Genomic DNA, 857,385 nt, shown 5'->3' with positions numbered 1-857,385 from the left:
TGTTTTTTTTTTCTTTGCTATTAAATAAATATTTCTTTGGTTCGTAAGATTGATAGATAACCAATTAGAAGAGAGTACAGAAATTACTGCCGAAGTGTTTATGTAACATCTGCGACCTACATCACTTCCTACAAAACATCAACCTATCGGGGGAAATCTACAATAATTTATGATTAAATATTCAAAAATGTTTACGCCATCAAAAAAGTAATATTAATAAAATAGATAAATAAAAGAATAAAATAAAAATAAAATAAAATAAACCTATTAATGATCATTATTATATAATTATTATCAATTATTTTGTATTCAAGATGCATCAACATCTAAGATCATTGGGCGCCAGAAGTCATCTCAGTCACGGCTTTGGAACAATCTTCTCTCGCACTGTCTATCACCAGAGAGTGAATTGTAAGGACTCCTTGGGTGTCACACCACGATTTGAACCCGACATGTAGATCTACCGCCCAACGAACTGTGCTAGATCACTTTAGTTTGGATTTAGTTATTTTTTTTATTTTTAAAGTAAAGTAATGCCTATTTTTTCAGGAAGAATTTACGCCAAACTATCACTATAGTGGACAGAGGTGACTAGTAAACATACTTCACTATAAAGTTCTTTTATTAACCAATAAATAAAATCCAAGGCCTAGAGACCGGGGGAATCGAACCCACTAAACCAACAATACATCTTAGCATTGCGGGTCTAGCCTATAACCGCCAAACATACTTTACTATAAAGTTCTTTTATTAACCAATAAATAAAATCCAAGGCCTAGAGACCGGGGGAATCGAACCCACTAAACCAACAATACATCTTAGCATTGCGGGTCTAGCCTATAACCGCCAAACATACTTTACTATAAAGTTCTTTTATTAACCAATAAATAAAATCCAAGGCCTAGAGACCGGGGGAATCGAACCCACTAAACCAACAATACATCTTAGCATTGCGGGTCTAGCCTATAACCGCCAAACATACTTTACTATAAAGTTCTTTTATTAACCAATAAATAAAATCCAAGGCCTAGAGACCGGGGGAATCGAACCCACTAAACCAACAATACATCTTAGCATTGCGGGTCTAGCCTATAACCGCCACCAAACATACTTTACTATAAAGTTCTTTTATTAACCAATAAATAAAATCCAAGGCCTAGAGACCGGGGGAATCGAACCCACTAAACCAACAATACATCTTAGCATTGCGGGTCTAGCCTATAACCGCCAAACATACTTTACTATAAAGTTCTTTTATTAACCAATAAATAAAATCCAAGGCCTAGAGACCGGGGGAATCGAACCCACTAAACCAACAATACATCTTAGCATTGCGGGTCTAGCCTATAACCGCCAAACATACTTTACTATAAAGTTCTTTTATTAACCAATAAATAAAATCCAAGGCCTAGAGACCGGGGGAATCGAACCTACTAAACCAACAATACATTTTAGCTTTGCGGGCCTTGCCACTAACCGCTCGGCTACCAAATTGCCCAGGATTTAGTTATTATTATGAATATTATTTAAAAATAGCAGAAAACTTATGCTAAAATTTCAGAATAGGTAATTAAACAAATTTTAATTATTGTTTTTCGTATGATTTAAGGCGCGTCAACATCTGAGGTTATTGGTGGCCGAAGCGTTTTTCAGTGCACAGCCGGCCTCCGGACAGTGTTCTCTCGTTACAGGCAACACTGTCCATCCCCGGACAGTGAGCTATAAGAAGCTCCTAGGAAGAGAAATTGTAAGGGCCATTAGCTGGATTCGAACCCGGGTCCTCCGCGTGGGTATCCAATAGCTAACCGCATAGCTAATCCCTTCCTTTTTACTCGTAATTATTGAAAGAAAATGTGGTTAGCCCGAAATCGATCAGGATTTTAATTAGCCAATAAAGGCGCCCAGAAAAGGGCTTAGAAATAAAATAAAAGGAAGGCTTTTGAGGGAAGCTAGATGAACCTCAACTTCTTAAAATCAATTTGCGAGAAATGAATTTCAAATAGCGTGTAGCGTGATAGAAATACAATTACAATCTCTGTTTTCGAATGATTAATTGTTGAATTATTTTACCGTTACAGATTAAATAAATATCCGCGTAAATTAGGCTTAACAGCTGTTCAAATAGACCATTTGTTTAAGCAAATGGATTAATGATTTAATTTAAAAAAATGTTAGAAGAAGGTGTAATGCATAAATAATTGGCAGTTAACTTCATTTTTTTTCTAATAACCAACCTAAGTGAATACTCGCGTTATTATTAATTTGTAATTTCCATTTATTTACTTTTTTGTTTTAAACCGTGCGCGCATTACAATTTACAGAAAATAATAAAAACAAAATTTGTTGAAAGCGAGGACGAGCGAGCGAGCGAGCGAGCACTCGGAACGCACTCTATCAACGAAATAGATCTAGAGTCACGATTCTAAATGAACCCATCATTAACCGACGTTCTTAATTATATATTTCGTTAATAAAATAAGAACTGGCCATTAATTCTTTTTAATAAATCTTAGTGAAGTTATTTATTCTGAATGACCGCTAACATAATAAAAAGACCAATAATTAAATTGTAATAAATAGTTATAGGCAAATGCTAACAGATCGTGCTGATTAATTTCTTCTTTTTAAGGCTATCAATTATTGAAAAATTTAGGCTTATTACGAGGGTGTTTTCCGGGAAAAAAAAAGAAGAAACACAATCTAGGCTATAATTCCCAATCTGTTGTTAACTCAATACAGGTAGCATATTAACTTCATCCTGCTATGAGTTTTACCGGAAATATATTTTGATGTCTTCCTGAAATGGCGCTTATCTTTTGTTTTCCATTTTAAACTGTCAGAGATAAAAGTAAAAGATCCATAGGTTAACAATTAGTTCAACAAGTTCAAAGAAAATCTTTTAAAGTTTTCTTCTCGAGAAAATCTAAAAAAAAATGAATTCGGAAAAGTATATATTCGGTTTCCAGACTCCTTTGGTTTCCACAACAGATTGTGTTAAACAAGCCTAGCACGCTTCATGGGGGAAACATCTTAAATGTGTCTGGGAATCCACAAACTAGACTTAAACTGAAAGAACTAAACAGACGATTCAAACTACTCTCTAGACTTCTCGACAAACGATCGAAACTTTCACTAAACCACAAATCCATGATTCTCAAACCTATCTAGACATACGGAATGGAATTTTGAGGCTCAGCCAAAGCTTCCAATATCTACAGTATCCAGCCCTTCCAAATCAAAACGCTCTTATCAAATCGCTAAGGCTGGAAACATAGTGGAGCGGCAAGCAAAGCGGCGAAAACAAACACTCTATAGATAGCGTTGCTTGCTCTATCTTCGCTTTGCTCCCCACTACGCGCGGTCCCACATGTTAACTTGTGTTTGATTTCCCCGCTTTGCTCTTCGCTATCATCGCCGCTTTGCTCGCCTCTCCACTGTTTCCAGCCTAATGCTCCTTATTTTGCTTCTGACTCTACCTTGCACCGAGATTACCTTGTTCTCTATGTTTCTGAAGCTCCAAAGATCTCGCTATGTTAAATTCCATGTTTCAATTTTCTCACATTCTAACGCTATAGTTTCCCTGGCTTACTGCATTGCAAGGAAACCCTCTTAAGACGATTGAAGCGCCGGGGGCCACGTGATCTTCTTAATGAAGTAAGTGCAAGTGCACAATGGTGCAATGCTCTTCTTTGGAAGTATCACTATTGGGGGAATTCTCGCCTCAAGATACTCATTTATTTACAATATATTAGCTATGCGGTTAGCGTACTGGACTCCCACGCGGAGGTCCCGAGTTCGAATCCAGCTGCTGACCCTTAGATTTTCTCTTCCTAGGAGCTTCTTACAGCTCACTGTCCGGTGATGGACAGTGTTGTCTGTAACGAGAGAACACTATCCGGAGGCCGGCAATGCACTGAAAAAAGCTCCGGGCGCCAATAACCTTAGATGTTGACGCGCCTTAAATAATTAAAAAAAAAATACAATATATTATGAATCTTGTTGCAGAAATGTACTTACTCGTAAATGTTAAGAAAATAAATAAAGTATATATTGTAAATTGTATAAAGTTTAAAAGCGTGTTAAATGCCACAATGAACGGAATTTGAACTTCTGCTTTTCCGTTTTCGATTTATGCTGACAACACATACACAGATTGATTTTTAAAAAGACACTTTTCCAGATCCAACAGATCTCAAAACGGATTTTTCCCCGTATGAAACCTGAAAACCCGGAAAATGTTCACGATCTCAATACCCTTATCTTACTAGTTTATAGCGAGAGATAGCAAATAGCTACTCGCATTTACTCAAACATTGTGAAAATCATAATGTTCTAGTTCAGTTTAATAATGGAGTAGACGTACAGTTTAATAGTACGTAGTACGTAAGCAGCAAGTAAGTTGGACTATTATGGGAAAGGTCACTCGGCAGGTAAGAAAAGCGTAGGGAAAGATGCTTCATTCGCCAACATCTCTGTATCTTTATTAGATATTTACATTTACTGCTGTGTGTACATGAGTGCAAGTATGTTTGTAAGTGCTCATAAAAGTGGATGTGGCCGAGTGAAGAACGCGGAAAGTGGCGCCCTCCGGCGATCTCAACTACACACACACACACTTACAAAGTAAAAAAGGCTAATCTAATAATACGCGAATCTACACTTTATATAAATACATAGACGCCAACCATTATCCATCTTAAAAAGCTAATAAAAAAAAAAGCGTCGTACTGTACATACAATGCCAACGGTTACTAGATAGTATTACTTAATCAGCTGACTAATATTTATTAGTTTGTATATTGATTTGTTAAAATAGGAGACAGATGATTGAATTTCTAACAAACAAATCTGTAAATATACAAACAATAGTGAAAGAGACACTTCCTCAATTCACTGTAAAACTTTTCTATTGTCTATTTTTAAATAAATACATATTAATAAAAACTGATTTCACAAACATTGAGTCCTTCTGGCACTATATATATTGATTACTTAATTCACATTTAGACAGATCCAGAAGGCAAAGAACGTCTGGGCAGAGCTAAGGTTGCCTTATTTTTCTAGAGAAGGTTCTACCCGGGTGACGTACAAATCATTGGTAACTTGTGAGATTACATAGTACAGGAAATTAATTCTTTTCTCTAGCAGGCGCTAAAATTCTTCCAGAAATTTCTTTGGTTTTTTGACGGGAGATTATTAAACTCTTTCCCTGTTTTTTTTTTTCTTTTTTGCTAATTTTCCACTTTAAAAACGGAGACCGAGATTTCAAGTGTCAGTTTGAACAGTAAACTCGTCATTTTAAATCAGACAGTTTATAGTTGGTGTTCGCAACAAGTGACGTAGGTGCTTTCTGATTTATTTTACGTACATTAAAAATGTCACTCTAGCTGATGCTCAGTTAGTTTGTTAACAGAAATTTAAGATCTAAAATAAATGAAAGAAAAGGATAATGATAAAATCTTATGCAATCTTTCCAATAATGAAAATCGGCTAAATATTTATTGAATTGGAACTCTTGAGTATTCAGACGATGAAGCGAAAGAAGTTCATCACTTACATCGCAATTCGGAAGAGAAAGGAGTTCCTGAGTTTGCATAAGAGGAGTGTTTTTTTTTTAACACTTATTTTATTGGCGTTTCGTAAATATGGAATAATTTTCTAGCCCAAAATAGTATACATGGTTTTTGTAATAATCTATCTTATACGTACACACAAAATAATAATATTGATTACCTATAATTAAGCAAGGTATGAGGAGAAAATTTGAAAAAAGAAAAATATTGAGGGCGTTTTATGTATAAGGTTAATACAGAAATGATTTTAAACGCCGAAATGAGTTCTTCACTACGCGTCAAGTCGAAATACGTCGTATATCGAAGGAGCTTTTGTCAATACATTATCGATTTCGTTTATGTACGTTCTCCAAGTTACAGGCAACACTGTCCATCTCTGGACAGTGAGCTGTAAAAAGCTTCAAGGAAGAAAAAAAACCTGAGGGCCTGCAGCTGGATTCGAACCCGAGATCTCCACGTTGGAATCCAGTATTCGCTAGCCACTAAGCTAATCTCTTTCCTTACTTTCTCTCATTTAATGTATTTATTATAATCGTTAGAAAGAAGATATTGATATTTTTAAGCAAGATATTTGGCATAGAGATTTTTTTTCGATAACTATGCGCTGTATCTTGTAGCACAAGGAAATATAAGACCTGTAGAAACATGCAAAAAAAAAGAGTTCTGAAAGTTTAAAGAAGCGACGATGTAAATATAGTGAGGTGAAAGCCAAGAGGCGAGCAATAAGAGATGCTCCCGAGTGACCCCATGACCCACCCTGGGTCTTCTTCTTCTTCTTCTTCTTCTTCGTCTGCCGGGAGAATACACTCTCTCTTACAACACTGCACACCAACACCTACACACAGACCAATAAAAATACCTATAAACTAATACATATCACTATCTGCTTTCTAAGGTACCGTACCTGTACGGTAATATCCTAGTATGTTTCTGTGTGTGACAGGTGGCACTACGGTCTCTTTTTCATTTTTATTTTTTACTACATACTTCAATTACACACTTAAATCTATACATTTTTAGTAACAATACATTATGCAATCACTTATTAAGTGAGACAAATGTAAAGTAAAGCCTATTATTTAAAGGCAGGCTTCAAGTTCAACTACTAAATTAAGTGTTCTGGGCGGAGTCGACTAGCAAACATACTTATACTTTTAAATAAATTTCATTAATTAACCATTAAATAAAAACCAAGATCTCTAGAACGGGGATCGAACCTACTAAACCAACAAAACATCATCATAGCATTGCGGACCTCGCCCCTAACCGCTCGGCTATCGTGGCGCCTACAAGGAATGGATTAGATTCTTCACTAAAAATACTCCAGTCATACAAATTTTAGATTTTGAACTTTCCCAGCAAATATACGTACAAAAAAGTAAATTTTGTAACTAGTTGGTGTTCATAATATTTCAGAAACGGAAAACTGTTCACAACTCTGACATTATTATTAAAATGAAATGCAAGATTTTTTCTTAAAACGAATTCAAATTTGCGAGCAAGTATAAATTAATTAATAACTATAAGAATTAAATTTCGAACAAGAAGTTTGTGTCTTCAACTTTAAATTTATGTTTAATTACATGATTTAGAAATTTATATTAAACCAAAAACTAATTTCACTTTAAAAGTGAAACTATCTTTTCAATTTCTTTCTAACAATGATCTTTCATATTGTGCACTGTTTACGATTGTCTTTAGCACTTTGACCCATGGGAAAGAACTTTCGCTTGTGTTTTGTCTTTACGGGTTTATTGTAGATTACGTTAGAACATTGCTCTGTCACAGCTGATTTAATGTCAGCTGACTCATCTTTACGTTGTAAACGGAAATGTTGATTTTTCATTCTAGTTATCATAAAAGATTAAATGCAAACTATTCGGTAATAACTAGAGTTTATTATTTTCCGTCAAACTTTCTCTTACTTCAATCTCCACCTTATCACAGATAGATTTCTCTTGCAAACCAAATTGTAATACTAATTCTTAATCGCTGTAAGGGAATGCTATATATAGGTATAAATTACGCTTACGTCTAGAAAACTTTTTCAGTTACTTCTCCAGTAAGAAAATTTTAAATTCAGTTTCTATTATTTTATTATTATTTACAGGCGAGCTTTTTGTCCAACTACTAACAATTTTGTTAAGCTTTGGGAAAAACTTGTATTGCCCGTAATAACTTATGGCTGTGAAGCCTGGACCTTAAATGCAAGAACAATGAATAAATTGAGAATAACTGTACGAGCAATGGAGAGGTACATATATGCTGGGCATAACAAAGAGGCTTCGGAAAATGATTATATGGGTTAGAAGCATAACGGAAATGACACGACATAATCGAGAACAGTGGCCAGAAGGAAGTGGAAATGGGCAGGACACATTATGAGTGGAGAGATAAGATGGGCGAAGATGCTGATAGAGTAGGACTCCTAGTTAGTGGAAAAGAGGAAGAGGACGTCCAACTACGGACTGGGATCGAGAAATGATAAAGATTTGCGGTGGAGCGACCTGGCCTAGGGTAGCTAGAGACAGAACGGAGTGGAAGCGAATGACGCATGTGTTTTGTGAAGTGTGGGAAAAACGAATTTTCATAGACTAAGTTCACAATCATTATTTTTTTTTAGTTTCTGTTTTTATATATTATTCGTTTTTTTGAACCTAATTGTTTTTGTAAGACACATAAAGTCATTGAATTACAACTAAATAAAACCTCAGCTAAGGCTGATTTTGTGTAAATTACTAACATTAATAATGTAAATACATAGAAAGGGAAAAGAATATATTTTTTAATTTCTGTATAATGAACAAGTTTGTATCATTTTATTGTACAATTTTAACACAAATAAAGGTTTATTATTATTATTTTTATTACCAACAATTTTGTTTTTTATAAGCCTAGATTATGATAATTTTATGAATCAATTAAAATAGTAACATTCCATTAAATATCCGAAGGTAAAAAATTGTAAATATATTAGCTTCAGAACTGTACGTTCAACTGGCAAGCATGTCAACTCTCTCTCATTCACCCTCCTTCTTACATTAGATTAAACATAAATTTTATTACCTGTACAGATTATAATTTAATGTTAAGTAAGTGAAAAAAAATGAAGAAGAAGCAAAATGCAGTTTAAACAGATATATTAAGCAAGAAGATGCAATAAATATAGGTAATGTAGGGGAAAACGATTTACAAGAAGTGCATCTTCAAACTAAGTATAAAGTATTTAAGTAAGTAAAAGCACATTGAAAATAAATAAATGTGTAAAATATTACGGTCATGAAAAATTGTGGAAATGGTTTTTTTATCGGTAATGTTTGTGTATTTCCTGAGTTGAAAAAAAAAAAATTATTTTTAGAAAATTATCTTTGTGCATGCGTTCATTTGGAAAATAACTCTAAAAGCGAAAAGTTGCCAAAAAAAGATTAAACTAACTATTTCGATTTGATCCCATCACGAGTTTTGACTGTAACTTATCAAATTAAATTCTTTAATCGGAACTTAAACTTTACGGAATAGATATTTTTTTTTAAGATTTTATTTTTTCGAAAATCACATACATGCAGAATAATACCTTTTACATGGGATATGTTGATAACAAAATTCAAGAATTAATATTTTACATGGAATTTAGAGTTTCTTTTTAGGTACGAGTATTTTAAGTGCCTACGCTGGGATAGTTTCCCGTAGAATGTTATTTTGATGTTATCTATTGATATTAACAATAAAATAACATTTTCTAAATTCAGAGTTTCAGAAAATGCTCAAGATAGAACCTCAAGAACTGAATTATGGAAAATCTAAGTGATTTTTCACGCCATATTCAATGAAAGAATAACCAACATTACTATCTTTCTACCCCCGACTTATTGCATTTCCGATAAGTGATTAGCATTAAGGGAAATTAAAGATTTCCAAGTAGAATTAAGATGTCACTACGAACATATGAATGAAATTAGGCCAGGGTAATACTACAATGGAAACTGAAGAAACGAAAGAAAGAGATCTGCCAATGGAAATGTAAATCAGTTCACTTCTAAAACAGTTGTCATAGTAACAGTCTGTGACAATAACCTGTTGATTGCTACCTTCAACTTTCCATTACGTCCACATTGTTGTAAAAATGCGCTAAAAATATATAACCGTAATTCACAAAAAAAACCTCCTCGTTAATGAAACAACAATCAACAAACTGTTATCAAGACAACAATCTTGCGACAAAATTAAATCTCCTAAACAAAAGCTTACAGGTTAAAAAGTCAGGTACAAGGGTTGATTAAACGCCAAAAGGTACGCAAATCAGCTAGTACCCAACATTTCATTCATACTTCAGCTTGTAATTTCAGTCATTTAGAAACGTACGAAAAAGCTTATGTTTCATTCAAATCTTATAACAATAGTATCATTTAAGCATTAAATTTTCATTAATATTCTAGATGTCACAAAAAACGGGAATTATGGGCAATTGAAGAAGTAGATATATATAAGTAGATGAGATGAGAGTGTCTGTATTTACGCAGAGATACCCCCTATAGTATAGGAGATGCAGCAATTCGAAATATGAAGGAAACGTAAAACTCATAAAGTTTACATATACTTATCACCTTATACTTCCTTTATAAATAAGTTACAAAGCTAGAATTGTGCACAATTTAAATGGTACTAACTAAACTTCTTGTATGACGAACTTGAGTGAGAACATGATTTACTCAATAGCCATAATAACACCAACATTATTAATAAATTACTAACTAAAAACAAACATTAAAAAAATTACCAAAACAATAATCTACCCAACGTATTCGCCACTTTTACTTACTTCGGAAATGAGACCTACAAACTGTGTAACCTTTCCAAGAAACTAGGTCTCAAAACCGCGCTTAGGTCCAACAACAAACTGAGACATCAGTGCACTAATCGAAACTAACAATCCTTATGACAATAGTGGTATTTACCAACTAGTTTATTCAGATTACGATAGTACCTATATTGACCAGACGGGAGTAAAATCCAAGACAGATACAAAGAACACATCCGCTGGTATAAACACTGCTTACGCAAACCTCCTTATCAAACACAGTCACCAACTGGACAGTATCAACAACACAATGAATATCATACATACGGAATGAAGGAAAATTTACGGATATCTTAGAAATATACAAACAGAAATCCAAATTCACCAAAACATTGTGAAATACTAAATTAACTATAACTCTGATACACTCTTTAAAGTCATTCTGTACCACACACACCGACACAGCTGAGCAAACCTAACGAAAAAAAGTATGAATGTAACCAGCGTGTAGCATGTTCTCTGCTATTAAAACAGTTCTATTAAGATTATATTTATTTACGCATCTTTTGTTAAACGATTAGAATCACATGTTCATCGATTTTTAATTGAACAATTATTTCCCAGCACAAATGAACTAGGCATGATTCAGTTTTCCTGCTTACGTTCTCACAACTTCCATTTTACGATTCTAAAACCTTACTACGCACAAAACATGCATATCCCTTAAATACCTACTAGGCTTCTTAACTTTTATCTCAGCATTTGTACAAAAAAAAAAGACGTTCACATAGAAGGATTTGTACCAACTATAGTAACTGAACATATCGTGAATAAAGTAGAAAGCAGAAAGTACACAGCAGCTATATTTCTAGATTTAGCTGAAGTATTTGATAATTTTGACTCTCTGGACTGCTTTACAAAATTAGGTAGACTAACTGATTTAATTACGTTATTCACATCATACGATTCTTTTTACAAAACCTAATTTTCTGGATAAGATTCAAGAGCATTTACAGTAATCGATGACTATTCTCACGAGCCTGCCTCTGGCAGCAATAAGTCCTGAACTCTTTAATTACTACTCTAAGGACCGACCTATACCTAGTATAACGATGTTAGCTACTGATGACCCAGTGTCATTAACAAAAAGATAACAACACATAATCATTAACAAAACCATCACCGACTTACAGACATCAACTAATCTTATAACAAACTGGTTCAAAAATATAAAATGGAAATAGAATTTAAACTAATCGAAAACGTAAGCGAAAATCATCCCTACAAGAAGATACGAAATGAAAATCTAAGATCCCTACAAACAACCGAGAAATCTCTTAGAATCAGAAAGATCAAGGAGTGTACTAGCTCGACGTAACTGTGGACGTCGACATTTCAACACAAAACTGCAGGAATCATGTCCCAACTGAGACAGTTACAGCCACTTATTAACATAAAAACTCTAACAATAACGTACATGACACTACTAAAACCTATTCTGACCATACCCCTGTCGAATTTCGATATCATCTAGTAAACAACTGACCAAACAACTAAAGACATTACTCAAAATAATTCACTGAACGTCTCTTCGTTCACCAGAAACACACCAATTCCTTCAAACGATAATTTAAAACTTATATCCATAAAAGGAAAGATTAAGAATATAACAAAAAGGCTAATAAAACAATTTGAGGAAACAAAAAGGCTAATGTAAAGGAAAACTAATGTAGAACTTATAGTTGAGTAAACAGGAAATATTACATTAAGATTAAAGAATGCTTTAAAGAGGAATAGAAATCCTCAATTTTCCATACCAGAAAACAACTTTTGGAACAAAGAAAGGTAATTTTGATCTTGTAGTCGATTAAAAAGGAATAAATAGAAATCCATAACAAAAAACTAGCAAAAATAAGAAAGCAACTTGGTACTTTCGAAAACGTAAGCGAAAATCATCTCTATAAGAAGATACGAAATGAAAATCTAAGATCCATACAAACAACCGAGAAATCTCTTAGAATAAGAAAGATCAAGGAGTGTGCTAGCTCGACGTAACTGTGGACGTCCATTAGTTTTTAATTAGTCCATTAAAAAGAAAATATTAAACCTTAAAGAATACAACAAACAAATGTAGAAATTAATTCCAAAATACTGTACAGTTTGGGGAAACAATAAATGCTAATTTTTAACTTATAGCCTTTATCTTATTAAGTAAAGTAATCGCCTATTTTTTCAGGCGGGGCTTAACGTCCAACTACCAATTAGGTGTCGTGTACGGAGGCGACTAGCAAACATACTTTTTATTAACCATTAAATAAAATCCAAGGCCTAAGACCGGGAATCGAATCCAGTACCACAATGCATATTAGCTTTGCAGGTCTCGCTTACCTTATAATTATAACTTATATTTTAACTTATAGGTAGAGAAGATTAAAGAATAGATTTTAGAATTCAATGTAAATACTTTCCAAAATTAAAGAATTAACCAATACTGAACGTAGTCATTGACGTAGCATAAATATTAAATTGTAAGTAATAATTAAATAATAACATGCTATTTCATGCAAGAATAATAAAAATATAATTGAAATTTAAAATAAGTAATTGATAAAGACTTACTGTGTTTAAATAATATAAAAGTCCATCAGCATCTCAATAGATCACCAGTCCAATAGCACTTGACACTTTTTAAAATAATTCACAACACTATTCGCACTAAAACTGTATATCACGCACCAAGTATAACTTAAACACAATTTATAAAATAGAAATTCACTTTAACATGCACTAAAATTCACTTAAAAAATCACGTTAATAAAGAGACAAACGGACGAGTTAAAGATGGCCGACGGAAACTGGCCAGGCAGATCAGATCAGCTGGTAAGGGAAGGTTATAACCTTACGAGTATAACTTAATATATATTAAGCAGAGTGACCAACTTTTTTTATTTATTTATATTCATTATAATCTACAAGAATAAAATGTTATTGTGAATTATTTATTTTAAAGGTCGACTTTAAAATATCAGGGAACAATCAATGAAAATAAAGAAAAAATCACATGACTTAGAATTTCATTCAGCTTAAAATATCGCAATAAAAAGTCACTAATTACATTTTATTTTGGTACTTTGTGAATTAAAAAACAAACACTAACGTTAGTTTGCTTTGATAACCTTCATTTACCAGCTGATGTTCTAAACCTTTTTCATGTATTTAATCTTAGCTTTTAATGTACTATTAGTTTGAAATTAGCATTCATGGTTTCCTCTAAATTGTTTTTAGGATTGTTTTTTGAACCTTTTTGATGTCTTAAAATCATAAGTAACCAGTCGAGAAGTGTTATCAAGTTCGTCACCTAAAACTTTACAAGAAGAAGTTAGTAATTAGGTACTAACAAGTCTATTACTGCTAACCAAGTTACTACATGGAATCAGTTTCTTTAAAACGTAATGGTTGTTACAATACAACTAGTACATTGTTAGAAGACTGAGTTTTTATTTAATACAACACGAAATCCATTACATGAATTTGTGGGTTCCTGGTGAACGATGAGACGTTCAGTGAATTGTTGTTTGGTTAGTCGTTTACTAGCTGTTATCCAATCTTGACAGGGGTATGTCAGAATAGGTTTCAGTAGTGTTTTTTTACGTTAATAAGTGGCTGTATCTGTTTCAGTTGGTTTATGATTGTTGCAGTTTCTTGTTGGTTTGTCGACGTCCAGAGTTACGTCGAGCTAGCACACTCCTTGATCTTTCTCGTAAGAGATTACTCGGTTGTTTATAGGGATCTTAGATCTTCATTTCGTAACCTTCTTAGAGAGAAGATTTTGTGATGGTATTGTTAATGCCAGTGTGATAGTCTTTGGTTAACGACATTGCGTTTTAAGTAATGACTTCCCATTTGACTAATTTTGCCCAAAAACCTTTTTTGTCCTCAGGTGAAATCTCGTTCAAATTTGAACTATTCACCAGTTCCGTTTTGGAGCAATGCTGATCAGATAAAATATCGATTTGCCTAAATCACTTTCTCAGAGGCCTTAAAACTGAAAATAGAAAGTTTCAGTACTTCCTCTTGTTCTGTATTGTTTAAAAGAACTTAACAAACTGCGAACTTATGGCAGCTTTAACCAAGAAGTTCGCTTTACATTAATAACTCAACTCCTGAAGTCTCCTCGAGAGTTTTGAGTGAAAGTAAGTAAGTTCAAAAATGGGAGGTAATCGCCTGTTTTACATAAACATGCGACTACTAATTAGCTGCCCTGGATGGGGCGGGAACGGAAGCACCTACTTAACTTTAATAATATTTAATTATTTATTAATATTTTTCTAACATATAAAAAGTACTAGCTACGAGTATACACAAAATTCGAACTTATGGTCTTCCACTTACAAAACCACGCTTAAACAACACACCCGTCCCGAGAGTTTTTAATGAGACCTAATGCAATGGTCACTGCGCGAGTTCGACTACCCGGCCTTGATGTAAGGTCGAGTCATTAAGGTCTCAATGTGCGCCCAGTGTGATCCATAAATAGGGTCACTCTGTGCTCCATTCTAATGCTGGAAGCCTGTAACTAATCTATGCAAAATAGCAAACGAATATTACTAAAAGTGAAAATTATTACGTTTTATGTTTATTATTATTATTTTGATTACAGCTATTACATTTAGAGGGGGAGGAGATTTATTGACATTTGAAGGCCAATATTGTCGACTGAGAAGTTCTTCACTCGCCTGAGGCAAGTTGAATTGAAAGGAGAGTTTTATTATTTTAAACAAGTTGCATAACTTCACTTTATTTCTCATGCACACCTGTTAATTAGATGTATTACTACTGTACATAAATAAACTTTAAAATAATAAATGTATATAAGTGTAATAAATACGTATTAAATTAATTTTTATTTTATCTTACTAGAGACTGGATACGAGAAAGTATTGGTAATGCGTTTTTTAAAAATTATAATTTTAGGCAACCATGAATGTGAGATAAAAGTAAATTTAAGATTTGTGAAGTAGAAGAAGCTTTACTAATTTGGTTGTTTCTGTGGAACCCAGTACACCCATTACGAAGAAACGAGAACACCCGGCATAGGCAGCATCAGTGCACCAATTTCTTCTGAGTTCAGCACCTTTCCATTATTATAGAGCCTATAATTTTTATTAGTTCCTATTTAAGGAGAGAAGACATTTCACTTCTTCCTACCAAATTCTTTTTTATAAACCCTTTAGCCTCAAAATACCTATTGTGCCCTACAGTCTTCTTCAATTTCCTTACGTCAAATTTATACTGACTTAGTCACATAAATACTTAATGTTGATAGCCGCTTCTTCCGAAAACATGAAACTAAGAAAAAGCAAGGCAAATGTTTTCTGCACTTGAAGATTGCAAAGGTATCTGCATAAATTGCACTCTTTATATGCCTATAATATTGATTGAAGCCTCGTCAGTTTCTGAGGTCTTGATGCCTAGAGCCTTTTTGAGAACGGCCTTTGAGCAGAATTCTCTCACTACTGAGGAAATATCCGAACAATGGATTCTAGATACAACTTGAAAGAAAGAAAAAAACATCTTAAGTAAGTTAGAACTTCTGCGCCTCGAGACCAGCGAACTATTCATTAGCCTTATTCTTGCTGATCTTCTTAAGATTGATTTGGATTTAGAATTTTTCATCAATGAGAATGTCGTCCTGACGAAGTGACCGGAGTTACTTTTTGCACATATATTTTGTGAAACAGGAATTAGTTTAAATTAAGAAGTATGATGATGCCATAAATTAACCATAAGAGGATTCCAAATTAGCAGACTCGTTAGCCTTCTATTGCTGTACGAGTATTCTATTCCAGCATGACCGAATCTGGAAAGAATTTGACAGCACTTCTTCTCAAAGCTACAACACTTCCACACACTGACTTCAAGCTGCAATACAGCTTTCGAAACTCTTGCTAGCAGCTTTGACTATCCGAAAACCCCTCCACAACTTTGTAATACTATTGACCACCTTTCTCAACAAGCAGAGAGGAGCATTCACAACCTGGAAGATTGGTCATATCAGCCTCTTTGAGCTACAGATCTCAGTTTGCTGCCAGTTCTCTCCTGTCTGGAACCGTTAGGTTAATTTACACGTTGAAGTTGATCTCCTCGAAGCAACCAAGCTTCATTTCTCACACGTCACATCTCCAGGTGAAGAGATACATATAGTAAACATTCTTCAAATTTAATTTCAACACAATTTTATGTAAATTTATTAAACAAAATTTAATAGTTCTATAATGAGAAATCAAAGGAGAAAGAACTCGAAGGAAAAGAGAGCCATTGAATGTTCGTCTCCTTTGTATCAGGATATTTTTTTTAATTTGTCCAAGTTTACCCATCTGACTAAATTACGGTTAATCCAGTAATTATCCTGATACCGAAGACAGAGAGACTTATATAGAGGCAGTGAACGAAAGACTGAAATAGTGATACACCATGACCTTTCTTACTGGCGTGCCAGGCGCATCCTTGGAGTATCCACACAGACTGGAGACCTCCTTCACTCGATCGATTCACACACAGCGATTCTCCCCCACTGAGATCACCTGACTCCTCTAACTGTTTGTCTTTTTCTTTTTATTTTTAACTGTTCTTTATATATACATATATATATCATTCTATGATTGATATTATTGTGAAAAAAGCACCAATCCGTGATGAATCCTTCGGTTGCGAAATATTGAAGTAATTATTTCCCTTCCCACTCTTTCAAATCCCCTCCCTTTTCCCAATTTTGATTTCGTGTATTATTGTTTTTTTTTGTCTAATAATGTTTCCTTATAACGGGTCTTATATTACAAAAACCTGGTATCACTCACAAGACCTCCTATTTACGTAATGTAACAAAATTTTCTAGAAACTAGAAATTAGTTTTTTATCATTTATTTATTGAGTTTTTGGTCTTGTTAGCACATTAACCGTCTATTGTTTGCGAGGGTTGGACAAAATTCAATATATTGGTATTCACAGCTAAGGTTTGGCTTCTAAATCCTCCATTTACCAGTATATTGGTGGAGAACGACAGCATCTTTTCCCATGTTCATCTGGTTCTAAAGAGTAGCCGCTCGGCAGCCTCTTCCACATCTCTCTTCTCCAAGACTTCCACTTGGTAAAGAGTGGCTCTTAAAATAAGACCTTTTATTCCTGTTAAGTAAATTCATTTATAAAATTTAGAACGATGGTTTTGTTCATAATTGAACCATAAAAGGTTAAACAATAACAAAGCTGATATTTTGTTCAGATCGTCTAACTAGGGCGCTCTACATAGCTGAACGTAATAAATAAGTTCATCAAATCATATCATTTACTCCCTAATTGTAAACATTATATAAATAAGCAAAATCATTTATCGCCAAGTTAACCTGTAAGTAAATGTATAAAAATCTATCTGTAAAATTTTGTATTACGAGTAATATTTGGAACACATATTTTATAAATGCCCCTATTCCAATTTATATAGAAATAAATACCTAAAATAGTCCTTCGGATACTTCTTTAGACAACATACTTGAATGTGAAAACAGAGTTCAAGCCTTTAATATGTATAACTCTAAAACAATGAGACTACGTAGTACTTTGCTGCAAGAATAATGCTCAGTCTGGGCTCACTAGATCTACAATGTTATTTTAGTCGGTAATGCGAATGAATAATTTGTGATTTTGTACTGTCTTGGTTCCTGTTTATTATTGTAGGTTGATGTTGTCTCCTTGCGCTTGTTTCCTTTAGAATGTGAGCAATAGAAAAGGACAGTCTAAGTATTATTGAGTGTCATTTTACTTTTTAGTTTTAAATTCATTTGCAGTTTTGTTGTGTTTAATTACAGTATAAGTTTGTTTATTTCAATTATTTTTGTATCTTGTATTAATTCTTATTGTATAGTAAAAGGCTATCTCTTTCAGTTGTATAAAGTTTTTGTATAATTACAGAAATTAAATAAAAAATTATATATTGTACAGTGAGCGCACACTACACAAAATATCACTTCCAATCAAATCTTTGTAATTTACCAATTAAATATGTTGTTTTATGCTTTATATAATTTTCTTTTTTTGTATTCTTTTTATTTCATAATTTCATCGACACTTAGCTAATATTTAAATGTCTGAAAAGAAATACCGTAGAACACAATAAAGCAGCTCTAGAACCACCAATAAAAGTCCATTCTAGGACCACTCTATATTCGTTGTGCTATGCACATATTCTCAATCTAGTTTCTTATTTTTTCAAAAACATATAATTTAAAGAACTTAAAACAGAATAAACATTGGTTTTACATCTCCATTTTTGGCGTATTACTTTATATCTTGTTTCTTACAGCAGCCTATTATTGCAAGGTAGGATATAAATAAATGAGCAAATAAACAAGAAAATATGTATAATATCCGGGAATAAAAACGGCGTGAGTAATAAAAGATAAAAAAAATCAAACTAGGAAGATAGATTGCGCTTCTTTAGGGATGACTTCATGTAATATCCAGTAAACTGTGGATGATCTTCGCTGCTATTTGTAATAACGCGAAATATGTTGAGTTTTTATTTTTATTCATCTTCTGCCTTCCAAATAGATGGTGCAATTTGCTATAATGTAATGCGTTTACAATAATGTTCTATGTTATTTTTAATATTACAAATAATATTTATGATTAATTTTTGTTTTGTTTTGTTTTTCTACACGACTTTATATATGTTTACAGCTTTTTATGCCTAGTGATGGAAACTCGAGGCCAGATAAAACCCAAGGTGAGTAGCATGCAATCTGGATAGAAACCCGCAAAGAACCTTCTCTTACTTTGCTCATTACACAAATTTAAATTGGCACAAATGTTCACTGCACCACTCGATTAACTTCCGTAGAACAAAAAGATGGAGAAATGCGATGAAATAATTGTACATTGTATTTTTAAAATTTCTGTTTATAATACTATATTTATTTTGTAATTTACAATCTGTATAAATATGTACAATAAGTAAATAGGAGGCGAATGAGATGAACTGGTGCGGGAGGAGAGCAGGAGGAGAGAAGCTACCCAGCGGTAGCACTCTCTATAAGAGGGAGGAGAATGTGAGGAGGAGAGAGCGATGAACTGGTGCGGGAGGAGAGCAGGAGGAGAGTAGCTACCCAGCGGTAGCACTCACTATAGGAGAGAGGAGAATGTGAGGAGGAGAGAGCGATGAACTGGTGCGGGAGGAGAGCAGGAGGAGAGAAACTACCCAGCGGTAGCACTCTCTATAAGAGGGAGGAGAATGTGAGGAGGAGAGAGCGATGAACTGGTGCGGGAGGAGAGCAGGAGGAGAAAAACTACCCAGCGGTAGCACTCTCTATAGGAGAGAGGAGAATGTGAGGAGGAGAGAGCGATGAACTGGTGCGGTAGGAGAGCAGGAGGAGAGAAACTACCCAGCGGTAGCACTCTCTATAGGAGAGAGGAGAATGTGAGGAGGAGAGAGCGATGAACTGGTACGGTAGGAGAGCAGGAGGAGAGTAGCTACCCAGCGGTAGCACTCTCTATAGGAGAGAGGAGAATGTGAGGAGGAGAGAGTAGAGATTTAGTTCTTCAGACTGTAAGGAAGTCGCGGGGCCACTGGCGATTCAGTCGGCGAGGAGTATTAAGGGATGTCAGAGGAGGCGAGAGACTGTACAAGAGGATTAGAGCAAGTACAAAGAGCAGTATGGAATTTTTGATATTTAGTCTTGGCGAGTTGGTCTATGAAGGGAATGTTGAGGTCGTTGTGAAGAGTGAGGTTAGTCACCGTAGAAAGGAGCGTCAGCTATCTGTCGGCAGTAGTTTTGATTGAAATGTTTGTACTGTCCGTATGTTTGTAGGTTTGGCTGAAACCTACAGCTCTAGTCCGTAAGTCCACATAGATTTGAGGATAGTATTGTATATATTAATCGTTTGAGTTCAATGGGTAATTTAGAGCGTCGTCCAAGTAGTCTGTAAAGCAGTTTCGCACGTTTCGTCATTGCTTGTCTTTTAAGTCTATGTTAGTGTGTGGGTTCCACGTGAGTCTACTGTGAATATGTTTATAATATAAATTCAAATAAATTTACCGTCATCATTGAGCGCCAGCTACTGAATTTGAGTTGAATTATTGCAATGATTTACATTAGAACACGGAATTATTTAAAAATTGCTTCTGAAATAAATTATTTATTATTTAATAGCCAAAAATGTTTTGTTGTTTAATGGTGTTAATCTTTAGATATTATTTGGGAAAATAAGTACAAAAAGCGTATGTAGCCAAGCGGTTAGAGGCTAGACCCGCAAAGCTAAGATGTATTGTAGGTTAGTGGGTTCGATTCTCCTGGTCTAGGCTTTGGATTTTATTTAATGGTTAATATGAGAAATTTACAGTAAAGTATGTTTGTTAGTCGCCTCCGTCCATGACATCTAATTGTGGTAGTTGGACGTAAAGCCTGCCTGAAAAAATAGGCATTACTTTTCTTTTATTACTATGACTTAACCAAGTGCTTTGACACTTAAATTTAAGATATTTCAAAGTAAAACGGGTTTATAGTTAGTCTCTCAGTCTAAAGTCTCTTCCTTTTTTACCCCCTTGTCTTTAGTGGTACCACAAAAAGCAAGCAGGAGTTAGCTTACTAGTCTGAGGGGGTTGCCAGGTACATAAGAGGCTGTTTGAAAACACAAGGAACAGGATCTACAACCTCAAATCACATCTTTGGTAAAAGATTTCATATTTTCGAAATATCTTGCCGGATATTTTTAAGCTACCTACATGCAGATTGCAGTGAGAAGAATTAACAATTATCAACAGCTGCGATTGTCACGGACACGATCAATTTCAAGTGGTGTATCATGAATTTGAATCACAAACTTTCTTGTACACCACTAACTGATTTTCAAAAACTATTAACACTTCCCTCTAGGAATGGGGAAAAAAGAGAAAGTAAAAAGTCCAATATGTAAAAAATAAATACCACTTTTGGGCATTTAAAAAAAAAAATATCGATGTTTACAGTCCAAGCACGATTTTTTATTTAACTCGTTTGTAAAATATTTAATGAGGTCTTATTATAGAGGTTAACCTCCTCAAGCTTCTAAAAAAAAATGTTCCCATCGCCAAAAAACTTAACATTAATTTGACTTTTATAATCTCATTACTGAAATAACAGTAAATAAAAGTGCCTTTTTTAAAATCTGTAAATAAATAGGGGAAAAAATATCCATATATATTAGGGGAAAAAAAAAAAAAAAATTGAAAGATACAAATATATCTAAAAGTACGGAGCCAAGCGCATCTTAAGATCACCAGCAGAGGAGGATCATCACGAAGTTGTGCCCTCCCGATGAACCTTAAAAGAAAAAAATGAAATAGAAATAAACGCGGCGGTCCAAAGTTGCTTCTTCTATTTCGTTCCACTTGACTACTTGGAAGTGTTAATAGATACTTCTGGACGTCACGCCTTCCGGGACCCTCGTCCACTCTTCTTCCTTCCAAAATGAAAACAGTTCTTGCAGAGAGAGAGAGTGAGAGAGATGTGTGTGTGTGTGTTTGTGAGGCGAAAAAAAAAACGTGAGATCTCAAGCTGTGAACCAGCGTCTTATGTAGTCCTCTTCTTAAAACACAAATCTATGTATGCACGTATGTATTATACATTGCCATGCATGAACGTATGTACCAGAGGTGCACGAGTAATGTATATGTGAAAAAGAGAAATTTCATACTGAAAGAATGATCACTCCTCTCACTAAACTTACCATTAGGTAGCAATCAGTGTGAAAATGATGAAACTATACATTAATCATAGCCCATCATTTATTCTATTGAAGGAATTGATTTATAACTGAATTTAAACTACAGTTATTCCCGGCCGTAAGGATGTTTACCCAGATCTAAAGAACGAAACTGTCTAAAGAGTACAAATAACAGAGACAATGCCTCAGGCTTTATACCGTGAAAACGATTATGGAAGAATTGAAATATTTAAACATTTCTTTTTAAAGAAAAGATGATAATAATCAATTCTCATCAATTTTGCACAAATTTGAAGCGTTTTGTCCCACTTTTCAATATTCTGACATTTCAGAAAGTGCTTTAAAAATGTACCACATTCACAAAGTTCAAATTTAAATTTTCTCAAGAATGATTCTTATTAAGGCACTTAACTGCTATTGTCATTAAGAAAGAATGATTAATAATATGCACAAAATTTTTATTGATTCTGATTAAATACATTATTATACTTCATCTTTCATTACGCTTCATTATCTTTTAATAGCATATCTCCAGCATGTTGCTGCGTTCCTCAACTTCAATCTGTCCACTAATTTAGGAATAATAAACCATTTCAAACTCATAGATTCACTTGGAATCTTAGTTGCAACTCACAATAAGATGAATGATTTTAATCATATTCAAGGCAAAAAAAAAATCATTTCAAGACAATGTCGGCCAAAATATTCAGATTAGGCTTACAAAGCTATTTTGGCACTTGAAGATAAAATAAAGGCAAAAAGTAAATTGCAAGAGTATGGCCAATGGAAAAGAAATATGTTCAGAATGGTTAGAAGGAAAATAGTTCTACTTCCAAAAATAGGAGCTGAGGTACTACAGAGAGAAGAAGGCTAGAAAAATTTAAGTCCGAGGACTTGTGGGGAGGCACCAGCGAAATAAGAGAAGAACAAAAGATATTAATATTGTTTTATTAAGACACTTACAAGTTTCATTATAATGACTTTAACTTTCTATGAGCTTAAATTAATTTAGACATTCATTATTTAATATCTTTGCTTTTATTATCTCAATTATTTTCTCAATTATTTATTTATTTATTTATTTGGCTTCAAAATAACAATTTATAGCCAGAGTACAGCTGTTTTACAATGGTTCAGTTAAACACACGAGCAAAAAGAAACAAAATTACAGAAATGTTTATCTGAATACAAAGTCCCCCTAACGAAACAAACAAATAACAGTTATTATATTAATCTATTTACTCACTTTTATTTATTAATTATTATTATTAACATGCTTAGGGCAGACTCAACTTCTATTCAACAACCACGCAACCACGGCTCAATTTCCCTTCTCAAGGCTAAACAAACTTTCAAATATAAACAGATAGGCCTAATCTGATCCAAACTGGTACAATTCAGTAGAATGTCTAATTTGTCTAATTCTGAATGTTTCCTTGTCAAATCAAACCTCCGTAAATACTTCAGTCTGTAATAAGTAAAAAAGGCACAATCCAGCAATAGATGTTCAATGGTATCTTTAGCGTTATCTGAACTGCACAGGGCACAATTGTTTTCCGGTTTAAAGTCATATTTTGTGTTATCTATTATTAATCTAGGGAATTTTTTACTCATTAACCGTACCTGACATATGGTCTTTAAAAATCCAAAGGGGATATTTAAATTGAGGTAAGATTGTTCACGGTTAAAGCTACTGACGAACCGGATATAACTATTATATCTAATATTGAAAATTTTGTTAATATCAACACTGATCAGATGGGATTTGTACGCATTTATTAAATCATTCTTAGTTCTATTCACTTCCAACTAATCACCGTTTTGCCACAAATCCAAAGCCCCGATTTTTGCTAAGCATCCCTTAAGAAAATTGCACCAATTAAAGGGTAACTGTTGACAACAAGATGATGCATTGTACAATCTATTATAACATAATTTGGGGATACGGTTATTATCCATTTTAAGTAAAGTTAACCACCAGTTAATCGACCTTCTAAAAATCTGAAGCTCCAGGTGTGCTCTACCAGTTTCGTATCTCAACAAAGCATCGGGCGTAGATCTGGGCAATTGCAGGAGTGATTTAAAAAACTTTATTTGAACTTTATCCAGACTATTAGAATACGGAAGTGACCAGACCTCTCCACAATACAGCAACACGCTACTAACCATAGAGTCGAATAGCACCTCCTTGGTTTTCCAAGAGTCCGCTCTGCCCTTACACAGTAATTGTCTGATTTTAGCCACAGCAGCCACCCCCAACGACTCACTATGTGCGCTCGCCTTCTTAAATTTACCATTTGCTGTAAAAATTATCCCTAAATATCTAAAGCTCTTTACTATTTCTATTTCTTTTTTATTATAATAAACATTTTTATGCTTGCCCAACTTTGCTTCCCTATGAAAAGGGAAAATTTTTGTTTTATCTATGCTGACATTCAGCAGGTTGGCATTGCAATATTTATTTAAAAGTTCCAATTTAAATTCCACATCTCGCCAATAATATCCTAAAATGACAATATCGTCCGCGTATAAAAGCATCAAAACGTCATCTTTCTCGTTAATACTGATACCAACTGCTCCATGATTCCTGAAGAACTCAATGATATCGCGTATATATAAGGTGAACAAAAGTGGACTAAGGTTTTCCCCTTGTAGGACCCCCTCTGTAACGTTAAATTCATTTGTTATTTGTCCGTCACATTCAATAAAGAGAGACGCTTCTCTATAGAGGTCTTTAATAACATTAACGGCTTTGCCGTATACAGAAATAGCATTTATTTTTTCCCATAATTTTCCGTGAGAGAGGGAGTCGAAAGCACGCTGGAAATCCACGAAAATCCCAAAGACTTTAGACTTTTTTATACGCAGATGTACGTTCACCAAAGAGGATAACGAAAACACAGCGTCTCTACATCCTCTTTGTTGCCTAAACCCCATCTGCTCCTCGGGGATCAAATTTTTACTCTCAACCCAATCAGTCAATCGCTTGTTTAGAATTTTAGTAAATACTTTGACTAAAGTGTTGACCAGAGCAATACCTCTATAATTAGTGGGCTCGAGAGGACAACCTTTTTTAAACATCATTTTAATTTTAATTTTCCCCCAAGACTCGGGCACTTTCTCTCTGGCGAGAATAGTAGAACAAACGATATAAATATACTTATTTCGTTTTTTTTTTTTATCTTGGGGTTCAAATTTGCAAAGTATTGGATCCAACAAAGATTATTTCTAACACCAATAGGGGAACCGCTTGATTGTATTTATCAAGGTATAAAATGTTGGACTAAGATCGTAAATAAAAATTAATGAGTTGAACAAACAAGTCTATCTAGAAATTAAAGAACTCTTCTGAACGACAGATTATTAGAAAGAGACTGATTGCTGGGAAAGAAGATTTCTGAGTACAAGTTGACGATGTGGTACCTATCGGAGACTTGAAAGCTAAGTGTACATCAAGTAAAATAGATCGCAGAGGTAAAAGAAAAACACTAATGTTGCTATTGACGAAATGTATATCCTTTTAACATGCCTCCTTAGCTAGAAAATCACATTATTATATGTTAATAGATGATCTCTAACCCTCTGGCGCTTCAGGCGACGCCCAGCGTTTTAAGGAAGAGTGGCAGATTAGGAGATTGGGATAGATGAAAAGGATAGAGTGGAATTTCCTGTGACTAGATATAACCAGATCAGACAAGCCACGGTAGCCGAGCGGGTTAAGAGGCGAGACCTGCAAAGCTAATATGCATTGTGGTACTGGGTTCGATTCCCCGGTCTTGGCCTTGGATTTTATTTAATGGTTAAATGAGAAATGAGTAAAGTACGTTTGCTAGTCGCCTCCGTCCACCGACACCTAGTAAATGGTAGTTGGACGTTAAGCCCCGCCTGAAAAAATAGGCGATTACTTTACTTGTTTTTTAACCAGATCAGACAAGAAGGATATTGTGAGGTCATCATTGAAGGTAAGGTTAGAGACATAAAAGAGAGCGCCGCCCGCAAGTTGGTGGAGAATTTCGGTCCGAAATGACTGGATGCGGCGAGAATTGACAGGCTTGGAAAGAAGCTTCAACACCTTCAAACCGAAGTGGGGCGTTCCAGGAACCTATGCGGCAGAGAAAGAAACAATACGATTAGCGAAAATTTGTGTGCCATCTAGCTGAGTGTTAGATAAAAGTAGATTGCAACTGCTGCTTCGGATATCACCTTTCGACGATCACACACTCTCTGGTAAAATCTTCAGAAATAGAAATAATGAACTGAAATTCACCAAACATCCAAATTAATTGAGCCATGATTCAGCCAGTGCTGAAAAGTATATTATTTACTCTTGAAAGTAAAGCTCGGTAGTAGAGTGGATAAATATAAATAACTCTATGGAAGTGAAAAGAAGAAGATAGTAAATGATACCGCAATAGAGAACGGCCTTCAACATTCACTGGTCTCCTTTTTAATAACATTGTTGTGGAGGGGAGAGGTGCAATATTAAAGTGTAGCTAGTGCACTTTTAAGATGCATCAACAACAGCGCAGTAACTCATACTGGTGAAATACGTACCGTGGTTAAGATTTTATAACAAATCGAAAATAAAAATTTAATTGCGAGTGTTTAATGCAGTTTCTGTTAAGAGTATTCGTGTAAATTCTAATTTTAAAATTTAAAAAGAACGATACAGGAGGGCTAAAGTATTAATATTATTTTGGGAATAATTTTGGATTTAAGATTCCCTGCAACAAAAGCTCGGTTTTATGAAAATCATGAGAATCCAGTTTTGGATAAGTATACTTCAGCGTGACACTAGTTAATCCGAAAATTTCTGCTTTAGAAGGATACAGAGGGCGCTGCATTGTACTGGTGCAATAGATGCAGAAAACATTTGATACGAGTAGAATGGTTTCATTTAATACGAATTCAGCGTGAGCGTCCATATTCGTTGAATGTTCAGAAAACCCTCCGTGTCTGTTAAATTTCAGCACATGAGCCTTGCGTTCGACACGCATTGCCGGTCATGAGCTAATGAGACGCTTTTTCCAGAGCTAAATCCCACAGAATCCTTAATATTGTAGATGCAATGCTCTATGCAACAACATTACCGATAATTAACTTCTTTTGTACTAGCCAAACGTCAAGGGTTACTCTGGAGATTGTCGAGACCCGCAAAGCTAATATGTATTGTGGTACTGGGTTCGATTCCCGGTCTTTAGGCCTTGGATTTTATTTAAATGTTAATAAAAGAAATTTACAGTAAAGTATGTTTGCTAGTCGTCTCCGTCCACGAAACCAAATTGGTAGTTGGATGTAAAGCCCGCCTAAAAAAATAGGCAATTACTTTACTTGTTGGAGATTGTCAATACCATAATCGCTATTTCTGGATCATTTCCTTAGCTGGCATCATATTCAGACTGGCTCTTATTATGGTAATCCTAAATCAATCGCATCTGGATCCTCATGTCCCATTTCTCAAAAATCTCATCTTAGGTTTAATTTTCTGGATTTTAAGAATTGGTGTTTGAGCACATATGTAAGTGTCGCAGAGATGATTAGAGCTTGCCCTTAAACCGAATCTGTTGCGCGTATCATCTTTGCAGTCCTTATGTTCATTGCATGAGAGTTGAGAATGAGATATGGTGTCACATGGTTTGTCAGATTAGGGCGTCAAAATCCCGGAAGTCAATTAAGGTGTTTCTGGAAGATTTTCCGACTTGCCAACTGACTTCCGAACTGCCATCAAGTTCAACTTCTTTAATGGAGAGTAACAAGAACATTTGTACTCCAAACAAAAAAAAAAAAATGATGTGGGACGTTTAATGATTCATGTTGACTCATTTCCAGAAATAGAAGAGATCTGCTGGTATCGCTGAAGTACTTCCATCTCTTCGTGGTGCCGTTGTTGTCCCCCCCCCCCCGAGAATGTAACAAATGGTAAAACACAGAAATAGGAGGAATATATGTGTTTCGTTTTGCTGGACAACATTTACACATGCATATCCCTTCGCTGTTTAATCACATGAACAGAGGGACTCGTGTTGTGCGAACTATATCTACAAATGTTTCCAAGTTATCTATCCAAAGAGTAACCTACACACTTTTCTCGCACAAGATCTAGTCACCAACTCTTAAAAAAACTTATTATGTATTTACTCTCTTCTACACACCTACAGACAAAAAGGTATACACATCTAAAACTAACAATTTTTCTTCTCACTCTGGCGTCTTGCCTACATCAGAGTCTCTAGCTCGCGGCCACAGATGGCCAAAGGTTTATCTAGGAGAAAGGGGAAAAAAATAAAGATCAAGAAACAAGAAAAGAAGATACCCACATGACAACTGGACATGTCCAAGTATTAGTGCCAACTTGGATTTACACTTATGTAAAGCATTTATTTACTTAGTACACATAAATAATACTGACACTAACACACTCTCAGTACTTAGTCACTCTCTCTCACTTGCTCTCAGTGAGTTCCTTTCGCTCTCTCCTTATTCAAATACTACCCTTACAGAGGAATAAAAGCACATCTGCCAGGAGATTTTATTACTTCTGTAATAATCGGAGCCATTTTGTTTTCTATTTTATTGATGACATGTTACGTGCATATATGACGATTACTTATGCCAATAAAATCTAAAGAGTGGCAGGTTCATTCCAAAGAAGATATTTACCTGCAATAACAGCTGTTTTATATGTTTCTTGTGATTGTTCGTAGTTTATGTCAAATTTAAATGTTCTAAATATTTCTTTGATGTGAATTTTAAGTGTAGAAGATTATAGATTTTATTAGATTAAAACGGTGCGCGTTCGGCTGAACTACGAGGGTCGTTTGAAAAGTCCGTGCAAGTCAGAGAGATAGCACTACTGGCGTGTATCGAGGTTATATTTAGTTAGTAGCATCTCTTGGAAGAACACTCACCAAGTTTCAGCCAGATCGGTCTATTTCTTTGTGTTTGGCATTCGTTTGAATCGAGGAAGTCGAGTGATTTTCAAAAAATGGACGAAAAAGAATTTCGTGTGTTGATTAAACACTACTTTATGAAAGGCAAAACGCCTCAGGAGACTAAAGAGAAGCTTGATAAACATTATGGTGACTCTGCACCTTCGATTAGAACAGTTTATAAGTGGTTTCAAAATTTTCGGAGTGGCCATATGGGCACAAGTGACGCTGAACGTTCTGGACGCCCTGTTGAGGTTACTACTCCAGAAATCATTGATAAAATCCATGATATGGTGATGGATGACAGAAGAGTGAAGGTGCGTGAGATTGCTAGTGCTGTGGGCATCTCGAATGAACGGGTACATAATATTTTGCATCAACATTTGGACATGACAAAGCTATCCGCAAGATGGGTGCCGCGATTGCTCACGCTTGACCAAAAACGAAATCGTGTGAAGTGTTGCAAGGACGGTTTGCAGCTGTTCCAGAAGAATCCGCAGGACTTTAAGCGTCGTTTCGTCACTGTGGATGAAACATGGATACATCACTACACTCCTGAGACCAAAGAACAATCTAAACAATGGGTTATCAAGGGGGAATCTGCGCCAAAAAAGGCGAAGACCGTTCTTTCGGCCGGAAAGATTATGGCGACTGTCTTTTGGGATTCGCAAGGAATAATCCTCATCGACTATCTGGAAAAGGGTGAAACTATTACAGGTGCATATTATTCATCGTTATTGGAACGTTTGAAAACCGAGCTGCAAGAAAAACGCCCACGATTGGCCCACAAAAAAGTCCTTTTCCATCACGACAACGCACCAGCTCACACCTCAGCAGTTGTGGTCGCAAAATTAATGGAAATAGGGTTCCAACTAGTTTCACATCCCCCCTATTCTCCAGACTTGGCTCCCTCGGACTACTATTTGTTCCCCAATATGAAGAAATGGCTGGCGGGAAAAAGATTTTATTCAAACGAGGAGGTGATTGCAGAAACGAATGGCTATTTTTCAGACTTGGACAAATCCTATTATTCGGAAGGGATCAACAAACTAGAGCAGCGTTGGACGAAGTGTATAAGCTTAAAAGGAGACTATGTTGAAAAATAAAAAAGGTTTACCCCAAAAAATTAAGTAGTTTTTATTTTTGCACGGACTTTTCAAACGACCCTCGTATATCTCCGGATATCAGGTGTATTCTCACCTGCAAAAAAAAACCTCGAAGATAGAGAAGGTTTGTGCTGGCGACAATGCACGATAACCTGCGAGGAGTAATGAAATACAATAGGCAGTACGGTTTATTCTTTTATCCTCGGCGAGATTATTCCAAATTCTGGATTTTTCCCATAGGTTGCAAATGTCATGGGTCTTCATCACCGGAAGCAATTCATGGAGTGGTTTGACGAGGAACCATTTGAATCAAATTGTTCAATTATGCCTTTCAAGACAGCTGTCTTGCCTTTTGTAGGTCTAAAGGAAGAAAAACTTTCCTTCTTACTAGCTCAATATTGGGCTCAAGCTTTTACCCAAGAATATCTAATTTGGGGATCTCCTAGTCCCCTCAAAAAATTGGTATTTTGGTACATCTGCAGAGTGCTATTGGTGTGTGTGTCATTACCTGGAATCTTCCACTTCTGATATTACACTTCCAAAAAAGATGTCACCATGCAAAATTTAATGTCACTCTGACAAACGTCAAAATAAAAATACTGACACACACTGCGCTCTATTTACAATTCTTTCTATTAAAAAGTGATTATTTTTTTTTAAACATCTAAATTTTTACTTAGTATTTAGTTTTTTGTGCACCAACCCAATGGATGTATTATTTATTTTGTTACTAATTAATTGAATATGTTGGTAGAAAGTATTAAATCAAATGAAATTGCTAATAATGTCTATCAAATTCATACTAAGTTATGGGATTGGCTAAAAATTCGTTTCTTTGCAGGTACTGAATTTGTTGGATGCCAAGTAGATCTCAGTACTATATCTCCGGATATCAGGTGTATTCTCGCCGGCAAAAAAACCTCAGTAATCACTCGAAGAGAGAGAAGAGGGAAGGGATTAGCTATGAGGTTAGCATACTGGACTCCCACGCGGAGGTCCCGGGTTCGAATCCAGCAGCTGACCCTTAGATTTCCTCTTCCTAGGAGCTTCTTACAGCTCACTGTCCGGTGATGGACAGTGTTGTCTGTAACGAGAGAACACTGTCCGGAGGCCGGCAGTGCACTGGAAAAAGCTCCGGGCGCTAATGACCTCAGCTGTTGATGCGCCAAAAAAAAAAAAAAAAAAGAGAGAGAAGATTTGTGCTGGCGACTATTCACGATAACTGGCGATTAATGAAGTCGCCAATAGGCAGTAGGGTTTATTCTTTAATTCTCGGCGAGATGGGCGTCGTCACCCATTATTCCAAATTCTGGACTTTACCCATAGGTTGCAAATGTCATGGAATGGTCTTCATCACCGGAGGCAATTCATGGAATGGTTTGACGAGGAACCATTTCAATCAAATTGTTCAAACGATTCTAATCGAAGTGTAATCAAATTGTTGCCAAAATTATCACTTTGAAAACGATTAAAAACCGTTTCAAGTTGTTCTCGTTTCAAGAGCATCCTCCCCATACATGATCTTGTCGAGTAGCCTCTGCGGCTGAGGCTATCCCTTGTTAAACTCGTATATGAGGAAATGCCTGAGGTGATACTTCAGGTTTACTTGACATACTTCAGGACCTGTAATCAGTCTCTGTTTTAGCGACAATGCCATAGCTACATAATTCTCTGTAGCAGTTATCAATATCTTGTAATTATGTATATTGAATTAGAACGGCACGAATTTATAGAGGAACCCCATAACAGAAAATTTTGTTAAAGAATTTAATAATAGTGATGTACCACCTAAGTCAAGAATTCTATAAACAAATCCAAAAAAAAAAATTAAATACTCTGCCACGGAGGAATTAAAAGTAGGTAAGTACATACCAGGTAACCTCTTACATCTAGTTTAGATCCTGACTAGGAAAGAACGTGTTATCATTCAGATAAAAAGGCCGGACTGTTCTCACGGATCGCTTCTGGAATTCCGTGATCGTTTTTGGATAGAAGCAAGATAGTTTAGTAGAAAGACAGAGATAGAATGAGTGGATTGTTAAAGAAGTAGAAGAAGCAGAAGAAAAAAAAAAGGAGACGAAGAACAGGAGTTGAGGGGAAATCGAGACAGTTCATTTGCTCTAAACAGAGAGGGAATAAGAGAGAGAGAGAAAAAAATTAACTGTTTAAAGAGAATTAACAACAAAGAGAAATTTTGGTTGAGAGAGAAGGTTAAAAACGATAAGTATTCGTTCCATATGGAGAAGCGTCGTGAACTAGCACAGCTACAGAAGAAGAAATAACTAACCTTAGCGGAGAAGAGCTAGACCAGAGAAAGAGATTGTAAGAGTTGTAAAGCAGGTGTTAGTAGTTCGCTGCAAGACCCTCCCAGATCGTGATTACCATCCTCTACTAGTCGGGGGCAATTCTTCCCTTCCATCTCCCCATCGAAATAAGAAAAGAAAAAAGAATGAATAAAAATTACTACAAAACTAAATGCGAGAATTTCCAGAAAAGAGAATGGCAATATGATGACAATGATGATAAGGGGCCAATAATACAAGCACAAGGCGGGAGAGATCACAAAGGAAGAAGATATTTTTCTCGCATACATTTAAATAGTTCGAAAATTCGAGAGAGTGGAGAGAAGGCAAACTACGCGGAGAAGTCGCTTTTATAAGTCACGACTTAAAAATCTAACATTTATAGAATAACTTCAAAATGACAGCCAATTCAATGTCATTTCTTTAATATATTCCTTGGTTAAATAAATCAAATTAGATATATATTAAATCTTTAAAAATACATTAAATGGCATTATACTTACAAAATAGAAAATTAAAATACCGATCTAACTTGTTGCTCTAATTTTTTTTTTATTTTTGCGTTTATTTGTGCTACAATCAGCGCGTTAGCGCTATAAGTAACAGTGATAACCGAGTAACAAATGATAATTAACGAGTGGAGAAGTTACCGCAGTGGTAACACTCCCAAATATTAGATGGTTAGTCACTCTCTTCACTGGAGAGGAGATCACGAGGCCACTGTCTTTTAAGACGTCTTGTCCGGATTGTCAGGAAGAGTTCTAGAAGAAAGATTTTTAGCTAGAAAATTTATATGAGATAGCAGGTTGAAGTGGAGTTTTCTGCATCTTGTTTTAGCAACTTGTGTGACAAAAGGATTGTTAAGGTCGGTGTGTATAGTTAGGTTGGAGAGATAAAAAAGGAGCGTGTACTACAGTTCGAAGTATTTTAGATTGTAGAGATTGAAACCTTTGGAGATTGGAGCGTTTGGTTGAACCTCACAGCTCTATTCCATACGCCCAGGTGGGTTTCAAAATAGAAGTATAAATTAGTCTTTTGTTGTCCAGAGTCAAGAGTGAAGGTGATATTTTGAGACTTGCTTTCATTAAGTTTAATAGCCCATCTGTTTCTAAAATTAAATATTTTTATTTACACCTTGACTTCAACCTAGATGAAATGGGAAAAAGAATTATAAGTTAATATCAATGATTTCGTGCATCACAACAAGCTTATATATTCTGTTCATTCTGGCTGATTTCAGATTTTCATCCATCTTTAGAGGTTAAATCTTCCGGAGAAATTAAGCGGAAGTTAGTGCCATTTTTGTTACCACAATATCTGATTGAATATGAACGAAGATTACAGTGTGTACGTAGTAAATTACATTTTCTGCACCTATATACGTACATGGATAGATAAATAGATAGACAAATGTAAGATTATTGAAACTATATGTAAATTTAGGCAAAATTAATATTGCTCTACAACAAAAATTATTAACTCTTAGCATATTGATGAATCCGTTTGTCCAAGGTGCAATTCTAACAATCAAGAATCCGATTGTATTTAGTAAAACTACATCCGGTGGCTTTCTATTACCGCAACATAATGTGAACGTAAATGTCACTTAAATGACTAAAAATTGGGCAATTACAAAATTTAATTATTTCAATTTCAGTCAGAGATTTTGGAAAAGATTTTTAATAGAAAAATTTGAGGTTATCACTTTAAAAAAATTCGCTAGAAAACTAGGAAAAATTCTATTAAATGTTAATTCTGATAATTTAACAGATTTTTCTTTACAACAAGATAAACGCTTCCGGTTGCAAAACTTATATTTAAGAAATAAAATTACGAAATAAATTGGGCAAAGTGGTTTTTTTTTTTTTAAATTTCAATTAGACAAACTAGGGAGATAAATAGGGACATGTAAGTACCTTGTCACACGTCACAGAAAGTGAGAGAGATGATACCTAGAAGAGAGCAAACAACAGAGAGAGAGTAGATTTACTTGAAAAGTTGGAAACTGCTATCTGTATGTGTGTGCTGTGATGACCGTAGCGTGCTCTACGCTCTCATGGAAGATTATGCAATGTTTTGTTTCTCTTTCTCTCGCCTCTCAACGAGATAAATACACTAATACACTCTCTTAGCACTGTTTCCATAAAGTTCAGACACTACTACCTCATTGACTGTAACGTCTAACGTTACTATGAATCCTTGGGCTAGAAGATTCCCACGTTAGAGACGGTGGCGGGGAATAGTGAAAGACTGGGTTGGCAAAAGTGGTTCTCTAAGAAGAATTAGAATGTTGACCATTTCCGAATCATACTGACTCACATATGTACATAATTCACCTACACGATACGTAGGTATTGTATTTATAAAATAAATTTTCAAGTTTAAGTGAATAAATTTGTATTATGTCTGATAATTACAGTAGTTAACCTATTTTATTTGTATTATGCAAGGTCAGTATATTTATTTATCATATAAAAGAGAAATTGCCATTTATTCGAAACTTTCGACGTAGAAACTATGTCGTTTTCAGACCTTGTCCTGATCAATTACCATCCCGATTGGTTTTGATGTCATAATTTTAGAATAGAATAGAATACTAGATGGGACGGCACCACAAAAGACTTATTGTGCCATCCCCTTCTTAGTTCTAGTAAGCGAACCCTCCCCTATTAAAGAGGTTGAGGACTTTCCCTACTAGTTTTTTTTGCGCTACTATCTCCTTCGGCCTCAGCGTTCTAAAGGTTTCATAGTGTTTGCGCAACATGGATCAACTATGGAACAACAGGTGAGAGGCTGTTTCCACCTCTTCCTGACATAATCTGCACAACGGCTCCGAGCTGATAAGCCCCACCTTGCGCAGATGCTTCTTGAACCTACCGTGCCCCGTGAATAGGCCTGTAATCAGAGCAAAACTGATTTCTACCTAAGCACAGGGTCTCTTTGGTCTTTTGCTTACACAGCCAAGGCATCACGGTCTTGCTGTGTCATAATTTTAACTGTTCTTAATCAATTTTTTATGGTAGTTGGAATAAAACTGTTTATTTCTATGGCTCTGACAGTTTTTGGTACTCAAACCAAAATTTGATACCATGTAAGTGAATGTTAGAATACAGTTCAAATTATGTAATCAAAACTAATATGCGATTGTTAATTAATCAGTATAAGCCTTAGAGATGACCTGATCACTAACTGTCATTACCAAAGAACAAAACTAATAAAAATGAGTCTAAAGTCGGCAATGATTTCTGCCCCCATTTAATGAATCAATCAGTCTAACTACAACAAAAGATATTTTATATATTTTGGCTAAATTTTATAAATATTTTTTACAATTACTTTCCCATCTTAAGAGGAAATATTGCAATACTTAGACTTAGATTTTGGACATTACACATCAAATACATTATTTTTTAGATGTCCAGTGTACGAAAATGAGGTTTTATGAGTACCTTCAAGCCTCTCCTATGCATAAATATCCACCAAAATTTAAGTATCGTATGATGTCTGTAATAAGGTTTTAGTCAAAATCGATCTATCAAAAGAGTTTTCTGTATACGAGGGTCGTTTGAAAAGTCCGTGCAAAGTCAGAGAGATAGCACTACTGGCGCGTATCGAGGTTATGTTTAGTTAGTAGCATCTCTTGGAAGAACACTCACCAAGTTTCAGCCAGATCGGTCTATTTCTTTGTGTTTGGCATTCGTTTGAATCGAGGAAGTCGAGTGATTTTCAAAAAATGGACGAAAAAGAATTTCGTGTGTTGATTAAACACTACTTTATAAAAGGCAAAACGCCTCAGGAGACTAAAGAGAAGCTTGATAAACATTATGGTGACTCTGCACCTTTGATTAGAACAGTTTATAAGTGGTTTCGAAAATTTCGGAGTGGCCATATGGGCACAAGCTGAACGTTCTGGACGCCCTGTTGAGGTTACTACTCCAGAAATCATTGATAAAATCCATGATATGGTGATGGATGACAGAAGAGTGAAGGTGCGTGAGATTGCTAGTGCTGTGGGCATCTCGAATGAACGGGTACATAATATTTTGCATCAACATTTGGACATGACAAAGCTATCCGCAAGATGGGTGCCGCGATTGCTCTCGCTTGACCAAAAACGAAATCGTGTGAAGTGTTGCAAGGACGGTTTGCAGCTGTTCCAGAAGAATCCGCAGGACTTTAAGCGTCGTTTCGTCACTGTGGATGAAACATGGATACATCACTACACTCCTGAGACCAAAGAACAATCTAAACAATGGGTTACCAAGGGGGAATCTGCACCAAAATAGGCGAAGACCGTTCCTTCGGCCGGAAAGATTATGGCGACTGTCTTTTGGGATTCGCAAGGAATAATCCTCATCGACTATCTGGAAAAGGGTAAAACTATTACAGGTGCATATTATTCATCGTTATTGGTCCGTTTGAAAACCGAGCTGCAAGAAATTGGCCCCCACAAAAAAGTCCTTTGCCATCACGACAACGCACCAGCTCACTCCTCAGCAGTTGTGGTCGCAAAATTAATGGAAATAGGGTTCCAACTCGTTTCACATCCCCCCTATTCTCCAGACTTGGCTCCCTCGGACTACTATTTGTTCCCCAATATGAAGAAATGGCTGGCGGGAAAAAGATTTTATTCAAACGAGGAGGTGATTGCAGAAACGAATGGCTATTTTTCAGACTTGGACAAATCTTATTATTCGGAAGGGATCAACAAACTAGAGCAGCGTTGGACGAAGTGTATAAGCCTAAAAGGAGACTATGTTGAAAAATAAAAAAGGTTTACCCCAAAATATTAAGTAGTTTTTATTTTTGCACGGACTTTTCAAACGACCCTCGTACCTTACAGTCTCGTCTAGTTACAAAAATCCATCATACTTAAATATGAAGTCTGTAATAAGGTTTTAGTCAAAATCAATCTACCAAATAAGCTAATGATTCCTTTTGATTCCATTCTCTGACAGGAAATAATCTTTTATCGTTCTTCTAACTGTGTGCTGTCATTACATATAATAATTCTAATGCGGGAAAATTTCTTTGATTAAAATTGTAACCAATTCGATTTTTGGTAAATCATGAAGAGGTTTAACAACTTTTCATCCCAGCTTATTCCCATATTTGTGTAAGTACTTAATTAATTACAAAACTTTGAAATAACTTAATGGCAGCAAAGTGCAATAATTGTGAAAATAACTTTACTCCAATAATCACAAGTATGCTTTAAAAAAAAGAAAAGAAAAAATGAAGATCAAATGGAAGAAGTTCAAAAAAGCAAACAAACAAATACAGAGAGGAAAAGTAGAGACGATAATCAAGCAAAAACTGGGGCAAGTTCGAAGCGTGTGCACTCGAGCGGTAAATCTTTGATAACTAGACTATAAATAAGTCAAGGAAGACCCCCGGACTCCACTAGGAACGGTTCATCACCATCACGTTCCTACGTACCTAGCAACCGGCTCTTTGTAATCACATATTATATTTACTGGTCATTCTTTACCTATTTATTTATTTTCTCACATATATTTTATTTTTAATTCGCTTACTTTTTTATTTTCATGTACATAAAGGTGAATAAAATACACACTAACATAAATTAATCGATTTTATCGAGCAACACCTTATAAATATTGTGATTACTTAGATAACCATGTCACAGATTCATCTTAAGCAAACATCGACTGGAGTAGTTACACTATCTTGTAAACTAAAGCCGGATATCTTGCGAAAGTAAATCGATTTATAGGATTCTTCTATATTGTTTTTGTCTAAATTAGGAAAAAAAAGACTAATGAATATTTGATCTGATTTCCCATGATGGATTTCTTTAATGGGATCAACCACTCCGTAAGGACGCAACTAAATAGGACATCCTGCCGACTAATGGCATTGCATGGACTTCCCGAACAGGAGAACGCACTGAATCACTTTTCATGTGGTGTTAGAATTGGTGAATGACCATTCACGTTTTTTCTTTGGCGTTAAGTAAAGTAATCGCCCATTTTTTTTTCAGGCGGGGCTTAACGTCCAACTAACCAATTAGGTGTCGTGAACGGGAACAAATTTTTTCTAACAAATATAAAACAATCATACGCGGGATTCGAAATGGAAATCTCCCACTTACGAAGCCACGCTCTTGATCACTACACCAACACCCGCCCCCATTAAGTCGCGTCAACATCTGAGTTCATTAGCCCCAAATTACGAAATTATAATTTATTTTTTTTTTAGAATTTTTACAAAGAGATTTATTAATTTTGATAATATGTACATGGATATTCACTGTAACATAATGATGTCGTGAATGAATGCGTAACGTCACAGCCTCAAAATCCCATAAATACCCTGAGAAACAGTTTCTAGCCAAATTGATTCAAGTAAAGCTCAAAACGTAGATATCCGACGGAAGCTCAAATTAGAATATCTCCTCGAGATATAAGGAAAAGTAAAAGTTAGTCAATCTACGACAAAAATGCATTTTTAACAACTTTATATAAGTTTTTAAGCAAATAATAAGCAAACAACACGACAGGAGAGTAGATAAAGAAAGAAAATGCAACTACTGCTAGGAAGTGACGTCACAGCACCTCAACAGGATCCATCACCGTATAATCAGGAAACAGCCAGTTTTTTTTTTTTTTTTTTTTTTTTTTTTTTTGGCGCATCGACTGCTTGGCCATTAGCGCCCGAAACAGCCAGTTATAAATAATTCAGTATCTTAAACTGTATGTATATCCAATATTATCTTTAGCAGTGTTTCTCTGTTTGTTTTTTATTCCAATATTTTTTTAGAAAGTGCAATACATTATTTTAATATTTGGATAGAAACATGAATGCGCACTTATGGTTTTTCCACCTACGGTTTGAGCTGTTTCCGTTTTAGATCAGAAATATCGTGCAGGGGTGTAAATGGAGGACTTTTACACGACGAAATAGATAAAAGCTACATTCGAATTTTTAAAAAATGAACAATAAGATAAGCAAACTTCTAGAGATAACAATATTGATTTTGAAATTTAAAATAAACATCTACAGATTCAATAGCATTCATTATTCATTCACAAAAATAAAATCTAGAACCTATCTAGAAATGCCAGAGCATGCCACGTTCACTCTTCGGCGGGGCTCCGGTCTTCCTGTCTTCTTTAACAGCATCTTCTCCGTGGGCCTGTTGCGTTACCGTGGCTTCTTCGTAGACAAGCGCATCACTTAGAGCCCACACATTAGACTTGAGAGACAAGCGCAATAGTAAAACGAGCGAATCTTCTTTAGACGTTGCTAAATTTCTTGTAGAATCCCATACAATCCTCAAACCTATGTAGACTTTTTACGGACTACGGAAGTAGGGAGACAAGCGCAATAGTACGAGTAAAACGAGCGAATCTTCTTTGGACGTCGCTAAATTGCTTATAGAATCCCATACAATCCTCAAACCTTTGTAGACTTTTTACGGACTACGGAAGTAGGGTACTGACAAACCTACAAACTTACGGAATCTTACGGTAGCCGAGCGGTTAAGAGGCGAGACCTGCAAATCTAAGATGTATTGTGGTACTGGGTTCCCGATTCTCGGTCTTTAGGCCTTGGATTTTATTTAATGGTTAATAAAAGAAATTTACAGTAAAGTATGTTTGCTAGTTGCCTTCATCCACGACACTTAATTGGTAGTTGACAGATAATAATCCTTACTCTCCACAACGATCTCAACATCCAATTTGTAATCCACGCCAAGACGAAATATCACAAGTTCCGAACTGTTCTCTCTACTTGCTCTAATCCTTCTTACTGTACTCCTTCACTATCATTACCGACAATCCAAAGTCAGTTGCCCCAGGACTTCCTTGAGGCCTGAAGGTCATCGTCATCATCGATTTCCTGCAGAGAGGTGCTACCCCTTTAGTTTCTCTACTTCTGGTCTTCACGAACCATTTCAATTATCAGAATCATATTGTTTTTTAAAAAAATTATATAAATCTAACAGGCGTTGAAGTCATACAAGCAGGATCTTTTCAACGTGAACTAAGCTCACGGAGAATTCAGTTTTGTAATATGTATCCAAAAATATAATAACTTCCTGATATTTAGGCCTTTTTTGATTTCACCATCTGTAGTAATTATCCATCTACATATCTTCTCTGTAGCGACCTCACAAGAGGGATTTTTCTGTGATCTTGGCGTCGCTGTGGGTATTCCAGTCATATAAAACGAACAATTCTTATTCTCACAGGTAGTTGTTGGGTATCCACAAACAAACTTTTGCATGTACACAATTAACAAGTTACAGACTCCCTCTCTCAAATCTACCCACTAGCGCTTCATTGCAAGGGTATGAAGAAATTCTTCGCGCTTCATAATGTTTTACTTTAAGAAATTCTTCACTGAAAATCATCTCGCAAGTTTAAATCGTCAAAATATAATCTATTCAAGAAATCATTACGCCAGTACTTTCATTAGTCCCACAAAGATTCCATGAAGTCAATGAAATTCAATACAACCTTTGTTTTGCCCTTAGCTAAATGTTTACCACGCAAACAAAAGTGGGACATAAACCCATCCTAGGGCTAAGATCTGGGTTATAAACAGGGCAAGGAAGAAGTTTAAACACCAGTACATTAATTTTTAAGACAGTTTGACAAGTAAAGTGTTGCATTATGATGCTGTGAAAGAGCTTTGATCTCCTCTAAACAGGGGCAACTTCGGCCAAACCTTCATGAACCCATATAGGGCTGAATATGGTCTAGAAGAGATGGCTAATCCCTAGGTAATCAACTCGGAATATGAACTAAGGAGACGAAAGATTTTTATCACACTCTATTACTTCTCGATTTAATCTTATCAAATACTTCTCTCCGATAAAATATATTCTGGTCTCTCATTTACTAAATAATCATCACAGAGTGTTGTAAAATAAAACAAAAAATTAAGCAATATATGAAATATCTTTTCTTAATAATAAATCAATAATTTTAAGAGACAAAAAAAAAACAAGAATTCCTCATGAGATAACGAAATGAAAATTGAGTTTTGTCAGCAGATGAGATAAGATACGATGTAATCAAATTACAAGATAAATTATTAATAGCTTATGGCCTAAACCCTTCCAAGGAGAAACAAAACAAGATGAGGTGATTAGCACATCATCACCATCTGTACAGGTGTATTAAATATTAACTAGAAAGTAAATGTTATGATACCTGGTTTGGTACAATTTAAATGGACCAACGTTAATAATAGTCAAAAAATTCGTATTTAATTATTAATTGTTTTTGTAACGTTTATCCATTAATTTGTTTAAAAAAATCTCGTTTTTAAAAATAAGTTAAACAAAAGCTATTTCAATATCTTGTATGACCCATTTTAAATAGAGGCAGTTAAAGTTCGGAGGTTGAAGAAAATATAGGAAATAACAGTAACTTAGAACATCTTTTTCACAAATCTGAGTTTTCTAAAATAACTCCAACTTTATCTACAATCTATCTATAATTTTTTGATAATTTGGCTGTGGAAATTTTCTGAGTTTCTGAGAGCAGTAGGGCTTCTCTATAAAATTTACGGTTTTACAAATTGTGTAAATTTGCTAAGAATTAAATATTTTTTTTATATTCCAAGTTTGAAGAACACATACTTCCTCCTTGGGGTCCTACGCACTTAAGACCTTTCAAGATCTATTGTGTCCGTTACAGCATCCCCTCAAAATCCTATACATTTATATGTAGATCTCAGAATCTGAGAGAATTTTAGTGAGAGTGTGCCTGATCACTTTCCAAGTAACTAAACCTTCCTTGAATGCAGTTAGTTGGGAGGTGTATTGAAATTACCTTTATATCTTCTCAAACAATCAACATCAGTGCATCTACATCTAATCTATAAGTGCATCAGGTTGCAGTTACAGTTTCTTAAGGTGTCCTCTAAATTGAAAATGTCACAAGAGGAAACCTTGTTAGCCTGAGAAGCCTGTTTTTACTCTGCAGACCACTTCCTACTTTTAAAAAAGTGTCTCACACCTACACTCAAGAAAAAAAAGTGTTCACTTCCCGTGTGAAGGACATCGGCTATCTTTTGTTCCTTTCATGCCGAATAATATTGATGATCAGTAAAAAAAAAGAAGTCAATTTATTTTCTTCTGCAAAGTTAATTCGTTCGCCAAGGCATTCCATGAGCTAAATGCTTTCATGGCGGAAAGAATGATTATATCTTGATTTCTTATCGAGATTTATCAGCACGAATCTTCCGATGGTGAGAGTGTCTACTATACGGCCTCATGTTCTTTGATTCCAGAAAAAGCGGAATCACTGCACCACTTTGTATTCAGTTTGAAGATAGTTTCTTAAAGATATCTACTAATTGATTCAAATCTCTTGATAAAGATAAGTGAGAATCGTGTAACTTTATTTTTTAGTTTATTTTATAAATGACATCAATCTCCGGATGTACTATGACACCTTAAACCTATGAGTCTGTACAATGAAACGAATGTCTGTCTGAACATCAAATAATCTTGAAGAGATTAGCGGTAGTTGTCGAGAAGAAGTTAGTTCAAATTTTAAGGTAGACCAGATGAATTTGTAAGAGGTTTTTTTTTAATCAGGCAGGGAGTACAAATTTTGGCTGTAATCGTGAAACCGTACGATTGGATGTCGGCTAAGGATTCGCTTGCCATTGGTGAGTCAGTAAAGTAATTGCCTATTTTTTCAGGCGGGCTTAACGTCCAACTACCAATTAGATGTCTTGGACGGAGGCGACTAGCAAACATACTTTACTGTAAATTTCTTTTTATTAACCATTAAATAAACTCCAAGGCCTAAGACCGGGAATCGAACCCAGTACCATAATACATATTAGCTTTACAGGTCTTGCCTCTAACCGCTCGGCTACCGTGGTGCCGTGTGTCAGTCTTGTGGGTCTAATTCGAAGGCGGCACAATACCACCGTTAATCGACGAAGTTAAGGTCAGAAAATGGAGCTCTAACTTTTGTTATCGCTTTTAATTTATCAGACATGCTGTCTTTGTCACCGTTTCTCTTTCATTTTGCTTTTTGATAGAGCAACGTCTTCCTTCAAGTCTTCATCCCTCCTCTAATGCCACGGTTCCCCCTGTCCAAATGAATCTGACCGAACTAATATTTTAGAACAGTGAATTTAAAGATAATAAAACATTTTGATTTTTTAAGTTAGTGGTTATTCTGCGGAGGACTAAACAGAACAGGAATCGTTTTGAATGTGTTCAATCAATTAAATATCGATTGAAATAATTCTTCTGAAATTCAGTCAAATATTTGTTTGGAATTTGAGCAGAATATAATAAGAAACATAAAAAGATATAAATGCACATCACGCGAGTGACTCAGTCACACGCATAATGTGATACAATAAAACTTGAAGCTCCAGTGTACATTACATGTCCAGTAAATTTACTTTTCATCCTTTTTAAGGCAATGGTGGTTGTGGAGCAAACCCTCCCGCAAGGGGGGAACCACAAACCACACATGCATGTATCACCTTCCTTCCAACCAGCTGAAGAAGTAGAAGAAGAAGAAGAAGTGGCCGAGGAAGTTGACAAAGTTGGACATTACTATACGATTTTACTTTTTATACAGTGCGCTTCTTCAACATCTTACATATATCTTTCTCTCCTCCACCAGAAGGACAGGCTCCGGCTACAAATTATACAACCAAACTGTTTGTAACATCAAACTAGGTGACATCGTTTATCATGACAGCATGTGCTGGGATGGGATTTCTTTGCTGGACATCTCTCTCTCTCTCACTCACACACTCTCTGACAGACTCTTATCTTCCTAAGAAAGGGAAGGAAGAACAGCAATAAGAAACATTGTAAGTCATTCATCCGCGATTCAACAATTCATCTTCCGAGACTGGCCCTGATATAGAATATTCTTCTTCAGCTTTTTCTTTGTATTTCCTTATTCTCTTTAGCCATGCAATTATGGCCATATTTCAAAGAAAAGTGTAAAGTTACATTAAACATTCCACCATATTATCTTATTCCTCCTTCCCACTTATTGCTCTTCTTCTTTTCAAATTCCTTTATTTCTTCACCATTTATACTTAAAAATAAATAAATAAAAAACTACCTAAACCTAACCTAGCCCAACATAACCTATAAAAAGCTATCCTATTTATATATAAAGTAGTCCTGTGGTTGTTAAAAGAGCGCGCATGCGTATTACCTTTTTTTTTGTTCTTTTTCTACTTGATGAGAAATTTTATTGCTATTCTTGTTCGTCTTCTCAAGTCTCTCTCTTTCCACAAGCGCTATGTTTTTAAGATAGAAGTAAGGGAACACAGAGCCGATCCTCATCCGTGCTAAAAGGAGAAATATTCCTTTAACGGACGAGACATAAAGTGAACAATATTATGGTTTAAAAGGAAATTTCTTGCACATTAAATACTATTATAAACCATGAGCCTATATGAGATTGCATCTTTTTGCATGGCTTGCGCGGCCGCTTAAGATATTTATATATATATAATAAAAGATATTAATTGTATTACTCAACTGTAGGGTTAACTATGGATTTTTATAAGATTTTATTCCTACCATTATCGTAGATTCTAAAATTTGCAATAATAAACTATGGTCGCAAAAGTTCAATTAAAATGGGGTTTTCACATTAAGAAAATAATATACCGCTTGTAAATTAGGTATCCTTCCTTTGGCGACAACCAATCGGCTATATCTCTAGTAGCTGCAGGTTTCTCGGTGCGTCTTGCATCACTTCCAGGAGTTTTGCTGCAACTAAGAGCCTTTCGCTTTAGATAGATATAACTCCGGGCTCTTAGAATCTTCAGGAATACACCATCCTGTAACAAAATGAATACTGTGATTTCTAATAATTTCTAAAGTGATCGTAGGTCCTTGAAGAGGTAGTTATAGCTACAGAAAAAAAGTTTACACGAATTGGAAAAGCTGTTGACATGGTATCCAAGAGAATGTAGTTTTCCCCAAACAGAAAATCAAAACATAACATTGCACTACAAAAATATAAAATTTACATGGCTGTTTCTGTCCTCATAGAAGACATCAGCCAAAAAAAAAAAGTCATTGATCTTTGCCTTACACACATGAGCCGATCGATGTTCTCGACAGATCAGACACAGGAAGGATTACGTCAGCGCCATTACAGATTCTTGCAGAGATCTAGCACTACCGGTGCTCTTCTGCTGGAAAATGCATTACAATTATGATTCATTCGCGATTGTTTGGAGCTATAAGTTCCAAATGTTTTGATCCGATTTTAAACCGGTTCAAGAACCGGTGCTAGAATGTTTGATGAAGTAAATTTCTAACCGTTCGAATTAGACAAATCAAAGATAACCACAATAAAATTGATTGATACGATTTTGAACCAGCAAAATCGTAAGCCTACCTATTAACTTTTAATTCCACTCTCAGCTTAAGAAGTCAAAATTTACCTGTAAAAATCATTTCTGATTTTTCTATTTGGCTGTAGGATCTGTTAAGTGAACTAAAATTAAATTTAGAACAGAAACTAATTAAATAAAAACGTATCTTAAAACTACAAACGCATGTTTTAAAATTAATAAAATTACTCAAACAAAAACGAAGTATTATTTTTAAAATAACACATAGAAGATAATAAATTACATCACGATGAAATAATAAATCGAATACCATCAATTTAGTCAATAATTTATATAATTTGCGCTAATGGGAATAATGTGACGTAAAAAAAAAATGTAAACAGCTGTTTAGGTTTTTTACTTTTTAAATCAAATCAGCTGACATTTTAGAAAATCGTTTTATTTTTAACTTTACCCATTAATTTATTATAAATGTTCAAATTATAGATCATTATCGACATTATAGATTTTTTCCCCTCTTCTTTTTTTTTTATAAATGTGTTTCAAATTTCTAAAGTAAATTATGGATTGATTTTTGTGGAAGCAATAATTAGATTAATCTCTTTTTATTAGATAATAATTTTTATTGGCCCACTTATAGTAAAAGTGGGCGCCAAAATTCACCTTTTTAATCGACTTTATTATTTCGCGGCATCACAACTTTATTTTTACATACACACGCTCAACATGCAAGCCGCTAGCCACCTTACAAAATCCATTTCGACGATTTTTTACCGTTTTAGTCTGTAGTAAGATACCTGAGTGATCATTCTTAGGACTAATGGCAGCAAAATTAATTTGGTTCACTTTAATGATGTCCATCTTACTTATTTTGGGGGGAATTCTAGTTCCAAAAAATATTTTTTTTATTTATTTTCTGAGTAAACAATTGATAAAATACCTGATAAAAAAATTTAAAAAAAAAAATACGCGAAAATCACGAGTGGAGAAGGCTCCCAATGGTGTCACACCAGTAACGGGCTTTGCTATACTGCTCTCACGATAAGAGTAGATCACGAGGTCATCTTCTCTTCAATCTCCTTAGAGGATTACCTGTTATGTGGAGGAAGATAGGTGTTCTATGAGAGGGTTAGGATGAGCTGCTGTAGAGTGGAATGAAATTTGAGAAAATGAGTGTTAGCAAGATCTTTAATGAAAGGGATTTTGAGGTCATTATGGATAGTGTGAGGTTAGATACATAGAACGGAGCGTTAAGAAGTTTACGAAGTATTTTTGACTGTACTATCTAGAGGCGTAGTGAGTTGGAACGCTTAGTCGATCCCCATACTTGGATGCCGTATGACCAAATAGGTCGCAGTATCAGTAGATATACTCGTAAGAGAATTTTGTTATGTAGTTTAAGTTTCGAACGTTTATCAAGTAGTCTGGCGAGAAGTTTGTAGGTTCATTCAATATTTAGTATTTTCTTTGAGTTCTTATTTTATTTGTTTTATCATAAAATATGTTATTTTGAAACCAAATAAAAGGATTTATTATTATTAACTTTATTTAGAAAAAGAACACAGTCGGGTGTTTTTCAACGTTACGCATTTTTGTGCCCTTTTTAACGATCAACCCTGAGACAGGCGAAGGAGTTCATCAGAGGTTATTCGCCGAGGCTGACCGCAGAATTAATCCGTCAAGGCCGTGGGGCTATAAGGATAATTGCAGGCCTATTGGCCACTGCAGGCTCGGAAAACACATGCATCGCATAGGCCTGGCAGAAGATAGCCTTTGTAGGTTCTGTCAAGAAGAAGAGGAAACGGCACGTGTTGTGTCAGTGTGAGGGGCTCGTATGGCTAAGGATGTTACTTCTCGGGGAGGAAAAACCAAGGCCTGAGAGCTTTACCCAGGAGCCACTCTCCAGAATTAAGAGTCTGATTAAGCGGGCGGGTCTGGAGGGTGAGCTCTAAAGCCGGAGAGCCCCAATAGATCCATAGGGGTCGCGGTGACGCAGGCCTTGAGGCCACCCTAATTTAATCTAATCTAATCTAACGATCAACCCTTACACAACTGTCCTATCTGACAATAATTGGAAACAGATTTTCAAATGTTACCTTGAGGAGGCTTTTTTGGCGCCGCCTCGATTGGATTGTAAATAAAATAAAAGTAAATAAAAACGTTAATTGAACTGTGTTTAGTAAAAATATTGATATGCGTTATTTTTATAGATAATGTCAAATTGAAAGTTAACATTACATTATTTATTTTCACCTTTACACTCAATTCTACCTATATTTATTTATTACAACTAAATTGTATTTTAACCAATAAGCAAACTAGTAAATACCATAATGATAGAGACAATCTTCAAGGGGTATGACCTGTTTGTACACAAGACATGAATAAAGATGACAAAATGAAGAAACCCTAACAGCCCTTACCAGTTTGTGACGTAGAATTACATCAAGCTAGTGCCCGCCGCTCCACTCCGGATTGGCGGCCCCCTACTGGGACAAGGTAGGGTCGCACACCTGACACCCGAAGAAGGGTCAACCAGGGCAGTAAATATGCTGCTCCTCTGAAATGATGCAAGTCACCATATCAACAACCTCCATGCCCTTACTCTCACTTCTTCTACTTCTTCCTTCTATCTATCCTTCTTTGATTTTTATTTCCAGCGAGGAGGGGGAAGTCTTGCGAAATCTTCTTTCTTTTTTTTTTTTAATTTATTTTATATTAAAACTAAATAAGTGGCAGGAGAGGTAAAGACAGCAGCATCACTTTATTCTCTATCTGTACACACACGGTTAAAATATAATATATATATGTATATATTTGTGTTATTAATATGTATAATTTATTTATTACTTTTACATATGTATATGCACAAAAAATAAATACATATTTTAACGCTAAATATATTATTTAAAACGTAAATATTTATTTAAACACAAATATATACATTTATACATTATTAAACATTACGTTATAGTGTAAACTATTTATGGAACATCTGTTTATACATGTTTTTTTCTCGACGTTTTCATTAAATTTTATTAATATTCATTTTTATTCACTTTCATTTTTCTGTTGAATTAATAAGAATACGTCATTATATAAAACGCAAGTATGATAATTATTAATCACTGCAGTTAAAAGCTGAGATTGCCTATTTTTAACAGGTGATCATTGAAAGAAAAGAATTCTAAGATAACATTTCCAACCATCTGGAATAAATTGGTTACTTCATAGTGAACGACTAATTTCGGATGTTTGACAGTTTTGTTTCTTATTTTTTATTAATATTCTTATTTTAAACGATTCTCCCTCGTGCGGTTAAAACATCCTCGGCTTGTGTTGCAATATTCCACACTCTCAAGAGAATAATCACTGTCCACAGCGGTCACACAAATCACCATTGTTGTCTATTTAAAGTGATATACAGGTATAGGTGGCAGAACCGTTAAGTATATAAATATATGTAACTTATTTTTGAATACTAGGTCTACAATATTCTAGATGTATCCCATCTAGTTGACACGTGCATCGTTATCAAGTTACTTGAGCATTCAACCAGACGCTTGACTTGGAAAGGTTGAAAAGTACCTCACCCAAATGTACAACAACGGTTGAACAACAAAACAACAGTTGACATGGAAACGTCTCGCTATGTCCGTATCTGTTTGCCATTATACTAAAGTGAGTATTGTCTTGCTGAAGGTTTAGATTTGGTGTTGTAGATGGGCACTTCAGCGGATACATATTTACATAGGCAAACAAACACATCGATCAGAAAACTCCAGTACGTAGTTCGTTGATATTTTAAGGGAAATTGGCAACAGATGTCCATCAGATTGTCTAACTGGATAGTACGCAAAATATCTGCATTTGCTTTTAATTATTAGTTTGAGCAACAAGATGGAATTCCATGTAAAAGAGACGCGTATTCTATTGGTTTTTTTAAAATAAATTAATAATTATTTGCGCACAGTGAAAATTTGAATGTAAACTAAAAGTGGAACTAAAAGAAAACCAAATTAATGAAGAAGTTATAAAGGCGACAAAAGATTAATGTGACCTGAAGAGAGACCATAAAGTATTAAAAGGTAAGGGATATTAGCTCAGTCGTTAGCCCATCAAACGCGAAGATTCCGGATCCGGATCTATCTGCTGGCCCATAGATTTTCTCTTCCTAGGCGCTACTCACATCTTACTGTCCGGTGAAGGACAGTATTGTCTGTATCGATGTTGCACACAGTCCGGCAGTGCGCTGAGGAAAAAATTCTGGGCGCCAATGGTCTCTGATGTTGGTGCACCTTAAATAAAAAAATAAGTTAAAGTTTTATGCAATTTACTGGAATCTAGAGTATCGCAAATGGTTCACTGGTTCACTTCACTTTGAAATTTTTTTCAAACAATATTGATTTTTTGAGGAATGTAATGTCTTTATTGTCCAATGAGGAGCTTGATCGATAAATATCTCTCACAGCAATTCATCAGTTATTCGATATCAATCGATTACTCCCCATGTTCTTTACAAAAGTTAGTTTAATCAGAAAAATTCAAAACGCATTTTACAGATAAAGATTCAATTTCAAGAATCTAATTCATCCTCCTAGTAACAAGTGCTGAATTTGATTCTCTTTGTGGAACAGATCCTTTAAACTTAAAAAGAAGATTAAAAAATAACTAAAGAAGTAAGAAAAGTAGAACTAGGACTCCTGACTGAAATTCCCGATGATGCATACCGTTCTGGAAGACTTCTATTCTCCTTTACTCTCCTTTACAAGTGAAAGATAGAGAGAGAGCTGCTGACCTTTCGACCTGCCCGCTAGTACACACCTGAAGAAGGAAGAAGAAGAAGTTACTTTTATCCTTGGAGAGTAATGTCTTCCCTTGTAATCAGAGCCACAGCGAGCCGCTACTCTCTCACGATGGACGACACGCGTATATAAAACAACAACCATCTCAGTGGGGCCAGTTCTAGTGTAGGGGGTGGAACTGAAATTTCCAATTTAATTTCTAAAAATAAAAGATGAAATTATCAATTACTTTGTTTTTTATGTTTGAAAGAGAAATCTGTATTTGGTTGAATGGGTGCATCAATTTTAAATCAATTATGATTCTCTCTTTCTAAATTCCATCTGTAGTTTATGAATTAATTTCTGTTATCAGTAGAAAGTTCCCTTTTTATGGTATTTAGCGAAACAGTTGACCAGTTTCTTAAATATTATATTCGCTAATATTGTTTTCGAAAATTGTATATACGTCATAGCACGCACATTTATTGTATCCCTGATAGATTTCGAACTGTCATCTGTTATCAAAGATGAACCACAGGGATTTCGACTTTACCTACGAGGGTCGTTTGAAAAGTGCGTGCAAAAATAAAAACTACTTAATTTTTGGGGGTAAACCTTTTTTATTTTTCAACATAGTCTCCTTTTAGGCTTATACACTTCGTCCAACGCTGCTCTAGTTTGTTGATCCCTTCCGAATAATAGGATTTGTCCAAGTCTGAAAAATAGCCATTCGTTTCTGCAATCACCTCCTCGTTTGAATAAAATATTTTTCCCGCCAGCCATTTCTTCATATTGGGGAACAAATAGTAGTCCGAGGGAGCCAAGTCTGGAGAATAGGGGGGATGTGAAACGAGTTGGAACCCTATTTCCATTAATTTTGCGACCACAACTGCTGAGGTGTGAGCTGGTGCTTTGTCGTGATGGAAAAGGACTTTTTTGTGGGCCAATCGTGGGCGTTTTTCTTGCAGCTCGGTTTTCAAACGGTCCAATAACGATGAATAATATGCACCTGTAATAGTTTTACCCTTTTCCAGATAGTCGATGAGGATTATTCCTTGCGAATCCCAAAAGACAGTCGCCATAATCTTTCCGGCCGAAGGAACGGTCTTCGCCTTTTTTGGCGCAGATTCCCCCTTGGTAACCCATTGTTTAGATTGTTCTTTGGTCTCAGGAGTGTAGTGATGTATCCATGTTTCATCCACAGTGACGAAACGACGCTTAAAGTCCTGCGGATTTTTCTGGAACAGCTGCAAACCGTCCTTGCAACACTTCACACGATTTCGTTTTTGGTCAAGCGAGAGCAATCGCGGCACCCATCTTGCAGATAGCTTTGTCATGTTCAAATGTTCATGCAAAATATTATGTACCCGTTCATTCCCGAGATGCCCACAGCACTAGCAATCTCACGCACCTTCACTCTTCTGTCATCCATCACCATATCATGGATTTTATCAATGATTTCTGGAGTAGTAAACTCAACAGGGCGTCCAGAACGTTCAGCGTCACTTGTGCCCATATGGCCACTCCGAAAATTTTGAAACCACTTATAAACTGTTCTAATCAAAGGTGCAGAGTCACCATAATGTTTATCAAGCTTCTCTTTAGTCTTCTGAGGCGTTTTGCCTTTCATAAAGTAGTGTTTAATCAACACACGAAATTCTTTTTCGTCCATTTTTTGAAAATCACTCGACTTCCTCGATTCAAACGAATGCCAAACACAAAGAAATAGACCGATCTGGCTGAAACTTGGTGTGTGTTCTTCCAAGAGATGCTACTAACTAAACATAACCTCGATACGCGCCAGTGGTGCTATCTCTCTGACTTTGCACGGACTTTTCAAACGACCCTCGTACGTTTCAGTCTCCCACTACACTTGCTGACTCCAAGTAAACCTCTGACGATGAATGAAAGCCTGAAATCGGTCAGGGATACAATAAACGCGAGCTACGGCGGATAAAACCAACAATATTATCCAGTACTGCCAACTTAACCATATTTTCAACAAAATGTATTTATTTATTTTGTAGCTTACAGTGTCAACCAAACAAAAACAGATAATTATATCGATTGTTGCGCTACCTCTATGATCTGGACGAAAATCTTATTTAGATTTCGTTTTCATAATTTCAAATCGTTCCACTTCCGGAGTAAGGATAGAGATGTACATTTAATTTTAATTAAAAATCTCTTGATTTCAGCCGATCAAATGAAATTTGTATTATTTTTATTAATGTAATATAACGAATAGAATGTAACGAAAATAAATTGATGTTGGAACTCGCCTGATGGTCAGTGACCATTGGCTAAAAATCTTTATAACAAAAGTATTAATTAAAGAAAAAAAATAGAGTAAAATTATGAAGTGAGAATACATTATTACCAGAGACCCAAATTTTAAGCAAATCGGATCCGATTACTTCTGCAAGCCGAATGTGGGTATTGAATGGTCAAAGTAAAAAAGATTCGCAGGATAACTTTTAGTAACGTCAAGTCCAGCATCCCTGAAATCCTATTTCAGCTCCTAGCTGGTCCTCTGTTCACAGGACACGGAAACGTGAACTTCTAACCATATGTTCCCATTAATTTCGTGTTAACCTCACACACCTTTTCTAGGAAATATCACTTAACGCGGGATGCTTGATGAGGAATGAAGTTAAGCCTCTCTCAGATCATTGTACGGTTCCTATACCAGGGTATCAAATATGCCTTAATTTCGAGTCTCATCTTAGTACACCGCAAGAATGACTTCACTGAACGGTTTTTTTTTTGCAATTAATCATGTAAACTTCAAGAAAGTGGCTTCAATTTGTACTTGAAAATAGGCCTATCACTTTGGTTTGAAACCATTTTTTATCGGAGAACATTAAGTTCTAGAAAAGCTGTGACTTCGCGCTTCATTCAAACAGCATAATTTCATTACAGTCAATGATATTTTATAGATGCGAATAGCATCTCAAGTGACATTGAGAAAGTGTGCAATTCTAATTTTAATCCGGTCTTCAGACACGTTAGTAACCTGGGTGCCGGGGAATATTATCTTAAATTAAATGGCCCCATTCAAAAAATTAGGGTGATCTTGCAGTTACGACTAAGCGGGACTGAGAGAATACATTTTTATATAAATGGTCATTCTTACTTCATCGATGCCACATTATTGTGCACTGTCTGTAACCTACTTGAGCTGGAGACGTTAGAACACATCCTCTTGAAATGCCCTATTTATGCACCTGTCAGGAGCCATTACCTATCCAAATACATCCAAGGTGAAGTTGATTGTAATACACTAATTGATGTTTTGCAGGTGGACAGTCTTCGGAAGTTGAATGACATCTTCTGTTACATTGCGAGCGTCGTGAGGCTGAGGTCCTTCGCGCTCGACGAATGAAGTTATTTTTATGTTCTATATTTTTTAATTTTTGGTTATTCGTTGGGTGCGAACGATCTTGCTTTCTTGGCGCCGCTGTTGTGGAGTGTCTTTTGACTTTGGGAGCTGCCCTCTGGCTAGATTTTCCGTTTGGGGGTTGACTGAGGCAGACTATTTTTCACTGTACCTCTTAATTGACTACAGGTTATGTTGGGTTTATTGAATTGCTACTAAATTTAAAACATTGAAATATTTGATTTAAATATTATTTAATTGAAGTATTTGTATTGATATTTAAAATATTAAAATTATGTTCAATCTAGTTTCGTCTGGTGATATTTAATTGGCTTTGTATAACTAATTTTGAGTTCAATTAATTTTGTATTTTGTTTTAAACAAATTATGTTATATGTTATTTGAAATTGTACCCTACTCCTTGCTACAAGGAATTCCCTTATAAGCAATAAAGTTTATTATTATTATTATTATTATTATTATATAGTATAAATATAATTGAATTATTTGTACAATCCGTTCTCAAGTGCAGGGGCAAAATCATATACGAATCGGCCCCCCCGGATAGGCATAACGAACACTTTCTCAAATTCGATATGCTTGTGGCACTTTTATGAACCTCCCATGTGAATAATTTTTATAGTTATTTTTAATTAAGAAAAAAAATAAAGTGCGATAATTCCAGTGTTAGTAATAAACTTTTAAATAAAAGTTCATTTGGGGGCCTTCCAGCAGGTTGTTTATTTTTAAGAAGATCTGTCTGTTTGCTATTAGTTCGATAATATTCCTAATAAATTTACCCGGCAATTTAAATTTTTCTATCTTTTTTGCTAGTATAGGTATTTGAACCGAGTCATAAGCAGCGGTAAAATCTAAAAACAATGCTAATGTTATTTTATTGGTCGTGAAACCCAACTGAATGTCGGTAACGAGCTCAGTCTGACTATCCTGTACCGATCTGCCTTTCCTAAACCCGCATTGGCTATTCGGAAGTAAACCTTTTGACTCCAGCCACCATTCCAACCTGTTTTTCACCATCCTTTCGAACGTCTTCATGACGCAAGAAGACAGCGAAATTGGTCGATATGACTCACATTGGTCCCTATTTTTATTTCTCTTCAATATCGGACTTATTAAATAATTTTTCCACTGTTGTGGGTATTCACCTTTACTCCACATTTCGTTATACAATTGTAACAGCCTGTATTTAGCCGCTAAAGGAAGGTGAAAAATCATTGTAAATAAAAGTTCAATGATATTTTTGGTACGTATTCTAAGTTTTTACTAGAATTTGTTTTGTCATATTTTAAGACAAGAAATGATTCTTCTCACTCAGTGAACTTCAGTTAGCTTTTAAGAGCGGAAATATTAATGAAGTATAAAGAAAGAGTACAGCCAAGGGCAAATGTCTAGTGAACCAGTTAGTATAGAAATGATCTTAAAGAAGTGCATCCAGAAGGGCTTGATGAATAGTCCACATCTAGATCTACAAGAAGAAGTTACTCTGGTCACAACCGTTATGCTCATATCTATTCTACTTTTTCTTTCTTTTTTTTAATTAAGATCATCTCTTTTCATTTTGTAGTTCATTTTTATTTCGTTATCCTCTCCACTTAGAGCCTTCAAGTTAACCTGCCCTACAGCACAACCTTCGATAAGAACAACTAGACAAGAACAGTGTGAGTGGTGCCGAAGGATAGACAGAGAGCGTGTGATAAGTTAAAGGGCCCTAGTTACATGTCAAATTAGTTTAGACTTCTCCGCCTTTCCAAACAACATTGGTCCTTTTATTTTGTTCACAATCCTAAGCGAGCTCATCTCACTTACACAGTCTCTCTTTTTGTCTCTCACCTCTTATTTCATCGCCGTCTTCTGCGTCGCTTTCTCCTACTTCTCCCAAAAAATATTATTAAAAAGAAATATTTATGTTCTGATATCCTGGAATGCCCACCCAAATAGGTGCCCTAGCTTTAATATAATTGTTATTATTTATTAGAACTATTATTATTTTTGATAGCCAATGAAATGATAGTAAAGTTCCATTCAATGTTAAGTACATATTTAGTTTATAGCTTAGTTTTTTTATTTTTTAAATTTAAGGCTCGATAAGATCTGTGATCATTGGTGCCCATAGCTTTATACAGTGCACAGCCGCTCTCCAGTCAATATTTTCTGGGCAGAGAGCTGTAAGAAGCTCTTAAGAAGAGGAAATCTAAAGAAGAGTCACTGGATTCGAGCCCGAGATCTCCGCGTGGGTATCTAGAGCGCTAACCACCTCAGCTAATTAAAATGCTTAAAGTGTTATTACTCGTTTTTGATTGGAGAGATCAAAAGGGTTTTTTCTAATAAAAATGAATGAGAGATACACTAAGAAATCTTCAGCAGAAAGAGGATTTACTGGGTCGAATCCTTTTAAGACTGGCAAAACAAAAGTTTCTCCTTTTCTAAAAAAGTGGATGTTTCCTAGACTAATTGTTGTTTGTGTATTATCTATCTCTTCTGGTTTCTTCTGACAGAGAGCTCATCTCGCAAAGTAGCGTTTACAAGGATATAAAAGAACGCCTACTTTTCCTTCTATCAAGATCAGCACTCGGGGTAGACCTAACTGCTTCATCCTGTTTTCTGAGCCATTCGTATCCTATGAAAAGACAAGAGGCTGAATTTGATTAACATGGGCACCCAGCCTAGTCCAGGTGAAGACACGACAGTTGCCAATGTATATCGGATATTGGGCAGAAATAGGCACCTACCCAGCGCAAAACAGACTGGCACTAATTTTTCACAATCGGATCCGAAGGACGGATGCGCCTCGTGTCCAATATCCCTCTAGATAACTCTCCTTCGCTACTGCCCTAATTATTTGTAGAGCAGATATCCAAGACTAGTTACCTAAATCGAAAAACTAGTCTCTTGTTGCCCTTTCGGGGTTCCCCCCCACAGTCGGAAAGTAAAGGAAGTAGTTTGTGCTCGGAGCAACTGCTACACCCCTCCAAGATAAAGTAATAAATTCTTAAGATAAAAATTACTCGTTAAAAGATGAAATAGTTTATTAAATGACATTACAAGAAGCGAAATGGAACCTGATTTCCAGAGAATGTTATTTATAATATTAAGTTACCAGTGGCTATTTCTTAATTTTATTTCTATTTTTTAATCAGAAGCAAAGAGGTCGAAGAAGAGTCATTTAAACATAAATTCTATTTATATACATGTACTACTAAGAAAACCTGACCGAGTATGCATTTAATGTATAAGTAGTAGTAAATAGTTTTGGTATTGCATAACTATAATTCGATTGCACTCTCACCGAGTACTAACTACTTTAACTGCCGATAATAATAATAACTAGCGCGGTCTGACGGCAGGGCTATGTACTTTATGGTCAGGATCAAATGTGTGGTTCTAAATGTCCGAATACCCCGCCGTCGCCGCAGTGTCCAAGTAGTGCTGTAATGTGGAATAGTTTAAAAGACGGACTTGTGCCAAGAATGTGGTTACCGTCACACGTTACGTCACACTTACACTATCGATCTAAATAAACTACAATTGGAATTTACAATGATTACTATTATTTGTAACGTTACCCTTTCATATTGCTTTTCTCTTTTTTTCTAATTATTTCTTGGACAATTATTGAGTTATGAGAGAACGAAGAATGAATCCTGAACGTAGCGAGTCCTTCATTTTTCTTAACGAGATCATTTTAATCTAAAAACCAGAAAACCAACATCCGGATTTGTAGTTTAGTACTCCCAACCCAGAATTTTAGTTAATATTTTTCACTTTTATGCAAAACAACTTTTCGCGACACCAATGGCGTTAAAAGGAAAAAAAAAAAACAGTTCAAATTAATTAGGTAATTTGATATAACTTCAATTTAACCAACGTGGAATTTCGGTACCACTTTCACAGGACAATAGCATGACAATGGCTTACCTTCTCATAAAGGTCCTCCCCTCTTTGCGTAGATTGCAATGAGGAGGAGGATTTCAAACATATAATAATGATATGTCCACGTTATGTACTAGAAAGGAAACGAATGTTTGACGACATATACAGGTATTTAGATGCACCATTTCGCTACGAAGACATTATTCTCCACCAACATCTATGTGCTTAAATCTGTAGCAGAGCTAGCAAAGAAATATGAATGTATTTAAAAGTTATAAAGCCGATTAGAATGAATGGAAGATAATGATTAGAGAAGAATTACGGTGATTTTAATTTAGGTTAAGCTATAAGGATGACAGGAGCACAGAGTACTGGTCCATCCATTAGCTGTAAGGTTTATGTAAATAGTTGTATATAGTAGAAGGAATGGATGTGTGAAGCGAATGTATTTATAAGTAAGAATGGAGAGTGAGTGATATTCTAGTGATAAGCACCTAGACGCTGTATGGCGAAAGCCAATGCCAAAAAAAAAGGCAGAAGAAGTTAGTAATCACTTAAGCAAATTGTTTTGATAGAATTTGTAAATTTTAGGTTCTTAATAAATATATTGCAACTTAAATAAAATTGAAAAAGCCGTTTTCAAGAAAATCTATTGTGCAATAAACTGAATGGGAAATCTACACGAATCCGATACTCTCATCGTTACGAGAAAGTGAACTACAATCGTGATTAAAATCTTTATTCAGAATAAAATAATTAGAATGTAACTCTAACTAAAAAAAAAAAAGATAATAGGTAAATGTCTTGTGATATATAATACATATTTATTTAAATTACACATATATTATTACATTTAAAGGAGACATCTCGACAGGATAACGAGGCAGAAGAGCATGAGCAAGAAGAAGGAAGAGAGAAGATGACAAAGGCAACGAGATGTTATTTAAATTGTAGATCTGAAACTGGGTTATAAAGATCTCTGGAATGGGCTTCAGTACTGGGACCCAATAACGCAGATCACCTTCAGAAGTGGAAACCCGTCTCTCTTTTAGATTATCTAAACCATCATACCCGTACACACATTCCACTACTATTATAGTATTACTACCATCCCACCAAGGAATCCAAATCTATTAGATCGTTGTGATTTTGTTTTATTATTATTCGTTCTCTTTTCTAATGTTCTTCATGGTGTGTTACATTTCCTAACGGTGCCACAGGGTTCGAAGTCCTTCCTTCCACAATTCACTTTATATTCTTTTATTATAATACCCTTTGGTTTGCTTCCATTTTATTCATTTTGAATTTGTGACTAATTTACATATTGAATACGTAATATACATTTATTAGATAGTGGTTCTACGTGTTCGTTCGGGGAAACTCTCTACTTCTTTGGGGTATGGTCACTAAGATGTTCCCTTTGAAAGCGACTAGGGAAGGTAATGAGGGGCAAATCTTTCTTCTACCCTTATCTGAACCTTTCCGTTTCCCTTGCTGTTCGAAGCAGAATGAGAAATTTGGATAATATTGGTCAACTATTTTTTTTCTTTTTTTTTTAGTACAAATGCCAAGTTTGTAGAAAATTAAACTCCATAAACTTCGGTTAAGAGAAAGCTGTATAAAAAAGTTTACACAAATTTTTATATTTATTCAGTCTAGTGAACTTTGTTTTCTAAATTCCTTAGAAATCAAAAAACAGATCCAGAATCAACTCACTAAATCAATCTCATTAACAGTTTGGGAATTACGTAATTAATGTAGAGGATCAAACAAAAAAATTATAATCCTCCATGGATCCTATTCTATGGTTTTATTTAAAATATCACAAAATTGTGTAATTAATATCAGAACGATTTAATCAAAACTAGATTTAAAACAAGATTTAAAGGAAACTGATCAAAATGTCAATTAAAGCTATCTTTTTTAAAAGAAAATAATAATAATAAACTTTAAACTTTACTCTTCCTAGGAGCTTCTTACAGCTCACTGTCCAGTGATGGACAGTGTTGTCTGTAACGAGAGAACACTGTCCGGAGGCCGGCAGTGCACTGGAAAAAGCTCCGGGCGCTAATAACATCATTGGGAACATCTAACGACTTCAGTAAATTCTAATTCCGCTATTTTAAATGGCAGAATTAGTCCTGTCTGCAATTAAATTTTATATCTACCTTTATTATTAACCAAATTTTAAGTAGCGATCCCAAAATTTCCTGACTGGCAACTTCTTAGATGGACCGATAAGCGTACTTTAGGATATAATTTAACTTCTTCGGAATCAGTTATAACCGGTAAAGGTCTTAGTTATTGAAGTGTGCTGAAAAGTTTTCTCACCAAAGATCTGCTATTTGAAGAAACAAAGAGAACTAGGATTTAAAGCGGCGAATTTAGGAACTTGTTATTAGAGCCTAGATCTTTAACGGAAAAATGAATTTTTCTTAGTATTTTTTCACCCAGTTAGCTCCTGGACTTATACTTCCTTCCCATTTAGCTCTCACTTAAAACGCAATTTGAGGAACAGTAGCTCTAAAATTTAATTACTGTTCATTATTTTTGGTGACTGATTCATAGTTTCAATAGGATGAAAAGAATAACTGCCTGTTTCAGTAATGATAATTTTGGCGAGTAAAAACATTCCTGTGGCTCCTCAGCCTCCTTATTCGCCTGACTTGAGTCTTTGTGACTGTTTTTTTCTCTTCCCGAAGTTGAAAGATCACCTCAAGGGAACTGACTTTGGGACAGTCGAAAACATTCAAACGGCTGTAACCGACCAGCTGAAGACTACTCCAGTATCAGAGTTCGAGCACTATGCTATGAAGAGTGGATGAAACGTCTCCAGCGCTGTGAGGCTTCAGAAGGAAGTTATTTTGAAGGTGACAATATAGAATTGTAATTCTTTTTGAATAAGTCATTCTCATTACTTAATTTACAGACCTCGTATATTTTTATTATATCGAGCTTTCGACCTAGGTACTAGGTCATATTCAGGGCTAATTTACAATGTACTTATTTTACATCATTAGAGGGTTGGTGTGTCTATTGTCTTGTCTGTTCATGGACACACTAGTCCCCTAGGCCGAAAGCTCTGCATAATAAAGTTTATCATGACTGAAACTGGCAGTTATTTTTTTCATCCTATCTAAAATTTAAGATTTCCCAAACAGCAATGACATAAAAACTAGACGAGCCATTTTATGTTAGGGACTTATTTAGTAGTCCCAATAATTATGATAAGAGTTTCAGACTGAACTTTTGACGGCGATTAAAAACGTATCTTTCAACAATTCTAGCGAAACTTGAGAGTTAATACGTAGAGTTAACCTCAAGGGAAAGTTGTATTATATGTAACTGTAATTTTATAGTTTTATTACTTAATCACATTAAGAAACATAAATGTAAAACAAGACTGCAAATTTTATATCAACAATAAACAAACTCTCAACTAGTGAGAATGACAAATTATATTTTTTTTGTTCGTTTATCTGTTTGTACGTGCTTTTTTCTAGAAAAAAGAGAAAAAAAAAATGTGCAAAAGATGTTTGTTTAGTTGCCATGGTAATAGTAAATACTAAATAAACTATACTAGTATAATTTAACAATAATCTATTCAAATCAAAGAGATATCCTTCCCACCGTGTTAGTGGGTTATTGTGAAATATAACCAAAGAGCATTTTATAAATAATTCATGCGAGTTAGCAGACAGTGAGAGCACGAGAGGAGGGGAGTAGAGTAGTTGGCTGTAAGGTAGTTATGGAGAAATATGTTAACGCGATGTACTAAACTTCTAATCTCCATTAAACTCCTGGCGAAATGATGTCACTGAAGTAGTCGATTAAAAAAACACTCGCAAGTTAGAAAATCTTCTTTTTTTACAATCGTTAAATAATTGGTCTATTATTATACCTAATTTAGTGAAGGAAGTTCAAATTTTAACCACTGTTTTACGCATTATAGTATAACTTAAGTCTGAATCTACAACAAACTGATTAATCTACATCTGGTGATGCGTAAAGATCTGGAACTATTCAGGGGTTACAATAAACGTGCACGCTATGACGGATAAAAACAAAAGATATTTTAATTATCTTTTAGTTTTCTGCAACTTTGGGAATATTACTTGACTTAACTGCTATGACAACGTTTACCAAGAAAACTTTCAGAGCGATCATTACCAAACGGAGACAAAAAGACTAATTTTCTTAACAATTGTTTGGCATTATTCTGAATAATTATTCGAAAATTATTATTTGGATGCTGAACTAAGCCTTCTAATTCCTGTCGCATCTGTTCAGGTTAATCTAAAATCCTCCGCTCAGACCCCAGACTCCCTCTTTTATGTCTTCAACTTAACCATCCATCCATAATGACCTGAATGTCCATTTTTTTCTAATCTAATCTGTTTGCATCTAGATATAGAACATTACCGACTTTTGCCTATGCTATTCTCTCAGATACCTTCCATTATTAACTACCAATCTTCCTGAGAACTCAGGCTTCGCTTGAAGTGGCCTAGAGACCATCGCGTACATTAATGCTAATTTACTTTTAGTTAGGAATGTCTAATGGGAGTGTACTTTGTGAACTACTGGTGGTTGGGCCGCTAAGTGAGTCACCAATCTTAGCCTTCTTCTTCTTTTTCCTCGGCGCTACGGCCCTGAAAGGATCAGGAACTCCTCAATCAAGGATCTCCACTAAGCTGTATCAAGAGCATTTAATCGCACACCCATTTTTCTTAAATCCCCTTCAACGTCATCAAGCCATCTCAGTCTTGGCCTACCTCTTCTTCTGACGCCTCTGGGCCTTCCATATAAAAGGCGTTTAGGGATTCTATTATCCACCATCCTCTCCACATGTCCTAACCAACTCAATCTTCCTTTTTTAATGCTTTCAACGATGTCTGCTTCTCCATAAAGAGTTTGCAGTTCCAAGTTGGTGCGGATTCTCCATTCTTCAGCCTCGTTTACCAGGACCATATATCTTTCACAATACTTTTCTTTCCCAAACCATCAAGGCTGTCTTGTTCTCTTGGGTCAAAACCCAGCATTCGCTTCCATAAAGTACCGGTCTTATCAGCGTCCCAGTTTGAAGTGAAGAGACTAGATGCAGGAGGCACTGAGCTTGTCGGAGGATAGAAAGAAATGGATGAAGCTCTAAAGTCAGGATCCTCATACTGCTTAAGTCGATCACTGATTAGTATGTATGTTCTTTAAGGATAAGCACGTGATCGCAATATTTTCTTCCTAAAAGCTAAAGGAGAAAATTGTACCATTCATTTGTATCATTCGTATGGTATCAATGGAGTAAAACGTTTCAATATTTGACGAAGGTCAAAACGTACGTATATCTACGTATAGTTTTGTTCCTATAAAACTTCTTCGTGGGCGCCACTAAAAATTCATTAACCATAGACCTTTAAGATATGTGTGCGGATGACCACAAGTCCGTAATTACTGGTGGTGGAAAGATTACGCCCCTTCCAACCGCACTTCACCTTCATCATATTGCTATATTGGATGCTACTCCCAGGGTGGGCGGACGAGCTGAAGAAGTGGTGAATATTAGTGAAGGTTGGATCGACCGTTTTTAAGACTTTTCTTCCCTCTCTCTCATACACACCACGAGCTAGATCCTCCTTAAGACCCCGCTCTAGTCTGCAAGAACCGACTAGCAATCTTGTACATCGGTAAATCACATGTAAAAGTTCTATTAAGTTTATTAGTTCTTCAAATGTGAAGACGTTAAAATCACTAGTCTGACGTCGCTCCATGTACCATGTGTACACGCGTGGGATGACGTTTATAGTAGAGGATTTTTATTTTTTATTAAAAAAAGATAAAGTGCTCCGTTACACTTGTCTTTTGTTAGAAAGAGTATAAGAACTATAAAGTGAAATGTATTTGTAATAAAGCGTACACAGATACTCGTACTTACATGCGTCCCTAAATAATTTATTACTATTGTTATTATTATTCTAATGAACTCCTTTTATAGAGCGGTTAAACAAAAAAGCGCTGGGAAAACTAAGGCGACTGTCTCTTGCCGCAGATTAAATGACTAATTTTCTTGTAACTATGTTTTCGGTTTCAGAAACTCAATATTTCAAGAGAAAAAAATAATTTTGTGAACTACTTTAGAGAAAGTCGTGTCGTCACCGGAACAAGAAATTGGCGAATTATATTGGCCGTCTTTGGTGGTTGGGGCGGAAGTCTTTTGGTCCATGGAGAGGAGACTTGAAGCCTATTGCAGATTTCCAAGCATGAAAAGGAATTCAAGCAATATGAAGGTTATTCAATTTAACCCCAACCGAATCAAGAGATGTTGTTATTCTTCCTGACAGCAAGGCAGCCAACTTGCAAAGCTTGAAACTGGTTTGGAAATTTTTAAGCAAAATCAATGAACATGGAAAACAAAAACAAAGTCATCCACTAACTAGGCGCATGTTCCCGTAAAAGAAAGAGAAAGATGGCCGACGCACTGGCAAGCCAAATGCCTTCCTGTGAGGTACATTCATAGGGTAGGCGAAATACCCAGGAGAAGCTTAATAAGAAGAATGAGATTTGCGGAACCATATTCTGAGCATACTTCAAGGCCTGAAACAGGTGAAGATATGTCTGGGCAAGTACAACCTAGAATAGAACTCAGGCGTGTCTAGGTACCAGTAAAAATGAGTTTCACCAGCAGGCAGATTTCTTCACAGTATATCGTTGATTCAGGCGCCATCTAGGAAGTGATGGCACATGTAGATTCTGTAGGAAGATAGAAGAAACTCCACTACATTATACATATATATTATATTAAATCCCAGTACCACAATACTTGCTAGCTTTGCAAGACTCGCCTATAACCACTTGGCTACCGTGGCACCTTTTTTTGGCATTGGCTTTCGCCATACAGCCAGCATCGTCTAGGTGCTTATCACTAGAATATCACTCACTCTCCATTCTTACTTATAAATACATTCATCCCTCTACTATACACAACTATTTACATAAACTACAGCTAATGGATGGATCAGTACTCTATATTCCTGCCATCCTTATAGCTTAACCGAAATTAAAATCACGTAATCCTTCTCTAAGCATTTTCTTCCATTCATTCTAATTCGGCTATAGCTTTTAAATACATTCATATTTCATTGCTAGCTCTGCTATCGACTTAAGCACATAAATGTTGGTGGAGAATATAATGTCTTCGTAGCGAAATGGTGCATCTAAATACCTGTATATATCGTCAAACATTCGTTTCCTTTCTACCACATAACGTGGACATATCATTATTACATGTTTGAAATCCTCCTCCTCATTGCAGTCTACGCAAAGAGGAGAGAGGATCTTTTGTTGATCCTGTGAAGATATGATCGCCATGGTTCGCTCTCAGCCTGCTTATTGTCGCAACAACCCATTTATTAGTGACAGTTCCACCTTGTACTGGTTTTGGAATCTTCCAAACCTTAGAATTTACTTAATTGTTTATGTTATATGAGAAATTTCATAATATAGTATGTTTGCTAATTGACCACGACCTTTAACTAGTGAGACGTAAAACCCGCCTGAATGAAATAGGCATTAAGACATTAATTAAGGCACTAGGCACCGTAGAACGTCTTACGCTCCCTAGAATTTTCAGATATTTGGATTACAGGGTTACTCCTCATCCAGTACCAGTAAGAGACCAGAAAGGACCACAAAAATAATACAAATCTTTAGGAAATGGAGCCACAACCATCCAGTGTTACTCCAAATTAAAAAGATTTTGTGTAAGAGAGGAATGAGTTGCAACACGAGGAGGACCAGAGAAAGAAAAGTATTTTTCTCTTCTTCTTCTTCCCAGAAGATTCCCGCAGAAGATCTAGATAAGAGTACCTGCAAACGGACAATGTTTCTCCATTTAGGTTCGCGGACTTCTTCAATACAATTTTATTTATTTTTGTTCCCTTTCTCTTGACTCTGTTCTCTCCATAATATTAATCTTTTTTTTTGTTCTCGTTCGCCCCTGTTCTTGTTATAAAAATCCCTTAACAGCCTTAAAAACCTTTATATAAAACCAAAAACAAAAAGTAACCTGTAAAAGTGAAAACAGAGGAAGAAGAGTGTACGATAAGTAAAAAAAAAAAATGAAACTAAAAAAAATGTCGGCAAACAGGAAAATAAACAATAAACAAGTGGATAACAAAAGAAGAAGGAACAAGAGTGGCTGCGTTGATCGTGTCGGACATAAGAACTAATTGTCCTGAGTAGAGACGGCGATCTTGATAGCGCACTGGTAAAAACAGGTGACCAAGTGGCGGTGAGTGGCCCGAACAGGTAGGTAGTAAGTAGACAGGTCGGCCAGGTGGGGAGCTATAGTTTTACAAAGGCCCATTTCACCGGCACACTCGACTGTCAATCAAAGCGGCACCTCGCATATTCTATCTCTGTGTTCGGCGAACTATACCCTGATAAGAATCTACCCTAACCTCCCCTCCTTACTTTCTTCTTCATCATGATCATCAACATCACCGTCTTCATGTCTTCTGTCTTCTATGTTTGCCATGTACAGGTAATATAAAACAAGGTGGATCAATTTTTACTTAGTGTACTACTCACCAACAGGTCGAACAACAATAAAGTCCAAGACAACTAATTCTTTTTTTTTACTCAATTTTTTTTTAAATTGAGCTTTAGAGCCAGAAATACGAATTCAGGCTTTGCGGAGCTGCCATAAAATTGTTAATAATCGCCTATTTTCGGCAATATATTTAATGTTCTGCCAAATTAGGTGGCACGGAGGGAGAAAGGAGCTAATACTTTTTGCTAATAATAATTTTCCAACAAACTTAAACTTATATTTACTGAATTCAAACAGAGAACCTCCCATAACTACTGCAACTTCCTCAAGGAGGCGAAATATTACGCATAGAATGGATCATACGAATAATAATAGTAATATTTTATTGCTTTTAGAGTGTACACTCATAGCAAGGAGTTGACCCATGCAATTACAATACAAAACAGATACAATAGAATATAATTACAATATACAATATAATAATTTCATGTTTAAAGAATGAGCAAAGAAAAGAAATGATCAGATATAAGATAAACACAAACAGAACAGAAATGTCGTACTAATGGAATAATAATAATAATAATAATTAATTCATTAATTTAAATCAACCGAACATAAAATTATGCTATTTATATTTTACTCAACCTTATATTTTTCAAGGCATTAACCAAAAATATCAAAACATAATCTGAAGCTAACAATTTTCTGCAGGTCAAAATTTTGACTACAAAATTAAAAAAAATCAATAATTTGGGTAGCGGTTGTGTAAGTAAACAAATTGCAGAATATTTCAGTCCTATCTGAACTCGTCTGTAAATAAGCGGGTATTAAATTGTTTCTAACGCCTTCAAACAACGGGCACTCCACTAGACAATGAGTCAGTGAATCCACCACGGTCACAATGAGTCACTAATCCGAAACGGCATAGAATTTATCCAATAGCAAATCATTATTAATTTAGTTATGAAATAATTGCAGTGCAGTTATTGGTAAAGTGGTTATGAAGCAAGGTTTTGTAATGGGGTGATTACCAAGTTCGAATCCCACGAGTTACATTTGTTAGAAAAAATGTTAATAGTAAAAATGTGCTTCCGCCTTCGACCAAGAACGTTATGTGGTAGTTGGACGTTAAGCCCCGTCTGAAACTATAGGCGTTTATTTTACTTTACTTTTGTAGAGAAATCTACAAAATAATCATTAAGTAGCTGTCCAGCCATTCTGCCTGGAACACAGAATCTTCTGAGCTCTTACATTTTGATAGCATGATATTCTGCTCTTTTTATTTATTTATTCTCTTCTAAGAATTTATTATTCTCGATAAATTATATTCTGATCTATTTATTAGGTGATTGTTCGAATCGAAAACTGAGCTTTAAAAATAGTGCAAGTACAAAGCCTACTAAAATAAGACAATAAAAGATCTACAAGTTGCGAACTGTCGGTGTCTTTATAAGCTTTACCCTAGATTCAATAACAATAAAAATAATAACTGCATACAGTTGTAAAGTAAGATCCGGTAATGTAGCAGAGTGTACGGTACATTTCAAACCTTGCGCACAAATATATATAAAACTGAGACGATCTATTTTGTAAAGGCCGCATGGAATACAAAGAAGAAATAGGAGGAGAGAGAAACAGAGAGATAGTCTAGGGAGGAGAGGGAGAAGCGAAAGACGTGACGAAGTTGTGCAGCCGAAGAAGAAGGCTCCAGTTCTTTTCTATTCTTCTGTATCTACGTGATGTACGTGTTATGCTCGATATAAGGGCAACAGATCTCCTTATTAGAGCTACAGAAGAAGATCTACAGGCGGGTCACCTCTTCTGTAGTTCATAGGTCACTGATTATTCTAGTGCAACTGACAGATGAAAGTATTTTATATACGTAGGTATATACCTCATTCTCCTTTTATTGCCTTATATATAAATATATTGTTGGTGGAGATCTGATGCGCAGATTGGAGGAAAAAACTATCATTTCTTTTTGTATTCATAGAAATAGGAAAGTTATATATTATAATGGAATTAGAAAAGTTTCTATTTTAACGTTGAGGCAAAAAAAAAGGTAATACAAGATTGAAGGTTACGCAATCAATTTTTGTAAGGGTCAAAATGTGATTGACTCTACCATCAAATCTTGGGATTTTAAAGGTTTCTGGAAGAATATCTCCTCCTCAAACGCCCATAATCAACCAGATTTCGAAACCTTCTCTGAATAATAACATCTCAGATAAGAGTCTACACTCTTATCAAACCAAAATAGTACCCAAAATATTGCTTCTGTCAATCTAAGCAAACGAAGCGGCTAGAGTGATCAGACCAGTCTTTCTACTCTTCGAAGTAAGAAGAGGAAGTATTGGTAATACTGCAGAAGTTTTTAACCGAAAATATTGAGGTTAGAAAAATGTGGTTTTTACGAAATGGTCTCAGTGTTTGTTTGCGTCCACAGGAATTCAAAGAAGAATGAAAATTGCTACTGAATTCTAATTCATGTCACATTCACTAAAAATAAAGAAAATTCGAATTTTCGACATCCTACTCTAGCGCCTTCTTTATTGATTATAAATTTCTGAATAATAACAAATAAATTTATTAAGTGTGCGGTCATTCGCTACAAAGCGTTCAGAATTGAAGCCAGTAATAAATAGAAGACAACAAACTTGTTGAAACTTTGACGAAAAGACGGAGTTGTTGTTTTATTTTGACCGAAACCTCGCTATTCTAAATATAGTTTAAGGTCACTACAAATTGTTCCAGCCAAATTTTATTTTACTCTTACTCAAACTATATGTAAATGTAAATTATTTTCTTAACTAAACAGACATCGCTCTAACATGAATATGAATACTACTAAAACTTTTAACTTCCTGGATATCACACTGTAAGAGACAACAACTTAGAATTCGGAATATTCAGAAAGCCCAGGTCCACTGACACTATTATACACAACAGTTCCTACCATCCTATTCAACATAAACTAGTCGCTCTCAGACATTTGACAGATTGAATACTAAACCTCTTGTACTGACCAACTGTGAGAGAGAACTCAACATCATTCGCACAATAGCCACAAATAACAGTTATACCATAAACTTTATTAATAAATTACTAACTACAAACAAACATTGCCAAAACCGAGGCCAAAACAATAACCCGCCCAACATATTCGCCACTTTTACTTATATCGGAAATGAGACCTACAAACTATGTAAGATTCCCAAGTAACTAACAAAAAAGGTAATTTCGAACTTTTAGATGATCAAACTGGAAAAATTAAGAAAAACACACTAACAAAGAACAAAAATCCATTCCAAAAAACAATCTCGGGAAACCAAAACTCTAATTAAGAAACAGCTGATTAAAAAGAAAATATTAAAGAATACATTAAAAAGGTTTAGAAATCAGTTTAAATACTTTCCAATATTAAAGAATTAACCTACACTGAACTTAGCTAATACTTAGCATTAATACTAATTTGTAAGTAATAAATGATAACATGCTATTTTCATGCAAGAATAATAAACATATTCAAAGTAAGTAATTGATAAAGACTTACTGTGTTTAAATAATATAAAAGTCCATCAGCATCTCAGTAGATCACCAGTCCAATAGCACATGACACTTGACACTTTTTAAAATAATTCACAACACTATTCGCACTAAAACTGTATATCACGCACTAAGTATAACTTAAACACAATTTACAAAATAGAACTTTAACACGCACTAATATTCACTTAAAAAATCACGATAATAAAGAGACACACGGACGAGTTAAAGATGGCCAACGGAAACTAACCAGGCAGATCAGCTGGTAAGGGAAGGTTATCTAAGCAGTGTGACCAACTTTTTTTTCATTTAAAAACGTAATGAAATCCTTAATTCGCTAATCTCACATGCACATTATATTTATTGTTGTAGATTTCGAATGAAAATAAATGACAAAATACTTAGATAACCTTCCTTTATCAGCTGATCCCCTTGAAAATCTAACGTTTTTTTTTCTCTCTCGTAATGTATTAGATCTGCGATGTCGCAAAAAAAAAAAAAAATACTCTTGTAAACGAGCATTTGCCCAATATTATTTTTAAAAAATATTGGGACTTTTAACTTTTATAAAAAAAAAAAAAACTATTTTTATATAAAACCTACCGGAGAGTTTAAATAACCGATTAGATTTTATTTTATTTCATTAACTGTTACTTCTACAAAGTTTTGGAGACAGAGGCGTCACCTGTAACCCGATCAACTTTGGAAACCAGGAAATCCAGTCACCGCTAAAGACAATTGACTGTGTATAATCTAGAGGATATTTAACTTTAGTGGTTTATTACGAACACGCCAACAGGGGTTGACCTGGAGTTCCGGGCTTTTTAAAACATGTATTTCCTCTTCTTTTAAATATCCCAACTGTTCCTTTTTATACTTACATTGAATATTAATTGTTACAATTAGTATAATTACCGTTTCCCATTGGAATGGTTAGTTTTTGGGTATTATTTGTAAGAAGGATAATTGTAAGATGTTTAACTTAAATACCATAACCAAATAACAGTGGTAAACCAGAAAAACGAACAAAGCAAAAAGTTAAATAATAACGAAAAAGAGAAGATCGTCACGTTACAAAAAACCACAGCCTTTAAAATTTACCAGAAGTATCTAGCTGCACTTCCTCTTTTACTAAAAATCATTTTCACTTTTTATCAAATCAAGTAAAAGAGAAAGGATTTCGATTGAGTAAAATTTTCGACATGGAGTTTTCCGTCAGGATTTGGATTCAGGAACTCGGCGTGGAAGTTCAGAGAACTAACCAGCAGTCTCCCAACGTTCGTCTAAGGTAGTAAGGAAGATTCTAAGGCAATAAGTCTGCGGATCTATTGCCTAAAAAAGGAAAGAAATTGAAACTTCTTTTTCTTGAAAAAACTGGATTCGCCCCATTTTTTCCAGTAAAGTAACTGCCTATTTTTTTTTTTCAAGCAGGCTTAACGTCCAACTACCAATTAGGGGTCGTGGGCGGAGGCGTCTAGCAAACATACTTTACTATTTCTCATTTAACCATTAAATAAAATCCAAGGCCAAGACCGGGAATCGAACCCAGTACCACAATACATATTAGCTTCGCAGGTCTCGCCTCTAACCGCTCGGCTACTGTGGCGCCTAGTAAGTGTTCCAGTAAGCATAAAGTGCCCTTTTGTTGCAATTTACACCCTAGTTCTTACATAATATTAACTATTAAAATGAGTTGCCATATGTATGAAGATACATATGGCTTTTAACTCATGGGCAGTTACTTCAAATAAAAGTTTTCAAATTTTATTTTATCTTATTGTTGTGTAACTTATGGAAGTAAAGATTTCTATTTATATTATTATGAATGAGTTGCTAAAATTTCGAATTTCAAAGAAGTGAAGATTATTGGAACGATTTTTTAACGTTTTGTGTACCTTATACTGTTTCTAATTAAAGAAAAATAGCCGGCGCCACGGTTAGCCGAGTGGTTAGAAGCGGAACCCGCAAAGTTGTTGGTTTAGTGGGTTCGATTCCCAGTCTAGCCGTTGGGTTTTATTTAATGTTTAATATGAGAACTTTGTAGTAAAGTGTGTTTTTGTTAGTCGCCTCCGTCCGCAGCACCTAATTCAGTTGGACTTGAAAAAATAGGCATTACTTCACTTTTTACTTTTAAAGAAAATAGCACTTTTTGATTGGAAGTTATTTTCATAAAAATCTATTATCTGGAGGATTTCTATCTCCTCATGCTTAAAAGAGAACCTATATTCAAGTCCAGTAAACATTTAGAAAATGCAAAAAAAAAAAATAATCGCAGTTTGAATATAACCTTGAGAATTGTAGAACGATAATGTCTTGTGAGTCTTCTAGCTGGAACCAGATTTTCTATAACCTGTCACTTCACCTTCTCCCAATCAATATAACCTCCCCTTCTACCATCCGTATTTCACACTCTAATCCTCTTTTTAGAAGCAGATCGTGACCGAGTCCAATCATCGTCTAATTATATCAATGATATTTACACACTATATATATATATATTGTGTGGTGAGCGTGACGTCACCCTCAGACACGACTTCCAACAGCTGATTGATCTATCTTCGACAGGTAATAAGGCTGTCTCACTCTCAGCTCTCACTCTAGCATGGTGAGAAAGAGCTAGAAGTGTGATGCATACATTAACTGGGAGAGCCATCATGATTTAGCTAAATATCATCTCCCAATATTGTGTATATGTATTTAACGAACCCATATATGGGATCTAATGTATGAATAATATGAGTCTACAGATGATAACTAATTTAGTTTGTTTATAAACAAAAAAAAAAAACAAAACAAAAACTACCTACAACAATCACCTGTTGCAAAATAAAACCAACCTGCTGATCAAGAGAAACAACTCGATCGATTAGAATAAAACCCAATCCTTCACAGCTGTTTCATAGTTTATTCTATTATTTACTTACAACTGCAATTCTGAACAGAATTAATCTGAGAAATGAAAAACTGTCTCCGTTAGAACCGTACATTTAGGGGGCCCAGACAGTGATCTTCACAAATCAGGGAGCCCCGTTCTCTGGTAATTATTAGAAAAAATTAATCAAATTTTAAATAATCATTAATTTAACTAGAGAGTAATTGCAGAGCGGATGTTGGAGTAATGGTTACGAAGCTTGGCCTTGTAAGTGGCAGATCTCAAGTTCGAATCTCGCGATTAGCTACTCTTTTTTTTTGGATAGAAAAAAATGTTACAAGTTAAGTGTGTGGCTCTGTCCATGATATTTGATTCCTAATTGGAAATTAAGCCCTGAAAAAAAAAAGAAATAGTCGTTTATTTACATGATGCCGACTGACCAGCTTACAGAAAATTTTCTGATTTTTGTAATTACACCTGGAAGTCACGACCATAGGGTCTACCTATGATCTTGCTTCAAGAACCATGAAGCTGACCCTTAAATTTGCCACGTTCTTGTCTATAAATAGTACTAATGACTTAGTAGCGTTTTTACACACTACTTTTACTTGAAAAAAGTTGCTACGAATTTCGTCCAAGTGGAGCTCTTAAATTTAAACTCTCTTTTAAAGTTGGGCTTTAATACTTGCACCATGCTTAATACTATGATCGGCCTTATGAGCTTTCCGTTTATCTTTTGGTTTGCCAATTTTTCAGAGGCTACATTTATTGTAGTAGGGGGTTCAAGAAGCTGTGACGACGTCACGCTTACATCAACAGTAATCTTTCATTTTTAGTGAACATATAAAATATTAATGTTAACCGTAATTTTTAGCCCAGAAATCTAAGTATTAACAGAAAACTAACTACGCAAATTGCGGTCAAAAAATGTCGTGTACAAGTGCCCGTACAATGTTTATTTTCCATTTAATACTACTCCTAAATAATAACTTTATTTGCACGAACTATAATTTATTTTTTATTTTTTAAATTATGTTATTACATAAATTTATTATTTTTTCATGCAACAATTTTTAGCATCCCTATTTAAGGTTAAATGTATAGTAATACATTGTCTCTAGTCACACACAAAGTAAAAGTATTAAATTACATTTGAGGGCGTAATTTATGGTTAGGTTTTAAGTGTAATTTCAATTCATGGACATCAGAGAGGCGTAATTTATTATGCAGAGAACTCTAGTTTGTTCAGTAAGTACGTAAGTTGTAATTTATTATCTGCTGTTTCTCTCGCCTCCTCTCTTATAATGTCATCCCGCTCTCTCCGTGAGATTATTACGCGAAATTATTTTAGATTTTGTACTTGGTGATTTTTTTTCTAGCACTTGGTGATCACTTACACATAGTTAATAACAAAATTTCAATTGTACTCACTAGAAAGATCAGCTTTGAGGTAGCCTGGGGACTGAGGAAGTGATCTTTACTAAGTGTGGTTAGCGTTACACAAAATCGGAAGAGTTTAAATTTAATATTTAGTTTAGCTGCCATCATAGAACACTTCTAGACAAAATTAGCAAACTGGATATGACAATTTACAGAATAGAATTTATCCCTTTCTGTGGATTTGAAACATTTTAAGGAGATAATTATACCAACTTAGGGAATGTTTCAAATAAATAGTTAGAGATCTGCCATTTACAATGAAAGAAAATTTTTAATGGAAAAAAATATCGGGAGATGTTTTAAAGGAAAATTCAAAAAAAGTGACGCACTTCCTCTTAAGGAATTTTCCCAACACCCAGAAGCCATTGGATCTGTTAAATGGTGAGGAAGTTAGTTGGAGGGTTTTTGCGCAGAACATGCTCTATTGGTTAAGGCCAATTTTTTTTTTTTGTAGAGATCACGCTGCTAATTGGTCACAATCTTGACTCGGACAGGGAGATTGGCTAGCTGGTCAATTAACTGGCAAACAATAACTTCTAGAAGGTAGAAGGTAGAAGGCAAAAGATTGAGAGAAAGTAAAAAGTAAGCAACAGAAGTTTGGTCCCAGAACCTGTGGCTGAAGGAATGAAAGTGCTCTCTTATAGCCTGATTGATTGCGATGAAACAGAGGAGATTGATATAGCTTGATCTACTGACGGTAAAACCTAGGACCTCGGGAAAAAGGAGACGTTTCTGCTGTCATAAGTACAAGAGGTCGGCTGAATAAGCCTCTTCTAGTCGCAATGCCTACCCCATATTCTAGGTGCGACCTCATGGTGGTACCCAATCATACTATAAAGTTGGAGCTTGCTTTTGATCACATACAAAATTCTAACAAGCTAATTTTCTAAACCAAAATCTTGAGATCTCCATTTAGAGCTCAGTATTAAAAATTTGACATGAACACGATCTTTCCAGTCACTAAGTTTAAGTGAGAAAAAAATAAACCGTTACAATTAAATGGCAAATTGTGTTCACGATTAAAATACGTAATATTAACGATGATGATAAAAGCCAAAAATAAATAGCAATAAATAAATAAATGAACACATTTATATATATATAAAAAAAAGAAGGCGACTATTACAGTATCTTAAAGAGAAAAGTTCACCTGTTTGGTTGTCAAGGTGATGGGAAACAAAAGAGTGCTGTGCGATTGGATAGCAGTGACTCTTGGGTAATATCGTGAGGGAGCAAGGTCTTCTCTTCAAATATTAGTTCTATTAGTTTTATTTAATATTTAAAATTTTATTCTATTTATTGATCATAACATTTTTAAGAACGCGAAGCTTTTTTTTTTATTGCTTGAACATTTCTGCCATTCTCACTTTAACTCAATGACAGTTTTAACTCAGACAGAATGAGCAATGAGATTCTTCAGCAGAAAAATAGCATTACTTTCACCTTCACAAGTTGAACGTAATCTTATGTTAGTCCGGTATGAGTCAAGTAAGTTTCATTGTGGGGGACAATCTTTGTGAACTGTACTCTACCTCAAAATAATTATATTTAGAAAACTTAGTAATTTTGAAATCTCAATAACCGTTCATCAACTTCTTCTTATTTTTCCACTCAGTTTCTTTTCACCTTTTAGTTTTATTTGTTCTAATTTTTAATTCATTAAAATTAAGACAACATGACAGTAAGCATTCTGAAGTCTCTCCCCAATAACCACCGTTTTAAGTTGAAAAAGGCCTTCCAAAAATCATTTCTGTTTTAAAAGTGGTTACGTCAACAGTACTGGCTAATATCGAAGTCGATATCTATACAACAAACTGATGAAATCACCTCTGCTGATGGCTGAAAGTTCCGGAACCGGTCAGAGGTGCCATCAAAACATTCGTACTTTGATAAAATCAAAGATAATTTCGGTTGGCTTTATTTTCTTGCCTCTATTTGGAGATTTTATTATATTAACACCTTCTTACCTCTCTCAAGAGCAATAATTTGATTTGCTTAATTTGAGTTGTCACCTGAATACCTACACGTTTCGAACTCTGATTAGGTAAAAGTGATTAGCATTTCTTTTTCCGTTATTAACTGTCAAAGTATTCAATTCAAATCATATTATTCTGAAGAGTTTATAACCTTCCAGGATGACGAAGTTAATGTCTAAGTTTCAGCATATGTAGACGACTTAAACCTTTACATTGAAAAAAAAAAAAAATTCTCTAAGTCGACCTGGAGAATTGAATAAAGAATTGAACTAAGAGGTTCCTGTTGTAATGGACCACTGGGACTGATACATTGCATGTAGCTTAGAACAGAAGATTTAGTAGAGTTTCTGTGAAGATAAAGTATTTCAAGCAAGTAGGAATAAAAAAAAAAAAGGCAGAGCTCGACTGAGACAGCTGAGGTGAGTGAGGAAACAGCGGTGAAGCTGGAGAGATGATGGACCTTGGCTGAAGATAGTGACAGATGGGGACGTTCTCTTTGGGAGATCAGGGCCCAGCTCCCGGAGATGTAAGGATTTATATTTCTTTCTATTTTTAATCATAATTAGTCTTTTACTACACTTTGCCTAACCTGGCAACCCATATTATTAATACTACATGGCTTTTTTTACAGTAATTCTTTGTGCAAACTTAGTCCAGAAATGTATCTTACATATCCAGCCATTTCCTGTTCAGATATTGTCAGCATCAGTTGTAGAATTCTTAAAAAGATAAGATTGAGGTACTTTAATGCACAGTCCTTAACGGAAGAGAAAATGCTGAGGTATTTGAATGATGCAAATTGGGCGGTGTTGGCTGACATTATAAGAGGCGCTCTAGCCTATCTATTTTTGGTTAGGCACTTCAATTACTAATTGGTGGTTGGATTAATGATGATGTAAAATAAACATAATTTTAAAAGGGAAAAATTCTTTACTTTTTTATTATTTTAATTTCGTTGTTTAATTATTTACAGTTTTATTGTACAGTTTTCAGTTCAATGTAAAAAAAATATACATCCTTATTTGAAATTAGCACTCCTGACAGACAGCCAATGGCTATGTCAGCTATTACTTTTTGTAAACTATCTATGGTGTGAATAAAAGTTTATCTATCTATCTATCTATCTATTGTCAGCAATAGATTTATTTTTTACGATTTCCTTCAACATAGGTACTTTTTTTGGCCACAAAACAAATTTGTTGGATTCGAATGCACAAAGATGAGACGCTAAATCGTATTTAAAAACAAAAACAAAAAGAAACAGCTGATGAAGAAAAGAGTATAATTAGAATAGAATAGAAGAGGAAAAAAGAAGTGACTCGTACGACAGACGTTAACTGGACAGCAGGAGATGAGCGAGGTGAAGGTAGTACAGATTGAAAGGTCCTGGACAAGGACATTTGCTAGCTGGCCAGGTTAAATGAGAGGAACTTGGTTTAGAACACGATCTCCATACTGAATTTGCCAGAGGAGCCACAGCGTAGAGGAGCTGCTAACAATGAGAACCTGAAGAGAGAGAGTTGAAGAGCAGGACTTCTTATAGGTCATGATCAACTTTGCTATGAATTACTTTCACCCCCTTCAAACCGACCAACTAAAAGCCACAGACTGACACACGAGAACACCGATCACAAATTAACATTAATCTATCCATTAGAATTATTTAACTCAGACCGGATATCAAATAGGATCTTTAAAAATAGAAGTTTTTTCTTCTCTTTCTTTTTTTTAACAAAGCCGATCGTGTTTTGTTTTTAATATTTATTGCTTCTATTTGTGTTGGTATTATCCGATCTACATCCTGGTTTATGAAGATTATTATTGCTGTTGTCGTCAGCATCTACATCAATATAATTTGCTACCACAAAATTACACAGAACTCCCATTATTTATGAGTTAGAGGAATATTAAAAATTAATACTCATTCTTTTTCTTTTTCTTATGAATCCTATTAAAAATAAAATTTGCGAAGCTATGGTTAAGAGCAAATTAAAAAGTTAAAAAGAATGGAAAGTAATACGAGTTACTGCACGGTAAAAAGAAGTAAAATCATGTAGGAACATAGGAACATAGGAACATAGGAACATAGGAACATAGGAACATAATGTCTCTATTAATGTTCCAAATTTTATAGTTCCATATTACTTCAATGAATGATGAGGGAAACGTAACGTAATAATTTAGCAGACACAATGCTTTAAAGAAATTACCCCCTTGAGTCGTTTTCGGGTAAATTGCCGAAAAATTGCCGATTAATTTGGTGAAGTGGCAATTCCTATTTATCAATTCTATTTACTAATTTCTTTCAAGCACTTCCTGGAACAAATATACATTTCCGGAGTTACTTAATTTCGATAATTTTATAATCGAACATTTGCTTTTAAAAACAAAAAATTACACCCACACCTAATGACCTCAACACATGCAATTCCAATGAAAACTCGATTTCAGCAATCGAACAGGAAGTTATAAGTTACCATAAGTAACTGAAAGTAAAAAAAAAAAAGACAACCCCCAAAAACAATTCTAAAGACGTTCAGTATGCCTGTCAATGAATTGCAACTTGGTAACAAGTAGAGTATAAGCTCCTCAACCACCTAAGAAGCGCACACCTCTTTATAAATATGTTAACACAAAAATACATAAAATACCAAAGACATCTTTCAAAACGAACAAACTATCACTTTAACATTTGACAGACGATTGAGAAATTTATTAAACCTAATCATTAGAAGTTCTCCTTGAATGACCTTGAATAATTTATTATATATATATATATATATATATATATATATATATATATAAAAATCTAAGATTTCAAAATATTACTAAATTTATGTTCATCGTGTATTAAGTAATATTTTGTATATGATGAATTATTGGTTTGAAAATATGTCTACATTTCTTTGCAAAAATATGTTCAAATGTAATTCCTTAACATGTTTGGAATTATAAACGAATTGAAGGGAGAAAGAATATAGTGCTCTTAAAAGAAGTATAAGCTTAACTTAGGCATTTAATGTTGAATGTACACTAATTAAAATAAGGCGCCACGGTAGGCGAGCGGTTAGAGCCGAGATCTGCAAAGCTAATATGTATTGTTGGTTTAGTGGGTTCGATTCCCGGTCTTAGGCCTTGGATTTTATTTAATGGTTAATAAAAGAAATTTACAGTAAAGTATGTTTGCTAGTCGCCTCCATCCACGACACCTAATTGGTAGTTGGACGTTAAGCCCCGCCTGAAAAAATAGGCGATTACTTTACATTTTTTCTTACTTTTACTTTACTAATTAAAGTAGTTTTCCTATAATAAAATATTGCTTAGAAAACTATGCTGCTCAGCATAATGTTTACATCACCATAAAGTATAAATATCATTTATGGAAGGTGCCTCAATCAGCAGCAATGAAAAACATCGTTGATTTTAATCTATTAAGTTCTGTCCGGATTGAATTTTCATAGAAAATCAGCGGTAGATGTTTCCCAAACTCAATTCTGATCGACTCCTGTCTGAATCAGTTGAAGCGAAGGGAAATAGCACATAATGGCGATAAGGCAGAAGCTCTTCTTACTATACAGCGAAGTTTAACTTCTGACTTAACTGGTTACTTCTGCCCGGTGTACTGTTGACCTGAACGTTTCAATTATATGACTTACAGAAGATTCAGATGTATTTATGAGTACTTATTTATAATTTTTTTTTTAACTAAATCATAATTTTCGCTAAATAAATATGAAAACTAGTTTTCAATCAATCAATTCAATCAATTTTTTAATAAAATCAATTGATTACATTTCTCTATTTTAGGTAAAATTAAAAACAAAACAAAACAAAATCCCCTAATACGTCTAACTTCAGTTGGTCGATTGCAATTGTCCCATTTTCAAAGTAAATACATCTATAAATGTGTGTATACAATTTCCAAGACAAGTGATAGCAAATTTACAACTCTTAGTCGAGTACCGTTATATGGAAACGGTATTAAAAGGATGTGCAACGAGGAAAGTTCACAGGCTATAAATTTCATACTAGTTAATATTGAGTAGTCAGATAGTATCTCCTTTGAGTATCTCCTTTTTCATAAACAAATAGAAAAATCTGCTACAGCCACTAGACTTGACCACAGCACAATCTATCGGAGTAATTCATACTATCAACACTATATAGTTGCATTATAAACTTGGATAATACATATTTCTGTATTTTATTTTGGTCACAAACTATCTGTTTTGTTGAGATAAATTTAAAAGAACAAAGTGAAGTAATGCCTATTTTATCACGCAGACTTCAAAGTACAATTACCAAATTAGGTGACGTGGACGGAGGCGGGGATAACAAACATACGTTACTGTAATTTTCTTTTAATAAATAAGGCCTAGACCGGAAAACAAATAGAAAGTACGTGATTACAACTCTGAACGTAAATCTGCTTCTTAAAAATCAACTCAAACTAAACCTTTCTTCAAAAAAACAAAAATTCTCGGTGCGCCACGGGGTTGGTGTAATGGATGGTTATTTCCCAGTTTTAAAGAAGGGTTCAATGGCATTGCACAGAAGTCTAGTAGTCAAGACCACACGACAGAAACCTAAACGACAGAAACCTCACTTAAAACCACAGGAAGAATGCTTCAAATAAAAATAACAAGCATTTGGGTAATTAAATAGTACACGAAGGTTTCGAAAATGAATGTTTTCTGCAGCTGTTTTTCCATAGAAATAAAAAAATCTCACAAATGAACTAAGTGAATTTCTACTCCTGCTAAACAGCAAATTTTTCTCGAACATAGAATTCCATGATTTAAACAATCAGGGTACTACCTGATCTAATCAGAATTACAGTATTATTTAATGTTCTGTGTAAACAACAATAATAATAATAATAGGCGCCAGGCGCTAATGACCATAGTCGCCGATGCGCCGGAAAAAAAAAGAATAATAGGCGCCACGGTAGCCGAGCAGTTACTCGCCTTTAACTAATATGGGTAAAGCTAATATGGGTTCGATTCCCGGTCTTAGGCCTTGGACTTTATTTAATGGTTAATAAAAAGAAATTTATAGTAAAGTATGTTTGCTAATCGCCTCCGTCCACGACACCTAATTGGTAGTTGGATGTAAAGCCCGCCTGAAAAAAGTGGCATTACTTTACTTTTACTTTACTTTAATAATAATAATAAATTCGGCAGGAAATGCACTGAGAAGGCTCCGGGTATCAACAACTTCAAATAGTAATGCACCTTAAATTATATATACAAAACAAAAAAATAAAGATGTGGCATGAAGCTACATCCGAAAACAATGTAAAGTGACTGATATAAACGTAAAAGAAGATATTATCTTCGTATCGCCCCCAAAATATGGGGTGAACCGTTACAACATCTTCCCCGCTTGTTACGCCACTACGCGGCCCTAGCCTGTAAGTTGGAGTCTTAACATAAACTTGATACACTCCTAATATGGCAAAACGTCATCATACTGTGAGAACAGCTTCAATAAACGTGATGAATGAGAGAGAGAGAAGATGAATGAGTCAATTTTTGTGTAAATGGATTCCATTTTGTTTTCCATTAAAAAAAATACTCAAACCATCGCAGGCTTGAATACTGTCCAAAAATTATTAGGAAAATTTTTTAATATTAAAAAAAAAAATTAAGTTGGCGAGAAATATATCTGGAGAAAAATTACGGCATCAGAAGCTTGAATAATTAATGCGATAATCGACATGTAGTTAGAGTAATGAGATTGAACTAGCTGATAAAACAGAGGAGTTAATAAAAAACAGAAAGTATTTAACAGAAAGAGAAGATTAAAATCAAGATGGACAGAAACTGCAAGAAAAGGCAGTCTCAAACCTGGGAATCATCAATTTTAGGATAAGAGCACTTAAACCGAGAAACTAGAGAATACTTACACGTTAGGCAGAGCAGACCAAAACTTTCTAGTGAGATGCAGAGATAGAACTGATTCTAACAGATGCTATTAATTAAATTATATTAAGACTTAAAAAAATAGAAGGTGAATGGGATGAATATTTCAAAGATCGGTTGGGAAAAAAAACAAAACAGATTACAGTAAGAGGGAAGAAGAATGTAATACTAAGTTACTTGAAGTGTGAATTCGAATTAAGAAAGAGGAGAGAAAATAGCAACAAACAACTCATCTAGGCCTAATTTGAAAAGAATTATGCAAAACTTGATTCAAATTTCATAGAATAATTAGCTCTCGAAATATTTTGAGATTTATTTTTAATAAACCTTTTAATAAAGTCATTAAAATATTTAGCAACAATTATAAAGCGCTGCAAAAATTAATTTTAAAGTTGATTTTCAAAAATATAGATCAGTGCAGCCCTGAAGCTGCAATGCTAATAACTTTTTAGTAATTGTGCAATCATATTTAAGAACTATTAAAATGATATAATTAAAGATATAACAAGGATATTTAAGCAGATTTCTTCTAAGCAAGGATTAAGTTTTTGAAAATAAATTTTGTTTTCACAAATCTATCAAATTAATTAAAACTATTTAGAATTACTTAAAAAAATAATGTTCATTTCTTACCAATCATCAGCAACTGCAAATTGTTAAGTAACAATTGAAGTATCATTTTTAAAGTATAATTTTAAAAGTACAATAATTATTTTAAATAAGTACAAAGTTACAAAGATAAAGGTTACTAAGATTGCCCCTAGATGGCTCGCATATTGCAATGGGAGGGGCAAATTTCTAATATTTGTAAGAGTTTCAGGAGGTTATAATTATTTACAACAGTGAAGAAGTCTAAGTCAGTGTCAGTTTTACGATAATTTCCTAAGTTGTGATTCTGTAATTTACGTCCGTGTTTGAAAATTGCAACCAGAAATTACATAATTAAGCAATCTAAGAATAGTATACCGCTAATAATACTCTAAATACCTAAAGCTTGTATAAAACAGAAGCCATCGCTTAATATGCACAGGTAAAAAAACAATTGCATATTACGATGTTTATTTTCTTCGTAATAAAAGTGTATTAAGTAAATTATTGGTATTAATATAATTGCTTCCTAGCAAGTTTATCGACCTTTCGCTACCGAATAATTTGTCGATAATAATTTATGATATAGCCTAAATAATTGATAGTGTTTAGTGTTTAGCTTTGAGGTTTGACTGTTAAGAAACACAATAATCTTAATAGGCTATTCTGGGTTGAAAAAAAAATTTGGTGGCCTTGAATTACATTTCATTTATGTGTATCATAGATAACTTGCATAAAACATGATCTTGTACTAACTCGTTACTTAAAGAAGATACTCTTAAAACCTCACTTTTTACTGTAGTAAGTCAGAATCATTTTGGTCGTTTTTTTGATGCTGAAAACAATCCTTGGTAAGTACAATTTTCAGTTTCCAAAAAATACATTTTTCTTTAAAATATTCTTTTGATAATTTGCAGATATTATTTCACTACAGATAATATTTCTGTTCCTTTTATATATTTGGTGTTTCTGAGTGTGCTATTCACTATGATTTCTGATCTAGCAATTTATTTAATGGTTAATGTGAGAATTTAATAGTTAAGTACGTTTGCTGGTCGTTTCCGTCTATGACACCTCATTCAGTTGCTGGACGTAAAAGCTCGTCTGAAAAAATATAGGCATTACTTTACTTTTTCCTCTACTTATCAAGTAATTTTTCCAGTCCAGTATTTACTAAACTGGATATCACGCAAAACCTCCATTATTTCTTTAAACAATATTATTAACAACAGTCAACAAAAGCAGGAGTTGGTACATGATACATAATAAATTATTACCTGACAAAGAGCTAATAAAATACAGCCATCAAAAATTTGTTAACATAGTATTTTTATCAATGAAAATGATTTATTTTCATCACTTCCAAAGTACCATTTACCATATTTTATTTTTTGTACAATAGTGAATTATTGTGCACTATTTATTGTGGTAACTATAAGAAGCAAGAAAAAGAGGATGTGTTTTCAATTTAGATGAACTGGTAAAGAGAATTTAAAGGTCTTTTTTCTTGGCATTTAAGGTTAATGGAGAGGTAAATTTTATGGTTTTATGGACAAATATCTTCTTCTTTTTTTAGTATGTCTATGACGGGACAAAAAAGATTCTGCAATGATGGAAATACATACTCAAAAATTGAGTTAATTTACCGGTAAACAGTGATCATCTAAAACTCAGCTGGCTTCTGTCTAACACTGTCCGCCTGTCTGTCAGAAAACATGGCGAGTTAGGAATCAGTGCACCCCTAGTCTTGTGATTAGTTTTTAGATCTTAAGAAGAAGGAGAAAATCAATTTATTATTCTGGGACTATTGTTCCCTAAGAATAAATACATGTGCAGTTGCAGGCCCTATTAGTTTGGCCTAATTTTCAAATATTTATATACAAAAATTAAGTATTTACAAAAATGAAAAATTAAAATTAATAAAATAAAATAATACAATTATAGTTTCGGAGAAAGCTGGTTAGAAAGAAGATAATTGAACAGAAGAGATTTAAAGATGGAAAGGGTAGGAGTATGACGGACTAATGATGGTAAAGAGTTCCAGAAAGAGGTAGCCCGCATTAGGAAGGATTTGTCGAAGGATGAAGTACGGTGTGAGGGAATAGAGATCAGAGGAACGAGATCTAGTATTACAGGAATGGATCGAGAATTTGAACTTGAAGAGTTGGTAAATATAAGATGGTCTTTGAGATTGGAATAGGAATGAAGCCAAAAAATACTGACGGCGTTAGGCAGGAAAAAGCCACTTCTACTCATCAAAGCAAAGTAAGATCATTTCATTAATTTGAGGTAATCTTAGAATGGATCCTGACATTAAAGGGAGCTGCTAGACTGCCGGAATGAGCAATTAGCATATAACTAAGCGAGGAAGGAACCATTTTATGTGATACAGCTAAGCGTCTAGCTGTGGAAAGGCAAGAGTTGGGTGGACCTTTAAAACAGCAGCTTGTCAAATAACCTGCATCAGTATCAGAAATATGACACTAAGGTTCATCTTTAAAGAATTGGAAGCCGATAATCAGGGCTGCGTTCTCTGCTGTTGTCAAATGGCAGAAGGTCCATTTTCTTGGGTGTGAAGCACTATGCGGCTTAAATATTACTACTTTTCGACGAGTTCTTAGCAAGAGCAAAGTTATGTTTGGTTACCCTCAGTTAATGACGCAGGGGTTCGGAGAAATGTGCTTTGCTAATAGGTTACAATGTCTTCAATATACATATAAAGAGAATCGTGAACTTAGCACTCCCATGTCACTAATAAAACTTCTCTCTCTTTCCTCTCGAAGAAGAAGGAAGTAAGGACAGAACTGGGAGACAATAATTCAAAAAAAGTATTATTATTTGGTTGAATGGTGGCCTACTCGGGAAAGATCTGACCTGTACTGGCGGCACTGTATCAGACACAGTGTACTATATAGTTTTGAAAATAGAGATATCGTGGACTAGATGTCAGCTGTAAATATAGTCTTCTACTTCTAGAATATAGTGGATAGCAAGAGGGTGGTGGGTGGAGGCCATTGAGACAGAGCGTGCGAGCGACCATAGCAACTTCAAACCTCTTTCTCACTTTTACACCATCGAGGAGCTTTCGTTGAACGTTTGTCATGTCGCTAATGGACCAATCGACGGTTAAAATGTACTTTTTGTTTCGTGAAGCAGAAAAAAGGCCATAGTTATGTACGTTATTGCGCCAATATTTCATTTATTGCATTGCTTTTTGTTTCGTTTTCTACTCTTTTATATATATTTATAATCTGGTGATTGACTTTTGTAATTTTATGCTTTATGTCTTTATTACTATTTTATTTAGTTAGATGTTCTATTTATTATGTTATAAAGAGGCTTACCAGTTTCCAAAATATATAAATAATTAAAAATGAAATAAATCTAATACATCATATTGGCTAAAAAGTGACACGTTTTGCAACTTGTAGAGCCATGAAATGTCAAAACAAATCAATCTCTAATATTGGTACAATTAACATATTAACGAGGATTGGCCCTATGTTTTAACTTTTTATAGGAAAAGAGGGTAAAAATGTCAAAGTTAGGTTTATTCGAAGTTACGCTTTATCGTGCAGTTTTTGACAATCAATCCTTATACAACTGTCCTTCCGGAGAATAAAAAAAGAAGATGAAGAGATAATAAAAACACAAGCAACTTTGGCCTTTGCCAAGAAATCTTATCAAAAAACTATTAATTTGAAAAATTACAAATTTTTTTTTTTAAACTTTTAAATCAAGTAAAGTAATCGCCTATTTCTTCAGGCAGGCTTTACGTCCAACTACCAAATTAGGTGTCGTGGACGAAAGCGACTTGCAAACATACTTTACTGTAAATTTCTCATATTAAACATTAAATAAAATCCAAGGCCTAAGACCGGGAATCGAACCCACTAAACCAACAATACATCTTAGCTTTGCGGGTCTAGCCTATAACCACTCGGCTACCGTGGCGCCTTTTAAATTAATTATAATGCAAAATTTTAATTTAATAATAAATTCAGCCTTCAAAATATCCAGCCGACTATTTCAGTCTTAAAAATATAGTAAGCAATACTCAAGGGATTAGTCTAATCTAGAGATATTGCCCAACTTCTGTAGTTCCTAGGTTCTTCATAAATGTAGGTGCTATCCAGTCTGCGTCTAATCCAGTCGAGTGTGAATACTCTCAACTACCAGTGGATTTCATAAGAAGGAAATCAAGGTCTTTGCGCAGCTTATATCTTGTAAATACTGTTTTTATTTGTCAAATTGCAGTCTTATTAGCCTCAGCCCATACGGGAGAGACACGCGTAAATCATAGCATATGTACAGGAGTCTAGAACATTGTGGTTTTAGAGAACAATAAATTATAGCCCTCTTTGAATGTAAAAGAAAACAATTTACAAGTCCAGCTGTCCAGGATGAGTGCATAGGTTGCAGTTACAGGACAATCTTAAACATATTTACATAATAAAGAATTACAGGCTGTTTATTTAAGGCAGCGAATACACTGGGTTAATAAAGTTGAAAATATCGATAAGCTAAATATCGTTAAAGTTTTTAATAACTATAATATTGTCCGCCGAATACTGAAGATATTTAATGATAAATACTTATGCCTAGACATTGACTAATCAATTAATACTTGCGCAAGCTTCTCATTATCTCAATCTTAATTACACACTGAACATCCAACATTAGGGAAGCGCTAACCATGGTGGAATGACTTTCACTAAGGAAGTAGTGTTTTTAAATGATAATAAAATTTATTCTCAAAACCCTTTTTCACTCTGGTAGTAACCTCAACAGGGCGTCCAGAACGTTCAGCGTCACTTGTGCCCATATGGCCACTCCGAAAATTTTGAAACCACTTATAAACTGTTCTAATCGAAGGTGCAGAGTCACCATAATGTTTATCAAGCTTCTCTTTAGTCTCCTGAGGCGTTTTGCCTTTCATAAAGTAGTGTTTAATCAACACACGAAATTCTTTTTCGTCCATTTTTTTTTGAAAATCACTCGACTTCCTCGATTCAAACGAATGCCAAACACAAAGAAATAGACCGATCTGGCTGAAACTTGGTGTGTGTTCTTCCAAGAGATGCTACTAACTAAACATAACCTCGATACGCGCCAGTAGTGCTATCACTCTGACTTTGCACGGACTTTTCAAACGACTCTCGTAAGATCATCGCGCTTCTCCATTGTCAAACGCTGATCGCCGCCTTCAAGTCGTTCCATTCTCAGGCCCTCAGTCATCTCAGGCGACCTGATTTTACACAGGAGGCCGAAAAGTTCTCATAAATCTTTGTTTTTTGACCTTATCCTCTCCCAGGCTGTTTCTTCACCGGAATCCTCTCTATCTTAAATGATTCATACCTCCTCAAACAGAGGATTTGAATTCGCTTCTGACTCTTTAGTATTGGAACCCGTTTCAAGATATTTTGTGTTTGGTTCTTTAGAATACAAAATCTTCTTTGATAAAGCATTCTGTTGCCGCCATTTTGACTATAACCGTTTCCAATTCTGTTTTGGTCCATCCTAAAACAAACCTCTCTTTCCCTCTCGCTTTCTCACGGACATTAAATTTGGAAAATAAGTTTTCTGAAGAAAATACTTTTTATTTTCCATATACAATGAGGCAATTGTTCATTCATGAAAGTCTTCATTGGAACTAGTTAGTTTTAAGTTAAAAGTTAAGTGGAATTCTTTATTTTTATTATTATTTATTCGCTAGAAAGTATAGGCTTATTACAAGTGACATTAGCGGAACTAAAAAAAAAATAAAAACAATTTTAAAAGAATTTCTACATTCATAAAGTTCGTGCTTAAATTATCTTCAATTATTTATAATTTAAGCTCTCGCTAGTTTTCTAAAAGAGCTTGCGACAACGTCAAAAAACCTTCAATTCTTGTTTTGGCTTTTTACCATTTTTGCTTTATTGCATAAAATAATAAGAATATTGAGGATAGTCAAACAACTCCTTCTTACGCAATAATTACAATTCTAATTTAAAAAGTTACTTACAAAGAAAATACTGGTGGGGATTGTATCTACAATGTGGCTAAGAATCTGTAATGAGTCCTCTATAGATAGTAATCTGGATCTTGTTCCGTTCTTCTGGAATTCAAACTGGATTCTTCATTCAAGACGGCGGAAAAAATACATTTTAAAAATACATTTTTCAGTAGAAGTGAAAATTAGGTACAGATTTCTGTATCTAAAGTTTAGATATAAACGGCTGAGCTGTTTTCATAGAATATTCAGAAATCTGTAGTGTAAATGGCCCAGATATTCTTTAAGCTTGAAGATTTACAGCAGACTGAAATTTAGTTCATTCTAGTACAGCATTTTAAGGGGACCATTCCACTGAAAAGTCCTTTAAAAAAAAAAAATATAAATAAAACCTGGGAGAGCATTAATTGAAAAAAAAGAAAAATATATTAGGCTTGTAGTTAATTTACTTATTTTAGAAAATCCGTTTTTATTTATATATTTTTACTTTGTGCGATCTCAAAAAAAGAAGGAAAAGATCGATCTGATTTTCTGGTAAATCTTATCTTCTAGGCTCTTTTAGGAAGTTGGATATCGTCACTTGGCCGCATCATCGTAGCAGCTCTCTCTCAATTGTTTCAAAGAGAGGAGTAGCTTGTTACGTTGTATGTCGAATCGGTTTGTTTCATCTTAATACCATCCCTCTACAAAAGAAAACTCATTTTATGTACAGGATATCAATTCTTTTCAAGTCCGTGATTCCTTTAAGCATCAGGTCAGACAAAAGTGGAAGCTGGAATCTGCGATTTTCATTCTACAAAAACATTTTGTTGAGAGTACAGAGAATTCTCCTACAGGGCGGCGAATCTTGAATTTATTTTCTCTCTAAGTGTAGTAGTAAGTAGTAATTGCCTATTTTTTCAGGCGTACTTTACGTCCAACTACCAAATTAGGTGACGTAGACGGAGGCAACTAGCAAACATACTTTAATATAAATTTCTCATATTAACCATTAAATAAAATCCAAGGCCCAGAGACCGGGAATCGAACCCACTAACCAACAATACATCTTAGCTTTGCGGGTCTAGCCTATAACCGCCTAACACACGTTACTATAAATTTCTCATATTAACCATTAACAGGTCTCGCCACTAACCGCTCGGCTATCGTGGCGTCTTATTTTCTCTCTAAGTGTTCTCTTGTTACAGACAACACTGTCCCATCACCAGAAAAATGAGCTATAAGAAGCTCTAAGGAAAAGAAAAGCTAAGAGGGCGGTAGCTAGATTCGAACCCAGGATTCTCGCGTGGAATCCAGTTTGCACTAACCATTTTACCCTTGCTATAAGCTTATTTTCATTCTTATTCTATCTTAAGCCAAAGAACTGGTTTTATCCTAGTGCCCTTGATGATCAAATTAGAATTCTATTCACAAAAAGATCATTAAGCAATAGACTTTGGTGGGATTTTTAATTTTTAGCTTCTCCTCACAATCTGCTCTTCAAAACTAGGTCATCTGCAAATGGGTTTATCCTCGGTATCACCAAAGCGAATAAAAAGTTTAAACCTTGGGTATTTGTTTTTGAGTTACGGTTGGCATACGCACCGAACATTCTCACACACACATGCATCCAGATTTTCTTTACCAAGGGTGCGTCAGAACATGTTCTTCCGAGGAATACTTCAAATCTTAATTCAACACAACACTTCCTTTTTTTACAAATGGTAAGCGATAGTAAATGAGCTAAGATAGTTTAGAGCGAATAAATGGTTTACTTAGGTGAGAAATAAACAAAGTGATGAAAGCGTGGGTCCGTTCCGGCCAGGTGGATCTCTTTCCATCTGAAAAGGCGCGGCTAACACCCCGCGTGAGCGCGGGAGAAGAAGAGCGCGAATGGAGGAGTAAGCGGGCGCGCGCACACCGAAGACATAAAGTAAGCCATGGCTGCATTTGAAACAAAATGAAGACATTCATAGTAGAGGTTGTCTTTTTTTCTTTTTCTTTTCTGTCTCTCTCTCAAGCACGAATGCGCTCGGGAGAGAGTTGATTAAAAACACTAGTACCCAATTAGAAACAATATCGTCAACCGAATATATACACATAGACGGGGCAATGTAGTTTTATCCCCTTATATAGAGGATAGCACTCAAGAATCGTGATCATTGTTTCTATCTTTAACCGGGATGGTGGGAGGCTACAAGGTGCAATATTTACCAAAGTGTATGAAATTGTTTATTTCAAATTAATAACCGTCCGGAAATAAGATAATATCCTTTTAATTAACAATAAAGTTCTTGGTCCTCCGGCTGGAAAAAGATTTACGGTATTCCTGACCTAGAAGTGAGCTACATCATTCATTTAGGAGTGTTTGACAATTTCATCTGAAAATCTGGATATATAATACATACAGTTTAGTTTAGAATATGGGGTTGGTCTAGTGGTCAAGAGCGTGGCTTTGTGAGTGGGAGATCCCCAGTTCGAATCCAGCGTGTAGCTATTTTTTTATTTGTCTGAAAGAAATGATTATAGTATAGTATGTGTTTCGCCTCCATCCACGACACCTAATTGGTAGTTGGTCGTTAGGCGATTACTTTACACTTCACGCTAACCACTTAGCTAATAGCTTCCCTCTATAAGCGGTAATAATGCTTTGGATAAGTGACAAAAAAAAGTGCATGATACTAGCCCTACAGATCGCTAGCACTTACTACATTAAAGAAGGTCGCGTGAAGGTCCTGTGCTTCAAGGGTCGATAAGGATTCCCTGACTGTAGGATAAGGTTGGGTTAGTAGAGGGTTAAGATGTGAGAAAACTGGGGTCTAGAACTTTGCACAGCGGGATCATGCTGCTTCAGTAGCTTGGAGAGCAAGGAGATCTCGGTGCAAGGTAATTGTTAGAAAGCAAAGTACGATAAGGAGCACTAGTAATTCGGCGAAGTGTTTGTGTTTGGAAAGATTAGAATCTATATGCTTCTTTTAAGCCCTAAAGTCATCTAAACTCCCCTCTCCACACACACAAAAAAAAAAAATACCTGAGGAAAAGTTCAAAAAAAAATGTTAGGCCTTCTTAAGCGTTTTGTGGTGTACCAAGATTTAAAGAAAAGTCATTGGAGAGGCCACTACTCGAGTAAACTTCCAAGAAAGAAAAATCGCTTTTATAAATCGCATCTGTTTCCGGTTGACGAATTTCGGCGTCAACAATTTTCTTTAAGCTCCACATATGCGTATTTTCATGAGAAAATCTGTAACTTTTATTTCAAACATTTACTAAGAAAATGCTTCTTAAGGAGGAAGAAATGCGGTTAAACATTCCTCTAAAGTGTTATGTGCGCCCTCATTATCTTTAAAATTCTTTCAAAAATTCTATAACTACTGTAAAGTTCCAAATTCAAAGATAACCAATCCAGCGGAATTTGACCAATTTTTTCGCAGTAAATAAAAATTCTTGACTCAAATTACGGTTAGATAAAGTTTTATGAGTGAACTCGAAAATATTTTGGTATTTAAAAACTTACACATTTTAAATGAATCAGTACATTATAAAAAGAAAAATGTCCACAACTTTGCAAATTATAAAAAAAAGTAAAAAATATAAGTGACGCGTGACTCTTTTAAGTGTTCATCTGAAGGGATTACAAAATTAATAGTTATTCCTGCTAAACTGAAACGTTTATAAAGTAATTTAATTGTATAGAAAACTTGCAACATTTTATACGTTCCTTATTTTAGATTCTAAAAGACATAACACGTATTTATAAGATAATTTGATCAAATAAAATGGGCAAAAAGGAAAAAAAATAAATAAAGAAATAAGATTGTAAAAAGAGAGAAAAAAAGAAAGACCTCTATGTCTAGGAAGATGGGGCTGATCTAGCGAGCGGGTGGGCATTTTAAGATGTTCCATGGGGATTTATAACTCACCTGTAATATAGTTATGTATGCAAAATAAATTAACCATGTAGCTGGTGGTATTATAGAATGATATTACTGCATCTAAGTTAGTAATGAGATGTGTTTAGAGAGAGCCATTTCAATGTTGCAAGAATTGTGGCAAAATTAAATAGAAAAAGTAGAAGAAAAGTTAATGTATGCGATTTTCAACTATGAAATGGTTAGCTATCATTTCAACAAGATTATCTATTTAAATGTTTTATTAGCTAGTTAAATAGTTGGACATTAACTGCAGTAATGGCTGTTCAGAGTGTGACCTCTACAGTAACTGAATGCAACACCCACGAAGAAGCTCCTACCTGCGGTAAATTGTAAAGTTCCCAGATGTCCTATAGGAATAAGCAAAAGCGTACAGCATAAAGTTTTAAGGTATTAAAACAAACCATGTTCCCTGGAACTTTTTCCACTTGCTGACTAACTCACAACCTTGCTGGATTAGGACGTGCAGGTTCAAGTCCTGACCGCGCTATCCTTTTCTCATCCTTCCAGAGGTCCCTTCTATCTCATTCTCTGAGCGTTAGAGCGGTGTTTAATGCCGCCTCAAGACCGGCACTAGGACTTCCATGATCTTGGGCATTGATCGAAGATAATGTGCTCATATAAATAAATTAAATTCTAAACAATAAATACGCGCAAATATAAGTGCACGGGGAACTAGGGAGTTATCTGCGAACTATTAGTTAATGGATTAATAAAACAGTTAATAAATTCAAGCAGAAAAAAGGCGGGTTTTTGGTAATGAATTCTTGAAGAGGTGGTATGGTCTGGCAAGAGCGGTCATCTAGTATTTTCTAGCAATTAACCGAGTAAAATTAAGCAGATATAGAATATTTTTTTAGATTGAATGTAAGTCTGTAAGTAGTAAAGTAAAGTAGTAGGTAAAGTTAAGGCGAGGCTTAACGTCCAACTACCAATTAGGTGTCGTGGACGGAGGCGACTAGCAAACATACTTTACTGTAAATTTCTTTCATTAACTATTAAATAAAATCCAAGGCCTAAGACCGGGAATCAAACCCAGTATCACAATGCATATTAGCTTTGCAGGTATCGCCTCTAACCGCTCGGCTATCGTGGCGCCTTATTTTCTCTCTAAGTGTTCTCTTGTTACAGACAACATTGTCCATCACCGGAAAATGAGCTATAAGAAGCTCTAAGGAAGAGAAAAGCTAAGAGGGCCTTTAGCTAGATTCGAACCAAGATTATCGCGTGGAATTCAGCTTGTGCTAGCCATTTTGCCCTTGCTATGGTTTATTTTCATTCTTATATAAGTCTGTATTGGACAATGTTATCAGTAACGAAAGTTCACTTTCTAAGAGTCGGAAGTGCACTAAACTACACACTGGGCGCTATTGAGTGTTGCAGCGATCCAAAAAAAATTGTTACCTTTGTAAGAAGAGCTATTACGGCGAAATCAATACCTCATGTCAATTTAGGATGCTTAGACTTTCGAAGATTCATTCAAGATGGTCTATTATCTTAACTAATGCGTTGGAGACATATTTTATCATAAACAAAAATTTAGAGAAGACAATCCCTAACGAGAGGTAGTGAATCGCGCAAATCTAGCTGGAGTCTTTATCACGTGCTTCTATCGAGGTAAACGTAAATCGTAATCTTCTCCCGGACAACTAATAACCGTGGTTGCCCGAGTTTTATTCAAGTCACCATCTTTACCAACTTTACATTGTCCAAGCTTGGAAATAGCAGTAATTCGTTTCATGTAATTGTTAAAGCCTGTGACCTGATAAGTCAAGTTCGCGAAGATGTAGAAAACAGTTCTCCCCAACCTAGAGAACCAAAAGCTGCTTGCGTCTGTGAAAACCACGCGACTGGATCACTTGCCTAGAGAATGGAGCTACAGTTCATGACATATCCTTTCTACAAACTTGTAGAATTACTAATTGCTGCTAATCAAGCCTTCCAATCAAAGTCGCCATCTTCAATAATACCTGGGATTGTATGTCCACTGTTTTAGTTCTACTTTGTTAGAAAATAAAATTAAAGAAAGTGAACATTTAATTGCGTTAATTAATTAATAGTAGCGACAGAAGAGAACCATGCGATAATGAAAAAGGAAAAAAAAAATCAACTATATAAGGCAGTGGTCAGCGGCTAAAAGAGGTGATGTGTATTTTAAAGATGAACATGTCATTTGTAGATTGGGCGGGAGGTGAGGGCGCGGGAAGACATGATCAGTTTCTACAAAATACATTCTTCATGTGGTTACCATACCATATACCACACACAGACACCTGTAAACTGAAGAACACGTGAGGAGAGAGAGACAGAAAGAAAGTTGTTGGCACTTTTGTCACAAAGATGTTTGTATGTGCGCGCGCACAATCAGCACAAAGTTGTCGACTATAACAATTTGAAGCTCGAAAGAGGAGAAAGGAAAGAAGCATCCCAAGCTGCGTGTGGGACAAAGAGGAAGCAGATGACAAGATCTTTTCGCGTAGTTTACTATCTTTTATTTTTTGTCTTCTCACTTATAGGTTCGCTTCTGTACATAAAAGATTCTTTTTTTACTAGTTTTTTTTTTTTTAATTCTACCACTTCTACGTTCTGGTATTGAAGGACTCTGGAAAAGGACTCCTAGCTAGCCGGCAAAAAAAAGGTACCAGTTCGTTCTTCTTGTCTTCTTGGTGGCGGCATGTTAACACGCTCCATACTCTGTGCATGTATTAGTTTGGGTAAAGGAAAACATGATGTTGTTCTTTCTTTTTCTACTTTTTTATTTTAGTTGACCACCATTTTCTTTTTTTTTTACTGTTCTTGTTCGTCAACTACATGTGTTAACATCATTGTCGCCTTCAAGTCATTTTAATGCGTGTCCTTAACCGGAGAGGAAGAAAAGACTAGAAAAAAAGAACTAGAAGTCCATGAAGGAGGTTCTCCTGTGATAAAGTTGCACTAACTTTTATAATTTCCACGTTTACCTTTCAGCAGCAGAAGTGGAAATGAGAAAGCGTTGTTTATTCTACGAAGATTCAAGAGGCAGCACTGCTAATTTAATGGATCCATTAATTTAGAAGATGCCCCCGCTATTCTTCTAGCTATTAACAGTAACACTGAGGAGTCGTCTTACCGAAAAATGGGTAAGACGATTGACACCCAGGCCTCCGTTTTTTTTGGCTATATTCGGCGCTTCGGGCTTCTCTATCAAGGAAAGAAAAGATAGATAAAATTCTGTTCCTATTGTATCCTACTTTTTGTAAACCACGTGACGGGATAATTTGAGGATTGTAATACAATCTTTTTCTTAAAAAAAGCAAGCAGAAGGCGTTCTCTCCGATTCTGGTTTCTAAATTCTGTTCAGAATTGTGTATGTAACTGCACTCAAAATTACCTCAGCTCTATACATCATGTATTTGAATTTGAACATTCCAATATACATATTCTTTGATTCGAATTCTTTTTAATTTTCATTCTGATATAATGAGTGGTTGGAGAAAAAAATAAAAGTGAAAATGGTCAAAGATTAAATTCAAAAAACAAAATATTCATAGTCTAAAATTACAATAAATAAATATGAATACATAGGTTTCGTGACCGTAAATTGTTAAACTTAGGATGGAAGATTTGCGAGGAATCGGTCAAATAAAACAACTCGTTTCTTTGCCAACGTTTCGACAAATATATTGTCCTCTTCAGGGCCTGGATATTACAAATACAAAACAATTTACAGAATCAGTAATATAGAAAATTAGTAATACAAAAATAAACAGTAAAATACAATAAATATTTTATAATTATTGAAACTTACGTGGCTATACGGGTTGGTTGAGTTACAGAAACTAAGAGCTAGAACTGGAGAAAAATAAATAAATATATAAAATATTTATTATAAAAAAAAAACCTGTTTACAAAATGAGAAACTACAATTCAAATGAAACCATACAATTAATTCTGTATGATTACCTTATAAAAAAAGATAAAAAAATGTATAAACTATAAAAAAAATTAAAACTGGATACCACAATCGATCGTTTTATTCCCATAATGATCAATCTATCTTTATTTAAAAAAAAGTTGCAGCAGTAAAAAAAAAATAACGACTCGATATCTTAAGTTCAAAATAGTTAGTTATAAAACTAACTTCCCTTGAAGATGAGTTAAGGCTGAATAGATCATAGTTAGATAAGTAACTAGTTTTTCATAAAACTATGAAAGTTTAAATACTATTCGCTAGCTTAAAGCTAAGGAGAAAATACTCGCAAATTGCCTTAGCCTTAAAGAATGGTTTAAAGATTATGGTCCAAGTTAGATATAAATACAGCATCTTTCTCTTTCTAAAGGAATAAACGCTAATATATATTGTATATATATAGAGAGAGAGATATTTAAGGAAAAGAGAATCTTCAGGCCAGCAACTCTCTCAAATTCTGATTGGAGGTCAATGGGTTGAGGCCAAGAGATGTACGATCGGCTTTTCAATAGTACCCATCTTAAAAGATAGGAAATCAGAGAGAAAACGACTTAGAATTAACCAGTAATGGGACCTGAAAGAAAGCTCTACCATTATATGGCGATGAGCGAGACAGAACCAACCAAAACACTTTCGCCCTTTAAAACGTAAAACGTACTATACTTCCGGCTGTTTACAAACAAACACCGACAGACCTTCCTTCCAGCTATGTCAATTTTTTTTCGTATTTTATTAATACAAAATTATGTGATTGCCTTTATTTGTCTATAATTTACTTTCACTTTAAGGAAAACTTCCTTTAAGGGAATTGTGACGCAGCGCTTGTGAAAGACAGTGAACTAGTCAAATTTCAGAAATAAATCTTCAAGTGAGGGAGGGGGGTTTCGATAAGTTCTCTCTCAAGAGACAAGAGTCTTAAATAAAAAAAAGTAAAGTAATCGCCTATTTTTTAAGGCGAGGCTTAACGTCCAACTACCATTTACTAGGTGTCGGTGGACGGAGGCGACTAGCAAACGTACTTTACTATTTCTCATTTAACCATTAAATAAAACACAAGGCCTAAGACCTGGAATCGAACCCAGCACCACAATGTATATTAGCTTTGCAGGTCTCGCCTCTTAACCCGCTCGGCTACCGTGGCGCCCTAGAGAGTCTAAATTATAGCATCACAAAAGCCTTAAACACTGTGGGTAACTAATTCCGTTCCGGGGCCAAAATTCATCTTCTTCCACCATTCCGAGTTCTTTTTCCGGAAGCCATTTCTTACTCCACTTCTAAGGGTCTTTCTTCTTCTTTTGCTTCTTCCTAAAAAATAAATGACCAGTTTTTTATTAACGACTCTATTCATAGTATTAGACATTTAACGCACATTAATTTAAATTAAATTAATTTAATTTTATGAACATAACAATATTTTAAATTAATAAAATTATTTCATTCTTCGCTCATTCGCCTTTATGACCAGCCAATCTAAAGTTTAGAATAAAGAGTAAATCTAAAAAAATAGGCTAAAAAAAAAAATCAAGCATTTCAGTCATTCATTTCTACCTTGCAATTCAAAAAGACTACCATGAATCTACTCGGAAATTATGAGATAAGTAAAATATTGTTTGTGACACTTTGGCTGTTCAGAGCAAACAATAAAATCTAGATTTAGCCTAAAAATTTCTAGATTATAAAAAAAACTTAAGTAAGCCTAATTTGTTAAAAATGCCACATCCAGCCGCTCTAACATATGTTTATTGAGAATGGCAGTGTTTGTGTTGACCCATAAGGCGATAAATAAGAAATCAACATTACATCACCACCGGTCCATTTATTTGAGCGAAACTAGAACGTAATTGAAATAATTAGAATAAGATCGTGAGACTATTACACCGACTTCATTTTTTATTACCAGCTACTGCAGCATCATTACCAGACTCAAAAATGCATCTTCAGAAACCGGATAGCGAGGATACTCCTGCTCTAGTAACAGACTACTGAAATGAAAGAGACTACTCCTTCAGAATATGAATTGGAGCCTCTCCTATCTTACCGCAGAATCCCGTATACTTTTCTAGGATCAGCTTTTTTAATTGACCTTTCTAATTATAATATGTCGAAGGGGATAATTGGTCCCTTAAGAGAGAGAGATTGGTCGGAGAGTAATGCATCTCGTCCAGTAACTTTCGAAGTTTAACCTAAATTGAGAAAAAAACTGTGGTTTCTTTGTCATATTCAGTTTAAGGAAGCTTACACCATTTTCCAGTTATAAGCATACTTCTTGGAGAAGCAGGAGATTAGCGTTTCCTTAAAGGGCCTATCATTATGATTTAAGGTTCCATCCACTGTAGGACAATATGAGAACTAAATATTAAGTAAAAATTTCGCCATTTAAGACAATCTATTTCAATCAAAACGAATTCTATCTAGTACATTTATTTATTCAGGCCAAATAATATTTTTTGTAATTATAAGTTGCAAGTTAAAGAAAAAGAACTGTCATCTAATCTAAAATTAAAAACTAATCTGAAATCTCCATAAAGATATTTAAAAAAAAAAAACTTCCTAACAATGTATCTTTATTTACGTGCATTAAAACAGACGGACAGATCATCGGCAATGATGTTGCTTAAATACCCGCATCTATTAAGTCACTACATTTTTCTAGGACTTTTATTGCAATTATTTTGCACGAAATACAAAATTCCCATCCTTTATTGGAGAAGGAATAATGAAATTTAGTAGTTTCTTTTTTTTTTGTCTAGTTTCATTTGACCCTCATTAATTTTGGAGAAGGGATGATTTGTCTTAGTAGAGCGAGTATTAATAATGAAATCATCTTTGAGATGGCTTTGATAGATTAGTTTAAAGAAGATTTTAATGTCTCCCTTCACCCTTTACTCATAAGTACCCTTATATGTATTTTATTGGAGAAATCTATATATATATATTTAGTAATTTACAATCTGTATAAATATATACAAAAAGTAAATAGGAGGTGAATGAGATGAACTGGGGCGGGAAGAGCAGGAGGAGAGAAGCTACCCAGCGATAGCACTCTCTGTAGGAGAGAGGAGAATGTAAAGAAGAGAATATGAGTAGGAGAGAGGAGAGATTTAGTTCTTCAGACTGTAAGGAAGTCGCGGGGCCACTGGCGATTCAGTCGTCGAGGTGTATTAGGGATGTCAGAGGAAGCGAGAGACAGTACAAGAGGATTAGAGCTAGCCGAGAGAGCAGTATGGAATTTTTGGTATTTAGTCTTGGCGAGTTGGTCTATGAAGGAAATGTTGAGGTCGGTGTGAAGAGTGAGGTTAGTCACCGTAGAAAGGAGCGTCAGCTATCTGTCAAAGGTGTTTTGACTGAAATGTTTGTACAGTCCGTATGTTGGTAGGTTTGGCTGAACCCTACAGTCCGTAAGTCCGTTTGAGGATAGTATTGTATAGTAATCGTTTGAGTTCAATGGGCAATTTAGAGCGTCCTCCAAGTAGTCCTGTAAAGCACTTTAGCACGTTTCGTCATTGCTTGTCTTTTAAGTCTAGTGTGTGGGTGGGGAAACCTATATAATTTTTTTTTTAGAAAGTCGGAAGTGGAGTTTTTGGTAACAATAAACCAAAATACTAATTTAATTACATTACGTAAGTAATGCGTAAAATTAAATAAATAAATAAATAAAGCTACACTAATTCATGAATCATGCAATTTTACACATGCAACCCAGATAAACTGCGTGCACTTTAAAAACAAAGAAAGAATGCGAGAGAAACTAAAGTTCAGCTTTACAGGAAAGCGTTAGTTATATACGTCTTAAACAATTTTATATCTAGTTGGCAATAATCACAATGGACATTAGCAACTGCTCTTACCGTGTCTGGAAGTTGTCTCTAAAAGAAACGTAAATAGCGAGGAAAGTGAGGAATAGTTTTAAATTTTGCTTTCTTCCTTCTATTTGTACTTGTACTGCATAGAAATCTACAAACAGCAAATATAGATTAAAATTAGAGCCCTTGTAAGGCGATGGCTTCTGTGAAGATTTGTACCTTAATCTACGGACGGTTGCTGGAGCCTTTTTCAGTGCATTACTACCCACCGGCACCGGATAATGTTCTTACATCACAGACAACTCTGATAAACCATTAATGTGGGCCGCAATATATTAAATTAATCACATTAATCAGGATTCTGAAAGAAGAACGGTTATCTTAGTTACAATATAAATTTTTAAAATGAACGAATCAGTTGAAACAGAATATTAAAAAAAAATTTAGCGAAGTTTTTGGTTTTTAACACACAAAGAAAGATGGGCCACATTAGCAAATACCGCCATGCTGAGAAGTATTGCTGGTTTAGCCTATACTCAGTCCCTGCTTCGCACAATGCAGACAATTTAACGGACCAAGTGCAGTCCCAATAAAGTCACCCAATTTTTGGGATTTTTTGAACGAATATAATCGCTTTTATAAAGGAAGCGGTTTTTTTAAAGAAGTGAATATAGCGGAATATTACAAAATTAATTTTTCCACTGTGTGCCAATGATGAAAATCATCCAACCAGCTCAGTTCAATTTGACGGTACATTTTTTTCAGTTTATAGCTATTTAATCATTATCATATATACCAGGAATTTTTCGCTCGACAGTTTCCGAGACAATCTTCCTTCCAGTTTCTAAGCCACGCACGAGATTCCTTAACTTTGGAATATCGGACTCTGAGCTGGGTGAGACCGATGAAAATTTCATTATTTTGCAATTCATACTGTAGTAATTAGTGAGGAGCCAGCTTAAATAAATATTGTACGCTTAAAGCTCTCTGAGAACCCTAAAAAGTAATTTTTATTGAAAAAAAAAAATTTCTCAGTTTTTTCGAATATGATAAAATTTTAAAGCAAAATCATTGGCCCATTGTCGAGAAAAACGCTGAAAGAAAAGAGCTAGTATTTCTGTAGTTTACACTGATTCTATTGAAACCTGAAAAAAAGCTTCGAACGCCAATGACTCACGAACGAACGCCTCAGTTGTTGAGCGCCTAAATATGTGTTTCTAAAATTTTTTTTTAAGTAAACACTCATTTAAATCTACAATAGTTATTAAAAACATTTTCCTGAAAACGTTCGTTTTAAAGTCTTTCTGGAGATACAAGGTAGGCTTCCCTGTAAACTGTTGGATCATTTCAAAATAACTATGATTTTAACAAACTGAGGCGCCACGGTAGCCGACCGGTTAGAGGCGAGACCTGTAAAGCTAATATGTATTGTGGTACTGGGTTCGATTCCTGGTCTTAGGCCTTGGATTTTATTTAATGGTTAATAAAAGAAATTTACAGTAAAGTATGTTTGCTAGAAAGAGAGAGAGAAGAAGAGAGACAACTATTTACATAAACTACAGCTAATGGATGGATCAGTACTCTATATTCCTGCCATCCTTATAGCTTAACTGAAATTAAAATCACGTAATCCTTCTCTAATCATTTTCTTCCATTCATTCTAATCGGCTATAACTTTTAAATACATTCATATTTCATTGCTAGCTCTGCTATAGACTTTTTATATATAATATATACTTTTTATATAACTTTTTACATAAGCGCGCGCGTGCCCTTCCATTCTCTTGATGCCTTTTAACATGACTTATTCCGCTATTCCTCATTTATGGAATAGATAAGGAGTAATCAACAAAGATAACTAAGAAAATCAAATTACCTCATAGATGCCTCCGTCCATGACACCTAATTGGTAGTTGGACGAAAAGCCTGCCTGAAAAAATAGGCAATTACTTTACTTCACTTTACTTTTAACAAACTGTACCATGTTGGATTTTTTTGCGGCGCAACAATAGCGAAGGTCATTAGCATCACCTAATCATTCTTCCTTTCCTGTAGTGGCCACTCCAGCTGGAACGGCACGCGGGTAACCCTCTAGCAACCACACATAACATCTTGCTCTGAAAGACAGGGTGGAGCCTTAGACCACCCATTTAGTGACTCCATGCATCCCCCTCTTACCACATCTCTTATTGGAGAGAATGGAATAGTTTGGTGCCTTTCCTTATCTACAATTCACACGATGGTTACTGATGATGGAACTGTTGTAAACTAATGATTTACTATTCACAATTCACAACAGATGATCTATAATGTATGATCTAACATAAGTGTAAATAGATGTTCAAATAATTTGAAGTTTAAAAAAGAAACAAAAACCTTCGAGTTAATATCTACAGAACTAAAAAGCTTAAAAATTGTAGAATAAAATAAAACTTTGCTCCAATAGCCGCTTAAATGGTTTATTACGTCAGCGTACTATAAACAAGAAAACCAACGCATAAGAATCTAGCTGCAAACAAATGATTTTATTGTGATCTTATTGTAGAATTACGTGTAGGCATTTATGACCTCTAAAAACAATAATTGAGAGAATGAGAGAGAGAGAGAGAGGTTGGACCGAGAGGGAGAGAAATGGAATCATTTTTTTTTTGAACCATTAAGCTTAAAGTGCAAAATATGATGTCATCAAAATATCTTCCTACACGTTGTTGATTTTCAAGTTCAAAATTGATTTACGCAGTTTATTGATTTATTTTTATTTTTTACTCTATGTAATCATTCTTCTTAGTACAATGATCACATAGAACAGGTATCGTTGATTGTATGAGGTACTGAAAGTAGCAGGAATGTTTTCATTCCAAAAAGTGGCACCTAGGATCTTGCTCTTTCTTCCACTTCCTATTCGAGTTCCACTATGAGAGATCTCTCGCCTACCACGTTAAAGAGTTCGGGTTCTCATAATAGGAGTTTAGAGGTTGAATGATTTTTTAGATCGGTTCACATGTGTTCTATGTACAATTATCTAAGACCAAGATACATATTTATTTATTCTAAATTCATCAATGTAATGATATATTTGTTTTCGAGGATGCTTTATCAAGTGTGTGATGTTTCCCACCGAATTCTGCACACCCTATTGTCCTTTTAATGGTGTACAAATGTTTAACTAAAAAAAAAATTTGGCGTTTTTGGAGCCAACATTTCGCTGATTGTTACGTTAACTGCATTCAACATTAAACATTAGTTTATTTACGAACATTTTTGGTATATAAACCCCTTGTTTTATGTCCTCCATAAATGATATTTTCTGAAAATTTTATTGTGTCTTTGTTCACGGAATACAGTTCGTACGATTGGACAAGCCTATCGTTTTGCACTGTTTCATATTGTTCGTTAATTCTATTCGAAAAAAAAAATAGATTCAGTAAAAAATCATTCATGATCAAAGGGTGGTTAACGGAGTTATACTGGATACCAACTCGGAGATCACTGGTTTGAATCCAGCTGCTGGCCCTTAAATCTTCTCTTCCTAGAAGCTTCTTAAAACACACAGTCCAGTAATGGACAGTGTTGTCTAGAGAACACAGTGCGGAAACGGCAATACATTGAAATAAAGCTCTAGGCGCCAATGACGTCAGATGTTAAAGCGCCTTAACTTTAAACAAAAAACAAAAGAAAATCTCTCGACTCTGAAAAAAATGTTGATGAGGCTGCGGTTTGTAACAAATGAACGTACGTTTGTAAAATAAATGTGATATGTGTACAATAACAAACCTTGACCTCGTCTGCATGAACCCACGTTGATACACGAAGGAAGTATACAAAGGAGGAGATGATGAAGAAGAAGAAGATGGAAAATACTGAATATCGTTCTCTTTTCAAGGAGAAAGGCAGAAAAAGAAAAGCTTATGAACACATCTTTTGATTTAATTTTTTTTTTTTTTCTTATTTTATTTATTTAATATTTTTCATGTTTATTAAAAACTTGTATTGCGTAGTTTTAGTTTTAGTTTATTTTCTACCACTAGAGCAAGGAAGGTTGTCCATAACTAGTTGCAAATTACGTCATTATTATTTTTTTCTTTTTTATTGTGGGTTGCTTGTGGGAAATTGTTTGCATTGATAGAAGTGATTTGATAAATTAGTGAATTATACCTTTTTATATTCTTATTGGTTCAAATTTTTGCGGAGATTGTACTAATGGAACGCGAGGATTAAAAATTCTCAAGTGTAGTGGCGTAGCTTCTCATTCTCTACGATCCATATTAACACACTTCAAAGTACCTGTCGTAGGGTATAAATCCAGGCCGAGTGGCCAACCAAAATAAATATGGACTTATGTCTAAAGCTTGACATAAATCCAGTAAAATCTCGAGATCCAGTAAAATAAAAAAGAAAGAGAGGAAATAAATCACTCAAACCCTGGCACACTTTGCACTGTGATCGCTGGTTTGCGTTTTGGCAGCCTCTCTGGCTATTGCAGACCAGAGGAGACAATTTGCAAAAAGCGTATGACAGAACCCAGGTTGTAAGGTTTGCTTCTGATTCTTTCTCTTGGTTTTTAATCAGCGAATTAACCATCCACAGGTTGCCTTTCAGGTCAAACCTTCTCTCTAAAGCACTAGAAATGGTCAATCTTCTTTCCACAAGCCTCTGGCAGCCTTCGCTTTTTCTAGTAACTCCCATATTCTCGGTGGACTTATCACTAGAATAACACTCATTCTCCATTCTTACTTATAAATACTCCTCTACTATACACATCTATTTACATAAACTACAGCTAATGGATGGATCAGTATTCCTGCTATCCTTATAGCTTAACCGAAATTAAAATCACGTAATCCTTCTCTAATTATTTTCTTGCATTCATTCTAATCGGCTATAACTTTTAAATACATTCATATTTCATTGCTAGCTCTGCTATAGACTTAAGTCTTTCTCTTCTTCTGTTTTGTAGAGATTTATCATCTCAGTTTCTCTAGACATTTACTTCGGGCATCGTTCCTTGATGTCCATACTACCTCATCTTACTCTATCCCCTATTTCACCCCCTATCGTGCCGGTTACTCTCATTTCCCTTCCATTCTTCATTCTATCCCTCCCTTACTCTTAACCTCCTTCCAACCGACGATGGGCACTTCTAGGTTGCAGTCCAGGCCTCGGCAGCATGACCTAGAACATCCTCGTTGATGAAGCAAAAAAAGTTTCCTTTTATTTCCCTTGGAGTTTTATTTTAATCCCTTAGACTGCCTTTCTTGCCTTGTAGCTCTTTCTCATCACTTCTTCAGTTCCTCTTCTCACATCGAACCCAAATACTCTATATATTAAAGCTCCAAAGTACTTTGTACTTCGCCCTTTTACATTTTTTTCCATTTAACTCCAAATCAAACTCTTCATTTTTGTACTTCACTCTCATACTCCAACACCAACGTACAAAATTGACACAGAACTTTTTACATAAGCGCGCGCGTGCCCTTCCATTCTCTTGATGTCTTTTAACATGACTTATTCCGCTATTCCTCATTTATGGAATAGATAAGGAGTAATCAACAAAAGATAACTAAGAAAATCAAATTACCTCATAGATGCAAAAGAATGTAATAATCCAATTAATGTGGCTAGTAGAAATTACAATATTAAGATGTAAACAGTTAATAAATGGGCATAATAAAAATTATTACAAATCATAAAATTAAAGAGAATAAAATAAAACTGAAAAGAACTTCGACACACCCGTCAACTTGATAACTAAATTAGCTGAATAATAAATTTTATGTACATATATACATATATCTGTTTATATACAGAAATTTTATGATGTTGCAAAAATACTTGACTAGAGCGTACCATAACCTTCGTTGCAATTAAGGAAATCTTCACAAATGAAGCGCACAACAACAACAACAGCACTAATCAACATGGAATGAGATAATCAACATGGAAATACAGAATAATAAAAATAAAATAAAAAAAAAGAAAATTAGAATTAGCAAGTTTTCGATCCAAGTTAATCTAAAAAGTACCTTTATCTGCCCGCATCACTCATTAACCTTACATCACACAGGGGTTACGAGTGTGTAAATTCTCTGAGTCTCTCTGGCACACGGAGTCACCCCTCGGCTTTCATCCTTAATTTATTTCGTTCCCACTTCTCCATTCCTTATTTAGCTTGTTGTTTATATTTCTAACATAAAAGCCATAATTCTTTCCTTGTGTCCATCTTTTATCAACTTCGCTCATGCACTAATTTGAATAAAGCTAATGATTATCTTGATAATAAATATTTAAATTCCCTGAGAAATACCTAGTGACTTTCACTTAATACAGGTTTCCGGGAGTGGCTAAACTATCCGTTTTTGAAGGCTGTAAAACGAATTGTCCCTGATAAATTAGACTTTTTGAACTATTCAAGAAATTTAAAAAGAAATCGTTGAAGGCATTTGCAAACAAATATTCCGGACAAGGAATACTCCGGTTTAGGAACTTTCCACAAACTAGGAATTACAGTAACACATTTAACCCTCCGTAAGACACAAAACCGTACATTATACTGAAATAATGTTTTAGAGGGAAGAATACACACCCTTCTACCCTAGAAGTTCCCTAAATCAAACTTTATGGAAATATTTTGCGAATAAAGGCTATAGACAATAAGTATATGAAAATTTCAATTGCGTCTTAAAAAATATTATGCAAAAGCGGAGTGCTATACAGAATGGCAGCGGATATACGAATTGTCAAAGGCGAGAATAGGCCAATTTTACACATCCATCCAATCTAGTGCCCCCTAAAGACCTTGGTTTTACAGATACAAAAACTACAATAGGAAGTTTGTTAGCACAGTCATTAGAATGAGGTTTAACCACAATTATTCGCCGCAACATCTAGCCAGGATTGGGGTGGAAACATCGCACCGGTGTTCCTGTACTTCTGGAATAATAGCAGACGCCAATCACCAAATCCTGGAATGTGCTAATAATACTAAAGGAAGAGAACGTTTGTGGAGGGCTGTGATAGTGACTGGATGTCCGTTATCTGCCAATTTAAATACTATTCTGGCAGCTGATGATGGCAGCATTTACATAGAACTCTTTGAGTTCATAACAAAAAAGATAATTCTATAAACATTCAATATACTAAAGAAGCTGCGAAAGAAGAATGTAAATGGCTGATTTGCTAGCTCAAGAGGCCAATAACAAAGGGAAAAAAATATCGAGTTAAAGCATAAAATCCAAAAGTTTAGATACATATTTAAATTCTCTTTTTAATATGTAAGACATAAAACCGTACATTTCACTGAAATAGTACTTTATCGGAAAATCGCCCACCCTCTCCTATAAGTGCTTTCTATGGTATTTTCCCTCAAAATAAGTTTCAAGAAAAAAATATCCTAAAACTACTTACAATGGGTAGACTTTAAAGTAATCACCAATTTTTTCAGGCGGGACCAGACGTCCCGCCATTTTAGGTATCTTGGACGGAGGCGGCGGAAGCGTATACTTAATTATTAACATTTTTTCAAACAAATAAAAAGTACCTATAAGCAGGATTTGTACGGAAATTCTCCCCCCTTAGAAATCTAAAGATGTAAATACATTCTGCATTGAAAAATACTTTTATAAATTACATTATCGAATTTTTATATGGTCCTGGTAAACGAGGAAGAAGAATGGAGAATCTGTACCATCTTGGAACTGCAAACTCTCTATGGAAAAGCAGACATCCTTGCATGCATTAAAAAAGAAAAAGAAGAAGGATGTGTGGAGAGGATGGTGGATAATAGAAGCTCTAAAGGACTTTTATATGGAAGGCCCGGAGGCGGAGATGGCTTGACGACATCGAAGAGGATTTAAGGAAAATGGGTGTCCGGAGGTGGAGACTAAAGGCTCTAGATAGAGCTCAGTGGAGAGCCTTGATTGAGGAATCCTTTCAGGACTGTAGCGCCGAAGAAGAAGAAGTAGTTAGTTCGAATTCTTAATTTTATCGAACAAAATATTTTTTTTTTTGGAATCATTTCTACAGTAATTTGTTACATAACTAAGATCACATCTCACATATCTTCTTTTTATGGATATCTTTTCTTGTTCAATAATAATTAAGACGTGTTCCTTTTCACAAAATAACTATAATTAAATTAATAGAAATTCAAGAAACTAATAAAACATGTTAACACCCATAACATAATTAACAGAAATTGTGTATCCAAGCGAGCCGGTCGACATCACCATCTTATAGAAATGACGATCAAAGCCTCGTTGATCCGCCACCTGATTATAAACTATAAAATTGAAACAGCTTTCAGATTATCTTTTATTTATTTAACAAAATAATTAGCCGTTTCTAAGTTGCTAAGAAAATTGAAAGTAATCTTCTTCTTATTATTTTTTTTTTTTAATGGTTTACGAGGTATTTTTCTGTTAATAGATAACAAAATTCCAACTAAAGTGTTTTTAGTTCTTTCTGTAATCTGAACAAGTATATTTTGCAACAATTTTTTATGGAATTAGCTAGATCTTGTTTAATATTGTACCAACCTTTGTTATAAACCTCGTTTTAATTTTTAATTCGCGCAAGTAACTTCCTTCTCTTAAAATCTTATTCAAACTTCCTCACAGATTAAACCCATTTAAATCAAGAGTAACATTCCATTTCTTACGAACCGATGGACGCTATTCCTTAGACTTCCAGCAGTTATTTCCTCTAACAAGCCGTTCCTCCACTGCTGCCTATGGGGACAGCTATCTTCCATCGCTGCTGCAACAATCCTCCATCCTTTTTCCTTATCTCCTTGCCTTCTTTATAACAGTGTCCCGGTGTTCCATGCAACCGGCGGACCATGGACTCTGTCTAGCGGGAATACCAGACGCCTAGGCAAATTATATTAATGTAGAGAAATTGGTTGAAATAAAATTTATCTAAATCATAAAATTCAAAAAACTTATGAATAATTGCGATCAAAACATATTTATTTTAAGTAGAGAGGATTTGGCGGTTCTGGCGCACCTAAAATACAAAATGGCGGCCATCCCCTCCCCTCCCACCCCCTCCCCAACCCTACCCCCACCCCTCCTTATTGACCAATCATCGATTTCGACGAGGGTTTAAGCCACGCCCCCTACCCCCACCCCACCTTATTGACCAATCATCGAACTCGACGAGGGCTTTAGGCCACGCCCCTTCCCCCACTCCACCCTTTAAATCGACCAATCAGCGAATTCGATGACACCCCTTTTACCCCCACTCCTACCCCCACCCTTCTTAATAGACCAATCAGCGTATTCGACGACATCCCTTTACCCCCACCCAAGCCCTACTCCTATCACATGACACCTACCTTTACCCCCACCACCTCTAGGTCGTCGTATTCGTTGGCCTCTTAAGCTCCTCCTACAAGATGGCGTCTCTTCTAACAGCTGTAGTACACAAGATGGCCGACCTCGTACCAGCTGATGACCACAAGATGGCGGACCTCATACCTCCACCCCCCTCGCCCATTGATAGACAGGAGGGGATTTTTTTTTTTAATTATTTTTACTTACCTGGGATTCGATCCTACAACCTTCGTACTGATAGACACGTCATCTGCACCAGTCGGCCACAGTGGTAGTCTCGCTTACTCTAGTTTTGAATGTTCTCTTATGTTTTAACTTGGAATTATTTTTTAAAAAATCTAACCCCCCTCACCAAGAATTTTTTTTTTTTTTTATTTAAATTACCCCCACTATCACAAAAATATTTAACTTAAATAAAAATGGATAACCTCACTTTAGGTAATAGAAAAAACTATTTACTTACCCCCTCCACCTGGACTGCTTCCGTTGCTGATGACGCGACCTACACTCACTGAAAACTAAACCCGAACTGGCATTTGGACTGCGATACTAGCATTAACCCCCCACCACAATTACGTCACACTCTAACTAGCCAATAGAATTGCATCTTTTTTTCCAACTGATTGCCTCTCTGGACAGGTCTCTGTAGCAAGCCACCCCCTTTCCCTTCCACATCTTTTATCATACCTGTTAATTTATATATATGCCAACATAGCTGAACATGCTCCAACAAGTCTGGACATGTAGCCAGCTGTTTGAACAGGCAAGTAAAAATAATGATGACTCATACCATTGTCATATCCTCAACGAGCACAAACATGCTCCAACAAGTCTGGACATGTAGCCAGCTGCCTCTTTCGCTTTAACCGTTTTTTTTTTTTTGTTATTATGAAGTTAAAAGTAAATTGAACTTTGAACTTTCATATATCTTATTATTATTTCCGTTTACCAACTATACAAACCTGTATGAACATGCTCCAACAAGTCTGGACATGTAGCCAGCTGCCTCATTCGCTTTAACCGTTTTTTTTTTGTTATGTGTGATTACCTGAACATGCTCCAACAAGTCCGGACATGTAGCCAGTTGCCTCATTCGCCTTAACCGTTTTTTGTTATTATGAAGTTAAAAGTAAATTGAACTTTGAACTTTTTGATAAAATATAAATAAGTTTTAATTTCCTTTTTTTTTATTTATCACATAATTTGTATATGGCTTAATATTGCTCAACTTGCATCTTAACCCCATAAAACTTTCCTGTAATTTTAAGTGTAAAAAGGAAAAATACGAATGAGCAAACATTAATTAAAACATTTTATTTTTATTTAACGGAAGTATACAAGTAAAATAATAACATTTATTTCACAGTATAAATTTATTTCAGTTTACCAACTATACAAACCTGTATGAACATATCATCGGTGTAGTCTCAATATGTGTGATTACCTGAACATGCTCCAACAAGTCCGGACATGTAGCCAGCTGCCTCACTCGCTTTAACCGTTTTTTTTTGTTATGTGTGATTACCTGAACATGCTCCAACAAGTCCGGACATGTAGCCAGCTGCCTCATTCGCTTTAACCGTTTTTTTAGTTATTATGAAGTTAAAAGTAAATTGAACTTTGAACTTATTAATAAAATATAAATAAGTTTTAATTAACTTTTCTTTATTTATAAGTGTATAAAGTAAAAATAAGAATGAACAAACATTAATTAAAACATTTTATTTTTATTTAACAGAAGTATACAAGTAAAATAATAACATTTATTTCACAGTATAAATTTTATTTAAATTCTATGTCATATCTTCCATTATTAAAGCCTTTGTACATTATTAACAGTTTTTTCTTTGATTGTTGGTAATCTTCCACCATTTCATCAGTTATCACTGCCGCAAATCTGCGTGGAAGGAAGATCCTCGTTGGGTAGTCCATTGTCGGGCCAATATAATGTAAATGGGCAACGATGGCATCTCCAAATTTAGTGTTGATTCTTTCGAATTGCTTCACTTCGTATGAGTATCCGGTTCTTAGATCTGATAATTTGCCAATGCCCACAGACCTTGTATTCACATCATTTAAAAAGCTTGCCAACTTAGACATCTAAAAGAAGAATATTATATGAAAGTATCACATCATTATCAATATATTGTTTCAATAAAAAAAAGTATTATTACTTACCTTTGAAGTATGAAGTTAACCTCTCGAGCTGTGGGCAACGAATGACGAATTACCTTACAAGCTTCACTACTCTACCGTTACGGATGTCCCCCCCCCCACTCTATGACGTCACTTATAGTTAGCCAATAGAATTGCGCGCTTGTCTTCCCTCTCTCTCTCTTGCAAGTGTCTCTCTCTCTATAAGGTGAATCATACCTCCCACCTTTGATGCAGGACTCAACCTGTCCGTTAACTTCATATATGTTTCTTAGAAAAAACAATATTTTTAAAACTGAACTTTGCCCTTATTAGCTTTTATTGCTTTATAAATAATAAAACTTTGAATGTTTGTAGACTTAATAACTTACTTTTTAAAAAAATGTTAACACGCTTGCACAACATGTTTGAACAGGCAAGTAAAAATAATGATGACTCATACCATTGTCATATCCTCAACGAGCACAAACATGCTCCAACAAGTCTGGACATGTAGCCAGCTGCCTCTTTCGCTTTAACCGTTTTTTTGTTATTATGAAGTTAAAAGTAAATTGAACTTTGAACTTTTTAATAAAATATAAATGTTTTAATTTACTTTTCTTTATTTATCACATAATTTGTATATGGCTTAATATTGCTCAACTTGCATGTCTGAGCTTGCCCTGTTTGAATTGGTCAGTAACTAACTGATGTCTCCCACCCTTGGGCATGACGTCACTTATTGTTAGCCAATAGCATTTCGTGTTTTTATGAAAATGTATTAATTTTCAAATTATCTTCAAGAGAAAAAAAAGTTAAATTACCTGTAAAAAATATAAGTAAATCTATCTTCGTATTATTTATATTCTTATTTGTTTTTTATTTTTAGTATCTATATTGTATATCAAATATGTATATGTAATTGTTTGTGCAATATATATAACTTGATATATTTTGAAATATCGGAGCTCCGAACGCTAAGGAGTCAAGATTAAAAATGAACTATATTGTGCCTAGCAAGAGATTAACATGCCTGCACATGCTAGGCAAAACATGCAAGCGCAGGTCTGATAAGTTTTGTGTCTGTGCTCCACTAAAAAAAAAGGCCTGCTCTGACATGCCGTTTTCAGACTTTTCTTTTTAAATATCATTATTCTTTTTAATAATTTATTTTATTTCATTATAATGTATTTATTCAAATATTTTATTATTTTATTTTCATGTTATTCATTTTTTTTTTTTCAATGTATATTTTTTTATATAAATTATTTTATTTTATTATTTATTATTTTATTATCATTAGCAAGAAAACAGGGGAAGAAAAAATGAAATAAAAATTTTCTAAATGCAATTTTTTTTTTATTATTAAAAAAAAAGAAATTAGAGATATTCACAATTTTTTTTTTAATATAATCATTTACATTATCAGTTTAACCATTACTTATATACAAACATCTTTTATACAAATACAATACATATATTAAAATTAAATTTTTCTTAATACATTTGAAATTAATATCCAATGTGAAAGAGCATATACATGAAAATGGGTACACATCGTCGGAGTCTTGTTATGAAGAAGACACTGAGTGCCATCGTTTAATGGTCTTAATTGAGAAATTTGAGGGCAATCGAATTCTTCTAGGTTGATTACGTTTCCACAATAATGATTTAAAAATTGTTTTTTCTGGAGTCCTTTTACAAAGATTTTGTTGTAATGGGTAAGATGTTTGTGTAGAATAGCATCTAATTCCACATAGTCCACCTCTCCTTCTTCCCATTTAATTTGATGAAAATTTCTAGTTAACCATGAATTTACTCGGTAACTGAATGCATTTAATGACAGATTTTCTGGCGGTTTAAACAACCAGTGTCCACTTGAAAGATTCTCCATGTCTAAAATAGACAATTCTTTCACGATATACAGTTTTGAGTTGTCTATGAGGCACTGCATGTCTACGACACACGCACCCGACGAGGTCATGATTGCAATTGATACAACTGAATGAAATTTTTAATCGAACTGGCTTGTCTTAACATGTCCCAACGTGCACAAACATGATATTGCAATTGATACTTCTGAATGAAATTTATAAGTAACTGGCTTGTCTTAACATGTCCCAACGTGCACAGACATGGAATTTATTACATTTTCCTCTAAATAATTAAAATATTTTTTTTTATAAACTTAATTTTTCTTTCATTTTTTTTTTTTTTAACTAAATTATTTTTTTAATAATTTTATAACAGAAATCTTGCTCTAAGAGTATTATTTTTAAAAAAATATATATATCTTCCAATTTTACATAATTTCTTTCATTTTTTTTTTTTTTTTTTATATATATCACATAAAAATAAAAATAACTTAAATAAAAATAAAATTAAAATAACACTTAAAAGAATTCCAAATCATATCGGCGATTTTTTATTCCTTTATAGAGCAAAGCTATTTTTCTGTTTGTAACATCATAATCGTCGATAATTTCTTTCGTAAACATGTCGGTGAATCTATTTGGCAGGAAAACTATATTTGGTTCGTCCTCAAACTGTGTAGGTCCAACATACGATCTGATGTGTGCTATTATGGCTTTTCCATATTTAGTGTTAATCTTATCAAATTTAACTATTTCATAGCTAACTCCTACGCGAAGGTCGGCAAGCCTACCAATCTGTGAGGAGCTTTGGTTAGCATCGTTGAGGTACGCTGCCAAAGTCGACATCTGAAGGGAATTTTGAAAAAAGTACATATGTAATTAGAAAAATAATATTTTAATTCAATCACTGTGAAGTGTATAAAGATTTATGTAAGTATAAAATAGTAGTATAAATACTTACTTTTAAGTATTGATAAAATTTAATTTAATCCGCCTGGGTCGAGTTCTAGAGAAGAAATGATGTTGAATCCTTTATCCTATACCCCCACTACCAGTCACAAAGCCGACATGTCAGTGCAAGTCTAATAACTAGTTCAAAATTCAATTGCTAATACAGTTGTGCATAAACATGTTTACACCTGCATAGACCTGATTAGCTTCAGTAATCATTTAATGCATGGGTTTTGTAAATTGTACGGAATACAAAAGTAATGATAGTAGTTTTAAGCACTCATTGTACATAATTTATTTTGTCTCTCAATTAAGATTACAAAGTAGAATATAAATATAATTACCATTAAAACTTGAAGTTGCTCAAAGAATAAAATAATGTTATTATCCAGAATATGGTCAAATATTATGGAATTTTGTACAGATTCTTAAGATTTAGCAATAAATGCAAGTGCTTATCATCGTCGTTGAAGGTTAATACTACTTTTTTCATGTCTCACCAGATTTTATTATAGGTGCTTGGAAAAAATTATGATAATAATCGGTATTGACAAATTGAATTTCACAATATATTATTTTTTATGAAAGACTTGCTTCTTTTTTCATCTCATTTTGCTTGGAGTAATCAATGACAATATAAAATGTTACAAATTAATTTGGTGAAAAGGATCTAAGAACTGTGAGCTAGCCTGTCTTTGAATTTGAACTATACATGACAACATAAAATATTCCCAGTACTACACAGAAGTACTTAATTATAATCTGTAACGTAATATTATATAAGAAAAAGTTTTTAAAAGAGGGTAGGCATGAATGAATACATAACTCAAAAGGTAGCGTACTATTTTTTCATATCTTAGGAAAAAACTGTCACTAAATATTTTCTTCTTCTTTTTTCTGGTGTTCGTGTCGTTTATGGCGAATGAAGAAGGCTGGATGAGATCTAGCAGTTGTTGCCTAAAGGTTGGAAATGATTCACTCTTAAGAGGACTCCATCGAACTTTTTGATTGTCCATCCACTTTCCTTAAGTGAGGATTCCTCCATTTCGGAAATCATCTTATCAAAGCCTTCTCTTAGAGACTTTTCAATAGAGGAGTCTTTGCAAATTATCTTGTTTTTTGTCTTGAATGCGCAATTAGTTGTTTCCTCTTTCATATTTTCAAATGTAGCCTCCAAAACCAAATTATATTTTATTGCGGTTTTATCGCCATCCATGGCACTTTCAATCAGTCGATGCAATGTTTCTTGCTTACCTGCTAGAAACTCCATTACATCAACTTCTCCAGAGCACGGTATGAAGAAGGTTCTCAGAGTTCCACCAAACGACGATTCCACTTCGTATAATTGTCCTTGTGCGGCGTCCAATCGTGCTTTTTTGGTTAAGTTGGCCGGCGCTTTCTGTCCACAGCTACGAATGTGACAGTTTAAAGTTTTCTTAGTAGAATAAAACTCGCCGCATGCCACACATTGGAAACGAGTCTGACGCTTCAGACATGTTTTTTCATGGCGTTTATTGGAAAATGCTCTTGAAAATATTTTATTGCAATGGCTGCATTCAAAAGACATAATGATAGAATTATTTGAACAAAGTTTAAAAATTAAGAAACAAATCTGTAACAAATTGTATGCTCAACTTAAGAATGTATGAATGCTGTAGCTTAGTAGATATAATTGCGGTTCTTGAAATCAAAGGGTTTAAGTGTACAAGTGTCTAACGAATTAACAGCTTGCGCACAGTCATAGAACTAATAAAAAATGCATACTTCGCAACACTTTTATCGTGCAAGGGATTAAAATCGATATTAGCGTTTCTGTCGGCAAAAAAATAATAAATAAATCTAAGATCTGAACTGGTGGTAACATGCATGTTATAGCCCCCCCCCCCACTAACTTAGGTTAGGTTATGATAGTGTAAGTTGCGTTTGATTAGGTTGGATTAGGTTAGGTTAGGTTAGGTTAGGGTTCGGCTAAATTATCGAATTTACAATTAAATACAATTTAGTACTGTTAAATTCGATTAGGTTGGGTTAGGTTAGGTTAGGTTAGGGTTAGTCTAAGTTATCGAATTTAGCCTATTTAATTGTAAATTGTATTAAATTCGATAATTTAGCCGAACCCTAACCTAACCTAACCTAACCTAATCCAACCTAATCAAACGCAACTTACACTATCATAACCTAACCTAAGTTAGTGGGGGGGGGGGGCTATAACATGCATGTTACCACCAGTTCAGATCTTAGATTTATTTATTATTTTTTTGCCGACAGAAACGCTAATATCGATTTTAATCCCTTGCACGATAAAAGTGTTGCGAAGTATGCATTTTTTATTAGTTCTATGACTGTGCGCAAGCTGTTAATTCGTTAGACACTTGTACACTTAAACCCTTTGATTTCAAGAACCGCAATTATATCTACTAAGCTACAGCATTCATACATTCTTAAGTTGAGCATACAATTTGTTACAGATTTGTTTCTTAATTTTTAAACTTTGTTCAAATAATTCTATCATTATGTCTTTTGAATGCAGCCATTGCAATAAAATATTTTCAAGAGCATTTTCCAATAAACGCCATGAAAAAACATGTCTGAAGCGTCAGACTCGTTTCCAATGTGTGGCATGCGGCGAGTTTTATTCTACTAAGAAAACTTTAAACTGTCACATTCGTAGCTGTGGACAGAAAGCGCCGGCCAACTTAACCAAAAAAGCACGATTGGACGCCGCACAAGGACAATTATACGAAGTGGAATCGTCGTTTGGTGGAACTCTGAGAACCTTCTTCATACCGTGCTCTGGAGAAGTTGATGTAATGGAGTTTCTAGCAGGTAAGCAAGAAACATTGCATCGACTGATTGAAAGTGCCATGGATGGCGATAAAACCGCAATAAAATATAATTTGGTTTTGGAGGCTACATTTGAAAATATGAAAGAGGAAACAACTAATTGCGCATTCAAGACAAAAAACAAGATAATTTGCAAAGACTCCTCTATTGAAAAGTCTCTAAGAGAAGGCTTTGATAAGATGATTTCCGAAATGGAGGAATCCTCACTTAAGGAAAGTGGATGGACAATCAAAAAGTTCGATGGAGTCCTCTTAAGAGTGAATCATTTCCAACCTTTAGGCAACAACTGCTAGATCTCATCCAGCCTTCTTCATTCGCCATAAACGACACGAACACCAGAAAAAAGAAGAAGAAAATATTTAGTGACAGTTTTTTCCTAAGATATGAAAAAATAGTACGCTACCTTTTGAGTTATGTATTCATTCATGCCTACCCTCTTTTAAAAACTTTTTCTTATATAATATTACGTTACAGATTATAATTAAGTACTTCTGTGTAGTACTGGGAATATTTTATGTTGTCATGTATAGTTCAAATTCAAAGACAGGCTAACTCACAGTTCTTAGATCCTTTTCACCAAATTAATTTGTAACATTTTATATTGTCATTGATTACTCCAAGCAAAATGAGATGAAAAAAGAAGCAAGTCTTTCATAAAAAATAATATATTGTGAAATTCAATTTGTCAATACCGATTATTATCATAATTTTTTCCAAGCACCTATAATAAAATCTGGTGAGACATGAAAAAAGTAGTATTAACCTTCAACGACGATGATAAGCACTTGCATTTATTGCTAAATCTTAAGAATCTGTACAAAATTCCATAATATTTGACCATATTCTGGATAATAACATTATTTTATTCTTTGAGCAACTTCAAGTTTTAATGGTAATTATATTTATATTCTACTTTGTAATCTTAATTGAGAGACAAAATAAATTATGTACAATGAGTGCTTAAAACTACTATCATTACTTTTGTATTCCGTACAATTTACAAAACCCATGCATTAAATGATTACTGAAGCTAATCAGGTCTATGCAGGTGTAAACATGTTTATGCACAACTGTATTAGCAATTGAATTTTGAACTAGTTATTAGACTTGCACTGACATGTCGGCTTTGTGACTGGTAGTGGGGGTATAGGATAAAGGATTCAACATCATTTCTTCTCTAGAACTCGACCCAGGCGGATTAAATTAAATTTTATCAATACTTAAAAGTAAGTATTTATACTACTATTTTATACTTACATAAATCTTTATACACTTCACAGTGATTGAATTAAAATATTATTTTTCTAATTACATATGTACTTTTTTCAAAATTCCCTTCAGATGTCGACTTTGGCAGCGTACCTCAACGATGCTAACCAAAGCTCCTCACAGATTGGTAGGCTTGCCGACCTTCGCGTAGGAGTTAGCTATGAAATAGTTAAATTTGATAAGATTAACACTAAATATGGAAAAGCCATAATAGCACACATCAGATCGTATGTTGGACCTACACAGTTTGAGGACGAACCAAATATAGTTTTCCTGCCAAATAGATTCACCGACATGTTTACGAAAGAAATTATCGACGAGTATGATGTTACAAACAGAAAAATAGCTTTGCTCTATAAAGGAATAAAAAATCGCCGATATGATTTGGAATTCTTTTAAGTGTTATTTTAATTTTATTTTTATTTAAGTTATTTTTATTTTTATGTGATATATATAAAAAAAAAAAAAAAAAATGAAAGAAATTATGTAAAATTAGAAGATATATATATTTTTTTAAAAATAATACTCTTAGAGCAAGATTTCTGTTATAAAATTATTAAAAAAATAATTTAGTTAAAAAAAAAAAAAATGAAAGAAAAATTAAGTTTATAAAAAAAAATATTTTAATTATTTAGAGGAAAATGTAATAAATTCCATGTCTGTGCACGTTGGGACATGTTAAGACAAGCCAGTTACTTATAAATTTCATTCAGAAGTATCAATTGCAATATCATGTTTGTGCACGTTGGGACATGTTAAGACAAGCCAGTTCGATTAAAAATTTCATTCAGTTGTATCAATTGCAATCATGACCTCGTCGGGTGCGTGTGTCGTAGACATGCAGTGCCTCATAGACAACTCAAAACTGTATATCGTGAAAGAATTGTCTATTTTAGACATGGAGAATCTTTCAAGTGGACACTGGTTGTTTAAACCGCCAGAAAATCTGTCATTAAATGCATTCAGTTACCGAGTAAATTCATGGTTAACTAGAAATTTTCATCAAATTAAATGGGAAGAAGGAGAGGTGGACTATGTGGAATTAGATGCTATTCTACACAAACATCTTACCCATTACAACAAAATCTTTGTAAAAGGACTCCAGAAAAAACAATTTTTAAATCATTATTGTGGAAACGTAATCAACCTAGAAGAATTCGATTGCCCTCAAATTTCTCAATTAAGACCATTAAACGATGGCACTCAGTGTCTTCTTCATAACAAGACTCCGACGATGTGTACCCATTTTCATGTATATGCTCTTTCACATTGGATATTAATTTCAAATGTATTAAGAAAAATTTAATTTTAATATATGTATTGTATTTGTATAAAAGATGTTTGTATATAAGTAATGGTTAAACTGATAATGTAAATGATTATATTAAAAAAAAAATTGTGAATATCTCTAATTTCTTTTTTTTTAATAATAAAAAAAAAATTGCATTTAGAAAATTTTTATTTCATTTTTTCTTCCCCTGTTTTCTTGCTAATGATAATAAAATAATAAATAATAAAATAAAATAATTTATATAAAAAAATATACATTGAAAAAAAAAAAATGAATAACATGAAAATAAAATAATAAAATATTTGAATAAATACATTATAATGAAATAAAATAAATTATTAAAAAGAATAATGATATTTAAAAAGAAAAGTCTGAAAACGGCATGTCAGAGCAGGCCTTTTTTTTTAGTGGAGCACAGACACAAAACTTATCAGACCTGCGCTTGCATGTTTTGCCTAGCATGTGCAGGCATGTTAATCTCTTGCTAGGCACAATATAGTTCATTTTTAATCTTGACTCCTTAGCGTTCGGAGCTCCGATATTTCAAAATATATCAAGTTATATATATTGCACAAACAATTACATATACATATTTGATATACAATATAGATACTAAAAATAAAAAACAAATAAGAATATAAATAATACGAAGATAGATTTACTTATATTTTTTACAGGTAATTTAACTTTTTTTTCTCTTGAAGATAATTTGAAAATTAATACATTTTCATAAAAACACGAAATGCTATTGGCTAACAATAAGTGACGTCATGCCCAAGGGTGGGAGACATCAGTTAGTTACTGACCAATTCAAACAGGGCAAGCTCAGACATGCAAGTTGAGCAATATTAAGCCATATACAAATTATGTGATAAATAAAGAAAAGTAAATTAAAACATTTATATTTTATTAAAAAGTTCAAAGTTCAATTTACTTTTAACTTCATAATAACAAAAAAACGGTTAAAGCGAAAGAGGCAGCTGGCTACATGTCCAGACTTGTTGGAGCATGTTTGTGCTCGTTGAGGATATGACAATGGTATGAGTCATCATTATTTTTACTTGCCTGTTCAAACATGTTGTGCAAGCGTGTTAACATTTTTTTAAAAAGTAAGTTATTAAGTCTACAAACATTCAAAGTTTTATTATTTATAAAGCAATAAAAGCTAATAAGGGCAAAGTTCAGTTTTAAAAATATTGTTTTTTCTAAGAAACATATATGAAGTTAACGGACAGGTTGAGTCCTGCATCAAAGGTGGGAGGTATGATTCACCTTATAGAGAGAGAGACACTTGCAAGAGAGAGAGAGGGAAGACAAGCGCGCAATTCTATTGGCTAACTATAAGTGACGTCATAGAGTGGGGGGGGGACATCCGTAACGGTAGAGTAGTGAAGCTTGTAAGGTAATTCGTCATTCGTTGCCCACAGCTCGAGAGGTTAACTTCATACTTCAAAGGTAAGTAATAATACTTTTTTTTATTGAAACAATATATTGATAATGATGTGATACTTTCATATAATATTCTTCTTTCAGATGTCTAAGTTGGCAAGCTTTTTGAATGATGTGAATACAAGGTCTGCGGGCATTGGCAAATTATCAGATCTAAGAACCGGATACTCATACGAAGTGAAGCAATTCGAAAGAATCAACACTAAATTTGGAGATGCCATCGTTGCCCATTTACATTATATTGGCCCGACAATGGACTACCCAACGAGGATCTTCCTTCCACGCAGATTTGCGGCAGTGATAACTGATGAAATGGTGGAAGATTACCAACAATCAAAGAAAAAACTGTTAATAATGTACAAAGGCTTTAATAATGGAAGATATGACATAGAATTTAAATAAAATTTATACTGTGAAATAAATGTTATTATTTTACTTGTATACTTCTGTTAAATAAAAATAAAATGTTTTAATTAATGTTTGTTCATTCTTATTTTTACTTTATACACTTATAAATAAAGAAAAGTTAATTAAAACTTATTTATATTTTATTAATAAGTTCAAAGTTCAATTTACTTTTAACTTCATAATAACTAAAAAAACGGTTAAAGCGAATGAGGCAGCTGGCTACATGTCCGGACTTGTTGGAGCATGTTCAGGTAATCACACATAACAAAAAAAAACGGTTAAAGCGAGTGAGGCAGCTGGCTACATGTCCGGACTTGTTGGAGCATGTTCAGGTAATCACACATATTGAGACTACACCGATGATATGTTCATACAGGTTTGTATAGTTGGTAAACTGAAATAAATTTATACTGTGAAATAAATGTTATTATTTTACTTGTATACTTCCGTTAAATAAAAATAAAATGTTTTAATTAATGTTTGCTCATTCGTATTTTTCCTTTTTACACTTAAAATTACAGGAAAGTTTTATGGGGTTAAGATGCAAGTTGAGCAATATTAAGCCATATACAAATTATGTGATAAATAAAAAAAAAGGAAATTAAAACTTATTTATATTTTATCAAAAAGTTCAAAGTTCAATTTACTTTTAACTTCATAATAACAAAAAACGGTTAAGGCGAATGAGGCAACTGGCTACATGTCCGGACTTGTTGGAGCATGTTCAGGTAATCACACATAACAAAAAAAAAACGGTTAAAGCGAATGAGGCAGCTGGCTACATGTCCAGACTTGTTGGAGCATGTTCATACAGGTTTGTATAGTTGGTAAACGGAAATAATAATAAGATATATGAAAGTTCAAAGTTCAATTTACTTTTAACTTCATAATAACAAAAAAAAAAAAACGGTTAAAGCGAAAGAGGCAGCTGGCTACATGTCCAGACTTGTTGGAGCATGTTTGTGCTCGTTGAGGATATGACAATGGTATGAGTCATCATTATTTTTACTTGCCTGTTCAAACAGCTGGCTACATGTCCAGACTTGTTGGAGCATGTTCAGCTATGTTGGCATATATATAAATTAACAGGTATGATAAAAGATGTGGAAGGGAAAGGGGGTGGCTTGCTACAGAGACCTGTCCAGAGAGGCAATCAGTTGGAAAAAAAGATGCAATTCTATTGGCTAGTTAGAGTGTGACGTAATTGTGGTGGGGGGTTAATGCTAGTATCGCAGTCCAAATGCCAGTTCGGGTTTAGTTTTCAGTGAGTGTAGGTCGCGTCATCAGCAACGGAAGCAGTCCAGGTGGAGGGGGTAAGTAAATAGTTTTTTCTATTACCTAAAGTGAGGTTATCCATTTTTATTTAAGTTAAATATTTTTGTGATAGTGGGGGTAATTTAAATAAAAAAAAAAAAAAATTCTTGGTGAGGGGGGTTAGATTTTTTAAAAAATAATTCCAAGTTAAAACATAAGAGAACATTCAAAACTAGAGTAAGCGAGACTACCACTGTGGCCGACTGGTGCAGATGACGTGTCTATCAGTACGAAGGTTGTAGGATCGAATCCCAGGTAAGTAAAAATAATTAAAAAAAAAAATCCCCTCCTGTCTATCAATGGGCGAGGGGGGTGGAGGTATGAGGTCCGCCATCTTGTGGTCATCAGCTGGTACGAGGTCGGCCATCTTGTGTACTACAGCTGTTAGAAGAGACGCCATCTTGTAGGAGGAGCTTAAGAGGCCAACGAATACGACGACCTAGAGGTGGTGGGGGTAAAGGTAGGTGTCATGTGATAGGAGTAGGGCTTGGGTGGGGGTAAAGGGATGTCGTCGAATACGCTGATTGGTCTATTAAGAAGGGTGGGGGTAGGAGTGGGGGTAAAAGGGGTGTCATCGAATTCGCTGATTGGTCGATTTAAAGGGTGGAGTGGGGGAAGGGGCGTGGCCTAAAGCCCTCGTCGAGTTCGATGATTGGTCAATAAGGTGGGGTGGGGGTAGGGGGCGTGGCTTAAACCCTCGTCGAAATCGATGATTGGTCAATAAGGAGGGGTGGGGGTAGGGTTGGGGAGGGGGTGGGAGGGGAGGGGATGGCCGCCATTTTGTATTTTAGGTGCGCCAGAACCGCCAAATCCTCTCTACTATTTTATTTATTTATTTTGTAATTTTAAAAGGAATTCTTACATCGGTAAAATGGTTATGAACCCAGGATAGATTTATTAACGAAAAGTATTCATAAACAAAAATCACATTAATTACTTAAATCACTTTCAGAATTGGAGTTTTTAAGGTTAAATTTTGAAAATTGTGATTATACGAGGGTCGTTTGAAAAGTCCGTGCAAAGTCAGAGAGATAGCACTACTGGCGCGTATCGAGGTTATGTTTAGTTAGTAGCATCTCTTGGAAGAACACACACCAAGTTTCAGCCAGATCGGTCTATTTCTTTGTGTTTGGCATTCGTTTGAATCGAGGAAGTCGAGTGATTTTCAAAAAATGGACGAAAAAGAATTTCGTGTGTTGATTAAACACTACTTTATGAAAGGCAAAACGCCTCAGGAGACTAAAGAGAAGCTTGATAAACATTATGGAGACTCTGACACCTTCGATTAGAACAGTTTATAAGTGGTTTCAAAATTTTCGGAGTGGCCATAATGGGCACAAGTGACGCTGAACGTTCTGGACGCCCCTGTTGAGGGTTACTACTCCAGAAATCATTGATAAAATCCATGATATGGTGATGGATGACAGAAAAGTGAAGGTGCGTGAGATTGCTAGTGCTGTGGGCATCTCGAATGAACGGGTACATACTAATATTTTGCATCAACATTTGGACATGACAAAGCTATCCGCAAGATGGGTGCCGCGATTGCTCACGCTTGACCAAAAACGAAATCGTGTGAAGTGTTGCAAGGACGGTTTGCAGCTGTTCCAGAAGAATCCGCAGGACTTTAAGAGTCGTTTCGTCACTGTGGATGAAACATGGATACATCACTACACTCCTGAGACCAAAGAACAATCTAAACAATGGGTTACCAAGGGGTAATCTGCGCCAAAAAAGGCGAAGACTGTTCCTTCGGCCGGTAAGATTATGGCGACTGTCTTTTGGGATTCGCAAGGAATAATCCTCATCGACTATCTGGAAAAGGGTAAAACTATTACAGGTGCATATTATTCATCGTTATTGGACCGTTTGAAAACCGAGCTGCAAGAAAAACGCCCACGATTGGCCCACAAAAAAGTCCTTTTCCATCACGACAACGCACCAGCTCACAACTCAGCAGTTGTGGTCGCAAAATTAATGGAAATAGGGTTCCAACTCGTTTCACATCCCCCCTATTCTCCAGACTTGGCTCCCTCGGACTACTATTTGTTCCCCAATATGAAGAAATGGCTGGCGGGAAAAAGATTTTATTCAAACGAGGAGGTGATTACAGAAACGAATGGCTATTTTTCAGACTTGGACAAATCCTATTATTCGGAAGGGATCAACAAACTAGAGCAGCGTTGGACGAAGTGTATAAGCCTAAAAGGAGACTATGTTGAAAAATAAAAAAGGTTTACCCCAAAAAATTAAGTAGTTTTTATTTTTGCACGGACTTTTCAAACGACCCTTGTAATAACAAATTATTATCACGCGAGACTATGGACTCACTCTTGGTAGGTTTGAGAAGCCAATTGAGTTGCGGAACACTGCTCCTGTAACTCCCATTTCTTTCCTTCCTTCCGCATTCCTCACTTTATCTTAACCTAGTTTCCTAAATGTTCTAGAAGCGCCACTTCATTTCTCAGCTCCGTCATTGATCCTCCTTATCCTTGTTTTCCCCGAAACACCGGAACTCCCCACTCATTTCCAATGCTTGAAAACCCCTCATTACTTATAAATGTTTCCGATTCAAACTCTAGGTGAGTTCTCTGTTGAGCCTCTACAGCTATAATTAATTTTTAAAGCCCAGTTATTGAATAATTCTCCTAGGTTCCTTGTCATGAACTCCTCCTAAAAAAAACTACCTTCACCTGAGCCAGGAACCCCCTTGATCGTCAGCAAAGTAGATTGACCACAAGGACTCTTCATTAAGAGACACCAGTTTACTGTACGATTTCCTGTACCACTTCGTTAAATGCCCTTGTTCAGAAAAAAAATTGTAAATAAGATTGGAGACATGTAGCGAGCCTGCTTAAACTATTTTGTAGCTTTGTGGAACAGCCTAATTTCTCTTAGTATGCGTTACTTCAGTACCTAACCAGATTCTCTTCATTCAAAGCTTTCCTGAGCATTATCCAGGTGAACGCTTCCGTTTAGGTTTGGTGTTGTGCTTTTATAAGTTAAGATTAGTATGTGGGAGAGCCCCAGTTCGAAACCAGCGGGCTGCTAATTTTTATTTCAATGGTATAATAGTAAAACGTAAGTCTCCGCCCACCGTCCAAGACGCCTAATTTCATTGTTAGACGCTAAGACCTGACTGAAAAAAAAAATAATAAAATAAGCTATTACTTTACTTTTTAAACTTCACTAATCCTGGAAAACATCCGTTTAGTTCTGCTTGGGTTTTGCAATCGCAAATCCCACAAAATATATATTATATGCCCAAAACTAATCATAACTATAGAGACTTACGTAATTTATATGCTTAAATATTCTATTCTATCTGTTTCCTTGAGAATAAAACAGAAATCATCACGCGCAATAAATCACCAAAATAAATGAATGAATTGATATGTATTTCAAATGAAGAATAATTTCTAATTTCGGGACACATAAATAAACAGATGTGCTGGTATTTAAATCCTTTTAAATACTTTTACCCGCTTTTGTTATCCCTGACATTTTGCATATTTCTATTACTTAATTTTTTTATTTTTGTCGTGAACAAGAAAAATAGATTCCCTGTAAAATAGATTTTATTATTAAATAATTTATTTTAATTCTTTTTGCAACAGAACAATATTACCTATCCATAATTTCAATAATATTCCAGGCCATCTTTACAAATATCTTACAATTAGACCATAGGGCAGTGATGGCGAACCTATGACCCGCGGGTGGGTCAGACACTGACCCCCGCAAGCTTTTCCACTGACCCACAATTGCTAGGCCAACCATTTGTTGGTTTTGCGCGGGTTGATTTAGATTTTCTAATTGTGTGGATAATTTATATCCTATCTGTATTTTTTTCAATCACGCATTGACACAAAAGCAATTTAAATGCTATCTATAACCTTTAGTTTGATCATTACAGTGCTAAAAAGCAAATGACGACAAATGCTTTTGTAGTATTTGAAATAAAGTAAAAGTGTTTACAAAATATCAAATAAAATGTATAATTTTACTCATATTTTGTTTGTTAAAAAAATCGACAACCTAAAGCAAATAACCATATTTAGATTTTTCTTCAGATAAAACACACTTTTGTAAGGTTTTGTTCAATTATGTTTGAAAATAGAGACTTGCATAGCACTTGTTTCGTCCCGTTTTACCCCGTTAAGCCAACTGAATTTTAAAGAGGTTTAGTTTTGAAAATATTCAGTTTCAAATTTTTTAAACTTAACTCTTGTGCAAATGGGCATTAGTGACCCAAGAGCTAGTACTAAAAAAAAATGAACAAAATTTGACCCACGTCTCAAAAAGGTTCGCCATCCCTGCCATAGGGTGTAAAACGCATTTTCTTATTCTTTTTAAACGGGTCAGAGGAGTTATAACTAGAGGAAGTGAAGATCTTTGACAATGAGTGTTTGCCGGAAGTCTACATCTTCAAGTTGGAAGAAGTAGGTTATCCAACGCTACTTGGACACTTTCTGTCTCAATATTCATGCTCCGCTTTGTGCCAAATTTGGCAGTAAGCTTACCAGTGCAGTCTCAACTGAACTAATAACCCCAATGCCACTTATTTCGGCCTTCCAACAGGGTTCATGCTCCATAAAAGAAGGCAAGGAGATAAGAAAAAAAAAGGATGAGGGTCCGAAGGATTGTTGCAGCAGCGATGTAGATAAAAATATGGAGATCCAAATCCATGCTTATTAGGCATGTTAAACAGCCCTATTAGCCAGACGAATATCTCCCATCAAACGGATCTTGCTGTGGAGAATAAAATGAATTTTAATGATTTAGAGCTCGTAGAGACAGGCATAAATAGGATTTTCGAAACCTCTATAGACTGATTTAATGAAATCAATTTACACGCACTACTCATATAGAAGACTAACAATAAATAATTTAAACTTTTACCAAACCTTCTTGCAGCCAATCTTGCCACTTCTAGACTTCCATTGAATGCCCTCATAGACGGCAAAGAACGTCTCATGACTTAAGATGCTTAACTAAAGGTGTTCATCAGGAGGGCGGTTTTTGGTTAAGTGGTTATGAAGCATGGATTTTGTAAGTAGGAGATCCCCAGTTCGGAATCCCGCTTGTAACTGTTTCTTATTTGTTAGAAAAAAAAAGTGTTAATAGTGAAGTATGTGCTTCCGAACCCCGTTCACGACATCTTTATCGGGAAGTTGGACATAATCACTGGATGACCATCTTTTAACCTTATTCCCATTATTTTGAATACACCATATTTACTTCTTGGGCACACATCGATTCAAATTCCAGGTCAGTTTCCTGTCGAGTTTCTACAGCTATAATTAATTTTCAAAGCCCACTTATTGAATAATTCTCCTTGGATCCTTGTCATGAACTCCTACTCCTCAACCTAAAAACCTTCCTTGCCCTGAGCCAGGAACCCCCTGATCGTCAGCCAAGTAAATTGACCACAAGAACTCTTCATTCAAGAGACTACAGTTTCCTGAACTCGACCTCGCCAACGCACCAAATTTTAAAAAAAAATTAAAGAAAAGAAATCCAAACCCACCACACATTACTTCCAGTAGATACCCACATATTCATAAAACGGTTGTAGATAATGTTGAGAAAATAGGAAACTATTGCAAAATCCAGCTGAGGTATACGTCATGGAGAAAAGGTAACGCAACCATTAAAACCTAACATTAAAAAACTTCCACAAATAACAAATTCGTTTTAAAGATAATAAATTAATAAAAGAAAAAGAGAGAATGAGAGATAGATTGACAAAGAATCATTAAAAAGGATGTGAATCATCGCTTATATATTAATTGTAATTTCTACAACTAGTTAACAGAATGCGTTGGTGTACATGTTCTTTTCACACATTGTCTTTAGTTAGTAAATAAGCAGTTTTTTTTACATAATTCCCGTTCATTTATTGCTTTTCCATTGTATTTTTAACGAGAAACTTGATTTTCTTTCAAACTATATATTTTCTAAGTGAATAGAATACAATTCTTTTATTGGGCCTACACAACGGACAACAAAAGATCACTCAACAGAGGGCTTCTCTCCTCTTTCCCGCTGGACCTTGAACTATAGCATCCCGTTCTTATTTATTCTTTTATTTATTTGTTTTTAATTCATTTGCCATGAACACATTCTTGAGAAATAGTAGACAATGTTGCTATTGATTCTTCAGATATTATTACAATTTGTTTCGTTTAATGGAATCCAATTCTTTGCCTTAGGAGTGTTACTATGAACCGATCGTCTTCACTATTTTCTCTTAGTGTTGATAGGAAAAGAGTATTTCAGAGATTTTGTCCCAAAATTTCCCAAAAGTACAGGAAAATACATGTACTGAGGAGCAAAAAGTAAAGTAATTGCCTATTTTTTTTCATACGGGCTTTACGTCTAGCGAACTCACTTTACTGTAAATTTCTTTTATTAACCATTAACCAAGGCCTAAGACCGGGAATCGAACCCAGTACCGCAATGCATATTAGCTTTACAGGTCTTGCTTCTAACCGCTCGGCTACAGTGGCGCCTCTGAGGAGCAAAATATGTACCGCTGTTAAAAATCATACAACGTTCTTTTAGTAAAGTTCCTGAACTTCTGACTTTGACATTTCTTCTGACTTTAAATTTATTAACATATTTAATTGTTAATAACATTTTATTTACACCGAAATGTACTTTAAGAATGCCTTAAAATAAACTTTATTACTCTACTTCCGCCATTAATTCATTAATTAAAGAATTGATGTTAATGAATTTGTAGTGTTTATTAAAGCAGGAACTCAAACTAACCTAAATTGCTAGATTCAACTCGATGATTTTCTTTATTTTTATCAATTCAATACTTCAATATGTAACCATAATTTCAATGAAGAAAATCGGCTGTTTACTGAATAGATTTATCGATTATGATCGATTTATTTTACGAAAATGTCCCCTTTAAAGGAAAAAAAGTCAGCATTTTAGATAAAGCTAAGACTTCAAAAAAATAAAAGAATAATTTATACAGAACTGTTTCGTAAAGAGATAGATGTGTAAGTGTTCACATCAGGTTTTACTTTTAAGTAGTCGGGGGAACTCCATTTACAACTTCCAAAATTTAATACTAACAAATATGAACGATTCCAAATGAACAGACCAACCTTAGGCATCACTGAAATCAAGATCAAACACTAATTTTATACATCTCACGTTTTTATATCTTATGATTTTAATGTGACTCGATAGATGGAGTGCATTTAAAAAAGGAAATGAATAAAAGTATTCATTATTGCACTTCTAGCATTTTATTATTGCAATTAAGCTGCATTTAAATTGCATTCCTTTCTCTATATTATTATGCCCAACCATAAATTGATACGAATAGATTATTTGTAATCATACGTTTTTAATTTTCGGAGAGTGCACAATTTACTTTCAAACAGTAATTTATGGTGCAATGTCCAGTAAATGTTAATTTCACTCGCCATTAAGGCCTGGATGCATTTATCTGATCTAGATTTCATTATTAACTAGTTTTTTCTGACTTTACCACTGTTCTGATCGAATTTGATGTTATGGTAGATATTGGTTAATAAAGGGAATGGTTAAAGAATCTGTCGTATGTTCGGCCTTAGGATAATGGGAACCTTATTTTGTATAGTATTTAGGTGTAATGCTCGCTGGAGTTTGTCCGGAAGCTGAGCCAAAAGATCACCACTTTAGAGCTGCATGGATAGGGACCAAAGAACTTGAATTTTATTTATTGAGAGAGATACTTAGTTGAAGTACGAGGTTAGGTTTCCGTCTTTGCCCACGATACCTGGATCAGTAGCTGGATAAAGACTACGCCTGAAATAATAGGAGTAACTTTTCTTTAGCTGCGCTAATCTTAGAATATTAAAGAAAACTGTTTTCCAAAACTTGGAGGGGGTTGTGGTTAGGAGCGTATCTTCTAAATCTCACTTCCGTAATATATTAGGTTTACCATTAATCACTAATATGTTTGTATCCGACAACATTACTATTTCTGATCATTTGCCATGTACTCTTCACATCTCTAGTTCACAAACTGGTTTGCTCAACCCGATAAATACTCCCGCACAACCCCTATCTACAACCAGACTTGTTTGGAATAATGCTAATAAAACCTTATACTTGAAAAATTTATCTTCATTTGAAGGAACAAACAATGTACCAGATTTTATGGATAACTTATTAAAAAGCGTGATTCTCTCCTCCGCAAAATTAAGTGGCATGATACAAGAAAAGAAATATTTTTTAAATAGTCCGCCATCAAAAAATAAACCGTGGTTTAATTATAACTGCAAAATTAAGAAAAAATTAATGAATAAAGCTTTTAAAACATATACCAAATCTAATTTCTATAATTTACATAGAGAGAATTTTGTCAAGGCTAGAAAATATTATAAAGAAACTTAAGTAAAAGAAAAAACATGTACTTAGAACTTAATAACGTTGAATTATCTAAAGCAAAAGATTCCATACAATTCTGGACAATAGTTAGAAAGTTCAAAACAAATAAAACCAGCAATATAAACCCTATAGACTTGGCGACCTGGACTTCATACTTAAACATAACATATTCTAATAAATTAACAACTAATTTTCATATTTTAGATGTTTCACATCCATTTTTTGATGTTGAGTTCAGTAAAACTGAATTATTAAGAGCCGTCAATAAATTGAAATTGAATAAAGCTCCGGGACCAGATTCTATACCCAATGAATGTTTAAGATATTTACCTGAGGAGGGCTTAAATTATATTTTAAGGTTGTTTAATGTAATTTTACGTAGAGAGGAAACACCCACGTCATGGAGTAAAACTTATACATTTTTCATTTTTAAGAAAGGCGATCCACTTTTACCTGAAAATTATCGCGGAATTTCACTTCTGAATTCTATCACTAAAGTTTTTACACAATTATTACATAACCGTATCACAAATTGGGCAGAATACTGTAACCCTCTCTCGGAAGTTCAGAATGGTTTTAGGAGCGGTAGAGGATGTCTGGACAACTTATTTGTATTACATTCCATCTCCAATTTGTATCTCCAGAAAAAGAGGGGAAAGTTATACTGTGGTTTTGTTGATTTCAAGAAAGCATTTGACACCATTAATCATAATTTGTTGTGGAATAAATTATATCAGTTTGGCATTAGTAGGAAAATTATAAAAATTTTGGAAAATTTATATTGTAAAGCTTCAGTTTCAGTTAAAATGAATGACCAACTCTCGGAGCCCATAAAAGTAACTCAGGGGGTTCTCCAGGGAGACGTTTTATCGCCGATACTATTTTCTATTTTCATTGATGATTTAGACAACTTTCTTGGAATAAATGACTGCCAAGATGTGTCTATAAACAGTAAACAGGGCATTCGTTGCCTACTTTACGCGGATGATTTAATACTTCTGGCTGACACGCCAAGGGAACTACAAAAGAAATTGAATGCACTCCATAAGTACACAATAAATAATGGTTTGGAAGTTAATGTAAATAAAACAAAAATTATGATTTTCAACAAAGGTGGTAAGCGAAGCCAAAAATCACAATTTTATTATAATAACAACAAATTGAACGTAGTTGATAGTTTTAATTACCTCGGAATTCTATTTCCAAGCACGGGAATATTTTCCAAAACATGTACTGAAATGATAAACAAATCAACTGCAGCCATTAGTAATGTTATTGGTATATTGACTAAATCTAAATCATCCAGTTGGGATACGAAAGATAAATTTTTCGAAAGTTTAATACGATCTGTGCTCGTTTACGGAGCGGAAGTGTGGTCACTACGGTATCTAGAACAGATAGAAATTGTGCTCACTAGGTACTTTAAATATGTGTTTCACTGGCCAGCTAGTACCCCTAATTATTTTATAAGGTGTGAACTAGGTAAAAATAAAATTAGTAATATTATATTCAAGTTAACTTTACGCTGGTACATAAAAATTTTAAATATGCCTGCTAATAGATTGCCTAGACTTTGTTTTCACAGACAATTGGAATTAGAAAATAGGCCTAGCTCTAGTGAAACTTACAATTGGGCATCTCAATTAAAAAAACTGTTTGTATTTGCAGATCCTGAGTGGTTATGGTCGAACCGGGATCCCAGTAGCATTAAGAACAATATGAATAATATGTTAAAAAAGTTTGAAAATAAATTAAGTTTTGACGACTGGGAGAGAACCAAAAATTCGACTTATAACCATTTATATTTTCACTTGAAAACAGTGCCGGGTATAGAAGAATATTTCTATTTTCTAGTTCCAATTAAGGTAACATGCCTCATCAGCAGAATCCGGCTGATGAACTTTAAACATATAACTTTTTCTATTGACGATATTCATTGTAAATGGAACGCTGAGGATATCTGTACTTGCTGCAACCTGAATTTACCGGACGACCTTTTTCATTTTTTCTTGACCTGCCCTTTATTTGAATCATTAAGGTTATTACATATAAATCAGTACTTGTTGGATGGTAATGGCCTGGATTGGCCTCCTTAAAATAGATTCTGTTAATAAACTTTACAATATTTATTACTTTACAATTAAAGCCTTAAAAAGAAAATTGTTAATAGCAGATACCCTTAGGTATGTTTTATAAATTTAAGTCAGCTCCATACTTCAAATTGTACACTTTATCAAACTTTCATTTATTTACTTATTTATTTTCATTTATTTATTCACTATTTTCTCTCTCTTTCTCAATCTGTCAGCTTTCCGTACATTTCTATTTGGTATATATTGAACTCCTCCATAAAGATTGTAACTTATGTACAGTATAAAATAAAATAATTAGGCACAGGACGGATTCACCGGTAAAGTAATTAAAAAAAAAAATAAACTAATTCTTTTCATAAAGTGATAAGATATTTATTTATTTATTTATTTTGTATTTCGATTTTTTCTTATATCTAAATTCGAGTACAGAAAGTAAATTTAATAACATTATTAATTAGGATCTTAAATTAAATAAGTTACGAGTTTCTTTTTTAAAATCCAACTGCCAGTACTCTAGCTCTCTATTTACCCTACTGCTAAAATTGTTTTCTACTTCATTTCCTTTTCTACAATGACTCGAGTAGAGTTTGCTTTTTAGTTTCATTGCTTACTTTAAGTTTAAATTAATTATTTTACACTATGTATTTTTAGTACAAATTTTTGTTATTTCCTTTCTTTTTCTATATTTTAAGAAATGTATTTTTGATTTAAAATTTAATCATGTATTCTGTGAACTCCTCTGTAACGGTTTGTACAAACTTAAATACAGATAATAAAAAAAAAAAAAAAAAAAAAAAAAAAAAAAAATCTCACTTCCGTTCAACCGATCTGCAGTTTTGTAATTGAAATGATTTAACTTTCATGTTACTCTTTTGACCTCTTTTTTTATTGGGAAGCCGTATGAGGACATATCAGGCCCTTATTAAATTGAGATTTACTTCAATATTATGCAGATAATAGAAAGGAACATTTTACTGAGGTGGCAATTTAAAGGAAAAAAGTCAAGTTTCAGCTTTTTCCTTGAAGAAATCAACAAAATTCTTTGGAAAAATGTATCTAAATGGGAAAAAACAAAATCTCCTGAGCTATTTTCAATAAAATCGCGAAAACTAAAAAACTACACGCGCGGAAAAACGGCACTACCGGTAGCAGATAGTACACAGTTTAAAGAAGTCCGCATGCAACACAAAACTTCAGTTCTTTTTATTCTTAATTATTTACTTGGTTTATAAGTCGTCTTCAGCACCAAGTAACGGAAGAACTTTTGGGGGAGATGTAAATAGTTACACTAAATCCTCATCAAATTTGTGCCTGAGTTTATCCAATTAAATACCAAGGATTTTGCTTCATTAAATTTTTTTTAGTGTTAAATGTTAAAGGAAGAGTCTTTTAACGGATTCTGTAAAGATACTGTAACAAACAGTGGGTTTAAGAACCAGCAATGAGAATGAGAAGCAGCGTTTTCTATCGAGTAGATTAAGAGCCCCAATATCCCTCGGTCCTATGCTTTAGGAGTATAAGTCTCGAATATACAGTAAGGTTCTTTTAATCTAAGCACATCATCTATTATCCTTGCCGATATTTCCACATTTCTCGATATAATAATGAAACTTATCTCTACAAAATTTGGCAAAACATTGGTGCAAACACAAAACATTCATCATCATCACTAAGTCGAACAGTTTATACTCAAATTCTACTTAAAAATAATAATGTTTGGTTTTTCTATTTTTTAGGCGATTGCTGCTTTCACATTTTGGATACGGTGAGTCATATTTACACTTTAATCTTTGATAGAATTACTTTTATTTGTTAAAATATTTTTTGGGGGCTCTTGTATTGGCGATGGTTGAAACAAATCGCAGCACTTCATTCTATTTATTATTTCTGTCATTAATTGAAAGTTTTTAAATTTTTTTGCTTTTCGAGGTTTCTTACTTAGTAGCGAGATGCAAAGTAAAATAGTCTCATGAGTAGAATGTGTTGGGCAATTGCTGTTTAGAAGATCTTGACGATTCGAAACTCGATGGGTACTGAGCGAGATTAAAGAATGTTAAAACATCATTCAAGTTCAAGGTGATCATCCTCAGAACTAATTTAGAGCTCTACATTGCTCAGCCACTATTAATGATGTTGACTTGGACCAGAAGCAATTGATCTTGGAATAAAAGACGAAATTCTTGCAAATCCTCTTATTGATGCCAAGTTTCATTGCACATTAGTAGTGCTGCACGAGGCCGAGACGAGGCGAGACTTTATGCAGTCTCGATCTCGGTCTCGGTCTCGGTCTCGTCGAGATATCTCGGTCTCGGTTTTTTGAATTTTTGTTTAAGTATTAAAAGCGGTTTGCTATAAATAATCTTTTCAAAAAATGTTATTATTTTCTAATAATTATTTTAATTTATATATTGGTAATGAAAATGTGTGTAAAAGAAGACAACTACTTACACTTCAATGCATCATATATTACTATTACTGTTATATATCTTTATATAATATCAAAAAGATGTTAAAAACGCACCAAATAAAAGACCCAAATAACATATCTGCCTCCTATAACAAGTCGATTCGTGAAATAAAAAATACACCTCCCAACAAACTTCCCGCTCCATCAGTTATGGCTGTTGGTGAAGATAAAGAATCTGGTGATTCACCTTTTGACGACGACGACGACTGCATCAATATTTTTGCACCATTTGCTCAAAAATCAGCAAATATCACTGAAGCATGGAAGACAGAAATAATTAATTACACCAAATTAGACCAAGCACCAGTAGACGTTGAGATTTTAGAATGGTGGAAAACACTTGAGAAATGTCTAGAATGGCGAAAGATATTTTTAGTATCTGTGCAACTTCAGTGCCATCTTAAAGATTATTTTCGCAAGCTGCGATGATAATGACCAATAGAAGATCTTTTCTAACTTCTGACTCAGTAGAAGCTCTTTTATGTATCAATGCTTGGGCAAAGTGTATCTTAAAAACGAAAATTTGTGGCAATATTTTTTAGGAGCATAGATAGTCTTTTTTTCAAATTCATTAATTCTAAAATTCTAAAATATAATTTAAATAATATCTAAGTTCAAAGTATTAGATTATTAATAGTGAAATTTATGAAATTGAATGAATGAATGATATGAATAGTGAAATTTAGTGAATTTATGTAAAAATTAGGTAATTCGAAGGGGGCCGCCACGGTAGCCGAGCGGTGCGAGACCTGCGAAGCTAATGTGTATTGTGGTACTGGGTTCGATTCCCGGTCTTAGGCCTTGGATTTTATTTAATGGTTAATATGAGAAATTTACAGTAAAGTATGTTTGCTAGTCGCCTCCGTCCGCGACACCTAATTGGTAATTGGTAGTTGGAAAAAATAGTCGATTACTTTACTTTGCTTACTTTACTTACGAGTATGTAATTCGAAGTCAAATAGATGTAGTAATATTAAACATATATAATAAAATCGTATCTTTTAATAATTAATTCAATATCCGTAATGATTATTTATTAATAAAAAACACAATTTTATAATTTTGTAGCTAAAAATTAATATTTGAAAAACCGAGACGAGACCGAGATTTCTCGACGAGATATATATCATGTCTCGATCTCGGTCTCGGTCTCGGTTGCTCAAGTCTCGTCTCGGTCTCGGTCTCGGTCTCGGTACCGAGACCGAGACCGAGATTTGTCTCGTTTCTCGTGCAGCACTACACATTAGAGAAGCATGATTTAGTTGCAGGACTGAGAGCTAGTAACTCTTACTGTACTCACCGTACAATAAGCAAACGTTAGTGCTTCACTTTTTAAACTCTATTGCTTTGTTAACACAATTTTGGATACATTAGTCCAGAGAAACTAAAGTTCTAATAAATAAAATTGGATTCGCCAATCTCAACTGCTCTTCAACGAGACTTACGGTTTACAGATTTACAGGGCATTGCCGCCCCAGTTACCAGAAAAAGTTAGTTTTCGAATACGATGATCCTGGAGATTCTGTGAAAATGTGGAAGAAATTCTCAATACATCTCTTAAGAAGTGACTTCGACGCCATTATTCAAGGAAGATACAGACAACTGGGTAGTTACCAAGTGCTGGAGGATACCCTCCTTAGAATCCTTGTAGATGCTGAGATTTATTCAGCCATATAGAGGGATGCTAGAGGGTTGCGTGGCACCAAAATAAGAAGCACAAAGATCTTTGAGGCTGCAGTGCCAAACAGTACCACAAAATTCCTGGGAGCTTTGTCTCTTCGATACTATTTCTTAAATAGGGTACGAATGGTGCGCCAAGTTCAGTGATAACTTTTCCGAACTATACATCAATAGTTTCCATCAATTACGTTGTATGTTGTTTTCTTGCTGGGGTGTCTAGTGGATCATATCTCCCAAAATATCCGTATTTAACTTCAAAAAACGAGATCGTCATTGACATTTTCAGTAACTGAAGCAGAGAAAATCACGTGACTCTTTCACACCAGAGTTTTTGGAGCTTGTTGCGGTTGGAAAACCTCGAAGTCCATAATTCTCCTTTACTCATATTAAAAACTAAGTTCATACAGGCACACACACATTCACTCAAACTACATTACACACCCTACTTCAAAGTGTGCTCGTGGGAACTTAGCCGACACCTTAGATACTTCTTGCTCTGCCAGTCTCTGCCAGAAGACCGAATCTTATATATACAAATTAACATTCAATCCTACGCTTTCAGTTCGTTCAAGTCTTCCTCTCTTAGTCTGGCTATCTTTCTTTTCCTTTACCTTTATTTATTCTTCTTACTTCTTTTTTTTTTCTGTATTACTTTTGGCCTGTGATCTTACCACCTCCTTGGTGTGCGCTCAGGAGTACAGCACGCGGCAATATTATACCACTCTAGCGCCCCCCACTATCTATATAGCTGGATGTCTTTTTCATTTTGGTTTCTTTTTCTTCCTCCTATCTTTTCAATTCTCCAAAAGACCGTGGCAGAGCCGTGCGCCAGTGTAAAAGGCAGCTAGTTTACGGGTCACGACCTCAATTCCGATTTAGAGCACACCAGTATTATCTGCGCCTTTTCTCAGCCTTCTTTCCTTGTTTTTTTCTTTAATTTCTTCCTCCACGGCCCTCCTGTGCCTCCCACTCTTCTTCTTTCGTCATTTGCTCACTCTAAATTTCCTAGTATACAGTATCTTTAACTAATACATAATATACTTGGAACGCAGAGCGCACCGTGCTGGTGAACGTTACTGGTGTTATGATTTAGTGCCGTATGAAGAACAGAGATACTAGCGTCTCTGCTTCTAGCTCGCTACAAACTGATTGTTCATGCACTGAGAAATCTTGGCCGGCACAAATGTTAATCTTCCTTCTGATTTATTATGACAAATAGGGGGAAAAAAATATTAACCTCATTACAGGAATTCCTTTGACATAAATTCCTTAACTGATTTTTTTAAACTCAGCGTTTTTTTTTTAATTTTTTTATTGAAATTTGGGACTGCAACGTTTAGTCGATACCCATACTTCGGTGCCGTATGACCAAATAGGCCGCAGTATCAACAGGTATAAGAGTCTTTTGTTTTGTAGGTTGAGTTTAGTAATCGTTTGTCAAGTAGTCTGGTGAGAAGTTTTGTAGCGTTGGTTAGTTTCTTGTCTTTTCAGTCTAGTATGGGGATTCCATGTCGACCGTTTCAACAACTCGGCGTTAAAAAAAAAATGTAAAAATTTTACAGATTATTGATTATTTACAGATTAATTATTAAAAATCATTTAACTGAACATCAAAATTGAAGCTTACTCACCTCCAAACAGCAAAAAGCAAAGCCAAGGCTCAAACTGTGTTAATGGGATCGAAAATCGGCTTCAGCCTTGAATTTAATTGAGTCTGATAATATGAGGAATTTCCGCCTTCGTCCACGACAGGAGTTCTTGGCTTGAGAGCCATTAAAAATATAGCAATATCTTCCTTCAATTAAGATCAATCTTATTTCTGGGTACTATTTAATTGATCTCTATGATTTATTAGCATAATCAAATTCTACTTCATTTTTTTAAGGCTGAAAATTCTGAGCTCCTCCCCCCTTTCAATACACACACTCCAAGTTATGATAAAATTTAATTACATAAACTACGTTAAGAAAAAGCCGAGACAGTGTTTCAACCTTAATTTTTTTGAAGAAATGGCACGATCTAAAAATTGTATTATACCTTAAGAAGTTAGAGTGTCTTCTAACGATGACAGCGTCGTTGAAGACCAGAATGTCAGGATTGTCTATCGGTTCGCTGTAAACAAATAATTGCACATTTCAACCACTACTGTAGATCTAAAGCACAATTATGTTCAAGATGGGTGTAGTCGGCGTTGTTTCTATTGTAAGACTCCACGGACCTTAGGATCCCTGAAGAAGACCTTCCTATTAGAAGACAACATCACCATTACTTTGTTTTTATATTATAACTTGATTAAAAATAGATTAGATAATTTTGTGATAACCTTCCTCGTTATAAAAAGAAGGTTAAACTTAGATAACCTTCTTCCAATAACAGCTAATTAAGGAACACTTAATTTTGAAAGTGATAATAAATAAACAAAGATTTGCCTTCATTAAAGTAACGAACAAGGATTTGAATTTGCTCTAAGAGTATTGGGGACGTTTTTTTTTTTTTTTTTTGTAAATAAATTTAGATAAGAGAAAATGTAAACACACACTCACACTTAGATTTATTTTACTTAAAGGCGAAGGATTTGTGTGTGAGTGCATGTATGCGTGCGAGGACGACGTCTTTGCAAGGAGGGAGGGAGAAATGGAGGATCGTGTCATGACCCAGCGTGACGTGGGACGTGTCCGTTGATGGGCTGCGCTGGTCGCACAAGGGTCGTGCCCTCTGCGCAATTTTGATATCCACTTGGCCGGGATCAGCATCTCCAATCTTCTTCAGCCCATAGACCAAAAGAAGAAGAAGAAGAACGTCTCAGTTTTCTTATAGTATCGGTCCTCTATAATATCGGTACCAAAGTGCCGGCACCTTTATCTTGCGCTTTGTTCTCCTCATCTTCGGCTGTCATGTCTGACACTATGATCATTTATTGAGAGCCACGACATCCTCTTCTAGCCTAGTATCACAGATGAGGAAAATAATAGTATTAACAAAGTTCGTATTGGCTAAGAGATAAGCTAGACATTGGAGGGTTTATCCCAACTCTCCAATACGGCCCAATAATTTTTTTTTTTTAGTCCTTATTTGTTTGCAAGTGTAGGTTGAGAGGGTATTTTACCTTCTGATGGACTTATCCTTTTTTTTATTTTTTTTTATAAAACACATTGTATTTTTCATTTTGACACGTACTTCTCAATAACCTATCCTTCTCCTGTCACGTAAATCACGTCGCATTCAGGCTCGAAGCAGGCCGGACAAGTAAGCAGAAGGAAATGTACCCTGCTTGTCAGTGAAAGCGCCCCGCATATCCTAAAACAAAAAAAAAAGCACAACGAGCGACACGTAGTACACGACAACAAGATACGGCGCGTAACACACCAATACGCACAACATACGTAGAATCACCGCCATCCTTATTATATATATATATATATATATATTATTACATTACCATATAATTGGGTTTCACAATACATTTGTACATGTCGCGAAAAGTATAGTGATTCGCTCCCCAGTTACAAATACTTTTTCGCCGATAACTGTACATTTTCCCCACCATTTAAAAGGAAGTATTAGAATCATGAATTGGATTTTAAGTTCTCACCAGAATTACGTGTTTTGAAGTACTTAGATTTGGCAAATTTGGTTTTTACAAAAAGGTTTGTGGTATAAGTACAAGAATGAACAGAATCTTTTAAAGTTGTTTAGTTTAATTTATTTTGTTTTACTTCTTCCACGACAAAGAATTATAATCAAACATCGGGGTGTTCTCCTGAAAGATGTGGTGCCGAATCTCGAGATGGATATTTCAATAATGACAATTACTGGTGACAATTAACTAACTTCTTCTTCTTCTTCTTCTTGCTTGGCATTACAGTCCAAGGAAGGACCTTGGCCGCCTCAATAATGTTGTGCCATTCATCCCTCCATCTTCTTACGCCCAAATCTCCCAGATCCTGCACAACAGTGTCGAGCCGCCTCACCCGGGGCCTCCCTCTTCTTTTAGCCCCTCCTGGATGTCCAAGAAATAGTTTCTTGGCTATTCTTTCCTCCCCCATTCGTTCGAAGTGACCCAACTATCTAATTCTTTCTTGTTTGATAAGGTCAACTAGGTCCTGATCAGCATAAGGAGGCAATTAACTAACATTACTTTTAATTATAAAAAAAATAATCTTCACTTATTATTTATTCATTTTTTCAACATGTTTAATAGCATTTCATTAAAAACCTGTCCTATTCGACATCTGGCATTAAAATCAATCAAGATTCAAGTAAGAGGGCCTCTTTTCATTGGACAAAGACCCGGTATACGAGGGAAATTTAATAAATTCTACAAAATGCTAAAGAAAACTGAATAATTAGAATTATTAATTATTATTATTATTATTATTATTATGATATAAAATTTACGAGTAGTACCTAATGGATTTTTATGATTATAATATCATTGTTAAGAATTCTTGAAAACGTTTTTCAAAGGCGAATCTTGGAAAACCCTATTAGTAATAAGAAAACCCTGTTCAGAAGGACGGTGGGGGGAATTATAATCAAATCGAAGTAAAATAACAAAGCTTTCATCGAGCGTATTTATCTGGCTGTAATCACTAGCGGAAATATGATTGAAATGTCGTCTACCCTGAAGAACAGATTGTACAGACGTCTGCGGAAATCGACCCAAAAGAAGGGGGATGATATTTAGTGTTTAAAGTAACACGTGTATTAATTATTGAATTTTAACCCCCACTTCCGCTAGCAATCAACTAGCCCTTAAAAAGATGTCCTTTTTTTAGAGGAGACTCTCGTCCCACAACTCTATTGTTTAGCTTCCACCTTCTCTTACCTCACACTCTCTTCCTTTACACCGTCTCAAGAGCGATCACCAGGGAACTTATTAGTGTATGTGTTGTGTCAGTGTGTTCAACCACTGATAGAGGCTAGACCAAAAATAAAACTAAAAAACTATGGTGACAAATGTGTAGGCGATACAGACAACAATCTCCGGAAGTGACCCAAACAAAACACACTTCTTCACCTTACCTTCCAGCCCTCGTCAACATCCTTCTGGTCAACTTCCGTCATCAACTCTGGCTAGTTCATTTGCACCAAGATGTCGTTCATTCTCTATCTCGCTCACTTCTCTCTCTCTCAGCTTATATTTAAAACAAAAAACGCCTCCTAGTACCCCTACCCCGTCAGATAACAGTGTAGTATCCGCCCTAATCTACCTGGGAGTTCTTCTTATTAAAACCATTTTGTTGACTCATCTTTTGTTCTCTATTCAGTTCGTCATCATGGATTAATTATACTTGCTAAAGTAATGGCAAATGAAGTAACTGATGGATAAATACGAAAGACTTCATTAAATTCGCTGGCGGAGTATTAATGCGACAAATGAGAAATATATGCGAACTTAACTGATTTGCGGAAATATTACCGGAAATGATATCACCATGACAAATGATAAATTGCCTTACGAAGTTTAATTTCTTCAAAAAAGGACGAACACATTTCTCCGCATACTAGCCCAATGATTAGCGCCGAAAAATCTATTTTATAATCAGCCGTTTAAATCCAAAACTCCAAAATATCTGATCCATTTGTTATCTGCTAACTCCAGCCTATACTTAAACTACAAGGACAGTTAACTCAACTTGTAAGCAAAGCTCAGCTGGTAAACTGTATAAATACTTAGTTATTCTCATGACAAGGAAGAGGACTTAGTTTTACGTTTCTTTTCTTTCACAATTATCTTATTAGTTACTAAGTTTAATGGAAATGGTTTAGTTTGAACGGTATACAATTTATTTTCAAATTCTATTATTTATTATTATATTCATCAATTTCAAGGGGAAGAAAGATTATTGCCAATTTCTTTTTGTAACTCTCTTTATTTCCTTTACAACTGGCTATTGGCAACTAGTAAATATGATTGCTTATAATATATAAAATAAAAATGGCTTGTAAGATTTGAATGAAGGCCATCCAACGATAACCATCATGAGTCGACTAACAAAGGATGCCTTTAAAGTTAATTCGAAGGATGCCCTTTTTTATCGTGCGATCAGGTGATCGCGAAACCGTCAACGCTGCAGTCGTCGGCGAGGATTCGGGGGAAGAGATAGACTGGGACAGGTTGGTTGTATATGAGCTGATTGAAGTGTTTGGGAAAGTTTGGAATGAAATTTGGTGTAACGGGATTTGGCTAGGTCAAAGACAAAAGTGATTTTTAGCGCAGTGTGGATAGTGTGATTGCTTACGTAGAAAGGAGCGTTAATGATGGTGCGTAGGATTTTCGATTGAAGGGATTGGATATGGTTAAGATCGGAACGCTTTGCAGCACCGTACAGATTCAATCTTAATTTTTATTATTTATCATTTGTATTTATGGCAAGCTTTCCGACCTGGAGACTAGGTCATCTTCAGGACTTATATTTACGATAAGAATAAGTATAGTTATATAAGATAATTATATTATAGTAAATAGTTATATAATTTTATAAGTAAGGTCATAAGTATAAGCTCTGAAGATGACCTAGTCTCCAGGTCGGAAAGCTCGGCTCAAAATAATAATAAATTATGACTGAAATTGGCAATCATCTTCTTCTTAGATTATTGAATCAGTGATCAATAAAAAAGATTACGTCACAATTTATTAATTTCATTCCACTGGTTATAAAATTAAGTAAGTTGTAATGCTGTAAATTAGAAAATATTGAAAATTGCAACTAAGAATTTTGAAATAAAAAATTATTTTAGCCCAGATTTCAGAGAATATTATTGTGTATTACGTTACGAAATATCATTTCTTCTGTTGCTCTTACTGGGCTCAAGTCCAAGAGCATTATTCGATCGTATATATAGATATTTCCTTCTTTCTTGAATCTCTCTAACCGTTACAAGTTAAGTATGACAAACCATAACTTTGCCGTTCCGTTTTAATGAAAGGGACATAAATCAGTTATTACTTTTAACTCGATCTAAGCGAAAAACCAAGCAATTAAGAAAGGAACATCCAAATCAAACACAATTGATGCCCCTTAAACATTAAATTCGCAATCACAAAAAGGCACAGAATTATCGGACAATAGATGTTATATTTTTAACTCCTTATCCACAATTAGTGACAATAATTTACCCAAATCTAGTTTTTGTGCATATATATTACAATATAAGAAAGCAAGTTTCGAAAGATGAACAGGTGTATCAGAATGAAACACGTGATACGGATGTCGTGCAGTCTTCTTGTCTTGAGATGCAAACGGAAAGGTTACAGTTTGGCAACAAGTCTTATTCTCCTCAGCAGGATGTGCGATTAATCACTTATACATAGAGTAACATTAATGGGGGGGATGGGTTAGAAAGAGATAGAGAGAGAGACACTTCTATTCATTTCATCATGATCTAGCACCGACATAAGAGGTCCACTTTCAAGGACGTTTCATCCTCCAGTTGGAGTCTCCGCGTTCCGTTATTTGGTAACAAAGTGATCATTATATTTTAGCCATATTAAATCTTTATTCCATTTATGCAAAAACTTTACAGTTTCCTGGTTAAGATTTTTCAAACTGCCCACATTGGAAGATAGACACTTAAAATATAGGCTATCTCAAGGACAGGTATTATTTATAAAATAGAAATCCAAACTTTGAACAATTACTCAATGATTGACGGCTCCACTAATTCACTGAGGTAAATTGAGAGAAGTATTAGAAATAGAAATAGAAATAGAAAAGAAATTTATTATTCTGGGACAATTGTCCCCTAAGAATAAATACAGGAACAAATAGAGGCCTTAACAGTTTGGCCTGTGATCATACAGAAATTAAATAAATAAATAAGTATTTACAAAAGTGAAAATATAATAAGTGAAAATGAAAGTAAAAATAAAATAATAAAACAGCAGAAATTAAGGAAATAAATTAAAACAATTAGAATTTCGGAGGAAGCTGAATAGAAAGTAGATAACTGAATAGACGGGATTTAAAGATGGATAGGGTAGTAGCATGGCGGACAGATGAAGGCAAGGAGTTCCAGAGAGAGGTAGCACGTATTAGGAAGGACTTGTCAAAGGATGAGGCACGGTGAGAGGGAATATAGAGATCAGATGAGCGAGATCTAGTGTTACGGGACTAGACTGTATTATTGACGAGTGCTGGGGGTGTCAGAGTAAATGTTGATGGACTTTACCCCACAAAGTTACCAAGAACCCTGAAGAAGTGTCTAGTTCAATTCCCGTGATGGGAAAGAAGAAAAATACTAATCTCCCTGTTTAAGTAATACCTTGTTCAGTCTGTTCCTCCCTCTGGCCCCGATGTTTCTCCAATTCGCTTACCCTGCCATTTTAATGTCTGGGAACCACAGAAAGAACTTGGGGGATCCCATTTTAGATTTATTAACGTAAACCTTTACACCTAACATGTTGAACCAATCTTTGAAGATAGATGATAAGAAATTGAACGCTAATTTCGATCCAAAATCAATCAAAACTAGGAATCGCATAAACAAAAAAAAATTCATAGTTTCCTAATAGTTAATCAATTATAGCGAGGTGAGAATCGTGTGAATGTTTCACCTTTGTCTATCGATTAACCAATACGTTGCTTTTGTTGAAAGTAAAATCGATATACCGATTTTAGAGAGTTTTACATTTTGTCTTTATATTGTATTCAATTTTATGTTAAAATATTTGTTGTTTGTATTTTTAGTCGTGGAATACAAAATAAATCGCAGTTTCAGTAAATACAAGGTGCAATATTGTTGAAGCGTTCTATTTTTAAAACCATACTACTCCATGTATAATTTATTATTATTTTTTTTCAAGGTGCTTTTTTTTCTTTTATTCAAATTTTTATGAACTCTAAAGACGTTAGTATTGGCCTTTATTATCTGTAATAAATTTGTCTGGCTTTAAGCGAAGTAGATTTCCATTTATTTTGGTAGTTCATTCGTAATCTGGGAATGGCTCCCTCATCCATCGTACATCGACACATCGTACCGCACATTGTAACTTCCTATTCTTCTCCTACTTATCCACTGTCTCTTTGAAGTTGTAAACGGTAATCATTTTTTTATGTAGACTCAGGTGTTTGCGCATTGCTAATGCCCAAACTGGCCAAGTTCTGTTGGAAAACAGTGCTGTATTCTGCGTAGTAGATTAGCTGGGTCGAAGATCACTGGTTCAAATCCATCTGCTGACCCTTAGATTTTTCTCTTCATAGGAGCTTCTTACAGCTCACTGTCAGATGATGGACAGTAGAATAGAATAAACTTTATTTAACCCATTAACTGCCAAATTTTTTTTTTGAGAAATTTTACTATTTTTTCAAAAAATATACTGTTTTAATAACTCCAGAATTAAATAAATAGTTTTTAAACATTTCGTTTTATTAAAAAAAATTATTTTTTTTGAAAAGTCCCACTTGGGGATTATGGCAACTACAGGTACAAAAAATCATTTTTTAAAAAACATTTGATCTTTGTAAAAACTAAGTATATACATCAACAGAGATCATTTTATTATTAAAAGGAAGTACCTAAGTGTTTAAAATATTAGGTTTAAAAAAAATTAATTGTCAAATTTTTGAAAATAGGAGCGCCATTTTTCCATACATTCTACATGTATCCCTACATTGCATTTCCTAAGTTTTCCACATCTCCATCCTCGTACCAATATATCTGTTCTTGCGGAAGAGAAAGGTATCCAGTAAGCAGGAGGAATAGAATAAACTTACGAAGGCAATCTATAGAAAATTGGATTTCATGACGATTATTTTGGCAGCGTCAGACACACACTCACTTTCACGATATACAGCATTAGGTCTTCTGATATCAGGGTTTCGAACACCTGACCAGGTGATTTTCCTTGAAGAACCTTTTCTTTTTTCCTCTCTTTCTAAAATTACCTTATTACCCTCAAAGAGATTGAAGAAATCACTTCATTTTTTTCCAAGATGACCTCACAGGCTTTTTTTTTTTTTTGACATTTTTTAGCTTTTTTAGGCAGGCAAGGTAATTCTTCATTGATACCTTCTTTAGGAAGATTGTTATAAATTTCGATACGTCCTGGTAGGTTCTTTGGGACTGTAGATTCTAAGACATTCTCATCAATCTCCTCGTCATCAGTCAGGGCAGCTACTTTATCTGGTGATAAGTTCATGACGTCCATAACATCACTGCCCTCAATTCCATCATCAAATTATTCTAGAAAATAGGGATCATTTTCTATTGACTCTAAGTTCACCCAAAGTGAGTTGTTTCGAACCCATTGCTGGAGAAACAGAAAACTGATCTCACAAAAAATGTACCTCTATCAGCCATAATCCCCAAATGGGGATCACTAAATATAAGGTCAAGACTCGAAACAAAAGGCTTCATTTGGAAAGAAAACTATATGTTTCAAAAGTTAAAGATAAAGGGCACATATTAAACGCAGAATAAGTTTTTAACTACAATTCGTTGATATTTTTTTTAAATTGTGAACTTGGTCATAATTATTCTTACCGCACACCTTGCTTCAAAATGTTATTTTTTAGTTTAAAAGAACTCTACTTATTCCAAACTCCCTTAAAATGTTTACACACTGTTTTATTAAAGGTAGAAGGGTTCAGTATAAAAACTTTCAATTCTGCCGACAGAAAAACCTAAATAAAGCTATGATCCCCAAATGGGGCTTATGGCAAGTAATGGGTTAACATTTAAGTATATACATATGTACATAAGGAGTTCCAGTAAATACTATAACCTCCAAAATATCTATTGTTACAAAATAAAATAAAAAATAAAAGCACAAGTAAATATTGAGGGGAAAAGCGATGAAAAACCCTCAGCCTTTAAGGAAAGTTTTTATTTCAGGGAGTCCTTAACTCTTCTGTGCCTGTGCACCGTGTCCAAACTATAGTCCCTAATCGTCTACAGAGGTGGTTGTGACTTGATTCACACTTACTGAAGAAACCAGTAGCGAGGTACTTGATGTAGTGTTCTACATAGTCCATGTTGGTGTTGGCGTGTAAGTCTATAATACGCGTTTAGCGGGGGGAAGTTGTCACCAGTCTGAGGAATTTATTTTGTATGATTTGCAGCGAGGCGATGTTGGATCGACATGTCAAACTCCAAGAGGGACAGGCATAAAGTAACATGGGCCTGACCACTACCTTGTACAGCAGGAGTTTATTCTCTGGGGACAGTTTAGAGTCCCTGCAGAACAGTGGGAATAGTACTCGAATGGCTGCCTTACCTTTATTTACTCTGTCCTTTATGTGGGGGGGTGAAGGTCAGCCCACGATCCATTATTACTCCAAGGTACTTAATAGTGGCAGCCCACGGCACAATCCGTCCCCCGAAGTGGACATGTCGATACAAGATCGGCCTGCGCTTGGTGAAAAGGATAGCCTCTGTCTTTAAGGGGTTAATTTTATATTTTCCACTTGGTGAAAAATCGGTCCATACATGTCATGGCCCTAGTAAGTCTGTCCAGGACGAAGCATAGACAGCGACGTCATCAGCATACAAGGCCAGTCGAACATCCTTTGGTCGAGGCATTGGGTTGAATTATGGACAATGGTGTCTTCTATAAAGGGGGAGAACACTGTCCAGAGGCCGGCTGTGCGCTGAAAAAAATTCCAGGCGCCAACAACCTCAGATGATGACGCGCTTTAAATAAGGAAAAAAGTAAATAATTACTGTAATTATTATCACTTCATTTCTATCTTAATTTTTTTTTTTTTTTGTAATTAAGACATATCAAAATTTGAGGTCTTCGCTGGCGTCCGGAGCTTTTTCAAGGCTCTGCCGGTTTTCGAACAATATCCTCTAGTTACTTTAATGGAAATTTCCTAGCTAATTTTTTACAAACAATTATGTAATTATTGAACAACGCTTAAAAGCGTACAAAAAAACTTTTACGATTAAAAAATAATAATAATAAAAACGGGCAACTTGCGGCAGTTGAAACAGTGTTTGATCTTTGTTTAAGATTTGTCGTTTTTGAGCTAGTTAGTTGTATACAGTTACATAATACGAGGGGGTACCCAAAAATAACCGGAATTGCGTTGCCGCGCATGGAGCTTATGTAGTACGCATTTCTGCCGCTAGACGTGTATAGCGCAATTCCTTGCCAGTTCAGTCCTGCCTGTGTTGTCTGCCTGGCTTGTTCTGTTCATCTGCAGTGATTGTTTTTACCAGCGCTGTTTTGTTCTTTTTTCGTTTTTTATGATGGCAAGTTTAAGTGAACAACGTGCAGCTCTGAAATTTTGTTTTCTACTCGGCAAAAATGCTGCTGAAAGTGTTTTAATGTTGAAAACAGCTTACAAAGATGACGCTATGGGAAAAACTCAAGTATACGAGTGGTTTACTCGGTTTAAAAATGGCGACATGTCGATTGATGACAAACCTCGTTCTGGACGTCCATCAACTGCCCGAATCGACGAAAATGTTGAAAAAATTCGAGAGCTGGTGTTCACAGACCGTCGACAGACAATTGATCAACTGTCAGAGAGTAGTGGGTTATCTTGGAGCTCGGTTCAGCGAATTTTAACGGAAGATTTGGGGATGAAAAGGGTTGCTGCCAAGTTTGTTCCTCGAGTTCTGACTGACAATCAAAAAGAACATCGAGTTGAAACATGTCGTGCTTTGAAACAACAGCTTGAAACTGATCCAGACTTTCTGTCAAAGGTCATTACTGGTGATGAGTCATGGTGCTATGGTTATGACCCAGAAACAAAGCAACAGTCGAGCCAATGGAAGACGTCATCTTCACCCCGACCAAAAAAATGTCGTCAAGTCAAGTCAAACATCAAAACAATGCTGATTTGCTTTTTTGATGCCAAAGGCGTAGTCCATTCAGAGTTTGTCCCCCCAGGTCAGACCGTCAATCAAACCTTGTATTTGGAAGTTTTGAAAAGATTGCGCAATAGTGTTCGCCAAAAAAGACCCGATTTGTGGCAAACAGGAGACTGGTTCTTCCACCACGACAATGCACCTGCACACACAGCCATCTCTGTTACACAGTTTTTGGCTAAAAATGGCATGGTTCCGCTGCCCCACGCACCTTACTCGCCTGACCTGGCTCCGTGCGACTTTTTCTTATTTCCACGCATGAAAAAGGGCATGAAAGGTCACCGATTTGACAACATTGAAGAGGTCAAGAAAAAAACGAAGAAGGAGCTGTCAGCCATTTCTAAAGATGACTACAAAAAATGTTTCGAACAGTGGAAGCACCGGTGGGACAAATGTATTAGTTGTAATGGAGAGTATTTTGAAGGGGATAAGGTTGTTCTGTAAAAAATTTGTAAATAAATAGCTTTTAAAAAATAATTCCGGTTTTTTTTGGGTACCCCCTCGTACATACAAAAAACACATGCAGACTATTTTCCAAAAAATTCACTTTTTGACTCATGGCACCTAAAAACGGATATTATCGGTAGTCGTTGAAAAGTCTTCAAGCGGAAGTAACGCTTTTCTGAATAGACCTTTCATTTTTCAGAGATTTCTTTTTATGAAAAATTTCTTCGTATTTCCTTTTATTTCCTTTAAAATTACATTACATTCACTTAGATACGATATGTAACTTTCCAATCTAAAGTTCTTCTTCAGTATGATTTACTATTTACTATTTTTATAAAATGGTCCCTGAAAATCCAGAGTCTGTGAAAAATGCATTGGTTACAACTTCAAGAATCGTTTTAACAGAAAGTGCGTTTACATCAATTTTTTTTTCATTTCATGAAAATAACAATAAAAGTAACAATAGCAATAATAATAACAAGGAAGTAAGTTCAGAGACAAGCGTGTACGGTCTCCACCTTAAACACTAAACAAGTTAAGGTGATGTTACCCACTGCCGTATTGTGCCGTTATGAAATGCGTTCCAGGGGTCAAAGTGCACGCCTATACACTCTCAGACAAACGCAGAAATACCGTACACGTCAAACACAAGTGCAACTGTGACGATCTAAGAGAGATTGAACAGCTGGAGAAATAAAAAAAAAAGGAGACAATGATTTTGGTCGTCTTTGTGCTCACATTGCTGTTTCATCTGGTGGAACTGTCCTAATCTTGTCTTTATATTCTAAACGTTCAAAAACTTGTAATGATAGAGTGTTTTCTATAAAAATTTAGTGCGTCAATTTTGGGGTTTAAATTTAGACATAATGAAGACATAAACTGTAATCTGACTTTTCATCTATACTCGTGAATTTAATTAAAACTATCCGGTAGACCCGGATACAAGGGCTGATCGTCAAAAACTGGTCGAAAAAGCGTCATGTTGAAAAGCACTCAACATTAACAATGTCTAAATTGTTCGAAAATAAAACTACACACAAATATTAGAACTCATTTCTAAAAATTGTTGTCAGAGGATCAGAGGTCAGAGCATACATTTCCGGCGGTGAAAAATTCAAAATAGAAAACTACACGATTGCAATACTTCCTGTTGGGAGTATGACAAAGACACAATAAGTAAAATTAACGCATTTTTTTTTTTAAAGTAGATTAAAATATCTGGTTATTTTTTTTTTTTTAAGAGAAATACCTACAATGACTCCTTGGAGGCAGCACTCTACTCAGTGAAGTTACGGCAGTATTTTAAAGCAACGTAAGATTGCGTTTACTTTGTTGTGTAAAGGAATTTTTGTTTTCTGTACTTCAAATTTTCTCATTTCTTAGATGTTCCAAAGATATACTGAATTTATTTTATTAACTTTTAGAATTTTATATTTATCAATGCACTTATTGCAATTAGTCAAACTTCTTTTAAGTGTAGACTTATGCAGGTCCAAAGTACATTTATTTAGTTTGTTTTTTTTAATTATCTTAATCATAATTTTTTTTCAAATAATATAGGAATTTTCTGATTTGAAATCCCAAACAAATCTTCACAGTTCTCAAGCTTTGAAACATAACCTGTCCTCAGACTTCGAAGTTTTACTAAATGTTGTCGGCAATATTTTAAAGAAAAATACAAACTATCTTCCAAAACTCTTATAAAGTCATTCTGTGAAGTCCTTCAAAACGAATGCGATAGATCGATCTTTGGTTAACGGGAACTAAAAGCAATCGTTCAAAGAGTGTATATTCTTTCCGGTCATGAAATCGTTTAAATCATTGAAAATAAATGAAATTTAAATCAGTACACTGCTATTACAGGAAAGTGAGTATTCGCACAAGATTTGTAAACATTATTCTTGGTTAATGTTACCAGTGATAACATTATAGCATAGTTCGCTCTAGTTTTGTACATATTTCCTTTTATTTTTTTTATGATGTCAATTTACATTATTTATATGGGCATTGCAGCATTATGTTACTTTTTTTTGGCTTAAGGTGTGGGAATATTGTTCTGTGGGTCAGCCATTGCCTGCGGGGCCTCATCATCTTCGTATTGCTCGACGATACCCGCATTCTAGTTCGCCTTTAGAAACTCTTCAGAACTATTTGACTATCTCCTCCACCGTTCCGAAAACATTCACTCTTAATGCTAAAAAGAACACGAAATGGAGAGCCAGTAATGGATTCTAATTTATACATTTTTCTCAATGATATAGCTAATACCATATATTTTCTTTATTTTAGATGCTTAAGATCAAGTCTAGTATTTATTAGCTACAGTCAGGTTTACTTTCTCTTATCTCTTGTACGAGGAAGCCTTGCCATTCGGATTTGAGTTAGAAATACAGTACGTGGTTATGATTGAGTTAGATAATAGAACTAGTTAAATTCATGTAAATGTTCATCTTGACAAAAGAGAGAAAACTATTTAATGTACTATTCACAAGATTGCATTGTTATGCAGACCATTCGGTGAAAATCCACTCTATAATTATACTTCTAAATCCAAACTTTTATATACAGGGTGTTCAGCATAAGACTACGGTAACTTCGGGAGGCGATTCTGGGCATCATTTGCAACAAAAAATTCCATATAAACTATGGCTCGATTCGGCTCCGTTTTACAGATATTTTTAATTTTATGTTTTTTCAAGGTGTTACTACTTTTTAGCAAACAGTTGTCTATATTTCTCAAACTATTAAAGCTACAGCTATTTTAATAAGCTCATTAGAAAGAAGGTTAAATTTCATTTTAAATAAGCAAATTTGTATTCCAAAATAATAATATTAAGTATTTTATTTTGTGGCCCAAACATAAGAAATAGCAAGTTTCTAATTTTTTCCAAAAACTTTGATTTCATTTTTCTCAAAAACATTTTATCTGAAAAAACCGTGCACTATTCAGGAAAAACATCTACATACGATCACCTTTCGAACGGTATACAATAATTGGGGTTATGTTAAAAATTGATGCAGAAATCTCTGATTAATTGCAAAAAGGTGGGCCTCAAAACATTGTCGGCATTATGAAAGGAATTCTCCTACCTTAAGAATATAATTGATCAGAATCATCAAATCCAGTACGGATTTTTGCAAACATGTAAATTAATAATTAATTTATATTAAGAACTAAATTCGAAAATATAAGATTTACATATAAATAATAAAATTAAAAGAAGAAAATGGTATATGAGTTTAAATGATGTTAGGTACCAAATTCAAAAGAAAGGATTTTCGTTTAACGAGTTTAGATCTGTGTGTTATTCTTTAGATAATTAAAAAAATGTGCTAAATATGTGAATAAAACACAGATTATCTTGAACTACACAATAAACTTTTGGAACTAGGAGGTTGAGAAGAGGTAACAAATAAGCCGAGAACAAGAGGTTGTGGAGAGCAAATAAATAAGCAAAAAACTTATTACTCGCTGTAATCCCCAAATTAAATAATGGTGGATGGAATACTTCACAGGACCGCCTGTACAGCTCGAAGATCGTCTTAGCGTTCGGATCACCCTATCAGGAAACATCTAGAATACTCCCGCTTAGCTTCTCCAATATTCCCATCTACGAAACCGTAGATGTATAACACATCGCGATATTCAGTATTCGAATACGTTGGCATAATGTTAGCAAAATTACAACTAAATATTTAATGAAAATGTAGACTATCTTTTCTTCTTCTTGTATTTATTTGTTTTTATAAGCCGTATTAGGATAAAACTTGTTTTTAACTTGGAGATTAGAGCGATAAGTAAGTTCTCGGCTTATTTGTTACCTCTTCTCAACCTCCTAGTTCCAAAAGTTTATTGTGTAGTTCAAGAAAATCTGTGATTTATTCACATTATTTGGCATATTTTTTTAATTAACCAAAGAATAACACACAGATCTAAACTCGTTAAACGAAAATCCTTTCTTCTGAAATTGGTACCTAACACTCATTTAACATCATATTCATTTTTCTTCTTTTTATTTAATTTTACTATTTATTATGTAAATTTTATATTTTCGAATTTAGTTCTTAAGTTATTAAGAAAAATACTAACTTTACTGCCTTGGCAATATTTTTAGTAGAAAGGGGATGAAAAAATACATAAAAATGACCTATCACGTGCTCTTCTTTCTCTTTGATAACAAGTTAAAAAATTGAAATATGATTAAAAATACCAGATTTTGAAATGGCCTAGCACCTTTAATTTTAAAGATATCGAATTGCGGTTTCAGGTCCCTTTCATAACTTTTTATACCCTTTAAAACGGTTATATGAAAATGGGGGTCAACTGCAAACCCTCACTTTTGGTCGCGCGTCAGCCGCGTATGCGGGCAGGAATCTAAAATCAAGTCATATATTCTGAAACTAGAGATGACGGGCAACAAATTTTTCCTCTACCAATTTTCGCTCAGATTAACCGTTTAAGCATGAAATGCATTTGAGCCGTCTTAAAATGAACACCCTGTATATATATACATATATATATATACAACCTGTATATATATATATACAACTTTACTTCCGGTTTACCTATTTTTACCCAAAACCTTCATGTAGCCACTGAAATATTTGAACTATCTTCGATTTTTCTTTTTTGAGTTAAGGTGGGGATTCTTACTCGCACTCACAGACCAATTTGTAAACAAACAAATAATAATCCGACTCAAATGGCCACAAAACCGGACATTTTGGATTTTGGTTACCGTCTAGTCTGGTGATAGTGTTTTTGTCTTTCTTTGGAGTGGTTTATTATATAGATATTCTTATTTTATTAGTATAATCGCCAAAATCTCAAATTAGATATTTGAAATCGATAACACCTGGAAACTCACTGTAATGAGTGTGCCACCTTACTATCTCATTAACAAAAACTTACTACAGTTTAAAAACTGTAAGTGTAAGGGAAAATCGAATCAAATTACACCAGAGTATAAAATAAATAAACACGGATGGTAATAGAAATGTTTTCGCGTTTAAAAATCTTATGAAAGGTTTGGCAGCTTCTCTCTTTCTCTCCTAACAAGACTTTAAAGATCTAGATAACAGAATCAATGAAACCAACTTTAAAGTTTTTTAAACTATTCAACAAGAAAAGAATAAGAAGATGATCTCTTTGTTAAAAGGGCGTAAAGATAGGCTTTCCTCTTTCTAAGTCCTTATCAAGATATGTATATAACTTATCTTTCTCGCATATATATCTATAAAGCTATAAATATAAGTACATATATGAAAGCTGTATAACGAAATGTATCGCAATGAATAAATAAAATATAGGTCTTTCTTACCATTTATAACAATGAGTAAAGTTGCTAATCTATCTTCTTTAAATACAATTGAAAAAGAAGAATGTAAGAGATAAGATGACGCGGTCTTCGAGTCTTTAACACGAATATAAGAGACTATGTGAAGATCTTTATGGTGTTCATATCGGAAGAAGCGCATCTAAAACTGCCAAGGAAAGGTCGTAAGTTGTTATTTTTTTTATATTTTTTAAATAGCTTCAGGCATACTTACCCAACTAAGGAGGTTAGTATATGTATATGTGGTTGTACATAAGCCATATGTACTATATTATACATATAGGCTAAGTTATGTACTATACGAATAACAAAAAGAATTCCAGTAATATCTTATGTATATTTGACACAGATTGTGTATACTAAATATGGCCAAACTTAAAGTCATTCATTACTATCACCACTTTTTCTAATAGGACAAATATGTATCGTAAATCCTATTATTTGCCAATATATATTATTTATTTAATACATACAGGACTTTCGAAAGTGCATTCACTTAACAAAATATCAACTATTGTAATATTTATTAATAAATTATGTAGCATTTCTTTGCCTAAATTGTTTTCTTAAATGATGTATAATGACACTCCTTACTAAGCACCACCTCTCTCTCCAATCTCTCGCTCTCCCGCACTCCTAACTGAGAAAAAATAAAAATATTCGTATCCCTCTAGAACCTCTCGTCATTAGGGTTTTAGTGTTCCAGAAATACACCATTTTTTGGGGCCTCTGAATAGGGAATTAAGTGGATTTTACGAAATGGTCTGCCTGTAGGTTTTGGTAGTGTATTCAAATTCCACAAAATATGGGGGAAAGGGGTCATTGTGGTATAAAAGAAAATGAAATTGTTGATAAACTTGCAAATGAAGACACCAATAGTGGGGGAAATGGCTAATTATAAATTACCACACACCGATATCAAGTGTATAATTGCAAAAGCAGCACTACAAAAATGGCCAGAGAGATTACAGTAATGGTAATAAAGGGAGATTCTTTGAAACTATGGCAGATCAGTTACCTAGACAACCATGGTTTAAGGGAACTAATAAATGGGTTGTTACGACAATAAGCAGGCTGAGAGCGAACCACGCGGTTCACAGGATCAACAAAAAGGTCCTCTCTCCTCTTTACGTAGATTGCAATGAGGAGGAGGATTTCAAACATATAATAATGATATGTCCACGTTATGTACTAGAAAGGAAACGAATGTTTGACGACATATACTGGTAGTTAGATGCACCATTTCGCTACGAAGACATAATATTCTCCACCAACATCTATGTGCTTAAGTCTATAGCAGAGCTAGCAATGAAATATGAATGTATTTAAAAGTTATAGCCGATTAGAATGAATGTAAGAAAATGATTAGAGAAGGATTACGTGATTTTAATTTCGGTTAAGCTATAAGGATGGCAGGAATATAGAGTACTGATCTATCCATTAGTTGTAAGGTTTATGTAAATAGTTGTATATAGTAGAGGGATGAATGAGTGAAGCGAATGTATTTATAAGTAAGAATGGAGAAAATACTTGAGAATGGTTGGAATGAAACTTCAAATTTGAGATTTTTTCTTTCTTAAATTGGTTCAATCGGAAATGGCTGCTACGATTTCTCTTTTACATTCTTTCACTAAACTACTATAGTTATTTCCTGTTATAAAACAAATAAAAGAGGAAGTATTGAGATGACAAATTTTGAAAAAAATGTGTTTTCACAGAAATAGTTCGTTTTGTGGACAAAATTTTTTTGTTTTTTCTAAATTGTCCGTTTGTGTGTGAATCTGGTCCTCTTAAACTCAAAAGCAAAACAAAAAAAAAGCACAGTTAAGTTCAAATTTTAAAAATGCTTTATAGTCGGACTGGCCAATGAGGTTTTGAACAATATCAGTGCCACTCATTGTCTGAATCATCTAAATAGGAATTACATTTTTAAAAAATGTGAGAAAAATTCCAAATTCAAAGTGAATATGTCGACCGAAAGTGTCACTTTACTAAATATATACAGGGTGACCATGGTTACAGGCTCCACCCACTTTTTTTTTAAACGGCGGGAAATTTCGAAAAAATAAAAAACACGTATTTAATCATTTTTAGTCTAGTTTATTTTCAGTGATTGACCCATTTTTTTAAACCCTTGTATCTCGAGATACAGCATCCAACTTTTGTTTTTCAAATGGAACGTTATATTTTTTGTTGCATATTTTTGTAGTATTTGAGCTCCTAAAAACAACAAAAAAAAAAGTTTTTTGAAATCGGTTAGGTTTTTCAAAAGTTATGGGTATTTAAAATATGAAAAACAAATTTCAGTTTATTGTCAAAATTACGTTATTTTTTTTAAAGAATCTATTCCAACTGGGCACAATCAACGGATAGGCAAGCCAAAACTCTGGACTCCACGCTTTGCTTGTAGCAGCACTTATGGTAGCGAAGTCAAGATCTAGGCAGGCTAGAGTAATTCGACGTTTCAGATCATCGACTGAAGCCACGGAATTAAGGATACTTTACACTTTATTTTTTTAGGTATCCCCACAAAATATAGTCCATTTGGGTCAAGTCCGGAGATCGAGGTGGCCATTGGATGGGACAATGAGTCCTTACGCACTTTTAATGGAAATTTCTGCCAAGCTAACCTCGAACCACTCTCGCCGGGCAACCATCTTGTTGAAAATACATATCTAGCCGACGTTGTAGATGAACATCTTCAAGCGGAACTTGCAAAATGTCTCTGAAAAAAAAGTTGTATACCTTTCACCAGTTAAGTTCTCTCTGTAGAAGTATGGGCCGATTAGTTGATTTCCTATAACTCCACCTAAACGTTTGTAGAAAAAACAACCTGAACGTCGAAAACTTCTAGCCTGCCTAGATCTTGACTTCGCCACGATAAGTGCTGCTACAAGCAAAGCGTGGGAGTCCAGAGTTTTGGCTTGCCTATCCGTTGATTGTGCCCAGTTTGAATAGATTCTTTAAAAAAAAAATAACGTAATTTTGACAGTAAACTGAAATTTGTTTTTCATATTTTAAATTACCATAACTTTTGAAAAACCTAACCGATTTCAAAAAACTTTTTTTTTGTTGTTTTTAGGAGATCAAATACTACAAAAATATGCAACAAAAAATATAACGTTCCATTTGAAAAACAAAAGTTGGATGCTGTATCTCGAGATACAAGGGTTTAAAAAAGTGGGTCAATCACTGAAAATAAACTAGACTAAAAATGATTAAGTACGTGTTTTTTTATTTTTTCGAAATTTCCCGCCGTTTAAAAAAAAAGTGGGTGGAGCCTGTAACCATGGTCACCCTGTATAATTTTATTTTTGTTTAAAAATTTGCGATGACGTAGAGGAAAAGATTAGCTTAGTTGTTGATCCCTGAATTGAATCCATCTTCAGATTTTCTCTTTCTATGAGCTTCTTATTCTTCTTCATTGTCTGGTGATGAACATTGTTATCTGTTATGAGAGAACATTATCCGGAGATCTGTAGTGAACGCAAATAAAAGTTCCAGGTGACCTCAGATGTTGACGCGCCTTAATTAAAAAAGAAATGTAAAGTGCAAAGTTTGCAACTTATATTTAACCATGTTTAGAAGTCATATTTACAATTTTAGGAATTAAAGTCACCATGGAATTGTGGTAAAGTTCTTTAACTTGTTATTAAGCAAACTGTCCCACACAAGACGTACAAAGAGGGAAGAATGAAAGGAATTATTGAGTGGGGGGCCCCAGACGAGCGCGGTTAAGGTAGGTCCCAATAAGTTGACAAATGGAACGTTGACTACTGTACATATATATATTTATTTACCTGCTATAGTACATAATTCCTGTTTATTCTTTATTTTAAGAGCAGAGCACCAACCTGTCGAATACAGTCTATTCTTTGCAAATAGCTTTGTTGCCCTACTGGACACTGACTTCTTGACAGCTGTCCTTAAACTCCAAAATAACACTTCCTCCCTCCAGTTCTTCACCTAAAGCGTGGGAAATTCAACTAAGTAAAGTCTAATGAGAGCACAGGCAAACTTTGTTTTTCAGTCTACTGTTAAAATAAAACCAAAAAAACAAAAGGAAATAGTCCAAATAAGAGCTCAAGATTTAGGAGACCGGAAGTGTTGCTATCGTGTCAAAATTTTGGTTTATTTATCGTGCCTGATATTTAGACTGAATACTGCGATTTTCAGCTCAACTCCTACCACTAATAATTGAGCTGTTCACTGCACAACTCGATTGACTCCATTAAAACAATAAAGTGGAGAAATGCGATGAAATAATGTATATCGTTTTTTAAAATTCCTGTTTATAATGTAAATTCAAATAAATTTACCTGTTATCATTCAGCGCCTGCTTCAGAATTTGAGTTGAATTATTGCAACGATTTACATTAAAGCACACGGAGTTAATCAAAATGGCTTCTGAAATAAATTATTTATTATTCAATGGCCACAAAAAAGTTTGTCTTTTAATGGTGTTAATTTTTTTTTTCCGGCGCATCGACGTCTGTGGCCATTAGCGCCTACTACACAGTTTTTTTCCTCACATAAAGGCCACTATAGCTGGGATGGTACCCTATTGTCCTATCGGGCTGCCACACACATATCTTGCATAGCAAGGCAAGGTGGAGCCTAGGCTATCGGAAGCAGACCGCGCTCCCCCTCTTACATTATCGGTCTAGCCGACGAGGGGGAATGCGATCTGGCCGATTTACTAATGGTGTTAATCTTTATTATTTGGGAAATTTATTACCAATGTAAAACGCTACGACTGAACCAAGTACTTTGACACCTAAATTTAAGATATTTAAAAAAAAAAAGTTGAGTTAATCGATTTGTACAGTGAATGGGGCTCATTTGTATCTTTATCCTCACAGAGTAACCTTCTTCTTAGGCTTACAGATTATTAATTTTGCCGATATATAATTAATTTTAGTTATATGGTTTCAAATCTAGAAAATGTCATTAGTTGAATAGATTATTCTTATTTACGATTATAAAACATCGAATAAATAGACATAAACATTATTTATAATGTATTTATGTGAAGATTGAAGATGGGTCCTTGATCGATTAGTTAATTGTTGTTTATATATATATATATATATGTATATATACACAACAAAAGGTAAACATGTTTTTTTTTAGACGATTAATCATCATCTATATACATAACTTTGAAATCGTCATTTAATTTTTTGTTCCCTCCTTACCCAAACTTGTTGTCATAACAACACGTATTTAGTTAATTTATACAATGTTTTTGTCACAACTTTCGGGGAGGGGGGTTTGTGGTGATAATCTTAAAATAGGTAACTTTTTTATTTATGAATTTTGGCAAATTTGAAAACGATAGTGGGAGAGATTTTATAGACAACAGAACACAAGGTTATGAAGGAATATTAAGAACGCATTATCTATACCTAGAGAATTTACCTAGTATTTTCGATAAAAAGGGCTCTTCACCCCCTGCGGGGATTCCAGGGTGGTTAACATATTAGGGTATTTAGTAGGAAATGGTATTTCATTTTTGAAAACTTTTTCTTTTTAAGCCCTTCTTAGTACTGTAAACCTTTCAATAACAAGAGATGTCATAACTAAATATACAACCCTTCTCCTAAATACTAAGATCAGTTATACCTCAAGGGAATTCGTACATCGAGTGAAGAGTTCTCTGTGGCATAGCAAGTGGTCTACAATGGAATAACAGTTTGAGGTCAATATTTTTTTAGAATTTTTTTTTTAAGGTATTGTACTTTTGGTTGAAATTTGGTATCCATTATGCTGCACTAATTTTATCACTTACTACGTGCATAGAATATTTTTCTTTTTTTTTTAATACATATTTATTTATTTATTTACAACCTGTACATACACATATACATCAAGTAAATGGGTTCTTAATTAAGTTATGCACAGATTGTAGGCTGAATTCTGGAGGATCCAGCGCTACAATCGGGAAGGCATGCTGAGAGGGGCCAGCCAATGCTGGAACTCTCTAGAGGTTGGAAGGAAGTTTAGGAAATTAGTAAAAGGTCGCGGGTGCCAACGTCTTTTCAGGCGTCGTGGAGGACAGTCAGGATGGGATTGTTGTGGATAAGGCTTGTGCTGTGGGATTAGGATGTATGGTTAAGGCTATTATGGAAATTAAGGAAGCCGAGAATGGATTAGGTCATTGACAAAAGGGATATTGAGGTCTGTGTGGAGGGTTAAATTGGGTACATAATAAGGAGTGTTGGCGATATGCCGAAGGACTTTAGATTGAAAGGATTGGATTCTTTGGATGTTGGAAGGTTTCGCAGAGCCCCCAAAGCTCAGCTCCGTAAGTCCAGATGGGTCTTAGTAGTGTCTTGTATAGAGTCAGTTTGTTCTGTACGTTCATGGCTGATCTCCGCCCTAGCAGTCTTCGTAGTTGTCCGTATCGTCTATTGAGTTCTTGTCTTTTCAATCTAGTGTGTGGGTTCCATGTAAGTCGACTGCATAGAATATAGAATTTAAACCGCACTATTCACGCGAATATTAAATAATAATAATAATAGTAATAATAATAATAATACAGGGAAGGGATTAGCTATGAGGTTAGCATACTGGACTCCCACGCGGAGGTCCCGGGTTCGAATCCAGCAGCTGACCCTTAGATTTTCTCTTCCTAGGAGCTTCTTACAGCTCACTGTCCGGTGATGTACAGTGTTGTCTGTAACGAGAGAACACTGTCCGGAGGCCGGCAGTGCACTGGAAAAAGCTCCGGGCGCTAATAACCTCAGCTGTTGATGCGCCAAAAAAAAAATAATTATAATAGGAATAATATTAATAAAAATGAGTCAAATAGAACTCCAGTCAGCCCACTTTATCTGAATTGGAATTTTTATTACTCCTAATATAAGTCTTTTAACACATACATTGATCTTTAATAAGTCTTTTCCCGTCTCGTTTCTTTGATCCTATACCGACCCATCTTAACAACCTAATTGTTGGCCCTGGATAAATCAAGTATTATTTAATAATGATGCTAAAAATAACCGTAGAAATCTACTTTAGAATTTTTAAGGGAAACCAATACATTAATACAGGGGTGACAAAAACTGGCGGCCCGCGAGGTAATTTATTTGTGGCCCACGTTGTTCTGAAATAAAATAAAAAATTGTTATGAAGTAAAATAGGGCTTAGGGTGGATCAGGGCACTATCGAACACGCGATTCCCTCCCTCGTAAACCCTTTAACAATGGAGAAGAGTATACGTGACGCCCAGTGCCTTACCCGAAATCCTGCGAGCGTGTATAAACATAATGACTCAGTTCCAGCGACGTTTCGAAGCGATATGTCTGCCACACTAAGTGGAATTCCAAAATTATTCGGTTTTAAAAAAGAAGTAGGAATTCCCCCCAAAAAATCTTTACGTTCTCAGTCTTTGAATCCAGATATAGCAAAACTAGTACGAGGAAATCGCTAGCCAAGTTTCGAGGTGAAAAAGAATGATTTTCGCTTTATAAATACAATTATATAGTTTTTTAATCATCCTCTCCATATTCTTGAATCCTCACTTTGGAATATAAATTTAACAAAATTTGTTAACGTGATGTGGCTCGTGTGAATCTTGCCTGTAGCACCCAATTGCCCAGTGTTTTAATTGAGTTTGAAACTCCTGCATTAATAGGTAAATTTAATAGGTGATGTCTACACATTGCGCTTAAATTATGCTTTAAAAGAAAGCACAACCTTCTTATCACGCCTAGAAGTGTCCTTAATAGAATTCTTCTGAAAAAAATCTTACAGATGCACAAAAATAAAAAGCCGGAATAAATATCGATTCTTCCCCAGGTCAGCCGATGGTGATTATGATATCGATACTTCAGCCGATTTTAGTTAGGAACTGAACCGAATTTTGTAAGTATAAACACCAGCTCATTTTTGAAATATTTACACAAATACCTTTGGTACAAACGGTCATGAGTGCCCCAATACAGCAGCTGCATCAAATCAAGTTGAAACCAAACCACAAAATCAATAACAAATTGTGACCCTTTCTTGTCCAGCTGTTCTTTGAACTGAAATCAGTTAAAAAGGGGTTTTTCAATTTTTAGGCTATTGAAAATCTTCCAATAAACACGTTTCCAGGATTTTACGGGGCTTTTATTATTTTGTACATAACCTCCTAAAAGGTAAGATAGTCCTTATTGCCCTTTACTACGAGCAGTCGAGTGTTTGTGTGTGTGTGTGTGTGTGATGGTTTGGTCACGAGGCAAAGATTTCACGGCTATTTAAACCCCTCCATACATCCCATCCTACACTATCTCATTGTTGTAATATGTAGCAGCTTTGCGAAGGGCGGCTAGGCTAACTGCCTTTCGAAGTAGAAAGTCTTCAATTATCTCGTTTCTTTGATCCTATACCGACCCATATTAACAATCTACTTAATTTGCTTGTACTTGTTGGCACTGGATAAATCAAGTAGTATTTAATGATGCTGAAATAGCCTTAGAAATAACTCAAAAATATCCCACAGAATTTATAAGGGAAACGAAAAAATTCAACGAGTAAAGAGGTACGACTAGTAGAGGAAGTGACTTTAAACCTAGAATTTTAGTAACTCATTTATCGATAAATAATGGTATTTGATCGTTAATTTCGTATGTTATTCATAAATGGCTCATTAAAGAGAAATCTAACCTTTATTCTTCCCAATGTAATCAAGTATAGAAAGTTTTTCAGCCTTTTTCCGGAAAAACTAAAAACCAAAATCGTTTTAGTGAAGTGTTATTTCCGGTTGTGAGAATTTATTCATGTCACTTGGGAGGGGGGTGAAGAAATATAAAATTTGAGCTTTACACGCCTTTTTTATTGAGCTACAATATTCACATAATATACATTCTCCGCGTACTTTTTCTATGTAATGCCTACTTTTATAGCCAGACTTTACGTTCAACTACTAAATTAGGTGTTGTGGACATAGGCGATTAGCAAATCATGTTTAACTATAAATTTTCTCATATTAACCATTAAATAAATTTTTTTTTTTTTAATTTATTTTGTAATTTACAATCTGTATAAATATATACAATAAGTAAATAGGATGTAAATAAGATGAACTGGAGCGGGAAGAGCAGGAGGAGAGAAGCTACCCAGCGGTAGCACTCTCTATAGAAGATAGGGAAATGTGAAGAGGAGAATATGAAGAGGAGAGAGGAGAGATAGGAGAATAACGGCGTTTAGTTCTTCAGACTAAAGGAAGTTGCGGGGCCACTGGCGATTCAGTCGTCGAGGAGTATTGTTATGGATGTCAGAGGAGGCGAGAGACTGTACAAGAGGATTTGAGCAAGTAGAGAGAGCAGTATGGAATTTTAGATATTTCGTCTTGGCGTGTTGGTCTATGAAGGGAATGTTGAGGTCGGTGTGAAGGGTGAGATTAGTCACGTAGAAAGGAGCGTCAGCTATCTGTCGGAGGAGTTTTGATTGAAATGTTTGTACAGTTCGTACGTTTGTTGGTTTGGCTGAACCCTACAGCTCTAGTCCGTAAGTCCACTTAGGTTTGAGGATAGTATTGTATAGTAATCGTTTGAGTTCAATGGACAATTTAGAGCGTCGTCCAAGTAGTCTGTAAAGCAGTTTAACACGTTTTGTCATTGCAATGTTTTTTAAGTCTAGTATGTGGGTTCCACGTGAGTCGTTTGTCTATAAAGAGCCCAAGGTAGTGCACCAGATCTGTACAAGGAAGAGGATTGCTGTTGAAGAGGACAGGTGGACAGGAGCCCCGCCGGAGAGTAAACGTGGAATACTGGCATTTCTGTGGGTTCATTTTAATCATCCACTTCTTCGCCCAGGATTCTATTTTATGTAATTGTGCCTGTAACTTGTATGAAGCTGATGTAGGATGTGCACTTGTAGCTAGTATATGGCTGTGTCGTCTGCATATGTACAGAGTAGTGCAGAGGGTTTTACAGGTATGTCTGATGTGTATACTGCGTAGAGAAATAAATGAATAATAATTAAAAATCAAAGGCATAAACCGGTAGTCGAACCCACTAAACCAACAATACATCTTAACTTTGCGGGTCTAGCCTATAACCGCTCGGTTATTATAGAGTCTCACATTTTACTTAAAAACAACTATATTTTGAACTGAGGGAACCTTATTAAAGCGCATGTATCTCATTAAAACAATGATACCAAAAATTGATACTTTCATTGCATGTAGTGAGAGATTAAGAGAAGATCAAGATGTATTTAATTATGTAATGCCTACTTCAACTGAAAAATATTGATAGCATAACATTTTCGTTTTCTGGAGACCTCAGAACAAAATATTTATTTTGCATGATCCTCTTACTTCCTTTGGCCATCAAAAAAAAAAGGGAAATTAAAACATTTTTTCAGACTGAGGGGGGTTACAAAATTCTGATTTACGTGAAAAGTTGAAAAAATAAATTATAAAAAGTAAAATTAGTGTAGTATTAACTTATATTATAAGTAAAATTGTCGGTGCCATTTCTAAGTGAAAATTTTAAGTAGGTGAAGAATTTATCCAGGAAATTGATATATTTTAAAAGTTTCAGTAGCGTACGCTGGGAGGATGCCATTTTCAAAAAACCCATTTCAAAGGATCACAAAAGAGATGCCTCAGTTTAAAACTCAATTATGGACAACTTGGCACGATCTGCATTTACGATACTTACCAAGTAGTAGAAAGTGAACTGGAGTAGGATAGTAAAAGAGCTCGGAGTCCGAGTAAAGGTGGTAAGAGAACTCCAGCAGCTCTTCTACATGGTCGGTTAGGCCGTGTGTGAAAGAAACCACCTCTATTCGGCCCCAGCTAGAGCGGGGGTGTCCATCCGTGTAACTTGGATATTTCACGCTACTTGTCTTTTTTATTTACTGCTGAATGTAAGTGTGCGCCAGGTGTGTAAATAACATGCTCCTATTATTTACTTTATTTACAAATAGGTCAAACACAATAACGCATCTTGTTCTTGAAGACGGTGTTCGGGCCATTTATTCTTTCTTGCACCTTTCGTGTGAGATAACATCACAAATTTACACAGTTTTACCACGAATATATCTTGTAAGTTTGTACCAATTTTTAATAGTTTTCTCTTACGAAGCAATAGACAGTTGTGTTATTTCCCCCAGCATTTCGGTTTTGAGGATTCCTGAATGCTAAAGTCTTTTACAAATAGATCTGTATATAGTATGTTCCAAAAGTCCCATTACCCCCCTGCAAACATCCGTGCAAAGTGTTCTTTTAACAGCACGTTTATGTTGAGAGAAGTTTTTAAGTAGCATAAACAAATTACAACAAGTAAACCATCATTTACTCCAGGCGTTGAATGTGCACACCGTCATTTTCATGGCACAATATTATACGCCTCCAGGAGCGATGTGCAGCATTGCTGGAGTGATGGAAGCAAATGCATTCCGACACAGCGTCTTTGAGGTCTTCAGTTGTCTGATAACGATTCTGGGCGACGTTTTGTTTGATGTATCCCCATAATGCGTTATCACAGGATGCCAGATCAGGACTTCGTGGTGGTCATTTCAGAGGTGCCGCAGTAACGCTGGCGATCCATCTGTCTCTGAACACTTCGTTTAGTGTACGAAACGTACTGCGAAATGAACTGGCGAAATGAACATCTTGTTGAAACCAGATTCGATCACGAAGCCCCAAACGTTTCAATTGTGGTACAAACCAGTCGCTTAGCACGGCGAGATGCTAGTGTGCTGATTCAATGACACGGTCACATGAGTCTCGAGGATCTTCGGAATGGTTGATGGTCTTCCAGAACGCGGTCTGTCCTTAAAGGGACCAGTTTCAAATAGTTTCTTCTCCCAACGTTAAATTGTTGGTTTCGGAGGTGCTGCCCTATTAAATCTAACGTTAAAATCATTTTGGACCTCTCTCATGGTTTTCCCAGTGTGAGGTCTTTCCTCAAGGGTATAAATTGATTCGTCTGACATTCTTTTCACGACCCAATGTCACCAGGAACACAAAACACAAAACTAGTATAGCACACAGTTAATGGGACTTTCGGTACATACTGTACATGTATATATGCTTATTCGCAGTGCAAGCAACTGCCAATCAAACAATATTTAAGAATCTCACGAGTGTTTTGTGGAATTCCAAATTTTGACTAAACTCAGAAATGCAAAAGAAGGTATCTCAGGGTTTCATATGCGGTACCGCGTACTGAAGAAGAGAGAGCACTCTTGCGGGAATATGCTCAGATCAATCCAAACTATGAATACTGTCCCTATTTCTACTAATCATTCTTAAATCCACATTAAATTTGATTAATTTCCCCTTACAATTCAATTCCCTACAACCAGGATTCATGTTAGAAAAGTTAAATTATTTACAGTAAATTTTTAAAGGGACTTTTATTACCAATAGGCTTTGCAAAAAATAAAAATAAAAAAAAAATCAATTATTCTCTCGTTCAGCCAATTCTGCAAACAGTAAAAGACGCCATTCATAATTTAATAACATGTACTTTAAAAAAAATAATAACTCGGTTTCTACCTAAATTAGTTTTCTTGTAAATTACTTTGGTTTGTGGTTTGTTTGTATTAGCTACATTAGATTATTACAGTAAATTTCTGGAACGTTAATGAACTTCTGCCATTTTATGAATAATTTCGAGATTTCATGATGTACGTTCAACCGTGATTGTGGCTTCAGTTATATGTGCATTTACCCCAGTTATACTCAAATGTTATTCTTCAATTTAAATCCCACTTTTCTTGAAAAGCAACCACTTTCTGACCAATACAAGACCACTACTGTTTCTCTTCTTAAGCACTCGAAGCCAATAAAAAAAAAAAAAACAGTTGAACTCTTAAATTCATGAGTTTCTTAAGAGTTTAGGATGAAGAGGTTCTGGGTTGGAGCCTGTGTTTTTGATGTTGGATTTCATCTTCCTAGCAGTTTCTCTAGCTCAAATCCGTATTGGATTATCTAATGCTCCAAGGCTTAGGCCAAAATGAGCTCTTCTTTGACAAAGTTAAAAGAAATGTTTTAATTTGGGTAGGCTGCTTCCTGATTGGTACTTAAAGTAAGGTAATCGCCTATTTTTTCAGGCGGGGCTTAACGTTCAACTACCATCTAGGTGTCATGGACGGAGGCGACTAGCAAACATACTTAACTTTAAATTTCTTTTATTAACCATTAAATAAAATCCAAGGTTTAAGACCGGGAATCGAACCCAGTACCACAATACATATTAGCTTTGCAGGACTCGCCTCTAACCGCTCGGCCTCGATTGGTACTTAGTAGAACTTGTTTTTAAAGGGCACAACTGAACAGCTGTCCCCCAACTTTGTAACATTTTTCAATTTTATGAAAATATGGTCTATGCCAGCAGTGAAGTATCTTTGATTTTATCCGTTAGAGCATGCGTGTTTATTGTATCCCTGGCCAGTTTCGGGCTTGCTATGAGTAAGCAAGTCGAAAACACTACACCAAACTGACTTAAGTATCACTGATGGTGGATGAGAGACCAAAACCTGTCAGGGATACGATAAACTGTGTGCTACGTTTACAAAATCAAAAATGGCTCCTATTCAGCATCCCATAGATAGATCAGCTTAAAATCATTTCCATGAAAGTACAAAAACAAAAGCACAGCTACTAGAGGTGGTAACAATGACTAAAATAAGATCATCAACGAGATTCATTCTTCCAGTCAACAAATTATTTTGGATGCTCAAATTTTTGCCCCTCGATTGTGTTAAATAAATGCTATTGCCATAAATTGCACTAAAAAGCACTTTAAAAGTAATTAATAATCCTAACCAAGATGTTATTTACACAAAATCATCTGCTATTACCATAAATATTACATTTCCTTGTAATAAGTAAAAATCTATTTAAATTTTACTTAATGAAAAAATAAAATAATAATCACGCTGTCTATAGAATGGTCATCCTTTGATTTATAAAAGAACAGGTTATAATTAAAACTCATTAATAAATTCAAGGTGTACATAAATGTCATGTACAAGGTATCTTAGAAATAAGTACATTCAGATTACGTACACATTACATACTTTTATGTATATGTATAATCCATACTTTTATATTATACTGTATACACAACTTATAATATACAATTGTAAACTTTCACCCGTTTAGAAAACTAATAAACTTTAAGAGTGCATAAAATGTCACGTGACCAGAGATGAACTTTTAGGAAAATTAGTCGTAACTATAATTTTAAATCTTTCATCTTTTATATATATGTATATTTATGAATATTTATTATACATTAATAAAAAGTTTCGCATACTAATATGATAATCAATTATTATGAAATGTAAGATGACGTTAGAATTTTCTTTTAAAAAATAAAACAAAATCAAAATCTGGCGTGAAAACGCTTTTTCTTTTTTTTAATGAAGTTTTCCTGAATTTTACGATAGGCAATAAAAAATTAGTTGAGTTTTAGTATTTTTTAATGTACTCGTACATTTTTAAATTATAATTTTGAGAGTACAAAAGCGTTAAAAACTTAAAAGCTCAGTAATGTCCGGTTAGCTTTGTATTTGGGATTTCCGGTAACATATTTAATCCCTATTAACATTTAATCGACGCTGGTCCATATTTGACAAATAATAATAATAATGGCATTCCACAGGAAACCCTTTCGTAAGGAATTCGAAATGTTTCAATTTCACTTAGCAGGACTATTGATGAGCGATAATTACACCTAGATGAAAGAAAGAAATAGATACAGAAACATCTGAATACATGACTGCATCCCCACAGAATGAATGTGAAATTGATGGCCAAAAATTAAATAAAGTCAGCAGTTTTAAATACCAGGGTTCCTATCTCCAAGTGGACGGAACATCCGAAATGGATATGGAAAAGAGAGTGACAAGCGCAAGGCGATTGGAATGCTAAATTCTGTCTTAAGGAGCAACAATGTCCAGATCAGCACCAAGACACCCATTTAAGAACCGATAGTTCAAAGCATCTTGCTCTAAGCATAAGAAACATGGACAGTCATCAAGAAAATGCGGAAAAAGATAGAGGTGACTGAAATGGATGTCTGGAGGCTTTCCGCGAGAATATCCCGCAAAGAGAGAAGGAGGAATGCGGATATAAGAAAAATAGTGGAGAATCATAGCACAGTGACGGAAGAAATGGTATAGAAGAAGCTGTTATTGGTTCGGCTGCGTGTTAAGGATGCCAGAAAAGTAGAATGCTGAAGACTGTAATGCAATGGAGCCCAACAGGTAGGCGGAAAAGAGGCAGGCCTAGAAACAGGTGGCGAAATGGCGTAGAAGAGCTGGACGAGGGCTGTGCGAGCAAGACGAGATGGATAGATTGCACTGGAGAACTAGTATTGAGTGACTGTACGATATGGATAACTATAATTCCTGCAGTACTCTACATTGTTGGTACATGTATGAGGTCCGGATGGTTGTTTTATAGTGGGATAATTGGTCTGAGGAAACCTCAAGGTTGAGGGAAAATCCTTCAGAAAAAAAAATGAAAGAAAGATGTTGTTTTAGAGAGAGAAACAAAACGATTTTGAGAAGACATTTTCCACCTGATTTAGATTCAAAGATGGACATTCTGCAATTTCTCTTCAGTTCTGCTGATCGCACAATTCTCGGCCACGGAACAGACAGACAAACCGAGATAATCACACACAAATCAGAATATCAATTTTTTTGTTAAACACCATTTTGTTTTCCAGAAACTCAAAACATATACGAGGTGTGTTCAAAAAGTAACGGGAATTTTTAAATTTCGCGGGTTTGGAGAGTCTGATTGTGAAATTTTTTTTTTATTATGTTGGTACACATGCCCCTGAAGTACGATAAAATTTTCAGTAATATTCATTGTTTACTTCTTAAGTGGCAGCCGTTAAGGTTAGACGTGTTTTTCGAGCTTGGCGATTTTTGTTTGTTAAAAAAAATGGATCAAAGAATTAGTATTAAATTTTGCGTAAAAAATGAAATAAAGTGTGTGAAATGTTAATAAAGGCATATGGTGAGTCTGCTATGAGTAAAACAAGGATTTACGAGTGGTATAAGCGTTTCCAAGATGGCCGCGAAAACGTTGAAGATGACGAACGACCTGGACGTCCAAGCACATCAACAACCGATGAAAACGTGAAAAAAGTGAAAGAAATGGTTATGAACGATCGCCGAATCACAATCAGAGAAGTCGCTGATGATGTTGCCATATCAATTGGCTCATGCCATGAAATTTTTTCGGATGTTTTGGGTATGAAACGTGTGGCAGCAAAATTTGTTCCAAAATTGTTGAATTTCGAACAAAAACAGCGGAGAATGGAAGTTGCTCAAGAGTCACTCAATGAAGTCGACAACGATGCGGATCTACTGAAACGTGTTATAACAGGTGACGAAACATGGGTTTACGGATATGATGTCGAAACTAAGGCTCAATCGTCCCAGTGGAGGCATTCTGGATCGCCAAGACCGAAAAAGGCTCGACAAGTGCGGTCGAATGTGAAGGTTATGCTCACTGTGTTCTTCGATTTTAATGGCATAGTGCATCATGAATTCTTGCCACAAGGTCAAACAATCAATAAGGAGTACTACCTACAAGTTCAACGCCGTTTGCGTGAAGCAATCCGAAAAAAAACGCCCGGATTTGTGGCAAAACAATTCATGGATTTTGCACCACGATAATGCACCTGCTCACACTTCATTGCTTGTTCGTGAATTTTTGGCCAAAAACAAAACTTTAACGATGCCCAAGACTCCCATATTCGCCAGACATGGCTCCATGTGACTTTTTTCTATTTCCAAACATAAAGAGAACATTAAAAGGCCGTCGTTTTACAAGCATAGATGACATTAAAAGCGAATCGCTGAAAGAGCTGAAAGATATCACAAAGATCGAGTTTCAGAAGTGTTTCGAGGATTGGAAAAAGCGCTGGCACAAGGGTATTGTATGCGAAGGGGACTACTTTGGAGGCGACAATATTAATGTAGATGAATAAATAAATATTTTTTTCAAAAAACGAAAATTCCCGTTACTTTTTGAACACACCTCGTACTTCGGGCGAGAACTTGATAACTAAAATTTGGGCATTTATCGCAATACTCTTTCTCTTCTCACCAAGCGTGAGTAAGCAAGAGAGAGAGGAGAGTAAATTCCTCAAAAAGCGAATTCAAAAATTAGGAACACATGTGAGTATGTGCACAATGCAATTTTGTTCTCTCTTATCATTTTTTATCTGTTCTAAAAATAAAAAAAGGGGAAATCTGGAAGGTTAGAGATGAGAGGAGGATTCTATGCTGTTGCAGTTCACATCGCTGCAGAATATATCGCCGATTCGTGTGGATAACAATCGTGTTATATTGAGTGATAATATGAAAGTCACGTTTATGTTTTTGCTTATTTTTTATGATTTCAAGGTAAATTGTGATCTATTATTTTGTTTTTTGTAACAATTAGTGCAACTAGTTTTTATTTTTTGGATTTTTTTAATTGTTTCATGTTGAGCTTTTTGTAGAATTCCTATAATTTTACTTGTTTAACTATAATTAATGTTTTTATTTGGTTAAATGGCGTGCTATCTTCACTTTCCGCTTATATTTTTTTAAAAAAAAAACAAACAAAATAAAACTCGTGCGGTGACATCAGCAATCTTAGTTATGTTTTAGTTCAGGGATGCTGTAGAATATATCCTTGAGACTTTTAAGATTTAATAGATTTTTACTTTATTTTTACTTAATCTTAGATTTCGAAAGAGATATTTGTGGCTTACTTACAGATTCTCTAATTTAAATGATCTCGCTAAATGTGTGCGCCCATGTTTTCCGGATTTGGTTAATAAAACACAAAAATAGAAAATTCTGTTTAACCAGTTAAGCGTGGAATTTAGTTTTTTTAAAAAAAAACCAATAGTGTGCGGAATTAAAATCAGACAATGACGTGTACACGTCGAATGCCGGGCAAAACGAAAAAAGATTATTAAATCTTAAAGTTTACAATAGTCGTAATAGTCACTGCAAGCAACTTTTTCTGCAATCTCTCTGGAGGGGCTTGAGATTACAGAGCATTCTGTGCTCATACAAAATCTTGCACCGCTTCACGTTTAGATTGCCTAGTTAACTATGGACGCAGGAGCTTTTACAAGAAAGAAAAGAGCTTTGAATTCTGTGTGAAAATGAAATCATGCTCGTACTGAGGTCTGAATCTCTAACTAAGATATAAAAACGGCATTGCACAAGGGTTGAGAGCTTCTATTTGTGTGCGTAATTCTCCAATCTCTAATGCGGTGACCAAACATGTGCCAACCACTTATCATTTTGCTGACTCCTAAGAATAAAATACTTGGCAGTTCTATTGGTAAGATAAAGGAAACATCCCACCAAATAATATTCTTATTGTATTTTATTAAAATTTCGAGTTTTTATAGTTAATGGCAATTTTATATTTTTCACAACGAAGTATACACGTCGAACGCACCGTAACAGAGATTTGGTTTGACGTGTATACACGTCGAACGCACCGTAAAAGAGATTTGGTTTCACTATATTCTTTTAGCTAATAATTACTAGTTGGACGTTAAACGTCGTCTGCTTAAAAATAAGCGTTTTTTACTTGCTCTTGCGGCGGATAAGAAGTAAAGAACGCTAAAACTCTTTATGCAACATCAATGTTGGTTGCATCAAAAGAGAACTGCTCTTCTTAATAAAAACCTCTTTTCACTCACCAGTGAGCGAGCTTCTATTCTGTAAACATACGACGCATTTTGCTCCAATAAACTGTTTTCACTCAGTCACTCATCTAAACACGTTCTAATTTTTTTTTTTTTTTTCTCCCGCCAAACTCAGCTACTTAATCGATTTCAAGTGCACTGTCGATTACTATTAACGCTATAAACTAACACACGATGTAGGTACATATTAAGTAGAAGGTAAAAAAAAAAGGAAACTTGACTAAGTATGAATGTGTAATACAACATCACGACATAACTATCAAGGTCATTATAATACTTTATTTCACTTCTTCCCTCTCAGCTTGCATACATATAACCTACATTGTTATAACCTTCCACTAAACGACCAGTTTTACACTTGTGTTTATACTTTTAGCCATGCCATTCGTACACATCTTCGTTTTTAACTCCGTTACTATTAATTCTACACGAATATCTTTTATATAAGTGAAAGGCAAACTATATATTTCTTAATACATTATACAATTTATAAATAAATATTTATTTGTATATAAATTTATTGATTTGTACTAAATAATTGAAATAAATATAAACATACGTATTATGTAAGGCTAATTAAGGCGCCACTGTAGCCGAGTGGTTAGAGGCGAGGCCCGCAAAACTCAGATGTATTGTTGGCTAGTGGGTTCGATTCCCGGTCTAAGGTCTTAAAATTTAATTTAATGTTTAACAAAAGGAATTTCAGTTAAGTACGTTTAGTGCTAGTCGCCTCCGTCCATGACACCTAATTTGGTAGTTTGAACGTAAAGCCCATCCCCCCAAAAATTGGCATTACTTCACTTTTACAGCTAATTAGAATCTATTCTTGTTTATTCAAGACGCGTTTTTGCGTCTCTACTCTGCCAGAGTTGAAGCGGTCAAATGTGAACACTCTTCGTACAATCTTGACCGGCCTGATTATATCTGGCTTCATGGCTTCGGCCTGCACTTGTAAAAGGGGATTTTCCACTCGGCCAACTCTGACTTTTTAGCCATACACTGTTTTACCGCTTTAACAATATATAAGAGGCGAGTTAAATATACAGATTGTGACTACGATGGGCTAACATCATGGCGGAAGGGCACTCATTGAATCTGAAACAATCTGCATTCGGATAGATTTGGAAGACGAAAGACTGCCCCCAAAGGCACTACCCTCCAAGGTTAGTGGGATGGCATGGGCGACATGATAGCAAAAATTCCTCTTACACCCACTAAGAGAGCACGTAGAAATTAAGATTAAATGCAGAATCACTAAAATAACGGTGCATTCAATTTTAAGCTTACAAACTAATAATTAAAGTTCAAATTGAATATAAATCTTAAATTATAAAGATTTCTGTTATTACAAATTTACTTAATGTAACTTAATTCAGCCTTGAAACCTCTCTTTGAAATAATATATTGAAACCATTAACTCCCTGACCTTTTGCCATCTCGAATTCTAATGATCATCAAGCCCCCCATCTCCTGATCCATCGACAGCTTCATCATCACATAATATCTATTCCAGATTAAATTCCAGTCGTTTGCTAATTAATATTAATCCAATCACATACATGTACAATTAATTACGTAAACAATTCTATGAAACTTTTGATTAATGGAGGCTCACTTAAAAATAAATATAAATGGCATTGGATTTTCCATTTTCTTTACAACTAAAGGAAACGAAATGGAAAATTGGCTTGGCACACAAATTAGTGCTGTGTACTTCCCTTTTGGTTCTTTAAGTTTTAAAAATAAAGATTAACTTTTGTTATTATTTTGATCATCATTAATCTGTTAATTTAGTTATATTCAAAGACCTAGTGAAGAAGTTGCCTCAGTAAATTTCACACCCAAATACAACTCTCAACTCTGGGAATCACTTACAACCCTAATTAGACATTTTTTTTTAGCGAAAATGTGCTGTACATACGAGACAAGTCAGAACAATTTGCCTAAAATCTCCAGATGGTTGATGAAGGCGAGGAGAAAGATTTAAGAATGCAATACCACTACAAAGTACCCCTTTTTGGAGTACATTGCGATAATTTTGTAAGCACTCTGCAAGGAAACTTAATCTATTCATCGTATTCAACAACACACTTAGCTACTGAATACACAATGCACAATTAAAAAGCAAACTATTACCTTCAAATCAAAGAATATTCCTTCATGTTCTTGATTCTATAATGGGTCATCAAATTACTTTGCCTAAACTTCACAAAACTAAAAGAATACATTTAGCCCAGTCAAATTAGGTAAAGAAAGGGGTAAATCTCAAAATGGAAGATAATAAGCTATAAAATTATACAAAACCTTGGTTTTGTCATTTTATAAGTTGACTCAAAAGCCTCATAGAATTTCGTGTACGCGTCACCGGAAATCAGTGGTCATAGGTCACTAAAATCGTTTTTTTTTTTTTTGTAATATCTTGTTTCCTCGACACTAAATGACATTTAAAGTTATTACAGAAGTTGTAGAGCATAAAATTCTCTACAAATTTGGTTCTATACAATTTTACATACAATTAACCGTTCTTGAGATAGAGCAAAAAGAGTGGGGGCGCTTAGCGTATAGTAACGTTAGGTCAACTGTGAAATCTGGTACGAATGAGTACGTTTTATGCAATTACAAAAATGTTATAATTATTAAGAAACCTTAGTTATTAACTAATTAATATATCTAGTGTACAAATAAAAATGCAAATGTTCGTTTGTTCAAAATCTTAAATCTCCTTAAGTCCCTTGCCGATAGCTTTGAAATTTGGAAACAACGTTGCATTCGAATACGCGCGTGTTTTTATATACCTAAAATGTCACACCATTGTAAAGAAGACAGCGCCATCCGTTAGAGTAAAAAAAAAAATCACAGACTATACTAAATATTTTACTATTCCGATTGCATCGTTAACTTGAATGTTCATAGATTTAAATGTGCAACAAATGGCCCTGAACCCACCGGCTGGCTACAACGTTAACTGCTTTCTTCACGTTATGTCAAAATGACGTATTTACGAAAACAGTGCTATAGTTGGAAGTGCCGGCTTATTACACTAGGAACGTATTTTTATAACAAGCATATACAGTACAAATTAGATCGGCTATTTTTGGATCCTGTAGTTCAGAAAAATGAAACAAGTTATTATAAAAGAACCAATTTTCATGACCATTGACCACTGATTTCCGTTGACGCATTCACGTAGATTCTATGAAACTTTTGAGTCAACTTATAAAATGCCAAAACAAAGATTTATACAAATTCATGGCTTATTACCTTCCATTCCGAGATTCACTCCTTTTTTTTTACCTAATTTGGCTGGGCTAAAATGCTAAAAATGCAATTGTATACACCATATTTTCGACTAAATATTGGAGATAAACGAATACTTCATTAAGAAATTGACATCTACATTCTAGTCCAGAGATAACCTAGGATTAACTTCAACATTAGTTCTAGAATTCTACACTAGATGTCGCGTGCAAAATATATGTATGTCTCTTTAAAGGGTTTTTTTAAATCATTTATATTTAATTAAAAAATAAGTTGAAGTTATTCTAAAATTTTAAATAAAATTAATAATTAATTTGATATAACTAAAATTCATTTACCAAAATAATTAACCTTGAGTTACCTCCCTCACTAATGACTAGTTCATCTTAAGATGTCGTCCATGGGATTTCGTTTTAAATACGTAAGTACTATTAATATCACAATAACTAAAGTACATTTAAGATATTTGAATTAAATGATTGTTCAAATTATAAAATAGAAGCAGAGTAATGGAATTCTATAAAATTTATAAGTTTAACCTTCAATGTTTTTTGAAATAAAAGTATTCAAAACTACAGCTGCTCTGTAAATTAACATTAGGAATGCACGCAGTTAATTATTATTCTTAATAATAATTACCAATAAAAAGTTAGTAATATTCCTAATAACTAATATTCTAATATGAATAAGTCTAGATTTAATCAATTTTTCAATGGTTAGCACTTCTTAAACAGAATGTGTACCAATAATTATTGCAAGTATGGATTACGATAAATCAGGCTTTAAATGGTTAATCTTATTTAAAGATTGAAGTATATATCTTATATAATGGACAAACTTATTAGTTAAATAATATTATTTTTAGATTAAGGTTAATGTGCTTGTAACCTACAAAAGAACAAAAAAGAATCAATACCTGTCAGATTTCTTTTCAATGAATTGTTGGAATTTACATAGAATGAGTAATTTAGGTTCTGAAAAGTTTAGCTAAACATGTAAGGTTGAAAAAGCATCAATTTATGCTAAATCATACATCCCAAAGATGAACTTATAGTAAAATAATTTACCTTTTTTTTTTGATAATGTGACTTTTACTTGTAATTTTATGAGTTATACTTTACTACTTCTTAAATGTACCTTTTTTATTTTAATGTAATGTTTGCATTTTTCTTTTCGCTTACAGGTGCACAGGAGTGTTGTACCAGATGTTCTGAAATGTACTTCAAGCTCACTGGGAGGATGCAGGCTGAGCTTATGCGAAAATTCAAGGTAAGAAGCATGTTATTAACTTGTCTCTTTTTAAAATAAATATTAGTTAAGCTACTGCAGTTATGGCTAAGGAAAGCAAGTGTTTATCTGACTGATGCGACGTCATACTTGTTTATTGTTGTTCATTATTCTTGGTGACTGATTCATAATTCCAATAGGATGAAAAAATAATTGCCATTTCAGTCGAGTAAAATTTATTTTGCCGAGCTTTCGACCTAGGGACTAGGTCATCTTCAGGGCTAGTTTATAAAGTGATATTTTTACGTTACAGGATTGGTGTGTCTTCTGTCTTGTCTATTCATGGACTCCAGTCAAGACAGAAGACACACCAACCCTGTAATGTAAAAATATCACTTTATAAACTAGCCCTGAAGATGACCTAGTCCCTAGGTTGAAAGCTCGGCAAAATAAATTTTACTCGACTGAAATGGCAATTATTTTTTCATCCTATACTTGTTTATCTTATTATTCATACCGGTTATGGATTCACATATTACTTCAGAGTGGGTCATCAAGTTTGGATGGTGGGGTACTTGTATTATATACTTATAATGCTTCTGTGGTCATATCTAATGACTATTATCTGATTATAGCTTCATTTCACTTCATCATCTGAATATAGTACTTCTATCGTCACCACAACATATACAATTTTGAAATTATTAAATTTAACTGTACCTTATCTGAATCAAATTTTGTTCACTTCATTTTAATTCTACGAGCACTGTCTTTCTTACATTAGATTGTTTAGGTGGCAGTGGATTTTTCTTTGCAACCACATCTTACCATTAACTTTAATCAGCTAGTCTTCTAGTCCTTGTCACCTGCTACCATTAAGTTTTGATACTAAGATGTTAGACTGTTAGCTTATTCTTAGTCATCTTCATCAACAGAATATTCACAATTACCTGGGGTTTCATCGTAGAAACTGATGCAATCAGTATCTCATTACAGTCAATCCTACTCACAGGACTTGCCCACACTTTGTGTGCAGTTTCCTCAATTCTCCTTTTTCATTTTTTAATAATTGCATCCATTGTATTAAATCCTAGGATGTAACATAATCTTCAGAACGGAATCTGGAAACACGAATTTCTTTTGGCTCAACTTTAACATTTCCAGCCGACGCAGAATTAGAGGATCGAAAAATTAAGTACCTAGCTGTAAAATTTTCGAAAATCTTTAAATTCCTCATGAAAATTACAGTAAGAGAAACTTTACAATAGTTTTTTTCTTTTGCCCGTTAGCTAATTGGAAGTTATATTGTCATTACATTCATCCACAATGAATACTCTAAAAAACATATTTTGAGAGAAAAAACTATATCTCGGTGTGTGTGTGTGTGTGAGTGTGTAAGGGTTCGTTAAAGATGTGTAATTCTAGTTAGTGGTGGAAACCACTTTCCTCATTAAAAGAGATTGCGTTATTGCATCAATGTCAGTGGGTGGAGGGCGGTACCTAAAGGTCGCCACAGTTTTCACTTTTCCAACAGAGTGAAGAGCCGGGACAAGGTTATCTTCTTGTTTCGTAAGCTCTATTTTATCTTTATCTTTATTAGAAATAGCAATAGTAACCTTAGCTGCTCTCTGCTGGCATTATTGCCAACTAGAGCTGTGTTTTTGAACAAGGGATTTATCTTAAATCTTGGTGCAAGGAGTTCTAAGTTTCAATCCTATCTTTGGAGACTTTTTGTTTATAAGTTTAAACTCTTTGCAGAAGTTTTTAAATACGTAAAATATATTGGTAGTACAATAGTATTTCATACAATGTACACTCACCTTATGACAGTGGTTTCGAAACTTCTTATCCATTTCCTTCTTGAAAATTATAATTTGTACGCAGCCCGCATGAATTGTGCAATTTAATTTTATAAATACTATTCTTATAATGCAATAGTTTAATTGGATGGCAAATCAGTTTGCCTTTACTATTTCTAAAATAAAGAACCTTTTGGCCATAAAGGATAATGGAATATTTAGCTTGAAATAGTTGAAGTTTATGGAATTGTAATAATTGCGAAATCCAAATGATAAGAACTCAGAACTATTTTTTTTATTCCTAAATTAGAGAATGCAATTTGGGAGTAAAAAGTAAAGTAATCGCCTATTTTTTCAGGCGGGGCTTAACGTCCAACTACCAAATAGGTGTCGTGGACGGAGGCGACTAGCAAACATACTTTACTGTAAATTCCTTTTATTAACCATTAAATAAAATCCAAGGCCTAAGACCGGGAATCGAACCCAGTACCACAAAACATATTAGCTTTACAGTTCTCGCCTCTAACCGCTCGGCTACCGTGGCGCCTACAATTTGGCAACAAAATTCTAGCAGCAGCAATTTAAAGCTGCGTTGACTATTTGGCTGTCTTTAAATCATTGAATGGGGCTCTCTACAGTTTGACACTCTTGATGGGGTTAAGACTCTTACCTTTTTTTGGCATTGGCTTTCGCCATGCAGCCATACATCGTCTAGGTAGGTGCTTATCACTAAAATATCACTCACTCTCCATTCTTACTTATAAATACATTCGCTTCACACATTCATCCCTCTACTATACAGGGTGTTCAGCATAAGATTACGGTAACTTCGGGAGGCGATTCAGGGCATCATTTGCAACAAAAAATTCCATATAAACTATGGCTCGATTCGGCTCCGTTTTATAGATATTTTTAATTTTATGTTTTTTCAAGGTGTTACTACTTTTTAGCAAAACGTTGTCTATATTTCTCAAACTATTAAAGCTACAGCTATTTTAATAAGCTCATTAGAAAGAAGGTTAAATTTCCTTTTAAATAAGCTAATTTGTATTCTAAAATAATAAAATTAAGTATTTCAAATTGTGGCCCAAACATAAGAAATAGTAAGTTTCTAATTTTTTCCAAAAACTTTGACTTCATTTTTCTCAAAAACATTTTATATGAAAAAACCGTGCACTATTCAGGAAAAACATCTACATACGATTACCTTTCGAACGGGATACAGTAATTGGGGTTATGTTAAAAATTGATGCAGAAATCTGTGATTAATTGCAAAAAAGTAGGCCTCAAAACAGCGTCGGCATTCTGAAAGGAATTCACCTACCATAAGAATATAACTGATCAGAATCATCAAATCCAGTACGATTTTTTGCAAACGTGTAATTTAATAATTAATTTATTTAAGAACTATATTCAAAAATATAAAACTTAAAATGTGGCCCCTAAACCACAAAGAATTGTTAGCCTGCAGTTCCATTTAGTCGCTCCTTAAATCTTAAAGAACCGCATTTCTCTAGCACTGAACTTCTACTTCGAGTAGAACTGATCCAACAATCACGCTACTAAATCCATCTATCAGTAAGCTAACATTTCATCATTTGCTTTCTGAATCATTCTAGTAAATCATACTCTTATCTCGGTCTTGGTTATAATATCACCAAAAATATATCTGTGTATTTAGTAGAGAATTAAGAATATAGTATTCCATAAACAACAGCCCTGTCGCTTGTATCCTAACTTTCCTTTATAAAGGGCGACGTCTAGGCGTTTGTTTTTGGTGACGAATACTTGCAGAAAATGGTGGTACAGGGAAAGTACTCGTATTTAGTAAGAAGATATGGATGATGATAGCGCAATAATCAGACGTTCAGATAAGTGCTCCGCAGAGTAGACTGCCGATGAGAGAAATAACACTTTCATTGTTTCTTAGACTCTTATTGTTTATTTTTTCCACCTTCATTTCACTTACTATTTCTTTACCCGTTTTGATAAACATCCATGCTTACTAATATCAATTTAATTTGCCCAAATTCGGAAAAAAATATCGGAGTTAATCAATTCTTGATTAATCAACGTGAAACTAACTTCTACTTTAAACATTGCTGCAAGATAACTTATTATTAAAAGGTTCTCAGAGGCAATACTTTTAAGCACTCCTTTATTGTGGCACTTTATTATAATGAACAGCGAACACTCCAACTAATAGAAAGGAAATCGGAACTCCAAAATTGAAGAGAATTCATTAACCAGAATAGTAAATTCCGTTAGGAAGTGTTTCTACAATTTCTCACTTAAGTGTTACACTTTTTTCAAAATTTTCAGTTTCAATTTAAAAAAAAATAATTTTAATCAAAACTACAAGAGCATCCTTCCAGCCACTTACTTGACTGACAGACATTTTAGAGTGAAGGTAGGAACTATTCTTTCTCCATTCAGCCATGCTGACTCTGGAGTTCCGGCAAGGCAGCATACTAGGTCCCATTCTGTACACAATCTACTCCTCAAACATACCTACTCTTCCTCAAACTACTCTTCTCACCTATGCTGACGATACTGCCATCTTATCTAGTAACAAAGATCCATTAATAGCTCATAGAAACCTTCACCTTCTTAGAAAAATGGTTCAAAAAATGGGGCTATCAAACTGAACGAAACAAAATCTCAAAACATTACTTTCACTCTTCGACGCATCACTCTTCCTCCTATCTTTTACAAACTAATTCCTTTACCAGTAGTCAACGTAGTCCGCTACCTTGGGCTTTACCTTGACAGAAGACTTACATGGAACGCTCATACTCAGACTAAAGAGAACAGAACTCAACAGACGCTTCCGACAACTGAAAAGACTACTCGACAACAGATCAAAACTCCACTCTGGAAAACAAAAGACTTATGTATGTAAATATATTAAAACCAGTCTGGGCTTATGGCATCGAACTATGGGAGGTTCAACCAAACGCTCAAATCTGCAAAGGATCCAGAGTCCTTGCAGTCTAAAATTCTTCGCTCTATAGTAAACGCTCCTTTCTACGTCACCAATCAAACCATTCACACAGACTTGAACATTCCTTTCGTCACACAAGTTGCAAAAACACGATACAGAAAATTCCATCTTAACATTCAAACACATCACAATCCACTGGTACAACATCTATCTTCCAGAACACTTCCAGACGTCTTAAAAGACAGTGGCCTCGCGATCTCCTCTCTGATGAAGAGAGTCAGTAGAATTTAGAATGTTATTGGAGTGTTGCCGCTGGGTAACTTATAACGCAAAATGCGTTGATTGTAACTAAATAAATGATTTAAAAAAAAAAAAAAATCAAAACTAAACACGCCAAACATTTTTTGACTCCCATAGATTTGAAAAGATGAATTCCCGGTGAAAATCACGAAGTTATAATTTTTCTATTTTACTTTTTAAAAAATTGGATTGTATTTTTTACCTATTAATGTTAAACTTCCTGTTTTGTTTTAATCGCTTTTTAAAGTTCTTTTTTTTATTTAAAAAAAAATTATTATTGGCTTCCGGTAGGATATGAGTTTATTTCCCTTGTGCGTCATCCTTTTCAATCGCTATCTTTTTTTTTTCTTTTTTTTTAAATTTGCAAATACATTTAACAAATTTGTGTAATAAGGAAAAGGATTCAAACAAAGCTAGAGAACATTAATGGACAAAAGTTAACAATTACTTTTATCTGTTATTTACCAATAAATTGAGCTTTTAAAATGAGTTTAAGAAAAAAATCTGTTATTGTTCTATAATTGTTGTTTATATTATTTTATAAGCCTTGCAAAAAAGATAAACTATTTTAAGCAATTAAATGTTTTGATATTGTTAAAAGCAGGCGAGGCCAATTGCAACGTCATTCTTCTTTTTTTTTTTTGTAAAATGTCAAATTGAACTTTTATTTTTGGCATTTTGTATTGTTTTTGTATTTAATACATTGATAAATTTTATCAAACATAGATCTTATAACAAAAAAAATGTGGAAATTGTCTTCACATAACATGATTTAACCATTTTATTCTTTACGTCAGGATTCAGTTTTGTCTTGAAATTGATCTTATCGTGTCAGTTGATTATTATTTCCAAGACAATGGATTAATTTTGTAAATTGAAATGAAATTCAATGTTAGGTATTTTGAGGGGGGAGATATATTTTTTTTAAGAACTAAAACTACGTTTTTTTCTCAATTTGTATTAGCTTTTAGTGACCGTAAAAGATTTTTTTTTATTAAGGATTCAATGTAGCGAGGAATCGGTCCAGAACAACAAAACAACTCCGTCTTTTTGCCAACATTTCTACCAATGCTTCTTCAGGGCCTAAATATTACAAACAATACCAACAATCTAGAATATTGATGAACAACAGGAATTCAAATACCACAAGACGGAGTTGTTTTTTTTTTTTTTCTGGACCGATTCCTCATTAAATATAAAAATTTTGGTCTCATTTTTAGGCCATGTAAGTGGAACAGGGTTTGGGATGTGAGCGAGTACTATTTTTTAAATGAGATTTCTATCAATATGCTTAAATTTTGTGTAGGTAATAAGTTAGAACTTGTTTATCTGTAAAGAAATTCAAAATTTAGCTCTAGAATTTCTAGATCTTTAGTAGCACTCTGTTCTGTTTAACAAACTTTTTACATAGCTCCAGAAATCTCATATAATTCTAAAACTAATTCGTTATTTTGGCGATTATTCCAGACAACCAATCGTTCCAATTATTACCGGTTATTCTATCTAATAAGCGCTTCAATCGTACAGTGCTAGATTTAGATTTAGATTAAATTAGGGCGGCCTCAAGGCCTACGCCACTGCGACCCCTTTGGATCTATTGTGGCTCCCCGACTTTAGAGCTCACCCTCCAGACCCGTCCGTTTAATTAGACTCTTAATTCTGGAGAGTGACTCCTGTGTAAAGCTCTCAGGCCTTGGTTTTTCCTCCCCGAGAAGTAACATCCTTAGCCATACAAGCCCCTCACACTGACACAACACGTGCAGTGCAGTTTCCTCTTCTTCCTGGCAGAACCTACAAAGGCTGTCATCTGCCAGGCCCATGCGATGCATGTGTTTCCTGAGTCTGCAGTGGCCAGTTAATAAGCCTACAATTATCCTTATAGCCCCCCGGCCTTGACGGATTACTTCTGCAGTCAGCCTCGGCGAATAGCCTCTGATGAACTCCTTCGCCTGTCTCTATCCAGTGGTGGCGAGCCACCACTCCTGAGACCTACTCTGCACCCACAAATTAATGGCCGCAGTCTTGACACACTTCGAAACCCCAAAACAGGGCTCCGGGCCAACGAAGTGTCCCGCAGAGCCTTCCCGGGCCAATAAATCTGCCACTTCGTTTCCTTTATATCCTGAATGACCAGGTACCCAATCCAGAAAGACCTTATTTTGGTCACTAATTTCCTTCAGGGCACCCAGACAGTCCTAGACCAGCCTTAAAATTTATCGTACAGTGCTAAGTTCAATTAATCGATTGTAGTAGCTGAACTTTAGAATTCGATCACTATGCTATATTTAAGCCACGAACCTGCTGTCTTTTATATATTTTGTATTGAATTATATAAACCATTTGGTTGTCCAAATATCAGATTTGGAGCTGCAAACAATGTTAGTTGTTTTTTTCGCTAAGAGCGCTGCTGTCGGTGAGTAGTAATAAAAACGCCGGAAAAAAGTCACAATTCAGTTGCAATAAAATAATTATGGCTAAGTAACTAATTATAAAACTCTAAAATCGATTGAGCACTCATTCTGGACTACTTGAAAAACTTATTTAGACTTTTTGATGAATCCGTAAAAGAAGTAACAAAAAATCTAATTCACGTAAATTGTAAATCAATAAATGGATGGACGCTAGTTCATAGATTTAGAAGTTCAATTTATATATGGATTTAATTATATACCAAGTAAGCAAATAGAACACTTTTTCTCAGACATACTTCCATGATGGAAGGATTAGGCTGATTACGATTGCAATAACTACCCTGCCACTTCTTCTTTCTGCTAAATTTTATTTTACTTATACTCAAACTAGATGTAGACATATGTAAATTATTTTCTTAACTAAACATGAATATGAGAACGAGAAAACTCTTAACTTCCTGGATATCACACTTACTATTAGAGATAACTTAGGATTCGGAATATTCCAGAAAGGCCACGTCCACTGACACTATTATTTACAACAGTTCCTACCATCCTATTCAACATAAACTAGTCGCTCTCAGACTCCTGACAGATTGAATACTAAACCTCTTGTACTGACCAACTATCAGTGAGAACTCAACACCATTCACACAATAGCCACAAATAACAGTTATGTCACCAAACATTATTACTAAATTACTAAGTACGAACAAACATTGCTCAAATTAAGCCAAAACAGCAAACCAACCAACATATTTACCACTTATACTTACAGCGGAAACGAGACATACAAACTGTAAAACCTATCCAAGAAACTAGGCCTCAAAACCTCGCTTAGGACCAACAACAAACTGGGAAACAGTGCACTAATCGAAACTAACATAATCCTTATGACAATAGTGGTATTTACCAACTAGTTTGTCCAGACTATGATAGTACCTAATATCGACCAGAGTGGGAGAAAAATCCAAGACAGATACAAAGGACACATCCGCTCGTACAAACACTGCTTACGCAAACCTCCTTATCAAATACAGTCACCAACTGGATAGTATCAACAACACAATGACTCTGTTACATTTAGGAAAAAAGGAAGACTTACGGACATCTTAGAAATATAAAATCAGAAATCCATTATTTCTTCGAAAATCTGCACGATTTTAATACTTCCGCGTTGGAAGGGTGAGACAAAGAAAACAACTTGAAAAAGTTAGATTAACGTAACCGACATAAAGTGCACCTGTCCACAATTACTTGTAAACTTAAACATTGGATATTTATGTATTAATTTATATAATTACGGTTGGACAAATTTATCTGATGACTGACTCACACAAAATACCATCTCACCAATTTGGGTTCAGGTCAAAGTATTTATTAATAACATCAAGTTAAGCGAGTAACTGAACATATCTTGAATAAAGTAGAAAACATAAAGTACACAGCAGCTATATTTCTTGATCTAGACGATGTTTTTGACAATTTTGGCACGCTGGACTGCTTTACAAAATTAAATCGACTTTCGCTCTTAATTACATTATTCAAATCATACGATCCTAATTACAGATCTAACTATTTGGGTAAGATTCAATAATATGTACGGTACTCGACGACAATTTTCGTGGGACTGCCTCCGGGAGAAAGAAATTCTATAAAGTTTAATTTCTATGGATAGACCTAAACCAAGTATAACGATGTTACCTATTTACCACGCAATGTAATAAACAAAAGATGGCAGCACTATCATTTCAAAACTATCAACGACCTACAGACATCAACTAATCTTATAACAAACTAGTCTAAAAAAAAATAGTGGAAATTGAATTTAAACCAATCCTGAGCAAAAATCTTCCCATTTAATAAAAAAGTGAATGAAATTTTGAACTTATAGTCGATGAAAAAGGAACGTTACTTTACGAACGTATTAATTTGTAAGTAGTAATTAAATAACATGCTATTTTCCTGCAAGAATAATAAAAATATAATTGAAAATAAAAATAATAAAGACTTACTGTGTTAGAAGTACGAGATTGAAGTTCATCATCATCTCAGTAGATTACCAGTCCAATAGCACTTGACACTTGACACTATTTAAAATAATTCACAAACACTATTCGCACTAAAACTGTATATCACGCACTAAGTATAACTTAAACACAATTTATAAAATAGAACTTCACTTTAACACGCACTAATATTCACTTAAAAAATCACGTTAATAAAGAGACACGCGGACGAGTTAAAGATGGCCGCCGGTAACTGGCTAAACCGATCAGCTGGGAAATTAAGGTTATCTAGACAGAGTGACTAACTTTTTTTTTATTAATGAAATAAAATCTGTCACTAATTACGAATTCACTAATTACATTTTCCTTTTGTAGATTATGAATGAAAATAAATGGAAAAAAAGAAGTTGACCACTCTGCCTTGATATTACTTCAATTACCAGCTGATCTCCCTAACCTAGATGGAAGATTTTCGTTTTTGTTTTAAATAGGTTTTAATTTAACTTCTATTTTATTTTTATTTATTATTTATTTATTTATTTGAACCAGTTTGCTAGAAAAATAGTTGATGTCAGTAAGTTGGTGACGGTTTTGTTAATGTCGTCTTTTGTTACTTTCTGTTTTCTACTTTATGTACGATATGTTCAGTTACTCTCTCAACTTGATGTTATTGGTAAATACTTTGACCTGAACCCCAATTGGTGGTGAGATGGTATTTTGAGTGAGTCAGACAAGTTATGTGATTGTTGTTCGCAGACAAATTAGTCCAACAAATTTGTAATTCTTTAAATTAATACATAAATATCCAATGCTTGAGTTAGAAGTGGTTGTCGACAGGAGCACTTTATGTTGGTTACATAACTCTAACGTTTTCAAGTTTTTTTTTTCTTTGTCTCACCCTTCCTATGTGGAAATATTACAATCGTGTTGAAAATAAATATTTCCGGGCCTGGAACAAGATGGAAGTAGTTGGTACCAATCCTTCAGCGTGAACGTCTTTTTTTTTGTACTGATTTAAAACGATTGCAATACTTCCTGCTAGTCTGTAAGAGCAGGACGGCGCTTTAATGTTACGTAGGTGAACCTTAACCCCTTATCATCCTACCAAATTTTATCAAAATCAGGATATCCTGATTCCAAAGAATAACGTCAAAACGTATCGCTTCTCTCAAAAATCTGTTGATATAGTGAACCGAGGTCAGTTAACACGTAGTCAAATCGTAGTCGGAGAGTGTTGTATATGTATTCACTATTTATATATACAGTCGAACCTCTCAATAACGGACACTAGCGGGGGAAAGCAAAGTGGCCGCTATTTGGAGGTGGTCGTTAGAAGGAGGTAGGCAAGTTTCATAATGAAAAAATATGGGTTTTTTCCCAAACATCTATTTAAAATTGTTTATTATTAATAGATTTAAAAACATGCATAATAGCATAATTATTTAGCTATAACATATGATATGCATCGTTTTTCTTAATTATCCAAAAAAATTATCAAAAAACTACCTAGTTATTATTGACTTAATTAATAATTATTATAATAATCACATGTATTCATAACAATAATAATTTATGGTAAAATTATCATCATACTATCATCTATTATTAGAAAAATAGAACAAACGTTTCGGCAAGTTGACGTTGGCTCGATTTGGTTTTTGCAAAATCTTCCAACACATTTATTTTCTCTTCTAGAGTTAACCACTTTCGTTTGGGAGACATATCGGAAAAAATAATATTGTTCGTCCAAAGTAATATTGAAAAATGATTAAAATGGTACAAGATGTATGGAGCTTATATAGGAAACTTTAGGAAAAACCAGAAAAAAAAAAAAAAAAACTTGAGAGGGGATAATTCTTTTGATCACCGCGTCTAACGAACTTTTAATAATAAGGTGGTCGTTAGTGGGAGGTGAAACATTTAATCCGTTCCCCAAAATCAATGTCCGCGGTCGTTAAGTAGAGTGACCGTTAGACGGAGGTTCTTTTTTATAGAAAGTGCATAGGGATAAAACGGGGAAATCCAAAAACTGTCCGTAAATGGAGGTGGTCGCTAGTGAGAGTGTCCTTTATGGGAAGCTCGACTGTACATATAGTATATATGGAGCTACTTTTTGCTCTGACGTATTACTCCTGACAAACATCGCTGAACTAAAGTACTACTTCCTTCAGAAGTTGCTTTTCTCGGTTGATATAATCTGATATTGTGTTTGGGTTTCCTGTCATGTTTAATTAAGCAAACAATGCGCATACTGTACAGGAGCGTGAATCATTTTATATAAATAGTTCAATATGTAAAGAGAGGTGATTGACTTGGGCTGATCCATCAACGCAGAATAGTCGAAACGAAGCTAGAAATACAAAATTTGAAATTCAGTAAATAGTTCCTCTTTAACTTGGCCAACTCCTAGGAAGGTATTTTTGAAATTTAGAAGATAGAAACATATTTATTATGGGTGTCGACTGGTTAAGGGAAGACGCAGATATATTGCCGAGATATGTGTGCTCTTGGTTCATTCTTAGTCGAAACTTTTGCTGCACTTCCTTTTTCAGCTTTTATTTCTTGTTTCATTTTTTTTTGTTTTTTTAGTGACTTAATTTCCTTTATTATCCTAATGAATTAAATATTGTCTTTCTTCCTTTTGCTAAGCTTAGGATTTTTACCATGTAGAAGGCGTAGTAATTCACTATGTCGAAATCGAACGCAGTCTAGTCTTAATATACTCGTATTATAAATCTCACAGTCATTATGAATGAATAGTTTCAATGAAATGTTTATTTTTATACTTTGAACAGCGATAATTCAAAATTAAAAATACAGTGTTTTAAAAATAGAAATTAAAATAAACATACAGAAGTGATTGGTTATTACACTGTACTATATAGGCAAATAATCACCACTCTGCTCTTCTAAACTGGTAGACCAATTTAAATGCTGATATTGTAACACAGTGTTACAATACTCCTTCTAGTTAGACCTATTGTATGCAAATTATCTAGGACAAAGAGGCAGCCAAATATTTTATATTTATTTTAAATATTATTATTTAAAGAGAGTTATCTATATAAACAGTATATTATAATAATTATATTTCTGACAGTTTGGTAAACCCTTATACAAATCTATGAGACCTACGCTTACATACCTAACCGACTGATATAGATTGTGGTTATTTATTATTTCATTGATCGATTTCTTTAAATTTATTGTTAACTTTTGCTAGTTATAATTTAAAGCTTTTTTTTAATATATAGTTATCGATAATAAATTATTAATAAAAACAGTATTTAATGAGCATAACCCGGTTATTATTAATAATATTATTGTAACCTCCTTTGTGTTAAAATTGAACTTCGTCAAAATTTAATGCTGGTGCAATAAATCAATATTATGATGTGTCTACAGATCAGATGTTCTGAATCAGTATCTAGCTGTAACAGTTTTGATAAATAGTGGCTTGTCAGATTATTTATAGTAATGGACTGAATTTGGGATCAAGAAGTCTCTTCTTGGTCTAGGTTCTCCTTCATCTATCTCAGAAGGTCTTTAAAAAATTGATAATAGAAAAATGATTAAAATAAAAGTTATTTATCTAAACTGTTGTCATTAATACACGAAGTATAGACACCACGGTAGCCGAGCGGTTAAGATACTAGACCCGCAAAGCGAAGATGTATTGTTGGTTTAGTAGGTTCGATTCCCCTGGTCTAAGCCTTGGATTTTATTTAATGGTTAATATGAAAAATTTATAGTAAATTAGGTTTGCTACTCGCCTTTGTCCACTACAATTAATTTGGTAGTTGGGCGAAAAAAGCCTGCTTGAAAAAAATGGGCATTATTTCACTTTACTGAATGGAAGTTAAGAGGTAATCTTGAGGGATATTTTTGAAACAAAATCTCAGAAAAGGGAAAAAAATTGATTATTCACAGTGGTATTACCAGTTGCTGTGAGTATTCTTCAAAATTGGTATTTTAGCTTTCATTCATTGTCAGAGGTGGATTAATTTGTTTTTTAAAGAGATCAAAGGAGTCAGCAAGTGTAGTACTAGATGGAAACATAAGTGAAGTCGAAATCTCTACACTAAACTGATAATTCTACCTCTGATGATCTTAGAAAGTACGAAAACGATCAGGTATACAATAAACATGACGGATAAAATTAGCGATATTATCCAGCACTGCGGATCTTACCGAATGTTCCATCGATGTTTCTAAATTTTATTTTTTTTAGAATAACGGTTTTTTTTTTTTAGAAATGAGTTTAACGTATGCCATAAAATTCGGAAATGATTTTCTCCTTTACTGGACACAGAGCTCTGACCTGATCGAACCATTTATTCTGCAAATTGCCCTGCTAAAAAAAAGGCAAAATGTTTTTTTACTTTCAAATACTTTCAGTTTTTTTTAAAGATAAGAAAAAAAAGTAGTAGTAATGCCCTCTATCATGAAAAAAAGTACTTTTTTTGCTGGCTCTGAGGTTCTAAAATAAAATTTTAAAAAAACCCTAGAAGTAAACATAAAAACTGGGTCAACTGGGCGTGCTCACGCTCCAATGTTACTAGTACTATTAGAAGACCGACAAAAGAAGATGTTACTGACGGTACCGCTCCGCTAGAGTTTTATGACATTGCAAAGAGTATCGCCAGAGAGTTGTACCGTTAACAGATTTATTGGTATAATTTATGCTAAAGTTTTTACTGGCTTACAAAGTCTACAACATGTGGGTGCATGATTCTGAAAATTAAAGAAACATTTAGAATGGCAAAATTTGATTTTATTCAAACAAAAATTATATTATGTGAATAAGTTGCTAATCTTTCGCTGAATACAAATTTTCATTTGTACTGCATTTTCTTTCAAAAACTCGGTATTTTTTAGACAAATTCCATGCTTAACCCATCTAATACAGTTTTTATAACGAAATTACAATAAAATTACGTTACGTTAGAGGGAATTCTTTCCCTAACTTTCCTTTGAACTGCCCTGAATGACGCTTAAATAAACTGTTCTTATCAAAAATTTAAACACACGTATATTGAATGCAAATACGAAGTTTAGAAAAATGAGTTTAAGTTTTATTTTTTAAAGAAAAAATTTTTTTAAAAAATTACAAATGCACACTAAAAGTTGTTCTTCCGGCCAAGGTATTTTACTTAAATCCGGAGTTTTAGCAATTCATTTAATCTTTACTTAATAATATATTATAAGAGGAAGGATTTTCATGTTCAAAACGAAATAGTTTTTATATAGTTCAATTAACTATTCCTTTGAATTATATTTTTACTTTTTTATTTTATTTTTAATTTAAGGCGCGTCAATATTTTTTGAGGTTATTGGCGCCCAAAGCTTTGTTCAGTGCACTGACGGCCTCTATACAGTGTTCTCTCGCTTCAATCAAAAGTGTCGTATCATCGGTCAGTGAACTGTAATAGAAGCTCCTAGGAAGAGGAAATCTAAAGGCCAGCTGCTGGATTTTGAACTCGGGATCTCCGCGTTTTTGGTCTCACATTTTTTGTAATTTGTTTTTTTTTACATTGATCATTCAATTTAAAGTTTAGGGCAATTACAGTGTGCGTTATCTTCACAAACATTTACTAAATCAATTCTAATCGTTCTATAGTTTGAAAATTGTAAAACTATTTCACTTACGACTGAAAGAAATATTTATACAATTTACACACTTTGGGATTATGAGAATTTAATAAACGGAAGTAATGACGGGCCATTGAAACGTTCTAATCAAATTGAAACATTTTTCGATCGCCTCACTTCAAAGGGGAATTCTTAAACAGTATTTTTTTTTGGAAATCAAATTTAGTAACGATCTCAATGATTCCTCTTATCAATAGTAAGAGAAAGTAATAATGGGGATTAATCCGAATAGAAATAGCGAATAAATAGTTGTGTGCAAAATGGCCGTAATGTATTTGCGCCTGATTTTCATTTTTTTTTTTTCTCAGTTGGGTAACTATGCGTGTAATATGTGAATATGTGTGTGTATTAGTGTGGTACACAAGGGTTGTGTCCTTGGTACAGTTTAGTAATCACACTGTTTACTGGTGTGACGTCACTTCCCGTGTACTCCCCGGCCATTGTCTGTCAGTTCAGGCCGGTCGGTAGTTTTTTACTATTATTTTGATGCAACTCTTACTGGACAAACAAACTTAACTACAAGAGGCCACACAATGACTCTTACCCAACTATTGTAACTCTTTCCAGAGGAGAAAGAGTCCTTGTATTTAACTGTGTTTGTGTGTGCGTGTGTAAGTGTGATTTGATGGTTCTTTTTCTCTAATTCTCTTCAAGTTTACTTCTTTCCCAACCTAGGCTTTTCTTTTTTTTAAAGAAATAATTATAAGGAATTAGGATTTGGCGGATTTCTTTTCTTTCTGTTTTTCCGGCTTGCGGAAATTCAGTAAGTATTCGTTTAACTTATAGCTTTTAGGCTACAAACTGTGATTGAAGCTTCCAGAATACCGGATTTTTCTCTAGAGAAAATGCTTGAATAGGAGTGTCTGTTAAACGAGCAAAATTCAATGTAGTTTAGGACAAATAATCAATTAGGCACAAATCGTTTTTCTTTTTTCTTTTTTATTCTTTTCTTGTAAGATGAACTGTAAGGCGCCAGGGTAGCCGAGCGGTTAGAGGCGAGACCTGTAAAGCTAATATGTATTGTGGTACTGGGTTCGATTCCCCGGTCATAGGCCTTGGATTTTATTTAGTGGTTAATAAAATAAATTTTACAGTAAAGTAAGTTTGCTAGTCGCCTCCGTCCACGACACCTAATTGGTAGTTGGACGTAAAACCCGCCTGAAAAAATAAACGCATTACTTTACTTTATTTTACTTTACTACGAACTGTAGTATACCATATTTTTTGCAGGAGAAAATAAACGTGATATCGAAGAAAATAAAAAAAACTACCTCATAAATTCCTAAGTTTATAATTACGGAAATAGTGCCATTACAACGATGCATACATTCAAATTTTAAACAAACCTAGAATTAATTTGTTTTAATAGCGCCGGGTATACGCTTTAAAAACTCATGAAATTCCATTACAGTTCAATTAAAAGTTGTATTTGACGGAAATATATGCTTCTAATGTGCTTCTTACCTCTAGCTGGTTTTTTTTTTACATTCGTCTACGTATTATTCACCAATAAAAATATACGAATTTTTTTTTAAACTTTGCGTCGACTTTACAAAATAAAGGACAAAAGGCGTATTTTAGAAAATAAATAAAGTTAGTGGGCAGAGCAGTGAAATAAAGGACTGTCCTCTAAAATAAAGGAAGTGTGGTCACCGTAACTATATTGCAACTAGCGGATTTCCGATTTTGAATTTTCTCTGGTCAATCCAAAATCTAAATCTAAATCTAAGTGCTCATCTACTGAATAAAGTTTTAATTTGTAATTTTTTTCGAATACATCTCTTTTATAGGGAATTTTTTTTTCTGGATACTTTATTTTAGGACATTTCTAAATGAAGGAGGCAGAGGTTAATAAGTTCTATTTAATTTTAACCGATGAGCCTCAAATAATCATTTAATAATTATTAATAAGTGTTAGATTTAGATTTAAAATGACGGGGCGGGACCCTATCCCCACGGCACCGCAGCCACAAGAGGCTTATTGTGCCTTCCCCTTAAGTCTAATAGGTGAAACCTCCCCTTCTAAGAAGGTCGAGAGCTTTCCCTACTAATTCCTTCTGCGCTATTATCTCCTTTGGCCTCAAAAGTTCCAAAGAGGTCACAGCGCAATCTCTCAATTGCAACGCAATCGAACAACAGGTGAGAGGCCTGTTAAATGTTAAATGAACAGCTGAAATTCTGACTCAAAATAGCGTGACAGAAAGTGAGGAATTTTCAGGTTTTGAGGCTTTCTATTGGTCCGAAAACCACGCTAGCTGACGTATTTAAACTTACTAATAAGGGATAGAGAGATTTTGAAAATGTGGCTGTGGGTCCTCAGTGCTGGATACGCATGTTTTATTGGTATCCCTGATCGGGGGTGCAGACATTCATCCATTATCAGAGGTAGATAATTCAGTCTGGAGTAGAGATTTTAACTTCGCTTACTAATCAGCAAGTGTAGTGCGAGGTGGAAACATAAGGGAAGTCAATAATGGTGGATGAAACTCCGAAATCGATCAAGATATTTATATTTTTTTAAATTAATTTGAGAAGAAGAAGATAATTTTACCACTTTCTCAAGAACTATTCATAGTTTGTTTGATATTCTAGTATTAGGTCGCCTATGTTACTGCGAATTCATTGGTAGCTACTATTTCGGGTTCTCAAGAAACCCGAAAAACATTTCTCAACATGAAAGTTGAGATAAGAGAAATCCTTGGATTGTAAACTGCTAGTTTTTGATTGTAATTATTGTAAAAAGATCTTATTTATGGTGTATGCCTGTGTTTGTTATGCTTCATTGTGTTTACATCGTAAAGGTTCAAATTAGGTAAACGAGTTTGTGTGTACTGTAAGAGATGCTTATGTGCAGGCAGATTCTTTTACCATTTTTGTACATAAAACAGAACAACAGTTCCAACTGTGGAAACGTTAGGGCAGAGGTGGTGGGTCGTGTTCATGTAATTTCAACATAGCAGTCACAGTCGTGAAATCTTAATTTCCAATAGGGGTATACTATGGGATGTATTCTGCGTTCTGTTGAGGAGGGGGGAAATGAAGTCACACATGCCAAAGGTAGGAGTCATTGCTGCCAAAAGGAATTGGTATTCCATCAAAACGTCCTTGTGATCCTTCTATCCGCAGCCTAAACGGCCACATCCCAAAGAAGGGCCAGGGGATCAGTGCTCTTGTTTACTAACTACACTCTAGTGTAGCCAGAAAACAGCGCCATTCAGCTTTAGACTTCGAACGTACTTTGGAGGAAGTAAATTTAGGCCGGAACTATGTACGCTCATAAGCGATTTATAAAATTAGACAGTCAACTGAGATTATTTCACGTCACACAATTTGGATGATATGATTGAAAAACTGGACGCAAATTTATTTATATTAGTGACAAAAGATGCCCATCTTCTTCTCCTTAATAATTGGGCGCGTAAATTAGTAAATCGGAAGTAATTTCCACATTTCCTTTTTCAGTGCCGAACACACATACTTCAGCAACTCATACTTCCGCTCATTTCCGCCGGAAATTCTCGCTCAATGAAAAGAAAAAATAAGCAGCTTTTTAACCAGTTAGGCTGCAGTCAATTTTTTTGCTGGAATTAACGTCATTAGCCTAGTAAAGTAACCTAATTTAGGTAATCTAAGATTATGAAACAAGAATTTGTTCCAGATTGTTTCACTCTAAAAGAGCATTAGCAATTATAGTTTAAGAACTAAGTAGTTTCATCTCACTTGGAGAGAGAGAAGAATTCTGTTGTTATTAGGCATTTCTTTATTTTTACGTTTTTTTTTTGTTATTTAGGTATTTACAATTTCATAACGGCAGCAAATTTTCGCTATCAAATCGTTGCTAGAAATATTCTTAGTTTTACGAATTCCGACTACTCTCTGGCACGGGCTGATGTACCTCAAGGTAGTATTCTCGGACCGCTTCTCTGTACTGTGTACACATCTGACCTACCAACTGACTCTGCACACACTGCTCTGCATTTATGCTGACAATACTGCTATTCTCTCTTAGAAGAGAGAACTCAGACGCCACTACAGCCTCTACAGCCTTATCTCCTCCTCTCATCTACAGTCTTATCTACACAAACTAGAACCCTGGGTCAAAAAGTGGGGAGTCAAATTCAATACTCAAAAGTGCGAACAGATAACTTTTACTCTGCGTCGTAATTCTTGTCCCACTTTAAATTTTAACTCAATTCCTCTTCCTTCTGCTAATTTAGTTCGCTACCTTGGGATGTACATCGACAAAAACGTGGAATCCGCACACTAAACTGAAAAGATTTGAACTCAACCGACGAAACAAATTACTGTTACGACTAATTGGCAGACCATCAAAACTACCACTGGAACATAAAAGATTAATATACAACTGCCTACTCAAACCGATCTGGACTTACGGACTTGAGCTGTGGGGTTCAACCAAACATTCCAATTCACAAAGAATACAGTCCTTCCAATCAAAAATTCTCCGACAGATTACGAATTCTCCATTTTATGTCTCTAACTCTACCCTACATAACGACCTCAAAATCTCATACGTAACTGAGGAATCTAAATCTAAATATAGAAAATTCTTTGACTCTCTTCCATTCTGTACCAATCCTATTGTTCTAAATCTCGCCTCCACAACGATTCCAGATCGTCCTCCACGATGATTGAAACGCTGTTGGCCTCGTGACCAGCTTCAGTAATGTAAGGAACTCCAGCGAGAGTGTTGCCGGTAGGCAGCTTCTCTCCTCAAGCTGATCCAGTCATGAAGTCTTCTTTTATCATATTCACTTATTACATTTTATTCTTTTTGTAGATTGTGAATACCAAATAAATTAAAAAAAAAGAAGAAGTTTTACGACGTATTCCAAAATGATTCTGCAAGCGAACTCTTTGCCTCAAAGTGAAAACAACAAAAAAATCGTAGAAATGGGAACCTCATTTATTGAGAAGCAGGTTGTGCCGGAAATAAGACACAAATTTCGGACAAAGCCATAACGTAATCTCGTTCCAATAAAAATTCAAAATTAAGCCTTAAGATCCTAAGATCAGGGAACACCTATTCCTATTAACATACCAGCAGCACTAATACGCTAAATAAAAAAAAAAAAAAAGAAAAAGAAGTATCCAAACTTTATGATCGATTAATGATGTCGATTGTCAACTACAGATGCTTGTTGTAACATAATAGATGCTCTAAGCGTGTAAACAATTTACTATAATTACTGAATCCATTATTACAGAACGATCGAACATACATCACTTAAAGTAGAAAAAAAAAATTAAAATTAAAGCTTAAAGTTCAAGGGTATTTCGATCTCGCTATTTATATTGCGATTACTTTCAGTTTGCAGTTTGTATTTGTATCAAATTTAAACAGTTTTTTTTATAATCGATCATTATTTTTTTGTAATTATCACGCTATTAAAAGGATCTTATTGGAGTTATCACACTTCTTTTTAGTTGATCTTCCGCGAGCTGTTTAAATACTTCTGATCCTTAACAACTAATAAGATGCAAATTGCCCCATATTTGCTTGCAATTTAAATACTGAAATCATTAAACAAATTACTTTTATAGAGAATAAATTATATCAATTGTAACATAATTACAACGCAGTAGCATTTTCATAATTTTAGTATTTAAAATACTCTCCGCCGCATCACTCTTCCTCCGATCTTCTATGACTCAATTCCAATTCCTCCTGCCAATGTTGTCCGTTATCTTGGGCTTTATTTAGACAAAAGACTGACTTGGAACCCGCACACACGACTTAAACGAACTGAAGTTAACAGGCGTTATCGACTGCTTAAAAGACTTCTAGACCAACGTTCAAAACTTTCACTTAATAACAAACGACTGATTTACAATTCCATACTAAAACCCGCCAGGACGTACGGTATTGAACTGTGGGGTTCAACGAAACGCTCCAATCTTCAACGAATTCAATCTCTCCAGTCTAAAATTCTCCGCACTATCGTTAACGCTCCATTTTATGTTTCTAATCTAACCATCCACACAGACCTGGAAATTCCGTTTGTTGGTCAGGTTGCACGAACTCGCTATAAAAGTTTTCATCAGAACATGCACTCTCATTCCAATCCTCTTATCCGCCACTTATCATCTCATCACCATCCAGATCATCCTCCCAGACGACTAAAACGCCAGTGGCCTCGCGATTTTCTCTCTTCTGAGGAGAGTAGCTAATCCTAGAGATGACTTAGGGAGTGTTATCACTGGGTAACTTCTCCCCTCAATAGTGAGTTTGTAGTGGTATCAGCTATTGACATTGTTACTAATAGTGCATCTAGCGCTGGTGTAACTTAACAAATAAATTAAAAAAAAAAAAAAAAAGTATTTAAAAAAAAAAATAATAATCTGGTTTAGACTCGCACGACTTCTATTCTCTAGGCATTAAGTTATTCTTTTAAGCAAATTAAAGTCTATTTTTTCAGACAGAAATGTCTGAAACTATCGGCCAGTTGTCGTGGCTAGAGGAAGGAGGAGGCTATTTTTCTTATATTTTTCATATATTATCATATTAAAGAAAAATCAAGGCCGAAACTGGGTATCAAATTCAGTATCGCGTTTCTCATCATACTTCTTTATAATCATGCCCATTTTACAACAAGCAGCCCAACATCTGTTAGCCATTAAGGCACAGTAATCTTAATTTTCCGTTACTTTTCAAGGGAGGTACATCGGTACATGTATACTAAGGTATCGCCGTCATCCATTCGCCTAGGAGCACTAAGGGCAGATGTGAAAATTTACAAAAAAAAAAATTTGGTTAGGTTCACAGTGCTGGATAATGTCCAGCGATGATTTTATCCCTCTTAGCAAGCAAGTTTTTTGTTTTGGTTTTTGTGTTTCTCCAAGGTTTCAAATTTACATCCATCATCAGAGGTTAATTCATCTGTTTGGTGTGGAGAAATTGACTTCGAATTAGGTTTTTGCTGAACACTACACTTGCTGACTCAGTAAGTGACATACGAGTATGTCCATCAATCTTACTGATTCAGCAAGTGCTAGTTAGTGGATGACAGTAACATAGTGGAAGTCAAATTCTCTACACCATTGATAGATAAATATCTCTGAAGATGGATGAAAATTCTGATCAAAAATTAAAAAAAAAAAAAAAAAAAAAAATAGACAAGTGATACGGAACTAGTTCCTTTGCTAGGTAGTTGAGTTCCATGAAGGTACGACACGAACTAAACATAAAGTTTCAGTTTCCGGTAAATGCGCTGTTGGAGCAGTCACTTCCCGTCTGGTAGAATCACGCAAAGTATTACTTTACTAGAACTTATACGTACCATATTCAAAATAAACCAAAAATGCTTCCCTAGTAAAATATTCATCACCTTAACTCCAGTATCCTGGAATATACTTCGAATTGCAAGGTAAATGAAATGGTTAGCTTGCCAATTATTATAAATAGATATCCTAGTCTGGATATAAAATTATGTTGAAAGGAAGAGCAGAAGGCAAGAAGAGCGGGCGAGATTCGTAGAGAACCAGAGGAACCAAAGAGAAGAGTTAAAATAAAATTAGAAGAAAATAAAATAAAAGAACTTTAAACCAATAACTATTCGAAGTATATACATAAGTATGAATTGGGATGCAAGTGCGTATAGGACATCCTCTGTACGTGATACTACTTCAAGAGACTCTATACGTAAGTTTCAGTCGCCGACGACATTCATGGGCGCCGGCCTACCTGGAACAATGTGATTCATATCCCTCATCTGTGCACTTGATTTTCTAACTTGGGCTCTGTTATGTAATATTAAATTTTGGATGCCAAATTCTAATAAGACTACTTTTTTTCTTTAGTATGGCTTTCTAGAGAGCATGAGCGAGCGGTCGTTGCAGCTGTCCTGGGGACTCATTCGAGCACGCTTTACAACACTTCCTAAATTAGGATATCTGTGAAATCTCTGAATCTAAGACGGTATTGGCTGGTAACTGCCCCAGACAATAATCTACCTTGGACAGTGGCATCGCAATTTATCGGCTAAGCCTAGCTTCTTTTCTGGATCTCGTGCGATTCGACAAAATCTTTTCAAGAAATCCCTTCAGCTTGCATATCCTAAATCCCTTCCTTTTCTGACATGTCGATCCAATAACGCCTCGCTGCAGATCATACAAAATAAATTCCTCAGACTGGTGACAACTTCCCCCCGCTAAACGCGTATTATAGACTTACACTCTAACACCAACATGGACTATCAACTTGAGGTACTACATCAAGTACCTCGCTACTGGTTTCTTCAGCAAGTGTGAATCGAGTCACAACCACCTATGTAGACTTATAGGGGACTATAGTTTGGAAATGGTGCACAGGCACAGAAGAGTTAGGGACTCCCTGAAATAAAAACTTTCCTTAAAGGCTGAGGGTTTTTCATCGCTTTTTTCCCCTCAATACTTACTATACTATATTCTGTAACAATTTATGTAATTAGCTGGAGGTTATAGTATTAAAACTGTCCGGTAGGACAGTTGTATAAGGGTTGACCATCAAAAACTGCACGAAAAAGCGTAACGTTGAAAAACACCCAACTTTGACAATTTTTTTCTCTTTTTCTATAAAAGATAAAATTCCCAAATTTTCTTTAAATCTTACTCCAAACCCTCCTTCATAACTGTAATTTTTTTGCAACCACCCAGATCTAATAGGTTTCGAGAAAAAAGTTGCCGAAAATGAGCAAAAACCGCTTTTTCAAAAAATGTTCTTGTTCTTGTTCTTCTTCTTCTTGTTGTTCTTGTTGTTCTTGTTGTTACCTTTTTTGTAAACAACGTAGCGCCTAAACGCGTGAACCGATTTTCATGAATGAGGTGTCATTCGATTGGGAATTTTATGTAGATGTGCCTTTTGGGGGTCTCGGCCCTGTGCATCGAATGGGAGAGGAGTTAGCCCCCTTTATGTAAGGCCCCCTCCAAAATTATTATTACTAATTACTCTGTAAATCTTGGCCCGATTTTGATAAAATTTGGTAGGATGATAGGGTTAGGGCTCCCCTACCTAACAATAAAGCGACGATCTGCTCTTACACTTGTTAAGGGGAAGTATAGCAATCGTTTCAAATTATCGACACGTGAACCGATTTTCATGAATGAAGTGTCATTCGAATCGAAATTTTGTACAGATTTGTACTTTAAAAGTCTCGACGCTATGCCTCATAAGGAGGGGAGTTCGCCCCACCCAAATAAGGCCCTTTCTAAAACTATTATTACCAATATTTCTACAAAGCTTAGTCCGATTTTGATAAAATTTAGCACGAAGAAGTGATTAAAGCTCCTCTACGTGGCTGTGAAGTGCCATCATGCTCTTACACCTACTAAGAGGAAGTACTGCAATCGTTAAAATTATCAATGAGTGAACCGATTTACATCAATGAATTGTCGTTCGATTCAAAATCTTTGCCTTTTAGGGAGAAGTAATGTAATCGCAGTTTATTTTTCTTGCTCCTCTTAAAAGGAAGTACTGAAATCGCAGTTTAATTTTGCTATTTACGTACAAATACCTTCCTATTTTATTCAAAACGCTTTCTCCAAAAAATGGTTATTGAGGATGGTTTGGGGACCGCAACTATAATCATTCTTTAAAAAGATCTCTCCAGTGGTAGTTACGGTTCCGATTTAACACCTTATCAGGTTATAATGATAGAATAGCTTATTCCAAATTTTAAAAAATCTGTAAAGCAGACGTAACTTTGCAAATAGACAAAAAGGAAAATCTATCCAAAAGGTACAAAAATCTCTTTAACAAAAACTTACAGTTTTAAAAGTTAAGTATAAGGGTTGATTAAACGCCAAAAGGTACACAAATCAGCAGTTCCCAACATTTCATTAATTCTTCATTGATATAATTTAAGTTATTTTACTGCATTACCTTTTCCTTCACATTTTTTAGAATTTATTAGATGTCACAGACCCTTATGCTGGCCATTTTCGTCTACAAAATATTTACTCAAGTAGCACACCATTTAACTTAGATTGACTGTAATATCTATTTATCTATAATAATCAAACTATTAATCACAGGTGAAAAAGAAAACGTTATAAAAAATATAAAAAAAATAAGAGGCTAAAAAATTCATAAACTTTTTTTACATCAATGATTTTATGCATTTATTTTTATTTTTAAATAAAAATCATTGGTTTAAGTTCATTCTTCGATTAAAGTAATTATTTTATGTTATAGTCAAAGTTTGTAATAATAAGTAATAAATAATCTGGCTTTATCGCAAATAATATAGTTTTCTTCAATTACATTCTCAATCTAGGTGTTCTTCCCACAATGTTATATATATGTAATATAAAATAAAGAAAATAAAGATATGCATATTTTTAGGACAGCTAATTATTCCAGTATTTTACCATAAGTAAAATTAGGGGGACTAAATTAAATTACAATTGAGAAATGAGTAAATATTGTTGAATAATCTACTTGTTATTAAATGTATGTTATTTGTGCTCACGAATATTTCGGTAAGACGAATTTAAGACTGAAATATTGTTTTGAATCCTCCGTGATTGAAATTTAAAAAGTGGCCGACTCTAACTTTGTTTTTTTCTACTTTAACATGCATGTATATGTGACTACTCAGAATAATTCATCACTCATTTTATCATAATTATAATAAAAAAATATTATGAATGAACTGGCCAGCATAAGGGTCTGTGACATCTAATAAATTCTAAAAAATGTGAAGGAAAAGGTAATGCAGTAAAATTACTTAAATTATATCAATGAAGTATTAATGAAATGTTGGGAACTGCTGATTTGTGTACCTTTTGGCGTTTAATCAACCCTTATACTTAACTTTTAAAACTGTAAGTTTTTGTTAAGGATTTATACTGGAACTCCTTATGTACACATATTCCTTAAAATGTTAAATAAAGTTTATTCTATTCTATAGTTCCCTTCCAGTTTACTCCGGCAAATCTTGGCCTGTCTCAGTCTTCTTGGAGGTTCCTTCATTGTATGACATTGTCCTCCTCTTTCCAATGATCTCTTGGAAAAACTTGTCGCTTATCCCTCTGGAGGGTTCTTGCTCCTAAAGTGTGGTTGCCGTTCCACTGCCATCCCTTTTGGCCACCTCATTTCCTTCTTCCTTGAAGAAGTTCTGGACGTACAAAACAAGATGACGTTAATTATATGTTGTAAGCTAATTAAAAAATTTCCATACATTGTGTTTACTTTAAAATAGGAGCGTTCCATTGAGCGAGCGATTCTGATCTTATTCCTTCTTCGTGCACATTTCTTGCCGACGAGTTACTTAGAGAACTAGAAAAGCCATTTGCTAGTTCGCTGTATCAGCACCTGAGAATCTTAACTCCAATTTGGTGAGTTTAAAAGTTTTAGACCAAAATTACGTAAAATAAAAAATACATTATAAAAATGATTGATGAGGAGATGCCATTACAAAGAAAGTATACAGATGCAACATTTGACCTAAATAAGATCTTTATATAATAAGTCGAATATTGAAAATTTAGAGTTAGATTCTACTAGTTTCTGGCTCAGCAATTTAAATGATCTTCGCTTCCGGAATTTTGATGTAATTATTTATTATTCTAAAAACCTTTCTCCATTTAATTATGTATAAACAAATGGAATATAATATACTAGATGATAATAAAAGATAGTTGAAGGAGGCCCGTGCCCAGTACGTGTCTGTGAACTAGGAGGAGTGATTCCATCTCGGGGACGTCGGATAGTTAGCGTAGTGACGACTCCCACATATATGAGGAGGAGACAAAAATCGTCGAGTACAGAAGGACCACAGTGGTGCGCTAGTGTATGCGTGTGGTATTCAGTCTGCAGCTTGTCCGGTAGCAGTGCTCCGCATGCATACTAATGTCCTGCTTAGAAGACCTCCTCCGTAGAGTCACCAACATACTGCTTAGCAACTATCCACACTACTTTAGTTTTATTTCACTCCTTTGATTAACGCGATGGAAAAACTGTTAATATAATTAGAAATCCAATTCTGATAGCATTGTTTTTCTCTCAAGTATATCCCTCATAATCGTGATCCAGGATAAAGGGTACATAAGAGCCTAAAAGGCGGAAAGGGAGCATCCACCCTTATCAGACCAAATCTTTTCGTGGATAAAAAGAAATAAGTTTCTTGAACGAAGGTTTCTATTGCTTCACCGTAAAGTTAGCTGTAAGGAAAAGAAAGTAGTTGAATCGAACCCGAGATCGAGCCCTGCGTGGTTCTTTAGAAGATAGAGGAGTTCTCCCCAGACTCTACGATCGGATAGAAGCTCAGCAGGGAAAGCACTTGGAGCCACTTAGCAAGCATTGTGCGGTACCATGTACTCCATAAAAGAAAGACGACCTGAATTCCTTTTAGTGACCCGAGTAAAAGAGGAGCTAGCCAGTTAGGACCTGGACAGAAGTAATGTAACCCACAGTTACCAGGCCTGAATCCCTAAAGATGAGTCGGGATTTTTGGTGGCGGCTCCCATAAAGTTGCAACTAAGCATTTCACTTCCTTTAAACTGTCGTACCATGTTTTAAACGAATCAAGCGGCTACTTCTTTGTTATTACCTAGAAGCAGACCTCATGGTACCATTCACAACGACTTCCTCCCGTTCTCAATCATCTTTCTAACTATAGCTTGGCATTATCAATGCATTTTACTTTTTGGGCTGAATTTAGTGGGTTTGGGAGGTTATTATTTCCATCATTTCTCTCTCGACTTCTCATACTCTTCTTCAATCATTGGTCACCCATAGACGCCTGTTAATTAAGACTTCCTCTTGGACCAAAAGAAGGTAAACACTGTTAACACCTATAGAAAATTAACTAGAATTGCAAGGTAAAAACTATTGCAAAGTACTATCCTCCTGCTTGCAGTAGTATTGCAGATAATTTGGACGATAAGCGATAATTCCTGTTTTTCAATAAGAAAATGAAATAAAAAAAACGCGCTAGATGTCAAAAGTGAAACAAAACCAATTTGGTAGGGCCATATAATTTATTTTAGGCGATGAACTTTATCTGCCAGTTTGATGAAACAGGTGCAGCTGCTGGGGTTAATGGAGCAAAACGTGAATTACTCTCTCTCTGTCTCCTTCCCACAATCTCTGTTGTCACTCTAAATCTTTCACAATTTGATTGTAAACCCTCAATGCCATCTATATCTTACTACATTGTTAACTTTCTCTTATTTCCAGTATGAGGAAGTTTGGCGATCAATCGAATCTAATTTTGACTATTTGAGTTTCTCTCTCCATAAAACAAAAAATTCTTGGTCCTCTGACTCCATCACAGTGGTTTTTAGAATATAGTGTCTGTGTGCACGTGTGTTTGAACAAAAAAAAAATATCAATAAAGCTAAGCGGGTAGCGTATTGGATTCCCACGAGGAGGTCCCGGATTCGAATTCAGTTGCTGATCTTAAGATTTTCTCTTCCTAGAAGCTTCTAACAGCTCTCACTGTCCAGTGTTGTCTGTAACGAAAGAACACGGCCCAGAGGTCAGAAGTGCACTGAAAAAAGCTCCGGGCGCAAATAATCTCAGATGTTGACGCGCCTTAAATCATTAAGAATTAAGGCTAGAATTTCGAAAGGATATTGGTTAACCGGAAGTATATTAGGAAATTATAGGCATTAAAATTATTATAGAAAGGAATATTCAAGTTTTTTTGAAGGGGAATTTTTGTGAAACCAAAAGTATCGCCTTTATCGTAAAGTTGGAGCGATAATTAAATACATCTGTCAGTCTGTTAACTATCATCTTATTTATTTGAAAAATGTTTTCAAAACAATAAAAAAAGAAAAGCGGAAGTGGGATTCTGGAGAATTCATGAATAGGGGACAAATATTAGTGGCTCTCTACTACTGCCTCTCTTCAACATCTATCCCTCAACATCTCAGGGAATTCAATGAAATGAATGAAACCAATTAAAATTCCAAATATTTTAATTTCCGGATTCCTCGCACGTTCTTGTCCACTAGTCAGATGAACAAAGAGGAGATGGATTTCGGGAAAATACCCTATCACTTCTGCTTCACCCAGCCTTGCTGGACAAGGTACAGGCTATATAGGAAGATAGCCAGTGACATCCAGTTCGAGTGGCTCTAGAAGAAGAAGGAGAATAGATTTAGCGCGCTAATAACCGTCGTAGTTGATGCGCCAATGAAAAATTTGAAATTTCCGATTTATATGATGTATATATTTACGTACCTGTAACAGCTGGAGTTAGGTGGGGCAAAAATAAACCCCAATTTCTTACCCTTTCCTTAGATTACATTCACACTTGTTTATTTTCTTAAAAGCGTGTTTTTAAAATATCGAAGTGAACAACATATAATGCATTATAACATAAGTATCCACAATTTTCTTTGTTGTTACAATCGCTGTACGAACGATAAGATTAGGACTTATTATCCAAGGATTCTCATACGTAATCCACTAATGTTTGGATTGCTTGCTTCGTCATAATTGCCAAAGTTTGTCTCTTTGTTTTTAATACTTATAAATAGAGAAGTTTATCTGACTAAAGTGCTATTCAAATATTTAATTAAGCTATTCAAGGTAGATCGATGTTCTCTGATATTCGGTATTACGTATTTTCTTTTCTGAAAAGTATTTACTAAAAAAAAAATTTTTGGCGTCAACTTTAGCATCGACATTGTCTCTGATCATACCCAAAATATTCATTTTTTTTTTTTAATTTAACCCATTCTTACTAACTCCAATCGTACTTACTTACAATGAAAACTCAAGTGGCAAACATTACACGATGATACTAAGCGATGAGTTCATCATTTCCGGAGTATGAATAAATAAATTTGGTGAGACTACTCACAGGACTTCCTCTTACTACTACTCTCAAAGTCCTAACTCACAAATTTTCTTCAAATTCCGGAAATTCTTACCAACAATTACTACAGTTCGCAACCCTATATTATACTGAGATGTGTAACCTCCACTGGTTAGCCTAACCTAATCCCTTCCAAAGAAATGGCCTAAAACTTTAGAATTAAAAAATTAAAATAAATGAAAATAACACGTTTCCTATAAAAAAAAAATCATCAAATATCTCTTCAGTCTTATTCAATTTAACCTTCCACAGAAAAAAGAAAATTCCAAGTCGAAGGGAGAGGGGGGAAAGAAGTTAAAGAACTAAATAACCGTGTCCAAAGAGTTGCCCAAGTAACCGAATATTGCAAAAGAAGTCCTCATCGCCAACGCATGCAACCACTACTCGCACAATTACCACTCGTTGGCGTTATCTGTGTGTATATACACTCACACACACACAAACACATTCACAGCAACTCTACAATAACAATCGTCAAGACGGCCTTGGTAGGAAAATAATCAGACCGTGGTACCGCGACCCTGACCCCGTATATATGACGTGATTTCAACTACTACTAGCACACAATATGCAAACGCTTTGATTTTCTTTAATCTCATTTTCCTTTTGTTTTCCTTTTGCTCTTAATTATCCAGTTAAGGAATTGTTCAGCGATGCCCACCCACCATAGCTAACTAAATACATTAAGGAGTAGTATCTCTGCATATATACCTGTATAATCACACTAACAAACCTTTAGGCGTGGACGCGCTTTGAAGATGTAGTTAATATTAAAGAAATCATTTAACACTTTCACGTTCTTTATTTTATGTCACTTAAAAAGCATGCTTTGCGATCGCTTCAAAACTAAAGAAATGTAGCGTGAACAATAATAATCCGACTTTCTCTTACAAGGTTCTAACTCAAAAAATATTCACCAAGGCGCCGAGGATAGCCGAACGGGAGGCTAGAGGCGAGTCCCAGATGTATTGCGGTATAGTGGATTCGATTTCCGGCTCGGATAGCTCGTATTTTAATTAACGTGAGAACTTTATAGGATTTCGTTAGAAGCCTTCGTCTACGGCACCTAATTTTGGTTGTTGGATGTAGAGCCTACCTGGAAAAACAAGGCATTACTTTACTATTTATGTTTTAAATATTCCAAAAACTCCGAATGTTCAATCATTATTTAATTCATAACCTTATAGTTCGTAAAATATTAAATAACTTTGAAGAATTGTAACCTTACAGAGAAACCTATTCCAACTGTTTTCCTAAAACTATCTTAAAACAATTTTCTCTTTTAAGAAAAGTAAAAACATGAATGTGTGTGTACACGAAGTTTATTGGAAAAGCCTAGAGTTATAAATAAAATAACCATAATTATTTTAAAGGTATAGACTGGGAATATAGCCTAGTACCGCAATGCATCTTAGCTTTGTGGGTCTAGCCTCTAACCGCTCGGCTGTCGTGGCGACTAGCAAACATACTTTACTATAAATTTCTCACATTAACCATTAAAGGTATAGACTGGGAATATAGCCTAGTACCGCAATGCATCTTAGCTTTGTGGGTCTAGCCCCTAACCGCTCGGCTGTCGTGGCGACTAGCAAACATACTTTACTATAAATTTCTCACATTAACCATTAAAGGTATAGACTGGGAATATAGCCTAGTACCGCAATACATCTTAGCATTGCGGGTCTAGCCTCTAACCGCTAGGCTATCGTGGCGCCTAGCAAACATACTTTACTATAAATTTCTCATATTAACCATTAAAGGTATAGACCGTGAATATAGCCTAGCACCGCAATACATCTTAGCATTGCGGGTTTAGCCTCTAACCGCTCGGCTATCGTGGCGCCTAGCAAACATACGTTACTATAAATTTCTCACATTAACCATTAAAGGTATAGACTGGGAATATAGCCTAGTACCGCAATACATCTTAGCATTGCGGGTCTAGTCTCTAACACTTTAATGTAATCACTATAATATAAAAAGCTCTTGAGAATCACTTGTCCGGAAGTTGATATCTCGAGAACGACACCTTTTAAGCAATTCTGTGTTAAAGGACTAATCGTTTTTTGTTTTGAAATTATTTCATTGAGATCGATTTGAATGAGAAATTTTACTCTTAGTTTAACTGTTCTTTTTCTCATAGTGAAGCCATATTGAAATGCATCTCTAGGAATTTAAAGTTTGCAAAACTTTTTGATATTATTTGCTGAGTGTTTACGTCAGCGTACTTTTTTTTTTTGCAAGACTAAGTATTATTTATGCAAACATTAATGCTAGTAGGAGCGGGGTTAGGAGAGAATATGTGTTGTTAACATTAGGTCTATAAAAGTATTAATGCATGCCTTGATATGGATTTCGTTTATAATATATATTGTAGTAGTTTTTATGGAAGGCAAAGGTACTAAAAAGTGTGTTCTGCAGTATCATCAACATCAATTGAGGACAGTAAATATAGTGAACATCATATATATATATATATATATACCTCATCACTAAGTTAGGTGGTAGATATGTCGTACCATCTACCTTTCTTTATATGTTGTGTAATTAAATGTTTTACCCACACAGACAACTTGCCACCAGGTAGCGTTCAGTTTCTTTTTTAGAATATGCATTATATAGTTGGTAGTTTTATGAATAGGTGGTTAATAAAATGGGATGAATTGGCCGTATTATAATGGGGCCGAGGGATGATCTACTCTTTCCTTTCATCTCCTTTCTCTGCCATCATCATCTCAGTATCCATGGTGGGCACCCAACATGGTGATCCTTACATGAAGAGCAAACCATACTTACAAACGCACACGCTACCATCAGCGGCGCCGTCGCCTTTATCCGTCCCATAGAGTGCACATGATCAGTATCTCTTTTCTCCTTCCGTCATTAATCACTTAGTCATCACGAAGGCCCGTTAACAATCATAGCCTAATTGTTGCCCCCTCCAACCCCAATAGAGGTTAACTTTTCTTTTTTATTATTTTCCACTTCTTTCTTTTTTTGTTATGCCGGAACAACGCACTCTGCACTGTACAAAACAGGACAGACCTTCTAGTTCGGCATCTTTAGTAACAAGGCGGCACTTCTCCAGGCTGTGTTACAGTATTCCATTAAAATTAATCACCCTTTTCCCATATTGTAAACCCTGAATAGTGTACTAACTTTCAAAAATGATCTGTACACAAGCACTGACTTGATATTTCTTTTCATTCCTTTATTTTGTTACTTTTGAACATCTGTTTTTTGTAATATTTTTATGAACGTTATTGTTACCAAATATAAACTCACCTTCCGGCACACTAACACAGAAACGTTCAACAAGTGTACGTATAAAACGAATTACCAAAAAATAATAACGGGCTATAATGTTAAATTTTAATTGTTCTGTTCGGTCAGGCTGAACTGGTGAGTTAAATGGTTTGGCGATGCTTTTTTGCCTCTCCCTGATTTGTTAATTTGAACGTTATTTTGCTGAGATCGTTATTGCCCGCATTGTTCGTTTACTTTTTTGTTTTTGTTTTGCCTTTTATTTTTGGCATTGGCTTTCGCCATACAGCCAGCATCGTCTAGGTGCTTATCACTAGAATATCACTCACTCTCCATTCTTACTTATAAATACATTCATCCCTCTACTATATCCAACTATTTACATATACTACAACTAATGGATGGATCAGTACTCTATATTCCTGCCATCCTTATAGCTTAACCGAAATTAAAATCACGTAATTAAATCATTTTCTCTAATCATTTTCTTGCATTCATTCTATATCTGTTGCCTCTCTTCTATCGGTGCTGAAGACCTGTGGGCTGGTCAGAGCGTAGCTGTGACTCGTGAAGAATTCCGTAGATTATTGGACTCGTTCAGGAACAATTTGCTGTCTAAAGATATCGAGTCAGTCCTGAATAGTCGCTATAATCCGCGTTACAGACATTTAAGTGATTTAAATTTTAGAGAAGTTTACTTAACTTACAATATTCATATTGAAAAGTTGAGATTAATGGCTCAGCTTCGTTTAAGTTACAAAAAAGTCTGTAAAATATATTTCAATCAGAAAAAATTTGAATTTAATAGTAATAAATTATGTCAACTGTGTTCATTAAATGAACCTGATGACATAGCTCATGCCATCGCAAGGTGCCCTACCCTTTCATCTTTTAGAGATCCACTTGTTCAGAAATATTGTGGTGCTGTGGACAATTGTGATGACATATTTGTAAATTTTCTTTCTTTTACGGAGCCAGGTCATCTCAGTAAGTTGAATGATGTTTTTGTTTTCTGTCAAAATATTTTTAAATTAAGAAGTATTTTTTGTTACTTTTCAAAGTTATTCTATCATTTTATTTATTTTTTACTATTCTTGCCTTTTATATTTATATTTTGGTTATTATTATTATTTTGTTTTTTACTAAGTTATCTGGAGTTTGTTTATTCTTTAAATAGGTAGATCCGAATTTTTTTTTTTTGTTATTTATTAAGGTCAATGAAGCATTTCTTATTTGTATTTTTAATTTGTTTTGTTGGAACCACTGAGTATTTCTGTTTACCTTTTGCCTTATGAGGCTACTTGTTTATGTTTGAATTTAAATTTTATTATTTTTTCTTATTTTTATTAATTATGTATAACTATTATTTATGTATTTTTTGTATTTGTTGAGGTCTATCTCCAACTGTATACCCTATATGAGTTAAGCCAGTTGTAAAATTTAAATAAAAAAAAAAAAATTAAAAATTTGTATAATAGGCCCAATTGGTGAAAAAGGACACAAAAAACCATCATAAGGGGGCGTCTTAAGGGTTTGTGGGGAGGGAAACCTATAAGAGTAATATTATTTCTTTATTGTTCAACGATTTATTTAAAAAAAAAAAAAAGTATTTTCAAAAATTGACATATTAAAATAGAAAAATCGGTGTTTTTTGTTTGTATCTTTCAATAATGTTATTATAATATTTTGTATTTCCGCTTTTACCAAATTCACGGCAACTAAACATTTCAAAGTTCCTATTTGTAATGAAATTTCCTGAATAATGAGTACGAAAAAAGCCCTAAGTGATGGTTTTACAGCAGAGAAGCACCAATATTACAAAGTGGGCCGTAAATTAATTGTTACTCACTCGTAAAATCGCTACTCACTGCTGCCGGTCTTAGTTTATTTGTCGGTAGGCGATAAATAAATAGCAGTTTGCTTATTAGTGATAATAAAATTTTTTAAAAAAAATTAAGATCATCCTTTGTTTTGGCGGCTACTTGCGTTAAATTATTTTTATTATTATTTTTTATTTTTATTGACCAATAAAGCTTCCCTTTTTTCTCAGCATTATTTTTTTTATTATTCTTTCAAATGACACTTAATAATAATAATAAAAAATGTATTATGTACATGTATAATCATAAAATAAATAAAATATTTATTATAAATCAAAGTGTTTAAACTTTAAATATGTGTAATAAATGGTTTTTAAGAGTTGACAGTACGCTACGGTAGGTTAATAAATTCAACGGTGCCTATTGGTTTAGATCGTTCATAGATGTATGTCACGTAGCAGGTTTTCTAGGAAGCGCACCCCCCCTACCCGGGCTATGGGGGCATCTCTTTGACCGAGAGAGTGTGTAAGTGTGAGGGAGATATTGCTAGATGCAGTTGGAAAGAGAAAGAAAGGAAATCAATGAGAGATGAGCATATATAGTTTGGATTTTAGATATGCAGCGCACACATAGACCTGCTATAACAGACGTATACAGACTTGTTGATAACTTCAAGAAGGGAAATACGGGCGAGGAAGTGAAGTGGCCATGTCATAGCGATCGGGGGCGGCGGGCAGGCAGTGTGGGGGGCAGTGCCTGAAATTATGGAACTAGCTCAACAGTTTTGGTCTTCTTTTACCGTTTTTGTTTCTTTTTTTTTCTTTTTTTTTTCTTTTTTGAGGTAGGTAGCTCGGTTTTCTGTTTCAGTCCGAGTAAGTCAGGGCAAAAAGCACAATAAGTCTCTTGTAAAAGTCCCGACTATTTGCTAATTATAGTCAGAGCAAAATCTTGGCTCCCCTTCTTTATGCTATTATTGTGGATAGTCAGATATAAGAATGCTGCCAGACATGTAGAAGCACACTGTTCGGGGATCACCAATCCACATCAACGCTGGCAAAGTTCAATGATGTGGACTTCGTAGTTTATTCAAAAACAGCTACAAACTACAGCAAAAACATTGCACATAGTTATTGCCGTAGAACCCTGACTTCAGGGCTGAACGGACTTGAATTCAGGCAAAGCAACTTTAACATACAAAGTAACAATAATTGTAAAATAAAAATTTCATGAGGTTTTACGATGGATCTTTTTAAAATAAAAGCGGAAATAAGGCAAGGTGCCCAGAGGATGCTCTTCCCTTCAATGTTGCTCTTCAAGCAGTAATTGATACACAGCAGCCATAAGAGGCATATTGCGCCTTCCCCTTTTTGGATCTAGTAGACGAAACCTCACTTACTAAAAAGGTTGAGGACTTTCCCTACTAGTTCGTTTCGCGTTACAATCTCAATGATCTAAAGGTTTCGTAGCGCAACCACTCGATTGCAACGCAGACGAACAACAAGTAAGAGGCCGTTTCCTCCTCTTCCTGACACAGTCTGCACAACGGTTCCGAGCTAATAAGCCCTTGTACAGATGCTTTCTGAACCTGCCATGCCCCGTGAATAGGCCTGTAATCAGAGTAATCTGATTTCACCCAAGCACAGAGTCTCTTGAGTTCTTTGTTTACACAGCCAAGGCATTATACTCGTACTTTGTTTAACCCCGAGGACATATCACCCAGTTCTTTTCATGCACTCTCCAGCTCCAGTCTCTGAGAGCCAATGAAAGGAGTGTTAGCTCCGTTCCTGACCAGTTGATCGGTTGTCTAATTCCCCTTAATCCGCACATGGCCCGGCACCTATTCCAGTCGAACTTTATTGTGCCGAGCCAGTTATTGCAGGGCCCGTTCTACATTTCCAAACCAGTGAAGAGGTAGTTCTGAAGGAAGTAAGGGCCTTCAGTGGAGCTTGGCTGTTCGAAAAGGTGCAAATCTTCCTAATTCGAAGGTCCATTCGCAGGTTTTCCTCAATGCAGGTTTCAATTGCAAAGACTTTGGGCTCGAAGACAGAGAGATCTCTCCCATACACTCCAGCCCCAGTCACATCAAGGTCATCTTAGAGCCATCCGTAAACCTCTCTCTTGTGACTAAGCAGCAGACTATTTTACTCAGCAGCATCCAGGTGAATCTGGGCCCAGTAGCACTTACACTGCTTGTAAGTTTTGTGGTTCTTGTTTTTAACAAATCCAGTGTGAGTAATTCGAGTTTTTTGAGTGATGCCAGATTATTTTTTTTTGCCTTTGAATTTCTAAGAAATGCATTCTCAGGGATTTAGCGAACAAGTCAGTGGTAAAAGATGGATGTAGCTGTTCTCTTAGATTCTAGTTAGTGGAAAGATGAAACAACATAAGAAGATATGTTTTCTCACTGAACTAAATAAATTAATGTGAACATAATTCTATGCAGCAGCCGGCTGAGATCTTCAGAATTACATAGAGAGGAAATGGTGTAGAACGCGCAACTGATTATGGTACCATTATAGCGACTGAAGATGGAGCTTTAAGTTTGTTTTCTTTTATTTCTAACTTACTTTACATAGCATTCACTTACTCCATTCAAATATCATGAGCTGCCTATTTTATAGCGGAGAGAAGTAAGACTACAGCGAACTCAATTATAGAATGCAAACAACGGCTCTTTTCTTTCTTCCATCTCTTTTTCTCGTTGTGTCTTATTTGGTCGAATCTTATTAATGTTTTTTTTTTATGAACGTATTATAAGTGCTATTGATGTGGGTAACTTGTCGGATAGCAAGACTGCATGCTGTTTGTCCTATATAGGATGTATTTACGGATTTTGTACATTACTATAAGGCTGTTATGTTGCAGCCCAGCTTCATATTGGATCTTCTTATTTTAGTGAACTGTGTATATAACATTGTGAGGCCACCTACACTATATAAACCACATTGGCTGGCTCGCGCTTATATACACACGCACATACGAGCGCGCGTACACATTATTACTAGCCGCTACACTCTGGAGACAGGGAGAGGGAGTCCGAAGGGGAGTATCGTCTGAGGGCGTGAGAAAATTACTATATGTGTACTCATTTTTAATTTTTAATCTTTAATTTCAACTTGGTGTGTGTATGTGTTCGAACATCCTCTCTGATGTGGCCAGCCGGCGCTGACTTATTTTTTGAATAAATTATCAAAATATTATAAACATATGCTCTAGGTACGGTATACATCAGACGTATAGCATTTCGTATGAAAAAATTTATTAACTGTGTATATCCTAATTTAATTTAAACCGTTTAATTAGTATTCTTGTAATAAACGTAAGCACCTACTGCGATATAGTGATTTCCTGTCTTCATCTGACCTTACATCCTGCATCCAGGCTGACCAATGAAAAATTGAATTGGAAAAACTAATTTCATGTTAAGTACAGTCAGTCGTGCACCTATCTGTAACTGGAATCCGGAGATGAAAGAAGCTGTTGCAGCTTAACCAGTTAAGCGCGTTTGATCTGTATACACGTCAAACCAAATCTCTATTACGGTGCGTTCGACGTGTAAAAATATAAAATTGCCATTAACTATAAATACTCGAAATTTTAATAAAATACAATAAGAATATTATTTGGTGGGATGTTTCCTTTATCTTACCAATAGAACTGCCAAGTATTTTATACGGAGAGGGAGCAAGAACTAAGCAGTTGGATACACCGTCAATCCAAGAGATCCCTCAAAATGTGTGCGTCTAAATAGCCGCATCTCAAAGGCTTCGAGTCTTTTCATTGTGGTTACTTCTTAATTAGATATTTTAATTAATAAAAGTTTATCTTTAACATTGCGGGAAGAAAAAAGTTATTATTAGCACATTTTAAAGAAATGTTTTTGCACCCACTTCATGTGGGCCAAAACCTGGTGAGTGAAAATTTAACGTCCAACACTTGTACAATCTAAGGCAGGCTTTATTTTTTTGAATACTTTCTCAAATAATTGAAAAACTGCAGGAAAAATATAAAAATAACTTTGATGAAAACCATTAAATTTACATAATAAAAAAGAGGCAATTGAAATTACATAATGAATTCTGGAGAGTAACGAAGTTCTACATATCAATTGGTTCATATAGCTTCCTCAGTGTGTTCGACTTGGTGGACATGTGACTGGTACTGTATGTACATAAGTGTGGGTTAATGAAGCTGGAGATCACCTTTGGGTTTCGCTAAATCCAATAAGTGGTACAGATCAACCATCTCTGCATTCCCCTTAGGTTAATTGGTTTCTTTTTGTGCTATTGATCTTGGGATTCCTGTAGGAACGACTAGATCCCTAAAAAGAAACTGACTAGTCACCTAAAAGTGACTAAAAAAAAAGGTGTCTTTCTTTTTAAGGAATAGTATTTTAATTGAATTAATGATCACGATCTATTTTTCAAAAAATTATTTTTAAACAGAATAGGAAACCGATTCGAAGCAGGAAATCAAATGAGCTATAGTGGTATGAACAACTTGTATTCTCTGTCTCTTTTTTAATGACTTTATTGGTCATTAGTAAGCGAAACTTATTTGTGTTGTAAATTCAAATTTAAAAAATTGACTGTAAAGATGTTTTTAATACCTTAGTAGTAGGATAACTACGCAATTAACGGTCCAGTTGTAGAAGGAAATTAACTCGGCGAAAAGATCATTAGAGCATTACGTACAAAGAGTGGTGAAAATTTACCACTCAGTGTGATGGAAATGACGAAGAATGAGAGAAAGGGAAATTTATTACCGTCCGGAAATGAGTCAGCCTGTTTCCTATCTTGAGATGAGTCCATGGTCAGATAGGGAAAACTCATAAGAGGCGATTGCCAAACATACGCCTGGCTAGAAAGCATGCACGCGCCCACAAACCTAATTAAACAAAAACACAAAGAAAATTGGGTGTAAACAAAAGAAAATTTAGATTTATTTTTTTGTAACCATTTGTAATTTTTATACTTTACGATCATTTTATCTTGTGTGCTGAGTGTATTGGGAATAAAGAATGGGTAAGGCGGGAGAGGGCAATCTACGCGGGAATTAGAACAAGGTGGTGGGAATTATTTTTTGCATTTACACATGTATTTCTATCACATTTGTGTACCTTTTTCTTTTGAGCACGCGCGCAGCCGTCCACACGATTCACGGCCATCATAATTAAGTAATATTATAAAGATCTTTTTTTTTTATTTAACACAATATAACCTGCACTCCGATAAAAAGAAAAACCTACACTCTTTTTTCGTTACAACTTACCATAGTCGCTCATTGAACTCTCTCCCCACTTTGATGGAATAACTAAAGGAAAAGAAGGCTTGTGTATTTGTGTATGTGTGTCTGTTATTTCACAATCTCTAGTTAAAGGCGCTCGCACACTAATGGAAACTAAGTAACTTATAGCTTTGATTAAACAATTAAAAAAAAGAATGAAATGAGGTAAAGGTCCTTTCTTACAACATTTCGATTTAATCGATACCAATTTCCAACAACTAAAACAATTTCATTCTCTTCGCACGCGCCCTATTCCCCCTTCCTTCTCAAAATAATTCATTTATTACTTAATTAATTACAAAAAGTGGCAGAGAATACAAGTTGTGCATACCATTGCAGCTCATTTAATTTCCTGTTTCGAATCGGTTTCCTTTTTCTTTTCAAAAATAATTTTTTGAAAAATAGATCGTGATCATTAATTCAATTAAAATACGATTCCTTAAAAAGAAAGACACCTTTTTTTAGACACTTTTAGGTGACTAGTCAGTTTTTTTTTAGGGATCTAGTCGTTCCTGCGGGAAACCCAAGATTAATAGCACAAAAAGAAACCAATTAACCTAAGGGGAATGCAGAGATGGTTGATCTGTACCACTTATTGGGTTTAGCGAAACCCAAAAGTGATTTCCAGCTTCATGAACCCACACTCATGTACTTGCATCCTGTACCAGTCACATGCCCATCAAGTCAGGAAGCTGTATGGGCCAATTGAGACGTAGGGAATAGTGTGTAGGGCTTCGTTACTCTCCCATTATGTTATTCTAATTGTCTCTTTTTTATTATGTAAATTTAATCGTTTCCATCAAAGTCATTCTTATATTTTTCTGCAGTTTTTCAATTACTTGAGAAAACGTATTCAAAAAAAGAATAAAGACTTATTTTTAACGCGAATTTCAGCATAATTAGGTGCAGCTTTGAGATAAAGATACTTCTCACATCCCAGTCATTTGCCACGCGTTATATGCAGGAAACGTTTACAACCAAATATGTATTAAGTCCCATTTATGCCATAGGTTACTAGATTTCATCCCAGAAAAATTATTTAATCTGAGAACTAACCAATGCCAAGCATTGAAAATCGAACTATATTTTTTTTAACTTTGAAAAATAGGTTATATTATACATTTTAGTATTATAAACACAGGAACATTATAATGTGAGTGAATTTCAAATAGGAATATGCAACAAGTGCATTGTTTCTATTCTTTGAACTTTACATTAAGTGCATACAAAGTTATTGATAAAAGTGTAATGAACTGTTGTTTTCAAAGAGAGTAATACCCCCCCCCAAAAAAAAAGAGATAGAAATTGGTTTAAAAGAATCGAAACATTTGATTTGAAAAAGAAGTAGAACCGTAAAGATCGCTTCACAATCGCCCCGCTATTTTAAAATCCACCCGCAAAATGGTTATAGAGCTAAGCTCACCCTCTGACGAAATCTGCTAATTCATACAATGTGAAGAAGAAGAAGAAGAAAAAAGGACTGAACCCCTTCATGCTTGGCGCCTTTTGGGGGATCCGATCGCTCTCCGATCAGAACAGATCCTGCAGATCATCAAGGATCAAAGCAAGAATATGCAACAAGTCGCAGGAGTGGTAGATGAAACCCTGAAGACTGTAGGACTTGCAACTTGGTTCACTGGTTGTTCATTTACAAAATTTGGTGCAATTTTTATTTGAGACATCTCTATGAGTTGAATAAGAGCAGATCTCAATGAAGAGAGAAAGATAAAGGAGTGATTAAATTTTTAAAAAATGGTTAAGAGATAAGATTTCGGTTGGTAACTTCTATTCTAGTTTTCTTCAGACAAAAATATAAGAAATAAGAAACCGAGCGCCAAATCATTCCAAACTCCAAGTTATATACGAGTATATATTTTTTTTATTCTATGATTAAAGGCGCGTCAACATCTGAGGTTATTGGCGCCCAGAGCTTTTTTCAGTGCACTGCCCGGCCTCCGGACAGTGTTCTCTCGTTACAGTTAACACTGTCCATCACCGGACAGTGAGCTGTAAGAAGCTCCTAGGAAGAGAAAATCTAAAAGACAGCTGCTGGTTTCGAACCTGGGATCTTCGCATGGAAATCCAATACGCTAACCGCATAGCTAATCCCTTTTCCTTCTTCAAGTTATAAGAAGAAACTTCCCTCCTACAGTAGATAGGCTGAGTCTACGCAAATATTTTGCGTAAAATCGCTAAACAAAACGCCACTTCAATGCACTGTAGGGTCCTAATAATTTCTTGTTGAACTATTCGATTTAAATAAAATCTTCTGTCTTTAAGTAGCACTTTAATAAATAGGCTTCCCACTTTTTTTTGACGTAGTCTCAAACAGAGCTCCTAGGATCTCCTGTATATCTCGTAAATACAAGGTGCGGCAAAATAACCTCCCTATTTTAAAATTTAAATAAAAACACAAGTTTCCTTTATACAATAAATTGAATTTTGGTTACTTACTTCTATGATTCAGGAAGTTTTTCCTACTTAGTTTCAAAAAGGATATCGGACAAGTGGTGTCCGTCACTTACATCAACTTGTGTTTTTATTTACGTTTAAAAATAGGGAGGTTATTTAGCCGCACCCTGTTATATTACATTACGTATCTGTAATATTTACATTAATCATATTCCTTGGAACATTTGTTTCAAGGCAGTTCTATAGAAGGGTTAATGGTTTACTGTAAATTTAAGATTTTTCGAATTGTTTTTACCTTATTACAAATTAAATTCATTTTGAATTTCTAAGTTTAAATATGGACATACGGAGCACAAGTTTGGGGCTCAACCAAACTCTCTACCTCCAAACGCATACAGATCTACAGATCTACAGTCTAAAATCTTTCGGAAAATCGTTAATGCACCTACATTACATATCTTGTCCTCACCATACCTACCGTCTCGCTACCGCGAATTCCACAGCCTCCTAGCTCTCCATCCTAATCCTCTTGTACAACAGCTCTCCTCTCCTCACCTTCCAGACAATCCTCCTCGTCGCTTGAAGCGGAAGTGGCCTACAGATCTATTGCTGTGATTAAATCATTGTGAAAGAGTTTCACTAGTGGGTGATTGCTCTAATCATGACATTACAAGGGAACTGAACCAGTATGATCAAATTTACTTGATGCAACAATTGTTATAGTTGTAAATGTGGCTAATAAAGTGGTGGAAAAAGTTTAAATAAAATACATAAATTAGAAGCTGAGAAAATAAAGTAAAAGATTTTCTACTTTTAATGTTTTTAAATAATTCTCTATTTGCTACTTTTGTTTATGTAATATGTAATAAATAAATTGAACACCTTATTTATAAGAAAAGAAGCTAGTGGTGCTGCCGCCATTACGTAGTATATGAAGTTTTTTATCACTACGCTAAAATGAAACTGCATTCGGTTTAATGACAATAAAGTTTCACCGTTAGAAATTACCAGCAACATGTGGTAATATAATCTAAAGAGGAATGTCTCTCTCACTCTATCTCTATTCCTTTAAAACTACACACCCAGTTCAGGTAAAAGTTTAATTAAATGCCCATCTGAAGTTTATGTCTTAATGAAAGTGAACAGATTATCTTCGTGTTGTTGTTGGGTGTGTATTGTAGATGTTGCAAGGAGGACGTTTCTGCGGTAGTTGGTGTTGCTTTTTGTATGGAAACTATTTTGCTGTTCACGCAATTTGGAGAATTCCTCCTTCTCAACGGCCAACGATAGGTATTTTCAGCTTTTCGTAATTTCAAATTCATATTTTCCTTCATAATTATATTTAAAAACAAAATATGCAGGAAGTTAAAGCAATATGCGATTTCGTTTTTGAACTACTTCAGTCGGAACTTAGCGGCCAACATCTTTGAACCGGAACAAGATTTTCTTTTTTCACTTTCTCTTATAGCTAATGAGAAATTGAAAATAGTACAATTAGTCTATTTAGTGTTTTTACTGGCATTCTCAGTTTTCAACTCCTCTCGAGTTCGCAAAAGTGCTTCTCACAAACCAGTCTTATGATTATCGTTCTCTCTCTCTCTGTTTTCTTCTGATCTTTGTAGGTGAAAAATTCGATAATGAAAAGTTCTTTTTCTATATTTAATGCACAAGATATTTTTCATTTTTTATTAATGGTTATTATTGTTGAATAATGAGGACATATGGATGTTGGACTTACAATTTTTGTTGGGTTTTTTATACCTTGCTGGCAAAATTAGGGAACACTACGTAATTTCTACTGCTTTCTACAGCTTATTGTCCGGCGATGGACTGTGTTGTCTTTAACGAGAGAACACTGTGTGAAGGCCGGCAGTGCATTAAAGGAAGTTCCGGCCGCCAATGACCTCGGATGTTGGTGCGCATTAAATTAAAATAAACAAATAAAATAATCCAGACTTCAAAAATAATTGTCTTTTACAAGCTCCAAATTGTTGTTACTGTATTGCATGAGTAACTAGTAATCATCAATTATTGATGAATCTTGTTGAGTGTAGATCGATTTCTACAAATGATCGATTTAAAAAAAAAAAAAAAAACGGGAAAGAAAAAGAAGTCTTTCGATCGGTGACCTGAATGGACAATATTTATCTTCTGCATCATTTAGAATTGATGATTATACTTGAACAGCATTTTATACTTTAAGAGGGATAGATTCTCGGCTTATTTTTTCTATATCGGATCATTGCTATTCTCGACAAGAAGACCTACTTCCGGGAGAACTATAGCTATATATTGAAAATTTAAATGTTTACTATGGCTTGAACTCTGACTCAATTTCCATTCAATACCCTCAAGAAAGATCTTGAATGTCTAACTTTCTTAATACAGTTGGTTGTTTATCTGTTGTCTCCAGGTTTACCATCAATTCAAGAAGAAGGCACTCTGGTGGTTCATCCTTATTTAATAGGGTAAGATTTTATTATATATATATTTATCTCTTGCATGATACATTTTATTGCTGTGATCTGTTGTTTGAAGTATACGAGTAGTTCGGCCAACGGAGTAAAATGATCCGACACTAATGGGGAAGTTAACTACAATGAGACGGACCTTAGTAAAAACTAAAACTAAACTCTGAAATATTCTAATAGAGAGGATGGGTTCGAATAGTTTGCCTATCTCCAGCCGAAGAGCAAAACATTGAAGGCTTAATCGTTGTATGTTACGAGGGTCGTTTGAAAAGTCCGTGCAAAGTCAGAGAGATAGCACTACTGGCGCGTATCGAGGTTATGTTTAGTTAGTAGCATCTCTTGGAAGAACACACACCAAGTTTCAGCCAGATCGGTCTATTTCTTGGATCGAGGAAGTCGAGTGATTTTCAAAAAATGGACGAAAAAGAATTTCGTGTGTTGATTAAACACTATTTTATGAAAGGCAAAACGCCTCAGGAGACTAAAGAGAAGCTTGATAAACATTATGGTGACTCTGCACCTTCGATTAGAACAGTTTATAAGTGGTATCAAAATTTTCGGAGTGGCCATATGGGCACAAGTGACGCTGAACGTTCTGGACGCCCTGTTGAGGTTAATACTCTAGAAATCATTGATAAAATCCATGATATGGTGATGGATGACAGAAGAGTGAAGGTGCGTGAGATTGCTAGTGCTGTGGGCATCTCGAATGAACGGGTACATAATATTTTGCACCAACATTTGGACATGACAAAGCTATCCGCAAGATGGGTGCCGCGATTGCTCACGCTTGACCAAAAACGAAATCGTGTGAAGTGTTGCAAGGACGGTTTGCAGCTGTTCCAAAAGAATCCGCAGGACTTTAAGCGTCGTTTCGTCACTGTGGATGAAACATGGATACATCACGACACTCCTGAGACCAAAGAACAATCTAAACAATGGGTTACCAAGGGGGAATCTGCGCCAAAAAAAGGCGAAGACCGTTCCTTCGGCCGGAAAGATTATGGCGACTGTCTTTTGGGATTCGCAAGGAATAATCCTCATCGACTATCTGGAAAAGGGTAAAACTATTACAGGTGCATATTATTCATCGTTATTGGACCGTTTGAAAACCGAGCTGTAAGAAAAACGCCCACGATTGGCCCACAAAAAAGTCCTTTTCCATCACGACAACGCACCAGCTCACACCTCAGCAGTTGTGGTCGCAAAATTAATGGAAATAGGGTTCCAACTCGTTTCACATCCCCCCTATTCTCCAGACTTGGCTCCCTCGGACTACTATTTGTTCCCCAATATGAAGAAATGGCTGGCGGGAAAAAGATTTTATGCAAACGAGGAGGTGCTTGCAGAAACGAATGGCTATTTTTCAGACTTGGACAAATCCTATTATTCGGAAGGGATCAACAAACTAGAGCAGCGTTGGACGAAGTGTATAAGCCTAAAAGGAGACTATGTTGAAAAATAAAAAAGGTTTACCCCAAAAAATTAAGTAGTTTTTATTTTTGCACGGACTTTTCAAACGACCCTCGTACACGAATTACTATTGGGTATTGTGCAAGGATGAAGGAAGATTCAAAGTGCCCACTTAGCTTCTCGTGTAATTGTGTGGGGGTTGTACGATGTTAAGCTAAAGTATTCTGCAGTTTTGCTGAACCCTGAATATGTTGCATGCATTAACTTTCACTGCAATTATTTCATCAAGAAAGAGTCGATTTTATAGACTCAATTTTCATTTTCAATGTGTGGTTTACCTCGTAGAGTTAGAAGAATTAAAATTTTATTGAGAAGATATAAAAGTTTTGCAATTCTTTTCAATTTTCTTTAACATTTGTTCATAATTCCTTTTTGAAAACAGAAAAAATAATTACCGTATGACAATACAATAATTTCATAGTGGAACAATATAAGGCCAAGGGTAGGAAAACAGAAAATACGTTAAAAAAGAAAAGGTTAACTTCAAAAAAAAGACAGAATTTGTTAAACTAATGTGCATTGTGCAAATCTCTATGAGAACTATGTAACGAACTTTTTCTATTATGTTTATTCTATTTTCTTCTTTGTGTCTGATCATTGTTTTATTTATCTTTTCACTTATTTCTTTTCATGGTTAATATAATTTACATGCACGAAATAGATTTTCCTATAATTAATTTGCAATAAATTATTTTAGTCATCTACTTTTAATAATAAAATAACTTATTAGAACTACTGAAATTGTAATCTTGACGAGTGATTTCTCTGCTTATACTTTATCTATTTCACTACAGTTCATGACAATTCATTACCTTCGCTCCCGAATAAAGAGTAAGGCTGCATTGTTTCTACCCTCGCAGAAGAGATGACTGGGATTCTATTAGTAGTATGTTGGGTCGGCAACCGCGGCTCGCAAGCCGCATGCGGCTCTTTTATCCAAATTGTGTGGCTCTTCAGCCTGTCCAAAATAAATTGTATATTTCAATTTTATTGAAACAAATGCAAATTTCATTTATTAAAGTAAAGATATTTTCAAAAAGTATTTTAAATTTTATAGGTTAGAAATTGAATAGAATTATATTAAAATTAAGTACGTAATTATATAAGACACCTTTTGATTCGTTGAGTTGTTATTTATTTGTTTCTTTACTTTGCAATATATAAAACATTTGAATGTTATTGAATATCATAAAATAATAATTTGTGAATACAAATGATCTACAGAGTTTGTTTACACTATCATCCTTGCGGCTCTTGGTAAGATTTATTAAAATTATTTAAGGGAGAAATGTCTCTCTACTTAAAGTTACCGACCCCTGTAGTAAGGCAGTCTACAGCGGAAAATCTCTTTAGCCCAACTAGCTCGAACCTATCGTTTAAAGCTACCAATTACTATTTACCTCAAGACGACAGCTTTAAATTACATCATCGGAGCTACTCTAAATCTAAAGACTTCTATTAACCATCTTTATTTATAAAATACTTTGGCTATTTACCTGCTACTTATATTTTAAATCTAAATGATTGAAAATACAGTTATTAATTGATGATTTGGGACTAATATTTGTTCTCATCTCATCTAACTTAGTTTGAATGACTAAATTATCCAAATATTTGCGATTAACTAAATGAACCCTAATTTATAATATTTGGATATGATATTTAGTACTGGAGCTAGTTCGAACTGGAGAGCTTGTGGTTTAAAATGTATAAAATGTATTAAAATGGTTTAATATTGATTAAACTGCACGATTATTAAAACTGTCCGGTAGGACAGTTGTATAAGGATTGATCGTCAAAAAGTGCACGAAAAAGCGTAACGTTAAAAAACACCCAACTTTGACAATTTTTTTCTCTTTTTCTATAAAAGATAAAATTCCCAAATTTTCTTTAAAATATAGGGCATTTAAAGTTAAGGGTTCAGTGAAAAACGGATCAGCTAAGTAGCACCTAGTTCGAAACTATGGCTGGAAACTATCTTCTGGTGAACTAATTGATTAGCTTTAGAGAACCCACCCTTGTAAGATAATTCACCCAATCTTTTGATTATTGGAAGTTCTCATTGCTTTTTTGCCCTTGATTTGTGCCCGTCTTTCTCCTGAGACATATTTCTACAAACTTGGGACCTACAGAGTTGTGTACAACAATTTTGGATCAAGTGAACCCATAGACAAACTCTAGAACATCTGCGCAACTTGTCCTAAAAGAAGTTATCAATTTTTAATTTTTTTGGAGAAAGACTGATCCTTAAGGGTGCCACAAAGAAAGATCTAGGATCTCTGGGTGGTTACATCTACTATACTATTAATCGTTTCGAATTCAATGAAAGGTTTCCTTGTTTTGTGACCCTTAGCGTCGACGCCGAGAACTCTTTAGAAGTTAAGTCAGTACACTTTTCTGTCACGGATACTCCAACCCATTTAAGCCAAAAAATTAAAGGGCCACTCAAAAGATTGCACTCTCTTTTAAATCTTACTTAAATCTTGGTTAAAGTTTGTAACATCTGGCATCAGTTAGTGGCTGAGGTACATATTAAACTAAAAGGTTTATTAGAAGAAAGAACTGCCCGACGCAGGAAGAGCAGCAAGGTCTATCCTATTTATTTGTGGCAAAAATAACTAGCGACAATAGTAAATCATGACGTTCTGTGTGACGTATAATCTGACGGGTGTAAATCACTTTGGCAAGGGTGCATACTCATGATTAGGTACCTACTTACAGTTACAGTATGTGTAATGGCGGGCTAGAGACCACCAATGTGCAGCACATACCAGTTTATAGTACACACTACCAGAAGTATAAAAGGTGATAGCACTATGACATCATTTGTATGTAGCAGGTGTCGTAATATAAATATATATAATTTTATGCATATTTATAAGCTATATTCCTGATATGAATGCATTCTTCTAAAGCATAATAATAAAATTAAATAAATCCTAAGAATTAATTTATTACATTTTATGTCTACAATAAAATTTAGATCTCGATTATTGTTTATAAAGAACGCTGAACTACGGTCGCATATAAACATTGTTTGGGATCTTTCTTATCTGTTTTGCATTTTGCGTAAGGAAAATTACCCGTAAAAAAGTAAAAGTAATTGCCTATTTTTTTAGGCGGTCTTTACGTCTAACTACCAATTAGGTGTCGTGGACGGAGGAGACTAGCAAACATACTTTACTGTAAATTTCTTTTATTACCCATCAAATAAAATCCAAGGCCTAAGACCGGGAATCGAACATACGAGTATTAGCTTCACAGGTCTCGCCTCTAACCGCTCGGCTACCGTGGCGTCTGAAAATTACCTGCAGCAAGATGTTTCTCTTCCACCAACTCCGGTGACCTGGTATTTAGTAGCAATACAGGTGTCGCCAACCTAAGCACATTATTATTACTGTTCACCTAGAAATTCGCGGACAATGTGGCATATGTTCAAGATCATCACTTTTTAAAGTTGGATGTACATGTAAATTAATGTCTAACTGATCGAATAAATATTTACAGGTGTAAATAAAAAAAAAAAAGAAAATTGGGCAACAGTAGATGCTGAACATGATGAAATTAAAACTTGCAAATTCGTTACAAACACTATTAACCCCATCTAGGAAAAACTGCCTATGGCTGGCTCTAGAAGAAGAAGAAGGTAATATTGTACATTCTATCCGTAAATCTGTTATCCACCAAGAAAAAAAAAGAAAAAGAATCCGTATTAAATTACAGACAATATCAAATCAAGGCTAATATATTCATGTAGCCCACAGCTCGTGAGAGTCGGCTATGTCCGTATATGTGTGTATGTGTGTGTGTGTGTGTTTCTCGCCTTACGCCATAGGTCACATGTACGTCATGATTTTGAACGTGATAACTTTGATGCATCGCTTTTTGGGGCCGTAGGCCTCAATAATTTCTTATAGTAAAAAAAAAACAAAAAAAAAAATTGAGAAAATAAATATATAAATAAATGCGCTTTTTACCAGCCTCATCTTTTCTTAACCTGTTCGAACTTGTTCTCTCTAATCAGCGCTGAAGAGTAATAATAATTTATTTAATTAATTTAATATTTTAATTTTTAATTATCTGTTTCAATTCTTTATTAATTTTTTAATAACAAGGTTGTTTTGTTAATATATGTATTTAAAGTTTTAATTCGTACCTTTCTTGGTTTAGAAATTTGTTTGAGTTAATTAATCCAATCAGAGAATTTGGAACTAAGTTTAAGATATTGGCACTATTAGGCATTCAATTCTGTTTTTTGTTAATCTTGTTCCCCTACTCAAAATTAAGATCCTATAAAGCTACAAACTAAGATCGCTAAATCTTTACTATCACCTTTATTTTACCCTAATGTAATATTCCGCTCTTTCAAGCTTACCGTATCCATGTTTTTAATTTCACAAGAGCCAGGATGCCATTGCCTACTTCTAACCTTTTTTTTTCGAAAAATTAGGAGACAAAAAAAAACAGAAAATCAACTATTAAAAACTATTACAATCCCTACTCTAAATTCCTGTTTCCGGTTCATCATTCATTCCTTTGATGCTAACGTAATGTACCACTCATTTTCTCTGCCTTATTCTTCCTGGCTAATAAATACCTTCATCCTTATGCATAAGAATTTTCTCAATAATCCATTTAATCTTCTTATGTCTACAGCTAACATTCACGCTTCACCCTAGTTCCTAAATACATATTGGATATCCATGACTCCAGTTTTTTATTTTCTCCTTTCCTTAAGGAAGTGTTACTATCATGTTGAGTTTTAGGAATGTTTAAAGAACGCTGAACTACGGTCGCATATAAACATTGTTTGGTGTCCATGCATTTGTGTTATATATTGTAATTTTTCTTCATTACGTTTATTGTAAATTGGAAATATACACCTTATTATTATTATTATTATTATTATTATTATAAACATTGTTTGGGAAAATCTTTCTTGCATTTCTTGCGTAAAGGCAATTACCTGTAGTAAGATGTTTCTCTTCCTTCAACGCAGGTAACCTGGTATTTAATAGCAATATAGGGGTTGCCAACCCAAGCACATTATTATTACTGTTAATCTAGAAATTTTTGAGATCCCTTCAACGCGAAAAGTGATTTTTTGTATATAAATTAGAGTTTATGAACGGAAAATCGCAGATACCTTAAATATGTCTTTTCGTTTAGGTGCTACCAAGTGAGGTTTTGTGAATTTAGTACTTTAGGTGGGAATAAATCTCCTTTTCTGTCTAGCAGTCCAATACAATAAAGTATTTGGGCATCATTTATCTAAGCCTATTTTATACACGATCATGGACAATTTTGGACAGGTTGACAGATAGTTGGACGTATATAGAAGTTGTTTTTCGCGCTTTTTTTGTTTTTTAAGAGATGCGTTTTCAAGAAATCATGCTCCGTAATTTGTTAAGTAAAGTAATGCCTATTTTTTCAGGCGGGCTTTACGTCCAACTACCAATTAGGTGTCGTGGACGGAGGCGACTAGCAAACATACTTTACTGTAAATTTCTTTTATTAAACCATTAAATAAAATCCAAGGCCTAAGATCGGGGAATCAAACCCAGTACCACAATATATATTAGCTTTAAAGGTCTCTCGCCTCTAACCGCTGGGCTACCGTGGCGCCTGAAAGTAATTTTTAGTTAGCACGGTAAAGCCTCTTTGCCAGGAGCATGTTTGGTCCTTTTTCCTGCTGAAGGGGTATCCCATATCTTCCGTAGTTCCCAATTACCCTTCTCTTAATCTCGTCAGGTAAGCCACTTGCTCTGGCAGTTCCCTGTTGCTTTCTAAACCTAGTCTAAAAGTATGCGTAACTATGTTTGCATTCTAAACAAGTATTCAGGCGATTTACTACCAACATCTCAACTAGTTGTCAACAAGTATTCGGGAAAGTTATAGTTCATAATCGGATTTGGGCCAAAAATCAATCCTCTAAATCAATCTCTACCTAACTGTATTAAGTTTGTCAGAAAAAAAAATGTATTTTGCCAAAATCAGCGATATTATCGGGGCACTACGAACTTGACCATTTTTAATGCATATGACCCAAAACTAAAGTCCAATATTCAGTAAAACTTCGAGGTTTTGAGAAACTGCTCTGAGATAAAGATCATTCTGTTGTCTCGTAAAATATTGCTTAATAAACTGTTAGTGCGGATTTTATAGTGAACTTGCTCTTCTCAGAGAATTGCAAAAGAACGTATTATAATGTCTATATACACATACACATGTATATATATTTATTGCAGTTACAAGATATATAGTGGACGTTTTGTGTTAGGCCACCCAGCTAGACTAAACCCTAGAAAACTGCATTTAGGTGGGTATAGTTAAAAAGGCGGAGAGAATTGAATAATAGGGAAGAGGGAAGACCCTCGGGTAGGGTCACCCAACATGGTGGAATACATCCTGTTGAAGATGTGCACTAGAAGAAATATATATATATATATATATATATATACGTAATATGTTCTATGTGCATCCAATGTATTCGTACGTACGATCTATTTGACCTTTGCCCTGCTGGCATCGCCATTTAAATATGTTTGTGTGATGGTATGCCTTCTTCTTCTATAAAGGGGAACCAACAGGTATGGAGCGGCGTGTCTGTTTGCTTTGTATGTATGTGTGAAGAGTATTCACTGGAAGGTAGTGGTGGAAGATCGTAAAGATGGACTTTAGTTGGACCAGAGTGTCTACACTTGGACAGTTAAGTGCTTTGTCAACCATCATTGGCCAGTTGTAAATCAATGAACGCGAAGCGCCTGAATGAACTTAACACTTCGGTTTTTCAGCGTGTACAATATATTGGACCTGGTTTAAACCACTCGCATGCCTTTAATTTAACTTACTATTACAGTTTTTAAGTTAAAGTGATGGAAAGTAATACTACTTTTTTTTCAGGCGGGCCTGAAATTAATTCAATTTTATCCAATCCTAGTCGTAATATCAAATTTCTGCTTTACATACGCACAATTTCAAATTAACCAAATGTTATCCTTGACATGGGCGCTGAAAGTCCTATTTTCACCGATTTCAGCTAATCTTGACAAATGCAAGATGCCAGTTTGACACTGCTACTAGGCTGATTTGGCATCATCTAATTTATTGTATATTTGGGAGACGGGCTCGCTTAATAAGAAATGTTGAGAGCAAACGGTTAAACTCTGACAAGAAAAGTATGGTAACAGAAACTCAGAAGTGTAAAGTAAAGTAATTGCCCATTTTTTCAGGCGGGCTTTACGTCCAACTACCAAATTAGGGGTCGTGGACGGAGGTGAATAGCAAACATACTTTACTGTAAATTTCTTTTAATAACCATTAAATAAAATCCAAGGCCTAAGACCGGGAATCGAACCCACTAAACCAACAATACATCTTAGCTTTGCGGTTCTAGCCTATAACCGCTCGGCTACCGTGGCGCCTAACTCAGAAGAGTTGTTCACTAAGTTCTTAATTAAAATGAGGCTTCGAAATACAAGAAATCTAAAGAATATGAACTCAAAACATTGTTTATGGAGGAGTAGTGGTATGACAGCTTTCCTCAAAACTTATCTGATCATTAAGAACCCATAATTGAAGCCAACTATAGCTTAGTAAAAATACGAAGTTTAAAAAAAAGCTTCAAAACTTCGTGTAAAGGATCGAAACTTTTTTTTTGCAATAATTAGTGCAATAATTCTGCCAATATTAAGTATAAAAATTATTCAAGGATTGGGTACTGTTATAGATGCTAAGACAATATGCGTAGAATGGCGACAAGCTGGATAGAAGCTAAACAAGGGTTTTTATCTTAAAAACCAAGGAACGCGTCAAAGGAAGTGTTTTCAGTTCTATTTTAGCTTCGTCATTTATTGTAATAAATGTTGGCTGTTGTCCTTGGGCCTGTACAAACTTTAGCGTAGCAGCATCAGCTGCTGTTGATAGCGTTCGTGGCTGATATCATCCTATTTCTTCTTCTTTTTCTTCACACTAATCCGTGATAGAATCTAGTTGGAAGCTCGACAGTGGGGCTCTATAGTACGCGGGTCGTGCCTGACAGTCAAGGACGACCATATTACAATAACTTGAGTCGGTACAATAAGTACAAAGTTCACAGTCTATCAACAAGTTGTTTATGTTACGGATTTCTTCTTTTTTCCCCTCTTATTCACTTACACCTCCTCTACTCACAGATCTTCACTCTTAGATCGCAGTTCCTGCAGTCTCTTCTCCTCCATCTCTCTCTCTGGATACGGACATATTCTTTGCTTTCCATCATTTTCATGAAGTTACACCAAGCGTTTAGATATAAATTATGCATAATAAAAACGTTGTTTTTACCGAAGAACTTTTAAGAGAAAGACGTCAAAACACAGCCGAGAAGTTAGAACGAGGATCGATATCCTATGGTACTGGATTCCATTCCTGGTCTAGACTTTGAATTTTAACTAATCTTTAGTATGAGAACTTTATAATGAAGTACGTTTGCTAATCGCCTTCAGCCATGGCACAAAATTTGGTAGTTGGACGTTAAGCTCGTCTGAAATAACAGGCATTACTTTACTTTACTTTTAACCTTTAAAAAAAGCCAATCAGTTCCCAATCTTTTTTCATTAGTGTACCCCTTTACCTGATTGTTTCCTTAGTGTGTACCCCAAACATACGAGTATACATATATCTAAAATAAATAATCGTATTCTTGATTTTACGTATTGTAACTTTAAATTAACAGCAAAACAATATGAATATAATGTGTCTTGTAAAGAACATATACTTATGATATGTTCCTATCAAAAAAATCATTTATGAAAAGTAAACATTTCAAACCAATATCTATTGCGGGGGTCGTAAATTGAAAGAGCAAAGCGTTAATAAAGGAGAAGTAAATTATATGCGCGCCATGTGTAATACTAGTCAAAACTAAAGCAGCATTTTTTCGCAATTTTTACATTTTCAAGAAATCATTTAATAATTTTTGATATACAAATATATTTACTTTTAAAAAAAATACTGCAGTATCGAATGAGTACTTAATTCTTGTCAATTTATATGTTATTCAGTTTTATTGTAATAATTTTGTAATTAAGTTGTAGGAATCATTTATTATATAATTTTTTTCTCATTAATAATATATCTGTATAATTTTTATATCTTCCGCCATAATAACTTTTTTTGCGTACCCCTAAACAATCTTTCGCGTACCCCAGGTTGGGAACCGCTGTTCTAGACTGTTGAATGTATATTTCAACTTCAGATCATTACTCATACACTTGCCCAGAACTGATGAAGGCTGGTAAGACTGTAATGAAAGGTTGAAATATCGATTCAGAAAAATGGCAATCCTATGGATCGACTTCGTCCAAATCTTATAGCAGTTCCCTGGTGGTAGGAAAAAGAAATATCAAATTTTAACATTCTGCTTTTCCATTTTTGATTTATGCTGACAGACACACTGACTGACAAAATGAAAACAACTTTTTCGTGATTATTGGTTCTCAACATTTTCATTATTATTTTTAATTCAAATTCAAAAATCTGCACGATTGCCATACTACTTTTACAAGAGTTAAGAGAAGGTGAAAAATAAAAATGTCTATGATGAAGATTCGTGATTAATAACGGGACTTAACTGTTATGCTTTTGATTTCTTTTCCTTTTTTTTAAGGATTCAAAGTTTAGATTGACGTGGGGGGGGGGGGGGGTAAAAGTCAAGGATCATTATGTCCCCTGGAGAAGTGTTAAACCCGTGGAAATATCAACTTAAATTGAGAAGTATTTGGTTAATTGAAAGTTTGAGATTACTTATGTGGACTTTGTTTTCTGTGAGAGAGGGCGAGCCAAAAAAGAAGAGCTGACCCAATAAGCTGGAAATAGCGTAAAGTCCTCGCTATGCCATCCGTCAAGATCTGCATGCAGTAGATCTTATTGGAGACAAAACAATAGTTAACCAAATTTTCCATCGTTAGAACTTAAAATAATCAGTAATAATAGAAATGTAAAGGTAATTAACCGTTTGGTACGATTATAGAACTGAACTACTTGGATTTTTGTTCTTAACTCCCCAATTGGTACCATTTTTTCGTAATCAGGTGACCGGAGATCCCCTTTGGAAACTCTAAATCGAAAATCTGTCTTCTTATGAAGAGTGAGAGAGTGGAAAATAACAATAATAATGTAATATTAACAATAGGCAGGGAAATGATTGGCTCAGTGTTCAGCGTGCTTGAATCCCACGAAGAGATCTCAAGGTTCGGATACCCGGCTATGCTGGCCCTTAAATGTTCTCTGGAGATCCAGCTCACTCTCCAGTGATGGGCAACGTTACCTGAAAAAAGCTCGAGGCGCCAATGACCTCAGATATTGACGCGCCTTAAACGGGGGGAAAAAAAGCGCTAATGATCTTGGGCTTCGATGCGCCAAAAAATAAAATAAAAAAAATAATCATAATAAATTATATACGACATAATATATAATATAAATTTGTAAACTGTCAGCTGATTCGGTCATGATGATTTTGTGTTGACCGTGAACCTTTCCATTGTTTATATACCAGCTTAACCTATCTTTTCAATAATTAACTATGGTAATCTTCCTCCTTCTTGTATAACCTTCCTACCTTTATAACCTTAAACCTTAACACTCACCGTGTTAAAAATAGGCTGACTTATGTCCTCATTAGTTATTCATTTAATCATTTTTCATTCTCTTTAATATGCCATAAAAATAAATAAAAGTTGAAGAAATTATGATCTTATATCTTTTCCGGGATAGTGTTTACATCTACTTAGAGCAAAACTTTTGGAACATTCTCTTCTGGTGAGGAATACTTGAAAAGAATTCACCAGATTTGTGTACCAAAATAAGTGAGTACGTTGCTAGTGTACTCTTTTAAGCATTTTTTAATTACCACATTATGTACTTAAATTAGATTTAGATTTTAGATTTTGAAAGACGGGACGGGCACCGCAGCCACCAGAGGCTTATTGTGCCTTCCCTCCCGTTCTAAGAAGGTTGAGGGCTTTCCCTACCAGTTCCTTCTGCGCTATAATCTCCTTTGGTCTCAAGGTACCAAAGATATTGTCGCAGTCAGTCTCTCGATTGCAACGCAATCGAATAACAGAGAGGCCGTTTCTTCCTCTTCCTGACACAATCTGCACAATGGTTTCGAGCTAATAAGCCCTATCTTGTGTAGGTGCTTTCTGAACCTGCCATGCCCCGTGAATAGACCTGTAATCAGAGTGATCTGATTTCTGCCCAAACCTAGAATCACTTTGGTTCTTTGGTTCCAGATCCAATCTCTGAGAGCCGCACGATCTGCACCCCTAGTGATCTCCAGGACTGGTTCCGGGCCAATGAAAAGAGTACTAGCTCCATTCCTGGCCAGTTGATCAGCTAATTCATTCCCCTCAATCCCCACATGGCCCGGCACCACCCATTCCAGTCGAACTTTATTGTGCCAAGTCAGTTGTTCTAGGGCCTTTTCCCAGACCAGGAAAGAGGTAGTTCTGAAGGAAGAGAGGGCGAAAAAATGCAAATCTCCCTAATTCTAAGATTTATTCGCAGATTTTCCCCAGCGCAAGTTTTAATGGCAAAAACCTCGGCCTGAAAGACGGTGGCATATCTCCCAAGAGCATTCTCAATGAGTACCCTAAGTTTAGCCCCATACACTCCAGCTCCGGTCCCGCTGGCCATCTTGGAGCCATCCGTAAACCACATGGCTCCCTTCCGGCACTGTTCTGTCCAGTTTACCCTCCATTCAGTCCTCGATCTGAGGATATGGAGTCTCGAAACTGTATCTAGGACAGACGCTATCCCCAACCATGTCTATGACCGGCAAAGGGTCGACCTTGTCTGTGATATTCGTATGTCCAATAGAGGAGCTAATGCGCTAATAATTGTCCATTTCTCGCTAGTCTCGCATGTACTTAAATGATGTATGGGAAGTTTTATTAAAACCAAGTTTTTCTATAACATCGAAATCTTAGTGATGAAAGGAGTTTGGTTTTCGTTTGTGTACTTAATATGCGGAGTTCTAAGTAAAATAAAAATTATTTTTTCCAAAAGCTGAAATGATGAAGCTTCCTCTGGGGTGCTCCAGCTTCCAAGCTAGTGGGGGTAGATACAAAGTTTTAACAGATCTTACAACAAAAAAGTAACAAAAGAAGAAAGTAAGAAAACATCTTACAGAAGAAAGAAAAGAAGAAAAAACATTTTTCATTGATAAGAAAATAATTTCTGATAATTATTTTTAAAAAAGTAGGTGAATTTTTTTGGAGAAAATGAGATAGAAATGATTTTCCTTCAGTAGAATCATCCTACGAATGTAATCTTATAATGATGATGGAGCGATAATAATGTAACCAACCTCTTCCGGCCTAAATTCTAAATTTTAGGAGAGTTTAATAACATAAACTACGGGATAAGATAGTCAGATTCTTTCCAGATACCAGAATCTTTCGTTTTTATTAAAAAGAAAAAATGAACAAGTCTGCTCATCCTTGATATCAGATGATTTAATGAAGCAAACAGCTTTTTTAACAGATACAAAACATAATTAAATAAATCAGGAAAAACAAGGAATAAAAAAAGAAACTCCCAATGTTACATAAATTATGTTAGAAGTGCAGAAAACTAAATCACAAGAAAACGAAAATAAACTTTTAAGAAGATGTACAATTTGCCAATGAATTTCAATGAATTCTCGTCACGCAAAAAGAAGAAGATGGTGTAAAAATAAAGAGAAAAACATGGACAAAGTGAGGAGTATCTTTTTCTTTTTTTATTTTATTTTTAGTTCGCACTCATGGTCACATTTTAATGTACTCAAATGAGAATTTATTACATGACAATATTATGATCGTTAGTTATTCTTTAATTGTTTTATTTATTTATTTTGCTAATTTTAATAATCGTGCCAATAGATGAACGAAAACAGAAGTCAATAATAATTTATGTTTGCTCACTCCATTTCTATTGGCTTAGCCGAGAGCATAGGATCTATGTTCGGTTCTATAAGGATAGCTGCTTCTCTCTGCAAGAATTGGTTGTAAGCTCTGTCCAGTTTGAGAGCTTTAGTCAAACTTCATTCAATTGCTTTAGAGAAAAAACTATTAAACTATGAGCAGAATTATTACTCGAATTGCAATTTTACAAGAACGGACAACAAGGAACCAGTTAGACGTCTGAATAACAGCTGCATATTTCAAGGAATCAACCAGATGGAAATGAAGGAACTACTAAATTTAATCTCTTAAAACATGTAGATTAAACGAGGTGGATTTTTGTGAATCCAAGATGTTCGAGAGGATCCAAAAACAATTAACTTTTCTGAGAGTGAACGAACTTTAATGGCATTAACTATAATCAGCTAGAATTCTAAGCAAGTCAGGAATTGCAGGAAATGCCTTGACTATCTGTTTCAGTAAAGGATTGTTAGACTTTACTGGGATTCATAGACATTGAAGGCAATAAAAGAGCTGATAAATTAGCAAGTGAAGAATCTGGCATTTAAATTTTGTACATTTGATCTTGAATTGGCAATCTTGGATCAATGAAAGGATAAGATTATCAAGAAGTGGGCGCTCAGGGTGCTGGAAAAGCTCTGCACGGAAAGGAGAGGCTGTCGACAGGATAAGAGATCAGCGAATTAACCCGGACACTATAAGGGTAGTTGTTGGATCTGGGAAGGAAGTATACAAGGGTTCTGGTGGAAATGATTGGGCATGCTTTAATGGCTTGTTTCCGGAGTAATTTTCGGAAGTGAGACCAACGCCATCTGCACAAGATGTGAGAACGGGCTGCGGAAGATCACGTACCACCATCTGACACATTCATTCTTTGATAGCAGCTAATATTTGGTGATATTCTTAAATATGTCAGTGAGACCTACGATTGATCTAGAAGCAAGGGTTAGCAATGGGCATATACCACCACTATGCCCTATGTATACTGTGTAAATGTATTGGGGTGATGCAGTGTAATGTTACTCATGTTCATGTTGTTAGGCTGAGATACTCGCAGGGACGGACGCCAAGTACCCTGAAGAAATGGCCAATCCACTTCCCCCTGCGGGGGCCTAATCCACTTCCTTCGGCTAAGTGAGATGGGACTTCTTCGATCCATCCATCCTTATCTCCCCAGTGAGACAAGTCATTTCCACTCCTCGCTTTGGTGCCACCTAAACCAAATATCGGACTTGGACATTACACCTTTCTCACTTTTAGAATTATGACGTTACACCACAGTTCGTAAAAACCACTTCTTTTTATACCACTTCTCAAACATGTATTTGCGGCGAATCTAAACATAGAAGAATCTACTTATTATAATAATATATATCCTTAAGAGAGGTTAGATGCCGATTTTGGAAACCTATTTTAGAAGAGTTCAGATTATTAGCTAGCTTCTAGTTTGAAAGTTTAAATCAATTAGATTTAGTGGACAAATTAGAAAACAGTATTTGAACTTAATTTTTTCAATTGTAGTTTGGATTCTAGATTCAAATTGTTATTTAATATTGACCTAAATGAAAAATAACTAAACCAAATTTGTCCATGGCTGTTAATATTGATGGACGTTCCTTTCTGGTTCCCCCAGCATTTATATTTGAATATTATATATAAAACTTGATGATGAGCCAGTCGTTTATTATAACTTCCCACACCCACACAGCCATCTTGATGCTGTCGTCTTTAGACACACTGAGGTCGTAAGGTCGTACCGAAAGGCTATATAATTGGCTTACGTGTAGACAGTGTTTCGGGATTCTTAATTGCTCTTCAGCAATGCACAGCTCTAGGCTTTATCTGTGTGTAAACGGGTATGTATAAATGGTGAAATAGTCTCTCTGTGTATATATATATAAATGTTTGTATATGTATATGTTACTGTGTATATAATATGTAATTGTGTGCGTGTAATGGTTGGATCTAATTGGTAGTACTAAGGTGGCGAGAACTAGGTAAGTTTAACAAGCTGTAATGAGCTGGTGTTAGAGCCACTTTTAGCCACTAACAACGGTATCGTCTCCGGATCTATTGCTAATGTGCAACACCAAGGCCCGTTAAAATGGCGACTATTACAGTCTGTGTTTGGTTTTTAAATAGTTGTAGTTTTGTTTTTTGATTTTTTTTATATTATCGTTTTAAGCAGATGTGCATTCTGCAACGTGACCTGACAATGCGGGTACTTCCTTGTAATCAGTTATAGTTTGGTTTGGATTGTAACTCTTTCAATTGCTGTTGTTACTACGTATGTATGAGTTACTACGCTCTCAAATATTTCAGTTAACAAAAATAAGCTAGAAAACTGTAAGAAGAGCGGGAGTAAGAAGTTGTGTTGTCCTTTTAATCCGGGAGAAATAAAATTTGCTCACTTTCCTTCTCTTTATAGGCGGAGCTCCCTACATAAAAACTCCTACTAATTATAAAGGCGGCACAAGGTAGCCGAGCGGTTAGAAGCGAGACCTGTAAAGCTAATACGAGTATGTATTGTGTGGTACTGGGTTCGATTCCCCCGGTCTAGGCCATGAATTTTATTTAATGTTTAATAAAAGAAATTTAATAGTAAAGAATGTTTGCTAGTCGCCTCCGTCCACAACACGTAATTGTTAGTTGGACGTAAAGCCCGACTGAAAAAATGGGCAATTACTTTACTTTACTTTAGTCATAATTATAATGGGAACTTTCACTGTAACTGGTGATCGATTTGTTTTGGAAATAAAACTATCGTTCTATCATGTACTGTTCTGAAAGAATAACATCTTGAGATGTTAGTGTTTACCATAAAAAGGAATCTAAGCTATTGTCTGCTGCCATCCCTTACTAGGGCTTCCCTACAACTCTTGATTGTACTACTCCAAGGATTGTAAACTCCTTGGTGGTCTTGGGAAAGAGAGTGTTTTGCCACCTGGCAGTGTCTGTTGGCACCCTTTCTTCGTATTGATTTAGTTTTGCCTAAATGTTGGAGAGATGTGTCCTCTATCTCTTTCTAAAGCCCTTCCAAATTCTTAATTTGGCATGTCATTTTTCGTATTTCAGGAAAGGGCTTTTGGGGAGGATTGCAATGGTATTGGGGCAGCATTATTGTCTCTTTTTTCTAAGAGAAGTTCCCTAGAGAGCCTGGTTGTCTTCATAAAGGGCTTTCTTTGAACTTTGATTGGTCTGAGGGAGTGTTTACAACTGGCAGTAGTTATCTCTAACTGCCTGCACCGCGCTCTTCTTGGGTATTCCCTGAGCTAGCTGAATAGTTACAAGGGATTGGAGAAAAACATGTCCTTCCTAGGATTCTCCTAAATTGAACGGATTCTTTTCAAGACAGGAATCAATATGTTTAGGGATATATATTGAAATGGAGGGATTGTCACAAGGCATGAATAACCATCATAGCTGGCTGATAGAGGATGGTAAAGCAGTTACAACTTGGTTGGATCGGATCGCAATCAGTGTCATTCACCAGCTTAGGACTTACCTTTAACGCGCTGAGCAATAACATACAATCAACTTGAGCTTCTACTAAATAAACGGCATGAAATAATCTTAAAATAGTTTAAGAACATAATTCATAGCGAAGTGCACCAACATTTCTTTCGTTTTATTATCCGGAGAAAGAATGTACAAGAATCAGAGAAACAAAGGTAGTTAGAATATCTGCATGAAACGAAAGGAGCTGGATGGATTCCCCCCAAAAAACGGTCTTTTAATTTCAAAATGTTGAAAAACCAACAACAAATAAATAAATATAACAGAAAATATTTATTAATGACAATAAATAAAATCTGGATATATTATAAGACTAACATATGGTCGATTAACTGTATAATTCTGTAATTAAGATTGTTAATTCTTTTTTATTAAAGTTATTCAAAGATTAATTAAATACAACAGTCGCTTTGATATATTGTTTAATACGGTCTTATTTTAATTTGGACACGCGTGCGTCATTTCACTTTGTCAGTCAGTTCATCATCACATTGTAATGTCAGCCTATATGAATACAATGAAGTGAACTAGCCAATCAGCATTCACCAAACAAATATGCGAATCTTTATTTCTTATTTATAGGTGGCGCTCATTTTTGTTTCGAATTTTTTTTGTATCGTATTTATTAATTATACTGACAGAATCTGAAATATCTTCCTGTATTAATTATTTACGATTAATACAAATAGAATCACGATCAAACGAATAGAACTGAATCACAGGTATAGGATGCAAAAGAAAACTACTAGACAAACGCTCTAAACTCACTTTACAAAACAATCGACAACTATACTACCCTCTACTAGCTTCCAGTAAACTATACGGGACTGCGAATCGCAAAATCCACAATTGCATTCACTCCTTACAATCCAAAATTCTATGCACCATTGTCAGGGCTCCCTTTTACATCTCCAACCTCACCATCCTATACCGACATTAAAACTAAAAACTAAATTCCATTTCAAACTATCTCCCATTAAAATCCATTTATCTTCCCACGAATCCTCCCAAGAAGTCAGAGTCATCGCTGGCCGAGCGACCATCACAATGCTTGACTTCGGCTGTCCCAGAGGTTGGATGGATTTACTAAAACTTTTATAAGTTTTTCTGGAAAGATATTTGACTTCGATATGATAAATATCGAATATTCATTGTGATAAAATTAGATTGTTGAAGGAAGCGTGACTTCATAGCTCTCCCGAAACCTCGCTTAAATCAATATTATTAAAATAAAAATACTTTTGTTTGCTCGGGCTTATTTTTTTGTCCCAATATCAGATTTGATTATGAACTGGAAGAGCTATTCTTTAAAAAAAAAAGTTTACTCTAAATATGAAATGATATATTAATAAATATGAAGGAACGTCAACCTCCTTCTTTATTATCCTTCTGCGATCTCTCTGTCTCTTTCTCTCTCCCCACCATTCCCATAAGTGATTTATATTTCAGGATTAGAGTAGGATTAGGTAAGACACACGTCACAACAAGGATCCTGTCTGGACAAGAACAGGAGAGGGCCCCCTAAGGTGGTAGCCCAGGGAAAATCAACTACCGTACTTACTCCTTTTGAATAGCGAGGCTTTTTTCTTATTCTTCTTCTTCTTCTTCTTAATTCTGGTTCTGGTTATATATTATTATTTATTCACCGAGAGTTATTCATCATACTTAAGTTAATTTTATGCAATCTGGGCTATTTTACTTATTTATTTTGTCCCCCACTGATCTTACATAGATTTTTGTCATTGAAATTTTGTACAGGATTTTTTTATTTGTTGTTTGTCTCTCTTTCTCCCTCATTCTCTCTCTCTCTCACTCTCTCTCTGTCTGTCAATCTGTCTGTCTGTGTGTGTGTGTGTGTGTGTGTGTGTGTGTGTGGTGTGTGGTGCGAAAAATTGAATTTTACACATTTATTTGGGAATAATTGAAAGCTGCCCGTAACATTTTACGCTTTGTAAAATTTTAAGGACAATTCAGAACGTTAATAATAAACTTCAGGTTTAGTATAAGAAGTAGTGGTATGTACGCCTACATGAATTTCAGTACCACGGTTTGCGCAATTAACTGTATTTGAAACTTGGACTTTGTACTGTAAGACCCACAGAAACCTTTTTTTAAAATCAATAGTTCGTGGGAGAAATATTTCATATCCAATTGATATACCTGGGGATTTATCTTGACAGAAGACTTACCTGCAAATTCTCGTTCAGATTCTTCGGATAACTGAAAAGTCTTCTAGATTACAGATCCAAAATACTCCCTTGACTACAACAGAAGTTTCCTTAATTTCCAACTTACAGATCGCTTCCTCCAAGTTATTCATGGCTCTTCCTACTCTCTTTTTTATCCAATCTTCTCCAGAAGTTCATCCGACCCGGCTCAACACTCCTTTTAACGCCTCACCATCCTAACACTATGAAATTCTTTACGAATTGCACTATTTTCCTTTTTACGAGGAATGAAACAAAGTAATAATAGTGGAATTGTCAGTTGATGGGAGTTTCCGGAAGTATTTTTAGCAACGCAAACCCAAGATATTCCCAAACAGGAAGTATCAAGCTTGAACTTAAATTTGAGCTTTTATATTCACACAAACCTTACACACAATTTAGGCTTACAAAATATTGAAGATATTATTTGTTTTTTGTGAGCAATTTAGAAAAAAAAGATTATCTACCAAATGGGAAAAAAGAAGAATACTCGAGGCTACATATTTCAGTGCTAACATAATCACTACAGTATATATATTTTTATTCCTCATATTATTATGATTATACTTCACCTTTTTGTGTGTGTTTTAAACACTGAGAAGATTATTAGCGCAAAGATCACGTACCTTAAGAAACACTTGTTATTACAACTCTACATAAACATTCATTTGACATGATGTAAGAGTGGATTTAATAAAAAATCCTTTGTCTTTTATAGTAACGAGACAAATTATCTTAGAGTGGCGTCCTAATAAGTTCTAGTTGTGGATTTTAAAGAGCTCTTATTTCAATATTCTCTCATTGTATAGCATTTCTAATAAATTTTAAAAGGAAATATTGTTTACGTCACAAATTTTTCGAAATCGGATTTCCGCTGGAAATGAAAATGGTTTGAGTAGCTGTAGAGATGAACAAATACATTTTTAGCGAATTATCTGATTTGATTGGTGTTTTACTTTGTGCTTTTAATGTTTAGGTTTATGCCGACAGATTAATTGCAGGGGTGTCCCAACTGGCGGCCTCCGAAGTAATTCTTTGTGGTCCACGTTATTCTGAAAAAAAAAATGAAAATAGAATAAAATTAGCGCTTAGGGAAGATAAAGGTAATACCGTATACACAAATCCCTTCCTTGTTAACCACTTAGCTACTGAAGACCGAGTATACACGTGGCCCAGTGCCTTACCTGAAGGCCTGCGGGCGTGTATAAACACGCTGACTCAGTTCCGGCGACGTTTGGAAACGATATGTCTGCCACTCTAAGTGGAATTCCAGAATGATTCTGTTTTAAAAGGCAAAAAGAAGTTGGGATTCCCAAAATATATTCTTAAGTTCTCAGTGTTTGAATCCAGATATAGGAAAACTAGTACGAGAAAAGCGCTGGCAAGTTTCAAGGTAAAAAAGAATAATTTTCGTTTTATAAATACAATTATATAGTGTTTTAATTATTCTATCCATATTCCTGAATCCTCACTTCAGACTAAAAATTTAACATTTGTAAATTGTGGCCCGCGTGAATCTTGCCTGTAGCACCCAATGGGCCAGTGTTTTAATTGAGTTTGAAACCCCTGCATTAATAGGTGAATTTAATAGCTGATGTCCATACATTGCGCTTAAATTATGCTTTAAAAGAAAGCACAACCTGCCAATAAGACCGTGGTAGAAGTGGCCGCGCATGCAGCTACTTTATTCAGAGAGAGAAGTGAGGAGAGATGAGCTCGAAAGATGGGTTTTTGAAAGAGACTTAAGGCAACCCTCACTCGTGCGATAATCGGGGTAAACTTATTTCTAAACTTGGACACGCTATGATAATACTTGATTCTAATTCAGTAATGAAAATAGAAATATGATCCAAACAAATTACTTCCCTCTCAAAAACCAGCATATTAGCGCTAATGTTGACAAAAGCACCCGAAAATTGCCAGCTTTTTTTTCTCTTTTTAAATACGCTACGATTATAAAAAAAAATATAATATATATTATATGAAGGCGAGGAAAATCTGTTATATATAATGACTTACATATTATAACTTATACAATATTAAAAGCAAAACTAAGTTAAACAGAGTGGGCAATTTGTCATGATTACCTTCAACTTAATAATGTATTTATGCGTAGGTGTGCATGTGTTTGTTTGTGTAAGAGACTGATTTATGTATGATTATTACAGGCCACCCGAACAAAAATCTTCTGGACCAAATTCATTCTGTAAACTATGGGCTACTGAGCTTTACGCTACTTTATGTATTTGGATATATAATTTATTTGTTTCTAAATTTACCGTTAAATAAATACGTATTATTTATTAACCCCCAAAAAAATCTAGATTAGGTGTGGCTTATCCTGTTAGGAATTAAACATATTGTAAAATTGACTGAACTCTATTGTAGTCGAATTTACAAATATTATTAATAAATTGTATGATCCTATTAGAGACGAGTAAAGATTTTATTTTACGCTACAAAATAATGCGATTTCATTCATTTTCATACAATAAATAATAAATTATTTGTAATTATGTAGCAAATAAAATCACTCTTATAGTTCTTTTTAAGTTAATATTACTAGTCTAATGGTGGGGATTCTTAATTCGATTTTGGCCAATAGAGCGATGGACATTTTATATTATAAAGTACATATTTATATAAAGAATAATAAAGTCTGTTGTCTGACCATTCACGCTACAGTCCTTAACGTTCGAACTTACGAATCTTGCTCGAAATCCGAACTTTTGAATCATATTACAAGTACAGTTTGTAAAACCATACATCACCTTACATGAAAGCCTGGACACAACTCCTACCTGCGAACTGTGTCTAAAATATTTTCTCCTTTTCTGGAAAAATTAAAAAATTAGAAAAGTTAAAAAAAAAAAAATCTATGTGAATATTTGACATAGAATCCCCAAACTAGATTGTAAAGACAAGAAACTAACCAATTCTATAATACTGCAAACTTCTCGCCAGACTACTTGACAAACGTTCGAAACTTAACCTACATAACAAAAGACTTCTGTTTATTGCGACCTATTTGGTCCAATAGCATCGAAGTATGGGGATCGACTAAACGTTCCAACTCTCTGCGCCAGTTAATTGCAGTCAAAAACTGCTTCAGAAGATTTTTAAAGCTCCACTTTCTATTTTGTATCTAACCTCACCATCCATGACGACCTCAAAATCCCTTTCGTAAAGATCCTAGCTAAAACCCGTTCCTTAAAATTTCATTCCTCTACCGTAGCTCATCCTATCCGTCTAATCGAACAACTTCTTCTGCAATACCAGATGATCCTCCAAGAAGATTGAAGAGAAGATGGTCTCGCGATCTACTGTCATCATAAGTGCAGACTAACATATTATGTCCACGATAATGGAGTGACACTACTGGGTGCCTTCTCCACTCGTATATCCTGATATTTTTTATCTTATATCACATTTGCTTGTTGCAACAGTTGTTGCAGTTGTAAACTTCGATAAAAGATTTACAGTAAATACTCGGAGCCATTTTTGATAAACTGAACAATCCTTCAAGTAAACACATAATATGATCAAAGAGGAAGCATTTCGACGGAAACGCCTCAAATAGTGGCACCTTCCAAAATAATAATGGCCGCTGATATTGTCCAAATATAACTAATAAGCTATTCAGGTCATCCCAAAATGTCGCCCTTTCCTACTTGTGACCTTTTTGGGTCACTTAATTATGGACTCCGGAGTGAGTCCCTACAACTACGAGAATGATCTACAGTTTTTTTGTTTTTTAAACGTAGGGGACATCAGTACACGTAGTTGATTCATTCTATGTCCTCTGTCGACATAACAAAAAATTAATGTGATAAAGTGAATAAAAATAAAAAACCACCAACTCAAGCAGTAAATTATAATCCATTATTTAATTAATGTATTTCTATTTATGAAAGAAAGACCTTCTTTTGCTTGTAATGTCAGTAAACTTTAATTGGCCCTTTCTCTCTACCATTAGCTAATTGTTCAACATCAATTCATGTTATTAAAAAACAATTGCAACATGGTTATTGTTCGCTTTGGTTTTTTTTTTATTATTATTATTTAATTTTTCTTTTTCTTTCTTCTAATCTGGTCAACTAAAAGAAACGAATTCGCACGGTGGCACGCGCCATACACCACCTATGCCATAATGATATGTATATTTACATAATTTATGCTGTTAATGAGCATATTTGTACATTCCCAACTATGTAATGAGAATTCTGATAGTAGTTAATTAATATTTACATATTAATATCATTATTTACATATAAAATTTAGTTAAAAACAATAGAGATTGGCTAAAAATACACTCTGTTTTTCTTCATCATGAACCTCCTCTCTTATTGCAACTACGAGGGTCGTTTGAAAAGTCCGTGCAAAGTCAGAGAGATAGCACTACTGGCGCGTATCGAGGTTATGTTTAGTTAGTAGCATCTCTTGGAAGAACACACACCAAGTTTCAGCCAGATCGGTCTATTTCTTTGTGTTTGGCATTCGTTTGAATCGAGGAAGTCGAGTGATTTTCAAAAAAATGGACGAAAAAGAATTTCGTGTGTTGATTAAACACTACTTTATGAAAGGCAAAACGCCTCAGGAGACTAAAGAGAAGCTTGATAAACATTATGGTGACTCTGGCACCATCGATTAGAACAGTTTATAAGTGGTTTCAAAATTTTCGGAGTGGCCATATGGGCACAAGTGACGCTGAACGTTCTAGACGCCCCTGTTGAGGTTACTACTCCAGAAATCATTGATAAAATCCATGATATGGTGATGGATGACAGAAGAGTGAAGGTGCGTGAGATTGCTAGTGCTGTGGGCATCTCGGGAATGAACGGGTACATAATATTTTGCATCAACATTTGGACATGACAAAGCTATCCGCAAGATAGCCGCGATTGCTCACGCTTGACCAAAAACGAAATCGTGTGAAGTGTTGCAAGGACGGTTTGAAGCTGTTCCAGAAGAATCCGCAGGACTTTAAGCGTCGTTTCGTCACTGTGGATGAAACATGGATACATCACTACACTCCTGAGACCAAAGAACAATCTAAACAATGGGTTCCCAAGGGGGAATCTGCGCCAAAAAAGGCGAAGACCGGAAAGATTATGGCGACTGTCTTTTGGGATTCGCAAGGAATAATCCTCATCGACTATCTGGAAAAGGGTAAAACTATTACAGGTGCATATTATTCATCGTTATTGGACCGTTTGAAAACCGAGCTGCAAGAAAAACGCCCACGATTGGCCCACAAAAAAGTCCTTTTCCATCACGACAACGCACCAGCTCACACCTCAGCAGTTGTGGTCGCAAAATTAATGGAAATAGGGTTCCAACTCGTTTCACATCCCCCCCTATTCTCCAGACTTGGCTCCCTCGGACTACTATTTGTTCCCCAATATGAAGAAATGGCTGGCGGGAAAAAGATTTTATTCAAACGAGGAGGTGATTGCAGAAACGAATGGCTATTTTTCAGACTTGGACAAATCCTATTATTCGGAAGGGATCAACAAACTAGAGCAGCGTTGGACGAAGTGTATAAGCCTAAAAGGAGACTATGTTGAAAAATAAAAAAGGTTTACCCCCAAAAAATTAAGTAGTTTTTATTTTTGCACGGACTTTTCAAACGACCATCGTAGTATCCCCCTCAAATAGTGTAGTCAGCAGAGGGTCATTGCTATACCTTCGCAGGTATGGAAACAAAAAATCTGAACTATACATCAGTATTCCTGCAGTACTGCACCTGCACATATCGCATGATATCAAAATTTTTACAGACTTTGGGATTCAAGAAACAATTTTGCTGTGAAAATAAAATCAATCAATTTAAATAAATTTGTACAATCTTCGTTCGAAGCTTAAAGAATAACGTTTGAACCCCCCACATTTCAAGAAAATTTAATTCAATTGCTTTTCTATAATAAATGATTTATCACAAACATAAAATTCCCTCAATTTGTTTGGTGATAATTCAAATCCTTCTATTATTCTACATGAATATATCTATTTATATTTTTTATTCGCTATGGCGATTTGCTCCTTTCTTTTGAGACATTCTGGACTTCCTTCAAGTTGCCTCCAGTTGTTTTCTTCAAAAAAAACCCATTGTAATTCTGGTAAAAACCCAAATTCTAAAATCTTTACGAATGTAGCCACTAATGGTTCTGTCTTTCTTTTACAAATTATAGAGGGGGGAAAAAATAATAAAAATTTACTATTTGGCATAGTTAGCCGGCAAAGATCGTACGTCTGTCATATTCGAACCAAACACATCTCAATTACCAAGCTTAGCATTCATCAAATTCTTTTAAGAGAGACTCTTTTTATGTCTTAATGTGATATTTCTTGTAGAATACTACTCACTCCGGGAAGAAAAATTGTTGCCAATATGATTTTTTTAAAAATCATTGTTGCCAAGCTTTCGACAAAGGGACTAGGTCAGGGGTCGGCAACCTTTTTCTCAGGGGTAGAGAACCATTTCTCCTTAAATAATTTTAACAAATCTTACCAAGAGCCGCAAGGATGATAGTGTAAAGAACTCTGTAGATCATATGTATTTTCACAAATTATGATTTTATGATATTCAATAACATATAAATGTTTTATATATTTATTTTCACATATTGCAAAGTAAATAAACAAATAAATAATAACTAAACCTGTATTTGAATGAAAGTATTATATAATTACGTACTGTGTTTTAATATATAATTCTATTCAATTTCAAACCAAATCTCAATTTAAAATCATTTTTTTAAAAATATCTTTACTTTAATAAATGAACTTTTCATTTGTTTCAATAAAATTGAAATATACAATATATTTTGGACAGGCTGAAGAGCCACACAATTTGGATAAAAGAGCTGCGGGTTTCCGACCCCTGAACTAGGTCATCTTCAGGGCTTATTGACAAAATAATATTTTTAGATTGTTATTCTAAAAGTTGGTGTCATGTCTGCTTATGCTGAACAGTTCATACCAATGAATAAAAGACTGGAGAAAAAAAGACTCACCAACTTTAGAATAACAATCTAAAATGTCTATATAAGTCTCAAAGTTGAGCTAGCCACTGGGTCGAAAGCTCGGTAAAAATAATAAATGACTGAATTTACCAGTAATTTTTCTTCTCTTCGCGATATTTCTTTCTGTTTTTATCTTCTATTTCGAAAATATCTCACATCTTTAACTTCCTGCTTCTACAAGAACTTCTAATTTTCTAAAATTTGGCCAGCCCTTGATTCTTTCTCTTGAGCCCGATATAGTGAAGCAAAGTTGGCATGTATATTTATATGTACATAAATATATAGAAAAAAAAAGAAGTAAGAAATAAAAATAACAAAAATAATGTATACATGGGTATAAATTACAGTTTATGTCAGCTCGTTAAAGATGTAACAAACACTGTAACTAGGAAATTCGTGACGGATTATTAAAATTTTAAATTTTCTATGAAAGGTGATATAACAGTATAATTCTCTTTAGTGCTCTCTCTCTGCCTCTTTCTCTTTGGCTCTCTCTATCCCACATACACACTCACACTAACACAATCTCTCGTATCTAATCCACTACATCACTCAACCAAACTCTACCAATTTACTAGCTATATATATATACCCTGTATTCTTCACTGAGGTATCTCCTTTTTGATCTGGACATTTCACCTTTCAAGGTGAGAGATATCAACCAAGAGAGGTCAAAAAGGTGACTAGAATGATGTGGCCTGACTTAGAAACTATTGAATTATGAATAACGTAATAAATTTTAATCTTGTTCTTTATTTCGTATAGTGACGCCTAGATATAGGGTTAGAGGATAGAGTATAAATGTTTTCTAGAGCTTTAATATAGTTTTCTTTTCTTTTTTTTTAGTAAACTTTATATTTTTTATCGTTTTATTATATTAAATAAGTGTTTGGCTAATTATACTCGATCATACGTCGAAATAATAAAACAGGATGTAGCAGACTCATTATATATTCTGATCATACTCGCTTAGTCGTGCAATATTGGGTTGTAGATGGGCAATTATCCACACAGCAAGTAAGTCAGTGGATGAGCTGATCTGCATTTACAGGGGGATATGATGCCAATTTTTGGCGTCGTAGTTGTTTTTTTTTTTTTTATTATTATTATTTATGGAGAAGATGAAGTATTGCTTTAGTATCGTATTTTCAAAAGTTTCCTCGGAGTTATCCATTTAAAGGTATTCGTAAGTGCAGAAAAGTGATTTTTTTGGCGGGAAATATTTTGGATATTTATTGAATGTGCGTGCGAACAAAATTCAAGAATCATTGACGGGAACTGAGGCTTTACTGTGAGCTTAAAAGAGGAACTCTTGAAAATATGGTTAGGTCTTCCAGTTTTTAGTCAGCTCGAGACGGAAAGATAAGTGAAATGGAACTCTCTACAACAAACTTATTAAACTACCCCTAATGATGGATGGAAGTCCCAAAATCGGTCTGGGATACAATAAACATGCTGCTACGGCCGATAAAATAAAATAAAAAAAATCTTGTCTTGTTTGCGATTTTCTTGAACACTGGATGCTGCAGAATTCAGCTGCTGGCCCTTAGTTTTTTTCACTTTCTTGGAGCTTTCTTACAGCTCACTGGAGATAGTGTTTGTGATAAGTACGGGTAGTGCCCGTACATGGACCAAGTACGTACATGGTAACAAGTCGGAGTACACCAAACACAAGTCAGGTGACGATTGGCTGCTACAAATTCGAAAATGTTAACGGGTTCGTTTACGTGGGCTCCCTGGTGAACGAAGATCATGACGTAACAGCTGAAATAAGACGAAGGATTGTAGCGGCTAATAGATGCTACTTTGGGCTTCGGAAGCATCTGAAAAGTCACCTGATATTAAGGCAGACGAAGCTGCGATTGTGCAAGACCCTGATCCGCCCAGTCTTGACATACAGCTCTGAAACCTGGACCACATCTAAGACAGATGAAGGGAGGCCTCCTAGTCTTCGAAAGGAAAATACTGCGGTGAATTTTCGGCCCAGTACGCGTGGGATAGGAATGGAGGTCTCGGACGAATCAGGAGCTGTATGTAATGTTTAAAGAAATAGATGTGGTTAAATTGATGAAATTGGCTAGACTTCAGTGGGCTGGGCATGTAGACGAGGACATCCCAAAGAAGGTGACGGATGAGCTCCTCCGTGGAGTTAGGAGAGTTGGGAGGCCGAGGCTGCGCTGGGCGGACGGTGTTGCAGGTGATGCTAGGGGTCGTTGTTGAATATCGCCAACTGGAGAGCGGCAGCACAGAGCAGGACTGACTGGCCGGAAACTGGTTGAGGAGGCCAAGACTCAGTAATGAGTTGTAGCGCCATTGGATGATGATGATGAGTGCAATGAGAAAAGCTCCAAGCGCCAATGTCCTCAGATGTTGAGGCGCCTTAAATTGATAAAAGAAAGGAAAGAAGGGCGAAAACAGTTTAAGACCATTCTAGGAAATGATTGTGTTAATGATTCCTTCTAGGATGTATGGAGTAATAGATCTTGCTCTCAAATAATATTAATGAAGAACAAATAAATTGGTAAAAATCCAATTTTTTAAGGAAATGCATACCGGAAATCTGAAATGCACTGCATTTTTGATAATCACTGCAACTGAAAAAGAAGTATGCAGGATTTCGTGACTGAAGTTTTCTCTTTGGCCATTTAAAGCGAGCATCAATTTGAAGTTACTATTATTAGAAAAATGCTTAGGAGAGATAGCTTTCATAAAGGCATGCGCGGAGCAACTGACTAGACCGATAGATCTGCATGTTTTTACGTATGTATGATACTCTTTTAGATTAAATCTATAGCATCCTTCTTTCTCTATCGGTTAACTTTTATAAAGACAATACACTAATAAATCTAAACGAAAGGAGATATTGTGAATGTAGAATAGTATATATATATATATATGTACAGTGTAAGGGTATACGAAGTGAGGAAGTGAGCCGGGCAGGAGGCGGTGGTTGCAGCGTTACAATGAGAACAGAAAACTCTAGTTTGTATGCGACTGTCGTCCTCTAAGAGAACCCCGCGTGGCCCCGGCTACAGCCGGACAGGTAGTCTCAGCTATCCACGGCTACCTGTATGCCAGACTGTTCCTCCTCTTGTTTGTTTGTTCTATTCTTACTAACATGGATGACGAATTCGGCGCACGGGCGGCTCTACCTAGACACCTCACAAGTAGCCTTATGATATACATATATATTGTACGTCAACGGCGGCTTCCTGTCTCAACTACTATGTCCCAGGCATTTCCGGAACTATCTGACTGGCTCGTTACCCCTTCTAGATAGAGGTTCTATGGTCTATATCCGGTCTGTTGTGAAGCTAAAGTTGGAAATCTCTATATGGATAGAATTGTCTTACTAATTCGAATAATATTCTATGTTATTTTTTTAATCGGAAATCAGTTGAGGCTTTCTCTAAGAGATTGTTGGCTCTTCACAGTTTTAGACTTAATTCTACCTTCTCTTAACCTCCAAAACTTGTTATTTGAAAAAACCAAATTAAATAAGTTATTATATTTGCTACAAGTATATAGAACGCTAAGTTTAATAAAAATTACTCTCCAGAATTCTTCCCTCCCAAATATAAAGTTGTATTATCCACAACAAAAATTTACTTCTATTTGGAAACTATGCCAACACTATTAATTTAAATTTGAATCATTTAGTTGATAAAAGCTTACTAAAACTGAAAATGAACTGAATACGGTTGCTTCAAGTTGCGGTCCCCTAAGAAATACAAAAACTTAATTATGGGATACAAGGTAATTTAAAAGTGCTCGAAATTTAAAGAAAATTGTTTAAAGTATATTCGAGAAAAAGTGGAAAATCTGTCAAATAAAGACGCACATCTGGTAGACAGATTTTGGCCGAATTAGAAGTAGGAGCCTCTAGGCGCCATGGTAGCCGAGCGGTTATAGGCTAGACCCGCAATGCTAAGATGTATTGCGGTACTAGTCTAGGCCTTGGATTTTATTTAATGGTTAATACGAGAAATTTACAGTAAAGTATGTTTGGCAGTTATAGGCTAGACCCGCAATGCTAAGATGTATTGTTGGTTTAGTAGGTTCGATTCCCGTTCTAAATTCACTAAATTGTCTTTAATGTTTAATATGAGAAATTTTTAGCGAAGTACACGACACCTAATTTATAGTTGGACCTGAAAGCGTGCCTGAAAAAATAGGCATTTACTTTACAACTTAGATGTAACTATAAGTAATTAAGGTGATATAATCAATTTCTGATTCTGATTAATGTTTTTGACACTCATCTTGGTGTCCATTTACAGACAATGAGCTGTAAGAAGCTGCTCCTAAAAACAAAACAAAAAAAAATTTAAGGGTCAGTAGCTGGATTCGAACCTGGTATCTCGGGATATGCTAAACACTGAACTAATCCATTCTCTAATAAAATTAGATTCTCTAATAATTCTCGAAAAAGAAAATTGGCAAACCCCCAGGACTTTCAACAGCAACCAATAAATTACAAGATGCAGTAATAATAGAGAAAGTTATAATAATGGTGCGCATGCTCTCTCTAGTCCTGAATTATATCAAATCAGCTGTTTATATTATGGAAAATGTAATAAAATATTAGAAGTTATTTAGAATACAGAAGGAATTAATGTAATAATGTAGCAATTCATCCCATAAAAGTAACCATTATCTGTTAAATAAATTATTATTAATGGACCTAAGATACCAGAAGCTTAAAAGAGTTTAAAAATGATTCGATATTTACCAGATGATAAAAAGAAGTAATGATTCCGGGTTTTGTGAAGATTACACGTAGTTGATGGAAAGTCTACAGGAGATATTACTTGATCTCCAAAGGAGGTTACCTATAAGAGAGATCAGTAGTGTGATACAGTTGAATTAGACAGATCTGCTGAGTAGAGTAATGGTTTAGTAATAGTGAGGAGGCCCCCCCCGCAGCCTCCGCAGTGAACTTAATGAGTACTGTGGAAGCCCTGAGGCGGACACAAACTGACCAGCCGCGGCTGCAGTAACCATGGGAACTGGCTACTGTACTCTACAGCCCATCATTCAATCTCTCAGACCAATAATAGAACGATCTTTTATTTTTATTATTTCTTCTTCTACTTAAGTAACGACCTTTTATAAAAGCAACTCTATGGCGATGTCTTTTCGAATAGTGGATTTGTTCATGATGCCAGTAAATATGAAAACTATGTTGAGCGATATAAGTTTACCAACAAAATAACACGCGAATCAGACTAATACCAAATTCTCGTTATTATTATTATTTTTTTTTTTAACACACCTCGTCCAAATGAGTCACAGATTAGCTTCGGGTTTGAAGGAAAAATAGAATAAGTATTTGATAATGATTAGGGAATTCACAAGTTATATTTTCAATAGAAATACACAAATATATATTGGCCCACCCAATTAAGGGTGGAAATCCCCAAAGTTTTTTAAAATCCAATTGGCTAACCCTCTCCTACATCTGTACAGAAACATAAAATACATTTGTTGTCTGCATTCTGAACACATCTGAAGACGTTAATTTATATTAGATTAGATTCTGTAACCTAGCTAATCCTTTAATGTAATAAACGATGAAGATATAATGTTTAAGTGAATAGGGGAAAAAACTAAATAAGAAACAGACAAAATTAGTCAAGTTAATAGCTTTCAAAAAAATAAATAAATAAAATAAAAATGAACTTCCACTTTGTGACTCATTCAACAATCATGTTTCAACGCGTTCTTACTGCGTAAGAATCTAGAATGTTATCAATGTTCCCATAATCAGTCGACTCTAATTGAGGAAAGAATGAAAAAAACGAAATAACGAAATAAAAACTATATTTAATAAAATAGTCTTCTCTTTAAAAAATTAACTCTTAATTTTTATAAAACAATATAAAGAATAACCAAATTCCACATCCATTAAATAAATAATAGAATTATAAAGAAAAAAATAAGAATCTCAAAAATTGTTTTGATTCCATTTCCGGGTTTGACATTTAAAAAATGGGGCCACCACATCGCAGCTAGTTAGTATTATAAATAAATATATATTTAAAAAGAAAAAATAAAAAAAAAAAATTGAAGAAGATTTTTGTGTGTGAAGAAGACCAGATTTAGTAGAGGATGTTTTAGCCTAATAGAGGTGGCCGTGGATTTGTTAGACTAGACGGGCGCGAGGGGCGGTAAGAGAGAATCTGAAGACACAAAATAATGACTTCCCTGGGCGCAAGTCCAGTTTCATTTGATGTCACATAAATTTTGGATGTTACCATTTCATAAAGGCAAAGGACCTGTGTTTATTATTGGAATGCGTGTGTGTGTCCTGTATCTGTACGTGTGTTAGTGTGATCCAGCTTTACGTTTCTCAAATGAAGTCGTCTTTAATGTCAACCTGATATTCAGGGCCACTTTGGGACAAAACATTAAAACTAAGTTCCTGAATTTTATTATTTTTGTTTCTGTTATTGTTCTTCTTTTTTAATAAATATATTTTTTTTGTTTTGTTTTTTAAATCGATATAAATATAAAATGGAAGCTTTAATACTCAATAATTTTAAAATAAATTTGGCAAATAACAAATAACGCGTAGTTTATTACAATTTGCTCTCGAAATAGTTGATTTATTTTTTTCCTGCGTCAAACATTTACAACTCAATCTTAAGAACAACTTACCATCACACGCTGGAAATTCTAAACTACTATACGTGGACTACCGAAACCAACAATCCAAAAATATTATTAGTCTTCTTATTTCTATTATAGAAACGGCTGAAAATTCTATTCTTCGCGGTTATCTTTCGAATTTCCAGCGGGTTCATGGTGTTGCAAACTGTATTACTATATCTTTTAAAGAATTAAAGCAACCCTTTGCTGCAGTATTTATGGGACAGAGTGTGCTGTACGTAGCAATTATTATCGTACTACATATTCACTAAGTATACAGACAATTTACCTACAAATCACCTCAACACCACTTACACCTTCGCCAATGTCATTCTCTTTACACATAATCACCCTGTAATCGCCCTCCCTATAATCTAGAACCTTGGTTACTGCAATTGGGGCAAAAAATCGATTCTGATAAATTGAAGTACATTACCCTCACTCATAATTATCGACAGATTTACTCTTTACTAACCCATCTACTCCGAGAAGTTGTCCGCTTCCTTGAACGGTATCTTGGACTTGCATCTATATAGGAGACATACTTGGGACCATCTTACAGATTAAGACGCAATAAACTCAACGAAAGATACAAACTATTAGCAAAGCTTCTCTGGATAAGTGCTCTAAAGTGGCGTTACAGAATGAGAGACGATTATATCTAGCGTTTATCGGTGATTTGGACTCGGAACTCTACGGTTCAGCGAAATGATCAATATATGTATACAGAATGTAAACTTTACTGAATCAAATCTTGCGCTACAAGATGGGCATTTTAGGAACTTTACCATACGATATATTACTAACTTGACTAGTAGCTCTCGCTATACCAAATCCCTCACATCCAAGACTTCTTGCAGAAAATCTTTTCAATACTACTCTTCTATTTCAATCTTCGAAGGCGACTGAGGACCAACGGATAATTTCATTTGTTACCTATTCAATAAAGTAAAAATTGAAGGAAAAGGTGCTAGACTGGAGATCTCTACCAGTATTCCACTCAGTATTTCACAGTCATGTATCCCAGCTTGTATCCAATGATCTACGAACCCCTATTTTATGAAGTGCACATGGAGATAATAATCTAAAAAAAACCGTTATGTGGTTGTTGAGACCCATCTTTTGTTTTTAACCAGTTCTTCCTACTGTAACCTTATCTTGTCCGTCCTTCTTCACTCCTCCAAGCCTTAAAATAATAATAATTCCATACTTATAATAAAAAAAAACCCTCATCTTATCAACCAATCAGCATGCTATTTATCATGGGAGTGACACTGCAAGGTTCCTTTACAAATGGTAATTCAACTTTTTGAAGATTTTTTCCTCAGAAGATATAGGCGCTTTTTATTGAAAAAGTCTTATACAACCTTGAACATAGAGCGTCTTTCTAGTCACTGCCCTTTCATTTGACTGGATATGGCTTTGGAAGCTTTGTTTTTAAAAATCACACCTAACCGGAAACTTTTGAAAAAACTATTTTTAAGGAACTACAAGGAATCGAATCTGGGAGTTCAGTCTAAGCTTGATTGCCAACGAGTTAACGATGAGAAAGAAGATACTAACTGATTATGTGAACCTAGTCATAAATCTATGACGTAGCGTAACTTTGTAATCCCCACCATCTAGAAATATGGGTCGTTCTTATTATGGTTAGCTTTATGGGAATCTGTAAATTTGGGTTGTTATCGTTACAGTAAAATTTTAGACAGAATATTTTGTTTTCGATCTATAATTATCTTGTTACGTTAGTATAACCGTAATCATAAACCTGATCTAAACAATGACCAGTACACACTTGCATCTTATAAAAGATTTTACTGTGTACAATGTAATAATATAGGAAACGGATGTATAATGTATGAATATTTTATTAGTAAGTCATAATATTAAATAGAGAACAATTAATGCTATTGGCTATTGTATGCAGCATTGCAGTTTGCATCGTGTTTATTGTCGTTTTTCGTAAGAGCGTGAGAAAAAAGCAAACACAAGCTGTATGGTTGAATCATGTAGAATAATGATGTTATACATTACATATTTCTAGTTATTTCTTCTTCAGGTTAAGTTCATATCCTGATGGAATCATTCAAGGGCATCAGTCACTCCACAAGGAGAGAACTTAAAGTGATAAATGTTCTATTACAGTACAGTGAAAACATGCAGTAATTACGTTAACATTGCAATGAGCCTAATTTTTTTCAGACGTACTTTACGTCCAATTATCAAATTATATTTCGAGTCGGATATGTTATATAAATTTCGAACATATTAATCGTAGCTTTGGGGTCTTAACATAATACATCATAGCACAATACATAGCCACAGACCACTCAGTATGACGTCTGTTTAACTATGTTCTAATATTAACTACAAGAACATTAAACACTACACTTTTCAACAATTTGTAGAGAATCGAACCTATTACAGAGTATATGTAGGCTTTGCGAGCCTCGCCTTTGCCTATTCGGCTATCGTGGTGCGGATAACTTAGGCTTAATATAAATTTCTATATTAATGATATTAATGTTCATATCGCTGAATTACCCATCGTGTCCTGACCAGTGCTGAGGAAAAAAAATGCATGTTATGACGTATAAAATCATCGACATCATCCAACATTTCGGACTTGACCTCATTTTCAACAATTTGTCCAAATTTCATTTAGAACTTTATGAGTGCAGGAAGTCTTGTGAGTATTTCACGCCACACTTTCTTGTTAAACTTGGTCTCTTATTAGCTAGATAAGTGTTCAATTTAAAGACAAGTAGTTCTTCTTTTTCTTTAATCATGGCCGCCCTTAAGTCTATTAATCTTTAAGTTAGATTATTGTCTAACTGGATTAGAAGTCTAGCCTTGGATGAAAATAGCCAGCCAAACCAAGTGCTGGAGTAAATTAAAAGAAGTAGATAATAAGGAAAATAATAAAAGTACAAATAATTGCTTCACACAATTATTACTCTGGCTCAGTGCCATCGGGGAACCAAATATACGTACAATATATAACAATGACATATAATATAATTAAAGAAAAGAATCCTCGAACTGGTAGAGAAGTGGTATAACCATTCTCTCTCAGTCGACATACAGAGGACATTAAATTCTAAATACCGGCCCCTCCCTGGCAAGATATTCCTACCGTAATCATAGATCAAGAAGTCTTGCGTACGGGGTACATTGAAATGATGTGATGGTTGCTTTTATTTGATGATAAAACAAATTTATCCCGATTCACCCACAACCATTACATTAAACTACATTTTTTAAAACCTTCAATTATTATTATTATTATTGTTCTTTGCATCATACAGAAATTTTTCGCAGTCAGAGGACCTCCCAAAAGTGTATTTCTGGTGGAAAATTAATATTGAAACACCGATCACGAATAGATGAAATTGTAACTTTGATCAACAAATATTAGGGATATCGAAAGAGGGTCAACGTTATTTTTCACAATTTTGTACGTAGTTTTCATGATCATTGTCAAAAAATGAAGATACAGCTACGGGGGTGAAAAATTTGAAAAGTAGACCAAAAAAACATATAGTTTATTTAATGGATTTTTCCGGATATCCGCTTTCCTAAAAAGTTATTAGCGATTGGTGCGTTTTAAATGGATCACTCTATAACTATAATATGTAATGATTGAGTGTAGAACCCCTGTAATGAGGAATTTCCTCTACAGTACAGAATTTGATCCTATCTATCTAAGTGTTTTTTTGAAAACATAGCCAGACAGTCAGTACAGCACGCCGTATTGGGAAGTGAACGTATCATTCACACACACTTACAGATTCGCACCGACACACTAACAATCCTCAGACTTATGTCTCTATTCAAATCAGAAAACTTCTAAAATCTCTCTTCCCAGTCACACTGCAGTCTCTTCTTGTCATCTCCCCTTATTAAGTCTTTGAATATGTCAGCGCCGTTTGTGCATAATCCTGTGACCCTCACCTAAGGTACTTACTTCTCCTGTAAAGTTCTCTCTCTCTTATACTACTCTTTGTAATAATGTCGTCCATATGCCACTTTAATGCTGATTTAGTGCTGAAATAAAGCTCTTTCACAGCTCGCTCTCACATCTTGTTCACATCTTCAATAGATTAGTTATTATTTATAACTGTTGGCATATTTATGGGCGCACGAATTAAAAGTTCATAAGGTAACTTTCGAAAACTATTTTATACCAGACACTAGTTACTCTCACTAAAGTCTATCTCTCTCACTCACTCCACAGTTTCCATGGTAATAGATCTTGTTTTTTTGTTTTCTCTCTTCCTTTTGTCAGCATTAACACCATTATTGTTAAAGACTTATTAAGTTGTCATATTAGAAACACTTCTGCTTACTTTTTTGTACGTTCTTTTTTTAAACTAATCTTTATTGTCATTCATTACATTCGAATTTGCCCATTCGTTGTAACGTATTCTACACCCTAAAACCCACTTTATCATAGGTTAGATAATTACTAGGGTTTCATGCCTTTAGATTGTTGTGGTCTATTAAATGACGCTTGCAATCAGCTGTTAGATATTTAGGCCGTTCGCACATCGGACAACTTGTGAGCAATTTAAACGATACAGTCTTCTGTCGGCTGTGTCGATGAATTTAACTGTCGTAGCATGCACAGCGGAATTTACCAACTAGCTTGTCCAGTCTATGATAGCACCTATATTGACCTGAGCGGGAGAAAAATCCAAGACAGATACAAAGGACACATACGCTCGTACTAACACTGCTTACGCAAACCTCCTTATCAACCCACAGTCATGTACTGAACAGTATCAACAACACAATGACTCTGCTACAAACAGGAGAAAAAGGGAAGTCTTATGGACTTTTTAGAAATATACAAACAGAAATCCATCCACCAAAACACTATGAAAGACCAAATTACCTATAACTCTGATACACTCTTTAAAGTCATTCCGAACGAAACACAGCGGCACAGCTGAGCAAATCTCACGAACAAAAATAATGAATATAATATGTTCTCTACTATTCAAAGTGTTCTATTTAAGATTATATTTATTTACGCAGTATTTTGTTAAACGATTAGAATCACATGTTCATCAATATTTAATTAAACAACAATTATTTCCCAGCACAAATGAACTAGGTACGATTCAGTTTTCCTGCTTACGTTCTCATAACTTCCATTTTACAATTCTAAAACATTATCTGAGCACGAAACTTGCATTTTCCTTAAATTCTTACTAGGTTTCTTAAATTTTATTTCAGCATTTCAAAAAAAAAAAAGAAAAAGACGTTCAAATAAAGCATTGTTACCAACTACGTACTTCCGTCATGTTCCAGAACCGGAAATTATTTATTTCCAGCAAATCAAAAATCTACACGATTGTAATACTTCCACATAGGAAGGGTGAGACAAAGAAAAAAAACTTGAAAACGTTAGAGTAATGTAACCGACACAAAGTGCTCCTGTCGACAATCACTTGTAACTCATACATTGGATATTTAAGAATTAATTTAAAGAATTACAAATTTGTCTGCGAACAAGCATCACATAATTTGACTGACTCTCACAAAATACAATCTCACCAATTTGGGTTCAGCTCAAACCACTCATCACTAACATCAATTAAGAGAGTAACTGAACATATCATGCATAAAGTAGAATTCAGAAAGTACAAAGCAGCTATAGTTCTCGATTTAGCTGAAGTATTTGACAATTTTGACACGTTGGCCTGATTTACAAAATTAGGTAGACTTACGCTCTTAATTGCATTATTCAAATCATACGATCCTAATTACAAGATCTAACTTATCTGGATAAGATTCAATAACTTTACAGTTCTCGACGACATTTTCGTGGGAGAAAGAAGTCCTATAATGTTTAATTTCTACTCTATGGACCGACCTAAACCAAGTACTCGTATAACGATGTTAGCTATTTACCACACAATGTCATTAACAAAAGACGACTACTCAGGCTCTAACAAAACTGTTACTAACTTACAAACACCAACAAATCTAATAACAAACTCGTTAAAAAAAAAATATAAAGATATAGCTACCTATTGAAAACATAAACAAAAATCTTCCCTCTAAGAAGGTTAAGAAATGAAGATATAAGATCCCTACAAACACCGAGAAACGTCTTAGAATCAGAAAGATCAAGGAGTATGCTAACTCGGGTTTAAAAAATCAATTTAAATACTTTTTGTAATATTCAAAATACCAACCAAATTGATCGTAGTCAAGACGTAATAGTAATTTGTAAGTAATAAGTAATGATTATTGTAAGTAACATGCTATTTTCATGCAATAATAATAAAAATAATTGATAATAATGACTTACTTTGTTTAAATAATATAAAAGTCCATCAGCATCTCAGTAGATCACCAGTCCAATAGCACTTGACACTTGACACTTTTTAAAATAATTCACAACACTATTCGCACTAAAACTGTATATCACGCACTAAGTATAACTTAAACACAATTTATAAAACAGAACTTCACTTTAACACGCACTAATATTCGCTTAAAAAATCACGTTAATAAAGAGACACACGACGAGTTAAAGATGGCCGCCGGTAACTGACCAGGCAGATCAGCTGGTAGAGGAAGGTTATTTAAGCAGTGTGACCAACTTTTTTATTTAAATAAAAATTTTAATTCCCTAATTACACATTAACTAATTATATTTTATTTTTTTATATTAAGAATAAAAAAAAAAAAGTTGAAATACTTTGACCTGAACCCAAATTGGTGAGATGGTATTTTGTGTGAGTCAGTCATCAGATAAATTGTTAGCCGATAAATTTGTCCAACCGTAATTACATAAATTAATACATAAATATCCAATGTTTGAGTTACAAGTGATTGACAAGAGGAGCACTTTGTGTCGGGTTACAATACTCTAACGTTTTCAAGATTTTTTGTTACCTTTGTCTTTGTTATTAGTAATGAATGTTTAAGAAGGGGGTCTTACATAAATGGGGCTAACTCCTCTTCTATTGCATGTATTGCTTTGTGATACCCAAAAGGCATATCTACATGAAATTCCAAATAGAATGAAACGTTATTCATGAGTATAGGTTCACGCGTTTAGGCACTACGTTGTTTACAAAAAAGGTAACAAGAAGTACGAGAACAATTTTTTAAAATGCCGTTGTTACCCATTTTTGACATCGTTTTACATTAACTAATTAATCTGCATAGTTGCAAAAAAAAAAGTGATTTTTGTAAACGATGATTTGCCCTATAATTTAAAGAAAGTTTGGGAATCATATCTTTTATAGAAATAGAGAAAAAAATTGTTGAAGTTGGATTTTTTTCAAAGTTAGGCTTTTTCGAGAAGTTTCTGACGATCATCCCTCGTACAACGGTCCTAATGAACAGTTTTAATTATTGCCTTTTGCAACAGTAACATCTACCATTTTAGGACACGTCAATTGGGTCCTTCTTCTCACAGCACACAATGCACTGTGCACTTTAGAGTAGAACATAATTTCGTTCCCTAAGAACAGAGCTTAAATAAGATGTCCTGAAGAATTCTTCAAATAAAAGTCTTCAAGTTATTTAGTATAAACCTGAATTATTTTTAATAAAGATATTCGCTATTAACAGAAGCCCCTCCATTACCTCTACCTGGTGAATCAGAACTAGGGCACCCAACCCAGCATTCACTATTGTCATAAAAACCAACCTTTATGTCGCCATATGCCCTTCTATAAGCTTGCCCCTTTGTACATATATCACCACTATTTAGAACTATGTTGCACTAATAGGATTACAATATGTCTAAAAAGTCATGGGTGTATGCCAAGAATTGTCTTTCTGACTTTTACATGGAATAAATAGGATTTGTCTAGGATGATCCTAGAGGATTGAGAGATGTTTCTCCTTGTCGGCAAGATTTTACTGTCGTCTATTTTCTGTACAAAGAGTTTATTGCTGAACTAAACAAGGTGTCCCACTAATACTCATTGAACAGGTAAAACCTCTTGCAGATAATATCCTTCCTTCACCATTTAAAAGTTATTGACAGGATAAAAGGATTATTATGTTTTAGTTTTGCTAGGGAAAGATATGGTTGTCATTCCCCTTCTAGGCTGTCACTATGAAAGGAGGATTTTGGTACGGCCAAATTAGATACGATTTAGACTTTATTAAATAAAAATCATAGTTCTATGCTTTAAATTTATGCCTTATTTGATCTAGAATCATTACTAACTATAAAATATTATGAAACAGATTAGCTGAGTTGTCAGCGAACGGATTCCCACGCCGAGATCCAGGCTTGGAATCCAGAGGCTGGCTTTTAGAGATTTTTCTCTTTCTAGGGGCTTCTTACAGCTCACTTCTGGTGACGGTTAGAACTGCCCGTTGGCTGACACTACCCTGAAAAAATCTCCGGGCGCCAATAAACTCAGCTGTGTGAACTTCCTTCCTATTTTCGTTTTAAGTTCTATATACGTATGTTCACATAAGCATTCTGTTGTTTAATTGTGACACATTAATTATTAACAATGGTGTCGGAATTACGGTAAGTTATATTAAATTGAAATTTATTTGTAATTTCATTTGAATTAATAAAAAGATAGTAGTAATTGTGAAAAAAACAAACGGGACACGAAAATTAATTAAATAGAAATACAATTATTTATCCCATCCATAACCCCAAATTTAGTAGCTGGATCATAAGGCCAGCCTGAAAAATAGACGATTACTTTACTTACATTCAATTATAATTACAGATTTTTGCTTAATAAATTACTTTAATTGCTCGGCATGTGAATTTTTAACGATCACACATTATATTCTTCTTCATTATTATTATTATTATCATTAATGTTAATTATACTAATAATATTGTGAACGTTCATGTATATAATTTTCTGAATCTGAACAAGATCAAGTGGGTTAATTACTGTAATTAGTTCGTAATTATTATGCAGGTAGCGTTTGATTTCTTCAATTTTATTATAGATTTAAAGTTCACATTATTTAACGTATTTTCCTAAATACGTTACTTTCAGCCAAATAAGGTTTTCATTATACAGATTATGTTTCCTGGTTTTATGTCCAATGAATTCTTGATTTGACCTGTTTTTACCTGGTGCTCATGGATTGGAACAAATCCTATGGGAGCGACAACTTGTGCCCCAAATTGAAATGCGCGAAGTACGCCAAGGAAATTTTGGGTAATAGTTCCAAATTAGATTATTTTATATATAATTTGAGCAAGGAGAAGGAATAGAAGAAAGACATTTCCTTAGAAAAATGGAGTAGGGACCTCCAGCTGGGACAACACTAAAGAGGTTTGCTTCCTGAAGGACACTACTGTAATGAAAGCGGCACTTTTCCTTTGATACACTGTTTAATCCTTTACCTTTACTGGCATTCTACAGGTTTTTCTAATGAATGGAAAACCAGGTTAATATAGTATTTCAAAAACTCTTCTGGATTTATTTTACTTCAAATATTTACAGTTAGCAACTTTGGGTTTTTCCCTAGTTTTGGAAAATGTTGAAAAAAATAAAAGAGTGCGTGGGGTGCCCTTAATTTTCCGTTACATAAACAATTTCCTTTCATCAACATGTCCGATACCCTTTTTGAAGACTTTGCCCTGCCTAAATCAATTTATGGCTAAGCAATTTCTTAAAACGTTTGATTTCAGGATTGTTCCCTTTTCCTCTCACTTCACCCACCCTTTAACTTACTAAGTGGGAGGAGGTATTGCGTTGTACAGATTTTCGATTTTAAGGTTACACCGGAAGAGACAAACCGGAAGAGACAAAATACGGTTTTTGAGATTTTTTTTTTTTTAAATCTTTTATTGAAATTTGCGACTGCAACGGTTGTTGCAACAAGCAAATGTGATATAATATAGTGTCTTGATTGAAGATTGGAGAAGGTACCCACCCAGTGGCGACACTCCATTAACGTGATCAGATCACTCTACTGTTGAGAGGAGAGTAGGTCGCGGGGCCATCTTCTCTTCAATCTCCTTGGAGGATTGCCTGGTAATGTGTAAGAAGATAAGTGTTCAATTAAAGGATTAGGATGAGCTGCTGTAAAGGAGTGAAATTTCAAGAAACGAGTTTTAGTAAGGTCGTTAAGGGATTTTGAGATCATTATGAATGGTGAGGTTAGAAATGTATAGAATGGAGTGTTAAGTAGTTTTCGTAGTATCTTTGATTGTAAAGTGTGGATGCATAAAGTATTGGAACGTTTAGTAAAAAATTTGAAAACTTATTGCACGCATCTATAACTTGCGTTTAAGTCTTCTCCAAGGGAAATTAATATAAGGACGCTTTTCTTGGGGAAAGTTGATGGAGGCTTTTCTTTAAAGTAGCATTTTAGTACAGTGTTCGCCTATACCAGCTGTATATTATTGATATGAATAATATTTGCGAGTAAAATTTCATATTTGTTGAATATTGGTCGTCTGAAAGGTTTCACTTTACAAAATCGATTTTTTTTCTTTTTCGAAAATGGTTCCAATAATTTTTTAAAATTTTATTTAATGTGTGTGCCCACACTTTCTGTATGAAGTCGATTATTTTTGTTGGTGCGATTGTACTGAACTTTACCGATAGTTCCGTCCTTACAACTTGAGAACTGTCTCGTAATTTATATTAATTTTTCTCTTGATATTATTAATTAATTTCGAATCAAATGACACTTCATTCATGAACATCGGTTCACCTGTTTAGGCGCTACATTGTTTACAAAAAAAAAAACAAAAGGTAACAAGAACAATTTTTGGAAGTGCCGGTTTTGCTCTTTTTCACGAAATCTACGAGTATTAGATCTGGGTTGCTGCCAAAAAAATTACAGTTATAAAGGAGGATTTGCTCTATATTATAAAGAAAGTTTGGGAATTTTATCTTTTATAGAAATAATGGAAAAAATTGTCAAAGTTGGGTGTTTTTCAACGTTACGCTTTTTCGGGCATTTTTTGACGATTAACCCTTATTACAATTATCCTACCGGACAGTTTTATTATACCATTATTCTGATCACTTTTATTTTCTATTAATTGTTTCGGATTAGATTGTAGATTGTATTAGAAGGGCGGTTCCACCAAAAAGGGGAAGGAACGCAGGCAATCCAAAATGGTTCCCATTGTTCCCGCCCACTCATCATCTTATAAGAGATACCGGGGTTTAAAAAACAAATCCGGCTAAAGGTTGCCACATGCTAATATAATAAACTGAGAAAGTAGTAACAGAACACTAGGGAGCATGGCGACTCAATCGTCCAGTTCACTGAATAAACCTAGAAAGTTCGTTAAGATTACCTAGATGCTACAATCTCCGATAGAGAAATATTTGACCTTCCGAAGACGAGAAATCTAGTTTTAGAATAAACTGGACACACCTCTACAAAGTGCCGCACAGTCTCATTGGACTCTCCACAGCCAGCACAGACTGGCGACCTGGGTAAGGCCGCATTTGAAAAGATGATACGCGAAATTCGCATGTCCACTGTTCCAATCTGAACCAACTGGCGGATCCGGGACCTGCTAAAACCAACTGCAGCCGTTTTTGACAGGCCAAGGATTTCCTGTTTGTTTCGGATATCATTGTTGGAACTTTTTCTTCCAAAAAATTGTATCGTTAATCTGAGGAAGCCAGTGAATTAATGTTGCTAACAATTTAAAAATAATTTGAAGTTTTAAAGCAAAAATTAGCAAAAGCAAGAAAATGAAAATGAATTTAATGAAAAATTATTGGAAAGCAATATTATCTATTGTATTTGTCATTGAAAAAAAAACTGAAAATTTATCTACCAATATAATATATATTGTAAATAAATATCCAGGACAACCTGTTCTAGAATGGAGTGAAAAGATTGCGTCAAAGAACATTGTAATGTTTGTTGAGCTGGCGGCTGGCCTGGCATCACCGTCTTATTTCAATGCCGACATGCCCAAGTGACCGTGCAAATAATATATACCTATTTTAATTTTCATTTCTATCTATCTCTCTCTCTTGTTGGCTTTTTTTGCTCAAATCTATGTGAATTTGATGTGACCTAATTTGTTTTAATATTGTGCTTTTTTTTAAATATTTTCTTGACCCTATTGTTATTGTTATTATATAAAAATTATTAATTAAGATAATTATTGTAGTAAAAATTTATTAATGCAATTCAATTTTAATTGCAGTATACTAATTAAATTATTTTTAATTTTTCCTTTCCAAATCTTTTTTTGTTTTTGCTCAGAACCAGTTATACGAGGGTCGTTTGAAAAGTCCGTGCAAAGTCAGAGAGATAGCACCACTGGCGCGTATCGAGGTTATGTTTAGTTAGTAGCATCTCTTGGAAGAACACACACCAAGTTTCAGCCAGATCGGTCTATTTCTTTGTGTTTGGCATTCGTTTGAATCGAGGAAGTCGAGTGATTTTCAAAAAATGGACGAAAAAGAATTTCGTGTGTTGATTAAACACTACTTTATGAAAGGCAAAACGCCTCAGGAGACTAAAGAGAAGCTTGATAAACATTATGGTGACTCTGGCACCTTCGATTAGAACAGTTTATAAGCGGTTTCAAAATTTTCGGAGTTGCCATATGGGCACAAGTGACGCTGAACGTTCTGGACGCCCTGTTGAGGTTACTACTCCAGAAATCATTGATAAAATCCATGATATGGTGATGGATGACAGAAGAGTGAAGGTGCGTGAGATTGCTAGTGCTGTGGGCATCTCGAATGAACGGGTACATAATATTTTGCATCAACATTTGGACATGACAAAGCTATCCGCAAGATGGGTGCCGCGATTGCTCACGCTTGACCAAAAACGAAATCGTGTGAAGTGTTGCAAGGACGGTTTTCAGCTGTTCCAGAAGAATCCGTAGGACATTAAGCGTCGTTTCGTCACTGTGGATGAAACATGGATACATCACTACACTTCTGAGACCAAAGAACAATCTAAACAATGGGTTACCAAGGGGGAATCTGCGCCAAAAAAAGGCGAAGACCGTTCCTTCGGCCGGAAAGATTATGGCGACTGTCTTTTGGGAATAATCCTCATCGACTATCTGGAAAAGGGTAAAACTATTACAGGTGCATATTATTCATCGTTATTGGACCGTTTTAAAACCGAACTGTAAGAAAAACGCCCACGATTGGCCCACAGAAAAGTCCTTTTCCATCACGACAACGCACCAGCTCACACCTCAGCAGTTGTGGTCGCAAAATTAATGGAAATAGGGTTCCAACTCGTTTCACATCCCCCCTATTCTCCAGACTTGGCTCCCTCGGACTACTATTTGTTCCCCAATATGAAGAAATGGCTGGCGGGAAAAAGATTTTATTCAAACGAGGAGGTGATTGCAGAAACGAATGGCTATTTTTCAGACTTGGACAAATCCTATTATTCGGAAGGGATCAACAAACTAGAGCAGCGTTGGACGAAGTGTATAAGCCTAAAAGGAGACTATGTTGAAAAATAAAAAAGGTTTACCCCAAAAAATTAAGTAGTTTTTATTTTTGCACGGACTTTTCAAACGACCCTCGTAGGTACTTGATTTATTTATTTACTGGTAACTCATAACTCAGCAGTTGTTTGTGTCATAATCTACCATTTGACAGCATCTGAGCGTTGGAAAGTCTCTCAACCGGCAGTTCACCGAATGGATTTTCCGCTTTTATTATTTTTCTATCTCTAGAAACGCTCTTGTAACTTCGAGCTACAAAAAAAACCATGTACCTATGCCTCGGCGAATAAAATCAGGGATATTTATTTAAAATATTGTCCATGAAAATTCATTTTAAGGCGGTTATCCGAGGGTGTAGGGGCCCCCTTAAAAGTATTCTAGAATAATGTATGATTCTGTCTCTTAACGGGGAATATTTGAACTGCTAGATTTTCTTAAAGGGGAACAAAGTAGTGTGGGGAAGTTTTCTAAATTTTCCATGATTTCTCCTCCAAAATCCAGTTGATTTATTTAAATTTTACATTCTCATCCCCTCACTCATTTATTATATTTTGTTCAGAAAACTATTTTAAATAGTATCAAAGGGTGGGGATATCAAGTACTTCCTCTAAAGTATCATTTCATTGAATTGCATGCTTTTACCACCATCATGTTGAACATTACTTTGTTGCTAAAGTATGGAGTTTTGAAGAAGATCGCTTCAACCAGAAGGAAGAGCTGTTGAACGATTGATTTTTTTTAGCTTTATGTATTCAGACGTTTGTACTTTGTAGCAACGAAATTGTACTTACTGATCAGTTTAATACCCCTAAAGATGTAGCCTAAAGTTCAGGATAAATAAGCAATTAATAGCAAAGCAAAGAATTGGCTTGCAATGATCAGGCAAGGTATGCTTGCAATTCGCGTGTTCAGCTTAATATCATTCATCTTACGTTAAACCTTATGTACTAAAACTTACAACTTTACTCCTAACAATCCAAGGTTGTATTTACATTCTAAGTTCGAGTAAAATTGTTAAAGAATTTTAATGAATGCAATAAAAGAAGTTCTTGTAAGATATTTCAGCATATATTTTATTTTTTCAGAAATGCACGGGCAGGTTGAAACAAGCAAAAATACTGGGTTGGAGGCAAACCAAAGGAAGCTTTATTATGTGAGTTCTTTATTAATTATTTATTTTAATATATTTTCTCTTTCATTAGTTCTGTCACAACCAAAAATCGATCAGAGAATGCTTCTCACTGATTCGAGACTGTCAATAACGCTACTGCCATTTAGCATCTTGAGATTGGGAGGGAAAAAAAACATCATGCAGTTCACACCAGTTTTTGGATATTTGTTTGTAGTTTGTATGTTTAGGAGGAGGTTAGAATTTAATTGAGCAGCACTTGTTTCCCAAAAAATGGCACCTAAGAAAAGCTGTTAGCTACTTCACAAATCTTGCCACTTTTTAATCGGTGATTTAGACGATAAATTTATCAGTCAAATTTAACTTCCTTTCTGTAAAAGAGTTACTGGGATTTGCGTTAAACGTGGTACACTTGTAGGCATTAGTCGTTTGACCTTTTCTATTTGATACGTTGTTTTCCGGAAAACTCCGGAGCTCTTTTTTTTTAATCACATTTTTTTGAGTTCCTTTTTTAGGCACCTTGTGGTTGCGCTATGAAACCTTTGGCTCTTTGAGACCAAAGGAGATAGTAACGCAAAAGAACTAGTAAGGTGGTCCTTAATAGGGGAGGTTTCGTCTACTAGATCCAGAAGGGGAAGGCACAATAAGTCTCCTTTGGCTGCGGTGCTGTGGGGCACAGGTCCCGTCCCACTTTCTGATCTCAATCATAATCCTAATCTTAGGCTCCTTTTTGCAGTGAGATTTCGAAGAGAGAGGAGGCGATTTTAAGGAAGATTTTGCGGTTTCTTTCCGTAACAGTTACATAGTTTCATCTTGATGTTTTGAATTCACTCTTCAAACACTGCAGTCGTGTATTTAAAGAACTCTAGTTATCCCATTTTACAAATAAGATTAAAAAAAAAAAAAAATTAAACGTTTAAAGTTCAAGCTTTTTCATTGCAAATAAGAAGGTTCCTGTGGCAATTTTTATTGGCTAAGAGAAACATAAGGACCGCTAAGATTTATTCATCGTAGAAGATGAATAAATACTAAGGCGTTCATTGTGATATGAATGAGAGAGAAGATGAATGAGCTGTTAGCTAGGCCGCCATGGTCTGTTGAGTTCACTCTCACCAGTCGGTCTGAAGAGTGCGCTCGGTGTCGTTACCTGGACACCGCCCCTCGCCTTAACCTCCAAGGACACTAACCTCCAAACTGTTACAAATTTTTTTTCTTTACTCCTATCTCTGTTTCTCTCTTGCTACTCCTATTGTGTCCTGACTACTCCCTCTCACTCTGTAATTGTACAGTTATTATAATCTTAAAAAGAGTTGTCTGTAAGTACAGTTAGTGTGCTTGTGCACATTTAATCAGCTGACTAGATGCGTTAATTTTATTTAGTTATGTTCAGCTGAAGATCAGCTGTTTATATTTTTCATTTTTAAACGAAAATTCTGAGTGAATGTGCAATCTTCACACGATTATATCTTATCACAGTTTACTCAATCCCTGGATTAATAAACGAGTTTTATCTGTGACCTCTTAAAATTATTTAACTCCTGCATTGACCACTTCGCTATTTGCTTTAAGCGCTAACTTCACGACTCGATTAACTCAATAAAACAAAAATTGGAAAAATGCAATGAAATAATGTGCATTTTTTTTAAAAAAATTCCTGTTTATAGTACTAATTCAAATAAATTTACCTGTTATCATTCAGCGCCAGCTCCAGAATTGGAGTTGAATTATTGAACGATTTACATTAGAGCATGGAGTTAATCAAAATAGCTTCTGAAATAAATTATTTATTATTTATTGGGGCAAAATGATGTTAATCTTTATTATTTGGGAAATTTATTTTAAATATAAAGAGCTGTGACTGAACCAACTGCTTTGACACTTAAATTTAAGATATTTTAAATATAGGGAGTTAATCGATTTGTGCAGTAAAACTATGTAATGGAGAACAACATGGCGAGATCCCACACGATTTTCTCTTTCCGTTTTTGTTTAAGGAAAACTTGGAAAAACTCGAGAAACTTGAAAAAGGAGAGATTTTTAGCTGTAGACTAATAAAAAGGACAGCACGATCAGCCACTTCCGATTACGCGAACTAGAGCCGAATCAAATACATTAAATTTTATTATTATTGTTGTTAGCATTCTTATTAAGACGAAGAACAACTTATTGTCATCAGTTTTTCCAAATGTAACATTTTCATTCGAATAAAATTTAGCGTCTACTTTTCCTTTCAATTATATAATAACAAATGAAATTAAAACACTTTGGGGAAGTCCATTCATCTACAAATCTTTCTCCTTTTTCAAATGTCTTACCCTCTCGCTTCTTGTTCACTTTTCCTCATGACTCTGTTCTTCCGGTTTCTTTTTGTTTTGCAGCGTAATTATGGCCCAGGTGACCCAGTTCTCTGCTCATTGGCCGTTCATTCTCAAGGTCGAACGCTGCGCGTACTGACGCTCCACTGTACGTCTGTCTGACTGACTGACTGTTCTTGTTGAATTGCCGGCTTCATTTACGTTACAGTTTCGCGCTACATTTGCTGACAGATTGAGGGTGATTACATGATGTGTATGGGTGTTGCTTGAAATGATTATAAATCATAAAATACATTTCCCAAAATAATTTAATAAAAATTAATTAAACACAAATATGTATACACTATGTAACCTCCCTGCCAAGTGCATACTACGAAGGAAAATATCAAAGATAAAGCAATGGTATTGTTTTTACAAAGTTTACATGAAGTTTTCTTCGAAAAATAATCGATTAGTTAAACCCAGTAGAACAATGTAGACCAAAGTTTTGTGTAGACAGATTAGATTAGATTCTAGCAGGGCGTCCTTGAAGGCCTACGCCACCGCGACCCCTATGGATCTATTGTGGCTCCTACTTCTCTACAGCTCGCTCTCTAGACCCATTTGTTTAATCAGACTCTTAATTCTGGTGAGCAACTCCTGGGTAAAGCTTACAGGCTTTGGTTTTTCCTCCCCGAGAAGTCTTAGGCACACGAGCTCCTCACACTGACACAACACGTGCAGCGCCGTTTCCTTCTCCTTCTCCTGACAGAACCTACAAAGGCTCCCATGCAATGCATATGTTTCCTGAGCCTGCATTGGCCAGTAAATAGGCCTACGATTATCCGAATAACCACACGGCCTTGAGGGATTGCAGTCAGCTTTAGTGGATAGCTCCTAATGAACTCGGCACCCATAATTTAATTAATGGCCGCACTCTTAAGACACTTAAAGACCCCAAAATAGGGCTGCGGGCCAACGAAGTCTCCCGTAGCGCCTTTACGGGCCTCAGATCTGTCACTTCTTGTAGACAGTTACGCGAAATATTAAAAAAATTTATTTCGAATAAAAAAAAAAAAATATATTTGAGCATTAAAAGAAAGTAAAAAATAATAATTATGTTTGTCTGTCTGTCCTTGAAATAAAAAAATTGTATTACAAAACTAATGTGTATTTCCATTTTATCATCGCTAATTCATTTGTTTTATTTTTTGGTGAATTTTCAATATTGGGCAATCATTCACACGGCATCTTAATGGCCACTTCACCTTGACTTGATGCTGCACAAGATAATGTTATAAGAATGGTCGTGTGCAATTTCTTTTCTTCTGTATCTCTCTCTCTCACTCAGTATTTTCTTTCTTAATTTAGTTATCACCAGTATGTGTGATTGTATGTGTAAATCTACAACAATATATATATTGTAGTTTTGTTCTATGTATGAGAGTATTTGTAAAGTTAGTCAACATCTTGGGAGGATCCCCGACATTGTTTCCATTGTTATTTGTTACGATTTCATGAAAATACAAACACACACATACATACATCTTTAACTACCACATAACCATCCCTTCTGAACTCTATAACAATGCCACCTTGACCCAAATGTTAGTCGTTTGGTAAATGAACACAAAAGAAAGAAAAAAAATATTCAAGGAGTTAACAGTATTGCTGTTTTATTTGGTAATCGCTAGTTACGATCTTATTACGATTATCTGTTTATTAATGCTTTTATTAAGATTAATTAATAATCGCTCATTAAGGCGGAGCGGAAGTCAACGATATAATTGCAAAAGCAGCACTACAAAAATGGCAGACAGATTACAGTAATGGTAATGAAGGGAAATTCTATAAAACTATGGTAGATCAGTTACCTAGACAACCATGGTTTAAGGGAACTGTCACTAATAAATGGGTTGTTGCGACAATAAGCAGGCTGAGAGCGAACCAAGCGGTGTGCGGATCGTATCTTCACAGGATCAACAAAAGGTCCTCTCCTCTTTCCGTAGATTGCAATGAGGAGGAGGATTTCAAACATATAATAATGATATTTCCACGTTATGAAGTAGAAAGGAAACGAATGTTTGACGACATATACAGGTATTTAGATGCACCATTTCGCTACGAAGACATAATATTCTCCATCAACATCTATGTGCTTAAGTCTATAGCAGAGCTAGCAGTGAAATATGAATGCATTTAAAAGTTATAGCCGATTATAATGAATGCAAGAAAATGATGAAGAGAAGGATTACGTAATTTTAATTTCGGTTAAGCTATAAGGATGGCAGGAATATAGAGTACTGATCCATCCATTAGCTGTAGTTTATGTAAATAGTTGTATATAATAGAGGGATGAATGAGCGGAGTATTTATAAGTAAGAATGGAGAGTGAGTGATATTCTAGTGATAAGCACCTAGACGATGCTGGCTGTACGGCGAAAGCCAATGCAAAAAAAGAAAACAAAAAAAAAAAAACTAAAAAAAATAAGTCAACGTTGAAAATAGATTGGAAAAAATTAGAAGTCAAAAGTATTAAAAGAAAGGTCAATTCAAATATTTAGAGTCAATCGTGGAAAATTATAAAGGAGATAAACTCTGTCCGGAGTCCTGGCAGTGCACTCAGATGGGGTCGCCTCTTGAATTAAAAGAAAAAAAGAGAGAGCGGTGAAGTACTGAACCTCCGGACGGGAAGTAGAGTCGAGAATCAGGAAGCGGAAGAATGTAGAGCCTTACAGAAATTATTAAACCTATTGTACTCAGTGCTCTGGAGCAGAAACTTCCAAGAACGCTCCTCATATTGCTTGGCTTCCGTACAAGAGGCAACGCGAAATATACCTGACAATAGAAATCGTCGTTGGACGGAGTCGAGAGTGAGTAAAACCAAAATAAGGAAGTGGCAGAGTATGTAGGAGAACTTCTTAGAGATGATAGAGGACAAACTTCTAACATGGTTTGTATATTCGAAGGGAATGAATTCAGAAGAATTACGTAAGATAAAGGAGATGGATGATCGAAAAGATGTGAAGACCGAGGGATCATGGAGAGATTGAGAGAAGATGGCAGGGTATGGGCGGAAAGAGAATGGCAGAGGGAATCTGATGGTGCTTTCCTCTGCAGGAAATCCTCGGGTGAGGAGAACTTTCTTATTTCCTCTTTCTCCATTTCTTCTTTCTAAATTGTTGGGAGTGTAGAAAGAATGGGGCGAGCCATTTCTTCAGGAAGAATGCTAAATAGAAGTAGAAGGAAGGATTTACTTCCGTAACTAGTTTTATAACTTTATTTGGATGCGAATGTAATACCCCTTGACTTCTAGTCTGTTCAAGTCTCCTTAATAGTTGGTAATTAACATGTTTTTTACTGCAGCAACTATAGCCAAAAACTATTTCTAGACACCTTTAATAATTTTAAATGAACATGCAGAAAATTTTATCTTAAAAAGTTTGTTTATTGTTTAGAACGGTTTTGTTTAATTTTATGTCTACATACATAGTGCGGGGAGCACATTTATGACAGTTATGCGAGTTGTTGTTTTTTTTAAATTTCATTTTATTACACATAACGACTTCTACGATGAGCGTAGTATTTATTTTCACTGTCCTTATATTTTATTAGTTACATTGTTTATTGGTTTTTGTACATTTTGAAAACCAGAAAGTAAGTTTTATGGTAGTTACCTAATTTTATATAATATTTTGTTATTCTGAGTTAAAAGTGCAAATGTAATTTCTCATTATATACTACGTACAGCCAAGATGTTTAAAAGATCTACGGATGGTGACTCACTCGACCTTCTCGGATTTCAATCACATCTGCATATTTTTCTTCAAAGGATTTAAAACTATGCAGGTATAAATCTTGCAGGACCCTCATTTGGTTCAGCCGTCGGCCTTGGCCACTAAAATCTTGGAATCTAAAATAATTCTTCGCAGTCCGGAATGCGCATAACATCACTAAATTTTGATGGATGAGTTGTACGTGAAGATTAAAGAAATTTAAAGAAAATTGTTTAAGGCATATTTGAGGAAAACTAGAAAATCGATTAAATAAAGACGCTCATCTGGTAGGCAGATTTTGGCCGAATTAGAAGTAGGTCGGTAGCCGAGCGGTTATAGGCTAGACCAGCAAAGCTAAGATGTATTGTTGGTTTAGTGGGTTCGATTCCCCTTGTCTTGGCCTTAGATTTTTTTTAATGGTTTAATCTCAGATATTTATAGTAAAGTATGTTAGGCGGTTATAGGCTAGACCCGCAAAGCTCAGGTGTATTGTTGGTTTAGTGGGATCGATTCTCCTGATCTAGGCCTTGAATTTTATTTAATGGTTAATAAAAGAAATTTATAGTAAAGTATGTTAGGCGGTTATAGGCTAGACCCGCAAAGCTCAGGTGTATTGTTGGTTTAGTGGGTTCGATTCTCCTGATCTAGGCCTTGAATTTTATTTAATGGTTAATAAAAGAAATTTATAGTAAAGTATGTTAGGCGGTTATAGGCAAAGGCTAGACCCGCAATGCTAAGATGTATTGTTGGTTTAGTGGGTTCGATTGCTCCGGTTTAGGCCTTGGATTTTATTTAATGGTATAATATGAGAAATTTATCGTAAAATATGTTTGCTAGTTGCCTCCGTCTACGACACCTAATTTGTGGTAGTTGGACGTAAAACCAGGCTCAAAAAACAGGAATTATTTTACTTTTATTTTAGATAAGCAGCCATTAGCTTACGTTTCCCCAAATCAAATCATAGTGCTGCACGAGACCGAGACGAGGCGAGACTTTATGCAGTCTCGATCTCGGTCTCGGTCTCGGTCGCTCAAGTCTCGGTCTCGGTCTCGTCGAGATATCTCGGTCTCGGTTTTTTGAATTTTTGTTTAAGTATTAAAAGCGGTTTGCTATTAATAATATTTTCAAAAAATGTTATTATTTTCTAATAATTATTTTAATTTATATATTGGTAATGAAAATGTGTGTAAAAGAAGACAACTACTTACACTTCAATGCATCATATATTACTATTACTGTTATATATATAATTTCAAAAAGATGTTAAAAACGCGCCAAATGAAAGACCCAAATAACATATCTGCCTCCTATAACAAGTCGATTCGTGAAATAAAAAATACACCTCCCAACAAACTTCCCGCTCCATTAGTTATGGCTGTTGGTGAAGATAAAGAATCTGATGATTCACCTTTGGCGACGACGACGACTGCATCAATATTTTTGCACCATTTGCTCAAAAATCAGCAAATATCACCGAAGCATGGAAGACAGAAATAATTAATTACACCAAATTAGACCAAGCACCAGTAGACGTTGAGATTTTAGAATGGTGGAAAACACTTGAGAAATGTCTAGAATGGCGAAAGATATTTTTAGTATCTGTGCAACTTCAGTGCCATCGGAAAGATTATTTTCGCAAGCTGCGATGATAATGACCAATAGAAGATCTTCTCTAACTTCTGACTCAGTAAAAGCTCTTTTATGTATCAATGCTTGGGCAAAGTGTATCTTAAAAACGAAAATTTGTGGCAATATTTTTTAGGTGCATAGATAGTCTTTTTTTTCAAATTCACTAATTCCAAAATTCTAAAATATAATTCAAATAATATCTAAGTTCAAAGTATTAGATTATTAATAGTGAAATTTATGGAATTGAATGAATGAATGATATGAATAGTGAAATTTAGTGAATTTATGTAAAAATTATGTAATTCGAAGGGGGCCGCCACGGTAGCAGAGCGGTGCGAGACCTGCGAAGCTAATGTGTATTGTGGTACTGGGTTCGATTTCCGGTCTTAGGCGATGGATTTTATTTAATGGTTAATATGAGAAATTTACAGTAAAGTATGTTTGCTAGTCGCCTCCGTCCGCGACACCTAATTGGTAGTTGGACGTAAAGCCCCGCCTGAAAAAATAGGCGATTACTTTACTTTGCTTACTTTACTTATGTAATTCGAAGTCAAATAGATGTAGTAATATTGAACATATATAATAAAATCGTATCTTTTAATAATTAATTCAATACCCGTAATGATTATTTATTAATAAAGAACACAATTTTGTAATTTTGTAGCTAAAAATTAATATTTGAAAAACCGAGACGAGACCGAGATTTCTCGACGAGATATATATCATGTCTCGATATCATATCACGAGATTTGTCTCGTTTCTCGTGCAGCACTATCAAATCACGCACTTAATTAAACTCAATATCTTGCTCCTTATTCATGGTCCATTCTTGAATTAGGCTAACCACGCACTTACACACCTCAGACCAGTTTAGTGAAAACTACTTTCAGGTTAACTCAAAACGGATATTTCTGGCGGAAAAATGAAAATTCAAGTTCTGCTCCGGTAACAATTCTTAATCTTATTATTTGTAAGAAAATAAAAATTAAAAGTGGGGATTCAGTCAAGTGTACATCTAACTTGACTGAACAGAGTCGTGACTGGTTCCTGTTTTGTCGAAAACTTCATCCTACCAAGGTCAACAATTGTAATTTTATTTAATAATGCTATAATTCGTATTGACATTAGTTACATTGACGGAATAGATGTAATTAATTATTAGTGCTGGAAGATCAGTATTTTATTTTAAAATTAATTTATTTTTAATTCAATTTTTCCTTTTTTTAATTTATTTATCTAAAAATGACTGCCTGACCCGGAAATACGTAACTAAGATCTATTATTATAAAAATTTTTAATCTACGAACTTAATTTCTAGTTTTGAACCACTAACGTTCATTTTACTTTTTAGAAGTTCTGAGTTACTGTCAGTTCTTAGATTTATTCATCCTTACATTTAATGGGTACTCATCCCTTTTATGGTGGGTCTTGTTTGCTTATTCTGTCGCGTTTAATTGGCAGATGCAATTGGTTACATCACTTATAGAGCTACAGCTTTATGCTTTCGACTAATATTACAAATTTCACCCATAAAGATAAACTGCTCTTAAGCTACAGACATCGGAAAAACTTAACTTATTATATTGATCTTTTTTATCTTTGATGAATCGCCCAGCTTCTAGGAGATGCAATTAACTTTCGGCTCGTCTGCTTGAAGAAGTGTCTCACTTCTTCTAAGCCCAATACTTTCCGTTTTTTTCCCCCCTAGGGAAAGTATTTTACAAGTAGAATCAATATTTGTAAGCCCACTAATCGTGGCAGTTCTAAAGAATCACAGTCTGAATACGAAATACTAAACTCCAAGCCCAGTGGTTTGTGGTACGATTAGTAGAGGTCGTGGCTTAAGTAACTACTCTAATGGCGGCGGTTGAGTGAGAGGAGTCCCCACAGTATAAATTCCACTCGGGAGCCAACTGGAAGCTGGAATGCACCTGCTAGTTGCGTACGGTGACCATCTAAGAGGAAGCGTTGATTAATCATATCTTAACGTGCCCTACAATGAGACAAGCTTGAGTTGTACATTAGGGCACATTTAACGGACGATAGCACACGCACTGCCATCGCTTTCTAGTGTGTCCCCTTAAAGACACTGAAAGGGAAAAAAGTTATAAAAGGAGAACATATTCTTACAGCACATTATGTTGCGATGAAATGTCATCTTCATTTGGCAGTGTTCTTCTTTAGTGTAAGTTATGGTTCGGAGAAGTTTTAATCAAAAAAATGAATTCGCACCTAACGGGAAAAAGGAAATGCTCAGGAGAGTTAGAGCGCGAGGATATCTTAGCAATTCTTGTAAAAGCAGTCCTTTAGACTGCTCCTAAAGAGTAGCCTTTCAGACAGGTAAAAGCACCTAATTCTGGATTCCACTTTCTTAATGAATCTCAAAATGTTTTGGTAAAAATCTAATTTTAAGCTAATTTATCTTCTTGCCAAGTTGTATTCCTTTTATCACTATTATATTAAATCTCGTTAAAGTGATATTCAAATTAAGGACGACAAAAAAAAAAGTATAAGGATTTATTTGAACAAAATATCAATATGCAAAATACTGGTAGGCTCATCAAATAACTTCTTTTTTGGACTGGAAAGTAGAATTCTGCCCAGCAGGACGCTGTGGTTTCTTTTTATATATGTTTATAAGATTAATGATAAACAAACTCATTTAAAACGGTCCAGTTATCATTTTGTGGCCAGACAGAGAGCGCTGGTTGGTAGAAGAGAGAGAGACACAGCGATGAACGGTGGGATCAAAATTCTCTCTAAAATATCTTCTTCTTTTTATTTTTGGAAATATGGTTTTGATATCAGGTTGTTTTTTGGGCAGAAATAGAGGTCTTAAATATTCTTCTTAGAGCTGCCCAGGAACCACACATTGTGATCTTTGGTTTTGTTGTGTGTGTGTGTGTGTGTGTGTGTGTGTGTGTGTGTCTGGATATTACTGGTTGACCTTTTTGGTGAGCTTGTGTGAGTGAAGAAGATGATACACTTCCGTTGTCCCGTTAGATTTGGAACCTGGTATAGATAGCGTGTATATTATATGTAAAGTCGTAAAAAAAAAGACAAAAGAGGAGAAGAACCTGCGACTGCGGCCGCTAGAAGAGGAAGGTAGTGGAGGCCCGTCCGGGGCCAGTATGCCGACAGGTCTGGTCACCCAGAACTAAAAGGTCATCATCACTTTCACCACCCGGTCGTGGAAACGGCAGCACACCTTCTACAACAACAACAACGGACCGTACAGCTTCTGCTTTGTGTCTTCTTCTTTCTACTATTAGTCGTATCTATCCCTCTCTCACGTTACTCTTTCTCTTTGCGTGCTCTACTGGAGGATAGATTCTCTATACAGTATCTCTTCTTTTTTTTTTTTCTAACCTCTTATCTGTCTCTTCTCGGGCTCACTTCCCACATTTTAAAGATGCGCTTTCCATTCTAAGACGTGTATACTCTCAGGTCACGATGTTCTCATTATGCGACAAGATAGAGACGGAGGGGTAAAAAAAAGTACCTATTTTCCATTTTATTATCCTCAACTAGTTTATCATAAACTTAGATAAGATAAGGACAGCTATCTCACAAATATCTGCTCTAAGAGCATAATTAACTCGCTGCCTAAGATGATAATCAGGTGATAAAGGGGGATTCACTCTGTGCTAACTTTGTTAGATTAATCGCTTCTACTTATTTACCATTTTAAGGTTTTGGTTCAAGAAATATCTTGAGAATGTTCACAAAAAGTTGTGATCTGAGTTTATGTAATTGATATTTATATACTGTTTGGGTCTCAAGATGGAAGTAAGCTAAAATTACGAAGTTTCCGATTTGTGCTTTCATTGCACAACGGTATACGAATTATATTTTGTGAATTCACCGAGCTGATTAACGTTTGTAATTGTGATTAATAAGAAGGTGTAAATGATGAGTCAGCTGCGAAGGCACCAAGAGAATTAAGCCTTCTTGAAGCTCTTCGCCAAGCTAGACTTGCTGATAGCCAAAATGACATCGTGTAATGCCATTGCGGACTACATTCTATTGATTGTTTAAACGCTCTCTGTATAGATTGGACTTTTGTTTTAGACATCGCCAAGAAATCCTCTCTTTAGAATGTCTATTGTACTAAGAGTGTAACCTCTTTTCTTTTGTTAGCCAATGCTGGTTCTTAGAACTTCTTCACAATCTGACTCACAATCAGCTCGACCACTAGGCCAGAAAGACCATGTAACTCATACTGTTGACAAATACATCGCCCAGTTGAAGGGATCTCGTTTCTGGTAGAGATTTCTCTTCCTTAGTCAAGCAAAACCCTGATTAAATCACTACAGTCCATACCCAAAAGATACAGAAACCTCCTGGTAGACCTGGAAACTCACAATAACCCTTAAGTGTACTCAGACCAGGTTCAATGATGTTTTGATAACTCTTTCTTTATCAGAATGATACCACAGCATCATGAGCCAACTCTGGGCTAAAGATTTGAAGAAAAATTCCATATGGTATGGGTTCTTCCTATTGTTCTTTTTACACTTTGATACCATATTTTCTGATAAATATGAAATTTCGTTTTGCAGAATACAGAAGAGCATTAGTTTTATAGTCGATTATGAATTAACAAAATATTCAGTTCCATCTAATTACCTATTTATTGAAAACTATTGATTAGAAACTAAAAATTTTTATTATCAAATAAATACAAATAGATTATTGAATAGTTTCCAACTTTCTATTTGTATTTTTTTTTTTGCACATGAACTTTATTTTATTGGTGACTCTAATGCGTGTACAAATAATATATAATTAAGACTAATCGATTATAAAGTATATAATTATTGAAATGACGCTTTCATCAGCCAATTAAATATTATCTATATTTGTCAAGTCGTATTTTTTTTTTGCCTCCAAAAAAGAATTCCTAGAGAATGTGAGAGCGAAGATGCTTTCACGTTAAAGTAACTTTACTTCACTTACTTATGATATTTTGCTTTCTGCCAAAATATAGCTTAATCAGCTCAACTTTTAAGCAAAGAAAGGAAAAGGACTCATGCCACCTCTTGGTTACCACCAAACCACCTTGATGGTTTGGATCTTTAGGAATACTTGGGATCCACTATTCCGATTTGTTGCCAAGTAGATAAGATGGGAGTTTTGGCCATGGCCATTGGGCTCGTACTTGTGGTTCACTTTTCAGTTCATTGAGTGCATCTGCGACTTCTGCCACTCCATATTTTAGGTATCTCTGCATCTCTCATTCTGATTCTATAAGCCTTTTCAGTTTAACTAAACTGTCCACATCTATTTTATCTCAACAACTTGATTTTTTTCCCTCCTGCCATTTCAATCTCTGATCTCCCAGACATTTGTTTGGATCATCTTAGGTTTCAAAACCAAAAACTCTTCTTTCTTTTTTTTTTTTTTGCAACTGTCCAATTGTCTAGAACTTAATTGGACTAAGAAACCCTCACAGAATCTATTTGCCCATACATACAAAACAACTGTTCATTACAAAGAACTATCCCCCTAGCCGTATGTTATCTCCCAAAAATAACACTTTGCCTACGGCGCTCTTTTCCCAAAACCACTTTTGAACCCAGAGGATCTGAAAACGTGTATTTCCAAAAATTCAATCTCAATATGTTGACACAACACATCGATTTTTTTTTTTTTAAGATTTTCTCAAAATACCCCAAAAAAGAAGTTTGGTTAAGCTTTTTCCAGCTGAATACTTAGTTGATCCGTCTCAAATGTGACTTGATTGATAATCATGCATTATACCATATTTTGTACAGAGCTTTCGCATATGTCGCCTATACGAGGGTCGTTTGAAAAGTCCGTGCAAAGTCAGAGAGATAGCACTACTGGCGCGTATCGAGGTTATGTTTAGTTAGTAGCATCTCTTGGAAGAACACACACCAAGTTTCAGCCAGATCGGTCTATTTCTTTGTGTTTGGCATTCGTTTGAATCAAGGAAGTCGAGTGATTTTCTCACGCTTGACCAAAAACGAAATCGTGTGAAGTGTTGCAAGGACGGTTTGCAGCTGTTCCAGAAGAATCCGCATGACTTTAAGCGTCTTTTCGTCACTGTGGATGAAACATGGATACATCACTACACTCCTGAGACCAAAGAACAATCTAAACAATGGGTTACCAAGGGGGAATCTGCGCCAAAAAAGGTGAAGACCGTTCCTTCGGCCGGAAAGATTATGGCGACTGTCTTTTGGGATTCGCAAAGAATAATCCTCATCGACTATCTGGAAAAGGGTAAAACTATTACAGGTGCATATTATTCATGGTTATTGGACCGTTTGAAAACCGAGCTGCAAGAAAAACGCCCACGATTGGCCCACAAAAAAGTCCTTTTCCATCACGACAACGCACCAGCTCACACCTCAGCAGTTGTGGTCGCAAAATTAATGGAAATAGGGTTCCAACTCGTTTTACATCCCCCCTATTCTCCAGACTTGGCTCCCTCGGACTACTATTTGTTCCCCAATATGAAGAAAAGGCTGGCGGGAAAAAGATTTTATTCAAACAAGGAGGTGATTGCAGAAACGAATGGCTATTTTTCAGACTTGGACAAATCCTATTATTTGGAAGGGATCAACAAACTAGAGCAGCGTTGGACGAAGTGTATAAGCCTAAAAGGAGACTATGTTGAAAAATAAAAAAGGTTTACCCCAAAAAATTAAGTAGTTTTTATTTTTGCACGGACTTTTCAAACGACCCTCGTATTTTAAGCATTTTCCCAGAAAAGAAATGACCTAAATTGTGATCTATATTCTCTGCGAAATCTATAACGATGATTGTCAAAGTATTGTGATGCTTAGATTAACTCTGCTTAAATGTAGTGTTAAGCAGCCTAGACCTTAGTAATCTAAGAGAATAGAACAAGTATCATCTCATTTTGAAGAATATACAAAACGTTAAACAGTTAACCAAACATTATCGTACAGTAATTGCAGTAAGCTTAAATTTTAACCACCTTTTAGCTCGATTTTAAATTTAGCATAAATATTTAGTAAAAGTTACTAGTTTGAAATAAAAACAGAATTTGTCAATTAGAACTACTTGCAGCAATAAGAGAAAGTCGTTCAAAAGAGTTTTTCACACTAGATTAGTTTTTAGTATATTTTTTTTTTCGTAATTTGAAATATTCGACTAGCAAGGTCGAAAAAATGTTGCAAATGTAATATTGTTACAAATTTACGTATTACATGCTATCAGTTCTGCACTGTATTATAAACAGATTAAGGACATTCCACTTTATTCGTGCATCCGGAATTTGATTTAATCCAGATTGTGTATGAATGAGATGCATACTTTGTGAATTTGGTTCAAGTGTAAATGATGAGCGATCAATAATTTGATGCTGTAATTTAAAGAAATATCTCTGCTCTTACGGGTAATTTTTTGTTTGTTGGTTTTCTTTTATGGTAAGGAGAGTTATTCGATCGTGAAAAATTTTAGATATTGAATTTCTAAAAGAAATACCATGCATTGAGGTCGGCTAAACACGAAAGAGTTGTTTTTAACCAATGATCTGTCAGCTGTGTTGTGTATGTTTGCTGGTAACGGAAGTCAACTATTTTTCTTCTTTTCTTTTTGTTATTAATTCTAAGTGTAATTACGCAAGCACAAGGGAAAATCGTGTGAGTGACTATATAATATTTATTTTCATTTCAAATGGTTTCAGCGCAAAATCTAAATTGATGACAGGAAGAAGTATTTGAAAAAAAAGAAGTCAAGAAACTGTCTTTTTTTTCTGTTAGTGAGGGAAGTAGATGATCAGTTTTAGTGACTCACACGCGGAAAACCTGGTTATGGCCGTACATTACCCTCCGCCCCCCCCCAATACTATTATTGGCATTAAAGCTTTTTATCACCTTTTTTATGGCCTCAATTATGTATTTCTATAATTTTTAATTAAACTTATTATTTCAGAGTGTGTGCTTATCATATATCATTTTTTATGTTGTATTTTTATAGATGTTAACCTATAAATTTGATGATTAATCTATAAAAAAGCAAAAATTGTTTTGTGAAATGATGGTGCCATTTTCATTTTCACACTGTCCATTCTATTTTCTATTTATAGATCATTGTTTGCTGTAGTTGTCAGAAGATTAATCAAAAGATTTCTTTGATTTTACGAAAGATGGATTGCCGATATTGTTTTCTACTGGTTTTCCTTAATGGGACCTCACCTTTAATTCCGTAAGGTTTTTCCCTTGACAAATGATTAATCATGCTTCTCTTCCTTATGAGATCTGTGTAGCCGGGGCTTCTGTGTTTCTCCAAGTTGAATCCTAGGAAAATGGGATAAAAATAGAATTCCTTGATTAGTTCTTTATCCGGAATTAGAATTATATTGTAGTTACTCAATTATCTTTTAAAATGTGGTTTAGTTTCGCATTGCTTGATAGCACCTTTGATTGGATCTGTCGTAACACGCTTGTTTTGGACTTTTATACATCATTATACGAGGGTCGTTTGAAAAGTCCGTGCAAAAATAAAAATTACTTAATTTTTTGGGGTAAACCTTTTTTATTTTTCAACATAGTCTCCTTTTAGGCTTATACACTTCGTCCAACGCTGCTCTAGTTTGTTGATCCCTTCCGAATAATAGGATTTGTCCAAGTCTGAAAAATAGCCATTCGTTTCTGCAATCACCTCCTCGTTTGAATAAAATCTTTTTCCCGCCAGCCATTTCTTCATATTGGGGAACAAATAGTAGTCCGAGGGAGCCAAGTCTGGAGAATAGGGGGGATATGAAACGAGTTGGAACCCTATTTCCATTAATTTTGCGACCACAACTGCTGAGGTGTGAGCTGGTGCGTTGTCGTGATGGAAAAGGACTTTTCTGTGGGCCAATCGTGGGCGTTTTTCTTGCAGCTCGGTTTTCAAACGGTCCAATAACGATGAATAATATGCACCTGTAATAGTTTTACCAATTTCCAGATAGTCGATGAGGATTATTCCTTGCGAATCCCAAAAGACAGTCGCCATAATCTTTCCGGCCGAAGGAACGGTCTTCGCCTTTTTTGGCGCAGATTCCCCCTTGGTAACCCATTATTTAGATTGTTCTTTGGTCTCAGGAGTGTAGTGATGTATCCATGTTTCATCCACAGTGACGAAACGATGCTTAAAGTCCTGCGGATTCTTCTGGAACAGCTGCAAACCGTCCTTGCAACACTTCACACGATTTCGTTTTTGGTCAAGCGTGAGCAATCGCGGCACCCATCTTGCGGATAGCTTTGTCATGTCCAAATGTTGATGCAAAATATTATGTACCCGTTCATTCGAGATGCACACAGCACTAGCAATCTCACGCACCTTCACTTTTCTGTCATCCATCACCATATCATGGATTTTATCAATGATTTCTGGAGTAGTAACCTCAACAGGGCGTCCAGAACGTTCAGCGTCACTTGTGCCCATATGGCCACTCCGAAAATTTTGAAACCACTTATAAACTGTTCTAATCGAAGGTGCAGAGTCACCATAATGTTTATCAAGCTTCTCTTTAGTCTCCTGAGGCGTTTTGCCTTTCATAAAGTAGTGTTTAATCAACACACGAAATTCTTTTTCGTCCATTTTTTGAAAATCACTCGACTTCCTCGATTCAAACGAATGCCAAACACAAAGAAATAGACCGATCTGGCTGAAACTTGGTGTGTGTTCTTCCAAGAGATGCTACTAACTAAACATAACCTCGATACGCGCCAGTAGTGCTATCTTTCTGACTTTGCACGGACTTTTCAAACGACCCTCGTATGTTACACAAATGTGCTCTAAAAAGCAGAAGAAAAGAAGTTGGGATGGCTTTGTCCCGGCAAATGGACGGAAGAAGAAAGTGATCCTGAACTGGGAAGCCGATGGACGGAGAAGCGATTTAATAAAGTTGAGGAATGGGAGAAAAGTGATAAGAATAGGTCAGTAGAGGAAAACCTACGAAATGAAAATTCCTTAAACCAAAATTTAAACATTATCCAAACAATAGGAGAATCAATGATCGTATAAAACAAATATTATTTCCGTTCCAAAAATAACTTTGTTAAATATTTGGGTTCTTCATTATTATTATTGTCAAATATTTTGTTTTTAAATTTCATTCAAATTATTTATTTTCCAAAAATGGGAATTCTTTTTTTTTAGGATTAAAATAAAAATAAAGATTTCTAACGGGCATAAATACCATATCCGTTAGAACTACATTTCTTTTCAAAACTGGATGACATTTCCGTTGTCATCAAATTGGTCCGGGTTGCATCTTCTTCTTCTTCTTCTCCTCCGTCGCCTCTTTCTTACTCTTTATCCTCCCAGATCTGCCTCTTTATAGCCTGACATTTTTAGACTAGTTCTGATTTCATTTCCAAAATAATAATAAAATTAATTTTTAAAAAAATTCACACGTTCTGAATTTTTATAAATTCCTCTAAATCTTTCTCATATTTAATTTAAATAAAATTAAAATTTTGTAAGCAGTGTTGCTTTAAGGGGGGGCCCTTTAATTTATTTTTTTATCTTTTCTCACATTGTAGAAGAAGAGAAATATCCTAGAGTATCCCTTAGCAAGTGACAAAGTTTCTCATTTAACTCTTTGAGGCAGACGATTTTAAAGAAAATAAAAGCCCTAGTTGCACAGAATTTCTTTTATTATAAACAAATGGAAATAAACATTCATTTCCATTATTTTCCATATGTAATCATCCCTCTCAAGCAATCATCACTCTCAAAATACGAAAAAAAGAAAAGAAAAAATTAATACCATTTCAATAGTCCTTTTTTAGTGTGGGACACTGGTATTGTACAATACCACTGTGCAACTAATGCTTTATATGATGTTCATTCAAACACAACTTTTTGACCAAAACAAAGCGGAACTTTGCAGACAGTACGAGGGTCGTTTGAAAAGTCCGTGCAAAAATAAAAACTACTTAATTTTTTGGGGTAAACCTTTTTTATTTTTCAACATAGTCTCCTTTTAGGCTTATACACTTCGTCCAACGCTGCTCTAGTTTGTTGATCCCTTCCGAATAATAGGATTTGTCCAAGTCTGAAAAATAGCCATTCGTTTCTGCAATTACCTCCTCGTTTGAATAAAATCTTTTTCCCGCCAGCCATTTCTTCATATTGGGGAACAAATAGTAGTCCGAGGGAGCCAAGTCTGGAGAATAGGGGGGATGTGAAACGAGTTGGAACCCTATTTCCATTAATTTTGCGACCACAACTGCTGAGGTGTGAGCTGGTGCGTTGTCGTGATGGAAAAGCACTTTTTTGTGGGCCAATCGTGGGCGTTTTTCTTGCAGCTCGGTTTTCAAACGGTCCAATAACGATGAATAATATGCACCTGTAATAGTTTTACCCTTTTCCAGATAATCTTTCCGGCCGAAGGAACGGTCATCGCCTTTTTTGGCGCAGATTCCCCCTTGGTAACCCATTGTTTAGATTGTTCTTTGGTCTCAGGAGTGTAGTGATGTATCCATGTGTTTCATTCACAGTGACGAAACGACGCTTAAAGTCCTGCGGATTCTTCTGGAACAGCTGCAAACCGTCCTTGCAACACTTCACACGATTTCGTTTTTGGTCAAGCGTGAGCAATCGCGGCACCCATCTTGCGGATAGCTTTGTCATTTCCAAATGTTGATGCAAAATATTATGTACCCGTTCATTCGAGATGCCCACAGCACTAGCAATCTCACGCACCTTCACTCTTCTGTCATCCATCACCATAACATGGATTTTATCAATGATTTCTGGAGTAGTAACCTCAACAAGGCGTCAAGAACGTTCAGCGTCACTTGTGCCCATATGGCCACTCCGAAAATTTTGAAACCACTTATAAACTGTTCTAATCGAAGGTGCAGAGTCACCATAATGTTTATCAAGCTTCTCTTTAGTCTCCTGAGGCGTTTTGCCTTTCATAAAGTAGTGTTTAATCAACACACGAAATTCTTTTTCGTCCATTTTTTGAAAATCACTCGACTTCCTCGATTCAAACGAATGCCAAACACAAAGAAATAGACCGATCTGGCTGAAACTTGGTGTGTGTTCTTCCAAGAGATGCTACTAACTAAACATAACCTCGATACGCGCCAGTGGTGCTATCTCTCTGACTTTGCACGGACTTTTCAAACCACCCTCGTACAGCACTGTCCTTCAGCGCACTGTTCCTTGAAATGTTTAAGTTCCATGTTTTTGTCCCAATTTTTTATAAACAATATATGAATTAACAACAGCTGCATCCAAATAATAGAACAGTATGCGGTGCCACCATTTTTTTTACTATCGGTCAAGTTTATAATAAATCTGTACCTCAGAGGGAAAAGGCACCATGTCACAAAAAGTAAATTTTACAGGGGAGCCAAATGAAGACATTTTTCCAAATTCATTTTTTGTTCCACTTTTCCGGTTATACTCTTTCCTGTACTTCTTCACCGTAATTATTACATTAGGTATGACCACTTTAACTCCCATATTTTAAAATATTATATTTTGATCTCCATTGAGAAAAAAATTTATGTCCGTGTAGTGCCTTTTACCCTTGAGTAATAAAGTATCATAGTGCTTTTTTAAAATACATAAATCGCTTAATAGTAAACATAGGTCATAGTGCTTTACACCTGTTGAAAGAGCAACAAAAAATTTGTAAAATGATGCCAAAATCTGAAAATCGAAAAAAATGGACATGGTGCCTTTTCCCTCCGAGGTACAGATTTATAAAAATTATTTCACTTATTTTCGCATTTACCATTGGTGCATAGCACTGCCAACTGCATGAAAAACTTTAAATAACATATTAAGCTGTATGTATGAATAACTTCAACTTTTCGAGGTGGGTTAAAATATATCCCACCATGCAGCTAAAGCTAAGCAAAAGGTGGGACAGTTTTTAACCCACCTAGCCGCAAGGAGTTAAATAACCATGGACTTCTTTAGGTACACAAACGCCCAGCACTCGTGCTTCAAGGAAATACGCTGAAGTTCAAAAGTTTTGCTGTTAATTATACAACAATTAATTATTTAACAAAAAAATAATACGAAATATGAGCAAATATTAATTATGATTGCCATTTGAAACCTGTAGAAAAGCAATTTAAAGTTGGAGAATGTTATGCGATTTGCCTAATCATTTAAACTGATTAATCTGGCACATATTGATCGGCCGGGATTCGAAATGAACTCATTTTTATATCGCAAATATTATAATTAAATTTTTTAAGAAGGATTTTATAGGTTTCATGTCAGTGAGTAGCTCGATGGAAGTAAGTTAATGTGGATTGCTTCGGCAGCTTTTTTGGGACGCTATTTCGGGCAGCTCGCTAGTGGGATATGCCTGTATCCTGAGGCTGGTGGAAAGATACGCTTCTCCAGCAACCGTCAATATTACCAGACCCTGAGAAGTCCATGCAGAACAAAGGCTTCCCCTTTTCTACTTCTTAAAATAGTAACACAAAACCTTCCGAATATCTAGGAGTAACGTCTTTTACTGCTAATTTCGACTCTTTGTCAGTGTCTGTCGCTCGATTAATCTGTAGCATCTATTCACTTTAAAACTGTGCTTGATTCGCTTGCTTATCACGCGATTCTGGTCTTTTTCTATTCAGTTACTTAGAATGCAGTACTAAATGTCAAGCGCGTTGACTTGGCACTAAATATGTGCTGTAGAACTTATAACCGGAATTAATTGAAGGTCCATTCCAGATAATTCAAAGAAGACTTCTCCAAATTATTGAAGCAGGGGAGGAACCCAAGAAGGTACAATGAGCAGGCCTCTAGGGATATCTTATTAAATATATGGACGGTGAAACGGATTTTTAGAAGGGCAGCGCGTACAGCCAAGACAGAGAGGAGAAGAAATGAGGAAAAATTAAGAAAATAAAAAGGAGTTCCTTCCGATTTTTGAAAGTTCCAATTACCGAACGGCTGGAGTCGATTATTAAAAAATTTATTTATTAGCCGAAATTTATACTTTTACAAATTCCTCGTGGATACAATAAAATAAGCCACCTATCAAAACCAGACATTTCAGTTTAAAAACAAATCAAGCAGCGTTAACGCAAAAAAGTAATAATTAAAACCTCCTCTAAAAAAATTTATGTTTTTGAAAACTTTTACGACGTAGCTGGTTTGGCTTTGTAAGTGAAAACCAGCCTTTACTTGTTTAATTGTATTTCCGGTAAGACAAACACAAATCCGCACGATAACACGACTTTCTTTTGCGGACTGTAAAGAGCAGTAAACAAACAACTTCATAAAAATACTAACAATAAAGATGGCGCTTTTCCTAAATTTATTAATTTATAAATTAAAACAAATAATAATAAATTAATTAATAAAAAGCATACCTTTAGGTCCGAAAAAATATTAAACATTTAATCAAATCATACATTGCATTAATTTGTTGTTCTACCAAAGGTCATACATGTATTCAATGATATATCTAGTTACGAGGGCCGTTTGAAAAGTCCGTGCAAAGTCAGAGAAATAGCACCACTGGCGCGAGGTTATGTTTAGTTAGTAGCATCTCTTGGAAGAACACACACCAAGTTTCAGCCAGATCGGTCTATTTCTTTGTGTTTGGCATTCGTTTGAATCGAGGAAGTCGAGTGATTTTCAAAAAATGGACGAAAAAGAATTTCGTGTGTTGATTAAACACTATTTTATGAAAGGCAAAACGCCTCAGGAGACTAAAGAGAAGCTTGATAAACATTATGGTGACTCTGCACCTTCGATTAGAACAGTTTATAAGTGGTTTCAAAATATTCAGAGTGGCCATATGGGCACAAGTGACGCTGAACGTTCTAGACGCCCTGTTGAGGTTACTACTCCAGAAATCATTGATACAATCCATGATATGGTGATGGATGACCGAAGAGTGAAGGTGCGTGAGATTGCTAGTGCTGTGTGCATCTCGAATGAACGGGTACATAATATTTTGCATCAACATTTGGACATGACAAAGCTATCCGCAAGATGGGTGCCGCGATTGCTCACGCTTGACCAAAAACGAAATCGTGTGAAGTGTTGCAAGGACGGATTGCAGCTGTTCCAGAAGAATCCGCAGGACTTCAAGCGTCGTTTCGTCACTGTGGATGAAACATGGATACATCACTACACTCCTGAGACCAAAGAACAATCTAAACAATGGGTTACCAAGGGGGAATCTGCGCCAAAAAAGGCGAAGACCGTTCCTTCGGCCGGAAAGATTATGGCGACTGTCTTTTGGGATTCGCAAGGAATAATCCTCATCGACTATCTGGAAAAGGGTAAAACTATTACAGGTGCATATTATTCATCGTTATTGGACCGTTTGAAAACCGAGCTGCAAGAAAAACGCCCACGATTGGCCCACAAAAAAGTCCTTTTCCATCACGACAACGCACCAGCTCACACCTCAGCAGTTGTGGTCGCAAAATTAATGGAAATAGGGTTCCAACTCGTTTCACATCCCCCCTATTCTCCAGACTTGGCTCCCTCGGACTACTATTTGTTCCCCAATATGAAGAAATGGCTGGCGGGAAAAAGATTTTATTCAAACGAGGAGGTGATTGCAGAAACGAATGGCTATTTTTCAGACTTGGACAAATCCTATTATTCGGAAGGGATCAACAAGCTAGAGCAGCGTTGGACGAAGTGTATAAGCCTAAAAGGAGACTATGTTGAAAAATAAAAAAGGTTTATCCCAAAAAATTAAGTAGTTTTTATTTTGGCACGGACTTTTCAAACGACCCTCGTACTATAATTTATTTAACGAAATAATTGAATCAATAATAATAGACGAATAATTTTTGTCAGAGGATGACAAAAAATGTTTAAAATATCCAACTACATGTGGATCGCCAAACAAGTTATTTGTTAACATTGAATAGAAACTCAGAAAAATTCCTTATCATCCAAATGTAGCCACATAGATCATATTCAGCACTAGGAAGTGATAGGCAAAGGTACTTAAATTTTAGGATAAGTAGTGTTATTCTTCCTGGGATCCTTACGACTAGGATATGAGGATAATTATCTATTCCATCAGTCAGGAGGTATTAAAGCCATCCAGTAAATTCTAGACTGGTGAGAGGAACTGTATTGAGTTCTAACAGCACATTCCATTCTGTTGTATGTTGTATCAATGCTAGCGGGATATGTGGGGAATGAGAAAGTGGATGAATTGGGATAGGAAGATTTCAGCAACCTCTCATGGGTTTGGATTCCTTTTGTTGTGTGTCTAGTGCTTTCAGTTAGGAGAAATCAGACATCACTACATGTCAGTGAGTGTCTACAGTGTCTCTACAGAAAATTGATGCCTTTGGTTAAAATGTGGCGAATGGACCAGGAGATTGTGATTACCAAGCTGCTCTCTAAAAGTTTAAGTGAACTTGCTGACCAGGCACTGCATACTCAGAAGACACGTCAGCCTGCAGATGGTGGTTGGTGTAGGTTTGGCTCATTTGAGAAAGAGATCCCTCCAGCTTTGGACTTGGCATTCCTCTCACAGGAAATTCAGACTGTACTAAGGCTCCTTTCCTGCACCTTGGGAACATTGGGCTAGCAGATATTATCTGAACCATTGATTAGTGCTGGATTAAGTAGGCGTTTGGCCTACTCCTTCCTCTCTACATCTATACTATTCCTTCCTAATGATGGACAGTGTTTTCCTGTAAAGAGAGAACTTGTCTATTAGCCGGCAGATCGTTTAAAAACATATATATTCATGCCAAAATATAAATTTGAACTTAAGAAAGGAAATATTTTAAATTTCTCGCAGGTATTAAAGTTAGATCTTTATTGGACTGGAGTCTAGAAAACAGAACGGAAATAGCTTCTGAATAGCTAGGTGATATTTTATTAGAGCGCTTCTGAAGAAACCACTTCTAGCTCATAAAACTGAATACCGCCAGCCCAAACTATTTCTCTTACATATCATAAAAAGAAATTAACATTCAGGTGTTGACTTCGTGGGTAATAAAAGCTGTTCACTTTTGTTTTAATTATTCAAGAATTCTATCACCTTTCCAATACCGGTAAATTGCCTGCGCTTACTTTCACCCCTTGACCTTCCATACTTTCTTGTCTTTCGCTTTTTTTTTTTTTAACCAACCCAAAATATCACCATTTGATAAGAGTTTTGGCTTAGATCATAACCGGAAGATCTCAAAAACCTGCTTCACACAGCGCACTTCCTCCTAAAATTCATCCAATAATATCTTCCATAATCACAGTTTAATTTTACAAATTTAAATTAAGGTTATCACTAATTGCCGATGAAGTCATTAAAAATGAATGCGCACTCATTGTTTATCGATCAATTAAACTAAAAGTAGATAAATAGATTGAGCGTAATTGAGCGATAATTGCATTAATGATTACAATAATTATAACAATAGTTCTATAGCAAAAACGCCACTTAGAAGTTTTAATTTTTTTTTTAAACTGATTCTATGCGTATTTATTGTACAAGTAGGTGATATATATATAATTTTTTTTTGAAGGTCAAGGCTGACGTAATAGGCAATTTTGACTCTTGATGATGATGATTGTTATTATCATCATAATTTGAGTTTATTTGATGTGCTGCTGTTTTTTTTTTTTTTTTATTTCATTTTTTGCTTTAATTTAAACTTAGATTTTTGATTGTTATGAAATTTATAAACTGAATTGTGCACCTTTTGGCGTTTAATCAACCCTTATACTTAACTTTTAAAACTGTAAGTTTTTGTTAAGGAGATAAATAACAAATATTTCAGATTGATTAGTATGATTAAGATTAATAATCTCTTTTCTTATTTCTAGAAAAGAGGCTCATGTTAAGAAAAATCTTCTTAGAATATAAAAAAAAAAGTCTCCACAAAAATGGAAAATCAGAGAAAGCTCAAAACTTAGATTTTGTTTTTATTTTTAAAAATACCAAAGTTACAGTCGAAATCTGACATCCGGAAATGCAACTGTTCTGTGACGAATTTTCGGTATTTCGTAAGTTTCTAAAAAACTATTTTCCTTAAACTATTTACACATTTATTATCTATTTAAATAGCTGTCACTTTTAATTGGTACTTTTCTCTTCCAAAATAGATTTTTATTTTTTTTTGGTGTGGTTAGGAGTACTGATATGTTAAGATTCATTCTAAACTAACTCTTTAAAACTATTCACTATTTTGGTTTGTATTTCAAATAAATGAACATTAAAAAATCATAGCCTGAATTCCAACTTTAAAGAAAATCTATCCCGAATATTGCTGAATATATTCAGTCCATGTACAGACTAGTGCTGCACGAGAAACGAGACAAATCTCGGTCTCGGTCTCGGTACCGAGACGAGACTTGAGCAACCGAGACCGAGACCGAGATCGAGACATGATATATATCTCGTCGAGAAATCTCGGTCTCGTCTCGGTTTTTCAAATATTAATTTTTAGCTACAAAATTATAAAATTGTGTTCTTTATTAATAAATAATCATTACGGGTATTGAATTAATTATTAAAAGATACGGTTTTATTATATTATATGTTCAATATTACTACATCTATTTGACTTCGTATTACATAAGTAAAGTAAGCAAAGTAAAGTAATCGACTATTTTTTCAGGCGGGGCTTTACGTCCAACTACCAATTAGGTGTCGCGGACGGAAGCGACTAGCAAACATACTTTACTGTAAATTTCTCATATTAACCATTAAATAAAATCCAAGGCCTAAGACCGGGAATCGAACCCAGTACCACAATACACATTAGCTTCGCAGGTCTCGCACCGCTCGGCTACCGTGGCGGCCCCCTTCGAATTACCTAATTTTTACATAAATTCACTAAATTTCACTATTCATATCATTCATTCATTCAATTTCATAAATTTCACTATTAATAATCTAATACTTTGAACTTTGATATTATTTAAATTATATTTTAGAATTTTAGAATTAATGAATTTGAAAAAAAAGACTATTTATGCACCTAAAAAATATTGCCACAAATTTTCGTTTTTAAGATACACTTTGCCCAAGCATTGATACATAAAAGAGCTTTTACTGAGTCAGAAGTTAGAGAAGATCTTCTATTGGTCATTATCAACGCAGCTTGCGAAAATAATCTTTCCGATGGCACTGAAGTTGCACAGATACTAAAAATATCTTTCGCCATTCTAGACAAATTTTTGAAGGAATTCTCAAGTGTTTTCCACCATTCTAAAATGTCAACGTCTACTGGTGCTTGGTCTAATTTGGTGTAATTAATTATTTCTGTCTTCCATGCTTCGGTGATATTTGCTGATTTTTGAGCAAATGGTGCAAAAATATTGATGCAGTCGTCGTCGTCGTCAAAAGGTGAATCACCAGATTCTTTATCTTCACCAACAGCCATAACTGATGGAGCGGGAAGTTTGTTGGGAGGTGTATTTTTTATTTCACGAATCGACTTGTTATAGCAGGCAGTTATGTTATTTGGATCTTTCATTTGGCGCGTTTTTAATATCTTTTTGAAATTATATAAAGATATATAAAAGTAATAGTAATATATGATGCACTGAAGTGTAAGTAGTTGTCTTCTTTTACACACATTTTCATTACCAATATATAAATTAAAATAATTATTAGAAAATAATAACATTTTTTGAAAAGATTATTAATAGCAAACCGCTTTTAATACTTAAACAAAAATTCAAAAAAACTGAGACCGAGACCGAGACCGAGATCGAGACTGCATAAAGTATCGCCTCGTCTCGGTCTCGTGCAGCACTAGTACAGACAAGACAGAAGACACACCAACCCTATAATGTAAAATATTACTTTGTAAACTAGCCCTGAAGATGGACCTAGTCCCTAGGTCGAAAGCTCGCGTCAGAATAAATGTATCACGACTGAAATGGCAATTATTTTTTCATCCTATCCCGAGTATATTCTTTTACAAAATTAGTTCTTAAATTTTTTTTAATAAAGCTGCTACGTCGATTTAATTTAAATTTTGAAGATTTGGATTCTTAAAAAAAAAAACAAAAAAAAACCTATATTTAAGCGATATTGGAGGCGTGATCTTGATTACTGGACTAAGTAATCCCTTTGGGGGTTTATGCCCGCAAGGAATTATTCCACTTTCCACTTATACTCATTTTTATTTATGATACTCGTTGGAATAAAGAATTAGCCACTTGAAAATTCTAACAATTAGAGAATAGGTAAGTCGTGTGTGTGTGTACAATATTGGTAATTGTGGTAGGGTACGTATTAAATGTAGGCAGTTAGTTAATTTGGTAGTTAATACGGAATGTCTTCCTGTGACCCTGATATATTATTATGTGGGCCGTGTCGAGACAATAAATATTACACATACATACATATGTATCTATAATTATGTATTATGTATTCAAGTTCTTTGTACTACTGACTGAAAAATATATATATATATATATAAACGAATTTAATGAAGGAAATTTGAATATGAAAACGAAATTTTGTTCTGTCCATCATTAAGCTGTATAGCGATTTATTATCTGAATATTATTCATACTTACACATTTATGAGCAATGAGTAATTAAAGATAAGTATCAATTTATGTGAAATTAAAACACACGGCTGCCTAAAAAAGTACCCCTGCAGAGTGGGCTACAATTCTGGGGCTAAGTTATTAAATTAACCGGAAGTATGAATTTATTTGCGCTAATTTTCGGGAAAGCTGAAGTTTCATTTTTTCCAAATAAGGAGGATTTAGGATTACAAAGTATCTACGACGAGATGTTTAACTATTTGGAGGTGTGGCTGTCCGTTTGTTTGTAGGGTAATAAAACAAATTCAAATGAACTAAATTTAAAATTAAAAATAATAGTAAATTAATAATTTAATGAAACAAAACTTTTAAAGTTTATTTAATTATTCATAATTTTAATAAATAATTATGGTGGAAAAGACGCGAAAGTGTTCAAAAAAGCAGGTTTTTATTTTAATTTTTAATTTAACGATTTTATAAGAGAGAAATTTCAATCAGTAATCAGTCCAAGTTTTTAGTAATTTTCCTTGGTGACCATTCATTATTAGTGCCTTTTTATTCCAGAACTGCTCCATATTGTGCTCATTTTGATATCAGAATTCTGGTCTAATAAATGGACCTTTCTAGGACGTAGATTTTAAAATTCCGTTTAGAACAGGTGGTCTTCTGGAAATTAAAGAGATCTGGTCGTTCTCTCTCTCTCTCTCTCTCTCTCTCATCCACACTCTGTCTCTTACAAACCGCCTTCCAGTTTGGATTACTGGATCTCTTCCTGTTTTTAATAACTACCTGTCATTTTACGTCATCAGCCCATCCGAACGTAATCTGATATATCACCGATTTTAGGTTATCTTCCTCACTTCTAGTCAGAATACATATTGCTGTACCGTTATGTATTTAATTAAAAAATAAATGGATCTCACACATTCCACCATATGTGTATAAAAATATCTGGTGTGAATCATTTATCGTTAGTATTTTTGTGATAATTCTAAAAGTTCTATTTATCAGAATTTCGTCTTCCCCAAGAAGAAGGTCTCTTCCGTTCCTTCGTGATTCGCTTGGAAGTATGGAGGGAGGTGGGTCTCTGGTTAAAGCTTGAAGACGCCAGTTTTTCATGTCCGAAAATCCGATTCTCATACCTTTGACACTGAAGCAGTATAGAGAAGTACTCTATTCCTATCAGAATCTTTAAAGGCCATTCTTTCAGGCTCATGCGACGCAATAGCCCGCAAGAAGGCGTACGATCATCCTTATAGCCTTGCAGCCTTGGATAAACTGTAGTTTCTTGGTAAACTTAACGCGAGCAGCGTCTTTTTCGGCATGTTGTTTTCGCAGCAGGAACTTCGCAATGTCATATTCCTTAAGAATCATGTAGAATCCATCCATTCAAGGTCCAAAAACTTTCGCCAAGAAACTAAACGTAAGATACGCAGTTCTTAAGACGAAGTGAGTAACAATGTGTGCCAACCGGTTCACAAACGATAGTAATTCAAGAAGCACCTACATTCAGTAGAACTGCATATGATTTTTTTTGAAGAGGATGTAGCTTAGATTTGCATTCAGGGGAATAATTCCGTCTATTTCCCACTCTTAAAATAACATGCCACATCTTTGATTGCATCCTAAACAGTCGGCCTTGCTTTGGTTGCCAATTCTCTTCGGGAAGACCAAAGAGTCTCACCCTAATCTGGAATGGAATCAGTCTTATAACTATAATAACTTTTATTTTTTTAAAAAAAAAATTCAGATCTAATTATTTTTGGATGTGTACGAAAGATATTTAACTTGGAAACATGTTTCCAAAACTGACAGTGGGCACAGTTAGGCGATAGAGAGCATAACTGTCGATGTAATTTCCTGTTTGACAAGTCCAATGGTTACATAGATAACTAACACAAGTTCAAATAAAATAATTTTTTTTTTTGCCTCTATTTGTGCTCCAATCACCGCGATGGCGCCATTAGTAAGAGTGATAACAGTAACAAATGAAGTAAACGAGTAGAAAAGTTACCCAGTGGTAACACTCCGAAACATTAGACTGTTAGTCACTGTCTTCCCTTGAGAGGAGATCACGAGGCCAGACTTGTCTCTTAAGGCGTCTTGTCCAGGTTATCAGGAAGAGTTCTTGAAGAAAGATTTTGAGCTTGAGGATTTGGGTGTGTTTGCAGACTGAAGTGGAGTTTTCTGTATCGTGTTTTAGCAACTTCGGTGATAAAAGGAATGTTAAGGTCAGTGTGTATAGTCCAGGTTGAAGACATAAAATGGAGTGTTTACAATAGTTCGAAGTATTTTAGATTGAAGAGGTTTAATCCTTTGGAGATTTGGTTGAACCCCACAGCTCCATTCCAATTATAGAATAATTAAAGTGAAAAAAAGTCATGTGAGGAGTCAAACCCGATTTTTTCTTCTTTTAGATAACTGCATAACGTCATTTTTGGATTACTTTATATACAAAACAAAAGATGTTACTAATGCAGGGATGTGGGAGTATTTTATTAAAGCACAGCTTCTTGGAGATGCAGAGCTCAAAAGAGATTTTGTGGTTAAAAAGACAATTTGCCGACCTTTATATGATCCCAATACTTGTTACTATACAAGCTCTAATAGGTAAAAGAAAACCAAAGTAATGAATGAATAAGATGGATAAATGTACCGATAAAATCACTTAAGTGCACCTGTAGCCGATAGTGTGTAGATCTTTTATTATATTAGGTATATATATATTTTTTATACGCTTACAGAAAGAAATAAAATTTAAAAAAATAAAAATAAATAAGCTGGGGAAAACATGAACAAGTTAAACATGTCGCACACTTGAAGTGGATTAATGTTTTTATACTAACACTGTGTGATATCCATTTCCCTGTTTCTTGAGTTATACCTACAGGTGAAGATCAACAAGTGGGACGAATAATTCAACGGCTCCATATAGTGTTTGTTTCTGTGGCCAGATATTGAAGTTCCTTGTAGAACATTAATGGATCTGGGGCCAATCACCTTCTTCACCAACACCATCCAGAGATTGTCCTTCGACTGCCTGCTATCATTATACCCCCATATCTTCTTTTGGCCCCTTTATTCCTCAAGTTTATATTTACATAATGTATGCTTATTGATTATCTTTTAACCACTCGCATAAGATTAAGTCTTGTTTGTTTATACTCGTATTAGCAGCTTGAATCAAAATTAACAAAATTTTCTATTTTCAGGGAGGCTACCTACAACTTGAGCGGTAAAGAGAGAAAAATTAAGCAAGAATTCCAGCAAAATGTTCATTGTAAGTTCATTAGAATATTTCTTTAGTAGCTGTAGAACCCGTGACTTATCTAGTAAATTAAGGCGTTGGACTATAATGAGCTCAGTGAAACGAGTTATTTCGTTTTTACAACTCCGAATAGTTTTAATTTCTACTAAAATTTGTATATCACTGTAATGTTACCTTATTGGGAAGTCTCTCCCTGGAATTGCTCTAAAAAGAATTTTAGTAGAAAGACGATAAAAGTAAGCGCTATAAATACGTGATGTGGCTATTAAATAACGAGACTATTGCTATAAAACATTTTATTTTAAATTTATACATAATTAGTTATTATCTCCTTCAATATTCACCACTCCCCCCATCACTACAACGCTCCATGCGAATTTACCATTGTTCGAAACAGTTTTTTCATTCACAGATTCAACAGACCGAAATCGTGTTCCTTTTAATGCAGATTTGATTTTGGGGAACAGATAAAAGTCACATGGGACCAGGTCAGGCGAATAAGGCGGATAGCCTGTACTTAGCTAGAAACGTCTTGACAGACAATGTACTCGTATGTGTGTGTATGTAGTTTATGAGTTAAATTTACAGACAAGCCATTGAATAAAGTGACACTTCAAACTTGATTTTAGCGGTTTTACCCGGGCTTCTCAAAAATAATCAAAACCAAAAAGGAAACGATATTAAACTGAGAAAAATAAAACAATCGAACTAATGAGACGCTCCTTTCATCGTTAGGTTCGATTTAAGCCCGCAGAATTTGACCGCAGTTACAGTCATTTGCTAACATTTCAAACAATAACTGAAATTCTTCAACATCCTAAGCTTGAAATAGATTTTCAGAATTTCCGAGATGATTTCTAAAATCCACTTTCTAGATTAAAAAAACGCGTCTTGCTAAAAATGTAGTTAGTTCCGCAGTGCTGGATAATTTGGTTGATTTTAACCATCGTAGCAAGCGTGTTATTGGTATCCCTGATCGGTTTCAGTTCTTTATCCATAATTAGATACAAATTAATCTGTTTGGTGTAGAGATTTCGACTTCATTTATGAGTCAGCAAGTGTAGAACTAGACGGAAAAATAAATGGAGTCTAATTCTTTACTCCAAACGAATTAATATATCTCTGATGATGACTGAAAGTCTGGTCCGATCAGGGATACAATAAGCATGCGCACTACGATGGATAAAATAAACTACGCATCCTGTTCATTTCGTGCTGCACAATGTTTTAGTTCAATAATAGACTAAATCGCTCTCGCGAAGACTCCACTAAACCGCTAAGACCAATCCTCCTTTCCTAATCAATCGAAGGACACGCCAAACAAGCTTTAAAGAAACGTAAACATATTTTAATGACATAATTTCATAGAGGAAAGTAAGAACAATAATAACCAGTATAATCACAACAACAATAACAATAAATTAACAAGCTGAAATGAATGGAGACAATTAAGAACCAGGATAAGAAAGGTAGAACAACTATCAAGTGCTTAGAGACTTGATGGTTCTCCAAAGTTGCATTAAAACTCCGTAGGTGGTACTGCATTATATTTGGTATGTAATAGAGAATACGTGCTCCAGATTGTTCATGGTGCAGCTCGGATATACAAACTGGGCGGTCCCTCTTGGGGGAGAGCATTCGATGCGAGTCTACTGATAAGAACTTTAAGAGTATTTGGGATCTTAACATCTCCACTAGAAATAAAAAAAAAAAAACCGCTCTGCGTGTGCTTTACTAAATTAAATTAAAACTAGTTAATGGGAGGTTACAGCTTCACTAATTCTTCTTCTTGTAGATAAAGACCTGGCGGTTGAAAAAGAATGGTCTTGTGCGGAGCTGGACCACGCCTTCTCAGTCTGTTATAATTATAAAACTGTTTGCCATCGACTTCTCTACTCTTTACCTTACCTTATCATCACCATCATCATCATCAAGGCCTTGCAACGCCTCCTCCTTCATCAGACAGAGGGGAAAGGGGGTTGGAGATAGAGTAGAAAAGAAACCTTCCTTCCTCCACTGTATAGGTTATAATCTTTAGAAAAACCTCCCCCTATGTGGTATATGCCGTGGGAATGGCAACAAGCTAAGTACTTTGTCCAGGGGGTGGTCCCTAGGTAATCTAAGCGCCTTTATTTTACTAGAAGGACTTTTTACAACTTCAAGTTTTATGTCTTCATTTAGATATTCACGTATTGCTATTGTTGTTGTAGACGCTATCGTAATAAATTTTGCGAACAGGAAAATAATACTGCTTAATTCTTTTCTATGTGCGTCAAGAAAGTGTCTACAAGCCAAGTCTGCAGCTTGAAAGACCCGTCTATCCTCATGGAGTCTAACACCCTTGGGAAGATTCCCGCGGGTTTTTTTTTTGTTTTAAATCTACAACTACATAAATATGGGTTACTAGCGAATGGGATAACAGTTAGTGTTGCAAATTGGTGGACTGGTCAAGGGCCTAAGCATTTATCTGGTCGTCGCTGTTGAGGATACCATTCTAATTGGTCCAGATTCAGTCGGTTTTTCGAAAGTATCAGCTTCAACTAGTAAGTTTTTGCTGTCGTTTTGTGTGTATACGTATATGCATCAACTTCTATGTTAACCAGCGCATCACTTCAGCTGATTCCACAACAACTGGAGTAACGCTATTCACTACTGTTCATGAATTAGCAATGTTCTAATGGCGACCGTTTCTAGAGGTTCCTTCTATTGCTAGATCTTTTGTACATACATTCTGATTCTATTACAGTGCAACCCAGTCTAGACTGATACCAGCATGCTGTACTATTTTTGATGAATTTCAACTCTACTTTATTGTACCTCATCTATCTAAGAAGTCTATTGAATATAATTCAACTTTCTTTAATTCTTCTAATTATTGCCCATCATTTATTCTGCTAATTGCAGCTAAGGGAAGGTATTAGCTAGGTGACTACCTTTCTGGATTTCCACGCAAGGATCCTGCGTTCGAATCCATCTGCTGCTGGCCCTTAGATTTTCTCTTTCTAGGATATTCCAGTGTTGTCTGTAACAAGAGAACACTGTCCACTGTCCGTAGACGGTGCATGGACTGAAAAATGCCCAGAGCGCCAACGATCTCAGATACTGACGCGACTTAAAATTAAAAAAAAAAATACTGTATTGAGATCTTGGTGTTACTGATCCTGGCATTTCTCAAATAAGTTCATCATTTCAAAGCCATCTACTAATACTCACATTCGCAATACAATAATTTTGCATTTTTGGTTTGATAAAAAATAAGAATTCTTTAAAGTATAATCTCTTCAACTTATGTTTGTGCAGAGATAAATATTTAAATGAGAAAAAGTCGCATGTTTTCTCGACGAATTTCTTTTAGTTTTTTTTATAATGCAGTTAAATGTATGATGCAAAGATTTAAAATGCCTTTTAATGTGCACAATAAAGTAAAGTGTTCAGTAATAAGGAATAGTTCAGTATTGTATTGCAGTTAAAATTTAAAAAAGAAAAGAAACAATTACACAAATCATCACACTGACACAATTACAGTAACGTAAAGCGGTTTGTTATCTATCACTCTCGGTTTTTAACTGTGCACTCTGACGTAACAGCTAGTCTGGAGAAAACAAAGGGAAAATCAGTACAAGGTCTATGTTAGCGCCCGGCCGGGGGAGCGGTTTCTGACAAGACTAACACTTAGTAGTAACGTGCTAAACTATTTCTAAACTAGTGAGTTCTTCTCGGCAAAATGAAGCGCTGCCTTGTGTTTCATTTTCTTCACTGATAATGTTAAAATGTTCTCGAATCAGGTTTTCCAAATCAGAGTCGATTGCAAATCTATAGTCACATGACTCTCTCGAGTACAATTATTATAGTTGTAAGTGAGAAATATTTAAATTGATTCCAGCACATTCGCAAATTTAGCGACATATTTGACAACTACTAACTTTAAATTGCTGGAAAAATCTTTACAAAGTACTTTAGAGGCACCTCACCAACACCAATTTCCTCGAAAGCCTTCTGAAATCAATTTTCAAGGATAGTTTCATGGAATGCACTATGAAAACCTTTTTTCTCGTTTCACAAAATTTAAAGAAAACACTGGTTAGATTGTTCTGATTTTCTGGCGGAAAGGGATCTCTTATAACCACATCTCTTTACCATAACGATAACCATTATCCATTCTGTTATAACCATTCCCGTAATACTAGATCTCGTTGCTCTGATCTCTGTATTCTCTCATCTCGTACTTCATCCTTTGACGAATCCTTCCTAATACGCACTACCTTTTTTCTGGAACTCTTTGCCTTCATCTGTCCGCCATGCTCCTACCCTTTCCATCTTTAAATCCCTTCTGTTCAATTATGTCCTTTCTAACCAGCTTTCTCCGAAATGAATTCATTTATTTCCTTAATTTTAATTCTTATTTTTGTAAATACTTACTTATTTTTTATAAATAAATATTTAAAATTCAGGCCAAACCAATAGGGCCTCCAATTGTATAAGTATCTATTTATTCTTAGGGGACAATAGTCCCAGGATAATAAATTTATTTCCTTTCTCACTTTCTCTTACAGGAAATTCGCAATTCTGGTCACACGAATTACTATATTTCTTCAAGGTTGGAATTTTAGCCCAACATATCGTCCTTGTTTGATATTATACTGGAGATGGAATAGTACATTTTGCAGAAATATCACTTAATAGGGAGACGTGCGTAACCAAGATTCAGCTCCAGAAATATTTTCAAATGAATTTTCGGGGAATGTAAAATTGTAGACATTTCAAAAAAGAAAGTCCTATATGTTTGCGTATGAAGTCAGTATAATAACTTCTTTGTACTTATGTTTATTGCATCCTTGGCCGGTTTCAGATTTCTATCCATTATTAGATGTTGATTAATACGTTTAATATAGAAATTTCAAAGTACATGCAACTTACTTATCTCAGTCAGCAGGTACAGTGCAATACGGGAGCGTAAGTGAGGCCAAAATCTCCTCACCAAACTAATTAATGATAGATGTAAATCAAAGATCTATCAGGGATGCTGTAAACATGGGTGCTACGACAAATAGAAGATATTGGCCAGCATTGCGCACCTAACCTCAGTTCCAATCAATATAATGAGCTTGAAGGGAAAAACCATTGAAGCTATTTTACAGAAATTGTAAAACAGGTGCCGCTTTTCACCTACGATACCATCTGGACGAAACATCAAAGTTAGAACATTCTGTTCCTGGGCCTGTCCCTACCGTCAGTTCAGGACATATGCTTTTCCTTTTATGTCGCTAGGCATCTATAGCACAAGGCCTACACATTTGAGGAATGACTGCAAAGACTAAGGTGTATTGCGGTACTGGAAACGATTCCGTGCCTTAATTTAGGTATTTATTGAATGGCTAAATAAGACATTTGTAGTGAAGTGTGTTTTTACCTAAGTTTAAATTATCGCGTATCACTTGTGTAAAACAATAATGTTCAATATTATCTATTAAGTAGGCCTAATTAGGCCAATGCTATTTTAGAAATTTCCTAACACAAAAGGAAAAAAAAATTAACCAACTGAATTTTGTAAACATTGAAAAATACCATATTACAACCGCTAGTTATTTGTTACCTCCACTAAACCGTTAATTATATTTTGTAAGGTCTGAACAAAATGTGAAAAACTGCCCATATTTCCCAATGTCTTTCTTTTTCCATTTATTTATTATTATTTTGTTTTTAATTAAGGCGAGCTAGTATTTGAGCCATTGACGTCTAAAATCATTTTAGTGCACTTCCGACTTCCGTTTAGTTTTCTAGGTCATTGCAGAAACATTTGTTCTTCAGCAAAATTCACATTTTCGAATTGTTATGATTTTTGCAGGTAACCTTAAGTTTCAAAAATGTTTTTCATTAACTCGACTATATCACATAACCAAGCCCTGAGGAAGACAATAAATTTGTCGAAATGTTGGCGTAAAGATGGAGTTATTGTTTTTTATTTCGACCGAATCTTCGCTATTTCAATCCTAAATATTTTGTATACACCTAGAGAATTCGTCTAACCTACCAGATGCATCGATCTTGGGAGCAGAATCACGTGCCTTCCCAAAGATAAGGCATCTGGTTCTAACATAAGTGCAAACAGACTTTTAAAGAGAGGTGCGTAGTTTCATCATTGGTCTCTCTACAAGAAACGCGATTTGGTAACTGAAAAAGTGTCCGCTCGACTACTGCACTCATTGGTGTATCTGGCGCCTGTTAAAATTAAGCAGAATCGTCCCGGTTACGCCAAGAGCATGCTTGGTCTGAGTACAATTAGAACCTCTATCTTTTCCTGTGTTCTTTTAAAATCCACTGAACCACTTCGGTTTTTGCAACGCCAGTAAGATTCAGAGATAAAGGAGTCATTAAAATCAACAACTCTTCCTCCTGGAAGAGGAAGGATGAGTATATTCGTTCCCTAGAATCCTGAATTGCCCTGGAAAACAGGAAACCAAGTCCCAGTATTCATTGCCCCCCAAAATTAGAGACACAAACTGAGAGTTGGTTCTTACTAAGAAGATCTTAGTCTTAATAGCTGCCGCCACATTGAAATGAACATCAGCATCAGTAAACCTCATTCAGCGCAGCCAATTTTTTGAGATTCCGTTCACACCTGCAGAACCATGCGCTAGAAACCTTTCTACAGAGTATCTCCAAACAAGCATCTCTCGTGAAAACACGATTTCCTGAAACTTGGCATAGTCTGGTTCCTTCCACTTACAGGAGTGAGAAAAAGTAAAATTAAAACAGAAATTTTTACAAGTTAATTACTATATTTTGTAATGTATAATTTATTAGGTGCTTTTGTAATCGTTGATTAGAAAACAAGCGAATAAAGGAGATTTTTTTTACAGAAAAATTCAAGTTAACATCGATGTTAGGTTTCGATTAAACCAGAGAAGAAAAAAATTCAAGTTAACATCGATGTTAGGTTTCGATTAGACCAGAGAAGAAAAAGAAAAGAAAACAATACAAAAGAGTTGTGATGAAATAATTCACGTATAATTCTCATATAAAGTGTCCATGACTTGGAAAAACAGTGACACGCGACACTCCCACCAAGTTATTGTTTGCTCGGAGTCACGTGTTTAGAGCTAGTGGTGGGGAGAACGCTATAAAGGGCGCTAAGGGAAACTGTTCGTTTGGTTTTTTCTTTTCTCGGCTGAAAACTGAACTGAACACATTCATTTTCACTTTCACTCAATACAATTCTCAAGGATTCATTCTAACTTCGAATTTTCAATGAAATCTTAGTTATACTACTAATAAAAGTTATTTGGCTTGACAGTAATAGAAGATCATTTGTAGGAAGGATGCTTGGTGTCGCAAGGGACCTTCCCTCAAAATCTTGAACTGGGGAGACGATATACTAAGAAATGCTAAGAAGAAGTAGCTCAAGTGATTTCCTACGAATTTCGAATTTTAAATAAACTAATTTTTACTAAATATTATTACTATGAGGCATTTTTCTTTTTCTATTTTTTGCGGGCCCATTAACTACTGGGATTATTAGCACCCCACGTTCTTTTCCAGTCGAACTGATTCCACTAGATCTGGAATGGCGTTTGTCTTACAATTGCCCATCATCCCCATCAACGCCATTAGAGACATAAAGGTGGAGCGGAGCGAACCCCACACTAGATCTTTTAGATCGCAGCGGTTTTTATTTAAAGACACACCCTTAAGTTTTAACCATTACAGTAAGGAAAGTGTTAAAATCATATAGTATTCATATAGTATAGTAATTATAGTTTTCATCAGAAATATTGCTTGCTTGTTCGAATAAGTGGTTTTTAGAACAGTCTACAAGTATTTATGTGTGGGATTGTGTATTATGATACAAATATCTTAAAAATAGAAAGTTATAGGAAGTTGAAACGTTAATATTTCGATTGGGTCCCACCAGGAGATCTGATTGTAACTAGAACGCCATGGTTCTTGCAGATACTGTGGGTAGATAGAAGAAACTCCAATACACATTCCATCCGACTGCATTGCCATAAGTTCAAGGAAGATTCAGACACCTGGGTAACTACTATGTGCCCAAGTGCTGGAAGTTGATATACCTTTTTTTTAGTAGAACCCTCTCAGATTCTGCGATATTCATCATCTGGGACTGGAACTGGTGATTTGCCAGGCACCAAACATAAAAAGGGGACACTATAGATCTTTGAGGGCTGCAGTGCCCATTCATGACACTGGAGAAATCCTCCAAGATGGTTAAAGCCTCGGGGTAGCCACGTGGTGTTCTTGATGATGTGATGGCCATTTCAGACATGTAGTACTAGACTCTTCTTTCGGAGTATCATCTTCGGTTGAATCCTCACCAATCGACTCATTTATGTTTTACGAATCATGGTGTCTGCTTCACTTTTTTGCAGATATGTATACTGCAGTTCTGAAAATAAATTAAGTTTAAATGATAATTGTACTGTTTTATTAGTGGAAAAGAAATATCACAATCAATAAAGTTTTAAAGAAGAACTTCCAAATGGCAGGTACAGTCATAGGGGGCGATTGTAGACCTTAAACATTCCATTCCATTAATGTCCAGCCTTTCTATGCAGCTGATTCTCATTGTTTGGAGATTTTCCATTTAATTTGAAAATTAAAGGAAAAGATATTAAAAAAGAAAAAAAAAAGTAGAAGAAAATACACCAACACTAGCCAATCGAGTCAAATTAGGTCATTAGATCGTTGACATTACCAAATAGATATCATAGATAGTTGTTATTTATTCACAGAGAAAGTGTCCAATCTAAGGTCAACACAAAATTTATAGTATTTTTCCCATAGATTGAACAGTTCGGTCTTGGCCGCGAAGTTTTCAATCAGATATTGAGAAAAGTTTGAACCGGATGGAAACCGTCCTTGGACCGTAAAAAAGCAAAATACGTATCAAATTTAACTAGCTGAAATTTTAGCTTTTCGCTTTCTCTATAGTTCTCATTCCCTTATAATTTGTCAGGAACATTTATTTAGGAGTTTAGAATAAACAAGAATCATTTAAACTCGCATAACTATCGCTCATTATACATTCTTATTTTCAAACTCTTCTTCAGGTATAAATAGAAAATTATTTCTAATTATAGAAATAAGCCTGATTGGGCCCATCATTGTCTGACAGCACCAATTACCGTTTTTCCTTATCAGACTTCAATCATCAAATTTGTTTTTATCTACAAATCAGTGCGTTGACTATCTAAGTAACTTTTAAGTAAATAACTCTAAGTAACAGTGAATGCAAAGAAGTGGATAAGTTACCCAGTGGTAACACTCCAAAAAACTAAAGTAGTAGACATTCACTCTCTTTACTGTAGAGGAGATTAAAAGACCATTGTCTTTTAAGACATCTCATTGGATCCCTCAGGAAAAATTCCAGAAGAAAGTCTTTGAACTAGAGGATTAGCGGTTGATTGCAGGTTGAACTGGAGTATTCTGTATCGTGTTTTGGGGGATTTAGTTGATAGAAGTAATGTCAAGATCTGAATATTAAGTCCGGTTCGACGTGTAAAAAAAGTGTTTACAATTGTTCGAAGTATTTTAGATTTTAGAGATTGAACTTTTTTGGAGATTGGAGCATTTGGTTGAACCTCTCTGCTTTATTGATCACAAATTTAAACTAAAATCTGACTAACTTACCTTTCAGAATATTACAATGTAAGTTTTTCAGAATTTTTTTTTAAGTAAAATTCGTTTGTTTGAAGAAAATTCCTAAAATCTTAGACTCAGACTTGTACAGTTGCACTTTCACAAAACTCATCAAAATTACTGAATGGCAACATCCGTACATACCGCTGGACTCTGCTCTACGTTTCTTCGCTATAATATTCTGTTATTCATCCCGATATTCTTGCAGTCTTTAATTTTTTTCCACCAAAATATATCCCGTCGGGGGAAATGTCAGTCACTCCTTTTGGCATGCCTGCGGGTATCCCATTCTAACAATAAGATTAGCACAGTTGTTATTTTGTAGCGCGTGGACTACGAAGTCTGAGGGGTTCAAAGTTTTTCATTTTCTCTTCTTCTACTGGTCTGTAACAGGAAAGTGTTTCTATAGCGAGAGAACGCTGTCAGGAGATAGGCAGTGTTGAGAGAAATCTCCCAAGGAATATACGTCCCCTCCCAACATCTGGCAACCCCAGGCATGTTAGAGATGTTCCAGAGATAGCCCTCCCTTCTTCAAAACTATTGTCTTAATATCGTGAAGCACTAGTTTATTTTGTTATGCTCGTTCACAGCGGAAATATAAATAAGTTAAAATTATCGTCAAAGACGCTTGATGTAACCTTTATGGTGTAGTTCTTTGAGTTTGCACGGAAGAATGATGAAGAAATCAATGACTTGTTGGGTCAAAAAAATCATTACGATCATTAGGTCAACTTTTAACCATTGATAAACATTATTTTGAACGTGTAGTACTAGTTTAGAAGGTACGATTAAACGCGATAAACGATTTATCGATTTTTGCCTAGATTGTATTTGTTTTGAGGTTAATAGTTTTTTAAGGTTCATTAATTTAACTTTCCCAAAGTTGCCCAATTGAAATCACCTTAAACCAATTCTTTGTCGCTTTTTAGTGAATTTACCGTACAGCCGATTAGGTAATTAAAATTTAATTGTTAATTGTTTTCTATATTTAAGCTGCTTTTATTTTTCTTATTTATGAAAATGGACTTTATTTGAGTAAATTCGCCAAATTGACTACCTGCCGGAAATAACATTCCCACAACCTTAAAACAATTGAATCTGAATCGTAGATGATCCAAAATCGGGATCCAAATAAAAGCGTTTTTAAATAGAAAGCAATTCTTGAATCGATTCATGCGACCAACAGGTGATCGAGCCAGCGGTATACCATGAATAGTGGAGAAACTAGGCGGGAGTATGCTAGATGTTTTCCTGTTAGGCGTGTTCCGAACGCTAAGACGATCGTGAAGTATTCCATCCACTATGTCGACCTGCATCTTCATATTTTTTGTAATTAATAAGAAATTTCTGTATCAATTTTTTAAAATAACCACTATTCATGGTATACCTTTCGAAAGGTGTTTGTATGTAGATGATTTTCATGAGTAGTGCACGTTTTAAACTTATAATATTTTTGAGAAAAATGAAGTCAACGTTTTGGAGGAAAAAAATTGAAACTTGCTATTTCTTATGTTTGGGCCACAAAGTGAAATACTTAATATTATTATTTTGAAATATAAATTAGCTTATTTAAAAGGAAATGATGCCCAGAATCACCTCCCGAAGTTTCCTCCGTGTGCACCGTGTATATAAAATACCAGATGGTCATGAGTGATATCTGCAGCGAAAGACTCTTTCTGATAAAATAACCACACAAAGAGAATCGGAGCTAGTAGTTTTATTGCCGTAGGTCTTGAACTCTAATTCGGGCCTACTGAGGCCAAATCGATTCAGCATTAATGACGAATTTTTATCTGCAACTTATTTTCTTATTAGATATTCAACGTCCATTAAAGAAGATTGTGATGGCGTAGCAAGATCGATATTTCTCCAATACGGGCGTTGATCCCCTGAAAGATTCTGGATCTTATTTGCGAATTCATCTTGTTGTACCTCTGTTCTCTGGTTCTCTCCCCCCACACACTAATTCTATTCTAATATTATTCTAAGGTTCATTAAAGAGCATTGCCGAAATTTCTACATTTTGAATTAATTCACTGGAATTGCAAAATATTTGCAATATTTTTTTCCCCAGAAAAATGACTGTAGCCAAATTCTAAGAGGTTTGCAAAACTTTTCACTCAGTTCTAAACTATTTTTATTTTTGATAGAACTTGATGGAGACTTTGGTCGATGGTCGAGAATGCAGTGTATTCTGTGTTCGTAAGACCTAGGTGGTCTACCAAATAAAATGGAAGGTAAAAATGAAAAAATTATTTATTTTCTGTGTCTGTAAAGAAAATTTTTTAAAATAATTCGTTAGAGGATTGAAACCACTTAAATAGTTTTACTTTAATATCTACGTAGGAACTAGTGGACATGGCTGGTCAGTTTTGGACAGTCCGTTACACGAACAAAAACAAGACCCATCTCTTAGGGTTATGGCTACTTAAGGGATAAGATCGTTGACAGATTGGACGGCAAAATTTATACATTTAGACAGTTAGTGTGAAAATATGGTAAAATGTGTAGAACAACTTAAAAACTTAAAACCTTACCAGCTTACTTAACTAGGTATACACCTTACTCTCAGGTCCACTTACCTTCAAACCGAGCAAACTGCAACACACATTGTGAGAGACCACTGATGATCCCTTTAAGAATTTGCCTTTTGTGGCCAAAGAAAAGACAAGATTAAATATTTTGTGAAAAGGAAAGAAAACTTCCTTTATAATAAAAAAAAACATGGAATAGACTGTCTTTGTCCTATAAATCGTTTTTAACCGCAGTCCAGATTGTTTACTTGAAGCAGGTAAACAAGGATATAAGGTCAAAATTTACTGGAGCACTACTGCTACCTGTTGTTTCTTCTAATCAAGATGGCAAGATATCGGAAAACTAAGGAAAAATACGAGTGTTTAATCCAATATTAATTTTTACCGAATGAAATAGTAAATTTTGGTATTTTATTTTTTAAAAATATTGTGAAACACGTTCTATTTTAACTGAAACGGTGTTGTTCCATTTGATGTGATTCTATTAGATTACTTTAGTCTTACTCTTTTGGATTGGAGCCATTACTTATATTATCTGTTCAGATTCTCCGCTTCTACTTCCTGCAGAAATCTATCTCAGTGACATTTACCTTAATCTAGCACCCTTCATACTGGACCCTGATTCGTGCAAGTGACTAGATTGTAGAAGATCCCCTTAGTTTCAATTGATAGGCTTCAAATCCAGATGTAAGAAGGAAAAACTCTTGTAAGTCTTGTTTTTTTAAGGAGAAAAGGTGCTGGTCTCTCGTATATCTCCTGAGGAACAAGGAAGGGTTTTTATTTCAGGGTGTATCATACTCTTAGATCTCAAAGATGTGCACCTTCGTTTGGAACATGTAAAAAGAAGAAAATAAAGTTAAACCTATTCATTAAAGCGACTTTTACGTCGCTACTATCGTGGCGGATAGTAAACATACTATAAATTCTTAACCATTAAATAAAATCCAAGACTTAGACTAGGCATCGAACCCAGTACCACAATACGACATCTTTTCTTTGAGGACATCGCTTCTAACCGCTCAGCTACTGTTTCGCCTCACTGGAACCCAGTATTGCCAGTGGTATCTGTCGTCCACTGTGGCGAAACTGTTCCAATAGATCGGGACCATTTTGGATGTACATATTGTGTACATACTTAATATAATAATAAGTAGCATATTTATATGAACATTTTGATTTAAATTAATTCGTAGTTAACAAGATATTCCTCCATTTTATAGTTTCTAATAATTTTTAGAGGGCTCCACTATTTTTTAGTAACTTGATAGTGAACGAGGACTCCTTCGCGTAATTCCAGAGTTAGGGTCCAGCTAGCTGCTTTCAAAGTTTCTCTTCCTAGGACAGCTGACTGCCTGATGATGGGCATGCTGTCTAGAGAACTGTTTAGAGGACATCAGTGTACTGAGGAGGCTCCTAGAGCAAAATAATCTCTGAGAGGCCGTGATGCACTCAAAAATTGAAACAAAATTAAGAAAACAATGAAAATATTAACCGTTTTCTTGAAATGAAAAGAAAAATCAACTGTTCCGGGTTTGGTTGTTTATGTATATTTAAAAAAAAAAATTCCACTAACTGTCTTTATATTATTTCTTAATATCTAAACTTACTCTCTTAATAATTGCTTTTTATTAAATTAAACAGAAATTAGCGGCATCTGTCAACATATTAAAAAAAAAAAAACGTTTATCGTATTACTAGATGACAAAATGGCGGCCCAAACAGGCTAACCCCCACCTTGGCCACACACTTTACTCAATACTGTTGGAAATAGTTTTGTATTTTTACCACCACCACTGGCTCAAACTAAATAGCACACACCACTCAGCTGACTTCAAAAAATAAGCTTCCTTTATTCGGCCACCACTGGCATTCGTCAGCTACGCGTGTACACATCGCACACATTGTGTGTACGTCTCTTTATCAGTGGTGTTTTTGTAGAGGGGCGGTTTGGGTCCTTCTCTTGTAATCGGTTTTTATTTCTCTCTCTTTCTTTCTGAGTGGAGGGATTTCAAAAGACACGAGTTTTCTGCTGAGTGAGTTCCCCCGAGGGGTAGGGGCACCGTTGAGCAGTGTGAGTGAAGCCGACTCGCAGACAAATCACAACACATATAGAACAGTGTACAGATTGTGTCCAAACACAACGTATATACTTACACGTCAATGGTTCACTGTTCCTTCAGTTTATACTCGTCACTCCTTCATTAGGTGGTTGTAGGATCGAAAATTGTTATAGCTGCTTAGTATTTTTTTTATTATTATTATTTAAGTGCGTGAATTTTATTCATTTTTTTTTTAATTTATTAAAAACTTTATTGTGAAAAGTGTTCTTTAATTGTGATCGATCTTTTTTAACTTTTATAATTTTTTTTTTTTTCTGGATAGAGGAGAATACATTTTGGATATAACAAATCTGAAAAGTAAGTAAAAATTTACACATTTTATTTAATTTATTTGGAATGTAAATATATTTTGGTGATTTGAACGCACTTTAAAGTTTGCACGAACGCTGAGTTTAAATGTTTTAGTTCGCACAATTTTCTCTTTCACTTTCTTATTAATTTATTTTGCAGTTTCATCTTTTAAAATTGACCGGAAATGCATTGTTTTGTTGATAACATTTGCTAAAATAATCATAATAAAATTAGCACTAACATATATTTTTTTTTTATCCCTTGTTATTTGATAACAGTGCTATTATTTATTTTATTTTTTGTCCAGAAATACAAGTTTTAGGTTTACAAAGCTCGAAACAATGTTTCCCATAAATTGATCTGTATGAGCAGGTCTATTTTCGGCCTGCAAAACACTGAAAATTGAAAATCAATAATTTTTTTGAAATACAAGAATCTTTTATTACTCAAAATCGATCAACTTAGAAGTGATAGTTTTACTGAAAAGATTTTTTCAATATTTTTGTGATTCTCACGAATGTCATTTAGTTAAATGATAAAAAAAGAAGCTCTTCCGAATTTGTGAGAAAGAAGGCGTGTCCGGAAGTTATGTGTTTCTTTATAGTAATCGGCTACCAGAGCCAGCTTTGATTTGAAAATTCTTGTTTTAAGGAGAGGTTTCAGGGATGTATGGAAAAAAGATCCTTTTTTTTTTTTTTTTTTTTTTTTTTAATTGTTGACCTAAAATTCCCTAAATTTTATAATTTGGGAAAAAATTCATCGCTTTCTAAGAGTGAATTGTTTTATTTACAATCAGTGTCATTTTTAACCGAAAATTCAAAGTCTTAAAGGGTTGCACTAAGTACTGAAAATGTATTTGACATATTCTCATCTCTCTTTAATCCCTCACACTCTCTTCTGCAATTTACGTAAATGTATGTGTGTGTGAGTGTGTGTAATCAACCGAAGATGCCACTTGACTCAATCGCTTTATTTTCACGATTATTTGGAAATCCAAAACTTATTGTGTTTAAACTTCTTTGTACATTATACTCCCAGCAGATCTATATCAATTGCGTGAAACATTTTTTTTTTCTTGTTCAGGAAAATTCATTTTAATGAGGTTCTGGGGAAAACCCGGAAAGGAAAATCTATTGTTTTGACGCCAGTGTAGTTGGGAAAAGAATCAAATTTTACGGCCGAAATTTTTTTTTTTTTCCTATACTTTTTTATTTTCCGACCAAATGGTTTCCCTTGAATTTAGATATACTTAGCTGGATGTTTAACCTGTATAAGACTATGACCTGTCCAGGTTAATTACATTTTTATGGTACTAATTACTAATAATTAGATGACAGTGATTTATCTCATCGCTGTGTGCATAGCAAGTGTTTTTTAATCTTTTTTTTTCTAAGTTTTGTATCATGCAGAATAAAATTTGTTCCTTTTCCTGTAGGAAGAGGTTTGGGGGTGTGTGGTCCCTGTGTGATCCTGTGCCGCTGAAGCTCACAAACGTTTCGTTAAAAATACCAAGTTTTTTTTTTGTATAGCTTGAAATTTAAAGCACAGAGCTAGAGAAAAGCATATCGAGTTTTTTTACGCGTGATTTTTTGTTTATGCATTTTATTTTACTGTATCATTTCTGTTTTATTTAATTATCTTAATTATGAATAATTTAAGATCAGACAATAAAGCTGTCTAAAGAAATAAAAAGAAAAGGAGTTAAATTTAAAATTCCTGTCTATTTAAATACACGCTGGAGTCCTGTTCCATAAGATGAGCATTTTCGAGGTTATGGCTCATTCTAGTGGTTGCATTTCGAACTATATGTTCGTAACTTCCTGTTTGCACTCGTGCCGCTTTTTAGTCAATTTTTTTTTTAATCCTTTTAAAAAAAGAACATGAAGATTGGTTGTTTCCTCACATTCCTGCTTTAAAGAAAAAAATAAAAATAATCTCAAACTAATTAACAGGAATTAATGCGAAAATGCCAAATTTCAGATATCGAAATTTCAGCAGAAACATCCATGATGAGTTTCTCATCCGGTATGAAGATTTACAGCTTCATTTAGAAATGAAACCATGGTTTTCAGCTCTTTCTTTCTCTCTCTTCTCGTATTTTCACCACCTTTGGTGATTTTCATTCAAATTACAGTCATTTACGCACTTTACATTTTAAATATTTTCCTCTAAGTAAAAACTGATTTTTGAGGGTGTGGTCAATTTTATGTAACCTAAACAAATCGCTACTAATTATGCACGATCTCAATTTTTTTTTTTTTTTTTTTCAGTAATGAGCGACAAATTAATCGCAATCAGTAGATTTTCAAAGTTTGAGTAAATAGTATAGCGGAAGTATGACTTTACGCAATAGTTACTTAATTATTATTACTTTTATTTTTTTGATAATTTTCTACAAAAAATGCGCTTCAGCAAATATTTTTTTTTTTAACTAAATTTTGGCGTGTGCCCCTTTACACTAGCTAGCAGAGAAATTAATCGCAAAATTTAATATTAAAAGTAAATTCGTCAATTAAATTCAAATTGTTGCAGTAAGTCGTGCAGGTGTTCTGAGCAGATCTTTTACCCCTTTGTAAGGGAAGGAATTAGCTCAGGAATTAGCGTACTGGATACCCAAACGGAAATCATGGGTTCGAATCCCATTGATGGCCCTTACAGTTTCATAAGTAATGGACAGTGTTGTCTGTAACAAGTGAAAATTGTCTGGAGACCGGTAGTGCACTGTAAAAATAAAACGCCAGGCGCCAATGATCTCGGGATCTTCTTTATGGCGCCATTTCAGCGCTTAATTTATAAGTGCAATTTTTTTATTGGAAGAATAACGTTTGACCAGAAATGTTTTGTTTAAGACAATATTTCCAATAAATTGATTTTAAACTTGGTGAAACTCTATCAACATCAAGTGCCATTACTTTTTTTTAGTAAGTATTACTAATAAGTAATCGCCTATTTTTTCAGGCGGGGCTTAACGTCCAACTACCATTTACTAGGTGTCGTGGACGGAGGCGACTAGCAAACGTACTTTACTGTTTCTCATTTAACCATTAAATAAAACCCAAGGCCAAGACCGGGAATCGAACCAAGTACCACAATGCATATTAGCTTTGCAGGTCTCGGATTCATGTATTACTAATATTACTGAGTATTTTATATAACCAGAGTACTTTAGGGCGGGACTTAAGCTTCTGCCTAAAGGACCGTGTACAAAAAGCTTGCTTTATAGGGTTTGTGAGTACTAAAATTGTTGACAAAAATCAGAGTTGGTGAAATGGGCGGATGTCCAGTGCAGGACAACATTCGCGGTTTTTCTGTCCAGTGTCTACGACTCTAGGGTTTCATTTTTATTGGTCACATGGATGATACCCTTCTGCTGGAGTTTGATGTTAAATAGATTAATAAACAAAACTAAACAAAAATATTAATGAATTTCCAAAAAATAAATTGGCTTACAAATAATATTTAAATAAACAAATGGAAATAAAATTTAGAAATTAAACACTTCAATTAGCCATTAGCAATATTTTCACGCACTGCTTATTAATACTTAACAGTTTGCTTGCCCTGGGAGAATTCAGCAAATCTACGAGCTGAGTTTTAAGTTAAGGAAGAATGGACCAAGAAGTACGAAATCTCTTGGTGGCAGGATTCTGCAATAAAATGAACAACAACTTGGCTGATATATGAAAATTACAAATGCAACAAATATCTTTCTCTTTTTTCCAAAAATGGGGAGAAATCGTGTGACAGCAACAATTCTTCTTCATAACGCTAGTCACTTTTAATTAAATTTAGAAAGAAGTAAACTTTGTTTTTGTTGTTTTTTGGAAAAGAATGAATAAGTGGTCCTTAGGAAGCTGAGACATCAATCTGCCTTCTTCATTAATATATTATTACATGAATATATGTATTTGTCGAATTCAAGACTTTGTAGTACAAAACAAAAATTAATTGCGTAAACTGCGGTAACAGAAGTCGCTCGACTGTTCAGATTTACGGCGCTTATTTTGTTCGTAGAGGATATTCTTTGTTTAAATCGAGGGAAAAAAAATGTATACATGAATTGAGTCCTTATCCGATCGACAATCTGAACAATGGTAGATTATGTTCCATTACGTCTAGCCTTATTAATAGATTCTATATCAATTAGTATTGAGATCAAGGTGCTTTCTACCTAATTGAACAGTGCCTCTGATATTGCTACATCAACTTCTCTTTTACACGATGATTTCTTTGATTGGATCTATTTATCACTGTATACATTACACGCATTTCCTTCACGTCAATTGATTGCCATGTTTGATCAGTTAGTTAGGTGATTGACGTATTTTTTGATCCCAGTATAGAGATAGATTTTTTTCCCCTTTTTGAACGGATAAAATGAAATTATTAAGTTCATAGATATTGGCCAAGTCTTAAGATTACTTACTGCTTCTATCGATCCTAGAGCAAAAACAGTATTGGTATTAACTGTACTCGTATTGTTGCAGTTATCGTTTTGTGCACTATTCGTGTTGTTAGGCTGGAATACACGCAGATAGGTCTAAGTCTATGAAGAAATGGTTATTACGCATCTTACTTTTGGAAAGTTACAACTTTACTAATTTATTTTGATTTCCTGTTTCTTTTCTAGTTAGAAACAGGAAATTACGTACAGATTTTCGATTTTGAGATTCTTTGATTTAGAAAAATTACATTTTAAAAATTAGTCTTTAAAAAGAGTGCATTACTTGAACTTGGGGAATCACAGAAAGTTCAAATTTGATACTAAATCGATTCTACCATAGGATTCGATAGTAAGACTAAGCAACCGGAAGTCCATTCTATAGAATCGATTTCTTTGTTTGATTTTGGATTTTTAAGTTCCTTTGACCATTCCACTACTCAAAACCATTTGAAACGATCACAATGCTGCCTCTTACCAGGAGTAAGAAAAACTAAAAGTCTATTTAAAAAAAAAATCTCGATTGTTTTCTAAACCCAGTTGGTTACCTAGATTCATTAATCTCCGTCTTGGGGCTTTGGCTGGCTGGCACCTTCATGTCTTTAGAGTGTGACAGAAAGCGAGAGAGTAGGAATAGGTGGTGGATGTCACGGTTGGAAAAGCTTTAACAGCACCGGCGAACACTGAAGAGTGTTGCATCAGCGGCGCAAGACCGTCCAAGACAGGGAGGCCGCTCTGGTGACTCAATCGTTATTACACTCGGCTGGCCGTGTTTTGCTCGTGGAAGCGGGCAAGGTTACCACGGTTCGAGGTGCATGTGTGTCGGATCTTTGAAGCCTCTCTTGTTCTTTATTATTAATGCTATTGTGGTATTAGTCAATTTTTATATAATTGTACAAGGTCGATATTTTATATCGATTAAATTTCTAGTTTTTATATAGAATTAAAAAATGTTTCGAAAATTATTTGTGGATATCGTAACTTCTTCTAATTCATCTCTTTTACAAAAGGGTAAATGGTTAATTACATGGTTAATTCCTCAAAATTGGTGAGATACTCTAACCATAATAATGCCCTCGCTGGTAAAAATATCTTAAATACCCTCAGTAAGGCCGAGTACCCAGTAGCCGAGTGGTTAGACGCACGGCCCGCAAAGCTGTTAAGTGTTTTGGCGTTCTGGATCGGTTCACAGTCTCGGCTTTGGATTTTATTTATTTATTTCCTCTCCTCTCCTCACCTTCCAGACAATCCTCCTCGTCGCTTGAAGCGGAAGTGGCCTAGAGACCTACTGATGTGAGTGTAATATCCACTGAGAAAGAGTTCCATCAATGGGTGGTTGCTCTTACATGACATTCATGAGAACTTAACCAGTTTCATCAAATTTACTTGATGCAACATTTGTTGCAGTTGTAAATGTACTAATAAAGTGAAAAGAAAAATGTATTTATTTATTATGAGAAATGAAAGAATGTTGGCGAGCCGCCTTCAATCCATGGCTCGATGACACGTCAGTAGTTTGATGTAAAACCTGCCTGAAGAAATAGGCTCTACTTTATTACTTCTCAATGTATGTTAAATAAATCTTATAAATATTGGAGTGAGGAAGTTATAACGTTTCTCCTAAGATATATGACTGGATTCAGCACTGAATACGGTAGTGCCCGAACTGAATTTCAGAGGTGCAGATGCCCTAGTCTTTTGTTCAAACAGAATTATTATATAATGTTGCTGAAGAAAGACTTGGTACCAAATTCATAAAAGTATTGTTCACAAAACCGCAGACCAATTACTAAAAACCACGGTTCAGGATTCAGCGGATCTCAAAGCGGATATTTTCAGATTTTCAGCGTAAGAAATAAAACGATCTACCAACAAAGTTGGATTAAAAAAAAAAAAATGTTCCGTTTAAGATAGCCAATTAGGAGACCTCAAGGGAAGGGATTAGCTATTGGGTTAGCGTACTGGACTCCCACGCGGAGGTCCCGGGTTCGAATCTAGCTGCTAGCCCTTAGATTTTCTCTTCCTAGGAGCTTCTTACAGCTCACTATCCGGTGATGGACGGAGTAACGAGAGAGAACACTGTCCGGAGGCTGGCAGTGTACTGAAAAAGCTCCGGGCGCCAATGACCTCAGATGTTGACGCGCCTTAAATCATTAAAAAAAAAAGGAGACCTAACAAGATTGATAAAATGGTTACCTGTTTTATGGATTTGGATACCTGAACAGTCAGAATCTTTGATGTTTAAAATGTAAAAAATATAATTGTCTTACAAGTATGAACCCTGAAGAGGACCTAGACCCTAGGGTCGGAAAGCTGGGGGAAAATTATGACTGAATTTGGCAACAATCATTCTTCTTTTTGGATCGATCAAATTTTCGGAAAATCATACTCGATAATACTCGGAATGTGAATGATAAAATAATTTTTAGAATCTTAATAACATAAATGTTTTTGTGATGATTGAAATAGTTAGAAGAAAAGTCCGTTGAAGAAAATTTAAACAAAGGTCAGAAAAGTGGTTTTAATATGTGAAAACTCGCCTAAAAGTATTTGCACATTTATAAATAAGGGTTCCTGCAGTTAAATAGAGTTTATTGATTACTACAAAGATAAATTTTAGTGGAGTCCGGAATATTTTATAATACAGATTTAGGATTGATCTATTTATTACAATTAATATATGTACAAAAGCACAAAAAGGGCCTAAGATAAAACTGTATATAAAATAAGCTATTCAAATCAGAGTTGGTCTCATAAAAGTTTCATTCTTATTTCCCACAATAAGACGGCGATATGTGAAGCATGCAATTCATAAAGCAGGAGATTAGAGTGAGAGAGAGGACTGTATCTTACCAGAAATAGGTCGTGGCATTGAATTACTTGAGATAAGATTACTTTGTACATTCAATAACAATTATAACAATGCATTCAAATAATAATGGCCGATAAAACCATCCTGGAGACTAAGACAATCCGGCGCTTAGTCGTGAGAAACTTAAATAAGAGATTTGAGGAAGAAAAAGAAGTGCACATTCAAATAGTGGAACTTTCTATCTTCAAACACTTAGTATAGTGATGTGATATTTGTTCGATTAGAGATAGCCGCCAAGGCTGTGGGGCTTGCATTCTAAAAGTAAGAATTCCCTAAGTCTTTCTGTCAACATTGAGAAGTCATTGCGTGTGTATAGTGACGTACTAGCCTCCCAACACGTCACAGACTACATAATTAGTTTGCTATTAAAAGAATCACCACCAGTGAAATAGCACACTAGTTCAACTCCACCTATATCGAATATTTGGGACATATTTAATTCTTATCCACAAGATAGCTGTAGTTGGTAAAACCTTACTTTACAGAATGTAAACCTTACAGGGAAATCTACCCCCCTAACTCCACCTCTAAAACGAATTTTCATGGCAAATGATACAAGAAAATGTTAATAAGTCTAAGGAATGTGTGTACGAAGCTTTAAGGGAAAAAGCCTAGAAGCTGCACTCGAAAAAGGGTCCATTGAGTAGAGAGGTAGCTTTGGATCACAGAATTTTCACTAAGTCACTGCTAAGAGTGGACAAGAGACCGCACGTTACAGTTAAATCGCACATTAGAGTACATCAACTCGTAAAATGTTAGATTTATCCTGTAGAAAAGCATGTTCAAAGAAAGTCATAGGTGTCCAAAATAATAAAAAATCGATTTTCTTAAGTGTCTTTTTCGATCAGGCGATTTTTTTCCGAAGTTGAAAATTCTTATTATTACCAGACAGGTGAAAAGACAGTACAATGTACAAAAATCGCATTCTAAAAGGAACTTTAACTGCTCACTACTTCTAGAAGAGTCCTTTATCGAATTTTACTATAAAAATGTTACAAATAAAAGTGTTAGCTCTACAAAAATGTAAATCTATAAAAAAGTGAACATAAAAACGCTTTTGCGAAATGGAACGATTGATCATTAATTACTACGTTTCTCTCTCGCTGCAGGAAATCCTATCGCTAAAAAGATTCCCGAAAGCCGGCTACCATCTCAGATGTTGCCCTAAAATCAAGGAAAAATAAATTCCATTATCTTTAGCTTCCCATTTGTTCTGTATTCTGTTTCACCTTTATAGACAATTTCATCAACTATCGATTATTCCTAATACATCGATACTAAGTTGCTTTTAATACTATATCTTTGGAATACTGCTTAGCTTCTTTCCTTTTCTTTAGCGTGATCTGTTTCTATTAGATGGTTAAATTTCGCAGCGCTGTCGATATACAGGTTGTCCCAAGGTATATGGATAACAATTTTTTCTTGGAAACTAAGATAGCTAGAAATCCAAATTTAATTTGTAAATTTTTTTCGGTGCTTCTAGAAGCTTAGATACAGGCACCAACTTCATTTTTTCAAATGAGGAAGTGTGGTTTTTATTTCAGAAATAGATTCCTCTATTTTTTTTTAAGAAAAATTTACTCGAACGGTTTTTTTCTGTGAGCGATATTTTACAAGTTATGAATGAAAACATGATTCTTATAAGAAATTTCAATATGAGAATATTATAACGGTTTTTTGATTGAATAAGAAGAAAAGTACTATTTTATTATAAATTTTACTCCTCATTAATCTTACAGATCATGCTCGAAATGGCCTCCACCATTAGAGATGCATAGGAATGCTCTTTCCTGCCAATTGTCCCTTACTGCCAAAGAAATAGATTCGGCATCTATTATTCTCTGCTTTAGTTCATCTACAGATGCAATCCCGGCTTGATTCTGATACACCCAGATTTAGAAATGCTTTTAGGTAAGCAGAAATAAGGAAAGAAAGAAAAAAGTTATGAATAATCACCTTGTTTTTCAGGTATCCCTAAAGGAAATAGTCCATAGGTGTCAAATCCGGTGAACGAGGTGGCCACTGAATCGGCCCCCTGTGTCGATATAACACGACCATCAAATTGCCTATCGAGATATCTCTTTACATGCCTGATGGAAAAAGTCGTTACCCATATACCTTGGGACATCCTGTACACTAGTTAAATCCTATATACAGTTTTCTTCCATTAATTACTTTCTCCGAACTTTCATTTTTTATTCTTTAGTTTTCCCGTTTGTCATTTTTATTTCCGATTTCCTCATTTTTCTTTTCTGATGACAAGCTGCTCAATCTTTCACTTAACATCATTCTCAATGTGTGTGTCAGTACTTCCGGAAATTACGAATTGTGAGATTAAAAACATAAACAAAAATGAGTCAATCGATTTCCTGTGAAATCCTTCCAAAGATAGTTTGTGTAAGTAGACCTTTTTTGTAACATTTTCCTAGCAAAATCATTTGTAAGTATTCGTATAGAACAAGATTGATTGTCTTCTTTAAATATGCCGATATAATAAATTGTACGCTACTAACTCGAGTATATTCTAAATAAGATTGAAATTAGTGTCAAAAAATTAAGAATCTAGAAAATTTGATCAGAAAAAGCTATTTGAGAGAAGGTTATTAAGAAGTTCGCGTAAGTTCTATTTAATTACGACGAATCTATGTATTATAATATTGTAGCAATCTAACATTTTAAAGCTAAAATCTTAAGAAATCTACTTAAATCGTGAGAATAAAAAAAGTGCGATTGTTTCCGTTTTTTCCTTTATTTTCTGAAGTGTTCAATCTTTCTTAATATTTGTAAAGAGTAACAACCGCTCACCATAGCAATGTTGTTGATTAGAGGTTATATTGTATTAACTTTCCATCTTGATTTCCTTGATTATCATCAGTTAGCTTATCATCTGATAACAGCTCCGTAATGGTGGGGTAACTAAGGCGGGAAGTGGTTGATAAGAATTTGATACAGACATACCAGTACGTGTCTTGGAGCTCTGAGTTCCCGTAGAACGTCTTCACTAAATTCCTCTTTGAAATTTCGTTCTTTAATTTCTTCTCCTTCTTATTTGAACAAAAATCTTGGGGCCCTTTTTCCTTTTTGTATTCCTTTCTCTTTGATTCCTCAATTGTTTTTTTTTAATGTTAGGCGCGAAAAATCCTAAATCATTGATGTCCAGGAGCTTTCTCTGCGCACAGCCAAATTCCGGGCAGAGTTCCCTCTTTACAAGCTACACTGTTCACTGGATACCTGAAATGTGAGACACTTACACTATCTAAAGACAGACTGTTGAATTTGAACTAAGTATCTCCGCGTGAGAACCCAAAGCACTAACTACTTATTGAAATATAAAATACTTATTCCATAATTTCGTTAAAGTTACTTCATTCATATTGTTATCTTAGTTAGGCTATTAATATTATTTAAATGTACGTACTAGTGACGTAATTGTTACGTCATAGATTCTTTTTTTTTTTTTTTGTTAAATTGGGTTAAAAAAAATATCTCCAATTCAATTTATCTGCTTCCTTCAATTGACGTACATAATGACAGAAAATAGCACTTTTATCTTCGACAACTATTTCCCCTAGCATACTTCCCGTCGGAAATTTGTCACGAATTCTTTTTAAAAGTCTAATTTTAATAGATTTGTAGTCCAACTATTTTTAGCATAAAAGCATGAAATTTTTTAGCAGAAAAAATGGCGGAAACGTTGTTTTAAATAAATGTGATATAGGCCTAAATGTTAGTATGTATCATTTTAAAGGAAATTGTTGAAATTAAATGATAAAATCAAAAACAATCGTAAAATGAGAAAAAAAGTGATTTCCGTTTTATGCTTTTGAAACCTCTAGTGATTAGATTACATTCTATGGATAGGGGGAGCCAAAACACCAAGCCGCTGTGACCGAGGAGATTATTGCGGCTCCCAGTTTGGGAACTTGTATCTGTCCCTAGTGCTTGTATCTGTCGCTCTTGTAGTAAATTAAGGCGCCTGAACTCTTTCGTAGATAATGAACTTTGTCTCTGCCACTTACCTTAGGATACTACTGGTTCGTCTTACGCTAAATCCATTCTCTGATGGCAGCACTTACAAAACGCATTTTGCAATAACACAAAGGGGATTGTGATCCCTAAACTTTCTAAGCCTATTACGATCTGCCGCTTGATTTCTTCTGAATTCCGAATATCGGAGGATCACAAAACTTAATGTGACTCTCAGGAAATCGACAGGATCAATCTTCAGTGACAGCTTTAAGTGAAAATCAGTTACACATGAAATTGTACGGCTGACAAATTTATTTTCCTTTCCTTTCCAAAAAAAGAGCCCAACTTCGAAAAAAATTGACTTACATCAGAAGGAAAATGATCTGCCGTGAACATTTACACGACTATCTCTTACAGCAACTGACTGGCAAGCTTTTCTTTAACATCAACTTTTACTGAACTTTTAGTTGTCCTTGCTTGGAACTTCATATAGACTTTCGTAATATAAGTCTGGTAAAGTCTCTGCAGATGAATGTGAATACACACATGCCTCCCTCTAATACTACAATGACTGCGGCAGACAATATAAGTCCTCAATTAGGCGAGACCTGTAAAGATAATATGTATTGTTGGTTAGTGGGTTCGATTCCCGGTGTAGGCCTTGGATTTTATTAAATGTTTAATATGAGAAATTTACAGTAAAGTATGTTTGCTAGTCGCCTCCGTCCACGACATCTAATTGTGGTAGTTGGACGTTAAGCCCCGCCTGAAAAAATAGGCTATTACTACTATAAGACTTCAACTTTTCTTCCTGTAGTATGCGTTATCAATTTGAGAACTCTCTAGTTGGTAGACAATCGAGTTCCATTCACAAATTCATGCTCAAGTTAGTAGCTTCAATGCCAGCCAGTTGGTACCAAAAAAGAATTAAAAAATAAAATAAAAATAGAAAAGTTCGTGCAGCACTAATTTTATAATTTTTTTGAAGCACGTGTATTTACATATTTACTTAAATACTTTTAAAATGGAATACTCATTCATATTTACCGTTTAATCTGATTTAATTTTTATGGATAAGTGTTTTCGATTTGTGAATTCGATTCTTATATACTTAAGTACTATATTCGATTTTTATTGTATCCCAGACCGGTTTCGAACTTTAATCCATTATTACTCAGTTATTCAGTTTGTTGGAGAAGAGCATTCGACTTCATTTGTGTTAAAAACTTATTAATCCACATCTGATAATGGGGATGAATGTTCTAAACCGGTCAGTGATACAATCAATACGCTTAGTTACGTTGGCTAAAATCAAAGATATTATGCAGCACTGCGGACCTAACCAATCAAATTTCGAATTTGTTCCAGGATGAATCAACAGTGCAAAGTATGCGGCGAGCCTGCTGCAGGATTCCATTTTGGAGCGTTCACCTGTGAAGGCTGTAAGGTAAGACATTATTGCATTAATTAATTAATTAATTAAGAATTCCAAAGGCGCTTTATTAGTTGCTCAATAATTGTGGACAATCAAGTGATGTACAGCTTTATGAAGGTGACCATATTGAGTGAAGCCCTAACGTATCTAGTGCATCCCCACTCCTCCAAAATCACGTCATAGTAAAAGAAATCTACGCAAGTGTACTATTCAATGTTTAAACTCACTTTAGCAAGTAAAAGTTATTTCCTCAATATCCACTTCCGCTAAAGTGATTTTATTCAAATTCAAGAATTATCAGTCTCGAATTACATTCTTATATTAACATCAACTGTACTCAAACAACCGAACAAGATACTGAAACTTATATTTATCTAGGCATTACTAATTCTAGATCCTCTCCTAAAATAATGTTTCTAAACATGTGAAGCAATAACTTTATAGGAAATCTTTAGAGTCATTTTCGAGTAAATTGCAAAAGAACTAATCGATTTTGATCAAAACCGTACTATCGAGAATCCTTGTGGGAAGTAAGGAGACAGCAAAACGTGCATTTCCGTTGAAATCCTCAAAAAACTAACATCTTTACGATTGTAGTACTTCCTGCATTGAGGGAGTTAGGGAAAATAATTCTATTACTGTTTAATCTGATGTAATCGCTATACAATGAGAGCTGTTCTAAGATTTTCCAGTGTTGTCCATAGGAATGTTATTCCCATGGAAAATGTCCCATGGGATGGGATGGGATGGGACAGCACACATTTGTATTTCCCATGGTAGTCGATACTTGATATTGTAAAATAAATTTAGGCTGAAATTTGCAGTTAAGTGCAACAAAATAGAAATCATTCATCATCTATGTAACTGCATGGTGCTATGAGAAGGATTTCGAGTCTAAAGAATAATTCAGGTTTTCCTAGATAAAAACTAAACTCTGTGTATATCAGATTTGCATGTAAGGTGAAAATTGTGGAAATGGTTCAGGGATTACCTGAATTAACTGAATTATTAGAAACGGTCGATGAGCAGGAAATTGATAGTGTGCTGAATGAGCAGAGTGACTCAGAAATAGAATGAGAGTGTCAGAATGATACTGAATTGTCATACTTAGATTATACTTTTGAGTGTTAAAGTTAATAAAGTTAATAAATTTAGTCGTTTTGCATGACTCTTAGTACATGTAGTCCTATTTAGTAGACACTAAACGTAAACTTTCATAAATTTAATAATTTTATTTGAACTGTATTCCATATTAATATTATAATGGGAATCCCGTGGGATGGGATGGGACAGAAAAATATGTCCCATGGACAAGCCTGAAATTTTCTCTTTATTTAGAAAAAATTAAGGGGTTCTTAAGGAATTAAAAAGAGAATTATAATGAAAGCTAGCGATTGTTAGGAGGCAATGCAATTCTGGACGCTTTAAGGGAATAACAGTTAGAGACAACAGCAAAAATGAGGCCTACAGGGATCTTGTTCACTAGGTTCTACCAAACTTTATAATTCGCAAACAAAAAATCCCTTCTTTTTAAACCAGGGGTCCTCAAACTACGACCCGCGGGCCACATGCGGCCCCCTGAGGACATTTATCCGGCCCTCGCCGCACTTCCGGAAGGGGCATCTCTTTTATTGGTGGTCAGTGAGAGGAGCAGTATATGTGGCGGTGCCGCAAAGCGCTGCGTCGCTCATGTACAGTACTACTACACACGCGTCACGACTCCGAAAACAGAGTAAAATAACAGCAGAAGTAGGAAGAAAGGGCAAAGCACTATAACTAAACCGGACATTTACCATCTCATTAGCCAAAAGCAGGTCCATAATTCCCACCAGAAATACTGGGCAGTTTGGTGATTTAAATTTACTTGTTCTTTATTTGAAATATTCTAATTGTACGTTTTGTTTTTTTACTATAAAATAGTTTGTTTTATAGTCCGGCCCTCCAACGGTCTGAGGGGCAGTGAACCTGGCCCCCTGGGTAAAAAGTTTAGGGTCCCCTGTTTTAAACCATCAAGTCTTTGATGTCTGAGGCTCTATTTTATGAAAATCTCTTTAGGATCAAATCTACAGATTAAGATGGACAAGCATTTTTAACTTCTTCTTTGCTGCTCAGATTCAGTTACTGCAAATAGTATTTGCTTTGTTTGTGGCTAATCAATTTAATAATACTAATACAAAGAAACACAGAGCGAAATAAAAACTGTTTGCTGCTAGATTTGCCTACAAAAACTCCCATTTACTAGAAAGCCTTAGAAAAATAGGCTAAACTACCTGAGTAAATCGTAATAATATGAAACTGCCTAATGTAAAACTTGTAAAAAGTACGCGCTGGAAGTTAGTTACTAAAGTGGCCGCTTGAGTCTCCCACAGTTACATCATATAATTGTTTCTAATGTTAGCCGTATTTACTACACTATTCTGTTTTGTAAGTCATGTAATTTTCTCACAAATATATATCAAGGTCATGGATATGCATTGTTAAGAGGAAAATTCACTTTAAAAAAAAAAAACAACTCGCTTAATTAGAGTACACATTTTTCTTTAGTCTGGGAGGGGCCACAGTTATAGATACATATATTTTACGTTTCCAGATCGTCTAAGAAAATCTCTAGAATACAAAAAGTCGATGAAAATTAAAATTGGATATTTCCTGTTCGGTTTAAGTAACCACAACGGTCCTAACAATAAGATTTTTGGGGGTAAAATCAGCCACATTACTAAATTGGTTTTCAGTATTTGGCTTTTTCGCAAAAGAACCTTTTTTAAGGTTGCTTGGAGACAGTACCATTTTGTATGGTCTCAGTGTATGTACAAAATATTTATACGGATTCAGTAAGTAGAAATCCAAATGCGGATGTCTGGGAGTGCCATATTATTGAAGTTTACATTACTAGCGATTTTACTCTGATAAAGGCCGGCGAATTAATGAAGTTAGGCTGATTTTAAGGAGAAATGCCGGCTTCCCTCAATGCTCTAGTGAACCTTGTAAAGCCAGATAATTTTTTTCGTTTTTAGAAAAGTTACCAATGGTTTATTATTTTTTAATTTTCAGTAGCTGAGCACCTAAGAACTGCCAGTTTTATCTATTTATTTATTCCAGAGTTTCTTCGGCCGTAGTTACAACAACTTAAGCTCAATCTCTGAGTGCAAGAACAACGGAGAGTGTGTGATCAACAAGAAGAACCGAACTTCCTGCAAAGCATGTCGACTGAGGAAGTGCCTGCTCGTAGGAATGTCCAAATCTGGTTCTAGGTGAGTTGCCGTTGTTGTTGATTATTATGATTTTTTGTTTAAAGTAAAACTTCTGTTTTAATGTGGCCTCCAATAAAAGGATAGTTTTTGGGGAGTCACACCTCTTAATCGACCCGTGAATTAAAATCTAAATTCAAAGCTAAATCGATACTGCAAAGTTTTCTTTGTTCCTCTGCAATTTACCGATCTCTTAACTTTCTTAGAATGTCGATGAAAGGTTTACGAGAAAACAATGCTCGCTAACAATTCCGGCCAATTCGCTGCTTGCACAAGCTCCTTCGTCCCAAGATGTTTTAAGCATCCTTCACTGATTCATGCCCCAATTCTTCTGACATCTTTTCTTTTTCTTTTTTTTTTTGAGACGAGTTAATCTTTACATTTTTAAATGACAACCGAACTACATCAGTGTTTTGTTTTTGTTTTAGCATTTTCACAGGTTTTACCGTAAATCTTGATGATTAGATGAGTTTCTTAACTGATTAAGCGCAGATAATCACAATTCTACTGATAAATTTTATTTTTCTAGATTTATAAAAAGCTAATATAATTACTTATAATAATTATGATTATAATTATATAGGATTATTTAAAATTCTAATCGCTTGATTCGGTCAACGTAGGGCTAAAATTAGAATAGAAAATAAGAATCTCGGAAGATTTGGAAACCCCAGATTTTCATATTGAGGCCTTTAATTAAGAACTTGAAATAACCTCCCAGCTGAATTGTGTATCAGGTAGAATTGCTTGCAATTGAAACCATTTTTTCCTTTATCCGCATTTCTGTTCCTACAGATATGGCCGCCGATCGAACTGGTTCAAGATACACTGTCTATTACAAGAACAGAAACAAAAGAACGAAGAAAGTCGCCTTGGTTCTCAGATAGCCACGTTAAATAGGAACAAAGATGAACTGTTGTTGTTAGGATTGGACGACTATAAGACCGTCTCATCTCCGTCAATCTCGCCGCATGGTTCTGATTCATCCGACGACAAATACAACGTACATCGTCATGCGGCCACTATGGCGGCAGCGGCAGCAGCAGCAGCTGCCGCACAACTCCAGCATCAACAACAACAACATCATCACCATCATCACCATCACCAACACCAACAAAATCACCATCAACAACAACAACAACAACAGCATTCAACGCCACCACTCTACAACCTGTTGCCACCATTGTTAGTACCACACCATTATCCGCTACCATATCATCCTGCTTTTCTACCACCCTCTCCATCGCCGAACGCTTTTCACCATCTCTATCCACATCATTTGAACCTTGGACTGTCTTCGCTGCATGATTCACCATTAGATCTGTCCACAAAAAGTCAAGCAGATACAGCATCCTCGTCGGCTAGTTGTTCTGAAGATGAGGACGATGAAGAGCAGGAGATCTCTGTGGATTGTCTACCTGACCAGCCTCCAATCACTAGGACACCCTTAGATCTCACTACTAAAGTAGTATGAATTTTCAAAGTAGCTTCTATATATATTTTTTTACACGTTTCTCAAACAAATTTTTTTTATAATTTGTAAATAGCACCAACAAATTATTTATACAAACAAATGAAAAAAAAATTTAATGTAAGTAGAAAAATCGACAACCCAGTCACACAGATTTACTTTAAAAAAAAAAAATAAAAATGAAACTAAAAAGGTCTGCACCTGGAACTTGTAAAAGTTAAAATAATTTATGTTACCTTTTTTTAAAATAATAAAAATTTAAAATTTATTAAAAATAAAATCTACAATAACATTTTTTAAAGTCTTTTGAGTACAGAATTTTTTTTTTTTTTTTAATGAGGCCTTGATCTGTTCTAAAAATAGAAACGCTCCCTGAAAGAAACAGATTTTATGAAGGGATGTTTCGTCATATAGCTTTACCATTACAAACAAACCAAAAAGTTATTGTATATTTTTTTGTTTTACACTTTTTTGGGCGTTTATTAGCACAGATATGTTGTTGTCTCAAATTGCAATAATGGACGCTGAGATATACGCCCAGTTTTCGATACGACCAAACTGACTTGTCAACACGTACATCCCTGCCCTTTAGTAAAGCGTTTTGAATTTGATCTAAGCTTAATAAATGTGAACCACACACGTAAAAAAAAAAAAAAGATTTAACACTCATCCGCTGAAAGCAAAGTTACACTTTGAAATTGACAGGCGAGATGATATAAGATAAATTTGTCGTAAAAGATCTCCGCCTGGCTTACTACAGCACGACCATTATTGTTAGCAATTTCGCTCCTTGTTCCGGCACTTTCTGAGTGCTTAAACATTTACATCCGTCCAAATAAGATCCTCTCCTTAAAGTAAACCCAGCTTCTAAACTTCAACTCTCCAACCAAAGGGTTGATATTTTAGCAATAAAATGTTTTGTTCGTTGTTAAATAAAACCAAATCCATTCCATTTACAGGATCTCTTACATATGTAGTAGCACTACACGAACCCACCTAATCAAATATTTTGTATATTATTTAAATTAATATATATATTTATAAAGAATAAAATTAAATTGTACATTTTTTCAAAATACCGAATTTTGTTTATACTTTGTACATTTTTGTTAAAATTTCTTTATTTAAGAAAGAATAAAATTAATATTTCCTAAATTTGGCTTCCTTCAAATTATCTGAAAGTAATCTTCGGCCAGCGGCTTATACTGTAAAGATGCAAACTTTATATCTTCTCTTATAAATTTTGGACTAAATTAACCAAATATTAATTTCACAATATGAAAATATCCCAAATCCATTGATTAGAATCATTCTTGCAACGTTCATGAAAATGCCGAAGATTAGACTAACCTTCATTCCATCCTTTTTTTTTTGGTAGATCAATAAATCAAATTTAAATTGAAGATTTGAATTTTTATTTCTTAAAATAGTTAGAATTAAGCTGAGTATTAAGTTATACTCGAAATTAAAAAAAAATAAATATTTCAGCTGAAAAGAAATCTGCGTAAACCATTGGCTGACTTATCAAGTGTCTAATCACGAAGTTGAAGTTAGCTAGCCTAATTCTAAGCAGTCATTGTGCGACAATCAGTGACGAAGTGTACGCTCTACGATCTGCAGTTGGGAGAGTGGAATTCTTGACACTTTGTGCATCACTAGTTATAGAAAGGAGGTTGCATACTGGTATTTTTATTTTCAAATGGTACGCTAAACAAGTTCCGTTTAATTTCAGATGTTGTACTATAAATTAAAACGCAATCTTAGCGTTTTACAGAGTAATGAATAAATTTTAAACACGCCCCACTCGAGAAGGTGTTTTTAATTAGTTAAGACTACATTAATTAGAGTTTCGCTGCAAGTTCAATTCACCAATAAAACGAGATTATCAAGCTGTTAATCATTTCAACTCGATAAAGTGATCTTATTGGCCAATATTTCAAATATAATAGATTAAAATCTAATATTTAATTCTGAAATTTAAAGTCGGAGCAATATTAATATAGAAGTGGAAAGAAAAAATTTTTGTCCCTCGAGCGACAACTTCAATCAATCGTTGCTGTTGATGGATTTCAATTTTTATTAGAGGAAACCTCCATTACAATTACGTTTTCAAATTGAAACTGTTTAATTTTCTTTCAGTACTGATGTAAAGTGGATTCCGATCTTGCCTGGGTCCACTGAACTCTCCTACATAACTCACACCAGACCTACAAGTTTCAAGACGGTCAAAGTTGGAATATTGAGAATTCCTACCTAAAAACTTTGGGGTCCACAGTACCTTTAAATCGGGTCCGTAGTGTATGTAGAAGGAGGCCCTCATTCAACTCCACCAAGGAGGTCATCATCTTCTCTAATTGATGAATGTGAGAAAACTCTTAAGATAGCCTCAGCCTCTAAATGCTGCAAAGAGTGACGGTTCTTCCTAGGTAAATACTACCTCCATTACCAACCTCTTTCATCACATCACCTGCAGAGCCTCGATTTCTGATCCCGCAAGGCAGTTCCTATCGAAAATACATATCTGAATTTGGATTCATATTGTTTTAGCAACATCTACTTGAGTGACAACCTGCAATAAAATTTACGAGCAGGTTGTAAAAAAAAAACGAAAGTTGAAGCTAAATAGTTTTAAGATAATAGAGTTGAAGAAGATTTCTTTTAAGAAATAAAACAGATTGCTAGCTACTCTATGATTATTACCGCCTGGTTGTATACTTACATCAAATGCTTTCCTATATTGGTACACCTGCGAAAAGGTTATAAATATTGGAAGAAGGTTAACTTTCCCTCTAAATGAAGAAGTAACACTTTAGAAAACCTTCAGCTATGGGTTTGTATTTAAAAAATCTTCACCACAACGTGCCATATTAGATAGTTATTATTATCTATTTTATATCAATAAATAATTAGTGGATGCTTTCACATATAATAATGGCGTAAAATCAAAAAGTAAGTTTTCACCTGTCCTCATTGTCAGATAGAAGAGAAGATTAGGTTAACAAGTTCACATCTCTTAAGTGTGCACTGGAATTATGTTGGCTAACAAAATTACAATAATTTTGAGCTTTTATTTAATTCTAATTATGGGTTGGATTAGACTTTTATCGTTGGGATTAAATCTGTTAAGCACACTCGGCTATTGCGAGTATAAGGGTTGAGGCGGGCCTTGACTGTTTCATCCAGCATTGTACGAGAAAGTAGATAGCATGAATTAACAGTGCAATGGCATGCTCAACTCATATAGGACAAGACTCTGCCATTAAAACTGCCGCTGGAGAGAGAGACCAACTTGATGTAGGGAAAAAAGAATTCTTTCCGAAAACATCTGAACATATTGAGTTCAAATAGAGAAGAGAGAGACGCCCATGTGGCTTAGCTCTATCCACCTCCTCTTCTCTTGATACCCTGGAAATAAAAGGACATTCTTCGAGCTGAAGACTAGATATTCCAGTACCCATTTTATGGTAAACATACACGAATTTATTATATTTAGCACAGATTCTTCACCAAGAGAGAGACTGCCAACTGATTTTGTAATTCTGTTGATAAAAAACCAAACATTCACGAAAATATTGCCTAAGAAAAAACTATATTGCAATTGGAAGTTCAACAAATTATTTTAGAAAAAAGCTATGGGCGCCAATGACCTCAGATGATGACGCGCCTTATATTAAAAAGTAAAATGATAAGCATATAAAAAATTATGTCAAAGGAATCATGATGAAGTACAACATATAGTATATATAAATATTTTTAAATTTAAAAATATTGGCGTAACTTATAATTATTATACAAAGCAAAAAATTCAAGTGAAACAGGAGAAGTTTTTACACGACTGCACTGCCGCCTTTATTAGAAACATTGCAAAGTAAGGCCAAACAAAGTCATGTGAAGCCAGGCAATCAAAGTTTGAAAATAAAGGTCAAAAAACAAAAAAGCAAAAGTATTCGATAGTGAAACTATACGACCTTTCTTTAATTAAAGGGGCGGACATCAAAATAAGAAAGAGTTTCACCTTGTGACGTAACATCTACATACATGATTTCAGTTTTAGCGAAAAGATAAAATAGTCAACTAGAGGGACAAAGACAAGATTCTTTACAAACGTGAAAAGTAAACTGAACAATTAAATCCACTTTACTGAAAACACATTGTTCTTGAAAGGTGAGTTGTTGTCTTATTTTTTTCTTTTTGTTGTAAAATGTTTGAAATAAAGTTAATATAAACTGGTATTGGTACTTGGAAATGCTATTAGTATTGCAGGATATAGAACTGAAGTGGGCAGCTGATTTCATGTCGTTGTGCTCGTTTCAAGTTAATAGCCTCAGCTGTGCTGGATAGTTTAATTACACATGCGCTTTAAGTATAGAGATTTTTCTTTTCTTCTAAGATAAATTGATCGTCTCTTACAGTGAAGCAGCTTTCATTTATTGATTAGTTCCTGGTCTGTCTTCAGTCAGATACCTGCTCTGATCAGTGTCAGATACTCAACAAATTCGTTAATATCTCCTCTTTGACTTTTCACCATCAGGAACAGTTTCATGAACAGATTTGGACAACTAGTCGACTAGTGTTCCGATGAGAACTAGATCAATTCAGGGAGCATGATGTACACCTTCAAATGTATCTTGATTCGCGTTGTTTAGTTAGGTGCTAGTTCAGGACATTTTGCCTACAACTAAGTGTTCCCCGCTGTCCGTATGGTTACTAGTATCTACCAGTGACAGAATAAGAACGTCCTTTGGGAGATTTTTATAGCAGTAAGGATTCTCTATTCAATTCGTAATGCACTGAAGATATCAAAATAATAAAGCAGCTTATTTTCAACAAAACTATTAGCGTGAAGTGACAGGATATCCTCCTCAATTGGCGTTAACACACAAAGAACATGAAGATCATGAAGTTATTCTTCATGATCGAAGAGAAAATTAGAATTTAAAAATTAAGGTTCACATCAATCCTAAATAGACATTACAACTTTCGTACTACAGGGAGTCGCCCAACCAGCTATTTCCGTAAAAGTCCATCAGATAACTTATTATTCATCTCATTTAAAAGATAACAATAGCAAAATCTCAGATTGAGCAATTCTAATCATTATATATTGAAAACAAAAAAAAACCTCAAGAGCACTATGGGATAGTGGGATAGTATCTCCAATTGAAGCGAAATGTTTTCAAAAGCCGTGAATTTTGGACATTATAATGAAAATGAATGATCTTTCTAATATATTTAAACTGAAAACAATATAAAAAATTATCAATAAATCAGACTTGAGATAACAAAAAGGTCCAGATAAGCAGAGTTGTGTTTTTAAAAAAAAAAATTTAACAGAGCGTCCGTTTAGTCTTAATTCCAATCTCGAGAGTTGTAGCAAAGAATAGGTGAATAAAATCTTATTTTAAGCATTCAAATCGTAATTTTTTGTTAATTAGGAATTAAATTATTTTATGTTCTTTAATTCTTCAATAAGCTTGCTAATTAGTTCATATTTTGTCCACGCTCTAGCGGTAGCAGCACTTTCCAAATAACCCTCACAATTATTTTTTCAATGAATATAGTAATATCTAGGCCTAATTTTCTTCTTTACTTATGGAAATCGATTTTCTTGTTTAAAAAATTGTATTTTTCTTCCACTAGTGTCAGGAGTCTGAGTTAATTTTAGGACTCTAACTACTAAATTCCTCTCAGACCTGTTATTGATGCTTGGATTCTAAAGAACTTCAATCTTAAGCTTTCCTCTAAAGAGCTCTTCAGAACAATGTACTGATCTGCATCTATAAAATGTGCTAGAATTTCATGTTTTTAGTACATCATGTTTCAATTTTTTTTAGTTTTTCGTAAGTGGCTGGTTAACTGCTACAACTGCTTTTTTTCTGCATTTCATGCAACTAACTTAAATGTTCTTTAAGAAACCAATAGTTTTTTATTTCAAAAGTTTTTTTTAGAACTATATGAATGTTGGATTTGATAAGAGAGATGAGTTCGAAAAGGAAAGAAGACCTGAGTCTACGGATTCTGTAACAGTTAAATCCATAGATAAAGCTTAGCCAGAAGCATTTAAATGCCATGCTTTGAAATTTTAAATTTCTTTGGTTTAGTTAAACCTCAGGCAAACTCCACTTCATCATGACATAAACCTCATACTCATTCATACAAGGAAGTCAAATTAGAGCTACAAACTCCTCTACTAGCATTTCTTTAATCTAAAAAAACATAATGTTTATGATTAAAAATAAGGAGATGCTAACAAAACAAAAGGATAAGATAATTTGATAAAGAGGAACACACGAAAAAAAATATTACTGATATTTAACTTCCTGTATCAAACATTAAATGGTTAAATTGTCAAAGTTGGGTGTTTTTCAACGTTACGCTTTTTCGTGCAGTTTTTGATGATCAACCCTTATACAACTGTCCTACCGGACAGTTTTAATTCAGATACAATATTTGAAGATGCTTCTTAGTACATATTCTGTCCACACAAAGCGATGGCAGCACTTTGCAGATAACACACATATAACCTATCTACAGAACAAAATCTGATTAGTGTTTACTAGTAATATTACAATGTTGGTTCATTTTAATTATGTTTATAGCTAATATTAATTATCACCTTTATTACTTTAAATAATGTTTCCAATTTTACGAAATTTTAATCATAACAATTTCTTTAGAAAACAGTTTCTTTACGTTGGTTTGAATAATTGTAGAGTGAAGCATTTTAGTAGTAAAAATGATAGGAATTTTAAAGCAAGAAGTACTCTATATTATATCGGAGCCTTAGGTGTGTTTGCCGTTGGAATGAGTTATGCTGCAGTTCCACTTTATAGAATATTTTGTCAGGTAATATTTCTTTTTTATTTTCATGCTATAAAGGTTCCTGAATTATAATCACTCTATTTAAATGTACATTTTAAATTTTTCAAGGCTTATAGTTATGGTGGAACAACCGGTACTGTTACTGAACGTTCTTTAGAAAACGTAAAAAAGATTAAAGATAGAGAAATAAAAATTAAATTTAATGCAGATGTGGCGTCCAGTATGAGATGGAATTTTAAACCTCAGCAAACTGAAATCACTGTAAGTTGTTCTTTTGTTTAAAAATGCCCTTAAGTTTTAGAAACTGTTCTCAGACTTTATTTTTCTTGTTCACATTATTAGGTTATGCCTGGAGAAACAGCTCTAGCTTTTTACACGGCAAAGAACAGTACAGACGTACCAGTAACTGGCATCAGCACATACAATGTAGTTCCTTTTGAAGCTGGCCAGTATTTCAATAAAATTCAATGTTTCTGCTTTGAAGAACAAATGCTGAATCCACATGAAGAGGTAAGTTGCCGGTTCCAAAGTGATGTATCTATAAAACTAGCTAATCATATTTTATCCCATTTTGCATTTAGCTTCAGACTGAAACGTTTTTGAAAAGCCTGAAAGAAATTTTACTCTTATGTGTCGTACTCGGATTTTTTTTGTCCAGTATAGTTAAGAGGAGAAACCGAGCCTTTTCCTAACATTTCCTATACTTTCAAAGACAAGTAACTCAATATGAAAAAGATGAGTCTTTTTCAAAGTTCACCCAAATCAGTTCCTTCTCCAAAAATGTAGCCTTCTCTTTGACTGCCTTCTTTAGCTCTTTTTAATATAGGTAGCCACGTTTTCTTTGTCAGATTTCTTTGATGCCTCTTTTTTTTTGGTATCACTTTTCTCAGTGCGCCAGTTCGGAGACAGCTTAAACATGATCTCCTGCTAGGGCTAAATTCCGTGGCAAAGTTTCTCCTTTAGGAATTTAAATTATTTGACTGCCTCAGAAAATTTAGGTTCTCATTTCCATTCTAGATGGTTAATTTCAATATTAATTAAAATCGCTCACCTGAGGTTAATACAACCTTTGTCCTGATGTTTTGGCTTATCTCTTGCTTTTCTGTATTGGTTAATCTTGAAATGTTACATTGTTACATACTAATATTCAATCCCATCCTCTTTTTCATTTTTCTTTCAGTTTTTTCTTTTATATACACATTATCTTCTTCACGGACCATTCCTTTATTGCTTTATTCCGTTGGTGCATCTTCATTGCTTTTATTTATGTTTTCACTATAGTTAATATTCATTTTAATCTCTATTACTTTAAATAATGTTACCTATTTTACGAAATTTGAACCATAATTTTTTTGTTAAACAGCTTTTTTTTATGGGTGTTCATAACTAATTTCTAAACCTGCATTCTTCATCCATTTTCTGAATCAACTTTATCTTTATCTTCTGATAATTCGTCGGATTTACCTTCATCGAAATACTTGTTCATGCAACAAAAAATACTCTGTAAACGAGCATTTACTTTATATTTTATAGAAAAATTTAGAATATTTATCTTTTTTAGTAAAAGAGAAACAAATTGTTAAAGTTGGGTGTTTTTAAATATCACGGTTTTTCGTGCATTTTTTGACCATTAAACCTTATAAATAACGTTAGATTCATTACCTAAATCATTCACATACTGTTCTTCCAAATTTTCCCTAGCTTCAAGAAAATATTTTTCTCAAACAAGATAGTCATCATTGGCTTGTCTAAATAATCTTTATTTTCTTCACCAACCTTGTTTGCCTGGTTTGTAGTTTAAATGAAAAATGTTCATCATTTATACTTTACTGTAGTTTTGTAAGAAAAGTAGCGAACAGTGAATTAAAGTCAAACTTTCCAAATCTTGAGATTTGTCCTCGCTTTATTGGCTCATAATACATGATCATACAACCCGCACTTCTAGGAGTATTAGCTTGTTGTGTATTGCTCTAGTGTAGGACAATAGGTTGTTAGCTTTCTTTCAGATTGAGCTCATTCTGCAGATTCTTGAAGTGAATTTGACTAGGGATATTTGTGGTAGTTTGTAGGTGGAAAAAAATAAAAAATCAAATTAAAGATAATATGAATCCATTAAGAACTGAAGCTCAGTTTGTAATCTGTTTGGTTTCGGTACGAATCTAGACTTCAGTCCTTTCTTTAAGTTTAATCTACATACTTTATAAAATTATCTAAATTGTAATTTTTTTAAATTTCCAGGTAGATATGCCAGTTTTCTTCTATATAGATCCAGAAATAGTAGAAGATCCAAAAATGGAGCTAATTGATTCTATTACTCTCTCTTACACATTTTTCGAAGCCAAAGAAGGATTAAAACTACCCTTGCCAGGATATGCAAAACCACATAGTATTTAGTTTGTTTTGTTTTTTGTTGTTAAGAAATATTTTGTTTAATCTGTAAATAAAAAGTTGTTAAATTTCTAAATTGAGTGCTTTATTTTATTTAATTCCATAATATAATGGGTTCATTTTTAATTCCTCCGAAAAGTAGCTTGACTCACAAAAATAGAAGAGCAGACATAAAAGAATGGCAGAGTGCATCATCTACTTGCAGAGAATATATAGGTATGTTTAATTAATAATGCATGCAAAATCATTAGTGAGCATTTTTTTGCAAACTTCTAATTTAGGGCATTAGAAATGGAATGTTAGAAGGAGAAACTGAGGAAATTCTTGTAAAACTAGCCAAGATTTTCAATATTTTTACTTTTTTCCTCAAAACACGCCTATCTAATGTGTATCATTAAGTTGTGGCGTAAGAATACAATTCTAAAAGAAGAAAAGAAACTTAATTGAAATTAGACCTAGTAATGATTTTTCAAATTTCTCCCTTTATTGTATAATCCAATCCTTAGGAGGATTTTTTCATCTCACACTTAGCGGAAAATGAAGGTAAGAAAAACAGCTATTTAGGCCAGTATCGTTTTATTACAAAAGGGATTGTCCCTTCTTTGTTAATCATTGCAAAAAACGAATAAAAAATTAAAAACTAGTATTGAGATTGGAGAGTAGAAGATGGTTTTGAGGCAGTGATAACGCCTACTTAGGTCAGAATTGAATTTTACAAATAGGTTAGTTATTTTTCTTTCACTTACTGTGAGAAACGAAGGAAAAATTGGAATGTATTACCTTGTTTACACAACATAATGGTGTTCTGAAGTAAAGTAACAGGCTTTTAAGGCCAATACTAGATATTATATGTGTTGTCCTTTTTCTCTTTATTTATAGCGAAAACGAAGGAACTATCAGCTAGTTTAGACAGAAATGAGTGTACCGTGTCAAAGAGACTACCTCTAAATATAACAACTGGGGTGAACATTATTCAAATTACACATAGCGAAATATGAGTGATAAATTTGAAACTGACATCTAGAATGGATAGCGAAATAATGTTTTGTGGAAAAGAAAACAGCTCTTTAGGCTACCTCTAAATATAACAACAGCGGTAGACATTGTTCACTTCACTCGTCAAATGAAAAAATTAGAATATCATCTAGAATGGAGAGGAAATGGGAGTTTTTCGGTATTGATTATGGCTATTTTGGTTTGAATTAGATGTTGCGTCTGATGTTGACCTTTTTCATTTTACTTATACCAAAAAACTAAGAAAGAATTAGGAGCTAGCACCTAGTTTAGAGAGTAAAAAGGGTGTTTTCGGTAATGACAACGTCGAAGTAAGCCAGATGTAAAAGTTACAAAGAAGTTGTACGTTTTTCTTTTTAACATTGCAAATAACGAAGGATTAAACTGGTTTTTGGTTAATTAATCCAAACAGCTTGATTGGACAAGAAAAAAGTGTATTACGATAAGGAGAACGTCTACTGTCCTAAACCTAAACTTTACATAACTAAGGACAACTTTGTACAGAAAGCGCAAATGACACTATATTTCAAATGTTGAAACTATTCCTTATACACGAAAAATCACTCTAATTAAGAAGAAAACAACTCGTCCTAGCTAATAACTCAATCAAAACAATTAATTACTAATATAAAACTAAACTTGACATTCTCTAACGATGGACAACTATAGACAGCTTAGATGATTGACGAATAGGACTAAAGGGAGTCTGCAAATCGTATGAGAGCTCTCAGAAAAACTGAAAAAGTTGAAGTTACTGTATATTTCCGAAAGTTTGTGTGTGTGTCAAAGAGTTTTCTGTTTGGATGTACGTAATAAGGCCTACTTGGAACTTAGAAAATTAAACCAATTCAAAAAAGAACATCTGATAAACAAGAAGACTAGCTGATTTAGACAGTAGCGACGGAACTCTGACCAGTTGAGCAGATTGTTCTTTAAAGTAAATTTCTACAATCATTCATAATTCAATAATTTGCCACACGAGCAAAAAAGAACACAATTGAATCCTTTTTTATTTGGGTGCCAAAAAATGGCATTGTCATTGACTAAAGAATTAGGCTTGAGCAGAAATGGGACTCCCAAGGATGTTATTAAATGTAGAGGCAAGTTGTAGAACATCTTGCTTTCTTGATCTCTCCATAATTGGCAAGGAAGGTTATCAAATAGAAATTAATCCTTTTTTGATAGAAGATGCATGCAGGCTTGAAAGTAGTTGGATCCTGTACGGATGTAGTTAATTTCTTGAGTGTGATGGGAATAGTTTTGCGACTTAATATATGTATTCAACAAGAATGAAAACAAGATGAGTAGAGAAATACTTTGGAAACGGTGGAAAACTACTGCAATAAAGAGTTATTGACGAACTGAATGGTGTTAATGAAGAAGCGGAAAAACCCCAGTTAGATTACAATGTGTGCCTTGTTTTGGATTTTGTAAATCAGGAAACGTACTAAAATCCTTGGATCTTAATAAACAACTAATCCATACCTTTCTCATAGATTAAAGATAAACCTTAGTTTAAAATATTATTTTATCCCTACTTTATGTAGGTAAGATTATTATCAAAGTTTTTGGACCTATATTCGTAATATGGAAAACAACGAACATCTAAAAGCTATCTCATTTCGATTTTTGCTCTAAATTTGCTAATGTTTAATGTACAATTTAAAAAGCAATCATTATTAAGAAAAAATTACTGTAATAACTTTCCTTCCTTTTTATTTTTAAGTATTCCATTTTTAATATAATGGTATTAACAAATGTTACTATTTTCAATGAGTGTACAGAAATGTTTGCTCACAAATTTCAAAGAAATCCCATGAACAAAAAGAATTTCCGTGTCCTTGTATTGAATTGCAACTTTCCTCTTGATTAAGACTCAGATGATTGGATATGGAACCAACTATAATGATAATGGTGTGAAGGAGGATTCGAAAATTCATCCCCAAACTAAACTGAGTAGACTAAACGGGCCTTGTCCCTTTAACATTAGTTAAAAATACTTTTATCGCAAACAAATAATTTACTGCGGAATTTGGAAGAACGTGAAGCAATTATATTTTAGTACACAGAGGTTAAAAAATATAAATTATATTTAATAAGAGGTAAAAAAACTTCCGAAGCAATCACTCCCGAGGATTTTAACGCGAACTCGGTTCCTGTAACAATAAGAAGAAAAAGATTAGAGAAACACAGTATTCATAAAACATAATAAATTAGAGTATGCAATAACTATTTAATAATCTAAAGATAGTAATAGAAGCCAAAAAATTAACATGCATTTTGCAGATGGCTATGATCTAAGCAAGAAGATTGCAGCGCCACTGGATAAACAGAGTGATGCCAAAAGTAACCAACCCAATCAATTAAAAAAGAAAGGGAAATCTGCCTTTCTTTAATTTAAAATTAATCTCTCACATTTCAACAGAAATTATTATCAAAAAGAAATTCTTAAATGTTAATTCTTCTACCTGAAATTCCAAAATTAACGTAGCAAAACTAAATTTTTCAAATCAATTTTAATAGTTTCATGAAAACTTCCAAGGAGTCTAAAATTTCAGCCATTTGGAACTGAAAGTATTTTCTATCTGATTATCGTACATGTAAAATAATCTTAAATTTAGGACAAAGTCAGATTTTAGCTTGTTATTTCATTAAAAATCCAAGTACTTATTCTCGATTGAAATTTCGGAATTTCATTATCAATCACGGTTAAACTAACAATTTTTTAAAATTTTAAATAATTAAATTACGTAAAATAGTCTTTTTCTTTCATCTAATTGGACTGATTTCCCAAAAGCTACTTTTGAAAAAAATTTAACTCTAATATTGTTTAAGATGTCTTCCAACTAGTTTAAAATAAATTCATACCCCTACTAATCCATACTAGATAGTGAGTGCTTTTTTAATTCAACTTATTTTTCATAAATAGTTCCAATTTTAAACATAATTAAACTCCATTGTTTGTGGTGCAAGTTAATTAAAGGTTCTTTCTAAAATTAGACCGTTTATACTTAAGATCCATGAATGATGAATATAGTTAAGTGATACTGAGCCATACAATTCTAATGAAACCACTAATGAAAGGGAATTTATCTACTTTTGATTATTTACTATTTCCAATAAATACTATTAATACTTTATATCTTTCAATGAGATGAAAGAAAGTTTCCAAAATCAATTTAGTGAAGCTAAACTGCACTAAAAGTAGGTGAAGATGTCGTTTTATACTTAAAATAAATTCTTATAGAACTTAAATTCAATACATTTTGAGCAATCAAGTGTTGTGTGCTGAACTTAATAAATAATTCACCTACACAGCCTTATTAGTTCAATATGCAAATTAAGAAATTTATTAAGATTAATTTTAAATGTTAATCAGTAGTAAGCAAGTATTAACAACTTAGTACCACCAACTGCTTCTAATTCAAGCTTTATAATTTCACCACGGTTAGGATAACTGGCCGAAAACTTTATGTAAGGATATAACTTAAATAAACACATATTTTTAGCAAAATTTGGACTAAAATATTCAAATAATAAAATTAATTCTTTTTTAAAAATTCATAAGTATTTTTAAAACCATTTATAAGCATTTGAAGTAATTTGTTCCTTCGGCTAAAGGAACTAAGAATTCTAAAATTAATGTAGAAGAATTTAATTTTAACCTTATCAAAAGATTCGTTCTAGTTGACTTAAAAATATATTTATATACCTGTCATTTAGCATAAGAATTTATCACTCATCTGTCCATAACATTTCATCGTAATCGAAAAAAATAGATTTAGTTTAAATTCATTCTTAGTAATTGTAATAGTATAAATCATTCAAGAATCAACATTATTTCTATTATTGAATGTTAAAAATTAAAAAAAAAAAAGCAATTTTCAGTAAATACCTACTACAAATTCTTTATACGTAATGTCTTAAAGTTCACCTATTTGCTTAGAATTAAAAACAAAAAATCACTTGAATTGCAAAACTCAACTCTACCGAAGATAGTTTTATTCAACAAAATTAATCTTACCATGCAAATCACTACTTACTAAAAGAAAACGAAAAATCCAACAAATTTTTATTACTAAGATAGTTATCCTAAAAAGGTAAACAGTAGTTTTAAAATATTGAAAATTAAATAAATATATTAATATAAATTCATAGAAGTAACAATTCATGCCTCTTCAGACATAACTGTACTGACTTTCTTTAAATAAAAATATGTATAACCATATTTTTATGTATACTTGTTTCTTTCTAATATTCTAATAATAATTATTTAAATTTGATGGAATATTATCAATTTGAATTAAGAAAATGTACTTACTGTGCAGAAGCGATATTTCCTCCTCCAGAAACACAAGTTGTACTGATCTACTGATAGCAGCAGAAGAAAGGTTATAACAGCTGTTACTGACCATTAACAACTGCGTAGCACATGTTGTACATTTTTATTATTAAAAATCATTTCATACATTAATTTATTGTAAATTTTGACTTAAAAAATATTTTTCTACGCTTGAAATATATTTTAAATGATTTTAATAAATAATGTATTGAAGTATACTTTATGACGTCACACGCAGGTGGTGACTTGCGTTCTTTTGGGAAAAAAATAATATTAAATAATTTTTAAAGCTTTTTTACTTTAAATAATAGATTAGGGATAATTTTTAATGTAGTTCAAATTTTTTAGACGAAATTAAACAGCTGATTCTTACAACTTTCTTTTAACATTTTGTTAAAATCTACTCGATATATTTTCTTTATTATTGAAATAGTTTATTAAATATTAAATGGCTAAATTTAATATTTTTCTAATATTTAAACTGTAACTTAAGTTTAAGGGCCAATTGAGATGGAAGGTCGAGAAATAGATTTTCCACCCAAAAACCTCTACGAAATCACGTCACAGGAAATGGTTTTTAATAAAAATGATGATGAATATTATTATTATTAGAATATTATGTAGAAAGTGAGGATACAAAGTTTGAAGTAAATTGTTGCAGCTTGTTTCTAATACTATTACTGTTTTTTTTAAATTTGGAATAAGCAATTCTATCATTACCTCAGCAGTCGATGCGCCCAAAAAAAAAAAAAAAAAAAAAAAAAAAAAAAAAAAAAAAAAAAAAAAGTGTAAGAGCTGATCGCCGCTTTAATGTTACGTAGGGGAGCCCTAACTCTATCACCCTACCAATTTTTTTCAAAATCGGGCCAAGATTTACAGAGTAATTAGTAATAATAATTTTGGAGGGGGCCTTACATTAAGGGGGCTAACTCCTCTCCCATTCGAGGTACAGCGTCGAGACCCCCAAAAGGCACATCTACATAAAATTCCGAATTGAATGACATCTCATTCATGAAAATCGGTTCACGCGTTTAGGCGCTACGCAGTTTACAAAAAAGGTAACAACAACAACAACAACAACAACAAGAAGAACAACAACAATTTTTGAAAATGCCGTTTTTGCTCATTTTCGGCAACTTTTTTCTCGAAATCTATTAGATCTGGGTGGTTGCAAAAAAATTACAGTTATAAAGGAGGATTTGCCCTACATTATAAAGAAAATTTGGGAATTTTATCTTTTATAGAAAAAGAGAAAAAAATTGTCAAAGTTGGGTGTTTTTCAACGTTACTCTTTTTCGTGCAGTTTTTGATGATCAACCCTTATACAACTGTCCTACCGGACAGTTTTAATAATAGTAGTTGTGAGTCTTGCTTTGTTAAACTTTTAGGCAGCCATTAATCCGGCATCACCAAAACCTTTCTAATATAATTAAAATGCAAATTCAACGTATTGTAAAAAAACGGATAAAGATTTGTTTCCAAGTACAAAATATATCTAGGAGAATTGAATGGCGGCAAAAACAATTTTTTCATGAAAAATAGGTTTAATTTTTAAATTTCTTCAAAACTTGGTTTCCCTGACCTGGGCCGCATAACATATTATTGAGCGCACACAAGTATTAAAGATGACCATTTAATTTGAAATTGGTATTTCGTTTTTATTAAGAATATTACTATAGGTGAAATTCAAGGCGAACTTAGCTTTAAGAGACTTCTCTAAAAAGTGTTTTTTCAAATTGAGACTTGGGGTAAAACTAATCCCTAAATAACTATAATAATTTCCAAGGGCTTACCATCCAGCTACCATTTTTCTTTTTTCGCATACCTACCTCTTCGTCCTAACACCATCACTTTAGATTTCTCTTTATTAACTGTTAAATTGCAGAGCCTGATACATGATTAATCATCATTTACAATACATGCGGATCTGGCGCCAGCAACACAATGTCGTCGGCATACATACGACATCTTATCTTTACTCCTCCACCAATATTATCATGAAAATCATTTAATGAAAATTGAAAATAAACTAGAGGAGAGTGAACAACCCTGTTTTAATCCAATCACTGCTTCAAAAGACTCTGTAAGCCCATTTTTAGTCCATACTGCGGATTCCGTAAACCTGTACAACCTTCGAATGGCTCCAATAAATTTATTTGATACTCCTAACTGAAATAATTTGTAAAAAATTGAGTTATTTTCCGGAGAGTCAAATGCCGTCTTAAAATCGATTAAAAAAATGCATATTTTTTGTGTCGTTTTAAACGAGTTTACAGTCCGATAACATTCACCAAATTTAATATGTTATCAATCGTTAAATACCTTTTTCTGAACACCGTTTGGTATTCATTAATTACATTATTCTCAGATTTCCAACGTTCCAGTCTCAATAATAATAAACCCGAAAATAATTTAGCTACGCAATTTGAGAATGCTATTCCACGTTAGTTACTAAATACCGAACAAGCATCTCCTCTGATAAAATTATATTCCCCAAATGACTCACCTGATATTCTACCGTTTAACTGCTAAATCAAAATTCGAGCACAGCTCGAGAAACTCTTCCCATTTATTATTCGCAGTTTTATCTCTGGATTTTCTACTCGGTTCTAATCCTTCTACAATTAACTCCGAGGGAATGAAACAAACATTGAATAGGTATATCTCTTTGTAGTTACATATTAACTTTAAACCCAAGTGTGGGAATAGAATGTTAGAAAACGAAAATAAGGAATTTCTAGTAAATCTAGCAAAGATTTCCCATTTTGTCCTTTTTTTTTCTAAACTATTATTTTCAAAAACATGTCTAACTGTGATTAACTGTAAGCCCTGGCGTATGAATAGAATGGTAGAAGTAAAAAAAGAATTTCAAGTAAAAGTAGTAAAGATGGGTCAATTTTTTCTCTTTATCTGGATCTCAAAATCCAAAACAACTAGGACTTAAGTTGTGAAATCCAACCCAAGAATTGAAAAAACCACATTAGAAGGAGAAAATCTAGATTGTCCAGTTTACAATTTTTGCTGAACTACTGCTTCAAACTAGCTAACCTATTGGGTCACCTAGCATAATTAATAATTAGTAGCATAACTAATGTGCATGATCACATTCTTCTGGCGTAAGAATAGAATTCTAGAAATAGAAAACGAAGAATAGTTAAATTAGTAAAAAATGTTCAACTTTTTCTTTTTATCTGAACCTATACATCCAAAACTAATAGACGTAAAGTGTATTATCCTTAAAAAGACGTTAGTAGGAGAAAATAAGGAATTTCTGGACTATCTAGCAAAGATGATTTTTTTCCCCCATTTTTCTAAAGTTCCCTTTCCAAAACTAGCTGACCTAATTAGTACGATCAAAGAGTGAAATAATTTTAGAATTTCGGAATTGGAAAACAAAGAATTTCTAGTAAAACTAGCAAATATTTTCCTTTCTTTCTCGACAATTATTTTTCAGTCAAGCCGACCTAATGTGTTTGACCAAGCCATGACGTAAAAATAGAGTTCTAGAAGTAGTAAACAAAGAATTACTAGTAAAACTAGTAAAAATTTACCAATTATCATATTGCTGAGCATCTACGTCCAAAAATAGCCGACCTACAATCTATCACCCATCTAAACACATATATATTTATGCGAGCTTATGATTTCATATTATTTAATTTTATTCTGAAACTCTATCTTCAAAAGTAGAAGCCGTAACGTGTCATTACCAACTTAGTAATTGAAAAAAAAAATTTAGAAGTAGAAAATAAGGAATTTTTAGTAAACTAGCATTGATATTGCATTTTTCGCCTTTTTTTGGAACTGTTATTTTCAAAAAATGCCTAACTAAATTGTTTGATCAAACCCTGGCGTAAGAATAGAAGTCTAGAAGTAGAAAATGAAGAAAAGTTAAAACTAGTTTAGTTTTTCAATTTTCTTTTTCTTTTCTTTTTTTATCAGAACCTCTACATTCAAAACTAGTTGACCTTAGGTGTGTATTATCCAACCTAGGAGATAAGAACATTCTTACAAGGTCAAAATAAGAATATTCTAGTAAACCTAGCAGAGATTGTCCAAGTTTTTCACTTTATTCTGAACTTCTACTTCCAAAACTTTCCGACCTAATGAGACTGATCAAAGCATAACTATAGAATTCCGGTATTGGAAAATAAGGAACTAGATAATAAGAAACAAGTAAAAGATTTTCCTTCTTTTTTTCTTAATGAACCTCAACATTCATAGTTATGCAACCTAATAAGTATGATTAAGGCCTGGCATAACTATAGAATTTCGTTAAGTTGAAAATAAGGAAATTTTTGTAAAACTGATTAAAAAGATTTACCTTTTTTACTATATTCTTGAACATGTACACCCAATCATAGCCGAGCTTCAATTTATTATCCCACATAAGCACTAAAATAGTGTGTTGGCAAACGAAACTAAGGAATCTCCAGTAAAACTATCAAAGATTTTCCTTATTTTGTCTCCTTTTATGAATCTCTACATCTACAATTAAGCTACCTAGTATATACAATCTAACCATGATAATAATAATAATTAAATATTAGTGATAGTAAATTTAGGTATAGTAAAACTAGTAAAGATATTCTAGCGTTTCATTTTTTTCTGAAGCTCCACTTTTTAAAGTTGTAGATGTACCATGTAACTACCACACAGTCCAAGATGTACTTTTTTTTTTACCACTTTTCTGTAAATGTACACTCAAAACTAGCCGACCGACAGTTTACCTAACTGTAGAGATAGAATGTTAGAAGATGCTACTAACGAATTTTCAGTAAAACTTGCAAAGATTTTCCGTTTTTACCTTTACTCTGAACTTCTGCTTCCATTACCAGCCGACCTACTTTGTATGAAAAAAGCCCTGACATTACAATAGATTTCTGGAAATAGAAAATAAGTGAATATCAAGTTAAACTAGCGATGTTTTTATTTTTTCCCTTTTTTACTGAAGCCTCGGACCTGCAGCGCCGTCAATACGCGTAGGCTTTATCTATAATTTTTTGACTCCATACGGGAAAAAAATATTTCCCTTTATAAAACTAAATTTATCTTTTCCTTAATATCTATAGTGATGGTGCCATTCTTTTTGGAAATTTGGCATTGCCGAAATTTACCTAATTTCCTTAAGAGGAAGGAGTGACGATAGCGGGTCATGCCCGCGGACAAGAACTAAAAATACTTTTTATTGATATTTATACCATTGGAATCAATGACATTGCAAGTTGTACATTTAATCGTTTAATGACTGTTGAAATTCAAAAGAACTGTTCTTTCTCAATATTGTTTTGTCACCAAACTCTCCAATTTGTTGGTTTACATGCTGCAGCTAATTTGGAAAGTTTCGAATAAATGTTTTATTTACTTTTTGTCCATTTTGGACCGATATCTATCTCTTCTGGATCCTCCTTTGAAAGAATAATAATCCATAATAATGATTAAATCACATTAAAGAAAGTGCAAAATAAATAAAATGCATTTTTTTTAAATAATTTATTCTCCAGTCAATTTATTGCTGTATACAGAAAAAAGAAAATAGAGTAAATACATTTATATTTTTTATTTATTTAAAAAGGAGGGATACAAAAATTTGTCTCTAGTGAGGGGCGGGATCCGCTTGGAATGGAGGAAACAAATCTTGAAAAAAATAAATCATATTTTACAAATATATTAGACTTTTCTACGTATTGTTTTTTTGCTTTTACGTTAGTACACTCGCCGATTTTTCGTTTATTTTACAAAATCTTTCTTTCACAAAACAGAAATGTTTTTTATTTTAGTAGAAAGTGGTGTACCGTAACAACAATAATAATGATATAGTCAACAATTTATACATTGTTTTATCTCTATTTTTTCAAAACTTTATTAGTGTGCTAGATTATTCATTTTTTATCTACTTATTCATTTGGAGAAAGAAGGAATGCAAGTAGAAATGAAATTTAAAAAAAATTATAATAATCTAATTATTTTACATTTAAAAGTAAAAAAAAAAAAAATTATATATATAGTTTCTCACAGTTAGTAATTACTACACAATCATTTAATCCATCCAATCACAATCAGTATGGACTCACATAATACGTTTTAAAAATTGAAAAATTTGGAATAACTATTTGTTGGTTTGTTTTTCCACATACACCATGTTGGAATGGTCACTTAGGTATTATTATTTTTTTCTCTGGAATGATAATATTTTGATGGTATTTTATTTCTCTTTTTCATAAAGCATATCTCTTTTTTTACTCTCAACAAACATTAATTTATAAACACATTTACGACCATAAAATGCCCAGCACTTCGATTTATTTATTAATTTTTTTTTTTGTTCAAATTCACTTTTTTTAAAATTCAAAGTTATGTATGTATAGTATTTAAAAAAGTCTGATCTTTAAGTCTTGGCACAAAAAAAAATAATAGTAATAATAAAAATTAAAAATAAAATAAAAAATGTCGATGATAAAAGGTATAAGACCGACCAGACTTTCTTCTTTTTATTTTGTTGATTTGTACAAGTTACACAAATTGCGAGCATGAACTCCACTTTGTATTTTTTTTAAATTTTTTTGTGATACTTATAATTCGTCTTTCTTTGGATGATCGTCCTCTTCTTCCTCTTCCTCTTCAGTCTACAAAAAGGAGGAACAAATGTAAGAAATGGTTCGTGTTTAGAGAAAAAAATTCACATAAAAATGAATATTCATATTTTTAGATAAAATTGATCTCATAATATTATGACAAATAAAGCACACATAAGCAGAATCAGAAAACTTTGAGGAAAAGCTATTACTGAGAATCGATGACGATAGTAGAATTTTTTAAAACTAATGATCGTCGCAATTAGAAGCCGATTGCGTTTTGTTTCACAGTACTGATGTTTACATCTGTCAAAGATATATTATCGTCGGCAAGGCCGGCCAAATGTTGTTCAGGTGTATTGAGATACATTTATCCCAGACAGAACAGAGACAGACGAATTACTCCTATTTTATGGAGGTGATTATGGAAATAGTTATGTCATGTCCAGTCTTCAATCTAAATCACCATTCTAATGGTATTGACAGCGGGTTCCCATCTTTAGTTTTTACCTCAAGTTTGCATATAGTTTTGTACGCAATCTTGAGGACAGAAAGGGATTCTGGCTGTACCTCCCTAGCTAGCAGCTTCCTCGGCCAACTTGTTCACCTATAAATTCTCTCTTAATGTCGCAATGATTGGAACTTTAATCCTAATCCCTTTGTCTGGTACTAGCACCAGTTAATTAAATACCGTTTTAGTTCATAGTTATTATTCTTCCTGAAGTTAAATTCGCTGCTTGGGAATCAACAAGAATGTCTAAAATAAACTTCCATTGGAAATGCAAAACTGCTATTTATTTCTCCTTCCAAGTTGGTCGTACAAGTGCAGAAGGTCGCATAAAACAGCGCAGAAATCCCTGCTTCTTTAATTTTTTTAGATGCAATATCCCTAGATCCGCTTTAGAATTATGAAGCGAATGATTAGAAAATAAATGACTAAAGGAATAGTCATATATATATATATATATATATATATATATATATATATATATATATATATGAAAGTGGATCTAGGGATATTGCATCTAAAAATATATATATGTGGGTGTCAAGGAAGTTAAGAAATTAACTATTGGATAAGTATCAGTAAAACTTAGAAAACAAAAAGTATAGCTGAACTTTTGAAGATTATGTTATCTTTCTTTCCGTTAACAAAAAAAAACAGATCCTACAAAATTTAAAAGAAATTTTAAACTGGAAATAAATTCTTACCTTTTCTGATGCAGGTTCCCCACCCTTATATTCACCGCCAGATTCCAAAAATTTGGTTAGTCCTTCTAAAGTCCTTTCTCCTTCGTAGTTAATTCCCTGAAGATACATAATAAACACAAATAAATAAAAGAATGAAAGTGTTTGAAAGGAAAATATAACTAGAAATTAATGATTTGTGATGGTGACAAGTTCTGATAATATTGCTAAATTTTCAACACCTTCTAACGGAATGTTACCGAAATTAAATTTCTTTAAAATATAATATTCAATAAAAATCATAGTTTTCTTCAATGTTATATAAGTTAAGAATAGTCATGATGCTATTGAAGAAGCGTGACGCCATAGTCCTCCTCTCCCCTCAGAATGGCAACTAAATCAATATTCCAGAAGAAAAGGATTTCAAACCAAAGTCATAGAGCTTAATGAGTTCAAGTGAAACCCCTATGAGGACTGTCCAGAAAATTACAGAAATCTAGATATAAAGCCATTCTGTACAGTTGCATTTCTTTGTCAGACATATCCTACACTTGGATGTTATTCTTAATTTGAACTGCACGATAAGCTGAAATGGCAGTTAAAAAGTGACTTACTTGATTATCTCCTTTCTTGTAAAGTTTGATGGTTGGGAAACTGGAAATCTTAGTGTGTTCAAGTTCGTTAGCGGTGGCATCAATTTTAGCGATAACTACGTCCTTCTTTTCGCTGAACGCTTCTCCCAACTATAGAAAAATAAATAAATATTTATTAATTACAGTTTATTTCCATTTTCTAGGAGGGGAAGAAAAAGTTTTTGTTTAGTTAAAATTAAATGAAATATTTTCCGCTTTTGTTTCGGACGTACATCACTTGTCTAAAGCGATTTATGGAGACAAGATGTCATTCAAGAAGAGATGTACAACAGAGAGAGAGAGACGATAGGTACATTTGGCACCTGGCTTTGCGAAACAGGAGTATAACGGGAAATGAGATAAAAAGTCTCATAAGGCAAGTCCAAAATGTTTCCATCTCCAGTAGGACTGTTAGAAGAAGACTTAATGAAAGTAACCTTAGAGCCAGACATTCTGCTCGTGGTCCTCTTCTTACCACAGTTCACAAAATCACCAGGCTTCAGTTTGCACGTGAACATGTGAATTGTACTTAAGACAACTGGAGGAGAGTTCGCATCACAGATGATGTAAGAGTAGGCCTAAATTCTTCTGATGGCCATATTTACAAATGGCTTATTTTTTCAGCCAACAATATTTTGAAAGTCCAAAATTTGCACAAATTGGAAATAATAAAAAAAATAAGGGTGGTGCGTTAATTTTGTCCATCAGTGTAGTATTAAAATTTCTAAGTAAATTATCTAATCGTTTTTACAATTAATTTATTTAGGATGGTTTTCTCAAAAATTTTAATTGCTAACACTTGAAATAACATCAACACATCTTAATGTAAGAAGTTGGACGGCCGGTATGTAAAGTTTCTCTTGGGTTCCAGAACCTCGGGTGACTAAATTCTCGTAAACATATCTTTTAAAAAATATAGATCAATTATTAGAAGTTGAAAATAAAATTCCTTTACTACATTTATTGAAGTAATTAACCAAAAGGGCAACATTTTATTTTTAAATATTTTTTAAAGTAAAAAAAAATTCTGTTTGTACCTTATCATAGATCGGTGCTAATTGTTTACAATGTCCACACCATGGAGCATAGAATTCTACCAGTACATCTTTCTCTGTATCGAATACAACTGAATCAAAATTTGTAGAAACCAGCACTTTAACTGGATGTTTGTCCCAATCTTCTGGTAAAGTTTGTGAGAGAAGGTGTTCCTAAAGGGGGGGAAAAAAGGCACGGTAAATTACATCTTGAAATTATTACTTATTAATTAGCATGACATCACAAAGAGAATAAGTTAATGTGTCAGTAGACGAAGATCAAAGAAAATCGTTTCAGTAAAGTCAAACTTGATGGGTGATGGATTTCGGCAAAGATCTTTACGTCAAAAGCGATAACAGCACCAAAACGAAATGTCAAGCATAAACTTCCTGCGCTTTCTCAATTTTCGATTGAAATAACTACCATATTGCCCATATACTCAAAACATGAACACTTATCTAACAAGGAATAAAGAGAAATTAACATTCCTTCTAATATTGCAGTGACAGTAACTTGTAACGACAAAGGATTAAATAGTCAGTTTTGGTTTAAGTGAGTGAGTCGAAGCAACATAATATAGTTTAAAATTTACATTTCAGTTCATGCAGTAACTGTATAAAGCGTTACAATATTAGCAAACATATGTTACAATACGATATATAATGAACTGTTTCAGAACTACCACTTACTTTGAGTGTTCCCTCTAGGAAAGCTTTCACAAAAGCTTTAATACTATCTGGTCCAAGATCATCTGTGTCAGGCTTGAACTTAGACATATCTTCTTCCAAACGAATTAAACGCATTGTTGGCACTTCTGTTTCAGCAATTCCAAAGAATTCTAATATTCTCTGATGGTCGGTTTCATCAGCATTGACTACCACGAACAAGAGCTGCAAAAAATAGAACAATTATTAATTATTGCTAGTAGTAGCAGTCTTTTATACAAATATCTGACTATTCTTGGTGTTTGCTTCGTTTCATTTATTTTTGTATTTGTCTAAATACAAGATACTAAATTGCTGTTCAGTCACGTATGTATGCATGATGCCTTAATTTTTTTTTAAATTAAAAGCAGAACAAATGGACTAATTCTAAACAAGTTAATAAGTTTTTCTGATAACCATCCCCTCCTATATATCTTATCTTTCGCAAGTAATATTTAATATTTAACAGAGGGTAATCCTGAAGTCAGCTTGTACACTGCAACGGCACAAGGACTAACAATAACGGAAGCAGAAGATTCTTACATAAGCAGGTAAAATTTATGTATACTTTTGAATCCATAGCTACATAACTTAAAATAACTTTTCTAATTACTAAGTAGACGCAAAAGCTCGTAAACAACTTTAGGTGGAAGTGAATTAGCCACTTTTCTATCGGATCTGGGCATCCCATCCTAAAAATACCTTGATACAGACACTGCCGAAAGTCAAAAAATATATGAACGAAGTCTACATACCATAGACAGCTTATGTGAGCAACTATTTGGGATTAGAAAACCTAGCGCAGCCCAATTCAAGATAACATGTGTCTAGAGTCAAAGGACGAATGGTACTTTGGCAACTTTGTCAAGAACAGAGCCTCCAAGCCCGGTACCAGGCGATCCTTCGAAAAAAGTAGGCTTTCCTGACTAAAGCGGGCTTTGGAGAGCATTAAGAAAGACAGAAAGTGTGCCAGGTTTTGATGGGGGATGTAGTCTAGCTTGAGTGCTCTTCTAATTATCTAGGGAGGATGTCAGAGAGAAAGATTAAGATTGGTAAGTAGTTTTTCATAACTGCTAACTCCCACATTCCATTCCGTGCTTCCCTCATTTCTCTTCAAAAGACACAATAGATTTATTTGGTCGCAGGGCAGAGTAACCCCTTAGAGAGAGAGGAGGATTGATAATTTCTTAAAGAACATTGTTTCCTTTACTAATGCAAGACATTATATATGATTCTGTTTTCTTTAGATAAAAAGTTTTACAAATTTTAAAACAAACTGTGACTTTAACCATTAATACGACCCAAACGGAAACATAAGATTCTTAAAAAGCCGTCTAGTAGCCAAAGGCACAATCGGGTTTCTTCTAAGGAAAGGTCAGTTGTGAGTTTGGTTATAACGCAGTACAAATAACTAAGTATATTGTACGGTTCCAGCGCGCACAACTACACCCCAGCAACAGGCGGAATAACAAAACGAAGTTCAATATAATTTGGCAGTTACTTGGAACCGCTTTTTAAATTAAATTGCACGAAGCAAATCTAACGACTACGCGAGTAGTACAAAGAACGAGTTGTAACGAACCTGCTTTGAGCTCACGGAGACCTGTTTAGTTATTCTAAATTCTCAAGCAGCACCGTTAAGCATGACTTGTGGGTCCGTCTGAGCAGAATAACAGTGGAGAATCATTCTTTTATCATAAAAATCCCGAACCAGACGGAAACGAAAAGGTTCGTACAATGCCGACTTAGTAGACATGGGCTCATTCTATCGGGTTCATTCTAAGGAAAGGACAATAATCCTCTTGATTATTACTTGACAGAGTCTTAAGGATTCTTTAAAGGATGTAAAAGGATAGAAAGGGAACAGATAGATTAGTTTGGCTGCAGTTGACCGCCAACAAATAATTTTTGCCTTGTGTTAGTCAGTATTATCTTGCTTTGTGGCCAACATATTTTAAACACTAATTATGTTACATTAAGATTCTTTATAAACCACAAATTTATCAAAATTGAAACCACTTCCTGCAGTAAATTATCAAATTTTCGATTAGTATTATTACTTTTTATCGTTTAATATTATTTCATTAAAAAAAAACAAGTTTTTACTACATTGGTTCCAAAAAAAAATTCTATAGCTAGAAATAGTAAATATAATTCTTGAGAAAACAGATACTTACTTCACCTTTGTGTTCTTTTGCTACAGGTTTAATTGGTTCTAAATGTTCATCAAAATGGCCAAGCTTCTTTGAAAGGAATAAAAGTAGATGTGATTTAATATCACCTCCGAAGATTTTCTGCGCAGTTTCATGATTGAATTCAACGATAAGCGGTAGAGATTCGCTGGCAACGAATTTGGTTAACTCATTTGGATCTTCCAGGCTTCCACTAAATTCAGATTTTCCATCATCAAACTGTAATTAAAAACAAAAAAATTAGTGTTATGCGCAGTAATATTAAAACTGAACTAAAATTGTTGAATATGTGTCAGGGATAGTATAGCTTCTTTTATCCCCTTTCAGTATGCTTATTTCAATTCTGGCTCTCGGCGGAACATTCAGAATCCATGTACCTAAAAGATTGTTACATTAGGTTGGAGGTAATATTACTTTCTCTTAGCAAAGTTCTTCACACATACTAGAATGACTGACTCGCTGACAATGGAGAAAAAATCAGTAAACAGGTGTGTGAATCCTTCAAACTTGGAATACAAATTCTCCGTTGAATAACCGATTCTATACGAATAAATACGACAAGCTGCGGTAGATAAAATCAAAGAAATATTCGAAGATTTTTCCCAAAGGAAATCTAATGGACCGATTTCATATTTTCATTCATATTAAGATATAATTCATCAGACTTAAGTGGATAATTTATCTTATAATACAGCTTCTCATGAATTAGTTATAGTGTGAAATAGAATCTTTGTTGTAGAAGTCCTATGTAAAATTATCTAAACCAGATGAAGCAAGCTCTGAAAATGGATGGAAATTCCACCCTGAACATAATTCAAAAATGAACAATAATTATTTGTGTTACAGACGCTGATCTGAAATATCCAGCTGGTCGAAATTTAAATAAGAAAAATTGAAGAAATTTTAATCTAGCTCATGTTGTGATCATAAATAGATATGACTAGATATAAATAGAAAAGATCATAAATACATATGACTAGGAAAGCAAAATTAGATTACTTTCCAATTAACAAAAAAGAAATTAAGTGCTCTAGGTTTCTTTTACACTGGTGCCTTCTTCAGAACTTTTTTCGTATTGGCTGTTGTAAACTGAAAAAGGCATCTTTTGAACAGTAACATTTAAAAAGCACCCTAAGGAGAAACCAACGTTTCCAAAAAATTACAGCAACTTACAATTACAGCACTTGCCCGACATTCGCCTTAAGTAAGTATTTTAATTGTAAATTTAACCAATTATCATTAAACTAAACGTGACAAGATAAATGTTGAAGGTAGTGAATGTAGGTATTATAGAGTAACAAGTTTCTTTCAAATAGAAGTTGACCTTCATCAATCAAGAGAAACTAAAAAATTCAGAGCCCGTATCGGAAGTGACAACGGTACAAAAACGTAATATTGTAAGAGATTTTTGTTAATTAAAAAATACACATTCATATAGATCAAGTAAGCGTTTCAACTCATACACGCTCTATTTATACACCCACAAACACACAAATCACGGCCTCTTAAATTCTTCTGGAGAAAACTTTACTAGGAGAGAAAGAAAGAAAAAAAACAAAAAAAAGATATTTCTTTGCCTTAGATTAAATAAAAAACTTTCCTGACAATTTAGGACCTAACGATTAAATGAGTTTATAATTATGATTGCAGTAACGTAAAGGCTAGCTACATGAGTTGTAACTAACAGAAATAACTAATAATAAATAATTAGTAGTTACAGAAACAAGAATTTCAATATTCTGTTAATTATATATAAACACTGGTTTAAATAATCCAAATTAGAGAGAAAATATAATAAGTAAAACTAAATATGAATGGTGACAATTAAGGAAGGTCAACCTTAACACAAACTTAACATAACTTGAAATATTTACTAGATGGACTACTTATTTACTGTATACTAAAAAGCACTTACATCTGCTAATACATATTCTCACATCTTAGTAAACATCAAGAGACAAAGTCCCTTGACACTGTATTGCGTTTTTTTCGATACGATATCTCCATTGTGTACACCTAGAACATCATCGCTTGTTCATAACGCATTTCTAGAAGGATGTAGCCAGTTCGGCTACAGAAATGTCCGCTGACACAGCCCTCTGAAGGGTCCAGTGTTAAACATAATTTAGTGTCTACTAGTGAAATAACAAAGAAACCTAAACGGAAGCGGCATGGACAATGAATGATACGGGGAGGTGATTTCATTGCTCTTAATCTCTTTGAAAAAATACATCTAAAAGGCATAGATTTCAGAAATGTTTGGGAGACTTCAAAAGACTTCAAAAAAAATTAACTCAATGTTTAGGGAGCTCTTTTGTCTCTTAGCAAGATGCACACACAATTTCGTAATAGTCCCTGGCTCACATCCCTAGTACATGGGAACCGACCCTTGTACAATTGAGAAGAAAATATAGAAATATCTGTTCGTCAACTTTGTCTTGAAGTGCACTGTGCCTTCTGCGGCTTGTGAGGTACAACCGCAGGGAAAGGCAATACGCATTTTCATCACCGCTTCAAAAGGTTTTTTTTAATGCTCAAAAATATGCGATTATGTGCAATTATGCTTAATAATTTGTTGCCTTAACTCGCTGACATAATTTGTGACTGCCAGTCAGATTGGCGAAAATTCATTTGTTTTTTCTCCTTGACAAAACCAATTTACAATGGAAACTTATCGAATCCAAGAGGTCAAACAACTACACAATAATTTACAAAAAAAATATAAATAATAATAACAATAATAATAAAAAAATATTACTTAATACTATGGAAAAAATAAAGTATACAAGACTTAACGTTTATTAAACAATTGTTGATCTAAACAAATAAAAACGTATTATACGTGAATTGCTACCAGAAAGTACTAAGTGGTATTGTGTGTGCTATTTTTAAAACTATAAAGTGACTGTAACTGATAAAAATTCTTCACGGATGTATCTATCCATCAAAATAAACTATTCCAGAGATATAATTAATCACAGTTAAGTAATTTTATTAAATTAAGAGCACAACCTTTTTGTTTTACAAAATAGTAAAAATATTAATTTATTAATTAAAAATGTAGTAACAAAATTATATTACTTGATTTTTTTCAAAATCCAAATTAAAGGAAATTTGTATTTATATTTTATTTATTGCATATTGGACAAATAGACACATAAATATGCAGGCATTACTGCAATATGATGTTTTGAACATAATACACAATTACATGCCCGCTAAAATCGTGGATGAGATCTCCATTGAAGGATATTTCCAGGAATTAGGGACAGTCATGATCACACGAGAAGACGACTTGGGCTTCAGAATAAGAGTTTTTGGGGGGAGACGGAGCACGACATTCCAGAACTATAAAAATTTAACGGGATGAGTTTGTTATATGAATTAAGAAGAATGGTACGAGGGTCGTTTGAAAAGTCCGTGCAAAGTCAGAGAGATAGCACTACTGGCGCGTATCGAGGTTATGTTTAGTTAGTAGCATCTCTTGGAAGAACACACACCAAGTTTCAGCCAGATCGGTCTATTTCTTTGTGTTTGGCATTCGTTTGAATCGAGGAAGTCGAGTGATTTTCAAAAAATGGACGAAAAAGAATTTCGTGTGTTGATTAAACACTACTTTATGAAAGGTAAAACGCCTCAGGAGACTAAAGAGAAGCTTGATAAACATTATGGGTGACTCTGCACCTTCGATTAGAACAGTTTATAAGTGGTTTCAAAATTTTCGAAGTGGCCATATGGGCACAAGTGACGCTGAACGTTCTGGACGCCCTGTTGAGGTTACTACTCCAGAAATCATTGATAAAATCCATGATATGGTGATGGATGACAGAAGAGTGAAGGTGCGTGAGATTGCTAGTGCTGTGGGCATCTCGAATGAACGGGTACATAATATTTTGCATCAACATTTGGACATGACAAAGCTATCCGCAAGATGGGTGCCGCGATTGCTCACGCTTGACCAAAAAGGAAATCGTGTGAATTGTTGCAAGGACGGTTTGCAGCTGTTCCAGAAGAATCCGCAGGACTTTAAGCGTCGTTTCGTCACTGTGGATGAAACATGGACACATCACTACACTCCTGAGACCAAAGAACAATCTAAACAATGGGTTACCAAGGGGGAATCTGCGCCAAAAAAGGCGAAGACCGTTCCTTCGGCCGGAAAGATTATGGCGACTGTCTTTTGGGATTCGCAAGGAATAATCCTCATCGACTATCTGGAAAAGGGTAAAACTATTACAGGTGCATATTATTCATCGTTATTGGACCGTTTGAAAACCGAGCTTCAAGAAAAACGCCCACGATTGGCCCACAAAAAAGTCCTTTTCCATCACGACAACGCACCAGCTCACACCTCAGCAGTTGTGGTCGCAAAATTAATGGAAATAGGGTTCCAACTCGTTTCACATCCCCCCTATTCTCCAGACTTGGCTCCCTCGGACTACTATTTGTTCCCCAATATGAAGAAATGGCTGGCGGGAAAAAGATTTTATTCAAACGAGGAGGTGATTGCAGAAACGAATGGCTATTTTTCAGACTTGGACAAATCCTATTATTCGGAAGGGATGAACAAACTAGAGCAGCGTTGGACGAAGTGTATAAGCCTAAAAGGAGACTATGTTGAAAAATAAAAAAGGTTTACTCCAAAAAATTAAGTAGTTTTTATTTTTGCACGGACTTTTCAAACGACCCTCGTAACTACAAGAAATCGTACGATAAATTCACAAAGATCAAGCGAATTTCTTCAAACACGAAGTTAAGCAGCACAAATTAATCTTACTAACATTTCACACAGGAGGTTTTACAGCTCTCCTGTGAATTAAGCTCTTTAGAAAGAATTCTACACCAGAACTGATCCAAAATGGATTTTTCTCGAAGAAAATACATTCAGCAAAGGGAACTGTAGAGATTTTCATCGCTTAGTTTCTGACGAGTGTCCAGACGGAATATAAAGTTTAATTTTCTTGGAGGGTGTAAACCCTTGAAATCCAAGATCCTGTATCCGGGATTAGGCTTAAGGGCAATAACCCTAACCAGCAAAACCTTAATACCTTCCGAAAACCCAATAGGAAAAGCCACAAGGAAGATAAGAAATTTTCTTGCAATTTTTTATTGTTAAGACCGAATGACCACTTTTTTCAAACTCATAGAGCATTTTTCCTTAAAACTTTTCCGGAAATAATAGTTTGCATTTATTGAGAAAAAACAAATACGAGGTAAAGCAGCTAGTAGATGGACTTTTTGGATTGATTTATTTCTGGTTTTACTTTTTTTTTTTCTTTATGACACAAAATTGCAAATATTCCCAATTATTTTTAACTCTAATCATTTTGTTCAAGTAGCAAGCAATGCAGCAAATGACCACTGCAACTAACTTGATAAACTATATTTATTTTAGAGCATTACGCAATGTCGTGACTATTACAGCGAGGGTTATTAAAAATACTTCTTCCTTCTAAATACGTTTCGAATGTGTTCATAACCTATACTAGTTAAAATCAAAAGTGAACACCTAAAAGATGTTCACTACTGCAGTTTGCGTAATATAACTTTCTTAGACTTAGACATTTTACTGAATTGATATCTGAAAATGAATTTAGAAAACTGGAACTTCAACTTAGTCGATATTTTTACCATATATGGAATTTCGGTTAAAATATTTACTCCTTATTATTATTATTATTTGATAGGTGATAAGTGCATACATTGTACACTGAAAAAAACCTTTAGCAAAAATTCCCACTATGACGTAATAGAAACTTGTGCGTGAAAAATTTACCAGGTTAAAAAAAAATTCGTGGAAGTCATTTTCACGAAAGTTTCAAAAAATTGAGCAACACATTTAGTAACGTAGCCACTTCGAATGACTGGTTTTGATCAAAACGTTTTGTGAATTTAGTACTTCTGTTACGATGGATATATTTTTACACACACATAATTTGTTTAAAAAATGATTTCACTTGCTCAGCGGATCTCTCAAAATGGATATTTAAATAAACAAATAATTGAAAATTTACAATAGAAATTTTTACACTAATACTTTCATCTAAAGAGGAATAAGTGATAGAAATAATTAGCAAAGCAATAATTAGATGGAGCTTAAGTATTAATTAATTAAAATAATTATCGTAAACGATGATATCTTACTACAAATTTAAAGTGTGTAACATCAAGACATTTTTTTTGGTGAGGTGTTCAGACAACGCAAAAAAAATAATACTTTAAATTATTCGGCCTCACAAAGCTTACAAAATTATTACAGAAGAACAAAAGAAAAAAGATCTGTTATGAACTCAATGGGTTCTTCAAAGTTCAGATTTTGACTAAGGTACATCGATAATTGTCTACAATATGTTAAAGTAATGGGAGAAGAAAATGTGAAGCCTCTTCTTAAAATCAATTTCATGGGGGAAAAAATTAAACAAAATCTAATAAATAGGCTTTGTTAATCTGTTAGGCAGCTGTGCGTGAGATCATAAATTTCTTTAATACCAGAATTTTAGCAACATTAATAATTCTTACAAATATTTCATTGGTAGTCTCACTGTTAAATTAGCTAACATGGAATTGTAGAGGAAAATAACTTTTTCTGGAATATTTTTTAAATAAATGTAACAGATTTTTATTTATGTATTGAGTGATTGTATGAAACGATGTTCGTAAAGAGTACGAGAAGTATAACGAAAATAGAATATATACGAATTCAAGAAAATCTCAACGAGTAAAATAAGTAAAATGGTTGGGGAATTTGAATCGATAAGTTAAGCGTAGTGGATATTTTAACAACTTTGCTTACATTGCATTTTCAATTCACATAAATGCACATATAGACTGCTTAGTAGTTGATGTGTGCAACTGCTTTATGGAGCCACAGTGGTTCTTTTGGGTCACTATGTCTAATGCTAATAATGAGCTAGCCATACATAATTTGTAAATAATAATTAACTATAGAAAGTAATTAGCTGAGTAGTTAGTGTACAGGATCCCAGATTTTGGGTTCGAATCTAGACACTAGAGAGGGTAAGTTTAGTTTTATCCGGAGGCCTTATCTGCACTGAAAAACCTCCCAGCGCCTAATAACCACCTCAGACGTCGCCATGTCTATTTTTATAAAAATAAATTAATAATAATAATAATAAGCTAAAATTTAAAACAGTAACACACAACCAGATTTCCTTTTTAGCAAATATTTAATTTAAAATAAACCTTTTATTGCAAATAAAAACTTGTTTTAATGTTTCATAGAGTTGGTTTTATTGTTGCATTCTTTCCCATTGTATTTTTTTTTCATTTTCTTAAAATGCAAAAAACATTTAATCATCTAATAAAAAAATCAGTGAATTTCTCTTTTTAAATTCTGCAATAAAAATAAGAAATATATTATGACTGCATTTTTAAAAAAATATAAAACGGTTATTAAAAGTGCGTACTTCTACAAAAAAAAAGAGGTAGTTATACTTTTAAAATCATACTACACACTATGGAGAGGAGATATTTCTTTGAAAGATAAAGGTAACGAGCTAAAAAAAAAAATTACTACACCAGACCAATTTGCCAGAAAATAAGAGGTTACTTGTGAAAAAGCTATTTTAGATATTTTATGTTTATATTTTTGAATTATTAATGAGAAAGCTCTCCTTTCAAACTTTTAACGCATTAAAAGAATCTATTATAAACAGGCTGTTTCCAAGTTTCTAAGGACAAAATTTTGTTCAAAATTACTATCCTAGATAACTTGACAATAAATTTCCCTTAAAAATGATTACTAGAATTTTCTTGCCTTGACTTTTATCTGGTTTTCGAAAAATAATAAATAATAATTTCGACTATTAATCTTAAACTGGAGATGGTGTTTCTCTTTTTATATTAAACCCCGCTGTTCATACTCTATAAATATATTTTACTACCTTTTGTTCCTTTTAAGTAAGAGGAAGTATTGCAATCGTCAGCTATAATACTTTTAAATGACCTACACTTAAAAGATAAGTAAACCTTTCTGTAACAGTTTAGCAGAGATTTCTCTTTACTTCTTTCTTGGTAGAACGAAAAATAAAAAATAAAACAAGAATGGATAACCGTGCGATGCAAGAGGTAGCAACCAAGTCGAGGGATTTAAGATATGAGGAACGTAGATTCTTTCCCATTAATGATAAAAAGCTAAAATGAAAACAGTGCGAGGAAGTCAAGGGTACATCTCTTGGTGGCGACCTTTTCAAAATAGTTATTTTTACAAAAACTGCAGCAACTTAGGAAGCGTGTATCATAAGATAATTTCATTCTGAAGACCCCATTTTGCGAGCGGCAGTTCGAAGAAACGAATAAAAAATCTTAAAGTGGAACAATCTAAGCTCTTTTTATATATCACCCGCTCCAAGAACCAAAGATCCTGTACTAAATTACTTCAAATTTCACAAAGGGATGCTGATGTTTTTTCTTAAATAGCTGATACAGGGAAAAATTCTATTTTTCTTTTGAAAAAAGAAATCATCTTTCTATTCTTCGAGTATTTTTTATGTAATGTTTTTATCATAAAATAAAAAGTAGAAATGACATAACTACAATATATCTTCCTCATTTTCAATAATTAATTAAGAAAACTTTAGTAATTCCAGTGATTTGTAAACTCACAGAACGAAAACCTTGAGGGTACAAATTATCAAGGACAAATCTACGTTCGATGTAACTTCCGCTTTTAGAAAAAAAAAAAAAAAAAAAAAAATTATATAAATACATATATATCTAAAATTCTCATTTTCATTTAAGGGGGAAGACTTAATAACTTCCTGATTAACATATTGCACGACACTGAAATATTTTGAAGACTAGTTATAAATAATATATCCCAGCAACTATTCTACTTTGACCAATAATTAGCAGCATGTTTTAAAGTTATAAGCATATTGAGTGCATATAGTTGGGATTTGTAAAGCTTCATTTAAATCATATCCTAAATATATGTATATGAATTCCGATCAATATAAAAGATAACATTAAAATTTAAATGAAATAACCCTAAAATAAATTCTACTATTAACCTTTTTATAAAGGATGACTTTATCTTCCTCGACGCTGAATTCAGAAAACAGTGCATTATCGGATACAATACCAAATGGATGATCATCCACGGTTGAAGCAACATCCAAAAATCTTTTAGCACCTTCACATTCTGGATCTTTGAAATAACCAATAACTACCACAGGGTGTTCATCGATAAACGCCTTAGCTTCATCAACGCTGCTTAAAGATTTCGCCGGTGGACCAGTTTTCTTCAACAGCCAACTTACTATGTCCTCAGCTTGCCGGCCACCTGTTTGTACGATAAATAATATTAAAATAATAAGTAATTAGGGAGCAGAAAATTTAGGAGTATTTATGTAGAAGTATTTAGTTCGAATTCTTCCAGACGTTTTTAATTTTTCCATTTAGACAATCTACGTTTCAATCATTCCAGCTTAACGTGACGGTCTTGCAACTAAGCATGTGCTCCAGCTTACTTTTAAAGCTCTAAAGCCTTTCGCGTTAAAATTCAGCATAAATTAATTGATTTAACTATTCTTTTTTAACCACCTGATACAAGTAACTCATTTATGAAGCTCACCCAGACAAAACGTCCATGAAGTCGAATGTAAAAATTTCCTACATCTGAGGAGAATGTGAAGATTGATTGGAATGTATTCTCTTTAGCGACAAAGAAACGTCCATAAATGTGACAAACCATAAGAACAAATTTCCAAACATTCGGAACCCCCGTGAGTGCGCTTTCGAGGGTTTTCTTACCGATGGAAGAAATTCGACCCAATAAGTAAACGCTCAGACTGCAATATGGTTAAGCTGCTGTGTTGAATAATATGCTGAATTTCAGCCACTCTATCTCTAGACTTTAATCGCTCTTCTACATAAACAAAGGAAACCTTTTTTAAAAACGATTTAAAATGATAAATCAATGTTAAACATTTGGCAACGATGCAGTATTTCTTTTTTAATTGTGGTTAATTACAAAAGAAATCATCAGTGATGTACATAATTTAACCAATACTCAACTCGATGTTAGACTAGTAATAAACTTGATAATTTCAGCCAAGCTTTACAAATGTGGGATAAAAATTGATAAATGAGTTAATATTAAAATACTAATTCCTAAATTAAAAGTACTTCAAATACCATGACCTGCACAGTTTAAAAAATAAATCTAGTTCAAGAAATACTAACAATGAAGTCGTACAAAAAAAACTTAACTTTTGATGGAAATTTTCTTAAGAACAATGAAAGGCTATAGAGAGACTAGCAAATGAAGGTAATTCTTAACGGTACATCATTATTATGGAGAATAACATTTAAAACAAATCAGTTATAAGTGCCCTTGGGGGGGGGGGGAGCAGTTTCTTACCACAAACTCAAAGGTCATGAAATCAAAATTTGCAAGTCTTAATAAAAACATGACCATTGTATAAAATTTTAAAGAAATAAAAATTTACAAAACCATTTCAGAAAATAGAGAATTAACATGGGAGAAGAATAAAAACTAACAATTATAATGAATAAATTTTACTGAAGTAGAGAAGAAAAAAATTACCTGTATATTCTACTTGTTGTCCTTTTCTGAAAAATTTGAGCGTGGGATATCCTCGAACATTGAATTTTTCCGCTAATTCTCCTTCTGTTGTGGCATCAACTTTGGCTAACTTGATTTGAGAGTTCAACTCTGACAATTTTTCTGCCGCTTTGGCATACTGAGGAGCCAAAGCTTTGCAATGTCCACACCATGGAGCATCTGCAATGCATCATTCACATTAAAAAAAAAAAAGAAAAAAGCAGTATGATAAAGCAGAAAAGGCCTTACAGCGAACAATAAGATCACACAGACAAATGTGGAATGTGAACATCCGGAACTTCGCTAACTACTGTTCTCGTAAAGTTTTAACTTTTTCTTCAAACAATTTCGAACTAATGATATATACACATTTTATTAAACATTTTCCTAAAAGTAAAACCGCATAAATAAAGATAAGATACTTTAGTGAGAAGCCTATTCCAACCCCTCTCCCAGAAAAGCCCTAAAATTAAATTTCGAAGAAAAATTTAAATTTCATGTAAGATCTACTTGTAAACAAAGTATACAAGAAATTTAAAGAAAATTTTAAAAGCCAATTCTCAAAAAAAGTGTAGGATACATTAAGTAGAGTGGACTTCCGACTTTCCATCAAGTAAGTTCAGGGTTTTTAACAACACATTTAACGCCATTCGTAATATAAAAGTGGTAAGTCCGCAACACATCACACTTCAATGGCATATTAAACACGCCCTTATTCGTTCACTTTGGGTAAATATTAAAAATAAAAGTTGAGGATATACATGACTGCATTCTGAATAACCAGTGTAAAGATCATTTTAGAGCCACGATAAATCTCAAAAAAAGAAAAATAAGTTTTGCACATAAAGTTTTTGTAGTGGACGGAAATTTAATAACCAAGTCACAGACGAATACCGTGATAAAATCCTAGAGAAATACAAGTATTTTTTTTTAATTTGTTGATTTCAGGATTTTTTTTTGTATACGAAAAACACCATTTTCTTTAAACCACTTTTTTTTTTATTCAATCTCACAAAAGCTATTATTTCGTTGAAAACCTAATTTCAAAAATACCATACTATTTTGTTGTTTCTCCTGTCATGTGTAAGAGAACTAAAAATCATGCGAAAGATCACACAACATAGTTTTTTGTTTTATTGGAGGTGGTGAAATAAGAATGTAAGTTGCACACTGGATACCGTTATGATTTTCGAAAATAAAATGAGTCCTTATGAAACCTTGGGTTCAAGGCCAAAAATAAGTTCAAGAACAAGAAAAATTATCTTACTCTAAGTGAATCAAAAAGGCGTAAGAAACTCGTAAAATCTGATAAACATGTAATAACTTACATGTTAGAAAATGTAAGGAAAGTAGGGTCACTGTCAAAGGTCAACAAACCCGTTATTTTTCCTTTAGTGCCCAACATATTGTAAACAAATTATTTATTAAATGTACAAAAACTATTTTTAACTTAAAAATCTATATTTAAAACGACAAAGCAACAAAAAGAATAGTTATGTGTAAAAAGTAAGTAGTACTTACAAAATTCAACAAGTATGTGATCAGTCGTAGCTATTACTTCTTCGAAATTTTTCTGTTTTAAGACTAAAACGCCGTCTTCTTCTGTGACTTCTGATGATAAACTTCGCCCAACTAATAATAACACATAGATACTAACCAGGAACTTTGGAATCATGGCCATTACGAACTATTGGTCGTACTGCAAAGGCCGGTGTCACAAACAGGAATAAAGCTAATGGACCTGCCTGTATATATCACTTGCCGATGGCCTCCCGCGATTGTAGTCTCATAGAGAGTTATAACGTGGCATGGCAATTCTCGTGGAATCATCCCATTGGACCAAATAAAGTTATCTGTAATGACGTGTATAGCCTCACTGGTGTTTTACAAATTCTGTCAATTTTCCCGCCAATATTGCAATATATTATTATTATTTTCAAATATCTCCAATTAAATTAATACAATAATCTTTATAAAAATTTGTTTAATCATATGAGCAAGAAATCAATGTCAAAATGGCATTGACTAGGTTACGCCCACTTAATGTTATTTAATAACGTGGAGGTTCTTAAGATACTGGTTGCCTTCTAAATGAATAAGATTGTCTAAGGCAAAGCTAATGTGTTTTAATATATTTTAAGAATAACGTTTTTACAACTAAGTGTGTTAAATTTTTGTATAACTATGTTTAGGTCTATTTTTGAATCAAATCTGGCTTTTATTCAGTTTCTAGTTCTCAGTACCAGGCTAGCTGTTCGCTATGTCAAATCTAGAAGTACAGTCGGAAATTTATGATGAAAAAGACACATTTACAAAAGTAACTACTTTAAACAATTCTAGTAAGTTTGTTTTTTGTTGTAATTGAGTTCAATTTATGTGGTCATTTATGTGCGATTTGCTTTCAAATCATAATAGATTCCCTGGCTCTTTTGGAATTTTTACAAGATGCAGGTGATGAAGTTGAAGTTGACGAAGATGGTGATATCTTAGTGCCTAGAACCAAAAATAAACTTGAAATTGGTAAGACTAATAATTAATTTATAACATTTTAATTATCTATTCATATTTAGAACTGATCATTGCAGTAAAAGTATGTATAGGTGGAAATGATAGTGCAGTCCAAGTTTTTGGTTTCATTAATTTTTTCAGAGATGCGTTTTCTAATTACCTTCCAAGGACTAGACTAAAAAAATACCCTAGTGCAAATTTGGAACCATTGGTCTAGAAAAATAGTCCAAGGTTGTATGAAGATTAAAATTTTTTCTTCGCTCTTGTTCTTGTAGCAAGTAGGTATAAATCAGTTTTCAGAAAACCGTATGGCGTTGTTACCATAAGACACAAGACGGACTTTTCGTGATAATCGAATAAAGAATTACCGTTTTATGATACGAAATAGATTTTACTTTTTATTTAATTATGACCATTTTAAGCGGCTTTCTTTTTACTAGATTACGGCCAGTACCGTAAAATTAACATGAAAATTTCGTAGATTGGTTATTTAGTTCAGATATCCCAAACGAACTGGAAGAATTCTTCTGTGGAACATCCTGAGTTGATTTTTTCTGTACTTGACGTGACTTATAAAAATACTTAAGGCCAAATTGGCATGGGCTCTAAGCCTGGACCCAGTACGTGCGGCCAGTTATTCTGGCGGTTATTCGAGGAGGTGTGCCATATGGCTTGATGAACAAAGGACAATTGGAAAGATTTGCCAGATTTACACGCTGTTAAAAACTCTCCTGTACAAAAGCTCCAAGAGCCTAGTCCTGGTATTCGACACTATGTCAGAGTTAAAGGATTTCCCAGTCCCAATCCAACGTCTGCCTGGGACCTCATTTAACCAACATCTCACTTAACATTTAGATAACTGGCATAGTAAGCTGATAACCTGATGCTAAAGACTAGTCCCTTTCAGTTCTAAATGACACGACTCAGTCACGGAAATTTTTTAATTTGGGTTTTTAAAAAGTAGCTATATCCCGTTAGTGTTTTTTAAATTCTCACATTTTATATTCTGCCACTTACTATTCATTACTCTTTCTGATTGCGAACGTTCCTAAAAATGGAGATAATATATCTCCAAAAGATCGAACATTAAAACTAACGAAACAAAAAACTGAACTGCGTCATATTGTCCACCTATTTTTAGTCTGACAAATCCATACGAAGTCTACATGTAGAAAATCGTTGGAATTGTACTTTCAGAATTCAGTACTTCCACAACTATCCCTCATGTTGGATTACAGATATGGAGAGGTGCATTACTTCTTGCAGATTTTATTCAGTCTCATTCGGAAATTTTTAAAGATAAAATTGTTTTGGAACTTGGTTCCGGCGTAGGATTGGGAGGCGTGGTGGCTGGCATGCATGCCAAGGAAGTGATATGTTCAGGTACTTTATATATTCAAATATGTAATTTTATTCTTAGGTGATTGTTCGCAAGCTGCTCACCATTGTCAAGCAGACACAGAATTTAGCAAAACTTATGCTGAGAAATTAATCTAAATATATATTTTATGAATATTGTATTAACCTCTGTTTCTATTTATTTTACGCATATTTTTTAAAAAAGATAATATAGAATCATAGGTAATCTTTTGTTTTTTTTTCTTATTAAATGGACATTAATTAAGAAATTTAAATAAAAAAGAAAATGTACATCCCAAGTGGCCAAAATTCAGCCGGGACTCTTCAAAAAAAGGTGGGGTGGTACTTTGTTATCTAAAATTGCTGTATGATAACACGCCTTTTTTAAAAAGATGTCATTGAAAGTATTTATTTAAGATAAATGCAATAAATAGATTTTTTTCTTAATCATTTTATATATTTAGAGAAAGAAGGTGAATTGAAATTAATATCAGATAATTAAAATTAACTGCAATGATTTGTAACTCCATTAAAAAATACTTTAAGAACTTTTTTTTTTGGCAAAATTTAAATTTGATATCTTTTCATCGGAAAACTTTTAATGTGAACCAAACGAACTTTTCAAACACAAACTAAAAGCTGTTTATAATTCACATTTCTTCAGAAATGGAAGAGATTAGCTGATTGGTCCACATATTCTGGATTCCAAGGCAGAGATCACGGAATCTAGCTGATGGCCCTTAATTTTTTTTTTTTTTATAGGAGCTTCTTGCAGCTCACTGTTCGTTGATGGACAGTTTTGTTTGTAACGAGAGAATCCTGTCCGGAGGCCGGCAGTGCACTGAAAAAAGCTGTGGGTGCTAATGGACCTCAAATGTTGACGCGCCTTTTAAAAAAATAAAATGTAAAATAAAGATATGGGCTATGTTTTAAAAATATTTGGTGTCATAAGTGGATAAGTGGATACTGAACTCAGTGTAGCATCACTCCAGAAACAATGAAGTGAATTGTGATTGGATGTAGTGAACAAGTAGTAGGGGAAGGATTATCCACTAGTTCAGGGAAATGATATACGTCTGGCCAAACAAAGCAACCATAAACGCCCTTTTTAGTGCATTGCGGCCCCCGGGCCTCCTTTCTTCTTAAATAGAAGTTATCTCCTCACAGACAACACTTGCTGCAATGATACTTTTAAATACACCCATTGAAACAAAAAAACTTCTAGTTCAAGGAGGAATGAATCGTTTTCACATCGTCAAAATCGAAGGAATAGTTTTTAGATAGGAAATCTTTCTGGAAATAATACTTCTTATTCAGAGAAACTAAAAATTTATTTTTACAGAGGGGACAGAATAGCTTTTTTTTTTAATTCACCACCAGTGTGGCTCGACAACATTATAAAAACTTGCCTGGTGGCTTTTTGGGTCAAAAATTTGCTCATACCAGCTAAAAAGGGATATCTTACCATCACCAAACACATGTCCAGAATTTATACGCGCCTTAATAGAATTTTCAAATTAAAATTAAAGAAATGCTTTTATAGAATACAAGTTTTTATTATTAAATATTATATTTTTAGATAACAGCATAACAGTTAGAAATGCAAAATGTTTTCGAGGTTATTTAACTATAGCTGAATGTAAATAACTATAGCTTCTTAGATAATATTATTCGATCATACAGATTAATTGAGTAATGATTATTGCATATTTATTGTGATATTTTAACCAATTTTTAAGTAATATTGCTAAATTCTAGCTTCCAAAAAAAAAAAAAAAAAAAAAGAAACTGTCAAATTATTTTCATTTGATAAATAACTATAACATGAAAGACAGTTGTTACGAAATTAACTGTTATAGAAAATAATTGCACTTGTTCAAATAGTTTTCATTGTACCATAAAACACTTGTGTCACTATTTATTGATATTTTTCAATTTCTTTTTTTCTTTTGTTTACTTCACATTATTTATTTTTTAAAATAACCACTAACGTAATTTACTCTAATCTTGATTAGATCAATGCATTTTCCAAAATATTCTTCATAATTTGTCTGATTTTTGCGAGTTTTTACATCTACTTTTGCAGAGATATAAATTGTAAGGAGCGTTGTATAAACCAAATCCTTGCGCGAACCTTAATTGACAGTAAATGTGTGGTAGGGAGTTTGCCTATCTAGCAACTCTTTCGGTACTTCGGATGAAATTTCAATAACATTATTACATCGGCAACATATAATTTAAATGTGTAACATTGAATCTGAATCTGCTCAGCCTTGAGAAGTAGTCTAAAAAGTTTATTATTGTGGGTCTCATAAGATGAAACTGTGTTAGAGGATTCCAGTGATACACTGAAAGTAAAAAACCTAACCAGTTTCGCAGTGTATCTTGCCTTACACGAGATGAAACTAGTGGTCTAAGTGCATCGAACAATAAATAAAAATGTATTATAACTGTATAAATAATAGTTAATAAATGTTGTTTTGCAGATATTGACAAATGTGGAATATTGCAATTAATAAAGAGAAATATAAATAGAAATAAGAAATTATTAAAAGGAAAAGTTGGTGTGTCCACATTTGATTTTTACCAGCAAGAATGGTCGGTACATTTAACTAGAAAAATCAAACAGAGTGATGTAATAATTGCAGCAGATGGTAAGTTCTTAAAAATACATATTTAATGTTGATATTGCTATAAAAACTATTTTTGTTACTATTTTTAAATAATGAATTATTGAGAATTGTGTTGCGTTATTTTTCTAGCAGAGTTAAATAATTGATTTACATGATTAATTACTATAAATTATTATTATGTTATGAATTAAAACTGAGATTGAAAAGATTTACATCAACTACTTCTGCAGGCTTATGTGAATTTCGTGAGTGTTGGAGAAGTCAGTGTTGGTGTTGAGTGTGTTGTCAAGTTGGGATACTCGAGGGACCGTCGAGTTCCTTTAAAAAAAAAAGTCCATAGAGTAATTTGAATATTCGTTCGAAAAAAATTTATAAATTTTTTCTATACACAAATAAAACTTCTTGAGGATTTAGTTATTTCAAAAAGTGTAAGTGTTTTACACTAAAAAAAAAAAAAATTGTTTAAACAGACACTAGAAAAATCCTGCCTTCATTAATCAATTAATAAATGCGTTATCATCTCACACCAAAAATCCTTATATTAAATACATAATCCATAAATAATAATTAATGAGTAATGAGTTTTACTTACTTTCTTCCAGTTATTTATGAAGACTCTTTAACTGAAGCATTCGTTGAATGTATTACCAAAATATTACAAACACCGCCAGTGAAAAGGTTTTATCTGGCACTAGAAAAAAGGTATACAATTTTAACTATTACATCAATAAATTATTTAAAGAAAGATATAGTAAAATTTTGTCCTCTTTAATTTTGGACCAATGACAGATTTGACTTGAATGATATTAAAATACTTTAATAACTTTTTTTTTTCACATTTTCTTTCATTAAAGGTATATTAAAATACACTTTTAAATAAAATTACAAATAAATCAGTTCATATTTATAAATTTCTATTTTTGCAAAAAATAAAAATACTAGAAGTATTCCCTTAATGTCAATTTTGAAAAACCCAAAATAATCTACAAAATCAATCTAAAAAAAAAAAAAGTTTGCCTAGTTGACATTGTGCCAGCTATCGAACTGTGTGCCAGGTATTTTGAAATATTTAGAACCCGTCGTTAATTTTATTTCTACCTTTCTAATTTAGATTTATGATATACATATATATCTAAAAAGTAAAATTATAACCCAAAACCTGTCTGGTTAGATGAACTTATTAAATTTTCGTTGTTATTCCTTTTTACCTTCGCTTATCTCTCCTGGGAGATATTCTAGAAAAACATTCCAACGATTTTTCTAAAACATTCGTACATTCAATGCTCGCAAGTAGATGTACTTTTTAAATGGAAAATTTTTACATGAAAATTCTATTAAGGTCACTTTTGGGTTGCGGGGATTAAGAGTGGCTAAAAGTTAAAGATGATTGACCGAGTGTGAATTTCATGAAAATTACTTTCGTGTTTTCTTTAGTTATTAATTTTAATTATTAGGAAGGAGCTGTTACTTTTTCCCTGGAAAATTATAGGAGTTATGGGCGTAGGCTTTCCTTTAAAGGGCTATATCACAGACCTGAACGGTGTTTTTACTTTTGTAGGAATAATAATCTTCATTAAGATATTACACATATTCCAAGTATGAAGAAACTTTTTTGATCGGAGTTATTAATTTCTTAATCTAGTACCTTTTTCATCCGTAAATCATCATCTCCTTAAGACTTGTAGCTTTTGTTTCAAATTATTTTTATGAAAATTGATTTTATATCAAGAATTTAGAACATTTCCTCAAAAGCTCAATGGTTATAACAAATCATTTTGAAGATCAAGAAATAATAACGCACCAATGGCTGATTCTCCCCTGTCTGCCCCTTTCTTAATTTCTCGATGTCTCTCTACTTAGAACTGATAGTAGAAAGAAGTCAGTACGCCTAATACGCTTCCTTTTGTCGCTTCATTCAAATAGCTCTCTACCCCCTTTACCACTTACCCCTGACTATATGAACTCGTTGACAATAGCGTTTTCTTCTTTAAAGTAGTATACCATGTTTCCACATAATTGTTGTATTGCACGCCAACAAATTAATTAAATATTTTATGCATTTTTTTTTTCCACAGGTATGTTTTCACAATGGCACATCTAGACAGTGTGGCTCCCTGTTATGAATATTTTCTGAAGTGTTTAAGAAACAAATGGTCAAAATATCCAATGTGCAATTGGTCATTGAAGGAACTCAAAACTGATTTCAAACAGTACTTTAATTACGTTCGTACAAAAGAGTTAGTACTTTGGGAAATTTTGGTTCAATAATTTTGCAGTTGTAATACATATTAAAAAATAAATTCGTTTTATTTTCTTCTCAAAATAGCCAATTTTTTGTTTTTTAAAAAATTTATATTAGTATTTTTATTAACTCAAAGTGTGTGCAATTATTAAGCTGTTAATTAGATAAAAATAATATATTTAAAGAACGTGTGATAACTAAAATGCCTTTCTAAAATCATTTGATTGGGAACAGTGTAAAGACTTATATTTTCTGTTGTTTTGTCCTCTTATATTATTATGTGATTATAATTCACTATAGTTTAAAGAGAAGGGCGTGTTTGTAGGACTGAAATTTATTGTTATTTCTAAAGACAGATTATATTCATATTTTTGCATTTTGAAGTTTTTATTCTTTGTACTTGAACTTCATTTTTGAGACTTAATATTCCGTTAATTTTCTGCACTGATAGCGCATATCATACTTATCCTTATTCTATCCATAGTGTCCTTCATTACCTTTTTGTTACGAAAAACCTAACTAGTGATACAGAAGTCTGCCCTCTCCATTTCTTGTGCTCATTTTCCTATATTATCTTTCTACTAGGCTTTTTCATTAACCCGTGTAAATAGCTAGACAAAAGTTTTATCTTTTATACAATGAATACAATAATTCCTTGTGTAGCAAATCTATTTTCACCAAACGAAGTATGGCAGGCAATTCAAAAATTTCTGTTATTTTTTTTCGAACCCTTCTTTAAGTAGGTGATAAATAATAAACAGTGTGTACTCAGAAGGCGGTGGTAAATAAGAGAGAAAACAAGGCCTGTCCACGGAGATCTGTTTTTAACGAAAAAAGCTTATTTCTTCATACCAATCGTTCCTTACCTTGCTCTGTGTGCGCTATTCTGGAGAAGAATTTTTGTTTGGACTGCCTACTTCAATTGTTTTGGACGTCCCATCTTTAATATATCCATTAAACAGTTTGACATAATTTAATTTATAGATAAAGAAATCCTGAAGATGAGCGCACACCCAAATGAAGCGGATTATCAGTCAAAAAGGATATCCGGCTCTTTATTTTAAGAACAGCAATTATGTCTTGATTGAAAAGTTGTAGAAATTAAAATATTTTTGGCATTTACAACAGAATTGAAAGGAAATATTAAATCGAATGAGGGAATGGAAAGTAATTGTCGCAATCTAATTTCAAGTAAAAACGGTTTGATGTAATTGGTGAAAAAGCTTTTGCAGAATGGGTTCTACAAGAAGTGTAAGAAAAAACATCTTCGCACCTCATTGTTGAAAACTTCAGGTTCTCAATAGGGAACGTGGAAACAACACAGCTGATATTTTGGCTACAACTCTTACTAGTATTCAATTTAATCATTAAATAAATGAACGAGGAAAAAGAAATAGTGATGTTTGGTAACACTCTTCTAATTCAATGTATCCTAATGATCATTTGGAAGTACAGTAAGTAGTATTAGACCTTAAAATAAATATGGATGCATGGGATAAACAGCTTTCGCAAGTGTAAATACAGGTGTAACAAGAGTTACTGCACGGATCTACAATCACACCCTCTGTCAATTCATGAAATCATAGATTATCTCTTATCTTCAGATACCAGAAAACAAAAATAACTTTTTCTAGTAAAAATGATTCAAATACGAGATTTGCGCACTTAAGTTTAAAGAAAATCGATATAGCTGCTACATAATTCTATTTAGAAAAACTGCACTTGAAAAACTTGAAATTCCAGCAATGCTTTCATCAACTGTTTCCCAAAAATTGCATAGCTGACGTAACTACAGCAAAAGTTTCAAATAAATGTGTAACGCAATTAGAAAGGAAAGAAAATGTCAGGAGTAATTTTTGGTAAAATAGCAGATTCCTGTAAATTAACACATAGATGATGGCAAATTTAGGCACAAAACCTAACAAATGGAAACAACAAGAGTATCAAAACAGTAAACCAAGTTTGAACCTTTCTGCGCTAGTAAATTTTTGAGATATTCGGTTCACACACAATCACGCAATATGCACTAATAATAATGTTCATGGGACCTCCAAACTTGTTTCCTGCCAATCTTCAATTTCTAAAATTTCACACGATTTTAATACTTCCACTCACGAAGTAAATACATACTAGAATTTGGGATAAATATATCATTAAGAAAAAAAAGACAACAATATCCTAAAATAGCTCAGTTCTTTGATTTTTTTTGTTTGTTTTAAATACATATAATTATATACGCACTCTCTCACTTATGTAATATATATAAAAGTTTATATATAAATATCAACTTTAAAAAAAACACTTGCTCATACAAATGTTTATATCTGTCATCATACTTTTTTCCAACCAATATAGAAGAAAATTGTTGGCAGTATCTGCACTCACTTTTTATTTCTTCTATTGTAACTTGTTAATACTTAAAATATAATTTACCGTACAATTGCAAATAATGTTCTCTATTTACAAAAAAAAGAGCTACTACGTTTCTGGTCAAAACCACCGGAGAAAAATTACAAAAAATAAAAAGAAGTTAAATATTTTAAAAATATTTGTTTTTTGTTTGTTTTCTTAAAAGTTTTCATTGCTTTAAATTCAATACTACTATTTACTTAATAAAAGTTTATTGGAAGTTTCGTCGAAGTCATTGCAAATTATTTATTTATTTAATTTATATATGTGTGTACGTATACACAAATGTGTAGTTAACAAAAATAAAACAGGCAGATCTTAATATTCCATTAAAATTTACAATTGTTATTGTGTGCTTTCATAATATACGTACAATTGAATGGAAGAGAAGAAATAAAGCTCTTCCAGAACAGTCAAGTTTAGAGAAGATGGCACAATAAATAAATTAATTATAAACTTTATCACAGGAAATAACTGTATATTTTTCGCGTTCGATTTTTCTTTTTTGTGGTAAAAATTTATTAGCAATTCGCTTTTTGTTTAGTTTAAGAAGCTAAATTAAAAAACAAAACAAAAAAAATACATAAGATCTGCATTTACATTTTTCGATTGTTCTGAGTGGGAAATTCTCAAAAACAGCACTAGTTTGTGAAAATAGACGAGAAGTGTATAAAGAATACATTGCGGTGACTAGGTACATGTCTATTATTCATACATTTTGGAAAATAGGGGTAAACTTGGCACATAATATTATCATTTTACCCTTCTGAAAATGTAGTATAAGGTTTGGAATACGCTTTAAGTTCATTTGGGTTACATTACTGAAGTTTGGGTTCAAGAAAAATCAGTAGAACCAAATTTTTGCCTCCGTTTCTACGGCCTTGCGGCAGTTATTTTTACAGCTTTTGTCATAACGACATTGGAGTGTTAAACTAGCAAACTGATTTCGATTTTGGTTTATCCAATTAACAAACACACACACACAGACAGAGAGAGAGAGAGAGAGAGAGAGAGAGAGAGAGAGAGAGAGAGAGAGAGAGAGAGAGAGAGAGTCAAAGTCTACAGAACATGAATTAATGCAGTAATAGGAGAACCAGCACAGCAACAAGAGCAAGGAGAATATTACTGAAAGGAGATCCCAGTAAAGATAAGTAAATTTATTCTTTCCACGAGAATAGGGCCAAGATACCCTATTCTCAGCTAATAAAGGGTAATAAAAAAGAAGTCGTAGCCTCGTAAGAGAACACTGAAAAGTAGCAAGACGGTGAAAATTAAGTAGTTGTAGATCTAAAAACAAATAAATGAATCCATATAGAATATACTGTGTAGATGGATGCAAGCAAGGTTCTTGGCGCAGAGAAATCATATGCAAAGACACAATTACAGAGCGGAAGTTCTCAATCAGACGCTTTTAAAGACATAAAAGAAGACGTCCTTTATGTAAATGCAAGCCTTTTATCAAGTGCAGTGCTACGAAACGAACTATCCAAATTCTAAGAAATACTTGCCCATGATCACTGACCGGGAAGTGGAACTAATCAGACTAGAAGTAGTCTTCTCAAACAATTAGAAGCCCAAGGCAGTTAGGGGCAGCCCTCTAGATCAGTGGTCGGCAATCTATGACCCGCGGGTCATCTAGTAACCCACTGGGAAAATTTTAGTGACCCACTATACAATTCTCAATTACGACGATTGGTAAGTATTCATGCCATCGCATGTTTGTATTGAGATGTGTAGCAAAATGTGATGAATTTCTATTATTATGCAGCGAGTACACCTTTCAACATGTACTTTTCTGTCAACATTTACAACTTCTTTCAAGATATAATTAAGGAATTGGTGATAATAAATTTGCAAATTAACTATGTAAGGAATATTGGATTATCCCAACAGTATAATTTTCTTATTTTCTGTACTCTGAAATAATATTTAATCTAAAATAGAAGTGACGTGACCCACCAGCAAGATGTTTTGTGAAAAAAAATTGAAAAATGACTCACTTGTAGGAAACGTTGCCGACCACTGCGCTAGATAATAAATTAGTACAAACGGTGGCTGAGAAGACGCATAATTTCAGCCAACCGCCAATAGATCACAGCTTCAACAGAAGAGGTAGTTCCAAAGGATTGGCAGGGAGTTAAAATTCTGTAGCTGTTGCTGGACTAGCATATTATTTGTGCGCTAAACAAAAAACTTCATTGCTTGCTTGGCACCTCGTCGTTAGAAAGATTCAGATTCAAATTTAACATTTTCAGATTTTCTGACAGGAATAACACTGTATCCTTGGGTGACAAATACCCCGGATAGTTGTGACATAAAAGATTTTTTTACACTAATAATAAAATGTTGCCAAAGATTGAACAACATAAATATAAACGGTAGTTTTTTTCAACATTGCCCAAAGTCATAGCTCGCACGAACCAAATGCAATTAAAAAAATCAAGTAAAAATAACTGACGCAAAACCTCATTACGCAATTTCTTCAACTTGGTTCTGAAATTATCTGGAAGATAAATGTATTAAACACCTTTACTTTATTATAATTCAGCGTAATTTTAAATTAAAAATAAACGCTTTCTCCTACTGAATTATTAACTTAATATTAAGTATTAATAACTATATTAATACTTAATTAAGCGAGCGAATCGTGATTCTCACTATGAACAAAAATGAGACAATGTTCTTGACACCGCATGGAAATATGAACCTTAAGACGTACCTTCGTTAATAAGAACTCCACGCAAATAACATAAGTAAACAGAACTTTAGGCGAATTCCTATAATTTGCTATTCTGTACAAGCTATACACCTCGCGACTACTTACACCATTTTTTTTTTTTTTTTTTTTACGATACAAATTCTTCGCAAACAAACAATTCTCTTTATTTACAATCCATTTTTTGTTTTGGTAAATTAAATAACAGGTACAGAAAAAAAAGAGAAAAAAAATCTAACTTAACTGGTTAAGGAGAGATTAATTTTGTACAAAATGTATACAATATGTATAATAAGTCCCTTAAAAAAAAGAATTCCAAACTAAACTGGTCAAAATATATTTTTTCAGACTGTAAGAGATCACATTTCTCCAGTCTAAAATAAATGGTATCTTTATTTAAATTTACATTTTTCTTAGTAACATTTTGGCCAGTACAGTGAAGAATTTCTCATGCTAAAGATATTTTCAAATACTTTCTTAAAAATAAATATCTGTTAATTTTAAACAATTAATAATCCAAATTTGAGAAAGGAGATTTCCCTGGATGCTATTAAATATACATCATTTCATAGCAGAGGCAGCAACTATCAATAAACCTATTTCTCAAAAATAAGCCACTTAGAATTTTTTGTTTTTAATAAAAAAAAAAAAAAAAAATTAAATATTCGTTATTTTGAATATCACCAAAAAACGGCTGGCATCCTATTATTTTAGTAAGTTGGGCGTGCGGATCACTTCACATTCCTCTTCAATGTGCTTCCTTGCCCATTTTATATAACTTTATATTTTTCAACTTCTTTTCGAATATAAAATCTTGCACACCTCCATTTCTGTGGGTGCCTAAAAAGAAAATAAAAATAAAATATCACCTCGTTTTTCTTTAAAGAAAAAATATTAAAAACAAAAGTTTGATATTGCACTTTTCATATTGTTTTAAATTTATCGTATTGAAGTTAATCATATTTTAAGAACTATTAGCTGAGAATCTAGAAGCCCAACATAATAGAAGCTACTGGAAGTCCATAAAGAGATTTATTTATAAAAGAACTAAAATAATAAAGAGCATTTCAATGGAAAGCGTCTTCCATAAAGCCATGATAAAATAGTTGCATGTTGGAATCTGGTGACTATCTACTTTTTTAAACATTTTTGGTACAGATGAGTGTCAGAGAGAGAGAGAAAAAAAAAAATTCCAGGGTGACCAGAGTTATATGCTCCACCCACTTTTTTTTTAAACGGCGGGAAATTTCGAAAAAATAAAAAACACGTATTTAATCATTTTTAGTCTAGTTTATTTTTAGTGATTGACCCATTTTTTTAAACCTCTGTATCTCGAGATACAGCATCCAACTTTTGTTTTTCAAATGGAACGTTATATTTTTTGTTGCATATTTTTATAGTATTTGAGCTCCTAAAAATAACAAAAAAAATTTTTTTTGAAATCGGTTAGGTTTTTTAAAAGTTATGGTAATTTAAAATATGAAAAACAAATTTCAGTTTACCGTCAAAATTACGTTATTTTTTTTTAAAGAATCTGTTCAAACTGGGCACAATCAACGGATAGGCAAGCCAAAACTCTGGACTCCCACGCTTTGCTTGTAGCAGCACTTATGGTGGCGAAGTCAAGATCTAGAAAGGCTAGAGTTATTCGACGTTCAGGTAGTTTTTTCTACAAACGTTTGGTGTGGAGTTTTACTTTAATCAACTAATCGGCCCATACTTCTACAGAGAGAACTTAACTGGTGCAAGGTATCTAACTTTTTTTAAGAGACATTTTGCCAGTTCTGCTTGAAGATGTTCCTCTACAACGTCGGCTAGATATGTGTTTTCAGCAAGATGGTTGCCCGGCACATAATGCGAGAGTGGTTCGAGGTTGCCTGGACAGAAATTTCCATGAAAAGTGCTTAGAGACTCATTGTCCCATCCAATGGCCACCTCGATCTCTGGACTTAACCCAAATGGACTATTTTTTGTGAGGATACCTAAAAAATAAAAAGTACAGTATCCTTAATCCCGTGGCTTCAGTCGATGATCTGAAAAGTCGAATTACTCTAGCCTGCCTAGATCTTGACTTCGCCACCATAAATGCTGCTACAAGCAAAGCGTGGGAATCCAGTGTTTTGGCTTGCCTATCCGTTGGTTGTGCCCAGTTTGAATAGATTCTTTAAAAAAAATAACGTAATTTTGACAGTAAACTGAAATTTGTTTTTCATATTTTAAATTACCATAACTTTTGAAAAACCTAACCGATTTCAAAAAATTTTTTTTTGTTTTTTTTAGGAGCTCAAATACTATAAAAATATGCAACTAAAAATATAACGTTCCATTTGAAAAACAAAAGTTGGATGCTGTATCTCGAGATACAGGGGTTTAAAAAAATGGGTCAATCACTGAAAATAAACTAGACTAAAAATGATTAAATACGTGTTTTTTTATTTTTTCGAAATTTCCCGCCGTTAAAAAAAAAGTGGGTGAAGCATAAACAACCTTGGTCACCCTGTATATAAAAATAAAATAAAAGACGGTTTCCATGAATTACAAATTAACAGTTAGACTTAAGCAAAAAATGCATCAAATCAATATGCAAGTATCCCCTAAAAGTTAATAAGTAAAAAATGATATAGTTGCTGTTCATACTCATCGAAAATTAAAAAAAAAAACAGCAAAAGAGAATGTTATGGCAACTGAGTACAGGAGAGAGAAGTATGGTAAATTGGACATTTAAAAGGTACTACACTACTTCTTATCAAGATTAGTGTCGAGGATTCCACGGAGTTGCCAGAAAGCCTAACCACCGCGACCCTGAGGATCTGTCTATAGTGGTATTCACTAATTAGATCATCAGAGGAGGTGCTTTGGCTCTTACCCTTTATGTTGTTGCTCGATTTGGAATGAATCTTGGGTGGCTCAAGTTTGAGACTGTTTTTTTTTTTTATCTGGTTAAAAAGTTTGGGCAGTTTTGATCAGCCTGTATTCTAGGGCAATACGTGAATCTATCTGGATTCCAAACCTAACTTTGAGCTATTCATTTAAGAAAATCACTCCTAATTTCAATACTAAATATTTCTCAGGTATTACCTCAAAATATTAAAACAATTATTTATAGAGCTAGTAACGTTATTATAATAACAACTACTTCCAGGGAAGAGATTAGCTGAGAGGTTAGCATACTGGACTCCCACGCGGAGGTCCCGAGTTCGAATCCAGCAGCTGACCCTTAGATTTTGTCTTTCTAGGAGCTTCTTACAGCTCACTGTCCGGTGATGGACAGTGTTGTCTGTAACGAGAGAACACTGTCCGGAGGCCGGCAGTGCACTGAAAAAGCTCCGGGCGCCAATAACCATAGATGTTGACGCGCCTTAAATAAAAAGAAAAAAAAAAACAACTACTTCCACTGACTAACCAGAAAAAAGGAGTTCAAAGGGGAAATAAATACAATAAAAAATACAACTACGCGTTTAAAATCGAACGGTTTCAAACGCAAGGTGCAAAACTGTACCTCATTTTATATACAACTATTTTCTAGTAAGTTTAACTTTGCATTGCATTGACGTGGATAAAAAACTTTTATTTACAATATGTTAACAGCAAAATTATATTAACAGAACTTGTGGGAGACAGCTGCTCTACAGCTCCATGGTCCTAACAATTACTCACTATTTTGGGGATAAAATGTGTTGCTAAAATTTCGAGTTTATGCTAAATTCCTCCAAAGCCAATTTACAGAACGAATGTTTCAGTTTTTTTTTTTGGAATTTTTAGTATAATTATACAAAATTTATTCAAAGGCTGTTTTAAAAACTGAAAAGTAAATTTGGATGTAAGTAAACCAAAAATCCTTAATACATAAAAGCCTACAAACCTACAATTAATCCCACAATACAGGTGTGTTCTTACCTCATTCTCACTTCAAAATTTACACCATGGTATACCCTTTATTCAGCGTACACAATAAATTGAGATTGGTCGTCGTGCATTTCCACTTTAACATAATGCGTTTGCGTATCATCGCCTGTAATAACTGTTTGAACATTATTTGTCGCTGTATTTCCACCTCTAATCACTGATCGAGGTCTGCAAGTGAAAACAAATTAATCAAAATAAATAAGGAATTAGGAGAATAATTTTTATACGTGATTATTCGTTACTTAAAATATACTTACTTAGCTTTCGCATGTGTTAATATATGTGATTTTAAATTAGTTGATTGTGCAAACTTCTTATTACAACCGTCGAATGGACAAACATATGGCCTATCTCCCGTATGTATCCTAACATGCGTCCTTAGATTGAAATCCAATGAAAACCGTTTACCACAACCTTCAAATGTGCACTACAAAAATAAATAAATAAAACAAATATAAAAATAAAATATTACACAATATGATAACAATATTTATTATCTTAGGTTAATTTAATTTGGTTTTCAGCAGCCTCTGAATGTGTAGCGAAAGTGGCTGCAAAGAAAAAATCAAGTACGACTTAGATCGACTTCTGAACACTAATAAAGGTTTTTCAGAAAAGTTTAACTGAAAAAAATAGTTGGGTGTGATAAGCGTGACGAGTCCACAGTCACCAATCCTCTGCAAGGCTTCTTTTGTAGTATAGAAGACTAAGGGAACGGGGACTTTGGATATCGAGTTCTGCCTGAGTCTTCAGGAAAATTAGAATATATAACGAAATAATGAAATGAAAAATAGTAAGTAACCTAAAACAATAAAAGCTATTTCGGTAGATATTTAAATAATGTCTATGATCGTATCTTCTTACTAGATGAAGGCAAAGAATATTTAATAATAATGATAATAACGGAAGGGATTAGCCGAGTGGTTGGCGCATACAGGATTCAAACGCGGAGACCCCGAGTTCGAATCCATTTGCTGGCCCTTAGATTTTCTCTTCCTAGGAGCTACTTACTGTCTAACAGCTGGACTATCCAGAGGCCGGCGGTAATAACCTCAGATCATGACGCGCCTTAAATTAAAATAAAAAGTAATAAAATAACTTTTATAATATTGATAATCTGACACTAGAAAAATATTCGACTTCATTTTTTGCTGGGAGCTTTTTCCGGAGGAAATGGCCACCCACATGAGAATGGATGGAAAGTCGACCAGGCTAGATAGGGCTCACCTGGAGGCTGATGTCCAGCAAGCATCTCAATGAAATTTTCTTAAAAAGTAAATAACAACAACTACATTAAAATTATCTAGTTATTACAGACCTGGAATGGTTTTTCGCCCGTATGAACTAATTGATGTCGTTTAAGTTTAGAAGATTCCACAAAAGCTTTGCCACATTCCGCGCAAACATGCACCCTGGGTCCGTGAGTGTGTAAATGTTTTCTCATTGCTGAATTATCGCGAAACATTTTTGCACAACCTTTGTGCGGACAGGCTATTGTCCTTTCCAGTCCATCGCTTCCTCCGCTACCTGATTTTTTCAGTTTCATTTTATGTCCGGGCCTAATTGGATCGTAGGAAATACTAGATTAAAAAAATAGAATATATAATTGTCATTAATGCACTTTAATCAGAATCTTGTTTTTCTTAAACTTCTTTCTTTCTTTTTTTTTCATACAAAAAGAGTCATACTGACCTAGCGAATTCTGCTAACTGTTTTGGATCACTAAGATCAAGTCCTGGTATAACCTCTGTAGATATTTTCCTATCAGTCATGTATTCTTCATAATCTGGATCGGGGTCTGGATTGCTTGCTTCGTCTATGAACAGGTAGACAGAAAAATATATTTATTGAAAATTTTAGCACAAACAAGGTGCGTAGGTAATTCAGGGTTATGTTATAAATTAAGGCTACATCTTCTATTTTTTTCTTGTATTTTTAATTCTAGTAATATTCTTATTAGTGGTAAATTAAGTACTATTAGTTTACTTTTTAGTTTGCAAATACATAGTGCGCTGTTGCAACACATCTGTGAGCTTATCTCAATAAACAATAAGTAAAATATGCTGTTTTCACCACTGATTTAATATGTAATCAGGGGTATCCGAGACATTTTCATACATAATCTAGAGATCAGGGCAACAGGCTCAGTTACTTCAGCAATGGACCATATTTTAATATATAAAGTTCTAATATTATAATATACTAATATTTAATATATTAGAACTGAGTAGGACTTCAATCTAGCTGGCCACCAGGAATGGTCATTGCAGAGAACTCGTCAGGTCCAGATTATCTACCTTAACCTGAACATTTGATATTAGGGCACTTCAAAACGAGATTTTTTTTTTTTTGGCAAGTACTTAAATTGAAAACAAAAATACTTCAATAATTAATGAAAGAATAGCCGGTGTTCAACGCTGAAAAGTAGATATTAGCAACTAAATGTAAAACTAACCAGCTAGCCCAACGCACCTTACCAAGTCAAATTTATAACTAGCACAGCAAACAGCTAATATAGCTGTCCGTTATGTGGTTAACTAATTAGGGGGGGAAAAACAGCCTGGAAACACAAAAAAAAAAATATCTAAAAAGAAAATAAGTATCAACTTGACCTAAGATGTTGGCATTTAAAAATCGTACCTGAAACTGTATTCTGACTACTTCATTTTTTTCTAAAATAAACACCAAAATAATTTCTGTTAACTCCTTTTAAGTCCTTAATGCGTCCAAAGAAGTGGTACCACATTGTTTTCTGTTTCGCATACTTCATAAGTTTTGTAATTTAAAATAAGAGTTCTTCTCCAATATTTTCTATTATTATTATTATTATTTTGTATTTAAGGGGCGTTAAAATCTGTGGTTATTGGCGCTCGGAGCTTTACCATCGGACAATGAGCTATAAGAAGCTCTTAAGAATAGAAAAGAAAATCTAAGGGCCAGTAGGTAGATTCGAAACCCGTTATCTCTGCTCCAGTGTTCGCTAACCGTTCAGCTAATCCCTTCCATCCCTTTTTTGTAATAATTATTTTTGCGTCAAAGGATGAACAAAATAGTTTATGCATATTCTGAATTTTCTATGAGAGAAAAAAAAAGCTTTCAAAGCAATTGTACTCTTGCAAGTAGCTCTATGATGGACAAATAGGAAAAAACGAATTATTTTTTCTAGGGAGAACTCAGGTTCATCTTTCCAAATAAAGTAAATTTCCTTTATTTGTCTGGTAAAATTTAATTTATAAACCTCACTCATAACAGGTTATAACCAAATTGGAATTTCAATGTAAATGATTTTTTTATAGTATGATTGAATATACTAGTATTTTGAGTTTAGAATTAATGGAATGAGGAATTCTAAGACTCTCCGGAAATGATGAAGGTCAACGGGAATACTTTTCACAGACATAAGACTTACAAAACTAATTTAAAAAAACAATAATAATGAATTTAAGTTAAAAAGACACATGATTAACAAAGAGTATGAATAAAATTTAAGGTAACTTATTTCATTTTCTGTGATATGCGATAGTTTTGCTTTTCAAGACGTACGATGCAATAAATATATACATATATATTTTTTAAATAGCAATAGAATGGGCCAACTAACTTAAGACAGTTCCCAGTCGAACTCCTATCGCCCTATCTGAAACCTGATATCCCTGCTGCCTAATTTAATAAACTCTGTTATACAATTAAGCGAAAGTTTACATCCAAACTCATGTAGATCGTAAAAATTTACTTTCTTTTTAACAAAAGGTTTTACCCAAAATTAAAAAAAAAAAAAAAAATTAATGGCGATCCTCAAATTTTGAAACAAAATTTGTCTCCCTTAATTGGAATAAAACTGTAATGAAATCAATAGGTATATCCAACTGATAGCGTCAGGAAAATGTAATAAAAGATTATCAAAAACCAAATTAATTTCGGTAATATTTTGTGTATTACAGTTGTATTGCTAATCACTCTGCTAGTATTAAACTTTTATTTGTGCTTATTAATTATTACTCTTTTGCATATACTCTCAAAACATACACTTAAAACGCTTATTATTTCAGAATACAGAATATCACATAGTATAAAACAGAAATTCATGTGGGAATTTCATAACTATTTAAAAACAAAAATTAAAATTAAAACTGAAAGATGTGGCTTTCTTTGTATTTATGTAATTCTTTGTATTTTAATAATCAAACGATACGAGTGAAATAACTGATGATTTAAAATGAATTCTACTTTAAAACCTTAAAAACCATAAATAATTTTAAAATTAGTTAAGAATAAGGTAAGGGTTTATTCACGATGTTTGAAACTAATATTAAAACAAAAATTTAAAGTTTCTATTCTCAAATTTCAACGGGAATTAAATTTATTTACATTTAGAAATTGATTTTTAGAAAAAATATTAAGTTTTTTTGAACCAAAAATTATATTAAACTGAAAAAATGACATTAAGCCGAGATGCAGTCTACCCAAGTGGACAAATAAAATGGCTTCACTCCGCCATAGCACAAAAGCGGCCATTTTACATTAATAAAGGAGCCATATTGCAAAATAATAATGGCAGCCTCCTTGGTGCACTTATGGCCGTTCTCAAATCAAAACAAACAGTGGAAAACACTAGTTTTCTAAGTAATAAAAAGGTGACAGTCACAGAAAATGTTTAATAAGTGTGGGATATTAGTTGATATCGATCGGTCCAAGGTAAGCTTGTCCCTGACGCGATCCTAACAGCTCTACGAATTACTACTTACCATCATCGGTACCTGAGGCCCACATTGTCACTGAAAATTCACCTTCCAGGGTTCTAATTTGGACTTGCTTTTGTTCCCATTTCCTTGTTTTTGTCTCAGTGATGTCTGGAAACTGATCTGAGGTCCTAAACCTTGGCGTCTTCTTTGGTTTTCTTTGTCCTCTCTTTGAGGGCCCAGGGCTGGTTTCCACGTACAATTCATTATCTGGAACTGGTATCTGTTCATAAACTGCCAAAGGATCAACTGCCCCAACAATTTCCTCTTGAGTTTGTAGAATAATTTCTTCTCGGTCAGGTGGTAAACCTTGTAAAGAAAGCATTTGTTGGCCTTCAACACATTCAATAGTTGTTTCCACAGTCTCGCACGGAATTTCTACCGGTATAGTCTCTATTTCTATTTCTTGTATGTCCGGCTGTATTTCCACTTCCGAAACATAATCAACCGACGCCATGTTTGCAACTGGTTAAAGTCTCGTTAGTACACTTAGTTTCCACTAGAGTACAGGTATACCAATAGATGATTTTTTTTTTTACTTGTTAATAACCGTACAATAATACAGTGGATATTCTAGCAAAAAAAAGTGTTACTGATTGAAGCAAAAAATTATAAGATGTATACTTTTACTTGGATGTGATAAAGGCAATGCAATAAAAAGAAAGGTGAATATTCTATAGAAGGTGATCTGCACCACCACCTTATTACAAAAGGGTATTACCTCTTGCTTGGTTATCGGAATCAGTTATAAACAGTATCACATGCACTGGTTAAGTTGTGGAAAGTATGAGAACATTTAAATCATATCGTGGAGTAAACTTCGCAATATTTGAAGAAGAACGTTTTAAAATTATCCCACTCTGTTTAGGTTGACAACTTAATTTTCAATTGTTCCGGCTCAACAAGGAAAATATTGGTAATTTCTTTTTTGAAAATTTTAAATGTTGAAGTTTGATCATTTGTAATATATTACTCATCATCCATATTTAAACTTAGTCTTGTTTGTTTCTTACATTTTAAAAATGGTCTCTCTGAAACTGAGCAAAACGTTTTAGTGATCTGTTGTGGATGAAAGCATTACGAATGTAACTATGTGTGTTCAATAATTAAAAACAGAATTTGATATTTAATTAAATGTTGAGTTTACAATAATTTCTTAACTAGAGTATTAATATATTAAAACAATGTCACTGTAGAAGAGCAATCTCTTTTCTCGCTTTTAATTTCGTGTAATGAAATGTGCAATATTTCTTTTGTTGAGTTGCGGAAAATCTCCATGATTACAGTGCTTCTCTTTGAAGAGCTAGAGAAAGAAAAAAGTTTTATTTTTAGTATCTATTAAGCACATAATCATTCAGTGCAAAGTATTCAGTTTAAAATGTAGTTAATTTATTCTATGCTTAGAACTATTATATTATTATTATTTATGTAATGTATACCGATCATTTTTTACAGTGAAATGTTGGATTACGTAACGTAAAAAGCATTTTTGTTTTGAATGTAAATAAATTTATCCTATTTTCCATATTTTTTTGAGTGAGCTTGTATTGAAGTACCCACTCATTTTAATCTTAGTTCAGTATTGCCTACATTTTTAGTGTGAAAAAAACTTTAAATTTCTCCTGCACTAATACTTCTACACCGTTCTCAAGCATTCATTGCCTCGCCAGGAAGCCATCCCATAGTATCCTTGTCCTTGTAGGTCTCATTACCTAATTCAACCGGGTCTTTTTTCATCTGATGTGTTCAGCTTTTTTTCTAAAAATCTACATTTTTTTTCGGCTATCTTACCCTTCCCTTCTGCATTGTCAAGACATTTACAATTCATGTCTACAATTTCTTTCTGATCGTGTGTCTAGATTTCCACCGCAATCCTATTCTGATTTTATGGGTGGCTAACAAATCACTCGATAAATTTATAAAACAATTTAACCGCATTTTACTTCTTGAATTGCTTTTTCTCTTACTTTCTACCTGTAAGACTTTATGAAGTTACGAGAAATTTACCTGTTTTAACAGAAAAAATTGAGTATTTTGTTCAAACTTATCTTGAAATCGATCAGCGCTTTCTAAGAATTAAGGAATTACACAAAAATAGAGAAATAGTAGTTCGATACAGCTCATTTTTTTTATTTAAATAATATCAAATGTACAACGGCGTTGGTTTCTGCAATGAAATAGAAGCTGGGTCTAAGAAAGTTTTAAATTTAAGTACTACATAAAGTTTACGAACCGTAATAAAAGAGATAGAGATTGTACAAAAAGGAGCATACTTCAACTAAATTATTACAAAGTTCAGGGATAATTCAAAAGTTTGGCACCATTTTCAATAGGGAATTACTATTACTGGGGTAAATCAAGGCGACTTTCATTCCAACTAATACAGTTACAATATTTAATAAAATACAAAAATTATAATTGAAGCAGAGTGTGCATTGGTAAGGAATACAGCTAGCTGCTTTTAGCTGCCTAGGTTAAATATTGTTTCTACCTCTAGGTAGTGGACTCTGGGGCCTCCAGCCCTTTCATGAACTTTTTTGTACAAATTCAACACTTCAACTGGGCAGGTAAATTATTGGATGAGTCATTAATTTCATATTGTAACGTAAAAATCGCACAAATTTCAAAACACTAATATTTCTTCGTGTTATCGCAAAATTTATTTTAAAATAAAATTAATTGATAAAATTATGCCTAGACATAATCAATAAACAATTTTAAAACCTGCATGCATTAAAATTACTACCTTTATAACTTTTTATTTTTCTTGCTAGCATTATATACATACACATACAGTTATTGTTAAAAAAAAAATATTTTACAATTAAAAACTTTTCAAATAATAATCGAAAAGTACAGTGTACTTAGAGCTGTGAAAACTGAGGTTTACTGTTCTACTATTAATAATAAAATGTTTTATTTTACGCAAAAAATTCTCACGACCATGCTGCGAGCGCAAAGAAGACGTCGTAGGTGGAAAATGGCCTATAAGCGTGGGGCTTGGTACCCTCGTTTTAGAGAATAATTGAACGGCTATTCCCCCAGAACTAACGAAAATAAAATTTTCCAGGAAAAACGTTTAAAATAAAAGTGATAGGCTTTCACAACGCACTATCTATACGAAGTTTAAATAAATTTATGTAAATCGCGAAAAAATGAAGAATTGTTTTAGTTAAGTCGATTTCAGCTTAGGTTGTCAAATGCGAAAAACAGATACAAAGTTTGAGCGTTTTGAGACTTTCATCCTTACACAGATCATTCTAAAAAATCTTCTTATTTTTTTACCCAGGAAGTCTGAAAACGTTTTTTCAGAGAAAATTTCAAAAGATTGCAATATAATCTCTTACCCAAGTAAAAATATGAGTTTACTGTTTGGTTGCATTCATTACTTCCTTCACAAATAGTTTTTGTTTCTCACATATTGAACTAAATAATTAATTTATTTGTCAATTTAATCACGTAAATATATGATCATTAAAAAATAAAAGTACAATATGGTAGGCAATAATTTGGTAGGTTGTACTCGAAGGTATCTAGTGGTATTATTTTATAAGAATGATTCCTTTTAATCACGTTTGTACAATAATTCTATCTGAGTAGCAGTTTTCTTACTTATAACTACTTTTGATTAAATCCAGACTTTCTAGAATTTTCTCTTATTCTAACGTACAATATTCTTAAAAAATGAAATTACAAATAAATAATGGAGTCGCTACCAAAATGATGTTAACAAATAGCATGCCATCATAAGGTATTTTTTTTTTTTTTTTTTAAAGAAACTGCAATTTCATTTCGTAGCAGGTGTAAAAACTTCGTAGTCCAATACGGTAAAATTATAATCACCCATTAACACTGTACACGATGCATTTTCACCATCATATGAATGTGGTAGATTTGAATAACTATCCATGTTTGTATTACAATTGCTTGAAATGAAGAGATCAGCGCCAGCTCCGAATATTGGTCCACAGCTGAAAGAAAAATCTTATATTTAAAAACAAAATGAAATTAAACGCGTACAACCAACAAATGAAAAAATTCAAGTTACTTACTCAGGATGGTAGCAAACAGCAAATGGCTTTTTAACAATTTCAAATTTAGTGGGTGGAATATCTTGATTATTAGCTAAAGTAAATAAGAATGCCCTTTCAGATGGTACATAGTGTCCTTTGAGGTTTGTCTTGCCCCAAGGTACATCAGAAAAGCCGCCACAGATTTCACCACAACTTCCCTACAATACAATAATAGTTTATAATTAGACAGGTCTTTAATTACAAGAGGAAGAATGTTCAGAAATGGCCAAAGAATGACTTCATTACAAAAACTTGTTTATTGTGCCCTAAGCTTCGGGTACCATCAGTGACTTTCATCTTTATTACATTAGTACCATAAGCTCTTTGGGGTTGAAGAGTTGTGTACTTCAACGAAGAAAAGTTAATAAAATAAATTTGGTTTCTTTCAACATATATATAATATAAGTTAAGCTTTTATGATTTCTTAAAATAGTGCAAAAATGTTGCAAAAGTAAGAATCCTTTCTACTTCGAAGTTTCTGGAGATTAGACCTATACTTCAACAAGAAACCTACTAATTAATGATAAATTGAGAGATTTAAGAATGGAAACATGAAATCCGATTTAAAATATGTCAAAGTCGTAATACTTTAACTAGCTGGCTCTCGAGCGAAAAATTCAACGTAGATTAACACACAGAGCCCCCCTAGGTAACAAATTAGTATGTAGAACAGATTCACATGTAATATCCTGTCATCAGAGACCTTTCCTAATGGTTCTTATTGCTTTGATTTTGTGAGAGATGCATTAGCTCCTCCATACCAAATAACATAAAAGTGCTAGCATAATATGGATTAAGATATGGATTAACATTTGTACCGTTATTATGACGAAAGTAGGCGCTACACCATCGCAATGTCTATGAAAACTATCAGCAGAAGAACCATGACTGGAAGCTCTGTAAACTAATCGCCAAACTTGCTTAGGTTTTCCATACCATCCGGTAAGAATTCTCTGGAAACACGATTTGTCCTGTAACATAAAATGGTGAAATATTAATTTTAACTTTTATTTTTTTAAACTTAAAGTACCTCAGAAGGAAAAGGCACCATGTCACAAAAAGTAAATTTTACAGGGGAGCCAAATGAAGATATTTTTCCAAATTCATTTTAGTTCTACCTTTCCGGTTATACTCTTTCCTGTACTTCTTCACCATAATTATTACAGTAGGTATCGCCACTTTAACTCCCATATTTTAAAATATTTTACTTTGATCTCCATTGTGAAAACATTTATGTCCATGTAGTGCTTTTTACCCTTAAGCAATGAAGTATCATAGTGCTTTTTAAAAATACATAAATCGGTTAATATTGAGCATAGGACATAGTGATTTAAACCTCTAGAAAGAGCAACAGAAAATTTGTTAAATGATGGCAAAATCTGATATTCGAAAAAATGGACATGGTGCCATTTCCTTCCGAGGTACTATTTAGGGTAACATAGAAATAATTGGGTGTACTTATTTCTGCTCAGTTTTCCTATGTAGTTAGCACCCCCTTCATAACTAAAATTAAGAACTTAGATTTTCTACAAAAAGCTCATTTTCAGAAAAAAAAAATGTTTCGAATAAAAGTGATTAAAGAAAAGAGATGCCGCCATTCACAAGAAATTTCCAAAAATTTCATTAATACATTCAGAAAAAGGGTTGACAGTTTAGTTGCACCTTCTAAATAAAATCGGTAATTTAATTGCATTTAGTTATGTTGATGAAGTAACTGTTCTAAAAGAGCACTTTAAAGGTGACCATAACACTGCAGTTTCAAAAAATACGATTTCTTGGGAGATATTCTATTGTATGTATTAGATATTTAGTGAAATAAAAGATATTCAATGTACTAACATTGAAAGAAAATAGAATCATTTTCGAAGAAAATGTCGCTTCAAATTTTGTCCAAAATCGTAATAATGTAAGCGGCAACAATAAGTACTAAAATTAGAAAGCAAGACGTGCTTTTGAAACATTCTGAAGCCTGTACATAAACAGAAAAGCCCTAAAAAAAACTTCGTACACAGAGCATGGTCTGATTACATCTGGCATGACAGTAATAATGCGTTTAACCAAGAATAAGAGAAGGTAATATATACATGTAGTTATAAAACAAAAAACTAGATAATTCAACTAACTTGTACTAAAATCTGTGATCCAGGAAACAGTTTTAACGATAATCTTGGCCTAAGGCGTTTATCCTCTGATGAACTGGAAGAGAATTTATAAGGTAACGCAGCAAATCTATATCTTTCTAAAGAGAGTTCCATTGGTACAGCTCCTGTTGGTTCAACCTCTTCTGCAAACACTTGGCTATCTAAAATATGAAAAACCTTTTGCTAAAAATTTATAAATGACTAGGATTGTAATAAGCTATAAACTGCCTGACTAATGTAAAGTAATACATTTTTTTTCAGGCGGGATTTGCGTCCAACTACCAAATTTGGTATCGTGGAAGAAGACAACAAGCAAACGACTGCAAATTCCTATTATTATTAACCATTAAATAAAAGCCTAGGCCTAGACCGGTACCATAATACATATAAATTTTGCAGGCCTCGCTCCTAAGCGTGTGGAGCCTAGTTTTTACTTTAATAGTCCATTATGACATATTTAAGCACGTAAGGGTGTTCGTGAACACATTGGACCTTCTCTCTACAGAGTCTAATTATGTCCTTCGCACCGAAATGCTCACTATAATTATGAAATGCCTGAGATGATGTTTGAAATGCAGAGATCTTCCCAGTTTGCTTTTAATCACTCTTAATAATCACCTTTCTGAGATACCGAACTCGAAAAAATTCATTTCAGGATAAGAATTCGAAATAAGAACAAATTTCATCAAGTTTTAATTGTATATACATTCTTACTTGAAATCATAAACCTTGTTTGAATTCTCAACAGCATGGCAAGAAAATATAGGTAGATATCTCATCATTTACAGATGGAAAGAATTAGAAAACTTATTTAAATGTTTTTTATAAAGCACTGGTTTTAAAAAATTAATTTTTCTTTAAATAAACAAAATTAAATTCTCACCAATAAGTAGAAGCCTAACATGATTGATAACACCATGAAGTTGTTGGCAAACTTTAGCTCTTTCATCTTCAGTCCAGTGGGTAGTTGGTCGACTGACTCCAGAATGAAATTTTGCCCAATTAAGTACAGCTCGCCAAACATCCTCTTCTTCTAGTGCTACCTAGAAGAGAAATACCAATATAATCATAATATTTTGAATAAAGAGATGAAAACTTACAACATGATATAAATTAACTACAAATACAAAGAAAAAAAAACTTACACAATCTGATGAAATAAGTTTGACAAGTGCATCTTTGGGTAAACTCAGAAATGAATTTGTCTTCACACATTCAGCTGCATTTTCACCAATGAAACTTACAAAGCGGTCCACAAAAGATTTTGCACCTTTTCCACCTAGATAACATTGTTAGAAATTATATGCCACAATAATCACTAACATTTAACAATTGTTTTATTTTTTTATACTGATAATGCTATACTGTAGTCTCGTTTACTTAAGTAGAAAGAACCTCTTGATTTTCTACAAAATCAATAAATAAAAATAGACTAAATAATCTCACAAATAATATTTTTTAAGATGTTAGATTATATATAACCCGCCTAAGATTTTTTTTTTTTTAAATAGTTCTTTATTCTTACTATAGCTTATTTTGTTGTGAAGTGTACGCCCCGATATAACCTGAATCGTTTAGAAATCTTACACAACTAAGAATAAGTTTCTTACCTGCCAGTTTTTCAACATATGATTTAATTTATACATTTCTTGCACTAACCTTAGTATTATTTGCATACTTCAGTACTATTAAAGCTTTCACTTTGTTAATTATTTGTAAATACTAAAATCACCTAAAATTATCTGCAATTGCTGTTTAAGAACACAACAAAAAACTTTTCAGGTATGAACAAAAATTGAAATTTTCAAATCGATTTTATCTTCACCACAAACTTAAGGAAATCGAAAAAAAACAATTTTTTTTTAAAGAAACCACAGTATATTGTAAAAAAGAGGAAGTTTTGTATTACAAGTATTTGTACACCGTGATCATTAAATATAATCAAATTATAAAATGTCATCCTTAACTTATAGTTCAAAGTTTCTTCACAATATACACATATAAACAATACGCAAAGTAGGTACACTTTGCCACTTTAGCCTAGGAAGCGTCCATTGCCGAAGGATTTACATTTTGGATGAGCGTGATGTTATCGCCTTTCATCATAATCCTTCCAAGTGGTCTTCTGTTCTTCGTTTTAATATTATATTCTTCTGCATCGTCAAGTACCAAATTCATGTATTCATCAAAGCCAACGATGTGTCCTTCTATTCTTAGGTTAATATTTTCATATAACCACACACAAACACGAGATCTGTTTTGTAAATATCTGAAGATAAGGTTAATAGGTTGAACCATTACCTTCTGAACTTTTTGTGGCCCTTTGTATGACATTTTTAATAGAGGAAATAACTCCGGTACTATAAAACGAGCACTAACGTTTACCTTACGTTTATAACACACCGGCAAAATGGCTGAGGCATGCGTCTACAATGTTGCCAACCTTTTACAATGAGAAAATGTCGTATACTTAGGACGAATTACATATTTACTCATGTTGCATTTACTTAATAAAGGAATACGCTTATTCATTAATCTAACAATATTAAGTAATAAAACTAATAGACGAATATATAAAACGAGGTGTGTTTTTAAAAAATAAAACATTTCCATCTCCCTACCACCACAAACCAGATTCTGAAGAAAAACACCCAGAGGAACCTCAAACGTCGAACTTTTTCAAGAAAATTTATCGTTTCTGACCCGAGCAAACAGTTTGAACTGTAACGACAGCGAAGCATCTTGTTTATTGATCACGTAAAAATATTTCACACTTGTTGGATCTTGATTTACATTTATTAATTTATTTTCTCACCACTAGTAAATTTTCAATATTTCCTCGCTCTCTTTCACATCCCTCTTTCTCTTGTGATTACTAAATTTTCTAAACACTTATTATTTATTTAATAATGAAGAGCAAGCAATAAAATTTAAAAAACGAAATAAACGATTAGATAGTCAATCGATAGAACTTGGTGAATAATTTAAGACAAGATTGAAAAAAATAAATAAAAAGAACACTTCACATACTGGCTGCTCTATCTTGGATTTCTAAGGCCGCCGCTAAAAATGTACACGCATTGAGCACTGACAAGGTTGAATTTATATGGTCTTCACAAGTCCCTCTTAATTCTTCCAATCCAAAATCTTGTCCAACTGCAGACATTTCAAATACTGCACTGTCCTGCAGCAGTATCTGTAGGCAAAATTAAAATATAAATATCTTAAGATGCTTGAACCATTATTATATTTAACAGGAAATATTTTTGGTGCAAGAATTAACAAAAATAATTTTTAGTCAGTAATTTAACTTAACTTTCCAGTATAAACATATTGTATGAATTGTCTGAAGATTTCTGGTTGGAAATGTGGAAGTCGTATGTGGGTAGGCGACCCAGCAGCTCCTGATGCTATGATAGAGCCAGGAATGCGATATGCCTCACCTCGTTTCACTGTCTGGAAACTCTTACATCTGAAACAGTTAGAATAAAGGCTAAATTAGAAGGAAAAAGCTATTTACAATTTAGTTTAGTGAGATTTAGTTTAGCCAACAGAGGTTTGTATCAAAGTTTAGGGCAAAATCTGTCAACCACTTGCCACTTTACCCAATAAATTTATCAGAATTATGACATTTTGTTGCAAAGGTTTTTATTATATTTAAACTATGCTTAGTGATTACAATAGAAGCACATAAATTTACAACTTTTACAGGTAATATTTTTCGCTTAAATCTTGAGAAAGAGTGGATAATTTGCTTCCAAAGTGATAAGAATTAAGTAACTCACAAGTACTGATAGAAGAAAATTTGTGATTAGGACTTTGAGAACAGCAGTTTGAGAAACTCAAGCGCTTTTACCAGATTTTTTTTTATAATTATTATTTGTCCTGAACTTTAGAGCTGTACTTCCTTTAGATGCCTAGGTTATATTATAGTATTTTTAATCGGCGACACAATATCGGAGCAGTTGGTGGGAAGAACGGCATATCAAAGATGTCCAGCAAGGTCGATCCCGTACGGACTTGGACTTTATTTAATGGTTTGAAAAGAAATTTCATTTAAATATATTAAATTAAAAATAGGACTGCCAATCTAATACTCTTAAATAAGTTTTTACAAATACAATGTGAATTTCGTAACAAGTGGCAGAAACATAATAAATGGAAGTCAAAATCCTCCGAATATTATTCAATATAGCTTGAAATCAAGCTAGCTGTGACTGATTTAAGTCTTCGAAAAAGTATCAGATAATGCATTTTAGTTTTACTCCAAGATAAGCGACAGAACTTCCTTTGTTAACTAAGAACATTTTAAAAATTTATGCAGCCTGAACATTTGTTTTATATTTGTCTACAAATTTAGAGCATTCTTCTTTTATTAAATTAAAATGCAACAAAAGGAACACCATATTAGTTAAACTTTTCTCGTCATTTTTGGCCCTCAACATCAGCTAGTTGAATTAATGTAATAATCTCATAATGCATCACGTATTTTAAATCCTAAAGCGTTCATGCAGATACATGTATCACTTCCAGGCGTTTAGGGCATTTGAGTTAACTTGGAGTTACCACTTCCTTCCTCCATGAAGTAAACGACCGAGAGAAGCTTTGTGGTTAGAGTCTAATCCAGGAAGGCTTACAAACTAGACAGTCATCCTTTTAAGGAATGCTACACCACGCGTCTCTTATAATTACCATGAGGCCGGGATTAAATGGATTAATATTCTAAGTCAAGGCGAAGTACCGCCTAGTGGTAAGGCATGTGAATAACTGTGCGCGGGTGTTTTCAGTTTACCAGCGACAGAGTGCTCTGGCGTGCTAATATTTTAATTGGCCACAGATAATCTGTAGCCCTACTTTTCGATATTTTAGACATTTCAATAAAATAGGGGCTCTTTATTTACCTAAACTGAGTAATGTACCTCTGATAATGGATAAACCAGTTCGAAACCAGTCAGAGATACAAGAAATATCGAAGATACAAATGATTATTGTAAATACAGGTAAGAAACATTCAAATAACTCTTTTTAAAGGTAAAGCTCGCCCAAAATTTTCACCTAAATTACCAAAAATTACATTCTCTTAGAGTAATAAAACAAATAAAAGTTTTAGATTTTCAAGTAAACTAAATATTTGTAATTAGTAAGCTACTATAAAATTGTTGGAACTACTTTTAAAGAAATGTTTTAAAAAGTTGAAATCAATTCATTTTTAATATTTATTTATTTATTTTGTCATTTACAATCTGTATAAATATATACATTATATAAATAAGGAGGTGACTAAGATGAAATGGTGCGGGAAGAGCAGGAGGAAAGAAGCTACCCAGCGGTAGCACTCTCATATGAGATAAGGGAATGTGAAGAGGAGAATATGAGGAGGAGAGAGGAGACATAGGAGAATAATGACGTTTAGTTCTTCAGACTGTAAGGAAGTCGTGGGGCCACTGGCGATTCAGTCGGCGAGTAGGATTGTTAGGGATGTCAGAGGAGTGAGAGACTGTACAAGAGGATGTGAGCAAGTAGAGAGAGCAGTATGGAATTTTTGATATTTAGTCTTGGCGAGTTGGTCTATGAAGGGAACGTTGAGGTCGTGATGAAGAGTGAGGTTAGTCACCGTAGAAAGGAGCGTCAGCTATCTGTCGGAGGAGTTTTGATTGAAATGTCTGTACTGTCCGTATGTTTGTAGGTTTGGCTGAACCCCACAGCTCAAGTCCGTAAGTCCACTTAGGTTTGAGGGTAGTATTGTATATTAAACGTTTGAGTTCTATGGGCAGTTTGGAGCGTCGTCCAAGTAATTTGTAGGACAGTTTCGCAGGTTTCGTCATTGCTTGTCTTTTAAGAGTCTAGTGTGTGGGTTCCACGTGAGTCGCTTGTCTATGTAGAGCCCAAGGTAGCGCATCAGAACTATACAAGGAAGAGGATTGCTATTGAAGAGGACAGTGGACAGGAGCCCAGAAATCAATTCATTTAAGTTACACTTTCGTTTGGTTGATCTTGTCCCAAAGCTTATTTGATCGTAGGCTCTAATTGTGGCGCCTAAACCAATCATTAAATTTGAACGTAGTACGAGATACCAATGCTATTATGGCTATATTTCAGGCCAGTCAGACCAGACTCTTACCAGTTTGTAAAATCTATTTTTTTTTTTTTTTACACACGGGTCTTTAAAATCTGCCCGCACACATAACTTTTTCTTACGAAGGGTTTGGAGATAGTGAAATCTAAGGCACATCCGAAGGCACCTAAGCTCCCTGCCTGATAAAAACAAAAAAATTAGGCATTACAAGTGAACTTGTCAAGAAAATTCTATTCCAGTTAGAGTGCGCTAAAGAAAATGTGAAAACAACAAAGTGTGAACTTATTTGGTACAGTTAAAACTTCTAATCTCCAGTTTTAAGATATTCGTACCCTTAAAATCTTCAGACAACTTGGGTAACCTAAAGCTTGGTTAAGCATCAAATGAATTCATCATATTTGAGAGGATTGAAACTAATTGAAACTTAGCCATTCTTGAGGTTTTTTATTATTATTTTTTCAAGATTCCCCATCTGTTCCCTCGCAAACTCATCTAGTTAATAAGATTTTTTCGTCTGGATTTTATTTAAGTGGAAAAAGAAGTTTTACACTTGACTTTGGCAAACTTTTTGCCAGATATATAATTAAGAAGCGAGTGGTCACTAGGTAATCATGTTCAACTTTTCTTATTTCTTTAGTTAAACTTTTATTAAAATAGTTTTTTTTTTTATGTCGATTTAATAATGCCTCTGTAGTAATATTTTATTAAGTGTACTTTTATTACTACTTGGAAGAAAGCAGAAATTGAAAAATGGGGTAGCATGGGGCCCCATTATGGATTTGAGAAAAAAATTAGGCATGAATATTTTTTTCTAAAACTCTCTATTCAGCTATAAAGGTACAAAGGTCAGATAGAAAAGGTCAAAATGGTAAGAACTTACTCAAAATTACTTTTTCTTTCATTCCAGCTATTAAAATTGTAAATAACATTACATTTATTTGAGACGCTTACTTTGATTCAGTTAAATAAACGGATGGTAATTTATTACATTAATACCAAATCGTTTAGTCAGAAGTAAGTTCGCCATGTTCTGGATGTTAATGTGGCGGAGAGCCTTTTAACGAATACTTGTTTGTACTAATCAATTTATTATTGAATAACGGGTACTTAAATTTATAATGGTAGTGCAACGCTGGATAATAACCAATTTCCAAAAGGGAACATTCTAAATTCTTCAACAACCTGTCTTAACCAGGGTGATGTTAAACTTGTTCTTTTCACATACCCTAGCAATCAAAGATCAACGTGGGAAGCCTCTCCTTTTAATAAACTCTACATTAGGCTGGAAACAGTGCCGCGACGAGCAAAGCGACGAAAACAAACACAAGTTAACATATGGGACCGCGCATAGTGGAGAGCAAAGCGAAGATAGAGCTACGCTATCTTTAGAGAGTGTTTGTTTTCGCCGCTTTGCTCTTCGCTATCATCGCCGCTTTGCTTGCCGCTCCACTATGTTTCCAGCCTTAGACTCTAACCAAACTCTATTAGAGCGCAAACAAGAAGAGATTGTCTATTGAAAACATAAATAACCAGCTCGGGGAATCCCACTAGAAATTTGAATGATATCTGTGAAAGACAACTTCCAAAACTACCAATGATTGCATCCACAACCCAATGACCACTACAACAAGAATGAATGGAGGAGACAAGGCGACTGCATTAAAATCTTGAAACTTAGAAACGCTAGATCCTACTAGGAAAGATAGAAATCAAGAAATAATAGGATTTACAATATCTCTTGATTAAAATCTTATTTACTCTTATGCTTGAGATACCAAGCGCTCGAGGCAATGTAGCGGCGGGCCGCAGATTGTGCATAGAATGGTTTAAAATCAGTAGCCAATGAATTTCATTAGTAGGCCTATCATTTTAGGATTAACATTTTTTTTTCTGAGAAACTAGATTATATAAGGAGAGGGGTTCTTGGAGAGATATGACGTCACGCTTCAATCATTAATCAGAGCAAGAGTACAAAGCAGTTTTTTTTTTTTCAATTTAATTGGAACAAAGGGAAAAGGGATTATAAAGGGCGGCAATCAGGGAGAGAATTAACTTACTTTTCGCTATAAAATACTACTGCAGGAAGATAACTTAGGGAAGATTACGTATTCAATTTTAAATTGTTTATAATTGAGTTTAATAATTTTTTGAGTGACGTAATTTATTCTCTCTCTTGTTTTTTATATAACATATAAAATATTCCATAAAAATATATTTCCCTACAGCAGCTTGGAAGTGGTAAAATGCAGCCCTTTATTCGTTTTAATTGTAAATTTAAACACTAGAGTAAATTTATCGTACTGGGATCTGGACGGAATGCAATTTGCAACTCCTTCTTTGTTTCTCTCCAAGTACGAGTAATTCTTTTTTTTTATTCGCCGACAATTATTCCAACAAAAAGAAGATTTATGACTATTTCTATTTTCCTTTATTTTATTTTCTAATTTTTAAAAAAAGCAATATCCCCTAAGATGTTCGTAAGGCTCCCCAAAACCGAAATTCTGAGTCCCCTATTTTCTCTAACCATTTCCTCAATGTTTCTTCAGATGTTGACTAAATAAAATCACGAAAATAAAAGAACTTAAAGAGAGAAGCGTAACGTCCCAGAAGTTCAGTTTAAAAATAATTTTCATGTATAGAATTTCAAACGGAAGCGACAAAGGTTTAATCTGACTAGACGGTTGTAAAAAAGGTTAAAAGGAAAATCGTACACACTTCCGCTTAAGCCAGGTGCTTCTAACTTGAATGTATTGGTCGGCTCCAATCTCTACAGCATCCAAATCCAAACCCTCCACCCTTCATTTAAAAATTACTCCTCTTTCAAAGTTTCATTGAAAAGAATTTGGATAATTTACTCCAAACAACCAATTGGAAACCGCGATTTGTCAGCTGGTAAGTTGGTAAGGTTATCTGCGTGCAGCTTTGTCGGTAAAATGGGATAAAAAAAGTTTATGTTTGATTTTAAATGAGATTCAAATTTAAGTTTTAAAGGAATGCCAATAAACTGATATATTTTTTTTTTTTTCTGCCGGCGCATCGACGTCTATGGCCATTAGCGCCCACCACACATTCTCCTTTTTCTCATACAAAGGCCCCTAGAGCTGGGATGGTACCTATTGTCCTATCTGGCTGCCACACACATATCTTGCATAGCAAGGCAAGGTGGAGCCTAGGCTAACGGAAGCAGACCACACTCCTCTCTTACATCATCGATCTGGTCGACGAGCGGGAATGTGGTTTCGTCGATAGTACCATCCCTTAATTTATAAACTCACATTTTGTCAAGAATCAATCAATTAAAATATTGTATTTGGGTAATAAACTGATATTGTATAAAAATTGATTAGAACCAATAGTCGTTACAATTACTCAGAAGAGGATCCTAAGAGAAAAGGAGCTAATTCAGGTGCCCACAATACTATTTGGGGAAAAAATGGTTTCTTTTAATGTTTAGAAATCAGAGAAAAACTATAACCTGTCAATAAAGAGAATAAAACTAATGTTATATAACTATAAATGTATCCAGTGAATCCTGGCAGGTTTTACATGTAATTGGATTAGGAAAAGTCTTTAAGTGGGGGATAAAGAGAAGAGTTTTGGTGGAAAGTTGGTAGACCTGGTGGAACAAGTGTAACCCACTAAGTGGGCACAAAGTGTGCTCTCCTGTCCAAACACAAAGCTAAAAACCCACACACTCATTGTGGGTTCAGTTGGTTCTCTCGCCTTCTCTCTTGCAGACCAAACCCATACTCCAAGCTTAACAGTTACACTACCCCCAGTCCGTGCCAACCTCTCCTTTATAATCAAATACTACTGCAACCTAAAGTTTCTTCTAACTAGATCTCTTAGCATTCACTTTGAAGCCTTGGTATGTTTTTTATTAGAATGGAAGATTTGCTGAAATATCAGGATAGCCGTTTTATTTATTTAAATAAAGAAATATCTAAATGTTGTGGTAATATCAAATTTAATAAGCCTGAGAAAGCGATTTACCTTCCAGCGGGCGCGCCCAAAAAGTTACAATAACGGGCGCGCGTATCTTACAGAAAAACTTTAGTATTTTTAATTTTTTCTATCAATAGAAGAAATGAAATTAATTAAATAACATCTGTAATTATTAATAATTGAAATAACAAATAAAAAATGCTCAGAAAACGTCAGTACGTTTTATTTTTTCAAGCCAATAAGTGTAATAATTACAATCAGCAAGTTCAGCCACTAGACTGTCTTAAAGCTTTCGCAGATATTTCCTCCTCGTATCTGAGATTTAAAATGTCTTTTTCTGTCAGTAGAAAACAATATTCTTTCAAACAATGTTGAAAATAGTTCAATTTGATGGACATGTTGAAGAAAAAATATAAATAATTGGTAAATCTGGAAACTTACTCGATTGGTCGCGAGTATATGTCAGGCATGGATGGACAATTGCAAAGAAATGTACTACCCCAAACAAGATAAGATTTTTACTGAAGGAAACAAGTCATGAGGGTGTAGCATTGCCTAAAGGACAGCATCCTCCGCCGCTCAGTCACTAAACTGCGATTATTTTAGGCTCAGATTGTATCTGTGAGATACTCGCGCCCGCTGGAAGGTTACGTTAAGCGCAACTGCAATAAATAAAGTTAGGCGCCACGGTAGCCGAGCGGTTAGAGGCGAGACCTGTATTGTGGTACTGGGTTCGATTCCCGGTCTTAGGCCTTGGATTTTATTTAATGATTAATATGGGAAATTTACAGTAAAGTATGTTTGCTAGTCGCCTCCGTACACAACACCTAATTGGTACTTGGACGTTAAGCCCCGCCTGAAAAAATAGGCATTACTTTTCTTTACTTTTATAAATAAAGTTACCCAGTTAGTCCCAAGTGCAATTGCGGTAGCGGAGAGGACGGAGACATCAATCAACTCCTCTTTAGGATGCAGCAGATGTAGTGCAAATAATGGCCAGTTTCTAAAAGAACAGTATCAGCACTGCGGTTCTAACCTCAATTTCTACATCTCATCTTATTCAATTTCCCTTTTTAGCTAATTCTATGCAACTCATTACCAATTGAATGGGTTGTGAGATGATTTGGTTCTGGTATTTCTGTTGTCAGGATAGTTTGTCCGTGGAAGAGCATTTTGCTGTTTCCTCTAAGCGGATTAATAATTTGCTTGTTCTTTGATTGTTCTGGGAATGGAGTATACTTGGTTTTGGTTGGTGCTGCTTTTCTTCAGCGCAATTCTGTGGAGTCAGAAGGGTTTTGAATTGAGCAGGCTTTGTTTCCGCCCTTCTTCAGTAATAATAATAATGTTTCTCAGGTAGGGGATATTAATTAGCTGAATAATATTGGTGCAAGGATCACATAATTTGCCTCTTCAACTGGGTCTTATAATATTATTAAGAAAATCTTTGATTACAATAATTACTAAGTCCTAAAACTTCACTTGATGAAGCAGTTAACAGAGTTGGGCTAGGCAGGATGCTGAGGATTCCCCAGTGGACCAGTTTGGTAAAATACGTGTGGCCAGTTGCTGTACCACGTTTTTTCTTTTGTAAACTTTATTCTTTAAGCAGATTACACTCTAAAATCGGTGGCCAGTGAATTGTAAAAGGCTCCTGGATTGACTTACTGTTATTGACTCATCAATAACAGGATGTAAGCGACCCTGTCAAATGTTATGATTTCTTAGTTTATCCAGGAAATGTTCGCTTTTGGGACCTGTAAGACCCCCTAAAAAAAATTGATTTTAGAATTCTGTGTGCGCATTTTCTAGATTTAAAACAAAAAAAAAATCGCAGGTACTTCGATGCATCGATTGTAGCTCCTAGTGACCTCAGACTCTTAAGTTAGCGATGAACATTCCTCACGTAATTGTTTACAGAATGAATATTTTTTGAAAATGACTCCAATAATATTGCACATTTCTGGAGATCTGTCCAGTTAAATTCACCTCTGCCTTTGCGAGGCCTAGCACAACAGCCTCGTCATGGTGGTGACATCCTTCTCTTGTAAAACGACCCTGAGCTTGCACGGATAGGAACGGTCCTTAAAGAACCCAGAGCACCGGTGATGGGAAAAGGAGTAGGGGAAGAATGTCCAGTTAAATTAGGTAAAGGACGTTTTAGCGGAATATTTAGTTCTTTCACTAAAGTAATAAGAAGACTTCTTACTTATCGGTTTGGCAAGTCACTTTATTCGTGAAACTAATTTTAGAAGGATTTCTCGAGGAAAGATTTTTCTCACAAATCTTAAGTTCTGATGTACTTCATTGACAGAGAAACTTGCCTAAGTGATCGCACTAGTGTTTTTTTGCTTTTTGTTTTTGTAATCGTGGAAATAGAATTCAACTCATCTTTAAACTGAATAAAGTACTTGGAGAAATCATCTTCATTGTAGAAGATTCTCTCTTAAATTTAGCGTCCGCCTCCTTAGCACAGCATTATAAGAAATCAGAGATTCATAGGTTAAAATACCTTTCCTTAAATTTTTTTTCCTATCCAGCAGCCTTTTACAACTCACTGGCCTCCGATAGGGAGTGTAATCTGCATCGAGAGAACAAGAAGACCAGGATGCACCGAAGAAAAAAGTTCCAGACGCTGCTAATGAACTGAGATACTGAAGCGCATTAATTAATAGAAATAGTAAATTCCCCAAGCTGACTTTTCCTTCGATAGTTCATAAATACATTGATTAAGAGATGCCAAGAGATTTAGAAAATAATAACTGCAATTAAGGCGTTAAGCCAATGGACCAAAGCTGGAGAGAAGCGAGGTATTGAGTAGGTGGAGGTTCTGCCCACTGGAGCATAGCCTGGAGCTCTGAGAGCCAAGCACGCATTTTACAGAATTAATTTATCCTTTCTTGTATCAATTTTAAGTTTAAATGGTACTTCATTTTGTAAAATAAGTTGTGGGGGAAGCCGCAATAGTTTACATCATAGTTTTTTTACTTGGTTATGAGATACTGTAACCTTTCTTGAATATTGTTCGTGTAAAAGAGGTTCACCAACCATGAAAGAACGGAGTAAACAATGGTACCAAGCATGGCGATCATCAATAATACAGCGACATTAAAGACGCATTTATCCACAGCCAACTCACCAGCTTGCTCCGAATTGTTCGCAATGATCCCAGACAGAAAAATAAATAAAAAAATCCTACCTACCACACTTAGCCCATATCTTCCCTACTATTCCCTTCTTTCTCTCCTACCATCACAATCCCATCCCAGTCAAACCGCGTCCATTATGATGTCATGAATAATACAGAGAGTGGGGAGTCGGGAACGTTCACATTAAAAATGATTCTAAATCCAATATTGGCGGCATATTTAGCGACGCCATAACAATGAGGTTCAGCATCATCAAGTATGGTAAGGGTGTGGTTAACGGAAGGAGGAAGAAGTGCGGGAGATTACTGTGCAGAGAGTCAGGACTGCCAACCAAGAGAGAAATGATGATTATTATTATATGATGAAATATTTTTGGTTTAATAAAATGGTGGTTACACTGTATGTTCATGGATGACAATGGGATCATCAACATCAAAGCATTGTTTATATATTTGTGTAACCAAAGGTAGGCCGCAAATTACCAAATGCTGTTTTTTCATACCTCTGCATTGGTCAAATATTTATTAATGAAATTAATTTTCATTCTTTTTCCTATCGGTCTTTTTCAAATACTTTGTGTACCTGACAGAAATTTTATACGTGCGAGGTTGCTACTGCAATGTATGGCACACCCAGTCTAAATCGTCCTTACTTCGTACAACTTGATGTGAGTGCTTTTTCTTTTTAGAATTTACCGAGAGATTAAAAAGTCAAGCCTTTAACTTTTGATAAAATGTTACATCTTCTGATAGCGCTGGAACGTTGGGCATGCGGGAAATGGTGGAAGTGCCTATGCTAGGTTATTCAGAATTTTTGACCCAAAGCGTGCCTTCAAAATTCTTTACAAACTTTTCTTACTCACATAGTTTTAAGTCTTGTGCAGGTTTTCAAATAGGAAGATTATAAATATTTGTTTAATATTTTTCATTAAAAAAAGGTTATTGCAGTTAGCTAGATTACTCTTGTGTTGCGGAAAGAAAAACCAATTGTTTTATCAATTGATGAAATCTACTTTAAATAATAAGTTTTAACTTCATGGCATTCAAATGTGAATCTTAACTGCAAAAGTCTTTAAACGTATGACTTTATTTATTTATTATTTAAATCGATCTCGATCGTAGAATTGATTGCAACCCAATGAATTCAAATGTGAACTCACGTCTTTTTTTCCATCTCCGTGAGATGGAGTCTGAGTTGCCATCTGTTGCATTATGAAGTTTAAATTGTTTAAGACTTTCCCAAATAATTACAGGTATCTTTGACATTGGCAATTTCCCTAACAGATTAACTTGATGTCTGTGGAATCCGGAAATACAAATTCCAAGGTTCCTAATTTTGTCTTTTATACCATAGTTTTTATTTGACCGAGCCTCAGTATCTTAAAAAGTACAAAAAAAAATGTCAAATGGTAGTTGGCAAATTTTTCCCATTTTTGTGCATTAAAAATTATTATCCACGATGAATTTAAAAAAAAAATAATGGGCAAATGAAAAGTAAATGATAATTAACTAAATTATCATAAAGTTTTCAGAAATTATCATCCCCGAAACTCATTATGACACGACCAAAACAGAAACTGTTCAGCGTTCACACATAATGCCTGTAGATGGCACTAACTACCAACTTTCCAGCCCGGCACAATGCCATACAAGCTCTTAGCGCTGAGCACATTCAGCCAGACACGGGCTGCACTCGCAACTTCACTCTAATAATTCATGCTTTTCATTCAAAAGCACTCGCGAACATCCTGTTGAAGAGAGAGTGTGGGTGGGAAGGGGAGGAAAACCTCTTGTTCTAATTCACAGACCTTCACAGGGAACAGGGCACCAACAGTTGGAGGCAGCTTTCAGAGGAGGAGTATTCCCTGGGTTGTTCTTCCTCAGCAAGACATCCAAAGCTCTCCCACCCTAGACTGGCTGTTTTGTCTTCCCACAATTCTTGTTGTGGTGGTTAGCAGTTTAACAAACTTTATATCACCGAGAGAATGGAGGCTTCAAGATGAGGTGAGGGTTTTTATTGAAATCCAGAAGGAGAGACCAGGACTTGCTTGCGCACCTAGGAAGAAGCACCAGCAATAACTTTATTCTCTTCTTCCTCAAACAGGAGCAAAAGAAGAAAGAGCAACTTCACGATCCTGGCCTAGGAAATTCATTCTGAAACCACTTAAACCTTTAAATTGGACCAGCTAAAAGTCTGAAAGCTTTAAACTACTTTGACAAAATGGAGAAGTTTTATCTTAAGCAGAAGGCGGGCTTAGATTCCGTCTCTTGGAAAAATAATTAACTCAAAAAATCCAACAGTTTGTCCCAAAATTTCCGGAGAGCATATTTCACTATAATTATAAAAGAAGCTGCCTCATTCAGGGGGTCTGAGGTAAATCTAAAATGTGAGGCCCTCTCAATGGAATTTTTTTTTATCCTCCAATTGAATTTTTTTTTTTTAAAAAATCCTGAACTGTTGACTAAAACTTTTAGTCAACTGGACAATATATAACTTTAAAATTCAATACCAAAAAAATCGCAAGCTTTGGGGTGGCTCTGATTTTTGAGCATTTTAAATCAAAGATGATTGATTTTAAGTAATACGAGTAATTGAGCCATTCACCGCACAAATCGTTTATCTTCACTTTTTGTAAGATCTTGGATTTAAGTGTCAAAGTAAGCACTTGGGTTCAGTCATAGCTTTTTATATTTATAATAAATTTTCTAAATAATAAAGACGACAAAATTTGTTTGGCTATTGAATAATAAATAATTTATTTCAGAAGCCATTTTGATTAACTCTGTGTGCTTTAATGTAAATCGTTGCAATAATTCAACTCAAATTCAGTAGCAGGCGCTGAATGATAACCGTTTATTTTTTTAAATTTATACTATAAACGGAATTTTAAAAAACAATGTACATTAAAGTAAAGTAATCGCCTATTTTTTCAGGCGGGGCTTAAGGTCCAACTACCGATTAGGTGTCGTGGACGGAGGCGACTAGCAAACATACTTTACTGTAAATTTCTCATATTAACCATTAAATAAAATCCAAGGCCTAAGACCGGGAATCGAACCCAGTACCACAATACATATTAGCATTGCGGCTCTCGCCTCTAACCGCTCGGCTACCGTGGCCCCTCACAATTTACATTATTTCATCGCATTTCTCCACTTTTTTTGTTTTATGGAGTTAATCGAGTTGTGCAGTGAACAATTAGTGACGAATTTGTAGTTTTTATTGGTAAATAGACATAAAAGCTAAAAAATTTTGATCCGTTTTAATTCTATAATTTATCGATCATTTATATGAGGGCGATATGGTCACGTAAAGTTATGAATCCTTTCTTAATTAATATATTAATTTCTGGTTGGATTAACACTAAAAAAAAGCATGAAAAATAAGAAAACAGAATAACAAATAACTGGAATTACGAAAGAAAATATACGAAAAACAATAATAAAAGAAAATTTACTGCCAAATTACAAGAGCAAAGTAACATAATGGTCTGGATCGTTAACACTGCGTTCTGATTTCCCGGAGGCGCTGTATCCCAGCAAAACTCTGGGAGTGTTGAGCGCCGACTGATACCCCTTTCCACCCTTAGCTACCAATTTTCCACTTAATTTCTTGTAACATCTTAATTGAGTTTCGACAAGCAACACAGTATAACTAGATGATGCTAACTCACGTACACAGCCAGTCTGTTTGAGATGCAGCTAGAAATCATCATGACAGCTTTAAATTTTGATTTGATAGTTTTCAGGGTTTAGTAGTTTATTTTTTTTATGAGGAAATTGTATTTAAGTTTTTTCCTTTTTCTCTTACTCCTAACAAGAGGAAGTATTACGATCATTTCAATTTCCGAAACTGATTTTAAACGGAAATAATGTTTAGAGAGAGAAATTGTTTTACTACCCAAAACTTAAAAACGACAAAATTGAAGGAGGCACCAAATTTGAATTTCATTTGAGTATCCCTGTGGGATTCAACTATAACTTAACGAGTTTTGCGCTAAGCCACATTTTACTGAATTAACTTTTTTTGTTTAGACAAAGGATTTCATCAATTATACCCATTCATTATGATGTTTTTCTTCCATGACAGGATTCATCTACCTTATGCCATCTTCAGAGATCAGAAAATGAGTTTTGTGTAGAGATTTAGACTTCTATTTATCTATCACATACTTGAAGCTTAATTTTGTTACGAATAAAAATGAACCTATCAAGTTTTCAACTAGCAATAATCGCACCTTTATTGGTTGTTATATTGCCACTACGTAAGGTTAAACGACCAACTCAAACACCATACAGACTTACTAAAGCATATACCCAGACTTATATTACTAAATATTATTTATTATTTTTAAAACCACATATTGCAGACAGGCCGCAACAGAATTTAAAGTAAGACCATTAAATAATGGCTGATTTGCAAGGAACCAAAAGGCCAAGAAAGAAGAAGTTAAAAAAACAAAAGACCTAGCAAGGTTATCTAAAACTAAGATTAAAATACTATAAAACCCAGTCTTAAGAACCATTAATCAATGATTTTGAGTGGGGGATATAGTTCGTGGTCTTCTTTACCCAGTGTTTTTAAACCTGGTAATTTGATTTGTTCTTTAGCTGTGCTTATTCCCAACAATAAGGTAACATGCTTCTTCACGTGGAAAATTTAACCTTCTGGCCGTATATTACCTAGCATCCCCTAATGGGCAATAAGATAGTAACTAGATATTACGGGTCACCTGGATTTATATTCCTTCAGGGAATAAAAACAAAAAGAGGGGATGGATTTAATAAATAATCCCCATAATGGAAGTAGATAGTAAGATAACTGCGATAATCCAATTTAAATGATTACAATGATTACTTAGCAACCACTTCGTGACATGTTGAAGTAGATAGTTCCGGATAGATGCCCAGAAAGGGGTTTTGGTTATTAAATACACTCTGCCTAATTAGGCAGCCAACCTGCTTTAAATTTTCTTATTTTCATATAAAATAAATTAAAAAAAAAAAAAGCCTGGCGAGAAAAACATACAACATTCTCTTACTGTAATGAGCGCAACTCTAATTTAGAGATTCCCGTAAAGTTTACCGTAAAAGGAGCCAACACATATTTAGGTGGCGGACATTGCGATTATGACCAAGCTCCTGGTCATAATTTATGACTGCATTCACATAATCCTCTTTTTCTCTTCTTGAACTCTTAAAACAATCAAACTTGTTCTGAACTCTTGGAAAGAACGTGACCGAAAAACAAGATTTTTTGAAAAATGTTCCACCTAAAAATGGCAGGATTTTCTGTAAAAACTAGGATATTAATCAATACTTTAAAAATATCTTAAAATCAAGTAAGTACAGTCGATAAGTACAAAGGGTGTTCCAATGGAGGAGCATTGCAACCAAAAGGAGTCTACTGTGCCGTCACCCTTGCAGTTCTAATGGGAACACAACCGCTCCTAATTTCCCAACTGAAGTTCTTCCTGTGCATTATCTCCTCTGTTATCCAATTGCAGAGATCTCTTATTTAACCCGTTGCCGCAAATGACGGCTATAGCCGTCCGATCTTTGTTGATATGTAGGCAAACGACGACTATAGGCCGTCGTGCACATTTTAATTAATAAAAAAAAGTACAGCGTTAGTACGAAGTGTACTAACGCATACACTTGTTAATTATTGAATTAGTAAAGCAAATGCTGTATAGTCGTCACGACGGTCATAGCCGTCATTTGCTCTGGAAAGAGAAAAAATGACATGATGAGCAAATGATGGTTATAGCCGTCGAGAGGTTTTTTTGGAAAAACCGTGGCCAAATGTGATAATTTTTACTTCCAAACATACAACTTACACTTGATTCCATCTGGCAGTCATAAACAATTGAGAAAAAAAAAGTGTGTTTCTGAGCACGATCATCAAATTAAAAGTGTGCGGCAACGGGTTAAACTAATGATTACATCGCAATTCAACAAAATGTAAGAAAGGGCTTCCTCTCTACTGTGGATAGTAAGACCTGCAGGGGATGAGTTCAGGGTTTTCATGTGTAAGGTAAAGGAATAAGGCTTAATAAGTGTGGATATACAGCCAAGATTAATGAGGGCTAACATTTTCTCAAATATTTCAAAGAGATCGGAAGTAAAGAAAGAGCAATTTGTAACCTTTGACTTCCTTATTTTAAGACAATATACTTTAAAAATTGACTACTGGTCCATCTAAAAGAGTTTTCAGAGAATTAAACAACTTGATAAACTAACGCTGTTGAGTGCTAGTGAACACGTTTTCTTGCAAAACAAACGTAATTTCTCATAAGAAGATATAAAGAATCCTGGAAAATGATATACCGTTTGAAAGCCCATTAGACAAGGAAACTTTTATAAAAAGTACCTAGATCTGATCATGATCACTTAAGGGCTTATTGAGTTTTCTTAAAAATTTCGATTACTTTTATTTTTACAGTATCCGGAGGAAGATTGAGGCTGTTTGGGGAATAATTTATGCTCCAAAATGGTGTCAATTTTTAGAAAAATTATCTGTCTTTCTAACCGTGTCATCAGAATCGAATTCGGACAAAAACTTCCTGAGTAATAACATTTTTATTGGGAAAAAGTAATGATTTTAGAAAAAAAAATTTAAAGTAACGTCACTAAAGAACAATGGGAAAATTTGAAGTTGGCCATTACGTCTTTGAACTCCACTTCAGATGTACTACACACAGTAGGCCTATGGACATATTTTACTTACTGGTTCACCCTGTATATACATATATATAAAACTGGATCCTAGAAAAAAAGCTTTACTAAACCGTCAACCACAAAAAAAAGAAGAACTGACTGAAACTAAGTTAATTTGAAGAATAGTAAGATATTCAGAAGGAACACGATTCGATTTATTGAACAGAGGATTCAAGAACATGAAAAAGAAAAACAAAAGCAAAACATATATCGAAAACAACAGCTCACTGAATACTAACCATTTAGAGGGTGGAGAAGAAGATCAATTCGCAAAACGCAAACAAAACGCAGAGAGACAATGAGGACTGTATATTGACAGCCAGCCAATCACTGAGACGCTAATTTAGTTAGAGCCAGCAGCACACCGGTATCAGAGTGTAAGCAAAGATTGATGCTCTTTATACTGGAATCCAAAGTAAACTTTAGTGCAGAGTACAATAAGAGACTTGAGTATAAATTATAAACTATGGTAAAAAGGATGAATATGTAATGGCAGTGTATAGACAGTGATAGGCAGGGCTACCAACACACTCGCTAAAAATTAAAAAATAGGTTTCAGCTCGTTTTCGTCCTCTCCCATTCTGCGCTTTATTCCTCTCCTTTAGCTAAAGTTTACATATTTATAAGTGTAAACGTTGAAAGGAAAACATAGCCATTTTTTTTCTATTGGAATTGGTTTTCATCCGTATGAAGAGCAAATTCTATTACAAGGCGGGCTAGGCACAAATTGAGGCAGGCTGTCACTATGGTTACCATTCACGCTCAAGTAACACTACGTTCATACAGCGCTCACAATCACACTTGATCTGTAATAACTGAATAGTAAGTACACGTCGACTAAATAGACGATATGGACAATTATACAAGACGGCAACATGAATGTACGGAATAAGTTAACTCTTCACAAGACACTACTAAGACCCATCTGGACCTACGGAGCTGTGGGGCTCTACGAAACCATTCAACATCCAAAGAATCCAATCCTTTCAATCTAAAGCCCTTCGGCATATCCTCAACGCTTCTTATTATGTACCCAATTTAACCCTTCACACAGACCTCAATATCCCTTTTGACCTAATACATTCTCGGCTCCTTAATTTCCTTAATAGCCTAACCATACATCCTAATCCCACAGCACAAGCCTTATCTATAACAACCCATCCCGGCAGTCCTCCACGACGCCTGAAACGATGTTGGCCCCGCGACCTTTTATCATATTCCTAACCTTCCTTACAACCTCCAGAGAGTTCCAGCTTTGGCTGGCCCCTCTCAATAAGCCTCCTCCATTGTGGCGCTGGATCTACCAGGATTCAGCAAACAATCTGTGCTTAACTTGATATAGACCAAAATTTACATGTTGTAGATATGTACAGGTTAAAAATAAATAAATAAATACAAGTCGAAAGTTGGAAGTTTACATAATTTATAAGAATAAACGTTATATATTAATATGAGAGCCGCCGGATCCCAAATCTTTGAAACGAAGATTTTTTAAGTATTCCATGCGTTTTGGATGATGCGGTGAAACGTTTCAATGTAAGTAAGAAACGTTTATTAGTGTTAGCTCTATTCTCTTGAGATCTTCCAGCAATTTTTGAATGAAATAGCTGAAATTGGCCCCTGGGAGAATTCACATTCTTCACGAAGTAGATCAGATTGTAAAAGAAGCAACTGCTAACTCCAATCCATTGCAAGAACTACAATGGTTGTCTTATGTGTTACAGTTTATCATTATTGACATTTCCAAATTGCATAAACTTAAAATGTACATATGTATGCGTAAATGTGTATGAGCTATAGTTTTGCTAGTGTACCGAGCCAAATAGTTGTCTTTCCTAAAGACTCTAGGAGATAGAATGTTGAAAGAGGATGTAGTAATGCTTGTGCTGTCATGAAGTAGAGCACAAGCGGAGGTAAACAAGAGTCTTAAAGTTGGGATGTTCCAGCAGGAGTCATATTGGTACTAAAATATGGACCTTCTTCTCTTTCTGTAGGCCAAGAAGACGGAGAGCGGTGTATCCATTTTTTTGTAAACTTGTTTTCCTTATCCTCAAAAAAAGTTCATCCGAACAATGATATCCGCATATTAGACTATTAGAACGAGCCCTAAACGTCCCTTGACCGTGAACATGTTCAGACTTATAATAAAAATTGGCCTTTACATATTTGAGCATACAATTACTTTAAAATGAAATAGAGAGGGTGCTTCTTTTTTTTTAAAAAAAAAGGGATCCGGAGCACTAGAGTTTAAGGTCAGAGTGAGTTATCTTCTGGCTGGTTACCCCAGACAAAAGGAAGGTAATATTTCAACCGTAAAGAAAACAAAGTGAATATATAATATTCGAGAATGTGTACTTTAAATTAGTGAAGGCCAAACCTTTTTTCTAAAGCTTTTGTGTATTCAAATTGGGGCCGCGCAGTTAAGTTCAACAAATTTGTCGACAATTAATTTCTTCTCTTTTTGTTGCTAAGGTTTAAAAACAGACTCAAACTATATATTAATTATTCTTAATACTAGTTTATAAATTTAAGTCGTAACTTCTCTTAAGGTAAGTTCATAAAATCCTTTCTGTTAATAACAAGAAAAAATACGAGCGGATAAGAAAAGATTTCTCATGTTTTTAGAATAGTTAAATGCAGTAAAAAACATCCGAGGCCAGCGTTGGAACTGTTTTGAGACAAAAGACCAACTCGAGAAAGTAGATGTAATTTAAGCGCTAATGAGATAGTAGCTCAGGTTAATGAAGGATAAGCAAAATGCTTTCTTTTCTTTTTTTAAATGATAATTAAAAAATATGCGATAATTAATTATAAAAGGAATGATAGCAAAATGAAAGAAGAGAAGAATTAATGAGGTGGTAACGTCTCACTTCTTCAGTAAAAATTAAAACAAATAAAAAATATGCACCGACTAAATTAATGACGTCAATTGCTGGTTCCCTTTACCACGTCATCAGTAACTCGATGACGCCTATCGTTAATTATACTCTACAGGATGTGTAACACGGGCAACACAAGTGTGTCAGACGTTTAAAGACACGACCCTGCTGTACTTCTGGTAGTTAGAGGTGTGCAGCAGAAGAAGGCCTGCTGACTTCCCTTCTTGTCCTATTCGCACGTTAAGTTCTGTCCTGTTGGAGGTGCAGATTGAAAATAGAGAGTCCCTGAGGTAGTTGTAGCGTTCAAGGACCGTGAAACTGGAGAGACACTTCAAGTAGTGCCTATCTCCACCCAGGTTATACGAGTTTCTGGTACAGAGAATGAGCGAGAGAATGTATCATTTCCCCCCTCCGAACCCTCAGTCTGCTTCTTCGCAGCGAGTACCCTATTCCCGTGTACCCAGTTCTTCTCAATATCCCGTGTACAGGAACCCTTCCTTCCGTAAACCAAGGTTAGTTTACTCAGACTTTCCTAGACCAATCGCCCATCCTACACAGTGGTGTTGCCTCCGGATTGTAACAACATCCCAGCCACTTCTACACTCGTACATCATTCATTCACCTCCGTTTTTTTCCCGTCTTTCCACTCTTCCCCGGACACCTTCCTCCACTTTGCAGATTAATGTACTTCAAGTCCAAGAGGAAAGTCTTTACTAACACAGAAACACACACAAACTCTCCCCTCAGTGGTTCTATCTATTCTCCGTCCTACCAGAGCTCTTCCCCTTAGGTGCTCGTCTGATCTTCCCATCTAACAGGAAACTAGAAGCATCATTAATTTCCCCCTACCAGGAGCTTCTCTACAGCAATTTTTCTCCCCTCTCTTCCGCTGCCCACCCTTTTACAGTTCTTTCCCCCAATTTCCGTACACGTTCTTATTTTACCTTTACTTTATGCCTTTATTTAACACCATAGATATTGCTATGTTTAATACTTGTTACATACCTACATAAACTATGATGCAAAAAAATGCACCTATAAACGGGGATATGCCCTACATTTTAAAGATTTTAATAATTTTATTTTTTTATAGAGAAAAAAATTATCAAAGTTGGGTGTTTTTCAACATTACGCTTCTTCATGCAGTTTTTGACTTTCAACTATACAACTGCCCTACCGGACAGTTTCTTTCTTTCTTTCTTCTTTTGAAGATACTAGTCAAGGATGCAAACATTCTGGAATGAAAGATTCTCCTTTTTCCTCACGACTTAGATGGTTTCACGAAGAAATTACAGGGGCTAGAATTTAGAGGAAATAGGTTTCTAGTCCCCTGCAAGGAGTAGCTGTTGCATGCAGCTACTTGAGGAGTAGCAACCTCACGGGGTAACCTGAGCTCAGTACACCATGCACACTCACCAGAACAGTACACTAAACATATCCACAAACACTCCTACACTACATACAATGTACAAACAGTATACAACTTAGGGCTACCGTCCCTAAGGAGAAATGGCTAGCCTGATAGCCATAAGGAGGCAGCCCCTCCATCAGGATAGGTTGCTATGGGCCAATCCCTCATACGACCGAAAATTTATAGATTAAAAGTAACACAAGAATGACGGATGGACCTCGACACTGAAAGGTAGACGAGGATTGACTAAGAAGAAGAAGAAGAAGGTTTCTAGTCAGGGATGTATACTGCCTAAATTTAGACCCTTCATGTGAGATCATTAGGCAATAGTCGAAAGCTTGATTTTAGGGAATAATATCTGACATTTTTCATGAAATTCAAAATCTTGAAACCTCCACAGATAAAAAACTGTAACACAATACCCATCTCGAAACACTATGAATTGTAACTCATCCTCGAGTAGCTGTATCAGTACAGGTAGGTACCAATTACAAGCCAAGAAAGGGGTATTTTTTTAAGATCACATCTGACTTGGGAAACAATCAGACAGATTTTTTTTTCTATCTCTTTTTGCTGTAAATGATATACTTGCCCCATCCTAAATGTTTCCTAGACTATTTGACGAAGAAGGCGCCACCGGTAGCCGGGCGGTTAGAGGCGAGACCTGTAAAGCTAATATGTATTGTGTGGTACTGAGTTCGATTCCCGGTCTTAGGCTTTTGATTTTATTTAATGGTTAATAAAAGAAAGTTACAGTAAAGTATGTTTTCTAGTCGCCTCTAGACAGAAACCATTTACTTACGCTCTTCGCGAGGAACACCATCAGCAGCTTTTTGACGCATCCCTATCTTCGCTTCATTCTTGTAATCATATAATATTGTCCTTATGTTTGTTAGTTAGCTCGGTAATTAGTTTTCAGAATATAGTCTAGAGTCTTAAAATTTTTATTAATGGCTTCAACTTCCCTCATTCATTCCCGCTCATTACAGAATCCTTTAATAGACTTCCTTATGGACGATGAAACTGTACCAAATTTAAACGTAGTTTCCGTTTTGAAATTGCTCAAAATTTCTTTAAAAAACTATTAATTTATCGATTAAAACCTTTCTTAAGATAGTTTTTTTAAGACTAGATATGAAAAAGGAGAAGAACAGAATAAGGTGCTCTGTTGTTGTAGACTCCCAAGGCTTTACTCGTTACAAAAAAAATAGAGAGAAGCCATTTGACCTGATTAGCAAAAAAGTTTCTAAAAAATTGGTGAGTACAAAGGATGAAAGGAGCACTGTACCTGTTCACGACCCTGTCTTAGTGAGGAATAAAGAACCAGAAGAAGAAGTGCTGAATTATCAGAGCTCCAGGAAAGGGGTGAAGTAGCAAAGAGTGTAGAAGTGTGAAAAAGAAAAACTCCCAACACCTGAATGTGACGGCAAGAAGGAATGGTTGGCTGGGGGGGTTGCCCAAGAAGTCTTTGAATAGCTAATGACAGCCGTGCGGCTTAGATCAGCTAGCGCGAAGAAAATCCTTGAAAAAGCTTTAATTTTTTTTTTTCTGCCGCCAAGAAAGAGGAGCATGTAGGATACACACGCAGAAGGTTTTTAAAGAAGGAGGACAAGACTTGGGAAATCACAAAAGATTTTCTCAAACAGTAAGTGGAAGAGCAGGAGAGATTATTAGAAGGAGAGAGAATAAGGGGAAGAAGGGAGAACACGCATAGTTCGGGTAGAGGATAGAAGTGCCAGGCTAAGGTTAGCTGGGCTTCAAAGAACTTTGATCTTGGTAAGGCCAATTAGGACTCCCTTTCAGCTGTACCTACAACATTCTTTCTTCTCAGCAGGGTGTATAGGGTCTTTCTTTTTTTTTAGTAGAGTGTAAGTCATATGGACAGCAATGGAAAACACAGAGAAAGACTGGTAGGAGCTCTATTCCCCTCTGCAAGCGCCCTCTAGTGTTGTAACTACAGGGCAGGCCACTGCTAGGTGAATATCGCAATCTGTATATATATGTATGCATGACGTACCTCTCCACATACTAATAAAGAAAGCGAAAGAAAGGAGCTTGTAAAGTTTAAAGCTTTGGCCTCCTCAATAAGAGAGTATCTAGAAAAGTGATCTTGCAATTTTCCTCTTTAAGTCTTTCTTCTTTTCCCTTTTCATCTTTTCACTTTGTTCTTTTGCTTCTGTTTCATGTCTTCTTTTTTGTCTTGTTTCTATTCTGTGCACTGCGTTCTTATTTGCAATTTTATGTTCGTAATATTGCTCCCTATAATTAACTAACTTTATAATTAAAGTAAAGGTAGGTAAGAATTCGTAATTCGGCCAAGAAAGAAAAAATCTTAGCTCCCTTCAGCTTTTCCAACCAAAGAAAAAAGCAAAGTGATAAAGTTTTCAGTAACGTAAACAGTATTCTGCCAATCCCGTAAAGCTTAGATAGTTTAGCGGTTTTGGATTCGATTTCCTTTACTGTGTTAAATAAGAGTAATTCGTAAATGTAGTTAGGTTGGCAGTTAGCAAGAGTCCCTCAAGAAAGTATTCTTGCACCAGTTCGCTATACCCAATATACGGCCGATCTTCCGCTCCGCCCCAACACTACAATTTATTCGTATGGTGAAGATACGGCCATCCTATCTCATAATTCAGCGAACGCAATCCGATCCATCCAGTCTCATCTTCATATCCTCGAACCATGGTTTCGCAGGTAGCTAAACGCTAAATCTCACTACAGAACCTTCATCCTCAATCACAAAGTACTCCCGCCAATCAATCTGAACCAGATTCGTATTCCTCCGGTAGATAAGATGCGATATCTTGGACTTTACCTTGACAAACACCTCACCTGAAACCCTCATACCCGATTTAAGCAATAGGGACTTTACTTACTTTACCGAATGACCAAAAGACTCCTCGACAAACGCTTCAAATTGTCTCTTACGAACAAAAAGATACTCTACACAGCTCCACTAGCCCCAATCTGGACATAAGGACTTGAACTGTACTGTAAAGTGTTCCAATCTCAACCGTATCTAGTCCCTTCAATCGAAAATTCTTCGCACCATCATTAACGCTCCTTTCTACGTAAGCAATCACACTGACCTAAAAATCCCTTTTGTCCTTTTGACCTTAACGGGAAGCCAAATCCGTTACACCAAATTTCATTCCAAACTTTCCGAACACTTTAATCCGCTCATATACAACCTGTCCCAGTCTACTCTTCCCTCAAATCCTCCCCGAAGACTGAAGTGTTAATGGCCCCACGATCATCTGATGCATGATAGAAAAGGGCATCCTTCGAATTAACTTCAAAGGTATCCTATGTTAGCCAACTCATGATGGTCATCATTGGATGGTCCACATTCAATTTGGTCAAACAATTTTGTTTATGTATTATAAGCAATCATATTAAAATGTCGCCAAAAGGCAGCAAAAAAAAAAGGTTGGTACTGCTGGATAATATCTCTAATTTTATTAGTCTTAGCTCGCATGCTTACTGTATCACTAACCTCCAAGGTTAGGGGTTGATTAAAACAGTTTGGTGTAGAGGATTAGATTTCACTTATGTTTCCGTCTTCAGCAGGTGTTGTGTAAGACGGAAACGTAGTTGAAATCGAATTCGCTACACCAAACTGTTTTAATCAACCCTCTGATGATGGAAGTATGGAGGGAGAGATAGAGAACAATAATTTATAGTACGGCAAGAGAAAGCAAAAATACCATTTGTCAGATATTTGATAAAAACTCCTATAGTTAATTTAGGGCTAATTAAATAGGCCTAATCATTTAGGGAAAATTATCAGTACATTTCTCTTCTTTTTTCTTTTGTGTCTCCACCGCCAAATATTGAGTTTCAACTCAATAAAGAGAGAGAGAGAGAACTCTATTTCTGAATAAATACCCACATACCGTCAATTGAAAATCTACCTCATTAGCTTTTCCTCATGTGGAAAAGCCCCAGTGAATAACTAACATCTCTCTCCCCTTAAATGGTCTTTATATATAAAAAAGGTTTCATTTTCATTTTCACTCGGAAAATTCGTATAAATTTAACAATAGAATTTACATGAAACAAAGAGTACCTAATCGGCGTGATGCCAGTGTTTCCTTTGTCTACAGTCAGAAGCCGCCTCCTCATTGGCCGCCTGGTCTTGAAGGATTAATTCCTATATGAGTTTAGACGAGAAGCTAAAAATGAACTTTTCCACCAGTTTGAAGTTTCCATCTACCACTACAGTGACACTACACCAGGATTTGGGCATTGGTGAAAAACTTTCTAGAACTGGGCTAAGCGATCTGTTGCGTGATCCTGAATATTCAGGAACCCAAATAAGGGTAAGTCCTTATTTTCCGGAGATTGTGGAATGTGGTAAACTTTAAGAACTCTCTTGGTTTATTCCAGTCCACTGTGGCAATTGAGTCGCCATGCTACCTTAATAGTTTAATGTACGAGTACTGTTATCCAGCAATTTTTAGCCTGATTTGTTGGTCTTGAAGCCCCCGGTATCTCTCATGTGATGAGAGGTGGGCGGGGAACAATGGGCATTTTGGATTGCCTGCGTTCCTTCCCCTTTTTTTAGTGGAACAATAACAAGTCCTTATTCTGGGCTACCAAAGCAATGAAATGTTTTGATCGGTACCTGCTACAGCCATTTGTCCCTGATGTAGTGATATTTATCTTTTATACGATTTCACTGAAAACAGTCTTTGTGTATACGACATGGAACCATATAAGAGTACAAGATGTTTTCCCCAGAGTTATTAGTGAATAGTTCACAGTAAATATGATAAACAAACAGACGGACAGACTAGTGAATGAGTGAGGTAGCTTTTAACTAACTCTCAGTCTACACCCACACTCGATATCCAAATTGCAGTAGAAGTTCCAGTCAACGCATATTTCGCTAAATTATTCGCCCATGGTCGATTTTATTAACAAAGTTTACTCTGGCTTGTTTTCTATTAATAGACGCCACCCCACTTCCTCCCAAAAAGGGTTGGTTAACTTTTCCGTTTTTGGTTTCACCTTTAATGTGAAATCATTCATGAAAATTATTTCAATTTACAAACTATTCACAATTAATAACAGTGTGCAAATGTTTTGATTTTAATTATATTGAATCTATGTGAATAAAATTTTACGTTAAAATAAAGGCAAAAGTTTAATTCACACAAAATGGAATATCGCTCGTCTCTGTACTTCCACACGAAACTGTCAATATTTTGTAATTGAGTAACGTAATACTTAAATACTTCGTAATAAATAAATAAAATCTTGTAAATGAAACTGTAATACGCCTTCCTGCCGCAAAAACATGTAATTTCTTCTAACTTCAAATCTTTATTTAGTAAACAGTTTGTCTCATTAAATAGGCTCTATATATTTAAACTTTCCTTAAGCAACACGATAGCCGAGTGGTTATAGGCTTGACCCGCAAAGCTAAGATGTATTGTTGGTTTAGTGGGTTCGATTCCCGGTCTTAGCCCTTGGATTTTATTTATGGTTAATATGAGAAATTTATAAGTAAAGTATGTTTGCTAGTCACCGCCTCCGTCCACGACACCTGATTTGGGAAATGGATGTAAAGTCCACCCGAGCCAAAATAAGCATTACTTTCTTTTCTATTTAAACTTTGTTTTTGAGGGAATCTGATGGACTCACCTTTAGAAGACTTCATATTTAATGGGATCATCCCTTTGATGATGGTCAAAGGAGTGAAGACTCGTAGGGCAAAAGCAGCAATCTTGATTGTTTCTCATAGGAGACAGATTAAAATTTTGATTGTTGAATTCCAGATTATGCAAAAAAAAAAAATCAAATTATATGGTGGCCAGAAAAATAAATACCAAAGGCAGACAATAAAAATTGCCTAGGTGGAGGGCGATCTTGTATCAAAAAAATTTGAGTGATTAATAAAACTACAAGAAACAATCCTAACCAGAAGTGTCTTCACGAAAGTGTCCTTTTGAAAAATCCGGTGGCAAAACCAACTCTTCCGCATATAGAACCTCGGTGTTGTGCCCGATGGTCAATTATGGTTCTAAATCCTGAGCCATGATATTCGTGGTGGAGAAAAAAACAGTACTATTGGAACAGAAAGGTACTAAGAAAAGAAAAATATATGGACTAATGATGAAGAATTGGAAAAAACCAGAAGATGAAGAGGATGAAGTGATGAAGGGTTGAGATATCTAGCTAGATTGGAGCGAATCGTGGCACCTGACATCCTGACAATTAAACGAGGGATGTTCTAGAGAAATCAGGCTCCTATGAAGACCTCCTCCTCGATGGTACAGATGAACAGGAAGACTTGGTTAGACAGGATTCGAGCACGAAGCTAGAGAAGGCTGGCAGTCCTTCTTGTAGGGAGCCACCGTACAGCCAATCAAGAGATAGAAAACTCGAATTTCAAACAAGATCCTTAACTTGTAAATTTAGTAATTGTAAATTTAGACTACAATATTAGGCCAAGAGTTGTGTGTTTTTCTTGAATAGGGATACCAGGAGTTGGGTGCCCCAAGGAGTTTGTTTTGTAGATCGTCAGAGCCGTGAAGTTAGTGATTTTCTTCATTTCAATCTAAACAATAAAACGCGCTGAAAGAAAAGAGATTTAGAAAGAAAGTGAAAAATAAAAGAGCCAATGGATCTGACCTGGTTTTGGAAATGTAGCAGAGAAGCAGAGATAAAATAAAGACAGCAATGAATTTTCCATTAGCTCTAGTGGGTGCCGGCGCGAGAGAGAAAAGCGGAAGTTAAAGTTAGTCGCTTAATTCTCTTCTCACCTTGGCTCTCCTATTGAATTATCGTTTAAAGATTTCCACGCTCTCTGTGTACACAAACTCGCAGACAAACTAACAACACTGCCAACAGCAGAAGTGGTTTTGTGCCAAAAAAAGAATTAGGCGTTAGTGTGGAAATGACCATTTGGTTCAACAACACACGCCATCCTTTATCTACTCTTGGATACATCTAGACCAAAAGAGAAATCTATTTTTCTCTCGCAAGTGGTAGTTTGGAAAACCTTAGTGTATACTAAGCTACTTTCGCTAACTCCATCAATTTGAAGTGCGCGTGAGTAAATATATAAGAAAAACTTGGCAAGTAAGAGAAAGTAGATAAAAGTTTGTGCGAAAGTAAGGTGCAAAGGAAGTAACCAAACTAAGAAACTATTTCGAGAAAAATATAACTCAATCGATTGGAAAGTGTTTTATCGAGTTTTAGAAACAACAGCACTTTGCAACAGAAGCTTTTCAAGTTCTATTTATACGGATAAAATACATCTAATATAATTAAAAAAAATAAGAATGTGGTTAGGTCTGCAGAGATATCTTTGATCTTATCCGTCTTAAAGAATAAATTACATGTTTATTCTAGCTCAGACCGGACTTACATCCGGTACATTCTTCTCCTCGTCTCGGAGAACTACACAGAGAAAGAAGAGTTTTCATGAATCTAAACCCAACACATACATAATTTATCGCATTTCACTTTAAGTCCAAAATATCTCAAAAACAAAAATCAAGTAAGCACAAATGTGATATATAATTTTGTTGTCCTAATTTCGCGTCTTGTTTTGGTTGAAATCGGCCAATCGGAAGTGCAACTCTAATGGCGTTTTTTAAAAATGGCTTCCGCTGTTAAACTTGGAAAATTCTCTGGGGAAGTCCCCACCTTCAAAGAGTATTTATTTATTTGCAACCGAGGGCCTTGCCCCATACAAAGGAGTTTAGGTACAATAGTATAACCAAATATGAAATTTGAACCTTCAAAGAGTAAAGTGAGCAGCATTAAGCTACAAAATATTAAAACGTCTACTTTATTAAAAGGACAAAAAGGAATTATTTGCCATTTTTTTTACCAATACTTGAAAGCTTCCTTCCGGTACGATACCCCCACCAACATTTACTAACTCAGATTTTTAGCAGCCCAGTGAATTTGAGGTTATTTAAAAGCTACGTTACTTAAACTACTTAAAAGACTCTTAGACGATAGATCAAAACTCTCTCTAGACAAAAAAAAGACTGATTCATACTTCTATTTTGAAACTCATCTGGGCGTATGGAATTAGAGCTGTGGGGTTCAACCTAACGCTCCAATCTCCAAAGGATTCAATCCCTTCAATCTAAAATACTTCGAACTATTGTAAACGCTCCATTTTATGTCTCCAACCTGACTATACACACTGACCTTAACATTTCTTTTGTCACACAAGTCGCTAAAACACGATACAGAAAACTCCACTTCAACCTGCAATCTCATATAAATCCTATAGCTCAAAATCATTCTTCAAGAACTCTTCCTGACAACCCGACAAGACGTCTTAAGAGAGTGTGATCTCCTCTCAAGTGAAGAGAGTGACTAACAAAGAGCGTAATTTGTTACTCTGTTACCAATGTTACTTATAACGCCAACGCGCTGATTGTAGCACAAATAATCGCAAAAAAACTATAAGAACAACGAATACTATACAGGGTGAACCAGTAAGTATTGTCCATAGGCCTACTGTGTGTAGTACATCTAAAGTGGAGTTCAATGAAGTATTGGCCAACTTCATATTTTCCACTGTTCTTGAGTGACGTCACTTTATTTATTTTTTCTAAAATCATTACTTTTTTCCAATAAAAATGTTATTACTCAGAATGTTTTAGTCCGAATTCGATTCTGATGACACGATTAGAAAGACAGATAAATTTTCTAAAAATTGATTACATTAGTTAATGGTATACCGTTTGAAAGCCGATTAGACAAGGAAACTTTTATAAAAAGTGCCAGCACCTAGGTTGGATAATGATCACATAAGGGCCTGATGAGTTTCCTTAACAATTTCGATTACTTTTATTTTTCCAGCATCCGGAGGAAGATTGAGGCTGTTTGGAGAATAACTTATGCTTCGAAATGGTATCAATTTTTAGAAAATTGATCTGTCTTTCTAATCGTGTCATCAGAATCGAATTCGAACTAAAACTTTCTGAGTAATAACATTTTTATTGGAGAAAAGTAATGATTTTAGAAAAAAAAAATTAAAGTGACGTATTTTCCACTCAAGAACGGAGGAAAATATAAAGTTGGCCAATACGCCATTGAACTCCACTTTAGATGTACTACACACAGTAGGCCTATGGACAATACTTACTGGTTCACCCTGTATATGTTGAAGACAGATGTTTATTGTGGCTTCAAGGCAAAGCAAAAAAAGTACGGTTAGGCTGAATCGAGTGATATCCGTGAAAACTTAGATTGGGAATTAAGGTCTATCGCTGTACCTCTCAAGACGAACTAGAACATAAAAGAAATTACAAAATAGAAAACACACACACATACACGCAAGCTACAGTGGCTTTCATGAAACTTACGAGGTTTCCCTTTAAAAAAAAAAAAATCTAAAAGACTCTAAGAGTTCGTTGGGGAGGAGGGCGGGGGCAAATTTATAAAGGAAACTCTATTGGACAGAGGGTACAGCCAACGTACACAAAGCACAACTACTTCATGAAGAATTTGCTTTTGGTAAAAGCTTCGATAACTGTATTACTGGAAGGGCATTTTGTTAGGCATACGCTTCAGCTTTCAACAGTGGCAACCCAATATTACCGTCCCCCACTCTCTTCCATGTCGCACTCCACCCCATTTAACCCTATTATCATTGACGTCACCAATGTGACTTAGATAAGTGTAGACGAAGAGGTCGGTTTGAATCCCCCAGTCAAAGGAAGTATAATTAAACTATAACTCGATTAAAGGTACTTATTAATCGATTTTACGCAACTGGCAACAGTTTTCCAGCTAGCGTTCCGGTGTAGACGAGAGGAACCGGGGGTACGGTGTGCGCAGTGCGCGTGTTCAGGTTCGCTGATATTGCTCACGGTGAGTTTAGTTTGACTACCCTCTCCATAAACCCCTAGTTTTTGCCCTGATACTCTAACCCCACCAGATATTCACCACACTTCCTCTTTACAGGATGGATGTACCAGTCTATCTAAAAGTGGCTTTCAAAAATCAGGGGTAACCTTTTTAATATTTTTTTTTTACCCCATCAAGTGAGTCAGACCACTTTGTATTGTAGGCTCTCGGCCACTGTTGCGATAGACCATGCAGCAGGCCGTTCATTTAGGTTTGGGCAAAGCCTGGATGATTTAGCCTATTTTTTACTTTAGAGCACGCTTTTCTCTTTTTTTGGTGTTCACTTCCTAATGCAAATCCCATAACCATGCAAATCCCTCGTCATGGGATAGCACCGGAAACATGCTATTTCCCTCTCTCTTTCTTCCGCTTCCTTTTCCTCAAAAAAAAAAAATACCGGAAAATATTTCTAACTCAATATTGAATGAAAAACAGCAGCCAGCACCAGACTGACCCAGGTACAGGCCGGAAAATGAATCTCAGTAAAGCTTATCCGGAATGCAACATTAAGCTCCCCGCTCTTGTTTCCTAAGCCTTCTAGATATCCCATGACATACTGCAACCTTTTTTTAAACCTCGGGAATTCCACTTTATCCCCATTTAACTGTTTTTTAATTATTTTAGTTAAAAAAAAAAAAAATACATCTCGCATATTTCAGTATTTGGAAAAACGTTTTTACTTTGAAAAATTTAAAAAGAAAAAAAAAATATATATTTTTGCGTTCTAGTTTCTCGAAAACAATACTTTTACAGGGAAGGGATTAGCTATGCGGTTAGCGTACTGGACTCCCACGCGGAGGTCCCGGGTTCGAGTCCAGCTGCTGACCCCTTAGATTTTCTCTTCCTAGGAGCTTCTTACAGCTCACTGTCCGGTGATGGACAGTGTTGTCTGTAACGAGAGAACACTGTCCGGAGGCCGGCAGTGCACTGAAAAAAGCTCCGGGGGCGCCAATAACCTTAGAAGTTGATGCGCCTTAAATCGTTATTTTGAAAAAAAAAATACTTTTATTTAGTAGAGTAAGAGAAATATCACATCGTTCATCACGTAGAATAATTTTAAATACCAAATTTCCGCCATCTTATTGCCCTAATTATGAAAAAAAGTAAGTAAAGTAATTGCCTATTTTTTCAGGCGGGCTTTACATCCAACTACCAATTAGGTGTCGTGGACGGAGGCAACTAGCAAACATACTTTACTGTAAATTTCGTTTATTAACCATTAAATAAAATCCAAGGCCTAGGGCCGGGAATCGAACCCAGTACCACAATATACGAGGGTCATTCAATAAGTAACGAGACAAATTACTACTGCTCAAAAACAGCTAAATTGATCCGTATGAAACTTTCAGGACATAAAGTTGGCAAACTTGCGATGACATCTGATCAGCTGTTCAATTATATTTTGTAAACATAACCTCAAATTTACTCAGATAACGATGGCGAGTCCGCTCGAGAATTGCACCGTAGAAGAACAACGTGCCGTGATCAGATTTTTAGTTGCGGAAGATGAGAAAGGTAGTAAAATCCACAAAAGAATGTTAAAAGTGTACGGAGACAATTGTTTGAATCGTTCGAACGTTTACATGAAACATGGATCCACCACTATGAGCCAGAGTCAAAACGACAGAGCCTTTAGTGGAAGCATACGACTTCTCCCATTCGGAAAAAATTCAGGACCCAGCCATCTGCCGGTAAAGTCATGCTTACAGTATTCTGGTATTTTCAGGGGCCAATTTATTGTGATTTTCTTGAAGGCCAAAGAACAATCAACAGCCAGTACTACAGTGACATGCTGGAAAACAAGATAAGACCTGCAATTCGAACGAAACGCCGTGGGCTCTTGACTGAAGGCGTGATTTTGCTTCATGACAAAGCCCGTCCACATACGGCACAGCTGACGAAAGAAAACCTTCAGAAACTGGGATGGGAGATCCTTCCACATCCCCCCTACAGCCCCGACCTCGTCCCATCAGACTTCCATCTGTTTGGACCCCTTAAAGATGGTCTACGAGGGATACATTTTCGATCCAATGAAGAGGTAAAAAATCAGGTGCAAAAGTGGCTTCGAGATCAATCCAAAGAATTTTATGCCAAGGGCATTTACAAATTAGCAGAAAGATGGGACAAGTGTATAAGTGTTGCTGGGGACTATGTTGAAAAGTAACCAAAGTTTTGTACTGATTCAATAAACCGTTTTTGAGCAATAATAATTTGTCTCGTTACTTATTGAATGACCCTCGTATATTAGCTTTACAGGTCTCGCCTCTAACCGCTCCACTACCTTTGTCCTAATTGTATATTTCTTGATAAAACTCAAAATAGGAATTCTAAAGTTTGTAATACTTCCTCTAATGAACGGAAAGAGAATAAGACAACTCAGAACACTGTACAGTTCTAAAAGCTGTACAATTCGGTGAGGAAAACTCCAGTTTGTTCTAATGTTCAGTAAAACAAGATTAGTTCCCCCCCCCCAAAAAAAAGCGTCTTTAATCAATATTATTTTCAGTTTTACAACCTCTTTCATCTTACCATTATCCCGGATATGTTGTAGCTCCAAGATACTGAACTTAATTTTTTAATCAGCAACAAAATAACAAAAATAATTTCAAGAAAAGATGAGAATTAAAAGAAACAAAATATTGGAGGAAGGTGAATGAATTAAATTTCATTGAAAAGTTTTTTAAACGCCTGTTTGCTATTCTGCCAATCCGCATACATGATCGCAGGTACCAGGAGTACAGCAATCAACAGAGAGTAGACTAATTTCAATTTAATCTTATGATTATTTCATTTGAGGTAATTATAAATTAATTTTTAATTTTTAGAAAGTAATGCACCGAAAAATTAACCATATCTTTTTTCATTTCTTTTTAATTTATTTTTTCAAAGGAAAAAAATATCTAAATCAGACTAACAGATTTTTCAATATTTTGCTAAATAAAGAAATAAATGAAAAGAAAATCCAGAAGAAAGCAATCAATCTTTTTAGCACAGCAAAAACACACGTATATCACACTCATACGACTTTCTGCTGCTGTAATTTCATTTCTCTTATCTTATATAATATTAAAAATTTGTATTTTTTTAACAATATTAAGATGATCATCATAATAAGTTAGGCGCTGTAATTCGCTTTTGTTCCGGCAAAGTCTATTGCTAACATAACAGACTGGGGTCTACCGACACAGATCCAGGTAGTTGCAGGATCCAATCTTTCGCTCTTTAGGAGTCAGTGTAGACTTAAACCAACGAATCCTGACAATATATAGCCTACGCAGTTATTTTTCAGAAAGGAGAAGAATACTGCAACATTGTATCGTTGTGGATGGTAGAACAATTAAGAGATCGGCTCTTCGGAGAAGAAGTACGCTTCCAGACAACACCGAAAAGCACCACCACAAATAATTCCTAAGTCTAATAATAATAATAATAATAATAATAAAGTAATAGAGAAAGTACTCGTTACTAATATTAATGGTCCAATAGACCCCTTGCGTCGCCCAGACTTCTTGGGCAACCCATTGCTAGCACATAGAACCGTAGGAAACTGGTGCAAGATTTTACTCCAGTATTTGGCTGCATCGTCAGCGGCTGATGCAGGGCGAATAGAATAGAACAGAATAGCAGGGTGAATGGATATTATAACCTGCTTGGAAGAAAACATTATTTAAAAAAAAAACTCCCGGAAGTACAACCCCGATATTTTTTCAGCCAATCAGTTTGCAAGAAATTAATTAATTATAAATGGAGCCCTCCCATTAGCAATATTGCATAAAATTCAATTGATAGCATAAGCGGACGGTACTCGTAAGGGAAGAAACAGAGGCAGGTACTACTCCATTAATTTCAATTGCATTCAGCTTTACCAGAAAGCTCAGAATCTTCCAATAGTTGAGTTAAATCTAGAATAGAAGCCAAAGAGATCCTAAATGGACTTATTCAAGTAAATACTGCTATGAGAGTAGAGAATGGACAAACAACCCGCAGACCAATTTAATAAACCTGTTGAGCTAAAGTGCAGTTCCCTGGTCTAATGCAATTGCGTACTAAGGTTTAATACAAAGCAATTGATTGGGTATTACTATCTACCAATATTCCAGTGAGCCAAATAAATTAGCTTTTATGCTAAAATAGAGACTAAATAAATGAATTGAATAACTTTATCGAGGAAGGAAAATAAATAAAATGTAGTACTAAAAGAATACAAAAGAGGAGACGTTAACTGATGTGCATAGAAGGTACATAATCAACTCTGCGATAAACCTTTATCAAGGAAGAAAATGTTTCAGATTCTGTGTCCTTTTTTTTAAATAAAAATTAGAATTGTCTGGTTCTTTTGTGATTTCTATTTTTTTTTTTTTTTTTTCAAATAAAAAGAAAGACCACTCAGATAAATGTGTCTTTAATATGGAAGGATGCTGCTAGTGGTGGCATAAAATGAAAAGTAAGTAAAAGTGACACGCGAATATAAAGGGATGAGTGAAAAAGGAACTGTATGAATGGGGGAAAAAAAGTATGAAAAATGTATTTAATGACTGCTGAAAAGAGACAAAGTATGAGTAGAAGGTGCAAAAAGATATGAATACTGTGAGAAAGAAGGAATGTAGAGAAATATATATATAAAAGAAAATTGAAGAGAGAAAAAATAGAAGAGTGGATAGTATTCCATCAGTATGATGGAACCCACCTCTTATGGGTTTGTACTGTGGGTTACTTGGGTACCACACTGAGAGAATAACAGCTCGGATGTCCTTTCTAGACAACAGTATATCCACATCTTCTTTAGAGGCTACTAATAACTATGGTAGAGTACGTGTTTTGAATTTTTAAAAACAAAAGTAATATTAACTATTCTTCAAAAGCTAACTTTTTCTTTTCTATTATTATAAAAGAAATTCAATTACAAAAAACAAATTATTCAACATTAAATAATAGAAATATTGAAGGTTGATGGTCTTTGCCACAAATAGAAAATAGAAAATAATCACAAATAAGGAGCGCAATTTGATTTAGAGCAGTAGAAGTTCCATGCTTCAGGTCAGCAGTAACACGACTGACCTCCACAGAGGCAGTGATCACAATCCAAAAACAAATTTACTTCTGCCTGTTCATCACGGAGATCAGCGTTTAGGTACAGACTAGAGAGCAACTACATCAGCATACACACTAAATTTTTGAAAGGCAGGACAAATATTTCATACAGAAGCAGTTAGAATTAGATCGAACTGTTAAAGCTATTACGTAGAATTGTAGAAGCTATTAAGTAGAACTGCCAGACGAAGCAGAATGTTTGGCAATAAAGTGCTGTTGGTCAAGACTAGATAACAAAGATCTGAAGTATGTGGTACCAACCATTGCTTCCGAAACATTTTGGGGAAAACACAAGAGTTCGGTTGAAGAGGCTGAAAAGTAAAGGGAGGTTGACAAAGGATAAGCTAAAAGTGACGAAACCTCACCATACAGGTGAAGGAAGGCAGGAGAAGAAGTTCTTTCAAGTTCAAGGTACCACAAAAGTAAAGTAATTGCCTATTTTTTTAGGCGGGCTTTACGTCCAACTACCAATTAGGTGTCGTGGACGGAGGGGACTAGCAAACATACTTTACTATAAATTTCTTTTATTAACCATTAAATAAAATCTAGGGTCTAGAGACAGTGAATCGAACCACTAAACCAACAATATATCTTAGCTTCGCAGGTCTCGCCTCTAACCGCACAGCTACTGTGGCGCCTTTCAAGGTACTACATACACGAGTTTAAAACCTTGCAATGCTTAAGAACTTATATGTGTCTACAGAGTAGCACTAACCGATGATGATCACGGCAGCAATTGCTTGAATGAAAAAGACTTAGCTAGGTCGTGAATCCTGCTATGCGGAAAAGGAGGTCTCTGTGAGTTACTGTGACTAAAAAGTTGCCCATTTCCTCTTTTTTTGGCAACTTTCCTTTTGGCTTAATATTTTGTTCAGACGCTGGAACAAAAGAGATTGCTGTTGACGGATATTGGTTGGTGATGAAAGCAAAAAGAATTTAGGATCCTGTCGTGAGAAAAACCAAAATAAATGCTTTATCGGAAAAGGTTTTTCCAATTATATCGATGACCTCTCGAGGAAAGAATGCATAGTCTTGTACGAACACACACCTGAACTTTATCCTTGGAAATGGTGACTTAGCAAAAAGGAACGTGATATCGCTAGATTCAGCTGGCTGATTGCTGGACACGACTCAACTATCAGTGCGAAACGCAGTTACTCTTTAACAGAAGAACGTATGGATTGTCCCTCAAGTAATAAGTCAATTTAAACTACTAGTAAAGGAAGCTAAGAAGCTGAAGATGATAGGGCACTTGCAATTGTCTGGTCTGAACTGATTCAGGTCAATATTAAAACCTAATATTCCTATTTGAATTATTTCTCGTCGCTAAGTCATTTAAGCTTCAAATGTTTTCATTAGAAGCGTAAAGAAGTCAGCGTAACTCGTGAGCGTTTCGCTCTTAATGATGAAATATGATGAAACTGACCAATGGAAATTCAATAAATTTCTTATTCAGACATGCTTAAAATTAAAATTAGCTATCCATGCTTTCGCTGCACTAATTGGCAATACTTTCCCCACTTTCATTATTATTATTTTTTTAACGATGGAGAAGCAAATTGGACCCAAAGTACTTTAATCAGAACCAACAGGAGAATAAGAAAAGATAATGAAAACCCAGCTGTTGAGGAAATAATAAAAAGAAAACAAAGAAAAACAATACTAAGTACAAACACTTTCCCTAGTTTTTGTGGAGGGAAAACTAAGGCAGCGAAATAGTTAAGAAGTCAGGAAGAATTATGCTGCAGTTGCAGACTGTCCACTGATTAAGTTCTGGTTCAGGTTCTATGCTCCTGATGGAGCAGTACTATAGTGTTCTAGCAGTATTTAAAGCTGAGCGTGTATATATGTATATACATATACACAAAAAAAAACTGTTCTCCGTGAATTAATTCTACTGGTCTACGTAAGAAAGAAACAGCATAACAAAGAGCTTAAAGCTTACTCTAGAAACTAGACAATACCTCCATTTAAACTCAATAACTCTTTATACTCTTACTAGTAGAGAAAGTGCTTTCAATTCTTAAGCATCGCTTCAAAAATTGGAATTATTTACTCAATGTTAAGATGACTTCATTGAAATGAAGGTTATTTGACTCAACTATAGAGAAACAAAATGACTTTCGAAATGAAGTCGTGAATACTAAAATCTTAAAATAATTTTCAAGAAAAGAGTCATAATAACAAAAAAAAAAGAAGGTAGAAATGAACGAATCCCTAGAAAGACGTGCAAGAGATCCAGAAGTGAACGATTTCCTACAATATGGCAATTTACGCAGGGAACGAATGGGTTTATTTTGTGTTTTTAGAATAACATTATCTTTGTACAAAGCATACAAAGTTTTTGAACAAAATCCATTCCATAAACTGGCACTTCCTTAGTCGGGTAATAATTATTTTAGAGCGCAGGACTTAAGTAAACCTAGCGTAATTTTTGTATGAAACTGCGTGTTTAGGACGTTTTCTTGGATGGCTTCATTCTTAAATGTTATTCTTTTTAATGTAATGTAAGATTCATTAAAGTGTTAAATTTTAGTAACAATGAAATTTGATGAATAAAGAAAACCTAAAAGTTAAACGAAGAAAATGCCCAAAATGGAGTTCACATCAGAATTTTGCTACAATAATTACAATGTAAAATGTAAATTTAATTATATAGTATAAATTCGCGGGTTGTATGAATTAATTAATGATTTCAAGAGATGAATGGCAGCGGTACTATTTGGCAGTGAGTGGTTGGGAGAGACGGATGAGTTTATAACAGACGCGGGCAGCTCTTGTTGAGTTATGTTTGCCTGATATTGCCGCTAGAATAGTTGTCAGTCACTCTTTTTCACAGTCGCCGCCCGTCCCCTTTGTGCTAGGGTCTATCCTTTGTAAAATAATCTCGTCTCCTAAATGATTGACGAATAAACGACATCATTCAATGATAAAGTCAATTTAGAGAAAATTTACAGAATCAATTAGTCCGGGACGTTTAACCAACAACCGTTTTCTATTTTTTCACTTTTTTGAACTTTATTTTTTTTGTAAAAGAATTTCTCTCTCTCTCTACCACGTCATTAGAACCACTTTTCGGACTGAGAGAACCTCAAAATGGGAAAATTTAGTTTTTTTTTTTGTTTTTTTTTAACTAATTGTGGACGGAGGCGACTAGCAAGCATTCTTTACTATAAATTTCTCATATTAATCATTAAATAAAATGCAAGGCCAAGACCAGGGGAATCGAACCCACTAAACCAACAATACATCTTAGCATTGCGGGTCTAGCCTATAACTGCCAAACATACTTTACTGTAAATTTCTCGTATTAAACATTAAATAAAATCCAAGGCCTAGACTAGTACCGCAATACATCTTAGCTTTGCGGGTCTAGCCTATAACCGCTCGGCTACCGTGGCGCCTTAATTAATTAATTAATCTATATACCAGGGGTGGCCAACAAGTCGATCGCGAGGCCAGTTTTGGTCGATCGTTAATCGCTCGCAATGTCTAGAGTGGAATTCCGTGTACCGTGGACTTTGAAGCTATTGTAGAAGATTCCTTTGGATGTGAGTTTTTTTGGCTCTTTAAATAATTATTGTTGTTGTTTTTTACGTAGGTAGATAAGCCGTATATCTATATTTCAGTAAGAGGTGTACTCAGCGAGCTAATGATAGATTAGCTAAAAGTAAGTCATATTATTTTTTCATAATAAATTTTCCTGGCCCCAAAAAACGCGAAAGTGAAATATTGAAATCAAATTATCAGCCATACTATGCATTTTTATAACAACTTTTTCATATTTACGAACAAATAGTGCAACAGCTTATAAATTGCAGTTGATAAAAAAATTAAATTGCATTTTAAGTTAGTAAAAATCTATCTTGAAAAAGTGTCGGAAAATCGAATTTTTTAGGTACCGCATGCTGCGGAATGCTGCTATCAAAAGTTGGGTCTGGAAATTTATTTTCTTCATGAGCCTATATCTCGAAAACTTAATGAGTGATTTAAATAATAATACTGTACCTCGGAAGGAAAAGGCACCAAGTCCATTTTTTTCGATTTTCAGATTTTGGCATCATTTTACAAATTTTTTGTTGCTCTTTCTACAGGTGTAAAGCACTATGCCCTATTTTTACTATTAAGCGATTTATGTATTTTTAAAAAGCACTATGATACTTCATTACTTAAGAGTAAAAGGCACTACATGGGCATACATTTTTTTCACAATGGAGATCAAAGTAAAATATTTTAAAATATGGGAGTTAAAGTGGTCATACCTAATGTAATAATTACGGTGAAGAAGTACAGGAAAGAGTACAACCGGAAAAGTGGAACAAAAAATGAATTTGGAAAAATATCTTTATTTGGCTCCCCTGTAAAATTTAATTTTTGTGACATGGTGCCTTTTCCCTCCGAGGTACAGATTATATTTTACTTATCTACCCATACCTCGCTGGAATGCACCTTGTACTGAAACACAGTGTATAAACATAGTATGCATTTCACACCACTTCTTCACCCCTTAGACTAAGCCTATGGCAACAAGTCGATCGCGACACACTTTTAAGATCTTAAAAGTAGATCTTATATACAGAAAAGTTGGCCACCCCTGCTACATACAGTATAATCCAGGTAAGAACATACAATTCCAATCTGTGTATTCCTAATCCCTGCAGAAGAGATTGACATACAGTTTGCAAGAGAAGATGAGCGATAAAAAGAAAAGAAGATATCATCAGCTTATGGCTCGGAAGGAACTTAACGACTTTACGGTCAAAATATTGCCAACCATCGATTATTGCCTAATTAACCATCTATTTCCGTGGTGGTTGGTGAATGGTTCACAAAAGTAGTTGCTTTAAAGCGCTATAAACATGATGAAAGTTAAATGGAAAGCAAGCTGCAGCGGAAGAGCTAGAAAGAGAATGACAATTCTCAGGAATAATAACAATTAAAAGAGAGAATTTTGGCAATATTGAGTGCAATAAGAAAAAAAAAAAAAATCTGAATCAAGTGAAAGTTTTGGGTTTCACACCAGATTTTAGCTCACCATAAAGTCCAGGAGCTAAATAAATATTAGGGCAATAATTTCTCCTTAATAGTAGCAATAATAATTGGCAAAATGGTGCTAGTTGGTAATTTCTGGTGACATAAAGTTGGCAAGTTATTACCTACTGGAGCTTCACAAGAGATGATTATAGAGTAAATTCAGTGCGGTTTGCGAAACGCAGAATGCTTGGTACCCACAGTGCCTTCTTCACCCTGGCAGGATGGGTTGGTTTAACACAGCTGTATTTATCGTAATAGTTTCAGTCACTTTGTGTGTTTGTGCAGAATCTAGTACCACTATTATTTACTCATACAGATTAACTCGGGAGTATTTAAGAGCAATAATATTCTCTCTATCCTGAGCAGATGTTCTAACGACCCGCCAAGAAATATTAAGTTTATTAAAATTACGCTCATGTTTCTCTAGCACTCTACCTCCTTTGCAGCAACTACCTTCATACAGACTTCATCTGCAGATGAGGTCTCACTGAATTTATTATGCTAGAGTTGTCTTCCTTAAGAAAACCACCAATTCCATAAGGTTCTATTCATTTTACTCGCTCAATTCTCAGGGTAAATTTGAATAGTTCTCGGGCTATTCTTATTATTTATTAATTCTCTTTTTACATTCTCTTCAGTTTTATGGTTGAACATCGAACATCCAGAATATACCTCGAATTATTCTATCTAGAAAAAATGTTTTACCTAAAAGCAACCTGATTGTAATGTAAGCCAATCAATGCTAGAAAGCATTACCAGCAAGTTCCAAAAAATTTTAAAACTAATCTGTAAAACCGCATTTACCGAAATTTAACTGAAGTTTAGAATTCCAACAATGTTTTTAACATTGCTTAGACCAGACTATGGGGTGGGTGCATTTAGACCAGGGGTGTCAGACTCAATTAAACCACGGGCCACTTGATGCAACAGGCAATATTCACGCGGGCCACAACATATTTACAAATTTTTCCTAGTTTTCCGAATATCTGTATTCAGAGACTGAGAACAGACAATCTTCGTTAAGGCAGATAGATGTTTATCCAGTCAGTCTTGATCTGTATGCCGTTTTATTTAATTTCCTGGACGGAAAGAGTTGCTCACACAAGGACGTACTCCAAAAATAACAAAATTTTGTACAGCAAACATTTTTGGATATTTCTCACCTAAATAAGAATATATTTTGGAAATTCCTAATTCGTCTTTTAAAGCCTAATCATTCTGGAATTCTACTGAGAGTGGCACGCATATGGCTTCCAAACGTCTCTGGGACTAAGTCACCGTGTTTATACATGCCCACAGGCCCTCCAGGAAAGGCCCTGGGCCACGTTTATACTCGTCTTCAGCAGTTAAACGGAAACTTGGAATTGTGTTTACGATATTGCCTCGATCCTCTCCTAAGCACTAATTCCTTCATAAAAACTTTTTCTATTTTCATTTTATTTCTGTACATCGTGGGCCACAAGAAATTACCTCGGGAAGCGCATGCGCCAGTTTGACCCCTGATTTAGAGGTTATGCCCTCCTGAAAATTTATGGAAAACTATAAGCTTTTTCCAATAATGTGCTATGGATACTGCAATCGTAACGTAGACTGTACTTTATGCAGGAAATTACAGCTCTCAGACAAGATTAAAAGGCTTTTCTCTCATACATCTGTTACGAAAATGAAAATCCATCTTACATCTTTAATCAACCCTTCATAATTCTTTAATATAAAGATGGATTAAATTTGTATTAAATTGGATTCTGTGGTAGTTGGTCAGTCAGTCTAACCCAGTGCGGCTCAGAAGGTTTCGTTGCAGCATCCTCATGTTAGAGCTGCCCTTCAGCGTGTCTGAAGAATAGAGTTTTATTCTGCAGAAAGCCCAACTCAAAACCTTCAATTGATTCAACTGTTTTTATTAATAAAATTTTTTCACGACTGCAACATTTCGTATAACTAGCAGTAGCAATAAGTTCAACAAAGAGTAACTAACTTCCTTCTAACTAATGAGTTTGAATAGAAAAGTAAAGTAAAGTAATCGCCTATTTTTTCAGGCGGGGCTTAACGTCCAACTACCAATTTAGGTGACATGGACGGAGGCGACTAGCAAACATACTTTACTTTAAATTTCTTTGATTAACCATTAAATAAAATCCCAGGCCTAAAGACCGGGAATCGAACCCAGTACCACAATGCATATTAGCTTAGCAGTTAGAATAGAATGTCAGCTGCAAATATCATGACGGCACTGGGAAGTTATTACAAAATGGCCTTGAGAAAGAGAACAGGTGTTCACTAGCAGGCAGACTGAATAATTATGCTGGTGATATCTGAGGCTTTGAATTCATGTTGAGACTTACAAAATGTTAGCACAATCTTTCTTCTTCTTTAGGGGTTGGCGGCAGCTTCCGATGAGTTGGTGTGTGTACTTTTGAGTAACTTTTATTTAAAAAAAAAAAAAGTCTAAGGTAGTTTAAGCCTTGTTTCCGTCTGAATACTCCCGGCGGACATGACTGAAAGTTACCTCACAAATCCTACAACCCAAAGAGGTTTTCTTGTAAACCAGTTTCCGGTGGTGGTGACTTCCCTATTCTCCTTTATTAAATTAAGAAAATGGGGCAAAATGCGATCTCTGCCTTCTTGAGGAGCCGCTCTATTCCTATAAGCAGGCTGATCATAGTGACACTGGCCACACTTCGTCTCTCTGTAATTGTCGCTTAGCCGAAATTGAGGCAACTTATTTTTGGAAGTAAGAGACAGGACAAAAGAAGCATGTCTCAGCATACCGGAGAAGGAATTCGGATGAAGAGATGGGGACCAAAGTAAATTAAACTAATCGCCTATTTTTTCAGGCGGGGCTTAACGCCCAACTAACTACCAATGAGGTGTTGTGTATAGGGGCAGAAGCTCATACATTATTATAAACAATTTTTTTCTAACAAATAAAAAGTAGTGATACGCGGGATTCGAACTAGGGATCTCCCACTTTCAAAGCCACGCTCTTGACCACTAGACCTACACCCGCCCAGTGGTGGGGACAGCTAGGTGTCATCCGTAAGGTTGGTGCTAGGGAGTTATCCTGAGGCCATCAGCTTCTCCTATTTTTCCTAGAACGTCCCTAGGAGAAACCTGGACGAGTTCTTTCATTCTTAGAAATGCTGTAGAATGACTGGTCTCACCTGGCACCAATTTCCTTATCCATTTCAAATATTAAAGGAAAAGCTGGAAATGAATTTAAAAGTAATGTTTTCCAATGGAAACTTCAAATTGAAAATGTAGAGGAAACAGGTAAAAGATACTGTAACACGATTGTACATTATCTGACCGTATTTTGATGAGGTAATTTCCTATCAAAGACATGTCTGTTCCGTGTTTGTACCTCCGTTCTGGTGCAGAGGAGCTTTTTGGTGAAACTGGCACATCACTCACAACACAAAGCCTATCAAGATTCCTGGAGGCGGATGGTGAGAGGTGAAGGGGAGATGAATTCCCTCGCCCACTAACCACAAGCGTGGTTGAGGGCTCTGTTGGGAGGAGATTCTATCTTGCCAATGCTGTGTGTCCTCCACATCCCTTATTTCGGTTCACCAAAATGAACAGGAAGCTTTCCTAACACATGTCCAAACAGTAATTACATTTCGAGGGAATATTGGTTGTAAATCTAACAGACCTGGTTACATCCCAAGATATTGATGCTATTCTTGATATTTCAGATTAATCTTTCCATTCCTCGCGTAGGAAATCAGTATGTTAAACAAAGAGGACAATTACCTCCTTGTTGTTCATGTTCATTGATGATAAATGATACTGCTACAGAATGACGTCAGAGTTTTCCCTTTAGAACCGCATTAAAATTAATAATTTCTGAGAAAAGTTTTAAAGCAATGGGATAGGCCTAATACATATTATGGTCAAGTTGAAGAATAACCCTTTTACGACTGCGTATTTTCCAAATTGTATAGGGAGGGGATTAGCTATGTGGTTAGCCTATTGGATTCCCACGCGGAGGTCCCAGTTTCGAATCCAGCTGCAGGCCCTTAGATTTTCTCTTCCTTCAAGCTTCTTATAGCTCACTGTCCTGCGATGGACAGTGTTGTCTATAACGAGCGTTAACTGAGCATGAAGTCGCATGAAGTTTTTTTTGGGGGCATTGGATCACTAGAATATCACTCACTCTCCATTCTTACTTATAAATACATTCGCTTCACACATTCATCCCTCTACTATATACAACTATTTACATAAACCTTTCAGCTAATGGATGGATCAGTACTCTATATTCCAGCCATCCTTATAGCTTAACCGAAATTAAAATCACGTAATCCTTCTCTAATCATTTTCTTGCATTCATTCTATATCTGTTAAATAACATACATTCGTATTTCATTGCTAGCTCTGCTATAGACTTAAGCACATAGATGTTGGTGGAGAATATTATGTCTTCGTAGCGAAATGGTGCATCTAAATACCTATATATGTCGTCAAACAATCGTTATGTTTCTAGTACATAACGTGGACATATCATTATTATATGTTTGAAATCCTCCTCCTCATTGCAATCTACGCAAAGAGGAGAGGACCTTTTTGTTGATCCTGTGAAGATACGATCCGCCCACCGCGTGGTTCGTTCTCAGCCTGCTTATTGTTGCAACAACCCATTTATTAGTGACAGTTCCCTTAAACCATGGTTAACTAGGTAAGTGATTTACCACTTCCGAACCACTGAAATTTTGTCTTTTCGTAATTTTATTTAGAAATTTCGTAAAAAAATTTATGAAATCAAAAAGTGCGATGTTCTAGAACGAAAGAATAACTTCACTCCATCCTAAAAACTTCGCTTAAATTAAGGATCCTTGAATTATATTACAAATAAAAATATACAACTCTAAGTACGCAAATAACAGTAAGTTTAAAAGTAAGTACCTAAATGAAAAACAAAACTTTTAACGTTAAAGGCGCCCAATTTTTTAAAGACCTCTTTTTCTTATCGCCCCGGTGGAAACAATTTTATACTTACTGCAGTTAAGGTAAAGTTTAAAGAAAAAATGAAATTGACAAATAACAGCAATTTGATAAGGCAGGCAAAATAATGTTGCTGCTTAGAAATGAAGAACATCAGATAGATGGCCAGCCATTTCCAGGTTGAGATGTCCGCTCTCTGACTTTCCCATGCAAGAATTACACACCTTTCTCTGCGAGGAGAGTCAGGAAGGACGGCTGGCGGCTAATAATATACTGGCAGTTCAGAGCTCTCATAACACCACCACGAAGGCGAGAAAGAAAAAGTGATTTGTTGAAGGAGACTATGGGATAACCTAGCCCAGCCGGGAATATAGGGGAGATATCCCTAGACTGTGCGTGCAGTCGTGTACGTCAGTCGGTGAATGAGCTGAGTGAGAGACACAGAGAAAATATTAAAATCCGCACGGAAAAAGAGAAAATAAAAAAAAAAAATGGTGAAAAGAGAAATTCTCTCCACTTCTTCCTTCAAGGAAATTCCAATTGTATTATTTTATTTTTCCGGAAAAGAATTTCCTTTCCTTCTCTTCGACCTTCACGCTTATTTTCATACATGATTTAATTATTAAAAAATGCCAAAGTTCCTCCAACGAAAACTTAATATCTTTGGAAATAAATGGTTCCGTTCCCTACAAAATTATATTATCTTTTAGGAAAGCAATTTCCTATGAAGAAATCCCACCCACCCCCCCAACAGCTAAAGAGGCAAACTCGAAACTTCAGTTTCTTTTTCCTTTCCAAAATCTATTTCGCTTTTATTTATTTATTTTTACTTTCTTTAAACACTTCATCAGGGAAAATATCTTAATCGGGCTGAAATTCGATTCTGATTTTTCATAGGAAATAAAACGTTTGAGCGAGAAAAAATATGTTTAACGATTTGGTCAGCGCGCACGTTTCTGTGTCAGTGCGTGTAATTACCGATGCCAACAGGAGACGTAGCAAACAATATTTAGCCAAGATCGCTAGACCGGAAATAATACAAATGATTAATATTAAATTGGTATTAATGAGCCATAGAAAAATCATTAGTAAGTGAAAAGAGTAAATGCAGACACACCTCTAATGTGCCATTTCAGTATAATTCGGACTTCAAATCTTGTAGTTATTAAAATTACAAATTTAAAAAAGATCACATGAGCGAAGGCCGCTTTATGAATAGCTTTTACAGTAAATTATAAGGTTCGTTCCAGTAACTTGTTGTAACATTCTACATATACTTAGGTCTATCGCTTTTATTCAAATAATTCCTTAAAAACATTCAACTCAGCAGAGTTTAGCAGCACCCACTCTGCGTTCCACTGATTTAGAATCTTATTCTGTCAACTCTTTGACGTGAATTTTATCGGATGTACAAACAGAAAATTTTAACATGAATGCAGCCGTCTAAAACGTCAGATCCGTTCGCGCTGCTAATGTTTAAGAATAAATTTCCAATGTAGATGCAGGTTATTATTATTATTATTATATACTGTAGAAGAAGTTATGGAGGTGAAAGACTTTCAGAGGGGTTATGCTAAAGGATGCTGTGTTGACAATAAATCTTTGTAAAGAGATGTCATATAATAAATTTTAAATATTAAATATTAACGCGAGAAAGGATGAAAACGGCACCGGCACTACTGCCTATGGTAGAAGGGAATTAAGTTGACCCCCACCAGTAATATATCTTGGAGAAGTTAAGGGCAGGGGATAGGCAAGCACATGGTATGACGTAAAAGAGAATTTCCTTTGCCAGAGGTGTAAGATATTTAATTTTGTCTCTCTGTGGAACGCCTTAGGGTAATACTGCTCCGTATCAAAGTGGTAAAGTGGCAGTACGTGGTAAGAGGCTAGCGGAACAGCACCGTTTCGGTAAGGCCAGGAAATGGGGGGGGGCACTCTCACATAGCCAGGTGGGAACAGAGTACGCCACCCCAGAGGTGGGTACTTTATCAATCCTGCGACAGGAGCCCTCCAGTCCTTCTTTTCTATCTATACACTTCCTCACCTCCTGAGTTCCTCCTCGTGTCCATCACAATTTTCCATCTCCCATACCTTTTTAAGCCAAACGGCTAAATCGGTTGGAAAAAGCCTGTTTTCCCAGGTGGAAGGTTTTTTTTTGGTCTTGTGAGCAAAGTGGTATGTACCGACGTGAAATGATGTACCGCCATGGAGTTGATGATGATGATGATGATATCATGGTGGAAAAGTGTTTATCATCTAAAGAGAGGAGTAAGAAGGAGCCGGGTAGGGATAATTTAAATAGGTCAAGAATGAAAATTCTGCTAGCACAATAAACAGCTAGCTTTGGGAGATGGGAAAAAGAAAATTAATTTTCTTTATTATTTCTAAAACGAGAACAGGATTAATAAAAATATAATTTCGAGATATATAATTCTAAAAATTATAACTTATTCCTTTTTTTGCAAACATAGAATTCTAAAATCATTTAATTCTTTCAAACCCTATGCAGATTTTAAACTATACAGTACACCGAAATGACAGAAAGCCCTAAAACAGGAAATAATTCAGAAAGCCCTAAAACAGGAAATAATTCAGAAAGCCCTAAAACAGAGAACTCAGAAAAACTATTTAATTTAATAATTTTGTTGCAATTATGAAATTAAGAAGATCTCAGATCACAAAATTTTACAAGATCTTAGAAATTCTGAAAATCTCAAGTAAAAAAAAGGAAAATATTCTGTAAAAAAGGTACTTAAGATTGAGGGAACTTTCCCTTAAGTTACTACCAAGTCCCACAGAGAAACTTAATCCAAGTGTTAAGTTTAAGCTTGAGTATGATGTTTGTATTTGAGCAGAAGTTCCCAAACAAACCCATAGACATTAACTAAATTTAGGGAACTTCAAAACACATATTTATGATGTAAAAAGTGCTTATAATTGGCTCTTGATTGGAAAATCAATGTGGTTGATGTCAAAAGATGCGAGAGCAAGGTTCAAAAACAACCACTGGATACAGTCTATTCACTCTACAACTTTCATTCACAACTGTCTTAAAAAAGTTATCAACGAGAGAACACCTCCGATGAATTATAAGCAAAAAATGGAAAACAAAAGAGAAGGTTGAATCGGCAATAAAGACAAAAGAAATGGGGGGGGGTGAGAGCAAGCGAGAGAGAGTGGGTAGCGGAGAGAGAGATAGACAAGAAATTAAAGGAATAACAATGGAAGAAAAGCAGAACAGCTTTGAACAGCCTAAAGGAAAAGCAAATCTTTCTCTCTGAACATTCGTTTCTTTTGTTTCTAAAAGTAAAATTTAAAATCAGGGTTTACGAATTTTTAGGATTAAGTCACGGCTAAGGTTTATCTAGGCTGTGGAGTCTCGAAAAAAACGGTTGCAAATTAGAACCATGGTTTAGATGAACTAGCCGCAAATGAGCTGTACTATGGTTCTTTTTCCACGGCCATTTCCATCTGGTACATCCTATATATAATAATGCCATCAAGATATTCGCCATTTCCATCAGCTAGCTTTAATAAAGACATTTCGCTGGTTCAAAAGAATACCCTAATCTCTCCTAGCACAGCATACAACCCCGTCTGCTACTGCTGTCATCCCGAAACCACCCTGAGCATTACCATATGAATGGAGCAAATTATTTCACTTCCACCGCAATGGTAAATAAATAAATAAATAATATAAATGAAACTAAGTGGAAACTAAAATCAACTTTATTGCAGCTATTAATCTAAATAATTGAACGCAACCTTTACGCAAGGTAATAGTTACATATACAATTATTTCATTGATTATTATCATATTTGCCCAATTTTAGCACTCGTGATTCTAAACCTTAAATTTTTAAAATATTTAGCGAAAACATTGAAGAAGAAAAATTAAATGCACTTTTATTAATCTACTCTTTGAAGCAACATGCTTCAATAATCCTTAAGAAAAAAAATCAAATAATGAAACAAGATTATATTAAATAACTTTACAATGCATTGTAGCATTAAGACCTTATTTCTAACTACACTTTTAAACTTGCCAAAACTGGAACTGAAAAAGTCCGAGTCTAAGTGATAAGCTTGGCACATTATTCTGTAGACACATGAATGCAAGATCTTGAATAGGGTATTTGGATGGAGAGCATGATTTTTAGGGCTGAGAAGTTCCCTATTTTGTAGGGAAAGGGGTGGAAATTAGGATAGAAAATTAATTTTTGTTTGTTTTGAATAACTCGAAAGCAAAAAGATACAGACTGATTTCGCTTTTTTAAATCACTTCTGGTTGATTGATTTGTCCAAAAACCTTGCTGCCAAATGGCTTGTTAAGAGCCTAAACAAATTAATCTAATTTGGGCAGCCTATTTTCATTATGGAGATGAAAAATGATTAAAAAATTGAGTTTAAACGATGAGAATTATATTCAATTGCCCAACTTTCCTAAAGTTCCAGCTGCGAGGGAAAGTAATAAACTCCAAGATTGGAGCATTGTTTTCCAATTTGATCAGCCCTATAGTTGGCCGTGGATTAATTGCCGCGAATTTAACACCAGCTGATTGAGGGAAATTAATTAATCCCTAGCATTATTAAAGGCCTATTCAACTGTATCAAAGGATCGGCGCCAAACTTTGTTTGAATTACAAGAGCTTCCCCGTTATATTGGAAATGTTTTCACTCAATAGATATCCTAATTGTCCACATCTTTGATTGTAAACAGTCAGCTAGTTGTTGTGTAATTTTGGGTTTTCCAATCATTTAGCAAACACAGTTCAATTGACTAATGAATAGCGTAATTTCGTGGTAAGAAATTAGATTAGTGGATGTCTTTTAAAGGCTAGAATACACTACTTTAGGACATCCTAAGGAGACTTGGTAAATCTTCGTATCAGTGCAGCGGTACCCGGTCTTAAGAGACAATCTGACAGGAGAAAGAGTTTAACCATTTCAGAAATAGCAAAATGCCTTAATAGATCAGCCAAAAAAAAAACGTGGGTGCATAAAAATTGCAGGATTGTTGGGGAGAAAGCAGTGGTCAGAGAGGAATGCAAACAAGTTCATTACTCGGGCTATTATTGGCTCAAGGAGCTGGTCTGGTACACCACAGAACTGCAGTCTCAAGGCTTATTGTATCAACCCTTGAATGACTATTCAAGGCTATATAGCAAAACTATTCATCTTGTAAAGCCCAGAATCTGTCCCACAAGAGTTTTTTAATTTATACAAATAGAAGTTTATAAATCTATGTAAAAGTTCAGGAAGTCAAAAGACAATCGAGACACATCTTTTCGAAAGAAATCTTAGAGAAAAGAAAATGTATTCATTAAAGTGTGACTTGCCATTGAGGATTGATTGCAAACGTCGAAAATCGAAATTCATTGAAAAACAAAAAAAAACTATTTAAGACTTAAGGATCTCAAATTAAACATTTCCTGTAAAATCCAATTCTGCAAATTTTGAACGATCGCGATACTATCTCACCCTAGTAAGAGAAAGTGAAAATGTATGAATAAAATTTAAGATTAATATTGTATTAAAAAAATTAAAGTAATGCCTATTTTCTGGCGTGCTTTACGTCCAACTACCAATTAGGTGTTGCGGATGGAGGCGATTAGCAACTCATACTTAACTATAAAGTTCTCATATTAATCATTAAATAAAATCCAAGGCCTAGAGAACGGCAATCGAACCCACTAAACCAACAATACATCTTAGTTTTGCGGGTCTAGCCTATAACCGCTCGGCGTATAGTTTATCAATGTACAATATAATCCAGGTAAGAACATACAATTCCAATCTGGGTATTCCTAATCCTTGCAGAAGAGATTGACATACACTTTGCAAGAGAAGATGAGCGATAAAAAGAAAAGAAGATATCATCAGTTTATGGCTCGGAAGGAACTTAACAACTTTACGATTAAAATATTGCCAACCATCGATTATTGCCTAATTAACCATCTATTTCCATGGTTGTTGGTGAATGGTTCACAAAAGTAGTTGCTTTAAAGCGCTATAAACATGATGAAAGTTAAATGGAATGCAAGCTGTAGTAGAGGAGCTAGAAAGAGAATGACAACAATAACAATAAAAAGAGAAGCTCAATAGGCTCATTTAAACTTGCAGCTCTACAATGACAGTAATAGGCCATGAAAATAGGCTTACCAGGCTTTTATTTCTAGAGTCTAGGAAAATGTGATAATGCAACAGTTCGGAACTATCGATACTGAAGACTTGGACTTAAACTTCTCCACTTGTACACTTCATTTTCATGACAGTTTATCGTCCTTTAAGAGGTGAAATTATTTCATGAAACGTTTTGCCCTACTTTTATTACCCTGAAGTTTCGCGAAGCTGTCTCACGTGTATGTAAATAGCGTATTTACCGGAAATAAATATAAATTTGAGACACTCTAATGGGTACAAATTGCTCTTTTATTATTTACTTTTAATATTTAAAATAACATTTTTATTTCAAGGCTAATAAAGGCCGTGAATAAGAGAATGTTGTAGTAGATACAACCACGCATTTATAATAAAAAATCATAATCTCTACACCAAACTGATTAATTAACCTCTGATAATGGATGCAAATTCAAAACTGATCATAAACATAAAAAACTTGAGTACTTCTACGAATAAAATCAAAGATATTATCCAGTATAGCAGACCTAACTACAACTTAAATGGTATGGTAGACGCCACGGTAGCCGAGTGGTTTGTCGAAAAGCTAAGATGTATTGTAGGTTGGTGGGATCGATTCTCGGTCAAAGACTTAAATTTTATTTAATGGTTAATAAAAGGAATTTATTGTTAAGTAGGTTTTAGCTAGTTGCCTCAGTCCACGACATCTAATTTAGTAGTTTGGACGTAAAGCCCGCCAGAAAAAAATACCTATTACTTTTCCCTTTTTTTTTACTGTATGCAGGCCGGCGAAATGTCTGTCGTTCACCAAAGATTTATTGAAATGATGATGCAGTTAGGTACAGTCGACAAAATATAAAGGAAAAATTTCGGCAATAAATGCCGGTGTTAGGCAACAGAAAGGATCCGATCCTAAAAGCATGATATGGCTAACCCACACTTGTCCGCCCTAAATGCTGCTCCAAATTCTGAAGTTCATAGTTCTGCCACTTCTCAGACCTCTCACTAACTGATTACAGCATTCTGGCAGGTCGAACGTTCATCAACGAGCACCAGGCCAGATTAACGTACGTCGAATTCGATGAATCCAACTTTAACAGTGAACCTTTTTTTGTTTATGTCCAAAGTTATGTCGATGTGCAGAATATAGATCATTTATTGTAAACTGAATTAGTATTTCAGTTCCGCTCTAAGTCCGGCAAAACTTTCTTTACACTATATTCAGCGTGATAATCTTGAAATCACTAAAATTTCATAGTTCAAAGTGGTGCTGAACATACAAGAGATTGACAAAATCTGAATTGAGCCCAAAAACATTTTATCAGAGCTAGAGGATAAGAGACAATTTCACAAACAACTTGAAGTTATTAAATATTAAAAATTATGCAATTTTGTTATCACTTCCCATATTTGGAAAAAGCCTACATTTACTAAGGACAAATACTGGAGGTGGACGAGTTGAGAAAATAATGTCTTAAGGTCAAATTACAATCCCTGCTCCCCGTTGAAGCTAAAAGCGGGATATTAAATTTATCAGCTTAAAGAAAGAAAAACCGCTTTTCTAAAATCTCGTGCTTTCATAGCGGAAATCTTATTAACCAATCCTGTCACTTTTAATCAGCTTTTCTTAATCGCTATTATTTATTTAAAAGCTGCGATAATTTTAACGATAATAATGTTTCAATCAAAACACATTATATACATATTTGAACTTATGTATTCAAAATTAAGCAAAGCATAACTTTGGCAAAGACAATGTCAATGTGGTAGTAAAAGCAAAGTAAGTTGAGTGTAAGCAAGCTCTTGCTAACCAAGCTTTTACCAATAACTTACTTAATTTAGTTAACAGTGTATAGATTGGAATGGGCCAAGTGATGGAAGCAATATTGCAGAGAAGGCTTGCTATAGAATGAGTTTAATGTGAACCTCCCACCACAGGTTGGAGTCTGTCCCGTAGATAATGGAAGGGGCTGTTGTTCGGTTAAGATAACTACATTAAATCAAAAGTATCTACTTCCTAGGAAGGATGGGGTGTACCATAGCTTGCTTCTCTTAACTGTATTTTAGTAAATGGAGGCGGACAAACTAGAAGGACGTCAGCCAGGAAATGGGTAGCGAGGAAGTGGTTGAGCATTTCCTTCAATGAAACTAACAGCTCTTCTAGGCCAACCCTATCTAGAACCATCATCTTAGAAAGGTTATTTCTTTTTTGGTAACCTTTAAGTTTAGTTTGTAGGATATAGTTCATCTGTTTTTGGTGATTGATCCAAAATGAAGAAAGGTTATTGCCCAATTCAGTCATTTTTTTTGTATTTATTTTTTACCAAACTTTCGACCAATATACTAGGTCTTCTTCAGGGCTTATACTTATTAAAAAATTGTTTAACATTAAAGGTTTGTAAATCTACTGTCCTGACTGATTAGGTACTCAAACTGTATTGTTGGAGATTTTTCAGAGATTTTGAAACTTTTCTGAGATTTCTTGTAAAAGAAGGACTACCATTTACTCAATTTGATCTTCAAATTTGATTTAAAGTAAAGAAAATTCAACGGTTCTTCATGGATTTGAGCGACTCTCTTTCTCTAAGAATATGATAAGACATTTTCAAAACAATTTTCTTTAGACAAATAATGCCCTCAGGAGTGGCTGACTCGTGCAGTCCCTCCCTAGGCGCAGCGCACCCTGTTAGCACGAATCTAACTCAGCAGAATACACCCTCATTTCTACCTACCACTATCTTGCACTTCTACCCAAGATTACACAAGGTTATCGAGAAGTGGCTTTGCCTTATCCCCTTTCTACCTATTTGCATAAATCTGACTTGCTTTCACAATTATAAATACTTGCTTACTTAATTAGACAAATTTTCGAAAACGAGCTTGCAATGGGTGATGGATAAATTGGCTTCACTTTAATGTACCATTTCAGTACAACAAAGTATTTTTGTTTTAAGCTGAGGGTTAATTGCGTTGCTGAAATTTGGGGTTTAAAGAGAAGTTCATGACCTGGAGCTGAATTTCTAATGCACATTTTCTGAATATGTAATCTTAGAATTTCTAATGTTATAAAAATTTAGATTCTTAAGTTTTACTAAAATTTAATAATTTTTTTGGGGGCGTTTATTTTTGCTACAATCAGCGCGTTGGCGCTATAAGTAACAGTGATAACAGTAACAATAAATAACAGAAGAACACGAGTGGAGAAGTTACCCAGCGGTAACACTCCAAAATATTAGGCTATTAGTCGCTCTCTTCACTTGAGAGGAGATCACGAGGCCACTGTCTCTTAAGGCGTCTTGTCGGGTTGTCAGGAAGAGTTCTAGAAGAAAGATTTTTAGCTAGAGGATTTACACGAGATTGCAGGTTGAAGTGGAGTTTTCTGTATCTTGTTTTAGCAACTTGTGTGACAAAAGGAATGTTAAGGTCAGTGTGTATAGTCAAGTTGGAGACATAAAAAGGAGCGATTCGAAGAATTTTAGATTGTAGAGATTGAATCCTTTGGAGATTGGAGCGTTTGGTTGAACCCTCCAGCTCTATTCCTTACGCCCAGATGGGTTAATAAAATTAAAAAGAAAAAAATCGTCTCAGGAGAGAACTAAAAATGTTTTGAAACGCAGGATTTGAAAAAATAATTAGTTCGAAGCTCCAGCATTGTAATGTGAATTTTTAGAGTAGATTTTCTTTTTCATACAACACGACAATCAGGGCATTTTGGATTGGCTGCGTACCTTCCCCTTTTTGGTGGAACCGCCCTCTAATACAATCTACAAATACGACAATCAGAGGTAGCATCATCCATTGTTGTTTTATAAAACTGTACAAATCAAACATGGATAAATTACACGGCAGGATCCTGATGAAAAAGAGAGAAAGGTTGGAAAAGGAACGACCATGTTGAGAATTTCCTAGAGGAAGAATATTGTATGATTACATTATCCGCTTTCGGAGGAGTGGTTAGGAGGGATGGAGTGCAATATGGCAGTGTGTTCTGTTGTATACGGGAGCAGAACGACAAGACTGGCTGTCTGAGAGTGAATGAGCAAGAGGGAGGAGTCTGTGGAGTATTGCGTTGTTGAAAGATGGCAAGATTGGATGAACTAAATAGATTAAGGAAACGTACAGAGACCAAGTGAATTCAACGGTGGCTGTATATAACACACAGATGGCTAGATTTTAGCAATGCTCACCCAGTGTCTCTTCTTGTTTTGAATCAAAGATGCAAATCTGGGCCGATTGTTAGTCAAGAGGTGCGTGTGTTAGTGACATCAAGCTTTACTTTAGTTTGGGCGGGTTGTCTTGGTGAGAGTAAGGTATAACGAAGAGGCGGCTGTTGGTGGCACAGAGTGCCTGTGTGTTTGGAGGCCGTGCAGATTTCTGTTATTAACTTCTCTCTCCACTTCCAGTATCAAACCACCCCCCACTTGGTTCTGGCTTGAATGCTCATTACTCGTCTTATAAGGGAGCGGTAGGTAGGCATGTCTGGATAGAAGCCGTGGTTTTGCTTGGCAGAGATATATATTAGTTATAACCGCAGCGTTGTTCCCCGTGTTTTGCCGCCTCTTCACACATACAGACAAACACAGAGCAATTGATCCTATTTATAGAGCACACCGCCTCCACCTTACACTCACCTTTACTAAATTCTCATCCTCCCTTCTCCAGCCTTATTTGTTTTGAATTCACCTGCAATTCATAAGATCTCAAGAGATCCTAACATCACTGCAAAGGATTAACTTCTGCAGAAATTTCTCAACACAGGAATAGAATTATGATTTCACAAATAGCAATGGAGAGAAAAGAACCAGCAGGAACTCCAAAACATTTCCAAAACTGGAAATAATATTCCTGTCAGCAATGTACCGTATTCACTTAGTCACTGACAAATAGGCGTTCACAGCGCAGAAGAGGAATTTCATAAAATATGCACGAGTGCTTGAAATGTGTCCAATCTTTCCTCTACACCTGAGCGTGCAGATAACTAATTTTCTCTCTATATTAAGTTAGTAAACTGTTACAACTCAAAGTTGCTATTTCATTTAAATAATAATTCATCCACAACTATTCTGCTCTTTATAATTGTAATCTAACTGAAGATCTAAAGCTTTTACTCTCTTTTCAGCAGCTACCTTTTGGACAATTCTTTGATGCATAGACCGCGGCCCTTCAGACTGTACAGTTAATAATTACTCATTCTCTTCAATCGTTTAGTCTCCCCCCGAAGTATGGACATGACAAGGGTTATAGGTGGTTCCATCGTAGTAGTATAAATTACTAAGTGGGGGGAAAAAAAGCTGTTACATACCGTCGGTACCACGCCAAAACCACGAAACTGCAAAAAGTAAGTTTTGAGTAAAACACATTTAAAGATTCTTTTAGCTCTGAAAAATCAGGGTTTCAAATTTAAAACGTAAATTTTATTTTATATTGTTTATTGGAAAGAATAGCTTTTAATGATGTTATTTTCGTTCATAATGTTTACTTTAAAACAACATATATTAGGGCTTAAATGCACTTTCGTGATTTTGGCATTGTGATTTTTGCGAAGGAAACACATTCGTAAGGAATTGATAAAGTAAAAGGGAACTATTATAAAACCATTGTTGTTAGGTAGAATTCAAAATGTTTTTTATTCAGATCAAGATTAATGTACAATTCCTATACGCTAATTGTTAGTCGTCATATTCCGACTCTTCACTTGCATCAGGTTCCGGCAAATTATCCCTCTGAAAATCTGATGCCTTCAACGTTAACATGTTTTATATTTGCATCACGATTGCCATCATCACTGCTTGAACTGTCTTCTTCTGAAGGTACATAATTTTTATCCTGGTCGAAAATATCTACATCACCAAAAGGATCTTTAGATTCATCTGATTCAGATTCTATCACTAATGGAGCACACATAGAAAGTATCTTCCGTGTTCTTTCACTCATGGTTAAGCGTTATCAAAAACAACATCAACACAATGACGTAAACATAACATTATTAAAGCTAAAGACCAGCGCGGTCTACAGGGAAAAAAACGATTTTTTTCCAATTAGTTCATCTTACCATGCGAAAAACACGAAAGTGGTAGATTCGTGAAGTACTCTTGAAGAACACTATGGCAAACTCGCGAAAGTGGCATATTCGTGAATTGGCGTGGGGATCCTGTAGTTTTCTACAGACTCGTGAAAATATGAGTTACGATTTCAGCAACATCGACTGGTGCTGCAGATTCGCGTCTTTGGCAGAGTGAAGTTGACCAAAAGCTAAGCAAAAATCTGTATTTAGGTGAAAATGGCCAAATTGGCAGATTCGTGGTTTTGGCGTGGTAGCGACGATACGATGTAGACCAAATTAAGAGGCAAATTTTGTGAAGTTTCAGATGACAAGTTAACCAACCAGGCGATACGACCAAATAATAAGCTGCAGGTAGTGCTGTTTTGATTTCCAGCCATTAAAATAATCGATTATTTTTAAGTCATTTTTTTTTCATCATCATCAAGAATTAGGCATTTAAGTCCTCTGTTTAAGCGAAGCCTAGGGTCTAGCACTGATGGCGGAAATCCCTTTAGGAACTGCTGCGTTTACGTAACTTCTATTAAATCATGTGGCCGAACGGCTGGCATTAAATATAAACCTTGAAAAAAAGATATTAAAGCTGTTATTTCAGAGAATACCATAAGAACTAAAAAATAATTCGGTTTAACAAAGGTGCACTTCCATTGGTAGATTGACAGACAAGAACTTGGTTTTGTGGTAACCCCTGAAGGCTCTGTACTAAGTATCAAATTTTGACCACACAAACCAATTCGCCAAAACGATTTTGGAAGGCGCGTCATCACCAAGAACACCAAGGAAGTAGAAAAGCACTAGAAGCTGGGAAACTTGCCATTTAAGGGTTAGAAAGGATTTTCTTTTAAAGTATTTATTATTTTTATTTCGGCATAAAAGTAGTTATTGTCGTTGTAAACTCTTTTAAAGGATGTTTTGGGTAAGAATAACGTTTTCTTTACGTCACTACTTCTAGAAGTTATGTTCCCCTGAAATAGTATCATAAAGTTCCGCAAAGGGAAGTGGACTATTACTTTGCGCTTTGTAGGCAACGACGGAGGTATAGTGAGGCAGGAAGTACTTTTCCTAATTGAAATATCAAATTGCATTTTTCCTCTTTTTATTGTCCTTAAGTGAAAAAAAATATAAAAATTTGAGTTTTCCCGTTCATAGCTTTTTTTTAAAAATTCTCTTTGTATAATTATAAAGAACACGAGGCGCCACGGTAGCCGAGCGGTTACAGGCGAAACCTGTAAATCTAATATGTACTATGGTAGTACTGGGTTCGATTCCCGGTCTTAGGCCTTGGATTTTATTTAATGATTATTAAAAGAAATTTACAGTAAAGTATGTTTGCTATTCGCCTCCGTCCTCGACACCTAATTGGTAGTTAGACGTAAAGCCCGCCTGAAAAAATAGGCAATTACTTTACTTTTTAATTATAGGCTTTAGCTCAACAAAAGCGCAGTTTGACTTGCAAGACCGAGTTTCAGTCCAGTTTTTTGATTCCACTAGCCAAGAGCTTAGGTGACTCACAGTTCGGTGATGGGCAGATATTGGCGCCCCTTTTAATAATTTACAATAAAATAAATAAATAAAAACCTCATTTACAAAATACCATAATCTGTACATGATCGTGAAGGAAAATTTAGCAATTAAATGTTAAACACAAAGAAATAAAAAGACCACTTTCTACCCAGATAGTCCATCCAGTCTGAGCTTCAGGAAATGAGGAGCTGGATATTGGTCAGATTAGGTGCCATTCTCACCCCTTTATTTACCAGTGAACCTGCACGTGGGCGTGGACACGTGTACGCTCTACCTTCCAGGATAATGAAATTTAAAGGGGATTCGACCATTGCGATAAGCTTGATTAATTGTCAGCAGTAAATTCCACATTCATCCTTGAGGCTACTTTCGTAAAGCCACTTTTAGAAAAACGAGAGTTAGTATAATCTACATTCATCTTATGAATCACAGAATTAAGTTGTGAAGGCTGAAGGATGAGTTCCTTAGAATGGGGCAGCTGTCGAAGAAGGAGTTTAGGCTGTTTCTCTTTAAGATTATAATTTGATTTGCTCCGTCCGCTGAGAAGGAAAGGCATAATTTTTGCTCTACACTCGGCTTGTGCCATCTTTCTCAGGGCGTAGCAATATTGGCTTAGGAGGCATTTGGATGACGTAAGGTCCCTCAATATATGCGAATAATAATAACCTAAAGTTGGGAAGTATCTTTTCCTTGGCCCTATCTAAATTTCATGGTAGTAGGGCTGAAGTAGATGATATCAAATATATAACCGTATAACGAGCAGGTAAAGATAGAAGGATCAAAGGAGAAAAGAAAGATAAAACCACTGAAGGACCACTTTACCATGCAAGAATGGCTACAGCATCCCGCTCAATTTATCTTTATGCCGCAGTCAACCTCCATAACTCAAGTTTTCTTTCAATTCACACAACCCACTTCCTACACACTGTTAGCTACCCGGCTAGATAAGCCGTCTCAATAAAGGAGATCTTTTGTATTGAATATGTGGGTCGAACGCCTAACTGATATAATTTTCAGTTAAATCATCTCAAAAGAAATAAGATATCCTTTCTGTCCTGAATTTGCGCTCACATTAGAACTATTTACGGCAAATATTTCTAGGATTCTTTTTTTCCCTTTAAGGACGAGAAGTTCTCCAGGACCCTACACCTCATACCATTAATAATTAACACGATTATCTTCACTTCTCTGGCCACAGAAACCGAAATAAAACTCTTTTTAAGGGTGGCGCCTGGACCAACCATTTCGCGGGCCCTGGGGCGCCTATGACTCTAGTTTTAAACATCCATGCTCCACCACTAAATTACATGGTTCAGCACCAAGTTTCGAAGCTCTCTTCTTTTCTTTTACCTGGCAGGAGGAAGAATAAGGACAAAGTTTCTTATTAATTCATTTTCCTATTTTGTTCTCATTGGGAAATTCATGTTCTACATCCGCTGGACACGAACAAAGATTACAAATCGGCGCGTTTGGCCGATCGAATGACTGAAAAATATAATAAAATCCCAGTAGCTAAAAATCGTATATTTCATTTAGATGTTAATAAGGGATCTTTTTTATAAGCTGGAAACTCAAAACAGTTACCGCAATCAAAACTGGAGAACATGAAACGAAACCGAGGTATGAATCAATACCTCATTAAATCCAGAGAGCCAAAAATAAAATTTCAACAGTTTCGAACAACGGAAATGAAAAAATAATAAAGGAAAACCACTTTACTAGAACTCAAGACAATTGTGAAACAAACTGTTGCATCTCATCTCACTGTGGGTTTATATTTATACGAATGGTTCAGCCACTTTGGCCAATAATAATGCTGGAATTGTGAGTATTCTCTGTCCTTGAAGGAATCTTTCTCCCGATTTTTCGGTTTTGAGTCGTCCTGGCTATAAACATAAAGGACACACTCGCACTAATAAGATTTTTGAAGAAAATATTGAGACTTTCAAGCATCTAATTCTCTAAATGAAATTGGTATGTATTACAATATTTAGAGGACTCTTTTGAAAACTTAACTATCACAAAAAATCAGTTTATAATTTTCGTTTTTATTAAAAAAAAAATAGTTAAATGTTGAGAATGAGGCCCGCAACTTAGAAAAGATATTGGGAATATTAAATAAAATTTAAGTATAATATTTAATATAAATAGTGCAATAAAGTGCAGGATAAGTAAATGTGGTTGATTGCTACTTATATATAATAAATCTTCTAAAATCCACCAAAAGAGCGCGTTTCACAATACTTTGTGGGTTCTGAGTTAACGGGATATGTATGGGACTTCGTGCTGGTGTTATTACCATTATTTAAGTAACGACCGCTTAAACCCATACTTGGCTAACCCACAATTTAATCCAAATTTACAGTCTAATTCAATAAATGGATCGCAATATCCTAGAGTTAGCTCTCTTTCTCTAACATATCCCCCTTCTCTCTGTCAATATTTTTAGATAATACATTTCTGCCGACCTCTAACTTATTTGAGTTTACATTGTATCTACTCTAGGCATAAACCTGTATAGAAAATACTTACTTGGGGCGGTAGTAAGTATAGTGTTTATGAAGCTTGGATCTTTAAGCAGAAGTACTCTGGTTTGATACCCGCGAGTAGCTACATTTTATTAGTTAGAAAAAATTGCTATAATACGAGTACAGTGTGGGCTTCCGCCCCTGGCCACGACTCTTAAGTCTTGGTTTGGCCCCGGTTGAAAAAAAAATTGGCTATTACTTCACTTTAAATTGAAGCCGCCTATTGACGGCCCCACAAGAACCACTCCGTTCCTCCCTATCGTGGGTAAGTCTTCTCCATCTTGTCACCCTATTTTGTCAATCTTACCTCAAGGTCTCCATACACTCTTAAGTGGGACTCCTTACTTCTTACTTCCGAGACGTACATTACTCTGATATTTTTTCGTTTCTAGCGCGTAATAGGTGAAATACAGCTTCGCAATGATAAGAAGAACCTAACATCAAAGAATTAAAAAGCGATGTCGTTTGGCTGCCCCAAGCAAGTTATCCCTGACGGGAGTTTTCTCATAAAATAGCAAAAGGACTGTTCGTTAAGTTTGGAAGTTGATGATTAATTAAGTCAATAATTACTTGAATATTGAAATCGTCGGTTAATTACAGGATGGAGCTATCTGTGAGCCTGCTAAGCCTGACTGAGATTCTAGAGATAAGAGGTTTCGGAGGTGTCCGCCGGTTAATTAGAGGATAGAGCTATCTGAGAGTCTGCTAAGCCTGTCTTAGTGTAATGTGCGGAGTACAGGTTAGTCTTGTGACCATTATGAGAGCACCTAAAATTTATAACTACAAATTCATTGCTTTTCAGGAAACTAGTCGGCAATTTGGCCTTTTCATTTGTAGATCTAAAGTGCAGGAGCGGCTAGTTCCTTCATAGAACAAAGGCTCCAAATTTTCCTAGTTTGAGAAAAAATATGACGGTAAACGTCCCTAGCATTAATATCTACGCAGACTTCTTCCAATTAAACTAGTTTTTAGGTTGCTCAAACCACCTAGTGACCTCATACGTAATTCCATTAAAATCTTAGTAAATTAAAAGGTTGGCAATGCTTTCTCTTAGGAATACTGGGAGAAAATGACAAGATCATCTAAAATCATAAAAACGAAGATAGACCAAATTAACAGAAGTATGCGAACAGCGATGGAAGATGGGTGTGTAAAAGAGGAGAATTAACTGGAATCTAAGGTTGTTAAGGAATTGGCGGATGAGAAGCAGTTAACGAGATAACCTAAGCGAACTACATCCACAATGGATTACACATATAACCCTTCCTCCAAGATCCTTTTCCTGCGTCACACTCTTAAGCACAAATCAAGTACACGATGTACCCTATATCGCCAATGGCTTCATTAGTAATTACATAACAAGAGTCTTTCATACTGAACTCTTCTCTCTCTCCTACAATACTACTCTCATTATAAATACTTTCCCAACTAATATATATGGAAATGGGATTCTAAATATGTATAAAGCCAAACAGATCTAAAATTTTCTACCTGCTGTTGACAGATATCATGATTATTTCAAAAGGATTTTCTATATTACGTCATTTAAAAATAAATTATTATAGATAATTACTACTTATATTATTATTTTTTATAACCATACAAGAAATCTACGATCAGAATCGATTAGATTGTATAATCGATTTAAATTATAGTTTTAAACTGAAAATTCACACTACATCGACTTTATGTGACAGAATTTATCATATATACAGGGTGATCCATTTAAAATGCACCAATCGCAATAACTTTTTAGGAAAGAGAAATTCCGAAAAAACCCATGAAGTTAACTATATATTTTTTTGGGTCTAGTTTTCAAATTTTCCACCCCCGATGCTGTAACTTCATTTTTGGCGGAGTTACGGCCAAAAACCCGATTGGGATTTCTTAAGGAGCACTGGTTGGTAAATGACGTTAACCCCGTTTCGATATCCCTAATATTAGTCGAGATATTTAAGATCAAAGTTACAATTTTATCTGATTCGTGATCAGTTTTCGATATTAATTTTCTACCAAAAATACACGTTTTGGGAGGTCCTCTGATTGCAAAAAAGGTTATTTTTGACGCAAAGTAAAAAAATAATAATAATTGAAGAATTTAAAAAAATGTAGAATAATATAATGGTTGTGGGTGAATCAGGATAAATTTGTTTTATCATCAAATACAAGCAACCATCACATCATGTTAATATACCCCGTATGCAAGACTTCTTGACTCATGACTACGGTAAGAATATCTTGCCAGCGATGGGCGGGTGTTCGTCTAGTGGTCAAGAGCGTGGCTTTGTAAGTGAAAGATCCCCTGGACGAATCCTGCGTATGACTACATTTTACTTAAAAAAATATTATGATGTACTAACTATTATCAATGATTGCTCCCGCGGGATTCGAACTGCTTATATATATATTTGTTAAGGAAGAAATTATAACTGCATTATGAAGAGTTAACGCTTTTCCGAGACAATACTTAAACCTAAAAATAATAATAATAATAATAATAATAATAATAATAATACTTTATTTTTAAAAAGTATATAAGTACATTAAATTTTTAGTACAAAAGTATAATAGGCATGGCTACATGCAGCCGTCTGCCAAATAATGGACAATCGTCTATTTGTCAGAAAATTTCTAAACAATTACGATAAAACAATACTAAGTTTATAAATTGCATTCTTGAAAATCCACCTGGCCTGCGCAAATAGCTAGTGGCGGTAAATCGTTACTTTTTCTGGAGAAAGAATGAAAAATATTTTTCGTTCATTGAAATAGTACTTCCGGTAACGGAATTCCCTTTAAACTCGATATATTTAGCAACCATTTTAACCTTTTTTAAAAATAATTTATAATACAAAAGACTTTGGGTTTACTGCATATGGTGCTTTAATGGCAAGCCTGCCCAACCCCATCTCAGAGGTGTTAATTAATCAAATATTTCGAGCAAAAAAGGTTTCAAATAAAACTTTTTGCCCAATTTGAGTACAATGTGTGTACAAAGATCACAGGAAATTGATTGCACCATTATCAAGAAAATATAACAATAATTACAAAATCCGTTCAGTGAAATGGATCACTTCCGGTGAAGCAAAGTTACCTCTGATAAATTGAAATTTAAAATTTCAGCTTCCTGCGGTTTTTTAGTTCGGGAAATATTTTGTCCCCACTCACTGAGATCATTTTTATAAAAATCACTTTTTCCTAAACAGTAATCTTCAACCCAGAACTATCAGCTGCAAGTGGAACTAAAAGTTAGCCTTACTTCACCTTAAACCGTAATCATCAGAATTTTAATTCTTTCTAAATGCATTTTCTTAGCCATTAAAAAAAGTGGAAACGATTGCATGTAGAAGGTTGGTTGCAATCTACTGTTACACCCTAGCGTGTCTTAATGCAATTTCGTTTAACTTCTTGGCCTAAGCTAGGCTTTGATTACTGTTCCTGTACAATCTCTTAGTACAGAATGGTATCCTACACTATCGTATATCCAGACTTAATACCACTACATTGAGACATTCTGGAAATTCCCTAAAGGAATAAGCGTTGCATTTCTGTAATCCTTAATGTTATTAAAAGTGGTCTGTTGTGTAGCAGCAGCTTTAGAAGAGGGAGAAAAAACACGGTCGATGTCTTTCTGTTATGAATTTAGTGAAAGTTAACCACTCTTAATGTAGTAAATTAATTAATAGTATTAAATTTAAATAATAATAAAGCAAGGCACCACGGTAGCCGAGCGGTTATAGGTTAGACCCGCAAAGCTTAGATGTATTGTTGGTTTAGTGGGTTCGATTCCCGGTGTCTAGGTCTTGGATTTTATTTAATGTTTAATATGAGAAATTTACAGTAAAGTATGTTTGCTAGTCGCCTCCGACCATGACACCTAATCGGTAGTTGGACGTAAAGCCCTTCTGAAAAAATAGGCAATTACTGTACTTTAATAATAAAGCAAAAATTTCTATCCTTAATTTTATTAAATCCTATATTCCTTAATGTCACCTTCCTGTGTTTTCACAGAAATATATCTGGGCAGTAGATCAAGTTTACACGAAAGCTGAGAAGCCATTTTTCAGAAAATATTTTCCGAAATCCATGCCCTAAATCCGCACTTCCGGTAATACTTTCATATATAATTTGTTAAATACTCGAAACATTAGAGATAGAGACATCATCATCAGAAGATCATCAGCTTTAAAGAAGGTATTTAAATATTTTATATAGTCGTTAAAAGCTCTACGCCGATTAAAGTAATGCACTTGGTTGCTCTTCTCTTAGAACTGATCTCAAGTTAATATCCAAGAAAGAAAAAGTTAAATGACAGAATGTATTTTATATGGTCTCGCCTCTAGGGCCCAGTAGCTTGCTATTGGATGTTGCCTTTATTAGAAGGATAGCAGAGCAATCAAAGAGTAAGAGGTAACTGCTATTCCCCTCGGTTTAAAGACAAATAATCTGTCCAAAGCGGATGAGCATAGGCAGAACTTATAGGGGGCGAAGGCCTTGAGGAACAGCAAAAGCTGAACTCTACTTCCTCGGAGCACCAACTTAGGAATGGTATTCAGAAAACAGAGAGAGGGGTTGCCACACAGCCAGGATTGAGTAATCCTCAACTCTCCTTCACTTGTGGGTGAGAGAAGAGCAAAGAAGTGCCTTCCTCTGAACTGTAGAATGATCGGGCGTAGTACACAACCAAGGAGTGGCAGAACTGGTCCAAGATATGAAAGAGGACTTTTTTTCAGGAGTTGAGGACGTAGACGGAGGATTGAGGAAGATAAGAAATAGCTAGCTACCCGTATTAATGGAAACCCAAGTCCCGCAAGGACCTAAAAACGACAGAGAAAACTTAAAAGAAACTAGAAGAATAATACAATTCAGCCAGATTGTAAATTCAAAGATTAAAAACCATTACTGCAGCCATGTTCGAGAAGGTAGAAAATAAACGAATAAAAAATGGATTAATATTGAAATTCCAAACAATAAATCAAATGGATTACTCAATAAAGTAATTCCATTTAACTATTAATAATAAAACTGAGACACCATTAAGTACCAACAAAATAAAGAGATAATAATGGTGGATCAATATAAATGCCTTCAGTCAGTATTATCTCCGCTCCCACCTTGGCGTGATTTATTAATAAATTTCATATCTCTACTAAGGCTGACATTTATTGCCTTGACTTAATATATATATACACAGTTTATGTTCACAAATTATGGATTCCATTCGAGAGGAAAGTGTTACGCGATAATGTAGCTCTTTCGAAACCGCTTGTGAGAAGTATTCGAGTTTAGCCACCACTGGGTACGAAAACTGTAATTAAGCAGTGGACAATTATATAAAGTTACATACTTTTATACAAGATCTAATAGAATGTATGCAAATAGCGGTCAAATTTACTACAATATACAGTTACTAAAATCAAAATCTAGGGTGGATTTCTCTAAAAATTGGAAATAAGCAGTTCAACGATCTTGCCATTTTCGAAACTGTGCTCATGCACTAATATTCTACATGTACTTGGGCAAGACCGTCTTCTACAAACAAAAATATTAGCGACCCTGGATATTGGATAAGCGGCATGAAAACATGGAGTTTAGGATAACCAGGCGCAAAAACGATAAATACTTTCAAGTTGGGTTACAAAATAAAAATAAATGAATAAACAAACGAGACTAACCTTGTCATCATGATAAGACGATGCGCTGTGATTGGTACTTCATCTCGGCCAACTAGAAAGACAATATCAGCTGATTCCCTGTCCTCGGCTAGCCGAGCTAAATCATCCAACAGATGTGGCACTCCTGACAGTGCTTTATCTTGTCCTGTCAGACAGACCACACCACGTGGGGCTCCCATTTCTGTCAAATATATATATATAAAAAAAAGATAAACAAAATCTGATATATGGTTTTTATAAAAAAATAAAATAAATAAATAGTCCTAGGGCCAATATTATACATTAACTATCTAGTGGCTGTTCCAGACATGCTTCTACCTTGCTTACAATCAATTTGGATTCCATACTAAAATAGTTCAATACAACGGATGTGGATTGCAGACGATTCTATCAAATTTATTGACCGGAAAGAAATAAAAATTCCAGCAGCAACCAACTCACTTTTCATTCTCCAAGTGCCTACTCAATCATAACCCATGGAATAAAAAGTCATTTTTATGGCATAGAATGGTAGCTATCAGTTTTTTATATAAAGTTTTTTATTGCAATGGCGAAAAGATTATTTATTTTTTAATTTATTTGGAGTTTACAATCGCAGCGCCATAAAGACCAGCAACAATCAGCTGAAATCAGTGTACCTGTATCAATCATCCAGTGGGGGGACTCTCTAAAAGTAATATTTAATTACTGACCTATATCACCGAGGAAATCGCGTATCCAGCGCCGCTTCAAACGTTGAACAGGATTGTTAGGAAGAGTATGAGATGGGAGCAGTAGGATTAATGGATTAGAAAATGACCAGAAAGCTGAGAATAAGACTTTTTGCAACGAGATGATATGAAGTCCTTGATGAATGGAACGTTTAAGAGATCATCGTGGATGATGCGATTGAAGACGTTATATCTGGCGTCAGTTATTCAGTAAAGATGTTAGGATGTGACGGTAGATATTGGAACTATTTGCTGATTCTCATATCTCAAGTCATTAAGTCCAAAATGGTTTCATGAGTGAGTTGTAAATACGCACTTTGTTGGTTAGAGATCGTCAACAAGGAGAAGCGTTTCTATAGTTCTTCTAGTTTTGTAAGTGTTGTCGGTCAATGTAAACTCCTCGAGAAAACGGAAAAAAGGGAGAATAAGAGAATTAGGGAACGAATGAGGGGCCGGGAGCTGCGCGCACACAATTTGGAAATTTTTTCGGACTGAGAGGACCTCAAAAAACGGACATTTCCTGTGGAAATTTAATATTGAAAATCTGAACAACCGCAACCACTTCTCTTGCTGGGGAGAAAGGGGATGAGTGGAGATCAAAGTCTCAGCGCGTTGGCAAGGCTGAGAACTCAACACTTGCCTTCGTAATTTTATCTTAATTAATTACATCACCTAAGAAGTTGCAGGAACATAAGATTTTTAAAAATATTTGATCCTTAAATTAGCACAAAGTACGTTTGAATGACGCTGCATGTGTTTCTATTAAGTACCTACTTCTCGTAATAAAGTATCTACTTATTTATGTAGCCAAGCTTAAAAGAGAAAAGGGCGAGATGCTTTGTATCTCTTTTGAACTTCGTCAAGTTAATGATCATTGCCTTCAAGCTACGTTTGTACCGAACTAGCGTTTAGGAGAAGAGTAAGCAATGTATTTCGTGTTCGTTTGGTGTCAACAGTGTTCTCATAATTGTTCTTTCGAACATGCTCTTTACACTAAAAAGAACATTTTAATGTTCAGCCTAGATCCCACTTCTCCTCCAACTCCATCTTCTTAAAAACCATTTTTTGGGCCTAAGTTTACCCTGTAAAGTCCAAACGAAGTATAAAGTTAACACAGTATAAAGTTATAAAGTTAAAGTTGGTTTAAGATTTGAAGCAGACACAAGCTATTTTTTTTTTTTTTTAAACTTTTTCTGTGATTCAGGGAACCTCAAAATGGATATCGGGAAAATTCTATTTAAAAAAAAAATTGACATCGCCATAATACATTCCTACCCCCCTACAGTAAGTGAAAGTAACTACAATTTCGTTGATTTTATCGACCGTAGCGCACATTTTCCAAGTGTAGGACGAGAAGGAAACATAATTCAAGTTGAATTAACAACACCAAACTGGGTAATCTGCCTCTGATGATGGATAAAAGTGCTAAACCGATCAGGGACACCAATAAACATACGCATGGCGAATAAAATTGGAGACTACTCAGCATTGCCTACCCTGAATCCCAAGTACAACAGTAAAAATAAATATTTCATAATGATATGTCCACGTTATGTAGTAGAAAGGAAACGAATATTTGACGACATATACATTTAGATGCACCAATTCACTACGAAGACATAATATTCTCCACCAACATATATGTGCTTAAATCTATAGCAGAGCTAGCAATGAAATATGAATGTATTTAAAAGTTATAGAAGGAATGCAAGAAAATGATTAGAGAAGGATTACGTGATTTTAATTTCGGTTAAGCTATAAGGATGGCAGGAATATAGAGTACTGATCCATCCATTAGCTGTTGTTTATGTAAATAGTTGTATATAGTAGAGGGATGAATGTGTGAAGCGAATGTATTTATAAGTAAGAATGGAGAGTGAGTGATATTCTAGTGATAAGCACCTAGACGATGCTGGCTGTATGGCGGAAGCCAATGTAAAAAAAAAAAAAAAAATTCATAGAGAAATAATTACTTTTTCTTACTTCATTCATTTTCACAACTGCAGTATATTTCTGCAATAGGTGAAGCTGATACAAACAAGACACAAGTATAAACATGAGTAACGTGAGGGGAGAATTCACCCATTGGTTGGACTCCTAAAGAAGAACAGTTTATTATCGTGCACTTGCACTTACTTCATAGAGAAGATCGCGTGGCTACCTGCGCTTCAACCATCTTGGAGTATTTCCAGGCAATGCAGTGAGTTGGGATACTAGAGGATTAGGATTGAAATGTGAAATTTAACGTAAAGGGATCTTGCAGCTTCAGATACATAAGGAACAAGGAAATCTCGGTGCAAGGTAGAGTTTTGATATAAAGTAAGGAGCAGTTAGCGATTCGATGGAGTGTTTTTGACTGGAAGGGTTGGATTTTATAGATATTGGAAGCTTTGGCTGAGCCCCAAAGTACCATTCTGCAAGTCCAGACAGGTTTCAGTATCATTGTGTAGATAAGTCGTTTATTCTGTAGTGAGAGTTTAGATCGCTTGTCAAGATGTCTAGAGAGAAGTTTGAATCGTCTGTTCAGTTCTTTCCGTTTGAGTCTGGTATTTGGATTCCAGGTTAGGCGTTTGTCCATGAAGAGTCCAAGGTACTTAACACAATCTGTTGTGGGAAGAGGAGTGAGGTTTAGGTAAACGAGTGGAAGGATAGTTCGCCTTAGGGAGAATGTAATGTAATTACATTTGCTTTCATTGATTTTTATTTTTTTACTAATTACTTTTCTTTTCTTTTTTTTAAATCTTTTATTGTAATTTACCACAGCAACAGTTGTTGCAACAAGCAAATATGGTAAAAGAAAATAGAATAGAAGAAAATCATGATTGGAGAAGGTACCCAGTGGTGCCACTCCAGTAACGTGCTTTGCTCTCATGATAAGAGAAGGTCACGAGGCCATCTTCTCTTCAATCTCCTTAGAGGATAACCTGGTAATGTGGAGGAAGATAGGTGTTCTATGAGAGGGTTAGGATGAGCTGCTGTAGAGGAATGAAATTTGAAGAAACGAGTGTTAGCAAGATCTGTAATGAAAGGAATTTTGAGGTCATTATAGATAGTGAGGTTAGATACATAGAACGGAGCGATAAGAAGTTTTCGAAGTATTTTTGACTGTAATGCCTGGAGGCGTATTGAGTTGGAACGCATAGTCGATCCCCATACTTCGATGCCGTATGACCAAATAGGTCGCAGTAACAGTAGATATAAGAGTCTTTTGTTATGTAGGTTAAGTTTCGAACGTTTGTCAAGTAGTCTGGCGAGAAGTTTTGTAGCGTTGGTTAGTTTCTTGTCTTTTCAGTCTAGTATGGGGATTCCATGTCAACCGTTTGTCTAGGTGCAGTCCAAGGTAGCGTACTTTGTCCACAGTTGGTATAGGAATTTGGTTCAAGATGATAGGAGGTAGAATTTTCCGTCTGAGAGTAAATACTATAAACTTTGACTTCGTAACGTTGGTTTTGATTCTCCATTTGAAAAGCCAGTCCTGTAAGTGGATGATGTGTGTTTGTAGAGTTCGTGTAGCGATAAGAGGATCAGATTGAGGAGATAAGATAGCAGTATCGTCAGCAAAAGTAGAAAGAATGGTATTTGGATGTTGAGGTATGTCTGCTGTATATAAGGAGTAAAGAAGAGGACCTAGGACACTGCCCTGAGGAACACCAGCTCGAGCTAGACGGATATCAGAGTATTACTACAGAGACTAATTATTTAAATCATAAAAATGAACTTTATGAAGACTAGAAAACAAGTTTTTAAAAAAATAGAGAAGTAGTATAGATAATATTAAAAAAAAATCAATTATCAGCTGGATGGAATGCTATTGTAAACTCTAGGCCAAACCCGATTGCGGATTACCGCTTTAAAAACACGATTTTTTTTTATCCCAAACAGTTAACGAGCGAACATTCCAATATATTTTCACGAATCTGGTTGAACAAAAAAAAAAATAGGGGCTTCGGTTTGTGGTAGGGTTAGATCATTTGTTCGCTCGCATGGAATAAACACACCTTATGTTAATGCACACTTTGAACTTTTATGATTTTAAATATGAAAAAAAAAAAAAATTGACAATTTTTCTTTCACAAGAAGCAATCCATTTTAAAGGGATGCTCCAGGCAAAAAAATAAAATAAATAAAGGAAGAAAAAAAAAATTTTTTTTGACGCGAAAAAGGGGGATAAGATGTTCTCCACTGCCTTCAAGACGCTGTACCAACAGAAGAAGATTGACTCTCTGCTAACATCACTCAATCTACTTCCACCATATCCCTCTCTCGCTAACGTCTTCTCCTAACACGGGCTTCCCGTTTCCTTCAGAACTACCATCCAACTGCTATTTTCTGCTCCTTTTTTCTGATTTGCCAAACAGATGTGTGTAAATTTACGTGCCTAGTTGTCCTTTTCACTTCTTCCTCATCTTCTTGTGAAAAGTGTGCGGTGCATGTGATGTTTGACGAACGACTCTAGAGATATAAATAAAATCCCACCCTTTACCAATTCTTCCCAGTCAAGATATTCCACCTCATACATTCCGCTCTCACTTCTAACAGAACCCATCAAGTTCACTTGGTACCCAAATAGATAGAATGCTTTTTCTTTTTTCCTTTTCTTAAGAATGTTTGTATATCTGAAAATGAAGGCTGGAGGAAAGAGAAAGAGAGAGAGGGAAAATCAAGTGTTAAGTACTTCCGTTGACATCATCAAAAAGTCGAACACTGATGTCCTCGATGGGAATGTGGTAATGATAGAAACAACAATAGTGGTACGAGTAGATACAACAATTTTTGTTAGCCCCAATCCAATCTATTCGTACTTTACTTTCATTTACTATTTTCTGACTTTTCCTATAATGGTGAATTTAATCAAAAAGTGATCAATTGTAACATTTGAAATATCCAAAAACTAAAATGTGGAAATTTATTACATCCACTGATAAAACAAAAAAATTTCAACATTTTTAAAATTAACCACTTTTTGAAATATTCGAATCAACTTCAAACTTTACGCATTTATTTTCACATCTGTTCCAAAGTCCATTATACTAACAATATCAGTAAAAGTACAAAATATTTCCAAATTACAATTGTTCAAATAATTGAACTGATATTGGCCAACTTCTTAAGTAATCCTTAAGATTGAAAAACAAGATTTTTAGACAGAGAGTTTAAACGCAATATCAAATGATGCAATCCAATTTATAGTAGCCTCAGCATATCAAAAAATATTAGCAATTTCCTTTATAAGAGAGTGAAAAGTTGGAAAACATACAATGCGAGGTGTGGCTATTAAATAACGAGACTGATGCTGCTACAGAAGAACTATGCATGCGCGCCTAATCCTAACGACCGACAGTTCTGCAGTGTAAAGCCTTCTCTTTCGATTGCACCGTCTCACGTGTTTGTACAGAAATCTGTCCGACCGGAACCTTCGTTTGTGTAAGAGGTGTTAGTTTCGTTTTGCCGAAGAAAACATGATACTACACATGTAGTACAGCAACGAATTGTCGTGAAATTTCACATGAAACTTGGTGAAACCACTACTGAAACTTATCTTTTATTAAAAGAAGTTTATGGCGATGAATGATTATCACGTGCGCACAGTTTTTGAGAGGTTCAAGCGTTTCCAAGATGGCCGAGAAGAGGTCGGAAATGATGACCGCCTGGGTCGCCCTTCCACGTACAAAACGGATGAAAATATCGATTATAATTAATCAACATTACTACGGAGTGAGGTGCTTGCTCAACTCCGTGAAAGAGTAAGGAAAAATGACCCGATTTGTGGAAGAACAAGTCACGGGTTCTCCATCAAGACAACGCGCCGGCTCACATTGCCTGTCAAGACTTTTCTAGCCAAGTACACATTAGGCCATCCGCCTTATTCGCCTGACCTGGCCTCATGTGACTTTTATCTGTTCCCCAAAGTCAAATCTGCATTAAAAAGGAACACGATTTCAGTCCTTTGAATCTGTGAAAGAAAAAGCGGCACGCGTCATGCAGGAGCTCACAGAAAAAGACTTCCAGCACTGTTTCGAACAATGGTAAATCCGCAAGGAGCGTTGTAGTGATAGGGGAGGGGTGGATATTGAAGGTGATAATAACTAAATATGTATAAATTTAAAATAAAATGTTTTACAGCAATAGTCTCGTTATTTAATAGCCACACCTCGTATGTAATAAATTAATGAAATACATCTTCCCAGATTTTTCGTTCAAAATTCTTCTAGACTTTTGTTGCTTTTAAACTGTACAATTGATTCCCAGTGTTTGCCCATTAGGAACTAAGTTTCACATTTGTAAGAGTTTAAATAATGACAATATATTTTAAGCGAATCCTAATCAAATCACCTTACTGGGAATGCTCTTAATAAAATCAGCCTGGTACAATGTTTTAAATAAGATCTTTCTACGCATTCACAGTTCGTAAACCAAGTTCAAAATGGAATCTTACCAGCCTTTGTCGTGTAAATTTCAAAACAGAATACTTGCCAAATTGATTCAGTAAAAGGGAAACTAAGTCCTATCAACGGTTTTGACCAAAAAACATATTGGCTTGTGGCATCATCTAAACAAAACATTTAATTTGTATTTTGAGATTTTTCATTTCTTGAATTACTGTTGCTACAAACATACAAACGCACGAATAAACAGGGGGGAGGGCGATTAGAGGTACTCAAAACGAAAGATTTATTGGGAAAAACACAAAGTTAAAAACAATCTTCACAATTCCGTTACTTTCTACTTTACAGGAGGTAAGCATGTGATGTAATTCTTACCCAATAATTATTAATTGTATTAAACAAAACTTCCTTAATTAAAAGATATTTCTTAAACTTAGGAATTCCAACAATACAGTTTTTATGTAAATGGCATAACAGTAAATTGTTCTGAGAAGTACTGAAAGAGCAAAACTCGTCAGTTCACTAGGAAGTCCTATCACCATGGTAACCAGACAAACAGCTGATAAACAGTTACAAGTAACCTTCTATGAAGGTTTTAGTAACAAATTATATGGGTACTTTTTTTTACCTATTTAAGAATGATTGATAAGTTTGTATTTCTATGAAACTTCTGAAGAATATTGTCATTAATAGAACGATTGTTATAATTCAATAGATATTCTTTAATAAATATTAGTAATTTAATAAAATAAATTATAAGTTAGAAGAAAAATGATCTAACCTGGAATGATCAGAAAGTTATATGAACAAAGAACACTATAACAGACTCACTTAACAACACTAAAGTTAACGAACTATTTACTAAGTTAAATTCAACAAGTTGCACTGCGTTTCTTTTTTTTATTCACTACGTAGTAAAAATAACCTTGACGTGGTACTAAAAGAAGATAGAAGCCTAATTTGATAAGAACACTTGGTAGCTACAAAATTAATTTTTCATTACGAAAAATGTAAGAATAAATGGAAGAATTTTCTAGTAGAGGTCTAGAGCTGAACAGAAGTAACACCACTACTACAAACTGCAGGAAGGCTATTCGAGTGGCGGGGTTACCTGCTGGCCAGGTTTCTTCCACTCTCTTCCCTAAGTGTTAGGTTTTCTCTGGAGTATCTTTGGAAATGCACTGTTGCCAGATCTCAGAGCAGACATATCTTCTATGTAGTAGTGGTAGTAGTAGTATTTCTTAAAGGGTCTTTAGTTGACCCCTACCACTCAAATACAGCCAAAACACACACATACACGCTCTCTCTGTCTCTTTCTCTCACCACTAACTACAGCGTGTGGCGTCTTTTACTACAAGAGAATTTCTTTATTCTTCTCTGAAGCTCTCTTTCTCTTAGCTGGCTGGCCACAAAGATGTGTTATTAATTGAATGCTAGGCGATCCTACGTGGTCATGTTCTTAGAAACAAAAATTATATTCAACTGTATCATTTTCTGAACGACAAATATTCTATTCTTTTTTTACACCTTATAATACTAACTCAAAGTAGATGTCACTTTTACTAATAAGAGTATTCAATTAGGTACTTGAATTTGACAATGGAAAGTGAATGTGCATTTTCGATTCTAAGTACGAAATTCTTCATTGCTGATGGAATCGTTGGTATCCGAAGTAAGTAGTAGTAGAAGTCGGAGACGAAAGGGTGATTAAAGACACGATTGGTCTCTGATCGAAACAACAGTGATCCATTGTTGCACAATCAAGTACGTTGCTCACTGAGAAGTACCAGGGTCGTCTCTACGAACTAGTGGATTTCCATCCTGAAGATGTTTGGAATAATAACTCCCTAGCGCCTAATTACCCAGAAGCCCTAACATCTGCTGGCCACTTAGGCTCTTCAGGAACCTCTATAGAACATTGAATGGATGTTCACTCCCTAACATCCAACCCGTACAACACTCTACTGAAGTGATACCCCAAACACAATATCATGGGACCCGCAAAGACAGTTGTTAAGTTTTTGCGACCTACAGATAAAACTCTAGGCTCTAAGAGGTCATGCGAAAGTGTACCGAAAAATGGATGACAAAGAGGTAACGGTTTGGAGAATGTAGCCTTCGGGACACCAAGCGCCCTCTTTTAAATGTCCTTTTCTAACAAATGTTAGATTGGGAGGGCATTAACTTTCCTAAAGAAAGCTGAGGCGTTACCAGTTACTGGAGGAAGGGAGATACTCTCTAGGTGGTGGAGTGGTAAGGACTTTTTAGGGAGTGAACAACATCCATTCAATGTGCTTTAGACGTTCCTAGAGAGCCTAAGTGGTCAGCAGGTGTTAGGGCTCCTGGGTAATTAGGGGAGCTGTCTGAAGCCAGAGAGTGATTATCCCAAACTGCCGATTCCTCGTCAGGTAGGATTAACTGGTGATGAAACAGCTCTCCTCGATACTCTAAGTACATTCCAGGAGTTGAAATGGGAGCCGGTATTATGAACTTCCTCTTTATCACTCCCTAAAGTCAACTTACCTCTTCCTCAAGAGAGCGTGAGCAATTACCAGTGATGGAGAGGGCATAACCTCCTTAGAACACTCCTAAGCTTTTCATTTAGGAGCCACTTTTAGAATATCTGGGGAAGACTTTGCAGGAAGGGATCGTGGGACAAGGATGTTATAACTAACCACCTGCTACTATCTTTTCCAACCACTTGCATAGAGTACTCGATTTCCTTTAAATCTGGGTAAACATCTAGGAAGCTTTGGGGCATAACATGGATAGAAATCCCATACCTACAATCTTCTGAGGGATGGTGCTGCAAAATACAATGGAAGGGAAGGTGATTTGGCTTACTACCGGCTCCCACTTCACCTTCTCGAATTTCCCTAGAATATCTGGAAGAGATTTTTTATCTATGGAGATACTGTAGAGTCTCACTTGGCTCTAATGGGTTGCACATTAGATCTAATTAAAGGCCACAGTGCAGAGTAGCCAGAAATTTTTTTAAAAAAAAGTTCTGTGTATGTGAGTGAGTACACCAGATTTTTTGGGGGTCTAAAAAGTTCCTAACGGAAACTAAAATTCTAAATCAACATGAACGTAAATCTTCTCAAAATCCAAGTAAACTGAAGTATAATTCTGTACCTCGGAGGGAAAAGGCACCATGTCCATTTTTTTTCGATTTTCAGATTTTGGCATCATTTTACAAATTTTTTGTTGCTCTTTCTACAGGTGTAAAGCACTATGTCCTATGTTTACTATTAAGCGATTTATGTATTTTTAAAAAGCGCTATGATACTTCATTGCTTAAGGGTAAAAGGCACTACATGGGCATAAATTTTTTTCACAATGGAGATCAAAATAAAATATTTTAAAATATGGGAGGTTAAGTGGCCATACCAACTATAATAATTACGGTGAGAAGTACTGGAAAGAGCGATATTGAAGTGTATTTTCGGAAGCGCAATTTAATAGGAGTCTCTATTGATAGTATTAACGATGTGATTATGCTTGCCTACGCAGACGATTTAGTCTTACTAGCAGACAGCCCCATAGACTTGCAAAAAAAGATAAATGTTCTTCAGTCATACTGTGAAATTAATGGTCTAACAGTTAATGTGAATAAGACCAAGATTGTAATTTTCCATAAGAGCCCGCACCAGAAAAAACATTCACAATTCTTCATCTATGATCAACCAATAGAAATTAAAAAATCTTTTGTCTACCTAGGTTTTACGTTTTCAAGTACTGGACTCTTCAAACAATCTGCAGACGCTCAAATATCTAAAAGTTTTTCCGCTTTTGGTTCCGCAAAAGCTGTAATCAACAAAACGTCAGCAAACTCTTGGCCAATCTCCCAGAAACTACTACACTCCATGATCCTCTCCATACTATTATATAGTGCAGAAGTATGGTCGCTACCTTACCTGGATAAAATAGAAGCAGTACCACCAAGGTTCAACAAATATACATTAAGCCTACCACTGTCTACTCCTCACCATTTCATCCGCCTAGAAACTCAAGATTATGTTCTACACTACCAAGTATTCTCCAGGACAATTAATTGGCTAATAAAATTGTTATTAATGCCACCGGATAGATATCCAAGAATATGCTATAATCGCCTCTTAATTCTGGATTCACTACACCCCAACTTGAAAACTAATTGGATCACCCAGATCAAGCAATTGTTTTACTCCATAAATAGAACAGAAATTTTCAACTCTCAAGATCCTTTTCTTATCATGCAATATAGATCTGAAATCGTTGAGGCGTTGTTGGAAAGAAGGACACAGATAGATATCAACAGAGCCAATATATCCTCCTACAATGAAGATTTCTCTCAGTTATACCCCTCTTTTAATTATTTACATTTTAATATGAGCTTCGATAAAATTCGTTTAGCATGTCAGCTCCGACTAGCCAGTGCAAAAGAAATCAAAATCTTTACACAACATTTCAACTGTGCCATAGACTGTACCGAAGAATGTCACGTGTGTGGCTGCCAAGAAGCCGAAACTCTTCTTCATGTACTTTGGCAATGTCCAGCTTATCAACCACTGAGAGATCTTTATCTGAAAGACTACAGCTCCAATATTCTTCTCATGACCTCACAAAACTCCGTCAGTTCTGTTTATCAGTACTTTTTAAATGTTATAAAAATTCGCTCAAACATTCTCAATACTTAATTAATTCTTTATTAATAACTCATTAATAACTTAGATTAAAAAACAAATAATTGTTAAATTAATAACTATATTGTTTTCCGATCTGTTCAAGTTTAATTACTACAAATTTCATTACGGTAACCAAAAGAAAAGTTAAATAATTTATTTTTATTTTACCAAGGAATTTTGATAAATTTTGGTAACTAAAAGAAGTGATATAATTTTTATTCTTACTTAAATGTACATTTATTATATTTATTTAAATCATTGCAAACATTATTATTGTAATAATTTATCATAATCAACCTCATGATACTATTAGCTTCTTATTTTCATATTATTATTTTTTTTTTTACTTTTTAGTATTACATTTTCTGTAATCTCAAGTATGTTTTAAGTTCATTTCAAAGTAAATTTCCTTTCCATAAATTGATATGTAAAATCTTTTTTGTTTCTCTTTAAATTTAATTTCAATTTAAAGGTTGTGTGTAAAACCATTATGTTATTATAATCTAGATGATAGTGACAAACTCTTGTAAAAAAGTTTAACTTTTGTACAATAAAGATTAATAATAATAATATAGGAAAGAGTATAACCGGAAAAGTGGAACAAAAAATGAATTTGGAAAAATATCTTCATTTGGCTCCCCTGTAAAATTTACTTTTTGTGACATGGTGCCTTTTCCCTCCGAGGTACAGAATTTTATTTTAACACAAACGTATAAAACCAAGAAAGGACCGAATGTATTATACAAAAACTTTAATTTGAGTCTGCCCTTGTAAAGTTAACTTTCGTCTCGTTTATCATTTTTTTTCGATTAAAACCTTTAAATTATTTTCATATTTCTAGCTCTAACTACGATTTAATTACCTCCTTTCAGTTAAATTAAAATTACACTACGAAGTGAAACACATGGTGGGTCTTTAAGCAGAAAAAAAATATCGTTATCATATAACGGCGTATGTTATTTGAATAAACTTATTTTCTCTTTGTTTTGTTGGAAGGGCTCTTTGAGGTATATTTAATGAAATAATTTTAAAATAAGAGTTAAATTATATTTTAATTAGAGTCCACTTTAAAGGAAAATAGAATTGCCATTTTTTCTCGTCTCATCTTTCAAAATAACTAACTTCACATACAAGCCACTTATAAATACGTAACTTATGAATTATTTAATCTATTCGATTATTTAAAATGGTGGCTTGTGGTTTAGGGATGATGCCACAAATAAATAAAGCTAGAAAGCAGAAAGCCCAAGGGTATTTATGCCAGAATGATCTATAATGGTGTTTAAAGAAGAAAGAACAATTTCAGGCAAGAATGCAGACACATTCCACTGTGCTTATCTTATATCTATCTACTGAAAATCAGTTTGCAACAGTACGAGAATAGAAACTAAACATAGTATTTGTTCTCTTAGAAAGTGTTAGAGGGGATGGATGTGTTACTCAGATACTGAGTTCCGAATGTGGTTCAGAAAAATAAAATAAAAAAATCCGTGAACAGTTATACGTCTAACCTTTGCCAAAAAAAATACTGTGGAAAGACGGGGGAAATAAAAAAGAGATAAAAGAATTGGTGCATCCAATTAGAGCTGCACCCCATTTCCGGAAAAATGTACATCAGCGGTGCTTTGTATTCTGCTTACAGAAAAGGGATGCTACAAAAATGTCGGTAATGCACTTAGAATGTTTGTAAGAAAAGCATTAACTTGTAAAATGATGCTTCTTACCTCTCTACCAAAGAATTAATAGTCCGCCAGAAAAAAAAAAATGTACTATGGTTAAGTAAAAACTATCCATGAAAACTATCCGTGAGTGGTGTTCCTGGCCTAATCCAACGAATTTTGGAATGTTATGAGAAGAAAGAAGGAGAGATTCGTATGTATACGATCAGCAATGTGGTAATTAGAACTAATGTAAGATCTGTAAGAACGTCCCAGAATGAATTGAGGATAACCACTTAAATACAATATGGTCTCATTGTGGGAAATCATGGAATATAAGAAAAACGAAGGTCAGTTCCAGGAAGTTAATAAAAAATACCTCAATCCTTTAGGGAACGATTTGCGAATGACTATATTTAAATATAAATAACTGAATTCCCAGGAAAGTTTGTGCTGCAGCTGAAGATGTCACACTATGGTATGTCTTAAGAAAAATGTATGCACCAATCTATAAAGAGATGTGTAAATAAAAGTAGTTGTAAGCACAAATCCTTAGAAAAGATATGTTGCTCACTTGGGCACCAAGTATGTAGATATGTTGAATTGTTTAACAACTAATTCTTATAGGTCTCTGTGATGAAACTGGTCTGTAACAGATCAATCAGTTGATTGATGAACAGTTGAACCACAGCAGTTTCAAGATTGCACTGCTTCTGAGTTCAAGATTCAGTGTTCCATTATTAAGAAGGGGGATGGATATCTGTATAGCCAGATAGATTCCAATTTTCCTCAAACAAGTGACTTAATTAAAAAACGCAAAACTATCAGCATAATTCCTATAACAGAATTCATCTATAATATGCTACTGACACTAAGTAATTTTTTTGAACTTTTGCAAAATGAGTAACAAAGTACCTTAAAGAAAATGTTTAACCCTGGACTGAACGTGCTAGTTTTAAACTTAACAGTCACTGACACATTTTTAAATATGGCAAAAAGTTTTCAACAGAAATGGATTTAAAGAAAGAGGCTCCCATGTACTGCTCCAAGAACTGCTCTTGGATTTGTTCAACAGTCTTGCAAGATAGAGCAGACTTACAACAAAACTGCACACATAGTTAAGCTGATAAACGAATATAAGAACTAGAGGGGTTTTTCCACCTGAAGTTAGCGTTGCTTTGAGCACTCAGGCTTCAAATTTAGAAATGTAGTGCAAGATACCATGCTAGATAATATGGACACCGCTGTACGATGTCTTATTCTTTCTTCATATACTCGTGGACGACAATAAAGATCCTCACCTTCCTAATACCGGCTGGCTGTGAACTAAGCAGTAGCACTAAAATAAGTATCAGCAATATGTTAACCACGGACTGGGTACAGTGGGCACCAAGTTCCAGCGACATATCTTGAAAGGCTTGATTGAAACTGGCAAATGCAGGATTGTACTAAATGTCACCCTCCACGCCAGTTACTTATTGACAGGCTATAGTTAAGTTTAAGTATAAAAGCGTAGTTGTGGCGGGATATTCACTGAAAACAGAAGTTTAGACACCCCTACGAAGGAATAGTACCGGCACGACGCAAAACATACTATAGAATGGTATGATATGTACACATAACATAGAATAACACTCAAGATCTGATACACCTATAAATGGCAAAGAAATAGGGCTGCCAAGGAGAAAATGTCCAAACCAACAGCCCTGGAAATGGATTAAAAACTCTACACACTACATTTTTCTTTGCTAAAACTGCGAATATTATTAGTGAGAAAATACGAAATATCCTGATTGTTCAACAATTATGGGGATTTATTCATCTAATTTTCAAGTTTTCTTACCTATATATCGTAGTGTCTTTGTCATCTCATTAATATCTTCAGAAAAGCTAAACCTAAATTTAATCGAAGTAATATACAAAAAATAAAAACTCCAAAAGAAGTATTCTCAGTTGTGTTTTTTTAAAAACGTTCTCTTTAAGAGGAAAATATTGGATGTTAATGTAAACAAGTTAGATATTAATATTTATGATCAAATAAAGGGTATTTATATGCACAATTATTCGAACTGTACCAATTATAGCATGTTCCATGTTCAAGATCTATATTCATACCTTTTAGCCCACACACACAAAAAAAAAAGAAAAAAAAGAAGAAGATAATAATCATTTAAAAATCTTTAAAAGTCAACCTAAAGAGCGAAGTTAAAGAACCGATGGAAATTCAACGTTCAGTAATTTCAAATCTATTTATTATGAATTTTTAGTTTGCTTATGACAAAATTATCACTGAATTTTCTGGGCTTGACCTTTATTAGCTAAGTACTTATTGCCTCAAGTAACGTTATAAATGGAGTTGTAGCCTCTCATTCAAATTCACTCAGTATTTTAAAATAAAATCTGACTATAAGGTTAAAAATAAAAGTAAATATTTTCGGTCACATCATAATAATATATACTTATTTGAAAATGCTTACAAATTAAAACTGAAGTTATACGTACTTTACAATTGCAATGATTTCCATCAACCTTCAAGAAATAGCCCTAGTTTTATTCATTTATAATTAAAAACTAGGATTACAAATTTAAAACCAAATTCTATTCAGTAAGTTAATTAAAAAAAGCAATATTTTTATGTAACTGCAGAAATAATATAAAACAATAGAAAAATAGAAACAAAAATTGGGTTTAAATCACATTTCTTAAACTTTTACTTCCACTTAGAACTAGAAGAAAGGTGACGTCAATATGGCTGCCACTCGATCTGCAATCAAAAATATAAATAAATATATATTTATTTTTTAAATATAAATAAAAAGTATAGTATATCATAAAAATTATTTACAATAAAAATTTAATTAAAAAGCGTGATTAAAAATAAAATATTATTTTGATTTGCTATTATGACATTATGTATTCAAGTGGCTTGTCTATTCACCATCAGTTTCTCCCGTGTTCTCCCACAGGTCATTTAATTCAAAATGTAAGTAAATTTAATTAAATATTATTAGGGTAAATTTAACAATCTAACACTTTAATTTATTCTTCAATTAATAAAATTAACTAACATTCAAATACTTTAAAGCATTATTATTTCCAATGGATGATTTGGTTTATTAATGAAGTATTAAAAGATTAGGTCAGTTCAGTTTTGCAATATCCATAATGGCCGAAAAAGCAATTAATGGAATTTATTCGATAGTAATTTGTGATTCGTAATCCTATAATCCGAACACTAAATTGGTTTATTATCTTCATTTTAAAATGATTGGCATGGATTGAGAGAAGATTGTGGTAATGCTTTGTTCAAATCTATAATTGAAGTTCACAGTAATGGAAGATCATTGGATAAGATTTTAGCCCTAGTTTTAACGTAATTTCATCTCGATTGATAATTTTTATACTGAATGTATTATAAACGAATGTTTTGGGAATAATTTCGTAGGAGGCCATTAAATCTATTTTATTTTATTAATTATAGAGATTTACAACCCTATTGCATTACATACTTCACCTAATGAAATTAATATCTAAAAAATCCATTGTTAAATTCTAGTTTTGAAGTGTATTGAAACATAACTGGTCTTAAATGTTCATAAAGTTTACTGAAGAAAACCGTAAAATTTTCATTGAAAAAATCTTTAAGCCTTAGCTCGATTTGAACTTATCTTTACTGGCAATAATTTTGAATATAAATCAAATCAACCAATTCTATTGGCAGTTACTTAATTTAATTGCTTAATTAAGATAGACGAGATTTTTTTCTTCATTCACTGTTACTTATTAGATGAACTAAACTTATAGTCGATTTCGGTCATAATTTTTTTATTCATTTTTTTGGTCAAGCTTTCTATTTTGGGCCAAAGACATCTTCAGGGAAGTGGTACATATTTTTTACAGAATATTTTATGTCACATCAAAGTAACTTATAATCTGTTTCTGTCAACAATGTGTTCCACAGCTCTGAAGGGACCTAGACCCAAAGTTGAAAGCTTAGCAACAAAATAAATTTAAAAATTATGATTGAAATTGACAATAATCTATCGTCCCTTTGTTATAATGAAACAGCCACCAAAAAAGATAAACATTCTCTATAGTTATTGTTATAATCGCATTTGGGATTGTACACTCATTAAAAAGTGTTTTCAAACATACCTTGTCACTACAAAAGTTGGAGTTCATCAAAAAAAATTTTTTAATGCCTTCTGTGAAGTAAGATTTTTTTCTTGAATTCGAGCAATTGAAGCTGTCTTCACACTTGAAAATGTTTCATTTAAAAGCAAAAAACCTTAAACAGGAAAAAAACAAAGATCCTGTTATAATTACCCTTAAAATTAAATCATTTTCATTAATTAAAAAAAAAGTTTTAATGCAGAAAATCTTTATTGAGAAGATTGATCTTTATTTAAGGTTATGTTTTAATTAATTTATACCATAGAAAAAACTCTTTTTAGCTTCAAGCTTAAATTTATTTAATTAAAAAAGGCTTTGTGAAGAAAAAATTTCAACTGAACACATACTGTGATGTTTTATTGTAGCTCTAAAAAATTTACCTTCTTGGGGATGTTGGTTTTGGAAATTAAAGAAACACTTTTGTAAACATGTTCTGTTTTATATTATTCATGTATATTTATTGCATATTAAAGGTGTAAATGTAATCACTTACAGGTTCCTTCAAAACGTGAAAGTGCTGTGTCAAGTGTGTATATCTTCTAGGATGTTCCCTGAAGTTGCAAGAGGTGTTGGAGCTCTAACCTCGCTAGTACAAAGGTAAGTAGGAAAAAACCTAAGCACATAAATTCATTTTATTACTTTCATTAAAATTGTTAATATGAGAATATTTCATGAAATGTGGTCGTTAAAATGGATATTTATGTGAACTTTTCGTTTTAAATTACCTAAAAAATTTACTTACTTTTGCTGAGGTAAATAGAATCTTTCATAAATCATAAAGCCTTTCTTAAGTGTTATCTTAGAGGTTATGAAATGTTTGTAATAATGATGAAAACTACATTAAATTACTGAATTTAATTTTTGTTTGCATAATTCTAAAACTCAATTACAAAAACATTAAGTGTCACAGAAATAGAAATTTTGAATTAAACTCCTTTAACCTTTTGAACAAAAAGCAATTACTTCAACTACATTGTAGTCAAAATAGTCTACAAGAAATGGAAGGAAATATGAAGGCCCCAACATACAAAAAGTGATTTTAGTCTGAAATATAATTATTATTGATATATTTTTTTTAATTTTTCTATAAAAGATATAAAATGTAGGACATATCCTCACATACAAGAGTAATTTTTTTTACAATTACATGGATTTAATAGATTTCGAGAAACAAGTTGTCAAAAATGAGCAAAAACGGCATTTTCAAAATTTGTTCTTGTTCTCTATTTTGTAAACAATGTAGCGCCAAAACGCGTGAACCGATTTTCATGAATGAAGTGTCATTCGCTTTGGAAGTCCTTGTAGATGTGCCTTTTGGGGGTATTGATGCTGTACCTCCAATGAGTGAGGAGTTAGCACCATTTATGTACATATGTCTCCTTCCTAAATATTTATTACTATAACAAAACTCTGTAAATCATGTCCCAATTTTGATAAAATTTGGCACTGGTTAAAGCTATCTTTCATACGTAACGTTGCAGTGCCATCCTGCTCTTACAACCACTAAGGAAAAGTATTGTAATCGTTTCAAATTAACGATGCGAAAACCGATTTAGATGAATGAAGTGTCATTCGGTTTTATACTAATTATGTAGATGCGCCTTTTGGGTGCCACTACGCAGTTTAAATTAATTCCTAACCGCTAGTTAGGTTTTCTTGTCAACTTGTATCTCTACCAAATAGAAGTTGGCTTATATTACACGATACATTCTAATGGAACTATTTTAGAAAAAATCTAATGGGCACACTCACACGACTTTTTCTTACCACTGCCGGATGTAGTTAGATTTACTTGTAAGTTTTTGTTAAGGAGATTAACCTTAAGAATTGTGCATTAGAGAAATATTCTTCCTTCACAAGTGAATTTGATATCCAGTTGTCTCTTGGTAATTAAGGCTGATTCAGTTTTCTCAGGATTATCACTAGATAATCTAGATTTTTACTAAAAACAAGATGAAAGATAAAATGAGATTTTCGTAATTATTTGCTTTATGAAGTACATTTTCACTTTCCTTAACGAGCTCATTCATATTACCCCACGCATTTTTTTGTTCATTGTGAATGTTAGGTTTTCTTGTCAACTTGTAACATTGCAATTTTGTTAATGTTAACCTCATCTTGACTACCAGGTCGACTACCTAAATTTTTAAATTCCCAATTTTTATATTTTGGCTCCATACGATACCGAAAGTTCTTTAACGAAGTTATCGTTCAGTGAAATGTGCACTTCTGATTTTGCATCTGAATTCTAGTGAAATCACTGAATGTTTTCACACTTTGATGAAGTATTTGATAATTCTTTTTCTTCCAATTGATCTGAACATATTCTTTTCATTTGTGCTTTACAACTTTTTTTTTTTGTATAGGGACATTTTTGAAATAGTTCTCAATCTTTTTTTTTTTTTGAAAGCACCTTGCATTCTCTCCTGGAGTTCCAGTCAAAGTTCTCTCCACCTTCTTTCATAGTGTGGGCAGTCTCTTCCATTACAGATTAACGAGCCAAACCTGTGTCAAGTAGACAATAACATCTCCGTTTGTAACTGGCTGTTCATTTTAAAATGAGAGTTGCATCTTCAGTCTAACCGAACTCACTGCTAGAGAGTTCTACTTCCCTGTGGAAGGAATTCTTCAGGAATTTATCTTTTGTGTAATCTAAGCATTTCAACTAAGATAAGATTGTTGTTTCTGGGAAGGTATCATCTAAATGATAACTCTTTTTCTAATAAATCAATAATTATGAAAAATAAGATAGGCAAAAAGGCGCATGGGATAGATTTTTGTCTCATTTTATCATTTTTTTTTTCTCACAAATTAGCAGGCTAATAGAAAATCAAACGGCACATTCCTGTTGGAAACCACCAATACATTAGGATGTCAAAAATGACCCGCGTGCCTATTTAAGGGTTTAAGTTCAAACTAGTATCCTTCGCATCGCCTTCTACCAAATGTTTGGTTCTACTCTTTGCACGCACCCTTTCTCTCTAATCTTGGAGTCAATGTCTCAATTTTATCCCAGGTTTTCCTGGACCTGTTATATTTTGTACATCTGAATCATGATGCAACATACTCTTGTCCCAGCCAACACCTTCATAAATTCTTTGTGTGGCCTTCCAGAGGCTAACTCTGTGCCTAAGCTCCAACAGCTATCGCTTCTTACATACTGCACCAAATCATCTCAGGTGTTGGTTTTTCATTTTTTGTATTTCACGCTTGCAGAGTTTCTTTCCGGTGGTTATGTTCTGGATCCAGTCTCTTCTCTGCTATTCCTCACAGAAATTTTATTTGGGCAGCAGCTCTTTTTAGTGAATGTTCGTCTAATGCTGCCAAATTCTCGGCCTTAGAATTTCGTTTTGACCGATTTAAAGATACACAGCTTAGTATTTTTACTGTTTCACTTGTTACCAATTATTGAGTGATGCTTATTGTTCTCTTTAAGTATTCTATTTAGAATTTCCTTTTCTATTTTCCTGTCTCTCAAAGCTAGCAGCACCACATATTCATACTTCCGTTGTCTGTTCGAGATCTATCCCATTACACTCAATGTGGATTAAGAGGAGTCTTAATTCCTTCCTACCTGCAAGGAGGTTTTCTTTTAATGTGCATTTAAAACCATGCCCTTATTCTACATTGCATTGCAGATGTTCGGAGGGATTCTAGAGTGTTTCCCTCCTTACAATATCTACGGCATGCTACGTCGCGTATGCTAAAACTGGAGTTTTATACTAAATAGTCGCTAAACAACTTAGGCTATCTCTCTGTTTTATACCTCTTTCGAATACGAAGGCAGTCTAAAGTTACAGAACTTTTTTAATTATCATAAATAACGCAGAAGTTTTATTTATTAAAGACGGAAGGGCCGAATAATATAACAAAGTGTTTTGCTTTAAAGTAATGTTGTCCACACTGGGAGATGTGTTTGTCCTCCTTTTGCAGCAGAACTCTTTGTCCAATTTATCTGGGAAAAATATTTCATACTAAGACCCGGTTTTGGAGAAAGATGACCGTACAACCACTTTACTTCCTTCACGGCTCTACGACCTGCAAGGACCTGGTCGACCTACTCAAGCATTTATTTCTGTCCTCGGCTCTCAGCGTTCTTCTCAGCTTTGATGAATAGGGTTTAGGATTGGAGGGTATGCAGCACTAAGATATTTCGTCCAGTTCAAGTCCGTAAGTACCGAATTGGGGTTCTACACATGTAATGGGACTTTTCGCTCTTTTAGAGCTGTTGATTAAGTTCTGCAGTCCTCTCCGCTTGACCCAAATCTCTGTACTTTGCTGCCACATATTCTTTGCGAATCTGTGACTGCTGCCAATCCCTCTTAACTTCAACGTCATGACATTGCCTATGATTTCCCCGTTTCTAATTTGGTCTATCCTAGATCACCTTGCCGTGAAGTTGCATAATTTTAAGCATTATCGCAAACCTTTTTACCGATATACTACAGGCAAAATTTGAAATTTTCTTTAAATTAAAGAATGAAGTAATAAAATAATAATTTTTATTTTTAATACTAATCTCGCGCTAGTATTATGAGTTAATGACTACCAAACACTAAGCTATGAGAGTTGTTGACCCTCCAAGGTCAGCCAGTTTTCTTCATATGAGTTCCGTCGTTGAGAAGTTATTTATATAAAATTGGCTAATTATCTATTAAAACAAGGAAAAAATGAACTAAATCTAGGAAGTAATAAAAATCAGCTCATTTTTAGAAAAAAGTAAAATAGGTTACAAAAACAGCGCCTAATTTAAAAAATTTAACCTAATTTGTTCTTTTTTGAAGACAGCTGTTATGCAGCTGTTGCATGTTTTTATATTAGAAAAAAAAAGATGTTGAGGTCGTTTAATGTCTTTCTCTAATACTAATCTCATTCAGTAGAAAATTACTATGAGATTAATCTTGTGTGAACACTCACGAGACTTTTTTTTAAACAAATCTTAAGGTTCAAAGGTTCATATTCCAAATTTTTGAAACTAGTTTGGGGTTTGAACGCTGGATTAGCTCTCCAGAAAAATGGAAACCCTAATGTAATGAAAGGTTATTTATTTATTTATTTTTTGTCCTGCTGTATTCTTAGCGCCCCAAAGAAGTTCATTAAGAGAAACATTGCAGAAAGCGGGCAAGGACTTATAATTCAGAACTTTTTCTAAAAATCAGTTTCGTAAAAACTCTCAAGACCAAAACTAGGGTAATTGTTCTTTTCACACTCGCCCAGTTGCCTCAATACCAAATCAAATTATAGAGACGTAATTCTCTAAGTCTAGAGCAGGGGTCCCCAAACTTTTTTCACAGGGGTCCAGTTCACTGTTGGAGGGCCGGACTATAAAAAAACTATTAACTAATTCCTATGCACACTGCACATATCTCATTTTAAAATAAATTAACAAAACGTGAACAAATACAATTGTTTAAATTAAAGAACAAGTAAATTTAAATAAACAAACTGCCCAGTATTTCTGTGGGAATTATGGGGCCTGCTTTTGGCTAATGAGATGGTCAATGTCCGGTTTAGTTATAGTGCTTTGCCTTTCTTTCTACTTCTGCTGTTATTTCACACTACTTTCGGAGCCGTGACGCGTGCGTCCGCGTCACCGGAAGTAGTACTGCACATAAGCGACGCCGCCACATACTACCGCCAATGAAAGAGGTACCCTTCCGGAAGTGTGGCGGGGGCCGGGTAAGTGGCCTCAAGGGGCCGCATGTGGCCCGCGGGCCGTAGTTTGGGGATCCCTGGTCTAGAGGATTATATAAAATCCTTTAGTCGTCCACAAGAACTTTGATCTAATAAATCTCTCTTCCGTCATTTTGAAAAAAAAAAAAATCTCTTTCCTTAAGAAATAATGAGAAACCTCCTCACTGTTTTCCTGCTAATTTTGGCGGCGGGTAGGAAATGGAATTCTCTTTCTCTTTCACATTTCTCTGAGAGACATTCAATTTATTAACTTCTCTTGCAGTCATCAGATATTGCCGTTTGTCTGTTTGTATGGTCAACTTCCTAATCTTATCTTATTATTTAGTGTATTTTATTTCTTTCTTTCTGTTTTCCTTTTCTGTTGCTTTATTTTTGTTCTTATCAGTAAATAGGAAGTGAAGAACTTAGCGATTTAGTTTTGTCCAGTTTACTCTAAGTAGTCAGAACTAGCGGAAGTTGTCTTCTACTTTAACTTCTCTTATGGTGACACAAATCTGGCGATCGTGTAAGATTTTTTAAATTGAATCTTCTTCCAATAATTGAATTATCTGGTATTCTCCCGAATCACCAATTTGGATTCAGGCGACAGCACTCCACCATACAGCACTGCCATCGAGTTGTAGATGTAATCTCCACCTCCCTTGAGAAGAAGGAGTGTTGTTCTGGGGTGTTCCTTGATGTGGAGCAGGCTTTCGATCGGGTGTGGCACACTGGACTTCTCTGGAAGCTCAAGAGCATCCTTCCAGCTACCTATTTCCTCATTTTGAAATCATACTTGACTGACAGACATTTTAGAGTGAAGGTAGGAACTATTCTTTCTCCATTCAGCCATGATGACGCTGGAGTTCTAGACGCAAGGCAGCATACTAGGCCCCCCCATTCTGTACACAATCTACTCCTCAGACATACCTACTCATCCTCAAACTATTCTTCTCACCTATGCTGACGATACTGCCATCTTATCTACTAACAAAGATCCATTAATAGCTCACAGAAACCTTCAGCCTCATCTCACCTCCTTAGAAAAATGGTTCAAAAAATGGGGCTGTCAAACTGAACGAAACAAAATCTCAAAACATTACTTTCACTCTTCGACGCATCACTCTTCCTCCTGTCTTTTACAAACTAATTCCTTTACCAGTAGTCAACGTAGTCCGCTACCTTGGGCTTTACCTTGACAGAAGACTTACATGGAACCCTCATACTCGACTTAAGACCAGAACTCAACAGATGCTTCCGACAACTGAAAAAAGTACTCGACAACAGATCAAAACTCACTCTAGACAACAAAAGACTTTTATATGTAAGTATATTAAAGCCAGTCTGGGCTTATGGCATCGAACTGTGGGGTTCAACCAAACGCTCAAATCTACAAAGGATATAGAGTCCTTGCATCCTAAAATTCTTCGCTCTATAGTAAACGCTCTTTTCTACATCACCAATCAAACCATTCACACAGACTTGAACATTCCTTTTGTGCAACACAAGTTGCTGAAAACACGATACAGAAATTTCCATCTTAACATTCAAACACATTACAATCCACTGGTACAACATCTATCTTCAAGGAAATTTCCAGGCAACACTTCCAGAGGTCTTAAAAGACAGTGGCCTTGCGATCTCCTCTCTGGTGAAGAGAGTCAGTAGACTTTAGAATGTTATTGGAGTGTTACCAGCTGGGTAACTTCTCCACTCTGATATGTGTGAATGTTATTTATTGTTATCATTGTTGTTATAACGCGAAATGCGTTGATTGTAACTTAATAAATGATAAAAAATTTAAAAAAAAAAAAAATTAATCTTCAAGAAAATAAATTGTTTTTAGAGCATGTTCTGTGTGGGTGTGTTTCCAAGTGCGACTTTGTGTATTATTGTCTTAAAGAATGAATTTCAATGGTGACTTCTGAGTTTGGAGTTCTGGGATATTAATGTTTTCGTTTAGTCATTTTTTTATTGTAAGGAATTTATTTTTAAGCTGAAAATATTTAAGTGAACGATCGAAGTTTGAAGTAAAGCTTGAGATCTGATAGAGTGGTCTCACCAGAGCTTTTTCTTTTTTTAATAAAGAGGATTTCGGGATAAAAAAAAAAAGAGAATAGAATTTGTGGTAGGCTTTTCATATCTTTATCTAGCAAGTGCTAAGCTCTGAAAAAAAAAAGGTAAAGAAGATAGCGCCAGATTACTGGGTATGTGGACGCGCCTTGGTGGGTAGTTGTGTTCGGAGTTTCGGACTTGAATAGAGTGCGCATTAGGGGAGTCAGGGAGAGGAATATAGAGGGAGAGAATTGGCTCTGCAGAGTTTTGACTTGCAAATGCACAAGAAAAGGGGAAGCTTTTGGAGTTGAAAGGTTATCTACGGAGAATGCAGGGGGGGGGAAGGTCGAGATCTAGGTCTGGGTGTGCCAACTTGAGTGTATATACAAGCGCAAAGTGCGTGTGTGTTGGTTGGTTAGTTGACGCAGCCAGAGAGCGCGTCTTTCGACTGGCGTCTTCTCTGTTCACCTTGTTCATAACGCTCGAGGATTCCATTCAGTCGTTTATAATACGCACAAATACAAACACACATATGCAAACACTATATTTTGCCAGCTTTTCTACCCCCCCATCTGCGTTTATTCACAAAGTGCCAAGGGGGGGAAGGGTCGAAATCTGAAATGTTTTTTGGTGTAGTTGTATTTGTATAGGAGGCGAGTTTGGGTTGCGTTTGGGGTTCAAGTGTGTATGAAAATGGTTGGGAATACTCCATTATGCAAGCAGTTGACAACCGCTTAAACTCCATGTTTCAGAAAAGGGTCAAAACTTTACCACTACTAATACATAAGCCGCATAATCTCTCTCTCCACACAGTATAAACCCTCAACTCCCTTGTACAACTTCAATGTCTACTGTCAGGGACGGCTGTGTAGAGTACTGGAGCTTGCAGTAGATCCTCGAGTTATGGGGATGTATTATAGAAAAGTGTGCTTCACAATCACTCCCAGCTTCTCCCCAAGCCAGTCACTCTGCAGTTACCCACTACATATATTCTTGGACAAGAAGCAATGTGGCCACATCCCCTTACAAGTGAGCGAGTTGCCAACCTCTTCGTCGCCTTTTTATACAACTTAAAATCCTTACATGAAAAGAAACCTTAGGGAGTTTTTTATTTTCAAGAAATCAGATGTTTTTTTGTTGCTCCACAAATTGAGGGTAGAATGCAGCAAATATAAAAAAAGTTACAGTATGAATTTGCAGTCGGAATTCTTCGTTTAAATTATTTTAAGTAGAAATATAATGTCTATATTACTAAAGAAATAATAAACGGGTAGAGAATATTACTACAGGATAATGGAAATTCATGTTTACTTTCTCTTAGCCCAGGAAGTGGAAGCATTGAAACTATGTTGATTGCAAATTTTTAGTTTTTCTGAATTCAAGGAAAACTGGGATCTGCAAGCTGAGCCGCAGCTCTCCCTTCCCAAGGCCTTGGCAAATTTTATTATCGTCCACTTAGCATGATTTACCAGTTAAGCTCACGTTTTAGGATCTGTGTAGCGCATACAGAGACACCTGCTCGCTCCAACTGGAAGATGTACGAGGTGTGGCTATTAAATAACGAGACTATTGCTGTAAAACATTTTATTTTAAATTTATACATATTTAGTTATTATCACCTTCAATAACACACCCCTCCCCAAACCGTACAACGCTCCATGCGAATTTACCATTGTTCGAAACAGTGCTGGAAGTCTTTTTCTGTGAGCTCCTGCATGACGCGTGCCGCTTTTTCTTTCACAGCATCAACGGACTGAAATCGTGTTCCTTTTAATGCAGATATGACTTTGGGGAACAGATAAAAGTCACATGGGGCCAGGTCAGACGAATAAGATGGATGGCTTAAAACTGGGATGTTGTACTTGGCTAGAAACGTCTTGACAGACAATGCAGTGTGAGCCGGCGCGTTGTCTTGATGGAGAACCCGTGACTTGTTCTTCCACATATCGGGTCATTTTTCCTTACTCTTTCACGGAGTTGAGCAAGCACCTCACGGTAGTAATGTTGAGTAATTATAATCGATATTTTCATCCGTTTTGGATGTGGAAGGGCGACCCGGGCGGTTATCATCTCCGACGTCTTCTCGGCCATCTTGGAAGCGCTTGAACCACTCAAAAACTTGCGCATGTGATAAACATTCATTGCCATAAACTTCTTTTAATAAAAGATAAGTTACAGTAGCGGTTTTACCCAGTTTCATGTGAAATTTCACGACAATTAGTTGCTCTACTACATGTGTAGTACCATGTTTTTGGGCAAAACGAAACTAACACCTCTTTTACACAAACGACGGTTCCGGTCAGACTGACTTCTCTACAAAAATGTGAGACGCTGCAATCGAAAGAGAAGGCTTTACGCTGCACAGCTGTCGGTCGTTATGCATAGTTCTTCTTTAGCAGCATCAGTCTCGATATTTAATAGCCACCTCGTGTAGCGAGCGAGATTCCCTAAAAGGTATGCACCGTTCCCGTATGGGAAACGGGAAGAGCGGACCATTGATAGGCATTTGTTTTTTTTTTGGAGGCTGCTCTTCGGCGGGCGATGGATGATCTTTAGAAAGGCGTAAGATTAGCAGATAATCGTCTAAAGAATTGTGACTGTAATCTTATACCCGAGTTCAGTAATGTTCATCGTTTTTTTTGGGATGGCCGATACTTTAATCTAAAAAGATTATGGCAATTTCAGTGCTATCTTTACGCAGAAAACTTTGACAAGACTGCTTGGTAATTGTATAAGTTGTGCCGTGTTCTAGTCTTGTATTGACTTAGTACGAAAAAAGTTATAGCTTATTTAGTACCTGACTTTCTGTGCTATGAAAATTCCGGAATCTCCTGAACTCAGCAGCAAAGATATCTTGCAATTATTCTGCCTTCAAGACTACCCGGATATCAGAACTCCGATTCGTACACTGCTGCCTTCAGTCTAATGTTAAATCCGCAGAATTGAAGATATGAAAGAGGATAAGCTTAACATAGGAAGTTAAAAAATCCTAACCTGGCTCGAAGGAAACATCGCATTTTCCACGAGAGAATTTCTCGAAATTATGCTTAATAATTTGCAACATGAACAGTTGTTGCTTATTACTTTTCATAATTAATATCTTTCGGAAAAAACTCTACTAAAAGAAAGTTATCTTGTTAGAGAGAAAGAAATGGGAAATCGAGATAGAAAATTACAACTTGCCAAGCAGTAATAACAGACTGGCTGGCGGCAGGATTATCGAATTACTTTTTCCGCTCTTTTTTTAATACAAAAAAAATAAAAAAAAATTAGATATTGCCGTTTTGACAGAATTGGGGCGGAACAAATGAGGACATACGGTTGAGGGAACCGTGCTTGATTGTAAATTGAGGTGTCAAGTATGAGGTTACCTAGTTATTGGATTTTTTTTTATTCATCAAGCGAGAGTCATGCTTATTGCTGTCTGTACCGGAATCCTCATTAGCGTGCGAATTAATTAGAAAACGTAAAACACATTCACAAAAAGAATCGTAACTATAAATACAAATCTAATTAGTACAATTTTTTTTTTTATAATTTGAAGGGTCTGATTCTGTAAATGCCAAAAATACCCATCATTCGAGCCCACAATAGGCGACGAAAAAAACATTCGGTGGTTCAGAATAGGAACTTCTAAGTCTTTCCCGTGCTTTTTCGATTCCCTTTTTCGTAAAATGTTGCTCAGGTTCATAGATCGTAGCTAGGGAATCATTCTTGCCAACTGATCCCTGCTCTCTCTCGCACCTTCTATTACGGAATGTCCATTTACTCATAAGGGCCACTCTTCTTGTGTGATTCTTCTATAATATCCACCTACCAGACTAGGCCTATAACACAGCTTGTTCCAAAGACTTGTGCACAGCCTGGTTATCCAAAATTGTTTTTTCACCTCTTAAAGGTTCACAGTTAATCCAGTAATCGGCAACAGCATCCAAGATTCCAATGATATTAACCTGAAAATTCGGGCTTTATGATCGATACTGAATCTGTTACACATTCAGGCTGTACTTTTACTTAACTTGTCGTAAGTAGAAGCAATCAATTCGTGTAGGTTTTTCCGGTTTTCACATTTTAAACAGAAAATACATGATTCGAGATCCCCTGAAATAAAAAGAGGATTTTTACAAATTGGACTGAATTTGGGTGTCAATAAGTGTAGTGAAATAATTTAATTAAATTAAAAATGAAATATGATTTTGGATTTAGATGCCATTATGGCAGTTTAATTTTTTAAATTTTTCTAGAAACAAGTTTATAAAATCGGAATGCAACCATCATCTTAAGTGCTGTTTTGTGCACCAACTGGCTTTATCATCTATAAAAAAAAAGGGAAATGCATCTTATAAGGAATATTTCAAATTTGAAGCAATCCTCACTTTAATGAATCGAGTTTTCAGTATTCAATGAATGTTTTGAAAATGATTCCAATGATTTATGAATTACATGTCGATCCGTTGCTTTAAATGTGGTTAGTTCCGCCGTGGTGGTTAATGTCGCTGATGTTTTCGGTCGTAGCACGTTTGATTATTGTATCTCTGACTGGCTTCAGGCCTTCATCTATCATCAGAGGTAGACAATTAAGATTGGTGTAGAGATGTTTACATCATTTATGTTCCGCCTAGTACAATACTTGCTGAATGTGCGCATGTGAGACCGAAAAAACTATTACTTTAGTTTGTAACATTTTTCGAGTAAACTTATTCTAGTGGGTTTTTAGGAAAAGTGGAGATAAGCTTTTCCCCAAAGCGCCATTGGGTCAAGTGCCCCTCTCTTTCTCTCATTCCGATATTGTACTGTTGTTACACCTGCGTAATAATTTTTATGAGCGTGAATTTGTTTGAGCAAAGTTTCAGTTTGAAAAATATCAGTCCTGTGGAGTAGCGACTTTACAGGAGTTTATTTTTCAGTGTTCTGGAGGCTTTTTTTGTTCAAAATGACTACAGACTCTGCCAATCCTCGTTGAGAGTATTGCTAGGTAGCTTCTGCTACCAACTCCAGTTCTTGCCTTTAGGTCCTGGCCTAGAAGATTACTACTTGGTAATGCGGATTCTAGGTATATAAACTTAGGCTTCTATAATATTGGTAAAGGAATTACTTCAAGGAAAATTAATAAAATATATTGCAAACCATTGCTTAGTTTACTAGATTCTTAAACTGGTTCTTCACTAATAATAATAATAATAAGAGAGACTATTCTGAACTCCCACGCAGAGGTCCCGGGTTCGAATCCAGCTGCTGACCCTTAGATTTTCTCTTCCTAGGAACTTCTTACAGCTCTCTGTCCGGTGATGGACAGTGTTGTCTGTAATGAGAGAACACTATCCGGAGGCCGGCAGTGCACTGAAAAAAGCTCCGGGCGCCAATAACCTTAGATGTTGACGCGCCTTAATTAAAAAAAAAAGAAAAAAAAAGAGACTATTAATTTCATTAAATAATACAAGTTTTAATAAACAAAATATTTTGACAAACATACTCATGGTCAACTGATCGACTGAGGAGTTGTCTTTGAAAGAGAAAACTTAAATTTTACTTCTAACAACTATAAAGTAAAATAAAAAAATAAACTTTTAAGATCAAAGAAAAGCCAAATTCACTTATCCATAAAGTTGAATAAATGATTTTATATACATGCATTTCTGATTCTTTCTAATCGATATAAACTCTGGCTTCAGTTTGTTCAGATTAACAGTTATAATTAAATTCAACTATCTAGGAACATTTATATTTTCTAGCGGATTTACAATAGTTGATTAAAAACCTCCAATCTTTTCAAATAATCGATTAATTCACTGGATAACAAAATCTCCTTAGTAAAATATCGCAATCGAAATTTTTGTAAGATCGGACAGATATCAAAGCGGATATCCTTTTTCTCCCTTTCTGTTGCATGACGTAAAAGAATATTTATTCAAATATAGCGACTCACATCTTGTCTTAGTTATCCATCCGACGGAGTTAACATCTAAATTACTATCCAAAATATTTATTTCTGACTTAAATTGTTTGTACAAGGTATAACTAGAACTATTAAACGTTTTAATTTTATACTCTTCAATTAAACTGAGATTTTAATTTATGTACAAAAAGAGAGGTTTTCATTTTTCAATTTAACAAATCTGTAATACTAAAATCTAAATAAATAAATAAGTTCAATATTTCCTTATACTAGAACAATTTTCAATTAATTATATCCTTGGTAAGTAAATTTAGATATCGGCATGGTGGTAAATCTGAACATCTAATTCTGTAATTCAAGCGAAGTTGATTGGTATACTCGTATATGTAGTTGCTAGGAGCTAGATTGGTCTCTAGATTGCTTCCTCACTATTTCAATTAAATTCACCAGCAAAATTGGAGAATCGAAATCTTAAAGTAGTTTACTATTCTAGGGCACAATTCTTTCAGGGTATATAAGGGATGATGGGATTATGTACATATAAATACGAGTTTGGGCTGAATGGAAAGTATTAAATCGAATGGTACTAAGATATTACGATCGACCTGTTATATAGCAACCTACCCGTCCAATACACACTTACCTCTATTTGCGTAAGTACAGAGACCTCGCCCACTGACTACACATCGGCCCCAGTTATGTCACACCTTTCTCTCTCATCTTCTATAACCATGGAAGTCATTCCTTTCCTCTGTGTGCGTCCTTTCTGAAAGGCATTATTTCCAGTCGGTTACCTCGTCCTGATCTTCTCCTGCACAAAGGGATTGAAATACTTACCTCCACCCCATCTTACCTCTATTCACTTTCCATAACCCCATTTTCCATCTTCCTTGCCCTGAATGTGTGAAGGTACGAGTATATATATGTGGCTAAAGGTGGTAGTTTAAGTCCTCTTACGTTTACTTTATATAACCTAGTTTAAGTGTGGAAATGTGCTAGAATATTTTGCTTATATGAAAGTGTTATTATTTAGGCTTATATGCCTTTTACTGTTATTAAGCATATTGCCTGAGCCTTGAGCCTGCCGCTCTAAATCCCGCAAGCTTTAAACACTATCTTAGTTAAAATTTATTCATACGTTAATACAAACTCATCAGCAAACTCAAGATCAAAGTGGAATTCTGTTTACGATCTGGCGAGTATCCGTTGCTAGATTTCAATACAGGAAATATGAAAAGCTAGCAATTTTCCAGAACAGTAACTTGATAGAAATCGTTGGCAACAGGCAAGTTCACTGCCCCCGTGTTCTTTGTCTTGAAAAATTGTTAACGAACTTGGGCCAAAGAAATTAGCTATTTAGACCAGGATATTCAGGAAGAATTGAGACGGATCTGGAAACCTCAGTATTGGTCAATAAACCTCTTAATAAGGTCGCAAAGAAAAGTAGGCATCTTTGGTCCTTATCAAAATTTTTTATGATCATAAACTGATCACAAACTGACACAGAAAACGGAAGCAAAACAAATAAATATGCACAGATCACTTACCAAGAACCACTTTTTCTGTGATACAGAGGAACTCAAAAAATCCGAATATTTCTGAATTAAGCTCACCGTCGCAACTTTATTTCTTACAGGAATAAGTGGAAGTCAAAAAGTTCACTATTAGCTGAAGGATTTTCTGGAAATAGCGTAGGAATTAATGTAACGGAAGTGCCATCGAACGGATTAGTCATCTTTTCAAAAACAAAAACAAAAAATGGGCACCGAAGCAAATAGAGCATTCGCTAAATTTCGGTATACAGATTATCCTGAACAGCATAATGAAGTCTTCCCAGTAAGTCATTAACTTAAACTCAGTTATATCCGGACTTCCGACCCATCATCCTTGCTACTGACTCTATTAACCAGTTCAAATGATGTACACATCGTTTCTGTTTACGTCATCTTCATCATCAGACAGACAACAAGAGTCTCTCTCTCTTGCCATCATCATGGACACATCACAACAGATTCATACTATTAACACTATTGGCCAATCAACAGCGTGGATTTCACCCATCTCCATAATCCATATTCATGTTGTGTAGGCAACAAACTTGCTCCAGTTTAGGCTGGAGGTAATTTAGTATGGAGCTTCTCAGCGCTACTAGCATGCTTTGTAAATTGCTTGCATAGCAAGACCTTTCAACTGACTCGGGGAGCAAACGGTTTGAGCGATCTCGTGTTGGCAGGAGGGTGAAATGGAAATCAGCGAGAAAGAGAGAGTGAGTGTGTTACTCTCTTGCTATCTCATTCTCCATTGCTCTTGCTATGGCTATGAATTCACTTGTGATAGTCGATATAGTTTACCCACAGCCAATCTGCTGATGTTTGGAGGGACCGCAAGTAATTAGTTAGTGCTGCGGCATGAGGTTGAGAGAGGTTGCGGATTACTATCGATCACACACCGGTAATAAAGTTGATTATGACATCAAAATTTGGGCATCTAACTGTCTATTGCTGGAAGAAATGATGTATAATAGGGAGATACTTGATGTGCAAAACGTTTAACGGAAGATACATACTTTGAGTTCCCATCGAAGTATGGAAAAAGTAAATATTGCTACTTCCTCTTGCACCTATTTCCGCAATAATTAATTTTTCTAAAAAGATACATCTTCACTGTAATAAAACGGATGTTGAAGAAAGCATGTCATCACAGCTCGTCCATAACCAAACTAGCAACAATACTCGAATTCCGCGCGAGGAAAAGTGTGACAAGTGATGCGTCTAACGAGGTAGCGCCCAAGTTAAAATGAAACCCTTTTTGGTGATTCCCTAGAAAATTGCACAAAACTTGAAAAAGCCTTTCTATTCACTCACACTTCCGTAAGCCTGCCAATCTTTCAACTGATGTATTAGACGTTTCAAATGTGCTGGTGTTAGAACTAAAATATCTTAAACGGCTTCTTGGAGGAGAGCTTCATTTTTCATTTTTCCTAAACAGCCTCTGTCTTAATTTTTTGGTTGGGTTTGGTTTACTTGAGAGTTCATTTTTAGGAAATACGATATAGAAATGTATTCTGAGAGGTCGTCGTGAGAGAAAGCTAGCCAATGCTAGGTTTCAGAAAGAGGTTGGGAAGCTAGAAGATCGCGGCTACAAGTGAATGATAATTAGGATGGGAATGTGTGGATCAGATTAAACCAGAGGTTTTGAGGTTATCTGCTAGACTTAGGTAGACATTTAGCATGTATATTACTTCATTGACCCCGAGGACTTTAAAGTCATGATGGAGAGTACAATTGTAGACATAGTAAGATGCGTTTACAATTCTATCAAGGGCTTTGAAATGAAATGATTGTATAGGCTAAATGTTGAAAGATTTTGCGGAACCCCCACAAAATTCAGCTCCTTACTTACTTACTAAGCAGCTCTACAGCCCAAAGTGAGGCTTGGCTTCCCCAACAATGCTCCACCAGTCCTCTCTACACATGGTCCTTCTCTTCCAGTTCTCCACCTTTAGCACTTTAAGGTCCCTCTCAACATCCTGGAGCCACGTCTTCTTGTACCGAACACGTCTACAAATAACATTTTCCGAGGCATTCTGTCCTCCGCCATTCTCGCAACATGTCCTAGCCAATCAATCCTCCTCACTTTGATAAACTGTACAATATCACAGACCCTGTATAACTCTGAATAGCTGTAATTTCTTCTTCTCCATGCACCCTCCTCCAGCACAGGTCCAAATATTCTTCTTAATATTTTACGCTCAAATACCTTCAGCGTGTTTGACTGCGCTAGCACATAGAGTCCATGTTTCTGCAGAGTATGTCACTATAGGCCCTTACTACTGTCTTGTACGGTGCTGCCTTCGTTGGGCGTAACAGAAAGGAGGAGCGGAAGAACGTTAAATTTGATGACCATGATACCCCTGCTTATCTCCTGTTCAATTTTGTTTTCATTGTTCAGCTCAGCCTCCAGGTATATGAATGATGTCAAACTTTCAGCTCCATAAGTCCAAATTGGTCGAGTGATATTTTGTGAAGTAAGAGTTTGTTGCGTATCCGTCAGGTGGATTTAGATCCAAGTAGTCTCTTGAGTAGCCCGTAAAGTCTATTGAGATCCTTTCCCTTTTTAAAGAAAGTGAATAAGATTTACTAGGCAATTTTTACTTATTAAGGTAAAGACCAACTAATACATAGTGTGAATACTAAGTTTAGTAGAAAGTCACTTGCACCATTTTCAAAAAATTAATACGTTGTATTGGTTACCAATTTAAAGGGAAGCCCCTCCCTCAAAATGGGCGTCATTGGGTGGCTGAATATTTGCTTCATCCATATCCTAGGAGTGAAGGTTGTTCAGGAGCTCACAACACTTTTCCTCTGTTCCTTTGTTCGCCGTCTTTCTTTTTTTTCGGGAGCATCGAGAGGAGTAGTTCCTCAGGCAGGCCTCAAAGTTAATCTACTACTTCAGAACTTCCCGATTTCCCAATAACTGCTTTTGAACAGTTAACTTAATTAAAAAAATTAAATAAATAAAAACTCTATTAAAAAGAAGATAAATTATTGTTTATTGATCAACACGATTTTACTCACTTTTGTCGACCCCAATTTGTATTTAATTGGTTAGTTCAACATGTCGAGGGCGGGCCCAATCAACTAAACAACAAAACTGCCGTTTGATTGTTGTTGTTTGCCACTAAACTGTTTTCATGGCCAATTTTTTTTTGGTACGTTAACAAACCCCTAATAGATGGGGTGAGTCGTTTCCATTTGATATCAAAGTGAATTGGGTGCCAGGGTGCACCAGTAACTTCACTTTCTGGCCAATTAGACGGCTTGTACAAAAGCTTGCTGCCACTGAATGCATCCGGTCCTTACTAATGCAACTTTCAGCTTTATTAATGACGAAAGCCATTGAAGTCACTAACAGTTTTGGGAATGTAATATTTGTATTGAAGTAGAGTGTAAAGTTAATGAAATAGAAGTTTCGAACCTAGACCCTCTCTCTTTGTTCCCCGTCTTCCAAAAATGTTATAAACCATATATTTCCGTTTTAATTTTTAAATTTTTTCTAATTTTGTTTTGAGATTGAGTTTTACTTTTTTTCGTAGGTGTAGGCGGGATTTGAGCGGGATCTCCAATGATTATAAATTCACGCTACCACTCCAACTCCCGCCAAAAATCATGTACGAGTACAGGCCAGATTTTTTAAAACTCTAAAAGTAATAAAATGAATTTGATTTCAAATTTCGTGGAAAACTTTACCAAAAATATTGAAGAGCACCCCGGAAAAGTTTTGGATCTTTTATTTTCTTTGTAAAAAGAAGGAGGAGAAAATGATTTAAGAAACTTTTGTCAAAAGTAAAAGGTGTAAATGATAATTTGTAAGGCAAAGACGGTTCAATAGCCTAGCTCTCCTTCTAACACAACTCTCTCTTTCCCCACTCCCTGGTTCTTCATCCAGAATAAGAAGATGAACTACAGAGGACGATGTTGATGAAGAAGAAGCAGCAGGATACGAAGGAATAGAGAAGAAAAATCAATTACCAACTTGCAGAATTGAGCCATGATGACTTGTCAAAAGTTTTTAGTTTAGAAGTGTTAGTGCGAGTTCATTTCCTAAAGAGAGCCGCTTTTGGCAACCCCGTTCCAGCAGCACTTTTGCTGTTCGTTTCGATGGTTCTCCTACAATCTCTACAATACCACCAACCTACTAGCACTGACATAAACAGACACAACTCTCCAACACTCTCGCTATCTACCTACAAATGGAAGTAGAAGGTGGAAAGTACTCTCTGAACAGGGAGAATGGCTGAGTAGAAGAGAGACGAAAAGGAACTAAGAGAATCAGACTGTTTGTTTGATCGCGCTCTTCTCTCTAAATAACTCTCTCTCTCAACAGTTCCTACAGTATACCGGAAATTAACATAAGATCCATCGTAGAGATGGAACATTCTGAGAGACAGGTCCTATGATAATAACAAACACGCTTCCCAAACACCGCCGCGCTTCAACCAGATCATTGATATCGTCTAAAAATTAGGTTAGAGACCATTTTCCATCTCTAACTCCTCTTCTTAAAAATAAAGTCGCAATCATGAAGAATTTCGATTTTTGCAGAAAACACAATTTATGTTTTTGTTTTTTGATGTACTTTGGAATTTGAGGAGTTTTTTTAAAACAAATTAGTCTGTGGTTTGCTCCGTCAGCATGACTAAAAAAAACCGAAGATGTAGGAGTTTTTAAATTAGATATTTTGTTTAATCGTCTTGATAAGACCCAAAGACAAGGTCACTAAAGATTTAGCTGAAATTCGAGGCCTGAAAATGCGTATATTCGAAGACGATTTTTCAATTATTTTGAAAATGGTACGAACGATTTTCTTTACTCATCTAAATATCCGTAACTATTATTTAAAACGTTTTCCTAGAGACTGTTTACCGGAAGAGCGATTTTTTTCCGTGTAGATTTCTCAGTTTATATTTTTTGTTAGTGAATCCAACGATTTGCATTAAAGTTGCAGTGGATTTGTCTGTATAGTAAAGTAATCCCCTATTTTTTCAGGCGGGGCTTAACGTCCAACTTCCAATGAGGTGTCGTGGACGGGAGCGGATGCTAATACTTTACTATAAACATTTTTTTCTAACGAATTCAAAGTAGCCATACACGGGATTCGAATTGGGCATTACTTACCACTAGCCCACTTACAAAGCCACGCTCTTGACTACTAGACCAACACCCGCCCTGCATTTCTCTGTATAAAAAATAGTAAGATTATTGTCAATTAGTGGGAGGGTGTTGGGATAGAAATTATGAAGCATGGTTTGGTAATCGGGAGATCTCCAGTTCGAATCCCGCGTGTAGTTAGTTTTTATTTGCTAGAAAAATTGTTAATAGTGAAGTATGTGCTTCTATTCTCTGTACAATACTTCATTGGTAATTGGACTTGAAGCCCCACCTAAAGAAGTTGGCGATTACTCTACTTCTTATTATTGACATTTAATAAAGTTTTTTTGTTTAGTAGGTTCGATAACTCGGTTCAAATATAATATGAAAGACATTCCTTTTGGTACAAAACTCAAAAACTATCAAGAAACCTTAATTACGTACATTACGGTAAGACGAATCGATTGAAAGTTCGCAACAGATTTTTGCGTGAGTAATATTCAACCAAAAGATAAATCAGATTATCTACCCAATCTTTCAACCGACAGACAGAAAAAAAAAAAAAATTAAAATAAAAATTGACCAGAAGTGAAAGGAGAAAGAAAATTCAAAGAAAACTAATAACAGTCTTGTTAGCCTTGAGTCCTCCCCATTTCCATGCCATCGCCTGCTAAGCAATTTATTACTTGGCAAACAGCTCGCTGTATGGGATTGTATAAACATTAGAATTGGATAAGCTTGTTTTTTTTTTTTACTCTCCAACCCACCACGTCCCGGGGCTTCCATCTCTGTCCTCTAGGATGAGCTAAAACCCCCCCTTTCTTATATCCTAATCCCTTCCAATTTTTCCTCTTCTTCCTGTTTACATATAAAAAAGAAATCTTCACTTCCACGGAAAACTTGTCATCAACTTGTAATCTCTTTTCAGTAAATCTAATATTAAGTGGGGGATAGAGTGCGAAAATTGGAATAAACTACAAAAACATGGCTGGACATTGACGCGTCTTTCCCTTTCCCAATTTTCTTGGTGACGCAAACTCTTAATTAAGTTCTAATTCGATTTTTTTTGGAAACATAATCGATTCTCACTATTATTCTTTTACTAAAAGAGTTCAACAAACTAAAAAGATATCTTTACAAGGAGGCGTACCTCCCTAGTGCATTTTTCTAGAACAGATGTCTGTAATAAAGTACTAGATCTATGTTTAGATGTGTAATATAAATTGATTTGTAGTATATAATATTCGAAGCTAGGCGCCACGGAAGCCGAGCGGTTAAGAGGCGAGACCTGCAAAGCTAATATGTATTGTATGGTACTGGGTTCGATTCCCGGCCTCTAGGCCTTGGATTTGATTTAATGGGTTAATAAAAAGAAATTTACAGTAAAGTATGTTTGCTAGTCGCCTTCGTCCACGACACCTAATTTTTAGTTGGACGTTAAGCCCCGCCTGAAAAAATAGGCGATTACTTTACTTTACTTTTATTCGAAGCTTAGAGAAGAATGATGTTTTTTCAAGTAAATAGCAAAATAGGGAACAGAGTTTAGTGAAGAGAAAGTTGAAGAATTTGCTTTAAAATAGGGATATTAGCAATTCAGATGATTCTTAATCCTCCAAATAGAATGTAACTGTACATTACACGAAAATGGCACTTCAGAGGACATTCTTTCCGTTTCTCACTCTCCCAGAAATGCAATAATAGAGTTTTGTCTGAAAAAATTAAACGTTATAGAGCTACTTGGGTGTCCCAGAATCTTATCGTGGCAACCTCTGGTGTTAACCTAAGCGAACTCTAACTTTATGCGATTGTTTGTTTTTATTTTGTTTTGATACAGACACACGCACACACATAACAGTTTTAAAAACCGCCTGATAACTAAAAATCGATAATGATAACGTTAAAATATACATGGCGGCGTTCTAAACGGCGAACAATTACAAACAGAAAAGCAGCAGTTTTCATAATGGTTCCGAATGCGTTAAGCACGATATTGCAGTACATCGAGTTGATCGCGTCAATTTTAGAAAGCTGTATAAAGGAAATTAGTCAACGGATTAAATATACCAATCACATGGTTATTTGCCAATGTTTAGCAACTCCTCCTTTGAGCACGGTTAAGAATGATTCATCCGTACCTACAAATTACTTCCTTTTGGAAGAAGGTCGCAGGAAGCAGGCTGCTTTCCGTTCTGTGATATAAGTCCTCCTCAAAAAGGACATATAAGTGACGTACGCCAGATTTTTATTAATTTTAAACCCTTAAATACTTACCAAAAAGATTAAAAAATAATTAACACTGAAGGTATATTTTAATTAAAAAAATAATAAAAAGAACCCAGGAAATAGAATATCAATTAATTATAATTAAAAAAAAAAAGTTATAATCTTTTATGAAATATGCTGTACGCGTGGATCAGAAAATGAAATATAACCGGCAAGTTAAGCTGTTTATTTTAATTGGCAACAAATCTGATCTTAACTCTAAAACGACTGAAATTTTTCTGTAAACTTCAAACTTTGTGTAAATTTGTGTTGGCTTCAACATGTAAAGCTACAATAAAAGGACTTCTGAGTGAAACGTGTGGTTCCATAACTCCGTGGCGTTCTTAAATTCTGTTTTCATGAAGTCAAAGGACCAAAATAAAAGAATGAAGAGGTCCTTATCTGAAAGGATCTCAGAAATCTGGTGCGAATTGGCCAGGAATCCTGGCCCTGCTTGACCAAAAGGCCTTAGAAATCTGGTGCGGTTCCTTAGAAAGAAGGTATACATTTTTCTTCTCCAAAGAGCTGAACTCTGACATCACACGGGCAGTGCTTTCCCCTTTTTCCAAACAGAATCTACGCAGACTACTTGCTGACAGAGTCGATACATGTACTTAACACTTGTCACCCTAAGAACAAACTTTTTCACCCACCTCAAATCCGTTCCTTGAAAGCTCTACAGAACACTTCCTGGACTAAGCGATTAGCCGCCTCATTGACGTTATGTCTTCAACGTTCGCGCCGCCAGAGTCTTTGGCTAGCAATTCTCGTCAGGACTCCAAACGATTTCACATTTGCCTAAAACGGACTTGATAGCCAAGTCGTCCAAAGAAGACAGCTCTAGAATTGGAATTCTTAGATTGTAATAGAAGAGCGGTTCCACCAAAAAGGGGAAGGAATGCAGGCAATCCAAAATGCCCACTGTTCCCCGCCCACCCCTCATCTCATAAGAGACACCGGGGCTTCAAGACCAACAGATCAGTTTAAAAATTGCCGGATAGCAGTACAATAAACTATTAAAGTAGCGACAAGACACTAGAGAACATGGCGACTCAATCGCCACAGTGCACTTAATAAACTTAGAAAGTTCGTAAAGATTACCAGATGCCACAATCTCCGGTAGGGAAACATTTAACCTCCCAAAGACGAGATAGTTTTAGAATAAACTGGACACACCTCTACAAAGTGCCGCACAGTCTCATTGGACTCACCACAACCAGCGCAGATTGGCGACTGGATAAGGCCGCATTTGAAAAGATGCTACGCTAAATTCGCATGTCCACTCAACACCTGAACCAACGGAACCGGGACCTACTGAAGCCAACTACAGCCGGTTTTCGTTAGGCCAGCTCGGGATCTCCACTGTTTCCAATGTGAAAATTGGCACTTATGCTTTACCTAATGATTTCAGCATCACCAAGTAATTTGGCGTCTAGCTCGGACTAAATGAATAACTGGCCAATGATGGCTTACCTAAATGTGAAGTCTAGGATTAATCTCATTTACGCAGAGTTTCCAGATAAGGGGGATTCATTAGTGCATCTGTAGATATGGAGTGAAATTGGAACTTTATCTACTTGTTAATATTATAAAAGTAATAGGGCTATACATTATCCCAGAATGGCACTTTAGCGGGAAGAAATAATATCCCGTATCCTCGAGAAGAGCTCTTAATCGAATTTCCTTTTAAAAATGTTCCTAATAATAGGCAAAACCTTTCTCTAATAAATATTCCGCTGCATAAAAACTAAACTAAAAAGGTAAAAAGCTAAAAAGGTTCCTTAAGTAATCAGCAACAGTATTAAATGCAGATTTATTTATTGTAAATAATGCAATGTTTAAATTGCAGTCTGAAATTAAAATAAATAAATAAAATGAACAATTTATAATAAAAAACTCCTCTTTACAATTTAAGTCATGTTAAATATTTTGCGTAAGAATTAGAAGAAGAGGAAAATATAGTGTGGCGGGTATTTTCTGGCGGTAGCGCGGGAAAGTGAGAGTAACGGTAGGTGTAGAACAGTAAAACTGGCTGTAGCTGAAAGTGTAGCCGCAGAGACTTATATAAAAGGAATTAAGTGAAATTTATAGCCTAGCTAGCTGGGAGCGGGGCGGCTCCGTGAAGGGCATTGCAAGGCTGGCCGGCCTAGCAAGCCGAGCATGGTTTACAAGGCAAGCGGAACCCAAGTTTAGTGAGCGACCCCTTTTACATAAGGTTTTGTAATCCTAGAATTGTAAATAGGACATTAACTTGATAGTCTCTTCCTGCAGGGAATGCGATATACCCAAGTGGCGACTGTGCTGTGGACCCTGCCAACTCCAGCCCAACAGCCAATCCTGCGGTTCCCTTATTTATTCCCATTTTGCAAATTCTTCCTATATCGTATATTTTCTATTTAAATAAGGCGAGGCGGAAGCTACCAGGTCTTTTGCATTTTTTCTCGGTTGTTTTAACTGCTTTCTCCCATTTATAGTCATAATATTTTAAATTTGTACTTTTTATTGGACTGTATTTTAGGTTATACCAGGGATTTAGTGAAGGGAGGGAAATGTAACTACGCTGTGTCGCTCCTCTTACAGTTTCTTGTCAACTAGTTCGATTTTATTGATGGACGACTGATTTTATAATAGTCGATTGATTTAGGTTGTTGAAATTGTTGTATAGTGTGGCTAAATGCAGAGTGATAGTCTCTTGGCTAGGAGGTGTTAATTTATTTAAATTTAAGGTAGATTTATGGAAAACAGAGCCTTAGGCATCAGATTTGATTGATTAAAACAAACGACCACTCTCTCTCTCTCAATGCTTCTCGTTCAAATTTATTCTCAAATTCCATATAAAAGTCGCTTCAGAAACGCAAGTTTCAGCCGACTGTGAAATGCACCTGAACTTCAGTTATGTAATATTTTATAGTTTTTATCGATAATCTCTGAATTAACTCCATCGTTTTTTTTTTTTTTTTTTTTAACATCATGTACATACGAACTTTGATTGAATCGAAACTTGAAGAAAAGGAAATTAACCGGAAGTGCAAACTTTATAAAGATTTTGAAAATTTCCGCTTCAACCATTAAAATAAAAAATCAAATTTATTTTAAATGTTTTCTGTTAAAATATATCTCATATACGTTACTCGCAAGTGTAGTGCGAGACGGTAACGTAAGTGAAACCAAAATACTCTACAATAAACTGATTATGCGTGCTAGGGCTGAAATAAAATCAAAGATATCTCATGTATGATATCGGAAGATAGATTGGTGGTAAAAACCAGGCACATTACTTGTCGCTAATTAAGTGTAATGACTAGGGAACGGATTCGTATGTATTTACATATTTTTTTCTAGGCAATTTACAGACGTTTTTCAACTAGAAGTATTCATACTGACAATTTTTAAGCCGTTTGAGTCTACTTTTATTTCACATATTTGGATGTTATCGCATATTTATACATATTTGATTAAAATAAATAAATATTTCTACATATTTAATCAAAATATGTACATATTTTTTCATATTTTTCATTTTGGGCATATTTTCATAATTGGGAGGTGGTTGACAGGAACTGTGAACCACAGACTGTAGGGCTGTGAATCACAGTGGGCAATGGTTGTTGTAATTTACACAGAATGCTGCTAAACAGTGACGGGCACTTGTTAGTTCTTTGAAGTTGTCTGACGTTGTCTGTTCTTTCAGCTCGTTCGTTGAAGTGACCAATTCATTTCGTTCGGTCACTTAGTGTATTCTTTTTTTTGGGTGAAATGCCACGAACATCGGCCCCAAACAAACAACTGGTTGCTAAATATCTTCGCAAGTTTCCAGCAGAACTTTTTCCTGGGAGTAAGGGAGATCTGATCAGATCAAAACTGGTAGAAGTACTGAGCAAGAACAAAGGGTGGGAGACCATCTGCAAGATTTCTGATATTATCAGTGGAACAGAAGTCACCTCAGAACATCGTGTACCCTTTACAACCAACGAGATAACTTCTTTCAGCAAGGCACCTATAACATCTGTAGATGTTGAACGATCTTTTAGTCGTTACAAGTCCATCTTACGCCCAGATCGTCGTCACTTTACGTTCCAACATTTGAAATTTCATGTGGTTGCAAACAATGTCGAAGAGAGAAGTTTTCAAAATTGAAAATTTAACACATCTTTTTATAAATAGTAAAAATGTTCTTTGTTGTATAAATCATTATAACTTGTAAAAACAAATTATTTTGTTCCTAATAAATTATTATAAATTGTAAAAATGTTCTTTTCTTGTATAAATAATTATAACTTGCCCCCCCCCCAAAATGTCCATTTTACTTAAATATTCCAGAAAATATTTTAAGAAAATCACATATTTTCCACATAATTGACGAAAATAAATGCATATTTTAATTAAATATTTGACATTTTTAAATACATAAAAATCCGTTCCTTAGTAATGACTAATGAGGCTCAATCACTCTTAGACACGATTGGGCTTGACAAAAGTAGAATAGAATAGATTAAATTAGGGCGGCCTCAAGGCCTACGCCACTGCGACCCCTTTGGGTCTATTGTGGCTCCCCCACTCTAGAGCTCACTCTCCAGACCCGTCCTTTTGATCAGACTCTTAATTCTGGAGAGCGACCCCTGGGTAAATCTCACAGGCCTTGGTTTTTCCTCCCCGAGAAGTAACAACCTTAGCCATACAAGCCCCTCACACTGACACAACACGTGCAGTGCCGTTTCCTCTTCTTCCCGGCAGAACCTACAAAGGCTATCTTCTGCTGCCAGGCCCTTGCGCTGCATGTGTTTTCTGAGCCTGCAGGGGCCAGTTAATAAGCCTACAATTATCCTTATAGCTCCACGGCCTTGACGGATTAATTCTGCAGTCAGCTGACATAAGTAGAATGGAAATAATTTCAAAAAAAGATTGTCCGTGTGAGTGGATTTTGCTTTTAAACAATTTTATTACATAATCAATGCTTTTTTTCTTTTTTTTAAAAAAAAGCAATAAACAATAAAGTTTAAATATTAAAAGAAGATACATAAAATGAATTTGACGTTTTATAAGCAACAATTTGATGTGAGGTTGGGGCAAGAACACTGGGATAAATTTAATAAAGTACTAAAAAAAAAAGAAAAAGAAAAATGGGAAATATATAAGCGTAACTTTTCTTCATATTTTGACGAAATGGGAAATTTTATATTTTCTTTTATAATAGAAAAACCTGTAATACTAATAAATCCAACCTAATATGTACCGTCCATACAAAATTGTGAAGCTCCCAGAATTTATTTTAATAATATAAACCTGGATATGGGGTAAAATAATATCAGAAAATTGGGAGCGGAAATAAAGAAAAAAAAAATCAACTTTTATAACCTGATAAGGGAGGTTATGTGAAGCTTTTCTTGGGTTTGAGATAATTTAATACATTATTGTAGGTCAGTTTATGTATATGGGAAGGTTTTATGTATATTGTTAAGTGCCATGTTTACAGTAAAGCACACTGCCGTTATATACATAAAACAAAGTGATATAGTGCCTTCTAAATCTGCCATAATTTAGTCTACAATCTAAAAAAAAAAAGAAGAAAATAAAAAATGGTGAACAAAGAAATACTTATTTCAATACTCTTTTAAATCCTTCCAGTTATCGCTACAGTCTTACTACGTCACTTGGTAGCCATCTTGGCTGTTGGCTGACATGTTTCTATGGACTGTGTACCAAGGGATAAAGTAGCGTGTTCACATTTCTCTAGAGTAGCGTTTCCCAACCTGTGGTACGCGAGTTGCTGGTTGTTAGTACGCGAAAAATAATCAATAATGGCGGACATGATAAATTTAAAAAAAAAATTAAAGCATAAAAATATCAAAGAAACGATTCTTCCAATAATACATAAAAATGGTTTTAATTAATAATATTATACAGGAAAGTTGTTAATATGTACAGCAATAAGGCTGGTCTGTCTCAAGGTATACGAGAAAATATAATAGCTCAATTAACAGGATTAAAATTGTCTTTCATGGAGTATTTTCCAACCCGAAAACACAAATGATAATTGGATTTCAAACCCCTTCTGTAAAGAAAATTTAGGAAAATCTACATCATTATCGACAAAAGATAAAGAAAAGTTAATAGAATTATCATGTGACAGAACTTAAATGATAACTATGTAAAGATCGCTTAAAGAGACTGATTGTAATGATTAAGCTCTATCTAAGCAACATTAAATTTAATTTAAAAAAAAGTTTTAAAACTAAGATCTTACACTTTACAAATTTGTAAAGAGGGAAGGGATTAGCTATGCGGTTAGCATACTGGACTCCCACGCGGAGGTCCCGGGTTCGAATCCAGCAGCTGACCCTTAGATTTTCTCTTCCTAGGAGCTTCTTACAGCTCACTGGACAGTGTTGTCTGTAACGAGAGAACACTGTCCGGAGGCCGGCAGTGCACTGGAAAAAGCTCCGGGCGCTAATAACCTCAGCTGTTGATGCGCAAAAAAAAAAAAAAAAAAATTGTAAAGTGAACATGAACTTGAACTCCTTTGTAACAGATAAATGTATCTGTTTTATCTCCTCTGTAACAATGGTATCTCTTTGCAAATAAAGATAATAATAGTAAAATAACACTCGGAAAAACAAATTTCACGAAATACAATCACTTTTCAGAAGTGGTACAATTTAGCAAGATGTACTACCAAGTGGTACGCGAGCCAAAAAAGGTTGGGAAACGCTGCTCTAGAGAAAACATCCCTGTTTATTATTAGTTCTAACTGACATTATTATAATGGGTTCGTGTAAATTTCTGATACAATACAATTAAGTGTCACTTCCGGTCTTAAGTCAGTTTTTCTTCTAATTATCTATTTCCAGTAAAAACTCAAAATAACTAATCTGCACGATTGCAGTATTTCCTGTTACAAGGGGTAAGAGTATATAGAAAGAAATACCCTGAGTATTTTTAGTCAAAGACCGACAACAGAGTTGTGTTACAATGAAGTAGCGTTAAAATTCACCATAATCATGCTGATAAATAGATAATCCGCAGCCACATAAATTAGATACATGGAGAGGGACATAGCCAGGACTATAGATTTAGCGCTAATTAGTTAGAATGTGCCTAGATACCATAATATTTGGATACATGTCCATCATGGCGCTGCATTTTGCGGACATAATCGTATTATAGCTGAAGGTTATTAACAATTTGCGGATCAATGTTCTGTTCAATTCTAGGCTAAACTGTAGTGCGGATCTCATATTATATAATAAACCTTTGCAAAATTTATTTACTACTGTCATTTAATAAAATATCACTATATTGCATCTAGTAAATAACTACTTTATTTTATTTTTTGTTTTAGTGGTAGAAATGTCGTTTTTAGTCATGTTCTTCTCGGCTAATATATTGCTTAAAAACGCATTTTGTCATATTTATTATAGGATGAAAAAATAATTGCCATTTCAGTCGTGATACATTTATTCTGCCTAGCTTTCGATCTAGGGACTAGGTCCATCTTCAGGGCTAGTTTACAAAGTAATATTTTACATTACAGGATTGGTGTGTCTTCTGTCTTGTCTGTTCATGGAGTGACGCTGAAGATGACCTAGTCCCTAGGTTGAAAGCTCAGTATAATAAGAATATATCATGACTGAAACTGGCAGTTATTTTTTCATCCTATTGAAACTATGAATCAGTCACCAAAAATAGTGAACACTATATTTATTATAGTGCAGGAAGCAAATAAAATAAAAGTTCTATTTTTTTGTTTAATCGGTCACTCGATCTCGGTGAGAGATATTTTTGAGTTCACGAAATTACTCGCATTAAGTTAACGAAAATACGATGTGACACCTTTAATATACAAAAAGAAATAAACAAATAAAATAAATAAAAATAAGCGGATGGCGAAGACGCTTTTGAGAACAAGATCCTTTTATACGAATTTTCATCAGTACCACAGCAGGTGTAGAGCGAAGCGATTCGAAAGCACTATAGCAAGTCAGGGATACAAGAAATATGCGTGCTACCACGGATAAAATCAAAGATTATTCCATCAATTTCGTTTGGTGCAATGAAGTAACACCTAAAGTACTGTAATGAAACTGAGAGGGGAATTGCTATCGTTGAACTATAGTGTCAGTAGAACTGAAAGAGGGTGTATTTGTGCGCTCTGCATTACTGGAGATATCGAAGATACGGTCCATTTTGGGGCTAGGAAAGGTCTCGATCAGTCGGAGGGAGGTTATTAACCACCTGAATGGGCAGTACGGTTGGCGGAGTATTCACAGATACACTCTTGAAGCTAGGTGTTACCGAGCATTTCTAATACAACAATTTAATTATGATCCTTAATCTTTTTATAATACAATAAGTAATCTCTATAAACAGTCTTCATAAAGAAAGCATAATTTACGTCTTATTATCTAAATTTGTAGAACTAGAGTAATACCGAACTCCTGGCAGACGGCTAATAGCCATGCCTTATTCTGCTTTAATTCAAACTGTAAATATTGTATACAAAATAGTGTAATGTGAATAGAGCGTTTATTATTATTATTATTATTAACACCTAAAGTATGGTCTGCGACTCTTATTAGTCCCCGTTCATGAAGAAAAGTCGGTCGAAATGTCAGAATAACCGAGAGATTTCATTTCATACAGTACCATTTGAAAGATTTACAGAAAGGAAGAAATTATTACGTATTTCTAGAATTTTACCTGAACGAAAATTGGGCCATCAATTTTCATCTAAAATTAATACTGAAAACTAATACCCCCATATACTAGGCAATTTTTTTTTTTATGTAGATACTTAATTAAATTTAAATGACTAAATTTGAAGAGATAAGAACTCAAAGAGAGAGCGGAACCCACAAAGTGGATAAAAGTTTATTAAAAACTCTTCCCATAGATAGAGTACATGTTCCAAGACCTTCATAATCTAGACCAACTTTTCAGTTCTTTTTGTTTTTGTTGCGTACACGCTTATCGGAACACCGGTAGAGATAAAACCTAGTACAGTATGTAGGAAGAGAGAGGAGCCTTTGAGAATGTGAACTAGATATACCCTGTCGGCAGAGTACTGATAGAAACAGGTAGAAGGTGGGAGAATCAAGCGTACTCGTGTGCTGCGACAAAGTTTAATTAGTGCAAAGTCCTGCTTGGCGGAGAGGGAAGGAAAAGAGATTGGAAACCTGGTGGTATAGATCGATTTTAGTCGATATCTGGAAATACCTGACAGTATGCCGTAGAAGAAAGGGCATTCTGCCAAACAGACTTCACTATCCTTTTGCACAGAACTGGAAGCGGTTACTAGATCTCTTGTGATTTTAACCTCGCACCGAACTAAATTCAATTTATGATCTGAATTAAGATTGCCGGAAAATTTATTATATTTCCTTTTTTTATCACGCTAAATGAAAATGCTTAATAAAGTCATTTATTTTTTTGCTGTTACTTTTATAACTTGAAATATTGCTAGATTCTCGCTAAAACATTTTAGCAACTTTACAAAAGTCTCCCCCCCCAAAAAATATTGTAAGTGCTTAGATTTTCTCTTCAGCAGATCTTTAGAGAAGTCTGCCCAGGTTTCAATCATAAATCTTTAGCTGCTGGGATCCACTTATTGGATATCTCTTACCTTCTCTATTGTTAATAAGAGGTGGTAGGACGATCGTGCAGACCTTCTATTTAGTTTATTTCATCGTAAAATCACGTTTTATGTCCTCCAAAGAAAACTGAGAGGAAAACATAAGAGAAAAGCATACAAATTGTGTGTCTGTATGTGAACCAAATCTCTTGACAAATTAAAATCGCAGAAATGTTCTAACTACTTTTCTGTAGCGATTTTTTTTTACACTTTTTCGCGATTTTCCTAATTAAGGCTCCATTTCCCTTAAAATATACCTTCTGAATTTCAATTAATTTTACAGTAGAACCTCGATTAACCGGGCTGACCTCCGGCAATACCCACCCCGGAAAACTGAAATCCCGGTTAAACCGAATACACAGTATTACATAGTACATATCCATAAAAATATTACATATAACCGTGAAGTTGAAAATCAACCATCTACGATACGTAAATCCCATGGTCTTTTGTAAGACCGTCGTGAATCCCAAGAAATTCAGTACTAATTGCACCTTATTTTGGGTTTTTACATACATATATACTGATCCTTCAAGAAAAATCAGGTATAAAAGAGTTGCTGCCACGCCTACAATTATTATGTTACATCGGAAGACAAAAAATTTTCCTGTCGCCACCGAAAATTAACTTTTGTTTCGGCGCCGATCCAGGTGTTCTTATGATGACTCAACATGATCCCGGTTAATCCGAATCCCGGTTAATCGAGGTTGTACTGTATTTTGGAAAATTCACAGAATATACTCGCACGACTGTATCGATCCATTATCACTAAATACATTGGCTAGGTTTTGTTTTTTCGTACTTTAAGCCTAGAGCTTTTTTCAGTGCCTTGCCGGCCTCCACATTGTCCTTTACGGAAAGTGAGATGTAGAAAGCTCGTAGGAAGTGAAAATCTAAAATCAAACTGCTGGGTTCGAAGCCGGGACCACAGCTAATCCCTTTGCTAGGATTTTAAGTTTAACTAAAATATACATTCCATTAACTTCGTGAAAAATTATTTTTTTCAAGTTTACAAAGTGTTGATTTCGTTTGATAGTTTAAAACATTGTCGAATAATTCTAATATTGACTATTTCCAATATAATGAAATGCAAACATCAATAAGGTTTAAAGCAGATAGAAAATATAAAATCGATTGTAAGCGATTCAGGTAGGAACTTACACATCTGGTGTCAAAACGTAAATTTATAATCCAGCTATAGTTACAAATCGCAGTTTATTATTTTATTACGCAAATTAGTTTAAGCTTCTTAGTTTTGTAAATAAATTAAAGACCCTAGGAAGTTTGAAAATAGATTAACCTAAATTTTGATTTAGGTCTTTTCATTGAGTTTTTATTTTAGAACAATTGGCGGTAGTTTTAGAATTTTTAATATTTGCATTATGAGAAAGTTACATCAGATTTTTTTTTAATTTCGTTTTAAAGTTTCATCTTCATTTAATTTTTCGGAGGGATCGATTCCTGGTAAAAAGCACAATTTTGAATTTTCATCCTTTTACAATTGTTCTTGTCAACCATTAGAAAAAGTTAATTAACAAAAAATAAAAATAAAAAACAGTTTGTAAAAGATGTCCCCTTTAATTATTACAATGTCTCCCAACCTCACTTTTTGAACAGAATGACTGGAGCTCGGGTAGAGCCGTTTTTCTACAGCATTTTTTATTACAGGCCTTTGTCTTGGGCTTGAATTTTATTACAGGCCTTAATTTAGTATAATTTAGTACAGAATTAGAGATCAGAAAAAAAAAAAAAATGAAAATAACAAGTTTCAATATTGTATTATACATTGTAATAATAAAAATTGAATAGAAAATGGAAGCTAGAACGCCATCTTTTCTATTATTAAGGAAATGAATGTTTTATAGCCAGCCAGTTGGTGTAGAGTTCTGCCAGAGGGGAAAAAGATGAAAGCGATTGAAAATTATTTTTCGATCAGTTGTAATGACCGTTGAGTAACCTAGTTTCCTTTTTGTTCTTCTGCACAATAATTTGTTAATTTTTTTACTCTCTTTTGGTGCTACGTCAAGAGGAAGTATTACGAAATTGTTCAATTTTCAGCATTTAGTTTTCCATAGCAAGTATTATTTTTAAGATTTTTGTGTGTCCGATAAAGATTGATGAGAGTCTGTATGTAATAGTATTTGTGACTGCCCAAAGTTGCAGGATGTTCAAATTTATATATTTAGTTCCGGTTCCATTTTTTGACTCTCAAGAAACAGTTTTTTTTGATAGTATCAGCCAATGTTATTGAAAATAATTTTCTCTGGTTTTTGATTTTGTTCAAAAAATGATTCCAACGATTTTCTTTCATACTTGACGTACTAATTGATCATCAGTAAATCTCTTCCTATGAACTATTCCTATGATGACACTTTTGGCAGAAAATTTGGGGAGGCTTCCTTCTGGAAGTGCCATTTTTCACTTTCCCCCACCAACTATAAACATTTTTCCTACCAAAAACTCTCTTAAAGCAGTTCTCGAGGTGAACTTCTGGGCGAGAACAATTACTTGCTTTTCTGTTACTGGGAAAACCTAATTTTTAGCCAATACATTTCATTCTACCTTGGAATTTCCATAAATATTCAACTTTTACTATTTGGAAAAATGACATTGCAACGAAGGCTTTTTTTCATTTATGTCTTAATTTTCTTTATACTGCTACTTCATGTTTAGAACGCCCTTAAGAAACCTTGCTGGTAAAATTCTCCAAGTAAAACCATAGATTTACAGACCAATAAGGATTTTATTCAAATTTGGAATTTTATTCACATGAATTCCAATAAATTTTGATGCATGGTGGGGCCGTACATTAGACTGAAATGACACTTTAGAAGTAAGTCTCCCCACTTCTTTCTCAAAAGAGCCTTTATTGGAAAAATCCTGGGAATGGTTCTACAAATAAGCAATCAATAGCTCACCAAATTTAAAGTAAATACAGTCGAACCTCGCTTAACGAGCATAATTCGTTCCAGAACCTTACTCGTTAAGCGAAATACTCGTTAAGCGAAATACTCGTTAAGCGAAATACTCGTTAAGCGAAACAATTTTTTTCATTTAAATTAAAATAAAAGGGGATAATTGGTTCCATGCAAAAAAAATATTGATAAAATTTTTTTTTATAACATTTATTTCGAAAAAATTATATACATATGTACATATGATGTAATATAATATAAATTACATATATTAATTGAGATAAATATGTACATTCATAATTAATCCTTTTTAATTATAAATTTGTCCAATGTTCCTTGTTTCTGCCGTCGCTTCAAAATGTCTTCAAAATGTGACACAGCATTATCATTAAATAAATTTATAGATCGCATAGCCACAGCCTTATTCGGGTGATAGTTTTCTACGTGTGTTGCAACAGTTTCCCATGCTTTCAACATTTCTCTTATTGCGCTGGAAGATTGTTGTTCCTCTGATATTTTCTCCTCTTTGTCTAATAAATTCTCTTCCACCAATTCTTGTTGTGAAATGTGTTGCAACTCAACAAGTTCCTCTGTGGATAGCTCTTGACTATGATCGTTCAACCCCTAGAACAATCTAAGCCTTTCTTCTCTGCCCAGGTCAACTTCGTTACAATATTTAAACACAAATGTCACTAGATGGACTTTCCCTATACACCACTCATTCGGTGAAGTTCGGTTTCGACTGTGTCAGTGCATTAGATACGTGGAGAATATGAAACGCATATGCGTAAACAGGAATGACTAATCGAAGAATGCGCAGTTTTCGATGAGTCAGCGAAAACTGCGCAGTCAGCGAAATGTCATTAGAAAACTATCGTTATGCGAAACATCGCTCGCTATAAGAATCAATTTGTTTTACTCGTTATGCGAATTACTCGTTAAGCGAGGTGCTCGTTATGCGAGGTTCCACTGTAGTTGGAGTCACTGGACAAAAATTCTACTTTGGTACTTCCGATTTCATTTTACCCTAAAACTTATTGTCTTACTCGATAGCGAATTCTAAACTAAATCTTACGGAGAGTTTCTGTGATTGTTCGTTTTGAGTTGTGCTGAACTCACATACTGAAGGACAGACTGGCTTACACTCCTCACACGTACTTTGTAGAACCACTTTTTAGCACTCAGGAGACCTCAGAATCGATATTGGGAAATCGACACCACCTGTTATATAGTAAGAGAAAGTAGAAAGAGAAACTTGATTAGAAAATGAGCTTTTTAAAAATCAAATTTCTCAGCTAGATATAATATTGCTTTTTAATAAATAATCTGAGAATTTAAGTATTCTTTTAATATTCTGGCTGTTATATAATGCAGAATATTTCGTTACATAATATCTTGTAATATTATATAATGAATTATATTATTAGACTTTACGGTAGCCAAGTAGTTAAAGGCGAGGCCCGCAAAGCCAAGATGTAATGTTGATTCCAAGACTAGACCTTAAATTTTACTTATTGGAATATATGAGAACTTTGTAGTAAAGTAAGTTGGCTGGCCTCCGTCCAAGATACCTAATTTGGTGGTAGCTGGACATAAAGCCCGCCTATAAAAATATTTAACTTATTATTTTATACACGTATAGTTCATGATATGAAGGTGTAAAAAAATTCAATACAGTAAAATAAATAGCCTATTTTTTCAGGCGGAGCTTTTAACGCCTAACTACAAAATTAGGCGTCGTGGACGGTTGTCGTAAGCATACGAGGGGGTACCCAAAAAAAACCGGAATTATTTTTTAAAAGCTATTTATTTACAAATTTTTTACAGAACAACCTTATCCCCTTCAAAATACTCTCCATTACAACTAATACATTTGTCCCACCGGTGCTTCCACTGTTCGAAACATTTTTTGTAGTCATCTTTAGAAATGGCTGACAGCTCCTTCTTCGTTTTTTTCTTGACCTCTTCAATGTTGTCAAATCGGTGACCTTTCATGCCCTTTTTCATGCGTGGAAATAAGAAAAAGTCGCACGGAGCCAGGTCAGGCGAGTAAGGTGCGTGGGGCAGCGGAACCATGCCATTTTTAGCCAAAAACTGTGTAACAGAGATGGCTGTGTGTGCAGGTGCATTGTCGTGGTGGAAGAACCAGTCTCCTGTTTGCCACAAATCGGGTCTTTTTTGGCGAACACTATTGCGCAATCTTTTCAAAACTTCCAAATACAAGGTTTGATTGACGGTCTGACCTGGGGGGACAAACTCTGAATGGACTACGCCTTTGGCATCAAAAAAGCAAATCAGCATTGTTTTGATGTTTGACTTGACTTGACGACATTTTTTTGGTCGGGGTGAAGATGACGTCTTCCATTGGCTCGACTGTTGCTTTGTTTCTGGGTCATAACCATAGCACCATGACTCATCACCAGTAATGACCTTTGACAGAAAGTCTGGATCAGTTTCAAGCTGTTGTTTCAAAGCACGACATGTTTCAACTCGATGTTCTTTTTGATTGTCAGTCAGAACTCGAGGAACAAACTTGGCAGCAACCCTTTTCATCCCCAAATCTTCCGTTAAAATTCGCTGAACCGAGCTCCAAGATAACCCACTACTCTCTGACAGTTGATCAATTGTCTGTCGACGGTCTGTGAACACCAGCTCTCGAATTTTTTCAACATTTTCGTCGATTCGGGCAGTTAATGGACGTCCAGAACGAGGTTTGTCATCAATCGACATGTCGCCATTTTTAAACCGAGTAAACCACTCGTATACTTGAGTTTTTCCCATAGCGTCATCTTTGTAAGCTGTTTTCAACATTAAAACACTTTCAGCAGCATTTTTGCCGAGTAGAAAACAAAATTTCAGAGCTGCACGTTGTTCACTTAAACTTGCCATCATAAAAAACGAAAAAAGAACAAAACAGCGCTGGTAAAAACAATCACTGCAGATGAACAGAACAAGCCAGGCAGACAACACAGGCAGGACTGAACTGGCAAGGAATTGCGCTATACACGTCTAGCGGCAGAAATGCGTACTACATAAGCTCCATGCGCGGCAACGCAATTCCGGTTATTTTTGGGTACCCCCTCGTATACTTTACTATGAACATTTTTTTTCTAACAAATAAAAAGTATCTACACGCGAAATTCGAACTGAGGATCTCATTTATAAACCAACGCTTCATAATCATTACTCTAACATCTGCACCAATACTTCATTGGTCAGGTTGAACTTATAATACGGTAGCCGAGCGGTTAGAGGCGAGACCTGCAAAGCTAATATATATTGCGGTTCTGGGTTCGATTCCCAGTTTAGGCCTTGGATTTAATTTAATGGTTAATAAAAAGAAATTTATAGTAAAGTATGTTTGCTAGTCGCCTTCGTCCACGACCGCTAATTGGTAGTTAGACGTTAAGCCCCGCCTGAAAAATTAGGCAATTACTTTACTTTACTATATTCTTAATTATTATAAAACTGGTCAGTACTGGAATTTAAATATAGAATTAATAAAAATTAAATACAGAATGAGGTTGAACTTGACTACAATTTTCATGAATATTTCTCTTTAATATTGCTTTGAAAATCTGGGAGAAAGTCTGACAGATTTTGGTAAACAGGAAATGGTGGTTGACAAGTCAGAAGTACTGTGAGTGCTGTGAGTCATGGCCTTCTCTATTAAGCAATGGGGATGGACAGCCTCATTATCCAGTAGGTGGAGCAAGCGGATATTATTCCCCCCATATATTGGGTTGTATACACTGGCTAGACATACTTACGTTCAATACTTACACGTATCCTACAGCAGTAGGAAAGACTTATATGCATTTATATAGAAGCTCACTTCCGTGGCCACTGTACATCTAGAATGTATAGTACATCTGTATACATGAGATCTAGAACTGATTGACAATTTTATATATCTTACAAGATTTCTTATCTGCTTTCATTCATCGTATTCCCCACTCTCTCTTACCTCACTATCTCATCCTCTGCACATCTCTGTATCTGTTTGGAAGTCACCATGTTTATACCCTTATTTATATCCACTTTCAGTGAAGATTTCTTTTTATTAGCTATACATCTTTATAAGGAAACAAGTTCGGGCAATTAGTTGTAAGAAAATGTTATCTAATCTATACGGCTACAAATACACTGAGAATAATTATTTTACTTCCTGCAGGGGCAAATTGCAATCGTGCGGATTTTTACCGGATATATACTTTTGTGGTACTTTAAACTTGATAATCTTTTTTTTATTTAAAGTTAATTCTAGTTAGATTGTTAAATTTTTGAGTTTAAAACAAAATGTGAAAGTTAAAAACTTAAAAATGGTACTAAGAGAAAAACGTTTTGGTTTTACCCAGTTTTCACTTACAATTAAAGTCATGCAATCGTGCCATATTTTCGAAATCGAGTTTCGACCAGGTGTCATGCTTTGAGTTAGTTAGAATATATCTCCCGATGATTGAAACTTGGAATTCTTTTTTTTTTGGTAATATTATCGCTTCAGTTTCAACAGTTTTGTGTCGAAATTCCATCAACCGAAAGTTCGACTTTATAGAAACGATTTTTCAGTTTTTAAAGATTTTTTTTTCCCAGGAAAATTGTTTTTTTGAGGGGGTTTACAAACAAAGACTTTTAGCATCGCTCCAAAATGCTTCTTCAAAATAAGTTCCACCATCTGATAAACTTTTATTGTTTTTGTTTTAAATTGAAGACGCGTTTTCATAGCACTACCGATAAGTGTTCACTCATTATAGACAATACTGGTCCATCACCAGTCAGTAAGAAGCCCCTCCCCCCTGTAAGAGTAAAATCTAAGGGCCAGCATTTGGATTCGAACCCAGGAGATCTCTGCGTGAGAAGCCAGAACGCTAAGCACTTAGCTAATCTCTTCCCTTATATATTAATAAATGGTATTAGATCATTGCTGGAATTTAACATGAAAAAGAAACAATTTACCGAAAGAGTGATCTTACAGAATACGCATCCTGTAACACCATTTTTTTATTAATTAACAAAATTCTTAATTACATTTTTTGAAACCATTTTCAAGGAAAAATAATTTTCTTGTGTTTTGTGGCGGACAGCTACAACTTAAAATCGTACTTCCGATTTTGACTAGGACGCTGTTAGTGTAACCATCGATCTGCTAACCTGATAGGGTAATTTACGTCAGATCCGGTCGAACTAACAAACACCAGTAAACTTATTAATTTTCAAAAGATTAGAAGATACAATTAGAGTGGAAAGGGTAACGGAAATTCACATCAAATTTTCCAAAAAAATTTTCACACATATATGGATTTAATGAAGTATTTCCGGTTTAAGGCGCTTTTCTCAAAAGCGTTTTATTGCAGTTTTTGAAAAACCTAAATTATTCTGATTAATGAAATCATATTTGTTCATATCAGATTTTATAACCATTAAAAACATTCCTCATTGACCTGTTAATAAAAATGTTAATTAAAATCTGAAACAATTTTTTTATAGAATCATTTAAATTTCAAAATAGAAAATATAAGCTCAGCCTTTATTGTTTTATTACCGCATGGTTTTCTTGTTGAATAAACATTAACTGTACCTTGAAAGAGAAATGTACATATACTCGTACAAGGTAGTGAGTTAGTCGCCGTTCAATTTTATTAAACCTACCTGTGGTTTTATTGCATCTCTACACACACACAGACACACGCAGCAAATGGGTAAATGTAACCCAGAGTACACTCTTCACTTCTATATTATACCTGTACGAGCTTCAACTCTCTGACAAACATAGAGATACGCACGTGTACTACTAAACATGTTTACGCCGGTCCGCCTCCAGTAAAACTGGGCTGGAAGATAACTGGAAGATACAGAGTGGAAAAACACTTTGAGGAAGAATTTATGTCACTCGTAGTATTCTAGTTACATTTCCCCATGGATCTTCTTGGTCGGTTCCGTTCCTTTTATTATTGCCATCATCCTGTGTATTGCTTTGTTTTTCTTTTATTTGATTTCTCTTTTTTTATTTAACCTGCTCTGTTTTTATTAATTTTCCTCCATGGATTCTGGGCACTTATGTTGTCAAGGGGATTTAGGCGGCGCTTATCTTTCCAATCTCTAGCTAGCAAATAACTCTTCTGGGATGTTAAATTCAACGTCATTGAAAGTGTGGATATAAACGATACATGGACTTATCCTCTGCCCGAATCCAAAAAGAAAAGGTGTGAACGCTTTCACTTCCTTCTCCTATTGAAGTTAAATTTTCTTAAAACGTAGAATTTGTACTGAAAAAAATAGCTGAATTCAATGTAATACATGTTTACTGCTTAATGGCTGGCTTAAGTATATTGAAACGGAATACATGAAAAACTCGAGCACAAGGAAAATGTAGAGCAAACTAATGGGCACAATTTCCGTAGCTACAAGAATTTCTGAAGATTTTTTGGTGACCGAAGAGAATGATGTGGGAGCCGAAATCAAAGCAAGCATAAGCGGCCGGCAGCAGTTGCTGGTTTGAGCTGAAAGTCTCGAAGTTACTGGGGGGTCATCCGAGTTATTCAATGAAACCACCATAGAGGTCCACGTTAAAATAAAGGGAAGACTGCGATAGCTTGGCCAATGCCAGATACCCGGCTGCTTGTAGAAATGGTGACGGCTAGTCTAGGGGAAGATAAGATTAAAAAAGTAAGACCGAGTCCTATTTTTCTTAGAGGGGAGGCTTTGATGGCCGCTCGTAGACTTGAGAGTGTCGGCACGTGGGCATCTATGAACCTTCTCGGTCGGAAAGGCAGGCTTATTAGTCATGCTGATCTGATTCGAGAGGATAAAAAGCATATTGCAGTGCTCTCCATGCCGGGGGACTTCATCCCTGCGACTCTGGACTTCAGTAGGAATTATGGGGTTCAGATACTTGCGAGGGAGGAGGCTTGTGCTTCGGCTGTCGAGTTATCAACAAACGCCATTTCTGTTTTTACGGATGGTTCATTGATGGATAGGGCAGGTGCTGGTCTCTGCATCTGGGGACCCCAGTTTGGGTTCCAATGGGAACGCACCTGCCTTGATCTTGGTAATTATGCATCTGTTTTTCAGGCGGAGTTGGCTGCCATTGAGATGGCGGCTACTTTACTCAGCTGGAAGGGATTTGCCGACACTGATGTTAGGTTCTTCACGGATAGCCAGGCTGCAATTAAAGCTCTGGCCTCTCCTAGTAGGAACCAAATTTCGGTCAATTCTTGTCATGCTGCTCTCAATTTGTTAGGAGCTTTGAATACTGTTTCGGTTGCTTGGTCTCCTGGTCATTCTGGGATTCCGGGTAACGAACTTGCTGATGAAACAGCAAAGGAAGGAGCTACGTTGATAACAACGACTCCTCAGCCCATTACCCCTGTATCCTATCGACGTTGTAGAACAGAGGTGGAACAGTGGATTTTGAAAGAACATCGGAAACGGTGGAGATCCCGAACTGACTGCCGCCAGGCTAAGGAAATCCTTGGCCTGTCAAGAACGGATATGGTTGGTTTTAGCAGGTACCGGATCCGCCAGTTGGTTCAGGTGTTGAGTGGACATGCAAATTTAGCATATTATCTTTTTAAATGTGGCCTAATCCAGTCGCCAAATTGTGCTGGCTGTGGTGAGTCCGATGAAACTGTGAGGCACTTTGTTGAGGTGTGCCCAGTTTATTCTAAAACTAGATTCCTCGTCTTCGGAAGGTCAAATGTCTCCCTACCGGAGATTGTAGCATCTGGTAATCTTAATGAACTTTCTAGGTTTATTCAGTGCACTGGGCGATTGAGTCGTCAAGCTCCCTAGTGTCCTGTTGCTACTTTGTTAGGTTATTATATTAGCATCTGGTAATTTTTAGCCGGATTTGTTTTTAAACCCCGGTATCTCTCATGAGATGAGGGGTGGGCGGGGAACAATGCTCATCAGGATTGCCTGCGTTCCTTCCCCTTTTTTGGTGGAACAATCTAACATCTAAGACCGAGTCCTAAGATGGTTGGATATTGTTTTGAGGATGTACTCAATAAGATCGAGGATAAGAGCATAGAGAGGAAAAACCGAGAATTGACTGGAATGGAGAAGGTTGAACTAGAGCTGTAGCGTCAACTAGCTGTAGTACATGGTAACTGCATTAAAATGGTACAGTAGAAATGTGACATCACAGCATCTCCAGGACACTACCAGATTCCAATACTCTGTGGGAGGACATTTCAAACTATAGTGACGGGCCAAGCTTACTTTATGGCCAAGTTTAAAGGACCTGTCGCTTAGAAATTTAGCGTAACTTGAAAAAGGACTTTTATTCTAATAAATACAAATTTGTTTTTAGCTTTTAGTGATCGTAAACATATTATATTAAGGATTCAAATTAGCGAGGAATCGGTCCAAATAAAAAACAAACAACTCGTCGTCTTTTTGCCAACGTTTCGACAAATTTATTCAGGTTGTGGCTATGCGGATTGTTTGAGTAAATAAGTGCTGTAAAGTAACAGATTTCTGTAACTCAACCAACCCTGAAGAAAGCAATAAATTTGTCGAAACGTTGGCAAAAAGGCGGAGTTGTTTTCTGTTCTGGACCGATTCCTCGCTAAATTGAATCCTTAATAGCCAATAAAAACTTCCCTTTGTGCAGTTATCTCTTCATATATTTATTAAAATTTGAAAATTATCAAATTTACATGGTACATATCTGCAACTACTGATCCCAATTCCAACACTTGGAAGTGAATAAGAAAAATTATGATTATATCATGATGTAATAAAATACCTGAATATTATGGTTTCAGTTTTAAGTTATCGTCTGACATCTAACTGTTTCTTATCCCGCTGAAGATATAAGTTACACAACTTATAGCTTTTTTGTGAAAAACTACATACAAAATTTCCTTCCATACAAATAAAGATCAATGTTTAAAAGAATTTTCCTACTGTGAGAGAAACAGAAAGTTGTTATCTATTTCTACATTTCCAAATACTCTATCATTTTTCTAGTTCGGCCGTTTTGCACAAGTCTAGAGTAATACTGTAATATGGGTGGTAGGCCATGTTCGTGTGTGCATGTCTGGTAGATCGGCGTACGAGTTAGACGACTTCCCACTCACATTAGCCCAGACGAGTTTAGGATGTTCCCTCGGGGTAATCACTTTGGATCCGCCCCCTCTAACTCTTCCCTCTATCTACCTGAACGGGCACACACACACACACACACAGTATTTGTATCATACATATATAGTATATGGGTTAACCTCTTTTGGTGAACATCATCCTGAAGGGGGCGGCAGAAGCTATGTAGACACACCTCGTATATTACCAACCCAGACAAACCTCCACCTCTTATCCGGATGGAGATGCTGGCTGGTTTCCTCATGTTCGTTGATCAAATTTCTGTACATATAACCTTGCCTAAGGGTAGTATACGTGGGATATGATGAAAACGTTAGAGGGAGCTCTCAGTCGCTTCTGCCTTAGGAGCTTGCCGAGAGGGTATGAACGTGATTAGGAACACCAAAGGTATTCCTCACACACACGTATATATATACTTAAAGATAAGTTACAGAAATGATAACGTTTGATTAATGATGTGTAATGTCGGTGAATTAGTGGCCATTGCTATTGTTATATCATTAACTTTACCATTTTAGAACTGATTAATGAATCAAATCAAATATTACTTAATTAACAAAAAATATCTAGCGTAAGTACTCATTCGATTTAGACATTACTTTGCTTTTCCTTTTTTTTTGTTACGCCCTTAACATCCTCTAATGGCCATTTACGTAATGGCAAATTGTCTTTTACCAAAAAAGATGGTTGTCTTTAACATTTTACTAGTTCAGTTCAATAAAAAGAGACTGCTGAAGAAAGTGTGACATCACACTACCCCTCCCATTAGGAGAGTAAGACTTTATTGGATTTACAATGGAATTGGTACTGGCCAACCAAATTGCCCTGCTAAATCACAGCCTACCCAATGTTCATCAAACAATGTTGATTGAGCGTAACCTCATATTGTAAGGGTGCAATATATCAAAAAATCTCTCGGACGCAATTTAAAAATGACTAAGATGTAGTTAGATATAGTTTTAACAAAAGCAATATATATTCAATATTAGAAAGGATAAAAAATTAGAACTAAAATGTCTTTTTTTTAATTTTTTATAAATTTGCGACTGCAACGGTTGTTGCAACAAGCAAATGTGATGTAATATAGTGTCTTGATTGAAGATTGGAGAAGGCACCCAGTGGCGACACTTCATTAACATGAACAGATCGCTATGCTGTTATGAGGAGAGTAGATCGCGGGGCCATCTTCTCTTCAATCTCGTTGGACATTACCTGGTAATGTAGAAAGAGATAAGTGTTCAATTAAAGGATTAGGTTGAGCTGCTGTAAAGGAATGAACTTTTAAGAAACGAGTGTTAGTAAGGTCGTTAATGAAAGGGATTTTGAGATCATTATGAATGGTGAGGTTAGAAATATAGAATGAAGCGTTAAGAAGTTTTCGTAGTATTTTTGATTGTTAAGTCTGAATGCGTAAAGAATTGAAACGTTTAGTCGATCCCCATACTTCAATGCCGTATGACCAAATAGGACGCAGTAACAACAGGTATAAGAGAAGTTTGTAGCGTTGGTTAGTTTCTTGTCTTTTCAGTCTAGTATGGGGATTCCATGTCAACCGTTTGTCTAGGTACAGTCCAAGGTAGCGTACTTTGTCCACAGTTGGTGTAGGAGTTTGGTTCAAGATGATGGGAGGTAGGATTTTTCGTCTTAGAGTAAATACTATATATTTTGATTTCGTAACGTTAGTTTTGATTCGCCATTTGATAAGCTAGTCCTGTAAGTGGTTGATGTGCGTTTGAAGAGTTCGTTTGAGAGCGATAAGAGGATCAGAATGAGAAGATAAGATAGCAGTATCGTCAGCAAAGGTGGAGAGGATGGTATTTGGGTGTTGAGGTATGTCTGCAGTATATAAGGAGTAAAGAAGAGGATCTAGGACACTGCCCTGAGGAACACCAGCTCGAGCTAGATGGATATCAGAGTCTGCTGCTCTACGGTTGACTCTGAAATATCGATCTTGTAGGTAGGATTTGAGGATAAGGCAGCATGTATGAGGAAGAATCTCCCTCAGCTTAAACAGTAGTCCCTCGTGCCACACCCTGTCGAACGCCTGAACGACGTCAAGGAAAACATTCGGGCAATACTGCTTTCTAAAATGTCTATGTGGAAAAAACTACGTTGATCTAAAAAAAAACATAAAAATAAAGAATAGCGTAACAATAAGACTGAGTACAATTGGTCGCTGAATACCTAGAGTTAAGCGTAAAATTATGGCGCCGGAAATAGCTAAACAACGAAATGGGATGGTGTACTATGACCAAAGAATCGATGATGACCGAACCCTTCTAAGGAGGTGGAGACCAGCGAAGGGAAAGCCCCATTTCTTTAAGAACTCGGCAGCTCTCTTGAGGATTGTTTCCCCGTATTCCCAACCATAATCGTATAACAGAGTTCTGCCGCTCACCATGTTGGAAATACATTTTTTTTTCTTTTATATTCTCAGATTCAATTTCTTCGGTTCTTGATTCGAGTCATTAGTCTCAAAACTTATGGTAGTATCGATGAGGACTTCTTTATTCCTCCTCAGAGAAGCCACTAAGTCTGCGTGATGCGTTGATCCATCTGTATCTTGACCTTCATTAAATTAAACATAGCGATTTCCTTGATTTTATCTGTCATAGAACGGATGTTAATTTTATCGCTGTCCGGTATTAGATAGTCACCAAGTGTAGTGCGAAACTGATGTCGAATGATCTCTACACCAAACTGATAAATCTAACTCTGATGATGGAACAAAGTGCGAAACATGCGTGGCTACAACGGATAAAATCAATGAGAATATCCAACACTGCCAACCTAACCACATTTTCAATATCCTATTTTTCTCACTTATCGAGGAGCTATTTATTCACGTTGTTATTTATGAATGCCTTTATACGAAAACTAGTTTCCTAAATATTACTGAATAATTTATATATAAGCCTCGCTCTAAAGCACAAAAAACATGCATGCGCTTAATATTATTCAGTTTTTTTTAGAACCCTACGTAACAATAAAATTAACACCAGAGCGAAAATGAGCCCAATCACTCATTAGAATTGCACTAAAACGATTTTTTCTCGGGGAAAAAAGTAAAAATTACAAGTTTGTCAGAATTTAGAGAAAATCGTTAGAGACATTTCCAAGAAACTCTCAAAATGAGGTGGTCCACGGTGTAAAGCGATACTTTTATTTTGAAAAACTTTAATCACTAATTTACTAATTTAGGTTTCCCTGTGGATATTACGTACAAAATAGTGTTTTTCTGAAAACTGAAAATTGAAACTTTGACGATTTGGTATTCCTTACTTTTATTATCAATAAAAAAATAATATCACTAATGTGAGGGCACTATCTTTGACTTGGTTGATTTTTCACGATTTTTCCGTAAAAATTATCAGTTTCCGGAAAATTTCATTACATATAATGCGACAAAAGAAAGTCCTGTAATATACATATATATATTTTTAACGTTATATTTTCCTTCTTTAAAATAATTTCAGGCGGAAGATAGGAAAATTCATTTCCTTTCCCTTGCTTTACTTTTTTATTTAGCGGACTAATTATTCCAGAATTTAAAAGAATAATAAAAGCTGACACCCACGCTTTGGTTATATAAATACGGATACCTGAGCCGGATCTTGGTAGATGTGAACTTGGTTGATATAGGAGAAAACAATTGCTGCTGGTATATGGGTGGGTGTAGGCTAGGAGCGAGCTTTGGATGGAGGAAATGGTACAGCAGCAAAGCCAGATATAAAACATTACAATGTAAATTAACGTTGTTCCCTGCTTGCAGCGTACTATGTGCAAAGGTTTTGGCGAGAATGTAAGCGGTCGGGTAGGAAATGCACGTGTATATGTGTATGTATGTGTGTGGGTGTGTGTGGGGGGGGGGCAGAGACAAGACTCTGTGGATGGACTGTGGTGGAACAAAGTAGGGACGGATGAGAGCAAAGTCTGGTCCTCGCAGCAGCATCGCTGTTTCAGGAAGACAGGACGGAAGGAGGTATCTTGGTGATAGTAACCATGGTAGTGTCCCAGGAGAGAAATGGCCCAAACCAGCATCCTCTACGCCCAGGATCTGCGAACGTACACTACCCTTCCTCCTACATCAGACAGTACAACTTCCCGTTACCGCATACGCACATTTAAACACATACACACGTACAATCTACGTAACCACTGTGACCATACAAAACACAACATACTCAGAAATAATTTACCCTCAGTAACTCACATAGCTAGAAGTGGGGGGTACCTAAATCCAGACTTTAATAGCATCCCTCGGTCGCTTTCTCATATACTATAACAAAACATCTACGTATGTAGGATAGCAGCAAAAAGTTAGAATCTCACGTTTTATGTGAGGAAAAAACGTTGTACAAATTTTCTTATTTCAGTTATCCCAAGATAATTGACTACATTTCTTTACCTCGATTTCATTAATTTAGGAAGATCTAAACCAGGAGCACAGCCTTTTAAAGTCTGAGGGATGCTCTTGAAGTGATGATGAAGCAATTCCCTGGCCTCCAATTTCCTAAATACGATTCTATGCTCCCATTAGATCATTTACCTGTTATTATAATAAAATTATTTAAATCATCTCTTACAAATTAATGACTGATGTAACTTTTTATCATAAAAATTAACACTTCAAGTGGTGAATTTGGAGAGAAAGATAAGATGGTAGCAGTGCTTGACCAATCATTGATAAGATATTTGAGTAATCTTGAGTTTTGGGTCAGTTTATAAATAAATAAATTCAAAATTTACACCAACTCGAACTATATTTAGTTAGTTTATCTTTGGAGTTCATATTTTCGATTAGGGTCTATTTATATGTACATATTTTGCACAATATTACACAATATTAACTACTTCACTGCAAATATTGGGGAACGAAAAACATTCAATTTTTTGAGCAATGAACCTTTCGGTTATTATGCTCTCTATCCCACTTCTCTCCTCATCCCTTCACGGACCACACACAAGGTGTAGATCTTCCTTCCAAGCTATATTTCATCAAACAGCCTGATTTGCTTCAAAAACCCGATCACCCTGTTTATCTGAGCTGGATCATTCCCAAGGGTCTCCGCAATGTCGTTTTTAATACTATTACTCCGTCGAGCCTGTTCATAGGATGGACATTCAGCAATGACATGCTGCACGGACAGACAGCTGTTACAAGCGTTGCACAACGGGGTAGGCTCGCCACACATCAGGTAACCATGCGTATGACCTGGTATGACCAATTCGCAGCCGAGTCACTACTACCTCCTCTCTTCTAATTGACCTGTAAGCTGAGTCCCAGGCGTGCACAGGTTCCTTAATTGTTCTTAATTTGTTGTCGGTTACTGACGTCCACTCGCACTGCCAGCTACGCTTTACATACTCTTTTGCCACACGACTTATGTCAACTGGCATGCTCCTTTCTATATTTGCTGTCATGCTAGCGGCCTCTTTTGCAGCTAAATCCGCGTGGATACTGCGATTCTTAGAGTGATTCTAATTAAAAAATTTCTTTAAAAGTGTTTCCACTTAAGAGAAGGATTGACTTAGAAGTTTGAGGCTAAGATGAATGGCTAACAACGGATTGCTTTTTATCTGAAAACTGGTTTGCCATGTACTATTGAATAAACATGTAGCTGAAGAGGCAGTTCAATGCTGGATAGTATGCAATCCAAGTAATGATTCTGATTATAACCTTATTAGAGGTACACCCTAAATTTTTAAATATACGTAGATATCTGACCAGAGAATTCCAACTAGATCAACACACATCCCGAGCGGTCAAAGATCAATAGGGGACAGCCTCTTCTTCCTCACAGAGTCAACACAAGAGTAGTGCCCCATCTTATAGATAAGTCTTGTGAAACTACAAGTCCAGCAAGACATTCGATTAGGAATCTGATAGATGTCCGGGAAAGAGACAACAACTACTGGGTGTCAAAGCAGTACTTTGTATTGACAATTCAACGAACTCAACTCTAAGGTGGAACAATATCTTAATTTCTGAAATTTGAAACGATTGTAATACTTGCGCTCACTGGAAATTAGCAAGAGTATATCGGAATCAAAGATGGGTGCATCATTAGAAAAGCACGTCAAACCAAATCTTTATAACGGTGCGTTCGACGTGTACACTACTCGTGAAAAATATAAAATTGCCATTAACTATAAAAACTCGAAATTTTAATAAAATACAATAAGAATATTATTTGGTGAGATGTTTCCTTTATCTTACCAATAGAACTGCCAAGTATTTTATACGGAGGGAGGTGGTGGAAGTTAGCCAAATGATAAGTGGTTGGTACATGTTTGGTCTCCGCATTAGAGATTAGGGAATTACGCAAACAAATAGAAGCTCTCAACTCTTGTGCAGTGCCCGTTTTTACCTTAGATAAAGGTTCAGACCTCAGTACGAGCATGATTTCATTTTGCACAGAATTCTAAAAGCTCTTTTCTTCCTTGTAAAAGCTCTTGCGTCCCTAGTTAACTAGAGCAATGCTTACGTGAAGCGGTGCAAGATTTTGAAATGCACAGAATGATCTGTAATCTCAAGCCCCAGAAATTGCCGAAAAAGTGCTTACAGTGACTATTACAACTTAGTAAACTTTTAGTTGTTTTGTCCTGCGTTCGACGCGAATACACGTCATTGTCTGATTTTAATCCCGCACACTCTGCGGGGGGTTTTAAAAACTAAATTCCACGCTTAACAGGTTAATTCTATGAAAATTCCTCTAAAAATGATTATTTATAATAGAGTGCAAAACCAGGCTACTTATCTGTTACTATAATTCTTGGCGAAACGCTGCTAGTTTCATACGAGGGAAAAAAAGAATCACAGTTTGGTCTAGGTAATGCTAATAAAATACACATTGAATTCGCATAGCTCTATAATTATTGCTGTACTAATTTTTCTAGAAAATTTAATTTTAAGGCAGTTTTGTGCGACGGGGGATTGGAGTTGCCAAATAGATTTACAAACTTTAAATGTCGCAGAGAATGAAAGATATTTCAAAAATGGGGAATTTAATGCTTACAATGTTGAGAATAGTTGTAAGAAAAGGTCATGCGAGTCATCGCAACAGATTCATTGTTTTTAAATGAAGATTATTTCAAACAAAAACAATGTTCTCTAACTAAGTTTGTACGAACACATTCCCAGCTTAGGAATTTAATTTATAAGTCAAATTCCATATCTGGAAAAAAAAATTCAGTCGGTTTTAAATGAATTATGTTCCAATGTACACGGTTATTCGTGGAGGTATTTTCTAATCACCTTGAATTCACTTCCTGTCCTGAAATACCCAATTTACGATGAGCTAATTTAATAATGCATTGTTCTAATTGCAGGTAAGCTAAACAAGAGTGATTCCGAGAGTTTCAAGTACAGAATGTGAGTTGATTTTATTTTAAGATAGATATAGATAAATAATCTTTATTATAAGTTTATTATTATTATTATTTTGTGATTTAAGGCGCATCAATATCTGGCGCCCGGAGCTTTTTTCAGCGCACTGCCGTCCTCCGGACAGTGTACTCGTGTTTCAGACAACACTGTCTATCACCAGGACAGTGAGCTGTAAGAAGCTCCTAGAAAATGAAAATTCTAAGAGCCTAGCAGCTGTATTCGAACCCGGGACCTCCGCGTGGGAATCCATTACGCTAACCGCATATAGCTAATCCCTTCCCTTTTATTATAAGTATTTACAATAATTAAATACATGCTTAAGCTTAAACTGTGAAGGATACAGAATGCAGGGGAAAAAGGAAGGAAAAAACCTGCAGCTTGTGGAGAAAGTTAGAGAAGGATGTGTTTTAGTCTCTTGTGCCTGTAGGGAATAGAAGGATTTGTAGAAGGCTATGTCGCGGCAGAGTGGAGTCTAGAAAGGATAGGAGTTTGAGCAGACGATTTTGGATATAGGAGTGTACGGGGATAATGGGATTTTATTTTATATAATCTTTTAGACTAACTTCTCTCACTTCCTGGATAAAGAAAGCGTTGTAATCGTGCCAAAATTTCGAAATTGAGTTTTGACCATATATAATAAATAAATTTAAAGTAATAATAATTATTATATATATTATTTCTAATATACATATACTATATATAAAAAATATATATTAAATATTATTATTGTTTCCGCTAATTCTATTATCATTTCTTCTAACAAAACTGTAGCCATTACCAATCAAAAAGAAGAATACAACAGGTTATCAGAAAGACATACTATTTCCACATTTACAACAAAATGGAAAATTGCAGTAATTTTCTCTCTACACCCCTCCGACCACCATCTCACCCTCTCCCTCGATTTTACCCTTTTATTTTCACTAAAAAAAAAAGAAGAAAAACGAACTTTCCTCAGAGAAAATGTAAGTTAAGAAAATCTCCCTCATCTCCAATAATAGAAGAAAAGTTTTTCAGGTCAGTGAATTATTTTCCAGTTATATCTCATCTCATTCATTTGGAACAGCGCGCTGACAAGGGAACTAATAACTAATACTCCGTTGGTGATTGTTACTTTCTACAAAATTTTTCCTTTACCTGAATGAATAAGATGTTGGGAAATTGTGTTATTCAGATTGATGTTAGTCACTCCATGCCAGGGATGTGGAATGCTAGTCGGAAATTTAGAGAATGTGTCTTAATTAAGCCTTTGAACAGACTGAGGAATCCGATCTTTCATTTGAATTTGACTTCAGGGTGTTATAATCTCAGGGGGTGGTCTTAATTTTTTTGTCTACCTCAACAAACGCTAGATATCGCCATGCGTTATCTCCAAGCCTAGTATAATTTCATCTTTCTGGCTTTGATATCTGAACATCATTTATTCTGAGTTCGGTGGAGGTGCCCGAATAACGAATCAGGTAATTCGGATGTTCGGCCAGTTCTCTTAGAGCTTTCAAAACTTCTTGCATTCCTCCTTATTGCTTTAAGCTTCTAAATACTGAGAGTGAACCGTATTCTTCACTAACCTCTTGGCAGAGAACACCGGAAGTTGACTCTAAAATCGTCTTAGCAATGACGTTGCTAAAGATATTACTCCAAAAACGGATGAACCTTCTGGATCATGTCTTAATTCATCTCTATCTGATTGGAAATTTAGCATAACTGTGGATAATTCACCTTGCATGCAAGCTATCAATTGCCTGAACAGCATCAGCGAATGTATCTTGAGCATCTAATCTTAATCATTTATGGGTCAAGATATCGTAGTCCCCGTTTCTTTGAATTCCACATAGAGAATCATAGCGTTGTTCCACTTCAGCAGTTCGCTGATATTTTGTTGCATTTCCTCACAACATGCAGGTTATCCATTTATGCGGGTCATCCGGAGAAAAGGAAAGCCTAACGGCTTCATCATGAGTGCCATTTTGGTGTATATTGGCGGTCCTTTCTTTTATTTAGTTTTTGCATGCATCCAAGGTTTAAAGGAATTGCAGGAAATACTATTTTAATAGTTGTACAGCAATTTTCTTGACTACTATTCCAGATGATTTTTTTTAAAATTTGATAAGAGGTAAAAAATATTAGCGTACAACTTTTGTTTCTATTGGAAAATTTATTTTAAAGTAGTCCCAAGGGAGGAATGTAGCGAGAGTGTGTGTAGACATCCCTCATAAGGGATCCTCATAAGGGCTGTTTCACTGATTTATTAGGTATTTCCACGAGTCAGTAACTAGCTATACAATGTTGCTAAAACTCCACATTTTAAGAAAATACTTTAATCAGGATTGTGAATCTTCTAACGATTCTTTTTATTAACTTTCAGTTACCATATTTTGAGAAAATCATTTAATAAATTTATTATTTGAAAATCATTTATATTTGAAATTATTTTCATGGAAATTGAATTTAAGCGGAGTGAAAGGTGATATATTTCCTGTGAAATTCTTTTTAAATTAGCTGAAGCCAACTAACATTTGGTAAAAGGTTATAGTTTGAAAACAAAAAATAAGATAAAATCGTGTTTTGAAATATTTTGCGTTCAAATTGGTCAAGAATAAGATTAGGTATTTTTTTTTGTAGGTCTAAAATCAGGAAGTAAAGTTTACTAGCCCTTATTTGCACAGTGGTTAGTTGTAAGTAATGTGGCTAGGGTTGACTTGATGTATTGAACAATTAACGAAACGTATATAAAGGTATGTGTGTGTGAGCTCCTCCCATAGGAGGAAGAGAAACAGGAATCACTATGGTACGGGTAGAAAATGAGCAAACCAGGAAAGGGTTTTGTGGGTCTAAAGTGGACGTTCAAAAAGTGGTTGTAGAGAAAACATTAGCCATAGAAAATTAGCATCATTTTGCTCGTTTAGAAGCTCTAGGATTTTCCCCAGCCACTCTTTACTGTTTTCCACTCTCTCTCTCTCTCTCTCTCTCTCCAGTTTGAATTGCCTTGAGAGCGTACGGATAGAGGGAGATGAAAGATGAGCATGGAATAAGCAGATGTGCGCTCGTTACGCTTGCCGGAGAGCAATTTAAGCTGGTCATCTTCACGTCCTAACATGTTTCTGTGGAGAGGCAGTACAGAACCCGCCTCATACCTCCTGGAGGAGAGTGGTTCTGTAGTTCAGTTCTACACCACTCTTCTAACTCACTACTAGATTACCTCCTTGCTGTTATCCAACTCCTAGCTGTATCATCCACTGTTACTACTACCACCTGCTTGATCTCTTAGCCCAGACGATGCCCATCAGATCTACCCTATCGCTGCTACTAAAACCCTTTTAGTATGGCAGGAGGTTGTGTTCTATCAGCTCCGCCTACCTCTGCTACCTTTTAAGTCCACTTTAAACAGGAGTTTAAATAGAACTTACACATAGTTCCTAGGTAATAGCCAAGCACTTCTTTACCTACGATGAATTTTTTGTTAGGTATTTTATTCTATTCTCTCCAAGCCTCTTCCTTTATTTATTTCTTTTTATCTAGCACCAACTATTGGTCTATTTTTAAATTTCAAATTAAATTAAATCTCTACACTTAGTTTTCACTTTATTATTTAATCAAGGATAAATTTAATCGTTTATATGTTTTACTCATCTTTACAAAAAATTATGAAGTTATTATTTCCTAACTACTCAATCATCAATACGTGCTTCAAGTTGTGCTCGTTAGAAACTTTACAGCATTTTTATTAAAATAACTTTTTATACAATCTTTAGATGCGGGACAAATTATAGATTTGCAATTAACTTTAAATATTATAAGAAATTTTTGGGCCATCCCTATTTTGTAACCTAAGGGAAATGTCCTTACATTGTGGGCTAACTGATACCTGTAAGATAACCACTTCACGTGGTAGTAATGATTATTTCCCCTAAATTAAATCATTTACAGAAATCTAACAAATAACATAGATTAGATTAGAAAAGCGTGACGGGACCTATGCCGTGCGGAACCACAGACAAAAGAGGCTTATTGTGCCTTCTCCTTTGGATCTAGTAGACGAAACCTCCCCTATTAAGAAGGTTGAGGACTTTCCCTACTAGTTCTTTTTGCGCTACTATCTCCTTTGGTCTCAAAGAGCTAAAGGTTTCATAGCGCAACCACTCGATTTCAACGCAAATCGAATAGCAATTGAGAGGCCGTTTCCTCCTCTTCCTGACACAATCTGCACTACGGTTCTGAGCTAATAAGCCCTACCTTCCTACAGATGCTTCCTGAAACTACCATGCCCCGTAAAGAGGCCTGTGTTCAGAGTAATCTGATTTCTGCCCAAGCACAGATCTCTTTGGCTCCTTGTTTACACAGCCAAGGCATCATAGTCTTGATGTGTTTAACCCAAGGACACATCACCCAGTTCTTTTCATGCTCTCTCCAGATCCAACCTCTGAGAGAACAAAGAAATTACTAAAACTTCTAAGAACATTATACAATAATTAAAAATAAAAAACAAAAAATTAAATATGTATGTTATATCTTCTCAATTTTTTCACACTGTTTTTTAGTGGAAGCAAAAATTTGAAAACTTAAATCATTCTTCTAGAGTTCGTCGTTTTTTAATGGCTGATTCATTAATCCAGGCGAAGAATGATCATTTTCAATTTGAGTCACAAATTTCTTTATTTGTATTAATGCGCTTTCCACCTAGGATAAGTTGTAATTTGTTTGCGTGAACAGTTAGGATTAAAAACCCAAGCTTTAAAGCAGTCCTAAGGACGAAAGCTTAATACTAATAAAAAAAAAAGTCAAACTTAAAATAATCCTATTATATCATCCTGATAGGACAATCGAAGTTGTGTCTGTTAAACCCGCAATACACGTATGTGATGCTGGTGCTGCCTACTGCTTGAAGTTAGTTGTACCTTCTCTAGTAGATGTTCTGGACGGAAAATTTCTTCTCGGAAACTTAATTAATAAATAGTTAATTCGTTTTTCTTTCGTTTTTGTTTTTGTAAGGTTCACCGCCCCCACCTAAACTCTTGTTATTCAAATCTCAGATTCAGTTATCAGGATACCATGGTCGGCTAATCTCTATCATATTGTTCTTTAGCTTTATCATAACCAATAAAAATTGCAATGTAATTTGTAACTTTGGAGTTATTGCTTTTTGGAAAGCTCGACGAGTTTGCGAGTTTTTGCGTTGCTCTGCTGTAAGCTAGAAAATGACGAACAAAAAATTCCTCAACATTTTAGACTCAGTTTTTTTTTTTTTAAGAACTTCATAATCTTAACTTTATATAATAATAAAGTACGGATCTTATTAAAATCTAATTTAATATAATCTTAATTTATTTACTCAAATTTGAATATTAATTAAAGTTATTTACTTTTAATATTCAATTATAAGTGAAAATGTTAATATTAAAGTAATGAAAGTTGAGAACCATGATGCTGCTATTTATAAAGGTGTGAAAGGTATTACGAGAACTATGTATGTGTTAGTTTAATTCGTAGAGAAGGGTGAAGGGCTGAGGTAGACTAACAGAGTGCATTTATCGATCCTAGGGTGCCCTTTGGCGCAACACTCTCGTACTTTATAGCCCTGTAAGCTCATTTTATCTCCTAAACATGCCTTTTAAACACCTCACTAAATAGTGCTACCTTTCTATGATCGGATTTTATTACTATTTATGTAATTTATTTGTAATTAATAAATAATAACTTCTCGTAAAACTGGTCAAAATTGTCCAGTCAAATTTTCTACGCCGAATTCCATTAGTAATAAAATATCTTGTATTAGTCTGAATAAGAAAAAAAAAATTGAACTCATTTTCTTACGTCTCTTTTTAGTATTCCGAAATGACAACTTTCTGCGGCCATTTTGAAAACAACGTAGTAACAATGGGAGGTGGTTTAATCCGTAGGATTCCCAATAATGGCAGAGCTTTACTCCAATAACTCCTCCTCCAAATACATTCGTAAAATCAATGGACAACAAAAACTGATAAATTTTTACGTGAGAACAGGAACATCGCGAAGGGCGGGAAACTTAAAGAAATCCACTTTCAGAAGTGCCATTTTAGTCAAAGTCGTTGTTTCAACAACATATTTATTACAAATTCTAATTAATAACATAGTTTCAATCGCTAGATCCATCCAAATTACTAGATTTTCTAGTTTAAATGTAATTTTTTGTGAAAATAACTACCAACTTTCGAGCGAAACGTTTTTCTTAGGCAATATTGACTTAAAAACCGATTCTGGGACAGCTGTGGCGGCCATGCTTTGCTCAATTGTCCCAGTTTATTATGTAGAGAAACATGTGTGACTTTGGCCGGGATTGGCTACTTCGCCAAGATTGCAAGTGGAATTGTTGACTTAAAGTCTGGCCTTAGTATGCGTTGGTTACTAACGATTGGCATGGTTATCTAAGCCTTTATTGGTTATTAATATAGTAAAAGCAACTATTTACAGATGGGTAATTAAATAAATTCGTGGGTTTTGCATGCTCAAGGAGGTGTTAGCTGTAAGCAATCAAAACTATATCCTCACGGAAACTAAATGAAATCTTTTATTGAATATTAAAAGTAATATATCAGTTAAAAAAACTAACAAAATAAACATTTATAATATCCACGTCTACTAAACTTTTGAACCAATTAATAGCTTAAAGAAACATGATCGTTAACGATGAACATAAACGCCATCTTACTGCAAAAAGCGTAAAAAAAATCTTTTAGACAATTAGCAATACTGACTAGTCACAAAGAACATTTTAAAATTGACTAATAGGTACCTAAAAATCGGAGTAGCCAATCCCGGCCAGAGTCACACATGTTTACTTGTTTCTCTAAAAAGACCAACCAACTTTTAAGGCAACACCCTCAACTTGTAAAAAACCATTTGTTTTATTAAAGTAAAGTAATTGCCTATTTTTTTAGGAGGGGCTTAATGTCCAACTACCAATTAGGTATCGGGGGCGGAAGCTCATACTTAAATATAAATAATTTGTTTCTATTAAATAAAAACTATCTATACGCGGGATTCGAACTGGTGATCTCCCACTTATAAAACCACTAGACCAATTAACCGTCGCATTATGACCGTTGGACGGAAGTTAGGCTATAAAACCAAATAATTATGACTAAAATTGGCAATAAACTTTCTTCCCCATAATCGTAAACAAATTGGCCAGAGAAAAAATCGCGTGACTGATCAGAGCCAATGTTTTTCGTATTGGGAGGACCAGAGAAAATTCTACGGGGTAAAAAAAACTAACAGTATATTGATTGACATTTCTATGTAGAGGGGTTTCGTATTCGATTCATCAATGTCAGATGACATGGCATTATCTTTGAAAAGAACGGCGATCTGCTCTTGGGTAGGAAATTGCTCTAGTAACAGTAAATGTATGAGCTATTCAATGGATAGACATGTCTAGCTTTAGCTTCAGTGTTGTTAGAAACGGGTGTATTTTTATTGATCTTGGTTTTTGGACTTTTTGTTCAACAATTTTATTGAAAATCTTTTGATGAACAGCGCCTGCCAGTGATGAACTAAACTTTGATCTTGATATCCCATTGTTTTGTATTCACCTGTTTGTCAGAGATACATGTGAGCTTCCTCAGGTAAATAAACTAAACATTGTCTCTACACAAACCCTTCATTTATGCTTACATAACCACATAATCCTATGTATTGTCCTTTACTGTAGAGTCTTTCTGTTGTTTGTTACCTATTCTTCGAATCCTTTCTAAATAGCCGCTTCTTCCCAAATCAACCCAAACACTTAATTCTCTTATCAATCACTCCTTTCTTCTTTTCAGAACAAAGAAGTTTCGAAAATAGGTTTTCTATTTTCTTGTAATGTGTGAAGATTATTTGAACCTTGGCGCAAACTAATATAACTTTTAAACTTGTTGATTCCCCTCAAATAGCCTCGTGTATTGGGTAAATTGAGCCGTGCGTATTGTTTCCAGACAATCCCAACTACCTCCTGCTGGACAGAACTGTACATCTCCCTCCTTTCCCTACAACTAGAATCATGTTAAAGGGAATATCAACACAACCAATTGTCCTGCATGGATATCACCACCTCCATTCTGCCTCTATCCCCGATCTCTACTGGAGCCACCTTGCTGGGACATTATCCAGCATCACCAACAGCAGTCTCTCATCCCAGCTAGTCCATTCCAGGCCTGCATTTGCCCCCTATACTGAGCTCTGGGTATCCTGGACATTCCCCAACAATACGCCAACTGTCTCCCACCCCTTGTTCCTGACTATGCTGTATTCCCCTTCCTATTAAATGCGCTTGATAATGCATCAGACATAGCTGACCTCTCCGCCTCCTCTTGCTGTGGACGGTTTGGGAGGTAGTTGCACGAACAGCTAACTGGTCCAGGAGTGGAGCGTGACTGTATACACTGTTTCCATGGAGACACTCTCACTGAAACTGTTTGCTTCTGACACCCTTCACAGGGTGGTAGTCACCCTATATATATATATATTATATAAATCACGAAAGAGAATCGTTCTTCACCAATTCATGGCTGTGTTAGATCCAACATCCCTAAATAAACCCCGTATCAACATCCCATACAATATTTGAACATATGTGTTGCGTCGGAGAAATGATTAAATATAATAAAAAAGAGAGCACGACCACCTGCGAGATCACCTGTGAGATAAATCACATAACTTTCTGTAATCGCAATTTCGTAATTAAAACCTTGAAATTTAGAAGTTATACTAAATAGGTAGTTCAAATTAATCCCTTTGTGATTCTCTAGAAGCTTAAAAAGTATGGAAAAAGCCGTTTTGAACTTCCAAAGGGATTCTTCCAACTCGAGAAGGTATTGGTTACCCATTTCAAACACAATAAAAAACTTCTTTGGTAACGATGAAATAGTAAAGCATCTGTTCTCTTCTCTTGCACTTCTTCATCACAAAATCCTGTTACAATTTCGCACAAAATCTTCAGTAATGACTGAAAGTCGCCTAATTCGCTCCACATCATGAAAATTGGTGCGGCCATCATTAAAAGCTCATAACCTATTCCCGTACCATTCTACTGCTCATAATATTTTCACCACAGACTTCACCGACACTTCTCACGATGAATTTCAGCCGCTTTGACACCTTTAACACTAAGAAAACGAATCTCAGCGCGTTATTTCATAGTCGGATTGAGATTCTCAATCTGCGGAGGCATTTTAAGTACTCACAAACAAATTTAAACACGGCCGAATTTCAAAACGGTACTTACTTAAAAAACACGCCTCGTATTATAGGATGTTAGAATCGTACAATATACTGAGACATCATTTTTAAGGAGTGCTTAACTTTACTCTTCCTCGCGTGTAAGCTTGAAATCAAACTCTATCCTAATCGTGAGAAGCTTGTAGTGAGCTAAGTCTCACATTGGTCTTAATCCTGCACTTAGTACATTACAAAGCGGCAGTTCTGTTTACCAATCGAGATTCTCCTCTATTTAGAAGAAATTGAGAATGAGAGAGAATGTTTCGACCTCAATGTCTGCAATCCACCGATTAAGACTATTCTCCAGCGAAATCAAGCTGCGAAGAAAGGAACTAGAAGAAAAACTGATGGCTGTAAAAGTCCAGGAAATAATAGCGTCTTCATTTCTTTAACATTGTGGATATGAAAAGGATTTTCAACCCTAAACGGGTTGATTAACACACCTGTGTTTGGAAGTGAGCTCTTAACAGAGCCAGTAAAGGCTCCTCTCCCAGTCTTTACTTGCTAAGTTAAGTGGGTGGAGAATCAAAGAAGATAAGGGATGCTGAAGCAGAAGGAGAAACTGTTCTAAGTTTTAGATTGGTTCAAAACTCAATTCATTCACTCAAAACAACCCCTTTTTAACTCAAAAGACGGTAATATTCCTCTCGTCCCGTCTCTCACAAACGCGCTGAGGGTCTGTTACATTGAGTTTAAAGTTTAAAACTGATCACATATAATAAAAGAGAAGATACAAAACACACAAACACACACACACACCAATTTGAAGTAAAGTTAAATGACTTAACTTCTCTTATTCCGCTTAGAATCCCTTTTACATCGATTTACAAAATCGAAAACAAAGTCATCAAGAAAGTTTACTATAAAGACGGCATAATATAATAAACGACCATCTTCATCTTCTTGGTTCTATCAAAACTGATTTAATGTGAGAAGTACTCTTATTGTAAGACAGTTCAACCAAGACTTGGTCGCTGTATACACCTGTCTTCAGATTGTTCCCAGAGCCAAGTATTTTGCTTTAAATCATTCTTAGATAAAAGATTAAATAATGTTTAATTCAATTTAAATGAGTTTATGTGCTTTGTTCTGATCTTTCTTATTTTTAATTAACTATTTAAAACAAAGATTTGATTTTTGCATAATTTTGGTTAAATAATTAAGGCTCTTCTCCCATCACCAGGTAATGTATTGTCGTACGACACTGTCCTAAAATTCCGTTAGCCGCTTTTTGAAGACACGTGAGAATGGAAAAGTTGAATTCTATTTTCCAACAGTAATTATTGTAAGTTGAGGTTTTCTATTTTCCACCAACACCCTAGCCAGTTAACTGTTTATGACGAAGATTTTCGTCATGAAAAAAGTGTAAAATTCTGTGACCATCGGCAGTTAATTTTGCAATTTTAATTAAAACTAAAATGTATCCGTAAATTTATTTTAGATGTATTTGGTTCCTATTTACGTTAATATAAATAAATGAATAAATGAGTACATGAAATGAATAACGAAAAAAAAATATAAAAGTAATTTCATTGCAACCCAATTTCATATGAAACATAGGGTTTGATGAATATATTCATTATCGCTTAATTTGTACGACGCACGTAGGGGACACATTTTCCAACAAGGTGGAAACAGTTAACTGGTTAAGTATAAGGAATTAGCAAAGTGGTTAGGATTCCTGGATTACTATGCTGAGAACTCGGTTTCGAATCCAGCCTTTAGATTTTTCTATTTCTAGACTAGTGTCGCTTTTTTTTTTCTTTTTTTTTCATGAATGTATCTTTTAATTTGCTTCGCCACGTCTGCTGGCAAGGACCTTCCCATGGTTACCGCCATATGAGCGGCCTTTTTGGCAGCTAGTACAGCATCTGTGTTACCGGGGATTCCCGAGTGACCGGGTACCCAGACAAATGCAACAGTTGCTCCTACTCTTCCCATAAAATACAGCAATGTATGGATATCCTGGATGATTGGATGTTTGGCGTTTATATGCCTAAGAGATTGTAGGGCGCTGATTGAATCGGCAGAGCATATGGCAACTCTACCCTGAGTAGTCACCTCTACTGCACTTAGGGCCATGTAAATCATGTGTTGCTTCTTAAAGCGAATCCAGACCAGCAATGAGCTGAAAAAAATCTACTAGCGCGGCTAAGTTGTTGACGTGCGTTATTACTGCAATTAATGTATGTTTCATATTAATAATTTTACATTAATTATCAGAAGTATTTTGAGTGCAATATATTAGAATACAAACTGGTGTCGTATATTTTTTAGGTGTTATCAATGATTATCTCTTTCATAATCATTAGCTCATTATCTCAATTCTCTCATTATCGCTCACTTCGTCGTAGACGTCAAAATGTGTTTTCCCGGTGGAACCCAGAAAGAGAAATAACTATCCTCTCATGCCAAGTATTAAATACAAAAATTACTAAAATTCAACCTTTTCTTTTCATTTAGACCTCCATCTGTAATCCTTTCCAATTCTGGTCCAGTTGATTGTTTTCACTCTATTCTTCCAGCAGGCTTTCTGAATCACTAGCCAACACATATTCACACACACACACACACAGCCACATTGCGGCTCATTATCAGTGTATACCAACAGAAGTCCAGGATTATACCTGTTATCTAGGTGCTACAGGCAGACGACCCTTCCCTGGGTTTTATAACTCTTCTAGAATTTGTGTGAGAACTGTGGGTGTGTATGTGTAGGTACCATATTATATGGGGTTTTCCTCTTAAAAGGTATTTCCTGTTGTGATAGCCAATAATAGGTAGAGGCTTAAAGGCTCTTCAGCCAATGGAATTGTTCTTATTTTGAAAACCCTTTTAGTAAATCAGTTAGTGTGTACTATTATGCTTTTACTATCTTTTAATATTATTAAAAGGAAAATTGCGATAATGACTAAGTTTCAAAATTGATTTTTCACATTTTTTAAGCCCCTGATATTTGGGGGCGGGGAGAGAATGTTGAGGGGATTAGCTCAGTGTATCTTCATCGCGGGTTCGAATCCAGCTCATGGCTCTTAGATTTTTCTCTTCCTAGGAGTTTTTTACAGCTCACATTCTATGTCACGAGAGAGTACAGTCCGGAGGCCGGCACGTCTCTCAAAAAAGCTCCGGGCACCTTTAAATTAAAAAAATGTATTTAAATTAATTTTTTACCAATTACAGATTTTTAATAACCCCACTCAAACACATAATCATGGACTCAAATAGTTAATAACAAAAATTAAAAGTCACGAATAACTAGAACTTGATTCTGTTTTGGTTGTGATTCGCTTTCAAAACTATGGTTTTTCTAAAAGTATTAAAATTGATTGGCCACAGTAGCCGAGCGGTTAGAGGCGAGACCTGCGAAGCTAATATGTATTGTGGTACTGGGTTCGATTCCCCGGTCTTAGGCCTTGGATTTTATTTAATGGTTAATAAAAGTTTACAGTAAAGTATGTTTGCTAGTCGCCTCCGTCCACGACACCTAATTGGTAGTTGGACGTTAAGGCCCGCCTGAAAAAATAGGCGATTACTTTACTTTGATTGACCACAGTTTATTAAAGCAATTTTTTTAGTTTTTCTCTATTTTCTCTAGAATGTATTTGAATGGTTTTCTGTAAATTTCGAGTACTGCTTACCTATCTACGTAACTAACACTCTAATTTTCGATGTTTTTCCGGAAAAACAGTTTTTTTTTTAAGTTTTCAAGGAACTCCACTAAAGTGCTCATCAAAAAAAGGTTCCGCCTCCTGTACAATATCAAGTAGTGTGATAATTGCTTTGCTGTTATTCCCAATTCAAAGGAATGCAAATTCGAAATTGGCATATTCTGGAAAACGACGGTATTGATTGTAATTCAAGTTGGAATGATTATTACTAACACGGATGTCTCTCACTTTTATTTGGAATATTTTCCTAATAAAAGCGATTTAGGAGTTGGATAAAGGAATTTAAAATTATGGTGAATTAGTTTTTTTTTGAGTACGGATTAATTTATTTTATTAAATTAATGACGTATTTTATTTCGAGTAAATTCATCATCTATAACTGTAATTTCCTGCAGTAAAAGACGTGTGATTACACAGATTATTGCGTAATTGTAGCTTTAATATAGAATCTCGATGTTTAATATCACATTACACACATATCAGTCTTTATAACTTTGTTAAATCTATTGCTTTTGGTAGCTGGTAATTACTTTAACAAAGTGACAAAGTTTCTCTTGCCATCTTTTCAGGATTTACCAACTCGAACATAACTGACACCATAACGTCCTCAACAGGCAGGATGTTGTTTCAAAGAGTTTGGTCCAATTATAAAACATATCTTAACAAGTACACAAGGCTAATAAATGAAACATGCATAGCTGTGGACTGCAGTTGACATCCGCTTTGATGAAAGTTTTAAAGTGCAGACCGATCTAACTTTAGCGCATAAGATGCAAGAAAAAAAAAATAACTGTTCTTCAGTTTCTCCTTCTTCGTCTTCCCTCTAAAGGCTCCGTTGAAGAGCCTTGGTCTTCTTGATAATTAACCACCAGATAATTCTGTCCTGAGACTTCCTTTAACCGTGCCTAAATACCTAGTTTTCTGCGGTCATCTCCATGCTCAAACCATCTTATCCTAGGGCTTCCATTCTTACTTTGACCTTCCATTCAATTCTAGAATCTAGAATCAATTCTAGCTTTTTTAATTCTAAATCCCTCGTCTATTCTCTTTAGATGTCCAAGACGTTGTTGCGTTCACTTAGGCAGCCAGATCTCACTCTTACTGCATTTAATTTCCACATTCTATTTATCCAATTAGAGCCAAATATCTTTTGCAATAGTTAACTTGCAAACTTATTTTTCAAAACTTCAAACTTATTTCACACATCTAATCTAATCTAATCTAATCATTGGCGCTACAGCCCATTAAGGGCCTTGGCCTCCATCAACAAATCTCTCCACTCGGAACGATCCCCGACTTTCCTCCTCCACTGCCCAATACGGAGTCTTTGGAGGTCTGCCTCCACATCCTGCAGCCAGCGCAGCCTCGGGCGACCCCTTGGCCTTCTCCCTCCAGGATGTCCCTCATATATTTTGCGGGGCCATCTCTCCCTCTCCATCCGGTGCAGGTGACCCGACCACCCGAGCCTTCTCAATTTTACACATGAAACCAAGGTGTCCTCTCCGAACAGTTGGTATAGCTCCGTGTTTTTCCGAATCCGGAAAACCCCGTCTTCGCTCACTGGGCCGAATAGGCATCGTAGCACTTTCCTCTCCCAACAGTCCAATCTGGCTTCCTCTGCCATTGTCAGAGTCCAAGTCTCCGACCCGTACATCACTACAGGTCTAATCACTGTTTTGTATATGGTGATCTTGGCCTTCCTGGAAACATCTTTTTTCCGGAGCGTTCTTTTCAGAGCACCCAGGCACTTGTTTCCTGCCGTCAGTCTGCTCCTAATGTCCTGGCCTACCTCATTCTTGGATGTGAGGGTAGTTCCAAGATACTTGAAAGCCCCCACTCCTTCGAAACGGTGTTGCCCGACCTCGAGGTCGCAGAGCCTTCTTTCATTTCTTGTGGTCACCATATACTTAGTTTTTTCTTCATGGACCCGCAGTCCACACATAGCCGTACCCTCCTCCAGTTCCAAGAATTCTTTCTTTAGCTCTGTAACTGATCTCGCGATTATTAACACGTCATCAGCATACGCCAAGTGCTGTGTCATCCGGTTATAGATGGTCCCGCCTGGGTTGCTGGTAACTCTTCTTAATGCCATCTCTAGTACCAGATTAAATAACACCGGAGACACCGGGTCTCCTTGTCTTAAACCCACGTTCACTCCGAATTTTGTCGACACTTCTCCCTGGATAACCACTTTTGCTGATGTTTGATTTAGAGTCATGCGCACAAGCCTGATAATCTTAAATGGGACCCCTAGTAGTTTCATACCTCTAATTAGTCCAGTACGAGATACGGAATCATATGCCATTCTGAAATCCACATATAGTTGATGCAAATCCAGATTATTTTCATAGAAACTTTCTAGCACCATTCTCATTGTGAATATATGATCCGTTGTGGACCTCCATGCTCAAACCATCTCATCCTAGGGCTTCCATTCTTTCTTTGACCTTCCATTCAGTTCTAGAATCTAGAATCAATTCTAGCTTTTTTAATTCTAAATCCCTCGTCTATTCTCTTTAGATGTCCAAGACGTTGTTGCGTTCACTTAGGCAGCCAGATCTCACTCTTACTGCATTTAATTTCCACATTCTATTTATCCAATTAGAGCCAAATATCTTTTGCAATAGTTAACTTGCAAACTTATTTTTCAAAACTTCAAACTTATTTCACACATAACAGAGAAAAAAAAAATTTACTAAGATTTTTTCTGAAGTCGTTCCACCGGAAGCCATTTTTCAGTTTTTTCTATTTTCTTAGAACTTCATTCTTCAAGGGTTTATATACGTATATAAAGTTCTATCTTTTTTATTTTTATTTTTACATATGCTCTGGGAAATTTAGTTTTGACGGTTCTCAAAAAACCAGCGCAGTAAATAACTAATGCTTCCAATACTTTATATATATTTCTAACTAAATTTCTGTTAATAACAAAAAGAAAATCAATTAAAAATAATTGTTTATGAATCTAGTCGTTAATAACTATTAGCGAATAATAATAGCAATAAAAAAGTGATTATGGTTTTAATTGCAATTTTTTCCCTTTAGATTTTCTCTTTTCCTAATTAATGAACTATTAAATCGAGCAAAAAAAAAAAAGGCTCATTTCCTTCATCCTTCCAAATTTGCACTTTTCTTCTCATCCCCCATTTCCTCTCTTTTTTATTTTTCTTAATAACTTTTCTCCATAATTATTCAGATCCCCTTTTGGCGTAATTTCTCTCTTTGTTGCACACCTTGGGCTGGAAACTCCCTTCACTTCTCTATCCTCTTTACTTATCTTCTATTTCAAGACAAGCGCTGAACTCGTTAAGTTTTCTATGTAGGAAAGAAGCCAAAAGAGGTGGGGGGAGGAGAATTGTTACTGGGAGGGGAAATGAGATAGAAGAGGAAAATTCATTTTCTCCAATTAATCGTCGTCCGAATGCATTAAATGGTTAATAGGTGGTGAAGACAGGCAGGAAGTGAAGGAGTACTTGTACTGGAGCACTTGTACAAAAGGGGTAGCTGTGGGAGAAGGAGGGGAAAAAAAGGAAGAACCTAATTCTCAAATTGGACGATAGAAAATTAGAATCTCAGAGAAATTTCCCATGGTAATCAGAAAAATGCCCTTTGAAGTGAGAAGTGAAAAAAAAGAAAATTTCCATTTGCCCGGGAGGTAGGGGATAGGCAGCCGCTTACTCTGCCTACTCGCACACCAAGTGTCTGTCCGCTCGTACGTACAGTTCGTGTCCTTACTTCCTTCCTAGTTCTGGCTTCCTGCTAGCTCCTCCATCTGTGCCGTCTTGTTCCTTGCTGCCGCTCATTCCCACATTCTAACTATATTATTTCTTTTGCTCTTTTCTTTCTTTTTTTTCCCTCCAGCCCTCTCCTTAAGCTGAGTAAGAAATAGGGTGTGAGCAAGCTCTCCGACTGGGTACAGAGAGGGTAATTCAGCAGCAGCAGCCAGTGGAAAGCAGATCCATCCCCTCTTGTCTCTTGCTCCGCTCCCAACTTTCCAAACCACCACCTCTCCATACCACCAGAATTCAAGCCGACTACTCCAGCCGCCTCTTGCTGGCGGTTGGTTCGCCACCTCCGACTCCAGGCGCTGTTCAATTCTATACCATTCAATGTAAACTCTATATCTCTTTCTCTGATGAGCGCCGATTGTGTTACTGATTGGAAGTGGTTTTCTTGTAAGCCCTCCTCACCACCACCAGTTTCCACTGTGTCATTCCCCTTTCAAATTTACTTTGCTTTATTCAGCTGAATATACACTTGTGTAAAATAATTATTTGTTAGCTCCAAGATTTATTCCTAATTCTGGCTGTTATAAATTTATTATCAATTTCTGTTTTCCGTTTTTTTTGACTAATTTCAATGTTCTTGTTTCTCTTACAACCTGACATAGTACATTTTCAATTTTCAATATTTTGTAACTCCGTGGGTATCTAGCCCAACATTCTGGGCACCTCTAGAGCACCTACAATTCACTTCAGTTGGGTTTATTTATTTACAATACAATAGCATAACAGCATAATACATTGATTTCAGTAAACTTGTAATTAAAAAATTACTTATATTAATTACAATTAAATAAAATGGTCGCAATAAATATAATGATTAAAATTTATTAAAACAAAACAAAAATCAGGATAGCGAGAATGCAAAAATAAGAAATTACAAAAGACGTAAACTTAATTATATGAGTAACGTCCGAGATTATTGAGTGAGGTATAGAAGATAAACATTTTTAAAGATGGAATTAACGATCCATAAGTCGTGGTATACTGTGGAAAATTTTGTGTATTCAAAATTTCTTGGAGGAGGTCAGGTATTGTTTGTGCTGCAGAATAGAGCATGAACCTGCAAGTCCGGATCCGGAGGGTCCAGAGAGACTGGACCCTCCGGAGTAGAAGTGGAGAGTTACAGAGTTAAAACATTTTATTATCATTGAAATCACTTTACCAAAATAATATTTCAGTCGTATTAATTTGGACCCTGGGCAATATGGGATTGCTGGCGGCAATGAGGAGGCTATCATAGCTAGAAGAACTGTTACGGACGGAATTCCGTTTTAGGAGATCCCAGTTTCGGACTGCAGTAGCCTTATTAAATGGAAATGGAGTTAGAGATGGCACATGATCAGTAACAAGAAGTTAACTGAAATTAAAAACGATGTCAACAGATGGAGACAAGATAACGTTGCTGCCTCTGATCTCATGCTTACCATTAAACACATTTTTATTGACTTGCTGACTTAGAACTTACTTTAAGTCACTATTGTCACTCAGTGTTAGAACTTCTCCCCAGTATGTCCACTCTCTTCTTATAGAAGTTTGCACAGTCACCTTAGAAACCAATTCAGTTGAAGTCAAAGGGATTTATAAGAAAGTGAAAATAGGTTTTTCTAATTATAAACTTTCTTATTAACCAAATTGTACAATATTACATGCTCCTTACAGATCGTAAATTGAGGCATTCAAGTTCTTTAAGATTTAGGAAAAGTTTATCTTTGAAATTTTGAAAATTATAATTCTTAATTAACTGAAATAAACATTGGTAGGAAGGGCGCAAAGTGTTGAAAGAAAAACTTTTAGTTTCGAATTACAGATAATTAGGGTGCAAAAATGGAAGTTAAAAGAAGGGATACCTTCAGATTAGGGCATTAGAGGTAGATGAAAAACACTTGGTTAAAAAAGGTATGATTTCAAAGGGCTACATTTTAATGTAAATACTTTCTTTACAAGAGCAACGAAACATATTCTGTTCTCAAAAGGGATTAAAGTAGTATTGCTATAATAAAAAGGGCCTCAAGGGAATCGAAACATTGAAAAAGGATTCCTTTTTAAGTAATTGTAAGGACTAAGGGCGAGAAGGCCTAGGCTTAATTATAGGTTAGATATCTGTGGTATTTCTACTGTATTTACAGTTTTATACCCATTGAATGGAAGAGATGCTGTGCGTGTTTGATGAGAATTTTCCCAGTTGTGTACCAACATTGAGGAGAGAAAAGTCCCCAAGTGTCTCCAACACCAAAATTTCATTCATTCAGGTGTCTATGTGTCTGTGACTATGTGAATCCTTCTGACACCCTCTACTCTCCTTATTACAGATTGGTTGTTACTGGCCGAAAAAAAGGCCTACCAACATTTGCCAACGTGCTCTTTTATCGTACCTCAGCCTACTAGGTACCCTTTCACGTACCTCTTTCACAAAAAGAAAGAACCCTCCAGTCCTTGCCAAAACCAACTTCTACTGGCGTCTACTTCTGTTCATCGTGCAATTCACCTCCAACAAGCCCTACCCATGAAAACCCTTTATCTCTTCAGAATACTAACTAGTCGTCTTTACCCAGGCTGAAATTACTAAACCAACCATGTCTTCGTAAAGTATAACAGGACATTGGTTTTTCTTTCTGTTTCCTTTTGTTTTCTTCTTCTTTTTTTTCTGCCCCAGTTGACGTCTTGAAGCAATTCTTGAAGTCGTCTATTTATTTTATTTTTTACTTCTTCTTACACCTAGCAAGAGGAAGGATGCGACCGTCCCATATTTTCGAAATTTTGAGATTTCCAGAATACGAAAACATCTGGTGTGAACTCCCGCATGACTTTCTCTTACTCTCCATCAGCGGCTTCCGAGTTTTTAGGCTGGAGGGCCAGTTACTTAGGGCAGCGAGCATCATAAAAGTGCATCCCACTAGCTTCTGCTGGTCAAGAAGGCCTGCAGGTAGCTGAACGCGTCTCTTGATCCCGATTAGGCTAAGTACCTAAGTCGGCTTAATCTAGCCTTCTGCCTTTTCAAAAGGCACCATAGGTCGGAAAAGATCTTAACAAAGAATTCCGCCTCAGATGGGACCGGCTCCTGCTTCGACTATTTCGCTCAGGCAAAAACTTTTCCACTTTGTTAGATTGCACTGCAGCCATTAGTTCGCTTTGTGCTTGGAACCCTGAGGAGATAGTACGCAAAAACGATCATAGGGATACCTAGGACTTTGAGATAGGCGAACCTTTTCTCTGCGTAGGGGATTGATGTAGCTAGAACGGGGTAGACTGTCAGGAAGAGTAGGAAATAGATGCTCCTCTTTTAGGAAAAACTGCGGGATATATTCTCACTGAGGATATCGCGTGGCGTCAGTGGTTATTCGTAACTGAAGGCTTCCACTATTCCGCTCCTCCTCCAGAACTTTCCTGGAGAACCTGGGCAATTGTTTCATCACCTAAAAGTGCTCATCTGGCACTTTGAGTAGTCGAAATAAAGCTTCAGCTTAAACTTCTACTCTTTACAGAGATTTGAGGAAGTCGGTTACAGTTAGCAACCCCAGTTCTCCCACAAATCGTAGTGACATGAAGCCGCAGGAATATCCAGTAGCTTTCAGTGGACCTTGAGGATTAAATATTTATAAAATAAATAATAAAATTGGACCTGCAAATTTTTAGTTGATACAACTGGTTTTTTTTTTTTTTTTTATTAGACAGATTCTCTTGATGCTTCGAGGTGATAGTACGAAGTGAACATGAATGTTTCCCTTCGTGATAAATATCGATATATCGCAGTCCCACCTGACTATGACAAATGTTCCCCAGTGTTTTCTGTTACGAACGTGAGTGTTCGTGTTTGGAATTGGCTGCCGATGTACAGGAGCCGACTGGTTACCGCACAGTTCTACCAACCCATTTTCACACAAACGCAGTTTATGGTTGTACCCATTACCCTTGGCTTGTCACGTACCATATATATATATATATATATATATATATACCACACACAAAGCGTCACCATTTGGTGCTCACCAGAATGTGTGTATGAAATGAGAAGCGGTTTTGCTTATTCAAGCATTCCGCCGCGCCTGTGTCATTGTTCCATTCTGATTAACAATATTTTATCGCCCCCTTACACCATTTAGCGCCCCTTTATTTAATATAATTTAGAATTTCACATTAATTATAAGATGAATGAATAATATTTATATTATAAATTCAATTACGTTTGCTCACGTTGTTGTAAAACGAATGTTATTTAAACAATAAGACGCTTAAAAAGGAAAATTCCTCTTACTGCAATTATTGCATTCGTACATTGCAAATTGTTCTCAGCGTTTAGTTTTATTGAAATAAATATGGCCTGGCTCTTTTGTAGGCAAACCACAGTTTGGAAAGTGAAACATTAACAGTCCCGATGGCCCGTGAAATCAAAGTTGTACGTACTCTATTACCCAGAACCCATTGGTTACTCAGGAAGCATCAAGTTATACTGGCCTTACTGCACATTGTTTGCAACATAATAGCTCATAAAAACCATGGTTTGCAACATAATAGCTCATAAAAACCATGGTTTCGATCTCAAAAGTTTTCGAAAAAATTATCACATTATAATTGTTCAATGCTTTGCAAGTTATCCATAAATATGATCATAAATATAGAGATACAATTGCCAAAGCAAATTTAATTACACCATTAGAAATAAAACCAAATTCCCTTGTTCATGTAAATCATCTTGCCAGTTATTTTAAGAGTTTAAAATTAAACAACATTTTAATTAGGTTTAGGTTCTATCTCAGTTGTTGTGTAAGCAATAAACCATCCAATAATTGAAATTTTCTTCATTGAATGCGTTTCAAAAGTATATGATGTTTTTCTTTTTTACTGAAAGGAAAAATTAGAATTTTATTTTTTTTTTTTTGTAACTTGTATTTATCATTTTCACTATAATTTTTCTTCTATTGTTCCTCCCAAAAAAAGAAAACAAGGTGCGCTGTGATAGTGTACTGGATTCAGGTCAAGAACTTCCTGTATTAGAGTCCAGCTTGATCGCTTCAATTTTAGGAGCCCTGTCGATTAACAATGTTCACTATGTGAACAATAACCATAGAGAGGAACTGTTAGAGTACGCCAGACAACAGCAACAAAAACCTCGGTTGAGAAAGGGACTATGTTTTTTTTTAAGAGACACCTGCAAAGCAATGAAGGTCCCTGAATAAGTGGCCAGTCAACGAAGCAATAACGAAGTACCTAGAAACTTCGTGATAATTAACTCTCGCTAACCCTTTTCTTGATAATGTATCTGTGGAGATACATCAGAATTTAAAAAATTGTTAGCGTAATGTATTTATTAATACTCTTGGCAATGTATCCCACAAGGTACATGTGATTTTTTTTAACTACCCTTTTGAGAATTTTTGAAGTTTTTTTTTCTAGTTATCCTCGGGTCATAAGGGCTAAGTGGTATGAATATTATTTTGATATTAAAAAAAATAAAATTCTGCCAAGTTAAGGGTTAATTATAGCGCCTCGGACGCTGGTCTCGCTTTCTGTCATTTGGATTCAGATTTCACTTATTCGTAAAGGAGGAGAAAAACAATGTAATTGAGGGTATTCATCGTTTCGGTAAGTTTTTTGGTTTAGAACTGGGTAATATTAGTAACACGTTTAGTTGTAATTAAAATCATTTAGATGGTAGACTTTTTTTTCTTTTTTTGGCATCGGCTTTCGCCATACAGCCAGCATCGTCTAGGTGCTTATCACTAGAATATCACTCACTCTCCATTCTTACTTAAAAATACATTCGCTTCACACATTCATCCCTCTACTATATACAACTATTTACGAGGGTCGTTTGAAAAGTCCGTGCAAAAATAAAAACTACTTAATTTTTTGGGGTAAACCTTTTTTATTTTTCAACATAGTCTCCTTTTAGTCTAATACACTTCGTCCAACGCTGCTCTAGTTTGTTGATCCCTTCCGAATAATAGGATTTGTCCAAGTCTGAAAAATAGCCATTCGTTTCTGCAATCACCTCCTCGTTTGAATAAAATCTTTTTCCCGCCAGCCATTTCTTCATATTGGGGAACAAATAGTAGTCCGAGGGAGCCAAGTCTGGAGAATAGGGGGGATGTGAAACGAGTTGGAACCCTATTTCCATTAATTTTGCGACCACAACTGCTGAGGTGTGAGCTGGTGCGTTGTCGTGATGGAAAAGGACTTTTTTGTGGGCCAATCGTGGGCGTTTTTCTTGCAGCTCGGTTTTCAAACGGTCCAATAACGATGAATAATATGCACCTGTAATAGTTTTACCCTTTTCCAGATAGTCGATGAGGATTATTCCTTGCGAATCCCAAAAGACAGTCGCCATAATCTTTCCGGCCGAAGGAACGGTCTTCGCCTTTTTTTGGCGCGGATTCCCCCTTGGTAACCCATTGTTTAGATTGTTCTTTGGTCTCAGGAGTGTAGTGATGTATCCATGTTTCATCCACAGTGACGAAACGACGCTTAAAGTTCTGCGGATTCTTCTGGAACAGCTGCAAACCGTCCTTGCAACACTTCACACGATTTCGTTTTTGGTCAAGCGTGAGCAATCGCGGCACCCATCTTGCGGATAGCTTTGTCATGTCCAAATGTTGATGCAAAATATTATGTACCCGTTCATTCGAGATGCCCACAGCACTAGCAATCTCACGCACCTTCAGTCTTCTGTCATCCATCACCATATCATGGATTTTATCAATGATTTCTGGAGTAGTAACCTCAACAGGGCGTCCAGAACGTTCAGCGTCACTTGTGCCCATATGGCCACTCCGAAAATTTTGAAACCACTTATAAACTGTTCTAATCGAAGGTGCAGAGTCACCATAATGTTTATCAAGCTTCTCTTTAGTCTCCTGAGGCGTTTTGCCTTTCATAAAGTAGTGTTTAATCAACACACGAAATTCTTTTTCGTCCATTTTTTGAAAATCACTCGACTTCCTCGATTCAAACGATTCCCAAACACAAAGAAATAGACCGATCTGGCTGAAACTTGGTGTGTGTTCTTCCAAGAGATGCTACTAACTAAACATAACCTCGATACGCGCCAGTGGTGCTATCTTTCTGACTTTGCACGGACTTTTCAAACGACCCTCGTACATATACTACAACTAATGGATGGATCAGCACTCAATATTCCTGCCATCCTTATAGCTTAACCGAAATTAACACATAATCCTTCTGTAATCATTTTCTTGCATTCATTCTAATCAGCTATAACTTTTAAATACATTCATTCAGGTGGTAGGCTTAATCAATATTTTGTTGTATGCTAATCTAAAACAACTATTGTAAAAAAAAGAAAGGCTTGATAATTGCATTTTTATTTTCAGATCGTGCTTTAGCTGACCATTTCACACCGGTGGTAAGTACTTCACGTTTTATTGCATGTTGATCTGAGTATTTTGCGAACTATGTAGGGCTCACTTAAATACACTTGACCAGCTCCAATCCCATCTCAATATCCTAGAACCTTGGCTTGCTAAGCGGAGAATTTAAGGTTAATCAGAAACGCACGAAGTCTTCACGTTAAACCGAAAACCCCCAAAGAGGCCGTCGTTCGGCCATCATTGACTTTAGCCTCGCAACCATTTGGATGCCTCCACTGAAAACCACTCGCACATCCTAACAACTTAATGGCCACTACTTGATAGCCGTCCTTCAAAATTACTTTACGAATTTTCCTTTCTTTTTGAGTGAACTAGTTTGAGACTGACATTTTTTTTCGCTGTCTACTATCGATCAATCTTTATTATTCTGGTAGCGTAACAAGGGGAAGGGCTAACAAGGGTGCCGAATCTAAGGGGTGCTAGCGAAAACTCACTACATAATAATTACGTCACTGTCTGAGGGTTGTCTAGAATCTAATAGATCTTTTATCTTCACTGAACTTCACTATTCTCTACTTTTCTTATTTATTTATTATTAAATAATTTGCGAACGATAAGCCATACAGTTTTTTTGAAATTTATTATATTAAGAATTTTAGAATTTAGATTTTGAAACATGTTTCCTCCTTCTAAAATTAATAAAGCCATAACTAATGTTGAAAAAATGTGCTCAATTCTGTCTTAACAAGAGCCGTAAAACTTATTTTACTAGAAATATTATCGCAATGGATATTATAGAGCTACGCGCATATAATGTGAGCTCCAAATTTAGAAAGAAATCGTGGAAGCAATTTTTGAGGTAACCTCAAAAAAGTGGAAAAATAAATAATGTGGGACTTACGGTAGGAAGATATACTTCAAATTCTGTATTTAGTAGATTTGGTCTTCTTTAATTATTACACATTGAGAAGGTCTTCACAATGGCACTTGTGAAGGGAAATCTACGCTCTTCCTTGCGGGACTTTCCATCCCATTATTTTGGGTCAGTTTCTATTTATGGTTGGGATCATGCAGATGGAAGAGTACTCGTTTCCATCCCATTAAGCTTGGTGGTATTTCTGAAAATTTATTTAGTGGTATTTCCGATTGGACGACTTTTACTGAAAGCTTCTACTGAAAGTCGAAAAATCAAATTTTAACTTCTTGCGATTATCCATTTTTGACTTATTTTAACTTTTGTTCATTCACAGGCTCATTTTTTTTAAAAAAAAATAAACACTTTTTCTAAAAGAGAACTTATTTCTTTTGCTTGATTACCATATTACCTCTTGTAAGGGGTTAGAGAAGATAAACTTAATTTAAAAAACAAGAACTTATTTTAAAAAAATAAGCGAGAGAAGTCAGAGAAAACGAGATATGAAAGTAAGAGGGGTTAAAAGAGAAAGATAGATAAGAACTTGAAGGCCCGAAAGGATATTTGGCTGTAAGATAGCGTGCAACAGAGTTACCCTTGAAGACCTAGCATTTCACCGACAGGTCCTCTAGAAGTCACACCTAGTTACCAACCACATCCTGTCATCTTCATCCTTGTCAACGTCACTAAGGAAGCCATCATAAGTTGACTATATTCCCCCATCCATTCTCTAGAGTTCTTGTTGTGTTGTGCGACTTTAGAAAGTAGAGTCAGCCCTGTCGGCTGATAATTCGGTAAAAGGATTTTCCTACAAGAGTATGGCACCAACCGTCCCCCATCAAGGATATGATGGAAATGAAGAGGAACAAGCTGAGGAAGGATATGAAGAGCAAGATGGCAAGAGTTAAGCAGTGTCTTATATAATGGTTGTGCGAAGGGGACGAGGGACATCAGAATTTTACCGGCTGGGCGTGCAAGGGAGAACTCCAAAGAGTTTTTGAAGTGAGGCAGAAATTGCTGCCGTTAGTGTGAGAGGAGCGAGTAACTTGCTCGGCTAGGGAAAAGAGGCTAAATGTAACAAGTTCATACAGAAATGCCTTCTTGCCTTGCTATCTACGGCCGGCCGTTCTCCACTTACTCCTTCGCTCCAAGCCAAGCGGTAGGACCCACCTATCTACTCAAACTCACACATACTCACTTCTTACTCACACTTATCAGCGTGGGTGGGTATGAACTCCCCAGCCACAAGCTCTGGCTTTCCATTTGTACTTAGTAAAACCCAAGACGGTATTTCAAGCTACCTATCCATTGTAACAGACTTCCACAGTAATACTGCACAGTCACCATTAACACAAGCAAGCTTTTGGCCGCCTTCCAGAAATGACGTGTACACATGCACACAGTCATGCACAAATTAACACCCACAATTTTGTACAACTTTTGAAAATTATACATTTTCAAACAGAAAAGTGCACCATGTTCAACAAAACTTAGTTTGTTGAAAGAAGGTTCTAGTTGGGAAATTTTTCCTTCGTATTTCTTCCTGAACAATCAACATTTTACAATCGCTTTTGTACTGATTTAAATACTTTTACAACTTTTTGAACTTTTAAAAAATTGATGGAGCTTTTTATCGAATTTGTTTGATTTATTTTCGGCTGGGCCATTAAAAATATACATACATAGGAAAAGGTTATAATTATATAATTTCATTTGATTAAATTAGTTCATATGTAAAGTAAAGTAATCGCCTATTTTTTCAGGCGAGGCTTAACGTCCAACTACCAATTAGGTGTCGTGGACGGAGGCGACTAGCAAACATACTTTACTATAAATTTTTTTTATTAACCATCAAATAAAATCCAAGGCCTAAGAGACCGGGAATCGAACCCAGTACCACAATACATATTAGCTTCGCAGGTCTCGCCTCTAACCGCTCGGCTACCGTGGCGCCTTAGTTCTTATGTTTGTTATGTGTACAAAGAATTTTAATTTTTTTCTCTTTTTGCAGTGATTAGTGCCAAAAAAATAACATTCATTTTACCATTAATTATTCCTCTGACGGTTTATATTGTATTTAGTTCATTATCTTTATTTTGATATTAATTTTCATCTTCTTTCAAGATTTGGTTTAATCAAGATAGTATTATTAGAGTTATGTTAATTTCAAACGGAAATTACGAAAGAAACAGTCTCAGCGAGAACATCTTACCGAAGTGACAGCCAATCGGACATTGTTCATTCACCTACAAGCATATTTATTTACATTCAGTGAGACAATGGACGATCTCAGTTCACTCACTCTAATGGGAAAGACCTCTTACCCTGTACAATACCCTGAGGGATTTTGTTTCTCTTGCATGAAGGGAATGGACTCCTACGAGTGGGTAGATTCCCATGTGGGTTATACTAGAGAATCCCTTATTCCATCACCACTAGAAAATCGCTAAGGGTATTGATATATGTCCCATTGCAATGTCTACAATCATGGAGACAGGAAAATTCGATGCGACAGGTTCTTCTGTCTATCGTCCTGTCTTCTAATTTCCTCTCTCACTCTCTCCTGCCTTAGAGAGAATGGACACTTGTGGTTAGGGGGGGTCCATTTTCCCCCTTACTTCCTTCCCAATGTATAAGGAGATAAGATTGGTAAAAGTCCGAGAGGCAGTAACAAGACGGAAATGTACTATATGTCATCGTAATGAGTGTGTAAAAACAGAGAAGGGAGCTTGGGACAAACCCTCAGATGCTGCAGCACGACTAATTTGAGGAGGGGAAAAGCCCATGAAGGGCATGAAGGGATGGTTGTTATTGCAGCTAACAACCCTTTTCCAATTTTCTGCCAGTAGGCTCATCAGTACACTATTATAACTGCAATTGCTATAACGAGGAACATGTCACATGACATCCTGTCAACGGATCTGACTGCTTAAAGCCAGTTTTGGATGGATGAGGCGACAAATTGTCTGTATAATAAATATTTAGAACTGATTTTTTGGTGGTTGGCATTTGAAAATATATTTCTAAAATTTGACGCGAAAAATCACTCGTATAACGCGGTAGTCAATGTTCCAAGTAATCCTTCCGGATCGAACGGAATTTGAGTATATGATATTCTTGACGAAGTGATGTTGAATTATAAAAATGTTGAAAGGTAAAAATTTCCGTATCAATGTAGCCTGTACAGTTTATGTAAGAACTATTCTTATTCAATCCACCAGGTCACAAATTATTCTTAAGGTTCTAACTCATTAATTTTCTAGTGACGTCGAATATTTGAATTACCAAAACTCACATTATAATCACGAAACATAGGCCAAAAAATATTGTAACAAGCAATACAGTGGCCTGTTTCGAGCAAGCGTATAGACGGCGTATACTGGGTGTTCATTTTAAGACGGCTCAAATACATTTCATGCTTAAACGGTTAATCTGAGCAAAAAATGGTAGGGGAAAAATTTGTCGCCCGTCACCTCTAGTTTCAAAATATGTGACTTGATTTTAGATTCCTGCTCGCATACGCGGCTGACGCGCGATCAAAAGTGAGGGTTCGCAGTTGACCCCCATTTTCATATACACAGTTTTAAAGAGTATAAAAAGTTATAAAGAAACTGGAAACCGCAATTCAATATCTTTAAAATTAAAGGTGCTAGGCCATTTCAAAATCTGGTATTTTTAATCATATTTCAATTTTTTTAACTTGTTATCAAAGAGAAAGAAGAGCACGCGATTGGTCATTTTTATGTATTTTTTTCATCCCCTTTCTACTGAAAATATTGCCAAGGCCGTAAAGCTAGTATTTTTTTTAATATCGGGAAATAAGTCGTTTTCCGAGTGATTTTTCTAAGAAAAATCAAATGTTAAGAGCTTTAGATGTTCTCAAGCATACACAAAATAGCTAAAAATTAATTTTACATCTGTTACAAACAAGAAGGTTTAATAATTATTTGGTAATTTTGGGAGAGTTGCATTTAATTGCCAAAAAAATTGGAAACCTCCTGCCATATATTTAAGTGATCAATATCTTTCATGTAAAGGATCAAACTTATTCCTTAATTTATCAAATAATGCACTTTACACAACATCTGAAGCATGTACTGTGCCTTCAAAGGTGCCTGCTCTGATACAGAGAGCAGTTGATAACCTCCTGGCTAAACTGGCTTGCGAGCCAGAGGAGGCACCTTTGTATATGGTCAACTGCGAACCCTTACTTTTGCTCGCACGTCAGCTGCGTATGCGGGCAGAAATCTAAAATCAAGTCACATATTCTGAAACTAGAAGTAACGGGCAACAAATTTTTCATCTACCATTTTCTGCTCAGATTAACCGTTTAAGCATGAAATGCATTTGAGCCATCTTAAAATGAACACCCTGTATATACAATACGAATTCAAGACCGGCTATGGGAACACCAGAACCAATTCACTGTAGTATGTTAGGGACCTAGCCCCCCCAATTGACTCAATTCAGTTGTACGAGGATGGTTAGAAGTTTTAGGTAACTGGGAAGAATCGTTTTTACAGCCGAGCGAATATTACCATCATTGCGCTGATTACATTAACATTCTTAAGGCACCAAACTTACTGTACATACACTTCTGGAAGAAGGAAGAATACCAACATTTTGTTTATCTCCTCTCACTCTTCCCGCTACGTAATGGTAAACATAAACATTCGTAAACTCCTCCAGCCAAGGAAGAAACATTTTGTTTACTAACAGGTTATAATTCTTTCAATCCTAACAGTCAACTATGTTAACAACTGAAAATAGGAACAGGAGAATAAATGGGATTTGTAAGAGGGTATGGGATGCAACATGCAGCTAGTAGTTGGGGATAAATGTACACACATTGTTTTTTGGACGCCTGCGTACTCCAGCTGTATTAATTTGTTTTCAAATACAACTTTAAAAAAAAAAGAAAACAGTCTGTACAGCCATCTTAGTTTTATTTATTGTTCGTTGACAGAGTCACTGGTTTACTTCTAGGAGTTGTTTAATTAATATTTTAAATATATATTTTTGATTGTAGTTCTTTGTTTAATTTTCTATCATTAATCTTGTAGACTATTTTTATTTTTCGTTTAATTGTCCTGATAAATTGTTTTTAAAATTAGAAACCAGAGGGAGATACTGTTTTTTAATTGTTTATGTTACGTTTTATTGTTTTTATTTTGTTTGGAAATTATTTTAGTTTGTGAGATTTATTGTTGTCAAGGTGATACAAAGTTGCTTTGAGTTTAAAAATCGTTGTTTTGAAATTTGTTGATTGTTTGGAGAAGGTTTAATAAACAGAAAGGAACAAAAAAGGAGATATATATGAGGAGTCTCGACGATTCTTAGATGACAGACTTGGTTTTTCATTATAGAGTACCTAAGCAAAGAAGATTTTGGGCCATTCTTAGCTTTTGAATGGAGAGCTTTTTTTATCCTTTTCCCGTTTCTAATTGGTTAATTTTGCTTATCGTACTTGTTCTTTTGCAAAAAACATTTGCTCTTTTCTCTGTACTTTCTAGTCTGAAGGTTATGCAAAACGCTGACCAGCATTTCTGTATTACTGGCAAAATCATTGATATTTTCTTTGAGAATTAATGCTCTAGCCGCTCCGATACGCAGGTAACAAAGGGAAGCTAACTGCAGCGAAAGATTTGGCCCCTCCAGATCGTGTGAAATGAGGAGGATCATCGCGCATTTGTTTAAGATTTTTGAAGCAGCCGGGGCTACCTTAAGGGCTCAGAGGTATTAGCCCTTCTCCTTTGCTGTTAACTAATCTCTAGCGTACTGAAATTCTCTTTTGAATCAAACACAACTTGGATAGATTGGAATAGATGTACGAGGGTTGTTTAGTCATCATCCTATGCCACGGTGTCCCTTTGCGTCTATTGCAGTGCCACAATTAAAGCACCATCTCCAATCCTGTTTATTAGATTTGGGAACCTAGAGCATCCTCGCTGAAAATATTGTTGGTATCTGTCTATGTGGAGTAATAAAGCTCTAGGCTATCTAAAGTACGCAATTTTTGAGGCCCCTGAGTTCGAAAAAGTGGGTTTTTACAAGTTAGTCTACGTTTAAATAATCTGTGGATGTAATTAAAAACGAAAAATTGCTAATAAGTTCAGATTTTATATTTCGCTTAGGTGACATCGGAGGATGCCGTAATAAAGCTTTAGTCAAATAATTTTACCGGAAGTACCATTCTACTGATTCAATTTTTGCAGTTCTTTGTAGTTCTCTCAGAAATTAATCTTCGCTTTCCTCTAAGCCTTGTTCACTTCCTGCATACTTCTTTAACTTTTATTCGGAATATTGTTGCGGTAGTGTTCATTTAAGGATCCTACCAATCTAGGAGTTGGCCTGACTTGCCTTGAAGGTAATGTCAGCCCTTAAATCCCACTTAATAGTAAGAAATCTTATTTATCTAACATTACAAATTTGAAGAATATCGTCTGACCATAAATACCACTCTTATTTTATTTATTTCAAATTTTTTTTTCGAAACTGATTACATTTTATCGGTTGTAGCCAATCCCTGATCGATTTCGGACTCTCATCCACAATTTCAGAGGTAGATTTATCAGTTCAGTTAATAAGTTTTCAACTTTACTTATGTTTGTATCTCACATTACACTTGCTGACTTCGTTATGTTTTGTTTAAATTTATATGTACACTGCTTGCACAAATATCTCTGCAGGGTACTTATATCGTAGAGCAGAGGTCCCCAAACTACGGCCCGCGGGCCTCATGCGGCCCCTTGAGGTCACTTATCCGGCCCCCGCCACCCGGAAGGGGCATCTCTTTCATTGGTGGTCAGTGAGAGGAGCACTATATGTGGCAGTGCGGCAAAGCGCTGCGTCGCTCATGTACAGTACTACTTCCGATGACGCGGGATGCACGCGTCAGGCTCCGAAAAATAACAGCAGAAGTAGGAAGAAAGGCAAAGCCCTATAATTAAACCGGACATTGACCATCTCATTAGCCAAAAGCAGGCCTATAATTCCCACAGAAATACTGGGAAGTTTGTTGATTTAAATTTACTTGTTCTTTATTTTAAATGTTGTATTTGTTCCCGTTTTGTTATATTACTTTAAAATGAGATATGTGCAGGGTGCAAAGAGATTAGTTCATAGCTTTTTTTTATTGTCCGGCCTTCCAACGGTCTGAACTGGCCTCCTGTGTAAAAAGTTTGGGGACCCCTGTTATAGAGTGTTGAGTTAAAGTACCGTTTCAATATCATGTACGGTCCCACCACCTATATGATATCTAACCCTAACAAATAGTTGGCATAAATTTAAGTTAGAAGAATGTTAGTAAAATAGAACCAATTAATGTTTTCTTCAATTACCTGGACGGTTACCATAAAGAGTTGAACTTAAAAATAACTAGTGACAGGAAATCACTTAGGAATGAGACAATTTTTGCAGAAAACAGGGGTTTCACAGCGGATTTGTGACATAACTTCTTCAACAATATCATTTTAGGAACAGTGAACGTCAAAATCATTACAACCGTGATCGATGTTTTAACAAAAATCTAAATATGTAAACAGCGGTCAAAGTAAGTCGTGTGAGGGTACTCACCTGATCATTTTGTTTCAATGGTCTTAGTGTTTATTCAGCTGACGGAGTTTTCAATATACAGAATAAAGAGCCCACTAAAGGATGGCAATATGTGGCAGAGGAGCTAGCCTGCATGAGCTCCTACAGATTGCTACGTTCTTGATAACTTTGCTGTAAAGTCGTCAATCAAAGTTTGTCAAGATGCAGCTGTCAAACTTTTTTTTCTTTTTTTTTAAAAGCTTTTTTTTTTATTTATTCAATTTAACTTCTATAAATTTTTAATTCGTGACGGAGCAACTTAAAACAAAATAAATATTCGTACGATCTTTCTTTAATTTATTGTAATTATTGTACAAACTAATTAATTGCCTTACCTTTAAACATTTAATTGTTGAGAAGCGAATTCTGATCGTGACTGACGCTTTAACATCGGTTCTACAAATCCTGGGCAGTTAAGAAATTATTTCAGCTGATTTTTATAAAATTTCAATAGAATTTTGAAAAAAACTGATGTGAAATCTCTTTTACATAAGACTTTTCATTAATTTTTTGGAGTTGTAAAGGTTACCAAGATTCTCAGCAACTTCGGAATTCGAGATACTTATTTACTTCACTGTAATAATTTGAAGGGAGGGGATGAAATCTTAAATTCTCTGAAATGACATCTAAGAAAGGAAACCAGCTCCGCCGGAAAACTAATTCCTGAAATTAATTTTCATAAAAAATGATTAGTTTTGACAACAATTTGATTAATTTTTTGAGAAAATCCCGGCAAAAAAGAGAAACAAATTCAGGAAATTTGCCCTACCGGAAGTGCCATTTTGCTGCGGATACGGAATTTTAACATATTCATTTAATCCTTCTTAATAATATAAATAGTGAACCTTCCAAAAATCTCTGATTCTTTAGAAAATGCGCAAAAAGAAAAATCGTTTTACTACTAAAGTTACGGTAGCCGAGCGGTTAGAGGTGAGACCTGCGAAGCTAATATGTAGAAATAGAAATAGAAATAGAAAAGAAATTTATTATTCTGGGACAATTGTCCCCTAAGAATAAATACAGGAACAAATAGAGGCCTTAATAGTTTGGCCTGTGATTAAAAGAAAATAAATAAATAAATAAGTATTTACAAAAAGTGAAAATCAAAATAACAATAAAAACTAAGGAAATAAATTAAAACAATTAAAATTTTGGAGGAAGCTGGATAGAAAGGAGATAAACTGAATAGACGGGATTTAAAGATAGATAGGGTAGCAGCATGGCGGACAGATGAAGGCAAGGAGTTCCAGAAGGACTTGTCAAAGGATGAGGTACGGTGAGAGGGAATATAGAGATCAGATGAGCGAAATCTGGTATTACGGGAATGGATGGAGGATTTAAACTTAAGGAGTTGAAAAATATAGGATGGCCTTTGAGACTGGAAGACTTGGAAAAGGAAAGAAGCCCAAAAAATACTGGCGGCGATAGTCAGGAAAAAGCCACTTCAACTCATCGTAGCAGTGCGAAATGCGAGAGTCTCTAGAAATGCTGAAAATAAATCTTATGTATTGTGGTACTGGGTTCGATTCCCGGTCTTTAGGCCTTGGATTTTTATTTAATGGTTTAATAAAAGAAATTTACAGTAAAGTATGTTTGCTAGTCGCCTCCGTCCACGACACCTAATTTTTAGTTGGACGTTAAGCCCCGCCTGAAAAAATAGGCGATTACTTTACTTTACTTCACTTTACTACTAAAGTTGCATTTTCAGTTCATGAAATAAGATTGCTGAAAATGGTAAAATAATCGAAAAATAGTTTGAAAATTTCCAGAGACTTTGGAGATATAGAGCAAAATGCTGGAGCCGAACTAAAAATATATTTTTTTATTTCAAGGAAGATTTCAAAACATTTTCTGGCGGAAGTCCAATTTGGATAGTTTTACACGATTCAATAAAGAGAAAGTAAAAATATTAGCATAGCCAGGATCAGCACTAAAATTTACATGTTCTATTTTCTAAGATACACACCGCTGGCGCGCAGAGTAGAAGTGGTTCAGCATGTTGTACTGAATTCCAAATTGTTTACACCCAATAAAACAGCCAATATAAACAAGTAACCCTTCTGGAATAATCCCTTAGTACAATCGTGGACTAGCCGTAGTAAAACAGGACCCCCTCTGAACGATCAGTGTTAACATTGTTTTAGACCGTAGTAGATACGCTGGGAGATCCCACAGAGGTTCGTGACTTGGGGCTACAAATTCTAGCTGGACAGCCGTTCCTACTGGTCTCTCTCTTCCCAGCTACGCTCCCCTAGGTGATGCTCCTGTCCGAGCAGTATCTTTCTCTTGTCCCAACCGCAAAAACAATACATAACATGTACACACACACACACACACTCTCTGACAGGATGAGTCGAGGATTAGAAGGGTCAAGAGGGGCGAAGAGCGAGAGATAGAGCGATAGATTCTTACTAAGTTTTAGTTCAACTAGAGTTTTTACTGTTTTAAATGCCTAAACATGGACTGTCATTGATTAATGTTAATACCCCCCAAAACTAGACATCTAGACTTCTGAACTAATACGAATGGGGAGGTGGAAATATAGAAAAACATTCTGTAGATTGGGGGTACTTTAGATTAGGCATTTCTATCGCTAAGCTACTGTCTGTTGAGAGAATCGAAACTATATGCAAAGTTTAAAATTAAGGTGTGTTCTAAAATTAATGGATTAGGTGAGTGGTTAGCGTATGTATTGGATCCTAAAGCGGAGATCCCGGGTTCGAATCCAGCTGCTGACCCTTAGATTTTTCTCTTCCTTAGGAGCTTCTTACAGCCTCACCGTCCATCTCCACAATCACATAATTATATTGTTTATAATTTGTATTGAAAAAAGTAGTTTGAGTTACAAAAAAAAAAAGTTGCCTACTTTGAAGATAGCGTGACGTAATGGTAGAATAGAAATAGAAATAGAAATAGAAAAGAAATTTATTATTCTGGGACAATTGTCCCCTAAGAATAAATACAGGAACAAATAGAGGCCTTAACAGTTTGGCCTGTGATCATACAGAAATTAAATAAATAAATAAGTATTTACAAAAAGTGAAAATATAATAAGTGAAAATGAAAGTAAAAATAAAATAATAAAACAGCAGAAATTAAGGAAATAAATTAAAACAATTAGAATTTCGGAGGAAGCTGAATAGAAAGGAGATAACTGAATAGACGGGATTTAAAGATGGATAGGGTAGGAGCATGGTGGACAGATGAAGGCAAGGAGTTCCATAGAGAGGTAGCACGTATGAGGAAGGACTTGTCAAAGGATGAGGTACGGTGAGAGGGAATATAAAGATCAGATGAGCGAGATCTAGTGTTACGGGAATGGATGGAGGATTTAAACTTAAGGAGTTGAAAAATATAGGAAGGCCTTTGAGACTGGATGACTTGAAAAAGGAAAGAAGCCAAAAAATATTGGCGGCGATAGACAGGAAAAAGCCACTTCAACCCATCGTAGCAGTGCGAAATGCGAGAGTCTCTGGAAATGCTGAAAATAAATCTTATGAAGCAGTTCATGAGGCGCTTAAGCTTAGCTTCAATATCACCAGATAGGCCGCCATACACTAAACACTACCGCTAGAATCCTACTAAGTCTACATTCCCAAAGAAAACTAGACTAAAGTAATAGGCCTAAGAAATAATGTCCAAAGAAACCCTTTATTATTTAGAGGAAACTCGAAAAAAAAAACTGTCGGACATCCGGTGGACCGTTATTCTTCTGGTTAGCGAGTTGTATTTCGACAATTCGAACTCATAAATATTATGCAGCTGTTAGATCAGTACAGTAAACCAGAAGGGCACATTAGAGGAGACATTAACTTTATTCTTCTTTAAAAAACTATAATTTAACTAATTTAAGCTAAACTAAACGACTTAATATCTTCCCTAAAGTGAAAGTAAATAGAAAAAGGCACTTTAACTCAACAATAAACTGAAGTCTTATTTTGACAGAACATTATGAGAGAATGTAAGAATGTTTGTTAGCGGAGGACAGGACAGAAGTTTAGTGGACGACTTGTTTGGTAGTAGAACATGTTAAAAGAATGTTTCACTTACAAGAGCAAAAACAGATCTCTCTTCAGTTCTTATTTACTCAATGTTTTGGAAGAAAGGAAACAATTTTGCTCTTTCTCAATCGAGAAAAAAATGTGTTATCTTTCTCATTCTGCTAAGAGAATTTACAGAGTGATTTAGCAACTTGATTGCTTTTACTTTCTGCAAACTTTCTCTTAACTGTTATCTTTCAAAAAAGATACCTCAATTTTTCAAGTTACCCTTAATAGTCAAAAAGGCACCTCAGACTAGAAACAAACCTAGCGTTAAAAGCTAGTCTCTGCTAGCTCTTCACGACTCCACCGTATTCTTGGGACTTCATTAACAGATTAAAATTAAAATCTTTTGGGCAAAAAAACATTTATTTTACAGACTTTGGTTTCTGGATAGTATTTTTAACAAACACACTAGAATTTTAACAATTAATTGAAAAATTGGTTTTAACTCACTATAATTATTTATTTATTTTTTTTTTTTTTTAATGATTTAAGGCGCGTCAACATCTAAGGTTATTGGCGCCCGGAGCTTTTTTCAGTGCACTGCCGGCCTCCGGACAGTGTTCTCTCGTTACAGACAACACTGCCCATCACCGGACAGTGAGCTGTAAGAAGCTCCTAGGAAGAGAAAATCTAAGGGTCAGCAGCTGGATATAATTATTATTTAGAGGTTTTCTATTAATTTTTGATTCGTATATTATTTATCCGTTCAAAATTAACAAACTCGTCAATAAATTATTTACACTTACCATCATGGAGCGTGTGGTAAATATATATTCTTCAGTTGGGGTAAAAACACTTTTGGCGAGATTGAAATTTTCAGTTTTTAAGATTTGCAGTGATTTAAATAAAAAATATAAAAATTATCATTCAAAATTGGTGTCAAAACAATACTTTTTCTAACTAGGTACTAGAGGAATATAGTAGAATAGCTCTTAATTAAACAACGATAGTCAGAGATAGCTCCTACTACGATCTGAACCCCTGATAGAAGGAACATTACAAAAAGAGATGATATTATGACTCATTTTTCCTAGGCAACATTCATTACACATGTGTAGAGCGGGTCTAGTATGCTGGCTGTTTACTTCCACAAGCTTCTTTGTCGGGGAACGATTTATTAACTAAAGCTTTTATATTTTTATCTGTCTCTATTTATTCTGTATTTTCTTTTAGTCTCTTTATTACTTCATTCCATTTCAGGAGAGCAATTTTCTGTCTACTTTTTGAACTAACAAAAAAAGAAAAAAAAAGATCTCTTAAGTAAAAACATAATATCTTCTATCAGTCAGCCATTTAAGGAAGCTGTCAATAAATAATTTTAAAAAAAGATACGTTTTTATAAAATTCTAATAGAATGAAACCTCTGAAGATGGATGATTGTAAGATAAGCTATTCCGTGTAAAAAAAATCTGGTGTAATCTCTCTTACTGCGATTATTGTTACGATCATTGTCGAAACTTATTTTGCGAAGGTGGAACTCAACCAATCGTTTGATTACCTTTAATTGTGAGAGCTAATCATGACATTCCCATAAAGTTGCAGGTTACAATGCAAACCAGATGCATCATTTCCATCAAACATATGTAGAAGTAAAGTAGTTGCCTATTTTTTTCAGGCAGGCTTTATGTCCAACTACTAAATTAGGTGTCGTTGACGGTGGCGACTAGCAAACATACTTTACTGTAAATTTCTTTTAATAACCATTAAATAAAATTCAAGGGCTAAGACCGGGAATCGAACCCAGTACTATAATACATCTTAGCTTCACAGATCTCGCCTCTAACCGCTTGGCTACGTTCCATCGCCTTCCATCAAACAAATGTTATTTTAAAACAATCTGATAAGAACGCTAACTACTTTCAATTACTTCAGCTTACATACTTCAATTTTCTGTCTGGCAAGCGTGTAGACTTCAGTGGTATTTCTGCCCACTATACTAAATGGAAACCGTTAAAGGAAGTGTTTCATCACAGCTAACCCTGAGTCCCCCTAAAATCCGTGTCCTCTTTAGCAAGCTTTAATACCCAACAGGATATCAATAAATGAAGTAAATGATATCCTTAGAAGACCTTCCAGGCAAGTGCAGATAACTGGAACAACCCTTCTTGTACAACGCTTTTTGAATTAACATTCTTCTGACTCGGAATTTTGCCATCCAATTGGAGCGATTTAAATATCACATATCATGCAGGCATTGGAACTGTGTGTGATAAAAAAATCTGTAGTAATGCGCAGACGTAATAACCATTGGACGTTGATAAGCCAAGAGAATGAATAACCTACATAAATTACATAAATTACAAACTATTACAATAATAACTACAAATTACAACGTGTTTAAAATTTCATCTAGGATTTCTGTTAAACAAATTTATTTTCTCTCTCTCTCTCTCTCTTTGACCGCTTCGCTACACATTTAATTTAAATTTAAATTTAACGGGACACAAATGCTTCAGAAACGCTGCTTTAGAATTGAGCTTAAATTTAACCTTCTTTAGGTAGCAGCTTAAATAAGGTTTCTGGAAAGGAAGTTCCTTCTGGAATACAATAAATGGGGGTACACCTTTCACTTTAAATTTCTAACATTCTCCCAGCAAATTGATTTTAGGATTTTTTTTTGGGGGGGGGATAGCGAGGCGAGGTGTCAGTTTGGATTTTGCTGTTACAATTTCTGAGCTAAAACTGAGAGCATTCTAGCGGGCAATGACTCAATTCCAAGCTCTGATCCTCCCCTCCACTATTCGTATTAATTGTTTTCATTAACGAAAAATTTGCCAATTAGAAGTGAGTGGGAGAAGTGGTGGGGGAAATCATGTGTTTGTTCCGGATTTTTCACCCAATTAAAGAGCTTCTCGAAGACAATAGGCGCCGCCCAAATCGTTGCCGAATAAGTAAATGGCAGCTATGAATAAATAGAAAAATTCATCAACTAGAAATATTGTCTTCGTGGAAGGATGATTGCGTGATCATTTCTCGGTTTGTTTCTTTTTGATAAAAAAAAAGAAAAAAGAAGCACCTAAATATTAGATAAAAACGAAATGATATGATTATATAGTAAAATAAACGTGATGTCACTGTAAGCATGCAATATTTCAGTAGATTTATTTCCTTAATATTTTCAAAACTTAACAAAGCGCTAAAAACTGAGAACTCTATGGTTTGCCATTAAATTGAAGCACTGTACGTGATTCGATAGTAAATCACTTAGACGTGATTAATATTAACCATGTTATTTACTCTGTTAACTAAAGCAAACATGCAGAACACTATTTACACGGGAGATAATGAACACTGTCTGCAGTTTGCATCATAAGCATATATAACATGATTGCCCTAGATATTTACGTATGTGTTTAACTGTATCGTTAGATTTTGGTGAAGATTTGGTTGAAATTAGCGACGGGGCCTAATCATGTAAAATTTATGGTTCCGGCTTAAACAGCTTTTATAATTTTTTTAAATTATATTTAATCTTGCCCCAATATGGACGTTCCGAATACAGCTCTACGGAAGCACCAAAAAAATCGAACATTAACCGCCTTCAAACCTTTACAATCTAAAATTCTAAGAACAATAGTCAACGTTCATTTCTACGTCTCCAATCTTACTGTGCACTCTGATCTAAATATTCCTCTCGTTTCTAAAATAGCCCAATCTTGCTACACAAAACTCTTCTCAAATCTACACAGTCATTACAACTTTCTGATCCACAACATGTCTACTACAAACACTTCCTACAAATCCACATCGCAGACTAAAGCGGCGGTGGCCATGCGACCAACTCAACACATAACCTCCGACCTCCTAGGATGGTTGCTGTGTAAGCTTGCCAATCTGGCGAACTAATGGCTTCTATCAATGGATGGTCGTAGATCACTCCACTAATGCCTCTTGGCGCACATGCATGTATGTATGTACATGTATATGCGTGCATGTTTTTGCGCTGCCCTTATCTCCCATCTCATTGGCTTATTGCAATTAATTACAGTCGCAAAATAAATAAACAAATAAAAAAAAAATGTAATCTGAAATAGCTAGTTTGCTTCGTTCTTTTCGCAACTAAAAATAGCTTATCACTTCTTCTTCCTCTAATAACAGGAAAGCAACTGTTCGTTTTGGCGAATGGATTGTTTTCGCTAAATTGCTGACGAATCCTGGTTTAATAGCAAAGATGATTTTGTGCGATTCTTAGACATTGCCCTGGCTCCAGTTTGAATCCCTTAAATACTCTAATTTTTTCCAACAACGGCTTCTGCAATTATCATTAAACTTAGTTCTACAGAGGGGGTATTTACCATCAAGAACTTGATGGTCGTAATAATTTTTTTCTATTTGTTTTTTATGATTTTTTTTAGATTAGCAAATGAACTGAAGTCAAGTTATTGGCCTTAGAATTAGTTCCACATTTTTTATTAAAAAAGTTTTATCCTCTCACCACGGGAAATTTTATTAGAGCTTTAATAAGGGAGGAGATGATAGTTGGGCTTTCCCTAAAGCTCGTATCAGTGTAATGTACGGCCTTACCACATTTAAATATTTATAAGAAATACATGTGTAGCTGAGTTTATGCGTCTTAGTTTATTATAATGTTTATTATTTATTGTAATGTTTGTTGGTATCCCTGCTAGGTTTCGAACTTAAATCCATCATCAGAGGTAAATTAGTCAGTTTGTTGTAGAGATTTCGACTTCGCTTATGTTTCCGTCACATGTTTAAAGAAAATATTATTGCGTAATTTGCGGCAAGAGAATGTCATGAGATTTTGTTTTTTGTTTTTTTTAAATCTAAGCGGAAGTAAAAGTTTCATTTTAGTTTCATTTTAGTTCCGTCTCATTTCATTCCGTTTCATTTAGTTTATTTTTTGTTAATTATGTATAATTTTTGGTTTATTGGGTTCTTATTTTACCATCCCTAAATCGGCTAGTATTATTAATATTTCAGAAGAATTCACAAAGTGGCTGTTTGCGTTTCCAGGCTAGGTATTGGTGGTCGAACTTCACATCCCCTCTCTCACTTACTCCACACTATATCTCTCTTTCTTTCTCTTCTCTCCTGTCGATATTCATTCAAAATTTATAAATTGGTGAACGAACCGCCTCCAAGTTATTGACCGAACCAACGCCGAACAGTTTACATGAACAGTAAGGCTGGAGGAGAACGAGTGCTGGAAATTCAAGAAAGAACACACCGCTCATGAATAGATAAGTTCCGGCAGAAGGTGTAACATGCCGTAGGGCGAAAGGTTCCACTTCACCTTACATGTAGTTGTAGTGGTGCAAAAGTTTGGGTTTAGTTTGATGCAGTTAAGGGTCTTTTTTTTTGTCCTTACTACTTTCTGTTAAAAAGGGCGAATAAAAACAACTCCACCAGACATGTAAGTGGAGTTAAAGGGTGTATTTATTCGATAGAGAATAATATTGATGACATTTACTTCTCTTCAGCATCCCAAGAGATATATATATATATATATATTTTAATGATTTAAGGCGCGTCAACATCTAAGGTTATTGGCGCCCGGAGCTTTTTTCAGTGCACTGCTAGCCTCCGGACAGTGTACTCTCGTTACAGACAACACTGTCCATCACCGGCCTGTGAGCTGTAAGAAGCTCCTAGGAAGAGAAAATCTAAGGGTCAGCAGCTGGATTAGAACTCGGGACCTTCGCGTGGGAGTCCAGTACGCTAACCTCATAGCTAATCCCTTCCCTCCCAAGAGATATTAAGTTTAACTTTAAGCAGATGTGATGTTTAAATTTGAATTCGGTTTTCGTTTACCTTATTTCGTTACCAACTTATCAACCGATATTTTTTTCAATTCGTGCGTATTTCACTTAATTTTTTTCTTTTTTTTTTATTTCTAATTGTAAGATTTTTGCGGCTCTGTTTTCTCCACTGCCTGCTCATTCTTATTCATATTTATTCCAATTTCTTATCTCACCTTCGGCTCATGTCGCAACGTTCTGCACTCGAAAGAAAAAATTCCTATCCGTATTTGTCAACTAAATGGAAAAACTTACTAATTTAAAACTAAACAGGAAAAAGTTTGGAAAAGTAGACAAAACTGTTATTAAACCTCCCATTAGCTTGCTAAGCCGCTTCAACAATAGATTTTGCAATGATGATGTGATCATATAATGTGAAATATGTTAATAAGAAACGGCAAATAGTGCAGTTTTATGCCCCTAAAGTGAGTTGCATTGGGCCGGTGTAGAGTTGCAACCAATAAAATACTACAACTAGTGTGAGGGACCCCCTGTAGATATTTACTGCTTTACAACAGCTGGCTGGTTCTTAATTTACTTGCATTTAAGGAATGAAACAGAGTTACCAATTTACGATCGTAAAATTTACTAGCCTGTAATACTGCCTCACAATCGATCATAGTCAATTAGCTTGATACGAAAATTGTTACAGCTGCACTTACATTCGTTATTAATTACTTTATTATTTTTTTAACATCTATATCTAATCCCATGTCTCCTCGGGACTCATTTAAAACGAAATTTCCTTATGAAACATTTTCAATCCAAAGTTATGGATCTATCTGAATGAAAATTAGTCAAAATTGTACTAACCACTTCCGGACAAAGACGAAACATCCATTGAGTGAAGTGATACTTCTGTTTATGGATTTTCCTCTAAACTCGGAATTTTTTAAAGGCATTTAAACCTCCTTAATGATAAGTAAGGCGCAGGACCTTGTATTTTACTCAAATGATGCTTTAGAGGGAAGCCTTCGTATGGCTAAGGATGTTACTTCTCGGGGAGGAAAAACCAAGGCCTGAGAGCTTTACCCAAGAGCCACCCTCTAGAATTAAGAGTCTGATTAAACGGACGGGTCTGGAGGGTGAGCTCTAAAGTCGGGGAGCCACAATAGATCCATAGGGGTCGCGGTGGCGCAGGCCTTGAGGCCACCCTAATTTAATCTAATCTAGAGGGAAGCCTACCTTAACCCAGAAATACCCACGACTGTCTTTTTCTAGAAAAATGTAGCAAATAAACGACATGGGTACAATTTGGGTTCAAAACTCAAAGAAAATGGAGTCATTTTAGGAAATATCTCAAAAAAAGACGTTCATTCAGTAAATAAGCAATTTTAATTGAAGGATTTTGTTCGACAATAGGTGCCTCGATGGACGAATGGTTAGAGGCGAGACCAACAAAGCCAATATGGGTCAGCATTTTATTTGTTAGTTAATAAGGGAATTTGTTGTGTTGCCAGTCACTTCCGTCATGAGCATCTCATTTGGTAGTAGGACGTAAAGCTCGACTGAAAAATTAGACATTACTTCTTGTTTTTTTACACTCATTTTTTGTGCGATAAGTTACAGATGCAGTATGCAGTTACAGGTCCCCTTGAAGAACTTATCAAAATATATGAAGTTACAACTTCCTGCGCTTTTTCTTTGCCTTTGACATAGAACACACTCCTCACGAGCGTTCAGGGAATATTTTCTAGAAAAAAAAAAAATTCCGAAATTAAGTGATCAGAAATAGTATTCTTCATAGACCAGCAAAGCATTACGTTTTATCACTTCAAGAAAGCCACTGAAATATGATTCGAAACCATTCTTCAGTCATGTGTCAATAACAGGCTACGAATCCTTCGGGAAGACTACACCCAAAGTCCTGACAACGCTCATGTTGGAAGATACTGAAGCGTGGGACGCTTATCACTATTACAGCACTGAACGGTCCAGTTAGAATCTGTAAAGTCATTAAAAGTATAACAGCTTTGAGTGTAGATTACACTTAATTGGAAAATGAAGTAAGATATAAGCTGTAGGAGTTTTCCTTCCACTTGAATAGTTAATTAGTAAAAAAAAAAAGAAAACCTATAAGGCGTCGTTGGAAAAGAGAAGTGGAAAACTGCTTAATAAGTTTTCTATTTAAGTTATTAATAATTTCCTGCACGTAATGAGTAAGTTCTTAATCGGTGCGGGGGAGTCAAAGCCAGACTTTATCACAGAATTTTACTTCAATTTTATTGGTAGACAATGCTAATGTTGGAGGTGACTGGTGGAAGGGTAAATTTTCTTCAAAAAGTAGTCCACTTCTTGTAATCAGTTTCCTCGGAGCGAGTGGAAATTTAAAGTGAACTCATTAAACAAAAAAGGAAAAGCTTTGAGGCAAGTTTTAATGAGTAAGAGGGCCTACTTATGTGTTAAGTTCTTTGAAAACAGCTTTTCTTTTATTTATTTAAGTGTGCGGATATGAGGGAAAAATTGTATAACTACTTGTTGATCTTCTAATATTATTACTTTTTAATTGTCATTAATCAAATTCTTAGTGAGCTTAATTTGTAAAGGTGTTTCGTTATTTTATTATACGTAGTTATACAGTACAGTATGTATTTTATTATACGTAGATATACAGTACAGTATGTATTTTATGTAATCTGGGAATAGAATCCAGTACCACAATATATCTCAGTTTGGCGGTCACCATTTTTAACCACTTAGGTACTTAGTGAATAAATATGGGGCCTCTTAGAAGAATAATTCCGATTACAGTCCCCCAAAGAAATATCCCTAAATTTAAACAAAATTAATTAAAATAAATATTCCAAATAAAACTAATTAATTAAGCTAATTTCTTTGATTTCATCGTAGATTTCGGCCAGAACCTTGTTTTCTAAAGTGGAACCATTAACTTAAACGGAAGTTCATAGTTTTTCGTTTACTCAAAAACAATCATAACTCAACGGCTAAAAACTCAAAACGAATAATTACTTCCTTTTGATGACTCAGGATGACTCTCTCAGGATTTTGTTTCGAAATTTGATTTCGAAAATAGTAATTTTGTATTATAATTAATTACAGTACGATGTAATAAAGAAATATCAACTCATTATTAATCCCAGTTACTCTGACGAGATTTAGGGGACGATACTTTCCTTATTATCAACTTGTGGCGGCATTTAATGTTCAGAGGTGAAAGGTCCCCTGTTGACCTCTTGAGGCTAAATAGACCAACGTACCGGTACACAATCAATACCACATCGATTATAATACACTCCTCCACACTTTGTGTAAGTATCCACTTCACGGTGGTTATCTATATAATACACACTTTTTTAATAAATGTTCTTCTAATTTTAACACTTTTTATTTATCATTATTCTAATTATTATATACAGTTAATTTATCCGAATAAATTTTATTTGTAATTATAATATTCTGTTGGTAAGCCTTCGAGTGAATAAAACAAAGAAATACTTTGCTCATTTGAAATTTCGGATTATTACATTTCTCTAGTGCATTTCTTAAGTGTATTTGCCATTCTATTTTGTTGCACTTTTCAAATGAGGTTTAATCAAGATGAGATCCGACTAGCTCATGTTTGGGTGCTGAGAAAGGAGAAGATTAGCATTATCTCGAATTTCCAGAGGCTCTAACTTCTTTATCCGGACCATACTCTCCTTAGCAACCTCATAAAGAAGTAAAGAAGATATATTGCAAAACATGAAAAGCTGTCCCTCAAGGTCTAAGAAACTTTATTAAGTTTTATCTTCTGTAGAGAACCTTATCGACTCTATTTCTAATTTCACCTTGTGAATTTCCAGATTCTTCGATGCAGGGTTGGTACTTACTCTTTTATTCATATTCGGCATCTGCTACAGCGCATTACACCGCAAGGTGGAATAGAACATCCAGCGAACCAACTGATGCTCCATGTTTACCCTTATTAATCTTCATATTCTCTGTTAAATAATTTAACCTGAAGACTATTTGTTGTATAATATTGAGCTTTGTTTGGGGCTAGCGTTTGTCTTTAGAGTACGCTTTTGAGTTTTTTGAATCACTGATGGCTAACATACTTGAAACGAGTTAGGAACACTTCGAAATATCGAACCACCAAATGTTCACAGCATTACCCACACAAAGTAAAAATATGTTCTGTCTGATTTTGCAATGTTAATTAATGTCCTAAATTTATATCAAAATCATATTTGAGTTTAATTGTTTAATTTCGACTATTTACTAAATCGTTCTCATTAACCTGCATTCGTGCTACTAATTTGGAACTCGCTATAAACAACGTATACGATAATAAACACATTCTTGCTGATAAATACAGTACTCGATTTCATCTTCTAGTATGGTTAAAACTAATTTAAATCCAAATCTGAATTTTGCAATTTCAAAAAAAAATCTTCAGAATGGAAATAGCCTAATCATTTAGGAAGAACCCTTTTTTTTGAAGGTTGCGCGCGATTTAAGAGGCAGGTCTACTTGCTGTCTGTATTGGCGCAGAACTTGACTCCCTTCTATTGCGTGGGATACGGGTTAAGCACGTAGTCCTACTTGAGCTAACTGATAATCTATTCAAATTGATCTCTTTTTTTCTTTTTTTTTTCTACACTATGCATACCTTTTAAGAAAAATACTAAGTATACGGCATCAATTAGTACAAAAGCACCATTTAGCGACAGGTAAACTATCATTACCTTGTTCGAGCACTTAGAGACCCTTTAATTTAGTTCTCTGATAAATAGCTTTCAATAGGTATTGAACGCTTCATAATGGTCTCTGTAATTTAAACATTGTTTAGTCATTTCAAGTTTGTCTTTCAGTCTGTACAATCAAAATCTATTGTTCCCTGGATTAACCTTGCTATTATTGTCTTATATCTCTCTACTTTAAGTAAGAGAAAGTGATGCTAATGCGACCTTTTGTAGACGTTTAATTTTCGCCATAAGAATAGATAACTAGTCAACAAATTCTTTGATTCTTTTCTTCTGTTCAATGAAGATTACTTGATCTACGCGATTGCTCTCCAATTCAAAGACAAAATCCACTTAGCGTTTCCGGTAAGAAGTTTCTAATTTATTAAGCGGATGATACATTTCCGTTTTTATTACAAAAGGAATCAAATAAAATTACATCTAGCTCATGAAGAAGAACTAAATTATATAATATTATCAGAAGAGTTTAGCTAAATTGTGAGAAGATGCAGCCACATTGAAATGGTGCTCTTCTTTTGGTTATTACAGAAGGGGATAATCAGTTGGAGGTAGATCTGCTAGGATTAACTTTACCTCTGCCGAGAGTGCTTCTTATAAAGAAGGAATTTGTGGCTCGATGAAAGGAAGAGATTCTAAAAGGTAGATTACAACTTAATATGGGGCTTCCATCTTAGCGCTCCCTCAGATTTCATCCCCAGACCATCTCCTCTACCTTTCTTACTTTTTTTTATAATAATCCTAAAAGGGGAGGAAAAAAAGTTATCAAGAATCATTCAAAAAGGAATGATTAATAATTGACTATTTTATAACATAAAAGAAGATCATCCCAGTAAATCTTAATCAATACAGATTCAAAGTGCAATGATTTTTTATTTTTATTTAATTTTAACTCTTAACTCTTAATCAACTTTATTAAATATTTATAACTACGGACCAAACAAAATTTTTAAAAAATAATAAGTAAAGTAGTAAAAAGTAATTGCCTATTTTTCCAGGCTGGCTTTACATCTAAATACCAATTAGGTGTCCTGGACGGAGGCGACTAACTGTAAATTTCTTCTTTTAACCATTGAATAAAATCCAAGGCCTAAGACCGGGAATCGAACCCAGTATCACAATGCATATTAGCTTTGCAGGACTCGTAATTTTTCTTTTTTTATTGAATATATTTATTTATTTACAACCTGTATACATACACATCAAGTGATCATCATTGAGTTATGCACAGATTGTAGGCTGAATACGAGGTTCCAGCGCCACAATCGGGAAGGCATGCTGAGAGGGGCCAGCCAATGCTGGAACTCTCTAGAGGTTGTAAGGAAGTTTAGGAAATAGGTAAAAGGTCGCGGGGCCAACGTCGTTTCAGGCGTCGTGGAGGACTGTTGGGATGTGTTGTTGTGGATAAGGCTTGTGCTGTGGGATTAGGAGTATGGTTAGGCTATTATGGAAATTAAGGAAGCCGAGAATGGATTAGGTCATTGGCAAAAGGGATATTGAGGTCTGTGTGGAGGGTTATATTGGATACATAATAAGGAGCGTTGACGATATGCCGAAGAACTTTAGATTGAAAGGATTCTCGTAAAAATATAATAATTTTTTAACAAAAGTAATGACTGTTTAATTTCAACCATTTATCGTTTGAATTCTGTATTTTAATCCCGTTTGATAACATGAATTGTAAATTTTGTAATCATGAATGAGCGAATCAATTTTAGGAACTCTTGGCATTGAACTATCCGGTAGGGCAGTTATGTAAGAGTTGATCGCCAAAAGCTGTCCAAAAAAGCGTATTGAAAAACGTCTAGAAAAATGTTGCCAAAAATGGGCAAAAACGGCATTTTCAGAGATTTTCCTTGTCACCTATTACATAACTAAAGTAGCGCCCACACGCGTGATTTGATTTTCCTGAAATGGGTGGCATTCGATTCGAAATTCTGTATGATAAAATTAGAAAATCGATTATTACAAGGCAAATTAAAAAAAAAGAAAAGAATCTGTTGCAAAAATTCACACGAATTTCCTCTTACTGTAAATAAAATTTTCCTTAATCCTAAGATTTTTGTAAATTTAAATCTAAAATCTGAACTTTCCGCATTTTCTGTTTTTTATTTAAGCTGAAAAACAACACTTTTTCGGGCTCACTGGGTCTCAAAACGATGTAGAAATTGTATTGATAGTTCAAACATAGTTTAATGCATTATTGTGCATATTCATTTAGCTTACTGCAGATATTAGTAAAACTTTTCCGTGTATTGAAAATATTTCCAAATTTTTACGTTATAAAATGTGGACCATATAGAAAGAAATATAAGTTTTACACATCCATGCATGAGAGCGTAGAATAAAGAAATAAAAGAGAAAAGATAATCCAGCAATAAAAGTCGCCGGAAACATTCTATCCTCCATTTTCTACTTTTGTATCAAAACACCGGAAGTAAACAGAGTGTAGACGTAACAAAGATGGTAAAAGCGAAAGAAAAGTCTAGTGCTTCCCTTCCTCACTCAGTTTCCCAATGTTGGATCTCTTTCCCCATTCTTCATGCTCCTCTTTCTCTTGGTTTTCGGTGTTCTTCCACTTCTTGTCAACCACTAAATCTTCCCACTTTCACGTCACCAATTGTTGTTTGTTGCTTTATCCACCCAATCTTCTATCGTCACAATAACCGGTGCCGATGCTTTCATGTGCCCGTCCTCAGTAGCAGGCTCACTCAGTTAGGAGCAACGGCATTCTCTCGGCACACAGTTCTCTTTGTCCTCACTAACTCGGCAACAACCAATCACTGGGTCCTCCTCACAACCTGTTTCTCTTTGGCTTTCTCCCTAACCAATCACTCACTCTCTTTTTGAGCAGAACTCCTATCCGTCTTTTCAATTTATTTATAGCCAACGGTCAATACACAGCCCGGAAGTGTTGACAAGGCAATAAAATTGTCAACATTTCCTGTTTCTATAAAATGTTATAAGTGAAATGCCTAGAGTATGGCGGAATAGTAGGGGTATTTCGTCTTATTTCGGAAAACGTTGGAAGAATCTCTTTCACTTTTTACTTTTCCCCCACCACTCTTAGTTAGAGGAAGTATCGCAAATTTCCAAAATAAATTCTGTTTTCACAGGACTTTAACGTTTTGAATTCTGGGATGCCAGTGATCTGAGACATGCCAGTTAAAGACAGCCATGCACTTTGATTGCATCGACAACCTAAAGAACTCTACGACAAAAACGAATTACTGCGAATGGTCTAATTACCATTAAATTTTTATTTCGGGAAGTTGACATGGTCGTACTAGAAACACAGAAATAATTCTGTTTGATCACATCTCTAGATTGAAACTGATTTACTGTTAATCGAGTCAAGATCGGGCCAGAAAAACAGGCCGACAGGCCCGACAGGCCGCAAGAAACATTCTGATAGGCCGCTAGTTTTGCTAGCTTCTATTCTGAAGTTTCTATTTTAAAATGTATAATTTTTTCTAGAACTAAGAGTTTTTACTGCATGTTCATTGAATTCTATTTAATAAAAGAAAAGTAATTGCAACAGCTACGTAGAAGAACCCTTAATCAAATTCGCCTGGAAAAGTGTTTCAAATACAACTTCACCATCAGTATACTACTAAATTTACTGAAAATCATTTGTATCTTTTGCAAGAAAATCGTGGAAAGCTAAAAGACTTATCCGGAAATTAGCAGTTCCTTTTATTTTTCGTTAATATTGCATAAGTGATAGGGCAACATATTCCGCTAAACGGGGAGTTTAGAGAGTCCACCCCCACAAACACAAGAAGGTTTCACAATTGTTGTTTGTTTGTTTTCTCCCTAATCTTTTAGGTGTCAAAGGGTATGCAGTTTCCAAGGCTCCCTGAGATGTCTCGGAATATAGAACTCGGAGAAGATAAGGCGGATGTTCTGAATGGAAAACTTTACCAAGTTTTCTATTAATTTTTCAGTCAGTAGTTTGATAGATTTCATGTGGGTTGGCCTACACACCACTGCGATTTCAGTCAGAACTAGCGCCTTCGCGTGTCTACTTGACTAAATGGGTAAAAAAGTTTTGGAAAAGAGGCTTGACTTAAAAAAAAATATCTTCCATCCGAAAAATGTAGCTATCCTCAAAGGAGCTTTTGCAGAAAGAAATCCAAGTGGTTTGAAGTAAGCGTTGTTGGAACATCCAGCCTATTCAGCAGGTTTTTGCCTGAACCTTCGTCTTCCACCTATCCTTAAATCTAAAGAAGTTTGTAATAAATTTTGTGTCATTAGAAGAAGCAATATCATCCCTTAGATGGGTATTTTTACACAATTTCAAGCCATCTAGAATCACACTTTTCTTTGGAAGGGATAAAGATGCACAAAATGCAATGTACTGAAACGGAAATAAGTGCATTTTTGAACTTGAAACCACACTACTTCCGGGCCGAGCTCTCTTCATCTTGTCTCCTGTAATAATTTGGCAAAAATTCTACCGCATCACCATAGTCGGTATTCTTTTCAACAGCTCAGACAGTGTGAAGACACTCTTCGTAACCTGGACCAAAGATGCTTGATCTCTCCTCCTTCTACAGACCCTTGAATGACGACTAGCGCTCCTTTTTCTGGGACTAACTCTTGGTCACGACCTTTGCACTCTGTCCTGAAACTCTCTTTTTTTCCCGGCTGTTCTCTAATTTCCACTTACTAACTAAAATTACGTAAACAAATTGAGAAAACAACTATAAAGATAACTAAACTTACCTAGACATAACTAAGGCTCTAAGTAACTATTTACGTTCCTAACCAGTCATTAATTATTGTGGACATTCTATAGATGCTTTAGATAATTTTTTTCTCATCGGAAAAAATATTTTACTGGAATTGTGGCAATTAAAGAAAAGAAGAAAAACTTCTGAGAGAAATGAACATATACTAACGTATATTATGTACATACTTACAAATTTATAGAGAGAACTTATTACTTTGAAGTACTTGCACTTTAGATGTAATATTTTCATCGATTCAAAAAGGAAGTAATTATACAGCAGTCAGACAATTTTCAGTTTTATTAATGAAGACTAAAAAAAAAGGAAGAAAATGAAAAAGAAAACTTGAAAGGAAAGCGAGTAGTTTATGCAATGATATTTCTGCATGACATGACCTGCAAAAAAAAGAAAATCAAGGAACAACAAACGATTTTTGTGGAGAGGAAAAGTAATGTGAAAAGTGAAAAAAAAAACCGAGAATTTTCAATTTTCCATGTTACTAATTAGAGAATGATGAAATAGAAACTCTTACAGCATTAAAGTCCTGAACTTTGAAAGTCGCTCTCTTTACGAAATTGGAAGAGGTTTTTTTTTAACAAAAAAAGCATCAGGTAATTCTGTAATTCTGTCATTCTATACTTCGAGTCGTAAATCCGAGCTTTTCCAACGCTTTTGAACTATATACCATCCTCTAAACACAATATTGAACCTATTTATTTCAGCTTTTACTTTTAATTAAGAGAGAGAATAACTTAGAATATGCAGACAACGGAGACATATCTACATTTTGTAGAAACTTGTTCTGTATACGCGCTAATTAATGAGGGACTTAAAAGTTCAAATAGATGCTTAAGAAGTAGCTTCTTCTTTGTTTTTTTTTTGTTCGTTTCTCCTCTCTTTCTGGTTCTGCGTAAGTAGAGAATGGTCCGGAAAAAAGCCTGGAAGAGGTTTCTTCTGTGTACGGATGTGCAGCCTTATCTAAGCCAGTAGTATGCCCTTTCTTTGCTCACTGTTCTGGGAGAGATTCCACGCACAGACATACCAATGGAGAATCACAGTACTCAACATGCTGCCTATATCGTTCCTATTCAAACCAAGTTTGACGAGTCACATTCTGAACTTTTGCGCACTCGATTAATATATAACATCATATTGCTACCTTTATCGTATCCAATCCTTCCAATCAAAACTCCTCTGCCTTATTATCACTAACCTCGTCCTTCTCAAAGACCTAAATATCCCTTTTGCCACTGAAACAATCCATTCACGATTCCACAAAAGCCTATCCTGCCATCCCAATTCAACAGCTCAAACTCTTTCCTCATCACCCCATCTTGATAATCCCCTGCGACGTCTAAAACGACATTGGCCTCGTGATCTCCTATCCTAGACCTTTCCAGCAACTAAAAAATTCCCGAGGGTGTCAGCACTGGCTGATTTCTCTCTTCCTGTGTGTCCTTACAGGTTGCGGCGTGCGTCGGCTATGTCGGGCAGCTTTCGCATCCTGTATTGTACTTGCACCATTCACACTTTGCCTGATGTTTATGTATTTTTATTCAGGTAACAAATAAAATAAAATAAAAAACCTTTATCGTGACATTCTTATAAATAATATCGATCTAGGATTAATCATTTAGCTCAGTTATTGTGATTAATTAAGCATATAATTTAGGACAAGTGTTTCAATGGTCTGCCTTAGTTTAATTTTAGTCTAATTAGTCAAGTCTTCAGTTACGCCTCTCCTCACATTTACATATCTATACTAAACTTTATTACAAAAGTAAAGTAATGCCTATTTTTTCAGGCATGCTTCACGTCCATCTAACAAATTAGGTGTCGTGGACGGAGGCGATTAGCAAACGTACTTTACTGCAAATTCTTTTTTTATTAACCATTAAATAAAATCCAAGGCCTAAGACCGGGAATCGAACCCGTACCACAATAAATATTAGCTTTGCGGTCCTCGCCTCTAACCGTTCGGCTACCGTGGCGCCAACTTTATTACAATTATTTAAATATTATTACAGTCACAACAAAGTATTGATCTAAAATTGCTGTAGGAAGAGACAATAAACTAACAAAAAAATAAATAAATGTGGAAAAAAATTGCATACTACCCCCACTTTAATATGACTGTAGCTACCAATAAATAAATAATTGCATCAGAGAGAGAAAAACGCAAAATTACACCTGGGAAATTGTTCGCCTGTAATTACTTTAGTTCCCTCTAGAGGATCTGCAGTGAACTAAGTCGTATTTTTTGGGTGGTACACAATAAAACCAGATTAAAATACTAAATATTCCAAGTATGACATCCAAAGCAATTACTTTAATTGAAAATATCTACTTGTAGTTTATGTATTGTTGTTAAATGTTTCTAACCTACCAAACTGGAGAAAATGGAGCAAAAAGGAGAGGTACCCCTGTTCTTCCTTAGGGCAACACCAATACTCTTACAACAGACATCACTTCCGTTACGTAAAGTAATTTTACCAGAATTCCGCTTCATGCTTTACTATTTTCGCTTAGCCCTTATTTTACAAGAAGATTTCTCGTAGTGTTGATGGACAAGGGCGGTAATTAGAGTGGTAAATACTCTAAAGTATCTCTCTCCCAAACTCCTACTGACTCAGTACTGTACAGGTTACTTTCTGATAGATAGATTGCAGTAATTGCTGTAGCACAAATCATGACGGGTAAGGTAGTGTGCAGCAGTACTCTGTCTAACCGTAGCTTGAAGAAGGTGGATCAGCTTCGTTTCTACTCCAGGTAACGACAATAAAAACGCGGTGTAGGATACAGAAATTAGTATTCTTGGTTCGGTATTCTTCGGCTGGGGAAATATAGCTTCAAAGTCATAAGAGAGTTTTACGCACAAAGGAAAGTGAAGTCAGCTTCAACATCATTTTTTGGGTGTGCAAAATTCTGTACGAGTAACATGAAACACCAATTTCTTGCTCTATCCAACAAAAGTAAGTGTTTATAAAACTCTAATTAGACCCACTTGCAATTCTAAGAGCCAAGCGAGCTTGTTCTCAAGTTTAATCTCAAAGTAAGGGAGGAGAAAGACTAACGACACTATCAGAGCTCTATTTAAGAATGTTAATGTTTACCCTATCATCAGATGCACCAGCCTGCATTAAGAACAGAGGAGAACAATGTATTATGAACGTCGCAGAAATAAATGTATGAAACTAGAAGCAATGACTATGATTAGCGGCAAATGCTGGAAGCAATTCTTCGAAAAAGAGTTTGGCCAGAAAAACAGGAAATCCTCTTGGGTCTCCAATGTACCCCATTCTGACCACCAAAACACTACTTTTCACATTGAAACTACCTACGTTGGCAATAATATTCAATAGAAACTTGATTACGAGAATCAGAAAACTTTTATCCTCAACAGAAACTTCATAAACAAAAAGATAACTGAAGTGGATTTCAAGATCGTTCATCGTGTGATGCTTTAAGTTCTAGATACAGTTAATATTGAATGGAAAAAATGTGCCGCGGCCATTCTCAAAAATATCGCCAGCGTGTAACTTTAATGAAATATAATTAACGGGAAGGGAAAGCCACGTCACGTGTGAACAAAAGTGTTGTTTTTACTCAATCTAAAGAAATGTCTGTCACGTGAAGAATAAACAAAAGCCTAAAGAGCTTTCCATTTAGTTTTGTTTAATTAGGATGAAGGGCGGAAGGAAAATAGAAAACTGTGCAGCATGAATATTACAATTGTTCTGTAATTGGATAGAAAACTTCATTTCTAAAAAAAATAAACTAGAAATATTGCTGTTTTAATTAAAAGAGCTGCAGTTTCTATTGTCTACAATGTGCCATACATTTCCATCAATTGTTTGTGGGCATCTCGAAGTGTCATTCTGTAGAGATCGTGCTCATCTAGCCTTTTTTCTTTTCTTTTTTTAACCACTCGATTTTGTTAGCATTGGAGTAGCGACTGTGTGGGTGGTTGATTTAGTGGGTTCCATTTTTCTTTCATTAAATGTACCTTCTAAAGCAAGGTTGGCTTTGTTGTCTGTTTCACGAATCACACGTTGGTAATTTTACAAGTCAATATTTTATCACAAAATTATAGTTTTCAAATTTTCTTAGAAAAAGTAAAAAATTCAATTCAAATTTTTTATTACACCCAGACATTTAGGTTTTTCAAACCCTACCATTATTATCTGAGTCTCCAGGTGCATCAAACATCTGGAGGAAGAAAAGTGTTCTTTCTAATACATCGCCTTTGAAGGACACTTTCCAATCACAGCCAAACTTTGCATCAGAATTTAAGATCTAATAAAGTAAAAGTCATGTAAAGCACGTTTTTATATTTTTCTTTTTATTGTAGCTTCTTTTGCGAAAGACACACTACTCTTTATGAGCTGTGAATGGTCTCTGTGATTTCTTCGACGAGTCCAGTGCCAATCAGCTACCTCAATTTTAGTGACAACCGTTTCTCGAATTTCAGGGCATTCTGCCACTGTAAGAATGTGTGATTTACTGGTCTAATTATTGGAATTACGGGTAGCTTTGTGCGCTTATTTATCAGTCATTCTTGTCGGAAAACAAACCTAGTAGCCAAAACCGTAGAGTAACCTGGATGAACCCACTTCTTCAGGAATCTTAGCGATCCTCGAGCATCCAAGCCAAATAGCACAAATAACAGTCTATATTGACCCCTTACGGCTGTAGAGTATTTGATGTATGCAAGTATTTGAGTTTAACGAACGCACAGGTAAATTCTGTATGCTAGCGAGACGTGGGTATAGAACGAAAGGGTGCTTAGAGTGTGGGTGAGAAAGATCCTAAGAAAGATATTTGGTTCTTGCTTTGTGAACGGTCAGGGTGATTGGGGAAAATGAAGAATTGCATCAGCTATAGAGGGAAGAAGATATCATGGCCTTTATAAAGATAGATTGGCTCCGCTGGTTAGGTTATGTGAAGAGTATGAAAGAAGACAGACGTCTTAAAAGACGACCCGATGGAGCTCGCCAGAGAGCGTGACCTCACTTGTATTGACTGGACGACCTCCTGGATTGAGATGTCTGGCAAGCTCTGCCTAATCCAAGGATTCGTGTGAACAGTATCGAGGACAGGGGTTTCTGTGAAATTTGCCTCCTGGGTGGAGATATCAGGCGAGAAGTTAATTCGCAGTTGGAGGTAATTCCCTGTTCTTATCTATCGGCTCCCAGCGCCCTTCCCTAGGTTCAACTGAGGATGCTGAGATTGTGTGATCTTACCTAAGAACTGGTTAATGTAGAAGCAGTTGTGAGATTTCACACTAAATGATTATTGTTTCTTCAAATTGAGGCAAAATTTTGGTTTCGCAGAAACTCGTAGTGAGAGTCGTACAAAAACGATGACTGAAAAGAACAAGAGTATCTTCATCAACGAAAATAGTACGTCAGCTTTTATATAAACGGCGGGGAGGGATAATAGCGCTTGCGCCTTGCTAGTTTATTGATTTGCAAGCTGAAGGGTGAGAGCAGAAATGAGATAAGGGGACACAAAGCGGCGTTGTGAGGGGTACGAACTGTTGGATCAGGCATGACTGGGTATCCCCAGCTTTGGGGAGGGTTTGGTTTCGGGGGCATGTTGTCAGCGTGTTTGTTATTGTGTGCGAGAGAGCTTCGCCACACTCAAGTTGCGCTTCACTGGCTCAGTCTGCCATGTGCTTTCCGACGGTTATCGTGCTCAACGGATAATTTTCAATCATTAAAAAATAATAACAATAAAAGTAATATAGGTTCGTGTTTTTATTTAATTCTTGCCCTATTTAATTAGTTTAAATAGGTAAAACCGAGTTAAAATTGTTTAAAACAACACTTGTAAGTATCAAATCAAAATTTTAAATGTTGTGCTCTATGTAATTAATGTTTTTGTTACGAAAAATTTGAATTTTTACGCACACGACTTTGTTTTACTGAGACCATTATCAGGGATTTATTCGAACTTTGAAGTTTTGTTCCAAAACAAGTTGAATAGCATGAAAGGAATGTTGAATGAAGCGAAACATCCCTCGATTTCCAATAAAATAATTTTGAACATTAGCGATTGTAATGTATCTAAGTAGACTGTCTCGTTACCATATTATACGAGAGTCGTTTGAAAAGTCCGTGCAAAAATAAAAACTAATTAATTTTTTGGGGTAAACCTTTTTTATTTTTCAACATAGTCTCCTTTTAGGCTTATACACTTCGTCCAACGCTGCTCTAGTTTGTTGATCCCTTCCGAATAATAGGATTTGTCCAAGTCTGAAAAATAGCCATTCGTTTCTGCAATCACCTCCTCGTTTGAATAAAATCTTTTTCCCGCCAGCCATTTCTTCATATTGGGGAACAAATAGTAGTCCGAGGGAGCCAAGTCTGGAGAATAGGGGGGGGATGTGAAACGAGTTGGAACCCTATTTCCATTAATTTTGCGACCACAACTGCTGAGGTGTGAGCTGGTGCGTTGTCGTGATGGAAAAGGACTTTTTTGTGGGCCAATCGTGGGCGTTTTTCTTGCAGCTCGGTTTTCAAACGGTCCAATAACGATGAATAATATGCACCTGTAGTAGTTTTACCCTTTTCCAGATAGTCGATGAGGATTATTCCTTGCGAATCCCAAAAGACAGTCGCCATAATCTTTCCGGCCGAAGGAACGGTCTTTGCCTATTTTTGGCGCAGATTCCCCCTTGGTAACCCATTGTTAAGATTGTTCTTTGGTCTCAGGAGTGTAGTGATGTATCCATGTTTCATCCACAGTGACGAAACGACGCTTAAAGTTCTGCGGATTCTTCTGGAACAGCTGCAAACCGTCCTTGCAACACTTCACACGATTTCGTTTTTGGTCAAGCGTGAGCAATCGCGGCACCCATCTTGCGGATAGCTTTGTCATGTCCAAATGTTGATGCAAAATATTATGTACCCGTTCATTCGAGATGCCCACAGCACTAGCAATCTCACGCACCTTCACTCTTCTGTCATCCATCACCATATCATGGATTTTATCAATGATTTCTGGAGTAGTAACCTCAACAGGGCATCCAGAACGTTCAGTGTCACTTGTGCCCATATGGCGACTCCGAAAATTTTGAAACCACTTATAAACTGTTCTAATCGAAGGTGCAGAGTCACCATAATGTTTAACAAGCTTCTCTTTAGTCTCCTGAGGCGTTTTGCCTTTCATAAAGTAATGTTTAATCAACACACGAAATTCTTTTTCGTCCATTTTTTGAAAATCACTCGACTTCCTCGATTCAAACGAATGCCAAACACAAAGAAATAGACCGATTCGGCTGAAACTTGGTGTGTGTTCTTCCTAGAGATGCTACTAACTAAACATAACCTCGATATGCGCCAGTAGTGCTATCTCTCTGACTTTGCACGGACTTTTCAAACGACCCTCGTATGTGACGCAAACACATAGTTCACTATAACGGCACTTCAAAGAGATGTCACCCCTTATAAGTATTTAGAAGTGTCCTTAATCAATTTTTATAAAAAAATGTTGCAAATAAAAGAAACGTTTGTAGGAAATCGTTTTATTTGAGAAAAATTCTTTCTGCAGTATACTAGTTCCGGCTGGAAGGATTTCGACCGTTAAGTTACTGTCGGGTTCTAGAAAGTGACACTTTCGAAATGTTTTATGAATATTGCCAATTTCTTTCATAGTTGTTTTTTATTTTCTGCCAAGTTTTCGACCAAGGGATTAGGTCATCTTTAGGGCTTATGTTTATTTGTCAAATATAATATTTTTCGCATCGTTATATGTAATGTTGGTGTGTCTTCTGTCCAGACTGTCGTACATATAGGATAAGCCTTAGTCCCTTGCTCGAAAGCTGGGCAAAAATTTAAAAAACAATTAGACAGAAATTGGTAATAATTTTTATTTCTTTTTGGTTGATGAATCAGTCACCAAAAACGATAAACAATAACCATTAAGTGGTCCAAAGTTAGAGTTTCCTGTATTTCTTTACTTTTTGAGTTATTTAGTTTACTTAAAACTTATACACACTACGAACGAAACCACTACAAAACGGGCATATCCGGTCAAACCTTAATTTAGAAAATTTGAAAGATCGCTGTTAGCTTTCTCACCGGAAGTCAGAGAAACAATTATGAGTTTCTCTTACTGCAATTTGGTTATTCTTAATAATGATCATTTTCAACACACTAGCAAAAAAAAAAAAGTATCGCATTATCGTCGTTTCCCTTTTTTAGCGTTTACCGTTTACCCAAATCCGTTCACGCGGAAGTGCCTCTTACTTCAATAGATTTTCAAGCTTTACTTCAAAAAACGGCTCTAACGATATTCTATATCTTTATGTTCTCAAAAGGGATCTATGCCTTTAATTGAGGAAGCCATTAACTTCAGTTTAATGTATACTATTATATATATTTATATTTTCATTTAATTTAAAAATTTTCCCTCTAACTTATGATATAACTGTTAATTTTCTCTCTTACTAGCTGAATACATATTTTATTTTATTTATTTATTGTGGCCTTTTTTTTCCACGTCCAACTACCAAATAAGGTGCCTTAGGCCAGTGATTCTCAACCACTGTGCAGCGGCACTTTTTGCGTGCCACAAAAGTTTTGAAGTGTGCCGCCCAAATTTTAGAAATGCATGACAATAAAAATTATACATTAAATGTAGAAGACGATATGAGAGCAGCATTATCATTTATATGACCAAATATAAACGAAATTATCAAAAAAACATCAAGCTCAAATTTATTATTAAAAGAATTCTTATTATTAACTTGTTATTAATCCCTTAATAAACATATACAGTTGTTTTTTGTAGTACATATATTATTTTATTTTATATTGAAAATAAGCATAAACTATTTTACTCAGTGTATTATGGATAAGTAAGTAGAGTAAAAGTAAAGTAATCGCCTATCTTTTCAGGCGCACTTTACGTCCAACTACCAATTAAGTGTCGTGGACGGAGGCGACTAGCAAACAAACATACTTTACTGTAAATTTCTTTTATTAACCTTTAAATAAAATCCAAGGCCTAAGACCGGGAATCGAACCCAGAACCACAATACATAATTAGCTTCGCAGGTCTCGCCTCTAACCGCTCGGCTACCGTGGCGCCTGTATTATGGATAAGTAAAATACTTTTAAATTTATCTTATTGTTAGTGTACCGCCAAATTTTAAAATTGTTAAAAGTGTGCGCGACAAAAAAAAGGTTGAGAATCACTGCCTTAGACGAAGGCGTCTAGCAAACATATTTTACAGTTAATTTTTTATACTAACCTCTAAATAAAATCCGTGGCTGGGTATCGTACGAGACCGGGAATTCCGTAGTTACCACTTCTTAGCTTTGCTATTCTTGCCTCTAACCGCTCAGCTATCGTGTCGCCTAATGTTTCATTCGCTGTACAATTCACTTTCTAAATTTAAATTTAAAAAAAGAACCAGAAGTGTCACTTAACTGAATTCTAACTTTACTTTCAAGAAAATTTCATTAATACATTCTTTAAATAGAAAGCCATGGGGGAATAACTCCAGATTTTCTCGAACCTCCAGGTCAGGATAAAAATAAAATTTTCCTAGAAGAAAAGTTTTGGTCAATAAAAACAAAAGCGAGTCAATAGAAACGTGAGAGGAGTTTATCCTCCTGGATATCGCTTGTGACCAAACGCGGCTACTCCACTGCACAAGTAGAGCAGGTTGTAGATCAGTACCATCCAGTGAAACAGCAATTATGAGAAAGATCTAACCAGAACCCTTCTAAAGAAGTATTCTAAAAAAATCCATTTTATCGAAAACATGTTCTCTGAAACCGATTTGAAATACCGCCATTCATCGAAATCACACTCTTTTCATCAAATATATCGTCAATTTACTGGTTGGGAAATCCATTCCTGTCTTTTCTATACAAGATGTTTTTTTTGTTCAGTTAAGCCTTCTGTAGAGTCTGTGGATCTGTACCATTCGCTCTTACATTTTCCAAACGGAGATAAGGGAATCTTAAGAGCAGTAAGATCTCTTATCTCTGCTGATCCCTAAGTTTCCTTAATCTCAACCTCTTGTCCCTTTTCACATGCAAATCTCTGCAGAAATATGTAGCTAGTCATTTTTTTTTTTTTTTTTTTTTTTGACGAAATATTGCCTTATTATGGTTTAACATCTGTGACAGTAAATCTAAATCTTTTAGAAACGAGAGGACAAATAACATAAGAAATCCTAAAGCACGATTTTATATTTCGATTTGGTCCCACGAGAGGATTTGGCTGTAACTTATATATTTGCTTCACCAAAAGTACCCTAGTACTAGAACGATGTTTTTTTTTAATTATCTCCAAAACAGTTCCGATTTTTTTATCGATTGTTCTATAACATTTATTCGAAACAATTTTCCATGAAAATTCGATTAAGAACCTTATTATGAGAGATGGATAAGACTTCCTTTTAAGTGCCATCTCAAAACAGTTGCACGATTCTGTGCCCTACATTGTAAAGAAAGGATAAAGTTGCTGAAATTTGTTCCCACTTTCAAGAATATTCCGCCACCGTTATTTACTTGTTGAAACGAGAGTGTACAGCAACATTGTTCGCAAAATTACATGACAGTTAGGTGCAGTGGTTCTTCTTCTTCTTGCTTCTTGCTTGGCACTACAGTGCCAAGGAAGGACCTTGGCCGCCTCAATAATGTTGTGCCATTCATCGCTCTCTCTCTTGGGCCGCTCTTCTCCATCTTCTTACGCCTAAATCTCTCAGATCCTGCACAACATTGTCCAGCCATCTCGCCCGGGTCCTCTCTCTCCTTCTAGCCCCTCCTGGATGTCCAAGAAATATTTTTTTTTTGGCAGTAATTCTTACCATGCGATTATCTGCGTCCCAAAGGAGGGGATTAGCTCAGTTGTAAGTACATTAGATTCCCACTCGGAGATCCCGGGCTCGAAACCAGCTGCCGGCTTTTAGATTTTTCTTTTTCTTCTTCAGAGCTTCTTACAGCTCACTATCTGGTGGTGGACAGTAACGAGAGTGTACTATCCGGAAGCTGGCACTGCATTGAAAAGAACTCCGGTCGCCAATAATCTTAGATGTTGACGCGACTTAAATTACAGAAAACAATAATTGCATCCCACTCCTTGTTTTGGTAGTTTAATAAACTTCTACGATTTTTCATTTAAACTGTGCTTATTTTTCGTACAGAATTTTGTTTTTCTTGATCTCATCCTTCAAAACCGTTTCTCTTCCTTGGAAATCTCTATCCAAACTGTTTCATCTAGCTGTGAGAGAAAATAGAAACTATTATGCCTTCCATTATTACCATTTACATTCAGAAACTATACAGAATAAAACAACCACTTTAAAACCAGAACAGAAATAGAAAATGCCATAAAAGAAACAAAAAATAAATTCAGCTGAGAAGAGTAAATTTAACCCAATTTATTGGCAGCAAAAATAAATTGCGTGAATAACGATTATTGCATAATAAGAAACAAAACAAAAAAATGAAAGAATATCGCGTGTCTAGGTATGCATCAGACCGCACGTTATATGTGTATACGCACAAACTTTATAAAACGCAAACACAATAAAAAAAAAAAATCGTGTTCTCTTGTTTTTAACATCGTAAACACAACATAAAAACCCCAACAAACAATAAAACTAATCTTAAAACCAAACTTTTTAATAATGAGAACCCCCGTGAACACAGTAGAGAACATATTGCTTTAAACAGCTTCATAGAAGGTATTGCGCTAGTGACCAGATTTTTACTAGAAATGCAGCTTTTCCAAACTACTTGCTTTTCAATAAACCTAGAACCTAATTCATCATTATTGAATACATATTCTACTCCAGCATCAAGTAGGTAACCAGGATTCTGGAAGGTCTGTGAGTGGATAGCAGGATGAACTTCTAGGCTTTGTGATGTTTGAACCATGCCCATGTTTGGTCTAGGTCTAGGTCCAACATTTCGCGCGCCATAGATCTATTTTCCGATCAAGTCTCAAAATTCCCCTACTCTCCGACTAAATTTGGCGTCATGCTCATTTCTAAATTATGCCAAATTTTTTGTTTTTAAATTAGAATCATACCACAACAAACAATTAGAAGGATGGGAGGAATTTTTGAGGAATATTAATGAGTTAGATCCTTGAGGATATTGAGAAAAATGTCCTGAAAGTGATTTTTGTTTTTTTTTTCTAAATATTTGCATATTTAACACAAAATTAATTTTTTCAGAATGTAATAGCACTAACAAGAATTGGGTACATTAATTCTGACAAACTTTTACACGTGTACCAGAACTTTGTTTACGGCGTAGGAAGACTTTGGCAATTAGTAAAACTTAAGCGAGGTCTTAAACTTTGTCTTAACTTTAATATTTTGGAATAAATTGATTCAGAAAATCCAAGCTTTAAAATGATAGCTCTCATACACTTTGTGAATTAACCAATACAATTTTAGAATTTTAACCAATGTAATTACATTACTTTTTTGCTAACGTGAACTGTCTACCTAAACTACACTCCTGTTCCTACAACAGATTGTGGTTAAGTACCTAAGACAAACACCTATCTTGGAATCCACAAACTAGACTCAAACGGAAAGAACTAAATAGATGATTCAAACTTCTCTCTAGACTTCTCGACTAGCGATCTAAGCTCTCACTACAGAATAAACGACTTATCTACACAATGATACTGAAACCTGTCTGGACATGCAGAATGGAACTTTTGGGCTCAGCCAAAGCTTCCAATATCAATCAAATCCAATCATTCCAAGTCAAAAACAGTCCGTTGAATAGTTAATGCTCCTTACTATGTTTCTCTCTCTTGTTCTGAAGCTGCAAAGATCCCGCTATGCCACAGGTTCTCCACGCCTCAATTTCCTCACATCCCCATACTTTAGTTTCCCAACTTACTGCAAATCCTACTAAGTCGATTGAAGCGACTTGGGGGGGGGGGCCTTCACGAGATCTTGTTAATGAAGTAATTGCCAGTGTATAGTTGGGAGTAATTTCACCAATTTTGCGCCCAAAAGTAGCCAGAAGGAATTCCAGACTAAACAGCAACAAGTCCCTACCAGTCCTTCTTGCCACCGTCTAGTTCATGGAAATGGAGAAAAAGACAGAGAGAGAATAGCAATTGCTCGCCCTAAATGCTTTATTCTAAAAAAGCTATATCTTTTGCTTTCAAATTCTTTTCGAGGAATCTTTTTTAGTATGGACTCGTTCGACGCTAGATTTCTTTTTAAGAAAAGAAATATTCGTTTTCAATAATTTAATTAAAACAATGGAAGGAAAGAGCGGAAAACTCTTCCAGAACAACCAGAGTACTCATAACCAAATTAGTAGAATAAAATGTAGCTCATAAAGAGAAAAGTTCTGTACAATAAAGTGGACAGACAGACTAGTGCAGCGCAACTAAGTACTTATCCTGAAACAAATTACTTTCTCTTTCTCAACCCTCTCTCGTTCTTCTCTCTAATTTATTTTGTTGAAAGAATAAGAATATATTTTTCATTATATTTGTCCAACCTTAAACTTAGATTTTATCTTTATTTAAATTAAATCAAAAATTAAACGTTGTTTAATGACTATTATTTATTAACAAAGCTATAATTTATTAATTATGTACATAGGAAATTGAAAGAGTAATGAGTATTCTGTCGCACAGGCTTTCTAACTGTCTAATTTGGCGTCGTGGACGGAGTCGACTAGCAAACGTACTTTATAATAAAATGCTAGGCCTAGACCGGGCAATGTAACCAGTACCAACATTACTTCTTTGCGGGTCTCGCCTCTAAACGTTCTGCTCGCTTAAAACGCTATAAACTGAAAATACATAAACGTATGATTAGCTTAAAATTTATTGGCAGAAATGAAAAACACCCAACTTTGACAGTTTTTTTTTCCACTTTTTGTATAAAAGATGAAATTTCCAAATTTTCTTTAAAATAATAAGGCAAATCCTCTTCTACAACTATATTTATTGCAACAGCGTTGATAATATTCGAGAAAAAAAGTTGCCAAAAATGAGCCAAAACGGGATTTTAAAAATTGTTCTTGTTCTTGTTGTAGTTGTCCTTCTTGTTATTACCATTTTTGTGAACAGCGTAGATCTAAGATCGCTATAAACAACCGAAAAATCTCTTAGAATCAGAAAGTTCAAGGAGCGTGCTAGCTCGTCGTATGTTAACTCTGGACGTCGACACATCAACACAAAACTGTAACAACCATAACCCAACTGAGACAGTTATAGCCACTTATTAACATAAAAACACTAACAATAACGTACAAGACACTACTAACACCTATTCGGACATACCCCTACCAAATTTAGATAACAGCTAGTAAACGACTAAAGAAAAACGATTTACTGAACGATTAATTTTGTTCATCAGCATTTCAATAGATCACCAGTCCAACAGCACTCAACTTGTTACACTAATTCACAACATTATTTGCAGTAAAACTCAATGTCGCGCACCAAGTAAAGCTTAAACACTATTTATGAAATAGAACTTTACTTAAACACTCACCAAAAAAAATAATGTTAATAAAGAGACACACGAACGAGTTAAAGATGGCCGCCCGTACCTGGCCAGGCAGATCAGCTGGTGAAGGAATAAGCAGAAAACAAATTTTTTGTTTATTTTGCTTTATTTGCCATTCACAGTCTACCAAAATAAAATGTAGCCAAAAGTCACTAATTACATTTTATTTTTGTACATTATGAATGAAAATAAATGAAGAAAAAAGTTGGTCACACTGCTTAGATATAACCTTCCTTTACCAGCTGATCAGCCTGGCCAGTTACCGGCGGTCATCTTTAACTCGTCTGTGTCTCTTTATTAACGTGATTTTTTAAGTGAATTTTAGTGCGTGTTAAAGTGAAGTTCTATTTTATAAATTGTGTTTAAGTTATACTTAGTGCGTGATATACAGTTTTAGTGCGAATAGTGTTTGTGAATTATTTTAAATAGTGTCAAGTGTCAAGTGCTATTGGACTGGTGATCTACTGAGATGCTGATGGACTTTTATATTATTTAAACACAGTAAGTCTTTATCAATTACTTATTTTAAATTTCAATTATATTTTTATTATTCTTGCATGAAATAGCATGTTATTTAATTATTACTTACAACTTACAAACTGATATTAATGCTACGTCATGACTACGTTCAGTGTTGGTTAATTTTGAAAACTATTTTAATTGATTTCTCGACCATTTTTAAGTATACTTTTTTTTCTTCGAAACCTTGCATAAGTTCAAAATTAGCAATCTTTGTTTCTCCATGTTTTTGGAATTGGTTTCTGAACTTATTTTATGTATTATTTAATATTTTCTTTTTAACCTTCCATATGTTCAAAACTAGCATTCTCCCAAGTTGTTTTTTTCGAAAATGTGTTCTTGAACTTTTACTTTTTAATTGACTTTAAGTTATAAATTAGCGTTCTGTTTCCCCAAATATTTTTCTAATTCTATTTGATACATTCTTTGATCTCTTCTTTTTATTCGAGTGTTAGTTTAGAAGTAGCATATTTGTTTCCCCAACTTGTTTTCTGGAATTGATTTTTAATGTATCGACGTTTTCTTTTTAATCGACTATAAGTTTAAAATTAGCATTCATTCTTTTTTCAAAGTGTTCTGGAATTATCTACTCTTATTTTGATGAATTAAATAATCTTTTCCTTTTAATGGACTATAATTTCTAAATTAGCATTTTCTTGAATTTCTGATGAACGAAGAGACGTTCAGTGAATTATTTTTTGTAATGTCTTTATTTGTTTGATCAATCGTTTACTAGCTGTTATCCAAATTTGACAGGGGTATGTCAGAATAGGTGCTAGTAGTGTTTTGTACCTTATTGTTAAAGTTTTTGTAGAAATAAGTGGCCATAACTATCTTAGTTGCATTATGGTTATGTATTACGTTTATAAAGTAGAAATTGAATAGTATAGGACTTATTGCTTCCTGAGGCAGGCTCGTGAGAATAGTCATCGATTACTGTAAATGCTCTTGAATCTTATCCAGAAAATTAGGTTTTGTAAAAAGAATCGTGTGATTTGAATAATGTTATTAATGAGAGTAAGTCTATCTAATTTTGTAAAGCAGTCCAGAGAGTCAAAATTGTCAAATACATCAGCTAAATCAAAAAATATAGCTGCTGGATACTTACTATTTTCTACTTTATTCACGACATGTTCAGTTACTCGCTTAACTTGATGTTATTGATAAATGCTTTGACCTGAACCCAAATTGGTGAGGTGGTATTTTGTGTGAGTCAGTTAAGTTACGTAATAGTTAGCAGATACATTTGTCCTACGAATTTGTAATTACTTAAATTATTACATAAATATATTTTTACTTTGTCTCACTCTTCCTATGTGGAAGTATTACAATCGTGCAGATTTTCGACATGCCGGAAATAAATAACTTCCGTTCCTTGAACGTGAGGGAAGTAGTTGGTACAAATCCTTCTATGCGAACGTATGCTTTTAATATAAATAAAAAATAAAATTAAAGAATCCTAGTAGGTATTTATGGGATGTGCACGTTATGTGCTAAGGTAATGTTTTAGTATTGTAAAATGGAAGTTTTGAGAACGTAAGAAGGAAAACTGATTCATACCTAGTTCTTTTCTACTGGGAAATAGTTGTTGTTTCATTAAATGTTGATGAATATGAGATTCTAATCGTTTAACAAAATACTGCGTAAATAAATATAATCTTAAATAGAACACTTAAATAGTAGAGAACATGCTACACGCTGGTTATATTCATGCTTGTTTTTGTGAGGTTTGCTCAGCTGTGTTCAGTGTATTTGGTAGGGAATGACTTTAAAGGGTGAATCAGAGTTATAGTTAATTTGGTCTTTCATAATGTTTTGGTGAATGGATTTCTAATTGTATATTTCTGAGATGTCCATATGCCTTTCTTGTTTTACTGTATGTAACAGAGTCATTGTGTTGTTGATACTGTCCAGTCGGTGACTATACTTGATAAGGAGGTTTGCTTAATTTGTGTTTGAATGAGCTGATTGTTCTTAGTATGTCTTGGATTTTTCTCCCGCTCTGATCAATATAGGTACTACCATAGTCTAGACAAACTAGTTTGTAATTACCGCTTTGTCATAAGGATCGTTAGTTTCGATTAGTGTACTGTTTCCCAGTTTGTTGTTGGTCTTAAGTGTGGTTTTGAGGTCTAGTTACTTTGTAAGGTTACATAGTTTGTATGTCTCGTTTCCGCTGTAAGTAGAAGTGGCGAATATGTTGGGTGGGTTATTGTTTTGGCCTTGGTTTGGGCAATGTTTGTTTGTACTTAGTAATTTAGTAATAATGTTGGAGGTATAACTGTTATTTGTGGCTATTGTGCGAATGATGTTGAGTTCTTCCTCACAGTTGGTCAGTACAAGAGGTTTAGTATTCAATCTGTCAGGTGTCTGAGAGCGACTAGTTTATGTCGAATAGGATGGTAGGAACTGTTGTGTATAATAGTGTCAGTGGACGTGGACTTTCTGGAATATTCCGAATCCTAAGTTGTTGTCTCTTACAGTAAGTGTGATATCCAGGGAGTTAAGAGTTCTTTCGATCTCATATTCATATGTGAAATTTATGTTGGGTACAAGGCTGTTTAGGTAGGACTGTGATTTGCCTATAAAACCAAGATATGTTTGAGTATGAGCCGACTACATCACGTGCTTAAAATGTTACACTGAATTTTTCCTTCAATTGTAGAACACACGTTCATGATGCATTAATATTTCAGACAATATTGCCAATGGGGACTGTCCCACTTCGAAGTTTTCATTAGCAAGGTAAAAGTTATTGTTGAATTTAAAGTAATTTTGTTCGAAGCCAGTTTCGGTTTGGGTTAGAGCTATTAGTTGGTCAATATACTGTAGTTCTAGTTCTAGTAGCTCCTAGTTTCTGTTTTATAGTATTAGTAAGAGTCTCTGACTGGATAGAAGTGTAAAGGTTTGTAATGTCAAGAGATGTGAGGCTTGATAAGAATGTTAGTTCTGCGTCTTTCAATGAGTGGATAAGGTGTTGTGTATTTTTTATTGTCCAGATTCATTTTATTCTTTATTAATATGGCTAGCTGTTCTGATAGTCTGTATGCAGGTGCTGTTATGGTAGTTAATAACTGAACAAAAATGGACTTGGGATTGGTAAACTTTGGGAACTGTTCTCAGGTTAGGTGCTGTGGGATTCATGGATAAATATTTGAGTACTCCATTTTTAGGTACGATAAAGGTGGCTGTTTTTGTAGCTGTCTTAAGGGGAAGGCACAATAAGCCTCGTGTGGCTGCAGTGCCGTGGGGATAGGGTCCCGCCCCGTCTTTTCAAAATCTAAAAAAATTTGTAGCTGTCTTGATTTGCTGTCGTTCTTAAGTTAGGGTTTGTCCCGTTTTTGTATATGAAGTCGTTTTGTTAACATAGTCTGTGAAGGATAAATTGATATTCATGCAAAAGGTACTCATCAAATCAGCAAGTACCCAACATTTCATTCATACTTCCGCTCGTAACTTCACCCTCATCGAAACGTACGAAAAATCTATTTATGTGTGTTAAAGTTAACGTAGAGTTCCCTTTGTCCGCTTAAGGTGTTAATATGAGATTATTCTTGTTCAGTGTCTACCTTAGGTTATTAGCTGTGCGTAGTTCCTGATTATCTGTTTTGTTCTGGTCTTCAGTTTTTTATGTATATCTTTGATAATTTCAGTCGTTAAGTGTCCTCGCGTATTAATATTGAGGGTCATGTTTCATCATCATCTATTGTTCCCCGCCATTTAGTATGTTTATTATAGGGCTGTTATTATAACATTTTTAAAGATTTAGTGATAAATAGTTTGATATCTTCTATTACAATCAATCTAAGTTAAATGGGGGCAACACTTTACTGTTTACTGTACAAATATTTTGTATTTGAAAACGGCCAGCATTAAAGGTCTGTCATATTTAATGCAGTAAACTTACTTTAATGATGTTATTACAAAATTTGAATAAAACCCAAAGATTTTTCGTACGTTTCGATGAGGGTGAAGTTACGAGCGGAAGTATGAATGAAATGTTGGGTACTTGCTGATTTGATGAGTACCTTTTGCATGAATATCAATTTATCCTTCAAACCTGTCAAATTTGATATTTTGAGATTTCTTCTCTCTCTCTCTCTCACTCCCTCATTGTCTCTTCTCTCACACACACGAGCGCACAGCGTCTGGAAAGAAAATTTCCCATCCTGTATCCAAATTGAACACTCCATTCGTAAATTTACATGTCTACAATGCTTCGTAATAATAGGGGTAAAATAACGTAAAAATTATTTGACAAAAAATAAATTATTCATTAAAAATCCATACGAAGTAAATTTAAATTTATATCTGCCATGAGAGTGAATTATAGGACACGAAGGGATTCTGAAAGGGACAGAAATAGCTGGGAAATTGGGTTATAATTTTTTTTTGGGGGGAAGGGGTGAAAAGTAGGGGAAACGGGAAAAGAAGTGTGCCTTCTGGATTAATTTCCACACAGACATACTGAACGAGTTTAAGAGATGGAGTGAGGGCACACGAAGAACAGATAGCACCACGGCTATCTCTGTCTATGGGTGGAAACGGCGAGATTTATCCAGCCTTTTAATTTCCCGGTAAATAATAAATGCGCCGAGTGTTGTAGCCGTGCCGGAGGTTGCCAGGAAACAGGTTAAGGTTGTTCACGCCGTTTCCTAGCGCTTCCAGTAGTGGGCGGTGAAACTCAGAGACAGAAAAAGAAATAAAAATTGCCACTGTCGCAAATGGAAAGCCCCTGCCCTTATTCCTGACCTTTCAACCCCCCACTTTTGTCCAACAGGGCAAGAGGTTTTTTTGGGGGGAGGAGGGGCCCTTAAGTTGATATAATTTAATAGTATTATGGAGATAAGGTTGATTTATATCCTTATTTATAAATACTTTATTCCTTTTGGCCGCAAAAAAGATTGAATAATTCGACAGAGTTCAAGATTGCTTCTCTAGTCTATGTAAGTAAGTAATTGCCTATTTTTTCAGGCGAGCTTTACGTCCAACTAGCAAATTAGGTGTCGTGGACGGAGGCGACTAGCAAACATACTTTACTGTAAACTTCTTTTATTAACCATTAAATAAAATCCAAGGCCTAAAGACCGGGAATCGAACCCAGTACCACAATACATATTAGCTTCGCAGGTCTCGCCTCTAACCGCTCGGCTACCGTGGCGCCTATTTACAGGTTCTCTGCTTCTCAGTCACAGAGAGAGGAAATAAATCAACACTCACAACTTTCTTTTTAAAGTAATTAGCCTCAATAATGTTGAACTATTTTTCAATTTTTACTCAAAGACTCAAAAGAAGGTAGCAACAGTGCAGATTTTCATTTTTGTTTATTTTTTTTTGACCGGAAACGCTCGTTTCGAGGGCCACTAAACACGAAAACTAAAAGCGGTCAGTAACATTTAATTAAAATCTGTAGTACGAGAAATAAAAAACTGTAAGAATTTTAGTGAAAGGTGATAGGATTTGCTCAGTGGTTTCCACAGAGATTCCGGGTTCGAATCCAGCTGCTTTTAGCTTTCCCGTTTCTTGGAGCTTCTCTTTCAGCTCACTGTCCGCTGCTGGACACTGTTGTCTTGGTGATCAGGGCAGTGCTCTGGAAAAAGAAAAAGCTCCAGGCGTGTTCGTGTGAGTCTTCAGGTTCTTTCACAATAGTGATGTATACATTTAGTGCATTTTAGTTGGGCCTAAATATTTCACAGAGCTATAGTTTTCGCTCCTTCAAATCTCAAGCAACAATTTTTTTTTTTTTAAATTGTATTTCTTATTTCTTTGTCATGACCACCTAATAATGTGATAAAGAGAAGCAAAGCCAGTTAAAGACGGATCTAAAAGCTATTTTTCTAAAACGAATTTCCCCGTAATACGTCATTGTAAAGCTTTAATGAAATTAGCAGACCGAGAAAACTTTTACATCTGAAGGAAAGCTCTTGTATTTGATTAAATGAACAAAAAGCTTTTCATTAGTACAAAAGAAATCTTGATTAATGATTAAAAGGGTATAAGAATGATTATGGTTGATTAAAGGGATGGATTTATTTTTAAAAAAATGTCCTTATTTTATCCGAATGAATTTGTTTACACTGTTATGTTGGCCTAAAATAGTTATTTATTTAACAAGTGTGGAAAGTAGTACTTTTCCTCACGCGAGGCAGGGTTTGCGCGTACGAGCGAGCGAAGCGATGAGAGTGCAAGTGCAAATTGCCGAGTGTGAGGAAAATACTTTACACTAGAGTTAAATATTATATTTTTTCTGCAACCATTTATTAACTAAAAGAATTAAAAATTTCATTTTTATAGTCTACAAAAAGTAATTTATTTATTATAAACATTTATTGTTATATTACAATTATTTACATTACTTACGTATTCACATTACTTATTACATTTTCTGCTGTTTCTTTTATTGATGGAGGAGTGTTTTCTAAACAGGCATCACTAGAATCCATTTTAAATTTCTATAAGGTAACACTATAACCTTTTTAACTGTTATAATTAAAAATATCTAATTATTTATTAAAGTATTATTTTTATTTCTATATTCCTTTCAATTTTTATTTTATTTTTTAATATTCGTTTTTTAATTATTTAGTTACGTTAAATAAGCTTATTAAAGTTTTACAGAAAATATTTATGTTAATAACAAAACTTCTTATATCAAGGAAGCACAATAAAGTTTTTCCACTCACTTGTGCGGAAAGTGACACTAATGGGAATTTCCCCCCACTAGTGTGGGAAGTTGGGCATTACACAGCTGATTTTAATTGATTAATGAGAACTTCCCTTGGTTGCAGAAAAACAATATTACCAACATATTTGTGTGTATTGAATGGCGTAAAAATAACATAGATGACGTAAGCGTTGATATAAATTCGTGAAGGAAAAACTATATTTCCATCAATGGTGATTTTTCCAATAAATTTAATGGAAATTCAAAAATATTGAAAGTATTTTTCACTTATTTTTCTTTTTCAATGGGACAAAGAAAAAAGGGTCAATCAGGAATTTTGTAGAACATGAAGGCAGCTTAATTCTTCAGTCGCTTTCAAAATTGTTATTCAAGTTTTTTGTGTGTACTCCCAGCTTGTAATAATACCATGCATTGAGCTTACACAGCGAGCTTGAATGAAGCTAGACAATGTTCTGAATCTTAGTTTGTTTTGGCATCCGGAATAACATTACTTGAAATAAAAAAACAACCTCCTAAAAAAGTAAATTATCAACGATGAATATGAACTCTAATTAAAGTGGTTGAACTTTGCCAAATTTGAGGGTTGAATTCTTAATTTAATCTACGTTTTGGCAATTTAAATTTTGCTAAATGGCAAAGGGGATTAAGTGTATCCACACTGGTGGGTCAAAGTTATGGGTGGAAAGAATTATTCACCCAATCATAATCGTACCTAAAAAAAAATTCGTCTAAAAATGTGAGTGTAGTCTAGGCTTGAGTCTAGAAACTATGATAGTTTTAAACACTAGTTTTGAAACTAGACAATAACATCCTATCTGAAGGCAAATTCCGTCTTCTCTTCCATTCCAATCCTCGCTTTTAAAAGCGCCTCTTGGATATCTTCTTTACATTTCAAAAACTCTCTGGCTCCAGCTTGGCTTGGTTATACCTTAGGCAGGGTCCTGAGCCAATAGAAGGAGATCGTCTAATTTCTAGGCTTTCCAATTCCAGCCATAATCCTGTCCACTATATCGCTTCGAGATTGCCAAAGTAGGTTTTGGGTTCACACAACGATGTGCTAGACTTTTACTCATGGAAATTCATTATCTATTTTGGTTTCTCTCGATCTATAACTGTCCAGAGATAGTAAGACAAGTCTTTTGCGTTCTCTTACTAGTTTAGTGTTCAGCTAGGTGTAGCTTTTAGAGTTGTCTTGACTATCTGAGAAGAACTGTTATCTCAAATGCTCTGGATTCTTTCCAGCGAATCGCAACATTCTATGTTCCACATAACTTAGCCTAGAATACTGTAGTAAATCATCCTGCCTTTGATAACCCAGTGGTAGCCTGCAACCATCTGGGAAGCAAATGATCATTCACAACTCCATTACTCAGTTTATCTTTAGAAAAAATGAAATTCGCAGGTGAACTGCCACCACTTATTGGTCATATTCTATTCCCAGAAATAGCTTTACTTTGTGCCCTTTCGATCACATACTGTGTTCAATGAAACTATGTTATTTTAAAAATGCTCTAACAACAAAAGAAAAGATTTTTAAAAAAAGCTACGTATTTAAGATTCTGCAATCGGTAGTTGGACCTAAAGCACGCCTGAAATTAAAGTAGCCATTACTTAACTTTTTTTAAAAAACAAAAATTAAGAATATACTATTTCAAAGAAAGCAAATTACAGATTTAGAATGTCGAAAATACTACTGCCGTTACATTTGGCATGACTTACAGAACATTAAAACAGTCTAAACAAATTTACATTCAAACAAATAAAGAAAACCATTTCGTACCCTTTAATCAAAATCGCAATCATTCACAATTCTCAAAACCTTTTAATCATTTCATCAAGATTTTTTTTTTAACCAATGAGAAACTCTTTTATTGAGGAGGGCATAAAGGAAGGAAGTCTTTTAACTTTGGGAAAGGTGAGAATTGCTGGGCAAGCAGAAAAGCGATTTAAGAGTTACATATTAAGGAGAAGCAGAGATACTCCATTGTGATAGACGATAGTCTTAACATTTAATTCATTTGCATACATTTATTACATAAACATAATTTCTTATTCCACTTTTCTGGTACTCATAAATTCAGACTTCCATTTTGGTGCAATATTTTTTAAATTAAAAATTATCCAATTTATCTTCTTACAAAAATTTAAATAAATTTAATGATTCAAAACTGTAAAACATGGACCTATGCATTGAATTAACTAAAAACTGTGCCTTCCACCTGTGTATAACTCTGTACAGATTTAATCAAAGCTCCCTTTGGTAGTAGGTAACTGACTACAGCCAGTGATGAAATTCAAAGTTGGCGTGTAAAAGGGCAGTTAATTTTATTCCCTTTATCCTACTGCTCCCTAAATAATCTCCCCTCCAAAATAATATACTTTAATAATTTATTATTGAATAGATTTTCACGCGGACCTTCTGTCTAATATTATTACAGTAATAATATCTTAAAAATAGAGCAATTATTTATACATCAAGTTTTACAAAAAAAAAAAAAAATAGTCGCGTTTATCCCTTCCAATTTTTTGGATAATCTTCTAGTTTCCGTCGGTTTTTAAACGCAGTTGTAAAAACTAGAGAACACCATTATTTTTAAGTTTTTATTTCTCATAAACCGGAATTAATGAATGTATGTTCAAGTTTGAGGTCTTCGGAGTGTTTTGAGTCTCCAATTCAATCTCCAGCCATTTACGTTTTCAATCTCACGATCCACTCAAAGTTACTTTATCATAAATTCATTCAAGTTCACCCAAATGTTATACTTACATCGAGCGCTATTTGAAAAATAAATTGAGTAACAGTCCAGTTCAGCTCATTTTATGCAAATAAAGGTCGACAGAAGTTTGGATCGTTCTTCTCCCGTAGGAAAGTAACTAACCGGAAATGAAGGTAGATTGAGGGGAAATATATGGCGGTTTAAGTAATGTTAACACTGGAGATGAACTCGTGCACTTTAATGGTTATATAATCCTACAAGATGCTTAATAGCATGATCAGAGCGGAAGTAGAGAGTATACAGTTACGGCAAATACAGACTGGTAATAGTGCTGTTAGGTTATGTGGGATATCCGCAAACAGTGATAAACTCTGGCGCTGGAAAAGACCACCAATACCACTCTAAAATGTACATTTTACTCACATGTGGTGAATATTTCCCAAGAGGAGGGAGCACGCATGATATAGCTGGACATAATACACTCCAGTGACAGTGAATGTTGCGCTTCTTGATTGTGCTATACATTGCTGTAAAAATAAAATCTCCTGCTTTAAATGAAGACAAACGGAAAAGCGGGAGACTAGAAAATTCAATTTGTTTCTCTAGATGGTCTTATTGATTGGTAATGTTCGCTGTCCTTTTCGCGCCCAAAATACTTCCTTTAATGACGTGGTGGTGTCGCCAAGAGATAGAAGTGACTAGTTTTGAAAGAATAGATTTCTAGTTTGGCCTGCTTTCTATCTAAGATCTAAAGTGGGGGGCCTCTTTAGAGAATAAAGAACCAGCGGTGTTTCGGGAGTCATCCGGAAGACATGACGGCTGTTGCAAGGAGTACCCTAACCGCTTAGACCCTTAGGCCTCTTTAAGAGATGATTACTTATGACCATACAATGAGATACAAGTGAATCCAACTAGCTTCAGGTTGTCAAGGTAATTAGCAATTCTTCTTGAGGTACTGCCGTGATGGTATCTGACTTCTGCTGTAGACTCAGACCAAGCAATGCCCTCGCTGACTTAATATCGCTTAATTTTTGTTTTTAATACGGCATTTTCAAGTAAAACAAATTTTCATCGTCATATTTCACAATTTTTTTATGTAGTTTTCTTGATAATTGTCAAAACCAGTGGTCCTTATGAAACTCCGATCATTTTTTGACCGTAACTCCGCCAAAAATGAAGATACAATGAAAAATTTGAAAACTAGACCATTCCTAAAAAGTTATTACGATTGGTGCGTTTTAAATGGATCACCTGTATATACAGGGTGGAACCGGATAAGTGACGAAAATTTTTTTCTGTTAAACTACATTCAAAATGTAGTACAACGCCGCCTGAACGAGTGTCCTATCTCTATCTGTTAGAAAGTTATGATTTTTTAAGTTTTTTTTCGACTAAACCCGACCTTACGTCATAAAAACACTATTTCTCAACTTGTGCCTCACTTATTTACATTATTCACCTCATTTTCGGATTCAGCATTAAATTTCCTATAATAATAGATCAATTTCGTAGTTATTTAACTTTAATCAGATTCATTTATTACAATAAGAACGTTAATTTTTTTAGGAATTTAGAATTTTCATGAATTTTCAAAAATTAGCCTCTTCGACAAAATTGGTCTTAGAGGCTGTGAAATTTCACAAAAACTGCTCCTTTTAATACTCTTTCCAATGGTATAATTATCAGTTTCAATAATAGCTGTTTTCTTTGGTCTATTACTGAGAAAGTGCTGAAAAACACGGTGTTAGTGAAGGAAGCAAAGGGGACTGGATGAAGCGTACTCGCATATCAAAATTATTATTTATTAACAAAATCATTTGTTTAAGCATGTAAAATACATAATTACTTAGTAATTATTGATGTATCATGTGCTCAAAATGACGACCTCGATTCCTGACGCATAACCGAGCGCGTTTTCGCAGATTACATTCTTTGATAGTCAAAGTTCTTCACAATTTGTGTTTCAGACAAATCAAACTCCAAAATTTACAATCTCACAATGTGTAATTTTTAGAGCAGCAAATGCACTCAATACTTGCTTCTTATCGCGCGGCCTCAAGATCTCAGTTTATTTTTGAAACCAGCTCTTGGACTGGCTTTAAGCCTCCCTTAACTGGACAAACCTCCCTCTATTCCTTATCTAATCTCATTATAGATGGGTGATGAAGTGCGATTCTCTAAGGCCCTTTTCCTCCATAATTATGGTATCACAGACATCATAGCATTTTTTTTTTTTTTGAGCAGCGACCAGAATGGGATGCCCTTACTTGTTTTTGTCGACGTGTGAGGCCTTCCTAGCAATCATTTAGCCGCTATCTGGGCGATTTTCTGTCTGATGCGAGTTAAGGGCCTGTCGGCTGTCGAGGACGTGCCCTTAGACATGGGAGTTATTTAATTAACTCCTTGCCAATTAATTAATTAATCCGGAGAAGTTCTTAGATTTTAGGCTTAGAGCTTGTAAATCGCTTTGGGAGACTATGGGTAAATCTTAGGCTTTCAAAAATCTCAAATTTCTCAAACATTGCTTCGCCAGACTTCTTATCAGATTGAAGCGATAAAAGCGACGATTGAATGCTTAACACACCTAGCAGAGAAGCCAAGTACTCATAATATGTACACAGAATACATTGTATTTATTAAAAAATGTATTTCTTTAAAATTATCTTACCGTGTATTATGTATACAGTATATCGATTTAAGTATTTTAAAAATAATAGTCGGGCCCTGAGTTTAAATTGATTAAATGTCACATAGCCCTGAAGGCACATTTATATCTCTTCTGCCTCACGCAAAATGTTAGCATTTGGAATGAAGACTGAAGCCAGTATCGACCGCGACTGAACCGTATAATGAAGATGAATATATTTTTTTTTTCTTTTTTTAATGAAAATACTAAAAAATTGTAGCTTGAGATTAGAAGGGATGAATACTACTGCTCGATCGACTAATATGCACGATCTGTATACGTCACTATTGTGAGAGAATCTGGTGACTCACACGACTTTTTTTCGCTAGTTACTTTTTTTTTTTTTTTTTAAGGCGTAACAACATCTAGAGTCATTGGCGCTGCAAAAATGACCATTCTCTCGGACAGCATTCTCTCGTTACAGATTACACTGTCCATCAGCAGACAGTGGGCTGTAAGGAGGAAGAGAAAATCTTAGGCCGATATCTGGTCTTCACTGATTTTAGAAAGAAATTGAAGAAATTAATGGAATTAAACTTTTTCTTATACCCACCCAGTTGGCCAAACGTTGCTCCTTCATTCCAGTATTCTTTTGTTTATATACCCGGCACGCTTCTTTTTTAAGAAGTAAGTTTAATAGCTTCATTGGACTGTAGAAATGGTAGAAGCGAGAGATCCTGCAACCGACTGGAATTCTGCTTCTGGAATAGACACAAATGAATATATTGGAAAAATCCATTTATAATATTTTAGAAGTTTTTCATATTCAATTTCATAAATCCCATTATTTTATATAGATACACTTATTTAGTGTTCTCTTAAAAATGCAGTTTTACGCCATTTCCTTGCTATTAAATTTAACTATAACATTAGCAACTATTTTTAGAAGAAATCATTTTAAGGATGCGAAATCTCCAGTTGAATACCAAAAACAGAATTATTAATTTTTCTACCGGTCATTATTTTTCAAGATATTTTGATAAGCTACACAATAATTATCAAATTTATAATAAGTGAGGAACACAAGTATGTTAATTTTGAAGCCCTAAACATTAGCCCCAGTTGATTAACTGTATTAAACAGGTCGAACAATAGGCACATTAGCATCTATCTACATGTGGCCGACTAAGGTAGTTGTTTGCAGTAATTTAATACCTACATTAATCAATGTAATTATAGACTGTAATCACTAATTATTAACTTAGTCCAATATTCATATCACTAGGATTACAGAAATTATATGTATATATATATAAGAAATAAGGTAATGTGCCCTTGGCTGACTTAACGTGGCTTCCGTTTGTGGTAACCATAATTTGCTGTGTTCTAAAACTTCCGTCTACCCACAGGATAAATCCCAGACCATTAGCGAGAATCAAACACTGAGTGGCAGTGCGCCAGAGATACTACTAGGCTATCTAGGCTTCATTACAATTTCATCAAAGACATTCTGGGAATTCAAAGAGCCAACTGGGATACTCAAAGAGATCTTATAGACCTTCTAAGTCGCTCTACGTTTTATTTTTTTATTTTGTCCTTTTATTTCCACATGAGTTGTAAAGTAGAGCCTTTTTGACATTACCGCTCAATTTATTGGTAGACTCAATTTTATCTTAGGATGCCCAAATTGAAATTTATTATTCTTCTTTATTCAAAGTAATTTTTCTTGAAGTTTTGTTTTTTAAGACTCTAATTTTTTTGTAGAGATGTTTTCAAGAGAACTGGTTTTGAGGACAGTTCTAGGGAGATACTGGGAGTCTTTCTAAAGTATCAATTCATTGTAATGTACGGTTTTACGAACTGTATAATGGGGCATTCTTTTGTAATGCTATGTTTGAATAAAATATACATATAGGTCAGTGCTTTGGTTACGGCAGTGATACAAATTGAGGTTCCATACCTTAAGGGCATCCTGAACCCTTTTTTTTTGCGCAACTGTAGCTTGTGAAACTCTAATACCTAAATCCTTCAAGTGAAAGTGCAGTGCACTTCTTTGAGTTATAACGCACCCGTTTAATTTGAAGGTTTAATATTTCTGTTTAGAAAATATCTTTTTAGAGATGCAGTACATCCAATCAGATGAAATTCCTTTCCTGTTTTCAATCTTAAGCTCCATGAAGTCCTGAATAAAGCCTTTATTGTAGGACTAATCCGCTCACGTTTCCTTACCTACCATCTAATCTTCATAACCCAGTTGCTCTAGCTCTCTGTTCCACTTTCCACCCTGGCAACCCGCTTGCCGCTTAAAGCGACGATGGGCGTGACCAGTGTGACCAAGCTTGACCTTAGACGAATCCCAGTAATGGCTGGCATCTTTCAGCACGTCCTACCGATTAGGGCCAAATTGAATATTCTATCGGTAGATATCTATTTGTAAGTTGTGCTCAGTTGTTACAGGGTAATAAATGAATTCTGGGTGTGAACGTTCTCTCGGACCTTCCCTTAGCAAAGTTTACCCAAATATAGGGTACTTAAAACTTGAGAGTTTCAACTTTGAGGCATTCCCAAACCATTAGTGGAGCTGACGACCATTAGCTCAGAGCTTAATTAGTTAAGCGTGTTTGACGTGTATACACGTATACTTGTGAAAAATATAAAATTGCCATTAACTATAAAAACTCGAAATTTTAATAAAATACTCGTACAATAAGAATATTATTTGGTGGGATGTTTCCTTTATCTGACAAATAGAACTGCGGTTTGAGCCAGCCAAATGATAAGTGGTTGGTACATGTTTGGTCTCCGCAGATTGGGGAATTACGCACACAAATAGAAGCTCTCAACCCTTGTGCAATGCCGTTTTTTTACCTTAGATAGAGGTTCAAACCTCCAGTACGAGCATGATTTCATTTTCACACAGAATTCAGAGCTCTTTTCTTCCTTGTAAAAGCTCTTCCGCCCCTAGTTAACTAGTGCAATGCATACGTGAAGCGGTGCAAGAGTTTTTGAAAGAGCACAGAATGCTCTGTAATCTCAAGCCCCAGAGATTGCAGAAAAAGTCGCTTGCAGGGACTATTATGACGTTACAGTGTCTTTTGGTTGTTTTACGTGTATATACGTCATTGTCTGATTTTAATTCCGCACACTGTGGGAGGGGGGGGGGGTTTAAAACTAAATTCCACGCTTAACTGGTTAATAGGGCAGCCAGTCTAACGGCGAGAATTACATCTACTAGCCCAATGAGTAATCGCATGTTTTCATTTTTTTTTTTAGTGAAGTTGAACATAAATGCACACTAATTTGAAAAACTTTTTCCTTCGTGCACAGGTCATCTAAATTTAAGTGATGGTGGCCACACCACTTACAAGGAGAAAGTGAGATTTTTTTAAAAAAAATTACTTACTTTACTTTGTCTTACTTCAATTTTGTTTGTGTGGATAGGTGGAAGGTGGCTTTAATTTGTAAGTTCTGAAAATTACTTCCATAAAGTAGGAGAACAGTTCTATTGTATTTTCTTGATACTATTCTTTGGGAAATCTTTTTTTTTTTAAAGTTGGAAGTAAAATGAAAAGAACTTTTTTTCTGACTTTTATTTCTTTCAATTTTCTTTCTTTACTTCTCTGTCCATTCCTCAAACTGAGTTATACTTTCCGTTTTTCTAACTCTCTTCACAAAAGCGGTGAAAAGATGTAATAAAGGCGAACACCGGCCACAAGAAAACAGAATAAAGACTTTCCAACTTAGAATTTTCTCCTGCCATTTTATTATTATTATTATTTCTCCTATTCATCGACGTAAATTGTTGTTAAATCTGTTGAGTTTAAAAGTTAGCCTTCTCATTACCGGAGCACTTTTTATAGAATATTTCAACCTCGCCGAACATCATTCTACTCCAGTACTGGACTGCCAAACTCAAAATCCATTTAGCTCCAATTATTAAAAGAAAAAATGAGAAAAGTTTGGTGAAACGATTTTATTATTAGGCCTGAATAAAAATGTGCTGGAGGAATAAAACACCTGATTGCACTGCTAACTTTATTTCAATTTTATCTCTTCAACTTCGCTCAATACTTTTCTTTTTTTTTTTTGTATTCCTTTTAACAAAATGAATCAGTTCACAATATAATTAAAACTTTTTTTGCTGTTTTATTTTCCGTGTGTGGGCCCTAATAAGGTAGAACAGCCTTGAGGTTATAAACTGCGTCCTTCTCCTGTGGCGAATCCCCTGTAGCGCCCTCTACGGTCCTAGATGACGAATACATCCCAGAATCGGAAAGAAATTCAAGGAGAGTATGTCTTCCTTCAGACCTTAGTAATTACCAAGGTTTCTGAATCTTCCTTGAACGATTTTAATCGCGGTCAGCTCAGTTAGTAGTTGCTTCTAACTCCTCATCTAGCAAGTACGATCGCTTTTTAGTCCCAAAGTCTTCAGTTGCACTCTAAGTCGAATTTATCTTTATTCAGGCTAAGGTACACCTCAGACTTGTAACGGTTATGATTCCCTGAACAGATCTTCACCTGTCTTTGGCCAGAAAGACCCAGATTCAGGATATTCACCCTTTAGACCGTGCCAAACTCGCAATTTGAGCAAGTCATTGAATCCTCCTAAATATTCTGTAAGTCATGTAATCCATAACCCTCCTGAACTGATCTTAGTGTAAGATCGAGATCCCCTGTAGGCTTTATAGGAAATATTAAATATGCCACTTTTTCAGGACTCATCCTGAATCAGATTTTATTTCCTATGCAACAATCCTAAGTGTAAAATACAATAATGAATGACCTTGATTTTCCAGTAAATCCACGGCGAATAGCGTTAATTTATGGTAGAGTACTTATTGAGCCTAAATTATTTGGTTATACTTCAACCAAACAAAATTAGAATTTCGTAACTTACATTATAATCAATACACTAATGGTTTTTAATATTTATTGAGGTTGGAAATGTGACTACACCTACATAAATCATTATTTTCCGAACGGTACAACAATGAGCAATCTCACCGTCCTGTATTTTCCTCTAATAAACATTTGTGGGAAATTGTTCACACCAGAAAAACCAGTTTTGATTCATTAATGGAATCCTTGTTTACATTATTAGTTATGTAATTGTTGTATTCTCCAATCTACTAACTTTGGATTTGGTTTTCCAAAATAACTAGACTTATTGATTCGTTGAGTGCATACCTGTATCGATGATTTATGCAATTCACTAAAAGAATATACGAACAAAATATTATTTTATAATGAAATTGGTACAATTTTTTGCCAACAGTGTTCGCAAGAGCGTTTATGTTTAAAAATAAATAAATCAATAAAAAATAACCACAAATATTAAAAAACATTAATAAAAACGTAATAAATATAAAAATGAAACTTTTATAATTATTTGTGTCTTCTTCGTTCCAAATTAGTTTAGTTCCAACAATTAAAATCAGCATGACATTCGTGAGTTTCGGTCCAATATATCGTAAATATGAATTCGCTTGAAGTTCATATCGCGCTAGCTTTTTCTAATAAAATGCGAACTTCGTCAACGCAGATAGTATCAGTTTGAAATAGTCGTCATGAAATGCGCAAAGGGCTCTGGGACGCCATGCTTTGGGCAAAAATAACAGCAAAAGGATTCACAGCAAGATGACTTTTTTTTTGCAGAAATGGCAAGTAAACCTCGAAAAGTCACCCAGTAGTATTCCATCATTATTCTGAGAGTCTGGAAGCTCCTTTATCAACGTCAAATTGTGCCTTCTAGTCAAATTGTGCCTTCTAGTCAAATTGTGCCTTCTAGTTAAATTGTGCCTTCTAGTCAAATTGTGCTTTCTAGTCAAATTGTGCAGCTGACACATCGTTCCTTCTCTCTGGTGGATATTAAGCAAAATAAATACTTTCTTCTTCTAAAAATGTTAAATGCTATCAATCTCACTAGATTTTTAATTTGTACAGAAAATACAAAATTCTTACTAACATTTTGCTGTTTTTAAACTGGTTCGTTAGACTGAAACGGCACGTTAGAGAGCACCATAACATCCAATGAATTGCCCTAAAATGAATCTACTGGGAAAAAGATCACAAATAAAGGTTTTATATTTGCGACAGTACAGATTTTAACGGCAAAAAAAGTGAAGCCTGTTTAGACAAAATAACTTGCGGTTTAGAGTTTTTTCCAAAACTGAGAACCTTACCAATACAATTAACCTTCCTTCATTGCGCCACGGTAGCCGAGCGGGTTAAGAGGCGAGACCTGCAAAGCTAATATGCATTGTGGTACTGGGTTCGATTCCCGTTCTTGGCCTTGGATTTTATTTAATGGCTAAATGAGAAATAGTAAAGTACGTTTGCTAGTCGCCTCCGTCCACGACTCCTAGTAAATGGTAGTTGGACGTTAAGCTCCGCCTGAAAAAATAGGCGATTACTTTACTTTACTTTTTTTTTTAATTGCGGTAAATCGTATAGAAGAGGCTTGTACATTAGAGATATGTCTAACCACATTTCTTGTTCTCAGAAGTGCCAATATAATTCGTATAATCGAATAAACCTTAGAAAATGATTAAAATAATCACGTGACACTCTGAGGGGTCTTTTTCGAGAAAAATAAACTAAAAGAAAAGTGAAAAATGCGTAATAAAGAGGTAATTTAGGTTGAGCATCACTGCATAATACTGAAATGGCACGTTAGAGGCAACAAGTCTTCCCATTTTCCACGAATTCCTTCACAACGATCTATTCCAGGAAAAAAAAACTTTTCTTTGGATATACAACTAAAAGATTTCCCAAAATGAATAGAATTTTTCCAGCTCCTCTCTGTCAAAGGCTCAGTTTTATATTCTTTTGACGCTCACGCTTCTGAAATTGTGTTAACCAAAGATCTGGTAGGCTTAAACAAAGAAAAAACAGAAAGTATAAAAATAAAAAGAGAAAGCTGGTTGGGAGAAAAGGGAAAATGAGCAGCATTTAGTCTTTGCCTTACAATCGCTTACACTCGGTTAATTTCGTTGCCTGTAGCCTCCAGTTATGGGGCTATCTCACCCGAGAGAAGGCAGAGAATGGGGCAACTACCCTTTAGCCAAGAGGGTCTTGATAGCTGGGGACGACTCCCTTGGCTTTTCCATCGGCCAGTGTCGTCCCACTTCGTGTTCTTTTTCCAAGAGGGTCGTTCTTTTTTTTCGCCCTCTCCCTTTCTTTATATTGGGATGATGAAATTTTTCCTGATCTTCCCGTGCCCACCATATTATTACACACAGCTTCCTAACTGGGCGCGCGTGAGTGCGAATGGTCTCTTTGTCAGAGGTTACCATCTCTTGTGCGTTCAGCAAACCCTTTCCGTTCCTTATTCTCTGACTAAGTGCTAGGATACATGTACATCCCAATGTGAGCAAATTTTCTCTTTATTTTTTTACATTATTCTTTTTTTTCTTTTTACTTTAACTTTCTCTTTGGGCTCCCTACACTTTTGTTTAATTCTGCTTTCTCTTTTACTGCCTCATTTATTCATTCATTTACTTTAATTAGTGCAATTTTGTTCTCTTAAAAAATTAATGTTTTTTTTTCTTTTTAATTTTTTTTTTATGCACATCACCACATTATTTCATCCTGGGGAGCTTTTTACTTTGTGTACATTTTGGCTTTGCTTTGGATTTCCCCTTTTTTAGTGACATAAAAAGAAAAACTTTTACTTTTCCTTTCTTGTACTTACTTAGAAGTAAGTATAAGGAACTCGATTTTGAGTACTTACCATTTTGAGGTCTACTAAGTCAAAAGAAAGTGTTGAAAATTTGGTTAGGTCCTCAGTGTTGGACAATACTTTTGATTTTATCCGTCGTATATTTATCGTAGTGACGTAGATCGCATATTTATAGTATCTCTGACCTGTTTCGCACTTTCAACCATCATCAGATACTTACTTTCCCCCTCCCTTAATCAGTTTGTTGTAGAGATTTCTATTTCAGTTTTGTTTCCGCCTTGCAATACGAGGGTCGTTTGAAAAGTCCGTGCAAAAATAAAAACTACTTAATTTTTTGGGGTAAACCTTTTTTATTCTTCAACATAGTCTCCTTTTAGGCTTATACACTTCGTCCATCGCTGCTCTAGTTTGTTGATCCCTTCCGAATAATTGGATTTGTCCAAGTCTGAAAAATAGCCATTCGTTTCTGCAATCACCTCCTCGTTTGAATAAAATCTTTTTCCCGCCAGCCATTTCTTCATATTGGGGAACAAATAGTAGTCCGAGGGAGCCAAGTCTGGAGAATAGGGGGGATGTGAAACGAGTTGGAACCCTATTTCCATTAATTTTGCGACCACAACTGCTGAGGTGTGAGCTGGTGCGTTGTCGTGATGGAAAAGGACTTTTTTGAGGGCCAATCGTGGGCGTTTTTCTTGCAGCTCGGTTTTTAAACGGTCCAATAACGATGAATAATATGCACCTGTAATAGTTTTACCCTTTTCCAGATAGTCGATGAGGATTATTCCTTGCGAATCCCAAAAGACAGTCGCCATAATCTTTCCGGCCGAAGGAACGGTCTTCGCCTTTTTTGGCGCAGATTCCCCCTTGGTAACCCTTTGTTTAGACTGTTCTTTGGTCTCAGGAGTGTAGTGATGTATCCATGTTTCATCCACAGTGACGAAACGACGCTTAAAGTCCTGCGGATTCTTTTGCAAACAGCTGCAAACCGTCCTTGCAACACTTCACACGATTTCGTTTTTGGTCAAGCGTGAGCAATCGCGGCACCCATCTTGCGGATAGCTTTGTCATGTCCAAATGTTGATGCAAAATATTATGTACCCGTTCATTCGAGATGCCCACAGCACTAGCAATCTCACGCACCTTCACTCTTCTGTCATCCATCACCATATCATGAATTTTATCAATGATTTCTGGAGTAGTAACCTCAACAGGGCGTCCAGAACGTTCAGCGTCACTTGTGCCCATATGGCCACTCCGAAAATTTTGAAACCACTTATAAACTGTTCTAATCGAAGGTGCAGAGTCGCCATAATGTTTATCAAGCTTCTCTTTAGTCTCCTGAGGCGTTTTGCCTTTCATAAAGTAGTGTTTAATCAACACACGAAATTCTTTTTCGTCCATTTTTTGAAAATCACTCGACTTCCTCGATTCAAACGAATGCCAAACACAAAGAAATAGACCGATCTGGCTGAAACTTGGTGTGTGTTCTTCCAAGAGATGCTACTAACTAAACATAACCTCGATACGCGCCAGTAGTGCTATCTCTCTGACTTTGCACGGACTTTTCAAACGACCCTCGTATAGTCAGCAAGTGATGTGAGAGGCGGACAATAATTCCATTTAGACGACTTGAATTCTTATTAAATTGTAAAGTTTTTAAAACCATAAATTTGATTGAAATGCCCCTTTGGACGAAGGCGTGCCCCCCCCAACAATCATTCCTTCCCAAAAACGAATTTTTATTTAAAAAAAAACAAAAAAATTATTACAAATAAAAAGTTTTAGATACAAACGTGTAAATTTAAGTTTTGAGGAAATTGAGGGTGCCGTTTTTGTGAAAAATCTCAGAAATTCGATAAAGTCCTTCAAAATTTGATGGGACCCAAACAAAATGTAAAGTTTTAGCTGTCTACGTCAATACCTTATACTTAGAGCAAATATAATATGTCTTAGATTTTAAGTGACAAACTTATCAACTTTGCAAATAACAAATGTACGATTAAATTTCAGGCTTCTGTTTTCCCTCACTAAAATTTTAGGTTTAATTTTTAGGAAACACGTTCTCTCAATATTAAACTTAAATCCTTTCTATATAAGTTCGAAACTAGCAATTTTGGTCATGTAAATAGACCGCAAAATGGTGAGTTCAATTGTGCTGCTAACTCAGTGAAAAAAAAGCACTATACTAAGCGTTTAGTTAATTTATGAACAAGTAAATATATGATTACTTACAATAAATTAGTATGTGATATATGCTAGGGAAGTGCACATAAATTTAGTGTCGGGTATGTGGAGGGAGAAATAGCGATCGAAAGAAGGGGAGGAGGGTAAACAGAAATGTAGAAGAAGCAGAAGAAGCTCCTTGATTTATGACTCGTATAGTTCGACTTCCGGCGTTGGCTATCTAACGTCCGTTTTATTTTCCTCCTCGCTCGTCCCGTTTCCAGCGGTTTGCAGACATTCTGCGCGGGGATTCATGTGTGATCGCGCACCCTAGAACCCTCACACGTGCCAACTTCTGGATGAGAATGGCCGCTCCCTCATATCCTGGTTTGTGTAATGTTCTCTCTCTCTCTCGCTTACCAACTCCCGCTAAAAGTAAACGTAAAAACTTTTTTTTTTTTATTTTCTTATACCTTTTCGTTTCCCTAGAAAATGTATCAAAACACTCTTTAAACACCTTTCTTATTCTTTGCTGTACTCCCATTGTCGTAAAGTCGTCAACATTAGGCACGTCTATGTTTTCATTAAATTTAGTGTTAACTATGTCAGGATTTTCCATTTTATGACACATCTTGTGTTCCACTAGCTTTCTGAACACAGAATAAAACCAATTACCCAAGTCCTGTGAGAATAACCTCAGATAGAATCATTTTCTGTCTCTATCTCTCCCTCATTCAACTGTGGACCATGGTCTCCTTGGCCATTTTCTCTCCAAGTTCTTAGGGTTCTTAGGAAAAGTTTTCAGATTTGGTTGCAATGAAATTTGTTTTTGTTATGTTAGCACACCTGCACTGAAAAGTACGGTGGCGTCAGTGATAACTAGAGCTGGCAAAATAGTTTTCTTCTTAGCTTTTTGTTTTTAAAGAAAACACGTTTTGTTGAAATAGGTAAGTTGGAATATCTTGCCAAAATATCATTTTTCGAAGTGGTCGGTTTATGAACCAAAGTTGGTGTAAGCCCAATAATAAGTGATATTCCTATATTTTGAACGGTGAATTTAAACACGTTGAATTTCTTTCTCTTCAAGATGATCCACGATGGAGGGCAGCCCCCTCGCAAAAAAAACTGCAAACTCAGGTAAAAAAAATACCGAAAAAGTTCGCAATACGGTAGCGGATGATCACATTAAAAGGTTAAAACAGATCTCCGCAGGAAAATCGGAAAAAAGAGAGGTGGGGGACATTTTCCATCAAGAGATAAATATGAAGAAGCTGTATATTACATTAAAGCGGAAAATCTTGCCGCCTTCCTCTCCAAAGAGGTGGCCCTAATCGATTTTGGCGGGGAGGAAGGTTTTTAATAAACGATGAAAAAGAAAGTTTGCACTCATTCCGTATTTAAAGGAAAAATCATTCAAGCCATTTTCTCCTCTTAAGAAATTTAAGATCAATTCTGGAAAATGGCACTTTTAATTGATGGATTTTTATCTAAAATGCTTATTAAAAACGAGTCCCATGTTAGTACCCAGGGCCGGATTTTCCTATAGGCTAACTAGGCTTCAGCCTAGGGCCTCAAGGTCAAGAGGGGCCTACATTCAAATTGTTAGCAAAGTTAAAATTACACTATTCTAAAAACAGTACCAATAACAACATGTTTCATTTAACATATTGATATATGTCACAGTATTTTATTATCTCTCATGTAATTTACAAACATAAAAATGGGAGGTGAAAGAGCCTCATAAGTGGAATAGCCTAGGGCCTCTTTTCATCTAAATCCGGCCCATGATAGTACCAAAAGCGAATGTCAAATTTGAGCACTACCGCTTTTCGTTCTTGTGAAGAAATACTTTCAGACAGACAAAAATACTGACCAATTTTTAGAATACCACTTTTTCTTAATTAGAGCTTTTCTAAAACTGAGACTTCCAGTAAAAACCCAAAGAAATCTACAAGGTGATTATTTGTAATCTTTCAAGGGGTTGGGGAAAGTGTAAACAACTTTTCCAACTTGCCTCGAATTTCACAGGAAACTTGCCACTTGGTTAGCGGAATCTGTGATCTTCTAAAACTGTCTGGGTCCATAATACTTTTATCAAATAATAATAACCCTATAGATGATTATAAATTCTTAATAACTACATACTTATATAAGACCTACACTGTATTACCAATAAGAAAAATACAAAATACTCTTTCTTTGGCAAAGACTAAAACCTGTTCCCGCCATAAACATTCCTCTTTAGGAGTGTGACCCGCTCATAGTTCTACACATGATTATTTTGGCATTTTTAAACTGCATTGTGTGTGAAAGCTCTCTCTTGTCACGGTGAGAATAAAACAGTTTTTCTCTTAGTTAAAAAACGGTTGATTGCAAAAAATAAAAATAAAAAATAAATAAGTTAAAATATAATTAAAATAATAAATGCCTTCTTGAAGAGAGAGAACACAAACAGCGGGCAGATTGTTTGGCTACTTCTCAGATTGCCACATTTTCAGCAAAATTTATCCCCTTTAATTGAAAAAAAAAGTAGGAAGTCTTCCTTCTTTCAGGGTGTACATTCAGCTGTCACTTCATCTTCAGTTCATGAAATATTATGTAAATATTGGCAACTTCTTCTTTCTTCTGTGAAGAAGAACCGGAGATATCCATATCTGACTTCTTCATTTTAATATTTTAAAAACTCAAAAGAAAGTGAATGGTGAGACGTAATAGAGAAATGGTAATTTTCTTTTCTTTTTACCGAGAAAGAATTGTAATTTTGAATTCTGCATTTAGCTACTCTTTTTTCCTTTTTTTACCTCTTGGTATTTTCCTAGAAGATTTTCTTCATTCTCAAACAGATTGGCGAAATTGGAATATGAAAAAGTAATTTACCATGAAGCAATGGTTTAAATTCTAGAATTTTAAATTGTCTAACTCAGCCCGAGGAAAAACTCATTTTCATGTGGAACTCGAAAACAAGTTTCCAAAAAATATTCTAGAATATATTAATAATTCGGCCCGGAAGACCAATATTATTTCATTGGAGATTTCCTGCGAAGTAGCCTTAGAAAACAATAATTTTGTTTGTATATCCGCTAGTACAAATTCTAAAAGATACATAATTTGTAATTGTTATTTTCAGGTAAATTGACTTCCGGAGGAGCTGTAACTTTGGCTAATCTCGTAAGTGTTATTTTTATTATATTCTATGATTCCATCTTGTAAATAATATTAGTGGGAATTAATGTGCCGTTAAAAAAAGCGAATTTAAGCGGAGAAAAAGTTGAATATGTTCAGTAATATTTTACTTTGTAGCGAGGCTCCGCGATAGGCGAGCTGAGAAGTGATACTAGGCTCGATTCCACCGTCTAAGCCTTTGTTTTTATTTAATGTTTAATATGAGAAACTGTTAGGAAAGTATGTTTGCTGGTCGCCTCCTTGCACTACACCTAATTGTGGTACTTGGACTTGAAGCCTGCCCCCCAAAAAATAGGCAATACTTTACTTTTTCTTTGTAGTTTTATTGCTGTAATAAAAAAACTAATGGAGGCTAAAACTAAGCGCGGTTAAAACATCAGTTTGAAGATTATTTTGTTTCTAAGCAAGTGTGGCTGTGAGAATCGACTACAAAATCGACGTGAGTCTCAAGTCTTTTGTTGCTACTACAGCATGTACGTTTGTTCGTTAGTGGTAGAGCTATATAGGGTGTATACGGAGGAGTGGTCGAAACTTCGGGAGGTGATTCAGCAGCTCAAATGCTACAAAAAATATTCTCTTCACTTTGGCCCGATTCTCAATAGTGTCCAAGATATTTGCATTTTTAACTTTTCTGTCGATATTCGCGTTTTTCACCATAAAAACGGCCGTAACTTTTCTATCCTTTATTCTACAACAAATCTGCTTATTCCAAACGAAAGAGCATTAAATTTCCTATAAACCTGCTTAACCTAGATTCTCAAAACATTTCTTATAACAATGAAATATTTACTTTAATATCTAAAAAATTCATTCTCGATGATTTTTGTTAAATTTTTCAACTGCATTTTTTCAATGAATAATGAATCAAGGATTCACATAATTTCAGAAAAAGTTGCGCATTTATTGAGCTTCAAGATCATATAGATTTTTTTGGTTTTTAATAAAACCCTACCCCGAACAGAGGGGTGTAAATGCAGAAAACTGGGATATTGCGAACTGACTTTTCACTACTAATTTACTCAAATATCAATTTTTACCATTTTAGTAACCATTTTAGCATAGAACAATTATTATTTTATAAAACGGAAGTAAAAAATAAAGTAGCAATAAAACACAGAAGTGAAAAAGTACAATAGGCAGGTGCCTAGTTAAAATTGCTACAAAAATCGTTCGAACTATTCAAACAAGGAAGTGGAAAAGAATTGTGACAAATTTTTAGTTTCTTGACTACAATTGTTTGTGCAACATATTTTAACGACAAAATGGAGTTTTTTTTTCATCAAAGTTAATTAATAATAATTCAAAACTAATCAATTTTTGGAGAAGGAACAAAAAGAAAATAACCATTTTATTTTTGAATTATTATTAATTAACTTTGGTCAAAAAAACCCTACATTATGTCATTAAAATAAGTTGCACAAACAATTGTAGTCAACTTCTGCATTTTATTGCTACTGTATTTTTTACTTCCGTTTTATTAAATAATAATTGTGAAAAACTAAAATGGTTACTTTTCTTTTTGTTCCTTCTCCAAAAATTGAGATTTGAGTAAATTAGTAATGAAAAGTCAGTTCGCAAAATCCCAGTTTTCTGCATCTCGTACACCCCTCTGTTCGGGGTAGAGTTTTATTAAAAACCAAAAAAATTCATATGATCTTGAAGCTCAATAAATGCGCAACTTTTTCTGAAATTATGTGATCCCTTGATTCATTAACCATTGAAAAAATGCAGTTAAACATTTTAACAAAAATCATCGAGAACGAAATTTTTAGACATTAAAGTAAAAATTTCATTGTTATAAGAATCGGTTTAAGGCTCTGTAAAGCAAATTTATAGGAAATTTAATGCTCTTTCGTTTGGAATAAGCAGATTTGTTGTAGGATAAAGGATAGAAAAGTTACGGCCGTTTTTATGGTGAAAAACGCGAATATCGACGGAAAAGTTAAAAATGCAAATATCTTGGACACTATTGAGAATCGGGCCAAAGTGAAGAGAGTATTTTTTGTTGCATTTGAGTTGCTGAATAACCTCCCGAAGTTTCGACCACTCCTCCGTATACACCCTGTATAATAACCGCGTCTTCTTGCGATAGAGAGAACGGAAGAGAGCTAAGCGTCGTTTCACTTCCTTGTCTATAAGTTTTCTTTTCCGGGCTACATTTTGCGATTCGCCGTACAAACTAAACTAATTCTTTACAAAGAAGTTTATAAGAGTTGTTGATAATGTCACTAAGTTTATTTCTACACAAGAAACTTCATTAATTATTTTGGTAAATCTGGCCGGTTGAAGGGGAAGGTTTTGGTGAAACGGAAATGGGATATTAAGTATCATAGACAGAGAGTGAGAGAGAGTGGGGGGGGGACAGAACGACATACAACTATGTTCCATTAATGTGACAGTTGTCAATTCTCAGACTGGTTTATCTTCCTCTATCTAGAGGGTTAAGAAATTGTCAGACCCATCTAGCAATCTAGTATTTAGTTTTTGGCTCAATTAGACTTCCCTAGTATTCTATTAGGTTTTTAATTCTCTGATTTAGGGGCTCTCCAGAACATTTAGTATGACTCAGTACAAACATGAAGTATAACAATTAATTATATAGGAGGTTAAGGGAAATTGAATAAAAAAATATTGATAACTCCCAAAGAGGGCTGCTTTAAAATTGATTCCTCAAGTTGGTGAGGGTGAAACACTCCTTTAAAATTGGGATACCTTTGAGGCTCCATATTTGCAGAAGTACAGAAAATATTGTTTAATTATGAGTACCAAGGACTTTTACAATATTTTAGACAGTAAGAAACACTATTGCAAAATTTGGCTTCAGCATCACAAGTATTTTAGCTCCTGTTAGTAAAATCTTCGACGTTGGGTTTACATCTTAAGTTCGACAAGATGCCTGAGTAGGTTCCTGTGAGTTCAAAAAAGAGAATTTTAGAAACACGTCTATTAGACAGCAGAATGTACGTTAGCGATCAATAACAATTTACCCAATTTTAAATTCATTATGGCAATTAATCTTACTATTTAATCTACGAGTATAGAGCACATATTTTCCAATTGAAATAATAACTAATGAAAAAGTGAAGGGATTAGCTATGCGGTTAGCGTACTGGACTCCCACGCGGAGGTCCCGGGTTCAAATGCAGCTGCTGACCCTTAGATTTTCTCTTCCTTGGAGCTTCTTACAGCTCACTGTCCGGTAATGGACAGTGTAACGAGAGAACACTGTCCGAAGGCCGGCAGTGCACTGAAAACAGCTCCCGGTGCCAATAACCTTAGATGTTGACGCGCCTTAAATCATTAAAAAAGAAAAAAAAGTCGCTATCTCGGTCAGCTGATGGGTTAAGAATATTTAGAGGCTGAAATTAAATGACGAAGGTTAAATCAAATGACGGTTATCTTCACTTGTTGTCCCTATCGATTAAAAAAAAAAAAATATTGTTTGAATTGATTTTTGATTGAATTGATTTGTGCAGCATTAAAATGTTGCTGGAATAGTAACAAAATGAAATTCGAATATTGTAATTAAAATCTGTTTTAATTGATAATTATATTGGATCGCAAAGCAGGTGGTTGTTTAGTATGTTTGTGTGCTTAAATGCTCATAGTTTGAGGCTCTAATTATTTGAGGTTATGCTGAAAGTCTGTTATTAATTTTAGCTCAATCACAACTCAAACAGCTGATCAAACTTCTCCCCCTTCCCCAAAACTGGGAATTTAATTAATTCTAACTGTTTAATTGAGTATCTGTTTCGATGAATTGAAGTTCTACGTTTTGTTTACGAGCAAATTCGCATTTTTTATTTTTTGCTACACACATTTTTTTCTTGTTAATCGGCAGTTGGCGATCATTTCTGCATTAAGCCTCGATGAATGTGGTTTTGGTGAACTGCATTTCAAACTGTTCAAAATGTAGATAAACTGAGAGAGGGCTCAAGCTGATCTCTATTTCCTTGTGCTATCCTCAGGAAAGCTGCACCAACAGGGCTTGTCCCGCTGATTGAGGTAATACTCAATCTCACACCTTTACCACTTAGTGATAGGTGGACCCAGAACTTAGCCATACCCAGAAGAACTGAGGAAGATGTTGGGAGCAGAGAGCATATTAACTAAGGAGTGACCAAGATCTTTTAATCCTACTTTCGCCAAATCTCAGGCAGAAGAATAGATGACCAGGGGTGACTACTCCATGAATAGAGCCACCAAGACTTTGTGCTCTCTAAGGGGTGTATTTGGAATCTACGCAATGGTTATCCTAACCAACCTCTCTTTTCCCAGAACTTCCAGGGTGAAGCTATTTCCCTTATCGGACATATCCTCCCTCTGCACCTCTACTGCCCTCCTTTGGCGTCTACGTTATAAGGTACATTTAAAATAATAATTATATTAGGATTTCTGGGGACACTCAATGGATTATGTTTCAAATAGAAATCCCTTCTACCCAATTATTTCTCCTAATTAGTCAGAGCAGTAGCTTATTTCGACTTATTCACATCCAACCAAAGCCAATGAAGAAAATTTCATAAATTATGAGTTAGTGGTGGACTAACCACACTTGAATGAACTTCTGGTGCCAGAGATACACCGTGGCTGGGCTCCTTAATTCCTATTGGTTACCGTACAGATGTGTAAATATGGCAGCCAGTCACAAAGTAGAGATCCACCATCTTATAAATAATGCGCTTTGATTGCCTGAAATTAACCCTTCTACCTTCTTACACTAGAAAACCAGCTAAGCTGTTACGGTATCATGAGCCGCTAGTACCAATTGGCAGCTTCGCCACAATCTTTGATGCATGCATTTTTATCTGAAATAGGTTTTTTTCATCTCTGATATTTTTATTTATATTAGAACAACTATATAAGTCCAACTCAAATGTATTTTAGCCGGAAGTGAATATTATTCATAATTAGGGTCCTAAAAAATAATTAAACTGTATATTACACTCATTTGGCACTTTTGAGTATAAAATTCTAGAGAACACTTTTACTCAAACATTTTTTAAAAATTCATTTTATTTACTTAATTAAAAATTAAAGTTATGCATATTTTTTCAGGCGAACACAGCTAAATAATTTATTGTAATAAAGTGGATCGAAATTTAGACTATGCGTGAGCAAACAACACGAAATTTAGCTCAAAACTTAGAAAATCCAATCCGGCAAAGAATGCTGTCGCCAAAAGAGCAACTTTTTTTTAAAAGTCGGAATTTCAACCACCGTTTCCTTTTTAAGGCTGGAAACATAGTTGCGATGATAGCTGCTTCAAAACAGAGAGAGCGACGAGCAGCGAGCAAAGAGTCGCACGCACACAGTGACGAGTTTAGTCGCGTTTCTCCTTTCGATGAGACACGATGGAGGAATTATTTCTATACGAAAATTCTTCCTTGAAAATTTGGTATTTACAGCAGCTTAGTAGCAGGAGCTGCAGTGTTCATGATATAAACAGGACTAGACATGAACTTGGTGAATTCCATCACTTGTACCAACAACTTTGGGAGCATCCTGGCAAGTTTCATGCGTATTTTCGAATGTCTATTTCAACAATTAATTACACACTATCCAGTGTTGAAGGCATGTTAATCAAGAAAAGGACGAATTTCAATGTTATCCCCATTGATCCTGTCTCATTTCTTATCCAACACAAATCGGTTGTGATGTAGAAGATCCTTTTGGTCCCTCAGAGGTTTCTTTAAAATAAACGTCACCAATAAATGCATCAATATCCATTTGAACCTTGAATATTGAACGCGAAGAAATAAAACAAGTCACAACGCGTCGCTCTACTCTCTCTCTTGGTAGCGTTGCTCTATCTTCGCTTTGCTCGCCACTATGCGCGGTCCCATATGTTAACTTGTGTTTGTTTTCGCCGCTTTGCTCTTCGCTATCATCGCCGCTTTGCTCGCCGCTCCACTATGTCTCCAGCCTTAATAGGGCCGTACATAACGCCGTAATAGCACTTTAGAGGAAAGACTAACCACCAATCTAGAAGTGCCCTCAGTCGAATTTGATTGTTTTTTAAAAATAGTCTCAAATAAAATGTGATTTCATAAGATGTTACTTCCGGTGGAGGGGTTTCGACCACTAACTTCCTTTTGAGTTCAATGCTAGCAACCAATAAAATATAAAGTTCGAGTTTGGCTGCGATACATCACTCATTGTTTTCTACAAAGGAAGCCAGAGGATATTTGTACGTCCTGCGAAAACTTCGTATCGAGAATCAGTCACGATCGCAGTGTCTCTCATATCAGTATTAAGAGTGAGCAAAAAAAAAGGTTAGGTTGTTTACCCATTAAATGGACATCAACTTTCAATTCAAATAAATTACCACTTTATAAACTGGCAGCTTTAAATATGGTGCTTGAAAGCGGTATCACCTGCTTACTCTCTATCTACTGAGCAGGGTATGAGGGCTTAGTGCTTGCCGGCCTCGTGCCCAAAGTATCCTTATTTTCTGGAACGAATCAATGATTCCACTCCAATTCCATTGCACGCTACGTGTGTATTTGCACACACCTTACTAACGCTCTAACTTGATTTTATCTGCAACACGTAGCGATGATCTTTGTTCTTTTTTTAGTTCCTTTGCAATTGTGCGAGAATAAGTTTTCTCCAGAAATACAGTTTTTTGGTATTTTCAAATATGCATTGATTGTAAAGCTAGTTATTTTTCAATAATGTAACTTAAATAAAAAATTATGTGATTTAATAAAATCAACTTGAATAAAAAAGTATGGGGATGGACTAAGTGTTCCAACTCTTCGCATCCAGACTACAATAAAAAATACAACGAAAACTACTTAACGCTCCATTCTACATTTCTAACCTCACCATTCATAATGATCTCAAAATCCCTTAACGACCTTACTAAAACTCGTTTCTTGAAATTTCACTCCTTTACAGCAGCTCATCCTAATCCTTTAATAGAACCTCTATCTTCTTTCACATTACCAGGCAATCCTCCAAGGAGATTGAAGAGAAGATGGCCCCGCGATCTATTCTCCTCTTAAGAGCAGTATAGTGCATCTGATCACGTTAATGGAGTGTCGCCACTGGGTGCCTTCTCCTATCTTCATTCAAGAGATTATATTATATCACATTTGCTTGTTGCAACAACCGTTGCAGTCGCAAATTTCAATAAAAGATTAAAAAATAAAAAAAATAAAAAACTAAGTTGCATAAACTGAAGAAGAAAAATAATTAGCAAGTGCTTGAAGTATGTCTGATTTCATATCATAGTATTTCAACTCAGAGGTTTTTTCTACCTAAATCTTTGAAGAAGGTCAATTTGGGGGTGTAGAATTCGCGATACTCTTAATCTGCAGTTTCTTGACACGATATTTACCAATTACGTCTCTGAAATCATAAAACTCTTACGTGGTTTGTAGAGAAACTCTTAGCGATTCGGTCTGGCCAACAAAGAACCGATGGCCACACTGAAAAACCACAAAGTTTGGTGAATAACTTCCTCACGTACTTTTACAACGATTCTCTCTCTCTCTTCTGCTTCTTTTATTTTCCTGGACATAAATTCAGGGTAGAAGTCTGTTCGCTGGACATCTTGGTTCTAACAGACATTAAAGGTTTAAGGATAAAGGATACAGTCAACAGTGCTCCCACAATCTCCTAGAACCGGTAGTAGACTGCCTTTCAACTATTTATAACTATCCTCTTCACGTTTCCCCTATTGCGTAAGCCCTATTTCACCCTGGGGACCTTTATGTCTTCACTCAGTATGCTTCCCCTATTTTAACTTTTCGGGAATTCCTCCGCCGCAGCTAGATTCACTATCAGTGAAATAAACTTTATTACTCCTTCCATTTTGTTTTACTCTTGGTGCATTTCATTGGTTAACAGAATATTTAATTAGATAAACAGTGGTTTCTGGTGTTGATTTGACAAGATCAATGTTTATCTAATGAGACCTTTTACAACTCTTGGACTGATGAAGAATATAGTCAGCTGTCTTCACTAGTCTTTCGGTATTCTTCCTCCTTTCTTCAGTCTCCTCCTTAATTTGGCAGTTTTCTTGCAAATTCCATTCTTTATTTCCACCTAGAGTGGTTCTAAAAAAAATTCCATTTCATTTTTAATAACTGAGAGTTCACTTTGTCAGTTTGATACTACTAATGTCACTTTCTCCGAGAAAGAATTGTAATCGTGCAGTGTGAAAGAGATCTGCTGAACAAGAAGAATCAGTCAGTCTGTCCGTCAATCTCTTTCTGTATCGTGTCTTCCACTATAAAAAGGCAAATCGCCAACAAACAGTTTGATATTTGATTCAGATCTTGCCATAGTCAATTAGCTTTTGGACAAAATTAACTTCTCTAGATCGATGATTTAGTTTTTCCAATATTCTTGAAAATAGCTCGTAAACGATTTGCTTCAAACTTAGTTTTCACTTACAGATCTTTGTTGTTACTTTAATCATTTGCCTGGAAAAATTTCAAATTTCTGTGATTTTTGTTTGAGTTATACGCATACAAATGCTGACAAAACCACTAATTTTTTAAATATCCCTTTTTCTGATTCAGAATTCCCTTAAAACGATTTTCCGAATACGATTATAGTACTTTCCCTTAGAATATAGTACTCGTATTAATAAAAAGTAAAAAAATAATAATAATGGAACTAACCCTTCAGCAAATAGCAATAGTAAAACACCCTATTAAGGGTGAATATGACGTAGTCGAGAAGAACTAATCTAGCAGAATAATCGACTAAATTGAATTAAAGATGTGGGTACTTGGGTTGATGACGTCACAATTGCGCTCAATAATTTATTTCTTATCTAATCGTGTATCTTTTATTGGTCTACAAAATGTATCTATTTCATTGGCGTAACACAAACGATGTGTAGTTCCAGTAAATCTTCACTCTTATCATCCGGACTGCCCGGCTGAATAAAGAATATACCCCACTTCAGAGGATTCGAAAAAGAACTTTCTCTGGACTGTTCCTCAGGATTTTACTACGGCCTTACAGCTTGCTCCAATATTTGTTACAACCAAACTCATTGTTGTGAGACGTAGATTAGAAGGTTAGAATATGGGGTAGGTTCCATTTCTCCCGGACAAATGAGGCTTATTGCCAATTCCAAAGAGGGCAACCTCTTAAAGGCTAATTGGAAAAAGCTCTTCGATTCTGACAACGTCCAGGGTTTCTCCATCAGTCTTTTTGACCAAATATCTTCTCGGGTCTCCAAAAGTCACATTTCGCCAACCAACTGTTTTATTATAATCAGACCTGTAAGCAAAGAAAAAGTAAAGTTTGCCTATTTTCTTTATAAGTAGTAAAGTAGTAGTAGTAAAGTAATTGCCTATTTTTTCAGGCGAGCTTTACTTCCAACTACCAATTAGGTGTTAGGCGCCACGGTAGCCGAGCGGTTATTGGCAAGACCTGCGACGCTAATATGTATTGTGGTACTGGATTTGATTCCCGGTCTTAGCCTTGGATTTTGTTTAATGATTAATAAAAGAAATTTACAGTAAAGTATGTTTGCTAGTCGCCTCCGTCCACGACACCTAATTGGTATTTGAACGTTAAGCCCCGCCTGAAAAAAATAGGCGATTACTTACTTACTTTTTACCAATTAGGTGTCGTGGGCGGAGGCGATTAGCAAACATACTTTACTGTAAATTTCTTTTATTAAGCATTAAATAAAATCCAAGGCCTAAGACCGGGAATCGAACCCAGTACCACAACACATATTAGCTTTGTAAGTCTCGCCTCTAACCGCTCGGCCACCGTGGCGCCTCATTTTCCCTATTTTCTTTATACCAAACACATATTTGCTGCAAATAGCTTTTTCATTTTCATGCAAATTGAATATTTTCACTTCAAATATAAATAGCTACTTAATATAACTACACACAAAATTTTCCAGATTATCTTACACAATACAAAGTAGAATTTGTTACAACTGCTTTTCAATTTATCGTGAATACGCGATTTGAGTAAACATGGCAGAGGATCAAAAATAAATGATTAAATAAAATGTAAAAAGAACTTTACCAGACTTTTTTTTATCTAATGCGCAAATATTTGATTTGCACTCAGGAAAAAATCAATAGAACCACCGTGAAGTGTAACTGTTTGGTTTACTTATCTTTTCTGAAGTGGGTGTACCGCGATTGGCAACAACCTCTTCTAAACATTATCTAGTTTTGATTGGAAAACTTGTTTTCAAGGGTTTTCTAAATTTAATGGTTTTTATAATTTTTTTTTTTTTTTCTCGAAAATATGAGGTTAGATTGGCAGTACTGCCTTAAATTTAGAGTACTGTAAAGAGATTTAAAGGAGTTTCTGAGATGTAGATCAAAAGTATGGTGGACTCATATAAAGGAAGTGTAATGTTGAAACTTATTGTAAGCAAGTAAAGAAGCAAAGATTAAAAATAAATTGAGAACAAGGCATATAAATATACATAGAAATAACCGTAGAATAATCAATTTGGGTGAACTTAAAGGAGAATAAAATTTACATTAGAGTGTAGTCAGTCCACAGCTTGTGGTAAACCAGCGAAGGTTAGAATACCTGGTAACTGGTAAATTTTCCCATTCTTCCGTTTCCGTTTTAGTATTTTATGAGGGTTAATGTCGTAAAAGTAGCAGGAAACAACCCAAATAGCCTGCTCCCTGCTCGCTATGTGTGAGTAAGCACAGGAATTGGGCTAAAACTATTTCTGGAAGGCAGTAGAAGATTGTAGGTGGTACTTGGTCTGGCCGCTAGATCGAGCAGCCAGTACTCTCTCTATGTGATTTCTCCCGCATATTTCATAGATTATTTCCCGCCATTTACTCCCTCCATCTAGGCTTTTATTTCACTCCATGTATTCTAAATTATAATCGATATGAATATACAAAACCTTTTATTGCCCTTACTTTGCTTGTTATAACGTTTTTTAGACTACTGAATCGCTAGGTACTGTTAGGGTGACGGAGCTTTTCCAATTTCCTCTAAACTGTAATATTTTTCAACCACTTTTCTTTTACTATATATGCATTCCTTATTTATTTAATGATCGTAGTTTAGACAGGTCTAAAAATAAAGGAATACAATAAATAAATTTGACTTAATATGCAAAATAAAAATTGGTTAGCTTTTGTCGCAATAGAAAATGATAACCGCTGTTACGGCTTATAATTAATAATTTAAGTTAATAATTTACCGCTGAATAGCGGCTGCTACTGAATTTGAGTTGCATTATTGCAACGATTTAGAATAGAACAAGGAGTTAATCAAAATGGCTTCTGAAATAAATTATTTATTATTTAATGGCCAACAAAAATTTGTGTCGTTTAATGGTGTTAATCTTTTTTATTTGGGAAATTTGTTATGAATACAAAAAGCTGAACCAAGTGCTGTTAATTTAAATTTAAGATATTTCAAAAAAGTGGAGTTAAACGATTTGTGCAGGGAACAATTATAGTCATTATGAATTCTGTTCATAGTCGATGCAGATTCTCAACTGATTGCTGTTATTACTGAATAATAATTGCTATTGTAACGAATTTGCTAAATTGAAATTTTACTGGTTCAAAAGACTAAGGACTAAGGTGACTAAATTATTCATTCATTAGAAATGCAATTTTAGATCAGATTAGATTCTGAGTAGATTTGATTCTGATTCTTAGGCAGCTAGAAGAGGATTATTAAGGAGATACCTAGTAGGACTAATAGAAGAATTGATTCTTTTTTTCACAAAGTCAGAGTTACGTTATTCCCTCACGGTGGTTTTTCCGTAATATCTTCTCTGCGAGAAAAGATCAGAGCCTTACATAACTAGCGATTGTAACGCAGTTCGCAATCAGGTTGCAAAACACAGGTGTCCTCACTCCTCGTCACAGATCGGGCTGGAAGAGTTCCTCAACCTTTCAGATCCATTAATAAGTAGTTAATTTCCAGCATTCAGCCCAGATGCCTCTGAATCATTTACGCTCAGATAAGCATTTTCCAAAAAGGAAAAGAAGTGAGTGAAAAGAGTTCAAACCTTAAACCCCCCACACCATTGATTGATCATTGATTTTCTATGAAAACTTGAAATGAAAGTCAAAACCAGTTTTCCTCCAAAGTAGAGAATTAAAGTAAGTTACCCAATATTGAAGGAAAATTATTACAACTTTTCATTAAAATATTATAAAAACGTCAAAAAGTTTTACAATAGGAAATTGAACTTAGAATGGTTGATTGATTTTAATTGAACACGGTAGAATACGACAGGTTCAACTTCTTTTTTTGTGACGTTGAATTAAATTTTCACTTTTATTTGACGTGAACTTTATGAAATGCTTAAATTGCTTTGAAATTTACTTTTGAGAAGTGAACAACTAGCACAAGTTGCTGCTTCACTAAGGGAAATCTGATGTAAGCACTCACGAAACTCTTCCACTGGAATTCTTAAAAGTTTCGAAGATATATATGTACTTCAAAACTTTGAGTTCATCACCCGAATTTTGAATTCCTCCAACACTTTTAGTATTACTTGATATTGAGGAGGTGGTGAAACTGTAACTCGTTCGGAAGAAGCACTTTAAAGGGAAGCAACTCAAATCAAATATAAGTAATAGGCCTATTTGTTTATCCCGTGATAAACAATATTTACAAAAAAAATCGCTTGAGCCATTTTTCCAAACAATTGCTAAAACTAGCTAGTTCTACTTCCGTTTGACTGATTTAGGCAAAAAACTTTTTCGCAATCAGTGGACCTTAAAACTAGCACTTCCCGTGAGAATTTCGAAAAATTTAACTTCCCTTTTTTGTAAAAAATCACTGCGTAGTAGCAGAATGTGTTTACGTGATTACGGTCTAAAAATGTGTTGCCTCTTTACGGGTGGCTTATCTAAAGCGATCACTAATTTAATGCAGTTTAGATATTGCTGGCTCATGATAACAAGCTGAGATAAGCCACCACGATATTCGCTATTCATAACTAACTACCAGGTGCCTTATTGTATGCTATAATTGGTGTGTGTATATGCCCTATACATACATAATGTAATTAGAATGTGTCCACTAGTAACCTACAATGGGCCGGTGGATCGCTAGATAGCCATGGGTAGATATATCTTCTCGCCTGGGCTGTTATCCATTGGCCGGATGTTGAGATTACTTGCTGCTATTTTAAACTTTTTTATTCGAGGGGGTGATAGCAAAATATTCGTGTTTAAAGTTTGGCTTTTTTTATTCACCAATTAAAAAGAGCAAAGAATTGCACTCAGGCGGAGATAAAGGTGCAGACCCTTTAGGAGGGTTTTTCGCAAGATTGTCCAGTAATTCCCTTCACTTCGTATTTTCTCTTACTAGACAATTTTTGATTGTGATCGTGGCTAATCTTCAAAATTGTGTTTTTTAATAATAAAGTCCCCTGAGGTGACTCGATAGCCGAGCGGTTTGAAGCCAAGCCCGCACAGCTAAGTTGTTCTGTGATACTGGGTTCGATTCCCCGTCTTGGACAGCTTGGATATCAATTATTAGTTAATATAAGGAATTTATAGTGTGTTTGCTAGTCGCCTCCTCTACTTTTACTTAATTTGGAAGCTGTGCGTAAAACACGCCTGAATAAATAATAGGCATTACTTTTCTCTAAGATTTCCAATTCCAAAATCACCATGATCTCCAAAATCGAATGCCTGATGTAGTTCTTTCGATAGTTTTGGCATTTTTTATCACTCAAAATTTAATCAAGACTTTAAGAGCCTTTTTAATAAAGTACATAGATTCATACATTATACTGATAGCGGTACTTTAGAAGACAAGAATTAAAAGAAAAGTTGCAATCAAGTCCTCTGATGGGGTCCAACTTTAGGAAAAAAATTCAACTTTCTTGCGACTTTTATTTTTTGAAATATTTTATTTTTACAAATAGACCATTTTATAATAATCACTTTTTTAGACCCAGGGAACCTCAAACAGATATCTCCAATGAAATCTCGAAATCAAAATTTGACCCGAACCCAATAATTTCCTTGCCCAGTAAGAGAAAGTATAAATAAAGAAGAAAATCCGGAAATGGATAATATATCATTGAAAAGTTATAGAAATTCACCAGGTATTATATTTCCTAGTAGAGTCCATTGAAAAAACCCTAGTTGACTGAGATGCAAAACATGACTTTTTTAAGTCGATAAACATCGCATCATGGCGACTATTTGTTTCATGTCTGTTCAGCACCAAGTTTCCGCATTGTTCACATTTTATCTGTCAGTTTTGGAGTACAGAACAGTATTACTTACACACATACTGTGTGGGTATTATGCCAAAGTATTGTCTGCGTTACATGTTGGTATAACAAAATGTCGTTTCGAGGAAAAAAATACATTTATCAGTATTTGTGCGGAATTTAATTTTCATGTGGTTTTCTATCTCTGGTTACTACCTAGATATGTTATATATTTTGATTACAATGTATTATGGAATAATATGAATGTATTTGCCATCTATGTATCTAATCTTTGCTCTTGTCCTCTATTAAATTCTTTCAGCTTGAGACTTCCTTTTGTCTGATTTGCGGACACTAGTTTTTTGGTTTTTTTAAATAAATGATTGGCGTTTCGAGAAAGTTACGCCAAACATAATTTTTTTGCTCCGATATGAATATTATATATATTCGAATAAATTTTGTTGGAGGGCGCCACGGTAGCCGAGCGGTTATAAGAGGCTAGACCTGCAAAGCTAATATGCATTGTGGTACTGGGTTCGATTCCCGGTCTTAGGCCTTGGATTTTATTTAATGGTTAATAAAAGAAATTTACAGTAAAGTATAGTGGCGCCTCTATCCACGACACCTAATTGGTAGTTGGGCGTAAAGCCTGCCTGAAAAAATAGGCGATTACTTTACTTTATTTTAAATTTTGTTGAATTCTCCAATAAATACATACGTTAAAATGTTAATGCTAGGAAAATAAAATAGTTCAACTAATTTAGTTTAAAGCTGATTCAAGCGTTCAATAGATGCAATGTTCAAAGTAAACTATTCTCCAGATATTTTTATTAAAAATGGATATTGGAATTTTCCAGTGCTTTGAACCCGGATGCTGCAGAATGGCACCCGATTCTCGAGCATTCTTTCTCTCTTTCTCTCAGAAATTCACTCAGTGTCACAGTTGGAGCTCACTCTAACAGAAAATAAAATTACTCTACGCTCAGTTTGGTAGTCGCAACAATTTCAGAACTCAACAAAATTAGTGGTAGTCTGGGCAAGCTTGTGAAACCACTGGTAATTAGTTTGGCGCAAGAAGTGCGAAGATGAGCGGAAATAGTACGGTAAAGATTCCGGGGAATCTAGGGGCACACAGCCTCCTGGAGCGGGTTCTAGTTCTTAGTTCTTGGCAAGAGAGCCCACACTCAGTGCACTTATCACTTAGTGTGACAGTCAATACTCACGCACATATGTGTCACACTCACGGATATGTCCCGTGGTGCTGCCATCTGCTGACACTCATGAAGTTCACATACGCCTACGCACTAGTCTAATCGGCTTGTCATAGATATATTACCAACTTGTGCACACAATTCTCCTCATTAGCACACCATTAGTTAAGAACATTTCAATTATTAACTTTAGATACTGTAATTTTTTGTTGTTCTTTTGTGGCCACACCTTTGGCCATCAAATTGTTTAAAAGGCAGCCATCACTGGGTCTGGTTGACAAGCCGCTTTAACTTCAACATAAAGTACAACTTCACTCATTTCAATGAACACAAAACAAAACGATCAGTTAGCAATGGAGAGGTAATGCTGAGCGGGGACTCCAGATTACATTTGAAGTGAGTTGCTTGGTCGGATGTTCCGCTAACAAAACTGAACAATGCTTAACTTTTCTTAACAATCCATTTATTTGTAAAAGAGTTTTTTTTCGTCCCGCCCCTACTTAATACGTTTTGCCTGAACTTTTTGAATTCAAAATTAATCATACTTTAAATTTTGTGAATCTCTGAAATTAGTTTTTTTGCTCTCTCTCATTCTTTCTGTCTTTTCATGTCGTATTACCACGAATTGGCAAACCACAACAAAGTCGTTCAGCAATAACGTAAAATGAAATAAATAAATCTTAAAAGTACATGCATGCCCAAAGCATTCGTTCTTATTCGTCTTGAATCTCACGCAATCACTCTTGGCTAACCATTATTGTGGTTACCAACTCTCAACAGGATATCTAGTTCTACTCAAGTCTTTATAGGACTCAGTAGCCAGTAGAAATGCCTGAATTTGTGAGATGATCTCAGCAGCACAGATATATTGCGACTTTGCGACCAACTCTATCTGAATTGAGTTTTCTAATATGTTAGGAGCTTGTTAGGCAGCATTTCTAGAAGGAATTGACAGTTACTCCCCATTCGATGGCAGTTATTCGTGGTAAAGTCGACCTGGAAGTTCGTAAGGCAACATTCTACATCTCCTTTTTACAATCTGCCGTGTCTTTAGACACCGCAGTTCACAAGTAAGGCCGCCCTGAATATACCTATATTTCAAATTATTTTGTTTTTATCTCTTTTAAATTTTCGAAACAAACTCCACGCTGTTCATGGAAATCTTACCTCCTCCTTAACTTCATGTTGGGCTTGGCTTCAGCAGCTGTTCATGCTGTAAGATTATTTACAAATAATACGCTTCATGTTTTTTTTTGTTAACTCCTAAATAAACTGACATAGGAGCTGTACAAGAAGTGTGTGAAGATTAATACATCATTTTTATAAACGTCACACTCATATAGATGAGTTTTTAACCACTTGGAAGTTTGGTAGTAGAAAAACGGTAGTTACTTTTTTCTGTTTAACCACATTTCTTCCTCCATTTTTCGTATCTTTCAACTTACAAACGAAACGATACCCATAATTAACAAAAACTGTATAAGAAAATGACGGTAATGGATTAAACATGTGGTGCATACTTTATTTTGTTTGTTTTTGGCTCCTGGTAAGCATCTGTTGGATTATGATTATATTTTTTACACTTTTTTTTTTTTGTTAGCTGGAGATGTTAATATTTAGAGGGACTTGCAGCCCTTTTCATTCTTCTTAATGAGACGGGAACTGGAGATCATGAGTCATTTTCACTGTTCTAAAGAAAAAAAGGGCTTCAGGGAAATTAGCTTACTAGCATTAAGCCCAGCAGGCCCCAGTAATGGTGCATTTAAAGGGATTAGAGTAAGGCGTCTAAAGCAGTCTCTGGTTTCTTAACCACTCAGAGACACTCACTCACTTTCCTTACTCTGGTTGACGTTTTTACTGAAACGTTTATTTCATACTAATAGACATATGGGATAGTAGACTAGTGTTGATTGGCCCTCAAGCTACAGAAGATTTATAAAGTTATTTTTCTTCAGCTCAGCGACCATTCGTGCTTTCTTAATATTTGAAGTCAGCATTTCCAGAATCCTAAATCTATTGCAAAATTAGTTTTTCTGGAAATTTGATGGGAATAAAATCCTTTTTTTGAGAACCACTTTTTAAAGATTAGAGATATGAAAAGTAAGACAGAACAAGGCCAGAGAAACCAATGTCACAAGACATAAATAGCCTTGATATTATGCAGAGAGTTCCGAACAGAATTTATAGCCAATACATTTATTGGGTGGAAACTTATTGTCAGTTCTGCGCTACTTACAGAGACCAAAGAACCAAAGAGATGATTCTCAAGGACATAAGTACATGTTAAACTAGATGTGGTTCATGAATTAAACTGGTCGATTATACCTAAGTGAACTGCATCCCTTATTAATCTTGATAAGAAAGTGAAACACAAAAGGAGAACGTTGGTGGAATTCGTGTAGCAGCGAAGAGAAGATTGGTGGGAGTAGCCAGTGTCTGGGAGAAGCTGGCATTCAGGTGGGCTGGAGCAAGATATAGTCTGCAGTAGTCCCTCCACTTCTCCTAAAGTTCCCAACTTTAAGACGCATAAATCACAGCCAATTAACTTGCTTTAATTAACTCGGAGTATTCATATAGAAGGACAGAAGCTGAATGTACAAGGTTTGTAGATCCGTTGGGCTCATAGTTTGAATTAATGAAGGAGAGATTGGGACAGTCTGTATGTGAGTGAACGCGAGAGAAAGATGAGAGAGATGGTATTTAAGATAGTAGATAGCGGAGGGAGACGTGCACACCTTATCTCTGAACACAGTCTACCACCATCCAGTGAGGCTCCTGTCTCCTGGCTCCAGGCACATCCTCGACCAAGTCCTTGCTAAAACCAGGTACTCGCCTAGCCAATGTAAACTAACTTCCAACCATTGTTACCTGTCTTCCGCTCACAGGACAGGTGTTTAAGTTGGGCTGCTTCATCAAAGGCAACACCTCACAGCGCCCCTACCAAACCAACCAATGAACTACCACGCTTTGAGATAACCTAACCTCTTAATTAATAGCACTAGTTTGATGGAAATAGTTCAGAAGAAAATTAATGCTTTCCATATTATTGAACATCTGATTATGAACATTATTCTGGGTTACTAAGTAATTTTCATCTTTTAAGTCCATGAAGAGTTTTCATCGAGAATAATCGTTTTAAAGTCCATAGATTAGATTAGAAAAGGGACGGGACCCATGCCCTAAGGCATCGCAGCCACAAGAGACTTATTGTGCCTTCCCTTTTCTATGGATCTAGTAGATGAAACCTCCCCTACTAAAAAAGGTTGAGGGACTTTCCTTACTAGTTATTTTTTGCGCTACTATCTCCTTTGGTCTTAATGTTCCAAAGGTTTCATAGCGTAACCGCAGGTGAGAGGCTGTTTCCTCCTCTTCCTGCCCTTAGAGTAAGGAATAGCGGTGTTTGGAAAGTTAGTAATCCCCTTCCGAACATATAGATCTTATAACTATTATTTGAACCATTTTCTCCAGTAAATGTCCATTTTAAGCCAGTTCTAGGTGGTAGGATTGGGGCATCCTTGTTAGAATGGGCTACCAATAGTGGTTGGTCCACTTACGGTGATTGGAAATTTTACCCATCCAATCCACAACTGATTATCGTTTGTTTTTTTTTTTTTCATTGGATAACCATATGAGAGGTATAAGATGCCAATTCGTTGTGAAAGGGTCCACTGTAACGATGTGTATTTTGATCAATTAAATTTTACAACTTAACAATAATTACAAACAAAAATAACCGCATTTTTATTTTATTTTAAAATATCTACAGAAACTTTTGGTTAATTTAACTTTATATGTTAGTAAATAAAGTATAAATCAACGTTTACATAGTCCAACTAGATACATACTAAAGAAATGAACGACATGAACAAATATTTGGAGCAACTAGCAAGTTTCAGATGGAGAATACATTTAATATACTAAATCTGCTTAGTTGACTCAATAAAATTGTTTGCATCCATGTTTATCTTGGTCCAGAGTTAATGTTTATTTTTAGGGACAAGTATTAAAACTGTCCTATAGGACAGTGTCATATAAGAGTAGATAGACACTGTTTAAAGTTTGCTTTAATTCAGCTATTTAATTTAGCTAAAATTATAAACAATAATTTAAAGGAAATTCGATACGTACTCTGAGGTGTAAAGGAAGTGATGTAAGTGCTTCACACCTGGTGTATTTCCTCATTAGAAATGTCCTTCTTAGATTTTCCAGCAACTCTTTTTGCACTTAAGTCTCATTCTGATTCATAAAAAGCAATCAAATAAGTTTTATCCCATTTTGGGAAAGTTGTATCTCTTGGTTATTTGCTCAATGTAAAAAAAAGGTCCCGTATTAAGTTAACCGTTTCTTCTTTCGAATCTTCCTGGCTGTCTTACGACACCTCGAGAGGTTTTGTCTTAACCGCCCAACAGCATCCACAATGTTTTGTTTGATTTCCAAGGCAATCTCCATCTTCGCTGATAAGGCTTCTTTTATGGAAGCCCCCTAATAATGTTATCTATATATTAAAGAACCTTCTCAGAATCTAAATAGTGCCCACCATCACGTCAACAACGTACAGGAAAGCATAAGATTGACAAATTCTTCAAGCAGATAGTTACTAATATATCTACGTATCATGCAATATTTGTTCTCCTTGCGCCAGCTACTGCCGCAATACAAATGGTTATTAATATGTCCAATGCCAATTTACTTCTAATTGGTCTCTATGTGACAACTTGGTATTTTAGAACCAATTATTTTCTACGCACAAACAAGGGCTTCAACGCTATCTCGCGTCTTAAAGCAGCTTCGTTTGTGTATTTATAATCATTCTGGTGATTCTTTTTTTGTCTTCATTCTTTTTTATATTTATCAGTAGCTTCTCCTTGCTCTACCCGCGTCTGTAGTACCAAATTTGTTTATTAAGAGATGATCAGATTTGCAAAACTATTACTTGAACCAAAGCAAACTTTTAAACATTAATCTTGTGGTCGATCTCTGACATTGTTTCAAGATGGAAGTGTTCGTCTTTTGTGACAAGAAAGATCGAACTTTCCAGAAGCTACAGCTTCTGTTGGCCGTCAACAATCGACATAGAAATGTCTGAGGTTCAGTAAGAACTGGCCACTCTTCTGAAACGGGATGCCAAAAATTTGTTCAACCTTTTTCCCCACTAAAAACTCTTAACTAGTCAATTCCGGAAGAACATTGTAAATTAACAAATAAATCGAAAACAATAAAGAGTGTTCTACAAATAGAATAACAATAAATGAAATCTGAGTGTCCCGAAAATAGAGACTGAAATCCTCTTCGTCTAGAACTGACACCTCTATAGTTTCATATTGTCTGAAACTAAATCAGCTGCAAGTGACAATCTCGCTTATATTTTATTTACCTTCAACCCTGATGATATAGTGTATGCATTGAGCTGTCAAAATATGAATTACACTTTAACCTACGGATATGTGGATAGCGAAATTGGGTTAACACCTTAAATTTTGTATTAATTTTTGCTGTTGAATTCGGATATCCTCTTTGACTAGATTGTGAAAATATTGCACAGCTCATGCTGGGGCATGGATGGATTCTCTTTGATTTTAGCAAATAATTTTGTTATTCATTACGTGGTAATTGTTTCAAATTAAGTCAAATATGCATTCTTTTTTTTAAATTATTTTATTGATTTGCAGTCATCATTTTAAAACCAAGGCAAAACATTTGATCAATTCAACGGGAGGCCCTTAAAAATAAAAGTGTCTATCACTTGCGTTTCCAAACATTTCGGACTTTAACACGGGAAGAATGATATCCTTAATGAGATTAACGCAAAGTTAGTTGCAGGGAACGAGCCTTTACTCAAAAAAAGATATCGGGAGTGACCACTCGCCGAACCGCGTGTTCGATACCATCTGCCCTCGAAATTCAAGTATTATTGTTCGGCATATTTTTTAACGTTACTAAAGTTTTTCCCTGCGGCTTTTTGAGGAATCTTTTTGAGGGATATCGTACCCAGTACTGACTTTCATCCTGAGTCTTATCTATCTTGCTGTTCTTAAAAACATCCACAAAAATAGCCTCTTCTGGAAGGTATGTCCCATGGAGGCAATGTAATCCCTCCCCTATATGCAGTATATACTGCTGCAATGCCCAAACATCCCAAAACGCGTATGTATACCTATGCCGACGAACCAATCATCAATTACTGTTATTTCTCAACGTATTCTCCGGTCATACATGTCCTAGCTAACAAAATCCACAATTAAATTCAAAATCCCCACAGATCCCAATGCATTGTATTTATTACAAACAGTAATACTGTTTAGTAGTATCTTGTGTACCTTTCAATATCTCCATACTTTCGTGTTCGTTCGTTTCCTAGACATGTTTTTGGACAAACGACTAACGTGGAACCCTCAAAACAGACTAAAAGAACTTTCTTCAACTTATCTGGCTGATTGCTGGTCAGACTGACAATCACTCCTAACTCATTTTACTTGAAAAGTCTATATACTTCACACGCTCTTTATAGTTACACACTACGATCCAAATCTTGCGATGTACTGCCAAAGTTTCATTATACACCAATAACACAAACTTGAAGATCACTTTATTCCAAGAGCTAGCAAGACCTCTTAACATTCAGGTGTTATACTACAGACTCTCGCTTCAGCCCTTCTTGCCCAAAACCTTACGTTATTGGCTTTCAGCGTTCCGGATAAAGAGACAACTGAGTTGACTCTAGAAAACAACATTCATGAGAAAATTGTTGGCTACATTTACCTGTTAGATATTTGTTAATGTTCAATAGAAATAAATGATAAAATAAAAGTATTGTTACTGCCTAGCTCGTCCAGTATGCTTCTACTCTACGCTATCGAGGGCTATAAGTGACGGCTACCTCAGAATGAACAACTTTTTGTACCTAATGCATCTTGATACATCGTGTAGATCATTTTAGAAAAGAAACTTATCTTAGGAATTCCCCATCGTTAAGCAGACCTTCTTAATTAAGAGCATTATTTACCTTATTTAAAATTTATGAAATTTTAAAACACGAGCTACTTAATACTTATTAATTTCTCGACAAAGTTGATTACAAAAAAAAAAGAGTTCCTTTAAAATGTAAACAAGATATATTTAAGCGGTTGAAGCCTATCATCATCTTCATTACCATACGGGTTTCTTTAATATGATATTAAGAGAGCAGAGTCTCATTCTCTCATAAAAGCGCAGGAGAGGACAACAAATACTTAATAGAGGCGTGTGGTTTGGGTTTGCGCACTAACGCGCTCTGGAATTCTGAAGATGAACTTGAGATGAAGACAAAAAAATGGAAAAAAAAGTCCCTCGAAGCAATTATCGTAATTATTAGTCTCTCTCTTCCCCCTCCTCACTGCCCCCCCAGCGTTACGCCCTTTGTACTCTTTTCAAAAATTATACTCTTTTAGTCATCTAGAATTACTTCAGCGGAGTTAGACCTCTTATTCAAAATAGTTTTGCTTAATTTGTAGTTTAAACGATGTCTAGTTTAGTTTAGAGGAGAGATTTACAAGCCATTTGGGTAGTTTGATTCAATCGTGAGCCACATCGGCGGGGGCCACCCGCTGAGTTCTTCAACTATCTAGTTGTCTTAATCTCTCCACTCTCCGCCATCGGCCACAATAAGATTTAGAAATTAGCCCCCTACCTCCGCAATCTCACAATTAGTTGAAGACGTCCTAGTTCACCCCCTCTCACTGTTTAATGCATAGATTATATCTATGCTGATCAGAAAGCGAACAACTTTTTGCACATTCGATTTTGGCTCATCATTTCTTAAAATTGCTATTCCTAGTATTGGGGAAAATGATAATGAAATTAGTTGGAATGCCTAAGGAGAACAGAGAACCCCTTTTTATAGAATCTGAAAGACAATGGAGAAATTATCAATTATTACAATGGCTGAATAAGTTAGAGCAGTAAATTTTTTTTAAAAAATTATTTAAGGCGCGTCAACATCTGACGTTATTAGGGCCCGGAGCACTGCTGGTCTCTTGTTCTCTCTTTACAGACAACACTGTCCATTCCCGGTCAGTAAGCTGTAAGAAGCACCTAGAAAGAGAAAATCTAAGGGCCAGCAGCTGGATTGGAACCCGGGATCTCCGCGTGGGAATCCAAAACGTTAATCCCTTCCCTTAGAGCAGTTATGATCAGAATATTCGTTCATGAAAAAAGGATGTCCGAAACTGGAAGATTTAGATTGCTTCCCTGATTTGTTCAAAACTTCTTTTACTTCCTTTAGATGGTTCAAATTCGGGATCTGATATTTTATACTAAACTCAGCTTCCAGATTCCATAAAGGTTGTTATCCTACGCCAAAACCTAAGACATTGCGACCCAAAGAGTACGTTTTGGCTCCCATTTGATAGAGTATTCCCTCAGTCCAGTCTGTTTAATTAGGCAGGGATCTGGTGAGCGGTTCCTGGGCAATGTATAAAGGCAGGAGTTCTTGTACTTCAAAAAAAAAAAAACCCTCCACAATGGTACAGTACGCGCCTTATTGTTTAACCAATTCAGATTATCCGTTTTCTGGCACATTTGAAACAGGTGTTTCCTCAGCCTACACAGGGCCGTTAGAAAACTTATAATCGATGGAATAATACCATAATGAGCTTAGCGGATATTAGTTAACAATGCATTTCATTGAAATCCTTATAGCCTGCACTTTGTGGGCTTAAATGTCAACTGCATTCACCATCTTTCAATTGTTCCTCTTTTTATTTAGGAATGTAATAACTATGCAGCTGGAACAACTAAAAAAGATTAAATGTACACAAAGCATGCACATACACTGGCCTGATTTCGTGAACGGCAGCCATTCAGTGATGTTAGCTGTGGTTATAGCATCTTTCACTAAATTTAGGTAATAACGTCAATAACATTATTTAACTGTTAATTATCTACAAACATCAAGATGATGCAAACAAAAACTCAAAGCTATTTCGGTTAATATTCATGAAAACTGTAAAAATTGTTAGATAACTTCTATAAGAGGGGAAATGGATTATTTGTAATTCAAATTCTATCTGCAATGGCTATTTATGGTAACATCTTTCACAAAACCAAACTAACCATAAAGAAACCTCTAAACCAGCCACAGGAAATAGGATATTCTAACCAACAATAGAGTTATAAAGCAGAAAAAGCTACATTGCGCATAGAAGTAGAGAACAGAGTTGAAGGTGCAGCAGGTAGTGACGCATTGAAAGTGAACAAGAGAAGTAGAGAAATAAGACGTCAGATTAAAGACGACGTCATAGTTAAATATGATTGACGGTGGTGCTGTTCACACGCACTATTCTTGAAGTGACAAATAAGAGGCACTTTTTAGAATGGATGTGGTGTCATATTTTGGAGATTTTCAAGACTTCTCGTGCTCCTTCAGCACGGTACATGACCCTCACTAGTGGTAAAAGTATTAAAACCCTCTGATCTTATTTCTACCTGTAGTATCTTTTCTTTATATCTAAACTTTTTTGCCAGCAATTTCTTGTAACATAATTCATGCTAAATCATTTTTAACGTTGTTTTTCACGTAGAGAATAATTTAATTTATTTACATGCAACTATATAGTAGTGCTGCACTCCTCCACAATGGATTTTATTTATGAGAGCAAAAACTAGAGGAATTATTGAGAATAGTTCACTGTTAGAGGTTCAAAACCTTTAACCAAACTGTTGGTAATACTCCAAAACATTAGACGGTTAGTCACTCTCTTCACTAGAGAGAGGAGATCACGAGGCCACTGTCTTTTAATGAGTCTTGTCGGGTTATCAGGAAGGGTTCTTGAAGAAAGATTTTGAGCTAGAGGATTTATCAAGTTTTGGAGTCTTAGGCGATAAAATGAATGTTAAGATCTGAAGGAGCGTTTACTTTTTGCGTCTCTAACCAAACCTATCTTCTTAAATCTTTACTTTCGCAATCAAAATTTCTAATTTGGAAAAATTTCGCGATTTTTGAGTTATTTAATAAAACTCTTTTTTCGTTCACTGAAAATTTGAACTTGAGTATTTTTTATTAAAATCTCAAAATTTGAAAATCTTCTCCGAATACTTACTTAAAAAAGAAGTCAGGGAAAGTGTGTACGAAGAAAAATGGTTTATTCAAATGATGTACTAATTGAAATTAGAGAGGCACATATGAGTGTCACGTACAATAAGTTGCGATCAATAAGTAACCAGGGGGGGGTATGTGGAGGGGAGGTTAGAGGTGGATTGTTTAAATAGGAGAGGAGAGTGGTTGAAGTAGATTGGAGTGGGACTGAGTGACAGTAGGTTTTGGGTTTTTGATTTAGGTTTCACTGTGACAAATGATTGCTGCTGTCTAACCAAACAGATCCATCAATCATTGATCAGCACTCAGTATACAGCAACAATAGCACGGATATGTTATACGGCAGTAGCGGCATCATCATCTCCAACAATAGCAGCTTCTCATTTGCTGGCACCCCTCATGTGGCATACACAACAATGTGTATGTCCAGATGACAAAGCTGGGCACAGCTATTTCTGCAGTTAGCTTAGGTATATAGCTTTAATGGGTCAACTCAGATAAGACCAGATCAGCTTCTTACTTTACATAACAGCCAATATGACGATAGTGTGCAGATCTAATTCAGTTTAAAATGTTTACCAAAAATACTTCTCTTTTTGAGATCTCTGAATTCGAAAGTCAATAAAAGAATATCGTAAAAAGTTCAAATTTAGGATTTCGTTTAGAGGATATTATCCATCTCCTAGCAAACATAAAATCCATTAATGGTTCTTAATGTAACCAACCACCTTAGTTCTTCGAACGCCATAAGACTGAAGTCTACGTGAGTCCTGCATAGCATTAATCAATCTGTAAAATAACTTCAGTAAAGGGAGCTTTTAAAATGCATCTTCTTCTGCACTAGGCGTTCTTCTGGGGCTATCTCAGCTGCATTCTCTGAGCCACTCGACATGGGAGTTGATACTTCTTTGCCCAGATAAAATTATATATTGTGTACTGGAGAATAAAGCCTACCAAAGTACAATTTTCAACGTCTGTCTTCAAGTGATCTTAAGAATTGGAAATTGAATGCATAAATGACAGGATTTTACGCTGTCCAACAGATAAAGTAAATCAAGATGGCTACAGCACAGCAGCTGGAGTCTGTGATGTGATAAATTCATAGATCTTTTGAAATTCATTGCATTATATTCTAGGCTTTAACACTCTACGCTCTGACAGCCTTCAAGAGCACCTCATCTTTTGTCTGGGCGTGCAGAATGTACGAGTATAATAATCCCAATTAGGTAACACTTGAGCGTCAATTCAATACAAACGCCAAAACGTAGACAAGTGTCATCCTCTAACTTGTTACTAACCACCCACATTGTGCAAACATTCATAAGGAGTCATGAATTTTGCGGGACATGCGACGGGAAATCCTTCCCCATCAAGGAAATTCACCCCCAGATGTTATCTCGTTCAACTACTAACTTTTTCCTTTTCTATTGATTCGCGCTACAGGGTTTTCTTCAGAGAATGAATGAACTTTAGATTCTCCTTGATGAATATTTTCGTAGATATTTCGTATTTTCGTGTAGTAATTATCTACATCGTAGATAATGGGATTGTGCCCACTTCTGAGACAATACATTATTGCATTATGGTTGTTGAAAGAGGCCGGATTTATACATAAACCGTATAAAATCTCGTTGAACCATGGTTTTACCATAATATATTTCTTACAAGACTTTAATATAAAGGCGGAACATTACAAATTTTGTTTGGCCCATTTCCAACATTAGCAGAACATCGTTATCAAGGGCACTTTAATAAAAACGGCTCCTTGCTCTATTCAACAACTTTGCCCAACTTATTAGTTTGATCTAGCCCAAAACTGTTGCAAAACAAAACTTGTATTTTGGTATTTATAGTGAATAATAGTTTTACTTGCTTGTTGTAAACAGTTTCAGTTGGGTACCTTTATTACATTGTCTATGAGAGAGAACCAGGCTATTTTGAAGTTGGTTTAGTTAAGACAGTTACAGGATAAACATGCCTAAAACAACTATACAACATGGAAATTCAATTTTACTTTACCATGATTGTAGTTGATAGTTTACATATCGATGTTGTGAAAGACGATTCTCCTGTTGTGTATCTAAAAGTGAACACTCACAATAAACTGTGATTATACAAATAGGCACTAAATTTTCAGCGAACCATCAAATACGACCTACACCAAGGTTTAGATTAATCTGTAATTCAAATGGATCTAAATTTGAGAAGTGCAATTCCTACAGAACGTTTTTTTAGCACCATGTTAGGGTGACTGAAATATCACAAAATCGGAAATGATTCTTCAGTTTTTCTCGATCATCTCGAAAAGCTCTAAATAATTTTCTTTAATCTTCAATTACTAGGATACACTCAGCAAATGCCAGAAATATGATCCCCAGGTTAGGTGGTAATAGAAGAAAAAAAACCTTACCCAAGGGAAAGGAGAATTAGCGACACACACCTTGCTTAGAACATTCACACTCCTGATGGAACACGTCTGACACGTCTCTCTGGAGGATTTCTAGATGAAAGCAAAAGCACACCTAATCAGCAGTAATAATCTGACAGCGGACAGTGGTTCCCCTCTTCTAAACCAACCAATCAGACTAATTCTTAATTTCTTTCAACTAATCAGCTTAGTGAATTTCTTTGACACATGTAATTTCAAGTCTGGTCTCGATAATAATCAATATTTATAATTAAAGGATTTACTTTCTTTTTTTTTTAAATGATCTTTTTGAAATCTTTGATTAGTGCTGTAATGGGTTTTCATTTTTCTTCTACTTCTACTCCAACTTTTTTTTTTTTATTCTCTAAAAATTAAGAAATGTTTTGAAAGGAAGCTGGGACTTGATGAAGGAGCGACCGAGAGAGAGACGAATATAAAGTTTCTTTGGTAAAAAAAAAAGTTTATATTTAAAGTTCAAGTCAAGTTTGTGTTGGACAAGTTCTTTGGATTATTTCTATTTTCGTTTCACTTCATTTCAAGTCTTTTCTAAAGATGTCACGACTTTCTAACGCCTAATTCTAATTTCCGGATACGATCCTATAATCTGGATTTATCTTTAACAATTAATTGGAGTTTTATTTGAAGAATAATTTGTCTTTAGACCTTGAATTGTTTTATCACTAGCCTCTGCAAGTTTGGTTGACGAGGTAACAAGCTACAAGACGTGGGTGCAGTGAGAAGGTGGCTGGCGCGCCTGGGTGCGAACTTTTCCCACCAAAAGGGGCTTATTGTGGCAACTCCTTGTAAGACAAATCTATCCTTTTTTGGAACTTTTAGGGATAACCACATATTTTTTTCAAATCTTTGGTCTCAAGAAGATGAAGATCTTCTTTCCGCAAAGTAACTGGTTAAAAGAGGATATTTCTTTTTATTTCTCTAACTTTTAAGTCCATCGGTCTCACAATAATAAAAATAGAAGGGCATCCTCTGCCCTTTTTACTATTAAAGGTACCTTGGCTCTCATTATCTTACACTCTAGATATTGTTCATCTATTTTTTTGGTAACAGATTCATTAAACAAAGAGAAGAAATACTATTGCCAATAATCTGTACTTCATCAGTCATTACAGAAGATATATCAACCTTTGAATCTTGTAAATCATAGCACAATGTTTCATTAGTATAATCCCTGAAGATGAACTATCCGCTAGATTGAATACTTGGCAATAAAACAAATTATAAAAAAATGATGGATATGAAATTGGCAATAATCTTTCTTCCCATAATATCATTCATCACTCATGCGATCAGAAAGTACCAATTGTATCAACTGAAAGCATCATATCAAAGTTTCGAAATGCTTTTGATAGATAAATGCGTCGTCTTATTATGGGGATACAAAAGAGTGTAGTTGTTTGCCTTCAACACTTTGCAGTTACTTCTTCCGATGCACTGCTTAAAAAGGATATTCGAAGAGTAAATGCAGTTTCCATTTTTTTGTGCTACAATTTAATTTTTACATATAATATTAGGCGTACGTAATAGAGCTGAGGGGTTCAACCAAACGCTCCAATCTCCAAAGGATTCAATCCCTTCAATCTAAAATACTTCGAACTATCGTAAACGCTCCATTTTAGTCTCCAATCTGACTATAAACACTGACCTTAACATTCCTTTTGTCACACAAGTTGCTAATCACGATACAGAAAACTCCACTTCAGCCTGCAATCTCATATAAATCCTCTAGCTCAAAATCTTTCTTCTAGAACTCTTCCTGTCAATCCGGACAAAAAAAGACAGTGGCCTCGTGATCTCCTCTCCAGTGAAGAGAGTGACTAACCATCTAATATTTGGGAGTGTTACCACTGGGTAACTTCTCCACTCGTTGCTTATCATTTGTTACTCGGTTACCACTGTTACTTATAGCGCCAACGCGCTGATTGTAACAAAAAATAAACGCAAAAAAACCATGTAATAAGTATGCAAAATTATTATTGCTTTCAATTTTATTAAAGTTATAAGTTATTGCTACTACTTTAAGGGCACAGTTCTTCTGCATTTATATTAAAGTTTGCTTTGAAGAATAAAATGAACCAGTTTTTTGAAAGAGTAACTCTTGATTACAATCTTAACTATTGTAATTTATAGAAACGTATCTTAGCTATAATAGACAGAGATAAGATGGCCCGAGCCGTTCTGTGATCCAGAATTTACTCTCTTATATTCACACCCTTAGCTGCAATGTACATATCAAGACATCTTGTCACTTTTCTTATCTGTCGTGTTGTCAGTTCTAGGTTTATTTGTATTTCATAACGCAGGCTTGACATAACAAACAGCCGGGGTACAGATTTTGTAAACAACCTTCTAACGTTTGGGCATATATAACTTTATATACAATATTTATATAATTTCTTGTTAAATATAATATTAGATATACGTGTATATTTCATATGTACGGAGATATGTACACAAGTGTTATCTTACAGAAGCCTCTTCTTCTTCTTCTTATTCTTCCTCTTCGCTTCTTCTTGTAGATGATAATGCCCTTTTTTTACCCTCGAAGCAAGAGGCAGTATGGCAGTCGTGAAAAATGTTCAAATTTATTTTCTCACCTGAAATTTATATTCCTGAACACAAAAAGGTATTCTGTGTTTCCGGTCTGATGATAAATCACAGAAAACGCAAACCTTGTATTTCGTTTTGGTATTTTTATCTTTCTCTCGATAGGTTTTAGGACAAAATCAATCAACGGAATTGATTCAATTCCTCGCGATATTTCGAAAATAGCACCAATGATTTTTTTTCTGCAACCATGTAGGGAAGTTCTCATTACTCAATTAAAATCAGCTGTGTAATGCCCAACTTCCCACACTAGTGGGGAAAAATTCCCATTAGTGTCACTTTCCTCACTAGTGAGTGGAAAAACTTTATTGTGCTTCCTTGATATAAGAAGTTTTGTTATTAACATAAATATTTTCTGTAAAACTTTAATAAGCTTATTTAACGTAACTAAATAATTAAAAAACGAATATTAAAAAATAAAATAAAAATTGAAAGGAATATAGAAATAAAAATAATACTTTAATAAATAATTAGATATTTTTAATTATAACAGTTAAAAAGGTTATAGTGTTACCTTATAGAAATTTAAAATGGATTCTTGCGATTCCTGTTTAGAAAACACTCCTCCATCAATTAAAGAAACAGCAGAAAATGTAATAAGTAATGTAAATACGTAAGTAATGTAAATAATTGTAATATAACAATAAATGTTTATAATAAATAAATTACTATTTGTAGACTGTAAAAATGAAATTTTTAATTTTTTTAGTTAATAAATCTAATGGTTGCAGAAAAAATATTATATTTAACTCTAGTGTAAAGTATTTTCCTCACACTCGGCAATTTGCACTTGCACTCGCCTCGCTTGCAAACCCTGCCTCGCGTGAGGAAAAGTACTACTTTCCACACTTGTTAAATAAATAACTATTCTTTTTTATCTTCATATGTTGGCCTCATGTAATTCCGTATGAGTCTGGTTTGATTCTTGGTCTAGGCCTTGCATTTTATTTAATTGTTAATATGAGAAATTAATAGTTAAGAATGTTTTTTTCTAGTCGCCTCCTAATCACGTCACAACACCTAATTGGTAACTGGAAAAAAATTAATTACAAATATTAAATTATCTGAATAAAAAGCTATAATTTATGCCACAAATAGTACTATTTCTAACTGCTATAGTAATTACACCAAACAGAACCGCAGAAAAGTTATTGAGCAACAAAGCTACACGTCCGAACATGAATGTACACGATTTTGGTGGTCTGCGAAAAATCACAGCACTAAATAAATCCAACTGTCCGATTATAGTACATTGTCAGGCCCAGAATGCATACACTGGTCCAGACAACATTGGAACGGAAAAGGGTTTGTAAGTTCTACAGTCATGGTCAGGGGACTAGTACTCAGACTGGGTAGGTGTACATGCTGAATTATGTATCGACTGGGAAAATCGATTGTTACCGTACATGTGTTTCTCTCCGTTTGGTAAATGGACAATGAAATAGTGAATACTGCGTGTAGTTAGCTTTTATTCTCTCTATTCGAAGCAGAAAGAATTGTAATCGGACTGATTTTCGATTTTTGATTAGCACACAGGAATCTCCGAGGTCCTGTGAATACGAAAAAGTAGCTTTTACAAATTTGGTGTGAGTGATGATTGCTTGCATCCACTGAACTATTCACTCACAAAAGATTGCTATTTGCAAAAATTGTAAAATTGATATTTTACCTAGGTGCAATGTGATTCAAATTAAAATCGATAAAACGAAATTGAATATTGTATTGATTATTTTATTATTTTGAGATTTTCAGAAAACGGCACCCAAGATTTTCACTTGATATCACTCGAGATAAATAAATTTAAAAAAATAAATATAATTTTAAGTTTAAGTTAAAGTAATTACGGAAATTGCATAAAGAGTAAATCTTGAGAGGATTCTTACTAGTTATTATTATTTTAAAGAGTTAAAGAATCGATCTATTACTTGAGGAAAAGAACTTAAAGAGAGCGGCCACAACAATAACAGGGATAATTGAGTGCCAAAGGGAAATGACCATTTAGAAAGGTAAAAGCAGACTTGTACATTGGAAAGGAAGAAAATTCCCCGTTTAGTAGAGGATTTCCACAAAGCATTTTTGTAACCCTTGACAGTGAAAGAGACTTTTGTGGTGGGAAATTACATTTCTCTTCAAGGGAAAAACCATTCGCAAGAGGTAGTTAGAAGATTACCCAGGTATTACAACAGAGGTTAATGTACCAACGTATGGTTTTTCTTACATCACTTTCATTTCAGTGCAATGTACGGCCATATCACACATATATTTATCATAAAATGAGTTGCTACATGATTCCGAGTTACAAGAAAATTCTTCTCTGAGAAGTACAATCTTACTGGATGCATTTTCATTTTTAGTATTTTCATTGCATTAAAATTGATAACTTTTATCTGAATTATTTTTCTATTCGGTTTTAGGCTCCAGTTGTTGAGCACGAGAGCAAAGTTCCTTCCGGTCATTTCAGTGTATTGTACAGGTTGTCATGACACGTGAAATATTCTTCCGCAATTCGATGTTTGAAGACTGAGTTTAAGTTAGATCCAAGAGAATTGTAGTTAGAGAAGCTGTTTTCAGTATTCCCAAATTTTCATTTTAGATTCAGCATGTGTAGCTGTCGTTGTTAGCTAGCTTTAAGGGCCTAAAAGGCGACACCTAGTACGGCTTCTCCCTCCACTCGGACGAATAACAATATAATTATATTAATCGGTTCATTTCCATTAGTTATGTACTAATTACTGCTAGTGAAGGTAATTCTGGTTTAGAGTGTTGTAAAAACCATAGCCTAACAATATGGCCAGCTTTTATAATGATTTTGTCGTTAACCGTAATTGTAATAGACATTTTTCACCCATTACCCAATCATTAAGGCTTGTTTAAATGTCTGGCAAATGCTTTTCTGTCGGGAGAATTTGCCTGAGTTAAGTGGTGCTTAATACAGTAAAGTTTTTCACTGTTAATTGCTGTAATTATCGCAAATATGTACAACGTTCTATCTAGTTATTGAAATCAATTATTAAACTTGATAAAAGTTCCATTAAAATTTAATAGAACTGTTAAGCGCTTGATTAGAACCCACCAAGCTTTACAATTACAATATGTGTCAGTTAGTAGGTTGACGTTAGTTTCAACTATACCAAAGTAGGAAGTGGACTAGCCACTTCATTGGGTGCTAACGCGTATCCCGCCTAACAACCACTTCTAACTTTATTCAATGCTAACAGGTACTGTTGGTACAGGTGCTGGGAAGTTTTTAAAATTTCAAATTTTTCAACATTGGCTTTTCGCTTTTTACTACCATTTCGTACTTTGCATTTAAGAGGGGAAGTAATGCGATAGTGCCAAATTGATTTTTCACTGACAGAAATATCCGCTAGAAAGCACTCTGAGACCGGAACAATGGTATTTAGAACGATCATGACTACGTGTTAACTAAAATAAACTAATAAATAACGAAAATAAAGCTGCCCTATTGTTTCTGCCAGAAATTACGTCGAACTTTCCACAAGGTGTCGTGGCATTAAGGAACTTTGGCAGTTTTTTGGTGATAATGATGCTGAAACCATGTACTTTGGGGAAGTAAGAGTGTATCTCCACAGCCTTTTTGGTAAAAACACTGGGAAACAGTAACAGGGTCCCTGGGCATTTCGGCGTGCAGAAATTGACTGTTAGGTAAATTAGATTCGAGAAGAGTTGTCTTTTTGAGTTATTGGTGTTTTTTTTTTTTGTAGCGATTGTCGAGTTCTGTAGTAATGTTTTTAATTTGTTTGTGAGTGGCTGTACATACGGTAAAAAGAGGCATATTTGTTGTTCTTGATGAGTTGATTGGATTGGTTTTGTTTGTAGTATGATTAGATGGCGTGGTTGATGAGTTTGAAGGGGCAGTTGTTGAGTTGAAGATTTTTTTTTGAATTTTCTATTATGTCCTGATGATATTGGGTTGATGTAAGTTTTAGATTAGGTGTGATGAAGTTGTTGGCACAGTTGGCTTCCAAACAGATATTTCTGTCAGAGAAAAATCAATTTGGCACTATCGCATTACTTCCCCTCTTAAAAGCAGAGGTGCGGGACGGTAATAAAAAGTGAAAAGCCAATGCTGAAAAATTTGAAATTCTAAAAACTTCCCCTCGGCGAGAAGCTGATAGTACTTCCGCAATGTGGAGTAAAAACTGAAACTGAAATAAATAAATAAAAAAAAAAATAGAAGCATTTAATGAATTCCACGGCATTTTTACTGCATATAGGTGTACAGTAGATGGAATTTCATGAATACTGAATGTTTAGTATTACATTTCTCTGCTCCACCGCCAGGTAGAGTATCGCTGGCCCACTTCCTCCCATTCACTCTCTCTTTCTATCAGAGCATTTCCCTTACCTGGCCCTACAACTCGCCTTTTAATATTTCTGGAATAGGGCGCGACTATAAAATTTATGCTAACTTGATAATGCTTATAATTTCAGTTTGTGCACCGCGTCGTCCTGGGCCACCGTTCACCAGCCTGTAATCTTCCTAAATTACTCACTCTACTGAGCCTTTAAAAAAAAATCCAGCCCTACTTAGTTACTACAACCAAAGTAACAACAGAGCATGAAATAAATAAATTATAAAAAAACTGTATTTCTCTTTGAAATTAAAACTGAATAAATAATGTAATGACCTGGAGTTCTTCTTAGACCTTTCATTGTGCCGCTCTGCCTTAAAGTATTTATTTATTTATTAAAAATGCACTTCTTTAATTTATACCCAGTATTTACCTTCCTTAAATATGAATTTTTATTTCCTTAGAGAATATTTTAATTAAAATAATTTTTAATAATTAATTGTATGGTAATTTCTATTAAACACGATTATGCCAAAGACCTAAAGCCCAATCGGCGTACTCTACTTTGAGAGCGAAACAACGAAGAAAAGAAGAGGATAAACACGTCTCCTGGTAAAGATCGTATTCCTTCCTCGCTATTAGAAAACCAACCTTGTGTAGCCTTTCCTCTATTGTAATTTCAGTAAGGTAATAGAGGAGAGCGTGTGCTAAAATCAAAGAGTTACTGAACGTAGACAACAGCCTCCGTTGTAGAATCCTCCAGGACATATCGGCCTCTTTGCTTTGTCCTTTGTATGATTGCAAATGATTGAACTGGTGGCTGGGAAAGAGTAAAAGTTAGTTAGCTCACAGATTTTTGGAAAATGGTCGCAGTACCATTTAAACTGAATTAAAATATAAAATAATTTGATACTTATTAGTTTGTCCAGATCCAAACTTGACTTGACTCACAAACTAACCAAGACACTGTTACGGACCGATATGGACATATGAAGCAGAAGTGTGAAGCTCAACCAAACCCCTTTAACTCCAAACGCCTGCAGACACTACAGTCTAAAATCCTACGGAAAATCCTGAATGCTCCATTCTACATCTCTAACCTTACCATACACACTGACCTTCACATCCCTTTCGTCACTGACCTAATAAAGTCTCGCTACCGCAAATTTCACAGCCTCCTAGCTCTCCATCCCAATCCTCTTGTACAATAACTCTCCTCTCCTCACCTTCCCGACAATCCTTCTCGTCCATTGAAGCGGAAGTGGCCTAGAGATCTATTGCTGCGATTAAATCATTGTGAAAGAGTTTCACCAGTGGGTGATTGCTCTAACCATGACATTACAAGTGAACTGAACCAGTATGATCAAATTTACTTGATTCAACTTTTGTTAAATGTGACTAATAAAGAAATGTTTGAAAAAATGTATTGAGGAGGCTGAAACACGTGGGAGTAATGGCTAATAAAAAGGGAATGACCAAAATTTATTTTAAAAATACTTCAGGAATCCTTCGAGCAAGTATAGACCAGGAAAATTTCAATTGGACATGTTTCGCGCTGCTCTAAATAATCTGATATTGAACGATCTGAGCCGATTCCTCGGCTATCCGTTGTAATAACATAGCAAATCTAAGATAACTTCCTGTTGGTCTTGCGTAAAACCATTTTTAAATTTTTTTTATATTTTTCTTGATCTTGTTTTAGGATTTAGTAAATTCTACTTTGAAAATAGATCAGCTGATTTTTTGGCGTGGCGGTGTCGAGTAACACTTGATATTCCTTGGCAGAAGTCTTTAAATATTTAAGTTGAATAAAAAGTTTACGTGAGTGAGAAAGAAAGCTTGACATTTTAGACGGGAGCGAGAAAGAGAGAAGAACAGCCCAGTTGGATTTGTTTTGTTGAGTAACCTTCTCTTTGAATAACCAAGTACTAATTATAATGCTACCGTACTAAAACTTTTTGAAAACTTTGGTACCAACTAATAAAGCTGTGTTCTCAAGCTGGTTGAGCTTTTTCACCCTTACCTCGCCTCAACAACATCTCCTGCACAAATTGCCCTCATCCTCAAGCTGGAAAAGTTTAACTTATTTTTATTAATATAAACAGTGCTTTTCTCGTATGTTTTTTTTTATTTAAATAAACTACTCGTATTTTACATAATTGAGTTAGAAAAACAGTAATTAAGATTTGGGTGGGTGCTTTAATAATTAATCTGCCTTTTATATCCGGGCATAATGGAGGCCAATTTCATTTTTATTTATTAATATTTATTACTTACGAAAACTTCTGGTCTAAAGGAAATCTGCGATCACAGTTTGCTGGAATAATTATCTTGATTGATTCTCAAACTCAACTAATACTTAAATAAGAGCCGATCAGTTTAGACGTTTAGAAGTTCGGCGTACTTGGGAAAATAATGTGTAAAAAGGATTTTTATAGGAAACCACAGGAGCAATGTTGAACTCAAGAATGTAAAACTATCTGTTTACTAAAGTGGCTAATCCCAATCTATCGCCCCAAACAACAACTTCGAACTTTCTGCGCTTAGTTTTTGAGTCATATTGACCAAAATTATATTGATAGATCGATAGACACGGTGCCACGATGTCTGAACAGTTAGAGGCGAGATGAGCAAAGCTGAGATGTTTTTTTAGTATTGGGTGTAGGTGTTAGATTTTAATTATTGCAATAAAAAAAAAGTCATAGGCAATGTCGATCTTTACAGGTGGGTTTTAGGCCCTATTACCATATTTGAACTAGTGGACGGAGATGTGACTAGCAAATATACTTTACTAAATTCTCATATTTAACCATTAAATAAAATCCAAAGCATGAAAAGCCGAAGTGATAGATGTAAGAAAGTTGATCTTTCCGTAAACCCTGTTAAGACAGTTCAACGGAGAATGCATCAAAGGGAGACTATTGGGTCAGAATATTTCATTCAAGAGGAGAGAGATTATTAGACGCATAACTTTGAACTGGAAGAAGTATTGGAGTAAAGAAGTGTACCTTCAAAAGCAGCATGTTTCTTAATCTTAAGGGAGACTAGCGTATCCAGAAATGCATTGTTACCTGCGTGGGTCACAAACTTGGTCCCTCACCTTTAAGAACGTTCATCACCTTTAAGTTAACCTTTAAGATCGATAGAAAGAAGAATTCTAAACTTTTTCTCGCAGGTACAAAAATAAGAAATAAATACTTAAAGAAAGAATTAAAGACAATGAAATGGAACTGTAGCGGGACATGTAGCATGACTGACTGATGAAAGGTGGACATGAAGAGTACCGTTGAGTAAATACTAGAAGGATAAGGGGAAGGAAGTATTTAAGATGGGCAAATGAACTGAAGATAGAAGGTGGCACCAATTATGGTACAAACTGGAAGTTTGCCCAGAAATGGGACTGGTTTCCAAAAAGATTTTGAATAATAAATCATTTGAAAATTCTGGTATTTTTAATTTCAAATATTTAACATTTTCGCTGGTCGCCTCTGTCCGTGACAACTAAGTAGTTGGACGTAAAAACCGATTAGAAGAACCACATTATCGTGATAAAGATGTCCCATGAAAATTTAACTCGAAAACATATTCAATGAATGCTTACGCCCACGAGAAATATGAGAAAATAAAAATTAATAATTAAAATTTATAGGTTTATCGCTTCCAACAAGGAATCAAATTATATTTTATTCGTAATTATGACCGAATAGGATACTGGTGTGTAATGAAGGCAGAAATCAATCAATTCTATGCAATAGCAGTGAAGGACCTGAGTGAGACCGAGCGATTAGAGTAGAGTGAGAGGCGATGCTCATTAATTTGCATCGTATCCTAACGTTAACCTGCTATTAATAACCCATCAAGGTGTGAACGAGATATATACAGTTGGCTCTACAATAATCATCCAACCGTGGATGCCGGGAATAATGATCATATCGGCTAAAATCAACAGTCCTCTAGTACCATGTAATGAGAGACTAACTCTTCATCACTACACAGACGCCATTGTGATGCTGCTAACTATGCACTAAGAAATGCATTGGTGTCACCAACTGAAGATGACTGTAACACACACTTTGTTCTCAAATTGCTGTAAGTATTTTAATATCAGACTTGGCAGCCAGAAAGTAAATACAGAATAAAAGATACCTCATTGTGCAGACGCGCGCTTCTTTATCCCCACTATTTATGCTAAGCATTGTGTACATAACTGGATAATGATATGTTTAAAATAAAATTTAAAAAAAAAAAAAAAAAAAAGACGAGAAAACCAAATAGATGACCGAAAAGAAGGGGGTAAAGTAAAGAGTAGATCTGGAGGTCGGATCTGGTTAGAATGATTGAAACAAGCCTGCCAACCTCCTATAACCTATCATTAAAGTTTTAGAAGATGGAAATTTAGCCGCTGCCTTCTCCTCCTCCTCCTCCAGCGTCGCTTGCCCAGTCTTAAACAAACAACACGATGATTAGAGGTTCTGGTCACTTTGTTCTACACACACATACTTAAACAAACAAAGAGGAGAGATGTTTTTTTTTTTTTTGTTTTCTGGTTGATAGTTGGTAATACTGGGGAGGCAGCTGGATCAAGTTTATAGGTAAATCAGAATTAACTGATATTTAGATTTGGAAGGTAAGCCTATACGCGCGGCTTGCTACCTAATTAAGTCAGCTATGAAGGGAACAAGCTATTAGAAGTGCTTTCATTTTTAGTTCTTACTTTAAGTCACTGTCTAAAGTAGACTAAACAAGCCCTGGGTTTGGTAACGCGCTCGTCTTACTAACTAGAGGTTTCAGGTTTACCAGTCCAGCTAGTTGACTTTAGATTCTCTTTTCAATGGATCTTCTTGCTGTCAAATGTTAAGCAGTTTTTCAGTGACGAAAAAATGCTGTATCAGTCTGCTGAGAAGGCAGACTAATGAGAAGATTTCAGGCTAAATAACTTTAGATATTTAGTGTATGGGTATGTTTCTTCGCCGAAAGATAGACACCCACACAATTCCTGAGCGGGAACCTAATTACGTTAGAAAGTCTTACTTTATATTGAATTAACAATTTTTGGACTCTTTAAACCTCATCAGAGTATTTTATGCATAAATTTTACACGACCTCAATAATTCTCTCAATAGAAGTAAAAAAGAATTAAGCAATAATTAAAAGGTAGCCAAAAAAAAAACAGTATCAAAGCGTCGTTGATATAATAATGGGATCCTATGATTCTTTTTGATAGGAAGCAATCAGAGCGAAGCATGCCTATGGACAATCCCAGTAGACACTTTTCAGACGGGATTATTTCATCACTACAAGCTACAACTACAATTTGGCTGCATAGCCTTTCGCTTAAAAGAACTTTTATTCCCTCAAACAGGAACTAAAGATATAAAGAACACTCGGGCAATCTGGGTAAAAATGAAATTGATAAAAGTTGAAAGACATAGGAACCAAGTTTCTTTCTCAGACATTCAGGTAGAGTAGATGTAACGTAACTGGAGATAAAGAGCGTCAGGAATTAGGGAAATACGAAAGTGAATGAAAGCGACTACCCGGATATTCCAATGGCTGAGGAAAGGATTCCTCAAAGCAAAAAAAAAAACCCCTCTCCTTGTATCTTCTACTATGCGAAACAAGTGTGCTCAGCAAGACTATATGGAAATACTGCAAATGAGAAACATACAAGCAATAACGAGGATGAGATCCAGCTACACTTCATAAAAGAAATGCAGGTGCGAGGTGCTTGTTAGAGGAAAGTATATTGAGATAGTTTCCGCCTCATTAAAATGGTTGGTGGAATAATTGGTTCAAGATGTAGAACTAGAAGGCAGTGGGAGAAGGAGTTCCATAACGGGTTGAGAAGTGATGTTGCTTGTTGGAAATTAAGAGATCTGGTAATGATGAGTACTCCGAACTCTTTGTCAAAGCTCAATGCTTGTATGAATTTCTTTGAAAGTATAGGACAGATCTATTTGTAAAGAGATAAGAGATAACCACGAGGGTGGTAGCTATTGAGGATTGAAGAAGACTGAATAATATGTCCTTATTCAGGTTGGTAACTAATAGAATTCATTCAGCCAATGTTAGCTACAGTCTGACTATTGACTGCCACCTTAGTTTGACTTTAGTCGATTGAAAGTTGACGGAAAAGGTTGGTCGCTGAAGTCTATTTTTTTCAACCAATGTCTGCTTAATATGTTACCTTTATTCACGTTCTGGACTTGATAATAGGGCGATGTTTGCCTCTCACACATCTTGAGATGGTAAGAGTAGGATTTCTTGGTATTGAAGAATCACAAAAAGTCGAGTTGACGAGTCCTTTTTAACTTACACTTGTAAATTTCTTCGGTTTGTTTCTCTTACAATCTTCCAGCAGCTATTTCATTTCGAATAATTCTTTGGCCAAAGAGGAATAGATTGGAAAAGTAGTATAAGTTTAGTTCAGGACAGATCCAAGTAGGTCTAACTTTGCAAAAGGATTCTCACACAGCCTCCAGTCGTAGGAAAGGAAATGATCAAGCAGATAAAGCCAGTTCCTAAAAGCATCTGTCTTTCTAGAAGTTTCAAAGGCGTCACTAGCGTTAAATTTCAAATGAACAGGTTTAAAAGAAATATATTCTATCAAAAAAACCATCTTCGAACAGCTGCCAGTATCACAATACTTTTCACTTAGGAAGTGAAAACACTTTTATCAGAAGGAGAAAGAAAAATATTCTCTCAAATAATTTTTCCTTTTCACGAATAGAGAGAAAAGCGGTAAAAGGAAAAGCCTAATCGAGTTTTACTAAGTAAACTCTCACTCTATTTTTCACAATTTTAACTCAATTTTCCAATCTTACGCATACTTTACATTTTCCTTTATCTTTCTCCGTTCGTCTTCACTGTTTATATTGAAAGGAAGAAAAGAACAGCTTAGTGAGGGATAGAAAGGCACGTTGCTAGTAAAAGGTGACGACAAATAAAATTATACATTAAAAGAAGAAGTGTAGAAGGATAAGCGGAAGGGGAGGTACACAAAACAAAAGTAAAATGTCAAATTGTTATTTAACAAACACTGAACTTAGTTCACGTTTGTGTGTGTGACTGTTCCAGCTTTTGTTTTTAACTCTCGGGGGAGTAATCTCCCAGTTATTTGATTCCAGTCAGAGATAAAAGGTAAAACGTTTTAGATAGGTAAAGAAGAAGTACTCACAAAAGATTAGAAGGGGCCCCCAACAACATGCACACGAACTCACACACTTGCAGATGTCAGCGATGGGAGAAAACAGAACAGATGAATAGAGAGGGAAGAAGTCACGAGTTTCAGCAAAGTGATGTTACAGCCAAAAATAAAGAAAAAAGGAAAAGTGGTTGACATTCTAAAGAGAAAACAGTCTGAGAAAATTAGTCAAAGATAAAACCAAAATTAGATAAAGATAAAGTTCAAATATTAATCAATTTTTCGTTTTTCTTCGTACTACTCACAAAAGAGGAAGAATTTTACTTAAAAGACACTTTAGAGGATATTTAACCTCACTTCTTCCGCAGAACTTTTTTGAAAGCATTTTTCTGGGGCAAATGTTGCAGGAAAAAGTTACGTATGTACTGTACATGTATGAAATGCGCATACCTAGTTTAAAGAAAAATCATTGGTACCGTTTTCCAGAAAATTTCCAAAAAAAAAAAACCTGTAAAATCGATTCAGTAATGCCAGTCGATTTATGTCGATTAGTATATAAGCAATTATCATAGTAGCAGCACTAATTCGGTATAAATTTAAAGTTTCTTCATGTAGCAACATGTCAGCAGACACAGACAGTTAAATTTGTAGCAGACATTTTTGCTTACTGAGGATGCCTCAAAATGGATATTTACTGAGAAAAAGACGATAAATTGAAAATCTGCACGATTCTAGAACTAATTCTACTACTAATTGGTCAAAACGAAAAATCACGAATGGGTCTCAGAGTGCTACACAATAAACTAGTGTATGCTTAATATTCTTTGAAGTATATGCTGCCATTTGGTATCTTTAAAGCTAAAAAATAGCAAACCGTGGTCTTCTTGTTGATACCTATACTCTATATTCCATGGGAGCTTGAAAAATACCTAATACTAAATTCCAAAACATAACTGTATGCTATCCTTAAGCGTATCTCATGCGAACAATAGAATTTAGCCAACTGATTCCCGTTAAAAACCATGAAAATGTTTAAGACTTCATCCACCGAATTATTCTCCTAATAATAAAGGAAGAGTATCTCTGTTAAGGCTTACATTGAAGCCTATTGGCTTGCCTGAGGTCATCGTTAGAGCGCCTATAAAAAAGTAATGTGTTCGGCAGTCTCATGTTCATCACAATGGCAAAGATAATCTCCCACAAGACCCATACCGTGTGCCATTTCCCGTTTAACTGGCCATGTCTGTCACTAACCGCGGTACAGCATAAGAAAACTCGGAAAGTAGCTTCTGAGGACATAAGTGCGTCCAGGTATAAAATGAAAAATGGTCCTATTTTTACTAGAAATACCGCTTCGGGGTTTCCATATTTCCTGAAGGTATAATCATCGCAATCACCAGAGTGCGAAATCCCAGTTTACATGTTGGTATATCTGTTATTGAGAGTGATAATGAACATAGAGTGAAGGAAATTAACACTTGAAAATAACGGTGGTATCTCTTGATACTTGGTACCACTCACAACAACACTTACAAGATTCCCAATCGATATCCCATCAATTTGTCAACTCATTTTTTTTTTCAATCATGTTGATTCAGAAACAACGCTGATTCATCCAATATTATTACTTCTTGGATGAACGCTGCAGTAATAATATTTTCTTGACACATCTAGATGACTTTATCTATTTTGGTGACGGGAAGATTCCCTTGCCCCTCTGCAATCACAATATTTATTTAGTAAATGATTTGTTCCATAATAAATAGCTCGATAGTAAACTATCCATGTCTAGTGCAATTGAACGGCAGCAATTGGCAATTTCGCTTCGCACCCTTCTTTTGCTTCCCCTCCTATCGGTCTCTTATAGAGGTGTGAAAGTTTGCGCGTGGGTGCGACAGCGTCGATATCTGGTGCAAAGGTCTCTACACACACTTAGAATCAACATACACAACAACATTAGTGGAGCTGTTGTTATATAGCTAGTGCACTTCTCCCTGTCTGTACTGATGAACAATTTATCCCCTTTTACCATTTGATGCCCAAATATGGCGGCCGCCAGACGTGGGTTTGCTCCCTATCAATCATGGCCAAACGTTTCCCCCTTCTGGTTGTATGAAAAGAGTAAACTGAAGGGTGCCACCAAGTCTATACTCTAGAGCTGTTAAAAGAGGAGAAATTTTGTTCGAATTGTGAAGAGGAAAATATTATATTTTATAAATGGATTTGCTCATCCCGAAATATGTATTGCCAGTCATTCAACCGTGGCTTATGCGAGATATTCCATGTTGTATATTCGGAATTATTGTATGGGGATTCCTGAAATTGTTTCATCTGTCTCTTAACCCTCGCAAGAAGCATTGTAATCGCGTAGATCCTGAATTTGGATTTTATTAAATCATACCTATAAGCAGCAATTCGTCGTAATGTACGATTCCATCATCTAGTGAGCTGATAAATAAATGTGTTGCTGAAATTTCATCTTTGAAGGAAATTCGTTAATCCGAAAAACATCTTTACAATTTTTTTTTTTGTTTTGCTTTTTATTAAAATTAAATTTAGCAATCTACTACATCCATTGGGTCGGCCCGAGTTTCACCGTCAAGGAAATCCTGAAAGATGCAGCAAAGACCAAGCCTCAGTACACTACCTGAGAAAACTCGGTATGAGGAACGCTCAACCGCCTTATTTGGTATAGGGACAACCCTATATGTTAGTCTTAAGGTAGCTGATAAGTTAGGTTTAGTATGTGTTTAAGATTAAGCTAGTAAGTTAAAATAATCTAGGGAGCTTGAACGGTCCGTGGAGAAAATTGTGAATAAAGAGAGATTGCACTAACATTAGTGCTTAATAATTGTTAGATGGAGTTAAATCGAGAAAAGTATTAGGTGAACTTCAATTGCTGACTTTCACTTCTTTTCCTGAGCAGACCAGCAAATTTTCTATCGAAATAACATTTTATTTTCACTTTTAAAGTTAATGTTAAAAACCCACGCAGTCCCGCTCGTGTAGTATCTCGAATTCCCGATGAAAGTACACGTCGGAGTACTGGCTTCATGGTTAATGGAATGTTGACTTTCTTGGGCAATAAAACAGGGTTTTATTACCAGAAGGGATAGAAGAAGCCATATAGTTAAATAAATACTCTTACATTATTAATGCCCTAAATTAATGAAAAGTAGAAAGGAAAATTTTCATCTAATTTAGGGGAAAAACAAGTTTATGGCTGAATAGTTAACCTAAATACCGGCAGGATCCTCCCTAATAAGCTCTCTCCAGTTTACAAATGCCAGTTCGTCCTCAATTCACATTAGGGAGCGGAAAAGAGAGTCCTTGAAGTCTATAAAATAAACATTTTGTCGGCAGGGTGTTTATAGGGCGTTCAGAAAAGAGAGAGTCGATGATGGAACCATAAAACTGTCGGCTATTAATTCCTGTTAATACAGAACAACAAGTTAGGCGAGAGAGAAGTGAGAGAAGCTCTTCCTGCCCCCAGCCACAATTCAACTGGTGTGCAATAATCATCTGGAGGGCGGAACGCAAGAGGAGGAACTCCGGACGATGGTTCTGGACATTAGGCACTAAAAACCATTCTTCACCATCCAATTTCCTTATACAAAAGACTAATCATTACTTATCTATCATCAAGGGTGCATGATATTTGAAGAGGTGACTTGGGGGCGAGATTCCTGCATTATCAGGTGCCATGGCCGCCAAGGAAGCCAGAGCACAGGAAGAAGGGTGTAGTCTTCTACCCTTCTACTTCATCACCCCAGTCTACCCACAAAACCCACACCCGGATAGACAACTTTATGACTGCACTAAACTAGTGAGTAGTGTTCAACAGGCAGCTTTATTGGTGTAGTGGAGATTACACCCCGCCAGTCATAACTATGGAGGGTCATTTTTATTGAGCCATAAATTATCCATTAACACAACAGCGCGTTAGTAAATGTTGTTTAACAGTCATAACAATTGTCGTACTTCCAAACTGACTATAAAGGTTTTCTATTGCATTATGGGTTTTTGTAATGAATTTATTCACACTCGCTAGTTAAACATTTTTTTTTTTAATCTGATACATTTTAACTTGATTTTCAAACTGCAATTCTTTTAAATCTTCCAATTGTGAATAATATAATAACGGCTCCCTTATTTAAGTGAAACGAAATTGGAGTTTTACACAATAATACGCCCGTTCGCTTACCGCAAGTTCGCGTAAAAATCGTTAAAAACACAATTTATAAATCGATACAAAAGAGTCGGCATAAGTGGCACTTCAGCTGGATCGATTTTCTTCCAATTTGGAATTTAAATTGCATATTTGTATCCTATTGTTGTACAGTTTCAATTAAAGCGACTTTAATCAACTCTTTCCCAATTCCACCTTTAATTCCAGATTATGGAGTGTTCCTGTTATCTCACTTCTAATGTGTCTACTATGTCACCTAGCTCATAGACCTTTAATTGGCCTGTCGTCCTGACTTAGTTGAAACCAAAACTAAATAAGCTGTTTTCCAGAGTCGTTTCGTTAGTCCTGTGTTCCTCTAGTTTCTCTCCCGCTCTCTCTGGAAATACTCTTCACCAATAAAGCAGTAAGTCCCTTACTGTAGAACGACATTACATTCCAGCCTGTGTAATCCTAAGTGAACTTTAGCTGCAGTCTTTAATGTGCTATTTCCAAAATGAGTAATAAATTGTACTTGTTTCAGGTGGACTTCACGTGCCGGCAACTCCCGTGCCTTCTCCAGGAGTGAAAGGTAACTATGAGCTTTATTAATAACTACATTAGTGCGACACAAGGAGAAGAAAGAGCCGAATCGTCTAGTCAGAAAGCTACAGTCCTGCTGTTAGTTTCTAACAGCAAAAGTAAATTTCGAATACAGGAAATTGTTAACCAGTTCTTAGTTTTGTGTGCGTCAAGTTGTCCATTTCTTTCTCTCGTTTGGTCCATTTATTTTTATAGATTCTCTTTACTTTTCCACTCTTTTAATTGGTAATTTTATTGTTTACTCCGTTTATTATTTTCATTTAATAATTATTAGGCTATTTATCGTTAATCATTTATAAACTTGCATTTTGGTATCACTGGTTATAACAATTACTTATAAATCATTATTATATTAATAATTACTTATGTTCATATTATGAGTAATCACTTATTTTATCCTGGTTTAATGTTTCTTTAGTATGTTCGTATCTTGTGTCAATTCCTTGCTGGAGAACCTTGTTTTCTTTAAGCAATAAATAAATAAATAATAATAATAATAATAATAATAATAATAGTTTCTATTAGTAAAAGTATTTGTAACATGGCCTCTCGTAGATTTCCATGTTGTCCATAAAACAAGTTCAGATTACTTTATATCAAAATGTGATGCTGATCCCACTACCAGGGCATTACAGCAAGGAATCTTTCTTCCATCAAGCGCGTGAAAACAACCAATTTCGTTTAAAATATAATAGTTCATTTTTCCTTTGTAGTGCATTATTCTTTTACATCTTTCACCAATAATATTCTTTGCGCATTTTTAAATCAGTCTGTTGAGACGCTAAGTACTAGATTTGCTGGACCATGATTCAGGCTATTTTAGATAATGTCATTCAATTTTCAAAGTTCAATTTGATTTTTTCAAAGTTTATATTAATAGATAAATTTGTATGTACAATAATTTAGAAATAATAAATACGTAGTTTTCAAATTTTGAAGAAAAGCGTTTTATTTCAAACCTCGGAGAGATCCCTACAATTAGGCAATAATTTTTCTCGACAAAAACTTGCCGTAGGACCTAAAAAAAAATCACAAATCATGCAAATAGGCTGCAAAAGAAGTCAATGAGTACAATTGTAGCTAGAAACAGATAAGCGCTAGCTCATTAACTAGTTTACTCAATCATACCTGGATTTCTTAGACTGTAAGTTGACTCATTTTATGAGTCACATGAGAGAACAAACGCTGTTATCAAGGGAGTCAAATATAGACTGCCCAGTTCTTATATAATAAAGCCAATCATTTTAGGCAGATTTTCTCTAAATGTATGTAGAGTAGACTCATGTATACAAAGAAGGTGCAATGTATACTTCTATATTTTCACTAGAAAAGGTGTGCTTTTCTTTTATGACGTTTATAAATTGAATAAATCTTCATAAAGAAAAGCTTCAGTTTTAAAACGGGGGGAAAAAAGGATAAGGAAAATTTCACAGAACACGTTGAATATATATTTCTCTCGTAAAATTAGTAAATTTTTTCGCGACCTAAATTGTGTTAAAATAGAAATGAAATTTAACTAAGTAAGCGCAATTAGCAGTACCTGTAAGAATGGATAGAAATATTTTCGATTTCTGGTTGATCTTTCTTCATCAAATTTGGTGCAATAATAGGCCAATTATCTAACGAGTGCATAAAACATATATTCATAAGGAAGTAAGTAAAAGAGAGAGTCCAATAGCGTATCAAAATGCAAGCTTTGATGGTACTTATAGAGTGGTAAATAGAGCTGTAATCCGAGAGTTAGTACTGAGAGCTACCTCGATCAGGCTCCTCGATCAGCTTCCAATAACTGGTCCTACCTCAACAGAACTCTTGGAATACAGTTTGAAACAACCTGGAGTAACCTGAATGGAGGAACTAGGGAATGTAAAGTTTCAGCAAAGAGAAAGAAACAAAAAGTTAGCTGAAACAATTTTTTAAAAGAAAAAAACAAGGAAAAAAGGGAAGAAAAGCGTCCCCTAAGAGAAAAAGAGAAAAAAAAATTTGATAAACACATTGTGATTGTAGGACGTTGGCTGAAACTGAAATTGGAGAGAACAGACTCTGGCATGGGTAACCCGTGCGTGTTTGTACTCCATGCAGTGCAGGGTGACTCATTGCCACAGGGACCCTCACTGCCTAGACTAAGAGAGATCCTGTTGGTATACTGTGACAGCAGGGACTAACAGTGTGTGAGTGTGGCTGTGGAAGAGAGAGATACAGTGATATCGTGGCTATGGACCTCCACCTAAGGCTAGACAGAGACAGTGAACTCACCAGGGTTAAGGTGAGCATTATTGATGGCTTTTCGCTCTTCAGTTTGGTATTTCAGACACGGAAAAACTGCCTCTTAACCTTTCGGATTCACCGTCTTTGTTCATTTCTTATCCTTCACTGAAAACACTAGTCTAGTTGATTTATTGGCTCTGAATAGAATTCGTAAGTTAATTTTGTATTGTAATCGTGCGAATTTTCGATTTTTAACTTACTAGAGGAAATATTCAATTTGAGATGACTAAAGTATTTTACTACACACTGTGGTGTGTTAAGAAATCGTTTTCATGGTAGGCTTAACGTCGAACTACTAAAATAGGTGTCCTAGGCAGAGAGCGCAATTTCATACTTTACCAATTAAAACATATACTATATAAAAATATTGAACAAAAAATTATATATACACGTTTTTTCCATTAATAAAAATTTAATTTAATAAGTCTGGAGCTTGACCTGTAACAGTAACATCAAGAAACTCCTGGACAACACAGAACAGATTTCTCAGCCTTACGACAGACTCTCCATGACGCACAAGAATTGACTCACTCCACGAGACTGCGTCCATTATCTCCCGTACACTCCTATCTCCAAAATCGTCTACTGAAACTCCTTTCCATCCTAGACTGCCATCCTAATCCACTCTGCCACGGACACAGCCTCCCTACAGTTCCTTCTATTCCATACAGACACAAAAGACTACAACACATCCTTCTCTAACTTTCTCCACTAGCTGCAGGTTTTTTCCTTCCTTTTTCCTCTGCATTCTGTATCCTTCACATCTTAAGCCCTCCACATACCACTGTTATGTAGGTTATAATGTGTTGTATATTGGCACTTCTTGTTTGTAAAGTAGTAAAGTAAAATTGCCTATTTTTTCAGGCGAGCTTTACGTCCAACTACCAGTTAGGTGTCGGGGACGGAGGCGACTAGCAAACATACTTTACTTCTTGTTTGTATTTATTGTACATACTTAAAATAAAGGTTATTTATCTATTTTAATAAGTCTGTGAAACTGAGAGCAGATTACTATTAAAATAATGATTTGTTAGTTACGCATCTCTTTTAAGTGCGTTTCTAGTAATAATTAACTAATAATAATAAGAATAATAGCTAAATGTTTAATAAGAACTAAAATCCCAAATTTATAGAAAACCGGCTGACCAGCTGGGTGCCACTTTACGTCTTAACCACTACCATAGATTTTTCAAATTAAATGTGCACTATTCCAATACTTCCTTTTCACAAGTGGTAAGTGAAGGTAAGAATGTAAGAAAAGGCTAGTAATGAATCAATGAAAGGCTAATATGCTACCTAAAAAAATAGTCGTCTGTTAGCTACGATCAGCTGCTTAAATATTTACAAAGAAGATAAAATAAATAATGGTACTAGTTTCATGACGTGAATCGTAAAAAATCTATTCATTATTCTTGCTAATTAATTTAATTAGAGATAGACAAGTCTACATTGTGAGTACTAATTAGATAAGATACACTCATCAACTGCTTTCAGCCAATCAAGAGTGAACAGAATTTCGGTTTAATATCAGTTAAGATCAACCTGTTTGCAATGGTAAATGATGTACCAGATTGAATGTATAAGGTTTACTACAAGCGCTTTGATATGCCGTTGTCGATCTTGTAATTGTTAATAAATCGATGTCGATTGATACTTTGCTGAATAAAGATGGTTCCAGGAATGGTAAACAATTAATTACAATTGCACTCACATAACGAACAACCAATTAGCTTGCGTTAACATCCAGAGAGAGAAATAAACTTGTTTTGTAACACTCTCTTAGAAACATTCTCATGGTATTCTGCCAACTTTCAAGTTTTAATAAATGTTGGCTTCAATGCGATAGATGGACTGAGAAGGAAGGCTAAGGACTCTGAAATCCATTTCCAATTCAGAAAATAAAAAAGTCTTCTTAATTAAGGAAATCCTTTTTACTAACGCTAAAAATGATTTCCTTTAAGCAATGATTTTTTGCTACATCTGTTTTTCTCTATAACATCCCCAAGATAGAGTCGAAATTCTTCGCGAATGTCAAGAAATGAGGTAACGATTTGAAGCGGATCTCGAGAAAACTGGAAAAAATAACTTTCGAAGAATTCACATTTAACTCAAATTTGAAATTGTTACTTGTCATTACTTATGCCGTGGAATAGAAACATGTTCCAAATAGGTGCTTTAGAGTGTAGCTTACAAGACGCCACTTCCGTTTCAAGCTTCTCTCTCCCCAAAAAAGAAAGAATTCTCGAAAAAGTTTCAAATAAAAAATTATAAAGATTTCGATGTTTCATTATCTAAAAATCGTTGGGAGTTTCTTTTCTTTTTAGAGAAATCGCTTCAGCAATGTTCCACTTCCGTTTAATGTTTTGGGTTAAAATACAAGTTTTATATTTTTATGGTTTTTCAATTCAGAGGTTACGTAAACATAAAATACCAGTGGAAACACAATTTAAGAACATCTTGAAGTAATCGCCTATTTTTTCAGGCGCGGCTTAACGTCAAACTACCATATTAGTGAATCGTGGGCGGAAGCTTATTAACATTTGTTTTTTTTTCTAACAAATAAAAAGTAGTTGTACCCCGGGTATTCGAACTAAGCTTCATAACCTTCTCGCTTCATATCTACCAGACCTATACCTGGTAATAAATAGTATTTTTGTGTTAAGGCGCCACGGTAGCCGAGCAGGTTAAGAGGCGAGACCTGCAAAGCTAATATGCATTGTGGTACTGGGTTCGATTCCCGGTCTTGGCCTTGGATTTTATTTAATGGTTAAATGAGAAATAGTAAAGTACGTTTGCTAGTCGCCTCCGTCCACGACACCTAGTAAATGGTAGTTGGACGTTAAGCCCCGCCTGAAAAAAAGAGGCGATTACTTTACATTTAATTTAATAATAAAATAAATAAATAAATTACTTTACATTACTTAGTAGTATTGTGGCTAGGCAAACGAAGTTAGTCTCTTCAATATACAGGATGTTTCAAGCTATAAGGATAAAGTTGGTGCCTGTATCTCGCTTCTGGAAGCACCGAAAAAAATTTACAAATTAAATTTGGATTTTTAACAAAAAAATACTAAGGGGTTACGTACTTTTTAGTTTTTTTCTAGCTACATATCTTAGTTTCCGAGAAAAAGTCTTTATCCATATACCTTGGAACACCCTGTATATGAGCAAAATTTTCTGGATTTCATGGAACCATTTTAGTAAATACATGTGTTATTATCTCAGGATGTGTGCGTTTGGTACAGCTGTTCTCTACAACAGATGGATATTGTCCGTTAAAATGGACATTTGCCATTCGGTATTTGTCATTCAGTCATTGGTTTATAAGTGTTATTATTTGGGATGCATTTTTGAATGCAGTATGTTGCGATCAGAACAAATTGGGTAAATCTTTCTTTCTAAATAGCGGCCCTACCCATTTAGTAGTTCACTTAGAATTGTTTAGACAACTGTTAAATAGACAACGAGAAATTCTAGTACATTCAGGGTGGTCCCCCTATAGATTTGTGGTTGTTTTAATTTTTTTTTTTTCTTCACTTTACAAACATACAAACAATAACATCCCAAGTTATTCATTCAATAATGTTTGTTATTTTTAACTTGAAATAAAGAAATGTGTTCAAAGTTTATGGTTTTGTTTGAATTTAGAGAAGAAAATATCGTATGTGCTTAAAAGACATTCTTCAGTGTTGCTAACAAATGGCTAAAAAAGACCACAAAATAAACAAAACAAAACAATCAGGTCAATGGAAGAGTTCAGAAGCGTGGACATGCCCAGGAGCGTGGCATTCGTTCCAGAAAATTAGATCCTTTTTTGTGGCTCGTGACATTAAACTATGCTCTATGTAACAAGGTTAGAAACATGTTCTAATATTAGTTTAAAAAGTATAATTTTTTTTTTATTATCAAAAATACCATGAAATGCTGAAGCGAGCGTGTTCTGAAAAAGGCGGTGTCCTTAGAGCTTTTTAACTGATTGCACAACGGGCATCCTCACCTGTACACAAATTATGTTTACCTACACTAAGCAAAAGTGCTTGCAAATTCTTTCTTCTTGTAGTACACTCCTAATTCATTTTTCTAGAAGTTTGAAATTCTTATCGGTAGTCGGAGTGAATCAGTTCGGTTCATTTAGCTTCAGATTTTTTACTTACATGGAGATGCTAAGAAGTAGTCTGCAATGGGAGAACACTTTCCGGAGACTGGCAGTGCACTGAAAACAGCTCCGGCCGCCAATGACCTCAGGTGTTGACGCGCCTCAAATAAAAACAGACACACCATTTACAAACCATATTTGGCCAGGATACGATTTGGATTATTGGATGGAACATTCTACATGTAACCCTCTCTTCGTGAGATGCTGGGTTTGAGACAGAGTAGAACACATCCATTTCGCATGACTTTGAGGGCCTTCAGTTGGAACTTAAGCCTAAAGAAGAGATTAAGCTGTTCATCATGTAGCAAGAGTTCAAGCTTGATACCCGATTTCTTCTCTCTACTTTGATACTTCGGTCGCCGATATAGATTTGTTGTATAGATTTAGCATCCGAAATACGTACATAAACCGCAATGCCCTGTAGGCACGTAATCAGTCGCCAAAGAGAAGTCTCAGTAAGACGATCGGTCTGGGATTTTTTTTTGGTGGGGGGTAATTAATACGGATAGATTCGACACTTTTCCTTACTGAAGCCAAATAGACTTAGAGAGGCTTTGGAAAGCGTTGGCCTAGGACTTCCACGAAGAGAACAATAGTACTTCCTTCCACTCACTGTAAGGCTTTCAGAAGTAGTTGATGTGTTCAAATACTTGGGTTCTTAACGGAACAACAGCAATCTCTAGATCTCGATTCACTCCTTCTTAGATACACTTCACAGATGACTTTAGTAAACACTGGAGAAACCGAAATAGAAGTTTTAAGCTGATGTGGTACTTGCCACTTAAACCACAAATCTCTTCGGCTATAAATTAATCAAGGAGCTTTGTCTATAAATGTGAAGGAGCTATAGTGACTGCGGGAATGAAGGCGAGTAAAAGGAGCTACCAGAAGCTAAATATAGCTCACACAATTGGGAGACCCTGACTGAATAGGAATTACAAGTACTTTCGAATTGAATCTTCCTTTGGCTGAACTTAATTTATTTCCGGCAAAACTTCTATTACGTAATTATTTTAATTTAGCTGAACCTTAACAGGTCACCTTAACCAAGTTATTGGCGAAAATTTTATTTTTAAATCATGTAAATTTATAAAGGTAAACAAATGAAAAAGTGAAATAATTAAGATTAGTGCTATAATCAGTTAAAGGAGCGTTTTCTCAATGCACTGCCGGCCTCCGGAAATTGCCCATCACCGGACAGTGAGCTGTAAGAAGCTCCTAGGAAGAGAAAATCTAAGGTTCAGCAGCTGGATTCGAAGCTGGGATCTCCTCGTGGGAATTCGGTACACTAACCACTAAGCTAATCCTTTCCTATAAGAGTAGAAAACTTTAAAGCATTAAGATTGTCGCGGATCATAAATTTCTTATGTTACCACCCGAAAGATAAACCAAGGTATTGACCAGGGATCGAACCTCCTACAGCATCACTACTTACAATGTATCCACACTTTAAGTCTTCAATACATTAAGTCCAATAAACGCTTTTACTAGTTAACATTGTATGTGCTTATCAATTCATTACGGCAAGCATCTAGAAAATTAAGCTTAACAAAGGCAGATAATATCTTACAGCAAAAAGTCGCAGATTGTTATGAATTAGTTCGCAAAACGAGGAACTCATTCCGGCCTCCAAAAAAACATTTTATTACAATTTTACAACTTCCGATTAAGTTTGTACAGATATAAAGTTAGAGAACGATAGAGTGAATTGGTGAGAAGTGCTTTGCACTGGATATTATTATTTAAAAAGGTGAGATCACCATGGCAACCTGCGCAGGTACGTGAGTTGATTTGAAGAAAATATATTTTCAAAGATGGCTCCAGTTGTCTATTATTTACTAGAAAAGAGATGGTGAGAACACGGTACTATTCTGTCTACTTCCACTGCTAGACAATCGTCTGAATTTAATTGTTATAACAGAGTTCCAGAGCATTTGATCTATCTTCTCTTACTTAGTAATGGTAAGTTTTATTGCGATTGTGCTAAATCCAGAAAATGATTTTCGCTGAAAGTATTTGTTCTGAAGTCCTCTGAAGCTACAAAAGAGATTTCAGAGAATGGATTGTGAAAGAATGCCTAAATTCACAAAAGTACTAGTCAATTATAATTATTAATTTTATTGGACCTATTCTCTGAGGAAAAATTTGATTTTAAGACGTTTCAGGAGATGGAAAGTACTTGTATTTCTTGCTGCACGTTGTACTTCACCGGTATTGAAAGAAATGAGATATGGGGTTCAATATTCTTTCGCTTTCTTTATTTTTTGAGATGTTAAGACCAGTTCTCGAGGGTGTCTTCTTTACTTGCAGCAGTCTTTCTTCTCTGGAAGAGAAGGTGGAGTATCAACTGTTACCAGAATATTGTTTTGATTTGAAAACCAGTTATTTCTTCAACGGTTAGCCAAAACATAACTTGCAAGGGAGGTTAGTGCATACATTTATTCAAAATTTCAATAAGAGAAATTTGAATCACTCTTTGCCACCAATTGAATATCCGCTCCAAATTGTAAAGCGGATAAAAAAACGATTTCCTTGCAATGTACAGGTAAACTAGGAGTCACCAGTAACACAAGACGTACTGAATTGGACGAAATACAAGGAGAGCTCCGAAATGTAGACTGGAAGATGATACGAACAAAGGCCAACGATAGAAAAAGTGACTGGCCAGTCCAGAACTTTAGAAACATTATACTATCTGAGAGTAAAATCAACCCATAGTTGTTTATAATTAATACGCAACAGCAGAAGCAATAATTGCAGCAATAATAATTAGTAGCTCAGTATTTAGTAAGCATTTAGTAGCGCACGTACAATATGGAGTCGCAACAACACATGTGGTGACTCTAGCGTACACACCGAATATATAGTACATTTTATACCATTAGAATTCAATAGGTGTATTCCATTTTGTGCGGTTAGTGCAGTGTTTGTTTGTACGTTTGTATGCACTGAACTGTTCGTGTGAATGTTGTGAAGATATATTATGCAGAACCATACAATGTATATTTCTGCACATATACATGTAACAATAGTATGGGGCTAACACCAGTGGCGTTATACCATCAAATAGAAACCTTATAAAAACACATCCAGACACAATCAAAGTGTTAGAATGAGAGAGATGTACACAAGTGGTTACCATAGTAGCCAGACTCGTGCACAAAGCCCCCAATCCCTAACCTAACCTAAAGGGATAGTGTTGTATGTGTTCGTGTAGAACTTTTTGTCCATCTCGTTCTCTTTTAAAAGCTGAAACTACTTCTTCAGCAGAAAAAAATAAGTAAGAAAGAACTAGGAAAATGTCTTTATATAGTTTCAGATTGATACCGCGCTGTTTTATGTTCCTGTATATTGCGGCTTTTAGTATGTGGAAACTATACTTAAAATCCTGCCCTGAATAAGGATATTCCAGGATTTAAGGATATTTTAGTATTTAGTAAGCATTTAGTAGCGCACGTACAAAAGTCGCAACACATTAGAAAAGTAACCAATTTTGCAGACCGGAAAGAAAAACTATTTTGTAGTTCCGGAAGAAGTACGTAACGACGATTATTCTAACGTATCGACGATAGTGTTCAACCTAATTTCTACTTTCTTTTCCCAGCCAACTATTGCAGCTTATATAATTATTTTGAGTTTGAGTAGCCCCTCTTCTATCGATGTTACATATAAACTAAAAGTACACATTTAATACCCAACATTCTATGCATAATATTAAGAGACTTGAAACTAGATTGGCTTAAAAAAAAAAAAACTTCTACGTCGTGGAAACTTCCTTTTAACTTTATACCCTTTTCTGTCCTGCCTTCTTTAAGATTCTCAGCAGGAGGCAAACTTGTTGATCCTTGTTTGAAGTGGAAGAAAGTTATCTCCATGGACCAGATATTAGGGATTATGGCTGGTCGTAGATTCTTCTGATTTTCGTGAAAACTATACATATCTGGAATTTATCCTCTCAGGAATTTGGAGGAGTAATCTTTGTACTGGGGACCATACAATACCCACTTACAACCATTCAAGTTATAGGTTTAGTTAAGTTCATAAGAACTGGTTACAAAGCATTTTTTAACAAAGAATGGCGAAAAAATAATTGGTTATGGGGCTAGAAAAGTTGGACTTCCTATTACATTTTACCCAAATCTTTGGAAAAACTAAATTTCAAGAAAATGGTGAAAAACTGAGAGATCATGTGTTTCAACAGCAACTTAATTTTTATTTTTCAATTCCGAAGCTTGGAGAATTTAGGGATTTTATTTAAAAACAACCCTACTGTGCTCAGATACATCTTGTTCGCTAAACTCATCTGATTTATAAGATTTATATATTTGTATTTCTTATAAAATAAATAATTTCTGAAATTCTTAAAGGAGCGATACTTCCTCTATAATTATGATGCTTTTCATTAATAAAAATGATACAAAATGTAAATTCAGCCTGGACAGATGTCAAAGTCTGGGTTTGGCTGAAACATTAGTATAGTCAATGCTGAACTCTAGAACTGACAGAAAATCAATAGCTGATCACGAGTTTGAATACAAATGTCAGGCTTAAATTTCACATGTGATCATAGGGCTTACAATGTCCCAGATTTGAGATTGTATTTGGGGTAGGCTCTGCACCCTGGTTTACGAGTATAGTGACAAACCCGCTTAAGTCTATAACCTCCACTTTTTGCAAGGCCCAAGGTTTGCCTAGCGTTCGTTCTCTTCGAATAATATGTTCTGATGTCAAGTTATTAAAAGAGACATTTTGCAAGACATTCAAAACGAGATTTAAAGGCCAATTGTCCTTTTTTCAGGATTTTTCTGAGCATACAAGCAATCAAAAAGTCTAAATCGGCTTGGGGCATTCTGAGCATTTGAATTTCTGAATCGCTTCTTTGTTTTTTTTTGTTTGTTTGTTGAAGAAAAAGAGAACAATTTAATCTGAGAGTTTTTGGAAGTTAAAGGAAGAAGCGAGAGATTACATTCTCTGTTTGCTTATGTCCAAGGTCCGTTTCACGTAAGCACGATTATAATGCAATAAGCACGAGGAATTCGGATTCTTCTGTGAGGTTAGATGCTCACCGTAACCGACTGCAAGGAGTGATTTCGCAATGCACTGTAAAACCGGTGTCCATCTGCGCTTGCATAACCATAGTTGCTTTAATTAAACTGCATCAGATCTTCCACATCTGATTTACTAAATTGCCCCGCTAAGTTTTTAAAAAATTCATGCTATTTACTGTTCTATTTTACACACATTCCTCCACTATATCGGCATTTTGCACTGATAGATCAGTAATATCAGTGATTACTTATTTGTTCTTTTATGATAATCGGCAATTACGAAAAGTCAATCCAAATGGATTCAGAAGATTTCTATTCAACCTGGCTCAAGAATTGGATACTTTTCTTCCCCTCGAGAGAAGGAAGCACGGAAATTGTGCGGATTTTAAATATTTTTTCCAAAATATATCCTGGAATATACTTATTCAGAGCTGGGATAAAAGTATAGTTTTCCATTTCTTCTGGAGGAAGAGGTTATGGTTTACTTTAAAAGTGCCAAAATTTAGTCTCAGTCTCATTTACGCCCTCATCATCGGCACAATTTTTATTAAAAAAATAAAATAAAACATTTGAGTAAAATTTCCCAATTTAAAGTTTATCGGTTGCCTGAAAGTGGCACTTAAACTGACTGAACTTTGACCTTATGTGCGTTAAGCAATCACTTTGGTTTAGGCTTCTTTTTTTTCAGAAAAACCATAGTTTTTAGTTAAATTTTAAGGAATATATGACGTAATGCGCCCATCATCAGAACCATTCTATTATTACGATGTTTAATCTTCTTAACAAAAACTTACAGTTTTAAAAGTTAAGTATAAGGGTTGATTAAACGCCAAAAGGTACACAAATCAGCAAGTACCCAACATTTCATTCATACTTCTAGTATCATATTTTATAGAATGTATTAGATGTCACATATATGCTGGCCATTTTCATGCATAAAATATTTGTTCAGTAATAAGTAGCACCCATTTAATTTAGATTGTATAGGAGGTATTAAACTATTCATGCACAGGTTTAAACAAAAAGGTGAATGAAAAATATAATTGTTTTAACGTTTTCATTTATTTATTTGTTAAGTTAGACCAGCGCTAGATACGCTATAAGTAACAATGACAATAACTGACCACTACAAACTCACTAATTGAGGGGAGAAGTTACCCAGTAACACTCCCTACGTCGTCTCCAGGATTAGCTACTCCTAGCTAATTTAGCGAATTTCCTCCAGGAGGAAATTATAGTTGTATCATCTGCATAAGTTACGAGGCCAGTTTCAGGATGGATTGGTATGTTAAGCTGAATACAATATGCAATAATTACTTATTACTTATTCTTACTTATTCTAGCTGTATTAACTTATTATCAAAGAACAATGTAATAAATACATGAAAAATACAGAAGTGTATTGTCTAAACTGTATTTTAATCAATATAGTTGTACAATACTACCTTAAAATACCGTTTATTTCTATAACTTTCCATTTTAAGCATTCTTATTTTAGTTACAAACTATATACTTTTTATAATTAAGTATTTTGTGGTGATATATGGTTAATTGGGCTTCTTCTATTAACTCGAAAATAAAGGAAATAAAAGGAAAAAGTCGAACGAAATTCGACGTTCAAAAGTGCACGAAAAGTGGGTAAAATTGACTATTTCTATCCGGGTAACATAATACAATAGGAGCTTCGTTTACAATCCTGGTCTGCTTGCCTGCACCGAATTGGAGAATATGACAGCCAATCAAATTGCAGTATTCTACAAAGGGGTTGTCCCATTATGGTTGGCTTTAAAACAGGGGTGAGCAACCTTTTTAATCAATGGGCCAATTTAAATTTAAATTTTTTTTTGCGGGCCGCACATAGATTAACTCTGACTAATAATTTACGAAACGTCCGTATTGCATGTTTGAACAAGTCACCGACAAGTGTGTATCTCGTCACAAAAAAATCGCGCAGACGCGGCGCGTTCGTATTGCATGTTTAAAAACGTCGTCGACAAGTAACTCGCCATAAAAAAATATTTCGGTTCAGTATGTACTACCATTTTATTATAATTAATTTTATAACAATATATTGATGGGAGAAAGTCGATAAAATAAATTCAATTTTAGAAATGCTTGGCGGGCCGCGTGTTGCTCATCCCTGCTTTAAAACATATATTTCTCCACCAGTCAGCAACCAATACGATGAATAGGTGTCAGCCAGTATGAGTTTTGATATACAAGGACTAATCTGCTGTTTATTGCAGTATATTATTGCACAAAAACAAAGGTTTTGGCAACTTCATTCATTTCAATGGTTATTAAATGTTACAAATAAGCTAGTTCATCAATTTAAGAATTGTATAAATGTTTTGATATAGCCAGGCAAGTCCATTTGGTCAAACGATCAAACGATCAACCCTTAGATACAACTGTCCTACCGGACAGTTTTAATATCAAAATCATCTTTCTAGTACAAACTAAGAAAGATGAAAGAAAGTTTATTTTTCGCTATTTTAGTCGTCATAGCACGCATGTTTATTGTATTTATGACTGGTTTAGGACTTACATCCATTGTCAGAGGTAGAGTAATCAGTTGGTTGTGTTAGAATTCGATTTTTGCTATCTCACACATCACTAGCGGACTTGAAAGCCCGAAATCGATCAGGGGATACAATAAACATGCGTGCTGCGACGGATATGACCAGCACTGAGGACTTAACCATATTTTCAAAAGTTTATTTACATATTATAACGCTATGAAAAAGTTTTGAGAGAAGTGATACCAGCATCTTTTTTTTATGCATGGTAGAATTTGAAAAACAACTCAATCTGTTTTGACAGATTTTGTTGAAAACATAATATAAACATCATTGAGAATTTATAACTGTGAAATCGTGAGATTAGTTGCGGGTATTGAAGTTTAAAAGGAACTTTTTCTTCCTTTTCTTTTTTTCAATAATTTGGCCTCCCCTAAAAGTAGTTCACAAAGCTTGTTCAGCCCTAAACTTGCGCACAAGTCTCTATAGCAACCGAAGCCCCTAAGAAAACAGAGAAATTAAAATAAACTTTTCTGGTTGTTTGCTTTATAGTAAAAATATTTTGACCTCCCCTAACTGCGTGTGAGGTTCTAAGACATAGACCACGTTTTGAAGAAGATAAAGAGAGAAGAAGCTATGTCATGGAGGAAAGGGCAGCCACCTCCTCCTCCTCCTCGCTTCTGTGAACCTGGGATATACCTGCAGCGACAGCTATTAAGAACTCAGCTGGAACTCACTACCACAGAGATACATTGACAATACTCTGGACAAGTTCACCACACATAACAGATATTTACTTATTCACTCTCTCCATCAACCCCTACGGCCGAAGATCCTCTACTTCCAAAGAGACACCCTCCGGAGATGTTGTACACTAATTTATGACTTGCACATACCTGCTTGACTCTCACACACGTTGATGTACAGGATGTTATCGTTTCTAGAAAAGCTAATGTCCCTTTCTAGTACTTAAGATCTACTAGATTTCTGGCCCTTCTACTAGACTCCACTTTTTTGATAAAAGAAAATATTGATGTCACATTGTCTCTACCGAGTACTTTGTTAGCCAAAGTGACAACTTTGTGGGAAGAAAAGCAACTCAATGCCATGATTCTTAGAACTTCCAGACGAGGAGAACTCCGCCCAAGTGGTTGAATGGGAAGGGCAAATATTTATATGTCGTTTTGTTGGTAACACTAAAAAGCACTTACTGATAATCAAAATGATAAGTTTAGCAGGATTGGTTGATAATATAGCTTTAAGGGTAAAAAATTTCATTGTGGGAGACCTGAGAATACTTGTTCTGACAATTATTTGGTTAATTTTAAAAATGAACTTATAAGCGTTTTTAGGAATTATGAACCTTTTTGGACTTTTTACTTTCCACCAAATCATTCTAATTTTCTATTCTGAATTTCCAGAGGATAAAACACAGTCTGCGGATTGGTGAACACTGAAAAGTGGTTTTCAAAACTTATAAAAATAAAGTAATCGCCTATTTTTTTTTAGGCGGGGCTTAACGTCCAACTACCAATTAGGTGTTGTGGATGGGGGCGGAAGCTCATACTTTACTATAAACAATTTTTTTCTAACAAATAAAAAGTACCCATACGCGGGATTCGAACTGGGGATCTCCCACTTACAAAGCCACGTTCTTGACCACTAGACCAACACCTGCCTCTTTTAAGCTTACATAAACATTTATGTCTGTAGTCAGCAAAACTCAAAAATGGGCAATCGCAAAAAGATCAGATTTTATAATCAATTTAAATGATCAAGGTGCCAAGCAAGAAGCTTTATGAAAGGTAAGCTAACTAGTTGCCACTTTATTGAGTCAATTTTTCGATTCTTTGGAATGTTCTCGATCTATAATTTTTATAATCAATGCCTTTTATCTATTAATTTGGGTGCCACAGTAGCCGAGCGGTTAGAGGCGAGACCTGTAAAGCTAATATGTATTGTGGTACTGGGTTCGATTCCCGGTCTTAGGCCTTGGATTTTATTTAATGGTTAATAAAAGAAATTTTCAGTAAAGTATGTTTGCTAGTCGCCTCCATCCACGACACCTAGTTTGGTAGGTGGACGTTAAGCCCCGCCTGAAAAAATAGGTGATTACTTTACTTTACTTTTTTACTAATTTTTTTGTAAGTACAGTTAGTTTATCACATGTGAAGCAATCAGCTGGGAGGTTTTGCAGAAAAAATCGTGGAAATATGGAAAAACTTTTTGCAGATTTGCACTTCCGGACATTACATGTTTTAAGCTTGGAAATGAGGCTATTCATTGGATTTTCATTAATATTATACAAGTGGTTGGTCTATAGGCTACACTAAAACGGCACTTAAAAGTCACCCTAACCACCATTTTCCCCAAAATTGGGCAAAAATGAGGTATCCTCAAAAATAAATAAATAAAGTCTCACATTCAAACTCAAACTCGCAAAATTTAGCTGCTATTATTAGTTTTTCTTACTATTTAAGTAAAGCCACAGCCCTGAGTAGACTTAGACCTCCCAAACGATTCCTCAGCTTCGAGTCTTCTCCCAATTATTTCCGATTACTCTTTCAAAAGTTCCCCAGGCGATCTCTTCTGCTTTTGCCGAGAAAGTGCTCTCTTATTCATTGTCTCAACATACTATTTCCGAGCTGTAGTTCAACATTGCTAAGTATGCTAATCACGCTAAATTTTGATGACGCGTGCACTACATTTAGTTTTTCTTAATTCACTTAAATCTTGAGTGGCTGTTATGCGCTAGACGCCCTTGTTCACTTAACAGGTCAAAATCTTTTTTGGGGGGGAATTCGGCTATGAGAAACTTGCTGTGGGCAGTTTTAAACGTCTAGGACTAAGCCCCTTAACAAACAATTGGTTCTTCAAGCTTAGTGTTTGGCAGGAAGTGACGATTTTGACGTTTTAATCTGAATCCTGCTATAATCCTTTACATAATTTCTTGCTGTTTATCTTTGCTCTTTTATAAAACATTCAGAGAGGTGGGATTCTGATTCTAGGATTTGGATCGCTAACTTTCTGACTGGTCCCTTTAGAGAGTCGAAACGACACACATAGATTGATCTTGCCAAAGTGCCGCCGGGTCCTTGGAGGACACCTAAACTTCCTTCAGCCGTAAGAATTTAGTAAGATTAATAAGATGTGAGAGAGTTCATGACAGATTTTCTGTTTTTGAGTGGAAATGTCCACAGTCATATTTTTAGAGACCATTTCTTGAGGACTTGAGGACTTCCAGTGAATAAATTCAATGTCCCAAATTTGATACGATTGCAAAATTTACTCTTATAAGAAGTGAGTGCTTTAAAAGGGCTTAATATTAAGTGAGGACCTAACATAACTATAACTTGCAGATGGAGTGGAGGAACCCACTACTGGTCTCAGTTTGGTCCATGAAACCTTTGTGCCCATTCATGACTGGAGCAGCACTGAGTCAACAAAGCCATCTGTGCCAGCCAAGTCTAAGAGCTCGTACTGTGCCGCCCTTCACTGCTACCGGGAGATACATTGTCCCAGCACCTCCCTTATTGTAAAACTAACAAATATGTCCGCCCCAACGCTCTCCAGTCCTGCACTACCTATTCCTGGTCCCAAATAAATATAGCCCACTCAGCCCAGTTAAGGTCGCTAACAGATTTCTACATCTGCCAGTATTTTTTGATTATTTTTTTATTTTTTAACTTTATTTTCTCAGGTTTCCTTTGTTAATTAAACTTGCCAAAGATTTATTTAAACTGTGCATAAATTCTGTAAGTTCCAGTAACAGAATTACTTTGCTAGCATTAAATTCTTCTAAAACAATAAATCTGGGACAACTTAAACGGTTATTTCTTTCTCAATACTTTGTTGGTCTAAACCATCTAGTTTTGGGAAAGCACTTAAGATTTAGCACATTTTAAAGTTCGTCAAATTGCAATAATTTGCAATAAGAACAAGTTATGAGAGTGTTTTAAATCAGAAATTTGTGTATTTTAATCGAATCTCTAGAAAACTAAAGCTCTCTGTCACACATTATCACTCCGTTCTTTGTTCGTGGACGAACGAGCAGATTGTGAATCCAAGTGGAATTAGTCCTTAAATGAAAGAGTAGAAACTAAGGAAGAAACGAACCCCGCTAGGGTCTATACTTCCTGCCGTGTTTCTAACTATAGGAGATATTGTTTGTTATTGAAGCCTGTATATGTTTGTTTCATCAAAGAAGAACAACAATAACACTGGCGTTCTCTGCATGGCTGCAAGTGCATCAACATATTTAGATACTCAGCTACAACGTATGTATTCCCCAGGCCTTAGATTTTTTTTTCTTAGGAGAGGGAGGGATGGTAGAAGAAACCGGCCGAAGTTTATTCTTAGAGACGGATCACTAGATTAACTTTTAAACAAAACAAAGGCCTGCTCGCGCGCCCTACTCAATAACATCCTTTTTACATTATAACCTCTATACTGGGTGCCCTCAACAAATCTATTGCCACATGGTAAAAAAAAAAAAAAAACTAGCGCGATTCTAAATTTAATTTGAGTATATTTTTATTTGCTCTTTGCTTCTTGTATTGTAGAAGGAAGGATGACGTCAAATTTTCTTCATTCAGCTTCCGGCAGAAATGGAGGCTTGTGACTGCAAATAAGTGGTTCTTGTTGTGAAAGTGTATTACGTTCACTGGACCAGCTTCTCAATTTTTGTTGTTTGTGTTTCTACTTCTTTGTATTGCGCTCCTCCCCAACTTATTCCGAAAAAAAGGCGTTTACAGTTAATCCATTAATGAATCCAAAATAAAATTAAAACTCATATTTCTAAATTTAATACAATTGTAATTTTTCTTTTTTTTCTTACTTCATTTATTTTGCAACTGTATTCAACGTACAACAATACAAAGAGATGAGAGACACAGGAGTGCAAATTTATATTCATACGTGCACCTAGGGAGATGAATGGAGCGAACAATGGCCATCCAATGATGGAAGCCGTTAGTTCGCCACGTGTGCTTTAAACAACAACCATCCTAACAGCAACTAGCTAACATTAGCTGAAGAAAATTTGAATAATGTTATTTATTTTCATACTAGTTAATTTGTTTCTTCTTTTTTTGTAATATCTTGGAATCTTGGTTGTTTGTAAGATATACGAGGCGTGCTACGTATGAAGGCAAATTTCAATCACGTGACTGAAATTACCACTGCCTTCTTGATTCGAGTATTGATTATATGGTTATATATGTGGTTTATGTTATTTTGTGACTGTTCTGTAAGTAATAGTATGACTTCGACTATCTATAAAATCTCTTGTAAATATATTAGATATTTTCTTTGCCCTGAAGAAGCTAAAAAAAAAAAAGCGAAAACTCTAAAAAGGATGATGTTTTAGCGTGAGATACTACGGAAGTATTTGTGTAAGGATGCGAACCAAGAGTTAGTAAGGAAATATTATCCAGGGTAGCACCGATAGCGAAGGACTGGGGCGTTCCAAGATATTACTAGAAAGATCTTAGCAGCTTGGAACGCAATTATTTAAAAATACAACTGCTTAGAAAGAGTTTTACTTCGAAACTTCGAAATGTATGTCATGCAGTTGAAAAGCTCCGTTTATTATTCAAATTTAGAGTGTAAAAGCTCTTTTAATTGAGCTTTGGGAGAGCTAATGTGAGTTGTGCTCGGAGAAAGATGGGGCTGGACCTTTAGCCCAAATTTCTTCCCTAGAAGCCCAGAGATGTAGATAAGAATATAAGAAAATAAAAGTGTCTTCCCTCCAAAAAAATAATATTATAATTAACCCTCTTAAGCATTTTGCAAACAATAGCAAAACTAAACAAATTTTGCCTATAATTAAGCAAAGCATTTAAAATATAAATAAATAAATTCAACAAAGAAAAAAAAAATAAACTATTGCTCACAGAAAGATGTAATTAAAAAGTTTAGGTATTGTTTTAGGTGGGCGCCGTGCACTGCCTCCGCTGCTGGTAAGAGACAGTGTTACCATTGGATCACAATAAAAGAAATGTGAACACAATGGAATCGTTTATTAGTAGAGAGTGAAGTAGCTGTACCCAGTAGTTTTGTTCCATCGACCACACCTTGCAGTTTGTTTTTTTAATTTCTTTTTTATTCTAGCCACGACAATGCCGATGTGATCTCATGGTCTTTATGTGCCTGTGTATGTCACAAACACGTACACGCACACATTCTCGCAGAGTTATGTTCAATATCGACCATTGTATTCTAAACAATACGTTAACCACTTTGTTTATATTTTAATTATAACTACTTTGACTTGGGATGTAAATAACCAATTAAATTATAGAAACATCTTGTTTACCGTCATCCTAAATAATCTAATCAATAATCAATAATAATAATAATAATAAATGACATTCCTATATGCTATTTGTGTGAATCTTACTACTAATTTCTACAAATCGATTCGAGATATCGTGATAAAAGTTTTGGTAACAGATTTCGGGGGCCTGTGAAAGGCGGAGAAGATATTCTGATGATGACCAAAGTTACTTCCGTAGATTGTTTGGAACGACCAGAGTTTATTTCTAGAATTTTGTGTGACTTAGTCTTACCACTTAGACTAGGTCAGGGATGGCGAACCTTTGTGAGAAGTGGGTCATATTTTGTTCATTTATTTTTTTTTTTTTTAGTGCTAGCTCTTGGGTCACTAATGCCCATTTGCACAAGAGTTAAGTTTAGGAATTTTAAACTGAATATTTTCAAAACTAAACATTTTTAAAATTCATTTGGCTTAATGGGGTAAAACGGGACGAAATAAGGGCTATGGAAGTCTCCTTTTACAAACATAACTGAACAAAACCTTACAAAAGTGTGTTTTATCTGAAGAAAAATCTAAATATGGTTATTTGCTTTGGGTTGTCGATTTTTTTTAACAAACAAAATATGAGTAAAATTATACATTTTATTTGATATTTTGTAAACACTTGCTTTATTTCAAATACTACAAAAGCATTTGTCGTCATTTGCGTTTTAGCACTGTAATGATCAAACTAAAGGTTATAGATAGCATTTAAATTGCTTTTGTGTTAATGCGTGATTGAAAAAAATACAGATAGAATATAAATTATCCACAACAATTAGAAAATCTAAATCAACCCGCGTAAACAAACAAATGGTTGCCTAGCAATTGTGGGTCAGTAAAAAAAGCTTGCGCGGATCAGTGTCTGAACCGCGGGTCATAGGTTCGCCATCACTGGACTAGGGTGACCATTCGTCCCGGGTTAAAGCCTAGTGTCCCATATAAAAAAATTATATGCCCCGCAAAATGTCCCGAATTAGATAATTCATCATATTATGCGAATATTCGAATTCGAATACTCGATTATTTTTTTATTCGCGCATCTCTGCTGCGTACATGACTAATTGAACGCATTCACTCGTCTAGGTGCATGCTTATGTTTACAGTCACCAAACATTTGTTTTCTTTATTTTCCCTATAGTTTTTCTTAAATACTTGATATTCATATTTATTGACAGGGAAACTCGTGTCAGGTGAATGCGTCAATGACAAAGAAAACTCTGTCTGGTAAAGTACTGTTGGAATATATCAATGGCATTATTAATAAAATACTGTGAGGGGCAGCACTCTCCTCAAACGAAAAACTAATTTAATATTTATTTGCTATTTATTTTTATTTTATTATTATTTTTTATGTTTCTTTTTGTTTCTGTTTATATATAAGATATTTTTAATTTAAAATAGTAAGACTCCTCTGACGGTCTTTGACCCTGTAGCCAGCCTTTATAGTTTATCTTTCTATGTAAAAAAGTTGTAATGTTAGTTTGTATAAAAAATAAAGACAATAATAATAATTATATTTATCAATGTTTACTATTTAAATAAAACATATAATGAATATTTTTTTTATAAATTTATTTTTTAAAATGACTAAAGGATTTTTTTCAATAAAAATTTACACGCGCACGTTTTTACGTGTGCTTAGCACGCAATGAACGTTTTCTGTCCCGCATTATGTTACGATACAAATCATCATTAAATATTTTGATGAGACAAATCAAATGAGTGAAAATTGATGGATTTTACCAGCTTTATGTCTTCAAATTTTAATGTAGTTAAATTATTCAAATTGAAAACTAAAATTCTTTTTTAAATTTTTGACTTAAGAACATTTTTGCTATTTTTGACCTCCCTCTGTCCTTGACCTTTTCTGTTAATTATACCGTTATATCATCCAGTATGATTCAGTATTTTGCTCAAATTGAAGTTACGTAAAAAAAAAGTCACTCTGAACGGAAGTTGACACTTTTGCCAACTGTGTACTGAGATAAAGATCTGTCGCGTTGTTTACAATTCCAATCAAGTTTGACAGTACAATCAGTTAATAGTCTGGAAATTGACAAACAAAATTCTTTCTAAACTTCTTGACAGACGCTTGGAAAAGAAATATTTCTTGCTAATCGACTCTTTTGGACATGTGGATTTGAATGATTGGAGTTCAACCAAACATTCCAGCTCCTACCCTACTCAATCATTCCAAACAATCGTACTGAGGAAAATAATCACTATCAGTTCTTCTTATCAAACCTAATCCTTCATACCTCGAGATTTCTTGTACAACTAATTAAAATTCCACGATTCCACATCCAACCATCTCAGCCTGATCAATCACAGCTTCTCCTTATTCACTACCCCAAACTAGGAAACTTAAATGCCACTGGCCCTAAGACCGTCATTCTTCAAAGAACACCTACAAATAGTGATATGAAGTTTCCATGTAGTTACACCACTTCAAAGCATCTCCCTTCACATCTTTAAGACATTTATATTTCTCGTAACGATAATGGATTTACATAAAATACTTCGTATTGTGAATGACATCAAAAAAAAAAAAGTTGAAAGATATCGAAGGTGTCTTCTGAAGTTCCGTTTTATTTTAACGAATAATGAAGGCAACTAGTTTGTAGTTTAAAACAAAACAAATCAATTAGTACCTTAAGAATTTTAGAAAGACTAAGTCTTGAGAGGATTTTGTTTTTAATTTAAGGCGCGACAATATTTGAGTTCATTGGCGCCCGGAGCTTTTTCCAGTCTCTGGACTGTGTTCTCTCTCACTATAGACCACACTAATCACCACCAAGTGACCTGTAAAAAGCTCCTAGGAAGAGTAAATCTAAGCACCATCAACTGGGATTTCCTTTTCTCTAAGTATTCACATAATTTCTGGATATAGTATTTGTCATTTTGTAGACAACAATAAAACATAATTCAAGACATAAAGATATGGCGGAGTCTCCAGACAAGATAGGATATCTTGATAGTGGAGTACACCTATAGTTGGGTGGTAATGTGAGGAGAATGTATTCACTTAGAAGAGGTGGCACTGTCACGGCCACATATGGCTGAGTGCCCAGCGGGATGTCACCAGACTATCAGCCGAGAGACGACGCAGGCGGTCAGATAAATGGTCCAAAATAATAAAGCAAGAAAACATTGAGATAAAAAAACTAATTCTAGGATGGTTTCCTGCCCATAATGGACAAAACGTTGCTTATATTTATTTAACTACTTAACAATTCTAACTTCAACAACTACACCCACAATCCTCAAATAATACTCCCTTGTAACGAAGAAAGATTCAAAACAAAAAACTAGAAGAACGTACAGCTAGAAAATTAGTTCAACAGTAATTTAATAGAATAATAATTATGAATAGTGTAAAACTAAAAACTAAATGAGTCAGTAACTAATAGTTTCAACAACTAACAGCGATAAACACCTGGCCTATAGTAAGATAGTGAAACTCGCAACTTCAACCGTCCCATCTTATCGACAGTTTTATCACGTCAGCTTCCGCTCCAGCAATCACTAAACTTGCTTACTTTGGTTTGGAAATAGTAAAGATAAAATAAGTTAAATCTGGTGATGTAGTTAGTAATACTCATTCATTTTGAAGATAATATTGTAGTATTTATAGCACGGCCGCAAAGCTTTGAATCTATTACGGAAATTCTCCATTTTTACGTCATACTGGAGAACTTTATAGTAAAATATGTTTACTAGTTGCCTCCATCCAGGACACTCGATCAGTTAGACATAAAATTCGCCAGAGAATACTTCAAACAAGTTTTTGCTTAATCAATTTAATGAAGAGGAAACGGTAACACATTCCTTAACTGTTATTCTAACTCTAGAAAGTACTGGAAACTGCAATCATTGTTTTCAATTTAGAGTGATGATCTTCTTGATAGCCCTTACAAGAAATTGCTGGCACCAGCATCCAGAGAAAAGATTACCTATAGATACAGAATTAGTAGTCAACATAATTGCCCAAAAAATGGAACATTAATACACACAGATACCGCTACAAAAGTTTGGTTTTTCAGATGTATTGTGTTTAACGTTTTTGTTAAGTGTTAATTTTGTTAACTGATTTTCTATATTACTCTTTCTCTAAATTGTTTGTATTTTTGTATTTGTAATATCCAGGCCCTGAAGAAGGCAATATATTTGTCGAAACGTTGGCGAAAAAGACGAGTTCTTGTTTTTATTTGACCGATTCCTCGCCAATTCTAAATCCTTAATTTAGTAATTTACGGTCATGAAACCAATATATTCAAAAAAATAAAAATAAAACAGTAAAAATAATTCGGCCATCTATCCCTACTGTTTGATGGCCATCTGTCCCGAATGCTAGAGAGAGAGAGAGATGGCCAATATGATAAACATAACTCAACGCGTACTTTTTGACAGTTTTAGAAGTTAGGATTCATTAACGTATACTGCACTTTCCTAATATGTAAAAAACAACACTAAAATTTCGACACATGCATTCGCTGCAGCACGCAATATGCAACTATCATAAATTTTTTTGTTGAGAGATGTTTTTATTCTCTGAGTTAATTAATAACGCTTTGACGCAGACCAAAATAAACTCACTGTTGTTAGACATAAATGTTCATCACTTGAGAGGTCACACAGCGCCGTCGGACGACATTTCGGTTAAATTTCGGTTGTTGGCCATCTCTCCCGATTGGCCATCTCACCCGACTTTACCCTATACAAAAAGGCTTGTAGAAAACCTTTAAAAAAAATAGAAATCGCTCCTCTAAGAAACGACAAGGTGTCGACTTAATAAGCCTCTACTGGATGCAGTGATGAAATGCAGGATCCATCCAGTGCACTAATCCAAGTGGTAACCTAAGTGTTAGGTTAGCAAATATATATGTAAAGAACTTGAGCGAGTTCTTCGAAAAATGGAAATCCAGTTGGTCCACGTCCTTCAAAGCAAGAACAACTAAATTATATCTTGATGGGACAGTTTTTAATAGTACCCAAAGAATTTTAATTGGGCCGCTCATACATTAATTCACTTTTATTCATTGAGTGACAAGGTTTGGACAGACAAGGAATGGGCATCATTATGGATGCAACTAGGAGGAAATGAGAATCATTTTAGAATGTCCGCTCTACGAATATTCGTACGAACCTACACTCAAGAGTGGCGAGCAGAAATCCCTTGAACTCAGAAAAAATATCTGACAGACTGCTTTGCTAACCGAAGGTGGGTTTTGAAGTAATGGCTATGAATAGTCATGGATTTAAAAGAGCAAGATCCCCGGTTCGAATCTCGTAAGTAGCTTCTTTTTTTTTTTATTCGTTAGAAAAAATGTTAACAATAAAGGAAGTGTTTCTGGTACCTATTCCCGGCATCTAACTGGTAATCAAACCAGAGAAAAACTAGGCTATTACCTTATTAATCGGATTGATAGGGGCGCAAGAATACTGGACGTAAAGTTGCTTCAAATTCTACTTAATCTGTAAGAGTTAAGGCAACGTTTTTATTAATTATGCTTTCATGAGATCTTAAAATTTGTGTGAGACTAGCATTGAATTATACTGAGCGAGTCCTTCAGGATTGAAACCAAATTTTCTTTTCTATTTTTCCCAACAAGGAAATGCCACTACCCTCAGCTCAGTGTTGCCAACAAACTGATCTACTTCCTTTAAGCATAAAACTGAAACACGTAGTTTTACACTTTCCCACCCACCCTACATCAAGTTTTTGTTTTTTAGAGCAAAGGAAGAAAACTTGCAAAGCTGGAAAATTTGCTTTCTATTTAAGCCTCTTTATTCTACTTTCAGTAAGTTGAACAATAAAGTTTTTCATGGACCTAGTAAACCACTTTTCTTGTACTCTGCATAAAAGAATGAGTGAGTGGAATGGATGAAAATGCCTAAGTTGATGCAAGGAAAAAGGTGTGAAAATCTCTCTGGATTTTCTCATATTTTTTTTCTTTTTTGTTGAAGTGCAGCAGAAAATTGCAATCTCTCTCTTCCCACCAGCTCATTCCTCGGTTCTAAATGATCAACACTTGGGTGCATTCATATGAGAGACTGGTTGAACATGGGGCTAAAGGTTACTACTAAGAGCACTGAGAGAATCAATGGCGGGCAGCTAAAATCTACTGAGAACACAAAAATCGAATCTCACTTTATTGCCAAGGTTTTCAGTGCATTTACCATGGATTCTGTAATCAGTTTCTTCTGATTTGGGGACGTCTCATAACCTTATTGAGCCACAAGTTTGAAGTAATTACTTAATTATTAATAGTAGTTACTTATTAATATTTCTATTATTAAGAGAGAGGTAGGGATTAAATGAGAAACAAAGCTAATCAAAAATAAACTGCAGATTTTTGGGAAAAATTCTTGTAAAAAAAATTAAATAAAATAAATAAATAATATAAGGAATGCTAGTAAAGCTAGAACATGATTTTCTACTTAGACAATCCTCTAGGACCACACTGTAAGTACAGGTTACAACCCAAGAAACTGGTTATACAGAGTGGGAATTGAGCGATAGGAAACTTTCTGAGGTTATCAATAAAAAAGGGAAATGGAAATACATACAGCCATGCAATTTTCTTAGGAAATCTTCTCTTTTCACATCATTAAAACTGTTCGGTTGGACGGTTGTCTTAGCGTTGATCGTCAAAAAGTGTACGAAAAAGCGTAACGTTGAAGAAAAACCACAAATTTGAATATTTGTTCTATTTTTCTATAAAAGATAAAATTCCCAAATTTTCATTAAAATATTGGGCAAATACTCAGTTACAAAAGTAATTCTTCTTGCAACAGTCTAGATTTAATAGAATTCGTGGAAATAGTTGCCAAAAATGAGCAAAAACGGCATTTTTAAAAAATTCTTCTGCTTTTTGTTACCTTTTTTTTGTAAAAACAAACGTACCGCCTGAATGCGTGAACCGATTTTTAAAAAACAAGTTGATTTGATTAAAAATTGTAAGTATACAGATTTACATTTTAGAGGTCTCGCCGCTACGCCACTTTAAAAAAGGGAGTTAGCCCTTCACGCGAATATGGCTTCCTCTAAAATTATGCATACTAATAACTGTAAAACATGGCCCGATTTTGATAAAGTTTGACAGGAAGAAATGGTTGGAGCTTTACCTACGTGACTTTAAAGTGCCATCCTGCTCTTATATCCGTTGTCATTGGCACCTGGAGCTTTTTTCTCCGTGCTTGGTCTGCCTCCAGACAAAGTTCTCTCGTTATAGACTACACTGTCAATCACTCGAAAGTGAGTAGCAAGAAGCTCATGGGAAGGCTAACAGCTGGATTCGATCCCATAATCTCCGCGTAAAAATTCAGTACTCTCCACTGAGCTAATCCTTTACGTTCTTCAATTTTAGATATGTTTCTAATTGATCGGATATTTCATTTTGAAAAAAAAGAAGAGTCTGTGATGTTCATACCGTATTCTATTAATTGGATATATGCTGCAATTAATTTACATTGCGAGATTGCAGCATGAGAAAATTACAGCCTATCAACAGCACTGTGGGCGAAGACAAAACAAAGTCTTGAAATGTGATGACGACAGAAGTTTCTTGAAGTCACTCAAAGAAGGAGAAACATAATACGAGATAAGAAGAAGTGATTCGTGAACAACTATGATTTAATTTGGTTAGAAAAACTATATTGTGACAATACTGAAACTCTTGCCGCTTTTTACGTAATCAAATGTTCTTAAAACATAGAATTTGTAGTAAAGCGATAGTTAAATGTAGTTCATACAGCATAATTATCTGTTGAAGGAATAGTTTTCCTTCAAAACCATCTGGGTCACAGCTTTGCATCAACCACGAGCACTGTTGTCTATCGAAATGGAAGGCTTAACATAGATTACACCAAAGGTCAAAGGAAACTACCTGCCGAAACAGTAAACTCCCAGCTCGGCTATCCCAACTCAGTTATACATTGATTTCATTGAAACTGTCCGGTCAGACTGTTGTTGAAGTGCACCATCGTCCATAACTGTACGGGAAAACTTAATGAAAACTCAGTATAATTTCTATTTTTTCCTACCTTTAGGTTACACGCTGCATATGTTGTAATGGCAGCGTAACTGCTTTTAAAACTCTTAGCAGAAAGAAATGTTCCGCGAGTTAATTATTATTTCCTGAATACCTCATTTAGATTACAAGTGTTTAAGTTTTCATAATGATGTGATGAATGAGGAACGATTAAATTAGATCATGTTCGTTTCTGTGTATAGTTTAGCTGTCATTATCTTCTCAGCCAATTCATCGATCACACTCTTATGTTTTACTCGTTTATTGAGCCAAATTTTATGTGGGTCATATCAGTCGCCCCATTAACAAATAAAATATAAGATCTAAGTTTATTAGTTTGAAAGTTTGTGGCAGTTAAACTTTATATTGTTCTAAACATGACATTGTTCTAAATTTGTGTTACAATGTTTCGCTCCTTCTCGGATGTTACTTCTCGGGGAGGAAAAACCAAGACCTGTGAGCTTTACGCAGGAGTCGCTTTCCAGTATTAAGAGTCTAATTAAACGGACGGGTCTATAGGGCAAGCTGTAGAGAAGTGGGAGCCACAATAGATCCGACGGATTGCAGAGGCGTAGGCCTTTAAGGCCGCCTTACAAGAATCGAATCTATTCTCGCTTCTTATTCACCAGTTCATTATGAAATCTTAAACAATTGTAGACTATATCAGTCCCTAAAATAAAGTAAAATTTAAGCTCTACAGATTCATTAGTTTAGTAGATAATGGGTGATAAATTTTTCATAGTTTTGAACTCGACCAAAATTTGTGTCTCAATATCTCGCTCCACATTTTAGATCTAATTTAGATCATGATCGTATCTATTGTAAACTTTAACTGCTGTTTTCTCCTAAACTAATTCATGTTAGAACTTATCTTTATGTTCTTATAAGTCTACTATTGTTAAAGTTTTCATATTGATTTGATCAATGTTTCGAACTGTTTTTCTTAAAGGAAATTTAACAATCATCTCAGCCATAAGTATCTTCGATTCTATAAACTAATGTTTTAATGTAAGTGGTCTAGTTTGAGTGCAAATCTGGATAAAAATATATTCAGATATCTGGATTATAAGAATACCAAGTTTATTGAAACTCGTAGGAGTTAATTTCAAAAAAAATCTCTACAAAGTGACAAATCGAATCAATAAAGTAGTACATTCGATTGACCTTATTGAGAATCTAAGTGAATCAACTTTGTTCCATCTATGGTGATTAACCAATGTTGAGTTAAGGTGGGTTTTTGTAACCCAAACGCGAATATATCGGTGGATACACGATTTCTATCATTTCTTTATCCGAAGAGTAGAAAAATGCCACATGGATATTTAGAGAGAAAATATAGAAATAACTGAAAGGAGAAGATAATCAAACCGAGCTAAAAGACGATTGTGAAAAGAAGGTTATCAGGCACAGGTTATCTCTTATTACGCCATTTAGATAACTCAGTCAACTATGAGTATTAATAAAGTAAAAAACTTAATGAATGAGGAGTTTCAAAGTAAAGCTATTGTTGTATTGATCATATGACTCTGACTAAGACTCAGTTCAATTTGTTCACTTTCCCATTCACCCTGCAAGAGGAAGTAGATACTGCAATCGAGTCAAATTTTGGATTCTTTCGCTTCTCTTTCTCTTTCTATTGCTCAAAATTAGTGGTGCATTTCTTATTTTTTCATTCAACTTTCAGGATCAATTCAAAATTCAGCTACCCTGTGTATATGTACATACCACCTATTGCTTAATAATTCATACACTGATGCAGAAATCCTAATATTTCCAGTCAAACTATAGGAGAATTCTATACTTTCCCTTTTATTTTACAATGGTAACTGAATATTCAGGATACCCTCTGTGTACATTCAATCTATGTCTTATTTAATAATTCACTGAAGTAGAAATCTCTATCTTTCCGGTATATTGGACGGGAATTGCTTATTTTTCCATTAATTTTGCAATAATAACTTCAAAATCGGAGAACACGGTTTGTACAATCCCATTTTTGACTCAATTTCGAATTACCATGACAATATAATTGATACATAAGTGAATATTACCTAGTTTTGATCAAAAAGTATTCGTTTTCCCCTTCTGATAATAATAACTAAGTCAACAATGCATTGTACATACAGGTAACAGTTAATTAGAAGGTACCATTGCAGGAATAATGGAGAAATTATGAATTCTCGTCTAGTTAGATTGGAAAGATTGAGATTTATGTTTAAGAGAAAACACAACAAAACCAATGGTAGATCACACAAGGATGGCCATATTTGAAGTTAAACTTACAAAATTAAAGTAAAAATAAGTATTTCCACTTCGTTAGACTAGAAAGATTGAGATTTCTGCTAGAAACACATAATTAATTAGCCAGAGGTGAAATGTTCATTCAGAGACGCCGACAATTTGAACTTAAGATTGTAAAATTAATGGAAAAATAATTGATTCACGTCTAGTCTGACAACAAGATATGATATTTAACCAACAGTGTATTAATAATTAAGCTAGAGGTGGAATGTGTACATTGGGAAGCCCAAATTCAAAGTTACGATTGCAAAATTAATGGAAAAATAAAGATATTTAGCCAGGGATGGATTGTAAGAACAGGGCTGCCCGAATTTGAAGTTGCAATTGCAAACTTAATGGAAAAATAAAAATATTTCGTCTAGTTTAAGTGGAAAGATTCAGATGTCTGCTTTGAACATTCAATTACCAAGCCAGGGGTGGAATGTAAGTACAGGGCTGCCCGAATTTGAAGTTACAATTGCAAACTTAATGGAAAAATAAGGAATTTCCGTCTAGTTTGAGTGGAAAGTTTGAGATTTCTGCTTTGAACATTTAATTCCCAAGCCAGGGGTGGAATGTAAGTACAGGGCTGCCCGAATTTGAAGTTACAATTGCAAACTTAATGGAAAAATAAGGAATTTCCGTCTAGTTTGAGTGGAAAGATTGAGATTTCTGCTTTGAACATTCAATTTCCAAGCCAGGGGTGGAATATAAGTACAGGGCTGCCCAAATTTGAAGTTACAATTGCAAACTTAATGGAAAAATAATGAATTTCCGTCTAGTTTGAGTGGAAAGATTGAGATTTCTGCTTTGAACATTCAATTACCAAGCCAGGGGCGGAATGTAAGTACAGGGCTGCCCGAATTTGAAGTAACAATTGCAATCTGAATGGAAAAATAAGGAATTTCCGTCTAGTTTGAGTGGAAAGATTGACATTTCTGCTTTGAACATTCAATTTCCAAGCCAGGGGTGGAATATAAGTACAGGGCTGCCCGAATTTGAAGTTACAATTGCAAACTTAATGGAAAAATAAGGAATTTCCGTTTAGTTAGAGTGGAAAGATTGAGATTTCTGCTTTGAACATTCATTTACCAAGTCAGGAGCGGAATGTAAGTACAGGGCTGCCCGAATTTGAAGTAACAATTGCAATCTGAATGGAAAAATAAGGAATTTCCGTCTAGTTTTAGTGGAAAGATTGACATTTCTGCTTTGAACATTCAATTTCCAAGCCAGGGGTGGAATATAAGTACAGGGCTGCCCGAATTTGAAGTTACAATTGCAAACTTAATGGAAAAATAAGGAATTTCCGTCTAGTTAGAGTGGAAAGATTGAGATTTCTGCTTTGAACATTCAATTACCAAGCCAGGGGCGGAATGTAAGTACAGGGCTGCCCGAATTTGAAGTTACAATTGCAAACTTAATGGAAAAATAATGAATTTCCGTCTAGTTTGAGTGGAAAGATTGAGATTTCTGCTTTGAACATTCAATTACCAAGCCAGAGGGGGAAAGTAAGTACAGGGCTGCCCGAATTTGAAGTAACAGTTGCAATCTGAATGGAAAAATAAGGAATTTCCGTCTAGTTTGAGTGGAAAGATTGACATTTCTGCTTTGAACATTCAATTTCCAAGCCAGGGGTGGAATATAAGTACAGGGCTGCCCGAATTTGAAGTTACAATTGCAAACTTAATGGAAAAATAATGAATTTCCGTCTAGTTTGAGTGGAAAGATTGAGATTTCTGCTTTGAACATTCAATTACCAAGCCAGGGGCGGAATGTAAGTACAGGGCTGCCCGAATTTGAAGTAACAATTGCAAACTGAATGGAAAAATAAGGAATTTCCGTCTAGTTTGACTGGAAAGATTGAGATTTCTGCTTTAAACGTTCACTTACCAAGCCAGGGGCGGCATGTAAGTACAGGGCTGCCCGAATTTACCCTTGACTATAAAGTTTTTCATCATTGGAAATGGAAGGATGTCTTCTTACAACCGGTTAAGAATGATGGACTTGTAACTAGAATCAGAGAAGATGTTTATTGGATCTCGGAGAATCAATCTGCACTGCCATTGGGATAGTTCTAAACTTTATCAATTACATTCACACCAAATCTTGTTGCCCACCGTTATCCCAACCGTGCAACCGTGTTGACAACTTTAATTTAATTTTAAAAGGAAACAAAGCTGAGAAAAGAATTCTCGTGCGACATTGTTATCATAAACGTTTTTCAAAGTACCGCCCAGGATCAATACTTTGGCAGAAGTAAATCAAGTACTAAAAGAAAGTACTTAAAGAAAGAAAGTTACTTAATGTCATAAGGTAATCTGGCCCTTCCTCTTCACGATAACTTGACTGAAATTAAACTTGAAGCATCCGTTTCTATAAAAGCTAAAATTAAATCACTTGCAAAAGGAAGGGAAGCTTTTCGTTCAATACTTTTAAAAGCTCGACATTCCAAAACTACCATGAAATGAAATTTTACAAAACAGTTCAAATATAATTATAGCTTTTTACAAGATTAGGTAAACCCAAGGAGCTTAAAAACAATCAGCTTAATTAGTTTATCAGATACCACAGAAAACTAAAAGAATCTTGGTGCAAGTCAGAGACTGCCTACTCGGTTTTAATACCTTATTTAATTTTCGAAACTATTGTGTATATAAGTTGTAAAAACATACATTAGTAGAATGTGGAACTTTTGTGGGATGTCTAAAGTGAATCAAGAGTTTAGAATAATCCTCTTCCCTCTAAAATTTCTAGTGAAAATATAAAAGCAGGAAAAAAAACACGATGGCTGGACCTTCTCTTTTAAGGAGTAAGAAGTAGTAAATAGCCAGGGCCGGATTTTCCAATAGGCTAACTAGGCTGCAGCCTAGGGCCTCAAGTTCAAGAGGTCTTTCAAATTGTTAGCAAAATTAAAATTACACTATTCTAAAAACAGAGAAAACTAAAACACTGAACCGAAAATAAGGAGAAATTCTACGCATATGACTAATAAACAAACATAAAAATGTATTGGTTAAGATCAACGCGTTCGGCTCATTGGGCCTGTTCCGTTTGTATATACTAAATTGCACCAAAGTATAGTTCATACGTTCACTGGTTGCTATGGTAAATATTGACGTGCCTTAGGCTGGAAACATAGTGGAGCGGCGAGCAAAGCGGCGATGATAGCGAAGAGCGAAGCGGCGAAATCAAACACAAGTTACCATATGGGACCGCGCATAGTGGCGAGCAAAGCGAAGATAGAGCAACTCTATCTATTTCTAGTTTTTGTTTTTGCCGCTTCGCTCTTCGCTATCAGCGCCGCTTTGCTCGCCGCTCCACTATGTTTCCAGCCTTATGCTACTAAGCTACCAATAACAACATGTTTCATTTAACATATTGATATATATCACAGTAGTGATGTATTTTATTATCTCTCATGTAATTTACAAACTTAAAAATGGGAGGTGAAAGGGCCTCATAAGTGGAATAGCCTAGGGCCTCTTTTCATCTTAATCCGGCCCTGTAAAATAGATCATAGACAACATTAGAAAATATAAAAACAACCTTTTCCTTTTGATATCATAGAGTTCATTGGCTAGATTTTTAAGTTGAAGAACCACTCGGAACTAGACAACCCAAAGAGTGTAGAAACAGCTAAGAAAAATGAATGCTGCATATACATATACAACAAAAAAAGAAGAGAAATTACTACGAAGAAGTATAAAAGAAGACGCGATCCTTGTTTCTTGTGGATGGCGAAGGAGTTGAAGATTGCTACAAACTAAACAGATGACACTCCTCAAAATGTTAATGTTAATACTATGAGATTAATAAGTGGTATTTACATAAATAGCGTGAGTGTACAGGCGACACACAATGTGTACAATATAACTTGTGAAAACTTTATTCTTTAACTCGCATAATAAACAAATTTAAAAAAAATATATAAATACATTTAATAAAAAAAAGACAAACAAAAATAAAATATGTAAATATAATAAATACATTAATGATTAAGTCAATATATTTTATTTATTATATATGTTCGTGGGAGTATGCCGGAGAAAACTGCAGGTATTATTGGCTGGGCGTCCAGTTATCTAGCCCAATGGAGGTAGTTAAATTTAATTAGACAAGGAAATATTTTATTTCATTCTCTCTCTCTCTCGCTCACACCCCCCGCTCCCAAACAGAGTTGCAGCAATAACGCTCATTAAATGTGTCAGATATTTAGTTATCCAATTTTATTTTACAATAAATTAGTTTTGGATTAAAAGAGGCGAACAAAAAATGTGTAAATAAAATATATTATGTGAGAATTAATTAACTCAAAATAGCTTTTGAATATATGAGAATGTATCTTAAAAAGAAAAATTGTGTGGGATTGTTGACAAGTTTGCTTTCAGAATAATTCAATCCATTTTGTATTTTTTAATTAATTCTTTACTTTTTTTGTTTCATCGTACGTGAGATTGATTGGATTGAATAAATTAAAATTAATCCAAAAAAGCATCATTAAGTGTGGAAAGTTTGACACGCTTTAGAATAATATTTTTAAATACATTTTATTCGTCTTAAGAAAAAAAAAAGTTTGTTAATCTTTCGAATGCTTTCTAAAGAAAGCTTCAAGTTAATTTTCATAACAAAAAAAAAGAAAAAGAGTTTCAAACTAACGCAATTAGTATTTTAATGGCTCTATTGAGATAGCATCACTGGAATTGACTAAAATAAACTTTACGGGAGATTATTTTTTCCAAGTTATTTCTTGTGGATGGGTATGGTTAAGTTTCCCACTGCGTTTAACGTGGTACAAAATTCCCTTGTAATATTCCCACTTTCAAAGGAGGATATGTCTCTATCTACGTATCTATTTATTTTTTGTATTTAAAAAGAGTTTATTTTTAAAAGAGAGTCACATGTGTTTTTCCACATTGCGCTTTTTCGTGTAGTTTTCATCACCATTACAACTAACCTTATACAACTGATTAATAGTTAATTTAATGAATAATTAAAATTTGTGAAGAAAATTCCAAATTGATGAAAATCTAGAGCAAAAATGCCGTTTGCTAAAAAGGTGTTTAGGAGATTTCTCACATCATGTATAAGTTTCAAGAGATTTCATTTCATAAATTGCTTAAGACGGGAGGAAACAATTTATTAAAAAACCTGTCTGCTCTTCTTGTGTGTGATTTGCGGAAAATGATTAAGCTCTGCCAGTGGTAGAACTTTGATTTTCGTGTGATTTCATGATACATTTGAATATGGACCACGTGGTTCTGGCTGTAAAGTATTCCTCTTTAGTCAAAAAAATAAAAGAAAATAAATAATAATAATAAAATAAAAGATCTCTCAGTTCGCATCAGACTTCCTTGAAAAGCTGTAAAGTTTGAAATTCTCAAACTGCTCAATTCGCTTTTCTTATTTCGATCCTTGGTTCATTTTTGGCTGAGTTAAAATCTCTCTCTACAGAAGAGGAGATGAAAAAAGGTTGTTGAAAAATCAAAGAGGTAGTTAATTACTGGTCCAAATATTTAATTAACTATAGATTTTACTTAGAAGAATAAACTGGCAAGATTTCCTTTTAATGAAAAGCTCTAATACTTCAGTTACACACTAGTGTATTGAAAACTTTCGAATTGGGGAAAAAACTTTGAATATTGTAATGTTACGACAATAAACAGGCTGAGAGCGAACCACGCGGTGTGCGGATCGTATCTTCACAGGATCAACGTAGATTGCAATAAGGAGGAGGATTTCAAACATATAATAATGATACGAGTATGTCCACGTTATGTGGTAGAAAGGAAACGAATGTTTGACAACATATACAGGTATTTAGATGCACCATTTCGCTACGAAGACATAATATTCTCCACCAACATCTATGTGCTTAAATCTATAGCAGAGCTAGCAAAGAAATATGAATGTATTTAAAAGTTATAGCCGATTAGAATGAATGCAGAAAATGATTAGAGAAGGATTACGTAAGCTATAAGGATGGCAGGAATATAGAGTACTGATCCATCCATTAGTTGTAAGATTCATGTTGTATATAGTAGAGGGATGAATGTGTGAAGCGAATGTATTTATAAGTAAGAATGGAGAGTGAGTGATATTCTAGTGATAAGCACCTAGACGATGCTGGCTGTATGGCGAAAGCCAATACCAAAAATAAAAGTCGAGTAAGTTTGGACTTGATTTTCTTGCACAATTGTTTGTTAAGCTTAAAATGCAGTCCGTAATTTCATGAATAAATCCCAATAATAGACTAAAGTAGTACTATAAGGAACGACAATTCAAGTAGGGAATAAAATAAACATCTTCAACGAGATAGTTGTAACCAGACTTTAGAATTTAATACCCCTACCATCAGTGGATTATAAAAAAAGGTGAAGCTGCAGGAAGGGGGGGAGGGGGAAATGATGGTGATGCTGTACATGCGACCAGTCAGAGAGTGACAGAGATATACCAGTATGTGTGTGTGGGAACAAGGACAGATCGAGCCGGTGGTGGGTCAGCCTTCCAGTTAACCTCAGCATGTGGCCCGCAGGAGTATCATGTTCTGGATGTCTTTTATTTTCCTCCAAACTTCAAACTTAACAAGATTTACACGGTGCAAGAAGGACAAGAAGTAAGTGGAGACGAAATCAAGTGTTACTCCAGTGCCTGTGTGGTTTGTCTAGCTGTAGCAAGACAAATGGTTTAGGATGTTCGTCTTGATAAATAAAAGGAACTTAGGGAGTACACTTTAGGCTCTGGGATTTTAGTTTATTGGTATATACTGGTGCTTGTAAAACCAGCTAAGTTTTTGTTTTGTTTAGTTTTTTCTCTAATTTAGTTACTTCAAGATATATCTAAGTAACGACTTCGCGCAGTGTTGTTGCAGTCTTTCTTCCCATGTTACATGCAAATCAACCCGGCCATTAACATTAATTAATTTTATTTTGTTATTCATTAAATGTCTCTAGATTGTACAAAACAGACAAGAATTTTAAGTAAAATTAAAACAAAACCAGGTAAGTTTGTTTCTGAGAAAAAGTTAAACCTAAGAGTTTCAAGGTCTATTTTATTTCTATTAAAACTATGAAAGACTACTACGATCGTGTTCAATTTCTATAACTACTTTAATCCGGAAATGAAAGATTTTGAGATAGAAAAAGTTGTGTGGTTCTGGGTGAAAAAATATCTTAAGTCGCAAAATCGCAAGGATCCTAATGTTACATTTAGGTTTAACCAAAGGATTCAATTGGAATTTAGCGAGCAAATTCTGTAGTGCCATTTGGATGAGTGGATTGCTCACATTTTTTCTAACGTCTGGCTCCAATGATGAATGATGTTCTTTAAAGTTGACATACTGAACACGAACACAAGTTGCTCGGTAACTTTTATTGGATAAAATGAATTTTAAGGGCGATAAGGACGAAAGAAAAGACAACCTCAACTCCAAACACTAATTTAGTGTAATTTATGGTGAGGCGAGTTATGGAGAATTATGGTTGAATCTCAGCCTACTCATGGTCCTGGAAAAAAAAAAAAAAAATGCTCTACTTTCTGAATATTCAGTGAACCATGGTTTTACTGGGATGGAAGACACACTATGGAGGAGTAGAATTTTTTCTTTCGCGCTTTTGGAGATCGAGTAAATTTTAGCACATTCACTATAGCAGGTTCTTATAAAGAATTTTTTATATCTAAGGTTGTTATTGACTCTATTTTTGGAGTTCAGGGGAGGTTTAAGGCTTCTTCAACTCATATTTCCAGTAAAAAAATGTCTCTAGAGGGTGATTCGTTGTAAGGATATGAAAGGAAAACAGGAAACAATCCCGATAATCTGTCAAATAGCACTACCATCTGAAGCTTCGGCGCCATAGAGGTTAAGAAGTTTTAAGGTCCGATTTCCCAGTCTATAGGCCTTGAATTTTAGTTGAAGGTTAGTATGACTTTTTTTTTGTGTAAAACACGTTTGATAGTCGCCACATCTAATTTGGTAGTTGGACGTAAAGCCTACTGGAATTACTATATGAAGTCTCTGGTACAAGGCAAACAGAAATAAAAATGATAGGAAACCCTGGAATTGTAAAATGGCGAAGTTTATCCTTACTAGAACTGGATAGGATACATTAATCAAGAGTAATTGAACGAACTGTTCCAAGAAGAGCAGAAACTGGCCCACTGTTTGACAGATCTTCGGGACTCAACGTGTCGATCTTACCGCCAAGGCAGGATGAGAGGCTTCGGCCACATAACGAGGAGAGGCTGCTTCTATTAAAGCTTCAAGGGTAGCCACAATAAGCCTGTTTGGCTGGAGTGATAGTATTGAGCAAATTGTGGTAAAGAGTCATGTTTGGTTTCAAGACAGACTTTTTTTCCTTTTATATTTCCACCATTTCTTGTTAATTCTAACTAAAGTTGTGATTCAGGATGTCCAAAATGCCAAACTTTTCCATAGAGCAACTCTCTGGTGTTTATCTTCTTCTTTTTCATCTGGCAAGTTAAGATTAAACTAAGTTGACGTTAAGTGCTCTTTGGTATTTCCAGATGGATTATTTTTGTCCACCTAGAATCCTGTTAGGGAAGTCAGTTTAAGGACTAAAGTAGTACAAGAAGGAAGTGGTTTATAATGTAAGGAGTGAAAGAAGAAAGGAAAAGAAAAGCAGCTTTTCAGATATTTCCATGTGAAAGACAGATTATCTTTCCCCAACAGTTTGGGCTGTCAATCTTACTTAGGACAAACTGAAGGTGTAGAGAGCTCAGGTAGTAGAATATGGCCATCAGAAATAGACATGGGACAGCGTACAAACCATAACCTAACCATAAATATGAGTTCTGTGGTCAGAACTGTGAACACTAATCACTAAATTGCTACCTTCCAGTATTTACTCATCAGTTGTTATGTTCTAATTCAATCGGCTGATATCAAATACGTATTACTTTCTCTAACTCTTCTGTCAAATTTCCGATGTATATTTTGGTGTGCCTTGATCATGTAATAGTAAGTTTCCGTGCGTAATTTTTGCCTAGTTTTGAACAAAAGTATTTGAATTCTGCTTAAGTGTATTAATAACTAAGATAAGGGGGATTCTATACTAAAGGTAGCAGTCTATTAGAAGATACGATTGCAGAAATAATGGGAAAATAATGAATTCTCGTCTAGTTAGATTGGAAAGATTGAGATTTATGTTTATGAGAATTAATAACAAAGCCAATGGTAGATCATTCACACAAGGATGGCCATATTTGAAGTTACGATTTCAAAATAAATGGAAAAATAAGGTATTCCCGTTTAGTTTGACTGGATAGATTGAGATTTCTGCTTTAAACACAATCACTAAGCCAAAGGTGAAATGTTCACTCAGGGTAGCCCACAATTTGAACTTAGGGTTGCAAAATTAATGGAAAAATAATGAATTCGCGTCTAGTCTGACTGGAACATACGATATTTAACCAACAGTGTATTAATAATTAAGCTAGAGGTGGAATGTATTCATTGTGAAGCCCAAATTTAAAGTTACAATGGCAAAATTAATGATCAGATAAGTAATTCTCCTCTAGATTTGAACAAAAGAATGAGATTTTTACTTCAGTGCATTAATAACTAACTTAGGAATTGAATGTAAATACAGGGTTACCGAAATTCGAACCTCCGATTGCAACATTAATGGAAAAATAAGTTATTCCCGTGTAGTTTCACAGAAAATTCAGAGATTTTGGCGTCAATGTATTAATAACTACGCCAAAAGAGTATTGCACAAACAAGGTAGCCCAAATTTGGAATTACCATTGGAAAATTAATAGAAAAATAAGTAATTAGTAACTAGTTTAACTGGAGAGATTAAAATTACTGCTTTATACTCGTAATATTATTAACTAAGCCACAGTTGGATTGTGCATATATACAAATCCCTGAATTTGTAGTAACGGTTGCATAATTTTTGGAAAAATAAAGAATTCACGTCTAGTTTGACTGGAAAGATTAGGATTTCTTTATTCATTCTTTGGCAATCTTTCTCTTTCTATTGTTCAAAACTAGAAGAGAATTCCTTATTTTTCCATTCAATTTTCAGTCAAAATTTGAAATTCGGCTACCCTGTGTATACTCGTACAATCCACCTCTTGCTTAATTATTGATTCACTGAGACGGAAATTCTAATATTTCCAGTCAAACTAGACGAGAATTTCTTATTTTTCTATTAATTGTCAAATCGTAACTCAAAATTTAGGCTACCTTGTGTGTATATACTGCTTCTGACCCAGTTATAAATTAACTGAAGCAGAAATCTCTATCTTTCTGGTATACTAAACGAGAATTGCTTATTTTTCCTTATATTTTGTAATAGTAACTTAAAAATCGGAGGACACTGTTTGTACAATCCCATGCTCGCCTGAATTTCGAATTACCACAACAAAATAATTGATACATAAGTAATTTTTGCCTAGTTATGAACAAAAAGTATTTGATTTCTGCTTCTGTATATTAATAACAAAGACAACATTGCATTGTCACACAGATAACAGTTAATTAGAATCTACGATTGCAGAAATAATAAAAAAATAATGAATTCTCGTCTAGTTTGATTGGAAAAGATTGAGATTTATGTTTATGAGAATTAATAACTAAGCCGATGGTGGATTATACAGAGGGTAGAACGAATTTGAAGTTATGATTGCAAAATTAATAGAAAAGTAAGTAATTATGCCCTGGTTTGACTGGAATGGTTAAGATTTCTGCTTTATCCTATTGATAACTAAGCCACAGGTGGACTGAGTTTGAAATTACGATTGCATAATTAATGGAAAATCTCCTTAACAAAAACTTACAGTTTAAAAAGTTAAGTATAAGGGTTGATTAAACGCCAAAAGGTACACAAATCAGCAAGTACCCAACATTTCATTCAAGCTTAGTTGATATAATTTAAGTAATTTTGCTGCATTAACTTTTCCTTCACATTTTTTAGAATTTATTAGATGTCACAGACCCTTATGCTGGCCAGTTCGTTCATAATATTATTTGGTTATAATTATGATAAAATGCATTTATATCTTCGTTTTTAAATAGGTACTTTATTTTAATTCTATTCCAAATTATTCTTCTGATTTATCTTTAATATGCCCTTTATTCTGAAGTTGTCACATCTTATACATGCATGTTAAAGTAGAAAAAGACAAAGTTAGAGTCGGCTACTGTTTAAATTTGAATCACGGAGGATTTAAAACAATATTTCAGACTTGAATTCGTCTTACCGAAATATTCGTGAGCACAAATAACACACAGTTAATAACAAGTAGATTATTCAACAACAATTATTCATTTCTCAATTGTAATTTAATTTTACTTACAGTAAAATACTGGAATAATTAGCTGTCCTAAAAGTATGCAATACTTATTTATTTTATATTACATAACATATATATAACATTGAGAGTGTGATTGAAGAAAACTATATTATTTGCGATAAAGCCAGATAATTATTGCCTATTATTATAAACGTTTGACTTCTACATAAAATAACAATTACTTTAATCGAAGAATAAACTTAAACAGACGATTTTTATTAAAAATAAAATAATCGAAATCATTGATGTATGTTGGTGTAAGCATTTTTTTAAAAAAGTTTTTAAATTTTGTAGCCTCGTATTTTTTTAAATTTTTTATAACGTTTTCTTTTTAACCTGTAATTAATAGTTTGATTATTATAGATTAATAGATATTACAGTCAATCTACAGTGCTACTTGAACAAATTTTTTGTAGATGAAAATGGCCAGCATAAGGGTCTGTGACATCTAATAAATTCTAAAAAATGTGAAGGAAAAGTTAATGCAGCAAAATTACTTAAATTATATCAACTAAGCTTGAATGAAATGTTGGGTACTTGCTGATTTGTGTACCTTTTGGCGTTTAATCAACCCTTATACTTAACTTTTTAAACTGTAAGTTTTTGTTAAGGAGATTTTTGTACCTTTTGGATAGATTTTCATTTTTGTCTATTTTGCTAAGTTACATATCTGCTTTACTGTTTTTTTTAAATTTGGAATAAGCAATTCTATCATTATAACCTGATAAGGTGTTAAGTAGGAACCGTAACTACCACTGGAGAGATCTTTTTAAAGAATGATTATAGTTGCGGTCCCCAAACCATCCTCAATAACAATTTTTTTGAGAAAGCCTTTTTATATAAAATAGGAAGGTATTTGTACGTAAAAAGCAAATTTAAACTGCGATTTCAGACCTTCCTTTTAAGAGGAGTAAGAAAAATAAACGGGCGATTACAGTACTTCTTCCTAAAAGGCAAAGAGGCAAAGATTTTGAATCGAACGACAATTCATTAATGTATAAATAGTTTCACCCATTGATAATTTTAACGATTTCAGTACTTCCTCTTAGTAGGTGTAAGAGCATGATGGCACTTCACAGCCATGTAGAGGAGCTTTAATCACTTCTTCGTGCTAAATTTTATCAAAATCGGACAAAGCGTCCGAAATATTGGTAATAATAGTTTTAGAAACGGCCTTACTTGGGTGGGGCAAACTCCCCTCCATATAAGGCGTAGCGACGAGACTTTTAAAGTGCAAATCTGTACAAAATTTCGATTCGAATGACACTTCATTCATGAAAATCAGTTCACTTGTCGATAATTTGAAACGATTGCTATACTTCCCCTTAACTAGTGTAAGAGCAGATCGCCGCTTTAATGTTACGTAGGGGAGCCCTAACTCTATCATCCTACCAAATTTTATCAAAATCGGGCTAAGATTTACAGAGTAATTAGTAATAATAATTTTGAAGGGGGCCTTACATAAAGGGGGCTAACTCCTCTCTAATTCGGTGTACAGCGTCGAGACCCCCAAAAGGCACATCTACATAAAATTCCGAATCGAATGTCACCTCATTCATGAAAATCGGTTCTCGCGTTTAGGCGCTACGTAGTTTACAAAAAAGGTAACAACAACAACAACAACAACAACAACAACAACAAGAAGAAGAAGAACAACAACAATTTCTGAAAATGCCGTTTTTGCTCATTTTCGGCAACTTTTTTCTCGAAATCTATTAGGTCTGGGGGGTTGCAAAAAAATTACAGTTATAAAGGAGGGTTTGCCCTACATTTTAAAGAAAATTTGGGAATTTTATCTTTTATAGGAAAAGAGAAAAAAATTGTCAAAGTTGGGTGTTTTTTAACGTTACGCTTTTTCGTGCACTTTTTGACGATCAATCCTTATACAACTGTCCTACCGGACAGTTTTAATAAAGGTATTCTCGTCCAGTTTGACAGGAAAGATTGAGATGTCTGCTTTAAAGATTTAATTACTTAGCCAGAGGTGGAATGTACACACACAGGGTGGAAGGAATTTGAAGAAATGGTTGCAAAATTAATGGAGAATTAAGGAATTCCCGTCTAGTCTGTAAGGAAATTCTGAAATTTCTGTTTCAGTTTATTAATAACTAAGCCAGAGGTAGAATGTATACACAGGGGAGCCTGAATTTTGAGATACGATGCGAAATTAATGATACAATGACCAATTTTCCTCTAGTTTTGAACAAAAGAATTGGGTATCTATTTAAATGTATTAATAACTTAGCCAATGGTTGTACGTGCAGACATAGTAGCCCACAATTTGAAGTTATGATAATAAAAGTAAGGAGAAAAATAAGGAGTTCTCATCTTGTTAAACTGGTTGGATTGAGATTTCTGCTTTCTTGTAAAAATAACAAAGCCAAACGTGATATGTACTCTCAGGGTGGGCCGAATTTGAAGTTGCCATAGCAAAATTAATGGAAAACAAGGAATTCTTGTCTAGTTTTACTGGAAAATTTGAGATTTCTGCTTTATACATTTAATTACTTAGTCAAAAGAGGATTGTTCAGGCCCGGATAGCCTGAATTTTGAGTTACGATTGCAAAATTAATAGAAAAATACGTTATTTTGGTCTAGTTTGACTGTAAAGATAAAGATTTCTGCTTTATCCTATTGATAACTAAGGCATACGTTGATTGTGTAAACAAGGTATACTGAATTGCATAATTAATGGAAAACTAATGAATTCTCGTCTAGTATGACTTGTTTCTATTGGTCAAAACTAGAGGAGAATTTCTTATTTTTTTCATTAATTTTGCAATCGTAACTCAATATTTATGCTACTTCTTTTTATATCTGGGCCGGCTCCAGGTTTTTGTGGGCCCTTGGGCCACACAGCCTCAGCGGGCCTCTTTGTGGTGGAAATCATGTGGCAACAGCCGACTAGATTAAAAAGTTATACAGGAAATAAAACTTCTAAATAAATAGGACACGCCCCCAGTCGCTATTCAGAAGATTAGCCGTCGTCTTCTTCTTTGGTAGTGATTCTGTTTAAAAACATGTACCTTGTGCATTGTTGATTCAATATTTTGATTCACTTTAATCGCTCCTTCTGGGCCTTCCACTCAGGAGAGGCGGTTAAGCTAGCTGCTGTCGCCGGCCTTTTTTTGGCGGTATCGATTTCCAATGGGTTCGAATTTACTAGTGTGCTTTTTCAATTTCCACAGTGTTTTTAAAATTAGCTCCAATTATTCTGTTAAAATTTCATGTACTGTTTACCTATTTAGCTTGTCACTTTTATTTCAAAATACGTATATTCTCAGGAACGTTGTTTTGTGGTGGGTTCCATAAATATATTAATTAACAAACCTCAAACAATTCACTGATTTGTTTGAACATTAGCGATGTTTTAAGACAATTTATATCTCTCTTCATTGGCTTTATATGTGGGAGTAGATTGTTAATCTTTGTTATAACCAAGAAAACTGCGGTTCATCTGCTGCTTCTTGAGAGAGTTTTGATTGTGGAACGCAACATAATCGTGTCGTTTGGCAATGATGTCAAAATAGTCCTTCAATGGCCACGCCCAACACGTACAAAGAAAAAAGGTTTTTGTGAGGATTTCCTTACAAATCAATGGCAAATTCTAAACTTCTACAAACTAAAACACGGTAGAAAAAGATGCACTTTCAGAAAAAAAAAAAATCAAATACAAGAAACGGCAGCAAATGAAGCGAAAATGCGATAATTAAATAAACTGGTAACTTCCGTTTAGTCTAACTAAAATACTAACTGAAATCTTGAACTAGAATATCCAATAGGATATATAAGTAGAACTAAACTTTATCGGGTAATAGATTTTACCAAACTAGAAACAGGAAAACCCCATCAAGCATGTGTTTACCCAGAGAATTAAAACTGAAATCTAGTTAGCATTGGAAAGTTTAATGGAACTAGTGCTTGCCAGTAGTTTGGGATCAGATTAACTACGGGTTCGGGGTTATTGCAATATATATACCTGGCTGTGTTTGCTCATACAGGCTAGTTGATTAACCTAGCACCAAAGGTATAAGGGTGAATCACCTGGACTAAACTATACTCTCTTTACCTTGCTAAATCCTGTCTAATTCGCTGTTCAAAATTTTCATATTCTACACTGCATCAACCTAAATCAAGTTTTCCAACTAACAATTATTTAGTTTCAAAACTACTTGAAATCTAATTCACTGTAGTAGTATTTCCAGAGTGATGATGAAGAACGTGTAGTTCGTAGAGAAATTTCCCAATAATTATTTGAAAACCTAATCTGAAAATTTACGTTGAATTGTGTTTTAAAGTTGTCTAGAACTTTAGGGGGAAAAAACTCACATGAAGATATAAACTAAGTCTTAATTTTCAAAAAACTACATCTAAGCATGAGTGCTTCTACACATGCAGTTTCTATTATAGTGTGATTAACTGTTCAATGAGTTCAAAAACTAGCCTTTGGCTTCTTCGGAAGTCTCGAGAATTGCGTAGAGAGAATACTTTCAATTCATCTCTAATATTATAAAAGAAAAAATTTACTCGCTTTTAAATATGTTTGAAAGCTTATTTAATTGTCTATTTAAAAATAATAATAATACATCTTTTTTGTTGCAGCGGAAGAAGAAAGATTTACAAGTGCCAATTTGGTAAGTAAACAAATTACTTTTGGTTGATTTTTGATTAGTTGCCAATCTACACTTGAAGTATTAAGGTTCCACCAACGCTTCTAGCTGAGTTTGGCCAAAATTGGTCTATCTATCTAAAGCAAAACTAATCAATTTCGAAGCTCCTCTTTTCAACATTAAGTTAAAAGTTTGGTGTGACTCTTCACAAAGAGTCTTCCCTTTCCGGTTTCGAAATGTTTAGTGGAAGAGTACATGACTAATTTTATTTATTTATTTTTTTAAAATTTTAAAGAATATAAATATTAACCACTTTTTTATTTATTTTTTTCTTAACCAAAACTGATAAAGTTTCAAGGTTTTTGTGGTGTAAAATTTGATTAGAGGTTATCGACCCAGTATGGGTTATCATCCCGAAACTAACAAATCTGATTAACACAACACACGTGATTGTTATTTAAAAAACAAAAAATAAAAGACCAAGATAGTGACACAAAATTCATTGGTTAATTAAAAATTAGACCAAATGTTTCTGGGAACTGCGCTGGATGATAAGACTAATAAATTGGAAATATATAAGAATGTTTGGAAAATTAAAGCCATTTTGTTGGTGTTCCAAATAATCATTGTGAATTCACTGTCTTAAAAGTATAAAACAAAAAACAGAAGTCCCGTGTTCGAAGCTTCCATAAGATTTCACCTTATCCTAGATCATCCTGGCGACAAACTAGGTCTTTCTCAGACTTCAGGATATAGGTAAAATGAGGCGGCCGATTGTCTAAACCAGAAGGAGTCCTATGAAGCTTTCATCTGTCTTAAACCATTTTGAGATATTGTTAATGCGCGACATCTAAGTACTTTAAGGTCATTTCTGATTGAGACTGTGGCTGAAGCTGGTATCTTTTGTATTACAATTCTTAAACTTTTGCAAAGATGCCTGAAGACGTTGAAATGAGAAGTGGAGACATTTGCCTTTCAGGCAGAAATTGCCCAGCTTATGTCTCTTATTATTAACACTTTTTTATTCAAAATAAAGAAATTTTTCTTCGAGAACTTATTTCTAATTCATATAATGCATTGGATCTAAGCACTTTACTCAATAGATATGTTGGGAATAACCTCAGACAAGAAAGTCAAAACCTTTATAGATAGCTACTTGCCTAGGCTCAATACGGAATTAATCCAACAAAGCTTCGACGTCATTAAAATGGTCGAAGGCTTCTTTCTAAGAAGGCTCTGGGCTTATGCAGTTGTTTTAGGAAGAAACACTGCAAAAAAGTCCAAATAAAATGACCGACAAAATGAAACTTTGGTTCTTCATTGCTGGATAAAATCTACGAGAGTGATAAATATGTTGGTAATCAGGAGGCGGAAAGACTTTTCTCTTTTAGTAGATTGTCGGTCAGTTGTGCCACAAGATCTCTTGATAAGGACTATGTCTTAAACGCCTCCTTCAAGCCCTAAAGATCCTGGACATCACTGCTAAAGAACACAGAAGGCAGATGGAGCTTTCGACAACTCTTGTGCGGTGCTGATTGCTAGTGGACATATCGTAGGGCTAGCAATCTAAGAAACCCGCCAAGAATAGACTTTGCGGCAGAAATTGTTAGGCTGCCATGCTGAAACGTTTTTTACGCCCTTCTGTATTTCTTTTGTGCTCAAGCCGACTGTGAAGTGAGCTCTTAATAATCGTTTTAGCTTTACAATATGGCCAGGGAGCTATGCTTGAAGATTCCGATTCCGATTCTTGATTTCTCGGCAATCCCATGTCCTGAAAACCATTAAAAATCGAACACTGAACCATGTTTTATAAGATCGCTAATGAAGCTCATCCTCACTGCAATAAATCGTCGATATGGCAAAACAAAAACTCATATCTGTCTTTTCAGAAGTCTAATTAAGTGGGAACGACTTTGAGCTAAGCTCCACTAATTAATAGGGCTGCCCTAATCTAGCTGCATATAATAAAATCTTGAAACTTGACGTTAAAAATAAAGTCATGCAGTTGTTTATTGCAGATTCTTTGTTATATATTAAATGCAGCATGTTATATACTCAAAGTGGGAACAAAATATTTGGTGAGCTGTCAACTTGTCACGGCAATGTTGGGATCTGTATTATATTAAAGTGAAAACACTGGATGCTGTAGCACAGTGCCACAGCTTGAGTTTTATTTCTTTTCTCATTTTATTGTTGAATAATAATAAACAATAACAATAATAAAAAAGAAGTCTCAGTAATAAATACATCAAGTTAAGGGAACACCTCGATGTGTTCCTAATACTAACAAGCTCGCTGGACTGGTTAAAAAAGACACTGGACAAGTTACCTCCTCCTTCTTTATATGCTATCTAAATTCCAGGATATCACATTAATATTAAAAAATATTATATACAAGTTTAGTTGTCCATGTTAGAATAAATTCTTATTTTAAAACTGACCATCTAAAATGGAAATGTTTTAAATATACTAGAGTAGACATTTAATTTACAATTTATCTATACAAATTTATAATTTATTTACGTAAATATGTATGCAGATAGTTTATTTAAATTAAATGAAAAAAAACAGATGAATACAAATAAAAGTCTGTAACTAACAAAATTTACATGTAAATCATTCAATAAAAGAACCATTGAATAAATCTACTTTTCAAATTGTAAATATATTGTTTAAACAATTTAAAATACAAATCTAAGGTGAAATCTCAAATGACGCTCTCACTGACTGCCATTTTATTTTTATCGATTCAAATTGAAAATTTAAGCATGTGAAATTATTTAGAAGTCCTAAAGTGGTATCCAGTTTATCGATTATTGGGCACGCTTATTACTCTTTGCCTCGGCTGGTTTCGGATTTTCCACCATCTACAGAGCTTCCTGAAAAGAAAAAATGCAGTTTTAATCATGTAGTGAACTACTGTACACTAAGAACAAGAATACGAGGTGTGTTCAAAAAGTAACGGGAATTTTCGTTTTTTGAAAAAAATATTTATTTATTCATCTACATTAATATTGTCGCCTTCAAAGTAGTCCCCTTCGCATACAATACACTTGTGCCAGCGCTTTTTCCAATCCTCGAAACACTTCTGAAACTCGATCTTTGTGATAGCTTTCAGTTCTTTCAGCGATTCGCTTTTAATGTCATCTATGCTTGTAAAACGACGGCCTTTTAATGTTCTCTTTATGTTTGGAAATAGAAAAAAGTCACATGGAGCCATGTCTGGCGAATATGGAGGCTGGGGCATCGTTAAAGTTTTGTTTTTGGCCAAAAATTCACGAACAAGCAATGAAGTGTGAGCAGGTGCATTATCGTGGTGCAAAATCCATGAATTGTTTTGCCACAAATCCGGGCGTTTTTTTCGGATTGCTTCACGCGAACGGCGTTGAACTTGTAGGTAGTACTCCTTATTGATTGTTTGACCTTGTGGCAAGAATTCATGATGCACTATGCCATTAAAATCGAAGAACACAGTGAGCATAACCTTCACATTCGACCGCACTTGTCGAGCCTTTTTCGGTCTTGGCGATCCAGAATGCCTCCACTGGGACGATTGAGCCTTAGTTTCGACATCATATCCGTAAACCCATGTTTCGTCACCTGTTATAACACGTTTCAGTAGATCCGCATCGTTGTCGACTTCATTGAGTGACTCTTGAGCAACTTCCATTCTCCGCTGTTTTTGTTCGAAATTCAACAATTTTGGAACAAATTTTGCTGCCACACGTTTCATACCCAAAACATCCGAAAAAATTTCATGGCATGAGCCAATTGATATGGCAACATCATCAGCGACTTCTCTGATTGTGATTCGGCGATCGTTCATAACCATTTCTTTCACTTTTTTCACGTTTTCATCGGTTGTTGATGTGCTTGGACGTCCAGGTCGTTCGTCATCTTCAACGTTTTCGCGGCCATCTTGGAAACGCTTATACCACTCGTAAATCCTTGTTTTACTCATAGCAGACTCACCATATGCCTTTATTAACATTTCACACACTTTATTACATTTTTTACGCAAAATTTAATACAAATTTTTTGATCCATTTTTTTTAACAAACAAAAATCGCTAAGCTCGAAAAACACGTCTAACCTTAACGGCTGCCACTTAAGAAGTAAACAATGAATATTACTGAAAATTTTATCGTACTTCAGGGGCATGTGTACCAACATAATAAAAAAAAAAATTTACAATCAGACTCTCCAAACCCGCGAAATTTAAAAATTCCCGTTACTTTTTGAACACACCTCGTAAATAGGGATGATATTGCTAAAGATAGAAAAATGCTAGCGTATCTCTTGTTCCGCCTCATTGAGTGAGCCTTTAGGCTCACCTTATCCAAATTCCTTATCAACTAGCTCGGCCCTTCTCTAAGCCCTATTCAACAATTTTAGGTGTCTCTCTAAGGGCACAGATAGTTAGTTTCTATATTAAGCAGATAATAAAATGTTTCTATGATGTCCCAGCTTGCCACATATCACACTAGGATCATCGTGTACCGAACGGGTTGGTTGGACTTCTTCAGTGCATTGCCTTTGGACAGTGTTCATTCGTTAAAAACAACACTGTTCATCACCGAAAAGTGAACTGTAAGGGCCAGCAGCTGGATTTGAATCCGGAATGTTCGCAATGGCAAATACGCTAACCATGAGCTAGTCCCTTCTCTATAAAGCAAAAGTTAAGTCCAAATTCAAAATGAAACCCTTTGTCGATAGTGTAGAAATTACAGAGTGCTCGAAATGGATTTTTACTTTAGTCGTACTTCCGATATCACTCTTAGAACTCGAATTTTGGCCACACTATTGGAGATAAAGGAACGTATTTGAACCTGCAATATACTGCAAAGGAGAGCTAACTTTGCCCTTCCCTAAGAGGGTACACTTAATTTCCTGTGGCAAATATTTCAATTAAAAAATTTTAGTTGTAACATTTGTAACACGTTTATGAGCGTTTTGTAAAAAACCAAAAGGACTAAAAATCAATTCAAAAAAGTAATACTTCTGACCAATAGATTGTCTTAAAAAAGAAATGTGGAATTTTGGTTCCATAAGTTTCATTAATATTACTATCGTTCAGGTTAAAATTCCGCACAATTTAGGGAAATGACTCTCTAAAGAGAATACCATCTATTAATTTCTGTAGAGTCCTTAATTGAAAATGGCTAGAAAAATGTTCAAAAACAAAAGATTCGAATGGTAATTTATCTAATGGGTAATGCCACTGTTTAAGGACAACTGAAACCTTTTACTAAAAGATGTCAAAAATACGATATGTAAAAAACTAATTTCCGCTAAATTGCAGTCGGATCTCTTGCCGCCGTAAGTTTCTGTTACCGGTAATTTTTAGTTTTTTTTTGAGATATTTCATTCACTTTTTCGCTCAAAATCACTTCACAAAAAAAAAAAAAACTTCCGGAAGTTTCAAAACAAATACTTCCGGTGTTAAAAACTCAATTTAGTAAATTTGGATCGATGGAATACTTCCTCTTCTTACCAAAACGTGGAAGAGAAACGTGAAAAATATTTCCCTGCGGCGTATTTTTAAAGTAGCCGAGTTGGATATATTTTATAAAGGTGGAAACTTAAGAGGCAATATCTTTTACCTTAGTTATTTTGCGAACCAAAGATTTTACAGTAAAGGAAACCAAGAAAGTACGAAAACCTGACAGGGTAGTTAACATTAACTAATTAAAATCCCTTGGGGGGGCTGTTTGGAAGAAATTGTTGGAATTCTTAATCTATTCAACAAGTTGGCGAGGAGAGAGAGAGGAAATGCATCACATAATGAAAACTAGAATTAGTCTCAAAGGAATGATCTCGTCTAGACGGTTCTAACCTTGGTCCATTTACAATAAAAACGCGAAAAAAGTAAAGCCACCTTTGCATATTAAATTCCACAAGTTTTATTCTAGGCGAACTATTACAGAATTAGTGCTAACTAGCCTATCAAGGAGGGTTAGAAGACTCGGTAATGAAATCCCCGACTATCTAGAATGTTAAGCACCACATCCAACTGGTTTTTAATGCCGTAGTTATCTAGTTTTACTCATGTAACATCTTAATATTTATCGAGTCTAAATTATAAACAGATTTATTAAAATTTATTAGCAAGATTGATTTCTTAAATAACTTGGCAATTCATTACGGTTATTGGTTCTTAAGATTCTAGTTTATTATAATTATTAAGAAAAACAACTTCCGATTTACTGTACTTCACGTAATTAAATTTTCTTGAAAAGTGCTCTTCGAGAAGAAGCTTCATACCAAAGTGATGAGTTTATCATATGTTATTTACAATTTTCAAACTAAAAACTTCGGCGATTCAATAGGAAAATGAATCAACGAAAACTAGAAAACCAACCTGTGTTATCACAATTTCGGTGGACTTATATTATTTATGTTTTTTTACCTCGGAATTTGGATTAAACATTTAATAATACTAAATATTGGGTTGGCAACTAAGTAATTTCAGTTTTCACTCACAGGGAGCGGACCTTCATTTTTTGTAATTAGTCGTGTTTGTGGCGTACTTTGCCTTATTTTTATTTAGTAAAGGTAATATTGAGGTTACCTTAGGAACAAGTTGTGCGTGCTTTTTCCAAAACCCTTACTTGTTGGTCCATTTCAAATGGAGTGCAGAAACGAACATTTTCGGCATATTTTACTTTTTTTTTTTATTTCCGCAAAGGGATTAAAGCTGCTGAAGCTCACAAAGAGATATGCGACTGCCTAACAGAAAGTACTTGTCAGAATTGGTTTAGAAAAATTCGCTCAGGAGATTTTTTCCCCACAAATATGAGCAACGCTCTGGTCGACCTACTGAAATTGATGAAGACCAAATCAAAGTCATAATTGAAGAGGATCGTCATATACCTATTCGAAGGATTGCAAAGAGGTTAAATGTATCCCATACAATAAATGAAAAACACTTCAAGTGTCTTTGGACTCGTTAAGAAGCTGGATAGTTGGGTACCACCGCATGAACTCACTTCAGAGGTTTACTATCAACAACTGAAGAAGCAATCAAGGAAAAACGGCCAGAATTGGCAAATCAAAAAGAAATTGTGTTCCATCATGATAACGCAAGGCTGCACACATCTTTGGCTACTCACGGGAAATTATTGGAGCTTGATTGGGAAGTGGTGGCACATCCTCCATACTGCCCAGATTTGGCTCCATCTGATTATCACTTATTTCGGAGTTCACAGAATTTTTTTTGTACGGAAAAACTTTTACAGATGAAATTGACCTTAAATCGCAGCACTTGGAAAAGTTCTTTGCTGATAAGGACTAAAAGTTCTGTGAGCGCGGAATCATGAAGCTGCAAGAAAGATGGCAAAATGTCATCGAACAAAATGGTAAATATGTCATTGATTAAAAATTATTTTTTGTAATAAAAAGAATTAGACCGCGATGGGCAGGACACATAGCTAGGATGAGCGAAGATGAGATTCCTGAGAAAGTGCTGGAAGGAAACATGCAAGGATCCAGGAGGGTAGGCAGGCCAAAGCTGCGCTGGGAGGATAGTGTGGCAAAGGATGCTGCATCTTTGCTAAGATTCCGAAACTGGAGGAGCACGTCTTGAGGAGGCCAAGACTCTGCATGAGTTGTAGCGCCAGTTAAGAAGAAGAAGAATAAAAAGAATGAGTTTTATATCATAATTCAAAATCGAAATTACTTAGTTGCCAACCTATTAGTTTTGTAAGAATTAGAAATGTACAATTTACTGAAATAGCACTTTAGAAGATATACTACAATCTTCAGCGCTCTCTGTAGATGCCGCTTAGGCAGGAAATTGTTTCCCCCTATGAATTTAACGGGCATTTTTAATGGAAATCTTGTTCGAGAATTTGGTAATATTGAAGTTTTTCCTATACTAAGTATTAACATAAAATAAGATCACTTTTTTGGTCACAATGAAGAGTTAAAATCCTCTATAACTCAATAAAAAACAATATTATAAAAATCTGAATTATGTTTTTTTAAAAAAAAAATGGTAAAAAACAATTCATACAACGAAATTAACGTAAAAGTAATTTTAATAAAAGAAGACGGAAGCATATTAAAAATGGACCTAGATGATCCAATAAAAAGCAGAATTTATCTCTAATAAACCATAAAAGCCAATATCGAGAGTAAGCTAGAGAGAGACAGAAAGGAAAGAGAGAAACAATACGACTAAAATTTCCAATATATTCAAATGAGCGCCTAAGGGGCTAACAAGAAGGGTGAGGCACCATTAGTAGGTAGCATAAGAAAGGCGACGTTCCGATAGAACAGGGGTTTTTTGGGGTCGCTCTCTCTTGCTGTCTCCAATATTAGGCAATAAAATTTCACAATATGGAGCAAGTCCCAAAGTCCCAAAGTATAGTCCCATTATTTGTTTGCATCCTTGCAGTTAAACTGAGAACCCCAAGATGAAGAAAAAGGTGAAATTGTGTAAAGATGCAATCTATGGATAATTTGGTAAATATATTTTTCTGCAACCATGTAGGGAAGTTCTCATTACTCAATTAAAATCAGCTGTGTAATGCCCAACTTCCCACACTAGTGGGGGGAAATTCCCATTAGTGTCACTTTCCGCACAAGTGAGTGGAAAAACTTTATTGTGCTTCCTTGATATAAGAAGTTTTGTTATTAACATAAATATTTTCTGTAAAACTTTAATAAGCTTATTTAACGTAACTAAATAATTAAAAAACGAATATTAACAAAATAAAATAAAAATTGAAAGGAATATAGAAATAAAAATAATACTTTAATAAATAATTAGATATTTTTAATTATAACAGTTAAAAAGGTTATAGTGTTACCTTATAGAAATTTAAAATGGATTCTAGTGATGCCTGTTTAGAAAACACTCCTCCATCAATAAAAGAAACAGCAGAAAATGCAATAAGTAATGTAAATACGTAAGTAATGTAAATAATTGTAATATAACAATAAATGTTTATAATAAATAAATTACTTTTTGTAGACTGTAAAAGTGAAATTTTTAATTTTATTAGTTAATAAATGGTTGCAGAAAAAATATTATATTTAACTCTAGTGTAAAGTATTTTCCTCACACTCGGCAATTTGCACTTGCACTCGCATCGCTTCGCTCGCTCGTGCATGCAAACCCTGCCTCGCGTGAGGAAAAGTACTACTTTCCACACTTGTTAAATAAATAACTATTTTTAATATATGCAGCTTTTAGAGAAATGGTTTTAGCATTTATTAGCAACAAATTTAATTATAGAAATGAATATAGGATGAAAAATTAACTGCCAGTTTCAGTCGTGATATATTTTTATTATTTTATAAGTGAATATAATTCTGTGGCTTGGTGCAAGAAGTGCCAATGTCAAAAAAAGGATTACGAGTGTACGTCCTCTTTGGTTTACCTGGAGGGGGGGAGGGAAATATTGATGCTAAATTTTGACATTGGCACTAGTACGTTTTAGTAACTCAGTTACTACTTTGAAATTGACTTCGGCACTCCTTGCTAAAAAAATTTTTGTGGTTAATATATCAAAAAAGATTTTTTACTCATTTATACCAAAATCTGACATTGGCACATCTTGCACTAAGCCACAGAATTATTGTTAACACACTGAAAATATGTTCCACAGTCCTGAATATGACCTAGTCCGCTAGGTCGAAAGCTTGGCAGAATAAAGTTTACTATAACTGAAACTGGCAGTTATTTTTTTCATCCTATTGAAACTATGAATCAATCGCCAAAAATAATGAACAGAAATGAATATACTTTACGATTCTGTGAAATGACAAATTGTGCGTAACCTAGTTACGGATCTGTGCTGAAATAATTTTTCTACAGAGAGGGAGAGCTACAAACAATAATCCTTTACATGATATTGGGAGTTAAATGCAATCAGTTGATGATGTAAATCGCGGAAATTTAAAAATACCAGGAAATTTGCAGCTACTCCCTCATCTCCAACTATCGGATTTCATGAATGATAGTTTGAAAAGCAGGTTAATATTGTACGTTAGCGTTACAACAGAATTGCAGTTGCAAGTCTACTCCACTTCATCGGATTGCTCTCAAATGCATTAAATGGGATAAATATTTTATATGATAAGGCGTGTAGTAAATTTAAACTATTTGCATTCGCTTGAAATATAAAAATCTGTATAGTAAAGCTTTCATTCTCCAGCCAATTTAAGCACAAAAGGAGCCTAAAATCGTAATAAAAAGTTTGAAAATGCATCCTCTTAGGACCTAGAAAGAAAAAAATGAAATTTACGAATTGGAGTAAGAGAAATTCGAGAACGTATTCTATATTTTCTCACCTTATTTCTCTTTTATTTTATTTTTTTAATTAAAGGCACGTCAATTTCTGAGCTCTTTGGCGCTCGGAGCTTTTTTTTTCCAGTGCAATGGCGGTCTCCTGACATTGTTCTCTCGAAACAGAAACACTGACCAATCACCGGATTGCAAGAAGCTCCAAGGAATAGAAAATCTAAAGGCCAACAACTGGATTTGAATTCAAGATCTCCGCGTGGGAATTACTTTTATTGAATTGCAAATTGTATTTGGCAGGGAGAGATTGAAGTCGTATGTGTGTTCACACACTAGATCAGTTTACGCACAAACGTCACAAAAGTTCGAACACTTTATTACACAACATTAGACCAGTTGTAGAAATATAATGGCTACTGAAAAGATGCTTTACTTTTCCGTTGGTTTTGTAAAGGTTTCCTGTAAGTATTGTTGGCGCTGAGAGAAAGCAAATCGAGGGCGTGGTCTGTTTACACAAGTAGTAATTTTCTAAGCCAACAGACAAAAAAAAGACGCCAGACAAAAAGGTCACCCAAATCCAACTAAACCAAACCTACGCTTTACTCTCTTCAACATCTTGGAGGGAAATAAAGCAAAAAGGAACTGTGCAGTTTGGGGTGAGGAGCGGACAAACCCAGTAGCAATTTGAGATGTCATTGTATGTGCTCTTGAATGTACTTTATCTTCTTTCTTTTTTTTTTGCCTTAACCCTCTTGAATTATTCTTGAATTATATGGAAGTGTCCCAACATTTTACTAAGAGTGTTTGAATGATTGAATAAGAGTGACAAGGGAGACCACCCTCTTGGCTGCAGCCAGCAGCATGCTGCACCATGCTGAGCCACTAATGGTTATGTATTGTGTTCCGTGTAACCATATGATCATTGTGACACACTAGGACAGCGCACACACCTCCCCTCCTTAGACTCTAAAAATAAATAAAGTAAAGAAAAAAAATGAGTATAATAAAAAGATGTGACGAGGGAGAATTCTAGCCTCCATTCTTCTAACAATATTTTAAATGAACCAGCATACACGTTTTACTCCATAATCGGAAAAAAATGTTAATCACCTTTCAAACCGAGAAAGTTAAATAAAGACTGCCATTTTTATTTTTACCAAGGTGTAAAATGAAGTATTTAGTAGTGTCAAATTGTCGATTGAAAATGTCGATGTTTGTATTAACGCATGCGCCTTTGTCAGAAGAAGAATTACCTAAAAATAAAAACCTAACAGCAGAAAACTAAATCATTATATTTCGTTAGCGGCACTCCAAGCGGAAATTAGCGGTCAAATTCTCTCTACCGGAAGTAGAACTTTGCGAAAAGGATCTACCATTTTTTTAAAAAATATTTTATCGTAAACAGATCGTATGAATTTTCGCTGCGTTTACACGTGGGTCATAACCTTTTATTTGTAACGTTTCCGTAAGTAAGTTCGTTTTAGGGCAATGCTTCGTTACTGCAGGCTTGTGCAAACTTTACTTTTAAACTAAAATGCCAGTTAATTTGTTTGAATGTTGCCGGACCGTGAATTTAAAAAGAAAACCCGTTCCGCAAATCCCTTTCTACGATAAATAAGTTTCTAGTTTTCCTGAAATATGTTTTCATTGTGACTAGAAGTTATTTTTTTCGCAGAGATTTTCCTGAATAGGTGAAAAAACTATCTGGAAATTTGGTTAGAACATCCAGTATAGGATCATTTACGAGGGTCGTTTGAAAAGTCCGTGCAAAAATAAAAACTACTTAATTTTTTGGGGTAAACCTTTTTTATTTTTCAACATAGTCTCCTTTTAGGCTTATATACTTCGTCCAACGCTGCTCTAGTTTGTTGATCCCTTCCGAATAATAGGATTTGTCCAAGTCTGAAAAATAGCCATTCGTTTCTGCAATCACCTCCTCGTTTGAATAAAATCTTTTTCCCGCCAGCCATTTCTTCATATTGGGCAACAAATAGTAGTCCGAGGGAGCCAAGCCTGGAGAATAGGGGGGGATGTGAAACGAGTTGGAACCCTATTTCCATTAATTTTGCGACCACAACTGCTGAGGTGTGAGCTGGTGCGTTGTCGTGATGGAAAAGGACTTTTTTGTGGGCCAATCGTGGGCGTTTTTCTTGCAGCTCGGTTTTCAAACGGTCCAATAACGATGAATAATATGCACCTGTAATAGTTTTACCCTTTTCCAGATAGTCGATGAGGATTATTCCTTGCGAATCCCAAAAGACAGTCGCCATAATCTTTCCGGCCGAAGGGACGATCTTCGCCTTTTTGGGCGCAGATTCCCCCTTGGTCTCAGGAGTGTAGTGATGTATCCATGTTTCATCCACAGTGACGAAACGACGCTTAAAGTCCTGCGGATTCTTCTGGAACAGCAGCAAACCGTCCTTGCAACACTCCACACGATTTCGTTTTTGGTCAAGCGTGAGCAATCGCGGCACCCATCTTGCGGATAGCTTTGTCATGTCTAAATGTTGATGCAAAATATTATGTACCCGTTCATTCGAGATGCCCACAGTACTAGCAATCTCACGCACCTTCACTCTTCTGTCATCCATCACCATATCATGGATTTTATCAATGATTTCTGGAGAAGTAACCTCAACAGGGCGTCCAGAACGTTCAACGTCACTTGTGCCCATATGGCCACTCCGAAAATTTTGAAACCACTTATAAACTGTTCTAATCGAAGGTGCAGAGTCACCATAATGTTTATCAAGCTACTCTTTAGTCTCCTGAGGCGTTTTGCCTTTCATAAAGTAGTGTTTAATCAAGGCACGAAATTCTTTTTCGTCCATTTTTTGAAAATCACTCGACTTCCTCGATTCAAACGAATGCCAAACACAAAGAAATAGACCGATCTGGCTGAAACTTGGTGTGCGTTCTTCCAAGAGATGCTACTAACTAAACATAACCTCGATACGCGCCACTAGTGCTATCTCTCTGACTTTGCACGGACTTTTCAAACGACCCTCGTATTTGATTTTAACCGTCTTAGCGCACAAATTTATTGTATCCCTGGACCTTGTGGGGTCAACAAGTGTAGTTCGAGGCGGAAACATAAGTCGAAATCTCTTACACCAAACTGATTTATTCTTTCTCTGAACCTGGATGAAAATGCGAAACAAGGCAGGAAAACCTGCTTCCAAGGATAAAATTTTCCGCTATTTCCTATCGACAATTTTTAAAAAAGAATAAGACGCTCCCTAAATTTAATGATTTTACACATTTTCCTGGGGGATATACTTAACGTAATAGGGTTGTCCCTAATATAACTATAACGCCAACATCATTATTTCTCTAACAATACCAGGTTTTGAGTTTTCCCATACGATTTTTTTCGATAAAAATTTGGTATTGGGAATTTAGAATAAGGAATTATTATTATATTAAAAAATATTTTTTGAAAATTTTAATGAATTTTTCCAAGTTTTTGTGTGACGTCCCCTAAAATATACTGTCAGGACTTCATAATCTCTATAGTCCAATTAGAAAATACGGGAGCAAATAATCTGAATCGTTATTTTTGTTGTTTTTTTTTTAGTGTTAATGAGTTGCTTTAAATTAGTAAAACACATTTAATTTCCATTCCTCTAAACGCTAAATTGTATTCCCTAAAAAGTGTTGACAAAAAGCGTTTCTCTCCTCATTTCAGCAAATTTAATCAACCGGGATAGTTTTCCCATTGCTATAAAAGAACACTGTTTGTTCAATGCGTTTTTTTCTTTTTAACTGAAATAAAATCGAACTCAGTAACCACCAAGGGTTGTATTTGGATATAGCTGACAACTAAACGCAAATATTTACGTTGCAAGGCTCGGCCGCATTTAACTAGGACATACATTTAGCTTCTTTTTTTTGAGTTTCAGCTGCTGAGAGCATTATACTGCAATTGTATCCAATCTTAAAATTATGTAACAAAACTTCAAATACGATCTTTAATAGGGAAGAAGCAGAAACTTCTAACTAAAACTGGCTTAGGAATTGTGAAATACAAGATCGTTTATTAGTTTATACAACATGCATAATGTATATATCTGTATTTGTAGCAAACACAATTAAACTCTTGAATCTCCAAGCGGAGTTGATTCTCGACTCGGTTCAATTCTGATACTGCTATATCTTATGAAGGTTAAAAAAAGAAGCTGCAATGCCTGACCGTTAGAACAATAAGACAAAATCATGTTCCTAGCACAATTACAATTCCGAAATTTTGATACAGTAATTCTTTCGTAACAGAAAACTCGATTTGTTGCAAGAATATATTTTTTTTGCCTCACTTCTTTTAAACATTTTTGAACTATATTACGCTGGATAAAGACAATAGTTAGTTTGCAAATGTTAACATTAGTTTCTGGATAGGAAGTATCCTTGGCCCCCTATTATAAACTGTCTACACGGCTGACCTTTCTCTTCATCCAAATACGAGCATCTATACCTTCGCAGACGATACTGCTATCCTCTCCCATAACACCGATCCGGTTATAGCCACTAGATCCCTCCAGGCTCATCTTAATATCCTCGAACCCTGGTTCCGCAAATGGAGAATAAAGGTAAACGGAAATAAATCCCGCTGCATATCCTTCACTCTCAACAGAAAAATACTCCCTCCATTATACCTGAATCACACTCCTATTCCTGTAGCGGATACCGTTCGTTATCTGGGAATATACCTTGACAAGCGACTCACATGGAATCCACATACTAGACTCAAACGACTTGAACTAAACCAGAGGTTTCGAATCCTCAAAAGACTACTTGACAAACGGTCTAAACTGACTCTGACAAACAAGAAACGACTATACACAGCCCTACTCGCTCCCATCTGGACTTACGGACTTGAACTGTACGGAACTGCTAAGCGTTCGAACCTCAACAGAATCCAAACCCTCCAGTCAAAAATCCTTCGAACCATCACTGATGCACCCTTCTACGTGAGCAACCATACTATCCACACCGACCTGCGAGTCCCATTTGTTTCTGACCTTGCCCAGTCCCGCTACATCAAATTCCACTCCAAACTTTACCATCATCATAACCCCTTAATCAGCAACCTGTCCTGCACTAACCTCCCGTCAAATCCTCCTCGCAGACTGAAGCGCCGGTGGCCTCGGGATCACCTGGTCGAAAGATAAACAAAGCCATCCTTCGCATTCCACTCATTCGGTATTTCTTTAACCGACTTATGATGGTCATCGTTGGATGGCCCTCATTCAAGCAATTCCAGTGATTTTATTTTATTTACTTTTTTATATATTATTATACTTTGTTTTTTTTTTACTTTATATTTTATTTTATTTTTCTACGTCACATTTATGTACTATACGATATCATATTTGCTTGTTGCGTTTTGTATTACGCAGTTGTGAATTTAAGAATAAAGGGATAAAAAAAAAAAAAAGTTTCTGGATAAAAATAAACTACAAGATAAATTGTATTGAAAACAAACTCCAGCTGATTTACTATATGAAGACTGATTGAACAGATGTTCTCATGTAACCCACCCTGCTAATTAGTTTAATGATAAAACTATTTTTCTACATTATTTATTTTACAGTATCTCTTTAGATAAAGAAAACTTTAGATAAATAACAAAGTTAAGAGTTTTTTAACATAAAGAAATATTTAATGAGTAAATTATTCAGTTACTTTAACGGAAATAGAATATCAATTCAGAAATTAATCAACTCCTTCTTCATTAGTAGATTTCAGTTAATTGGACAGCAATTGAAATAGTACGTCAACTTTGTTGAAACGTTTAAATATTTCACTTGTAATAAAAATACGAGCACCTGTCAATGGCAAGTTGAGTACTGAAATAAATAAAGTTATGAAGTATTCAATAAATATGTATTGCACTACGGCCACAGGGCAAGCAAGAGTGGTATCGGCCAAACCACCCAGTTTGTTGTACGAGTATGCTTTCATTGGTTAAAAAAAAAAAAGCCCGTGGTTATTTCTGTGTCTTTTATAGTCTTAAGTACTCTCGAAAATGGTTTTGAGATATCCAGCTCGAGGTCAACAGGGGCGTTAGTGGGTGGCCAATGCCGGTCCTAGAATCGGAAATCACTTTTGGATTTCTCTCTGAGGGATAGGTCCCAGATGATCGCTTTTGATGAGTGGAGTCCATTGAGATCAATAATGGAGGGAAGGTATCAGCTTAGTCAACTGCATTTCGGAGATTGGTCTGCAGGAGATTCTGAGTGTAAAATAATTGTAGACAAAATTAGATAAATCAATCTGATGAATGAACTCTGCTAGTGAATGAAAGCTGGGAAGCGGTCAGAAAGAAGAATTTGCCTCAATGTCGAATAAATCAACGAAACATTGTTGCTTTTTGTAAATCAAAGTTGTTCTACATTTTGCCCACCAATTACTTTTTAGAAATAATTATTTAAAAAAATAGTTACATTCTTAATTAAATTACCATTCAAGTCTCGGATACGAAAAAAAAATTGTGTTAAATATCTTATACTGTTATAGGTGTGAGATAGTTATTACTTACATGACAATTTCCCCTTGTTTAGTGCTAACCTAAAATCTAAACATTTACAATGAACAAGTATTAGAACGTGTTATAAATTTTAATCAGCCGGAAAACAGAGTTACCAACTGTGCATTCTTTTAGTTTAGTCGAAGTCGACAAGAAGTTTCTATTTAGTTACCATTTTAACACCTATCTAGTGAGGATACCACCTTGAATATGTACATTAATTAGAAGTTCTAAAGTATTTGTGCTGTCCAAAATAAGCAGTAAATTTTGAGTGAATAGAGACAGTCTTAAACAAAATCTCAAGAGTAAGCTTCGTTTAGTTTGAGAAAGAAAAAAACAAATCTGCTGGCGAACTTACGCACAACTTTCTCTTAGAGATCAAACTTACCATATTTCTCTTGCATTGAAAGAGAAAGCGTTTATAACCGTGCAGGTTTTTTTGATTTTTTCCCTGGAAGTATCCGTTTAGAAGTCCCGTGAAAATGAAAAAGGGTTTTACAAAATGAACAATATTTGGCAAGTGGATGTTGTTGATCCAATCGAATAGTATCTGACATTATATATCAACTTTATGAACATTAGCCTTGCAAAATACTAATTTGTAGGCAAAAAATATTTGCCAGTGACATGTAAGAGGTCTGGCTATTAAATAACGAGACTGCGTCCTAGAGGGGTAGAGTGGGAAGCGAATGCAGCGTTGGATAGCTGGAAGTGTCTATTATTCCAGTATGAAAACGCGTTTTTGTCGCTGTAGTAGTATTTTTTCTATAGGGATTAGAAACGAACGTGTTTTTGTCTCGTGCCGATAACAAGTGAACAAGTGTGATGAAAAACACGAGCAACGGATCAATGTGAAATTTCTCGTTAAATTAAAAAAAAAAAACTCGCGACTGAGTGCTATAAGTTGTTGAAAGAGGCCTATGGTGAGAATTCTCTATCTCGTGCGCGTGTTTTCGAATGGTATAAACGGTTTTCTGAAAGCCGAGAGAGAGCACCGAAAATGACCAACGTCCAGGTCGACCAGGTCCGTAAACAGTAACCAAAATCAATGAAATTGGGTTCCAGAGAGTCAAACTGTAAACCAAACTTACTATTTTTTTTTTTTAAGTTTTTATTTAAGTTTTGGCAACACTGTGAAGCGTTATTTAGCCGCTAGGGGCATTCCAGTGCTCGAACACGCGCCCTTCTCGCCTCGATTTCAGCACCCTGTGACTTTTTCCTGTTTCTGAAGATCAAGACTGCTTTAAAAGGAACCTGGTTCGAGTCGATGGAAGAGGTGAAGCGAAAATCGGCGGAGCTCCTAAATGCTCTTACAAAAGAAGACTTCCAGCATTGCTTTGACCAATGGAAAAAACGAATGGAACGTTGTGTGAAGAGGGGAGGGGAGTACATTGAAGGGGAGCATTCTATTGTAGAATAATTTTTAAAATAAAACTCTTTTTCACAAGCAGTCTCATTATTTAATAGCCAGACCTCGACAATGTTTAAACAAAATTGTGAAGCCAATTTATGTAAATTGTAAAGAACAGAAGTAAAAAAAATTTTGCTTTAAACATCTCTAACACAGCCCGACTCAGCAAGCAAGAACATACGAACATAAGATGAATAATATAAGAACTCAGATGTATGCCAATGAATGAAATTCAGACTTAAGATATCTTGGCTATAGATATTTTTTTTTTAAAGACTCTTTGCTGCTTGCAGGCCTAGTAGAACATTCCAATAATAAGGGAGGCGCATGATCTGCAAAGAAGAGAAAAGTAGAAAACAGTAGAGACTCCTTTAACACGTTGACTGCCAACTTCAAGATATCTCGTAGGTTGTTTACTTGCCTAGGAGTCGCCAACTACGAGTTATCTCGCTGTACTATAATGAAAGTTTTTGATAATATAATATGATTAAATTAAACTGACTTCTTAGACCGGAATCCTGAAAAGTTCCGTGGCAGTCAACGTGTTAAGAAGGGTTATGCGGGTTACATTAGGGAGTAGAACTGGGAACAGAGGCAGGAAGTGGATAAGAGGAGAAAACCTCCTACAACTCCTACAAAAGAACGGCAGGAAAACGAAGACAAGTTATGTCCTTTACCCTAATTATAATAATTGAAAGAGTAAACAACAATGTCTAAGAAGTAAGTGTTAAAAAATACTTTTAAAGAGATGTACAATTAAATAAAAAAATAACATGCAGACACTAACTTTGCTCTACTTGGACCTGAAGTTCCGAAGGAGGATATTAATAGTGGGTAAAGCTGATAAGGGCTGAAGTTACCAAATGATAATCGCATATCATCCAACCCCTTTATGGAAGATCTAAGAAAAAGACCATTAAATAAACAGATATATTCGTAAAGTAAGGCGCCACGGTAGCTGAGCGGTTAGAGGCGAGACCTGCGAAGCTAATATGTATTGTGGTACTGGGTTCGATTCCCGGTCTTTAGGCCTTGGATTTTATTTAATGGTTAATAATAAAAATGTATAGTAAAGTGTTTGCTAGTCGCCTCCGTCCGCGACACCTAATTGGTAGTTGGACGTTAAGCCCCCCATGAAAAAATAGGCGATTACTTTACTTTCCTTTATTCGTAAAGTAACCTTTTGTCCCATGTAATGTAAGTACATAGCCTATAACGCCTCTTTTAGGCACTTAAAGTCCCTTAATACTCTCGAAATTTCTGTTTTTCTATTAACGCTTAATGTACTGCACTAAGGAGGCAAACTAATCCAAAATGTAGTCAACAAACTAGTGTGTATAAACTAGCCTAAAACAACAGTCCTATGTTAAAACCCCATCACTTTACCAAATTGAGTAATTTTGTAACCTTCTTCTCCTCCCATGTTGAAATATTAGCCAGTATTGATAATTTAACTATATTTATTTTAGAGATTTCCCTTTTTCTCTATGGCTAGGAAAAGTTAAAATATCTTGGCACGTACAGACAATGAAAAACCCTAGTTAGCTTAGATTTTCCAGTATGGCGCTATGCCAGTTGGAATGTACGCCAAACCAATGAATTGGTTACAGTCACCTTCTTTACTACGCACTTCTTTTTTTTTTCTTCGCTTTTCCGAAAAGCGTTTTCATTATGCATAGCCATTATATTATTAATATTTCTCAAGCAGGTGTAAAAAAAAAGAATTCTTATATTATATTTGGCAAGATCTATAGAGTTTTGACAGAATTATTCTTAAGTGGAAAAAATGAAAGGGAATCTCTAACTTAGCAGAGAAGATGAAGGAGACGAGCCATCACCTCTTCAGGGTCGTCCGCGGTTCTGTCGGTATCCCATCATTAACAGTACTTGAACACTGACAGCACTCATACTACACAGAAAATTCTGAGATATGTGCAACTACTTGGGCTTAGCAAACCAGCAGGCAAACTCTAGCTCGTCATCACACTCAGCCAATCGCACGTCATTGCCATATCGTACCTGATTGGTCCAACCGAAACAGTCTTACCAACGTAGTCTCACTGGGAAAATCTATTTGGGTTTATTTGGCATTGGCAAGCTTCACACGTTAATCTAGCGAGTAATAATTTTTTTTTTTTTTTTGCATTGGCTTTCGCCATACATTTGGCATCGTCTAGGTGCTTATCATTAGAATATCACTCACTCTCCATTCTTACTTATAAATATATTCGCCTCACACATTCATCCCTCTACTATATACAACTATTTACATACAAACTTACAACTAATGGATGGATCAGTACTCTATATTCCTGCCATCCTTATAGCTTAACCGAAATTAAAATCACGTAATCCTTCTCTAATCATTTTCTTCCATTCATTCTAATCGGCTATAACTTTTAAATATATTCATACTTCATTGCTAGCTCTGCTACAGATTTAAGCACATAGATATTGGTGGAGAATATTATGTCTTCGTAGCGAAAGAGCGCAGAGTAATAATGTGTGTAATTAATAGACTGAATTGTCTGTCTAATGTGTCCGGCACCTACTCCCTCAAAAGCGTCTGTCGTAACCTCCCTGCCGCCTGTTCTTCAATTCGTGGTGCATTATTCTTCCTTCTACATCGGCTTTAGCAAATTACCTTTGCTGTAAATTCATTGGATGTTAACTAATGCATTGCTGCTGTTTAGCAAGCTAATAGAATCGTTTAAAGCTATTTAGAACTAGGGGTCAGCTATAGTCAGTTGGTCATGTCCCAGGTCATATTCCCATACCAGTTCGGTAATCCATGGGACAATCTGTGTTGAGAATGAGAGGATCACAATTAGCGCCGTAGAACTAAAACCAAGTGAAATAGATCTGGACGCTATAGAGGGAGAGACCGCCCTTAGCCGGCTCAATTCTGAATAGACCAATCGTCTATCGCCAATCGACATTCTCAATACCTCCAACATTCCCATGTCCGTTCTTACCCTGCCTAACCATCTTGTTTTGGATCGGCTACTTAGCTCAGTTAGTTCCAGTTTCCCAGTAATACTTGGCTGACCATATCTGTCTTCTGGCACTACAGAGATGTGGCAAAACCATTTTATCCTCCAGTAATAGATAAGGAAAACTGTTAATTGCTACTTTTAGAGGCGAACAAATTTTCTATTTCATTCTTTTGCAACAGGAGTTCGTTAAAAGGTCCTTCTATGGTTTTCCGCTCAAACCTTGATTCCACACTGTCGCCCGACCCTCGGCGTTTAAGCATCGATTTTAGAAAGTTCTGTCCACGCATTAGCTCGCATCGTAAAGGAAAGGGAAACAATAAGTTTCCAAAAAAAAGATTCCTTCTTCCTTTTTTGATTCTTAATAAAAACAGCAGGAGAAACTAGGTTATAATGAAAGAAACGAAGTTTTTAGCAGAGTAGAGTAGCAAATTAAATTAATTCAGCCAAAGCAATATGACTGGCAGGGGTTCTGATATTAAAGAGAATTATTGCTCCCCTTTAATGTATATTGCCGTTAAACAAACAATAAATTAATAAGACTTGTAAAAAAAAAAGAAGTAAGAGAGCGCTGATTCTAATATTACAGTTAATTTCAGGAGCAATAGAGAAAGAGACAAGCTTAAGAGAGAGAGAGCTGCTAAGAGAAGGAGCTACGTCAGAGCTGGGAGGGTGCAATGAAATACGTAGTCCAGAACCCAAGTCGTAAATTACGTCACAAGTTAAACAGAGTTAAACTGTTTACAAACAAGAAATAGGTTCTCTATCACTAGTCTGCTTGTACGGTTACTCTTCTTGCTTCCTTCACTGATGCTGGCTTTAAAAAATATCTTAGTTTAGATTGGAACTTACTTCTATCATTCAATATTTGAAATGTGTTTACACTACAGTGTATTAATTCTCTCTTACTTTTAATTACGAATACTCGAAACTAAGAGATAAACCATTTTCTTTAAAAAATTAATTAATTAAGAGACACTATCCAAATCAAAACTCCCGCTTACCTATATTGTCTATAAAATAAAATGCCTATTTTTGACAGGCAGGCTTTAAGACGATCAACCAAATAAGGTGTCGTGGATGGAGGCAACTAGCAAACATACTTTTAAAAACTTATAAAGTTCTCATATTAAACAATAAATAAAACCCTTTGCCAAAAACTAAGAGAAAAAAATTTGACGGGCCATAATCATTTTTTTTTATTTAAAAAATACAGTAAGTGAGTAAACTCATGATTACGAGGGTCGTTTGAAAAGTCCGTGCAAAGTCAGAGAGATAGCACTACTGGCGCGTATCGAGGTTATGTTTAGTTAGTAGCATCTCTTGGAAGAACACACACCAAGTTTCAGCCAGATCGCTCTATTTCTTTGTGTTTGGCATTCGTTTGAATCGAGGAAGTCGAGTGATTTTCAAAAAATGGACGAAAAAGAATTTCGTGTGTTGATTAAACACTACTTTATGAAAGGCAAAACGCCTCAGGAGACTAAAGAGAAGCTTGATAAACATTATGGTGACTCTGCACCTTCGATTAGAACAGTTTATAAGTGGTTTCAAAATTTTCGGAGTGGCCATATGGGCACAAGTGACGCTGAACGTCCTGTTGAGGTTACTACTCCAGAAATCATTGATAAAATCCATGATATGGTGATGGATGACAGAAGAGTGAAGGTGCGTGAGATTGCTAGTGCTGTGGGCATCTCGAATGAACGGGTACATAATATTTTGCATCAACATTTGGACATGACAAAGCTATCCGCAAGATGGGTGCCGCGATTGCTCACGCTTGACCAAAAACGAAATCGTGTGAAGTGTTGCAAGGACGGTTTGCAGCTGTTCCAGAAGAATCCGCAGGACTTTAAACGTCGTTTCGTCACTGTGGATGAAACAAGGATACATCACTACACTCCTCAGACCAAAGAACAATCTTAACAATGGGTTACCAAGGGGGAATCTGCGCCAAAAAAGGCGATGACCGTTCCTTCGGCCGGAAAGATTATCTGGAAAATGGTAAAACTATTACAGTTGCATATTATTCATCGTTATTGGACCGTTTGAAAACCGAGCTGCAAGAAAAACGCCCACGATTGGCCCACAAAAAAGTGCTTTTCCATCACGACAACGCACCAGCTCACACCTCAGCAGTTGTGGTCGCAAAATTAATGGAAATAGGGTTCCAACTCGTTTCACATCCCCCCTATTCTCCAGACTTGGCTCCCTCGGACTACTATTTGTTCCCCAATATGAAGAAATGGCTGGCGGGAAAAAGATTTTATTCAAACGTGGAGGTGATTGCAGAAACGAATGGCTATTTTTCAGACTTGGACAAATCCTATTATTCGGAAGGGATCAACAAACTAGAGCAGCGTTGGACGAAGTGTATAAGCCTAAAAGGAGAATATGTTGAAAAATAAAAAAGGTTTACCCCAAAAAATTAAGTAGTTTTTATTTTTGCACGGACTTTTCAAACGACCCTCGTACTGTCTGCAAAGTTCCGCTTTGTTTTGGTCAAAAAGTTGTGTTTGAATGAACATCATATAAAGCATTAGTTGCACAGTGGTATTGTACAATACCAGTGTCCCACACTAAAAAAGGACTATTGAAATGGTATTAATTTTTTCTTTTCTTTTTTTCGTATTTTGAGAGTGATGATTGCTTGGGAGGGATGATTACATATGTAAAATAATGGAAATGAATGTTTATTTCCATTTGTTTATAATAAAAGAAATTCTGGGCAACTAGGGCTTTTATTTTCTTTAAAATCGTGCGCCTCAAAGAGATAAATCAATCATGATTTCTAGCATTTCTCTCTCCTACTCTCATCCTCTGTCCCATCTGTTTGTGTGTGTGTGTGTGTGTGTGTGTGTGTGTGTGTGTGTGTATCTATCGTGTAACAATATCCTGCTGCACTAAAAAATCAAACGTAAACTCTATGAATATGTAATGAAAACAAATCCTGCTTTTCAAAACATAAAAATTTTCTATTCAGGCGCAATTGTTCCAATGCCCTCATAATAATATGTTCTACTCAATTCATTTAAATAAATCAAGGAGACAGGGATAAAACATGATAAATAAAATTTTATATTCAAATATCTCCACACAGTTGAATAAATTTAAAACAGAAAATAAGAACAATATACTTTTACATCGCTAGAATTTAAAATAATTATACTTTTATATTTACCGCTAGAAATCCACGGCTCATTTTCATGCACAAAATTTATTTTTGAATTTGAATTTGAAAATGTTTATTTACAATTTAAAATTTTGTATACAAATATATATAAAAAGAGGTTTCAGGCTGCATGCCTATATCCTCTCCACAACATATCAACATTTACATTGGATACAAGTCGAACTTAATGCTAAGGCAAAACACATAAAAAAAACCTTACTACATAAGATTAATTAAAGCAAGATATGCTTTAGCCTTTTGTGCTTGTATTTTTTATAACCAAGAGGACTCAAGTTGTAGTCAACAATACTATGCGTACAGGAAGTTACAAAGTTTTCCATAGCATTGTACGAAATGTAAACACGCTGGCAACATCAAGTACTAGTACATGCATGTAATCTATGGGTGTCCATCGGTTCTCTATATCTATGGGCTCATTTTCATGCACAAAATTTATTAAATATAACTATTTTTAGAATGTATAATATATTTTTTCAATTTTTCGCAATTGCCCCTATATAAAATTAATTTTTTTTATTCAAAATAATGTACTAATTACTAATTAACTAATATAAGCATCCATTTTTATTAAAACTGTCCGGTAGGAGAGCTGTACGTATAAGAGTTCATCGTCAAAACTGCACGAAAAAGCGTAACGTTGAAAAATCACCCAACTTTGACCATTTTTTTCTCTTCTTCTGTAAAAGATAAAATTCCCAAATTTTCTTTAAAATGTTGGACAAATTCTTCTTTATAACTGTAATTTTTTTAAAATTGATTTTGAAAAAAAAGTTGCCGAATATGGAGAATTTCTTTTTTGTAAGCAACGTAGCGTTTAAACTCTAATTAACTAATTAATTTAATTTTTGTAGATTAGGAATGAAAATAAATGAAAAAACAGAAGTTGGGCACACTGCTTAGATAACCTTTTTTTACCAGCTGATCGGCCTGGCCAGTTACCGGCGGCCATCTTTAACTCGTCCGTGTGTCTCTTCATTAAAGTGATTTTTTAAGTGAATATTAGTTCGTGTTAAAGTGCATTTCTATTTTATAAATTGTGTTTAAGTTATACTTGGTGCGTGATATACAGTTTTAGTGCGAATAGTGTTGTGAATTATTTTAAATAGTGTCAAGTGTCAAGTGCTATTGGACTGGTGATCTACTGAGATGCTGATGGACTTTTATATTATATTTAAACACAGTAAGTCTTTATCAATTACTTATTTTGAATATGTTTATTATTCTTGCATGAAATAGGATGTTATCATTTATTAATTACAAATTACTGTTAATGCTAAGTATTGACTAAGTTCAGTGTAGGTTAATTCTTTAATATTGTAAAGTATTTAAATTGTTTTCTAAACCTTCTTAATGTATTCTTTAATCTTTTCTTTTTAATCAACTATGAGTTCAAAATTAGCTTTCTTGGTTCCCCATGTTGATTTTTGAAATTGATTTAAAAGGCTTTTTGTGTATAAAAGTCATAAGTAACAAGTTAAGAATATTTATCAAGTACACCACCTTAAACTTCACAAGAAGAAGTAACTACTGAGCAGTAACAATCAAGTCAAGCACTGCTAACCACGTTACCAAATTGTGTTAGTTTCATTCAAGTGTAATGGTTGTAAAAATACAAGAATACTGTTAGAAGTTTGAGTTTTTGTATAATACAACACGAAATTCATTTCATGAATTTGTGTATTTCTTGTGAACGAAGGAGACGTTCAGCGAATTATTTTGAGTAATGTCTTTAGTTATTTGGTCATACACTTACTAGCCGGATTGTAGTGTCTTGTCGGTTATTGTTGGTGTTTTTATGTTAATGAGTGGTTATAACTGTCTTATTTGGATTATGATTGTTGCAGTTTTGTGTTGATGTTTTCTGATTTTAAGAGATTCCTCGGTTGTTTATAGAGGGATCTTAAGTCTTCATTTCGAAACCTTCTTAGAGGGAAGATTTTTGCTTACGTTTTCGATAGGTTTAAATTCAATTCTTCGTTTTATTATTATTGTTATTATTTTTATTTATTTATTTTTTTTTTAACCAGTTTGTTATAAGATTAGATGATGTCTGTGAGTCGGTGATAGTTTTGTTATTGTCTGAGTTGTCGTCTTTTGTCAGTGACATTGTGTCGTAAGAAACCTAACATCGTTATACTTCGTTTAAGGTCTGTCCATAGAGTAGAAACTGAAGAGTATAGAATACTGCCCTCTGAGGCAGACTCGCGAGAATTGTCGTCGAGTACTGTAAATGTTATTGAATCTTACCCAAATACAATAGTTAGATCTTGTAAAAAGAATCGTGTGATTTGAATAATGTAATTAAATGTCTATTTAAATTTATGAAGTAGTCCAGCGAGTCAAAATTGTCAAATACGTTAGCTAAATCAAGAAATATAGCTGCTGTTTTCTTTCTTCCTGTTTTCTGTTTTAAGCACAATATGTTCAGCTACTCTCTTAACTTGATGTTAGTGACAAATGCTTTGACCTGAACCCAAATTGGTGAAATGGTATTTTGTTTGAGTCAGTCAAGTTATGTAATTGTTATCAGCAGATAAATTTGTCCAACCTTAATTATTTAAATTAATAAATATCCAATGCTTGAATTACAAGTGATTGTCGACAGGAGCACTTTGTGTCGGTTACTTTACACTTATGTTTTCAAGTTTTTTTACTTTGCCTCACCCTTCCCATGTGGATATATTACAGTCGTGTAGATTTTCGACATGCCGGAAATAAATAATTTCCGGACCTTGAACATAACGGAAGTAGTTGGGGCTAATCTATAGAATAGCGCCCCGGGGGCGTGGCCTGTTTATTTTTAGGGGGTGGGAAGTACAGCGCACCTACCGGTGAAAATGTAAACTACTTCCCGCGAATGAACTGTTTCGGATTGTGCGAATTTCGTAACGCTTATGTTTCGCACGCATGCGCAGAACACTTACTGCCTAGCAACTGCTTCCTGTTTAATGTATTAATAGTTCCCGCGAGTGCTCTGTATGTGACCTGAGGTGCCGTTTTTTTGTAACTTTATGAGTATGAGCGTTTTAAATTTGCAGTTTTTTTTTAAATTAAAGCATGAGTGTAGTGTGAATGAGGTTGGAGTTTGACAGGTACGAGTATACCCTCCTCAGGAAAAGGACTCCACAGAATAAGGTAAGTTTCTTTTGTGTTGTTCTGTGTAATTATTGTAATGAATCTTGTGACACAAATAAAAAAATTGAGGGTGATTAGGTAGGTTAGGAGGGGGTATGGGGGGCGAAGCCCCCCATTAAGAAAAAAATCAGGGGGTGTGGGGGCAAAGCCCCCCATTAAGAAATAAAGAAATAATTCGAAGTGATTCTGATTCGCTGTTACCATATAATCCGCTAGATTTAAGTGTAAATATAAAATAAAGAAATAGTTTTATATTTATATTTGAATATGGCGGGTTCTATAGTAACAGCGAATCAGAATCACTTCGAATTAGGCCACGCCTCTGGGGTGCTATTCTAAAGATTTACCGTAGTTGGTACGAATCCTTCTATATGAACGTATTTTTTTAATTTTAATAAAAATTATGTGTAAATATTAAATTATAAGCGTTATTTATAAAATAAGTATAAGCCTTTAGCTTTAAATTTAGTATTTAATTTTGCCCAACTCTGGTGTAAGGTGATATAATTTGAAGTAATCATATTTCGAATTTCTGAAACTCCCGTCTATTAACCTCTGCGTAAATATGGGCAATTATAGTGCTCATCTACCTCTTGAATTCTACACAATTTCCGCTTTCTAACTCAAATTTTCAAGAAGATATAAGGTGATAAACTTTGGGAGTTTTACGTTTCCTTTATATTTCGAATTGCCGCATCTCCTATACTTTTGGCGTTATCTCTGCGTAAATACAGACAATAATTATAGTGCTCATCTACTTCTACAATTTCGCACAGTTTCAGCTTTGTAGCGGTATTTGTAAAGGAAGCATAATGTGATAAAATTTGGTAGCTTTAAATTCTATTCATATTTCGAATTGTTGTATTTTGAAAGTTCTAATTATTGGTCTTTGAAAAAAAAAATTCCCAGTAGGTGGATATTTTTGGAATCTTTGTACATAAAAATCTTCAATGCAAACCTCTCAAGTTGATCATTGAAGTATTAAATTATTGAAGTTTGATAATTATTGCGATTTACGCACTTACCGACGTAATAAAAACAAAGCTCCATCGATGGCCACGTTAATTTCAATGAAAGAAATTCAATTTTCGACATTCTGTAACCACCAAACTTCGCCGTCACTCTCGTAACGGTAAAAAAGGAAAATGTAAATGTCTCGTCTAATCGCCAAGTTGGTAATGACTTTTTGAAGTGTGTACTGTTGTTACCTTGGTAACAAGTTTTTATAATTTATTTTCTAGATACTAGTTTCAAAATCTAATTGCTACGAGATGCTATTAAATGGAACGCTCGTTTCAACTCCCAATTTCATTGACTAATCAGTTTATTAAATAATCATTTTATCAGAAAGTGTTTGCTGGTTCCGCTAGCTTTATCACTTGTGATTGGTAGTAACGGCTCCCGCCACTGTTAATGATTCAATTTAAGGTTTTAATTAGTTTTTGAATAATTAATTAATAAGGAATGTAATTTGTTAATCTTGTTTGGCATTTAGTGTAGTATTTAGCCGAAAGCACTTTTTAGTATCGTACTGACAAAGTGACAGAATATGTAGAGATTGTTGGTGTTTGAGCTCTCTAGTAGCTACATCGTCTCCATAAACTATTGAAAAGCCGGAAACTACGAGAAATGAAGGTAATACTTTAATTTTGAAGTAAGAGACCTGCAATGCTAAACTTCATTGCGGTACTAGGCTATACACTTGGTCTAGACCAGTGATGGGCAAACTATGGCCCAGTGAAAGTACATCCAACGAAGACACACTTCTACTTGATGAATTGTAACCAAAATCTTAATAAAAGATGCTGGCATGGCATCTTGACATTTGTTACCATCTTAATATAGGCTTACTCCTACTTCTGGGTCCGGCTCCATTAAGTTACCTTTTTGCGATCTCTTCCATTTCCTTTCTAACACATATCCAGCTTACCTAAGCCTTACTGGGTTTTTAGAATAGACCAAATCTATTGCCTCAATTAGTAGATATCACTCCTGTTTGTTCTTTCCAATTATTTGCAACTCTAACAGCCAAAAACCGCTTTTAGCGTCCAAATACCAACAACCCTTTTTCTTTAAAGTTCGTAATGAATAAAAACTTGTATTCTAGTAAAACTAGTGAAGCTGCAAAATGTTTCCGCACAAAGATCCGAACATTGACATTGTCTTCCTCTGTGTATGTTCTTTTCGTTTGAACTGTTACTAAACTCCACAGACAAACACGCCCTTACAAACATACCAATTAGTAATAAACTACTTTTCTGGACTTTAGGTACCTCAAAACTGTTATTTGGCTCATACTCAATTCTCTTATCTAACTCAATAATAGAAATCAAGGTAATTCTTTAATTTTGAAGTAAGAGACCTGCAATGCTAAACTGTACTGCGGTACTAGGCTATACACTTGGTCTAGACTTAGTCTAGTGATGGGCAAACTATGGCCCAGTGAAAGGTTTAGTCTGGTCCGTCACATATTTTATTATAATAATTAAAAATAACTATTACACATCCATATATTTGTGAGCAGCTTATTTCTCAATAATGAAACTTAGAAAAAGCTCTGTCGAAAATAGATTGACTAATGAACCACCTCAGTTCACTCTTTAAGAATAACTACGTCCCCAATTTGAACCAAATTATGACGAACTATTATCAAAACACACGCAGCACATTAGTTCAATTTTGATATTATATGAGGGTCGTTTGAAAAGTCCGTGCAAAAATAAAAACTACTTAATTTTTTGGGGTAAACCTTTTTTATTTTTCAACATAGTCTCCTTTTAGGCTTATACACTTCGTCCAACGCTGCTCTAGTTTGTTGATCCCTTCCGAATAATAGGATTTGTCCAAGTCTGAAAAATAGCCATTCGTTTCTGCAATCACCTCCTCGTTTGAATAAAATCTTTTTCCTGCCAGCCATTTCTTCATATTGGGGAACAAATAGTAGTCCGAGGGAGCCAAGTCTGGAGAATAGGGGGGGATGTGAAACGAGTTGGAACCCTATTTCCATTAATTTTGCGACCACAACTGCTGAGGTATGAGCTGGTGCGTTGTCGTGATGGAAAAGGACTTTTTTGTGGGCCAATCGTGGGCGTTTTTCTTGCAGCTCGGTTTTCTAACGGTCCAATAACGATGAATAATATGCACCTGTAATAGTTTTACCCTTTTCCAGATAGTCGATGAGGATTATTCCTTGCGAATCCCAAAAGACAGTCGCCATAATCTTTCCGGCCGAAGGAACGGTCATCGCCTTTTTTGGCGCAGATTCCCCCTTGGTAACCCATTGTTTAGATTGTTCTTTGGTCTCAGGAGTGTAGTGATGTATCCATGTTTTATCCACAGTGACGAAACGACGCTTAAAGTCCTGCGGATTCTTCTGGAACAGCTGTAAACCGTCCTTGCAACACTTCACACGATTTCGTTTTTGGTCAAGCGTGAGCAATCGCGGCACCCATCTTGCGGATAGCTTTGTCATGTCCAAATGTTGATGCAAAATATTATGTACCCGTTCATTCGAGATGCCCACAGCACTAGCAATCTCACGCACCTTCACTCTTCTGTCATCCATCACCATATCATGGATTTTATCAATGATTTCTGGAGTAGTAACCTCAACAGGGCGTCCAGAACGTTCAGCGTCACTTGTGCCCATATGGCCACTCCGAAAATTTTGAAACCACTTATTATAAACTGTTCTAATCGAAGGTGCAGAGTCACCATAATGTTTATCAAGCTTCTCTTTAGTCTCCTGAGGCGTTTTGCCTTTCATAAAGTAGTGTTTAATCAACACACGAAATTCTTTTTCGTCCATTTTTTGAAAATCACTCGACTTCCTCGATTCAAACGAATGCCAAACACAAAGAAATAGACCGATCTGGCTGAAACTTGGTGTGTGTTCTTCCAAGAGATGCTACTAACTAAACATAACCTCGATACGCGCCAGTGGTGCTATCTCTCTGACTTTGCACGGACTTTTCAAACCACCCTCGTACAGCACTGTCCTTCAGCGCACTGTTCCTTGAAATGTTTAAGTTCCATGTTTTTGTCCCAATTGTTTATAAACAATATATGAATTAACAACAACTGCATCCAAATAATAGAACAGTATGCGGTGCCACCATTTTTTACTATCGGTCAAGTTTATAATAAATCTCCTTAACAAAAACTTACAGTTTAAAAAGTTAAGTATAAGGGTTGATTAAACGCCAAAAGGTACACAAATCAGCAAGTACCCAACATTTCATTCAAGCTTAGTTGATATAATTTAAGTAACTTTGCTGCATTAACTTTTCCTTCACATTTTTTAGAATTTATTAGATGTCACAGACCCTTATGCTGGCCAGTTCTTTCATAATATTATTTGGTTATAATTATGATAAAATGTATATTATATCTTCGTTTTTAAATATGTACTTTATTTTAACTCTATTCCAAATTATTCTTCTGATTTATCTTTAATATGCCCTTTATTCTGAAGTTGTCACATCTTATACATGCATGTAAAGTAGAAAAAGACAAAGTTAGAGTCGGCTACTGTTTAAATTTGAATCACGGAGGATTTAAAACAATATTTCAGACTTGAATTCGTCTTACCGAAATATTCGTGAGCACAAATAACACACAGTTAATAACAAGTAGATTATTCAACAACAATTATTCATTTCTCAATTGTAATTTAATTTTACTTACAGTAAAATACTGGAATAATTAGCTGTCCTAAAAGTATGCAATACTTATTTATTTTATATTACATAACATATATTTAACATTGTGAGAAGAACAGCTACATTGAGAGTGTGATTGAAGAAAACTATATTATTTGCGATAAAGCCAGATAATTATTACCTATTATTATAAACGTTTGACTGCTACATAAAATAACAATTACTTTAATCGAAGAATGAACTTAAACCGACGATTTTTGAAAATCATTGATGTATGTTGGTGTAAGCATTTTTTTAAAAAAGTTTTTAAATTTTGTAGCCTCGTAATTTTTTTTATTTTTTATAACGGTTTCTTTTTAACCTGTAATTAATAGTTTGATTATTATAGATTAATAGATATTAAAGTCAATCTACAGTGCTACTTGAACAAATATTTTGTAGATGAAAATGGCCAGCATAAGGGTCTGTGACATCTTATAAATTCTAAAAAATGTGAAGGAAAAGTTAATGCAGCAAAATTACTTAAATTATATCAACTAAGCTTGAATGAAATGTTGGGTACTTGCTGATTTGTGTACCTTTTGGCGTTTAATCAACCCTTATACTTAACTTTTTAAACTGTAAGTTTTTGTTAAGGAGATTTTTGTACCTTTTGGATAGATTTTCATTTTTGTCTATTTTGCTAAGTTTCATATCTGCTTTACTGTTTTTTTTAAATTTGGAATAAGCAATTCTATCATTATAACCTGATAAGGTGTTAAGTAGGAACCGTAACTACCACTGGAGAGATCTTTTTAAAGAATGATTATATTTGCGGTCCCCAAACCATCCTCAATAACAATTTTTTTGAGAAAGCCTTTTTATATATAATAGGAAGGTATTTGTACGTAAAAAGCAAATTTAAACTGCGATTTCAGACCTTCCTTTTAAGAGGAGTAAGAAAAATAAACGGGCGATTACAGTACTTCTCCCTAAAAGGCAAAGAGGCAAAGATTTTGAATCGAACGACAATTCATTAATGTAAATAGGTTCACCCATTGATAATTTTAACGATTGCAGTACTTCCTCTTAGTAGGTGTAAGAGCATGATGGCGCTTCACAGCCATGTAGAGGAGCTTTAATCACTTCTTCGTGCTAAATTTTATCAAAATCAGACAAAGCGTTATAGAAATATTGGTAATAATAGTTTTAGAAACGGCCTTACTTGGGTGGGGCAAACTCCCCTCCATATGAGGCATAGCGACGAGACTTTTAAAGTGCAAATCTGTACAAAATTTCGATTCGAATGACACTTCATTCATGAAAATCAGTTCACTTCAGTTTGCCCTATATTTTAAAGAAAATTTGGGAATTTTATCTTTTATAGAAAAAGAGAAAAAAATTGTCAAAGTTGGGTGTTTTTTAACGTTATGCTTTTTCGTGCACTTTTTGACGATCAACCCTTATACAACTGTCCTACCGGACAGTTTTAATATAAAAATTATTTCACTTATTTTCGCATTTACCATTGGTGCATAGCACTGCCAACTGAATGAAAAACTTTAAATAACATATTAAGCTGTATGTATGAATAACTTCAACTTTTCGAGGTGGGTTAAAATATACACTGGGCCAAAAAAGTCTGTGAACACTAACCTAAATTTTATTACTTTTATTATTATCTTATTAGAAACTTCTTTTATTTTCAAATGAAATATACTATTCGATAGAGGGAAACCAGAGTTTTCATTTTATATTCAATCTTTTATTTTTGTTCAACAGGAATATCACAATTAAATGTTTAACAAAACAACACTTCAAACGAATGCAAAAAAAGTCTGTGAACACTTTGCAAACATAAATCATTCTTACACATTGTACGTGTATTATAAATTTTAAAAACTTGTCGGACCTCCTTTGTTCCTAATCACTTCCAACAAGCGAGCTTTCATCGATCCTACTAATTTTGTGGTCGTCAATGTTGGAATTTTATCCCATTCTTCTAAAATAGCGTTTTTTAATTGTTCACGGTTTCTTATTTCTCTTTTATTTATTTGGCGGCTGATTTCATCCCACAAATGTTCAATTGGGTTAAGGTATGGCGATTGTGGAGGGGTGTTTAGGCGCCGGGGTGTATTATATGAAAACCATTCCCGAGTTTTTAGTCCGGTATGTTTCGGGTCATTGTCTTGTTGGAAGACAAACGTTCCTTCCAACCCTAATTTTTTTGAACTTTCTCTTAAATTGCGTCTTAATACATCTACATACACATATTGGTCCATCTTACCATTAATTAGATCTAACTTGCCCACTCCTTTAGCACTCATGCACCCCCACACCAGAATGTTGCCTCCCCCATGCTTAAAAGTAGGCTTCATATTTTTCATTTTCATAGCTTCATTCTTTTTTCACCACACTTTTTGTCGTCCATCAGACCCACAAACATTGAATTTCGACTCATCTGAAAAGATTACGGTTTCCCAGAAACTAGATGGCTTAGAAACATATTCTTTCGCGAAATCCAATCGGCGCTTACGATTTATTTTATTGATAAAAGGTTTTTTCCTCGGGACTCGACCGCAATAATCGTATTCATGTAATTTATTTCTAATTGTCTGCGGTGTTACGCTTACACCATAACCACTTGATAATTCTTGACTGATTTTTTGAGCGCTTTTCCTGGGTTCTTCTCGAACAGACTTCAGAATTTGCCGTTTATGAAAGGAATTAAGTTTTGGTGGCCGTCCACTGCGTGGCCTACTAATCACATTTCTGTACTTTTCGTACTTTTTAATTATATTATGCACCGTTGAAGGGTTTTTTTGAACTATCTTCCCTATTTCTCGAATACTTTTTCTTTCATTTCGCAACCTCACAATAAGTTCACGAATTGGTCTGGGAACTTCCATATTAGTGGTTAAATATATACTAATTAGATTATTTATTCAAAAAACTGACTGTTGTGGTTTCTACAATACAATAGAGAACTTTGAAACTTTATTCAATCGTTTTTCTGTTAGTTATCTTAATGTTTTTACACATTTATACAGCTGTTCACAGACTTTTTTTGCATTCGTTTGGGGTGTTGTTTTGTTAAACATTTAATTGTGATATTCCTGTTGAACAAAAATAAAAGATTGAATATAAAATGAAACCTCTGGTTTCTCTCTATCGAATAGTATATTTCATTTGGAAATAAAAAAGTTTCTACTAAGATAATGATAAAAGTAATAAAATTTAGGTTAGTGTTCACAGACTTTTTTGGCCCAGTGTATCTAACCATGCAGCAAAAGCTAAGCAAAAGGTGGGACAGTTTTTAACCCACCTAGCCTCAAAGAGTTAAAGAATTAATCAATCAGGCATTGGCATCTGTGGGTTAATACCATTCATCGATTTTCTTTTACTTCAGTAATTGCGAGTTTAATCCTAAAATTAAACAGTCCAATAGGACAGTTGTATAATGGTTGATCATCAAAAAATTGCTCGTAAAAGCGAATCATTAAAAAATATCCAACTTCGACAATATTTTTTTCTCTTTTTCTGTAAAAGAGAACATATCCAAATTGTTGCTGATGTTGATTCCTTTTTTTTGTAAACAACGTAGCGCCTATACGGGTGAACCGATTTTCATGAATGAATTTTCTAATAGCTCTAATTAAACTAAAAAAGCTTAAATATCTAAAAGAGCTGGTTAGGCTATAAAGTATCTAGATGGCAGAAACTGCTTATTATACCGCAATAAGTCCACCCCCAAAAAGATCTAATTCGAATTTTCCTTGACAAGTTATTCTAATGAAAATCACAGTTCTACAAGTAAAGTAAAATAAATTGAAGGCCCATTTTGCAGGTGGCGCTATCAATTAGGCCCCGTGGACGAGGGTGGAAGCACATACTTTACGATTAACTTTTTTTTTCTAGCAGATAAAAAGTAAGCTACATGCTGGAATCGAATTTGAGGTCTCCCACTTACTAGGCTGAACTGATAACCACTAAACGAACCCCCCTAGTAAACCAGACTATCGTTCCAATTTTAGCATATGTACCGCTGAAGCGAGTTCATAAACCAGATTATATACTTCATTAAAGAAAATTTCAGCTCTAATCAAGACTTATCTCTATTACATCTGTAGATCTTTAGGCTTAGTCTTTTGGATCCATCTAAGAGTAGTATCTGTTCTAATTCAGATTAATGTCTGTCCTATTCAGTTTAAAATCCGTCCATTATTATACTATTATACCATGGTACAGAAGAAACTGGAATGAAGATCAGATTTTCTTCAAATAAAACCCCCTGCAGTGCACTGCCTCTCGAGGCGAAAGAGGAAACACGAATCAAAAAATGGACAGATCATAAGTTTTGGGTTGAATCTTCGGTATGGAGAAAGCTGTGGGTTTAGATAAAGCGCAATAAAAGATTTCTAACTGTGAGCACCGATCTCTTGGTGATAGAAACTGAAGTGTATTCACAAACAAGTTACCATGCGGCTCTCCAACACTCGGCTACTAAAATTATCATATATTAAGAAGCAACTATTTCTCACCCCAGCTTGTTTACTCAAGTTACCTCGCTTGGAAACTTGATGCTGAGTCACTATTTACTTTTTTTTCTTCTTTCGTCTTTATCGTATTGTTATTTAAATTAACTTCTGAAGCAGTTTACTAATATTTGTACTAGTTAGAAACATCGTGATTTGGAAGTGTATTAATAAAGAATAATCTGGTAAGAACTTTCACAAGACCTTCAAAGTTTTTCTCAAACTGGAATTTTAAATAAATTTAAACATTACCATTTTGCAGAGAAGAGATTAGCGCAATGGCCCAATTTTGTATGTGGAGATTCCGTGTTCGAATCCAGGCAGTTTGGCAATCTTTGACACATGATGTTGATACACCTTTAAAAAAAATATATACATACATATCACTCTGCAGAACTGTAAATCACACTAAAATAAACTTTTAGAGAAAAACGTGCTGTTACTCATATAAAATTATTCTAATAGAACATATATTACATAATGTGCAATTAGTATATAAACTTCATGTTGCCAGCGTGTCTACATTTATCTATAGCGCCACGGAAAAATTTGTAACTTCTTGTAAACACAGTCTCTACCCGCATGTAAGAGGTATTGTAGACTACAACTTAAATTCACTTAGTTATAAAAAATATACGCACAAAAGGCTAAAACATATCCTGCTATAATTTAACTCTATGTTGTAAGGTTTTTGTTTTTTGCCTTATATTAAGTTAAGTAATATAGTCACTGCAGCCTGAAACCTCCTTTTGTATATATATTTGTACAACTGTTTTTAAATAGTGAATAAACTTTTCAAATTCAATTTCAATAAAGTTTACAGAGAATAGTAAGAACTACTTTTGAAAAATTCTCGAAAAAAAGTTCATAAATGAACACTTAGCTGAGTGGTTAGCAAAAAAGGACTCCCACGCAAAGATTCTGGGTTCGAATCTAGCAGCTAGCCCTTAGATTTTCTATTTCTAGGAACTCCTTAGAGCTCACTGTCCGGTGATGGGCCCAAGAGAACAATGTCTAAAGGCTGGAGTGCACTAAAGAAAGCTTCTAGTCAAAAAAATGCGAACTAAATCGAGTAAGAATTCCACAGGAAATTATGTTTTTAGTGTGAATAGTCAGCGTGTGGATACACTAAACCCAAACAGACTGGGGATACCCACACTGGGGATGCCAAGAAACTGAAAAAGTCCATGTCCCCCAATGGGGTAAGTAATTGTTGCAGTGTAAGCTGCTCTTTCCCATCATTAATCTCAATTTCAATGTTGATTTTCGACTTACTTAACATCGAAAATGAGAGACAAGACTTCTATCTTCTTAGTTTTTTTCTTAATTGCAATTAAAGAATACATAGCAAGCAGGTCACCAGAGGAGATGCTGTATCTACCAGTTTCTGAAGAGGCATATGTTTAAGCATGCACAGTACAAATAAGATACCCCTGGGGGCCCATGTGTTTTACGTCATATAATGTAATGCGATAAATTTTGAAGACGAAATTCGCTCGCTTCCACTACTTGTAAACTGCGACAAGTTTAACGTTAATACTTGCATATTATTAACAAAAGGCCGTCCGTGTACAGGAAAGTGCGTATGAATAATGAGGCAGCAAGCAGCGTCAGCAAACTGGATTGAATAATCAGCATGAATATTCAGAACATGTTGTCATAATTAATGACTAAGACTTCCATGTTCTTGGACCAAACACTCGACGTGGAAATCATCCACGGTGGACGCTTTTTCTTCATATGGAGGAAAATTGGTCTAGAAAATTCATTCGCACAACTTTATCTAATTGTTGGCTTAATTATTGATTAAGGTAGATAAATCAGTTGTTGGGTCAGCAAGTGTAATGCGAGACAGAAACATACTAAGTGAAAAATCGAAATCTGTACACTAAATTCATTAATCTTCCTCTAATAATGAATTAAATCCGGAACCAGTTAGAGATGCGATAAACATGTTTGCTAACAGCAAGGCGGACCTAACCTCATTTTCACTATATCATAGCTAGATTAATTAGTTGGCACAAGAATTAATAATAATTGAAGTCGAATTCTCTACTTCCCCCCCCCTATAGAATGATCTGGACTTTAATTTTGCTTTTTTTAATTAAAAAAGATTTGTCCTTAATCAGAGGTTTCAAAAGCTAAAAAAAAAAAAGCCCCCAACACATGGGCACACAGAAAGCGGTCTGTCGCGGCGGGCAACTATCTCCGACCGAGGCGGTCAGGCGGTCTAATTGTATTACACGATGTTGCATCATCTCTGACAAACAGAACTCGGTCTACCGCCAAGGGCTAGTCTTTGTCGCGACAACCTTTGATCAAAAATGAGTGAAGAAATTGACATTTTTACAGAGAATGTGCACAAATACAGATTTTTATTGGATAATTCACACGGACATTATAAAAATGTTTTAAAATAACATATCTTCATGTGACTCCAGTTCGATATATAAGCGGTGGTATTCCCCTAATTGTTCTCTCTTCTTATTGATTTCTGAGCACCCAACTTCGTCTTTTCTTCTTTTTGCTTTGCAAAGCTAATAGCAGAAGGAGTTGTTCTTCGTCCGAGCTCATACTCAATATATAAAAATTAAACCAAAGAACAAGAAAACGCACTACTACTTCTCAAGAAGAAAGCGATCAAACTGGACCGCTCTAAAAACTGATTCTCGTTTTGTGTGACGTCACCATATCGCAGACCGCCGCGACGACCGCTGGATCGCTGCATGTCGCGACAGACCGCTTTCTGTGTGCCCAAGACCTTACAAACAATGCTCCGTAAAAACTATTAATTTAAGTAAAAGTCAACAACTTTTTTTTTGGCATTGGCTTTCGCCATACAGCCAGCATCGTCTAGGTGCTTATCACTAGAATATCAATCATTCCCCATTCTTACTTATAAATACATTCGCTTCACACATTCATCCCATCCCTCTACTATATACAACTATTTACATAAACTACAGCTAATGGATGGATCAGTACTCTATAATCCTGCCATCCTTGTAGCTTAACCGAAATTAAAATCACGTAATCCTTCTCTAATCATTTTCTTCCATTCATTCTATAACTTTTAAATACGAGTATATTCATATTTCATTGCTAGTTCTGCTAAAGATTTAAGCACATAGATGTTGCTGGAGAATATTATGTCTTCGTAGCGAAATGGTGCATCTAAATACCTGTATATGTCGTCAAACATTCGTTTCCTTTCTTCTACATAACGTGGACATATTATTATTAAAACATATGTTTGAAATCCTCGTCCTCATTGCAATCTACGCGAAGAGGAGAGGACCACTTAAGGACTTATTTATGGCTGCCTTAAATTTCTTGTAGAACGAACATGTTTTAAATCATACAATATCCCTAACTTTATCAAGGTTTTGTCATTTAAATGTCAGGGTGATGTTTAGAATTGGATAATAGTCAAATATGACTATTTGTTGAATTTATGGACTATACAATCATTATGATGATTTATGACAGGGCTATTGGGGGTAGTAATGGGGAAATTCACTTAAAAGTTTGTTTTTTTACTCAAAAGAAAAGTGTCATCTCGGGCTCACGTCCACTGAGAGAAGTCCCATTGTGCAATTACTGAGAAAAAGAATCTTAAGGTCCCTTTTTTGGACAAGGATGGGCATAAGGCTATAAAGGAGCATTAGGGGTGGCACAAGAGAATTATTTGCTCCTACCCCCCACTATAGCTACGGTGGGGCAATACTTGCTACTAAATCTTGCAAGAGTGGGGGTAGATTCTATCCTGTGACAAGCACGCTGACAAAATAGGGGTGTCCAAACTTTCAGTCTAGACTTATTCTGCCCTTTTTTCTTTTAAAAAACTTTTCGTCCCCACTACTACTGGCTGGAGAATACGATAGAGAAGATTTAGCGTAGGGCTGTTCTTTTGGAGAGAGATTCTGGTAAAAATCGCTCCCACCTCACTCACCATCGTGCACCCATCTGGGGTGAAATTCTCCCAATTCTGGGAGTAAGCACCCTAGTAGGGGAAATCAGTCAAAAAAAAAAAGAAAGTAAAATACCCCTCTCTTCTAGCCCCACTCCTTTATTCTGTCGCGCCCCTCCCCCAGCCGGATGCACTCAGGCTATGCACGAGTGTGTGAGTGTGTAGGTGTGGGTGCCGTTCTACTCGATGTGTAGATTCTCTGGTTTATTCAGTCCCGCTTCGGCTCTGCCAGTGATCGTGTGCCGTGATTAGTGACAGTTTGTATTTCAATATACTGTGCGCTAACGTCGTGTGTTTTTCATTTTTTAAGTTTTGTTTTATTGGACTTAAATAAAAAAATCATTAGCTATGATTAGATAATTTTCTGATTGATTCATCCCCGAGATAATAAGGATTTTATTTAATTGCTTAATTAAAGAGAAAAAGGTAAATTAAATTATTTAAATATTTTTTTTCTATTTAATATTTTAAACCATTATTATTAGATCTTTAGAATCATTTTGGAAAAAAAAATTATTATTATCTTTAAAAACTTTGTTAACTAATGCAAGATCCATCTCTAGTAATATAACATAATTCAATTTCAAATTGGGCATAAAATGATGAGTTTAACATTAGGAAAGTAGAGTGCTTATCTATCTCATTTAAATTTTATTATACCTGTATTTTATTTAATCTTTGCTCAACAGGATTAACCTAATTAATTGCAGGTTCTAAAAAAAAAGGGTACGTCGAATGCACGATAAACTTGAAATCAAGATATCTCAAATTTATTGGAGATTCACTCTGAAGTATCTTAAGTAAACGAGCAGATTCATTTTATTTGAAATTAGAAAAAAAAAAAAAACAAACATACTCGAATCCCAGAAAGTAATAATACAAATTGCTAGAGCTTCCAGGACTTAAATCCTATCTCCCCCAACACTTATCTGCTTCGCAAGATATCTTTCATTATCTACAGTTAACAGTTTACGTCCCATTGGGAACGTTTCTGTGACATTTCGTTTGGGCTTGTCAGCGGTTTCAGTCTGGTAAAACCCCTTTCAGTAGTATGTCTTGCTAAACTCCTGTTATCAAAGCGAAACTCATTAAGTAGCTGAATCACGTGTTTAAGAAAATGAATGAACAATCTGAATACGTCAGAAATAAAGGAACAAAGAATATCTGATCATTTTCAGCCCTAAATCTCAATCTGACAATGAAAGGAATCTCAAAAACCTTTTCATAAAGGGAGTCAAAGGAATCATTCATTTTAATATAGACAATAGATTTACTCAATGAACTTCAATATCAATCATTATACGTAATAGTAGACGTCATATTTGTAGTCTTAAATTGGTGTAAATTATTCTGAATGGTTGGTATTTATCAATTAAAATACTCGAGAGCGAAGATTTCAATGATTTCAAAGTTATGAATTCTTCATTGATTGGATCTATGAAAGTTTATGGTGCATTGAATTCCATCGGGAGATCACGAAGTTAAAAGAATAATAGAGTAACATCATAATGTAGAATTGTTTTGGAATTAGCGTGAATACCTCATTAATATGTTAAAAATCTAACTAAGTGTTATGTCTCAACAAAAGTATCATTTGCCATACACTTGCGTCTGTCAAAATACTCAGGTAATTTCTTAATTGTCACTTCTAGATCCTTAATAAGGAAATTAACATGTTCTTTACCATTAAATGGCAGCACTTCCGGGTTTAGCGATTTTCATGAAACTTGAAATTCTCTCCTGTAAATATGCCTTAATTGATAAAGTGTCAATTATTGGGTTGTAGAATGATCAATACGGTCGAAGATACGGTAAGAAGAAGAATATTTACATTATCCAAAAATCATTAATTTCTCCCTTACAATTTAGTGGCCTTACAATTTTTTACCTCAATGTGTTCAACTTCATGTTTACAAAAGAGGATAAAATGTGTATTAGAGAAAATAGCAATTCCAAGTCAATAATATTAAATTGAGATACATTATCGGATATAGGGCAGCTGTATCTCCTTCCTTATACGAGCTACATAGCGAATCCAATTTGGAGAACAGAACTTCATGATATAACTGCAGAGATAAAGGCAAAAGAATAACGGCCTGGGGATAGATGCCTGTTTGCGGTACTAGAACTTAATCTCACCAGGCGAAAACTTTTAGCCTAAAAAATTATAATTAGGGCAATAATTATTTACACTAGCGAAGCCTGAGCTAAGAAAATGAAAAGATACTCTGAAGTTTGAGAAAGAAAAGTGATGAGAAAAATTATTCAGCTCTAAATGTGAGGAAAGTGTGGAAAAAATTTGAGGAATTAAAGCAACTATTTGGTGAGCCGGATATAGTTGCTCCTAAACATGTGAAGAGAATCTGAGGCCTTTATGCTGAAAAGGGCACTTAAGAGGACCTTTCATCCCAAAAGGGGGCAACAAGGAAAACAATTAGTATAACGAGTTTCAGGAAAATAAAATCATTTTTGGAAAACTCTTTCATTTGTTGTTGTTTGATTTTGTTTAAGGCTTAAACTCACTTCGCAAACAACACACAGATGAAGAGAACGATATAAATTTCATTAAAAAAGAACTCGGCATGAAAATAGCACTTCCCTCTTACTATAGGTAAGCGAAAGTAAAAAAAATGGCTTCCAAAAGGCGTGTGAAAAAATTATAATAGTAACAATAAAAAAAACTAATAAAATAGAAAACTGCGGAAAGTGACTTTCCCCATAACATTTGGCAGACCTTCCATTAGAGCATGCTTTCAGCACAGTTCGAGTACACACTGGGATGGTAACATACACAAGGGGCAGCCTTGCTAGATTCTATCTTATAAAAGACCACATTTCTGACCAAATTGCCATTTCGCAGGGCAATGAATATAAAACACGTGTGCTACAAGCTGTGCCCCAGACAGCGAGCGACCAGCGGCCACGATCTTGCTATTTGGCCAGCGATATTAAACCTCCCCCCACCCACCTCAAACTGTGCCCTAGATATCCACCATCGTAGTAATCCTTTTAATTTCAGTCTGCAAAATTGGTAATTTCACTTTAGCACATTTGCATATTATATTTTTTCTAATTTTAGTCATTTAAAAAAACAAAAAACTTCTTTTTATGTTTTTTATAATATTTACTTTTTCTTATCCCACCTTAAGATAAAGTATTACAATCGTGCAAAGTATAAATATGGGAATAATAAGAAAACGGAAAGTCGCTAAGTTCAAACTATGGATTTAGACTGTAAATCCGACAAGCTTCACAGATTAAATCAATCGAAATCAGTTGATGTGACGCTGTTCGCAGCAGTGACGATCTAATCATTGTAAAACTGATCAATCTTATTGGCAAATATTCAGCAAGAATTCTCTTTCTAAACAAAACTGTTGACCGCAAAACAAAGCCCAAAGCTTTACTGAAGACATTATTCTAATGTTGGATATGTGGTTAGTTCCTTTGGAGAGTGACGTAACTGTTGCTAATTGTGGTGAGGCAAAGTGTAAGTTTTGAAACCAAATTGCAACGGAGATCATGATAATTTAGAATTTCAAGAATTTTTGTTTGCATTTTTTTGTTTAATTCAAGGCGCGTCAAAATCGAAGTTCACTGTGCCCGGAGCTTTTTTCAGTGCACTGCCGGCCTCTAGACAGTGTACTCTCATTATAAACAACACTGTCCATTACCGGACAGTGAGCTGTGAGAAGCTCCTAGAAAGAAAAAGGGCCTGTAACAAGATTTCTGATATTTTTTAATTGATGACCAAAAAAAAAAAGATATGTTTTATTCAAATCAAGGTAATTACTGTGCTCCAAACAATTCTGACAAATTAACCATCATGTTGAGGAAGTATGGAAACAAAAAAATAATCTCCATGAATGCTTAATTAACTTAATTAGAATAATTAAATAAAAATTTCCAAGTTAATAAAATGTAAACAGTTATTTAACTAATGCATACATAAATGTACGTAATTACGGTAATAACAGTTAGTAGGCAGTGTGGTAATAAAACATAATAAAAAAAGAGATAAACTTAATAAAAGATAATCATTCGTTACATTGTATTTTTTTCATCCTGTTGAAGCGACCTGGAGCGCGGACTGGAATTTCCCAGAGTTACCCGAGTGTGTTTTCTATAGAGATATTTTAGTAGAGTTTAAAATTAGGGGCAAATATTTACATACGGCTGATTGTGTTTATGTTATGGAAGTCCAACAGTACTGTTAAAATTCTACCAAGATGGTACAACTTGAGAGTTCGCATAATTCGAAATTTGAAGGAGAAAATAACGTTCTAATCTTAAGTGTTTCTATTTTTAATTAATAATTACAAAAATTATCTTTACTTTCTTCTGCAAAGCTGATAAGAAAGTTGCACATTTTTTTCAAATTTTCTTAATTTGATTTGCCCTTGAAATTATGTGGTTGGTGGGTCTCAAAAAACAAAAAATAAAATAAACGCTCAATCTTAGTTTTACCATTATTATTTTCAATGGGCAAGACCTTTTCGGCCCCCATAGCTACCCTAAAGTCCAGAAAACAAAGCAACAATGTCTCGAACTAGAGCCACCTCTAGATTCATACTTTCGACAAAAAAGAAACAGCGACTCTAAGACTAACAGACTAAGTACCACTACCTTGAACCTGAACCTAACCTTCACAGACTATAATGGAAATGGATAAGGGTTTCCTCAACCGTCAAATATGAGCCCCATTTTGTAGAGTCGTTGTGTAGAGTTATATCATAATTCCCTCTGAGAAAAGCAACCAGATTGTCATGGGAGCTGTCCATTGACAGACCCTCATTACAGCTCTTCAACAACTTGGACGGACTCCGGAACAAACATTTTGGTCTGCCGTAGAGCTTATCCTTCTAAATAATCCTGCGAGGATAAAAAGCCTAGTAGGCGACATACGTGTGTAAAAATAAACGCTGGTTCGGGACTCCACCTCCTCCTTACTCGAAATCTTCATATGCATGAGTCGTCGCCACCCACAGTAGGATACTTTTAATAAATGCTAGCTAGTCAATAAGTCATTCCAGCACCTCTTCTAGATTAGATGAAAACTTTAGGAAAGTTGGCCTGAAGAGTCAGTCACCTTCAACCTAGCTGGCTATCTGAATAGAGGCGAACCCAAATCTTTGATTCTAGGGAGGTGCATATCTTCGCTCTGTGGTCAAGTACTCTTAAGAGTGTTCCCCTTGGTCAATGTGGACTACCGCTCCAGTCCTTCATTCTAGAACCTAAATACTCTTCTGGTATTAGACACATCCAAAGGTAACCAATCCTCTCTAGAGATAACCTTACACTGTTGAAATGACCAAATAATCTAACAGAAAGAAGTCCAGCGTTGGGTATTTTTTATTTCATCAGACGTTTCCTTGGTATCCATCCAAAGTTTATCCTTATTTGATACCAAGGTTTTTTTAAAAAAATGCATCTATTATTTTAAGTCTCCAAGTTTGAATTACTATTTAAGTATACCACTTTTTTCTTCTTTTTTTTGAAAGACAGAGGAACCTAGTATTGAAGGTAAGACTACCCTATCCCTCTCCCAGAAGTAGCTCTAAAGTAGATTTGCTTGAGGAAAAAGATATAATTTTCAATCGAAAGTTGTAAGCTTAAAGTTATCAGATCCTTTTGGGTGCTTTGCACTTCCGATCAGACCATTTCTTCTAAGACAGGATTTCAGCAGCTTCTAATACATCGAAAACCAACCCCTGGTTGAAACCTAGACGGAATTTTAAATTATAAAATTTTCCTTTTTCAGTAATGCTGACCATAAATAGATAATTTTCAGAAACCAATTGTCCCTAAAATGTTTAGCTCCGGAAAAACAAAATTAAACATTTCTCGTAGAGTAAGGGAAAGTAAAAAAAAAAGTTTAGATCAATTCCTGATTTATAATAAATAAATTTTCCAGCTTTAAATTAATTAAAATAAATTAATAAAAAAAATAACAGGAAACAGTTCGAGTAAACATTGAAGGCGTATCCTGTTTAGTTGAATATAAAGTAGATAATGACTGTAATTAAAAGAAATTAAGAGAAAAAAATGAAAATTTGCAAAGTTAATAAAAATAATTACTTATACAAGGAATATTAAGGAGAGAAAAGCAAGGGATCTGTTCCTTTTTTAATATAAAGGTAAAATATATAAGCTGAAAACAAATATAAAGCCTAATTGGAATGGGCTAATCACATTGGAAGACTGCGCGCTCAGGTGCAGGAAACCAGCTTTGTGCGTATGTATGTACTGGAGGCGGTCACACTCCTCGTCTACAAGATAATTGGTCTGTGTTGAAAGATTCAATACATACACGCTGGTCCAATAAATCAATAACTCTCCATCCCAGCAGTCTTGCTTGCTCACTCTTACCGTCTCAAAAAAATTGTTTTAACTCATACCTGAATCATCTCCATAATCATCAAAACCAACTACTACTAAAATGTAAAATTACTAAGCCCATCTTCAATAAAGAGAAAAATTATAGGTTTAGAATTCGCTTTCAAACAAGATGGACGTACTTAAAATAAATACAAAAAAAATACTCAATAGCTCTAAAGCTTTATCTAAATAATCAGTATTATTTATGGGCTAAAACCAACTCTCCAAACTGATTAAGTTAAATAAAAAGGAATGGCTGCTCCTGCAGGCTATAATAATCTCAGCCATTATTTATTTTCAATAAAAGCTGTTATTAAATAAAGAATTAATTAAAAAAAAATCATTTATTATTTTTTAAAATAAATTTGATGTGACTAAATGAATCAGCTGGAAGAGCCACTTTCTCCATCCTGATTAGACGAGAGAATAAAGTGATACTTTTTAGCCCTCAATTTAAGCATCAGCTATTTACTTATAGTTGCAATTCTGCTTGCTTCATGTCAGTGAGAAACACTGGGTACTTTGGGTTCATTAACTTGCGGACATCTTGGCCCTAGGCAGCACAAGATCTTGATGGCTGTCCAGTAATGTTTCAAGTTCTTGCGGTACCTTAAGGGAGAAGAAGGGATGGGTCTTGTTCATCTATAATGTCTTTCAAGTATCTGGGGACATTCATTGTAATGAGTTGGTGGATCAGCTGGCGAATAAGGATCCAGATTGCAAAGAAATTAACCTTTGCCGCAACGAAATCAAGATAGGAGGGCCATTTTCAGCAACTTTTTTTCTCCAAATCTACTAGATCTGTGTTGTGATAAAAAAAAAAATTACTCTTATAAATGAGAATATGCCCTAAATTTTAAAGAAAATTAGGAAGTTTTATCTTTTACAGAAAGAAAAGTAATGTTTTTCAGTATTACACTTTTTCGTGCACTTTTTGATGGCCAAAAGGAACCTACCGGGCTCTTTTAATGTGGTAAGAAGGAGTTAGGCGCCACGGTAGCCGAGCGGTTAGAGGCGAGACCTGCGAAGCTAATATGTAGTGTTGGTTTAGTGGGTTCGATTCCCGGTCTTAGGCCTTGGATTTTATTTAATGGTTAATAAAAGAAATTTACAGTAAACTATGTTTGCTATTCGCCTCCGTCCACGACACCTAAATAGTAGTTGGACGTTAAGCCCCGCCTGAAAAAATAGGCGATTACTTTACTTTACGTCATTCCATCCATATCCTTAAGCAGTTTAATAGTTCCCGTCACCTTTTTCCAATTAAGACCCGGCAACTCCTAGTTTCCTCTCTTATATTCCCCCATTTCGACTATGGTTGTTTAGTGTATGGCGGTCTATCTGGTGATATTGAAGCTAAGCTTAAGCGCCTCATGAACTGCTTCATAAGATTTATTTTCAGCATTTCCAGAGACTCTCGCATTTCGCACTGCTACGATGAGTTGAAGTGGCTTTTTCCTGTCTATCGCCGCCAATATTTTTTGGCTTCTTTCTGTTTTCAAGTCATCCAGTCTCAAAGGCCTTCCTATATTTTTCAACTCCTTAAGTTTAAATCCTCCATCCATTCCCGTAACACTAGATCTCGCTCATCTGATCTTTATATTCCCTCTCACCGTACCTCATCCTTTGACAAGTCCTTCCTCATACGTGCTACCTCTCTATGGAACTCCTTGCCTTCATCTGTCCGCCATGCTCCTACCCTATCCATCTTTAAATCCCGTCTATTCAGTTATCTCCTTTCTATTCAGCTTCCTCCGAAATTCTAATTGTTTTAATTTATTTCCTTAATTTCTGCTGTTTTATTATTTTATTTTTACTTTCATTTTCACTTATTATATTTTCACTTTTGTAAATATTTATTTATTTATTTAATTTCTCTATAATCACAGGCCAAACTATTAAGGCCTCTATTTGTACCTGTATTTATTCTTAGGGGACAATTGTCCCAAAATAATAAATTTCTTTTCTATTTCTATTTCTACTTTAGTAAGAAGGAGTTAAGATTTAATTAAGATTACAGGAATTAAAAAAAAATTATAAAATTTAACTTTGAGTTAATTAAAAGATGATTTTCCCATAGAGATGCGTAATTTTAATATTATATGGCGATAGTAGGCCGTTAGTGCTTACTTTATTTGTTTTGCATCAATTTTTTATCTTTTCATTTGATTGTTGTGTGTATATTATTGTTATCACACTTGGGAGATATTGTTTTTATGATTTCCTTTCTTATCAACTAATCAGCTCAAGCATACATCTATATGTCAGCAAATATTACTGCCACTGACAGCGCTCAAATGAATAGAATTACTTTTGAAGATGAGAGAACCTCCCAGAACTTATCTTAAAAGCAATTTACGTGAAAAAGCATTTCCTTCTGGGTAAAGGTATGTAGAGATTTACCCAACCATAAGAAAAAAAATAATTCAATGGAAATAATATAGATCGCCAAGTTAGGGTAGTATACCCGCAAGGATTAATGAAAATCATTGTAAAAGTTTGTATTAGAAATTAATAAATCGCAATAAACAATAAAAATATTCAATAAAGACTTACTTCCGGTAATAATTTAATCCTATCTAAGCATGCTGAATATCCTACTGCAGTGACGTGAAGAATCTCTTTTCAGTAAAGTCGCCTGAACTTCCGGAATTTGACGGATTTTGGCTCAAAAACCTAAGTATCACTAGCGTAAAGCGTATCAAAACGGAAAAGCAAGTTTAAACTTGCTTCAATTTTTCATTTTATTTTTTTGTAACGTTTTGTTTACAAACACACACAGAAATTCAAATCCGTAAAAAAATTTACCAAGACTAAAGAGGAAGTGAGATGAAGTAAGTAAAAAAATTGATTTTAAAATTCATTGTATGGAGGAGTTATTATGTCAAGATGACAACTTGTTCATTAAAGGGTAATTTTAAAAGCAAGGAAGTGTTCAGTAATGAATCATAGTCTGAAAAAACTCACTTCCAAATATGAATATTGCAGTAAGCAAGCCATTTAAAGCCATTGTATTTCATAACAATTTTGTTCTAATTTTAACGTAGTTTAGAGTAAATTAAAAAACATCCAATATTTTTGGTGGAGAGGGAAGTGAAAATTAAATACCTTCATTGAAAAATATATATATATATATATTGAAAAATCTACTTACGAAACAATAAATAATAAATGTAACGCTTACATAACACCGCCGGCACTGTTAACAATACAAGGAGAATCTGGTCTACACATTAATTATTTAGAACGCTACCAGAGTCCGTGCCCTTGTGGTAGGGCCTAAAGAAAATTAGTCTGGCCGCCCACATACACTGTCTTAACGCTGGTATTAATTTAATGAAAACAATGGGTTTTGTATACATATTAAAGGGACTCCTTTAGGATACACTAACTCCATATCATTATAACCGTTTCTATAAATTAAATTTAATGTTATCGTACAACAGTATATTTTGTTAATATCGTTAAAAAGATTTCCGAGGATCTGTATACCTGTCTAGATAGAAGATGATGGGTGTGACAATCCTTAGAATAGTTAAGGAAAAACAATAGACGAAAAAACTGCTGCGGCCTACGGCAAGAGTTCCTAAAATGTGATCCGCAAAAATCTTAGGGTTCTATAATAGTATTTATGAGTCCCCTCTTAAGAGAAAATGCCCCTTAATATCTGTAGGAGCATGGCGATAAGCAGATAATTGATAATGTAAAAGCGAAATAAGTAGATAAACTGTCAAGTTTATGCCAAGGTGGCCGTGAACTGTAGATGGTGATGAAGTAATTACTAAGCACATAATGATTGATTATGTTTCATTAAAGAGGTACAAGTTGGGTAAGGTGCAAAGGCGATCTCCTAATAAATAGAAATTTGCTAACAAAAGAAAAGCAATGTCTGTAACGAGAGAACACTGTCCAGAGGCCGGCAGTGCACTGAAAAAAGCTCCGGGCGCCAATAACCTTAGATGTTGACGCGCCATAAATCATTTAAAAAAAAGCAAAACAACAAAAAAGCAAGAAGTGGAATTTAAATGAGAGACCAATTCGCCTGTAGTTAATTTATTAGATTAGTTAGAGACATCTTAATTCTGCAAGGATGAGATCACCACGAGGTTAAATGTAAAACCTCTTTGCTGAGAGTTGCAAAGTGGTTTCAATTTCCCACTATAGAAATGGACTACATCTTACACCTCAGTTTGAATTACCATCCAAGTTGGGCTGATGGTAAACCACTAGATTCTGCAACAAACCCTGTACAGCAGCAGTGGGAGATGTAGGGCCCTCAAATTCTTGGGTACTGTAGGAGTTAGTAGGTGCCTTATTTGTTCTCTCGAAAGATCTCCCTTTTTTTCAGATAGCAATCTTAAATTTGAGGACACGGAATCCCATTGAGAGAGCCAAGATTTTTCTATCTATGATTTCAAGAGGTGTAATTTGAGATACGATCCTCTACTTCTTGTGGTGTGGCGGTCAATATGTTAATTATGTCCTTATCCACAGACTAGTATAGCCATTAATTAAAGCATCGATGCAACATGTTACAGAAACGTTTAGTTTGAATTGTCAGGTAATTCAATGTGCAGAAATAATGAAGACATCCGATGGTTCTACAGCAATAAGGTAGTAATGATATGGCCTTAATCGTGACCAGAAAAAGCCCAACTCCCCCTAATGGGATTAGGCCATCATAAAATTAAATTCATTCTGAACGGAATCTTAAAAGAATTGCATTAAGAAATCCGAACCGAGGTTGAAGTCATGCTAAAGTAAAGGACTAAGGCTACCGCTTATAATGAATCTGCCTCATCTTTGATGAGGGACACTATTGTCTGAAATTTGGCCTCAGAAGTTATGTGGATAAGACATCTGCAGATGATTTCAACTTCTTTGCTTCTTAATTTCTATCAGGCCAAAAGTGCACTAATTACGAAAAGTATAGAAGGATAAGTTCAGTGATAAGTGCATGAACACAGGAATTGAAGTTACCCGCCCTGGCTAATCTTAGATTTCCACAGATTAGTGCCCGATAATAGCCGGTAAGGTCTATTGAGAACCTTACAGTGCACTGAGAAGTCTTAATGCTTTCATGATGTTGACAAGACTTGAAATTAAAAACAAAAAAACCAATATGTAAATTGTCATAACAACAAGCACCCCTCGCTCCGAAACAAAATCCATTCTCGTTTTATGACTTACATAATTCACCACCGGATTGAAAGCAATAAAAATAAATAAATAAAAAAATGTACCCAACAATAAAACCGAAATAACTACTAAAAAAAAAAAAGATCATATACAAACATAAATCTTTTTTTAAAAAAAAGGATCATGCTACAGCATCCCTGGGTCACATCTTTATTTTATATATTTTTGTTTTTATAATAGCGGTTTGTACACAAATTTTTTATTTTTTTTTACAAAAAAGCTAAGCAATAAATTTCTTAAGCCACATTACATTATGTTTAGTATCATTTATTTTATTTATTTTTGAATTTTATTTTATTTTGATTTATATCGTATATTTCTTAAATGTGTGATCTCCCTATATTCGGGATTAATATCACAAAATTTATTAAGTTGCCACTCGTAAAAAAAAGGAAAAAAAAGATCAATTCTGGGCAAAGAAATGTATTTTATGTAAGAAAATTTTGTCATTTGCTTGATTTAAATTTAATCTCACGTTTTTAAACTTTCTAAAACACACCTAGAGATACTGTAAGTGGAAATATCAGGATCGTATCTAATTTTTAAAATCGTCTTTTTTTATTGGTATCTGCGTATGAACAAATTTATATTTAACTTACGAAAAATACAGATTATTCAGTTTATATTCATCGTGTTTCCGTCGTGAGAGTTTACCGATAGGTTTCGGATATACACTGCCGCTCAAAAGTTTAAGACCACCTGTTATTTATATTAATTAATAAGTTTTAATCACTCGAAACCCTAATTACACTTACGGTAGGCGTACGTACAATGGCGGTGCTTCAAAAGACGTGTATAAGATTGTAACAGGTGATGACGAATCATGGATGTATGCGAATGATCCGTAAACTAAACAGCGGTCGACTGTACGGGTGTTTCAAGATGAACCAAATCCAACAAAAGTTGTTCGCGCTCGAAGCACTTCGAAAGAAACGGTCGCCTGTTTTTTTCGGAAAAACTGGTCATGTGGCAACAGTGCCTTTAGAGCAGCGGTACTCAACCTGTCGGTCACGACCCCGGAGGGGTTCGAACGACCAAAACACAGGGGTCGCCTAAAGCCATCAGAAAATACATATTTCCGATGGCTTTAGCCCCTGAGAAGTAGCGCTACCGTCTGCAGCAGCGCTATTCAGCTGGAACGCACGTCGTTTTGGCCGTTAATGTTATTTTGTTGGAATTAGTAATCAATATTTCTCAATATATAATTTAAATATTGTTTTTGTGATTAATCACTACGTTTAAATTATGTTTGATTTGTAGCAATGAGAATACATAATGCATATCAGGTATTTACATTCCGAATCATAACTGTAGCAAAATTACAGTTTTGAAGTAGCCACCAAAATTATTTTTTGGTTTGGGGATCACCGCAACATGAGAAAGGATGATTTTTTATTGCGGGGTCACGGCATTAGAAAGGTTGAGAACCACTGCTTTAGAGGAACGTAGAACGGTCAATTCTGAATGGTACACAACCATTTGTTTGCCGGAAGTCTTCGATGAAATAAGGAAAACAAACAAGCGCCGTCGGATCGTTCTTCATCAAGACAATGCCAGCTGTTACACATCTCGTCTAACAACCGACTATTTGAGCACTCAAAAAATCTAATTAATGGGTCATCCGCCGTACAGTCCTGATTTGGCACCAAATTACTTCTTTTTTTTCCGAACGTCAAGAATAAATTACGTGGACAACGATTTTCGTCGGCAGAAGAAGCCGTTGATGCATTCAAAAACCATGTTTTGGAGGTGCCTCAAGCGGAATGGAAAAAATGCTTTGACAAGTGGTTCGAATGCATGCACAAGTGTATAGATCATAAAGGAGAATATTTTGAAAAACAATAAAGTCATTTTCAATGACAAATTACTGCTTTTTTATTATTAGGCTCAAAATATAAATAGTGCCCCTCGTATATTGAACTGTGTACTTCTGTTAACATATATTAAAGCTTCATTGTAGAAAAACAATGTTAGTTTGTGTTATTTATTCCAAAATATATCGAATATTCTCAAAAAATTGAGGTGGTCCTAAACTTTTGACCGGCAGTGTACATATATTAGTACTGAAATGTTGTCTCCTATACTTTCAAAAGTACAGTGCAATCTCGATTAATCCTCGGTTAACCGGGATTTGGATTAACCGGGAACATGTTGAGTCATCATAATAATACCTGGATCGGCGCCGAAACAAAAGTTAATTTTCGGTGGCAACAGGAAATTTTTTTGTCTTCCGATGTAACATAATTGTAGGCGTGGCAGCGACTCCGCTAAGATAGGAGTTGATCTCTGGGACGAAACAGTAATGTATTACTAAGTAATACTGTGTTCGGTTTAACCGGGATTTCAGTTTTCCGGGGTGGGTACAGCCGGAAGTCAGAGCGTTTAATTGAGACTGTACTGTAAAAATAATGTTATAGTAGCAATGGTAACCTACTAGAAGTAATTTAATTAGAAATAATATTAAATAAAAATTAACCATCCATTCTTGTTTCTACACTTGCTGGACTGCCTAGTGCGAGAAGAAAACATGTAGGTGTCGAAATCTCTACTCCAAACTACTGTTAGATTTACCCCTGAAGATGGATGAAATCCGAAACCAGAAATGCGTGCTACGATGGCTAAAATCAAGGATATTATCTCAGCATTGCGGAAACAAAATAAATTTTACAAATAAGTTTTTTTTTTTGTTTCCTAGGCAACTGTCCTGAGATGGACTTTTCATTCACTTTACAATATGTTATTCCTTCTATCAAACTCTAGTTTTCCACCTTTTCATATTCAGAGATTCTAGCGTTATCCATCTACTGCAAAGACAGCTTGCCATTCCCAAATTTCTTCTAACCCGTACAACACGTTTCTAGTGCTTGGCATTCTCTCTACCTAGCCTGACCAAATTAGGGAAGCTTGTTTAATAGATTGCCTTCCAGATCGGACTTGCCGCCCAATTCTCAAAGTGGAGAATTCTTTTTACTTTTTCAGAAAACGCTTTAACAGGAAATTATCGTTTTTAACAATTAAAAGAAAAAATTGTGATTAGATGGATTCTCGGGAGTCCAGAAATTACATTTTTTTTTTTTCAACTTTTCATCTGAGAACATCGTTCGGAAATAGCCATTAATTGGACAGTTTTCTCTCGTTACAACTGTAAGAAGCTCGTAAGGAAAAGAAAGTCTAATGTCAACCAAGTTGGACCCACAAACTGGGAGCCATAATCAGTATTTTCTCCTTATTGGTCTGCCCGCTGGTACTCTAAACCGTTTAGAGTTTATGACATAGTACTAGAAAGATGTTAAGATTTGTTCTAGTCAAGGTATCCCCCGGTCTGCCATTCATGTTGAACAGATCCTGTTTACAGATAACAGTTGCCCGAAACTTGGAACAAGGAAGTCTTCTTGGCAAAGTTGAAGTCCAACCTTTCTTTCAGAGCTCGCTCCTAGTTATCCTCCTCAATACTTCTTCTCTGCACCATTATATTCCGATGGCACTTCCTGAGGCCAGTGCATTATCTAGCTAATATTTTCCTTTTTTTAAAAAAATATATACTATAAATACGACAATCAGGTACGAATCTACAATTGCATCATGTTACTTATAATAAAAATTACGTCTGTAGCAATTCCTTTTAGAACTTCTTATCACACACTTATCAATTCACCGCCTTCCCCAAAAAAGATTAAGATAAGCGATATTTTTGTTTAAAAAAACCAAAAAAAAACACTAAGTTTTATCGTAATCTTAATAAATCAGAGTTAAGCCTTGCTATAGAGTCTACTTTTATCACACAGAAACTCTCTGGTTTGTGTTACAGTGAAATAAATTTGATAGGTGCGCGTTATTATGAATGTACGTATGTCCGGTTACTTAAGCTTATGGTTGTAGAGGCTTTGAAGGGTATGTCTGTACGTAGTCTACAGAGTTAGTCTTCGTGCTTACGAATATGTATCCCCCTCCTTCTAAGTTTCCGTGTGCCCCGTATTTCATTCGCACTCTACTGTTATCAGTGTATGCTAGGCCTAATTCTACTGTGATACTCCGGTGTACATGGGCGTCATAGTCTCTGTCGCTCCCCCATTTCTCTCTGGTTTGGTGAGAATCACAGCCTCTTATTTCGCTTTTCCTACAAGACCACTCACACATAGAGCTAGCTAGATATGTTGTTTACTCATGGTTGCATTGCAGATAATGTTAGCGGCAGACTTTGGATGGTAGGCGGGAAAAATAGCTACACCATCTGCAATTGCTCTCATCGTTTGTGCGTTAAAGGCTTCTATATGTCCCCTTTATCCTTTCAGTGAAAACCCGAAGGATGTAGAGTGGATTTCTGTTTGCTTTAAATGAATTCTTATTTTTTATGAAGAAAAATTTGTAACCACGAACTTTTTGCGAAGTAAAAAATCCAAAGTGTTAGTTCTGTAGATGGTATAACTAAGTTCAAACTTTGCTTGTCTAAGGGTACGTTTACAACGGAGCTGTGAGCATAGATGATAGCGGAGATGATAGCAGTGATGCATCAGCGCTTAAAGAAAAACATAATACATTCGAATGTGAGCGTGCACAACGCAGCAGCGACTAGTGACTCATACGCGCTGCTATAAACGAGCATAGATGATAGAATTAAATATTTCATTTTTCTGCTAGCTGAACTCCAGTATCGCAGCTTCAAGATGGACGTAGAAAAATTAATTAGTGCTGTCTTTACTCATTATTTTTGGTTATTATTTTATTATTTACTTTTAAACAATATTTTGTTTTTTAAATCGTGCTTACATTTATTTTCATGTGTATTTATTAGTTGTTTTTTTTTCAATCAAATCATTTCTTACCTAAGAGTAATCACTAGTTTTTCTTCTATGGCTATAGGATTTCCATGACAATTTTTCCAAAGTTTTCTTAATTTTGACCTTATTTTTTCTAAAATATAGTCGAATGTGGGTGGACCCATCCTCACATATTCAAAAAAACGATCCGGATAATTTCTAAGTTCCTTATATAAATAGTGAAATTCACCCAAAGTACTTCGTTTTTTATTTGTGGGATGTACATGATATTTTCTAAAGCGCCTTTTCTTTAAAATATACCATTTCGTTGCTGCTGAACATAAAAACTCTTCTTCATTACTCGGACATGTTGCATGTACGAGGTGTGTTCAAAAAGTAACGGGAATTTTCGTTTTTTGAAAAAAATATTTATTTATTCATCTACATTAATATTGTCGCCTTCAAAGTAGTCCCCTTCGCATACAATACACTTGTGCCAGCGCTTTTTCCAATCCTCGAAACACTTCTGAAACTCGATCTTTGGGATAGCTTTCAGCTCTTTCAGCGATTCGCTTTTAATGTCATCTATGCTTGTAAAACGACGGCCTTTTAATGTTCTCTTTATGTTTGGAAATAGAAAAAAGTCACATGGAGCCATGTCTGGCGAATATGGAGGCTGGGGCATCGTTAAAGTTTTGTTTTTGGCCAAAAATTCACGAACAAGCAATGAAGTGTGACCAGGTGCATTATCGTGGTGCAAAATCCATGAATTGTTTTGCCACAAATCCGGGCGTTTTTTTCGGATTGCTTCACGCAAACGGCGTTGAACTTGTAGGTAGTACTCCTTATTGATTGTTTGACCTTGTGGCAAGAATTCATGATGCACTATGCCATTAAAATCGAAGAACACAGTGAGCATAACCTTCACATTCGACCGCACTTGTCGAGCCTTTTTCGGTCTTGGCGATCCAGAATGCCTCCACTGGGACGATTGAGCCTTAGTTTCGACATCATATCCGTAAACCCATGTTTCGTCACCTGTTATAACACGTTTCAGTAGATCCGCATCGTTGTCGACTTCATTGAGTGACTCTTGAGCAACTTCCATTCTCCGCTATTTTTGTTCGAAATTCAACAATTTTGGAACAAATTTTGCTGCCACACGTTTCATACCCAAAACATCCGAAAAAATTTCATGGCATGAGCCAATTGATATGGCAACATCATCAGCGACTTCTCTGATTGTGATTCGGCGATCGTTCATAACCATTTCTTTCACTTTTTTCACGTTTTCATCGGTTGTTGATGTGCTTGGACGTCCAGGTCGTTCGTCATCTTCAACGTTTTCGCGGCCATCTTGGAAACGCTTATACCACTCGTAAATCCTTGTTTTACTCATAGCAGACTCACCATATGCCTTTATTAACATTTCACACACTTTATTACACTTTATTTCATTTTTTACGCAAAATTTAATACAAATTCTTTGATCCATTTTTTTTAACAAACAAAAATCGCCAAGCTCGAAAAACACGTCTAACCTTAACGGCTGCCACTTAAGAAGTAAACAATGAATATTACTGAAAATTTTATCGTAATTCAGGGGCATGTGTACCAACATAATAAAAAAAAAAAATTACAATCAGACTCTCCAAACCCGCGAAATTTAAAAATTCCCGTTACTTTTTGAACACACCTCGTATCACAGCTCCGTTGTGAACACTAATCAGCGATTATATTTTACTCTATCAGTTATCATCTATACTCACAGTTCCGTTGTGAACGTACCCTAATACGTCCAAAACTGGCGATCCTTGCTTCCAGACTATCCTCTATCCTATAAAAAACCATTAAAAGTCTTGACGAAGCTATATCTGAGTCTTAGCGATAACCTCTGTCCTGATAGATCACATAGTTCAAAAAACAATCCTCGTTGACAAAAAAACTCTTGCTGTGCCTTAGATGCAAACGTGATTTGGGCCAAAGTGCGCAGTGTCTTACGAGTATATAGTCTTTCATAGACTGCGGAAACCCGAGCAATATTTAATACGATGTTGTAAGCTGCGGTACTCTTTGCGGAACTATTATTCTTTTTTCTTTTTTTGCGGAGAAGATCAAGTAATAAAATAGTGCAATAAAATAAACTATTCTCTACAACTTCTTCATCGTTTTAATTGATGTACTTTTTTAAATGATTAAAAAGAAAAAAACAATCCTTTTGAGATAATCTGCCAATGGAATGTTAATTCAAGGTTCCATTATTACATTATTCATCAAAAGAACACAAACTATGCTAATTGAAAGTCACGTAAATTTATAAGTTTGTCTTTTGGCTCACATATATTACATATATAATACACTTATCGCTACTCATAGTATAAATATCCTGAAGGCAATTGTATATTAAATTTGAAAATTTACATCCGCCATTTTTTTTATAAAATTTATTCTACATTATTCCGTCAAGAAATTATGTGTGAATGAGGTAAAAAAATGCGAACCTGTAATTACAAATAATAGTTATCTTATTTTTCCACACAAAGCACCCCCAGCCAATAGTAATCTCATTCAATTTGCGTCTGTATGTGTGCGAAATAATTAAAAAAAAAAAATCTAGATAATTAAAAATGATTAATTTAAAAATTAAGTGATTATATTTTTTAGTATAATGAATAATTGACTTTTAAGCTACAAAATTTCATGTTAATTTGATGTTAAATGGAAATAAAGTATTATAATAGGCTGTTAATTTTTGGTTTTCATTTTATAGAAAAATTATAACAGAATGTTTTGTGAATTTTCCTATTATTATTTTCTACTTAAACGGAAGTTGCTAAAAGATTTTATTTAAAGTTCAAATCAGCTGATACATCATGTAAGGAAAAAAAAAAGATGAAAGCCTGAGATTGATTTGAAAAACTTTATGTAAATTTTTGTCTTTTCATTAACCCCTCCTTCGCCCCCTGAATTCCAGTGTCACTTTTCGAGACAAAAGATTAAAGTTTGTTTCTATTTCTTATTCGGTCGCCCATAAATACCTAAAAGTTGAATTTATTCCTTCCAGAGAACTGTTTTAACTTGCAAAGTATTTATCTTTTTGCTTTTACATTTTCTTAAGTTGTAAAGCAATGTCACATTTTTCAAAACATTCAGGGGACGAGGCGCATAATGTTGATGTCAAAAGTGCTGAAGAATGGAAAAGAGTTTGTTGGAGTTGGTGCTTCCGGGATGCCAGTCTTTCTCTCTTTGAAAGTGTTTGAGAGAACACTAGTGGGTGACATCGAGGAGTATAATTCTGATGTGTGTCTGGTGTTGAAAGAGAAGAGAATTTGTTCAGTATCACATGCAGCAGCAGGAAGAGCCCACCACCTTCATGGTGTACACTTACTACATCACTTCTCCCAGACTTCCAACAACAGGCTTCTTTTCCTTCGGCTACTGTTCTACTCCCAGTTGTCCATATAACAACCAAGGATACCCTATTGTATAAAAGGCCCCTATTGTTTGTGCCCAAAGCGTTAGACTTGATTTGCATTTCACTACTAGTACTACTACATACTACTAGGCCCGACCACTGAACAAAACCAACAAACTACCCAGTCCTCCAAGTTTGGTATGTCGGAAGCGACAGAGAGTGAGGGAAAGAGAGTTTGCACAAAAGTCTGCGTACAATGAGAGACAAAGACAGTAAAGAACCAAGCTACTGTTGAACAGGGGGATTCGTTATGTGTTAGTGGTGCTCGCTGGTACTACAGTAGCCACCAACTGAAACACGTAGACAGATCGTCGGCTCTGTCTGTGGTCTTCCTTTCGCATTCATTTATTAATGGCAGTCGTGCCGATATAGTCACCACTGCAGCCCAGTTTCCCGCACACCACTGCCACGTTTTATAGAACTATTCCACGGCCTTGTGAATATGTATACACTTTTAATGCTACAAAATGATACATTAACTTTTCACCAAAACGCATTCAAATTTCTCATTTAATTCTATCTTACTTTTTTACTGAAATGCTTACAAAGGAAGTATTTCTTGAACACAAAATAGGTTTGCAAATTAAAAACATCTCTTTATACAATACACAAATTAAAGTAAAAAAAGTAAAGTAATCGCCTATTTTTTCAGGCGGAGCTTAACGTCCAGCTACCAATTAGGTGTCGTAGACGAGTGCGGAACCTCATACTTTACGAATATATAGGTTTCGTTAACGTAAATTATTAAACTAAGTATTCAAGATTGGCGAGGAATCGGTTAAATAAAAACAACAACCCGTCTTTTTGCCAACGTTTCGACAAATATATTGTCTTCTTCAGGGCGTGGCTATGCGGGTTGGTTGAGTTACAGGGAAAAAAAAAAAAACCTGTAACTCAACCAACCCGCACAGCCACGCCCTGAAGAAGACAATATATTTGTCGAAACGTTGGCAAAAAGACGAGTTGCTGTCTTTATTTGGACCGATTCCTCGCCAATTTTGAATCCTCATTCTTTACTATAAACAATATTTTCTAACAAATAAAAAGTAATCATAAGCGGGATTCGAACTGGGGACCTCTCACACACAGCCACGCTCTTGGACCATTAGACCAACACCTACCCATATAATGTACAAATTTTATAATATTTGTTACATGTATTCATAACGGAAACATCGTCTTTTACGAAGGGACAGATAATAAGATTTGAAAAAATATACTCAATACGGAAGTATTATTTTCCAACTTGATTTATTTAATTTTCAAAATGGACCCTACCGATTTCTTTAAATCTTAATTAATTCACGAAGTCCTTTATCTTTTATTTGCAACTTATTTCAAAAGGAACTTCTATTATTGTGAGGGAATTATACCGGAATTTAATTTCTCACAGTTTCCATTGGAGAGAATATTACTACGTCTATATTCCCACTTAAAAATGGCGGAACCTTTTAACAGGACGGAAATAAAGTGCGCAATTTAGCGTCAGTTTTCCCCATTTATTTTAAATATTAAATATAGTCTTCACTTAACGTTTTACATTATTGTGAACTGCTCTTTGCAGAGATTGCTTTCAACCTTCGCTGGTAATGCTGGCTGTTAATGTGCAACAACACCTCCAACGGACGAAGCTCCCACACAAAGAGCTTTGTGCTTAAATTTTATGATAATAAATAATTTTTCTCTTTTTTCAACGGAAATACACATTTTGAAGTACTCATAGTTTGAGGTTCTCCTGGCATTTCGCTTTCAGCATTTCCTACTTCAAATTGGTACTTTACGTTAGCTTCGCTTACTTTACCTACTTCACTAAAATCTTATTATTTGGCTTCACTATAGCGTAACTCTCAAGACCCCCTACCGAAAATCAATGTTTATTAAAAGAATTCAAATAAATAGGTTTTTATCTGATTATCAATTATCAATCTACAACTGAATTTGCTTTCCAGTTCATTTTATTAAGCTTAAACTTTTAAGTTGCAATTTTAATTAATGCAGTTTAAGTGCTGATTTATAAATAAGTTCGGCACTGATAATGCCTTTATCTACTTACTCTCTCTTTCTATTACATATAGATTTATTACCACCTCTACATCAAGTCAAGCAAAACTGGGAAAGAAAATGCGTAAAACAAAAGTTATTTATTAGACTTGATAAGAATAAACGGCTAACTATATCGGACCAATATCCTCTTTTCAAAATATACAACAAATTATTTAATATCCAGGCTATTTATCTGGGAATTGAGATTAAGAATATTTTTAAAGGAAAAGCTGATTTAACAAGGTCGGGCTTTCCAGATAATTGGAATCGGAAAGAGAATGTTTACAGTTTGAATCCGGTTCATAACTCTCAAAGCTGATGTAATAAAGGACAAAGTTCTGGAGGTAAATTGAAGAATATTGGTACAGATTGCGGAGATCTCATTTATATCAATATTAAACCTCCTACGGTTAGGATCTTTTTTCTCGTATTAAGGATTAAAAATCTGGTTGAATCATTCGACCGACTTTAAGTTAATACTGGTACAATTACATTCAACTAAAACTTACATCCTGTTTTACGCGAAATTTGATTGAGCTTCCTATTTGAAGCAATTTTTCACGATTAGTGCGTCCTGTAAGGTAGCCAGGAATGAAGCAAGCTATTGGAAGAATTTTTGTTTTTTAAATATCGCCCAATATTATGTATTTAAGACAAAAGTCTGTAAAAATCTAAAAATAAATAAGCCAAATTGAATAAACAGATTAATGTAAAAAATATAATTGGCTATAGATATCTGATTCTGTACGTGGCGTCTAGTAGCTTGCGGAGAAGTCACAAAGAACTACCTTTCCGAACTGGTATCATTTGTTAAGAACGCTTTTCTACAACACTGTAAAAAGTCAATGTTTTTAAGCTTTCCCAAAATCATTTTACCCAAATTCAAGGCCAAGTACTTCAGCTAGTTGTATACCTACCGGATGTATAAATTAAAAATACTTTGTTAGTTAACTTTAAAAAATAAATAAATATATAAAACATACATCAGCTTTCAGCTGTTTTAAATTATTTCAGTAATTCAATTTTACAAGCTTTTTTTTACTAACCTCCAATTGGTGGCCCGACCCTTTTTTTATATTTAATTTTTTTGTTTTACAGATGAATGGGATATGAGGAATGACACACATAAAAATAGGGGACTGAAAGAACACCTGTGAATGTACGTAAGTTGAGTAGGCCTAGAGGTGTCAATGTGTGTGTTTGTGTTAGAGGAGCGAAACACTTAATCGGAAACAGGTGTGTTATTGTGGTGGTGGTTAGACTTCTTTTTTTTTGGTGGAGGGAGAGGGTTTAGAGAAGGAGCCATGTTATAAAGAAGATGTGGTGGCCCTAGAGAAGGGGTCAGGATTTAGGCAGCTCCTGAGTATTCATCTCAGGAGTAAGAAGTGAGAGGAGAAAAAAAAAAAAAAGCTGAAGGGGTTGAGAAGTAAAGAGGACCAGCATCAAGAAAAAGACCTCCCTCTTGAGAGTGAGGAAGTTAAGACACAGAAACCAGGTAGACACGTGACCGAGCTTTCTAATGAGAACCCTTCTGGTTTGGCCCTACCAACATACCGCTACATCTTGGGTTTTTCCCTTACTTAACCAATCCCCTACACCTTGACAATCCGTGTAAACTGGACGCAATCCTCCGCCTTGACAATTAGTTTCACGCTATTTGTTGCTAATTCCTTTTTCGGATAAATTGTTTTAGGTACATTTTAGCCGACCTCCATGATCAATCGTACTTTTTAGCCATTTCAATTGTTGATTGTTCTCTCACTTTTTGCTGGGTATCGTTTAGTGCAGGGGTCGGCAACCTTTTTCTGTAAAGGGCCACATAAGGGTATTGGTTTATTACCGAGAGCCGCAAAAGGTTATTGGTTTATTACCGAGGGCCGCAGTATATATATATTTCTTTTTATATTTATTTCGGGTTCTTATGTATTAATTGTTTTTATCTATTTAAAATACAGATTATTAATTAAAATGAAATTTATTAACAAATCAACAAAAGGAGGGAAGGGATTAGCTATGAGGTTAGCATACTGGACTCCCACGCGGAGGTCCCGGGTTCGAATCCAGCAGCTGACCCTTAGATTTTCTCTTCCTAGAAGCTTCTTACAGCTCACTGTCCGGTGATGGACAGTGTTGTCTGTAACGAGAGAACACTGTCCGGAGGCCGGCAGTGCACTGGAAAAAGCTCCGGGCGCTAATGACCTCAGCTGTTGATGCGCCAAAAAAAACAAAAAAACAAAAAAAAATCAACAAAAAAATGGCATTAGAGACTTCTATGAAATTGCTTCATACCTTCCTTCATCATTTTTTCTATTAAAAGCCAGACGAAATAAAAATAGTGCGATTGCATTCACATATATATCACCATAAAATAAATAACTAGAGAAGAAGCGAAAATCCGTAGCTTCGATGGCGAGAACACGCTTTGTGTCGGTGTAAAAATGGCGTACTAAAAGTCGGATGATCATACAAAGAAAGAGCGCGGATCACTAATCTAAAGATTTGAACGCTGAGACAATAATTGTACTAGCGAAAATTACCAAACTTTATTAACATCAAATTTGAAATATTTTATGATTTAAATTTTTATTATTTGCCATTTTGTGCCGCAGGCCGCAGGAAAATGTTAAAAGGGCCGCAAGCGGCCCGCGGGCTGCACGTTGCCGACCCCTGGTGTAGTGAGTTATCACTGGATATGCAGGTCATTTTCGGTACTGTGTATATTACCAAGTAGTACTTTTCAGAAATTACTCCATAATCTTTGCCAGTGTTTCAGCATAACTCAAAAACGGAAACGGAAACTATGAATTTATAGAAAGTGTGGTTAGATCCGTTGTGCCGGATAATATCTTGGATTTTATCAGTCTTAGAACGCATTGTATTCTTGATCGGTTATGAACTGAAATCAGAAGTAGATTTAGACTAGAAATTTCGACTTCACTCATTATTAGCAAGTCAGCAAGTGTAGTGCTATGATGAAGGATGGAAGTACGAAACCGCTCAGAGATGCAATAAATATGCTTGCTACGACCGGGCAAAGACATGTTTGTATTAAACACAAATTTGGGCCTCCAATTGTTCATGTATTTATTCTAAGGGGACAATAGTCCCAGGATAATAAATTTATTTTCATTCATACATTCAAAATTATCATTCAAAAAAGATTTGGGGTTAAGTTAGCTTGTTTGCGCTTGTATTTTAGTGCTCCAGAAATATATAAATAAAAATTATACGAAACCCAAGCTTTATATTTCGTTTGAGGGAGATCCTGACCGTAACTTAATGAACAAAATCCGTCTACCGCCAAAACCACTTTACTAAATGGATTTATCAGATTTCCCGCCTCCCTGTTTCTGTGTTCTTTTTTTATTTAGAATTTAATTTTATTAAAATGGCTACCACATTGGAGTCTTCTTTAAATTTGCTCATCTCATTGTGGCGTAAGTAGAGCTACAACTATTGTTCGAAATATTTTTTTATGGTTTATTCTATTAAGGGCACTAACTGAAATGGAGTTTTGTGGTGTAATGTATGGCCTAATCAATTATGTTTTCTTAACGAAAATTTAATTAACTGTTAAAATTCAAATTTAGAAGGAAATGACGTTGAAGGAAGTGTGAATTTCCTTAATATATTTTGTTCTCACTGTTTTTCCACCCTTCCACCCGTTTACCTGAATCTCACTCCTCTTCCCACAGCAGATTGTGTACAATACCTAGGACTCTTCATGGAGAAACACCTAACCTAGAATCCACAAACTAGACTCAAACGGAAAGAACCTAAACAGACGATTCAAACTTCTCTCTAGACATCTTGACAAGCGATCTAAACTCTCACTACAGAATGAACGACTTATCCTACACAATGATACTAAAATTGCCTGGACTTATGGGAATGGAAATTTGGGGCTCAGCCAAAGCTTCCAATATCTACAGAATCCAATTCTTCCAGTCGTAAACACTCCGTCGAATTGCTAATGCTCCCTTACTATGTCTCTAACTCTACCTTACACCGAGATTTCCTTGTTCTCTTATGTTTCAGACGCTATAAGATCCCGTTATATTAAATTCCACACATCAATCACCTCACATCCTAATCTACGCGATCTTCTAAATGAAGTAAGTGCCATTTGTACGATAGTGAACTGTACCACCAATGGATGAATTCTCCCCTCATGTGTTCATGTATCTATTCTATTTGCATATTGTATCAGCTTCACTTGTTGCAGAATTATGCTGCAGTTATGAAAATAAATAAAATTTAAAAAATAATAATAATAAAAAAAGTTTTTCTTTGAAACCATTTCTTTGTAAACCATTTGAGCTTCTTTCATCTATTCTAAGATTCGTTTTCTCAGAGTTTGATATTCAGCTGCAATTGCTGAATTTATTTATTGTTTATATAATCTTACACACACGATGGAAGTTTATGAACTAAGCGTTTGTATAGGTGGGGTCCGAGGAGGGGAATTTATTGAATTTTTTGAAAGAAATTCTAGATGAGACTTTCTTGTAAGCACTTCACATTTGTCTGTAAGAGTAGCTAACCATAAACTTGTTCACCAGCTTGCAACTTGCTTGAATTTTGCAACATTGGGACTAGCTGTGCAGTTTAACGCATTCTGAATGATCGATATAAAAAAGATGGTTCAGCTGTGCAGCACAATGATCTCTGTAAACTAGGTGTCCTAACTATTCAAGCAAGGACCAAGCTACTGATAAGTTTTGCTTGAAACTTACTCCCCAAAAAGTAGTTTTAAGAGAGTTTGCCTTTAAACTGCTATTTCTGAATATTCTTTGGTTTTACTGTCTATATAATTATGAAAGCGATTTGAATGTTCGCTAAATGACGAGTTTGCGGAGAATGTCACTCCTAAGTTAAACTAACTGGAGGGAAGAAAAGTCGTGCGGTGTTCATACCAGATTCTTCTTTCTCAGTGTACTGAGGATGATTCAGAGAGAAGTGAATAGAAACAAGGATATGCAGTGTGTGTGCAAGGGAGAGAGAGAGAGAGAGAGAATGATGGATCGTGTGTAGCGCACCAGGAGTCTGGGACGTTGCCTTTATTTACATAGCAGTGGGTAAAGTTAGCCAACTGGAGGGGATGGAACTTCGGCTTTGCTACCTCGTGCACGTTCACGTCGGCGGAGCTCCAACTTAAACGACCAGCTAAACCAGACAAAAACTTTTGTACACTTTGCTCTTAAATATTCCTACACCAAAATGTGTAAAATTAAGAGTGTTTTCAGTGAAACTATCCATCATAGCTTACTGTCTTTGATAATTTCTTTGTCAGTTTTTAGATAATCGTAGTAAGATCCTCTTTACAATCATCCAGAAAAGGACTATGGCCCTATTTAGTGTTGTTAACAGCTCAACGACTTTCTACAAGATCACGATTTTTATTCAAGCATGCATCCGGCCGCCAAAGGAAGCTACTTCTGCTTGTTTTTCTCATTGAAATGCAAATATTTCCTACACAATTTCTTGTAGTCGTTAAATAAGCTTAGACAACATTACAAAGACTTCGAAACTGATATTATAATTTATATTGTAGTCATTTTGTCCTCTTTTTGCTGCTTTAAGCAATCTAGGAGCTTCATTATAAATAGCCAAATCTTTCGTATCTTTCTTTTTGCCTTCTGACTCCAAGTCATATTTATTGTACTATACTTTGCATTCATTGTGACAGCATATCTTCGTTTCCATTAATTTTATTTAAGATTGAGTATTATATAAATTAATCAATCATATGTAGGTCATCGAATTTTTTGTGTGTGTTACTTTTAGACACCCTGAGTCAATGCCTTGTATGTTACTAAAAGGAATCTTGAAGAATTTTTATGGATTTTCATTTTGAAGATTTTTTTTTTTGCCTTTTTGGCATTGGCTTCCGCCACACAGCCATCATCGTCTAGGTGCTTATCACTAGAATATCACTCACTCTCCATTCTTACTTATAAACACATCGCTTCACACAATCATCCCTCTACTATATACAACTATTTACATAAACTACAGCTAATGGATGGATCAGTCCTCTGTGCTCCTGCCATCCTTATAGCTTAACCGAAATTAAAATCACGTAATCCTTCTCTAATCATTTTCTACCATTCATTCTAATCGGCTATAACTTTTAAATACATTCATATTTCTTTGCTAGCTCTGCTAAAGATTTAAGCACATAGATGTTGGTGGAGAATATTAAGTCTTCGTAGCGAAATGTTGCATCTAAATACCTGTATATGTCGTCAAACATTCGTTTCCTTTCTAGTACATAACGTGGACATATCATTATTATATGTTTGAAATCCTCCTCATCATTGCAATCTACGCAAAGAGGAGAGGACCTCTTGTTGATCCTGTGAAGATACCCACACAGCGTGGTCCGCTCTCAGCCTGCTTATTGTCGTAACTACCCATTAGTGACAGTTCCCTTAAACCATTTTGTAGATCATCATTTTCCTGAAAAACTTACTGTGCACTCATGTTTTGATGGCTGTATTTGCAGACATTTTGCACAATAAGAATTTTTTTTTAGCTGCAATGTCTGGGGACTGGATCCACATTATGTTTTAAACTATCCTGGAGCAATTGATCTAAGTGGTTTGATCGAAGCACTGCCATTTAATTCTCCTCATGATTCAATATTGGATGATGGGTTATCTCGTCAGAAGATGGTTACGAAAAAACAGAATATATAGTAACAGACGGTTCTTTTTATGAATAAAATAAATATTACAATATAGCTGTTCTTTTTCTCAACAGCTTCTCACTTGCAGACACACCACCAGCAAGTTGGTGCTCTTGCCAACCGTGTAAAATCGATATCAACTCGATTCTTCTCCCGCCAGCCACCTCACCCTCTGTAACTCTGCTACCCCCCAAAATGTTGCCGGTAGTTCCCTCTTCTTGTGAATCTCCTCCATCCATTCAACTCTCACAGTACCTATATAGCGGAGGGTTGTAATGTTGGGTTGCCCTTGACTACCGGCCATGGAAAGGAGACTGCAATGAGGGTGTATATATATCACATGCGCACACAAATACAAATGCTTGCTGTAAATTTTGTAAATAGGTGGCGTTCGTGTGGCTGTGTGGGTAGGATATGTGGGTAATCTGTCACCTAGACCAGGCTGAACTAGGAGTAACTATGGGACAAGAGGAAGAAGAAATGAGAATCGAACTAAGACAGAGTTCTCTATTTCCCTCCTCAATAACAGCTCTCTCTTTCAGCCGAGGGGAGATGGAAACATTCTCTAGCCCAGGTTTCCTAGGCAATGCCTCACCAAGGCCAGCCAAACAGGGAGTCCTCCTGAGTTTTCTTCCCTTTACCGAATACGTAACTAAAACTCCTGGCGTTTGCACCATTATTACCTAACCCCTTTTCGAACAGTTCTACAATAGAGTCCTTCATCAGTCATTCTTCCCCATAAACCTTCTATAGCGCCCTAGGTGATAGCCAGAAAACACCAACCCACACCCCCCCCCCATTCTCCATCAGTGGCTAAGAGCGGAGGGGAATTATCGAACCCTCTTCATCACGCCTACCATAATTGCTACCGGAGGGGTTGATTTAAGCCCTATGCGTACACCCTTTGCCACACGCGCCACAACTAGGGTGTGTGCTGGGATGCTACACACCCAGCAGTTATATAGTTTGTGGAAGAGAGGAACTTCAGCTTAAATAGAAGTTCCGTCACTTCATTTTGGCCACGTGAACTTGATATAAAAAGAATGAAGGGTTGAGAAGACTCCCTTGAAGCCTACACTCGCCCTAAGACTTCAAGCTATCGCCTAAACACTAATATAAGTAATAATGATGCTCCTCTTCCAACGTGCACCCCCCTAATCCTGTTATAATAACTTTTTTTCCTCCCTCACGTTACTGTTAGGTAATAAATATTGACCTAACTTTTAATTAAAGTAATGAGGCAAACCATTTAAAACAAAAACCAGTTACCAATTCACCCAATAGCAGTGATAACAATCAGTAGCCCATCAGTAAGAGTTTGTTCTCTATTGACAGAAAGACTTGTGTAATAGTAAAACGTTACTGCTTGGTTGGAGGGTGGCTATGTAATCTTAGCGATATCTCCGACCAAGCATTCTATCTTATCTGCAAGAAATCAATCAGCATTATCCTGGTTCCTGTCTATTTAGAGAAAGAGAATGGCAACCCATATGTAGGACTTCTCAGATCTTAACATTAAATTCACCCTCATTCTTTCTATCATACCACAGTAATTACATTTTCATTGACCGTGTTCAAGCATTAAATCTTATGAACATGATCAGTTAAGCGGCTAATATCTGGGACTGACATAAACTCTAGTAATACGAGTAAGTAAATGTGGCTGGTTCATGCTGCTACCAAATCACCGCAAGCTTACACTACACTACATACACTACTACCCCCGCAAGAAAAATCTTTCGAATACAAATTATTGATTCTTATACAACCAGCATATCAAGATGGAAGTTAAAAATTGTTGTCGCTATTGTCGGAAAAATCAGTAATTTATTCAGCATTTTCGTTTGGTAGATTTTCTTTACATTGAATTTTATGGGAATTTATTTAATTTTCTTTAAATTGTAAAGTTGGAAAACCGAAAATTCTATTACTAAATCAGCATATTAGGACGATGACCGAAGTAGGAGCCCTCTGAGAAAAACATTTAGGTGGATAAATAATGGTAGAAATAGAAGAAAAACGTTGAAGTTAATTCCCAAGATATCCGCGAAAAACTGAAAACATTACTAGGAAAACTCACTTTTCTCTCTTTCTTGCTGTGTGTGTGTGTATTTGTATTTTACAGAATATTTTAATTTTAATCATTCGATTTTATTGGTGCTACTCTTTTTTTTTCTTTTTAAATAGTTTTTCATAATTTTCTTTTAAACTCCTTCAGTAACAGGGATACACCTAAGGGTTTAAATAATTCTCCGAGAAAATTGTTTTTTTTAAGCCGGTTTTTAGGGTTTGAACACTAGAAGTTAAGCTTTGAACACTGGAATGTCCCTTCAAAACAAGTTATCATTCCGTAGGCTATATGATATCAGATAATATTAGGAGATTGATGGTGTTCAAATTTGGGAAAAGTCGGCTAATCAAAGGTAGAATTTTCCGTTGAATAAACTTGTATTTTCCCCCCCTAGTTTTTCGAAAAAAGGGATCTTTGAGATGTGCTTTTAACTTGATAAGCGAATTGTTTCCATTATAAGTAAAGTAATCGCCTATTTTTTCAGGCGGGGCTTAACGTTCAGCTACCAATTAGGTGTCGTGGACGGAGGCGACTAGCAAACATACATACATACTTCACTGTAAATTTCCTTTATTAACCATTAAATAAAATCCAAGGCCTATGACCGGGAATCGAACCTAGTACAACAATACACATTAGCTTCGCAGGTCTCACCTCTAACCGCTCGGCTACCGTGGCGTCTGTTTCCATTATAATCAAGAATGTACTTTTATTTTCCAGAAAAAAGAATAAATGGTTCAAGGCATGTTTTGCTTGAACCTAACCCTAAACTTGAAACCCTAAGATTTGAATCAAATTCACACTACCACATACTCATTATATTCCTATCAGCTGATGTTATTAAAGCTACATAGACACTAGTAGAAATAGTAATTTAAAATCATTATAGAAGCAGTGATTGGTTTAACTTTCTAATCTTTAGAGATAAAAACGCTTAATTTATATTTACCTATGTAGAAAACTTAAATTGTTAAATCAACACAGCACTTAGAGCTCGCAGCGTTCGTAGCACAGAAACAGCATTATTTATTTTAATCAATAGTCAATAATGCAATATTGAGTGTTGAGAGAGAAATGCCAATTACCTTCAAGCAATGCACTTTCGTTATACGGGATGCAGAGTATTTATTAGCAGATTACTAGCAATACTGGGAAAGTCTTGCGGCTTATTTCAAGAGGAACAATGGCACTTAGTATTGCTACCATTGATTGATTAAATTGATTCAATATTGCAAGTGGAAATTGAATTCCTGATTTAATTGTATGTTAGTTTATTCTTAGCCCCAATTAATAGCGATTCAATTATTATTCTCTAATTCGTAATTTGAAATAAATAATTAGAATCCTATTATCGGTTTTGTTGGGAAGTAAAGCTCGCCTGAAAAAAAGGTAACGCGTTACTTTTACTTAATATAAGTAAAGGTCCACTCCTCTTTGCGTAGATTGCACTGAGGAGGAGGATTTCAAACATATAATAATGATATGTCCACGTTATGTACTAGAAAGGAAACGAATGTTTGACGACATATACAGGTATTTAGATGCACCATTTCGCTACGAAGACTTAATATTCTCCACCAACATCTATGTGCTTAAATCTATAGCAGAGCTAGCAATGAAATATGAATGTATTTAAAAGTTATAGCCGATTAGAATGAATGGTAGAAAATGATTAGAGAAGGATTACGTGATTTTAATTTCGGTTAAGCTATAAGGATGGCAGGAATATATGTAGAGTACTGATCCATCCATTAGCTGTAGGTTTGTATGTAAATAGTTGTGCATATATAGTAGAGGGATGAATGTGTGAAGCGAATGTATATTTATAAGTAAGAATGGAGAGTGAGTGATACTCGTATTCTAGTGATAAGCACCTGGACGATGTAACTAGGTAACCATAGTAATTGTGAATCCCACAAAAAAAACATCATTTCTTTTAAGCGCAGAAACTGGCCGGAAGTTCGCTCTAGCAAGAACAGTAAACTGTTTTAATACCTATTGCAACCCATTAGACAGCATCTCTGAATCAGGATCTAGCTGAACTCCGGAGACTTAAGATTCCCCTAAAAAACCACAATAATCAAATTTTCTTTTACTTCACTTCCCGTTGGAGAAATTTAGCTTTTTCTATTACAGAATTTTCACCGGAAAATGCACTTTTTCTGGGGGGGGGGGGTTAAATCTTTAATCTCTAACGTTCCACTTCTGAATGCTGTCCTAGTCTATTATCTTTGTAAAATATTAATTAGCATGTTGTGTTGGTTAACCAAAATTCTGAGTTGGCTATTCACATTTTTAAAGTTTCCTGTACTTATTCTTGGCTGTGTTTTGCTTTTGAAGACTGGTGTGACTCTTATAGAGCTATTTTACTGGCGTTTGGAATCGATCTTCTCAGATAATACTAATTTTAGAGGGGTTCTAAGGGAGCTATGACGCCATATTTTCCACAAAATGGTCATTTTTATAATACTAATGAAGTGACAATTAAAATAGTGAAACCATCTCTTGAGAATAATGCAGCTTCTAAATTTTCAAGCAAATTTCATTACGCAAACCGCGCTAAGAGAACACAGTTCAAACTAAGTATAGTATTCGTATTCAAACGAAGATTTTTTATTTATTTTATTTTTATAATAAATATATTTATTTCCAAACATACGAATAAAGGATAAAATCACATTCTGGAAAGCAATAAAATATCTAAATTGGCCCTGAAGGCAGGATCAGCAAATACAGCGAGTGACGTCGAGAACCAATCTTATATGTATATACAGAGCTACGGAAATAATATAAAAGCAGTCTATTGGATCAAATACGCGTGTAAAAAGATTGAATATATTGTTGAGAATAATATGAACGAACAATATGCGGACGGTGGAGAGGGTTCTCTCTCATTCTATCTCTCATTGCCCATTCTCTATCATACCACCAATAAGAGGAAGTATTGCGGTCGTATCAATTTTATAAAAATTAATTTTGCTCCAGAATATTTGAAATTACCTGAATACAGACAGAAACTTTAGATGATTCACCGCTTAAAAATAGTGCTGCACGAGAAACGAGACAAATCTCGGTCTCGTCTCGGTTTTTCAAATATTAATTTTTAGCTACAAACTTATAAAATTGTGTTCTTTATTAATAAATAATCATTACGGGTATTGAATTAATTATTAAAAGTTACGATTTTATTATATATGTTCAATATTACTACATCTATTTGACTTCGAATTACATAAGTAAAGTAAGCAAAGTAAAGTAATCGCCTATTTTTTCAGGCGGGGCTTTACGTCCAACTACCAATTAGGTGTCGCGGACGGAGGCGACTAGCCTATCGAATATACTTTACTGTAAATTTCTCATATTAACCATTAAATAAAATCCAAGGCCTAAGACCGGGAATCGAACCCAGTACCACAATACACATTAGCTTCGCAGGTCTCGCACCGCTCGGCTACCGTGGCGAGCCCCTTCGAATTACGTAATTTTTACATAAATTCACTAAATTTCACTATTCATATCATTCATTCATTCAATTTCATAAATTTCACTATTAATAATCTAATACTTTGAACTTTGATATTATTTGAATTATATTTTAGAATTTTAGAATTAGTGAATTTGAAAAAAAAGACTATCTATGCACCTAAAAAATATTGCCACAAATTTTCGTTTTTAAGATACACCTTGCCCAAATTGATACATAAAAGAGCTTTTACTGAGTCAGAAGTTAAAGAAGATCTTCTATTGGTCATTATCATCGCAGCTTGCGAAAATAATCTTTCCGATGGCACTGAAGTTACACAGATACTAAAAATATCTTTTGCCATTCTAGACAAATTTTTGAAGGAATTCTCAAGTGTTTTCCACCATTCTAAAATGTCAACGTCTACTGGTGCTTGGTCTAATTTGGTGTAATTAATTATTTCTGTCTTCCATGCTTCGGTGATATTTGCTGATTTTTGAGCAAATGGTGCAAAAATATTGATGCAGTCGTCGTCGTCGTCGTCAAAAGGTGAAGGTCATCAGATTCTTTATCTTCACCAACAGCCATAACTAATGGAGCGGGAAGTTTGTATTTTTTATTTCACGAATCGACTTGTTATAGGAGGCAGATATGTTATATGAGTCTTTCATTTGGCGCGTTTTTAACATCTTCTTGAAATTATATAAAGATATATAACAGTAATAGTAATATATGATACATTGAGGTGTAAGTAGTTGTCTTCTTTTACACACATTTTCATTACCAATATATAAATTAAAATAATTATTAGAAAATAGTAACATTTTTTGAAAAGATTATTAATAGCAAACCGCTTTTAATGCTTAAACAAAAATTCAAAAAACCGAGACCGAGATATCTCGACGAGACCGAGACCGAGACCGAGACTTGAGCGACCGAGACCGAGACCGAGATCGAGACTGCATAAAGTCTCGCCTCGTCTCGGTCTCGTGCAGCACTACTTAAAAATACTCAATTCGCCTTTTAAGCTGTTGGCGGTGAAATGGAAAATCATTAACTCTTCTTGAATAATCCTGAATAATTATTCATTAATTTTAAATGATTCTATTGGTAAGAGCAAGCTGGAAAATGCTTTTATCTCGATATGAGAATGGTAGAGAATGTGATGGAATGATGTCGTCCGCTTCAATTGATCTGCCTCCGTATTTGAAGTCTTAACGAGCAGCAGCCCTTTAACTAATTCTTCTGTCGCATTCATTTTCGCGGATGATATCACCAAAGCTGCTGCAACGCTCATATAGTAATAGCAGATAACCGATTTCTATAGAGATTTCGCGATTTGTCAGCGGCTAGGCACTTTTCATCTAAGTTGAGGAAAATTTTTGTTCAAGAAAACTTCTTGAAAATTCGTAGTTTCGGTTATCTTTTATTTAACTTTCCTGTATAGAAACATTTTGGCATTTTAAATGTAAGAAAAGGTAAAGTTTTAATTGAATTTTTATCTAAAATAAAATACTTCAATCTCACTATACTGTGATATAGGATACATGATATGATACAACCATTGCTCTCTGCATTAAAACCTACAATTACGAGCACATAGCCCTTTCAGGTGCTGCCAAACGTTTGTCACGCTGTTACCTGTCCGTACGGGCGCAGAGGCCCAAATATCTGACTGAAAATGATTCCCCACGCGTTCAGCAAGCAGAAATACCTAAGTGGAAACGTTGATAAAAGCCTGAGTTGGTAAAAAAAAAAGATTTGCAAGGCGTTGGTTTTTCTCGCACGAAATAAGTTTCTTCTGCCTTTATACTGCTACTTCATTCAAGTGCACGAACTAGTAAGTTTACTAGCAAACGTCATCAACCGAATGTGTGCCTTCACTAAAAATAGTTATTTAGTTTTACTATAGAAAAGAACTTCCCCCCAATTCACTACGCCACCTTAAACATCTTATGCGTGCTTTTTTGCCCCTCCTCTCCCCAGTTTCGGGTTTTTATTCATCCTCAGGCGTTATTTAATCAAAATATAAAACAATGAAGAAAATTCATCCAATTAGAAATTGTACACACTGTAGACAGCCACGAGACTGTAACATTTGTTTTTAATGACTGGTTCGTCTCAAATGTTATTAGATAGAATAAAAATTTGGCCAAGTTAATGTAATAGTAATGCGATTTTAATTACATTACAATTACATAAATTATATTTCAGCCAGGCGAGGAGTTCTTATCTACAAAAGTAGAACAATCTTCTCCTGAAGTTAATTTGAACTTCCAACGACTTTTCGTCTTTTCAATTACTTTAGAAACTAAGTTAATATTCAAGGACTTCGTAAAACGTTTTCATTTAGTAAAAAGTAATTTTTCCCTGCAGCCGTTTAATAATGTTCCAGTTATTAAATCTAATTTAATAAAGTTACACTTTTTTTGAAAGTGAGATAGAATAAAAATTTGGATATGACATAGAATTCAGCTGTAACTAGCTCTCATAATGCGAACAGAGACTTCACAAAAACAATCCTCATACATAAGGAGCAAAAAATACTAAATTATCAGGATCATTTTAAACTACTAAGGACATTTTGGATATTTACAACTGTTCAATCAAAATAGTTTTAAGTCAGGAGTGTCAAACTGTCGGCCCCCCGACGCAACTTTTTGTGGCCCACAATGTTCTGAAATAAAATTAAAATAGACAAAACTTGTAATGAAGAAAGTATCGCTTACGTAGATCAAAGCAATACTGAACACAACTATTGCCTCCCTCGTTAATCCTTTAGCTACTGAAGACCGAGTATATACACGTAGCCCAGTGCCTTACCTGGAGGCCTGCGGGCTTGTATAAACACGCTGACTCAGTTTGGATGCGATATGTCTGCCACTCTAAGTGGAATTCCAGAATGATTCTGTTTTAAAAGGCAAAAAGAAGTTGGGATTCCCAAAATATATTCTTAAGTTCTCAGTGTTTGAATCCAGATATAGGAAAACTAGTACGAGAAAAGCGCTGGCCAAGTTTCAAGGTAAAAAAGAATAATATTCGTTTTATAAATACTATTATATAGTGTTTTAATTATTCTATCCATATTCCTGAATCCTCACTTCAGACTAAAAATTTAACATTTGTAAATTGTGGCCCGCGCGAATCATGCCTGTAGCACCCAATTGACCCGTATTTTAATCGATTATGACACCCCTGCTTTAAGTAAATCCTAACTAAAGTGTAATATTTTATTATTTAAACTATCTTTCGTCCAACTTTTGAATTTACGAGTATAATTACTAAAACCTGCACCTTTAGTATAACCTTCAGATCAGCTTGATGTGACGTATTGAGTGCTAACCTTTAGGCTCACCACCCAGACCCCTTCCTAACAAGAATTAGGTATTTTAATGGTATAGATTTTCGATTTTCATCTGAAATATTCGTATCCAGGTTTCCTAATCAGGGAAAAATTTGGTCTTTGACTCTGTCTGGAAATAAGTAGCCACCATGAATGGACAAAAGAAAAATTATAGCGTTCAAATTTGATACTTTGGTTTAGGTGCTACAATTTAATGAACAAATTAAGCTGAAAGGAAATGCCACTGTATGGCTTTTCTTTGCAAAATTTTCCAGGGTAATTCATGCTAAAGACTTTTCCGAGAGAAGGTTGGAAGGTGGCTTATCTCTAAAGTGTCTATTTAATGTAAATGTACTGTCTCACCATGTGTATAATATTATTTGAAAATAATTACGTTAAATTGCAAATTTGAACAAAATCATTTTGACCAGAAGTCCTGATAAAAAGTTACCATGAAGTCTTTTAAGTTATAACGAAGCTTTTGCGGTGCTTAATGGTTGTCTTTGAAGACTATGGTAGGAGGCGGAAAGCTAAGATTTATTTTTCTACTGTGTTTGATTCTCTCGGACTAGGCCTTTGATTTGCTTTAATATGATAATAATGAGTAATTTGAATCAAGTACTTTCGCTAGACGCCTCCGTCCATGGCACCTAATTTGGTAGTAAGAAGTAAAGGCTTGAAATAGCGCGATTAAGCTAGGAATAAGTTTGAGAAAAGAGAGGAATTCGATTGAAAGTTTAAACTACTGTGGAATTGCTAAAGTCTTAGGTGAATGAGATCTTCATAATCATGAGAATGGACGTAGTTGGAAATCTAATGATAGGGAATCAATCATCGTTCGGGAATGTACCAAAAAAAAGGAGAGCATTTTCATTGCGTGAGTAAAGTATTTTAACACGCTACTTTAGTAGTCAACTCTCGAGAATACAAAAATAAAACGCTTCTTCACTTCTTTAAACACGGTATATGATAAATAAATATTTTTTGAAAAAAAACGAGCAGTTCGCGAAAGGTTGATGATGTAAACATAATCATCCGACAATGTAAACATTGCTATAATAAACAGTCTTGTTAATAATATCCAAAAGGCAGTGGAGCGATGAGAGAGAGAGAGAGAGAGAGAGAGAGAATGAAAAGTATTAAAGAAAAAAGGAAGAGCTTTAATAACACCTTGAGGCTATTGTATTAAAGTAAACACAACAATATAGATTAGAAATGATAGTCTTAGATTAGAAGACTAACTTCTAGCTTAGTCTAACAGGAGGACATATCTTGATGATTGGCTGGAACCCCCAGGGCGGCTATCAGCTGTCCTGAACTATCTACCTCCTCCTACAGTTTGCATACCTCCTCCAGTTCCATCGCCTACGCACGCACAAACTCTCGCAAGTCCAATCTTGTTTTCTCTCCCAGCAGATTGTAATCATTATTTATTGTTTGTACAATTTTACTTTATTTCTTTGTACTTTGTTTCTTTGTTAATTGTCTTTGATATATTAATTTTGTATGATGATTATGTTGATGGTAGATTTAAAATGAAATATTTATTTACTGATAACATTGTTTAAATTTTTGAAATTTATAATTGACAACTCTGATATGCAAAGTTATTTACTAGTTATGATCTTTTTAATGACGCGTAATAATGTTATTTATATGTGAAGTTGTTATTTAAACAAACAACGCATACTTGATTCAATAAATGGTGTACATATGAAGGTCTCCTTCCCACACTTGTACAAACAACACTCTGGTCATTTCCATACAACAAAGAAACTTCCAGTTCTTTCTTTTAATTTGGAAATTCAAAAACATGTCCATTTATTAATCTTTTTACTCAGTCACTATATTAGAAGAATACGACGATTATTTAGAGAGAAGCATGGGGTATAGAATAAGCTTTCATGCTGCGACATCTGCCCTATCTTTATCAGTTTTAATTTTTAGAGGTCGTTCAAATTTCAAACCTTAATCTCTCTCTCTTCCTATTCGTCAGATTTAAATAATTTCTTCACCAAATTGTAAAGAGAAGTTTCCTCTATAACCGATATAAATCGCAATATTCTAATGATAATAGATAATGAAATATTGAAGGTTAAAAATTGGATGTTTTCCAAATCGTTCAAATTTCAAACCTTAATATCTCTCTTCCTATTGGTCAGATTTTTTATTTTGCAAGAAAGGCTATGTTTAATAAAAACATATGACTCCAGTGTAACGTAGTTGCAAGTTATTAAATTCCAATTTTGATGTCAAATTTTGCGTATTTAGTAGTTAATTCTTGCTTTTATATTTTGCGGAATTTTAATGAACTCTATCGAGCCGTATTTGAGTTATCAGCGTGAGAACATTTAATAATAATTTAGACTAAAATGACGTGAGTTTTGTTTTTATCTGGAACTGATGTAGTGAAAAATACACCATCATGTATCTAGGTGAATCTGCCCATACATTTATCTATTCAAAAGGTTTCAATTCATATAAATGTAACCAGAATTTCAAAATGTAATTTCGAATGCGAGACATCTTCCTGCTAGGTAATGAATAAAAAAGCGGAAAGAAAAAGTTCTTATTTTAGAAGGGCCAAGTTGAAGGGCTCCCCCCAAAAAAAGATTTCTCACGCACTCCCCCTAAAATCAAGTAAAAAAAAAAAGAAAGAGAAAACAAAAATTAAACTTTAAATACAAATGGTTCATTGCTGAGATGGAAGGTTACACTAAAGCAGAAGTGGAAGGTTTGTTTTTGTACACAATAATATATAACCCAAAAACATGAAATCAAGAAGCTCCATTTGCCATACGAATGCAATTTAGTGCATTTATTTTGCAATAAAGGCTACCTGTTTAATAAAAACATCCAGTGTAACATAGTTGCAAGTTATTAAAGTAGAGAATGAAATATACGATGACAATATTTCAGCGAAAAAATACGTCAATCAATTGACAAAAACAGCTGGGAAATGGCCAGTTGTTTATGTAAATGATTACTCCTACGATGGAGCTCGGTCGATTTCAATGAAATATTAATTAGTTAAACCTTGCTGGTTCAGATTGCGGCAGTTATAGTTTTTAAAAATAAAATAAAATATATTAGACAATAAATACCTGGGCAGTGTGTTTTCTGCTACATCGATCGCTCGCTCATCTTCTTTCTGTGGACAGAAAAATATGTATCAAAGTCGATATACAATTTCATTCATTACATTTAATGTGTTTGAAGGAAGTGTAGATATGATTTATTGTAAGCTTTTATACTTTAAGCAGAGGGGATTTGAAGTGGCTCATTATTTTTCTGGTTTGATGTTATTTTAATGGAAGCAAGAATTATTCAGGTTTTATGCGAGGTCTGTAAATTAAGTAATGAGACTGATTTTTTTTAAATTTTTTGATTCAAAATGAATTACAATTCTATATTGTCACCTTCAAAATAACTTCCTTCTGAAGCCACACAGCGCTAGAGACGTTTCTTCCACTCCTCATAGCAGTGCTCGAACTCCGATACTGCAATAGCCTTCAGCTGGTCGGTTACAGCCGTTTGAATGTTTTCGACTGTCCCAAAATGAGTTCCCTTAGGGTGATTTTTCAACTTCGGGAAGAGGAAAAAATTCACAAGGACTCAATTCAGGCGAATAAGGAGGCTGAGGAGCCACAGGAATGTTTTTACTGGCCAAAAACTCGTTTATTGAAATTGCTGTGTAACAAGGAGCATTATCATGATGCAACAACCACTTGTTCTTGGTGTTTGGTCTCACACGAATGACCCTTTTTCGAAGTTTTTCAAGAACCTCTCGGTAAAAGTGTTGATTGACCGTTTGACCTTCAGGTAGAAACTCTTTGTGGACGATTCCGTGGATATCGAAAAAACAAATCATCATGCTCCTTGTCAAACAGCAATTTCAATAAACGAGTTTTTGGCCTGTAAAAACATTCCTGTGGCTCCTCAGCTTCCTTATTCGTCTGACTTGGGTCCTCTACCCGAAGTTGAAAAATCACCTCCAAGGAACTCATTTTCGGACAGTCGAAAACATTCAAACGGCTGTAACCGACCAGCTGAAGGCTATTCCAGTATCGGAGTTCTGAGCACTGCTATGAGGAGTGGAAGAAACGTCTCCAGCGCTGTGTGACTTCAGAAGGAAGTTATTTTGAAGGTGACAATATACAGTAGGTTGAACTATTCATAGGAAAGGGCGCTTTTCTACCTCATTTGTGACATTAAAACGTTCAAATAGTCGATAGATTCGTAACCCTTCTACAAGAATAAGATCTTATAAGGAAGAAATATTGTTGCTAATTTTAATAATAATATTTTTTTATTGTTATTAATGTCGACCTGGTGACCAGGTCATCTTCAAAGCAATAGAACATTTCACAGAAATAAATTGCAAAGAAACGTTTATAATTAAATAATTTGTGCAAACTATTTATTTATATCAAAGCAATGCATTGTACTTTGTGATATGTTTCTGTAAATATGTTCCATGTCCCTGAAGATGACGTAGTCACCACGTCGAAAACTTAGCACAAAAGAAAAAAGCAATAATGACCGAAATCGGTAATAATCTTTCTTATTTTTGGATTAATGAATCCGACACCAAAAACTACGAACGATACTTTATAAAGATTTTTATAATTTTTAAATGTTAATTTTTTTCCTTTAAAAATAGTCTTAACTCGTAAACAGCCTAAATTAAAGTAAGTTGAAGTTAATTCATTTAATAAATATTAATTTACATCTTGGATTTCATTTGAAAGATGAATTTCGAAAATTCGATACGATTGCATTAACCACCACTTGCTGTGAGTAAGAGATAGTAAAAAAATATGTAAATCCGAGGCAAAAATCTTAAGCAAGAATAAATTAGATTTAAATATAAAAAAGAGCTTAGAAGGTGACAAGAATAAATTATAAAATATTAGTTTGTTATGAAAAATAAAAACAAATGTATCTACAAAATATATAAATAAATAAATCTTTAGATAAAATAAAAAAGCGATGGGATTAGCATAGTAAGTAGTTCCAATTATTTAACATAATGATGAGAAATTGCAATCCAAGGATGTAGGGAAGGATAGGTGAAGGGTAAGAATTAGATAGATTACAACGGGTTAATACTGTCTTTCTAATTTAGAAACCACAGGGAAATTAATGATCGTATTTAAACAAGATTGGCAACACTGCATACTAGATAGTGTAAATGTTTGTGTAAAATGTTGTTTGTTGAGCTCTTACCAAATTGTTGTCTCTAAACAGCAACATTTGCCAGCTGGAGCACACTGTTTGCTAAATGATTACTGTGGTGAAAATTAATGAGAATGCAGTTGTTCCTCAAATTAGCTGGATAGTAATATTTGCCTATGTTAGTATGTGAGTGCATAGTGTATACAGATCTTTCTCTAAACATTTCCTTCTGCCTTGCAGAGCGTTTTACAGGGTGAAAGCATTAAAATACCTGGAAATCCACAAACACTATAACATCCATAAACTATGTGGAATAACTATGACAGTTTTCCCAGCTGAGTCGTAAATTAACTAAAGGGACATGTCATACAGGTAGAAAGACACCAGCCCTTCTTTTAGTACTGTCATAATTTTCCTGAAATGGCAAAAGACAATAGAAAGTATGCCCTTTTTAGCAGTGAGAGGACTTCATTGTAAGGGTGGGTTTGGTTTTAGTCACTAGCTCCTTTTTAAAGGTTAAGGAACCTTTCATTTATTTATTTGGCATCAGTACTTTCTAGGGTTTTAATTAGATGTTTTAATCATTAGGTCTTAGCATAATCTGCTGTAAAAACTTTTCGCTTATTGAATATATCCGTCTTACTGTAGTAAATGTTACTCAGACTTGAAATTGGTCTTTCTTTTACCACGGGCATTGCCCGAGTTTAAAAATTAAATATTTGTTGGAAACGTAGTAACAATGGACTGTGCGTAATGTTAGTAAAAGTTAAGTATGTCCGTGAATTTCAGGCAGACTTTACGTCTAACCTGTTTAGTGGACGGTGGCGAATAGCAAATTGAATCCAAGGCTTAGACCGGGAATCGAACCCTGACCCCTACAATGCAGCTTATCAGTGCGTGCCTCGCCTCTAACCGCTCGGCCATCTTAACAAATGGTACGAGAGAGAGAGAGCAAACTAAATTGAAGCCATATTTATCAAAATAATTGTGTTAGCTTTTTAATTTGTTATGTAAAGCAATCATGAGTGAATATCAATCTATAAATTCATGAGGCGCTACGTTGTTTACAAAAAAGGTAACAACAAGAACAAGAACAAGACCAATTTTTGAAAATGCCGTTTTTGCTCATTTTCAGCAACTTTTTTCTCAAAATCTATTATATCTGTGTTCTTGCAAAAAAATTACAGTCATAAAGGAGGATTTGCCCTATATTATAAAGAAAATTTGGGAATTTTATCTTTTATAGAAAAAGAGAAAGAAATTGTCAAAGTTGGGTGTTTTTCAACGTTACGCTTTTTCGTGTAGTTTTTGACGATCAACCCTTATAAAACTGTCCTACCGGACAGTTTTAATCTTTAATTGCTTTTAATAAATATAAGTTAAAGAATTATATTGCTGACACAGTAGTTTGTTTTTATTGGCTCATTTCCCAAATAGTTATTTATTAATAAACAAAAATTTATAATACACATTATAGAAAATTTAGCCACATTGCACAAAGCGATATATTTGTCTAAATGGGAGTGGCTCCAAGCCAAATCCACCTGTGCAGTACGGAAGGTTTATTCTAATTTAACGTCGTAAGAAATGTAGGTGCTAGAGAGGATAAATTGTACGGTTGTGGGTTAAGAGGAGTGGGTATGTGGGTACGTTAAACTCACATTATCACCTCTTTAAATTGCCTAAGGAGAGTATCAGCAAGTTGTTCGATTTATTAGGCTGTGATGCCCGTATTTACTTGCTTTCAGTAGATCATTGAAGCTAATGTTTTGAAACTCATTCTGTAACTCCTCTTGAGAGGAAAGAAGTATCGTAAATATCAAAATTTTCGAAATTGATTTCAATCGAAAAATATATTTTGAGAATTAAATGAATCAATATATTTTAAAAAATTAAAAACTTTATCAATCAAGTGGTTGATACGAGTACACTCGTACCACTATCAATCTTCTCGAATATTTCAATTTTTATTCAATTCTTATAAATATTATTCAGTTCAAGAGTCTGAACATTACTTTGAAAGGGCAAATTAGGGGAAAGCGGGTCCCCTCCTTTCTCAAAACCAATAACATTTATTGTTTTACAAAATTTGATAATTGAAAATATGGTTAGCTTGGGCCGTGGCTCGATAATATCGATGATTTTATCCGATGTTGTAGCCGTGTGTTTATCGTATCGTATCCCTGATCGGGTTTCAGAGTTTTCATCATGATGGTTTAGGGATAGAATAAACTTGCGTGCTATAACGGATATAATCAATAATTTGATAATTGCCTGAAAGCAAGTAATGGTGACCTTTTTTCAAAGTACTTCTCTATCTCAGGGCTTTCTTTTTTTTTTGTAATTTAATAAATTTTAGGTGCATGAACATCTAAGGACATTGGTGCCCGGAGCTTTTTCAAGGACCCAACATTCTGGTCATGGGCGCCACAGTAACCGAGCGGTTAGAGGCGAGTCCTGCGAAGATAATGTGTATTGTGGTACTGGGTTCCCGGTCTTAGGTCTTGGATTTGATTTAATGGTTAATATGAGACATTTACAGTAAAGTATGTTTGCTAGTCGCCTCCGTCCACGACACCTAATTGGTAGTTGGACGTTAAACCCCGTCTGAAAAAATAGGCGATTACTTTACCACTTTACTTTACATTCTGGTCTTCTTCTAAAACATTATTTTAATTTTGTAAGATTTTTTTTGGCCAGCTAGATTTCTGTCGAATGGAATTATAAAACCCCTCTATACCTTACAGAGACCTAACTAAATCCCTATTACCATCAACAATTAAACACCCAGAATAGAAGAAAGATAAGATTTATTTCTGAGAACTCCATTTTGAATGTCTCACAACAACAAAAACCTCCCACACTACTTACTTAATTAATTAAAAGTTACTCAATATTCTGGGTTCAACTTTTTTCCCCCTAAAATTAAAAGTAGAATAATCTATCAAAAATAAAATAAATAAATGAGTCAGGTCATTAAAATAATTAATGATTTTTTTTTTGTTCTTAAGTCATTTGTATAATTCAAGAAAAATTAATTATGCTGGGATAATGCGTGGGCATTAAATAAATATTAATCATAAATAATTAATAACCAGTTATCCTTGTTTGTATATTAATTAGAATAGGCGCCATATTACAGCCATAGAACACTGGCAGAATGTTTGTTACAAGTCTGCCTTCTTTTTTTTTAATTTTTTTAATAAATAAAATTTATCTATTTATTGTTTATTTTCTAAAGTATTGACACTACTTTATTGGGTAGAAACGATATTTATTTTGAATGGCGAACAATATTCCAATTCTTGAAACTCATTCACATTTTATAAAATAACATTTGATAAAAAATTGTGTATATCTGTATTTTGAAGATAGTATGAATTTATATTATCCTTAAGCGACCGCAAACCATTAATATCTAGGGTTCAAATAGCGAGGATTCGGTCTAAATTAAAAACTACTCCGTCTTTACGTCAACGTTTCGACAAATTGTCTTCCTCAGGGCATGGTTATGTGAGTTGGATGAGTTACTGAAAAAAAACACAGTCACAGTAAACATGGAGTTGTTGTTTTTTATTTTGACCGAATCCTCGCTATTTGAATCCTAAATATAAAAAAGCTCGGTTAGTAGGGTATTATGTAGGTAGTGACGATTTCAGAGTAGGTGTACGGGAAGTATCCACCAACTGCACAAGACGTGCAGGAACAGTAAAGGAAATATTCACTTAGTAATACCGGAACAGTCAAGCTGTTTCTTTACAACAATTTGAGATTAAATTGCTTTCGTCTTATCTGTAAAGTTGTGAAGACTAAATCGGATAGTTGTATGATTGAGATCTACGATTAAGAAGTCGATTTTCCGCTCTAATCGAACATAAATGCTTTCATGCGGCTTCAACGAGCTTTCATTTAAACTTATTAAACTCATTGCAAACTTTTAAATGTACGCACAATAATAAGAACATTCCTTTTAGACTAGTGCTCGATCCTAGGACTAGAAGATTGACGACTAACTTTAACTGTCAACTTCTTTCATCCATGAATATAAAAGCTGATGTTCTATGTTCGCAGGAAGTGCTGAAATGCTGTAAAAAAAGAAAAAAATTCGGAAAGTGAACCGGTCTCTTGAGAGTTTCAAATAAGCTTTTGGAAGTTTGGAATTATTATCCTAAATTAGGAAGGTAAGTCAAGATTATGTAGTATATTGTTCTTAACCTAGTCCACAATGGCAAAGTGAATAGTTCTCGATTTTGAAAATAGATGGGGTTGCTATCGATGAAATTTTTTTCATGTTGATACATGTGTAGTGGATGACGTACATCAATGGTCAAATTTAATTTGTCGTGAACAGGTTTCTTATTTAGCTTTTTCTATTTTTTTATAAAGAAGAGGTTTGTGTTATTTCGTTGAAATGGATAAAAAGAAAGACTGGAATATTGTGCGGTCTTAAAATTCTTTGTTTTTATTTTTTTAAAGTCAGCGGGTGCTGTCCTTAATTTTTTGAAGGTTTATGAGGAAAAGGCTGCTGATTGTAATCGAAATCTTTGAGGGTATCGTAGCTAGTTTTCTCTCTAATATGCCATTTCAGTATAATGTACAGTCCTACCATTTGTATAATGTTTAGAGAGTGTTAAAAGTCCAACAAGAAAAATCCGAGAATTTAAAGGAAATTTCAGGAACATAACTGAGAAGCCAATTTCTTTATATTTCTATTATACTAAGATCTTTAACTTTGAAAAAAAACAAATAATTATAATAATAAAGTTCGTTGAACGTCATCTCTGGGTAAAGACATTTCCAGTGGGTATTTAAATTTTGTTTTATTTAAAAAAAATAAAATAACAATAATGGAAAAATATCAGCATATAAGAAGTCAAAACGTGTTTAATGTAATATTCCCTCGGTGGTCTAGTAAAGATGAAGTTTTATAATACAGAGTTAACAATACAGTCGCTAAATATAGCCGACTGACTACCATGAGCTAGTTGGGTCTGCGAGAATTTAGTTTTGCATTGTTTTCTGTGTTCCTAACAACTCTCGGAAGTTATAAACAAATAGAAACAACCAGAGTGAACAAATACTAACATCATCACATTTCCTCGCACATGTACATTCTAAAACAGTTAATGTCCAGCTACTTAGCTACAAACTACCTTCTGTTGCTTTATATATTTTTTATTATTTGTGTTTGTATATATACATGTAGATGTAGATGAGTGTGTGGTAGTAAATAATGTATACAGTGTTTGTAGTATTGGTCACGTACCACGGAGTGAGCGGTGAGCAAGTTAAAATATCGACTTATGGTCGTCTCACACTCTGCAGTGTGACGTTTAATATAACCAGTGGTTGGCTTATCCATGCAGTCTTCTAGCTGCAACAATAAACAAACTCTGAACTTGGTAATAAACAAAACGTTTTAATGGCAATGAACTGTTCATTTTTTTTTTTTTTTTTTTTTTTCTGAACACAGCAACCTCAGAAGATTCGCATTATTATACTTGCAAGATGTAGCATATTTATTTATTGCAACAAGTGGACTTAGCTAGGATTTAGCTAGAATTGTGGCTTTTGGGAATCAAGTGAACTCTGGAGTGAACATTTTATGTAACTTTCTCGTCAAATCGTTGCCGATCTTTGAAAAAGTAATTTTTTTTCTTTGAGAAGTATTTCAAATAAAAAGCATGCTTATTTAAATCAGATGTCCTTGACTTTATCTGACGTAGAGCGCATGTGCTAGTTCGGTTTCAAACTTGCGTCCATCATTAGAGGTAGATAAATAAGTTTTTAGTTGGTGCAGAGATTACCTTTCGCAATACATCTTTGCTCACTTATCTATTGATAAATCTGCTAGATAACAGTTTGAAGCAGGCCAGGGAAACTATAAACATGCATGCTAAAGTTGCATAAAACCAGTACTGCGAAATTTTAACCACAGTATTTCGAGAAAACTTAGAAAAGTGGAAAAGCGTTCGTTAAAGTGGTATACTCTTAATTTTAGAAACTAATTCTTCGTCCTATTGTATTAGTTTAAGTTGCACATAATATTCATTTAATTATTATACTATTATATTATACAGGGTGTATGCGGAGGAGTGGTCGAAACTTCGGGAGGTGATTCAGCAGCTCAAATGCAACAAAAAATATTCTCTTCACTTTGGCCCGATTCTCAATACTGTCCAAGATATTTGCATTTTTAACTTTTCCGTCGATATTCGCGTTTTTCACAATAAAAATGGCCTCAACTTTTCTATCCTTTATCCTACAACAAATCTGCTTATTCCAAACGAAAGAGCATTAAATAAAAGGACCTTTTTTAAGACAGACGCAAATTATATGCACATACATATGTACTTAATTTATAAATATTATGTCTGCATGCTTGAAATTCTTACCAAAGCTAAAGAAACACTCGTCCAAATTAATTATTGTTCACGTTCACGTGTGTACGCGTGTCTATTCTGTGTATGTGTGCGTGCCTGAGTTTGTATTTAGATAAGTATCTCTCTACAAAAATTATTTAAAACACGGCACATATACTTGTATCTCGTGTACAGATGGTCCCCTATTGTTTTTTATGATAATCTTTCTCTAAGATTGGTTACACTTGTGTGCTTCGAAATTAAAAATAAAACAATATAATAAAATAAAAACATTCTCCTAGCAGCGACGGATATAAACCAGGGCTGACACTACAACAGAGCTCTAATAATGTTCTCTCTTATGCTAATTAAAGTTAATATAAATAGTAGGCGCCTAGCTGTAACCTCCCCCCACTTTGTTGCTCTCTCCTAACCTGTTGTCTTAAATCCGTCTACCGTGCCTTTTAGTATTCTTCTTGGTCTTAATGCTGTGTCTTTTCTAACATTTCTGAGTGAAATATTCTACCAGGTTAATGGCCTAATAATGAAATGGAACAATTAACAACAAACAAGGTGATTTATTTGAAAAGAGTTAAGTCTGGACGTCTCTTTGTAAACAAGATTTATCTTTTTTATTATTATTTTTTTTTTTTTGCTTGTTCCCATCATCACAAAATGTCAGTCTGCCAAAACTAATAGAAACAAATTGCCCATAAAGACCAAAAGGGTAGGTAGATTGCATCGTTGAGATTCTAAAAGATAAGCCAAGTTTTTATAATTTGTAATTTCATTCTTTGAATCAACATAGAGAGGATGCGGAGAAATCGAGTTGATATTTTCGATTTATTTATTTATTTTTACGAATATCTATCAATATTATTTGAATAAATAAATACGAGGGTCGTTTGAAAAGTCCGTGCAAAGGCAGAGAGATAGCACCACTGGCGCGTATCGAGGTTATGTTTAGTTAGTAGCATCTCTTGGAAGAACACACGCCAAGTTTCAGCCAGATCGGTCTATTTCTTTGTGTCTGGCATTCGTTTGAATCGAGGAAGTCGAGTGATTTTCAAAAAATGGACGAAAAAGAATTTCGTGTGTTGATTAAACACTACTTTATGAAAGGCTAAACGCCTCAGGAGACTAAAGAGAAGCTTGATAAACATTATGGTGACTCTGCACCTTCGATTAGAACAGTTTATAAGTGGTTTCAAAATTTTCGGAGTGGCCATATGGGCTCTCTGGACGCCCTGTTGAGGTTACTATACCAGAAATCATTGATAAAATCCATGATATGGTGATGGATGACAGAAGAGTGAAGGTGCGTGAGATTGCTATTGCTGTGGGCATCTCGGGAATGAACGGGTACATAATATTTTGCATCAACATTTGGACATGACAAAGCTATCCGCAAGATGGGTGCCGCGATTGCTCACGCTTGACCAAAAACGAAATCGTGTGAAGTGTTGCAAGGACGGTTTGCAGCTGTTACAGAAGAATCCGCAGGACTTTAAGCGTCGTTTCGTCACTGTGGATGAAACATGGATACATCACTACACTCCTGAGACCAAAGAACAATCTAAACAATGGGTTACCAAGGGGGAATCTGCGCCAAAAAAGGCGAAGACCGTTCCTTCGGCCGGAAAGATTATGGCGACTGTCTTTTGGGATTCGCAAGGAATAATCCTCATCGACTATCTGGAAAAGGGTAAAACTATTTACAGGTGCATATTATTCATCGTTATTGGACCGTTTGAAAACCGAGCTGCAAGAAAAACGCCCACGATTGGCCCACAAAAAAGTCCTTTTCCATCACGACAACGCACCAGCTCACACCTCAGCAGTTGTGGTCGCAAATTTAATGGAAATAGGGTTCCAACTCGTTTCACATCCCCCCTATTCTCCAGACTTGACTCCCTAGGACTACTATTTGTTCCCCAATATAAAGAAATGGCTGGCGGGAAAAAGATTTTATTCAAACGAGGAGGTGATTGCAGAAACGAATGGCTATTTTTCAGACTTGGACAAATCCTATTATTCGGAAGGGATCAACAACTAGAGCAGCGTTGGACGAAGTGTATAAGCCTAAAAGGAGACTATGTTGAAAAATAAAAAAGGTTTACCCCAAAAAATTAAGTAGTTTTTATTTTTGCACGGACTTTTCAAACGACCCTCGTAAATAAAAAAATCTGGAAATATTCATTTTGACTGGACTGGGTTCTGGAAAAAGGTTTATAATTTCTTCTACAGAATAAGAATAAAATTTATTACCCAAATTCCAAATTCGAAGCAAACCTGTTGACGTAATTGGTTTCTAGCGATTTTTTTTTTAAACGGTTTTTGTCGATTTTCTGGAAAACTACTCTAACTTTACACTTAAAAGTTTGCATAAACATTAAGTTCATGTAGAACTATCATTTGTTTCGTTAGTTAGAGACAAGATTAAGGTTTATTAGGATCTTTAAGAACCAAAGGAGATAGTAGTGCAGAAAGAACTAGTAGGGGAAGTCCTCAACCTCTTTAGTCGGGGAGGTTTCGTCTACTACAGCGTTTCCCAACCTTGCTGGTTGGTGGTACGCGAAAAGTAATCAATAATGGCAGACATAAAAAAATTAAATCATAAAATTATCATAGATACGTTTTTTCCTATAATTCATACAAATTATTTTAATTAATAATATTATAAAGTAAAGTTGTTAATATGTACAGGAATAAAGTAAGTCTTCTCAAGATATACGAGAAAATATAATAGCACATTGAACAGGATTAAAATTGTCTTTCAAGGAGTATTTTCCAAAACCCGAAAACACAAATAATAATTGGATTTCAACCCCCTTCTATAAAGAAAATTTAGAAAAAGCTACATCATTATTAGTAAAAGATAAAGAAAATTTAACAGAATTATCATTATACAGAACTTAATAATGATAACTATGTAGAAATCTGCTTAAAGAGACTGACTGTAATGAGTAAGCTCTATCCAAGTAACATTAAATTTAATTTAAAAAAAGTTTTAAAACTAAGATCTTACACTTTACAAAGTTTACCTATAAAGTAAACATGAAAGTGGACGGACACATTGTATTTCTATACAAATAAAGATAATAATAATAAAATAACATACTCGGTTTAACAAATTTCACGAAATACCACCAATTTTACGAAGTGGTACACCACTGAAGCATGATGTACTAACAAGTGGTACTCAAGCCAAAAAAGGTTGGGAAACGCTGGTCTACTAGATCCATGGCTGCGGTACCGTAGGGCATAGGTCCCGTCCCGTTATCTTTAATCGTAATCTTAGAGACAAAGTTCTAAATCTTAAGTTTACTGCGTTTTTATAGGGATTGTTGATGAGTTTTGTAAGTCAGTTTTGTAACATTGCACCAACATGTAGTACTTATGATTGGCCAATTAACATTTAGAAAACTTTCACCAAATTAAATAAATGGACGCTCCTAATGCCAAAAGTTCCAAAGTTAGACAATGAATAGCTGTAATTAGAAATTAATTTGACCCTACTGCCAAGCCCATATTACGCATCTACATACCTTGGAACTTCCTTCCCCTTATCGATGAACCTCCACCCCCCCAATCCACCCAAAAATAAACCACTAAATATTCTAAACTGTAATCTTTACCCGTGTGAAAAACGTAATTTATTTGTGAACAATTTCCAAGTAGATTATGTGAAATGAATTCTAATTTGGCACATGTACATTATATAAACGTTTAAGAGATTTGGTGGTACCTCTAAACTGATTAGCATGCAACATACTCATCAGTCTGGAACTTTAGAGGCAAACTATTAGTTTGTTTTTTTTCGGAGTGTTCCTTTATTTGGTTAGCATTATCTTTATTATTGATATTAACAAATGTTATGAGGAAAATCTTAAATGAAGAAATACGTTAACCAGCAATCTTCAAAAGTTCTAACTATACACATTTACTACACATAAATATGCAATGAAGCAAAGCCTTTTTTTGTTCCGTTAAAATGAAAACCGATTCTAGTTTCCGGTAAGTTTGTTCGTATCAAAAGTTCAACATATTTTGTTCTGATCGCGAACCAAATTAAGAGTTATTAACAAAATTTATGAGTAATACGTACATTTGAATGACCATGAATTCCGTTGATAAACCATTACATTCAAAATTATTCCCCAGTTGGTGATTACTATATCCCAGAGCTCCCATAACTTACAGGTGTTTTCAGTAATAAAAATCCATAGTACATCTGGGACACATTTACCCCACCTAGATCATCTCCATCTTCACAGGAATGGTTAAAAATTTTTGTCGTTAAGTATTGGAAACTGGAATAGAAGTTACTCATCATCTCCTAAATGAATCATAGGGGGGTATTTTTCTTTATTATCATTTTAATGGATATTGATGGAGTTTTGGATGTGGAGGGAGTTAACAAAAAAAAAAATAGGGTCTCCTGTATTATTAACTGGGTGTTTCCCTAAAGAGATTTAATGATGTATTTGTTGTCTTTTCTGTGGGTGAAAACAAACTCATTAGCGGAAGAATGAGGTTGTCAAAATTTTTGAATATAACCACGTTCACTTTGTGTTTTTTTTGGATGAATTTGTGAGGAGCACCAGTTGCCTGGCGAAGGAAAAGTTAGGAAGGCTTCAGTTTAGAATTTAGCAGCCGCTTTAGTATCTCGAAATAGTTTGCACTAGTTAAACGGGGGTCAAAGAATTTGTGACAAGCATGACCCGGAAATTTCAGATTTGTAGAAAAACGGATTAACAGAACTGTGCCTTAACAGATTATACAGGGTGAACTAGTAAGTATTGTCCATAGGCCTACTGTATGTAGTACATCTAAAGTGGAGTTCAATGACGTATTGGCCAACTTCATATTTTCCATTGTTCTTGAGTGACGTCATTTTAATTTTTTTGTCTAAAATCATTACTTTTTTCCAATAAAAATGTTATTACTTAGAAAGTTTTAGTCCGAATTCGATTCTGATGACTCGGTTAGAAAGACAGATAAATTTCCTAAAAATTGATACCATTTCGAAGCATAAGTTATTCTCCAAATAGCCTCTATATTCCTCCGAATGATGGAAAAATAAAAGTAATCGAAATTTTTAAGAAAACTCATTAGGCCCTTACGTGATCATTATCAGACCTAGGTGCTGGCACTTTTTATACAAGTTTCCTTGTTTAATGGGCTTTCAAACGGTATATCATTAACTTATGCTTTGAAATGGTATCAATTTTTAGAAAATTTATCTGTCTTTCTAACCGTGTCATCAGAATCGAATTCGGACTAAAACTTTCTGAGTAATAACATTTTTATTGGAAAAAAGTAATGTTTTTAGAAAAAATAAATTAAATTGACGTCACTCAAGAACGGTGGAAAATATGTAGTTGGCCAATACATCATTGAACTCCACTTTAGATGTACTACACACAGTAGGCCTATGGACAGTACTTACTGGTTCACCCTGTACTATAGTTTGTGGAACTAATTACAATTTTGGGAAAAGCACTTACAAAAAAAGAGTTTGAATGTTTTAAAATTTGTTCTATTCGCTGGCCATTTTTTTTTTTTTTTTTTTTTTTTTAATTTTTGTTACAACTCACTAGACATTTTGAGGGCCTATTTCATCAATTTATAATATTGGCTGGTGAGTTCCAGTTGATTTAACGTCCAGCTAACAATTAGGTGTCGTGAACAGAAGCACATACTTTACTTAATGTATTATTTTTGCATATTTCCACTAAACTTCTCTCATTTTTTCACATTTCTTAAATGTGAAATTTATTTCCACCAATGAAATAACCACAGAATAAACCCCTCATCTCCAATAACTCAATTTCATAAAGTTCACAATTCTTCCTATTATGAGTGCAAATAAGAGGAAAATAAAGACAATGAACTCCCTTAATTCAGATGCATATTATATGCATCCCCAGCTATAAATAAAGCTGATCAACATAAATATTTATTTATTTATTAAAAAACCTATAAATAAATATTCAAATATTCCGCATTAATAAAATAAATGAAGGATAGGAAAAATAAGAAAATTATTTAGCGAAGATCTTAAAAATTTATTATTGAAACGCGTGGACGAGTGGTTGTGGTTGTATAAATCAAATATAATTGGCCCAAACAAGTCTTAACAAGACAAGTGTATCTTCTAGTTAGCAAGACCGTGGGGTTACGGCTTAAGGAATCGTTCGCTCTCACAGTCTACAGCATCCACTCCGCAGCATCTTTCTTAATCATTCTCTTACTTTCTATTCTTTCCAACTACCCGACTGCTCACTTTTAAAAGCTCTCTTTCAAAACCCGTTGTGTAACGTTTATTGCTTTTTTTTTATTTATTTTTATTTCTAACCATATCTTTTTGAATGTAAATAATATTATAATGTGCATAATAAGAATGTGTCAGGTTGCATAAAAATAAAAATGCAAAAAACTCACATGACTTTTCTTTATTTTGACTTTGAATATTTACGCGCAATGTTTGTTGGATTCATTATAATTAATCGAATTTTGAAAGAAAAGTGACTTCACGGAACTCCTTACTTATTTCCATGAAAATAATTTTTAAGAAAAGTGATTGATCTTTAAATGATATTTGGCCAGATATTAAAAAGAAATCGTTCTACAGATTCACTGTTTCTGTTCAAAATTGTAGTTCTTACGCTACTCTTGCTGTTATGTTATTTAGTTATGATAACCTTCAATATACACACCTCCCCTATCCCTACAACGCTCCATGCGAATTTACCATTATTCGAAACAGTGCTGGAAGTCTTTTTCTGTGAGCACCCTGCATGACGCAAGCTGCTTTTTCTTTCACAGCTTCAACGCACTGAAATCTAGATCCTTTTAATGCAGATTTGACTTTTGGGAACAGATAAAAGTCACATGGGGGCCAGGTCAGGCGAATAAGGCGGATGGCCCAATAAAACTGGGATGTTGTACTTGGCTAAAAACGTCTTCTTGACAGACAATGCAGTGTGAGCCGGCGCGCTGTCTTGATGGAGAACCCGTGACTTGTTCTTCCATAAATCGGGTCGTTTTTTCCTTACTCTTTCTTGGAGTTGAACAAGCACCTCACGGTAGTAATGTTGATTAATTATAATCGATATTTTCATCCGTTTTGGACCTGGGCGGTCATCATCTCCGACGTCTTCTCGGCCAACTTGGAAACGTTTGAACCACTCAAAAACTTGCGCACGTGATAAAAATTCATTGCCATAAACTTCTTTTAATAAAAGATAAGTTTCAGTAACGGTTTTACCCAGATTCATGTGAAATTTCACGACAATTCGTTGCTCTACTACATGTGTAGTATCATGTTTTCGGCAAAACGAAACTAACAGCTCTTACACAAACGACGGTTCCGGTCAGACAGATTTCTCTACAAACACGTGAGACGCTGCAATCGAAAGAGAAGGCTTTACGCTGCACAGCTGTCTGTCGTTAGGATTTGGCGCATGCATAGTTCTTTTGTAGCAGCATCAGTCTTTTTATTTAATAGCCACACCTCCTGAAGGGCAAACCAGTCTGTACTCCTTTCACAAAAAGAATAGCTCAAAATTTTGCCTCCACTCGTGAACTGGGTACTATTTACCGCATGAGGGAGTCCCTCTATATCTAACATCGATTGGCATAGAAGCGACGTCAGACAAGGTCATCTATCCAAAATTTGGCAAATAATAGAGAAGAGTTCGTCCGATGGTTAAAGGCCTAAGCTATCTAAAGGTCGACGCTGAAGACAAAGTAGAAGAAGAGGAAGTCCCCACCTGGAAACATGGTCTAGGATTCTCCGTATCCTGCTGGTACTTGCTTACACCATTACAAGTAAAAATGGTACCGCCCTGTTAGTCGCCTCTTTCGACAGGAAGCAATACTGACTATTCTAAGCCCCAGTACGGATGCGAGGGTAACTCTTAAGAGCACGACTTATCAGTCGTGAATTTTAGAGAGGTAGCTTTTACGTAAATGAGTCTGTCTTTCCAATTCTAAATCCACAAAATGGTTATTATTTTTCTTTCGGGGGATTACGAGAAGGTAAAAATAAAATAATTGTAATCACTAACTGCGGGGTTTTGAGTTGGGCAATTCTCTCTCTAACTCGTAAAGTACACAAAAAACCACACAATTCTCTCCCTCTCTGTTGCTCTTATTTTGGGGAGGTGGCAGGCGGGAAGAATGTAAAAGTGTGTTCGTGGCTAAGTAGGGTCCTTGTTTATGCTCGCTAGTAAATGTCAGAAAGGCGACACTTCATTTATGTAGTCTGGAGTTAACACTGGATAGAATTTGCACAGTACCATGTATGTCTGTGAGTGAAATGTTGCTAAATTTAAATATTTTTTACTTATTAGCCGTGTTACGTAGCAATGTCAGTGTGAATACTACGTACATTGTGCTGTTGAGTATTTTTTTGTTCGTGTGTTCGTTCTATTATTTTATTTTTATCCTGAGGGTGGTTTTTTTATTTTTCCTGGAAAGATTTTCACTGTTTCTGAGTTTTTTATTACAATTTATTTATTTCATACTTGTGCACCAACCAGTATTAGTATAAATAAAAGATACATATAAATTACAAGCATGAACGAGAGAGAGGAACAATTTTTTATGGAACTAGTTCACCCCGTCGGCGTACGACGGACTTCCTCCGAGCCTCTCTTCACGTCTAATATTGGAACAGACCTCACACATGTTCCTAAATCAAAGTAATACGAGCACCTATTCCTTGCTGGCCATATATTTTGTTGACATAAACAAACAAACAGAAATGCTAAAAAACCAATGAAATGTTAACCCTAAAACTGCTGTAATATACAAAATTAAACCTCCTTGAAGCCTAGAATTGGTACTACAAAGAGTTTTGGCTACAATAAAATGATCCAGTCGAAGAAATCTCTTGAATCCCACCAATAGCGTTGATTTTTGAACAAAACAAAAGATAGGATTTAACTTAATAAACTGAAAAGGGGAGCCAGGATTAGCTTACTGATTAGCGAACTTGATTCCCACGCGGAAATCTCGGATTCAAATTCGAGCTACTGTCCTTTGGAGTTTCTTACACAGGACAGCTCCACTGCCTAGTGATGGGCAGCTACACTGTCCGGCAGTGCGCTGAAAAAAAGCTTCGGACGCCAATGTCGTCTAGAGTTTAAAAAAAATATATATATAAATAAAAAAATAAACAACACATACATATGCCTAAGGTTTAAACGAAATCTTTAAACATTCGGTAAAGCCATTCTTTAAATTTCTAGTGCTCTAATTTCTCCTATCATGGACTTTTGGTAGGACATTTCAGATTCAAAATATTGACATAGGCCATAGAAGCTTACAATGGACGGCAATTTAGAAGTGAGCTTAATTTCTGCCGTCCCTTTAGTGCCCCATATAATCATTGAAGTTACCCTGGGAAAATTTTCGAAAATCATTGAAATGATTTTCAAATTTAGAAAATTTACTAAAATCAGAAAAATTTAGAGTAATAATAGGATTAAGTTTTATAGTTCAAAGAAAAAAAACTTTACATAAAAACATACAAAAAAAATGAAATACTTAAAAGTGGCAAGAAATGTTCCGTCTACCGGCGTTTGGTCGAAAATTAAACTGATTACATTAGATAACGAAAATCGATTTTAAAAAACTGATACAAAATAAAGAGATTTAAATAGAAAAAGCAGTAAACATTCGCCAAAAATCATACGAGGGTCGTTTGAAAAGTCCGTGCAAAAATAAAAACTACTTAATTTTTTGGGGTAAACCTTTTTTATTTTCAACATATTCTCCTTTTAGGCTTATACACTTCGTCCAACGCTGCTCTAGTTTGTTGATCCCTACCGAATAATAGGATTTGTCCAAGTCTGAAAAATAGCCATTCGTTTCTGCAATCACCTCCTCGTTTGAATAAAATCTTTTTGCCGCCAGCCATTTCTTCATATTTGGGAACAAATAGTAGTCCGAGGGAGCCAAGTTTGGAGAATAGGGGGGATGTGAAACGAGTTGGAACCCTATTTCCATTAATTTTGCGACCACAACTGCTGAGGTGTGAGCTGGTGCGTTGTCGTGATGGAAAAGGACTTTTTTGTGGGTCAATCGTGGGCGTTTTTCTTGCAGCTCGTTTCAAACGGTCCAATAACGATGAATAATATGCACCTGTAATAGTTTTACCCTTTTCCAGATAGTCGATGAGGATTATTCCTTGCGAATCCCAAAAGACAGTCGCCATAATCTTTCCGGCCGAAGGAACGGTCTTCGCCTTTTTTGGCGCAGATTCCCCCTTGGTAACCCATTGTTTAGATTGTTCTTTGGTCTCAGGAGTGTAGTGATGTATCCATGTTTCATCCACAGTGACGAAACGACGCTTAAAGTCCTGCGGATTCTTCTGTAACAGCTGCAAACCGTCCTTGCAATACTTCACACGATTTCGTTTTTGGTCAAGCGTGAGCAATCGCGGCACCAATCTTGCGGATAGCTTTGTCATGTCCAAATGTTGATGCAAAATATTATTTACCCGTTCATTCGAGATGCCCACAGCACTAGCAATCTCACGCACCTTCACTCTTCTGTCATCCATCACCATATCATGGATTTTATCAATGATTTCTGGAGTAGTAACCTCAACAGGGCGTCCAGAACGTTCAGCGTCACTTGTGCCCATATGGCCACTCCGAAAATTTTGAAACCACTTATAAACTGTTCTAATCGAAGGTGCAGAGTCACCATAATGTTTAACAAGCTTCTCTTTAGTCAACACACGAAATTCTTTTTCGTCCATTTTTTGAAAATCACTCGACTTCCTCGATTCAAACGAATGCCAAACACAAAGAAATAGACCGATCTGGCTGAAACTTGGTGTGTGTTCTTCCAAGAGATGCTACTAACTAAACATAACCTCGATACGCGCCAGTGGTGCTATCTCTCTGACTTTGCGCGGACTTTTCAAACGACCCTCGTAATCACCTCTCTAATTTGTAACAATTTTACAATCCTCTCTTTCGTGCTCACAGTATTCCGAAATGTGGATATCCAGTGAAACTAGATCTTGTATTGATTTCAATGCTTCGTCTTGAAAAGAGGTGACAGAATGTAAGACTATCCACGTAGACAGCTGACACTCCTACTATTCCTTCCAAAATTGAACGATGAATGAGTGTGGAAGCCAAAAAAAACAAAAAGAAGATACATGTAAAGCAAAGTAGAACATCAATGAAACTAGATTGAATTCTTGTAAAACTTAACGTCAAACGATTTCTTCTCACGATTTATAAAAAATAAATTGAGTGTTGCATTTTTCACACTTGAACAATCAAAATTCAAGCAATTGTAAAAATTTATGAATCAATCATTCCATCCTTTTTTATTTGTATTGGCCGTAGTCATAGTAATGTGTGAATGAAAGCACACTTTCCTTCACCAGTACACACTAGACTTCGTGAAGCATGTGAACTTTGTTTTGTGCTTTGTGTGTGTGTTGTATGTTCAAGTAAAAGTACTTTTTGTTGAAAGTTCAATGGATCGGTTCGTCTTGAAGCCGTCCGTCTCTAGTGCATGTACCACCACTTCTATCTTCCTTCTTCTAAGTAATATATCAAGTTTTCAACTTTGACTTAAGACTAAGTGTGGCCGTGTACAAGGACGGATTTGCTTGACGCGTTGTACGTTTTCACCTACTTCTTCTCCTTCTCCAACGAGCACTTCCTTTTACTAATACTCAATACTAAGACCACTTTTCTAAAGCCTCGGTTACTCTTATTGTTCAAACTTCACAGCCAGCTGACATATTACCCGATTTGGACAATCCATCTACATCAATCCTTATCATTCTTCGTCTTCTTTTTTATTCCTTTGCTTATAACACCTTTTTCCTTTAACTCTTTTTTCTTTTTGTACAACACCCACTTTCCTCTACTTCTTTTATTTATATTTCTTTACAAGATATCCTCTTTTCATCACTTCACATGTTCTGAACCAATTCTGTTTCACATCTATTCATTACCATGTTCTTCCTTATTGAATTTCTTTGTACGCATTGATAGGTGTACTGGGTATTCCACATTTATCCTATTCAGCTTCGTCGAATTGCCTTTGATGAATAAAATCTGAAGTTGAAAATTATATTTGTGCCCAAAAATGCCTCTCCTAACTGTTGACGTTTAAGATAATGACATGACCATCTCTCTTTTAATGGATAAGAGTCCTTTCTCTGTAAGGCGAGAGCTGGAAAAAGTAGCAGAAAACCAAGAGAACAAGGCTTGGGAGAACTCTAACAAGATTAAGGCAAGCTAAGACATATAAGATCTAACGCACAGATATTTTCTCATTTTTTTTTTAGCCAAATCTTGAGGATACCCATGCGTGAATCGAGACTAATAACAAAAACAATGCATACAATAACATGACAAACAGTAATTGCAGAGATCGGTAATACACGCAACTAAATATTTGGGTTTATCTAATCCACAGTGAATTCTACCTTAGCCCAATCCAAGGGGTCATAGGAACCATGGCAAAGAAGTATTAGTCTCAAGAGTGACTGTGCGGTGATCAAAGCCTTTTCCTTGGAACTGACCATCTTGGGAGTTCAAAGAGAACCAGACATTCTTAGAAGGCTTGCACAGTTACCACGTGGGTGGTGGGTGGCATAGGAGGAGGAAGCGATTTAGAATCAGGAAGTGGTTATCCCGATCTGCCAGCTTTCCGATCTCTGGGATTTCCCTGGAGAGTCTGTATGTTTTTTGGGGGGGGGGATACAGAGGCGTATTATTTATCTCTAGAACCTTTCTAAAGTCTTAATTTGGAGTACCATATTTGGAATATCATGCGAGGGCACAGCCGAGAATGGTGCACTAGAAACTAGTGAGTGTTTATCCCTAACTGCCTATTCATACATTAGGATTATCTTAGGATTAAATGAGCAAAAATTAAAAGCTCCAAGACAAGTGAGAATTTCCAGAAAGTAGTTGAGTTACGATGTTCTCGAAACCATGTCTACTGATGTCTTTAATGTTATTTATTAGCCTCTCATATAAAATGCAAATAAACACTTATATGAACCTTTGTTTTACCGAAAATTTTTTTTGGAGAAGTTCTACGATAACCTTCTCTCTAAAGTGTCATATTAGTAAAATTGTAATTGTATTAACATCTAGCCTAGTACTTTAATGAGAATTGAATATGTTGCTAAAATATTGTGCTTGACCTTGAAAAAAACTCTCGCTAGGAATTGTAAATCTCTAGCACGGTCTCCTTTTTAAAGTTCGTAAACTAATTGCTTTTGTCCAAAATTCTATTCATGAAAAATGGATTTAAAGGAGAGATTTTTTTTTATGTAAACGTGCTTCTCTCAAAATTTCTTTATAATAATGAATCTACGATGCAGACAACGGGCATTTGGCAGCTCACACCCACTTGCAGAGGCAGAACGTTGTCCAGTTTAAGGCTATTCGGTCGTGCCTGGGAGCCCTTAGGTCTACGCCCACCAACGCATTACTCGTGGAAGCGAAGGAGTTCCCCCCCTTCATATTAGGCGAAAACTTCTAGCCAACCGATTTCTCATTTACCGTTTAAAATATAACAAAAACCTTGGAATCAGTAATTTGAGTGCAATCGCCCCTAGGGTGTGGACTGTACAATTCTGGTTACACAAAAAAACACCTATCCTCATCGAGGAATTTTGTGTACTAAACAAATACACTCCAAGCCTAAACCGTTACGACACTCTTCCTTACTTCCAATTTGACTGGCTCCACGCAATCGATTATTCGAATAATGAGCTCACTGATTTCTTTTCCTATGATAATGCCCTACCTAACAATATAAACAACACCAAACTCCTCTCAAAACCAGATCAGTAGTACCCTAATGCCTACCTAATATTTACGGATGGTTCCAAAAACTCAAATGGGGTTGATTGCTCGGTGTACGACTCCCAAAAAAACGATGGACAAGTGTTCAAGCTTCATGAAATAGCGTCTGTATTCACTGCTGAAATGGTAGCCCTAAACAAGAGTTCTTAGCTTACGCGAAATCTCTGAGTGCAGATCAGATGGTGATTCTATCAGACAGTAAAAGTGCACTCCAAAAAATCAAACACCCCGAAACTAACGCATCCCATTTAATGTTAAACACAAGGGAACTATTAGAAGAAGTTACTTCAGCTAAGAAGGTAACCCTTATCTGGATTAAGAGGCACTCCGGCTTAAAAGGGAAAGACGCGATAAACCTACCACACCTTTCCATAAATTCAATAGTCCATTTAGACCTAAAAAAAAACCATACAAAAAAATCTTGTTACAACATCTGGAACTCAGAATACATAAGCTCTCAGCAGTACAAGGGAAAATTCTACGCGTCTGTAGAGCCTAGAATCCCTACCAGACCGTGGTATCACCTCCATACTGAGGACAGACCCTTTTATGGAGTCATAAAACCAACCACAATTATTCTCCACATCATCTTGACAGAATTGGCATTAACACCGAACCAATATGTCCCTGCGATAGGGAATCCATAGCGGATGCTAATCACCTAATCCTAGCATGCCCACAGTAGAAATATCCTCTGGCAACGTATCATCCAAGCTAAATTTCCACTCCCGCCACATCCCTCCACAATTCTAAACCGCCAAACTAACGTTCTGTATGTAGATATAGTCAAATTTATCAGAGACAACAATATAAAAATTTAATGTTACCCCACCAATATTAATACCAATTAATATGGCTAATTTGTTAACCACAAAAGGCCTCCCCAAAAAAAACGGGCATGCAAAGATGTGAACATTGAAGAAAACCAAGTCAATTCTAGTTAGGAATGTCATTCGAGTGGTTTACAGTAGATTTGTTTTTATTCACGGATAAACTAAATGATTTATAGTTACTTAAAATAAATAATTTAATTATACATAAATAAGAGTAACAGTAAAGAAATAAATTATTTTAAATCGAAACAACTTTGACATTTATTTTAATTTTATCACAAAAGTTGAAAGAAATAAAATTCTGTTAAACAGAAAAAAAAATAAATATCCCTGTTAAAATTCAACTTTATTTTAAATTTATTATCTACAATGTGTACAGATGAAAATGTTAACAACTTGTGATTGGAATGTTGTTTGTCTGTTTGTGGGTTGGTAGTTGTTTAATGCAACGAATAGTAAATAAAAAAAATAGTTGGAATTAAGGTTGACATAATTGAAAATATGGCGTTAAATTTGTGTGGGTGTAAAACATCATTGATAGATCGTAACTGAGTTATTTTTACGCTATCCTTTCTGTGTCCATTCTCACCCCGCTCCCCTCGTCAACTTCTCACTGAGCTCTGGTAAATTTGTACAAAATCATCTACTGCAACAGTACAGGATGGAATATCTTCTACTGCAACTGCACATGTGTTCTCTTTTTTCTTTTTTATCTTTTATTATCTGGAATTCTGTGTTTTATATCTGAGGTATTCCTCCTCCCTCCGTTTCACCTATCTGATTGAGTAGACATTAAGGACAAGGGTGACAGAATGTTTGTTTCCACGTGAAAGTCAGAGTCCTGTTTTGTTGGTATAGAACATTAATTCTAACTAAAACGTGTCTCCTATTGTTTACCTACTATTGTTATCTGAGGGCCCTTGAATCTACTTTAGTTGGGTGGGTGATAGAAATCTTAGTTTCTAGGTATATGTAGGTAGTTTCTTGTCCTTTAAAGGGTGGCCGGAGAGGTTTGAAAGGGAAAAAGTGAAGGATGGTACCAATCCTCTATCTAGGCAGCTCTAGGCCATCTGATTTTGATCTTGTTCTTTTTTTTTTTTTGTGGGGAGGACTTCCTAATGTCTTTAACATCCTCAGAGGATGCGTTAGAAGAATGGAAGAACAATGTGGAGTACATTTGTTATAAACAGGAATAAATTTAAAGTAGAATACATATTTATAGTGGAACAAATACAAGATTAGTGGAACGAGGAACATTGAACTAGAAGACGGTTCTAATTAATTCAATGATTGATCTATTGATTATAATCAGTTTGTCTCTTAAGTTATACACTTAATTAAGATAGTTTTCGGACAGATGTAGTCCGAATATCTTTTTACTAACGAATGCACAACCGTAAAAGCCTCTGAACTGATCACTAGTTGTTGTTATAAGGACAGATGTAGTCCGAATATCTTTTTACTAACGAAGGCACAACCGTAAAAGCCTCTGAACTGATCACTAGTTGTTGTTATAAGTTGGGCGGCTTAGGTCAACCTAATTGTAATTCCAAACACGGCTATTGTATTTCGAAATTTTCGAAAACCACCTGTGCGAGTGGTTTGAAACTGAAAAAATGTTCTAAATATTTGGTGGTTTCGCAATTATCATTGTGAAATTCGTCTGATTCGCAACATGTACTGGAACTTCGGATCCGAAATAATCTTCAACAACCTGGCACATCCTTTCAAGTTTTTTTTCTGTTACTTCCACTTACATTTCACAAAAAGGAAGTGTTGAGATCGTGATGATTTTTTTTTTATTTTAATAATCGAGCATCCGCTGGAAATATCCGTTATGTAAAATATAAAAAATTAGGGGACGTCGGCGGAAGCCAACATTCATACCTAACATTCCTTATTGTACATTTCTCATATTAACCATAAAATAATAAACAAGGCCTAGAACGGGGGAATCGAACCAACTATCACAAAACAAATTAGATTTTTAGGCCTTGCCTCTAACCGCTCGGCTACCGTGGCACCTAAATATCAGAAAAAAGAAAAAGCGACTGAGATGTATAAAGTCAAACTTTATAATTTAAATTAACTAAAACTTTTATTTGAATAGAAAATAGGAAAATTCGTTTTAGGGCATTACTAGGGAGAAATGGGGGGCATAGGCTTCCCTTAAATTTCTTTTAGTATTTTTAATTGTCATACAAAATATTTATCTAACCGCCACGGTAGCCGAGCGGTTAGAGGCGAGACCTGCGAAGCTAAAATGTATTGTGGTACTGGGTTCGATTCCCGGTCATAGGCCTTGGATTTTATTTAATGTTTAAAAATGAGAAATAGTAAAGTATGTTTGCTAGACGCCTCCGTCCACGACACCTAATTGGTAGTTGGACGTTAAGCCCCGCCTGAAAAAATAGGCGATTACTTTACTTTACAAAATATTTATTTCTATTAGTAATTAAATATGTATTTAGATTCCGAGAAAATGTAAGAGTTGAGAATTATGTTAAATGTTAAAACAAGTCATGTGAGTTCACTTATACCTAGATTTTTTTTAAATTAAAAAAAATAAAAACCTAAACAAAGGCTAGATACGGAAATGTTAATACAATAATTCCAGATTCTTAAGGTTTACGATCTATTGTTGAATGAACATCTCACATTTTAATGAAGTAACGTAAGTAGAAACTAGACAAAGAAAAATGGATACTAAACCATCATTACACGCCTGTCTTGCAGGATGGCGCCTTACATAGTTATAGATTTTTTATCCAGGTATGGTTTAGAATGAAAGAAAATGAAGAACTTTACACATTGCCCAAAATAGAGGGAGGTGAATAGCTGAATGAACGAATTCGACTTACTTTGGCCACCATTTCACTAATTTAAGCTGTTCAATTAATGGAAAATAGCACAAGAATTACCCATATTCAAGAAAGCAGATTCAAGCTAACCTTTTTTTTAAACTCTATTTGCAAGTAAATATGATTTCGTATGAATCTTGAACAAAATAAATTGAAATCATGAGCCGGGTAACTCAGAATACCGATTTAGTGAATTTAAAGAATGCAAAACTGAAAATATTTTATGACTCGCTGGTCACTTATTACAGTTTTTGATTCTAATTTACTCAGTCTCATCCCCAAAAAAAAGTTTATATAAAAATTCTAGTTCCTGCTTCTGAGGAGCATGAAGAAAATTTCAAAAAAATTCAGGTTGAGGAATTGTGGTCGATAAATTGCCGTGGAAATTGCGGAGAAAAGGCATTCCAAACCACATTTACATAAACCAATAAACATCGAAAATCATCGAGAAAAGAGTAGTTCCCCCTGTTGAGGGGTTACAAAAAGTAAATATATCAAACAGGATATGAAAAACAAGAGAATACAGTGTTGCCAATTGTTAATTTCTCATCTGATATTGACGAAAATATAACCATCTTTCTCTCGGTTTGTCTCTTTGTTTTGATACGGAAAATTTAACCCTTTACAGGGTCCTCCCCCCAAAAAAGTGGTTTTCAATAAACTGCAGCATAAAAAGAAAACTCGCTATAAGCTCAAGACTATTTGTACCACTGATTTTCTCCGTCGTAGTGCACAGTTTTATTGGTATCCCTGACTGTTTTTGGATTTTCATCTATGATCAGAGGTGGATTAATCGGATATTGACTTCATTTGTGTTTCCGCCTCACTCTTCACTTGTTGAATTTATAAGAAAATCGTCTTTTTAGGGCAGTTCTAGGGGAAGGATGAAAGGACACGTTTCCTTCTGGTGACAGTTAATTGTATTGCACGTTTTCATCACCTGTATAATATTAAATATACCACAAACTTGCAAATTGAAGAGAATAAGTAGGCTGTAAGCGCTACTTTAAACCAATAGATTTTAATCTATTTATTACTTTTATTTCCACCATTTTTTCCAGCATCTAGCTATCGAATGGTTTATATAGATGGGGAAGAAGGACTACCACTCAGCTCCTCAGGAGTATTATCAAGTAAAGATCTATAGCATCGTGGTAGTTCTTGTTGAAAGTTCTGCGGTAACTTAGCAGTCTGCAGGAGACCTAGTCTGTATAACTTAAGTAGGAAAACTGCGGTCTTCTTGTTGGCAGTGGTGGAAGATGGTTCAAGATGGTGGAGGAAAATTAATTTTTATTTGGTTGCTCCCCCCACCACTCCAAACAGCGGAAAGATCCTCACAAAGGGAGGTGTTTGTAGGCAGGAAGGGTGTACATTAATGTGGGGGTCCCGTCTTTTTAGAACTAGAAACATCGTCTCCCTCAGACATCAGAGCATAAATAAATCATTTCAAAAACATCTCTAGAATGGGGTAGGCTCTCTTTCTACCCCCGCTAAAACCTTTAAACATAATTTCCACCTTGCGTGTGTTTAGTACATGAATCAACATGTCTACTAAGTCATAATTCATACTGATAAAGAATATTATTTAATTATAATCAGTTATTTTTATTCGTAAGTTTTATCGTGTATACTGTTTTGTTAATTATTCACTTGAATTTCATATTGATTTATATCATTCATAAAATCAATAGACAATTATCTTTGACCTGCTTCAAGGAAGGTCTGCCTAATTAGAGTGATATACGATTATTATTATATAATTAAATATATAATTAAAGTGTCATGTAGTAGATCTATCAGCTGATACAAATAAAATAGGGTAATAACAGCTGGAACAAATAGGAATCTTCCACATCAACATTCACAACCTAATCACAGAACTTGTAATCACAAGAAGTCCGTGTAAAGGACTCCTTCAATGCAATGGAAAATATCGAAACACTATCTGCAACACATTTCACAAAAATTACTATATTTGAAGCGTTATTCCAATAAAAATCCATTTCCACGGCCATTACAGAGGAAAAGTGGGAGACTAGGTTTGCATTGAAGCGCCATTTTTAGCAACTTTATGAACCTATCAGTTACAAATCCTAAACCGGAAGTGAGAATCTCTAGAACGATTTCTTCTGTTTCTAGGTGTTTTGTACACCGTTATACAGATAATAGATTGTATTAGGCTCCACCAAAAAAAAAGGAGAAAGGATCACAGGCAATTCAAAAACCATAATAATAATAAGAGGGGATGTGTGGAGACAATTTTGCAGACCCAGGCTTCACCCTACCTTGTTAAGCAAGGTATAGTGATAGGAAGCTATGGGTCTGCACGTGTCATCCCAGCTCGTGTAGTATAAGGAATTAAGAAGAACCATGATAGTGGGCGCTAATGACCGAGATGTCGATGCGCCGAAAAAAAAAATAATAATAATAATATCGCTTTTAGGGAAGGGATTAGCTATGCGGTTAGCCTACTGGACTCCCACGCGGAGGTCCCGGGTTCGAATCCAGGCTGCTGACCCTTAGATTTTCTCTTCCTAGGAGCTTCTTACAGCTCACTGTCTGTAACGAGAGAACACTATCCGGAGGCCGGCAATGCACTGAAAAAAGCTCCGGGCGCCAATAACCTTAGATGTTGACGCGCCTTAAATCATTAAAAAAAATAATAATAATATCGCTTTTAATTGAAAATCTTTTCATGAAAATTAAATTATAAGAAAAAATGCTTCATGTTTCATCCTTAAAAAATTCATTTTATCCCAATTAACCAATTAAACGAAAAAAATCGTACGACTTATTTTTTGCTTTGTTGAAGTGCCTTTAAAGTTCATTTCCTTTCTAGATCCAGTCCTTTCACAACGTGGAAAGTATCAATCGAGATAAAAAAGATAAATAAAAGATTTAAAATATATCTATATTACTTCATATTTAAGTAGGAAAGAAGAGAATTAACTCAGATAGTATAGTGGCATTAAGGAATATAATTTCTTTTAGATGTCACCAGTAGGAACAGCGAGTATATTTTATAGTAAGAGAGTGGGGAGTGGAATATAGGGGTAATGAGGGGAAGGAGAGACGCCACATGTGTTAGTTTGTTGTGTTTGGATACTGATTTATGACAAACTAACTCATATTTGTCACAGTGAAACTTTCTACCAGTCCCAGTGATGAATGGCTCTCGGCCCGTAACTGGGCACAACTACCGCTCTAACTATATATATATATATATATATATAGTATATCACCCCTGGTATGGCAAAATAAATAAATAAATAACCGAACTAAACAATCTGGCTTAATGCCTATTTCTAAATAGTAGTTTCCGGTTTGTTCAAGCATTATTAGTGGCTAATTTCAAAGTAAATAAAAGTTCTGTTAAAAAATTAAAACTATTGGAACATTAACACTTTTCCGAACAGAAATGTTGGTGGGATGGTTTCCTTCACAGATTGAACTTTACCTTGAATGGAATATTGGACCGGAAAAGCTGTTTCGCAAAAAAAAAATATCGCTTTTACGAGGGTCGTTTGAAAAGTCCGTGCAAAAATAAAAACTACTTAATTTTTTGGGGTAACCTTTTTATTTTTCAACAGTCTCCTTTTAGGCTTATACACTTCGTCCAACGATGCTCTAGTTTGTTGATCCCTTCCGAATAATAGGATTTGTCCAAGTCTGAAAAATAGCCATTCGTTTCTGCAATCACCTTTTCGTTTGAATAAAATCTTTTTCCCGCCAGCCATTTCTTCATATTGGGGAACAAATAGTAGTCCGAGGGAGCCAAGTCTGGAGAATAGGGGGGGGATGTGAAACGAGTTGGAACCCTATTTCCATTAATTTTGCGACCACAACTGCTGAGGTGTGAGCTGGTGCGTTGTCGTGATGGAAAAGGACTTTTTTGTGGGCCAATCGTGGGCGTTTTTCTTGCAGCTCGGTTTTCAAACGGTCCAATAACGATGAATAATATGCACCTGTAATAGTTTTACCCTTTTCCAGATAGTCGATGAGGATTATTCCTTGCGAATCCCAAAAGACAGTCGCCATAATCTTTCCGGCCGAAGGAACGGTCTTCGCCTTTTTTGGCGCAGATTCCCCCTTGGTAACCCATTGTTTAGATTGTTCTTTGGTCTCAGGAGTGTAGTGATGTATCCATGTTTCATCCACAGTGACGAAACGACGCTTAAAGTCCTGCGGATTCTTCTGGAACAGCTGCAAACCGTCCTTGCAACACTTCACACGATTTCGTTTTTGGTCAAGCGTGAGCAATCGCGGCACCCATCTTGCGGATAGCTTTGTCATGTCCAAATGTTGATGCAAAATATTATGTACCCGTTCATTCCCGAGATGCCCACAGCACTAGCAATCTCACGCACCTTCACTCTTCTGTCATCCATCACCATATCATGGATTTTATCAATGATTTCTGGTATAGTAACCTCAACAGGGCGTCCAGAACGTTCAGCGTCTCTTGTGCCCATATGGCCACTCCGAAAATTTTTAAACCACTTATAAACTGTTCTAATCGAAGGTGCAGAGTCACCATAATGTTTATCAAGCTTCTCTTTAGTCTCCTGAGGCGTTTTGCCTTTCATAAAGTAGTGTTTAATCAACACACGAAATTCTTTTTCGTCCATTTTTTGAAAATCACTCGACTTCCTCGATTCAAACGAATGCCAAACACAAAAAATTGACCGATCTGGCTGAAACTTGGTGTGTGTTCTTCCAAGAGATGCTACTAACTAAACATAACCTCGATACGCGCCAGTGGTGCTATCTCTCTGACTTTGCACGGACTTTTCAAACGACCCTCGTATGTTTCTGTATTTTTACTTTTAGTTGAATGAACTTTTTATATCTGGTGATTTTATTTTTTTATCCGTTGTTACGCGCATGGTTATTATTACGCTGATCGGTTTCAGACATTCAGCCACCATCAGAGTGAGGTTAATCAATTTGGGGTGTAGATAGTTCTACTTCACTTACGTTACCGTCTCGCACTACACTCGCTGACTGAGTGTGAGAGATAACGTGGTGTGTATTATGTTCTATTCATAGTGTTAATTTTGTTTTTTTAATTACAGAATAACACCTCTACCAGTTGCCCGCTACCTGGGGCTTTACTTAGACCGAAGACTTTCTTGGAACCTCCACATTAGACTTAAAAGAACAGAACTGAACAGACGCTATCGACTACTTAAAAGACTCTTAGACAACAGATCAAAACTTTCTCTGGACAACAAAAGACGAATTTATACTTCTATTTTAAAACCCATCTGAGCTGTGAGGTTCAACCAAACGCTCTAATCTCCAAAGGATTCAATCGCTACAATCTAAAATACTTCGAACTATCGTAAACGCTCCTTTTTATGTCTCCAAAATGGACTATACACACTGACCTTAACATTCCTTTTGTCACCCAAAGTTGCTAAAACAAGATACAGAAAACTCCACTTCAGCCTACAATCTCATATAAATCCTCTAGCTAAAAATCTTTCTTCTAGAACTCTTCCTGACAACCTGGACAAGACGCCTTAAGAGACAGTGGCCACGTGATATCTCCTCTCGAGTGAAGAGAGCGACTAATAGCCTAATGTTTTGGCGCGTTACCACCGGGTAACTTCTCCACTCGTATTACCTCTGTAATTCATAGTTCTGTTATCATTGTTACTTATAGCGCCAACGCGCTGATTGTAGCACAAATAGACGCCAAAAACAAATTATAGAATAAAATAAAATTAATGATACTTAGAATTTGTTTAAGGATTCTGTTTAGTTTAGTGCGGTGTATTGTTTTAGAATTGTAAAGATATATTACACGAGGGGGGCGCGCAAATTTAAGCAGAAATCCGAATTTATATGAATATTGGTACTTATCGTTTAAAAATATACTGCGTAAATAAATAAAATCTTAAACAGAACACTTTTAATTATTGTAGAGTACATGCTACATGCTAGTATATTCATGCTATTTTGTTTGTTTGAGGTTTGTTCAGTCTGTGCCTAAGTTTTGGGCACAGAATGATTTTAAAAAGCTTATCCGAGTTAATTTGGTCGTTCTTAATGTTTTGGTGAAAGGTATTCTGTTTGTAAATTTCTATTTTGAACTGTTTTATATAAAACAGCGTACTGTGGTCACTGAATACTGATCACTTGACATTCACTTTTCAGTATGTAACCATATTAAGTCCAGTTTTGCCCGTGTAAGTTGAATTAAAGTACGATACTTTTGTAAGTTTAGAACTAAAAACCGCACAATTTACCGCCACATCACTTCAAAGAAGAACTTTAAACTTGACCACGTCATTAAGTGTAAAGTGGCACTTTGGATTGACTCTTCAATACTTAATATCACTCTAATTCTAATTGGAAAATCTTTTTTTTTTTTTTTTAATCATTTATTTAGTTACAATCAACGCATTTTGCGTTATAAGCAACAATGATAACTATAAATAACAGAATAAAAGAGTGGAGAAGTTACCCAGCGGTAACACTCCAAAAAACAATTTACTTTCTACTGACTCTCTTCATCAGAGAGGAGATCGCGAGGCCACTGTCTTTTAAGACGTCTGGAAGTGTTGTCTGGAAATGTTCTTGAAGATAGATGTTGTACCAGTGGATTGTGATGTGTTTGAATGTTAAGATGGAATTTTCTGTATCGTGTTTTTGCAACTTGTGTGACGAAAGGAATGTTCAAGTCTGTGTGAATGGTTTGATTGGTGACGTAGAAAGGAGCGTTTACTATAGAGCGAAGAATTTTAGATTGCAAGGACTGGATCCTTTGCAGATTTGAGCGTTTGGTTGAACCCCACAGTTCGATGCCGTAAGCCCAGACTGGCTTTAGTATACTTACATATATTAGTCTTTTGTTGTCCAGAGTGAGTTTTGATCTGTTGTCGAGTAGTCTTTTCAGTTGTCGGAAGCGTCTGTTAAGTTCTGTTCTCTTAAGTCGAGTATGAGGGTTCCATGTGAGTCTTCTGTCAAGGTAAAGCCCAAGGTAGCGGACTACGTTGACAGCAGGTAAAGGAATAAGATTGTAAAAGACAGGAGGAAGAGTGATGCGTCGAAGAGTGAAGGTGATATTTTGAGATTTAGTTTCGTTCAGTTTGACAGCCCATTTTTTGAACCAATTTTCTAAGGAGGTGAGGTGAGTCTGAAGGTTTCTATGAGCTATTATTGGGTCTTTGTCAGTAGATAAGATGGCAGTATCGTCAGCATAGGTGAGAAGAGTAGTTTGAGGATGAGTAGGTATGTCTGAGGAGTAGATTGTGTACAGAATGGGGCCTAGTATGCTGCCTTGCGGAACTCCAGCGTCAGCATGGCTGAATGGAGAAAGAATAGTTCCTACCTTCACTCTAAAATGTCTGTCAGTCAAGTAAGATTTCAAAATGAGGAAATAGGTGGCTGGAAGGATGGTCTTGAGCTTCCAGAGAAGTCCAGTGTGCCACACCCGATCGAAAGCCTGCTTCACATCAAGGAACACCCCAGAACAACACTCCTTCTTCTCAAGGGAGGTGGAGATTACATCTACAACTCGATGGCACTGCTGTATGGTGGAGTGCTGTCGCCTGAATCCAAATTGGTGATCCGGGAGAATGTCATTAGATTCAATTATTGGAAGAATACGTTTTAGCAGGAGTTTTTCAAGAATTTTTCCTAGCCCTGACAGTAAGCTAATGGGACGATGTGACGTCGGGAGTTGTGAAGGTTTATTTTGGAAAATCTAAAATCAGATTTTATTTAACTTTAAAATTATTTTTTATTAAGTGAGGTGGGCCTCACTTGATTCTGGGTTGCCCTTAGTAAAATGGCTAACCGCCAATAATAAACGGGGCCTTATGCAATTCTTCGTTAAGAGTAAATAATAGAAGTAAATTAAATATTCTTGTTGAAATCATAAATTATCTAAATAAACAATCAAATTGTCATGAAATCCAATTAAAAACATATTCACTATTGGTTTTTTCTAATCAGTTTTAATTAATCAACTAGTTCAAATTGTGCAACCTCTACATGATATCGAGTCAATCAATTTTTAATTAACAATTAACACTCTGGTAATTAATTAAAAAGAAAGTTGAACATTTAAAAGCAAAAAATAATTTGAACGATTATTTTGGTTTATTATTCTCAAAAATCCCGAAATTGATTTTACTGAGAAAGACATATGTGAGAGTGCAATTATTAACACTTATATACGTGAGTACATAACTGTGTCTGGGGATGTATTTTAAGGGTGTGATGGTAGTGCTACGCGTGGGATGCGTTGGAAACTATTAATTACCGTAGAAATCACTAACTTCAAAGAGATGAACATTATGAGATGGCAAAGTTGCACAGTATACCAACAAACGTGGTGGAGTGGTACCTCAAACGACAAAGCGTAGAATGAGATCTGAATTGCGTTGAACATCAACTTACATAACCATCGACAGAGACGTAAGGCTCGCCCGAAGAAAATAGGCATTAATTTTACTTCCCGCATCAAGGTAAAGACTCGCGAAATGTAATGTTTGAGCTTAAAATACTTTAGGTTTTTTTAAGCTAGGAATGACGTATCGGGTTGTTAAATCAAGTGCATTTTCGTCATATTTTGCTTTATTATTTTAAAAAGGGCAAACGAGCTGCAGAGGCTCATAAAAAGATATGTTGTGTATATGGTGATGATGCCTTAACAGAACGCGTGTGCCAAAAGTGGTTTGCCGAATTCCGTTCTGGAGATTTTGACATTAATGATGCGCCCCGCTCCGGTCGCCCGACTGAGATTAATTCAGTTGATGACAAGGGCCTAATCGATAAAGATCCATGCCACTCAGTGAGAGAGATAGCAACAGCACTTAACATATCCCATACAAGCTCCAAAAATCATTTGCGCCGGCTGGAATACGTTTCTGGGCTCAATGTTTGGGTACCGCATGAATTAACCGAGGCCAACTTAGCCACTCGCATATCCATTTGCGATTCGTTACGGAAACGTCAAAAAAATACCCATTTTTAAAGCGGATGGTAACGGGAAATGAAAAATGGATCATCTACGATAATGTAGTGCGTAAAAGATCATGGAAGCACTGCAGTGAGCCGCCGCAAACAAGCTCGAAGGCGGAATTGCAACCGAAGAACATTATGCTCTCCGTATGGTGGGATTATAAAGGTATCTATAACGAGCTGTTACTGTCAGGCAAAACAATTGATTCAATCGCATACTGCTTGCAGTTAACCAAACTGGACCATGCAATCCGCACAAAACGCCCAGAATTGGCAAATCGCAAAGGTGTCGTCTCCCACCACGACGACGCCAGACCGCATGCTTCATTGACCACTCGGAATAAACTGATGGGATGTTTATTCTCATTCTCCGTATTCACCGAGCCTGACACCTTCTGATTATCATTTATTCTGATAGTTGCAGAACTCCATGAACAGAAAAACTTTCGATAAAGAAAAGACTGTCAAAAAACATTTTGATTGGTTTTTCGACTATAAGCCACAGACGCTCTACGAACGTGGTATAATGAAGTTGGTAAAAAGATGGCAAGAAGTCATCAATAAGAATGGTCAATATATAATTGATTAAAATTTATTCTGTGTATCAAAAAAATTGTTATTTATTCCACCCTCAAAAACCGAACGAACTTATTTGCCAACCCTGTACATTCACATCTTCAAAGCATTTTTCTAATAAAACTTTTCTAGACTCCAGTAACCCCTGAAACGGGTATTTCTGGAGAGAAAATATGACATGATCGCAATACTTTGAGAAAGAAAAACTTATTCTAATAAGAGAAAGTCTTAGGACTCTTTCATTCACCCACTTTTAGTAAACAATTGATTCCTTTCTTACAAGAGGAATTTAATTTATGCCCAAGGTTACACAAATTTGACAAATATAATGCAAGATAAAGATGCAAGCGTAAATGAATACTTGGAGATTAGAATATATTTTCCTTGTCCTTGTAATTGTTTCAATATTTACTTAAAGATATATATTTACAAATTAAATGAGAAAAATAAATAAAGTTCATCATTTCACAATGTTTTTGGTAAACAGAAAATTGTTTTATTTACTCGAGTGTTTGTTTTGCCCAGCTATCGACGATAGTTGTCCTCAGTGTGGTTTTTTTAAATTCCAATGAGAGGTAGTGGTCCCCAATGTTTATAGGTACTTATTTAGCAATATAAACTTCGTTAACAAGGCTATTTGCGAGCTCATTTCCTTCCTCTAGCTCATTATAGTACCATAATAATGTGAATATAGATAAAAGTAGATTGAAATTACATTCGATCTTTTAGATACTTGATTGGCTGCAGTATAAGACGGCTATGTTATGGAATTTCGCCAGTAATTGGACTTTGACCGACAGGTAATAAGTATAGTCGATCATTATTATTGATAAACGAAGCTCCTGCATTTGCAATGTCTATCATTCAATATTACTAAAAAAAACTAGTAGTTTAAACTAGTGGTTCTAACTGCAAAACCCCAAATTTAATGGAATACTCGTACTTTCCTTTATCAGCAAATTTACTCAACAATAATTACTTAGTTGGTGTAGTAAGTCAGCCAAAATTGAAGTCAGGTATAACTGAGTATGTCTGGTTATTATACGAACTACCCTTCAATTTGGCAGCGATTCATCAACTACCCAGCAAGTTTGGCTACAGTTTTAGTGATAAAACTTTTTATCACCATTACGCCAGCCTATGAAAACTAGCTACAGTTTTTCAGGCTGAGCTAGCTGCAATTAGATTCTATGCTGCCGAGATTAGTGGGCGAGGAATTATTGATTCTAAGGACGTAATTTTCTCGGATAGTCAGAGCTATCGGTTCATGACAGGTCAACTCAAGGCTGGTTTGGGACTGTCTGGGTGCCCTGAAGGAAATTAGTGACCAAAATAAGGTCTTTCTGGTGAGGGTACCTGGTCATTCAGGACATAAGGGAAACGAAGCGGCGGATTTATTGGCCCGGAAAGGCTCTGCGGGACACTTCGTTGGCACGGAGCCCTGTTTTGGGGTTCCGAAGTGTGTGAAGACTGCAGCTATTTACTTATGGGTGCAGAGTAGGTCTCAGGGGCAGGCGAAGGAGTTTATTAAAGGCTATTCGCCGAGGCTGACTGCAGAATTAAGAGCTATAAGGATGATGGTAGGCCTATTAACTGGCCAGTGAAGGCTCAGAAAACACATGCATCGCATGGGCCTGGCAAATGATAGCCTCTGTAGATTCTGTCAGGAAGAGGAGGAGAAAACGGCACTGCACGTTTTGTGTCAGTGTGAGAGGCTTGTCTGGCTAAGGATGTTACTTTTCGGGGAGGAAAAACCAAGGTCTATGAGCTTTACCCAAGAGTCGCTCTCCAGCATTAAGAGTCTGATTAAAAGCACAGGTCTGGAGGGTAAGCTTTAGAGTGAAGGGAGCCACAATAGATCCAAAGGGGTCGCAGAGGCAGCCCTAGTCTAATCTAATCGCCATTACGCCAAATTTTCCTCCGTATTCTGCAAGTGGACTTATCCAAGGATCTTAGCGGCTCTGTGGATATCCTAGCAAACGATACACACTCAAATACTATATTACAATCCACATTGATTGTGGATACTTCCAGACAAACTAACTCACCAATCCAGTTTGTTAAAGAAACTCTTTTTCTGAATAAAGTGACTTTAACTAGTAAAGACTCAAAATCGAAAATCAGGTCGATGCAATATCACCTCTTACGACTTGCAACAGGAAGTAAACAAATCATTCAATAATATTATTGACAGAAGACAAAAATAAACAGCGTGAATCGAATTGGGGAATAAAAGTAATTTCTTAAAAAAAAATATATATGAATTTAAAAAAAAACCAATCGCAGTAACCTAACCTACAACATCTGTGAAGGTAACAGAGCGAGTATCGCTGCACAGCTGACACGGTGTCAACTTACTTAGATCAAGATAGCATACCGGTTTAAAAAGATAGTACCAACCAACACTTCTTAACTTTGTATTTTTTTAGAAAAAAAAAAGAAAGGATGTAAATAAATAAGAAATATAAATCCTTCACAAGGATCTCTTTATCTTCAGTCTGGAGGATATAAAGTTTTATTACTTAAATACTCCAGTATTATGCTGAACTTTCTGTTTTACTTTTTCTTTTATGCAAATTAAAAATAAACATTTTTCTTACTACATAAGAAGAACTATTGGAATCGTATCAAATATTTGAAATTCAGTTTTTGCTTCGAAATTTCAGAATTTGGAATTCTGGACTGCCTAATCCTGCTATGCAATGTGTGTCGCGCAGGCGACCAAACCTTTTGTGAACTGAAAAGTGTTTATTTTTATATAAATTTCAAAATTTCGTTTTATTGTCAATTCTTCAGTACGAGGGTCGTTTGAAAAGTGCGTGCAAAAATAAAAACTACTTAATTTTTTTGGAGTAAAACTTTTTTATTTTTCAACATAGTCTCCTTTTAGGCTTATACACTTCGTCCAACGCTGCTCTAGTTTGTTGATCTCTTCCGAATAATAGGATTTGTCCAAGTCTGAAAAATAGCCATTCGTTTCTGCAATCACCTCCTCGTTTGAATAAAATCTTTTTCCCGCCAGCCATTTCTTCATATTGGGGAACAAATAGTAGTCCGAGGGAGCCAAGTCTGGAGAATAGGGGGGATGTGAAACGAGTTGGAACCCTATTTCCATTAATTTTGCGACCACAACTGCTGAGGTGTGAGCTGGTGCGTTGTCGTGATGGAAAAGGACTATTTTGTGGGCCAATCGTGGGCGTTTTTCTTGCAGCTCGGTTTTCAAACGGTCCAATAACGATGAATAATATGCACCTGTAATAGTTTTACCCTTTTCCAGATAGTCGATGAGGATTATTCCTTGCGAATCCCAAAAGACAGTCGCCATAATCTTTCCGGCCGAAGGAACGGTCTTCGCCTTTTTTGGCGCAGATTCCCCCTTGGTAACCCATTGTTTAGATTGTTCTTTGGTCTCAGGAGTATAGTGATGTATCCATGTTTCATCCACAGTGACGAAACGACGCTTAAAGTCCTGCGGATTCTTCTGGAACAGCTGCAAACCGTCCTTGCAACACTTGCACACGATTTCGTTTTTGGTCAAGCGTGAGCAATCGCGGCACCCATCTTGCGGATAGCTTTGTCATGTCCAAATGTTGATGCAAAATATTATGTACCCGTTCATTCGAGATGCCCACAGCACTAACAATCTCACGCACCTTCACTCTTCTGTCATCCATCACCATATCATGGATTTTATCAATGATTTCTGGAGTAGTAACCTCAACAGGGCATCCAGAACGTTCAGCGTCACTTGTGCCCATATGGCGACTCCGAAAATTTTGAAACCACTTATAAACTGTTCTAATCGAAGGTGCAGAGTCACCATAATGTTTAACAAGCTTCTCTTTAGTCTCCTGAGGCGTTTTGCCTTTCATAAAGTAATGTTTAATCAACACACGAAATTCTTTTTCGTCCATTTTTTGAAAATCACTCGACTTCCTCGATTCAAACGAATGCCAAACACAAAGAAATAGACCGATCAGGCTGAAACTTGGTGGGTGTTCTTCCAAGAGATGCTACTTACTAAACATAACCTCGATACGCTCCAGTAGTGCTATCTCTCTGACTTTGCACGGACTTTTCAAACGGCCCTCGTACAATAATGATCATCCCGCACTTCAAAGAAACACCTAGTAATATTTAATATATTATAAGTAGATGACGTCTATGACGTTAAAAGAAAAATAATTTTTAGCTTTGCAATTAAAATTGAAAAATTGAAGTAATAATTGATTGATTGTTGTAAATGGAATGGATTCAAGTTAGGTTAGGTTTTTTTGAAGAAATTAGAGCGGCCCCATTAACCAAGTGTTTCTCTGCATAATTTTTTTTTTAAATTAATAATCTCCTATTTATAAAATAATTAATTAAAATACTGTTCGATTCCTTATTATAATCGGTTGAATCAGTTTTAAGTTGTAAGCTCTTACATCAGTTCCCTTCACACAACAATATAATGTACAATAAAAGTTTCATAACTTCTCTTTACTTTAAACTTCTCTTAGTTAGGGAAATGCGATTCCTGCGGAAGTACAAGTGTAACATTAATTTAATGACGGTTTCCTTTTAAAATTCGGCTTACTAACTATAGACGTGAAAGTTGAAACCTGAAAAATTCTAAGTCCATATAAAAAATCAAATTTAATTGAATAACAAAGATTCATTTGCATCATTGAACCGGAAGAAAGTATCGAGTATTCAATACCAGATGCAAGAGATTATTAATTAAGTATCGGTACTATTATTGTATCAGTAGCATTAGAACATCCCTCATACGAAAATATCACGAAAAAATTATTTGGAATTCGAAAACTAATGAAACACTATACAACATACTTGTTTCTTTCCAAGAAACGAAAACATAAAAACTAATTTTTAAATTAAAAAAATTTAAACCAAATTAAAATCATTATTTTACAGGTTAACTAGAAGCAATGTACCAGTGACATCTGGAGGTCATTGTCAAAAATAGAAGGGCAACAAAATGATGACCGGTCGATTGCTGTTGGCTGCAATACTGTTGTCCTTAGCTACCGAGCATATTGTCGCCGATCTACAGCCAGTGTTGGTCACATCACATTCTGGTCCCAGATGTGAAGAGATCACCATACCCATGTGCCGTGGCATTGGCTACAATTTAACATCCATGCCAAATGAATTGAATCATGATTCACAAGAGGAAGCTGGCTTGGAGGTAATTTCTCTTTTTTTTTTTCTTTTTTTTTTAGCGCATCAACAGCTGAGGTTATTAGCGCTCGGAGCTTTTTTCAGTGCACTGCCGGCCTCCGGACAGTGTTCTCTCGTTACAGACAACACTGTCCATCACCGGACAGTGAGCTGTAAGAAGCTCCTAGGAAGAGAAAATCTAAGGGTTAGCAGCTGGATTCGAACCCGGGACCTCCGCGTGGGAATCGAGTACGCTAACCACATAGCTAATCCCTCCCCTTCTCTTTATTGTTATTGTCCATATTGTTCGAAACCGGACAGGGATACAATAAACATGCGTACGTAGTTATTGACGTCATAACTAGTGCGTAAATCATAACGCTCAATAAAACATCACTGGAGAAAAAGTGATTTTTTGTTTACAAAAACTTTTAAGGTTTTATGAATCACAGTTGGCTGCACTGTTTCCTTTTTATTTGTTCAACGCCGTTCAGTGTTGAAATTGTGTGCGGTTTATGTACATGCGCTCTGTACTTTACTATAAATTACCATCAACGGTTACTAAATTAATGATATCTAATAAGCCTGTGGCTAAAAGCATCACCGGAAATATATCTTGCAGAGGTTTTAGCTGGAGCGTCTAATCATAGTGGCAGTGAATGAGTGAGAGAGAGGTTGGTGTAGTGAAGCATCTCTCACAGGGTATGCAGAGTAATAGTTGCGTAAAGGGACGGATGAACGGCTGTGGCGGAACTCTAAAACTGGGGGTCCTGTGTTGGAGGTGTTCCAACTGGGGAACACATTTAGATATTTAGGCTTGTTTTTGTGCTTGATTTGTTGTTACAATTCCAATTAGCGTTCCTACACTTACACGCGCGCGCGCTCACTGCTACCAACATGCCAACAATAATATGAGATGGTTCTAATAACCTAACTAGACTTGGATAAATTGTCGCTCAAAAAAAATTGAAAATAAAGAAAAATCATGTGTGCCCTTCTCATAATAAATATTTCAAAATAATTTCTTTGTCCTTTCTTCGTACGTAACCAAAAAATCTTAACCGGAAATGAATCGAAAAACTTGGTTTTTAAATGTATAGTTTGTAAATTTAAAAAAAAATGTGTGTCCATTGGTTTTGTTATGTGCATTAAACAGAACTTTTTGAAATGATCGTCTATTAGAGAAGGAATGGAATAGAATTAATGGTCCCTAGCGAAGCACCAGGGTAACGCTAGTTTGTAAATGAACGAGGAACCTTCAATAAAACCATTTTCTTTATCTAAAAGAATCTATTTACTTGCTCCATTCACAGGTACATCAATTCTGGCCGTTAGTAGAGATACGATGTTCACCAGATCTAAAATTCTTCTTATGCTCCATGTATGCACCAATCTGCATAGAGGATTACCATCGACCATTGCCAGCTTGTAGAAGTGTTTGTGAAAGAGCAAGATCAGGATGTGCACCACTAATGCAACAATATGGATTTCAATGGCCAGATAGGATGGCTTGTGAAAAACTACCAGTTCATGGAGATCCAGACAATCTATGCATGGAAATGGATAACAGGTATAAAGAAATGGAGGAATTTTCTCCTTCTAAGTGTAGTGTGGTGGAGAGAAACGATTGTGAGATGATATGATAGCGAGAATCTCCAATTCGTCGTCTAGTTTTGTCTTTTTACAGCAGAAAATATATTAGTTTTTATATTCATATTTCCCTTTAAACACGAGTTGTACTGGCGCAACTTGAATTAGGTATTCTGTTTAAGATCTATTGTCGCATTTGGATCTTAGTTTTCGGCAGGAGTTGGTAAACCGATAGTGCAAATTTACTGATACGGTTTTATCATTTTCGCTTCTTTTTTCTTTAAAAAGAAAGTAATTGCTAAGGTTTTCCCTAATCTTCGTACACTATTTCAGCTCCTAAATGCCTATCACTTTTTATATGTAGAGTTTCCCAAGAAGATCTTTTCAATCTCGAGGTTTATAATGCGATATTTCCCATTGTTTAGTTTCCGGATTATTTGTAATTATATAATCGCGTAATTTCCACCCACTAAATCCCTAATGTATTTTGCATCAGCAGAAATTGGTTTAATTGTACTAAAATGAGCACCGGATGTACGTGGGATCAAAAATTATCACTTTGTGACCTTGAAAACATTATCTCGTGATAAAGAACAAAAAAAAAAAAATAAAGTTGAGACAATTATGCTATATTGTGCAGAAAATGTGCAACGTGCTAATTGAACCAAATTCAGCACTTGATTACATCATTTTTTTCACTAACAACTTTATTGTTTGTTATCTTTAAGAATGGGACTGGACTGATAGATGGGACAAACGTTTACTGATTTTTGTAATTTCACTGTAATTGATAGTAACTGCATAGTCATGAAATAATCACACGTACTTCTCTATTGTAAAAGATATCACGGTACATTTTTTTACCGTTTTACCGGAACTACCATGTTACGGTAGTTTTTAGTCGCGAAAATGCATCTCCTGTTTTCCTTGAACTTCGAAACCATCTATAATTATCTTTTATTTAAAAAAAAATCGGCCATCAAAATTATTATTCAGATGTTCTCGGTCATAACTCATTTTGCTTTTAGAGCTTTACTACAATTATTGTTTAATTACTTCTGCAACAACTTTCAATTACTCCGAGTGAAAATTGTATCAGATTGACAAAACAGATTTTTTTAGTTGTTTTCTGTTTTCGAGAAAATATTAAAATTGAATACAAGGAACTAGAATTTCGCCTGGAAAATTCAATAAGAACTTATTGCTCGAAAAATCGTCGCACATTCCAACTAAAATCAATACACGAGAGAATGTCTAGTAATATCACAGTTACTTCGCTTATATTGTGGTTTTATTTTCTAAAATTTACTTTTTCCTCCTTCAAAATTAAATCTTGCTTTTCTCTTTCAGAACCAGTCAAGAACAAAAGACCACGAAAAAGCCGGTCATTGTCCAACAGCCAAAATGCAAAGGCCGGAAGTGTACAAGCTCCAGTAATGGCGTCATTAATGGTGCTGATAAAGACTGCACATGTAAATGTCGTCCACCGTTTTTGCAAATCATGAGGGATTCTTTACTATATAACAGAAGTGTTTCCGTGGCCGGTGTGCCCAATTGTGCTTTCCCCTGTTTACGATCATTTTTCTCACCAGAAGAACGACAATTTGCTCACATCTGGATAACACTATGGTCATCGCTTTGTTGTGTTTCCACTTTGATGACGTTGACCACATTTTTAATCGACACAGAAAGGTATCGGTTATGATTCAGATTTATGATATTTATGATATATTTTTGTATGTTGATAACCTTTTACAGTTTTCTTCCACTTTTAGATTCAAATATCCTGAACGTCCGATAGTGTTCTTGTCTGCCTGTTACTTCATGGTCAGCATTGGCTATCTAACAAGATCTGTACTTGGCCACGAAGAGGTTGCCTGTGACGGTGCCACTTTAAGTTACCACGCCAGTGGGCCTACGCCCTGCACCCTAGTCTTTCTGTTGGTCTACTTCTTTGGCATGGCTTCTAGCATATGGTAATGCTCATATTATTGGTTTTCTTCAATTGTTAACTGTATAAACTAAAATGATTCGATAGAGAAATCATTGAAAGATTTTTTTTAACCGGCTTCATTTTGAGGCCATCTTTAATCACTCGTCAACATACCCATTAATCTTGTATTCAAACAAATTTTCCAGGTGGGTAGTGCTATCGTTCACATGGTTCCTTGCGGCCGGCTTAAAATGGGGCAATGAAGCGATCGCCAGCTATTCCCAGTACTTCCATCTGTTCGCTTGGCTTGTGCCCACTGTGATGTCAGTGGGCGTGCTGGTAATGTCCGGCGTAGATGGTGATCCAGTTGGTGGTATCTGTTATGTTGGCAACACAGATCCAGCTAATCTGCGGATGTTCGTACTGGGTCCTCTGCTATTGTATCTACTGCTCGGAACATCGTTTCTTATGGGCGGCTTTGTATCACTCTTCAGAATAAGAAATGTCATAAAACAGCAGGTATGGGCAAAAAAAATCAAATGTTTTTTTTAGTATTTTAAAGATTAGAGCCAATTTTTGAAGCATGTTGAGCTCTTGCTGCTCATAGAGCTTTCATCTTCAAAAATAAAGAAAAATTTAACTCGACTTTCTCTTACCTTTTCACGACTTGTCTCACAAGTTTCATTGAAATTACATGGTCAAGAGAAAGTTATGTGAATATTGTCCCAAGAAATTCAATTGTTAGTAAAATAAACGAAGAAATGTTGTAATTAATTCAGATATAAGTCGATAGAGGTTTCTTTAGGGGAAACTCGAACCTCATATCATAACCAAGTAGTGTAAAATATGTTTTAAAAAAGTAACCTCCCACCTACGATCACGCTTGATAAACTTTGAAGACTCCAAGGTCTATTTTTAGCAAAGCAATCAGTTTAAAAATACAACTGTTAGAAAGAGATCTCTGCTATTGCTAAGGAAGGGGAATGCTCTGTTATATACTTCCTTGCAGATCATTTATCTTCTTTAAGAGGTTCGAAACTTGTACATTAATTTTGATTATCATAACCTTGCCTTTAAAATAGATTTCCTTTTCGTGAAGTAGATTTTTTTTTTGTCTTAGCCAATTTGGTAAAAAGAAGTTTCTCAAATCAGATCAGTTTCATTCATATATCCATTCATTGTTTTCAGGGTGGCAGAAGTAAAGCTGATAAACTGGAGAAGCTGATGATTCGCATTGGAATATTTTCAGTTCTATATACTGTGCCAGCAACTATAGTAATCGGATGTTTAGTATATGAACATTCTGCTCAAGAGCAATGGCTAAGTTCGATTATATGTCCATGTAAAGAACCACATCCACGGCCTTTGTATTCAGTTTTGATGTTGAAATATTTTATGGCACTTGCTGTTGGCATAACGTCTGGCGTTTGGATTTGGTCTGGAAAGACGCTGGGTTCATGGAGAAGACTTTGGGGAAGGTAATTGTTATTATTATAATTATTAAGTTTTTTAAACTGTCAACATTAAATGGAGATTTGATTTTGCGCCTGAAACAGAAGACCCTTCTGCTGTTAAGACCTGTCAATAACAGCATTCCTTCTCATCCCTAAAGGGAATCCTAGCATCTGAAACATTCTTGGAGAATAGCTATTTAAGGAAAGGCCCCCAACATCCTGGCGACTAAGTCTCCTCCTCCTTCTCTTAGAATTTGCAGGAGCCATCATGTTATATCCCTGTTTCTTCCGTTACGCTCTAAAACAGAAATGCCCCTTGAGGAAACCAAACATCATATGTTACACTATTTTTGTCTGATGTATGCACGCATTCTGATCAGAATTGCCTAGAAAAGTGCAAAAATATATTCGAAGCTGTGTGTTTTTTTTAGCTTGCTTCATTTTTTCTGAGTTCAGCAAATTGGTACTCCGTTCTCTGCCGGCGAGTCTTGATTTCCTTCTTTGCCAGTACACCCTGGCAGCAAAAACAGTGTACCTTATTCTTCCTTACCAATACATTGAGCAAGGAAGCCAAGATCTTTGAAGAAGGGGTTTGTTGCCTCCTAAAGGAATATTCTTCATTATTAGACATTTCCATTCTTCTTCCAAATCCATGAGTGTTATGCTTTTTATCATTCCAGGACATGCTGTGCCTCTTCACTAATCAGAACGGTTCTTCTTGGAAAAAATTAATAATATGTTCTCATAACGTGTCTAATATTGCTGAAATATAAAGCACAAGCTTGCTGATGCCGATTTGTTACTTTGCTTTGATCGCTGAAATCTTGATTCTCCCGCTATATTTCTTAGTTCCTTTCTTCTTTGTCAGGAAGAGTCTTAACAATCTCATTTGGACAGATTACTTTTCGATACATTTTTTGCTTTTATGAATCAAATTTCAATTGTAGCTTAAAGCAAACTTCCAAATTCCTGTTGTGCATTATTTATAAATTCCATTTCATTCTCCTATATTTGTTTTTAGTTTTAATTTTGCAGAAATAATTTTGATAAGAATTTCTTTTTAAATATTGTTTGTTTAGTTAAGTTTATAATCTGTTTATGATTAGGTTATGCGGCGTACAAGCACCAGTCACCGTTGATCCACGAGAAAGGAAAAAAGCCCAATTATTGAGCGCAGGTTCAACATTGTTATCTGCACCACACGTTGCTCCATATCATCACCAGATCCCCTACAAACCGGGTTGCGGTCACCCACTTTCACACGTATGACATCATCCAGTCAGTAATTATGGGCCAGTTTGAGGAAGGCCTTTACCCGAACTACCGGGCTGTAGCGTCGATTATGCAGATTTACCAGGTTGTCATGCTGCATACACTGATTGTACCGACGCATATCAGACTATGTAAATATGTTTGTTTTTTTTGGTGATCCAGAAGAAAAACAAATAGTAAGAAAGAGTCAAAAGTAATAATTGACTATTTATTTACTAATAATGTTAATGTATTTATCCTCACTAGTGATTTAACTTTGGTTTTACTGGTGGCGATAAATAATTTAAATGTACCGCTCAAAGTGTTGCGAACACATTTTACAGACAAAGTGGAACCAAGGAATAACAAAACAAACCCCACAAGGTGCTCAACGCAGTAAGAAATAAATTAAGTAATGTATTATAATCGCTGATGAATGGAAGATTTTCGTTTTATTTTAATGAATAAAAGTTACAATTTACGAAGAAAAAACGGAAAAGTAGAACGTCTGTAGAGTTACGGTTTTCTTCGTTGATTTCCCCCCAAAAGAGCAAAAGATATTAACCTTCAAGAATTAGGAATATCTTTGTCTGTATAACGAATCTGTACAAATCTGGTTGAACCTGGAATCTGAATTTCTAAATTTGAGGATGTTGCTAACAACTATCTGACGATCATATCATAGTAGCATAGAATGTGAAAGAAAAGTAGATGAAATAAATTAGGTCTCTTAAAATGATGGACGAGATTCTCCTGTAAGGTTATTCTTTAAGAGCTATGGTTACAATGTAGAAAGCGTTTTTATTTATATATACATATATAATTTATTTTACAGAAACACTCCTAATAATGGGGATATTAATTTTAAATTTCTCTAGAATTATTTTGGTATGTTACATCATACAATTGTATGATTCATAGTAGTTCCTAAGCAAAACTCCTAGAGTGTCTTAGGGTTCCTTGACTGTTTCTGAAAACTGTTGACCTCAAAGTATA

At 35.1% G+C, this 857,385-nt stretch overlaps 10 protein-coding genes and 5 long non-coding RNA genes across 27 annotated transcripts; 6 read left to right on the top strand and 9 right to left on the bottom strand.

Moving 5' to 3' along the window:
* Nucleotides 1-96,148: 96,148 nt before the first annotated feature.
* Nucleotides 96,149-126,750, bottom strand: LOC141445997 (uncharacterized). Its single transcript, XR_012453436.1, has 6 exons — nt 126,561-126,750; nt 126,183-126,405; nt 109,062-109,268; nt 100,621-100,762; nt 100,447-100,552; nt 96,149-97,903 (listed from the first exon to the last, which is right to left on the bottom strand). It is a non-coding gene; the product is annotated as an uncharacterized lncRNA (long non-coding RNA).
* Nucleotides 110,123-114,118, bottom strand: LOC141445978 (uncharacterized). Its single transcript, XR_012453433.1, has 2 exons — nt 111,134-114,118; nt 110,123-110,695 (listed from the first exon to the last, which is right to left on the bottom strand). It is a non-coding gene; the product is annotated as an uncharacterized lncRNA (long non-coding RNA).
* Nucleotides 114,120-116,786, bottom strand: LOC141445976 (uncharacterized). Its single transcript, XM_074112272.1, has 2 exons — nt 114,702-116,786; nt 114,120-114,586 (listed from the first exon to the last, which is right to left on the bottom strand). Exon 1 carries the CDS (start codon nt 116,256-116,258, stop codon nt 115,635-115,637), a length of 624 nt encoding a protein of 207 aa, XP_073968373.1. The 5' UTR covers nt 116,259-116,786; the 3' UTR covers nt 114,120-114,586; nt 114,702-115,634.
* Nucleotides 116,881-119,247, top strand: LOC141445977 (uncharacterized). The gene is made up of 2 exons (XM_074112273.1): nt 116,881-118,761; nt 118,877-119,247. The coding sequence occupies exon 1, from the start codon at nt 117,205-117,207 to the stop codon at nt 117,826-117,828; it is 624 nt and encodes a 207-aa protein (XP_073968374.1). The 5' UTR covers nt 116,881-117,204; the 3' UTR covers nt 117,829-118,761; nt 118,877-119,247.
* LOC141445999 (uncharacterized) lies at nt 119,394-123,339 on the top strand. The gene is made up of 2 exons (XR_012453438.1): nt 119,394-122,328; nt 122,767-123,339. It is a non-coding gene; the product is annotated as an uncharacterized lncRNA (long non-coding RNA).
* A 146,468-nt stretch (nt 126,751-273,218) lies between the features above and the next one.
* On the top strand, nt 273,219-337,364 carry LOC141445988 (uncharacterized). 3 transcript variants are annotated; one of them, XM_074112311.1, is made up of 5 exons: nt 273,219-273,270; nt 304,615-304,682; nt 331,923-332,001; nt 335,089-335,240; nt 336,033-337,364. In XM_074112311.1, exons 3-5 carry the CDS (start codon nt 331,924-331,926, stop codon nt 336,709-336,711), a joined length of 909 nt encoding a protein of 302 aa, XP_073968412.1. In that variant the 5' UTR covers nt 273,219-273,270; nt 304,615-304,682; nt 331,923; the 3' UTR covers nt 336,712-337,364. The 3 variants fall into 3 exon arrangements, with proteins under 3 accessions (XP_073968412.1, XP_073968413.1, XP_073968410.1); XM_074112312.1 differs by lacking the exon at nt 273,219-273,270 and adding an exon at nt 303,500-303,633; XM_074112309.1 differs by lacking the exon at nt 273,219-273,270 and adding an exon at nt 319,244-319,278 and having other exon boundaries at nt 304,633-304,682.
* A 5,855-nt stretch (nt 337,365-343,219) lies between these two features.
* Cox11 (Cytochrome c oxidase copper chaperone COX11) lies at nt 343,220-345,994 on the top strand. The gene is made up of 4 exons (XM_074112317.1): nt 343,220-343,554; nt 343,639-343,791; nt 343,873-344,040; nt 345,769-345,994. Exons 1-4 carry the CDS (start codon nt 343,342-343,344, stop codon nt 345,922-345,924), a joined length of 690 nt encoding a protein of 229 aa, XP_073968418.1. The 5' UTR covers nt 343,220-343,341; the 3' UTR covers nt 345,925-345,994.
* A 2,637-nt stretch (nt 345,995-348,631) lies between these two features.
* On the bottom strand, nt 348,632-352,615 carry LOC141445995 (uncharacterized). Its single transcript, XR_012453434.1, has 2 exons — nt 351,254-352,615; nt 348,632-349,088 (listed from the first exon to the last, which is right to left on the bottom strand). It is a non-coding gene; the product is annotated as an uncharacterized lncRNA (long non-coding RNA).
* A 4,137-nt stretch (nt 352,616-356,752) lies between these two features.
* On the bottom strand, nt 356,753-376,021 carry Pdi (protein disulfide isomerase). Its single transcript, XM_074112302.1, has 9 exons — nt 375,710-376,021; nt 374,171-374,368; nt 372,633-372,904; nt 363,586-363,819; nt 361,394-361,594; nt 360,707-360,877; nt 359,652-359,780; nt 359,062-359,157; nt 356,753-357,900 (listed from the first exon to the last, which is right to left on the bottom strand). The coding sequence occupies exons 1-9, from the start codon at nt 375,867-375,869 to the stop codon at nt 357,847-357,849; spliced, it is 1,515 nt and encodes a 504-aa protein (XP_073968403.1). The 5' UTR covers nt 375,870-376,021; the 3' UTR covers nt 356,753-357,846.
* Nucleotides 376,022-376,238: 217 nt separating this feature from the next.
* Nucleotides 376,239-383,306, top strand: LOC141445990 (methyltransferase-like protein 22). Its single transcript, XM_074112316.1, has 6 exons — nt 376,239-376,527; nt 376,604-376,708; nt 377,894-378,079; nt 380,542-380,709; nt 381,291-381,390; nt 382,764-383,306. Exons 1-6 carry the CDS (start codon nt 376,449-376,451, stop codon nt 382,954-382,956), a joined length of 831 nt encoding a protein of 276 aa, XP_073968417.1. The 5' UTR covers nt 376,239-376,448; the 3' UTR covers nt 382,957-383,306.
* Nucleotides 383,307-385,106: 1,800 nt separating this feature from the next.
* LOC141445986 (polycomb protein PHO-like) lies at nt 385,107-397,307 on the bottom strand. Of its 2 annotated transcripts, none has more exons than XM_074112306.1 (6): nt 396,707-397,307; nt 393,654-393,777; nt 393,280-393,541; nt 392,219-392,388; nt 391,953-392,129; nt 385,107-388,895 (listed from the first exon to the last, which is right to left on the bottom strand). In XM_074112306.1, the coding sequence occupies exons 1-5, from the start codon at nt 397,155-397,157 to the stop codon at nt 391,991-391,993; spliced, it is 1,146 nt and encodes a 381-aa protein (XP_073968407.1). In that variant the 5' UTR covers nt 397,158-397,307; the 3' UTR covers nt 385,107-388,895; nt 391,953-391,990. The 2 variants fall into 2 exon arrangements, with proteins under 2 accessions (XP_073968407.1, XP_073968408.1); XM_074112307.1 differs by having other exon boundaries at nt 393,280-393,520.
* A 135-nt stretch (nt 397,308-397,442) lies between these two features.
* LOC141445984 (serine-enriched protein) lies at nt 397,443-492,530 on the bottom strand. Of its 2 annotated transcripts, XM_074112304.1 has the most exons (14): nt 492,313-492,530; nt 492,064-492,183; nt 491,553-491,685; nt 489,900-490,161; nt 473,977-474,157; nt 406,232-406,386; nt 405,945-406,112; nt 404,060-404,193; nt 403,798-403,957; nt 402,897-403,075; nt 401,592-401,744; nt 400,753-400,931; nt 400,544-400,671; nt 397,443-398,003 (listed from the first exon to the last, which is right to left on the bottom strand). In XM_074112304.1, exons 5-14 carry the CDS (start codon nt 474,153-474,155, stop codon nt 397,981-397,983), a joined length of 1,458 nt encoding a protein of 485 aa, XP_073968405.1. In that variant the 5' UTR covers nt 474,156-474,157; nt 489,900-490,161; nt 491,553-491,685; nt 492,064-492,183; nt 492,313-492,530; the 3' UTR covers nt 397,443-397,980. The 2 variants fall into 2 exon arrangements, with proteins under 2 accessions (XP_073968405.1, XP_073968404.1); XM_074112303.1 differs by lacking the exon at nt 397,443-398,003 and having other exon boundaries at nt 398,804-400,671; nt 492,313-492,525.
* Nucleotides 404,881-405,349, bottom strand: SmE (Small ribonucleoprotein particle protein SmE). The gene has a single exon (XM_074112322.1). It carries the CDS (start codon nt 405,246-405,248, stop codon nt 404,955-404,957), a length of 294 nt encoding a protein of 97 aa, XP_073968423.1. The 5' UTR covers nt 405,249-405,349; the 3' UTR covers nt 404,881-404,954.
* On the top strand, nt 492,093-856,915 carry LOC141445982 (frizzled-2-like). Of its 9 annotated transcripts, none has more exons than XM_074112295.1 (13): nt 492,093-492,167; nt 567,160-567,191; nt 634,940-634,980; nt 681,662-681,709; nt 728,262-728,293; nt 815,594-815,703; nt 849,916-850,189; nt 851,475-851,731; nt 853,102-853,443; nt 853,527-853,727; nt 853,891-854,203; nt 854,873-855,162; nt 856,245-856,915. In XM_074112295.1, exons 7-13 carry the CDS (start codon nt 849,980-849,982, stop codon nt 856,405-856,407), a joined length of 1,776 nt encoding a protein of 591 aa, XP_073968396.1. In that variant the 5' UTR covers nt 492,093-492,167; nt 567,160-567,191; nt 634,940-634,980; nt 681,662-681,709; nt 728,262-728,293; nt 815,594-815,703; nt 849,916-849,979; the 3' UTR covers nt 856,408-856,915. The 9 variants fall into 9 exon arrangements, with proteins under 9 accessions (XP_073968396.1, XP_073968400.1, XP_073968394.1 ...); XM_074112293.1 differs by lacking the exons at nt 492,093-492,167; nt 567,160-567,191 and adding exons at nt 600,528-600,734; nt 791,875-791,935; XM_074112296.1 differs by lacking the exons at nt 492,093-492,167; nt 567,160-567,191 and adding exons at nt 609,707-609,922; nt 791,875-791,935.
* Nucleotides 608,255-625,955, bottom strand: LOC141445998 (uncharacterized). Its single transcript, XR_012453437.1, has 3 exons — nt 625,372-625,955; nt 622,582-622,729; nt 608,255-608,699 (listed from the first exon to the last, which is right to left on the bottom strand). It is a non-coding gene; the product is annotated as an uncharacterized lncRNA (long non-coding RNA).
* Nucleotides 856,916-857,385: the final 470 nt, after the last annotated feature.

Source organism: Rhodnius prolixus, unplaced genomic scaffold, assembly GCF_049639745.1.
Source record: "Rhodnius prolixus isolate KJV_2025 unplaced genomic scaffold, Rpr scaffold_1, whole genome shotgun sequence".
NCBI lineage: Eukaryota > Metazoa > Arthropoda > Insecta > Hemiptera > Reduviidae > Rhodnius > Rhodnius prolixus.
Note: the sequence above shows the minus strand (reverse complement) of the source record. Positions and strands in the feature narration are given on the sequence as shown.

Bases quoted from the DNA above. Each gene is read 5' to 3' on its own strand.
- LOC141445976 (XM_074112272.1), bottom strand. From the start codon at position 116,258: ATGTCTTTTGAATGCAGCCATTGCAATAAAATATTTTCAAGAGCATTT.
- LOC141445982 (XM_074112295.1), top strand. From the start codon at position 849,980: ATGATGACCGGTCGATTGCTGTTGGCTGCAATACTGTTGTCCTTAGCT. The intron at 850,190-851,474 runs GTAATTTCTCTT...CTCCATTCACAG, and splicing joins AAGAGGAAGCTGGCTTGGAG to GTACATCAATTCTGGCCGTT. The intron at 854,204-854,872 runs GTATGGGCAAAA...CATTGTTTTCAG, and splicing joins GAAATGTCATAAAACAGCAG to GGTGGCAGAAGTAAAGCTGA.
- LOC141445986 (XM_074112306.1), bottom strand. From the start codon at position 397,157: ATGGCGTCGGTTGATTATGTTTCGGAAGTGGAAATACAGCCGGACATA. The intron at 393,542-393,653 runs GTCAGTATGACT...TTTTTAATCTAG, and splicing joins CAGTTAGCAGAATTCGCTAG to TATTTCCTACGATCCAATTA. The intron at 392,389-393,279 runs GTCTGTAATAAC...TTATTTTTGTAG, and splicing joins CGGGCGAAAAACCATTCCAG to TGCACATTTGAAGGTTGTGG.
- LOC141445977 (XM_074112273.1), top strand. From the start codon at position 117,205: ATGTCTTTTGAATGCAGCCATTGCAATAAAATATTTTCAAGAGCATTT.
- LOC141445984 (XM_074112303.1), bottom strand. From the start codon at position 474,155: ATGGGAGCCCCACGTGGTGTGGTCTGTCTGACAGGACAAGATAAAGCA. The intron at 404,194-405,944 runs GTATGTGAAGTG...AATGTTATCTAG, and splicing joins AATCCAAGATAGAGCAGCCA to GTGGAAAAGGTGCAAAATCT. The intron at 400,932-401,591 runs GTACAAATGTTA...ATTGTATTGTAG, and splicing joins CTACTTTCGTCATAATAACG to GGAAGTTGTGGTGAAATCTG.
- LOC141445988 (XM_074112309.1), top strand. The intron at 332,002-335,088 runs GTAAGACATTAT...TATTTATTCCAG, and splicing joins TCACCTGTGAAGGCTGTAAG to AGTTTCTTCGGCCGTAGTTA. The intron at 335,241-336,032 runs GTGAGTTGCCGT...CTGTTCCTACAG, and splicing joins ATGTCCAAATCTGGTTCTAG to ATATGGCCGCCGATCGAACT.
- SmE (XM_074112322.1), bottom strand. From the start codon at position 405,248: ATGTCATACAAAGGGCCACAAAAAGTTCAGAAGGTAATGGTTCAACCT.
- Cox11 (XM_074112317.1), top strand. From the start codon at position 343,342: ATGTTTCCAATTTTACGAAATTTTAATCATAACAATTTCTTTAGAAAA. The intron at 343,555-343,638 runs GTAATATTTCTT...AAATTTTTCAAG, and splicing joins TTTATAGAATATTTTGTCAG to GCTTATAGTTATGGTGGAAC. The intron at 344,041-345,768 runs GTAAGTTGCCGG...TTAAATTTCCAG, and splicing joins TGCTGAATCCACATGAAGAG to GTAGATATGCCAGTTTTCTT.
- LOC141445990 (XM_074112316.1), top strand. From the start codon at position 376,449: ATGTCAAATCTAGAAGTACAGTCGGAAATTTATGATGAAAAAGACACA. The intron at 378,080-380,541 runs GTACTTTATATA...GTTGTTTTGCAG, and splicing joins CAAGGAAGTGATATGTTCAG to ATATTGACAAATGTGGAATA. The intron at 381,391-382,763 runs GTATACAATTTT...TTTTTTCCACAG, and splicing joins TATCTGGCACTAGAAAAAAG to GTATGTTTTCACAATGGCAC.
- Pdi (XM_074112302.1), bottom strand. From the start codon at position 375,869: ATGGCCATGATTCCAAAGTTCCTGGTTAGTATCTATGTGTTATTATTA. The intron at 363,820-372,632 runs GTTAATAGTAGA...TTTTAATTACAG, and splicing joins AAGTCATCCTTTATAAAAAG to TTTGATGATGGAAAATCTGA. The intron at 361,595-363,585 runs GTAAGTATCTGT...TATTTTTTGCAG, and splicing joins CAAAAGAACACAAAGGTGAA to CTCTTGTTCGTGGTAGTCAA.